General features: G+C 47.2%; 2 long non-coding RNA genes across 3 annotated transcripts; both read left to right on the top strand.

Annotated features, from left to right (window-relative positions):
• Positions 1-293,669: 293,669 nt before the first annotated feature.
• On the top strand, positions 293,670-800,479 carry LOC138488326 (uncharacterized). Of its 2 annotated transcripts, XR_011274641.1 has the most exons (5): positions 293,670-293,812; positions 376,588-376,623; positions 693,046-693,266; positions 724,172-724,248; positions 800,254-800,479. It is a non-coding gene; the product is annotated as an uncharacterized lncRNA (long non-coding RNA). The 2 variants fall into 2 exon arrangements; XR_011274640.1 differs by lacking the exons at positions 724,172-724,248; positions 800,254-800,479 and adding an exon at positions 693,647-694,093.
• A 67,577-nt stretch (positions 800,480-868,056) lies between these two features.
• Positions 868,057-1,124,010, top strand: LOC138488325 (uncharacterized). Its single transcript, XR_011274639.1, has 3 exons — positions 868,057-868,223; positions 1,024,754-1,024,863; positions 1,123,866-1,124,010. It is a non-coding gene; the product is annotated as an uncharacterized lncRNA (long non-coding RNA).
• The last annotated feature ends 29,423 nt before the right edge of the window (positions 1,124,011-1,153,433 follow it).

Below are 1,153,433 nucleotides of genomic sequence, written 5' to 3'. Positions count from 1 at the left end.
CCTGGTAGGATGACCGCGCCTGTGGCGGCAACCCGGCCACACGACCACCCACACCAGTGACTGCCACCAACCTCTCGAGACCAGTGGCGTAAGCGGCCCACTGGCCCTGGCGACCTCGCAGGTGCGTCCGGGGAGCCGCGGCTGACGAGGAGCTCCGGGGGAGAGCGGAGCACTGCCCGCCCTGCTCCTACGGGTATTACCTGGAGGGCTTGCGGCGATGCGGGCTGGCAGAGGATCTGCAAGAATCGCACGCAACGTCCAGGCCCAGCCCGGGGAGCTGGCGAGCTGACCACCACCTGCAAGCAGGACACAGAGGACCTCCCCGAAGCGGGCCGATAAGGGGCCCTCTGAGCAGAACGAACAGTACCCAGAGGAAAGGGGAGACGCGGCGGTCCATCAACCACAAGGTACGGAGCAGCACAATCTTGTCCCCCGGGTTCCCGGGCGAGGGGGAGAGCGGAGGTTCAGGTTGGGGCACAAAAGGGGTGAGAGGCAGCCCTACATACATCAGGGGCAACCACACCTCACGCACCGTCCGGGACATTGCTTTACGGAGTGAGGTGCGGGGACATAGATACCTACTCGGACCCCACCTGCATCACAACGGGCTCAGAGCGCCTAGACCTAACACACTGAACCTCCCCTCAAGACGCCTTGGCTAACAACGCTACCGAAGGGGCCCCCACTAGCAATACCTAGAGGACAACTGTGACAAAGGAAACATCTGCCAGCATAGTTGCAATTGCGGCTCGACCCGAACCCGTAAACATCCAAGTACCGACCGCAAGTGGTAAGCTGCATAACAGCCCCCCCCACCACCCACGGCACGGGGAAGACCCCGATGATTTGCCACTGTGCTGGGAAAGGGAGACTGACCCGGTGTTTCTCCATCATAAGAACACACCCGCTCGACCGGGTGGCAACCATGAGCAAAGAAAAAACAAAGAAACCTACTATGCAAAACAGGATCGAACAATATACTGTTCCCTCATCGCAATCTGCTGATTCTCAGCCACAGCTCTCTGGGGACACGGAATCCGTGCATGCTCTCTCCCTAAAGAACGTTATGGCGGCCATAGCAGACTCTCGCTCATCTATGGAGCAGAAGATAGATCGAAAAAGTCTGGATGTATCCCTCCTCAGACATGACCTACAGAAATTGTCCGCGCGCACTGGCGAAGCGGAGCAGCGCATCTCAAATACAGAGGATGGGCTACAAAATGTGCAACAACAACTCCGTGGGGTCTCGGCCAAAATTAAGACTCTGGAGGTAAGGGTGGAGGAAGGTGAGGGAAGATCCAGGTGTAATAACGTTTGCATACTCGGCATTCCCGAGAAAGAGGAAGGGCCATGCATGTAACTTTTCCTGGAACAACTACTTACGGACCTGTTCGACTTGCACTCCTTCTCAAAATTTTTCTCGATAGAAAGAGCACACCGAATGCCCACAGGTAGGCCGCTGCCCGGCGCTCCTCCGCGAACTGTAATAGCAAAGTTCTTGAATTACCGGGACCGGGATGCACTCTTACAAATGGCACGTACCAAGGGCACGACTACCTTCAACGGGTCCCGCCTGGCCTTTTTCCCCGACTACACAAGGGAAGTACAGAAAGCAAAGCAATCCTTTGGAAAGCTCAAAAGACAATTGCAGTCACTAGGAGTCAAATACGGCCTGCTCTTTCCCGCACAGTTGAAAATCTACCATAAAGGCACAGCCGTCCACTTTGACGACCCCGGTGAGGCATGGCGCTGGGCGGAGCAGCACATTGAAGGGGACTGGTCGAAACCCAGGAGTAACAGGAACAAAAACCCTGGACCATCGCCGGAGCGGCGTCGGGAACCGGACCAGTGGCCACCGCCTGCCATACCGGGAGCCGAGGAAGACGGGGCACCACCCTGATCCCCGACGAAAGTTCAACCTCCTGTCTGCAGGTAACCATCTCATGAACAATACCACAAAGTGCCTTTGCGGGCTACAAAGGGCGCTCACACATCCACACCGCGGCAAGCGGAGGTGGTTACCCTCGCACTTGGGGCATAACCCCCCCCAACTTTTTTAGTAGGAATACAGTAGGGACTGTTCAAGCTGGCACCCCGCCCCTTTTGAGTGTCAGCAATGTTTGGGCGACAGGTACTTGAAGTTGGGGTGGAGTATGGGGAGGGGGAGGGAAGGGTTAGTTGGGAGGAGTTTGTTGCTACCCCAGGGCCATTTTGTTCCTCTAGGCCTCGGGAGATGGCAAGGTTCCTGGTCAGTTGGGACCACAGCACGCTCGGACGGCATCTCAGTCACCAATCGCTGCTGGTTCACGCTACACTGACACACACCGGGATTGTACCCACCGTAAATCATTTGCCTGCCCCTCTAATAATCTTGCTAGATGGTACCTGACCAATCTCAATTGCCACTGACGGCACGTCCCAAGTCCCTCAAGGTCCTCATCTGGAATGTGAATGGGATGGGTTCCGTGATGAAACGACGATTAATTAAGCAACTACTCAGTAGATACTCACCCGAAGTGGCCCTGCTCACAGAGACACACCTAGCGGGTTCACACTGTAATTTTTTCCAGCGGACTAACTATAGGGCGGCCTTTCATGCGGGATATACCATGGGATCCAGGGGCACCCTCACTCTTATACATAAGCGCGTCCCATTTGACCTGCAGGAAATGGAGCGGGACCCTAGCGACCGTTATGTGCTAGCTTTGGGGACACTCTGGGGGGAGAGCTTTGGGTTTATTTCAGTCTATTCCCCACCAAGACTGGGGCAAGAACTCCTGGAGGAGCTGACAACCCTGATGGGCAAGTATCAGCCAGAAAAGTGGTTTCTGGGTGGCGACTTTAATGATGTGATGTGTAACACTATGGACCGCTCCCACCTCAGACACCGTAGTCCGAATACCCCTACGAGACTGTCCAATTTTGTATCTGCCTTGGGTCTTTGTGATGTGTGGGGGGAACTCCATCTGGGAACCAGAGGTTACTCATTCCACTCGGGAGCCCACGGCTCCTTCTCTAGGCTAGACTATTTATTTGTCCCGCATATGGATCTTTTCAGAATACTCTCGGCAGACTTACTTCCACAGGGAATCTCGGATCACTCGCCTCTGGTAATAGAGATGCGGCTGCAAGGTACAACCCCCCCCTAGGACGTGGCGGCTGAATAACTATTATTTGAGCTGCCCGGAATTGGTAGACCGCCTCACGGAAGCCTCGACCGAATACTTTGAGATTAAGGACACTGGCGAAATGACCCAACAGTGATTTGGGAGGCTTATAAAACCGTGCTGTGAGGAAAAATAATCTCCTGCACGGCGAATAAGAGGAGAGAAAGGCTTTGAAAGATAAGTGAGGCAGAGACGGAGGTAACCCAACGGGAGAACGAACATACCCTTGACCCAACCCCTCAGACCCAAATATCCCTTAAACGTGCTACTGAACAGCTCTGGAACCTTATGTTGGACAACGCTAAACAAGTCCACTGGGAATCCAGACCAAGGATATATGAACTTGGGGACAAAGCCGGGAAAATGCTGGCCTGGCTGGAAAAGAGAGATGAGGGACAGCGATATATCCGGGAGATCCTCACCCCACTGGGAGAGAGATGCCGGTCGGACGCTGACATAGCGGAAGCTTTTGCCCAATTCTATGCTGCACTATACCAGGCCCCAACTGAGTCGTTTGACCCAACCCTTCTCGACGACATAGTAATCCCTACACTGTCGGAGCAGCAGAAGGAGGTACTCGACTCCGATCTCTTGGAAGCTGAAATAGCAGAAGCCCTTGCACAATTGCAACCGGGGAAAACTCCAGGACCTAACGGGTTCCCGGTTGAAACCTGGCATAAACCTGGCAGTAATAACACAGCGCCCCCACCTGCATCGGATGCTGTTGAACGCCCGAGAACAGGGCTCCCTCCCACAGGACCTATGCAGGGCCACTATCGTAGTTATCCCTAAACCAGACAAGCCCCCGCAGAAATGTGCCTCGTACAGGCCGATCTTGTTAATTAATGGCGAAGCCAAAGACTTGGCTAAGCTCTTAGCCAATCGACTCCAGCTGGTAGCGGACACTCTGATACACTCAGACCAATGTGGCTTCATGCCACACGAATCGACTCGAATGAATCTGCGCCGGCTCCACCTCGCGCTGGAGCGGGCTCCTATTCTTGATACTCCACTGGCCCTCTTGGCAATTGATTTCGAAAAGGCATTCGATTCAATCCGATGGGACAGCCTCTGGGAAATCATGATATGCATGGGGTTTGGAGAAAACTTTTTGGGATGGGTAAAGCTGCTATATACAAATATCCAGGCAGAGGTCAGGGTAAATGGGTGGACGTCCCGATCCTTCCCTCTAGGTAGGGGTACACGACAGGGGTGTCCCCTCTCCCCCCTCCTCTTTGCCCTTGCGATTGAACCACTGGCCCTCTGGCTTCATCAGAGCGGGGCCTGGACGTGATTCAGATGGCCCGAGGGACACGAAGACCGAACCTCCCTATATGCTGACGACCTTCTGCTATACATGGCCGATCCGACACGAAACTGCCCTATAGTGACTCAGATGCTAGTTAGTTACGGGGAGTTTAGCAGACTGAGAATTAATTGGAAGAAATCAGTATTCTTCCTGGTGAAAGGGGGAGAGCAGGCCAGCGCACCGGACTGCCTGTATCAGATGGAGAGACAGAGCTTTAAGTACTTGGGGATCTGGATAACGAGTGATCTTACTAAATATGCAATACACAATCTCCAGCCGATCATTGACCGCTTTGTTAATGACGTCCATCATTGGAAACTTCTCCCCCTGACTCTCATGGGCAGAGCTGCACTCTTTAAAATGATGGCACTTCCAAGATTTCTTTATGTCCTGCAGAATGCCCCACTCACGATCCCCAGCTCCGACTTCAACTATATAGAAACCCTCCTCAAGGAACTCATCTGGGTGGGAGGCCAGTCACGTATAGCCTTGAGTACTTTGCAGAGGTCTATTTGGGAGGGCGGGATAGGGGTACCCCGCCTCCAAACTTATTACTGGGCTTCACAACTCGCAGTGGTCAATGACCTGCTTCACGGGGACCGGGCACTACCTCACATTAAGGCTGAGGTGGAAGCCATGCACGGTACAGATCCAATACACCTACTATACCGGTCCCCACAGCGGCCCCTTCTGTCGACGACTAAGACTCATACCACCACCGTTTGGAGACAGGCACATGCGTTTGTGGGATGGGGGAATAAAATTACCGCAGCGCAACCCTTATGGCAAAATAGCAACTTAAAGGAAATTGGGAAATTTGAACCATGGCCACGCTAAGTGAGAGCGGGAATTTTGAAGGTAGAAGATATCCCCGACTATACACCGATAGAACGCAATATACTGCCAGCATTTATCCCCACCAAATGCACGTCCACCCTCTACAATGCTATCACATCGTTTGCTACCCCAGAACTATCGGGACTAAAGACTAAATGGGAAAGAGATGTAGGGGAAATTGACCCAGAGGACTGGATCCAGGTTCTAATGCCATTTCCTTTAGGTTGAGGCTAGTGCAACTTAAAATCCTGCACAGTCTACTCCCCTAGGACTACTTTATATGGCTGGAAGAGGGCAACAAACTCAAACTGTCTCCGATGTGGAGAGGAAGAAGGAACCTTTTCCACATCCTGTGGTCATGACCACGGATCCGCGCCTTCTGGAACGCCTGCTGTGCAGAACTGTCCATGGCACTCACCCGCTCTATTGATCTCGACCCGCGGGTCCTAGTCCTGGGGGTACCTGACGAATCTGACTCAAACAAATGGGAGAAACTGCTTTTAAATACAGCAGCGGCCCTAATGAAGTGTAACATCGCACAAAAATGGGGTGTGCCGGATCCCCCGACACTGGAACAATGGGTACTGGATGTGGACTCATGTGCCATGCTGGAACGTCGATCTATGGTACGAGAGTCTGCCCAACCAAAGCATCTAAGATATGGGGGAGGTGGGAGGAGAATGGACCTTGAGGGCCGGGACAACGGGACAACGTTACTCACTGAAGGAACGGATGGGGAAAGGGCGTGGGGAGAAGATCTTGGTGGTCGGTGATACTAATAATGTGTTGATTTTGGACTGGGGATGCTGTCCCGGAGTGCTTTTGCTTTTGTTTTGTTGGCTTTTTGTTTTCTTGTTCTGCGGTCGACTTGACCATGTTATGTAAAACAATAAAATGTTTTATTTTTTTTTAAAAAGGAGGAGATAAGAGTATGTCTCGACAAACAAATGATCTCACTGCGAGTATTAGCAAGAATAGTAGGACTGTTAGCGTCCTCCATTCAAGCCATTTTCCCAGGCCACCTGCATTGCAGGGCGCTGCAAAGGCTGAAGATCAAACATTTACAGCAGGGACTGTGGTACCATCAGACGATACCTCTAGACCAAGAGTGGAACACAGAATTACAATGATGGCTACAGAATATGGAATCATGGAAAGGGTTTGCCATTTTCAGAGACCGTCCTGACCTAGTGGTTAAGTCAGACGCCAGCAGAGCAGACTGGGGGGCGCACTGTGATGCTTTAGAGACAGAGGGGAAATGGAGCGTGAAGGAGTTGTGACTTCTTATAAACTGTCTCGAACTGTTAGCTGGATCATTCACAATAAAAGCGTTCACGAAAGACAAAGCAAACTGTTGCATCCTGCTGAAGACTGACAACATCTTAGCAGTCAGATATATAAATCACTTGGGAGGGACGAAGCCCAGACTCCTGTCAGAACTGGCAAAAGATTTCTGCCATTATTGCCTACAGACAGGGATCTCGGTGACAGCCGGGTATCATCCGGGAACTCTCAATGTGAGAGCAAACTGGAACTCGTGTTACCTGATGGATTCCAGCGACTGGAAGCTAGACACAGACATTTTCAAGCAGTTAGAACAACTATGGGGTCCCATAGATACGGACTTGTTAGCCTCCAGGCTAAACACTCAAAAAGACAGGTACTTCAGTTAGAGACTGGATCCGACAGCACAAAGCAGGGACGCTTATCTTCAGGATTGGTATGGGAAGCTGCACTATGCGTTTCCCCCATTCATGACATTGAGCAGAGTTCTAGCGAAAGTTTGCAGAGAGAAGGCAACAATAATAATCGTGGTACCCATATGGAAGTCACAAGTGTGGTATCCAGCCCTGATGGATCTTTCCTCAGACTTCCAGCGGATTCTCCTGGCAGGAGAACAGGCAGGAGAACATTTGCTCATGGACCCAACTGGGAACGTTTCACCCTCTGAGAGTGAAGGGGACGCTTCCCTTGATGGCGTGCAAGGTATCAGGCAGAGATGGACGCTGCCAGGAATTTTGGAACAAGCTGCAGGGCTCATCGCAGATTCATGGGCTCCCTCCACGTGAAGGAGCTATGACGCATCATGGAGCCGCTGGGCGGCCTGGTGCAATGGGAGAGGTCTTCATCGCGTTTCTGCCACTGTATTAGCGGTCCTTCATTTTCTAGCCTCCCTCTTAGGAGAAGGCAAAGCCTTCAGGACCATAGTGGTCTATAGATCAGCAATATCAGCACGGCATGAGCAGGTGGACTGAGCACCACTGTGGGACCATCCATCAGTAGCTAGGCTTATGAAAGGAGAGCTTGTTTCCGAATCGCGCCAGAAGCGAGATACTCACCGCTGTGGGACATGAACATAGTGCTGTTATTTCTAGCGAACTGGCCAGCAAATAAACATTTGTCTCTGAAACAATTATCAGGTAAGCTGGCCATTGTGTTATGTTTGGTGTCGTGCAGGAGGGTTTCAGACGTCAAAGCATTAGGCGTAGATAAGAAAGCCTACGGGGCCGATGGGATTACCTTCACGCTCACTAAGAGGACTAAAACAAACTCCTCGTCAATCTCATACCCTTATCTGATCAGCCAACCGCAACTGTACGTAGCAGCATGTATCCGAGAATACGAAAGCAGGACGGCGGAGCTACGCCCAACAGGCATGTATTAGCTGCTAATAGCATGTAGACAACCACATAAAGCGGTAGTAACAACCAACATAGCCAGATGGGTCTGCGAGGTCATGCAGCTAGCGGGGATTGAGCTGACATGATTTGGAGCGCATTCTGTGAGGGGACCTATGGCGTCCAAGGTATTCACAACACGAGTAGCCCTAAGTGAGATTTTGTGTGCCGCAGACTAAGCTAGCGATAACGTTTTTAAAACCTTTTATTTTAATGGCAGGGGGAGTAATGAGAAGTTTTGAACAAGCATAATGCTCGCCTCTGGTCTTGACATAGAATAAAGATTACCCCTGCATACTGCGAAGGGAGTCTTGATTCTATTAAAGACACAGAGGCGAGCATTACTATCCCACCGAGCGCAGGCATTGCATATGACAGACATGTCAATAGGTTTTATTTGTCCTGCATATAAGCAATACCTGCCCCACCCTTAACAATGTCACCCTTAACAACGATGGTCTGTTCTGTAGTAGATGACCAGAAGACCCCTTGAGTGAGTGGGGAGGAACGACTGATCGTGGCAGCAACGATGACAAGGCAGAGGGACTCAAGGAAGGGAGTCTGAGGATCAGAAGACCAGAAGTTCAAGGTTTTGTTAGTTTGAATGCACTTTACAGTTCCAGTTGGGACATGGTTCAAGATCAGTTCAGAGCATCCAAAGAAGAGACAGAGCATAGAAACAGGATGTGGATACTTGCCAGAAACAGGAAATAAGAAGGACGACAGAGGATTGTTGGGATAAAGGGAAATGTAGTTTAGAAAGAAACAAAAACAAAAAGAAAATGAAATGTTTTATGGCATTTTCTGTTATTTGTTGAAACTGCTGAAGAGTAGATGTAAAGAGGTTGAAGCATAATGCTAGCTTCCGTGTTTTTAATAGAATCAAGACTCCCTGCACGGTATGCACGGGAAATCTTCATTCTGGATATCTCTGATGAAGTTTGACAACAGCAAGATGGTCTGCAGGCAGAGCCACCCATTGGCAGAGATGAAGAATTCTGACACATGGCAACTGGTCCATAATATTTGGTGGCAGTGATGGTGCCTTATTATCTTCCCAAAGTGGTACGGTCACAGACAGAAAACAGATTTATGAATCTATAGTAAGGGACTGGAACTAGGTAACTATCAAACTGCAACAACGGTCCGAATCCAGATAATTGAAGCAGTCTGAACACTGAACTCAAAACTCAAAACCTATAAAAGGCAATGCAATGGGGCGCAGGTCTACAACTAAGGGGGAATGGAACAAACAGAAGCAATATAAACAGTGTATGAACAGACAGGGCAAAACTTAAGCATAAATAGACTTGAGATAGCTGGTGGCAGCTAAGGAGACGGAAGGAAACAGCGTAAGTAACAGAAGATGGAAGCTGCAGGGGCACAACACAATAAGCAGGGGCTGCGAGCTGCAGAAAATCAGCATTAGAAACAGATGCTACAGGCTGTAGTGACACAGCACAAAAAGGAGGAAAATAGTGGCAGCAGGAAGAGTGGCGAAGGCTGGGCCTGCAGAAATGGACTGTAGAAATTGGAACAACCAGCACAGGAGCCGAGGTAAGTTACGGGCAAAGCAGAATGCAGAATGATCAGCAAAGCAGAGGGAGATTCCAAATGGGCTTCAGCTGCATGAGGTTCAGAGCTTAATGCACAAACAGGGAGCTTCAAGGCGTGGCAGCTTATAAGCATTTCTAGCCGTGAGGAAAGCCAGGGTGGGGGCACGTGATTGGCCTTGGGGTGCATGTAAGTATTCACAGGTGTGGTTAGTGGAAGTACCGTGATAGACTTCCAGAAAGGAGCCATTGCTGAAAAATGTCAGGAGTTTCTGCATAGAAATAACATCCATGGCCATGGCATTCTGAGTGTTGCACTGCATTGAAATGCTCTTTCCTTATTCCGTTCATGATGAAACATGTGTGCCTGCAATTCTGAGTCCAAAAGAATTTGCTGATTAGTCTGCCGGGTTTTCCAGATATCTTGCAAGTGTATTATGGGAATGATAGTCCATGATTCAGGAAACACAAATATGTGCAAGGAAAGGTTTAATGGTGATTTAGGATCACCTCTGGTGATGGTTGACAGCAGCCAGCTGGTGTGCACGTAGAGCAGCCCATTGGCAGAGTTGCAGAATTGTTACGTATGGCACCTGGACCACAATAGTTGGTGGCAGTAGTGGTGCCTTATTATCTGCCCTACTCTCACAGGCAGAGACCATACTTGTGAATAACAGAGTCAAAAGGGCCCTATCTCCAGAACCGGAAAGGGACTCTGTGGACCAAAAGTACAGTCTACCAGGGTCTTCAGTTCAGAGCAGTGAGCTAACTGAAGGCAGACCAGGGAAGAATCTGCAGAGTCTGCCTCCAGCTCTATAATCCTTCCCGGGATGAGTAGTATATTGTCGGAGAATATGGTGGTCATAGTGAGGGTAAAAGGACCCTTTCCCTGAGTGTTGTTCTCTTATTATATACAAAACCTAGAAGGTGGAGGTAAATGCATACAGGTGATGGAAATCAAGTCACAAGTACACCCAATCCACTTAGGAGGAGTATGAGTATGTAAGGCCCACACCTTCCCCAAACACATTTTCTAACACCATGCTGCCACTAGCTGTTGCGAACTGGGTCATGCAGCTTCTCCTGGTCCACATTGAGCTGCACAGGCTGGAATAGCAGTACAGGGCTCAGAGAGGACTTGGAGGAGGAGATGCCATGCAAGGCGAGCACCCATACCCTGGGTAAGGCCCTCACCTTGGACCTTAAGTGACAACCAGCTGAACACCCTGTACTGCCTGCATAAATGGAGAGGCACAGAGGAAAACGGACATGGATACTGGGTGAGTACAAGTACCATCACACAAACCGATCTTGCAGCACCGGTGAAATGCAATGTGAAGGGTAGTGGGGGCATTACCACAACTGAACAATCCATGCCCTGCCAAGGCCCTGTAGATGCATGACCTGCCCTCCCATCCCGCACATGACAGCCACCAACCCACCGGATGCCGGACATGCTGGACAATGCAGCAGTATGTTGGCGATGCATATTGCCCCAACAGGAAAGCAATACACACGCACAATGCTAACCACAATGAAAATGAACACATTGCTGCACACCGAATGTCACATTTTAACACTGCACGAAGACAATGCAACACTGTCAGAATGTTATGCCATGTACTCTGTCACCCATGTATGTGAAGCCATAATGGAAGGAACGCAGACACCACAAACCTGCACAATTACAACTAATCACCAATTAGGGCAGATGCATGATAGCAACGTACAGGCCCAACACAGCCAACATGCATTCCGCCAAGCCAATCACAGACCATGAAAGCGACAACTGCTGCCTGTGACCTGTGTGCATGATGTGGCATGGCAATGCATATGTCCCCCCATAGCAAATGACTACATATAAGTACTGTGATGGTAAATCATGTTGTACGACACATCAGTAAAAATGCATTCACAGAGTGCACATCAACATGCCCTTAAAATAGGTAACACATCCACAATGCACTGTGTCTAACATCTGTGACCTTTGCCCTTGCAGTTGACCCTGGATACCCCTAGCTACCATGGCTAATGACACCTGTGTGCAATCCACGTACGCCACAGGAGGTGGCCTACAATGAGGCACACATCAGGACAAGACTGTGCACAGAGCAAACCTTTGGCCTGATGAAGGGTCGTTTTCAGTGTCTACACCGGACTGGAGGCCTTGATGCACAGGCCAGAGAAGTTTGGACAAATACTTCTTGTCTGTGCCATGCTGCACAATATCTGGCTCAGGCAAAATGTCCCCATGTACCCTGATGAGGACATGCCACCCACAGAAGACGACTCACTACCTGCAGGTGCAATGCTGCCGCACAGTGAACGGGAGGAGGGAAGGGATGGACATCTGGTGCGGCAATAACTAATATACAAGACTGCATCGCGTTCCGTAGCCCTTCATTGTGCTTCATTGCTGAGTACTTTCCTCCACGTTACCGACTTCGCTCTTCAGTTTCTTGGATTTGTATACTCTTTGACCTTATCTGCTCAGTTTGCTTGGAAATTGTCAAGCTGGTTACCAGACCTGCCTGCTCTTTGGACTGCAAGCTGGATTGCCCTTTTCATCTGTTGTTATAGCTACTGTGAAAAAGATTGCTAAAGAAACCTACTCAAGAAAGCAAGCTCTTCCATTTCTAAAAGATTGTGAGGCCCTGCCCCTTTGCCACATCACAGCCATAAAAATATTGTGGTCGCGTTCACCAGCGCACGCACATCGAGAAAGTGCACAGAAGTGCTGTCTTGCTGTCCTGCGGGCTGAGTGGCTGAGGTCGTTTTACAGAGCATTAAATTCTTCCCTTTGTAACTGTCAGGCAGTTAGTAACACTGTGTTTGCATTATTGTTGGTCATTCCCACATTTTGAAGTGGTAACCTTTAGTTTCACACGCAGAATATTGTCATCAAGCAGCCTGCTGCTGCTGTAGGTAATACGCTGTACAACATAGAAAGACTTGGTTTGCCCGGGAATGCACTAGCATCAAGCCAACGTTAAAGTCTTCCTTAGTTTAACATTTTGATTTCCGTATCCAGTGCCGCACTACTGTGATAAATCTAGCGGCAGCTGCACGAAGGTATACAGTAGCCATTCGTACTTCATGTACGCTGCTTTTTGGTCGCGGATAAACATATTGGAAACTAAAAACGTTGCATACATTGAATTTAATTTACAAAGAGTACTAGTATTTAGTGGACTTTGGTAAACGGTGCACATATCTGTATTGTGCCAGGGTAAACATATCTGCTACTCATCCGAAAACATCTAGCTAGGCCTGTTTATGTGGTGCTTTGTTAGTGTCTCTCACAGCACAGTATTGAACCATACATATACTTACAGAATCACTACTCGTTTATTCTTAATCCTTGACATTCTATAATGATGGAGATAAAAGTGCCTCGTGAAGCTACGTATGATGTGGTAGACATATTTGAAACAACTAAACCTATGACAGTAATCCCGGAGTCTGATGCCCATATATTAAAGGATGTTGCTGAGAACCTCCTGGTGCTTGAAGACCAACTCTCAGACACATAGTTTAGTATTGCTCATGATAACGGTGGATCGATGTACACACCTCTTGGGCGTGACATAGCTAGTCACACAAAAATAATATTTGACCCCATAAGTATCCCAGTGGTGACATCACCTAGTCGCTATAACCCACGTTACGGGAATCAGATCTGTATCCTGAAAATAATAACAACAACTGCATTACACCTAAAATGTGGAGGTGGGGTTGAAAAAAGAAAAATAAAGTAGCTAGTGAGGCGATAAATACAAAGATAGGCCTCACTAAGGCCAGTGTAATTGTTAAGATGGATTTCTGAACTCTGACCTGGTGAGCAGAGGTTCAGAGGGCCAACCTAGTTTCTTGGAACAGGGTAACCTTCTGGACAAGCCAGACTAATCAAGGTTGCATTGGCGGCGGTCATGACTAGGTCTCAGGAGGGGTGAGGGTGACTGAAAGACCTTAATGAGTACACAGAGTAAAGGACACTTACAGATCACCCCCATTCAGGTGTATATATAATAAAAATACAAATACATTTATTCAAGGCCTTTGAGTTTCAACACAATAGTTATTAACAGTAACACTTTTAAACCAAAACAATCCTACTAAAATACATGTATACAAAACCAAGGGGCCTAAAGGGTTAATGCACAAAATGGGTCCACAACCTAGAAAAGGGAAGGAAGCAGGTAGTGCAAAGATTCTTTAGGCAGTTCTGCAGTAATCACAATCCTAACTGAAACGCAGTCCAGTCCCTAAGAAGAGGGGAGCCTATTGCTCAAATGTACTTGCAATGCTGGCGCACGTGTTAGTGCAGATGGGCAAAAATTGAGTCTCTTGTAGGGTCTGTAACAGCTCAGGGAGGTGGGTGAGGTGATCCAGAATAGGTTTCCACTATTCGTGGAGGGTCTCCCCAAGAGGGCAGTACAGATTCCAGGAGTTGGGAATAGTTTGATAGCTCAGGCTATCTGTGGAAAGGAGAGGGTCCCTCAGAGGCCACTCATGCGTAAAAATGTATGGATCCGCCAGGGACCACCGGTAAGGGTTGCAATTACTCACCAACCCCTGGCGCACTCCGGACCAAACTTCGGCAGTCAAGTCCAATTCGATTGCAGGTTCAAATGCGGCTTTCAGCGGCGAAGTTACAGTGTCGATTCCCAAACGGGACTGTGGCGATTTTTCTGGTCCTGGTGGATGGATCAGGCCAGTTTCACTGTAGCAGGCTTCAGGGCACAGATGGTCACAGATGCAATGCACTTGGAAAGTTCTTCACCACGGCTGGACGACACTGTAACCGCGTATACTCCGGTTTGGTTGCTCTCTCTTTACTCCAGACCTCGGAACGCCAAGTGTACGAAATTCGGTTTGAGATTACGGTGAACACAGAGCTTGCGATGTACCCAGCTTCAAGGGCCTCCTCGAAATGGCAGCAGTATCAGGGCAAACATCCTGCGCAAGCTTGTCAGTCCACTGGTTGGCCCAGGGACACTTCCGAGAAGGCTTACGTGGAGGGTTTGGTGAAGATGCAGAGAATAGTTAGTCCCACTATTCCAATGGGTCGAAGCGTCTTCGCAGACCTTCTAGTTTGATCAGATGCAGAGGGGTCCAGCGGGACAACAGCGGGCTCAGGGTGCCAAACCTCCCAGCTGGTTACCAGCGGTTCCTTGACTTGGCTTCTTAGTTTCAGGATACTTGGATCCTACCTTCGTTCAGTGAGAACTCCAGAGATCGACATGGTATGGGTGTTTGGTGCCTTCTCTTATCCAGAATCTCATCTCCATCGCGCCAAAATGAAGAGGACCCAATGGGGGATCTGCTCACATACAGGCACACCATACGTGAACCAATCACGGACCACGGTGGCCCCAGGCATTCACAGCCCACCAGACTCTCTGGCACCCAGGATGTGTATTGGAACCAGTCAGTCCAACCCACATCCTGGAAGCACACACACAAGGCATGCAGAAGCCCACGGAAGCTTGGCATTTCGTGGGCGAATGCATGCCCAAATAAGGACTGACCCGGGTCAGCTCAACCCGGGGAAGGTGAAGGGGCAAGAAGGCCAATGGACAGGACAAAGAGCCTCGTGGCATGGCCATTTTGGAGCCAGGCCACCTATTTGTGCCAAACACAGTAAAAGCGGTTTACCTGGCAGGAAAGGGTTACAAATACATGAAAAGATAAGCTGCCACCAGCCCTGTCCAAGGCACATCTGCACTTTTCCTAAAGAAATCCTTTGAAAGTATCTAGGGCCTTTAGAAATGACAGGAAGACCCAAGTGCACTATACTTGAAGGTACATTGTGCACTTGCAACATGTTGCAGAAGTTGCAACATTGACAAGGTCTAAGGGAAACAAAGTCTCCCAGTACTGACTGTCTGTAAGTGCATTTCAGTTTCCCCATAATAAAGTGAGCGAAAAGCCCAGGGGAGTGCAGCAGAAGGCTGTGCTCCTCTGGCAAAGTCAGACTATGGTGTATAACAGCAGCAAAAAGTTGGGTGGGTAGACAACTGGAGGGAAAACATGAAATGGCAATCTTTCCTAACACTCACCCCTCCCAGACCAAGGACAGGGGGAATTAATCCACCACTGGATGAGTCTCATGTTCAGGTCGGTTAAACATTCTGGACAACCCAACAGCATTGCTATGTTGCACCGCTGGTCTACACTCAATAGTGAAGTCAAAGCCTTGAAGGCTTATAGACCACCTGAGCAACTTTGGATTCTCTCCCTTCATGTTCATTAGCCACTTTATGTGCTTATGGTCAGTTTGCACAGTGAAGTGGGTCCCATAGAGGTAGGGCATCAGCTTCATTAGGGCCTACACACAGAGAAACATTGTTTCTCTACTGTGGACCACGTAAACTCTGTCCTTAAGCTGGCGACTAATGAACCCAATAAGGTGTCCCTTACCCTTCTCATCTACTTGTGATAGTACAGCTCCTATCCCAGTGTCAGAGGCAACTGTCTGCACAATAAAAGGTATTTGGTAATCAGGGACCCTAAGAACAGGGGCCTGGCACAAGGCGTCTTTTAAGCCATTGAAGGTCTTCCCACACTCTTCAGACCAAGTTACCTTCTTGGGTTTCTTAGGAGTTGTGAGCGCAGTCAGAGGGGCAGCTATGGTGCCATAGTCTGCCATGAAATTTCTGTAGTACCCACTGAGTCCTAAAAAGGCTCTCACCTGGGTTTGAGTAGTGGGGGTAGGCCAGTCTTTTACTGCTTGTACTTTACTGGGTAGCCATTGTATCCTCCCTCCACCTACTTCATGCCCAAGGTAGACCACTGAACCTTGTCCAATCTGGCAGTTGCTGGCCTTTATGGTCAGGTGGGCCTTGTGAAGAGCCTGCAACACAATCCTAAGGTGTTTCACTTGATCCTCCAAGGTGGCACTGAAAACTGCTATATCATCAAGATTTGCTAGACAGAATTCATCCACCCCATTAAGGTCAAGATTCACAAGCTCTGGAAAGTGGCAGGTGCATTCTTCAAATCAAGAGGCATTACCCTGAACCGTTAAAGACCCTCTGTTGTTGAGAAAGCTGTCTTCTCCTTGGCATGTTCTGCAAGAGCTATTTGCCAATAGCCTGCAGTGAGGTCAAATGAGCTGAGGTATTTGGAGGAACCCAAAGTATGCACCAGCTCATCTGTCCTAGGCAAGGGGTTTGTATCTGTCTTGGTGACAGCATTCAGAGCCCTGTAATCCACACAGAACATCAACTCAGAGGTGCCTGCCTTTGGAACCAAAACCACAGGGCTGGACCAAGGACTAGTAGAGGGTTCAATCACCCCAAGATCCAACATTTTGTTGACCTCTGTCTTAATGTGAGACCTTACTTTGTCTTACTTGCTTCAACTCTCTCTTCCTAAATATCTTCCTTCTCGAGCTCTTCGCTCATCCGCCTCCAACTCCCTCAGGGTCAGTCGCTTCTCCAAGCAACGAGTCGCGGTAGATTTCTTTCTTCGGCTGGGGCCTTCCTCTGGAATAGCTTCCCTGCCTCTCTAAAACTTGAAGAGAATCATCTCCGGTTCCGGAAGCACCTCAAAACCTTTCTCTTTGCTTCTGCTTTCTCCCCTCCTCTCCCCTGCTGACTTCATGGCTGATACTGAAACTGCACTGGGTACCTGGCCCCCCTCTGAACTCGGGCCCAGGTCCCCTCCCCCACCAGTCGCACACCTGCACCACCTTCCTGGCAACCCCCGCACTTCAGGACTGTTTTTTGTATCCCTACAGTCCCACTACCAGCACTTGACACCTGATGTCTGCGCTTCCCTTGCACTTGCCACCTGCTGGCCGTACTTCTTACTTATTTTTTATCCCATCTACTGTATTGTCCCCTCCCTGTATTCCCCCCACACTTTCCTCCTGCCCCCTTCCCATGCACTTGCGCGATCTGACTGACACCTGGCCTAGTAGGATCGTTGTCTGTCTTCCCTCCGCTCCCCCTTCTTGCCTCGTCGCGCCTTGAAACATTCGTGTATAGGCGTTTTATAAATGCCATTTCATATAATATCATATCCTATATCCCCTACTTTTATTAGGTATGCTATCTCCTGTGCCAATATCATGTTTGTACCAAGGTATGAAACCAGGAGTTTCAGTAACAGTAACACTTTTAAACCAATGCAATCCTACTAAAATACATGTATACAAACCAATGGTCCTAAAGGGTTAATGCACAAAATGGGTCCACAACCTAGAAAAGGGAAGGAAGCAGGTAGTGCAAAGATTATTTAGGTAGTTCTGCAGTAATCACAATCCTAATTGAAAGGCAGTCCAGTTCCTAAGAAAGGGTAGCCTATTGCTCAAATGTACTAGCAATGCTGGCGCACGCGGTAGTGCAGATGGACAAAAATGGGGACTCTTGTAGGGTCTGTAGCAGCTCAGGAAGGTGGGTGAGGTGATGCAGAATAGGCTCCCACTATTAGTGGATGTTCTCCCCGAGAGGGCAGAACATGTTCCAGGAGTTGGGCTAAGCGCCACCGGTAACGGTTGCAATTACTCACCGACCCCATGCGCACTCCGGACCACACTCCGGCAGTCGAGTCCAATTTGGTTGCAGGTTCAAATGCGGCAATCTCGTGGCTCTGCGGCTTTCAGCATTGATTCCCAAACGGGACAGTGGCGATTTCTCTGCTCCTGGTGGATGGATCAGGCCAGTACACAGAGGGTCACAGCTGCAGTGCACTTGCAAAGTTCGTCACCACGGCTGGGCGACACGGTAACCGCGTATACTCCGGTTTGGGCGCTCTCTCTTTACTAAAGACCTGGGAACGCCAAGGGCCTTCTCGAAACGGCGGCGGTATCAGGGCAAAGATCCTGCGCATGCCAGCCAGCCCACTGGTTGGCCCAGGGGCACTTCTGGGAAGGCTTACTTGCAGGGTTTGATGAAGGGGCCCAAAATAGTTAGTCCCACTATTCCAATGGGTCGAAGCATCTTCGCAGACCTTCTAGTTCATTCATATGCAGAGTTGTCCAGCGGGTCAACAGCAGGCTCAGGATGCCAAACCTTCCAGCGGGTCACCAGCGGTTCCTTGACTCGGCTTCTTAGTTTCAGGATACTTGGATCCTATCCTTCGTTCAATTAGAACTCCAGAGATCGACATGGTATGGGTGATGGGTGGTTGGAGCCTTCTCTTTTCCAGAATCTCCTTCCCGCCAAAATGAAGAGGACCCAATGGGAGATCTGCTCACATACAGGCACACCAAACGTGGACCAATCCCGGACCACGGTGGTCCCAGGCATTCACAGCACACCAGACTCTCTGGCACCCAGTATGTGTATTGGAACCAGAGAGTCTAACCCACATCCTGGAAGCACACACAGAAGGCATGCAGAAGCCCACGAAAGCTTGGTGTTTTGCGGGAGAATGCATGCCCAAATAAGGACTGACTTGGGTCGGCTCGACCTGGGTAAGGCGAAGGGGCAAGATGGCCAAAGGACAGGACAAAGAACTTTGTGACATGGCCATTTTGGAGCCAGGACACTATTTGTGCCAAACGTGGTAAACACGGTTCACCTGGCAGGAAAGAGTTAAAAATACATGAAAAGATAAGCTGCCACCAGCCCTGTCCAAGGCACAGCTGCACTTTTCCTAAAAAAAATCCTTTGAGAGTATCTATGGCCTTTAGAAATGACAGGAAGACCCAAGTGCACTTTACTGGAAGGTACATTGTGCACTTGCAACATGTTGCAGAAAAGTTGCAACATTGAGGGAAACAAAGTCTCCCAGTACTGACTGTCCGTAAGGGCATGTCAGTTTCCCCATTACAAAGTGGGCAGAAATCCCAGGGGAGTGCAGCAGAAGGCTGTGCTCCTCTGGCAAAGTCAGACTATGGTGTATAACAGCAGCAAAAAGTTGGGGGGTAGACAACTGGAGGCAAAATTACACGGATATGGAAAACTTTCCTGACAGTAATGACAAAGTATTTCCAAAAGATAGCACCAAGCACTCCTGCAAATGTGAACGACAATGAAGACAAAGGAATCACACTCCACGAAGTGAATAGAAATCATATCATGACGAACAAAGAAAAAGAAACAGCTGCCAGAGAGATCGAACAAGAGCTCAATCAGTAGTTGGCTTGTCTGACGGGCAAGCTAATTGAGAATGTCCTTCACTTACCCAGTGAGACCTTTAAAGAGGGGGCAACACCAGCAAACATGTAGACTCTCCAATAATGTGACCACTGTAATACAAAACAAAACAATAGGCCCACAATATTAATTTCAACGTCCTCCTTTGAGCGCTAATGACAAAATTAACCCAACCTTGAATATATACAAATATAGAAGCAAACAGTCAAATCAATAATGATGACATTTGTGATAGGACAATCCCACAACTATTAGATAGCTGTGACATTCCTAGTGATGATTAGGATATCTATGGTACCCCTGAGGATTTAGATCAATCTAGGGATGAAATACCTAAAGTGCTCCTATAAATATAATGTCAGAACAATCGACCATGGATTTAGATGCATCTAATAATAGTGTAGCCAGCATTGCATCTGAAGTCATGTTTGAAATTGTTGAAAATCTTTTATATCGACGAAATAAAAAATGTGAAAGTCTTGAAACGAAAATTGATGTGCAATCTTTATTATTGCATAAAAGTATAAACTGGTCCAGACGAGTATTCAAGGATGCAGCATCAAATACAGAAGCATACTTGGAAGAAATAGTGTTGGCCCCTAGGGTGAAGTCACAGAGCAAAACTTGCCAGAAAACAAAGTTTAAAACTAAGAGGAAAAAGTAAGTGCTATCGCAGGCATGTATGTACTCTACAAAAAAGTTGGGGAAAAAGAGAATGGAAGTAAACAACAAGAACTATCTAAAGTAGTAATACCAAAGCCAACAGACAAGAATAGTGACGTTGTCTAACCAAGAGATAAAACTCAAATGAGTATTCAGTCAGCATATTATTACTTAACTCTGTTGTATTGAAGATCACATATACCATATGGTACTTATAAATATGAAATATTAGATGGGTACATGAAAAGTATGAGTTGAATACAATGTCAATGTTATATGGCTAATCTCTCTCTCCAACCCTGGTTTTGAAATGATTGTTGTTTTCTTGAAATATGGAATGTACATATGAATGAAAGGTTTGTAACACAATAATCTATTATATAAATCCTACTAATAGTTATTTCATATGTATTTTTTCTATAGAAACGTAATATGCCCCAATTGTAGTGGAGAGGCCACTATATCTTACACCAGAATTAGTGGCAAGTGTGCTTCACCAATGAACCAGCTCAATTTGAAACCCTCTGCATTGTCCATGAGGCTTTCTGGGGCCTGAGTCCAAAATACCTTCAGCTATCCCTCTGTAAATACCTCCCCTCTCAAGCTCTTCGCTCCTCTACCTCTAACTCCCTCGGGGTCAGTTGTTTTTCAAAGAAACGAGCTGGGAGTAGATCTCTGTCTTCGGCTGGGGCCTTCCTCTGGAACAGCCTCGCTGCCACTCTAAAACCTGAGGAGAACTATCTCCGGTTCCGGAAGCACCTCAAGACCTTCCTCTTTGATTCTGCCTTTGCTCCCCCTCTCCCCTGCGTATCTGTTCTCTCTTGGCACCATGTACCTGGCCACCCTCTGTCCTCCGGGCCCAGGTATATGCTCACCCTGCCACCCCCTGCACTGCCTCCGGGCCACCCCTTGCACTGGGGTCTGTATCTGTACCCATAAAGCCCCCCTTTTTCTTCCTGCACTTATCAGACCTACCCTGTCTGCTGCCTTAAACCCAGCACTTGCCACTTGCTGGCTGGACTACCACTGTTTGTTGCTTTATTATTTATTTATTATTATTAATCTGTTTCTCCTTTGCTCCACACTTTCCATTTCTCCCCCCTTCCATGCACTTTTCCACTCCCCCTCTCCCATGCACTTGCGCGTTCTCAATGTCACTGGGCCTAGTAAGATCGTTGTTTTGTTCTCCCCTGTTCCCCTTCCTTGCCTTGTCGCGCTCTAAAGACTTGTGTACGAGCGCGATAGGAATAAAATATCAATATCAAAAAGAACATCACTATGGACATTTCGGTCATCCACCGTGAAGAAAGTGATCATCTCCCCTTATGTGTTTTGTTGGAGATGGTAGTCACTGAACAGGAAATTCTTGAGCATGTCGAAGTTGTCCTAAATGCTGGTAAAAATAGAATTAGCTGGAATCCGACCAACCTTGAAGTCGCAAATAATGTGGCTACGGAGGGGCTCCATCTATTTGTGATTAAATGTCAGGAACAACACGTTAACTCCATATCTGACATCTTACCTGAGTTCTCATATCTAATGACATGTATTAGTGATGCAACAAACAAAAAAACTAAATATAACTGCCTTAGTGAACGATGGAATAAACCAGCCACTAAATATCTACTATATGACCACAACATCCAAATGGCGAAAAGGTAGATGAGAAAAGAAATAGCAAATGTAATTAATAAATATATATCTATTGCCCACTGTATAAATGTCCCTAAAAGGGTGAAAGAAATCAAAAACGGCTTCCGAAGTGTCCTGAGAAGATACAAAAAGAAGCAAGAATATGCTTTATGGTTAACGTGAGCATGTCAGGCTAGAAATAACAACAACATGGGTATGTGGTCCACCCTCAGAGGAGAAAGAAAAAGAAAGGTACCGATAAATAGTGTCCCGGTAGAAAGCTGGCAAACACATATTCAGAATACTCTGGGAGCATCATCACCTAGTGATGAACATCATTTGCAGATGGAAGACAAATGGTTTTGTAGTCACCTACCCAACAGATCTCCCGCATGATAGTCAAACTCCCATCTTCACGAGCTATAGGCCCTGATGGGTCTTGTAATGCCCTGCTCAAGTTATCCCCTGATGCTTGAGCAAATGCCTAGTATCCACTATTTAATGAAATTGGGAGTAGAGACCAAATATCAAATACCTGGAAGGAAAGTCTCATACTTCCAGTTTACAAAAAAGGCACGTGAAAAGAACCAACAATGCTAGACATTCCTGCCAAAATGTTTGCACTTCTCTTATTAAAAGAGCTAAATCAATGGATTGATAACAATCTGGTCCTCCCCATTAATCAGACGGGTTTCTTGACAAAGTCCATCACTTGTCACAACTTGATATTCTTAGTATCCACCTTTGAATACGCTTGGTATCGTCGGCAGTTGCCAATCTATGGCGCCTGTGTTGATTTTAGCTACTTTTGACACGGTCATGAGGAATAAGCTATGAAACAAGCTTGCAAAATTGAATATTCCTCATGGCCTGTTAAAAATGATTCAACTGCTGTATTCTGACACCAGTGGTATGAGTAAGAACAGACACACTGGCCATGTCACGGACCCTTTTCCAACAGTGCGAGGAGTTAAGCAGGGATGCATACTGGCAGCAACACTTTTTAATTTGTACCTAGCAGACCTGGCAATAATCTTTAACTGCCCAGCGGCTTGCCCAGTCAAATTTAGTTCACTGAATTACAGTTGGTTGGGTTACATTGATGATCTGTTGTTAGCTGATCATACACCTAAGGGTCTTCAAGTACATCTGGATGCCCTGAGTGAATATGCAGTGAACAATGGTCTGAGAATGAATATCGAGAAAACAAAGATTGTTGCTTTTCTGGGCAAAAGTAAGATAAGGAAAAAACCAGTGGCAGCCGCTTACATAGGGAGGGGGTGCCGCTCCCCCTCCCCCAGGGAGACCACAGAGTGTGCAGAGAACAGATGTACACGTTCTGTTCTCTAGTTCTGCATCCTTTTTTAGCACGATGCGTGCCGTGAAATCAAAGCAATAAATAAACAATCTGCTGCTCCTAGGCTCTCTGCCGTCTGCATGGCTGGCTGGGCCTGCTGCAGAGCAGCGCGCCCCCTTTTACACATCATTTTCCACTGTAGACTGCGTGCAGCTCATTGTTCCATGCACTCTATGTAACACCATGGAAATTTAGATGCTTGCGGGCGCTAGAGGGTTGGCCCCGCCGGTATTATTCTGTGCGCAAACAGTGCATCTGTCAGGACTTCCTTGGCAATCGGCACAGCAACAATTAATACTGCAATGCCATTGGCTGCTTGTCAGCCAATGACATTCATGGCTGTGTGGCTGGGCGCACGTGTGTTGTGACGCCATCCGGAGCCACCTTCTTACTTCGTGTGGACAGGGACTTTGGAGTTCTTAGTGATGACGAGACTTGGAAGCTGCCCACTAAGACCAGAGAAGAGAAATGCAGAGCAGGGTCCACCTCACACGGCCTACCTCCACCTCCGGTAAGTGTGAGAGAACTTAACTTGGTGCCCAGTGCCCATCGCCCTTCCGGCCTTCATTCCCCCGGACAGTGCTCCCAGCCCAGGACCGTCCTGGTCCTTCTCCGGAGCCCTACCCTCGGGAATGCAGGGGCCGGGCCTAGTTGTAATTCTAAATGTGTGTGCCCGCGGCCCGCCATTCCGCAGGACAGGTAATGTTAATGTTAAAAGATATTTGTACCATGCACTATAACCACCGGAGTGGTCCCCTGGTGCTCTGGCGGATCTGAAAAGGAAAGGGGGTGGTGGGTGAAGTTAGTGGGAACGAGCAGGATAAGTGCAAGAGAGCAGTGATGTGCTGTTGGCTGCTTCAGTTCGGTTAACACTGTTCGCTGAGCTTGAGGGTGCTTTCTGGTCAGTCGCTGCTGTGTGCTGTTGTGTTGAGCTATATGTGGTTTGTTTTGTTGTTGTGTGTAGTGAAGTTTTTGTGGTTTGTTGTGCTTTAGGGTTTTGGTTGTGTTTGGTTAGAATTTGAGAGATGTAAGCAGAGGGGTGAAATTGTTAGTGGGTTGGTTTTTTGGCCTCGCTATCTAGAAGTAATATGTGCTAAATTTCCACGTTCTTTCTAGATGTGGTGCGTGAATATCTCTGCATTTCTATCTAGATCCGGCCCTGGCTAATATTCACAATCCTGTCTATATATGGCACACGCCAATATTCACAATTATATACAGATGTGGCACTGGACCACCTTCCAAATCGTGTCTAGATGCGAATCAAGCTAGCATTCACAATTCTATCTAAGTGTGACTTTGGTAATATTCCCAATGCAGTCTAGATGTGGCAATGGCTAATATTCACTATTCTATCTAGATGTGGCACTGGCTGACATTCATAATCCTGTCTAGATGTGATGCAGGCTATTGTTCACAATTCTATCTAAGTGTGGCACTTGCTAACCTTCACAATCCTATCTAGATGTGACACAGGCTAATGTTCACAATTCTAACTAAATGTGGTACTTGCTATCATTCACAATTCTTTCTTGGTCGGCGCAGGCTAATGTTCACAATTCTATCTAAATGTGGTAATTGCTAACCTCCACAATCCTTCCTAGATGCGGCGCAGGCTAATGATCACAATTCTATCTAAATGTGGTACTTACCACCATTCACAATTCTGTCTGGATCCGGCGCAGGCTAGTGTTCACAATTGTATCCAGTTGTTAAGGATGTTAGTGTTATTGTCCTGGTCTAGTATGGTCTGTGCGCAGGTAGAGTGGCGTGGCAGGGCTTCTGGGGTAGAGTGATTGCTCTATCAAAGCAATATCAAAGCAATTGTTGTTCTCCACAATATCCCCCCTGGTAAGGCAAATGTCTCTCACAAAATTCAAGTTCATAAACCAAGTCAATTGTTTTCCTCAGGATGAAAAGCAACTGTTAGCATATCACACTAATTCTTCCAATGAAATATTCTTGTCAGGATCACCGCAACTACCTTTGGTGATGCAGCAGTTTGTAAACATGATAGTAGAATTAACATGCTCTATCCACCACACCTTTTGCCATAACCACACTTCTGAAAATCATCTTCTTTCCTGGTATACTCACCTGCCAGGACTAACTACTGCTGATCCCTTTCCTGGTGTACTCGCCTGCCAGGAAGAAAACTCCTACAACTACAATTGGTTTTAGTGGCAATATTTGTTCCAGGGTTCTCCACACCTGTATCCCATGTGAGGAGGGCTGAACAATGGCTGCCTCTTTTTATAGTCTCTTGACTCTTGGCAATGTGAGTTACAGGTTTCCCCAGACTGAAAACTCAAGAAAGCAGAATTGCACCCAAGTTGCCTCTTGACTGCTCCTGTTGGCAATGTGGGTTACAGATTTCCCATAGAAGGGGAATTGCGCCCTTGTCACCTTTGTACTGCTTTTTTATAGCCTCTTAGCTGTTGGCACTGCGGGTTACAGGTTTCTCCAAGTTTGTATACCCGAAAAAGGGAAATTGCACTCTTGTCGCCTTTGTCGCCTTGTTACTTTATTTGTTCAGTATTCAAAAGTATTGGTTACTGCCAAATGTCCTGCTCATGGGACACCATGGTCACCTTTAACTTCAGGCCAACTCACCGGTCTCCTTTTGCTTCTCTGCTTCACTCTCTGTTGCTGCGGAGGTGGGCCTTCTGTGTTCAGCTCACTCTGTTGACAGCTCCCATGTAACTTCAGCGGTCTGCACGGCTCTTCTCTGCAGTCTCTGCCAGCTCCGTTAGGCCTCTGTGTCTCCCCGCACACTGAAGCAGCTCACATCGGGTTGGCAGCACGTCTCCCACACAGCTGGGCTTTTCTTAGCCGTCCCCAATGCTGCTTCCTGCTGCACACACTCTGCAATACTGCAAGCCTTCTCTCCATGCATCGACTTCAGCTGGCGCTCTCCTTTCTTCTTCGGCCACAATCCCAAAACTCTGGGCTGCATCTGCTTCTACTAATCCTTCCACGTCTCTCTCCAGCTGTAGCTCATTCTTGAGTAAAAATCTCCCATTCAGGTGCCTTGTTCTACAACCTCTAGACCGCACATTCTGTTTAATGGCATCTCTGCATCCCTCTTCCTTGTCCCAGTACCACAGGCATTATGGATCCTGAAGTCCACAGTGGTTTTGGTTCCTTGATATTTAGTTTGTTCGGGATTTCTTTGTGAACTGAGAGTTGTCAGAGTTAGGGGGTAACATTGGGTTTAGGATCTCTACCTATGATAGATCATGACAATTAGAAGTTGCATATTTAATCGCTGACCTCCCAAGCTACAAAGCTTATTCTGTTTAGATGACTTTTCAGTCTTTTCTTTGGGTGGTTTCATGGGAGGGGCTTGTACAATGACAGTACGCCATTAGGTATTTGGGAATTATAGGACTGTCATCCTCACAAGAAGGTGAACACTGCATCCCTCCCAAAGGAGTCACCACTTCCCCCCCCGACAGCCATCTCCTCCCATGTGATCCTCCCTTATGATACCACTCCCAGGGTTAGGATCAGGTAGTGGCTGCCTTCCCCTGGCCACATGGCAGGAGACTTTATCCTCGGGTTCAGTGAAATATCACTTGCGTGAGTCAGTGCTTGAAAATACACTATTTTCACACATTTGCTACTTGGAAACCACTGGGCAACAACGCATGTCCGACCTTCTCCGTTTCCCACAGGTGTTCCGATGACAAAGATACCTCACGTGTGTGTGAATTGACCAGGCCGCAACGGGAAAGGCTAAAACACTGGTACACCAAACACCCTGGGAAGAACAAATCCATACTGTATTTGGCCTTGTATACAACCCACAGACTTGGGACTGGGGTGTAACAGCCACCAAGGAAAACAGGGAACCCCATGCACTTCTGAAAAGAGAAAAGAAGACATTGTGAATCGTGCTACAATTTCTTACCCAGAATGTACTTCAAATTTCACCAACAAATACACAATTTTCCCACATTTGCCATTGGGAAACCACAGAAACACACTGGCAACAACGCATTTCCTACCTTCCCAGGTTTCTACATATATCCCGACAAGAACCAGACCTCACATGCGTGGGTGTGCTCACCTGGGTGCAAAAGGGTAAATCATCCGTATGCCAAGTGCTCTGGAAATACAAGAATCACTGTGCATTAGTTGCCACCGCCCAGCTTTCCCTCTTCAAACCCTCTCAGGCACCTTTGCTCACTCTCTTCATACATCCAGTATGTAACAAGATACACATGGTTGGTTTTAGCACAAGAAAACATTTACTTGTGAGCAGTAAAGCCGCGTCAAGGCACCAAACGCTTTACAGGCCGTCCTGGTTCTGGAGTCCTGCACTGGGGAATGCAGGACCTAGTTCTCCATGTCGACGCCATCAAGTGTCTGGCACCTTTCCTCCCATGCCCAAAGTGTTGTCTTTCTCTTAAGTGGGCTGTGATATATTGTTCCTGCAATGTATTTAAGGCCAACCTCTGCCGTCAGATTCCCCCTCTCTTTCAGATCAGGCTGGAGGTCATGCAAACGGTGGTGGGTTAGGAACATACCTGATAGGTTTGTGTATGGAGGGCTGAAAATCAGAAGCGAAGCAGGGGCGTAACTGAGAGAAGGACGGATAGTCTAAAATGGCCTGATAACCTGATGGGCCGTAGCAGCAGAGTCTGTGGAGATAGCAGAATGCTGGCTCATGTCAGTGTGGGCCTGGTGCATCGTGCAAGCTTGCATCTGTGTTCACTGCGTGCACTGAGGAAAAACTAATCGCTTTGGACGAAAATGGAATGGGAGAAAACATACACCCATACATGATGCCAGCATGCCACATGTCGTTCAAAAGACGTTCCTCCGCGGCGGTTCTCCTTGCATTCTGGGACATGTAATTCTGGATTTGTGACGGAATGAGCAAAGCGAAATGTTTGTGTGTGCGCGTGTGTGTGTTAGGGAGACATTTGTTGATAAAGGTGGCTGGCAACCATAGTGAATTTAGCAATAAAAAAGTCCAATTTCCAGTGAAATACAATAGCTAAATAGCTAGTGATTAACATGCTGCCACTTGATGCACAAACATATTTAAAATACAAACCTCAAAATCTGCAATGGTTTTATGATTGAATTTTGTTGATGTGCTTTATCATCTATTTTATGCAGTGAGTACTATTTTGGAATCACATATTAATTAATCATGCAGGCTTCACATTATAAGTCCATCGAGAATGATGTGCGTACACAGCATTATTTTAAGTATGCCCTTTCTGAGGAAGCCAGCTAGGAGAAGGCGTGGCAGTATTATGGGCCATTTGCGAGTAAGTGTTTTAGCAGTTGGAATAGATGTGACTCGATATATGAAACCCCACTCTAAAGACATCATTATGGGCGATTTCAACTTAGGCTTAAACTACCCATTGGATATCTACGCAGGCCTCCTAGCCAACTCTATGAAAGCCCAAGGTTTTAAACAAAGAATCTGTTCCCCTACCCATGAAAAAGAACGGACCTTAGACTGGATAGCCGACAACAACTGCATCACTGACATCCTGTCCAATACCCCTACGCCTTGGTCTGCTCATAACACTATAATCTTCACCACTACTCTTATCACTAAAACTGCTAAATATCCCCCATTAGCACCCACGGCTCCATCCAGAAGTATGAAAAATATCCACAGTGATAATATGTTACCACTCCCAACACCCTTATTGGACTTGGAGTTGACGTATTCTGAAAACGACCCATCGCACTGGTCAGTCAATACAATAAAGTTATGCTCGCAGCTATTGAAAAAGTAGCCCCATTGAAAAGCAAAAAAGCCAAACCTACTGCACATATTATTTCCTGGTTTACCCCCGAACTCAATACCATGCGTGCAACCAAAAGGTCTGCAGAAAACAACTGGCTAACCTCGCCAACACTGGCGAACAAAACTCTCTTCCAGACACTAGCCAACAGCTATAAAAAGGAAATCATTAACGAAAAGAGCGAAGTCTACAACCTAAGAATCTCGAACATCCAGTCTAATACCGGATAATGATTTAACATTCTCCACGAATTGGAATCACCAGCACCTACCCCAGACCATACCTACAAAGGTGTTCCAATATTCAAAAGGCTCAAGCAGACAACCACATTGTCCCAACAACACCTCCCTCAACGGAACGCCCCAAGGACAACAAATTTGCTTTCGCACCACTGTCCATCATAAACACCATTCATATTTTTAAAGGCCTTAAACCCTCCATATGCAAGGGCGACACCTACCGTGCAACCTTGGTAAAATAATGCACGACTGAATTGGCACCCTTCGTTACCAGCCTTATCAATAGCTCATTTGCCACTAACACAGTTCCAAAAGACTTACAAACCGCTTCGGTTCTACCATTACTTGTAAAACCTTGTAAAATCTTCTCTAGACCCTAACATCCCTACCAATTTCCACCCCATCACCACATTACCTTTTTTTACTAAAAATCCTTGATTGTGCAGCCTATCTGCAAATCCAAAAATTCCTGGAATTCAACAAGCTCCTGGGCCGAAAACAATCATGTTTTAGACCAGGCCATGGAACGGAAACAGCCCTGTTAGACTTGAAAACACAAATGGACCAATATATTGACAAAGGTGACTTGTGTATTCTCTTTCTGCTAGACCTCTCTGAAGCTTTTGATTTGGTCAATCACGACATTTTGTGCCAACATCTTGAAACTGCAACCCACTTTTCCCCTGAAGCCATCAAATGGACTAAATCCTTTCTTTCTAACCGGACCATGAGGGTCTTTTCTGATACCTCAGCAGCCCCACCTGCACCCGTGACCTGCGGCGTAGCGCAAGGTTCCTGCGTGTCACCTACCCTATACAATGCATTCACTAAGCTCTTATTCGACAAGCCTGACAAAATGGGTATCTTGTATACAAACTATGCAGACGATACACAAATATTCATTACAGTCACTGGATGTTATGACTTAGACTCTAAAAACCTAAAAACCTAAACAAAATCTACCTTGCAATCCAGGCATGGATGGCACTCAACAAATTGTGTCTCAATGACAACAAGACCGAGTTCATTCTAATAGGAAATAAAACTAAACTAAGCAATCTCCCACAAGATTACAAATCATTCAACATCGACGGCAGCACTATCACGGTCGCTAATGAAATAAAAATTCTTGGTGTCAACATTGACTCTTCCTTCACCTTAAATAGACAGGTCAACGCCATAATGTCCTCTGCTGCCTATACAGCTCTCCACGGACAACTCCATCACCCTGCCAAGAGCGTTGATACTATCCAGGATTGATTATTGCAACTCTTTATTTGCTGGAACTAGCACTAGAAATATAAAAATAAAATACAAACTGTACAAAAGAATGCCATCAGAGGGGCATTGAATATTCCCTACAATGAACACATTTTGTCTATTAGGAGGAATATCCATTGGCTCCCAGTCCATGACAGAATCAAATTTTAAATTCTTATGCTCACACACAAATGTATGTCTAATAATGCGCCAGCTTAGCTTGGCAACCTGATCAACAAATCGCTATCTAACAGACCTACTCAGTCATTTTACACCAACCTGCTTATCACCCCTAGATTTAGAAGACAGAAAGCGGGTGGCTCAAGCTTCCCTGTGATAGCACCCAAATTGTGGAACACTCCCTACTCATCTTAGAAATGACACATTCTTTTGGTCATTCAGGAAAAACCTAAAAACCCTACTATTTAAGTTGGACCTCTCTAACCAGACACTGTGACCTTCAGTTCCCCCTGCATCTACAATGACTCTGCCCTCCTACCAAGACAAACACTAAGTATACATATCTGTTGCTACCTTTTGCTCCCAAGCTAGCATGTAATTCTTTTCATGTGCAATGGACCTGTGACCTTATTATGTAAATGGATCTCTTGAAACAGTAAAAACCTGTAACCAACATGCTACTAAGCTAGCATGTAATTTTCTTTTTTGAATGTGCAATGGATTTGTGACCGTACTATGTAAATGGATTTTCTTGAAGCTTTAAAAACCCGTAATCATTTTCTTAAGTCTCAGCGCCTAGTTGCCTCTGGGCTTTGCGCGCTTTACAAATGTACAAATAAATAAATGACTGGCCCATCCCTTATATATAAGAGAAAAACTCGTTCTAAATGTTGGCAACATGGCGGATTCCTTAGGATTCGGACTGTTGTGTTGCAGGCTTGGAGTATTGGCTCTGGACAATGCGTGGTAACAATAACTGGCCCGTTTGATCTCCAGCAATCCTCAGTCTTTCTAAAAGCAATAATCAGGCAAACAAATGAAATGGCTGATTTTAAGGGCATTAGCATGATAAGTAAGAACACAAAATCAGTCGCAGTCCTTGTGAGGCCTCCTTTGATTCCTTTGAACTGTCAAAAGATGGCAGAATCAAATCGAAAGTGCTTGAGGTTACGGGAGACACAGCTCGAGACAATAATTGGGTATTCAAAGAGAAAACAGTTCAAGTATCACAGGGGTGCTCATATCGGCTCTTATGCCTCACATCCCTGCGCACCAATCCTTGCTAATCCTAAACCCGCTCTTGTTTCTTGTATGCGTGTAGTGTCTCGGAGAGCTGATAACCGCCTTAAGGCGCCTTGTTATTGAAATCTAAAACATTGTGGAATAATAAACCCATTCGGACTTCACAGTGCACCCGCCTGTCCTGGGTTTTCCCTTTCACTAGGTTTTCTTCAGAGCTTCAGCTCAGCTGACAAGTGAATATGTAACATCACATTGTTATATAGCGCTGCGCTTCATGCCAGGTTCTTCACGCTTCTAAGCATTGTAAAATGCCATCGGGCGGTTGGAGGGCTGAGTTGGCCCTGCTGAAATGCGATCTTCTGTCTAGGCCGGGGGTTAAGTATTTAAAATACTTAGCAATCCACAGCCTCAAATACAAATACTGTATTTGAGATTGTGGATTGCAGGCATTATGTTTGGGATGGGTGCTGTGAGACACATGAGTTTTCTATTCATGCGCAGTGCATTGACTTCTTAAGAATTTCTTTTGCTGCATATTAATGCCAGTAACAGAGTGACAAAATTATATTTTTCTATCATTAATGGATATGCATACACCATAGTACCAGCTATTCTCAATACAAGCTGCTGTAAAATGCACCATCACTCTTGCACACGTAAGAATAATGTACAGCCATTAGTATGTAAAACCTAATGGTTTTTATGTCATATTTCTGTGGGTTTGGACAGTAAATTCCACATTTCGGAAGCCATTTTTTCTAATATTTTCGCCGGGGTTGACCCCCTGCATTCTTCTTGATGTGGGTTGGGCTCGCTCTGTGCTCGCTCGCTCACAAATTTGCAAGGAGAAATGTAGGCCCCACTACCTTTCAAAGTCACCAGTCGCCACTGGAAAAAACTGAGTGTGGTGTGGAAAATAAATGGGAAAGAGGTTCAGCGAGTGAAATGCTACCAATATCTGGGCATAATAATAGACGAAAGGTTAAGCTGGGAAGAACAGTGGAAGGCTAATGAAGCTAAATGTATGTCCATTGCATATGTTTTGAGTAATTTCATCGGCCGCCATTGTGGTATTTCTATCAAGACAATATTACTATTATACACTTCTAAGGTAGTCCCCTGCATGCTGTATGGGGCTGAAGTATGGGGATATAAACTGACTTGAGAATTAGCAAAACTCAAAGCTAAGATTCTGAGACTTCTATTCCATATGTCAGCATCCATCCACATTAAGTTTCTACTGCTGGAATTCTCTATTGTGAAAATCACTGAACTGTATGAACATAAGATAGCTATGATTTATGAGAAATGCCGTCTCAAGGAGTGTCTTTATGAGCGCCTTCGTAGGATGGCAAATCAAACACACATTGGGTCCCTAGTTCGGCTCCAGGTGAAACATAAGAAATGGATCAAAGAAAACCTGAGCCTAAAGAATCCTGCGTCTCTATTCCAAATAAAAAACTGCTGTAAAAATACCATTCAAGACCACTACAGAGAAAGAGATGTGGTGAATCTAACATCGCTGGTAAATATTGGACCATTCATGACCCACTGTTAGGGAGAATTCTCTGTAAAGACTAATTTCCCAAACCTAGTGAGTCCCCCAGCAGCTTTGCTGGATTTTTGGGGTTTAATTTGTTATCCTGCTAAGAGTGAGACTCTTTTTCTCCCACTCTTAGGCATGATTTGAGAATGTCCTTTGACTTTGTAATGTGTTTTATGGGCTATGGGGTCTTTTACTCCATAGGGCTTCATGTGTTTTTGGTAAGTGTGTTACACAGCACCCTCAGTGCAGTAACACAGGGGTGTCATAGTGGCCCCCAAACATAGATTCCATACCCTGGGACTGACTACTGTCTCCCAGGGCATGTAAAGTGACCATTGACTTTACTAGTCTTAAATTATGAACAGAACCAGTACAAACCATCATATTGTGGAAGTACTGGTAGGGGTAATTTGATTGCCCCTGGGTCTCTTTTTCAAGGGGGCACTGTCCAGTCCCCCCTTGTCGAGTTTCTGGCTGGTGGCAGTGGTTTCCACGCAAAATATTCCACTGGAATATTTCCTATGGGATTTTCCCATTCATTTGAAACGCACCACTTTTTTGGTGCAATGTTAAAGATACCGCTGGGTTATTTATTTAATATTTATTCCCCGGTTGGGTCTTTTTGCCAGGACTCAGTTTTAAAATGGTGGTTGTGTTCGCCTCTGTAACTCCAACCCAAGTCGAGCCCTTTGTTCCACTTTTGGCGGGCTTCTGCACAGAAGCCTCCAAAAGTGGTGCCACTCTGTCTGGGTCTACAGGATGTGTGGGAGGGGGGAATAGGCACCCTGGACTGAGTTGCCTCGGCAACTCAAGTCGCACTCTTGTGTGATTGGCTCAGTGGCGAGCCGCCCGGCTCACCACTTAGCATGTTTGAGTGACAGCTAGGACTGATGAATGAGGGTATTATGCATAAAAGCAGGGCTTTGGGGACTGGAACTTCGGAAGTCGCCACAGGACCAAAGGTATCCGAAGAGGGAGAAGCTGAGCCGACCTGCAACGACGACACCACCGGTGGAGCCCTGCTGAACCGAACTCACCACTTCCCAACGACAGAGAAGATCTTCTTCCAGGAGAGTCTTCTTCCTTTGAGCTGGTGGGGTTAACTAGTTTGCCTTTTTTCGCCTTCCTGGATCGTCTTGTGGTCGAATCGCACGTGCCAAGCACCCCGGTGGCCGGATAGCCATGCTTCACCACTAGTGCGAATAAAAGGGTAGTACCTTTTAACCGGGAAACTCTGCGACTGGTTTCTTCACTGGCAGTGCAACGACATCCAGCTTTCCTCCACGTCGAGATCTTCTCTTCCCCTGGACGAAGCGCCGACTTGCACCCGCTGCCAGGAACAACTGCCCCCGCTGGAGCTTTCTCGCCATTTCAGATACTGTGTCCCGCCTGGTCTCCCTTGCAACAGACTGTTCAAGGTGTCCCGTAAATCCTTGACTCTCTATCCTGGGGTGACCTCGGACCTGTTAACTAACTTTTCTGAACTGATCTAACTCCTTTTTGAACTATCTGCAAAGACTTTTAAAGTGTACTTCAACTGTGTGATCTTGGACAGATTCCGCCTTGCTCTCTCCAAGAGTGGGCCTGGCCTATGAACTTTTTGCTCTACAGTAGACCCTGCCTTTCTTGACTTGCTGTGATTCTTTAAAAGTGTTGGTATTGTGTGTTTTCCTATTTCTGCCTTTTCTCTCCCTTTTTTAAAACTGAATTATTGGAGTGCCATCTATGGTTACGCGCTCACCTCTGTTTTGCTAAATAAGTGGTGTACTAACCTAAACTTGTCAAATAATTAATTAGGGAGGTGTATATATTTCTAGTGACTGTGTTTGAACTTGCTTGACATATTAGTGCCAGTGTATTTTTACAAGTGTATTTTAAAATAAATAATGATATACCTTTATTCCAAAGCTCTGGTCAGTGTTTGCTTGTGCTACTGTGTTTTTAGCCCTATTGTGTATACTCTATATAATGCCTAACTCTTCTTCAGAGAAGTCTGACTGCTCAGCCACAGCTACCAGGTACAACTGGGTGGTACAGACTGCTACCAATTGGGTTTACTGCTAACACCTGTAGTCTTAAACTTTTTGCAGTGGTCCCTAAGGGAATTGAACAGGTTTCTGCCTAACACCCACTGGTTAGTAAGAGTTAACTGTGGCACTTACATTGATGGTTACATCAATAGTGAAAGCTTGAGAAAGTATTTGCTGTGTAAATTTAATTGTGCAAATGTGATGGAAATAATGGGCGTACGTAAACACCTAAAGCGAGAGTGGTTTTGATGTATTAACGCATGTATTTAATGTTGTTTTTGTTTTGTACAAAGCCCTGTGAGGCTAAATGCATAAAAAAAATAAAGAAACAATATACAATTATTACTGATCGCATTGATAATTGCATGCTGTTCACCTTTTTGCATAGCCATCTATACGACTAAACAAATTCACACAAAAAGGAATGTCCTAGCTTCAAGTTAACTTTTATTTAATACTCGAGTGTTAAAATCCCCAACACAATACCCTCCATACGCCCTCATCCCAACACAATACCATCCCCAATACAATACCCCGACACCCTCATCCCCAACACAGTACCCTGCCCACACCCTCATCCCCAACACATTACCCTCCCCACACCCTTATCCCCAACACAATACCCTTGCAGTCTGTGTAATACATTTGTCCATTACCTCCTCCTCTTGGCACCCTTTGTCGTGGGAGTAGCAGCATGACAGGTGGGGCGCTGGGAGTGCCTTTGTGGCATGCTCGCCACACTTACCTCATTATGGTTGGCTGAAATGGAACTGCCCGGTTCACTGCTCCGAAAATGCTGAAGGGTGAGGGTTATGGCCCTGGAGATGTTCTCATTGGTGGCTGACATTTGCTCACATAACTCCCACACCCTTTGGCTCATGAGGGTAGTACTAGCAGTTCCCACAGAAGCACAACAATACAGTCGGTCCCTGGCACTAGACACCCGCCCGGAGGCACAGAGCAACGCATCACACATTGTCTTTGCATCAGACTGTTGCTCCTAAACCATGCACTTCCTTATATTCTGCTGCCCCTCCATCTGTGTGAGTCTCTCCCAGATGTCATCCATGGTGTGTTGTGGCACTGGCCTTGGAGAGGGATGGAGGTGCCTTCCCTGGCTGCCAGATGACTGCTCACCATGCACCTCATCATCATCTAGTGGTGACTCCTTATCCTCTGTATGGTGCCAATGGAGAGCACAGTGGGAAGACAAGGGGAAGGGAGAAGACTGCATGGGCAAGTGTCCGGGCAGGGGGGATGATCCCTGGGACATCTCCCTCACAGGGGCGGCTAGAGAGGTTGATCCAGTGGTGCCAGAGTCAGGTGCTGCTGTAACAGCAGGTGTGGTGCTGGTGTCCAGTGTAGTTTCCTGTTCCACTGCCTGTATATCGTCTGCACTTAGGTGGATCGTTTGCACTGTAGACTACCCAACAGTGGTAGGAGGTCCTGCACGCTCCATCATGGGCGCTGTTATGGGCCACAACTGTGGCAGGTGTGCCTGGGCCCCTGGAGGTGTCAGCAGCAGAGCCCTTTGACTGGGGTGTCGTGGAGGTCTCCTTCTGGGGAATGTCCTCTCTTTGTGTGGCATAACTTGCTCCTTTCCTTGCACATGAAGATCCAAGTGTGCCAGACCCACTGGAGCCTTCCATGGAGAGCTGGGTGTCTGGTGTGCCTGTTGGGAGATAGAAATAAATGCATCATTACCCTTGCTGGAAGGTTGTAGGGTGTGCTCTCATGCAGTGTATGCAATGTACAATGGGTTCACAATGGCATACCACTCCATGGTGGCCTTCTTCATGCGACAGGCAGTATGATGGATTAGGGGCATCATGATTAAGAGTGAATCCCAAGTTTTGGGTATGTGTGCCTTGCCTGGACTGTTGTGCCATGTGCTTGACGGCTGTACAAGGGATTATGTGCCAATGTAGGGCTGGCCCGTTGTTATATGCATATCCTCTTGTCCTGTGACCTGAGGGATGCTTTGCTAGCCATGGGACTGTTGGTGTGGCATTAGGTGGGTATCACTCTTCACAGAGGCCTTACTGCTACTGCTTTGTTGCATTTCTTGGTTTGACCCAGACGTATGTATCTGTTGCATTTGGGCCATATGTTCAGTGCGTGGCAGCTCTTCGGCGGATGTATTCTTACATGGGTGTTGAATGTGCTAACACGAGGTGGTGGGGATATACCTTGTGAATGGGTGACTATACATGATACTTGCTGTACCATGGTTGTTGGGTATGTCCTACATTAAGGCCACCTCCTTTTGAATGGTGTACCTTTTAGGGACCTCACACCTACCATGTCCATTTCTGTACTGTCACAAGGTGTTTCATGTGTTGCTGCTGCATTGGCTGAGTGAATTTCTGGTGGGTGACTGCGAGTGTGTCTGTTGCCATTCCATTGTAGTTGTTGTGCATGGGGCCCATGATTCACTCATGTACTCACCATGGTCTTCCTGGCTGCTGGATGCTGCCTCTGCCATGGCCAAGGTCTCAGGCCCGGCATGTGGTGGATGCTCTTCGCCCTATCCTCCCACTGTGTGAGCTGCAGTGGGGCCACAGTTCATCCTCCTGTGGCTGCTGTGTCCCTATGGTGATTGCAGAAGAGCATCCGCAGCCTGGTTCTTAGGTAGTTCCAGTGCTTCCTTATGTCATTGCAGTCCCGTGGAACATTACCCACAGCTGCCACCTTGTCCCTCATTTCTGTCCAAATGGCTTTCTTGCACTGGGAGGATGTCTTGCGATGGTCTGGCCCATACAGCTCCTGTGCATGGGCCACCACCTCATCTGCCAGCACAGTGAGAGCCTGCTCAGTAAATTCTGGTTTTCTTTGGTGCGTTTCTGGCGCCTCCCCTTTGCCTGAGAACATGTTTGGGGTGTGTTTTGGACTTGGATGGCAATCCCTTAATGGTGATTTTGAGTGGATTGTTTTTGGTAACAGTAATTCCGCCAATTCTGCCTGCGTGCTCCAGCCAAGTTGTGATATGGCGGTAATTCTGATGGACGCCACAGTGGTAACAGTAACTCTGGCAGAATTACCACACGACTTACTGTCATGTATGGGCGTAGTATTAGTGCCAAATCGAGTGTCCATAGCCCTTTAAGGAAACTGCAGCCAGGTGCTTGGAAGTTGGCATGGCAACGCTGGCGTCCTGCATACTCTTCCTGGGTCTACCGCTGGTGCCGAACAACACAAAGCATTGTCATGTGTCATTGTGTTCTTAAGCACCTCCCACACAGTTGCTGGTGCTTCTGATTGCAAATTGTTGGCGCTGCTAAAGTCTTCGTACTCTGTTCTATGTTCTAGTGTGGTATCCTGTATCCATATTCTTGGAACCCTTCCTCGCCCCGTCCCTCTTTGTATTTGGTTTGCTTTGGTACTTCGACCCGGATTGCTACTTCGATTTGCTCTGGCCCGCCTCCTTCTGTTTTCTTCGCTCGACTTGTTTACAGACCTTGGATTGCTACCGGACCTGCCTTGCCTACGCCCCTTGTACCTTGCTGCTGCTCCCGACCTCGGCCTGCTCCTGACTCCGTTTGCCTGCTGTTTTGCTCCCTTCTTGCCTTATCTGTTGCCGACCCGGATTGTGTATGGATTTCTGATTGGAACTTTGCGCAAGCATTTTGCATTTTGAACTTTGTTTTGCAAGTGCACGGACTAGAGACGGCCATAGTTTACTAAGGCGTCCTTGTGCCGTCGGAATAGGGTGTTGGACTTTCCTATTCCTCATTGGATATCTGTCTTCCTGCTTCATCACACCAAGATCAATTCATTGGCAGGAAAGAGGACATTAGTATGGTAAGATTTCTAGTGTGATTGATTGTGGTGATCTGTTTTCTGTTGGGGGCTCGTAATTATATCTTTGAGTTTTCTCTTCTAGAGAAGATCGCACAAGCCTGCATATAATACCTCACCACTTCTGACTGCTTCTTGATATTTGGAATAAGGTCAGTGGGTATCACCTAAGAGTGTGTTTTATGCCCTGCTATATTACGCATTGTGTTAACCACTCACTTCACTTGCAGGTCCAGTACCTTATCTACACAACCTGCACCTCGTCCTGCATTACCTGTATCTCCTCCTGTGGCAACCGTGTCATCTTCTGCAACGTCTGCAGTACCTGGGTCTCATACGGTATCCTTTCTTTCCGCTGATTGACCGTTCTGGTTGTCATTTTATAGAACCAGACTGTGCATCAGCGGGAAGAACTTGTTGACTACACTATGTGGGAAACCCGCATCTGACACTTACGGCCCTATTTGTAATGAGGGCCCATGACCTGCCAAGGAGCCATCGCAGAGCTGCTACCTGGGGGTGGTACTTTCTCCTAATTCAAAGAAAGATGGCTGCCATGTACTTTAAAGCCCCAGATGAAAACCAAAAGACTGCAGGTGAATCCTATCATTCCAAAGAGGCTGACGAAAACAGGGTAAACCTTAGCAAATACCAAACACAAAGAGAAAGCCACAACTTTGGGAAGACATAAAAAGAGTTTGTTGCAGAGAGCACAAAACGCAGAGAACCTAGTAGACACAGAAATCATAGCATGGTCCATTGACTGCCATATCTGCAGGAGCTGAGAGGTCTAAAGGAGCTGAGAACCCTAAGGTAGCTAAGAAGCTTGAAGCAGGTAAGGTGCTTTGGAAAGCTCAGAGGCATAGGGGTGCTAAGAGCACTGACAGTAGCACCTTCTGTGTGGCTGATCCCTGCCCAGGCGAGCAACCCAACAAACGGGTGAGGATATCTAGGGTCTGGTGGAGGAGCGAACAGGGCACTGTATGCATGAAAGTGAAGTGGACACTAGTACCCTTGGAGCTGATATAAGTAAGAAACAGGTGCAATGGACACCGTAACCCTGGGAGTTGGGACAAGTGAGGGATACTATATCACTGGGAGCTTCTCTGAGACTGTATTAGTCAAGGAGCAAGCTCAGCGCTATATCCATGAGACAGACTTGTCGATTACTATTAGAAGACTGGGCACTAAATACCTGAGACTGTGTGTGTGATGAATTCATACACTTGCCAGAAGCAGTACATGGGATCATTAAAGTGGGTAAATCCTGCAAGGTCTTATACATCAGTTTCCCTGATCAATCTATCAGAAATGCAGCTCTTATAAAGCCCTGATTCCTCTCCAGCCATTTGGCCTAAAAAATGCACTTATATTGTTCTTGTCAGGCAATGGGTCCTTCAGGGAGTACCAGGGTTTAAATATACATTGTAAGGACTGCAGACACAACTCTGCCTCTGAAGAGAAAACTGGAAATGATTTAGGTTATTTGCCTTGATACTGGGTAAACTCTCACATCTAGGACATTGTTTGAAATAGTCCATTCCCAAATGTGCAGAGCCAAACTGCAAAGAATGCGAGACGGACTTTCTCCCTCTTTGCTTAAATAAAACATTTTAGGAGTGTGTTAATAATTCTGAACTATCTATTCGGTGAGCAGGAGAAACAGGATTACAGAGCTAGGTGAAACTGTTAACTCCATGAGATTGATGAGCAATACAGTGTCTTCCAGAGACTGATAGAAGTCCAATACTTTGAAGGATATTGTAATGGGCTCCTTCGCAACGTTCTTGTGCTAGAGATCCAAGATCAGTTTTAAAAACGTAAATGAGTTCTTGAGCGCTCTGATCCAAGACGGATTGAAGTTGTGGTGGGGAGACAATCAAACGTTTCTCCTGAGAGACAATAGACTGCTCCCATTAGAAAGGAAGCTGGATTTGAAATGTACTTATCCTGAGTTGTACAAAGGGAACCACATGGATTTGAGACACCACCAGCCCATCTAAAAGTAACTCACTGACCCTTTTAAGGCTCCCACCCTGCCATGGAGAAGGACTCACAAAAAGGAGTCCAGACCATCACTCACGAACTGAAGTCTCTCGCATTGCACCAAAGGGGACTTTGCTTGATGTATACTGTATTTATTCAAGCACTTCAGGACACCTTCAGTTGGATTTATTTACAGTAGCCATAGAACAGCAGCAATGCCCCCTACTAGGATGCCCATAGGCATTTGATTTAATGCAATCAAAGGCAGACTATTAAGGAAGCCTTCCTTATGAACAGCCACTGAACCCAGATACAGAAGATGTACTCTTTTCAGGACACCTTTCATTGTTGAACTTTTCTGAGAGATGTGTGCTCCACTATAAAGCAACTCCTCACAGAGTGATAACATAGCATCACACTGTTCCTTGGAGAAGGGTACTCCTTTCTTGATAACCTGAACACTGTCAATGAATTGGTGGATTCTGTCAGGCAATCATTTACAGAGAAATCCTGTATTTTATATTTTACATTTTGAAACAGAAACCTACCAGGCAGTAGGGTCGGCCATTATTGTCTAATAAAGATCCTTTACTCTACGGTACAGCAGTCTGCTTGGCAAAACAGAAGAGTGAGGATTGTCACATGGTTGCCATGGATTGGCACATAAAGGCCAGATAAAAGGGTGTACCTAGCAAAGAAATGTTCATTAGGGACTGTATACAAATTGGTCCACAATAACAAACTGATAAGGTCTGAAATAGGATGGATAGTCTCCAGGATGTGGATATTGCTTCGGGACAGCTTAACAAAAGAAAGTAGGCCTCACGATTAATTTGGTGGTATCCGGCTGGTAAATCTGGTGGGATACTACCAAACAGTATTACCGTTACCGGCACTTGATCTGCTGGAATTATCATCAGATTACATATGGTGGTAAGTGTATGTAATTCCCCCATTCCATGGAGTCCATAGGAATCCATACAGGGAGTTGCCAGTATAAAAGTAATACCAGCATTTTTTGTTGGTGGGGTCAGGGCTGGACAGGCCCACTGGAACACCAGGACTTTCATGGGTTGGCCTTGGTGGCATAGGGCCTCTTTCTAGGGCCTCTTTCTTGCATGGGGTCCCAGAGAAGGATAAATAATTGATTGAACGAAGGAACATCCAGGCCAGCATGGTGGTTCGCTATTACACTTGCTGTGGCTGGTGCATTTCTTTCCCGCTACCTGGGGCCGAGGTCACAAGCGTGGCGCGCCTGTGAATTTGTGAGTGGCACCGGTCGGAAACAAACCACACGTGCCCTTTAGCCATAGACTGTGCTGACTGTGCTCCCATCACATGATGTGCACATTGCGCAGGTGCAGAGCGGAGCCCAAGCGATCTCATTGCTGAATCTGCTGCTGCTGAGTGCTCAGATGAGGCGAGCAGCGCGGTCAGGCTGGCGAAGCCATTTGATTTTCAGGTGAGGTGCGAATCTATGCCATTGCTAAATATATGATATATTTATTTAGCAATTGCATTTTTTTTTATTTTGTGCTATACATTCAGGCTCCGCTATTGCCAGATCAGCTGCGTGTAAAAGTTGCTGGGTAAACGTGGGCGGGTGGTGGGGGGCTAGTATCTTCCATTCACCCTTCTTTTGGTTGAAGACTGGTCTGGTGATAGAATTTAGCTGAAATGAAAACATGATATGCCTGATTCATAGGACGTTTTCTTATGGGATCGCGCCATTATAAAACACTTCCATGAATCAGGCCCATGATGTGTCTAGTGCGTGGTGAAATGAGAGGCTGCGGAATGTGTCTAGTCCAAATGCAGAGTTTGCATTGCTGCTTCTGGCTCCGCTGGCTGCCGGACGGTAGGGGAAACCACATCCCACAGTAATGCATATATGACTGGACTCCACAATCACTGGCTCTGTGTGGACAAAAAGACGAGTGGTGATTACGGCCCTAAACGAAAGCAGTGTGTGTACGTACCATCCTGTGCAGACTGCACTGGTGTTGGTTGCCTTTTCCGAAAGCACATGCAATATCAACCTAGAGTCGATGGGCCTGATTTACAAAGCATTTTCAATGGTTTGTGAAACAGGCCCCCCATCATGTCCACATGCAGTGAAAGAGTTCCCCCTGGATGCGAGCCATCCTCTCTTCTCCTCCTGCCTCGAGCGCTGCCCACAAGTTCTCTTACCGCCACTGTGAGTGCTAGATGGATGCCCCGACGACAGTGCGCCAATCTAAACCAATGATGCGTCTACAAGTTCTTTACTAAGCTATCAGTGTAATAAAAAGTCCCTCCAGATTCAGATTTTCTAATGTTGGGGATTGGTGTGATAGTCCATCACGCGTGTGCTAGACTCCTGAAGTTGCCAGGGATCCAGTGCTTGGCTTAATCATTGTGTTAATTACCCCTGTGTCTTGTGTCTAGTTCTGTGTCTAAAGTTTGGGGCTCAGGGCTTTCAGTCTATAGATCCGAGTTCAAATAATCGCGCAGTCTTATTGCATTGACACAATTAACTTTTTTAAGACTTTCAAACGTATGTGCCTGTATTTGATCAATTCTTGCTACTAGTATTTGAAAATCGGTTTATTCGTTATCCAAAATGGCCATGCTGTGCAGTTCTTTATTAGTTTAATCCCACTTTCTAGTGTCCCACATTCTTTACATGATAGTATTAGTATAAAATTCATTTTCACAGACCTAGCAAATTTGTTTGTTTTTTACATATTGCTGTTTTATGTCTCTGTGTGAATATGAAATGAATTAAGGAAGATGCTATCTCTACAAGTGTCTCAGCGTGGTTGCGAACCTGAGACTTCTCCTATGCGAGGAACCCACTACAGAAACCCAGAAACCTGCATGTAGCCTGGATGATCCACGATGGGTTAAGAGCAAGGAGGGGCTCGTGGATGAACAGTGCTCACTGAGTAATGTGTCAGCCTGGCTCCTTGCTCGGGGTTCATCACAGTTGTACTATAGCGCTGCTGATCCTTTAAAAGACTGTATCCGATGTTTCTTCCTGTGAATTGTATTGCCTCTTTTCTCTAGCAAACACTGGGGAGAATCACTCGTCCTTTCAATTTACAAAGAGGAGACTTGTCCATGCCATCTTGCTGCTTTTCCGGGCGTTTGACTGTTCTTAGTTCACATCTCCTCCGAATCATTTTTGAAAACGAGAAAGAGTCAGGGAGTTCAGCATTTTATTCTGCACATTTCTCTCCCTCCAGCAGCAGTTGAACCTCTTTGCATAGCGCCGGTGAGAACTGACCCAGTATTTCAATATAATGAAACATGTCTACATCTCCATACATCTCCATACCTCGCATCCACACAATTACATTTCAGCCACCAAATATCTTCCACTCCAGTGAAGTCAGTCAGATGGTTTGATACTGGGCTAAAACCGGGACAGAGTTCAGTTAAATTCACATAAAAGCACTGGTTACTGGCTGCACATTTCTCATCTTTTGAGGATGAAAACAAATTAATGATTTCTTTTCGAGTGCCCCAAATCATTCGTAATTCTTTTTAACCTTGGAAGTATTGTCAATGCTGCATCGGCCAAACGAATCGTCCTCACAGCACAAGTGGGTTGTGAAGTGTGCCGCTCTTCTCCAGGACTCGAGATGTGGATTCATGCTGGAATTCCCGGGGTGCGGGAGATCATGTCAGATTTTTGGGTATGCATCGGCGGTGCTAGGGCTTGTATTTGCGCTTTGGGTTATTGGTAGTGTGGAGGCAAGGGAGAAGATTGTTGGGTGTGCAACAGTATGTGCAGTATTAGTGGAATGGCAGCAGGTGGTTGTGGGCTGCTATTCGTGAGGGGGTGTTTGTGGTATTGGCCAAGTAGACAGGTCAAGAAGGATGTCCGTGGCAATATGTATGGCGAGGAGGTGGACAAAGAGGAAACGTGCATAGGAAGGTGTGTAGGTATTGTGTGATATTGGTGGCATGGGAGCGGGGAACACATGCAGTGGAAGGAATGCAGTATCAGTCTTTGAGGGGGGTTAATGATGACTTGTGCAAGGGACAACTCGAAAGATGCAGGATAAAGTATTCAGGGCATGCAGAAATATTATGGGTGGTGTGGATGTGGAAGCAAGGTAAAGTTTAAGGGGGCGTGTCTGGTGTGTGGGATATCGGTGGTGGGAGAGCAGGACGGAAGCATGGTATAAGGTGTATAGCGCTTGGGAGAATGTGTGTGATAAGGGAGCTGGGGAGAGGTGTACAGTGTTTGCAAGGATATTGGTGATGTGGGAGCTGGGGAGAGATGTACACTGTGTGGGAGGATAGCCGTGGTGTGGAAGAGGGAGAGGTGTGTAATGTGTGGCAGGTCCTTTGCTGCAATCCATGGTTTGTTATTTGATATGTTTTCTTTTATACAGACTGATATGGCACTCGTAGTTTGTCCCTCTATCATTGAAGATCTACTTTGCTAGATCATGAACTTATTTAAAACATTACTATTTAATCTATATATGTTTAAAACATGTTTTAAATGCACTAATGTTGACTGATTTAATTCAACATTTTCTTGGGTGGTACTCCCAATCCCCTCAAAGAAGGGTTGGACGCTGTGCTTGCTCCTTCGGTGAAATATGGGGCCACTTTGGAAAAAAAATTCCAGGGCCACTTTCGGTTCCCGGTCCAGCCCTGACTGCACAAGAATGGTTAAAGGATCTGATTTGGAGCACTAATATGGAAGCCAACTACTGGAACATGAGCCCTCACCGATTGAGACCGGCTGTTGCGTGGTTTGAACTTGGAGACTTCCTAAGGATTCTTGGCATTGAGGCATTGACGGTGGTGTTGGTAGCGGGGGAGTAACACTGCAACAGCATCATGAGGTGAGATTCACCCTCTTGTAAATGTGCAAAGTAATGCCTGGACATAAAGTGTTGGTGAATGTAAGAAACTCAAGGCTCTGAATGCTATAATTCTATGTCTATCCATGCCTGTCTATACACTGTTACGATATTGTGTATGAGGATGCCAAGATCGTATAGATATTTAAAAAAAGAAAAGAAGGGGGCATGGCCTGGAGTGCCAACGATGTGGCAGCTCCTGTGATGGCCTCCATATGGGACCGCAGCAAAGACTGAATCCTTTTGGTTCCCGCTATGGTCGGAGCACTTAATCGACCAGTCCGGGTAGCGGAGCCTGGGGGGCACCTACGACGGTGATTTGGGCTCGAAACGCAGTCGCCCTCCAGAGAAACGCAGCAAGAAGAGCCGCTGACTGCGACCCCGCTCGATTCCAAAATGGAGGGCGCGCCTCCTTGCCCACGGCTCCTATTGACTCCGGGGCCGCCCTTGCAGCCGGGCTCCCCGCGGGACCCTACCACGAAGCCCAACAACTTTAGAGCTTCAAGCAGCGCTCTGCCGCGTCTCCAGCGCAGCCAGAAGCTGCCGGGGTGCCGGGCTCGGATCTAGCCCGTGAGGACTGTGCCGCCCCCACATCAGCGCCCAAAGGCTGCCCACCCAAACCTACCTGCAGCCCCTCCGGAGTGTCCGATCCCTCCTGGCCCGGGATCGGGAAACATAGGGAGTGCCTGCGACATCTTCCGCCCGCCGGCGTGAGGCCTTGAGACTCCTCCTTCTCCGCCCGCATTGCCGCAGGTTCGGCCACCACAGCTTCGGCTTCTCGCCAGGGAGTGCTGGCCCTGTGATCACCTGGCACCCTTCCTGTGGGAGTTGTGCGCCCCCGCCAGATACTGCCCTGAGACCTGGGACTGGGTGGCGGTGATCGGCGGCTCCTGCGGTGGCTGACTCATCGCCCTGACGTGCCTGAAGACACCTTGCAGCCTCTACTTGGAGCTTACACCCGCTCCCGCCGGGCTGAGGCGAACACCACCCCTGCTGAGCCCCTGCTCATTCCGCGCAGGCACTGCCTGCAAACTGCCCCCCCTGCAAATGTCCTCTATATGCAGGGGCCCTCAGCCCTTTTCCCCTAGGAACCCCCCCCAACCTGCCTATTTACGTGCACCCCCGCCAGCCAAGCCATGCTGGTGATTTCGTGGGGCGCCCTTGCCCATCCCCCCTCATTTCCACCCAGAGGGAGCCTGTCTGCGGTTCCTGCACCCTGACTTGGTCTTGGAAGGTGACCCGTGGACCTGCAACCACTCTACTTGGCGGATCTGCGCCACAAAGGTACTTTTTGCCCTCGAGGGGTGTAAAGCGCCTGCTGCCCACGCGGTCTCCTAGGGCGCCCCGACCCTTTCCACCTCTCTGACCCCCTTCAACCCTGGTGCCTGCAGTTGGGGCCCGAGATCTCCGCACGCAGTTGCCAGGCCGAGCCCCCCGGAACAGTTCCCCATCTGAGAGCCATGTCCAAAGCTTTAAAAACCGCCAAATCTGGTGACATTTCCACCATGCTGCTGGCCTCGGAGAAGGGGAAGAAAGCCGACACCCCCAAACTCACCCCCCAGAAATCCACCGAAGATAAAGGGTCGCTCGCAACCAAAGAGGATCTCCAGGCTTTCATGACCGACATTAAATCAGAATTCAGGTCCTGCATGACGGAACTCACGTCCAAACTGGAAAAAACAGAACAGCGGGTCAACGATGTCGAACGTAGGCTGGGGGAGACCGAGGAACTAGCTACGGATCACTCTAACTCATTACCGGAGGTCCAGCGCTCCATTCAGGCACTAATGGACAGAACCGAAATCCTCGAGTTCAAACAGGAGGACTTAGAGAACCGCTCCCAGCGCAACAACCTCCGCATTCGTGGGGTTCCCTCCGCAATCTCCGATAAGGAGCTCCCCGGATACATAAACCTCTTCTGTCAATCCCTGCTGCCTGATCTAGAGGAGACGCAGCTCCTGCTTGACCGTACTCACCGGTTGCGCCCCCGCCGGGTATCCGATACAGACACCCCACCAGACGTAATCACAAGAGTTCACTTTTACACCACCAAGGAGGCCATTGCAGCGATAGGCCGCTCAAAAGATGAACTCTCTTTCCAGAGCTCCCCACTGCAGATTTTCCAGGACCTCTCCCCTCTAACCTTTCAGAAGCGCAGAATGCTACGCCCACTCTCGCTCTTCCTGCGAGACCAACAGATCCACGACCGCTGGCTGTTCCCCACGGTATTGCAGTTCTCGTACAAGGGCACCCCCCGCACCATCAGCCACCTCGATGACGCAGCATCAATCCTCCGCCCGGACTCACCCGGGGGCACAGAACCGCACTCCTCTAGCCAGACAAGCCTGATGCAGGACGCCGCCTCTCCCAAGCCGAAGCGGGCCCCATGGTCAAGGGTGCAGAGAAGTCGCAGACCCAAATAACAGGGGCTGGTATATTTGAGACACGCATAGTGTTGGAACCACCAGCATATTCTCAAGCTCGCTGCGGACCACCTGCGGTCCATACCCTACTCCAGGGTGGATGCCACCATTTTACCCCTTGAGAGTATTTCAACTTTGCTGGCAATGTCACCAGATGACAGCCTGGGTGCCCGGGGGAGCCACCGACAGATCAAAATCGGTCCCCCCGGTCACAGTTTGGTCCTCCCGTTGGAGGCCACTGTTGGAAGTTCATGTCTCCCGTTGAAGACCTTCTTTGAAAAACCTTCAGCCACAGGAAACCCCAATGCGGCGGACCCCTCACAGCTATGGCTGACCCCTCACAGCTATGGCTGACTTGACTCGTTCCCAATCCCCCCCCCCCCGCAGCAAATGGACTCGGAGCACCAGCCCCCGCATCTAATACTAAAGCTCACCACCTTAAACGTCAGAGGCTTGAATTCCCCCCGAACAGGAAATCCATCCTACAAAGACTGCACAATGAGAGAACCTCGATCGCGTTCCTACAAGAAACGCACCTACTCCCAGCAGACTTTTCTCGCTTACGAAGCAGACTCTATCCCCTACAATTCCTGGCCTCCGGAGGAACCAAGAAGGGAGGCACCGCGATCCTTTTCGCTAAGGACTTGAAAACCCAGATCCTGGACTCGTTGAGTTGCCCCGGGGGCCGCTTTGTGGCGGTCAAATGCACTGTCCTTGGGCAACTTTACACCCTCGTCTCGACCTACGCCCCGAATGAGCACCAGGAGGGATTTTATCAAGATCTGGAGGACTCCCTCCTTCCATTCATTGAAGGGCAGGTAGTCATTGGCGGCGACTTCAATGGGGTACCGGACCCCCTCAGGGATAGATCTCACCCCCCATCAGCCAAGGACCTGAAGTTGGCAACAGCTCTGCTCCGCTTATTGCGTACACTGAACGTTGTTGACTCCTGGAGAGTGCTATCCCCAGAAGAGAAAAACTTCACCTTTTATTCGTACGTTCACCGTACCTTCTCCAGAATCGACCTACTGCTGGTTTCCCCCCAGATCCTGTCCTTCACGGACAATGTCATGATTGGCTCCCGGATCCTATCGGACCATGCTCCGGTCTCGCTAGCCCTGCGGGCTTACGACCCGGTTCCCCCTCCCCGCTGCCAGTGGAACCTGTACGATCCTATCTTGGGGAACATGGCAGTGAGGGACACAATCGCCAAAACGATTAAAAACTTCTTTGCGGAAAACCCCGACGAGGACACCTCCCCGGCTAACACCTGGGACGCCATGAAAGCGGTGCTTAGAGGGGAGCTGATCGCCCAAGGCGCCGCGTACCACAAACAGAGGAGGGCGACACGTGCTATCCTGGAAGCTGAGGTCCACGAGGCTGAGGCCACCCATAAACGTAAGGGCTGGTCCCCGAAATCTTACAGGGTCCTACAAATGGCGAGGAAGAGGCTCGAGGCGCACTACGCCGACGCTACGGCAAACCTGCTGACCAGGACCAAGCAATGGTATTACGCCCACAACAACAAGGCTAACAAACTACTGGTCAGTAAACTGGCTAAGGAGAAGAGCAGAAATTTCATCCAGGGCCTACGCGACGCACAAGGGAGGATCCACCACACGGAGGACGAAAAACGACGGCTGGCGATCGCCCACCAGTCGGGAATAATGACTGCAGTCCCACGGGATCCAGAGGAGCAGCACTCCTACATCCAGGAGGCCTCGCTTCTGCTCCTCGAACCAGAGGCAAGAGAGAGACTAGAGTCCCCTACCACTAATGAGGAAGTGGAGGAGGCCATTAAAAGCCTAAAGCCGAGGGCTCCAGGCCCAGATGGGTTCTCCACACGCTTCTACAAACTCTTCCGCCCTCAATTGGTGGCCCCTCTGACCCACCTCTTCAACTCGTTTGCTGCCTCTGGCACAGTCACCCCATCGATGCAGGAGTCCATTGCTGTTTTGATTCTTAAGCCTAGAAAGGACCCCCTGGAGAATAGCTCATACAGACCTATCTCCTTGTTGAACTTGGACGCCAACATCTACTCCAAGGTCCTGGCCAACCGCCTTGCCCCTGTCCTCCCGAGCATTATAGACCCGGAGCAGACGGGGTTTATCTTCCACAGATCAACGAAGGACAACATCCGCAGGGCTCTAGACCTAATAGAGGTCGCCAGTCAGGACTCTCAGCAACTAGCCCTGATTGCTCTAGACGCATCTAAAGCCTTCGATAAAGTGGACTGGCCATATCTGTCCCTCGCCCTAGCGGCCTTTGGCTTTGGACCAACCTTCATGCGGATGACCCTGGCTAACTACCAGGCCCCGAGGACCCGACTGAGAGTCAATGGCCGCCTGTCGGACCCGATCCCTCTCACATGCGGTACGCGACAGGGATGTTCGCTATCCCCCTTGCTCTTCGCCTTGGCCATGGAACCGTTGGCCCAGCGAGTTCGCCGGGATCCCCTGATCTCTGGCCCGAGGATCGGCACTACCCAATGCAAGATTGCCCTCTACACGGACGATGTGCTACTGACCATCACAAATATCAAAGACTCCATGAGGGCGGCCCTGGCGGAAATCTGGGCCTTCAGGAGGGTCTCGGGTTTCGCTATTAATTTCCACAAATCGACTGCCCTCGGAGGTGGCCTGCCCCCAGGCGAAAGAGAAGCCCTAGAGAACCTCAATGGAGCACCCAGGCGATCACATACCTGGGGGTCCAGATCCCCGCTGACCCTGCAAAGATCTACCAGGCCAACTTCCCCCCACTCTTCGCGGAATTGGTAAAGGACCTGGCCCGCTGGCAGACACAGGAGATCTCGCTGCTGGGGCGTATAACGACAAGCAAAATGAACCTCCTTCCCCGCTTCCTCTACATGTGCGCTGCCCTCCCAACCAGAATCCCCCTTCCCCTTTTGCAACGGCTCCAAAGGAAAATCATTGGCTTTATTTGGAAGGGCAAGAAAGCACGGATCCCTCGGGGAACGATGGTGGCCAGCACGAGACTGGGAGGGTTGGGGGTGCCGGACCTTCAGAAATACCACATTGCAGCGCAGCTTGCCCAAGTTCAAGCTTGGGATCTCGCCTCCGGATGCCCGAAATGGGTGGTGATCAAACAATCTCACCTCCCTCTCCCCCTCCGCTTCCTCCCGTTCATTCCCACCGCACTACGCCGCAGCTGACCAGGGGCGCTGACCGCCACAAGTCAGTCGATAAAGTCATGGGAGTGGGCCCGCAGACGTGGAGGCATCCCTGGAACCTTCAGCGCAGCCTCCCCAACTTTTCTCAACCCCGGGAGCTTGCCCAAAGAACTTTAGGAACTGGGTGCCAGGAGGCCTCGAAACTCTGGGGCAGCTCTTTAAGGGGGCGCCCCCCTCACCTTTGAACGCTGTAAATCGACCTTCCAGCTAACAGAAGCAGACAGATTTACCTATGCCCAACTGAGGCACTGGTGCTCTCACCCCCAAACTTGGGCTGCTGTAACAAGACCCGTGGCCCCCTTGGAGCTCATGATGAAGGACCTGCCGGCCCGTGGAAAGATCTCGGCCTCTACAAACTATTGCAGGATGATCCCCTCCACTCCAGGCCCTCCTACATGGCCCAATGGGAGTCGGACCTGGGTTATGCGATCGAGGACCACACATGGGTAGACGTTTGGACTAGAACACGCACAGCGTCTCGGTGCATTACCAACCGGGAATGCGCCCATAAACTCATGCTGCGTTGGTACTACTCCCCCCTACACCTCCACCACTTTCAGCGGGCCTTGGACCCCCACTGCTGGCGCCTTTGTGGCCACCCAGGTTCCTACTTCCACATGTGGTGGACTTGCCCTAGAGTGAGGGAGTTTTGGACCCAATGCCTGGCCACCATTCGAGAGATCACCCAAGTTGAAATCCCTCTAACGCCCGAGCAGGTCCTCCTGGGGATCCCACTTCCGGACTCATAACCGAGAACAGGGGGGATAGCGGCGCTGATTTCCCAATTCCTGCTAGCTGCCAAAATCACAGTGGCTCGCACCTGGAAGTCCGCGGAAGGACCCTTGATGACCCTTTGGTGGCTTAAACTATGGGACATTCTGATTGCCGAACAGCTCACGGCAGCCAAAGCGGGACTGCTCCACCGATTTATCGACATTTGGGCCCCAGTCTTGGACTATGACCGGAACTACCCAGCCCTGACCTTCAAACCACGCTTGATTGCCCGAGCCCTCTATTCGATGGGAGAGGGCTCCCCGCCCGCTCAGGCCGAATGAGGCATGTACTGTCGCTGACTTGGGAACTTGGGGGTGGGGACCGGGACTCTTCTGCCTGATATGCTTGTGAGATTTGACCATTGTTAATGCCTTTGTTTTCCTGTGTGCTGATTTATAAATAAACAAATTTTAAAAAAAAAGAAAAAAGAAGCAAAGATGCCAGCTCTTGTTCTGCCTCCTGACATTACCAACCCATTTGCCTTTCCAATTCATCTTATATTCGGGGAAGTGTTGGAGAGATGAGTAGGACGGGTTCGGCTTTCATCATTTCCTGTGTGGTATCGAGTTGAAATTTGACACAGGCCTATGTTGAGACAGCACACACATGATGACTTTGCTCAGTTCAACCTAACCAGTAAGTGGCTTTTCAAATCAGTAATTCACTTTCTTACATATGTTGCATGGGAGCAGGCGACAATGCTATGTGCTTGAAGTGTTATTTTCTCACCTCCTCCTTTCAGACTTGAGGCAGTGACTCCTTGCACTGAACATGTTGCCTTGAAAGTGCAGGGCCATGCGCAAATTGGTGGAGATTATCCTTGCCATCTGGGTGTTCATGTGATTATTTGAGACACCTCACCTTCCATCCACTCCCCTCATACTTCTGCCCTCTCGACCCCCTCACCCCTCTCCCTATCCTCCCCTTTATTCACACTCTACTCCATCCCCCGCGGGGACTCCACCGGGGTCTCTCCTCCCTTGCCCTCCCTCTCCACTCCTAGCAGCCTGCTGCTGCCCGCCTCTCTGGGGGCCCAGAAACCCTGGCCTTACATCCAAATCTCATGCATCCTAATTAATGCCAGATCTGCTGCCAAAAACAAGGCACAACATATACGATTTTATTTCCTCTGAAAGCCCAGACACCAATTTCACCACAGAAACCTGGTTTTCTTATGACTTCCGACTGATGGTGGCAGATCTCTGTCTTCGGCTGGGGCCTCCCTCTGGAACAGCTCCCTGCCTCCCTGAAACTTGAGGAGAACCATCTCCGGTTCCGGAAGCACCTCAAAACCTTTGTCTTTGTTTTTGCCTTTTCTCCTCTTCTCCCCTGCTGACTTTCCTGGCTGAAACTGAAACTGAACTGGTTACCTGGCCACCCTCTGATCTCGGGCCAAGGTCCCCTCCCCCACCAGTCGCATACCTGCACTGCCTTCCTGGCAACCCCTGCACTTGGGGACTGTTTTCTGTATCCCTACAGTGCCATTACCAGCACTTGACATCTGATGTCTGCACTTACCCTTGCACTTGCCACCAGCTGGCTGTACTTTTACCTATTGTTATTTATTCTATTATCCCATGTACTGCACTGTCCCCTCTCCCTCCTCCCGTACTTTCCCCTCTCCCCCTTCCCATGCACTTGCGCAATCTGAATGACACCTGGCCTACTTGGATCGTTCTCTCTGTCTTCCCTCTGTTCCCCCTCCCTTGCCTCGTCACGCCTTGAAACACTTGTGTATAGGCACGTTATAAATGCCACATCATATCATATCATATCATCAGAACTTTAAATTAGTCTGTGAGATGTCATGATTGAGTGATGCCTTTCCATATAATATGTCACATGCACTGCATGCAGTGATTATACCGTTGTGAGATGACAACGTGGATTGTTTATAATTGTGCTAACCTGCTTGGAATCCGTCTCCCGCCTTCTGGCTCCCAGTGCCCTCCAGGCCAGCTGTGTCCATGATGGCTGACGTGTTTTCCTTCCATGGGTGGAGCACCAGTGGCAGTACACCTCCCTGCCCCCACAAATGGCATTGGACTCACCTCGGTGTTCGGCCACCAGAATTTGCACCTGTCGCTTTAAGTGATTTTACTTCTTTTCGTATGTCTGATGCTCTGAGATGGATACTGCAGGGACCTTGTCCCGCAACGTGTCTCATAGATGGCCATCCTCCTGGCATTGGTTTGTGACATGAGGTGCCTAAGCAGCTGAGGTTCCTCCTTTACCACTTCATCGGCAAGGAAGTGAACTGCTGATTGGCGAATTTGAATTTCCACATTCATCCTTTGCCTCCTCTGCGATGAGCTCCGTCACCTGCATTGGCTGGTGCAGCCATTTTGGATGAATGGCAGCAGGAAGTGACTGTTTTAAGGTGGATTGTATTTGCAAGACGGACCCTGGTCGTATTTGAATTTCATGTAATCTCTCAGATTAACCTTCACTCCAATTCTATTGGTTCTCTCCGTGATCACCAATCTGGCTTCAGAGCTGCCAGAAGCACGGAAACTGCTCTCCTGAAAAACATCCGTGAAGATCTGCTCTCCAACCTTGACTCTAACATTCCCTCTCTCCTCATCCTACTTTATCTCTCCTCTGCTTTCGACACGGTCAACCATACCACCCTGCTCAACCGTCTCTGTGACAACCTGGGTATCACAGATCAGGCTCTGGCCTGGCTGACCTCGTTCTTCTCTGATCGACCCTCGCAGGTACAACTTGCGTCCTTCCTCTCTTCTATCTCCATTTCTACCTGTGGTGTTCCCCAAGCGTCTAACCTCTTGCCCTGGCTTTTCAACCAATACCTGGCAACTCTCGCCTACTGCATTTCCATTTTCTGATCCAATTTCCAGTGCTATGCTGATGACAGCCAACTCATTTTCAGGCTTCCTTCAGCCACCTCCTCTCCTTCCCTCATCACTGATTGCCTAATTGCCATTCAAAATTGGTGTGCTGCCAACAATGGGCCTCATTACGACCCAGGCGGTAAGTTACCGCCTGGGCCGTGACTTTACCACCATGGCGTAAACTACGTTTACGCCATGGTGGTTAGCGGACTTACCGCCCCATTCCGACCTTGGCGGGGCGGTAAGTCCCCAATCCCCATTTACCCTTCCCCATTCCCATTTTTGCCCCATAGGGTATAATGGGAGTGGGGAAGGCGTTAATTACGCCACCGTAAATTACGGTGGCGTAATTAACTCCATGGTCCCTTAGCGCCATGGATATTAACACCTGCTAAAAGCAGGTGTTAAAAGCGCCATGGCGCTAAGGGACCTCGTACTCAGGCGGTAAGGGTCGGCGCTGTTAACGCTGCCGTTAACCCCTTACCGCCTGGGTCGTAATGAGGCCCAATCTCTTTTGTCTAAATGTCAACAAGACTGAGATCCTCCTCATTGGTACTCCTTCGCCATCCTTTCCCTTCACTCTCTGTCCGGTCTCCCTTGGCCCTTCTCTTACCCCTACCTGCGAGGCCAAGAACCTTGGGGTCATCTTTGACTCCACACTTTCTTTCCTCGCACACATCTCTGACATCTCTAAAAAGTCTAACTTCTTACAGCACCTCCTCAGAGGTACTGTGCATTTCCTCTCCTTCCCTCAGAAACTTACTGTCTCCCAAGCTCTGGTTCTCTCTAGGTTGGACTACTGCAACAGCCTCCCTCTAAATCTACCTGCCTCCACTATCCGCCCTTTACAACTAATCCAGAACAGGACTGCAAGACTTGTCCTTGGCCTCAAGCCCTGGGATCGTATCTTTCCAGCTCTGAAATCCCTTCATTGGCTCCCAGTGGATGCAAGGATTACATTTAAAACCCTCTGTATTGTCCACAAGGTTTTCTGGGGCCTCGGTGCAAAATACCTTCAACTATCCCTCTGTAAATACCTCCCCTCTCGAGCTCTTCGCTCCTCTACTTCTAACTCCCTCAGGGTCAGTCGTTTTTCAAAGAAACGAGCTGGGGTACATCTCTGTCTTCGGCTGGGGCCTCCCTTTGGAACAGCCTCCCTGCCACCTTGAAACTTGAGGAGAATCATCTCTGGTTCCGGAAGAACCTCAAGACCTTCCTCTTCGCTTCTGCCTTTGCTCCTCTTCTCCCCTGCTGATCTATTACCTCTCTCGGCACTGTGCACCTGGCCCCCCTCTGTCCTTTCGGGCCCAGGCCACTCTCCTTCACTGCCTAAGGGCCTCCCCTTGCACTGGGTTCTGTATTTGTACCCATACGGTCCCCCACCCACTTCTCTTCTGCACGTATCAGACTTATTAGATATACCCTATCTGCTTCCCTAGCACTTGCCACTTGCTGGCTGCACTTACACCTTATTTATTTATTTATTCTGTTCTCTCCTCTGTTTCCGCCCTTTCCACCTCTCCCACCTTCCATGCACTTTCCCCCTTCTCTCTTTTATCATGCACTTGCACATACTCAATGTCACAGGGCCTAGTAAGATTGTTGTTTTTGTTCTCCCCTGTTTCCCCTCCCTTTGCGTAGTCGCGCTCTGAAACACATGTGTATGAGCGCAATATAAATAAAATATCATATCATGTACATTCACAACAGGCTTTTCCCATTGCTTCATACACACTGGGACTCATTACGAATGTGGCGGTAAGGCAACAACAGCGCCGGTAGTGCTACCAGCGCCGTTGTTACCATACCACCACATTATGAGTTCTGCTCGCAGGTGCCGCTCTGCACGCCTGGTCAGACCAGGTTATGGTTATGGCCCATTCACGAGTGCTGGTGCCGGTAGCGAGTTTGGCGGTACCGCCAGACTCGTAATGAGGCCCACTGCCTCATCATAAGGGTGGCGGTGGCGGTATGAACGGTGCCGGTAAGGCACTGGCACCGTTCATACCGTCCCGCCGCATTACGAGTTCTGCTTGCCGGTTCCTGACAGCCCGCCAGGTCTTACCTGGTGGGCTATGCGGCACCTAGGAGCAGAACACGTGATTGCAGCAGCACCGTTATCAACGGTGCCGGTGCAACCATGCTCCCCACCCCCATTCTGCCCTATGGGGCAGAATCGGGACCGGGAGCACGGCATTACCACCACCCTGCGAATGGGCAATTACCGGCCCATTCATCTCGCAGTGGGCCAGTTATTGCCCAATCGCGGGAGGCATTGCCGGTAGCGAGCATGGCGGTATGCTCGTAATAAGGCCCACTTTCTGAAACATCGCAGGTACTGAATAACCGGTGCTGGTGATGCCGCAGTGAAGCCCTAATTAGGCTGTAACATGCTTAATGCTAATTGCATCATGCATTCATTTGTAAGAAAATCTGCTTTAATGTGCCTGTACGGGCCTAAATAGTACATACTTTTCTTAACAAACTCCATCCATATCCATCTAAATCATTATTTGATTTTACAATTTATAAAGTGCATTCCATTAAAAAAAATTTTTAAAAAGTGCTAGCTCCCACTTACAATAGCCATACTTAATTCCCCTTGGGTCTTTAATATTTTTAACTTTAGTTGGTTAACGAACAGTAATGATAATGTGTTAACCCATAGGTTACTATGGCAAAGCATCACCATCAAATAGAATAGCGTGGTTAGAGGACGAGAATGTTATTCCTGTTCATGGTCACTTGACTGCAGGACTTCAATTATGGAGAAATGAGAAAGAGAGGTGACTTCTGAAGTGTGCAAAGTGGTAAAAGATGAGGTGATAAAATGCTAAGGATGGGCGTTTTTGAGCATTACTTCAGCAAGTGATCCTCCTGGATAGTGCTTGTACGTAAACAGGATAACACTTAGCAGATGGATATTGACTTCTGCAGAGTCAATACCGCATTGGAATTTGGTGCATCTGCCATGCCTGCAACGACAAGCGCCTCAAGAGATTGGGAGACACAAAACAAATGTCCACTCCAATACAGATAAAAGTGTCTGGGCAGGTTACTGTCCATCCATCAGATATTGAAAAGACGTCTTTTTAACATCTCAGTACCTGTCTCATGTTAGTTTAATTCCCTTGGGCTATATAGGTCTTGTGACAATGTCTCCTGCCTGGCCCTTGGTGAATGTGTGTGGCTAGGGGGTTGGCTCAGTGGGCTGGACGGGCCCCGCCACCCGTTACATGATATATGTGGGGCCCATGGGAAGAATGAGTGGATCGCTTGGTCATGTATTCTACTGTATCCTGCATCTAGGTATCCAATAGAAGAACGTATTGCATTGGTCTATACTTTGTCGCCAAGCTAGTTGTCTCTAGCTAAAAAACAACACTGTATTATATTATGTTCTGCATGTAGAAGGTCCAGACAAACGCGTATTGCGTTGTGTCCTGCATTCGGTTGCTCCCAGGATATTGTGAACTGGATTGTACTGCATTGTGTTATGCACCAACGTAAATCATATTGCAGGATATTAGACTGTGTTCTGCATGTAGGCATTCTCATGCTAAAGCATATCACCCTGCATCCTTCTCTATTCTGATTCTTGATGACCCTAGGCAGAGGTATATGGCAATGCACTATATTGAATTCTTCATCTAGGTACCTCAGGATAAAGCATGTTATGCCATTTCCAACTGTTTTCTGCTCCCATGTCTCCCAGGATAAATCTTAGCACATTGCATCCTATAGTGCCTTTCATCTAACTATGCCCTAGGTCAAGGGCATCATGTCATACCCAATCACCCAGCTCCTAGAGGTCTAAGAATAAAACCATTGTATACAGTACCTAGCTATTTACTGCTCCTGGATGTCCAGGGAAAAACATACTACACTTGTTTTTAAATGTCCCAGAGATTTAGCCCATAAAACCAACCCTATTTTAAACTGCATAGTTGTGGGCCTAAGTCTCAAGCACCCTACACTGCATCCTACTTGTCTACTTTATCTTCTAAATACTTTATCACTGCATAATCTTGTCCTTCTAGCTCAGGACACAGAATCAGCTTGCTGACTATACACAGAAATACCTCCTACTGCAGGAAAAAATTATTAAAACCCCAGCCTTTCAACTCCTTACTCAACTGTCTTGTACCGCAGCGCACAAGAACACAGCCTTTTTGTTTACAGTTTAGTAACACGCTAACAAATTCAAGAAAGACATTCAAACCAAACACCCAAGGAGATTCCCACCAGCTCATTCAAATACATGTGATTAATAAAGCTGTATTCTCCAAAATGGGACACCCAAGGAAAGACGGTGATGTCAGATGGGAATTAACCAACATGCAGACTGCTCATACAACAGACAACATCCAATCATCCATTGAATGGCTCACTCTCACAACACCCAGCAACAGTGCCCCACAAGCCTCAGTGGGAGAATGAGTACAAGCCAGACTCAAAACGATTTATGTCTCGAATTACCTCTCCACCTATCGACAACCCCATGCACACTTCACAGACCTAATGCGATTGACACGTGAAACCAGTCTTGGAACATCCGTTTTGGAACTGTAGCCTACCTATCACAGATTGCACGAGCCTAATAAGAACCTTTGACCTAACCACGCCTATCATGACCAAAGACCGGCAGGTCAACGCAATCTCTCTGGAGACCCATTAATTAAATGACCCAATTCACAACATATTTGACCTGGTTTATCAAGGAAGCAACCACCTAAATGCAGATGACTACCCCCTTAACTAACCAACCGCAGGACAAACCGAACCCTGAAATGCACAGCGTGGACAGGCCCAATGCAAGACAGTAAATAAAACTGAAGTGGGACCCAGAGACTGGAGACAAGATACACCGCATCCTGATCAACGTGTGCACTGTCTCTAATCACAGAGTGGAGATTCATGAAACTCTTATCGAAGGAAGAACCGATATGCTCTTCATAATGGAAACATGGTTATTGGACGACTACACGGTAATAGCCCACACAGCCATCTCCAACAACTTTAAGCTCATCTAAGCTAGCCAGACTGACAAAAGAGGTGGAGGTATTGCTGTGGCACATAAGGAACACCTCAAAATCTCGACTTCACAAGACACAGACTTCCCAGCCTGTAAAGGATTTCAAGTCCACCACGCACTGAATCATCATACAAACCTCTCCTTCCTATTTATTTACAGACCATCCACATACAACCCAACCATTGCAGAAAACTTCTCAGATGTAATTGTTATCCTGGTCATAGAACACAAACACCTAATCATCCTTGGAAGTTTCGATATTTACTTTGAAGAACAAACGCAATCAGCGCCCAAAAGTCTTATCTCCAACTAAACCAAATGGTTGAAGGATTGACGCATACTGCAGGCCACTTTATTGGTGCAATTTTCGGCAATGAAGGCCAGCTAACCTTCCCACCTCTTATTCAGGTACTGTGGAGCGCAAACTCTGGGCACACCAAGGCCATACAACAACCACCAGGTGAAGCTGACAGCCACAAAAACTCAAAGAACTCAGAAATCAAATGGTAGGAATTAAGTCAAGCCAAATCAGATCTGCTACTACCGAAAGATCACTTAGGGCTTCATTACACGTTGTGCGGTAAGGGAATAACGGTACCGGTAAGCGATTACCGGTACCGCTAAATTCCCTAGCTAATTACGACCCGGACTTGCCGCTATTAGCGGAACCGGTAAGTACGGTGCCACTAATAGCGACAAGTCCGTAGGCGCGCGCGCCCCAGACTGGAAATAGCGGCATGGCGCTAATGGCACGGCATCACAAGCCATGCGGACATGGCAATAGCGGCATGGTAAAGACCCGTAAACCCCTTACCGGCATGGCGCTAATACCGGCATCGCGAACCACCCGTTAAGAGACCTGAGCAGTGTTCCCACCTGCCACAGGTGGACACATCCAGCACAGGTGGAGGCAATGGTGACTTGCAGCACAAAAGAGCACACCACACCCCTTCCCACACACCTTCCCACACCAAAATGGTTCCAATACTGGCAGCATTACATGGGCTGGAGTACACGATTGCAGTGCGGCAGCACCAACAACAGGCAGCACAGAGGAGACGCAGGAGGAGGAGTAGGAGTAGGGCAAGACAGGCGCAGCAAGCACCACCAGGGCACCCAGAAATACCACAGAGCCAGCCACCAATACCCAGGATCCAAGCCAGTCCATTTAACCAAACACCTGAGCACATACATACCCCCGTACCGTCTGCACCGGGATACCATCACCAGCATCGTGGATAAGATACATGATGACAGCGTGAGCCTCAGAGACATCAGAACTGCAATCCCCCCTCTACTGAAGGTGGTGACTGTGCTCCACTTCCTGGCCACAGGCTCCTAGCAGCATACTGTGTGGCCATTGCATGGCATCTCACAACCAGTATTCCCATGCACGCCGAACCAGGTACACAATGCCCTCCTGAAGCTTGCACATGAACACATATTCCTGCCACGGACTGTCCAGGAGATCGCAAACACCAAAGTTGGCATCTATTCACTTGCAACCATCCCAAGTAGCATCGGGGCCATCAACTGTACCCATGCGGAATTGGTGCTCCCACATCACAATGAAGTAGTCCACCGAAACAGAAAGCAATTCCACTCCATCATTGTCCGAATGGCATGTGACGCAAACAAGATAATCACACATTGTTGCTCCAGACATCCCAGCTCAACCCATGATTCAATGGTCCTGTAGAACTCAACCATACCACGCAACATGGAGCGACAAACCGGCCAACGATCGTGGCAACTTGGTGATTAGCAGGGCATGTACATGGCGGTGTGATTGGGGGGGGGAGAAACATACACCAACTGGGAGTTGACTGTCGTGCGTGGGACAAATGGTCATACAGATGTACGCCAATGTCCATCGGGGAACGCCACAATGTACTTGAGAAGACCCCGCATGAAATGTGAAGCTGCACAACATTGAATACAATCCAACTTTCGAAAGATTACACATCCATCCACACCCACATTTCACATCATGCCACACCACATAATACACAAATCAGCTACATGCTGTGAAGACAGTCATACAGAATTTGGGCAGCACAACATCAATACAGCAATGTGCCCTAGAATGCATGCAAAGGGATCACCCCTAGCCATAGCATCTGACCACAAACCCATAGCACCACTGAAGGGATGCTTCAGAGCATAGCAACATGGATGTTGGAATGGCAGTACACTGGCATTGCGGTACTAAATTTGCCTGGGCCCAAGGACACCTGAGACCTGGCCTCACCCAGGACATTTCTATTACTGTCAGAGGCATGATTCGGGCATGTCGACTTGCATGGTCGAGCTCAGCTTTGCACATTGCAGTCACGCAGATCATCTGCATGCATGCTGCCAGTTGTGATTTCCAATCACAATGCAAAGACAATTTGTGTGACATGTACAGGCCGTACCAGAGGTGGCCGGTAACAGGTACCCATTCTTCACCCCATACAGGCAAAGCCGGCTATCCCCTGAAGAGGTGGCTCCTAACCCCTGTATGGAACCCACAGAAGCAGCAGGAAGAGGACAACAATATTGCACATACCCGTACCCGCGTCGTGATGGAGCAGACATTTAGCCTTTCAAACACACAGCTCTGGTGCCTAAGCGTGCCAGATGAGGCTCTCCTGTACGGCCATGACAAAGTGCCGAAGATAACCATGGCATGTGTGATGCAGCACAAAATGTCCATCAGACGGAATGTGCCTATGCCACCTGACATGCAACCACCAGATGAGGATGATGTGGATGGTGATGAGGATGGTTGAAATGGCGCGCCAGGACATGCAGGAGGCCAGGAGGGACACGATGTGCGTCAGCATCTGATGTATCAGATTCCATGAGATACAAGAGAAAACTATTATGGATGGAGATGGGTATTGTTGCCCTGATGCATGTGGTGAGTCCCACAAAGAACCATCTCCCCGATACAGTACACATACACAATGATGAAGACCAAGCCTGTGTTTCAACTTCTCAATAGTGTATTGTGAACAGAATTCAAACAAAAAGTGCATGGCCCCAACTGTGCAAACAACCTCACCCCCATCCCCCCACAACACTCCCAAAACCACCCTTACCCCCCTCCCCCCACAACACTCCCAAAAACACCCTTACCCCCCTACCCCCACAACACTCCCAAAAACACCCTTACCCCCCTCCCCCCACAACACTCCCAAAAACACCCTTACCCCCCTCCCCCACAACACTCCCAAAAACACCCTTACCCCCCTCCCCCACAACACTCCCAAAAACACCCTTACCCCCCTCCCCCCACAACACCCCCATGTGAGCCTCATAGTGTGTACATGTCCTTCTCCACATGTGCAACCTAGTCCTTGCTGGCCCTAATTCTCAGTGCCTCCTCCGCCATTGGGTGGTTGGAATGTGGTGCGCCTCAGGTTGCGCAGAGAGCGGCGCAGGGGGCTTGTGTGCCGGGAACTCCCAGAGGAGGAGGTGCCTGGTGGATCCTGTGTTGTGGGTGGGCATTGGCGCTCAATCGCGTCTGCTATACGGATCACGGCCTGCCTGAGTTGGGCCATTTCATTGCAAATCCTGTTCGTGCAGGCCTCCATGCCCTCCCTTGTCTGCCTTGCATACATACAGAGGTCCTCCCTCAGACGGAGTGCCTCGGCCACATGCTGCCCAACCAGCCCAGTGATCTCTGCCTGCCTCTGGCTGATGGATGCAAGGTCATGTTGCGGGCTACGAGCAGGAAGGATTACTGCTGCGCCTTGGTCCATGCCTCTGGCATCAGGTGAGGACACCTGGGGGCTCCATGCCCCTTGCACGGTGTGGGTGGCTGATCCTCCATTGCTACCTGACCCTGATGACAACCTTGGGCTTGCCTCAATGGAGCGTGTTGGGCTGGGGGTCTGGCTTCGATCCACAATGTCAAGTGCTTCCTCCTTGTCCGAAAGTGGTGCAGTGGCTGCTGCCTCACCAGTTGAACTGGTGGCAGCAGAGTGCGTGCCCTCCGTGCTGATTTCACATGCAATGGGACACACTGCCGTGGGTGCAACAATGGCAGCAGCCATGGCCTCAGGCTGCGTGGAACTTGTGCTCCTGCTGCCTTTGTCCCTCTGCTTCTGGACACGCCTCCCGGTTACCCTTGAGGTGGTGGCGGTGTCCCCTGTCGCATCTCTCCTGGGCTTTTTTGTAGATGGGGGAGCAGGTGTCGCAGTGCGTGGGTCCTCAGTTTCTGTCTGTGATCCTGTAGGGGTGAGAAATGGGGAATATCATCGTTTATGGTTCTACCTGCCTTATGCTGAATGTTAACGGCATACCGCTCTATGCATTGGGGCCTCTTTATTGTGGATTCCGGTAATGGGGATGTCGGCTGGGTCATGCATGAATGGGTCTGTGTTGCACGTGTATATGGTGATGCGTGCATGTATGTTTGTGGCTGGATCCATGGCCTGAATATGGACACATATTTGGGGGGCCCCTCACACTTCACTGTGCATTTTTTGATGTATACACTCACCTCCATCGGATGAAGTGGCCACACCATGCTCCATTTCTCCAACACCCTCTATCGATTCCACTCCAATTGTGGATGCGCAGGTCTCCTCCCACTCACGGAGTTTCAGAGGTGAATCGCTGCCACCTCCTGTGCCCATTGCCAGCTTGCGGTTCACTGATAGTATATTTCTGACACGGAGCTGGAGGTCGTCCCACCTCTTACGGCAGTCCTTGACTGTGCGGGTGGTGGTGCCCACCGCACTGACTTTGTGGGCAACCTCTGCCCAGATGGCCTTCTTCTTGAGGATGGTCTCCCGCCGCATGTCATTGCTGAAGACTACATTTGCATTTGCCGCTAGTGTCTCAGTGAGCATGATCAGCTCCTCATCACTGAATTTTTCCTTACGTTGGCGATCAGCAGGTTTTTTTACGGCCTTGGGCATCTTTGGGCTATCCGGGATGGATTTGTGTCGAGTTTCCTGGAAAGGGGTCCTGGATGCAGAGGCTGGCAATCGATTGTATTTTTAAAGATGGGCGCCGTGCTCTTTCCCGTTCCTGTGCGATGACGCTATTTCCGGTTCCGCATTTTAACGGTGACTGCTAATAGCGGTGACCGCTAATGGCGGTGACCGCTAATAGCGGTGACCGCAATTTGCATGCAGCGTGAAGGCGGAGGTGCTATTAGCACTTTAGTCGAAGCCGGTAATGGACTTTTTGGGGACTTTTACGGCATGGCGGTAGGGCCATTACCGGCATGGCGCTATGCTCGTGTCCGCATACTCATAATAGTACGCAATTAGCGCCTCTTGCGAGGGCGGAGACGCAAATAACGCCATGCCGGTAAATGGCTTCATTTAACGCACAACGTGTAATGAGGCCCTTAGTGATACTATAGAACTGGATACTGAGGCACTGGACATCTTCAGAGCACTAAACTACATCACCCTCTTGGATAAAAGACAGCAGCAAAATGGTCCACTCCTCATCTCAGAACGGTAAAAAAGAGAAATTGAATACTGAAAAAAACAATGAAAAAACGGTATAACCAACAAGACCAGGTGGAATACCAAAGGGAGATCTGCAACTACAAACTGGAAATCTTTAAAGCAAAGAAACTCTACTACTCTGAACGTGTCATCAAGATTCCTCATACAAAGAAAGAACTCTAACAAATTGTTAATGAAATGAGAATCCCTGCATCTTGCGGCACAGTGTGACCTCGACTCAAAAACTGCAAAGAGATCACAAACCACTTTAGAAATAAAGTACCAAATATACAGCGGGTAAACAAAGCACCAGTAAAGAACGGAAGCAACAATTGAATTCCTAGATACAACAACTAGCCCACAACCCCTCTTATGAACACATTTGAACCACAATCTGAACCAGAATTGGGAAAATCAGCAATAGAGCTAGCTCTCCAATAGACCCTTGTCCCCTGGATAGCTACAAAGAGATTCTCACCACAGAAAACTTTGGCACGCTACCTTCAGAAACTTGAACAGCTAACTTGAAGTAGGAACTGACCCAAAAGCATTTAAGACTCCCTACATCATACTGCTTCTATAAAACACAGCTGGAGACCCAGAAGACTCCTCCAATTACCGACCTATCTCAAACATACCATACCCAGCCACAATTCTAGAAATCTACCATACAGCCATATTCTGGAGCATGTAGAATCTAATCACATATTGGATCACTCACAAGTTGATTTTAAACCTATAAGAGGAAGCTCTAGTATCCAAGTATCCAACATGGCAGCCCGTGTTGGTGAGAGTACCTGCTAGTGTTGGTGGGCCGCTTTGCGATGAAGTACCAAGTAAGTGTACTGTGGCATAGTATAGTTGTGTGAGTCTCTCTGAGCAGGCACTGCTGCTGCTGCAGGAGTGCAGTGTGTATAGTTGTTGGTTGGCGATTAGCCACGTTCCTCATGGCTGCACATATCCCCTTTCTCTCTGCTTGCGGGCTCGTTCTGCAGCAAACAAGTTCCACTGACTGGAATTCTGGTTCTGGAGTCTCTAATGGGTTAGGTTCTTGCAGGTGGTCCACCCAGATTATTGGTATATGTAGCTGCCTTCACAGATAAAAATAAGACTGGCAAGTATATGTTTTCTGAGGTATGGGCTGATACCAGGTGGTTCCATCCAGCTACAAACAGGCAATTGGGGAGGGTTCAGGAATTGGGGCCCCTCAACTGCCACTCTCCCCCGTTGTGGTAGGACTGACTCTGCCTTCCACTCTGGTAGGCCTCCCAGCCTAGGTTGGGAAGGCTACCAGTCAAAAAGAAAAGAATACACTTCAAGGCTCTCTGCATCGACTACAAAGCCCTCCAAAGTCAAGGAGCAAATTTATCCAAACCAAAATCTCACATTACCAACCAAGTAAAGAGTTAAGATCCAGAATGGTGTACTATTAATAACCTGGATATTCAGCTGAGAAAGCCACATAGGCTCTGCCGTCTCCACTATGGCAACCAAACTTTGTAACATGCTACCAAAGGAAATCGGCATATTACAAGACCCTTTGAAAAATATAAAAGCCTGGCTTTTCAACTCATAATCAACGGAAATTAGCCAACACTCAAAGTGCAGAAACAACTCCTCTCAAGCAACCAACTGTCAAATACAGACACAGCCTAAGGGAATGCCATACTAGCCCCAGGCGTCCTGTTTCCAAACCAACTAATGATATACAGTGAAAAATACCAATTACTAGAATATGGCAATACCTCCGGGGCGCTGCTAAAACTCATCATGTACACGTTTAAACTAGCCACTCACACATGACTTTTAAAAGATCCTCTGCCCAGACTCCAAACATCATAACTCTTCAGCTCCATCAACAATTGACATACTCCGCCTCTGGCCAACACACATCTACACTGCAAGCTAGAGGTTGCCTCTCAGGACACAAAACCATCAATACTTCTAACACATCACGTAAGTGGAGCTCAGGGTACTGCAATGTTACGTTTCGCTCTCTTCCCAACTAACCAAGCCAGCCCACTCTCATGCAGACTTATCAGAGTGCCTGGTTGCCATGCAACGGCCGCTGTGTGTGGTACAAGTACTAATAACATAACATAACAGATGGCTTGTTGGTAAGGTGTGACTGTGCCTTCACGAGATCCTTTTTTGATTTGCGGGTAGTGAGAACATCCCCATTTAATTTTAGTTTCTAAGTGATATGTAGATCTGAAGAAAAAGTGGCTTGTTCCATTGTTAAGATTATCTAATGTAGAATTATAGAGAAGCTATTTTTTTTTCTTTTTTTAATGTGATTTTATTTTCATTTTGTATTAAATTTCAACAGTAAAACCAATATCCCATCAACCACCAAAATAACATCAATTTGAACAAAAACATATCCCACATTAACCCATCCCCACTCTCCCCACACCCCTTAGTTAAACTAGGAACAATCAGATTCAGTCCACACTATTCGGGCAACACAAACCTTACGCAGCAAGAAGCCATCTATTCACCAGTTATTTGTAAAGTTTGTTGAAGGGGGCCCATTCTATCTCTCTGTTGGAGGTCGTGTCATGGAGCTGAGTAGTTAAAGTCTCCATCTCATAGAGTTCCTTGGCCTTTGCAGACCACATCTGCTCGGTCGGGAGATTTTCCGATTTCCACCCTCTAGCTATACACGCTCTTGCAGCCAAGAGCAAAAAGGGGGCCATGTGCAGAACTTCCATCCTATCGATTACCCTGTTTTTCCAGGCCAAAAAGTACCAATATGGGATCACATTTTCTGAAGACCCTTTCCACTTTTTTAATCCAGCCCAGAACTTCCGTCCAATAAATTTGTGACTTAGGGCAAGACCACCACATGTGCCAATAGTTTGTCTCTACCTTGCATCCCCTCCAGCACTTAGAACTTGTTTGAGTAAACATTTTAGATAATCTTTTAGGGTCTAATTGCCAGCTGTGCAGTAACTTCAGTCCATGCATCTTATATTGCACTGAGATGGACGTCTTAAATGCCGCCGCACAGATACAAGACCACAAGGCTTCCGAGATAGGAGTCTCCATATCTATTTCCCACCTCTTTCTCGTACCCTCTGCCCCGACACCCTTTGCCTCCATCAGAGCTGCGTACAGCCTGGAGATGAGACCTTTCGTATTAACCACCTTGCTCAAAATATTTTCCATGGCCGTTAGGTCTCTCTTTATTTGCTCACTCTATTTCTTTGCCGTCATGACTCCCTTCAGCTGTAAAAATTTAAAGACATCCAGTGGACCTATTTGAAGACCCTCCTCTAACTCTTGTATTTTTACACATCCCATCTGTTTTACCATTTGGCCAACCCTTATCAACCCCGCCTCATACCAGCTCTGGAACCTTAACAGATCCCCAACCTCATCCCGAATCGGAGGAGCCCATATGCAACTCATCGGCGAAGGCCATGTCGTCAGCTGCTTCATCTCCCGCTTATTCCACCAAAGGCCGAGAAGGGAGTCCATAGCAAATGATTGATAACACTGCTCGGGAAAAATTTCTTTGGCACCCATAACCACTCCCCAAGCGAGACTGGCCTCATTCTGTAATTCTCAATTACCACCCACTGGTTTCGACTCTCCTCTCTCAGGTGGGGCACTAGAGCCATGAACTGGGAGGCTCGGTAGTATTCGTACATATCGGGCAGACCCACTCCCCCCTTTTGCTCCGGGTGAGCCAGCACCTCATATGCTATTCTTTGCTTGTTGCCCTGCCAAACAAACCTATTGATCATCCCCTTTACTTCGACAAAATGCCCTCTCGGAATAGCAATGGGAAGCATCCGGTACAAATATCATATTTTAGGGAGCACTGCCATCTTTAGAGCATTCACTCGTCGCAGCCATGATATCGTTAAGCGTGACCATTTTTCCATATCCTTCTTTAGGTCCCTTACAAGCTGTGGAAAGTTGGCCCCGTAGAGCTCCCTTGTGGTTCTCGTGACATTAACACCCAAATATCGAAGAGTGTTGTAGTTTACTGGGATTCCCCCTACTGAATCACTCCTACTCCCCTCATTACCCTTGCTTTTGTATAAAAAAAGAGTAGATTTGTCTGTATTTACTTTTAAGTCCCGACCAATTCCCAAATTCCTGTATTACTTCGAGGACACTTGAGGTGTCTTCGTGTGGATGGGCCAAGTAGAGTAGAATATCATCGGCAAACATTGCCAGTTTGTATTCGTTAGTTCCCACCTTTATCCCTCTAATATTTGGATTTCGTCTTATATTGTTACACAGGGCTTCCATATGAAGCGCATACAACAGAGGCGACATGGGGCATCCCTGCCTAGTCCCTCTGGTCATGGATATTTCTTTCGACGTACTATTATTCACCACCACCCTCCCCCTCGGGGACCTATACAAGGCCTGAATCCCCCTAAGGAATGTATCCCCAAACCCCATGTTCCGCATCACCCCCCACAAGAGCTCCATTCAACTCGATCAAACGCCTTTTCTGAATCCATACTTAGGAGCGCCTGATCCCCCTCCCCTCCCATCGTAAATTCCATAATGTCCAAGGGCTTCCGCATCACATCCGCTCCCTGCCTATGCTTTATAAAGCCTACCTGATCTGCGTGGACCAGGCGTGGCATGATGTCCTCCATGCGCGATGCCAATACCCTCGCAAATATTTTAGCATCTGTTTTGAGGAGCGATATCGGTCTATAGGACTTACACAATGTGGGATCTTTCCCTTCCTTTGGGATAACTACTATTTGCGCTTTGGAAAATGATTCTGGGGCAACTCCGTGCTCACATATGTCGTTAAAGAGAGTTGCCAAGTGCGGGGCCAGGAAATCCCCAAATTGCTTATAAAACCTCATGCCAAATCCATCCTCCCCTGGAAGCCCCCCCTGGCGGCAACCTCTTAATGGCCCTCAGAACTTCATTTGGAGTTATGTCTGATTCCGATAAAGTTTGCTCTACCTCCCCTAGATGTCTCAGGCCTGCCTTTGCTATGTACTCCCCCATTTCCTTCTCGTCCTAGACCATCTCAGACATGTAAAGAATTTCATATTATTTAGCGAATTGGCCCGCTATTTCTTTTGACATTCTGATTAGCTCTCTCCCTTCCATTTGAAGACCCTCCACCCATCTTTCCGCTCTCTGCGCCTAGAGCCTGGAAGCAAGCATTTTATCCGCTTTATCCCCTTTCTCATAAAATGTTTGTTTCAGAAATTTCAATTTTCTTATTACCTCCCCATTCCAAAGTTTTTTCGGCTCCTCCCGCTTTTCCCTCAGAGTCTGGAGGTGTTCTTTATAAAATGTCCCTTGGGCATGCAACTTCTTCTCAAGCTCTATAATTTCCCCTTTCAGCCTCTCTTTGATCAGTTTACGCTCCCTTTTGCGCCTTGCTCCCTCCCTTATGAGGTGCCCTCTCCCGACTGCTTTGCCTGCTTCCCACACCATGGTCGGACCCACTTCACCGTTGTCATTAATATTAAAATACTCCTCTATTGCTTCCCTCAATTCCCTTTCATAAAGCTTATCCAGCCATAATGAGTCATTACACCTCCACTTGGTAGTTCTGCGGCTAAGTCCTTCAATCTCCATGTTAGCCATAACCATATCATGATCCGACCACCCCACAGGACAGATCTTTGTGTCCAGCACCCCAGTTCTCTGTTCTTTATTCACCAACAAGTAATCAATTTGCGTGAAAGTATTATGGACCTCCGATTTGATCGTGTATCCCCTTTCTCCCGGGTTACACTCTCTCCAGGTATCTACTAGTCCCTCCTCCTGCAAGGTAGTCGCAAACCTACTAATCTCCCCCCGATGAAGTCCCTTAAGCTGGATCTTTGTCTGTTGTTTATCCATTACCAAGTCTGGCCAGGTATTAAAATCCCTCCCTATCACCACCAGTTTGTCCTCCTTCCCTCCAAGTGCTGCGAGGGCCTCCTCGTTAAACGCCACCTGGCCCTGATTTCGGGCATATATTCCCACTAACACAATTTGTGTTCCCTCCTACTCACCCCTTAGAATTATCTTTCTACCCTCCATTGATCGCTCCACCCTCAAATTTTCCATCCTTAATCGCTTACTTAAGATTATCCCCACTCCTCCTTTTTTTGTTTCCCTGAAGCCCAGAACACTTGTCTCATTCCTCTGCCCCTTATTGGTCTCTCCTCCCCCATCCTGAGCCTTGTTTCTTGAATAAAGAGGACATCCAGATCCGCCCTGCCAAATTCCCTACTCACAAGGGACCTTTTAGCCGGGGAATTAAGCCCTTTAACATTGAGAGTGCCCACCCTCAGTACCTACCGCCCCCTTTTTTGAGCCCCCTGTAGTGACGTTCCTACGTCAGTTCCCGTGACCTCTTGTTGTATTCCTTAATAGCTTCCCACATTTGTTTCCATCCCCTAGTCACCCGAATTGCTCCTTTAATACCCCCCTCCTCCTCACCCATCCCCCCCTGAGCTCCACAGACATCATAACTTGAGTAAACCATATAAACTGGACCGTCGCCCAAATAGGCTGTAAAAGGTCCCTTCCTGGAGACGCCCTCCCAAACTTGAGGGCCATCAGGGAACAGTGACCGCACTCCTGAAGGGAAACACTTCGATAACTAGCCTTCCCAATTCACGGTTTCCTCTAAGTTCTCTTGATGCACTTTCTGCAGTCTATATCCTATATTTGCCATCATTCACATCCTCCTCACGATGGCTTCACTGGAGACACCGGATTCGGCTTGAAGTACTTCCTTCCCACCTTCGCCCTTTGCTGTTGTGGGCCCGTCCCTTGCATTTCCGCTTGTGAGCTGGCAGCCTCCCGCGGGCCCATCGGAGCTCTCATGTCACTTGCCTCTTTCAGTCCCTCTAAGACCCGGCTGGCCCCCTTAGCGGTGGTGACCCCATAGTCCTCTCCCCGATATTCAAACGTGAGGTCAAATGGGTAACCCCATCTATATCTGATTTTCTTAACCGAAAGCCATACTGTGAGCGGCCTACAAGCCCTCCTCCTCACCAGAGTCATGCTGGAGAGATCTTGAAATATCTTAATTTTGGATCCTTGATATTCAATTACTTGCTTCTGTTTGGCTCTTGCCAGGATTTCAGTCTTTTCCTTGTAGCTCCGGAATGTAACCACTACTGAGCGCGGACCTCTTCCAAACACTTTCCCGCCCCTATGGGCCCTTTCCAGTTCTACCAATTGACAATCTCCTGGACCTTACACTCCACTTGTTGGGGGGTTTCCCCATCCTTCTCCGCCAGCCCCAAAATCCGCAGATTCGATCTCCGCTCCCTATTTTCCAAGTCGTCCATTTTCAATGTGATCTTCTCTCGTAATTCAATGTCCTTCATTCTTGCATTGAGTTTCATCTCTATGAGATCCACATTAGCTTGGTTGTTTTCTAGGTTTTCAACTTTCCTTTCAATACGCTCCATTTTTCCTCTTATCTCTGATATGGACGTCTGAATATCTGATCGTAGGGCCTTTATTTCAGCCAGGATCCCAGCAATGTCTTCCTTTGTTACCACCATGCCCTCCAGTACTGTATCCGTTAGCTGTGGCTTTGATACAACTGGCTGATCTCTTATGAATTTCTGCATTTTATGCACCGCGCCCTCCCGGAGCTGGCTTTGCATATAGCTATCTCCCTCATTTCTCTGTCTATGACTCTTTGGATGACACCCCTCTTATCTTCGAGTCTTGCCCACGACTTACTCATGTTTTTTTTCTACTGCTCACTCCTGCCCAGTGCTGTCCAATAGCCCTCTGATACAGCTGGGTGCCGCACCCGAGTTATTTAATTCTAGCACATTGTCCTTTGGATTTTCACACTTTATGACATGAGCAACTCCTTCTCAATTTGGTGATTTGGCACTGGACTGCCTATTTTTCTCTTTATTCTTTATCTGGCAGACTTCTTTCGTGATCACACACCCTTTCAGCTGTCCTCACTGTTTGTGGCTCTCTTTTCCTCTTCAGGACCCAGCCAGGTCCTGTCCTCCAGCAAAAGTATTTTCTTGTCTCTTTCACCTCTTAAGTATTCCCTCTTTGTGGCACTCACAATAAGTCTCTCCACTGCTTCCCGTTCTTCGGCCTCCGGGCTTGGGGACCCCAAAATACTTCCCTTCACTTGGGTCCCCTCTCTGTTCTCACCTTTTCCTCTTGCCCATCCTAGGGACCTCCACTTTGTTCCTTATGTTCCAGTTGAGGAGTTTTCCCCTCTTGAACCACTACCGTAGGTTGGCTGCTCCGTTATTCCATCTCCCGCTCCTTGTTGGGCGCTCAGATTTCACCTACTGCTCTGCAACTCTTCTTCCTGCTCCACTAGCCCCTTTACGAGGCCTTCACCGCCGAGTCTCACTGCTGGGAGGGGGGCAGCCACACTTTCGCCCACGCCTCCAAGCCCGGCCACCACAGCACTCTGGTGCTGGTAGTGAGGACCCACGGGCTGCTCTTCCGGGCACGATCCTCGCTCAGCTTTCAGCGGCGCCTCCAACGACCTCCGCCTCCAGGGACACACACAGAGGGTTCGCTGGCGCTTAATTGTTGTCCCTCTGCTGCTGACAGGTTCAGCCCAGAGCTGCTCCCTGCGAAGGTCTCCCCGCACTGTGCGGGCTATCCACAGCCTCCGCTTCACTAACACTGCCTGCAGCCTTCTCGCACACGGTCTCCGCCGCTGGATCAGCACCTCCCCTCCGAGCCGCGGTCTTCACTCTCCCGGCTGTCTCACTTTCTTCGGAGGATGTCCCCACATGCTCCGCTTGGCCTGGTCTTCAACGTTCAGTGCTTTAGTTCACCATTTTCATCAGCCCGGTGGGGGATGGTCACCTCTGCGATCACTCACTCCGCACCTTAAATCCCCCTTTTCAGACTGCTTTTCGATTCCCAATGGTCTCAGTGGAGTATTCTTCCTTTTTCTTCCGTTTCTTTCATTGGGAAGCTATTCAAATCTTCTTCATTCCCTTCAGAGTATGGAGCAACTCTTCAGGCAGCCATTACCCTCGGCGCCCCCTGGTGGTCTGCTATTTTTATTTTTGATTAATCGTAAACCCAAGTACTATAGAAGTTGGCCACGCATACGATTTTAGCATTAAAGATCCAGAGGAGTGCTCACTAAGATTTTATTTAATTAAAATATTTGACGTTTTTGTAATGATGAATTGAAATTGTGTTTTATTTGTTTATATGTAATATAAACAATGATAATTAATTCTAATGTGGGTGTGGGTGTTGGAGTGAAGGAGTGAAGGATATTTATTGATTTTTTTGTAATGAAGATTTTTTTGTATGATCTTACTTGGAAAGGGGGCATGGACTTGGAGGGGGCTCTGCCGTTTTCAACCTCGGCCGTCTGCAGGTATTATACAGCTTTGGCCCAAAGGCCCTCTTAGGAAAACTTTTTTTGTCTGCATAGGCCCGTCTATGCCTTAGGATGGAGTCAAGACCCTGACTTCATTACGTACGGGTTGTCTCTCCCTTACGTGTTTGCTCTGTAAGGGATGTCGTAACAGATAGTCCACATTAACCTGTAGCTTGCTTTCTGAATGTTGAGCTGCAAAAGTGTGGGGATGTAAACTAAGCATTGCCTTCACAAGACAAGAGGTTCCTATGTGCATAGAGAATGGGGAGCTCTATGCCTTGGTTTTACTGAGATTGAATGGCCCAAAACCCACCTTTGTGGAATCCATCCAAAGGATAAAGTATGTATCAAAGACAGGAATTTTAAGCATGGGGATTTGCAAAGGAAAAGCTACCTTTTTGAATTATCGCTGTATGCGTTTGTTTGGACGGGAGGCTTTCAGCATGTCGGTGAGTAGCCTGTTCTTTAATAAGAAGGATGTAATAACTGCTATTAGCTCCCAGCGCGGGGGACGCAGCCTATGAGGTTGTGCGGATTGTGGGCTGGAACCTGTAATCGCAGCGCACGTTTCACAGGCTGTTATCTTCCCCCCGCACTCCCTTTTTTTTTGTTGTTGTAAAAAAAACATCCACCCTCCCCAACCCCACTTACCTGATTGTGCCCCTGCCCGCCGCCGCAGCAACTTCCCTTTTCCGGCCGCCATGGTCATAGAAGAGGGGCTCTGTACTTCTATAACCATGGCAGCCATTTTGGTTAAGTATTTTAATTCATTCAAAGGGTTGTGCGCGGCGTCCCGTTGAATTAATGAAAATACTTTTTTTTTTGTTGTTCTGGATAACTGTTTTTGTAACCAAGGGTGCTAATAGCGTTAACCCTTGTTCCAAGGTTTGGAACAAGGGTTGACGGCCCGGTGCCCTCTTTAAAGTGCCTCGCTTTGCTCGGGCCGATAACGAGCGCTGTCGGGCCATTACCTCAGTTCCACCCCTTGAAACGGGGTTGTTAATGCTATATAATTACCCTCCTTTTTGCTGATGGCTAAAGGAATACATTTTACAGATTTCAACTTGTCAGCCTGAGGTCTTACTTTGCCGCTCCGTTGTGAAAGTTTACATACGTCACTGAGGGTAAGGATAATGTGTATTTTGCTATTAGTCAAAAGATCTGCCAATCTTAGTGTTTGAAGTATGCAGTATAGATGTTTCACATGCTCCTCCAAGTTGGTGGCATGGATTACATTGTAATCAATGTGTGACCCAGCAAAGTGAAGTGATGTGGTCCATCAAGCACTGGACTGTTGCTGCAGTTCTCTGTAGACCTAAGGGGGAGGATGATAGCATTTGTATAGCATCCAGTGCTATTGGTATGGCCTCAAAGTGCTGTGGGTTGCATGTCTTTGGAGGACCGAAGTCTGAGATATGATAGTTGAAAGGAGTATTTTTAGAATGCATGTGCATTTTAACCAGCACAAAGGTAGAGAGGGGCGGCTTAGTCCCTGCTCGCAGCCCATGGAGATCTGGCTAGTGGGTGCGTGCTGTGATAGACTGCAAGGAGAGTAGGTGAGTCAAAGAAACTGATCTAGTGCACTACTGGACTAAATTTCTGTCGTAGGACTCAGCTGCATTTTAATGGCAGAGGTGATGTGCGTAATGAAGTCGAGTAGTGAATTGCTGCAAATGTATATGGGTGAGTGGCCATGCCCCGGGTGGGATACGGCTATGTTCCATGGAGATGGAGTACTATATGTACCAGAGATTCCCAGTAGGCTTCAAAAAACAAGCCTACAACACAATCCCTGTGGAAGAAGATGCAAGACAAAGGCACAAAGCAGCAGCTAGATTCAAAATACAGCCAGATCCAAAATACAAGCCCATGGCATGATCCCTGCGATAAACGATATAGGGCAGTGGCACAGAACAGCAGCCAGATTCAAACTACAGGCCCACGGCACTATCCCTGTGGAAGAAGAGGCAAAGTAGTGGCACAAAGGAGCAGCTACATTCAAAATACAGCTAGATGCAAAATAATGGCCTGCAGCACTAACCCTGTGGAAAAGGATGCAAGGCAGTGATCCAAAACAGCTGCTAGATTCAAAATACAGCTAGATTCAAAATACCGTCCCACGGCACTATCCCTGTGGAAGAAGAGGCAAAGTAGTGGCACAAAGGAGCAGCTAGATTCAAAATACAGCTAGATGCAAAATAATGGCCTGCAGCACTAACCCTGTGGAAAAGGATGCAAGGCAGTGATCCAAAACAGCTGCTAGATTCAAAATACAGCTAGATTCAAAATACCGGCCCACGGCACTATCAGTGTGGAAGAAGGTGCAAAGTCGTGATAAAAAGCAGCAGCTAGTTAAAAAAATATAGCTAGATTCAAAATAACAGCCTACAGCACTATTCCTGTGGAAAAAGATGCAAGGCAGTATCACAGAGCAGCAGCTAGATTCAAAATACATCTAGATTCAAAATATAACCAGATTCAAAACATAGGTCTACAACAGTACTAGATGTACAAACAAATCGTCGTTCCCTACCTGGTCGTGGAATGGCAGGGGTGCCCATGGCGAAGAGGCAAACAGGTGAAGCAGGTCCCCAAGGATATCCCCTTTACCTGACGCCTAGGCAAGACTCCACTGGGGGCTGGAGGATATCCTGGCTTCCAGATCACGTGATGGCTTGGGAAGCCAATCCCCAACTGGGAAGATGGGATATGGGAGGCAAGCACAGAGGAGGAGAGGGGAGAGAAAGCACGGTTTGTGCTTCAATAAAGTAAAAATGGAGCCCAAAATGGTGTGGCTGCTCCCCGTGTCCTCAAGTCAGGAGGCGAGCTGCCTGAGGGTGCCGCCTTACCTGGTGTATGTGCAGAGAGTGCAGAGAGTGCAGGGTCTTGGTTTGGAGCCTAGACCACAGGCCTGGCATCCGGGTCATGTGGTGGCTGAGGAAGGCAATCTCCAGTGGGGAGGCGGGTATATGGGAGGCGAGCACAGAAGGGGAGAGGGAAGAGAAAGCATGGCTTGAGCTTCAATAAAGTTCAAACGGAGCCCAAAGTGGGTGGCTGCTGCCCTTGACCTCGAGTGAGGAGGTGAGCTGCCTGAGGGTGATGCCTTACCTGGTGAACCTGCAGAGAGTGCAGGGATGCAGAGTCCTGGTCAGAGTTTGAACTAGGGGCCTTGTTTATGGGTCACGTGGTGGCTGGGGAAGCCAATCCCCAATCGGAGGTGGGTATATGGGAGGCGAGCACAGAGGGGGAGTGGGGAGAGAAAGCACGTGGATTGCGCTTCAATCAAGTAAAAATGGAGCCTAAAGCGAGTAGCTTCTGTCTGTGCCCTCGAGTGAGGAGGCGGGCTGCCTGAGGGTGCCGTCTTACCTGGTGAACGTGCAGAGAGTGCAGGAATTCAGGGTCCTGACCCAAAGCCTAGACCAAGGGATTGGCTTCCAGTTCACATGGTGGCTGGCGAAGCCAATCCCCAACGGGGAGGTGGGGATATGGAAGGCGAGCATGGAGGAGGAGAGAAAGCATGGATTGTGCTTCAATAAAGTAAAAATGGAGCCAAAAACAGGTGGCTGCTTGCCGTGCCCTCAAGTGAGGAGGTGAGCTGCCTGAGGGGGCCGTCTTAACTGGTGAACATGCAGAGAGTGCAGGGATCTGGGTTCCTGTCCCGGAGCCTAGACCAGGGGCCTGGCTTCCTTGTCTTGTGGTGGCTGAGGAAGCCAAACCCAAAAGGGGAGGTGGGGATATGGAAGGTGAGCACGGAGGAGGAGAGGGGAAAGAAAGCGCAGATTGTGCTTCAATAAAGCAAAAATGGAGCCCAAAGCGAGTGGCTGCTGCCCGTGCTGCCCTCAAGTGAGGAGGCGAGCTGCCTGAGGGTGCCGCCTTACCTGGTGAACATGCAGAAAGTGCAGGGATGCAGTGTCCTGTCCTGGAGCCTAGATCAGGGACCTGACTTCTAGGTCCAGTGGTGGCTGGGGAAGCCCAACCCCAACGGGGAGGCAGGGATATGGGAGGTGAGCACGGAAGGGGAGAGGGGAGAGAAAGTGCGGATTGCGCTTCAAAAAAGTAGAAATGGAGCCCAAAGCGTGTGGCTGCTGCCGTGCCCTCGAGTGAGGAGACAAGCTGCCTGAGGGCGATGTCTTAGCTGGTGAACTTGCAGAGAGTGCAGGGATGCAGGATCCTGGCTCAAAGCCTAGACCAGGGGCCTTATTTACGGGTCACATGGTGGCTGGGAAAGCCAATCCCCAATGTGGAGGTTGGTATATGGGAGGCGAGCACAGAAGGGGAGAGGGGAGAGAAAGCACGGATTGCGCTTCAATAAAGTAAAAATGGAGCCCAAAGCAAGTGACTGCTACCCATGCCCTCGAATGAGGAGGCAAGCTGCTGGAGGGTGGCACCTTACCTGGTGAATGTACAGGGAGGGCAGGGATGCAGGGTCCTGGCCCCAAGCCTAGACCAGGGGCCGGGGTCCCGGGTCACGTGGTGGCTGGGGAAGCCAATCCCCAACGGGGATGCAGGGATATGGGCGGCAAGCATAGAGGAGGAGAGGGAAGAGAAAGTACGGATTGCCATTCAATAAAGTAGAAATGGAGCCCAAAGCCAGTGGCTGCAGGCCGTGCACTCAAGTGAGGAGGTGAGCTGCCTGAGGGTGCCGCCTTACTGTTGAACATGCAGACATACAGGGATTTGGGTTCCTGTCCCGGAGCCTAGACCAGGAGTCTGGATTCTGGATCATGTGGTGCCTGTGGAAGCCAATCCCCAACAGGGACGCAGGGATATGGGAAGCAAGCACGGAGGGCGTGAGGGGAGAGAAAGCGTGGATTGTACTTCAATAAAGTAAAAATTGAGGCCTAAGTGGGTGGCTGCTGCCCGTGCCCTCGACTGAGGAGGTAAATTGACTGAGGGTGCCGCCTTGAATGGTGAACGCGCATAGAGTGCAGGGATACATGGTCCTGGCCTGGAGTCTAAACCAGGGGCCTGGCTTCTGGGGCAAATGGTGGCTGGGGAAGCCAATCCCCAATGGGGAGGCGAAGATATGGGAGGCGAGCACGGAGGGAAAGAGGGGAGAGAACACATGGATTGCGCTTCAATAAAGTAAAAATGGACTCCAAAGCGAGTAGCTGTTGCCTGTGCCCTCGAGTGAGGAGGCGGGCTGCCTGAGGGTGCTGCCTTACCTGGTGAACGTGCATAGAGTGCAGGAATTCAGAGCTTAGACCACGGGCCTGGCTTCCAGTTCACATGGCGGCTGGGGAAACCAATCCCCAATGGGGAGGCAGGGATATGGAAGGCGAAAAACAAAGGGGGTCCTGGGAGTCCCTCTGCCGGACATTAGTCCCGGTTACGAGAGACCCAGAGTCTTTATCTCACTATCTTTCACAGAGGAGAAATATCTAAAACATATCAGGGCCTCATTACGACCCTGGAGGTAACCATGATGCTTTTTGCGGCATGGCTACCCCCATTCCGGGTACCGGGTCCGGGTTCCCTGAATGGGGAAATACCGGGTCATTCCGACCTTGGCGGTCCCGGTATTTCCCCATTCAGGGAACTGGACCCGGTACATCCCCATACCCATTTCAGCCCCCATAGGGCTCAATGGGAATGGGGATCATGCTAACAACAGGCACATTAATAACGGGCCCATTGTTAGCATCCAGGTCTGCATCCAGGTCTGCTTGCGGGACCCGCTAAGAACGCCTGGTCTTACCAGGCGTCCTTAGCGGGTCCCGCAAGCTGACCTCGTATTGAGGCGGTAGGGGATTAAGGGGGCCGGCAGCTCTACCGGCCCTGTTAACCCCCTACCGCCAGGGTCGTAATGAGGCCCATCAGTCTTTGTCCTGCCTTAGGGCAGTCCAGCACCGAAATGCTAAGTAATTCTCCTCTGAACAAGAGTACCAACAGCAACCCCAGACACGTGTTTCAGTCTGGTTGGACCTCATCAGTAGGGTGGAGCTGTGCCTCTCTAAGAATAGTGAGGAAGGGATCAACGTCTGGATTCCCCTAGTAACTTAGGGTAAGACCCAAGGTTACTTAAATATGCAAAAAACAAGGGGGGTCCTGGGAGTCCCTCTGCTGGACATTAGTCCCGGTTATGAGAGACTTACCCAGAGTATTTAGCTCACTATCTTTCACAGAGGAGAAATATCTAAAACATATCAGTCTTTGTCCTGCCCTAGGGCAGTCCAGCACCAAAATGCTAAGCAATTCTCCTCTGACCAAGAGTACCAACAGCAACCCCAGACACATGTTTCGGTCTTGTTGGACCTCATCAGTAGGGTGGAGCTGTGCCTCTCCCCCCAGTAACTTAGGGTGAGACCCAAAGTTACTTAAATATGCAAAAAACAAGGGGGGGGTCCTAGGAGTCCCTCTGCCAGACATTAGTCCTGGTTACGAGAGACTTACCCAGAGTCTTTAGCTCACTATCTTTCACAGAGGAGAAATATCTAAAACATATCAGTCTTTGTCCTGCCCTAGGACAGTCCAGCACCGAAATGCTAAGCCATTCTCCTCTGAACAAGAGTGCAAACAGCAACCCCAGACATGTGTTTCGGTCTGGTTGGACCTCATCAGTAGGGTGGAGCTGTGCCTCTCTAAGAAAAGTGAGCAAGGGGTCCATGTCTGGATTTCCCTAGTAACTTAGGGTGAGATATGGAAGGCATGCATGGAGGGGGAGAGAAAGCGTGGACTGTGCTTCAATAAAGTACTAATGAAGCCCAAAACATTTGACTGCTGCCCATGCCCTCGAGTGAGGAAGGCAAGCTGCTTGATGGTGCCGCCTTACCTGGTTAATGTGCAGAGAGTGCTGGGATGCAAGGTCCTGTCCTGGAGGCTAGATCAAGGGCCTGTTTCCAGGTCAAGTGGTGGCTGTGGAAGCCCATCCCCAACAGGGCGGCAGGGATATGGGAGGCAAGCACGGAAGGGGAGATGGCAGAGACAGTGCAGATTGCACTTCAAAAAAGTAATAATGGAGCCCAAAGCGTGTGGCTGCTGCCCGTGCCCTCGAGTGAGGAGGCGAGCTACCTGAGGGTGCCACCTTACCTGGTGAACGTGCATAGAGTGCAGGGATGCAGGGTCCTAGCCCGGTGCATAGACCAGAGGGCTGGCTTCTGGGTCACGTGATGGCTGGCGAAGACAATCCCCAATGGGGAGGCGGGGAAATGGGAGGCGAACACGGAGGGGGAGTGGGGAGAGAAAGCGTGCATTGCGCTTCAATAAAGTAAAAATGGAGCCCAAAGTGGGTGGCTGCTGCCCATGCCCTTGAGTGAGGAGGGGAGCTGCCTGAGAGCACCGCCTTACATGGTGACTGTGCATAAAACGTGCATTGTAAACTGGAATAGACCTTGTGGAGTAGAGAATGCTGTCTTCACTTTGTCACCTCTAGTTAGTGGAATCTACCAACAACCTTTTGTTAGATCCTAGGCAGAGAGGATGGTACAAGTTCCTAACTGCTCTCTGCATTTGTCAATCCGCAGTATCGGCAAGGCGTTGAATTCTGATAATTTGCTGACCCTGTAGAAGTCTATTTTATTTTAAATGATGTAATACATTTACTTTATTTAGTGTTCCAGAATATGAATGCAATAAAAACAACTTAAAGTAAAAGAACTAGTAGAAGGAAAGATGTTTTGAGAATTCTCATCTCCCATAAAATCCCTGCATAAAAGCAATGTAATCAAAATCTTTGCAGAAGTACATATAATCTTAGATGTTCTTATATCAAAAGTAAAAAACAGAATAAATAATGGAGAAAACTTAAAAAAAACAATTTTCTAGATCCAGAAATGGAATTACCTGAGCTCTCCTGATAAGGTTTCATGAAAAGACAATCCAAAATCACTTCACTGGGGCCTAAAATGGAAAGGTTTCAAGCTCAACAGCACACCTTTGGGTCCTGCACTTGTTGAAAAACATGAAGGCTAGTTCATGTTGTCGTAGGCCTGTTGAAATTATCAAGGGAAACATTCATTGTTTTCCTGGCCTTACAGCGAGGCGGGCAAATGAATGCCAAGTGCATTGCAGATTCTATTTGGCTCCTGATTACAGCTACTTGTGATAGTTTCCTAAGTAGCCTTATTTTTCAATACAGAAACGCCAAGTTTGGTCCTGCTAGTGCAGCAACAGGAAGAGAGATGACCATTTGCTATTGGACCTCTCGATAACCCCAAGTTTAAATTTCCTTTTGGCCCCTCTGTTAGGGATTCACTCCTTACTTCAGGTTTTTGGAACGTTAAAGATGTACCAAATTCCTTGGAGAGGTACTGTCTTGTTCTACTCATGGGTATATTAAAGATTCCCGAATCCCTAACATACAACTGCAGGGAAGTGTTGCAGGCATGCAATGCCACAGCGTGGCAATCAATACAGGAGCCACAGGGAAATTCAACTGGCCTTTATTGCTGGTGCCAACGACCTGCCTGTAGCGCATGATCCTCCCAATGCGCATACGCAAGCATTGTGCATTCCCATTGGTGGCCACACTTCATGGCGGAGCTACGTTAACTGTGTCCTTTCCAGGATACAACATCTCCCCCTTTCGGGCAAAACAAAAGTCACTTTCATTTCTGTGTTCTGATATCTCTTTGATTAGACGCACAGGTCTTCTGATGCATCTTGTCAGTCTTGGCCAACGTTCTTCCTGCTCTTCTTCAGCTTCTTCCCTCGAAGGTTCATCATGTGGGGATGCTGTGGTGTCTTCCTCGCAACTTTCTTGATCTTCTTCCTTCTACAGCTTGAAATGAGAGACATTTCGAGTGACCACTCTCCTGGGGGAGGCAGCAGTTATCATTGTTCCATTCACATGACAAATCGTCAAATTGTCAGGATCACATTTTGAATCCACCTTCTTATCTTGCTGTCTGCATACAAGTACTTAGTCCCCCACTTGTAAGTCAGAACTCTAGGCTTATCTTCTGCTGTCTGCGTAGTCCTTCATGTCCCATTTCTTGCAGGCATCTATTTCTCAAATCTGTTTCATGTCCTCGCTCAAGTCACTCGCCAGGTGAGGAAGTCCGGTCCTTAGCCTTCAGCCAAACAGTAATTCTGAGGGACACTTTCCGGTCGTGCCATGTGGTGAGTTTCTGTAATCCCTGAGCATGTTGCACACGGCTTGATTGAGTGACAGGGACCATGGTTCTTTTTGCTGCAGTATTCTTTTCAGACTGTCCATGAATCGCTCCATAATGCCGTTTGCCTGCGACCATAGTGGAGTGATCTTTCTATGGTGGATGCCCATGTACTGTATTAATTTTTTGTGAACTCCAGGCTGCTGAAGGGTGGACTGTTGTCCGACTTCAGGACCTCTGTAATGCCCAATGCAGAGAAGATGTCATCCAACACTGGTATAATGGTGCTAGCTACAGTAAATGATATCAGGTACCAGAGGAAACCAAGACTATTCCTCCATGATGACAAGCTAGTATTTATTCTCTCTAAAGGGCCCAAAGAAGTCAATTGTGAGGTGAGTTCATGGGTGCTTGGGCATGTCAGACATCTTTAGAGGTTCTGGATGATTGGGTCTGGAGGTGCTCTGGCACAGGATACATGCATTGATCGTGCGTTCCACCATCTGATCTATTACTGGGAACCACATGATGTCTCTGACTTGTCTCTTTGTGGCCATCATCCTGCAGTGACCTTTGTGCGCTAGATCTACGACATGTTGTCGCAAGTCCGTGGGGATCACTATTCCATGTCCTTGCATTGATGAGTCCTTCCACGGATATCAACAGCTCTTCTCGTACATTTCTGAATGTGTGTAATTCTGCAGCAGAGATTCCTCCGCTTTGCATGCTAATGATGTTTGTATCCCTCCATCTTCTGGATCTGATCAGGTCCTGCACCTTCTTCAGCATCATATCTTGCCATGTGTGATCCAGTATAATCCTTGGCGTTATAGCCCGTAGGGGGCCATGATGAGTGAGGAAGTTGACCTATTCTTCCGCCATGGAGTCATCGGTGGACTGGTCCGGCAGTGCATGTCGAGACATGAAGTCTGCTGGGTTGTATTCCCTTTCTGGTTTGTGAATAATGGTGAAGTCAAAGTCTTGTAGCCATAAGCACCACCTTTCCATTTGTGGGGTCATCTTGCATTGAGAGCTTCTGTAGATGGTCACCAAGGCTTGGTGATCCATCACAATTGTGAATGGCTTTCCCAGGAGGAAAATTTGGAAATGCTCACATGTCCATACAACAGCGAGCCCTTCTTTTTCTGGTTGGGAGTATCTTATCTCTACCTCTGAAAGGCTCTGATGCGATAGGATTGCCCCAAGGCCAACGGGACTGGTGTCGATGGTTAGCTCTGTGCACATGTTCGGATCATGTTCGGCCGAAGCAATGTCGCTTTTGATTTGTATGAACGCCTCTTCACATTGTTTTGACCATTGGAAGATTCTACCTTGCTTAGTGAGCTCTCTGAGAGGGGCGCTGGTAGTCGTGAAGTCTCAAAGGTACCTGCTGCAGTAGCTAGCCATTCATAAGGAAGATTTGACCTCGCTGACATCTTTGGGGGCAGAATCTCAGAGATGGCAGCAACTTTGCTAGGGTCAGGGCTCATACCTTCATGTGAGAAAATGAGTCCATAGAACTTGAGGTGTGACTTGTGGATGGCACACTTTTCACGGTTTAGTGTCAGACTGGCCTCTACCAGTGCTGTGCATACCTGTCGAAGGGCTTAATCGTGCTGCGCAGTGGTGCTTCCAAAAATCAGGATATCATCACAATAATTAAAACAGTTGTTGACATGACAAATTACTCTCCGCACACTCTCCTGGAATATTTTGGCTGCCGAGCAGATGCCAAAACGTAGTCTCTTGTATCTAAAGTGTCCAATGAGTGTGGCAAACATGATGATGTTCCGGGATTGTTCATCTATTCGGATCTGATGCTATCCCTTGTTCAGGTCTAGTTTCGAGAATACTTTCGCTCCATTTAGTATGCTGATCATGTCATCTAGATGCATTCCAGGTTACCTCTCACACTCAATGGCCTTGTTCTCCTGTCACATGTCCACACATATGCATATATTGTCTGGTGACCCTCTCTTGGGAACAGCCTCTATGGGGGACACCCATGGATTGCGACCGTCAGCCGGTTCTATTATGCCTTCACTCAGTAAACATTGTATCTCCTTTTCCACGAGCGGTTGTAGATGGATCGGTATTCTCCTCGGGTGTTGAGTTGCATGTCGTAATGGACTCATTAAAGTGGAGTGTCGCGGGTTCTACTTTAAGGCACCCAATACTTTCGAACAGAGTTGGGAATGCCTGCACAATCGAAGGGCCGTGTTGCATGGTGTATGTCACTGCCACGATCTCCTTCTTGAGAGCGGTGGGGCGGCCCAGTAGGTTACTCCCAGGAACTGTTCCTTGTAGCACGTGAAATTCAGTGTGCGCACACTTTTCTTTGTATCGTAGCATTGTGGAGAACCTCCCGTGATTTCGCACTGGCCCTCTTGCTGCCCACTGGAAGACCTTCAGATCAGATGGTTGTTTCTGTGGAGGAGATGCCATCTTACTGTATTCTGACACACACATGATATTTAGGGTAGCACCTGTGTCGATGAGAAATTTGGCCTGGTGATCCCCTACTAGCAGGTTGATGTCACCCCGTTCATCATGTAGGCATAGTCGTGCTGGGTTGCTTCTCTGGGAGGTGAGGGCGATGGAGATCTTCCTGTAACTTGGCTGACATGTCTTACAAGACTTGCCTCGCACCTGCATCTTTTCTTAGACCAGCATTGCACATGCTATGCTCTTGCTTGGGAGGCATACATTGTACCCTTGTTGCCATCCAGGTGGGGAGTTGCAGACGACTTCTAGTTGATTTTCTCTGCCGCATTTGGTGCAGGTCTGTCCAAACACAAGACACTTCACACCTTCTGAGGGACTGAGAGGCTGCATCAGTAACATCTCCCAGACAGAGGAGGTATCCTGGACATATTGCCACCTGCATATCTAGTTCGAGTCGCTGGTGAGACTTCATATATTTGTTCTCTTCCTGAGACCGTAGTTGTTTTGATTTGCAAGGTCTGTGCGTCCACTCTGGATTCCGGCCTGGCCATTTACAGTATGGTGGCTAGAGGGAGTGGTTATCGGAGCAGTTTCTTTCTAAATGATGACGACAGGCATCCGCTGATGATCCTTAATCTGTTTGCTTCCTCATTCGTTAATTTGTGGAAGTGCAGTGCACCACCAATTTGCGAAGACGAGTTGTGAATACGTCCATGGATTCACCTACTATCTGGCATGCCGTATTGAAGGTGTGTCCCTCGTGATCAATGTTGTGTTGTGGGTCAAAGTATGTGCTTAGCGCTTCTTTGAGGCCTGCGTACATCGTAACATCTTCAGGCAGGAAAGTAGATATGAGGTCTTCTACCTCGTCTCCAACTAGATTCACCAACAATCTCCTGGCAAATTTGTCAGGCGCACCTTCATCATGGGCCTGAAGATAATTTTCAAACCTCTTTATTCATCTTTCCCAGTGTGGTCCAAGGGCGTCCTGGTCAACCATGTCGAATGGCCCAGATCGCCGAAAAGCTGCTGCTCTGCGCACATCTTCCTTACTTGGTTCACCTTCTGACATCTTGGTGTTGTAGGATTCTTTATGGCACCTGGAGATGTAGCTTGCTGCGTGTCTGTGAGGTTGGGGCTATCTTTAGTGAGAAGAGGATCTCACCTTCGTCGACTATGTCTTGTTCTCCCCATGAGTATATTAAAGATTCCCCAATCCCTGACACACAACTGCAGGGAAGTGTTGCAGGCATGCAATGACACTGCGTGGCAATCAATAGAGGAGCCAAAGGGTAATTCAACTGGCCTTTATTGCTGGTGCTGGCAAACTGCATGTAGTGCAGGATCTTCCCAATGGGGATGCGCGAGCATCGCGCATCCCCATTGGTGGGCGCACTTCATGAGATAGCTGCCCGGCTCCGTTAACTGTGTCCTTTCCTGGACACGACAGGTTCAAATTCAAATAGAAATTCCTTTTACATGGATTGGCAACTAAGAGAAAAAATAACTAAAATGTTGCAGAAGATGTAATTTCATTTGTGTTGGTTTTGGCATTCTGATGGTATTTCCAAGATACATTTTCTCCTCAGTGATGGAAGTGGTGACTCACTATCAAGGTCTTATTTGTGTTGTGTTTCTACGACTTAAGCCAATTCACATGGTAGCCCCACTCCTTTTTCTGTCAGTCTGGGGTACAAAGTTCTAATTGCAAGCAACTAGCCAGCCATAAAAAGTCCCTTGCCACATCAATTCCACACATACAGCCAGGACACCATTTCATATTTGCCAAGAGTCAATTATTGCTAACCAATGATAAGTGACGAGTGCACATTTTGAGCCTGGTTGTCGCACTTGATCATTCAAGTCTACTAGTACGGCCGTCACTTCATATGGTCTATGCCAACAGGTGAAATGTTTGTTCTCAGTTGTGGGTTAGAGGTGTGGTGGACAAACAAAACACGGAACAAAAGTCTGGTGCATCTCTGTTTATTGTTAGCAGAATGAGTTGTGGATAAACGTGTATATGGACTAGGAGTTTTTCTACAATTAATAGTCTTCTTGTCACGGGACAATCTAAGCAAAAGGTATGAGGATGAGTTTCACAACAAAATGGTATGTCTCTCTTTCCAAACGGGATGCTGGTCTAACTCTGGATCGCTACTGAATATAATCCCAGGAATACAGCAACGAGCATGCTTCATTGACCTAATCACAGTGATATACCACCCAGTTTGCTTTCTAGCCACAAGCGATGAATCTCCCAATCCACTTCTTTACCACATTTACAGTCTCAGGCATATATCTCCCTGCTCACTGTTTGCAATCCATTCTTGTGAATACTGCCTTGCTCACCTCTTTCTGTTTCAAGAGATATGGTGCCTAGGTCATTCATCAGTGATATATTTCCTAGCTCACTGTTCAGGAATATTGTGCCAAGCACACTCACTGTCCAAGAATGTAATACTCATCTTACTTTTCAGGGATGTAGTAACCAGATTACTCTTTAGGGATATCGTGCCCAATTCACTGTACAGCAGACCCAGGGTGTTTTAGGCTTTCCGGTAGTGGGTAATAACAGTCTGTAACTTCGGGATGTGATATATCCCAGGGTATAAGCTTAAACATAGCTACATTTACAAGCATAAGCCATAGCAAACTAAATGTAAGTTTACAAATTGCATTCATGTTACATAGATTAAGTCGTGACTTTAAATACATCTGTTAGATGTATTCATTGGATGCCTTTATTTTCAGGTTATGTTTACCGTTCTAGTTGGTACAATTCTTCTGTTTGGTGCTTCTCAAGCATATGATTGCGCTAGTGTGTGGTGGCATTGGAGCAGTGGTCCTGTGATGCTGTGGGTCTAGTGATATGAGTGTATGCGCGTCATTTGCATATGGGGGATATGAATTTCCAATGATGATGTGCATCTAGCAATACTTACGTGTGCATCTAGTTTGATGAGATGTCCAGTGACATGTGTTGGGTGCATGGTGGATGACATTTTTAATGGCATATTTGGTTTTACGCCTGTTGAATGGATCAGAGTTGTGGCACCAGGTCTCAAGTCTGTCTGTACACTTTGATGTAGTTGTACTGGTTGCCAGATGTACAGAGCAGGGATCTAAATTAGGATTGGATAAGCAGGCGCTAGAAGCAGCTCCTGGGTATTCAGCATTAATGAGCGACCAGACGCTACCACAGCGGGACAAGGAGCTAGTACATTGCATTCCGCAAATCCAACTTGCGCATAAAATGCAAAAATATTGTTTTGTCCATTATTTATGACCCCCTTATGCTTTAAATGTCTTATAGAAGTGATCTAGTGTTTATTTTTGGATTGTATCAAACACACAGAGTTAAAATCACATAGATGTGTTTGGTCAGCATCATTTGGCCTGGGGAGCCAAAAGTAGCACCTGGTAATAGTTGGTGTCAAGCTAACCAGGCCCTTCTAGGGTACAAGCAGGGGCTAAATAGCTCGCAGTTCCCCTCAATTTTGAACCCTGCGGTGTGTTATCTTTCTGTGTGGGTGGTTGCACGGGTTCAGTTCGGTGTTTTGATGGAATCTGGAAGGCTGTGTCTGACTGCAAGCCTTGCGTAGCACTGGAGGATAGGTGAGAAACCACTCCGAGGACTGTATTCTATGTTGAGCATAGAGCTTTCTATGCTGGCATGCCTAGGCCCAGAAATCATGTGCAGGTGCATCCCATCATGCATTGGAGAAGTGGGCACTATGGTTCCCTGTTGGTGATGGCTCTAAATGCTTGGGCGTGTATTTGTGCTCTGTTTGGTTTCGGGTTTTGGATGTCATCTGGTGCCCAACTGATTGTTAAATTGCGTACTCTGAAGCAGTGTCACTGGGTTGAACGTTGTGTTGTGATTTCACTGTTTTTGGGAAAAAGAGTGATGTTGTGATTTGGTTAAATATCTATCTCCTGCTGGCCATCTCTGCTGAAAAAATATAGTTGGTGCATGTCAATGAGCGAGAACTCAGGAAATTGTTGATGAATGTTTGTCTTGTGAATGTTCTGAAAATGTCTGTTGGGGGTCCGAGCCTGAGTGTATGAAGTTGGCCAGTAGGTGGTCTCTTGTATATAGTTTAAGAGTGTCGGGTGCCTGTGTATAATGTAAATTAAGCAGATTTTTCTAAGAAGCTTGTAGCTGCTCTGTGTCTAAAGTAAAATCAATCATCTTTCAAATTAAAACATACTTCTTATTTTCCATTCTGGCAACGTTGTGGCTTAATGTGTTGTGTTGGCCTCCAGGGATGGCATGGAATACTTGCCAGATCATATGCATATCTGATGGTAACTTCAATTGTTAAATACAGAGAGCAGGAAGCCAATGGCTGCCACAATGTAAAGGACTGGAAGCCAATGTCATACTTTATTAGCACCCAGGGCGGGGGAAACAGCCAATCAGGATTGTGCATCGCTGGCTGGTACTCCCAAGTTTAGCCCACATTCCATGCAACCTGTTGGCTGCCACCCCCACCCTCACCGCCATCTTATTGGCACCCACCCTTTCCCCTTTTTAAAAAAAATAATCCCAAACCCCTACCTATCCCCACTTATCTGATTGTAGTGGTGGTGCTGCCTCCTGCCACAGCAGCTTCACTCCTTCTCACTTTTCCAGCCACCATGGTAACCATGGCAGCCATCTTGGCAAAGTATTTTCATTTCTTTTAGCATCCCTAGTTACCACTTTGGTAACCGTGGGTGCTAATGGCATAATCCATGGGCTACACCAGGGGTGTAATGTCCCAGAGCCCTCTAAAACCGCCCTCGCTTTGCTTGGGCCGTTAACTTGGGCTTCCGGGCCGGTGCCCCTTGGTGTAGCCTGTGGAACAGGTTAATAGCGCCATAGTAAATTGGACCTGGACAAGCAGTGCTGTCTTTTTTTTATACTGATTTGGATTATATTATACTGCACTTGCTGTTGTTCACACTATCAGAGAGGATCTTGGCGCACTCGTCAGTCATGAACTGTGCTGTAAAACATACATATGCTTTTAAATTCAGAATAAATTAAATGAAAGTGTTGAGAAATGCTTAATTTTGCCAATTTTGTCCAACTTTCAAAACCCTTCCCACACTCATCGTTAGGTCATGGAGCTTGTTTGCTCAGTGCAATATGGGGGCTAGTTTGGCAACATTTTCCAGGGCTGCATTTGGTCACAGTTCATCAGTGGTCTTGGATTAGTGCTAAACATCACTTTGCATTCCAAGGGTCTCATCACTGGTCTTAGATTATGTTACATTAGGGACATTCACGTTGTACCAGCTTCTTCAATATAAATCACTTAGATTCAATAGAGTCGTGTGGTGAATAACAATCTTTTAATTAAATAGTCTCTAAGTTTCATGACCTTTCAAATAGGAATAGTTATATTTTCAATTTCATTAAGTAAAATAATCTCTCAACATGTGTTTCTCGACCGTGTTTACAGTGATCATTAGGCGAGAGTTGTTTCAAGTATTTTTCCTCATACTTATGAGATGAAGGAGTAAACAATTTCTTGTTATCCTAAAACCAAAAATAGAAAAATCTGTCATATTTGCTGTTCTATATTATTATCCAGTCAAAATTGTATTTTCTAATATTAAACAAAGGGCAGTAAATGAGCACTCGCCCTTTTTCTCCTTCTAAAGCAATCAGATTAATGGAGTTTTCCTTTCTTCTAACTTTTTAGCATTTCTGTTGTTCAATCTGAAAGATTCAAAATGGTCCTTTCAGAGGTGTATACTAAATTGTTCACTAGTGCAAAGCAAATAAGCATATACATTTGAGTTTGGAATGCACACATTAAATTCTTGTCAGGTTTACCTTTAAAAACTTTATAAAAGAAAGAACTTCAGTGGGATTCGATTGTCCTTCCTGAAAACGTCAGTTTGCACAAGGGATCGGCCTACCAAAATGGCAGCTATTTATTCACATGCACGGTGACGTCGTCACACAGCTAACGCGGTGACATCACCACGCAATTTCATCCTGCGCCCATTTTCGATTACAAAAAAATGCTTGCGCAAATTAGTATTTATTCTTATAAACCCTGTACAAAGATGGGTTCTACATAAAGTCCAGACAATATTGCTCTTACAATTCATCATTTGAGGGAAAATTCTATAATTCCCATACTTGTGGTTGTCCTTAATTGATCTCAAATTCCACATCGTTTGTACATCTTTTGCTCCCAAAATTGGTTTAAGGAGACTTGGACTAATCATATTTTTGATCATTGGCGACTTCCTGTATATGAATGATGGTACTTTGTCTAAGTGCTTGCTTAGGGCTTGATCCGGTTGTAGAATATTCCAATGTCTTTTAAAAATGCCCTGAGTTATATTAGCATCGGAACTGTAAGTAGTGATACATTTAACTTTCTGCATTTTGCTTTTAGTTAGAACTCGAGGTTTATCTGTTAATAGATAGTCCCTATCCATCAGATTTACTTTGGATACTGGATTTTGGAGGTCTTTTGATTTGTATTCACGTTGGCTAAATCTCTTGAAAGATTCCTCCACATGGGTCATAAAGTCTTCATGTACCCTGCAGTTTCTTTTTATTGTAAATATCTCACCATAAGGGATGTTGCTAATGGTATGTTTAGGATGGTTACTGTTGGCGTGTAAAATACTGTTTCCTGTCGTTGGTTTTGTAAAGAGACTTGTTTGAATTGTATTATTCTGTACATACAGTTGCAAATCCCAAAATGTTATCATTTGAGTATTTTCATTCATGTTCTTTCTTTTATAAAGTTCTTAAAGGTACACCTGACTAGAATTTAATGTATGCATCCGAAACCCAGATGTATATGCTTATTTGCTTTGCACTAGTGAGAAATTTAGTATACACCTCCGAAAAGGACCATTTTGAATCTTTCAGATTGCACAACAGAAATGCTAAACAGTTAGAAGAAAGAAAAACTCCATTAGTTTGAATGCTTTAGAAGGAGAATAAGGGTGAGTGCTCATTTACTGCCTTTTGTTTCATATTAGAAAATTAAATTTTTATTGCATAAAATATTGCTTTTTAAAAAAGCGGAAAGGCAAATAAGAAATTGTTTTCTATTTTCTGTTTTAGGATAACAAGGAATTGTTTACTCCTTCAAGTCATAGGTGTAAGAAAAATACTTGGTGAAACACGTGTTGAGAGATTATGTTACTTTATGAAATTGGAAATATAACTATTGCTATTTGAAAGGTCATGAAACTGAGGGACTATTTCATTAAAAAATTGTTATTCACCACCCGACTCTCTTGAATCTGTGTGATTTATATTGAAGAAGCTGGTGCAATTTGAATGTCCCTAATGTAACATAATATGTAAAGAATATTGGGCAGCAACAATATCGGGACATTTGTTGATGACAGCTTTGCATTTTCTAATTACATTCAGGCTTGCCATTAAGGTTGACTTTTTGGCTGCATTTTCAAAACTAACAAATGGTCTTGGATTAGTAGTAAACATCACTTTGCAATCTATGGGTCTCATTGTAAGTTAGAGTAATTATAAAACATGCATTTTTAATGTTCCTCATAACTATAGGTTTAGTAACCCATACCCACCTGTTTTGACATGAAATAATACCTCCACGAAAAGTAGTGGTAATGGACCACTGCATGCAGTAATGCCCTCTTCAATGGAGTCTTCTGGGACGCCATATTATGTGAAGATCTGTTTATACTACGCAATCAGGGAAGTATCCAGCATTGCAATAGTCGGGAGTGAGCCACGAAAAAGGTCCTGCAACATTTCCCCCCAAATGCACCTTGGAAAAATAATACTAAACTAACATACAATCGTTCCTGTCCCCTCGCCCCATATGATGCAAGGTGGCGCACACGCTGCAACTAGAACGTTACTTTCTTAAGAAATTACCTGACTTCTTTCTGAAGTCAGACTAGTGAATGCACGCAGGACTGGAGCTGAAGGCAGAGCACACAGCACTGTCTGGTGTCCGTGTCCTGCACTGCTGCAGTGGCCCAGAGTAGGGTGGGACATGGACACCTGTTTGTCGTGTCTCTTGTTCGAATAGCAGCACCCGCATTGTTAGGGTGGCCAACTTTACAAAATGGTTTTGCAGGACACTTTGTACGTGGCAGAGTATCAGAAGTACCCTGCAGTGTGTATGATTGCAAATGGTATAATTCGCGACCCCCCCCCCGCCCTCCCAGTCAATGTTTATCGTAACATTAGTGGCAGATGGCATTTTAACACATACACTTAACAACAACAAATATAATACTGCAGGGCATTTGCAGGTGCAGGAAACATATGCAAACCTCCTAATTTGCATATGTATTGCACCAATAGAAGTGACTTCACAGAAAAGGACATTGCAAGGAGCATCATCAGTCTTTGATATTTGGAGGCACCATTGAAGTGACTTTAGGATAAGTTGCCATAAGTAAGCCAAGTGGCAAATAACTTTGTGAAGCAAAATACCTAAATGCACTATTACTATATCTGGAGCAACTGTATAGTTATTATGCTTTTTTTAGGATAGCATGATATATTAACATGAGCTATGAAGTGAATCACTTGCAGCACTGCAGATAAGACGAAGTGCGATTAAATGATTTGTCCAGGATCACACTGCCTAAATGGTGAAACTGGGATGTGGGCAACTTAAGCAAACTGAAAACATCTTCCCAGGTCTATTTGATAAAGATATTTATGAAGGTTTTGCTTTGCTTTTCATGTACTTAAATAAAAGCAAGCCACATTACATAATAAACGTGTGTTTCATAATAAATTAACTTTACACTATATACATCATCAAAGAAATTTGTGGCACAATAAGAATATGGGTTTCATTTTATTGTCCCCATCCTGTATGCAAAATTACAGTAGCATCATGCAGATTAATGTGAGCCTAACAAATCCCCCTTAGGTTTTAAAGCAATAGTAATTTCATAAAGCATGCAGCATTATGCACACTTCTCACTTCTCATCACCCTCATTCACATTTCTGAAGGAACAAAAGTCCCAGCTAGTAGTATTCCCTCCCTTCCATCCGTGCCTAATGGCGCTCAGTGTAATGTTGACACAGAGCAACATGTCAAGCCCTCGGGAGAGCTGCTCTGTTGCACATAGCTAGAACAATGAGAGTGTGCCAGGCAATGGAGGTGCAGAGCAGGAACCACCAAGTAACATCAGAGCACCAAGGCTTATCTGTGGAGTGTCGTACTCTGCCCCAGCCAAGGTTATCCAAACCTTATTCTGCTGGAGGAAAGAAAGCGAGGGGAAGAAACAGGATAGGAAAGCAGGATGTTGATGCCACAAACACAGGGAGAAACGCAATTGACCATATGCCTCAACGTGTCTCTGCGCCTCGGGTCAAAAGGGTGGATTTTTCACAGTTATCCATTAACGTTTAAAGCGTTTCCTTGGAGCGCTAGGACCCATACGGCGGGCTGAAATTGTGCCAAGTAAACGAGTAGGAAGAGGAGAACGTCGCTTAGGCGGAGGCACGTCGTGGGCGTGAGAGCACAACTTGGACCACCAGCTGGGGAAGAAAACAGATGTCCTGAGATATTTTCCAGCATTTCAGCTGCTCTTTGCATCATTGTAGCTTCGCTTCACTTCACTTTTGGATTGATTGTTACATAGCGCGAGAACCAGTAACACAACTGTCGGTGTCCCTTCAAATGCCAGCTGTTATTGTCTATCACATGGCAGGGCTCTAGAAGCCCAGGCAGTAAGGACGTTTTTGAAGGATGCATCTTTTTTGTCCTTGGCGCCACTTTTCACCTCACCAGCCTTCCCTCACCTCCAACCGATTTTATTATTCTGCCGTTTCCCTTCATCGTTTCCCGTTTTTGTATCACATTATCTGCTCCCTCTGCCTGCTTTTTCTATTGATTCATACGTTCCCATCTTTACATCCCTAATGCAATACATGTAAGTTCAAATGTTAGGTTTTTTAAATGGTGGGGTGTAAATATGCTTCGACCACCCCTTTGAGTTTTGTAACAGACTCCATATCTTTCAGATAAGGACACACAGGGGTTTGGAGGAAGATGTCCACAAGACACCAGTGTCTCCTTTGTGCAGTGATAGGTCTGGGTTGCTGCACCAGATTGTGGAGTCCACAGTATAATAATTTGGAGAGCAGCAAGGAACAGAGAGTTTGTTATATTGCAATGTAATGAGTAACAAACTGACCGCATGTTTCCTTCTAACCTTGCAGCCACAACCTGGTCCCTCTCCTTTGATCCTAATATTTATAGGATACTAGCAAAAAGTACCCGTTCTCTGAACGGGTTCTGTGGACAGACATGACAACACTCTCATAAATTGTTGGAAATCAATGATCCTGTAGGTCGCTGTTTGATTTGCTTATTGCTTGATGTGCTTTGCACTCTGAAGTAAACTGCACTGAGAAGGTTCCATGTAATAATGTTGCCACAAAAATCTCGCCATTCAAAAATATCGCCGAAAAATTGCCGTTTTTTGTGGCGACATTATTGCATGGAACATGCGGGGGACACCCCCGCAACCCCCAAACTTTTTTTTTTCTTTTTTTTTTTAAAAAAAAGATTATTTTTTTTTGCCCCTGTCCCCATATATATGGTCACCCAAATAATATCGCCACAACATTTTCCCGGCGATATTATTTACGGCGACCATATATATGGGGATATTATTACCTGATACCACTGAGAATGGGCATGTGTGGCTGGCTGACATACCACGGAGCAGACGTCGGGAGGTGAGAGTTGGTGTGCTGCTGCATACTGGGGCCTGCTGTGCTCTCTCCCCACCTTTTGCCTCACCATGGAGTGGTGCAGTTCGTTGCGGAGCTTTGCAGTGTAAATGTCCCAAAAACTGTGCATTCTAGGGTTGAGGACCAGTCCTTCTACAACCACATTGATATTTTGCCAATTTCAGGAAACTGTCTCATGTGTGAAGGTACTAAAATCCAAATGTTATGTAGTCATTAATGCCTGGAGGATTCTAACATGTAACTATGCAAAATTTGGTGCAGATTGGTGAAATGGTGTGAAATTATATAAGGAACAACGCTTCGCCAAGCCACAAAGCCACAAACAAATTCAGAGTTTTGCTGGAATCCGGAAAAGTGGTGGGGTGTCCAAATGTCATGTAGCCAGTAATGTCTGGAGAGTCCTACCAGGTAACTATGCCAAATATGGTGCAGATCAGTGAAACGGTGTGGAATTATGTAAGGAACATCGCTTCGCCAAGCCACAAACCCACGCATTTTGACTTTTGCTGAAATCCAGGGAAAAGGGTGGGGTATCCAAATGTCATGTAGCCAGTATTGTCGGAGGGTCCTAACAGTTATCTATGCAAATTTTGGTGCAGATTGGTGAAACAGTGTCGAATTGTATAAGTAACAACGCATCGCTAAGCAACAAACCGACCCATTTTCACTTTTATAAATATAGACAATATGACGACAAGAAGGAAACCGTATCGCTTACCATGCTGTCGAATGTTCTTGACAGACCTGGGAAGACGCCTTGCTCCCCTTCAGGAGGTACTCTTGCTAAGTTCCTTTTCATTTTCTCCATTAGTCTGCTGTTGTTCTCCGATATAGCTGCTGTCCTGATCACGTTGCTCGAAACCTTCTCAAAATGTCTGGACTCAGCAGTACCCTTGGGAGCTACCGGTAGTCTTCTTCAAATTTCTGTGTTAAATATCAATGCTGTAAGTGAAGAGTTATTAACCCTCACAAGAATAATCATAAAATGATGGAATACTGAACCCTATAGAGAATAAAGAAAATATGAAACGATGAAATAAAATGATACTACCACAAAGTCAACTGAATTGAATGAATTGGGCATCATTACAAGTGTGGCGGTCTGGAAATAAGGGTGTCGGTAGCAACGTACCTACCAGCACCCTTTCAGGACCACCACACAAGTCTGCCTGCAGGGGCTGTTGCCCCTGGCAGGTCTAACCTGCTGGGCGCAATTGTCCCGGTAGGCCGACTTGTCACGGAAACACTGGCACCATTAGCAACAGTGCCGGTGCTTCCGTGTCCCAATTCCATGGGAATGGGGACTTACACTTTCCAACGCCTGATATCCCGGGCTGCCGGGACTTGTAATGTCCTGGTGGCACCGGGATTTCAGGCGACAGAAACGGTGTTACGAGTTCGGCGGTTACCGCCAAACTTGTAATGAGCCCCTAATGACTGTTTGGGGTAGCTGGTATAGTTGCCAGAACACATGTGCAACTTCATTGCTTGAGCACTTCTTGCATTGTTGCACACTCGGGGTAGATTTTGGGAGTTGCTCCCAATAAAGTAGTACAGTTTGCTATACTTCCAGTTTTGCATAGAAACTATGCCAAGTCTACGTCTCATAAGGATTTCAAATCCTTAGCTCTTCTGTGAACATCAGATTTCTTAAAAATTGAACTTGGCTTTAGGAGCTTTTTGGTCATTGTAGGAGATAAAATCTGTCATGTAGATAGGTTGTTCCTGTAGTGAGCAATTCAGCAAGCTTGCATAGCGTAAGGTTCTGTCATTTATCTTTATGATATGATATGATAGGTCATTTATAACACGCCTGTACACAAGTGTTTTTAGGCGTGGCAAGACAAGGAAGGGGGGACAGAGGAGGACAAAACACTGATCTTACTAGGCGTTGTGTCATTCAGATCGTGCAAGTGTGGGGGGGATGGGGAGAAGTGCCAGAGGATAAGTGCTTTGGTTGGTGGCTCATAAGTACAGAGAGTCAGGGGACTGAAGGATTGCAGATACAGTCCCTTAAGTGGTTCGGAGGCCCGGAGGCAGTGCAACAGCAACTGGTTATGCAGGGGCCTGGTCCCGTAAGTTTAGTGAGTGGCCAGGTAACCACAGTGCGCAGCTGACAGGGACATCAGCAAGGGAGCAGGAGAGAGAAAGCGTAAGGGAAAAGGAAGGTCTTGAGTTGCTTCTAGAACCTTAGATGGTCCTGCTCAAGTTGAGAGAGGCAGGGAGGCTGTTCCAGAGGGAGGCCCCAGCCGAAGAGAGAGATCTACACCCCACTCTCTGTCTGGAGAAGCGTCTGACCCTCAGAGAGTAGAAGGTGGATGAGCGAAGGGCTCGAGAAGGAAGTTGTTTAGGAAGAGAAAATAGGATATATTGTGGTCCCGGCCTCAGAAAGCCTTGTGGACAATGCAGAGTGTCTTGAACTTGATCCTTGCAGCCAAAGGGGGAGCCAGTGGAGAGATTTCAGGGCTGAAGAGATACGATCCCTGGGCGTGAGGCCAAGGACAAGTCTTGCACTCCTGTTCTGGATAAGTTGTAAAGGGCGAAGAGTAGAGACCAGCAGTAGAAAACCTTTTGGTTTGATGCATCAAGCAATAGTTATGTCACTGAAATGCATGTGATATAACCACTTGCTGCACACCCTATTTTTGTGTACTGCAATCATACAGTATTTATGTTGCTTTCAAACATACTTTTTTCAATTAAGACTGTATGCGTCATTGAATCTTAATTCTAGGATACAAATTGTGACAAATCCAGGGAATTCGTCCCTTCTCCCCAAGCAGGAGCCAACCCCTTTGGGGCAAGAGAGGTGAGCATGCTACGATTAAGACCCCTTAGGGGACAGGGAAGGCAGGATCCCACGGCCTATCCTTAGAGGATAAGAAATACACAAGTAGGATTTTACTCATCCTCCCTCAAGTACAGAATCCTATTTGTTTGTCGCTACATGGGGATTGAGCAAGGCAATAATGGGTGGTCACTCGTGAAATGGCTGGTGTGGTTTCTGACCCTAAGAATCCCAGCTTTCTGTGACCTGGAGAATTAACAGGCTTTCCAATCTCGCCTCAATCTGAATCATAAAGAGGCTGAACGAGCAACAACGAAGAAAGATAAGTACCTGCATAGCCAGCCGCAGAGGGAGAAAGTCCTGCTGAGTTAATCGCAGGTGAAGGAATTTCCACAGAGTGAACTCCATGTGAAGGACATTCTGTGGAGTCAACTGCCAGAGGAAATGTCTTCCTGTGATATGGACACCCAATTGCAGCATAATTCAGGAAGCGTACAATGCTGCTGATCCAAAAAGCCAGCGGAATGCTGCTCTCTCCAGTGCGGCGCAGAGCCGCAGGCACATGGCCATAGGAGAGGAGAAGCCCCGACCATGCCAGATGTGATAAACCAGCACCCACTGTTCTCCAGCATTGGATCTTTCATAGATTCACATTATATTTGAATATTCCCCGTTGACAGGTTGGGAATCCTCAATAACATTTAAGCATTTCATCTTTAAATTTGACGCTGCGTGGCCACCAGTGGGCGCAGGCAATATGGCTGCCTGATCTACGCGCTCCCCGCATGGCCCCAGGAAACTTGCGGTGCACCACCACCTAATGGATTGTGAACCCCCCAACCTGGAAAAATTAGCTGGGGGACCCCTCGAGGAGCCTAGGGACATTCAAACGGCTCTCGGGGGTGCTCCCGATCCTGAGATCCACGAGCGGGGCTCGCGGTGCTTCCCCTCCCCCAGGTGGCCCTGAACGGTCTCCAAGCCGAGGACAGTGGAGCAGCTCGCCATTCTGTGGGATGGGGAGCCGCGCGCTCCATCTGTATTGTGTCCTCGACTGTGGGCGGGGGCCTCAGACCCCCCGCAGCAGAGCCGAGCCAAAATCCTCGACCAGAAAAGACCTGGCGTAGGAGTCCAGCACCCGCCCTCCCGCCTCCGGCGTTCAGGAGAGACCAGCAGCACCACCGTGAAAGGCGGCGGGCGGGGACCCAACGTGTCTCCCCACACATTCGAGGTCCTGCACCGGGGGGGCAGGCGGCATGGTCCCCCTCGCCCCCACCCACTTCTGCTAGCGGAGTCATCCTGCGACCCGGGCCGACGCAGGAGCACGCCCGACCCCCTTGTCCCCCTCCTCCGTGTCACAACTCCGTGCCACGTGGGGCCAACACCAGAGATATGTGGTGGCAGCGGGGCCCCACCCTGGACACCTTTGAGGAGGTCGGCCGCCATACCTGGGGAGTGGCTGTGGCACTACAGTCTCTGGGGAGACCACCCTCCCCTCCAGCGGTCTCCTTGACGGGCTTGGGCCGATGCGGGAGCGAGCCCGGGCCTCCCTCCACCCCTCTCATATATTGACCATACCAGGGTCCACCCGGAGAACCCACCCCATGAGTGAGGTGGCTGTGGAGCCCCAACCCTGCACCTCGAAGCCATAGCGGACCCCTCAGATCGGGGAATCCTAACCACACCATTCTGCCACTCCGCTCGGGGTCGGCCCCACCTGCCCACCCTCGCGGCTGAGCCCAGGTGAGCACACAGTATAACACCGGCCTAGCGAGCCCCCACCCGACTTTGTGCAACCACTGGTCCCATACAGAAAGTTCTGACCAACCTTGGAGTGACAGTATAGACCACCCCCTTGAAGCATCGCCCCTTCTCACCACGCCGGGGGGGCGCTTGGAGGATATACAGATTAGATTTGACCAAAAGGGGTGACGCCTGATCATAGACCCTGGCGCACTAGCGGGGAGCCACTCGCGCCCCAGAAGGGAGTTCCAAGGAAGCTACCAGAACATCCTCGGGGTGCCAACTCACAATTAACACACCACTGGGGGTCGACCTGGGGAGGCCGGAGTGGTGGCTTGCACGGTGGTCCCCTGAGTGTGCCTCAGAGCCTGAACGTGGGAGGAAAGCTCCAAAGATCTGCCTTCCACATAATCATCATCATAGAAAGCCCCTGGCACCAGGAGGGAAGCAGTGGGCACGGCGAGAGGCCAGAGCAATTCGGGGAGATTGGGGGCTCATGTGCTGGAGGGAGACCCTTGCGAGATACCAGTTTGCACCGGGCCAGTCAGAGATGGAAGCTGGTCGCCCCTCTGTGCCAACCCCAGACATGAATGCCATCCAGAATAACATCCAGACAATTCTCAAGGAAATTAGAGGTATGAGGACAGACATGGGTGCCAAGTTTGCCGATCTCACGGCCAAGGTCTCCACACTAGAAGATCGGATGGAGGAAGTGAAGAATAACCAGGCATCAACGGACCTCCTCGAAGCACAGACGGAAACAAGGTTTGGGGAGCTCCAGCGCCGCGAGGAGGACCTCCGGCTTAAGGTTGACATATGGAAAATCGTGAAAGGAGAAACAACTTGACGATTTTCGACCTGGCAGAGACAGAGGGGGAGACCCCAGTGGGCCTGGAGGGTAAAGTTCAGGATATTATCAGGATTGTCCTAGGGTATGATTCCAGAGAGACGCTCTTGCTTGACAGGTGCTCAGTGCTGGCGAGGTTCCACTATTACAGAGACAAAGCCAGACATTTAGATATGGCTAAGACCCTGAGAGACATACAGTATGCAAATTCCAGGGTGACAATCTATCAGGGCCTCTCAGCCCTCACACTTCAGATGAGGAAAAAATGCGGAGTCATCACCAGATGGCTGCAGGAGAAGGGGGTCCGCTATTGCTGGGAGCACCCATTCTAACTAGCTTTTGAATGGCAGGGCCAGAGGTACCAGCTAGTTACGGAGGAGGACATCCGGAGAGCGGCAGAAGACTTGACGGGGTACCTCCCGGGCACATCCAGAGAGCAGAGCGGAGGCGACAGGGATCCCAGCCGTGCCCCCCAATGCCCTGATCTCACCCAAGGGAAGCTCAAAGTGAAGGGCATGCAGAAATTCCAGAAAACTAAACACCCCCCAGCAGATCGGGGAAGCCCCACATGAGCACACTGGAAACGTCAAGTGTCTAACCACCAGTCCGAAGTTATGCATATAATCCCCAGGGGGTCTTAACGACCAGAGGAAAAAACGCTTCTTACCTCATCTTCGCATTATGGTTGTTGGGTTTATTGTTTAAAGGTTGTAATTCAGAGTGGCAGAGTGGCCGGAGGAGAGGCCCGCTTAGTGGTATATATGAAAGTTCTAGAAAACCGGATACCTTCCAGCGGATCGTTGAGGTCCCACATGAACATACTGGAATGGTCTAATGTTTAACCTTTGTGTTAAAATGGGTACACACCACCCACTGGGGACCTCAGCGACCTGGGGGGTGTAGGGGGGGAATGCATGTTAACTTATGTTTTCACCGCGGTTGGGTGGGTTTCTGTTCAGAAAATATGGTTCAAATTCGTAAAGTTGAATATTGAGAGGCTTGCTTAGTGGCAAATGACACGGTCCCCTCGGTTTCACCTTTGAGAGGGGCTGAGGCCTTCAGTCCTGTCCCGAATGATATCCGCTGGGGGGCCTCGCAGTTCGGAGGGTCGGACCTTGTTTCATGGGCACGGGGGGGCGGCGGGGGAAGAAGGCCCCTATTGGGACCCCGAGGCTGGCTCACAAAGGGGACATATCTTTGATTGTTTGGGGGGGGACGCTCCACATTATTGTTTTTCCCGGGGCCAGGGTAGCAACCCTGGTGGTTCGTTGCTAGTTCCAGCTCTAGTTGGGGTGACGGCGACGAACGCCTTTTAAAACGGGTAAGGAAAATGGGGGATGGGGGGAGGTTCGGGGACAAGGGCAATGGGCACACCACGTCATGGATCTGTGGGTTACATATAGGGATCGACCAAGGTAGACACACTGTAATCTTCAAGGCTCTGGGTAGTGACGATCATGGTTGAAGGCCGGATTGGTACGCTCAACGTTAAGGGCCTGAACTCGCAGAACAAGCGCTCCCTTATGTTCCGCAAACAAAAACTACAAGTCCTCTTCTTACAAGAAACACACTACAGAAGGGGGGCTGAATCGGCAATCAAAGGGAGGGAGATAGGTGGGAACTTTTGGGCTTTGCACAAATCCTCTAAAAAAGAGGGGGTCAGCATCCTCCTTGGAAAATCACTGCACCTCACTGAGGTAGAGACTAAAAGGGGTTTTGGGGGCCGATTTCTAGGAATAAAGGGATTCTCCCTGGGAACGCGGATCACATTGGCCACCCTGTATGCACCTAATGTAGGCCAGGCCAAATTTATTCATAGGGTACTGGAGGTCATGGACGAATGGGCAGAGGGGGCAATGATCCAGGGTGGGGATTTTAACCTCATCATGGATCCCCGATTGGACTGGTGGTCGGAAAAGGGGGCCGGGGTAAAGGAACCCACGAAGGATAACTTCACCTTGAGAGACCTCCTACAGGACCACTACTGGGTGGACGTTTGGCATAAGTTTCATCAAGCCCCTGGGGGGTACACATTCTTTCCCTCCAAAATCTAACCTATACAAGAATCGATTTACTATTAGTGTCAGAGGAGGGAGGGGGGGGAGATTGGAAATCGATCAGTTGAATCGGTCACATGGTCGGATCAAGAACTCCTAGTGATGGACTGGAGGCTCCAGAGCACCCCTAGGTCATATAGGTGGCGGTGTAATGACACCCTCTTGAGAGACCAGGGGTCTCATTATAACTATTGCGGAATGGGTTTAATGGCACCAGTAATGGTGCCAGCGCCATTAAACCCATTTCGCAATATTACGACGTCTGGTTTTTCCAGACGTCCATAGCGGATACCGCGATGGGAACAAGGGAGCTAACAACGGGCCAGCTTGTAATGGGCCCGTTGTTAGCTCCCTCCCCATTCCCATTGAGCCCTATGGGGGCTCGAATGGGAATGGGGAAGGACCGGGCCCGGGTTTCCTGAAGGAGGAAATACCGGGCCCTCCATACTCGGAATGGCCCGGTATTTCCCCATTCAGGGGACTCGGACCCGATGTTGGAGGCAGCCATGTCCTTATTAAGGGTAAGGCTGCCTCCAAAGTCGTAATGAGGCCCCAGGTCTTTAAGGAATTCCGACAGAAAGAAATGGAGGCCTATTTTGCAACGAATGACACGGGTGAGACACCAGTGGTCACAGTCTGGGAGGCGGCAAAGGCCACGTTTCGGGGCCTTCTCATTCCTGAGGGAACTAGGAGGAAACGGGAGAGGGCTCTGATCGGGACTAAACTCTGGGGGGAACTGTGGGCCATGAGAATTCAGCTCACTAAGGGGGACGTAGATCGGGAAATCCTCCTGGGTGCAATGAGGGATAAGAGGTAGGCCCTTCACAAAGTTTTAATCGGTGAAGTGGTTAAGAAAATGAGATACACCAAACAGAGATATTACGAGAAGGGAGATAAGGTCGGGACCCTGCTGGCGCATAGACTGAGGGGGAGCAGAGCGGATAGACGGGTTATGGGTATTAGGGCTGAGGCGGGTAACATCCAAATTAAAATGGAACATATAGTGGAGTCCTTCGCGGAGTTCTATAAGGAACTCTACGCGAAACAGGAGGGTGTTTATAAGGAGGCAGTCCGAAAATATCTTGAGGATTATCCCCTTCCCAGGCTCACTGAACCTGAGTGGGAGGCCTTAGAAAGAGACATATCAGAGGAGGAGGTGGAGGGGGCTATCAAGCGACTCAAGGTGGGCAAGGCCCCAGGGGGGGATGGATTCACGGCCGACTTCTTAAAACACTACCAATCAGTCTTAATACAACCATTGGCCAAGCTCTTCAACCAAATTAGGTCCCCTGACACCATCCCACCGACTTTCCTGCAGGCCACGATTACGGTGATACCGTAGCCCAGTAAAGACCCGACGGAGTGCGGTTCTTACAGACCCATTTCACTCTTGAATGTCGATGCAAAGATCTTCGCTAGGATCCTAGCTACGCGTCTCGAAAAGTGCTTGCCCCGACTGGTCCATCCAGACCAGGTAGGTTTTGTGCTCAATAGGTCGGGGGCGGATAGCATGCGCAAGACCATTCATATACTTAGTTCGAGGGTGGTTAGAACGGAGGGTGCCCTTCTCCTGTCCTTGGACGCGGAGAAGGCGTTTGATAGGGTGGGCTGGCCCTTCATGGAGGGGGTTCTCTCGTCCCTGGGGATGGGGCCAAAATGGCAAGGGTGGATTTCTGCCCTCTATTTGGACCTCTCTGCAAGGGTGGTGGTCAGTGGTGGTGAGTCAGCAACGTTTCCCCTGGAAAGGGGCACGAGACAGGGGTGTCCCCTATCCCCCCTTATATATGCATTAGTGATGGAGCCCTGAACCATAGCCATCAGCGGGAACAAAAATATTAAAGGGGTTAATGAGCTTGTTCGCAGACGACATACTACTCTATCTCACCAACCCATCCCAGTCAGTCCCTGAGGTATTAGGTAGTTTGGAGCGATATGGGGCCCTCGCAGGCTAGAAGGTGAATCTGGGGAAGCCGGTTGCATTTGTGGCAGGGCAGCTCAATGAGACCGAAAGGCAATATGTTGAAAACCTCCCATTCTGCACACAAGTGGAGGGTCTCTGTCATCTGGGAATCCAGCTCCCACAGAACCTGGCTGACCTCTTTGCCGCTAATTACCCACCCTTATGGTCGGCGATTAAACGTGACATCGAACGATGGGCAAAGTCCGGCCTGTCATGGATGGCTCGCCTCAACTCAATCAAAATGGTGATTCTCCCCAAATTTCTGTATCTGTTCCAGATGTTGCCCACCTTAGTACCTAGGCCCTTCTTCCTTGAGATTAGACGGGCCCTCCTGCACTACCACTGTGCAGGAAAATCCCATAGAATATCCTATGATGTCCTGACAAGACCAAAGGATGAGGATGGGGTGAATTTCCCAGACCTGGAGACATACTATAAAGCGTCCCAGTTGCGAATCCTGGTCGACCACTTTGTGATGGGTCCAAAGAAATAGTGGGTAGCAATGGACAGTGTGCTTTTTGCCCCGGTTACGCTTGATGAATGGCTGTGGGTTCCCAAAACACGTATCCCAAGGCGGATCTTGAACCACCCGGTCCTGGGGGTATTATGGACCATATGGAAAGAGGGGGGTTACCTTAGATGGCTCACAACGTGGCCCTCGCCCCTGTGCTGTATCTGGGCCCCACCGCTCATGGATGGCATCAATGAACCTTTGGCCTTCCAGCAGTGGTATGAGGCGGGTCTGGCCAGGGCGGGACAGCTGTGGACAGATGGAATATTCATCTCTCTGGGTGATCTGAAGGAGGCCTTTGGCCTTGGGTGACCTCTCCCCTTTTCGATATCTCCAGCTGAAAGGGGTCCTAACTGAAAATAAATGGGGGGATACACTCAGGAGGGACCTTACAGATTTTGAAAAATTCCTGATCACATACAAGGGAACCAAAGGGGTGTTCTCCAGGCTATACGCCCTTTTGTTGTTGTCCACCCCACGGGACCCCCGCCCTGCCCAGGTGCAATGGGCTAGAGAATTAGGTTGTCCCCATCACCGACAGGAGATGGACTAAAATGTGCAGGCAGGCCAATCGCTCAACAGCTGCTCTCCAATACCGCCACCAGGCCCTGAGATTAATTCATAGATGGCATTACCCTCCACAAAGGATCGCTAAAATGTGTAAAGGATATGACCCGAACTGTTGGAAATGCCATACCGAAAGGGGCGATTATGTACATATGTGGTGGAAGTGCCAAGCGGCACAGACCTACTGGAGCGAGGTCCTCTCCTGGATAAAGGAGGTTGATGGAATTGAAAGGACCCTATCCCCTTGGTTAATGTTGTTTGGTATTGGTGAAGGGGGGGAGGCCCGAAGGTAACCCGTGACCACATGCTACAGGTCATGTTGGTGACCGCCAGAAGTTGTTGGGCGCAGAAATGGAAGGCCGCCCGCCCCCCTGGGGAAAGAGAATGGGTCACCAAACTCCGGGCCATATACGACATGGAATTTCTGACCCACCTAATCGATGAATCCAAAACTAACATTGAGGGTCTTTGGATCCCTTTCTTTGATAAATATGGGAGAGCTGGTTGAGGTTGATGAAACACTCATGAACAGTTCACGGGACCCGTGATTGACTCTGGGGGGCCCTGCCCAGTGGACTTGTGGGGCCGGAGAGCGGGCCCAGCGCCTTGAGCACTTGCTTGATTTTTGCCCTTCTTTTGTGTAGTACCATGTCACATTGTGTTATTCCTTGGTCGTATTTGTAATATTTTTCAATTCACCTATTTTGTAGGTGGGGGGTAAGGGCGGGGGGAGGGAGGGAAGGAAAGAAAGGAGGTGATTGTTTTTTCAGATTATCATTGTGGTTATAGTCTGGTTGGACCAATGACATTACCTAAAACTTCAATAAAATTTAATTTTCAAAAGAAATGTGAAGCTGCTTGTCACTAGTGCTCTATTTAATTTGTTTAAGTACTTGTAATGCACCGACAGCCCGCAGGCATCAGAGCGCATTTTGGGTCATGTTGCCCCACAGCCAACAGACAGGACTCCCTTAGCTTGACCCCTGGATGCCATCTTCAGATTTTGTACTGCACGTTCTGTTTGAAGTCCTCAAAAAACTCTTCAATCTTTTGATGATTTTGCCTATATTCTTCATTTTGTTTATCAAGATCTTCATTGTTTAGTACTGGATTGTAACTTCGACTGCTGCTGTGGAATTCTGGTCCATTCCGTTGCCTCTTGGGTTGCTATCCTGCATCCTAGAGTCATGGTCTTTATAAGTCAATTGACCGAGCCACCGTGGCAGATACACGGAAGAAAAGCCTGCTCGTCCTGTCACCTCAAAAATGTATACGTCAAGGATCTCCACGACAAATGTCTATATTGCTTGATTCAGGACAATGACCTCAATGGATGTTCCTTTTGTCAGTCGTTTTCCTCCAAGATCCAGAAGGAGTGTTACAGGAGGTTAGTCGCATGGTTGGACGACAAAGTTGTTGCCTCTGACTCGGCCTTTGTCTAAAGGTATGCTTTTCTAAGGCACAGCAGAACCCTTGAGCGTACTCCCTCATCAAGGAGGCCAAGGTCCCATGATGATTCTTCCCGGGGAAAGAAAGTCAAAAAGGTATATAGTTCACATGCTCAGACTGCACTGTCGTTGGCGCCTCTGTTGACATCCTCATCTGCGACTCCATCAGCTATGGCCCCATGGTGACCCACAGGCAACCCAAGTCCACATCATCGACGACCACCACCATGTCAACGACCACCACCATGCCGATGACCACCACCATGCCGACGACCAAGTCCACCCCATTGACAGCCACAAATTTGTTGACGACCCAACCGACAATGACGTCACCGAACAACCTTGTCGATGACACTGTCAATGCTGCAGAAATCTGCATCTTCTACCGCTACGAACTGAGCTTATGTCTCGCTGTCAACGGATCCAAGAGGGGTTGCACAGTCTCAAGATCCATTGTCTGCACTGTGGTTCCTTCCTAGTCTGACTTGTATGCAGTCACTCTTCTCACTACCACTGTATGTGCCTCAATGCCCATCTATGGCCCGCTGAGGACCTTTTACAACATTTGGTAGACTCGGACTTGGAAGTTCAGGAAGGAGTCTTTTCTGATGATGATGATGATGAGGTACTCCCACCTACTAACATGCTGCCCGCACATGCTCCCTTGACACCCACAGGGATAATGTCTAAACATGTTCCTAGTCATCCGTAACCATCTCCCAGTGAAAGTTCCACACCTTCGTAACAGGCTCTGCTTCAATCTAAACCCCCTGCAGGGCCTTTACAAGTCCCTACTCCTTCGGGGTCTCATGATTGCAGACTTTGGTCTCTGAGCTCCAACAACAGCTGCCTACTCTGTCTTTGTCTCTTCCTCAAGGTCCTTGGTTCCTATCCTGTGGAACAAGGGCTAGTTCCACTGCCACCATTCGGACAACCCTCCCATGTTCCAGTTCTTCCTCCACCAGCTAACCTCACAGAGACCGCAACAGATGATGACTCCTCTCTTATTGATGACTCTCCTCACACTGATACGGCAGATGAGTTCAATTACCTTGTGCCAGGGGACAGTGAGGCAGCAGATCCCCCGACCCCTGATGAAATTGGGTCTTTTCACACCCTCATGTTTGGGTGGTGAAGTTATTTAATCTGTTTCCTGAGGAGCACAAAAAAGAAGGTTTTCTTTAGCAAAGATGAGAATCCACAAGAAAGTCTGTGGTGGCCTTCCCAGTCCTGGAAGACATTTCGGAGGATGGTCTCCTGATGATGTGAAATCCTTTCATTGCATTACCCAAAAAAGACTGTATCGAGAAAAAGTATAAAGCTTCTGAATATGCTCCAAAAGTTGTCTGTACATCATGAGAAACCAAAGGGTGTCTCACCCGCTAGTCCTCGGGGACTTGTCATCCAGGTGGCCAGGACACGGCCAACGCTTTTGGATCCAGTTCCTGGGGGTGGACCAGCGCGGGAGGATCACCTGGCTGAGGGTTCTTCGGGAAGTGGGGGTGAGGCAACTGATGGTGAGACATAGTATTCCCCCCTTTCCCGTACCCATGCCCCATCCTGCCAGGTAAGATATATTAAGACTTCAACTCGCCCCCTTTCGTACACAAACACTTTCACATGGACAGTACGCTCTGGGGGAACACAGACTCACACCGACCGTCTCATTGGACATGTTAATGTTAAAGGTATTTTTAGAGGGGTGGGGGGTTAGTAGGGTGTAGTGGGAATAGGAAAGGGAGAGCTCTGATACCCTGTTGGCAGCTTCAGTTCAGTTTGCACCATCTGATGAGCTTGAGTGCAGTTATCGGGTCGGTGCGAATTCCCATGTGCTGTTGATACGGGTTATGTGTTGTTTGTCTGTTGTTGCAGTGTGGGGAAGTATGTGCGGATTGTTGTGCGGAGAAGTGGTTTTGTGGGTTTCTGTGTGAGAAGTGTATGGGGAAGGTTGAGGTTTTATAGTTGGGTTAGTGGGCTTTTTCTTACCTCGTAGTCTTTGCGTTTCTGTGAGTTTGGTATTGTAGTTGTCTGCCTATTCGGTAGGTATGATGGGGTGGCCGTTTTCCTCTGTGCTACTTTAGTGATTTGTGTACCTGGCTGAAGCAGGTGGCCTCCCCTATCCTGATTTTGGCAATGTTTAGTTTAGAGGATTCTGGCCCCTTCCTGCCCATTCCTGTGTGGGTGGTCCTTAACTGCCTAAGTTTCCTCTACAGACTAGCGGTATGTGGACATGGTGTCCCCTCCACGCCCTTCTGGTCCCTCCTTGCCCATTCCCATGTGAGGTCCTAACCTACCTCTGTTTCCTCTGTGGGCTAGCAGTATGTAGTAATGGCATCCTCCCCTCGCCCTCCGGTTTGGGAAGATTAAGTCACAGATGATGGGTTTCCTCTCTGGGATTCTTGTTTCCCGGTGCATATATGCTTCCTAGTCATTTCCTCTTGGTTCTGGAGCAAAGAGCATTGCTTTGAGTAGTTTTCTGAATTGAAGATGATCCTTTGTGTTACATATGTTTTTTGGTAGCTCATTCCAGGTTATTGGTGGCAGGTGAGAGAAAGATGATCCTCCAAATGTTCTTTTGTTGTATGGTTTTGGTTCTAGGCAGATGTCGTTGCTTGATCTGGGTGGTCTTGTTGGGTGGTAGATCGTTATGCACATTAATTTGCACTTTATTCGCTATTTTATTGGTAGCCAGTGTAGCATTTTTAGTGCTGGGGTAATGTTTTTCCTTCGTGGTAGTTTGAGCAGGTGTCTGGCTTCAGCATTTTGAATGCGCTGGAGTTTCTTTAACAGTCGTTCTGGCATTCCTATGTATAGGCTGTTGGCATAGTCTACTCTGGACACGATGAGTGCGATGATGGTGAGTGTTTTGTGGGTGAAAGAGGAATGGTAGGATCCTTTTTATTGCGTCTTGGAGGAAGAAACATTTCTTGATTGTAGCATTTACTTGTGTCTCCAGTGTTAGGAGATGGCCTATCAAAACTCCCAGGTTCTTTACTATCGTTGATGGAGCTGGCGCTGTTCCCAGTTCTGTCGGCCATGGGATGTAGTGATCTTTTTTTTTTTTTGTTTGCCTCGGTTGAGTTTGAGGTTGTTTGAGTTCATGCAGGCGCAGAGTTCTTGTAGGCAGCCTTCCAGCGTTGTGTTTGCTTCCTGTGTATTGTATTTCATAGACTATGTGTGTGTCATCAGCGTAGTGGTAGCATGTGAGGCCATATCTTTTAATGAGCTTGATTACAAGAGACAGGTATATGGTGAAAAACATTGGGGGAAAAGATTATCCTTGTGGTAGTCCACAGGTGGATTCCCTTGAGGTGGATTTGAAATGTTTGATCCATATTGTTTCTGTTCTGTTTGTTAGGAAGGATTTAATCCATTGTAATGCTAGGTTGGTGATTCCTATTTCTTCCAATCTCCCGATGAGGATGTCATGTTTGACTGTGTCAAAGGCTGCAGAGAGATCCAAAGTATTAGAGCTGTGCTTTTGTCTGAGTCTGACCAGATTGAAAGCAGTGCCGTTTCCATGCCTCTCATCGGTCTGAAGCCAACTTGTGCCTGATTCAGCAGTTGGTGTTATGAATTCTTGTATTATTCTATAGATGCATGTTTTCGAGTAGTTTTGCTGGGTACAGGATGTTGGAGATGGGTCTGTAGTTGGAGAGGTCCTCCACGTTGCCTGATGTGTCCTTGAGGAGCGGCTTGATGTATGCTGGTTTGAAAGACAGTGGTACTTTCCCTATTGAAACTGATTGGTTGAAAAGATTTCTGTAGTATTACATGGGTGTTCATTGTGTGAGTATTGATTTGTGTATGTCTCTGGGGAAGGGATCCATGGGGAGCCTGCTTTGTTGATATTGTTTACCAGCTTGACAAATGTCTCCGTTGATATTTTGGGGAAGCTTTGGAGTTTGTTCTGGTGATCATCGGATGGGTGAGTTGCATGTTGAGGTTGCTTGGTCTGCTTTGTATGATCTGTTGGATGGTGCTGATTTTGTTTTTGAAGTGGTCTGCAAGGTCGTTGCATAGTTTCAGCAAAGGTATCGGTGTGTTGTTGCAGCCAGGGGGGTTTCTCATTTCGTTTATGACCAATAATCGGGTCGGCAAAGTAAGGCACTTGACTTTAATCACATACATCTGATACCCATTAGCTATCCCCACACGGATAAAAGGCGGAACATAGAGACACACTCTGAGCAAGGTGGAACACAAGAAGGAGCAGAACTTCTGGGGCGAAGGTGAACCTACTGGAACAGAGCAACGGACAGAGGGACAAGAGCAAAGAGTAGAGAAACCCAGGAGTTCCCTGGAGGAGGTTGTTGCCTCCAAAGAGCTGTGAAAGATACATGGAGAAGGCCAAATCCCAGACAAGAAGACTGCTTTGTGTTTCAAGGGCACCAGCGACCCTCCCAGGTGAATGACAGAGTTGGAGAGGTGTGGCCAAGCCTGTGATACTAACCTTGACTCGTAAATTAAAACCATAAAGACAAGAAAGAAATGTACACAGCCGGTGAGTTGGCGAACAATATGAAAGACTGGCGTGTGCTAATGAAAGATTGAAGTTGCAACAGTATATCTCACAATTGAAGGCTGCATGCGTGTGGATGAGACGCATCGGAAGGCGGACCTGTGATGAACTTTAAATGACTAATAACTGTGAAGCCAGTAATACAGAGTAGCAGAGTGGTCCGGCGAAAGGAAGTAGCCCACTCGAAAGTCTTCGCAAAAGGTGAAATGTTTTGTTAAAAAGCGACAAAGTGAATGAACTCTAAAAAGGCACAATAATCAAGATTAACCCTGAGAAAAGGAGAAGTGAAAAGGTGAATTTTTAACATTTTAGTTCTTTTGATATTGAACTACCCAGACCAAAAAACATTGGGGTGAAGGGAAAGTCGAAGTGATCCTGTGGAGGGCTATAGTAAAAGCCTTGCACATTCGAAAGTCTTTGACATCAGGAAAAGGTCAGAGACTCAACTGAGGGAGACCGGAGGTGTGATAAGTTAGGAGAAGGGAACTCCTAAAGAATGTGAATGAATGTGAATTAAGCTTGGGAAAGTGCTGTGATTAAGACGTCCGAGCCCGACAGAGAGAGACCTACATGAACCTTTTTGCTTTAAGAAGTCTGAGCCCGATCGAGATAGACCCGCATGAACCGTTGTTGAACTGTGAACTTTGTGTTGAACTGTGAAAGAACTTATGGAACGCTGGAAAAGTGACTTTAACGTGGAAGGCCAGGCAGGCCACCGTCCACGTTTTGAACGGCTTTTGTTTTGAGAAACTGAGCCAGAGTTTGTCATCCTATCTACGGGGCCACCTTACTCCGTGCTGTCTAACGTGGATAGAAGAGATGACTCAGCCACAGGGATTCTTTATATTCTAACACTGATTTTCCTTCACAATTGAGAATAAAACAGACATTTTGCCAACTTCCTGGGTCAGTCTTATTTGGTGTGAGGGTTATTCCCCATCCCATCCATCGTACGACATGTTAGCTTAATTAAAAGGACAATAAGGGTTCATACATATTCCCCTTTACACACTTTTTTGTATAAGAGATAGGGTAGACATTAGGTTTTGTTAGTATAGGCCATCTTTGATTTGTCAGAGACTCATTAGGACTGTGATTTCTTTATTATTCATTATTTGAGGGTAGAGACTACTCCCATCCTAGCTATAGGGCAAAGCAGGAGTTTTTCCAAATCCCGAAAATTGAATAAAGGTTTTACAAACTGTTCCTCTTGTGTCAGTGTCATATGTTTGATAGCCTTACAACACAACCTATCCTGGATCCAGTCATCTCAGCAGCTGCACAAAAACACTGCACCAAGCCTTGTACCCCTTACATGGTACCACTGGACACATAAGGGAAACAGCTCAGCACATTTGGAAAACCCTTTATTTCCAGTGCTGCTACCACTATTAAGGCACCCAACTCTATGGTTATCCTCACCAATTATGTCCAGGAGCTAGGTATAAGTTGGGCCCTGTCCCGGACTTTCTGCCTCATGACAAGCAAAATGAATCACTCACACTCTTGTGTGAAGGCGAGGCAGTGTCGGACCATGCCATTTCCATTGCCATGGATATCGCAGACACAGGATGCAGGCAGATGGGCAATGAATTTGTATTGCGCCACAGGATTTGCTAAAAGCCACCAACTTCCACCCAGAGGTACAGTCCAAGGTTGTGAATATGTCGTTCGATGATGTAGGCTTGTTCAGCAAGAAGGTGGCATGGTCACTGCTCGTACTCTAGAGATTCTTCAGCAATGAACTCCTGCACAGCTTGTTGCTATGCTTCTATGTCAAGTTACATGTAGGCCATACTAGCACCTTCTCCGCACAAGGTGGAGGCAGAGACCCCAGCTTTGTCCCAACGCCTATGTGTAGAAGTGCTGTGCCAGCTGGGACAGGTGGATCAGGCCGGCTCAGAGGAGTCTAGTTAGGACCCAGCTCCGGCCAGCTGACTGAAGTGACCCGCAAGCCACTTGTGACCAACGTGTGCAATCAAAGCAATGAGTCCCAGTCGAAAAAAAAAGGCGCAAGTATTACCATCACCCAAATCTAGCCATCGCCTAGGAGGAGTACGCGATGGAACTCCGCTTTAATGTGCACCCCCGCATTTTTACAATGTTATGAGGGATCATTCAATGAGATTCTCACCACCCAGAAACAAAAACATGGGACAATAGTACGAACCCCCTGTTCCTCAAGAGCTACATACATGTACGTTTCACCCGCTCCCCAAAGGCACAGGCTGACGGCCCCGGTTACATAAGCCTTCTCCAGTCACCCACCGTCTCATTGATATCGTCTTCAACTACAAGAGTTTGCTCAAGCAAACCCTGTGCACTAAAGGAAGCCCATATTTGGTATCCCTCAACACAAGGACCAAGCCCTAGCAGCCCCACTAACTCCAAATACAGACGCCAAATCTGCACCCAACAGTTACTCCCCACAAGCGAGAACTGTCATGGTCATGAAGTCAGGGGCCGCATGCACAGGAGACCTGGGTGGACAATGTCCTGGCGCCTTTGACACCAGGCTCATGAACAAAAGTAAACAAGAACATCCATTTAACACCAAAAAGCTTTTATTATGGACATAGCACTTCAGATGCATTAACCTTGAACATTCCATCCATTAACCAGGATGCATTAACCTTGAACATTCCATCCATTAAGCAGCCCCAAGTGTATTCTTGGGTGTGGCTGCTAATGGATTGCCTTCGCATATGCTCATTCTCTAGGAGTGGCAGGGTGTGGCTGGTAAGACGGCCCTAATGGGCGTGCCCACAATCTCAGCTATATAAGCTGCCCCGATCCTCAAGACAGATGCTTTGCGTTATTCTGCACTTGCAAGCAGCGTAACGCTCACCGTCACCTGAGGTCAGACTTACCTTTGAAGATCCTGCTTCCTGCCAGCATACTTACCAACTGGGGGAAGCTGTTCTTACCTGTACATCTCTTCGGCGAACCAAGTATTCATCTTTACACTTTCCGGAACGCCAAAATCTTCATCTTGGCACCGCAGCATGATACGCTCCATCGACGACAGCAGCGCCTGTAAGGAAAAACAGAAGACTACGTTAGACATTGAAAAAACAGTCATTTTAAGGTTGCGCTTCGCCATACTTTGTGCTTTCCTTAAACCATCACTTACCTGCTGTCGAACATTGCGGTAGCATCCATCTTCCATCCGGCTGCGTCTCGCATCTCACAGCTGCATTGAGGCTGCATTTCCGTCTAAGGGAAGAAAATGGAAGAGAGACATTATTGCAGGCATAAATAGGAGCAACATATCAAGACATTAAACAGAACGAACAGCATCACAAGAGCTCAAGAAAGACTTACCAATCATAAGGAGAAGCATAGTCGCTGCTGGACTGGACTAATCCTTATCAGGGATCAGTGAAGGAACTAGATCCCATTCGACACACCCCTGCCAGAAGTAGCAGGACGGAGAATATATCTTCCATAATTCACAGGTGAGCTTTATGGGCCGGCGTATGCTCACAGAAACCGTACTTTGGGGTAAAGGGTTTGAGAGGTACAACAATCACAGATTGGCGCACTCACACACTCTTATCTCCACGCAGGAGCAGTATCACCACGTACCACTGCTCACAGCTTTTCTACTGAGGGAGAGGCCTAAAGGAGGTGATTCAAGTTCAGGGAGGGCTGCAACCGTACTCCAACGCCTCTGCAGAGACCAGGTGAGCGTAACAAGAACTACGTATACCCAGTATCACCCCAAATAGCAGTACCCCATCTCTGCAGTCTGCCCCACACCGAAAATATGAGCAAACGCCACTCACAACTAGTTTGCACCCACACCCCAAACACAGAAGCAAGCCCTGCACCAGTGCCATCCCACCAAACAAACAACAATCAGTAAGTATCCCATTCCTAAGCCCACTTTAAAACAAAGTTCAGAGCAATACTTCCCACACCCCCAGTGCGCCCCACACCCCACCACCGAATACAGAAGCCAGTGCCACCCTCACCCACCTGCAACTAAAATACAGGTCCAATCATTACATACCAATTTACCAAGCTACCCTCACAGAGGCACAGGTAACACCCCACCCAGGTTTCTCCCTCGCACAACCCAATACACGGGCCACCCACACTGTGGCACACCTGTATATTCCTCTCACTCTCAGTCACACTTACTATCTACCCTTTTATGCTGCACACCCGTAGGTCATACAGTTTGGAATTATACTACAATACAAGTTTCATTTTTCTGAGCACAGACCACATTTTGTGTTCTGTGCCAACAAAAAAAAGTATTAAATAGTGATACAAATTATTGTTCTTCTTACCTGCTGTGAATCCGGGGCCAGCCGTCCTGTGTGTGAATCTTTAACTGCAAGGCAAGGCCACACCGTCACCGTGACCGAGGAATCAAACACCACAGCATGCACATGCCTCTCAGGGACCAGGGTGCCTGAAAGAACAGTCCAGGTGAAGGAGGTCCACCCATGCATGCGTGTGCGCAGCGTGCCCATCAACCCACCACACTATAACGAATTTCATTGGCTGACAAACAGCCAATGAAAAATCGTACAATGTGTTGTTACTCTCTGGGTTGGTAATGGAAGGTGGAAAAGGATTTTCCACCTTCCTTTACCCCATTACCAACCCGGATAGTAAAAGCCTACAGACAGATACTAAGCCCGCCAACCACAGCCATCCATAAACATCAAAAACTGGAGCCCCCTGCTGACAGACACAGAAGAATTTTGCTGCGCCCACAATGCATCCCTGCGGGCCTCCCGCAAAAAGATGGACGGGGGGACAAAAAAGCATGCCACAAAAGCTGGGAGGAAAGCCCCTGTCCCACCTATAATTACACCCATGCATGAGCAACGGCACCATTCTTTTTGCTCCAACAAATCCTGCTTTCCCAGGATATTGTGGGACTACAGATCCTCCTATTGGTCACAGACATATAATTCTGGCACCACCTAGGAGGGTTACAAGAAAAATCCTAGGCATATCAGGGAAATCAGCGTTATTGTGGTTCTTCCCTCAGAGGCCAGGTTCCAAAACAGGCCTCCCTGCCTCCGGCCCCCTCTGTCACACCCCAGTGGGAAGGTGACTTTTAACCACAGATGAGTGGGTGTAGTCCCTCATTCGGCACGGCCACACTCTTGAGTTCATTAGCCATCTTCCCTCCATTCTCCATTCTCCATTCACTCTCTCATAAATCTTCTCTCCTTATGGCCACCTTCGATCGCCCACCAGGACAGTTCGCTCTCTTCCTCTCGGAGTGGGCTGACCTGGTGTGGGATGTTTTTACCCATGCATACAAGCCCTACCATAAAAACTGTGCAGCACTGGCATGGAAAACATCATGATGGCCAGAACTCCCCAGAGAGTGCACAGGGAAAACATGAAGAATAGGCTGCCACCCATTTTTGCCTATGTTGTGAGCACAGGAGGGCACTGCCTAAAACCACCATTGGGCTACACACAGAGTAGCCTGAAACCATTGGGAATGGCAATGCTGATTGCCAAAAGCAACCCAGAACTGTGGGGAATTCAATTTCTTAATACCACTATCAGAAAGCCGGCGTTTTAAAACCACCAGACTTTTGTGTAAAACTGAACAAATGAAACAAAACCAGACCAAGGAAAGACTTGCTAAGAGGTGGATACAATGTAAAACTATATTCTGAAATGACTTGAAGGAAGTAATTATTTAATGTATAGGTACAAATTGTCAGTTTGATTTGAATGTAGAAAACTGGGAACAAAAAGTGACATTTAGCTGAAACCTGGCTTAGTGAAACTGGATTCTGCCTGACAACTACCCCCGACAGGAGAAACCTGTTCAGCCACTCTTCCCAGGCCTAGCTGCATCCTGCTGCCCCTTGCCAAAAGGAGTTGTCACCTCTCTGATTAGATTAGGGGTGGAGCACCTGGGAACTGGAAGGAACAGAACAATGCAACTCCCTTGACTCAGGCAAATGTTATATTGGGGCGTCGTAAAGTGGCTTCCTCTTAGGGGAAACTGGGAGGGGCAGTGCCTCTGCTAGCAGCTGAGCTTGGGGGAAGTGGATAAACCAGTTATTCCACCCTGTGATGTGGGAAGCCACACCTCTTTTTGACCAGGGCATAATTTTAAAAAGATAGATAACTCATAGTGCGGACTTGTCAGAATTATATAAGTAATATCATTATTTTTGTGATTTTTCTGTGAACATTTTGAGAGGCGTTAGGATCCTGTGGTGTATTCTGGGGGGTTGCTAGCGGAAAATAGGGTCTCACTCCAAATGTCTGCATGTTAAAAATCTGACACTTCATCAATTAATGTCCATACTCCTTGCGCACATGTGTGTAATTTTGGGTAAATGTCCGATATTGCAAAACCAGTTAAAAAGCGCAAAATGTTGTCATTTTTTAATGCAAGCCCCCAGGAAGATCAGAGGCGGACAAGCATGGACCATAAGGAATATATAATGTGCACATGTAATTTCAACAAATTGTATATCTGGGAAAGATGTATTTGAATCAAATATAGATTTGTGGGCAAACTGACCAGGGGAAGATCCTCTGACCCATAAACAGACCTCATCATGATGACAATCCATTTCCTTCCCCCAATCATGGGAGAGGGGAGAATTGGGCCAATGACAAGTAGAGAGGGGCAGGCTTAGCTAGGCCCAGGCACACACCCATAATACATAAAAAGAGACTGCTGGGACACATAAAAAGAGACTGCTGGGACAGGTAGAGACATTCAATGCCATTTGCTGCGTAGCATGCTGACCGACGACTTCACATCCAGAGATCCAACACTTAGACTTCCAAGCTAAACAGAGACTACAGAACTTTGAACCAAGAAGGCCCACTGCAAGCAAAAGTAGTTGTCAGCAGGCCTCAAAATCATTTGCAAACTATTCCACAGCCGGGCGAGCTGTCTGAATTCTTTTGCCAAGAACTCTTGCCAGCACCCAGAAAGCAGTGTTACATCCAGAATCCACTTGATCCGGACCGGAAAGCAGAGCAGTATCCAGAACCAGAGGCCGCTGAATCCAGAGAGGCTAGACCAGCAGAGCAGAGCTGACCCAGATCGCTGTGAGCAGAACCGGTGCCTGATTGACCCGCCGAGCAGACAGAACCGCAGCCGGATGTGTTGACCAGATCCGTGACGAGGCTTAGTTCAAATTTATATTGTGAGTACCTAGCAGAACTGTGCAGAACCAATCTCTTAGTTAAAATAATCTAATCCAAACTATTTTAACCTAAGTAGAACAGCCTCCTAGAAATCGTGTCATCTGTCATTTGTAAAGCTGCACAACTGTCACCTGTCAATTCTGAAGCTGCAAGCTGTCACCTGTCATTTTGAGTTTTACTTTAAATCCGAAAAACTACCTTTATTTAATCGTCCGTATCTCTGGAACACCTAGAACGGACTTGCTACTCCTTATACTTTTGCCGCAATCACGATTCACACACTCGCAAATTTACCGCGATTTGCGATTTTGGCTCAATTTCTCCACTGGTCAAAATAGCAGCTCCATTCTTTCCTTTGTTAAAATCCGTTTGCAACTTGGTAATAACTCATAGAGCATTGCTAAAGTGAGCCTGAACTAATACCAACACGCATCTTCCACTCACCCTTAATCTCTAGAGGGAATTAAAATCAGTTGGCACATTTTCCCATCCACTGCCATCACATTTAAAAAGCATTTTGGGCCTGTGTTTCAAACTCCTACCTGTTTCCTCTAAGCTTGCTGGGGGGGAACTGTATTTCGTATTGTATTTGATTGCATTCCTGAGAACTGTGTGCTTCTCGTTCCATCTCCTTCCATTTCTTACATTGCATAGGGGAGGGGGGTGAATTGCGAGAGAAAAGTGATTATCTTATCTTTTGCTAAAATCATATCAAGTATTTCTGTACTGCATTTTATTCCTCATTGCTTTTCCCTTGAAATCATAAAAGTATTTTTGCTACTTTATCCATCCTATACTAACTCCTCATTGATTGTAAAGAACTGTGCTAGTGCCAGATTACCCATTGTTGATCAACATCATATGTCTAAGTGTACTATCAGATATTAATTTATTATAAAGTGTGATATATATATATATATTGTTTAAATTCTCAAATAAACCTTTTAATTTGCAAAACAAACCTACTTCTTGGCTCAGTGGGGTCAAGGGGATTCTAAGAGGGGGGTGTTATACAAGGGTGGTCATCCAGAGTACTGAACTAGACATAAAAATACATTAATAAGGGTTTTCCTCAGCATCCCAGACTAGGCATTGACTTGGCTGTAGTGTTGGTTGAATATCGCTTACAAAAGTGGGGGCTCGGAGCTGGGATATTCTGGGTTAGATTTACCATTTGTGCAGATTAATACAGTGTGCCAACTGACCAGATACACATATCCGGTTAGATCACCACGCTGTTTTACACTGTGAAAGCACCCCTCAAAGGAACGCTCTAAGGAAACGGTCTGTTTTGCAAAATAAAATACAAACTTCTGTAAGTCAGGAAGGAACTCAAATTCCAGAATGACGACCTTGGTAGATATGAAAATAGCCAGAGAGCACTTCTTACATAAGCTATTTGTGAGAGGTGAGTGGACTCATCAGGACCAAACGGTCTGGCTGCAGGCAATCGCGCAACAGGTCACTGAAACAGGGTCAGATATATGGAGGGATCAGGGTCCATTACATGTGGCCCTGAGTGAATTATACATGGCTTCTAAAGTTAAAGATGAACACGACAAGATGGTTAGGAAAGCGGCATATTTGTATCTATATATGGAAGCCATGCAGGACAAATGTGCTGAAGGCCAAGATCTGGCAAGTAGGCAACAGCTGGCGTTAGAAAAGGCCCAATCTGACCTGGTCTCTTCTGAGCAGAGGCTCCAGAGGAGCCAGGAGTCAGAAAATGATAGTAGGCAGTATATCATTAAAATAAAAGAGGACATGGATAGACTGCAACAGGAGAAGGCTGACCAGGTTACCAGATTTCTGGCCTTGCAGAAGGAGTACCAAGAAGGTTTAGACTCCCTTCTGCAGAGCCAGAAAAAGCTGGAGCAACAACTGGACTTCAACAGGGCATGAACAGAGCAGGTAGCCACCCTGCAAATTCGATTAGACAGAGAGAAAGAGGAAAGCAATAAATTGATTCTGAAAGACCTGGATACCCAGGCAGAGTTTGATCAGGAGCGCCAGAAAGCTGGTGCCTTCCAAAGGCAAAGGGACGACCTGGCGGCACAGATGCAGGCTCTTAGTCAGGAAAGGGATACCTTAGGCCAGGAAGTCTGCCACTTAAAAAGGAAAATGGAAGAAAATCACCTGGCCCTCCAGGGACTGGGTGACCTCCAAAAAGAACACCAGAACTTGTTAGAGCACACCAGGAGGGTGGAGGATGCTCTGGCAAGAAAGGAGCAGGCCAATAGGGACACAGCTCAGGAGGTAACCCTCCTGCAGCAGAGACTGGCCCAGTACTCCAGGACCAATCAGGAGGCACAGAGAGAAAATGAGGCTCTCTGTCAGCACAATGATAGGCTCCAGCAACAGGTAGCGATGCAGGAGAGACTGATAGAGTCTAGTAAGGCCTTAACTGAGGAACTGAAAGCGCAGGCTCTTGCATTGCAACAGGAAGCAGGGGCGGATAGAGATGAGGTTCGCTGGGAAAGAGAAACTCCTGAGCATAACCTCAGGAGCCCTAGTACCAGAGGCCTTCATCTCTCCCAGTCCCTGGACTCTGCCACCCCCATGTCCCCTCGCGCACATGAGCCCAGGGCCACGAGGGATGGCAGATTACTATCCAGCTATAAGTATGGGGCTCATAGGCCAGTACCTCCCAGGAATGGATGGGCGGGTATCCGGGTATGGGCACCCAAGCACAGTGCAATTTAGTGGGGAACCCCAGGAGAGTAGGCCCATTAAGGGCATCCTGAAAACCTCTGCCCAGTTAGGTCAGTGGGGGGGATACCCAGCAAATCCTGGTAGCAAGGAGGGATCTGAAGACTCCTCTGAGTGTCACAGGACACAGGAGACCAGGTCCCCACATTCTGCCAGCCATTCCCAGGCTCGCAGAATCCGGGAAAACCTGGAAGATCAGACGGGCACCTCTGGGAGCAGTGCTTCTGAGTCAGAGGATGAATGGACCAGGGTTACCCGAACCAAAAAGGCCAATAAGGCAAAAAGGGCCTTGCTTAAGGACCCATTGAAACAAATAAAGGCAATCAGGAGTGTCATCACTCCTTATCATAAGAACGCCAAGTATTCCGTTTGGGAACACTTGGAGCTCTATGAGCAAATGATGGAGACTTTCCATTTGAAGGACAGCAGTAGCTGCATCCAGTACGTCAAATGGACATTCTCCCCAGAATACTCCAGTTTCTTTGCGGGGCTGGAGGACCAAAATCATTTAAGATGGTCCACCTATAAGGCGGCCATCTTGAAACATTTTTCTGTTCACAGAAATCCTCAAGAGGCTCGCAAGGCAGCCTACAATTTGCAATGTGGGGAGGATCAGGCCCCACAAGAGTTTGTGCAAGAATTAAAACGTGCTTTTGCGCAGACCACCAGAAGGGTGCGCACGGATAGCAGAGAATTTATCAATACGTTTTTCCATGCCTTACCCAAATACATAATGACCCAGCTCGTGAGAGATTTTCATGAGAAAAGATCTTTAGACTGGGTCATTGAACAGGCTACCCGGATCTATGAGGTGCAGAAGCCTATCGAAAACAAAAATAACATGCCGAAAAACCCCAAAACCAACAGCACCCCTGCTGCTGCCAAGGTGGCAGAGGTAAAGGTTGCCCCCGTTTTAGATTTGGAGATGGGGGGCCTAAAAACCTGCCAGCACCAAATAATTCACAGCCCAGAAGGCCCTCGGGCCAGTCACAGACAGGGAGTCGAGGAGGTAGTCCCACAAATGGGGTCCCCCGCTCCCCTGACTATGTAAGTCCCCGCTACAAGGGAAACCGACCAATCCTGGGTTATGTGTGGACTCCTCCAGCCCAAGGGGGGGGGGATCCAGCCAAGCACCTGACCCGGGAACTTCCCTCCTAACTTCCCCCAGGAGGGCAGAAATTCACCAAATCCTGGGCAGAACTTTTTTCCCAGGTATCCACCCAATTTCCAACCCCAAAACCATCCATCCTTCTTTCCCCAATTCCCTGAGCCCAGACAACCTAATCCGGGAGAGGGGAGGCCAAGGGTGGAGGGGTACCCAAAACTTCCCAATCCGGGGTATTACCAGAGAAGGGATAGCTACCCTTCCCGGGATCAGCCCAGGGGAGAAAATAGAGCCCCGTATCAGCCTGAGCGGGTTTCACAACTTGAGCGCCAGGTCCAAAATATGGCATGGGATCTGGGTCACATACTGAGGGCTCAACAGAACCCTCAGATGAGCATGCCACCACAGAATGCCCCAAACTCTGGACCTGGTGCTCCAGAACAATGACGGGGGCAGCACCCCGATAACCCACCGGTTCCCAGGGAGGAGGCACAAGGGGAAGGGGTGTGTAAAGCCTTGGAGGAAGCTTCCTTCCCAACTTGTAAACAGCCCCTGGAAAACCAGGAACCGGAAACAAAATCTCCTACCCCTGAAAGCCTGCCTCCCAAGGAGCCGAGGGGGGTAGGAGAAACAAAGGACCCAAACAGACCCACTTTGTGGAGGAGGTACAGGTCTTCCAATTTGAGGGAGAGGGATCCTCAGAAGATCCTGGGAAAAGGATCTTCTCCTTCAGAGATGGGGGAACTCCTCCCAAGGAAAAATGGGTCCCAAGGGATTCCAATCCAGACTGGGGAGATGTGGAGACTGAGCTACCGCCGCCCATCATCTCATCCCAGAACCGACAATGCCAAAATCCCCTGGTTCAAACCCATCCTGGTGACTGCCTCCAAAAAGGGGGGGCGGCCCAGAACCGGAACCAGGGGAACCCACAATGGCTCTGATCTCCAGTTGCCAACTTTTTCTTTCAGATTCCCAAGGCTCTCCACAGAATTCTGCCCAAATCTCTTCGCTAGCAATGTCCAAAACCAGAAAGTTAGCCCACCAGTTGTCCAAAAATGTGCATTATCTGTGCCCCCCTGAGGAGAAGGAGGGAAGATATTATGCCCCGGTACAAGTACAGGGGCAGGGTACAATTTTGGCACTGGTGGACACTGGATCCCAAGCTACCCTTCTGTCCAAAAGGGCCTTTGATGAACTAAATGCAGGAAGGGGGGATAAGTACCGTATTCCTCTCACCTCTCTTCCTGGACAACTGCAGAACTTTGACGGGAAGGAAATTCCTGTCGAGGGGACTGCAGACTTGGACATTAAAATTGGGCGACACAAGGTGAAACACCCAGTCATAGTAGTGACTCCAGAGGGCACCCCTTGTTTACTAGGGAATGACCTCCTGAGAAGGTTGTCACCCCTAATAGATTGTGTAAGCAAGGTCCTCTGGACCCAGACTAGCCGACCAATAAAATTAAAACAGAGTGTCAACCATGTTAGTTTAAACGGCACCTGCCACATGGTTGAACAAAAATCTGACCAAGTAGAATTTCACTTCCAGAACAACCAGATTCCAGACGTGACAGTAATAGCAGTAGGACAACAGACTGGTGATGGGGGGTCCTCTCTATTTCTGAAAATCAACCTTCCTTCCAGTTTAAGGTGGTATTCCACACTGGAAGGAAACACTCTGAAATTCTTCACCAATCCACAATAAGACACTCCCACTCCTATAGCCCAGAAAGATGTGAAATCAGCTCAGAGCCTGGCTGATATTCAGCAAATTGGAGAGCAGTTGTTCATCCCTGTTCAGTTAAATGATGGGAAGGACTCTGTTCTCGCTCGAGTGTGTGTGAACAACGGTAAGAGCTTCATCAGCGAAGCCATGTTCCGCCAACTCCCAAAAGATCCAGCCATTCCCACATTCAAACTGATAGACAAATGGGAAATGGACCTGGAAGCACCTAATTCCAAACGTCTCCTGCCAAGCAGGTGTATGCTCAAAATCTCCATTGGCAACAAGAGCATAGTCCATAATTGTTGGGTCGTGTGAGACGTCATGTCATGAGCTTGGGTCATGCCCCTAGATTAGCCTCTAAGAATTCGTGGACCATGGCTTATCATGCTTGGTCCGTAACACGGAAAGAACCATGTTTAGGCTATGGGGGGAAAGACACTTCCTCATCACCTAAGATGGCGGCTTAAGGGGTTCTATGGAAAGTAACCGTCATGGTCTAGTGCTTCACACTCACAGCATATATAAGTCCCTCCTTTCGCCTGCTCCGCGCTTCGCGTCGTCTGCTTTGCAGTGTACGCTTACCGCGGCTCCGGTTCTCGTCACAGTTTTCCTCAGCCCACTCTTATGATCTCCTGTCATGGTTCCATAGTTTTCCCTCTGTAGTTAGAGTACATTTCCCGTCACTTTCGCAGTATTTCCCTGGTGTCTGATTTTAGGCAACATTCTTGTAAGTTGCCTTCACGGTTACCTCAATACAATTGCCGCGCTCATTTCTGTCAGCGGAACATTTGCAAATCTCCTTCAGCAGTTTGAAGCCTGTTGTTTTCGTCAAGCGACAGTTACCGCAAGTATTGGCTGTTTATGTTGTTGCGCCCTTGTTTTTAGCGTGCCTTTTCAGTCAGCGGAGTTTCATGGTTTTGTAGCAACAGTAATAAGTTGTTCCCCTGTCAGTCAGCCCTTCCACACATGCTAGGTAGTATTGCAATTTTGGTGACAAGGTTGTGAGTCGTCAATTCTGGGGAAAAGCTACAGTTGCTTCCAGTCAGTAAAACTACTAGAGTCATGTAGTTGGTTGTGGAAAGTCTTCTTCACAAGTTAGCATACACCACACGTTAAATGTGAAAAAGAATTATACTTTATCTCTTCAGTTAACCATTTTTTCTGGCCAATTGTTCACACGCAGATTGAGTTGCTCCTCATAGTTGGGTTGGATGTGACTAGGTGTTCATGCACGTCAATATAGTGGAACAGCTTATCAATAGTATCTAATTCCTTATCAATTCCTATCATCCCCATTATTTGCAAGTCACGCACACCTGCCATCCTTCCTTCCCTCAGAAAATCGCATTTCATTTCCCTTCTTCAGAACAAGCGCCCCTGCGTAGAAGCAGGATGGAGAGCTCCCAAAAAACAAACTACAGGTAACGCCCCCCGAAGGGTATGAGAGATAATTCCTGAACGGGTGCATTAGACTAGTATACTAAGGATTACTGAATGTTTTTTGTAGATCACCAGACTGCATAGATTAACTACGCACCCAGAGAATAGCACCAAACAGAATTCCAGAGAAGTGCTCCCGCAGAGTTTCTGAGGTAAGCGTTACACGTCACTGCCGCCTTTTACTTAGGCAGTGACATTCTCAATCGCTTTGCCATTAGTTTGGACCTAATAAACTTCAAAGCTTGGTCCCGATTAGCGGATAATCCCATGGGCTTTGATGATCCAGAAAAAGCATTTAGGTCAGCTCAATTGCTACCTTATGCAGTTGAAATTCAGATTAAAGAGGAAGTCACCATCCCAGAAAGGACCCGACAATTCTCCCTGGCAGTGAAAGTTAAAAGAGGACAAAAATTGAAAAACCCTGATGCTTATATCCATCTAAATGCTTCTCTCCAACAGCAAGGGTTAGGGGTAAACCCAACACCATTAGTCAACATAGAACATGACACCATTCCAATAGAGGTGGATAACAGCGACTTTAAGAGTATTACTCTAGCCGCAGGCACCATTATTGGAATGGCGATTGATGACCGACATTTCTCCATTGATTTAGGAAATGAACTGTTAGGACCAATCCCCAAGGACTGTTTTGACAGTGACATTGAGGACAATACAACACCAGACAGGATTTTCACCCGGCATGGGGGGAACTTCCTGGTGTACACTTCTTGCCCTTATGGTAAGGAAGATGTGACTTGTGACTTCAGGAGGGATGAGGTGATTTTCCAGGTCCATGAGGGCTGCCTTTCCCACCTGAAGCCTCCAGTCCAAATCAGCACTCTGACCAGGGACTTCTCCACCCAGCTGGAGGAGGCCGCTGAGATAGCCAAACCAGAAGTCTTTCCAGGCTTCAGGCAGATGGTGGAAGAGAGAGTCAACCTAGCTGATGCCTGTGTGACTCTGGAACAGAAGCAAAAGTTGAAACAAGTTTTCTTGGATTTCCAAGATCTCTTTGCGGTAGACTCATATGACTGTGGTCGCACCGACATCCACACCACAACAATTCCCACGGACCCTGGAATGACTCCAGTGTTTGTGAAGCAATATCGCTTGCCTCTCGCATCCATGGAGTCCCTTACTGAAATAATTAAGAACCTTGAGTCCCGGGGAATAATCCGTCCAGTCCACAGCACTTTCAATAATCCGGTGCTGGGAATATTGAAGCCAAACGGCCAGTGGAGACTCTGCGCCGACCTTAGGAGGCTCAACAAACGGGTCCATACTTCCCGATGGCCTCTGCCCTACATTGACCAAGGGCTGGCCCAGATTCAGGGGTCACAGGTATTCACAGCAATAGACCTGACCAATGGATACTGGACCGTGCCTGTCAGTAGGGAGGACCAATACAAACTGGCTTTTACCTTTGGGGGCCAGCAGTACACATGGACCCGGACTCCCTTCGGATACCTCATTTCCGGCAATGAATTCAACATTTTCCTACATAAGGCCATGCCCGACCTGGGTGCGAGGGGTAACCTGGCTTATGTAGATGATGTCCTCATCAAAAGTTCATCTGTGGAGGAACACATAGCGGAGATCCGTTATGTTCTGACACAGTTGAGGGACGCCGGAGCAAAACTTTCCTTTCAGAAAGCACAGTGGTGTAGAACCCGTGTTAATTTCTTGGGGCATGAGATTACTCCTCAGGGTCTCTGTCCCCAAGAAAATAAAGTGGAAGCACTCCAGAAACTGAAAGACCCCACAACTCTGCGGGAACTAAGGAGCCTCCTTGGACTGACTAATTACAGCAGAAAGTTAATTGAAGGCTACGCAGAGATCACTAGACCCCTGATTCATCTCTTGAAGGGGGGGGTCACGTGGGAATGGGGTCCAGAACAATCCGAGGCGGTAAGACAACTCAAAAGAAGCCTCTCACAAGCGCCTTGCCTAGCTTACCCTGTCAGAAACAAGGAGTTCTTCCTGGAGACGGGGTTCTCTAATACGTGCTTGACGGCAGTATTATACCAAAAGCATGACAAGGTCAATAAAGTAATCTCCTATGCGAGCAAAACTTTATCCTCTGTGGAGGAAAAATTCAATGATTGTGAGAAGGCACTCCTGGCAACGGTGTGGGCATTGAAGAATTACCGCCTGTTTATCCAGGGGGAACACGTCATAGTGGAGACTCCACACCAGCCTCTGCAATATCTCCAAAGTGACAGAATCCGGGTCGGAAATGTGAGTAATTCCCGAATTACTTCCTGGATTCTGTCAATGCAAGGCTTTCCTGTGGACGTCAGATATGGCCAAAACAAGAAGAGTCCCCTCGCGCAAGATCTGGCTGACTTGCATGATTGTGCCAGAGAAAACTGTCTCGAGGACGAAAGTCTAAAAATCAAGGACAACATGGAGGCATACCTTAATTCCCCACACAAAGTCTTTGAAGAAGACAAGTGTGAGGGAATGCCCACTGTCTATGTGGATGGATGCTCTTACCATGTTGACAACGACGGGGAGAAAGAACTGGTGGCTGGCGTAGGGAATGCATGGGTGAAGGAGTTCCCAGAACCCTCCGCTGGATACAAAATTGGTCCCCGAAGTAGTCAGGTGGCAGAATTGATGGCTGTGCATCAGGCCATCCTCACTGCTGTCCAACATCAACTCCACGAACTGGTCATAATCACAGATTCGGATTATGTACGGAACGGGTTCGTGGAGCACCTGGTTAATTGGAAAACCAGAGGCATGTTATGTGCTAATAACAAACCCTTGAAACATGGGAAGTTAATCCAAAACATTGATGATCTGGTCACATCGAATGGGATGACCATCTACTGGAAAAAGATCAAGGGTCATTCCAAAGTAGAGGGACCAGACAAAACTGGAAATGACTTAGCTGATCAGCTGGCCAAAACCAGGGCCATCCAAGGGGATCTAATAGAAATAGAGTCCCTGTTGGGGGAAATCCAGGTCACTGCTATCACTAGGTCCAAGACAAATGCTCACAATGATCTTTCAACTGCGGATCAACTTTGCAACCTGTATCGTTCAGAAATTCAAGGGATCTGAATGACTGTTGTTATTTCCCCTTGTTCACTCCCTCCTTGAGCGCTTTGAAACACTTGCTTTGTGTATAGGTGCTTTACAAATAAACATTACCATACCATTCCTCCTGTTCCAAATGCCAAAGAACATCTACTGTGGCTCCTGCGTGAGGTGCAATTCCTCCTTGCCAAACAAGCAATAGAGCTTGCTCTGGTTCATTTGCAGGGCACAGGAGTATACTCCAGATACTTTCTAGAAAGTATCTGGAGGGGATTCCAAGATGGCAGTGATGCGGGGAACATCGCAGCCAAGGCGCTCCTGACTCGCGGGACTTCAGGAGGATACTCTATGGCACTTTCAGCCCTCCCCAGGCTCCAAAATTCAAAAATATAATATCGAGATCCGGTGAAACCCTGGCGGGCAGCGGCTTCAGCCTGTGACGGGGAAAACAGCCAGGGAGGCTTGACCCGCTTTGCCAGACGTGCAGTGAGCTCAGCAAGGAGACTAGGGCAGCCGGGGTGGCAGCCAGCAGCGGCTCGGCAGGAGGAAAGGAGTGCTGCACTTGGGACTGGGACCTGGGGCTTGCCGACGCGCCCAGCGGACCACAACAGGGGGACGGGACGGCCAGACATAACAACCAGCGGCCCCATGAGTTACAAGAAAGAGAAGTGGGGTGAGGCGTAGCCCCTCCACTGTCGATGCGCCCAGTGAAGGGAAGCAATCAGCTGCGCATATCGGAACTCAGTGGACCCGAAAGGATTGACGAGAAGTGTGGCGGTCGGCAGGGGAGGCGGAGCCCACCCGCAGTCCACACCTAATACAAGGAAACTTTATCGGGACCTTCTCCCCCCTTCCGGGCAACACAGATTAGACATCCCCGGGAGCACAGCCCAGCTGCCATCCTTCCATAAACCGGTAACGTTGGAGAAGGGGTCCCTTCTGAGGCCCGTGAGACCAACCACAAAAGGAGTCCCGGGGACCAACAGATGTAACGCTCACCTGGTATCCACGGGGACGTCACTCAGCCTGTTCTGACCTCTTACGACCTCGAACCTTTCCCTGGAGGCTATTCAACTGGAGACTGGGCCTGAAACACAGGATTGGTAGAGTTTAACTCCCTATTGTCTCTGTGTGCTTGAACCCCTTCTTCCCCGGGGTCCAACCCTTCCGTTTGATCCAAAGCTCACCTTGTTTTCTTGGATAGGGTGCTCTCCATCCTGCTTTCAGCGCAGGGGCGCGTTGATTGATGCGGGTTCGTTGCTGCCTAGTTACTTCACTGGCAAGAGTCCGACAGGTAAGTATAATGAGTCTTTTGAACAGTTCTCTAACTTCATTCCTTTCCTTCCTTAGATGATGGCTGGTGTCCGAGGTTGGCGGCGTGCTGCTGAGATGAGTAGCGCTGAAGGTGAGTGAGAGCGCGATGCGCGATGCACCCCTTTCGTATTTTCATTGAACTGAGTTCTTTTTCTGTGTCTTTTAGGTGCCGCAACGTTTTCAACGTGGATGCCGGTTATGAAGAACAAATGCGGTGGGTAAGCACGGTATGCGGCGCCTCTAGATGTTTCCACGCTAACCTGGAGTGTCTTTTACCTCTTGCAGATGGATGAGAAGTTCCGGAGACAAAGTTCCCCCAGAGCGGCTGGGATTCAGGTAAGCGTTTGAAGCTCGTACAGTATTTAAAAATAAGCGAAGATTTGCAGAATGCTTACTAATGCCTTTTTTCTGTTCTTTTCCATTTTCCTTAGGAAGCGGCGTGCCGGGATGGGAATGACACCGCCGAAGATGCCCGCAGAACAGAAGGAGCAATGAATGATGGGCAGAAGCGCCGCAAGGTAAGGCGGTTCCTAATGGTGTTCTTGTTCTTGCAGGAGCTGAGCGCAGAAGAAAGATGCAGGCCTTCTGGAGACCGATCCGAACACGGTGAGTGTCACGCTGCAGGTGCAGAAAACGCAAAGCATGTTTCTCAGCCTGGGTGTGGCTTAAATAGTCTCTGGGTATCCCAGGTGTCTCTGGGCTGAACCACACCCAAAAGACTAGACTGCACATGCAGTTCTGGGAACCAAAATATGTGGGGGCATCTTGTCCCCATCAATGCACTACAAGTCCAATCCCCAATGTTATCCTATGGGAGTGAGTGAGTCTGGTGCCATAAGCGCCAAGTCTGACTCCAAGTGGGTCTTTGGAGGGATGCAGAGGCCCTTCAGGGCCATGTAGGTGATCGTGGCCTGGCTCCAGCCTGACATCTTGGAGGACTGGGGACATGAGGGGCAGGAATCATGACAGCACTCCCCCCCAAGGCCCCTCTCAAGGTGGCTCTTCTGTCTGGTCCTGGTTTGGTTGGATGGTTTTGATGAAATCGTCTAAGCAAGCGAGGTGCATGGATGTACTCACAAGGCTCCCATGTCCTGTCTTGTGGACCATGCCCCTTCCAGTCTACTAATTAGTATAATTTGGATCTGACGTACTTTGAATCTAGGATGTCCTTGACTTCGAATTCTGGCTCCCCGGCGACTACTACTGGCTCCAGTGACGTTGCTACCCGGGTCCCAGGTTGAACAGGTTTAAGGAGAGACACGTGGTACACAGGATGAAACTGCATGTTCGACAGCAAAGCTAGTCTGACCGCCACAGGATTTATCACGGGTATCTTGGATGGAAAGTTCGGACTCCTTTAATGGACACGTGTTTAGACGTCAACCAGACTTTGTCTCCCACTTGGTAGTTGGGGGTCTTTACTCGGTGTTGATCAGCAAAATTCTTTTGGCGATTCTTAGCTTGAAGTAGGTGTTCAGCTGCCCTTTTAAAGGTTTGAGAAATGGTCGTGTGCAAGATTTTGACTGCTGGCATTTCCAGGGTTGTAGGAACGTCCAACTCAGAGGTACGTGGGTGCCTGCCATACATGGTATAAAAGGGTGTCTGCCCAGTGCTGGTGTGTAGGGAATTATTATAAGCATATTCAGCTATCCATAATAGGTCGAACCAGCTTCCTTCAGCTTGGTGTAACATGCAACGCAGATACTGCCCGAGCGCCTGATTTGTCCTCTCAGTTTGACTATCCGTTTGGGGATGGTGACTGGTGGATAGCCGGATGTCGATCTGGGCCATAGAGCAGCATTTTCTCCAGAAGTTAGATACAAATTGAGTACCTCAGTCTGAGACCAAAACTGAAGGAAACCCATGGAGCCTTACGATGCCTTCAAGAAATACCTTTGCCAGAGTGGGAGCATTTGGGAGCCCCTTAAGAGAAATGAAATGTGCCATTTTTGAAAATAGGTCCACAACCACAAGAATAGTGTTAAACCCTTGACTGAGTGGTAAGTCAGTAATAAAATCGAGGGACAACGTGTGCCAGGGTGCTGGTGGGATTTCCAATGGTTGTAATAGCCCAGCTGGTTTCTGCTTTGATGACTTGTTTTGAGCACACACTCCACAAGATAGGATGAATTGGATAATGTCTTTACGCCATGTGGGCCACCAATAATTTCATTTTAACTTGGCTAGGGTTTTAGCGATTCCGGGGTGGCCCTCGATCAAGAAATCATGATAACCAGACATGACTTGTTCTCGTAGTTCTTGGTTTGGTAAGAATAAACGATTCCTGAAGTAGGGCAACTGATCTTTTATCATGTAATGTTCTCCTTTTGCACTCCACGCTTGTAATTGCTCCGGACTCATCAGGTTTTGGATTTCTTCATGTGATTCCTAGGAGCTTGTCACTCGGGATGATTGCTATTGGGTTAGGGGTCTGATACCCTTGCTCTTCCACCCCCATACGGGAAAGGGCATCGGCCTTCCCGTTTTTCACCCCTGGTCGAAATGTAATCACGTAGTCATATTCAACAAAAAAAAGAGCCCAACGTAGTTGTCGTGAGGATTGGGCCTTTGCCGTTTTTAGGTACTGGAGTTTCCGGTGGTCAGTTATTACAGTGATTGTGTGTCTGGCACCCAAGAGGTAGTGCCACCATGCCTTAAAGGCTGACTTAATGACCAGGAGTTCTTTGTCTGTGATAGCATAATTGAGTTCAGGGGGTGTGAATTTACGTGACCAGATGGCAACAGGATGTAACTGGCCCGTTTCGGGGTCCTTTTGTGAGAGGACGGATCCCATAGCCATGCTTGTGGCGTCCGTTTCCACCAGGTATGGGAGATCAGGGCGAAGGTGGCGTAAGATTGGGGCAGATGTGAATCTTGCTTTGAGTTCCTGGAAAGCCTCCTCGGCTTCTGTTGTCCACTGGAACTTTTTGTTGCTTTTCCTTAGTAATGACGTGATGGGATGCACGATTTGCGAAAATCCTGGGATGAACCGGCGGTAGAAGTTTGCAAAACCCAGCATACTTTGAACCCCCTTGACTGAATTTGGGGATGACCAGTTCAGGATAGCATCTACCTTGTCTACATCCATTCGGATTCCATTCGGGCTGAGAATAAAGCCCATGAATTCCACCTCGGAGACGTGGAATGAGCACTTTTCGAGCTTGGCATAGAGCTGGTGTTGACAGAGTTTCTCCAATACGGATCAGTCGTGTTTAACGTGGTCCTGCTTTGATGCAGAATATACTAGGATATCGTCGATGTACACTAGAGCACAGACATCAATCAATTCCCGTAGGACATCGTTCAGGAAGTATTGAAATGCAGCAGGCGCGTTGCAAAGGCCAAAGGGCATTACTTGATATTCGTACAAGCCGTATTTGGTGCGAAAAGCGGTTTTCCATTCATCCCCCTGTTTTACGCAAACAAGGTGATATGCCCCCCTCAGGTCTAGTTTTGTGTAGATTTGGGCATCTTTGACTTGATCTAGCAATTCAGGGATCAGTGGCAGGGGGTAGCGATTTTTTACGGTAATCTGGTTCAGTGCGCGATAGTCAATGCACGTTCTCAAGTCCCCCTCCTTTTTCGGTACCAAGAATATAGGACTGGCTGCTGGAGACTTCGAGGGACGGATGAACCCGTTGGCCAGGTATTGGTCAAGATAGGCCTTCAGGTGCTGGTTTTCTGGTTCTGTGAGTGTGTAAATTCGCCCACAAGGGATTTGTGCGCCGGGTATCAGGTCGATTTGGCAATCGTATGGTCTATGCGGTGGCAGGGTATTAGCCTGTTCTTTCTGAAAGAAATATTGAAAGTCCTGGTATTCACTTGGTAGGGTGCCGATTGCCACAGTCCCAAGTGTGGAGGTTCTGGTGTCTATTGGTTGTTTCTCTTGGCGATAACGTGTGGGCGCAAGTCTCGGGAAAGACCAATTCTTTTGCTCGCCAATCGATTCGAGGTTTGTGAGCTACCTACCATGGCATTCCCAAAATCAACCGGAACTGTGGTGCCTTAATGAGCTCGAAAACAATAGATTCTTGGTGTCCATTCTGGCACAGAAGGGTTAAAGCTGCAGTGCATTGGGATACTGGACCAGAAGCTATTTCCGTGCCGTCGACAGTGTTAACAGTGTCGGTGGTTGAGTTAGGGCGTAACGGAAGCCCCATCTTTGCCGCAAGATCCTGGTCGATGTAATTCCCAAAGGCTCCACTGTCTATGTACGTGTCAGGTTGACACATTCGTACTTACATTGGGTCAGGTGTTACATACATTGACATGTTCTTAGGTCAGGGGTTACATACATTGACTTATTTTTACATACAGTGGGTCAGGTGTGGCACATATGTAGTTAGTAAGGGTTTTGGTGTGTTATGATTGGTTTTATTTGAGATACAGACAATTTAGCCTTAACCTTAATTGCAGCCTTTGGAAAAGGCCCCAAGCCAAGATGGAAGTGCTCAGCCTAAGTTTTGATTGGCTGGTGATTGTTTATAGGAAGGTCAGTGAACATTCTAAACTGCCTTTCATCGTCGAAGCCCAGCTGAGAGGTCGTGTGAAAAGCTACTCCTGCTTAACTTGATGAGGGGTTTCAAGTTTCAAGCGGTCGAGCGGCTTCTTAGAGTAATAAACTGGAAAAGAGTTTGGATTTCGTTTTGGACACAGGACAGGATTGAGAAGATTCCATTATCAGTGAGAAGAACTTTTCTCAAACTCATTCATGAGATAAGTGCTTTCTAATAATGTTTAAGTGGAAGGAAACTTAAATACAGAACTATCTTAGTCTTATGTAATTTTTGTAAAAGGTTAATTTAATTGAAAAGGTTCACGAGCGCGAGCAAGTTCATCGTATCCACGCAAAACTGTAATGCGCGCGCATGCTTTCATAAGCTACATGACTTTTCAGAGCTAGCGTGTGTTTGAGCCGTTAAATAAAGCAACCGCGCGTGCGCGAGAATCCTGCTTCGTGAGTCAACTGTGCATGTGCGCGTGTTTGCTACGGGAATTAATCGCGCGTGTGCGAGAACTTTGCTACCGGAACTAAAGCGCGTGTGCATGTTTTCTGCTACGTGGATCTATAGCGCGTGTACGTGTTTACTGCTACTGGAACTAAAGCGCGTGTACGTGTTTTCTGCTACATGGAACTAAAGCGTGTGTATGTGTTTTCTGCTACGTGGAACTAAAGCGCGTGTACGTGTTTTCTGCTACGTGGATCTATGGCGCGTGTACGTGCTTACAGCTACTGGAACTAAAGCGCGTGTACGTGTTTTCTGCTCCGTGGAACTAAGCGCGTGTACGTGTTTTCTGCTACGAGAAACAATTGCGCGTGTGCGAGAACTTTGCTACCGGAACTAAAGCGCGTGTGCGTGTTTTCTGCTACGTGGATCTATGGCGCGTGTACGTGCTTACAGCTACTGGAACTAAAGCGCGTGTACGTGTTTTCTGCTCCGTGGAACTAAGCGCGTGTACGTGTTTTCTGCTACGAGAAACAATTGCGCGTGTGCGTGTTTTTTGCTACGTGGATGTAAAGCGCATGTGTGTGTTTTTGCTACGTGGAATTTTAGCGCGCAAGTGTGAATTTTACTACGTGAATTCCCTTCGCAAGTTTCAAGCTCTACATCTTTAAGAGACTAATATTAGCATACAAAAAACCTTTACCAGATTGGATTTCGTTGGAACTTCCTTACTTCATCTTGAACTAAAAAAGTTTGTAAAAGTAAAAGAAGATTAAGAAGTTACTGGGAAAGACTGTAAATGCATTCCAGGACCTGAATGATCCTTAAGCTTTCCTGGCAACTAGTAAGGAAGTCTTTTCTACTAAATCACTTCTCAAGGCATTTTCAGGAGAATTATCAGGTATGGTCTTTTTAACTATTTAGTAAAGGATATAGTTTATAAGGTCAGTGACTCAATGAGTAATTGTGGTGCTGTATATGCTTTTATCTCAACTACAGGTGAGGAACCAGCTAGTCAATAGCGTCCAGCCTGGTGTTTGTTATTTTATCCACTTTTCCCCCTTTCCCCTAGAAGTGTGGTAAACTGAGCTGAAAAACAATTTGGAGCTCTGAGTGCTACCTTTTAGGTGGATTGTCCGGGGGTTCAACAGCTTCCGCAGACGCAAGATCAGAATCTCAGCCTGACAGAACGCTCTTAATGCGTGCATCCCAGATGGTTGTTGGTGATTGATCAAGACCACAGATAGTGCAAAATGGGAGGTCTGTAGTTCACTTTCTTCGCTCGACAAGTGGACCCCTACACTTGCCGGGCTGGGGAGTTTTCCGATTCCTTGATGGTATCTTCCTTGTCCGTGGCCCCTACCGTCCTCCTCGGTGGCTTCACAGGGCACTCTTTAAGGAAATTACCTGACCTTCCATAGTACAGACATAACTGCTGCTGTCTCCTTTTATCTCTTTCCGCTTTAGTCAAGGGGGATCTGACCCCCCCGATTTGCATTGGTTCTTCTGAACCTTCCGTTGTTCGGGCAGTATTGTCCTTTGAACGCACATACATAGGGCGAGGGTCCGGTCTGGTTTGATCTGCTCTTCGGTCCTGCAACCTATGATCCAGTTGAACAACAAGGTCAATGAATTCTGAGCAGTCTTTCGGTGGGTTCACTACTTGTCCGAGAACATCTTTGAGCTCCCCCCGCAACCCCTGATGAAATAACGTGGTTCTCTTCTCCACTGTCCATTCTGCTTCAACTACGAGTCTATTGAACATGGCTATGTATGTTAATAGGTCTTGATTCCCTTGGCGTAGGGACAGAAGTTCGTTGTCTAATGCCTGCCCATGAGTACGATGGACGAACAGCTTTTCCATCTCCTGCTGAAAGCCCCTGAAGTCATGCAGCAAAGGATCGTCTTGGGCCACAAAGGGTACAGACCAGTCTGCGGCACTACCACTCAGGTAGGATAGCACAAAAGCGACCCGTGATTGGTCATTCGGAAAGGAGCCTGGCCTACAAAGGGAGTGCAGGAGGCACTGGTTCATGAACGTTGCAAACCTCTTGGGATCCCCTGTAAATCGTTTGGGCGGGGTCAAGGGAACTGCCCCAGGAAGGGTTATCTGAACGGGATTGGCTGATGGCGCTGGCATCGAGGGCACGCTTCCCGGCAGTGGTGCATGCCCTGCTTGTGACTGGAGAAGTTGCCGGCTTAAATCATCAGTGCGTTCTTTGGCTACTATCAGCTCTCTCCTCAGGGTGTTGGTCTCCTGCCTGGGTGCATGTACTTCGGAACGTAGCTGCCCCAACATGTGGGCTAACTGGTCGGTTTCTGACGTTTCCATGACGCCCAGGTGGATTTTGATGTGATGCTTTGCGTTCTGTAACGCTCACCTGGTATCCACGGGGACGTCACTCAGCCTGTTCTGACCTCTTACGACCTCGAACACTTCCCTGGAGGCTATTCGACTGGAGACTGGGCCTGAAACACAGGATTGGTATAGTTTAACTCCCTATTGTCTCTGTGTGCTTGAACGCCTTCTTCCCTGGGGTCCAACCCTTCCCTTTGATCCACAGCTCACCTTGTTTTCTTGGATAGGGTGCTCTCCATCATGCTTTCAGCGCAGGGGCGCATTGATTGATGCAGGCTCGTTGGTGCCTAGTTACTTCACTGGCAAGAGTCCGACAGGTAAGTATAATGAGTCTTTTGAACAGTTCTCTAACTTAGTTCCTTTCCTTCCTTAGATGATGGCTGGCGTCTGGGGATGGCGGCGTGCTGCTGAGATGAGTAGTGTTGAAGGTGAGTGATGCACCCCTTTCGTATTTGCATTTAACCGAGTTCTTTTTCTGTGTCTTTTAGGTGCCGCAACGTTTTCAGCGTGGATGCCGGTTATGAAGAACAAATGCGGTGGGTAAGCGCGGTATGCGGCGCCTCTAGATGTTTCCACGCTAACCTGGAGTGTCTTTTCCTCTTGCAGATGGATGAGAAGTTCCGGAGACAGAGTTCCCCCAGAGCGGCTGGGATTCAGGTAAGCGTTTGAAGCTCGTACAGTATTTAAAAATAAGCGAAGATTTGCAGAATGCTTACTAATGCCTTTTTTCTGTTCTTTTCCATTTTCCTTAGGAAGCGGCGTGCCGGGATGGGAATGACACAGCCGAAGATGCCCGCAGAACAGAAGGAGCGATGAATGATGGGCAGAAGCGCCGCAAGGTAAGGCTGTTCCTAATGGTGTTCTTGCAGGAGCTGAGCGCAGAAGAAAGATGCAGGCCTACTGGAGACCGATCCAAACACGGTGAGTGTCATGCTGCAGGTGCAGAAAACGCAAAGCATGTTTCTCAGCCTGGGTGTGGCTTAAATAGTCTCTGGGTATCCCAGGCGTCTCTGGGCTGAACCACACCCAAAAGACTAGACCGTACATGCAGTTCTGGGAACCGAAATATGTGGGGGCATCCATCTTGTCCCCATCAATGCACTACAAGTCCAATGCCCAATGTTATCCTATGGGAGTGAGTGAGTCTGGTGCCACAAGCGCCAAGTCTGACTCCAAGTGGGTCTTTGGAGGTATGCAGAGGCCCTTGAGGGCCATGTAGGTGATCGTGACCTGGCTCCAGCCTGACATCTTGGAGGGCTGGGGACATGAGGGGCAGGAATCATGACAACAGAAGAGTAAGAGGACGGGTCAACGGGCATCCCCAATAACGAAGTAAGACCCCGCATAGGCTGTGAAACGCATGCATGCTAGCGGCGGGGACCACGGCTGACGGAGGAAGGAGGACACCGGTGCCCGACCCAGGGAGGCACAACGACAGCGGGACAGGAAGCGGGCGCAAAACAAGCTCTGCGAGGTCAGAGGAGCGAGGTCTGCATGCATAGCGGAACAGTCGGCCGACGGGAAATTCCTAGAGAACGCACAACCACAGATCCTGGCTCACTCGGCAGTGCGCACCCCGGGGAGCATAAGAGAGCGGCACCCTGCCAATAGCACATACAGTGTGGGCAAGGTGCCAAGAACATGCCAGCCCAGCATTAGTCTGAAGACTACCGGGGAATCACCCAGCTTAGAGGGCAGTGCAAAACTAACTGTACCAGTGCACCAGCCTGCATATTAGAAGGGGACTACCACTTTCAGAGGGCACAGTAAACCCAATTGCATCTTCCCAATATAAACCCCTGCAGGGGGCCCACCTTAAAGCAACGGACACGGCTTTCCCACACGCAGAAACACTCAACAGGAAAAGGACCAGCAGGGTCATGGTGGATACGCAGAGACCCTGAGAACCGGGGGTGGGGCCACCGTAGGTGATTAGGACCCCTTAACCCCACAGATCAGAAATCACCAGACGCCAACAGAGAATCCGCTCACAGGATCAAAAGCTTCGCACCATCCACGCCTGCATGGATGGGGTGCTCCCATCCTTCTGCCCCCTAGGTAGAACCAGACTCTCGGGGGGCACCCACTAAGCACTAGAAGAGCAAAAGTCAACCCCCTGCAGAGAATCGAAGAGAAAGTGAGATCTGACCATCCGCCCCCCGACCCACACCCGTTGGATCGGGAAAGACACCCCCACTGGCCCACAAGGCAGCCATGGCCCGCCGGAGAACCCGGATACATACACAAACAGGGAGTACGTTAAAACAGAGAAGGCTGTGTCCACACGGCAAGTCTGGGTACAATGTCCAAGTTGAGGGGAAAGGACCTCCCGTCAGTGGCAAAAAGCTCCAAGAGACTACAAGAGTGATCCCCGACCAAAATCTGGGCTAAGGACACGTAAATACTGAGCGGACCCCCCACAATGGATCTATCCCCCGATGCAGGAGAGGACACCACGCAGGAAGAACAGGAATGCCCCATAACACAATCCCTACTCAAACAAATCCTGAATGAGTTCGGAGAGAAGATTACATCCACAGTTCAAAAACAATTCGATAACTTGGAATGGGTTTGGGAGAACCTGCGCAGGTCAAACCTGGGGTAAACCAAGTACTCAACTCTTGTGACACGTATACGAGGGGGGCTAGAGTCCCCCCAGGCAGGAGGGGTGGGGTGAGTGTGGTAGTGGGGAAGAGGTTGGGGGGGCAGGGGAGACGGTAGATCCAAAGAAGGCGGGACAAGGCAGACACGAAGGAGACATCATGGGAAAGGTCCGAGAGTCCGAGATCCTGCACGGAAACCAGACACTTAGGAAAGAAACACATACGTGAAAGTAGGAACCAATAACACCCTTAAGATCGTAACACTAAACGTCAATGGCCTAAACTCCCCAGTTAAAAGGAAAAAGGTAAAGAGATTCCTTGAAAGGGAACGCCCGGACACAATAACCCTGCAAGAAACACATGTCCACACTCGAGATAAAAATAAAATCAGGTTCTGGGGATACTTTAGACTCTTTCATTCAACCCAACCAAGTAAGAAAGGGGGCGGTACTGCTGGTCCTCAGAAACAGGCTGGATTTGGTCCTGAAGGAAATAGACATTGATAATCAGGGAAGATACCTAGCAGTAGCCCTGACTATACAGTAGCAACACTTTATGCTCCCAATACAGGCCAGGATAAATTTGTTCAAAAAGCACTGACTAGACTGTGGAAATTTGCTAAAACACCAATGATCCTAACCGGGGATTTGAATATCACGTGGGACCCCGCCAAAGACAGAAGCAAAGCAGCGCATGGTACACGAGGGAGGCCTTCAAGGGAACTCAAGGGGAAAATACAGGACATGGGCCTAGTAGACGCTTGGAGGGAGCTAGGGGGAGACAAAGAGGGATACACATTCTACTCACATGCACACCGCACACACTCCAGGATCGACTATGTCTGGCTCTTTAGGAATCTACTGGGCAACACAGCGGGAATCTCAGTAGGGACCATCATACACTCAGATCATGCGCCATTAACACTAAAACTGAAAAGCAATCGACGCACTGCGGGCCTCTGGCAGTGGCGGTACCCGGCAATGCTCTTTAAAGACGAGACGCTAGTTCAAGAAGTCAAGGAGGGGATAGAGGCATTCTTTGACGCTAATAAACCAGACAATACCACCCTGCAGAACAGATGGGATGCCTTCAAGGCGACAATAAGGGGGCAAATTATTGCTATAAAAGCCAGAAGAGACTGGGAGGTGAGGCAAATTGAAGGACATAATGTCCAGGATGGGGACAACCCTGAGCGCAGACATCAAAAGGGAATACCGAGCCACCAGGGGCCAGCTAGACCTAATCCAAATGTGGGCGGCAGAACATAGCCTATTATCATTAAGACAAAAATACTACGTGAAGGCAAATACGTCGGATAGCCTACTTGCTAAACTGCTGAGGACAAAATCATTCTGAAAGTTAAAACCAGCAGGGGTGAGATTAGTGCAGACAACAAGGACACAGAGAGGGAGTTTGTCCAATTTTACAGTAAGCTATATGGGTTACACAACCCCCAACCCAACACGACAGGAACTCTACCTACATAAAATTTAACTGGCTTAAATAGCGGAAGAAGAGAGGGACACCCTAGAGCAGGACATAACGGCTGAAGAAGTCTGACTGGCAATAACATCGCTGTCTAATAACAAATCCCCAGGGCCCGACGGCTTCACTGCTGAGTTTTACAAGACTCATGGAGGAACGCCGATACCTCACCTCACAAAATTATTTAATCAGTTTGGTACAGACAGGGGTATAACACGATCCATGGAAGAGCCAAAGGTGGTCCTTATCCCCAAGAAAGGCAGGGACCCGACAGAATGCGGATCCTACCGCCCAATTGCGTTAATCAACGTAGATGCCAAAGTCTACACCAAAATTCTGGCATATAGGCTAGATCGAATCCTTGCGAAGCTAATTCAGCTAGACCAATCAGGCTTCATTAGGGGCCGCCAAACCGGGACAACGTGATGGAAAAAGCGGACACGAATGGAATCCCCGCTCTCCTCATGGCCCTAAATGCTGAGAAAGCTATCGACCGGGTGGAGTGGGGATTCCTATTCGCAACCATGGACAAAATGGGTTTTGGCCTCAGATTTATAGATAGGGTGAAGGCGAATTATCAGAATCCAATCCTGCGATAAATGGGCAGATTACATCCCCGGTGACAGTCCAGCGAGGTACTAAACAGGGATGCCCACTGTCGCCCATACTTTATGCAATCCATCTAGAGCCCTTTCTAGCAGCAGTGAGGGCCAATGAAGACATAAGGGAAATCATGTTTGCAGGGGAACCGCACAAGATCGCTGCCTTAGCAGACAACATGCTTCTAACGATTACTGAACCAGAGCTCTCTTTAGAAGCGATAGAAAACGAACTCAACCAGTTCGACCAAATAAGACAGAACTCCTCAACCTCACGCTCCCCAAGGAAGTCGAGCAAGAGCTCAAAGAGAGACTCTCCTTATAAGTGGGTGGAGCATTCCATAACATACCTGGGTATCAAACTAGCTAAATCGGTAGAGCAACTGTATCAAACAAACTACCCGCCCCTTCTAGAAAAGCTCAAAACTAAAATGATAGACTGGGGGCCCGTAACCTTAACGTTGTTAGGTTGAATAAACATAAAGATGGTTATTCTAGCTGAACTATTCTACTACTTCTCAATGCACCCGGTTCAAGTACCGCCCGCCCTATTCAGATCACTTCACAAAATGACTAGTAGGGTCATATGGAACAATTAAGTACCAAGAATAGCTGCCAGAGTCGTGAAGACACCCACCTCTAGAGGCACGATAGGGGAACCCAACCTTCAAGCTTACTATTTAGCTGCGCAGGTGAGAGTAATCCGGGACTGGCAGAACGAGGACAGGGAGAAAATATGGAGACCAATGGACAGAGCGGTAGCACGGGAAAACCTACAAGGAATACTCTGGAAGCCGAAAGCAGATAGATCACCCCAAATGTACAGAAGTACGATCCTTGCCCTGGGATGAGGCAGCGAAAAGGGCACAACTAACCTCTCACCCTTCGCCATACACGCCAATATTTCAAAACCCACTATTCACTCCGGGTGACAGAACCCACGCATTCATAGACTGGCAACAGGGGGGATGTCATCTGATTAAAGACATGTTTGCAGGAAGCCAAATTAAGCAATTTGACCAATGTAAAGCAGATTCCAATCTGGGCGAGAGGGAGAGATACCGCTGTGGGCAGCTGAGGCACTGGCTGCTCCATCCCGACGTGAAACAAGCGGCGACGCGCCAACACTCCCAATTTGAAAAGTATCTGAACACAGACCATGGCGATAAGCACGTAGTCGCCACTATATATGCACACCTAAAGGCAGGAGAGGATCCCACTATAAGTCCCTACATGAAAAAATGGGAACTATCCACGGGACACACGATGGAGGAGCCTGAGTGGGCGAAACTATGGGCGAGCATTCCCAAACTTACTAGATCCCACCAAGTCCAGCAGATCTGGCTTAAACTACTATTCCAATGGCACCTAATGCCCTCAAAGCTCCACAAAATGTACCCGGGGGAGTCAAAACACTGTTAGAGGGAGTGCAGGGGATAGGGAACGTGGAGCCACATATGGTGGGAATGTCCCATAATAGAGGGCTACTGGGGGGGGGGGCGTAGAGAAGGCGAACACACAAGTCCTGGGGCCGAGGAGCACTGGGAGCAGAGGATTAGCAATGATAGGACTGGATGGGACCCTGGAGGAGCTTCCATCAAAATAATATTGTAAGCTATACGTGATCCTGATGATGGGGGAACCCTGGTGTTGGCGCAAAAATGGAAATCCAAAGGTCCCCCTTTGGAACACGAATGGGTCACGAAGATATGGAACTTTGCAACCCTGGAGTGGGTTGCATACTCTCTCCAAGGGGATCACAGAGGATTTTGCAAGGACTGGTCAAAGTTATTGGACTTCCTGCAGGAAGGAACGAGGGGTGCCTGGTGCCCAAGGAGCATGCGTCTCCTGGGTATAGTAGAATAGACCCTAAGCGTGTCAATGCGGGTGAGACAAGCCCAGGGACTGAGCATGAAGCTCAAACGCCTCGCTGATCCCTGAGACTAAAGAACACGGCATCCTGAGAGTGTACTTGAAAATTATGGTCTTATGTCGAACCAAGGGAGGGATTGAGGGGAGGGATATGTAATTGTTCTGTTTAAAATTGCAAATAAAAAGTTAGGTTAAAAAATGTTAAAATAAAGTATCTGGAGTATACTGTGGAGAGAGGTTGGTGGTCCATACTCGACCTACGCAGACCCAGCAAGTTCCTCTGGTCCTAAGCCTTCCGCATGGTGACACTCTTGCCCATCTGCAGGCAGCTGCAGAAAGGAGACTTCCTCTCCTCACTGGACCTGGAGGACACATATTTTCATATGCCAATCCATCGGCGACACAGACGCTTCCTTCGCTTCATAGTAGAAGGAAGACACTTCCAGTTCAAAGCTTTGCTCTTCGGCCTAAAATCAGCACCAAGGGTGTTCACCAAGTGCCTCGCTCCAGTCGTGATCCACCTCCGTCGTTCAGGGATTCACGTTTATTCTTAGCTTAATGACTGGTTGGTGAGCGCCACATCGCTTCCACTCGCCGTTTAGCATACAGAGGCAACAATCCTTTGCTTAACACCACTACGATTCTCGGTCAGCTATGCCTCATCACAAGTTGGTCTGTATCCCGGCTGTAATACAGCCTGACTGTAATAGCTCTAGCACCGACCGGTCCGGCAGTATTACTGCCGAATCACGGGTTGGGTTTTAACAGTAAATCCCCATTCCCCATTGGGTCCATTGGATTCAATGGGGCATTTTCAGCGCTAATTACGCAGGGTTGTACAGCTGGCGGTAATACAGCCGAAAACAGGGGATTTTCACCTCCAGAGAAAGGCTGTAGGTAAAACAGCCCATTTAGCGCCCAACTTGTGATAGGGCCAGCCCTTAAATACCATTACCACCGAATTTAAGGGCTACAGCCCAACTTGTGATGAGGCCCAAAATCTTGATTGACTCCATCTCAGAACACTCTGTTCTTAGGATCCTGTCTGAACACGCTGTCTTGTGTCGCCACACCATCTCAAGGGTTCTGTGATTTTAGCGGAAAAAAATTCAAAGAGGAATTTTTTCATGAAATTAAATGATAGATTTTTTTTCTTTCTATTTGGGGGTTCCCCCCTCTTGCCTCCTGTTTCCCTATGAGTTTAAGCCCACCTAAAGCCCATCCCCATCCATTTTATCCCATTACCCCACCCCCATATATATTCTTTTTAAAAAATGTTGTTTTCTTTGCTGTTTTTGCTTAGTTGAAAAATCCCTCTCTGTAATTGTTTTAGGTGAAATCACTCGATACCCATCCAAAGACAGGGTGAAGTCCATTCTAGTCTGAACATACTGTCTTGTGTCACCAAACCATCCAAAGACAGGGTGAAGTCCATTCCAGCGAAGGTCATCGAGTTGTCACGGCTGCTAGTTGTTTCAGTCTGCACTCTGAAATCCATACTAGGAATTATGTCCTCTTACATTCTGTACATTTCACAATGTAGACTCAGGATGAGCCCCTGGTAACATGAGGGACAGCCGTACAGACGTCAGGACTGTGGGCTAAATGAAATTGAAACACAAGGGGGGCGTCCTACCATCCACAATTGGGAGTTTACGTCTCATTTATGCAAACATATTTTAACTTTGTCATGTATCACACAATCTAAGTAACTGTGTTTAAAGAAACTTTAGTAATCAATGGCAAAAACATACTAATTTGAGCACAAACAGCATTTATTATTTTGCTGCTGATACTGTTTTCTTCTTCATTTATCTTTAATATGGGTTACATACTTTACTTAGTTTCTGGAAAAGCATTTTTAGATTACATGAATCATTATACAAAAAACAAATCGGATAGTGCAGTGGTACTTGTGTGTAACCTTCACCTCCAGTGACTAATAATTGTGCATATCCTAATTACACATTTACAGTTGTCACAGTTATGCAACAACTAACAGCAACAAATAATACCGTTGCAATGCTAGGCAAAAGGGTGACCCAGTAATAGGTCTATGTCAGGATGTCAATCAGAGAGTTGTGTTCTTGGTGGGGCCAAATAGGGCACAAGAAGTTCGGTGGATTTTGCCTATTGCCAAAGTAAAAACATAACTTGAAAAAAATCTAATCTAGAACACCATGTAATTTACTGTAAAAACAAATCGGTGCTTCACTGACCTTAAACGCGTTCCTCTGGTGCCTCTCCCTAGTGGGGGATGAGGGGGCGGGTATGTCCTTTAAAAGTAACTTCAAAGCTTAGTCTTGCCACACGAAGTCCAGGAAAAGGTTTCTGGTGGATAGAGAAAGGTATGCAGAGTGCTGTATGAGTACAGAGATGTGGGGGGACCATAGCTCTCAACCATTTGTGTCACAAAGGCGGGTGAAAACACCCGATTTTAATTTTGGCGGGTGAGAGGCCCATTGAAACGAATGGGCGTGCTGGAGGCTTGGCGGGTGAGTCAGCTGTTTACAAGGCGGGTGACACCCGCCAAAAGCGTGTGAGTTGAGAGCTATGGGGGACATGAGATGAAAGGGGGGGAGAACCTGGGTCGCGGTACCTGCAAGACTCTTGTGTCTCCACTTGGGTTGGATGTACCTCCACCCGGATGTGCTCTTTCTGGGGACAGCTCCTGTGCTCCCTCTCTGGTCCTCTGCTTCCTTCAGCGACCACGGATCGTTCATCCAGCTTTTATTTTGCTGAATAATGTTCCTTCATCTCCTGTGTCTTTCTATCATCTTCTGCTCCTACAACTGCTACTGCTGCTACTACTTTCTGTTTGTCTTTGTCCCTTCTCTCTTTTTATCGTTCGACTCCTTTCGTATACAAGAGGACAACTAGAACGTAGAAAGTGGTTCTCCTGCTCATTCCTTACCTCCTCTCAGGACCTCCTCGTCCCAGTTATTCCCTCATTACTCCACATGAGACCTTCCTTGTTCTTCCTCATCACAGTAGTGTCCGTATGGATAAGGGGATCTAGTTTATCTGAGAAAGACTGGATAAACGTTGTTGGACCTTTATAACAATACCCTATTTTCATCCTATATGATCGTCAGATTCATCACAGTTTGTACTGCTTTATAATCTTATTCAAACAGCATGTGAATCTATGAAAGATCCAATGCTGGAGAAGGAAAAAGTTGCTTTCCCTGTAACTCCTGTTCTCTAGCATTGGCATCTTTCATAGAGTCACTTGCAACCCTGCCGCCTACCCTGCTTGGCTCTTTTAGGCTCATATTGCCACTTTCTGTGCGCTATGCCAAATCTGAAGATGGCCTCCTGCGGTGGAGCTAAGGGAGGCCTGTCTGTTGGCTGTCGGGTAGTAGGACCCTAAATTACTCTAATAGAGCACTAAAGTTCCAAGCAGTTTAAAATGTAAAGATAAACTGCTTTAATGTTACCATGGATGTCCAGCCCGACAACAGGGAATAGTCAAACAGCTTTGAATCTATGAAAGATACCAATGCTGGAGAACAGGAGTTACAGGTAAGTAACTTATTGCTTCCAGCCACAGACAAACTGTTGAATATCGGGACGCTGCCGAACCGATGTGGAGAAAGAACTTCGCAGGAGTACAAGCCACCCCTCCCAAAGAAAACTGCTGCAGAAAATCAGGTACGCACTTGTCACAAGGAACAGGGAGGAGGGCAAGGAGACCGGCCAAAGCCCAAGAGGGCTGAGAGACAGAAACAAGAGACCCCAAAACGGGGTGGCAGGCGAGATACCCCAACCTGGTGTGGGAGAGATGAAAAGTCATTGTGGAGTGAGAAACACAAACCCCAGGGCTGGGTGAGAGTAACAGGATCACAAGACGGAGAGAGAAACATGCAAGCCCTAGGTGTGCTGAGAGAAACCGCGGCTGAGTAGCGACAGCTCAACTATATGTTTCAGAGACTGTTCTTTTACGGAGAACAGGAAGAATAAAGAGATACTTTGAACTGTGTAATCTTCATGTGGCCTGCGAGAAGATACAGAGACACTTGGGTGGGAGCCAGAAGGCAAGCACCACCAGGAAAAGAGGAAGACTAAAGAGACATTTTATTTATACTATATAATAATGAGTTAGTAATGCGTTCCAGGGGCTATACCAGGGGTAAACGGCCCGAGCAAAGCAAGGGCAGTTTACAATGGCACTGAGATGTTTACCCCCGGTATAGCCAGTGGAATGTATTACTAATATTATTAGCCCCCCCGAGTTAACCAAACCGGGAAACCAGGGTGTTAATAAAAAAAGCATTTTCAGTCATTGAACGTGACGCCACGCAGGTCCCGCTCAATGAATGAAAATACTTTTCTAAGATGGCCGCCATGGTTGTATAAGGCAGGTCATACCAATGATATATAAGCTGCTATATGAATGCCAAGTAACATAACATAACAGTATCAGACCTCATTTACAGCCTCCTGATTGGCCAGCTACCACACGCCGGGTGCTAATGAGGCATGTGGCTTGGGAAAAGCCAGAGAGACATTTGGGGTGAGGGTCAGAAACCAGCCACCACATCCAGGGTGAGAGAAAATCCCTTATAGACCTTTCTGGTTACAGTTATGTTAATCTTTTGAATTAGTGGTAAGGGACAGAACTTAGGGTAGACAAAGTTTGGACGGATGACTGAGTTTTATTGTAAGACATTCTGATGAGCACCCTTAAGTTATTTCCCTTTGAGATAGGGCAAATAACACTTTAGAAATTAGGGACAGGACAGGCCTTTTTTCCTTTAGTCCAATATACTTCACGTTGAAAACATGATCTCCGGTCCATCTCCTGAGTCGGCTTTCCACAAAATATATTAGGGGTTTTGAATCCATATCATGCATACCTGCTGACTTAGTGCTTGAGTTGACGCCACGCAGGTCCCGCTCAATGAATGAAAATACTTTTCTAAGATGGCCGCCATGGTTGTATAAGGCAGGGCTCCATCGCGGCTGGAAAAGCAAAGCTGGTGTGGCGGCGGCAGGGTGCACCAACGCAACCAACAGGTCAGTGGGGTTGGCAAGGGGGATTGGATTTTTTTTTTTATAAAAAAGGGACCGGAGGGTCTCGGGAAAATGGCGGACTGGGGAGCCAGCCATCAGTCGGCTTGGAACGCGGGCTAGATAAACCCTAATAAAACGCAGCTAGCTCAGCACATTCCAGCCTACCTGTTCACACAGACTTTCCTCAGGCTTAACGCAGCCAGAACCCAGTCAGAGTGTCCACCCACCAGACTGCATACATCCAACTGATATCTTCAGCACCACACCTATCGCTAGAAAGCAGCTTTCACCCAACAACTACACCAGCTGCACACATATCTGGTGCACCCATGCACCATATGACACTATCTCTCTCTACTGACTTGAACTACGGTTGCCGAGGGCGTTCAACCTACCAGCGCTTTGAGGTCATACCAATGACATATAAGGTGCTATATGAATGCCAAGTAACATAACATAACAGTATCAGACCTCATTTACAGCCTCCTGATTGGCCGGCTACAATGCGCCGTGTGCTAATGAGGCATGTGGCTTGGGAAAAGCCAGAGAGACATTTGGGGTGAGGGTCAGAAACCAGCCACCACATCCAGGGTGAGAGAAAATCCCTTAGAGACCTTTCTGGTTACAGTTATGTTAATCTTTTGAATTAGTGGTAAGGGACAGAACTTAGGGTAGACAAAGTTTGGACGGAGGACTGAGTTTTATTGTAAGACATCCTGATGAGCACCCTTAAGTTATTTCCCTTTGAGATAGGGCAAATAACACTTTAGAAATTATGGACAGGACAGGCCTTTTTTCCTTTAGTCCAATATACTTCACGTTGAAAACATGATCTCCGGTCCATCTCCTGAGTCGGCTTTCCACAAAATATATTAGGGGGGTTGAATCCATAGCATGCATACCTGCTGACTTAGTGCTTGAGTTAAAGCATTGTTTTTTGAATGATGCAATTGACTATTTAAAGAGCGCGTGCTCCCTGAAGCATGAAGCAAGGTTTCACTTATTCACACTGCAGTGTAATTGCTATGTGTTATGTTATTAAGTTTTTGTACTGCAACAGTCACTTCCATAGTGATCTTAAGGAGCCAAGGCTTGTCCATATAATAATGGCTTATTGTGCTGCAGGAATTTAGACCAAGGTCTATGGGACAGAAACGTGTAAAGTTGTGTAATAATATTTGTGACCTAAGTCTTACCTACATGGCATAGGAAGGTCTGTAGTATCTGAATCTATTCTTTGGAGCTCGGTGATGCCAGAAATGTCTATAGCTTCTTTAGCCTGAAATACATGTTAAGTGCATGCGCCCAAACATTAGTTGTTGTTAGAGCTAATTCAACGTTAATGCATGAAATGCGAGATACAGATACAATAGAGAAGGTTTTTAAATTACCTAGAAAATCCTGATGAGTAGAAAATCCCCTGTGGTGCAGTCCTGTTCTGATTTTTGCCATTGACTTCCGTGTTCGTGGGTGTGTTATGTTCTACCCTATGTTTAATAACTGTGTTAGCTCATGCTGGTCCTTGATCTTAGCAAGAGATATTATGCAAATTTTGCCATCTGCATGTATTCACCTATGTTCCTTTGGGATAAAGGACTTGTTAAATGTGATGCAGGGCATTCCATTTATTTAATTAACGTGAATAATCTTTATTTTTTATTTGTGTTATGTGTCATAATTTAAATCTTTCACACAGTATTAATTGCGTCACAATTTAAACCGTTCATGCATTATTATTTGCATCACATATAAGTAAAATCATTAAAACGTGTACAGAATGAAGCTAAGTATGGAAACATGTTGTGATGTTAATTAACTTATTACATTTCATACAGAATTCCAACAGTATTCCATCATCAAGATATAGTTTGCTTTGGCAAACCTAAACTTCGACAACAATACAAGTGATCTGTGCAATTCTGCAAACAGTTCATTCAACTAAAGTGCATATTGTTTTGCAATGCTCTAAACAGAAAATAACTGAACAGGCCTACAGTAATTTGACAATAAAGTGACATGCGCAATTATAAAAAACAATCCATTCAACTATATGGAAAATTGCCATAATTTTTCACAAGCTGCAATTGCAACAATAAAGTGACAAATGTTGTAAGATTGTACTTCACTTAACCGTAGACTTATGCACGAATACAACTCATTATCCATAATTCGGTAGGATTCTCCTCCCAGTGTCGTAAAAATCTCTCTAAGAAAGGAAACCAAGGCTAAGGTCAGAGAACGTTGTTTACTGTGCATAGGTCTATGGCAAAGAGACTCAGAAATTACTTTAGTACAAGCACTCTTCCCTACATTCATTCCCACAGCAACCACCAACATGGCAATTATTACATAATGTGATCCAAACACAGGGCGAGGGCAGGTTAGTCTCATCAATTTACCAATCATTATTAGCCGACACCGTACCTGTTAACACAGGCACGAAAACAAGATGGGAAAGGTACCTCCACACCTCAATTCCAGACGAGGAATGGACATACATCCTGAGGCAAACGCAAAAAATAGCTCTGAACTCACGCCTCAAGCAAATTAATTTTAATTTTCTGCATCAAACGTACTACACCCCTGCTAAAAAGTGCCTACAACAGCCGGAGTCGACAGCGGCGTGTGAAAGATGCGGAGCCTCAGCAGATGACTTTTTCCACCTTGCATGGGACTGCCCCACGCTGACCCCATTCTGGACACAGGTCCTGCAGACTGCATCGGCGATAGTGGGGGAAGAGCTACAACCCATTCCGATGGTGGCACTACTCGGGATGACCAAACAGCTATCATCAGCAATAAGGAAACTGGCGGGAGTCCTGGTGACATTAGCTCACAGGAGAATTGCCATGTCTTGGGGTCGGGTCCAGTCCCGCCGGTGGCAAACTGGCGAAAGGACGTTCTCTACTGCCAGGATGTAGAAACAGAATTCATCAGGACATTACCCCAACACGCACGCCCCCCAGATATATGTGGACCACTTGTTGCATATTTAATCAATAACTCAGATGATTCTACATCATCGACCCCAAGAAGGCGAAGTAGCCAAGACAGAGAAACCAAGCTCACACAAATGGCACCCTAACTAATATTTGCCGAAGAGGAGCCAATACATCGACGAGCCCGGAGGACTGGTGGAGGGAGTGGGCGAGGGGGAATTTGGAAGGCGCACTGTTGTTACACCCTGCTGTGAGTGTGGTTGTTATGTAACTGTTTGAGAGAAAATCTAAAAATAAAGTTTAAAAAAAAAAGAAATTACTTTAGTACCTGAGTGTACAAACTTTTCAAAATGTTTTCTCCGAAATTACCCAAGTTGATCAAAACAAATCGATTGAATGGTACATTTGTCCGATTTTGGCCAGTATCATTCAATCGATTTTTTAAAATACTGAACATGATGAGCGGGGTTTGCAGGGGATGTCCCCAGCTCCCCATGATCAGTATTTTTGGGGTGCAGGGGGTATCCCACGCTTCCTCAACATTGGAGATGGGGGAATGAAAGAAAGAAAGAAAAAAGAAAAAGGGAACCTGCGGCGTCAGATCCGACCCATGTTAGTGGGACCAAACTGACGCAGCAGGGTACATGAGAGGCGGCGGGCGGAGTCAAGGTAAATAGGGGGGTTTGTGGCTGTACTGGCGGTTTGGGGGGACATTGGTTTGGTTTGTTTAACCACAGTAAAAACGTATTTGCAGCGAAAATGACTCCGGTCAATTCCGCCACGAATATTCCTACCACGAACAAACAAACCAAATCCGTTTTCTCCTACTATCAGTTAAGATTACACTGGATTACTACATGCCGCAGTGTTTCCTCATAGTTCAATTTGCAAAGCCAGCAATTATGTTGATCTTGATCCAAATTCCTTGGTGGGCCTACCATTTCTAACTTGTGTAGCACATTACGTCAGAATCTTAAAAAACAGTATCTAAATCGTGGACACAGAAAATGTTTTAAATACACCACTGCAGATGTCAATACAGGGGGATATTTGACATATTCTTTCAGTAAATTTGAGTAGCTAGAATTTTCCAAATCTCTATAATATCAAACTCCTTGATGTTCTTTTTGGAGAAGTTTGGGTTTTTGCGGGCCAAATTCATCTCTACATTGGCTTTCTTAAGGTAACCTTCCCAGCATGTCATAAACGCTTGGAGCATCTTATCCTTTTCCTACTGTACTATCTTTACAGGCTCTGCTTACACATTGTTACCCTAGGATTCACATAACTTAAAATATAAGTTCAGCTTACTCCATTTTACTATGGAGACCAACAGCTAAGGCCTAGCTCAAATCTTATTGCTGCAACAAGGAGGGATAATGGAAGTCTCAATACAGATAGGCAATTCTTACCCTCTAAGATTATTAAGCATTTCCAGTTTCTTAACTCATTTAATTCCAACCCATTTAATACACTACTTTAGCCTTATAAAAGTCCATTCATGGTTGTAAGGTATAACAACCATATTGCTCTAGTGAGATTTTAATTTGTGCTATATACACCCTAACCTTTAGGGCAAGCTTGGCTTTAAAATAATTGATCTCTTGTCTATTAGCAATAAGAAATCCTAAGTATGTGAAATGATTTACCTCCTCAATAGCGGTGTCCTCATTCCATTTAAAACTGCTGCATTTCTTGTTTCTTTTGAAATTGATGACTTTAGTTTTGGTAGAATTTATTTCCAGATTGTTTTCCATTTCCACTTAAAACTGCTGCATTTCTTGTTTCTTTTGAAATTGATGACTTTAGTTTTGCTAGAATTTATTTCCAGATTGCTTTCCTTGGCAGAATTCCAAAAATACTTCAGGCTTCTTTGAAAACCTATTGGTGTAGTATTGAGCAAAATTACATCCTCAGAATGAGCTAACCAGCCTATGTGCAATGTGCCAATTGTCTGAGAATATGTTAGCTTTGGACCTCTTGAATATCAGACATATAAATTAAATAGACAGGAGGCCAAAACGCACACCTGCCTCAGTCCGAGAAAGTGCTGACCTCCTTCGATAGGGATGCCTCTGAGTCTAATCTAATTGATAGTGTTGTGTTCATGTGGAAAATAATTAATGTTTACAAGTCCCACTGGGATATTCCACGAGGCACATTTCCGCCAAAGGAGATTCCTGTCTACCCTATCGAATGTTGCTGTCATATCCATACATGCAGCATATAGAGCAGGTTTCTGACTTCTAACTGCTTTCTTCTGGCATATAGGATATACATTAACCCATTCAGAGAGCTCCCCATGTTCTTCAAAAAGCCAGTTTGGAAAATGCTTAATCTGCCAGTTGTTTTGGCCCATCTAGTGTGATCTTTTAAGACAAAAGCAGCAATAACCCTGCTATTTGTGTTGATTAGGGATATATGTCTGTACTTAAGTGGAGGTAATCTGTCCTCTTCTTGTAGATCCGACCTATGGATGTACTGCATGAGGAGAGAAAAATTCCAGTTGCTAAAATCTGGGTGTATAGCAACATCAGAATTTCTCCCCGACACTTAGTTGGCGGCAGCCCCCTTCTCCAAACAGTCTCAGAAGAAGCCTGGACAGATTTCTATAAGAATCTATTCAAACCAAGAGATAGTTTTCTCCAAGTTCTAGTAGAGAAGCTAGGCAGCGGATGGGCGTTCCAGCTCAACTGCCTCGACACCAAACTCTTAATTAAAAAAGCTAATCAGTCCAGAGACCGGGGGCCCGACGGGATCTCCATCTCAATGATAAAGGAAGCTCCGGAGAACTGGATCCACTTTATACATAAATTGTTCATCCAGATTATGAAGTTGGGCACGATACTGGACTCATGGCACTCTGCCATAATAGTCCCAATCTACAAGCAAGGATCTAGATCTGATCCCTTGAACTATCGCCCAATAGCGCTCCTGGACTTGCTTGGGAAGCTATATGCAGCATTTCTCTTAAAACAACTCCACCGCTGGATCAAAGAGTCTGAAAGCGAACACAGGAGACAATCAGGATTCGTGAAGGGGGTTGGTACAGAATTAAACCTCTTCTTGATCAACGTCTTGAATGCTAAAGCTTTTAACGAGAACATAAAAATCTACGCAGCACTCATAGACATTAAGATGGCTTTTGATAGTGTCGAGCGTCGGTCTTTGTGGGCAAAACTGGAGGCATGGCAATGTCCGACCGACCTACGAGAAGCCATAAAATTCCTCTGAGTGTACCAGTGTCAAGATCCATCTCGGTGCGCATGGTCTCTTATCTCGATCAAGTAACACATCTGGGGGTCTGAAGCAGAGTTGGCGTTGGCACCCACCTTGTTCAGTTTGTTCCTCTGTGACCTCAAAGAAGCATGGCCTAAAGCAAGTCTGTGTCCTACAAAGCTCGACAAAGCACCAGTGAGAAACCTACTCTTTGCAGATGATGTTGTTTTGTTTGATTTAACTCCCACTGGTCTGCAAAGGAGCATAGACGCCTTGGACGAATATCTAACGGAAAACGGACTTACCATGAACCCCGCAACGACCACTGTAGTGATACTGGGAGATCGTGGACGTAGTCCGAGAAGGAGACACAAGTGGTTTATCAAGAAAAACACACTAATATTAGCAGAACAAGTTACATACCTCGGCTCGCTTATTAATAACAGCAAATCAGATCTCCCACGTCAGAAGGGCTTGTGAGCTAAACTAAAGCCTTTGATCACCCAGGGGAGACTGATACATAAAAAGTAGGACACATTTTCCATAGAACCAATTCTAACCTTTTTTAAGGCAAAGGTCATGCCTGTAATAACGTACGGAGCTGAAGGTTTCCTCCTAGCTACCTGGCGATTATGGACTTCCTTGGAAGGGGTGTTTAGGCGAAAGATCCTAAAACTTCCCAACCTAATACCGACGGCTTTGATACGGTTTGAACTGGGCTTCATTTCTTTACATGCCAAAGTGACTTGGAAGACTATTTCGCTCTACAGAAAATGCTGGCTGACTGACTTACTAAAACGTTACCAGATACTGGAAAGAGTGTAGAAGTCAAAGAAAAACCCTTTTTTGATGGAATGGGAAAACTGCTGCCAAAAGTTGTTTGCCCACCTTGAGGTTAAAGTGGAGGACTTGGTCACTAACCTGGCACGGGTCAAATGGAAATTGTGGCAGGACGACTGGGTGAAGACAATCGAGGAGAAAAATCTATACAGGTTGGAAACCGCTATGAGAGGAGAACACAAGTCCTGGGGTTCCCTCCCAAAATACCTATCAGAATTTCCAAACAGTTGGTACAGGACTCAATACACATGGTTTAGAATGAACATGTGCCCCAATCACGATATCCTGTTGATCTATAACTACCGTTGCAGTCCCGAAGATTGCAGGTTCTGTCATAAGGAGGGCACAATAGAGACACTGAAGCACCTTATATTGTCATGCACAGGCCTAACTAAGAGGCAGACATTATTCTTTGGCTCCCTGTTGGCAGAACGACAATTTGACGCTGCTGAGGATCTATGGCGTCTTTTTCAGTGTGCAGACTTCTTCCCTGCGATATTCGCTCTTATAACTCTTCTGAAACAGATCTTCCAAGATGACCAGGTTGTAACCAAACTGCAATGAACATCGTGATGCAGGCAATACGAAGACTAGAATTTTAGAGCTTTCTTTCCTTAATAGGATAATTTGATGTCTAGTTGAATTGGAATTGAGCTATTTTTGGATGGAATAGTTATGACAAAAGGTTTGAAATAAACCATATGTCTAATAAAAAAATTAAAACATGAAGTTGTTGAAAATGAGAGACCCAATTTGATTCATCTATACTATTTGCTTGTTTATATAGTTGATTTTCTGTATCATTATTTAACAAAGCCCATATGACTTTATTCTCTTTTTGCAGTATTACATTTACCATGCATTGTCCTTCTCTAATACCTGTACTGGCGTTATACATTTCATCCAGTTCTTATAATTTTGCGTAGTTAATTTCCTAGCTGTTATTGGGTCCTCAACACTTAATAGATGCTCAGACCCTCCCGATTCTAATGCCATTGTCATATTTGTTTTCTATTTCATATCTCTATGTCGAAGTGATCTCTAAGCCTTCCTACGAATGGTTTTTGATACCAAGTCCTCCAATGGATTATGAAGTTAAACCATTCTCGTACTATACTATTAAAAGAATTCAGGGGTACAGTTGTCTGTTTTTACTTTGTAATTCCAGCTCACCCAAGTTCTAAAGATGTGTTGATTCAACATGTATACATTCTTTGGGTTCCACTTCAGTCTGATTCTGTCATTACTAGCCACCAAATAACTAAAATTGCTATTAATAATGTTTGTCCTGTTAAAACTGGGAACATTAAAATTTAAATTGCTGTGATCACTCCTTGATGTTGCCATGATTTCCAAGGATGTTAACTTATTGTACAGACTTAAAGATACAAAAATAAAATCGATAGTGGAAAGTGAGGCCTTTCTTGACCACTTTGGATGGCCAGGATGTCCCCTTTTAAATTACCATTTAATGTAATCATGTTTAATTTGGCCATAACATCCACCTAGCTGATCCCTCTTGACTTGTTGCTATTTCTAATTTGTATATTTGAGATAATAGGCATACTATTGTCCAACCGATCCTTGTTCATATCAGCACACGTACAATTAAAATCTCCAGCACAGATAACATTTGGGGGCCACCTGTTTCTATCCACTGATTAAGAATCATGTCAAGCTCTATTCTCAATTGGTCCTCATATTTCACTTTTGGATTACAATACATATTAATTCATAAAAATGTCCTGGTCCCTGTCACCCATGTCACAAACAAGCACGGCTGCTAATATAGATGTAAAATTGCACTTTTGTTCAATTAGTGAGTCCCCAACTGCTACCTTTGTCGCTATTATAAGGCCAACTGATAGTCTCCCCGTAATCCCTTTACTTGCTTTCCTGAGGCAGATATTAAACCCATCTATGACTGGGTGCTCCATGAGCCATACTGCTGGAATGCTGGAAGCTAAATAATATTGTAATTAATACCTAGGAATTCCTAATGAGTAGGAAATCCTGTGTGGTGCATTCCTGTTCTGAATTGCGGCATTTACTTCCATGTTCATGGATGTGTTATGTTTGGTACTCTGTTTTTACTAACTGTGTTAGTTGAAGCTGTCCCTTGACATCACCTTTAACTAGAGATATTATTCAAATGTTGTCAGAATGTAGTGTTGTTATCTGCATGTATTCATCTATGTTCCTTCGGGGTAAAGGAATGTTTTAATTTGATGCAGGGCACTCTATTTGTATAATTAACTTAAGTCATTATTATTTGTGTTGAAGGGCATGCAGTGTGATGCTGCAACACTATCACACTATTATGTCTTCATGCTATTCCACTCATACTTCACTTAGATATATATAGTCCTTAAGATGTTCAGGTGAACGTTGGGTAGCACTTGTGGAATATCAGGGTGTGGATATGCTCCTGCTAGGTGGCAGACTGGTCGGTCCATCCTCTTCTACGCTTGCATGAACTGACGGCTGTAGACAGTCACCACGCAAGAGCCCCTATGTATGGACCATAGGTGGCTGCCTCCTCATCTTCCCTAGGCACATCATCTTTTCTAGGACCACTCGCTAGCCCCTCTGCTGTCTCTATGCCAGGGTTTATCTGTTTAAACAGGCTGCAGTTGCAGTTGCTTTCTTGCCGATTTTGTTTTTGCTGTGATCCTCTGCCCCTTAACATTATTGTCCACAGCTCCAGCTTGAAATGTAAACTCTGTTTATTAGTGGGGTGAAGGTTTCGTAATAGTACAGTGTCCTCAACTGATATGGACGAGGACATGATGTTTTGTCGGGTGCTTTTCCTGTCATTGACAGCTATTTGTTTCTATCTCTTGCCACGATCATCAATGCAGGGAATTAGTCTTGAATGATTCATTGGGATATAATTTCTGACAATTTGTTCAGATGGAGCCATGACCGTCGAAGCGTGTGGCAATGTTATCTACTCTGCCAAGAACTGGTAGAGGGCTCCTTTCATGCAATTCATGAATCATTCAGCAACCCCTTTGGCCCTTGGTCATGCCGGGGTGATCGTTTTGGAGAAACTCTGTGAACTTGTGCTCATGAAAAACATGATATCAGGCAGCCATAAGTTCCACTTCTGGATGTCGTGATTATTCATTGATGTGCACCACAAAATGCCTGTTGTTCAAGATTGTGCCAAAGTCCATGCTGTGAAGGCATCATGAAGTACGACACAGACAACAGATTCAATATTAACAAAATTACATGTATTAACTTAAATGTCAGGATTTGGTTTAAGGCCTAACTTGCCCTATGCTAAGGTGAGATTTCCCTACCTAAAGAAACTAAGGATAGTCTGTGTCTGTGAGTTCAACTGAAAAGTCTGTCTGGGTCCAAAACCTATGCTTGCCCTCACACGTAAAGCAAAACAATGTGTAGGGATGTCAACCATAAATGGAACAGTGTTCCAATATTAAAGTTATGAGCTATTTCCAGCTCGGTGCTTCTTCTTCAGCTTCCCTTTCCCAAGTACAAACAAGTTCACAGCAGTTTTCAAGTTACTTTCTCTTGGACTCAAGGTAATACAGTTCCACACCTTTCTCAAGGTTTTCTTCCCCAGGTTCAACACAGTCCCATCACAGAAGGTTTCGGGGTTCCATTCCCCAAGTTCAATGTAACATTGATCACAAAAGAAATTGTCTTGAGGCTCCGTCCTCAAGGTAATTTCCAACAATTCTTCACAGTCAGGGTTTCCTTCCCCAAGGTTTAAATGCAACAATGGTAGTTTTTCTTCTTGACACTTTGCATATTTATCTTGACCCTTTCCAACATGCAGACATTCTCTGGTCTTGGCGCACACAGGGTCCACTCATCACAAGTCACGCAACTAGAATCCCTCAGTACTCCTGCACACACATAGGCTCCTCAGTATCTTACCTCTGTGTTTGAGTTTCCTTAACTTGGCTTCCTTGTGTCAGCCTTTTAGGTGTTCCATAGAGTACCACATATCTCTAAACGAGTCATTGGCATCCTTGTTCTATACACATTGTCTGATGTATTTCAGGGTCTTATTCACACTTCACTTTTGGTGACCCTTTTTCCCCCTTTCGTGTTTAGCTTCTTTCAAGTCTGTAGGTTACTGTCCTTTAAGCACGGTTTTAGGGTTGAATCAGAAGCATGGTTTTAGGGTTCAGCTATTCAAGAAACAAATGGTTTCTCAGACTTGACTTTAACTCTGTAGTCAGAGTCCTTAATTCAACTTGATTTGCTACTTTCTTTCAGTTCGTTATTCAATATTGGAAATTACTGTGCCTTTCTTGCATTCACTTAGTATCACAGATTCATCTGTAACTGAAGCATGTATTCCTTTGGCACTGCTCTACGCTTTTGCAGCCTGCATGGAGCACCCCGGTCTCTGAGTGGCTTTTCCAACACTCACTGGTCATCGGCTTCCTCCTCCAGCGGCTCCCGCTGCTATTCTCTGATGCTCTCGTTGCCGCTTCTGTTTCCGGAAGCTTGGCTTGCCTGTGGACTGGAGCTCGGCTGGCGCAGGCAGCTCCTCTGTTTCTGCGAGGGCGGACAGAGCGTCCTCTTTGCTCTGACTACGTCACAGCTCTGTTTGCTCCCACTTTGCATCAGAGGCTCCCCACGGTTTAGGGATGTCAACCAGCGTCCCATCTAAACCTCAGGTCCCACCACGGTTGCCTCCAGTCTTCCAGGGTTTCCTGCTGCTCTCTGCCTCGACGGTTCCTCAGGTCTCTCTATCCGTTCACTTCCTTCAATAGGCTGTAGGTGTGTACCATTGTCCAATTGTGCCTGACTTTGATTAAGAGGACATGGCTGACCTCCATAGCTTTTAACTGTCATCTTCCTCATCCCAGTGCTAAAGTGGACATGGGAGTTGTTAGTGGTCATTACTCCTGGTCGCCTCTGTCTCATCACAGTACTGTTAAAGGACAAAAGTGAGGAAATGAAGGGAGATCATTTGTAATAGCCCAAAAAGGTTTTGTGGGAGGGTGTTGGGTTGACTTTCCAAAGTGAAAGGGGTATAGCATGTCTTGCCTGCAGGTACCTAACTCCCAATCCCCAAGGACCCTCCACCCAGGTGACCCTCACTCGCTTGTCCACCCTCAGGGTCAGGATCCAAACGCGTTGACCTTTCCCTGGTCACCTGCGCAGAGGATCCCAGGGGAATAGGAGTGAGAATGCCCTCAGGTTTATTACAGTGCTCACAGTGGACCAAGGCAGCTCACTTCTTGCAGGTCCTTGAATATGTGGATGGCAATTGGGTGCGACAGTTTGGATCATGGCATCTTCTCTGGCTCCCTAGGGAACCATATCTTTTCCTATAGCCGGCCGAGCCCTGGTATTCTTTGTGAGCTAAGTTCGGCACTTTGTCAATCAGGCTGACTGTCACTACAATTCTAGAATCTCTGAGTAGGCGGCCTTACTCAGAACATGATGGTTTGTTACAAATCTTCCATAGGTTTTGTACAGTATTCTTGGCTTTCGCCATTCTGCATTCTTGAAGCTGAAGTAGGCCTGACTTCTGGCATGACATGACAGCGTTGAATGCAAGTTGAAAGCATTAATATGCAGACAACGTGGAGGCCATTTCCACTACTGAAATAGCTACTGGCACAGCTGTCTGGGTGACTAGGTGCACATGATTGTCCGCATTCAGGTCACAAATATTTTGATCTCCCTGGAAGAGTAGTGAGGGGGGCAGGACAAATGGACAGCTGGACCATCAGACCAAGACCTGTATACTAGGGTAACATCTTATTCTTGAGGTTGAAGTAGCCACTTCTCAATTTGAGTAAGAGCATACAGGGCTGATCATATCACATCCCAAGCACGGCAGTGGTCCATTTGGGATAGGTGGAGGCATATGGGCTTACTAATTTGAGCCTCTACCAAAATGGCGCACGAAGTTCCACTCAGCGCTCTAGTTCTAAGACACACTCCAAGCCACTTCCTGTGAGTTACCACTCGCTCTGGTCCTGCTGAGCAGCTCTGTACACGTCCTGAGCAGCAGATCGTCCAGCATCTTCAGAGACGGAAGACCAACTGTATTGAAAGGCTTTCTGGTCCGGCAGGGTTTTTTCCCCCAGAGGGTTTCCCTGGAGTCATTGTACCTCCCGGTGCTTTACTCCCAGAGTTCGGGCGGACAAGGGCTTTTGGGGAATTCTTATGTTCATCACGTTTTGCATCTGAAACAGGTCAGTGCTGGGCAATCCTTTGTTTAATTGAGTGTGTAATTCCAAGTCACATAATAGATAGCAACGCCAAGAAAGACGAGATTGCCAACCCTGTCATGGATCAGATGCAACAGCTAGTGGCTGCTGTACAGTCATTAACTTTAGACGTCCAGGGTCTGAAACAAGAAAATGCCTTTCTTTGTTAGCAGGTTACACAAACTCCACAGAGTTCGGCAGTACCACCTGGCCCTTTACCAGGTAGTAAGTTTGATGGCAACCCTCATTAACTGAAAGAGTTCTTGGAAGCTTGCACAGTTCAATTCACCTTTAAGGGCGCTTATTTTCCAACAGATAGAGATAAAATTAAGCACATGATTTCTCACTTGACAGGGGCAGCTTTGGCCTGGGCTACCCCACTGGTTACTACCAACAATCTGATGATGGATGCTTATGCAGCCTTTGTGAATAGCCTCAACGCGATGTTTGGAAGGCATGAGATCACGATAGCATCGCAGGAGCGACTATTTGATTTCAATCAAGGATCTCAAGACCTCCTGACATATATCACCAGATTTAAGCAGATGTCAGCAGACACTGCTTGGCCTGATGGCGCCCTCATTACGATTTTCCAAAGGGGTCTCACAGAAGAGTTCAAGGATGAAGTCTCTCGAGTTCCCCGTTCAGTCAACCTGGCAGAAATGATTACATTGACCATGCAGCTAGACTATCATCTGCAGGAAAGACATGGTGAAAGCAGAAAGGGAAAGACGGGCAGGAATCTTCCAGACTTCCTGTCCTTACCATCAAAGACTGTAGTCTTGGAAGAACCCATGGAGTAGCTCGAGGTCTTCTCTTCACAGAAGAACGCAATCATAGCTTTTCCTTAGCTTTATGCATGTACTGTGGCTCCAAAGAACACCTGGTTAGGGAATGTCCAGTTGCTCCACCCCGAAGGTCGGGAAAAGCTGAATCCCGATCGTAGGGGGAACCACGACCCGAGAAAAAGCCTTAGGTTCCCCAAGACAAAGGCTCAATTTACATAGTATGGACCCTGTTAACACACCCATGGTAGTTCTAAGATTAAACCTCTTGTTAGCCAACATAGAGTTCCAGAACATACCCTCTCTGGTCGATTGTGGTGCAGCCGGCTATTTTATCGAAGATCAATGGGCTAGTAGTAAGAGTATTCCCGTGCTACCAGGAAGTATCTATTCCCGGCGAGAGTGTGGACGGTGGTCCTCTCACTTCAGGGCCAATAAAGGAACACACACTTCTTTTTAGAATGAATATTTCTTCTCAATACGCAGAGTTCACATTCAATATCATTAAGGCTGCCCATTATCTTGTCTCCCCTGGTTATGCCTTCACAACCCTTTTGTAAATTGCACTGTGGTTTCCTTGTTTCTAGGGTCTGAACACTGTGTGTTTCATTTTCTTACTCAGGGATTACTAGGCTTTCACACCACCATTTACATGAATGATGCATCTACCAATACCACATTCTCTCATGTCAGAGAAATTCCTGCACCATATGTGCAGTATCAAGAATTCTTCTCCTCCCTTAAATATTCTGAACTACCCCCTCATCGGAGAGATGATTGTATGATCAATCTACAACCAAATCATCCTATTCCATTCGCAAGGATGTATATTTTGTCTGAAAAAGAAAAGAAGGTCCTGGAAGAATATCTTCATTCCAACCTGTCGAACGGGCTGATAACAGAGTCAACTTCCCCGGCAGGAGCATCTCTCTTTTTCATTGCAACGCTATGGTGCTCTCTATCTCCCCTATTTTTTTCCAACTGCTTCTCTACCAACTATCCTGCTCTCCTCACTAAATCAGGTAGGAAGAAGTTTAAAAAGTACATCCTGGTCTCCAACCCAGGTCTCCCTATCGCTGACACCTACACCAGGGCCTCCTCTAGGCAAACTTTCACCAACATCCTCTTTGTCGTTCCCTCGCCAGACCTATGAACTCTACATATGGTTGCTTTGCTCTCTCCCTTCTCGTCCTCTCCCATTAATGGTGGCACCCGGTGGGCGGCCCTCCTGGCATCCTTCCACTCCTCTAAGGTCATCAATAATGTTTACTTGAATGGCATCGTCTTGGTCCAAGGCCCTTAATCCAACCTTCTCTTTGATAGACGCTTCCCGTGCCTCATCAATTTCCTTTCTTCTCCTGCTGTTCCCTCTCTCCCCTCCACGGCTTCCTTGCCTCCCCCTGCTATCTCCTCCTTGGCTACCTTGCCCTCTCCTCCTTCCACTTCTGCCCCCCCTCAGGCTGCTTCCAAACCTCTGTACAAGGTACCACTGATATGTACCACTCTCCGGAAGTCTTTCAAGGATGGCAATCTTCTCCATATTGCCACTCTAAACTCTTGCTCTGCTTTCAAACACTCCTCTGACATCTGCCGCCTCCTGGAGGCACTTGATCTCGATGTCCTCAGTCTCACTGAGACATGGTTCACGGCCAGCTATGTCACAAGCTTTCACACTCTCCTCCCTGATGGCTACAAGATCCTCTCCGCTCCCAGATCCAACCGTTCCAGAGGGGGTGTAGCCCTGATCTTCCCTCAGTGGATTCCTGCCTCTGTCATTCCTACTCAGGCCTACTCCTCTTTTGATTGTCTCGTCTGCAGGCTCTCTCTATCTCCTAGCCATTCCCTTACTGTGGCTACCATCTATCGGCCTCCTGGTCAGATCTCCGCCTTCCTCTCTGAGTGGGCAGACCTCTCCTCTTCCCTCCTGGTCTCAACCACTCAACTCCTCCTTCTTGGAGACTTCAACATCCGCCTGAATGTTTCCTGTCCTTCCACTGGAATCTTTCTGGACCTCTGCAAATCTCTCTCACTCTCTATTGTCCCCTCTGGCCCGATTCACTCTGCAGGGCACACTCTGGATGTTCTGTTCTCCTCAGACCTCCCCCTTTCGATCCCTCTTACCACACCTCTCTCCTGGAGTGATCACTTTCTGCTTTCCTCCCATCTCACCCTCTTAACCCCTCAGACCAAGCCAACTCCAGCACTGCCACCTACCTTCTCGGTTATCCGACTCATGAAGCGTGTGTCAGTTAAGGCTTTCGCCGCAATTTCTCCCCCCTCTTCCCCCCTTGGCTGACTCACACCCTGTCACAGCCCTTTCCATGCCCCATGCTGCTATCTCTGACAATCTCGATGTTCTTGCCCCTGTCATGAGGATCTGCTTGAAGCCCAAAGCCAAGTGTAACTCCTGGTATGAGTCAGATATTGTGTAATCAAATAGGTACACAGGATCCTATTTATATGTACCACATCTTACTCCACCAATAGGAACATAGATTATATTATAAAAGAAGGATAAGATGGTAAACTTTCTCTACTTCCACCCCTCCTTCTCCCCCAACGATTATACACCTCTGACAGATTCTCCGGCACTACAGGTCTTGACAACATAGACTGCGTGCAACATTCCAAATTTCAAAAAACATTTTTGTTTAATATAGAATATTTAAATTAAAACATAAGATACTACCCACACCTAACACAGTGTACAAAACTACCACTAAAACCTACAAAATCTAAAAAGCTAAATTTCAAATAAACCACTTACAAATGGACACAGACGAAATCACATATCACAGTACATAGAAAAAACCTAAATGTGTCACTAAAACAACATATAATCCCAACATGTTTCTGTTCTTTAAAGCCCCTTTCGGGCGAACATTCTTTGTACACTGTGTTAGGTGTGGGTAGTATCTTATGTTTTAATTTAAATATTCTGTATTAAACAAAAATGTTTTTTGAAATTTGGAATGTTGCACGCAGTCTATGTTGTCAAGACCTGTAGTGCCGGAGAATCTGTCAGAGGTGTCTAATCGTTGGGGGATATGAGTCAGATATTAACACATGGAACCCTCCAAAGGCAATACCGGCTCTCTGTCCGCACCAAGAAGAGAGCCCACATCCAAGCATCGCTGCGGCATCTAACAACTCAGCTGAACTCTTTAAAATCTGCAAGGACCTGGCCAATCCTGCTGCAGTCTCTATCTCTCCTGTTCCCTCCCAGGCCCTCTGCACGGCCCTGGCTTCTCATTTCATCTCTAAAACTCAGGACATCCTGTCCTCTCTCTCTTCCTCTCCCCCTCCTCCCTCTACCCCCTGCTCTCTCTCTGGCCCTTCTGCAGGGACCTCTCCTCCCTCCTTCTCTGCCTTTCCCCTGTTCTCCTTAGACAAGTCCGATCTATGAAAGTCTTGTCAAAACAGGTTCACCCTGTTCCTCCAAAACCATCAAGGACCACATTGACACCCTGGCTCCTGCACTGGCTGATTTCTGCAACCACTCCTTCGCCACTGGAGTCTTCCCCTCCCCCCAGAAGCACTCCCTTGTGCACCCTCTTCTTAAGAATCCCTCTGCCAACATCTCCATCACTCCTTTTCTGGGCAAACTCCTTGAAAAGCTGGCCATCTCCCAGCTTAATCTTCACACTGAATCTGTTGGTTGTCTCCATGACCATCAGTCTGGCTTCAGAGCTGCCAGAAGCATGGAAACTTCTCTCCTGAACATCCTTGAAGACCTGCTCCCCAACCTCGACTCCAACTTGCCCACTGCATTGCCGCTCTCTGCCCCAACTGTCAGTGCTATGCGGAGGACACTCAACTCCCTTTCAGGCTTCCTTCCACCACTTCTTCTCCTTCTCTCATCTCTGGCTGTCTGTCTGCTATCCAGGAGTGGTGTGCCGCCAATGATCTCTGTCTTAATGCCAGTAAGACCGAGATTCTCCTCATCGGCACACCTGCTCCCTCCTTTCCTGTTCCTGGGGTTTTCGCCTAACTGATGATGCCCAAAAAGGCTGAAACACGTTTATGGGGTTGCTGTTGGTACTCTTGTTCAGAGGAGAATTTCATAGCATTTCGTTGCTGGACTGCCCCTGGGCAGGACAAAGACTGATATGCGGGGACATTTCTTCTCTGTGAAAGGGACAGTGAGCTAAAGACTTGGTAAAGTCTCTCCCAGGGGTTATTCACCCAAGAACAGGTAATCGTGCTGTGTTCGTGCTGGTAGAGAGATACCCAGACCCCCCTTTGTGTTGCATAAATTAACTTTGGGTCTCACCCTAAGTTACCAGGGTGATCCAAACGTGGACCCCATGCTCACTGTTCTTTGAGAGGCACAGCTTCACCTCACTGATGATGCCCAACAAGGCTGAAACACGTGTATGGGGTTGCTGTTGGTACTCTTGTTCAGAGGAGAATTGCCTAGCATTTCGGTGCTGGACTGCCCCTGGGCACGATACAGACTGATATGCAGGGACATTTCTTCTCTGTGAAAGGGACAGTGAGCCAAAGACTTGGTAGAGTCTCTCCCAGAGGTTATTCACCCAAGAACAGATCATTGGGCTGTGTTTGTGCTGGTAGAGAGATTCCCAGACCCCACCTTGTTTTGCATAAATTAACTTTGGGTCTCACCCTAAATTACCAGGGCAATCCAGACGTGGACCTCTTGCTCACTGTTCTTAGAGAGGCACAGCTTCACCTCACTGATGATGCCCAACAAGGCTGAAACACGTGTATGGGGTTTGCTGTTGGTACTCTTGTCCAGAGGAGAATTGCCTAGCATTTCGGTGCTGGACTGCCCCTGGGCAGGACAAAGACTGATATGGGGCGAAATTTCTTCTCTATGAAAGGGACAGTGAGCTAAAGACTTGGTAGAGTCTCTCCCAGAGGTTATTCACCCAAGTGGCTGCGAGGATTAAGTTCAAAACCCTCTGCATTGTCCACAAGGCCTTCTGGGGCCTGGGGCCTAAATACCTTCAACTCTCTCTTCCTAAATATCTTCCTTCACGAGCCCTTCGCTCATCCGTCTCCAACTCCCTCATGGTCAGCCGCTTCTCGAAGCAACGAACTGGGGGTAGATCTCTCTCCGCAGCAGGGGCCTCCCTCTGGAACAGCCTTCCTGCCTCCCTGAAACTTGAGGAGAACCATCTCCGGTTCCGGAAGCACCTCAAAACCTTCCTCTTCGCTTCTGCCTTCTCTCTCCCTCTCCCCTGCTAAACCTGCTTAACTCCCCTCTGAATTCTGCACTAAACCTGCATCTGGGCCACTCTCAGCGACCTCTGTCCAGGGCCCAGCCACTCTCCACTTGCACTGCCTCCCTGGCTCCCCCTACACTGTGGGACTGTCACTGTATCCCTACAGCCCCCTTCCTAGCACTTGCTCTGCACTTACCTCGCACTTGCCACCAGCTGGCCCTTTTTATTTATTATTTATTATTTATTATTTATTATTTTATTACGCTACTTACCTTGTACTGCACTTTCCCCCCCACCTCCTCCCCCTGCACTTTCCCCTTTTTCCCCCTACCTCTGCACTTGCGCGATCTGAATGACACCTGGCCTAGTAGGATCGTTTGTCTGTCTTCCCCTTGTTTCCCTCCCTCCCTGCCTCGTCGCGCCTTGAAACACTTGTGTATAGGCGCGTTACAAATACCATATCATATCATATCATATCATATCAAGAACAGGTCATTGGGCTGTGTTTGTGCTGGTAGAGAGATTCCCCGACCCCCCTTTGTTTTGCATTTCAATTATTGTCTTTATTATCTTACTGTTATCCTATGTGCTGCACTGTCCCCTCGCCTTTCCCTCTGCACTTTTCCCCTTCCCCCATCCCTTTCACTTGCGTGATCTAAATGTCAACGGACCTAGCTGGATCGCTGTCTCTGTCTTCCTTATGTTTCCCCTCTCTTGCCTCGTCACGCCTTGAAACACTTGTGTATAAGCACGTTATAAATGTCATATCATATCATATCGACTTTCGGGAATTTAATAAGATCACAATCCCTGACTGATACCCCATACCTCTCATTCCTGGCATTCTAGAGGCGGTAAAGGGAGCCAAGATACATACCAAATTAGACCTGATGTTACGCTCACCTGGTATCCACAGGGACGCCACCCAGCCCTGGTTGGATGATTTGCACTCAAACCCTCTCCCGGTCCCTTGGTAAGGCCTCTGGTTAAAGATGGGTCTGCAATATAGGAGAGCTGGATTCAATACCAGATTGTCTTTATGTTTTCCCAACTCCCTTGGCCTCAACTCCTTCCTCCCCCCTGGGCCTTCTCCTCACCTTAATATTGTAAAAGGTGGATTCTCCGTCCTGCTCCTCGTGGCAGGGGCGCGTAGATGTGGGGGCGAGCAACGACCAAGTTACTTCACTGGTGCAAGCCCCCCTGTGGGAATCCAGGCCTGCTGCGACTCTGTTGGTTTGCTGCTTTACAGTCTTTATATGCAGTTCTTATGTTCCTCTTAGTTCGAATAATAATGTCTTGCTTCTTTCCTTTTAGGTATGGAAAGGTTTTTTGGTGTTGTCATGCAGTTTGAAGATAAACATGGGCCGGTAGGTGAAAGCGCGGTGTGCGCAATGCTGTCCGGTGAGTAATGCGCGATGCGCAGTGCTGTTTCGCCTTTTATATTGCTAAACTGTGTCTTTTCTCTCCTTGCAGGTTGCGATGTTCCTCGACAAGCGCTGTAATGTTCCAGCAATGATACTGACCAGGAGATGACTACCCAGGTAAGAATTGTGTGGCTTTCTTCATTCGGGAGGAAACGTGAGTAAACGCTTACTAATGCTGTCTTTCTTTCTCCTCTTTCCAGGTTATGGTATTCCAGGATGCATGCAGTGCCGGATGATGGAGTTCGTACCTTCAGGTGAGTGGAACTAAAGTCAGCGATGGATTGAAGACAGCATACTGTTCTAGGTAAGTTTCGTAGTGTTCTTTCTCTCTCTGCAGGTCCTTGGTTTCAGGTAAACTGGCATCAAAGAACTGGACAAGGTGAGTGTTACGCTGCCCACAGCAGAATAACGCAAAGCATGTTCTGCTGTTTGGGTGTGGTTTAAATAGTCTCAGGTAAAGTAGTCCAGGTAAAATAGTCCCAGGCCTGCCACACCCAAAGTAGTCCAGGTAAAGTAGTCCCAGGCCTGCCACACCCAAAAGTCTAGCCCGCATAGCTCAGTTCCTTTTAACTGAGCTATGTGTGTGCCTCCATGTTGGCTGAACCCCCACCAAGTTAAATAGTCCCAAGTAAATAGTCCCATTCTAATGTTGGTATTCCTGATGGTTATAAGCCTGGCGCCAGAGGCGCCAGGACTGACTCCAAGAGAGTCTTGGATGAGGTTTTAAGGCCTTTGACCTGGCCCTAACTGGAAGGCTGACTTGCCAGTGAGGGCCAGGGGCAAGGGTCATGACACCTGAGGGGTGCACATCATTTGATTCGTGTTAAAGCAGGGGACGAGTGGAAGACGGCCTTTCGCACACCCTTTGGACACTATGAATATCGAGTTATGCCGTTTGGGTTATCCGATGCCCCATGGATCATGTTTTTGCAGACATTTTGTTACACTTCATCATAGTCTACCTTGATGCTATTTTGGTATTCTCCCACAATTCAACACACCATATCCGACATGTACAATCCGTTTTGAGCCAACTAAAGGAGAACCATTTGAACTGCAAACTGAAGAAATGTGAATTCGATCAGAAGCAAGTCGCTTACCTTGGGTATGTGTTATCAGCCCAATGCATTTGTATGGATCCGACTAAGGTTTCGGCCGTCCTGGAATGGCCCCCGCCATCCTCAGTAAAGGACATCCATTGTTTTTTTGGGGTTCGCAAATTTTTATAGGGAGTTCATTCCTCATTTTTCCCAAATCATTCTTCCGCTCACCTCTTTGCTAAAGAAGGGAGTCCCTTTCCAGAGGTCACCAAAAGGCCAACAGTTGTTTGATGAACTGAAGAATCTGTTTTCGTCTGCACCTATTCTAATTACTCCTGATCAAAATAAACAGTTATTTCTGGAAACCGAAGCATCACACCATGCTCTTGGAGCTGTACTTCTGCAGCAAACCGATCAAGACACCAAATCTCCAGTTGCATATTTATCTAAAGCACTAACATCCTTCCAAATTGAACTACTCAGTTCTTGAAAAGGAACTTCTAGCTATCAAAAGGGCATTTGAAGAATGGAGACATTTGTTGTTAGGTGCTAATTCCCAATTGAAGTAATCACGGATCATCAGAACCTGAAGGCTTTACAGTACGCACAAACCTAGAACAGTAGCAAGCTAGGCGGGCACATTTTTCCTCCCCATATAACATCACGTTTACATTCATTCCGGGGAGGATAAATCTCAGAGCAGATGCACTCTCCAGAAAGGACATTTATCCTCATGTTTGATTCCAGTCTGAATGTCTCTTTCCCAAAGCCTTATTTATTCATGTCATCTCGGATTTGCTGCAAGAAATCCAGGCAGACACAAAGAAACATGACACGCTATGCCAAAGAATGAGCCACAAACATAATCTCAGTCAGGATCAAGGATACTATTTTTATGATCAGAAGGTGTTCCTCCCGACGACCTCTCTTCAGTAGGAAGTTCTGCACATGTGTCATGACTCCAAAGCTGCTGGGCATCGCGGCGTAGCAAACATAAAATAGTTAATCCAACGATATTTCTGGTGGCCAACCTTGATTACTGATGTACAAGACCTCCTGTGGCCTCCTGTACAACCTGTTTACAGATTAAGAGCCCTAGATCATTCCCATTAGGTCAGTTGGTAAGGATGCCACTACCCGTCAAACCCTGCTAAATAATTTCAACAGACTTTATTGTAGACTTACCTCCCTCTCAGGGAGCTACCGCAGTGATCGTAACTATCGATTTCTTTACGAAACTGGCCCATTTTGTTTCCTTATGTAGAGTACTTACAGTGGCCCAGATGGCTATGATTTTCATCAAGACAGTTTTTTCTCGACACGGCCTCCCCGAGACCATTCTCTCATACCATGGTCCTCAATATACATCACGATATTGGCAACAAATATGTTCTAGCCTCAATATCAAGCATGCTCTGACTTCTGGATTTCACCCCCAGACCAATGGTCGGATGGAAAGGCTCAATCAAACTCATGAAGGATACCTACGGTGTTTCATCTCGTCGGCACAGGATAATTGGGTCGAGCTACTTCCCATGGCAGAATTTGCATATAACAACTCAACCCATTCCGCTCTGCAATCCAGTCCTTTTTTCTGCACCTATGGCTTTCACCCTGCTTGTTTTCCATCAGTTACACCCTCATCGACACAGTTACCAGACATTGATGCCCTAACCAGCAACATTCAGCAGGGTCATGGTACTGGCCGGCTGGCCCTTCAGGAAGCTCGGGACCGTGTCAGACGATTTGCTGACTCGCGTCGGTTTCCCGCTACTGTCTTATCTCCGGGTGTTAAGGTCTGGCTGGCATCTCGTTTTTTATGTTTGTTTGTTTGTTTGTTTTATTATTTATGTAGCGCACCAGACCCAGGGGTATTCGGGCGCGAAGGCAGCAAGAGGGTTGTTCAGCTTAGGTTACAGGTTGAAGATTGGACATATTGGTACAGCTACGGTTACAATGCTGTAGACATGTGATGTCAGGGAATCACAGAAATATATACAGTACGTTTACAAGAATACAGGTGTAACATAAAGCAAGTCAAATATACAAAATATACATGAGATCACACAAAATATACATGAGATCACAGATGGCATTAGGGTAAAGTTAGGCATCATGATCTTTTAGCCGTTGAATCAGATTGGATCTGAATTGCCGGTAGGGTAGATCTTCCCCTAGGGCAGGGGGAAGGGAGTTCCAATATTGTGCTGCTTTAACAGCAAAGCTGCTCCAACCAGATTTAGTGAGTTTGAATCTAGGTACTAGTAAAAGGTTGGAGTTGGCTTTTCTTAATGGGAGAGAGGCTGTTTGTCTGGTGAATCTGTCTATAAGGTATTGTGGGGCTGATTGGTTAAGGCATTTGTGTGTAAGGGATGCTGTTTTAAGGAGGATTTTGTCTTTTGTGGAGAGCCAATTGGTAGATCTCCTGAGGTCTGATATAAGGGTGTTTTTAGGGAAGTTTAGGGCGGCTCTAAGGGCATTATTTTGAAGAGTCTGTATTGTGGCAGTGATGTATTTGTTGCTACCTACGTAGAGGGTGTTGCAGTAATCGAGTTTTGATAGGATTAATGCTCTTGCTAGTGTGACGCATTTATTGGGAGAGAGGAAGGGCTTGGCTGCTCTGATTAACTTGCAGGTGTAGGAGGTGGCTGAGGCCATGGCACTCACTTGTTTACAAAAGGTGAGCATGGAGTCAATGTAGAAGCCGAGGGTTTTAACTACTTTGGCCACCGTAATGATGTTGTTGTCAAATATGATGGAATCTAGGTATTAGTAAAAGGTTGGAGTTGGCTTTTCTTAATGGGAGAGAGGCTGTTTGTCTGGTGAATCTGTCTATAAGGTATTGTGGGGCTGCTTGGTTAAGGCATTTGTGTGTAAGGGATGCTGTTTTAAGGAGGATTTTGTCTTTTTTGGAGAGCCAATTGGTAGATCTCCTGAGGTCTGATATATGGGGTTTTTAGGGAAGTTTAGGGCGGCTCTAAGGGCATTATTTTGAAGAGTCTGTATTTTGGCAGTGATGTATTTGTTGCTACCTACGTAGAGGGTGTTGCAGTAATCGAGTTTCGATAGGATTAATGCTCTTGATAGTGTGACGCAGTTATTGGGAGAGAGGAAGGGCTTGGCTGCTCTGATTAACTTGCAGGTGTAGGAGGTGGCTGAGGCCATGGCACTCACTTGTTTACCAAAGGTGAGCGTGGAGTCAATGTAGAAGCCGAGGGTTTTAACTACTTTGGCCACCGTAATGATGTTGTTGTCAATTATGAAGGAGTCATAGTTGGGATCTAGTTTTTTGATGTTAGCGGAGGTGCCTAGAATGAGGAGTTCAGTTTTGTCATCATTCAGGCATAGACCGTGGGAGGCCATCCATGCCTGGATGATGAGGTAGATTCTGTTCACAAAGGCCAAATCCTTGTCATAATCTCCCGTCAACGGGATGAGGATCTGTGTATCATCTGCATAGTTATCCCGTCATTTAGTGCCATCTAAACTGTCCCCCAGATATTTTGGATCTTTTCCAATTTTGGAGTGACGAGGGCCTGCAGCCTTTCTGCTCAAGCTTCCCCCTTCTTGGTTAAGGGTTTACCCGATGTTTCACAGGTCTCAATTGAAATCGGGTGTACCTGATCACTTTGGTCAGAATGCGGCTCCACGTCCTCATCCGGTGGATACCGCTGCCGGACCTGAATTTGATGTCTCAGGAATTTGTGATTCCTGTTATCGCAGGGGACGTCTTTGGTACCTGGTGGAATCGAAAGGATATACCCATGCAGACAGGACCTGGGAACCGGCCTCTTCTGTACACGCACCCCGTCTTGTCCAGCATTTTCACTGGTCGAACCCGGGGAAGCCTGGCTTTGCACGCCTTGGGAGGGGGCATACTGTCACATCCTGAGCACGACAGTGCTCCATTTGGGATAGGTGGAGGCATATGGGCTTACTAATTCAAGCCTCTCCCAAGATGGCACCAAAAGTTCCACTCAGCACTCTAGTTCTAAGACACACTCCAAGCCACTTCCTGTCCCCACCTCTCTCAGTTTCCAGCATTGTTTATGAGCAGTTCCAGACTGGTATTCGGCGCGTCGCTACTCCGTTAGCAAGGTGCTCTGTGAGTTATTTGCATTTCCTAGTCTCCTATCTGAGCTCCCTGTCCTCTCACACTCTATTTTGGTATTCTCCCACAATTCAACACACCATATCCGAAATGTACAATCCGTTTTGAGCCAACTAAAGGAGAACCATTTGAACTGCAAACTGAAGAAATGTGAATTCGATCAGAAGCAAGTCGCTTACCTTGGGTATGTGTTATCAGACCAAGGCATTTGTATGGATCCGACTAAGGTTTCGGTCGTCCTGGAATGGCCCCTGCCTTCCTCAGTAAAGGACATCCATTGTTTTTTTGGGGTTCGCTAATTTTTATAGGGATTTCATTCCTCATTTTTCCCAAATCATTCTTCCGCTCACCTCTTTGCTAAAGAAGTTAGTCCCTTTCCAGTGGTAACCAAAAGGCCAACGGTTGTTTGATGAACTGAAGAATCTGTTTTCGTCCGCACCTATTCTAATTACTCCTGATCAAAACAAACAGTTATTTCTGGAAACCGAAGCATCACACCATGCTCTTGGAGCTGTACTTCTGCAGCAAAACCGATCAAGACACCAAATCTCCAGTTGCATATTTATCTAAAGCACTTACTGCTTCCGAATTGAACTACTTAGTTCTTGAAAAGGAACTTCTAGCTATCAAAAGGGCATTTGAACAATGGAGACATTTGTTGTTAGGTGCTAATTCCCAATTGAAGTACTCACGGATCATCAGAATCTGAAGGCTTTACAGTACACACAAACCCAGAACAGTAGCAAGCTAGGCGGGCACATTTTCCCTCCCCATATAACATCATGTTTACATTCATTCCGGGGAGGATAAATCTCAGAGCAGATGCACTCTCCAGAAAGGATACTTATCCTCATGTTTGATTCCAGTCTGAATGTCTCTTTCCCAAAGCCTTATTTATTCATGTCATCTCGGATTTGCTGCAAGAAATCCAGGCGGACACAAAGAAACATGACACGCTATGCCAATGAATGAGCCACAAACATAATCTCAGTCAGGATCAAGGATACTATTTTTATGATCACAAGGTGTTCCTCCCGACGACTTGTCTTCAGTAGGAAGTTCTGCACATGTGTCATGACTCCAAAGTTGCTGAGCATCGCGGCGTAGCAAACACAAAATAGTTAATCCAACGACATTTCTGGTGGCCAACCTTGATTACTGATGCACAAGACCTCCTGTGGCCTCCTGTACCACCTGTTTACAGATTAAGACCCCTAGATCATTCCCATTAGGTCAGTTGGTAAGGATGCCACTACCCGTCAAACCCTGGTAAATGATTTCAACAGACTTTATTGTAGACTTACCTCCCTCTCAGGGAGCTACCGCAGTGATCGTAACTAGCGATTTCTTTACGAAACTGGCCCATTTTGTTTCCTTATGTAGAGTACCTACAGTGGCCCAGATGGCTATGATTTTCATCAAGACAGTTTTTTCTCGGCACGGCCTCCGCGAGACCATTCTCTCATACCATGGTCCTCAATATACATCACGATATTGGCAACAAATATGTTCTAGCCTCAATATCAAGCATGCTCTGACTTCTGGATTTCACCCCCAGACCAATGGTCGGATGGAAAGGCTCAATCAAACTCTTGAAGGATACCTACGGTGTTTCATCTAGTCGGCACAGGATAATTGGGTTGAGCTACTTCCCATGGCAGAATTTGCATATAACAACTCAACCCATTCCGCTCTGAAATCCAGTCCTTTTTTCTGCACCTATGGCTTTCACCCTGCCTGTTTTCCATCAGTTACACCCTCATCGACACAGTTACCAGACATTGATGCCCTATCAAGCAACATTCAGCAGAGTCATGGTACTGGCCGACTGGCCCTTCAGGGGGCTCGGGACCGTGTCAAATGATTTGCTGACTCATGTCGGTTTCCCGCTACTGTCTTATCTCCGGGTGTTAAGGTCTGGCTGGCATCTCGTTTTTTATCCCGTCATTTAGTGCCATCTAAACTGTCCCCCAGATATTTTGGACCTTTTCCAATTTTGGAATGACGAGGGTCTGCAGCCTTTCTGCTCAAGCTTCCCTCTTCCTGGTCAAGGGTTTACCCGATGTTTCACAGGTCTCAATTGAAATTGGGTGTACCTGATCCCTTTGGTCGGAATGCTGCTCCACGTCCTCATCCGGTGGATACCGCTGCCGGACCTGAATTTGAGGTCTCAGGAATTTGTGATTCCTGTTATCGCAGGGGTCGTCTTCGGTACCTGGTGGAATCGAAAGGATTTACCCATACAGACAGGACCTGGAAACCGGCCTCTTCTGTACACGCACCCCGTCTTGTCCAGCATTTTCACTGGTCGAACCCGGGGAAGCCTGGCTTTGCACGCCTTGGGAGGGGGCATACTGTCACATCCTGAGCATGACAGTGCTCCATTTGGGATAGGTGGAGGCATATGGGCTTACTAATTCAAGCCTCTCCCAAGATGGCACCAAAGGTTCCACTCAGCGCTCTAGTTCTAAGACACACTCCAAGCCACTTCCTGTCCCCGCCTCTCTCAGTTTCCAGCATTGTTTATGAGCAGTTCCAGACTGGTATTCGGCGCGTCGCTACTCCGTTAGCAAGGCGCTCTGTGAGCTATTTGCATTTCCTAGTCTCCTATCTGAGCTCCCTGTCCTCTCACACTCTGCTAATCATTCTCTCTTCCCGCGTTGTAGTGACAAGCAGGACAATCGTCTCTTGGCATACCGCTTTCTTCCATTCACAGCTCCAGACTGTGACAGTACGTTCAGGTTTCCCTTCTTGTATCAGGGTTCCCATTTGCTTTGCCGCATATTCTAATATTCGCATCCTACAGACTTTCAGCTGCTCACATGATTGCCAGAACGTGTGAGTAAATTCAACGCTCTGAAATCCTCTGGAGGTTCGCCCTGCCCCTTTTTTCTCCTTTCTCACTTCTTTAATCTCTGGCTCATACACACGTCTTATCTGTCTCTTTGTCCATCTACAGTTACTACTCGCTCCGGTGCCCCTGGGCAGCTCCGTATACCTCCCAATCAGCAGATCGTCTGGCATCTTCAGAGACGGAAGACCAACTGTATTGAAAGTGTTTCCGGACCGGTAGGGTTTTTTCCCCCAAAGGGTTTCCCTGGAGTCCTTCTACGTCCTGGTGCTTTACTCCCAGAGTTCGGGAGGACAAGGACTCTTGGGGAATTCTTATGTTCATCATGTTTTGCATCTCAAACAGGTCAGTGCTGGGCAATCCATTGTTTAATTCGGTGTGTAATTCCAAGGCAGATGATAGATCATGACATGATCGGGCCAGGGGTTTTCTGTCCATTACGATAACCACCATCTGGCAATAGATATATGTGTAATAGTGGCAACACCTGCATAGCTCTACGAGGGCCACTAACTAGTTGGGATTATTGTTTCCCAGTCTCTGTTAGCACCCTGCTGGCATCGGCGGTAAGAAGGGTGGCCCCTGACTTCTCAAATTGAGATAGAACTGCTCCCAGTCTGAATGGGTGTGTGGCCACAACAAATTCAGAGGGCAGTTCAGGATCAAAGTAGGCCATGGCTGTGTCAGCACTCATTGCTTCTTTGGTATCTCAAAAAGCTTTCGCTTCTAACACAATTCACTCCCAAACAGAGTCTTTCTTGGTTAGATGATGTCATGTCTCTGACAGTGTGGCTAGCCCTTGATGAAACGCCCACAATAGTTCACCCTTCCCAAGAAGCTACCCACTTCTGAGGAGTTCATTGGGGCCACTGCTGTATGCACTGCCTTCGCCATGACTGGTCAGTAGACAGTCCAGCAGCTTGGAAAACATTGCTGAAGATGTATATGCCAGTGCACAGAAATTCACATTTTGCTCAGTTTAGTGGTAAACCTTTTTCTTGTGACCTGCCTTGTCCAGCCACTCGATGTGTTCATCCTTGCTCGACGCATGGACCAGAATTTCATCACTGACATTAAATACGCTGGTTAGTCCAGCTAGCACACTGCTCACCTGTATTGCTCTCCCCCGAAAAGTGCACGGAACAACCATAAATCACCAATGCAATTATAGAGCAAATACTTTGAACCATAACTCACAACCACGCACTCTTTAGAAGATAATCAGCTCTTTACGGCTATTTATTCAAAGCTAGAAATAACTCATAAAAATCACAAGGTCATAGATCACAGAAGAAGTAAAGAAGTCAAAAAGAAATACATCACCGTGAGCGTAACAGAATTCCTCATCTCGTCCAGAAGCGGCTGGAAGACCCTGGGAACAGCCAGGCCGAGAGCACCACAGCTCACAGGAAGGCCGGACGTAAGCGTCCTTTCTCCGGCTGAAGTCTCACCTGACCACCTCTGGGTTTCCGCATATATACACACTCCACAAAGGGGAGTTAATTCTCGAACATTCTGGAAATTGCACTTGCGCAGTTGAGGAACGGCCGTCGGTTTCCAGCTGGGTCAATCGAGAGCTTCCCCCCAAGAAGCACAGGGCCTCCCTTCTCTAAAAACACGCTCCACGGAGAACAGTAGCAAGCCATAAAAACGTTAGCTTTCCCAGCAGAAATGGCCTTGACCGTATACCAGGTTTGAAAAAGTATGTTTGTCTCAGCACTGTGAATCTAACAATCAGCAAAATGTGTGCAGCGTTTCACTGCGGTATGAAGTAAATATCCAACATGGCTCAGAGCGCTCCCAGAATGCATTGCGCACCCGCGCCATTTTGGATCAAGCATAACAAGCACACTGGTTACCCTATGCTGAGACACCTCAGCCACTGAGGTCACCCCAAAACCTTGCTGTTTGTACTGTTAGAGACATTGATGGGTAGAGAAAGTTGTTATGTATCATAATATGGGGTGGAGGGGTATCGTATGGTCCTCCTCATTGTGGTTAAAGATGAATGTGGCTCCTTTTAAGACTGCCACTGTATTATTGATAGTTGAAGCTGGATGGCACGCCCTCTTTATTGCTTTATTTGGGAGGTGCATGCCAATGCAGGATGTTTAGGCTTAGTTGTAATAACTATCTGAGATACTTGGGCGTGGCTTATCACCATGCTGTCAACACGCAAGGCTGAGAGCTCCTGCTTGATCCGATCAGATCCATGATAGAAAAAGAACACACATGCAGGACTTGTGTGTGGAAACCGTGGTGTCAGCGCTCAGTCTGGAAACCAACTTCCACGAACGGACTCCGTAAAAATTGACTTCCCCAAGATGGCAGCCCGGGCGTAACAACAAAGGAAACAACAAAGCCTTTGTGGTGTGGATGCCGGGCAGAGCCTGGAAATAACTACAAGCCAGGAGCACATGAAGAGGCAGCATAGCACAAGCGTATGCAGCGACTGAAGCGCTGATAAGTGGGAGTCCCTCCCCCTGATCCTAGACACGCAACGAGAAAAAGAAAGGGAGCTTGTCGAGCGAGGGACTGCACACACTACAATATAATTACAGAAGCAACAACAACAGAGGGTGCCTTGCGCTGTGGGGGAGCGCTCTATTAGCATACTGTTACGCTCACCTGGATTCCACAGGGGCGTCGAACGAAGCTGGACTGCTGCGGTCTCCACCAGAGTGACTCGTAGCGAAGTGATGATCAACTGCACTTGCCCACTCAGTTTCGTCTGCCTGGCCCGCAAGAATATTTTCCTAAAAGCAGTGAAGGGGATTAGCCACCCGTGATAGAGAGGTTACACTAATACTATTTTCCCTGAAAACTTCCAGTATTCCCCTTCATAAAGTCTCACCTTATTGTTTGGAAGGATGAACTCTCCATCCTGCGTGGAGTGCAGGGGCGCGTAGAAGTTCAGTTACTTCACTGATCCGAAGGTATTTGGCAGAGAACCAGACAACAATGACTCCGAGGTAAGTAGTGTGTAAACCGAATGTATAGTTCTTTTAGAGTTCAAATGTCTGTTAATTCACTCCTGCTCCTTTCATACCTTTTCCCTTGCAGCGTGATCCAAGGAGTGAGTTCGCCTCGATGGATGAAGGTAGCGCTTAGGTAAGAGTCAGTTTGTACCAAGCACTGTCTAGCAAGTAATATTGTTCCAAATGTAATTAACCAATAGTTCTCTATCTTCTTTGCAGGTGCGGCGCCTTGCCGAAAATATCTAACATAGGATGGTGACCAGCGCTGCCTCGAGCGGTAAAATTCTGAGTAAGTATCTTGCGGTAAGTAAAAGAATGTCTTTGGCGGAACCCCGCTCACCTTTTGTTTGTTCTTGTCTTTTCAGATGCTGATGTTTCGGGCGGCGATTCAACTGGTGCTGCGCCGGGTCGTGGAGATGCTCCGAAGACAGGTGAGTATGGCGCGGCGCTGCAGCTGGCGATGCGATGCGGTTTATTTTAATGTCTTTTTCCTTTATCCACAGGTGCGGCTGCTCCAGGAAAAGATGATGACCAAATGGAAATCACCTTGTTCGAACCTTCTCTTCTTCTTTCCCTTTCTCTAGGATCGGCTCCGGACACAAGACGGGTGTGGCTGTAGATTGGATGCTGGACTGTAGACACGGTGAGCGTTACACTGCTAAGATGCAGAATAACGCGAAGCGTGTGCTGCTCTTCGGGTGTGGTTTAAATAGCATCAAAAAAGTAGTTCCCAGGTAAGAAGTTCCAGTACCACACCCAAGCAGCAAAATAGTTCCTAAAGGAAAGTAGTCCCTTCATGGCCTCATGATGGCCTGTACATGAGTTATTTGCAGGATGACCTGCATAGTTTAAAGTTGGCAATATGAGCCTGGCACCTACAGCGCCAGGACTGAACCCATATAGCCCCTAGGCAGGGTTTTGGGAATTCCTGTGTCTTCTTGGGTGCCTGTTCCCTGGACAGATGGACCTGTTCCGGATGTCTGGGGGCAGGCATCGTGACAGCACTCCCCCCCAAGGCCTCCCTAAGGCTGTTCTCCTCACTGGTCCCGGTTTGCCTGGGAAATTCTGGTGGAACCTTTTCACCAATCGAGGTGCATGATCTTGGTTCCCATGACCTTTCTTGTAGACCATAACCTTTCCAGCCAACCAGATAAAAAAGTCTTGATCTGACTATTTTTGAGTGCAAAATATTCTTTACTTCAAATTCTGGTTCCCCGTCTATTAGGATGGGGTTAGGTGGTTTAGTTAGCCTTGTCCCTGGTTGTACTGGCTTTAGAAGTGAAACATGAAAGATTGGGTGAATTTGCATATTTGACAGTAACTCCAATTTGACGGCCACAGGATTAATAATGGCTTTAACAGTTTAAGGTTCCAAATACTTGGGGTTAAAGGTTCGAGTCCCTTTTAAAGGTATGTGTCTTGAAGCCAGCCAAACTTGGTCTCCTATCTGATATTTCGGAGCTTCGCTTCTATGTTGATCTGCGGTTTTCTTGTATCTCTCTTTATCCTGTTTCAAACTTTCAGTTGCCTTTTTAAAAGCTTGTGTAATAGTGGCGTGTAGATGGTTCACGGCAGGCATCTCTAAGTGTTGGGGTGAATCGAGTTCAGAGGTTTGAGGATGTCGCCCATATACAGTATAAAATGTGCTTTGTCCTGTTCCTGAGTGCAATGAGTTGTTGTATGCGTATTCGGATATCCACAAAATTTCTTTCCAATTGCCTTCGGTTTGGTGTAACATGCACCGTAGGTATTGCTCTAGTGTCTGATTGGTCCTCTCAGTTTGACCATCGGTTTGAGGATGGTGGCTGGTTGATAGTCTATCGTCGATTTGGGCCAATTGACAGCATTTCCTCCAAAACTGAGAAATTAACTGACTTCCCCGGTCGGAAACCAATACGGAGGGGAATCCATGTATTCGGACGATATGTTCTAGAAATTCCTTGGCCAAGGTCGAGGTTGAAGCTAGACCCTTTAATGGAATTAAATGAGCCATTTTGGAAAAAAGATCCACTATGACTAGGATGGTGTTATACCCATTACATGGGGGAAGGTCAGTAATAAAGTCAAGGGATAAGGTATGCCAAGGTGTAGGCGGAATGTCCAAAGGTTGTAATAGGCCTGCTGGTTTCCTTTTCTGGGTCTTATTTTGGGGGCGCAAATACCGCAAGACAGTACAAATGACTTAATGTCTTTCCGCCAAGTAGGCCACCAGAATTGTCTTTTGATCTTGGCCTTGGATGCCCTTCTATCAAAGACTCATGGTAATTGGAGATAACATGTTCTTGTAATTCTTTATTTGGTAGGTAAAGACGTCCTTGATAGTATGGTAGGTGATCGGTGACTGAATAATCTTTGCCTTTGTTCAACCAGCTTTGTAAGGCTGCAGGGTCGAAAAGCTGTTGAATCTTTTTATGGATGTCGTCCAGAGTCTGTAGAGTGGTTATACCAAGAATTCTTCTCTCCGAAATTATGGGTACTGGTTCTGGATTTGAATATGCTTCTCCCATTCCAATATGAGGTAAGGCATCTGCTTTGCCATTTCGACAACCTGGTCGGTAAGTAATCACAAAATCATATTCCACAAAGAATAAGGCCGATCTAAGTTGGCGTGATGATTGAGCCTTGGCTGTCTTTAAATATTGTAAGTTCCTGTGATCCGTGATTACGGTGAATGTGTGTTGAGCTCCGAGAAGATAATGCTGCTATGCTTTGAACGCCGACTTGATGGCCAGTAGTTCCTTGTCGGTAACTGCATAGTTTAACTCTGGTGCTGAAAATTTCCGTGAGCAGAACGCCACCGGGTGAAGTTGACCAGTTTCATGATCCTTTTGGGAAAGGACAGCTCCCATGGCTAAGCTGGATGCATCAGTTTCAACCACGTACGGAAGTTCTGGACGTGGGTGCTTTAAAACAGGAGCTTAAGTACATTTCTGTTTTAGGTCTTGGAAGGCCTTTTCAGCTTCTTCTGTCCAATGGAAGCGTTTATTTTTCCGCAAAAGAGCCGTGATGGGGTGTCCAAGATGTGAAAAATCAGGAATTAATCTGCAGTAAAAGTTTGCAAATCCAAGCATACTCTGTACCCCTTTAATCGAGGTAGGTGAGAGTCACTTGAGGATTGCATCCACCTTTCATGAATCCATTCGAACTCCATTTGGGGTCAGGATAAATCCAAGGAATTCAACTTCTGAAGTATGAAAAGCGCACTTTTCCAGTTTCGCATATAATTTATGCTGGCGTAGTTTTTCTAGTACAGCATGAACGTGCTTCACATGGTCTGATTCAGTTGAAGAGTAAACTAAGATGTCCTCTATGTATACAACAACACAGACGTCTATGAGTTTGCATAGGACATCGTTCATAAAATACTGGAAGGCTGCCGGTGCGTTGCAAAGCCCGAAAGGCATCACCTGGTATTCGAACAATCCGTATTTGGTACGGAAGGCAGTCTTCCATTTGTCGCCTTTTTTCACTCTTACCAGATGATACGCCCCTCGGAGGTCCAACTTAGTGTAGATACGAGCATCCTTTACTTGGTCCAGTAGTTCTGGGATCAGGGGCAACGGGTATCGTTTTTTTACTGTTATTTGGTTTAATGCGCCATAGTCAATACAAGTCCTAAGGTCACCTTCCTTTTTAGGGACGAAGAATAAAGACGATGCTGCCGGAGACTTGGACGGGCGAATGAAGCCATTAACGAGGTATTGATCCAAATATTGCCGTAAATGAAGATTTTCGGATTCAGTGAGGGCGTAGATTCTGCTGCATGGAATTTGAGCGCCGGGTAGGAGGTCGATCTGGCAATCATATGATCTGTGGAGTGGTAACGTGTTTGCTTGGTCTTTCTGGAAAACATCCTGAAATTCCTGGTATTCCTGGGGTAACTGAGTTATCGGATTCATGACCGTAGCCATTCTTTTGATGAAAGTTCTTTCAGGGTAACAAGTGTGTGCACAATCCGAGAAGGTCACTCTCTTTTCTCGCCAGTCAATACAAGGATTATGAGTTTCCAACCATGGCATTCCCAGAATTATTTGGAACTGTGGGGCCTTGATTAAGTCAAACACAATGCTCTCTCGATGCCCATCTTGACCCAACAGTGTCATCTCCATAGTTGAATGAGTTACTGGACCAGAAGCTATTTCGGTCCCATCGAAGGTGGTGTTTTTTGCAAAGAGGCAGGTTCATCCTTGTAACCAGTTCTTGATCCATGTAGTTTCCTATGGCTCCGCTAGCTATGTATGCTCTCACTGCGTGCATACGAGATGGTTGCCTTTGATCTATAAGGACCATTGGTATAATTTGGTGCGAGGTCTGAGTGTCCTTGTTCATGCTCGGCAAGCGGACCTCTACGCTTGTCGGGCGTGGTCGTTTCCCGGCTCTGATTCCATATTGATTTTGTCGGCGACTCCTACCACCTTCTTAGGTGGTTTTACTGGGCAATCCCGTAAAAAATGCCCTGAGGTTCCACAATACAAACACAATTGTAACTGCCGCCTCTTGTCCCTTTATTTTTGAGTCAAAGGTCCTTTAACCCCCCCAATTTGCATGGGTTCAGATACATCAGTTCCTTTGGGGGTGACGTTGTCCTTAGGTCTTACCAATACTCGATTCTCGAATCTAGCCCGATCAGCCTTCCGATTCTGAAGTCTGTGATCCAACTGGACAACCAGGTCTATGTATTCAGCACAATCTTGAGGTGGGTTCACTACTTGTGCCAAAACGTCTTTTAGTTCACCTCATAGCCCACGATGAAATAGCGTAATCCGCTTGACCTCTGTCCATCCGGTTTCTACCACCAACCTATTGAAGGTTGCGATGTAGGTCAGCAGATCCTGCTTACCCTGACGCAAGGACAAAAGTTCATTATCCAAAGCTTGGCCTTGGGAATGTCGGGCAAATAGTCTTTCCATGCTTAGTTGAAAACCCTGAAAATCCCGAAGAAAAGGGTCATCCTGGTTGACTAGTGGAATAGACCAATCGGCTGCACTGCCGCTGAGATACGATAGTACAAAGGCTACCTTTGCTTGATCATTCGGAAAGGCTCCAGGTCTACATAAAAAATGCAGGCGGCACTGGTTCATAAACACGGCAAACCTTTTTGGGTCCCCCGCAAAGCGTTCTGGCGGCGCTAAAGGAACTGTTCCTGGTAAAATTACTTGCACTGGATTACTTGATTGAGCTTGGGCAGAAGCTCCCCCGAGTCCAGGTAAAGGTGTGTGCCCAGCTTGAAGTAATTGCCTGGCGAGATCATCCGTACGTTCTTTTGCCACAATCAGTTCTCTCCTGAGAGCATTAGTCTCTTGACGGGCGGAATGCACTTCAGCCCTTAGTTTTCCCAGTAGTTGGGCTAATTGGTCAGTCTCTGAGGTCTCCATAACGCCCCGGTGGAGATTTGTAGTAAGGCTTCGCATTCTGTTAGGCTCACCCGGATTCCACAGGGGCGTCGAACAAAGCTGGACTGCTGCAGTCTCCACCAGAGTGACTCGTAGCGAAGTGATGATCGACTGCACTTGCCCACTCAGTTTCGTCTGCCTGGCCCGCAAGAATATTTTCCTAAAAGCAGTAAAGGGAATTAGCCACCCGTGATAGAGAGGTTACACTAATACTATTTTCCCTGAAAACTAGTATTCCCCTTCATAAAGTCTCACCTTATTGTTTGGAAGGATGAACTCTCCATCCTGCGTGGAGTGCAGGGGCGCGTAGAAGTTCAGTTACTTCACTGATCCGAAGGTATATGGCAGAGTTCCAGACAACAATGACTGCGAGGTAAGTAGTGTGTAAACCGAATGTATAGTTCTTTTAGAGTTCAAATGTCTGCTAATTCACTCCTGCTCCTTTCATACCTTTTCCCTTGCAGCGTGATCCAAGGAGTGAGTTTGCCTCGATGGATGAAGGTAGCGCTTAGGTAAGAGTCATTTTGTACAAGCACTGTCTAGCAAGTAATATTGTTCCAAATGTAATTAACCAATAGTTCTCTATCTTCTTTGCAGGTGCGGCGCCTTCCCGAAAATGTCTAACGTAGGATGGTGACCAGCGCTGCCTCGAGCGGTAAAATTCCGAGTAAGTATCTTGCAGTAAGTAAAAGAATGTCTTTGGCGAACCCCGCTCACCTTTTGTTTGTTCTTGTCTTTTCAGATGCTGATGTTTCAGGCGGCGATTCAACAGGTGCTGCGCCGGGTCGTGTAGATGCTGCGAAGACAGGTGAGTATGGCGCGGCGCTGCAGCTGGCGATGCAACGCAGTTTATTTTAATGTCTTTTTCCTTTATCCACAGGTGCGGCGGCTCCAGGAAAAGATGATGACCAAATGGAAATCACCTTGTTCTAACCTTCTCTTCTTCTTTCCTTTTCTCTAGGATCGGCTCCAGACACAAGAGGGGTGTGGCTGTAGATTGGATGCTGGACTGCAGACACAGTGAGCGTTACGCTGCTAAGATGCAGAATAACGCAAAGCGTGTGCTGCTCTTCGGGCGTGATATGATATGATAAGTTATTTATGATAGGATATTTATAACGCGCTTAATACCCAGAGGTTTCTAAGCGCGGACCCATGGATCGAACCAGTGTTGCTCCGTGTCGTCTTGTTTCCAAGTTGAGCCCGCTGCCTCTGAGCCATCCTCCTGGGTTTAAATAGCATTAAAAAAGTAGTTCCCAGGTAAGAAGTTCCAATACCACAACCAAGCAGCAAAATAGTTCCTAAAGGAAAGTAGTCCCTTCATGGCCTCATGATGGCCGTACATGAGTTCTTTGCAGGATGACTTGCATAGTTTAAAGTTGGCAATATGAGCCTGGCGCCTACGGCGCCTACGGCGCCAGGATTGAACCCATATAGCCCCTAGGCGGGGTTTTGGGAATACATGTGTCTTCTTGGGTGCCTGTTCCCTGGACAGAAGGACCTGTTCCGGATGTCTGGGGGCAGGCATCGTGACACATACCCGACTGCCTTTTACAAGGTTGACAGCACTAGCCAACAAACACAGGCTGCCTTGAAGTCACGAGCCAGGAAATAAAAGCATGCAAAGTGCTGACTGCCATTCTGGTACACTGAGCAACACGCCCCAGAGTCACAGTTTACTGACAAAGGAAAAGAAAAGCCCAAGCCAACCTGCACAAAAGACACATAGTGCATTAGAAAAGCGGTGCAAGGCTTCTGTAGCCCACGCACCAAAGAAGAGTATTATACTCTATACCCAGGATATGGAGGGGATAGTTTACTCATTCCAGTGTCGCACATAAGGGGAAGACAGGACCAGTGTCAGAAATAGTGCTGATTACCTGTAATTGCAACAGCACGCTACTCAAGCAGCACACAGGGTGGAATCTGTAAACAAATGTATACTGCTGCTCCAGCAGGCCCACAAAGTGTTCATTAGCAGAGGGCCAAGCAAAGCTCAAAACTGCACCAACAGGCACTCCCAAGGACCCGAGTGACCGGTTGAGACCACAAAGGGACTATACCCTATACCCTAAACAATATCGCAAGCTGAACTTGCCCCTGCTAAAGTCTGACCTTAAACAAAACGCGACAACCCCGTACCCCTGCGGTGTGGTAATTGGAGAAACGCACATACACCCTGGGTGACAGTGACTCCCATATGCCGTCCAAAGATGGGAAAAACAAAACCAAACAATTTACCATCAAAGCTTATACTACAACGATACCCCCAGCACAAGAGCTGGCAACTAACCCGCAGTGAAATAGCACGACAACAACCCAAATGGAGGGTGAACAGAAATTCCTGCACGACATTGCTGCCCTAAAATCCTCCCTCGAATGTAATCATAGATATAGGTCTCCCACGACAAGACCTCAGAGAGATGGCGGACAGAACAGGCACGCTGGAAAAACAAGTCACAGAAAATACAACAAACATGAAGACCACGATCAGCGAGATAAAGACCCTACAACAACAAGTTGGAAACTTGGAGAACAGGTCTGATGAAGCAGAGTGCAGAGACAGAAGAAATAACATCAGGATAATAGGACTCCCAGAAGGACAGGAAGGTACAGATGCAACGACGTACGTTGACAAATATGCTGCTACAAGAAATAGGCTCAGGCAACTTGACACAAGACCTCCACCAGGTCCCCCCCTCGACCAATAATTGCCAAAATTATTCATTATAAAGACAGAGAAAAAAATATTGCCATTCTTCAGAACCGGAGGCAACATAAAAAGAGTGTCATCATTGACAGCGTACCTGGACTACAACCTACAAGTGCAGAAACCAGAATGCAGTTTGGCTCGGCCAAGGAAAGGCTTTGTAAAGCCAACCTGAAATATATATTGATGTACCCGCCAGATTAAAAGTTATATACAAGAACCGCACACTTTTCTTTGAGTCCCCGGAAAGTACACATAACTGGATGGATAACGAGAAACTGGCACCAGGTCATGAGTGATGCTCCCACCCGCTGAGGAACACTTTGTACAGAAGCTCCGTCGGAATATACAGAAGATGGACTAGGATTAAGCGCCACTGCGCTATCAACATCCAGTAGCACAGACAAACAAGACAGAAGAACAGACTGGAATGTTCACCAAATATCCTGAGTTTTTCTTTCTTTTTCCCTAGTACAATATAACGATAAGAAAAGCAGGAAACATGAAGTAATGTCCCCTTCGCTCGTACGCGAGAGGGAGCGTGGAGTAGCCTCTGCCCTAAGGTAGCTACACCTTCTTAGGATACCGGTAGTAGAGTATCCACCGGCTGCACTCCGGCGGCTCCCGACATGTTGAGGCAGCACCAGAGTGTAATGCAGGATCGCCTGAGCATGTTAAGGATAGCTGGGCAATTGGTGGGAGTTGAAGGAGGTTGGGGTTGGGGGTTGTTTTAGGGGTTCAATTGCACAGCCACAGTCTTCAGCCAGGGACAGAAAAGCCACTATGCTGACGGTTTACGTAACACACTTGCGACATTCGATCCCTGGCACATACCCCAGAGGTCGGACCACAAGAGGTACATTCATAACTATAGCCTAAGTGGAAGGCCTTAGATTGATAACCTGGAATGTCAGTGGATTAAATAACTATTTCAAGAGAAACAGGGTTATGACGTACCTACGGAGACAGAAAGTAGACATAGCACTTCTCCAAGAAATACACCTCACTAAAGCTAAACAAAACAAAATCGCACAAAAGTGGGAGGGAAACACAATGGGATCAACATACTCTACATACCCCAGGGGTGTATTAGTGTGGATTGCCCCGACAGTACCCCTACACATACTAAAAATGACACTGGATGACAAAGGCAGGATGGTCATGATAGATGGGTTCTTAGAGAAAAAAGAAGTATGCATTGTTAACATGTATGCCCCAAATCATGATGCCTAAACCGTCTTTAGATCATTGTACGCGCGGATGCGCCCATACAGAAACTGGACGATTATTTGGGAGGGGACTTCAACTGTAAGCTAGAGCCGCTCCTAGACAGGTCAGATGACAAATATAAACACCCCCCCCCCCACCCCAGCACCTCTGGCTAAAGCGCTATCCAACCTACTGAAATACTTTGAACTGCTGAACATATGGAGAGGGCTCCACCCACACTTGAGGAATTATTCACACTATTCAGCTCTGCATGATATACACACTAGGATCGACTACTTTTTCGCAGACACCGAAAGCAGCAACAAGTTGCTAGAGGCTGAATACAAAGCATGGGTACTATCTGACCATGCCCCTCTCCTGATAAGGTGGCAGGTTGTCCCCCCCAGGCCAAGGATCCCAACGTCGAGACTGAGAGGTGAAGCCCTGCACAATGAGATGTTTAGAGAACACATAAGAGGGAGCATCCAAACTTACTTTGAAAAGAATACAGGCAGTGTAAATCAGTAAATACCCTATGGGAAGCTTTCAAAGTAGTGATCAGAGGGGAAGCCATTTCCAAATCAGGGGGGGTGCAGGTGGTAATCACCAGGGGCCTCAGATAGGCGCTGTCCCACTATAACTAAACTGGAACAAAAATGCATAGTACACTGGGACAGAATAGGCAAGCTAAATTACACCAAACACAAATGGCCTCATTATAAGGTTGCTGGTCCGGTAACAACGGTACCGGTAAGCTTGCCGGTACCGTTGTTACCGGACCAGCTAACGACGAGTTCTGCTCGCGGGTTCCTTACTGCCCCGCAGGTCTGACCTGCAGGGAGGGCGTACCGCACCCGCGAGCAGACCTTGACGGATGCACCGGCACCATTCATGAATGGTGCTGGTGCATCCGGCCTCCCCATTCCCATTGAGTCCAATGGGACTTAAATTGGAATGGTGAGTAATAATTACCGGCACCTGGCCCCCGGCAGTGGGGATTTACCGGGTCTGCCGGGGCAGTAATGCCCTTGTAAATCCCCTTTGCCGGGTGCCTGTAAATTCATGACTGCGGCATGGCTACCGCTGGACTCATAATGAGTCCCATAGAGAGACAACATGCAGAAGGAGACAAGCCTGGCAGGCTGTTAGCCTGGCTGTACAAAAGCGATACCAGAAAAGAAATGATACGCACCATAGTTAATGGTGAAGGCGAGATCTGCACTACACAAACAGATATAAACAGCACCTTCCTAGAGTACTATAAAAGGTTGTACATGGACACACCTACAGATTTGCAATCCAAACAGTCTGAGGCCTTGGCATTAATAAACATTGCAAGCCTAGATGCCATAAATGCAGAACAGCTAGAAGCCCCCATTGCCAAAGAAGAGCTGGTGTCCACAATAAGTGGATTACCATCAGGCAAAACCCCAGGAGTCGGTAGACTCCCGGGTGAATTTTACAAAGAATGTGCAGAGGAACTGGCAACACCGCTCATCAACATGCTTAATGAGGCATACGAAGTGGGATCCCTACCGAACTCTCTTAGAGAATCCATAATTATACCTCTCCACAGTGCCAAATAAATCCCCCACAGAAAGTGGCTCATATTGACTGCTCTCGCTTTTGAACCAAGATAGTAAGATACTAACCTCTCTGTTGGCCAATAGACTGAAGAAAGTAGTAGCAACTCTTATCCACCCAGATCAAACAGGGTAAGTACCTGGACGAAATACCACATGGAACCTGCACGGATTGCACCACGTCATACACAGCACAAATCACTGCAAGGAACGATACGCAGTGGCGTAACTTGACGCGGTCAAAGCATTTGATTCTATCAAATGGTCAAGGCTTAGGGACGCATTGCAGAAATTTGGTATCGGGACAGGCTTCATTAAATGGGTAATGATGATATACAATAAGCCAACAGCCAGAGTGAAGACAGGCAGTTAGATTTCGGAGCAGTGGGAAATAGAAAAAGGGACAAGACAAGGATACCCCCTGTCTCCTATGCTTTTCATCTTGGTCCAAGAACCGATAGCAGCGTACCTGAGGCAGAAATACAACGAAGCGGGCATTACCATACAGTGCACGCGTCACTTGATTTCTATGTGCGCAGACAATATGCTCCTCTTCATACAACATCCGGATATGAACCTGAAATACTTATTAGAGATCCTGGAAGGATTCACAGAACTTTCTGGCATCACGATTAGCTGAAGTTAGTAACTTGCCACTGTTACAGATGCGCTGGTGCAGCGAAACGTTTAAATACCTGGATATAGACATCTACCATGATCCTCTAAGAGAACACACAAAACGCACATCAGGCGTTGACACGGCTACCACTGACACTTATGGGCAGGGTTGCATTACTAAAGAGGGTGGTACTCCCAAGAATGTTACACCTTTTCACTAACGTCCCTTACAATACACCCAGTAAGTTCTTTGCTGACCTAGACTCGATCTGCAGAAAATTCCTATGACGCAATGGAAGGTGTAGACTGGCCTTATCCACACTTAGCCGCAAAGCGGCGGAATCAGAGCACCCAACTTTGAATTGCACTTCTTAGCCAGCCAATTACAATTTGTGGCAGGATGGCTCTCGGACGAACCAACATTAGACCATACACTGTTGCAAGAGAGCAGCAAGCTCTTTTACCTTAAAGAAGTGCTATGGCTACAAGATAACCACCTCAAACACCCTGCGCCCCTCATATTTTGAAGCTACACAGACATGTGTGGTATAGAACCTGCAGACTGCTTAAAATAAAGGCTCAGTTTTTCCCCCAAATCCCAAATCCTTAGCGGCTGACATCCTGCAAATACGACTGTGCATACGCAAATACTGGGAGCCCACCGGCATTGCGACAGTGGGCGACTTATTCACGGACGGCGCCCTAACTGACTTCTCAGACCTAGTAGTATACACAGGGATACACAAAGGGCAATACATAACGCACAACACTTTGGTGGATACACTTGTTTGTTTGTTTGTTTGTTTATTATTTATAATGTGCGAGCGCACCCGAGGGTATCAGGGCGCAGCTTTACAAGAATTTGCGAACCTTGGTTACAGTAGTCATAGAATATACAAAGAGACAGTGAGGTAGACCGATATTATATACATATCAAAAAAGAGGTACATATATATTATATACATATGAGCACACGTGGTTACAGTTAAGAAGTGGCATGACTTGAATGACCACATGGACCCTAATAGCGTAGTAGATACCCTGTATGAGATTTCAGAAGGAGGGCATAGAATCTCTAGACTATACGAGCTGCCTATCTCCAAGTCCACAGACACTGAGCTGCAGATAAGGCACAAATTGAAGACAGACTGCGAGGAGACGTTTGCAGACACAGGTTGGCTAAAGGTACTCTCATTCCACAAATGGGTATCCAGAGACGGTAGGCTGCAACAGTTACAATTGTTCATCACACATAGAGCGTATCTAACACCCCAGAAAATATCGAAATTTACACAGAACTGCCCCAAGTGTATGGGAGAAAATGTTGGCATGCTACACATGTTTTGGTCCTGTTCTGTGATCCAACAATACTGGGCACTGATAGCGGCAAAATTATCGCAAGCAGAAGCAAATCTCAATGTCCAATCCCCAGCAGCCTGTTTATTAGGAAGGTTTATGAGGGAAAAAACTGTGAAGCACACAGACACATTTAAAGACCTGACTTATGTACTAGCAAAAAGGTGGATAGCTATGGTGGGCAGATTTGTACAAATGGTCAATGGCAGAAACCTCTGTCTGGCATAGAGCAGTCAATAGAACGCAACCGGACAGTTCGACTAACCTGGAGCTATGGAAAGCTTTAATACAAGCAGTGTTTTCAACCAAGACCAGACAGCAGTAGGCTGCGTCTAAAACGAAACGCACACATTAAGATTACATATAGCAGTAGGAGAGCCTGAACACTTAGAAGTAGTTAATATGCAAGACCTGGGAAGCGCTAATAGACTGTGTAGGTTACTAGGTACATGTTGGGTTAGGGAGGGGGAGTGAATACAAGTTGGGACATTTAAAGATTGTATATGCATACACTGATCCATAGTTGATGTGCAGCTGTATTGTACAAAAGTGAAAGTTAAACTATTGAAAACGCAATAAAAATGTTAATAAAAAATAAAACTATCATAGATAATCCAGATACCCTTTCCATGATGTCATTGATTTCCAGCTTACCAGCTCTTGTTCCACCTGTTGCCAGGTGTTTTAGGGCCACAGGCTGGCTAATGTCATCTATATGTAATCTGACAGCTCTGCTTTTAAGACACCCAAACCCTTGGACGAGGATGAAATGCCTTTTGAGGAGGCTGGCTAAATCTTTGAGTTATACTCCCTAAAAAAAAGTTGATAACCTCTAACGCCTTTGCCATGCCAGACCATAGCAAGGAATCTTCACTGATTTAGGTTATGTAGAAGTGAGATCGGACTGTTCTCTGCCCACGACTAACGGCTGTTTGAAAACCCCCTGGTGCAGTTTTGGTTTGGACCCTCCAAACGTGAAAATGTGTGATTTCGTTCAGTGACCATTTCATCTGAGGTCGTAGTACTTTGAAATGTGAGTGTCCTATCTTATTTAAAGAAGATTGCATGTCTGTCAGCACAGGCATGTCTGTTCCTTTTACTTTGACCATGCACTTCAGCTCATGATGATGACTTCATTCTGCTCCCAGGACTGAGACGAAGAAGACCTCTTCTTAGCCTTAGCCATCTGGATTTATGATGGCAGCATTATCTTGATGTATCTCTAAACGTGCAACCTTAGGCTTTGACTAGAGGCCTATATTGGCTCTGACAATCTTTGAATCTATGCATTGTTCATACCCTTGCATAATGGTTATGTTTATCACAACGTCTCAGGTTTGTCCTCTTGGTGGGCACTGATCTGTGTTGGCATCGATCTCCTGCAAAAGTTACATGTATCCGATTGTGGGACCGGGTTCATCAATCATGGTGCTCTACTGGGATAGTCTTGCTCTTTGCTTCTCTCAAGCAGATCTCTTCTGTCTACACAGATCTAAGTGTTTTGTTCTTGTGAAACACTATTTCAGAGCTCCTTAGCTCAAGTATACGTTGGAGAGAAATGCCTGGTTCCCCTAAGATTTGTTTCTTCAGTTTCACTGAATAGCAACGCTGAATTAGCCGAGCTCTTGCTTCAGCTGCCTCGTTGATTGCACGTGAACGCTAACTGCCTTAAAAGACCATGACAAATGTCAAGTGATTAATTTTCTGACTGTTTGTCTGCCCTAAAAAAGCACTTGTAATTGCCTTTAAACAACGAGCTGAAGTAAAATGTCAGTGCCTCTTTGGTGGATTTGGATGAGTCATCTGTGGGATGTAATATCCTATATATCTTGTGGGCCCCTAATGTTTTGGACCTCACATAGTTCACAAGTAGGTAGGCACGAATAACAGTGTCAGTTTGGGTGCACAAGTACTCAGCAGAGCCGTTACCCTCATTGTGAGTGCATTCCTGAAGTCCGTAAAGTCTCTTGGCGTGTGTGCTGGATTGCCATTTTGCAAGGGTGTGGATGCCCTGGCTTTCTTTATTTTGATTAACTTAATAAAAATGATGTGGCTAATTCCAGCTCTGAAAGGGAAATCTGCTCATCCAATTCCCCTTCCCTAAGCTCCACAACAAAATCATAATGTGTACCTGTGCCCAGTTGCATTTTTAAAACACTTTTTATTGTTTTCCATAGAACCAGAAATTCAAAACAACACAACATAAAAGAAAAACATTATACTGGGCCTCATTACACGTTAGGCGGTAGGGATTTAACGTTACCGGTAATGGAATACCGGTAACATTAAATCCCCATGCCAATTACGACCCGGCTCACCGCTATTAGCGGCACCGCTAAGTACGGTGCCACTAATAGCGGCCAGTCCGCGTGCGCGCGACCCTCCATCCCGTAAATAACGCTGTGCCGCTAATAGCACACCATCACAAGCCAAGCGGACATGCCAATAGCGGCATGGTAAAGCCCCCAAAATCCCTTACCTCCATGGCGCTAATACCGGCATCGCGAACCACCCGTTAAGAGAACGGAGCAGTGTTCCCACCTGCCACAGGTGGACACAATCAGCACAGGTGGAGGCAATGGAGACTGTGGCAGCACAAAAGGAGCACACCACACCCCTTCACACACCCCTTCCCACACCAAGATGGTCCCAATACTAGCAGCATTACATGGGCTGGAGGACATGATTGCAGTGCAGCAGCAACAACAACAGGCAGCACAGAGGAGACGCAGAAGGAGGAGGAGGGCAAGACAGGCACAGCAAGCACCACCACGGCACCTAGTCATACCACAGAGGCAGCCACCAATCTCCAGGATCAGAGCCAGTCCATTTAATTTAACCCCTGAGCAGATACACACCCTGTACCGTCTGGACCGGGATACCCTCACCAGCATCGTGGACATGATAAATGATGACATTGTGAGCCTCATAGACATCAGAACTGCCATTCCCCCTCTACTAAAGGTGGTGACCGTGCACCACTTCCTGGCCACAGGCACCTACCAGCATACAGTGGGGCACATGCATGGCATCTCACAACCAGTATTCTCACGCACGCTGAACCAGGTACTCGATGCCATCCTGAGGCATGCACCTGAACACATATTCATGCCACGGACTGCCCAGGAGATTGCTAACACCAAAGTTGGCTTCTATTCACTGGCAGGCATCCCAAGTTGCATTGGGGCCATCGACTGTACCCATGTTGAATTGGTGGTCCCACATCACAATGAAGTTGTCTACCGAAACAGGAAGCAATTCCACTCCATCAATGTCCAAATGGTATGTGACGCAAACAAGATAATCACACATTGTTGTGCCCAATTTCCCGGATCAACCCATGATTCCATGGTCCTGCGGAACTCAACCATCCCACGCTACATGGAGCGACAAGCCGGACAACGTTCGTGGCTACTTGCTGAGTAGCAGGGCAAGCACATGGCAGTGTGATTGGGGGGGTAGATACATACTCCAACCGGGTGTGATTGGGGGGGGAGATACATACTCCAACTGGGTGTAGCTTGTCGTCCGTAGGACAAATGCACATACACATATACGCCAATGTCCATCTGGGAAGGCCGCAATCTACCTGAGATGAACCGACATGCAAGTATAAGTTACAGAACATAGCGAAAAATCTAGGTCTAGAAACATCAAACATCCATCCACATCCACACTGCACAACATTCAACACCACAAAATACAGAAGTCTCCTACATGCCGTTGAGACAGTCATACAGAATCAGCGCTGCACAACCACAATAATGCACTGTGCCCTTGAGTGCATGCAAAGGGATCACCCCTACCCATAACATTGTACCACGCACCTATAGCACCACTGAAGTGATGCCTCTCAGCATGGCAACATAAATGTTTGAATGGCAGTACACTAGCAGTGTGGTACCAATTCTGCCTGGGCCCAGGGACACGTAAGATCGGGCCTCACCCAGGACATGTCAATTACTTTAGGAGGCATCAATGGGGCATGTTCACTTGCAGGGTCGAGCTCAACTTTGCACATTGCAATCACACAGATCGTCTGCATGCATGCTGTTAATTGTGGACTTCAATCACAATGCAAAGTCAATTTGTGTGATATGAACAGGCCGCTCTTAAGGTGAACAGTAACCAGACCCCATTCGTCCCCCATACAGGTGATGCCGGCTATCCCCTGAAGAGGTGGCTGCTTACCCCTGTACGGAACTCACAGAACAGGCACGAAGAAGACTACAATCGTGCACATACCCGTACCCGCGTCGTGATCGAGCAGACTTTTGGCCTTTTGAAAACACGGTTTAGGTGCATTAGCAGGTCTGGTGGCACTCTCCTGTATGGCCATGAGAAGGTGGCCAAGATCACCATGGCATGTGTCATGCTGCACAATATGTGTATCAGACGGAATGTGCCACTGCCCCCTGACGTAGAAATAGAAGCACCTGATGATGATGATGATGGTGATGAGGACCGAGTTGACGGGGATGCAGGTCATGCAAGATGGGATGGCCAGGAGGGACGTGCTGTGAGACAGCATCTGATCAACCAAATATTCTGAGTTACATTTTTTCTTTTTGTAGGAATGGATATGGGTAGTAATGCACTGGTGTCTGTTTGGAAGCACACAATGGACCATGTCGCCAATAAAGTACACATACACAATGAAGAAGTCCAAGCCTGTGTATGGATCAAACACCAGTGTATTAAGAAATGTAAAGATGTAAGAGTGCATGTCCCCAAACATCCCACCACCCTTCCCCCCTCCCCCCACAACAGCCCAAAAACACCCTTCCCCCCACCCCCCACAACAGCCCAAAAACACCCTTCCCCCCACCCCCCACAACAGCCCAAAAACACCCTTCTCCCCACCCCCCACAACAGCCCAAAAACACCCTTCCCCCCACCCCCCACAAAGGCCCAAAAACACCCTTCCCCCCACCCCCCACAACATCCCAAAAACACCCTTCCCCCCACCCCCCACAACAGCCCAAAAACACCCTTCCCCCCACTCCTACAACAGTTCGTTATGTGTCTGTGACAATGTTGTCGTCCAGCTATACATGTGGAAGCTTGACCATGCATTCCCTATTTGTCATTGCTACCACCAGCATTAGGAGGCTGGCTAGACGTGCGCCTGGTGGTGCGTGAGGAGCGGCGGAGGGGGCTTGTCTGCCTCAAACTGGTGGATGAGGAAGTGGCTGACTGTCCTGGTGGTGGTGGTGGCGGGAACTGGCGGTCCATTGCGTCCGCTATCCGTGTGAGGACCTCCCTAAATTGCACAATCTCCCCACACAGCCTGTTTGTACAGGCCTCCATCGCCTCCCTGGAGTGCCTGGCTGTCTCGGTAATCTCCGCCCTGAGACGGGCAGCCTCCTCCACATGCTGCCCAACCAGCAAAGTTATGTCCTCTTGGCGCTGGCTCATGCTAGCCATGTCGAGGGCACTATTGCGTTCTGGTGGTGTGGCTGCTGCGCCTTCTGATGCAACAAGGACAACAGGTGAAGCCACCGGTGGGCTACTGAAACCTTCCATGTTGTCCTCTCCAGGGACACTGGACCCAGGTGTCTGCTGTGGTGATGGCTCAGGGGCTCCAGGGGGGGTTGGGGTGTGCATCTCCATGTGGAAATCTGTCCTATCCTCCACATCTGAGAGTGGTGCAGTGGCTGCCGCCTCTCCTGTGGAACTAGTTGCAGCTGAGGGTGGGCCCTCTGTGGCTGGGATCTGTGGTGGTGGGTTCACCTCAGGAGGTGGGGCAGTTGTTAGTGGTGTGGGCAGTTGCATCTTGGCAGTGGTGCTCCACAGATGTTTGCCACTCTGTATGTGGACTCTTCTACCTTTGCCCCTTGATGTCGTGGGGGTGTCCTCTGTGTCCTGTGCCCTTGTATTTTTTACTCGCAGGGGGTGCCTGAGATGCAGTGCCAGTATCCTCACTGTCTGTATGTGAGCCTGTCGGGGACAAAGAGGGGGATGGCATTGGTTACGGTTCTATGTACTTAATGCAGTATACGTTAATAATGCAGTTGTGGGCATTTGGACTTCATTGGTAAGAATGCAGGTGATGTGTCAGTTCAGTGGCTCATCCATGCATGGTTGTGTGTGGCACTTGTCTCTGGTGATGTGTGCATGTGTGTGTGTTTGGGTTTGACACTGACATGGCCAGGGTTGTATGCATGTGTGGATGTTTGAGCATCCATGAGGTGATTCTGGGCTCACATTTGGGGGGACCTGAAGATTCACAGTGCATACTTTCATGTGTACACTCACCTCCATCTGAAGTGGTTGCCACGCCATGCTCCATTGTCCCGACTCCCTCTATTGATGAGGTTGGCGCAAGTCTCTTCCGAGTCCTTTAATGTAATGGGCGAATCAGATCCACCTGCTGTGGCAATGTTGTGGTTTTCAGACAGGATGCTTCTGACCCGGAGGTGGAGATCATCCCACCGCTTTCTGCACTCACGCACATTACGGGTGGTGGTGCCCACAGCACTCACGTCCAAGGCAACCTCTGCCCAGATTGCCTTCTTTCGTATAAGGGTCTCCCGACGCATGTCGCTCGCAAAGACCACAGCGGCATTAGCAGCAAGGGTCTGTGTGAGCATTATTAGCTCCTCCGTGGTAAACATTTCCTTGCGCTGCCGGTCCGTGGTTTTTTTAACAGCCTTAGGCATGTTTAGGGTGTCCCTGTGGATTTCCAATTGCAAACAACTCAAAACAGGTCCAGGGGGCAGAGGATGGCAATGGATTGTGTTTTTAAAGATGGCCGCCATGCTCCTTACCGTTCCTGTTCGATGATGCTATTTCCGGTAGCGCAATTTAACGGTGACCGCTATTTGCATGTAGCGTGAGGGCGGTGGTGCTAACTGTACTTTCATCGAAGCCGGTAAGGGACTTTTTGGGGACTTTAGCGGCATGGCGGTAGGGTCATTACCGGCATGGCGCTATGCTCGTGTCCGCATACTCGTAATGGTACGCTATTAGCGCCCTCTTGCAAGGGCGGACACGTTAATAGCGCCATGCCGGTAATTTGCGATTTTTACCGCACAACGTGTAATGAGGTCCACTGAAGCATGGCTGGATGACATTGCCAGGTTCAACGAAATGAAATACCAAGGGAATTATTATCAAAAGAGAAACCTTCCATACCCAATGCAAATAGTTCCTATCTGTAAAGAGACGGCCCTCCCACCCTAGCTTCCCCCTTCTCACTTTCCCCAAATCTTCTCCCGTTTCCCAGGGCAGCCCATTGTATTATATATTGTCTTCTCCAGAGCCATACAGCAGTCCATTTAAGCAACCCATTTCGCCAACCTTGGGCCATCTACTGCCCCCCATTGTGCTGCAACAGTTCTTTTCATCAGTCTGACAGCCGTAGACACAAACAGTTCCTCAAATATAGTGAATCCTGTTTCTCCCCACAAAACCCAAAAGCAGTAATCGTGGGTCCCCAGGTATTACCAATCCGGAAACAGAGTGGACCTTATCCAGACACTTCTGTCAGAAGCAGCAGACCTGTCGACATTCCCCGAGAATATGAAAAAAGGTGCCCTCCGACCCCCATCTCCCCACACCTGAGACATTCAGCCTAAACCACCCGACCCCACTTATGAGCCTTATGTGACCCGAAATACAAATTTCCCTACGGAAGAATAGGGCCTCCACCCAATCCTCTGGTTCCAGAGGACCGATATGTCTTTCCCACTGTCTTAAGACTAACCAAGTCTTTTGTAGCAAAGGCGTGAGGACCTGGTAAAGGGTAGAAATAACCTTCTAACTTATGCTTCAGAAGAAAATTCGCGTCTATCGGGGAGCAGGTCAGCACTTCCCAAAAGGACTGAAACTGAACCGATAGGGCATGTGAAAGTTGTAGGTAATGGTATGTTTGGGTATCCGGAAAACCAAATTTTCACACAGCTCAGGAAAAGGGATCAGTGCCCCCTCTCTCACTACATCCCCCACACGCCACACCTCACATCTCTACCAGGCCCCAGGACTACCTATCTTACCCACCTCCAGGACATAGGCATTTATCCATCGAGGCTGAGCAAAGGTAGCCCTGCCCCGCAAAACCACATGACGATGGGAATACTTCCATATCTGCCTAGTGTGCTGCATCATGGGTGGGAGCGTTTCTTTCTTCTGGTCACTGTAAAGAATCTGGGGAGGAGGTAGTTCCGCCATCCATCCCCATTCAGCCCTGACATGCGGCAGTGACGCAGCCCCATGCAGCCAATCATTTACAACTGCCAGTTGGCCAGCCCAGTAATAGCTGTGCAAGTTAGGGAGCCCGATACCTGCTTCCCAAAACGAGTGCTGCAGTGTGACCAGGGCAACACAGGGCTGCCCATCCCCCCAAAGAATGGTCTGGAGAGCAGCATCTGCTCTATCAAGTTCAACCTTGGGAATCTGCAGTGGGGCATTCTAGAGGACATACATGTACCTTGACAAGGTTAACATCTTGAATAGGGACGCTTTTCAAAGTAGTGTCAATGGAAGAGACGTCCAGTGAGTGACATCCCACAAGAACCTATCCGTAATAGGGTGCAAATTGCGACACATGTAATTTTTGAGGACAGGGCCCACCCACACCCCTAAATATTTAAAGCCCTCAATTGAGACCCAGTATGGCCAGTTCTGGGGAAGATCATCCCCCGTCCCCTGGAGGGGGAAAAAGATGGATTTATCCCAATTCACCTTCACCCCGCTAGCCCCTTGGAACTCCTGCAAGGTATGTGTGACTCAGGCACAAGCTGCCTGCGAGTTACTGAGGTAAACCCTGTGTTCATGTCAAAATATGAATTTGTCATGGAAGTCAACCTCTCCAAAAACTCTGAAAAATACAGATAATAGCTGTTCATATGCCATGGGGGCTATTCCTTTTTTAGTGAAGGAAAAGACTAAGTATGGCCAACTTAGTCACACAGCCGCTCTCCGTTATACCCAAAACAAAGGGTTATGAAGTTAAAAAGACTTTCTTCAAAATATTCCTGTATATAGGCAAACGTGCTTGTATCCAATTTCAAAAATGATAGTCAAAAAGAATCCAAGTCAGAAATAAATTCAATAATAATTTATCAAAAAATCATTGATAAGAGCACAACACTAATGGAATCTTAGTGAGGCTGCAGCTACACATCACATGTTAGGTATGGACTTAATATGCCAATGCATTTCGGAGTATACAAACTCCTTCATCAGGGCAAGTCTCTATACCGGTGTGTAGCCAGTGTAGCTTTTTTTTAGGAGTGTCAAGCTGTCAGTAACACCCGTGGTCCAATAAAGGACAGCGGTCACAACGGCTTTCTGTAAACGCAGCACGGCCGTGAGACAAGCCGTCTGAACGCTGCAGTGCATCGCCGTCGGTGTTACTGACAGCTTGACACTCCTAAAAAAAGCTACACTGGCTACAAACCGGTATAGAGACTTGCCCTGATGAAGGAGTTTGTATACTCCGAAATGCATTGGCATATTAAGTCCATACCTAACATGTGATGTGTAGCTGCAGCCTCACTAAGATTCCATTAGTGTTGTGCTCTTATCAATGATTTTTTGATAAATTATTATTGAATTTATTTCTGACTTGGATTCTTTTTGACTATCATTTTTGAAATTGGATACAAGCACGTTTGCCTATATACAGGAATATTTTGAAGAAAGTCTTTTTAACTTCATAACCCTTTGTTTTGGGTATAACGGAGAGCGGCTGTGTGACTAAGTTGGCCATACTTAGTCTTTTCCTTCACTGTTACTTTTCGAGTCAGGGTGTCTCCAGACTCTTCACAGCCAGCTCCCTAAAAGTATTTTTTGAGAAGCTTTATTCCTCTGTTTACTTTGTTACTTCATTTTAAGAATCATCATACAAAGTGGTGCCCACTTATTCCTCTCCTTTATCATGGCTATTCCTTTTTTACCTTTATCAAGCACCATAACCAAAAGAGAATGATCAGAGATGCCCCTAGCCCCCTAGCTCCTTGGAACAACTGCAAGGTATGTGTAACTCAGGCACAAGCTGCCTGCGACTTACTGAGGTAAACCAAGAGATCAACCACATATAGCAAGACTTTGTCCTCGCACCCAGGCCTCCAACAGAATCCTGACCAAGTCCGGGCAGTTCTCAAGTGGATGGCTAGCGGCTCCATTGCCAGTGTAAATAGAAGGGGGGAGAGAGGGCAACCTTGCCTCGTACCCCGCTCCAGGGAAAAGTCTGGGAGGTCACCCCATTAACCCAGACCTCCACAGTTGGAGATGCATATAGTAGACGTACCCAACCCAGGAAAATTTCCCTGAACCCCATGCAAGAGAGCACCTCCACCAGGAACCCCCACTGCACCAAGTCGAAAGGCCTTCTTTTCCAGGTCCACCAAGAGAAGCGCCAACAGTTCTCCCAGCATGTGCGTCTGAGATACAGCAATGAACAACCTACGAATATTCATCCTAGTGTATTTGTCAGGCATAAACCTACATTGATCCGGATGGACCAAGGATGCGATAACTCTAGTATGGCGTTCCACCAACAACGACGCCAGGATCTTAACCTCCCCACTAATGAGGGAGATAGGCCTATAAGAGACACAGGACGTGGAAGGTCTACCTGCTTTGGGAATGAGAACAATGTGAGCTCTATTGAGGTCCAGGGATAGCATGCCGGTGGACTTCGAGTGAATTAATAAGTTGTGTAAGTGTGGTAAAGTTCTTTCAGCTGCTTTTTCCAAACCTCAACTGGAAACCCATTGGGCCCTGGAGCCTTCCCTGACCGAAGGTGTGATAGCGCAAACGTCACCTCCTCCCTGTTAATATCTGCCTCAAGGTCATCTCTCTGAGTGGGGGTCAGCCGCTGACTGTGTGCTGACCCTGTGTTCATGTCAAAATATTAATTTGTCTTGGAAGTCACCCTCTCCAAAAACTCAGAAAAACACAAATGATAGCTGTTCATACGCCATGGGGGCCATTTCTTTTTTTATCTTTATCAAGCACCATAACCAAAGGAGAATGATCAGAGATGCCCCTAGCCAGGAAAGTAGCCGACCTAAGCCTATGCACGTCCCCTGTCTGGACAAAGAAATAATCCAACCTAGATAGTGAGCCATGCACCCCAGACAAGGAGGAGACACCATCATCCAACGGGTGCAACGCCCTCCAGGCATCCACCAACCCCATTGTGAGGGCAAATGTGTTTAGTTTTGTGGAAGTGCCAACCATTCCACCTCTAGTGTTCATGCAATCTTGTGATGTGTCCATGACATCATTGAAGTCCCCCCCACCCAGGACACACCTATCTACCTGATTGCGTCACTGCACTGCCTGGATTTCATTCACGAGATCCAGTGCCAGAGGTGGAGAGGCATACACACACAACACTCCCCAAACCTCTCCCTAGAGTTCCCCAGACACCAGCACAAATCGCCCCTGCGAATTCTGCATCACCTCCTGGAGCCAGAAACGTACCCTCTTATCCAGTAGTGTCAAAACACCCATTGCCCCCCTATAGAAGTCGGCGTGTAACACAGTACGGTAGTTTGTACGTTTAAAGAAGCTGCATTCCGACCCATCCAAATGAGATTCGGTCAGGAGGACCATATCAGGTGAATGCCAATTGAGAAATTGTAACACCCCTGTCTCGGGAGGATAGCTCAGGGGCAACGTGCTCGCCTTGGAAGCAAGACGACACGGAGCACCACAGGTTCGATCCCCGGGTCTGCGCTTAGAAACCTCTGGGTATTAAGCATGTTATAAATAACCTATCATATCATATAATACCAGTAGTCTCTTAATATTGGACCGCAGCCCATTCGTGTTCCATGTTAAAAAGGAAATTGTCTTAGGTCTATTCTCCCTCACCATACTATGGAGACAAGCCCAGTAATTTAACCAAGAGGACCCCCTCCATATAAAAAAAAAACCCAAATTCCAATCCCTTCCTGTGCTCCACTCGTCAAACAGACCCGCCCATTCCCATTGATCCCAACTAGCAATCTGTAGTGCGAACAAGAATACCCCCACCCCGTATTTCCCCCCAACTAGAAGCACCTGTCGCCGGAACCCCTGAGAACCTGAACGTACAACAACCCTTGGAAACATATTTGGGGTTACCTACGAGAACCAGCTGAGCCCCCTTTGAACTCGGCCTGGGACCACCACATACAGGATCTCAGCATGCAAAATGGAACACTTTAATGACCATTGACCTTCTTCCTCCACTCCACTGCAAAGCGTCCAGCCGCTTCCCCCACTCATATTCAGCCAGAGTCTTCATGTTCTTGTACGCTTCCAGCAGGCGTGGCTGGGACAGACCCCTGTGTATCAAACAAGCCTGTGCACGATTGCTGGTCGCGGCCCCGATTGGGCCGGCCTTTTGGTGATGCGGAGGCTGGCACAGACAGGATATTTGTCTCCATCCAGTCCCAAACTTCCTTAGCGGTGTGAAGCAGATGTACCATGCCCTTATGATAGACCTTGCGTAGAGCCGGGAAGAAAAGTGCATATTTAATACTGAGCGACATCATTATTATTATTATTATTATTTTTATTATTATTTATTTCTTGTAACGTGTCACATGCCCATAGGCCTCAGGTTGCACAAAAAAACAAAAAGCACATACAAAAGACAGACAGGGAACAGTTCAGGTCCAGAGGGGGTACCGAGGAGAAGAGCTAGTATTTAGTTAGGGTTGAGATTGAAAAGATGGTATTTCACCAGTTTTTTGAAGAGGCCAAGTGTGCCTGCCAATCTAATTGGACCAGGTAAAGCATTCCATAGCAATGGAGCCTGGACATCAAACAGAGTCCCTCCAAACCGAGCCAGCTTATATCTGGGCTGGTACAGGGTGGGGTGGTCAAGGAAGCACAGCAGTCTTCCCGGAAATGTAGGATTTTAGATGTTTCTTAAGATATTTGGGGGCTTGCATTGGTCTGGCATTTAAAAGAGAGAGTAATCCGATGTTTAATTGGAAGCCAATGATATGATATGATATGTTAGGGTATTTATAACACGCCTATACACAAGTGTTGTAAGGCGTGACGAGGCAAGGGAGGGGAACAGAGGGAAGACAGAGGCAACAATCTTACTAGGCCAGATGACATTGAGATCGCGCAAGTGCAGGGGAATGGGGAAAGGGGAAGGAGCAGTGCAGTGCATGGGACAACAGTAAAAATAAATAGATAAATAAAGCAAAGTAAAAGTGCGGCGAGCTGGTGGCAAGTGCAAGGGTAAGTGCAGACATCAGGTGTCAAGTGCTGGTAGGGGGCTGTAGGGATACAGAAAACAGTCCCCAAGTGCGGGGGATGCAAGGGAGGCAGTGCAGGGGTGCAACTGGCAGGGGAGGGGACCTGGGCCCGAGATCAGAGGGTAGCCAGGTGACCAGTGCAGTTTCCGTTTCAGCCCGGAGTTCAGCACGGGAGAGGAGGAGAGAAAGCAGAAGCAAAGAGGAAGGTTTTAAGGTGCTTCCGGAACCGGAGATGTTTCTCGTCAAGTTTTAGCGAGGCAGGGAGGCTGTTCCAGAGGGAGGCCCCAGCTGAAGAAAAAGATCTACCACCAACTAGTTGCTTGGAGAAGCGACTGACTTGAGGGAGTTGGAGGCGTATGAGCGTAGTGCTCGACAAGGAAGATATTTAGTAAGAGACAGTTGAAAGTATTGAGGCCCCAGAAGGCCTTGTGGACAATGCAGAGGGTTTTGAACTTAATACTCGCAGCCACTAGGAGCCAGTGCAGAGATTTCAGTCCTGTGGAGATACGATCCCTGGGCTTGAGGCCAAGGACAAGTCTCGCAGTCCTGTTCTGGATGAGTTGCAGAGGGCGGAGAGTACAAGCAGGCAGATTTAAAAAAGAGACTGTTGCAGTAGTCCAGCCTAGAGAGAACCAGAGCTCTGGAGACAGTGAGCTTCTGAGGGGAAGGAGAGGAAAGGAAGAATATCTACGAGGAGGTGCAGCTGGTAGTGTGACTTCTTAGAGACATCAGAGATGTGAGGAGAGGAGAGTGTGGAGTCGAAGATGGCCCCGAGGTTTTTAGCCTCACAGGTGGGAGCAGGAATAGGGCCAAGAGAGGCCGGCCAGAGAGTGACAGGAAAGGAGGGCGCAGGTGTGCTGGTGAGGAGAATCTCAGTCTTACTGGCATTAAGGCAGAGATCATTGGCGGCACACCACTACTGGACATCAGACAGACAGTCAGAGATGGGAGAAGGAGAAGAAGCAGCCGAAGGGAGCCTGAAAATGAGTTGAGTGTCATCTGCATAGCACTGAAAGTTGGGACAGAGAGCGGCAATGCGGTGGGCAAGGAGTGCCAGGTATTGGTTTAACAGCCAGGGAGAGAGATTAGACCCGTGGAGAACACCACAGGTAGAGATACAGATAGAGGAGAGGAATGCAGTTTCCTACTAGCATCAGAAACATGAGTCAGTCTTGACATACCATATATAGCGCAAACTGCACCATTTTGTGCAACCTGTATTGAGTGCAGGTTGGTCAGCGTTGTTCCAGCCAACAGGCTGTTTCAATAGTCCAACCTAGAGTTAACTAGCGCTGTAGATAGCAAGGCGCAACTGCTGACTGAGATGAATGGACAAATGTGGTTCAGTAACTTGGTAGTGTAGTCACAAGAGGAGCGAACGTGTGAGACGTGATTCTTCATGGTAAGTTCTGCATTGAGAAATACGCCTAGCGTCTTCACATTCCTGGAAACACTGATGTTATTACCAGCAATACAAAAGCTGGAGAAAGCTGGGTCTAGTACGTGCATGGTATGCTCCAATCAAGAGCTCATTCTTATCACTGTTTAGAGCCAATGAGTTGTCAGCCATCCAGGTCTGCACTGCGTCATAGATTTTGTTCATGGCTGCTGAGTCCTATAAGTAATTACCACTGAGCTCAAGGTCGACCTGGGTGTCATCAGCATAATTAGTGTACTGTACACCCAGGTCGTCCAACAAGCTAAGCAGTGGCCTGATATAAATGTTAAACAGTGTCAGAGAGATGCATGATCCCTGTGGCACGCCACATGTTTGTATAACAGGTGAAGAGCTAGCCTCTCTGATTGCCACCCTAGATGTCCGTGGGCCAAGAAACGAGGTAATCCATTGTGCCGTCAGATCAGGAAAGTGTGCCAATTCCCTGAGCCTAGAAACGAGAAGGGGATGATCTACCAGATCAAAGGCCGCAGAGAGGTCCAGAAGCATCAGCGGGGCTGGATGCCACCGATCCACTATGCTGGCCAAGGTGGATTTAAGGTCCGGCATAGCGGTTTCTGTCCCATGCCGAGCTCTGAAGCATGACTGGCGTACCCCCAAGATGTTATGTTCTTCAATATTACTCTGTAGCTGTGAGTAGGCTACCATGATCTTGAGGAGGAAAGGATCGTTTGTAATGGCCCGTAGTTTTTGGCATCAGATGGATCAGCGTTGCTTTTCTTAAGGAGTGGCATGATCCAAGCCTCCTTCAGGGATGATGAAACCAATCCTTTGCTAAAGGAGAGATGGTTATCCTGGGTATCAGGAGCTCGAGTGAGCCTTTAAAGATATCAGCAGGGCAACTGTCACCTAAGCAGGATGTGGGTTTTATTGCAAGTGCAATTTTGAGGATTTCTGCCTCAGAGCACTGGGCAAAGTTGAAGGGAGAGATATTTGTCTTTGATAGATCTCTTCTTGATGAGTGGTTTGAGTCAGGCTGTTCCCCAAAGATTGCGCCTGCAGATCCCTGATGGTTTGTTTATGGCCCAAAATGTTTGCTGAAAATGTGTTGTGTAAATGTGTTGTGTATTGACTGGCACCAGGCAGAGGCTTTAATAAGATCATGACTAATAACTGGTGAGTCCTGGATTTCAGTGAGAATTTCAAGCAATTCGCTCGAACTAGACCGAGCACTCTCAATTCTTGTAGTAAGGAAATCAGACTTTGCAGTGATAATGACTGTTTTAACTTCCTCTTAACAGAGTCTAAGGACTGTCTGGCCCGCTGTACCTCCTTTGTATAATCCGGGAAGATTCCAATCCCATTACCATTATATGCGATTGGACCCGTTGCCCTTGCCATATGTAGGAGAGTCTCCCAGGCCCTGTAATTTAGGAAACGCACAATCACAGTGCGCAGAGGTGCTCCAGGAACTGGGCGGCCCATTGGGACTCGATGAGCCGGTTCTATTGAGAAAAAGTTAGAGAGCTTTTTGGGAGACATCAGATCCGTCAGCCAGCGCTTTAGAAATAGCTCCTTCTCCGGCTACCTAAGTATACACAAGTTATTACATCAGGAACCACACTGTCTTCAGCCTGGTTTTCTAGGTTGGTTAGCTTCTTCGACATCGAGGCCAGCTGCCTTTCCATCTTCCTGAGCGTGTCTTCATTGTCCGAAATATGTTACTCTGCCTCGCCTACCCATGAGGACAAGTTGCGAAGGTGCTGCCGAAGAAAAGACACCTCTGAGGCCAACCCATCGATCATCGCTTCCACCGAGGACCTGGAATCCCTTATGGCGCTCATAATGTCTGTAATGGATATCCTCTGGTCTTCTCCGGAAGCACCCACACTGGACACTGAAGTCTCCTGTGACGTGACAGGGAGTGGAGGGGCACTCACCATGTAACGATCCATCTTGTTCCGTATGGTCCCCTTGCAGGGTTTGTCCTTTGCCATCCCCGCAGGAGCGATTTGTGTCTGAATAGTCCTCAGTGGCTGCCAGACCCCAGATCTGCCAATGTCAGTATGTGAAACAGGTGTTTGCCTCAATTATCACCTCACCGGTAAGATCCCACAGTAAGTCAGGCAGCACTCATACCCCCAACTGCCCCTGGATCCCCAGGTGCCACTATCCCTGCTTTGGCCCACAAGCTATTGTGACCCCTTGGGATTCGGGTATGTATGCACAGTTCACACGGTGCCTCCCCAATGAAGGGATATCTGCTGCCGGACCAGGTCTGTTATCACTGTGTATTATGTGAGGGAGAATGACGTATGCAGGGATGCCCCACCAGTGGAAGTGGTGCAAACTATCAGCGTTGTGGCGTATTTTTTAAGGCGCTGCCCCTGGGTATTTGGGTATGGAGCCGCACAAGGGGGAAGAAAGTAATGCGCCCAGCAGGTGAGCCCTGGGGTACTTAGGGTGGTAAGCCGTGGCTGTACCTCAGGATAGTTGCAGAAAGGATCTTTGCAGGAACTGCTGGGCAGCGTTGTTACTGTTCCTCGCCACACTCCCCAGCTGCCGCCACAATCCTGGCTAAACTCTCTGAAGTGATCTTTTCTCCACTCTGGGCCACTATGCCCTTCCGCTGCTTTTCTTACCAGGGAAACCCAGCCCTGTCAGCATGCCGGGCCCCCCCAGATGCAACTGGGGCCTGGCCATGGGTGTCACAGAAGGGCTGCTCAATGAGTATTGCAGCAGGTGATCCAGGTTGCACATGCTCCCACAGCAGGAGCCACCTGGGGTAATTGCTCATGTTAATGTCTGGGAGGGGTGGAGGAGGGATGGTAGGCAGTGAGTGAGCACCATACACCGAAATGGCACCGTACCTCCAATGCCCTCCGTTCTTTTGTAAAGCAACCTCTGTGCTGCACTTAATGACCCCCCAGCAGCTGCTGCAGCACTCACAGCATTTGTCCGTGATTTGCACCGGTCCGGGCTTTCTGATAACATCAGCGGTGCTCCCACTTCCATGCCCAGGCTGAGTCCTGACAGCCCAAGCGAGTGTCACTTTCACCGCCGGCGGCACGGTGCAGATCCCTCCTCAGTTCTCCCTGCAGGGCACACAGCGGGCACTGGGCCACATAGCGGCAGCCCTACCACGCACCGCCTGAAGCTGCTGGCAGCCTGGTCCTGCCTCTCAGTCCATGGTCACCTGGCACACCGCCCTCCGCAGGTGTCGGACTGGTTGCTGGCTCCCTGCTGCTACGCGACGTCGACCTCGCTCTTTCCACCACAGCAGGTCAACGTTGCTGCTGTCCCCCGTCTCCTTCGACCGGCCCCGATTCTCACTGGTATTGTTATGCGATGAAGCAGAAGTGCTCCGCTATTCCGGTGCTGTAAAATGCAGCAGGATTTAGACAGCAGAAAGGATCTTTAATTGGGGATCTCGTCGGTCCCAACGGAGCAGCAAAGGCGCATGTCTGCATGAAATGGCTACTGGACAGCGCCCCCGCACTGCATCAGTATCTTGATCTGCAGCCCCTGCTCTACCAGTGGCACGGAGCAGTTTCAGAACTCACAGGCATCCTTATGACAGCTGCAGTGACAGCCAAGATCCTACAGCGCAGGGGTTGGATTTAAGATAGACCAGAACTATGATGATTATAAGTAGCCAATGGTGGCAGGGTAAACTCTAAACATAAGGCAGGCCAGCGTTAGTGCATGTTGCATGGCACTGCTCATAATCATTGCAGCCACATCCAATTTGATATCACACATATGTCAGCCCTGTAGGCCTAGTTCAGCCGTTGAAGGGTTATGTGCATTCTCCCAGACAGGCTGGACATTGCCCTACTGGCAGTAATATAGCCTGGGGGAGTGCATATCTTTGATCTGTTTATTTATTTATTTTTATTAGGTTTTATGGAACACAGTAATTAACATACAGGCATCATTTGGAACATGTTACAACCAACTACATCCTATCCATCCCTCCCCCTTTCAAATGGACTGCAGCCTTAAAAAATAACATAACTCCCTACCCTCCCTCCACCCCTCCTCCCACCCCCCAGAACACAATTTCTTCTTTTAGTGCACATATTTTGAGATTGCCTTAATGTTGTATGAGGTCCACTTGCCTTATGGTCTTATTTAATAGTCCAGCCTGAGCAGTGATGGCACAGATAATAACCTATCCCCAGAGTTCCCAGGTACACGCATTTCATAGATCAATCAATTCTACATTTGGTAGCGGCTCTTCTATCGTTCCCTCTGTGCTGACCCTTGTGCAGGATTGGGTATGTACTAATTGACAAAATCATTCCACATCAACTCGTTCTGAGACGCTCTCCTGTGGAGGGCTGCAGTGATTCTTTCCATTGTGTAAATGTTTGTTGCAACGCCCACCCACTCTCTCCTGCTCGGGACCAAGGCCGCTTTCCACGTAATCACCAAACAGGCCCACGCGGCAAGCAGCACAAGGGGATCACAATTCTATTCACTCACCTCATTTCACCTTCACATTCCTCCAAACCAAATAGTATAGGAGAGGCGCAGCCTCACGGGAAATCCCATCAATCTGCTTGATCCAACCAAGGACTTAATTCCAATACACTTGAACCCGGGGACATTCCTACCACATGTGCCAGTAGTTGGCTCTCTCCCCACATTGACGCCAGCACAAAGGGCTCATGGTTTGAAAAATGTTCGACAACCTGTGGGGGTCATATTGCCACCTGTGGAGTAACTTGATGGCATGCAATTTATATTGAGCCGCTATAGACACTTGTGAAGTTCCTTTGCATATCTTCACCCACAATTCTTCATCCAATTCTCTACCTAAATCCCGTTCCTACCTGTGCTTCAAGTTAATAGTTGATCCCTTCCCAGTATCCAACAATGACAGATACATGCTCGAGATCATTCCCTTTGTCTCTGTCACTGTATCAAGTAATTTCTCAAACAGGGTAAGGTCTCTTTGCACTTTCTCACGCCATTCCTTCCTCATGAGGGTGCCCTTAAGTTGTAAGAAGGGAAAGACAGGTAGTGGGTGTATTCCCAGCACTTCTTCCAGTTCCGTAATCGTGAGGAAGATACCACCCTTCCATAATTGAGCCACACTCTATAGGCCTGCATCAAACCAGCATTGGAAGCGTGCATGGTTGGGGATATCCTCACGCACTCCTGGAGCCCATATGTGGCTTAGGGGAGAAGGCCACGTGGTGACACCCTTCATGTCCGTCCCCTCCCTCCAGATCTCCCATATTGTGCCTAGTATGGGGTGGTTCCTGAGTCTTCTAAGTAATTTATCTCTAGGGACCCAAAGCCATTCCGAGAAAGTGGCAGGGGCTAGATTGTGATTGTCAAGATGTATCCACTGCAACTCTTTCCTTCTCTCAAGTGGGGAATCAGTACCCTCAATTGCACTGCAAGATAATATAATTTTAGATCAGGGAGACCAACCCCTCCTTTTTACTTAGGCAAGATAAGGACTTCATATGCTATCCTCGCTTTTTTCCCTTGCCATAAGAATCTTAGAATGGCTCTTTTCACTTCTCTGAAGAATGCCTCCGGGAGTTTCAGAGGAAGCATATGGAATGGATATAGGAATCTTTGGAGGCACACCATTTTAACTGCATTGAGTCTCCACATCCAAGAGATCGTGAGCTTCTGCTATTTCGCCAAATCAGCATGAAAACAAGCTAGGAGGTGGGGAAAGTTTGCATCATAAATATTCTCTAAGTCCCGTGTCAAATTGATCCCCAGATAACAGAAGGTGGCGCCTCCCATTACGAGGCCAAGCGCAGAGAGCCTTGTGGCATTCTCAGGGGTAAGTTCTTGTAATGGGAACAGTATGGATTTGGACCTGTTGATTTTGAAGCCAGAGATGTCCCCATATCTTTCTATGAAGTGTATGGCTCTAGGTATTGATGTTAAGGGATTTTTAACATGCAGCAAAATGTCATCGGCATAGAGGGCTACCTTATATTCCTTCCCATCTACCTGAAGACCCTCAACTTGCTGATCCGCTCTGAGTGTCTGGGCAAGAGGTTCTAGGGAGAGAGCAAACAGTATTGGTGACAGAGGGCAGCCTTGTCTCGTGCCTCTCTCTAGGTCAAACCATCTGGAATACTCCGAATTGACCATCACTGATGCTTTGAGGGATGTGTAGACAGCCTTAACCCCTTTTTTGAAGATAGGGCCCAGTCCGACCTTGTCGAGTACTGCCTCTAAAAAGCCCCACTTCACCCTGTTGAACGCTTTTTCAACATCAATTGACAGAAGCGCAGGGTCACCTGACATTTTCTTTGACTCATGAATTAAGTGGAGTGTCTTGCGCATCGTGTCCGTGCCCTGTCTCCCTAAGATAAATCCAACCTGGTCGGAGTGTATTAATAGGGGCATGTGGGTCTCAAGTCTGGCTGCCAGTACTCGGGTATACATTTTTGCGTCGATATTGAGTAGTGAGATGGGACGATATGATCCGCGTTGCTTGGGGTCCTTGCCTTCTTTGGGGATAACAGAGATCAGCACCTGTGAGAAGGATTCAGGAGCGACCCCTGTCTGCAAGATGTTGTTGAATAAATCGACCATAAAGGGGAGGAGGGACGAGGTAAAGGTCTTATAAAACCCCGGCGTGTACCCGTTATTGCCCAGTGCTTTCCTTAATGGTAGCCTCTTGATCGCTCTTTCGACCTCGCCGTAATCAGAGACTCCATCTCTTCCACTTTATCGCTGTTCTGACTTGAGTGTCGTGTAGACCATTGAGACCTCCGTCCCCAAGTGACGCACAGGGGAACCAAAAGAACCCCGCTGTGCGACCTTTGGGGCCACAGGTGGGAGATGTTACTTCCCGGATCCACGGAACCTCTGGAACACCGATGCTGCTGCAAAAAGAACGAGGTTAAGTACCAGGCAAATACAATATAGCACAAGAACCACAGGATCTGAATAATCTTACCTATCCGGTGTTTGGAAAACCCGGGAAACCTAGGAGGGAGGTTCGAGACTCAGATGAGAGGCGGTCCCCAGAACAAGAGGGAACGCAGACAAGCGTGGACACAGGATATGCCACCTGTAGAGCTGAAGGCGTAACTTGAGTTCCCAAAAGAGCAATGGCGTAGAAGTCCAACAAAGTACAAAGGGATGATCCGAAGACAGTTGAGGGTCGTGTCGAGATTCAGCAATAGGTAAACAGTTCCAAGCAAAGGTACAAAAGGGTAATCCGAGGGAGTCCAGGTGAGAGTTCCAAGATCAAGGTAAACCAACAGAGTTTATCAAACGTAGCGCCAAACAGAAGACAGCTGAGAAGCGATGAGTGCTCCGTGCATCAGGCTTTATATACTGTGCGCTTCTGGGTCATGTGACGTCCACCAAGGTCACGTGGGAAACGCCGCTCTGAATCACGTGAGCAAATGAACGATCGACGCAGAGGTGTTCCGCCGCCCCTTCTGCTGTATGTTCTCCATGGCAACTGCCAATGCAGGAAGGGCTGCAACCGGGCACGTAAATTGTACCTGGTACGGAACTTTCAGTCCTTTGGGGTAACCAAATCACGTGAGTCTCGAACCCTGGAGGGAGTCGTGTGGGAACCTGGGGAAGGTGTTGTGGAGATGTTAGCAGTGTTCTGGTGTGCAGAGGATCGTCTAACAATCGCGAGACAGTCTCGTCATGTCCACTCCCTGCATGTATTGGTCTATGTCCGTTTCCCCCTTTACCATTTCAGATCTATATAGTTGTTCATAAAATTTTGCAAAGGCCTCTGGGATCTCTTTTGCTTCTGCTGTCTGTGCATCACCTCCCCCTTGAATAGCGGCAACCCACCTCTCTGCTTGTTGTCCCCTCAGTCTAGCAGCCAGCACTGCATCTGCTTTATCGCCCTTCTCATAATGCTTTTGTCTGAGAAATTGGAGTTTGCGTACTACGAGCCCATCTTCTAGGCGTCAGAGCTCCTCCTTTTTCTGTACGTTTCAAGGCGCCAAAGCTCTTGAATCGTCTGAATGTAGTGTAAGGGATCTTCATCCTCCCCCATTTTATGTGCCATAAGCGCACTAATGTCTGATGTGTCTGGTTATTATGTCCTTAGAGCTTGCTATCCGGCTGCTCAGCAATTTACAAATGGTGAACCATCTTGCGCCATGTCATGGGTGGTTACTCCTGGGTACCCCACCCTTCTCCATTTGTCATTAGCGGCCTCCCCAAGAAATTGCCACTAGTAGCCCCTTTACGTCCCCCACTGCTCGTTTCTGTCCCTCTGTCATTCTTTCTATTTCATATATCCACTTCTCTGCACCTCTGGTTAACAAGGATAGCCTGCACCTCAAGTTTTCTTTGTCAATATGCTTCCATGGTATATATTGAGGTTGCCTCCTCCCTTTTCCAGTAGGGGCAACTGTGTGAATCCTATCTCCCCATTCGCTCCTCGTGCCAGTCTCATCTGCCTGTCGGCTTCTGAAATGTCAGTGTGTGCTTTTACTTGCTCCCCTTTCTGTCACCCTGGGAGATCCCTAAGCCTTTGTACATATGGAATCAGGTCATCTAGGTTGCATAAGGCGTCCCTCGACTGTTGGGCCTGATCTTCCTTGTCTCCCTTAGATCCCCCTGTGCCGTTTCCCACGTCCCATGTCACACTTCTGTCTGCGCTTTTCCCCGTTGACTTATGCTTGGGTTGCCCACTTCCCTCGTCCCCACATCCCTGTTACGCTCACCTGGTTCCCACAGGGGCGTCGATCGGACCCGGACAGCTGCGGTCTCCACCAACGTGATGCATAGTGCAGAGATGACTGTCTGGACTGGCCCGCCTAATCTTGTCTGCTGGACTCGTAGAAGTATTCTCCTGCAAGTGGAGAAAGGGATTTAGCCACCCGTGGACTTTAGTGATGGCCCCCCAACTGTTCTCGTTCTCCCCACTAATCACCTTCCATATCCCCTCTTGGTAACCTCACCTTATGTTTTTAAATGATGAGCTCTCCATCCTGCATGGCATGCAGGGGCGCGTGGATACCAGTTACTTCACTGGTTTGAAGGTACTGGAGGAGTTCCGGAGGAATATTGACTCCAGTGTCTATAAAGTTCAAAGAGTTCAATATGTCCTATGTTCACTCTTGTTCCATTCCCTCGTTAGGTTGCAGCTGGGTCCAAAAGAATATTGCCTGGAGGCAGCTGATGGCTTTCAGGTAAGAGTCTGTATTACCAAACACTGTCCGGTAAAAGTTGCATGAGTTTAACTTGCTGTTTTCTCTCCCTTTATAGGTGCGGCATAGGAAGATGCGGCGAATTAAAGGATAATACCTCTGGTGGTAAAGCAGGTAAGCCTATGGTGGCAAGAGATTGTCTTTGTCGGTTTTCTCGGCTCACCTTGTTATTCCTTTTGTTTTCCCCCCAGGTGCTGGGTTTCGACGAAGAAAATGATGGAGGCAGCGCCGAGTCGAAAGATGCTGTGGACTGGTGAGTATAACGTGGCGTTGCTACTGGCGAAGCGACGCGTGCTGAAATAATGTCCTTTCCAGGCTCAGAGCTGTGTTGGGTCCAGAATCAGCTAAGGAATCAAATAATGTCCGTGATCTAACCTCTTCTCCTTTCTTTTCCTTTTGTCTAGCAGCTCCGGATTCGAGGCGGGCGTGGCAGAAGACTGGATGCTGACTTGCAGACACGGTGAGCGTTACGCTGCTGGATGCAGAATAACACGAAGCATGGGCTGCTGTTCGGGCGTGGTTTAAATAGCCTGCAAAGTAATCCCAGGTAAGAAGTTCCCCAGAACCGCACCCGAGTGAAAAATAGTCCCTGTAATAAAATAGTCCCATCCAGGCCTCATGTTGGCTTGGACTCAACAGGCTCCAGGCACTGTTATGCTGCCAGTCGAGCTTGCAGCCTCACTTCTCGAGCCTTCCTTACCGAGTGCCAAAACATTGCTCCTGAAATCGGGTCCCTACTCGAAGACTCTGACCTTGCAGACGCAGGTTGTAAAGGAATCTGCCACCGCCAAACCCCATAGGCTGAAATCTCTGCACTGCCCTGTGTTCTATACAGGATCCAATTGCCCTGAGGAAGGCTCTTCAATCAATGCCAACATTAACGGCCACAAGCCGAAACGTGCCCTTAGCACAGCCCATGTATTTTTGATTGTAAAACTGGGGATCTGTGTATGCATTTTCTATCTACAGTTTAAAAACTGACACGTAGGCAGCTTTATTCAAAACATGATCAAATGCTGATCATGAGTACATACAAAGGATAGGTACCTTTGTCCACAAGAAAGTTTGATTCAGTATTTCAAACATTGATTTTAATTGTGCATTTTGTTTGCTTTAATATGAAAGTATTTTTTTCCTTTGTTTCTTTACCCTTTACTGCATTTATATCTTGAATTATCCTGTTTGTAAACATTAACCATTCAAGTGGTCACTCTTTTGTTTTCCCTTTGTTTAAGTTTTTGTCTGAATATTTTATGTGTACATTTTCATGGCACTGTTCAGAACCATTACTCTTTACTTAAATTCAATGTATAATGAAAACATTTTAAACTTCCCTTTTTTTGTTTACATTAATAAACAATATGTATGACTAAATATATACATGTAGTTTGCCCTAATTGTTTATTCTGGAAGTTTCGTATTTTTTTTTGACTTCTCAAGAAGCAGAACATTCATTGTTTGGGAAAATTAATATATTAACCTAGACCATAAATTGTTTGGTCTTATGATAGTGAGAGTTACAACCCCGTGTTTATTTTTTTTGTGTTGCCCCGAACTCTCACTGAACACGCAGGGGGCTTCCCCTTTTTTGTAAAATATTGGACTCATTTGCAGCATGGTCTGCATAAGGTAAGTAAAGTCTATGAGTCTGGCGCCAGGACTGATTTCTATGATGAGCCTGGCGCCTAAGGTGCCAGGACTGAATCCAAACAGCCCCCAGCCGGGGATGTTGGGGTTTTAATAAGTATCTGGATGCCTGCTCCCGGGGCTGATGGACTCGATCCGGATGCCCGGGGGTAGGCATCATGACAGTCCCCTTGCGTCTATGTCTGAGTTGGTGTCCATGTTGCTGCAAAAAGTCTCTGTGAAGCTCAGCCTCCTAGAGGCTGTGTCTGTACTGGGCTTCCCTGCTAAGTCAATCAAGTCATTACTATCACTTTCTTCGAATTACCTCATGTCTATTATGTCCGATGACGTAGCAGTCCCGTCCCGTGTGACAGTGCTGTCTGGCTCTGTTTGCCTGCTTCCTTCTAGTTTGTTGTCCCCCATGCCCATTCCCCACTTTGTCCTTATATCTCTGAGCGCGTGCTCCTCCTCTTCCTTGCATATGCGCTCTCTTGCGAGTTGCTCTATTTCCCACTTTCTACCCCTCCCTCTTTACTAAAACGTGCTTTTCCTTCTCATATTCTTCCCTTTGTCTCTCTATCTCTGTGAGCTCCCTCCTCCTCTTCTATCGCTGCACACGCTCTTGTTCCTCTTCTCTTTGCTTGTCTCTATGCGCTCTTTCCCATCTTTCCTCTGCCTCCTTCTCCCTTCTATCCACTTCCATTATCTCTGCCTAGTCTCTTGCTTTGCTGCACCCCTTAAGGCCCTCCATCTCTTTGGTCGTCCCCGATGCTTCCCCCGTTGTCTTTCCTTCCAATTTCAGGAGAATCTGTGCCCCATAGCCTCTCCTTAGTGCTTGCCTGCATCTTGCCGCGCATTCCCTTTCCACTGTCCGTCTGCCCCTCCTCCCTGGTATATGGTGGAGGTTAAAATACTGGATTTGAATACCCTTCTGCTGTCTTTAGTTTCCGTAGTGGGTAAAGCCCATGTTCGTTATCTGTGTCCCCTGTTTTTTTGCTCGCAGGAGAAGGTGGGGGAGCGGAGGGCAGGGACACTGGCCCGGTGTCTCCTGTTGGCTCAGCATCCATTTCCTTCTTGCTGCTTCTCCCTCGCCCTCCCGGAATATCACCATACGATTGGCTAACTTCTTCCCCTTAAAAGTGTCCTGTAAGTGTGTCAATAGTGGTTGCTGCACATCTTTGGAGAAACTTCTGCATTGTGGCCATGGCTTAGCCAATTTACCCTCAGTGCTTTTCAGTCCATTCCGTGCTATATTTACAAATCTTGTCCTTATAGGGCGCAAGGGTCTTACTTACACAAGTGCTGTAGGGGCATGTTACCCCCGCACTTCCCATGAAACATTGCGTTTCAAGTCGAGGTTTTCAACACTTTGCTGTTGGAAAAAACAATAAAATGGCAATTCTTTCAACTTTCTTTGAGCCTCTCTGGCCCCAAAACAGCCTGTCAGGCACACCTACCAATCTTGCGCATGCCACTGGACAACCTCCTCTGTCAATCTAAAGTTTCTGAACACGGTTTCCACAACACCTCTTGCTTTCCAAGTCCTATTCACCAACCTAACAGGTGACATCACCAACTCTCTGAACAAGGTAGTGGTAAAGATCACTTACAGAGCATACAATGCTAAGGTCTCACTTACACAAACATTTATAAAGAAAACCCCACATTAACCCACAGCTGTCTTCCTGTCTCCTAACAAGGGATACCAATATTCTTTGTGTTCGGTCTGTACCTACAGTGTTGTCTTGCAGATAAAACGTCTCCATGAGACTTAACCAGACGGACACCTTCCGCAATTTAGGCCAGCTCCCATTGCTATACCTTACAGGGACACTGTCATCTATGATCCGAGCTAAAACGCCAAACCCACAGGAAATCCAATATTCACAGAGCTTCTGTCATCCAAGCCCTTAAGTCAATAGCCTAGGTTTTTCACCAGAGCCGTTTCCCTCAAGAGCAAATGTGCCCTACCCACAGAAATGACATCTAACTCCGCTCCTTTCCCTACTAAGCTTGAAATTACTCGTCAATACTTGACAATACTCCAACTACACTCGATACTACCCTTACACCCCGTTACTTAGTTGCCGCGTGGCTGGGTCAATACTTACATTCCGCGATCTGCTGACGCTGTTCAGCTGCCGGGTCCCCCAAAGCTGCCACGCTACCCTTCTGGTATGGATCTGGTAGTAACACCACATTTGCCTATGAGAGTTTGCTCCACTTTGCAACATTTGTTTCACTTCTTGTTAGGGTTGTCGAGAGCGGTTCGTCTTCCCACCACGGGTGAATACCCATTGTCTAGTTCAAGTGCATCACAGGGTTGTGGACCAAAATATTTAGCTCCTTGGGTCTGCATTTATGAGAATTTATTCTGTTTTCCTGCAGCTGGCCCCTTGTTGTTTGAAACTTGGAATGCGCTTGTTTATCTCTGACCTTGGCTGTGAGCTTGGTCTTCCCACTTCGTGCAGCCTGAGTCTGCTTCCCTTGTCTGGTGTCGTGCAGCTTAAGGCCTTCTGTGATTTTCATTAGACTTATAATATGATTTCTACACACTTATATTGTGCTATGTGTCCAATAGGTTAGTCGTAAGAGGTCCTAAAAGGCTCCATATATACTCCTGTATTTCCATAAGGTTAGTTGCCATAAGCATCTGCAAGCTTGCTCAGGATCTCTTTGTTGCCTTGTGTTTGGCGTTACTGCACTTGGCTAATGAGGAAAATAATAAAAGCTTTAACAGTATGTATATGTATCTGTCCTCTATCTACAGAACTGTGTAAGCATGTTATTCGTGTATACAAGTGAGTATTTGTGTAAGCTGTGCATGGTTGCGAATGTTCTTCGTGGCTAACGCAGCTACATTGTGGTGTCACTAATTACATCAGCACCGTGGCTTCTCGACATTTAATCGATGCAGTGCATTATGGTGTTCGGATCCATGATCACTGTTGATTCACCTGTATCCGTGAGGATGGGTACTGGATAAGGTTGGAATGGCTGTCTGAGGGAATACCTCTATGTATACGTGTCAGTCAGTGGTGCAATTACGGTTATCCAAATAATGAGTGACTTTGGGCGTTCTTGACTCTACGGGCCATCATGTTCATGGGGTTGAGGAGGGGCATTCCTGGGACCCTCTCTTCAGTGTGTCATCCGGTTTTATCCAGGCTTGATGTCACAAAATCAAGTTCCGTCCCCGAAACCTATTGGGCGTTCAGATTGGTCAGTTTAGGTGAACGATATATGTGTTCTAGAAGGGTTCATTATACTATTGGATCGCCATATCTGGTGGCTCCTCCTGCGACCCCCTCCACATGTAGCGAATGCACTCTTGCAGGTTGTTGGGAGTCTATTGGCTCCTGCAACATTTTATGTCTCCACGTGAAAGGTGACTCTGGATTGGGCAGAATGTGTCCTCCCAGTCCTGGGACTCTGGATGGATACCAGGCTGAGTGTACCTTTTCAAGGCGATGAGAATGAACAAGGAGTGGCTGTGTGTTCCCTAATGTTGTAATCTCTGATCACCTAAGCCTGGTAGAGTGCATTCAGTTGGTAGTTTTTGAGCAACACTTGTATTTTTCCACCTCTGGTTCGATGGGAACCGCTTCTCTCCGTCTACCTTGATTGAAAGGGCATTGGGCCTCATTCCGAGTATGGCGGTAAGGGATAGCGGCCACCGCTAACGAGAGCGGTGGCGGTAATCCCTTACCGCCATACTCCGAGTTCCCTTTGCGCCATGGAGGTTTTAACACCTGCTTTTAGTAGGTGTTAAAAACCATGGCGCTAAGGGACCTTGATGTTAATTACGCCACCGTAATTTACGGTGGCGTAATTAACGCCTTCCCCACTCCCATTATGCCCTATGGGGCAAAAATGGGAATGGGGAAGGGTAAATGGGGATTGGGGAATTACCGCCCCGCCACCCTTGGAATGGGGCGGTAATTCCGCCATCCACCAAGGCGCTGCCGGTCCGGGTACGGCGTCAACCAAGGCGTTAATAGCGCCATTGGTTAGCGCCGTACTCGGAATGAGGCCCATTGTGTCGCTCTGCTAGTTCACGTGTGTTGAGACCACGAAATGGCGCTTTGCTGCCTGTAATTATGAGGATTTTAGCCTGAATTTCTTGCAGGTGGCTTATCGTCTTGGTAACCAGGAACTTTCCGTATCCACCCGTCCTTGGCTGGGGTGCAATGATCATGTCAGCCCTTTTATGTACTCAAAGTCTGTCACCCCTTCCTCATTCACTTCAGTGGGCCTATAGCTTCCAAAATTGTCCTTACGGTTTTCCATATTAGTGGCAATCAAGCATGTGCAAGATAGGTATACGTATACTTTGGCATCTTGCGGATCAGCTATGGCAAAGAATCTGAATATATATATATATATATAGAGATGATCAAGCGACAAGTGTGATCAAGCGACAAGGTGGTAGCGAAACGCAACGCTGCCGAATTTCCTGCACTTTTTCTCCTTGGAACTTCTATTTGTTCATGGTTTTTTAATGTACACGTTGCACAAATAAAATTACAAATTTTTACTTCTGGTGGACTCGGATCTCTGCTGTTTACACAATCCGGTATATTGTGAAGAGTGCTCCTCTATTTTCTTGTTGCACACGGCAGCAGAACGTTTTGGAATATATAGAGGGTCTGGTGCCGGACATGCTAAAGTCGGCATGGATCACTCCTCTATTGAAAAAGGAAAACCTTGATCCAGCCAACAATGACAACTACAGGCCCATAACCAATGTGCCCTATGTGCTCAAGATACTTGACAAACTTGCCTACTTACAGCTACAGGCCCATGTTGAAAAACACAACATCTTGGGTACCCGTCAGTCAGGATACAGAGCTCATCACGGGACTGAGACAGCTATGTTGGATCTCAAATCTACACTTGCCAGCATAGCTGATAAAAACCAAGCTGCTTTGCTCATGCTATTGGACCTCTCTGCAGCCTTTGACCTGGTTGATCACAGCTTACTGGTGTCAAGGCTCGGAGAGGTCGCCAACTGCTCTGCGATTGCATCCAAATGGATTGCTTCCTTTCTGGGTCCCAGAATGGTAAGGGTTTGCGTTGGTGATAATAAATCTTCTCCAATCTCGCAGACTTGTGGAGTTCCTCAGGGCTCCTGTCTGTCGCCGCTGCTCTTCAATCTTTACATCCGGCCCCTTCTTGATCTCCTGAACAAATTAGGAGTGCAATATACAAATTACGCCGATGATACTCAGGTTGTTATACAGCTGAGTGGCTCATATAGCAGTGACACGGAAACCATCAACAAAATATACAAAGCCATACAAGATTGGATGGCCTGCAATTCTCTTGCCTTGAACGATAAAAAGACGGAACTCCTTATCGTGGCATCTAAAAACACTCGAGCGAAACTTGATTCTAACTACGACAGTTTCCAGATAGCCAACAACACCATTATCGTTCAAAAGAAAGTTAAGACATTAGGAGTAGTTCTTGATGAAAAACTCTCCATGAAATCTCATGTTTCCAGCATTAAATCCAGCTGTGGTCTTATAAACAAGAGAATAAGATATATTCGACCATTCATCTCAGAAGAGAACTGTGCTCTTTTGTCCACTGCCCTTGTTAATTCAAGATTGGACTATTGTAACAGTTTCTTAGTGGGCACCTCAGTCTCTAATATCCGATCTCTACAAGTGGCGCAGAATAATGCTGTGCGTAACATTTTCAATCAGTCTCGTCGTATACACATTTCCACCTTCAGGAAAAAACTCCACTGGCTTCCAGTCAGACACTGCATAACACATAAAATGCTTACCACGACCCACAAATGCCTCAGTCTAAGCAGCCCCATCTATCTGTCATCCCGCATTAGCACCAAACCCAATGTGAGGAACCTTCGCTCTTCATCTGCGATCATTCTCAAACATCCTAAATTCAGGACAGCCAAATTTGGAGGTACTACCCTTAATGCTCAGGGTACCCTTCTTTGGAACACACTTCCAGTAAGGATACGGCAGATCCAAAGCTATACTGTGTTCAAACGTGCTATAAAGACTCACTTCTTCAACTTGGAATAATCTGACTCTTCTATCCTTCTGTCTTCATGCCTGTTGTGTTCGTCCTTGTTTTGTTCTGTGTGTGCCCTGAGGCCTGTGGGCATGTTGGCGCGTTACAAAAATGTAAATAAATAAATAAATAAATAAATAAAATAGAGATATGTATATGTGTCCGTCATCTACCTGCGTGAGTAATAAGCATGTTTTTCGTGTCTATACGCAACAAACGAATGCATGTTCATGTAACTTTGTGAATGGATGGCTATGTACTTCATATCTAAGTGTGGCTACGTCATAATGTCAGTGATGTCGTCATTGATTTCTCGATTTGCAGTCAGTCGACTTGTTCGATTGATGGCATATCCATCTCCTCCATATCATCGATTGGGTATGGTTTGAATGGCTGTCTGAGAGAGTAATGTTTCTCACATCTGCGATACATCGATGAAGGCGGTGAAGAGCCCAAGAGTGAGGCGCATGTTGTGTCTCTGTCTTCAGACTGGGGGGCGTGTGGGCGTCATGAGGGCCATTCTTGGACCTCCATCTTCAAAGGTGAGCCTGTTCGCTGACAACATGCTGCTTTTTGTGACCGACCCACAGGATTCCATTCCCCATATAATGGAGGAACTCCGGGTATACTGTAAACTATCTGGGTACAAGGTCAATTTGACTAAATCTATTGCTTTACTGGTGGGATGCTTGGGGAAGGGGGACAGGGAGTACATGGAGGCCCTCCCACTGCTCACACGGAAGGAGTAGTTCTGGTATCTGGGCATAACTATTACTGAGAATGTGTCAGGGTTGTTTGAGGTGAATTACGTCCCCTTATAGGAGCTGATTTAGCAGGACATTGGTTTATGGGATAAACTCACACTGTCCTGGCGAGGCTCAACGTGATTAAGATGACAATCATGCCTAACTGCCTAACTACTCTTCCTATTCCAGATGCTGCCAATAAAAGTCCCCAAAGCCTTCCTCTGAAGGGCCCAGAGAACACTCACACTCACAGGGTTCCTGTGGCAGAACAAGAAGTCAAGAATGGCTTATGAGGACGATGGAGAATGTCTTTGATGTAAAAATGCAGAGGGCACCTTCTTCCACATGGTGCGGGATTTTAGCGTACTACAGAGATTCTGGAAGAAATGCACTAGCAGTATCTCTGGGTGCTGGGGTCCCTGGTTCTACAAGACCCAAAACTGATACTACTGGGAAAATGGGGAGAAGTGGACTTTACAAAACATGAAAAAACATTCCTAGCAGTGGCTTTGGGCGCGGGGAAGAGACTGACTGCCGCAATGTAGGGCTCGGCCGACAAACTGTGCATAGACCGATGTTCCAACGATGTGGACAGATGCGCCTCCCTGGAAAGACAGATCTATAAGGCCAGAGGATGCCCTACGAAATTTCAGAACGTTTGGGGGAAATAGGAGAACACTAGATGATACCCTGTAGGAGGATGACCGGGCACTCCACATGCTCAATAAAAGGCCCGGAGGCTTATTCCCGTGGGCCTGAACCTAGACCACTGGAGCTACCCCTGGGATACTAAGAAATGATTCATGGTTGACACTGTGTATTGCATATCAAGTGACCTTGCTGATTATTTATATCGTTTTTATTTTTTATATGGTTTGGTACTCTCACAATAAAACAAATAAACAGAGTTATAAAAAAATAAAAAGAATGGCTCTTGAGACGCTATGTCTCTCCAAGGAAAAGGATGGGTGGCGCTTTCCAACCTCACCACATATTACAAGGCCGCACAGCAGAGGGTTCTGGTGAATTACCTTGATAAAAATGACACCAAGAGTGGGCCTTCATAGAGATTTCCCTATTCGACCCAGTTTCTGTGGGAGAATGGCTGTGGATCCCACAGAGGAGGATTCCAAAGAGGATCACTGATCATCCGGTACTGGCAGTATTTTGGAAGCTTTGGTGGGAATGAGGGGGAATACAATGGTTTACATCATGGCCATCCCCTTTAAGCTGTATCTGGGCCCCTCCAATTTGAGACCGCATTCAGGAGCCGCGTAGGTACCAGACATGGTATGATTAGATGAGGCAGGGCAACTATGGACTGAGGGGGACTTCATGACACACGACATGATAGAAACACTGCTGAATGCCAGCACTTTGCAAGTGTTCCTCTACCTCCAGCTCCAGGGGGTACTGATGGACCCATTTTGATGCAACAACCTCTGGAGGGATAAGATGTCCTTCGAGATGCTGATCCTGATTACAAGAGGGTCTAAAGGTCTCACCTCATCTCTGTATAGGGAAATACTATTGGCAGAACCGGCTGAACCCATTTGGGTGCATACACAATGGGGAAAGGACTTGGGGGTGGAGATCATAGATAATCTCTGGGCACTCATGTGCAGGAAGGCCTATAAGACGTCAGGGGTTGGGGTGTGCCGGGGGCCGTGCAGGGTACATCGCACGATGGCTAAGCAGGCCGGCGAGCAACCCATTAGAAGAAAAGACTTAGAGTCATTGGGGGCAACGTGGTGGCCATCTTTGTGGTGGGAATAATATTGACAACAGAAGGAAACAAAAAGGAAGGACTACCATGTGTGGGGGCACCGTGGTGGCCATTTTTGTTGGGAAGACAATATTGAGCCCATCCTGAAGTACGCAGAAAGGCCCCTACAAGGGACGGGGTGCTGCGGGCGCCCATCCTGAAGTTAAAAGGCAAATTGCGGATCTGCAGTATTTTTAACAATTGCAGGAACAACAAAACAAAGCCCTGAGGAAACACAGCAGCAAGCAGAAAAGAATGTGCTGTGTCATACTCGTCACCCATACTTTTCAAAAGAATTCACAAATAAAAAGAGCAAGACAGGAACATACAATTGCCTCGTTACCCATCTTCCTTGTCACAGTACTTTAAAAAAATTAAAATTAAAAAAAAGGAGGAAGACAGAAATATACCATTGCTGGCCTGGGAAGCTCGCAGTCTGACACCATAAGAAAGGAAAGGAACGATGGAAAGTCCAGATGAATTGATCGACCTAAGGCAGAGAATCTGAGCAGCCGCACAGGACAGAGGCGTGGACTGGCTCATAGTACAGGCAACAGCAAAGGAAGAAAAGGAGCAAGATGGAGTGGCAGTGCTGGAAGACACTGAGGGTGAGGACTACATGCCAGACACTCCCCTCCTACACTCCCCTCCCCCACGGAGAGTGGGCGGTCAGAGCCCAAGGAGAAGGAGAGCAAAGCATTGGGGGAATACTCTGAAGCGAAAGAGAGAATGGGCGCAGCTCTAAAGAGAAAAACCATGGAAGAGGAGAGCGACCCAGCAGCACCCCCATTAGCCTCTGCCGTCTTCCATGATGCCTTCCTGGTCGTAAAGGACCAGGAAGGCATCATGGAAGACGGCAGAGGCTAATGGGGAGTCTGAATCGTCGAAGCAGAAGCAGTAGGCGTATGCCAGGGCAAAGAAACCGCTAGGGGCCTTAACGCCGGCTGCGGACTAGGACGTATTGGGTGATAGGATTGCAAAGATGGTAGCGATACATGTAGAGAGAGTGCTGAAGGGTTTACATGACAGCAGGCGGGTTGATAATATGACTAAATGCAGGGATAATTATGGGTTGCAGGCCGAGACAAATGAGGAAGGGAGCAAGAACGCAGCACTGGTGGAACAAAGCAGGCACGCAATAGGGGGAAATGATGTAGCAATTGTGGGCGGGGGAGCACAGGCGAGGGGCACAGCTGCACCCAGTCAGATACCACATGGGAGGGGCGCAGCTCCCGAATTGAGCAGGGGAGATCTAAGAAAGGAGCCGGTCCCCTACCAGAAGGCTTTCCCAGGGAAGCATGGGGATGCGAAAGGAGGGGCATTCAAAGGACGAAAAGGATAGGCGACACGTTTGCTTCAGCGGTGGGGGTCAAGAGGGGCCCGGGGTGCACACCCATGACTACAAGGGCTGCAGGTCTAGTGTGGCACAAACCCTTGGAGATAAAGGAGAAAATATGGAGCAAGGTGTTTATCGACATTTTCACTTTTCTCGAGCTGGAGCAGATGGGGTTGGACATAATAAAGGAGGTCAAGAAGGAGGACGACGGGAGGGATAGCAGGAAGAGAGTGAGGAAGGAAAGGAACATCAGGAACTGGCTATATGCCTTCAGGAGATATACCTACATCATGGCGGAGCAGTACCCGGGTGACGCAGCCGCGCTCGTCACATACAAGCAGCGCATCCACGAGGCCCATGAGGAGTATGGGGGGGCGATTGGCTCAGATACGATGAGGGCTTCAGATTGAAGATGCAAATGTTTCCCAGGATGCACTGGGACAACCAGGATGTGTCAGGATACATCCATGAGATGATATCTAGCAATGGGCACACGAGCATGACGGTGGGGGAGCAGCAGCCAGGGAGGAGTCAATACCCGATTGGTGGAAATTAACAAGGGGGGTCCTGGGAGTCCCTCTGCCAGACATTAGTCCTGGTTACGAGAGACTTACCCAGAGTCTTTAGCTCACTATCTTTCACAGAGAAGAAATATCCTAAACATATCAGTCTTTGTCCTGCCCTGGGGCAGTCCAGCACCGAAATGCTAGGCAATTCTCCTCTGAACAAGAGTACCAACAGAAACCCCAGACACGTGTTTCGGTCTGGTTGGACCTCATCAGTAGGGTGGATCTGTGCCTCTCTAAGAATAGTGAGCAAGGGGTCCACGTCTGGATTCCCCTAGTAACTTAGGGTGAGACCCAAAGTTACTTAAATATGCAAATTAACAAGGGGGGTCCTGGGAGTCCCTCTGCCAGACATTAGTCCTGGTTACGAGAGACTTACCCAGAGTCTTTAGCTCACTATCTTTCACAGAGAAGAAATATCCTAAACATATCAGTCTTTGTCCTGCCCTGGGGCAGTCCAGCACCGAAATGCTAGGCAATTCTCCTCTGAACAAGAGTACCAACAGAAACCCTAGACACTCGATTGGTGGGACAGAAGTTTTTCAGAATGGCGAGAGGGGAAGGCACCCCTTGCAAGGTGGGGTTGGTGCCTGGCCTAGGGACTGCAGATCAGGGAGGGACACCACCTGCTGGAAATTCAAGAAAAAAAAAGGGAACTGCATGTGGGGAGCCAATTTCAAGCGGAAAAGAAGGAGGTGGAATTTAGGGCAAGGGTAACAGCCCCAACCCTCATCAGGCTTGGGACACGGCGGCCTTTGCTGGACTCTTATTATGACATGGTAGTATCGAAGATACTCTTGAGGGTCAACCATAGGGAGGATGATGTAGAGCGGCAGGGGAAGGAGGAGACCATCTTGCTAGGGGGCAAAGACGGATCAGTCAGGAGGGGCTGTGGGTCAGGGGAGTGGAAAGAAGAGGGCCTCGGGTAAGACAGACACCCCCTGTGTCTGGTAAGGAAGGAATGAGAGGGGAGGAAACTGGCAGAATTTATCAAAGAAGAGGCCCCTCGACATAGTAAGAATCCACCTAGAGGGATGGACCTGGCCCGACTGGGCAGAAACCAACTACTGCACGATTTGTGCGGCATGAAGTGGGCAGTTAGGAAGGCCTGTGGGGGCTTGTGAGATGTCGTGGTCAGAAATGATTCCTAGGTTCACAGGGAGATCAGCCAATTCTGGCTGAGGGCCCTAGGAGTGCGGGAAGGAGGGGTTCACCTGCAGGGTGGTACCTTTTTTTGCAGAGCTGGGTGGACGGCATGAGAGGGCAAGGATGTGAATAGTAAGCCTAGTTTGCATTAGTGTGGGCGGCAAGGGGGTGAAACCTCTTTTTGCTGTGACAGTAACTCAGGCGATCGAGCAGTGCATAAACTAACCTCCTCCCTGGTAGCCTAGCACAGTGGGGGGGGGGCGAACGGTATAAAGAGGAGGGGCAACACCCATGGTCGTCAGCTTCCAGCTTGGGCTGGTGGAAAAAGAAATGTGTAAACAAAAAGGTGCTGCCGATCGTCTGGGATTGTAATAATGTATTGAATATGTTACTGTTTGGTTTGCATTGACAGTGTGAAATGTGTGATAGTAAAACTGTAGCCTTGTTATGCCACAAATGAGAAAAGTTGGTCTGGCCTCAGTTATTTAGACAAGCTGGGCTACAGCAGGATGATATGTAGCTTATCGAAAAGGGTGGGGCCAGCAATACCTGACTGCCCATGTTAGTGTGTTTGCTGCGTTTGTGGTGTCTACTGACGTTTACTCTACAAATTGGTGTAATAATTGACAACCTACTTCTGTGTCTGTGGAACGTCCTATCCACACATTGGCCCATCCCTTGCCATCTGGAAAAAGTGCAGAAAGGCAAAACCTTTCAAAACTGTGGTGGACGAGTGACATTTAATTCACAAGGAGTGCCACTTAAATAACAAGGAGTGCAAACACATTAGGAACTTATGTCAATGGCACAACACTCATGCTCATGCTGATGGAGTGAGAGCATCACTTGACAGCCATCTTTCAGAACTCAGCCAAAGACAACACGTGCACCTCATGACAGATGTGGTAGCGACCAAAGCAGCACAAAGATACACATATTTGTAAACTGACACCCCATGACCTTCAGACACAGAAAACACAGTCCACATCATGTGCCTACAAGAATACAAAGAGATGTACCCAGCTCCCACCTTGAAAGTTTGAAGACCCAGTTGTTGCAGAGGAGCATCTCAATACCACGCACATGCACCCAGTGGTAGAAGTGCATCGAAAAAAGTAGTGGAACTGTGGTCTCAGCAAGGCAGAGGGTAGGCGGAAGCATAGTGCTACATGTGACAAGGTGTTTCTGCCAGGGCATTGCAATAGTCTAGGTGACTAGGAACTAAGGCTCCTATTACAACTTTACATTTGCACAGGGACATGAATGGACAAATCCTCTATATAGAATAGTGAATATTGTCGTAAAAGGTAGAGGAATGGCAAACAGAAATAGTTAAAAGTAGTGGAACACTGGTCCCAACTGTTCCCGCTCACTTCGATCACTCCAAGAAAACACTGTCATAAATAACATTCATGGTTCTCAAATGAACCATGGCAAAAATGCGCCTCATCAGCTTCCACATTGCCCTAAACATGGCAGTAGTGGAAATGAACTACAATGTAGCAACACTGCTCCAGAGCCAAACTTATTACCCATACCACTTCAGAGGGTTAGGAAAACTCTGGGGTATTCAGGTAACACTAGATATCAACAACGCAGCACGACCGATATCTCAAAACCAGAGGAAAATCATGATTCATAAACAGCCAGCAGTAGAGAATGAACATTAAATCACTGCTGGACCACAACATCCTCGAGGAAACAGAAGGGCCCAATCCATGGATGTCTCTCCTAGTTGCAATCCTGAAATCAGAAGACAGGTGACAAATAGCGACCACTTGTGGCCACTGAGAGAAAGCGCCACCCAGAAGAAACACAAATAGAAGACGTTGTTACATGGGCATATTTTTAGGGGGGGCAGGGGTGTTTGTCCCCCCCCAACTTTCATGGTACACCATTTTGTCCTCGTTCATTTGGCTGGGGCACCTTTACTTCGGATGTCATGTCCCCCCCAACATTTTCAGCAAAGTTACTCCACTGCGTTGTTAGCAGGCTCAACAATACAAAATTCTTGTCCAGGCTAGAATTGACCACTAGGATACTGTTGTAATCTTAAAAAGGTGTGATAGTTTCCTTGTCACAGACCAGACGTGAGCCTCATGTTGTAAAAGTCCAGGTTACTTTATATTTCCAAGGTCCCTGCCACTCTTAGTGTATGTTACACTGTGAACCCCTACCGACCATCATCATGCAGTCCAGCTCAGGCCCATATGACACTCTCAGAGCATTCAATCAAGCCATGCACCCGACATTCTATTATGCTGTCATTCATTCATCATGCACCAACATTCTACCAGCATTCATATATGACCAGCAGAACACACACAGATTTACAATCCCAAAATAAAACAGATAATACCTAATTGAATGTAATCCTCATTCCTGACACAACTAGGACTGTTCAAGGACAATAGACTACACTTTGCAATGACAGGGAGGTCTGGTCTTTGCCTGGACTGACAGAATACGTTACCCGCTACACAAAGGAATTTGCGACTGTGATAAACCACTATGATACCTGACAAAGCACGAATGTCCATTTGAGTAGTCACTTAAATGCTAAGCAGCCTCCATACAGGTCAAAGACAAACTCATAAATGTCCATCACCAGGTCTACTTCAGCCCCATCCTTTAAACATAGATAACAGTGGATGCAGGCCCAGTGGGACTCTGAGCCATTCTAGCACAAGTCTTGTGAAGAAGGCATTTGCCTGTGAAAGTGTACATTATGCCAGCTGAGCCTTATCTGACATTAAGAGAGCTTATTATCAACCAGATAAAAAGAGAGCCTGGGAGTCGTCTGAGCATGTGAAAACTTTAACCACTTCCTATATGTTATGTTGCAAGGCTTTTATACTGCACCAAATGACAGATCTAGTGGCCTCAGCTCAGCTAGGCTTGTCTGGTTTGGCAAGTCCTTCACAATCACTACTGATCAGCAAGCTGTGACAACAATCCTCAGAAATCCTAAAGTCATTATGCCAACCCAAATCGAACGATAGGGAATTAGGCTGAAAAAATATGATTATTGCACTAGAATGCGAGCACAACCCTGCACACTACATATCACGTCAACCACATGACAATATAATGGGACAACCAAAACCGATAGTGGATGGGTACCTCAGCTTCATGAGCCTATAGCCAATTCCTGCACTCTATCTCACCTTCAGATAGTGAAGGCCTATGCGGAAGACACAACACTAGGCTCCACAAAGAGACTGATCCAAACAAATTGCTGGTGATACACAAATAACACTAAGACACACTACACCTAAGCAATCCTGAAGGACCTGGAGGTTACCAAGACAGTCCATGTCAAACAGGCAGAGACAGAAGTAGGCATTGTGTTCTTCAGCATTGTTATACTCATTCCACAGGTTCTGTGATTTAGAATGAGCTATAGCATCATAGGAGAATTGTAGCCCCCAACTGACTCTTGAGAGATCCGGCCTGATTTCCCCTGATGGATGAGATGTTAGCGGAGGCCGTCCAAACATGCCACACATGACAATGCATGACTAAAGATAATCTGCCCCTCAGGATGTCTGGGAGCATCCATGGTGGGGTCAACTACCACACTGCGCACAGACTATTCGGTCTCAAGTGTGGCAGAGAACTACTATCAACTTTTATAGACCTGTCATTATTGCAAGAACATCCTAGTCATATTCAATGAACATTCACTTATAGGCATGTGTCTTTAGGTACGGAGAGCAAGAGATCCAAGTCTGTATTACCTGTATCAATGTAGGTTAGCACTGTAAACCTTTCAACACTGGTTACAAATGTGGATGTGCCTCCACTAAAAGCAAATAGGCCAAATAATCTCCACTTTAGTGCAGTGCCCATTTAGGTGGGTCAACAATCATATCTTACTCTAGCATTCTAGCATACAAGATGAGAAATATCAATTTTTAATATCAGCCTGGTCCTTCAAGGACAATCAAGCAACAAAATGCTTAGCAATTCTCCTCTGAAGCAGTCAGATGTGGGAAGTAGAACTTAATGTTCAAGAAAGAATATGAATAGTAATCAAACAAGTAAGATAAGCAAGCATGAGACAATGGGTACACTTAAAGGCCATATACAGAAAAGGTTATCAAACTAGTGAGCGCAAAGAGTGAGAAATATCCCTGTGGAGAGAGGAGTAAGGTAAGGCTGTGTTATAGCTCCTGCTCTCTTTAGTTTGTATATTAATCAAATTGCCACAGACATTGTAAATGTTGCTATGGATGCCCCTAATGGGACGGAAAAAAATAGGAATTCTATTTGCTGTATGCTGATGATATGGTATTGATAAGCAACACAAGCACGATATTCAAAAAGCCTTGAATACTTTTTCAGCACTGTCATCGCGAATGGGTTTGGAAATTAGCCTAATCAAGACTAAATTAATATTATGGCCTAAACTTCATGGAAAATGAATCCCCCAATTTCTCTTGGCAAAGCTATATTTGAGAGGGTAGATTTCTATGATTACTTGAGTGTCCGAATAGATGATAGAGGACAGTGGGGAAAACAGATGACTAAATCTATTCTGAATTTCATTGATGCATGGGGGAGCGGTTCAACGTTTTTTGAAACATTATGGAGGTAATGCACCTTCCGAATCCCTAGAAATACTGAGGGCAAGTGCTAAGTCAGCAGTGCTAAATGGTGCTGAGATTCGGGGGTGCTCAGATCTTAAGCAGTTGGAGTTGTAACAGTTTATTGAGAGACCACCCTCAACACAGGGAGTTCCTTCCCTCCCCACTCAAGGTGTCACGCAACAAACTATTTAATGGATTATTTTCTTCAGCCCTACTTCAGACACATATCACTGAGCTAACAATGAGCCAAGAACCAGGCCGGTGTACAGGAAATATATTGGTATTTATTTAAATAAAAGTAATAGAAATGAGCACGAAAATGTGAAACACCACTTTATCCGTGGCACACCACAATCAACTTCTCTCAGCATAAATAAATCAAAGAAAGTGAGTTGAAAGAACACGATCACAATTCTTCATTTGTTGCATATTTCACTTCAAGAAATAATTACACTGATCAATAACAAAAGCAATTATCAGGTAGTGCTGTGCGATTTTGATTTTCCTGTGGGCTTAAAAGGCTGGCATTAGGATTTCAAGATTGGTACAAATACATATGGCAATTATGATTTCGCCCACACATTTGTTTTAAAATAAACACAGGGGGATTTAGCAGTTTGTTTTTCAGACACACCTCCACCTCCCCGCTCCCTTCTTTGGTCTGTGTTGGGGAAGCTGGGCAGAAAATTTTGAATGATTTGGGGAATTTTGGATTTCATACCCCCCCTCCACTGAAAGGGGCCTGTGTTGGGGAAGCTGTATAAAAAGGTTGGACTGATTTAAGAACAAAGACACCCCTCTTCCTTAAAGAAGTCAGGGTCAACAGGACAAAAATGATTACCCAATGAAATTATAGGCTATAGTTTTCAGCGCACACTGGGAAGTGAGCTTTGTTAATTTCGGATTTTAACAAGATTTACCTTGTAGTTTTCTGCCAAATGGGGAATTAATTCAATTAATATTTTTAGTTAAATATTCTAAGGATCTACACCGTTTTGCACCCCCCCACCCACTATACAGGGAAAGGATTCAAGGCAAGCAGACTCCCCCACCTTTTGGTTTCCCAGGGCTCAGTTCTACTTACATAGAAAGCCTCTGTTTCAAGTTCAGGAAAGCCAGCTGCATCTCAGGACACTCTATAAGGATAGGACATGGGTCTGGTCACTCCACTCTCAAAGATGGCCTCCCACTCTCCACCATAGGACCCAGGCAGCTTTGAGGCCTTCCTAGAAATAGACAGCTCCACCCAGATGCACTCTCAGCAATCTCCTTGGGTGTTTCCTTAAAGCTGTCAGATTGTAAGTTTCAGCAGCCCCTCTCTCTCTTTATCTGTCCTTTTCTGTGTGTCCCCTCCTCCTAGTGCTGTCCCCCTTATATAGCAGCAATGACAACACCAATTTTACAATCTTGGGAAAGTACCCTGCAATAATTCCTGCATCTAGGATTGGACAGTTACCCTTCTCCTCCCAAACCCAGCCTCCAAGTCAGGATTGGTTTAGGGGTCTGGATCAACATATGGCAATTCCCATTTGTAATCGCCTTTTGTTCTCCATTCAGATTTTTGTCAAAAACTAGTTATGTATCACAACTTTATATTTTTACTAGCAACTGCCATAATATACATATTTTCTGATTCATCTAATCATGGTAAATTAGATAAGCCGACCACCAGGTCCGTACCATGTAGCATGGCCATGTGGCACCTTTCTGCCGTTTCCATAAAAAGCATAACAGTTATGAATATGTACGTTATTACGCATACACCTAATTTTATGCTCCACTCGCTCACCAACTCCCACATTTGGAACATTTTCAGATCAGCCAGAAATCTACTTTAACTGGCCATTATAGTTCCTAGAGTCGCAGGTGGAGGAATTTTATATCACTAAACATCGCCTGGAAATTACATAAAAGATGGTACATGAATGAAAACAAATTCACCTTATGGTTGCTGAGAAAAGGGCCTAAATGATAATAGTCATTTTAAATTAATTGTGAATCTTCATGTGGGACAAATGGCCATTCTCCTGCCTTCCGGACATTTGTTTTCACTGGGTCAGCCTGTACCCAGAGTTTTTTTGATCAGTCTCTTTGTGTTAGAAGCTTGCTCTTTGAAGTTGTTGCCCCATTTTCACACATATTAGTCATGCAGTCATGCTCCAGCCAAGGGGAACTTCTCCTGCAGTCAATGCCTTCAGAGCCAGCAGGTCTGGGGAACACTGAATGTCGACACCTTTAGCAGGACACTTTATTGCAGTTGGTAATTAGATGGGAGATGTAACTTCTATACTGGCAGTGGGAGATTTCTTGGTGAAGTGTCCCACAGCCAGCAAAAAAGTTTACATTGGGCAGACATTTTTCCATGAAAACAAAGTGGCTTTTCAAATGTCACTGGAGTTTTGTATGTGAAACATACTATACATTGCTTTTTGTCAACGCGCACATCGTGTCTTTTCCCTGTCATTTTTCTGTGAGCAGTGATACATTTTCACATGTAAACGGCTTTTACGTGCACACACCTATGCAAGCCATTTTGTGTCACTGTTTAAAAATCCTGTTTTCCATGTGAAAGGGATCTTTTATTCCTTCTTCTTTTGTGAATTAATATGCTGCTTTTGCTTTGGTAATGACAGGTAGGCCCCTTTTCCAAATGGCTCTTTGAGTTTACTTTTTTTTTTAAAAGGCCAAGCCGTTTTTTGTTTCAGTGATTCAAATCCTGCTGTTCGTGTGAAAGGGACTTCTGTTTGGGGCCTTTGAATGCACCCCACAGAGTGGAAAGAGTTGGAAAATAAATAAATAAATAACGAGGATGTTTATGCTACTGAATAGCACCCCGTCGCTTTCCCTTTGATTGGAATTATGGATTAATTGGGCAGCATGTGAGACTAATCTAAAACCCTTTCTGTTTTTGCATAAGATTATGACATCCGATTTCTTATTTTCTTATAGACTAGCATTAGAGGATGTTCTTGCTCATAGCGGCGCAAAAGATTTGCCTTGGGTCCATTATGTTTCTGAGTTAAGCACCAATTTGGGCTTAGATCTGATGGGCTGTTTAGATAAAGGGGGGGACCATAGTCCCTTAAGCTGTTATTGCACAGAAATATTAAGATTGGTATTATTTAATAGAGTCGTCTAAGTCTCTGAGATAAGCATACTGGTGTAATGGCTAATTACTTAGCATGTAAATTGGAACTTGGCCCTGAAAAGTATCTCAACTTTCTGGAGAAATAGGGAAGTGCAAACTCGTTATCTGAAAGCAAGATTGGGTGTCCTACCTTTGGCAACTCACACGAAATGCTGTGGGGGAACATAGATAGATGTAGAGGGTGTTAGACTGATCGAGTGGATTTTTCTCTTTTTTTTTATATTTTGTCCTCTTCATGACAAATTCAGACGAAGCTGGCTTTTCCCAATATATTGGAGCCAAAATATTGGGACAATTAAGCAAACAATCCACATTTTTATGTGTATCCAGAATGACTTCGAAACATGGGCCCAGAGAAAAATGTTCTAAAAAAGCGTGGCATAACGAAGAAAATATATGGCCATTTAATATTGTGGTTAATGAATTTTGTATGAGGTTTTTTGTCTTTTAATATTTAAGGTTCTTTGTGGTCTTATGATGATTTTGTATTTGTTTTGTTGAATTGTGTGTATAAATGTGGATTTGATGTTTTTTATGCCGGAATACATTTATTACTACTAGGCAGTACAAGCTCTAAACATTTTTTTTTTTAAAGATTTTTTAAAAGCTCTACTCTGGAAAAGACCAAAGCGTTGATTGTAATTTTCAGTGCAGGGAAAGGTAAAGTCGACCAAATATTTTGGAGATTTTGTATTTGAAATGTACAGGTGTGAGCAACACAAAGTACCATCAGGGGTCATAGAAGACTCAAAATGTAAAGAAACATGGATTGAAGCAAGGAAGGAAAAAAGATTTAAATAACTGAGCCAAATATAACAGCATTTCATTTTTGTTAGTGTTCGGGTGAAGGTACTGGGTGCTCATGGTTCTATGTGATTACAGAGAATACATAACGGAGAATGCTTTTTCAGTAAAAACAATAACAGTGAAAATATATCGATTTCTTTTCTCTATGTGCTTAAACCAACCCCAACACCATTCCCACCCCCATATTTATTTTTAAAAATGTTTGCTTTTTTTTCTCTATTTTTGTTTCTCTGTTATAGCATTCTCTGTAATTGTATTCTCTATTATCACTGGAGACCGGTGCTCATACAATCTTGTACCACAGTTAGACATGTACAAATTAGAGATTATATAACAACTAAAGACTTTCAGTCTCTGCATATAATTGGCCTCAACTGGCCCAAGGAAGATATAATGGACATTATAAGATAAGAAGTGGTATAAATGGAGAAGAAAATCTTAAGTGATGGAGAGAAGACCAAATAGGTCAGTGATGGCGTAGGCTGAAGTGATGTTGTGAACATAAAGTGACAGCACCTATCCCTGGGGAAATAGCAGCACAGCCTGTGGGGTAAATAAGAACTTTCTATTCATATGTTCCGAAGTTATAAGTTAGAAAATTGTGCTGGCCTTAACTGCGAAATCAACATTTTAGCTATAGTTCTTGGTTGTGCTATACAGTGTGCTAAAAAACTGACAAAGGCCCTAAATTGCCGCTTTATGCAAAATATTACAGCTCACTTCAACGACAGCTGCAGCGGAAATCTCAAGTTGTCTCTTGTCATCCCATTTTACTTGCCTTTGTATTAAACATCTGTATTCCTAAATATGTCATTATGAATTACAAGTACCAGAATGACAAAGAAAAAACAGGACAAGATACAGTAATCGGACAAGGGGCAAGATCTCTGCTGCAGGTACCCAACAACCAACGCCTGCCTGCTCTACAAGACCCTTCTCAGCTGGCAAATGACCCCCGGACTTTGGGGGCATCGTTATCCGGACCCAGCTTTTGAGCCAACATCATGTTCTGTGGTTGAGCTTGTAGTGTCAATTTTCCCATTCTAGGTTTGTGCCTACAAAAGCATGAAAAGAAAGTGGTGTTGGTTAAAAATCCAGAACTGGCTGAAGATGTCACACATGTCATGGGGCCGGCCACCTGGCCGCTATGCCTTTTTACAATATCCCACAACTTGAGGGTATCCTCATCAGTGCCTAGGTTTTCCGTACTTCTGCAAAGAAAAAAAGTGAAACTCTATGGGTGTAGTATACCATCTGTGCAAACAACTTTATTTGAATTCATTCAGATGTCTTTCATCAGTGCTTAAACTAGGACACGTCTATATTAAACTGCAGTTGATCGGCCTGATTCACAAATATTTAAACTGGAGCGAATCCAAGATGCTCTTGGGCATCTCAGATTTTCTCCTGCGCTCTTATATCTGATTCCCAAAGACTGCAATTGGAGCAAATCTGCCCGGAGAATCTCAGAGATGCTCTTGAGCAAGTTTTTGAGAATTGCATTTGTAATGTAAGTGTAATGTAAGTGGTCTTGCATAGTGCCCGTCTGTCACTATTGGTGGCTTTACTGCTGGCTCTGTAAGAAAAAGGGAGGGGTGGTCATTATTGGAACAGTGGGAGAGGCAGATGCGAAACCTTTGGTGTTGGTGGGTGCAGTTTGGAAGTTCCTTTGTGCTATTCTGCTTTCCATGGATTTGGTGGAGAAACTTGGGAGTTTGTTATCCATATGCACGAGCCCAAGATCTGATACACTACAACATTTAGGGTCGGGTTAGCCACTGATTCGGGAGAGTGTGATAGGACTAAAGAGGAGAGCATTCTTGTGGTTCGGTTAGTGTTGATGTGCTAATGAGTAGGTCTGTGTGGGGTTTGTTGTGTAGTGTATGGCGTAGCAGGAAGTCAGTCAGTTGGGAGAGTGGGGCAAGGCCTTTATCAACAAGCAACCTGCAACCCTGCAGAGACAGGTCCTATTTCACTAGCTCACATTGCCAAAGAATCTCTTTCTCTGATAAATTGTGTCCCATGAACAACAAAACAAGCATCTTCAAATTGGCCAATGAGGAGCAGGGGGGCAGTCTGGAAATGGCAAGAATGTTGCACGTGAGCGTCTCAGAGATGCTTTAGGCAGCTTTCATTTACTCCAGTTTTAGGTTTTGTGGATTAAGATTAAGATATCAGGAGCAAATCAGGCACGCTCACAAACATCTCTGATTTGCTCTAAAACAAATCTTCGAGGATCCGGCCGAATGTATGTATTTATTTTCTACTTCGCTGATTATTTAGAAAGGCAAGCCATTGCATTTTTTCTTCCTTGAACCAATTAAAAAAAATAACCGCTTTAAAAATATTGCAAAAATGAAACTCACCTGTGGCTATTGTTCTGACCATCAAAATGATATACGCGGTTCATGCAAGCACATGCACATTACCTCACTCACTAAATAAGTGAAATAGACATTTAGACTCACGTGCACAGCTGGAAGACTCCATTGTGTGACTACTAAGGAAAGTTGCAAGGTTATTTTTAAGTCTAAGGTTTCGAAGCAGGCAAAGACATTCAAATGCCTCCGTTAATTGACCTACTGTCTTAACTTGTAACTTGCCCACTACTCACTCTCCTGCAATAAATCACGTGCTCCCATGCTCTGTTTGCATCACCTACAATCTAAGAAAGCAAAATAACGAGCAGATCATCAGGGCTGTCACAACGTGTGGTGAGGCCCGGGGCAAAACGTTTGGTGAGGCCCCCTTAGAATTCTTTGCACTGGGCCAGCGTTGCCACCGCAAACAGGAGATGCAAGAAATCTCCCATTGAGTTTGTGTGGAGCAACCCAAATACTGTTCATTATTATGGCAGCAAATCAACTACGGCAAAGTGATGTTTCTGTACTGAAGACAAGTCCCCTTCAGAATAACAACTTTGCCATGTGCGGAAATATATACAGGATGGCATGACGGCGGGGGGTGTGTGACGCAGCTTTACGGAGGAGCGCCCTGCCCCTTTGTGTGCATTGAAACACACATCATACCCAGTGACAGGTAGATGGTGTTCACTGGCAGCTGATGAATGTTTGAACTGGAGAAGCTTAAATGTGTGCACCAATTATGTGGGACTGACAGAGCACAGTGAGGGAGGAGCCCAAACAAGGGGTGCTTGAGAAGGTTTCCTGCCCCCAAAATTGTTTTGAAGCAAATTAAAATTGTTTATAAATTCGGGTGAAATGCCATAGAGTTTGCGATTGGTTTCATATGGTAGCCCACGGACAAGCCCAGCAGATGTAAGCCACAAACCATGCACAGGAGCCTTTTCCATTGCATTTAATGCTGCCTTTGCCCACATCATGCGCCAGTATGAAAACATGTTTAGGCTGGCTGTTTGCATACATGTCCATGCAGGCTGAATCAATATATTTATTTATTTATTTATTTATTTGGCATTTGTAAAGCGCGCTGAACCCAAAGGCATCTGGGCCAGCATTACCATATAAGGAATCACAGCCAGTAAAAAAAACACGGAACGTATATACAGACCAGCTGTGCACCATGAGTGTTATTGCTGGCTAGACTGGCCAATATTCAATGTAGGCCAGTCTAGCCACCTGCAGGGCCGTCACGAGGGGGGTGCAGGGGGGGCAAACTGCCCCAGGCCTCGCGCACAGGGGGGGCCTCGCAGCCGCCTGGATGACATTTCATCTTGGGAGCTGTGAGGTGTCATTAGGACTGAAAAAAAAAGGATTTAAAAAAAAATGTTACACCACGAGCACACAGCATGATGGGGGTGGGGCGGGGAGGGCCATGGCCCACGGGGGATATAGTGGGCACTGGCAGGTGGCGCCGGCGGCACTGTACAATGTAACAGTTTGCCGGCGCCCGGTCCCAGCATCATTCTACGTGGTTCGCAAACCTCGCATTTTGCAGACGACGCAGGCGTTGGAGTCAGAGATGAAGTCGTTTAGTGAAATGACTTCAGTGCCTGGACTCCAGCGCCTGCCCAGCACTTGTGTTGGATTTCGTCGTGGCCTGGTCCAGGGGTCCTTGGATGATCACAGCAGCGCCTGCAGGGGCCACTAGGCTACAGCAGAAGGTAAGGTGTCCGAATTTGGTGAATGAGGGTCAAGTGCTAAAAATTAAAGAGGGAGGACTCATCAACAAACGCAATGGGATGTGTCGCCATAAATTAACGTATGAAGGTGAAATATGCACATTTCATTAAATTGGCTTTGCATAACCACTCAAATTGCAAAAAAGAGAGGATATTTTCATCTAATGGTGTTTTTGAAAATGTTAAAAGGTGTGCATGTTTTAAACTCCAAAACCAATACAAATGTTTTCCCTGGAGTGTGCAGGACTGAAATGGGACATTTCACCTTTAGTTGTTAGTTATTTTTCATCAGGTTATAAGTGCAGTAGTGAAGTGTCCGGCCTGCAAACCTGGTGAGGACTTTCAAAGAGGAAATTCAATGTTTCTCATTTTAGATGGGGGGAACTGAGTCCACTCTCTTAAATAAGTGGGTGGACTCTGTCCACCCGCGTGTACCCTCAACTTGAGCCCTGGGTGAATCAATGGCAACCCGTGTGTGTGGTCAGCACCATCAGCGTGTAAACTTTAAGTCCCAGAATGCAACACAAAGATAGATATGCATATTCGTTGTCCCAAACTTCCAGCTGATAGTTACATAGCACTCAACCTTACCAAGGTGGGTGAAAACACCAGATTTCTTTTTTTTGGACAGGGTGAGAGCCCAATGAAGTGAATGGGCGTATAGAGGGCTTGGATAGTGAGGTAGATGACTGTAAGGAGGGTGACACCTATGATAACGCTAATGCGGCCTTCTGTTTTTCGAACACATTGGGTTGGTATCTATTAGATTTTGCTCGCGTTTAACACCTCTTTCAGTTTATCGACTGTAAGATCATTAGATTCACTTTTCTCATAATATGTACAGTTATGTGGATCTGCCACGTGCACAGATGCTCCGCTGCCAGCTGAAAACCACCACTCAGAGCCTAGAAGGCTCACTTTTAGGTATTCCTATGGTGGAAATGAAACAAACAGCATATCTAGGTGTGCTCCATCAAGCTGCAATTGATGGACCCCTTCCGACCTTGACTTCCCTGGGGTATATAGAAATGTTATCACCTTGTTGCCTTTTGACACCAGTTCCTCCTCATCACCCACTTGCTGACAAAGTAGGATTTAAAGATTTTCAGTGGGCATTTAGTGTTTCAGCTCCCTGCTAGCTGGCTGTCTCGCCAGGCCTTTCAGCTCTTTCAGTTGAAAATGGCTCCGGGGGACCCCAGCAAATGCTCCCATGTTGCCAGTCAGCAGTTTTCTAACATGGCAATATATTCCTTTCTATATTCCTTTCGTTCTGGGGCTTAAAATTAGTGCTTTCAAATGCTGGTCTTACAGCTGCATTTGCTGGAGCCCTTTCAGCGGTCACTTCCCTGAGGTACACAGAATTGTTATCTCCACATTGCCTTTTAACACTGGTTCCCCCACATCAGCCAACTTCTGACAAAGGGGGATTTTAAGATTTTCAGTGGGCATTTAGTGTTTTAGCTCCCTGCTGGCTGGCCGTCTTGTGATAATTAGTGGCTATTAACTCCTGGCTGTTTTTCTTTGTCTCCATTATAATGTATGAACCCAATGGTGGCCTGAGACTGTTTTCCGCTCTAAGTAATGGGGGCCCAGAACCGTCATGTTGAAATGGGCCCGCATTCTGGGACTTAAAGTTTACACGCTGATGGTGCTGACCACACACACGGGTTGCCATTGATTCACCCAGGGCTCAAGTTGAGGGTACACGCGGGTGGACAGAGTCCACCCACTTATTTAAGAGAGTGGACTCAGTTCCCCCATCTAAAATGAGAAACATTGAATTTCCTCTTTGAAAGTCCTCACCAGGTTTGCAGGCCGGACACTTCACTACTGCACTTATAACCTGATGAAAAATAACTAACAACTAAAGGTGAAATGTCCCATTTCAGTCCTGCACACTCCAGGGAAAACATTTGTATTGGTTTTGGAGTTTAAAACGTGCACACCTTTTAACATTTTCAAAAACACCATTAGATGAAAATATCCTCTCTTTTTTGCAATTTGAGTGGTTATGCAAAGCCAATTTAATGAAATGTGCATATTTCACCTTCATACGTTAATTTATGGCGACACATCCCATTGCGTTTGTTGATGAGTCCTCCCTCTTTAATTTTTAGCACTTGACCCTCATTCACCAAATTCGGACACCTTACCTTCTGCTGTAGCCTAGTGGCCCCTGCAGGCGCTGCTGTGATCATCCAAGGACCCCTGGACCAGGCCACGACGAAATCCAACACAAGTGCTGGGCAGGCGCTGGAGTCCAGGCACTGAAGTCATTTCACTAAACGACTTCATCTCTGACTCCAACGCCTGCGTCGTCTGCAAAATGCGAGGTTTGCGAACCACGTAGAATGATGCTGGGACCGGGCGCCGGCAAACTGTTACATTGTACAGTGCCGCCGGCGCCACCTGCCAGTGCCCACTATATCCCCCGTGGGCCATGGCCCTCCCCGCCCCACCCCCATCATGCTGTGTGCTCGTGGTGTAACATTTTTTTTTAAATCCTTTTTTTTTCAGTCCTAATGACACCTCACAGCTCCCAAGATGAAATGTCATCCAGGCGGCTGCCAGGCCCCCCCTGTGCGCGAGGCCTGGGGCAGTTTGCCCCCCCTGCACCCCCCTCGTGACGGCCCTGCAGATCATCCAGAAAAGCTTTACTTGGGATGACTGTCCGCCACCTGCAAAGTTCGAGAAAAGAACAAGAGGATTTGGGTAGTTTCTGCCCATAAACACCCTTACTTACTACACTAACAATAGTATGTGTTTTTATATATAGCGCTTCATGCTGGATTCCTCATGCTTCTAAGCACTGTAGTAGCTACTCCATTTAATAGTACTCGGTGTATCGACTGCGGAAGAGTGCAGTGCTCAGTCAGCCATGCCACGGGACTCGATCTTGTGAAGTGCAGACTTTTGGCTCCATGCTTGAGGTGAACACTATACTCATGAATATTCACCCCTTCTTGCACTGTCCAATCTATCACCAGTTCAGAAATGTATTTCAGGGTAAACGCTTCCAGGAACCCTTTTTTTCTTTTTATCTTACCCCTTATCTCGCCCAACCCACGGTCTTTGCAGCAAGTTCCTCTTTGCTCTATCTTCACGCTGTCAGTTCATTAATAGTGTGCTGTACAGAGATAAAGGCGCAGCAGATGAAAGCAATGCCTGTGCTCCTGGTTTCCAAAAGTTGCAAAATGAAATAAAAAGTGTAGCCCTAGATTACATAGATCCAGATTAATTAAAGTATTTCCCCTTTAGTGTGAGCAATCTGCTCACCCAAGTAGAGAAACCATAGAATTATAGAAGGGTCGCTAGCAACTACCGGTCCTTCCTTCCACGTGACATCTGACAGACATGGCGCGCGAACCTCAAGGATCCTATTATGCCTTTCGGAACTGCAAGGTGAACACACCCTGTAGTGGAAAGTTAGCCCATGTATAATGTTATATTATGTTGTGCACGCCCCCACTGCGTGTGTTGTCCCCATGGAGCAGCATTGTATTGGGGTGTAGATGGGGAGACTTTAGGGAACCATACACAACATAAAGAATCCCACACCAACGCAGCCCCTAAAGGAACAAAATACCCGGCGGACAAAATGCTGTATTCGTTTTGAATTCCAAAATCCTCTTCCATGATGTCACAGTAGGAGGTCACAACCCCAGGGACGTTTTTATTGGAGGGCAATAGGGGCACTTGCCCAGGGCCCCCACCATGGAGGGGGCCCCACAAGGGTGCCTGATCTAAAGAAGTAACATTCCTTTGTTGACCAGACTTAAATAGCACACACAAGGATATTGCTGGGGCTCTAAACCTATTGCCTGTCCGTTTTGGAAAGTACATTTTACATCAATCAATTCATTATGTAATGCTTTCTGTGTTCACTGTGGTATATATAGTTTGTGTGTTCCTTGCGGCACAACTCCTGTAGCATTCTTTCCTTTCTGTGGGAATTATGTTGATCATGTGCAATAGCCACATTTGAAATGCATACTGGTAAATTGAGTGCCACAATGGTTTAAAGGTTAACTCAGTGTGTTAAGCACTCATTGCAGTGATGTGTTACTATGCAGGATTAGAATAGCACATTCCGGTAAGGCTGGCTGAGCCTTTCCTATGTCTGAAGTTTATAAACCTGCCTGCCCATGTACTTGGTCTTGCAGCACAACAGGTGCTATAATCAGCAATATACCTGCACCAGATAGGGGTTGCTATAAAAACGAACATGTATTCCTTATGGTGAAGGTCTAGAAATTGGTGTGCTCGGTAGGGTGTTGTAAAACCTAGGCAATCGCCTCCAACGATGAGCATAAACTGTTAGTCCAAGAGATGAATAAGTATCAGAATTTGGAACCAAAGCATTCATGCTTGTATCCTATCAATCATCTTATATCTCGTACATTAGTGTGCTGTCTTCTGTGAAGTTTGCCTCCCTGCATGCTGGTGGCATCGTTTAGCCCATTACTTGATCTTTCTTCTTATGTAGGCTATTTGAGTGGAAGGGGTGGTAGACAGAAGGGATTTCCTTCTCAGGGTATGATCTTCAAAACAGCGTCACTCATGGTTTCACTTGCTATAGTGTTGCTTCCACTATAATAGTGAGCATTGATATATTGCACACCACAGGAACGTGTTTCTTTGATCCTAATGGCAACACTATTTGAAAACTATGTCCCATTTATAATCTCAGTCTGTAATGGTACAGACACCTTCCTGGTAGGTTCTAATCTGCATCCACTACCCATGCTATGGTATGTGTAGCTTTCTCCTTCCTTCCAAATGGTCTGCTCTATCCATGCTTGAGCACGTTTGCATTCTGTGAGGCAGCAAATGTGAGATCTCTGTTTATTCTGGATACATGTACCTTTTACATACAGTCCTGAATTAATACTACAGGCTGCATACCTTCCTGGATTCTATTGATATAAAGTCTCCTGTATCTATGCTAGAGCAGAAGTAACCTCTTCCTAGACTGATAAACAAGTAGCATTTGAAGGCCAACATTATCAGTCTGATTAGAGCAAGAATGAAGAGGGTAATGGGACTTAAAGGGAGTAAACATCCTTATTTTTAATGCTGTGAGGCAGCATATCAATTTATGGGTTGTGATTGCGGTGGGAAGGGGGGGCATCTCAGATATTCTTGATCATTTAATTCCTTTAGTTTGGTGGAGGGGGGCCCCAAAGAAGTCTGTGCCCAGGGCCCCAAAAGTGCTTAAGATGGCCCTGCACAACCCTCAGAATAGGAAGTAGCTGCCGATATCGTCCTATGGAAGCCACACATAACTTAAATGCATTTTGCGATAGGCCCATGTCACAACAGGAAAAATGATGTGCTAAATTATTTGAGCATATAGGTTGGCCCTAATGAAACATGCACGTTTCTGTGGAATGCCTTGAGTGGGGGTGGGGGGGGGTCAAGGTGTTCCAGGCATATAAGGATATTATTTGGGGTGTTCTTTCGAAGGCACACCCCATGTTGCATCTTGTGTATGGTCATCTGCCCTGTGGCAGGCTAGGCATCACAAAGCAAGCTGCGATGTTTTTAGTCCCCTGTGCGTTTACTAGCATGAGCGTTTCTGTTTTTTTTGTTTTTACCATGTTCTCCAGTAAAAGTGGTTGAAAATGAAAACGGGGTTTTGGATGAAGACCTTTAAAGCCTGTCACCCGAAATACTGCGCCCTGCGTACATATGGATGGAGCACCGATCCAAGCCCCCCACCTCCCTCTCCCTCCAAGCCCCACATAAATCCAGGGAGCTAATACATATCTGAGCATGGGCGCACACTCCTAATGACCGATGTGTGACTGAAGGTGTGTGGGGGCACATTTTAATACAACGATGGGGGCCTCCTTGCTTAGAGCGAACACAGTGGGGGTACATACAATACAATGGCGACAAAGATAAGGCTAATAGCCCTCGATTGTCACGCGACGGCCAGCCAGCAGGGAGCTTAAACACCAAATGCCTACTGACAAGCTATTAATAATTATTTTTCAGGAAGTGGCTTATGTGAAGGCAACGAGGTGATAACACTTCTGTATACCCCGAGGGAAGTGACGGTGGAAGGGCTCCAGCAAACGCAGCTTGTTCGGCGAGCGCTGCAAAGCTCGCATTCAAAAGCCGTAGATCGAAATATATTTTTTTTAAAATATATTGCTATGTTACAAGACTGCGGACTGACAACATGTGGGCACAGTTGCCGAGCCCTCCCCTAACTCCCCTTTCATTTAAAAAGTTGAAAGGCCCTGTCTGACGCCGCCCCTGGCCTATAAATATAAAGGGGCGACAGGCTGCAGCCACCCGAGCGTAGAGGAAGCCCTGCTCCATGGCGAACCGAACGTAGTCCGCCTTTGTGAATACAGAGACCTGCGTGCATCCCCTGATCCTCGCGATGATTCGTGCACGCCCCACGGCGTGGCTGCTGGCATGTCGCCAGCCTTCGAACATGGCGCCTAACCCACTGAGGCGCACCTACTGTACTGCAAGACTGAGAGACCGTAAACAGGCACATATGGGGGTGCCTTTATGGCATGGGGGTTCTTCCAATGGGGCGTGTAAGGTGTAGACGGAATTTGCAAGAGATAATATGCCCCAAAGACGTTTATTGGAAACTATGCTTTCTCATAACACACCTTAAAAACAAGCTTTGAATGATTATATGGGTGTATTATCTGCAGTGAGTCACAGGTGGTGTCTGCGTTAAAGGCAAAACTCACTAATGAGCTCCGGCAACATTACATCTAAGAACCTCAGAGCGGGAATTCATCCTAGGAGTTTAGCGCCCAGGGGCATGAAAAGGGTGCGGCACAGAGAAGCGCTCTCTGAGACAATTGATGGGCCTTAGGTAGCCTGGTCGGCTGAGTACTTGCTGCATACATCTGAGAGAGCTAGGTAAAAACACATTTATTTCGTCAAAATAATAAGAGACATTATCTTTGAGCAGCTAAGGTAGACCTTATTTTTCAAACATCCCAACAGGTCAGAAACCATGCCACAGAGAAAACAGCGGGTGGTGTTATTATCGACTGCGAATACAAAATATGATTGGGCATAAAGAAAAAAGTGCCCCGCATTTGCATATGGCAGCGCTTGACTTTTCATTAAAAAAAATGCAGAAGAAGTACTTTGGGGAGCATTTATGAGAAGTAGTGAGGCAAGGGGCTCACTTTGAAGCACATTGACCAAAAACATTCCGTAAAATGTACAGCTGCACAGTGCACCAATTCGCCAAACTGGCCTGCGAAATCACCCAACTCTAATCCAACAGACTGGCCATTCGGACCAGAGGCTTCCTGTCTGGCATCTAAATCGGTAATCCCAGGTAGGTCTTAAAGCTAGAGACACTAGACATACCCTGTCTTGTGGTCCCTTTTGGAAGAGGAGCAACGCCAGGTTATAAGTACAAAGAAGCCGGAATGAGGGATTTGTCTCAAGTCACATTTGCATTTAACTATAATGCTAGTTATACACCAGTGAAGTGCCAAACTTTGTTAGGTAATATAGCTAGAAGATGTTTACCCTAAAAACCTTTGAGACGGTCTGTTTAATTTGTGCATTTGAAAGAAGAAGTGTTCATTAAAACTGGTCAAAAATACGATCTGCACAGTCAAGTCATTTATCAAACTGTCCAATTTTTACCCAAAAACGGTCTCACGTTAGCATGTTGGGCCTGAACTTCGACATTGCCCTTTGTCCTACAGGCCAGTCCGGGCCTCTTACACAAAGTCTTATGTAGAAGCATACAAGATATGGAGAAATGTGTAAGGAAACATTCATGCCCTCATTTTATTAATGATATTGAAATAATGGCGAATGCCGCTTAATGGTAAGGGATTTAGCCACCCTCCATGGAGACTGGTCTTGGTTCCAAGAATATAGAATGTTCCGTTTTCAGTGGGCCTCCAATTGACATTAACATAAGAGTCTGAGAAAAATCTGACAGAGCTTGGGGTATAGGCTTATGCTTCTGTGAGCATCACAATTATTTATTTAAATACTGCCCTAATGTTGGCAATGGATTATCCTCTAGGGAATCTTAGCCCCTGTGCCCCCATGCCTAAACCCTGTCCCCTCCCCCCCTCGATAGCAAGCAGAGCTCTCTCCCCAGTACCTCCTAGCCCGAGGCCCACACTTACAGTAAATGAAGAGGACACCAATTTGTGGTAGGAAATGGCTCTACATGCTTCATTAGATATAAGGTAACTTTAAGGTGTCCCATTTCCAACACACAGCTGAAGGACTCCGCCGAGCCGGTGTTCATACAGTTACTATTTGTCTCTCACTTCCAGGATACAATATTCCATGCACGTGGCAGTCATACTGTCTCTTTCTTGTCTTCCCAGGAAAAGCGTCCTCTGACTCAGTGACTGCCCCAATCTGTTCATAGGCAACCCCCTTTGCAATTCTGCTGTCCCTCAGAACTGAACCAATGTTAATGGGGCTAGGTCCTCAGACATACCATGCTTAATTGTTACCCCATAAACAATATATGCCTGAGCCTCTATTCCCCACACAACTTACAGTTACCCACTCCCTGGACCACTCACTTCTATCCTAGCCTGTTGCCTTGTTTCCCCATGTCTCGTGACCTCTTCTGCAATCGTTTCCCAGGTCTCATGACCCATTACAGTCTTACTTAATTTCCCAGCACTCCTGGTCTCTTATACAATTACTTGTTGACCCAAGTCTCTTGAACTATTACACTACTACTTTGATTCCCAGGTCTGTTGACCTTTTACGCAGTTTCTTGTCTCCCCAGGTCTCCTAACTTCCTACAGAGTAATTTGGTTCCCCAGGTCCCCTGACCTCATACACAATTACCTGGTCCCCGGGTCCCCTGACCTCTTACCCCTTTTTTTGCTTTCTCCATGTATCCTGATGTCTTAGCCTGTCACTTGGTTTCCCAGATCTTTTGGCCTTGACCTCTCACATAATTTAGTGGTTCCCAGACATTAAACCTGTTTCTTATCCAACTTGCTTCCCCCACCTCTCACGTTATCCCATATGTTGTGCCAATGCTCGGTGGGGCTGCCGCAGGCATTCAGGCTCCCTCCCGCACAGTGTCCCACAGTAAATGAGGACGCAGATACAGAGGATTCATACACCTCTTTATTCTTTTACCTCTCCTCAACTCCTGGGCCCATCGTTACTTCCCTTTCCTCCAACCTCCTGGGCTCCGCTCCAACAGAAAGACAAGAGCGGGCTTCAGGACATCACAACCTCCCCCTGTTTTATATGCCTTGTCGACCGCATTATCCCATTTCTTCAGTGAGCCAATGAGGTTGTATTCGTGCCCTTTGGGGTCTCTCTTGCCTTACTCTCCAACGCTCCTTCGACCTGCACCTCGCCGGAGTGTCTTGGGAATCGCATTCTGACTCCTCAACATCTTGATATGAGGCGTCAGACTGATGAGTGTCGTCTCCACCTGACTCGTCCCTCTGGGTTCTCCAGACGTACCAACCACTTTCCTGAAGTGTGATGAGTTGCAGGTCACTTGGCGATGATCTCCTTCCGCTGTTACCAGAGATCATTTCTTCCTGGTGATTACTAGAGGGTCTTCATAAAAGGTGGCCACATGTTTGTGGGTTTGGGGCTGCTTCACTACTGCCACATTGACAACCTCCAAACTGGACTCTTTAACCCGACGCTTCATGTGAGCATTCCTTTTCATCTTGTCCGTAATTTCTTCATCTTTCCCCCTCATGTCGCTGTCATCTTTGTAATCTTCGGAGGTATTGTGGTCATATGGTATGCAGGTTTGTACGTTTGGTCCACATATTACTTCTGAGGGCATTTCCCTGTCATGCTATGCACCGTACTGCTGTAGTCAGTGCTTTAGGGATGGTTTTGCACACTTCCTTGCTAATTACATTCATGTAAGAATCAACATATCAAAGACTAAAATCTTGATAGCACAGTCTGCGGTGAGGAGAAGATAAAAGATGGGAACCGGGAGTCTTAACAATCAGAAGATTGATAGGGTTGAGTCCTTTGTGTATCTTGGGATGTTATTAAATAATAGTCAAAATGATGCACCAAGGATAGTTTAGCTCAGAGAAAAAACTAGAAACCTCACAGGGTTTAATTTTATTTATGAGGCATGGTAAGTTTTCAATTCTACCATGAGTAATAACTTTCTATAAAATGAAAGTAGTTGCAATCCTGACCTACAGGGCAGAACACCTTTTTCCAACTTTGTACACAATGTGGCCTGTACTGGAGGGTCTTTTCTGGAGGCGAGTGCTGAAGCTTCCCCCAGGGGACCTCAGTGCAGGCGATAAGATACTAACCAGGCCTTGTTTCGCTATATGTGATGGTCCAGTGCAATGATCCCCAACGTGTAGCTCGGGAGCAAAATGTTACTCGCAGCAACCTAAAATGTTGCTCGCCAGTTGCTTTGAGCAATGGTGTGGAGGTCTAGAAGGAGGTGCTGAGGGAATGAGAGCTCAGTAGCAGTATACCAAGGACAGTCGTAGACTGTGCACAAATATTGGCCAATGAGCCTGCTGTGATTCCAGCTGGCTTATAACAATAAGGTATTTCTTATATAGCAATACACACCCATATGTCTCAGAGCACTGAAATAACAGAAGACATTATTATTATATGGTACTCAATTTATTGACCTCAAAAGGATGAAAGGCTGAGTTGGCCCTGCCGGGATTCGAACCTGCCACAGCAGGCTGCACACAGATATCAGAGCAAGCACGTAGCTCACTGTGCTATTTGACCAGCATATAAGATTTGAGTTTGTTGCCAACATGCTAATTATTTTTCAGTAAATGTCCTTACTTATTATAGCAGCGTCATTGTTACAACCCTGTCATCTTTGTCATCTTCAGATACTTTGCCTACCTGACAAATGTATTCATGAGCAAAATAATGGAACCATGTTTGTGTCCTTGGGGGGGGGGGGTGGGGGTTTCAGCCAACATGGAGGCACACACATAGCTAAGTTACAAGGAACTGAGCTATGTGGTCTAGTCTTTTGGGTGTGGCAGGTCTGGGACTACTTTACCTGGACTACTTTGGGTGTGGCAGGCCTGGGACTATTTTACCTGGACTACTTTACCTGAGAGTATTTAAACCACACCCAAATAGTAGAACATGCTTTGCGTTATTCTGCTGTGGGCAGCGTAACGCTCGCTGTGTCCAGTTCTTTGATGCTAGCTTACCTGAAACCAAGGACCTGCAGAGAGAGAAAGAACACTACGAAACTTACCTGGAACAGTATCCTGTCTTCAATCCATCGCTGACTTCAGTTCCACTCACCTGAAGGTACAAACTCCATCATCCGGCACCGCATGCATCCTGGAATACCATAACCTGAAAAGAGGAGAAAGAAAGACAGCATTAGTAAGCGTTTACTCACGTTTCCTCCCGAATGAAGAAAGCCACACAATTCTTACCTGGGTAGTCATCTCCTGGTCAGTATCATTGCTGGAACATTACGTTGCTCGGTGAGAAACATCGCAACCTGCAAGGAGAGAAAAGACACAGGTTAGCAATAGAAAAGGCGAAACAGCACTGCGCATCGTGCATTACTCACTGGACAGCATTGCGCACACCGCGCTTTTGCCTACCGGCCCATGCTCATCTTCAAACTGCATGACAACACCAAAATACCTTTCCATACCTAAAAGGAAAGAAGCAAGACATTATTATTTGAACTAAGAGGAACATAAGAACTGCATATAAAGACTGTAAAGCAGCAAACCTACGGAGTCGCAGCAGGCCTGGATTCCCACAGGGGGGCTTGCACCAGTGAAGTAACTTGGTTGCTGCTCGTCCCCCACATCTACGCGTCAGTGCCACGAGGAACAGGACGGAGAATCCACCTTTTACAATATTAAGGTAAGGAGAAGGCCTAAGGGGGAGGGAGGAGTTGAGGCCAAGGGAGGTGGGAAAACATAAAGACAATCTGGTATTGAATCCAGCTCTCCTATATTGCAGACCCATCTTTAACCAGAGGCCTTACCAAGGGACCGGGAGAGGGTTTGAGATTGCAAATCATCCAACCAGGGCTGGGTGGCGTCCCCGTGGATACCAGGTGAGCGTAACAGAACGCAAAGACTCAATAATATTATCCACCTGGGCGTCATGGAGACTTCAGAGACTGACCAGTTAGTTCAGTAGTTGGGAAAATTACGCGCTGAAGTACATTCAGCCAGGCAAGAAACCAACGCTCTTAGGAGGGATTTGATTGTTACTAAGGATCATACTGACGAAATAAGTAGACAATTGCTCCAATCACAGGCAGGACAGACCCCATTGCCTGGTAACATTCCGCCAGCACCTGTACCAACTTCTTCCACCAATCCAGTACAAATAACTCTTCCTGCCAGTTCCTTTAGCTCCACCTGAACGATTTACAGGGGACCCCAAGAAGTATGCAACGTTCATGAACCAGTGTCATCTTCATTTCGTTTGCAGACCTGGGGCTTTTCCTAACGACCAAGCGCAGATTGCTTTTGTCTTGTCATATCTGAGTGGCAGTGCTGTGGATTGGTCGGTACCATTGGTAAGTCAGGATAACCCGTTGTTACATGACTTTGCGGGTTTCCAGATGGAAACTGAAAAACTCTTTGCTCGTCATACTCAAGGCCAAGCATTAGACAACAATCTTTTGTCACTCCGTCAAGGAAGTCAAGACTTGCTTACATATGTAGCAACATTTTACAGACTAGTCGTTGAAGCTGGGTGGCCTGAGGAAAAAAGGACCACACTATTTCATTGGGGTCTACGAGGGGAACTAAAGGATGTCCTTGCTCAAGTGGTTAACCCACCTAAAGACTGTGGAGAATTCATCAACCTTGTGGGGCAATTAGATCACAGATTACAAGACCGAAAAGCGGACCGGATAAGGTTAGACACTCGAGCTGTGTATGTCCGGTCAAAGGATAATGTTCCACGTACATTGGAAAACACGGTAGAACCCACACAAATCGGAGGTGTACGGCCCCCTTTAACTAAAACTGAAAGAGACAAGAGAAGGCAACAGCAATTATGCTTATATTGCGGAAAATCAGGCCACTTCCTCAAAGAATGTCCAGTGAAACCACCAAGGAGAACTGTTGGAGCCACAGAGAAGGAAGATAATAACAAGGAGTCGGAAAACTACCAAGCCCGGCAATCGTAGAGGCCCGCTTGTGAAACGAGAAGGATGAGCCACAGACCTCTTACTTTGCATTACCAGTAATTTTGATCAATCGCCAACAACCGTCTCGGATGCATGCTGTCGAAGCATACATAGACAGCGGAGCAGTTGGGAATTATGTAGACCAAGATCTGGCAGCAGAGATGGGGCTTCCCTTATCCTCTAAGTCGACTACTGAAAAAGTTACTACTGTTGATGGGATAGAAATAGCTTCCGGACCAGTAACCCTATGTACAGCAGCACTAACCCTACTGTGCCAGGATGGACACTGAGAATCTATTGCATTTGATCTCATCAAAGCTCCTCAGTTTTGACTAATCTTAGGGATGCCATGGTTGGTAGCTCACAACCCTCTAATAGATTGGCGTGCCAAGAAGTTGGCCTTTTCCGATGATTGTGCTCACACCTGTTCTTACCAAGAAAAGGGGAAAACAGACTTATGTACATCTGCCACTCCCAGTGCGGCGGCGATTGTACTAGGTGTGACTGTGACTAGTACTCTACCAAATGAATACCAAGATTTTCAAGACATGTTCCAGAAAGAACAAGTCAATACTCTACCACCGCACAGGCCCTGCGATTGTCAGATCTACCTCATACCTGATGCGCAAATTCCTTGTGGTCAAATCTATGCACTTACTGAATCAGAAAACCTCCATTTGAAATCTTATCTCGATCAGTACCTGGCAAATGGATTTATCCGCCCATCTAAATCACCGGCAGCCAGTCCCTTATTTTTCGTACCAAAGAAGGGAAGAGATTTGAGGACTTGCATCGACTATCGCGCATTAAACCAGATCACAGTAAAAAAACGTTATCCACTGCCCCTTATTCCCCAATTATTGGATCAAGTCAAAAACGCCCAAATCTATACCAAACTGGAACTTAGGGGGGCGTACCATCTTGTTTGAGTGAAGAAAGGAGACAAATGGAAAACCGCCTTTCGTACCAAATACGGCTTGTATGAATACCAGGTTATGCCTTTTGGACTTTGCAACGCTCCTGCTGCATTCCAGTACTTTAGGAATTATGTTTTGCAGGAGTTAATCGACGTTTGACCCTATCTACATTGATGACATCTTAGTGTATTCTGCTACAAAAGAAGATCATGTCAAGCATGTCCGTTCCGTCCTTACTAAACTCCACCAACATAAACTGTATGCTAAACTCGAAAAATGCTCTTTTCATGTCACCGAAGTGGAGTTCCTCGGTTTTATCCTCACACCGAAAGGTATCAGAATGGATAGGAACAAGGTAGATGCCATTCTTAACTGGCCGTCACCAACTTCATTTAAAGGAATCCAGAGTATGTTGGGCTTTGCAAACTTTTACCGATGATTCATCCCAAATTTTTCCCAAATAGTGCATCCAATTACATCACTATTGAGAAAAAACAATAAAAAGGTCCATTGGACCGAAGAAGCAGAGAAGGCCTTTCAAGAACTTAAGAAAAAATTCACTTCTGCTCCAGTTCTACGGCATCCTCGCCCAGACCTCCCTTATATAGTTGAAACAGATGCCTCTAGCATGGCTATAGGAGCTGTTCTCTCACAAAGGGACCCAGCAACTGGCCAGTTACACCCTGTGGCCTTCTGGTCACGAAAATTCTCACCCCCCGAACTCAACTATGCTATCACAGACAAAGAACTCTTTGCTATGAAATCAGCTTTCAAGGCATGGCAACACTATGGCCCTCATTAGGACCCAGGCGTTAAGGGGTTTACAGCGCCGTAAACGGCGCCGACCCTTAACGCCTGATTCCAAGGTCCCTTTGCGGGATGGTGATTTTAACGCCTGCTTTTTGCAGGCGTTAAAACCCATGCCGCAAAGGGACCTTGTTGCTAATTACGCCACCGTAATTTACGGTGGCGTAATTAGCGCCTTTCCCCATTCCCATTATGCCCTATGGGGCAAAAATGGGAATGGGGAAGGGTAAAATGGGAAATGGGGATTTACCGCCCCACTCACCTTGGAATGGGGCGGTAAATCCGCCAACCACCATGGCGTAAACGTAGTTTACGCCATGGTGGTAAGGGTACGACCCAGGCGGTAACTTACCGCCTGGGTCGTAATGAGGGCCTATCTCCTTGGTGCTAAACATACTTTCACAGTCATAACTGATCATCGAAACCTGCAATACCTAAAAACAGCAAAGGCTCAATCATCCCGTCAACTGCGGTGGGCTCTTTTCTTCGCTGAATATGACTTTGTGATCACCTACCGGCCAGGAGTCCGAAACGGAAAGGCTGACGCCTTGTCCCGCATGGGTCTTGATGAAAGGGTATACATAACTCCAGATCCAGTAGCCATCATTCCAGAAGACAAACTCCTGGGTCTTACGACAACATTGACACTGGGTGAACTCCAAAACAAGATCCAACTCTTAATGGATCCCACTTTCTCACAAGAGTGGTGTACTCAAGGAGAACATTACACCATTAAAGACCAGTTACTATATTTTAGGAACCGTCTATACTTGCCAAGTAAAGATTTACAAGAGCAGGTTATTTCGGGTTATCACGACTCCCTGATTGAAGGTCATCCTGGAATTGCCAATACTCTAGCTAAAGTAAAACAAAACTATTGGTGGCCCACATGGCATAAAGACATCATACAATTTATCCAATCTTGCGGTGTGTGTGCACAAAACAAGTCCCAAAAGCAGAAACTAGCTGGTCTTCTCCAACCATTGGAATTTCCTCCCGCACCATGGCACACACTGTCCCTTGATTTCATTACAGATCTACCTCCCAGTCAAGGATTCAACACCATCTTAGTAGTTGTAGACTTGTTCTCTAAAATGGCGCACTTTATTCCTTTTAAGGGTCTTCCAAATGCATCCAAATTTAGCAGTGGTACGGCTACATGGCTTTCCATCGGTCTTGATCTCAGATCGAGGTAGTCAGTTCGTATCCAACTTCTGGAGGAAATGCTGTTCAATGGCCCAAATTGACATTCGATTATCCACAAGTCAGCATCCTCAAACAGACGGCCAAACAGAAAGAACAAACCAAACCCTCGAGCAATACTTACGTTGCATGTTACATCAAGTGGAAAGAAATTGGAAGGACTTGTCATGGATAGCTGAATATGCCTATAATAATTCATTACATACCAGCACTGGACAAACCCCTCTCTACACTATATATGGTAGACATCCACGTACTTTAGAATTGGATCTCCCAACCCCTTTGGAAATGCCAACGGTTAAAACCCTACATACGACTATTTCACAGTCCTTCAAAGAAGCAGCAGAACATTTACTCCAAGCCAAGAACAGACAAAGGAATTCGCTGACCATCATCGTAGTAAAGCCCCTGACTATCAAATTGGAGACAAGGTCTGGTTAGCATAAAAATATGTGCCCATAAAAGGGACTCAGACTTTTCATCCCCAATATCTGGGACCTTATTCTATTGAATCCATAATAAATCCAGTGGCAGTTAAATTAGCCCTACCACCCACTATGCAGATTCATCCTGTGTTTCACGTATCACTCCTGAAACCGGTACAACCCGGTATTCGGGTTACAACACCGCCAAAACCAGTATTAGTTGACGGAGAACCAGAGTTTGAAGTAAAGGATATCCTAGACTCAAAATACACCAGATCCAAACTATACTACTTATTTGATTGGAAGGGATACGGCCCTCAAGACAGATCATGGGAACCTAGTGAATACATCCATGCACCTTGCTTAATTAAAAAGTTCCATCAGAATTACCCAGCCAAACCAGGACCAGGCAGAAGTGCCACTGAGAGAGGGGCCTTGGGGGGGAGGGCTGTCATGGCCCTTGCCCCTGGCCCTCACTGGCAAGTCAGCCTTCCAGTTAGGGCCAGGTCAAAGGCCTAGAAACCTCATCCAAGACTCTCTTGGAGTCAGTCCTGCCGGCTTTGGCGCCAGGCTCATAACCATCATGAAGACCAACATTAGAATGGGACTATTTACTTGGGACTATTTAACTTGGGGGGGGGGTTCAGCCAACATGGAGGCACACACATAGCTCAGTTACAAGGAACTGAGCTATGTGGTCTAGTCTTCTGGGTGTGGCAGGCCTGGGACTACTTTACCTGGACTACTTTGGGTGTGGCAGGCCTGGGACTATTTTACCTGGACTACTTTACCTGAGACCATTTAAACCGCACCCAAACAGCAGAACATGCTTTGCGTTATTCTGCTGTGGGCAGCGTAACGCTCGCCGTGTCCAGTTCTTTGATGCCAGCTTACCTGAAACCAAGGACCTGCAGAGAGAGAAAGAACACTACGAAACTTACCTGGAACAGTATCCTGTCTTCAATCCATCGCTGACTTCAGTTCCACTCACCTGAAGGTACAAATTCCATCATCCGGTACTGCATGCATCCTGGAATACCATAACCTGAAAAGAGGAGAAAGAAAGACAGCATTAGTAAGCGTTTACTCACGTTTCCTCCCGAATGAAGAAAGCCACACAATTCTTACCTGGGTAGTCATCTCCTTGTCAGTATCATTGCTGGAACATTACGGCGCTCGGCGAGGAACATCGCAACCTGCAAGGAGAGAAAAGATACAGGTTAGCAATATAAAAGGCGAAACAGCGCAGCACATCGCGCATTACTCACCAGACAGCATCGCGCACACCGCACTTTCGCCTACCGGCCCATGCTCATCTTCAAACTGCATGACAACACCAAAATACCTTTCCATACCTAAAAGGAAAGAAGCAAGACATTATTATTCGAACTAAGAGGAACATAAGAACTGCATATAAAGACTGTAAAGCAGCAAACCTACGGAGTCGCAGCAGGCCTGGATTCCCACAGGGGGGCTTGCACCAGTGAAGTAACTTGGTCTCTGCTCGTCCCCCACATCTACGCACCCCTGCCACGAGGAGCAGGACGGAGAATCCACCTTTTACAATATTAAGGTAAGGAGAAGGCCCAATGGGGATGAAGGAGTTGAGGCCAAAGGAAGTGGGAAAACATAAAGACAATCTGGTATTGAATCCAGCTCTCCTATATTGCAGACCCATCTTTAACCAGAGGCCTTACCAAAGGACCGGGAGAGGGTTCGAGAGTGCAAATCATCCAACCAGGGCTGGGTGGCGTCCCCGTGGATACCAGGTGAGCGTAACACCCCCCCATAGGACAAGCTTTTTCTTTAAGAGCCAGTTTGAGTTGAGTTAATGTGCCAAATTGAGTTATATCCCACCCCCTGTCCAAATGTACAGTGCCTTACAACCCATGTACAACAAGTATTTTTCTTTAGCAAGGGAGGCTACAATCGCACTTACACTGAAACTCACTTTATGATTAGCAGAAAATCCCAGATGTGCTTTAAAAAAAGAAGTTAAACTTTTTAACTTGCCAGACACCTCCAAACTGAACACCCCCAATTCAGCTCATTAGGTGCTACTAGGTATATCTGCAGGGAGACCTTTTATTTGGCACATTAATTTTATTTTTCAACCCCTCCAGAACATGACAGTTTGAACCACCCTAGATTTCGCTGCCATACAAATCATGTAACAGACTTTTGCCTTATATACCTTCAGGCACTTGTCCAATCAGAATGCCCCACAACTGAAATCAAAATGTAAAAAGCTTATAATTCTTAATTATGCCCTTTTAGCTGTCTTTGTAAAATTATTGACCCAAAAACCGCTCTTTGAGAAGAGAAGGCTCAAATAAAAATGAGACCATCTCCTCACTTCTACAGTCATTTAAAAACTAGTTACAATGTTTCATCCGTTTCGTGAACACCATTACTTTTGTTTTTATCATATTTAATTTCAAACTATAGTTCCCAAAATAGTAATTTGTGTTTAGCAGGCCCTGTTGGAGACCTGCTCAGGTTAAGTGCAACATAGGTGTGTCTTCGGCATTAACAAGCATGCTATAAAATGTACCCTGCAGAGAGGTAGGATAAACCTTCCTAAGAGTTGTACAAGAATCAATGTCTGAAAGGAATACATTGGGGCAAATTACATCCCTGCTTTTCACCTTTTTTTGGTGGAGGAAAACAATGTATAATTCCCTGATCTTGTATATCGGACAGACGGCAAGATATCTCCGTATCACAGTTGGATAAGATTTGATAAACCATTAAGGACCCCAATACAATGTAAATTTCACCACACTGTGTTTCTATCAGTCAAATCAAATGCTATCTCCAAATCTGAAAAAAGCCAAAAATAATCTCCCTCCTTTGACCATACCGTATTTCTCTATGATCGTGCTTGGAGTGAAGCAGTTGTCCACTGTTCTAAGCCCTCCCCTGAAACCTGTTTGGGAGGTCTTCAAGATATTGTTACCTTGAGTCCACTCCTCCAGTCTGAGCAACAAACATTTGGAGACGATCTTACTGGCAATATCCAGTGAGAGAATCGGCCTATAACTGTGGGGGGCTGCGGGGTCCAAGGACTATTTGTACAAGAAGATGGCATAATGCCTGTCTCGACAACTGCATTAAACATAAAACAATTTGGTGTCCTTTGAAAAAGCTCCCATTGTTTCTCAAATTCTTTTTTGTGTCTCCTTTGGTATTTTTATGTGCCTTTTTTAAAATTGAATTAGTTGAAATTAATCAACTTTACAATATCATTACATTAAAATGTACACATTCATTCCAAAACCAAGACATATTCAAATTCATTTTTCATATACATATTCATATACATGTTCATAATCATATTGAAACTATACATATATATACACATTATTGAATCAAGAATCAGACAAAGGACAGAAGAAAAAAACAAAATACAAATTATCAATCTCATGCCATCACATTCCATAATCTAAGTCTAAATACCATATCCATATGGACATATTTCTAGAAACAGTCATCAATAACTTCTAGCAACGGACCAACATAGTTACTACTTGATTAAAGAGTAGAGATTTGTGCAACAATCACATTCTGGAACACTATGAACTGGAATCTGGTACCAGTTGTAAGCTTGTTAGAAAATTCACTGTGGCCAATTGAATCGGTAGTTGAGAGCAACTCATAATAGTAGACCAACACACCTCAAGATTCCCTAGATATTTACAATGCTTCGCAAAATGAATTTGTCTACTGTTCCTCAGGCACAGACACTGGGTTATCAGATGTTCTAAAGTCTCAGGAACCCCTCTTATGGTACAGAAGAGGCAGAAGTTATCACTAGGCAACATTAGATGCCGTTTTGTCAGCACCTCTTTTGTGTGCCACAGGTTAAACCGTAAAAGTATAATTCCGAGTCTATAGGCTGGTGTAGGTGCTCTCAACAAATAGGGAGGAAGGATGCGCAATATTTTTGTGTGGAAATCTACTAGCGTCACCTCCTTGATAATGCATACATATATCACAAGTATTAATCCAATCGGCAGAATATAACTTCTGTTTCGCTTTATCAGGATTTGAGACCAACAATTCAATGGTTATATCAGCAGTGCCCAAAGTTTGACAGACCTTATTTACCCGGGTTGTCATGAACCGATCTATTGTTCCAAACATATAAACACAAAGTAACTGCAATGTAACATCGTCATTGGTTGATATGAGACATTTCCTGAAAGACGGAGCAGAGTCTCCAGTTATAGAGTGCTTGAGGGAAACAAGACCCAGTTCGTACCTAATCCAGGCATGCGGCACACAACCTGGCAGAAGGAACATTTTTTTCCAGAATCTGGATTCCCAACGGTTAAATTGAAAAAGAGTAGAAATTGGGAGGGCTTCCAACCCATATAGAATTGCTGGGATCGCCTTCTGGTTCCAATGTGACCACGCTGCCTTAATGGAGAATTTTACATATTTGAACATGATTAACTTTGTTTGAGCTATGGCTCTGTCAAGTTTCCTCTCCACCCACTCCAGCTGGGTTCTCACATTATTAACACCGTCAAAACACATTCCCAGGTATGTATAATGTGCCACTCTTTGCAGTTCTACCTGATAGATTGACCAATGATATCGTTTGGAACCATCACTTGTTGGGGTGTACACAACAATCTGCGTTTTCTGGGTGTTGACTCTTAGTTCATTCCAGTGGATATATGTCTGAAAGGCTGCCAGAAGATTTAGAAGGCCCATTTGAATTTTGGAAATCAGCACCAAATCATCTGTGTACATCAAAGCCTTAATGGCATGCTTGCCCAATTTTGGAGAATCTGAGACGGCTTGAGAAACACATATTTAAGGTCATATATGAAATAATTAAAGACAGATGAAGCCAGCAAACACCCCTGTTTAAGTCCGCGTGCTGTTTTGATTGGTGTTGACAACACTCTGTCTAGTGAGAGCCGGACACAAATCGATGTGTCAGAGTGCAATGCATGAATGATTTCAAATAATGTAGTTGGACATTGATCTCTGACAAATTTTTTCAATAATAGCACTCTCGAGATTGAATCGAACGCAGAGTGTAGGTCTACGAATGAGTATGCTGGTTGTTTCGTTGCATGACACTGCGCTTTAATTGGATTCAAACATAACAGTTTAATGTGCGTGCCCATGCCCGGGACAAAACCTGTTTGGCACGGATCGCGTAGATGGTTTGCCTTGGTCCAGGCATTAAAATCCTGCAACACAAGTTTTGTGAAGATCTTACCAGGGGTGTCCAGCAGGGTGATGGGCCAGTAATTCTGAGGCAAGGAGCGATCTCCCTTTTTAAAGATGGGAATAATTACTGATGTTTTCCATGACGCCGGCACCTTCCACATTTTCACTGTTAATCGAAAAATCTGATCTAATACGATCGCCCACTCGTGAACATTTGATTTTAGTGTAACGGTAGTGATGCCATCAGGTCCAGCCGCTCTACATGTACTTGCTTGTCGTATAAGCCCTTCAATGCTTGTTGGAGAAAACTCCAAAGACCAGCCAGCTCCACTTGGACAGGCCAGTTGCGTTTCCACAAAATCAGGATCAGCATATAGATCAGCAAAATACTCAACCCATTTATCTTCTTGGACAGCCATAAATTGTGCATCAGCTTGTGGATTACCAGCTTGATTATTCAGTAGCATCCAAATCTGCATGGAATTTTCGTTCGTCATTGCGCTGGCCATGTGTTTGCTGTCGTGTTGTAATATAATGTGTTTTCTTGATTTAACCCAATTTTGTATACACACATTTCGCATGGTTCAGATCTTTTTGACATGATATATTATCTGCCGCTAAAATGATCTTTCTTTCCGATAGGCAGCACGTGCAGTTTGTATATCATGATCAAAGACATGCTGATGCTTCACACAAGCTGTTAACAGCCCGGTGATGGTATTAATTAATGGTAGCAGTAACTCTGTTTAATGTACTGGTGTGGCCGCTCTTGCGTTGTTTTCCAGAGACTGTCTATATGCCGACACCTTCGTATCCGACCATTTTAATCGATTATTTGCAGAAGTAATGCCCACTGATGGTTTGTACAGAGTTTTCTAACCTGAACACAGTCTCCTGTAATGGTTAATGATAACAATTTATGATCACTATTTGACGATTCATAAAGGATCAGGCTCTTAACCTGTTGAAAGAGTAGAGTGTCTCCATAAATGTAATCAATCGTGCTCATATTGCTATTTCTAAACCATGTGGTGGGAACAGGTACATCACCGCTTACAGCTCCATTGACCATGTGGAATTGTCTTTCTTTCATAAATGACATCCATTTTCGGACGTCTTTATTTTGACGATTTGGATTCCAGCAATCTAGGTTTAAGTCTCCTAGAATAATAGTGTGTGTTATGTTGATTGCAGTGTTGACTAAATGCAAAATTCTATTTAAAGCCTCGTAAAAAGCCTCATCTGGCATAGCCACCGGGTTGCAATACAAATTGGCTAGAGCTATAATCCATGTTCCAACTTTAATTTTTACCAGCTGAATAAATGCACTTTCTGTCGCCCACTCGCTAATTGTCAGGCCCATTTTCAAGTTCACTGCGACCAACAGATCTGACGAAGGACGTCCTCCTGTTAACAATGCAGGGAGCAAAATGACATCAAAACCATCCCAAATTGGAATAGAGGTCAACCAAGTTTCTTGGAGGGCAATGATATGTAATGCCACCAGAAACCTTTGGAGTGAGAATTGCAAATGGGAATGGCCTCTGGAATTCCAGCTTGCGATGTTCAAAACTGTTGGATGGGGCAGCTTTTGTGGTTATTTATGAACCCCCATTGAGAAGCACCCTTCTCTACGCTCGATGTTATGTGTACTTTGATAAATGTTGGGTTTTGGAACAACACTTTGTGGTTCGATGGTCGAACACTCTGGATCTTCTGCCAACAAAAAACCCATGTCGAACAATCTCATTTTTTCTTGCCAAATTAAATTGGCCACAACCCCTGACGGTATCCACAATCTGATTACCGGATTAGTGAACTGAGAGATTAATTCAATTTGTTCAATGTCATTTGAGGACACATCTTGGAGAGTTCTCACATCGCTAAAGATGTTCAACACACTTTTCCGATTCAACACATAGGAAGGGAAATCCCCTTCTCTACATTTCATAATGAAAAATTGTGAGTTCCCCTGTTTTTGCTGTATTGCTTTAGGTGTAGTGGGCAGAGAGGCAGCAGACGGGATGTTGTGCACATGGGTATTCTGTATGTTTGATGTCCTCATGTTATGCAGAGTTTCATGTGTAGTCACACCTGCAACCAGTGGATGTAAGGGATACATATTTGCTCCCTTCTCCCCTTGTTTAGGTTGGCCATCAAACACCACTTGAGGAGGAAATGCAGAATTTACAACATCGCGTTATGATAGGTACGCATCTATCATTTGTTTGATAGATGCAACCATAGACTGAGACTGCTTATCGCTGGTGTTTGCACTCGGTTTAATATCTGTCTGCCTCATCACCACTTTATTAGGCAACGGGACAGTAGGTATTCTCTGTTCAGCAATTGTTGCCAACCTCAATGAGTCAACAAGTTGGTTCAGGGGCGAGTGTACAGGTGGGCAAACAGAAGGGACAGTTGTCTTCCCTGATGCATTGTCAGTCATATTAGGCATTATTTGTTCTTTCCTTGCAGACATTTGTAAAGCAGTACCATTTGTGCCATAGTTAGTGATTGCTGTGGAAAGGGTGGAAGGCGTAACGGTGCCACCAATGGCCTGAAAGAATGCATTCAAGGTGTGTTTTGGCTCTTTAATGCTAGGAATATTTTTTGTTTTCTTTGATATAGCCCTCGGCCCCTTCAATTTCGTTCGCTTGATATTTTTCTTTTGAGGTTAGTTACCAGGCTTTTGGTTTGGTATGGGAAAATGCACGTTAGAGTCATCTTCATTCCCCAATTGTGCATCGTCCGATGAGAGATCGATGTATGAGCAATGTTTAACCAAATGTGAAAGCTCAACTGCTAAAGGACCCTCCATCGGCCGAATGATCTCTACTATGACTGGCAAGGCCGGAACATGCACCACATCTTGTGAAGCTATGCCCGGGATGAGTTCGACCTGAGGAGTGTCCATCCCCATACACCCCACGCGGTGATCAAGCTCATTCATTCTTACACATTTTTGGCTAAGATCAGACAAAAGTTTGTGGTTTGCATGCAGACCGCATGTACATTCTTCCAACAGTCTGTTTTGTTTTACTAGCATATTGTCTAAGGTTTCAAACAGTCTGAAAAGGCTTAGTACCGAGTTATTGATTGCTGCTAAAGCCAATTCCATCATGGCGGGTTTGGGTGAGCTAGTGATTTTACTTTCACTGATCAATGATATGTTTCTGCGTGCCCTAGGCTGCACAAATGAAGGAGAATAAGACTGTGAGAGCGAAATAGAAGAAGAAATAGATTCTGCCACGCCCTTACAGACCTCAATCGCCTCCATAATGGTGATCAGAGACTCTCATTGGCTGGCATAAATCGAAATAGCAGAACTATCACCCACATCAGATGGAAAAGGAATGGGCGACAGTGCTAACGTCATACAATTAGCATTTTGAGTACAGTGTGGTTTAACTGAATCCAAGATCGTTTGATCAGAGAGTGTGAGGCTCCTAAAGGCCTTCCCCCTAGAGACCCCTTATTTCTGTGCAATATTATATGGGGCCATGGTACAAGAGGCCCATTAACAACACGAGGCGAGACCGGAGGCCCACACTTTAAAGAATTAGCAAATGTACTGACCGGTGCGGCCCCGACCACCCTTTGATCTCACCCCCTATTATTACAAGGGGTTAGCATGATTGCAGTACGTGTGGAATGTAACGTTTTTGCTGTTTCTGCTATTGCTGCAAAATTTGCAAAACCCATTGGCATGTTTGATTTCAGTGTATACATTTAAATAGCGCAGTCAGGCAAGTTGACAGCACAGAAAACAGATAAAAATAACAGATGACCACTCCCACCCTTCACCACCTTGAACACAAAATGATTCAGGCACAACTCAAACCTAAATCCTTCAATCTGCAAACTCTGCTGCAATTCAAGCCCTGGAGCCGCACACGGAACCACCGCGGCGAAGCAGCAAAGCGGTACTTATATCGGTACTTGCCCGTGTGCGCGCACTGTGCGCGTGTGTGCACAATATATAGGCAAGTTCAAAGTTTGTGGCAGGAGCCAATCCCTGATGGTCCAAGGCGGGACAAGCTCAATCAGATAATCACTGTTTTATTCTGAAACAGTAGCCAAATCCAGGTAAATCCAACAGACACTGGAGCAAGGATAGTAAGGGTATTTGCCATTTTGAAACTATAAATCTGACCAGCCATGTACATACCACTCATTAAATTGTGGCTCAAATTTCTTTTCGCGATTCTTAATTCTGCATCAAACCATGAGGCATCCCTTTCTATAGCCTGGACCTCCTGAACTTGGGGATGCTGTTTGTCAATAGCACTGTCCCTGGTAGTTTCAATGAAAGACTCAAAGCTGACACATTCCTTTGTGGCCTATGAACTGTTTAACAGTTTTAAGAGAATATCTTAATTTCTTGTGAATTAGTAATTATTTCCAATGCCTCCTTGTCGAGCTTAGGTATCGCCAAACAGCCCCTCTGGCCGTTGGGCATCTTCTTCGTGGTGCCTACCCTGGCCATTGGAAAATTAACTCAAGAGGATAGTGTTCACTCTTTGTGTATTCAGAAATGTAAAATTTCATAACATTCCTGAAGAAAAAACAACCCACAATAGAGTAATCAATGCTGATGTTGTATGATTAGGAATGCACAATTTGCCACTAAAGATCCCAGAAACCCCCTGGGCAGAATCCCAAAGTACACCTGAACATCAGTGTTTCGTTTGCGACCAATTTTAATGTCCAAACATTAGTATAACATTTCTTTAAAATATTTTACTCGAGAACCTGAAATGAAACCCCTGGTAATGTTTATTTAGTCTTGATTAACAACTTGACTGGTCCTATGTGTCTCTAAATGTACTACTGACCACCCAATTCCCTCACAAATTCCTGTAAACAACCACTTAATGTCATGAACCGCAGAGTGCGCCCCTTTTGGGCTTCCTGGTCCTTGTCACAACGGGGCTTGCACTCCCTAATACTCCCAACATGGCCGCCCAGCGTGAAAACCATTTCTTGCTCCACGTGCTGGATGTAGCCTATTCTATTAATAGACCACGCCCTCCGCGGCTCTGCACGTCTCAATGCTATTGCGAAGTAGCGACCAGACGTGTGCTCCGTAGTTCGCAGTAATTGTTTCCTTGTTTCTGTCCTTCTAACCCGTTCCTCGCCCTTCCCTTCCTTCTTACCTCCTGGACTCGTGTGCTATTGTGCTTCTCCCGTTTCCCGGATTCCTGGATCCCGTGCCCCGGAACTTGAACGCACTCTGGAGTTGCAAGAGACTCAGGCAGCCTTGTTCAAGACCAGGTTCGTCCGCAAGAAGGCATCGGCCAAGGACACCAGTAAAGAACAGACCCAGGTGAGAAGGGGGGAACTCCTTGACAGTTTGAGACGCCACCCGACCAAACTCGGTATTGACATGGAGGCTGCCGTGCAGGACCTGATGCGTCGTATGCAAGAACTATCAACCGAGGTACAGAATCTAAAGGCGGAAAACGCTGCTCTCAAACAATTGGTCCTATCCCGGGATTCTGCCACAAAAGAAAGTGTCTTGCTGGGCGGCATTGTGGACAAATTTGATGGGTCCGCAAAAAACCTTCGTGCATTCCTGGATTCATATTTGGTCCACTTTACCTTTAAGCCCTATTACTTTTCGACTCCCAGGGCCAAGGTGGGCTTCATAATTTCTCACCTTTCCGGGAATGCCTTAACCTGGGCTACTCCCCTCGTTAACTCCGGTGATGCCCTCTTAGACGACTATGACGGGTTCATACAGGCCCTTAAAAACATGTTTGATCGCCCTGAGCAGGTCTACAGTGCCCAGGAACGCCTGTTAGACTTTCAGCAAGGTTCCCAGGATATGCTCACTTATGTGACCCGATTCAAACAATTGGCCAAGGAATCTGATTGGTCCCCTGAGGTGAGCTTCACCCTGTTCAGAAGAGGATTGAACGACGAGATTAAGGATGAGTTGGGCAGAGTGGCTCGACTAAACTCATTCCAGGCACTAATGGACCTTGCCATGCAAATAGACTTTCGTATCCAGGAAAGGAAGACAGAAAAGAAAAGATCCAGAGGAAATTCTCCCAAGGTGTCCTTTGAGAGCACCGTCAGAACGGACACAAACCCAGGCTCAGTCACGGAACCAGAACCCATGCAGATTGGAGCCTTCAGTGGACCCATATCCCCGCAAGAGAGGATGAGAAGGATTCATACAGGGTTGTGCATGTATTGCGCTTCGGACAAACATTTGGTTAGGGAATGTCCTCTAGCCCCCCCTCGGCGTTCGGGAAATGCCAGCTCTCGATCCTAGATGGAGCAGGGCTTCGGGAAAGAGATGTTTGCTCCATATCAATTCCATCCTTGGACAAAACAATTTGGTGATATTATAGGCCTTCCTATCACCCTCCAAGAATAAAATCTATTCCATTTTGGCCTTGGTACACTGCAGAGCTATGGGAATATTCATTGATCAAGATTGGGTCGCTAGTCACCAGATTCCGTACGAGACATGGAGCACCATGCAGCCTGTGGAAGCCATCGACGGAAGACCCCTCACTTCAGGGCCCATAAGCCTGCAGACCAAGGAGATCCAGCTTTCAATAAACCACCATCAGGAGCTGATTAGGTTCGACATCATTAAGTCAGCTCATTACCCCATGGTATTGGGTATGCCCTGGTTACAGAAACACAATCCGTATATCAACTGGACAGCAGGATCCCTATTCCTAGGCTCAGAGTTTTGCATGTCTCACTGCCTATTCCTGGAACCTTTGTTAACACCCCCAAAGGAACCGCCTAGAGATCAACAGACACCACCCATGGTTTCCAATATCATACAAGTCCCTGAGGCCTATCAAGGATACACTGATGTGTTTTCGACTGCCATTGTCCAGGCCTTACCCCCACACAGGTCTGAAGACTGCGCAATAGATACTGAACCCTCAGCAGTGATTCCCTTCGTCAGGATGTTCATCCTTTCCGAACCTGAGAAAAAGGCCCTCAGAGAATACCTGGATACCAACCTTGAAAATGGCACCATAAGACCTTCAAAATCTCCAACTGGTGCTTCGCTATTCTTTGTTCCCAAGAAGGATACCAAGGAACTCAGACCCTGCCTCGATTATCGCGGCCTAAATCAATGCACCCTCAAAGACAGGTACCCACTACCCTTGATTTCGGATATCCTGGAAGCCGTGAGAGGTAATATTCACCAAGCTGGATCTCCAGGGTGCCTATCATTTGATCCGTGTCCGGGAAGGGGACGAATGGAAAACCGCCTTTAGAACACCCTTTGGCCATTATGAATATCTAGTCATGCCATTTGGACTAGCTAATGCCCCAGCAGTCTTCCAACGTTTTATGGATAGGCTGTTCTCTGACATGTTGTTTGTCTTCGTCATTGTATATCTGGATGACATATTGATCTTTTCCAAGGACCCTCTAAAGCATGAAGCGCACGTAAAGGCAGGACTACAAAGACTCAGAGGACACAAAGTCTTAGCCAAACCCGAAAAATGCTTGTTTCACGTTACCTCTGTTCACTACCTAGGATTTATCCTTAGTCCAGAGGGAATTGGTATGGACCCTTCAAAGGTAAAGGCCATCCTGGCCTGGCCTGCTCCCAAGTCCATGAAACAAGTTCAATCCTTCTTGGGGCTTGCCAATTTCTACCGGAAGTTCATATCCACTTTTTCCGAGATAGTCCAACCGATAGTTGCTCTCTTGAAGAAGGACACTCCTTTCATCTGGTCTACACCTCAAGATACGGCGTTCCAGCGTTTGAAGGCAGAGTTTACACAAGCTCCTATATTGGCCCAACCCGACACAAGCCGGCCCTTTCTAGTAGAAACGGATGCCTCTAATTACGCCATAGGAGCGGTCTTGAAGCAGGAATTAGAAGATAAGCTGGAACACCCCATTGCTTATCTTTCACGAATCCTGACTCCTAGTGAAACACACTACTCCATCCTGGAAAAGGAACTGTTAGCCATCCGCCAAGCCTTCACTGAGTGGCGGCATCTACTTCTGGGAGCTAAACATCAAGTCCAGGTCCATGCGGACCATCGGAACCTCCAGATTCTACAGTCACTGGAGCGTAGGAATAGTCGTCAGGCGCGTTGGGCCTACTTCTTTGCCCAGTACCAGTTCTACATCACTCATGTACCTGGATCACAAAACCTAATTGCTGACGCCTTATCTCGACGTCCTGACTACGAAACTACTGAAGACAAGACATATCCTAAGATGTTTGCCCCCACGATCTTTGTAGCTCAAGCAGTCAACCTCCTGGAAGAAATCCGAGCTCAAACCTAATCCTCTGATCTATGGAAGGATATGTCAAAGAAAAATCAATGGAATCTAAGAGCCAGAGAAGGATATTTATTCAAGGACAATGCACAAGTCATTCCTACACAGAAATTACAACAAAGAATAATAAACCTCTGTCATGATACCCTCCACTCCGGACATCGTGGCATCACCAATACCCTCCGCCTTATACTAAGACAGTTCTGGTGGCCTAAGATGAAGATAGACGTACAACAGTACATCCAAGCTTGTGTTGTCTGTAGTCAAAATAAACATGATAACAAGAGACCGGCGGGTCTTCTACTGCAACCTACACTGCCAACAAGGCCATGGGAGATTATCGCTACAGACTTCATTGTGGAACTACCACCTTCCTGAGGATACACTACCATCATGGTTGCCATTGACTTGTTCACTGATATGGCTCATTTTACGTCCCTGCGTAAACTACCATCCTCCTCTGAACTAGCAGGAATCTTTCTGGAACACATATTCCGTTTGCATGGACTCCCTTCCAAGATCGTATCTGATCGAGGACCTCAATACGTCTCACAATTCTGGAAACATCTCTGTCGAATTCTGGGAATTCAACGTGTACTCTCTTCAGGATATCACCCCCAAACTAACGGAGCCACAGAACGTGCCAACCAGACCCTGGAACAGTATCTCCGATGTTTCGCCACCAAGGTCCAGGATGACTGGTCACTCCTGATACCTGTGGCTGAATTCGCCTACAACAATTCCGACCATTCAGCACTTAAGACCAGCCCCTTTTATTGTAGTCAAGGGTTCCATCCATCGGTTTTACCTTCTGTTCTTCCTCACTCTACACCGGTACCTACTGTTGACTCCTGGATCGAAACCCTCGTCAACGTGCACCAGGAGGCCAAGGAATACTTAGAGAAGGCCAGAACACAGACCAAGAAGTATGCGGATTCCAAAAGAACACCAGGCCCCTCTTATGCAATCGGTGACCAAGTCTGGTTGTCCTCAAAATTACTACCCCGACATCTACGGCCAAACAAATTGCCCCCCCGGTACTATGGTCCATTTCCCATCAAGGAAATTATAAATCCCATCTCATACCAGATCAAACTACCAGACTCCTGGAAGAAAATACATCCAGTTCTTCACACGTCCTTATTGAAACCCTACATTCCATCCTCCCGGAAATCCTGCAGACCTCCTCCTCTGCTGGTCGACAACCAACTGGAATATGAGGTATCCCGGATTTGCAATTCCAGGTATAGACGGGGCCAGCTTCAATACCTGGTTGAATGGAAAGGATATCCTCCTAGTGAAAGAACCTGGGAGCCTAGGTCAAATATCAAGGCCCCTCGGCTCCTCAGAAGATTTCACCTCATACACCCGGGCAAACCTGGAGGAAGGGGTCTTCGGAGGAGGCATGCTGTCATGAACCGCAGAGTGCACCCCTTTTGGGCTTCCTGATCCTTGTCACAACGGGGCTTGCACTCCCTAATACTCCCAACATGACCGTCCAGCGTGAAAACCCTTTCTCGCTCCACGCGCTGGACGTAGCCTATTCTATTAATAGACCACGCCCTCCACGGCTCCGCTCGTCTCAATGCTATTGCGAAGTAGCGACCAGACGTGTGCTCCCTAGTTCGCGGTAATTGTTTCCTTGTTTCTGTCCTTCTAACCCGTTCCTCGCCCTTTCCTTCCTTCTTACCTCCTGGACTCGTGTGCTATTGTGCTTCTCCCGTTTCCCGGATTCCTGGATCCCGTGCCCCGGAACTTGAATGCACTCTGGAGTCGCAATAGACTCGGGCAGCCTTTTTCAAGACCAGGTCCGTCCGCAAGAAGGCATCGACCAAGGACACCAGGTGAGAAGGGGGGAACTCCTTGACTCTTAATGTCAAATGAATTTTACTAGAATTGCTGGTGGTCTAGATAACTATCAAGTACAGAAAACTAAAATGTTGTATAAGCAGTCTTAATTGTATTGCATTTCTAATTTGTGTTGCAATCATTTGCCCACCAACTGAGCGCCAATATGTTCAGTTGAAAAATGGATGTTGCTCACCAGTTTATTTGATATGTAAATTTTGCTCATTGTGCGCAAAAGGTTGGGGACCCCTGGTCCAGTGGAAGACCCTGTCTCTGTAGAATTTGCATAGCTAGCCCATCGGTGAGAGGATTTGGGCTGTTAGATGAGCTGCTGTGTGCTTCTAGTGAACCAATCCTAGAAGATTAGAGAAGGGCTTGTAATATTATAGCGGATTTAGACACCACTGAGGAAATGCTATTATCCAACTCAATTTCAGTTAAGAATAAGCTATGGAAGAAGGATTGGGTAGAAACACTGGACCAAAGACTACACCTCAAACTGTATCAAAATGCAGGAGCAGAATTTCGAGCATACAATGTTTTGCCTAAATATATGGTGAAGTTACCTTGCAGCTTATATGGATCACAATACCTAAGATTCCGTATGACTCTGCTACCCACTATGGAAGTCGTAGTTGTGAGGAAACAATGCAAGGACAAGAAATGGTCATGTAGGTTTTGTAACATCTTGGGTTCTAAAGAAACGCTGTGCTATTTGTTGCTATCTTGTACTGGTCTAAAGGATATAAGAATATTTTACTTGGGAGACACTTTCAAAGAAATTGTAACAGTCTAGTTGGATGATTGGTGGATTTATTTTTTGTGTTTTGAGAGAGTCTCAACTATAATTGCTTTGGTAAAAATGTTGCTGCTATGCTTAAACAATGTGATCTGAAGAAATGTGGGTGATTTTATGAAGAGTGTAAAGGTTGATGAGATTGTATACAAAATTGTTTTTTTCCTACTGTATTATATGGGAAATTGTATTTATGAATTGATGGTTTTTATATATGTGGGTGAAAGGTTGATATTAAACCAACCACCAATAAACATTTATATGAAAAAAGATAACATATATGGCATCTGGATCTTCGGGGTGGGTGAGCAGAGGGGGCAAGAACTTCTTCTTTACCCCATTCTCCTGTCATCCGGTGACCCTTCCTCCTGATGACTACTTTCTTTGCGCCTTCCCGACATCCTTGCTGCTGCCATGGAAGCGGCCGCTGCTGTGGTGCCTGTTCTTTTCTTTGGTCTCCCGGGCATAGGTCCTTCACCTTCACCTCTTCACCTTCACCTCTCGGCATTCTGCATACTGTCTTGAAGTGGGTATCCCCTCCACATGCTGAGCATAGTTGTCCTATTGCTGGGCATGATCTTTTGTATGGGAATTCATACCCGCACCAGAAACAGAATTGATCGGTCTGAGCCCGTGAGCCAGATGCTCTGGTCATCTTGTAAATCGTGTCAGCTGTTGCCTGCATGATCTTTGTCCTGTTCATGGCTTCTGCCTGTTGTTCAGCCTCTAATTCGGCTCTTGCCAGAATCAGTATTTCTTACAGCGACCATGGTTTTTCAAGTAGTTTCTTTCAAAAATTTGGAGACTCACAGCCAGCAATTATATGTGATTTTAGTGACTTGTTGTTAGAGGAGAAAAAGGGGGGGGGGTGAATACTTAGCAAAGCACCCTCCCTTGTAATCGTATTTCTTTACAAATTCAAAAAGCTTTAACTTCTAATGGGCCTCCTCACAAGTTGGGCGGTATACCGGCGCTAATACCGCCCGGATACCGCCTAACGGTAATAGCGATACCGCAGCTCGGTCCATCTGAATTTGCGCCAGATCACGAGTTGCGAGGGGCAGTAAATTCTCATTCCTCACTGTGTCCATAGGACCCAACAGGGCTGGGGAGAGCTATTACTGCCGGCAGTAATTGTGCCGGCGGTAATAGCACTGAAAACTGCCCCAAAAATGGTGCTTTTTACCTACCGCCAGCAAAAAGCTGGGGGTAAAAATGCTATTTTCCGCCCAACTCATGATTTGGCCATCCCGTAAATGCAGCGGTAGTAGCGTTACCGCCGCTTCTAAGGGCTCAGGCAAAACTTGTGATGAGGCCGAATTGCTTTGTAGCTATATGTATCCAGCCGAGACTATTATTCACAGGTAGTTTAAAACATTTTGGGTATAGCATAGAGTAATAGCATACTGTTGTGCTTAGTCTTTATTTAATTTCTTAACAATCCACAGAACTAAATTAATTGAGTATGTGCCATTAGTTATGCCTTCATTCTTATGCCAACATTTACCAAAATCCGGCACATGCACATGTTTTGCCCATCTTGGGCCTTTTGAAGGCATAAAACAATTATTATATAAGGCATACAAACACGTTTCTAAATCTAGGGCCGTCTCAAGGTACAAAACACTTCTTGTACATGGCACAAAAACGCTTTTTATATTTTAACACTTTTTCCAAATGGCAATTCAATTTCAATCTCAGTTTAATTCAAATTTCAGTTCCAGTTTATAATATCTGAAAATCATGCATATTTATGGTTTATATACTGTTTTCAGCGTAAGCCCAGGAACTAAGCTCACTCTGGCTACTCAAGTTACATTTCATTATTTATTTCAACTTTTAACATGTCGTTTGTTTATCGAGTACTGCTGACATTCATTAGTATTCCATTCCTCATTCAAGTTCTATTACCTTAAGCACATTTTTATGTCCTAACATTATTTGGTTATAACATATTCCACAGGGAGACACAACATGAAAAGGAAGTATGGCAAATATAAGGATTTTAATCGTTCTTTTGTTATAAGAGTATATAATTTTTGTTCGTCTATTTAATTATTATGACTGACCATGGGACCATGTTCTCCTTCACACAAATACGCCCAAATTGTGGTTGAGGTCTGTGCAGTCATGCATGGCATTATTCTGTGTGTTTCCCTACAAAGATATATAAGAAAACCTGTGATCCTGATTCCATTACATTATTTCAAATATCTGTAGCAGCTTAACATTTTTTGCCTTCATTGGTTACCTGTTAATAGTATTAATCCACACAATCGTATAATAATGTGTGTTTGTAGATCCGGATCTGTTTCAGGCCATATCCTCTTTTGTTCTTCTGTCCTGGATGATTATCCGCTGCAAATAAATTATGATATTATCCTATTTGGTATTTATTAGCATCAAACTATGTATCTATATGTCACTAGACCACATATCGCTTGGTGTTCATTGACATCATATACCCCTAAAAGTTATTGGGCCTCATTACGACCCAGGCGGTAAGTTACCGCCTGGGTCGTACCCTTACCACCATGGTGTAAACTACGTTTACACCATGGTGGATGGTGGATTTACCGCCCCATTCCAAGGTGAGTGGGGCGGTAAATCCCCATTTCCCATTTTACCCTTCCCCATTCCCATTTTTGCCCCATAGGGCATAATGGGAGTGGGGAAGGCGCTAATTACGCCACCGTAAATTACGGTGGCGTAATTAGCACCATGGTCCCTTAGCGCCATGGATTTTAACGCCTGCAAAAAGCAGGCGTTAAACTCACCATGGCGCAAAGGGATCTCGGAATCAGGCCTTAAGGGTCGGCGCCGTTTACGGCGCCGTTAACCCCTCAACGCCTGATTCGTAATGAGGCCCATTGTCAATTGTGAATTTTTGTATCATGTTTTCACTTATGGGCATTCCAATGCAGAATTTCCCTTGAAAGTACCCAACATATTACTACTGGTCACCATATTGTACCCTTATATTCACCCGTCATGATTAGGATAATATTTATTGTCCAACATGTGATCAGAGGATAGCACAGGGGCAATGTTTGATGGTAACCAAGATCTACTCAGCTATCCAGACATGGATGGCAGCCAACGGCCTCTGCTTAAATCGGGACAAAACAGAGATCCTCATAGTAGGCACTAGGGAAATGCTCGACAAGCTCCCACCACAATGAAAAACCTTTAATATAGACAACTCCACCATCACAGTCTCAGCAGCTGTGAAAACCCTAGGAGTTTACCTTGACTCCTCACTGACCATATCATGCCAGGTCAATGCTATAGCCTCCTCAGCCGCTCTCACCACCAAAGTGATCAATGCTGTCAAGCCTTTCCTCTCTACCAAAAATTGCCTATCCATCGCCAGAGCCACTACTGCAATGCACTATTCCTGGGCACCTGGTCAAAAAACCTTAACAAACTTCAAGTCACACAGAACAATGCCCTTAGGGCAGCACTTAGTATTCCCAAAAGGGAACACATCTCACGGGCCAGGAAAGATGCACACTGGCTACCAGTAAAAGAACGCATACTTTCAAAACACTGGCCATTACACACAGGTGCCTTTCTTCCGATGCCCCACCTTACCTAGCAGAAAGAATCACCCTCAATTCATCCAACAGAGCCAGTAGATCTCATTGGGCCAACCAGATCTACGTGCCCGCCTTCAAAAGAACCACAGCTGGAGGGTCTAGCTTTTGACACTTGGCACCCAAAAACTGGAACGCACTGCGGACAACACTAAGAAATGAAAAATACAATACTGCCTTTCGCAAAATGCTGAAAACCACTCTGTTCTGTTAGATCCAACCAATATGAATAGACACGCTGTTCAATTGTAACCTAAGTAACAGCATAACATACACAGGTTGCCATTCTCTGTACTACTATGCCTGTTCTATATACTGTCATACCTCCTCATTGCTATGCCTGTTCCAAGTGAGTATTCTGTAACAGTGCCACGATGCCCCAGGGCCGATGAGCGCTTTATAAATTCAAATAAATAAATGTGCTGGTCTTGGAAGCAAGAGCAACAGAGGTTCAAATCCCGGATTCGCGCTTAGAAACCGAACTCGGGTATTTAGCGCGTCATACATTTTTTAATTAAATATAGTTCATGCATCATATTATGAATAATGGGTCTCTATTTCAAGTCATTCTTTAAGTATTAAGTGGCTTAACTTCTAGGCTTTTCAGTTTAAGATGGCGGCATTCCACGTATTCCCGGGAATGCCGCCATCTTGTTTTTGTCTTATATGGTTGTCACATGATGACATCACACGTTTCAGCACGCTGTGACGTCAGATGTAAACAACCTGACGCTGTTCATGTCCATGCATCGGCTATGATTCACTTTCATTATTCAGTGGCCAATTTTTCTTTTTACATATTCATGATGAGTTATCCTATCTTTTATTTGAATAATCTTTTCCATATACTTTTTATACCAAAGTAGAAATAATGTACATCCATTAATTCCATACATTTCATCAGAATACTTATTCCACAATCCGATTTAACCATTATAGCTCTCCCCAGAATCTCTTATAATTTATAAAGTGCTTCTCTTTTAAATATTAGACTTTATTGCCTACTATTGTCCCTTTCTCCCAAGTGTGTATATAGTTCTTAAAATATTTTGTGTTCTGTTTAATCTTTACCCAGAGTATCCACACATTAATGTCATACTGCTTCAATTACAATATATGTGAGTATCATGCAACGATGTTACAGTTCATCTGGCCATCTCAGAAATTCTTTATACTAGACACAAATGTACTCACATATAAGCATTCCATAACCATATATACCCCCGTTCCCTTTTGACAGTGCATTAATCAATTCTGTAGAATATTCTCTTTTTATAAGCCAAACGTTTTTGTCCCAATCATAATATTGTAACATGTTACAGTCTTCCAAAGAATATAATGTAACAGAAGGTCTTTCAAAGGAAATAATCCATCTCATTATCAAGATTCAGGCCATCTGAGATTGCTCTGAGCTTGCAAATTATCCTAGCTTCTTCCTGGCGAAGGATCTTTTCTCTATCCCCCAATCTTGAGTCCAATTCAAAATGTTTGATCCCAAAGAATTTCAAGTGTACATTTTGTTTGGTTGCATGTTCTTTTAGCCAATGCCCTGCTTGTGGTGTTTTACAGGCTGTATTATTCAGACTGATGAGATGTTCTGTTATCCTCATCCTCAACTCGCGAATGATGCATATGCATACAATAATATATCACAAATGATGTTCGACAATTTATGAATTCTTGAATCTTTATGGTTTTACCATTTTTTGTTTTATACGTCTGGATATTATTTAGTGCATGCTTGCACATATTAAAGCATGAGCATTTATAAAGTCCTTTCAGTGGTGATCCAGTAATAATATTGGTTTGTACCATTTTAGCTTGACTTGTGTTCATAAAACTTGGACTGAATTTAGTCTTAAGAGTCGGTGCTTTAGTATATATATAAACAAAGGATCTTCAGGAATATACTCCCAAAGATCCGTGTCCAATTCCAGAAGATGCCAGTGTTTCTTAAAGATCTTACAAATCACTTAATTTCTATTTGTGTGTCTATATATGCTTTGTAGGGAAACACCCAGAATAATACAATTTAGGACTGCACAGACCTCAGCAATTTGGATGTATTCATGTAAAGGGCAACATAGTCCCATGGTAAATCATAATAATTTAATAGATAAACACAAATTATGTACTATTATAACACATTAGAATCCTTATACTTACCATACTTTCTTTTTTTTATTTTATTGAGTTTTTTTATTTAAAAAACATATTTTTGTTGTTTTACAAATGTGAAGTAACTAATACCAATAACATAACATTATCAAACAACCAACCAAGAATTCCCCCCCCCGACCGAGTAATCTCCATCTGTGCACATCTTCTCTGGGAAGTTTCTTACGCCCTTCATATGAATAGGTCCAATATCCTTATTTTGTGTGGGCACCATTGTTCTTTATAGTCTGATTGGAGGTACTCCAGAACTAGACCCCAATCATTTCTGAACTTTTCGTGTTCTCCTTGAATGTTGTATGTTAGTAGTTCCATGGCCAGATATGACCTCACGCTTCTCGTCCAGTCCACTGTGAGTGGTGAGCTTTTATTTTTCCAATTATGAGCTATTTCCAGCCACGCCCCTATCAATAGGCCCATAAAGTTCCTTTTCTGCGTGACGTTCAGTTGTTTATCCCTGGGATCCTATAGACCCCCTAGCCACACTTCATCTCCTATGTGTTCTGCCCCCGGGAAAAATGTTTTCATTTGGGTTTTTATCTCCTCCCAACATGGACTTAGCCTCGGGCATGCCCACCATATATGTCGCCAGTCTCCCTTCCCGCCACATTCCCTCCAGCATCTATCTGGGGAGTTAGCGTACATCGTGTGCAGTTTCTCAGGGGTATAGTGCCATTGCATCATCACTTTCAACCACATTTCTCTAGTTTGGATGGCTCTCGTCAGTTTTGATGCCATGCGCCATATGTATTCCCATCTTTCCCTGGGGAGTATGTATCCCAGGGTTTTCGCCCACCTTTTCATGTATTGCTATGTGGCTGATTCAGCTTGTGCATTTACATATTTGTATGTGTTGGAAACAAACTTGTGTGTTCCTGTGTGCGTCTTAATGTAGGTTTTGAAAGGAGTCAAATCCCTGGACGCTGCATTTTCTATGCGGGGTGTACTCAACCAGTGGTGTAGTTGTTCATATTTAAAACAGTCTTTAGGGGTTAAGTTCAGTTGTGTCGTGCAGTCTGCAAATGACTTTATCTGCTGGTCTTCATGCATATCTCCGACCATCTTGCACCCTGCCTCCTCCCATTTTCGGAAGGCTCCCCTTTCCATTCCTGGTGGGAATTCTGTGTTTCTAAACAGTGGCATAAACGGGGCAGGATCTTTAGTTAGAGTTTCTTTTTTTGTAGCCTCATCCCACACCACCAATGTGGCCTTCATAATCTCACTAATGTGCCTATTGAAGTGTCGGTATCATTTGTTAATCCATAGCAAATGTCTGGTGGAAGTTGTTGCCACTGCCCTATCCTGCGCTTCCCAGATTTTTTCCCCATTTTCCAGAATCCATTCCTTCAGCACCCAGAGCTGAGCGGCTTCGTAGTATTTCTTAAAGTGTGGTAGGGCGCACTCCCCCCTCCCTTCTGTGTGCCGTCAGGACCGCGTTTGAAACTCTGGGGTTTTATTCTGCCATATATAAATTCAGACCATCTTCCTGAGTGTCTTAAAGAATGCTGGGGGGATTCTTATCGGGAGGGCTTGGAATAGATACATTAATTTTGCGAGTATAGTCATTTTCACCGCTGTAATTCTGCCCCACCAGGATGGTGTTAATGGGTTCCAATTTAGTAAATCTTTTTTAATATTGGCTAAAAGTTGTGGGTAGTTATGGGCATACAGTTCGTCCAGTCTCCCTGTGAGTGTGATTCCCAGATACTTAATTCCAGTGGTCGCTATTTTCAGTTGGAGTTCCGTCGCAATTACTCGGATCTCTTCTCTGTTCCCTGCCAGAATCAGGATTTCAGATTTCTGCCTGTTTATTTTTAGCCCAGAGACCCCTCCGAACGTTTCGATGACGTCCATTAAATGCGGGAGCGATTTTCCCAGGTCCCCTAGTGCCACTAGCATGTCACCTGCATACGCAACCGCTTTGTGCGCCTGTCCAGCCATCTCTATACCCTTTATATCCGAGAGTTCTCTCATTTTTGCCAATAGGGGTTCTAGATATATTGCGTATAGGAGGGGGGATAGCGCACACTCTTGTTTAGTCCCTCTTTCTAGTTGCACTTGTTCCGATAGACCTCCGTTTACCGCTATCCTTATGGACGGGGAGGTGTAATTGGCTCGGATCATGTCTATATATCCCTTACCCATTCCCATTTTCCCCAGTACCCGAAATAGGAATTACCATTCTACTCGATCAAACGCTTTCTCTACATCTAGGGCTACCAGGGTCACGGTGGACTGTTTGATCCCAATTCTTTCCACCAAGTGCAGTACTCTACGTATGTTATTGTGATTTTACCTATTTGGGACAAACCCTGATTGATCTTGGTGGATCAATTTAGGGAGGAGTGGTGACAGTCTTGCTGCTAGATTCTTAGTGTACAGCTTCGCATCTAAGTTGATTAGAGCTATAGGGCGGTACGCGCTGGGGAGTTGCTCCTCCTTCCCCTTTTTATGGAACACCAAGACTTTTGCCTCATTCATGGTTTGGTTCACGTTTCCTTTTCCCTTAAACCTGTTGAACATGGCTGTAAGTGGTGGGGCAAGAATATCTTTATAGGTCTTATAGAAGAGTGCAGTGTATCCGTCCGGGCCTGGGGCTTTATTTTTTCGGGAGGGACTGCATTGTGGCATAGACCTCTTCTATTGTGATTTCCCTGTCTAGAGTCTGCCTGTCTTCCTCTGCTAACACTGGGAGCTGTACCCCTGGAAGAAAGGCTTCTTGCTGTTCCTTCCTCAGGAGATCCGTGGGGTACAGTTTCTGATAGAATCTTTGGAATATATCTCCTACATCGGAGGTTAAGGTCTTGAGCTGGCCTGACTCGTCTTTTAAGGCCCTTATAGTCTGTGCCTGCTGCTTACCTTTCAGTTGTCTCGCTAAGAGTTTGTCGGCTTTATTCGCCTTCACATAGTACCAGTGTTTTGTGTGGTGGAGAGCCCTCTCTGCCTTTTTAGTGGGGAGTGATTCCAGTTGCCCTTGGACGTGTCTTAATGTTCGCGTGAGTTTTCTGGTTGGGGTTTGTACCATCTCGGCTTGAATCGCGCCTATCTTTGCCTCTAGTTCCTTTTTCCATTGGGGATTCATTTTCTCTCTCTGAGATTTGAGTGCTATGAGGTGTCCCCTTGTTACCGCCTTTAAGGCATCCCATAGTGTTCCCTTATTTGTATCCGGGAGGTTGTCACAAGCCAGATATTCTATGATATGCTCTCTAAGAGTCTGTCCCGACACCTGATCTCTAATGATGTTCTCTGGGAGGCGCCAGCCCCATAACTGAGGATAATTTTGAGACCAGTTAATGTATGCCCACAGAGGGGCGTGATCCGAGAGTGTAATGGGGTCTATCTCTGCCTGTTTTATTTTCCCTAGGAGTCCCACCGAGACCCATAGGTAATCTATTCTGGAGGCCGTATTGTGTACGTGCGAAAAGTATGTGTAGCTTTCTGTTTACCGTTCATGTTACACCATGCATCTGCCAATCCGAGGTATGATATTGTCTGCTTTAGAATTTTTGACGGGGCGCCCTGATCCTGTTGCTTGGGTCCAGATCTGTCCAGGGAGGGGTCCCATGCAATGTTGAAATGCCCACAGCACAATATCCCCTGTGGCTTGGTGTTCTAATTTGTCTAGCATATCCCTTAAGAAACCATCATGGCCCGTGTTAGGGGCATACACGGAAGCTAATGTCAGGGGCTTACCTTCAATTGTTATGGTCACTATCAGGAATCTCCCCTGTTTGTCTCCCCATGTGGACTTTACTTGCGCATGCAGGGAATCTCGAATCGCTATAAGCACCCCTGCCTTTTTCTCTTGTGCGTTCGCCTGTTGGATTTGATTGAACCCTTTGAAGCAAATTCTATCTTTGTCTTGAGCTCTTATGTGTGTTTCCTGTAGCAATACGATATCGTATGCGCCCTGCCTGAGGAATTGTTCCACATTCTTTAGCTTGACTGGGAAGTTTAGGCCCCTAACATTGTATGTCAGGATTTTTATCCCCATCCCTTCTTCTGTAGGAGGAGTCTTTCATTCGATCATTTTCCCCCTTTTTGTAGGAGTTCTTCCCGGTCTTCCCCTGTCCCCAACTCTCCCTCCCCCAAATTTGTGTCGCGCAACCCCCAACTGGCGCGTTCCCCTCCCCCCCCCAACAACTGCCCTGAGGATGGCATGATTCTCTAAGATCGCTCAGGCGTATCGCCTTGTGCGTCATGCCCTCTGATACCGTCAGGGATAACTTTGAAGGGAATCCTAAACCCTTCCCCATGACTTCAGTGGCAGCCGGGTCATCACCCCTCCCGGCACCTGTTGGTTGGACTCTGGAATCTTTTTCTGCAGCGGCTGAGTCACATTATCTTTGCTTCAATGGCATCTATCTGCACCTTCTTTCGGGGCGCGTCCCTGATTATTTCTTTCTGCTGGGGCGTCTCACCCTTCTATTAGTCGTTTTCTATTCCCACTGGTTCCTTCTGCATGTGTGGTCCGTGCCGCTAGCCTGCGGGAGTTCATCTTCCTGATCTTGAATGTTGAGCAGTCTCAGACCCTCTTCCCTTGTTGTTATTCTTTTTTGCATCCCCTCCCATATAAACAGTAGTCCGAATGGGAATGTCCACTTATATCTAATTTGACGTGAAGCCAGCTCCCTCGTTACCTGGGCCATGTCTCTTCTTTTTTGGAACGTTGACTGTGCTAGATCCTGGAACAAATGAATGTCTTCCCCATTCATTCGTATGTGGTCCAATGACCTTGCCTTTCTGAGGATCTGTTCCTTTTGTGAATACCTGGTGATGGCCACCAGCACGTCTCTCGGGCGGGCGCCTTGGGCTGATGATCTCTTTGGACCCACCCTGTGGATTTGGTCAATCGGGACTTCTTCCTCCTCTACCTGGTCCAGGATGTCCTTGAATACCTGCTGCACCGCCGTTTTAAGATCTTTGTCCTCCACTGTCTCTGACATATTTTTTATTCTTATATTAGATCTTCGTGATCTGTTTTCTAAATCTTCGCACTGGAGTTCCAAGTTATGCGTTAGGCGGACCAGATGTTCCTGCGTTTCTGCGACTTGTTGCGTCTCTTCTTCCATATTTTGCACTACCTTCTCAAGGGTGTCTGTTCTTTCTCCTAGTCCTGCCACTTCCGTCTTCAGTTTCTGCAGCGCTGATTTGAATTCACTTTTCATGGAATCCAGGTGCGTATTCATTGAGTCCATAAATTGCGCATGGAATTCCCCAAACCATGTCTTCAAGTCTTCTTTCGTGGCCATCTCCTCGGGGGGGGGGGATCCGTGTCCGGACCACTTTTTGGTCCTTTGTGCGTTTTAGCCTTTTCTGGGATCCCTTTGTCCCCTCCCCAGAGGTGGACCAGATTCTGATCTCGTCTCGCTTGCTGGGTCAGAGGACTTGTTTGACTTTGCTTCCCTCTGGATTTTGACATTTGGGCCAACGTTTTGGTTGCTTCCTGGTGGGTCTGTGTGTTTGCCGTGCGGTCCCCCGTGCCGGGCCCAGCCGATACCTCCCCGTTCTCTCTATACCGGGGGAATAGCAGATGGAGGTCTGTGGGAGCCCCGTTTTCCGTTTTAGATCAGTGGTTCCCCTGCTATTCTCCCAGGGGGGTGGGTTGTACGAGGCCCCCTCCTCTGTTCGGCCTCTCGCGTTAGCAGAGTTTTCTCCTTTTGAAGGGAGGGGGGCCTCCCAACTATGAGTTTCTGGGCCCTTGGCTCCTAGGGGGGAATCACTCTGCCACCTCCCAGAGGGCAGTCCGTGTCCCCCACCTCGTGGCCCTATATATTGGGCATTCTCTCCATGGTATGGGGGCCCGATTGCTTAGTTGAGGGCCTGAGGTGCCCGTGGTCCTTGTCCGTGGTCCTTGCCGTGCTTCGTGTCCCCCTCTGCCCCATGCAGTTCTCATGCGGCACCAGGGTCAGTTTGCAGATGCAAATAGGCTCCTCACAGCCGCAGCTCTGGGGCTGCAGTGGCCGCCCGTGGGCTCCCCCCGCCTCCCGGACCCGGGTCCGGGGGAGGGGTATCCTTCACTTCCCGATGTCCCCCAGGCAAATCCGAACAGGGCTCACCTTGTTTGAAGCCCCCGCTGCACTGCCTGCACGTTACCTCTGCTCTCGGGCAGCGTGTTACCTTGTTCCCCAGCGGGGCCCGCCTGGAGTTCTTCTGGGCTGGTCTTCTGCTGGGCGGCCTTCACAGCTTCCTCCCCGGGTCTGTGTTGTGGGCCACGCCACGCGTCCCCGGGATCTCCGTCCAGCGAGCCTCCTTTGTTGTTCGGTGGGTGCAGGGGCCCAGGGCACCGGTGTCTCGCACAGCGGGCGGGCGGTCTCCTCGCTAGGTCGCTCTCTCCGCTCCTCCTCCGTGTGGGGTTCCCTACGCGGCAACCTCCGCCATTCCGTGCTGCCCTTTCCTCACGGAGTCCGATGCCGCCTCCACTCGCATTTCCAGCTGATCTGCAGACGGATCGCGAAGGAGGCTCTGCCGACTTCGCCTGCAGGTCCCGGAGGAGTTTCCTCGCTAATCTTACGGCGAGAGGTCCACTTTATTGGCAATGTTCTGCTGCTGCCCGGGAGGGAAGACGGAGCTCAGCTCACGCACGTCCTCCCTCCAGGGCGGCCATCTTGAAGTCATACTTACCATACTTTCTTTTCATTTTTTGCCCCCCTGTGGAATATGTTATAACCAAATAATGTTAGGACATAATAATGTGCTTAAGCTAATAGAACTTGAATGAGGAATGGAATACTAATGAATGTTAACAGAAATGGATAAACAAAAGACATGTTAAAAGTTGAAACAAGGAGGCCACCAAGGGGTGCGTTCATGGCAGCTGCCTGAACGTTGTGCTCCAATCCCAGTGGGTCAAGAGCAGATTGAGCCCCCGTTTTGGAATCCCCCCCCTGGATGGCGGATAGCTACATATATGTGAAGTACATCCCTGGGAAGCATCTCGGGAAATTTCGGAGCCCGACCTTAAGGGGCTCTGGAGATACAGGCGAGGACGTCCTGCCTTGATGTGCAGCCTGGTTTGCTGTGAGAAGAGCTGCGACTGGCCCGGTGTCTGCGCTCCGTGAGGCCCACTATGCTGTGGAAGTGACGGGTCCTGGGTGGCGGCGGTGCCCTGGAGCAGCCACACAAATAGGAGATGAGCATGGTCTACTGGGAACCGCAGGCCCGTAGATCCGATGCAGAGTTACCTTGCCTGGGAGGCCTGGGGAGCATGTGCTCCACATCAGGTGCTTGCACCAGCCCTGTGTGCTGGCATTACAAAGGCGGAAATAAGGACGCAGATCGGGGGCTAAGGGGAGACCAGGCCGTCCCTGGTGTCGCCGGCAAAAGATGCAGTTTCTCCCCCACTGGTGGGAGGAGAGACGGGCAATGGTCCAACTCCTACGTACGACCGCATATAGTACACAGTGCAGTGTGGGACCCTGGGGAGCGAGGGGCCAGGCTTAACATCAAGAGTTAAGCCCCAGAGAAACCCCCCAGTGTGGGAGGTGATACACAGTGGGCTATCAGGCCACTATAGTCTTGCTGTAACTGTCTGAGCCTGGGCTAGGTGAGGGCTGCACCGGCTTTGCACCTTTTTGATCCCCTGTGGGCAGTTGGCCTGGTGAGAGAGTTTAGGTGGAGGGCGCCCCTGAGGTTAATGAGCCCCTGAGGGTCAGCGGCCAATGAGGGTCACTGTGCGGGTGTGAGCCCTTGCAGCCACAGATGCAGCAGGCACCACAGAGATGCCAGAGGGCCAAAAAGGAAACAGTGGAGTAACAACGTAGGAGGACTGGGGGGACAGAGGCAGAGCTCCCCAGACCTAGTGCCGCCCCAGGGCTTTGTGAAGGTGGAGAAGTGACAGACTTGGCCCTGAAGTGCAGAAGGGCACTGTGTGCCCAGGCCGCTGTAAGTGAAGACAGAGCTTCAGATCAGTTGGCTTTGAGAAGAGCCTGACTCTGAGCCATGTTGTTGTTCGAAGTGCTACTTTTCAGTCTTCAATGCCCGGAGAGCTCGACTGCACCTTGGGGACTGGGATTTGAAGCAGGGAGCTGATAGTCTTGTTTGAACCTGTCTGGCTGGACAGAGGGGCTCCTGAGCGCTGTGGTGCTTACCTTTCGCAGGAAAGGCTGGAGGCAGGGAAGGATAAATAGCTTGACCCTGTACCCACTCCACCCAGATGGACTGGAAAACCTCCCTACAGAAGTTCCACTTTAGCAATTCCTTCACCCCGGTGTTGGACCAGAGAACAGCTCTGGAGACAATGGCAGAGTCTGCTCTCGAACCGGTTTCCACCAAAAAGACATAGCGGCTCTACTAGAGGAGATTTGTGGCATACCTGCTGACATTGGGATGCATATGGATAACTTTGGGCAAGAGAGTAGACAAGATCGACGACAGGTTGCAGAACTTAGAAAACAATCAAAACCCCTTTGATACAATGAAAGTGCACATCGACATGCGGCTCTCTGTACTTGAGATGGAAGAATCAGACATGACAGTTCGAATGGATGATTTTGAGAACCGCAGAATTGCAGAGGAAGTGGACCGGAAGTGGGCTGTCTGCTGTCGAGGAGACTCTCTGCCACATACTTCGTGCTACACTTGCAACTGACTGCTGGTATACACCAAAGATACTGCACTTAATTAGACTTTATGGACTCTAGGATACATATTACATAATTTACTACCTTCATATATAATTATAAGTGCTTAATATTTACTCTTTTGCACTTTTTTTGCTCACCCCATGCCCATTTTTATGCAAATAGAATAAGAAGAGAGGCACGCGCGCTCCTGCGCACGCGCTCCGAGGATGTGGGCCAGAAGTGGGCTGTCTGCTGTCGAGGAGACTCTCTGCCACAGACTTCGTGCTACACTTGCAACTGACTGCTGGTATACACTAAAGTTACTGCACTTAAAGAGACTTTATGGCCTCTAGGATACATACTAAATAATTTACTACCTTTATATATAATTATAAGTGCTTAATATTTACTCTTTTGTTGCTAGGCCATGCCCCTTTTTATGCAAATAGAATAAGAAGAGAGGCACGTGCGCTCCTGCGCGCGCTCCGAGGAAGTGGGCCGGAAGTAGGCTTTCTGCTGTCGAGGAAACTCTCTGCCACAGACTTTGTGCTACACTTGCAACTGACTGCTGGTATACACCAAAGATACTGCACTTAAAGAGACTTTATGGACTCTAGGATACATACTACATAATTTACTACCTTCATTTATAATTATAAGTGCTTAATATTTACTCTTTTGCACTTTTTTTGCTCACCCCATGCCATAGCTCTCAACCATTTATGTCGCAAAAGCGGGTGAAAACACCCGATTTTACTTTTGGTGGGTGAGAGGCCCATTGAAATGAATGGGCGCGCATGAGCTTTGGCGGGTGAGTCCGCTCTTTACAAGGCGGGTGACACCCACCAAAAGCGTGTGAGTTGGGAGCTATGCCCCATGCCCATTTTTATGCAAATAGAATAAGAAGAGAGGCACGCACGCTCCTGCGCACACGCTCCGAGGATGTGGGCCGGAAGTGGGCTGTCTGCTGTCGAGGAGACTCTCTGCCACAGACTTCGTGCTACACTTGCAACTGACTGCTGGTATACACTAATGTTACTACACTTTATGGACTCTAGGATACATACTAAATAATTTACTACCTTTATATATAATTATAAGTGCTTAATATTTACTCTTTTGCACTTTTGTTGCTAGGCCATGCCCCTTTTTATGCAAATAGAATAAGAAGAGAGGCACGTGCGCTCCTGTGCGCGCTCCGAGGAAGTGGGCAGGAAGTGGGCTGTCTGCTGTCGAGGAGACTCTCTGCCACAGACTTTGTGCTACACTTGCAACTGACTGCTGGTATACACCAAAGATACTGCACTTAAAGAGACTTTATGGACTCTAGGATACATACTACATAATTTACTACCTTCATATATAATTATAAGTGCTTAATATTTACTCTTTTATTTGGTAGGCCATGCCCCTTTTTATGCAAATAAAATAAGAAGAGAGACACGCGTGCTCCTGTGCGTGTGCTCCGAGGAAGTGGGCCGGAAGTGGGCTATCTGCTGCTCGCAGCGCAGCAGAGTAGCAGGCTAGACCAGGCTTTTCAAACACATGTTTTGAGGAGCGTGTGAGCCGCTTCCAAAAGCCAGCACTTTTTCTGTCTTCAGATAAAATACTGCGTGCTTATTGCACGGTAAGTGTTAACGCTGCTATTCTACAATCCACACTCGTAATTCACGCTGCCTCTTAGCTGACTATCAGCACGGGCAGATAAAATCCAGCGTGGTTCATCACTGTTTCTGCGTTGCATTACCTGATGTTGAGAGCGTATCTGGAAGGCAACGTAAAACGCTACCCTTCACACAAAGTTTGTGCCTGTGTCGTTCCTCTGCACTAGTACATTCTGTGTGCTCCCTCAATCAGGCTATCAATACGTGGAGGCAGCATATTTACTAGAAAAAGATGCAGGAACTCTGTTATATGTGTATTTGGAATCCGCATGTTCGGATTTAAGGCTGACTAGCAGCTCGAGTTAATAAAACTCAGCGTGGCATTTCTTTGTTTCTACGTTGTATTACCTGATGTTGAGAGCGTATCAGGAACACAACGTAAAACGCTACCTGTTACACAAAGTCTGTGTTATGTTTATATGTTAGTACACTGTGTGTCCATACTCAATCACGCCATTAACACGAGGACACAGCATATTTATAAGCCAAACATACTGGGCTCTTTTGTGACATAGGCACAATGGCGAGCAACACTCGCAGTGGCAAACCGAATAAACACACAACAACCATAATTAAGGAAGGTGCGTTTAAGTTTGCGGATAAGTCAAAGCACATCATTAAAGAAGTAGAAGATACAATTGATATTCACAATGATGCAAGTAAGGATTGTACCGAAGCTTCAGCTAGTTCGCTTGAGTTTAGTATTAAGAAGCCAATTGATGTCAATTTGGATAAAGGTGCAGGCGCTAGTACCACCGAGGAAGGGATGACCTCCAATAAAAAAAATGCTTTCTAATTAAGGAGATGTGTGATGGGGAATTGTCCATACAGCACAGCTTTTTAAGTGTGAGAGATAGTGTTAAGCTAGTTGGGCAAGATATTCCACCTTAACCTAATACCAACCCTATAAATGACCATATCTCGGACATCTCCATGATGGGGGCTACTGTGTTGACTTAACTATCTAAGCAGGCGTGACTTTCTTTAGGTCCTTCTACTCCGGCTACAGGCAGAAATGTTGCCTTGGAGCATGTCCACTTGCACATAGCCACAGAAAAAGATGTGCATGCTAATACCCTACCTGCAGCTTCTAAAGTGGAAGACAATGAGGTTACGGGTAATTTGAATTTGAGTCCATCTACAATCGCCCAGTTAAAAGCAATTAGGATGGCCATGTTCCAAATAGAGACTGAAGGGGCTTCCGAAAAAATTGCCCACATAAATAATCTAGAGAGAGGTGGGTGTTCTAGTCCTGTTTACTTAACTACCCCGCCGAGGATAAACTACAAGCCTGCACTTAACACCTTTTCAGGGCCTTCTCCTGTAGCCTATTCATCGGAGAAGATGGACTCACAGTTTCCTGTCATAAGTAGAATCCTCGATCTCCTAGACAAAGGACATGAGTTGACCCACTTAGAAATAAGAGCTCTTAAACAATCAAACATGGAGATCATGGCAAGCATGAGCAAGATTGAAGGAATGCTATATGGTACTTTAAACAAGGTGCTTCCCACTAATAAAGCATCAAAGGTTGTCACTCGAGAGTGTGCCTCTCAAACAAATTGCCATGAAACCAATTTGAAGGGTTCTCAGACAGAAATTGGTGGGAATGCAGCACTGTTTTTGACACGATCATTTTCACAAGCGGTCTTAGAACAAAAGGAGGATAGGCCACCTAGCAAAAAACGAATCCAATGAACAAACCCAAAACCTGCAATTTGGAAAGTTCAGCGGAATGGAGGAGATGTTCTTCAGAATTGCTTGTGATTTAGCACATTTGGCTAGTCACATAGGTTTACCTTTGAAACAAAAGTATGCTCCATCTCCTGCAGCACTGGGGGATAGTCCTTCTGCACTTGTTCACATGCTTGAACTTCAGCAGAACAAGGATGTTACAGAAGAAACTCCATAAAATGTCAGCGTGGGTAGTGGGTCAAACATAGAAGACTTGAGCTTGAGAAAAATACCCTTTATGTCCCGTAAGCAGAGGCGCTTACATTTAAGGGCCTTAAAACGCACTCAAATGCAAAAGTCTCACCTGTCCTAAAAAAAAAAAAAACTTCAAAGACAATGCAAATCGGGTATTGATGGTCGGATTGTGGATGAAGCTGTGGTAGACCTAGATCAATTAAATGCTGAAAGCAAACTTGCAATGCAGCTTCAACAAGGAAACGCTGACTCAGAGTGCTATAAAAAAAGAAAAAAGCGAATGCATTAAAAAATAAATTCCAAAACAACAGCAGGGAAAATGTAATGATAAGGTGGGGTGCACTGAAGAAGGGAATGCCACCGATGCACTCCCCGCTCACATAAGCCTGCAATTAAATGCAGGGTGCAAACAAACACAACTCTCCTCTTTTTATCCCATCAGAGTGGTCTACACGAAAAATCTAAATCAGGCGAATGGGCCAAACCCTGAATCGTTGATACAGGGATATTCAGGTCAACCTAAAGGGCCCATCATTGAGCCTAAAACGACAGAGGGTAAACAGCCTACTGTGGGGACAAAGGTAGACGCCAATCTGGAATGCCAGGAATATCCATCCAAACTCAGTTCCTCCTCGTCTCGAATGTCCGATAAGTAAGGAGGGAACCACGCAGGGAATAGTTCAAAAGGGAGAGAGCAAGGGGGAATCTTATTCATGTGAAGAAGAGGCTTCAGCGATACTGAATCCTGCTACTGTATTGGGTTGGAGTAGTGATCCAAATATACATGGCAAGGCACGACTAAATAGAGAATTTATTTTCAAAACCTTCTACAAAATCCCTATGTTAAGACTTTTGAATTCGAACGATGTTGAGTGGGTGAAATTGGCTAATGTGAACAGTGGCAGAATGATCTGTAAGATATCCTCATGCATCATACTAAAACCGATATGGGATTTTAAAATGGAATTTGATCAACTGGGACTGCAAATTAATTTACTGTATGATGAAAAGAGGGCTGTTCACTTTCTGAATTATGTGGCACCTCAACCTGAGACCTTCTCTGGTATCTCTGGTATTGTTGTCGCATCATCCACTGATCCTTCGGATGCTATTGTTCAGTTAGCAGCCATTGCATCAAGTATAAAGGATTGGTCATGGTTAGGTAACTTAGTCAATGCCGTAACGAACAGCAACATGGTGAACCAGTCACGATAGTTGAAATAGCATCCAGGTATTCTCCTGGAATGTTTGTGGGTACCATAATTTTATTTCAGAACTTAAATCGAAGAGCATGTTTAGCAGTCCAGCAATTATTTTCCTGCAGGAGACGATGCTTACTAAACAGATGTCTGTTGGTGGGTACTGTGTTATTTCTAGTCCTGCAACAAAGTGTGGGATGGGTCGCCCTTCTGGCGGCTTGGCAATCTTGATCAACAACACGATCAACGCCGACTCCGTGGTATCACGTTTATCGACTAATATTCTTGCTGTAGACATAGAACTAACTGCTGGAAAGAAGGAAATGATTATGTTTGTAAATCTATACTTTAATCCACTTAAACATAATATGGACGAGTTTTTGAACACCCTTGATGTAATTTTTGAAAATGCTGTATTAAGCAACAAGTATGAGGACATTATTGTTGGAGGCAATTTTAATGCAGGTTGTCTAGGCGACCTAAGGGATATTCAAGACCCCTCACTTTCTAATAGTAAAAAAAAAGCTGTCATTATTGGCACACGTTGGAAGGATACTCTACAATATACTTGAGATAGGGACAACTGTGTTTCTACAATTGATTTCTTTGTCATATCAGAGAATTTGTTGAATCTGTGTTCTTTAAGCAATTCCATGGACGTGGGTTTAAGTGATCACTGTCTCATTTCAATTAAAATAGATTTACCTTGGATACAGTTAGCAAACATTCCTGAATTGGTCCTCGTAGAAATAGAGCGTCTCCCGGGCACTATTCGATGGAACAAATATTTATGCCTGAAACTGGTTGAAAGACTAAACACACTGGCTTTATATGATCCTGGTTTGGACTATACAGTACAGGATTTCATCCTTATTGAAAATCTTAACAATAATATTATAAGAGACACCCTAATCTGGTTATCTGAAAGATACCTAAATAATCAGACAATGCATCCACATCATTTTGATCCTTATATAGCAGTGCTTAAGAAGCAAAAACATAGCGATCTAAGACACTTAGCAGCTCAAAAGCTTTCCATCTCTGAATACATGGCCAACAAAAAGCAAATTGTACGTAGGTTTAGCAATAATTGCAGAAGACATTACCAAATTCTTCATCTACGTGACAATCAAAAAATAGTAAGTTACTTATGCAAACACAATACTAAATCTATTTGGCAGATGTTCAAAAATCCTGGACAGAGCATAACCGAGACGGCGCTACCCAATGTAATTTCTGCCAATACTTGGGCCAGGTTTATTGCTGAAAACTTCAAACTTCCGAGGTCCTTTTCTTTTCATGAATTTACCATAAAAAGAAAATATACATTACCTCGTTTTTGCCAGTTAATTGATGATATTATTTGGGCAATAGGCAAGCTTAATTTTTCCATGGCATCTGTTCCAGATGGTATACCGGCCTGTGCCTTTAAGGCTGATCCTACATTCTAGGCCAAAATGTTGTTTCTAAAGTTTGAAAAGATCTTTATCACAGAGTCCATTCCTCATTCGTGGCACATCGCTATGATTGTGCCTAATTTTTAAAAATGAAAAATAATTTTGATTCTGAATGAGATGGAACAATTCATAAAATCACATGATATTCTATCTCAAAATCAAACTGGATTTCGAAAACAAATGGGAACATCTATCAATGTGATTATTTTATCGCATATGTTGTACTCCTGTTAAAAAAAATCAGGCAGGTAACATTTATATGGCATCCTTAGATTTGCGCTCAGCGTTTGATTGCGTTATTCGCGATAAGCTGTGGTGCAAACTAAGAAAACTAGGTTTCCCTGAAAACATCATAAAGTTATTGGCCCTTCTACATACCGATACATACTTTAAGATTCAAATCAACAGGTAGGGTGATGTAACGCATGAAATTCTCACCTGCACGCGGGTGAAGCAAGGCTGTAGCCTCGCTTCTACTCTTTTCAATCTTTATCTGGTTGATATTGAAAAGCTTTGGGAACAAACTCTCTGCTATCCAGTCAAACTCGGGCATCTCAAGATTCACTGGTTAGCATATGCCGATGACATTATACTCTTTGATAAAACATCACTGGGGCTGCAAAAAACAAATTACAGTCTTTTTCTACTTTTGCAACCCAACATAACCTAGGTGCGAACGTAGGCAAATCTAAGATTCTAATTTGATCAGGATCGAAAAAAATTCCTCGCTACTCATGGACTTTCAACAGTCACAAACTGGAAAGAATTTCCATGCTTAAATATCTGGGTTTTGATATTTCCAACGACTTTTCCAAAAAATACTGGAGCAACTTCTTAACAGCCAAAGTTAGACCTTTGATTTCACGTTTAAAAATAATTCATAAAAATGTTTGCAAATTCTCTTTAAACCCTGCACTTCAAATCTACTTATTAAAGATTGGACCGATTATCTTGTACAATTTGGACCTGTGTCTGCATAACATTGATGATTTGTTAAACTCTGTACAAGGGCGGATTTGGAAACATGTGTTAAATTTGGCCAAATCAGTTCCAAATGCATGTATATGCATAGAATTGGGTTTGTCAAGTTTGTCTCTGCGCTTCTTGTGGCGTCAAATGAATGCTTACGTCAAAATGTTGAATCCCCCCAGAAATTCCATTTATGTGGAGTTTGCCAGGATGCTGGCTTTAGATAATCCTACCTCGATTGTACTTTTTAAAAAAAAGAATGGATCTTGCCCTTCTTCGAATTAACATCACCAAAGAAGATTTAACAATGAGAGTGGGTTACTGCAAAAAAAATGTTATATCAAATGGACTGAATTGCCTCTCAAGATAAAATTGGTTCATATCGGTTGTATAAAGAGTTTGCCTTACACACACGCAAAAGGGCTCTGAGGCTGATGTATATAGAGTGTTTCCCTGATATCAAAGTACGGGAAATTTACATCCGTTTTCATTTGAATCAACTTCACTCTAAAGAACGTATCAGTCGGTGGATGCAATTTGATTCAGATATATGACGCTTTTGTGAGATAGCTCCACAAAAGGAAACCATAAAACATCTGGTTATTTATTGTATACATTTTGAAAAAGAAAGATTTGCGTTTTTGGGAGACAAAAATGTTGGGAACTCTGTTTCTTCACGTGAAATGCTATGGTATAAATGCATGAATAATCCTAATATTGCTTTCATGTGTGCCTTGGCCAGACTACTATTTAAAATCGAAGAAGAACTTGTGCAGAAAACGAAGTGCTATGAAATTGATCTAAACTGCGCACTATATGCATCGAAACTTTGATAGTAGTAATACCTTATATTTTCCTACAAGGCTTTGTGTAGGTATGTTTTCAATCATTAGATCTGTGTGTTTTCTGTTTTAGTAAGTTGGAAATAATTGGGTAATTTTATTGTGAAGAAATAAGTTGTTTTGAATGTTCTTTTTTATTTTAATCGGAGTTTGATGAAATGTAGAGTTATTTTTATTGTAAACACTTGAATTTGTATTTTAATTTTGGAAGTGTGAAAAGTTTCTTTTGTAAACTATAACACACCATATTAATATATTTTTTTTAAAAAGAACCGCAGAAATGTGTTTTTTGAGGGGATTTACAAAAAGGAGGGGGAAACGGAGAGGGAAAAAAGGTTATCTATGAAGTGGTTAAGGTCTTGTTTATCGCAGACTCCACGGCCCAGCCGACTGTTGATAGGGCACACCAGGCAGGAGGTGCAGGTAGGGGCCTGAGGTCAGTGCTAGCATGCTTCCAGTACTATGAGGAGAAAACAAAGATTCTTGATAAGGTCAGGAGGTAGGGGCTAGTGTCGCAGGTAGATTCGAAGATAACTGTTTTCCAGGACCTCTCAGCCTTTACACTGGCGAGGTGGCGAATGTGTGCCCTCCTCACCCAATGGCTTAATGAGAAGCGAGCTCGATATCGATGGGGGTTCCCTTTCTCCCTCTCTTTCATGCATGATGGTCACAAATATAACTTGGACACTAAGGATGACATCCAGAGGGTGATGGGTGAGCTGCTGTGTCCCTCGGGCGCGCAGCCACAAGAGGACGATGGACCTCAGGGTGATGGGTTCCAAATGGTGAAGGGAGGTTGACAACGTAAGGTGACAGGCTCCAGGAAGTTCAAAAAATTAAACCCCCCCAAAGGGTGTGGCGTGAAGGGTTTGGCCCGTTAGGGCTGCTGGGCTTAGCAGATGTGTTGCAGTTGATAAGTTATTGGCCAGGAGCTGACTGACTAGAAACTCCCTACAAAGTGGTGGGTGGGTTTCCAGGGGGGAAGGCTACTCACACTGTGCCTTTTAGTTGGGTGTTAGAGGAAATTAGGGGAGGGGGAGAATGTTTGTCCTCCTGTCGTCACATGTTTTTTTTTCTTCCATTTTTTATTGAATATTTCATCAAACAGTACAACCAACAGTCTACAGCAGACATTAACCAAGAATAAAACAAAATCAGAGAGACTGCAAAACCTCCCCATTCCCTCCCCCTCCCCAACCCAAACCCACCCACTCCCCGCCAACAACTACCTGGTTTAAATAAAGCAGCGAATACACAAGGGTTAAAGGAAGGACATGGTATACTTTGAGACTTTTCCACACAACCTCGATGTCTTAGGGTCCCGGTGTGTCATGGGTGAACTAGTGGAGCACCCACAGGTTAACCACACTCCCCTAGCTACAATGTTCCCTCCTCATCTGATCTGCTTACGATTTCAAGGCATCACAGACCCCACTTAACAAAACAATTGTCCATTCCTGTAAAAAAGGAATCGGGTAAAGGGGTACCCAGGAGGATCTCCAAGGGGTGAAAAGAAGGGCAATTCCCCAAGATGCTCTTGATCCAACTAAGCAATTCCGCCCAGAAGACCTGAATGACTGGGCAATCCCACCACATGTGGAACCAAGTACCACGGAGAGAACAATCCCTGGGACACATAGGCGATACTCTGCCAAACATCTTAGACAAGGTGATGGGAGGGCGATGCCAAGAGTGGAGAATCTTAAAATTATGCTCCATAGCAGCTGTGTACAATCCCCCCCCTAAAGATAGCTATAAAAACTCCCTGCCATGCACGATCATCGAGTGTCAAACCCAATCTCTCCTCCCAGATACGCTTGAACGGCTGTCTACCCTCCAAATTAGCTGTAACCAGCACATTGTATATCTTGGAGAGCGATCCCTTTCTGGACTTAGCTTCCACAAAAACTTTTTCGAAAGGGGTTAAAGGGCGAGCCAAGGCAGCCTTCCACCCAGCCTGGGTAAGGATACCCTTAAGCCATAGGTTATCAAAGATGGAGAGCGGTTTCTCTCGCACCACCTCCGACAACTGGCCAAAATCTACAAACTCACCAAGCTGAAAAAGTTGCGCCGCCCTTTACACACCCTGATCAGACCAAGACTGGGTTTCACGAAAACGTCTGGATCCTATGTTGAGTGGAGGGCCCCAAAGAGAAGAAAGGGGAGAAGGCAAAGAAGAGAGGAGCTTATTGTCCCTGCTGGGCTTCCAGGCCGCCCACAGTGCCGACAGGATTGGGTGTGATTTAGCTCCAGCTGGGAGGGATTGCGGAGGGGATCAGAGTAAATCCCTGACTTTGTAAGGATGGACCTGAACGTCTTCCACATATGTCCAGTATGTCCTAAGGTCGTCCCTCAGATGCTCCAGCATCACCCGCAACTGGGCTGCTTTATAGTACAGCTTAAAGTCCAGGAGGCCGAACCCACCATGAGACTTTGGGAGAGTCAGGATGGAGTATTTCACTCTTGCTCTTTTACCATTCCATACAAAATGTAGAAGGCGAGATAGAGAATCAAAGAAAGAGTCCGGGACAATACAGGGAAGGGACGAGAAAAGATAAAGGAGTCGGGGGAGCACATTCATTTTAATAGAGACCATGCGCCCAAACCAAGAAAGAGTGAGAGGAGCCCACCTTGTCAGATCCCTAAAGCTCCCAGCCAAGAGAGGAGGATAGTTTAACTCATACAATTTGTTTAGATCTCTAGGGATGTTAGTACCAAGATATCTAACTGCCCCGGGCTCTACTCTCATCCCACACACCTCAGAATTACCACAAAGCTCCAGGTCCCGTCCCCCCATCGGCATAATACAGGACTTGGATATGTTGATTTTCAGCCCCGAAAACGCCCCAAAGCTACGGATCAAGCCTAACAAGTGCGAGAGGGATTTGCGAAGCCCGGTCAGATATACTAGAATATCATCCGCAAAGAGGGATAGTTTGAACTCACAGTACCCCAGAGACACCACTATTGGCTCTGACCGCGATGGCAAAGGGCTCCATTGCCAAGGCATACGAAAGAGGGGAAAGGGGGCACCCCTGACGGGTACCCCTGGAGAGCGGAAGAACACCCGAGGTGCAACCGTTCACCAGCACCCGCGCCAGGGGGCCATTGTACAAGGCCGCCACCCAACCACAGAAATTGTCACCAAAGCCCATCTTACGAAGGACCTTCGCCATATACGGCCATTCGACACGGTCGAAGGCCTTCTCAGAATCTAACGAAAGGAGATAAGCTTCCGAGTCCCACCCAGACACCTCATACAGGAGGCCCAAGGTTTTCCGTACGTTGTCGGAGCCTTGGCGCCCAGGGATAAAACCCACTTGATCCCCATGGACTAGAGAGGGGAGAAGCTTAGACAATCTATTTGCCAACAGCTTAGCCAAAATTTTAACATCTACGTTGAGGAGAGAGATTGGCCTATAAGACTGACAAAGCGAGGGATCTTTCCCCTCCTTAGGAAGCACCACAATAAGGGCAGACATCATAGTACTAGGGAGGAAGCCAGAGTCAAGGGCCGTGTTGTACACCATAGCCAAGAATGGGGCCAATGTGTAGCGAAAGGTCTTATAAAATCGGACCGAGAAACCATCGTCCCCTGGAGCAGTACCACTCTTCAGGGACCCAATAGTGTCAATTATTTCCTGAGCCGAGATAGGCTGCTCTAATGAGTCCGAGGTCTCCCGAGCGAGACCGGGGACATGGATGGAGCCCAGGAACCTGTCAACATCTTTACCATCTCCCCGTATTCAGAGGCATAGAGAGTCTCATAATACTGCGTGAACTGCTCTGCTATTTGGCAATCCTGCAAGATTTTCTTCCCAGCCTGACCAGAGACCCAATTACCCTCTACTATTGTGCATCTCTCGCACCCTCCAGGCCAGAATCTTATCTGCTTTTTCCCCTTTCTCCAGGTATCGTTGTTTTAAGAACGCAAGCTTTCTTTCCGTCTGGCCTACCAGGAGGGCAAATAGCTTCGCTCTGAGGTTCTGAAGCGTTTGACACTGACCCGGAGGCATCTGCGATTTCAACCCTCCCCCCTGGCCGAATGGCGGCGATTTGCTCCCTCAACTTAGACTCCTCCCTCAACCTCTCTCTCTTTCTTCTAGCTCCCATTTCAATCAACGCCCCTCTAATTGCGGCCTTAAAAGCATCCCATACAATTCTAGGCTCCACTTCACCCGTGTCGTTTAGGCTAAAGAATTCCTCAATGGCTGACAATAGGGACTGCCTCAGCTCCTTATCCGTTAACAACAAGTCATTACAAATCCACCTAGCCCTACCCGGGGCCTGAGGAGGAATTCCTAAACTGACTCGGACTAAATCGTGTTCGGACCATGGAACAGCCTCCACCCCGAAATCGGACACGCAATCCCTGATCATAGAGTCCACCAACAAATAATCAATCCTCGAAAAGGCTTGATGCACTGTGGAGTAAAACGTAAACAGGGAATCGCGGTCACGGCAGACGGGATGGGCATCCACGAGACCCAGCTAGCTCACCATTAACCCGGTTAAATGCGTTCGCAATCTTCCTCTGGGCTCTGAGGGCAGGGTTTGGGGGATTTTCTGTCGTTTTCTGGGCACAAAACCATATTAAAGTCCCCTCCAACAATTAGGACGCCTTCAACAAATCCTCTGACCCTCTCACACATCCCTTCCCAGAAAACATCTTGCCCCTCATTCGGGGCATAAACACCCACAAAAGTGAAGAGACTGCCCCTCAGCGCTCCCTTAACCATAATAAAACGCCCCTCAGGATCAGCTATGTGGGCTTTAGGGGAGAAGTGGGCCTTCTGAGAGATCAAGAAGACAACACCACGCTTTTTCGCCACATATGAGGCATGGAACATATGCTGGACAGTCCTTGATCTGAACATGGGCTCCCTTCCCTTGACCCAATGGATTCCTGTAGGAACAGAAAGTGCAGCTTCAATCTAGCAAATTCCCTCAGCACCAAAGACCTCTTAGTCGGAGAGTTCAGACCTCTCACATTTAGGGACCCCACCGACATCATCTGTAAGGGGTCAGCCATTAGAAAAGTCAACAAGATCTTCCGCCCCCACATAGGGGGCCCACACGAGTGCCCAACCCCCAGACCACTGTGCACATGTAATGCCCAAAGAAGAGCAAGTATGCCCCCTAAAACCAGGTAGACCCAAATGCAAAAAACTACCCACATCGAACCACCACCCACTGCAGCCTCCCCCAACCAAACACACCCCCTCCACTCCCCACCCACCCTACCTCTGAGCACCTGGGAAGAACACGACATCTACTTGCCGTACCCCCAGGCTGCCAATGATCCCCTCCACTTGGGCGGAAAACCACAAGAGCAACCTGAAATTCTGGGCCCCCCACCAACAAGAACAAAACCCAACAATTCAAACGCCATAACACCCCCCACCAACAGAGGATAGCCCTGAAGACCAAGCCCCGGAGGGACACAACATCCCCGCATAAAGACAGTTAGCAAACCATAAGGTGCCTGGGTACTCCAGAAAACATAAAAGGCATGATCTTCCACGTCAGTGACCCAACGCTGACTGCTCCGGGGATGGCGGCGCCACCTTTCTGTATTTCCTATGCCCCCGGACATTGCGCCGACCCATTGCTTCCGAAGGTCCTCACTGATTCCCCTCCTTCTCGGCTCCCAACCTCACATCAGAGGACGAGGCCTCCAGCAATTCGTTTGTAACTTTCTGAATCTCTGATTCCGTAACAAGGGAGTACTTATAGGTATCCAACTCGAACATAAGGGAGAACGGATGCCCCCATCTATAGCGTACTCCCTTAGCCTGGAGCCACTTCGTCAAAGGGCCACACAATATCTGGCGGGCAAGGATGAGCGCCGAAAGGTCCTGATAAATCGATATTTTAGCACCCTCCCACTCGAAAGGGCCCTTCCGACGTGCCAGTTCCAGAATCTTTGACTTTTCTACATAGTAGTGAAATTTGACCAACACAGATCTCGGGCCTCCCGCACGACCTCCCGCTCTGTCCAATGTGGGCTCGCAGGTGTTCACTCCATCAAAGAGCTTACTAATAATTGACTTGAATCGCATCTCAATATCCAACTGGGTCTCCCCTTCCTGTTCCGGGATACCCAGAAACCTGAGGTTGGATCGCCTTTCCCTATTCTCCAAGTCATCAAGTTTAAGGGCGACCTTCTCCTCTCGCCTCTCTAACTCTGCCAGGCGCATGTCAAACTGCGTTTCGAATAGGTCTGCCGAGGACTGATTGGCCTCTAGGGCTTGGACCCGGTCCTCAACAACATCCACCTTCTTATCTAGAGAGTCAAGCCGCCTGCCAATATCCGCCCTGAAGCCGCGGATCTCCTCCAACAGGGCCGCCATACTCTGGCTCATGGACCGAGCCTCCGAAGTCTCCGATAGACCTGCCGCCTGCATACTGGTCTCGCCCGGCGCCTGCTCAGGGGCCCGCCGATATTTCTGCAGAAATTGTACCCCGTCCATCCAGGAGCCATAGGTGCGCTAACCCCCCAAGATGTTCCCCAGGCAGGCCCAAAAAAGATCCCCCCCCCAGGTGGGCAAGACCTCCCAGCAGTCCAGTTATTGCTCAGCTCACTAGCCTCTAGGGCGATTCCAGGCGAGCCACAGCAGCAAGCAAACTCCAGGAGTACAGGTCCGGCCACGAGACCCACCAGCAAGGCCCACTGGCGAGGCACACTCCAGAGCTGACCTCGCCCACTCCTTTGACTATCCCCGGGTGCCTGGAGCACAGGGGACAGCCCTGAGCATCGCCACCGGGACTGACTAGCTTCACCACCAATGCGCAGGTGTTTCTGGCTGAGCCGCTTAGATAACTGAGAACTTGAAAATGCAGGGCAAAATCCGGGCCAGCAAGGTCCCCCTGCAAGATTCCTAAGGAAATCAGGTGCCAATTGTCACATTGGGGGTGCCAACAAGTCAAAACACAGTCCTCCTGCCGCTCCGAGAATCATGGGGGACACCAACCCCGGCCCTGACACGCCACTGATCCCATAAATGGGCCGGCCCTCCACCAATAACCAGCTCCAAGCGCTGGGGGACAGCGAACACTTGTCAGGCAGTCAACCCCCGCCAGGACCCGCCCAGGCCAGGAAAAGTCCAGTAGGAGGGAGGGGGGACCACCAGGCCCCACAGGATCAAGGGGCCGCCTCTTCCACAAGATGCACTTACCAGCCGACCCCCGCCATCAAGAACGCTCCGTTGGGCGAGCCGGCGGGCCCCTCCAGGGGCGCTAGATCCGACACCCACAGTCTCATATGTGGGGCCGGCTAGACCACCAGGACCGCTCCAGACACCCTGATCGAAGCCCCCACAGGGATCGCAGCCGTCACGCCCGCGCACTCCGCTGCGGGGACGGAGACCGCCGCTCAGTCCACTGCCCCTTCCCCACCAGCAGGCAGGCAGCGGTAGCGCGGTTCCCGCCGCCGGGCATGTCAACGCTCCACTCTTCGTCGCGGCAGGCCGGCGATCGATCTCCAGCTCGGAAGAGCCTTCCAGCACGGCAGGCTCGGTCCAATATCGCCCTGCAGCTTCAGAACACACAAGGGGGGGTGGGGTCAGTCCTCAACGTCCATGGGGGCGGGGGGGCCCAATCATCCAAATTCTGCACCTATGGGAGGAGAACAACCGAGACCCGTCAGCACATCTCGACGCCCCCTGGCGGCTCCCCTCGTCACATGTTTTGTTGAATTGAGCTAGTTGCTCTCGAAAACGTGTTATGGTTGATACAATGTGGGGTATGAGCACGGTCGGTTAGTGGTGGGAGGGGGTAGAGAGGTCACCCAATATTAAGTTGCTCAAACTTAGCATTATGGAGATGGGTGGCTTTGTAGAGTAGTGAGGATATGGCGAGGTGATATGAAAACAAGCCTAGGATAAGACAGCTTTTCACATTTCATGCGGCCTGTAGCCAGTGAAACAATGACAAATGTAGATGGCAGCTGTTTTCACATCATGCAGGTCTGCAGCCATTGATAGCCGAAGAATGTTCGTCAAACATATAACACACGTTTTAGACAGAAAGCTAGTGTCCACGCTTGCTGGACGAATATGTCTTGGCCTAACCAAAGTCCAGGAAGTGGTGCTTTCCTGTTCTGGCCGACGAGCAAACCACAAACGGTAGCTGCCTGTTTAACTGCACACCAGTAGGTGCGAGCGTTGACTTCACACCATTGAGACATCTGATACCTCGGGGTCTGGTGTGCAATATAAATAATAAAACAAACAAACAAACAAGGAGTCAAGGACAGGAAATGGGCAGACACAAATAAAATCATGGTGCATATCTGCAAGACTATGAAGTAACACGTGACATAACTGTCTCTTCGCTAAGCCAAGGCCCATAGAATACAGTTGGAGCAGTCACTGAACGAGTACAACACTCTCACTAAGAGGTGCTAAAATCGACTTAATGGAGTTGTACATAGGAGACAGTACTCCACGAGTACAGTGACATGCTGAGCCCTAGGCCTTACTCTCCCAGATAGCAGATATGACGCATGCACAACGGCAGGGAAACCATGTTCCTACTTACATATAAGGCCTGAGTAAAAAGAGGAACACGAGATCAACAGACTGCCTCTCCATCAAGGCCAACAGGGCTGGGGAAGAGTACAGAGCAGAGGAGTCCTGAGCAGAGCAGCAGCAGGAAAGAGACAGACGGGCCCAGCTAAGCAGAACTCGTAAACCCCAGAAGGTGCTGCTTCATTTGAAGCACATTCTGGTCTTTACGTGAGTGAGGGGTGGGGACTTGCTGAGTGCATTGAGACTGATGGCGTGTAGTGTAGTGTAGTATAGCATATCTCCTTGTGACACAAAGGTTACACATGCCGTTAAAATAAAACGAACACTTGTTCTATTATTTATCTACTCAAACATGCTCTTTGCCCACATGGCAATCTTGTTCATTGGTGTGATGTTATGTTATGTTATGTTATATCTGCTTTTGCTTTAGCTGGTGTGATGAAAATAAGAGCCCTAAGAAGGTAGGGTTTCATATTAACTACATTAACATGATAACTCCTGTGTCAAGTGTATAATTCAGAGTAATGTGTCAGAGTGGTATCTCTTTGAGTCCAAGAACTTTATAATTCCTGGCTGTATATGTTTAATCATGTTGGTAAGCACACAAACTAGGGTGAATATTGGCATGAAACGACTGATGATCACGTGTCTATTTTCACAGCTTCAAACGAGGTGGAGATAAGAGGCTCATGGTCTTGCCTAAATCATTGGCAATTAAGTAAGAGGGTGGAGATAGGGGGCTCTTCAGAGTTTGAGTGTCTTGTTTATGACCCAGTGGAACAGTTTTTTCCTGGTGTTCCGGTCCTACGCCAGTGATGGTAACTTGGCAGTACTAGACGCCTTGGTGGGGAAACGGGGGCTGTTGGGGGAACAGAGTGTGTTGGGGGGAAGAGAACGTTGGTGGGTGACCGCAGTGTTATTGGTTTGGGGTGAGAGAGCTTGTACAGCTTTTTGTTTACGCTTTGCTGGAAATATGCTTTGTTTGGCTACGTGTCAGGTGCCCAGGTGTGACCAACACTGTGAATCTGATGCTTTTTACTTGCTGATGTGAAATTTGACTTGGTGGTGGGGTTCCTCAATGTCCGGGGTTTGAATTCTCCCACGAAGCAGTCTCTCGTGCTCCGAGAATATAAGAGGGCCAACATACTTCCTTTTACAGGAAACCCACTGGGCACGAGGCGGCTCACTGGCGCTGAGGGCCTTGTGCATTTGGGAGGTATTCCAGGCCTGAGTCCCGACCAAGAGGAAAGAGGTGATCATAGTTGTAGCGTCCACTCTGGGGTTGGTAGTTCATGATGTGTTACGTGACCTTGAGGGGAGATACATTGCAGTCAAGGGGCTGCTGATGGGCAGACCAAACACTGTTGTGTCGGACTATTGTCCTAATGAGGGAAAGACTTTGTTATGGGCCAACTTTACGGAGAAGTTAAAATTGTTTGTTGAGGGACTTCTGATCATTGGGGTGACGTTAACATGGTCCTGGATGCACAGAAAGATAGAAAACGGCCAAAAGGGCAAGGGCCATCCCATGCTGAGCTGTCTCAGTCTAGGAAGTTTCATAGCATTAACGCAGACCTAGGGGTTGAAGACGCACATACATTGAATGCAGGGGAGGAGTCCCCTTTTACTTTTTATTCTCGAGTCCATGACTCTTATTCCAGAACAGATCTAGTGGTGTTGGATGCTGAAGGGGTTGGTCCGCTCTGTTACCATCCCTCTGGTCCCATGGTCGGATTGCAACCTAGTCCATGTGGTCTTTGGTGAGGGTTGGGCCCAAAGGCCCCCAGGGAGTCAGATGTGAAATGATATGTTGTTAAAGGATAAGGAGTTGTCTCCGACGCTCCAAACCCACATCCAGGAGTACTTTGAGTTTAATGATGGGGGGGGGATACCAGCCCACGATTTGTGTGGGAAGGGTTCAAGGCCACGATTAGGGGGTGCTGATTAGCCTAGGGGCACAGAAAAAGCAAGAGAGATGGAGGGAGCAGGCGGATTTACAGTCAAAGATAGAGAATCTTCCCCCGGGGTGTGCCAGGGCGGGAGATCTGAGCCCACACTCAGCAGCGCAGCAGCATTCCTACAAATTGTGCCTAAAGAGTCTGCTTATTCAGGATACAGAAAAGAAGCTGACCTTCTTGAAACAGAAATACCATGAGAAAAGCGATAACGTAGATAAGATCCTGGCATGGCGCTTACGCGAGGTGCAGAAATCTAAGCTAGTCATCAAAATAAAAAATCCGTAGGAGAGAGACCTGTTCAACCCGGGAGCAATAGGGGAGGAGTTTCATAAGTTTAATGAGGCCTTATATACCTGAGATATTTCTGGGTATAGTGACATTGTGTCCCAGTTCCTCAATGATATGATTATGGCATTCATAATGTGCCTATACACAAGTGTTTCAAGGCGCGACGAGGCACGGGAGGGGAAACAGAGCGAAGAGAGAGACAGCGATCCTACTAGGCAAGGTGACATTGAGATTGTGCAAGTGCAGGGGGGGGGCAGTGCAGTACATAGGATAACAGTAAAATAAATAAAGACAATAAATAAAAGTGCAACCAGCTGGTGGCAAGTGCAAGGGTAAGTGCAGACATCAGGTGTCAAGTGCTAGTAAGGGCTGTAGGGATACAGAACAGTCCCCAGGTACAAGGGTTGCCAGGGGGCAGTGCAGGTGTGCAACTGGTGGGGAGGGGACCTGGGCCCGAGGTCTAACGGTAGCCAGTGCAGTTTCAGATTCAGCCAGGAGATCAGCAGAGGAGAGGAGGAGAGAAAGCAGAAGCAAAGAAGAAGGTCTTGAGGTGCTTCCGAAACCGGAGATGGTTTTCCTCAAATTTCAGACAAGCAGGGAGGCTGTTCCAGAGGGAGGCCCCAGCAGAAGAAAGAGATCTACCATCAACTCGCTGCTTGGAGAAGCGACTAACCCTGAGGGAGTTGGAGGTGGATGAGCGAAGAGCTCGAGAAGGAAGATATTTAGGAAGAGAGAGTTGAAGGTATTGAGGTCCCAGGGCCCAGAAGGCCTTGTGGACAATGCAGAGGGTTTTGAACTTAATCCTCGCAGCCACTGAGAGCCAGTGCAGAGATTTCAGTCCTGGAGAGATACGTTGCCTCGGCTTGAGGCCAAGGACAAGCCTCGCAGTCCTGTTTTGGATGAGTTGCAGAGGGCGGAGAGTAGAGGCAGGCATATTTAGAAAGAGGCTGTTGCAGTAGTCCAGCCTAGAGAGAACCAGAGCTCTAGAGACAGTGAGCTTCTGGTGAAAGGAGAGGAAAGGAAGAATACCTCTGAGGAGGTGCAACTGGTAGTGTGACTTCTTAGAGATGTCAGAGATGTGAGAAGAGAAGGAAAGTGTGGAGCCGAAGGTGACCCCAAGGATTTTAGCCTCACAGGTGGGAGCAGGAAGAGGGCCAAGCGAGGCCGGCCAGAGAGTGACAGGAAAGGAGGGAGCAGGTGTTGCCGATGAGGATAATCTTGGTCTTACTGGCATTAAGGGAGAGATCATTTGTGGCACAGACAGTCGGAGATGAGAGGGAAGAGGTGGCTGAAGGGAGCCTGAAAATGAGCTGAGTGTTATCCGCATAGCACTGAAAGTTAGGGCAGAGAGCGGCAATGCGGTGGGCAAGAAGTGCCAGGTATTGGTTGAACAGCCAGGGAGAGAGGCTAAACCCCTGGGGAACACCACAGGTAGAGATAGAGATGGAGGAGAGGAAGGACCCAACTTGGACCTTGGAGGGTCGATCAGAGAGGAAGGAGGTCAGCCAAGCCAGAGCCTGTTCGGTGATACCCAGCTTATCACAGAGTCGATTGAGCAGGATGGCATGGTTGACCTTGTCAAAGGCAGAAGAGAGATCAAGTAAGATGAGGACACAGGGGTGTTGGAATCGAGGTTGGAGAGCAGGTCTTCACGGATGTTCAGGAGAGCAGTTACTATGCTTCTGGCAGCTCTGAAGCCAGACCAATGGTCATGGAGACAACCAACAGATTCAGAGGGAAGATTAAGCTGGGAGATGGCCAGCCTTTCCTGGAGTTTGCCCAGGAAAGGAGTGATGGAGATTGGACGATAGTTAGCCGGGCAGGAAGGGTTGGCAGAGGGTTTCTTAAGAAAAGGGTGCACAAGGGAGTGCTTCGGGGGAGGGGAAGACACCAGTGACAAAGGAGTGGTTGCAGAAATCAGCAAGAGCAGGAGCCAGGGTGTTAATGTGGTCCTTGATGGTTTTGGAGGAACAGGGTTGAACCTGTTTTGATGAGACTTTCATAGATCGGACTTGTCTAGAAACCTTGTCTGACGAGAACATGGGAAAGGCAGAGAAGGAGGGAGGAGAGGACCAGAGGAAGAGCAAGGAGTAGAGGGAGGAGGGGGAGAGGAAGAGAGAGAGAGAGGACAGGATATCCTGAGTTTTAGAGTTGAAATGAGAAGCCAGGGCTGTGCAGAGGGCTTGGGAGGAGACAGGAGAGGTGGAGACTGCAGCAGGATTGGCCAGCTCCTTGCAGATTTTCAAGACTTCGGCCGAGTTGTTAGAGGCCACGGAGACGCAGGCTTGGATGTGGGCTCTCTTCTTGGTGCGGACAGAGAGCCGGTATTGCCTTTGGAGCAGGAGGCAGGCCAGTTTGTCAGAGGGTCTACCGGAAGCACGCCATTTCCTCTCAGCCACCCTGCACTTGTGTTTAAGGGTGACGAGGTCTGAGTCGTACCAAGAGTTCCACTTGGCTTTGGGCTTCAAGCGGGCCTCATGACAGGGGCAAGAACATCGAGAGTATCAGATACAGCAGAGTGGAGCATGGAAAAGGCTGTGTCAGGGTGTGAGTCAGCCAAAGGGGCAGGGGGTGGAAGAAAATGGCAGCGAAAGCCTCAACTGACACACGCTTCATGGGTCGGTTAATCAAGAAGGTAGGTGGCAGTGCTGGAATTGGCTTGGCCTGAGGGATAGAGAGGGTGAGATGGGAGAAAAGGAGAAAGCGATCACTCCATGATAGAGGAGTGGTGAGAGGGGTCAAAAGGGGAAGGTCTGAAGAGATCAGAATATCCAGAGTGTGCCCTGCAGAGTGAGTTGGGCCAGAGGGGAGAATAGAGAGTGAGAGAGAGTCGCAAAGGTCATGAAAGAGTCCAGTGGAAGGACAGGAAGCATCCAGGTGGATGTGGAAGTCTCCAAGAAGGAGGAGTTAAGTGGTTGAGACCAGGAGGGAAGAGGAGAGGCCAGCCCACTCAGCGAGGAAGGAGGAGATCTGACCAGGTGGCCGATAGATGGTAGCCACAGTAAGGGAATGGCCAGGAGAGAGAGAGAGCCTGCAGACGAAGCATTTGAGAGAGGGGTAGGCCTGCAAAGGAATGACAGAGGCAGGAATCCACTCGGGGAAGATCAGGGCTACACCTCCTCCAGAACGGTTGGATATGAGCGCGGAGAGGGTGTTGTAGCCATCAAGGAGGAGAGTGTTGAAGCTTGTGACAGAGCTGGCCATGAACCATGTCTCGGTCAGACCGAGGACATCGAGGTTAAGTAACCCCTATGAGACCGCAGATGTCACAGCAGTGTTTGACAGCTGATCAAGAGTTTAGAGTGTGTCATGGTCCCAGTAAATGAGCACAGTTCCCATTCAGGCATACAGAAGAAGCAAGGGACATCACATCAGTCAGCAGGTCAACAGTGGGTACAAGCCTGGCACAAATGGCAATTATACCATTCATATCATTGCATCCATAGGCTCTCATAGTGCTTACAGTGTTTTTCATACACTAAAAACTTCGCCGCTAGGTCCATTGATAACTTACAGCACATTCTATACCAATTGCAGAGGGAGCTACTTAAGCCCCTCTGGAGCGCTCGCTTCGCGTCTGCTCCGCTGATAATGGGTAACGCTACCGGCGTCTTTCCTCACAGAACCTATCAAAGGAGAAAATACAGAGACATTAGTTTTCACACAAAAAACAACAGAATTCCATAGTTATTGAAAAGACTTACCGAACCAAAGTATTTCCGAAGCGTTTCTTCAGTCAGCTGTTTTGTTTGTAGCCTCAACACCTTCTGTCAGAAGTTCCCTCACCGCCGCAGCATCTTCTTCGCAGCAGTCTTCGTTCGCGGTCACAGTACCTTCATTCAGAAGTTTCCTCAGCAGACTCTGCATCTTCCAAAGATATTTCTTTTACAGCTTTCTAAAAACCTGCAAACGAAAGGTATTTCATTAACGAACAAACTTAATAGAAATAAGAAAGAAGTTAAAATAAGTTACGTACCTGAAGTTTCTTCAAGTTTTCACTGCTTACTTATTACCGTGCTCTTCCCTGGAGGCTGCAGTTACTCTTTATAGAAGAACCTACATTTGTTAAACGTTTCTTCATTCAGAGTAATGTCGCAGCCATTCCACAGCCATGAACCTTTCCGAAATCCCTCCAGGATTAAGGGAAAATGTTAGAAAGAGAGATCTCTCCAACGTAGGGACTATTCAAAATCTAACGAACTATAATATTTTCACCAAATACTTACCCAACAGACAACTCTAAAAAAGCAAGGACATTATAAAGAAAAGAGTCTATTGAACACTGCAGCCTTCCAAGTTAAAAGCTCTTCATACCAACGCACCTCTGTAGAACACAGGATGGAGAGCGCCATAAAACATAAATACAGTTGAGAAGGGAGGAACTACCAAAGGCACACTGCTATACAGTAATTTCCCAGAAAATAGATATTATAGTAGTTCTATTGTTATTATTGTCGTTTACACCGAAAAATAATCCTAAAAGTGCCCAAGTAACAGATCCACTGGCGGAGAAGGCGTTACGCTCCCGAGGAGTCCAGGTAAGCGTTACAGAGTGGCAATATGGAGAAGGTTGCCATCCTTGAAAGACTTCCGGGAGGGGTACAAATCAGGGGTATGCCCTGCAGAGGTGTAAAAGCAGCCCGAGGGGGAGCAGAGGAGGAAGGAGGAGAGGGCAAGGTAGCCAAGGAGGAGACAGCAGGGAGAGGCGAGGAAGCCGTGGAGGGGAGAGAGGGGACAGCAGGAGAAGAAAGGAAATTGATGAGGCGCGGAAAGCGTCTATCAAAGAGGAGAAGGTTGGCTTGAGGGCCTTGGACCAAGACAGTTCCATTCACGTAAACATTAATGATGACCTTAGAGGAGTGGAAGGAGGCCAGGAGGGCCTCCCACTGGGTGCCACCCTTAATGGGAGAGGAAGAGAAGGGAGAGAGCACAGAGACCATATGTAGGGTCCATAGATCTGGCGAGGGAATGACAAAGAGGACGTCAGTGAAATCTGTTGCGAATGCCGGGTTTATCGGACCTCGTGGTGTATTGCAGGGACGTCCCGAATACCCGAGAGGAGGTCGCCCTTATGATCAAGGGATTAAAGTCAGGGACTACCGCAGGGGATGGCGGTTTTTCTGTTAAGTTCTACAAGGCATTTCAATCTCTTCTAGTCCCACATCTGGACAAGGATTTTAACAGGGCATTGGAAGAGGAAGCTCTTCCCGCCTCAATGTTCAGCGCCATCTTAGTTGTTATCCACAAGCCAGGGAGCGACCTGTAGGAGTGCTCCTCTTATCGGCCCATATCGCTTCTAACTACAGATGTCAAGATATTGGCTAGACTCCTGGGGCAGAGGTTAGAGAGATATCTTCCGACACTGATCCACAGAGATCAGGTTGGTTTTATCCAAGGAATACAGGCATCAGACAACATTAGAAAGACTATTGATCTGATACATGTGGTGCAAGGGGCAGATGCTGATGCTGTGGTGATATCACCGGACTCAGAAAAGGCATTCGACAGCGTCAAATGGCCGTATATCTTCCAGGTCCTGGACAAGTTTCGGTTGGGGCCGCGCTTGCATCGATGGAAAGCAGCCCTCTATAGCTTCCCGACAGCCCAGGTGCTGATTAATGGATCTCTTACTGCCTCCTTTCCGTTGACCAGAGGGACGAGGCAAGAATGTCCTGTCTCCCCCCTGTTATATGCTATGTCCCTAGAGCCCTTAGTGATTGCGGTACATGCCTGCCTGACAATCAAGGGGATTCAATGTGGAGAAATGTCCTTTAAGCTGTCCTTATTTGCAGACAATATCTTGGCGTACTTAGTAGAGGTGCGTTCGTCGGTTCCTAAGCTTATTACCTGATTGTGACCTATGGACGGTTCTCAGGGCAAATCTTGTGTTATGCCGTTTAAACTTGAGGGGTCCAGCTTGGAGACTAAGGCTCAGTTTGAGTGTATGCAAGTAGAGAAGATAGCACTTATGTACCTGGGAGTCCAGATTCCCAGAGACCTTACCATGCTGTTTTCCTTGAACTATACCCCAATGTTTACAACGCTGAGGGAGGATTTGGCAAGGTGGGATCCCCGGGTGCTTTCATGCTATGGGCGAATGGTCACAGTTAAAATTAATGTTCTTATCTCTTTTCGAGCTGGCCCACAGTGGCCCTGGAGATGTATCTTTGGGAGATGAAATCCATATTGGCACGATTTGTATGGCAGAACAGAGTCCCCAGGATTAAACATTCAATGCTTACATTGCCTAGGGACTGGGGGGGGATTTGCCTACCCCCACTACACATCTATGATATGATATGATAGTTTATTTATATAGCACCTATACACAATGTGTTTCAAAGCGCTTCACGACAAGAGAGGGAACAAGGGAAAATACAATGACATACTTACAGGCCATGAACAACAAGAATGTGAAATTAACTCTCGTACTTATAAGGCAGCTCAGCTGAGGGTACTGGTGGAACATTTAAGGGACGATCTGGGCAATTATTGAACCTTCCTTGAAGATGTCACGGCACACCCGAAAAAGGTTAGAGATTATCAGTGGTCCCCGCTATGGGCGGTTCCCGGAAAGCTGCAATCTCGCCCTAGTTTAGGGGATTTGTGGTCAATATGGAAGGAATCAAGGCTAATGGTCGCTTGTCCTCTTGGCCGTCCCCGCTATCCTTGGTGTGGGGGCCCCAGTGGACCTGGCGAAGCAGGATTTTTTACACTCCCAGACCAATCGGACAGAGGGGTCGAGCGGGCAGGACAGTTGATTCCGGAAGGTGCCTTTATATCCTATAAAGCCATGTCAGATGTCGTAGGAAAAGACGCGATGTCCATCTTTGACTAGCTATGGTTGATAGGGTTGCTAACTGACGGGAAGTGGGAAGGTAACTGGTCTAGGAACCTGACTCCATTCGACATGTTCCTGGCTTTGGCAGAGGGGCTGAAGGGAATCCTTTTGCGATTATACAGGGCTATGATCACGGCTGAGGTGGGGAATAGGCAGGACTTCAGGCAGCTGTGGGAGTAATGGCTGTGGAGCCAGATCCCTGAGGAGACCTGGTCCAAGATCTTTAAAGTGACCTTTCACAGTAACTTGTTCACGTCCACCATCAATCATAATTTTAAGGTACCCCATGGATGGCATAGATATCTGGTTAAACTTTCTAAGATGTTTTGGGGCTCTTCCCCACTCTGCCCTCGGGCCTGCTGACAACAGGCCACATGGTTCCATATGTGGTGAGATTGCACTATGATCGAGATGTACTGGACAGAAGTCCTCAGCTGGATGAAGGAAGTCCCGGGGGTCTCCATGGAACTAGATCCCCTTCAGAACCTATTGGAAGTCCCTCTGGCAGAGGGTGGAGAGGTGAGGTTCCCGAGATTATGGGAATCAATGCTGCGGACGGGTAGGGTCACTAGCACAAAAGTGGAAGTCTCCTGGAGCCCCAGATAGAGTGGGCTGGGAACAGAAACGTAAAGACATTGACACGATGAAGAAGCTGACGGCTATCATACATGATCAAGTGGGAAAGTTTCACGAGGATTGGGGCCCTTTGATTGCTAAATGGGAAGCACGCTAAGATGAGGGGAAGGCAGATATGGAGGACGGGATGATGGGCCGGTTTGGGAGGGGGGCCCTGGGACCCAGGTGGGGGAGTCTTGGAGGGCAGGGGGGTTCCGCTGCCTGAAGTGCAAAACTATCGGAAGTAACGTAATAAGCTTTATTGTGTTGAGCTGGTTCACACCTGGTCATCTTGGTATTAACAACTGTACGGTTTGCGTTGAATCGTATGTGATTTTTGTTTCTTTCCAGAAGCAAGCATCTCTTGTGGTTTGGGGGGTGACTTTCATCTGTTACACTGTTTTTTTGCTATGTGGCATATCTGCAGTGACTGGAAACTGTTTGACAAAATGACAATACAAATGTAAGTTGAAACAAATAAGGAAATTTAAATTGAGTATCCAGAGTGAGATTGGTTCCTGGGCTTAGACTGAAAACAGTATATAAACTATAAATATGCGTGATTTTCAGCTACTGTAAACTGGAACTGAAATGTGAATAAAATCGAGATTGGAATTGAATTGACATTTTGAAAAAGTGTAAAAATATAAACAGTGTTTTGTGCCATGTACAAGAAGTGTTGTGTGCCTTGAGAAGGCCCTGGATTTAGAAAAGTGTGTTTGCGCTTTATATAAGGCTGCAGAGTCTACCAGGCAGTTGCAAGTGTGTGCATCTAAGAAAGCCCTGGTAGGGAAGCACACCAGGCAAGGACAATTTCAACATTGTATAGGAAGTGCATGACATCAAGAGGTCCTGAGAAAGACCTATCAGGAATAGTAAAAAGGCTGTGCTGATCATAAAATGAGGAGCAAAAATCTGACAGAGAGCCAACTTGTTTTGTGTATCATTAGTATCATTTATCAAGAGAAGCCCAAGGAACTGATATTGTTGAATAAAACGCCAATGGAAGAGATCCAGGGAAACGGAACCACCCTCAGGAATAAGGAACTCTATCCTGTCTGAACCTTTGTGTTGGAGTTGCGCATTTTCCTTTTTGAACATTTATGAACCACTCATGGCCAAATACATTACTCTTTTCACTTTAGAGTTTAGTTTATTAGAATGTTAGGGCCAGAATAGTACTTTGGACACTGGACGGTTTTGTTTTGGACATTCTGATGCTGACAGACCCTTAGTTTTGGTTTTAGGTAGTGCGAAGGCATCATGAAGTGAGACACAGACAACAGATTGGTTTATTTTTCTTAAAGGTCAGGACGGAGTAAGGTCTAACTTGCCCTGTGCTAAATTGGGATTTCCCTACCTAATGAAGCTAAGGATAGTCTGTGTAAGTTCAACTCAAAAGTCTGTCTGTGTGCAAAACATATACTTGCCCTCACAACTAAAGACATACAATGTACAAGGATGTCAGCAACCAAAAGAAACAGTGTTCCAAGTTCCAGATTCTTCCAGCTCCTGGCTTACTTTCCAGCTTCCCCTTCCGCAAGTTCAAAACAGCTCCAAAAAGGCCTCAGGGTTCCCTTCCTCAAGAGGTAAACACAGATCACAAAGTCTTGGAGTTCCATTCCCCAAGAAGTTAGCTTTTCCAGCTTCAAAACCACAATCAGTTCACATCTCTTGACTCTCAAATACCAGTTACAGTTCAACTTTGCAATCATTCAGGCTTTTCCATAATCCCCATAGATTGCTCTCCTTCTCATGCACTTTAGCAACTGCTATTCAATATAGCCTCTTTATCTTGGCTTTCCATGGCTCTTTCCAAGCAGGGGTCACTCGGTCTAGGCACAGTTGTCAGACCACATGCTCCAGACATTACAGGTCACGCAACCGATAACCCATGGCACTTTGTAATGCTTCTGTATTCTTCAGGCTTTCTTGCCAACACAGGTTGTCTCTCACTGTCTCTCTCTGAACCTGTGTGATTGTTTAACACTCACATCTGATTCCCCTTCGCAGTCTCTTGGCTTTGCCACAACGTGTTTTTATACAACTTTGTACCTTTTGAGCTCACAGTTATTTCAGATTGTTCTTGGCCTTCGTTTAACTTTGTCACAACTTGTGCCTTTTATAACCAGATTCTCATTGGCAGTCTTTTGGCTTTGCCACAACAAGTCTTTTGGCTTTGCCTGTCAAGGAGTTCCCCCCTTCCCACCTGAGTTCGATCTTTGCTGGATTTCTTGATCGATGCCTTCTTGTGTACTGCTCGAGTCGAGTCTTGAATAAGGCTGCAGAAGTCTCTTCCAACTCCAGCGTGCGTTCAAGTACCGGGAAGCAGGGGTCCAGGAAATAACAGGGTGCACAAGTAGCACACGAGTCCAGGAATCAAGAAAGGAAGGAAAGGGCTAGAATAGGGTTGGAGTGGAAGAAGCAAGGGAAAAATACTGCGAGCTACGGAGCACACGTCTGGTCGCTACTTCGCAATAGCATTGAGACGCGTGGGCCCGCGGGGGCGTGGCATATTTATAGAACATACTACGTGCGCCGTGAAGTCTGGTACGAGGCGTGTCACGTGATACGGCCATGTTGGGAGAAACAATGAATGCAAACCCCGCCGTGACAAGGACCAGAAAGTCCAGAAGGGGCGCGTTCTGTGGGTCATGACAGCATGCCTCCTCCGAAAAGCTGTTCCACCAGGTTTGCCTGGGTGTATAAGGTGAAATCTTCTGAGAAGTCGAGGAGTCTTGAGATTAGAAAGTGGTTACCAGGTTCTTTCACTAGGAGGATAGCCTTTCCATTCAACCAGGTATTGAAGCTGACCCCGTTTATACCTGGAGTCACATATTCGAGATACTTCATATTCCAATTGGTTGTCGACCAGTAGAGGAGGAGGTCGGTAGGATTTCCGGGAGGATTGGTGGTAGGGTTTTAGTAAGGATGTGTGGAATACTGGGTGAATTTTCTTCTAAGAGTCTGGTAGACTAATCCGGTATGAAACCGGGTTGATAATTTCCTTGATGGGAAATGGACCATAGTAGCGAGGGGCCAACTTGTTTGGCCGTAGATGCCGGGGTAGTAATTTCGAGGACAACCAGACTTGATCACCAATTGGATAAGAAGGACCTAGTCTCCTTTTTAAATCTGCATACCTCTTAGTCTGTGTTCTGGCCTTCTCTATATTTTCTTTGGCCTCTTGGTGTACGTTGATGAGGGTTTCAATCCAGGAGTCGACAGTAGGTACTGGTGTAGGCTGAGGGAGAACAGAGGGTAGAACTGATGGATGGAACCCTTGGCTACAATAAAAGGGGCTGGTCTTAATTGCTGAATGGTCAGAATTGTTGTAGGCAAATTCAGCCACAGGTATCAGGAGCGACCAGTTATCCTGAATCTTGGTGGCGAAACATCGAAGATACTGTTCCAGGGTCTGATTAGCACGTTCTGTGGCCCCATTGGTCTGGGGATGATAACCAGATGAGAGGGCGCGTTGGATTCCCAAAATGCGACAGAGATGTTTCCAGAATTGAGAGACGTACTGAGGTCCTCGATCAGATATGATCTTGGAAGGGAGTCATGTAAACGAAATATGTGTTCCAGGAAGATTCCAGCAAGTTCGGACGAGGATGGTAACTTACACAGAGGTGTAAAATGAGCCAAATGAGTGAACAAATCTATGGTAACCATGATGGTCGTATACCCTCGGGAAGGTGGTAATTCCACAATGAAGTCTGTTGCAATGAATTCCCATGGCCTTGTTGGCAGCGTTGGTTGCATTAGAAGACCCGCCAGTCTCTTGTTATCATGTTTGTTTTGACTGCAGACAGCACAAGTTTTGATGTACTGCTGTACGTCGGTCTTCATTCCAGGCCACCAAAACTGTCTTTGTATAAGACGGAGGGTGTTGGTTATGCCACGATGTCCGGAGTGAAGGGTATCATGACAGAGGTTTATCATTCTTTGTTGTAATTTCTGTGTAGGAATGACCAGTGCATTGTCCTTGAATAAGTATCCTTCCTTAAGTCTTAGGTTCCATGGGTTCTTCCTTGAAATATCCTTCCAGAGGTCAGAGGATTGAGTTTTTACTCAAATTTCTTCCAGGAGGTTGACTGCTTGAGCTACAAAGATCTTGTGGGGAAACATCTTAGGATAGGCCTTGTCTTCAGTAGTTACATAGTCAGGACGTCGGGATAAGGCATCAGCAATCGTGGTTTGTGATCCGGGAACATGAGTGATTTGGAATTGGTATTGGGCAAAGAAGTAGACCCAACGCGCCTGACGACTGTTCCTGCACTCCAATGATTGTAGAATTTGAAGATTCCGATGGTCTGTGCGGACCTGAACTGGATATCTAGCACCCAGAAGTAGATGTTGCCATTCAGTGAAGGCCTGGTGGATGGCTAACCGTTCCTTTTCCAGGACGGTATAGTGTGTCTCACTGGGAGTCAGGGTTCGTGAGAGGTAAGCAATGGGTTGTTCCAGTTTAACCTCAAGTTCCTGTTTCAAGACCGCTCCTATAGCGTAGTTAGAGGCATCCGTTTCCACTAGGAATGGGCGATTTATGTCTGGTTGAGTCAGGATGGGGGCTTGCGTGAATTCTGTCTTCAATTGTTGGAATGCTTTGTCTTGCGGTGTAGACCAGATAAAGGGAGTGTCTTTCTTCAAGAGAGCAACAATTGGCTGGACGATCTCGGAAAAGGAAGAAATGAACTTCCGGTAGAAGTTGGCAAGCCCCAGGAAGGATTGAACTTGTTTCACGAAGGTGGGAGCAGGCCATGCCGGTATGGCCTTTACCTTTGAAGGGTCCATACCAATTCCTTCTGGGCTAAGGATGAATCCCAGGTAGTGAACCGAAGTAACGTGAAACAAGCATTTTTCGGGTTTGGCTAAAAGTTTGTGTTCGGGGAGTCGTTGCAGTACTGCCTTTACATGCTCTTCCTGCTTTAGAGGATCCTTGGAAAAGATCAATATGTCATCCAGATAGACAATGACAAAAAGGAATAACATGTCAGAAAACACCCTGTCCATAAATCGTTGAAAAACCGCGGGGGCATTAGCTAGTCCAAAGGGCATGACTAGATATTCATAGTGACCAAAGGGTGTTCTAAAGGCTGTTTTCCATTCGTCTCCTTCCCGGACTCGGATCAAATGATAGGCACCCCGGAGATCCAACTTCGTGAAGACTACGGCGCCTCTCACAGCTTCCAGGATATCCGAGATCAGGGGTAGTGGGTACCGATCTTTGAGGGTGCATTGATTTAAGCCACGATAGTCGAGGCAAGGTCTGAGTTCCTTAGTGTCCTTCTTGGGAACAAAGAACAATGAAGCACCCTCTGGAGATTTTGAAGGTCTTACGGTGCTGTTTTCAAGGTTGGTATCCAGGTATTCTGAGGGCCTTTTTCTCAGGTTCGGAAAGAATGAACATTCTGCCAAAAGGAATCACTGGTGAGGGTTCTGTATATATGGCACAGTCTTCAGGTCTGTGAGGGGGTAAGGCCTGGACTATGGCAGTTGAAAATACATCAGCATATCCCTGATAGGCCTCTGGGACTTGTATGATATTAGAAGCCATGAGTGGTGTTTTCAGGTCTCTTGGTGATTCTTTAAGGGGTGTTGAGGAGGGATCCAGGATTAGACAGTGAGACATACAAAACTCAGAGCCTTGGAATAGTGATCCTGCTGTCCAATTGATATACGGATTGTGCTTCTGTAACCAGGGCATACCCAATACCATGGGGTAATGGGCTGACTTAATGATGTCGAATGTAATCCGCTCTTGGTGATGGTTTATGGAAAGTTGGATCTCTTTTGTCTGCAGGCTTATGGGTCCTGAAGAGAGGGGTCTTCCATCGATTGCTTCCACCGGCTGCATTGTGCTTCGTGTCTCGTACGGAATATACTAACAACCCAGTCTTGATCAATGAAAATTCCCATAGCTACGCAGTCCACCAAGGCCAGAATGGGATAGGTCTTATTCTTGGAGGGCGACAGGAAGGCTTGTAGAATCACCAAATTGTTTTGTCCAGGAGAGTTCAAGGATGGAATTGATGTGGAGCAAACATCTCTCTCCTGAAGCTCTGCTCCATCTAGGATCGGGAGCTGGCGTTTCCCTAACGCCGAGGGGGGGCCAGAGGACACTCCCTAACCAGGTGTTTGTCTCAGGCACAATACATGCACAACCCCGTATGAATCCTTCTCATTATTTCTTGCGGGGATATAGGTCCACGGAAGGCTCCTATCTGCATGGGTTCTGGTTCAGAGATTGAGCCTGGGTTAGTGTCTGCCTTGGTGGTACTCTCAAAGGACGGCTTTGGAGGATTAACTTTGGATTTCTTCCTCTCTGCTTTTCTTTCCTGGATACGAAAATCTATTTGCATGGCAAGGTCCATTAGTGCCTGGAATGAGTTTGGGCGAGCCACTCTGGCTAACTCATCCTTAATCTCCTAATTCAGTCCTCTCCTGAAAAGGGTAAAACTCGCCTCCGGGGACCAATCAGCTTCCTTGACTAACTGCTTGAATCGGGTAACATAGGTGAGCATATCCTGGGATCCTTGCTGAAAGTCTAACAGGCGTTCCTGGGCACTGTAGACCTGTTCTGGACGGTCAAACATGTTCTTAAGGGCCTGTATGAAGCCATCATAGTCATCTAGAAGAACGTCGCCGGAATTAACGAGGGGCATAGCCCAGGTTAAGGCGTTTCCTGAAAGGTGGGAAATTATGAAGCCCACTTTAGCCTTGGGAGTTGAAAAGTATTAGGGCTTAAAATTGAAGTGAACCAAACATGAATCCAGGAATCCTCTAAGGATTTTTGGTGAGCCATCATATTTGTCCACTATACCGCCCAGCAATACACTTTCTTTTGTGGCAGAATCGCGGGATAGAACTAGTTGTTTGAGAGCAGCGATTTCCGCCTTTAGATTCTGCACCTCGGTTGATAGCTCTTGCATGCCACGCATCAGGTCCTGGACGGCTGCTTCCATGTCCATATCCAGTTCGGTCGGGTGTCGTCTCAAACTGTCAAGGAGTTCCCCCCTTCTCACCCGAGTTCGATCTTTGCTGGATTTCTTGATCGATGCCTTCTTGTGTACTGCTCGAGTCTTGAATAAGGCTGCACGAGTCTCTTCCGACTCCAGCGTGCGTTCAAGTACCGGGAAGCAGGGGTCCAGGAATCCAGGAAATAACAGGGTGCGCAAGTAGCACACAAGTCCAGGAATCAAGAAAGGAAGGAAAGGGCTAGAATAGGGTTGGAGTGGAAGAAGCAAGGGAAAAATACCGCGAGCTACGGAGCACAAGTCTGGTCGCTACTTCGCAATAGCATTGAGACGCACGGGCCCGCGGGGGTGTGGCATATTTATGGAACGTACTACGTGCGCCGTGAAGGCTGTGCGAGGCGTGTCACGTGATACGGCCATGTTGGGAGAAACAATGAATGCAAACCCCGCCGTGACAAGGACCAGGAAGTCCAGAAGGGGCGCGTTCTGTGGGTCATGACATTGCCACAACGTGCTTTCACACAACTCACTCTGTGGTGTTTTACCCTTTTCCCCACCTTGCTTTCACATTATTTATAAGTGCTCTTCACTTGCTTTTCACTTTGCTCATAAGTGTTCATCACTTGCTTTCTGTTCACTTTGCTCATAAGTGTTCATTACTTGCTTTTCATATTTTCTTATAAGTGCCATGTTTTCATATGCTCCTTATATATTTCCTTTAGTTCGGTATTCAATAGTACTTGTACTCTTTAAAAGTATTGTTAACACTTTGCAGATTCAAAAATCCTAAACTTGGGTCTTCAAAAACAATTGTCATAATTTTCAGTTCATTCAGCATTTACATATGCCTGCTTCCCGCCCCTGGAGCGCACACTCACCGGTATGCGGCCGCTCCCCCGGGCTTCTTCTCTCTACTTTCCTTCTTTCGCTCGCTCTGTTTGTGCGTCTCAGGAGCTCCAGCGAGCAGCGCTCGTGTCATGATGCCTACCCCGGGGACCAAGACCACGTCCAGCAACCCCGGAAGCAGGCATCAAGTTATCCTAAGCAAGCCCAACAACCCCTGCTAGGGGCTATTTGGGTCCAGTCCTGGCGCTTATGGCGCCAGGCTCATATGGAGAGTCAGTCCTGGCGCCACTTACCTGATGCAGACCATGCTGCAAGAGCTCCAAGCCAAAAGAGGCTTGGAAGGGACTACTTTACTCAGGGACTATTTTTTACTCGGGCGGGGCTGGGGAGGAATACTTACCTGGGACTACTTTGGAGGCTATTTAAACCACGCCCGAAGAGCAGCACACGCTTCGTGTTATTCTGCATCCAGCAGCGTAACGCTCACCGTGCCTGCAAGTCTGCATCCAGCCTTCTGCCACGCCCGCCTCAAGTTTGGAGCTCCTAGAAAAAGGGAGAAAGAAGGAGAAAAGGTTAGAACAAGAGCAATACCTTTAATCCTTACCTGAATTCCCGATCCATCGCACCTTCGAGCTGGAAGAAAGAAGTTATTTTATGCGCGTCGCCTCGCCTGCTGCAGCGCCGCGCTGAACTCACCGGCCTTCGCAGCATCTTCACATTCCATTGCATCCTCCTGCATGTTCCCGCCGCACTCCGGCACCTAAGGAGAGGACAAGAACAGCAAGGTGAGCCAAGGGAATACACAGAGGAATATTAGTTACCCCCCCATAGACTTACCTGATTTTACCGCTGGGGGTACTATTCCTCTTCACGGGTCGGCGCAGCTTCCACTGCATCTTCGCCGAACCCCGACCCCTAAGGGGAAACAAAAGGACAGCAAGGTGAAACAAAGGGACTAACAAGGGGAACCCTCCTCACCACAATAGACTTACCTGATTTTACCGCCGGAGGTATTATTCCCCAAGACTTCATACTTTCTCTCAGCGCCTGAATAAGGGAGAAAGCAACAGGTTACATATTGACATTATTTTATCAAACTGTGTTGGAAAATACAAATCCTTACCAGAATACTACCGGTTGCCACGAGGAACTCTTCATTAGGGTCAAGCTGCAACCTGCAAGGAATCGGACAAGAGTGAAAGTCAGGCATTTGAACTCTTACGAACTTTATACTTACGCCGTCTTGCTGGGAATCTCAGAGTCAATATTGTTCTGGAACTCACCAATTCCTTCGAGCCAGTGAAGCAACTGGTTATCAACGCGCCCCTGCACTCAATGCAGGATGGAGAGCTCATCTTTTCAAACCATCAGGTGGGACTATAAGAGAGGACATCAAAGGTGATCTGTGGGGAGAACAGCGGGGGTGGGGGGATTTACGCTCAACTCCACGGGTGGTTAATTCCTATTCTCCATTTGCAGAAGAAAATTCCTACGGGCCAAGCAAACGAAGCTAGGTGGCCCAGTCCAGTCCGTCATCTCGGCCCTACGCGTCACATTGGTGGAGACCGCAGCTGTCCAGTTCGGATTGATGCCTCTGTGGGAGCAAGGTGAGCGTAACAGAACGCGAAGCCTACCCACAAATTCCCACCCGGGTGTTATGGATATCTCAGAGACTGACTAATTGGCCCAATTAGTAGGGGAACTGAGGGCTGAAGTGCATTCTGCCTGTCAATAAACCAATGCTCTTAGGAGAGAACTGATTTTGTCAAAGGAGCGAACTAATGACCTTGCTAGGCAACTATTGCAAAACCAGGCTGGACAAGCACCCCTACCTGGTTCCGGGGGAAATCCAGCTTCTGTGTTATCGAGTAACCCTGTGGAAATAAACCTACCAGGAAATATTCCATTAGCTCCACCCGAACGCTTTGCCGGAGATCCCAAAAGGTTCGCTGTGTTTATGAACCAATGCCGCTTGCACTTTTTATGCAGACCTGGAGCCTTCCCAAACGATCAAGCCAAGGTAGCCTTTGTATTGTCATATCTCAACGGCAGTGCAGCTGATTGGTCAATTCCACTAGTTACTCAGGATGACCCAATTCTTTGGGATTTTCAGGACTTTCAAATGAGAATGGAAAGGCTATTTGCCCGGCACTCCCAAAAACAGGCCCTGTATAACGAACTTTTGTCCCTACGACAGGGTAACCAGGACCTTCTATCCTACATCGCAACCTTTGATAGGTTGATAGTGGAAACTGGATGGCCTGAGGTAAAACGAATCACGTTATTTCATCGAGGGCTTCGAGGAGAACTCAAGGATGTCTTGGCTCAAGTCGTGAACCCACCTCAAGACTGCGCTGAATATATAGACTTAGTGGTCCAGTTAGATCACAGACTTCAGAGCAGAAAGGCTGATCGAGCCAAGTTTGAAAATCGGGTGTTGGTCAAAACCCAAAGGAGCAGATGCTTCAGAACCCGTGCAAATCGGAGGGGTTAAAGTATCCTTAAGCCAGAAGGGAAGAGAAAGGAGACGGCAAATGCAATTGTGTCTATATTGTGGAACTTCTGGGCATTTTCTACGGGATTGCCCTGTAAAACCACCCAAGAAGGTGGTAGGAGCTGCTGATAAAAGCCATATGGAGTCAGACTCGGGGAAACGACCACGCCCGACAAGCGTAGAGGTCCGGTTGCCGAGCTTGAAGAAGGATACTCCGACCTCACATTTCATAATACCAATGGTCCTCGTAGATCCAGGGCAGCCATCGCGTATGCACGCAGTAAGGGCATACATTGATAGCGGGGCCATAGGAAACTATGTGGACTATGAATTGGCTTCCAGGATGAATCTACCTCTCTGCCGAAAAACTACCTCAGATGTCATCACCACAGTCGATGGAACTGAAATTGCCTCTGGCGCTGTAACTCATTCCACCGCAGAGATTACACTATTGGGTCAGGATGGGCATCGAGAGACTATTGTGTTTGATCTAATCAAAGCCCCACAGTTCCAAATAATACTGGGGATACCTTGGTTGGAAACACATAATCCTTGTATTGATTGGCGAGAGAAGAGAATAACCTTCCCGGATTGTGTACAAACCTGTTACCCAAAGAAAAGTCAGAACGCAGGCCTGGCCACAGTAACCACTGCAGTCATGCAACTACCTCCAGAATACCAAGAATTCCAGGATGTCTTCCAAAAAGAACAGGCAAACACCTTACCTCCTCACAGATCGTACGATTGTCAAATCGATCTCATACCCGGTGCACAACCCCCTTGTAGCAGGATCTATGCTCTTACAGAACCTGAGAACCTTCACCTACGACAATACTTAGACCAGTACCTTGCCAATGGCTTTATTCGCCCATCCAAGTCCCCTGCATCTTCAGCTTTGCTCTTCGTGCCCAAAAAGGAAGGTGACCTTAGAACGTGCATAGACTACGGCACATTGAACCAGATAACTGTTAAGAACCGATACCTATTGCCTCTGATCCTTGAACTACTAGACCAAGTGAAGGCCGTTTGTATATACACTAAATTAGATCTCCGGGGGGCATACCCTCTGGTACGTGTAAAAAAAGGCGACGAATGGAAGATTGCTTTCCGCACTAAGTATGGGTTATTCGAATACCAGGTGATGCCTTTCGGGTTGTGCAATGCACCAGCAGCCTTCCAATACTTCATGAACGATGTCCTTCGTGAACTCATTGACGTTTGTGTTGTCGTATATATCGATGATATTCTAGTATACTCCTCTTCAGAATCTGACCATGTGAAGCACGTCCAAGCAGTCCTTGAAAAAATGCGCCAGCACAAACTATATGCAAAACTGGAAAAATGCGTTTTTCATGCCACAGAAGTTGAATTCCTTGGGTTTATCCTGACCCCAAAGGGAGTCCGAATGGACTCACGAAAGGTGGACGCAATCCTTAAGTGGCCATCACCAAGTTCAGTTAAAGGAGTACAAAGCATGCTCGGCTTTGCCAATTTCTACCGCAGATTCATCCCGGATTTTTCACATGTTGTACATCCCATCACAGCACTCTTGTGAAAAAATAAACGCTTTATGTGGACTGAAGAAGCTGAAAGCGCCTTCCAAGAGCTGAAAGCGAAATTCACGTCTGCACCTGTATTAAAGCACCCGTGCCCTGAACTTCCATACATAGTGGAAACTGATGCATCCAGTCTAGCCATGGGAGCTGTCCTGTCTCAAAAGGACCCTGAAACTGGCCAGCTTCATCCAGTAGCATTTTGGTCCAGAAAGTTCTCGGCACCCGAGTTAAACTATGCGCTTACCGACAAGGAGTTATTAGCCATTAAATCCGCCTTCAAGGCTTGGCGGCACTATCTTCTCGGTGCCAGGCATACCATTACTGTGATCACAGATCACCGGAACTTACAGTATTTAAAGACAGCCAAGGCCCAATCATTACGTCAACTCCGATGGGCATTGTTCTTTGCCGAGTTCGATTTTGTAATAACCTATCAACCAGGTTGTAAGAATGGTAAAGCAGACGCCTTATCCCGAATAGGGATGGGAGAGGCAGAAGTGAACCCAGAACCAGTACCTATAATTTCCGAACAAAGAATTCTTGGCATGACTACTCTACAGACACTAGAGGACATTCAGGTAAAGATCCAGCAACTCTTTGATCCTACAGCCCTGCAGGACGGGGTAAAAAAAAGGCCCGGACTACTCTGTCACCAATGATCTGCCTTATTACCAAGGGCGGCTATTTCTGCCACACAAGGAACTACAAGAGCTAGTCATTTCCCGTTATCATGATACCCTAATGGAGGGGCACCCAGGTATTGCAAAAACCGAAGCTAAAATTAAAAGACAATTCTGGTGGCCCACCTGGCGAAAGGATATTAAATCATTTGTGATGTCTTGTGGCATTTGCGCCCAAAACAAAAGTCAAAAGAAAAAACCAGCTGGACTCTTACAACCTTTAGACATTCCACCTACACCATGGGACACCTTATTGTTAGACTTTATTACTGATCTACCCCCTTGCAATGGATTTAACACCATTCTAGTTATTGTGGATCTTTTTTCCAAGATGGCCCACATTATTCCTTTAAAGGGATAACCTTCAGCTTCAATCCTGGCGAAGGAGTTCCTCAAACATTGTTCGCATACACAGATTTCCGTCCATATTGGTCTCTGACCGGGGCAGTCAATTCATTTCACATTTTTGGAAAAAATGCTGTCAATTGGCGCAAATCGATGTGAGGTTATCGACCAGTCACCACCCCCAGACCGATGGTCAAACGGAGAGGACCAACCAGACTCTCGAACAATACCTGCGTTGTATGTTACATCAGACTGAGAGTAATTGGAAAGACATTCTTTGGATCGCCGAATATGCATACAATAATTCAGTACACTCTGGAACTGGACAAAGCCCCTTTTATACCTTATATGGGCACCATCCTCGAACCTCAGACCTTGACTCACCCCAACACTTAGAAATGCCCGCAGTGGACCATCTGCACGCTACGATTACACAAGCCTTTAAGGAAGCAACTACACATTTAAAACAAGCGAAAGAAAAATACAAGAAAGATGCTGATCGGCATATAAGTGATACTCCACAATACCAGATAGGGGACCAAGTATGGTTAGCCACAAAACATATACCTCTAAAGGGAACACGGACCTTTAACCCCAGATATTTGGGACCTTACTCCATTAAGGCCATTATCAACCCGGTGGCTGTCAAGTTGGACTTACCTGCTAATATGCAAATTCACCCCGTCTTTCATGTGTCACTTTTGAAGCCAGTGCAACCAGGGACAAGACTAACCAAGCCACCAGACCCTATCCTTGTAGACGAAGAACCCGAATTTGAAGTTAAGAACATCCTGGACTCCAAGCTGATAAAGTCAAAACTCTTTTATTTAATCGACTGGAAAGGTTACGGACCACAGGAAAGATCATGGGAACCAAGTGACCATGTTCATGCACCCCGATTGGTGAACAAATTCCACCAAAATTTCCCAGACAAACCGAAACCACAGGGAAGAACGACTTTAGGAGGGGCCCCCGGGGGGGGAGTGCTGTCATGGTGCCTACCCCCGGGGACCCAGACCACGTCCAGCAACCCCGGAAGCAGGCATCAAGTTATCCTAAGCAAGCCCAACAACCCCTGCTAGGGGCTATTTGGGTCCAGTCCTGGTGCCTATGGCGCCAGGCTCATATGGAAAGTCAGTCCTGGCGCCATAGGCGCCAGGCTCATAGATTAAAACTTAACTGATGCAGACCATGCTGCAATCTTACCTGATGCAGACCATGCTGCAAGAGCTCCAAGCCAAAAGAGGCTTGGAAGGGACTACTTTACTTGGGGACTATTTTTTACTTGGGCGAGGCTGGGGAGGAATACTTACCTGGGACTACTTTGGAGGCTATTTAAACCACGCCCGAAGAGCAGCACACGCTTTGCGTTATTCTGCATCCAGCAGCGTAACGCTCACCGTGCCTGCAAGTCTGCATCCAGCCTTCTGCCACGCCCGCCTCGAGTTTGGAGCTCCTAGAAAAAGGGAGAAAGAAGGAGAAAAGGTTAGAACAAGAGCAGTACCTTTAATCCTTACCTGAATTCCCGATCCATTGCGCCTTCGAGCTGGAAGAAAGAAGTTATTTTATGCGCGTCGCCTTGCCTGTTGCAGCGCCGCGCTGAACTCACCGGCCTTCGCAGCATCTTCACATTCCACCGCATCCTCCTGCATGTTCCCGCCGCACTCCGGCACCTAAGGAGAAGACAAGAACAGCAAGGTGAGCCAAGGGAATACACAGAGGAATATTAGTTACCCCTCATAGCTTACCTGATTTTACCGCCGGAGGTACTATTCCTCTTCACGGGTCGGTGCAGCTTCCACTGCATCTTCGCCGAACCCCGGCCCCTGAGGGGAAACAAAAGGACAGCAAGGTGAAACAAAGGGACTAACAAGGGGAACCCCCCTCACCACAATAGACTTACCTGATTTTACCACCGGAGGTATTATTCCCCAAGACTTGATACTTTCTCTCAGCGCCTGAATAAGGGATAAAGCAACAGGTTACATATTGACATTATTTTATCGAACTGTGTTGGAAAATACAAATCCTTACCAGAATACTACCGGTTGCCACGAGGAACTCTTCATTAGGGTCAAGCTGCAACCTGCAAGTAATCGGACAAGAGTGAAAGTCAGGCATTTGAACTCTTACGAACTTTATACTTACGGTGTCTTGCCGGGAATCTCGGAGTCAATATTGTTCTGGAACTCACCAATTCCTTCGAGCCAGTGAAGCAACTGGTTATCAATGCGCCCCTGCGCTCAATGCAGGATGGAGAGCTCATCTTTTCAAACCATCAGGTGAGACTATAAGAGGGGACATCAAAGGTGATCTGTGGGGAGAACAGCAGGGGTGGGGGGATTTACGCTCAACTCCACGGGTGGTTAATTCCCTTTCTCCATTTGCAGAAGAATATTCCTACGGGCCAAGCAAACGAAGCTAGGTGGGCCAGTCCAGTCCGTTATCTCGGCCCTACGCGTTACATTGGTGGAGACTGCAGCTGTCCAGTTCCGATCGACGCCTCTGTGGGAGCCAGGTGAGCGTAACAGCTCGCTGGCCTCGAACGTTGCTGCAGCGGCCTGCGGCGATCGAGAGATCTCTGTGCCCCACAGCTCTGCCTGCGGACGCAATGGCAAGTAGAACTGCAGGTGTCTCGACTCTCTCGTGGCATGCTCAGGCGCAGCACCTCCTTCACCCTTCTGCTGCACACTGCGTCCTTCCCGCCGGCCCCTCTCCAGCCTGTTCCACGTATGCCAGTCGTGTCCTTCTCTCCAGGCGGGTTTGTCTCTCTGTTTGTCTGGCGGTTTCCCTTTGGTTGCACCTGTGACCTGTTAAATGGTTGCAGGTACAAGTCCTTGACTTTAAGTGCCGGACCATAGTTAAGTCTAGCAGCTGGACATGCCTGTCTATTGCAATGGTACTCATCCACAGTCCTCTTCCTCGTCTCAGTACCAACGTGGTGCGAATGAATGGAAGTGTGCACAACTCTGTGGCCTCCTCCTCATCCCAGTCGTAAAGTTAAATGGTTGGGCGACATTTGCTGTGTAAGAAAGAGGGAAAGACTGACAATAACCTGTGAAGGCAGGGGGAGGGTAGGGTTCGGGAAAGGGGATACCATGTCTCACCCAAAGACATACTCTCCCCACTCCCAAGGTCCCTCCCTCGCATGTCCACCCCCAAGTTCGGGATCCAAGAGCGATGACCTTACCCAGACCACCTGAGAGGAGGATGCAGGGGGAGTAGAAGTGAGGGTGCCCTCAGGTTCCTCACAGTAGAGAAACACCTCTTAGAGCAGGGACAGAAAGGCATGTCTCCACCCCCTTTTATTTTAATAAACTTATTTGACCAAAGGCATGACTCCCTTGTGTCAGAGTCTCATGCCTGGCTCCTCACAATGTTCAAAATGTATTGGGGAAACAGGGGAAATTGTGCCTTTCTTTGATTATAGTTGTTCTGAGGGTGTGGACTGTGTGAGAGGATCTGCAACTAATGACGAAACATTGTTTGTGCTGTCTGTCACTTTTTGTAGATGTTGTGTGATATAACAATGATCCATCATTACTTTCCATGATTTGCTGATGATATTCAATTCAAATTCCGGCCACTGGACATCGGCATCCTGACTCTGAACCCTGGAATGAGCATTCCTAACCTCAAACATGAGTTGTTCCCAATTGACATCGGTTTGGCAAGCAACATCATTTGTTAGTGGTGTGGTCGGAGTCTTCCTGCTCTTCTTTTTCGTAGGCCTGCAATACATTACAAAAACAAGCATTATTTCTTTCACACTTACTGAACATATAAATATCAACCTTACAATCTTATATCAATTAAACATACAACCACTTAAAAAAAATGGAAAGCCTGGATGGCATTTACCCTTGGTTTCTGAGTGTGCTTTGATACAGTCAATCTTGAGTTGCCGATTTCATTACCCACCTGTAGCAGAGCATTCACAAAATGGTGCAAACTTTAATACTCTTCCAGTTACAAGAAACATGAATACAATTACAACAAGAACATTATTTCAGTATGAAGAAAACTTCACACACAATCAAAGTTACATTATAGGTATAATAGATGACAAATGATGACTATCAGTATTATTTGTATACCTCTGGTCTATGTGTCTCTTCCATCTCGACCGCTTCAGTATTAGACTCCTTGTACATAACAACGCATTCAATACAAATTGGATACTAGTCAGACAATTTAATGTAAACTTCTTTAATCACAATGATTACATCGTCATAAGTAAACTAGTATGATTGCTGACTTTCCACCATATGTTATCCATAGAACACAGAAACAGTAAATCACTTGAAGACCTTTTTGTAAAGTGTTTTAAAAAAAGATAAAGTCAAACATTGTAAGTAAATATAATATTTTAACAATAATTGATTTTGAAATGTACTTGTTGAACTATTGTCACAGGGAATTGGCGTCAGAGTTAGCACTATACTGTCATCCTGCAAAAATATAGAATAAATAATTGACACTATAAAAATGCTATATTATAATGTTGATTATCATTTATTGCACTTTAGATGCCCAGCAAGAGTTGATTCATCCATACATAGACCATTTCGAGAATAAAAGGGTCCATGTAATTCTTCTACAATCACAGCTTTTGGGATGGATTACTGTCAAAGGAAGGTGATAGACACAATATGATTCATGATTGCATGCATTCTGAATTTTAGAAATTATTAATTGTAAACAAATTATCATTTATGTTATTACTTGTAAACAATATATAATTTATCACCAATCATTATCAATCAATAAAGTATCATGTGTCATACCTCATCCGCCTGACTGGTTGCAATAGAAGAAGAGTATGTTGCCGAAGTACCTGCATCCCCCTGTATATACATTTTTTTTTTTACAATTAGAATGTAGGAGCAGAAGTATAGCAAAATAAATTAAATTAAAAAGAGAATAGATACTGCGAAAAGATCCTACATTCTAATTTTTATCAAAAAGAAATATAATCAATAACAATTTGAAATGTGTAACTGCTAAGAAAACTGATCATAATGGACATTCCTATGCAACTAGGATGAGAAATCTCGTCCTTACCACTTAAGGGGTTAAAAGTTGAACTTGAACTTATACTTCTATAGTATAGTCGCATATAAATGTAGAATGGAAAAATATTACTTGAAAGGGAAGTGAGCTTGCTGCTGATTATAGAATAGTTGTCGATGTTGAAGCTTGTTCCTTTACTCAGTTTATAAATTCATAACAATTGTCAATTGAAAACATATAAGTAATATGAAATAGACAATTTTATACCCTATAAATCAGTTTACGTGCATGTCAGTATGGCTAACGTTTTGATCATTGAGGTGTCTGTCGTCTCCTCAGCGGTAATGGTGTGGTCTTCCATCAGTGTGGTCTAGGTAGAGACAGACATTGTAATCATCAAATTATTTAAAATAACCAATTTTCAGATACTGTTATTAAAGTTTTTAGAAAGGCTCACTTAGCAGTGAACTTTGTGTGTATGCCAAAAGTAGGGATTTATTCAAGTACAAAGTGTACAATTTAAATACATGTCTAAATTGTAACATAATAGAAAAATTGCAAATAAAATATTTTTACCAATATTGCACAAAAACTCCAATCCTTTCATCCCATTACCTATTTGCACACAAGTTCAATAAATTATGCAGTCATTTTTTCGCTATATATATATATATATATATATATATATATATATATATATATATATATATATATATATATATATATATTCTGAGGCTTGTGGAATCTGCTTAGATCACATGCTGTGCATAGGCCGATATCTAGTGGAAGCTGCGGAGTATTAGTTTGTTTTTCGAAACTCGAAAAAGGGCGTTGACACAGGGCGTGCCAGTAATACTATCTCTAGTGTGACGTCCACTGTACCCATGATCCCTCACGCGTCTAGGACCCTCAGATTGTTTTTTTCCGCCATACTGGTCGGAAGCATTTCGCGGAGTTCCCTGGCCTTAGCCATACTTTTGCTAAATATTGTTAAATTTACCCATTTCTCCACCCTAACGTCGAGTCACCGAACTTCCAGACTCGACGCCGGCCCGGAGAAGAATTCGACCGTCGACAGCTGCACGACGGATTTGGGCCTCGGAAGGCCTCTGGCCTCAGCCTGGGCCTTGGAAGGCCGCTGGCCTTGGCCCTGCAAGTAGGGAGAGTGGGGGGTGGACATACTCTACACTCTTTTGGTATATAGGTACATTCTTATATATTCCTACACTTACAAGCCCACTGCCACAAGGTGCCTATGGGGGGTACCCCTTTCCAATTCTGCCCCAAGTGCAACCGCAAGTACCTTTGGGTCGACAGGCACGCCACGTGCAATCTCTGCTTGCCGAGAGACCACCCCGAGGCGAACTGCAGATCGTGTAGCAGGTTTAAACCCAAAACACTTAAGGACCGTTCGATCAAGCGTTGGGCCCACCACGCCAGGCGTGAAGAGGCCGTGGCAGCGGAGGGCGCCTTCAGCGATGGCAGCGACGCCGAGCTTTCGGACGGCGAGAGCATTATGGCGTCGAAAGACAGCAGAGCACAAGTCCCCGACTTCGGAAGGTCGTCCGGCAGGGCGGCTATGGGGGGAAGACCCCCGGCGACACAAGCGCTTCCCACAACACTTCCACAAAACACATGAAGTCCAACCGGGACTCGACGCGCACGTCGAGTTCTCGGAAAGAGGCACAGAGAACGGTCCGAATCGGCGTCCTCTGGGCATTCTCGATCAAGATCGCCGCATGACTCCAGGCAATCATCCACTGTTGCCAAGAGTGCCTCGCTCCCCAAGGTAACGGACGTTCGATCGTCGGAGGACGAAGCCGACTTCCATCCCCAGACGGCACTCCAGGAGTCGGCGCCCGCAGACCGCGTTACGGCGGCTCCCGAGCCCCTACCTCCACGCTCGAAGGATAGGGACACTACCCCCGAACCTGGACGCCAGGCGTCGAAAGGCTCTGAAGGGGTGAAAAAACAGGGAAAACACTCTTCCACTCACGGGGAGGGGGAAAAACAACAAAGGAAGCAGCCTCTGCCTACTTCCACACCTGTAAAACACTCCACTCCTCATAAACAGACAGGCAAGTCCAAGTCTTCTGCTATCACAAAGACCCCTGCTCAGACCTCCAAGTCTAGTCAGGATAAGTCAGAGAAACTTCCAGAAAGAGTCATTCCCAGTTCTAGAGAATGGTCTAGTAATGACATAGACAGGGTCATGTCAAGGATGTCATCATTGGCAGATTTTTATGCAAAAAACCCTGAACACTTTCTCTCTTATACTCCCGACGGGTCAGCACCCTCAGGCTCTAAGGATCCTATACCTCCAAGTAAAAAGTCCCGGTTTGAAACACCAACACGGTCTTCGGACCCATTCTATGTACAGCCCTACTCTCAGCATCAAGGAGAGACATCCTTTTGTGAGGATCCAGATTTGGGCATGTTGGAAGAACAAACTGGTACGGGCTACAATGGGGATGATGAGGACCAAGAAGAGGATGAGGACAACCCAGAAACCTACAGAGTAGATTCCCCGGTAGAGAAGGAATCCCCGGTTACCAACTCCCCTGTCGACAACCAACCTCTCCTGAATGAAGTTCTGTCTCGAGCAGCTGAACATTTCCACATTGACACCCAGAGGAGAGGGACTTCGCCGAGGAGTTAGTGGGAGAAAGGAGGCCTGTTGCTCAGGCCATCCCTATCCTGAAGTCTATTCAGAGAAGAATAGACCCTTCACTCGTAAATCCTAACCCCACCAGGGCAGTGAACCCCAGGGTTGAGAAACTTTTCAGGGCAGCCCAATCAGACCCACTGTATATAAGGGGGCATCTGAAGCCGGACTCCCTGGTTGTTACAAACACCCGTAAGAGGGCTGGAACACCCTTGTCATCGTACGAAGCTCCTCCCGACAAGGAGAGCAAGAAACTGTATGGTTTGGGCAGGAAAGTAGCCTCCACTTCCGCCTACCAGGCAAGGATTGCCAACTCCACCACCCTGTTGGCCAGCTACAACTGCCACCGGTGGGAAGAAGTCGCGGCACTCATGGACTCCGCCCCAGAACCCTTAAAGAGCCAGTTGGCACGAGTTTCGGCGGAGGGAAGAGCCGTGTCCGGTTGCATTTTAAAAGCAACCTTCGATGCCGTGGATAACGCCGGCAGGTTGATAGCAGAAGGAACTGTTATCAAGAGACACACTTGGTTACGGCAGTCTGGATTCAAAGCTGAAACCCAAGCATCATTGTTAGATAAACCGGTGGAGCCGGATCTGTTGTTTAGTAAGGCGGTCGAGAACGCGCTGAAAAATGCCACGGACGAGTATGAAACACTCAAATCCTTAGGCCAACTAACCAATAAACCCCCTAATCAGAGAGGGAATGGCAATTTTCGTCACCCACGCGGCCAAAATTCCCAGAGAGGATCTAACTATTCCCAGGGGCAGGGTACACCGTGGAGCAATAATAACCAACAGTCTACCCAGAGTTACGGCAGGGGTAATAAAAGAGGACGTGGGAAAGGTAGAGGCAGCCCCAGTAGAGGAGGCGGCACGCCTCCACCAAAACAGTGACGCTCCGTTCAGGGTCCCTTCTCACGCAACCCCAGTAGGGGGACGCATTTCCAACTTCACCCAAGCTTGGGAAGGGATCACATCAGACAGATGGGTGCTGTCCACAGTATCCGCAGGGTACTGCATAGAACTGTTAGAGCGTCCACGAAACCATCCTCCACAACAAAAAATACATTTTTTGGACCACCAGAAGATCCTCCTCGAGGAGACTGTCAATCTGCTAGCAAAGGACGCGATAGAACTCGTCCCGGGACACCAGGTAAACAAGGGTATTTATTCGACTTACTTCCTTGTGCCAAAAAAATGATTTGACAATGCGCCCAGTATTGGACTTACAGCCTGCAAACAAGTAGGTCAAGCCCCAAAAGTTTCGCATGACTACTCTCCAGGAGGTAATCCCCCTCCTAAAAAAGCGGGATTACATGGCAACATTGGACATGAAAGATGCCTATTTTCATATTTCCATGTTCCCAGCCCACAGAAAGCGCTTGCGCTTCAAGGTGGACAGTCGGCACTACCAGTTCAAGGTACTGCCCTTCGGGATAGCTTCGGCTCCAAGGGTATTCACCAAGGTACTGGCGGTGGTGGCAGCACACCTACGCAGGGAGGCAATCCCGGTGTACCCTTACCTGGACGACTGGCTCATCACGGGGGAGACCCCAGTAATTTGCAGAGCAAACATCCAAAGGACAATCGACCTCCTCTTCGAATTGGGCTTCTCAATAAACGAGAAAAAGTCAAGTCTTGTGCCAAGCACATCCAAACAATTCCTAGGAGCTATCCTAGACACTCAAGAGGGGTTGACCTTTCCTTCCGAGGAAAGAATTCGGAATATACTGCTGCAAATTCCGCAATATCAGTCCGGTCGCCAGATAACGGTACGCAAAGCAATGTGTTTGCTGGGCATGATGCCGTCATGTATTTACCTGGTCCCCCACGCGCGCCTGTGCATGCGTCCCATGCAGGAATGGTTGGCGAAACCGTGGTCTCAGGTAAGTGGTCAGTGGGACGATCTAGTGGTCGTTTCGCCAACACTTGTACAAAGCCTTCACTGCTCGACAAGAGAGAATCTGTCCAAGGGGAAACCCTTTTACGATCCCGAGATACAGGCGGTAGTCACAACCGATGCATGCCTGACGGGGTGGGAAGCTCACCATCTCCACCACACAGCTCAGGGTCTCTGGTTGCACTCAGTGGCCAAGAATCACATCAACCTGTTAGAGCTTCTGGCAGTATTCAGAGCACTTCAAGCGTTCGAGCCCTACCTGTTAAATCTGTCAGTGCAAATCCGGACGGACAGCACTACAGCCATGTTCTACCTGAACAAGCAAGGAGGGACTCGGTCGCCAAATCTGTCCAAGCTTGCCCAGAAAATCTGGATATGGGCACTCAGACGGAACATCTTCCTGTCATCGCAACATGTTCCAGGGGATCTCAATTCCCTAGCGGATGCTCTGAGCAGAGACCCCCTGCCAGAGGAACACGAGTGGTGTCTACACAGAGAAGTCGTAGAAGATATCTTCTCTCAGTGGGGTTTCCCTACTATAGACCTATTCGCCACAAGCGAAAACAGACAATGCCCAGGATTTGCATCCAGGTTCCCCCAACCAGACTCCCAGGGGAACGCCCTGTGGATGAACTGGTCAGGGATGTTAGCGTACGCTTTTCCAACAACTCCTCTAATCAGGAAGGTGGTCAACAAGATGAACAGAGAATCGATGACGCTCGTCCTAGTTGCTCCTATGTGGGCAAGACAACCGTGGTTCCCACACTTACGCAGATTGGCGGTGTGCGAACCCATCAAACCTCCGGGCTGGTACAACCTACTGTCCCAGCACCAAGGTCAAACAGTGCATCCTCAACACAACTCAATGAACCTGGCAGCATGGCTCCTGAAGTCATAGAGTTCGGACATCTCAAATTACCATAGAGGTGTATGGACATCCTAAAGGAATCTAGGAAACCTAACACGAGGCACTGCTACTTTGACAAATGGAAGAGATTCGTAATCTGGTGCCAGAATAAACAAATCAACCCAGTTGATTGCACTCCTTCCACTATTGTTACATACATGCTCCACCTGCTGGATGCAGGACTGGTTTTTAACTCACTGAAGGTATACCTGGCAACCCTGTCAGCATACACCACTTCCCATAACAAGGTGTCGTGGTGGAAAGTACCAGTAGTTAAAGCCTTCATGGAAGGAGTAAAGAGACTTCACCCTCCTATTTCAAACCCACCACCAGGATGGGACCTTAACGTGGTGCTATCTAAGCTCATGGGCCCCCCCATTCGAGCCCATGCACAAAAGCAGTCTCAAACACCTGACTTACAAAACGGCCTTCTTAGTAGCAATTACATCTATAAGAAGAGTCAGTGAAATTCAGGCTCTGTCAGTGCAAGATCCCTTCTTTACTGTCCATAAAGATAAACTGGTTTTACGCACACACCCTAGGTTCTCACCCAAGTTTATTTCAAAATTCCACGTGAACCAGTCCATCGAGCTTCCGGCTTTCTTCCAAGACCCACAAAGCTCGGCTGAGTTGAAACTACACACACTAGATGTGCGTAGGGCGGTCCTCTACTATGTAAACAAGACCAGACCTCTAAGGAAAACAGATCAGCTGTTTGTCTCCGTAGCTGCAGGCAGAGAGGGGGATCGCGTCTCTAAAGGTGCCATCTCTAAGTCGATTATTAACTGTATCCAGCTGTGTTACTCACTTTCTGAAAAAACCCTGCCTTTCATGCCTAGGGCCCACTCTACAAGAGGTATTGGGGCCACTCTGGCTTTCATTGCAAATGTACCCCTTGACACCATTTGCAAAGCAGCTACCTGGAGCTCTATTCACACGTTTACTCAGCACTACTGCATTGACACTCATTCCAAGACAGATACACAAGTGGGACAAGCGGTTCTAAGACATTTATTTGCTCATGACCCTTCTCACATCCCACCTCCTTCTTCAGGTACTGCTCGCTAATCTATGCATAGCATGTGATCTAAGCAGAATCCACAAGCCTCAGAAGGGATACATTACTCACCGTAATCGTATTTCTGATGCTTGTATCTGCTTAGATTCACATGCGACCCACCCGTCCTCCCCTCTGAGAGAAGGCGCATGGATGCTTGTAGTCTTACCTTTCTATCTATCTGCTTGGATTATCTGTACTCACGCTACTCCTCATGCTACCTCATGTCAGAAAAAATACAATCTGAGGGTCCTAGACACGTGAGGGATCATGGGTGCAGTGGACGTCACACTAGGGATAGTATTACTGGCACGCCCTGTGTCTACGCCCTTTTTCGAGTTTCGAAAAACAAACTAATACTGCGCAGCTTCCACTAGATGTCGGCCTATGCACAGCATGTGAATCTAAGCAGATACAAGCATCAGAAATACGATTACGGTGAGTAATGTATCCCATATATATACACACACACACACAATCTTTCAACGTTTACTACTCATCTGACTTAGTGTGTGCTGAAATACAGTTGGAACAGCATTGGGAAGTAATTTGTGAAGGAGTCTCGTGTGACTTTTTTAGTGAATTTCTTTTACATATTTTCAGAGAAGTGCATGCTGCAGACGCAGAATTGCCCTTCACGTCCTCAGAGACATCCTTGGCTCTGCTGTCAATCTCGGATACTGGAAATTCGCAGTTGAACAATGTTCTCATCAACGACAGATCCTTTGATAAAATATGCATAACTGTACCCAGAGTTTTGACATGGCTGACATTAGGGCACCCCAAAACAATACATGAAGACATTATTTGATAGTCTGGAGGATCTAGAAGAAAAGAATGTAAAGATTAAATTAATAAAGTATAATAGTGTTTAATGTAACCAACAAAAAGCTTGCAAAGACAAAGTGCTGTACACTTTGGTAACTGCCCTGTAACCTAGTCTGACATGCCAGGCAAACTAAGTAATTTTAAGTTAATGGTCTGTCACACGAAAAAACATATTACTGATACATTGATCATCCTTTGAGCCACCAAAAGGAAAGAGGGATGACAAAACATTACATTTTCAAAAAATACACTGGCCCTCATTACGACCCTGGCGGAAAGTGACTGACCGGACCGCCACAGCGTAAATAGCGTTTCCGCCATTGCACGAAGGAGCAAAGTGCGGCCCATTCCGACCCATCGGGCACGAGCACCACGGCATGGCGGAAGTGCAAAGTCCGCGATGGCGGAAATGACCCCAAAACGGCCCACACCGCCGCCGTACGGCGCCCTAGGTGCAATACCGCCACCCATCACAGCGGACACCGCAGTGTGCGCCTACCGTAAAGTACGGTGACCGGAAATATACGGAAACGGAAGTTAAAACATGGGCCCGGAACGGGAAACATCCCGCCGTACACCTATAAAACCACTAAAACCACACAACCACTAAAAACACTACCCTGAGACACACCCCAACCCGACATCCACCCTAGCGAAACCAAGAAAAATGGGAAAAGTAGCGAAGAAAGCGTGCGACCGCAAGCGGCAGGTCCACTTCTCCCGTGAGGAACTCACCGTGCTTACAGAGACCCTCCAGGAGAATGCTGCCGTCGTCTTCTGCACGCAAATGACCAGGACGGCACTTGCAAACAAGAAGGCCATATGGGCTCTGGTGGCACAGCGGGTAAGTGCGGTGGGGACCGCACCCCGCACCCCACAGCAATGCCGAAAGCGATGGGACGACCTGCGGATACGCGTCCGCAGCATACTCTCTGCCAACCGCAACATTGCCACAGCCACCGGGGGAGGTCCTGAATCACCCATCAAGTTGACCCCCTGGGAAGAAATCTGTGCCTCCACCATCGGAATGGAGAGCATAGAGGGAGTCGGAGGGATGGAGAAAGGAGTGCAGACATCCGAAGATTCAGGTAGGTGGGCCAAATAAAACAATGCCAAATCCACAAAGTCCATCCATGTGAAGTACCATGTGTCCACATAGTGCAACAGAAACACATGTCCAGGAGAACGTCCACACACATCGGCCTGATAGCGCACGTTAAAACCCACAATAAATACATAAATAATTAAAAACCCCTAAAACACGCACTACACGTGCAGCAGGCACACCCTAACTGCAGGCTGCCAAACAACTGCACCCTCACCCCACACACAAATGAAAGCACCTCCAAGGCCCCGACCCAAATCACCCTCAGGTACCACCCCAATGCATGTGATACAATGCCATTCCAATACCCACAGACCCATTAATAACCCTCGCCCTCCTTTACTCCACCACAGGGTCCGATCCAAACGACGAGCATCAGGACACCCCTACCAGCACACCTGCAAAGAGGGCCAAGACCAACGGCCAAAGACCCTCCACCTCAGCTGCACGCATCAAGACACGGCAGCAGCACAAATCAGGTGGCAGCACAGAGGAGGGAACATCAACAGGCACCCCAGCAGCCAGCATGCCCACAACACCACCACCACAGGTCCCCCCAACGGATGCCACAGAAGGCACTGCCTCTGGTGGCAGCAGCACCATAGGTGACACCCCATTGATGGCAGCATGCTCCGACACAGAAGACGGGGATGTCGAAGTCAGATCCATCCATGACCTGTCCCAATCCCCCTGTCTGTCCCATCCCGTACAACATGAGGATACCACGCAGGGGCACCCACAAGACGACGACTGGCCATCCCCCACAAGCCCTGTGGCAAGGCAACATGAGGACAACAGCCCCTCTGTGACACCCCCGCAAATGGCCATGGCCCAGCAGAGGCAACAGTCCCTCGACCAGTTAATCGTGCAACAGCAGCAACTGGCCACGCTCCTCAAGGACCATGCCGATGAATGTGGGGGCACTAAGGCAGACATAGAAACATCAACTGAGACACTTAGGGCAGAAATGGAGAGAGGTACAGAGACACTAAGGGCACAAATGGAGAGTAGCACCGAGAGCCTGGGAGTCCAAATGGAGAGAAGCACCGAGAGCCTGAGGGGGGAACTGCATGCGACGTCCAAGGACGTATGTGCCGAACTTGCCGCAGTGCGCCGTGTGCTCACTGAGCTCTCGCAAACCCTTAGGGACATGCATGGACGTGAGCAGGCAGAGACATCATCCGTTGCAAGTTCCGTCCAGGGCAGCCCCCAACGTAGATCTGGGAGGAACCTGCGCTCCACAGGCAGGGGTGCCCCTGATACCCGCAGAGGGGGCTTGCAATAGCGACAGCCCACTGACAATGAGCATCTTTGGACACTGGTGTTCGGGGGGGAGGTAGGAGGGTGGAGGGGGTGTGTTGGGCTCACTTGGGTGGCGGGTCGATAGGGTGTACTACATGATATCACATATGCCATAAACAGTGCACGATCAACCAATGAGATGTGTGGACATTGATCTTTGTGTACTAGGCCATCATAGGCGTACAGTCCATATTGTGCATGTCCCAGACACACACAGTGCCACGAGTCCCGTGTCCATGTATCAGCCACCAGGCGTGAGTGCTAGAAGCATACATCAATGAGATGCTGACGAATGTCACGGCCCTCCGGTGCCTCGCAGACTCCTTGAGGTGCTGCCACATCCCCACCCTCATCATGACCATCATCAGGTGCTTGCAGTTCTGCGTCAGGGGGCATGGGCATATTTCTACGTACGCACATGTTGTGGAGCATGACACATGCCATCACCATCTTTGCAACCTTCTCATGGCGGTACAGGAGTGCCCCGCCAGACCTGCTGAGGCAGCGGAAACGACCCTTCAGTAGGCCGAATGCCTGTTCAATGACTACACGGGTACGTGAGTGGGCATGGTTGTAGTCCTCCTCATGCTGGTCCCGTGGGTTCCGGACTGGTGTGAGGAGCCATCTCTTCAGTGGATATCCAGCATCACCTGTATGTGGACGATAAACGTATGATGTGGAATGCCATTGCTACGTACGCACACCCCCCCCCCCTTCCTGCCAGGTCATTGCCGAATCACATACCCCACATTATCATGCATGTAATGAGACTCACCGAGTAGCCAGGATCTGTTCCCTGCGTGTCGCTCCATGTAGCGTGGTATTGTAGAGTTCCTCAAGACCATAGAATCATGGGTTGATCCAGGGAATCGGGCACAACAATGTGTAATGATCCTGTTGGAGTCACACACCATTTGTACATTCAGAGAATGAAATTGTTTTCGGTTGCGGTACTGGGCCTCCATGGCATGTGGGACGACCAATTCCACATGGGTGCAGTCGATGGCACCAATGCAACCCGGTATGCCGGCAAGTGCATGGAATCCCACTTTTGTGTTGGTAATTTCCTGCTCCGAGCGTGGTAGGGAGATGTAGTCGTCTGCGTGCTGCAGGAGGGCATCGAGCACTTGCAATAGTGTCCGTGAGAACAGTGGCTGAGAAATGCCATGCAACTGTCCGACTGTGTGCTGGTAGGTGCCTGTGGCCAGGAAGTGTAGTACAGACACCACCTTCAGTAGGGGTGGGATGGCGGTTGGGCTATCTATCATGCTGACAAGGTCAGCCTGTGTCATGTCCACAATGGCGGCTATGGTGTCCCGGTCCAGACGGTAGAGGGTGTGGATCTGCTCATCAGTGAGGTTGAACGGATGTGCTCGGAGGCGTGGGATTGCGGGCTGCCTGCGTGGTGGTAGTGGCTGTGCTGGCGGCCCTTGCTGGCCCTGCCTTGCCCTCCTCCTCCTCCTGCGTCTCCTCCGTGCGGCCGGTTGTAGTTGGTGTTCGTCTTCTTCTTGGAGTTGGAGTACTTGCAGTGCTATCATGTCCCCCAGGGCCAACATCGCGAGTCCTGCCGGTAGCATTTCGGTGTGGTTGTGGGAGGAGACTGGCTGTGCAATTTATGTGTTTTCAGGCTGTATGGCCTCCACCTGTGGTGATTCATTCCACCTGTGCAAACTGCTCTCCCCTTTGGCCGAGCACGTCCCGCGCACAACGCTGCAATTCGGGGAATGGCATCTTGCTATTGCAATCATGTATTTGTACCCGATGGCCGTGTAACATTGGTTGATATGTTCATTCTGCTGTGGTCCCATTGTTTCACATACTATCTGTGCAGTCGCGAACAGACTTGTGAAGGGTCAGTGGAACGTAGTACTCGAGTAACGGTGGGCCCTCATGCATCACTGTACCGAGTTGCAACGACGGGCGGGGCGTCCCATTTGTGGGTGAAGGCAGTTGCCATTTTCACACACAGCCGCACTCGATGGATTAATTAGTGATTTCAAACGGCCACAGATGCCTCTTCGACGTGATGTTGCAAATGAGGAATTCGAAGGGCGGCGCTTTCGGTTTTCAGCTAGCGGCGAGGAAATGCCCACAGGTCTGACTGCAAATATAACGTACTATTGTTCAATGTCCTTGGGACAGGGGCCATGGCGAGGATGCAATGATTGATATGAATGGTTTGGGATGCGCAATGGCGACGTGGGCGATGAGGCCGGACGTTCCCAAATACATGTTACTTCACTACACTGGAATTACGGGCTGGGGCACTGTGGATTTCGCAGGCTGCATAACGCACAGACTCAATGGATATTTCTAATGTTATGTGAGTAAATATTCAGGCGTTTTAATCCCGGGATGAGGGAATGATGAATGGATGCATGGGCAGGTGATTTGATACAGAGTTTGCCATGTACAGGGCTTCTTGGGATCTATCCGCCTCCCCTACGCTATGTGATGCAGGGCTGCCATAGTGGGACCATCGTCTGTCTGGCCTTGTTGAGCCCTCCCTGTCTCGACGCGCCCTCAGACACTTGTGTCCATGCACGTTACCAATCCCATCTGATGGATTCTGTTTTGACAGACGCATGCACAGGTACACTCGTTTGTGATGGTGTTTACACCTCGATATAGATAGTTATGAGTCGCAAGTGGTTTTTGGGTGGTGATGGACCTTTGGAGTGGGCTAGCATGCATATGGCTGTGGATTTAGTGTGATCATTGAAGTGAGTTGTTGGAATGTAGTTCTGATGGCCATTCTGTTCTTTTTCTTTTCTTTTGGTTGACAGGTATCTCCTCCCCTTTTGCCACTGCCATCTGTATGCCACTCCTGCAGATGGCTTTTACTCCCGACACCTGCTGCTTCGTGTTAATCAGTGGAGCAGCATTACGATCTTATGGGACGATCGCCAATGGGCCACATGCCCTTACGCAGTACTGGTGGCTCGGAGCAACATTTCGGCCTTTCAGCTGGACTAGTGCCTCCCCATTGGGACGGCCCTGCGGTTCTGTGCGCTTCCATGTTGCCTTTTCGTACGTGAATGTGGCTCTGTGTACCATGATGGAACAGGGCGTCACACAAGTAGTGGCTGGTCATTTCTTGCGGATGCAGCCCACAATGGTGAAATGTGTTTTGGAGTTCATGGCCTGATGGCTGTATGGGCTTGGTGATTTTGTTGTGCATTAAATTTCTATTCTGATTTGGCCCGTGTAGCGTTCTTCTTTGCAAGTGATGTGGCATATGCCTATTTGGGGAGCGATGTATTGTGAGGAGATCTGCATTGGGTTCCAGCTTCTGAGTTTAGTTGCGTGGTACTGTACTGGGCGCGTTTGCCTACGAAGCCCGTGAGGTCAGGGATGGGGGCTGCCAATATGACTGTTTGAATGTTGTCATGCTCAGGGGCGGGGGATTGGGTTTTGTGTAACAGATGCCGGTCAGCCAGGTGGACTGGTGGAATGATGTGATTTTCGGAATATTGCTGGTCACAGGTGCCTGTGTTTGCGTGCGTTTCTTGGTGGGGGACTGTGGTCATGTCCATTGGGATGGCTTCTGTATTCGTGCCATCTGTGCCCTGCAGCTCCCATTGGCCCCTGTTGTGTTTCTTTTGTTCGTTGGCATGCATGGGTGACTTGTACATTTCACTGGTTGCATTGTGGCTTCATTGCACCTACGGGGAGTTGTACTTTGTGGGCAGGGAGCGGTGTACAGGCACTCAGTGGGGCCGTTTACGGTTGATTCGCGATGCCGTACTTCTCACCATGGCGGAATGGTACATTCCGCCATGCTTGATGGCGTTAGGTACATGTCCGCTAGGGTCGGAATTGGCGTACCCTTGCGCCATGGTGGTGTTTACGGTTTGGCATGGCGCGCGCGCGCGTGCTTGGTGCAGTTGGCGTTGGCGTTCACTACGGTGTCGCTAGTGGCTTCGTACTTTGCGGTGACGGGTCATAGTCGCACCGAGCGCTATTCGATGGCGGTATTGCATTTCCGCCATCGTTTTCCGAATTCCGCCAGGGTCGTAATGAGGGCCACTGTCATGTGATGTGGTAGGGGCATGGTGTACTATTGGTACACAGTCATATATGGGTATGTTTAAAGATTGATGATCGTGAGGGTTTGATTACATCAAATTTCAAAGAAGAATGTGGGCACATACAACCAACTATTGCAAGCGCATGTGTATAAGGATGAAGCGAGTGGAAGAGCCCAAGGCCTCGTGAATGGTCACATACATATGTTGATTTCAGGGTTGGGGTCTTCAAAGGGGCGCATGGAGACACAAGGTCTGGGTTGGCTATGTGGCCAATGGTCCCCATGTGAAAGACCCCTTTGAGTTGTACATGGTATTCAGCACATTGTGCCTTCCCATCCACCCAGCCCCCTTGGCAGTGCACGGACACTGGTGAGAAACAACCTTATTGAGAAACAACACTGCCACAACTATTACTTAGCTTGGGAGTCATTGTGATTGGAGAGCGTGTCAGTTGGTTGAGTTTTTGTGCGGGGGGGTCCTCTGTGAATAAGGAAAGGAGTCCATGCCAAACTGATTAAAACCAAAAACGGAGCCACTCTCTAGTACACATCTTTAAAATGAAAAGAATACTCTCCCTATTTTGGTCTGGACCATACATACTGTGCATTTATTTGTGAAAATATCCTATTTTGCTGGCTTTTATAGACATGTCAGGTCCGCCTCATATCCCGATAGCAAACAGTAATTTATGTAGAGATAAGAACAGGACTTCCTGGTTCCTACCAAGATTGCCACCATCTTTCCATCCACTCCCCTTCAGGGATTGGTACATAAAATGCATGAATTAGGAGACCCCTGCGTGAGGGAAGTGCCAAGAAACAAGTTTGGAAAAGCTAGGTGGTGTTTTTGCAAAATACCCCCTGTAATATAGACACCGACTACAACAAGAAAATTATGAACCTCCTCTTATGGAAGGGAGGTTGCGTGGTATGATCACCTTTCTTAAATCAAGACTGTAGATCCTTTATAATTATGATTGGTTATTTATAGCCTGCTTAATACCCAGAGGTTTCTAAGTGCGGACCGGGGATCGAACCTGTGTTGCTCTGCATCGTCTTGCTTCCAAGACGAGCGCGTTGCCCCTGAGCTATCCTCAATTAATACATTTTCCCATGTCAGCTCATTTAGATTTATGAAGGGTTATTGAAATCTGTGAGCGTTGTGTGAGGAACGGATGTGAGAAAATCCTGCTTTTGGCTAGGAAAAAAGTGTGAGCAGTACATTCCAAGATGGCCGCTGCTTTCCTTCACTGTGACTGCCTTATACATTAGCAAAGTCACGCCCTTACTTGCACTTCCCTTCTTCTGTGCCAATGCTATCCGACCGAACCTCTCCCTTAATCTTCCGTCCCATATGTTCTCTACTCTCAGTGTAGTCGGGGAGCGCTCTGTATCATCTTCTGTGTCATCGAAGTCACGCCAATTCTTCTCGTCCCCTCTCCAAGACCCTACATTCCCATACCCCAAACTGTCTGTCTCCCCGTCCCTCTCTACATGGATTGTTCTCATAGGTGCACTGTCTGTTCTGAACAGGAAGTCGCCTGACTTCCATTCATCCCTGGGCGGCTGTGGAGGTGTTCCTGCGTGCAGCATTGGAACCTCTGCCACCCTTGTGGCTTCACAGGCTGCCCGTAATTTTGCCAGTTCTGTGGGCGTTGAAGCCAATGCTGCCTCTAGATCTCTTGCGCTCACCCCAGTGTGGGTCGATACCTCTGGGGCTGAGACGTACGGTGGAGGTGGGGCCATACCTGGGGTGGCCACCATAGTGCCCGCCGACACATAGGTTGGGTTTGTATAGCGTTCTGCTGGGCGTGTTGCTAGGGGGTATATTCCCTTTTTTGTGTACCCCTTCTTTCCACTCTCCTCTATATTTGTTTTTTTTTACTGTCAGATGTTGCCTCATCCCCTTTTGTGACCCATGTTTCTTCAAACATTCTCTGATTTCCCTTCTGATTTGCAGTGGTCTTCCCTTATACCTAGCAGTCAAGTAAATGGACATATGGTCCAGGGCGCATCGGTCAATAGACCCATGCTCTGGCCAGGAGTGGGGCATTCCTTCCCCTTTTGTGTCTGTCACCCATTGATTGTGATTCTTTTTAATTTTCTCACAGTACAGGGGCAAGGCTTTACATATATGGTCTAGGGGTATTTCCGTCCCCATGGTCGTGTCCGGAGGGTGTCAGGTGTCAGGGTTATGCTCACACTACTATATCACAGACAAAACAAAATTTGTCCAAGCTAATTTGTACCTTGCTTGTGTCTTTAGCACCAAATCAATGCTGTCAATAATTTCACAAACAAATAATTACTTCTCCCCCTCCCCTCCTGTTCCCCGCTAGAGCTTCTGCATACACTCCCTACACACTCGCCTGATGCACTCACACACACTGTACATGCCCCTCCTGGGCCTTCTCCGTACACATTAAAATACACCAACAAAATAAACTAAAATAACAAGCTAAAATAACAACCACTACTCTTCCCGAGCGCTCTAATTATACAGAGCTCTATACAGGTCGGCACAGTGCAATGTGGCGCCACCCTCTCCCCTCACTTGTGAAGGCTCTGTATTCCTTTTTTCCTTATCCTTAATATCCTTAAAAATGTATATAAAAAATTGCCAAAAAAAACCCTCCACAATCCCCGAACCACAATACACTCTCACTTTCATTCGCAGCATGTTAACTCTCACACTGCTCTATGCACCAAACCCTACTTTGTTATCTCTTGCAGGCTATACTCACGTGTTCACGTTCTTTGATACCGCAGTTCCTGCACTCAAGGTCTCCACCCAGAATTTTGATCTTTGATTTATCCCTCCCTGTACCTTGTGTTACAAGAGACGTGGTTTCATGCTTGAAGATATACAGCCGCGCATGCTTAGATCTTCTGTGGACACTTGTTTTGTGTTGGGACAGGGGGGTCGCTTGCTTATCTGGGAATGCAAAGGTGTGGGGATCCGGTCAGTGGTGTGGGGCTGGCTCCGGACTAACTGGGTGGGGGATAGAGGCCTACTGGCAGTTTAGTGGAGATGAATGGACACAGCGTGGATCCTGGTGTTGTCTCACGCTCTTGCAGGGCACATTCCTTTGAAAGATACTAAATGTTTGCAACAGTGAAGGGACCAGGTGGAAGTTAACTTCTGTGAGAACTGGCTCTGCGGATTCATTCTGTTTTACTGAGATTGGGCCTAGTGAACTGGTTCGCAGACAGCACGATTGTGTAGGCCTAAGCTTTTTAGGCCCAATACAAAATGTAGTCATATTCTGTGTGTTTTTCTAATGCCGCGCATCTACAATTAACGCTACAGTGCTTCTGCATGGTGTTTACTGGTGCAGTTTTGCTCCCCCCCCTTATACACTACATCACCTCATATGGTGTTCGCATCACCTGAAAGTGCCTTGGGGGGGGGTGGGATAGGCCCATTCCCAACAATTCCCTGGCCATGTTCGTGTGCACCATTTTCCCTATTGATTTCCACACTGTGTTGTACTTTTCAATATACTTTTTTCGTGTGCCATCCACAGCTATTGTCCATTTTGTTATGTAGTGTGTGCCTCTGTATGTTGTGGTGTGTGGAATGATATCGAGCCTGAATCTGCACATGGTCAATACAGGTGTGCTATTTGGAATGCAGTGTCTGTGTGTTTCTGTCATGTGCATCTACATGTATATCAGGTAAGTAGTCCTGTGATGGAGGCAGGGTGTCGACTACATCGCTGATGTGCACATAGGGACATGCAGTGTGATTTGCAGGCATGGAGGGTTTCTGCCAATGAATGGGTCTATACATTTGGTCAGCATCATCTTGCCCCCCGGCCCGCCTCGCAGGGTGAAGCCCACGGGGAAAGGGCACGGGTGTTGGGCCACATTGCTCCTGCATGTCTATTGAGCCAGGGGGATCATAGTATGGCGCCACAGACGCCACACCCCCTTTTTCTCCCGCGATTCCAGTGACTGCAGCGTTGGAGGCCACGCCGACTTTTCTTCAAATTCTCCTGGCTCGGCCCGCAGGGAAAGGACACAGGTGTTGGGCTCACGCAGGGTGTTAGGCAACCGCAGGAGGAAGGCAGTGGCGTCTGCATAGGGGTGTACCAACACAGGGGTCTATAAGGGAATCAGCTGAAAACCAGGTGAGAGAGGCCTATGGTGTGTGAGACTGTTCTGTGACTATTGAGCCAGTTGGTGTGCAAGCACGTTTCTTTCTCATACTTCCACCAGCCCTCTTCCACTACGCAAGAACAAGATCCCCTGAAGCGCAAAATACTAACTGTAAAGCACCAGTTAGTAGTGGGACCTATTTTACGAGGCGCTGATATAGGCACTAACAAGATACAGCCCCATAACCCTGTAAGAATTACGGGGGAGGCTTACAGCCTAATCAAAGACATCAACCTGTTCCTTGGGACAAATCATAATGCCTGGGAAATTAAAGATTCACAACCGGCTGATAAGGCCGGGGATCCAACCACTTTTCAGCAGTAACAGCAGCTCAGCAACCTGTAGTCCTGAGAATTGGGAAAAAGACTCTTAGGTGAACAATGCCACAGCTGAGATCGATAAGGTGGAGGGTTCGCCCCCAGGTCAGTCAAGTGCCTTAGGTGAACAAACTCTAAGTTTGAAGGCAATTGAGGGCAGTAAGAGTGCAACACCAGTGCTGTCACATACTTAAGTCATAGCTACCAATAAGCTCCCGGCATTGAGCAGCATTGCCCCTGATAGTTCATCAATTGGAGATGACCTGGGCAATGACAACCAAGTGCCTGCAATCATGCGGGTGCCCACAGGACATAAACCTGTAACTCTAGATCTGCCAAACAGGCCACAAGGTGGCGGTGGGGTTGAGAAACCTGAGGGTATTCTCCCAAGCCGACCTTGAGAATGCCTTATTCAGGTGGCCAGGGAAGGGCTGGCGCTCTCAGACCCCAACCCTGGGGGCGGACAAGCGAGGGAGGATCGCCTGGGTTAGGGAGCCCAGGGTTGTGCTCAGGAAAATACCGAAAGGGAGATGCAGTATTATAACGGGGAGGAAGGAGAGTACGAGATCCCTGAAAGCCTTCTAGGCTGTATCACATCTGCCTCCCTTCCTCATAATAAATCTCTCTTGCCCAAACCCCGCGACTGCTCCATATCTGGTAAGCCCCCTAGGAGCTCAAACCCAGTTGCACTCGGAGGCCACATCTCACAGAATCCCTGTTTTTCTGTTCCCTACCCGAACGCTCCTAGTTATTCCTTTCCCCATTACTCTTCTTCTTATTTCCAGAACTCCTAGTCTGCTTTGACAGCACACTACCAGTTCCACAATCCCCCCTGTTCAGGTCACAATAAAAACTCTGGTCATTTCCGTTCATTCCACAACCCCCCTAGTACGAGGGCTATAATCCTGTATAACACCTTTTCTCCATCCTACCCTGTAGGATACTCAGAAACTCTACCACCCTCGTTTTCCAACACAAACACTTTCTTATACTCTGACAAACAACAGACTCATGCTAAAACCGTTTACCTGACATGTCCCAACACACGGGTCAGGCAATTGACAATCATGCACACCTGACAGCCCTTTACCTTACCCACAAGGATAAAGGGCGAGCACAAAAGCACACTTCAGGCAAGGCCGAATGCACGAGGAGACAGCTACACCAGACCTGCAGTTCAAATGGAGAAGAAAGGCGAGGAGACCTGAAAGGACGACGAAGTGGGAATTGCCCTTGCCCTTTTCAACTCATGTCCGCGAAACTTCCGGAAGGGAAAGCATAAAACGGCAAATTACAGCTGGAATGCGGAGCAGCAGATGTCAATGGTACACAGGGGTCTCCCGATTTGATAATGCAGGCGGAAAGGCAAGCTGGCTACCATGGTACTATCCTTGATTCCAGAGAACAGAGAAGCCAACAGGTTCAGCACATCTGGTGGGTCGGAGGAAACTGATTCTTGTTATTATTTTTATTATAGCAAACCGAATTGTGTTGAGCCCAAGGTTGCAAGTAGCAACATTTATGAACGTGAGGAATTCCCAAGATAAAGAACTTGTGTGCGTGTTGAACTTTAAAGAAAGCCCAGTTGAGGTCCAGATGCAGAGGGGTCCGGCGCCACGTGGGCGCTAAATCAAAAGGCTCGGACCGGGACCAATTTTGAAACTACAAGAACCAGAAGGCTCTAGGAGAGCCGCAAGGAAAAAGTCGAAGTGGTCATACAGGGGTATAGCAAAATCCCCTGTACCGTCGAAAGTCTTTGACCGACAAACCAGGGAAAACCCAATGGAAGTGAATCCTGCATCATAAGAAAGTAGAAGGAAATGTAAAGTTGGCCGTAGTGAACCCGACGGAGAGAGGCAAGCATTCAAGAAGGCACTGAGCCCTGAAGAGGGGATCCAGGGGTGAAGACCCATCACCTCACCGACATAGTAATGCAACAGAGGAATCTTCTTTTGAATAAAGGCGAGTGTGAATCTGACAGAGGGATGCCGAAAGAAAGCTAGGTGAAAGGAACCCTGCTTTCCTATAACGCCTGTGAAATAAGGCAAGTGTGAACCCGACAGAGGGATGCCGAAAGAAAGCTAGGAGAAAGAAAACCTTGCTTTCTCATGAAAATGAGCAATGCATGAACTGTGTTAAAAATACATGGACTGTGTAAAAGGCTGTAGTAAACCCGACGGAGAGAGGCCCAAAATGTGAGGAGGATCCGAGCCCGACGGAGGGAGATCCAAGAGGTAAAGAGCAATCACCCATTTACAAGAGTACCAAATGAACTTTTTATTTGTCTTTTTGTTTCTTTGAATCAGCCAGCCTTCTAAGGCAAGAGACCTTTGCAAGAAGGAGACTTCGCTTTAGAAGGTTTTTGATATCCTTTAACTGAACTGCGAACTTCGTGCTGATGAGGCCAAGGAGTGTGCTGTGCTCGAGAGTCCCGCCTTGTCCTGTGCTTCAAATGTGGGAAAGGGAGACCCAGCCATACCATCCTGACTTTTCATTTTGTGAACACTTCTTTCTTTTCTGGTGAACATTATCCCACACTCTTTTTTGTAATTTAGCAGTAAATAATTGGCAATAGGTTTTGTTAGTATAGGCCCTTTTTATTTTGACAAATTTGCAAGACGCCACTAGGACTGCCTTATTATTATTTGTTTGTCCTAGCTTGCTCTCATGTTAGATTTAGATTCAGCGTTTATCTCACCCATTATAAAGTTCAATAAACACCCTTGAACTGTGATCACTTGTGTCTTGTCTTTACTGTTCCCACCATGAGTTCCTTACAGGGGGTTGCCATCAGGACTGGAACCACAAGAGACAGTAAGGATGGCGATATCGAAATTTCACAGGACCTCAAACCCGATTTCAAACTGATTCCAATAGTTCCATATCCCAACAGTTTCCCAGCACCCATGGAAATAATGAATCTAATAAATATTGAGGGGGTGGGGTCAATATGCGTTTGTCTCCACTCATAGCAGCCCTTCCCCCATGAATCCTAGCAGTTCTACGAGCCCACCCCCAAATAAGAATGAACAGGATATGCGTGATGGGAGTGGTTCCGTGTTGAGCCTCCAGCTGGGCCTCATCACACCTTGTGCATCCACTCTAAACAGTGCCCCTTTCTCTCAAACCCCTGATTCCGTTGACAAGAGGGCTCCTCTGGTTAGTGAATGCAAATGCAGCCATGTTCTTTCCGAGATAGCGGTCCTAAAGAGGCTGATTCGTGTTCTTGTGAAAGCCCATGCGAGAGGGGGAAACATGAGGGGACCATTAGTTGGGATGGAGGACATTATGGGGGCCCTTTAACCACTGTAGACAATAGCTGACTACAACCTTGTTGCCCCCCCCCCCCCTAATAAGAGGTGCACCAGCAAGGATGTGTCAGGGCCTACCTGTACAATTGCAGAGAGCAGTGACTTTAATAGTGCCCTAGACAACAGTGTCCCAAGCCCCAAACTATTTGGACCCCCATACCTCCACCTCAGAAACATGGAACCATGTAGTGCACCTGCCTGAGCAGCCTGCAGTCAGCTGTCCAGGCCAAGTGCTCAGCACCACTTTAATGGTTGAGAAGCAAGCTGGTAGGACTGAACATGGAGCATGGATCCCTGCCCCACATGGTGTTCCCCCTAAGGCGCGCAGATCATGGCTTCGGTATGTTATGACAACCAACAAAGTGAGGGGGGTCACCCTACAGTCTTTCTCCATAAGGTATCTAAACTGGCCTCAAACCATCAGGATACTAGGAAAGAACTCGCAAATAAATGTACGCACTGGTTTCCTGCAGTGTGCAGCTGCCTCTCTATAATCAGAGAGGATATTGCAAACTGTACCAGACTGCATTACCCAGGAAAGAGTGCTTTCACTTCTTACTAATTGAATTATGGGACCATAGAGTGGCCAATGGCTTTATGTGCATGTTGACGAGAGCTGGTTTGAGATCTAATAACATGATTGAAATCAACGCGAACACCCAGCCCAACAATGCCTGTAACCTAATAACCAGGTCCCAACAAGTTGTGGTATCAGGTGCCAATGCAGTACCATTCGGAAAAAGGTCCTGGGCAGGTCCAGCTGGATAGGGGAACTTGGAACTCCTGCAGAATGGAAGAGAATCTAACAGAGACAAATGCCCGCTGATCAATAGATGGGTCCTCGGGTTCTGAGACCGTAACAGTCACACCACTCTATGAAAGGATATATTATGTCTGATATTTGTCTTGTAAGTAGTAATATGTGTGTGGATGTACTTTTATGGCCTCTTTGTCGAAATAAAGTTATTGATTTATTGATTTGGTCAGCATCATCTTGCGTCACGTCCATTCATGGGCGTGAGAGCAAGTGCTGCAATGGCAGGTTCTCAAGTGGATAGGTAATGTGCATTGGTATTCAATTTGGGTTGGTGGGCAGGATGGTGTTAGGTGCCATGCATTCCTGTACGCATCTGCCATGGCTTGCCTACATCCTGGGAGCACACACTGACCTTGGACTTTCCAGCTATGTCGATAAGGTGTATGGGGCCTTGTTTTCTTCAACCTTGTAGGTTGTGGTTTGAAAGGCTCTTCTACAACAGTGAAGGACACACTGTTTATTGCGGCCTACCTGAACTGATACTGGAGACGGAGTTGTACATTCAATGGCTTGTTAGAATTTGTGTGGGGGCCTTGAGTCCTTGGCCGGATGACTAGGAATATGGGCGCCCTGTTCTGTCCTGCTAGTATTTTGCACAGAGAGTATCTGGAAGGGGTGTTCCTTGGACATCAGGCTGTTCCGCTTTGGTATACAATTGGAGTACAGGTGGTTATGTTGCGAGTATGCATGTATCCTTGTATCCTACAATGAATGTCTGTGTGCATTGTGATCCCTTACATGAACATCTGCCTGTATGTGTTTCAGGGCCAGCGTGGGACCTGTGTACAGGGCAAAGATGTCAACATAAGTCTACCCTTCTGGACCTCTATATCTGATGTAAGAACACATCTTCACTAGATATGGCTCCATGCACGTGTCTTGCTGCAAACTGTCTGAAGGAATGGGGTCTTGCACCCGATTTTCGCTCTGAATGTGCATTCCCTCTCCTTGTAACATAAATACATTGTTGCATTATGTTGTCATTGCAGAATATTTGTCCTAGAAAATGGATTTTTCTGAGAAGTGACACCAATTCATGAGCCGTTTTGCAGCTCATTGTTGATAATGCACAGACACATGTACAGATTCATTTGCCCGCATGCAGTGCTATGCATGGTGACCGACACACTTGTCCGGCCTCTGAGATGTGATCTGCGTGATTTGTAATAAAGTGTACAGTCACTCCTGCCACCATGAAGATGTCTGCGTGTTGTACATTGTGGTTGCTGCTCATGCAGGTGCTCTTGCACAATCATGCCTACTTGCAGCTTCTCTCATGTGCATGGTGACTGGTTATGCAGGGGTGATGGGTGCAAGCGGCATAGTGGGGAGATGTTTCATTCCATGGGGTTCATGCAGCGGTCCTGTTGCAATCTACTGCTTAATGTGTCGTGGTGCTTTACAACAGCGCTGTGTTGGTCATGGGCTGTCATGTTGGTTGTAGGGATGTTGGAGGCTCACATATACGGAGAGGTTTTGTCCGCAGTGGGTGGACGGGTGTGGTGCTGTACATCCTTATGTGGGTGAAGTAGTAGCCATGATGTGGATGGACCTTTCTGTTGTGTCAGCGTTGTTCCATGCAGTGCCCTCTCCCCCTGATCTCTCATGCCAGGTGGTGCAGGTATGCAGTACACATTAGCATTTCACCACCAGCATTCACTATCAATGTCATCAGTGCCAGCAATGTCATACCATCATGAGCTGTGGGTTCTCTGTGGTTGCATACGTTGATACTTACTGACGTTCAGCTTGTAGAAGCCTGCAGTTACAGGGCCTTAGGTCATCAGTGCATCCCCTGTCTCTTCCTTGGTGATGTCACTTTTGGAATCCACACTGTGCTCACCCATGTCCCCCGCCACCATTCCTTTGATGATGTTGTGTCTACCTTCCGACTTTGTACTTGGTGGGACCAGTGCATCGCCTTGGGTGCTTTTTGTCCTTCATCTGTGCATCCCAAACTGCAGTCACACAGTGTTCTAGTTCATTGTACATTGACATCTAGTTGTTCATTGTACACTTTTGAGTAGTGGGATGTTTGCTCGGCTCACTTTGTAACTCCTGGTCAGACTGAATGCAGTGTTCTGTCCAACAATAGTTGTCCATGCGTGAATTTGATGTCATTGTGGGTGAAGTTCCAGCCATGCGTAATGGCACCACATCCATGCAACATGGTGATGCATTTTCCCCGATGTGCACTCTCTGATGTGCCCCAGTGTACATATGCCCCATCTACGCAAGTGCCTTGTGAGGGAGTGTTTTGTAGTGCTTTCTTGTGGTTGCCTGCTTACAGACGATGGGTCAGTGGTGAATGTTCCACCAGGGGAAGACGTATTCTCTACTTTACACACTGCAGGTCAAGTCAGTCAATGTGTTTATATTGGTCCTCAAGTGTGACTATTAGTCTCTGCACAGCGTTTTTGGACTCTGTTAGACTGGACTGTAGTTGTGTCATGATATGTCGTTCGCTATTCGTCATTGTTGTGGGTACGGCATGCATACATTTGGTCATGTATGACATGTCATGTAGGCCGTATGTGTCGTAGTGTGGGTGTACGTGTGGACACTGATGCTGGATCCGGTTATGCTGAGGGGTACATGGTGGTTTGAGTGCTGATACGTACAATGGAGTTGCTGTTGATCCCTGCTTACTCCATGATCATGCCTTATGGGTTTTCAGGGATGTGCAGTCCTGGCGGGCTTGGAATGGTTGTATGCATGGCTTCATTTCTTTTTCATGCACTGTGTGCTTGTGTGTGTGAAAGCGTGCATATTTGCTGTGTGTTGGCATGGTGCCATGTCTGTTTCCATGGGTGTCACAAGCAGGCAAGTGTGTGCAGGCCATGCCTGGCACTTGGAATCCTTTCCTCATAGACACTAGGCCTCATTACGAGTCAGCCGGTCCGGAAAGAACGGTGGTGGTAAATCCACCACCACCGTTCTTTCCGGACCAGCTGATTAAGAGTCCTGCAGGCGGGAGGTGTCACTCCCGCCAGGTCTGACCTGGCGGGTTTAACACCACCCGCCTGCAGGCGGACATGGAAACACTGGCACCATTACAACATGGTGCCGGTGTTTCCACTTCCCCATTCCCATGGAGTCCTATGGGACTCCATGGGAATGGGGAATAACAGAATTCCACCTCTGGAATTACCGGGTCACCAGGTTTGTAATGCCCCGGTGATTCCGGCAATCACGGAGGCGGAATGGTAATACGAGTCCGACGGTAACCTGCCAGAATTTCCGGCATGGTTACCGCCGGACTCGTAATGAGGCCCACTGTCTCGTGTGTGATCACTGTTCTTTTCTGGCAGCATGTGTGTGTTAGGTAAGATTTACATGAATGTGATCAATCTTCCTGACATGTGTCAACCCCAGAACATTTTGCTTGGACTTGGTGATTATTTTTCCTTGTCTCTAGGTGAGTGGGAATCTTTTTCCCCTCTCACCTAGTCTTTCACTCTTTTTATGGGAGACCTTTTTATGTCTCTCCCTAGTGTATGTATGGATTTATAGTTCCCTATAACATTTGGCTTAGGCTGGGTTGCCCCTTTGGGCTTTCCTGTTTAAGTTCTCTTATTATCCCTTGGGTGAGCTACTTGTCCCAAGACGTAAAGTGGGATTCCCATCACCTTTACGTTGTATATAGTGAGCCAGCACACCCAACCTTATGTGGAGTGCTGAGGAGACACACTGTATCCTCTTTCTTAGTTATCTCGTAACATTTATGTTACAATTACAAGTTAACTTAAATGTCTGGTGGCAGTGCAACTACTTTTATGACTTTTAGTGATTATTACTTGCAGGCTGTCAAATCAGCCGTGGTAATGCACACGAGGGTGACCATTCTGCTAATGGCTGGCTCCTTCTTTTTTTGCCGTTTCTCATTTGCTTTTTGTTTCTTAGGTCTTCTTCTGCTGTCCTAGGTGGGAAAGATCTTGGTTGAAGATTTGTCTTCAGTGGAATTCCTTTGTATTCCTTGCCGAGGCTCCAGCGTGCCTGTCAAGGCAGGAAGTGAGGGTGGAGTCCACAGCCTTTTGTCTTCAAGCTTGCCTGAAAGGAACTAGTTCCCACTGAGGGGCTGGCTGTTCTGATTGGACAGCCAGCTGCCCTTTCTGTAAACTGAGGGGAGAGTTTGCAGACATTGGGCCTCATTACAAGTCCAGTGGTAACCGTGCTGGTAAAACCGTCAGGTTGCCGCTGGACTTCAAATTTTACCGGCGCCTGGCTTGCCGGAAAACACAGGGCATTACAACCACGGCGGTATGGGAAGTCAGGCGCTGGTAAAATGTTGTTCCTCAATACCATAGAGTCCCATCGGACTCTATGGGAGTGGAGAACACCGAAGCACCGGCACCGTTAATAACCCTGTGCTTCCGTGAAAGTCTGCCTACCATGGCCGCTATGCCTGGCAGGGTCAGACCTGCCGGGCACAGCAACTCTGGCAGGGAGACCCATAGTGTGCCGGTCCGCTAACAACGGTGCCCGTATGCTTACTGGCACCGTTGTTACCGGACCGGCACACTTTTAATGAGGCCCATTGTGCTGTAGTTACTGATAAATACTCCAATCCTGGATGCCGCTGACAAGTCAACCACTGGAACCAAATCCGAAGCAGAAGATGAAGAAAGATGGCTGTAACGAATTGCAGTGACGGGAGAGACTGCTGTGTAATCGGAGCCTGTTTTAACCCTTCCTTCCAAGCGACCTGAGGTCCCGGAAACAATGACTCCTACCAAGAGGCTGGTGAGACCCACTGGTCTTGAGAAGACCTGAATTTTGAGCCCTCTCTCGATGAGCTGTGACCTTGCTGGACTGCAAACGGCCAATACCCAGGGACCTTGAGCCAGTGTGCGGTGCATAGTCTTCCGAAATCCGATTCCTGCTGAAACTTTGGTGGACCCCTGCTGGACCTCCAGAGACACAATTTGAATCCTTGAAGTCCGCTTACCAGAGTGCACGAGCAGAGTAGTGAAGAGAATCCGACCTGCGATATTCATTCTTCATAAGGTACCTGTTACGCTCACCTGGTATCCACGGGGACGCCACCCAGCCAGTTAGTCGCTAGTATCCTCTCAATGATTCCCTGGGATGATTCTCGTGGAAGTTCTGCCTGGAAATACAGGAAATACTTCAGCCCCTCTGGGCCCTCTTCTCACCTTGTCGTAGAAGTTGGCGTGCTCTCCGTCCTGCTTTCTGGGCAGGGGCGTGGTGACTTTCGTGGGCGTGTGTGGTCCAGTTACTTCACTGACAGCGGCCCAAGTAATGTCTTTCAGGTAGGTCTTATTGCTGTTTGAGTTGTTATTCTTGCATGCCTTTCTCTGTTTGATAATGTCTCTTTTTTTCTCCTTTAGGTGTGCAGAGCGTCCGCGTGGCGAACTGGCTAGCTGGGCCTCGCCGGCCAACGATGGCGCACAAAAAGCGCTATGATGCGGTAAGTAAGCGCTTTGCGCAGCGCAGCAATGTCTTGTCTTCACTGACCTGTCTTTCTCCTTTTTTCGTAGGTCGCCGTGTGCTCCTAGCGCGTGTGGGTTTCCAGAGCGATGCCGGCCGAAAGGCGATCAGCCAGGTAAGTCTTTTAAGCAATTTGTGGTTGAAATGTCTCTGATACCTCCTCTAATGATGTCTTTTCTTCCTTTTACAGGTCCTTTGGTCCGGGCGAAGCGCAGATCCAAAGGAGCTACCCAGGAGCTGCGAGCAGTGAAGGATGGAGATCACAGGTAAGCTGCTGCTAACAATCTTCTTTTGTCTTTCTGCAGGTTCTGATTTCCCAGGCTCGTGAGTAAGCTGGACACGGTGAGCGTCACGTTGCTAGCTGCAAAGTAACGCAAAGCGCGTTGTCTTGTTCGGGTGTGGTTTAACTAGCCTCTGCAAAGTAGTCCAGGTAAAGTAGTCCCTAGGCCACCACACCCAAAACACTATACCGCATAGCTTGGTTCTTAGGAATCAAGCTATGTGGATGCTTCCATGTTGGATAAAAGTCTAAATAAAGTAGTTCCCTGAGCAGACGTTTTTCACTGTGCATGAGCCTGGCGCCAGAGGCGCCAGGACTGGCCCCAAGAGGGCTTGAGGTGTGAGCCTTATTTGAGATCTGAGTCCTGATTTCACCTGGCCAATGAGCTTGCCAGGGGGGGATCAAGGCTGAGGGTCCTGACAGCACTCCCCCCCCGTAAGGCCCCTCTCACGGTGTTTCTTCTGTCTGGTGCAGGTTTAGTTGGGAAGTTCCGATGAAACTTTCTGATCAGATGTGGTGCGTGGATGTTCTGACTGGGCTCCCAGGATATATCTTGGGGTCCAAATCCCTTCCAGTCGACGAGATAATATAACTTGGCTCTAGAGTATTTAGAGTCCAGGATGCCTTTGACTTTGAATTCAGGTTCTCCATCGATAAGTATGCGTTTTGGTGGTGTCTCAATTTGTGTACCGGGTTGCATTGGTTTTAAGAGGGATACATGAAATACCGGATGGATTTGTAGATTAGGTGGTAAGTCCAATTTGACAGCTGCCGTGTTGATAATTGCCTTTATGGTATAGGGTCCTAAGTATCGTGGATGGAAGGTCCGGGTCCCTTTGATGGGTACAAATTTGGCGGCTAACTGGCGGCTAACCAAACCTTGTCTCCCACTTGATAGTCTGGGGCCTTTTTCCGATGTTGGTCTGCGAAATGCTTTTGCTTTTCCTTAGCATGAATGAGATGTTCCTTCGCCTTTCTGAAAGCCCGAGTGATGGTTGTGTGGAGAGTCTTTACTGCAGGCATTTCCAAGCTGGCTGGAAGGTCGAGTTCCGAGGTACATGGGTGCCTGCCATACAGGGTGTAAAAAGGTGTTTGTCCTGTGCTAGAATGTACTGAATTGTTGTATGCATACTCGGCTATCCAAAGTAGGTCTTTCCAATCTCTTAATTCATGGTGCAGCATGCACCGTAAATACTGCTCGAGGGTCTGATTGGTCCTCTCGGTTTGGCCGTCTGTTTGGGGATGGTGACTGGTAGATAACTGGACGTCAATCTGCGCCATTGCACAACATTTTCTCCAAAAGTTGGATACAAACTGGCTGCCTCGATCAGGGACCAGAACGGATGGGAAATCATGTAGCTTAACAATGTCCTCCAGAAATACTTTTGCTAAGGTGGATGCATCTGGGAGGCCTTTGAGAGGAATAAAGTATGCCGTCTTTGAGAATAAGTCCACGAATACAAGAATGGTGTTAAACCCTTGACTGGGAGGCAGATCAGTGATGAAGTCAAGGGAAAGAGTGTGCCATGGAGCGGGAGGAATGTCCAATGGTTGTAGGAGACCCGATGGTTTTTGTGATTTATTTTGTGCGCAGACACTGCAAGACTGAATATACTGGATGATGTACTTTTGACAGGTAGGCCACCAAAAGTTCTGTTTCACTTTAGCTAAGGTTTTGGCGATCCCAGGGTGTCCTTCGATCAGAGAGTCATGGTAATCTGAAATAATATGCTGTTGTAATTCCTTCTTGGATACATGTAGCCGGTCTCTAAAGAAGGGCAATTGATCTTTGATGCAATATTGTTCTCCTTGAGTTTGCCATGCGAGGAAGGCATCAGAATCCATCGCCTGTTGAATTTCGTTTCGTAATTCTGCTTGTGTTAAGGCTATCATGATACCCAAGAGTTTGTCTTCAGGTATGATGGGTACCGGGTCTGGGGTTGTATATACCATTTCATTGATGCCCATACGAGATAAGGCATCAGCCTTTCCATTCTTGACCCCTGGTCGAAACGTGATTACATAGTCATTATCGGCGAAGAAAGGGGCCCACCGCAATTGGCGCGAGGACTGGGCCTTAGCTGTTTTGAGATATTGCAGGTTTCGGTGGTCTGTGATGACTGTAATGGTGTGTCTAGCCCCCAGAAGATAGTGTCGCCATGCTTTGAAAGCGGATTTGATGGCCAGGAGTTCTTTGTCCGTGATGGCGTAATTCATCTCCGGAGGTGAGAACTTTTTTGACCAAAAGGCCATAGGATGCAGTTGGCCAGTTTCTGGGTCCCTCTGTGAAAGGACAGCTCCCATTGCCATACTGGAAGCATCAGTTTCCACGACATAAGGGAGGTATGGACGAGGATGTCGCAGGATTGGGGCAGAGGTAAATCTTCGTTTCAGTTCCTAGAAGGCTTTTTCCGCTTCTTCGGTCCAAGCAAACTTTTTATTGTTTTTTCGTAGCAGTACAGTGATGGGGTGCACAACCTGAGAGAGGTCTGGGATAAACCGGCGGTATAAGTTTGCAAAGCCCAGCATGCTCTGTATCCCTTTCAGAGACGTTGGTGATGGCCATTTTAGAATGACGTCTACTTTGTGTACGTCCATTCTGATGCCTCCTGGCGTAAGGATGAAACCAAGAAACTCTACTTCGCTGACGTGAAGAAAGCATTTCTCGAGCTTTGCATATAAACGATGTTGACGGAGCTTGGTGAGGACTGAACAAACGTGCCTGATATGATCTTGTTTCGAGTTACTGAGCCTCGAAACAAGATCATATCATGTCGTCTATGATGACATAGATGTCGTCTATGTACACTAAGGCGCAAACATCAATCAATTCTCTCAAGACGTCATTCATGAAATATTGAAACGCTGCGGGAGCGTTGCACAACCCGAAAGGCATGACTGTATATTCGTACAAGCCATATTTGGTACGGAAAGCGGTTTTCCACTTATCTCCACTTCTGACTCGGACCAGGTGGTACGCACCTCGAAGGTCCAATTTGATATAAATCTGGGCATCTTTGACTTGGTCAAGCATTTCAGGGATAAGTGGCAAAGGGTAGCGGTTCTTCACGGTGATCTGGTTTATTGCGCGGTAATCAATACAGGTTCTCAAGTCCCCTTCTTTTTTCAGTACGAAGAACAAAGGACTGGTTGCCGGGGACTTTGATGGGCGGATAAATCCGTTTGCAAGGTACTGGTCTAAATAGGATTTTAAATGAAGGTTTTCTGGTTTGGTGAGAGCGTAGATCCTGCCGCAAGGGATTTGTGCACCAGGAACAAAGTCAATCTGACAGTCATATGGCCTGTACGGCGGCAATGTGTTAGCCTGGTCCTTTTGGAATACGTCCCGAAAATCGTGGTATTCATGTGGCAAGGTATAAGTTACTCCTAGGGCAGATACTGCTGTTTTGGAAGTCTTGGAGATACAGAAATCGGGTTCCGGCTTTGGATAATAGCAGGCCGGAGAGCAGTCACCGGGAAAGGTTAATTTCTGTGCCCGCCAGCCTATCAAAGGGTTGTGAGCAACTAACCATGGCATCCCTAGTATTAACCGGAACTGAGGTGCCTTAATGAGATCGAACGAAATACACTCCCGATGTCCATCCTGGGACAGCAGGGTTACTTCAGCTGTGCACTAGGTTACTGGTCCGGAGGCGATTTCTTTCCCATCCACGGTTGTTACCTTGTCCCTGGTTGACTTGGAACATAAAGGAAGTCCCATCTCTGCTGCCAGCTCTTGATCAATATAATTGCCAACTGCTCCACTATCGATGTACGCTTCTATGGCATGCATCTTTGACGACTGTTGGTGGTTTATTAAGATCACTGGTATTGCAAAGTGCGAGGTTGGTGGCTCTTTCTCCTCACTCGACAAACTGACCTCTACGGTTGCTGAGCTTGGTAGTTTTCCGATTCGTTAACTACCTCTTTTTCTGTGGCCACGACTGTCCTCCTTGGGTTTTTACTGGGCAGTCCTTCAGGAAATGTCCTGGTTTTCCACAATACAAACAAAGTTGTTGCTGTCTTCTTTTGTCCCGCTCTTGTTTTGTTAATGGAGGTCGTATCCCTCCGATCTGCATGGGTTCTACAGCATTTTCTGGCACCCGTGGTGCGTTGTCCCTTGATCGAACATAAACCACGCAAGAGTCTGTTTTGGACCGGTCTGCTTTTCGGTTCTGCAACCGGTGGTCTAGCTGCACGACCAGATTTATGAATTTGGTACAGTCTCTGGGGGGGATCAACTACCTGGGCTAAGACGTCCTTTAATTCGCCTCGCAAGCCTCAATGGAATAACGTGGTTCTTTTGTTTTCTGGCCACCTGGCTTCGGCAACCAGTCTATTAAAAGTAGCAATGTACGTCAACAAGTCCTGATTCCCCTGCCGGGGAGATAAGAGTTTGTTGTCAACTGCTTGTTCCTAGGTATGGCGAGCAAAAGGTTTTTCCATTTCTCTCTGGAACCCCCCATAGTCCTGTAACAGTGGATCATCATGGGTTACCAACGGCACCGACCAATCCGCTGCGCTTCCACTCAAGTATGATAAGACAAAAGCTACCCGAGCTTGGTCGTTTGGAAATGTTCCAGGGCGACAAAGGAAATGAAGGCGACACTGATTTATGAATGCTGCATACTTCCGTGGGTCGCCTGAAAACCTTTGTGGTGGTGCTAGGGGAACTGTTCCAGGTAATGTGATCTGTACAGGAGTAGGGGTAAAAGTTGAGGAGGTGGGATTTTGCATCAATGGATTTCCCCATGGCAGAGGAGTCTGTCCTGCCTGTGATTGCAAGAAATGTCTACTGATCTCCTCTGTGCGATCTTTGGTTACTATTAGGTCTCTTCGGAGTGCATTAGTCTCTTGTCGGGCAGAATGAACCTCGGCACGAAGGTCCCCCAACAATTGGGCCAATTGGTCAATTTGCGATGTCTCCATGGCGCCCAGGTGGATTAGTAATGGTGGGCTTTGCATTCTGTTACGCTCACCTGGTATCCACTGGGATGCCACCCAGCCAGTTGGTCACTGGTATCCTCTCAATGATTCTCTGGGATGATTCTCGTGGAAGTTCTGCCTGGAAATACAGGAGGACTGTGTTTAGGACTGGCCGGCCAAGGTAAGTTGTCACCCCACCTCCCGTGTGACTTCAGCCCCTCTGGGCCCTCTTCTCAACTTGTTGTAGAAGTTGGCGTGCTCTCCGTCCTGCTTTCTGGGCAAGGGTGCGTTGACTTTCGTGGGCGTGTGCGGTCTAGTTACTTCACTGACAGCGGCCCAAGTAATGTCTTTCAGGTAGGTCTTATTGCTGTTTGAGTTGTTATTCTTGAATGTCTTTCTCTTTTTGATAATGTCTCTTTTATCTCCTTTAGGTGTGCGGAGCATCCGCGTGGCGAACTGGCTAGCTGGGCCTTGCCGGCCAACTATGGCGCACAAAAAGCGCTATGATGCGGTAAGTAAGCGCTTTGCGCAGCGCAGCCGTGTCTTGTCTTCGCTGACCTGTGTTTCTCCTTTTCTCGTAGGTCGTGGTGTGCTCCCAGCGCGTGTGGGTTTCCGGAGCGATGCCAGCCGAAAGGCGTTCAGCCAGGTAAGTCTTTTAAGCAATTCGTGGTTGAAATGTCTCTGATACCTCCTCTAATGATGTCTTTTCTTCCTTTTTCAGGTCCTTTGGTCCGGGCGAAGCGCAGATCTAACGGAGCTACCCAGGAGGTGCGAGCAGTGAAGGATGGAGATCGCAGGTAAAATGCTGCTGCTAACAATGTTCTTTTGTCTTTCTGCAGGTTCTGATTTCCCAGGCTCGTGAGTAAGCTGGACACGGTGAGCGTCACGTTGCTAGCTGCAAAGTAACGCGAAGCGTGTTGTCTTGTTCGGGTGCGGTTTAAATAGCCTCTGCAAAGTAGTCCAGGTAAAGTCCCTAGGCCACCACACCAAAAACACTATACCGCATAGCTTGGTTCTCAGGAATCAAGCTATGTGGATGCCTCCATGTTGGATAAAAGCCTAAATAAAGTAGTTCCCTGAGCAGACGTCTTTCACTGTGCATGAGCCTGGAGCCAAAGGCGCCAGGACTGGCCCCAAGAGGGCGTGGATGCCAGGCCTTATTTGAGATCCGAGTACTGATTTCACCTGGCCAATGAGCTTGCCAGTGGGGATCAGGGCTTAGGGTCGTGACAGTACCTGTAAAATGGCGCCAAAACTGCAGAACCGTGAGAAACCTTCAAGAATCCTTTGTTGGAAACCTCTCCTGTTGACTGCTGCTGCCAGTTTCCCTTCAGTGTCCATTTCTTCAGTCTCCAGACCAAGAATCCAACGACCGGGTCCTGTGCTGCTGCTTCAGGAAGACAACCATCTCCTAGCTCTTTCTCTTAGCTGAGGGACTGTGTTGGCTTGGGTAATACACACCTCAAGTCTTGTGTTGATCATGTTTGGCTGAGTGGGTGATTCATGTGTTTGGGAGTTTGCTCATACCATTTGCCCAGGCCTAATGCTGGGACGCCTATAGGAGGTCTTCTGTGAAGTCCCAGACTACTTTCAAGTAACTTTAAACTGAATACTTACTTGTCTGAAGAGATATCCTCTGGAACACTGACTTTCCTGCAACTGAACTCTATCCTGACCTGCCTATAGCTGGCTCCTAGGCAACTAAAGTCCTTCTTCTGCCTCTGAGAAAACTCATGCCCTAGACTCGGGAAGGACTTTAAAATATAGGGCTTCTGTCTTGAAATTATAACAAGTGTGAAAAGTACTTACTTGCTAAAGAAGTTAGTGTGGTAACTGTATCGCTGTAATATAATAAGTTACAAAGTGTCCTGAAGTTTATACTTACCTTTAAGTTGCTGGTCGCTCCTTTAAAAAGTATATACGTTGTTTTACTTACTTTTAAATAGTGTTTCACTCTTCTTAAAAGTAATAGTGTTGGTACTGTTTTTTTCTGAACTGCTTGAGTGTAATAGCGTACCAATAGGGTTTACCTACCTTGGATAACTGTGTGTCATTCTTAAAGTGTACCATTGGGTTTTGCCTTCCCTGATCTGCTTCAGTACATTTCTAAAACAGGCTTGGAGTTAATAATTTTCTTTGAGTTGCTTGTAGCCCCTCTGAACAGTGTTTGGGCCCTTACCCTGAACTGCTGATTGCCTTATTCAAAGTCTGGTAATAGTTCTTACTTGCCTTAGAATTGTAGCCTACTCCACTTCTGAAAAGTATCCTTGGTTTAGCTAGCTATTTAGTGGAGAGAAATAGTGTTATAGTGTAAATAGCAAAAGGTTATACTGACCTAGAATGGCTGTTTCTCTTCTTAAACTGTAATTGGGTTATGCTTTCCCTGAATTGCTTTAGTGCACTTCTAAAATAGTTTACTGTGTTCATACTTTTTCCTTGAGTAGCTTAAGGCCCCTCTAGAAGTATATGGGTTACTTGACTAGCTCTAAACTGTGTTCTTAAAAGTAATACTGGTGGTGTAACTGTGTCCATTCATAATAGAAGAACGTTAATTATGTTGCAAGAGATACTTGTAACAGAGCTGGGATAACTAAGTGATTCTGAAAGTGAATTAACACCGAATGTTATAACCAGTAGGGTCTGCTGCCCTTAAATTACTTATTGTATTCAGAAAGTATAACTAACCTGGTCTTATTCCCCAAGAATAGCAGAGTGCCATTCTGAATGTATAACTTTAGGTTTGACTCGCCTTGACTTACTTGATGCTCCTCTAAATAAGGTTATACTTTGGTTTGTGTACCATAAGTATTGAGTTGGTTTTTATAATTGTGTTTATATGATATGTGATAGTACTTACCTTTCCCAAGATTGATCTTGGCCTACATGTATTAATAATAAATAATTATTTCTACAATACATAGTGTTTCAGTGTTTCTTTGGACCATATGTGTGCTACAATTTATTTGTACCAAGCTACAGCCCCCTCTCCCTCCTAAGAAAAGCCTGGTTGCTCTGTCTACGCTATCAAATGTTCTCAGGTGGTACAGCCTTATACTAAGAATGGAGTTTTGTACTGACTCGGATATGGTTTTATGAAGCCCTTAGTTGGACTTAAGAAAAACTGTCCTAACAGCATGCTCATGTGAAGAAGCTGTTGGCCAGCTGCTCCCTCACTCGTGCTGCTGTCGTACTAGGCTCACCCCAGGTCATTGGCTCTGGTCTGAGGTCAAGTACTACGTCTGCATGTAAACCTTTGCACACTGTGATATTATGCAGGATGCAACAGGCATGTATGATGTTGCACATGATGTGTGGCCTGTACAGGAGAATACTCCCGAGTGATCTAGGTATTTGAATCGTGACTTCAGTAGGCCCATGGACCGTTCAATGATGCCCCTGGTGGCACTTTGTGCCATATTGTACCTTTCCTATTACATACTAGCGGGTCGCCTGTAAGGTGTCATGAGGTAGGGGCGCAATGGATAACCGGCATCATCTGCATGAGGAAGGAGATGAATGGTGTCAGTGTGCATTGGAGGTTCCTTCATGTGTCGGGTTGGATGCTTGCTAATTAGCTTTGTGTGGACCCAGTGATGTTGGCATCACAGACCAGTTGCGTGTTGACAAAGTGCCAGTGGTGCCAGGTACATGTACACATTGGCCTGTGGGGGGCATAGTGCGATATGGGTGCAATCAATGGCACTGATGACCTGGGACAATCATGCTCTGTGTACAATCTATGGGTCACCTGTCTTTGCCCCGGTCGAGGGCATGTGGAGATGTAGTCGGCTACTCGATATGTTGCGTGCTCCGACCTGGTTCCGGGCATGTAACTGCATGGCCAGGGAGATACCTGCAGTAATGCCACTAATCCTTTGTAAAGAGCCACTGGCGAAGAAATGCAGGGCAGCCAGTAGCTTCAAATGTGCTCAGATGGAATGTGAATGCGCAGTGGTGGGGTGCAAATCACCCTCTCGCTCCCGCAATATGTCCATGATGAAGTGTGGAGGGAAGCAATATCTTCGGTAGACATCTGTGTCAGCCATGCTGAAGAGGGTGACCCTGGTGCGGAAGACCCACTCCCTCCATCTCCTCCTCGACTGGTGTGCAGCAGCTGCAGCAGCAACATTGTGCCATAGCTAGATCGCAGGAATACATCTCCTGGAGTGGGAGGCGTAGAGTGAAGCTGTGTGCCTTCATATAGGGACGTATGGCGTCATGTCGTGCGTGCTGATGTGCATCGTCGCTGTATGTGTTGGTTTGTCCTTATTTGTGTGGGATGTTCTGCATTTGCAAGGCATACATTAGTTTTCCAAAACTGATCAGCAGAGTTTGTTATTTATAATGTTCTTGATTAGCAAACAAACCCATTTGATTAGCAATGTTGTACTAATATTTTTAACACCACTAGAATTTACTTGTACCATACAAATAATAATGAAGAACAATGCAGCAGTTTTGTGTACCATTTAAGTAAGACATTAGTGAGGTACGTCTGGCCTTGGAAGTGCTTTAATATTCTACTAGACCTGCGGGTCGAGTAACTTAGTTTACCCACTCGACCTAAGAGAAATGTCTTAGACCCATGGCAACGGATGACAAAAAAAATTTAAATGCGCTTTCTGTAAAATGGTGCATGTCACCACAAACCCACTTTAGTTTGGCACACTGCTGCCACCCAGATGCCAACCCTGTACAGTGAAACGTTAGTAAAGTTTAAATAACTGTTTCACACATCCTTGCAAATGGTACTGGCCCTTCTTAAAATCTACTCGACTATGTGAGTGGGCAAAAATACTTTATGAGCCCTGGATTAATGTTTGTAAAAGGTCATCTGCATGAATGAACAAATTGATATGATAAAAGGCTCTGAAAACAGTCTGTCCAGCTCTCTGTACTGTAGGTGCTAATATATAATGCACAAACAAGGGGGATCCTGGCATTGTCTCCCTACCAGCCTATATCCCGGGTTAGAGTGTAAATTAGATGTGGGGGAGACTAGTCTTGCTCAGAAGAGACTGGCCTGGCATTTCAGTGCTGAACTGCCCTTGGGCAGGACAAAGACTGAAATGTAGTGGAAAGGTCCCTCCTGTGAAAGGATGGTGAGCTAAAGACTCTGGTTGAGACTCTAACCTGGGATATAGGCCGGTAGAGAGACACTCCCAGTAGCCCCCTTGTTTGTGCATATTAAATAGCTTTGAGTCTTCACCCTAAGTTACTAGGGTAATCCAGACGTGGAACCCTTGCTCACTGTTCTTAGAGAGGCACAACTCTACCTCACTGACGAGGCCCAACCAGGCCAAAACATGTGTCTGGGGTTGCCGTTGGTAATCTTGTCCAGAAGAGAATTGCCTGGCATTTTGGTGCTGGACTGCCCTTGGGAAGAACACAAACTGATATGTGAAAGGGTAGTGCGCTAAAGACTGGTTGAGACTCTAACCCGGGATATAGGCCGGTAAAGAGACCCCCCTTGTTTGTGCTAATATATAATGCAATCATAATCCTAGAGCAAAGCGAGCTCTGGTATCCAACTACAGTGATGGCAGTGCATTAGATCTATAGATGTATGGACTGGATGGAACTATTGATCACTGCTATGCGTAAAACATCTAGTTAGCTTTGTCTATTCAATATGTAAGAGGAGAGAAAGTAAGAGACTAAACAGAGTGGATGGTGTATCAGGCAGAGAACTGGGCAAACTAGGTGGAATATTGTAGTTTCTGGCATCTGACTTTCTGGGTAGCTGGCATAAAGCAACATGGTTATAAGACAGAATGTCAAGGAGTACGGGATCCACTAGTGAGTTGAGCACCATTGCAAGCTGCATCTGAACAACAGGTTACAGAACTAGGTTTGCCATCAAAAGTATTTTGATTATTTGATCATGTACATTTTCAAAAGTGTCCACTCGTCAATATGATGCATCTTCCCCAACAAAATTAAATATAGTTGTCACTGTATTTAGATACACTAACCAACACTTTACTGTAAAGCATGGAGACAATGCAGTGTTTTACAGTATCAATACTGTAATTATGCATTATGTAACAAATTACATGTTTAGAAATGGAATTGAATGACTGCATTAAAAAAAAGTTAACACATTCTTGTCTTTGGCAGACAGGTTATGGTTAGCTTAATAAAGGTATTATCCTGATTACTTCTGGTTTGCAGTTATTTGAAAAAGAAACACATTCTTGCTTGCATACTCACACAGGCCTTTGGCATATAAGGGTGGATGAGACTTGTGCTCTCTCTCGCCATTAGTCATTGGGAATTTACAGTGAACAGAGAAAAGAGGGTGAAGGGAGCCCTGAAGGCAACAGATAAATGCAGGGCGATCTGTGCTTTAATTGAACATGGTAAACTAAATAGTTAGGTTTGCTACACAAGTGCCAATTTAATTAGCAAACCTACAGAATTGCATAGCAAATTGCTACGCGACACTGCTTATTTTATGCCTTGATGTTTGTGTGTGTGTGGGGGGGGGGGGGGTTTCAGGTGTGTTTGTTTTCTGACATTGTGTGTGTGTCTGGCATTAATTAAGGTGTTGTTCCTTTTCGAGATGGTTGTATTGGTTCCACGTATGATGTGGCAGTTTGTGTGTTTGATGTGTTTTATGGTGTGTCAAGCGATGTGTGTTGGGTTTTATGTGTCCATTCTTCCCTTGGATGAATTTGTGGCGATTGTGGGTGTTGTGTATTTTTCGGTAGTTATTTTCCAGAGATGTTGATTTTGATGTCTTCTTGTGTTTTTTTTACACATTTTCATCTTTGCGTAACTTATGCCCTTGAAAGAAGTTCCGTTTTGACGTATGATCTTTTTTTTACTTCTGCCTTTCTGTGTTTTTATCGTAAGTTCCTTTAGTAAATCTGTGTAACTTACCTCAACCTAAGTTACGACTCAATTTGTGTGAAAGTTGGACTTATGACTCATATCTTCCTTAGTAAATTTGGTACAAACGTGTTTAATGTGTTACAGTTCATTAATGTATGCATTTTTTATATAGTGTGTTTTTAAATTTTTTTCAACAATATTTTGTTTTCATTTATATGTTTTTAACTGCCTGAACAAAACATTTTTCTTACATAGTACGTATTGTGTTTTTAATTATGTAAATTTATATTTTCTAATTACAGCATGATATGAAAACTATTGTGAAAGTTGTTTTTAAGGTGAGTAGCATAACATGTTAGTATGTACATAATGTGAGGTGTGTATTTTAATGTTTTGAAGTTTAAATAGTAAAATACGTATATGTGTGGCAGTTTATATGAAAAGTATTTTTTGGGCAAACTACATATTGTTAAGTTGTGATTACTAGACTTTAAAATGTATAATATGTATGTACTTTTGTTATAAATGAACATACATGTACTTTTTGATTTCTTATAGTACACACGCACATATGTTGCATTTATTAAAAGTATTAAAGTATACAATGACATTTTGGGTGTACTTTTTATTTGGAAGAAGTACAACGTGTGTGGGATGTGGTAAATGCGAGTAGGTACAAAACATACCTGAGTGCATTGTTATAATTATCCACACTAGTCTACTTGCTTTTTAATGTATGCTGTTTAAAAGGTTTTGTACATATTTTTTTTCCCTTTGGTTTAGTTGAATTTCAACTTTTTCAATTCCATGGTCACAATTTCCACCTGAACGTACAGCGTTCTTTTGAATGAACATGATTCATTTACTTACAACCATTTACATGTCATCATTACTTCATTATTTTTAAAGCATTGGTAATAAATTGACAGTTAATCATTCGAGAGCTATCTGAGATGTTGCTATGAAACCGTTCTTTTTAAATGAGCACAATTCATTTACTTACAATCATTTGCATATCATCATTACTTGATTGTTTCCAGGGCATTAGTAGTAAGTTGATAGTTGATTATTAGAGTGCTGTCTGAGATATTGATATATTTATCAGGCTTTAGGTGATTCTTTATATTGTTTAGGTTCCTGGTTACCAGTAACTTCATTAGTATGGTTATCGAAAATAGTTCTGTATCATAAAAGGGGTAGTTAAGACAAGTGATAAAATGAACTGATAGTGTATCTTCATTTGACCATGATAAATGCTTAAAAGCTTTGGTTGGTTTTTTGAGCATGTGTAGGTAAAACTAAATTCATTTCAAATAAAACAACATGACAAATGTTCTTTGCAGATATTTAAAAAACAAAATCTTGTGTGAATTTTATTATAAGGGTCGATCTTCAGTCCATAGTGTCTAGATCCTTCAACTATGTTAAGCGCGAGCATAAGCTACTAGCAACTTGCTTTAGGATGGGCCCTGAGTTTCAGTTTTCATGACGTTCATTTATGTATGACTCATTGTAAGATTGAGTGATAGAAAGAACTGGATCATATCAATGTTTTGAGAGATTTATGTCGCGTTACAAACAGCATCCCAGAGTTGTCGCTTAGTTACTGGTAGTGTGCTCTTGAATTGGATATATAAAAATTGTCGTCCAGTGTCTTTAAGAGCAGTGCATTTGGTCATCAGATGTCAAAGTATCTCTGGTTGACCTTGTAATTTGCAGAAACGACATGTGTCTGGTATTGCGCACTTATTGTAGGTCGCTAGTTTCGCTTTTGTGGGCCATAAGTCAAATCTCATACAAAGGATCGAGCTTGCATACGTGGGACACAGAATGGTTAAGGTGGTAATTTGTTCATAGATTTGTGCTTAAAAGCACCTGCTTTGAACAATACGTATGTATTACATTTGTCCCAGGTGTTGATCCAGTCTTGTCGGTATAATTTTGACTTTGCTTTTTCAGGGTTTTGTAGGAGTAATTCGACTGTTATATCGGCGATCTCTAATATCTTCAAACAAGTGGTCTTCCATAATTGTAGAGGGCCAGAGAATGGTGCTTCTAACAAAATGTTTATGGCGGGAAATAAGTTATGCAAATCATTTGCTGGAAGTACACATTTTCTATAGGCTGCTATAGTTTGCCAGGCTATGATTGCGGATAAAGAGGCGAGGCCTAGCTCAAATCTAATTATAGCAATTTGTATACTGAGTAGAAGAGTTTTTTTTTTTTCCAGAAAATGCCTTCGAGAATATCCCATCTTGGTGGGACAATTAAGCATTTGGTTTGGGCACAATAGCTGATAATGGGGACCACTTTTTGTTTATAGAATATCAGCGCAGGTCTAATGGAAAACTTTCCATATTTTCTCTATAGGGCTTTTCCTTGTGTGGCCAAACGTCTCACTCGGTTTTTTATTCCATTTTATAGGGTTGATCACTTGGGTGGATGTTGAGACTGACACCCAGGTATTTGTACTGCAACCTTAATGATGCAGGCACTTTAGAGAGAAACCATTTGAATTTGAACCCTGATTTGGGTGGATGATGATGGAAAATGAGCACATTGGATTTGAGGGTATTAATCATCAGTTGGTTTGCTTTGGCATAAAAGCCAAGTGCAGTCAGTTTCCTTATTAGTCCAATTGGTGTCTTATCAAAGGTAACCAAATCATCCGCGTAGAGGAGGTATGGAATTTCAACTAATCCTAGTTCTGGTGAAAATGCTCGAATTAATTTAAAGATTGCATATATGTCACTTATGTAGAAATTGAACAATGTTGAGGCTAAGGCACATCCTTTTTTTAAACCCCTGCTTGTTGGTATCACTTTGGTTAGTAGATCTTTTGTAGTCAGCTGTACCTTTATGGATGTGTTAGAATACAGTTGATGGATGAAAGAGATTATGTGAGGGGGGCAGTTGGCTTTAAGAAGTTTAGTCCATATGATCTCCCAGGAAACGGAATCGAGCACTTGTTTGAAGTCGATTAGAGCTAGATAGAACGGTTGCTTGGAAATGATCGCTTGTTTCTCGATCTCCACTAGTATTAGTAGGTTTAGAACAGTGCCAATGGGGTACAAAACCTGATTGGTATTAGTCAAGTAGATTGTTTGAAGATTGCCACTGTAAGAAATCATGCAGTATTAATCTGGCGAAGATCTTGCACGAGCGCCTAGCAGTGCTTTCGGCCTGGAGGTTGATGGGGTTGTTACACTGGCCTTGTTTCAAGTTCGGTATGACAATAGACTCTCTCTGTGCCCGTTCTTCCGGGTGGGCTCTGAGAATAGCATTGGTCAGGGAGTCTGGGCCGGGAGCTCTGGATGAACTTAGCTTTTTAATTAGCAAAATTATGTCTAGTGTGTCAAATTAAAATGTACTAGTGAGAACCATTGATGTAGGCGTGTGAGCTGGATTAAGAAGCTCCTGGTAGTGAATAGGCCACTTGCATTCACTGATTGGATTCATTTCTAATGATTTTTGCATGTTAGAAATTTGATTATTTATTATGCACCAGATCTCTCCAGCAGATTTCTTCATCAGAGCATTGAGCATGTTTTCTGCGTCAGACTGCATTTGCGCTATCAAAATTTGTTATATTTTGTTTTTGTATTTAGTTTTAATTTATGTTCTTTGGTTCATTTTACTGGTCGGTGAAAGAGCTTGCAGTGAACATCTGAGTTATTTTTTAAGCTCATGAATTATTGTATGTATGTGTATGGCTAAATATGGGCCGGTATGTAGAGGATATGGATTGGGTGATTATTTGTATATAGTCAATATATGAGTTTTGGATTTTGTTTCCTTTCTGAGTTCCGGATTGAGTCAAATAATGCCTGAGCTCCTTTATACGGGAAGGGTACCACTTCAGATGGTTTCTACCAGAATGTATTTCAAGAGTGGATTTGTAGTATTGGGTAGGATGAGGGTTGTTTGGCGGGCAATATGCCTTGAGGATTTTATGATCACTCGATGGGTTCGGTGAGTTCTTGAAGGAGGCAATGTTCTTGTTCGCATCTCTGGAGATAAATATGTAATCTAGTGTTGAGGCACGTGTGCCTCTGGCCCATGTGGGAGCGCGGGACAGTCTCCCGGCGTTGATCCATTCAACATTATACATTTCTTTTTTTCTTTTTTTTTTTTCTTTTTGACGGCAGAGGTTCACAACAGTACATGCAATGGAACAACAAATGTATACAGCAGGTATTCTATGGAGCAACACACAGGGCTTAATGCATTGATCAGAACAGTTAGAGCAATGTCCACAGAGATGCAATTGACGGAGGAACAAGTAAGCGTTCATGGTACAGAAACGGTCCCTGATGGAGCAGGGGACAAGCCTGATCCTGGCGTACCCTCGCTTTGTCTGTTAAGATACGCATTGAATTCAGCCCAGATGTTCTTGGGGCGGGCTTGGGCCGGGATCATGGACAGGTATTCCTCCTCGCAGTTCCATGAACAAGTGAGCAAGCGCAGCCATTTCTGATATATCGGGGGGGGGGGAGCTTTTCCAGCACTGCAGTATACATTTTTTGGCAATCATACAACTTATATTTAGAAACTTAGCCAATCGTCTAGTGTCATCTGTTTTCCAAACCCCAAACGGAACTGCTAAAGGATCAGGATCAACCACAGTTTCAGTAATAACAGTAAGTGTTTCTAGAATACTTTCCCAAAATGCAAACAGTTTATCGCAAGTCCAGAACATATGCAAGTGATCGGCACCTGCTGATCCACAACAGGGACAGGGGTGCGCTGTGTTGTGGGTGAACTTCGAAGTCCTGTATGGGGTATAGTAAAGCCTGTTTAGATGTTTGTACTGCATGGCGCGGTGACGGAAGTTAAGAGAGACTTTTTTAGTGTGTAGGCACATTGTCCCCCAGAGTTCGTCAGGTATCTCCAAGCCCAGTTCAACCGCCCAGTCATGGCGCACCTTGGGAGCAGGAAGCGGGGTAGTTTCTTGTAGGATCTTGTATAGTGCGGATACTACTACACATGCACTGCCAAAGTTGGCGATATATGCGATTGCCGCCTATCAGGGGGCTTGTCAGGAAACGAGGGCCATTTAGCGCGAAACGCAGCGCGGAGTCTATAATATTGGAGAGTCTCCAAGGCAGAGCCGGTGTGTCCCTGTTTCCACGTTTGGGGGTCAAGGAACCTGCCCTGGGGATAGAAATCAGACAGTGCCCGGTATCCCAACGCCTCCCAGTGTCGGATCAAAGCAGTATCGTGTGTGGGTTCCAATCCGGGGAAGGACCACACGGGGAGCCATCTATAGTATGGGGAGGATTCTGGTGTCGGGTACAGTAAGCGCGCCCAGGCCTGAAGGGTCGTATGGAGAGGATCAATAGGAGAACCAGGTGTATAATGCTGATGGAATATGAGGGACATTATGTTGGTGCCGGCGGCAGCCAATCGTTCTAATTTGACATGCGGACGCGCTGGGGAACCAGGGTACCAGTGTGTGGCGTGTTGGGCTTGAGCCGCAGTCCAGTAAAGTATCAGATCCGGGGCCGTGAATCCCCCCTGTTTGTATGGGAGGGCCATGTCAGTCCACTTCTTGCGCACCGTGCCAGAAGAATTGTGCAAATAGCGTGTGTAGGTTGGCAAAGTATTCCCTTCCAGGCCAAACGGGTACGTTGCTGAAAGTGTATAGGAGTTTGGGAAGTAGAATCATTTTGATGAGGAACAGCCGACCGGCGATGGATAATGGGAGAGAGCGCCAACGTGAGATTTTGGTCTCGGCTATTTGTGCCACTGCTGAGTAATTATCGGCAAGCAAGGTGGGTTTGGTTAGGGATATTTGTACTCCCAAATATCTGACACCATCCGGGGACCATCGGAGGGGGTATTCGGTAGTGGGTTGTTGGGTAGATTTAGTGAGCGGGAAGATCTCAGATTTTGAATAGTTAATCATGAAGCCAGAGTGGGTTCCAATGCGGGTGATGTCTCTCAGTATAGGGTCAAGATGGGCTGTGGGGTCTCTGATATATCTGATGTACAATAAAACATCGTCCGCATATAGGAAAATAATTTTGGGGTTCTCTGTCAGTCTTATTCCTTTACGGGCATGGCGCGCACAAACATGGTCACCCATCGGCTCTATTGCTAGAGTGAATAGAATCGGGGAGAAGGGGCATCCCTGTCTGGTACCCCTGAAGAGTGTGAAAAGGTCAGATGTCAGTGTATTAGCCCTTACTCGCGCCACCGCGGAGGTGTATAGTAATTTGATGAACCTGATCATGTTGGGGCCAACGCCCATTGTCTCCAATACTAGCCACATATACCTCCACGAGACCATATTAAAGGCCTTTTGAGCGTCCAGCGTGACCGCCACAGCTTGCGCGTCTTGGTCTATACGGGACATAAAACTAAACAATCTTCTAATATTGTGGGACGTGGACCTCCCAGGCACGAAGCCCACCTGGTCTTCATGGACTAAATATGTCATGATGGGCAAGAAGTGATTCGCTATAATTTTGGCAAAGATTTTTGTATCGAGGTTCATGAGGGAGAGAGGTCTATAAGACCCGTATTCGTTGTCGGGCTTCCCAGGCTTGAGCAACACCGTGATGACAGCTTCACGCATGGAAGAAGGAAGTATAGAGACAACGAAGCGATTCATCCCAGACCTCAAGCAGCCTGGGGGCCAACATGGCGATGTGTTCTTGATAAAATTCAGCGGTAAGCCCGTCAGGGCCAGGGGCCTTGCTTTTGGGCAAGTCTGAGATGGCAGTTACTATCTCGTCTAAAGTGATCGGGGAATCCAACTGTTCCCGGGAGGAGGATATTTCCGTAGTGGGGATCTGTTCAAGGAGCTCTCGGATGTGTTGTTCGGAATGTTCGGCAGGCTGAGACTAGAGAGACCTGTAAAACTCAGTGAATATGTCTAAGATTTGTTGGTCAGCCCACTGTGCGTTACCATGTTCGTCCTTGATGGAGGTGATCTGAGTCTGACCAGACTCTTTTAACTAGTGTCGCTAGCGTTTTCCCAGGTCTGTCCCCTTCGCCATATTTCCTGGCGGCCTGTGGGCGGCTAAACTATTGGACTTCGTTGGTGGCAAGCGCGTTATATGTTTGGAGTTCGTCGCTAATATGTGCAAGTATGGCGGGATCAGCAGCAGCGGAGCATTGCTGCTCTAACTGTTTCAGTTTGGCTTCGGAGCGGCCGAGGGCAGCTCTGATAGCCTTCACCACTCCAGCTTCCCTGGAAATAGACATTCCCCTAATATACACTTTAAAGGTGTCCCACCTAACTGCCGCTGATGTGTCCAGAAGAGAGTTGTGTTCGAAGAAAGATTCAATATCCCCCAGTATTTCAGCTTTGAACACAATGTCTTTGAGGGCCTCGGATTTGAAACGGCAGGTGCTGAATGTCGGACCAGGCATTCCCAATGCTATAGATACTGTGATCGGAGCGTGATCTGACAATGTGCGAGGTAGGATCCGGACCCCTCCACCCTGCCCATTATTTCACTAGATACAAGGAATAGATCTATCCTGGACGAGCTGTCGTGCACAGATGAATAATAAGTGTATTCACGTAGTTGGGGGTGTAGTGTCCTCCAGACATCGCAAATGTTAAGTGTCTTGATATGGTGATGCAATCTGCGGGCAGCGCGGGATAGGGGTCGGGGAGCAGTGCTGGATCTGTCCAGAGCAGTATCCAGAATAAGGTTTAGGTCTCCACCCCATATGACCTGGATCCCTGCGTAGCCCAACAGTATGGTGGCTATGGTATCAAAGAACTCGGGGATTCTACGTTGGGGCAGTAGGTGTTAACAAGTAGGTATTCTCTGTTGACCAGTGTGCAGTGGAGTATAACATAGCGCCCTTCAGGGTCCGTATAGTTTTTATGCAGTATGAACTTAAGTGATTTATGGATCATCGTGAGAACTCCCCTAGACTGGGTGGAGTAGGAAGTGATGAATCTAGCGGGCCCCCATGCCGGGGCTATGGTCTTTGGCACGTATCCATTGGAGTGTGTCTCCTGTAGAAACAATATCTTACAGCTATGTCTATTAGTATAGGCCATACTTTTACAGGCCTTAGTGTGATTGCCTAATCCCCGGATATTCCAGGACATTACAACAGTAGACATATCAGTAATAGGTATCGGATCTTATAATGCATTTTTCAGTGAACATCCCAGATCAACCAATGATGTGAGCTCCCAAGATTAAAGTTGGAAGTGCAACCATGGCCTTTCCGATGCACATGCCATGCAACCTCGCATGCCGTTTTTATGTAACACACTATTCCCACTCACCTGCCTCACCACCAATTCAAAGTTAGCAGTGTAAGCTTCCCTTACCCTAAACTGTGCACAGCTGAGCCGGCCCCAACTTGGCCCAGCCTTTTCGAAAGCCCAACAGGGGCTAACCCACAACAAAGGTGTAGAGAGCATTGCAATCACAGTGGGGTGCACCATTGCCGTGCACTAGTACGCTTGGGACCCAGAGGGTTCCGTTGCAAAGCGAGCAGTTTTTGCGGTCTCGTAATGCCTGCCCTTGTATTCCATAGTGGAAATTCGGGGTCAAAATGTAAAACATTGGAACGTTATATATGAACAGTAATGAACAATCAACACAGTCGAGACGAGCTGTTCAGTGCTTCGGTAGTGTAGCAGCATATGTTGAAGATACCAAGTGACATGTATACAGTTCGAGCTGTGTAACAGAATAGGTATAATAACAGAATTACTTGTAGAGAGGTCAATGTTCGCTAAAGTTCTAATAGACATAGAATAGGATGATCATAGGGTGCAATCCACAAGACGAGTTCAGTCATTGTCCATGACGTCGACGGCGGGGGGGATGAAGGGGAATGTGAGCCTCTATAAATTTTACCGCCTCCGATGGCACCGTGAAAAAGTAGAGTTTGTTGTTGAATGTGAACTTCAGGCGTGCAGGAAAGAGAATTGCATAGGGAACATTCCTCTCAGGGAGTAGTTTTTTAACCCCGAGTAATTAGCGGCGCTCCTGCTGAACTCCTGTTGAGAAGTCAGGAAAAATTCAGATTATTTGCGACTCCATTCTGAGCTCACCCTTTTCACGTGCAAGACGAAGGATCTGGTCCCGGTCTCTAAAACTTAGGACTTTTGCAATGATGGGCCTCGGGAAATCCCCAGGCATGGGACGCGGTGACAGTGCTCTGTGTGCTCTCTCGATGGTGAAGAAGGGGGACATGTCAGGGTTGCCCAGCAGGTCTTTCAAAAGGTTCTCAACCGCCAGTTCAGGGCGACTCTTCAGCATATTTTCCGGTACCCCAACAATGCGTATGTTGTTCCTCCTTGAGCTGGATTCGAGATCATCACTCTTGGCCATAGCAGACTTCATGTTCGTAACCAGGGTGGATACCGTGTTCTGTAGTGTGATTGTCTTCATTGACACTTATTCTATTTTCAGTTTCGGTCAGTCTCGTCCCTTGTTGATCCAGTTTAGCCCTGAGAGATGCCACATTTGCGTTAATGTCATCCAGCTTTTCGTGGAAGGCTGCGAAATTCCTGGCCATAGATTCCATTATGACCATTAGGTCCGCAGTGGAAGCCTCTGCAGGGAGTGGTGCATCCACCTGTTCGCCAGATGCATGGCCAGAGTCAGACCTTGGAGTGGCTTTAGCAAATGTGTCCATGGCTCCAGTCTTACTAGTATTCCTGGATCTGTGGACATTGTACAGTATGGTGGCCGAGTATTCAGAGTGCAGTGTTGAATATTATGTGGGTATTATGAATCCGTAAGGATTGTGGCGCAGAAAAAAAGGTATAGAACCAGGCCCCCTGTCAGTGGCACCTCAACAGTGCACAGAGCGCTCAGTCGAGGGAATCTGTAACCAGTGAAGCTTTCCCCTGGCGATTGCTTTTGGCGTTGTGCTTACCAACTGTAAATAGTGAGGTTACCTGCGCGAGATGTTCAGAGGTCCTTGTGTGGTTGCAATACAATTCGAATCAGGCCGAGAAATAGGAGTTGAAAGTGGGAAATATATGCGACTCAAATGCACCAAGTTGAGAAATTTGAAACTTGTTTTGGTGAGTCTGGCAGGGCTTGCAGCTCTACAACCTCTGAATCCAGTTGCTAATTCAGAACAAAAGGGGAAACTACATTCCATGTGAAACCTTATTATTGCAAACTTCTTTGATTCCCTTTCTTTTGAGTACAGATATTACACTCACTCCCATTTGATAGTTAATATAGGATTCGATGTCCCACTCCTATGACAGTAGCCTCCACTCCAAGCGATCGGAGTTCCTACCTGACACGGCAAGGGCCGCCAGTGCCTGGAGCCAGGATGCAGAGGCAGGTGCCCACGGACACACTTTACTGGCTTATAGAGGACCGGAGACAATCGGGCAGGAATGGATGTGCGCCGCAGGGCCCAGGAGTGCAGAGGAAGAAAGACAGTCCCAGTGATGGAGTGGGGGGGCCGCAGCCAGCTTGGGGGAACAGCAGCGGAGTACGATCGCAGCAGCCCCACCAACTCCTCACCTTAAACGTTGCTCGTGCAATGCGCCCGGGTGCAGGATCCTCAGTGTACCCACCCGGGAGACAGCAGCGGGCTGCGGGATGGCGGCAGCCCGATCAGGTCCAGGAGGGGGGGGCGACAAGTACGGCATGGCCCACGCCGCACAACAGTGCCCCAGGGGGGCCCGGGCAGCGGCGGAAATATCCAGGGCCACGATGAGAAGGCCAAGGCAGGCGCCGCACACAGCCGCACAGTTCCAATCGGCCGCTGGAAGCTGCAGCCGCCGGCGCAGCACGGGGGCACGGCCCACGCGCAACAGCACGGGTCCACAGGGCGTTCCGCACACGCCAGGCATGGCTCCAGCCACCTGACAGCCAGGCCAGGGGGAACAGGGTGAAGACAATCAGGCAGGCGATGAGAGTGCCCAGCAGCCGCAGGGTACAGGCAGCAGCAAGTGTCACACGGCGCCGCCGCGCGCCACCACAGCCCAGGGCCCAACCACGCCCGGCACCAGGCAGCGCAGGCGGACATATTCCAGGACAGGAGATCCGAATCGAGCCCAGACTTCACGGGCAAGCAGCCTAGGATGTCGGCTAGGCAGGGACCAAATATAAAGACAGAACGGAGTGGCTGACCGCCGATGGAAGCAGATGATCAGCGACGGTGCACGGAGCGAAAGAGCTAGGCAGCCATTTTGTCGGCTGCTCAACAGCGCCCCCAACATTATACATTTCTTAATTTCCATTAGAGCCATCCACTCCTCTGCTCAGGTTTTGAGTTGTTTGTTGTTATTGGACATGCAGTTAAGATTGCCAGCAATAATAGTGGTTTTGATGAGTGGGTCTAAGAGAATGAGGTCTAAAATTGCTTCAATTTTGAAGACAAACTTAGATTCTGCAGGTGAGAGAGGGTTCCGGTAGATGTTTAAGAGGGCTGTTGCAGGGTGGAAAGGATTAACATTTGGTGTTGAGATTTTTATGACTTGTATTCTGGGGTCAGGTGATGTCCATGGCTTTAGATGAAGTTGAGGGGTGTTTTTTTACAGCTGCCAGTAGGCCAGAAGCTGGACATCCCTTGGCAGCTTTTATCACAGGGACTACCATGATTTGGTGGTCTGCCCAGACTGGTTCGGTTGTGAGCCAGGTTTCCTGTAAGAGGACTACGTCAAAAGCATTCAGAAATTCAGCTTTACTTGACAGGAGGCGAGTAAATCCCCTTGTATTCCACACTGCAAGCGAGCAGGTGTGTGGGTGTAATGGGTCTATTTGCTAGTGAGATATAGCATTCAGAGCCTGATCTCAGAGTGTTGGGATCCATTGCCATTTCGATTTTGGGCCTGCGCTTGTTGTGGGGTGCTGAGGACTGGGAAGGTTTGTGTTAAGAGCATGTGCAACACTGGTGTAAAGAGGGTTGTAAGCAGGTTTTGGCTCTCACTTCGGGGAACCCTTCTGAGGCTGGATGTTGGGTGAAGATTCGTTCTGGAGGAGAAGGCGTGAAGGCCTCTAGCTGAAGACCCACTAGTTTTAGATTATGCCTTTCAAGCCAAACTATGTTTTTTATTATCCTGGAAGGGATGGTTATCAACACAGTGGGCCTCATTACGACCCAGGCGGTAAGGGGTTTACGGCGCCGTAAACAGCGCCGACCCTTACCGCCTGAGTACGAGGTCCCTTAGCGCCATGGCGAATTTAACACCTGCTTTTAGCAGGTGTTAAAATCCATGGCGCTAAGGGACCATGGAGTTAATTACGCCACCGTAATTAACGGTGGCGTAATTAACGCCTTCCCCACTCCCATTATGCCCTATGGGGCAAGAATGGGGAAGGGTAAATGGGGATTGGGGACTTACCGCCCCGCCAAGGTCCGAATGGGGCGGTAAGTCCGCCAACCACCATAGCGTAAACGTAGTTTACGCCATGGTGGTAAAGTCACGGCCCAGGCGGTAACTTACCGCCTGGGTCGTGATGAGGCCCAGTGTCTTGGATTGAGGGATCTGGATATCCAATGGACTCTATATCTTCTGATCTAATATGTTCAAGAGCAGATATGGAGTTAAAGATGGTTAATAGTGTTGATCTATGGGGGTGGGGGTCATGTCCCATTCTGTCAAGCTTTGTGATTATTATACTTTCGTTGTCAAGCCATGTCGGGGGTGGAGGGTAGCTTTTGGATTGATTTTCACTTTGAGCTGGCTGCGGATTAGATGTACTCCCCACCTTAGAATGTAGCGACAAGGAATGTACTCTTCAATGCCAGCTGTTTCGGAATCAAGCAGTTGATGCGATATAAGAGTGGTCACAGTTTGTTGTGGTTGGTTCATCGAATTTACGGGCTGTTTTGGAATGCTGGTTAGGTCATCCCACCGCTGTTCCAGAGTTTTGAAAGACATCATGTCGATATTCATGTTGACACAGAATGCCTGTTTGGGCTTGGTAGAGGCAAATTGAGGGGCATGGAGGCTTTGATGTACAATCTCGGTTATCGGTATGGAGTGAGTGGAGTAGATAGAGAAGTTCATTAATTCATCATTTGTATTTCCAAGATTATATTGCGCCTCAGTCAGAGGTAAGACATTCTCAATCATTTAGTTTACATTCAAAGAATGGTGATTATCCTTACCTTGAGATGACACCAGTTCTTATTCAGGAGGGAGGGCTTGGCCGGATTCATAAATGGGGTCTGCAGCCGCTGAAATAGGAGCTATGATTGATTTGGCGATGTTATCAATGAAGGTTTTGGTTTTCGTGGAACGACTTTGTTGTATTGGCCTCCCCATTTTTTTTGGGGGGGGGGGTCTGTCGTTAGCTCGGAAGTACGTTTCCCGTTACTTTTATTTTTCTTCTTAGATTTGGCGTTTCGATTTTGGATGTTTTGAGATTTTCAGGATTTGTTCAGAAATGTAGTTTTCCTTTGGGTTTTGTTCCGGTGACTTTATTATAATTACGAACTTGGTGAAGGGGCTAGATTTTCCGGGGGGTTCTCTGCCCTGAATTCTGGCATCATCATTGAAGGTATGTTCGAAGGGTCAGCACACATTGGGTTGCCCAAGCCAACTGCCTGGTTGGGATTTAGTGAAGATGATGGCTATCCACTCCATTTTATTATGTAAGGACTGTAGACAGCTAGCATTGGCTGATGTTTTCCGTTCTATGAGTTCGTACAGTTTTGTCAGTGTGAATATGCTAGCATTAACTGCCATGAGGGTGGACTCGGTTAGCTGGGCAGAGGCTGAAGGGAAACCAAAGGATGGTTGAGGGGTCGGCTTAGAGAATGATGCGACCATCGAAGATTCAAGGTCTGGAGGAGAGTTGATTTGTGGGATTTCATCATTGGTAAAGAGTGGTGGAGATTTAGAGAGTCGAAAGGACAGGTCGGTGTGTCTGGATGGGTTAAGATTTAGGGATGTAGAAGGGTAATAAGTGTCAAGGAATTGAGTAATGTGGGACCGTGTCAGCAATGCAGACGTACTCTCGTTGAGATGGGATGCTGTCCCTGGGTCCATTCGGGTGGGTGATTTGTGTGCTGTTTTACTACTTGTGAGTAAAGCGGAGGTATGGTGGAGGAGTCCATTGTGTGTATGGGTACAGGGACTTGACAGATGATTGAGGTTCAGGTGGGAGATTTGGTATGTGAAATCTTTCTGATTCTTGCTTAGAGACCGCCGGGGAGGCGAAGGCTCGCAGGGTCATATCCGAGAGTGAGGGGTAGGCTTCAACAAGGGAAGACAGTTGGGCAGAGTCAGAAAGAGAAATGCAGATCGGATGTTGAATCATGACTTTGGTTGATTTCATTTCTGGAGAGGATTGCGACTCTTCATTTATAGTTAGTAAGTTTCTGATGTCAGATTTGACTGGGCGATTTCGTAGTACAGAGGGTACTAATGGGACTGCATTTTGGCTTTGGGTGAAAGAATAAACTGTTTGGTTGCATGCATGCGGGCCTGGTGTGGCATGCCCGATGTTAGGCGAAAGTTGGACATCGTGAGTGTGGATTTGGATGAAAAATATCAGGCAACTTGAGTTTCAATGAAATCGGAGCACAATGTGGTCAAAGGTTGCCTACGCTGACAGAAAAATTAAACAGGAGAAGCCTTTACAGCGTGATAATGGCTAGATGTGGAGCAAGCCAAGGTACAATACCAATTGAGGGTGGTAATAGCTTAGGCTTTATGCCGCGGATACCCAAGGAATCTAGGTTGTACTGCACCCCAGTGGCCCAACGGTCAGTAGTCAGCGTACTCAACGGTACTCGATGCAGGTGCGTGCGCCAGGCCATATTTATGGAACCACGTGAGAAGGGGAGTGACTACAGAAAGAAATCAGTAAAAACAGTGAATTAGTATGGAATTCTTGTATTTGGAAGTCCAAAAAGTTCCTTTTCAGCACGTTGATCGTTGTTAGTAGCCTGGAGGTTCACAGTTGGGGAGAATGTTGTGATTCAAGTCACAAGGAGTCCGTCTGTAAACGTCGGTACAGGCAGCAAGCAGCAGTCAGCCTACTCATCGGTACTCGACGCTGGTGGGGGGGTGGTGGGGGTCCTGCTTTGTGGTGGATAGTTTTCTGGCCTCCACCCAAGAGTTCCTCTGATATCTTTACGTTCTTGATTAAAAATCAATGTACAAAATGTTATTTTGGATTTTGATTAGATCTATTTCAGACAGGTTTTTATTTATTTTAATGTGCACTACGTATGTTCTTGAGCTACCCTTTCTGTCTTATTTGTTTTTGTTCTGTTTAAGGTTTTATGCTTCGTGTTACCAAAATAAATCTTTGTTGACTGGCTGTCATGCTCATGAAGTCAGGGGCACAGGCATGCAGGTGTCGCATGCACAGGAGACCTGGGTGGACACTGTTCTGGCACCTTTGGTGCCAGGCTCATGAACAAAAGTAAACAAGCACATCCATTTAACACCAAAAGACTTATTATGGATATAGCACTTCAGATGCACGAACCTTGAACATTCCATCCATTAAGCAGGATGCATTAACCTTGAACATTCCATCCATTAAGCAGCCCCAAGTGTATTCTTGGGTGTGGCTGCTAATGGATTGCCTTTGCACGTGCTCACTCTCTAGGAGTGGCAGGGTGTGGCTGGTAAGCCGGCCCTAATGGGCGTGCCCATGATCTCAGCTATATAAGCTGCCCCGATCCTCAAGACGGACGCTTTGCGTGTTTCTGCACTTGCAAGCAGCGTAACGCTCACCGTCGCCTGAGGTCAGACTTACCTTTGAAGATCCTGCTTCCTGGACATCCTGCTTCCTGCCAGCATACTTACAAACTGGGGGAAGCTGTTCTTACCTGTACTTCTCTTTGGCAAACCAAGTATTCATCTTTACACTTTCCGGAACGCCAAAATCTTCATCTTGGCACCGCAGCACGAAACGCTCCATCATCGACAGCAGCACCTGCAAGGAAAAACAGGAGACAAGGTTAGACATCGAAAAAACAGTCAGTTTAAGGTTGCGCTTCGCCATACTTCGCGCTTTCCCTTAAACCATCACTTACCTGCTGTCGAGCACTGCGGTTGCATCGAGTATTGCGGTTGCATCCATCTTCCATCCAGCCACGTCTCACAGCTGCATTGAGGCCGCATTTCCATCTAAAGGAAGAAAACAGAAGAGAGACATTATTGCGGGCATAAATAGGAGCAACATATACAGACATTAAAGAGAACGAACAGCATCACAAGAGCTCAAGAAAGACTTACCAATCATAAGGAGAAGCATAGTCGCAGCTGGACTGGACTAATCCTTATCAGGGATCAGTGAAGGAACTAGATCCCATTTGACGTGCCCCTGCCAGAAGTAGCAGGACTTTGAGCTTACCTTCCATAATTCACAGGAGCAGTATCACCACGTACCACCGTTCACAGCTTTTCTACTGAGGGAGAGGCCTAAAGGGGGTGATTCAAGTTCAGGGAGGGCTGCAACCGTGCCCCAACACCTCCGCAGAGACCACGTGAGCGTAACACTGACTGACTAAATATCACATTTCAAGAACAAAACAAAATTTCAGTTATCTTTTTTGGTTGCAAAGTCCTTGTGAAATGGCCCAAATAGTCTTATTTCTCCCTTCTACTAGGAAATCTCCTCTGGACCTGGATAAGTTGGTATTCACAATAGCAACATGGTTCACAGGTTATTCTTTCTGAATTGTTTACCTCATGTAGGCTACATTCTTTACCAGCCCTGGTTGTTGTGTCTTTCCTCACCTTCTCGTGGGGTAGCTGATTTCTCAGCCCCAGTTAGACTACTGGCCTGTTCGGACCTACTGTGATAGTTGCTTCATTCACACCCTTATGGGGTACTCCTACTTTCAGTCCACTGGGGACTATGGGCTGCTTCAGCCCTGTTTGATAGTTTGTTTCTCGCACCCCCTTCTGGGTTATTTGGACGCTCAGCCGAGCGTTGGCTAATGGCTTTCTCCGCCTTTTTTCTCTCTGCTTTTCTACCCATTGGTGGGATGTTTGGTCTTGTGACTTGCTCAGTCTTACTTTGTTTCTCCACCCCTTCATGGGATATTGGCTCTTGCAGCCGAGTGTGGGCTTTGCGCTGGCCTCAGTGCCCTCCACCCGCCTTTCTTGTGAGGTTGCGTGCCTCTCTTCCATCTGGTCCTTCAGTGTCTCTGGCCAACAGACCCGGCATCGGTCTGCATGCTTTTGTTTCATTCGACAGGGACCATCAACCCTGCCCGCACCGGTCCCCTCTGGATCACCAGATGGGCTTCATCACAACACAGCGGCTCAGAAAGGCCAAGCAGAAATCCAGACCCACCCATTCGCCTCGCCTCATACTTTTCTGGTGGGTACCAAAGCAGGCCTCCCCACCCCATTCCACTGTGCAGACTACCAAAGGGGCTGCGTGGGGTACTACACGGTGGGCCGAGCGGGATCTGGCCACAGCCACTCAGCTTGGTCTGTACATATGGATGTGGCGAAGCGGGCCCCGCCCACTTCCTTCTACTGCTCAGCCCCTTCCATACCAGCTATGCAGCACATCCACAACACGGACTGAGTGGGACCTGGCCCCCCCACCCATCCTCCGTCCACCAAAACTTAAAAGACAAAAATAGAAAACACTGGGTGGACCCCAAGGACAGCCTGGTGTCCCTCACCTGTACCCAGGCACAGGGCGACTTCCATGCCCGGAGTAGGTGCCTCTATGCACCCGACAGTGGCACAATAACCCAGCGGCCACCAGAGCACATATTCAGCCTCAACAACCCAGGAGATTAGCAGTCCGTTTTCCCATCCCCTCGCCCATGTGCAGGGAAGGATACACTCAGTGTACGCAACCATTGCCCCGCATAACCCAGGTGCGAGATGATCAGAGTTCCTGCCCAGAGAACAGGAATATTAAAACAGAGCGGTAATGGGTGAAGTAGGTATTAAACTTCCTTAGAGGGGTGGGCTAATTAAAGTAACAAAAGGTTTCCTGTCAGGGGAGGTGGGGCCTCAAAAGTAAGTACGGGGATGAGGAAGAAGGACGTGGAGGTAATGGGATAAAAAAAAAACAGGTGGGAGATTGGCGTATCTCCTCCCTTATACTGAAGGGGGTGGGGGCAAGAGGAGGAATCTTCCCCTGGCCTAAGATGCATGCTTTAAGTGCATGAAACATGTTCTCATTGGTAGATTAACACCTCACATACTGGTACAAGTAAAAGGGACAGGAATGTAATATATGATCATATTTGTTAAATTGTATTAGAAAAAAATAAATGACGTCGCAAGTTGCATATTTTTTGTCAAATTCCAGAAATGTGGATGAAATTTCATAACGAATACCTAACATTTCAAAACAAGGAATCTCTCTAAGGACATATACATTCTCTCATTTTGCCCCAGTCTTGGACATCGGGATGCATTTTTCTTGAACTGAGATCTGGCAAATCAGATCCAGAAAAACCGATTTGCATGGTTCAATTAGTTAAGCACATGTCGCGGCACCACGAAGGCGCAAGTAGAAGCAGCAACAACCACACGTTTGGGTGACTGATCTTCCTCGTCACTCATCTTCCTCATAACAGTACTTTAAAAAAGAACAAAAGAGGAGAACAAAACGGACTATTGTGGCCCTGGAAATCCTGCAGGCTGACGCCATACCAAAGAAAAGGAAGAATGGAAAGTCCAGAGGAATTGGCTGACCTAAGGAGGAGAATCCGAGCAGCCGCAAGGGACAGAAGCGTGGACTTGCTCATAGCGCAGGCAACAGCAAAGGAAGAGGTGTAGAAGGGAGTGGTAGTGCTGGAAGACGCTGAGGGTGAGGACTACAGAGTGGGTGGCCAGAGCCCAAGGAGAAGGAGAGTGAGGCAATGGGGGAATACTCCAAAGTGCAAGAGAGAATGGACACAGCTCTAAAGAGAAGAACCATGAAGAGGAGAACGACCCAGCAGCAGCCAAGAGTCGCAAAGATCCAGGAAGACATTGTGGAAGGCGGCGGAGGATAATGGGGAGTCACAATCGCTGAAGCAGAAGGCATATGTCAGGGTGAAGAAGCCACTAGGGGCCTTAACGGCAGCAGCGGACCAGGACACATTGGGTGAGAGGATTGCAAAGATGGTAGAGATGCATGTAGAGAGAGCGCTGAAGGGGTTTGCATGACAGCAGGAGGGTTAATAATGTGAATAAATGCAGAGATAATTATGGGTTGCAGGCCGGGGCAAATGTGGAAGGGAGCATGAGCGCAGCGCTGGTGGAGCAAAGTAGGCCCGCGATAGGGGGAAATGATTAGCCACTGCAGGCAGGGGAACGCAGGCGAGAGGCGAAGCAGCACCCAGTCAGGTGCCACAGGGGAGGGGCGCAGCTCCTGGACTAAGTAGGGGAGATCAAGGAGGAAAGGAGGGAGCCGGTCCCCTACCAGAGGGCTTTCCTGGGGAAGCATGGGGGCTCGAACAGAGTGGCGGTTAAGGGGCAGAAAGGATAGAAGACATGCTAGCTTTAGCGGTGGGTGTCAGGAAGGGCCCATGGTGCACACCCATGACCACAAGGGCTGCAGGCTTAGTGTGGCACGTACCATTGGATATCACGGAAAAAATATGGACCACAGTGTTCATCGACATCTTTACTTTTCTAGAGCTGGAGAGGTGGGGTTGGACATAGTAAAGGAAGCCAAGAAGGAGGATGACAGGAGGGATAGTAGGAAGAGTGAGGAAGGAACATCATGAACTAGCTATACACCTTCAGGAGGTACACCTCCATCGTGGTGGTGATGTACCCGGGTGACGCAGCTGCGATCATCACATACGAGCAGCGCCTCCACAAGGACCATGAGGAGTATAAGGGAGATGCGTGGCTCAGATACGATGAGGGCTTCAGGTTGAAGATGCAAATGTTTCCCAACATGAACTGGGACGACGAGGATGTGTCGGGGTGCATTCATAAGATATCAAGCAATGGGCACAAGAGCATGCCGGTGGGGGAGAAGCTGCCAGGGAGGAGTCATTTCCCGGATTGGGGGGGACAGGAGTTGTCAGAATGGCAATAGGGGAAGGCGCCTCCCATTAAATTAATAAATAATTAAAATTAAAATAAAAAGGGGCACCGACAGTAATATACTCAGGCAAGAAGGTAGAGATGCCTGGGGTCAGTAAACAGGTCTGGGCCGATTAAGGAAAGGAGCAGGAAGGGATATGAATGGTGTGTCAAACGGGAACGTCAATGTGATTCAACACGAGCTGGAGGCTCAGGGAGGTTAGGGGTGTGAGACCGAAGTATGCGGTAGGACAAACTGTAGAAGCATAACAGCGCTACCAGCTACCTGACAATGGCAGCTGTCGATGTTTTTTGACATTAGCGAGAGGCTCAGGGAGGTCAGGGGACTCAGATCTAAGTATGATGTAGTATAAGTTGTAGAAGCATAACGGCGCTCCCAGCCGCCTGACAATGGTGGCTGTCAATGTGATTAGACCCGAGCGGGAAGCTCAGGGAGGTTGGGAGAGCGAGGCCTAGATAGGCTGTAGTATACACTGTTGAAGCATAACGGGCCAAGTGGGCAGAGATCATCTGCTGCACGATATATGCGGCACAAAGTGGGCATTGAGCAAGGCCTTGGGGGCTTGCGGGTTGGTGTGGTCAGAAATGATTCCTAGGTTCACAGGAAGAGAGGCTGATTCTGGCAGAGGGTATGGGTAGTACGAGAAGGACGGGGTTCTCCTGTTGGACATGGGTTGGTACCTGTTTTGCGGAGCTGGGTGGATGCCATGAGAGGGCGAGGATGTGAATAGTAAGACAATTTTGTACGAGTGGGGGCGGCAAAGGGGAGAAAACCCCTTTTTGCTGTGGCGATAACTCAGGCGATCGAACAGTGCCTAAACTAACCTCCTGATGGAAGGTAAAGAGGAACACAGGTAATGGCCCCCTGGTAGCCTAGCACAGTGGGGGGCGACATGGTCAAGAGAGGAGGGGCCACCCTGTGGTCATCAGCTTCCAGCTTGGGCTGGTGGAAAAAGAAAGCATAACAGCACTCCCTGCACCCATCAGCGGCGACTGCCAATGTGCTTCATCCTAGAGCGGGAGGCTCTGGGAGGTTCGGGGATCGGTGGCCCAAGTATGCTGGAAAGGAATGGATGAGTCAAAGAGAGCTGACGGGAGGAAACGGGAGGTGCCAAGGAATAAGAATATTAAACAGAAAGGTGCTGCCGTCTCGGGTTGTAAAAAGTATTCAAAATGTTATTGTTTGGCTGACGTGATAGTGTGAAATGTTTAAAATAAACTGCAGACTTTTTGTGCCACAAATGAGAAAAGCTGGTCTAGCCTCAGTTATTCAGCCATGGTGGGCTACAGTGGGATGGTATGTATCTTGCCGGGTGGGGGGCGAACAGTACCTGACTGCCCATGTTGGCACATGGCACGGCCCCAAAGGGGCTGAAAGCGCCAAGGCATAACATTGTGGAGGGGCCGAGACCCCCCGCCCCGCCTGCTGCCTCAGTAAATAGGCGCTGGCAGGAAAAGGAAGTGGGGCCATAAAGTATGGCCCCTATATCTAGTATCTGCGCAGGGGGAGTGGTCTCATTTCACACCTGCTCCCCATGCAGCAGGATTGTTCTTTTCCCACACAACCTACCCTAACATCTAATTTTCTCTGCAGGTTGTCTAATGATTGCGTTTTTTGTCGCAGACGGTAACTCAGGCGATAGAGCAGTCCCTAAACTAAGCTCCCGATGGAAGGTAGAGGACCATGGGTAAATGGCCCCCTGGTAGCCTAGCACGGCAGGGGGTGGCATGGTCAAGAGAGGAGGGGCACCACACATGGTCGTCAGCTTCCAGCTTGGGCTGGTGGAAAAAGGATGCATAACGGCACTCCCTGCAGCCCATCAGCGGCAACTGACAAATGTGTTTCACCCAGAGCGGGAGGCTCTGGGCAAAAGTATTCAAGATATTATTGTTTTGCTGAAGTGATAGTATGCAATGTTTAAAATAAACTGCGCCCTTGCTATGCCACAAATGAGAAAAGCTGGTCTGGCCTCAGTTATTGAGCCAAGGTGTAGTACCCAAGTGCTCATGTTCTTAAGCGTGTTTGGAATTTAAACGGTGGCGAAACAGGGACTGGAACCCAGGTCGCTGGGACCAGGGGTGAGAAGTGGTGCAACGAACATTGTGCAAATTGGGCTTTACCCCTACCAACCCCCGAAATGTTGGGTTATGTTGACCTAACCTAGCTGACCTATATAGCAGGACACAGACAACAAACAGTGCCTGTGGCTTCACCGTTATCAAACATAGCTCTCAACCATTTCTGTTGCAAAGGCGGGTGAAATCACCCGATTTTGTTTTTGGCGGCTGAGACGCCCATTGCAATGAATGGGCGTGCAGGAGGCTTGGCGGGTGAGTCAGCCTTTTACAAGGCGGGTGACACCCGCCAAAAGCGTGTGAGTTGAGAGCTATGAACAAAGGTCCGGCAAATACTAATGTAAAGCATTTCATTGTTAGCAACTCATCATATGCATACATTTTAGCCAATTGAACGTGATGGGTGTTGGATAGCATGTTAGGAGAGTGAATGAAAGGGTAGGGTTACAGGAGACAGCTCATTCTCACAGCATAGTTGTAATTTTCCCAGGTGTGAAGGGGAATTAATGTAACATTGAAGCTGCACCAGAACAGTCTTATTAATGTGTAAAGAAGATAGATGACCCCACACAAGTAGGTTTGCCCCTACCTCAAAGTCCCTTTCCCAAAATGTTAAGGGTGTAGTGGTCACTCCCACCAACCCTAAATGTTAGTCTAGGACTATGCACCCCTGGGTGACAGTCACAGACAAGCCACTCGCACAGTGCCTGTAAAATCAGTCGTTAAAATCAGTCGTTAGGTTTATACTCTACAGGAACAAACACTACCCCCGCCCCCCCCCCTTCACCCTATGGGTCCCCCTCACTAAATAATTTCCAGCACTGCTCTGCCCTAAAACCAGATTTCTTCGTAGCAGAATTGGCATTTTACCCTCTCTAGGACACCATGCTTTCAGACAGGAGCTCTCCCAATACAAGCCAAGGCTACATCTCTCAACGGCAGCGGGAAGTTTGAAAAACACCAGTCAGAAGCGAAAACGTGGTGTTCACGGGTTGACATAAAGTCATATGATCACCCTGCCTGCTCCTCCCACCGTTCCTCTGCGGGTGTTTACGATTTCATACAATGCTTCTTTGTTTACTTCCCGCCCTGCTTTGCAACCGAGCGCAAGCTTCCTTCTACCGCTAGAGGGCCACATGGCCAGTTTATTTCAAATTATGGATGCAGTTTTCTTTGGTTCTTTATCACATGATGTTTCCCCCAAAGCGGGCGGTGCAGGTTTCTTGATTCACGGTCAGCCAATGAGCATCTTTGCTCCCGCTCTTCTCTTGGTAATGGAAAACTACTTACGGTACGTGCGTTAATCATTGGCAGCAACCAGAAGCAGAACATAGATGAAATTCGGCTCTTTCATTTGGGTTACTTTGTGGAGTGAAACAGCACATTCCTATGATCCCCAGGCTCCTAGCATACACCACCGACCTAGCAGCTGCCTTTTATGGATAGTTTTCATAACCGAATCCGGGGACAGAAAAGTAACCGTGCTGAACATGAATGCCCATTTTTAACTTTTAGGGATCCAAAGAAAGGTAAGAAATACAGAGCGCTCAGCGACAAAGACACCCAGTCTGCCTTTCTTATAATTCTGGGATTTGAAGTCCTACATTTAAAATGGAAAAAGACAAGCCACACGTCCCAGAATGCCAAGGGAAAAACGTGACCAGGGCTTTAAGTGAACAGGGGCGGCTCCCTGTCAGCCTCCAAAAAGGGCGAGCAATACGCCGCCTGACCCCGCCCCCCCACTAGCCCCAGATACCCCACCCCCTCCACAGAGGTGTGTAATTAAGGGGCTGTCTGCAGGTGTTGCGCTTCTGATTAGAAAAAAGATGAGGCATTTTCTAAACAGAAGCACAGACACTGCAGACTGGCCTTTAACCATGCAGCAGCTTCAGTGAAAGGGCTGCCTGGCTGTGGGTGGTTCCTCACTAAGAAACAAAAGGAGAGGCCAGGCGTATCAGCTCTCCTTCTGTTTCTTAGTGACAGGAGCTAACCCCTAGCAGGCCATCCTTTCGCTCAAGGAGCTTCATGGTTAAAAGACTCCCTGTGGGGCCTGACCACCCCCAGCAGGCCGCTCTTTATCCACACGGCTCCTTGAATGAAATTGCTGCTTAGTAGGGGTTAGCTCATCTCATTAAGAAACAAAAGACGTGCTGGGTTGCACTGCTTAGGGACGTAATTTCAACAAAATGCCAGGGGTAGCGGAAGTGACATCACACGACTCTTGGCCTCTGATGACATCACAGGAAGTGATGTCATTTCACCCGACCCCCCCAAGTGACATCACGTTAAGCGATGGAACACAACCTTTCATCCCTTCACAAAACATCACATAGCCTTGTTTCTAAGTACACTACGAAAAATATGGGTATGATATCACTGTAAAGTGATATACATTTCATAAAAGAATGGATTACCAAATGTATCGTTAAGATCAGTGCTTATAGGCCCATATTACCAAATTAATGTGAATTTAAGCGGACGTCCAAGGCCAAACGATAATGGTGTGTTATTATATAACACTTATGCTTAAGGGATTCATATAAAACACATATACATACAATATCACCCAACCTGTGTTTGTACTCATTTAGCAACCTCAGCAGGATGAAAGGCTGAGTTGACCTTGCCGGGAGTCGAACCAGCAGATCACACACACATTGCAGCAGTGAGCGCTCAACCCACTGAGCTATTTTACGAGCTATAGGTATCAGAAAACCAGCCACTCCAGAAACAAAGAGCCACGTGCTGCTGGCCACAGCCCAGAAACCTCAATTTAAAAAAAGGTAGCAAGGGAGACCACAGGGGTTTGCAAGGGAGACCTCAGGCACTGCTATCATACCTTTGGTGCGCCCAGCCTCTACTTTTGTTTCATAATTACAGACTCTGACCCCTCCCACAGGCAGCCTGCCAGCGGGGCTCGGAGCCTGTGATTTAGGAACAAAAACGAGATGCTGGGTGCACCAAAGGTATGATACCAGTGCACCCCAGCTCTCCTGCTTAGCTCCCACTGACTGAGACCCAAGACATTGCCAAGTCCCTGCCCCCATAGGTGAGGGGGGAGGGGACTCTCGTTAGGGGGCGTGCCTTAAGTACAGGTGGGTAGGAGAGTAGCCCACCCACTCATATGGCCACGCCCCCTAATTAGAGCCCCAGCCCCTCGATTCTGCCTCCCACTTAAACCACTGAACGTGACTGAATGGATTTCTTACTCATGTTACTGAGAAGGTTGAGAGCCAGTGGTGGCTGGAGAATTATTTCATTAGAGGGGCGTAAATATTTCCAGCAAATATGCCACAGCGACCAAGAGTAGAGAGGGAACCCGAACCAACCAAGCAGGGTTTTGGGAGGGCTCTCCCCTGTTAAAATGTTTTTGAATAATGGGTGAAAGTGATGCATTTTACAGCACACTTTATGTCAAAATTATGTAAAAAGACAGACAGTCCGTAATTGGTTTCATGAGTAGGGTAACTCATGAAAATATCCAGTAGATGCAAGTCACCAACAGTGTACAGGAGCATTTCCCATCACATTTTAATGATGTCTTTGCCCATAATATGTTCCTGCACCAATAAATGCCATTATTACCAAATACGAACATACGTCTGTTTGCTTTATGTATAATGCCAGTAATAATACTATAAGAAATCATGTACATACTGGTTCTTTCAATATATGACAGTATTCCCACGTAACAACATTCTCCTGTTCGTTTTTGCCATTAAAAATCCCATGCCACAATGTGAAAATGTTCAAACAGGCTGCACCAAAATGCCAATCTAGCCACATAATAACACATCATGCTTGCTTTATCACAGATGCCCAGTAAAACATGCCATGCCAAAGAAAGAAATAGCTAGACTGGCTGCACCAAAATGTAAGTCTAGCCTCGCAATAACAGATATTATGCTTGCTTTATCAGATTCACAGTAAAATATTCCACGCTAAATAAATAGCTAGACTGCTTGCACCAAAATCTCAGTCTAGCTACATAATAACACTCATCATGCTTGCCTTATTAATGATGCCCAGTAAAAATGGAAAAGGCAGCCGGGGGAACACTTAGTGTTTACCCAGGCTCCTTCATGATGGGCGAGGGTACTGGCGGGTCGGGGCCCCCTTTGGACAAGCCACCACGGTTAAGAGCTCTGTAAATCCCGGTACAGCTGGCATATGCCTACGCTTAAAGTGAAAAAGGCAAAACTACAAAAAAACGGCAGTATATATTTTGCTACTGGGATTAACACCACACACCGCTGTCATTTGCAATCTTCAGGCACTTTGGCTGCTCTGAAGGATGGGTTGGGTTAGTGCGGATAGGCATAAATGCTAAAATAGCTTTATTGTTGTCTTACAGAGCTCTCAGGATTCCTGTGGCCATGCATACGAAGGCCATCCAGTCCTTTTTTTCCTCTATGGATTCTGGGGCTTGTAGTTTTTTCTTTCCATTTGAAATTTAGGAAAACTGCGAGTCCCAGAATTCCAATAAAAAAACGGTCTGGATGTTCTTCTCACTCACAGGCACTGGAAATTTGAGAGTTCAGTCGTGTTGATGTGTGCATACCAGAAGTACCCTGAATGCTGTTTGCATGTCTGTTTCTAGGTGTTCTGTGTCAAGAGAGCATGTAATATATGTGTCGGAGCTGGTGCCATGTGCCCGTGGTACCCCTGGTCGTGGGTGTGGCTTGTAAGTTAGTTATACGCTATAATGTTCTGTTGTTTGAAGTCTGTTGACAGGGACATTCAGATTGCAAGTCTGTGAATCTCTTGGTTGGTCTGAGTATAGTGTGTTTGCACATAGATGCTGAGAGAATTTTAGTGAGTGGTATTGGGGCGGGGCTAGGCTGGACATTGTTCAGGTCCATCTGATGTGTTTGTGGAGATGACCCTGTCAAATTCCGTTTTTCAAAGGTTCTTGGTAGTGGAGGAGCACTTCAGGTAAGGTGCTTGCTAGGGGATGTCCAACTTTGTCCTGATGTGGGCTGACATTATTGGCAGTGGGCAGTGTGCAGCGGCTGGTTCATCTGGATGACAGAACAGGGCAAGGGAAACAAGGCGAGCATGCAGTGGTAGGTACCTGGTAGATAATGATTTAGAATGATTGCTGAGGCATGTATAGAATATGGTTACATACAGGTAGGGTCCCTTGGACTAGCTTTCTTAGTTATGAGTTACGGGTGCTATATTTTGGACCCTTTAGTGCAAATGCTGCTAGGTAACCACGGGGCCACTGCTCCAATTAGCATTGTGGAGAATCACATCACAGAAAATGAACGTTGCCCTGGCTCCATGGCAGTAAAATCGCTGTGGGGAACTTTTGATACAGGGCAGCAAGGAGCACTGGAGCCAAACACTGCTGGATGGTATGATAATGATATGATATGATATGGCATTTATGACGCGCCTACACACAAGTGTTTCAAGGCGCATGCTTTAGTTGTGAACTCCAGTTGGCGAATGGTGGGCTGCCTTGACTAGCTAAGGTATGTCGAAGAGCCAGATTTTAAGCGTTTTCAGGAACGCAAAGTGATCCTATCTGGTGTAAATTCCACTTGGAAGAGGTTTCCATAGTTTTGCTGTGATGTTAAAGCAGGTCGATCCTCCGTGTCTCTTTCTAACCTATCTCAGATTTCTAGGAGTATGTATTCTCCTTGGTTGGTATGGGATGATCTTTCCTTGGAGGAATTGGACTCCAGAGCCATGAAGAACTCTGTGGAGAAAGCAGATAGCTTTGAAATTGACACTTCCCATGGGTGGTATTCCTTCGAGTGATCTTAGGGCTGTTGAATATGTTCCCTCCTGTCAAGTCTGAGTAATAATATTGCTATCATGTTCTGGTTTGGTGGAAGTTGCTTGGTGAGGTAGTACAGAAGGCCAAGATATATGCTGCTGGCATGGCCCATTCTTCATAAAACCAAGTATATGACAGCATCAGTATTGCATATGAAAATAAGGAAGGGCATTATGTGCCTGACTGAGCATAGGTGCTTGATGCATTTTTTATTACTGCATTCATTTGCGGCTGGAAGGTTATTCCATTGTGCGTCAAAATCCTTAGGTGGGCAAACACTTTTGAAGTTTCCGGTGGGGGGAGAGGGAAGCCACCCATTTCTGTAGTCTAACGGATTGCTGCTTGTGTGGTGCGGTTGGGTGAAGAGATTAGGTGCTGTCTTGTCTGGGATTAGTTGTAGGTTGATATTCCTTATCTTCTTTCCTACGTTTGCACACTTTCCTATAAAAACGATATTCTGTTAAAGAAAGCATGTGGTGTAGGGACATGAAGGCCTGGTCTTCTGCATGTGTCTGATTTATGGCTTGACAACAGCCCTAGCAATCATCAGGGATGCAGAGCAGCACTGGTTTTTCACATCAATAAAAGAAGTTAAAACTGCCTCTGTGCCTCTACCGCAACAATATAGTGGGTAGTAGTACAGATGCCCCCCTCCAGTCTTTACACACCGACTCGAAGGTACCAGCAACTCAGGAAAAATGCGATGGAATCAACAACTTTCTAATTGAAATATAAACAAAATACAACAAATATCATCAAATTAACCTCCCACAGCATTAGCGACCACCTACACCCAAGCATGCACACTGGCCCTCTGGACTGAATTCTCCCCCCTCTCTCTGCCAGAACTCTTAAAACGATTGCCTCCCTCAAACTTACTTCCTACTCTGATGACATCATCCGGGCCTCCATCATTGACGAATTAATGGGCCCAGTGATCAACACACTCCTCAGCATCATTATTGCCTCCCTCACAGAACGATCATTCCAGGACACCCTCAAGACTGGTCTCATACAACCTCTTTTGAAAAAAACAACACTAGAACCAGATAACCTGGCCACATACTGGCCCATTAGGAACCCCCGTTTCTTGCCAAAATCTTGGAAAAAGCAGTCGCTACTCAACTACTCGCCAGAATCAAACAACTTCCCCTCCTAAATGACTGTAAATCAGGGTTCTGACCCAAGTGTAGCAATGAGACAGCCACCATTCAGGTAGTGGATGATGCCCTCCAAATCATGGATAAGGGCGACTCATACCTTCTTGCCCTCTTTGAACTCTCGGATGCATTCTATACTGCCAATCACTGCAATCTCCTCTCCCTCCTTGCTGAGAGGAAGGGATTCTCTGGCACTGTCCTGAACTGGTTTACGCCCTACTTCTCGGGTAGACACAAGGCTGTCCAGATGAACACGTTGCATTGTAATGGACTCCAATTCTCCTGCGGGGTCCCCCAAGGCTCCATCCTCTCACCATTCCCTATTGACCTTTCCTTGGAGCCTCTGGGCGCACTCCTAAAATATCCCAAAATAGCCATCCACCAATACACGGATGATACTCAGGTTTACATTAGAGTGAAAAGCCCACCGGACATCAGTTTTCTCTGCGATTACCTAGCCCTCCTCCACTCCTGGATGTCGACTGCCTACCTCAAACTTAAGCCACCCAAGACTGAATTCACCTTCATCGGTCCCCTCACTAAACAACAACTTGTCCAACAATGGCTCAATGATATGCGCTTAGAAGAATTTGATCCACAACCCTTGGATTCATCAAAATCCTTAGGCTTCACCGACCGCAGCCTGTCCTTCCAGAAACACATAGCCAAGAAGACTTAAATGACCTGGTCCAAAACGCCACCCTTCACAAAATCAAACTCTCCATCCCGCTGCAGGACTTCTTGATCAAATGCAGGCCCTTGTGGTCTTGAACATCGATGCAGGAAATGCCTTCCTGATGGGCTCCCAGCTGCTCTGTTGGCTCCCCTAAAAGCAGTCCACCATGTTGCAGCAAGTCTTATTACGAGTGTGCAGAAATTTGACCCAATCACCCCCGTCCTACACAAACTACATTGGCATCCTCTCCGGCCCAGGGTACTGTTCAAGACTGCATGTATGCTATGATATGATATGAAATGTATAACGCGCCTGTACGCAAGTGTTTATAGTCATGACAAGACAGGGAGGGGGAAACAAAGGAAGGGGGAAACAATGATCTTACTAGGCCTTGTGTCATTCAGATCGCACAAGTGTGGGGAAGAGGGAGGGGAGATGTGCCAAGGGGTTAAGGGCCAATGGAGAAGTGCAGGTAACTCAATACGTGCAGCCAGCGGGTGGCTCATAAGTGCAGAGAGAAGGGACTGTAAGGTTGCAGATACAGACCCTTAAGTGCTGGGGGAGCCCACAGGCAGTGCAAGGGCAACTGGACATGCAAGACCCTGGCCTGAGTTCAGAGGGTAGCCAGGTGACCAGTGCACGGAGCAGTCAGGGACATCAGTAGGGGAGAGGAAGAGAGAAAGTGGAAGCGAAAAGGAGTGTCTTGAGTTGCTTCCGGAACCAGATGTGGTTCTGCTCAAGTTTGAGAGGCGGGGAGGTTGTTATAGAGCAAGGCCCCACCCGACGAGAGAGATCTGCCCCCCACTCTGCTCAGATAAGTGTCTGAACCTCCGAGAGTTGGAGGTAGATGAACGGAGAGCTCGAGAAGGAAGATGTTTAGGAAAAGAAAGTTGGAGGTAGTGCGGTGCAAGTCCACAGAATTGTGGTCGATGCAAAGGGTCTTGAACTTGATCTCCAATTTTGCAAATCTCTCAAAACATGGCTTTTCAACAGCACCTGACCAATGACAAATCTCATTGGATTCACAGACCTCAGTTCACAGTACTGCGCTACTGCTAAAAGATGCCTGCCCAAACGCTGGCTGCAAAAGGTTGCATGTCCAAGCTTGACGTGCAGTCCAGTGAGGCTTACGGGTGTACAGCTTGGAGACTGTCAGAGAAGGCAGCAGATAAGTAGTGGGTGTAGGGGAAAGTGGGGCATTGGGGCCGTGCGTTGGAGGAAGAGTATGGGGGACCCCACAGAAGGGAACAGGAAAATGGGGGGAACAAAAGACCGACCTTGAGGGGGCAGTCTTTGTGGACTGTACTTCGCAAAGTTGGTAATTTGTTCCTGGGCTTCGGACCGTGATCCTGATACAGTTGTGCAAAGAAGATCAAAGGAAGTAAGTAGTGGACCTCTAATATAATGAAGATAACAGTAAGCACCATGCAAGACAAAAGAGCTGGTGCGCAGTCTGTAGATCTGTCAAAGACATGTAAAAACCAAGTAACTCTACGGTGATCCCACAGAAAAAACAGAAATAAAAACATGTAAGGCTGTGCAAGAGTAAGCCCAAGAAATCTATGCCAAGGTACATTTAAGATGTATATACACAATAGAATTATGGCACAGAAAAAATAAATTAAACTAGATTTTAGGGTTTATCTGCTCTGTTCTGAAGATGTGACCCCACTCTTGCGTTGGTACAGGAAAATCTTTTGCCATCTCCCCCTCCTAATGTCAGTTACCTATGTTCCATCCTCTTTCCTCCATACTGTCTGGTCCTCTCCCCACTGGGGGCGGGACCGGAGCCATTTGTAACACAACAGTGCTTTCGCCTTTAAATTTGAAAACATGCGTGAGTGCCCCTGTGGTGTGTGACTCTGCCCTGTAATCCCAGCTTTCCAGCACCACCTGAGTCCCTTTTTCTGTTTCGATGGGAACAGTTGCCTTCACTGCAGCACTTCTTTTTCTCCTGCCGTCCCTGGAGCTTTTTTCTTTTTTCCAATTAATCTTTTCATCAGAACTTTGGCTGCCCCGGTTCCTCCTTTACATGTCAATTTCTGCTAGATCCTCCAGATGTGCATCCGGTGATAGCCCCTTTCTGGCGTTGGACACCCATGGAGTCTGTGCCTCGTGCCCGATCACTGGTGAGATGCTTGTGTCGACCTGTGATGCGATTACATGGTGGTATACGACTGCTGGAGCATCTGACATCATGCATACTGCCTGTGCCTCTCGTTTCAATAAAGAGACAAATACAGCTGCACCTGGCACAGTACTGGTTACAGGAAACAGGCAGTCAGCTGGACACTATTTCTATCGCTTCCCATCTTAGGGTGGATCTCCTTTGGTAGGAGTGCTCTCAGAGCCTTCTTGGAAAGCCACCCTAAAGCCGCTCTCTCACACAGCAGTTATCATTTTAGATTCCTCACTGGAGAGTCGGGAAACAACTTTGGAGGATAACTCAGCCCAAGATTTCTGGTCAGTGGAGGATCCCTCTCACCATATAAACTTACTGAAACTCAAGGCAATTTTTCAACGTCGTTTATCCCTTGGATCCAGGTCAAGGTAGTGCTGATCCACACTGTCAACACCACCTCATTGTTTTATGACATCAAATAAGTGGATATGATTTGATTTGATTTGAGGTATTTGTAACACGCTCGAAACAGAATAAACCATATTATGGCGCAGATTACTTTTATTGAAAATATCTAGAATTTTAATAGTATCACATTCCATCTGTAGGTGAAGGATAATTATATCCATAGGACACAATCATTTTAAGAAGCTGGCTGGACTTATTTAAACAAATAGGTTTTCAAAGCTTTACGAAAAAGACACAGGGAGTCCATAGTCCTAAATTCCCTCGGTAGGCTATTCCAAAGTCTAGGTCCAAAAACCGAGAATCTTCTATCCCCTCTTGAAACAAATATAGATGAGGGGATGACTAGGAGAGCCTGGTCCTTAGAACGTAAGCATCTAGATGGTTGATACTGCTGAAGTTTATCTTTCAAGTAGTCTGGTGCTAGACCATTCAAACATTTGAATACCAGGCAGGCTGTTTTGAACTTGATGCGGTCGTCAACCGATAGCCAGTGAAGCGAACGGCGTGATGGTTATACATGGGAGGTTTTGCTTAACTCACAAACCAACCTAACTGGGTATCAGGTAATATTATCCCAATATATATGGTCGCCGTAAATAATATCGCCGGGAAAAGGTTGCAGCGATATTATATGGGTGACCATATATATGGGGACAGGGCCAAAAAAAAAAGAAAAGAAAAAGTTTGGTGGTTGCCGGGGTGTCCCCCGCATGTTCCATGCAATAATGTCGCCACAAAAAACGGCAATTTTCCGGCGATATGTTTGCATGGCGAGACTTTGTGGCGACATTATTACATGGAACCCCTAACTGCTGCATTTTGCACTGTTTGCAGTCTACTAAGCAGTTTTTCTGGGATTCCCACCAATTGGCTGCTACAATAATTTAGGTGGGCATTTGTAAGGGCTCCCACCACCATAGCATGATTGCCATCTGGAATATATAGGAGAGGTTGTCGGAGGAGTCTCAAGGAATAAAAGATAGCTTTCACCTTGGATCCCACCTGGCTCTCACTTCCAAGATTTTCCTGCCAAATGCAGCCTAGATTCTTAACTTTAGTTGAAAATTTAAGTTCAACTCCCAATAGCTTCATTCATAGTTGATTTTTAATAATAATTGAGCGATGCTCAGGACCAAACAGAATCTTGGCTGCATTCAGTTGCAATTGATTGGAGGCCATCCATTCGCTAGTCTCCTGCAGGCAGTCACCAATTTTAGTTTGAGATTCCTCAACCTTATCAACTGTAATAATGTGAGTATCGTCAGCATATGTTTGGAAACTTATCCCATGACGTCTCAAAATGTCCATAACCAGACGAAGATATAGGTTGAAGAGAAGTGGCGAGAATGAGAGCCATGTGGAACACTACAGTCCACAATACATGGGTCCGACGTGAAGGCTCCTAATCTAACACATTGTTGTTAGATGTTGAAGAAAGGATCTGAACCATCGAATGGCATGCTCAGAGACCCTCCCAACTGTCCTCAACCTCTCTAAGGATTGTGTGGTTGACCGTATCAAAGGCGGCTGATAGGTCAAGACTATGAATTCTCAGACTCCTTGACTTGACCATAGAGTTGTGGAAATGGGCGATCCAGCACAACATCTTTCTCATAGTGGCACACTTACCACCGAGGCAGACAGACTAAGCATGCTCGACATGGGGAACCACAAATGGGAGATCATTCAGTCTGGGATTCGGGAGGTGTTCTACATTTCGGGATCTCTGCCAGTAGATCTGTTTGCCACCAAGATGAATACCAATTGCACCTCCTTCACATCCTGTATAGGTGGCCAGGACAAGGTCTCTAGAGGATGCACTTCAGATTGCTTGGAGCAACTGAATATTCTATGCATTTCCTCCCACTTTTCTTCTGCAAAGGGTAATCAACAAATTCCTAGCCTCCCCGGTGGCTTAATGATGTTAATGGCCCTTTGTTGCCCAGCAAGGATATGGTTCTCTGACCATCTTCACCTGTCCAAGGTGGGTCTGATGTTTTTCTTTGCCCAGACCCGGACTTTCTATCCCAGCAGTGCATGATCATTCGCTGCCCTTTCCATTGATTGCTAGACTCAACAGCTTGGTTCCTGAAGAGATGACCGTAGTTATATGGGCCTGTCTCAAAATAACCTGAGAATTATAGAATCAGCTAGAAAATCATCTACTTGTTCTCAAAATAGAAGTAAGTGGGCATGTTTGTGTCACTGGGCTCTTGACATGAGTAGAAAGCTACTTTGGTGTTAGCTGGATGCTAACACTTCTCAGTCCATAAGTGTCATGGAGGTGTGCAGGTCAACACATGCAGGGCTTAACTGGCCCCTATAGGATCATACAGAAATTCAAACATGATTCCCCTTGTCAGACTTCATTGTCAAGAAGCATTTAGAGGGTTTGGTTAAATTGTTTCCGTCAGCCAGAAGCCCTCATTTGGTCTGGGACTTTAATGTGGTGTGGACAGCCATGGCTCACAAACCATTCGAAACAATGGCATCAGTTGATATCATCCTACTTGCGTCAAAGACGGCTCTTCTGGTGTCTCACACTTCGGCCAAGAGGGTCAGCGAGACCCAGGCATTTTCCACATCCAAGGCTTTCATGGTATTCCATAAGGAAATAGTGGTGTTGCAGACACACCCTTCCTTTCTACCCAAAATAGTTTAATCTTTCCATATGAATGGGGAGGCTTCCCTTCCTGCTTCCTTTCCATTACCAACTACAAGGGCTGACAAAATACTGCACCGTCTAGATGTCTGGTGATCTCTTAAATTATACTTGGCTTGCACTAAAGATTTTCACAAGTCTGTGGCCAACTTTGCAACATTTCGTGGTTCTTCTCTAGGCCATTAGACCTCTAAAGCTTCCATTGCTAGGTGGATGGTTTCTGCCTTTTCGGATACTATTAAAGTACAGAATCTGTACCATGCTGAGGTCTGCATGATCACTCAGTAAGGGTGAAGGCAACAGCGTTGGCTTATCAGAAGCAGGTCTCTTGGGATGTGATTAGCAGAGTGGCCGCAGGGTCTACCCCCTCCTCCTTCTCTGATCACTACTGCATGGTGGTAGTTCCCGATCTGATGAAGCATTTGGCCAGGCAGTGTTGAGAAATCTTTTCTTCTAAGATATTTTGGGTTCTTACTCCCATGGCGTGTTAAATGCTCTGCAGTCGCTCCGACAGTATGGATGAAAGGGGACTGGCCTTAAGAGTAAGAAAAAGTTACTCACCAAAGTGGATACTGTACTCGTAGGCCATAGTCCCCTTTGCTCCATATGCCCTCCCTCTGGCAGCCATAAATGAATTAGGTAAGGCAGTCAGAGCAGACATGTTTAATCTAGGGGGTTTAATAGAGGGGGACTCATGAGTAGTGCGGTGGGTGGGGCTTGCGGGTGGAGTGATGCACGCATTGAAATCTTAAGGGGAAAGTACTCTTGCAGTGAAAATGGCTCCAGTCTCAACCCCTATATGGGGAATCGCAGAAGTATGGAGGAAAGGGGACAATGGACTAGGCGTACAGTAGTAACTACAGTGTGTAACTTTCTTTTGACACCATTTTCCACCCCAGTCTCTTGGCTTCTTCATGCTTGGTGGATTCCATTGCTCGAAGAAGGCTTGGAAAGCAGTGTCGCCACCATCTCAGCCCACTGTCTGCCAAGAGCGAGCTGCATAAACCCACCAAGAGTCTAGTGATACAGATGCTGAAAAATCTTTGCCCCAAAATGCCAAGACACAAAGACTCAACAACAAGGATAAAGCTGTTTTGCTGAGGTAGTGACAAAATACATTGAGCACAACCATGAAGCTTACCTGTAAAAGCAGTGGACAAAAGCTCAAGAGAAAATGTAACACTGCAGAGCAGGAATGAAATGAGGTGCCAAAGTAGTGGTAGAATTACTGGGGCGGAGGGGCTCAGAAACTTGACATGACATGTTGAAACCAGGTGGGACAATGATTGTGCACACCTTGGTTGGGTTGCAAAGTAAGCATGTGTGCAATAGTTAAGGCAGTGTAATATGCTCTGCATATACAGTTGAGAACAAAACTGATAATACACCATGCATATATATATATATATATATATATATATCATCACTGATAAAAAAGTTAAGTTGCACTAATAAAAGCCTATGAAATTCAATGAAAAAACTTTATTAAAGGGACGTTATGGTTACAAGTAGAACCGAAAAACCTCAGAAATTCGCCAGTTATGGTAAGCTAAGCTACCATAACTCGCGCCACCACCGTGCACTGCTAAGACTAAGACCCAGGACATCAAAGATCTCATCACAAATGTCATTGATGACATCAATGATGTCATCAAATGTGAAATAAATTTTGATGAAAAGTCCGTCCAAGGGGTTGTGTTTATAATGTTGGTAACAAGATATCAGGGGTGATTGTGTAATGTTAAACATGTAATATCTAGCTAACAATTCAAGACTTACTACACACTTGTGCTAGTACAAACAATACATATGAAGACCCACAATGCATACAAATCGGAGGCACATACAGGGAAACTAAAGTAAGGAAGAAAGAAACGGCATCATCAGAAAATGTTAATAGTATTAAAGTTTATCTTCATGTATACATATGAATTGTGTGTTTGAGGCCTGCCTATTGCCCCATGTACGTGCACCATGAGCTGAGACCAAACCCTAAGGAAAGTTCTTTAAGAACATATGACAAGGTTAATGTCGATATACAGCACCTTTTGTATTTTAATATTCTGATTGTCAGTGAACAAAACCACCTGACCTAGATATGTCAGTGAACAAAAATAAGTGGGCCAGATATGTGATGTCGTCAATGAAATTTGTTATGTAATCCTTGATGTCCAGGGTGTTAGTCTTAGCGGTGCACAGTGGTGCGCGAGTTATGGTTGCTTAGCTTACCATAACTGGTGAATTTCTGAGGTTTTTCGGTTTTACTTGTAACCATAACACCCCTTTAACAACGTTTTTTCATTGAATTTCATAGGTTTTTATTAGTGCAACTTAACCATAACTTCTCCAGCATGGGGTCTGGCATGGATTCACATGCTCATGAATATTCCCCGTCGTCAGGCTGGGAATCCTCGGTAAAGAAAAATCAGTATCAGTATCAGTTTCGTTTCTGATCTGTCTTTCGTAGTAGTAAACAATCACTGATCTCTGCGTCATACTGACCACAGCCAATGACTGCCATCTCCCTAAGCCCCGCCTCTGGCAGCCATCTTCAGATTTTTACCGCACGTTCATGTGTTGGGATCCTCGTGCTATTGCTCTCGAGCTGTAGTATGTTTTCATGCTTTTTCATAGGAAAATTCCCTCTTTTTTTTCGGTCAAAAGAGCCTCAAGCTCCACCGTTTCTTTATCCGATCAACGGGGACCCGTGTCGGATTCCTCTACGCCCCTCAAGGGTGAAGATTTCGTCGAGCCACGCTTTTGGAGGACTCCAGAAGTTTCTCAGGCCCATCTCGATCATGGCCCAGGAGAAGGGAAGCTCGACGCATGGAAAGCTGTTCAGGGTCTGCCCTGGATGCTAGCTTCAGAATGTCTTTAAGGAGGACGAACACTCCCTTTGCCTCTACTGCCTGCATGAGGACAAGACGCACGTGGAGAAGGACTGTGCGTTTTGCGGCAATATGTCGGAGCGGACCATGAAGGACCGCCATCTGCGTCTCGCCAACTGGCTGGAAGGTAAAAGCCCGTCCGGCGAGAAGAAGAAGTCCGAGCGGTCTTCTAAGACCTTTGAGGGCACCCCGGCGACGGGGGTCCAACAGAAGGCCAAGCACCGCAAGTCCGCTGGCACCGTGAGCGCCGAACGGTCGGGCTCTACGGCTGCCAGGCAGGGCGCATCCTCCCCGGCGCCATCAACCACGAGCCAACGCTCTGGCTCGGGTAAGAGGAAGGCCGAGCACCCGGCGAAGCTCCTGGAGAGACCCCGGTCGAGCTCGAAGCCCCCATCGGAGGGGGGGCGAGGCGGTGACCCTCCCCCCAAGGAGAAGGCGGTGAGCGCACCTAAGGCGGTGAGCGCACCTAAGGTGGTGAAAGCCTTGATCCACCCTGCCAAGGCCTCTATCGAGACAGTTGCGGCGGCCCTGGCTCAGCCTGTGGAGGCTACACCAGTGGAGGCGACTTCGGAAAGAGTCTCCCTGCCACCGCGGAGGGAGTCCTCTTTCAAGCCCATCGACAGGACCCCCGTGAAACCTCCGACGGAGAAGAAAAAGGGGGGCAGGAGGTCGTCGTGGATTCGGCCTCAACCTCTGAAGAGGAGCTGATCGAAGTCTTAAGCCACGGCATTGGCGTAGAAGAAGACCAGCCCGTCGGGAGGGATCCCGACGTAGGAGACGACGAGAACGTCGAGGGTGCTGACGAGGCTCCTGACCACCCGTCGGAATCCCCTCAACCGGTGCCGCAAGACAACTCGGCGGCCATTTTGTTGGCTATACAGTCCTTATGCTCGGAGATAAGGACGAGATTGCCGTTACCACCAACGGAGGAACCGCTCCCGACGGGGGACCCGGAGCCAGGCCCTTCTGGGAGCCCTCCTCCTAAGAGAAGAAGGATTCATCCTCCACCTCCTTTTCAACCATCGCGCCCTGCTCAGCCCTCCTCCCCGTCCACGACCCGTGGGGATGATACGGGGACGGACACGGCCGCGACGGGTACAGACGACGAGGTATACGACGAGGATCTTCCGTCGTCGCCTCCTCCCCGGTCCTCCCCGCCCGACGAGATTGGATCGTTTCATGCCATGATCGCCAGGGCATCCGAGCTTTTCCAGCTCTGCCCGGAAGAGAAGAAGGAAGGTTTCCTTTATCAACGGCGTGAGACCAAGAGGAAGACGGTCCTCGCTGTACCTCTTCTGGACGATATCTGGGATGAGGGTCTCGCCCTCCTCAAGAACCCATCCACAACGCCTGCGAGAAGGGATCGGTACGAGAAGAAGTACCGGGTCCCGGACGCGGCACCCTTGTGCCTTCGGGCACAGCCGACTCCGGACTCGGTCGTCTCCGCGGCGGCCAGGAAGAAAGCGGGGGGGGCTTCGGCCTCTACGTCGACCTCCCCACCTGACGGTGAGGGAAAGAAATTGGACACGATGGGACGCAGAGTCATCTCATCGGCAGCAATGACGATTAAGGCTGCAAACGCCTTAGCCATCGTAGCCCGCTACGACAGGGAGTTGTAGTACAAGATCGCCCCCCTACTGGACTTCCTACCGGATGACAAGAGGGCTGAGGCCCTAGAGATCTTGCAGGAAGGAGAAGTGGCGTCGGACCACGCCATTACGATAGCGACGGACATCGCTGACACTGGTTTTCGCCAGTTGGGCAACGGCGTGTGCCTTAGACGGCGTGGATGGCTCAAGGCAACGGACTTCCGGCAGGACGTGCAGACCAAAGTTTTGGACATGCCATTCGACGGGAGCAACCTGTTTGGGAAAAGAGTGGACGATTCCCTACAAGCCATCAAGACGGACACGGAGACGGCCCGGGCTCTTGGTGTTCTCCAGCAACGACGGCCGCCCTTTCGGAGCGCCGGAGGCAAGCAGGGTGCCTCCAAAGGTTCTGGCGGCGGATATTCCACCTACCGTCAAGCAGCCCGTTCGTTGTCACAGGAAGCCTACAGGGGACGAGGCAAGTCGGGCGGACCCCGCCGTCGTCGCCAGGGAGGACAAGGCGGCAAAGCCTCGTCGAAGCAGGACTGAACCGGCCGTGGTGTCGGGCCCCCACCGAAGCATCCTGGTGGGAGGCCGGCTGGCGAACTTCGTCAGCGTGTGGGAGTCCATCTCCACCGACCGTTGGGTGCTGGACGCCCTGGGCCAGGGCCACGTGCTCGAGTTTCTAAAGAAGTGCCCGCGCGTTCTCCCCGTGGCCAGGAAGGAACATCACGTCCCTCAGCTTCTCTTGGAGGTAAAGGCGATGCTCAAGAAAGGCGCCATCGAGCTCGTACCAAAGAGGCTTCGGGGCTCCGGAGTTTACTCAAGATACTTCCTCGTGAAGAAGAAGACAGGAGGATGGCATCCCATCCTGGACCTACGATGACTGAACAAATTCAACAAGGCACAGAAGTTCCGGATGGTCACCTTCCAGCACGTCCTGGGTCAGCTGGAGGAGGGCGATTTCCTGTCGTCGTTGGACTTCCATATCCCCATCCTAAAGGGACACCGAAAGTTTCTCAGATTCGTGGTCCAAGGGTGTCACTACCAGTTCAGAGCCCTTCCCTTCGGATTGAGGTCGGCACCCAGGGTGTTCACCAAGTGCCTCGCACCGGTGGCGGCGCAGCTGCACCTGGAGGGGATCCACGTCTACCCCTACCTGGACGACTGGCTCATCCGAGCAAAGACAAAGGAGCTTGCCACGGAGCACACGGCGAGGACCGTCCAACTACTCACGGACCTGGGATTCTCCATAAACTACGCCAAGTCCCACTTGGTGCCCGCGCAAGACGCACTGTTTCTGGGAGCGAAGCTCGACACAGTGGCGCTTCTGGCCTCTCCGTCGGAGGAAAGGACGAGGGCCATCTTGGGCAAGGTGCAGCGGATGCGGCCAGGGTGAGGACCATCAAGTCCCTCCTCGGAATGATGTCTTCTTGCATTTATCTCATCCGCCTGTGCAGGCTTCGGAGGTGCCCGTTACAGGAGTTCCTGGACGCTCGCTGGATCCAGACGACGGGCAGCTTCGAGGACAGGATCACACTCGACGAGAGCTTCCGACGAGCGATCCGGTGGTGGGGCACCTGCGCGCATCTGACGGCGGGCATGGACTTCCAGACCCCGGGCCACCAGAAGACAGTGACCACGGATGCCTCCCTGGAAGGGTGGGGAGCGCACACCGAAAATCTGCACGCGAGGGGCCTTTGGCTGCCGACGGAGAAGTCCCTCCATATCAACGTCCTGGAACTCCGTGCAGTGTTTTGGGCCCTCAGGTCCTTTCTTCCGTTCCTCAAGGGCAAGGTGGTGAGGATCTTCACCGACAACACCACCACCATGTTCTACATCAGGAAGCAGGGCGGTACCAGATCCCCAGCCCTGTCCAAGGAGGCGCAGGATCTGCGTCATTGGGCCGTCGCCCATGGATGTTTCTGGTGCCGTTTCATCTGGCAGGAATAAAAAACACCATCGCCGACTCGCTCAGCAGAGAGCTGCGCTCGTGCCATGAGTGGGAACTACGACAGGATCTAGTGGACCGCCTCTTCCGACGGTGGGGCACACCCCAGATCGATCTGTTTGCGACGGCGACGAACTCCAAGTGCCGGAGGTTCGCCAGCAGGTTTCCCCAGCCGAGGAGCATGGGCGATGCTTTCTCGTTCCCCTGGGAGGGCCTGTTCCTATATGCGTTCCCTCCATTGCCGCTGCTGATCCGGCTCATCAACCAGCTCAAGAGGTCATGGTGCAGGATGATCCTCGTCGCACCTGCGTGGCTGAGGCAGATATGGTTCCCGGACCTTCTGGACTTGTCAGCGTCCCCGTCAATCAACCTGCCAGTGGACACGGATCTTCTCTCTAGGGAAGGAGGCGCCATCCTCCATCACGACCCGAAGTCGCTGAACTTGCAGGCCTGGCTCCTGCAGCGTTAGAGTTTGGAGGTTACGACATACCGGCCGACTGCAGAGAGGTTCCTGCAAAGGCCAGGGCGTCCTCAACTCTTAAATGCTACGGACACAAATGGAAGAGGTTCTCTGTCTGGTGCCACGCACAGAAGATTAACCCTCTACGGATTACGGCTCCTCAAGTACTGCCGTACCTGCTGACGCTGGCCAAGGCTGGACTGGCGCACGCTTCCATCAAGATTCATCTTGCTGCGATCTCCCGATACACCAGAACCACGGGACGGACGTCTTTGTGGTCTCATCGTCTGGTGAAAGAATTCATGAAGGGACTGTTCAGATTGTTCCCGCCGGTGAAGGCCCCGGCCCCGGCGTGTGAGCTCAACGTGGTGCTGACCAAGCTCATGGGACCTCCGTTCGAGCCTCTGCACTCAGCTCCGTTGAAGTTCTTGTTGTGGAAAACAGCATTTCTTGTGGCCATCACCTCCGCACGACGGGTGGGAGAGATCCAGGCCCTTTCCTGCAAGACCCCGTACTTGACATTTCACGACACGAGGGTAGTGCTCAGGACGCACCCCTCCTTCATGCCCAAGGTGCCGTCGGACTTCCACCTCAACGAACCCTTGGTGTTGCCTGTTTTCTTCCCGTCGCCTTCGTCGCCGGCTGAAAGGACTTTGCACTCGCTGGATGTGGCTAGAGCGCTGAAGTTCTACGTGGACCGCACGAAGAGTTTTCGGAAGACGTCACAACTTTTTGTGAACTTTGGACCTGTCAATCAGGGGAAGGCTCTCTCGAAGGCTTCCATTTCCAGATGGCTCTCCGGCTGTATCATGTACTGTCATCGGTTGGCAAACCGACCGCTGCCTGGCCGTCCGAGAGCCCATTCCACCAGAGCGATCGCAGCTACCACGGCGATCCTATCTGGATGTGCCCTTGCTGGACATCTGCAGGGCTGCTACGTGGAGGTCGACGCACACCTTCACGAAATTCTACTGCGTCGATCGGGATTCCAGGGAGGAGCCGAGGGTCGGCCAAGCAGTGCTGCGCAACCTGTTCGCCTAAGGTGAGCCTGGTGAGGAGGTAAGAATTGCTTAATGTTGAGTTTTGGATGTAATGCTTAATGTTGAGCCTTTGCCACCTCCGTGGTTGTGCATGTGTGTACTGCTATGTATTCTTTTATTCATGAGCATGTGAATCCATGCCAGACCCCATGCTGGAGAAGGAACAAGTTACTTACCTGTAACTGTTGTTCTCCATCATGGGTCTGGCATGGATTCACATGCGAACCCTCCCGCCTACCCCTCTGCGGCTCTTCACTTGGTCATACTTCCACTTCACGTGCTACCAAACCTGAAGATGGCTGCCAGAGGCTTAGGGAGATGGCAGTCATTGGCTGTGGTCAGTATGACGCAGAGATCAGTGATTGGTTACTAGTACGAAAGACAGATCAGAAACGAAACTGACACTGATTTTTCTTTACCGAGGATTCCCAGCCTGACAACGGGGAATATTCATGAGCATTTGATTCCATGCCAGACCCATGCTGGAGAACAACAGTTACAGGTAAGTAACTTGTTCCATCCCACTAACAAAGTTTTTTCATTGACTATATATAAATATCTAAAAATGGCTAACCATCTAAAATCAATAGATGTGTATGTGTAGGAGTGTTTCTGTGTGTACATCTGTGCCGCAATCGCATCCGCTAGATGGTATCTAGGTAGCTGGCTAGTAGGACTAACAACTGCCCCTCTCAGTTTAAGGTGACAGCAATAACTAAATGATCTAAATCTCTACACAAGTGATGCAATCAGGAAGAGAGATCGGACTGCAACTCAGTAATCCGAGCACACATTCCCCCCTCCTCCAGGCAGGAGTATCCGCCAGAACTGTAATTAGCATTCAACAATACTTTGCCCTACAGATATACCTATAAGCATACAGAATGCAATAAACCAAACTCTAATGCCAATGTATCAAATCCTCGAAGGAAACAGTTCAGGCAACAATGTAGCATGTAGCATAAGCCTTCATCGGAAGTAGAACAATACACCTAACCAGAAAGAAATGAAGTCTGAGGACAACACGTGTTCAGTGAATTTTACTTTGTCCACAATTGTATTTTTGAGATACAAAGGCCCATGGCAAAAGACATCATGTGTCATGGTCACCTAGTTGCAGCTATTGATTGGCACAGGAATGTTGCATATATAATGTTATCAGTACATACATACATACAAGGGAGCCGATTACACAGATGCTCCAGGGACTGATCACACCTGACCCAACACCCCAGGAAAAGCAATCTGAGCGAAATATCAATAGACTTTCAACGGTACTTCCCTTACATGTAGCTGCCGACACCCTCTGTTCAATTCATAAAACGTAAACAGTCCTACAGGGAAGGAGCCTGTGAAATTTAGGAGCAGTAGGGGGAAACCCCTGGGGCCGGGAGACCAACACAGGATACCGGGCACCTTTGCTGAGCAATACACAACCAAAGTAGGTGCTCACTTCAGTGTTCACCTCGGGATGTTTAAGGTGTTGGATTAGGAACTTCCAACTCCGAGTGATCTTTAATTTAAAGTCTGATTAACAAAGGCGGGCCAGTAGTGTTTTATTAGTTGTGTGCGTTTTTATTAGTTTTAATTAAAGATCCTATTTTTATGGAACCTTGGTTGGACATTGTTTTCTTTTGGTAACCCTATATGATTATTGTTGTTGTTGCTTCTGTGCCAGCTCACACTGCTCCTTTCTGGATTTGGAGGGGGCTCCGTTGGTGCAGAGGCTCGGTTGGGTGCTTAGGACAAAGGGTCTCAGAGCAGGGCAAAGGAATACACAACCACTGTGTCTGATGCATATACCCGCACTGGCGCCAAACCGCCAGTTCCGGTGATTCCTTTATTTCCGGCTCCCGCACCCTAGCCCGTGACCCGGTCTCCCGTGACACGTGACATCACATTCCTCCCAAACTTAGAATGCTTTTCTCCCAATCATAAACAGTAACATTAAACATTTGTGTGGTCTATTATAGTCTCTTAGGAGCGCGTCCTGGCCGTACTCGATCAGTGGTAAACACTTTGTATAATGTACCCTTGGAGGCGGGATGACGGTCGCAACTTCTCTCTCAGATGGTAGCGGGGGTGAGTCCTCTCTGTTTCTTCCTCTGGAGGGGTCTCCGATCGGGCCTCACCTATGCATGGAGTGAGTTCTCGCGGTTCTTGGGGTGTGTCGTTTCCCTCTGATGGTCCTGGGACTTCTGGTCGATCAGGTGATCTAGGTTCTTCTCTCGGGCTCCCTGGTCCTTCTTCCCACATTGCCGCTGGGACTTTCCGGAAGTGGGATATGATCCTGGTGACTGTTTCACTCCCTCTGGTGGCCGTGATCATACTGTGGTTTGTGGTGCTGACTGTCCATGGTCTGAACCCGAAGTTTAATGACATCTTCTTGGGCGGAGCCCGGTTCTTGACCAGCACTGTGTCTCCCGGCTGCAACTCTCGGTGGCTGGCGCAGCGAGTGCGGCTCTCTTGTTCATTCCGCTTGACTCGTCTTGCCTCTGTGACGGGGATGCCTGGATCTGGTGCTACCCAGTTTGGGTGTACGGGGAGTTCCGCTTGGATCAGCACTCCGAACATGGCTGATCCCGGTCGATGAGTGCAGGGTCTGGCGGTGAGTCCTCAGGAATCGGTACACGGCAGTTAGCCAGGAATGATCTTGTTCCTTTGCGATGCGGATTACTTTGTTGAGCAATCCCATAAACTGTTCGGCGTCGCCGTTGGCTTGCCGAAGTTCTTGACTGGTGGATGGAGGGCAGTTGTCGCTTTTGATTTTGGTCGGGATTCCGTGTATCGCAAATATTTTCTCAAGCGCTAGGATCATTGTCTCTGCGTTGGTGGATGCCACATGTTCGACCTCTGGATATCGACTGAATTCGTCCACTAGAACTAGCAAGTATCCTTCTCCCGCGATGGTGCAGTAGTCTATGCTGACGGACTCCCACCTTTTGTTGCTCCTTGGGGCATTGATGATGGGCTCTGGGGTTTCAGCTCTACTGGTGGACTGGCATGCCACACAGGATTCTACGAGGTCCATAACTCGCTGTTGCATGTGGGGCATCCACATACGGGATTTCAGGTACAAAGTTGTCTTTACAATTCTTTGGTGCCCACTGTGGGCTAGCTTGAGCGCTCACTCCTCTAGCGCTTTTGGTAGCACAATTCAGTGTTTCTTAAGTATCACCCCTTTGGGGACTACGGTGAGTTCGTGGCGGATTCCGAAAATGGCTTGCACTTTCTCCTGGGTCGATTTTGTGCGCTGGGCAGTCGTGGCTAGAAAGTTCTTCCAGTTCCCTGATTGGATGGCTTGCATGGTTTGGGTTAAGATGGTATCCACCTTGGTCTCTTCAGCTACTTTTTGCAGGGTGAGGGCCCACGGTCGGGCGCATGCGACCACGTGACATACGTGCTTTTCTGTTTCTGCGGCGTGTTGCCTTTTTTGCTCTGTAGTGGACCGCTGGTGGCATGATAGTCAGCAGGGTTATCTGCTCCGGCCCGATATTCTACCTTGCTATTGTAAGGCTGAAGTTGTAGCATCCATTTTTCAATGCGTGCCAGGGGTGTGGTGCAGAGCCCTTGAAGATGGGGATGAGGGTTTGTGGTCACAGAATACCCTCGCTTGCTTGCCCAGTAGATATACTTTGAAGTGTCTGCACCCCCAGAGGATTGCTGAGGCCTCTTTTTCAATATGCGCATAGTTTTGTTTGGTTTTAGTCAATGCGCAGTGCACGTTGCCTTCTTTGTCGATTTGGGTAAGCACAGCTCCCAGGCCTACTGGGCTTGCATCGACAAGGAGTTCTGTGTTTCTTTCGATGTCAAAGAACGCCATTATCGGGTTGCGGACAGTCAGTCTTGGATCTGTTGGAAGGCCTGCTGGTGGAGGGGCAACCATTCCCACTTCTGGTCTTTCTTTGCGAGTTTGCGGAGGGGGCATGCTAGAGTAGCGGGGTCGGCGATGAACCTTGCGCAGTACGTCGCCATGCCCATAAAACCCCTTCCTTCGGTGGCGGATTGTGGGGCTCTGTCATTCACCTTTGCTGGATCAGGTGATACTCCCTTGGAATTGAAAATGTAGCCAAAGAAACAGAGTTCTTCTTTGCCGAATTCACATTTCTCTGCGTTCAATGTTAGTCCTGCGTCTTCGAGTCATTGCAATACTGCTGCCAGGCGTTTGTGGTGTTCTTTGTTGTTTGTTCCATATACAGTGATATTGTCACGGATGTTTGTCGTCCCTTCTAGGCCGTTCAGAACCTTTTGGATTTCATGCTGAAACACTTCAGCGACCGACGATATCCCGAAGTTCAGGCGTTTGTATCTCCTCGGGCCAAGGTGGGAGGAGAAAGTGGTGATATACCTCAAATCTTTTTCTAGCTTGAGTTGGTGATATCTTGACCTGAGGTCCAGTTTACTGAATATTGTCGCACCTGTCAGGTCGACGATGAGTTCATCAATGGTTGGCGTGATATGTCGCTCCCTCCTGATGGCTTCATTCGGGAGCCTCATGTCGATGCAGATTTGCACTGCATTTGGTTGTTTGGGCTTCTGCGCCACTACCCTGGGAGACACCCACGGGGTTGGCCCTGAGGTTTTCTCCATGACGCCTACCTTTTCCAGTTTCTCAAGTTCCTTCTCCACGGCCTCCCTCATGTGGAAAGGTTCTCGGCGATGTTGCACCACCTTGGGTTCAATGGTGGGGTCAATGTGTAACTTGATGGACCTGCCTTTCAGGCAGCCGATGCCCTGGAACACTTGGTGGTGTTTCTCGAGTAGGTTGTTGATCTCTACGTGTTGGATACTGAACGCAAAACGGATCAGCTGCAGTTTTTCTACTGGTCTGCATCTTAGGAGAGGCTCACAGCCAGCATCAACTGCATAGATCCTTGTTCGGCAGGCAGTGTTGTTTGCGACAGGTCAGATATAAAGGATCCTTGCACCGGTGGTGGTTTCTTGCAACCATATGCAAAGAGTTGTACCTTTCTATCCTGGAGCACTGGCCTTGGGTTGAGCTTGTCAAAAGCGGTTGCTGGCATGATGTTGACATTTCCTCCTGTGGCGATGACCACTTTTATTGGTTTGCCGTCCGAGATGACTGTGCAGGAGGGCCTGTTCCGTTGTTTGGACCTCTGAGGTTCTACCGCTGAGATGAGATGTACGCTGTGTACTCTCTTGCTGGATTTCTTTTGCCTTTCCTTGACCCGTCTGTCGGGTGAGGTGCTATCCTCGTTTTCCTCGCTTTCACTACTGTCCGATGATCTTTGCACGTGGCCTACTGCTCTCGCTCTTCCTTTTCTGCTCGGCTGGTGGGTGGTTTCCTGTGGGGCAAACTTTCTTCGGTGTTCCTGTGGTTGTTGCGGCGACTGCTCACGGTCTTCTCCACCTGACAGATGCAGGCAGACTGCTGCGTAGTGTTTTGAGACGGTTGCACTTTCGGCAGGTCGAACCCCACACGGAGCATGTTTCTCCCCGGTGCCATGGGCCACCACACCATTTGCAGGAGTTCTCTCGTCCTTGAGGTAGGTGGGATCTGGAGTGGTTTGAGCCTCTACCTCCTTGTTCTCGGCTGTTCTGGTGTCTTTTGATGGCTGCGACTTCCTCTCTTTTCTTCGGGTTATCCAGCGGTAGATGTTGAATCACGGCCTCAATTACTGTCTTGTGTCCTTAACGTTGGAATGGCTGATTGCGCTGCTCGCAGGTGGGAGTGAGATGATAAAACGTTCACGGAGCATGTAGAACATTGTTGTTTTAAGGCGTTGCATGTACGCGATGAAACTCAGCCTGTTAATTGTCAAATGGAACGTCGGGGGCTTGAGACTGAGGCTTGCGTTCTTCTGTGTGCGTGCGATGAAGCCAAGCTGTTGATTGTGCAGTAGAATGCTGGGGGCCTGAAAGCGTGGCTCGTGCGGTTCTGCGTGTTAATGGAACGTTCGTATAAACCAGATGTTCCGCGTAGCGTATGATGGTGAGTTGTCAGGCTCTCCCCCGAACTCTTTACACCCGCTTTAACTTGCAGCCCCGTTCTGTGCTGGCCACCCTTACCACAATGCACTACTGTGGCATCGGTCTCCGGTACATCAGTGTCGTTGAGCAGCTGTTCATTGAGTCGAATGTTTGCGATAACGTCGCCAGTGTGATGTAGGGGACTCCGTTGGTGCGGAGGCTCAGATGGGTGCGCAGACCTGCTTAGGCCTGACCGTCGCAGCACAGGGCAAAGGAACACACAACCACTGTGTCTGGTGCATAAACCCGGACTGGCGCCAAACCGCCAGTTCTGGTGATTCCTTTATTTCCGGCTCCCGTCCCCTAGCATGTGACCCGGTCTCCTGTGACATGCATAATCACACTTTCCTTGACCTGCCTTTCCAAAGAAGGTGAAGGAGGTATGCCTGTTGCTTTGTGCCTGACTCACCCTTATAATTAGATATCTCTGCTATCAGTACAGTGCCTAAACCACCATTTCTTCTACATGCATTGTGTTGTTCTTGTCTCTCGTCTTTCAGAGCTTGGTCTGCTGAAGGTCCTTACTTTTTACAGTGCTTTGAAGCCATTACATATGACAGGAGGCCCTATACAAATATAAGAAATATCATAATTGGGATCACTGCTAGTTTAGAAGTAGGGTGAGGATCACTCGGTGTGTTAGCCACTACCCATACCTGTACTCCAGCAGAGCGGTAGTAATTTCATCAAGGTGAGCAACAGAGGGAAACAGCAAACTGGTGAGACAGAGGACAGGAAACTGGGTAACAGAGCCGGGAGCATGTGTGTATAACAGAGTGAAAGATGAGATGACGAGTAGAGGTGGGAGACAAAGAGGAAACGGGAGCCGTGGAGTGGGAGAAAGGTGATGAGAGAGAGAACGTCCTGACATATAGAGCGACCTAAGGAGAAATAGAGTGGATAGAAGGATGAGGGCAGAAAGAACTTGAGAGAATAGTACGAGGTGGGAAGATATACATGGGGCAAAGAGGAGAAGATGAGGGCATGAGGTATCAAAGAGACGAGCAGGAGAGTGGTATTGGGTTGCTGATAAAACAGTAGTGCCTTATGTGTCGGCATTCAATATTTTGTAATTATGTGTTTTGTATTGGTTGGTCAGGAACTTTTGTCTGCATCACTGGCAGCAGAAAAAGATCATGCGCAGCTGACCCTCCGTCAGCCTCACAGAAGACGCAGACTATGACCTCTGCTCGGCTCCTGACCTCGTCGCACCAACTTCAACATCGGGCAGCAGTGAGGGCTCGGGCAGGGCAGGGAATTATTCAGTTATAGAGGTTGTAAGGAAAGGGAAAGCACACCTTTATTTTTAATTTGGGCTATTAGGTGGCGCTTGCACCACCTATAAGCCAAAACTATTGCATTAGAGCACAGATATGGAGAAATGTCATGTGACGTGGGACACAAAGCTTTTGTTGTTTGTTTATTTACCCACTCATGGCCATGCTAATCCTATGGCCATTCCCACCCAATTCCTACCCCTCCCTGGACAAAACACCTCATTGGAACTCTTTGAACTAGCTTTATTCAAGCTGTACCATCAAACCTTGCACTCAAAGTGGCTGCCAGTGTTTTTTCAAAGCAGTTGTCTGAGAGTTAATGACTTAATTGGAGATGTAAACATGCTACTGGTGTAATAAAAATGTCTTAACCAGGTCGATTTATAAGCACTATGTGCGTCTTTCACTGACGTCCTGTAAAAAACAAGTATTGACAAAGCCAACAGTTTTGGTTTGTGTGTACGTATTAGGCATTTGCCAGACACTGCTATTAGATGTCCAAGTACTCGTACCATTTTGCTCCTGCTACCATCAATGGCCAGTCAATACTACCACGGCAGTGCCTGGCATGTGTTTTTTCTCATGCCTACACAAGGCCCAAACTGTTTGCATTACCAATGCCTGTTTAATTCTGTTGTCTGCAGAAATGGTGCACACAGACGACTGTCATTAGGGACCTAGCTCAGTGGCACTCCATTGGGAGCGAGCAGCAGGACAAACACGCCTTACACGAATAGGCAGATTTAACCCTCAGAGAAGGGACAAATGCCCTCGAGGCCCCTTCCTCAGCTCAAAGTGAAACAGCCCTGGCTGAACAGTCCCACTGGGTTTGTATCCATTTGACAGGCACAACAATCAGACCATTTACAACAGGAGGTGATTAGTGATGTGAACAAGTTCCAATACATGGAACATTTTCCCCTAAAGTTCATTAATGTCTCACTTCTGATAGCCATTAACTCCTCCCACCCTAAGCTTCGCCTACCCGGGGCCCTCTGTCGATCTTGCCTACGGGGCCCTTTGTCTTAAATCTGCCACGCCTGTATATTTGTAAATAGGTCACATTTTACAAAGGTAGATTCTAATTCGCACAATCCACACTTTTGTCCCTTTTGCCTTACCAACTATGACATGCCTGAACAGCTTTTGAATACATAAAACAATCTATATCTCCACCCTCGATGTAAGAACAGTCAATGGCCTATTCTCACTGACCACTTGGCCTCCTCCCCCGTGCATTCACTTCCCTCCCAGTTTTTCCTGCACCTTCTCTCCATTTCGCCAATTTTCCTTAACCCGCTCTTGCACCACCTTCCTTTGCCTCAACATGGTCCACAGGACCCGGCATGGTCCAATCTGTTAACCGTCTTACACTTTACTGTCTGACCTTCCCCTTTAGACCTACCCGTCTTCTATGCATGGATGCTGTAAAGACTGGAGGGCGGTATCTGTACTCTTGCCCACTATATGGCAGAGTAGAAGCCCAGAGCACCCCAGCCAAGGTTCCCTATTGTTGGTTGCAGTGCACAAGCAACCAAGGCTTAAGCTCTCAGGAGGTGATGCAGGCTGGTTCTTAAGTACAGTGTTGTCCCCAAGCCCCCACAAAGGAATGTCCACACACTATGTTATGTGATAACACAGTTATTTAGATAAATAAGGTTCACATATATATGCACAATTAATAACACACTTTGTGCTTTGGCAAATCTAATATGGTAATATGTACAATGTCTATGTGGTACCACAGTTCACCCATGGCTCCTTTAAAATGCACCAACTGCTGACAATTTCCAATGGCATACAAATCAAATAGTAATGTGAATCAACATCAGACATAGGTTAAACAATGGCAGAATAATTTGTCCCTACCCAAGACACAGTTCTGTGTGAGGATCGCCCCCACCTGGGCAACCTGTAAATAAAGTTTATGCACATGCTGAGTCCATATATAAAGTAGTTATGTTTCCTGCTAAAATGTTCCATGACCCCAGTGTACCTGATTTTAGTAGAGTTTCTTCGACGGATCCCTCGTGGGTTAACTCCATTTAAAGCAGGAGCCACAGGGCATTGAGATTCCTAGAAGAAAATGTGAACACTGTAGTTGAGAGAGCAGCTTCAACCTTCGCAGTGCTCGTCGACGATCGGCCGTGGACATCCTGTTGTCACAAGTCTCTCCCGTTCTCCCCTTCTCACCTGTTTTTCCTGTTTGCTTGCAACCTTCTTTGGTGATTTCTTTTGCACGGTCCGGGATTTGTATAAACCCATGTGCTGGTCCTCGGGTTCCAGCATGAGGATAGTAATCCAACTCCAGGATACGTTCAGATGTCCAGGAAGGAACAATATCCGAGCGCAGGCGAAGATCCCGGAAGAAGCTTGGAGGTAAGTTTGAGGGAAGGAAAGGAAAGGAGGAGGATTCAAGGAACCGGGAAACAGGATTCGGAAGAAGGCCCAGAACGAACTCCGGCAACACACGTCCAACTACAGCGAGCGGTAGCATTGAGACGCGCAGAGCCGCAGGGGCGTGTCTTTTTAGTAGAAAGTTGAGCGTGGCACGCAAAGACTGGCAAGCTGTGTTCCGTATCGAGCGGCCATGTTGAGAGGATCACTGCATTCAGTCCTCTATGGGTCAGGGACCACGAAGTCCAGAATGGACGCAGGTGACGGTTCATGACAGTATGCCTCCTCTGAAGCCCAGATCCTCTGGGTTTGCCTGGATGGATAAGATGGTATCTTCGAATCAGCCTGGGGGCATTCATGTTTTACACAGGTTCCCAGGTGCGCTCACTGGGAGGATACCCTTTCCACTCGACCAAATATTGTAGTTGACCACGTCGGTACCTAGAGTCATAAATTCTGGAGACCTTGTATTCGAGTTGGTCATTGACAATCACTGGGGGTAGTTCTTGGAGCAGTTTGTGAGGGCTGAACGTATGGTTTTAACAGAGAATTGTGGAAGAATGGATGGATCCTTTTCCGTGATTACTGGTAGTCGGAGTCGAAAGGCCACTGGATTGACGATTTCTTTTATAGAAAAGGGCCCGTAATGCTTGGGAGCCAATTTATTTGGTCGTAGGTGACGAGGAAGGAGTTTCGAGGATAACCAGACCTTATCGCCTATTGAATAGGAAGGCCCAGGTCTTCTTTTGGAGTCAGCATAATGTTTAACGTCTCTTCGGGTCTTTTCTAGGTGTTACTTTGCTTCTTTGTGCACATTAATTAGTGTTTCAATCCAGGAATCAACCGCAGGAACTGGGGTAAGGTGTGGAAGAATGGACGGTAGGACTGAAGGATGAAATCCTTGACTACAGAAGAAGGGACTGCTCTTGATAGCAGAATGATCCGAATTGTTGTATGCGAATTCAGTCACAGGTATTAAGAGTGACCAATCATCCTGGACCTTGGTGGCGAAGCAACAAAGATATTGTTCCAGGGTTTAGTTTACTCGTTCAGTAGCTCCATTGGTCTGTGGATGATAACCCGAAGACAAGGCACGTTGGATTCCCAGTATATGACATAGCTGTTTCCAGAACTGGGATATGTACTGGGGTCCTCGGTCAGAAATGATTTTGGAAGGTAGCCCATGAAACCGGAATATGTGTTCTAGGAAAATCCCAGCAGGTTCGGATGAGGATGGTAGTTTCTATAAAGGTGTAAAATGAGCCATATGTGTGAACAAATCAATGGTAACCATTATAGTTGTGTAGCCCCTGGAAGAAGGTAGTTCCACGATAAAATCTGTGGCAATGATTTCCCAGGGTTTTGTTGGTACTGCTGGTTGGAGCAGGAGACCTGCTGGTCTTTTATTGTCATGTTTGTTCTGATTGCAGACTGCACAAGTCTGGACATGGGTCTTGATATCATCCTTCATTCTTGGCCACCAAAACTGTCTTTGTATTAGATGGAGGGTGTTGGTGATGCCACGGTGTCCTGAATGGAAAGTATTATGACATAGGCTTGTGATCTTTTGTCTCAGTCCAGGAGTAGGGATGACCGACCGATTATCCTTGAATAGATATCCGTCTTTTGTTTTGAGATTCCATCGATTGTTTCTCTTAAACTCCTTCCAAGGTTCAGAGGACTGAGTTTGGATTCGAATATCCTCCAGGAGAGTAATTGCTTGAGCAACAAATATTGTGTTGTAAAACATCTTAGGAAAGGTCTGATCCTCATGGGGTTCATAATCAGGACGTTGGATAATGCATCGGCTATAATGTTGTGTTCCAGGGAAATGATGGATTTGAAATTGGTATTGGGCAAAAAAGAAGGCCCAACAGGCTTGGCGACTGTTTCTAGGGATTGTAGGACTTGAAGATTCCGATGGTCCGTGCGGACTTGTACCGGGTGTTTGGCTCCCAGAAGGAGATGACGCCAATCTGTGAAAGCTTGACGAATTGACGAATGGCTAACAATTCCTTCTCCAGGACGGAATAATGAGTTTCACTGGGAGTAAAGGTGCAGGAGAGATGGGCGATGGGGTGTTCTAACTTGTTGCCAAGTTCCTGTTTCATGACTGCCCCAATGGCGTAATTGGAGGCATCAGTTTCACCAAGAAAAGGTCTATCAATGTCGGGTTGAGCTAGGATGGGAGCTTGTGTGAACTCCGACTTCAGCCGTTGAAACGCCAAATATTGGGCTGAGGTCCACTGGTGTCTTTCTTTAACAAAGTAACAATAGGGTGCACAATCTCAGAAAATGCTGGTATAAATTTCCTGTAGAAGTTAGCAAGCCCCAGGAAGGATTGAATTTGCTTTACAGAGGTTAGAACAGACCATGATAGAATGGAATGAACCTTTGAAGAGTACATTCCAATCCCGTTTGGGCTAAGAACGAATATGATATAGTGAACAGTAGATACATGGAAAAGACACTTCTCGGGTTTGGCCAGGAGCTTATGTTCACGTAGACGTTGTAAGACTGCCCTTACATGCTCTTCATGTTTCAAATGGTCATTGGAGTAGATCAGTATGTCGTCTAGATGTACTATGACGAAGAGGAACAGCATATCAGAAAACACCCAATCCATAAAACGTTGGAAGATTGCTGGGGCACTAGCAAGTCCAAAGGGCATAACCAAGTATTCAAAATGGCCAAAGGGTGTTCTAAAGGCTGTTTTCCATTTGTCACCTTCCTTTATACGAATAAGATGGTAGGCACCCCTGAGATCTAGTTTTGTGAAGATGACTGCACCTCTGACTGCTTCCAGATGTCCGAGATGAGAGGCAATGGGTAACGGTCCTTGAAAGTGCATTGGTTAAGGCCACGGTAGTCTAGACATGGCCTAAGCTCCTTGGAATCCTTCTTGGGAACGAAAAAAAGAGAAGCGCCCGCCGGGGACTTGGATGGTCGAATAGTTCCATTTTCCAAGTTGGTATCCAGGTATTCCCGGAGGGCCCTTTTTTCAGGTTCTGACAAAATAAACATTCTTCCGAAAGGAATTACGGCTGAAGGTTCAGTATCGATGGCACAACCCTCAGGTCTGTGGGGTGGTAGAGCTTGAACAATGGCTGTTGAGAATACATCTGTGTAAGCCTGGTAGGCCCTGGGAATCCGGATGATGTTAGAGACGGTGACTGGAATTTGCTGAGTTTCTTGAGAATCTTCAGAGGACTTTGGTAAGGTGTCTAGGGACAAACAGTGGGACATACAATGTTCTAAACCAAGAAACAAGGAGCCTGCTGCCCAATTGATGTAGGGGTTATGCTTCTGTAACCAGGGCATGCCTAGAACCATTGGATAATGGGCAGATCTTATAATATCAAATTTAATCCTCTCCTGGTGGTGGTTTATAGAAAGAAGAATCTCTTTGGTTTGAAGGGTTATAGGTCCTGAAGACAGGGGTCTCCCGTCAATAGCTTCAACAGGTTGCAGAACAGAATCACAAGATTATTTTGTCCAGGAGAGTTCAAGGAAGGAATTGATGTGGAGCAGACACCTCTCTCCCGAAACTGTGCCCCATCTAGGATCGGGAGCTGGCGTTTCCCGAACGCCGTGGAGGAGCGATAGGGCACTCTCTCACGAGGTGTTTATCGGAGGTGCAATACATGCACAAACCGGTGTGAATCCGGTGCATCCTTTTTTGTGGGGTAATGGGTCCACGGAAGGCCCCCAGTTGCATGGGTTCTGGATCTGAGGTCGGAGAAGCTGCGGGCTCTGGTCTAGATGGATGGTCTGTGGCAGCCTTTTGGAATGTTGACTTAGACTTCTTTTTCTCCGCCTTTCTTTCCTGGATTCGAAAGTCGATTTGTAGAGAAAGGTCCATGAGGGCCTGGAAGGAATTTGGGCGAGCTACCCTGGCTAACTCGTCATTTATTTCTTCATTCAGGCCTCTTCGAAAGAGGGTGAAGCTGGCTTCTTGGGACCAATCAGCTTCCTTCACAAGTTGCTTAAAGCGGGTCACATAGGTAAGCATATCCTAGGATCCTTGTTGAAATTCAAGTAGACGTTCTTGAGTGCTGTAAACCTGCTCTGGACAATCAAACATGGCTTTTAGGGCTTCCACGGACCCATCATAATCATCCAGGAGGGCATCGCCTTAATTGACTAGGGGGGTTGCCCAGGTCAAGGCATTACCAGTGAGGTGTGAGATCATAAACCCCACCTTTGCTCTAGGGGTGGAAAAGTAGTAGGGCTTGAAGGTGAAGTGCACCAAACATGAATCAAGGAAGGCACCAAGGTTCTTTGAAGAACCATCATATTTGTCCACTACTCCTCCCAATAACACACTTTCCTTAGTTGCAGAGTCACAAGACAAGACTAGCTGCTTTAAAGCAGCATTCTCTGCCTTAAGGTTCTGGACTTCTGTGGTTAGTTCCTGCATGCCTCGCATGAGGTCTTGAACCGCGGCTTCCATCTCTGTATCCGTATCGTTCTTTAGGCGTCTCTATCTATCACAAGTCTCACCTCTTTTTCCTGTTTGCTTGTGACCTTCTTTGGTGATTTCTTTTGCACGGTCTGGGATTTGCATAAACCCGTGTGCTGGTCCTCGGGTTCCAGCGTGAGGATAGTAATCCAACTCCAGGATACGTTCAGATGTCCTGGACGGGAACCAGGAAGGAACAATGTCCGAGCTCAGAGGCACGGAACGCCGTGACCCAACCGCAGGCGAAGATCCCGGAAGAAGCTTGGAGCTAAGTTTGAGGGAAGGAAAGGAAAGTGGGAGGATTCAAGGAACCGGGAAACAGGATTCGGAAGAAAGCCCCGAGCGAACTCCGGCAACACACGTCCAACTACAGCGAGCAGTAGCGTTGAGATGCGCAGAGCCGCGGGGGTGTGTCTCTTTAGTAGAACGTTGAGCATGGCGCGCAAAGACTGCCAAGCTGCGTTCCGTATCAAGCGGCCATGTTGGGAGGATCACTGCATTCAGTCCTCTATGGGTCAGGGACCACGAAGTCCAGAATGGACGCAGGCAACGGTTCATGACAGCTGTGAAGGTGAGGCATTTGGTTCACCTAGTTGACAAGAGTTGGTGGGCAAAAAGCAAATCGATGAAGAACGTAGGCCCGGCAGCAGGCGTCAGCATTGGCTTTTGCATCTTTGTTGGTCTGTGTCTTTGTGGACTTCGGTTGGTGGGAAACCCACCAGCGGATTCTCCTCGGCTCCTCAATGACCTCGACTTTCTCTTGTAGAGAAGGAGCCAAGCACCCCCACCTTATCCACTTTGCCCATATTGCCTATATGTTGGGAACCAGAGTGAGACACGTGCAGCACCATTGAAACTACAGATACCAAGGAAAATCCTGGAAGAAAGGTTCCCATTGAGGAAGCCATACCTGCATACACGACAGTATGATGGCCATTTGAATGAAATTCCAGGAGAAACAGGCCACATGAATGAAAGAGCAGAATAGTGGTGTCACACACGAAGCAAGGCTGACGTACATAGAAGAGATGCAGAGACAAGAGAATGCAGATATTCTACAAGGCATAGTATCAAAGATAAGTGACATCTTGGGCTCAAGATGAAGAAACATATGCTACAGAAACGATGAAGATATTAAGTCATTTTACACGTGTAAAGTGATCACTTTCTCCTTTCCTCCCATCTCACGCTCTCTACCCCTCGCCAAGCCAATTTCAGCACTGCCACCTACCTTCTCAGTTATCCGACCCATGAAGTGTGTGTTAGTGGAGGCTTTCGCCACCACTTTCTCACCCCCCCATCTCCCTTTGGCTGACTCACACCCTGACACAGCCCTTTCCATGCTCCACTCTGCTATAGCTGATACTCTCGATGTTCTTTCTCCTGTCATGAGGATCCGCTTGAAGCCCAAAGCCAAGTGCAACTCTTGGTATGACTCAGACCAAGTGCAGGGTGGCTGAGAGGAAATGGCGTGCTTCCCGTACAGTCTCTGACAAACGTACCTGCCGCCTGCTCCAAAGGCAATACTGGCTCTGTGTCTGTACCAAGAAGAGAGCCCACATCCAAGCCTGCGTCTCCGCGGCATCTAACAATTCAGCCGAACTCTTTAAAATCTGCAAGGAGCTGGCCAATCATGCTGCAGTCTCTACCTCTCCTGACCCCTCCCAGGCCCTCTGCATGGCCCTGGCTTCTCATTTCATCTCTAAAACTCAGGACATCCTGTCCTCTCTCTCTTCCTCTCACCCTCCTCCCTCTACTCCCGGCTCTTCCTCTGGCCCTTCTTCAGCCACCTCTCCTCCCTCCTTCTCTGCATTTCCCCTGTTCTCCTCAGACGAGGTTTCTAGACAAGTCTGATCTATGAAAGTTTTGTCAAAACAGGTTCAGCCCTGTCCCTCCAAAACCATCAAGGACCACATTGACACCCTGGCTCCTGAGCTGGCTGATTTCTGCAACCACTCCTTCGCCACTGGAGTCTTCCCCTCACCCCTGAAGCACTCCCTTGTGCACCCTCTTCTTAGGAAACCCTCTGCCGACCCTTCCTGCCCGGCTAACTATCATCCAAACTCCTGGAAAAGTTGGCAATCTCCCAGCTTAATCTTCACTCCTCTGAATCTGTTGGTTGTCTACATAACCATCAGTCTGGCTTCAGAGCTGCCAGAAGCATGGAAACTGCTCTCCTGAACATCCTTGAAGACCTGCTCTCCAACCTTGATTCCAACACCCCTGGTGTCCTCATCTTACTTCATCTCTCTTCTGCCTTTGACACGGTCAACCATGCCATCCTGCTCAACCATCTCCGTGATAACCTGGGTATCACCGATCAGGCTCTGGCTTCGCTGTCCTCCTTCTTCTCTGATAGACCCTCCCAGGTCCAACTTGGGTCCTTCCTCTCCTCTGTCTCTATCTCTACCTGTGGTGTTCCCCACGGGTCTAAACTCTCTCCCTGACTGTTCAACCAATACCTGGCACTTCTTGCCCACCGCATTGATGCTCTGTGACCCACTTTCAGTGCTATGCGGATGACACTCAACTCATTTTCAGGCTCCCTTCTGCCACCTCTCTCCTTCTCTCATCTCTGACTGTCCGCCATCCAGGAGTGGTGTGCCACCAATGTTCTCTGCCTTAATGCCAGTAAGACAGAGATTCTCCTCATCAGCATACCTGCTCCCTCCTTTCCTGCCATTCTCTGGCCGGCCTCTCTTGGCCCTCTTCCTGCTCCCACCTGTGAGGCGAAAAACCTTGGGGTCATCTTCGACTCTACCCTTTGCTTCTCTCCTTATATCTCTGACGTCTCTAAGAAGTCACACTGCCTGCTGCACCTACTCAGAGGTATTCTTCCTTTCCTCTCCTTCCCCCAGAAGCTCACTGTCGCCAGAGCTCTGGTTCTCTCAAGGCTGGACTACTGCAACAGCCTCTTTCTATATCTGCCTACCTCAACTCTCCGACCCCTGCGACTCATCCAAAACAGGACTGCAAGACATGTCCTTGGCCTCAAGCCCAGGGATCGTATCTCTCCAGGACTGAAATCTCTGCACTGGCTCCCAGTGGCGGCGAGGATTAAGTTCAAAACTCTTTGCATTGTCCACAAGGCCTTCTGGGGCCTGAATACATTCAGCTCTCTCTTCCTAAATATCTTCCTTCTCGAGCTCTTCACTCATCTGCCTCCAACTCCCTCAGGGTTCGCCTCTTCTCGAAGCAGCAAGTTGGTGGTAGATCTTTCTTCTGCTGGGTCCTCCCTCTGGAACAGCCTCCCTGCCTCACTGAAACTTGAGGAGAACCACCTCCGGTTCCGGAAGCACCGCAAGACCTTCCTATTTGCTTCTGCTTTCTCTCCTCCTCTCCCCTGCTGATCTCCTGGCTGAATCTGAAACTGCACTGGTTACCTGGCTACCCTATGATCTCAGGGTCAGGTTCCCTCCCCACCAGTTGCACGCCTGCACTTCCCCCTGGCAACCCTTGCACTCGGGGACTATTTCTGTATCCCTGCAGCCCCTACTAGCCCCTGACACCTGATGTATGCACTTACCCCTGCACTTGCCACCAGCTGGCCGCACTTTTATCTATTATTTATTGTCTTTATTTATTTTACTGTTTTCCTATGTACTGCACAGTCCCTCCCCTTTCCTCCCGAACGTTTCCCCTTCCCCTCTCCTGCACTTGCGCGATCTCAATGTCACCTTGCCTAGTAGGATAATTATCTCTGTCTTCCCTCTGTTTCCCCTGCCTTGCCTCATCGTGCCTTGAAACACTTGTGTATAGGCACGTTATAAATGTTATATCATATCATATTATATCAAAGAAATGCAAGCAGTCAAAGTATTCTTGAGGCTAGCTTTATAGTAAATAGATTGTGACATGCGCCAATGTATACATATATAGGAATGAGTAAAGAATGGATGTTTCCACTATGTATTATAGCAGTGCTGGACAAGAAAGGAAGGCCTTTCCAGTGTGTCGCAGTTGTAAAAGAAATTGGATTAACAGGAGTGAAACTCAGAAAGGCGAGGCTGGATGAGCCCAAAGAAGCCAAGGTCGTATCAGACTGAGATGAACAGACATTGCAGACAAATCGTGTGAAAGAATGAAACTTCTGTTCAGAAGGCATGGACAAAAATAAGGAAGATGTCAGAGGTCTATTAGAAAATAGTATTTTATTTTAAATGCACCAGAATCTCAATTTTGTGGTCTTCAGTCACGTGGAAGGATGAAGTTGGACAAACATGACAACCACACCTACACACAGAGGCAGAGTGTGCCTTCACTCCCCTGAATTCTCCAGAGCAAAGAACATTTCCAATGAAAAGTTCAAAGCCTTAAATGACAGCAGACCACTGAGGTGATGATCGATGATATGCTAATTGCTGGGAAGCTATGGTTCTGACCAGCTCACCAGCACCTGGAAGCCCAGCCTGCGTGCTGCCAGTGTAGGTGGAAAAGTACTGCCAGATGTGAGAGTGCCAACCAATTGTAGGGGGCAGCGTGATTAAGGGTCCTATAGTTTTTGTAACCAATGTGTATTTAGTGACGTTAAGAGTGACTTGTTTTAGGGGAGGGCTTAGTTGCCCAACCTGATGTTAAGAAGCCTATTACTTTCTTAGACTAGTATGGAATGTATAGTTTTCATGTTATAGTTTTCACTATAAAGAAGATGCTTTTTCTGAAGCCCGTTGTACTCCCTGTTTTAGATAATTGATATTAAAACAGTTAACCCTTTTGCCAACTACCTGAGTCGTTTCTATTATTGATGTTTGAGTAACTTCTGCATCCCCATTCATCTTCAGGGTATTGCTACCTCGTCTTAAAGGGCTGGACCTACCCCCAGTTCACATGGTATGGAGAGGATGGTTAAAAATGCATCCATATAGTAAGCTTTGGGGTCCCGGAAATATCGAACGTCCTCTGCCATTCGGCTGAAAAGACGTGAAGCTCCCTGTAGATAGCGGCACCAGTTAGTTAACATTAGACTTTCAAGCAAGGGTGAGGCAGGTCCCCCGGTTTCCACAAAATCCTCTCCGCCGTCTACAGGAAGCAGAACAAATGGAAGGTTGAAGCGGCTGATAAAGAGGCGTCGATCCAGAGAGTCAGAAGTCGAAAAAGCGAATGGTGAGTAAAAACTGAGTGAGGTGACAAAATTGTGAATGGGTAGTGAGTGGAGAAAGTGATAATGGAAAAACGAGTAACGGAGGGAGGTTGGGGTAAAGCAACTCGAGACGATGAGCGTCGAGTATTGAGTATTCAACTTGAGGAGAGGCCAAGTGATTGAGTAATTAAGTAATTGACTTGAGGAGTGGCCAAGCAATTAAGAGAAATCATGAAGAAAAGAGCCACGATAAAGATTACGCCCAGTGTCCTGCGTTATAAAGACGTAACAGAAGGAACCGTATCTAGAGCCCTATTTACGGGTGACGGCTACAGATTTCTTTAAAGACAATCCAAAGAGAATGGTTCACATCCCAATCAGGGTATTTTTAGGGGTACGATTAGTCTTGAGGATAAGACTGAGATATATGTGGCCGGTCAAGTATGTCCGTTTGTCTGTTTGGTTTATGTGATTGTATATGGTGAAGAAATAATAGAGAAATTGAGAAACGTGAAAGAAAACACAAGATTTAAGAATTAATTATTTATTTGTTGGAATTGAATTCATGGGGTTTAGTGAAAAAATAGATTGAAATAGAAAAACGTAATATAGAGGGGTTGGAGCCTGCGACAATTGGGGCACGCTCATATTGTTTTATTTTTATGAAACTTATTTTTTTATTGCAAAGTGTAAAGGTGAGTATTGACAGTCAAGTGTGACAAGTCAAAATGGAGGATATTACTCCGCTTACACACCTCTGCAAACAGCTACCCAAACATGCACCCAAACCTAAGCAGTACAGTGCAGAATGGGTTAAGGACACGGCAGATAAGAGGTTCATGCCATGGCCACAAGGGGATCACTATCAAAGGCAGTTTTGCAGTATATGACGACATATTTGCATGCAACATACACAGGAAAAAACTAGATAAAGGACTGAAGATTGGATATTGAATATATGCAAAGAGGGAGGTTAGGAGTCTTCTGCCCACCGCCGCGCCTGAAGCCAATGGTGATAGTAAGCAAGATGGCGGGTTGTGCCCATTAAGAGCGCTTAAGGCAGCGACAGGGTATAGCAATTTATGAGTCGTCTACGCAAAGCAGCGATAAGGCTGCAGAGAAAATACCTGAAAGAGATGTGATCTCTAAAGTCCCAAAGGACAAGGAGAGACACGATAAAGAGAGAAGTGATCGACCAAGTACATCCTTAGATATAGGAGGAGAAATAAAGAGATGGAAAGGAGAGAAAGATGAGGCTGATGAGTTAGCACTTATACAGAACGAATAGATGGGTGGTCAGGTTTTGCTCAAACTCGATGGTAAGAGCATTGAGGACATGAGGCAAAGCGAAGATTGAGACAAACAGGATAAAAAGGATAGAGATGGGGCGAAAAGGAAACATAGACATAGACGGAAACAGTTGTATCAGGAGGAACAACTGAATAAGCAGGAAAGGGCAGAGGAGCAAAGAAAGTATGACAACAGACAGAGGGCAATCAAAGAATGAGAAAGATGAGAAAGAGAAAGAGGATGAACACAAGTTAAGGGATAAAAGAATGCAAAGACAAAGATGAAGAGATACGAAGGGCAAATGAAAGAAGAGATATGAAAAGACAGGATAAAAGAGGAAGCAAGGAAGCAGAGAGTTTGATGATGAAATGGAACAAAAGAGGAGACAGAGAGCACCCGATCTTGAACGTTTGGAAAAGGAATTCATGGATCCTAATTCAGTAGTGGCATGGAAGAACATAGAAGAATTCTTCCCAGCACATGACTTTGACTCTAGAAGCATTGGGGATGCAATCGATAAAGTCTATCATGAAATGAGGACTAAGGAAGTGTTGCAGGGAAAGGGTAAAAACGATTGACTCGAGAGTACACAGTGGCACGATAAAGAGGGAGCCTCATGTAGTTTTGAGCCTAAAGAGCTGTCTTTAGATAGACTGACTATGAATAGAGACGAAGAGGAGAAAAGCCACACAATTTGGGGGCAGGATATGTCAGACGAGAAGATAGAGAAACCTTCCATGAAGAGGAGGAGGGCAATGCATGTGGCACTGAAGGGTGTTATTCAATGGGCAAGGAAGTAAGATGGTCTGATCTAGGCCTACCCAAATCTTGGGCGTCAGAATCCCTGACAAGGCTAGATCAACCTAAAGGGCGATCCCATGGTGAGAGGGGGGATTTGCCACCTTATGTGATCAGGTTAAGGTCGCTGCCAAGAAGGCGGCGGTGCAGTGTAGTTGTCCCTGTTATGAACTGACAGACAATGGGGCACGAGTATGAGTTTGTGGTTTCACAGTGTCCCTTGTTAGAGAAAGGAGGAGCCAGGCCACAGTATATACCTTGGCCACAAATGGATAGGGATACGTTTCTAAGGTGGAAACTCCTGAGTTTAACTTCTGGCGCTGGGAAATGGATACGCGAGTTAGAGAAAATGACAGGATGAAACATGTTAGCTATAGGGGACTTTAAAGGTCTGGTAGTTGCTATCCTTGGGGAGAGAGCTGATGACGTTTGGTCGAGAGCAGGATATTCGAGTGTTACTACATTGAACACTGCTCATGATGGAGCACCGCTCAATAATTGTAGGGCGGCGGTCTGTTAAGCGCTTAGAGTACTGTATCTGGACACGTCAAATATCAGAGCTATAATGCGGAAAAAGATGCAGGAAGGGGATGATCCTCTTGTATACATTCAGAATTTCCAAGAGCAGTGGGCTTTGGGGACACGAGAGGCTTGGGGGAATCAATACCTGTATTTGACCATATAATGTGCCATGGGCTGCAAGAAGCAGTACAAAAGCAGCTCAAGAAATTGGTGGGCATGGAAGCAAAGCCATGGTCAGAAATACTGCTGACCATCGCACATTATTGCAGGTTATTGCAAGAGAAGAATCGAAAGAAAGACGATGCTAGGAAAGGTGAAGAGGCAAAGTTAGTACAGAAAAAGTTATCAAAGTACGCCATTGAAGGGGCGGTGTTGATTAGCGGAGAAGGATCGAGTTCACAGCAAGCAGAAGGCATGCCACAGGCAAATAACCAAAGCCAGTCCAATCAAGGAATAAGTGATTTATACCACGAGTAAGGGGTGGCCTTCGAGGCAGAGGTTTTCAGAATAATATGGGAAATTTCCAGAATAACCATGGTAGGTCTCAAAACACGCAGAATGATAGTGAAGCCATACAGGAGGGGCAAATTAGGAGACCCCCTGTATGTTGGACATGTGGTATGTCAGGGCATTATGCTTGCACATGTAGAAGTCAAGGATTCATGCAAAATGGCCAATTCTTAAGGGGGGGGCTCAAACCCGCCTGCATATTCGCAACAGAATGGAGATAGGTTTGCTCAAAATCAGACAGTTCAGCAAACACAAGCGCCGAGTATGCAGCAAGATTTACAAACACAGCAGGCAACAATGAATCCAGCGCAAGGGCAGTCACAGCGTTCACTCATGCAAATACAGCAAGGCACAAGCACAGGACAGTTAATTACTCCTAGAATAGGGGGTTTCACTGTCGATGGAGGGAATCCTTTCACAGGTACATGGATGAGAATGTATCCACAATAGGACAGCCTACTGGGAGACTTGATGTGTTCAGTACTATCTGTGACGCCCAATCCTAAAGAGGAACCGAGGGTTGACGTCAATATAGGAGGCAAATCTTTTTCTTTTTTAGTAGACACGGGTGCAACAAGCTCATGTATACAAGAAGGGAAATTTACGATGTCTGGAAATACCATGAATACTCAAGGTTTCACAGGAGCTACAAGTAGAGTTCCTTTTACTGAAGAATTACCAGTTTCTATCGGGAAGTGTGGCATGTCTGTGCCCTTATTATATTCAAGGCAGACACCTGTCAATATATTAGGTCGAGATCTAATGACCAAGTTGAATATGACGATTTTGTTCACTGATGAAGGCATAGTGTGTTCAACACAAGGAATGCATTATTTAAACGTGAGTGAATTTATTATGACATTTTCAGGACAAGTGGCCATACGAGGAGTACCGTTAGAACCAGATGTTTTTCACTATGGGGTACGCATTTTGTTAACATGGTTGCCAGGCTTAGTGGGTAGAACTATGAGAATACCTGATGAGTTTTTATTTAGGCCCAAGATACCTATGGATGAAGAGGAAGGATTAACCTTTCCTTTAGAATAACAAGCAGCCATAGTGCGAGGAGAAATGGCTTTGCTTGATGGAAATGATTATGAAGGCAGACGATGGAGCACAGTGATTGCCATTGGGGAAGGTTACAGATTGACTGACGTCACTGATGAGGATATGTTTAGAGACCATCTGTCAGATGACAAAGTGATATTTGAGATGAGTATTACTTATTGGGTACGAGCCATTAAACTTGAGGTACCCCAGAAAATGATGTTAGCACAGAAGCGCCCCGAGTATTTTGATGAAGACATGGCAAAAGTTCTAGTTTCACTGTGGACAAAAGGCCCCTATGAAGTAGGCCTATTGAAAGGGGCTGGAGAAGTAAAGATTACATTGAAACCAGGAGCAATTTTATCTCGAACACCACAGTGTATCATGTCTCGAGAGGCAGGTGAAGGTATTTTCAAGACGATATCCGCCATGATGGAACAGGGTATCTTAGTGACATCAGAGTCACTGTGTAATACTGCGGTTTATCTGATTAAAAAAAGTAAAGGGGGTTGAGGCGTTTAATTCTGGATTTACACCGATTAACCAGATTGTAGAGGCTGAGTTCTGTCTAGTTCCTAATCCTGCGACAATCTTATGTAGTATCCCTGTTGAGGCACGATATTCCACTGTGATTGATTTGAAAAATTTGTTTTTCTCAATCCCATTGCAAAAAGACTGACAAGATCGGATGTCATTTACGTTCAGACAAACTCATTTGAAAAGTACTCGCATGCCCCAGGGTTACTGTGAGTCTCTGTCGATTTTCGATAGAGTCCTGCAGATGGACTTCAGCAATATTGATTTGGTAAGTGTTGTATGCAATAAGTGGATGACATATTGGTCTGTAGCACCTCAGAGGAAGAGTGCAGACGTGATTCACTTCAGCTAATGATTATTCTTGCAGAAAAAGGATATAAACTAGACAAGGAGAAGTTGCAGTATTGTCAAGAAGTACTGTATATAGGCCAGCTAATTTCGCATGAGAGAAAAAAGGTTACTCCTGAAAGGGCTGAGGCTATTTTAAAAAAAGCACAGGCAACTCATGAAAAAATTATCTAGACTGAAGAAATGGAAGAGGGGTTTGATGAGTTGAAAAAAGGCAATTTGCACAGCTCCAGTTTTAGGGATTCCCAATTATGCTGAGGAATTATTTTCATTTTTGCACATGAATGGCACTGTTATGACGCTAGAACCACGTTGGGGTACAAGCCCCTTGCCTATCACAGTGGGATTCCAGTAATGAGGGGTCATTTTCCTTGCAAACAATCTTTGGCAGCCACCACATTTGCCATTGAGAAGGCCGCCAGCATAGTAATGGGGTGTTCCATGACGTTATTTGTTGAACACGCATTAGTTGCCGTTTTGGAAAAACCTAAAGCCACGTTGACATCTCAAAGGGCTTCTGCCTATGAGGTGGTTATATCAGATCCAGCAAGTAAAATAGTTTGATGCAGAATAGTGAATCCTGCAATGTTTGTAGCAGAGCCACTGGCAGAGGACGAGCATGCACATGATTGCTTGAACTATGAAGAATTCTATGATGAACTCCCGGGAGTGAAGGAAAATGCATTGGCAGCTGGAGAGATTCTCTTCATTGACGGTTCTTCTAGAATCAATCAAAATGATGGACAGAGATATATAGGTGCTGCTGTGGTGAAGCACATGGCCAATGGAGAGTTTGAAGTATTGATAAGTGCATGACTACCGTCTCACTTTTCGGCACAGGCTACAGAATTAGTGGCGCTGATTGTCACGCTCGAGAATCATGCAGATCAGGAAGTAACAGTGTATAGTGACTCCGCCTATGTGACATCAACGTTGCACGCAGGGCTAGCACATTGGAAAAGGAGGGGCTACCTCCGAGCGGACGGCACTCCAGTACAGCACGCAGCCTTATTGGATAGACTCATTAAAGCACTACAACTCCCAGTAGCCATCGCAGTCGTTAATTGTGCAGCACAGACTAAAAGGGCAGACTTTATCTCACGTGGGAATCAAACAGCAGACGAGTTTAGTTTAGTTTAGTTTAGTTTAGTTTATTATTTGTATAGCGCCGCCTGGCCCTAGGGCATCCAGGCGCTTGCGATGAATACAACAAGGATAATGAATACAACAAGAATAATGCAGCAGAAATGTACAAATCGATTACATATTTACAAATTTACAGTCTTGGTGCATGCTAGTGCGGTAGGGCTAGGCAGTTTCTTTGGATAGAAGCCAAGTTTTGGTGTTGTGTCTAAATCTGTGAAAGGACGGTTCTGATCTCAGCTCGAGTGGAAGTGAATTCCAAAGTTTGGAGGCAAGCACGGGGAAGCTGGAGCCACCTGCTTTTTGGAGCTTAAATCTTGGGATATTTAAGCAGTGTGTTTGAGCTGATCTGGTAGGGCGCGCTGGGGTGTGGTGCTTGAGGTTGTCGGATAGGTATCTGGGTGCTTGGTTAGCTAGGCATTTGTGTGTGAGTGAGGTGGTTTTATATTCAATTCTTTGTGGTATGGATAGCCAATGGCAGGTGCGTCTGGCGTCCGAGATGTGTTCTTGTTTGGGTATGTTCAGGGCTGCTCGCAAGGCGTTGTTTTGTATGACTTGTAGTTTGTTGATGTTTTTCTGACTGGTTCCCAAGTATAGCGCATTGCAGTAGTCAACTTTGGAAAGGACTAGCGCTCTGGCTAGGGTGATGCAGTTGGATGGTGAGAGGTAAGGTCTGCTGGCATTGATAAGTTTACAAGTGTAAGCAGTGGCTGAAGAGATGGAGTTGATCTGTCTTGTCAGTGTGAGGGAGGAGTCGAGGTAGATTCCTAGGGTTTTGACGCTGTTAGAGACGGTGATGTTATTGCCGTCTATGGTGAATGCTTGATAGAGTTTGTCGAGTTTATTAAGTCTGGGTTGGGAACCTAGGAGGAGAAGCTCGGTCTTGTCGTCATTAAGGCATAGGCCATGGTTGGCCATCCATTCTTGTATAATGGAATAAATGTTGTTGAGAGCAGTGAGGTCTGTGGAGTAGTCGCCTGTTAAAGGGATCAGTATTTGGGTGTCATCTGCGTAGTTGGTGTAGATGACACCCAAGCGGTCCAGTATGTCAAAGAGGGGTTTCGTGAATACATTGTATAGAGTGGGGGAGACGCAGGAGCCCTGGGGGACACCGCAAGTGACTGGGGCTGGGATGGCAGAGGCTGTGGGTGCGAAGACTCTCATGGATCTGTTGTTAAGGAAGGAATGGATCCATGCGTTGGCGTTATCTGAGAATTTGGCTGCTGAGGATAGATGTTTGCAGAGGATGTCGTGGTTGACCAGGTCGAAGGCGGCCGATAAGTCAAGGAGGAGAAGGAGGGCTAGTTTACCATTGTCTTTAATGTTGTCCATCTGTGTCTTAAGGTCAATCAGGGCGGTCTCAGTGCCATGTTTGGGGCGGAATCCTGATTGTCTGAGTCCTAGTAAGTTATTTTTCTCGAGGTGGTTCTGTATCTGGAGATAGGCAGCTCTGTCGAGGATTTTTAGTAGGAAGGGTACGGTCGTTATGGGTCTGTAGTTGGTGGGGACATTAGGGTCAAGGGTGGGCTTCTTGAGTAAAGGAAGAACCCAGGAGTCCTTGAGGTTGTTGGGCACTATGTTGGAGGTGAAAGATGCGTTGATGAGGGTGGTGATGAAGGGAGCAAGTTGTTTGGCAGCATCTTTAATGATAGGGGCTGGGCAAGTGTCGCCTTGGCATTTGGACGGTTTAAGGGAGTAGATTATTTCTTCAACCTCTTTAATGGTTATGGTGGAAAACTCAAAGAGGTTATTGTCATCATTTTGGGGGGTGGTGTGGGTGTGTGTAGAGGGGGTGATGTTATCGGAGAGGGTGAGGCTTTCTTTCTTTGTCAAGATTTTGGCTTGTAGCGTGGCAATTTTGCCTAGGAGTGCTTCCTGGATGTTCGTGCACCAGTGGATGTCTTTGTTGCAGGTGTCTGGAATGGGGGAGGGTGATTCGAGTTCTCTCAGGATATTGAAGAGCTCTTTGGTATTAGATTTGGCGTTGCTGATTCTTTCATTGTACATGTTTTTTTTAGACTGGATGATGGCTGTTTTATAGATGTTCGATGCTAGTGCGTAGGATGTCTTGTTAATGGTGGATGGTGACTGTTTCCATGCTAATTCAGCTTGTCTTTTGGCTTTGCGGAGTGTTTTTAGTTTGGGGGTGAACCAGGAATTGAGGTGTGCTCTTGGTTTGGCTTTCCGAAGCTTGAGTGGTGCTATGGTATTTATGGCCTTAAGGATAGTTGTGTTGTATAGATCTACTAATTCAGTAGGGTTGGTCATGGTGGGTGAGAAGTCGATGATGGGTTGGAGTAACGGGAGGAGTTTCTCTAGTGTGATATTTTTGTTGTTTCTTGTGAGTGTGGGTGGGGCATTGGAGGAGGGCCCTGGTGTTTGAGTGCCTTTGTTGATGGTGAAGGTAATAAGGTGGTGATCGGTCCAGGCGCATGGAGTGTTGGAGAGGATGGTAGTGTTGCAATTGAGGTCAGCTATCCAGTCAAGGATGCGTCCTTTGTTATGTGTGGGTTGTGCGATATGGTGGGTGAGTCCTAATTCTGAAATAGTGTTGGCGATAGTGTGAGCTTTGTCATCTTTCTCATCATTGAGACCTAGATTAAAGTCTCCTAGGATGAGTAGTCGAGAGTTAGGTTTGATATTGTTAGAGAGTAGAAGGGCTATGTCGTCATTAAAGGATAGTATGGGGCCTGGCGGTCTGTAGATGAGGTGGATGGTGATAGTGCTTGTGTGCGTTGTGGATAGTTTGAGGGTGAGTAATTCCGCTGATGTCAGTGATTGGTTTTGTATGTGTCTAATGTTGATGGAACTTTTTGCAATAACGGCTACTCCACCACCTTTAGCTGTTTGTCTGTCTGCACGATAGATGGTATAGTCATTGGGTATAGCAAGTGATAGAGAGGGGCCAGATGCTGGGTGGAGCCAGGTCTCTGTAATAGCTATGAAGTCGAGATCATTAGCGGTGATAATGTCTGCAATGTCTAAGGCATGGGCGACTACAGATCTCGCATTGATGAGTGCACCTTTAATGATTTCGGTGGTGATGCATGATTTTTTGATGTGGGTGCGGGGGGAGGGTGCGATCAGGCCGTGTGATATCTGGTCTGTCGGGGGTGTAGGGCGTGTGCAGTGAGGGGCAGATTTGGTAAAGGTTATGTTTTGTTTGTTGCCTAGATTGGGGAAGGATGCGGGTGTGTGTGTTCTGGATCTGAGTCGGGTGAATCTCGATAATCCTGAGCAGGGATAGGATCTGCTGATAGTAAGGTTCGTGATAGTGGGTTGGCCGATGGGAGTAGTTTGTGATGCTTCTTGGGGGCTGGGGGTGTCTGCTATGCGATGAGAGTCAATGGAGGAGGTAGGCTGGAAGGGGTTGATGTTAGGTAGGAAGGGGGTGGGGCAGGGTATGGGATAATGTCTGGGGCAGGCTAGTCTGCTGAGGCCGTTGGGGTGTAAGCGAAGGTGTGACCCTGTACAAGGGGTGTCATGGGGGACCAGGCAGAATGGGAACATAATGAGGAAGGTCCAGGTTATCATTTCTGAGTTTAGAGGGAACTGACGCACAAAATCGTCAGAGAGAAGCTAGTGCGCAATGTTAGTACGCAATGGTGCTGCAGTGCGGGTACTAGCGCAGAGAATCGGAGAAATGCTAGTGCACAGTGCTGATACTCAATACTAATACGCAGTGTAGTCTAGGCGACCATAAGGCACTACACAGTGTCACAGTAGTCTCTAAGCGACCATAAGGCACTACACAATGTCATAGTGGTCTCTAAGCGACCATAAGGCACTACACAATGTCACAGTAGTCTCTAAGCGACCATAAGGCACTACACAATGTTGTCACAGTGGTCTCTGAGCGACCATAAGGCACTACACAATGTTACAGTAGTCTCTAAGCGATCATAAGGCACAACACAAGTGGTCACAGTGGTCTCTACGCGACCATAAGGCACTACACAATGTTACAGTGGTCTCTAAGCGACCATAAGGCACTACACAATGTTATAGTGGTCTCTAAGCGACCATAATGCACTACACAATGTCTCAGTAGTCTCTAAGCGACCAAAGGCACAACACAAGTGGTCACAGTGGTCTCTACGCGACCATAAGGCACTACCCAATGTTACAGTGGTCTCTAAGCGACCATAAGGCACTACACAATGTTACAGTGGTCTCTAAGCGACCATAATGCACTACACAATGTCGCAGTAGTCTCTAAGCGACCATAAGGCACTACACAATGTTACAGTGGTCTCTAAGCGACCATAATGCACTACACAATGTCGCAGTAGTCTCTAAGCGACCATAAGGCACTACCCAGTGTGAGTAGTAGTCTGTGTTATACCGTACTGCGAGAACAGGGTTCAGTGAAGGCTAGAAACAGTTCAGGTTGCTGGCTGGAACAGTTGAAAAAAGGTTGCAGTAAGGGGCGGTATGTTACCCCAAAGGAGAAGGGCGGGGGATCTAGCCCTATGCTCGGTGGTGTGTACAGGCTAGAGATAGGCACAGTGCACAGTGCCTTCGAGGTGGGCCGGTTCGGAACCTACTGGCTTGTGGTTGGCTCCCAATAGAGGAGAGGGGCCAATCACGATGTTTGCAGGGTAGCAGGGCCGGATGGAGGGGTGCCGATGCGGCGGGCAGCCATCTTTAAATGGTGTGAACCTCAGGGCTTCAATAGGTGGCTGGATGCACTTAGAGTGCATTAATGGGGCAGATCCTGGCAGGAAGGGCCGCACTGGGCAACGCAGGAGCAGTGCGGATATTGCTAAATAATTAGCCGCGTGTTGCCTTCAAGATGCACGCTCGTGCTGTAGCTAGGGACTCGTGACATACCTGGTGTCAGCAGCTCCAGCAGTAGATGGAAGGAACTCCTGCTCATGGTGGCTCTGGATTGGTAAGGGCAGAGTTTCTGGCCCCTAGCTCCTGTGGCTCCAAACAGGCACCCAACAGGCCTTAGAATGGCCTTCGAGCTGGCCGCCGGCGTAATCCGCCTGCCGGCGGTTCCAGCTGATGAAATTGAGGCTTAGCCTCGGTTTCGCGCCGCGCTGCGCCCGGCATGGGCGAGTCAGGCGCCGTGTGGGGACAGGGTCAGGCAGGCCCTGTCCGAGTTCCTGGTTCGGCGCGTGGTTCCTCTGCTGGGCTGGTGGTGCTGGTTCGGCGCGTGGTTCCTCTGCTGGGCTGGTGGTGCTGGGGGGGCTCCTGCCCTCGCCCCACGATGAGGAAGGATGGAATGGGGGGTTACCAGGCACCCAACAGGCCTTAGAATGGCCTTCGAGCTGGCCGCCGGCGTAATCCGCCTGCCGGCGGTTCCAGCTGATGAAATTGAGGCTTAGCCTCGGTTTCGCGCCGCGCTGCGCCCGGCATGGGCGAGTCAGGCGCCGTGTGGGGACAGGGTCAGGCAGGCCCTGTCCGAGTTCCTGGTTCGGCGCGTGGTTCCTCTGCTGGGCTGGTGGTGCTGGTTCGGCGCGTGGTTCCTCTGCTGGGCTGGTGGTGCTGGGGGGGCTCCTGCCCTCGCCCCACGATGAGGAAGGATGGAATGGGGGGTTACCAGGCACCCAACAGGCCTTAGAATGGCCTTCGAGCTGGCCGCCGGCGTAATCCGCCTGCCGGCGGTTCCAGCTGATGAAATTGAGGCTTAGCCTCGGTTTCGCGCCGCGCTGCGCCCGGCATGGGCGAGTCAGGCGCCGTGTGGGGACAGGGTCAGGCAGGCCCTGTCCGAGTTCCTGGTTCGGCGCGTGGTTCCTCTGCTGGGCTGGTGGTGCTGGTTCGGCGCGTGGTTCCTCTGCTGGGCTGGTGGTGCTGGGGGGGCTCCTGCCCTCGCCCCACGATGAGGAAGGATGGAAGCAAAAAGTGTTGCATGTTCAGAAAACATTATGACATTTGATACACCTAATGTGAATGAACCCATGGTGGTAATGATGAGTGTGTCTGATTGTTATAGTCATTTGTTTAAGACACAATTAGTAGAGATTCAAGGGGAAGCACTTCAGGATGAGAAGAACCTGTGGAAACGGAGGGGATGTTCTTTGAACCCTTCCGAAGCATTGTGGTGACAAGACAGCACTGGTAAACCGGTGATACCTGTAGCCTTATTAAGTTTGAAGTTTATTTTATTTGTAAAGCGCAGCCAGGCCCATGGGCAACAGGGCGCATATTCTTAAGCAAGTTACAATATAAACAATATTCATACATTAATATACATATACATTATGATATTCTGAGAAATATACAAGCAAGAGATATAATGCAGTAGCAGAGATGGTGGAGGAACTTATAGAGTCTGCGTGAACAGCCAAGATTTGGTGTTATTCTTGAAAGTTAGGAACAAAGGCTCAATTCTGATGGGGCTGGGCAGTGTGTTCCAAAGTTTTGAGGCTAGGACAGGGAAGCTCACACCGCCCGCCTTTCGGAGTTTAAATTTGGGCATGATTAGACTGTGTGTTTGAGCTGATCTGGTAGGTCGTGAATAGGTGTGGAGAGTAAGACGAGCAGAGAGATAAGGTGGGGCTTGGTTGTCCAGGCATTTATGAGTCAAGGCTAGAGTTTTCAGGGCAATTCTTTGTTTTACTGGGAGCCAGCGTAGATCAGATCTGACATTGGAAATGGGAGACCGTCTGGGAAAATTGAGAGCTGCCCTTATGACATTGTTTTGAATGGTTTGCAATTTATTGAGGTTGGACTGGCTAGTCCCTAGGTAAAGGGCACTGCAATAGTCAATTTTGGACATGATGAGTGTTCTGGCAAGGGTAATACAGTTATGTGGGTGCAGAAAGGGTCTGCAGGCACAAGTTTACATGTGTAGGCCGCTGCCGACCTTACAGCGTTTGTCTGTTCAAGGAGAGGGTGGAGTCCAGGAAGACGCCAAGAGTTTTGGTGTCTTTAGAGACCTTGATGGCATTGCCATCAATGTTAAAAGACTTGTAGGCTATGTCTAGTTTGTTGAGACGTTGAGTTGATCCTAGTAACAGGAGCTCAGTCTTGTCATCGTTGAGGCACAGTTTGTGTTGAGCCATCCAGGCCTGGATGACTAGATAGACATTGTTCAAGGATTTAGTGTCGGCTGTGTATTCACCAGTGATGGGGATGAGCATCTGGTGTCATCCGCATAGTTCGTGTAGGAGACACACAGATAATCGAGCACATCAAAAGGGGTTTGGTGAACACGTTGTAAAGCGTAGGCGACACGCAGGAGCCTTGAGGGCCGCCGCATAGGATAGGAGAAGGGTCAGCCGATGCTGTGGATGAGAAGACCCGCATGGACCTATTACTTAGGAATTAGTGGATCTAGGCATTAGCAGAGTCTGAGAAGTGGGCAGCGGATTTAAGATGTTGGCAGAGTATTTGGTGGTTAACCAAATCAAATGCAGCAGAAAGATCAAGGAGAAGGAGCGCTAGCTTCCCATTGTCTTTTAGAGTCTCCATCTGTGTTTTTAAGTCAATCAGAGCTGTTTCAGTCCCATGTTTTGGGCGGAAGCCAGATTGTCTTAGCCCTAGGAGATTGTTAGATTCAAGGTAGTCTTGGATCTGCAGGTAAACTGCGCGGTCAAGGATCTTGAGCAGGAACGGGACTGTGGTGATCGGTCTGAATTTGGTCAGTATGTTCGGGTCGAGAGAAGGTTTTTTAAGTAGTGAGATCACCCAGGCATGCTTGAGGTTGTCAGGGACTATACCCGTTTTAAAGGAGGCGTTTATGAAGGCTGTAATGAAAGGAGCTAGGTCGTGAGAGGCTTCTTTAATGATAGGCACCGGGCAAGGGTCGCCTTGGCAGTTGGAAGGCTTGAGGTTGTTTATAATTCCTTCTACTTCAATGGTAGTGAGAGGGGAGAAGGAGAACGGTTTGTGGGTCAAGTTGGCGTTGTGGGTACTGGGCATGGGAGCGGTCAGAAGTTGGTCTGACTGTAGGGACTTTTGTTTGTCACTAATATTGGTTTGGAGAGTGGCAATTTTGCCCAAGAGTGCTGCCTGAATATTGGTACACGAGTTGTTGTCTTTAGGACAAGAGTCAGGGGGGGGCTGCGGGCGTCTCAAGTTCCTTGAGAATTTAAAATAATTCCTTAGTTTTGGATTGTGCTGATAAGATACGGTTGTTGTAGGAGTCTTTTTTGGCCTGAAATATGGCTTCTTTATAGTTGAGAGTAGCTAAGAAAAGACTGTCCTTATGAGCGTCAGAGGAGTGACTTTTCCAACGTGACTCTGGAAGACGTTTCTCTTTGCGTAACACTCTGAGCTGTGGTGTGAACCACGAGTTGAGGTGCGCATGTTGTTTAGGTCTCCTAAATTTGAGCGGGGCGATGGGATTTATAGCTGCAAGTACTGTCTGGTTATAGGTGTTGGCTAGGAAAGTAGGGTTCGAGCAAGAGTCAACAATGTTATTGAGAGTGGGGAGGATGAGTGCGAGTACCTTTTCTGGGGTTATGTTCTTTTTATTTCTAGTGGGAATGGCTGGAGTGATGGGAGGTGTAGGTAGAGGAGATGCTTCAATGTTAAAGGTGATGATATGGTGGTCGGACCAGGCGCATGGGGTGTTAGATAGCAAGCTGATGTTACAGTTGGTGTTGCATAGCCAGTCTAGGGAACGCCCTTTGATGTGAGTGGGTTCTTGTATATGCTGTGAGAAACCTAAATCGGTTAGGGTGTTGGCCAGGTCAAGGACAGCAAGGTCGTAAGGGTCTTGGTAGCTTAGATTGAGGTCTCCGAGGAGGATGGTTTGCGGGTTAGGTTTCGCTTTGTCAAGAACTAATGAGGTAACGTCATCCACAAATGTTGAAGTGGGGCCAGGAGGTCTATATATTAGATGAATGGTGGCCGTTTGGTTAGCCGAGAGTGGAAGTTTGACGGAGAGTAGCTCCGCTGAATCCAGATTCGTACTTGGTATGGTTCTAAGTCCTAGTGAATTTTTATAGATGAATGCAATTCTGCTGCCTCTAGAGGTACGGTCACACCTGGAAATGGAGTACTCAGGTGGAATGGCTAGGGAGAGAGCTGGGCACGAGGCAGGGTGCAGCCAGGTCTCCGAGATGGCAATGAAGTCAAGTTCCTGGGACTTGATGAGATCCGCAATGTCCAGTGCATGAGCTGCTAGGGACCTAGTGTTAATCAAGGTGGCCGTGATCGATCCATTTTTACTAGGTATGGCCAGGGTAGGTTGGGGGCTCTGGGGAGTAGGCGAGATGGGTGTCTGGTAGGATGGACTGGGCGTAAGTGGTTTCAGGTGAGCGTTGGTGGTGGTGGGTGGTGTTAGAACAGCTACACTACCCTGCGCATGTCACTAGAGAGAGCCTTGCCGCAACTATTGCGGAGGATTGGTTTGTTCCAAATTTGGTAGAACATGTTGCATTTTATGTAGTAAACTGCATCGTATGTCAAATGTTTACCGCTGGGCACACACTGGGCACAGTTAGGGGTCATTCCGAGACCTAATGGTCCCTTTCAGCATTTGCACGCGATGGATACAGATATACGATTGTAGTGGTATGTCCCTTTTCAAGATAGATTGAGGCTGGTCCATGTACACACCCAGATTCCACCTGTGCAGCAACAGTTGTAGTGTTTCCTAGATGGGGAATATGTGAAGTATTAAGATCAGAGAATGGTCCTCATTTTGTTAATGAAGTCTTTGAACATCTAAGCTTTTTGCTTGGTATAAAGCACAGGTTTTCATTGGCGTATCACCCACAAGCGAATGGAATCTGTGACAGACTCAACGGCCTGCCTAAAGAAAGAATAGCCAAATTGAAGCATACCTTGAAGAAAGGATGGTTGCATTGCCTACCACTGGCATTGTGTGCGTTGAGAAATCAACCAGGTTCCGACCACCATCTTAACCCTCATGAAATAGTGACAGGGAGGCGGATGAGGTCACCTCTCACACCTCTGTCTAGAACTAAAAGTGATGCCCAGACGACAGCAGAATTGTTAGGAAAGGAGTTATGTGATTACTTAACATGCATGACTTCAAATATCTCTGTCATTTCAGATCATTTCAAGCAAAAGGGGTGTGGGGGCACAAAACACAAAAGGAGATGCTACATCAACCGGAGTTGAAGAACTACGTCTTCCCAAACTTTTCCCCGGTGATTCGATCTTGATCCACAACTTTACGAGAAGATGGCCCGAACCACGTTTTAACAGGCCATTCATTGTGGAAGACGTGACACCGTCTGCAGTCAAAGTGTAAGGCAGACGCGCTTGGATATTTCTCAGAGACATGAAAATCTACACCTGAGAACCCCCTTCACCCACACCCCCGTCGTAAGCAAGCATCCAGGAAGAACCTCAGCATGTGCAGACTAGATCCATGACGAGGAAGAAGGACGCAGAAGCGGTTGAAAAGACAGATAAAAAGTATATTGGACTGTGGCTTGTTTTCGGGACACTCTTTTCAGCTTCTAAAAAAGAGTTAAGGGAAGCTCTTGTTCTTGAGCCACAAGAGTTGTTGACATTGGACTAAGGCATGCTTAAGCCTTGATCGGGAAGGAAAAAATTCCAGATTTGGAGTTCCTTTTCGACGATTGGAATAGGGAGCAGTTCCCCGATTCCTTTCTCAATGAATTTCTTTCCAGAGCTGCCCATGGTGGTGCCCAATGACAATGTTTCACGGATCGTTCTTGCAGTTTTTTTGTTCATATTGTGCGCATACCCTGCACTTGTGGGGAGAACTACTAGCATTCATCTGTTCCTGCAAGATCCTAAGTCGGGTCAGTTTGTGAGGAGATTGCTCGCAGCCATAATAGAGCAAGTACTCCAGCTTCCTGAGTATAGTGGGGAAAACACAAATACCCCTATCTGATGATAATGCGCAAAGACTAGTGGGTATGGTCTTCCACTACCTGATCGAGGAATGTCCACATCTTGTTGGAAGACAAAGTGATCAAACCTTTTTGAGAGACCCGAGGAATACAGTGGCGCTGAATTAACTTTTACGTGACATCACAGAGCAAGTCAACCTGTGTTCTGAGAGAACACTGAGAACTGAATGAGACTTTCGAGGGAAGAGATCCAAGAGTCTACTGATTAAAGTACTTTGTTTCTTGCTGGAGGAGAATTTGAATTTCATCTGGTGAAAGGACGATTCCTTTTTCTTCATTCGGAACTTTGTTCATTGTCCAGCAGCAGCCAGCTGATCGAGAAACATGTGGAGCAGACTCATCAGATTCTAGAGTACTGCATGATATTGCCCGATTAAAAAATATGTTTTCCTTCCTTAAAAAAAGAGTAAGATTTGGCATCGTCAATAGCAACAACAATATGGCAGATAACGAGAGATGTCCACGATGTGCAAGAAGCTATTGCTGTAAAAAGTGGGCCTACTTGTATGTGATTTACACATGCATTTTGTTTATAGTGATAATGCTCTAACTTACAGTACGCACTGCATACTATTTGGAGCCAAATAGAGCAAGGATTCCCGTGTATCCTCCTATACAGAAGGAGAGTACAGATGTGGCAAATACAAAGCAACCAAGACCCTATGTAATTATCCCTATTCCAGTAGGCAGTGTAGAAATACCTGGTTCTGTGACAAATGTCACCAGACAACTTTCCATCGATAAAAGTGTTATAGAGATTGTTCTTGAGCACCGAAAACAGGCCTGAAAGGAAAGACATAGAAAGAGATTGTTTAGGAGCAAGCGTACACAGGTAGCACATGTAAAAACACCCATCACACTGACAAATGTTCCTATGATTGGTCCAGTAAGAAGGAATTATGCTGACATACTTCCTGAGATTATCATAGAAACCCATAAGAAAAGAATGAGACCTAAGAGAAGTCCTAGGGAGGATGATCATGAGTTGAATGATTACCTGGATAGTACTGCACACTTGGGAAATAACATATGGTATCAGCATATGAAAGAAGTGGGAAGGAGAATCTCAAGGAAGGAATGCTTTGTATGTGTACTCCCGCCTTATAGCATGGGGAAGTCTAAGATCTTCATAGCTATTGAAATAGACGTCCTGACTGCACACTGCATGTTACACCTAGCATTCTGTCGCACAAGAGGCCAGTTCATGGGTCAAACTGCCTATCTCAAATGGGCAACTGAATGGACAGATCCAGATGAAGATGACTATGTCCAAGGTACAAAGACAAGTCTAAGAGCTCATACTAAGAATCATGTGATTAGATACGAAAAGCCTGGAGTGAAAGGAGCTTAAGTCATATGGGAAGTAAACAGAAGACTTGAGAGTCCAGGGAAATCTGCAGAAGAAATTCGTAGATTGAAGAACAGAGGCCAGATGCAAATTTGGGGATCAGTGTTATAACCAGATGGTTGGGAAGAAGGGGTGGTGATCTGCAGAGACTGGGTAATAATGGGTCACTACCAGCCAACCATTGAGAATGCACAAATGCTGTGCAAGCCTTAATGGTCGAAACTCGCTAAACTTCTGACCTGGGTCGAAGATAGAGGAGGACCCTTGCAAATAGTGCCTTTGGACAGTGCAAAGCTGTGCGTCAGAAACAATGGCACAAGAAAAGTTGGAGAGAATCAGAACTGTGGTCGAATCTTTGAGCCACAAGGAATTAATATTGGAACAGCAGTAATCATGGATCACTACTAGGCTTGTAGATCCAGAGCTTATATGAAGCTACCCAAGGACTGGGGCGGACGATGCGCACTAGTGAATGTTCATGATCCAGCATTGGTGATTCCTAAAAGTGACTTAAGCCTTGACAGTTTCCCAAAAGCAGATACTCACCTGAGGAAGAAGAGATCTATAGAGCCGATAAATTGAATAAAGAGAGAGAACTATTTCTCTGCCAAGTCAATAGAAGCCAGAAGCTTTTGATGCCATCCCATATGAACACAGGTTGTTCAGCCAGACTTCGTCGATATTCACTTTGATCTTTATGCCGAGTATCCAGGTTCACAGATCACAGCTATGGATGGAGGTGTTTGTGCAAAATTCGGAGAATCATGTTGCTCGTTCATACCTTCTCATGACAATGAGAATGGCACCTTAACAGAGGCCTTAGAGATGCTGACGAAGATACACATCCAGATGGTAGACGAAGTAGAAGACATTACTGATGACAGCTGGCTTGGATTGCTCTTTTCTTGGGTTCCACAGTGAATGGCAGACATATTCAAGTTCCTTGGAGCCCTGATCGTGATGGTATTTCTTGGATTCTGTGTGATCAAAATAATAATCTCACAATGCAAGAAGACAGCAAAGAAAGCCATAGGGATGAAAATCATGATTGATGTTGAATCAGGATGTAAGGCCACAGATTTGACAGATGAAGAAATCAGAGACTTTGTGAAGGCTAGTATTCATGCACCTGAGGGAACGAAGTTCCTATATCCAAAGAACCGTAAGACGTTTGTGGGAAAGTGGATCTATTGAAGCCCAAGTGGATAGTGCATGCCCATGACTTGGAACAAGGATGAGCATGTAAAATCAGCTGGATTATTATTATTATTATTATTTATTTATTTCTTTTGCACCGGTAACTCGCAAGTCTCGGGGCGCAGAGACATGAACACGTGAGGACAAACATAAGTAGACAGGACAGTGTCTGTGTGCTTTGTGCATATGACTAAAATGCCACTATACTGAGTTTAAGTGAAGAGATGAGTCTTCACCATTTTACGGAAGCGTAGATAGTTAGCTTCTTTCCTTATGTTGGTGGGCAGGTTATTCCATAGGCCTGCTGTAATGATTGGGAAAGATTTACCCAATCCTTGCTTGCGTCTGTGTGTGGCTACTGCAATCCTGATTTGGTCCATTGATCTTAAACTATGAGTCAGTGTGTATGTGTGAATTTTAGTTTTCAGGTAGCATGGTGCCTTTCCATGAATACATCTATGAGCTAGCGTAAGGGCCTTGAATTGAGCTCTGCTTTCTACTTTGAGCCAATGCAACTCTCTCCTAGAATTGCTGATATGGTCAGATTTGGATTTATACTTGATAATCCTGACTGCATTGTTCTGGATAATCTGATAGACTTGTAGGCATTTTTTATTTGCTCCTACCATTAGTGCATTACCATAGTCCAGGCAGGATAGAATAGTTGCCCTGGCGGCACTGTTGTTTTCAAACAAATATGGTCTGGTGGATTTTAGGAACAACATTATCAATTTTATTGCTGCTGGGCTGTTTTGCCCAGTGCAACTTCGAGCAAATCATGGTCTAATAGGTCGAATGCCGCACTGAGATAGAGTAGCATAAGGAGGCCTGCCTTTCCCTTGTCCCTGATGCTAAGCATCTCCGTCTGAAGGTCTGTCATGGCCGTTTCTGTACTGCGTGCACGTCTAAACCCTGACTGTTGTGGATGGAGGGAGTTGGAGATTTCTATGTGCGCCTGTAGTTGTGAGGTGGCTACCCCATCTTTGATTTTCAGTAGGAAATTGCAGTTTGACATTGGCCTAAGATTACTGGGGTCTCTTGGGTCTAAACCTGTTTTTTTAACCAGAGGAGTTAGTGACCCTTTTTATAGACTGGGGGACTGACTGATCTTTGAAGGAGGTGTTGATGATCTTTGCTAGTATGGGAGCAAACATATCTGCGTTTTCTGGCATCATTTTAGCTGGTAGAGTGTTTTCAGCACATGATGTAGGTTTCAGGAAGCCAGTGTTTGTTCCATGTCCTTTGAAGTGATATTAGAAAAGTTGAAGATTTAGATGTTCTCAAGAACCTCTTCTGGGGCCATTTTTATGTTGTTGGGTTTATTTAATTGAGATTCTATGATTTTATGTCTAGCCTTTTCGATTTTCTGAAAGAATGCTTTCTGGATATTATCACATTCCTGTTGTGATGGAGTAAAGGGAGGCGAAGTTGCCTTTGGTTTGTCAATGGATTTCAGGATATTGAATAATTTGCTTGTCGCATTATCAGCTAAAGTGATCTGATTATTGAAGTATTGGTTTTTTGCCTCAATTATCTCTTTCTTTTAACTAAGCTTGGCAGTCTTCCATTTTTCTATATTTTCTGCTGTGGGTTGTTTTTTTCAAGCGTTTTCTACTTTTCTCTTTGTTTCTTTTTGTAGGGACAGTTCTTTTGAGAACCATCCTTGCGGTTTGGTCTTGGATCTAAGGATTTTAATCTGAAGGGGAGCGTTCTGGTCTATTAGTTCTTTTAGGTGATCGAGAAGGTATCATAAAGATATGGATCCCAAAGAAGCATGTCTTCAAACAAGTATGTCTAGATAAGAAAGATGATGGGAGAGTGATCGATGACTCACCCAGAGTGGGGAGTGTAGAAAAGGAGCCATGCACCCCCACCTCAACCACTTCGCCCATATTGCCTATATGTTGGGAACCAGAGTATGAGACACATGCAGCACCATTGAAACTACAGATACCAAGGAGAATTCTGGAAGGCAAGGTTCCTATTAAGGAAGCCATACCTGCATATGCGACAGTATGGTGGCCATTTGAATGGAATTCCAGAAGAAACAGGCCAGATGAATGAAAGAGCAGAATGCTGACGTCACACACGAAGCAAGGCTGACGTAAATAGAAGCGATGCAGAGACAAGAGAATGCAAATATTCTATAAGGCATCAAGCAAGTATCAAAGATAAGTGACATTTTGCGCTCAAGATGAAGAAACTTATGCTACATAAAAGATGAAGATATTAAGTCATTTTACACGTGTAAATATGCAAAGAAACGCAAACAGACAAAGCATTCTTGAGGCTAGCTTTATAGTAAATAGATTGCGGCATGCGCCAATGTATATATATATAGGAATGAGTAAAGAATGGATGTTTCCACTACGTATTATAGCAGTGCTGGACAAGAAAGGAAGGCCTTCCCAGTGTGTCACAGTTGTAAAAGAAATTGGATTAACAGGAGTGAAACTCAGAAAGGCGATGCTGGAGAGCCCAGGAAGCCATGGTCGTATCAGACTGAGGTGAACAGACATCGGATACAAATCGTGTGAAAGAACAAAACTCCTGTTCAGAAGGCATGGACAAAAACAAAGAAGACATCAGAGGTCTATTAGAAAATAGTATTTTATTTTAAATGCACCAGAAGCTCAATTTTGTGGTCTTCAGTCACGTGGAAGGATGAAGTTGGACAAACATGACGACCACACCTACGCAGAGAGGCAGAGCGTGCCTTCACTCCCCTGAATTCTTCAGAGCAAAGAACATTTCCAAGGACAAGTTCAAAGCCTTAATTTACCGCAGACCACTGAGATGGTGATAGATGATATGCTAATTGGTGGGAAGCTATGGTTCTGACCAGCTCACCAGCACCTGAAAGCCCAACCTGCATACTGCTAGCATAGGTGAAAAAGTACTGACGGATGTAGGAGTGCCAACCAATTGTAGGGGGCAGCGTGATTAGGGGTCCTATAGTTTTTGTAACCAATGTGTATTTAGTGACGTTCAGAGTGACTTGTTTTTAGGGGAGGGCTTTGTTGCCCCACCTGATGTTAAGAACCCTATTACTTTCTTAGACTAGTATGGAACGTATATTTAGAAGTTCCCTCCAGTCCTATCACTTTCTTCAGTAGGTTTTTGTAGTTTGCCACGTTGTACTCCCATCCATGGGTGCCATAAGGGTAGCCCAAGTATCTCTGTTCACCACAACCAAAAAGAGGAAGAGCTGCACTGCCAGGAGTCCCACATGGACTCTGGTGCAGTAAACAACACAGAATACACATGATAAGGGAGTACAGGACAAGGACATGGAGGCCCTGTCCCTCAAATGTATTTCCAGCATCACAGGTGCCACTTCTAAAATGTATTGGTGGTGCCCAAGCAGTGACATGAAATCACTAAAATGGTTGTGGTATTGGAAGTGTTGTCATTTGACCGTTGACTATGATGGCTCCATAAGAAATTACATCACTGAATACATTCCAATAAATTACAAAAAGATGAGCCTGAGTAAAGCAGATACAGTCCAGATGATGTTCTCCTCCAAACGCTTTCGTGCCTCTTGCACTCATCAAGGAGGCAGTCTGTTCAGGTGTTACTGTTTAGTACAATATTGTAGCCTGTGGGAATTCCGGTAGCTGCAGTCCATACAGGCAGCTAGGAACCATCTGTTTCTCCCATTACAAAACATAAGTCCCAAGTCCCACAGTGGGGACAGAGGGGAAAACCAATAGTGTGGCTCTCCAAAGTGGGGCATGTGCCACCCGGTGCTGCCCCTCTTGAGTTTGGCATTCCCAAATATTTCTACAAACAAAGGGGGAGGGTGAGGGACACACTCTGGTTCCCAGCTCAATCAGCCTCCCACAGTCCAGATGATGTTCTCCTCCAAGCGCTTTCGTGCCTCTTACACTCATCAGGGAGGCAAGCTGTTCAGGTGTTACTGTTTAGTACAAAGTTGTACTAGTTTCTTCCACTATAGCAGTTATGCATTCTTATGTTCCCAAAATGCACTTTGTTATGCAAAGCAGCCAGCATCCTCTATTCAGGGCACACACATCATTCTACTTACCTGTGCAGCCCCACACACTACTGACAGTCCAGCCCACCCCAACAATCCGCCCACTTGTATAATGTATAATGAGTAAAGGAACACATGATGTACTACTACTTAGACAGTGAAAGCTTGCTGCAATCATCAACAAATCCTACACTGCCACAACTATAAATAAAACTAAAACAAACAGTGATCATCTGTGGTCAGCCCAGCACACTATCATGGTCCTATCTGCAAACCTTTGGCTTCCCTCAGCCAGATGAATGGTACATACCATTAATCTGCCATCAAGGAAGGCTAAACTGCAAACTGTAATCACTTCATACCTGATGAGGGGGATGGGAATGAGGGCAAGAGGCACATGGAAACCCCCCACCACCTAGAACATACTTTTCCTGATGGCTTAGTGGCCATTATTTCCTCCCGGGGGTTGGCAAAATGGTGGCAAAAATCCTCCAAATTGCTCTCCCAGGCGAGCAGCAATGTTCTGCTGGCATGAGGGAATTTCATGGACTGACCCTGGCAATTCTGGCCCAGCACACTGAAATACCCTTGTCCCTCCATGCACATGGGAGGAATTGGGCTGGAACAAGACGGAGCTGCGCTCTGGTATACACTGTCTTGCCAGAGCTCTGTCCATGTAGACAAGAGGCCAATACCCGCCTCTTAACATGGGGAACGGAGGGGGGAGTTTACAGCACTTTGTTGCATATCACTGCTCAGCTGCACACATGGAGACACCGGCACAGTGACTCTATGCATGCAGCTGAGCCGCGATATGCAAGGACTTCACAGACTACATCTGAAAGTCGTGCTTTCCTCAACAGAACAAGCTCAAACAATGCCATTGTCCAAAGTTGTATGTATGTCTCATGCTTTGCACATTTATTTGTCAGGGTGACTATTTTGCCAAAATATTCACCCAAAGCTTTGGACACTTTGATTGTTTGAGCTTGGGCTGTTGAGGAAAGGTAGGAGGCAGGTTGTGCTGGTGCGATCCACTATTGGAAGAGCTAGAAGCTCTTCGGGCACAGTGTGTGACTTGTATGGTGGTTAGGAGTGTTGTCTAGGGCAGGGTGGAAAAAAGGCAGATAGGTGGTTTATGGGAGAGTTATGTATAGTGTACAGGGCCCTAGGAAGTGCTAGGCATGGAGGCTTCACTGAGGCTTAGTCCTCCTTTTTGGCAGTATCTCTCTCCCATTTACCTTCCCGGATTGCTGTGTATCACTGTATACTACTTGCAACTCTCCCTACCACCTTGAAGTACACACAATGGCCCCAGAAGCGCGTAACTTCACAGATTACAATAATGCCAGCAAACCTCTAATATTTGCACAACCAGACACAATGTGTCCTTCACCTCTCTCCCTAAAAGTTAGAGGTTGATTACATAATAACCTTGAACTGAGGTACACAGTGTTCCCTCACATGAAATGCTTATTATAACATTGGGGGTAGTGTGTGTCTGGGATTGCTGCAAGAAACATGTGTGCATGCACTTACTGTGCCAATGGCTGGACTTTACGTCTGTCGCTATTCATGTTACTTTTTCTTTTTTGCATTTCCTAGAGAGGATGAGGGTTGTTTGGATTGACGAGCACTCTTTCATCCGAGGGGCGGCAGCACATTTCATATGCCCAAACATATTTGGGTCTCTGAGGGATGGTGTGCCATCGGAGGATACAGAGGATAGCACAGGGGCAACGCAGTGGTCTTGGAAGCAAGACCACGCAGAGCAACAGCGGTTCAAATCCCAGATCCGCACTTAGAAACCAAACTCAAGTATGGGATTAGGCGTGTTATAAAAAAACATTAAATAAAATGAAAATAAATTATACTGGTTTGGCGTCGGGGTTATGCACCTTCAACAGCTCAGAGGAGTGATCAGTGTTGCCCAGGCCAAAAGGGAGGTTCTACCTCCTTTCTTGATTGTTGTGCATCTGGGAGGGAATGACATGGTTGTTTGGGACAGAGAGGAGTATGGGAGCTACTTATGGCTGAACTGGAGTGAATTTCGCTCAGGTTCCAAAACACTGTAGTGGCTTGGTCTCAAATAATTCCAAGGAGGGATTGGAGAACTCCAGGGAAGAAAAATGCCATCAACTCCTCAGTGAGGAAGCTTAACAGCGAGCTGGCAAAACTGACCAAGGCAAATGACAAAATTAGGACAATTCGCCATGGTTTTATCAAAGATGAATCAATGTTTCACAGAGACGGAGTGCACCTATCTAAGAGGGGCATGAATGTTTTCAGTGAGGACATCAAGACGTTTGTCTCGCCAATATGTTGGGGACGAGAGGGGATTCTCAATAACTGATGCACTAAATGGGACCTGTGGCATGATGATAGAAGAGTGACTAGATTGGTTGGCAGTGAGACTCTGACTTGTTAGGGACTGGACTATACTTTATTTTGGTGGAATCTCAATGTATTCAATATATCAGTGACACCTATTTCTTTCCAAGGCGTCACCACATTTTGTAGCTTATTTCCTCTTGCGGTGACTTGTGTCTCTTTGGTGCTTGTTACCTCCCCCCACCACCTACTGCCCTCTGTCAAGGAGCTGGGGGGTTTGTGACAAGGGTGCCAGCAGTTTTCTTGAAGGGGTCTGCCATGTAGTTTCCTCGTCTACACTTTCTGCCTTCAGTGCCTCTCTGCCTTTTCACCTCACCTAATTAGAAAAACATTGCAATGTTGTTTCTCACCTGCATTTGCTACCCACCTGCACCCCATGGGGGAGTGGAAGGTGTGCTTCAGGGTGGGTGTCTTTGGATTATCATAAATGAAAGTGTGTATTCTATCCTCTTCCCCACACTAGTATTTGACATATGTATAGGTAAAGATTACATTTTGCTTAGAACTTTAGTTCTTTTTGTTGTTGGTGCAGGTGTGTTGTTCCAGCCCCACTACTTGTACGTAAGCAGTGAGCTATACTTTTCTATTTCAAGTGAGCGCAAGAAAGTTAGTACTCAGTTTTAGTTGTTGTGTTAAGAGTAGATTATATCTTAGAGGGCTGCTACATTTTCTAAGTCGATTTGAGACAATTTGGAGTAAGTGTAGGTCTTGGTCTATTTAATTGAAGACCAATCACTACACTAGTTCCCTTACTTTGAAAAGCAAAGTTATTTGGTGTTTCAGTCTTTATCTGTTCTTTGAACAGTAAACATTTAGATCAGAACATTTGTTATGGTTTCGCATCAGATGTCTGGTGAGGAGCCTCTCAACGTACTGTTGCAGTCAGACTCACGGCACAAAACCAGAAGCAGAATCTGAAACATAATCCACTTCTTAGGGTGAGGATTAAGTAGATTTGGGAAGTGAGTTTTCTGTTGAGGCTATTTCAAGCTCCTCATCTAATGAGGAAGGATGAGGAAGGAAACAAAGGGGTACATGCACATTGCATGGCACTTCCCACACAAAGTTCACCTGCAAGCTTGATGGGACAGGCAGGACGTGCGAGGAATGTGTCAGTTCATCACATTGCTGATGAGTCTGACTGGGTGCCTCCAGCAATGGCTCAGCCTGTTGTGCCACCTTTACTGTTGTATCGGGGTGCACAAAGAATACAGATGGTTTTGAGCCTATTGACTTCTTCAACCTTTTTGTGGCTGATGGGATCATTTCAGAAATGGTTGAGATAACCAATCTGTATGTTGAACAGTCCTTGAGGGCAATGGGTGCCAATCTGAAACTCCATTCCAGAGCACACCCTTGATTTCCAACCTCAGGTATTGAGATGAGAACATTTTGGGGTCTCACTCTGCTCATGGGAAGAGTGTGGAAGCCGTCTATCCCACTATATTAGTCTACTGAATCTTCATTGGCAAGTCCTTTTTTCCAGCAATGAGTAGAGATTGTTTCGTAGCACTGCAACGTATGCTGCATTTCAATGACAACTCTGCAGCATTACCAAGAACTGACCCAAATTGTGATAGGCTATTCAAAACTCACCCATTACTGAAGCAATTTAGACAGAGATTTTCTGAGGTGTATGTTCCTAGCCAGAACATATCCATTGATGAATCTTCGGTATCGTTCAAAGGGCGGTTACTGTTCAAGCAGTATTTTCCAAGCAAGAGAGCACGATATGGAATCAAGGTTTACATGTTGTGTGAAAGTACCACTTGGTATGCCTGCAGCATGAGAGTCTACACTGGAAAAGACTCTAGCATAAACCCTCTGGGCTGCCCAGCCCATTCAGGCATAAGTGAGAAGATTGTGTGGAATCTTGCCACATCATTGTTCCATAAGGGTCACTGGTTGTATGTGGACAATTTCTACGCAGGAATACCACTGTTCAAGGAATTGTACAATGTGGGCACACTGGCATGCAGCACAATCCGCAGTAACAGCAAAGGCTTCCCCAGGCAACTTGTTTGTAAAAATCTGGACAGAGGAGCATGTATGGCTTTGCGGCATGATGAACTGTTGGCAGTAAAAGTCTGCGACAGAAGGGATATGCACATGCTGAGTACTATTCCTAATGAAAGTACTTCCCTTGTCACTGTGAAGGGGCAGGCTCAGCAAGTGTTGAAGCCCAAATGTATTCTGGACTACAACAGGTACATGAGGGAAGTAGACAAAATAGACCAATTACTGGAGCCATACCATACAGCACACAAGGCCCACATGTGGTAGAAGAAGCTGGCAGTTCACATTATGCATGTAGCTACATACAATGCATATGTTGTATATCGTGCAGTTGCTCCAGAAAAAAACATACATTTTTGAAGTATGATAACGCAGTTGTTAATTCGCTCACTGTTGTGCATGTACCAACTCCCTACTTTGCAGAAGTAAAGGGTGTAGCCAGATTGCATGAACGCCACTTTACTAATTATGTTCCTGCCACACCCAGGAAGACGCAACCATACAGAAGATGAAAGGTGTGTACAAAACAATGAAGGAGCAGGGATACTCAGTTGTACTGTCCACAATGCCGTTTCAAGCCTGTTCAGGAAGGTAACTCACCCAACGTTGAATCATGAATAGAGAAATTTGTAAAACTAGGACGATTATAAAATAAAAGAGATTAATAAATACTATGAGAAAGCAACTATGCAGAATTATCTAGACAATGAGAAGATATCATGGGAACTAAGAATACTAGCCATCCCCAACTTTGACAATACAGAGGATTCAGATTTAGCTGAAGAATGGGAAGCTAATCTCAATCTAAACTCAAAGAGAATGGTAGAACTGCTGGTCCAACACATAGGGCCTCATTACGACTCAGGCGGTAAGGGTTTTACGGCGGCGTAAACAGCGCCGACCCTTACCGCCTGATTCCGAGGTCCCTTAGCGCCATGGAGGTTTTAACACCTGCTTTTAGCAGGTGTTAAAATCCATGGCGCTAAGGGACCTTGATGTTAATTACGCCACCGTAATTTACGGTGGCGTAATTAACGCCTTCCCCACTCCCATTATGCCCTATGGGGCAAAATGGGAATGAGGAAGGGAAAATGGGGATTTACCGCCCCGCCAAGGTTGGAATGGGGCGGTAAATCCGCCAACCACCATGGCGTAAACATAGTTTACGCCATGGTGGTAAAGTCACGGCCCAGGCGGTAACTTACCGCCTGGGTCGTAATGAGGCCCATAGACAGGGAACACAAAAGAATAGAAAAGGACATGGAAAAGATTGAAAGAGAAACAGGAAATGTATGTGCCAGAGGCGACAAAAAAGAAAAACTTTAAAACTATGGACACGAATCTGAAACATCATAAAGACGAGGTAAAATTAAGAAATGCACGTAAAACTTCCAGGGATGACAGGGATTATTCGACAGGGTAGGGTATACACATTTCAGCAGAAGTATGATAGCAAGGGCAAGATATCCTCAAGAAATGGCACACCAGGTGTTTTGCGCAATAGCTCTCATGCGGACAGCGAAGGTGAAAACCAGACGAATATCCAATTGACAACTACCAAGAAGTATTTATTTAGAGCAAATAAAGAGGTACCACTGTGGAAACAAGCCCTTACATCCAAAACAAGTGAGATTCCAAATACCGACAAACCAAAGAGCTTTAACCATGAGACCCACATCAGGTAAGAGGAAGAAGAAACAGGAGACAAAGGGAGCAGAGTGGGAATGAGGACGTGCTCACAATACAGAAAGGATCAAACCTCAATGAGGTAAACCTGGTCCTGAACCTACCAGACCGGACACTAGACCAAACTGAGATACTTGTATTGAACCAAGGTTTATCATTTGCACCACATACTAAAATAGACAATACAACCCTACAAGTTGACACCTTCAAGTTCATTCACAAATTAAAATTGAAAAAACTCTTTATGAATTTGGATCCAATCAGAGCGGAAGAAAGGCACGAAATAATAATAAGCCCTTTAAGTATTAAAAACATCACAGAAACCGTGATGGGGCCGTGCAAAGGCTGGGTCACATGTTCAGCGACTGCAACAAGTTGTAAGGCAAAACAAAGTCAACTCAGGATTTTCTCATCACACCTTAACCAAGCGGGCTAAGGTACTATATTTTTGTGAGACTTCATACTGTGCCTTGAAGAGGACCAATTTGGTCAAAACACGTGTCAGCAACTACAGCATCGACTACAGAATAAAATACCATGAACAATGTTATTTGACTAGACTTACTATAATGTGTATGTGACAGCATGTGTTTATGGAACACTATTGTTGTCTTCTTGTCAAAACCTTAGGTTGGGGTAACCAAAAGTTCCATATCAACCGCAGCAGTCAAAATGTAACTAACTTCTCTATCCCACTAACTTTCCAAGCCACAGCGCGCCTCATCCTGGTCACCCCACACACATATATTTTTATAGAATATCCACTGCAAAATGATCATCATATGGTAACTTTTATAATGCATTCATTCCCTAGATTTTAATTTCTAAAAACTACACACAATATGGCATTGCAAATGTAAATACAAGAAACATACTAGCTCAGTCAACCCACCCCCAGACGATGCGCACCATAGCCCAATCGAATGGGCATAACCCTTGATTGATGTCTAAACTAAGCTCTTACTTACAATTTCAGGTCACGTAAGGTAATCAGCTGCACGGACTTCCTCTAGGAAACTCTGTGATCTTACCTTCCTAGTCAACACCCTTAAGGATAGCAATCACTAATTTGGGGCCTCCTTACATGTAAACACAGGCAGGACCGGTCAGTACCCCTACACGTAGCACTCCTAAACTCCATGAAAATGGCAGACTGGTTGGCATCATTATCCCTTTATCCGTTCAGGGTAATTAAGTCCACAATATTAACACAGGCTTTACCCTCAGACGATGAATAATTAAGCCTGTATTCGTACGCATTATATTATTCCCTTATCATTTTAATGTTATTACCGGGACTTTCTTCTCCTTTAATTAAAGAAATGCTTTCACCTTGAATCCATTGTCCCACGCATACTGTAATGAGCGTTTGATACATGCAGACCTTTTGAAGACTCAAGCGGGTTACGATCCTCCGAAAGCACATATGAGGGCGCTATAAGATTAAACCTAAGGGCTCACATTTATAATGCAAATCCTTCTTTAGTTTTGATACTAATCACAACATGCCGCCGGACTCTGCCATAGGCACATAATGGTACAGTCTTCATGCACGACTTGTCCAGATAATAAATAGTCATTCTCAAGATGGCAGTGCTCCAAGGCACACGCCGAGCACCGCCATCCTCCAGAGAAGCAACAACCTCCTAATAAGCTAAGAATCACATAGACACCCTGACTAGTTGGTCTACAATATGGTTTCACTTAGATTCTCCCATTTCATATCTCCATACTCATTAGGATTCCTATATGAATTAACGTGACCGCTATAAAATGGCTTTACCACAGATTAAAAGAAAAGGAAATAATACAACTTTGTTTTACCAGGTAAATAGGACCACTTAAATATTAAAACTAGTAGATCCGGCATCTTATGTTTGAATGCTTTAGCTAAGCTGCACTTTGCTATAATAAACGTATAAATGGGCGCCTTTATTACCTCTCATCATGCAGATACATTTGGGTGTGATTTGAAAGTAGGACTGTACCATTAATAGTGCTCAGCCTAAGAGGCTAGTTACAAGGATTTTAAAGGTAAACATCAGTTGGAATGATTTCACACTGGGTTTTTCTCAATTTGTAATGCAGACAACTGCCACTTGCTCATCACAAATACCCAACTCACGACACAATGCACCGTGCCATGCTGCATATAGGCACATAGACCGAAATGCTGCCAATCTGGACCGACACCAGACAACCACATAGTGGTCTCCTAAACACATATACCCCAATCTCACTATTGACAATTAGCATTGATGCTTTCAAGTTTTCATCCAACTTATGTCCCCACTTTTATTATGGAACTTCAGTGCACGTTCACCACCACTGACGCTAATTAGGACACATGGATTAGACTTTTTTTATATTGCTACCCTCCCTAACTCTCTCTGTTTGCCTTTTCTCTTCCTCCTTTTGCCCCCCCCCCCTTGTTCTTCCTTATATTTACAGATGCAACTGTAATCTAGGCAAATGCTAATATTGTAAAATGTATTTAAGACTGCACGAAACAAATGTATAAACTTGTATAAGAATAACATCTGTAAAAAGAACTGTCAGTGCTTTGAGGAATTGTTATAAATTGTGACGTAACAATTTATTAAGAACACATTGATGGCAAAGCAGGTGTAGCTAATACATCAGGTTTTTTTTTAAAACCTTTATTTATATGTCTTGACAGCACAACAAACAGAGGTAGTCACAGCGCATCAACAGTATACATTAAATACAGCACATTACACTGTAAGGATTCTGGACCCAGCCCAGAGGTCGGATTCTGGACGATGTATTGACATTTGGATCAAGGGAGTCACAGTTCACAAAGCGCCCAGTCGCGGGGAGCGAGCAGGAGAGGAGGATTCAGAGTTCGAAGGTGAAGTCATGGCGGACATGTAATCACGGAACTTTCACCAGACATCTCTTGGCCTCGAGTGTTGATGTTGTGATGCTCTCCAGGCCTCTTCAGTGTCATGCGCCTAAGTTACTGCCCTGAGCCACTGCGCATAGGTGGGTGCCCTGGGGCGAAGCCAACACATCAATATACAGCGCACAGCCAGCACCATACAAAGACCTGCAAGTCTCTTTGAATCACGCCCCAGCTGAGGGAAGTCGTGAAAGAGACAACGCAGTGGGGTGGGTATGATAGTGTGGTCCAGTATGTCCGACAACGTGGAGCAAATTTCGGACCGAAATTGGGTCCGTTGCGGGCAATTCCAAATCATATGAATATAAGAAGCTTGATCGGTGCCACACCTGGAACAATTGGGAGAAACTTCACGGAACACATCATGTAGTCTCTTTGGTGTGTGATGATATCTGTGTAACACCTTGAATTGTATTAACTTGAATTTAGAGTTATAGGATACATCATGGGTACGAGCACACATTCGGGACCACCGTTCATCGGTAATCTCGACCCCAAGATCCTCCTCCCACCTGCGTTTCAGTTTAATGAAGGAGGGGGCAGCTCTAGTTTGCAATAGTGAATAAAGCCTTGACACCTTCCCCTTGAAGGAGTCAAAGGAACAGAGTTCAGCAATTATGGGTTCGTCAGGTGGTAGCGTGGGGAAATCAGGGTATCTGGCTTTGAGATTCTTCCGGAGAGAGGAGTATTCTAGCCAAGCGGGGGCTTCCGCTTGAGGGAGAGAGGGAGATCAGTCCACTCAAGAAAATTGCCCTGTTCATAGGCATCATGGAGTGTTAGGAAGCCAGCATCAGCCCAGCGGGATACCATGGATTGCGGAATGTGTGGAACATCAGGGAAGAGGTTCCAGAGTGAAAGGTCCCCGTGAAATGGGTGAGGTGTATCGACCATGGCCCATAGTTTGGCAAGTGCCAAGGATGTGCTAACCACGGGGTCTGTTGTGTCTGGGTCAGGTGGAACAGGTTTGAGGATAAGGGAGCCAATCACTCGGTTCTCCAACCGGACATGAGGGGGAGGGTCAATGGTGTTAAACCAGTGGGAGGCAAACTGAAATTGGGCCACGACCCAGTATCTGCTGAAGTCTGGGGCACTGAACCCGCCCAATTCTTTAGGGGCAGTCAGCGTGGTGAGTTTGAGGCGGACTGCACCTGAATGCCAGAGAAAGCTATTGCTTATGCGGCACAGCGATTTGAAGAATTCGTCCCCTGGCCATATAGGAAGATTAGCAAAACGATAGAGGAGTTGGGGTAACACTACCATTTTAAGTATTCCAATCCTACCTGCTAGGGAGATGGGGAGTCTAGTCCAGCTGGCAGTTTTAGTAGCAAGGTTTGTTAGGTAATTCTGGTAGTTATCCTCGCGCAGCTTTGCTATGTGACGGGAAACTACCACCCCCAGATAAGTGATGCTAGATTGTGCCCAAGTGAATCCCCCTAAATCAGAGGGGGGTAGTGTGGAATCTGTAAGTGGGAATAGAGCAGATTTGGAGCAATTTACTTTCAACCCAGATATGTCTCCGAATCGGGCCACATCGACTAGAATGGGTGCGAGATTGGTTTCTGGTGAGCGGATGTACAGGAGGGCGTCATCGGCGTACAGGGAAACTACGTCGGATAGGCCTGCCTTGCGTAAGCCTCCATGAGAATGTGACTGGCGATTCATGTCGGCAAAGGGTTCCATGGCTATGGCGAAAATTAACGGGGAGAACAGACATCCCTGTCGTGTCCCTCTGGCTATGTGGAAGGGGGTGGAGCACCTGTCTTCGGTGCAAACTCTCGCTGATGGGGCGGTATAGAGCAGCCTAACCCAGGTCCAGAAGTTAGGACCAAACTTACATTTCTCGCCATAGATATTCCCACGAGACCGATTCGAATGCCTTCTGCATATCCAAAGTGGCTGCCACCGCCTGTGTAGTCGAGCTAATCCTGCTAATCACATTAAACAGCCTTCTTAGGTTCAGTGACGTGGACCTTCCCGGGACAAATCCCACCTGGTCAGGATGGATTATGTGGGGCATGTAAGAGGCCAGGCGATTGGCCAGGAGTTTGGCATATATTTTAACGTCGCAGTTGATCAATGAGAGGGGTCGGTATGATCCACACTGGGTGGGGGGTTTGCCGGGATTGAGGAGGACTGTTATCATCGCCTCCCGGAGAGAGGGGGGAAGTATGCCTTTCTCGCACGACTCCTCCCAAAGGACCAGTAAATGTGGGACCAGAAGAGATTTGTATTGCTTATAGAAGTCCATGGGGAGACCATCCGGGCCAGGGGCCTTCCCAGATGCCAACAAGTCGATGGCCTCAGTGAGTTCCTCGGAAGTAAAGGGCCTCTCTAGGGAAATGCTGGCGTCAGTGGACAGGACTGAGAGAGGGAGGTTTTCTAGATAGGAGTACATTTCTGATATATGGGGACCCACCACCTCCGAGTACAGGGAGGTGTAGAATGATAGAAATTCCGAGTTGATATCTTGTGGCGAGGTAGCCAGCGAGCCATCGGGCCTCTCTATAGCTGGTATGTTGGGAGCTCCGAATTCACGACGTAGCAGCCTGGCTAGCATACGGCCTAGCTGCTCTCCCTCACCATATTTCCTCACCGAGTGGGGGCTGTCCAGGAATTTGACCTCTCGTTCTGCGAGGCTGCAGAACCTGTCCAGTTCCGACCCCATTGCTGCTAGAGTGGCTGGAGAGTGATCGTGAGCGTACACGGTATCAAGTTAGCCAAGGTTGATTCGCACTCTGCGATATCAGCATGGATACCCCTCAGCATACCAAACCCCTTGGAGATGGCGATGCCTCTCGTATACGCCTTGAAGGATTCCCAGAGGGTGGCTTGTGTTGTCACAGAGTTTGTGTTAACCTCAAAGAATTCTTCGATAGAGGATTCAAGCTCAGTGGCAAAGGCCTGATCGAGAAGCACGTGGGGTCTCATCCTCCACTGTCTCGCTTTATCAGCGTCCTGACCCCAATTCAGCGAGATGAGCACAGGTGAATGGTCTGATAGTATTCTGGGGAGGATAACCTGATGGGATAGGCATCTGACCAGTATGTCGGATATGAGCCATCTGTCTATTCTAGAATGTGAATCGTGAACCGAAGAATAATAGGAGTATGTGCGAGAATCGGGTATTCATTAGTCGCCATGCATCAACTATCGCCAGTCGAGGAAGTGTTGTAAGAATGGTGTAGGCCGCCCTGGAGAGTTGGCGAGGTCTACAGCCCGATCTGTCCAGGGTGACATCCAGTATCGTATTAAAATCACCTCCCCATATATTCGGGACCAGAGGGTAACTCTCCAAGACAGAGGCTAGGTGTAGGTAGAAGTCGGGATCATCGAGATTCGGGCCATATATGTACAAGATGGCCACCTCATGGTTTTGCAGTTTGCCGATGATTAATACGTATCTACCAAGCGGGTCTATACGCGAGTGGGTGCATGCACATTTTAGATTCCTGTGTATTAAGGTAAGGGTGCCTCGGCTTTGGGTAGAATAATTAGTGTAATATCTCTGAGGTCCCCACTGTTTGGCAAATCTTTCACATTGTTCAGAGCGGGCATGGGTCTCTTGTAAGCACAGAATTTTAACATTGTGGCGTTCAGCATACAATTGTATCTGCTGCATCTTTTTGTGATTACCCAAACCACGGACGTTCCAGCTCAGAAAGGTCAAATCGCTATTCGTCATCCGTGTAGGGGTATTGATTTAGTTTCAGTGCATGGGTTAATAGTGGCGAGGAGTCAGCCGAACTGGATGAGTGCACCCCCCTATTTATGTGTTTGTGGTGTATTACTGTGGCGTATGCGGCACCTCTGGTGGTTGTCAAGACTCTTTTAAACATAACGTCCCATCCCCCGATCCCCACCCACATCCCTCCCCCAACCCGAGGGATGATACCCAAACAAAACCATAACAACAACAACAAACTTCTAGGCATCTGCGCCTGGGGGCCTGTTAGCAAGCCTGGCGATGACGCAACGGACTGGGGAGCGTGTGAGGAGTTATTTACAGTACAGCAATATTAACCTGAGTGTTCAGCATAGGCATAAAAGGTGCAGAAGGACCGCGGTTTAAGAAAGATAAGGCAGCCACAGATAAGGGAGATAACCACGGCCCTTCAATGCACTCCCACAGGGACATGATGATACCCTGGCGTGACTGTGGGCATAACCAGGGCCACAGTATCCAACGACCGGAGGCCTGTGCGTCGATATGGGATCATTGTTTCAGAACAGGGACTCATAAGAACACCAATTGACCCTAAACACAATGAGTCTGTGTGGCAGGTGAGGACCACATAATGAAGGATCAGTGGAGCAATAAGGAAACAGAACTAACAACTATTGCATTTCCTATGAAGTGTGGGCATCACTGCGAGCACTGCAGGCGATGGCCCCATTAGTGGTATAGGCTCAATCAATACAAATAAGTCAACGTGGAGATCATCTCAGCGATGAGGGTTCAGCCAAGGAAGTGATCGTCAATACATTTCGATGCCTCTTCTGGAATAGTGAAGAACAATGTTTGGTTGGAATATTCGATCCTTAACTTTGCAGGGAAGAGCATGGAGTATTTGACTCCTAAGTCACAGAGTTTCTTTTTTATAGCCAGAAAGGTTTTGCGCTCCTGCTGCACGGCAACAGAGAAATCCGGATAGAGATGGATCCTAGCCGCCCCAGGAGCAACTCTCCCTTGATCCTGGCCGCTCGCAGAATGCCATCACGGTCCCTGAAATTCAAGATCCTGGCTATAATAGGGCGCACGGGTGCACCCGGTCTGGGTTTTGCGGTAAGGGAGCGATGTGCCCTTAAAAATGCGAATTGCGAGGAGAGCTTCGGGGTGTCCAGGAGAGTTAAGAGAATGTGTTCCACGTAGTCCTCCATGGGTTCTTTGATAATGTCCTCGGGTACACTGACAATGCGCAAATGATTCCGCCTAGAGCGAGATTCGAGGTCATCGTTTTTCTTTTCAACTGCCGACACTCGGCTGGCGAGCGTGGAAACTGTGGCGTGAAGGGAGCCCAGGTCATCCTCTGCAGCCCCGACCCTTGTTTCAATTTCTGCTACCCAGCCCTCTGTTTTTTCAATATGGGCTTTTATGGAAGAAATGGTGCCATTCGTGTCGTCCAATTTAGTATGCAGTATTGTAAAACCTTCACGCATATATTCCAGCATCTTCTGCGAGTCATCCGGGGCCGAAGACGTCGGGGTGGTGGGTGCTTCCTCCGGGGCCTCTGCTGTCGCTCTGTTTTAGCGAACATATTCAGAGAGCTTTGCTTTTTTCCTGCACCAGCTCCCTTAGTCATGATGACGGCGAAAATACGGTTCCAGGACCCAGAGAGAATGTGAATGACCAGAGGTACCAGATCTCTAGGGCAACGATTGCCCAGATAGGGGCAGCCGAAGGGGTGGTAGTGAAGACCCGCTGGACGCTGCATCTATGCAGCTACCCCTGGTCAAGCAATGCCCCCAGAGTACCCCCTGCGCCTGCAGGGTTGTATCGCTGCACTAGCGCCTCAGGCCCGCTTCTCCGCAGGATCAGTGCAGGCGAGGGGCATCCCCAGAGGCCGGTGGAGACCTTCTAGGACAGGTCTAATGAGAGTAAATTGCAGACGATGTGATCCTCGAGGTCCGTTGTGTGTGGGGTTAGCTCAGATGATCAGGAACTAATCCTGTCTACAGCCGGGGCTATGCAGACCGACCAGCGGATGTGGAGCTATAAAAGGATTACAAGGCTGACCCCGCGGAGTCCATTACCCAGCTCAGTACGGCCACGGATACCACTCGGGATCCCACAACCACCGATCACTTGATTGCTGTCGGTAGTGGCAGGGGCCCCACAGGGGAGACCTTAAGTAACATTAAGTGTCAGTAGCGGCATCCAGGGGTGGCCAAAAGCATGCAGTCCTGGTGAGGAGGTGTACAGAGGTGGTGCGCAGATTTCGGCTACCCAGAACTGGCCTAGGGAGTCCACATCAAGCCTCAAGAGTCAAGGAAGAATGGGCATCAGGCCCTGGGGGTCCCCAGCGCAGGGCCGCTTTAGAAGGCCGCAGCAGGTATCCTTTACAGCAGGTATCCTTTACAGCCCCCAAGTGGGGGGGAGAACAGCGCTCAGGCCATCTGACGCTCCCCGGGCCAGCGCCAGCCCCCGCCTGCCGAATCGGGTAAGTGGGGCCCCACGGCACCGCAGATATAATTGCGGGCAGCCCGCGAGGCAAGCCCGCGGTCGCTGGGGCCGGCAGCACATCGCCGCAGGAGCGGCCCGCTCCCACCCCCCCACACCCCCTACCTTGCCGTGTGTCGTTTCAGGTGATCTCCAAGGAGGGGGCAGGAACAGGCGAACAGGACAAGGAACCTGCAGGACCCGCGGCGCGGGCTCCGTCCCCCGCGGCGTGAGGCCCAGTGAGCGGGGGGACCCAGCGTCTCCGGATGCTGTTCCAACCAAAGCGGGACCCAGCCGTAGGATTCAGGTGCGCCGTCTGGATCCCCCAGACACACCGCCGGGGTGTGGCAGAGTACGCGCAGGGTGATCATGCCAGGATCTCAGCAGTTCGGCGCACTCCATGGGCCCAGGCGCCCCTCCCCCACGAGGGCCGAACACGCCACGCCGCCCTGTGGCAGGGAGAGCCGGAGCCGTGGCACGGGGCGAGCCAGGCGCTCCCAGCTCAGTCCGCTCGGCAGCCGCAGCTTGGCCCCCAGGGGCCCGCCAGGGCCAGAAGTCAATGGAGATGCGGCAGAGAGGTTCTCACGGAGGCCACACCAGTGTGGTATGGATTGCCAGTAACTGAAGGGATATATTAGAGTTTGTGTGCTCTCCCCGTCCGGAGCTCAGCCCTTAGGTAGCCATCTTGCTTCGGCACAACAGCGCCCCCCTAATACATCAGGTTTTCATATTTAGAAAAGTTCTTGAATTGTGTAAACGCCTTGATAAAGCCTGATAAAGGGAGAAACATTGCACATGCCACCATCAGGTTAATGTTGGTGCATAAACAGGTTACTAATAAGGCCTAGAAATGTTACGTAGGACTGAAATACAGTAACAAATGACTCTTGATGTACACTCAATAAATCTTTTTATATAAATATCTTGTTTTGACTATCCATAATCCTGGCGCAATACTTGTCTTAACTATGTCCACACTACCCTTCCAAGCCAGCCCTCTGTCAAGATCTTTGCTTTGCTTTGTATCATACTAAGAAAAGGTTTTGGGAGGTTGAGTAATTTCCTGGAATGCCCCTCTTTCCTACAAAGTGACCCATCACCTCTCCATTCATGCAACACCTAATTTAGTTATGTCTTGCAAAAGACGGTAACACCATTCAGGCTCCCTCCACTTGCGGCGTACCTTGGAAAGGAACACCATTCCAGCTCCCGCCACTTGGGGCGTGCATTGAAAAGGAACGCCAGTCCAGTTCCCTCCACTCCAGGCGTTCCATGCACAAGAAGGGAACACCATTCCGGCTCCCTCCACTTGAGGCGTGCCTTGGCAAGTAATGCTAGTCCATCTCCCTCCCTTCTGGCTCCTTCCACCGGAGGCATGTCTTGTACAAGAAGGGAACGCCATTCCGCCTCCCTCCTCTCAAGGCGTTCCTTGGAAAGTAATGCTACTCCAGCACCCTCCACTCGAGGCGTACCTTAGAAAGGAACACCAGTCCGGCTCCCTCCACTTGAGGCGTGCCTTGGAAAGTAAACGTCATTCCGGCTCCCTCCACTTGTGGTGTACCTTGGTAAGCAATACTAGTCCAGCTCCCTCCACTTGAGGTGTGCCTTGGACAAGAAGGGAACACCATTACGGCTCCCGCCTGGGGTAAGAAATTATAGCGTGATTCACGTAAGTTATGCCTCTTTGGATTCACACGGGTGCATTCTTTTAAAAAATGCAGAGGGTTCCCCATTATCGTCTTTGAGTTGTCCACAGATCCAAATAGAGTATGGATTTGGTATTCCCTGGACGTTTGGTGTATCAGTGGTTTAGCCTTTCCCCATTGCACCCCGGTCATGCACCCGCACACATGAGGTACCTTTTTCATCGGAAATCCTGTGGGAACTTGGGAAGGTAGTACATGTGTTGTTGCCCACGTGTTTCAGTGGTTTCCCAGTGGCAAGTGTGTGAAAACAGTGTATTTATTGTCATATTTGCAAATTTGCAGTGCATTCTGGGTAAGTAATTTGAGCATGATGCATGCAAGTGATGCCTCTATGGATTCCCATGGGTGTCGTCTTATCAGATATGTATGAGGTTTCCTCCCTGTTCTCCCCAGTGGCTGTAATATCCCAAGCCTAAATCTGTGGGTTGTCCACGAGGTCAAATAGAGTACAGATTTGGTCTTTCCGGGGCGTTTGGTGTACCAGTGCATTAACCTTTCCCCATTGCGGCCAGGTCGTGCACCCATACATGTGAGGTACCTTTTTCATCAGGACACCTGTGGGAACCTGGCAAGGTAGGGCATGCGATGTTGCCCACGTGTTTATGTGGTTTTCCAGTGGCAGGTGTGTGAAAATAGTTTCTTTTTGGTCAAATGTGCACTTTGCAGTTCATTCCAAGTAAGACATTCAAGCAATATTCACACAAGTGATGCCTCTGTGTATTCCCATGGATGTCTTCTTGTCCGAAATGCAGGGAGTTCCCTCTTATCCTCTTTGGGTTGCCAAATATATAGATCCCTAGATTTTGGATTTGCTGGTCATTCTGGGAAATACATTCTAGTGTGATTCATGCAAGTGAGACCTCTTTGGTTTCCCACGGGTGTCTTCTTTTCAGAAATGCATGGGGCTCCCTGTTTTCCTTGGTGGCTGTGACACCCCAGACCCAAATCTGTGGTTTGTCCACAAGACCAACTACAGTATGGATTTAGTCTTCCCAGGGTGTTTGGTTTACCAATCGTTTAGCCTTTTCCCTTTGCACCCAGGTCAGTGCACCGACACATGTGAGGTACCATTTTCATCAGGACACCTATGGGAACATGGGAAGGTAGAATATGTTTGTTTAGGCTGACTACGGCAGAGCACTTGCTAGCTTTTGACATTTTGCATATCTGGTGTAATTTCCAGAATTCACCTTGAGTAAGAATTGTTGGGAATTGTTTAATTTGTCAGACCACCTAACTTGACTGTGAACTGTGCTTAGTTTAAATTAGATTGAGAGGAAAAACACTCTTGCAAAACAGCAGAATTTATCGTTGACGCTTTTGTAATCCACTTGAGACTACATTTCCCAGTATTAGGTCAAATGACCATTTAAAAAAAAGAAACAAACAAACAAACGGATTTACAAAGACCGTTCTGTGACAGCACAGAGCAGTCTTTCTAAATCGAACTGTCACACCCCTGCCGCACACGAGTGCACGCACGGGCTGTCAGGCCTGCCAGTACCCGGAAGAGGCCAAGAGGGAGAACGGGTAAGTACATGTGTGCGGGTGTGTTTGTGTGTGTTGAGTGTACGTGTTTGTGTGTATTTTGTGTGATTCTTGGGAGGGCAGGGTGGCGGCGGGGGCTGAGGGAAAGGGATTTGGGGGTGAAACCACCCATTTTTTTTAATATAATGGGGTAAGAGAGGGCAGTGGCTGGGGGTAAGGGGGGAGAAAATGTCCTTATTTCTATTTTTGCAGGCTGCCTAAAATCGTCTGAAAAATAATCAGTCTTTTGGTTAGGCGGACCTACAAAAATCAAAACCCATTTCCCAGCTTCCCTGGGCTATATCCCGAGCCACCTGGTCTTCGCCGCTATTTAAACAAACTGTTGTCACAACATTAGAAGTAGATTGATGTTTGTTTAGGTTGGCTACGGCAGAGCTATTGCTCGTTTTTGACATTTGGTATGCCTGGTGTCATTTCCAGCATTCACCTTGAGTAAGAATAGTTGGTAATTGTTTAATTTGACAGACTACCTAAATTGACTGTGAACTGTGCTTAGTTCAAATTAGGCTGATAGAAGACTCACTCTCTTGTAAAACAGCAGGATTTCTTCTTGCTGCTTTTGTAGTCCACTTGAGACTACATTTCCCTGCGCTATATCCCTAGCCAACCGGTTTTCACCAGTATTTAATCTGCTGTCACAACATCAGAAGTAGGTGGCTGTTTGTTTAGGTTTGCTACGTGCTCGTTTTTTGACATTTGGTATATCTGGTGTCATTTCCAGCATTCACCTTGAGTAAGAATTGTTGGGAATTTTTTATTTTGACAGACTAACTAAATTAACTGATGTGAACTGTGCTTCGTTTAAATTAGGCTGAGAGAAGACACATTCTATTGTAAAACAGCAGGATTTCTTCTTGACACTTTTGTAGTCCACTTGAGACTACATTTCCCAGCTTCTCTGGGCTATATCCCTAGCCAGCCAGTTTTCGTCAGTATTTAATCTGTTGTCACAACATCAGAAGTAGGTGGCTGTTTGTTTAGGTTGGCTACGGCGGAGCACTTGCTACTTTTTGACATCTGGTATATCCGGTGTCCTTTCCAGCATTCACCTTGAGTAAGAATTGTTGGTAATTGTTTATTTTGACAGACTACCTAAATTGACAGCTGTGAACTGTGCTTAGTTTAAATTAGGCTGAGAGAAGTAGCACTCTCATGTAAAACAGCGGGATTTCTTCTTGCTGCTTTTGTAGTCCACCTGAGACTACATTTCCCAGCTTCCAAGGGCCATATCCCTAACATTATGCGCTTCAGGGCCGGCGCTTCAGTGACTAGCCGGTCTTCACCGGTCCACACCGACACGCAACACACTAGCAGACTCTCTGTAAAGCCCCATCCTTCTCCCTCAGGTATGCCTTTTGCCATCCACTCTATTCCGGCATACTGACTATTGCCATCTGTTACACCCCTACAGCCCCACTCCCAGGCAGTTCCTGCATCATGCCCTCTTTGCAAGTGTGAAGTACCCCACACTGTTTCACCCACTATGGGCTTTTTCACCCAGAGCTCGCTCTATTTCTCGCTGCCCAAAAATGTAAACGTGAAGCTATTTTTCAATATGACATCAATGCCTTAAATTTAGAAAGCAAGTCTGAGGGATAAAAAAAAGCGCCAGCCGTAGCGACTGCCAACAGTACAAAGGATGTTAAGGACATTGGACTGGCTGAGATCTTGTCACCAACCACTCCCCATCCGGACCCCAACATTGAAAAAGAGAGCACAGGATATAATAACTAGTCCCCTCCCTTAACCCGCTGCCTGGTACCAAACAGGCACTTGACGCACCATAGAAAACTCAACATGGACACCCTAGTTAGTGACCCCCCCTTGGAGACACTTTCAGGAATTTAAATAACAAAACCCTGGACCCTGCGTCTCTAGTGAAACAAAAAGCCATTCAGGACACAGTATCCACTATTGTAGAAAAACACAACGATCCTATGGGAAATAGCCCCACTCATGTTAGAACTACAATGCCCACATTAAAGACCTAAATCATCAAATTGTCCCTTTTAAACACTTTCTAACTCTGTAAAAATGCCATTGACATAAATTACTACATAGTGGACAATGATATTGACGTCATGTGCTTAACAGAGACGTGGCTTAAGGATTCATGTGGACCTAAGGTAGATCTTGTCACACCATTGGGCTACACATGTTTTGGTAAAAACCATGAACATGGAAATGGGGGAGGAGTAGCAATTTTGGCCAAAAATGAATTTCACTTCTTTGAATCCACCATGGACAGTGCAAGCTGTGAAATTATTAACTTAAAGAGTACCCCCAACAACTATTGCATAAATATCATACTCATATACCGCCCATCGGACGACATGCCCAACTTTAACAAGGAACTGGTCCATCTCTTGGCTCCTCTAAACAAACCTAATTGCTTCACCATTTTACTAGGAGACCTTATTCATTGGCTAGGAGACACAACTGATAAGGAGGCACACAACTTAGAGCAGCACCTCAGAAACATGGATATTACAATGCAAAATACCAAACCCACTCATTCAAAAGGCAACATCCTTGATTGGATTGCATCACGAAACATCACAACAAATGTTGAGTTGCCTCAAACTCATAATGAACACCACCACGGATCTAGATACACCTGGGGGTGGTAAACCCCTACATCACACACTTGAACACTGCCCTGCACAAAGTTGCTCCCATAAAATCAAAGGTTATAAGAGAGGGAGTGTGCCACTAGAAATGGTTTACTGCAGCCCTCACTGAACTAAAAAGGGAGAAGAGACAAGCGGAGTGGGTGTGGGTAAAAGACTAATCTGAAAAAAACAAGGCAGTTTGGAAATCACTGGTAGAGATGTATAAAAACAAAATCTACAAAACAAAAAAGAGCTTTTTTAAAAAACCAAACTGAAAGTGCAAAAAACAATACAAAGGGCCTCATCATGAGTTGGGCCTTAGCCCTTAAATGCGGCGGTAACGCTATTACATCTGCATTCAAGGGTTGGCCAAATTATAAATTGGACGGTAAGTGGAAGTTTGAAATCCAGCTTTTTGCTGGAGGTAAAAAAATTTCCTTACTGCCCGTTTTTGGCTGTTTTCAGCACTATTACCGCCAGTGCAATTACCGTCAGTGGTAATAGCACCCCTCAACTCCATTGGGCCCAATGGACCCGATGGGGAGTGGGAATTTACCACTGTACCACTACTAGTGATCCGGCGCTAGTAGTGCCAGGCCGAGTAGCGGTAACTCTTATTTGCGCTGGCAGTATTACCACCAGGATACTGCCAGACTCCTGGTGAGGCCCTTTACTTATGGAGATTTGTACGAAACTTGAAAAACCTAACTAACGACCACAACTACTCTTTCCTACTGACGAAAACTGTGTTAAGGTTCAGCGAGCATTCCTAGACAAAGTCAACTTAGCTTGTAGCAGCAGAATAACAAATAGCATAAGCAGAGAGACACAACCAGAAATACGAGTGGTACACGATAGGGAAGAACTAAAGTTACACTTTAAACCAGTTATTGAGGCACAGATCGAAAATAACATTCAAAAACATGCATCCTGCCACCTGCCCGGGCAAAGTTCTCCTGTCCAAACTTATTCTCGCCAATTTAAGAGCTTGTACTCCCTTCCTAGCATGATTTGTTAACACTTCATTTGGCCACAACTCAGCTCCGGACACCATCAAAGAAGTCATAGTAGCCCCCCTTGTACAAAAACCTGGTTTGAATCCCAAGGAACCTGGTAATCTGCAACCTATCACCAACACCCCCCTTCTACTAAAGATCCAGGACAAGGTTGCCACCACCCAGCTAAAGCAAAATCTAGAAAGCTCGGGCATCCTCCATCCTAGACAATTAGGCTTTTGGGCTAACCACGGGACAGAAAGCACCATATCAGACCTCCAAACGCATATGCTGGACACCCTGCACAGAAGCAAGCTGGGGCTGCAGATATTATTAGACCTGTCAGCAGCGTTCGACTTGCTAGACCACAAATGCCTGTTGGAGACACTAGCAACCACAGGAAATTGCTCAAAGGATGCTACGGACTGGATCTGTTCATTCTTGAGCAATAGGAAGTCCAGGGTGTGCTAGTGCGATGCCACCTCAGGACAAGAGCAAATACACTGTGAGGTCCCTCAAGGTGCGTGTTTGCTTCTAGCCCTGTTTAACATACATCAGGCCTCTCTGCGACCAACTGACTGACATGGGGATACAGTTTACAAAGTGCACAGATGATATTCAACTGATGGAGCTATCTGGCAGCTACACATACAAATCGGTTAAGAACTGGATGTCCAAAAACTGGATGCATTTAACTAGTGCTAAACCTAGCTCAAGATTTTCAGATTCACGCATGCCAGGGCTAAATTAGACCCTGAATATGCAAGGTTGAATATTGAAGGAATTGTATCCCTGGGGTAGACAAGGTAAAGACACTTGGCGTCTACTTGGAGGCCTCCCTCGGAGCAGAGGCACATGTGGGCGGGGTTGTTAAAAGCTCCCAGTACCACTTAAGGGTGCTGAGACACATGAAACATAGGAGGCAGTTAGAATTGTCTGTGGTGCCACGAGAAGAGAGCACATCTCGAGCACCAGGAAGGAATTACACTGGTTGCCAGTGGCTGCGAGAGTATACTTCAAAGTAATCTATTTGACCCACAATGTATTTATGGCCATGGACCTTCCTACCTCAAACAAAGTCTGAAGCTATATGAACCATCAAGACTGTTACGTGCAAGTAACACCCAATACTCAGTTAAGCCAAGAACTAAAAGAGCGAGGGGTACTGGCCGGTCCTTTCCAGCCCAGCCAGCCCAGGCCTGGAACACCCTGCCCAAAAATCTACAGCAGGAATGACATTAGCTGGCCTTTCATAAGCGGCTGAAAACACTCCTATTTGAGTAGTAGCCCAAAGATCTATTCTATGTCAAGTCCTGTATCTTGAAATGTCCTCTGTTGATGTGCACCACAATGCACAAATTAATAAAAAATAAAATGAATAAATAATTAAATGTGTTGTTGTCCACGTGTTTCGGTGGTTTCCTGGTTGCAAATATCTCGAAATTGTGTTTTTCCCTATATTTTGGACTTTGCTGGGCATTCTGGGTAATACATTCTATCATGATTCACGTAAGTGAGACCTCTTTGGATTCCACGGGTGTCTTCTTTTCAGAAATGCATGGTGGCTGTGGCACCCCAGGCCATAATCTGTGTATTGTCCACAAGGCCCGATACAGTAAGGATTTTGTCTTCCCTGGACGTTTGGTGTAACAGTGGTTTAGCCTTTTCTCTTTGCGCCCAGGTCAGTGCACCCACACATGTAAAGTACTGTTTTCATCACGACACCTGTGGCAACGTGGGAAGGTAGGTCATGTGTTGTAGCCCACGTGTTTTGGTGGTTAACTGGTTGCAAATATCTGAAAACTGTGGTTTCCCCCCTACATTGTGGACTTTGCAAGGTATTCTGGGTAATACATTCTAGTGCTATTCAAGCAAGTGAGACCACTTTGGATTCCTACAGGTGTCTTCTTTTCAGAAATGTATGGGGTTCCCTGTTTTCCTTGGTGGCTGTGACACCCCAGGCCCAAATCTGTGGGTTGTCCACAAGGAAAAATACAGTATGGGTTTGGTCTACCCAGGGCGTTTAGTTTACCAGTTGTTTAGTTTTTTTCCTTTGCACCCAGGTCAGTGCACTCACACATGATTTTATCGGCACACCTGTGGGGATGTGGGAAGGTAGGACATGTTCTGTTGTCCGTGTGTTTCGGTGGTTACCTGGTCACAAATATCTCAAAATTGTGTTTTGGACTTTGCTGAGCATTGTGGGTAGGAAATTCTAGCGTGATTCAGGGAAATGATACCTCTTTGGATTCTCACAGGTGTCTTCCTTTAAGAAATGCATGGGGTTCCCTGTTTTCCTTGGTGGCTATGACACCCCAGGCCCAAATCTGTGGGTTGTTTTACAAGGCCAAATACACTATACATTCTTTGCGCCCTGGACAGTGCTTTCACACATGTGAGGTACCATTTTCACCGGGACAAAGGTAGGAAAGTGGGAGGTAGGACATGTGCTGTTGACCACCTCTTTTGGTGGTTTCCTGGTCACAAATATCTCAAAACTGTGTTTTTTTTCCATAGATTTTGGAATTTGGTGAGCATTCTGGGTAATAGCTGTCAGGACGATTCAACCAAATGAGATCTCTTTGGATTCCCACAGGTGTCGTCTTTTAAAAAATGTATGGGGTTCCCTGTTTTCCTTCGTGGCTGCGACACCCCAGGCCCACATCTGTCGGTTGTTCACAAGGCTACATATAGCATGGTCTTCCCAGGATGTTTAGTGTACCAGAGGTTTAGCCTTTTCCCTTTGCGTCCAGGTCAGTGCATCCACACATGTGAGGTACTGTTTTCATCGACACACCTGTGGGGATGTGGGAAGGTAGGACATCGGCTGTTGCCCGCATGTTTCGGTTGTTACCTGCCCACAAATATCTCACAATTGTGTTTTTCCCCCTACATTTTGGACTTTGCTGGGCATTCTGGGTAATACATTCTAGTGCGATTCATGCAAGTGAGACTTCTTTGGAATCCCACAGGTGTCTTCTTTTCAGAAATGCAGGGGTTCCCTGTTTTCATTGGTGGCTTTGACAACCCCAGGTCTAATTGTAGACCCTGTCTGAATGGCTAAATGCAGTGTCGATCTGGTTTTCCCAGAGCACCTGATTTATTGTACTTTAGCCCTTTCCCTTTGGACTCGGACAGTGCACCCACACATGTGAGCTACCGTTTTAAATGGGACACCTGTGGGAATGGGGCCAGGTAAAAATAATGTTGTTCCACGTCGTTTCTGTGGTTTCCCAATCGATTATGCATCAAAATATTGTATTTTTCCAACTGTTCCTATTTGCTGTGCATTCTGGATACAAAATTCTTCGATCAAAAAAAGCAATATGTATTTAGATTCCGCTGGGGTTATCCTTGTCAAAGCTGGATGGGTCTCCCACCGTTCCTTGGTGGTTCTGATGCATGAGCCCTCAAAGCATGTCCTTTCCGCAAGCCCAAATATGCTCTTCACTGAGTATGTCCACGCTGGCAGTTTAGTACTTTCCTTTCAGCCCAGGCCAGTGGACCCACACGTTAGGTACCATTTATATCTGGTCTCCTGTGGAAAATTGGGAATGTAGGTCATACACTGTCTGCTGAGCATTTCATTTGCAAATATATGAAAATACTGTATTGTTTCGACTTTTTCACAATTGCCGTGCATCCTGGGTAGGAAATTCTTGCGCCAACAACGCACGCTGGGTACATTTGAATTCCCACATATGTCTTCTTTTCAAAAATGTATGTGCTTCCTTGTTTTCTTTTGTGCGAGTAATGCCTCAGCCCTAAATCTTTGGGCTGCCCACTAGAGCTAATACACTCTTCCTTCCCAGAGAGTTTTCCATACCCATGGTTTAGCCATTTCCTTTTAGGCCAGGGGCAGTGCACCCACACATGTGAGGTACCATTTTTATCAGGACATCTGTGGGAATGTGGGAAGGTTGGACTATCATTGTTTTCTCTTGGTTGGGATCATGTTTTCATAAAATTTCCTTCTGCACTTTGTTACACCACCCTTCCATTTCCCAAATGTGCCACCACATCCAGTTGATGCTTTAGGCTATGGACACTTTTGTTGCCTGCGCAAGTGACCTATCCTTCAAAAGGTCAGCATGTGTTCTTTCAAAAAATGTATGCTTGCCAATCTTCACCACATTGGTTTTCGCTATTTTAAAATGCAAAGTAGGTAACTTTAGGCCGTCAACATAAAAATTCTGTGTACCATGGCTTGTTTTTTGGCTCATGGTATTGCTCGTTTTGTGAAACATTTCCAGAAATGTGTGATTTCCTAACTAGAAGAGTTCGAGGAATGTAGCAGTGCATTGCTTTTTTGAATATTCATGGAAACCATTACCTTACAAGTGAAAACCTGTCCAGCACATTCTTTTTTCCAAGTCATTTTTGTAATTTGAGGGCAAATTATAGGAATTATGGTAAATACCTGTTGCCTGATTTGCGCAAATAACCCCTTCCTGAACTTGGAATTGTATGTACCTTTTAGAAATGAATGACTTTCTGTGTTCCTATTCAGCTTTACTACCCTCCTCTTCTATTCCATGCAAGCATGTCCTATTTGAAGTTACACTGAAGTTACACAAGAAAAATAACTGCTTTTGTTTCCACTCAACCTGTTCGTGAACGCTTGTAAAATGGTGAATTCAGAACTGCAAACCTTTTGTTCATAGCTCTCACACCTCACTACAGCAAACCATGAATCCTTGGTGGTATTACGCCCGCCTACATGTGGGAAGAAAAGGGTTCAGGATATCACTTGTAACAAAAAAGTTACAAGGGATTGAATGCCAAAATACCGAAATATCCATAAAAGGGCTCAGCACTGGGAGGGAAAACCCTCAGCAGTTAAGGAGTTAAGGGTGGGTAATATATACTTTACTTTACTTTGTATTTATACCGTGCACCAAGGACTCGAAGGCTTAAGGGCGCACATAAAACAGAACAAGCAGATAACCCACATGGTATGGATAGCAACTATGCCCAGGAGCTACCAGAATAAGAGAGACCAAGAAAAACAGTCCTAGCAGAATAACAGGGTTTTCCACGCTCTTGGGGTGGCCTTAGCAACATTTGTTTGCATAGATATCTATGCCATTTAACTTACATTGTTTGTTATGGTTCCCTTTGTGTGCACGGTTTTATAATTGCTGTTGATTGGTCATTTGCCAATTATAAAACAGATATGCCATCTTTTTTTTTCCTCTCACCAAGTGTTGTCAAGTCTGGGGAATTAATTCAAGGAATGTGTTTTATATTGTACTTATTAATGGTCTGTGATTTTTTCATATCTTCGAGCTGTATGACGCCAAAATAACACAAGCTGTCAAAAACATCTGTTTGCCCCATGATGATTGCCAACAAAAGGATAATAAGGCCTGGCCCAGGCTCCGGCTCCTTATTCAATTCCCCACTCTTTTCCCTTTCCTCCTGCCAAGTCAAGAGTACCACTAGGTTTGTTTGTAGACTTCGATTCCTCCCGGTAGCAGATGCCCACTGAGCTGCCCAACATTGTGGGTTTACTAGCCAAGTGTAGGCCGTAGGGGAGGAGTCAGTGTGGGGGGGTAAAGAACCAGAAGTCATGGGGGTAGCACATGTTTTGAGGGATGCATTACAATGCATACATCTGTATGCCACAGTTTAATAGGAGGTGCTTGTCCAGTCCTGTTTTTCTTTCCTTTGAGACTTTAACCCCTGGTTTCACCTCATAAATACTACAAGTCTCAGATAGCACAGAAAACAAGGAGAGCTGGGCAAATAACACTCAAATGGAATGGGGCAATTTTGGCAATGCAACTCTGAAACAGAACTCCCAAGTTTCCCAATTTCATGTATGAGGAAGTCATCCAGTCATTTTGTTTTGGATTCATGATGGGAAAGAAAACGACAAGTCCCAGAATCCAAGGAAACAACAGCAGACATGCCAACATCCTTCACCCAATTCGGGAAAGATAAATCCAGTCATGGCTTTACGATGCTTTCTGGGACTTGTAGTCCTGGGTTTAAAATGGAGAAGTACAGAACTATGAGTCCCAGAATGTAACACTAAAGGCAGTACTGGAATTCCAAATACCGAATCCAATGAAACATGTTGGATCCATGAAACAGGACTTGAAATGGCAGTAGCACACTGTGTAAATCCAAGAAACAAAGTCACATAACATGCAGAAAACCATCAAAAATTCTTTCAATTTTCAAAACTGTAAGACTTAGGAAGCATGAGACTCAAAAGAATTATAATACAGGAATGAATACTGGGTTATAGAAAAGGAAAGGTGAATGTTGCAGTCCAGAGTGGGAAATCTTTGAGTACATTTTCCCATTGCCATTTAAATGTATAAGAGGCCACCACTGAATGAACATACTTTCAGTATATTGTTTTTAGAAAGTGGGTTTTATTTGAAGATTAACATAAAGCTGTAAATGTAAAACAAACATTTTGCAAATCTGTTGCAGCCTCCTCCATATGAAATGCTGCGGATTCTACTGCTTCTATTCCACAGCATGGCATTCATGGCTACCTCACTTTATGTTATGTTATGCTGTGTTCTGTTAAAGATTCTTGTACCACGCATTGTTGCCACCTAAACAACTAGCCGGTCCTGCTCTCTTCTCCCCTGCCCTCCGCTCTGGCGTGGTAAAGTCCCCACTCTTGATTCATAAATATGGGTTTGTAACAATTACTGCTCCATCCGTCTATTCGGTCTGGTGCATTCCCATCTCAGTTAGACCTTCTCGATTGGCTCAGCATGACGTAGAGGTTATATAGTGCATGTTTTGGAAGTAGCAAGGGCATAAGGCTTCGGTGTACTAGTCAGAGTGGAAACTGAAGGTGGTTAACCTACCGGTAGCTGATAAGTGCGAGACTGGCTGATTTACACAAATATTGTGGATGCTGTATGAGGCCGTTCTATGTGGGTGGGTTCAGTGCCGGTATGTGTAAGGTATTGTCACAATGCCTGCCCCCAGACATCCGGAACAGGTACATCTGTCCAGGGAACAGGCACCCAAGAAGACACAGGAATTCCCAAAACCCCGCCTACGGGCTATATGGATTCAGTCCTGGCGCCATAGGCGCCAGGCTCATATTGCCAACTTTAAACTATGCAGGTCGTCCTGCAAAGAACTCATGTACAGGCCATCATGAGGCCATGAAGGGACTACTTTCATTTAGGAACTATTTTGCTGCTTGGGTGTGGTACTGGAACTTCTTACCTGGGAACTACTTTTTTGATGCTATTTAAACCACGCCCGAAGAGCAGCACACGCTTCGCGTTATTCTGCATCTTAGCAGCGTAACACTCACCGTGTCTGCAGTCCAGCATCCAGTCTACAGCCACACCCGTCTTGTGTCTGGAGCCGATCCTAGAGAAAAGGAAGGAAGAAGAGAAGGTTAGAACAAGGAGATTTCCATTTGGTCATCATCTGTTCTTGGAGCAGCCGCACCTGTGGATAAAGGAAAAATACATTAAAATAAACTGCGTCGCATTGCCAGCTGCAGCGCCGCGCCATACTCCCCTGTCTTCGGAGCATCTCCACGACCCGGCGCAGCACCCGTTGAATGGCCACCCGAAACATCAGCATCTGAAAAGACAAGAACAAACAAAAGGTGAGCGGGGTTCTGCCAAAGACATTCTTTTACTTACCGCAAGATACTTACTCGGAATTTTACCGCTCGAGGCAGCGCTGGTCACCATCCTACGTTAGACATTTTCGGCAAGGCGCCGCACCTGCAAAGAAGATAGAGAACTATTGGTTAATTACATTTGGAACAATATTACTTGCTAGACAGTGCTTGGTATAAACTGACTCTTACCTAAGCGCTTCCTTCATCCATCGAGGCGAACTCACTCCTTGGATCACGCTGCAAGGGAAAAGGTATGAAAGGAGCAAGAGTGAATTAACAGACATTTGAACTCTAAAAGAACTATACATTCAGTTTACACACTACTTACCTCGGAGTCATTGTTGTCTGGAACTCTGCCAAATACCTTCGATTCAGTGAAGTAACTGAACTTCTACGTGCCCGTGCACTCCACGCAGGATGGAGAGTTCATCCTTCCAAACAATAAGGTGAGACTTTATGAAGGGGAATACTGGAAGTTTTCAGTGAAGCTAGTGTTAGTGTAACCTCTCTACCACGGGTGGCTAATCCCCTTAACTGCTTTAGGAAAATATTCTTGCGGGCCAGGCAGACGAAACTGAGTGGGCAAGTGCAGTCGATCATCACTTCGCTACAAGTCACAGTGGTGGAGACCGCAGCAGTCCAGCTTCGTTCGACGCCCCTGTGGAATCCAGTTGAGCGTAACAGGTATCAGGTTATTTGAATAGGGGGTTTCCTGTGGTACTTTCGTGGTCATATTCCCCTTTTTTTAGGTTTGTTTCTTTTGTTGGATTTTGTTTGGTTTGCAGGAATGTGCTGATGAGGGTGTTCCTTTGCGTGTTTTCTGTTAATTTTGGATATGTTATTTCCCATGCTTGGTTTTGCTAGGTTCCTTTTCGGTGTATTTGTCCGTGTCATGGTGTGTAGGTATTGTTCAGTCATTTTCATCCTGTTCGGTGCTGAAGAGCCATGTTTTTAGAAGTTTTCTGAATTTTAGATGGTCCTCTGTGATTCGTATTTCTCTCGGGAGGAAGTTCCAGAGTTTTACGGCTATTCAAGAGAAGGATGATCCTATATGTTTTTTTCTCATGCAATGTTTAAATTCCAGGCAAATTTTGTTGCTGGATCTAAGTGCTCTTGTTGGTTTGTAGATGGTGATTTTCGCTCCCTGGCCGTGGATTGCTCTCTGTGTTATGCACATTATTTTGAAGGTGATTCATTTTTTGACTGGCAACCAATGTAGCGTCCTTGATGTTGTTTCTTCGGAAGAGTTTGAGGAGAAGTCTGGCTGCTGCATTCTGTATTCGTTACTGTTTCCTTAGAAAGTAGTCTGGCATTCCAAGGCATACGCTGTGGGCGTAGTCTATCTTGGACATGATGGGATGAAGTGTTTTGTGTATGAAGGAGAGGAAGGTTAGAAACTTTTTGAATGTGTGAAAACACATTTCTTAATGATCACATTTACTTGATGTTCTAGTGTTAATTAGTTGTCCATTAGGATTCCTAGGTTTTTTACTACTTTGGGTGGCGTTGCCAGTTCTGTGGACCACAGGTTGTTTCCTTGGTAGCCAGGTATAATCATGATTTCCGTTTTGTCCAGGTTAATTTTGAGGCTATTGGTGTTCATCCATTGGTAGAGTTCTTTGAGACAGTCTGTCAGCATGGAGTCCTCCTCTTCATTGCCATTGATTTTGTAGATGATTTAGGTGTTGTCTGCCTAATTGTAGCATGTGAGGCTGTGTCTTTTGATGAGTTTGGTTAGTGGCGTCATATAGATGTTGAACAGTAGTGGCGATAACAATGAACCTTGTGAAACTCCACAAGTGGTGTCCCGCTGTGAGGATTTGAATGGTTTTAGCTATACTGTTTCTGTTCTTTCAGACAAGAAAGATTGAATCCAACGGAGCGCTGTGTCGCCGATTCCAGTTTCTTCCAGTCTCTTGATGAGGGTGTTATGGTTGACTGTGTCGAATTCTGCAGAGAGGTCGAGTAGTATCAGTGCTGACTTCGTGTTGGAATCTGTGTTAGTCTTTAGGTCGTCCCATATAGAGAGTAGTGCCGTCTCTGTTCCTCTCATGGGTCTGATGCCCACTTGGGCCTGGTCCAATAGTTGGTTGTTTTTCACGTGTTCCAGTAATTGTTCGTAGACATAGGCTCCTATTCGTTTTGCCGGGTAAGGAATGTTTGCGATTGGTCTGTAGTTTGAGAGGTCTTCCAAATCGGCCAAAGTATCTTTGAGGAGCGGTTTTATGTAGGGTGATTTGATGGCTCAAGGTACTCTTCCTGTTGAAAGTGATAGACTGAAGAGGTTTAGGTAGTATTCCGATGGTGTACCCTGTGTAAGGATCGATTTGTAGATGTCTGGTGGACAGGGGTCATTTGAGGTGCCTGCCTTGTTGCTATTGTTCACCAAGCTGCTGAAATTCGCTCTTAACATTTGGGCAAAACTGTTCAGCCTGTTCTCTGGGCCAGGAGTTGGTTGGATGTGGTGAACAGTCTGGTTGGTCGATCTACTTTGTATGATCCGATGTATGGTGGTGATTTCACTCTTAAAGTGATTTGCAAGATTATTGCATTGTTTTTACAAAGGGACCGGTTTGTTATTGCATCCGGCAGGATTTGTCATCTCGTTTACAATGTTGAACAGTTCTTTCGGAGTGTTGTTGGATTCTGTGATCCGGTCGTTGTAGTATTTCTTTTTCGCTTTGAGAATTTCCGCTTTGTACGATCAGATCTGTTTTCGATATGTTATTATTTTGTCTTGGTCATAGTTTTTCATCCATTCTTGTTCTAGTTTCGGGTTTGTTATTTTCATTGATTTGAGGAGGGGCGTGAGCCAACTCGTCACTGCTTTCTTTCGATGGGATGAGGGGTTTCTCCAGAGAGATGCTATCTATTGTTTCCACAATACATTTATTTCAGGATTAGGTTGTTTTATTTGTCTTTGTCAGTTGCGTCCAGGGTTGCAATTAATGGCTTTAAGGATTCTAGTTTTTCTTCTAGGTTACTACTTTTGACGGTTCTCCAGTTTCTTTTTCAGATCGGGCGGTACTTGTTGGGTGCTTTTGATGGTATTTGGATCACAAAGGGTATAATGAGGTGGTCGCTCCAAAGTATTTGCATTGGTAGTGCTGTTGTGATCAGATTTTTATTGGCGAAGATTGCGTCTAGAGTGTGGCCTGCTGTGTTAGTTGCTCCTTTCACCATTTGTTGTAGTTTCAATGTCTTGAGTGGCTTAATTAGGGATTTCTGCGAGTTTGCGTTCTCTTCTTCGAACCATATTTTGAAGTCCCCTAGAATGATCAAGAGATAATGTTTAATGGGCAGGTTTGTGACTGCTTCTACCAAGGTGTTTTTGAAGGTTGCCTCATAGGTCTATAGACGAGTATAAATGTGAGGTTTGTTTGCAGGTCTGAAGTCAGGTGCAGGACAAGGGATTCGCTGTTTGGGATGTTCAGCGGATCGTTGTTTTTATTTCTAGATGTTTTTTGTAAGCTACTGCAAGTCTTCCTCCTCCTCCTTGTCCTTTTCTGTTTGCCTGTATGCATTTGGAATTGTCAGGCAGACCATTTTGCAGTGTGACTTCGTAGTTTTCAGCTAGCCAGGTTTCTCTGACGAATAAGATGTCTATTCCCCCATCGCAAAGTGGATCAGAGATCTCTGTTGTGTGTTTGGACATAGATCTGGCATTGATTGGGTTGCAGTGTATTTTTTTCTTTATAGTGGCCTGTTTTGTTCTTGCTTGTGTTTTCTGGTGGTCTTGTTGGCAAGGCTCATTATTACCTTCGGGCTGTGGGTTGTGTTATGTTAGGTCTGTTTTGTCATTAAGTAGGTTTGCTAAGTTTTGTATTGGGTTCATTTCTTCTTCTGGGTCCCCTTCTGTTTCAGGTTGGTGTTGTCGATGGTCCCCTTGGTTTTTAGTGATGTATCGAGTGGAGTTGGCGTTTCCATTGTTCTCCTTCTATTTGTTTTTGACTTTTCCTTTTGGAGTCCTGGTATACTGCTGATGTGTCTGATGTTTCTGGTAGTTGGTTGCTGCTCAGGGGAGTGGTCCGTTGCGAGATAGGGTGTTAGGTACAGTTATTTTTGTCTTGTTTTCGGGGTGGCTCTTTTTACAGTCGGACTCATGGGCATGCGTTCCATTGCTGTGGTAGTGTTTCTTGGTGCTGTGACCTGGTGTAACTCCATTTCGTGTATCCTTTCTCCGTGGTTTCTTACGCGTCATCCTATCCTCTGGCGTGGCATCTTCGGTGCTTCTTAGTCTTCTAGTGGTTTTCCTTTGAATAGTTGGATGGTTGGGGTATCTCACGGTTACAAGTGTGTTCATTGGTTCTACAATTTAATATTTTTTTAGTAGTGTATTCTTTGGTTTTGTGCCCAAGGCGGTCCTTGCTGATTTGGAGATGTTCTTGTATCGCTCCTTGGGTCTTCCTTTCAGTGTCGGGGTGTGTTGTTGTAGTTCACAGTTGTGATTTCCTTCCTAGCAGTCCGAGGTATTTCAGTTTGTTGGCGGGTCTTGTGATTATGCTGCAAGTGTGGTAGTAGTGTCTGGGAGGCTCCTACCACTATGCTATCAATGGGAATATAATGTTAGCCCTCTAGTTCTATAGTATCACTCTGTGAAAGCCTCTCAACCTTTCTGCTGCAAAGCACCATGGGAGATATATAACAGTTGTTTGGGAACTGAGACAGTCCCTTCTCCATCGAATATTTTAAAAACTATTAGGTGAATTTACCCAAAACGCGCAAATGAATTAACTGCAATGCTTTGTACCCAAGTTGTTTCTTATTTGGTACAAATCCGTCCTGTGGTTTTTGCACTATGGGTGTTCAATCAATGCGCTTTTTCTCTATAGGGAAATGAATGGGACTAGGCCGAAAACAGCATTTGTTTGTTTTCTTAAAAACGTTTACATCTTTAAACAACATTTTCCCTACATTTCCATTTTCTGAGGGGCTTTGACAGACTTTTTTTTGTTGACGATTTCATCCAAATCCATCCAGCGAGTAAAAAGTTATTAGTAATAGAATTGTGGGAAAAGTCTATTTGTGTGTGTGCCTATAAAAGAAAACAGGGTGACAGGGTGATACCTTAGGTTAACAAAGTAATTTATTTGCATGCTTTCCTAATCTTCAGATCACTTCATCAGGCATAGAAGGAATGAAGCTCTTGGAATAGGAAGACTGCTTGATAGTATATTTTTTCTTTTGACAATAAACTTGCATTGTACTATTAATAATATTAATAATAATTATTATTATAATACAGTTTAAAAGGAGCTGCAGTGTAGTATGTTAAACCAAGCGTGAGTGAGACTTTTTGTTCAGTGCATGCATTAAAAAATCACTTCCAACAGATCCTAATTTCAGCACTAAGGAAAATAACGCACATAGATGGCATAGTTTGGTTAAGTCAGGAAGCTAGGCTTGTTTCTGAGTTCTACGGTTTGAAATGCAGCCAGTAGAAACGACCCTCACCATCTTATCTTAAACAGTGCCTTCTAATTAGTTGTCTTCAAAAGCTACGGTCTCACGAAGCACCCAAGAAACTTCACAGTAAATCTCCCTTTCAAAAGTAGAATCTTTATAAAAACAAGTTTGGCAAAATAAGCTGGATTCTCTCTACAAGAGCACAAAAGAGAATGCCCATCTGTAAGGTTATTGCACCAGACAATCCAAAAAAAGTATTTGGACAAAATATCTCTTGGTCTTTTTCCATAAGATAGTATCCAATGCAAAGAAGGGAAACAGTTGTGCTTGTGTTAAATCCGTGAACTTCAGTGATTTGAGATGCTGGTATGTGATTTGAGATCTTGGCATCATTCTATGCACCATCTAATACAAGGGATTAGTGTTGTGTGTTGAAATACTTTCAGTAATATATACTAGATCGTGCATGACAATGATAGTAACATAGCTTTGTAGGTTGAAGGCCTGCCGGAGAGAAGTGTGTGAACTCTAGGACACGAGTTTCAATTTCTTAGGTCTGATATAGTGCTTCAACATTTCAAGGGCAAGCAAACAAGCGTCTCTGTTTAGAAAACCTATCCTAACAAGCATTCCATTATAGACCTCCACTCAGCCTATCAGAATGTTAGAAATGCAGTCTATAATCTTTGTTCTATTTTTTGCCACATTCTAAACATTAGGTCTTGAGTAGCAGCCTAAAAGCATTCACTTTCCTTTTTTATTTGCACAACTATATGTGCTAATTGCCATGTAGACCTTCATCGTGAGGACCCTTGCCCAACTTGTAGTCCTCGACTTCACCTAGGGCAAAAACGTAGAAGGGGGTAATTATCCAATGATGGTGACCCCTCCATTGGTTTGAAAGGCTTAATTAATGACCTGTAGAGACAATAAAGATTTTTCTTTTGTAATGAAAACACGTTCTGGCAGTGTCCACCTGCAAACGTGTACTTTTCACTTCTTCCAGATGCAATCCTCAATTCTGAGGGTGAAACAAAGGCCAATATCAGTCTCTGTGTGCTATTGCCAGATACATATTGTAGCCAGAAACCTTGGGAGTATAATCACGATGAGCGCCTGGAGTCTGCCTTTGGGTGGTAGCGGTGCAAAGTGTAAATCAACACAACATAACATAATGAGATTATTTGTCCAGCAATGTGGGACAGAGGTTTACCCTGCCTTCTTTAGGGACACAATAGCAGTCTGCATGCAAAAGAGCATTTTGAAGGCAAATAAAAGTACATTTGACAATCTACTGTCACTATTATCTAACATCATGCCTTCATTTACACTGTTTCTCAAAACTAAGCAGAAATACAGCTGCTGTGTTGTCTAATCTAGATTTGTGCTTTTTTGGCCTAAATCACTTTTATACAAGTTGGAAGTGTCATATTCCCTTAAATGCAGAAGTAAATGTTGCAGACTGTAGAGTGGTATGGGCCTAAAGGCCATTGCTTGTGCAGTGTTTCACACTTAAGGGAAACTAAATGATGATGGCTAATCATAACCACTGCTATTGCTCTGGGCAACCCTGCAGGTCATCATTTGACCTTGGATTGGTACCAGGAAACTATTAAATTTGTTTCTTTGTTCTGGCTGAAATGAGAAACAAATCACACCATTGGCTAAGGTCTTATTCTTACAAGTAGATGACGACAGTCAACAAATATGTTAGCAGGCTTCAACACTTTCAGTAGCCATTGACTAGTGATAATGCACTCTTGGTAAGAAATGGAGTGCTGTGCGTATGTGAAGAATTGGGGGGAGGGGGTGAGTGGCTATTAATGCCTGGCTAATAGCTTGTAACTTGTAATGTTTAGCCCTGATGGTAGTGCACTATAATTGGAGCTTCATTTGTGTCGTTCCCTTAAGTAGTGCAGCTCAGTGCTACACTGTGTGTGTTAGAGGAATGGGACATCTGTAGGAGGTACAAGTTTTAAAGCCATATATCATTACTCCTTATGTGCTGTGCTAAAAAGCATAGGCAGATCACACAAAAAGTAAAATAAGCCCAGATTCTTTATCTAGCATAGTGGGCAAAACATATATTACACATACTTAATGCAAACCTGCAAGGCTAAAAACGAAATTACAGCCCTATGCTGTGTAATACTAAATAGTACTGTAATGATTCTATGTAATGAGGGGACTGTGTGGTGTGGCATGTCTGAATCACACCTGTTGAAAAGGAAGTTCAGAGTCTTTGCACTTCAATCACGCTCACTTCTGAGACACAAGGCAAGTGCTACAGCATTGAAAAAACAGCCGCCCAGATGTGCTGTGAAGGTGCCATCGCATAGTTTAGCAGCAAAGGCTCTGCTCGATGTGGAGTGCCACACTGTCTTATTAAAACTGTACCAGTTGTGTTGAGAGAATTGTTGATACTGTCCCATTGATAGGTTAGTTGCCTTACTGGCAAATGATGCAAAGTTCCATTAGAGACACAGCATCCGATGCCATGCCAATACAATTAATAGCAGCCAGTCTGAAAGGTTTTCTATAAAGCTATGAAAAGAGCATTCAAAGAATGTTTTTCTGTCTGATCAAATGCTTATCAGTTCTGCTGAAAGGAGCAGTCATGTCCAGTATAAAGCTGTTTTTTCTGCTTTTAATGTATTGAAGCTCTTCCAAGAAATGCCTGTGCAGTGGCATGAAGTGGCTGCAAGCTGGCTCTGAGCACTATGTAAAAATTGCATTGGGGAGTATTCCTCTGAAAAATCTATCCAGTACATGCAGGCCAGGCAGCTCTATTATATTGCATACTGTGGCTATAATTTAAGGCCAGCCTTAATAGCATATACAATTTTAAAATAATGCATATATTATGTGGGTCTGCAGGGTGGGCCTTAAGAGGCCTTTTTGACTCTAAACAAATTGAAGGAAAGTGCTGGAGACCTTTGTTGGGATTACCCCAGAGCAACCCTAAGGAATTAATCTTGGGTGATTTTGGACTGCCAGCTACCGAGTTTCTAACCCAGGGTCGTGCTCTGGGTCTGTATGTTAAACTAATGAAACCATGGGTGCATACCCCTAATTCGTTGCTAAGTGAAGCATTGCTCAGAAACTCGGTTTACTAGAAGGAGTGTTAACTTGCTGGTTAAGCATGGCATTAGTGCAGCAGTACGTGAAGGCCTTAGCCGCATAGGAGATACAAATCAAATTGAACACTCTTGATCGTTTTGCAACACCTGTGTACTAAAGTCAATTGCGTAGAATATGAAAAATAATGTCCTGCAGTACTGCAGTAGGCATTACACCATCTCACGTGGCACAGCTGCTTCTAACAGGCAGAAGTGCAGAAAATATTGTTAAGTACCCAGAAATTTCATATTTCCTCCTCTCTGCACAATGTGCAACATAATCAAGCGTCCATAACTATTCTTCCATCTCAGAATTGGTAGACATCACAGGATGCCTCTCATAGAAAGAGCTTTATTTGCACAGGTGGTGAAGCTACTACGGATCCTCCTAACTGTTCCAGTATCTTCCTGTGAGGCTGAGAGGAGCTTTACTGCTTTGCGGTGACTGAAAACGTGGCTGCGTACAACTATAACTCAGAAAAGTCTCAATCATGTTTGTGTGTGCAATATACACAAAGATATAATGGATCTAGTTGACATACAAACAATAGAAACAGAATTTGTCATGCGTAATGAACGTCGCAAAAAATATTTGTTTTTTTAACAAATATGCATGATCATTACTCACTACAAATAAATGGGCAGATTTTACTCTGTGGTTTGTGTCTGTAGCAAAGTCCTCAAGGTGTCCCCTGTCCCCCACAGATTTCACGTGCCTTCTACTCCCCTGAGGTCTAAAAAACGAAGTATTATTTCCAGTTCATGAATGTTAAATATTCACAAATTGCTAACAAGAAACGGGGCCAGGATAACAATATATCCAGACTATACGGTTCTCGTACAAAGACAGAGAGCCCAGTTCTGGCAGACCAAAGAGCGCCTTCGAGCGGCAGGAGTGAAATTCATGCTGCTGTACCCAGCCAAACTTAAAATACTGCATGACGGAAAGACACAGATCTTCGAGACAACGACCGACGCCCAGGAGTGGATGGACCAACGAGGGATTCCGCAGTTGGCAGAGAGAAATGAGCGAAACAGAAACCCCCCCCGGCAAAACAGGGACTAGAACTGAGCACGACATGCGAATCCAACACTACGGGAACAAGGCGGTAGAGACACCCTACCGGGAAATAACGAAATAGGGAAACCGACAGCCTCCAAGTTGAAAAGCCTACAGTAAAGAGACTTACAAAGGGAGCACAAGACTCAGGGAAGTGGAACCGCCAAGACCCACAGAGAAACCCCAGTAAAAACAAAGTCTATAGTGTCAGTTTCAAGACACTACGCCGCGACAGGCATGCCCGAGGAGGAAGAAGCGGCACCTGGAGAGCGGTGGAGCCCGAGCAGATGGGGGGAGGCTGGGCGTTTGTTGATGTTATTTAGGTTAATAGTTATAATAGTTCGAAGGTTAAGGCTAAGCCCGCAAGGAAAGAAGAAGAGCAGAAAAGGAAACAACAGTCGTCACACACAAAGAATCGGCATGAAAAGCAAATTCAGGGAGCAGCACCCACAAACAAAGAGCTGGTGGAAAGCACAAGGTAAGACCGTCCACAACAGAGTGCAGCCAACAGCAAGAGAACCAACCCGAGAAAGCGGACGAATAGACGATTCAAAACTCAACAGCCAGAGAAAGGGACACAAATCCCCGACAAGAGCAAACCAAGAGAATAAGACACTGAGCGGGCCCATGGGAAAAAACAGACCGCGAGCGCTAATCCCCACAAGGACCGAGATGACCTGAGGATTGTCACGTGGAACGTCAGAGGGATGAATGCATATGTCAAGAGGCTGAGAATTTATACCTGGTTGAACAAAACGAGGACCCACATTGTACTGTTGCAGGAAACGCACCTGACGGCCGAAAAACAAGCTAAAATAAAGAAAAAATGGGGAGGTCAGATGTATAGTGCAACATATTCTAATTACGCAAGGGGAGTAATAACCTGGGTCGCCCCGGGCGTCCCATTCCAGCTCATCAACCAGGAAAAAGACGTGGAAGGCAGAATCCTGGTAGTCCACGGGATGCTAGAAAATCGGGAGATATGCCTGGTGAACACCTATGCTCCCAACCATGACGCCACGGCCTTCTTCAGGACGCTTCCGTCCCGGCTGGCCCCGTACAGGAATGCAACGGTGATCTGGGCAGGCGATCACAATTGTACATTGGACCCCCGGCTGGACAGGTCGGACAATAAGTACAAGAGAGCGGCGCCACCAGCGAGAGCACTACGACAGACACTAGACCAACTCGACCTCGAAGACATCTGGAGGAAGGTACATGGGGAAGAGAGGGGATACACGCATTATAGTGCCCCACATGGGACATTCACACGGATAGACTACCTGTTTACGGGCAAGGAGACACTAGGGGAATTTACTGAGGCACACATACACGCGCGAACCCTATCTGACCACACCCCCCTGAGAATCACATGGGCGCACACACACAGGAGAGCCCCTATACCCACGTGGAGATTAAGGGCAGAGGCATTATCGGACGTAGGCTTCCAGGAACACATCCAAAACGTAATAGAAGACTATTTCGAACATAATGTGGGTAGTGTGGAAAGCACAGGAACGGTCTGGGAGGCCTTTAAGGTGGTAGTCAGAGGTGAGGCGATGGGGAAAATGGGAGGTCTCAGGCGAGAAACCCTAGCACAACTAGATGAGCTAGAAAAGAAAATCGAGAAGGCCGAAGGACAAGCGGGGCAGAAAGGGGCGGAACGAGAGAACCTCACCACCCTGCGACAACAGTGTGCGGAGACCTGGGAAAGATTAGGGCGGCTCGACTATGGGAAATATATACAGAAACTACATGCTGAGGGGGACAAGCCTGGCAGGCTCCTGGCCTGGCTAACCAAACAGGAAACTAGGCGGGAGCCGATTAATGAAATTCAAAATAGACAGGGAGAGGTGATTAGATCCCAAGAGGGAATAAACGAGGTGTTCTCGCAATTTTACGAGGACTTATACTCCAGGGTCCGGGAGGCGGAAGAAGGGGACCTAGAGGAAGCCCTCGCGGGAATCAGACTCCCACAATTGACGGAGGAACAGGCCCAAATGTTAGACGCCCCTCTCACTGTAGAGGAACTAACAGACGTGATCGCCCAGCTGCCGACAGGGAAATCTCCGGGGCCAGATGGGCTCCCGGGGGAATTTTATAAACAATACAAAAACGACATAGCCCCGAGACTGCTAGAAACACTAGAAGAAGCATATGAGAAAGGAAGACTCCCGAATAGCATGTCAGAATCTATAATAATCCCGATCCTTAAACCAGGTAAGCCGCCCCTCGAATGCGGCTCCTACAGACCGATCTCCCTAATAAACCAGGACTCCAAGATCCTGACGGCGGCATTAGCTAACCGCCTTAAAAGAGTGCTACCCACCCTGATCCACACAGACCAGACAGGGTACGTGCCAGAACGAAACACGTCCTGGAACCTACGCAGACTCCATTATGTTATAGAAAAAACGAACCAAGAGGGAGGGGAGTGTGCCGTAGCCTCACTAGATGCAATTAAAGCATTCGACTCAGTGGGATGGGACTGGCTCCTGGGAACGCTCACCCATTACGGGATCGGACGAGGGTTTACACGATGGATAGAACTACTATACAAGGACCCGAGAGCAAGAGTCAAGACGGGTAGACAAGTTTCTAGGGAATGGAGCATAGAGCGAGGCACAAAACAGGGATGCCCCCTGTCCCCAATGTTATATATTCTGGCCCTGGAGCCGTTCGCAGTATTCCTAAGAATGCACTACAAAGAAATGGGCATAGAGATAGATGGGGAAATACACCAGATATCCATATACGCAGACGATATACTCCTCTACATACAGAATCCACGCACCCACCTGCAGGACTTGCTGGAGGCGCTGCGCGCGTTTGGTAGGCTGTCCGGAATAGTGGTCAACAGGGAAAAATCCTTACTGTTTCCCCTGGCAGGCCTACGCGCAATACCGACGGATCAATTGCCGCACTTGGGTATCACATGGGCCCCGAACACCTTCAAATACCTGGGAGTGGACATTTACCACGACACCATGGAAACACATGCAGGTAACACACAAGTAGCCCTAGACAAAATCGAAAACGCCATGAAATTCTGGCAGACGTTGCCGTTGGGCATGATAGGCCGGGCGGCACTGCTAAAAATGACGGTCCTACCCCGACTCTTATATTACTTTACAAACATCCCATATAACATACCAAGGTCCTTCTTCAAACACCTACACACCATGGCGAGAACCTTCCTGTGGGGAGGGAAGAGAAACAAGGTGGCACTAGACACACTACAAAGAAGCTACGAATGGGGGGGCATTAAACTCCCAGATTTTGAATACTACTACTTGGCAGCACAACTCCAATTTGTGGTGAGATGGCTGGGTGAAGAGACCTCGATAGACACAATACTTATGGGACCAACACTCCGGAGATACCACCTGAGAGAACTACTATGGATAAAAGCCGCCCAAGCCAAAGACCTACCCAATATAGCCCAACTAGGCCGGACACTATGGAAAAGAGCCTGGAAGACACAAGGCATACGAGACCCCTGCTCAAGACATATCCCACTGGCGGGGCTGGTAGACACCCGAGTGGCCAGCCTGGCCACGTATAGAGCACAATGGGAGGACAGAGGAGTAGCACAAGTAGGGGACCTGTGGCGTGACGGACAATGGGTTGAATTCCAGACCCTGATGGATGAACAAGATGTACACAGGGGCCAATCCATCCTGTACAATAGCCTAGTTCGGACAATAAAGGAGAGGTGGAACACCATGCCGGAGCCTGAGGACACCGAAGGAGAACTAGATGCATGGTATGATGTTTCCGAGGGAGGACACACTGTGTCCAGACTCTACGAGCAACTACTGGGATACACCAACAAAAAGACATTAAAAGCACGAACGAAATGGGAGGAAGAACTACAACAACCCTTCGAAGATGAGGAATGGAACAAAGTCCTCACGTACACAAAAAAGGTGTCCAGGAACGCCAGGTTTAGACAACTGCAAATCTACATAGTGCATAGAGCATACCTAACTCCCAAGAGAATGTCGAGGATGGGAGACGGACAGACCCGGTGCTGCCCGCGCTGCGGAGACGAACAAGCCGACATGGTGCACATGTTCTGGTCATGCCCGCAGATAACAGACTTCTGGAATATGGTGAAAGAAAAGGCGCTGACAGCAGATATACATATGCCGGCAAGATCGCCAGCAACATATTTATTGGGCCTGTTCCCAAGGGGGCACCGGCAGATGTCACATGTGGCAAAAATGAAAGACTTGATGACAATATTAGCGAAGCGCCGCATAGCGATGGCATGGAACAAGAGAGAAGGCCCCTCGAGGGAGGGCTGGTGGGCCGACCTACAAAAATGGGCAATAGCAGAGACAGCAGTCTGGGCGAGAGCCACGCAAAAGGGGGAGAGCAACAGTGGGACCAGACTACTGGCATGGAACTCTCTGGTGCAGGACCTGTTTGGCAGCAGAAGCAGGGATGACACGGACGACCCAAGCGACTCAGGAAATTAAGAAATTGGCCCGCCCACGCCGACGGGGCACCACATAACTTAGAGAAAGGGAAGAAATGGGAAGAAGGAGACGGGATCGGGACCAACGCACACACTGAACAATGCAATTCTACCTGGAAAGGCCAGCGAATACACACATGGACGAAAGCAGAGGAAACTCCCAGGGAAAGAAGGGAGGTCGCCAAGAGACCGGCCCCCCACTATAAACTCGACATCTGTTTGAGCCAGGCCCGAGGAGGCATCGGACCATAAACATACTGCGGCTGCCTTTGGGGAGAGGGAGGGGGGAGGAAGAGGGAAGAGGGAAGAAAGGGGGTTATGTTGTAAAACCAATAAAAAGAAGTTAAAAAAAAAAAAAAAATATTCACAAATTGCACCTTGCACTATGACAAGAATTGGGAAATAATGCAATCAAGTTGCAAAATTGCAGACTGGGCCAAAAGTGTGTGGTCCTGCACAACTCATTTAATGTCACAGTACATCATCTATCAAATGTGCCAGTCCTCACGGCTTTACGTGAGCCAGGGCTAGCTGGGACGGCGCCCTGTCAGGCTGCAAAAACTGCTCCCGAGCAAGATGCCGTCAGTCACACACAAATAAGCAGCCAAGCTGACTTTTCCGCTTTGCCTCTGCACATCGTAGGGACTCACAGGAGGAAAGCAAGAAGTCCTCCTCTGCTGAAGCAGGACAGTTCAAGCCTGAAACCCGAGAGCTGAAGCTGTCCAAATCAGTATGTATGGTTTGTGGTTTATAGACACGTTACTGTTAGCATGAGTGTTTTTACAAATGGAATGAACACCAAGCCCAGTGTGGATAGCATGCACAGAAGAGTTGCATGCTTGAATCACTATCAGAGATCTATTTGTCAATATTTAACTCTTTGGTCATTCCTATGTTCCTAAAATGCTCTTTGATGTTATCCAAAGGAGCCAGAAACCCAATTGGATGCTGTCTCCCTCCGCTTTCCTATAGGTGATTTATTTACATAATGATTTACATTATTTAATATACTCAGTGAGACAGTGATTTGTTTTCGAGACAGCTATTTATTTACAAATATACTCAGTGAGACAGTGATTTGTTTTCGAGACAGCTATTTATTTACAAATGAGCCAGAGAAATATATTCATTGACAATTTGCAGACTCTATGAGGCAAGATCACCTGGGGCCATGCTCAGTGACCCAAAATATATATTTGCAGGGTTCCATTTTGTATTTTTGGGTCAGACAGCCCCCACTTTTCCCCACCCATAGCACTAAGGCCACGCCCCTAGTTAGAGCCCCTCCCTTTGATTTCACAACTCACTTAAAGCACTGCCAGTCCCTAATAATAAAAAATGGTCAGCCCCTAAAGCAATTTAGTTTTCAGTGTGCACTCTTCAAAAAATCCACACTTATGGTTTCATTGGCCATAGTGTTGCTCTAATAGTAGGGCCATTGTAATATTGTACACCATAATTTGTTTCTCAGCACACTCATGGGAACAGTACTTAAAAAACAACATGGCCACTTCTAATCTCTGTCTATGTACAGGTTTTTGTACCTCCTTCCAGGTAACTTCTAATTTGTGTACTCTATGCTATGGACCATGTACATCACGTGTTGCTTCCAATCCGTCTCCTTCCTCCGTGCTTTAGCAATTGTACATTCTGTGAGGCTACTAATCTGAGTTTACTTGTACTATTGTAACCTGTGCCTTAAGTTAAGCGCCGAGATGCCCCAGGGCTGTGAACGCTATACAAGAAAATAAACTAAACTAAACTATTCTGGGGTATGTGTACCTTTGTCATGTGGCTACTGAGCTGGGTCCTGAATTTATACTACAGCCTGTATGACTCCCTTGTTCCTGCTGTTGTTAGAATGTTTCTGTATTTGTGCTAGAACACAAGTGCCCTCATCGTCGATAGCTAAGGTTACCCTTGTTTATTGTTATCATTCCAGCACAAATAGAGGGGATAAGGGGACTTTGAGGGAGTTCCCATGATTATTGTAATCTTTACCAGGGCAGCATATCAAGTTACAGGTTGTGATCGTGATGAGGAGGTGGGGGTGGGTGCGACTAGACAGTGTTGGGGTCCCTTGCTTTTTTTTGTTTGGATGGTCGCCATAATTGTCTGGGCCCTGTGCTCCAATATATGTTAAAATGGCCCTGACTATAGTGGATCAGACAAAATCTGAAGGGGAACAGAAGACAGCACAGAAGTCAAATTAACCACTGGAGCGACAACTGCAACAGACCTCCGTCTGCAGTTCGGTTTATACCATTTGATCAAACAAAATCATTTCAACAGTTTCTATGTCTTCCATGGATGCAAATGGAGTCTGGACAAAGGAGTAAAAACACATATTGTTGGGAAGGAATTCTCTTCTTTGAATGCAGGTTGTTGGCTGCCCATTCACAAGTATACAGGTGTGCACAGGATTGTGCATACATATGAAGGTCTCTTTCCCGCCTGGAGTCCTATACCATAAAGGAAGGTGCTGGGAACCTCAGCAGCAAGACCCTGTTGCAAAAGCAAATACAAATAAAGCACAGTATTATCTGTGATATTCCAATCCCCATCCCAAACAGGGGGCTTTGACTGTTACAGCCCACCACTGATGTGTGTCGTGATCACTGTATGTGTGTTGGCAGTGGCACACCATGTTCTACATTGTGGGGACTCAACCTCCCTGGGAGTCTTACCTTATTCCAAGCAGCCCATAACGAGCATCCGGAAGGGTCGGGGCAGCGCAAGATGAGCGTTTTTCCATGTACCTGAACCAAAGCACTGTGACAGATTGCCCCTTCCTACATGTCACCACCCAGACCAAACCTGCCTTAATGTAGGATCCTGGGAATCATGTAAGTCACGCAGGGAGCCGGAACGATACTGGACCCAGGTAAGTGCAGAAGGAAACTTCATTATTGGTTACAGGTCATAGGTTTAGTGGTTAACCAGGAGAATAATGAAGTAGCTTCCACTCGGTCTCTGCTCCCATCTTGAAGTCCAGTACAACGGTCGGACCTGGAATCTCCAGATCCCCAGTTTCCATGTTACACAGTATAGTCCACCAGTCTAACTAATTCACTGAAGATACTACACTTAACTCCTCTGGAAGAGCGTTACCAAGTGCCGCCTACTTCTATCCATGATGCATTGCTTCCAGTCAGGGAACTCTCATTCTTGAGCCTGCGGCTATAAAGTAGGTTTCATTCCTTGGCTTGGAGCACTGCAATGCTTCACATCTTCCATAGTGTGCTTACTGTGAGGGGTCAGCAATGCAAGGTGAACGACCTTTGGATGATTGTTCAAAATATGCCATTTTATTAAGTGATAAATGTTATTAAACGCCTCACGATCCCTACGCTGGCGAGGATTTCCCTGCATATCAAAACTAAAGTGAAACACTTAACACAGGATATCTGGCCCTCACACTTACACATCAAATACACAAATACAATATATGGCAATCCAAATAACATCAACAATGATATTCACAGTTTCTTGATAACCTCTTAGTAACCTGGGTGAGCTCCCTTCCTCAGGATTCCAGGTAAACTGAGCTCCAATGTTAAAACAAAAAAAAGAAACAAGGAAATCCATGTATGTAATACAGTCTTAGATCAGATTTTAGCTCCTTCAATGTTACAAATTAAATTCTGTTAACCAAAATGTTCTTCTTTTCAGTTCCTCAAAACAGCATCTATTTTATTCCCAGCCATGATGCTTTCCCAAAACTTCTAGTTGTCCAAGACGAATTACCACATTTCAAAGGATAGACAACTTCTGTAAATGTTAATGAAACACAGTTCTTGGCTCACACTTAGTATTTCTCTCTTTGAAAGATTGGGAGTCACAGTAGGTATCTTTGTCAGGATCACTTCACAGCACTTCTACCTCCACTTCAACAACTTCAACTTCTACAATAGTTTACCACAAGGGCCTACTCTCTTTGCCTCTTAGCATTCCACATTAATTTGTGCTACCGAAGTTTCAAATCTACTGACAACTAAATACACCACCACAGCTTCAGTACTTTGTGACTTCCAACAGGTTTTGGTTATGACAAGATTCACTTTCGGGTACTTCAACACCTTCAAGTAGACATGGCATTCTTCCTCTATCCAGAGGGGCAGCCTATTTGCCTTTCTTGTCTGTCTGCAACCAACAAGAGCCTAGAATTTCCTTTGAGACACCCTTCGCTCTTTCTCCTATGGTCTTTGGCAATATGGGTTGTATCAACTTCAAAGAATGTTTATAATTAGGACGTTTTGCTTCCCAAACCTTGCCTTTATCCCTCTGCCAACCGTTAGCCAGACTAAAAGCTTTGTTGCCACTCTCTTAGCTTCAGGTAATGCTTGCACACCTGTATCTTTGGCATTGCTGAGATTCTATTTGGCTCATAGTACCCTTTAGCCTGTGCTCTGGCTTTGGTAAAGGTTAGTTTCAGTCTTGTTTGGGAAAATACCTTGTTCACTCTTGGCTTGGGCAATGCTTGCTCTCCCCAACTCCAAATAACACTTGACATTATCTTTGTTAGCAATTTATGACTGTGTTAATATAGATTCAGATGTGACTCTTCCTCCTAGAATCATAATTAGGCACACACGACCACTTCTTCCTGTGCTTCACAAGGTTTTAAGTTTAACAATTACTTTTTGTACCATTTCCTTCTCACGCGAGTGAAAGAGAGAATACCTGATCATACACGAGTGCTACTTTTCAAGTGTTCCTTTGTTAAAGACTCAACAATGAACTTTGCATCACTTCTACTCATACACAAGTGACTATTTAGCTGGATACTGCTGAGATTCTATTTGGCTCATAGTACCCTTTAGCCTGTGCTCTGGCTTTGGTAAAGGTTAGTTTCAGTCTTGTTTGGGAAAATACCTTGTTCACTCTTGGCTTGGGCAATGCTTGCTCTCCCCAACTCCAAATAACACTTGACATTATCTTTGTTAGCAATTTATGACTGTGTTAATATAGATTCAGATGTGACTCTTCCTCCTAGAATCATAATTAGGCACACACGACCACTTCTTCCTGTGCTTCACAAGGTTTTAAGTTTAACAATTACTTTTTGTACCATTTCCTTCTCACGCGAGTGAAAGAGAGAATACCTGATCATACACGAGTGCTACTTTTCAAGTGTTCCTTTGTTAAAGACTCAACAATGAACTTTGCATCACTTCTACTCATACACAAGTGACTATTTAGCTGGATACTGCTGCCGGCAGTGCTTATTTATTTAATTTATTTATTTTAATTCTTATAAAGCGCCGCATGCCCGTAGGCCTCAGGGCACACAAAAAACACAGACATAGACAGGACAACAAGAGAGAGCAAACAGGATCAGAAAGGGGCCATAAGGATTACTCCATTTTAAAAAGGTAGATTTTTATGGCTTTTTTAAATAGGAGGTAGTTTTTGATTTGTCATAGCCCTGCCGGCAGAGCATTCCATAGTAGAGGGCCCTGAACATCAAGCGTGGTGGCTCAAAATTTTGCAGTCTTAAAGCTGGGGGAAGCAAGGACTGTGGCAGAGGATGAACAAAGGTTTCATCCATTGCTCTTGATGTTAGCGCGTTCAGACAAGTAGATGGGACTGCTGAAAGAGAGGCATTTATGTGTTGTAGTAAGCATTTTATGTGTAATGCGATGTTTGACTGGTAGCCAATGAAGCTTCTTCCTGAAGATGGAGATATGGGAACGACGAGATTGAGTGAAGATGGTCCGCCCTGCATTGTTCTGGGCCACTTGTAAGGATTGGATATTTGCGGCAGTAGTACCAGACAATAGGCTATTGCAATAGTCCAGTCTGGAGTTTATCAACGCCGTGGATAGAAGAGCACAGTTTTCGGCTGTTAGAAATGGGCAGATGTAATTGATTTGCTTATTGATCAGTCCGCAGCTAGACCTGATGTAAGAGACATGTGGCTTTATAGATAATTCATCGTCTAAGACGCAAGGAATCAGAACGCCTGGTTTAACTCACTGGCTTCTGTGTTGCTTTCTCTGTGTCTTGCACAACTTCTACAACTTCTGGCTTCACTTGGTGCCTACACCGTTCTTCGCTGAAGACATCTCTGTTTCAGCCACTCAATTAAGGAGCCCCTCTCGCTCCTGAGACCTACGGCTTCACTGCGGCTCCTCGCCATGGTCGCCGACACATTCCCTGCTGCGCAATCTCTGCAATTAGGCTCACGTGGAAAAAGACAGCCTTCCTGCACGCCTTCCGTTGCACAGCATCTGAATATCAGAGTTTGGGGAACAGGGCCCTCACAGGACAAGCAGGTGAAATCTGCTGCATCAGAGACCCGGCGTCCATTTGGTTCTCCCACTTCTGGCTGGATTGCCAACACTGTGTCTTCTTACTTCTACTTCTGGTACTACTGCATACACTCCAGCCACAGTTCCAGCTCCTCTCTCTTGCCTGCACCTGAGGGAGACTTTTAAGTCCCTCAGCTTCCCCCAGATGTGGGCTATCAGGCTTAATTGCCTGACTACTACTACAGCATGACTCTTCAGCCCTCTTCCTCGTACCAGTACTTATGGGATTATGGGACTTGTAGTCCACAACAACAAAATTTATGGGGAAAGTTAAACAGGGGGGTTTCCCTATCTTCCAGGTCTGTTTCCCCCATATGATCCTCCTGCAGAACACCACCCCCAGGGTCGGGATCAGGAAGGGTCTGCCCTTCCCTGGCCACATGAGAAGGGTCCCAGGCCTGGTTTCTGGGAGGAATCATTACTGATTCATCACATTACCTGTCGTCATGTTCAATATCCAGAAGTTGGGTGCCCTTGTTTCTTGTTTATGTTGTGGTCTGTAACGTGAGGCTGCTCCTTCTTCCTCCTTGTACTTCTATATCTTGCTTTCCCCCATGTTGTTACTTATTATTATCATGCCAATTTAGTTAGTTAATTTCCTAGTATTAGTTGTTCCATCTCTCCTCTGCCCGCCTTTTGGTTTTTTTTATGCCTCTTGGCTTTCCCCCAAACACCTGGCACCTTTCGCACTGCTTACCTTAAGCCATGGAGAAATTCCAAGGGGAAAGGATGGTGGATGGGATCCCTGCCCTCTATCTTCAAGTCCTCCCCAAAAATGGAAGCTACCACGCCACAGTGCTGTTGACATCGATTGGCCATTTGCTGCAAGGTGTTTAACACTTTTAATGATGCATTTATAAATGTAATGCACATATGCATAGTACTATGATACCTTGGTGTGTCAAGCAATGACTGCAAGTGGTGACATATTGCACAGACTCTTTTGTGTTGTGTGAACATCTGAAAGAAGTACAGCCACGTGGAGGGCGGTTTGCAGAGATCTCATGTTGTGGTAATCCCTTTGTGAAATACTATACCAGTTCTGGCTATTGAGCTCACTTCACATTGTCTTCTGGTACATGTAGTGCTGCATTGATATCTGTAAATTTGCAAAAGGGCATGCACTACAAATGCACGGACATATCAATTCGGATTTGAGAGTTCTGTCTTGGTATTACGTAGGAAAAGAGGAGCAGGTGTTTCATGCATTTCTACCTTTAGCAGGCTTATGAATGTTGATATTCAGCAGTGAATTTTCATGCATGTTATTGCTCTGCACCAGAAGAGAAATCTTGCATATGCTCAAATTCTGACAGGATCAACTCTTTCTTTTATCTTTACGCAGTTGATAAAATGATCACTGTTTAGTTGGGTAATATTACCATGTTTTTTTTAATGTTGTGAAGCTGCTAGTATGCTGTGTGATGAGTGCAATTATTCTGGTAAATGTGATTATTTAACTCATTCACACTGCAATACGTGCATCTGGTCTCAAAGCCCCCTAAATTCCCCATTTAGCAATCTAATCTTCCAAAACAACAAATTCAATTACAAAGTAAACCCCTTTACCTTTTTGCAAGAACTTGCCAAAATACAAGTAGGCCCATTATCACACAGTTCCTTTTGTTGGGAGTCTTGAAAGTACTGTAGTAAAACTGGTTTTTTTTGCTCACGTTACTTGATGTTCTGGGGCAATGGAAGTGAGCATTTGGTTGAAGTGTGGCTAATTGAACATTTTAAAGGGCCTGGAATAGTCCAAACCGTGTCCTGCTCAGCGGGAGCATTCCAAAATAAAATACACCCCAATAAAATAAATCTCATTTGGTTCCATGGGCTCCTGCCCTGTGCCAAGTGTACCATGTGCAGGCCCACCTAGGCAAGACATTCTGACTGCACCAGTGCAATGTGGAGAAGCCATCACATACGTCTGCAGTCCAACCGTCCTCACTCGGCCTCCTTGCTTCGAGTCTCCAGCCAGTCCCAACCTGACACATTTCCTAAGGATCCAGAGCCTATGTATAGGGTCGACTTTCCCAGCCCAGGTGTTCCTGCCCAGCACAAACAAGATCCAGGCCGGAGGACACCAAAGACTCAGTGCATTAATTCCAACGTGTGACGCTACCCGAGTGACACTGAGGTTTGTGGTTTGTGCTTGTCCTGCACTGTCTACCACGTACAGTAATAATTTTCAAACGCCAATCAGGAACACATACATCATCATTATGTACTGGTTATAAAAATGTATTGAGCCTTAGCACAGGCCCTTTGGGTGGCGCCGGGGAGGGGAAAGGGGGGGCTCAGGGGGCTGGGGGAGGAGGGAGTGGATACTGTAACTGACTGAAGCCTGCGGATTGAGATGGGTTGACGTCACTCCCTCTTGCTTCTCCCCTCCCCCAGCTCTGCCTTCTTGTTTATCCAAAATATTGTGTAGACCTGGGTACACAAGTCCTTCAAAGGCTAAGCTAGTAATCTGCCTAATATGGCAGGGTTACAAGGCAGCAAGTACAAAACCATATGATAAATGTACCTGGCAAAATGCAAGAAATCCTCATAAAAACATGTATCTATGATTCACCCAGAAAGGAGGAATGATCTCAATAGAGAATGCATATCTGTAAAAGGCTATTCAGCGAACTATGTGGATAAAACGTGTTGTGCTCTCTATAGTACAATGTCAAATGCAAGGAAGGGAAATAATGTACAAACCATTTGATAAACTTGATGAAATAAGGTATGCGTTCACATGTCAATAGAGGTGATTTACTACAGAATCAGAAAAAAATGGGGATGCTCATGCCAAGGCCCTGCTCCAGGGTTACATCACTGAAGACCCGTTCACATTGACGTTTTCCAGTTTGCAGCTTAATACCCCTGCTAGGAGGACAGAGTGCAAGGATAAAGAGGCCAGAACAGCGTGGTAGGAGGTCCCAGCATTGGGCCAATGAACTGTTGGAAAATCATCAAATCAATGACTGCCAGAGAGCAGAAAATAGTAACATATAATGGAATTGGAAAGAAGGGAAATTTGAAGTTCTGGGTGTTCATACTAGGGACAATATTCATTGAAATTAGCCACATAGCTGCGCCGCTTCTTTGGTGTGTTTTTGCAGATTTTCCAAGTCTGCGATACAGGGAGACTGACCTGTTTAAGGCCTAGGGACTTGGGCCTCTCCTGCATCTCCCCACAGTCGCCATGCTAATTAGCCCTCTATGCACAATTGACCCTCTTCATATATCCACTTCTTGTCTTTAGAGCCATCCATGTACTTGCCCCCGTATACAGATTCTCTTATCTCACGTTATCCCCCTCATGCACTCTTTCCTTCGAGGCCCATCTCAATCTCAGCATCCCTCGCCCACCATGAGCACCGTCTTGTTTCCTTTCCTTTTCCCACCTTGCCCCACTCCACGCGGACTCTGTTTCCCCAAATCCATCCCTCAAAACCTTAACATTGCACCTTCCCCCCATTGCATCTTTACCCACGGTGCATTAAGTGGGATTAAAAATTGAGGAGGGGGCTTTGAAAAGAGAGCATGGTGAAATTCTGCTGGCTGTGGCTTGAAGAAGGGGTAGGTGGCAGGCAAATGCCACCTGCCGCAATCAATCAATACAGTGTGTTGTAACCGTTTATTGAGAGGCCACCCTCAAAACTGGGAGTTCCTTCCATCCCCAATCAAGGTGTCACACAACAAACTGTTTAATGTCAGTTCTTAGTTCAACCCTATTTCCGATTCATCTAATACCACTTAGATCGCTCCCCTGAGCTACCAATGAGCCAGGAACCAGGCCGGTGTACAGAAAATATATTTTTTGTTATTTGGATGATAGGTAATAGGAATCACATTAAACTACACACGCCACCTTCTTTGTGGCTCACAATTAAACTTCTTGTTACACAAATAAATTGGTTGGAAAAAGCACAAATCACAATACTTTATCCTGATTTCAATTCAAGAAATAATCTACACTGGTCAATGAATAAAATCAGTTTACATATGCAATGCTGTGCAATGACGATTTTTCTGTGTTCTTAAAAAGCTAGCAGTTTGGTTTGCAGATTTTTACAAATGCATATGGCAATTATTATTTTACCCACACGTTTGTTAATGTTAAGGGATATTTGTACCATGCACTATCACCACCGGAGTGGTCCCCTGGCACTCTGGCGGCTCTGAAAGGGGAAGGGGGTGAGTTAGTGGGAATAAGCTGGAAAAGTGCAAGAGAGCAGCGATGTGCTGTTGGTAGCCTCAATCCGGTTAAAATCATTTGCTGGGCTTGGGGTGTTTTCCGGTTGGTAGCCGTTGTGTGCTGTTGTGCGTGTCTGTGTGGTTTATTTTGTTGTTGCAATGTAGTGAAGTTTGTGCGGATTGTTGTGTTATAGGCTTGTGGTGGTGTTTGGTTAGGGTGTGAGAGGTGTATGAAGAGGGGTGAAATTGTTAGTGGATTGGTTAATTGGCATTGCTGTCTGAAGGCGAAGCGCTAAACTTCCATATTCCCTCGAGGTGGGACGCGCAAGCATCTCCGCACCTCTATCCAGATCTGGGACCGGCCGACACCCACAGTCCCTTCCACACATGACGCCCACCCACATTCATAACCGTGTCCAAGTTCGGCCCCGGCCACCTCCGTCAAACATGTCTGTATGCGGGGCAAGCAGGCGTTTGTGAATCCATCCAAATATGGCCTAGATAGCATTCACAATCCAGTCAATGTGCGGCATCGGTCAACCAATGCTACTCCATCTAGATGTGGCAGTGGTCGGTATTCACAGTCCTATCCAGCTGCTCACGCAGGCTACCGCTCACAGCCCCTTAGGAGCGTGGCACATGCCAGCGCTCAAAGCTACATACAGGCGCGGCACCTGCCATCATTCACAACTTCATCCGAGCCCGGCCCATGCCAACCTACACTAATTAGTTCAAGTGTGGCAACTGCCAATATTCACACAACGCTATTCAAATATGATAACTGGTAGCGTTTATGGAGTGGGTGAGGTTGTTGGAAGGAGTCGGCAGGGGATGCTGGTTTCTGTCCTCATGGGGTGTCGATTTAAACTAAACACAGGGTGATTTAGCAGTGGGTTTTTCAGACCCCCCCTCTTTGGTCTGTGTTGGGGAAGGTGGAGAGAAAAATTGGGATGATTTAAGAATTTTGGATTTCAGACCCCCCTCCACTTAAAAGCCTGTGTTGGGGAAGCTGGACAGAAAAAATTGCCATGATTTGAGAATTTCTTCTTTCAGACACCCCTCCATTTAAAGGCCTCTGTTGGAGAAGCTGGACAAAAACATTGGGAGGATTTGAGAATTTCATCTTTCAGACACCCCTCCATTTAATGGCCTGTGTTGGGGAAGCTGGACAGAAACAAAATGGGAGGATTTGAGAATTTTGCATGTCAGCTCCCCCTCCACTTAAAGGCTTGTGTTGGGGAAGTTGGCAATTTAGGGATTTTTTAAAGTTTTTGTTTAGGGACAAAGACGCCCCTCTTCCTAAAAGAAGTCAGGGTTGACAGGAAAAATACGATTACCCAATTACATTACAGTCTATATTTTTCAGCACACACTGGGAATGAGCTTTGTTAATTTCAGATTTTAACAAAAATCACCCTATGGTGCTCTTCCAGAGGAATTAATTACATTCATATTTTTACTTAAATAGGCTAAGGATCTAGACAACTCCACCCAGATGTAATCTCAGAAATCTCCTTTGGTGTTTCCTTGTGGCTGTCAGATGGTAATTTTTAGCAGCTCCCCCTTCTCTCATAGTCCATCCATTTTATATACCAGTGATGACACCATCAAGATCTCAATATTTGACAGTGCCCTGCAAGAGTTCTTGCAACGAGGATTGGAGAGTTACCCTTCTCTCTCTCCTCCCAAATCCAGCCTCTCTCTAAGAATTGGTTTAGGAGCCTTTTGTTTCCTTGTCAACTTTTTGGCAAAAACGAGTTCTGTGGCAAAACTTCATAATATACTAGTAACTGCCATAATATATATATATATATATATATATATATATATATATATATATATATATATATATATATATATATATATATATTCCACTTCTGCTAATCATGGGGAATTTAATAAAATGACAGCTGGCTCTGCACTGTGTTGCACAGGCGGTTGGCAATTTTCCACCATTTTTACGAAAAGCATGATAGTTAGGAACATGCAATTCACTCCCCACATTCCTATTTTGACCCTTCACCAGCAGGCCAATTCTCAAATTTGGGAGATGTTCAGCGCAGCCAGGAACACCTTTTAGCTACCCATTACAATTCCTTAAGTCGCAGGTGGATGAATTTTATTTCAAGACAATCGCCAGGAAAGTAGCTAAAAAATGAAACAAAAATGAAGGCAGTACGACTTATGGTTGCTGAGAAAACAATGCATACATTATAATAGTGTTTTTAAATTAATAGGAAATCTTCATGTGATGCACATTGGAGCTTTCCTATCTCCAGGACATTTTCCACTCTTGGCCAGCCTATGATCAGAGTTTTTGTTTGATTATCCTCTTAGTTGTTTGAAGTTGGTAGGCTTCCGGTCATAAATACTTGGGATGCACAGGCCGAACAGAGATCCCCCACTGCAGATAATGATAGGCTGGCCCTTTGATGTCACGAGGCCCTGCAGACATCTGGCTTCCTGTCCTGTAGTGGACCATTATTTCTATCTGAAAAGCTTCTATTTTCTTGTATTTCTTTTTCCAGAGTTCAGCATTGTTTGCAGCCCCTGTTTTCACAACTCCTCCCTACGTTCCAGTTATACACTGGCCATGCCATTTGCCCTGCACAGAAATGAGCTTTCAGAGACACCAAATCTGGGGAAAGTTTGTTTACAACACCTCTTAGCAGTCCACACCTGATTGCAGTTGTAAACAGCTGGGATGCAAGCAAGGCTTTCAGTGGGGGGAACCCGTTTGCCCAGTCTGCCCAACAAAAAGCCAAAAGGATCTGCCTCAGGCCTAAATTAATTCTTCATGTGACCCATAGAACACCCTTTTTCTTTTCACTTGATGCCAGTATTTTGCATGTGAAGCATAATATAGATTACATCGTGTTGAACACACACTGAAGGCCTGATTCACAGAACATTTTCCAATGGGATGGCGCCATTATAAAACACTTCTGTCAATCAGGCCCTATGTCTTTTCCCTGGCATCTTTATGTCCGCAGGGGAAATTTTTCTCATGTCTTGCTTTCAAACTGCAAACGCACATGTAAAGCCATTTTCGTGTCAGTATTTGCAAATCCTGCTTTTCATGTGAAAGTGGCCTTTGATTTTCTTCCTCCACCATGAATGAAAAGGCTGCTTTTCCTTTTGTAATGACAGATAGGCCTTTTACACACTGCAATTGTGTAAACATTTTTATTTTATTGGATATTTGTAAGGTGCCTGTAAAACAAATAGTGTCTCCAAGCGCCACAAGCCAAAACGGTGGTGGGGGGTAACAAAAGCAAAAGAAACAGTAAACGGTCCTGCTAGGCTTCGTGGGATTTGGATCATCGAAGTGCAGTAAAAGAAGTGTGAGGGAGAGAGGAATGGGGTGTGCCGGTCTGCCTTAATAGGCCCATATTCAGTGTGAGGTTCTTTTCTGAAGGCTGGCAGGTCATGTTTTCCAGTGGGCCCTTCAGTTCCGTTAGTTTGTGGCATTTGATTACTCGCGTGACCGTGAAAACATCGACTTTAGGCCACATAGCATGATCTCAGGTGGTCTTGTTTGCCTCCACTGTAACTAAAACTCATTCTGGTTCAAGTTCCCAAAAAACTGCTGTCCGTGAACACATCTTTTCTGACTCAGTATATAAGCAATATAATCACTGAGTAAATCACTGCCATTCTGTAAATAAATAACCAAGGCTCAGTGTGCTTGATCATTTAGGGTTTCAGCTCCCCCGCTGTCTACCTGAACCATGATAATCTGTAGCTATTAACCCCATGCAAGGAAGGGTTAATAGTGTGCACATATTCCCTAGGGAAGCAACAGTGTTCTCAAACTAAAGGCTGTGTAACTTTAAATATGCTGTTGCTGCTCGAAGCCAGACCTCAAGATGGTAACTTATCTCAGCCAGCCCTGAAATCACCCAGGAGAGCACCTGTGTAAAAAGGGAGGAGGACAAGTAGCACCAATGCAAACTTCTTGGTGCTTTGCATAAAATCAAGGAGCATTTTCGGAAGAACAAACACAATTTTTTAAATATGACATATTTGTGACAGTGATTTAAGCCTGCAACCCTCATATGCACATAAATGAAATAAGCAGAAAGGCCAGTGTGCATAATGTTAAGAACCTACCAGTAAAGTGACGCGAACTACAACTCATATGTACACATTTGGAAGAGATAGCCTTTAGGAGTCAAGTGCTGGCTGTGCTGTTTTAGCAGGCAGACAACTTCCCTGCACACATTTCTTTCATAGCATCCGGTGTGAATGCTCAGCCGAGTGCAACTCATAGGAGACTGAGAGAGTCCTGTCTCAAGGAGAGTTTTTGGAAACTGACAGGTCTCTGCCCTGGCTTGCCCCAGCACACTTAAAGCCCTGCTCGACACATTGTACATATCCTGTTATCTCCCTGTAACTAATCCTCTCTGTCCATCTCATTGTCTTTCTTCATCTGTGATGTATGTTCCTCTCTTCATATATCACCACCTCGCGCATGCACACTGTTGGCATCTGTTTGTGGAATTTACCTGTATACAGAATGATTTTTTATAAGAGTTCCATATCGAAACACTTTGTCCTAATACATACAAAAGGGAAAAATACAACTACTAAGCCCCCGGACCTGGGGTTGCGTCCATGCTTACGCTGAAACTGAAATACCTCTTGGTTTTCTAGGTCCACAGAACATACTAGAACATAATAATAATAGTGTGCCATTTCATATAGTCCATCATTCCCGATTCCTCTCAAGGTTATGCATCAAGATTAAAACTGGTGAATGGAAATTGTACATAGATCTCCGATGTGAGAGTTTAAATATTTTGCATAGAGCTTCATAGGTGCGTTCAGTTTGTTTCTCAGTGGTCCAAGTAGAGAAATAAGGGACCTGATTACGTTATTTGCCCAGACTCATAAAGTTTGAACAAGTGGGCTAGCTGGGATTAGACCTCATGTTTTCTGCTAACTGTCGCTTGTACACTGAACCACAACTCTCCAATGAAATGTAAAATAAGACTTGTAATGATAGGTACTTGAAGGTTTTTAATGTATAGCTCCAACCCCGTGTCATGGTGATGCCTTGATCCATCTTGGATTTGAAGGCCTGTGCTGCTAATAGAAAACATGAAACGAAATGTCTCAAATGGATAGTTCTGTTCACTGAAAATCCTACTGACTAAAGATTTTACATAAGCAATGGAGACACTTGGCAGATAGGGTGCAGGAGAGCTGAACAAACGCGCAATCACTGTGTTTGTCCTAGCTAAATGGTGGCTAAATTGTTAAAAGTATGTTTGTGTAAACTTCCTTTGGGGTCTGAAGGTTCAGTCCACACAAATGTGATTCAGGAAGCTCTCTAGCACTTAAGATGTGCCATGTTATACAAATCCAGCCACGATTTTTTCTATTATAAATGTTAAGCTACGAGTCCCACGATGCAAAGAAAAAAGGAACATAAATGGATGAGGCACTTGTTCTTGACATGGGGCAGCTTGAGATCTCTGAAGATCCAATGAACAAAGGCTTAGAAAGACACCGGGGGTGGGGGCTCATGTTGGTTAAATGCGTAATTGGAGGCAGAGAGCCGCTACGTTTGCACTGCATAGCAAGCAGCACTCACAATTACAATTAGGCTATGCCCAACATACTCGCATGTCTGGCAGGGTTTCATTTTAATTGGGAACACTGCTTAGTTGTAATTGTACACGCTCCCTGCCATGCGCGTGTTCAATTGATGCCTATAGGGTTTGCCTGCTTTATGCTACTACATAAAGCAGGCGGACTCGATGGGGATCTCCAGCATTTGCGCTGGCATGAGAATCCATGCCGGTGCAAACTCTGGAGTATTTGTTTCGCAGAGAGGAAGGGAAGAAACGGAAATGTAAATTGTGTTCCGCCCTCCTCTCCACCATACAAATGATTGAAAATGAGCCATGGCATGAATGGAAGGTGCTAAAGTCTTACTCAAGGCATTTAGACCTTCCATTCACGTTATGGCTCAACGGAAAATACAGGTCCTATAATTTAAGATCATCAGTATCCCTAACTGGGCCATATTATGAGGGTCACCTTTGGTCAGCCATATCTTTTTAGCCAACAGCATTTTGGAATCTGGTCCTTCTAGTTTTGCTTGTCCAATTATGAACTTGTGCCTACAAGTTCCAGAATGCAGACTGGCGATGGCTGAAAAACGAGACCTGGCTGAAAGTGATCCTAAATTTGTTGTCATGTTTCATGTACTCTGCAGCAAGAATCTTGGCATAGGCTGGGAATGGAGGGAAGCACATGTTCCCTATGTCCTTGGACTAAGACCAGAATCGATTTTATTTGGTTTGATTTTGTAATTTATAGAGCACACATTGCACATATAAATTGCCTGAAGGCTTCTCCAGATGCTTCTACATCATTTCCCGTGTCCTCACTCCCCCACCACCCCCCCCGCAGTCTAGGGCACCCCTCTTCCTGCCTTTTCAAGCTGTGCTCTAACATTTCACTCTATCATGCTATGTTGTAAAGATGTTTTACTATGCCAATTGACCACCATGGTGGTCTCTGTCCTCTTGCTGTAAAGTGCTTCTGCAAGGGCTACACCTTAATATTATTCTACCAGTAAATAAGTAAACATTACAGCATCTCCCGCTGAGGTCAGCTGCACGCAGGTGGCCCTCATGCACCTTTAATGTAAATAAGAAACTTGATACCCGCCTGCTGCGGTTGCTGTGCCAACAAGAGAGGAGAGCTGGTAGAAACTTGGTCCCAGTAGTAGCGAGCAACAGCTTCTCAACACTTAGCACATCAGGTGGATGGGACACATGGGAGATGCTGTTGCCTGGAAACCACAGCCAGAAACAATGAGAGGAAATAAGATAGCTCTTCCTTCCCTCTTTCCTCCTCGGGTCTATCTTGTTTCAGAGCTAGTATTTCAGTGGACTGACACTTCCACACAATTACTTCCTGAACTCTATCTTTCCAGCGAGTATGTGCCTGCTTATGGCCCCAGGGCTGTATTGGTCCACGTTTGTCTTTTTTTCAACCTGTCACCCTGACCCTCTTCCACTGATGCATTGCCATCCTCAAATTCATTGCTGTATTATAGTCACCTTTAGAAAGCCCTTCACACAATGCTGTATCCTCTTAGGGGGGCACTGCTCTCTTGCATACATGTTTCCAGCTGATGAACTGGCCCCCTACAGCAAGAGGTTCAACCAATGCATCGGCCTCTTACAGACCCACTTCCGACAGATGGGTTGCCTTATGACTGATATGCCTTTGACCGATGCAATGCCCTCCTACAGGATGCAATTCACCCGTACAACGTATTGTCCTGCCAATGCATCTTCAACGGACGTCCTCTCCTCTCAGAAACATGCCTCCTACCAGTGCATTGTCTTGTTATGGCACGTGTTTTACAGATGCATTGTCTGTATCAGGCCCTCCTATGACCTGCAGCTATGCGTTTGACTGGCTGGCCTCTTTTCTTCCTGCAGCCAATCAATGCATTATCCTCAAACAGACACACCTCCAAGCGATTCCTTCACTTAGTGCATTGATTCCTAGCGACATGCGCCTGACTGGCAGAACACCTCTGATATATGCATTTTTCTTCTACAGAAACTCCCCAGCCATTGCTTTATCCTCCCATGGGTGGCTACTTCTTTGACCGATGCATTGCCCCCCTACAGAAACATCGCCACCCATTGCACTGTCCCCAAACAGACATTCCTCAGACTGATGCATTGTTCACCAGACACTTCTTCAATCGATTCCTTAAGGGTACGTTGTCCACCTGCAGTTAAGCCAGGGCATGTGTATTATCCCCTTACAGGCACATTGTCAACTAATGCCTTGTTCTCAGACGTATCCAGTCTTTATAAAGAAAATGTTATGTAGACATGCACATATACCGAAAACTTTACAATGACAAACCATAACGAAAATGTATTTGGGAGTGGGGTAAAGGGTTAAATATTGTGGGGAAACGGGTGGGGATGGGTTTTTAGGGGTGGGAAATAGGGGTTTGGTGGGGTGACCCCCCACCCTCCAAAAATTTGCTATGGTTGTCATTGCAACATTTTACAGTTACATTGTCCTCCTACAGAAATGCATCAGCACAAGACATTATCCAGCTAAATACACGTTTCCAACCATGACTCACCATCCTTCCTAATTGCCTCCGACTGATGCATTGTCCTGCCACAGACACACCTTAGACTCATGCAGAGCCCCTCTACACCAATCAGCAGCCTGCAAGCCAATACATTGTCAACCTACAGACATTCCTCCCCCGGAATGATGCATTGTCCTCCCACAGACACACCTCATACTCATGCAGAGCCCCTCTACACCAATCAGCAGCCTGCAAGCCAATACATTGTCAACCTACACCTACAGACATTCCTCCCCCGGAATGATGCATTGTCCTTCGCCTTCAACTCCTCCACCTGCAGTTTTGTATAGAGTTGGTGATTAAAAGCATGCTGCGAATAGCATTGGTTTTACTAGGATGCACCAGAAGCAAGGAGGCAAAGCTCAAGCTCTGCCAGGCTTTTCGAGGTAGCCATCACCTTCCCGTCCTGCTGAGTAATGCCATGACAGCTGCCCCTTAATGCTGCAGACACCGGCTAGAATGCCGCAGAGTTTGCCACATCTGAACTGTGTATCACAGAGCTACAGGGCCACACAACAACAACCTTTTTAATCCCAGTCAGGAATCTCTTACTAAGATGGCAATATAGCACAGCGAGTTTTGAGTGCAATTGGCAGTCACTGGTTTGCACCCCAACAGCTGTAACTTCAGACTTTTAAGGTCACTACATTTAGTACCACACGGTTGGGTAATAAATTTAACGCTACATTGTTTAAACATGGGAAGAATTCAGCATGAAGTTCGATATATATATATAAGCGTGAAATTATTATTATAAAAAAGTACTAGGTGCTGGTTGTTTCATGCCAGAGAATTCCTTCATTCTGTACGATCCAATAGCTCTCAGGTCAGTTTTATATTTAAAACCTTGAGGAACTTCTAAGCACCTTCATTATAAATAAAAAAAAAGACTCTATAAAAAAAAGTTGTGTTGGCTGTGACATGCTAACAGCATTCTTCAGTAGCATTATGGGAAGCATGCATTTGCCAAAGGAGCATTGGGACGTTGCAGCTGCATATGTTTTGATTTCCATAAATCATTACTTTAGTGAAAACACTTTGGGCCTGATCACGAGTTGGGCGGTATCCTGGCTGCGCTACCGCCCAACTTTATTAGCGTTAGCGCGCACCGGTCCGGTGGTATTACTGCTGGATCACGGGTTGGGCGCTAACTGTTAATGCCCATTCCCAATTGGAAAACATAAACATCTGACTAATTCCTAAAACAGTTGGAATAAATACATTGCGTGCAGAGGTTAAACACTAAAATCACCCTCAATCAGAGGGGAACAGGATAATAAAACGTGTAACTAACTCATGCGATCTAGTTCTTAGGTTTTACTTAGGTCACCTGTTGGTCCTTGTGAGGCCAGATACACACGTGTAGCCACAGCCAGGATCTTTGTCGGCTTCCCCATTGAGTTCAGATAAACTAAATCCTGATGGACTCAGCATATGCCAGTTTGAATTAAGAATGCATGAATCTAGCAAGCTCTAATGCAAATTAGCAAATATATTCACTCTTTCTCCACAGCAGACTGTTCACACGCCCATAGGCAATCTTCCATATCTTTGCTTTCAGGCTCGACTGGCCTATCAGGCAGTGTCTGAAGTGGAGACCACCAGGCGTGCTAGCGTGGGACAGTTTGTTGGTCAAAGTGCCCCATTGTTTTGTCCAAAGCAGGCTGGTTTGATGAGTTACTTCAATAAGCAGCTACTAGTTTTGACCAATTGGCAACACTTTACTAAAAAGCTCACCCTTGAGTTCTACTCAAACAGCCTGCCACAAACAGAACAAATTGCCATGTGTGACTATGGGTTACTTTTTCATTGATGCCCGAGCCAATTAATGCCCCAGTCTAATCCTGGTTGCCCTCCCTGTGCCCAACCCACTGCACGAACTACAAAGAGGTAACTGGACAAAGCGAAATTTAGAGTCTAGTGACCGCATCATCTTACTTTCAAATACTGTCCAAAGTCCAAACACCCAATTATCTTCTCGAAATAACGCAGGCAAGTAGGACTTTGGTACAATGCCAGACAGAAGCAGGTTTTCAATTTCCAGATGTTGTCCATAGCCATTTCCTGGAGCATCTGCCACGTGACAATGAAACTCAGGTGGAAGGGCATTTTTTTAATACATATTTCAACCAGGCAAGCGTGCTTTCTTTCCACACTGCGCCAGCGCGCGACCAAAGGCATCGCGGTAAAGGCTGCCTTAGTCAGTTGCGCCTTCACCACATTCTGAATGGCCCCCTGTATCTTGGTGGTTGGGGTGGGGGGGGGGCGTTATATTTAGCAGTAATTAACGCAGCAAGAGAGCGAAAGGCGTAGCCGAGATTCAGCTTCCCAGTTCCCACAGCTCTCGGTTGCCGCTTGATATGAAAGATGGCGGAGGAGGGGGAGCTCATGCGCAGAGTGTCTCCTGGGATTACAACACCTTGGAAACAGAGATGGCATTTCTCATTAGACTCTGGCAGACTGTGGGGAGTTTCATCTGGAGCACGTTTCCACAGTTTCTTCCCTTTTTCTAGTGTGTTCAGACATCTCTAAAAAGACAAGCTGACTGCACACTGCGTGCAGCGTTTAAGTGGGAGAAATGTACAGTGACATGTTGTGCTCATTTCTACTCTGATTGGCCGGAAGTGGAACAGAGGCTACCGTCTTTACTAGTTCCCTGCGGGGCCATTTCGTGAAATGTAAGAACCTCCTTGAGACTACGGCGGCCGATGAGTCTTTGTGACGCGTTACAAAGCCTTCTCGTTTTATTCTAGCCCTCCACTGTGTGCGATTCAGAACGACTGAACTTCAAATACAGCTTGACTGGACGTGTGATTGGGAGGACCGTTTCATACCAGTGGGTCCACGGGCTTTTAGCAACACCCAGCATTGCCTCCCATCCCCCTTGTTGAGGGTTCCTCCATGCCCCCATGCGGTCCCGTAGCCCCACCCTGTAAGGACGACACTTCCACACGCGTCCTCACAGTTCGGGCTTCCCAGTCGCTCTGCGCGGCCGGGAAACGCCCCGTTTATTTATGTTGCACGCGGCCGCGTGCGTGCCCGTCATCGGGCAGCGCCGCACTCCTCCTTTTTCCAGGAGAACAACAACACACACTACAACTATTCACTGCACATCAAACACGAATTATAACAATAACACTTTAACATTCCCCATTCTGAGAACACCCCTTTATTACCAGCCACCCGGGTCCCCTTACTTCAACAGTGATTGCCACTACAGTAATCAGCCAAATGTCCAAGTACGTAATCGGTGAGGCGAGCAGGTCTCCCTCGCCCAGCCCTCTGGGGGTACCTCCTGCTCACCTCCGGCACGGGTGATCTGTCCACAGGTGTTGGTCTGGCCGGGGACTCAGGCAGGCAAGGTGTTTCATCAGTGTCCTCTGGGAGATCCCCAGGGTCGGGCTCAGGAGGAGGGTCGGTTCTTGGATCCCGTAGCTTCTTAAAGAAGCTGACATTGCGCGTGACTGCAGACCGGCCATCCGATGCAGTTACCATGGATCCTCTGACCGCGACAACGTCCAACGGCTCTGGCTCATAGGGCAGAGAGAGCTTTCCATGTGGGTGTCTGTTACGAATGAGACCTCATCACCTGGCTCCAGCCGCTGCGGGCGAAGCCCTCTCCGAACATTCTCCTGCTCGATCCGTGTCCTTCGGTCTGCCTCGACCTGCTGATCATCGATCACGCCCGGTTCCTTCTCCCCCACTTCCGGCAGCAGCCCACGTGGGCAACGCCTGAATAATGCCTCCGCCGGGGCCACTCCAGTGGATGCGTGGGGCGTTGTGCGATAGACCCTCAGAAATTGGTACAGTGCTCTCTGCAGTGGTTGTCCCTGCCCCAGGGCAATTCTAAAGGTCTTATTTAGAGTCCTCATGAGCCGTTCTGCTTCACCATTGGCCCTTGGCCACAGGGGAGTGATCTTCCTGTGCACCACCCCATAGCTCTCCATCAATTCTGAGAAACGTTCGCTCTGGAATGGCGCCCCATTGTCCGAGCACAACGTCTGTGGGAATCCATGGGCCGCAAATACCTTCTCCACAGCGACCACAACGTGCTCGAACGCTACCGAGTCCACAAATTCCACCTCTGGATATCTTGAATACTCGGCGACTAGTACCAAGAAGTGGGTGCCCATCGTGGTGGAACCGAAATCGGCGTGGACGACCTCCCATGGTCGCGTCCCGCGAGGCATCGCCTCTATCTCCGGCTCACGCTGCAGTGGAGAAGCCGCCTGACACCACACACAGGCCGCCACAAATTCATCCACCTTACACTCAAGTTCCGGAAACCACACCTTCAGCCTTAGGCGGCCCTTGGTCTTGGCGGCACCCTGGTGACCACGATGTGCCATTGCAATCACGTCGCCCACCTTCGACTGGGGAACCACAATCCGATCACCCCTGAGCAGGAGCCCGGACGTTGAAAACGATAGTTCCTCCTGGACTTTCCATAGCTGCTCAAGTCCAGTCCTGGCCTCCTGAGTGCGCCCTGCCATGGCCTCCAGCACCGACTTCCAGGAGCCTTGCTGCATGGACTGCTTCAGAATGTTAAAGCACTCATCCTCAGCTGCAGCCGCCTCAAGCTCCTGAAGAGGCATGGCATTCGGCGTAGCCGCCTCCACTACCACCCGGACATGTTCTTCTGCCTCCTCTGCACAAGTGTCAGGGTCTTCTCCAATGGGCGCCCCAGGGTGTCTGAAGAGGTAATCGGCCGCATTATTTGCCCAAGGCCGATAAACAAGAGTGATCCCATACTCCAGAAGGGCGAGCATCCATCTCTCAATCGGCGCGGGTGGCTTGGATGACGACCCCGCCAGGATAGGAAGCGACGGTTTGTGGTCCGTCACCACCGTCACCGGGCGTCCGAGAACATAGAGTCGGAAGTACCGGCATCCCCAGAGAACTGCCAATGCCTCCCGCTCAATTTGCGAGTATCGTTATTCCGCCTCAGACAGGGCCTTGCTGGCATACGCCACTGGGCGGATACCCCCATCATGATCTAAACGGGCTGGCGTCGACAATGATCTCCGATGGTAACATGGGATCAAAGAATGACATGGTGTCCTCAGCTGCCAGGGCGCCCTTGATGTCGTCAAACACAGCCTGTTCCAGTGGGCCCCAGTTCCAGATTGTGTCCTTCCTCGTTAGTGCCCTGAGCGGCTACGACCCGGAGGCAAGATTTTTAATAAACCGTCCACAGTATGTAACCATGCCCAGGAAGCTCCGTACCTCAGACACAGACTCCGGAGGCTGCGCCTTCTTTATGTCCTGCATCTTCTTGGGATCAGGAGACACCCCCCCCCTCCTTGAACACAAAGCCAAAGAATTCTATTGATGGTCGCAGGAATTCACACTTCTCTTTGTGTAGGGTGAGGCCCAAGGACTGCAGTCTCTCAAATGTCTTTGCCAAACGCCGCAGATGATCGACCTCCGTTCTCGCGAACACCAGAATATCGTTGCTTATATTCAAAACGCCCTCCATATCAGCTAGGGCACCCCGGATGATATTCTGGAATACTTCCGCCGCCGAGGAGACACCAAAACTGAGTCTCTTGTAACGGTAGAGCCCTCGATGTGTGGTGAAGGTGGTGATATATCTCGACTCGGGGTGGAGTACAACCTGGTGATACCCCGCCCTGAGGTCTAGTTTCGAAAAGAAGCGAGCACCTTGTACCTCTGCAATGATGTCATCTATCGTCGGAGTGAGGTGCCTTTCTCTCCTGATGGCCTTGTTTGGGAGCCTCATGTCAACACAAATCCTGACAGCGTCGGGTTGTTTGGGTTTTCGTGCCACCACTATAGGGGACACCCAGGGGGTGGGGCCCTCCACCTTCTCTATTATGTCCAGATTTACCAGGCTGTCCAGCTCCTTATCGACATGTTCTCAAAGGTGAAACGGCACCATCCGATGCTTCAAGGCAATGGGCTGTACCGACTCATCAATATGTTGTCTCACTGGTTCCCCAACCATCTGTCCAATCCCCTTAAACAGTGCCGCATATTTCTCCAACAAGTCATTTATATCCTCCAAATAGACAGAATATGCGAAGGTGACGATGCCAAGGGCCTCCGCTGCAGCACAGCTCAGCAAAGTGTTGGTGCTCACAGGTGTCACATAGAACCGTGCTTTGATTTGAGAGCCATCATGCTCCACCTTGGCCACAAATACACCATCAAGGGGAATAGGGTCAAGACCACCAAAAGCGAAAATGCGGGCCGTAGGCGCGGCCAACTTGGGGGGTTGGTTCATGGCATCATAATGTCCCCGTGCCATTACATTGACAGATGCCCCAGTGTCCACGAGGACCGGAACGGGAGACTGATTTACCTCGATTACGCACCTGGGCTGTCTCCTGTTCTTACTCTTCAGGACCCCCACACTTGAGACAAAGAAAACGTTCTCTTCCTCGTCCTCCTCCACTTCCTCCACCTGGGCATCCTCCTCGCTCTGATCCACCTGAGCGACGTTGGGCGGTCGACCCTGGCGGACGATGCTTGGCCGCCCTGGGCCTCTCGGTACCAGCACAGGCGTGGTCGCCTTGCATACCCTTGAGAAATGGTCCGGCAACCCACACCGTCCACACGTCTTTCCAGCCGCCGGGCACTCTGCTGGGTGGGGTAGGTCATATCCACACTTTATGCATATTTCCCCTGCCCTTCCGGCCCTCTCTCGGGGACCACCTCCAGGTCTTCTGACACCCCTGCCGCCGCGCCACATCGCACATACCTCCTCGGTGTTGATGGAGCGCGACCCTGCCTCCATTTTGGTTGCTCTCGCCTCTGACACCTCATGGCACCTCCCCAATTCAAGGATGCGCTGAAGCGTGATGCCTGGTTCTCGTAGCACCTGGCGCCTGAGCTTGCCCGATGAACACGCCTGGATAAGCATCGTCCTAATCATGTCCTCTGCATCTCCCCAGGCGCAGGCTAAGGAGAGACGCCTCAGGCGTCCATAGAAGGAGTCCAGGGTTTCATCGTCCTTCTATTTGGCCGATAGCATCACAAAACGCTCATAGTCCGCGTTGGCAAGAGGCAGAAAGTAAGCTTGCAGGGTGGCCTTCGCCTGACCATACGATCCATCCCCAGGCGGCAGTGATTCAAAAATCTCCTGAACAGACGGTCCCGCCGAATACAGCTGGTTGCCAGCCTGGTGTCATCATCCACCACCTGGGCCGCTCGAAAATACATGTCCAAACGGTCCACCCACCTCCTCCATCTGGGCCCTAAGCTAGAAGAAGGTGGGCCTGAAACATCAAACTCGGGGATGGGCTGCAGAGCTGCCTGGGTACGCACCTGAGCCATGACAGGAAGGATCTGTGGAGCAGCAGGCCCTGCCACTGGCTGCACGAGAGGTGGAGGACCTTACGGACCCGCCTGAACAACCGGAGATTGCTGCACAGGCTGCACTTGAGGTAGTGCATGTAGCGGGGGCGGAGGGGGCCGCTGTACTGTCACCGCTGCTGCTGCACCACCACCTTGGTCCTCAATGTCACTCATGAGTTTGAGCGCACAGGCACCCCAACATGGAACACAGGGGCCGCAACTCAAACTCTGCAGTCACTGCAACACCTTGTGATGATGAAGAGGGTGAAGATCAGTGTGTCCACCAGCCTGATGATGAAAAAGATGAAGATGAATTCCTCAGCTTTCAATTGTTCCCAAAAATTAGAATAAGAAGATGCGTGGGTTATGTAGATCCTAGGCCCTAAGCCTTCTTTCTTGCTTTCACTCGACGTAGGAAACCCAAGGAAAAGCCAAAATTCAAATTAGGCATATAGTCATGCAGGTATGCCTTCCTGCTATCAGGAGTTCCAAAAATTAAGCCTGGGGCCGCTTCCGAGCCGAAACCGGAGCCTCGTGAAGTCCCACGGCTTGTTTACCAAAATGGCCGCCAGCCGCGTGGGTAACGCACTACCCGCGGCAAGAAACGAAGTGTTGCATCCACCTCGTTTCGGTGAAAAAAATTCTATCAAAAGTCACCGCCGGGCCCGGGCATCGTTTCCCCCACTCGTCGCCACTGTTGAGGGTTCCTCCATGCCCCCATGCGGTCCCGTAGCCCCACCCTGTAAGGACGACACTTCCACACGCGTCCTCACAGTTCGGGCTTCCCGGTCGCTCTGCGCGGCCCGGAAATGCCCCGTTTATTTATGTTGCACGCGGCGGCGTGCAACGTCACCCCGCCGCGTTCGTGCCCGTCATAGGGCAGCACCACACCCCTCTCTCCACAGTCCTAACTTTATGAAGGGCTTTGCCCCTGAAGAACTGTTTCCTAGCTGTTCCCCCATTTGTTTCTAGCCTTTGTAATATAAACTCCTCCCTCTCTACCCACATTCTGTTATTTTCATGCTTACCTGTAACAGCTGCTGTGGGCCATTGCTGGTGTCAAAAACACCTGGGAGCCGGTGTTGGGCCGTTGTGAACAGCAGTGAGTGGAATATTTCAATTTCAATATTATTAATACACAAACAGTAAGAACCTTTACACAGATAGCCACAGACACATACAACAATTTAAAATCAGTATAGCTGCTAGATCAAGGGTTCATAATTATCATTAAAAAAACATTTTATTTAAGCAATAATATATCATTTCCCATAAAACATTCATAATTGAATAACACTAAGCATATACAGATGAATAAAAACATACAGTATAAAAAGGATTCTACAACCATAAGAAGAAGATACGTCAAGCTACTATATTCATAATTTCTACACATTTCCAATAAAATGTGACTAAGTAAAATATCAGGTTGTGATCACACCCATTTAAAAACACAGAGTATATTGGGGTTAGGTTTTCCAATTTATGCTGTTATATGCTTTCAAGCAGCTTGTTCTTAACCTTTGTAAGCTTTCGCAGCCTAATAACAGATGTTCACTTGTTTCAAATTCTCCAGTTCCACATAACCTGCAAAAATGCGAGTTGCATGGCATACCTAACTGGGCACCTAGAGTCATGAGTGCGATGCTCATGTTAATTTTCACTCTTAGATAATGGGGTTCGTTACGAGGTTGGCGGTAGCCGTGCCGGTATACCGGCACGGCTGCCGCCGGAGTCATGAATTTTCTGGTGCCAGGGAAAGGGCAATTATCAGGGCATTACAGCCCCGGCAGACCCGGTAATTGCCCATTGCCGAGCGCCAGAAAATATTACTCCCCATTCGCATTTGAGTCCCATTGGACTCAATGGGAATGGGGAGGACGAATGCACCGGCACCATTCATGAATGGTGCCGGTGTCCATCAAGGTCTGCGAGCCGGTGCCGTTCCGCCCGCCAGGTCAGACCTGGTGGGCTGAAAGGTACCCGTTTGCAGAACTCGTAGTCTGCCGGTTCAGAAACAACAGTACCGGCAAGCTTACCGGTACTGTTGTTTCCGGACCGGCAAACTTGTAATGAGGCCCACTGTCTTGCAATCGCACTGTTGGGAAACACAGTTATGTATGAGGGTTTGGTTTCTCCAGTGGAAATACACTCACAGAAGGCCGTGTTGTGAATCCCTGATAATAAGTTAACAAGATGCTGTTCTTTACTATGCTGTAAGAGCTTAGATTTGAGACGAGCCTTTATCACAAAAACAGCTCTATTAGGCAAGAGGCCACAGCAACCCTCTTTAGCATATTACCAAGAATTCCCATTGTGTGATAGTTATCAATTTCACAGAAAGCACCCACAAAGTCGCCCATCATGGTATCAATCTCAGATTTGAACAGTTTATCGCAGAATATAATAGACTTCACAGTTGCGTCAGTTACAATACCAGCAAGTTAAAATTCTAAGCACAGATACTCGACTGGAAGTGAGGGTGGCAGACAAAAAAGCTTACGCAGGGTTGCAGCTTCAAATTGTCTTAGTGTGGTGCCATAGATGTTGCCCCAGATTTCGATCCCGTAAAAGATAATGGAACAGACTTTCGTCTGCTACAACAACAGAATAGTTTCGATGGAGATTCCGCATTGTTTGCCTATAAAGTGCCTAATAGTGTTTACTGCTGTGTTGCATTTGCATTTGGTTTCCTGCCAATCAGTGTTTGAATTCAAATTGTTTTGTAGGTGGATGCCCAAGTACTTAAAACAGGTAACATTCTCTAGCTGCAACCCATTTAGGGAACATGCAAGGTGTAGACTCTTGTAGGCTAGTGGAGAAAATGTCATTGTTTTACTTTTGTCTATATTAATAACTAACCCATTTCTTTCAGCAAATTTACTGAGGGCGACGATTAAACTTTTTAGTCCACTAGGGGTATGGTCTATCAAGACCAAATCGTCTGCATATGCCAACCAGCTGGTGAAGTGCCGTCCCATTTTTACTGGGCAGATTGATGGATCAGTAAACGCAAGACCTAGATCAGAGAGGTATAAATTGAAAAGGGTGGCAGCGACGATGCACCCCTGTTTGACATTGGGGCGGATAGGTATCCTTCGGCGTCTAACCTGATTTTGACTGATGTGTCACTGTAGAGAAGCATCATCATTTTCAACAGCCCTGGTGAAATGTTCCATGATGTCAGTTTTTTCCAGAGTCTACCACAAAGCACAGCATTAAAAGCAGCTGGAAAATCTATGAAAGCAGCATAAACCACTGATTCTCTGTGCTTCCAAGCATATTCGATGGAAGTGACTAGTATGAGCAGATTGTGAACTGTGTTGGATTTTTTTACGAAGCCCATCTTATTAGGGGACAATATCTTATTGTTAGTGATCCAACCATTTAATTCCACTAAAAGGACTTTGGTGAGTATTTTTGACGGAATGTCCAACATAGCAAGCATCCGATAACTAGACGCAAGGTTCCATGAGCCTTTTTTGTTAACAGGCAGAATATGGCTTTCACTCCATGTTTTGGGTATCTTGCCTGTTTTGCCAATGTGGGAAAATAATATGTGTAAGCTATGTGCCCACATACAAGGTTTGGTTTTGACCAATGCATTACAAATGCCATCCGGCCCCACTGCACGTGATGGATTAAGTCGCCCAATAATGATGGCGATATCGTTGGTGGAGTATTGGCAGTTCCAAACTACATTGGGGAGAAGAACAGGGTCAGCCTCGCAATCTTTTAGGCCAAGTGTATTTGCAATATGCTTTGTCCATTCCGGTTCAGTGACTCCGTTCATAAGGAGTCTGCGGGGTGTTGAGCCTCTCAAAACTGACCAGAATTGGGTGTTATCCTTTTGTAGGGCAAAACTGAGCAATCTCTTTCAATTTTTCCAGATTGCAGGTATTGTGATATTCAGTTAGCCATTTACGATAACACCGTTTAGCAGTTCTAATGTAGCAACTTACTTTGCTAGGTGAAAGTGGCCTATTATGGAAGAATAGTACATTGCTTATAGTTTTTCTTAGCTGGCGTTTCGCTGTTGCTATTACTGAGTCGTAGATTGTCTGTTTGTCGTTTTTTTTATTAGTTCTTTCTACAATGCTTTTATACGTACAACGTTCTATTATGGCTTCTTTAATTTGTTGAACCATCTTTACAAAAGCAGGGACTATGGCCTCAGATTGTTCACTCAGCACCATATCTTGGCAGCCTATGAATGTAGGAATTGGGGACAATTGGTGTCAGAAAAAGACATAAGGGGATGTGGTCACTTTCGGCCCGTGGAATTATTGCCATGTCTTTAACCAGAGGGAGACCCAATGCATTTACAAACATATAGTCCAAGGTGGTAGCTGATTTACCGCTTACACGAGTGAAGGCCATTGGCGCATCACCTGGACAATACCCGTTCATGCGCATCATGCCATACTCATCTAACATTGACACCCATTTTATCCAGCGGCAGCTGGCTGTACTTTGAGATGTGCACGGCTTTGAGGAGTGGTCTTCACCATATGATAAACTAGTTAGGTCGAATAAGGCATTAAAAACGCCTACTAGTATGATTGGTAGTCGTAGGTGAAAGGTGTTAAGGATTGTTTTAACTGCTGCTACATTTTCGGTTGTTGCACGATTATTGGGGGGGGGGGTCATACACATTAATGAGTATGAGGTGTTGTGAGCAGAGGCATAGGTTAGTGACTAACACCGTCAAAGCTGGGCAGTGAATTTCCTGCAAGGACCAGGGGTAGGCCACCAATATCATCAGACCGCCTTTAGTGAGACCTTTAGGACCTTTTGACGCAGGTTTATGGATAGTGGCACGACCGTCAAACACATCTGATTTGCAGAGCCAAGTCTCCTGGAGTGCAATAATCGAGTGATTGTTTAGTTGGGCAACCAGTCCGCCATTGCTAAATACGTGTAGAAATTCACAGGTGTTCCAGGACATCACTATTTGAATGTCATCGAGACAAAGTGAATTTCGAAGATCGCTGGAAGCCATTGCCAGTGTCCCTTGTCAACATCGTTGGTATCTGTCTTAGGAGGAGGATGTTGTGAGCTTACTTTTGCGGTTGGCTCATTAGGATGAGTCTGACTTGATTTGGTTGTATGTGCAATAGCATCCGATTTAGTCTGCGGTTGACAGCTTGTGCTGCATTTGTGTTGGCAGCAAGAGCGGACCGGAATTCTCTTCGTTTTTATCCCGCATATGTTAGCTGTCTTGGCGGAAGATACAGATCTTACGTTTGTGTTCAACAGTCCAAAAATTCCAGCGTTATTTTGTCGCTTGTTATTGATAATCTGGGTAATGGAACACAGGTATCCTAAATTAGATATTGCTTCTTGTTGAGACATGATATAGTCAAGCAGGGAATCTGACCGGAACCGGATATTAGAAATATTAGTAATACTATAGTTGACTTGATCAACCAATATAATGGGCCTCATTATGAGGTTGCCGGTCCGGTAACAACGGTACCGGTAAGCTTGCCGGTACCGTTGTTACCAAACTGGCAAACTACAAGGTCTGCCCGCTTGCATGCCTTTTCGCCCGCCAGGTCTGACCTGGCGGGCGGACCGGCTCCCCCGAGCAGACCATGTCGGATGCATGTCACAAATGGTGCCGGTGCATCCGGAATCCCCTTTGCCATTGAGCCCTACAGGGCTCAATGGGAAGGGGCAGCATATTTTTTCTGGCGCCCGGGAATGGGCAATTACCGGGTCCGGCAGGGCCGTAATGCCCCGGTAATTGCCCATTCCTGGCCGCCCAAAAAAATAAAATTGTTCCGGCGGCAGCCGTGCCGGTTTTAATGAGGCCCAATGGCTTCTGACAAAATAACTCATAGTGGGGCTTTGTTATGGAGCAGATTTAGGATGATTTAAGGGGGTCTAGTCTTATAATGGGGTTAGCTTGCAAATACAGTGCATTAAATGACTGCACCCCTTGATTGGTTACATCTTTTGCTATTTGGGTGACAACTGGTACAGCTTCCTTATTTTTTGCGGTTGCCCACAAGTCATTAGGACTCACAAGCGGAGTGCCAGCTGAGTACTGTCTGCTGAACCTGCTGCTTGGACTGCCTGCCGCGCTCACTGCACCAAAATACATCCTGGACTTATTTGCCCTCTGGATATTCATACAGACTGTGGATTACCATTAGGGTACATATACCCGTCACCCTATTATACTCATAGACTGTATAGTCTTTTCTAAATTCTATCATTCATTCACTTACTTTCTTTCTCTTTTTACTTAGCTCTTCCTCCCAAGCACGTTGTCCCAATAAATACGGGAACGTGCGCGCACGCCAGGGTGCCAGCTGAGTGCTGTCTGCTGTCCGCTGACCCTCTGTGCTGTTCGCCGTATATCTCTTCCTCACTTTGACTTTTTTTCCCTCCCTGTCAAAATTCACCTGTCCCCTTTTCAGCTCTAGACTTTCTCTCAATCCAATTATGACGACATACCGGCTCACGAGCGGCATGCCGAGTCCCGCTGGAGGTAGAAGTAACAACCATCCGAGACCCGTGCTACACGCAGCTCCTAAAGAGCTCATCTCGCACCTGCCCTTACACAAGCGAGTGCATACAAACAGCCCTGATATCAGGAACCTTTACACAGAAAGCAAGCGCAGAGCTACGGCACTGAATCCTCCTACCCTGATATCAACCTCTAGCCCTGCCTCAAATATCCTCCTGCAAGCCATGAGCGTATTTGGCTGCAACTCCATGGACTCGGCCACTACGCTCTCCGACTCAACATGGCAAGCATGCATTACGCCGACTCCCGCTGATCTTAAATCTAAATGTTTTCAGACGCCACATGAATATCTAGAAGCCCCTGAGCCTCTGATGATTCAAGCAATTATCCATTCTTGTGGACTTGTCCTCAATCCAGCCACTTTATTCTCAAGTTGTGAGAGGTTCTACTCTAGCGAAATCTGGTAAAGTACAACGAGTAGAATACACAACTTTTCCTCCTGACTCCCTGATTCCATAAGAACCAGTCCACTCAAAACGCCCACTCTATATCGCACTCTACACTGAACACTGTTCCATGGCATCTCACCTCTGGTAACTCATCTAGACTCTCCACATCCCCTGCCTCTTTTCCACAAAAGAACGCTCAGAAAGCATATCTCCTTCTTTCTCTGAGTCTTCGCTTGTTGCCTCCTTTTCCAAACCCACCCCTGTCCATCCTTTGGCTTCCCGCCTCCTGCTTCTCTTACACTAGACAATGCGCTCAATACGGTTAATACAAGTATTTTCTCTTTAACAAAACTCTACATAGCTCTTGATCTTAAGGCTGTTCATCACAATTCAATCCTCGATTCACTTGTTGCAAAACTCGATTGGATTGCTTGGAAACTTCGAGATGTTCTTGAGGCTCCCCCGTCCCTGCCAGCCCCAACCTCTTTGCCTGCAAACTCATCCCTTCAATCTACTGTTAGCTTGCCGATAACCGGGACGGAGAGCAATAGAAGCCCCAACCCATTGAAACTACAGTCTGTTATCATACTGAATTCCCCCGCTTCCTCAATCAACAAGAGCCAGATCTCAACTGGACCTCTCGACTCCTCTTGAGTCTGCCTCCATCGAAACCCTGTTGTTTGATGTGTTCCAACCAAACCAACAACGCAATAATAAGAGAAAATAAAATCAAAGAAAGCTAACTGTCTTCAGTCCTCCCAAATGTACAAGAAGTCTACAAACATGCCGCCCCAAAGCAAAAAAAACCTGAATCAGAAAATGAAGAAGTTTCTTGATAACCTAACAATGCCACCAAATCAATCCAAAATTGTCACAGCTGATCTGGATGATGAAGATACCGAAATACCGAAGTTGCTGCCTTCTTTTCAATCTACTGCTCACCCTTGATATTAATGCATCAAATGAGATTGTTGGAAAGGTTTGTGGTAATCCGCTAGATGAAGGTTTGTCAGCTCCAGGTTGTGTTGACGCTGATCTTATGAACCTCTCTGTCTATTTAACCTCTTCACTACCTATAACTGAAATTGTTCATCAGAGCTTGCATCACACCCGACCCCCCAGACCCCCCAGAGTGAATACACACATGCCTTTTGTGTAAATATTGACGTCGAGTACCAACATTTTAAAACCCTTGCACAGAAATGTGCTGGTTCAATTGTACCAAATCCTATAATACTCAAGACCTCAGAGCAAAACACAGAAATTGCTGAACAGCAATATTGCAGAATTGCTCCTCCCCTTACCCAGGCATTCAATTAGTGAAAATTTCACCCATGAATCCTTTCCATCCTCTGTATCCACGGGCTCAACATCTATTGGAACTCGGTTGCTATTAAAGATTACCTGTTCCTAGCCCATATAGAATCAATGCTAGATCTGATTCTTCTTGATTCACAGCTCCATACCACTTTTATAGCGGGTGATTTCAGCACCAATTGCCCCTCAAAAAATTCTACACAATCTGTTACAAGAGCAGCCAAATGGCTAGCGCTTATGCAGCTCCGAGACTTTAATGTGCTAAATGGAACAACCGCCCAAGATTCTCCCCCAGCTCCAATGTGGTCCAGAGGCTCCTCTTCTTCCACCCTAGACTATGTCTTCATCTCTGGTAATGCCAATAAAAGGATATCATCATTCAAGATTATTTCAAACAAAGGGGGTGACCACCAGATCCTGGAAGTCCAATGGACTCCCCACTCTGCGTCAATCCCTGAATATAACAAACAGTCGCTGCTTCTGAATCAAGGTAGAAATCGGCTTATTTGGAAACTATACAAGTTAGCAATACTAAAGCAACAACTTGCGAGTGCTTTCATTGAAGCACTTCCAAGCTCCTTGATTACTTATACTGATTGCTTGCAGATAATAGCACAATCGCACTCAACCCCAGGTCCTGTCACATTTCACTACAAATACTCTTGGGACCTGGATATTTTTTACCTCAAAAGAAAGTTCAGACAGTCTATGCGAAGGCTTTCTTCCACAACCTGCTCTGCTCAAAGATCTAAATTAAAGACCAGATTTAGAAATAACATCAAAGATATTATGGCAAGGAAGAAACAAATCAATGCAGAAAATATTCTAATTGCAATTATGAAAAAATCAGCTACTCAAATATGGAATCTCATAAATGATACTATTCATTTCCCTCTTTACAACTTAATACTATAAATGAGCAGACATGGGTGAAGCACTTCGACTCCCTCCTTAACAAAACAATAATAGACATTCCCTTTCCGTCATCACCTCTCCCTGATCTGTCCAAACTCTCTTTTGACAACCTTGACATCGTTATTATTAGGAAATTAAGCTTGTCAAAAGAGCCCCAGGCCCTGACAACTTGTCAAACGCTACCTTGAAAACCTACCCGGATGAGTGCGCTGCTGCCCTTGAGTTGATTTTCACAAGAATCATCAAAACAGGGCAAATTCCTTCTTCTTGGCAAGAATCGATTATTATACCGATTTTTAAACAAGGCAATAGATCTGACCCCTCGAATTATAGGCCAATAGCGTTTCCCGACATGCCAGGCAAGATTTTCGGGAGACTTATACTGCGTCACCTTACGACATGGCTAAATGACAATAAGCTTTTAGATAAACAGCAGTCAGGATTTATCAAAGTTGTTCCCATGTCACTAAATTTAACCATTTTGTCAGCCATTAAAAAACAGCCCATAGTAAAAAAAAAAGTCTTTTTAGCTCTAATCGATTTTAAGCAAGCTTTTGACTCAGTATCGCGCAAAATTTATGGAGTAAGCTTTTTAATGGCAACTGTCCCCCCATCTACTTTATCTGATCCAACAATTTTACTCTAACACTATGATCAAAGTCAAATTTACCACTGATGGTCTTTTATCTAAAGCTATTGCTACCTCCGCAGGTCTAAAGCAAGGGTGCATCTTTACCTCTGTCCTATTTAATTTTTATATTAATGACATTCATAAGGTTTCGAGTTGGTTCGTTCCTTCGTGCCAAAAATTGGACCTCGAGAAATAGCATGGTTATTATATGCCGACGACTTAGTTATCCTAGATAGAACTCCGATAGGTCTTGAGAGGAAATTACATGCTTTAGATACATATGCCCTCGCCAATCAGCTTAACATTAATACTTCCAAATCAAACACTCTAGTTTTTCCACATAGTCTCCCCAAATCTTATTATAAGTTCAAATGGTCGTTATCACAAGTCATGTTAAAACAATTTACAAACTATAAGTATCTGGGGATGAATTTAAATAATCACCCATCTGACTTACCATATAAAGCTGAATTTACATTAAAAATGAAGCTTTTATCAACACAAGGCAGAGCCCTTTAACTTAAATATGGCAAGTTTACCTTTAAACCATCGATAATGTTCTATAGACATAAGGTAATACCTATTATTACGTATAGAGCTCATATCAAATTGCCAGGCAATACACCAAATTGGGACATACTAGAAGGCATGTATTGGAAACAGATCTTTTCTCTACCTCTTAGCATTCCGATTGCCGCAATCAAATATGAACTAGGTCTTACATCCCTAGCCGCATTTGTATCTTGGCAATGCCTAGATGCCTTTAGAAAAACCCTTATCACCCCCCTTACAGACCATACTAATCCCCATATTAAAGACATCACTTGACTCTGTAATCAAGGGACCTCTCCAAAGATGGAAATCAGCTTGCCTCCTGCTACTGAATGAAACTGATATTTCAGTCAATTTGCTAATAGAATCACTAGACAAAGCCAAGCAAAAGCTATGGCTATGGTCTGGCGATCGACCTGGGAAACATGCAATACATATGCTATCTTTCGTCAAGGACCATTTCTTCTGAAATCCTTACACGAACTGCCAAATTATCTTAAGCAGTTTCCAGATACCAAATATTTAATGTCAATCCTTCGTCTAAGGATGAACATATGGCCAAACAAAACTAAACTTGCAACCTACAGATCCTGTTTTAAATCTGACACATTGTGTAGATTTTGTAAATTAATAGAGCACCAAGAAACCCTTCGACATCTCGTTATAGAATGTCCAGCTCTATCCGATTTAAGAAAACAGGCATACTACAAGCACTCTTGTGAGTTCAAAATGCTGACAAATGAAAAAATGTGGATTCTAATATTCAGTGCAACAAAAATCTCGTTGAACATAGCAACAGTTAATTTTCTTTTAGCCCTTGATTGTCATGACCCTCGCCCAAAACCCCCTCTGGCAAACCCATTGGCCAGGTGGAGTCAGGACTCGGGCCTCTAGAGCCTGGCATCCTCTTCAAAAGCCCTCATGGGGCCAGTCCTGGCGCCTATAGCGCCAGGCTCATACACCATGAACAACAATGTGCTTGGGAACTACTTTATTGTATTGTCAGCCAACATGGAGGCATCCACATAGCTTGGTTCCCTAAGAACCAAGCTATGTGGTCTAGTGTTTTGGGTGTGGCAGGCCTGGAACTACTTTCTCTGGTACTACTTTACCTGGGCTATATAAACCACACCCTGACTGCAGAACATGCTTTGTGTTACTTTGCAGCTTGCAACTTGACGCTCACCGTGTCCAGCTATTCCCTCGAACCTCGGAGAAGCAGAACCTGCAAGGAGACAAAAGGAACATCATTAGCAGCAGCATCTTACCTGCAGTCTTCATCTTTAAACACTCAAATCTGCACGCCTCCCGGACAGAACGACCTGAAAGAGGAAGATAGAGGCAACATTAAAGAAAGCTGTAGAGACATTTACAAATTACGAACTGCTCAAAAGGCTTACCTGGCTGGTCGCCTCTCGGCTGGCACCACTCCGGACATTCCACTCGCGCTGAAGAACACCGCGACCTACAAGGAAGGAAAACACAGGTTAGCAAAGGCAAGACTTCGCAGCGCTGCGCATAGCGCTTACTTACCGCATCATAGCGCTCTTAATGCGCCATCATTTACCAGCGGGGCTCAACCAAGCCAGTTCGCCGCGCTAAAGCTCTGCATACCTAAGGGAGAGAAAAGAGACATTTTAAACAAAGAAAGGCATGCAGGATAGCAACAAAACTAAAGAACATCAATAAGACCTACCAGAACAATATCTAACAGGCCGGCGTCAGTGAAGTAACTGGACCGCACTCGCCCATGAAAGACAACGCGCCCCTGCAAAGAAGGCAGGACGGAGAGCACGCCTAATTCTACCACAAGTTGAGGAGAGGGCACCAGAGGGACTGAAAGCATACGGGGGTGGAGGGAGGATACTTACCCCAGTCGGTCAGTCTTGAACACAGTCCTCCTGTATTTTCAGGCAGAACCTTCCCCGCAGACATCAGGGCAAAGCTCAGAAGCATACCAGCGAGTAACCCGGGTGGGTGGCGTCCCTGTGGATACCAGGTGAGCGTAACAGAGATCTGTCAGGAAATCAGCGTCCTGATTAAACTGCTATAATCACTTGTGATACTCACCATAATCGATTAGAATCTTCTGTAGATGGCATTGCTGTGAGCCGATTACAATTTACTGAGTCACTTTGTACACTAATCCTTTTAAAGTTTGTTTTAAATCAATTTTAAGAAGGACACTTTTAGATGAGATACATCCTATTTTATTTTTTTAGACTGTCTTAAAACATATCTTCAACATTGTGATCGTTTTGCCATAGAAGAATCAATGATGCTATAGATTTTATGTGAACAACTGTTATTTTTTAATCTGAAGTTGTCTGAACTTCATTATTTTAAGTCATTCTGCTAAATACGAACTATTTTAATTGAATTCCGTCTCTATTTTAGAACAATAGCACCTTAAATATGCCAATGAAATGATGACAATAGACGATCATTGTTAGATTCACTCTGTACTCAGAATCGGATATGTGACGTTGATCGCGTGAATATAGTACCTCTTGTTGCTCAATAGTTTGTTAGACAATATGACTAATTTTGTAGCCGATTGACTGCTATATGCAAAAAGTATGGACATTTTCTATTGAGAAAGTTGAATAATGTCAACTAAAACAATATTAAATTAAAAAAAATGAAGACTCATTTCATCAGGTCGACCTACCACCCATTTACTTGAGGTCATTGGTTTAGTTAGCACGAGCAGTGAATTAGAGAACACCACATTGAGAGATGGGGCACACTTGCAATTTCCTGCAGAGGGCAGCGGGGTTACAGCGGTGGCTGTGCTGGTCTCGAGGCCGCTGAGTACTCGCTTGGATATTTAGCTTGGATATTTACAGCTATCGAGGTGCTTGCTTTTTGGTTGGTCCGTGGCATTTTGGCATACATCACTGCTTCCGAGATGACTTTCGTTTTACGTTTTGCTGCAATTGGATTAATAACGAGGCAGTTGCTCGCATTGAAGCTTATTTTTGCAGTTTTTGCATTCACACAAGGATTAGCAGAGAATATGTGGGGGGTGATGGGCCATGGTGGATAGGCAGTAGTCAGTTGGCTCTGTGTTGGTCCATTGATCTTGTACATGTTTCCTCCCTCTATTGATACTCTTGTGGAGCAAGAGTGATTGCAAGTCCAGTTTATTTTCAATTTTTTCACTCTTGTCTAAGTGTGGTGAGTAAACGTTCAAAGGCTAGAAACATTTCATCGGAGTTCATACTGCAGGAGCTAGCTAAACTATCGTTACAGGGATTAGTACGGGGGGAACCAGAGTGTCAGGGGTCGTACAGGGTAGGAGAGGGACAGGCAATTACTCGAAGTCCTTGGCCAAAATGATGTGCGGGGCGGAGAGGGATAGGGGTCCACACGACTTGGAGTGGCTGGTGGGTGTTCAATCTGCTGGTTAGCTACAGCTGAGGGATCTCCTTTTCCATTTTCAGAGTCCGAGCTAATTTCATATTTGGGTATAAAGGGAGTGAGGTGCTCTGGGGCGCTAAGGGACAGGAAAGAACAATCTAGTATCGGTCCAAGAAATTCTACATCGGCATCACCAATGCTCAAGTTCCGGTCCGGGGGGACAGGGAGCTGGATAACAGGTAAGATGAGTGATCTAGCGGAGCGTAAATTTGGACACACGCCAATACGGGAGGGGTGGCGGGTACCTGGGCTGAGTTCAGCTCTATCGAGGAGCCATGATTGGCTTCAGTCGCCGATTCAGGTTTAGCAGGACTCATTATTGCAGCGCTAGAGTGCGGCTCACAATCAATAGAGGGAGAGAGAAGAGCATTGACGAGTTTCGTGCCCAAGCAATTTAGGGAAACTCGAAGCTTATTGGTCACTATTTGAGCGGTGTCATTAATATCAACAGGGCTGAGTGTTGAGGCTTTGTGAAAATAGTTGGGGATTTTACGTGTAGTCATTTACTTTTCTGGTTGAGAGATTATTTTAGTAGGGCATACACGTCGACAATGCTGTTTCGTCTTTGTCTCTTCATGAGCAGTGTCAAATGCTGTGCCATAATCAGTTAGCTCTGATGGGTGAGGTATTTCCTTAGTTTGGTGGCTTAGGGTTATTTGCCTCAGATCTCAGGGTCGCAGCTGTGCTCTTACGACACAGGGAAAGCGGTAGCCGGAAGTAAAACTGCAGCGTTTAAATCGAGTTTAAAGGCCAAATCTAGCGGGTGTCTAGTGGGGCAGGCAATAATATAGTCCTTGAGCTAGGGGGATGGCAAGACTCGTCAGGAGCGAGGCAAGCAGGTTACTGAAGACAAGATCAGACTTCGAACTCTCACACGCTCACCTAGTTTACTGGCCAAGCATGGGCTTCGTCACTGTATCTGCGAAGGTAGTCTGCTGGCAACTGCTGGGGGCATGGCGTGCAGAAGGCAGAAAGGCGCACTGAAAAGGCACTAAATACAGGTCCAAATCGAGTGCACAATCAATGGTATGTTGACAACTAGCGTGCGGTTAGCTTGTGAATGGTCTAAGCATGGATTCTAAAACAGTGCGCATGAGGTGCGTGCACAGGAACTACACCGCAAGCAACAGGCAACAGTGAAAAGGGAAAGGGCAGGTCGCGCTAGGAAGTGTTGCTGTCGCTGCTGCGAGCCAGCGAACAGCACACTTCCCTGCGCACTTCTGATTACATGCGCGCTGATTGCGCGCGGGTCTGGGATTTTATAGATCCTCCCACTGGTGCGCGTGGCTTCTGCAAGTTATACTAGCAAAACACATATAATAATACATTTTAATCATCTAAAATATGTGGAAAGCTAATATTATCTAGTGAGGCTTTCTTTGACGGACCTTGGTAATGAAAGGAGTCCAAGTTAAAAGAAGTAGTTGTGGAGCGATCCCAGGCCAGCAAGGATAACAGGCGAACAGCACACTTCCCTGCGCACTTCTGATTGTGTGCGCACTGATTGCACACAGGTATGGGATTTTATAGATCCTCCCACTGGTGAGTGTGGCTTCTGCAAGTTATACTTCGTAATGAAAGGGGTCCACGTTAAAAGAAGTAGCTGTGGAGCGATCCCAGGCCAGCTAGGAGAACAGGCGAACAGCACACTTCCCTGCGTGCTTCTGATTGCGCGCATGCTGATTGCGTGCGGGTCTGGGATTTTATAGATCCTCCCACTGGTGGGTGTGACTTCTCCAAGTTGTACATCCACAGCCCTGCCCGCAAGCAGCGACATCGGGTAAAGCGCTGCTCCTTCGATCTCAAAAGGAATCAACGTAGGAAGGTGTGGATTATTGGGAGCTTGGGGCCTTGAGGGAGGCAGCACCCTTGCGAGATGGGAGCATTGGCGTGTCCAGACTCTTTTGACTGGGGTGACCCAAAAGGGGCACTGACATATAAAGGGGTGGTATGAAGTACGAGTGCAGCGTGAGCTTTCTCAACTTGGGAAAATTACCGGCACATGAGCAAAATGATGGGCGGAGAGAATGGCTTCCATGTACCGCCTGTTTCCCAATAAGGTTACCACTGCTGTGACTCCTCTGACCCTGAGCAAAGACATTCCACCCTCAAAGTCATGCTTTATTTCATTTTTGTAACTTCTTTTATCAGTTTGGTCGGAGCAACAGTTTTTGCCTGCCACGGATGAATGGGCCTTGTTCCCTAGGTTCAGATCACGTGTGTAGGGACCGTAGATTTGAGTTTCTCTGCTTGCATTTATGAAAAATGTCAGCTCCCTGCCCTTGCAGGGCACGTCTGGGCGCGTCCGAGCGCTGGAGGGGCTGTGGGCTCCCTCATTTTGCCAATCCACTGCCGATTCCGGTGAGTTACGCAATCTTGAGGTAACCCGGATTCTGGGATAAACACGTGAGGAACTCATTGATTTAGCTCCTGAGGGAACTACTCTTTATGAGAGGGATGGATGTTAGCTTGCACAAGAGCCGGGCACTTCTGGGGGTATGTCTAAGAGTTGGAGCCAGGTGCCTCTTGGTCCCCTTAGGTGTGTCCTGATCAATGCAAGATCTGCTGGTGCTCATCACTTTGACCACAATAGTCTATTATAGAGATTTGTTCTGTGACACCTCTGAATCTGATCTTTGTCAGTTGCTTCCTGATACCTATGCATACCTATGCTGTTTTTACGCCTTGATAGACCCCCCTGGTAGAGGGGGTGGCCTGGCCTTAATCTAGCTCTCTGTTTTCAGTGCCAGCAAATAGTATTTGAGCGCTCACTTTTTTGTGAATAATTTTTAGTCCGAGTGAAGGTTAGTGACAACATGACCTTTCACTTTTTAATGGTGTATAGGCCTCCTGCGTTTGCTCGAGTGGAGTTTGCAGTACATTTTTCACAGTTGGTGGCTAATCTAGGCCTAACTTATTCCAACCTAATTGTGGTAGGGGATTTTAACCTGCATCCTAACAATCCCTCCGATCGGGTTACCAGTAACTTGATTACCAGCTTACTGGATCCCTCTTTGGGACTCTGAAATTCTCTCCCTAGTCATAAAAGTGGCAATTTTCTTGATATGATGTTCTCAGATGAAGCGCTGGTGGTTAGCTTTACACCGGTTCCGGTCATCTTGTCTGACCATTTTCTGGTCCCAGTTATTATCAGAACCCCACCTTGTGGTTTGGTGGTTTCTCATGGCCTACAGTCTCGTAGGCCCTGGCATAAGGTTGAGATACATGTCTAAACTGACCGCTCATTGCAAACTAATGAGAAATATAGAGAGGATGGTGATGACCCCTGCGCCTCTATCCTGTAGGCACTTTCTAAGGTGGCCGACAAGCTGGCCCCCCTGAAAACACACTTTGGGAGATCGAGACCTACGGCTGCATGTTTCACCTCTGATCTCCAAGAACGGAAATAGGCCTGCTGTCGCCTGGAAAGAAAGTGGTGTCTTAACTATGCTGAGGAAGGCCGAGCTTCCTATAAGCTAGCAGTATCTAGCTATCATAAGATGAATGTAGCAGAAAAATCTAAATATCATGCTAACTGGATTACTGATGCATCTTGTTCCTCTAGGGAACTGTTCCTAGTGTCTAAGGAACTATCTGTTTCTGCCTCTAGGAGGCAAGCTATATTGCCAGATGCTCAGTTACACTGCAACACAATTGGCGCTTTTCTCTCAAAGAAAATCTGCGACATTCATCAAGCAATTATGAATTATCAATTTGGCAATGAGGCTAGTCAGCTTTTGACTGGATCGGTTGACACAGGCCCGGCCCCTTTTCAGCCAAGTAATTTTTGTCTTGATCTTGTTGTTGATGAAATTGTATTGAGAGCATCGGGCGGCCTGAAATCGGCCTTACCCTCTGATGCTGTCCCGCCTTGGATTATCAAAGCACTTCCGGCGATTCCTCTATTTACAAACGCCCTTCAATATTCCTTTACCAAAGGGATTATCCCTGCTTCCTTGAAGCATGCTGTTGTCACCCCCCTCTTGCAAAAAGCTAATCTAAATCCCCAGGAGGCTGCTAGCTATCGCCCCATCTTCCTTCTCTCTGCTATCATGAAACTGATGGAGGCAGTGATCACTTCTCAGTTTTTGAGATTTTTAGAAGACAAGCATTGTTTACATCCTTTTCAGTCTGGTTTCCGTCCCACTATGGGTACTGAATCGGTGATGATAGCATTGTTGGATGACCTAGCCCTTTGGCAGGACCGCAGAGAGTCAGGAGTTCTAATTCTCCTTGATCTCTCTGCAGCTTTTGATACTGTGGATCATTATACTTTGCTAACCCGAGTGGAGCAAGTGGGAGTGGCTGGCTCCTTGTTGGCCTGGTTTGGGTCATTCCTGGAAGGGCGGTCTCAGACCATTTCGTTTCAGGGCTGTCTGGCACCCACTATGGGTTTGACTTGTTGAGTTCCACAGGGCTCGGCCCTCTCCCCCCTCCTTTTCAATCTGTATGTCCTTGCAATCTTATTGCTGATTGCACAGACCTCTTTTATACCTATGCTGACGACACACAGTTAGTGTTTCAGCTGGACTCCCCTCAGACTGACCCTCCAGGAAAACTCTGGGACTGTCTTGATAAGATCAGTAAATGGATGGCGGCGAACTGGCTAAAATTATATGGGAATAAAACAGAGGTGCTGACTTTCAGCCCACAAAGGGCTGATAACCTTTGGAACGCCCGATATTGGCCTGACTCTTTGTGCCCATGCCCCGATGCCTGTGCACTGCTGAAGCGCCTGGGGGTGAAGCTACTCCCGAATGGCTCAAGAGAGAAAGAGGGGAAGCTTAACATTTTGAGGAAAATTCTCCCCCTGCTCCCTCCTGTTTGTCGTACTATGGTGGTTACTTCCACCATTATGGGGCCTTTGGACTACTGTAATGGTATCTACCTAGGGCAACCAAAATACCAAATACAGCGGATTCAGGTTCTACAAAACTCAGCAGCCAGATTGGCGCTAACCGCTCCCTGGATGACTCCATCTACGGAGCTCTTGCAGCGCCTCCACTGACTGCGAGTGGTAGCAAGGATTGAGTTTAAGACGCTTTGCGTCACTCACCGGGCTGTGTATAACACTGGTCCAGAATATCTGAAGAAAAAGATCAAACGATACTGCCCATCTAGAAACTTATGTTCGGCATCTCAGTTGCTTTTAAAAGTTCCAAGGTACCAGAGAGCCCGGCTTGTGGGCCAGTCTTTGTCGGTTCTGGCTCCAAGACTGCGGAACTCCCACCCCGCATCAATACGAGCTATTGCGGGCTATTTTTCTGTTCTGATCAGCCTATCAGTCTTTCATCTTACTGTATCTGGTTCTTCTTGCTGCACTGCCTCCCCAGCGCCTAGACGCCCCTGGGCAATAGTTTGCGCTCTATAAGTGTTAAATAAATAAATATATTTTCTGTTGACTCAAAACACTCTCAGCTTCCTTGGCAAGGTTGGACACAATAACTGCACTGCCAGCTCTGTCTACGTTTCTCAGGGAAATCAGTATGTCAGGCCTCTCTGTGTGTTTTGAACCTTTACAGTGCCTTCATTCATTTCAATTTTCAATACCGCTGTGTCTTCCATCTTTATTTATATGGCTGTTCATGTTTGTTTCTTTTAGGCGTCAGCGAGTAGTTTATGTGAGTTCTTGTGCTTTGATGATGTCATCTGGTTATGGTCTGTGGGGCTGCTTCAGTGACTTGCATCTGCAGTCTTGGCTGTATGCTCGGGGTGGGGGAGTTTGAGGCCCCCAAAACAACATGCCACCCAAGGCCACTCCCTCGACACGCCTATGGCCGGGAGGGCCCTGGGTGGCAGAAGGGGCACGCTGATATGCCCGCCCGCACCTGTGGTCGTCGTTTGGTTACAAGCCTTCCTGCGGTAGGGCAGCAACCCGCCTCCACTCGCAAGACTGTACTGTGGGGAGTCTAGCTAAGGGGAATGTGATATAGCGGCACACACGGCCGGTGGGAGGAGCGGGCGCGTGCACACATGTATCAGGAGACGCACAGTGACAGGCGTACGGGCATGTAAATGTATGCATTGCCATAGCAACCTGGCACAGACTGGAGTCAGCCAGTCCGCATCCAGTTATATAAACTGATCAAACAAGGGCTTACATTAGTGCCACAATGGAGGGCAGGAAAGGTACTGAGAAAAGGAAACATGTAGTGCCTGCCTCCTCGTCCCGTTACTCGCAGGGGAGGAGGCACTGCAGACACAAACAATCCAGGAGACATATGACAGTGGAGAAAGTGGTGTACCTAGTACAGAGATCAGTGGCTGATGCCATACCTGCAGCCATTCCTAATGTTAATGTGGTGTAACCTGGCCAGGGCACATCATCAGAGAGTCACTGGTTGGATGCGCAGGAAGGGGATCTTAATGTAGATATCCATGAGGATGACCGGATCCCACTCAATGAAGCAGAAGAAGCTTCTGCCATAATTTCAGTCAAATATATAAAGAAAGGGGACCTGAAAACAATATCAGCCCATATGAGGACCAACCTAGAGTTTCCAATACTGGCAGTGACCATGGAGAAAAAATGGTTTAAACAGTTTAAGTGAGGCCCCAGTGCGACTTTTCCTCTGTATGAGAATATTGAGCAATTATTATTAACAAAAAGGAGGGATACTGAGAAACCATCCTTTCCTCGTTATCTGTATAAACTGGACCCCTTGGAAGGGTTTGATGACAGGTACCATGTTAACGTAAAGGCAGACCTACAAGTGGGCGACCTCCCTGCCCATATTTCTCTCCAGAGGAACCTCTACCAATGGATCCATTTGATGGGAAGATGGAGAATTCCCTGATGCACACCTATTCAGATGTGAATCAGATTATCAGGGCAGGATCATACTCTACCTAAGTGGTTGAGTCCCTGATGTTGGACTTTCAGATCAGAACCTCCAACAGCCTACCAGGCGGGAGAAGACATTTCAGAGTCTGTGTTGATGTGGCAGGATTGTCCTAATACTATACCTCCTAGCAGTCACCCTCCCCTGCGAGACCCCAGATCCTTCAGCATGGCTTAGCCTGAGGCCTCTTGCTACACCCAGCTCTCCTGTCATGCCCACACCCCGCCTTGGCTTGGCAGACCACAACCTAATGCTGCCCTCATGACCCTTGAGACACCAGCTCCCAGTACCTTTCCATAGTTGTGTACAAATACCACCATATAAGGAGTATTTAGTTGTGTACGCCAAAGTTGCGTACTGATCTTGCTACACAATGTACCTTGCATGTAACCGCAAGGCTTCTTCACAGATGTTTGCTTGCTAGTATTCCCAAATGTCTACAAACGTCATGGAAACTTGCCAGGCTATATAAGAGATGATCTGACCTAACACTGGCAGAGAGCTCTCCGTCTGACACCTGTCACTTGTCATTCTGTATTACTGTATTCTGCTGTTTGTCTTTTTTGAATAATAACTCGGTTTACCTCTCAGTTGTGTCCTGACTCTTCATCGCTGTAGGGCATCCCCCTGCCTTGGGGATTTCCTTATCAGTGCTTATTATGGATAAGCAAGCACAATATCTGCCGGATATTAACTATGATATCTTGAGGGCACCAGCATCTGCAGGCAGTTCCACAATTGCTGTCAGATGACAGCTATGGCTCAGATCGTGGAAGAGAGACACTCCAGAAAGGGGTCACCGCCCAAATTGCCCTATTTGGGCACATATCTGTTTGGGCCTCAGTTGGTTTCCTTTCTCGAGAAGTCATTCAATGACTGGAAGCATGCAATCTCCTACTGAGGACGTCTAAAGACAATGGGCCATGGGTGAATGGTCTGCAGAGCATGAGTGCCAACCTGGACACAGAGTCCTTAATTTCGAGAGAGAGGGAGAAGTTTTTCCAGGAGAGGACACCCCCACACCAGCGCTACCCCTCACCCGACTTCAACCACCCCTGCTCAACCAAAACCCTGACTTTCTCTGTCAGCCTTCACCAGTGTGAGGCCGGATCAGCAGATTCCAGACGGCCTGCCAAGATGTGAAGGACAAGTGGGTGTGGGACATAGTTGTATCAGGTTACGCAATCAAATGTTCAAGTCTTCGGATACAGGTTTCAAGATCACCCCAGGCTGCCATAAAGAGAGCGGCACTCCTGGATGACATCCATTAATTGCTACAGTAGCAAGCTAGGACTGTGGTCCTCAAGGCTGAAGAAGCCAGGGAATTTTCTCCATATTGTTTCTGGCAAAGAAGCCAACGGGAGAATTCCATCGAGTAATGGACTTCAAAGCACTTAACTGTTACATTCAAGTGCAGCATTTCAAAATGCAGACACCTCATCAAGTTATCTCCTTGATCCAACCCCACGACTGGCTCACGTCAATAGATTTGGAGGACATGTGTCTACACCCACCATCGGTTTCTTCGCTTCCAAGTGGCAGAAATCACCTACCAGTTTGAAGTACTTTCCTTCGGGCTTTCCATCATCCCACGTGTCTTTACCAAGACCTTCGCGCTGATCATTGGGATACTCAATGAGAAGGCAATAATAGTTCACCCATATTTGGCTAATCGACTGGTGCAAGCAGGTTCCAAAGTGGAGGCCGTGGCCAATACGGCAATTGTGTGCAACACATTGACCTAGCATGGGTTTCTGACAAATATCAAGAAATACCACCTAATTCCGTTGCAGGATCTGATTTTTATTGGGGGTCCAGTGCCGGGCGACCATCAACAAGGCCTGACTTCTGATACTGAGAATTAGCTCCCTCCAAACTCACCTGAGTGATCTACTCTGCCATGACCAGACGTCAGCCCTTCTCTGGCTTCGGGGACATGGCAGCCGTGACCTGTGTGGTACCCTAGGCCAGATTACAAATACGTCTATTCCTAGCACATTTGCCCACCTTCTGGCCCCCGGTCAGTAGGAATTATGAACAATGTTTTATATAGCGCGGCCATAGACCCTAAGGCGTGAGGGCGCTGCAAGACAGAAACAAACAAATAGCTAACATCATATTAAATACAGGTGTAAAAACAAAAAGAGATATGCTCATCGGTGTCCGGACATTTGGTCGAAAGACATTTGGTCGAAAGACATTTGGTCAACGGAATTTGGTCGAAAACCAAATGGTTGAATTTTTTATTTTATTTATATATATATTTTTTAGGTTTTAGTTTAGGGAAAAAAAGGGTTTTTTAGAAAAAAAAGGGGGTTGGGAGAAAAAAAAAGTGAAAATAAAAAAAAAAAAAAATTCGACCATTTGGTTTTCGACCAAATGGTTTCGACCAGATGTCCTGTCGACCATTTTTTTTCGGCGAAATGTCTGGTAACCATGCTCATCAGGTAAAAACAATACGTGAGTTAATTGAAAAGGTGAGTCTTCAGCCTCTTCTTAAAGATCTCAAGTGATTAGATGCATCTCATGTCCAGGGGGAGAGCATTACACACCTTTGGTCCCATAGAAGAGAAGGCTGAGTTGGCCACTTTAATAGTTCGACATTTCGGTGCAAACAGTAGGTGCTGATTATTAGATCTTAGTGTTCTGGTGTTGGTTCTCGTGATAAAGAGCTGTTGTAGGTATTCAGGCATGTTGCCAAGTCTACATTTTTGCACTAGGGTCAGAGTCCTGAACAAAATTCTGGACTCTACGGGCAGCCAATGGAGATTGCGTCTTGCGGTCGTGACATGATCTCTATATTTAAGTTTCATCACAGCTCTGATTGCCCCATTTTGTCATACTTGCAGTCTGTTGCAATCAATCTTATTGAGTCCCTTGAGGAGACTTGAGCAGTAATCTATTTTTGCTCCTATTATCGCTCTTGCGATGGTCTCTGCATTGTCTTGGGATATAAGGTGCCTTAGATGTGCTAGAAGTTTAATGTAATAGGCACATGATGATACCAAACTGCTGACGTGTTCTTTCATCGTCAGACGTTGATCAAAGGTCACCCCTAACGTTTTCACCTTTTTTAGTGGCATGATAGTTTAATCTCCCAACTGGAAACTATCATACTGTGGTCCAAGTTTGTTTAGAGTGTGAGAAGATCCTATAACAAGCAGCTCAGTTTTTGACTTGTTCAGGGCTAGCTTGTTATGGACAATCCAAGTTTCAATTAAGGCAAAGACTCTATTTATGGCATATTCATCTCCGCTATGTGAGCCAGAGAGCGAGATGACACATTGAGTGTCATCCACGTAGTTGGTAAATATTATATTCTCACGGTCAAGCATTGCAAATAGAGGGGCTGTGAAAATGTTGTAAAAACAGGGCGAGGTACAGGCACCCTGAGGTATGCCGCAGGGGGTCGTAATGGATTCAGATTCTGCCGTGCTGCAGAAGACCCTACTATCACGGTTGTTGAGGAATGATGAGACCCATTTACATGAGAGGGGAGAAAAATTGGCGACTTCGTACAACCTGGTGACCATGATATCATAGTCCACCAGGTTGAACGCAGCAGAGAGATCAAGAAGCATAAGTAGTAAGGCTTCATTACGATCCATGCAGGACATTAGCTTGGACTTAAGTTCCAGAAGCGCAGTCTCAGTTCCAAAGCCAGCACGGAACCCAGACTGATGGTCATTTAAAACTGGATATTTATTTAAGTGATCTGCGATTTGTATATAGGCCACTCAATCAAGGATTTTTAGAAGGAACACCGTGTTAGTGATAGGCCGGTAGCTATTTGAGAGGCCAGGCTTTTTCAAAATGGGCATGACCCAAGCCTTCTTAAGATCCTGTGGGACCAAACCAGAGGTTATGGAAGCATTAATAAATTTGCATATAGAGGTGATTAGAGAGGGGGCACAGGTTTTGATCAGCATAGTAATGTAGATATCGTTCTTATATTTTGTGGGCTTAAGTTGGTTAATAATGATTTCAAGTTCTTTTTCCGTGACTGGGGATAGGTTGAAGGTGGGGATGAGCAATGATTTTTGAAAGGACCAGTCCGCCGGCTTGGACTCAGTACATTTTAAGTTAATGCTCTTTTCCAAGATGTTTCCCTTGATAGTATCTAGTTTCTTATGCATAGCTTGTTGCATTACATTACACCAGGAGACATCATCAGTGATGGATCTCTCTGGGATAGTGTGATTGGTTCTTTCTTGTTCTTTCAATATGCGAAAAAGCTCTTTTGTGTCGTGTTGAGCATTTTGGATCCTGTTATTGAAAAAGTTATATTTGGACTTTATAAGTGGAGGCTATGGCTTTATATTTACTGAGGAGCAGAGGTGTGTTACAAGACTTCCATATGTGGTAAGATTTGAGGGTCAGTGACTTTAATGATTGAAGTTCTGATATGAACCATGGGTTGCGTTCAATATCAGGTTTTGCCGGATTCTTTTTGATGTGGGCCAGGATGTTAGCTACAGTTTCTAAATTGGTGGAGATTAATTTTGCTAGATCCTCCGGTGTGTCAGGTTTAGGATGCGTATTGGTTGTACTTTGTTTATAGTGATATTTTTTAAGTTCCGATACAATATTTCGGTTTTATTTTGGCATTTAAGTTTGATAGGGATGCAGATCACTCGCCAAATACAATGGTGGCTGGAAGATGGGAACATCTGAAACGGATGGACCTAGAATACCTGACCCCAAAGTGATCACTATGGATGCCAGTCAAATTGGTTAGCTGGGCAACCCTCCTATACAGTTGTACACAAGGGAAATGGTCTGCCAACCAGGCACACCATTAATCGTACTGGAGAGAGTTACAAGTGGTACGGCTATCACTGAACTCATTCCTGCCATGGATCATGGGTCGACATGTTTTGGTCCATTATGGTCCGAAAAGACAGTCAAGTTACAAGAGCATACCTGAACAGGCAAGGGGTGTGCACGCTCGCACCTTAGACAAGATTGCAATGGACATTAGCGTCTGGGTGGAGAAAAATCTTCATTCTCTCAGAGCAGGGTACTTGCCCGCAGGGAGATGCAACAGCGAACCATCTCAATTGCAATTTCCCTATTCCCAGTAGAATATCACCTGGTTCCCTGGATGTTTCGGTTGATGGTGCTGAAATGGAGAAGACCGTAGTTGGACCTCTTTGGAACAAGAGAAAACAGACAAGTGTGTTGGTACGGAGCACTCTCGGTAGACCCAGATGTTTGGATCCAGGATGTCAGGTCGGAGCAGTGGTCAATGGGACTGCTGTACACCCCGCGTACCCTTTATTGTCAAGGGCTCTTCTATGACACCTGGCAGTGGATGCCCTCCATGATAATCCCGGTATGCCCACCCATGATTCTCCACCCACCTCCCCACCCTCTCTGAAGACACCTTAACATGAATACATCTGGCAGCATGGATGTTGAGCCGTAAGGGCTCCAGCTATTAGGAATGTCTCAAGTAGCGGCTACAGTGGTGCTGGAATCCTGCCTTCCGGCGACACTTGCTTCCTACAATCATCATTGGGCTTCATTTATGACATGGTGCTTGACTAAAGACTTGGACCCAGTCTCGGCTGACCAGTGGTTAATACTGGATTTTTAAAGGAAGGCTTTGACCTGGGATTGGCCCCTGCAACTCTTAATTCACAATTTATTTATATATTTATTGTTTGCTTGTTAGGCGCTTATGCAGCAAGTAAATACTGTTTCAAAGTGCCCAAAGGGCGAAGGGAGGGAACAAGGGAGTGAAACACATTACAGACACAATATTTAAAACAGTGGAGGGAAAAAAGAACAAGCCTACTATGCCTTGTGAGTATTCAGAACGTGCAAGTGCAGCAAGGAAGAGGGTAGAGGAGGTAAGTGCTGGGGAGTCCGAGCTCATGGGTGAGCCACAGATGAAGTGCTTGGAATTTTGAGTGCTATATGGCCTGGAGCCATGTTAGGTGTATGTGCAAACCTCCATGGTAGAGGGTGTGCCAAGGCAAGTGCTGAGGGTAGACAGGAGCTGGGGCGATTGAGTGTGGGAGGTCAGGGGCCCCGAGGATGCATAAGGGCTCCGGATAGCAATCACATCAACTGTGGGATTAGCAGAGGAGGGAAGAAGGCAAGGAGGAGGTAAAGAGGAAAGTATTGAGGAGCTTCTGGAATTTAAGAAAGTCTTGCTCAAGGCGCAGATGGAGGTCGAAGCTGTTCCATAGGGGCGAGCCAGCTGAGGCAAGCGTTCGAACACTTACCCTCTGTTTACCGAAATGCTTTACACACAAAGTTGGTGCTAGAGGAACGTAGTGGTCTAGAGGGAGAGTATTTAGTAAGATAAATTTGAAGATAGTGAGGTCTCCGGGCCCAGACAGCCTTGTGGATGAAGCAGAGAGATTTGAATTTAATCTGTGCGGCAACCGGGAGCCAGTGGAGACTTTTTAGGGTGGGAGAGATGCGGTCCCTAGGCTTAAGGCCAAGGATAGGTCTCGCTGCCTTATTCTGGATTAGCTTGAGGGGTCGCATAGTGGAAGAAGGTAGATTCAGGAGGAGGCTATTGCAATAGTCAAGCCTAGAGACAACCCGGCTCGGGTAACATTGAGCCTCTGGGGGGAACACTGAGAAAAGGGAGAATTCCTTTGAGAAGGAAGAGCTGAAAGTGGGACTTCTTGGCAATGTCCTGAGTGTGAGGGAGGAAGGAGAGAGAGGAGTCAAAGAGGACTCCAAGGTTTCTGGCTTCAGAAGAAGGAGCAGGGCAGAGCCCAAGGAGGCAGGCCAGAGTGAAGGGAAGAAGGAGGGACCAGGGGGTCCCAATGGGAAGAATCTCAGTTTTACAAACGTTGAGGCAGAGATCGATGGAGGTGCACCACGACTGCATGGCAGATAGGCAGTCAGGGATGATGGAGGGTGGAAGAGGGTCAGCAGGAAGTTTGAAAAAGAGTTGTGTCGTCTGCATAGCACTGGAAGTTGGAGGAAAAAGCAGAGATGAGGCGTGCAAGCTGAGAAAGGTAGATGTTAAAGAGCTAAGAGGAGAGGATATAACCCTGGGGACACCACAGGTGGTGAAGGAAGAAGAAGAGGAGAAGGAGCCCAGGATTACTTGGGAAGAGCAGTCAGTCAGGAAGGATGTCAGCCAGTCCAATGCCTGTTCTGATATACCAAGAGTATCTTGGAGCCTTTGTAGGAGGATGGAATGCTTGACCGTGTCAAAGGCAGAGGAGAGATCGAGAAGGATGAGGACAGCTAGGGAGTTCGAGTCCAGAGATGCAAGCAGTTCTTCACAGGTGTTCAGAAGAGCAGTTCCCATGCCTCTGGATGCTCGGAATCCAGATTGATGGTCGTGGAGATCACCAACAAATTCGGTGTGCAAGTTGAGTTGGGGCAATACCAGCTTCTCCAGCAGCTTCCACAGGAAGGGGGTGATGGAAATAGGGCAGTAGTTGGCAGGACAGGCAGGGTCTGCTGAAGGTTTTTTCAGGGGGGGCGCACAAGAGAGTGCTTACGCGAGAAGGGGAAAGATCCAGTGGCAAAAGAATGATTGCAGAAGTCAGAAAATGCGGGGGCAAGAGAGCCAATGTTATCCTTGATGGTCCTGGATGAGCAATGGGAAACCTGTTTAGAAGAGACCGTCATGGAGCGGATAACTCTGGTAACTTCTTCAGGTGTGGCAGGGGAGAAGGAGGAAGGAGGATAGTGAGGGGCCAAAGAAGGCAAGGGAGTCTGGATGGGTTGGGAGGAAGGGTAACAAGGGTGTTCAGGATGTCCTGAGTTTTCGTGGTGAAGTGAGTGGCCAGTGCGTTGCAGAGGGCCCGGAAATGAGAAGGGGAGGAGGAGACTGCGGAAGGGTTGGCTAGTTCCCTGCAGATCTTGAAAAGTTCAGCCGTGTTGTTGGATGCACCGGAAAACCGTGCCTGTATGCAGGCATTTTTCTTGGCATGGATGGAGAGTCTGTATTGCCGTTCGAGCAGGTGGCAGGCCAGTTTTTCAGAGGATGAGCCTGATGTTTGCCACTTCTGTTTTGCCGTCCTGCACTTTTGTTTCAGGGCCGCAGGTTCAGTGTTGTACCAGATGTTACACTTAGAGGCAGGTTTCAAGTGAATCCTCATGACTGGGGCAAGAATGTAAAGAGTATTGGTGATGGACAAGTGGAGGTTGCTGAGAGCAGAGTCAGAGGTAGGAACTGAGGTAGAGGGTTGAGGGGGGGTAAAGGTAGAAGCGAAGGCCGCAGCTGACACTCATTTCATCGGCCAGATGTTAGTGAATGAGGTTGGCAGGGCTTTTGGGGGTGCGGTCCAAGGGCCAAAGAGACCCAGGTGGGAGGAGAGGAGAGAATGGTCTGACCAGGAGAGCGGGATGACTAGCGGGGGGAGAGAGCTTAGAGTGTATAAGGGTGTCCAGAGTGTGTCCAGCCGAGTAAGTTGGACCAGAAAGAAGAATGGAGAGGGAAAGAGAGGTGCCAAGGTCAATGAAGAGAGTGGATGATGAGCCAGGAGGGTCCAGTTGGATGTTGAAATCACCCATGAGGAGCAGGTTGGGGGTGGATGAAAGTAAGGAAGAACAGAAATCAGCCCATTCAGAGAGAACAGGGTATTGCCGCCAGGAGGCCGGTAAATGGTAGCAATGGTCAGGGTGGTGATGGGAGAGCTGACCAACTTGGAAACAAGGCTCTCAAAGGAAGAGTAGAGCTGAGTGGGTAAAATGGAAGCAGGAACCCATTCAGGGAAAATTAAAGCAACCCCCTGCCAGTGCGGTGAGGTCGAGGCCTGGAGATGATCCTGAAGCTGTCAGGGAGGAGGGAGTCAAAAGCAGTGACTGAGCTGGCATTGAACCATGTCTCTGTAAGAGCGAGAATGTCGAGGTCAATGTCTTCAAGAAGGAGGCAGGTGTCAGCAGAGTGTTTGTTGGAGAAGCGGGCATTAAGGGTCGCCAGGTGGAGGAGGTCTCTGCCTTTGAATGTTTTCTAAGGTGGCGTACACCAGTCAGAGGAGGGATAGAGAGAGTAGTAGGAGGAGATGCAGGAGAAGGAAGGAAGTTAATGAGAGAAGGCAGTTTATGGTCAAAGAGAAGAAGGTTGGGTTGAGGCCCCTGAACCAGGATAGTGCCTGTGTGATAGACATTAAAAAAACAACGTGAAGATGAGAAGCCAGCCAAGTGGACTTCCCACTTGGTGCCACCATTAATGGTAGAGGATGTGGAAGGAGTAATGTTCATTACTCCTAGTTCCCGGAATCAAATACGTCCTCACAGACCCTCTTGATACTGCTCCAGACTGGTGTTCTTGGCATATGCAGAAGAAGTCAGAATGTGGGCAGCGAGTGAGGGGCTTCTTTTGCAAAGGCTAGAATCAAAAGGGGGACAAGCTTGGAAAAGTCTGTTCAGGCACAGAGCCCTTCACAAAGTAAGGACTGTGGTAATTCGAGGAACAATGAACACTACCATACGTAACGGAACGTTATCCACCTCCCATGTGTGACTTTCAACTGATCTGTGTTCAGAACATGTATGTATTATACATAGGACAAGAATGCACCCCCCCCCACCACCAGTTTAGGAAAAGCTTTGGCTGACAGTCCATGCTAAAAGCCTGTTGCAACTAAGTGGCTGGGAAACTACACAGTACAGATTAACCTGATGTAGCCCCCCTACTATGAGCCGTGGCTCTACCAGACTGTGCACGTTCCCTTACCTCGTCCCCTGCGCATATCTGTACACATGTAGCCCTCGTACCATGAGGCGTGGCTCGGCCACATTACACATTCAAGTCTTTGTAACACTTGTGTTGTTTCTGCAACTTGTTGAACTTTGCCTCGCACTTACTGTAACTAGCACCTAGATGCCTGAGGGTTTTGTGCGCTGCTATAAATGCAAAAATAAATAAATGCTTAATAGCCTCATCACAAGTTAGGCGGGATCCCCGGTAGTATTACTGCTGGGGCTATTAGCGTTACTGCCGAACCCCCCGGGGCTATTAGCGCAGGATCGCAGGTTTGGAAGAATGGTAAGTCCCCATTCCCCATAGGGTCCACCGCTATTACCGTTGGTGGTATTAGCGCAGCGGTAATAGCATTGAAAATCGGCAAAATTGCAGCAGATTTGCCCCAGCTCAGAGCTGGGGGTAAATCCTGCCGAACCCGTGATTAGGCGGACCCTTAAATGCAGCGATAATAGCGTTACAGCCGCATTTAAGGGTTACCACCAAACGCGTGATGAGGCAGTTTGTATGAAATATACAGTTGAAATTGAAACTGAGGCAGTGACAGTGTTACCTCTAAGAGATTAGTAAGTGTATTAAAAATAAAATGATATACTTTATTGTGTTACAGTTCATCACACACTTTACACAATGAATTTAAGACCAAACTAAGTACATACAAAAAAGAATATACATCTATTTAATAAACTGTAAAATACAGCAATTTATGCATAAGATACCTAAGATACGTACAATAAAATAATGTACCAATTAGGCTAAGACCAATACAATGTCATCATTGTTTCCCCGATGATTTAGTGCCTAAAGCCCAGAGAGACTTTTGACTTGAAGTGCTATGCATAGCCATACACGAAATAGTGCCAAATGGGTTGAGACAGTATTTGCATTCCGGCAATAGGTCCAGAACTCTACTGACTTAATTGATTCAAGGTTATGAACTAAGTGACCAATTACATAAAAACACTCCTAGCCTGGGGCAACTTGTGAATCCATGTCTCATTGTTTCTGCATTGGACTGGCAGTCACATATTCTACAATGCCTGGCATTTGGTGGTAGCTTCCATCTGGAGCCCCAGATTGTGCATAACGGAAGATGGTTAATCCTCATTAGTAGGTGCAATCTTACCAAGGAGACTGTTGTATAATTCTTTAGTCTGGCCAAGTCGCCTATATTTTTAATCCAGTTCCACTTACATAGCTTTCCCCAAAAAGCCTTTTTGAAGATCTCAATATGTTTACATTGCAAAAAGGCAGGAACCCAGTCGATCCTTCCAAAAAGATTAACATTGAGCCTCGCAAAGTTATGGCCTTCCCTTCTTGATTCTACCTGCATACTATGCCAAATTGCTTCTAATGGAGGTGAGGTCGAATTGATTCCTGCCTTGATATATATGAGCCCCCTCCTCTTCAAAGCAAGCGACCCCAAAGATGTTAGCCCTAACTCAAGGCGTAGATATTCCATTGAGATGGGGGGGGGAGGCAGACCCAATAATTTCTGCCAGAAGGGTGCCTGTATTTTATTGAGCCAATCATAATCCATTGTCTGAAGGGCTTCAAGTCCATACAAATACAAGGACAAGGTGATTCCAAGATGGCCACTGATCTGTGAGGACATGTGTTTCAGTCCTCCGTCCGGACCTTAAGAAGCACGCCTTCGGGCGCACTAAACAGCAAACCAAAAATAGTGCCTCAGCCACCCCACCGGCTATTTAAGGAAGCAACAACCGCTCCCACTGCCTCCAGCGAAGCGGATGTGCCGCGGGACCCAGGTAGCTGTGGACCGTGTGAAAGAAAGCATGGATAGAGGCCACTGGTGAAACGTTTGGCGGAGAGCAAGTGAACACCGTAGAAGAGGAGGCGGTGAGCAGTAAGTGAGACACCTGAAGAGGAGCAACAGCACAGGCAAACGTAGCGGATGTAGAGGGACTGGCATGACTACAGCGGGGCAGTAAAGTAGAATTCCAACCCGCCGAAGCAGCAACTGACGCGGATGCCAGTGTGTGCACAGCAGGCTGCAGCAGAGGGAGTCTTTCTGCAGAAAGCTGATAACGAGCGGACGCCGTTGAGGAGTGCTTCCCCCCTGGACAACATAAAAGGAACAAAGAAGAGCAATTAAGGAGAGCGCAAAGGTAAGTCGGAGCGGCCCAGGGATAAGAGAGTGCCCCCTCCCTCCACCATGGGACATGAATTCTACAAACTAGACCCACAGAGAGCGGATGGGGGAAGAGTGAAGGGTGCGGAGTGCAGGTTAACCTGCAAGGAATTTGTGCAGGGGTGGGTGAAGAGCCCAAAGAACTCCCTTCCCCCACACCAGGATCACCCCACACGGCGGTAGACGCAGGGACCCCCCGGCATGGGATGGGGGAGAATACACAACAGTGCGGCCTGCAGGGGACAGAGGGTGTGACCACCAGGGACCCCTCCCCCTGTGCTTAACCCTTGCCTCGAGGCACAGCAGATACTAGGCCCGGCATCCCTAAAAGGAAGATACAGACAGGTCTGGTTCCCCAATAAGCCCCATAAAAGAAGCCAGGAAAGGTGTGGAGAGCCCTTTAAATGCCAGGGTCCAAAGTTAAAAACACTCCGGCTAAAACTAAATGGTCAGCCGACCCGCATGGGGTCAGCTTGAACATTGTTGGAGACAACAGCAAGAAGAAACACAGGGAGCAACTTTTGAGAAACAAACTGTGGGAGAATCCCAAACCGGAAACTCCCTCACCATGGCACTGAATAAGGAAGAGCTTACAAGAGTGCCTAAGGGGGATAGAGGACAGGATGATGAGCTTGTTCAAGGACCAATTTGGAAAAATGAATGAAGAATGTAAGGGATCACTCCAGGAAGTCAGGAGGGAAATCACTGACCTCAGGAACATGGTGGACATGACTGAACAAGGCTTATCTGAGATGTCGGAAGAGGTCAAACAGAATAGCGCCTTACTCAGGCAGGTAGCCAAGGCTACCCACAACTTAAGAGCTCCAAGTGGAGAACCTTGAACATAGCTCCCAGAGGTCCAACATCAGAGTGAACGGCCTGAGTGAAACTCTCCTAGACACTGACATAAAGGACGCCATGCAGCAGTGTTTTAGCAGCCTCTTGACAGGTGCACAGAGTAGGCCCCAGGAAACGGGATCCAGGAGCAAGAACCTGATATGTCTTGGTGGCCATATCTTCCTACACTATGAAAGGAGATACTCGGGCGGGTAGATCCCACCAGGACCTGACAATCAATGGTACTCAGATCCACCTCTACCAAGAACTGGCATTGACCACACTGTAAAAAAGGAGAGCAATGCATCCCGTGACCAGGGTGTTAATAGCGAAAAACATTGCTTATAAGTGAACGTTTCGCTTTGAGCTGCTGTTTACGTGGGATGGTCAACAACGGATCACTACATGTGAGGAAGGGCTGAATATGATGAACATGGAATGGAAAGAGGATAGACAGACGCAAATACCCAGACATATCGCCCCTGGAGAGGGTAACAGTCCATGGGAATGGTAAGCGGGAAGGGGGAGGAAAGGCGACAAGGAAATAAAACTGACAGGCCCTCGACCCAAATGAGGGATAAAGATCTGAGTACAAACTAAATCACTATGTCTACAGTAGAGCTGTGGAGGGAGGGTATGTATGGTGTGCAGAAAAATAGATTTGCCAAAGTAAAAGGGAATGGACCCGGACAGAGGTAGGAAGTCAGAGTTTATCTTGGAGTCCATTTCAGGGTGTAGTTCGCCCTGGCAAAGGGAATTCCCAGGGTTGTTCAAGGTCCAACACCCCAGATCAGTATTTGGGGGGGGGGGTTCAAGAGAACCTAGACCATGACTGGGAAAAGGGAAGGGTGAGGGAATTAGGGGGCCTGGGGGAGGTGGGAATGGTGGAGTTGGGGTTGGGTTTTTTGGGAGTTTGGGACATTTGCATGGAACAGTTGTATGGCCTAGACTGTGTAAGGGATTTTGAAAGAAAAAAGGGACAAGTTTAAGTGGGCATTGGGATTGTTTGGAAATGGCTGAAGTGAATATAGTGACTCTGAATGTGCAGGGCTTGAATGAATGTGCAGGGCTTGAATTCACCAACAGAATGTTGCTCAATACTGAGGAGGCTTTCAGAACTTCAGGCAAATATAAGATTCAAAATATTCCTTCAGGAGACACATCTCCTCCCTAAAGATGAAGGGAGGATGTCACATAGGGCCTTTTCCAAACAATACTTTGCATCCAGCGGGACAAAACAAAGGCAGTGGCAATCATGATAGGAGATACACTGAAATTCAGAAAACAGTTCCTTTATAGGGACCCAGAGGGAAGATATTTAGTACCCAAGGGCACACTGGGGGGTCAAACTTATACATTAGTCGCTGTTTATGCTCCAAATGAAAGATAGGACCTCGTCCTGGAGTTGCTACTTCAGAAAATAGGGAGCTGGTGCAAAGGGCAGGTGGTTATTGGAGGGGACTTCAACTGCGTAATGGATCCTATACTAGATAAAACACTTCCCCCCACGTCCACAGATGAGAGAAATCACCAAGCTCTGGGGAAACTACTCCGAGAATTGGGGGTGATAGAAACCTGGATATTCTTCCACAATACCGAAAGGGACTACACTGACTACTCGGCAGTACCTAAAGGATATATTCGAGAATAGATATGATCTTAGTCTCATCAGCGCTGATCCCACAGGTGTTAAAAATAGAAATCGGGGTCAACTATCTCACCGACCATGGTGACACTGCAAATCAAAATGATCAAGGGTAGCCCAGAGACCCGGAAGGAATGGAGACTGAATGAGCTGATCTTGGGGGATATCGCACTTAGGGCACATATGGAGACAGTAATCTCTAACTACTTTTGAGGAAACGATACTGGGAAATTGACTGGCGGGTGGTCTGGGACGCAGGGAAAGCGGTGGTTCGGGGAGAATTTATATCCCACACAGCAACTTATATCAGAGGAAAAGAGACACTAAGGAAGAAACTGGAGAGGGAGGACAAAATAGCAGAAACACAACATAAAAGTCAACAAACACAGAAAACACTGCAGGTGTTACGAAAGATCAGGGCACAGCTGGAAGCACATGTGGTGGAACGCTCCGCACAAACCCTACTAAATACCAAACAAACATATTACATTCAGGGGGGAAAGGCCAATCATTTTCTAGCAGCCAAGCTACGGAAACAAAAAACCTGAAATGATATCGCCCAACTTTGGAATTAACAGGGTACACTATACACAGCGGATGGGAGTGGACAGCGTCCGCCCGCATGTACTCTCAACTTTTTTCCTAACTCTGAAAAGTGCGGTGCCATGAGAAAGGCGCGGGAGGAGCGCTGTGCGACCTGCGCGGGCACGCTCAGCAACACATACACGCCAACATGCTGTGACTTCATGTAACATCAATGCACCTAATAAAAGGTGGTAGCAGCAAGCATCCATTAAGGAGGAGAGCCCAGCAGATCGTCCAGAGTGGTTGCTGTTCAATAACCAGCAGGAACGACCCTCTCATACAGCAAGTGCTGAAGACCTCAGTGCCCGCGCCTGCTAGAAACACCTACAACATAGGATCCAACAACTGGTGATGAAGGCGGTATGGTGGACTCTGAAGAAGAAGGTGCACCCTTCCTGCCCCCAACCACTCCCAGGACACCTGCCAATTCTGGACTTTTGCACATACCTATCTCAGAATTTGAGATCTGAAATGGACGCTCTCGGTAAAAAGGCTAGAGCTTTACTTTGTCACTACGAGGGAGAATAATGATAAATCCAGTCTGTGATGCTATCCTACGCTTGCCTGGGAGCATATAAAATCTTTAAGACACTGACGCTGATTGATGACACCTATGCGGATGCGAAAACGGCCCTTGCAAACTACTTCAGCCCATACGCCAACCAAGATTTTAAGGTTTCCAGCTATGCCAAGTGTGCCAGATGGTGCACCCCCCATTGATGCTTTTCATGCAACGATCCAACAGCATCACTCTGAAGCTTAGCTAATGAAACGGATGAAGTTCATGCCCAACTAATCCAACATTGTACTCCAACAAATTAAGGATGCAGATGCTGAGGGAATCTGGCATGCCCTTGCAGAGGATCCTAGAGCTTGGTTGCTCGCATGAGTTCACCAGCAGTAGAGCATAGCAGAGAAAATGGAAGTGGCCTTGCATCTTGTGGCCGTGACGCCAGTCAAAGCATTTCTGCACAACCCCCTGAAGAGCCAAAATGCACACACTCAGCAGACTGGTGCTAGAAAGTGTGACTAATGTGGTGGCAAGATGCTCCACTAAGGATAGTGTCTTGCAAGAAGGGCAGAATATGCCAAGTGCATGAAGCTTAACCACTGTGTAGTGTGTGGCATGCAGGCACCTTCATACTACCCTCCAGATCTCACCGACCATTGAGACAAGGAATCTGCCAGGTAGACTCCAAGCATGAATCCGACCACCAAGACTTGGAGGACAACCAGGAACCCTGCATCACCTCCTCCCTCCGGCTCTGAGTCGGGTGCCATGGTGTGCACCATGCTGCAGGAGCAGCTAGGATCCGAGCCATCAGCAGCCCGACGCATATGCCATTGACCAGGCTGCCTGCCGTGCACAGGGCACACATTACAGTGCCCGTGCCTAATAAAGAGGAGCCTCAGGCAATCTGCCTGCATTATTTGGGCCCCACTGCGAGCCTGCACACTTGGGCCCACGAAACAACGAGCAAGAAGGCCATTCCCTGCCGTAAGATGGCCGCTCGCTCCAACGTGCCTGCAACGTTTACTACGGTTGCCTAGCAACCAGATCCACATGCGCATATCCTGGCGTGTTGCAAACCGGAGGCGGAAGCCGGCCCAACAAGCCTAAGGCCCGTGAGCCAAAGGCCCCTCCTGTCTGCCCCTGTCCGCCACTGTGCTACGGAGCGGGACGCTGTCCTGTCGCCTCCCCCACAAGCCCGAAAAGTCTTCCTTACTATCACCAGTGAACCCGTGATCCCTTTGCTGTTCTGCTGACAACTAAACGCAAGGAGACACTAACAAGTAAATACTTGCAACTGACCCTTGGCACCACCACGGACCATGATGCCTCCGGTCAGACCCATACTGAAGGCACTTTAACCATAAGTCACACTCGCCTATTCTCTGAGTTGCCCATAAGACCCGCCCACCGCACCCCCAGACTCTTACATCTAGTAACAGTCAATGCTAAATGCTCCCTTCCCATGTAATGTGCATTCTGCCCTCCAGGTCACTATTGTGTAATGTGCATTCTGCCCTCCAGGTCATTATTGTGTAATGTGCATTCTGCCCTCCAGGTCATTATTGTGTAACCTGCATAGGGATAGCTAACTCACATACAGTATGTACCCTCTGCCCTTCCACGTATGCCTAGCAAGCACGCTACTCACCCTAATGATCACACTACCCCCTATAGCCTAGAGCTTAACCACCACTACCAAATCACCTACAGTCGTCCTCTCACGATGGACCTCCTGCCCAACCACTCACACACTCCTAAAAACACAGCAGACACACTGATACCCAACCTCAGCCTGAGATTAGATAGACTCAGAACCCGCACCCTTCCTATCCACCATCAAGACACCCCTACACGCATACCACATAGAAACTGCAGACTTAGCTCACGCACCACTAGAGTGAACACACTCCACCACCGTGACAATACCTCTATATGCCACAACACCAAGCAAACACATACCACACCAAGCAGCTACTCCTACCTTTAACATACCGCTGTACCCAAATCAGATGCTCCTACCTCACCCACAAAGAACTTCTGCCCTACGATATACAAGTGCGCCTTAATTAATGTACGGTCACTCAATGCCCACGCCCTAGAAATAAAGGACTTAATAACCACCCAAGACTTAGACATTCTCGCTATTACAGAGACCTGGCTTAACGAAGCTTCTGGCCCAGCCATCACACTAGCCCTACCACAAGGGTATGCCATCCTTAGACAAGATAGGATTGCCAAACCAGGAGGGGGGTAGCCCTTATTCACAAAGAAACTCTTTCCATCCGAACCTTACCCCACCAAGAGGTAGGTAATGTTGACATCCTATCAGTCAAGCTAGCACTCTCACCAAATAGCACAATAAATATCCACACCATATACCGTCCACCTGGCCCCACTACCAATTTCATAGGTCAAGTCAATCACCTCCTAGGTAACAATATTAAAACATCCACTAAATCATTACTTATAGGAGACCTTAACTTAGGATTCAACGACCCTAAGGACAAAACTGCTGTCTCTCTAGCCAAAGACCTCGACGACCTAGGCTTCTCTCAAAAGATCACATCGCCTACTCACGCAAAAGGACGCATCCTAGACTGGAATATAGACCATAATTGTTACTCAGCCATCACCTCTAATATTAGCCTCGCATGGACAGACCACAACCTTCTCCTATTCAACATCCCCGTCTCAATAAGCACTAAACTGCCTACCGCAGCACCGGCGACCCTAGCCAGAAGTGCCAAAAAACTCACCGCAGACGTCAGTGCACTCCTTAATCTGCCATATCTAGCGCCCCCATTCTCCACAGATCCCAACATCCTCGCAGAAATATTCAAAGACACCATCACAATGGCTGTCAACACCGTTGCCCCATTGGAAAACAAAAAAGAGAAAAAATCATTCCACTCCAATTCCTGGTTCACAGAGGAACTCCAGAATCTGCGCAAAGATAAACGCCAGGCCCTCAAAAACTGGCAGTGTAACCCCTGTGGCGCCACAAAAGATAACTTCAAATCCATAGCCAAAAAATACAAAGACGCCATCTTCATTGCTAAATCTGAAGCCTACAACTACCGTATCTCCGCTGCCAACTCCCACTCTAAAGAACTCTTTAGCATCTTTAAAGAATTAACCGTACCACCCACTTGCCCTGATGAGATCGTCAAAGACGAAGCATGGTGCACAGGCATACAATCAGCTATGCTTGCAAAAATAAACCTCCATCGGAACAAGATATCCCAACACTTCAACACTTTACCTAAGCAAAGCACACGCACAGACAAAACCAATTGTAAAAACAAGCAACACGCCCAAATTTGCTTTCTCCGAAATCTCTGAAGCCGAGGTCATTGACATCCTAAGACACCTCAAACCCTCACAATGTAAGGGTGATGTATGCCCCCCCAAAATCATAAAAGACTGCGCAGAACCGCTTGCCCCTCTACTCACGGCATTCATCAATGCGTCTTTTAAAACGGGCATAGTCCCAGACAGCCTTAAAGAGGCCTGGGTGCGCCCTCTCTTAAAAAAAAAACAACGCTAGACCCTGCTAACCCCAACAACTACCGACCTATAACCACAGTTCCTTTCCTCCTGAAAATACTCGACAAGGCCGCCCATAAACAGATTCAACTTTTCCTTGAATCGAACGCGATCCTAGGAAAAAGACAATCTGGGTTCCGCAAGGGACACGGTACTGGAACCGCTCTCCTAGACCTAGAAAACGAAATCACCAACATCCTGGACAAAGGCAAGCCTGCTCTCCTCCTTCTTCTTGACCTTTCAGCCGCATTTGATCTGGTAGATCACACCACACTTACCAGTCACCTGACACAGGCCGCACACTTCTCCAAGGACGCAGCGTCCTGGGTAACCTCATTCCTTGAGGGCAGAGCTATGAAAGTATTCTCCAACATAGCTCATGCAGCACCCTCCATCATCCACTGTGGTGTCCCCAAGGCTCTTGTACTGCCCCCACGCTCTATAATCTTTTTACCAAACCTCTCTTTGGCAAACTCGACGCACTAGGGATCACTTACACAAATTACACTGACGACACGCAGGTTCTCCTTCCCCTGATGGGGAATTATCATCAAGAGGCCACCACCTTACAGCAAATTTACTCCACCATACAAGCATGGATGGCCACTAACGGCCTCTGCTTGAATGGGGACAAGACTGAAATACTCATTCTAGGCCAGAAATCCACACTCTCCAACCTCAACCCGCTGTACCTCAACTTCAACATAGATAACTGTATCATCCAAGTTCTACCTTCAGTAAAAATGCTGGGGGTTCACATCGACGCTACCTTATCCATGGACAAACAAGTCAGTGCCATAGTCTCGGCCTCTGCACGGAGTACCAAACTCATCAATGCTATAAAACCATTCCTAACTAAGGATAACTGTCTCTCCATCGCCAGAGCAACCATAGGAGCCAAATTAGATTACTGTAATGCGCTCCTAGCCGGCACCTCAAAAAAAAACCTATCTAGGCTCCAAACAACGCAAAATAATGCTCTTAGAGCAGCCCTCAGCATACCGAAAAGAGATCACATCACACAAGCCAGGAAGGCAGCTCACTGGCTCCCAGTCAAGGACCGTATCTCCTTCAAAATTCTCACTACCACGCATTAATGCATCAACCTAGCAGCACCCTCTTACCTATCTGACACAGTATGTAGAACTCAATCCACTAGACCGATCAGAGCACAATACACTAATCAACTAACTATACCACGCATTAACAGATCTAAAGCAGGGGGTATAGGCTTTCCATTCCTCGCACCGAAGCTTTGGAACTCCCTGCCCACTGACCTCAGAGCTGAAACATCACTCTTCTCCTTCCACAAAAAACTCAAAACCGCCCTCTTCAACTAACATTGTTCACTTTGTTCTCCTACTGCTCAATGCATGTATGTAACTAAATAAGAATATCATCCTATGTAACACCGACGGACATGAACTGTATGTAACTAAGTATAAGCAACACTGTAACAAGCGCCACAATGCCTTCGGTCTGCTGTGCGCTCAACAAATGCAAATAAATAAAATAAAGAAATAAAACCACACCATATTCCTTATCTCCACACTAGGCTGCAGCTCACGACAATGCCGCTGACCGTGCTGCAAGATATTAGTAGAAGGCACTCCAATGCCCACGCTGATCGACACGGGGCGTCAGTGAATGTAATGAATAGCATGCAATTCAAACAGCTCAAGACATATCTGCTAGTTAGACCCACCAAAGTGAAGATCTTTGCATACGGCAGCAACGCATCCATTTCGCTGGACAACGTAGTCAAAGGGACATTCCATAATGAAGATAAGGTCATACAGATCTACATTACTCTGGCTGACACAGCTGCACTACTCAGCTGTAATAAAGCAGAGGACCTGGTGATAGTCCAGTTCACTTTTAGTGTGCATGAAGACAAGATAGGAAGTTTGCTTGAAGGATTTGATCCGCTTTTTGAAGGAATCGTCCACCTGCGTTTCAAAAGTTTTGGTTACACATTGACAAAACAGTACAACCCATCGCGCTGAAACACAGTTGGGTGCTCTTCCACCTATGCCGCAAGTAGAAGAAGAGCTATGCATGATGGAACGGGCAGGCATCATTCAAAAGGCAGTAGGTCCCACCCAGTGGGAATCGCCCATCGTAGTAACCCAGAAATTGAAGAGGCCTGACCAAGTGCACATCTGTATAGACATGTGCCTCCCCAACTGCGCAGTCAAAAGAGAAAGACATCCCACGCCTACATTGGATGACCTCCTCTGAGAAGTTCAAGGAGCAACGCCCTTCTCTAAGCTTGATCTGCTACCATCAGATCCTGTTGCACAAAAACTTGAGATACCTCATGAACATTCTCATTGCATACAGGGCTACATTGCTACAAGAAGCTAAACTTCGTTGTCTCCTCCATGGCTGAAGTTTTTCAGAATACCATGTGCGGGTCATTGCAGGAAATCCTGGCACCCTCAGTGTAAACAACGATATTCTGATCTTTGCTGGGACACTGTCCTAGCACCATTACCTCTTAAGGACAGTACTGCAGCTACAGAAGGACCTTGCGCCTACTCTCAACAAGAGTAAATGCAAGTCACTTGGCGTTGTCTTCCAAAAGGAAGGAATCTCTCAGCTGATCCACTAAAGGTGAAAGCTATGAAAGCAGCCCCAAAGAATCCATCGGAAGTGTGCAGCTTCTTGGGGATGATAAACTATGGTGGAGGTTCAGCCCCTACCTCGCCACAGAACCCCTCAGGCAGTTTATAAAATCCTCAGAACCGTGTGACTGGGGCGGTATGCAATCAAAAGCATTCAAGGACACCAAAAACACTCTGGCTGAGGACACTAAAATTGCCTATTTTGACCCAAGACTCAGCACTGAACTGGTCGTAGATGCCAAGGCTCCATGGGCTAGGTGCTGTACTCATGCAGCGATTATCATCAGGTGAAATACTTCCAGTGGCCTTTGTGAGTCAAGCGCTCACTCCTACCGAAACAAGGTTCTCGCAAATTGAGAAAGAAGCTATCGCTGTCTTATAGTGGTGCAGACACGTCCATCTTTACCTGTATGGCAGACCTTTTAAGGCTGTTCAGCACACTCAACACAGTTTTTTTTTTTCACAATTGGAGGCATGCAGGTCTGTTTTCCAAAGATTTCTGTTCCGTGACCTCAGACAAACATTTATTTCTAGCGCGCAAGTGCAACCAGCCCTCGTTTGCCCTTTTCAAGGCTTGCTGGCCAGGCCTTAAAGTGACCCATATGTGATTGTCAAACATCCCAGATAGCGCTAGAATCTGATTAGCGCTATCTGTTCTTTCAAGTAACTAGCCATTTGTGGTCTGGGTATAATTTACACAGCAACTATACAGTATACCAGAGGGAAACTAGGGCCCAAGACGTTAAAGTGGTATGGCCCCTGATTAATTTGGAGAAAAAATAGGCACAGCAACTCAGTATAAATGCTTCAAGATAAGCTGCTTGCAAATTGAAGGCTCTGCCGAGGCGTGTTGTAACGCAATGGGCCTCATTAGGAGTATGGCGCTAAGACAACAACAGTGCCGGTATCGCTACCGGCACTGTTGGTACCGTACCGCCATACTAGGGGTTTTGCTCGTGGGAGCCCCTGTAGCCACCTGGTCTGACCAGGTTGGCCGTACCGGCACCCGCGAGCAGAACATGATGGTAACAGCGGTACTTATAAACGGTACCGCTGCTACCATTCTCCCCATTCCCATTTGAGCCCTATCAGGGCACCCGCGCAAGGGGAATTACCGGGTCCGCTGAGGTCGGAATGGCCCAGTGATTCCCCTTTCGCGGGTGCCGGAGCCGGATGCGAGTTTGGGGATAGCCTTGCCGGTAAAACCGGCAAGGCTCCCTCCAACCTCGTAATGAGGCCCAATGTGTCGCTGAACTATTATAATGTCTTTTGAAATGATTGGTCCTGAGGAAGGCATGCTTGATCATGTATCGCCAAAACGTTCAATATAACAATATTTATCCAGTGGATGATTAATGCATTTCATGGCTTCTATGGAAATTGTCCTTTTGTCATTTCTTTCATTTGGTTTATAATGTTTTTGGCTAACTGTTTCTCTTAAGTTGATGTTGTTTCTCCTTTTTTCTATCACTCTTTTTTTCTATCACTTTTGTGATTTGTTTTCTTGATATGTATGTGTTTGATGCATTGATTGCTTCCCGCACTTTAGCCCAGCCACTTTAATAGTTTTTTACATCATTAAATGCATTTCATACTCTATATGTTGGTGATGCCCCTCTTTAGCTCCATATTTGTCATTTAGGACAGTATCAGGTATTAATATCGCCACATATATGGTCGCCGTAAATATTATCGCCGGGAAAATGACGTGGCAATATTATTTGGGTGACCATATATGTGGCGATAGGGGGAAAAAAAAATGTGTAAAAAAAAAAAAATTGGGGGTTGCAGGGGGTGTCCCCCGCATGTTCCATGCAATAATGTAAAATATTTTTGTGGCGACATTATTACATGGAACCTTTAGGACATTGTTGTGTCTAATAGTAATGCATGAATTGTTTTAATTGTTACCCTTTGCTGGAACATTCTTGTTGTATGCAAAGATCTTTTAAGGCCTTCACAGACCACAAACCCTTGAACCCTATTTTCAACGGACCCTCACTACACCCAGCCCCATGCATTGAAATGGGGATGCCCCAGCTGCAGGAATTCGACATGAAGATCGAATATCGCTCAGAAAACTGGGAACACGGCTGACTTCCTTTCCAGACAACCGCAGGAAGCTACGACGCATGAAAAGCAGGCAGCAATCCGCCTTAAACAACATGTATGAACGGCCACAGCAGGAGACATCCAAAGGGCCCTATGCCTTGTGGAAATCAAGGTGGCAAGAGACAGGGACAAATGCCTAAGCACTTTCAAACACGCCTTTACCACCGCACAATGGAATGGATTCTTAAAAGCGTAGCTACACCGCACAGAGTTGTCTCAACGCTGCTTGAAAAGTCTCTTCCTCTGGGAACTCGCAATGGCGGAAGAAGGCCTGCTTCTGAGAGACTCACAATAGTCATCCCAGCTTTGCTGACTGATAGAGTAGCCGCCTAGCTCCTGTTACGCACCAAGTCAACTGCAAAACTAAAGCCAGCAAAAGGGAAAACGCCAGGTTTCCTGGACTAAAACCAGCAGTCAAATCCATTGCCTCATGGTACGTACCATGGCAAGACACAGGTGCAGTGTCACTACCAGCCCCTTTACACTCCATGCCCAGAGGAAGTGCACCCTGCGAGCGTGTAAGCACAGATTTTGCCTCCCTGCCAGGCGGGAGATGCACCCTGCTCATGGCAGATGAATTCTCACACTACCCGGAGGTCGAGATAATTGAATCGACAGCTGCCAGCTCAGTTAACCCCAAACTATAAAACATATTTGTGACAAATGGCCAATCAGTGTCCATCAAGTCTGAAAAAGGACCCCCTTTCCAAGGAGGTGAATTTAAATCATTCCTAGACGACCTAGGGCTAAAGCATCGAAGAATCCACCCCTGTTAACAGCAGGCGACTGGGGATACTTAGCTATTTATGCTTAATAAAAAAAACTCTGCATTGCGACTGACACTGAAGAAAACCCTGAAAGAGCAATATTCGGATTCCTGTGGGAATATTGAACAACACCTCACAGAGATACTGGCGTTGCGCCAGCCGGCCTCCCAGGGAGAGCACTGTGCACCAGCACCAACACCACCAACCCAGTGACCCATTGATGGGCCCCAGCTGAGCTAGATTCTCAACTCAGTGTAGCACACTGTGTTGTGTGGAACGAAGCAGAAGGCCTGCGGTGGAGAGCCAAGGAACCCAACATAAGTATTAGGGACTCTGGCCTGGTGAAGAACTCGAGACTGCAGTGGAAATTCAATCTGCCGTTTAATCCACAGCTGGTGATTGGTATGGCAAAGGATGGTGCCATGATAATATCCAGCAGAGGCTCGACATCTGTTACGAGAAACTCTTTGCATTTCACACTCCTGATGACAATGAAGGAGAAATGCCCCTCGAGGTGGAAGAAACTAGAGAAAGCGAAGTACTGGATAGAGCTGGAGAAGAGCACACATTCATAGATCACCTGTACGAGTAGGCACCAGAACCAGCGAGAAAGCCCCCAGACAGTGGGCCTCATTCAGAATTAGCCGGTCCGGATTTAACAGTGCAGGTAAAACCGTACTGACACCGTTTCCAGACTGGCTAACTCTGAGTTGTGTGGCCATGTGGTGTTCCGCCAGCCAGGTCTGACCTGGCAGGCGTAATGCCACCGGCTGCACACGGACGTGGAAACACCGGCACCATTACCGCATGGTGCTGGTGTTTCCATGGCCCCCATTCCCGTGGAGTTCTATGGGACTCCACGGGAATGGGGAGTAACGGAATGCCGGCTGCGGAATTACCGCACCACCGGGGTTGTAATGCCCCGGTAAGTCTGGAGCCGGTAAATCTCTACGGGTCTGGCGGCAGCCTGCCGGTTTTTTCAGCATAGCTACCGCCAGACTCGTAATGAGGCCCAGTGAAGCTTAGCAGTGAAATGAACACCGGTACCCATCGAGAAGAGACATAAACTCACAGGAAAATTCTAAGATTATGTGATGGGGTAAAACCATCCCCCTGCATACTTTTGAACTTTATCATTGGTTTGGAGCTATGTGATGCCGTGAGAGAGGCGTGGCATATGCTCTGTGCACACTACCCACATACACACAGCCACCGATACACTCCTGTAACATCACTGTGCCTAATAAAATGGGCGAACCGGTGGCACGAACACCATACCCTGACGGATGCCTCCCCACCATGGATGACCTGCCAGGAGCGACACCTGAAGAGTCTTCAGATAGTCCAAAACAAGGCTCTGCAGATAGCGTCTGGAGCTCCACTGTTCACAAGGATAGCTGACCTTCACAGAGTATTGGACATTAAGATATTGGACGAACATCTAGCAAAGCTGAGAAAGAACTTCTGCCAAGGACTGAATCAGAACCCGAGCCCTCTGATCAGAAGACTCACTGCCAGAATTGCAAACCCTTTCGACCACTACCCACGGCTCATCACAGTGAAGACCCTGTGAAACCAGCCTTATTATGACAAGTCCACAAAGACCATGAAGAAATCCAACCCATAACTACACACTCAACCCGAGAGGATGGAGTAATGAGGCTCAAGCCTCAGTATCCAATAATCACTGCTGATGGATAAAAAGAAAGAAGCTGCATGAACACCAGCCCATGCAGATCTGTTGAGTATGTGCCTGTGTGTTCTTGGCCTTTTACCCCCTCACATAGTGGATGTGAGGGATCTACCCTGAGGGTGTCTGTCTTCCCTCTTCAGACAGCAAGCAACCAGTAAGCAGAGCACAGGGGGAGAAGGAGTAACCCTTTTACACAGCAAGCGCTGAAGACCTTGGTGGCTGCTCATGTGATCCACACCTACAAGGTAGGATCCAACAGGAAGCAGTGAACTGACCTATGTGTAGTTTGTAGTCAAACTGACTAAAGCCCAGTTATTCTGTGTGGCAAGTGAGACCTATCTTCCTACTTGGAGCACAAAAATACCCCTGGGAGAAAGTAAATACTGATGCTGAGGGCGGGAAAAAACATATCGGGCCTCATTACGAGTTTGGCTGTAGTTTGGCTGTAAATCCTGCGTAAGAGCACCAAACACAATTACAGTTACTGCCACTTGGTCCCATGGAGTTACCACAGGATTACAAGTCATGGTAATTCCCCATTTTTTGAGTCCATAGGATTCCGCAGGGATTTTTAGCAGATTTACCATGAGGTAATTATGCCAGCAGTAAATCCGCCAAAAACTATAATTTGGCAGTGCAGGAAAAGTGGCAGTAACAGAATGTAATGAGGCCCAATGTCTCTTTCCTATAGATTGTGATACTGATGAAAGCAAATGCCATGTTATAGTGAAAATGGGAAAACATTTGTTGAACAGAGGGTTCTTACAGGCTGATGTTTGACATACAAGTAAGTTCTGTGACAAATCCTATGATGTCGTCCCTTCTTCCCGAGGGGGAGACCCTTTTCGTGAGGCCAGGGAGGTGAGGCAGCTACCCGATACTCCCCCTGGGGGTGGTACTCATCAGGAGGATCTCATGGGGAAGGATTCACCCTCTGGGATACTGGGAGGGCATCATGGGCAGACGGGATATTCCCAACCCTTACCCACCTCTTTCCTTACCTTCCTCTAACCCTGTAACCTTTCCTATGTACTTGTGTCAGACCACTTATACCGCTAGTATTGGGACGAGGAAGAGTTGGTTTGAATCCATTGGATATTCATTACAACATACTGAGATGACGAAGAGTCATGAAGAAGCCTCAAAGCAACCTTAATGAACAGTCTAGTAACTTAGTAGGAGACCACTTAAAAAAAGAAGAGGGACTAACATTAGGGTCAGTCCCTCACCGGAGGCACTGCAAGCGAAGTCCCAATAATGCAGACGGAGAAGTTGAAGATGAAGTTGCTGACTGTACAACTCCGATGTCCCCTTCTGCCCAGCTGAGGATTGGCAGACCGAGTCAAGCAGGAGAAGGTGGTCCAGGCATGAGAGGATGCTGTGCGATGCCGACAAACCAAGATGTGCAGCCCCGCTCCGGAGAAGTACAGCGGAGTCGTCAGAGGCAGCATGCAAATAGAAAGAAGTGGAGGAAAGCTGTCAGGAGTTTCGGAGAAGCCTGAGACCGACACCAAAGATCGGGAACCCGACAACAAGTTACAGGAGCTGTCTGGGTCTGCGAATGGACCCAAACGAGAGAAAGAAAGCCAAAGCAGTCTGGGACCCAATAGAGCATTGTAAAGGGTTATAGAACCCGAACAAAAGAAGGAAAAGCCGAAGTGAAGAGGTCTGGGACCCATATACGAGAAACCTTTGTGACAGTCGAGGACCCAGAAGCGGGGACAAAGTAAATCTGGCAGGGAAGCATACCAGCGATACTGGAAGAAACCCATTTTGATGAATGCAGTGTCAGAGACCCACCGCTAACTGAGGAAGAGTTCCTCAGACGTACATCTTCTTCGTGGCAGTACCTGGCAGGGGAGTGTCCCAGGTCTGTGCGACATTCTCCCTATTTTGATGAACTGCCAAAATCAGCCTGAGAAAGGCCAGAGGAAGGGAGCCATTCCCCTGCTGTGTGGATCTTTGTTTGTCCACAAAAAGGGAGTCATTCCTCTGGACTAATAAGACTTCACGCTATTTAGTGTTATTTTCAAGTGTAAGAGATAAAGTAGGATTTTGGGCACTGGACGGTGGAGTTTTATATTTACAGACATTCTGACCGTTCGTAAGTGTTAAGTTGAGGTAGGGAAACCCCTCTTAGAGCTAGAGATAGATAGGTTTTTTCTTCCTTTTTCCTACATATAAAAGTCTATGCCCAAAAACATGCCACCTGTGTGTCAATCTCCACCATCCACACACTTAGAGTGCACAGAAATTAATAGACTTTAAATGCAATACTATTTACAGACAACCGTGTGCAATGTGAAGTGAAGTAAAATTTTATAAAGTGATCAGGTATGTCGTCCCAATGCAAGTAGAGCTCTTTGTACCTTCTAAAAGGAAAGTGCTGAGTGGAGCTGAGATATTGAGGTAGTCTGCTTCTTCTACAACCAGGAACAATGTGGAATAACGTGTATGTGCAATTCATTGTTATGGTTTCCAATGCCTTTGGGGGGATGGTGCAAATAGATCTCTTCCTAGCAACCCTGAGGTAAGAGTCAGGATACCATACAGTGTTATGTTAGCCTTTCTCGGCGGCAGGGGGTGTAATGCATTGGACATCAGAATTTGGTTCCCTTCTTCAAACTCTTTTAACTGCTTCATGAAGACAACTGCCAAGAAGAGATGAGATGAATTGGTAGTGTGCTTTTGCAAGAAGGGCAACGCATTTGCAATCTAGTTTATACTAGCGATCAGCTCCATGACTTAAAATTATTAACATCTAATAAGCATGGTCTATACAAATCATAGCTCTACATGTGAAGAGCCATGTTTTGATAGCATTTATTTTATCCAGAACATGTTAGGATAGCATTGACAGTGAATGGGGGGGCATTCCATAGTTGGAGATCTTCCTAATTTATTTTTAGAGTTGGGAGAACCTGTCGATGTCAAGGAAGCCTGGATCACCCCTCTTCTAAAAAAGCCCCCTCTGGACCTAGACATAGCTGGAAATTATCGCCCAATCACTAATTCCCCATTCCTTCGGAAGATCCTGCATACAACTGTGCATGAGCAGATTCAGGCTTTTCTGGTCCCTCATAGCATTTTAGGCCTTAAACAGTCGGAATTTCGAAGTGCACGTAGTACTGAGTCCACTCTGCTGGATCTCAAGACCAGAATCTCACAATCTATGGACAAAGGGAAGGCTTTATTGTTGATGCCCCTGGATTTCAAGGGAGCGTTCGACCTAGTGGATCTTTCCATCTTGGCCAGCAGACTGCTAGAAAGATCCTCCTTTTCTAAGGAAACAGATAGCTGGGTGCTTTCATTCCTATCGGATCGAACGGCCAAAGTCTTCCATGAGGAGGCAATGACAGAGGGTTTTGCTCTGAACTGTGGTGTACCCTAGGGGTCTTGTCTAGGCTTACACTGTTTGACCTACTGGACGCTGAAGGAACGTGTTATGCAAACAACGCGGATGACACTCGGTGCCTATTTCCACTCTCAGGCGAGTACGCAAAGACACTGAAGTCATCAATGCCACTTATAGTAAAATACATCATTGGATGCTGCTTAATGGACTAGTCCTAAACAATTCTAAAACTGTAATCATTACCTTGGGCACAGGCGCCAAGTTACGCCTTCTTGATAAATCGTACTCATCCATCCAAATTGCAGACTGCCTTCTTCCTGCCATTAAGAAAGTAAAAACCCTTTGAGTCACTTTGGATCAAGAACATTCAATGAAGGCTCATATCGGCAGTCTGGTAGCAAATTCATCTTACTATATCAAACTGCGGGCACAGACCAGACACTTTCTTGATGTCTCAAATTGTGCAACGCTAGCCAGGGCAATAATTGGAAGCCGGTTGGATTACTGTGCAGCATCCTTCAGGGACCAGGAAAAGTAGAAATCAATCGCCTCCAGGTGGTCCAAAACAATGCAGTGAGGGTAGTAGTAGGCCTTTGTAGAACCAATCCCGTATTGACAGCACAAAGATCACTGCATTAGCTACCCATAGCAAAGAGAGTTATGTTCCATACCTTCATCATTGCACACTCCTGCCTACATGGTAACAGCCCTTCATACCTGGTGGCACAGCTCAAATGGCTTCCGGTCAGACTGGGTTGAGATCCAATAACTCAGGCCTGCTCCAGACACCAAAGTCAAAATTGTCACAAGTCAAGGAGGGTTGTTTCCCTTCTTCTACTCCTCGTCTATGGAACTCTCTCCCACCCGACTTTAGGCTATGTTCCAGCCTCTCAAATTTCAAAAGCAAGCTGTAGACTCTCTTATTGGAATGAGCCACTCCCCAGCTATCTTAATCCTATGCCAAGGTCCTGTTTAATGTTTCTGTTTTGTCCTGTCCTAGCGCTCTCATGCCTCCGGGTTCTGTCTCTCGTGCTATAGAAATAAAATAAATAAATAAGTGTCTGAAGAGAAGAGGATCTACGATTACGGGAAGGTTTGCATTTTTATAGTTTTTTTCCAGAAATGTTGGTCTTGTTCTGTGAATTAGTTTGAATTAAATACTTAGAGATTTAAAAGCCATTATTCTACCCAACAAGAGAAAAGAGAGAGTGAAGGGCCAGAGAGATGTGCTCCATGCATCCAAGGCATAGAAGCAAACGGGCAGCAACGTTTCAGACTCTTGGAGTCTGGAAATTAAAAAAGCGGGAGTGCCATGGGAAAGACTGATAGTGTGGTCTAACGTGGAGATATCTATTGCAAAGATTGCTGTGTATTTCTGAGGAAATGCAATGAAATGAAATGTTTTCCTTTCAGATGCTCAAAAGCTTGTTTAGCCACTGCTGTGATTTTTGGGCCTGACAAGAGGACTTCATCCATAATGATGCCCATGTTCTTTACTGTGTGTTTAGCAGAAAATGGTTGGGAATCAACACATCCAACTATTAAATGTGACCTCAAAAAAACCAACAGCATAATCATAACAGGTACATTTTACAAATCATATCCACATATTCTCAGTGGTTCCTCCTTGTAACAGGCAGTGCAGGTGGAACTGCTAGCTCTGCCCCCTTTCGGCGTTGTATGGCGGTGAGGTGCCCCCTACGATGTCGCAGACCTTCCCGCCAAACCCTATGTTGGGCGGGTGATCCCAGGAGGCACCCTTCTCTTGTCCGGCACCTTTCGTCTCCTAGCCCTCGCCGTTATCCGGCCACCTTCCCATCGGGCCCTCCTGTCGCGTCAAAGCCATCCCAGTGAACGGCAGACCGTGCCCATACTACTGCACCTAACCGGCCTCAGGGTCCCCCGGGAAGGGCAAATCACTGACCACATGGCCCACCCCCACCTGCCAACCTACACCTTTCTGCAGCTCCTCAAGCAAAAGGAGGGGGGGTGGAATAGGAACTTGCAGAGGAGTGAGGCAGAGGTTCCCTGGTGGCAGCAGTCCAGTCAAAGGAAGATCCGGGAGATCCACAGGGCGCTCAGCAAAGTCATGATGGCAAAGTGGAAGAGCTGATGCTCTTTACCCACTGCTCTGACCTTTTTTAACAGCACCTTTTGGCACTGCTGCCGACGCTTAAACACGACCTCAAGAATATCAACAGCATAATCATAAAAGGTACATTTTATAAATCATATCCACATATTCACAGTGGTTCATCCTTGTGACCGGTAGTCTAGGTGGAACCGCTAGCTCCGCCCCCTTTCGGCACTGTACGGTTGTGAGGTCCCCCGCTATGCTGTCGCAGACCTCCCTGCCATACCCTATGTTGGGGGGTGATCCCAGGAGACACCCTTCTCTTGTCCAGCACCTTCCGCCTCCTGGCCCGACCCCCCAGTTATCTGTCGACCTTCCCATCGGACCCTACTGATGGGCCGAAGCCATCCCAGTGAGAGGCAGACTGTGCCCACACCACTGCACCTAACCAGCCTCAGCGTCCCCCAGGAGGGGCAAATTAATGACCACATGGTCCACCCCCACCTGCCACAGGACTTTCGTCCAACTGGTCGGGGGTACTCCCCCCTGCTTGTGCTGTGCGTATCACAGCCATCAAGTTTTAAAAAAGTAAGGGTGTTCCTTTGACCGATAGATGTACTCCATCGTGATGCATATTGTTCGACCCTATCACCAATCTGTTGGCCACTATCCGCAGCCGGCCTCCTGCCAAACGGGCTAGGTCATTGTTCAATTTTCTTGCCGAGATGTTGACCCCAGCACTCCACAGTTTGTCCTTGGGATGATTTGAGACCATGCGATCATTTCTTGCAGGCAAAAATTGCCCAACCAACTGAACAAGAAGACCAGTGCCATACGAAGTTCCTTCTGCTCCATGGGTACTAGGTAACTTCCCCCTATGTGCAGGATCACTAAATCCAGCTCAGGCAGGCAATGTTTCTCCTTGTGCTCTGCCATGATGGTGCGCACCTCCCCTATTTGCATGCCCTCTTTTCCGATCCAGTGTATTGCCACATCTGTGTGTCTCACCCCCGTCGATCTCTCATTCCCCTTTCCATCTGCATTATGAAGGAGTGACCGATCACCCATACCACTCATGCAGATGGCATCCTCTATGAACAACGGAAGAGAATGATATGTTATGTACAATCAAAAATAATAACAGAAAACGTCCTCTCGTCATCCTCCTTGGTATTGCCTTGCTCCCCCCTCACCTTCCTCCACCCATCTCTCTGGTTACTGCCCCTCTCTAGTCCCCAACAGGCCAAGTGGTGCCTTATGTACCCCTTGTGGCCCCGACTTCCATCTACACAGCTTCATGATGTCCACCTCTTGCATTCCCTGCCCTTCTGCAGTGGTGATTGCTCCTATCCGAAAGGAGTGGGGGGCAAAACCTAGCACCCTCAACCCGCTGCCACAATACACCTCTAAGAAATCAGACTGAATTGGAATTTTGAAGTGCAGGACCCATCCTGGTGTCTGAACAAAGGTCCCCCTGCTGCTTCTCCGAGTCCACCTGACGTGTCCGTCTTGGAGGTCCCCACCATCTCCCCTAGTCTAAAAGCTCTAAATCAAATTGTGACGAACGCGGCCATAAAAAGAGTTCCCGCGTAGACATCCCTGCATATCCCCTAGAGATAACACCATTGTTTCCAATTTCTGAGGGTCCAACGGCCACCTTGAGTCCGCTCGCCTGATCCCCGTTCTCTGCCATCCTGCTAATGCTTTTATCCTGCTAATGCTTTTCTCGCTACGATTTGATAGGTGGGACTTATTACCCCGTGTAATACATCCATGAACCTGATCATCGCCACCTTGCCCTTTGCCATCCCAGCAAATACCTCTATGTCATATAAATGTCCCAGAAAGGCAATTAAGCAGTCCCTGTGGAATATCTTCCATCTCCCTTCATCCCCACAGAACTCCCAGCACTCCTGCCATGCTTTCTCATATGCTGTCTTAGTCTTCCTGGTCAGTGATCCCATGATCAGGGGTGCTAAAATGGGGCACCAAGACTCCAGAGTGTGTCGGGGAAGGGGGCCATCATCCTTTCCGCCTGCGGCAACCATCTGTGAGATTCCTGATCTTAAAATGAGATAATGCATCAGCAGCATTATTGTGAACCTCTGGGACATGCTTCGATTGAAAATGTACTCCCTTCATTAAGCAAATCAACACCATATGTATCAACAGTCTAAGTACCATGGAGCACGATGCCCTTTGTTTATTAATGGCAATTACCACTGATATGCTGTTTGACCAAAATACCACGTTTCCCCTGCCCGTCCCCACCCCAAATTGTTAGGGCTACCACAATAGGGAAACGTTCCAAAAATGTAATGTGTCTGGTCAGACCCCTGTTGCCCAATTCCTCTGGCCATCTACCTCAGTGCCACTTGGTCCCCAAAATGGCCCCAAGCCCCAGGCTGCCTGTGGCATTCGTGTATTGCCCCATTTCTTGGTTGGTCGCGCCATTTTTGGAGTCCATTCAAATCTGACAAAAAGTTGTTCCAAACCCTGAGATCCCCTTTTATTGAAGCGGACAGTCTGGTGTGGTGATGTTTTTCTGTGAGACTGGACATTGCCCCAGCTATGGCATGTGAGATGGGTGCCCCATTGGTATAATTCTTAGTGCAAAAGTGAGTTGTCCCACTAGCCACTGCAGCTGAGCCATGGTCACCTTTTTGGATTGAAGGCAAATGTACACCGACTCCCTGAATTCTGCTACTTTCCTGGCCAGGAGGCGGCATGTTCCCTGCCCTGGGTCAATTTCGATACCCAAAAATGTGATAATGGTCCCCGGACCCTCTGTTTTTTCTACTTGCCTTCCTGACTGTAATCTAGAAGCATCCTGTAAGGAAACCACTTTAGGAGCAACCTTAGGGCCTGGTTGATGCTCAGCGAGTAGCTTTACATTGATTTCAATTCTGTTTTGGACCTGCTTCAGGTGCTTTTGTGGAGGGATTTGTGTGCTTTTTGCAATCTTTTTTTAACCTAGTTTGTGGTATTTTGTGGGGTTTATCTTGCGTTTTTTTTGGACTCCCACCCCGTTTTCTGATCTGGTCTGCATCTAGAGTGTGCAGTCTCTGGGTTGTAGACCTGTATTTGTTTCTAGCTTTCTGACTGTCCCCACCCTCCCCCTTGCAATTGGCTGGAATGCTATTGTGTTTTACTGTCTACTGTTGCACCCCCATTTAGGCATTTCTCCCGCTATCCAGGTGTCTGTATCGTACAGTATTTTACTGTCCACTGGTGCACCACCATTTAGGAATTTCTCCCACTAGCCAGGTGTCTGTTTCCTACTGTATTTTACTGTCTACTGTTGCACCCCATTTAGGCGTTTCTCCCACTATCCAGGTGTTCCAAACTAAGTGGTACTTTATTTACTATCTACTCTTGCACCCCCATTTAGCCGTTACTCCCACTATCCAGGTGTCCAAAATCTAGGTGCTACTGTATTTTACTGTCCACTGTTGTGTGCCCATTTAGGCCTCTCCCCCTCTATCCAGGTGTCCCAAATCTAGGTGTTATTATATTTTACTGTCTACTGTGGCAACGCCATTTGGCTGGTTCCCTCCTTTCCAGGTGCCCCAAAACTAGGTACTGCTGTATTTTACATTCTACTGTTGCAACTCGATTTAGGTGTTTCTCCCACTATTCAGATGTCTAAAAACTAGGTGCTACTGTATTTTACTGTCCACTGTTGTGTGCCATTTTAGGCCTCTCCCCCTGTATCCAGATGTCCAAATCTAGGTGCTACTATATTTTACCGTCTACTGCTTTATCCCCATTTGGGCATTCCGCCCCCCCCCATGCAAGTGTCCCAAATCTAGAAGCTACTAGCTTTCACTGTCTACTGTGGTACCCCTATTAGGCACCCCCCTATCCAAGTACCCCAAACACGCCCTTAATACCTTGACCAGTTCCACAAGGCAAGGTAAGTGCATACTGAGTTGTATGTGCCCAGCTGGACGTGCCCCCTACTCAGTCACACAATCTGGTTTAGCCCTGCCACAGCCTAGACCCCAAGCAACACACTGGCCAACTCAGAGCTGCACGCTGGGACACCAGTAGGCATGACGAGACTCACCACACCCAAACTCAGCCATCCCGAATGCAAAGCCCATCATCCCAGCCTTCCAACACCCACCCGCTACACCCTCCAAGCAGATCCCGCTCTTCCCAGTCAAAAGCGGCAAGATGGAGAGCGGGAGCAGACAAAATTTACCCCTGAAATATTCAGGACCACCCAGGGACCCAGGTAAACCAATATTCTGACCCCACTCCTCGCCAACTACTCACCTAAACCGTCTGCTCGCTACTCGCCTGAGGAACATAGCACCCCCACCCCAAATCATGCTTCCCTTCTCGTAGCATAGCAAGAGCAGCCCTAGCCAAAACTCCAACCTCCACAGCCCCCCCCCCACTCTCACCCACACCCCATGGGCCACCCGAAAGTCAAGGAATGGCCAAGACCACGCCAGGCCCCTCCTAGCTTCTGCCGTTCTCTAACCCAGATCCCAGACCCTGCCCCTTATAGGGCCTAAACCTCCCCACCGGCACCTAATCCTGTTTTAGCCCTATTCCCCTCTTCGCTCATTCCCCATTGTCCAACTTCTATTTCGCACGCCTCCTCCCCGCACCCTCCACTGCCCACCCCTTTGCCCCTACCCATCCCTACCAACCCCCTCTCCCTAATGCGCCCCTGGTCACAACTCACCAACACAGACCCACCCACCCCCTTCAACTCCCACCCCTCCTACCACTCACAGCCAGACCCATCCAGCACCTGCAAACATACTCCACCTATTCTCCTGGGCCATGATCAACACCAGGTCAGTCTCCAAAAACAAATTTCACATCTTTTACCTCATCTCAGAGGAAAATCTAGACATTCTGTTCATCACAGAGACCTGGTTTTCCAATGATTACGAGCCCATTGCGCACAAGGCCTTCACATCCGGGTACAACCTTATTGCTTGGAACAGATCACTAAGGGGTGGCGGGCTTGCAATACTACACAAACTCCAATTGCCACTAATAATTACGGACACCTCAGCCAACACCACAGACTACGAATCCCTTCTGGTAAAACTCCAATTCTCACCCTCCGTCTCGCACAGCTTTCTACTTATCTACAGACCCCCTGGCTATAACAAAAACATTGTAGGCACGCTCTGCGATGCCCTGACAACCATCCTCAATCTCCATCCAACATTTACAATCCTAGGAGATTTAAACATCTGGTTTGACTCACCCGCAAACCCCATGACCCGATCTCTCACAGACAACCTAGAAGCATTCAACCCGACACAACGCATAATCACACCCACCCACACTGGAGGTCACACCCTCGATGCGATCTTCACCACTGCAAGCATATCCACACTGCCCCCACACCCCCTATCATGGACTGATCACTCAGCAATCTTCTTCTCTGTACCACTGACCACCACGGCTCGCACCCAAGGTCTGGCACCCCCACAACCCTCATTCTGCTATGGAAAAAATTGTTATCACCCCGGATCTAGCCAACTCCCTCCTCTCCTCTCTCCCAACACTAATCCTCCAGGAAGGGCCACACTCCATCAAACTCTCCAACCTCTAGCTCTCAAACGCCCTTACACACCTGACCCCTACTAAACGGTCCTCTCAGAGATCAGGACCCACACCCAGTTGGTACACCACCAACCTCAAATAACTAAAAACCATCAAGCACTGTCTGGAACAGATCTGGAGAACCACCCATACGTCCCAGAACAAAACTGCCCTAGCAAGACAAACCAGAGCATACAGACAGGAAATCAGAAAAAGCAAGAGAGCATTCTATGGCAACCGAATCTTAAACTCTCAGAACCTGAACAAGGAACTGCATGGAATCATTTCCAAATTCAGGGGGCGTGGCTAACTAGCCATGGTGTAGGGCGTGCCTTCCTGAGCAGCTCCTGTAGATCCGACAATGATCCGAGAAACTACGCTTTAAAAACGACTTATATGCCCCAGGATTGGAAGCACAGGCGTGGGAACGGGTGCCCTGCAAGAACTGCAAATAGCAAGTGAATCGTGTGCAGTACCAGGAAGGAAACTTATCACAAAGAATACGGCTGTGTGGATACAAAGTAACTAAAATGGCCGACAACAAAGGAATCACAGCCGTGGCAGCGGGAGCAGCTGCATAGATCCGGGCGGCAGAGCGAAGAGACGAATGCTGGCATCTGGGGACCGAGTGGAGCCCTGCTGGCTGCATGCCATGCTCCTGATATGAGGAGCAGCGACTGGTAACGCGGACATCGGCCATTGTTTGGCAATTGGGAGCGGCGGGTGGCTTTGGGCCACAGAAAAACAACAGCAGCGCAAGCGAAATGCAGAAGATCGGCATTTAGTGCTCGCGCTGCCCCCAGCCGCACACAGCTGGCGTCCGTGCGGCGCTCTGCTGTAAGTGTATGCAAGCTCTTTGTTCCAAACAACAACGTGGATCACTAGGCTGCGTGTGATGGATGATGGTGGCAACGCGCGGTACATGCTTATAGATGGTGGAACTCTGAGCGTTCATCGGATGCTTTACGTGAACACAAGGGCATTCACTCGTTAACAGCCGTAAGACAGAACGATCGCCGCTCTCCATAATTGATGGGAAGCAGGCCACGCTGCGTGCGATCAGTTCACAGCGGTGTGCGGATGAGTGAACAAGACGGCAGTAATAACGCTGCGCTGCTAACCTGATAAGAGGTACATAACTAAGAGCAGCGCTGGTGCATGGAGGGTGCTGGGGCCGGCTGACGGGGTGATTTTTGTTCTGGCTGGGAGACATATGCCCAAGGACCTAAATCGGAGTGCCCATCCCTAAGAGTAAATAGGACTGGTGCAATCAAGGTGGATATGCTGCTAGAAATAAGGAAAATATAGGAGGACTTTTACATTATAATAACTGGAAGGGGTCAGAACCCAATTTGCCCTGGACAGTCGCTGGATGGCGGCATAATAAGAAGTAAGGAATCAAGCGGGCTAAATGCAGATGCTGCGGAAAAGTTCCCTTTAAGGTGGATATATAGCATCAAACTCCACAGAGGTCCGAGGCACAGTGGTAGTGGCAAGGAGGGTGTACCTATTGGCATGCAGGAACACGCTAATGGGACATTGACTACAGAAGTCAGAGGAGGGACGTGGGAGGACACAGCCCACTCGAAACGCAACCTTTCACGCCACCACATATCGCAACTCTCTGAAGTAGACGCTCCAGCGCCTGACTGAACTGGTGGAGGCACGATAACACTGAAGAGCTGGAACCGGACAAGCAGGGAAGATTGCATGATGTCAGTGAAAGGAGTGAGGGCCAAGAGCAAATAACCTACAATGGAGACCTTCGCAAAGGCACAGCGGACTCCCTCGACCCCAGCGCAAAGTGCAGCGGCGGCTTCCGTGGATGGTACCCCAGAAGGAGAAAACCATCAGGTCCTAGCAGCCATAACAGGACTGAGCACTAAATGGGGGACAGCATTGGCAGATCTACAGACGGCCTTTGGAGAACAAAATAGACGCAGTAGGAATCAAAGTCACCCTGCTGCGACAGGATGTTAGGGCGCTGGCAGAAAGGACAAGTGGCCTGGAGAGTGCGGTGAAGACTAACACAGATATCAGTAGAGGAGAAGAGGGCCAAGACCCCACGGACTATGTGGAGAATATGATCCCGCAAGAGATAGGGGCAGACAAGCTCTCACAAGGGTTCATGGTTGAACGTGCACATCGGGCCCTGATGAGGAAGCCACGGCCTGGGGCTCCACCACGAGCAATAATTGCGAAAATCTTGAACTATAAAGACAGGGGGCCTCATTCCGAGTATGGCGGTAAGGGATACCGGTCACCGTTAACGAGACCGGTGCCGGTAATCCCTTACCGCCACATTCCGAGTTCCCTTTGCGCCCTCGTCCTTAACGCCTGCTTTTAGCAGGCGTTAGGAACGAGGGCGCAAAGGGGCTTTTAAGCCAATAACGGTGACCGTAAAGTACGGTCACCGTTATTTGCAATTTCCCCATTCCCATTTCCCTATGGGGGCTCATTTGGGAATGGGGAAGGGCCCTGGGGAATGGGAAATTACCGCCCTGGTCAACTCGGAATAGGGCGGTAATTTCCCATTCCACCAGGGCGGTGCCGGTACGGGTCCGGCACCGACCAAGGCGCTAATAGCGCCATTGGTTAGCGCTAGACTCGGAATGAGGCCCAGGGAGAAGATCCTGGAGTATTATCGTAAAGGTGGAACGATAGAAAGAGCATCCACCAACATCACAGCGTATCCTGACTATACTATGCTGGTGCAAAGACAGCGGTATAGCTACGTGGCGGTCAAGAGGAGACTGCATACGGCTGGTATCAAGTACATGCTCTTGTACCCTTCGAAGCTAAAAGTTTTGCACAAAAGTAGAGCGCTCTTTTAGAGGAAACGGTGACATGGCTGGATTTACAGGGCTGTCCGGAGCGAGACGAGGAGCAGGATCGCCAGGAGCACGATAAGTGAGGAGAATGTATCGTGAACACTGAGGGGATAAGCGGGAGAGGAGTCCTAGCATGAGACTTCGGAACATTTGAACTGTATTGTGTAGCTTTTGGACTCTATGACCCTGTTGGACTGGAATATAGCTAATAAAATGCACAAGTGAATTGGGTAGCACTAGGCGTAGTAAATTTGGAATAAACAGGAGCAACAGGATGGAGGCAACCTACCCCCAAGAATTAGTAGTAAGGCGGCCATTAGGGCGACTTCACCCTTATGAGCCGTGAGTACAGGCTTTTGCCAGAAAGGGGTAGATGCGGGGGTGCCTGAGATCCAGGGATGGAGCTGGGCAACAGTTGGGGAGGGTTTTGTTGGGGAAGGGTAGGGAGGTGGGAGGGAGGGGAAGTGGGAGGGTTTGTTGTGTTTATAATTAAGGGGAGTTTAAGTTGGGGTACGAGCCTACATAGACGAGTTAAGCAACTGGAGTTGGATTGCATAGGCGGGGGAGGAAGAGGGACTCTGACATGCCATGGGGGATCTTAAAATAATCAATTGGAACGTCAGGGGACTCAATAGTTACCTGAAGAGAAATAAGGTTATGCTATACCTACGGAGACAGAAGATAGATATTGCTTTGTTACAAGAGACGCACCTAACGCGAGATAAGATGGAGATGATTGGGAGGAAATGGAAGGGAACTGTGGTGGGTTCGCGTTATTCGGCTTATGCTAGGGGTGTGATCATCTGGGTGGCGCCACACGTCCCGTTTCAGCTGTTAAAGACGCTGGTTGAGACGGACGTGGTGAATGGACTGGTGAAAAATAGGGAAATAAGTGTGGTGAATATGTATGCCCCGAACCAAAATACAGCAGCATATTTTAAAACGCTGTGTAACAATCTTAGCATGTGTGTGGGGAGTGCAGTGATTTGGGGAGGGGACTTTAATTGCGTATTAAATCCTAGGGTGGACAGATCAGATGGAAAAATTGATAGGCCTGCCCCGTCGGCTAAAGCGTTACAGACGCTGCCGAATGACTTTGGGTTGGAAGATGTATGGCGGGTGCGCCATCCTCAAGAGAAGCAATACTCGCATTATTCTGCCCCACAGCAACTGCACACAAGGCTGGATTATGTCTTCGTCACTCCAGAGATACTGACAGAGATCACGCAAGTCGAATATAAAGCTAGGGTCCTCTCGGACCACTCGCCTTTGATCCTTAGATGGCAATGTTGTCCCCCGAGAGCAAGAATCCCGACGTGGCGCCTCAGGGCAGAGGCGCTCAGAGACCCCCTTTTTAGGGAGGACATGAGGGAAGAGATTGTTAGCTACTTCGAGACGAATACGGGCAGTGTGGATTTGGCGGGCACATTGTGGGAGGCTTTCAAAGTTGTGATCATAGGAGTGGCTATAGCAAAATCTAAGGGATTGCAGGGAGGGATCCTGGCGAACCTGCAGGAAACCGAGGGAGAACTGGAAAGGGCACATAAGGGAGAAAACAGTACCAACCAAGACAATGATCTGATACTAAGACTGCAGCAAAAGTGTGCAGGGCACTGGGAGAGATTGTGTAACCTTAACTATAAAAAAGTATATAGAGAGGCAGCATGCGAGAGGAGATAAACCAGGAAGGATCTTGGCATGGTTATATAAGAGTGAAACCCCTAGACCCCCGAATAGATCAATAACAAGGGAAGACGGAAGGGTGGTGGATACCCAAGAGGGAGTTAATCAGGAGTTTGCAAACTATTATGGGCTGCTATATGGGGACGATGGAGAGGATAATCGTGCGATGATAGTAGAAACAGTGGAGGACATAGGATTGCCGCAGATCAGTGCTGAGGAAAGAGAGGAGCTGGACGCACCGATTACTTTAGAGGAGCTGGAAGAGGTGGTGAGACAGTTGCCAACTAGTAAGACCACGGGGGCTGATGGACTCCCAAGTGAATTTTATAAAATATTTAAGGATGAGGTGCTCCCCCCGCTGTTAGATATGTTGAATGAGGCGTATGAGCTAGGCATACTGCCAGAGTCACTCAGAGAAGCGATTATAATACCACTTCCCAAACCTAACAAGCCAGGGCATAGCTGCAGTTCTTATAGACCGCTATCGATGTTAAACCAAGACAGTAAAATTCTGACTGCCGTTTTGGCAAACAGGCTAAGGAAAGTCATAGGCAAATTAATACATCCGGACCAGACCGGCTATGTCCCCAATAGAAACATATCTAATAATCTTAGAAGGCTCCATAGAGTCATTGAATATGGAAACGAAATCGAGGACGAAATAAAGGTCTTCGACTCGGTCAAATGGCCATGGTTGTTGGCATCCCTGGCTGGCTATGGGATGGGTCCAGGATATCTACTGTGGGCTAAAATGTTATACAGTGAAAAGCTGGCCAGAGTTAAAACAGGGTCGGTGATATCAGAAAGGTGGAAACTCCGCAGGGGAACCAGACAAGGCTGTCCATGGTCCCCTATGCTCAATATATTGGCCCTGGAACTCCTAGCGATCTATTTAAGGCAACAATATGACACGATAAGCATCCCTGTGGGTGGTGACCGACACTTGATATCATTATATGCTGATGACATACTACTGTATTTGCGGCACCCAGAGGAAAACCTCCAATATATTTTGGAGGTGATGGGAAGATATGAGGGAATGTCTGGTATAGCGGTGAACCCTCAGAAGTCTAGCATGTTCCCATTGGGTGTATATAAAGGGATTCCCCTGAAACAATTACCGGTGTTACAAGTACCATGGGCAGCTAGTACATTTTTGCTATCGAGGAATAGATATATACCACACGATGGAAGAAGAGCACAAGCGCAATACAGAGGTAGCCATTAAGAAAATTGAGAATTGCATGCGGTTCTGGGTAAAGCTGCCTTTAGCAATGATGGGACGTGGTGCAATGTTAAAGATGGTGGTCTTGCCTAGGCTCCTGCATTATTTCGGGAACATCCCGTATTTGATACCAAAGAAGTTTTTTAGTAGACTGGATAGCATGTGCAGGGACTTCCTGAGGCATGGTACACAAAACAGAGTAGCCCTCTGGAAGCTACAGATTTTTTACGAGAAGGGGGGTATAAAATTGCCTAATTATGAAGTCTATTATGTTGCAAGTCAGCTACAATATGTGGCTAAATGGCTCTCGGAGGAGGTAACCTCTGAAACCAGGTTGTTCATGCGGGACGGTGCCCCATTTTATCTGAAGGAGATTATGTGGTTGCCCCAAGCAGTAATGGATGGGTGCCCAAAGATGATGGTGCTCGGATGGAAGATGTGGCGCAGGGCTTGTCAGTTGATGCAGAACCCATAGCCGTGCTCCCCTCAGGTACTACTGGTTGCACTGGTTGGTGGAGAAGAGCAGTTAAGGATGATAATCAGAAACCACTGGGAGCCTGCTGGATAGCGACAATGGGGGATATTTGGCAGGAGGGCACTGTAACAGGTTTTGAGGAGCTGGGGGCGGAAACTGGGTTACACACTGGCCAGTATATCACGTATCATAGACTGGTGTGAAAGATTAAGAGAGTGTGGCCCGAACTGGTGCTGGAGGAAGAACCAGATGCTACTATAGACATAATATATGACATAGCGCAGGGGGGACATGAGATATCTAGAATATATGAGATGATGATGTCTAAAGTGGGAAAGGAGGTGGCGCAACTAAGACTAGAATGGGAGGGGGAAGTAGGAACCACGATGGAGGATGGGATGTGGGAACGAGTCCAAGGGTATCACAAGAAGGTGTCGAGGAACGCAAGACTTAAACAGATGCAACTGTATATTACGCATAGGGCGTATCTGACACCCCAGAGGATAGCCAAGTTCAAAAATGCAGGACGGCAGGCATGCCCTAAATATGATGAGGAGAATGCGGGCATGGTGCATATGTTTTGGTCATGCCCGGTTATTGAGAGCTTCTGGGGTGAGGTCGCACATAAACTAGCAGAAAAGGGTATTAAGATCGTGGTGGATACAGTGTGGGCCTGCCTGTTGGGGGTGTTCCCTAGGCCACGTAAACTTAGGCATGTAAGCAAACTGAAAGATCTGGCATATGCACTTGCGAAAAGGAGAATTGCTATGGGATGGAAGACATGCCACAAACCACGATTGGAGGTATGGTGGAAAGATCTACAGAAATGGGCGGAGGCGGAAACCATGGTATGGCAAGAAGCTAGCAGTGCTGGCGGGGGGAGGAGGAGACTGAGACCTTGATGGCCTGGAAATTACTGATAGCAGAACTATTTGGGTCAATGCGAGACCCATCGGAACCCACGGAAAGGAATACCCTATCACAAGATTCAGGAGTAGAACATTAGTAGAAGTAGGCTCGTAACGGGGGGTGGGATAAGGGAAGCAGTGAACACGATTGAAGAATGTATAATTGAAATGTTATTGTATACACTGCAAGTTTGGTTTGTGTTGTTTGTTTAAATATTAAATAAAAATGTTTTTAAAAAAAAATAATTTCCAAATTCAACATCCCACCATCTCCAAATTAGAACACATGCCCCGTCCCACTACCCACCCACAGCCCAACCCCCGTTGAAACCCTGCTTCAATACAAACTTTCACCTCTTTCACTCAAATCACACACCAGGAGTTCTTCTTGCTCCTAGCACAAATCCGCTCATCAGGCTCACCTGAGGACCCCTGCCTGCCCATCCTCCTCAGAATCATCCTAGTCTCAACCTGTGCAGGCAGTATTGGCAGTATTGCACGCTCAATCCTCAGCCACTCCCTAACATCAGGAACTTTCCAAGCAGCCCTAAAAACCTCCTACATCAAACCACTCCTCAAAAAACCTACACTCGACCCACTCCCTCCCCAGAACTACTGGCTTATCTCCAACACCCGCTTCATAGCCAAACTCATGGACCGCACAGCATACAAGCAGCTCAGCCTTTTCACTGAAGCCAACAACCTTTTGGACCCTGCGCAATCTGGCTTCAGACCGCTCAGAGGAACAGAATCCTCTGTAGTGTCCTTCTGGGATGACCTAAATAGAACAGCTGATGCAGAAGGCTGCGCTGTACTGATCCTTCTTGACCCCTCTGCCGCCTTGAATACCATCGATCACACCATTTTCCTAGATAGGCTACACTCATTAGGAATCAAAGACACAGCCCTCTCATCTCCTCTTTCATCTGAAATCATTCATAAATCATGCACATGCACACGTTCACCTCCACCTCACGACCAGTAACAAAAGGGGCCCACAAAGAGCATCTCTTTCTCCCCTGCTCTTCAACATGTATCTAAACCCTCTGCCCACACTCGTGCATTCCCACAATCTTACCTGCTACAACTATGCAGACAACATGCTGATCATCCTCAAAATCCCAAAGTCGCCAGGCCCCAACCGTCCAGATCTTTCATCATGCCTCTCGGACATTGACTACAGGATGACAACCAACCACTTCATCCTCAATCCTGGGAAAACTGAAATCCTTGTCTGTGGGAAAAGATTGCTCTTCCCCCAACCTATTCCCTGACTGCAATCCCTAGGTCCCCCACCGGCAACCTCCATCTCGGTTAAAAACCTTAGATGCACACTGGACACAGATGTATCCCTCTCCCAACAAGTTTCTTCCACGTATGCATCCTAAGGCATATCTTTCCTTACCTATACTCACTGGTTTTCCGCCATCATCTCCATCATCCTCTCCTGCTTAGACTACGCAAACTGCCTTTACCTAGGCGCACCAGTGTTTCAGCTAAGGAAACTGCAAAGAATGGAAAATGCTGCAACCAACCTGCTCATTAACCTACCTCCCAGAGAACACATTAGCCCTAAACTGAGAGTCCTCCATCGGCTCTCTATTGGCCGACGCACTACCATTGAAGCCATGTGCATCACCCACCGGGCCATCCACAACACGGGCAGGAGTTCCTTCAAGACAAGTCACCCACTACCACCCATCAAGGACTCTCAGATCTGGCACTGCATCTCCCCTAGTAGTCCCACAGTACAACTCCTCCAAACTCAGCGTTTCCCCTTTCTCCACCCAAGCACTGACCCTCTGGAAATCCCTACCCGGGCACATTTGCAATATTGACAATCACCTGGAATTCAGAAAGGCCCTCAAAACCTGGCTTTGACCTCCCTTGTCTTGAAACCCTCTCCCACTCTACACTCTCTATAGGCGCACATAAACGCGGGCCCAAACACAACAACACTCCTATCCGCCAATAGCCCATGGATGCCGGCAGCATTTGAAGCGGTACAGCATGACAGACTCTTCCTTCCCAAACACAAGACTCATACCCACCAATACCTATGCTTATGCTAGCAGTCCCAGATGGCTACTCCATACTGAGACAAGATAGAATAAAATCTAGAGGAGGCGGTATCGCAATTATTCACAAATGTAGCCTCCCCATGAGATTAGCCACTCCTATTGATGTCCTCTCATATGAATAACTATCTGTCAAAGTTCCACTCACCAAGGGTCAAACTCTTGACATCCACTTGATATACCACCACCCAGACCCCCCTGGAACTTTCGGGGATGACATCAACACCATTCTGTCCAGTAACCTCAAAAGTTCCTCACAAGTACTTATTCTTGGGGACCTCAATATGGGCTTTAATGACCCTCTAGACCAGCTCGCCCTCACCACAAGTAACACCCTTGCTGAAATAGGCTTCACCCAAAGAAGCAACGCACCTACCCATGACAAAGGCAGAATACTCGACTGGGTGGCCGACTACAACTGTCAAGCCAATATCCTCTCTATCTCACCTCTAGCCTGGACTGACCACCACCTTGTGTCATTCTTGCTCTCTACCAATAGACCCCCACCGCCCCCAGCCATTAGGGCTCCACCCACTCTAACCAGAAATAAAAAGAATACTACCGTGGAGAGACGTATCCCGAACTTAATCCCTACCCTCAACACGCTCCCTGTTAATTCGGATCCAGAGTCTTTGGTCGAAGAATATAATAAAATGATGTCCACATCCTGTAACGCTCACCTGATTCCCACGGAGGCGCAGGTCTGGCTTCAAGTGCTGATGCTTCTTCAATGGTGAAGCGCAGGACTCTGAAGATGGACAGGAAGGGCCGTCTACTCTGGCTTCTCTGGCTCGCAGGAATATTCCCCTGTGCGTGAAAAGGGAGTATTACCTACTGACTGAGTTATGCTCAAGCCTCCCACTCTCTTCCAACCCTCCACGATACCCTTCCACGATTCCCCGTGAAGTCTCACCTTAGGGTCTGAAAGGACGAGCGCTCCATCCTGCTTCTGACGCAGGGGCGCGTTGAACCCAGTTACTTCACTGGATTTAGGTTGGATGGGAGTTCAGGTAAGCTTGATTATACTGGTAAGGCGCTGTAAAAGTTCTGTTGCAAGTTCAAAAGTTCAAGCTTTAAATAATAATGTTCATTGTCTTTTTTCAGGTGATGAATGAAGATTCCTTTGGAGACTTCTTGCAACAAAGCGCTGATGTTGATGTCTTTTCCCCATAGGGGCCGGGGTTCGGAATGCCGGAGATATGGCGCCGACCCGAAGTGAAACGTGCAGTTCCAGTAAAGATCTGGTAAGTCCTAGATGAGCGCTCAGGTAACGTTTTTGCATTCGCTCATCTAATGTCTTTGTCTTTTTTCCCCATAGGGGCCGGGATCCTGCTTGGAAGCAGCAAGACCCGAAATGAAATGGGAATGACCCAACAGGTAAGTCTTAGAAGGAAACTGAGCTTTTCCTATTCCCTTCCTTCTCTCACCTCTTATTCTTGTCTTTTTCTCTAGGCTCTGGGAAGTGGCTGTGTATCAGGATGATCGCTGCTGAAGATGGAGGAACCCAGGAAAGGTGAGTGAAATGCAGCGCTCGTAACGAAATGCTTTTAAAAATGATGTCTTCCCTTTCAGGATCGTCGGTGATGTCTCCGTGGTGCAGATTAGCTGGTAGGTCTCTTGTCTCCCTTTGCAGGTGACCCAGGATGCTGACAGGCGTGGCTGAAGTCAAGATGCAGGAGCTGACACGGTGAGCGTCCAGCTGCGAGGAGCAGAACAACGCGAAGCGTGAGTTGCTGATCGGGTGTGGTTTAAATAGCTTTGGAAGAAGTTCCAAGTGTGTATCCTTCCTCCGATCAGGTATGTATCCTTCCCCGACCACACCCGGGTGGAAAGTAGTCCCACAGGTAAAGTAGTTCCTATTCAGGCCTCAAGAGGGCCTGGATGTGGCAGCATGGTCTGCATCAGGTAAGTGCACATTAAAACACTTGAACACATGTCTAGCTTTATGAGCCTGGCGCCTAAGGCGCCAGGACAGAGGTCCAACATGAGCCTGGCGCCTAAGGCGCCAGGACTGCGTCCAAAGGGCCCCAGCTTGGGCCCGCTGGCACTCCCCTGGGGGAAATGATGCCTGCCTCTGGGGTTGCTGGGTCGGACCTGGCTCCTTGGAGGTAGGCATCATGACACATCCTTGGACTTGATTGCCCCCATCAAACCTAGACCAAGTAAGCCCAAAACTCATCTGAATAAATGGTTTACACCATTCCTCAAAAACCTAAGACAGCAAAAAAGAATTTGCGAGGCCGCCTGGAAAAAACTGCCGTCAGCAGCCAATAAATACAAACTTTCTAAACTTTCAGCCCTTTATAAAAGAGAAATTTGTCTAGCAAAACAAATTTCTTTCGACACGCGCATCTCCCAAGCCAAATCCAATACGAAGGAGCTTTTCACTATCCTCAAAGAATTAGAGACCCCCACAGCATCACCTGACACCTGCATCAAAGATAAAAAATGGTGCTCAGAGATCCAAAACGCACTAGCTTACAAAATTTCTACCCTACAAAATAAAATTGCTAGTAAAAGAGTCTCCTTAAACAACACTCTCCCATCGAAAACAACCGAGAGTACTACTACCAATGATTCCACCCGTTTTAACTTCACCAAAGTTTCAACCCTTGAAGTGGAAAGAATCATTTTGTCTCTGAAACCGTCTAATTGTCAGGGCGATCTGTGTCCTGCACAGCTTATCAAGGATGCTGCTCGAGACCTCTCTCCCTTCATTGCGAAGCTTATTAACGCGTCCTTTTCCACTGGTACTATCCCCGCTAATCTTAAACAATCTTGGGTACTTCCACTCTTAAAAAAACCCACCCTTGACCCTACCACACCGACTAATTACAGGCCTATCACAACTGTACCTTTTCTCCTAAAAATTTTGGATAAGGTTGCCTATGTACAAATCCAGAAATACTTGGAAGAACACCATTTACTAGGAGCTAGACAATCAGGCTTCCGTCCACAACATGGAACCGAGACAGGACTCATCGACCTCAAGTCCCAAATCGACGAGATGAGAGACAATGGCAAAGCCGCCTTACTCCTCCTCCTAGACCTCTCGGCTGCATTCGACCTGGTCGACCACAACATTCTATCCAACCACCTTAACACAGCTGCTCCCTTCTCTGAAGAAGCAATTACCTGGATCAGATCCTTCTTAAATGGCAGAACCATGAGGGTCTTCTCTCCCACAGCAGCTGCAGACCCCATACCAATCACCTGTGGTGTGCCACAGGGTTCCTGTGTCTTTCCCACATTATACAACATTTTCACCAAGCCCCTTTTCGATGATCTGGATCATCCCGGTGTCACCTATACTAACTATGCATATGAGACCCATATCCTCTTCCCACTTTCTGGGGATTATGAAATGGATTTGGCCTTGGTTAACAGAGTGTATATCATCATCCAGGCATGGATGGCCACACATGGACTATGCCTTAATGATGACAAAACCGAACTCATCATCCTGGGCACCACCACTAGCCTAAAAAAACTAGGTCCCAATTACTCTTCATTTATAATTGATGGTAACAGCATCAATGTAGGACATGAGGTAAAAACACTTGGCTTTTACCTAGACTCAAAACTCTCATTTACCAAACAGGTCAACTCCTTAGCATCCTCCACGGCCTATGCGTGCAAATTGATCCGCACAGCTAAACCTTTTCTATCTGACCATAGCTGCACGATCTTGGCTAGAGCCCTCATCCTGTCTCGCCTGGACTACTGTAATGCCCTCTATTTAGGGTCCACCAAAGCCATCACCAGAAAAATCCAAACCTTACAAAATAACGCCCTTAGAGCGGCACTAGGTATCTCCAGAATAGATCACATCTCTGAGAGTAGCAGACAAAATAACTGGCTCCCAACTAACGACTAAATTCTCTTAAAAACGTTGTCACTCACGCACAAATCTCTTAACAACGCTGCACCTATCTACCTAGCCGACAGATTCCACAGACAGACTTCCCTGAGACCCTCCAGAACAGCCTACAAAGATTGCCTCTCTATTCCCAATTTCAATCGATCCACAATAGGTGGCAACAGCTTTTCAGTGAAAGCAGCAAAATTATGGAACTCCCTGCCTCCCACTTTGAGAACGGACCTTCCCTACCAAAACTTCAGGACCAACACCATCCTGTGGCTGAAAACCAATGCTACAAGTAGCTAGCTCCCACGGTGAGGACTACCTCCCCCCTACCCCAATGCACTCCCTACACATTCACCCACTATCACCCATACATGCTTACACCGCCGATATCAGCAAGTTGCCATGCACCATTTATATTCTCACCATTGATCTACCTGTCTGTAACAGGAATTACAGTATATATTTTTTTTGTAATTTCCGGTAATAGGACTTTACCTGTATATTTTTGTATTTAATACCTGTATGTAAATAACTTTGTTGTTGTAACCAAGCTTCGAATATACATGTAACTGCTGCGCCCTGTTACCCAAGGGTATGATCGCGCATTATAAATAATAAAACAAACAAACAAACCCCACGGATGGTGGCATCGTTCGCAACAGCACACTGTGACAAACTCTTCCTTCCCAAACACAACAAGGCTCATACCACCAATACTCCATGGATGCCGGCAGCGGTCGCAGCAGCACACCATGAGAAACCTTTCCTTCCGAAACGCAACACCCTCCACACTGATACCCCACGGATGCCGGCAGCATTTACAGAGGCACACTATATCAAACTATCCCCCTCCCTCTATCCTGGCCTGCCATCTCTCTGGGCCCTCTCCCACTGCTCAGACTTTCATTCCAGGTAGACCACCAATAGCGACACCAGTCATTCACATTGGACCAAGAAAAAGAATAAAGCTGCCGAACTACAGCCAAGGCGGCGGTACGTATACCTCACACCATGTCCGTGGACATAGGCCACAGGCACGACCACCCATCCATGCACCCTAGAATGCAGATACGTCTTTGCTATTCCTGCCTAGCAGCACACATAGCCATCCACACTGAAATCCCTGACGTACCTCAACACCTCTGCCATTAGTATACAGCGACAACCAATGAAAAAAAAATCGGTTTAGCTGGGCACACATTGAATCTTCAGCACTAGAACCCTATACTAAAACACCAATAGCACCCACCCATATGCCGGGCTGCTTACTGGAGCCTAGCCAGCCCACCTTAGTCCTATCCTAGCAAAAATGCACACAAGCGGCAACTGTCAGTCGTGCAACAAGATGGCCGCCTAAGAGTGGAGCTCCTCTCCGGCGTATTATCCTTCTAAAATTATATCCTGTATCTGCCTTCATCCGCGCTACTGGACCAGTGGATTCGACCAGTGTACCTATCCTGCACCCAACAAAAGAAACAACGGGCGAAATCGGATCCGGCGTGCCCAGATACGGACGGGGTGGCAGGCGGGGATCCCTGGGCCGCTCCTCAGCTCCGGAGTAACCTACGCGAGGGCCGCAGCTCTGGGTGGAGCTTGGGCCCTGGCGGAACGGACTCCCTGTACCGAGACTGCCTCGAACGCCACCCATAGGAAACAACATTCGCTTATCGAGGACGGTGTCCTGTCTGGTAGGAGAAGTGCCTTGAGACCTAAGCTGCATGCGCCCTGCCCCGTCCTCCCGCTTGAATCACCCGTATTCTCCTACACGGCCCTGGGCGGTCCTGGTCGGGCGAAACCCCCACTGATCTCAAACACCGCCATAAAGAAGGGGGGAACTGAACGGAAAGTATACGAGCCGTCACAGACGCTAACCCAGTGGCTGGCCTGTGAGCGGGGCAGGTGGTACGGGCCTGCTGCGGACCGGACCCACGGGCAAACGCGGGAAGCAGAGAGGGACACTGTGAACAACCCTGCTTGGTGTCTGCGCGTGGGCCCCCAAAGGCAAGCTCCTCTTGAATCAGAAGCAGTCCGTCCCACGGCGATCGTCCCTCGTACGGTGCCTTCCCCGGGCCTGTGGCCCCGAGGCCGACAGCGCCCTAGTATCATATCGCGGCTCCGAGACCAACCGCCACAGCAGGCCCACTCACAGCCCGAGGCGAACCATCCCCCAGAGGCCATCTACGATCCTCACTACAACGGATATTAATATTGGGACACCTGTGTGATACCTGGAAAAAACGCACTCAAGGGCAGGAAGACCGGGCCGATGGATTCTTTCACGAGCTCACAAGCAACCGCAGAGGCCTCGGGCCCTTCGACAACATCTGACCCCCCAGCCACGGAAGACTCCAAGTTCGACCATCTTTTGACGACGGTTCAGAACGGATTCCTGGCGATAAATGTCAAGCTGGACGATATTGTCTCCATGATAGGCTCCCTTAAAGCCAGAGTAGATAAGGAAAGTGCCAGAATCACTGATGCCGAAAACAGAATAAGTGCAAACGAAGACTCGACCCATCAGAACACTCAAGACATAGCTGGCTTGAAAAGCGAAATTAATAAACTCCGTGATAAGTGTGATGATTTGGAGTCGAGGTCGAGAAGGAACAATATACGCATTGTCGGCTTAGCAGAATCCTTTTGCAAAGGCCCGATGGAGACCCAAATCGAAGCCCTTTTGAGGTCCCTCCTAGGTGCTGACTCCTTCTCCTCACAATTTTTGGTTGAACGAGCACATCGCACCCTGGCTCCACCGCCCAAACCGGGGCCCCCCTCAGCACGATAGTGGCAAATCTTCTAAATTACAGAGACAGAGACGCGGTTCTGAGGCTGGCAAGGGAGAAGGGCCCTTTGAGACACGGCAACGACAACATACACATATATACGGATTTATCTGCGGGAGTCCAAGCCCAGCGACATTCCTACGAATCCATCAAACGACAGCTGCGGGTGAGACAGGTCCCATATGCGCTGTTGTTTCCAGCAAAGTTACGGATACAACATGGCGGACGTGCGCACTTCTTCGACTCTCCGGCAGCTGCGTTGGCCTATGTGGAATCTGCTATTCCCCTACCCCCTGGTAGGAACGAACCTGATCAAAATCTCCTTCAGCAGCCAGTATAGTAATCTACGCGGCATATTGTCCGACCGCAGCTAGGAACCACCTTCTACCTACAACGAATCGTCTACCCTCGTTTCACCAAAGTCAGGCAGGATTGTTCTTTTACTCATGCTTCTTATTACTCTTCAACATTCAAGGACAGTCGGATGAGACGCGCTCGGCTACGAAGGCGGTGTTGCAGCACTCGCCCCCCTCCACGAGTGAAACCACAGGGTTTTAAATGGGGTTTATCATAAAGTTGGGCCAGATGGTGTGGGTGGGGGTGGGAACCGGGAATTTGGGTTTCCTTAACCGGCGAGAGGTATGGCCGAAAGCCCCAGTTGGGCAAGTTGCGAAACAGTTTATTGTTGTGTTTAATGTTGAAAATGCAGTCACAAGTCATGCACTGACTCCCCCAAATCGTCATCCTGCTCTCCCAAGATTGTCTTTACACCTAATGACATGGCACATAAACCCCACACTTCCAGCGGATTGTCGCTTAAGCTGCTAACTTGGAACATCCGGGGTCTGAACAATAGAGCAAAATCCAGTAAGGTGGGGGCATACATCAACAGGCACCGTCCGCATGTGGTAATGCTTCAGGAGACCCATGCTCTCCGAGAGACTAACGAGAAGATCTTGAAACAATGGGGTAACAACAGGTATTACACTGAATACTCGTCACAGAGCAGGGGTGTCCTCACACTAATGCACCCATCGCTGGGGTTCGTCCCCAAAAACAGTAAATCCGACCCGTTGGGTAGATACGTGTTGGTATAGGGCACAGTGGCTGGGGAAAGATGGGTGTTGGTCAACTCCTTTGGCCCAAACACGGACGACCCCGAATTTTATGCCCATCTCCTCACCGAAATCGACACGACAACTGACACATGGGTGCTGTGGGGTGGAGACTTTAATACTATCCTAGATGTGCTATTGGACAGGTCCTCCAGTCGACAAAGGTCACTCACCAGATCCGCTAATACCATCCATCAGGCCCTACACGACAGGGCGCTGACCGATGCCTGGAGAGGGGTACACCCCACAGACCGTCAATACACTTTCTATTCGTCAGCCCATGACTCTGAATCCAGGATAGACTACTGGTTCATATCCGTTCTCCTGCTGAGCTCTGTGGTGGGCTGTGAAATCCTCCCCCGCACGTTTTCCGATCATTCCCCAGTCACGCTTGAGATATCACTCCACAATATTAAACGTCCGTCCCCGCGCTGGAGAATGCCTCCAAACATCCTGAAGGACCCCAACGTGGTTGAATCGTTGCAAACTGAGATGGAGGAGATCTTTCAACTGAACACGGGGTCGGTGGGGGACTGGGCTACGGTGTGGGAAACGTTTAAGGTCTGGGTGAGGGGTAATCTTATGTCAAAAACCACTGGTCTCCTAAAAAGGGTCAGATCCAACCTTAGTAAGACCGAAACACACCTGAAAACCCTTGAAAACAACTATAGTGTAACACATGACAAGAGCATATTGGCTGATATTAATGCACACCTCCTTAGATTTAATGAGCTAGCAATCCAAGAACTACAATACATGTCCACTCCAACCAGGGCCCGTAGATACGGTGAAGGAAATAGAGCAGGACACCACTTAGCACGCATATCACGAAACGAGCAACATCATGCCCCCATTGCAAGTATAATGACAGACAGTGGCGATCCCGTGCACACAGAGGAAGAAATCAATGCCGAATTTGCTAAATATTGCACCAACCTATACGCAAATCATGATACACGGAGTCTTGTAGACATAGCAACATACTTGAACGAGATAGATCTCCCTACCCTCTCACCTGAGGACAATGTTGTCCTTGAACAAGAAATAACCAAGGAGGAAATCGCTGAGGCAATTAAAGCACTGGCAGCTGGAAAAACCCCAGGCCCCGATGGCCTAAGCTCGGACCTCTATAAAGCATTCACAACAATACTATCCCCTATCCTAACTCATGTATGGGAGGGGGCCTTGAGCTCCGGCTCCCTCCCAGATTCCATAGCCGACGCAGTTATAACGGTCCTATTGAAACCTAGAAGTCCGGCCCATGACCGATCGTCCTATCGTCCACTCTCCCTAATAAATACCGATGCCAAGATATATGTGAAAGTGCTCGCAAACAGACTTCTACCTAAAATGACCTCCCTAATACACCCTGATCAATGTGGCTTCATCCCAACGAGATCCACTGCCCTGAACCTGCGTAGACTGTTTGGAATTATGGCCCAGATCAAGCCTGATGCGCAGGCAGTGGCTGTCTCGCTGGACGCCGAGAAGGCATTCGACTCCGTCTCATGGGCATACATGTTCGAGGTCCTCAAAAAATTCGGCTTTGGCCCATACTTCACACACTGCGTCAGGCTGCTCTACACCTCTCCCAAGGCTAGGGTCCTAACAAACCGCACCCTCTCTACCTACTTTACCCTGCATCGGGGCACCAGACAGGGTTGCCCCTTCTCCCCCATCCTGTTCGCACTCACTATCGAACCAATGGCGGCTGCAAGCAGAAGAGAACAAGAATTAAGGGGCATCAAGTTGGCCGGCAGCTACCAATCTATCTCATTATATGTAGACGATGCTCTGTTGTATATACGTAAACCGGAAAACAACTTAGAACCCGAATTGTCAGTAATACAGGACTTCACTCTTCACACAGGGTACAAAATCAACACAGCCAAATCTGAAATCTTCCCATTGACACAGTCCACCCCCTGCCCTTCAAGCACACATGGTCTGCGATGGTCCCCGGATTATATCAGATATCTGGGGATCCTTGTATCTAGAGACAAACAGTCACTATATATAGACAATTACGAATCCACTTTACAGACGATCCACACCAAACTCCAGATCTGGACCAAGTTGCCCATATCACTGGCTGGTCGGATAGCTGTGCTCAAAATGGTGATCCTCCCCAAACTCCTATATATCTTTAATAACGTCCTGATATGGCCAGGCAGATCCTTTTTTGAAAACCTGCAGTCCCTGTCAACCACCTTCATTTGGAATGGTGGGGCTAACAGGCTCAAATGGGAAAAACTGGTGGAACCCTACGACACGGGTGGCTTCGCTGCGCCCGACTACAAGCTGTACTATCTTGTGTCTCAGGCTCATTATGCCAAATATTGGCAGAAACCTACAACAGAAGCGCCTCATGTCCCCATTGAACGGCACTCGGTCCGCCCAACGGATTTGCGATCTATTATTTTTGCGACGTCTTATAAAGACGACTGTAAATTTGATCCAGTAGCTTGCACAATCGCAGCCTGGGCTGCAATTGGCAAGTGCCTCCACATCGATATTCCCTATGACTCCCAAGCTCCATTGTGGAACTTTCCGGGCATTGCCCCCTCGTATGACCCTGGTATACAGAAAGCTTGGATCCCAAATTATGACATCACAATGAAGGCTATGTTCCCCAATGGAAGCTTCGTCACCCCCAAAGACTTCGCTGACACAGTGGGGAGGGGCCAACTTGTCACGTTACAATATCATCGTATGAAAGCGGCGTTCAAGAAACGCTGGCCATCATTCCCAACTGAGCCACCCGAGCACCCTTGTTACCAAGCACTTCACTCACAGCCTCATATAGGCGTCTCCATACTGTACAACATAGTCCAAACACATACGAAGTCCTCCAATAATATAAAGTCCACCTGGGAAGAGGACATGGGCACAACAATAGAGGAAGGAACATGGTCCAGGTACTGCCTCCTTACAAAGAAGGTCTCCCTCAATGCGGGGCTCAGACTTATACAATTCAAAATGCTCAATAAACTTCACTACACCCCTGTTAAGATGGCTAAAATCAAGATGTCCACAAACACGAACTGTCCTAAATGCAATAACCCTCAAGCTGACTCATACCATATGTACTGGGCCTGCCCTGAAATAATGGGATTCTGGAAGACAGTAGCAAATATACTGGAAGACATTACGCAAATTCCCGCACAACTTACCCCCAAGAAATATCTGTTTGGCGACATCGGAAAATTCCCAGAAAAAACTAGGAGGCTATTCAACGTCGCGTGTGTGGTGGCTAAAAAATGTATTTTGCTAAAATGTAAGAGTCCACAAGCCCCCTGTGCAGAACAATTCTTAAAATCACTGGCATATGTGCACGAATGTGAAGAAACGTATATAGGCCTGGTCCCCTCTCCGTGCAGACCCAAAGACATTTGGTCAGCGTTCAGGACTTACCTTCACACCACCCCACCTAATTCGGAAGAGGATGCAACAAACGTTTAATGTCATAAACGGTGATGATGTTTTATATAGGTATATGTATGGGAGAAAACAAAAGGTATAACATGCATATCCATTACCACGGAGTGGTTCATGCGTGTGTATTGTGAATTGCAACCGAAAAATAAAGTTTAAAAAAAAAATGCACACAAGCATCTTAAATTCATACTCTTAGAACCTGCTGCACATTGACTGCTGTCACAGAGGGCGTTCCAACCACAAAGTGGATTGAGGCAATACAAATAGGGAATGACAAATACAATGCAATACAATAGGCCATTTAGTTGTCAATTTTAAAAATGCACTCGAAAATGCTGATGAGAGGTTGGGACTTATTCAAATTAACAGAGTACTACTGCCATAATTGTGTGCTGAATGATTGAGAGTTCTAATGAAGATGGTGTGAGGTGAGATAAAGATTGAATCAAAGTGGTGATAGCAGAGTGCTGTGAGGGACCCCAAATAAGGTCTCTTTTTTGTGGATTGAAAAGTTTCAATTATTATGTACTGTGATCTATTCCAAAGGAAACAGATTATTCACTTTAATACTCGCTCTCTAATCCCAAGGTCAAATAAACAGTCTTTTGGAATAGTGTGGTCTACTAGGTCAAAGGTTGCTGAGTGATTAAGATCAAAGCTGCAGCGCTATCCTGATACCCAATACTTTTAAGCTCATCCCAAATCGATAAAAGTATACATTTGGTGCTGGGACCAGGTCTGAAACCAGCTTGGGGGATGTCTAGTAGTGCGTGGTCCTCTGGGAATTGTATTAATTGGATTGGGCATATGCTGCTTTATTTGCTAATTTAGCAATTATTTTACAGTAGGAGATAATGCATACGTTATTTGGGCTAGTCTGAGCTAAGCAACATTTTTTAGTAAAGGTTGGCAACACTTGTCCTTAAATTTCAGAGGGACTCCCCCTCAGCAGCCTCCATTTTTGGTTTAAACCTCTGCCAGTAGATTATTGTGTTTTGAGATTATCTTCAAACCATAGAGGTGTGTATGAATGTTTCTGTGCTTTGCTTGATTTTGAATGAGAGACTGAATTAAGAGAACTGATGACCCACTTGACAAATGCTTAAATTCCTGGTAAAGGGTCAGAATAAAGTGAAGAGCACAGGTCGTTGTCAAGGAGAAATGGGATAACTGTTTCTCTATTCGCAATCCCTTCCCCATATCTATAATGCAGTATTAAGACTAGGCATAGGGAAGCAGGGTATGCAGGAAGGCTCAGAGAGACGAATATGGCAGAAGGATCTGCCCAGAGTACACAAAGCATAGGGAGGGTCCCAAGGATATTATCGGGGCATACAACTATCCAGCAAATGGCCTCCTAAATGTGTAGGCTTTGTGGTGTAAATGTAAGCCCTACAGGATTGTTGGAGGGCAAGTCTAACCAGATGTTAAAATCCCAGTGTATACAAATATTAGAATGACCTGAGATGGAACCTGTTATGAAATCAGCATGTTTTTCTCGAAATGTAGATTTGCAACCAGTTGATCTGTAAATGAGAAGAAAATAAATTAAAAATGTTGAAATGTTCCAGTTAACTAGCAATGATTCATAAAAAGGAGCATCAAGGCCTGGAAAAGAGGTGATAGAAAGGGAATCTCGGAAGATGGTGTAAGATTTTATAGCTTTTAGCAATGGTTTCATTAATGGTGAGGCTTAATCCTCTTTGAGAAAAAAAACTGTACCAAATAACAGATCGGGCTGATGTTCCAAAAGAAAATCATATGTTTTGTATTTGTGGTTGGTAGCCAATCATACATTTAACAGTGTAACATTTGCTAATGGAAATACCTACTGCCGTGGATGTTGATTGAGCTCCACGGTCAATCACATTTGAGTTAATGACTGATCTTGCTGAGGAAATTAATTGTGCTGTACACTAAGTATGGTTTTATGGAGAGACCTCTTCCAAGTCCTAAGTACCACTGGGCCAGAGCCTGTAGGCTTAATGAATTGCAAGATCAGGTATGATTGGTCTAAAGACCACTCTCAACCCCTAAAGTGACTCTTCTGCAAAATCAAATGTGTTTGTTCTGGGACCAGATCTTACTGAAGAGCTGTGTATGGCTGGAATGAGGATAGTTGTCACCAACTGGCCTCACCGTTCAAAGTTTAGTATTACAGTGCAAAGACTGGCCATCAGCCATAACCACACTGTGCTGGGTTGGTGATTATACAACCCAGAAAGAGGTGACTGGCAAATAAACTACCCAAATGAGGAAAAGCAAAAAGCAGAAAGTTGGAATACCCACTGGCAAGAATCTTCGAGGCTAGATCAATATGGATTAAGAACTCATGGTCAGGATGAGGATACCAAAGGGACAACGGCAGGATATGATGCAGAATTCTTAAAAGGTAGACAGAACTACTGGGAAGGAGTGCACAAGGAGAATAATAAAAGAAAGATATGGAAACACAGAGAGGGAAAATGGAAAACAAGAATAATGCACATGTTAGCTCTGGTGAGGGAACCGAAGCATTGAGAAGTGGGGATCCACTCTCACTCCAAATTGAATTTCAAACTTCTGTGAATGAATGTGTGATTTCATCATGGTCTTATGTGACATGCATGGCAGGGCAGTATTCTTGGAATGGGCTGGCATGGTACACAAAGGCCTGTGAAACCTTCATATATGTTACAAGGACCAGCAAGGCACTATGGCAGTATGCCCACTTCTTAAGTTAGCAGGACCCAGCTTCACAGGGGGCCTGTAATTAAAACATCTTATTAACTAAGGAGCATGCACCTGCATAAACAATTCCCAGGTTCGATCACAATATTTGTATCTTTTCCAATCAACAATATACTGCAATCTACCATGATAATCCCTACAGTCAAAGATACCTGGAATTTATTGTCATGATGCCTACCCCCGGGGACCCAGACCAAGTCCAGCAACCCCGGAAGCAGGCATCAAGTTATTCCAAGCAAGCCCAACAACCCCTTCTAGGGGCTATTTGGGTGCAGTCCTGGCGTCTATGGCACCAGGCTCATATGGAGAGTCAGTCCTGGTGCCATAGGCGCCAGGCTCATAGATTAAAACTTACCTGATGCAGACCATGCTGCAAATTTACCTGATGCAGACCATGCTGCAAGAGCTCCAAGCCAAAAGAGGCTTGGAAGGGACTACTTTACCTAGGGACTATTTTTTACTCGGGTGGGGCTGGGGAGGAATACTTACCTGGGACTACTTTGGAGGCTATTTAAACCACGCCCGAAGAGCAGCACACGCTTCGTGTTATTCTGCATCCAGGAGCGGAACGCTCACCGTGCCTGCAAGTCTGCATCCAGTCTTCTGCCACGCCCGCCTCGAGTCTGGAGCTCCTAGAAAAAGGGAGAAAGAAGGAGAAAAGGTTAGAACAAGAACAATACCTTTGATCCTTACCTGAATTCCCGATCCATCGTGCCTTCGAGCTGGAAGAAAGAAGTTATTTAATGCGCGTCGCTTCGCCTGCTGCAGCGCCGCGCTGAACTCACCGGCCTTCGCAGCATCTTCACATTCCACCGCATCCTTCTGCATGTTCCCGCCACACTCCGGCACCTAAGGGGAAGACAAGAACAGCAAGGTGAGCCAAGGGGATACACAGAGGCAATATTAGCTACCCCCCATAGACTTACCTGATTTTACCACCGGGGGTACTATTCCTCTTCACGGGTCGGCACAGCTTCCACTGCATCCTCGCCGAACCCCTGCCCCTAAGGGGAAACAAAAGGACAGCAAGGTGAAACAAAGGGACAAACAAGAGGAAACCTCCTCACCACAATAGACTTACCTGATTTTACCGCCGGAGGCATTATTCCCCGAGACTTCATACTTTCTCTCAGCGCCTGAATAAGGGAGAAAGCAACATGTTACATATTGACATTATTTTATCGAACTGTGTTGGATAATACAAATCCTTACCTGAATATTACTGGTTGCCACGAGGAACTCTTTGCTAGGGTCAAGCTGCAACCTGCAAGGAATCGGTCAGAGTGAAAGTCAGACATTTGAACTCTTACGACCTACATACTTACGGCGTCTTGCCGGGAATCTCATAGTCAATATTGTTCTGGAACTCACCAATTCCTTCGAGCCAGTGAAGCAACTGGTTATCTACGCGCCCCTGCGCTCAATGCAGGATAGAGAGCTCATCTTTCCAAACCATCAGGTGAGACTATAAGAGGGGACATCAAAGGTGATCATTGGGGAGAACAGTGGGAGTGGGGGGGGGGTTGACGCTCAACTCCACGGGTGGTTAATTCCCTTTCTCCATTTGCAGAAGAATATTCCTAGGGGCCAAGCAAACGAAGCTAGGTGGGCCAGTCCAGTCCGTCATCTCGGCACTACGCGTCACATTGGTGGAGACCGCAGCTGTCCAGTTCAGATCGACGCCCCTGTGGGAGCCAGGTGAGCGTAACAGAACGCGAAGCCTACCCACAAATTCCCACCCGGGCGTTATGCATACCTCAGAAACTGACCAATTGGCCCAATTACTAGGGGAACTGAGGTCTGAAGTGCATTCCGCCCGTCAAGAAACCAATGCTCTTAGGAGAGAACTGATTTTGTCAAAGGAGCAAACTGATGACCTTGCTAGGCAACTACTGCAAAGCCAGGCTGGACAAGCACCCTTACCAGGTCCCGGGGGAAATCCAGCTCCTGTGTCATCGAGTAACCCTGTGCAAATAAACCTACCAGGAAATATTCCATTAGCTCCGCCCGAACGCTTTGCCGGAGATCCCAAAAGGTTTGCCGTGTTTATGAACCAATGCCGCTTGCACTTTTTATGCAGACCTGGAGCCTTCCCAAACGATCAAGCCAAGGTAGCCTTCGTATTGTCATATCTCAGCGGCAGTGCAGCTGATTGGTCCATTCCACTAGTTACTCAGGATGACCCAATTCTTCGGGATTCTCAGGGCTTTCAAATGAGCATGGAAAGACTATTTGCCCGGCACTCCCAAGGACAGGCCCTGGATAACAAACTTTTGTCCCTACGACAGGGTAACCAGGACCTTCTATCCTACATCTCGACCTTTAATAGGTTGATAGTGGAAACTGGATGGCCTGAGGTAAAACGAATCATGTTATTTCATCGAGGGCTTCGAGGAGAACTCAAGGATGTCTTGGCTCAAGTCGTGAACCCACCTCAAGACTGCACTGAATATATAGATTTAGTGGTCAAGTTAGATCACAGACTTCAGAACAGAAAGGCTGATCGAGCCAAGTTTGAGAATCGGGTGTTGGTCAAAACCCACGCTAACCCCAAAGGAGCAGATGCTTCAGAACCCATGCAAATCGGAGGGGTTAAAGGACCCTTAACCCAGAAGGAAATGGAAAGGAGACAGCAAATGCAATTGTGTCCATATTGTGGAACTTATGGGCATTTTCTACGGGATTGTCCTGTAAAACCACCCAAGAAGGTGGTAGGAGCTGATGATAAAAGCCATATGGAGTCAGACTCGGGAAATGACCACGCCCGACAAGCGTAGAGGTCCGCTTGCCGAGCTTGAAGAAGGATACTCAGACCTTGCATTTCATCATACCAATGGTCCTCGTAGATCCAAGGCAGCCATCGCATATGCACGCAGTAAGGGCATACATTGATAGCGGGGCCATAGGAAACTATGTGGATTACGAATTGGCTTCCAGGTTGAATCTACCTCTCTGCCGAAAAACCACCTCAGATGTCATCACCACAGTCGATGGAACTGAAATTGCCTCTGGGCCTGTAACTCATTCCACAGCAGAGATGACACTATTGGGTCAGGATGGGCATCGAGAGACTATTGTGTTTGATCTAATCAAAGCCCCACAGTTCCAACTAATACTGGGGATACCTTGGTTGGAAACACATAATCCTTGTATTGATTGGCGAGAGAAGAGAATAACCTTCCCGATTGTGCACAAACCTGTTACCCAAAGAAAAATCTGAACGCAGGCCTGGCCACAGTAACCACAGCAGTCGTGCAACTACCTCCAGAATACCAAGAATTCCAGGATGTCTTCCAAAAAGAACAGGCAAACACCTTACCACCTCACAGATCGTACGATTGTCAAATCGATCTCATACCCGGTGCACAACCCCCTTGTAGCAGGATCTACGCCCTTACGGAACCTGAGAACCTTCACCTACGACAATACTTAGACCAGTACCTTGCTAATGGCTTCATTCGCCCATCCAAGTCCCCTGCATCTTCAGCTTTGTTCTTCGTGCCCAAAAAGGAAGGTTACCTGAGAACGTGCATAGACTACCGCGCATTGAACCAGATAACTGTTAAGAACCGATACCCATTGCCTCTGATCCCTGAACTACTAGACCAAGTGAAGGACGTTTGCATATACACTAAGTTAGATCTCGGGGGGGGCATACCATCTGGTACGTGTAAAAGAGGGCGACGAATGGAAGACTGCTTTTCGTACTAAGTATGGGTTATTCGAATACCAGGTGATGCCTTTCGGGTTGTGCAAAGCACCAGCAGCCTTCCAATACTTCATGAACGATGTCCTTCATGAACTCATTGACGTTTGTGTTGTCGTATATATCGATGATATTCTAGTATACTCCTCTTCAGAATCTGAACATGTGAAGCACGTTCGAGCAGTTCTTGAGAAATTGCGCCAGCACAAACTATATGCAAAACTGGAAAAATGTGTTTTTCATGCCACAGAAGTTGAATTCCTTGGGTTTATCCTGACCCCAAAAGGAGTCCGAATGGACTCACAAAAGGTGGACGCAATCCTTAAGTGGCCATCACCAAGTTCAGTTAAAGGAGTACAAAGCATGCTCGGCTTTGCCAATTTCTACCGCAGATTCATCCCAGATTTTTCACATGTTGTACATCCCATCACAGCACTCTTGCGAAAAAATAAACACTTTATGTGGACTGAAGAAGCTGAAAATGCCTTCCAAGAGCTGAAAGCGAAATTCACGTCTGCACCTGTATTAAAGCACCCGCGCCCTGAACTTTCATACATAGTGGAAACTGATGCATCCAGTCTAGCCATGGGAGCTGTCCTGTCTCAAAAGGACCCTGAAACTGGCCAGCTTCACCCAGTAGCATTTTGGTCCAGAAAGTTCTCGGCACCCGAGTTAAACTATGCTGTTACCGACAAGGAGTTATTAGCCATTAAATCCGCCTTCAAGGCTTGGCGTCACTATCTTCTCGGTGCCAGGCATACCATTACTGTGATCACCGGAACTTACAGTATTTAAAGACAGCCAAGGCCCAATCGTCACGCCAACTCCGATTGGCATTGTTCTTTGCCGAGTTCGATTTCGTGATAACCTATCAACCAGGTTGTAAGAATGGTAAAGCAGACGCCTTATACCGAATAGGGATGGGAGAGGCAGAAGTGAACCCAGAACCAGTACCTATAATTTCCGAACAAAGGATTCTTGGCCTGACTACTCTACAGACACTAGAGGACATTCAGGTAAAGATCCAGCAACTCTTTGATCCTACAGCCCTGCAGGACTGGGTAAAGAAAGGCCCGGACTACTCTGTCACCAATGACCTGCCTTATTACCAAGGGCGGCTATTTCTGCCACACAAGGAACTACAAGAGCTAGTCATTTCTCGTTATCATGATACCCTAATGGAGGGGCACCCAGGTATTGCAAAAACTGAAGCTAAAATTAAGAGAGAATTCTGGTGGCCCACCTGGCGAAAGGATATTAAATCATTTGTGATGTCTTGTGGCATTTGCGCCCAAAACAAAAGTCAAAAGAAAAAACCAGCTGGACTCTTACAACCTTTAGACATTCTGCCTACACCATGGCACACCTTATCGTTAGTCTTTATTACTAATCTACCCCCTTGCAATGGATTTAACACCATTCTATTTATTGTGGATCTTTTTTCCAAGATGGCCCACTTTATTCCTTTAAAGGGATTACCTTCAGCTTCAATCCTGGCCAAGGAGTTCCTCGAAAACATTGTTCGCATACACGGATTTCCGTCCGTATTGGTCTCTGACCGGGGCAGTCAATTCATTTCACATTTTTGGAAACAATGTTGTCAATTGGCGCAAATCGATGTGAGGTTATCGACCAGTCACCACCCACAAACTGACGGTCTAAGGAGAGGACCAACCAGACTCTCGAACAATACCTGCGTTGTATGTTACATCAGACTGAGAGTAATTGGAAAGACATTCTTTGGATCGCCGAATATGCATACAATAATTCAGTACATTCTGGAACTGGACAAAGCCCCTTTTATACCTTATATGGGCACCATCCTCGAACCTCAGACCTTGACTCACCCCAACACTTAGAAATGCCTGCAGTGGACCATCTGCACGCTACGATTACACAAGCCTTTAAGGAAGCAACTGCACATTTAAAATAGGCGAAAGGAAAATACAAGAAAGATGCTGATCGGCATAGAAGTGATACTCCACAATACCAGATAGGGGACCAAGTATGGTTAGCCACAAAACATATACCTCTAAAGGGAACACAGACCTTTAACCCTAGATATTTGGGACCTTACTCTATTAAGGCCATTATCAACCCAGTGGCTGTCAAGTTGGACTTAACTGCTAATATGCGAATTCACCCCGTCTTTCATGTGTCGCTTTTGAAGCCAGTGCAACCAGGGACAAGACTAACCAAGCCACCAGACCCCATCCTTGTAGACAGGGAACCCGAATTTGAAGTTAAGAGCATCCTGGACTCCAAGCTGATAAAGTCAAAACTTTTTTATTTAATCGACTGGAAAGGTTACGGACCATAGGAAAGGTCATGGGAACCTAGTGACCACGTTCATGCACCCCGATTGGTGAAAAAATTCCACCGAAATTTCCCAGACAAACCGAAACCACAGGGAAGAACGACTTTAGAAGGGGCCTTGGGGGGGGGGGGAGTGCTGTCATGATGCCTACCCCCGGGACCCAGACCAAGTCCAGCAACCCCAGAAGCAGGCATCAAGTTATTCCAAGCAAGCCCAACAACCCCTGCTAGGGGCTATTTGGGTGCAGTCCTGGCGTCTATGGCGCCAGGCTCATATGGAGAGTCAGTCCTGGCGCCATAGGCGCCAGGCTCATAGATTAAAACTTACCTGATGCAGACCATGCTGCAAACTTACCTGGTGCAGACCATGCTGCAAGAGCTCCAAGCCAAAAGAGGCTTGGAAGGGACTACTTTACCTAGGGACTATATTTTACTCGGGTGGGGCTGGGGAGGAATACTTACCTGGGACTACTTTGGAGGCTATTTAAACCACGCCCGAAGAGCAGCACATGCTTCGCGTTATTCTGCATCCAGCAGCGTAACGCTCACCGTGCCTGCAAGTCTGCATCCAGTCTTCTGCCACGCCCGCCTCGAGTCTGGAGCTCCTAGAAAAAGGGAGAAAGAAGGAGAAAAGGTTAGAACAAGAGCAATACCTTTGATCCTTACCTGAATTCCCCATCAATCGCGCCTTCGAGCTGGAAGAAAGAAGTTATTTAATGCGCGTCGCCTCGCCTGCTGCAGCGCCGCGCTGAACTCACCGGCCTTCGCAGCATCTTCACATTCCACCGCATCCTTCTGCATGTTCCCGCCGCACTCCGGCACCTAAGGGGAAGACAAGAACAGCAAGGTGAGCCAAGGAATACACAGAGGCAATATTAGTTACCCCCATAGACTTACCTGATTTTACCACCGTGGGTACTATTCCTCTTCACGAGTCGGCGCAGCTTCCACTGCATCCTCGCCGAACCCCGGCCCCTAAGGGGAAACAAAAGGACAGCAAGGTGAAACAAAGGGACAAACAAGGGGAAACCTCCTCACCACAATAGACTTACCTGATTTTACCACCGGAGGTATTATTCCCCGAGACTTCATACTTTCTCTCAGCGCCTGAATAAGGGAGAAAGCAACAGGTTACATATTGACATTATTTTATCGAACTGTGTTGGATAATACAAATCCTTACCTGAATATTACCGGTTGCCACAAGGAACTCTTTGCTAGTGTCAAGCTGCAACCTGCAAGGAATCGGAGAGAGTGAAAGTCAGACATTTGAACTCTTACGACCTACATACTTACGCCGTCTTGCTGGGAATTTCAGAGTCAATATTGTTCTGGAACTCACCAATTCCTTCGAGCCAGTGAAGCAACTGGTTATCTACGCGCCCCTGCGCTCAATGCAGGATGGAGAGCTCATCTTTCCAAACCATCAGGTGAGACTATAAGAGGGGACATCAAAGGTGATCAGTGGGGGGGGGGGGGTTAACGCTCAACTCCATGGGTGGTTAATTCCCTTTCTCCATTTGCAGAAGAATATTCCACCGGGCCAAGCAAACGAAGCTAGGTGGGCCAGTCCAGTCCGTCATCTCGGCACTACGCGTCACATTGGTGGAGACCGCAGCTGTCCAGTTCAGATCGACGCCCCTGTGGGAGCCAGGTGAGCGTAACATTTATATTCCAGTACTCCATCCGCCCACATGGGAGAAAGTAGGTCTTAGTATTTTATGGTGCATTATCCTGAGATAAAAGGCTTTAAAATAGAGGCATGGAAAGATGGTGGATTTTTTTCCAAGCAATGCGTAGCCAAAGCTTATAAGTAGCAGGATCTACCTATTTTATGATTTCAAATGGGCAAATCTACTTAAGAGCCAGTTTAGCAGGTGTTAGATGATTTCGAGGATATTTTGAGGCTAACCATACTTTATCACTGACTTGAAAGGAAGCATCCGCCAACCGATGATGAGCTGTGAATTTCTTGAGCCATCTACGTCAATCATCAAGATATGCCAGGACCTTGTCATGCCTTTGTCTTGCATCACACACACATATGGAGACCCAAAGATGAAATCCAGAGCTCTGTTAGTACAAGACAAGGAAAACTTGCAAGGTGGTAATCCCATAAGTACAAAAATGGGTTAACCTTGATGGCTGACCGTGATCCTTTCCCTCCCTATCTGACGAGCTACATTCCAAAAATTTGGTCTTTCTGCCATAAAATAATAGATAGCATTTCACTAATTCATGCTCATCTCCACTAAGACTGACATTCTCTACTTCCCATTCAAACAGGCTAGCTCGTTCTCTCCCCCTCTTCTATTCTTCACTCCTGACTACCTTCCCTACTCTGCTTCTGATCGCAACCTTGGTGTCATCTTCGATCCGTCTCACAATGTCTTGCTCTTTATCTCCAAATCTGCCATTGCGGCCAGACTTAATCTCCTCAACATCAGAAAAATAGGAGTTATTGTTCCCTTTAACAATGCTAAACACATTGCATTTAGTAGTCTCTTGATCTGACTACTGGGTCAGTCTACTCTATGGCCTTCCCAACTGTGCTTTTTCACCTCTCGACAAAGTCCTCAACTCTGCAGTCCTTAGACTCTTCAACCTACCCCACTTCACCTCCACATCCCCAGTCTGTCGTCAGTTGGGCTTCTTATCTATGAGACAGAGGGCAAAGTATAAACTCATTCTTATAATCATCAAATCTGTACACAGACTTGCCCCACCATACCTATCAGCCCACCTCACACCTTACTCTCCCTCTCACTCCCTATGATCATCCTCATCTCAGCTTCTTGCCACCACTTGTGCCCCCTCTTGTTTCTGCTTTCTTCCTCTCCCCACTCCCTTACTCTATCACAATGTAAATCCAACCTTCTAGTTCACCTCCTTTCTGAAGAACGCATAGCATTATACGCTGCCACATCTCCCTGTTGTCCTCGTCCCCTACTGCTCTTCGTCAACCCTGCAGCACTTATCCCTCACCTCATCATACTAAAACTTAGCACGTTCTCCACTATTCCATTCCTATGTCATGCTCTACTGCCCTTGTCCCTGGTTCATTTTTCTACCTCCCCTGCATCGTCTGGTCTTATATAAACATCCATTGTTAAGGACACTGGTCCTCATCTCTGTAAATGAAAGTTATAAAGTTTTGTAAGCATTTTCATGACAAAAATGCATTGTTTTCCCTGTAATTTTCATTAAAAAAACATGAAATAAAAATGTGTCAATAGCGCTCTGATAGGGGAACTATCCTAAGGGCAGCACATTAAATCAGTTGTCCTTTGTCACAGAAGCAAAACATTGAAGATATTTCTTAAGTGTCTGGTTTAGTCTTTCATTTGATCCATTAGTTTGGGGATGGTATCCAGAAGACATGAATTGTTGAATGCTGAAAGCCTTACAAAGAGCTGCTCAAAAACAGAAGGCACATTGTGGTCCCCGGTCAGATGTTTTACTCTTTGGAAGACCATGTACCCTAAATATATCCTTTAACTAGGTGTGTGCCATCACCATAGCCATTGGTTTTTGGCTAAACACAGAGAATGAGCCATCTTTGTAAACAGATCCATGCTGACCATAATCAATTTAAACCGTTGTGATGGAGGTACCTCAATTATGACATTTTTTGATAACTTGAGCTGGGGCACAGATGGGGTTTGTGCTTGGCACAGCTTACCCACAGGCAGGTGTTGGGCACGTTGGTCTGGGCACAAATAGCAGAAGAAGTGACATTCTCAAACAGCTGATCCAACTGAAAGCCACCATACATATTTCAGAATAAGGTCCTTGGTGGCCTAGATTTGTTTATGTCCTACAATGGGACTTTTGTGGCTTACGATCAGATCTGTTCTTGAAACTCAGTTATGAGAACAAACATCCGATCCTTGTGATGCAATATGCCTTAATACAATTGTAGTTGTTGCATCGGGAATTTATCAGGTGGGTTTTCTTGGGCTGCTTTAATCTTTTCAAAAAAGGTGTGGATAACATGGGCAAACTTCTTCCCTTCCAGTAATCAGGCAGGACATGTTTTGTCTATGACAGACGGGTAACTATGTTTCAAGGAACCAGGTACTGTGCTGGGTGATCCTGGAATTTCAGTGATATAGCAATTAAATTGGGGGAAAAAGTATGCCCATCTAGCGTGTCTACTATTTTGACATTTGAACTGCTGTAGAACCTGGAGATTTCTGCATTCAGAACTGATCTCTACAGGATGTTGAGCTCCTGCAAGAAGTGCCTCCATTCCTTACATGCCTGGTGATGACTATATGAGTTCCTTCTCTATAATATAATAGTGTTGTTCAGTGTTGGACAATATATGTAAGCAATTTGATGCTCTTGTCCATTGTTTTTCACTGCCTTAAGCACTGCTCCCATAGCTGAGTCTGATGCATCAGCATATACTATGAAAGGTTTACCATATGTAGGCTAATAGAGAATCAGTGTTGTGGTAAATGCCTGTTTCAACTCCAGGAAGGCTCTATCTGCACCGCTGCGCTACTGGAAAGTAGCATTTGTCTTTAGTAGATTAGTAATAGGAAGGACAGATGCGAAAACTGGGGTATACATTTTCTCTAGAGGTTCCCAGCCATAAACAACATTGGATCACTTTTACAGAGGAGTGGGCTGGCCACTGCAGCATGTCTTGAACCTTACATGGAGCCATAGCAAATAACCTATTTTCACAATCGATAGCCGAGTAAAGAACTGAAAGGACGTAAAATTCACACTTTGCTAGTTTGATCAATAAGTGGAACTATCCTTTGTAGAACCGTTCGTACACGTACATCTGTCGTATATTCAATAGGATCTTTGGAATATACAAGAATTTTCTCAAGATAGACAATAATTGTGTGAGCTATTAGATGTGCAAAAGCGAGGTCCATAATTTGTTGCAATACATCTGAAGCATTAATGAGACAAAGGGTTGTTACCTAATATTCACTGTGAATATAAGGGCTTCTGAAGACAGTTTTCTATTTATTGTCTTCCTTGATTCCTATCATGTAATAAGATGAGTAGATCGCTTATATTTAACTTGGTAAAGATGGAAGCCACTTAAAGGACTGTGAGAATATCTGAGATTGGGGAGGGGTAATTGTTCTTGACTATTATTATATTTAAGGCCCGAAAGTCCAGGTAAGGCCATAAATCTGCAGTATCTTTCTACGTGACAAAGGATGAGGACACTCTCCCGGGGTATAGAGATTCAGTATCAGTGCATCATGAAGGATCATCACCAAGTATTCTTTCAGAGCCTTCTTTCCTGTTTCTGAGTGAGTACATTCTACAGAACAGTACGACAGAATCTGGCAATATGTCCATAGAACAATCCTCTGGACAATGTGTTAGTAATGATCTTTCCATACTTTCAAAGAAACATCCTCAAAATCCTAACTCTTTGGTGAGATGGAACATGCAGCTAATAAGGACGGTATGTTGGTCTTCTCTGGGTAAATAGAATGCTCATTCATCTTAGCCTCAGGGTTACATCAGGGTTAGATCTGCTCTCCAACCTTGACTCTAACATTCCCTCTGTCCTCATCCTCCTCGATCTCTCTTCTGCCTTCGACACGGTCAACCATACTATCCTGCTGAACCGTCTCTGTGAAAACCTGGGTATCACTGATCAGGCTCTGGTTTAGCTGACCTATTTCCTCTCAGATCGACCCTCCCAGTCCAACTTGGGTCCTTCCTTTCATCTATCTTCCTCTCTACCTGTGGTGTTCCCCAGGGGTCTAACCTCTCGCCCTGACTTTTCAACCAATACCTGGCAACTCTCGCCCACTGCATTGCCACTTTCTGCTCAAATTTCCAGTGCTACGCTGACGACACTCAACTCATTTTCAGGCTGCCCTCTGCCACCTCCTCTCCCTCTCTCATCTCTGATTGCCTAACTGCCATTCAAGATTGGTGCACCTCCAATGATCTTTGTCTGAATGCCAGCAAGACGGAGATCCTCCTCATCGGCACACCTTCACCATCCTTTCCCCTCACTCTCTGGCTGCTGTTGGGGACCACTACACACAATTAAGACCACAGGTGGCAATACAAGTTTTACCTTTGGTACAAGCCTGTACTACTATGTTAAAGTGGTAGCAGTAGCGGAGCAGCCAGGCTTATCTCAAGAGTATATGAGCAGTAGCAGAGATTACACAAAGGGACCACAATTACTGTGACTCAAGAAAACACTGACTCAAGGTTTCAGGTAAAAAAATATAAGTACATTTATTTTTAAACCGTTTCTTATAAACACAACACTTCTATTAATTCAAAACCACACGTAAAATACACTACAACTAACCAATTCACTTTGTACATACGGTATAACTCAATGTGTTAACGGACCTGTGTTGTGAAACAAGAAACGTTACCGGGAATACATATGCGATCACTTTTTGACAGTAATGACAGTTCGGTCTTACTAAATAAACGCGTATCCGCGGCAAGAAATGTTACTGGGGAAAAACACACACTTAGCACCTGAGATCCCCAGAGAGAGTTGGGGGCAAAAATCATAGGCAATACTTTTGTCAAGGCAGACAGAATCAGAGAACACTCATGGACAGAAATTCAAGAGTCAATAGGCCGGAGCCAGTGTCAAGTGGAACCGGGTTCCTGTTGTCGAGGATCACACAGTCGGACAGTTCACGATTCAACGTAGTCAGGAGTTCTTAGCTATTGTCAATGCAAGAAGCAAAAGTTATAAGAAGGAGAGAAGAAAAGGACATGCCTTGTAGGAGGAGGAAAAGGGATTCACCCGAATTCCTCAAGCAGAACACAGTACCTTATTCAATGAAGACGCTGGTGCCACAGCAGTTGTTCCTGGTAGTTTGCTGCTGACCCACGGTTCCTGGAGCTTCGGCATGAAGGAGGACGACTGGAGGGGTCTGCACCACACAGGGCTGAAGCCGGCAGCAGCGACGGTGAATAAAAGGTGTGCTCCTTAAAAACAGGAGAGGCTCTTCAGATGGCTATCCGGACCACTACAGCAGTGTGCAGCGATTTTGACCACAAAGAGGATCCTCTGGCTGTAGAAGATGAGCTGCTTATCCCCACCAGGCTCAAGGGAAGAAGCTCCGGGCTGGATCTTCTCTGGCGTTGAAGGGTAGATAGCTCAGGACTGCAGCAGGGCTTCACCCGGACGGGATAGTTGCTGCAGCCGACTTATTCTCCGCTTCTCTTTGGTTCCTTGTAGTAACAGTGGCGACTCTGACTTCTAGCCCAAGAGTTCTGCCTTTTATGCGAAAATCCCGCATTCACACAGCCTGGTTGTCAATCACACAGCAGGGGGTTTGTCCAGCCCGGACAACCACCTCAGCCAATCTTGGCAAAGTGCGACTTGGGTTCCTAGGATACCCTGTGCAGGGGGTGACTACACCCCTCCCTCACATTCAGCCCACCTAGACACCCAGGCGCCTGGAGGAGGGCTTCTTGGCAGAAGCCCGCTAAAAGACAGTGAACAAAGAAGGAAAACCTGGTTTGCTGTGCAAAGTAAAACACAAGAAGGACTTTAACAAAAAGAAATGGCGAATAAACCCGACCGGAGCCAAAAGAAAAAGTATTTGGTTAGGCGGGGTTAAGTTCGAGGCTAATATAATAGCCTACAACAATATCACGTTTATGTAGTATAATCGCGGTAGAAAAGTTAGGGTAGATACCACTGCCACAAGCCAAGTCTAAATGTTAAAAGAGCGAAACAATGCTCTAGGAGGTACAGATAAAAAGGGCTAAGGATTAACCCTTTCCAGTACTCCATGTAAGATGGGGTGTACTGGATCTGTGGTTAAATGACTAAGTAAAGTTAATGGCAAATTTACCCTTTTCTGCGGGCCATTAGTCAGCCTCAGAAATGGAGTCGTGGGTAGTCTGAAAGACAACCCTGTGTCACTGCACTGAAGGTGCTGTGCAACTCACAAAAGAAGGGGGCTACTGAAGTGGTGTACTACAGAGCCCACAATCACAAAAACAGATGAAATACACATAGCATAAAATGGGTAAGAGTGGGGGAAAGGTGTCAGTCTGAATGATGAAGGTAGATCCATACAAGTATGGTCTAAACCTCTTCAGTGACCACACAATAGCAAAACATTCACGTTCTATTGTTGCCCACCTTGTCTCAGGATTCTTTAACTTCCTGCTGATGAAACAAATGGGGTGTTCCCTACCTTTCTCATCCAGTTGACTAAGGACTGCACCTATACCTACATTAGAAGCATCGGTTTGTACAATGAAGGGTTGGTGATAGCCAGGAGCTCTTATGACTGGAGCTTGACAAAGGGCTTTCTTCAGACCTTCAAAGGCTTGATTGCACTCCTCATTCCACCTGACCTTTTTAGGGAATTTGGGAGAGGAGATGACATTCAAGGGAGAAGCTATGGTCCCATAGTTCTCTATAAAGTTCCTGTAATACCCAGTGAGACCTAAGAAGGCTCTCACTTGGGTTTGAGTAGTGGGGGTTTGAGTAGTGGGGGTCGCCCAGTGTTGTACAGCTTGTACTTTGCTAGGCAATGGCCTTATTTCCCCTCCTCCTACCTCATGTCCAAGGTAGACCACAGTACTCTGACCAATTTGACATTTGCTTGCCTTTATGGTCAGATGGGCCTGTTCCAGAGCCTGCAATACATAGCCTAGGTGTTCAATATGTTCTTTCCATGTAGGGCTCAACACTGCAATGTCATCCAAGTATGCCATGCAGAAGTCCTCCATCCAATTCAGAACTTGATTGACCATCCTCTGAAATGAGCAGGTGCATTCTTTAGTCCAAAAGGCATTACCTTGAATTGGTAGAGGCCAGCTGGGGTGGAGAATGCAGTTTTCTCCTTGGCATGGTCTGTCAGGGCTATTTGCCAATAGCCTGACTTTAGATCAAATGTGCTGAGGTGCTTGGCTGCACCAAGTTTGTCCACCAGCTCATCTGTCCTAGGCAAAGGATGGGCATCAGTCTTTGTAAACTGCATTTAGAGCTCTATAGTCCACACAGAATCTCAACTCCTTGGATCCTGCCTTTGGTACAAGCACAACTGGGCTAGACCATGGGCTAGTAGAGGGCTCTATAACCCCGAGATCAAGCATCTTGTTGACCTCATTCCTTATATGGGTTCTTACATTGTCTGACATTCTGTACCCCCTGCTTTTGACAGGCAAACAGTCACCAGTGAGTATATCATGTTGGCCCCAAGGGGTCAAGCCTGGTGAAAGTGAGAACAGGGAGGCAAACTGATTTAACAGTAACTTGCACTCATCCTGCTGGTCTGATGTGAGACTGGAAGAGAGATTAACTCCTTCCACTTGCTCATCTAAAGGTAGGCCTCTGACGAGGTCAGGCAGAGGTCCACTCTCCTCCTCCTCCTGAGCTGAAGCTAGAAGCAAAGCTCCTATGTCAGGTCTAGAGACGTAAGCCTTCAAACGGTTGGTGTGAAAGACTCTGGGAGCCTCCTTAGGATTGCCTAAGTCCACCAGATAGTTCACCTCTCCAAGTTTACCAACAACTTTGAAGGGTCCTATCCATTTGTCCTGCAAGGCCCTCTGCCTTGTGGGGACCATAACAAGGACAAGCTGGTCTTGAGTAAACTCAACCATGTTAGCCTTCTGGTCATGCCAATGTTTGACCAGAGCTTGACCAGCCTTCAAGTTATCACTTGCCTCTCCCATCATGTTATGTTATGTTATTTTGTTATGTTATTTTGCATTTATATAGCACCTTATATACCATTGGTATGGTCTGAAGGCGCTGGTAGGTTGAACGCCCTTGGAAACCGAAGTTCAGGTCAGTAGAGAGAGTCCAAAAGTGCGTGTGCGCACCAGGTATGTGTGACAGCTGGTGCGGAATTCAAGTGGTAGCTGCTTCTTAGCTGTAGGTGTGGTGGTTGAGAGATCAGGAGTATGTGTTCGCTCTGGTCGGGTTTATCCAGAACGAGTGTGGCTGCGTTAGGCCTGAGGAGAAAGCCTGGCTGGGGGTGTGAAACCAGCAATGATTACTTAGAGTGATGTGGAGTAAGCGGGAGATGTAGATGTGAGAACAGTTATACCGAATGGTGTCATAGTATCTCTGTGTTCTAGATGAGTGGTGGTGTAAGGGAGAGAGTAAGCGTGGGGTGTGGTATGATGTATATTTTCAAGTGTTTCCTTCATTCCAAAGCATATTAAGTATGTCACGCTGTTACGTGTGGGCAGGTCCGTCTATGCATTTTTGTTCACTTCAGGTGTTCGATTGTCCTACACATTCACGTCTTATTCATGTGCTCTGGTTCACGTTGCGAGCTCAAGTCTGACCTTCATTCTCCAGTGTGCTTCACGCATGCTCTCATGTGTTCCATCCGAATGCAATTCTGTCCTTCTTGTGCATGCACACCAGTCTACCCCACGCTTGTACTTTTGTCTGCTTACGCGCTCATCTGCTCAAACACTCATTCGCTCTATATACACATCCGCTCCATACGCTCAGCTACACTACACATTCACTTTTTCGCTCTCCTCATTCATCCGCTCTCGACACTCATCCGCTCTTAACACTCATCCGCTCTCCACACTCATCTGCTCTCGACACTCATCCGCTCCCCACTCATCCGCTCCTCGCTCATCTGCTCTCCACACTCATCCGCTCTGGACACTCATCCATTCTCCACCTTCCTCCGCTCTCCACACTCCTCCGCTCCCCACATTCAACCGCTCTCCGCACTCGACCGCTCTCCACGCTCATCAGCTCCCCACGCTCATCAGCTCCCCACTCATCCGCTCTCCACACTCATCCGCTCTCCACACTCATTTGCCCCATACTCATCCGCTCCCCACACTCCTCTGCTGTCTACACTCCTCCGCTCTCCACACTCCTCCGCTCTCCACAGTCCTCAGCTCTTATTGGCTCCCCACACTCATCCGCTCTCCACACTCAGTCGCTCTCCACACTCAGTCACTCTCCACACTCGGTCGCTCTCCACACTCAACTGCATCATACATCTCTGCGTTCTTCGCATTTGGTCGCTCTCCACACTCGCTTCTGCGCTTTCCACATTCAGATGTTGTTCACTATCAACTGCTCTCCATGCTCCTCCGCTCTCCACGCTCATCTGCTCTCTACGCTCATCCGCTCTCCACACTCATCCGCTCTCCACGCTCATCCGCTCTCCACACTCATCCGCTCTCCACACTCATCCGGTCGCTCTTCATACTCAGCTGCATCATAAGTCTCTGCGTACTTCGCATTCAGTCGCTCTCCACACTCGCTTCTGCGTTTTCCACATTCAGACGTTGTTGACTATCAACTGCTCTCCACGCTCCTCCGCTCTCTACACTCATCCGCTCTCCACACTCATCCGCTCTCCACACTCATCCGCTATCCAGACTCATCCGCTATCCAGACTCATCCGCTATCCAGACTCATCCGCTATCCAGACTCATCCGCTCTCCACACTCATCTGCTCTCCACACTCATCCGCTCTCCACACTCATCCGCTCTCCACACTCATCCGCTCTCCACACTCATCCGCTCTCCCCATTCATCCGCTCTGCACACTCATCCGCTCTCCAGTCTCATCCGCTCTCCAGTCTCATCCGCTCTCCAGTCTCATCCGCTCTCCAGTCTCATCCGCTCTCCATGCCCATCTGCTCTCCATGCTCATCCGATCTCAGCGCACATTCGATCTTCGCGCTCATCCGCACTCTACGATCATCCGCTCTCAATGTTCGTCTGTTCTTTACGCTCACCCGTTCTCCACGCTCATCCGCTCTTCATGCTCATCCGGTCCCCATGCTCGTCCTCTCTACTTGTTCGTTCGCTCTCACACGTTCGACTGGCCGAATGTTCATCAAGTCTATACGTTTGTCCGTTCAATATTGTTCTACGCCCTCACCCTCTTGCTCTTTCCGGTTGAGTTCTATGCACTTTTGCGTTTTGTTTGCTTCTCTTTATTTGTGTGGTCGTTAATTCTACACGTACTCATCAACTCAATACGCTCGGCCGCTCTATACACCCAACCATTCTTCATACTGATTGGCATTATTATGCTCAACTGATTCATCCGGTCATCATACTTATTTGATCTTTCTAGTCGTCTGTTCTTCCACTCATGCACGCTTCCACTTAGTGTATTCGTCTGTTCTGTACGCTTCATCCATTCTAACTATTTCATTTATGTCATTCACTGTATTCCCTTCTCATTCATTATGTCCCTTTCATCGGTTCAGATCTCCTAAGTTTCTCAATGACTTATTCCTATTTTCTGTTTCACTGTTTTGATCTACTTTACTCGTTTAGGCCTGTTTGTCTTTCTAGTTTACATTCGAGTTTATTTAGCTGTCATTTCTTGCTTCAGGTAATTTGATGGGTCGGTATTATTGTGATGATGCTAGATTGATTTTATGGGAAGAGCCAGGTTTTCAGTAGTTTGCGGAAGGACGTTAGGTCCTCAGTTAGGCGGATGTGGGGTGGGAGTGAGTTCCACAGGGTTGGAGCCAGGGCAGAGAATGATGATCCGCCTAGCCTGACTGAGTTTGTCTTGGGAATTACTAGGAGGCCGGCTGAGCTTGATCTTAGGGTGCGAGTGGGATGATAAGGTATTAGTTTGTCTTGCAGATATTGCGGTCCAGTTTTATGTAGTGCTCGATGGGAGAGGCATAAGGTTTTGAAAGCCACCCTACGTGCTACTGGAAGCCAGTGCAGTGTTTTAAGCGCTGGGGATATGTGGTCTCTTGGACTGAGCGCAAGTAGCATTTTGGCCGCCGCATTTTGTGCTCTTTGGAGTTTATTCAGTTGGTAGGCATGGATTCCGAGGTATAGGGGGTTTCCGTAGTCCAGTCTGGATATAACGATTGATTGGACAGCGGAGACTCTGTTGGGAAATGAGAGGTATGGAAAGACGCGCCTAAGGGTTTTAAGGTGGTAGTGGCAGGACTTTGAGACATTGTTGACTTGGCGCGAGAGTGTTAGGTCGGAGTCGAGGGTGCATCCAAGATTTTTCACTGTTTTGGAGGGTGTCGGTGAGTTGCCCATGGCGGGTGGCCAGGGTAGTGGGTGCGGAAGAAGGTCGGAGTTGCCGCAGACCATGATTTCTGTTTTGGAGGGGTTTAACAAGAGGTGGCTTTGGGTCATCCAGCGCTCTATGTTAAGGAGGCAGGATGCCAGGTCGGGTTGGGAGTTGGGTTTCGAGTTCAGGAATTTTAGAATTAGTTGAGTGTCGTCAGCGTAGTTGTAACATAGGATGTTATGTGAACGAATAATTGGTGGGAGGGTGATCAGGTAGAGATTGAACAGGAGGGCGGATAGACATGCTCCTTGAGGGACTCCCGTGTCGACTGGTCGAGCTTGGGAGGTAAAGCTGGAGAGTGTCGTTATTTGGTGCCTGTCTTTGAGGAATGAGGATATCCATTTAAGAGCGCTTCCACTAATTCCTAGGGAGTGGAGGCGGTCTAGGAGGATTGAGTGATTGATCGTGTCAAAGGCAGCGGATAGGTCGAGAAGGATTAGAGCGGCACATCCCGCGGAGTCAGCTGTCATTTTAAGGTCGTCCCAGATCGAGGTTATGGTGGTTTCAGTTCCGTGACGTGTTCTGAAACCTGATTGGCGGGGTCAAGGAGATTGTTGGCTTCGACAAAGGCGTTTAGTTGGGAGTAGGCGGTTCGGTCAATGAGTTTGGCAAGGAGTCTGGTGTTTGAGATTGGGCGGTAGTTTTTGGGCTCGAGAGGGTCGAGCGAAGGTTTTTTAATTAGAGGTTTGACGTGTATCATTTTGAATGCTTCGGGAAAAATACCGGAGGAAAGGGAGGCATTTATGATAGACCTTGCGTGTTCTCCTGCGCAGGTGGAAGCAAACATTTCTTTAAGGGTTGTGGCTGGGCAGGGGTCTAGAGGAGATCCAGATGGTTTGCGGGCGGATAGGAGTTTGAGAAATTGTTCTGGTGATATTGGACTAAAGGATTAGAACGTTGGTTGAGTAGAGGTTGCGGTTGACGGGCTGGCCGGTACGGGTGGAGGATTGTCAATTGGCTGTAAGAGAGCCAGTTTGGTGTTTAGAGTTTTTGTCCTTTCAATAGCTGTGGTGTAAAAGTGGAGGGAGAGTGAGTCACACAGTGATTGTGACGGGGTCGGGCGGTTGTATTACAAATTGGATTGGTGAATTCGGAGACCTATCACATAGTTAGTCGCTCTGACTGGCTTGGGGGAAGGAGCACTCTCCAACCCCTCCTTAATCAGGGCCAATGGACCTCTGACTGGATGGCCATAGAGAAGTTCGAAGGGACTTAATCCTACTCCCTCATGAGGGACTTCTCTATATGCAAAGAGAAGGCATGGCAGTAGAAGGTCCCACTTTCTTTTATGGGGCTCTTCTAAAGCACCTATCATGCTCTTCCTAGTTCTGTTAAACCTCTCCACCAATCCATTGGTTTGCGGATGGTAGGCAGTTGAGAACTTGTAGGTGACTCCACAGGTTTTCCACATGGCTTGCATGTAGTTGGACATAAAATGTGATCCCCTGTCAGATATCACCTCCTTAGGAAAACCTACCCTGGTAAAAAATACCAAGTAGGGCCTTAGCCACAGCCGGAGCCGTAACAGTCCTCATAGGTATGGCCTCAGGAAATCTAGTGGCATGATCCACTACAACCAGGATAAACCTGTTGCCTGAAGATGTGGGAGGATCAAGAGGACCAACAATGTCAATCCCAACCCTCTCAAATGGAACTCCCACCACTGGGAGAGGCACCAAGGGTGCCACATTCTTGGCTCCACTCTTGCCAGAGGTTTGGCAAGTGTTGCAGCTTCTGCAGAATTTGTCTACTTCTGAGCCCATCTTAGGCCAGTAGAAGTAAAAAGAGAGCCTTTCCTTGGTCTTCTTAAAACTTAAGTGACCAGCCAAAGGTATCACGTGGGCTAACTGCAGAAACTGGAGTCGGTTCGCTAGAGGTACTACAAGTTTTTTGCAGTCTCCAGGGGTTGACTCAGTTGGTTCACTGTAGAAGAGGCCATCTTCCCAGTGCAACCTATACTTCCCAGGCTCAGTCCAATTGAGCTGATAAGCTGCCTGTAGGTGAAGACCCTCCAAGGTAGGACACTCTCTTTGTCCTTTGCTGAAATGTACCCTGTTGGGCCCACCTTCTGCCAGTAAAGACTGCAGCTCAGGATGGTCAACAGGGTCAAGATCTCCTACCAGATTAAGATCTTCTTCTAGATCTGATTCCTCAGTATCTATCTGAATCATACAGGGTTGAACCTCACACTCAGCCTCAGCTGGTGGAGGAGTCACAGATGTGACCTTGGACAGCCTTGGAGATGTCCTTCTGGGCACTGGAGTGCTTGCTGGTTTCTTGCTGTCAGACTTGGGTTTCCCCTTTGTCTCTTTCTGACCTGCAATAGCAGTAAGTAAGTCATGTGGACTTGGGATGATAGTTTCTTCTATCATGTCCCCAGGAGAGCCTCTCAAGGTTCTCTCCCTTGCAGACCTTGTGAGCTCCTGCTTCCTTCTGCTGGGGGAGCCTGAGGGTACTAGACACAACTCCAAGAGTTTTAAGGTCATTACCCAGCAGGACCCTCCCAGGTACGTTATTCTGCACACTTATTATAGTATTCTGACAGTCATGTCATTACACTGGATGAGAGCTGGTAACTGGGGAACCATTTGCACAGGGCCTCCAGCTAACTTGATTAGGTGTTTGGGTGCCTTACCAACATCCTCCACCTTGAAAAAACATTCATCAACCACAGTTATGCTGGCTCCAGTGTCTCTGATGGCAGGGGTTTCCTGACCATTCACAAGAACACCATCTTTGTAATACTCTTTAGTATTATCTGGGATTAAATTATAGACATCTAAGTTCTGTTGTTCCCAAGGACACTAAAGAAACACTAGCTGAGACTCTCATGGGCTCATCAGCTAATAACTGAAAGTTTCCACTGGCCATAGGTACTTAATTCACCTGGGAGAAGGCTAAGGAGACAGTGTGGACCCCTGAAGGTTTACCCTTACATCTGGGATCTCCTTTCACATGGTCAGGTAACCCACAAACAAAGCATTTACCAAATACTCTCTGGAATGGGGGTTTGTTCTGACCTCCATCTGGTTTGGGACCAGATGGTACACTAGCCTGATTCGGTTTCCCTTGTGGCTTACCCTGGTTATGTTTGGGGCCCTCTTTTGGATTGGAATTATTGGAATTATCTTTGTTGTATTTCTTTGGCTGCTTTCCCTCATCCTTTTTCTGAGTTGCCCCAAAATCCTTGTGAGTAGCCCTGTTGGCAACCCACAAGTCAGCAGCCTTAGCTAGGTTCTTAGGATCTATCTCCTTTGAATCAGCCAAGTGCTGTCTAAGCTCAGGGGAACAGACATCAAAAATAGACTCCATCATTACACGATTCCTCAAACCTTCATAAGTGTTCACATTGTAACCCTTAACCCAACCATCTAAGTTTTTCAAACATTCACACACCCAGGTAGCCCAAGGGATAGCATCATGCTTTTTGAGGGTTCTAAACCTCTTACGATACTGGGAAGGGGTTATTCCAAATCTAGCTATTAATGCTAGATTCACACACTCATAATCCTGTTTATCCTCCTCCGCCAACTCCATTACAGCATCACTTGCAACAGGGGGAAGCCTAGAGAAAAGCCGGGGATTCAGCTGATTCCCTGAGATACCTTAAATCCCATGATTGTACTCAAACATTGCTAACCAATCCAAAACATCAAGTTTAGTCTCATACATACCAATCATTTCCTTTGGCATACGATGTCTCTTAGGGCTAGAAGACCTAGAAGACTCTGGGAGAAAAGCATTTTCTACAGACAATTTCTTCATCTCTAGTTCATGATTCAGCTCCATTTGTTTGAGCCTTAACTCTTGATGTTTCATGGCAGTTTGTGCATCAATACGTTTCACTTCCAATTCAAGTCTCATTTTCTCAAGTGCAATAAATTCAGGTGTAGTATAGGACCTGTGGGGGTCCCTGTGGTCAGAGGTTGTGCTTTCTGAGCAGGCAAAGGAGTTGTAGGGTTTCCTAACAAGGACTCATCTACGTCTTCTAAAGTAACACTCTCAGAATCAGAAACATCAGTATCCACATTTGCTGGAGGGGCAGGCCCTTCTGACCCACTCTCCAGACTTTGTTTTCCCATTAACTTTGCAATCAATTCAGATTTCTTTCCTTTACCAGAGAGACTCCTCTCCCTACACATGGTTCTCAAAACCTCAGCAGTGTAGTTTAAGAGACCCTCTTCAGTGTAGCTTTCCATATTTGACATGATTTCTCAGTTAAATAGAATTAGTGGTGTTAGCCTTGTGGTTAGTTGAACCCAAGCAATAGCAGCACTCTAAGTGTAATCACTCTACTTCCAAATCCTCACCGCTGTACACCAGTGTTAGGCAGAATCCTGTACAGTGCCCTTAGGGACCACTACATACAATTAAGACCACAGGTGGCAATACAAGTTTTACCTTTGGTACAAGCCTGTACTACTATGTTAAAGTGGTAGCAGTAGCGGAGCAGGCGGGCTTATCTCAAGAGTATATGAGCAGTAGCAGAGATTACACAAAGGGACCACAATTACTGTGACTCAAGCAAACACTGACTCAAGGTTTCAGGTAAAAAAATATAAGTACATTTATTTTTAAACCGTTTGTTATAAACACAACACTTCTATTAATTCAAAACCACACGTAAAATACACTACAACTAACCAATTCACTTTATACGGTATAACTCAAGGTAAGTACCCTATGTTTTAACGGACCGGTGTTGTGAAACAAGAAACGTTACCGGGAATACGTATGCGATCACTTTTTGACAGTAATGACAGTTCGGTCTTACTAAATAAACGCGTATCCGTGGCAAGAAATGTTACCGGGTAAAAAATACACTTAGCACCTGAGATACCCAGAGAGAGTTGGGGGCAAAAATCATAGGCAATACTTTTGTCAAGGCAGACAGAATCAGAGAACACTCATGGACAGAAATTCAAGAGTCAATAGGCCGGAGCCAATGTTAAGTGGAACCGGGTTCCTGTTGTCTAGGATCACGCAGTCAGACAGTTCATGATTCATCATAGCCAGGAGTACTTAGATATTGTCAATGGAGGAAGCAAAAGTTATAAGAAGGAGGGAAGATAAGGACAAGCCTTGTAGGAGGAGGAAAAGGGATTCACCCGAATTCCTCAAGCAGAACACAGTACCTTATTCAATGAAGACACTGGTGCCACAGCAGTTGTTGCTGGTAGTTTCCTGCAGACCCATGGTTCCTGGAGCTTCGGCAAGAAGGAGGACGTCTGGAGGGGTCTGCACCACACAGGGCTGAAGCCGGCAGCAGCAACGGTGAATAAAAGGTGCGCTCCTTAAAAACAGGAGAGGCTCTTCAGATGACTATCCGAACCACTACAGCAGTGTGCAGCGATTTCGACCACGAAGAGGATCCTCTGGCTGTAGAAGGGCTGTAGAAGATGAGCTGGTTATCCCCACCAAGCTCAAGGGTAGAAGACTCCGGACTGGATCTTCTCTGGTCGTTGAAGGGTAGATATCTCAGGACTGCAATAGGGCTTCACCGGAGTGGAATAGTTGCAGCAGCCGACTTCTTCTCCGCTTCTCTTCGGTTCCTTGTAGTTCCAGTGGCGACTCTGACTTCTAGCCCAAGATTCCTGCCTTTTATGCGAAAATCCCGCATTCACACAGACTGGTTGTCAATCACGCAGCAGGGGGGTTGTCCAGCCCGGAAAACCACATCAGCCAATCATGGCAAAGTGCGACTTGGGTTTCCTAGGATACCCTGTACAGGGGGTGACTACACCCCTCCCTCACATTCAGCCCACCTAGACACCCAGGCGCCTAGAGGAGGGCTTCTTGGCAGAAGCCCGCCAAAAGACAGTGAACAAAGAAGGCAAACCTGGTTTGCCGCGCAAAGTAAAACACAAGAAGGACTTTAACAAAAAGAAATGGTGAATAAACCCGACCGGAGCCAAAAGAAAAAGTATTTGGTAAAGCGGGTTTAAGTTCGAGGCTAATATAATAGCCTACAACAATAACACGTTTATGTAGTATAATCGCAGTAGAAAAGTTAGGGTAGATACCACTGCCACCAGCTAAGTCTAAATGTTAAAAGAGGGAAACAATGCTCTAGGAGGTACAGATAAAAAGGGCTAAGGATTAACCCTTTCCAGTACTCCATGTAAAATGGGGTGCACTGGCTCTGTGGTTAAATGACTAAGTAAAGTTAATGGCAACTTTACCCTTTTCTGGGGGACAGTAGTCAGCCTCAGAAATGGAGTCGGTGGGAAGTCTGAAAGACAACCCTATGTCACTGCACTGAAGGTGCTGTGCAACTCACAAAAGAAGGGGGCTACTGAAGTGGTGTACTCCAGAGCCCACAATCACAAAAACAGATGAAATACACATAGCAAAGCATGGGTAAGAGTGGGGGAAAAGCTCACACTCTTACCAAGTGAAAATAATAACTCCAGAAATCCAGCAAAGCTGCTGAATGAATTCTCCCTAACAGCTGGCCTCCCTTGGCCCTCCTCCTACCCCACCTCCGAGGCTAAGAACCTATGGGTCATCTTTGACTCCACCCTTTCCTTCTCCGTCCACATCTCCTAGGTCTCTAAAAAGTCACATTTCCGACTGCACCTCCTCAGAGGTACTCTGCCTTTCCTCTCCTTCCCCCAGAAGCTCATGGTATCCCAAGCTCTGGTTCTCTCTAGCTTGGACTATTGTAACAGCCTCTTTCTAAATCTACCTGCTTCTACTCTCCGCCCTCTGCAACTAATCCAGAACAGGACTGCAAGACTTGTCCTTGGCCTCAAGCCCTGGGATCGTATCTCTCCAGCTCTGAAATCTCTCCATTGGCTCCCAGTGGATGCAAGGGTTAAATTCAAAACCCTCTGCATTGTCCACAAGGCTTTCTGGGGCCTGGTTCCAAAATACCTTCAGCTATCCCTCTGCAAATACCTCCCCTCTCGAGCTCTTTGCTCCTCTAACTCCAACTCCCTCAGGGTCAGTCGTTTTTCAAAGAAACAAGCTGGGGGTAGATCTCTGTCTTCGGCGGGTCCTCCCCCTGGAACAGCCTCCCTGCCACTCTAAAACTTGAGGAGAACCATCTCCGGTTCTGGAAGCACCTCAAGACCTTCCTCTTTTCCTCTGCCTTCACTCCCCCTCTCCCCTGCTGATCTGTTCTCTCTTGGCACCGTGCACCTGGCCACCCTCTGTCCTCAGGGCTCAGGTACCTGCTCACCATGCCACCCTCCCGCACTGCCTCGGGGCCTCCCCTTGCACTGGGGTCTGTATCTGTACCCATACATCCCCCCCCTTTTTCTTCCTGCACTTACCAGACCTACCCTGTCTGCTGCCTTAAATGTAGCACTTGCAAATTGCTGGCTGCACTACCACTGTTTGTTGCCTTTATTATTTATTTATTGTTATTTATCTGTTTCTCCTCTGCTTCGCACTTTCCACTTCTCCCCCTCTCCCATGCACTTGCACGTTCTCAATGTCACTGTGCCTAGTAAGATCGCTGTTTTATTCTCCCCTGTTCCCCTCCCTTGCCTTGTCGCGCTCTGAAACACTTGTGTATGAGTGCGATAGAAATAAAATATCAATATCAATAACATACACAATCTCACACACTTTTCTGATCTCAGAAATAGGATATTGTGCTGCCCCATTGGTATAGGGACCGTGTCGACAAAGCTGTGGAATACCCAGGATAATCGGGAAATGGGGCATCTTGATTAAATCAAAAGAAAGAGTTTCAATGTGAAAGTGGATAGTTATGAGAACTGGCTAGTAATCCCCTCTATGGGAAGGGAGGTATCTTTCTCTACTCTAGTTACATTATATTGTTTGGCCCACTCCTTGTCTATAAACATGCCAGCAGTCCCTGAATGTATTAAAGGGATTCCTTCCATCATTGAGCTTGTTTGTGGAGTTAGAAGAATATCCAGTACCAAACGCTGAGCTTCATGAGATCCAGTCTTAGAAATACAGGGAGCTGTTGAATCACTGTCTCCCTTGATATCCGTAGGTTCTTTCAGGAGCAGGAGTTGGTATTTCTGAAACAGCGAGGAGAACCTGAAGGCAGTTGTGTACTAAATGTTTTCCTTTTCTCACAAGGTACCTCTAACTGCTCCTTGCTGCATCTGTTCCGCAGTCTCCTGATGATCCTCGGGTTCTGAAAATATATGATCTTTGTGCAGGGCTCATTAGGCATCTCAGCCTACTCCTCTTTTCCATCCATCCTACCTGGATTCTATAATCCAATTGCATCACAGTAGTGACAATGGCTGAAAATAAATCAGGCCTGGGTACACCAGCTAGTTAATCTTTTAATTCTTTAGATGACCCTCTTCTAAAGAGTGTATATTGGGCGTCTTCTGGCCAACCAATCTCTGCTGCAATCTGCTTAAATCTGGTGATGTATGTCATCAAACCTATAGGGCCTCATTACGACCCAGGCGGTAAGTTACCGCCTGGGTCGTACACTTACCACCATGGTGTAAACTATGTTTACACCATGGTGGATGGCGGATTTACCGGCCCATTCCAAGGTGAGTGGGGCGGTAAATCCCCATTTCCCATTTTACCCTTCCCCATTCCCATTTTTGCCCCATAGGGCATAATGGGAGTGGGGAAGGCGCTAATTACGCCACCGTAAATTACGGTGGCGTAATTAGCACCATGGTCCCTTAGCGCCATGGATTTTAACGCCTGCAAAAAGCAGGCGTTAAAATCACCATGGCGCTAAGGGACCTTGTAATCAGGCGTTAAGGGTCGGCGCCGTTTACGGCGCCGTTAACCCCTTAACGCCTGATTCGTAATGAGGCCCATAGTGTCCAGGGAAAGATCAAAGAGCACTTCCTGGGAAGTGTATGTGGTTTCCCGCCTTCCACCAAACATCTTCTTTGAATCCATTAAAAAGCCATCATAGCTGTAAGAAAGCTGGCATTGAAAAGTCAATAAGGGTGTTGCCCAGGCAAGAGCCCTTCCAAACATATTCGAAATCATGTAGTCCACCTTTGCTCTGCTGGATGCATAAAACAAGAGCTTGAAAATTAACTGGGTGGTACACGCTACAAGAAACTTTGCAGGCTTCTTCAGAGAACCATTATTTTCACTTCTTTGTAAAGGCTCCATAGGTAGGTCAACAGAACGCAACTCTAGAGCCCACATTACACCATATTTTCTTCTTTAAGGGCCTGTAATTTGGTAGGTAAGGCCGGCATAGCACTCACCTAGTCCGGAATTTGCGGTATTTTAGAGGATTGTCATTAACTTCACAATCTTTCACCAACTAGTGTTATCTGATCAAATTGGCATCGTTGCGGTGTGAAGAGGTAAAGCCATTCCTTTCAGGTAGTCCTGGGTCAGTGATTATACAACCCAGAAAGAAGTGACCACCAGAAAAGTCAGTTAACGGGGTAAAAAGCCAAAAGCCATAAAACATTTCTGGCAATTGTGAAATGCTTGATGGCAAGAATTTTCCAGGCTAAGTCAATATGGATTTGAAACTTCTAGTCAGGATAGGATACCAAGGGAGAACAGAACAGATAGGATGCAGAATTTATAAAGGTTAGACAGAACCACAGGGAAAGAGTCCACAATGAGAATAATAATGGGCAGGCAAGGCTACACAGACAAGGATAACAGGAAACAGCACTAAAACACACGTCAGCTTGGGCGAGAGAACTGCAGCGTTGAGATGCAGGGCTCCTCCCTGAATGCAGTTAGATATTCAGACTTTCGGGAATTATGTGTGACGTCATTATGGTCTAAAGTGACATGTATGGCCTGGGTGGCCATGATGGAACAGGCAATAATAGGGCACAGAGACCTGTGAATCCTCCATCTGTGGTACAGGTAGCGTTGAGGCACAAGGACAATACTTATCGAACTGACAGAGACTGTGTTAGAAAATAATTTCTTCTCTCCAGAGAATTGGAATTCGTTAGAGGCGAGTGCCTCCTCTGTGAGATAGGATAATATGCTTCCGCTAAGGACAAGTATCCAGTACTTTTGCCCCAAGTCCAATGTGTATTCCCTCCATTCACAGGTTGCAGTGATGCTGAATTAGTTTGTGAAACTGCCTGTGGGTTTTCCGATGAGCTCAAAGTGGAGGACTTCTCCAAATTGATTTTTTCGAAGGAGTGACGCTTGGACACAGGAGATTCTAGAAGAAAAGGCAAGAATGTGTAGAGGGGAAGACTCCTCCAAATTGCATTTTGGAGTTGGGAATTTTCATTGTTTTCTGATTTTTAGGCAAGAGGGTGGAGGTGCACGGAGAAACCTTTGCCATAATAATGGGGCGGGTGTTGGGACAATTTGTATCGAATCTCTGTGAGAGCGCCAAGCTTAGGGAGAGCTTATTGAAAGTAGTCCTTCCTCTCATCGTCAAAGCAGGGTCTGTTGGGGTGTGGGAAGGAGGAGGGTATTTTGGTGTATGGGATAGAGTGGGCTTTGTTTCTCCTCTTGGTAAAGCAGCCATTGCAGTCTTCATAGTTTCAATTGAAGGACTGGATGATATTTTAGGCTTATAGAGTAAAACTGAGTTTTAGAGTTTAGGCCCTCAAAATTGTCTTGAAGCCCACTTCTAGAAGTTGGAGAAATAATGCAAGAAAGTACCTCCTGCCAGGTCTGGGGGGTGCTGGGCGAGTGCAGGATAAAGGTAATGCCAGATACCTGCCGGATGAGGAGAAGGGTAAACCGGGTGGTTGTAGAAGATGCCAGGCTTTGTAAGGTTGGAAGTGTGTCTTAAGTGCGGGGACATGTGAGGAACAGTGGATGAGCTCGAAGGGATATATGTGTCTGCAATGCGCAACTCCCTTAAGCCTTATCCCCTTAGGTTAGTGGATTTACATAGCTTTCTTTGCGTTGTGATTTGATCTTTATTTAGATGCTTTGTGAGTGCTTGCTACGCGTTACAGTGCTTCACCCCAGAGCACCTGGGATATGAATGTGCCCTTTAAACTAAATAAACGACTTTGAAACAAATCTATTAATAACCATGTGAATGTCTAGTTATTTATATACCCCTTCATACCTGGTTTGAACCGGTTTCTAAGCGCTTTAAATGTTGGCGCACACAGTAACTGAAGCCCCGAGTCATTCATTATGTAACCTGGATCAACCATTGTGGTCAAATGGAGTAGCCAGTATCAGCACCCAGACTCTTCATCCAATGACAGCAAGTCAGCCAATAGACCATAGTCCCACATGTGGTCCAGTGATTAAAAGGCACACTGAACTCTGTCACATTGCCCTCAAATAATAGGTGTCTGTACTACACAGCAATTATCATTTTCTGGAGGGCCAGGGCTAGCCAGGTCAGGGCCCTGGCAGTATCAAATAATTGCGTTTGTGCCGGGGCTCTGCCATGATCCCCTCACCGAGTTAGAAAGTCATCCATCGCCACAATGTGGCTAAAATGTGAAGTGCGCTTTGGTAGCATATTGCAGTTCACATTTTCTGGGGACGACCGTGTTGCAGTTTTAGCCCCCTCCCACCGAGGACTGCCTTCTTTTCTCTGGCTCAAGCCCAGAGGCAGTAACCGCGGACAGCAGCAGACAAAGCAGGGTCCTCCGCGGCGTGAGGGGCAAACTTTAACACGTGTAGAGTTAAATACCCATGTGCTGTGGCATGCTGTGAGGCCCATATCACACAATTGATCATCCTATTTTGCCTGCTGTTGGTCGCAGTTAATCAGTATGGTTTTCAGTTTAAGACAAGTTTTAATTGGTAACTTCATTTTGTCCATATTTTTAAGAGGTTGGTGTAACTTGTTATTAAGACAAACAGAGAAGATTGTTTTTAGCATTTAAAAAAAACAGGTTCTTTGTATAAAATGTATTAATTCTGAAGATCCTGTGTTTTATTACTTAAAAAAATCTGCATTGTTCACCTTGATAAAACAGTATTCTAGATCCTAAAAATAAATAGGCTAAGCTACAATGGAATGTTAAAAAATAAAGAATGTTCCCTCTCCGCTCTCCCTAATCTCCCCGTTATTGACGCTGCAACCCCCCACCACCATGGGGAACCTCCTCCAGGAGATCCCCTACCCTGCCCTCCACCACCACACCTACAGGCCCTCCGTCGCCCGCCTCCCCAGAGGCCAACATCCCACCCCCTCTCCATAGACTCATGCATCCTCATTATCGCCAGATCTGTCGCCAAAAACTGGCACAACATTAACAACCTCATTTCCTCAGAAAGCCCAGAAATACTTTTCATCACAGAAACCTGGTTCTCCAATGACTTTCGACCCATCTCACACAAAGCATTCCCCCAGGCTAGCATTCCCCCAGGCTACTCACTCTTTGCCCATAACAGAACTAGCACAGTAGGCGGGATCGCCCTCCTCCACAAATCACACCTTTCCATCTCACACTCTGAGGAGCAAATCCCTCCTTGTGAAATTTCTCATTAATCCATTGTTACCAATAGCTTTCTACTCATCTACAGAGATCCCCGCTTCAACAGACACTTTGCTAATGCCCTAAGTGACTCCCCAGAGGCCGTGCTGGCCGCCCACCCGCTCCCCACCATGCTAGGAGAATTCAACATGTGGTTCGATGCCCCGCACAACCCTATGACACAACCACTCCTGGACAAACCGGAAGCGCTCAACATGACTCAACTGGTATCTGGTGCCACCCACACTGTAGTACATACCATTGATACAATATTCAGTTCCACGAACCTTATCTCCACGCTCCCCCTACCTCTCATATGGTGGAGAGACCACGTAGTTATGTTCTCGCTTTCAACTCCCATCCCTCCTCCCCGCTTGACTAACATCAGACCCTCCACTCGCTTCCCGCTGTGGAACAAGGTCATTTGGACTTGGTAGACTTGCTGCTTTCCTTCCTTCCTCCCTCAAATCTGCCAGTCCAGGTAGGACTACCCTCCATTAGCCACTTCGACTCATGGTTCGCCAATGCCCTCAAACCTCTCACCCCTCCAGAGTGGACTCCCACCGACAAGCCCTTCCCCTAAATGGTCCTCTTCTCTCAAAACCCTTCAAAACACTTAACCACTCCCTAGAATGCAGATGGTGGGCCGACCCATCTCCCCTTAATAGAGCTGCCTTCGCTCGTCAGATTCATGTCTTCAAGGCAGAAATCCGTAAGGCCAAAAAATCCTTTTGTTGGAACAGAATCTCAAATGCCTGTAACAGCAGCAAGGAACTCCACAAGATCATTGCAGGATTCAAGGCCCCTTCCTGCATGCCCTTCCCACACCCAACTCTCAAGCACTCTGTGATGCTCTTTCTGACAATTTCTACAACATTTCAGTAGAAAGAAACTGCACCATCACTGCAAAACTAAAAGCACTCCAGCCCCGATCCCCTGCACCCCAGCCTTTCCCCCTAACCCACCCACCTCCCTCCCTACCTTCTCCTCCTTCACACATATCACTCGACCCAAATTCCAGCTGCTACTTGCTAGCAGTCGCCTGTTCGGATCACCTAGAGATCTGTACCTCTTGCCCTCCTCAAGGAAATCTTCTCTTCAACCGGTGCAGGCGGCATTGCGAGATCCATCATTAACTCCTCCCTCACTTCAGGCGTATTCCCAGCAGCGTTCAAGACATCACACATCAAACCACTGCTCACATAACCCTCCTTTGACCCCCTCCTTCCAGCCAACTCTAGATCTATTTCTAACAACTGCTTTGTAGCCAAATTTACTGACAGAACGGCCTACTCCCAGCTCTGCCTCTTCACAGAATCCAAACTCCTTTTTGACCCCACCCAGTCCGGCTTCAGAACCATCCATGGAACTGAATCGTCTGTAGTCTTCATCTGGGTGACCTCAAAAACATAGCAGACACAGAAGGCTGTTCTACACTTATCCTCCTTGACCTCTCTGCAGTCTTCAACAACATCAACCACAGCCTTCTCACTGACAGACTCTACTTGCTCGGCATAAGGGACACAGCACTAAGGTGGATCTCCTCATTCCTTGCCAACAGATAACAAATCATCCTCCTTCCTCCCTAGACCTCAGCCCCCTGCCCTGTCTCCAACGGGGTCCCTCAGGGCACCTCCCTCTCGCCCCTTCTCTTTATCCTCTGCATCAGCCCCCTTCCTACCCTCATTCGCTCACATAACCTAACCTGCTACAACTACGCAGAAGACACTCAGATCATCTTTAAGATCCCTACATCCTCCTCCATCCCTCACCCCGACCTTGCATCCTGTCTCACAGACATCAACCACTGGATGACGGCCAACCACCTCCTCCTCAACCCCGGAAAAACAGAAATCCTGATCTGCGGGAAGACGGCTCTCTTCCCCAAACCCACCTCTTGGCCATCCTCCCTAAGTCCTCCCCCTGCAGCTTCCAACACAGTAAAGAATCTAGGATGCACCATGGGCACTGCTCTGACACTCTCTCACCACATTAACTCTGCATTCAAATCTTTCTATCTACACCTTTGCATTCTCAGACGCATCTTCCCCTACCTCTCCTACGCTCACGGAGTCCCCGTAATCACGGCCATCATCCTCTCCCACATTGACTATGCCAAATCCCCCTACCTAGGTGCCCCTGCATATCAACTCAGAGCTCCTACGGGTCAAAAACACTGCAGCACGGATGCTCTTGGCCTTTGGCCCCAGAGAGCACATTGCACTCACCCTCCATGTCTTCCACTGGCTTCCTATCGGGTGACAGGCCACTTTCAAAGCAATGTGCATCACCCACCGTGCCCTCCACAAGACAGGCCTAGAATACCTCCAACAGAAACTCATCCACTATCATCCCAACAGAAACCTGCGCTCAGGCTCCGCACTCCTCCTTGTGATGCCTTCTTTCAACTGAACTAGAATAGGGGGATCCTCATTCTCCATCCAATCCCCCTCAATTTGGAACTCAATTCACTTTAGCGCCTGAAGCATTGAGGATCACCTTGGCTTCCGGATGGCCCTCAAGACCTGGCTTTTCCCTCATGCATCTTAACGAACCCATGCCACATATTGAGTTATTCAACCACATTGCAGGTAGCCCAGGGCTGCTATAAACCTGCAAATAAAATGTTACAGAGTGACAGAGAAATAAACTCCAGCGGACCACAGGACAGAATCCACGCCTCATCTATGAAACCAAGAAACCAACCAGAACATACAGGCACGTATCACACTCCATGCTCATGGAAGCTAGCAATGGCAAGGCCATAGACCCATACGCATCTGTCGCCACACACCACTCTTAAGACACATCACACAACACCTGTGCCATAAGTATGCAGCTATGCACACTCGCAAACATTCGCTTAAAGGGTCGCTTCCCTTAAAGGGCCTGCTGTCTCCCACAACAGTAGCTTGTAGGGACTTTCCCAACCCTATACTCCTTCTTAGTGGCTATACAGCACACAGCACAGATGCATTCTAAACTCCTCTGAAAAATGTCTCATACCTTGGACTACAGTCCCCCGACGGCGTTCACCTACAGCGCTTTGAGACCATGCAAATGACAAATTACATTACATTGAAAAACACGAGTTGATTTTTTTGCTGTATAGTTGCCTTTTGTGGGAATACACATCCATCAGGCCACATACCGTAGGCCCCATCCTTTGTTAGAGCCCGCTCCTCCATTTCTCATTTCACTCAAAGCACTGGTTGAACAAACAGCTGGGTCAACCCCGAAATGTTTATTGAAACATGTAATTTGCAGGATGCAAACATATTCCAGCAGAGGGCGCTCAGCTCACTGAACCATCCACCAAGCTGTGCTGTGTTTGGCATTTGTGGTTCTCTACTCCATCTTTGGTAGGTTGTGCGATTTGCATAGCTTTTGCCACAGTGACTCGCACGCTATTCATCAGGAAGTGTGCAAAGGGGGTCGGCTGTGCTTACAGTCACGTTCGGATCACTTGCAATGAACACCTGCTCCCAGGCACAAAGACACAAGAAGAGGAAAACACATTGTGTGCTGGAGAACGCGCCTGCTCTGAGCCTTGGGTTATTTTTAGATAGAGGGAGGGATGGGTGGGGGAACGAAACGTGTACAGTAGTCCTTCTAAAAACAAGAGCACTAGGAAACCCACATGACATCGCCGCCCTGCCGTGTCGTTAAGCAACATGTTGACAACAAGCTTCAAGGCCAGACAGACAGCACACGGTGTTTAATTTAGGTACAGAAACAGACAAGCCCGGAATAGTGCCGAATGTGAAGGGGATACAGTAATTACCCTCCCTCGAACAGCTTATTGTGCTTTAAGTGAACTCTAAGTGTACTATCTGGGCTCCTCTAATGAATAATGTATATACCAAGGAGCTACATAGTATTTACTGTGATAATCCCAAACCGCAGCCATGGGATCTCACTACATGCGTGACTGCATCCTGGGGCTGGGAAACTCCCTCCCCGCAGCATATGTGTCCTCAAGAAAAAGTTGAGCTATGTCTGTGCATGGGCTAACCACACCTCAAACGCCAGCGGTATCTACATTCTGACAGACGCAGCATCCTTCCATACCTATCAGCTAGCCACAGAGTGTCCAACTACAGGCCTTGTGACCCGCAAACATGTCAGGTTTTCGGGGTACTGCTTAGAAACATAGAATTATTTAAATCAAGTTTATTGCCTCTCCTTCTTCCCCTCTCTTATCACTCCCCTCTTGTTTTCCCCACGCGTTTTTATTTTTTATTTATTTATTTGCATTTATAAAGCGCACAGAACTGCCCTGGGGCATCGTGGCGCTGTTACAGCGTTCATCTATACATGTCCAACTCTTGGCGCTGACACTTCCATCCGCTGGCTTGACAACCCCAGTTCTCACCTTTGTTACGGGCAGTGTTTCTTACAAACTAAGCTGGTAAAAGCCTCCACCGTAGTAGGGCCCGGATGAGCACATCTCAAGTCCATCAGGCAACCACACACACACACCAACCATATTTATTACCAGGTACTGTCTTGTCTAGATACCACAGCAAACAAAACAGTCAAGGACTGAGAATTCTTCTTTGCAAGGTAATAGACACCTTCAATATGTTGAATAGGGACCACTCCTGATTTCATTATTGGAAAATTATCCTAATTCATTTATGTGGAACAGATCCAATGGGGCAGAGTGTATACAAAATTAGAAAACATGTATATTTATATAGCAAAGGATTCCTATTAACGTGTTAAATAGCTGCGGAGTGAGGCAGAGTGAAGTGTGGTCTGCCGTGGTCCAGTAACTTTCTGTGCCTGTTGACTGGAGGCAGAGTTTTGCTGCAGAAGCCTGCTGTGAAGCCCTTATCTGCCTCATTAGACCGCGGAGCGGAGTGAGGCAGAGTGAAGCGTGGTCTGGCGTGGTGCAGTAACCTTTCTGTGCCTGTTGACTGGAGGCAGAGTTTTGCTGCAGACGCCTGCTGTGAAGCCCTTATCTGCCTCATTAGACCGCGGAGCGGAGTGAGGCAGAGTGAAGAGTGGTCTGCCGTGGTCCACAGCGGTCACAAGGACATAAGGTATTTAACCAGGAGTCTGATAAATACTTCACTGAATGAGATTTTTTGCCACACACCCAATTATTGAGTTGGTCCACAGATAGCCTTTCAGCCTTTGTGCACATGGTGAAGACTAGCTGCGCACTTAGTGCACTATTATAAAAGGTCTGTAAAGACATGCCAGCAGCCTGTCGTAAATATTCATTGCGCAGTAAAGAACGTGCCACCGGCCCACGGTCGACCATTGGCTCTCGCAACCTGAAAAAAAAGAACTCTAAGATAGTCTCTCAAACGACAGTCCTTATGGCAGCTGAGTCTAAGAGCTGTAACGCTACCTCAAAAAAGCAGGAAAGCTCAGTGCGAGGAAAGACAACAGCCTTTTTAAATACCACTGGGAAGGGCACTTCTGGGCAGATTGCAGAGGCAGTACCGTCCTCCTCTAACGCTATACTGACTGTGCCAGACGCTACTGCCATTGAGCTGGACTCCATTGAGGAAAATCCCATTGTTAAGACGGATTTCGGAACTCTGGCCTGGTGGGCAGAGGTTCAGAAGGCAAGCCTAGTTTCATGGAACAGGGTAACCTTCTGGACAAGCTAGACCAATCAAGGTAGCTTGGCGGCAGTCAAGACTAGGTCTCAGGAGGGGTGAGGGTGAATGAAAGACCTCAACGAGCACACAGAGTAAAGGACACTTACAAATCACTCCCAGCCAGGTGTATATATATGTATATAAAAAATACAAATACATTTATTCCGAGGCCTTTGCAATTCAACACACAGTAAGAAAATCACAGCAATACTATTAAACCAATACAATCCTATCTATACACATATATACAAGACCAATGGGGACTAATGGAGGAATGCACCAAATGGGTCCACAACCTAAACAGGGAAGGAAGCAGGCAGTGCAAATAGTCTTTAGGCCCTTCTGCATCAAACACAGACCTAACTGAAAGGCTGTCTAATCCCTAAGATGAGGGGAGCCTAATGCTCAAATGTACTTGCGAAGCTGGCGCACGCAGAAGTTCAAATGGGCGAAGAAGGGTCTTTTAAAGGGGCTGTAGCAGCTCAGGAAGGTAGGCGAGGTGATGCAGAATAGGTTCCCACTATTCAAGGAGGGCCTCCACGTGAGGGCAGAGTCAATTTCAAGAGTTGGGTATAGTTCGCTAGTTCGCACTTGCAGTGGAAAGGAGAGGGGCCCTCAGGGGCCACTCGTGCGTAAAAATGGATGGATGCGCTAGGGGCCACTGGTTAGGGTTGCAATTACTCACCGACCCCTGGCGCACTCAAACTTCGGCAGTCGTGTCCACTTCGGTTGCAGGTTCAAATGCAGCAATCTCGCAGCTTTGCGGCTTTCAGCAACGAACATACAGCGTTGATTCCCCTACAGGACAGTGGCTATTTCTCCGCTCCTGATGGATGGATCAGGCCAGTTCCACTGTAGCAGGCTTCAGGGCACAGGGGACCACAGCTGCAATGAACTTGCAAAGTTTGTCACCACGGTTGGGCAACACGGTAACCGCGTATACTCCGGTTCGGGCGCATTCACTTTACTCCAGACCTGAGAATGCCAAGTGTATGAAATTCGGTGTGAGGGTGCCGTGAACACAGAGCTTGAAACGGCGGCGGTACCAGGTCAAAACTCCTGCGCAAACTGGTCAGCCCACTGGTTGACCCAGGGACGCTTCCGAAAAGGCTTACTTGCAGGATTTGATGAAGGTGCAGAGAATAGTTGGTCCCACTATTCCAATGGGTCGAAGCGTCTTTGCAGACCTACTAGGACGACCAGATGCAAATGGGTTCCACGGGATGACAGTGGGCTCAGGGTGCCAAACCTTTCAGCGGGTCACCCGCGGTTCCTCGACTCGGCTTCTACGTTTCAGGATACTTGGATCATATCCTTCGTGTAGTGAGAACTCCAGAGATCGACATGGTATGCCTTCTCTTAGCCAAAATCTTCTTTGCTCCAAAACAAAGAGGACCCAATGGGAAATCTGCTCTTATACAGGCATACCATACGTGGACCAATCATAGACCACGGTGGTCCCAGGCATTCACAGCACATCAGACTCTCTGGCACCCAGGATGTGCATTGGAACCAGACGTTCCAGCCTACATCCTGGGGGCGTGCACACAAGACATGCAGAAGCCTGCGAAAGCTTAGCACTTCGCAGGAAAATGCATGCCCAAATAAGGACAGATCCGACTCGGCTCGACCTGGGGAAGGTGAATGGGCAAGCTGGCCAAAGGACAGGACAAAGAACCTTGTGGCATGGCCATTTTGGAGCTAGGCCACCTAACCGTGCCAAACACCAGCCCTGTCCAAGGCACATCTGCACTTCTCCTATAAAATCCTTAGAGAGTATCTAGGGCCTTTGGAAATGACTACTAGACCCAAGTGCACTGTACTGTAAGGTACATTGTACACTTGTTACATGTTGCAGAAAAGTTGCAACATAAGGACTAAGGGAAACAAAGTCTCCTAGTACTGACTGTCTTTAAGGGCATGTCAGTTTCCCCATAAGAAGTGAACAAAAAGCCCAGAGGAGTGCAGCAGAAGGCTGTGCTCCTCTGGTAAAGTCAGACTATGGTGTTTAAACGGAATTGTACGATCGGACCGAAAAAAAAGGTCCGTCCGTACTGTGTGGTATAGTGGGCGGGGTGTTGCGGGGGACACCCTCACAGCACACCCGAAAGAATGTGTCCCCCCCAACACCCCGCTCACTATACTGTGTGGTATAGTGAGCTGGGGTTGCGGGGAACACCCCTGCAGCTCCCGAATAAAAAAAATATATAAAAAATACAAGGACCCCGCGGCACCGGTTCCCGATCACGGAAGTGAAAGGGAATTGGCGCCGCAGGGAGACAGCGTGAAGGAAAGGTAAGTAGGGTAGGGGTATGTTGGGGGTGTGGGTGGGGGTGTGTTAAGGGTGTGGGTGGGGGTGTGTTGTGGGTGGGGGTGTGGGTTTGTAGATGCGTGTTCGCATGGGAAATGTGCAAACCTTTTGTGGTTCGCACATTTCTCATGCAAACTTTTCCGTTGCTGACTTTTCCGCGACGGAAAAATCAGGCAGATCCGTTAAAACAAAGCAAAACGTTGGGGGGTACATAACTGGAGGGAAAATTACACATTAAATGGAAATCTTTCCTAACACCCATTGATAATAATTAATTACTCAAATGATTGCTAAGCTTGCAAAATGAAGCTAGCACTGGGAATGCTTAATTTACGACTCCAAATGGTGATATAACTACTACAGAGGTTATTACCATCCCGTGTACCAAACTATCTGGAACCCCAAACCTCACACAGATTGTGGAGAATGTTTTTTCAACTAGATGCAACTCCACATTGACGAACTATACCCAAAGGCTTGACAAAACTGATCGATGTTGTCCTTTCTTCACATGCACCGTTGTTTGTGGATGCCGATGATAATAACCAAAAGCTAGAGGGGAATTTGGAGTGTTCCATCGCTAGGCTGATGGACTGTGCTACTAAAAATGGGAAGACTACCCTAGACATAAACCTGGGTTTGGCTGGTAAGAGAAAACAGAAAACAAAGGGGCATAACATCAAGCGAAGTGATGGGTGGTGTGAGAAGGAGGTGATCACTACTATTTCATCACCAGCCCGGGGTCAACTTTTCCAAAGAATTTGCTCGGCTGGGAAACTATTAAAAGTTTTGAAATCGTACCTTCTACTAAGCACATAATAAACAATAAGAAAAAGCTGCGGAATGGGAAGAGCAAAAAAAGGAAGGACAAACAATATAAAAGTACTAACAAGGTCGAAAACACTAACCAAAAAGCAAAGAATGAGAGTGTCCAGGCCCAACATATCATGAGCATATTGGAAACTTAAGAACCCATCTGTAAGGAGCAGGTCTTACCTGAAAACTTGAATAATAGACCCATTGAAAACAAAATCTATGAATTATCACCTCTTTATTCTGACACAAAATTACCAAATGATCGGCCAGGTATTGAGGATAAAATGTTATTTGACTTAGTTTCACTAAAGTCATGCAGTGGGACCTCAAAAAGTATAAAGGTTTTGGACCTTTATGCCACTATGGCGAGCCCTTACCTGAACTGATCTAACGTTTTGGAATTGCTACATCAAGTGCCATGTTTGAAAATAGTCTCGTCCCAAGATTTATCTTTGATTGAATTCCCGCGAGACTCTTGTGGATCCAATTGGGTGGTGATTCACTTAGTGCCTCCTATACTCACTGAAATCATTATGTCTCAATCTGAAATGTTTCTAAACATGGGTTACCAACTTTTAAAGATGGTGGGCACTAGTGATAAGATGCTGCAGAATGGTCAAAATCAATCTAGGTTAGCCATGACTCAAGTAACGGATGCATTAGTCAATAATATTGTTGCCAAAGTTTGTGCCTCTCTGTATTTGGATTCTGATGTAGTGCCCAGAAATGATGTACAGAACACTGCTTACTTGGTCACTGATGAAATTGAGTGACTGGACAAGGGGGATACCAGTTTAATTATTAGATCTTGGAGCACAAGGGGCTTTAGGTCCTTCGTTGATAATACCAAAGGTCTAAATTATTTGATGTCAGCAGATATCTTGCTCTTCCAGGAAACATGGCTAATGAAAGATTTTTATTTGGATGGCTATGAAATTCATCAGACTTATGCCCACAAAAAGTATACTGGACGACCTTATGGCGGTCTGATCGTGGGAATTTAAATCAGATTTGAAATCTGCTGAGTTCATGAATCATTTACATAGTCAATAAGTTCAATCAATTTGTGTTGTGGCATACTGCGACTAAGGAATGCTCTTCTCCCTTTATTAATGTCTATGATCCTCCGGGTGAGCTAAAAACAGAAATCATAATTTGCCTAGGTGGAAGCACTGGTGGAAGCTTGGTCTTGCAAACATGGCAGCGACCAGTCTTTTATTATTGGCAACCTTAACTTCCATACATTTACTGAAGCTGGAAATAAGATTAATTTATTCAAAGATTTTCGAGTGGAAAAAAATAAGCTTGAACTTCGGGCCTTAGCGTGCATAGAAACTGAGATAATTTTAAATAGTAATGTCGGGTTAACTTTTATACACCTTTATCAATTGTTACAATTGATTGGGTCGGATGATGAGGGGATTTTATATGATTGGTCCAATGGCAGTAAGCACTCATTGATTGACTTACAAATCCGTCAGGCTTTGAATTCTGCAAAACATTTTATTTGATCTAAAATGACTTGAGTGACCATGTAGTGCTGGAATTTAGTATGATAGATGCCCCCCCTGACCAAGAATGAATGTCTGGCTGGGGTACTTAGGGTTAATAATGCAGGTACGTGCCTGAGGTGGGTGGATTGTAATTTGTTGAAAGTTAGTGGCAGTTTGTTCCAGTATTAATTGATAATGAATCTCTCAATTTCAAATCTGGGTCAGTACAATGAGATGGTGGCTGAACATTATGAACAGTATTTAAATAGTTAATTGAACAGGATCAAGATAAATGGTGCTAGACAGAAATGGATGATTCAGTGGTGGTACAGATGAGAAAATAACTAAGAACAAATATAAGAAATACAAAGAAAGGCCCCTTGGAGAGATCGCAACAGATGAATTATATTAATAAATTAAAAATGAAATAAAATTATTGGCATAGACTTCATAGAGGGTCCAACATTTCAATTCAGTGGAAGACAATGCATAGAACACTTTGGGAAAAAGACTCTAAGAAATGTTGGTACATATTTCATAAACATAATTCCTGTAATCTGTCCAAATGGCAAAATAACTCCATTCTAAATGCTATGTGGGAAGATTATATTCTGAAATTGTATTACAAACTATATCTAGCAGAAGTCAATTTGAATTATCAGGCAATTAAAGATAGATCGTTTTTTACAATAACAGAGTTTGAGATATAAAGGATAATTATTTGCTTAAAGCCATCTAGAGCCCCTGGCCTGGACAAGTCACTGAATGCCCTGTTAAAAAAAGATCCAAAAAATGGGCTAGTGTATTAATGGTGATATACTCTAAATCATTAGAACAGGGTTGATTCCTGAAAGTTGGAACAGTGCGATACTGATTCCAATCTATAAAAATGGGCCTTGAGATTCCCTGTCTAACTATTGCTTCTAGCTATGCTAGATGCTAGCGCTAAGATTTCTTTCTGAACTGCTATTATATAATATTAATAAGTGGATGAAAGACTATAACATACTTAATAATCAGCAGCTAGGATTCAGAAAAGGCTCAGGAACAGTTACCTGTCTTTGGATGTTGAAGTATTTTATTAGGTCGGCTCTTAACAATAGGAATACATCTCCTTTTGTTTGCTTTATTGATTGCACAAAAGCGTTTGGCACAGTAGATTGCACTATTTTATGGACAAAAATTGATAGGCGGGGACTACATCCACAGATCCTCTACTTTGTTAAGAGTCTATATATGAATACTCAGTTACAGATTAAACCTGACAAGGATGGAGTATTAGGTGATCCTATTCGTGTTATCATGGACTGAAGCAGGGATGCACATTAGCCCCATGCGTTGTATAGCATTTAAATGGCGGACCTCATTCGCAGTTTTGAGAATTGTGGTAATAATCCACCCTGAATGGGGCGGCGTGCCATATCCTGGTTAAGCTACGCAGACGATGTAGTGATATTGGATCAGACTGCCCTTAGATTACAACATAGCCTCGGAGATATAAATCAATTTTCCATTAATAATGGATTAGAAATTAACCTTAGTAAGACCAAGTTTATGACTTGTAAACAATATAGGAAAAATATAAAGACATTTGATTGGCATATTCAGAATACAACAATACAAGAAGTTAATAGATATATTTACTTGGGAATACTGATCCAAAATAATATGAGCAAAGTCAAAAGTGCAGATTCTATTATAAATAAAGCTGTAGTAAAATTACAGGCAATCCACTCTTTTACATGTAAAAGTAGTGGAATGGCTATTGAAGGTTTTCTGCATTTATACAAGGTCTGTATTGTACCAGGAATTTTATATGGACTATAAATCTTTACAGCGGGTGAAGTGGAGTGCTTGAAAAGATTGAAGGAGAAACTATGGAGAAAAGACTTGGGCCTCCCAAATTGTGTGCCCGTGGAAGCAATTTGCCTTGAATTGGGGCATACCTCTTTACAGACGTGAACAATGATTTCAAAATGGCTGTTACACTTAAAAGTGATTAGCAAATGCGACAATGGTGATTCAATTTACACATATTTTTCAACTCAAATAGACCTTATAAACCCCCATCCTACGTTGCAATCTTGGATTGGGGATATCTCAGCTTTCTTAAATAGGATTGGTTGTGGAATCTCAGATTCTGATAATATCTCATTGAAGGAAAAGTAGATTAAGAAAAAGGCTGCTGATTTGGATCGTAGTCGTTGCTTAACTAAATTGAGCGGCATGACTACTTATAAGGAATTTACAACGCAATCCTTTTTAATTGGATCACCTTGCCAATATATTATTAATGTCCAAGACCCAAAAGTGAGGAGATTTATTCTGCAATTTAGGTTGAATCAACTTCCTACCATGTCAAATCATGGTGCTTGGTATAACATCCCTAAGGCAGAACGCCTATATAGACTGCGTGGCCTACAGCTGGAGACGTCGCAACACTTGCTTACCAATTATGAATCACTAACTGAGATATATGTTAAAGGATTCGACAGATTGGAGACGTCGCAACACTTGCTTACCAATTATGAATCACTAACTGAGATATATGTTAAAGGATTCGACAGATTGGGCGTGGATCTCTGCTTTATACAAAGTGATCAGTTTTGGAGTAGAATCTAACAAGCCAGTAATCTTGTTATGAATTTTACATTATACTATATGTGGAAAGACATTTTAAAGAAACTTTCACTTTTCCCCTTGGAAGGACATATAGGACCAGATTTTTTTTATTTTTTTTATTGGTTTAAATAACTGATAGTGCACCTTTTATGATGAATGTTTTTATTATGAAATGAGATATTGAATGTTTTGTACTATTGTATTGCATCTTGTTGTATTCTATTGCATGCAATGTATTTTTAACTCTGTTTTTGGTCTTAAAGGTTTATTTAACGAAAATAACAATATAATAAAAAATATTAAATACATTATATTTACAACAAACGTTTTAAAAGAAGGAATATATTTTTCATGCACATGGGAGCAATATACATACAAATTAATTCAGAAAACAACATTTCCTAATTTACACATACAATTGTTTTAACAGGTTCTACCACCCTCAGTTTGTGTGGTTGAATTTTACACAGATTATTCTGTAACTAGCTGAAATAATCAGCACTTAGATTCTGAATTGTGAAGACGTTGACACGTTGTGTTTCGGACTCACAAAAGCCACATACAACAGGGGCTCTTTTTGATTAAGACAGACTTCATCAGGACAAATTCAACTTTCAACATAAGCAATAATGGGATCACCCATGTGTTAGTGAATTAATGGTGTTGTTCTTGGTATCTTGAAATAGTGATTTTTTTGTTGCCTCAATGTTCAGTTGTTGCTGCGTCTTCCAGTGCCGAGACTGGCACTTGTGTACAAAATCAGAAACTGTTCTGCTATTATTGGGCATCAAGTTGCAAGACTTCAAACATGAACGCTGTTGTAAAAGTAATGCATTATATCTTTTTGTTTGTATATTGCTACTGTGACTTCTAGTGCAGAAAGGTTTGCTGTTACTGGCGCATACTTACACGGTATGACTCTGTCTCGTTCTGCCTCGCTCATGTTTGGCATTGCGTTGCAGGACTTGCAACCCTTAAATTTTGGTCTAGATACTGCCATCATAGTTAACCTTTTGCTTGTAAATCACGCTGCACATTCCCAAAAAAGTCTCTCATGATTAGCAATAACTAATCACAGTTATGAAACACGCTGTTACGCTCACCTGGCTCCCACAGAGGCGTCGATCTGAACTGGACAGCTGCGGTCTCCACCAATGTGACGCGTAGGGCCGAGATGACGGACTGGACTGGCCCACCTAGCTTCGTTTGCTTGGCCCGTAGGAATATTCTTCTGCAAATGGAGAAAGGGAATTAACCACCCATGGAGTTGAGTGTAAATCCCCCCACCCCCGCTGTTCTCCCCACGGATCACCTTTGATGTCCCCTCTTATAGTCTCACCTGATGGTTTAAAAAGATGAGTTCTCCATCCTGCATTGAGCGCAGGGTCGCATTGATAACCAGTTGCTTCACTGGCTCGAAGGAATTGGTGAGTTCCAGAACAATATTGACTCCAAAAAGTATGTAGTTCGTAAGAGTTCAAATGCCTGACTTTCACTCTTGTCCGATTCCTTGCAGATTGCAGCTTGACCCTAGTGAAGAGTTCCTAGTGGCAACCGGTAATATTCTGGTAAGGATTTGTATTTCCAACACAGTTCGATAAATAATGTCAATATGTAACCTGTTGCTTTCTCCCTTATTCATGCACTGAGAGAAAGTATGAAGTCTTGGGGAATAATACCTCCTGCGGTAAAATCAGGTAAGTCTAATGTGGTGAGGAGGGTTCCCCTTGATAGTCCCTTTGTTTCACCTTGCTGTCCTTTTGTTTCCCCTTAGGGGCCGCGGTTCGGCGAAGATGCAGTGGAAGCTGTGCCGACCCGTGAAGAGGAATAGTACCCCCGGTGGTAAAATCAGATAAGTCTATGGGGGTTACTATTATTCCTCTGTGTATTCCCTTGGCTCACCTTGCTGTTCTTGTCTACTCCTTAGGTGCCGGAATGCAGCGGGAACATGCAGGAGGATGCGGTGGAATGTGAAGATGCTGCGAAGGCCGGTAAGTTCAGCGCAGCGTTCAGGTATTGCTCTTGTTCTAACCTTTTCTCCTTCTTTCTCCCTTTTTCTAGGAGCTCCAAATTCGAGGCGGGCGTGGCAGAAGCCTGGATGCAGACTTGCAGGCACGTTGAGCTTTACGCTGCTGGATGCAGAATAACACGAAGCGTGTGCTGCTCTTCGGGCGTGGTTTAAATAGCCTCCAAAGTAGTCCCAGGTAAGTATTCCTCCCCAGCCCCGCCCGAGTAAAAAAATAGTCCCTAGGTAAAATAGTCCCTTCCAAGCATCATTTGGCTTGGAGCTCTTGTAGCATGGTCTGCATCAGGTAAGTTCTACTCTATGAGCCTGGCGCCTATGGCGCCAGGACTGACTCTCCATATGAGCCTGGCGCCATAGGCGCCAGGACCGCACCCAAACAGCCCCTAGCAGGGGTTTTTGGGCTTGCCCAAAATAACTTGATGCCTGCTTCCGGGGTTGCTGGACCTGGTCTGGGTCCCCGGGGGTAGGCATCATGACACACGCATCCCAGCCAACACAACCATGATCCCTCCTTATCCCCTCAGGTGTTTCCGACCACCAAATTGTTTGCCTACCAGCTAATTCCTCTTTCCTGTCACCCCATTTCCCCCAACCCTTTTATTTTATCTCCACAGACCTAGGTCTGATGATCCCTTGAGGTAACACAATAAGGCACTTCTCAGACAAGGTTGGGCACTGTAAGACCACTATGGTGGTGGCGGGTGCAGCATAAATACTGAATAACATACCATAACCTTCATTAATGTTCATAAGATCTGTTTACATACAATGATTCCAAATGCACTCTAGTTTATATCATGAATATTAATCATGGATTTCATGAAAGATGACGATTACAGCCCTTGATGCTAGGAATTGGACCAACCACATTTCCTTAGCCAGCATGTCCAAAAAAGTAATCTCAAGTGGTCAACAAGCTCTCTGTCACCTCTCCCTCTTCTTCAGTCATTCTTCCTTCCTCGAATCTTGTAGACAATCCCTCCTCTTTTTTTAGACAAAAACTAAAACAATTTATGACAACCTCTCCAAACATTCAATTCATCAGAATCTCTCTTTGCCTTCGATTCAGGCCCTAAAAAAAGAAGATACTTCCACTGAAATAAGATTAACTAAATACCCAACCTAACAGACAGTAGTGGCACTAACATGCTTTAATGCATACGTTTCTTTCATGTCAATTAATTAATTAATTAATTTAAGAGCTCTGAAGAATAGCTGCGCTCAAAACACTTGTAGGTTAATTTGTAATGAATTACAGTGCTAAAAACTGGTTTATTTGTAATGAAGTCTCATTTGTAATGAATTACAGTGCTATAAACTGGTTCATCTGTGATGCATTATAGTGCTATAAACTTCGCATACAAGTTTTAAGAGTACAATATCAAAGTACTATTCTAAAAAATATGAATGATTTATTTCTCAAAAATAAGGCACTATCCATTTTGATAACTAATTTAGGGTAGGCACAATTACCATCCAAGAAATCTTTGAACCTACTTGTTTATTTTAAAGACATGGGGAGAAGCGTCTTAAATGGTTGGAATTATTGAGACACCTCATTAATTGAACTAGCTACTAGTGCAGGATTTGAAGCTTCTCTTCTCTGATACTACTTGATAGACCTATACCTGCCCAGTGCTTCAAGCAGGGTAAGAAATCTAAGGAGGCTCTAAGGAGTCACAAAACAATATATGGGGATGCGGCTTAAGATGTGTGTACTGTGGATTAAGAATCACAAGTAGCTATGGAATCTTTAAAAGATGTGTGAAATATCTAACTAAAGGCATGGCCTAATAAATACAGTTTTCATACATGACAGGAAAAGGGATACAATCTATTTTAACAGTAGTGTTAAATATAATACAATTAACCATTACTCAAAAAATCGACTAAAATAAAAACATTACAAAGTTAAAACAAAATGAAGTCAAAACAGGTAAATGCCACAATCCCTCAGTTCTTTTGAAGGAAATCTATGAATTTTATGTATTTGTCTTAATCAATCATTCAAATGGTAACACTTATATATAGTCAGCAGTTGCAGAAGCAACATATTCACTGTATCATATTTTTCATTTAGAATATTACAAAACATAATTTAACTGTAAATGTCTGAAGCAGATGATGTGATTCTAAACATGAGGTCATAGTATCGTCTACTGGGCAACAATAGTATTGCCATTCATTATCTTTTCATTGCTGTTTAGTGTGCAGGAAAATCAGGTCATGCAGCCCCAACAGAGCGCCACCTTAAGGACAGTTATTGGAGCTTGCCAGTGCAGATTCCCAGCTAGCCCCAGTCCACTTAAAGCCCTACAGCCACCACTGTGGTAACAACAAATAGCCTCAAGGCTTGACCTGAATGCTTATACTCGTGCTATGCTATACCTCCAAAACTCGTTGGTGACCCCCTTATGAATTCCAGGTACTTAAACAGTGCCACACTTCTCTAAAGAAACTTCTCACATTAAGCACTTGCTCTGATGTCCAGTTATCTTTGTTGATGGGCATCCATGGCCTATGCACCAGCTCCTACTCCTCTTCCTCTGACCCTTCTTTGCATTGCAACTCTAGGTAGGAGCTTACATATATTAATGAATACATATATTAATGATCTACCTACCAGGCCCATGTTGTCTCCTTAATGGCTATTGTCAAATAGGACATCAGAGGTTTTGTAATCCCCACGTGCAGCAATGTTTTTGCCTGTGTGCTTTCGATTGAGCCCTCCTTCACCGCATCTTTGGCCTGTGCCTTTGTCCCAGCACCCCTTGCATCATCCCTGGCCCATCATCCAGGACCTTCTCCGGCATTTATGTTTCCAGAAGGTCACATGCTTTGCTACTTGTCCCCTTGACAAACTCAATCCTTCCAATTCCTACTTTCTTTTCTGATTGTCATCCCTTTATGCAGTGCTCCGTACTGTGCTGTCTCCACACTGCACAGAGTCCTATTGTACCCACTAGCACCCCTGCACCAGCGATTGGGAATATGTGCCATCACTCTGCGTGTGCCAGCCCATTTGTCTTTCGCATCTCTCCTCAATGGGGTGCAGCTCCTGGTAATGCTCAACCCCATTCAGTTCTTCCACCCCACCTCCAGTATCTCCTTGTTCCGATCTCCTCACCTTAGAAGTTTCCATAGTCTGTCCGCCCCAGCTCCTCCTCTCTCATCCCCTATTGTGGTCATGTTGGTCCTAAACCTAATTGTCATCGTTCCAGGGCTGGGAACTTTGTTCCTGGCCTACTTAGCCTGCAGATTCCCCCTTTCTCCAGCTAATATGTTACCTCTCATTCTTGAAAGTATTCACTCCCTCACACCAGAATCCCAACCATGAGCCTGTCCTCAAAACTTCTCACACCCTAAAATGGTCCATGGAAAACTCTCTCTGAGTACCCCTTGTGTGTCATCCACAGGCAGGCCACTGTTCCGGTGCTTCTTCAGTCGTCCTTCCTTCTACTGGGTCCAGAGCTACATTCAGGAGTCCTCTTCAACAGGCAACACGTTTGTCTTGGAAGCAAGACAAGGCAGCACAACTATTCTGATCCTGGTGTTCCACCTTGATGGTCGTGCAGCTATAGAATACCTCCGTCCCCAAGTATCGCTCGAGCAGATAAAGTATACTGCCCTAGCAATCTTTGAGGCCACAGGTGATGAGTGGCGTCGTCTGTTGGATACCGGGAACACCGGAAGGACCCCTGAGTGCTGTAAGGCAAAGGTTAGAATCAGATATGCTTTGATCTATAATGGCAGTGTAAGCAATCAAGAATAACCAACACAGCTTACCCAGGGGATGATGGAAAAGGTGGGAAACCTGGATAGACAACGAGGGAAGACCAACAGCAGGCTGGAAAGTACTGCAGTTCCTCCAACTCACACCTGAAGCCAGAACGTGATAGTCAAGAGTTTGTAGTTCAAAAGTTCGCCAAAACAGAAGGATAATCCAGAGCAGAAACCCAAGTTCAGACGTAGGTCAAGAGTTCCAGTGATCCAGAAGAATACGCCAAAGCCAAAGGGTGATCCAATAACAAGTCCAATAACGTTCCGTGGTCAAGATCCAGAAAAGAAGCAAGATGAACGAGGAGTAAAGCCGAACAGGTCTCTGGTTGAAACAGCTGTGAAGCACTGAGTGTTTCTCCTCGGTTCCTTTTAAAGGAAGTCATAATCACATGACTGATCACATGACGTACAGGAGCGTCACGTGAGGTTGGACGCCATCCATGATTGGTTGTCAAAGTGGACGCCAGCGTCGACTACAGACGATCCCGTGATAGTCACGTGATCGCTCCCGTACGCGGGAGCTAGAGCCGGCGACCACGGTGCCGTCGGGCATGGATGAGGCGCCAGGGCAGACGCCAACATGGAAATGGGCGGAAAGAGGTGGTACTGCCCCTCTGTACATCCCGCCTGCCGTGTCTTCCCCGTTGGTGTGGGTGTTGGGTATGGGAACGGATGTTGCCGGGTAAATGTCGGGAGGACGTGACAGAGCCCCCCCCCCAAAGGCCCACGACCACGTGGGCTCGAAGGATTGTCACGATGAAAACGGGCCAGTAAACGGGGAGCCTGAACATCCCGGGAAGCAACCCACGACCGATCTTCAGGGCCATAACCCAACCAGTCCACCAAATACTGTAGGACACCCCTATGGACACGAGAACCCAAGATAGCCCGGACCTCGTAAACGTCGGGAGAGGAGACAGAGACAGAAGCAGGAGGCGAACCCAAGCGGGTGGGACCAGGGCAAGGCTTAAGGAGAGAAACGTGGAAAACCGGGTGGATCCGCCAGGCGGATGGCACCGCCAGACGCAACGCCACCGGGTTCAACACCTTAATCACACTGTAAGGACCCACAAATCGGGGCAACAACTTGCGGCAGCCAGGGATATGTAGATGACGAGTGGAAAGCCACACCCTATCCCCAACCTTGTAAACGGGCGGAACAGCTCTCTTCCTGTCAGCAGCCGCCTTCATGGAAGCCTTTGCTTCGCGTAAGTGGACCAAAGTCTGAGCGTGGACAGATACAATGTCTCGGGCACAAGCTGATGCTGCGGGGGTGCTGGAAGAGGAAAAATCAGGAATGGGAAGGGTACGTGGATGTTGACCGTAGAGGGAAAAGAAAGGGGAGTGACCAGTAGACGAGTGCAGAGCATTGTTATAGGCAAACTCTGCAAGCTGTAATGAATTGAGCCATGTGTCCTGATATTGCAGCGTTAGGCAACGTAGATACTGCTCCATGGTTTGGTTGGCCCTTTCAGTCTGACCATCGCTCTCCGGGTGATAAGAAGAGGAAAACCGGGCATCAATGCCTAACAGAGAGGTAAGGGCCCGCCAAAAACGGGAAGTGAACTGGGACCCACGATCAGAGACTAACACATGGGGTAATCCGAAAAGACAAAATACATGTTTGAAGAAGTGTTTGGCCAAGACCGGGGCAGAGGGAATCCCTTTACAAGGTATGAAACGTGCAAACTTGGTATACGAGTCGACTACGACCCAAACAGTGTCAAACCCTTGAGTGCGAGGAAGGTCAGTGACCAGGTCCATGGAGACCGTATGCCAAGGTCGTGGAGGGATGGGGAGAGGAAGGAGAAGACCCAAGGGCCGTCCCCTGCGCGATTTGCCCTGGGCACACACTGCAAAGGTATTGACGTAGTCACACACGTCACGCTTCATCGTGGGCCACCAGCACCATCGTTTAAGGAGATCCAAAGTGCGAAGTTGTCCGGGGTGGCCGTTGATGGCAGCGTCGTGGGACCAGGTCAACGCTTGGTTCCGGGTCTCACTTGTGGGTAGAAGGAGTTTACCTCCCTGAACAAAGGGCAGCCCATCCTGTATGACCGGATCCCATTCTGCCACTGATTGCGGATACTGAGAGACCCATTGGCGAATAGTTGACAACAAGGAAGGAGTTGGTGTGCACAGACATATTACATGGTTCTTTCCTAACAGAGTGTCCGGAAAACAAGGAAGCGTCTCCCCCCCAGGTGAACGGGACAGGGCATCGGCTTTACCGTGACCAACTCCGGGCCTATGTTTGACCACGAAATCATATGCGGCAAAGAAAAGATGCCACCTAACCTGCCGACTGTTTGTGCATTTCAATGAAGCAAGGTCCTGGAGATTCTTATGGTCAGTATACACCGTGGTTTGATGTTTGGCACCTAAGAGGTGATGTCTCCAGACCTGTAGTGCATCCTTAATAGCCAGCAGTTCCTTTTCTGTAACCGTATAATGTGATTCAGTAGTCGTGAATTTGCGAGAATGGAACGCTACTGGATGCAAACGGTTGGTGGTGGGGCAGATCTGGGATAATACTGCACCTAAAGCGTAAGAAGAGGCGTCTGCTTCGAGAATATACGGAAGGTCGGGGTCAGGGTGTTGCAATACCGGAGCGGTGGTGAACAGGGTTTTCAATAAATCAAAAGCAGATTGTTGAGCCGTAGACCATACATAAGAAACAGAAGGGCTAGTGAGTGCCGTGAGTGGAGCCACAACCGAAGAAAACCCTGATATGAATCTCCGATAAAAGTTTGCGAATCCCAGAAATGACTGCAACTGTTTTAGATTTGTCGGGACCGGCCACTCGTCAATCGCCCGAACCTTGGTTTGATTCATAGAGAGTCCCTTGGGCGAGATGTGGAACCCCAGGAATTCAACTAGATTAGTGTGGAACAAACATTTCTCGGGTTTGGCATAAAGAGCGTTGTTCTGTAAACGCGACAATACTTCCCTGACATGTGTTATGTGTTCATCAAGGGAGGTGGAGAACACCAATATGTCGTCTAGATAAACAACCACATAAGTATTCAGGATATCATTGAAAACATCGTCCATGAAATGTTGAAAAGTAGCTGGGGCGTTACATAGTCCAAAGGGCATGACCGTATACTCGAATAGACCTTGTCGTGAGCAGAAAGCAGTCTTCCATTCATCACCGTCACGTATGCGGATGAGGTTGTAAGCCCCGCGAAGATCAAGTTTGGTATAAATGGTAGCATGGGTGAGTTTGTCTAGTAAAGGAGTAATCAAAGGTATGGGATAACGGTTCTTCACCGTAACGGCGTTTAGGCGCCTATAATCGACACAGGGACGGAGGTCCCCTTCTTTTTTCGGAACAAAGAAGATAGGGCTTGCAGCCGGAGAGGTCGATGGACGAATATGCCCTAACCGTAAAGCCTGCTGGACATAGTCCTGCAAGGTTTGCTCTTCTACTTGCGTCAGAGAGTAGATACGACCCTTCGGGATAGATGCACCAGGAATCAGGTCGATAGGACAATCGTAAGATCGATGCGGGGGGAGACCTTCTGCAGATTTTTTGTCAAATACCGCCAGGAAATCGTGGTAAACAGCAGGTATCCCACCCGTGACAGCCCCTACCGTGTGTGTATCATGATGATCGTTGTTGTCTCCTATAGCCATGGAATCGAGGCTACCCAGGATTCTCGCGGGACCGGAGTACTGGGGTGTTGCCAGTAGGCAATAATGTTGACATGTTTCAGATTCGAACAAAACCTGATCTGTCCCCCAGTTGATGAGGGGATTGTGTAGTCTTAGCCAAGGAATGCCTAAAATCACTCCAAACTGAGGAGTGGCAATGAGGTCAAAGGATATCGTTTCTTTGTGGTTTTCCTGAACAATCAACTCTAATGGGGCTGTTTGTTGCCGAATCGGACCAGATGTAAGCGAGGAACCATCCACCGCCTGGACTGGTTCGGGACAGTTCTTCGCGACCAAAGGAAGGTTCAGTGAGCGGGCCAATGCTATGTCAATGAAGCAGCCTGTGGCACCTGAGTCTATCACTATTGACACTGCGTGAGAACCTGTGGCATGTTTTAAAACGGCCTGAACTATAATGGGACGTACAGGACCGAAGGTAGGTTCAGAGGTATTCCGGATAGTACTCGCTCCCACCTCTGATCTAAGGGGCGAGTCTTCTGAAAACCCGGATGTCTATTTTTTGGACGGCGGGGACACTCCTTTACAAAATGCCCGGGGAGACCGCAGTAAAAACAGGCATTGTCCGTACGCCTGCGTTCTCGTTCGACATGTGATATGGGGCTGCGGATCCCGCCTATCTGCATGGGTTCGGGAGTGACAGTGGCAGTGGCAGTGGATGGCAGAGATAGCGAGGAGGGACCGTCCCCGCGCCGCTCCATTCGTCTGGCATCAAGTTGTAACGTTAGATCTACCAGATCTGCATATACAGTGGGAAGCGTAGGTACAACAGACATGGCATCTTTCATGACCCCGGATAAACCCCGGTAATATACCACAGCCTTTTTATTTTCCGGCCAGGAAGTCTCAGCAGACAACTGGTTGAACTTAGTGATGTACTCTATGAGGGTTGATCGACCCTGCGTGAGATCCAGGAGTTCCATGTCTCTGGACTGTGCTTTGTGTCTGGTATCAAATACTTTTGCCATCTCTTGGGTCAGAAACTCAAAATCATAAAGCGCAGGGTGATTGTTTTCCAACAACGGATTGGCCCATGTGGCGGCTACCCCGGATAAATGGGAGAGGAGAAAAGCTGCCTTCGACACGGGATCGGGGAAAGCCTGAGGACGACACATGAAATGTAGTTTGCAATGATTGATGAAAGTGCGATATTTCTTTGGGTCGCCCTGGTATCTTTCGGGAGCAGCCAAGGGAAAAGGGTTTTGTATCACCACAGGAGTGGCCGGGAAGGAAGGGGGTATGACAGGAGGAGGGTTTTGGGGAGGACTGACATCATCAAATGCAGCTTCTGCAGGCAAGGGCTGACGTGTACTTAATACAGTGTCGAGGCGATGGTGTAATGCTGTGGTGGCTGCAGTCATGTCAGCGTGAAGTGTTGCGGTAGCGGTTGCCATATCGACCCTGAGAGCTGTCACTGCCTGCATTAAAGCCGTCACGGGGTCCCCGGAGGAGGTATCCATTGCTGGACGACCAATAGGCTTCACAGTCTATTCTGATCCTGGTGTTCCACCTTGATGGTCGTGCAGCTATAGAATACCTCCGTCCCCAAGTATCGCTCGAGCAGATAAAGTATACTGCCCTAGCAATCTTTGAGGCCACAGGTGATGAGTGGCGTCGTCTGTTGGATACCGGGAACACCGGAAGGACCCCTGAGTTCTGTAAGGCAAAGGTTAGAATCAGATATGCTTTGATCTATAATGGCAGTGTAAGCAATCAAGAATAACCAACACAGCTTACCCAGGGGATGATGGAAAAGGTGGGAAACCTGGATAGACAACGAGGGAAGACCAACAGCAGGCTGGAAAGTACTGCAGTTCCTCCAACTCACACCTGAAGCCAGAACGTGATAGTCAAGAGTTTGTAGTTCAAAAGTTCGCCAAAACAGAAGGATAATCCAGAGCAGAAACCCAAGTTCAGACGTAGGTCAAGAGTTCCAGTGATCCAGAAGAATACGCCAAAGCCAAAGGGTGATCCAATAACAAGTCCAATAACGTTCCGTGGTCAAGATCCAGAAAAGAAGCAAGATGAACGAGGAGTAAAGCCGAACAGGTCTCTGGTTGAAACAGCTGTGAAGCACTGAGTGTTTCTCCTCGGTTCCTTTTAAAGGAAGTCATAATCACATGACTGATCACATGACGTACAGGAGCGTCACGTGAGGTTGGACGCCATCCATGATTGGTTGTCAAAGTGGACGCCAGCGTCGACTACAGACGATCCCGTGATAGTCACATGATCGCTCCCGTACGCGGGAGCTAGAGCCGGCGACCACGGTGCTGTCGGGCATGGATGAGGCGCCAGGGCAGACGCCAACATGGAAATGGGCGGAAAGAGGTGGTACTGCCCCTCTGTACATCCCGCCTTCCGTGTCTTCCCCGTTGGTGTGGGTGTTGGGTATGGGAACGGATGTTGCCGGGTAAATGTCGGGAGGACGTGACAACAACACAGGTTCAAATCCCAATCCCGCGCTTAGAAACCACTCGCTGATATTAAGCGCATTATAAAAGAACAATTATAATTACTTCTTCACCTCCAATTTCCACTGAAGCAATAGCCCAGCACCACCAGTATTTTGTACTCCCTGTGGGGTAAGCCACATCATGCCCTGCAATTCTCACTAAGGGTGCTCCGGAGCCCTGTATGGGAGTATATTTGTAAAGCGCAGTGATAGAAGTGTACCAAAAAAGTAGTGAAACTGTAACTGCGGCGGGGCACTGAGTAGGAAGGAAGGGAGCAACGTGCAATACATTTTTCAAGGGATGCAGTCATACTGGTTGACAGCCAATTTAGTTGAAATGGCTTCAAATTAGCTGTAACTGATATCCGATGGTAAAGTGGAGAAGTGTGCTTTAACTTCATAAAGAACAGCTCCGGAACAGAGAAAATGGTTGCAAAAAGTAGTGGAGCTGTTAACAGTAAAAAATAAAAGTAGAACACCGCTCCCGACCGTTCCCGCTTACTTCAACCACTGGTAAAGTGAGGACACAATGGGAATGAATAATTGATACTCTTCTTTTTAGTGTGTTTCAATGCAGCAAGCACCCATGCTGGTCTGCATGCAGGTGTTCTGTTTGGGAGACCGAGCAGAGTGCTGAGCAGCTTCCTTCTGCAGCGCGTGAGTGGTCTACTGGTTGCACAAGAGAGCAGCAGAGCAGAGGGATTGCACATGTGGCTTGTAGGGTCGTGGACAAGAGAAAAGGGAAAGAGCATCATCTCTCTTTGTGAAAGGATGCATATTATGTCAGGTCACATTATCAACTTGGCTGGTGTTCTGCACTCAAAATTGAGTTTTGTTGAGCTCAGATTGTTCAAAGGTCCTGATGGGCATGGCTCCTCTTTTTTCCTGACCTGCCCAGAATTGTACCACATGGCTGCTGTCATCAAATGTTCATGTCATTTGGATCTTTTCTGTCCGTGTCATGTCGCCAACAGAAACTCTTGTTCCCTCAATTCCTTTTCCATCTTGTTCAGCATTTTTCAAATGGTGCAACTGTGTCTACGTTTTATGATTTTCCATCTTCCTTGATAACATATTTTAGCTCATGAAGTTATAAGCGCGGGACTGCTGCTCTCAATGAACATGGTTTAATGGTATATGTTCTTCTGGGCATTATTATAATAAGTTAAAAACCCTTCCTCATTGTATTCACCTTTTTCTCAGAATGCTTAAATTGAACCGTGGGAAATGATCTGATAATGAATGATAGAATGTGCATTATCGCTGCATTATTTTACCGTTGGCTTTCACTTCCAAGACACACATACCTGCAGGCTCTTTCAAAAGCATTCAGTATCAGACACTGACATTACACACTTATTGGACCATTTCCAATCCTAATTTCATGAGTTTCTTATTTCCTTTTTGAAGTCTGCATTTTCAACCAGGACACACATTAACCTTACATTGAAAGCTCTGATGTAAGAAGTCAGTTAGTATTTAAGTTTACCACCTATTAAATGTAGCAGATACATATGATCGTGCAAATGAATATATACTTGTCTTTATTCGTATGTAACATACTTCGAATGGATTGTGTCCTCCCACGTATTCCTCATCTTAGATATATCCTTACCTTCAGCTTTGCTGCTTCGGAAATTTTTTCTCTCTCCACCAGAGGGCGCTCCACTCGAGGCGACGGCGCCGATGTCCCTCGGCGGCATCCGTCGAGTGTCGACGTCATCCATAGTATAAATGCCTCGAGAGCGCCCGTTGGCCTCAGTTCCGTTTTTCCGTTAGCTTCGCTTCGGATCGAAATAAAATGGCGCTTCAGTCTTAAGCGATTATGTCGTCTTCCTTGAACCATCTACTCCGAAAACAGGGTTTAAGAAGTGTCTAAGGTGCGGCAGAAAAATGTCGCTGACCGACCCTCACCGTAACTGCCTCTGGTGTCTCGGGTCCGAACATCGGATCGATGACTGCGGTTCGTGCCAATCCATGACCCACAAGGCCTTGAAAGAAAGACAAGGTAAACTGGCGGTGGGGGAGGAATCCTCGAAGTTTTCTTTGAGAGGGAAGAAAGACTCATCTGAGTCTTTGGCAAAACACCATAAAAAATCACGATCGAGGAGTAGATCAAGGAAGTCCTCTTCTTCTTCGTCCAAAAAGGCAAAAAAGAGACAACACCGATCTCCCTCTTCTTCCTCGACTTCGGAAGAAGGTAATTACTTGTCCAACTAAACACGACTCCCCTAAAAAGTGGGAAGCATTTAGAGAGTCCATGATGAAGATTTTTGCGAACGCGGCCCAGTCCCCCTCAAAAATGTCTGTTAAAGGTCATGCCTCTAGTCACAAAAGTGACAGAGGAAGGTCTAAAACTAAGAAGTCCGACAAGAAATTTTCGAGGGTGTCTTCTAGGGACTCTTCCCAGACACCTAAAAAGACAGACTCTACGAAAAAGACTTTCGACATCGATAAGTCATTAAAGACTTCGACGAAAACTTCTTCGAAGCCTCTGTCGAAGGCTGTCGAGTATAAAGGGTCGAAAAAAGTCACGTAGAATATTTTATCGATGACCTCGAAGATTTCTTCGAGGTCGTCGAGTGTTTCGAAGACTACTTCGACAACATTGACTGCCTCGAAGATTCCTTTGACGCCATTTGTAGTGCCTTCGAAAACATTGAAGAATACCTCGACAACATCGAAGGTAACGGCCACGACTTCGACGCCATCGACGCTTCTGTCGACGTCGACACCAGGGTTGAAACATATTCCTGAAAAAATATTTCACCCTGAAAACAGACATGATTTTTTCCATACTATGTCATCTGTATATGGAGAAATGTCATCAGAAAATGAAGAATACGAAGAACAAGATGAACCTGAGGTTACATCAGCAGGGGTAAAATATGGGACAAGAGATGTTCCAGAGGAATTAATAAATCCTCAATCAAAAATGCAGGATTTGTATGAATGTTTACAGTCTGCAAGTGGAATAGACACATCTCCTGAATATGAATTTGAGAGACCAGATCCAGCAGAACATGCTGATCCGGGTTACAGAAAACTCATGAATAGAGTAACAGAGTTTATGGAGTGGGGTAATAATCCACCTGTATACCAGGATGATGACATGACAGATATTTTGTCAGGAGGTCCTCAACCAGACCCCATACTTCCTTTTCATATTGCCCTGCAAAGGAGAGTAAATGCTGCTTGGGAAAGACCGGAATCTAGTCCATCAGTAAATAAAAAATATATGGCAAAATACAGACCTTGTAACTCTGACCCAGAGTATTTGAGTAAACATCCTTCTCCTGAGAGTCTGGTAGTTCAGGCAGCCACATCAACAAAAAATGTGGCATACCCCACTATTCCCCCTGATAGGGATGACAAGAAAATAGATACTTGGTCGAAAAAGATCTTTACATCAGGGAGCATGGCTCTGAAGTCTACCAATGTATCTTGTACATTGGCTAGATTTAATTAAACTCTGTGGGACTGCATGTCAGCGGCAGCTCAACACATCCCGGAAGGAGAGGAACGTGATGGTTTCCTATCCATAATTAAGGATGGTAAGGAGGCTTCGGGAGAATGCCTTCAAGCAGGTTTGGACACTGCTGACAGTATCAGCAGGTCCATGGCGTCTAGCGCAGTGCTACGCAGATTTGCGTGGCTAAGGAAGTCAAGTTTTGCACCAGATGTTCAATCTAGACTCCTTAACATGCCATTTGATGGCTCGAGGTTGTTTGGCAGCAAGGCGGATGAAAGTTTGGAGCAGCTGCAGACCTCCAAGGCAGCAGCAAAGTCACTTAGTGCCGCTATACAACAACCTCAGCAACGCCCCTACACAGGCTCATCTTCCTGGAGGGGTCGTCCCTTTCGTTTTTACTCCTCATTTGGGAGAGGAAGGGGACAGGCCAATCAAAGGGGGCAAAGAAAATTTCCTCGGGGGCAAGGAAGAGGTGCTAGATCTGCCCCAGCAGCAGCACCTGTCTCTTCAGCCGATGCTGGAGCTGCTGCAAAACCACTCTGAGGTTTTGACTCACAAGGCCCCAGTGGGAGGCAGGATCTCACAGCATCTGAAAGAATGGCGGGGCATTACTTCAGATGTTTGGGCACTGGAAACAGTATCCCAAGGTTACTGCCTTCCTTTTCTAAAGAAACCTCAGAATCACCCACCAGAATACAACTCTACCAAAAATCCAGACCCGCTCCTGTTGCAGGAAGTTTTAACCCTGCTACAGAAAGGTGCAATAGAACATGTACCTGTAGCGGAGAGGAGCAAGGGTTGGTATTGCCAATATTTCCTCATTCCAAAGAAGAACGGAGGACTGAGACCCATCTTGGACTTGAGAAACTTGAACAAGTTCCTCAGGAAGGACAAGTTCAAGATGGTCACTCTTTCTCAGATCATTCAGGCTCTCCAACTTCAAGACTGGTTGGTATCATTGGACCTTCAGGATGCTTACTTTCATGTGCCAATCCATCTCAAGCACAGAAAGTACCTGAGGTTCGCGATTGGCAACTCTCACTATCAGTTTCGAGTTCTGCCTTTCGGGTTGACCTCTGCCCCAAGAGTTTTCACCAAGTTGATGGCGGTAGTGGCACCGAGTCTCAGAAGAGGGGGGATTCATGTCTACCCCTATTTGGACGATTGGATGATCAGGGCACATTCTCCAGAACGAGTCCAGGATCATCTATCCAAGACTTGCCACTTCCTTCACAAACTAGAGTTTTCTCTGAATTTAAAAAAGTCAAACATGATACCATCACAGAAGCTCCAGTTTATAGGAGCAGTCTTGGATACTCGTTCGGGCAAAGCCTCGCCTCCCGAAGACAGAGCTCACCACATTCTGCAGATGGTGACAAAATTCCAGAATGCCCAGTATCTACCGGCCTTCGATTTTCTCAGGTTGCTCGGCCTCATGGCATCCTGCATTTTTCTGGTGCCAGAGGCCAGATTGAGAATGAGATCCCTTCAATGGGCCCTCAGGACTCAATGGTCCCAATTTTCAGGGGAAATGACAGATCTCTTAAAAGTTCCAACCAGAGTAGCTCAGGACCTACAATGGTGGGTTTGCAAAGAACACACCCTCAAGGGACAATCTTTTTGGCAGCCATGGCCGGAGATCGCTGTAGTGACGGACGCCTCACTCACGGGTTGGGGAGCCCACACAAACGATCTGACAATCAGCGGTCGTTGGTCTCCATCTGAGTCCAGACTACACATCAACCTTTTGGAGCTGAGGGCGATCAGACTAGCGCTGAAGGCCTTCCTGCCCTCTGTACGGGGAAAGAATGTCCTGATCATGACGGACAACACAGTGGCCATGTACTACCTCAACAAGAGAGGAGGAGTAGGGTCACTGCCACTGTGCAGAGAGGCAATGCAGCTCTGGTTCTGGGCAATACAAGAAGGGATCTCTCTATCTGCCATTCACCTAGCAGGAGAGCAAAACACAGCGGCGGACGCTCTGAGCAGGCAGAGCACAGTCTCTCACGAGTGGGAGATAGCTCAGGAAGTCCTTATGGAGATCTTCGCCCTTTGGGGAACCCCTCAAGTGGATCTGTTCGCGACCATTGTCAACAGGAAGTGCGAACTGTACTGCTCAAGGGAATTTCCCCCGAGAGGAGCTCTAGGAGACGCATTTGTAGTAGAGTGGGAATTTCTCTTCTATATGCATTCCCTCCAGTCCCTGTGATCCCTCAGGTAATCAGGAGGTTGAGAAAGTTCAGGAAAACCATGATCCTAATTGCCCCGGATTGGGCCAGAAGAACGTGGTACCCGGACCTTCTCGACATGTCCATCTGCTCTCCAATACGTCTTCCAAAAAGAGAGGATCTTCTCTCGCATGAGGGAGGTCACGTTCTCCATCCAGAGGTCAACATACTCAACCTTCACGCATGGCTTCTGAGAGGTTGAGATACAAGGATTGGGACCTTCCGGATGATGTTATGGAGGTGTTGCTTTCGGCCAGAAGGCCAGCAACAAAATCTTTGTACCGGTGTCGTTCGAATACATTCAGTAACTGGTGCAGGGATAAGAATGTGGATCCTTTTGAATGTGACATTCCAATGGTATTATCTTTTCTATTACATTTAGCTAATCTGGGGCTCCAGGTTAAGACAATAAAAGGATATGTAGCAGCGCTATCTATCTTCAAGCGCTCATCAGAAGAAAGATCTTATTTTAAGATACCCTTAATAATACAATTTCTAAAAGGTTTAAACAATGTTTTTCCACCAGTACCTTTTCAAGTTCCTGTGTGGGATTTAAATTTGGTACTTAAATTTCTGACATGTGCACCCTTTGAGCCTTTACATTCTTGTCCGTTAAGGCTTCTTACATTAAAAACTATACTTTTAATTGCATTGACATCAGCCCGCAGAGTAAGTGAGTTGCAGGCACTTTCGAGTGGTCCTCCTCACACCATCTTTCATAAATATAAAGTTGTCCTTCGAGTTAAACCATCTTTTCTGCCAAAAACAGTTTCAGACTTTCATCTGTCACAGAAAATAACTCTACCTGCGTTCTACCCTCCTCCTCACACATGTAAGGAAGAGGAAAGACTGCCTAGGCTAGATCCCAGAAGGGCTCTAAGCTTTTACATCTCAAGATTGTCAAAGATACGTCAGTGTGATCAACATTTTGTGGGATACACTGGCCGTAAATTGGGACTAGCCGTAACCAAACAAACATTATCAAGATGGATAATTTTAGCCATAACAGAGTGTTATAGGCTAGCTGGAAAAGATCCCCCTGAGGGCTTAAGAGCGCATTCAACTAGGGGCATAGCAACTTCAACAGTACTTAAGAGGGGTGTCCCTGTGCAAGATATTTGTGCAGCAGCTACATGGTCATCCATGCATACTTTCATCAAACATTATGCTTTGGACTCAACTACATCTCAAGGAGGTTTATTTGCCAAATCTGTACTACATTGTGTACATGACTAAAAGGCATCTGTACTCCCGCCTCCAATACAAAACTGCTTTGGGAGTCTATCTAAGATGAGGAATACGTGGGAGGACACAATCCATTTGAAGAACAAGTTACTTACCAACTGTAACGTTCTTTCGATTGGATGTTCCTCCCACGTATTCCTCATCGACCCTCCCATCCTACCCCACAGTACAGTTTACGTGGTTTACACTCTAAATTCTTTCAAGGCTTGGGTCAATAAGAGGCACGCCTTTGTTTATAATACATGGGCTCTGATACGAAAAAACAGAACTGAGGCCAACGGGTGCGCTCAGGGCATTTATACTACGGATGACGTCGACACTCGACGGATGCTGCCACGGGACATCGACGCCGTTGCCTCGAGTGGAGCGCCCTCTGGTGGAGAGAGAAAAAATGTCCAAAGCAGCAAAGCTGAAGGTAAGGATATATCGAAGATGAGGAATACGTGGCAGGAACATCCAATCAAAAGAACGTTACAGTTGGTAAGTAACTTGTTCTTCTGTTGTGTAAATAAAGCTATTAATGTTAAACATGTAATTAAATGTAGAGGTGAATATATATTTGGCAAGGAATGTATTTGAAAAAGTCTTTACCTGCAATCTGACTGTTTTATCTGAGCGTAAGGCCCTTTGAATAATGTGCATGCAATCGATAGGGATGCAGAATAACTCTGACATCAGATAATCAAACCAACCCAGGAAGATGGCAAAGGTTGCTGTTTTATAAGCAACTATCTAAAACAGGGAGTTACAACGGACATCAACTGATGTTCGCTCGCGCTCTCAGTAAATTTCACATAAAAACACATTTATGTACCAAATATTCGTCATAAGTGACATCATTCTAAGTGGCAAATGAGAAAAACCTATGAGGGGATGTGATAGGTTCAAGGGGAACAACCAGGTATACTTTCTATAAGAGGTGGGATTGTGATTGGATCTCTACTGTCAGGTGGACAACTCATGCCTACCTCTAAAACATGTCATCTTGAACACTATTAAGTACACAGTATATCATTGGCTCTCAAACTATAAGGCCCTTCATTAGATGGTCCTCTATAATGGGTTGGCAAGTGCCATGTCTGCAACATGGTTGGCTTGTGCCATGTCTGGAACATTCGGTTCACTTAGCAGCACGTAAGCTCAGACCCAGGTGCCAGGAGGTGGACTTAACTTCACCTCCCAACACCATTTAGCCATCATCTCTCATCACCCATGCCTTCTGCCATGAAGATTGTCTTTGAACTTGGACTTGCAGAGTATTCTTGTCAGTGTTCTAGAACTCCAAACTCAACTCTATTTCCTTCCTTGGCTCACGTGACAGGAGACCACGATTTGGTCCATTTTGCAGCATTTAAATGCCTTAAATGAATACAACTTGGCATGCTTGTTCTTTCTTTGCACCTTAACAAGAGATGATTCAGCTTCTCACGTTCACCGCCTTCAAGAATAGATAACCGGCCTTGGCTGCTTTAACTTTGACACCAGGCCAGACAGCTTTGCCATTCATTTTCACAATCTCAGCTTTTATTCTTGCTGCGACACAGTCCTCAGTCTTTCCTCTTCATGGGTCCGGGCTTACTAAATTTATGACACTGATGTCCAGTTTCTATACAATGGTGGCTTCGCCTGCAATCTATTCTCTACGTATAGCCAGATTCTATGATCAATTAGTCTACTTGCTTTAGAGCAACTGTACAGTTATTGAACGGCTTGTGTTATCTGCAGTGCGTCACACACGTGCAATCTTCTTTAGTCGCCTATGAAAGTTTACTCGATTCTCAAATTCATCCTCAGTTTCTATAAAGTCCATGCATTCTCTTCAGCCAGTATTCTCAGGGTGTCACGCTCGTCTTTCGTGAGGTCACCACCTCCTCTTTCGCTCTTTTCATATTCCTTCTGGGATTTCCTCCTTTAGATTATCATCTCTTCAGGAATACATTAGATAAGGTTTTCTCAGAAGGTACCTTCTTTCGAATATTCGCCATGGTATGGTCACAACTGCTAGTGTGAAGCATGGCACAATCTCAGGCTTCCAGCATACAGGAGCTAGGGGAGCGGGATTTCCTGCAGAGGCATGCAGCTGCTCCTCTACATATCCTTTATACAATGTACCGGTTTTAGTAAAAAAACACAGTGTTTCAAAATGTGTTTCATTTGATCTTGTGGTTATTTCGATGTTTTCTTGAACACTGCACCCACTTTAGAACACTTGAAGGGTAGGTGTGATATCTTTTGAAATCTTAAATAGACATCTATGAAAATTCAACCCTTTACCCCGAGTAACAAAACACTAAGTTACCTTAAAACATAGGTCTCAGCAACCTTTACACCCGCAAAGTAACAGCTCCACGTGATGGCTTCGCCAAACACACAGAAAGAGTCAGAAAGTGTCACAATCCAAAATGGCGAACTAGGTTTCTGTCACCTGACCTACCCCAGTCATGTGACAGGAGCCAGTGAGAACAGCAGTAGGACAAAAGTGCTGAGCTGGAGCCCAAGTCCCCCCAGGGAACATCATGTAGCTCCTTCCATGGGGGTCAAAAATAAAAAAGGGTCCACACATTTTCTGGGACTAGAGTTGGAATAGTAAATCACCCCTTCTGGAATATTTAGGGTGAAAGAACTAACATATCGCCAATGTTTTTTATTTACTCTTGTCACTTCCGTTTTAGAGGCATTTTTTTAAAAAATTCCCCAGGGAGCTGGAAAGCAGAGAAGCAACAACATTTGGAAGAAAGGGGGAAGAGGGCTCCCTACAAATCAGGACTTAAGAGGAGGAATACAAGAGCCACATTGCTCCAAGGATGGCTGCCATAATCTTGTGCAGCAGGAGGAAGCATCAAGCTGCTGTACTGCCCAAGACAGTGTCTGACTTCCTGTACTCATCTTCCGTGTGGATTGCTGATGCCTGAAGAACTTCCTGAGAGCAAAGTTTGTAGAATCTGAGAGAACAAATGAAACACCTGAAAATGGATATAGCCTACCAGGGGTGTTAAGAACATTGCCGAGGACATAGAACCTGGGAAGGGCACTAAGAAATCTAAAAAGTGCCTGGAGCCCAATAAAGGCGTGAAACATAATCAAGGGGCCTCATTACGACCCGGGCGGTAAGGGATTACCGGTACCGGTAAGGGCACCGGTACCAGTAATCCCTTACCGCCCTACTACGAGTTCCCTTTGCGGGTCCTCCCTTAACGCCTGGTTTTACCAGGCGTTAAGGACAGGACTCGCAAAGGGACCTTAGAGCTAATAACGGTACTGCAATTTGCGGTACCGTTATTAGCGCTTTTCCCATTCCCATTGAGCCCTATTAGGGCTCAAATGGGAATGGGGAAGGGCCCTGGTGAATGGGGAATTACCACCCCGCCAACCTTGGAATGGTAATAGCTTCATTCACCAGGGCGGAGTCGGTAAGGGTTTGGAGGCAGCCATGGCGCTATGGTTACCTCCAAACTCGTAATGACCCAATGTGTTTTAATGTATGCAGGCTCTGCCACACTTTGATACTTTATCATTCATATAGCACTCACAGTAAACTGAACCGCCCTTTAGCTCTCTTGAGTAGTAGGCGCTGTTTCTGCACAACTAAGTGATTCTTTATTTTTTTACCTTGACTGGATGAACGGCTGAGGAGGAACTAGCATCATAACCCAGGCACTGGATCCAAAGACGGCATATTGGCAAACAGGCCATCCCATCACGCCACTTGTTATCTAGTGTCTAAAAAACACACCACATAAAATACACTACAAATTGAACTGTCTCTTTGTGCTTGAATAATGTGTCTTATTATCACCGAACAATACTCATTTCCTCAACCTTGAATACATAACAAGTCAGGCTGCTCATTGACCCCAGCAGAGGGCGCTCAATACACTGAGCTATCATACAAGCTACTGGCTTTGTTTGCAATGAACTCTCTTCAGCATACCAGCCTAGTTGTGCGATTTGCAAAGATTTTGCCGCAGTGACTCACACGCTGCTCAACAGGAAGGGGTCAGGTTGTGCTTACAATAAACACCTGTTTCCAGGCACAAGGACACAAAGAGAGAAAACCCCCCTGCGTGCTGGAAAACCCGCCTGCCTTGAGCCTTGGTTATTTTTAGAGCGATGGCGGAAGGGCCGCGGACAGAAGCATTTACAGGGTAATTCATAGAATTTCGCAGAAAAGTGTCGCAAGCGGCTGGCGCAGAGTGTCCGCGTGCGATTGTCTGTGCCAGGCACGTGCGCTAAAACCGATTTCCGCGCACAGCGTATTCATGGATTTTAGGCTCCCAAACCAGCCGTGGCGCAGAGTATCGCAGCGACCCTGCAGCAGCGCCAGTAACGCCCCCAAGAACGCCCTCGCGCAAGGAAAAGCCATCAAAATCGCTAAATCATCGCAAAGGGCTGCGCTAACCCTGGACCAGTCTACAGGGCTGCCAAACAAGGAACGCAAAGCGGGTAACGTGGATATCAGGGGTACGCGTGAAGTTATACACGCGATTAGCCAGGGTACGTGTATTACAGGGGTACGCGGGAAGTTCTACACGCGATTGGCCAGGGTACGTGTATTACAGGGGTACGCGTGAAGTTTTACACGCGATTAGCCAGGGCACGTGTATCACAGGGGTACGCGGGAATTATCACACGCGATTTGGCTGGGTACGTGTATTACAGGGGTACACGGGAAGTTCTACACGCGATTCGGCTGGGTACGTGTATTACAGGGGTGCGCGGGAATTCTCACATGCGATTTGGCCAGGTACGTGTATTACAGGGGTGCGCGGGAATTATCACACGCGATTTGGCTTGGTACGTGTATTACAGGGGTGCGTGGGAAGTTCTACACGCGATTGGCCAGGGTACGTGTATTACAGGGGTACGCGTGAAGTTTTACACGCGATTAGCCAGGGCACGTGTATCACAGGGGTACGCGGGAATTATCACACGCGATTTGGCTGGGTACATGTATTACAGGGGTACATGGGAAGTTCTACACGCGATTCGGCTGGGTACGTGTATTACAGGGGTGCGCGGAAATTCTCACATGCGATTTGGCCAGGTACGTGTATTACAGGGGTGCGCGGGAATTATCACACGCGATTAGGCTGGGTGGGTCCTCACAGGTGTTCCCTGTACACCCTCCACGGCCCCTGCAGGCAGCCCACAAACCAGGGGACTACCCTGCACACCTGCTCATGTCCCCCTGCACCCCCACCCCCCAGCAGTGCAGGGGCAGCCTCCACCAGGCCCCCACCCATGTCTCCCACCACCCCCACCCCCCAGCAGTGCAGGGGCAGCCTCCACCAGGCCCCCACTCATGTCTCCCACCACCCTCACCCCCCAGCAGTGCAGGGGCAGCCTCCACCAGGCCCCCACTCATGTCTCCCACCACCCCCACCCCCCAGCAGTGCAGGGGCAGCCTCCACCAGGCCCCCACCCATGTCTCCCACCACCCCCACCCCCCAGGGGCACCCTCCACCAGGCCCCCACTCATGTCTCCCACCACCCCCACCCCCCAGCATCCAGGGGCACCCTCCACCAGGCCCCCACCCATCTCTCCCACCACCCCCAGCCACCAGGGGCACCCTCCACCAGGCCCCCACTCATGTCTCCCACCACCCCCAGCAGTGCAGGGGCAGCCTCCACCAGGCCCCCACTCATGTCCCCTATCACCCCAACCCCCGCCACCAGGGGCACCCTCCACCAGGCCCCCATCCATGTCTCCCACCACCCCCACCCCCCAGCAGTGCAGGGGCAGCCTCCACCAGGCCCCCACTCATGTCCCCTATCACCCCCACCCCCCCCGCCACCAGGGGCACCCTCCACCAGGCCCCCATCCATCTCTCCTACCACCCCCACCACCCAGCAGTGCAGGGGCAGCCTCCACCAGGCCCCCACTAATGTCTCCCACCACCCCCACCCCCCAGCATCCAGGGGCACCCTCCACCAGGCCCCCACCCATGTCTCCCACCACCCCCACCCCCCAGCCATCAGGGGCACCCTCCACCAGGCCCCCACTCATGTCTCCCACCACCCCCACCCCCCAGCATCCAGGGGCACCCTCCACCAGGCCCCCACCCATCTCTCCCACCACCCCCACCCCCCAGCCACCAGGGGCACCCTCCACCAGGCCCCCACTCATGTCTCCCACCACCCCCACCCCCCAGCAGTGCTGGGGCAGCCTCCACCAGGCCCCCACTCATGTCCCCTATCACCCCACCCCCCCGCCACCAGGGGCACCCTCCACCAAGCCCCCATCCATGTCTCCCACCACCCCCACCCCCAGCAGTGAAGGGGCAGCCTCCACCAGGCCCCCACTCATGTCCCCTATCACCCCCACCCCCCCGCCACCAGGGGCACCCTCCACCAGGCCCCCATCCATGTCTCCCACCACCCCCACCCCCCAGCAGTGCAGGGGCAGCCTCCACCAGGCCCCCACTCATGTCCCCTATCAGCCCCACCCCCCCGCCACCAGGGGCACCCTCCAGCAGGCCCCCATCCATGTCTCCCACCACCCCCAGCCACCAGGGGCACCCTCCACCAGGCCCCCATCCATGTCTCCCACCACCCCCACCCCCCAGCCACCAGGGGCACCCTCCACCAGGCCCCCACCCATGTCTCCCACCACCCCCACCCCCCAGCAGTGCAGGGGCAGCCTCCACCAGGCCCCCACTCATGTCCCCTATTACCCCCACCCCCCCGCCACCAGGGGCACCCTCCACCAGGCCCCCATCCATGTCTCCCACCACCCCCAGCCACCAGGGGCACCCTCCACCAGGCCCCCATCCATGTCCCCCACCCCCCCCCAGCCACCAGGGGCACCCTCCACCAGGCCCCAATCCATGTCTCCCACCACCCCCACCCCCCAGCGGCACCCTCCACCAGGCCCCCACCCATGTCTCCCACCATCCCCACCCCCCAGCAGTGCAGGGGCAGCCTCCACTAGGCCCCCACTCATGTCCCCTATCACCCCCACCCCCCCGCCACCAGGGGCACCCTCCACCAGGCCCCCATCCATGTCTCCCACCACCCCCACCCCCCAGCCACCAGGGGCACCCTCCACCAGGCCCCCATCCATGTCTCCCACCACCCCCAGCCACCAGGGGCACCCTCCACCAGGCCCCCACCCATGTCTCCCACCACCCCCACCCCCCATCAGTGCAGGGGCAGCCTCCACCAGGCCCCCACTCATGTCCCCTATCACCCCCGCCACCAGGGGCACCCTCCACCAGGCCCCCATCCATGTCTCCCACCACCCCCACCCCCCAGCCACCAGGGGCACCCTCCACCAGGCCCCCACCCATGTCTCCCACCACCCCCACCCCCCAGCAGTGCAGGGGCAGCCTCCACCTGGCCCCCACTCATGTCCCCTATCACCCCCAACCCCCCGCCACCAGGTGCACCCTCCACCAGGCCCCCATCCATGTCTCCCACCACCCCCACCCCCCAGCAGTGCAGGGTCACCCTCCACCAGGCCCCCATCCATGTCCCCTATCACCCCCACCCCCCAGCCACCAGGGGCACCCTCCACCAGGCCCCCATCCATGTCTCCCACCACCCCCACCCCCCAGCAGTGCAGGGGCAGCCTCCACCAGGCCCCCACTCATGTCCCCTATCACCCCTACCCCCCCGCCACCAGGGGCACCCTCCACCAGGCCCCCATCCATGTCTCCCACCACCCCCACCCCCCAGCAGTGCAGGGGCAGCCTCCACCAGGCCCCCACTCATGTCCCCTATGACCCCCACCCCCCCGCCACCAGGGGCACCCTCCACCAGGCCCCCAACCATGTCTCCCCCCACCCCCCAGCCACCAGGGGCACCCTCCACCAGGCCCCCATCCATGTCTCCCACCACCCCCACCCCCCAGCAGTGCAGGGGCACCCTCCACCAGGCCCCCACTCATGTCCCCTATCACCCCCCAGCCACCAGGGGCACCCTCCACCAGGCCCCCATCCATGTCTCCCACCACCCCCACCCCCCCGCCACCAGGGGCACCCTCCACCAGGCCCCCACCCATGTCACCCACCACCCCCACCCCCCAGCAGTGCAGGGGCACCCTCCACCAGGCCCCCACTCATGTCCCCTATCACCCCCACCCCCACGCCACCAGGGGCACCCTCCACCAGGCCCCCACTCATGTCTCCCACCACCCCCACCCCCCAGCAGTGCAGGGGCAGCCTCCACCAGGCCCCCACTCATGTCTCCCACCACCCCCACCCCCCAGCATCCAGGGGCACCCTCCACCAGGCCCCCACCCATGTCTCCCACCACCCCCACCCCCCAGCCACCAGGGGCACCCTCCACCAGGCCCCCACTCATGTCTCCCACCACCCCCAGCATCCAGGGGCACCCTCCACCAGGCCCCCACCCATCTCTCCCACCACCCCCCAGGGGCACCCTCCACCAGGCCCCCACTCATGTCTCCCACCACCCCCACCCCCCAGCAGTGCAGGGGCAGCCTCCACCAGGCCCCCACGCATGTCCCCTATGACCCCCACCCCCCCGCCACCAGGGGCACCCTCCACCAGGCCCCCATCCATGTCTCCCACCACCCCCACCCCCCAGCAGTGCAGGGGCAGCCTCCACCAGGCCCCCACTCATGTCCCCTATCACCCCCTCCCCCCGCCACCAGGGGCACCCTCCACCAGGCCCCCATCCATGTCTCCCACCACCCCCACCCCCCAGCAGTGCAGGGGCAGCCTCCACCAGGCCCCCACTCATGTCCCCTATCACCCCCACCCCCCCGCCACTAGGGGCTCCCTCCACCAGGCCCCCATCCATGTCTCCCACCACCCCCACCCCCCAGCCACCAGGGGCACCCTCCACCAGGCCCCCATCCATGTCTCCCACCACCCCCACCCCCCAGCCACCAGGGGCACCCTCCACGAGGCCCCCACCCATGTCTCCCACCACCCCCACCTTCCAGCAGTGCAGGGGCAGCCTTCACCAGGCCCCCACTCATGTCCCCTATCACCCCCACCCCCCGCCACTAGGGGCACCCTCCACCAGGCCCCCATCCATGTCTCCCACCACCCCCACCCCCCAGGGGCACCCTCCACCAGGCCCCCATCTATGTCTCCCACCACCCCCAGCCACCAGGGGCACCCTCCACCAGGCCCCCACTCATGTCTCCCACCACCCCCACCCCCCATCAGTGCAGGGGCAGCCTCCACCAGGCCCCCACTCATGTCCCCTATCACCCCCACCCCCCGCCACCAGGGGCACCCTCCACCAGGCCCCCATCCATGTCTCCCACCACCCCCACCCCCCAGCCACCAGGGGCACCCTCCACCAGGCCCCCACCCATGTCTCCCACCACCCCCACCCCCCAGCAGTGCAGGGGCAGCCTCCACCAGGCCCCCACTCATGTCCCCTATCACCCCCAACCCCCCGCCACCAGGGGCACCCTCCACCAGGCCCCCATCCATGTCTCCCACCACCCCCAGCAGTGCAGGGTCACCCTCCACCAGGCCCCCATCCATGTCCCCTATCACCCCCACCCCCCAGCCACCAGGGGCACCCTCCACCAGGCCCCCATCCATGTCTCCCACCACCCCCACCCCCCAGCAGTGCAGGGGCAGCCTCCACCAGGCCCCCACTCATGTCCCCTATCACCCCTACCCCCCCCGCCACCAGTGGCACCCTCCACCAGGCCCCCATCCATGTCTCCCACCACCCCCACCCCCCAGCAGTGCAGGGGCAGCCTCCACCAGGCCCCCACTCATGTCCCCTATCACCCCCACCCCCCCGCCACCAGGGGCACCCTCCACCAGGCCCCCAACCATGTCTCCCACCACCCCCAGCCCCCAGCCACTAGGGGCACCCTCCACCAGGCCCCCATCCATGTCTCCCACCACCCCCACCCCCCAGCAGTGCAGGGGCACCCTCCACCAGGTCCCCACTCATGTCCCCTATCACCCCCACCCCCCAGCCACCAAGGGCACCCTCCACCAGGCCCCCATCCATGTCTCCCACCACCCCCACCCCCCAGCAGTGCAGGGGCACCCTCCACTCATGTCCCCTATCATCCCCACCCCCCCGCCACCAGGGGCACCCTCCACCAGGCCCCCACTCATGTCTCCCACCACCCCCACCCCCCAGCATCCAGGGGCACCCTCCACCAGGCCCCCACCCATCTCTCCCACCACCCCCACCCCCCAGCATCCAGGGGCACCCTCCACCAGGCCCCCACCCATGTCTCCCACCACCCCCACCCCCCAGCCACCAGGGGCACCCTCCACCAGGCCCCCACTCATGTCTCCCACCACCCCCACCCCCCAGCATCCAGGGGCACCCTCCACCAGGCCCCCACCCATCTCTCCCACCACCCCCAGCCACCAGGGGCACCCTCCACCAGGCCCCCACTCATGTCTCCCACCACCCCCACCCCCCAGCAGTGCAGGGGCAGCCTCCACCAGGCCCCCACTCATGTCCCCTATCACCCCCACCCCCCCGCCACCAGGGGCACCCTCCACCAGGCCCCCATCCATGTCTCCCACCACCCCCACCCCCCAGCAGTGCAGGGGCAGCCTCCACCAAGCCCCCACTCATGTCCCCTATCACCCCCTCCCCCCGCCACCAGGGGCATCCTCCACCAGGCCCCCATCCATGTCTCCCACCACCCCCACCCCCCAGCAGTGCAGGGGCAGCCTCCACCAGGCCCCCACTCATGTCCCCTAACACCCCCACCCCCCGCCACCAGGGGCACCCTCCACCAGGCCCCCATCCATGTCTCCCACCACCCCCACCCCCCAGCCACCAGGGGCACCCTCCACCAGGCCCCCATCCATGTCTCCCACCACCCCCACCCCCCAGCCACCAGGGGCACCCTCCACGAGGCCCCCACCCATGTCTCCCACCACCCCCACCTCCCAGCAGTGCAGGGGCAGCCTCCACCAGGCCCCTACTCATGTCCCCTATCACCCCCACCCCCCCACCACTAGGGGCACCCTCCACCAGGCCCCCATCCATGTCTCCCACCACCCCCACCCCCCAGCCACCAGGGGCACCCTCCACCAGGCCCCCATCCATGTCTCCCACCACCCCCAGCCACCAGGGGCACCCTCCACCAGGCCCCCACCCATGTCTCCCACCACCCCTACCCCCACCCCCCAGCAGTGCAGGGGCAGCCTCCACCAGGCCCCCACTCATGTCCCCTATCACCCCCACCCCCCCGCCACCAGGGGCACCCTCCACCAGGCCCCCATCCATGTCTCCCACCACCCCCAACCCCCAGCAGTGCAGGGTCACCCTCCACCAGGCCCCCATCCATGTCCCCTATCACCCCCACCCCCCAGCCACCAGGGGCACCCTCCACTAGGCCCCCATCCATGTCTCCCACCACCCCCACCCCCCCGCCACCAGGGGCACCCTCCACCAGGCCCCCACCCATGTCACCCACCACCCCCACCCCCCAGCAGTGCAGGGGCACCCTCCACCAGGCCCCCACTCATGTCCCCTATCACCTCCACTCCCCCGCCACCAGGGGCACCCTCCACCAGGCCCCCATCCATGTCTCCCACCATCCCCACCCCCCAGCAGTGCAGGGGCAGCCTCCACCAGGCACCCACTCATGTCCCCTATCACTCCCACCCCCCAGCAGTGCAGGGGCACCCTCCACCAGGCCCCCATCCATGTCTCCCACCACCCCCACCCCCCAGCCACCAGGGGCACCCTCCACCAGGCCCCCATCCATGTCTCCCACCACCCCAACCCCCCAGCCACCAGGGGCACCCTCCACCAGGCCCCCACCCATGTCTCCCACCACCCCCACCCCCCAGCAGTGCAGGGGCAGCCTCCACTCATGTCCCCTATCACCCCCACCCCCCCGCCAGCAGGGGCACCCTCCACCAGGCCCCCATCCATGTCTCCCACCACCCCCACCCCCCAGCAGTGCAGGGTCACCCTCCACCAGGCCCCCATCCATGTCCCCTATCACCCCCACCCCCCAGCCACCAGGGGCACCCTTCACCAGGCCCCCATCCATGTCTCCCACCACCCCCACCCCCCCGCCACCAGGGGCACCCTCCACCAGGCCCCCACCCATGTCACCCACCACCCCCACCCCCCAGCAGTGCAGGGGCACCCTCCACCAGGCCCCCACTCATGTCCCCTATCACCCCCACCCCCCCGCCACCAGGGGCACCCTCCACCAGGCCCCCATCCATGTCTCCCACCATCCCCACCCCCCAGCAGTGCAGGGGCAGCCTCCACCAGGCACCCACTCATGTCCCCTATCACCCCCACCCCCCCGCCACCAGGGGCACCCTCCATAAGGCCCCCACTCATGTCCCCTATCACCCCCGCCACCAGGGGCACCCTGCCCACAGGCCCTGACAATCCTCAAGCATGTGCCTCATGGCCAGCCACCACAGCCCAAAGACACAACCAAGTATTACATGTGCCCATGATACTACTCCAATGGAAACAATGTAAATCAACACATGTGTCTCACACACACACAATGGTTGCAAGGGAACCTGAAAACCCATATCATGACATGCATGAAAACAATGAGATGAAACCACACATTGAAGAATGAAAAAATAAAAATAATGTATTAAAAACAACAGCAATGGCTATCAAAATCAACCAAAATACACAAGTAAAATAATTCAAAAATTAAGCAGGCTGTCTCTATTCAAAATGAAATCAATAAATGACAATACGAAAAAATATCTTCCAAAGTTCAAGTCCATGAAAAGTAAATGAAGCTAAAAAAGAAATAGAAAACCATTGCTCCATGGGAAAAAATATTAACAGTCAAAAAAATATCCAAATCCAAAGTCCAACTATGTACAAAGTATTCAGGGTCCATCATCTCAAGAGAAGAAATGAAACCTACCAAAAACCTATCTAAAATGGAACTATATACAAAAGGTGGAGCAGTGTCCGTCGACTCCAAAGAAAAATAAACTGGAAAGGAAACCTATCACTAAATAACTATATACAATGGCGGCGGGCCAGTCCAGCGGCTCACTTAGTGGTGTTCCGGGCCAGGGCATCATCGAACTCCTCGTCTATGTCCCGGAGGCGGTCCTGTTCCATGGCCCTGAGGGTCCGCAGGGACGCCGACATGTTCACCTCCAACTCCCTGCGGATTGCCTCGAGGCACTCGGCCCGCCTCAGGGCCCTCCGCATAGAGTTCTCCGCCCTGACCATCGTGAGCCGCGCCTCTTCTGCCTGCCGCCGCTCCGCATCTATGGCGTGGCACAACCGCTGCCACACGGAAGACACTTCCCGTCCAGGGTCCTCCTGCCCTCCGGCCGATGCCTGCCCCTCCGATGTTGAAGGCCCCGAGCTATCGTGGCTCCCGCCTACAGCCTCCTGCTGCTGCAGCTGCTGCTGTCCATGTGCCCTGTCCGATGGTGCCTGCACATCCTCCTCCAGCTGGGGTGCAGTCGTTGACGTGGCCACCCCTGCTGGACGTCTGACTCCCGACTGTGGCAGGGATCTGTTGTCCACCAGCCTGGCCGCACGGTCGGAGGCAGCTCCACAGGGCACCCAGGTGACACATGGGTGGGAAGATGGCATGGAGGACGACTGGGGCATAGGGGGTTCTGTGGACAAGGGGGTCGGAACAAGGTCCAGGAAACGGAGGAATCCAGCCCTGGTGAGCTGTCCCAGTGGGTCAACGCGGTCAACGAGCCATGCGAGAAGACGTGCAGACTCATCATGAAAAGACTGCAGGTCACCTCGGATTGCCCGTTGACGCAACGCCACCCCACCCTGGACAGGCACAACCTGGTGCAGGATAGCCACATCCGCAGGGAGTGGAAGGCCAGGTGTCGTAAGCCAATCCTCTCCCTGAGAACGGGTCTGGAGGTAGGCATCCCCGCTGGTGCAAGATGATGCAGTTTAGATAGCGGAAAGACATCCAAAGGAAACAATTCAAAAATAAAGGTATCAAGGATTTTATTAAACCTGATACTAATTTAATATATCAAACAAATCATGATTAAATCTGCACTTGTAATAACAATTTACATAGCAGGAAACAACTTTTATTCAAGTTGCTACCAAATGTAGCCGTGATTTGTTAGTATTAACCATAACCACGGCCCAAAGAGTCAGTGGGAAGATACAAGAAACGCTGTCGGAACAAGAAAAATCTTTTTTGACCAACACTTTGATTGTGGAATCTAAACAAAAGCTTGAACAGATAGAAAAATCTTTTCAGGAATTTAAGAAGCTTACTATTGAAAAAAAGACCAATAAACTTAAAAAGGACATTTCATTATTTAAGAAAGAATTGGTGTATCCCTATCTAGCGGAAGATTTTAACCCTCAGACGGTTTGGAAAACTAACACTAATTGGAATATGGGACCCAATAATACAAATAAAAAAAGATGGGTGACATTTTCAGACACTTCCTCTAGTAATTCAGGTAATGAGGAATTGAACAATCATGCCTCTGGCAATCACCCTTTTCGAGCAAGGGGCGGCCGAAGAGGCCGCAGAAACATCCCCCAAGGTCAAATGACACACAATATGCAGAACGCCCCGGGACAAGGGATGATGCACCGGGACTTTCAGACCCGGAATCGAGCATACAGGTGGTAAATGAAACAATGCCAATTTTTAATTTATCCTCCCGTATATTAACATCTGCGGAAACATCAATTCTTAAATGTGGTCTATCTTTTGTTCCGACTCAAAATCCAAGTGCAATGTCCATCATAAGTGAAGTAAAAGGTTTTTTGCGTAAATTAAGGCTAAAGCTTTTCTTTTTGAATAATGTGACCTCTAGGGAATCCAACATCTCAGGCTTCTCTAAACCTTCCACCTTTACCCCCAACTCGAATGATTTGCCTCCAGAGGTCTTGATCTTTGAAAAATTAGTTCTCAAAGAAATAGAGAAAGTTATTGGCCATCCAAGAAATCGACAAGGACCCAATCTGACGCTTTCTGAGTTCGAGGCTATCGAGAGATTAGCCTCGGACCAATCAATAGTTATTAAGGCTGCAGATAAGGGTGGTGGGATAGTTGTTTGGGATGCTGATCGTTATGATCAAGAAGCTCTGAGACTTCTACACATCCCTGGGCACTATTCCAAATTGGTGAAAGATCCATCAGAAATGATTAAGCTAAAGGTACTCAAACTCACTGAAGAAGGAAACCAATCGGGTTTCCTTTCCACTAAAGAGGCTGAATTTATCAACCTGTCGGAAGATCGCATACCTCTATTTTACATTATGCCTAAAATACATAAAGACACTGAGAACCCCCCAGGACGACCTATAGTCTCGGGCTGTGGTTCACTACTGGAACCCCTTTCGAAATACATTGATTTCTTTATTAAACCACTGGCGATGGCCACGCCCACATTTCTTCTTGACTCGAGAGACGTCATCAACCTCGTTGAAACAAAAGCATTTGATCCCAGTACTCAAATTCTAGTAACGCTTGATATTGAAGCGCTTTATACAAATATCCCTCAGGATAGAGCGGTGGAGAGCCTGCGCATAATGCTAGACCGGCGCATACAACCACATTTGGTTCCCACAGAATTCCTATGTAAAGCAGCAGAGCTAGTCCTTAAGAACAGTTTTTTTTAAATTCAAGGAGGAATTCTTTTTGCAATGTAAAGGGACAGCGATGGGGTGCACTTTTGCACCAAATCTTGCCATTATTTTCATGGCACTCTTGGAGGAAGAAAAAATCCTGTCAGCATTTAACCCATTTAGGGGCCAAATCAAGGTGTACCGTCGATACATCGACGATATACTTATGATTTGGGAAGGCTCATCAACATCATTGACTTTATTTGTTCAATGGCTTAATGCGGTAGACTTAGATATTCATTTCACTTTTGAATATTCAGTATCCAGAATTCCTTTCTTGGATTTGTCTATTTTTTTCAAAGAAGGGTATCTCTGCACAGAATTACATAGAAAACCCACAGAGAGAAATACTACGTTGAAATATGAGAGCCAACATCCAGCTAGTTTACTTTGTAACTTACCATATGGGATGTTCTTACGGCTACGCCGTAACTGCACAGATATCGCAGATTTTGTCAAACATGCAGCAATTTTGGAAAAAAGACTATTGGAACGGGGATATCCAAAGAAACTTATAAAAAAATCTAAAAAGAGAGCTCGATATACCAACAGAGACCTCTTATTGACACCCAAGCGAGACATTGAAAAGAAAGATGAATTAGTATGTGTCTCAACTTTTTGTCAACACAGTAATGCTATTAGAGGGATCATCTTAAAAAACTGGCGAATTCTTAATACATCAGGAACATCTATACCCAGACCTCTATTTGCTTTCAAAAAAAGTAAAAATTTGAAGCAAAAGATTACTCGAGCCAGTAGAACTTTTCCTAAAGTGCATACAATCCGCGATACCAATTCTAACCCAGTGGTGGGACACTATCCCTGCACTTCATGTGTTGCTTGTAAGTTTTCCAAAAAAACTACGTCATTTGTTTCACAGATCAGAAAGTTGACCCTTCGTACCTTTACCACTTGTAAAAGTAAGAATGTCATTTATGCCATTCGTTGCCCATGCCAGTTGTTTTATGTAGGCAAAACAACCAGAGAAGTGAGTACCCGTATTAACGAACATCGTTCAAAGATCAGAACTCGAAACCTCAATGCCCCAATGGTAATCCATTTTGTCGAGATGGCCCATACGGCTGATCAGATGGAATGGTTTTGCATAGAAAAAGTATATGCACAAAACCAACCCCAACTATTAAAAAATTTGGATTACAAGGAACAAATGTGGATATTTAATCTAAAAACATTAACATTGGGCCTTAATACCATGGAACCATGGAATTCGAGTAACTAAATACTACCTGTCTTAACATTTTATATATGTCGGGTAGTACACTGGTATACTGCCTAATCACGTGCGTTTTTCATCTGAGAGGGTACGGCCATTTAGAACGTAGGCCAGTTCAGTTTGTGGTCACGTGGTTAATTACGTGATCACATGATGTTTTTCACGCATATATCAATACCCTTGAAACGGTGATACTGTGTTGCACGCCACTTCCAATCGGACCCAGCTGGGATACGGGTGACTAGCTACTGTGAGAACTGGCGAGTTCTTTCGCTTAAGGTAAACATTCTGTCGTGTGGGGGCCTTTCGAATCACGGCGGTTTTTCAAATCGCTTCTTGCCTTTATTGTTTAGAGAAGGGAGCCCTACATCTTTGGCTTTCCGTTAAACCCCATCCGAGTCAAGCAATCTGGAGTCGGAAATATTGAGCAATTTTCAAATGCAACAACCCACCCCCCCCCCCTACCTTTTTGAAATTCTCTAAATAGCAAGCTTTTCAGTAAGCCGTATTTGTTTAGTCACAATTGTGGTATTAATTTATCAATTTATTTTCAATTGGAAGTAATTCACTTTGGGTGTAGCCAATAATATAATTGTAAGAACAATCAGTCTCTCACATACTCAAACTCTTGTGTTGTGTTTAGGCCCATATAACATCAGGTGCAGCCAACCCTGGATTCGGGGAGTCACCTCCAAATTTATGACCGCTGGTTGAACGAGCGTTTGGACATTCTCGAGAAGAACGTTGGCGTCCACACACTTCGCTATCTGCAGGAACCTCTACGGAGAAGCTATTGTTTAATATAAGTGAACACAGCGTACAATTTAAGGAAGAGACGCACAGCCTTCCATTGCATGAATGAAGGTTAGTTAATATTCTTTAGTTTTATCTTAAGTATGTGACTCTCGTGTCCTGTCCGTGGGCCGCTGTAGTGGAGGATCGACATACTGACCTTGTGATATTTATGTGTACATTTGTATATCTGTAGCATTGATTCTGTCTATAGCCTGGCTCTTATCTGCCTCTCGGAGACACCAATACAAGAGGGTAGCACTACTTTCTGCCAGACACCTCAGGTCCATCCTGGAATTTTTTCCCGGGTTAGTAGCAGGCTCTTGTATATTATTACCTATTGTTCCGCTATAGATATTTTTATTATGGATGTTATATGTTTTTTGTCCAAGTACAAGGGCTTCACACATTGATATGTATTATCTGTGATTTTCTTTCTTTCTTGATGTTAGAATATATTTTTGTTACTCCTGATGAAGACGTCACTACACTAAAGTATATACGTCGAAACCGGTCGAGTTTGGACTAAGATGAGGTCGTGGTCAGAAAACTCTGGGACCCATCTTAATTGCCTAGGCCACTGATGTCATCTGCTGTGGCCCGTCAAATTGATTTCATGTTCTTTCTATAAATCTTTCAGATAAATTAATTATGATGAATTTTCTTATAGATTTTATGTCGTATATTGATTGGTGTTTAGTATGAATGGTTTGTCTAAATGGATGGATGAGGTTGTATGCTTGGATGATTGAATAAGATGATTTTTATTATATAGATGTGTCTTTTTTAATAAAAGTTGTTTCCTGCTATGTAAATTGTTATTACAAGTGCAGATTTAATCATGATTTGTTTGATATATTAAATTAGTATCAGGTTTAATAAAATCCTTGATACCTTTATTTTTGAATTGTTTCCTTTGGATGTCTTTCCGCTATCTAAATCTTAATTAATACTCCAATCCAAAGCGTGGGGTTTCCTGTGTCTTTCAGAGAATGCAAGATGATGCAGTGACAGGAGCAGGAGCAGGGACAGGATTGCACACAGGCACCTCCGCGGCGGCCTGTGCTGCCTCCTGTCCCTGATCCTGCACTGCACCACTAGCACCAGTGGAATCCCCACCTCCAGACCCCGCCACTGTCGCTTGCACGGCCTCCTCCTCCACCAAACCCCCCACCAACCTGGATGACTCCGTGCCATCTTCCCCCGTTGGGCCCTGTGGGGTCCCAGCTGCCCCTTCTGCTGCCGAGGAGTCCAACTCCAACTTCCGCCTCTTGGACCTCCCCTCGGCAGCTGCGGCCTGGGACGCGGCACCGGACTCCTCACTCCCCGACGAGATCACAACATGGGAGGGGAGCCGGGCCTTGCTTCTCCGGCTGGTGGTGCGACCCCTGCCGCTGTTCTCCACAGCACCTTCTCCGCCCTCTTCATCAGTTGACGCTGCAGAGAGAAAGAAAACACAGGCATCAGGGCACTGTAAAATGGACTCATACACACATGACAGTTATACATGAGTGGCATTGGTAAACCTCAGACATGGCATCACAATCCCCAACACACATGTCATTTCAACTTGCACACATGAGCCATACCACAGCCATAATGCAACAGCCAGCACCATCCATTCACATACAACAGCATGACCAGCCAAAGGTCATCCACACATCACATGCAACATAGGGAGTACACTACACATGCACACACAACACCAAACTTGCATGCATGTGTACACCTCCGCCAACTGTCGCATTGTTTTGATCGACATCCATGTCACACCTGACAATCATTCCTCCACATCCTGTGCCATGCAAGCCCACACGCACAAGCACCATCCATGTGTCACACATGAGACCCCTCGCATGTGTCACCCTCACGGCCCTGTACACCCCCCCTACTTGGCCACATAAAAATACATGTTCAACCTCCTGCACACTCCTGGCACACCACCACACGCACAGCTTACAATCAGTATGCATGTACACTTACCGCTCGACTCCAGACGGGTCTGCTTCTCAAGGACCTGGATGTGGAGCGCTGGGGATATGCGTTCCAGGACCCTCATCTGATCTTCCGACAAGTGGCCCCGGCGCCCCTTAGCATCCGCTGCCTTCAGGAGGCGCCGGGCCTTGTTGAGGGTCCTGGACCTGAAGTCCTCCCAGCGCTTCCTGACACGTTCGTAGTCGCGGACTGCCACCTCCTCCGCGTTGATGGCAGTCACGATGTCCATCCAGTTCCGAGTCCGTCCTTCCTTGTCGGCGCGCAACCTTCCGAAGAGGGCATCATACTGCCCCAGGACATGCTCCACCAGGACACCAGCTTCGGTGGCAGTGAAGCTGGTGCCCCTCTGCCTCCTTGGCCGGGGGTTGCCACTGGTGCCAGATGTTGCAGTGCCCGACCTGGCAACCCCAGAGGCAGGAGTGGGTGGGAAACTGGGTCCTGGGGCTGGGCTGTGGGGCGATGGAAAATCAGTCGGGAGTCTTCGGTTCCAGCAGGGGTGGTCACAGCAACAGCACCCCTGGCTGATGTGCAGGCAGCAAATGGCAGGGCACGTGGACAGCAGGTAGTCAGGCAGCAGCAGATGGCAGGTGGGAGCGTGCTCAGGGCTCTGGGGGGCAGTAATTTGGCCTTCTGGGCAGGAGCGTGGTCTTCCGTGTGTGAACGCGTGGCCAGCTTGATACGGAGTGATTTGGCACGTGAAAATCCAACACGTCTGCGTGTAATTCGAGGAAAGGCCCTTAGCGCGTAGACGCGTCGCCAGCGTATGCGCGTCTATAAAGTCACGTGCACGTTGAATTGGGCACACGTTGGAAAATGTTGCGTGTGAAAAAAATGAAAGACACGTCCGAGTGTCAAAGCGTGTAATTGGTGAAAATGGACCTACACGCAGAAGTGACAAAGCGTGTAATTGGTGGAAATGGCCCTACACGCAGAAGTGACAAAGCGTGTAATTGGTGGAAAGGGCCCTAGCGCGTACACGCCGCGTAAGTGACGCTGGACGTGTGGGCCTGCATAAAAGGTACGTGTTGAACACCATTTCCTTGTACGTGCTTTTCGTGGAGAGCGAGTGGGTGAATTCTGTACTTCTTGTCGTTTCACACGCGATTTACTTCACGGCGTTTCAAGTTCGTATTCCCTGTTACCTCTGACAGCTTTTTCTCATTTTTCTCTTTTACTGGTTTACCTGGGCCTGTTCCCTCAAACAGTGTTCCCTTCTACTGTTGTCCTGTCTCCTCAGACAGCGTACAAATCTTCTTTTGGCGGGGGTGTTGCCAACCAAACGCGCTCCTTTTTCACGCTCTTTTACCTGGCAGACGGTGAGTCACGCACGTATCTAACATCTGTGCTTGCCCCGTGTGTAGCCTACCCCTTCGGAGGTCATTCTAGGCTGCGTGTGACACGCATACGTTCATTCTTGTGTTACTGGGTGCCACAGCGTAGTGCAGGTTTTTCTTTCTGCACACATGGTCTAGGAGGGGTTGCGTGCACGTCATCTCCCTTTTTTGGGGCTCCTGTGCGTAGCGTGACCCGTCATCTTTCCCCAGGGGTTACATTCAGCCTTGCTAGAGCACTAGGGTACAATTACCATTTGGTACCCAACCCCTTTGACCCCCAATTGCCCAGGACAATAGTTTACAGCCACTCCCATACGCACATTAACATCAGTGCCATGGCTGGGAGGCGAGGATTCCGTAAGGGTGGCAAAGGTGGAAGAGCCACAAGTGGTGGCCGTGGTGGATCCGGTAGGGGACGTGGTCGTTACTTGCAGGGTGAGCTTGTCCCCCCATGTGTGGAGGACCAGTCAAGGGCACCCATAATCCCCCCCCCCTCCCGTTGAGGCTGATGTGGCTGACACCATCCATGCTCAGCCCTTGTTGGACCAGCCCATTGTGGCACCAGACCTGGCTGACTCCATGGCTGACTTCCAGGTCAGCAGGCCTATGACACGTGCGCTGGTGCACGTTGATGTCATCATGCCACGTGCATCTGGGGCAGCAAGGTCATCTGCTGCCCCAAGTAGGCAGGGCGGAGAGGCTGCAGGGGCAGCTGCGGCTCCATCCATCCCAGCTCTCGCACACCCAGCCAGGACAGTGTTGGTCCTAGTCCATCCTGCTGACATTCTCCCTGACACCATTACACTTGAGCCAATGCCTGCACCTACTCCCATGCTGAGTGTGCAATCCCACACTCCTGATACAGAGTCCACCAGGGCTCCTGCCCCTAGTGTCCAGAGCGGCGCAGGACACTCAGGATCACCACCACCTTCCAAGCGGAAGAGGAAGAGTGCTCGTCCGGCACAGGCTGATGCCCCAGACACGGCTACACAGTCCGGCCCGTCGAGGAAGCCCAGCTTCACGGATGACGAACTGAATGCACTTGTCGAGTATGTGTCCGGACATGATAACGAGATGGTCATTGTTGCAGGATCCAAGACCACACCTGCACAACGCCAGGCACACTGGCAGACCGTTGCGGACATCGTAAGTGCCCTTGGAATCGTGAGGCGCACAGCCAATGATTGCTATAAGCGCTGGAATGACCTAAAGCGCAGGGCAAAGAGTAAGCTGGCCTGAAGTCATGCCACAACTCTAGTGACTGGAGGTGGGTCTCCAGTAGTAGACATGGAACTCACTCCACATGAGTCAGTCGCTGGGACCTACGTCACGGAGGAACAGATCCAAGGCGTGGGAGATCTGCCTGATTACGAGGCATTGTCCGGTGAGTGCACATGCATGTGTGTGTCATCCATGTGCATGTTGTGTGTGTGAGGGCTTCTGTTTGTGTGCCAGGTTAGAGTGTGTGCGCCTGAGTCGTATGGGTCAGCCATGTGCTTCATGCAATACATCCTGCGCAGCTGCATTTGGCCATAGCAGTATCCCTTCTGCCAACAGTAGACATCTAGCCCAACAGCACGCCAGTTGCCCTTGAAGTGTCACCTTGCCACAACATTGTTGCTTATTTTTCTCTGTTCATTCTGGCAGATTGTTTGCATTCCACCACTTTTACTAGGCATTTCTCAGTCCTCTAGTCACATGTCTGACATGGCTATGGTAAAGTGGAGTGACTTTGTTACCTGGATATCATTTGTTCACACATGTCCCTGTGCAATTGGACCATTTTGGACTGGCAGCTCCAGGAGAAAAATCTGACCTGTTTGAATTAGAAAAGCTATTACATGCGGGAACTGGACTGAATGAATAGGTGCTGCCCTCCTCTCCATCTTCACTCAATAGCAATGGTACATGCCATCTGTGTGATGGCATGTGTGTATCACCTGGCAATCACGGGCCAATGTGTGATGCCACTGCCAGGCAGCATGCAGAAAATGTGTTCATCTTCCATCTTGGTGTCATCAGTGTGTGCCATTTGCCTGCCCTTCATATGCAGTGAGGGTGCATGCATGGGAGGGTTTTTGTCATGTGGGACATGTGTCAATCAAGTACTGGTTCTCTTGCTTCTCAGCCCTCATTGTGTGCCATGGTGCTAATGCCTGTTTCCATTTCTTTGTTTTTATGTCTTTGCAGGGGAAGACGCACCTGATACTGCTGGGGTTGTGGAGATGGTGCAGACCCAGGAGGGGTCCGAGGGCCGACTAACCACCAGTGAGGGACGTGGTGTGGTGGTGGGTGAGAACCCACAAGTGCTGCAGGTCGTGCTCTCAAGGGGTGTCTCTGGCTGCACCTCCCCCGAGCTGTACTCAGGTGTTGATTCGGATGATGAGACCTACGTGCCGTCGCAGGTGAGTGTTCATGGGAGGGATTCTGTTCTGTCCCACCCACCTGCACCAGGGTCAGAACCCTCAATGGGGATGTCAGTGTTGGCAGCTACGCCTTTGGTGGTTACGGATGCAGGGTCACACTCCGCGACATCTGATCCTGTTCCTGGGCCAGCAGATCAGAGGGGGAATGCAGTCCTGCAGCCTCAGGCAGTGCCGGCACAGCAAGGCGCAGTTCGCCTTGCCCCAGACAGGTGTGGTGCCCGCCGACGCACCTGGCAATACCGCATGGGAGCAATCCATTTACGGTATGGCAACCCAACAGGCAGCATCATCCGAGATGATGGCTCAGGCCATGGATAGGGTGGCCACTTCCATTGTCCTCCCTGAAAGGCTGATGGAGCGACTACAGCAGGCAACCGACTCCATCTGCCAGTCACACAGGGAGGACATGTTGGCGTCCAACAGGGACAGGCGGGCGGCACTTGCGACTCTGCAGGAGGCCATCTCCATAGAGTCCCAGGGCCACAGGGAAGCCCTGAGGCAGGAGCTCCTTCACCTCAGGACGACTCTAGTTGAGCTTGAGGCTTCAACACACCAAAGGACAGAACAGCAGCTGGAGCGTCTCACCCGTACGCTCTCAGCTGAGATGCAGGCAACGAGGGCGGAGGTCCGGGCATCCCGTGAGTTGTTGCATGGGGACCTCAGCACACTCATCCTCCAGAACCAGACCTACCACACCCGCATGCTTGCAGCCATGGAGGAGCAGACTAGGGCCTTGCGTGAGCTGCCTCCCATAGTGCAACCACCTCCGGATGCAGCTGCACAGGGTGATAATAGCGACAGCAGTGATACTCCCACAATAGGGTAGCCGTGTGGGCCATGAGCCCATGGAGGTGTTTTTTTTCCCAGGATCCACACAGGTGGGTTTTGGTGTGCACCCTGTCCTCGGACCTCCTGGGTGGCCTCCCCAACCCCCCCGGGCCCATCAATGGCCATTTTTTATTTTTTTTTATTTTTATTTTTATTTTTCCCAATTTTGTTGGGACAATTTGTTGCCTTCCGTGGTTCCTGTGGGCATACGCTGCATTGTGGCTGGGCACATGCAGGCTTGTCATGTATTTGGTTCAGATGCTTGGGTTTGAGTCACACACACCCCTCCTGCTTCCCGTTTCCATGGGCTTGCAAAGGGTGTGCCCAAGTGACATTGACGTACATGGTGACATTGGACTCCCACTACATGTGTGGGTAGTCTAGTTAATACTGTGTATACATTCCTAGTGCATATTGCTGTTGTGTTGTACACTGCATGTTGCATTGATGTGTAACTCATCATCTGTGTCTACCTCCCAATTTGCAGGTCCCTTCCTCATGTCTACACAAGGCCCTCTAGTTTGGAGATGGGGTCCATGTTGGCAGCAGTGCACCTACAACTCTACATGGCGCCAACACTGCACAGTTGGAAGTGGTGGAAGTGCAGGCATTTCCAGGTGGTGAGAGTACTAATTTATTACATTTGTGATGTCATGTTAATGGTAGTACCTGCTCAAGTGTGTTGTTGGTCCTGCATTACTGTGAGCATGTCAGGTGTTGCAAGTTTCAATTAGGTACACTGTACATTGTGACACTTGTGTCATGTTGTAGGGATTACTTTGTTTACCTGCAAATAGCATGACATGGCACGGTGTGTCGTGTGGCGGTGCTGGGGATGGGTTGGCTGACATGGCACTGTCCTCTTGTTGCATTTTGCAAGTGGGTGTTCATTTTAGTTGCTTGAATGTGTTTCTTCACAAAACTGCATTGGTGGTGTCTGTGTGGGTAGGGATGCACACATTGTAACACTTCCAGGTGAACAATCTCAGGCTGATATGGTTTTCACGGTTGATTCTCCAGACATTCAGGATCAGTGTCAGGTTGAGTCATCATTGATTGTCAGATGGAATGTGCCAGGGCAGTGTGCACTCCACAGGGGTGTGATTTCTATGTGAAGTAATTAGCCACTAGCTGTGTACGGGCTGCCTCCCCCCGTGCCCTTTCCTCTCCCATGCACAGCGGCTGTGCATGTGGTTGGGGATGTGGGGCCACCACCATGTCCACGGCCAGGCCCCGGCGTGTTGCAACGTTGTGCAGGACACATGCTGCCACTATGATCCTGCACACTACTGGGGGAGCGTACAACAGCTGCCCGCCAGAACGGTCAAGGGAGTGAAAGCGTGACTTTAGCACTCCGAATGTGCGCTCCACTATGCCCCGGGTTGTAATGTGGGCTGTGTTATATCTTACCTGGGGTGGCGTGGTGGGGTTCCGAATTGGCGTCATCATGTGGGGGCTGAGAGGGTAGGCACTGTCCCCTGTGGAGGTGGTGATTGGTATCATTGGTGGGGTTGTGACCTTGCTCAGTATCTGACATGCATGCATGTGCAGTGGCATTCATACTCACCAAGCAGCCATGTATCGCCATGCCGCCCAGCTTCTAGGTCCCGGCTTAGGGTGGACATTCGGTAAATGAAGCTGTCGTGGGTGGACCCAGGATAGTTGGCATATACTGAGGTGATGATTCCCTTGGCATTACATACTACCTGCACGTTGATGGAATGCCAGTGCTTGCGGTTCCTATAGATGTGCTCTGATGCCCTGGGGGGACGTAGAGCCACATGGGTGCAGTCGATGGCACCTAGCACTTTGGGGAATCGTGCCGTAAAAATCCAGGGCGGCAGCATGCCTTTCTGCAGGTGTTCTGGCAGGTATATGTGCCTGCGGACTGATGGGCGTGCAGTGATGATGTTCAAGACCTGGTGTAGGCAGCGTGACTGGGTGGCCTGTGATACCCCACCCACTATGGCACTTGTCCGCTGAAATGATCCAGTGGCTAAGAAGTGCAGTACATTGAGGACCTTCTCCAGGGGGCTGAGTGCTTGGGAGCACAGGGTGGGTGATGTGAGGTCATCCTCCCACTCACTCACCAGGTCCAGTATTATGTGTGGTGGAAACCTGTACCTCCCATACACCTGGTCATCAGGCATCCCGAAAAGGCTGGTTCTGGGTGTGAATATTCTGCCCCTGACTATCCTCCTCCTCCTCCTTTGGTAGCCCACGCCCACTGCTGCTAGGAACGGTATGTTCATCCTGGGTCTGAGCTTGTTATTTAGTTAGCGCGCAAATTTATGCGTTGCGCGTGTTGTAGGCAAGCGTGTGACCCGCGCACCCCTGAAATCCAGTACCCAGTCCAATAGCGTGTGGAAATTCCCGCGCACCCCGGGATACAGGTGCGCTGACGTACTTGTGTGTGTAAGTGCCCGCGCACCCCTGAAATACACGTACATAGGCCAATCGCGTGTACGCGCACTTTTGTCCAATTACACGCGATGACACTCTGACGTGCAGTCTTTCCACGTGTGCTCCGTCATCACGTGCTGTGTGGGAAACACCCGTGCGGGTCACGTCACAGACGCGCTTACGCGCTGAGGGCCTTTGGTCCAGTAGAATCGCGTATGCGTGCTGACGCGCTTACGCGCTAAGGGCCTTTCCTCGAATTTCACGCTGACGTGCAGGATTTTCATGTGCCAAATCACTCTGTATCAAGCTGGCCACGCGAAAACACACGGAAGACCACGCTCCTGCCCAGAAGGCCGAATTACTGCCCCCCAGTGCCCCGAGCAGCCTCCCACGTGCCATCTGCTGCTGCCTGCCTGCCTGCTGCCACCGTGCCCTGCCATTTGGTGCCTGCACATCAGCCATCTGCAGGGGTCCAGTTGCTGTGTCCACCCCTGCTGGAACTGAAGACTCCCGACTGGGATTACTTCGCTCCACAGCCCAGCCCCAGGACCCAGTTGCCCACCCACACCTGCCTCTGGGGTTGCCATGTCGGGCACTTCCACATCTGGCACCAGTGGCAACCCCAGGCCAGAGGGGCAGAGGGGCACCAGCTTCACTGCCACCGAAGTTGGTGTCCTGGTGGAGCATGTCCTGGGGCAGTATGATGCCCTCTTTGGATCGTCCCGCGCCAGCAAGGAAGGACGGGAGAGGATCTGGGCCGACTGTGTGGTTGCCATCAACGCAGAGGGGGTGGCAACCCGCGACGTCCAGAAGATCAAGAAGCGCTGGGAGGACTTGAGGTCCAGGACCCTCGTGAAGGCCCGGCGCCTCGTGGAGGGGGGCCGGGGCCGCATGAGTTCCACCCAGATGAGGGTCCTGGAACGCGTACGCCCAGCGCTCCACGCCCAGATCCTTGAGAGGGAGACCCGTCTGGAGTTGAACGGTAAGTGTCCAAGCATTGCTGTGTGAGACAGGGCATGTTGCGGTGTGCTGGTTCTCTGATACTTGCCTGTATGTGTGACATAGGCCATGTATGCATGTATGTGTGCAGGGACATCATGGTAATGCATGTGCGACCAGTGATGTGTGAACCACATGGTTGTTGCATGTGTTTAAATGCCACATGGGGAGCCCTATGCAGATTTTAAACATGAGAGCATGCCAGTCTCTGTTCCTGGACATGGGTGGGGGTGAGGGATGGGTGCTGATGCTAGGTACATATATGGTAGCCATGTCTGTGTGCCTGACCTGCGTGTCTGTGACTTGTGCATGCCATGGATGCATGACACATGTGTGTGACAATGCACAGATTCACTGATGCAGCCTAGTTACCCTTGTATCCGCTGTGTTTGGGGTGTATGGGGCCAGATGGATGTGACTGAGGTGAAGTGTGTGCATGTGATAGGCATGACCCATGATGCATGTGAGTTCCATATCATTGTATGTTTCAAGAGTCCATTGGACATGTATGGAAATGTCCATGGCATGCACCATGCCTGTTACTGTGTGTGTTTTGCCTGGACTGACCCATGTGTTGTGGAGGGACATGATGGAAGTGTACTTTGACAGTGGTACTCATCTGCTATTGCTTCCTGTCTAGGGGACCATTGTACAGTACCCTGATGCTTGTGTTCTTTGTCTCCCTCTACGCAGCGGCTAGTGAAGAAGAGGGCGGAGACGGCGCTGTGGAGCAAGGCGGCGGGGATGCCCCCACGGCTGCAGCGGAAGGGGTGGGTGAGCCCCCACAGGGGCCTGCTACGGTGGAAGACGGTGAGGAGCCATCCAGGTTGGTGGTTTCCACAGAGGAGGAGGAGGCCGCCACAGGGGCACACATGGGGCCTGGTGGGGGCATCCCTGCTGGTGCAAGTGGTGCAGTCCAGGGCCAGGGGCAGGAGGCAGCACAGGTCACCGTGGAGGGGCCTGTGCATGTCGCTGTCCCTGACCCTGTGAGTGCACCACCATGCACCAGCAGGGTTGCCCCGTCCCTGGCCCGTCCGCAGGTAGAGGGGATGTCCATGTCACCTGACTCCCCTCCACCTGCGGACGAGGGGACCCGTGTCCGTATGGAGAAGGTCCTGATTGGGGTTGGATGCGCGCGGGTGCAATTCGTGATGACGTGCGTGCTTCCCGGGAGGAGCACGCACATCATCACGAAGAGCACCGTGCCGACGTGGCCCAATTGGGATCTTCCATGTTCGGGGGTTTCCTGCATGTGTCGGCCAATCTGGCGGCCCTCTCCTCCTCTGTGGAGGCTATACGCCAGTCGTTCTCCTTGCCGTCTTCCGGCCCAGATGCCACCAGGGCCCCCTGTGGACCTGCCCTGACCTATGCAGCCAGCTCGGCGGGGATCCCATCCCTGCCACAGTCGGGAGTCGGAGGTCAAGCAGGGGTGGACACCACAGCAACTGTACCCCAGCAGATGGAGGATGTGCCGGCATCATCAGGCAGGGCACGTGCACAACGGCGTCGGTGGATTCCATCAGCCTGGATGCCGTCGTGCTGGCAGAGGCAGTTGCGTCGGAGGCAGCAGCAGAGTCAACGTGGGAGGAATCATGGCTCGGGGCCATCAACATCGGAGGGGCAGGCATCGGCCGGAGGGCAGGAGGACCCAGGACAGAAAGTGTCTTCCGTGTGGCTGCGGTTGGGCCAGCAGATTGGTGCGGAGCGGCGGCGGGCGGAAGAGGAGCGGCTCACGATGGTCAGGGCGGAGAACTCCATGCGGAGGGCCCTGAGGCGGGCCGAGTGCCTCGAGGCAATCCGCAGGGGGTTGGAGGAGCAGATGGCGTCGCCCCTGCGGACCCTCGGGGCAATGGAACAGGACCGCCTCCGGGACATAGACGAGGAGTTTGATGATGCCCTGGCCCGGAACACTACGGAGTGAGCCGCTGGACTTGCCCGCCGCCTTTGTATATAGTTCTTTAGTTTTAGGTTTCATTTGTTTATTCTTATGATTTGGAGTCGACGGACACAGCTCCACTTTTTGTATATAGTTGCATTTTTTTTAGGGTTTTTTGTAGGTTTCCTTTGTTCAGTTGGGCTCATGGACCCTTGGATATTTTGTACATAGTTCTTCATTGGATTGTTTTATTTTTTAATTTTTTATTTCTTCTCCATGGAGCAATGGTGTTTGGATTTATTATTTTTCTGTCGGATTGATTTCATTTTTTTTGGATTTGGTGTTTGTAATTTTTTCGTGACGGACATGCACCTTTTCTTTTTTTCATTGGCATTGTAGTTTGTTTCATTTCATTTGCATTCTTATTTTTTTAATACAATTTTGTTTTCATACTTCACTGTGTGGTATCATCTCATTGGTTTCATGCATGTCATGTTGGGTGTTTTCCAATTCATTTGCAACCATTGTGTGTGACAGACATGGGTTCATTTGCTTTATGTACGTTGGGGGTGTAACATGTAATTTCCATTTCCATGTGGGTGAATGGGTTACTTGGTAGGGCCTTTTGGCTGTGGAGGCTGACCCTTACGCACATGGTTGGTGATTGTGAGGACCTGGGTGCAGGGAGACATGGATGGGGTCCTGGTGGAGGGTGCTCCTGGATGCTGGGGGGTGGGGGTGGTGGGAGACATGAGTGGGGGCCTGGTGGAGGCTGCCCCTGGATGCTGGGGGGTGGGGGTGATAGGGGACATGAGTGGGGGCCTGGTGGAGGCTGCCCCTGGTGGCTGGGGGGTGGGGGTAGACATGAGTGGGGGCCTGGTGGAGGGTGCCCCTGGATGCTGGGGGGTGGGGGTGGTGGGAGACATGAGTGGGGGCCTGGTGGAGGGTGCCCCTGCACTGCTGGGGGGTGGGGGTGGTGGTAGACATGAGTGGGGGCCTGGTGGAGGCTGCCCCTGCACTGCTGGGGGGTGGGGGTGGTGGGAGACATGAGTGGGGGCCTGGTGGAGGGTGCCCCTGCACTGCCGGGGGGTGGGGGTGGTGGTAGACATGAGTGGGGGCCTGGTGGAGGCTGTCCCTGCACTGCTGGGGGGTGGGGGTGGTGGGAGACATGAGTGGGGGCCTGGTGGAGGCTGCCCCTGGATGCTGGGGGGTGGGGGTGGTGGTAGACATGAGTGGGGGCCTGGTGGAGGGTGCCCCCGGATGCTGGGGGATGGGGGTGATAGGGGACATGAGTGGGGGCCTGGTGGAGGGTGCCCCTGGTGGCTGGGGGGTGGGGGTGGTGGTAGACATGAGTGGGGGCCTGGTGGAGGGTGCCCCTGGATGCTGGGGGGTGGGGGTGATAGGGGACATGAGTGGGGGCCTGGTGGAGGCTGCCCCTGGTGGCTGGGGGTGGGGGTGGTGGTAGACATGAGTGGGGGCCTGGTGGAGGGTGCCCCTGGATGCTGGGGGGTGGGGGTGATAGGGGACATGAGTGGGGGCCTGGTGGAGGGTGCCCCTGGATGCTGGGGGTGATAGGGGACATGGGTGGGGGCCTAGTGGAGGCTGCCCCTGGATGCTGGGGGGTGGGAGTGTTAGGGGACATGAGTGGGGGCCTGGTGGAGGCTGCCCCTGGATGCTGGGGGGTGGGGGTGGTGGGAGACATGAGTGGGGGCCTGGTGGAGGTTGCCCCTGCACTGCTGGGGGGTGGGGTGGTGGTAGACATGGGTGGGGGCCTGGTGGAGGCTGCCCCTGGATGCTGGGGGGTGGGGGTGGTGGGAGACATGAGTGGGGGCCTGGTGGAGGCTGCCCCTGCACTGCTGGGGGGTGGGGGTGGTGGGAGACATGGGTGGGGGCCTGGTGGAGGGTGCCCCTGCACTGCTGGGGGGTGGGGGTGGTGGGAGACATGGGTGGGGGCCTGGTGGAGGCTGCCCCTGGTGGCTGGGGGGTGGGGGTGCTGGGTGACATGAGCAGGTGTGCCGGGTAGTCCCCTGTGATGTGTGCTGCCTGCAGGGGCCGTGGAGGGTGTACAGGGAATACCTGGGAGCACACAGCCAAATGGCGTGTACAATTTCCTGCGTACCCCTGTCATACACGTGCCCAGCCAAATCGCGTGTACAATTTCCCGCGTACCCCTGTCATACACGTGCCCAGCCAAATCGCGTGTGGAACTTCCCGCGCACCCCTGAAATCCACGTACCCGGCCAAATCGCGTGTGGAACTTCCCGCGCACCCCTGAAATCCACGTACACGGCCAAATCGCGTGTGGAACTTCCCGCGCACCCCTGAAATCCACGTACCCTGACAAATCGCGTGTGGAACTTCCCACGCACCCCTGAAATCCACGTACCCGGCCAAATCGCGTGTGGAACTTCCCGCGCACCCCTGAAATCCACGTACCCTGACAAATCGCGTGTGGAACTTCCCGCGCACCCCTGAAATCCACGTACCCGGCCAAATCGCGTGTGGAACTTCCCGCGCACCCCTGAAATCCACGTACACGGCCAAATCGCGTGTGGAACTTCCCGCGCACCGCTGAAATCCACGTACCCTGACAAATCACATGTGGAACTTCCCGCGCACCCCTGAAATCCACGTACCCGGCCAAATCGCGTGTGGAACTTCCCGCGCACCCCTGAAATCCACGTACACGGCCAAATCGCGTGTGGAACTTCCCGCGCACCCCTGAAATCCACGTACCCTGACAAATCGCGTGTGGAACTTCCCGCGCACCCCTGAAATACACGTACCCGGCATAATCGCGTGTGGAACTTCCCACGCACCCCTGAAATCCACGTACACGGCCAAATCGCGTGTGGAACTTCCCGCGCACCCCTGAAATCCACGTACCCTGACAAATCGCGTGTGGAACTTCCCGCGCACCCCTGAAATCCACGTACCCGGCCAAATCGCGTGTGGAACTTCCCGCGCACCCCTGAAATCCACGTACCCGGCCAAATCGCGTGTGGAACTTCCCGCGCACCCCTGAAATCCACGTACCCTGACAAATCGCGTGTGAGACTTCCCGCGCACCCCGGTATACACGCACACGTATTTTTTTTCAGCGGGTGTCCGTGTTTGTGGGTACCCCTTTGCACGTCATTTGTCCTGGAGGGCCACAGTATGGGCCATTCATCATGGCTGTATATAGGTGCTATTTGTTGGCGCACCTTTTGGCGCACATTTCTTACAGGCGCAGAGACGCTACCGCCTGCTTTCTTGTGGCGGTCGTGTTTGTGCCTGTGCGCAGGTTTGAGCGTGCGCTTTTTTGCCCTATTCTATTCCATGAATACGTGTTGTAGGCGAGCGTGTGGGCGTTCCGCGCACTTGTACCCTGTACTTCCCCCGTGACGCCCACATTTTGGCAAGTTGTTCCCCATTCCGAGTGTTACGCCCCGTGTTCCGCCTACTTTTCTTGCGTGCGCCGCGCTATGTGCGATTTTCGCTGTGGCCTGTGCGATTTTCGCTGTGACCTGGCGCACGCAGTTAGATGGCCTGTGCGCCAACGTGCGCCGCGCACTTTTTTATCGCACATCCGATGGTTTTCTCGCGCACGGCCTTCCATGAATCGATGTGCGCTGCTTTTCGTGCGATTTTCGCACTTGCACTGCGATTTTCGCTATTCCACTGCGATTCGCACGTTTTTGGCCACTTGCGCCGCGCTAATTATTCCATGAATCGGCCTGTTAGAGTCCTTCTAAAAACAAGAGCACCAGGAAACCCACTTGACATCGCCTCGTTACCATGCTGTGTAGCAACATGTTCAAAAAGTGAAAACAGGCCTTAAGGCCAGACAGGCAACACGGTGTCTATTTTAACTACACAAATAAACCTTGAATAGGGACATCTTTTGGCACCTCAAATGACCTATTGATAGGCAGCATAGACTCCTCCAATAAATGATTTATTCACAAAGAAGCTATACATTAGTTAGTGTGGTAAATAATAAACCTCCACTGCTGTAGCTTCTGGAGTATTTCACTTCAAACATAACTGCATCCTAGTGTAGGAAAGACCTTCACTACAGTTTCTGTGTCCCAAGAGAAAGCTTGGCCATGCCTATACTGGGTATTCTCAACCCTTTGTGGTGTAGAGAAAGGGACCGCCGTCAAGACGTGGGGATCATGACGCGAGGGGAGGAGGCGTGAGTTTTGAATAAAAATGAACGAGTCCTGGCACACGGGGTCAGTGCAGTAAACACATTTATCCATGTGCGTGTGCCTCACTCCAAACGGAACGGCCTGGCTGAGGTAGCCAGGCCTGTAATTCACATTGGCGACGAAGGTGGTTGACCTCAGGCGAGAACAGGTGAGTGTTGCCCCAACACGGGATGTGAAACAACTCAGCGTGCCCCGGGCCACCCAGCGGGTGAAAACAGGCGCCGACAAGCAAGGCGTTCCTGGGACCGGTGTGACCATCGCCAGCGGTCGGTTACTGAACATGCCCGTGCTTGCAGACAGCTACAAAGAAGAAAAATAACAAATAATAATCAAGCGAAACACAATAAATAAGGCTACAATCATAAACGCCACAGACATACACATAAAAGAGAAGCACGAATGAGGCTTTGATAGGCCCATCTGACCACAGCACCCCCCGGCCAAGCCCAACTGCCCTCCATAACAAACTGCCCCACGTGCCACCATGTCAGAAGACCAACAAATTACCCCGGCCAGAGCAAGGGCCCATGGATCAGCAGGGAACGTGCATGATGGACAAAACCCACCCACTGAAGCGCACATGTGGGTAGATTTGTCAAAGGGCACATTCATGAAGACTTTCGATCCAGATGAAGAAGGAGCTGCCCTCCAGTGGGAGTTGTGGCTACAGCAATTTGAGCTACACACACAGCTCAGGAGGATCGCAATGGCAGAAAAGAAACACGCCTTCCTAAGGCTGAATTTAGGCATGCTGGCACTGCGTTTGTTGAACTTCTTACCCAACCGAAGCCGAGAGGATGACTACGAAGTGGCAAATGCAGCCCTCAATGGCAAGTTCAAACAACAGCTGAATCCAGATTACACACGTTTTCAGTTAAGGATGGCAAGACAAAGGACTAATGAAAAGATAGGTGATTTCCATGCGGGGATAAGAGAGATGGCTGTGGGGAGTAAATTCCCTGACAAGGAGTTTGCAGTTTGACAGCAAATAATACACAGCATTTCAAGAGAGAAGCTTCGCATATCCATTTTATCCGAAAGAAATCTCTAGACCGAATCCTAGGAAGGGGCAGACAATGAGAGAGAAAAGACTCTCAAGTCGCAGCCATGGAAGCAGCCATGAGCCGCCTAGCCATAGACAGCGAGAAGCCGGAGGAGAGCATAGCAGCCATCAACACATGAGTTGGAGGGCGACCCAAGCCCTCCAACTTAGAAAGACGACCGGAAAACATAAGAATGATGCAAATGGTACAGCGGTGCGTGGCACAGAGGAGAACCCTGCCTGGCGTTGGGGGTGACATGCCGAAAGTGTGGCAAAGTGAACTATTTTGCATCCATCTGCCTGAGCTCCAGACCAAAGGGATCCAGACAGGACTATGCCGAAAAACCACTGGAACACAAGCAAAGGCAGAGCAAGGGCTGTAGAACGCGGACAAGACTGTACCAACAGTGAAAGGGATGAAGACGAAAAATCGGGAGGTTAACCGCCACCAGAAAGACACACAGGATGCCACAAGAAACGAAGCAAAAGAGTGCACATGATCTGCGCAGTGAAACGCAGGTAAGGGAAAAGACACACCAAGCACAAGTCACAGCCAATGTGTCTGGTACTAATCGACAGGGCTCCGACAATCATGGTGATCGCCACAGGAGCCACAGTGAATGTAATACCCTTGGCCAAATTCGAGAAAATGAGGACACTACCTACAATGCAAGACAGTCCAACTTTTTGGCTACGGGTGCAAGAAACCGTTACCAGTGAAAGGGTCATTCAAGGCCGATGTGACATACAACAGGGAAACCTGCTCACCTGGATCTATGTAGTGGACGCAGGCATCGAAACACTACTTAGCTCAAGACAGCTGAGAAGCTCAAACTAGTACACTTCGTGTTCAGTGTCCACACTACAGAGATCGACAAGCTGCTAGAGAAACATGCTAAACTATGCAAAATAATCGGGTGCCTGAAGAACCGCACAGTAAAGCTCCACATAGACCCTACGGTAGACCCCAGAGCAGTACGCCACAGGAGGGTTCCATTGCACATGCACAAGGCAGTTGAAGCTAAACTGAAAAAGCTCAAAGACCAGAACATAATAGAGAAGACCTCAGGGCCCACACCTTGGGTGTCCCCAATGATAGTCTCGAAGAAACCAAAACAACCAACTGCAGTACGAATATTCATAGACATGAGGCTACAGAATGTCGCGATAAGCCGAGAACGACATAAAACACCAACAATCGATTAACTAATCGTGGATCTGAGGGGAGCCAAAGTGACCTCTGAAACTGAGCACAACACACATATGGCAACCATCCTAACATGCCTTGAGGAGTTGTGCTTAACGTTGCATGCCAAGAAGTGTGAGTTCGGGAAGAGCAAACTATCCTTTTTCGGGTGCGTCTTTAGCGCAAGTGGGTTATCACCCATCCCAACAAAGGTAGCAGACGTGAAAAACGCAAACCCTCAACGACTGCATCAGAGATCAGGAGTTTTCAAGGAATGGCCACCTATTGTGGCTGGTTCATTCCAGATCTAGCCACTGTGGCCGTGCCACTCAGAGACCTGACGCAGAAAGATGCCCACTTCACATGGGGAAGCAAACAAGAAGAAGCCTTCTAAAAGAGAAAGGACTCGTTCACGGCAGGCACAACCATGGCATTCTTCAACACCACAAGGAACACAGAATTACTCGTGGACGCTAGCCCTGTCGGAAGGTACCACTATAGCGTTTGCCAGCAGAGCGCTTACCAAGACAGAACAAAATTACACACATCTCAAAAAGGAAGTGCTGGACATTCTGTGGGGGTGCAGACATTTTCACGTGTACCTCATGGGGCACCCCATAACAATTTACACGGACCACAAACTGCAAGTGTCAATTTTCCAAGAGTCAGCCCCCCATCCTCCGGCTTGGCTTGAAAGATGGATGTTACAGCTACAGCCATTCTATATCGATGTTCTATATAGAGCAGGAGCTGACAACCGGCTGACTATCTATCATGCCATCCCAGGCCAGCAACAGAATCAGAATGTGAAGCCTCACACGAGATGAACGAACACGTCTGCCATGTAGTGGTGTGCGCTCGACCCAAAGCGATGAACCGACAGGAAATAATAGAGGAAACAGCACAAACTACATGTTTGCAGCTAGAAAAAACGTCCATAACATCAGGAGACTGGAACCACTTCCTCAGGTCCATAACACGCCGGACAGTGGCTGCTCAAGAAATGCTACAAGGCCTATTTGGAGTCTGTCATGAACTGTCAATATCCCCGGAAGGAGTGATTTTAAAATGCCACCGAATTGTCCTTTCTGCAAGCTTAGAAGAACAAGCCCTCCAGTTAGCTCATGAAGGCCACCAAGGCATAGTAAACACGCTGGTGTTCCTGAAATCGAGAATATGGGTCCCGAACATCCAACGAAAGCTGATTGCCTTAGTGGGGTCGTGTGCAGCGTGCCAGTCGTCCCAACGTCAAGGGCCCCCGGCACCAATTGCCATTCCACCCCGAGCCAGAGGAGGTGCGCAGTAATCATCGACTTCTGCACCATTGCCAACAAAGTCTATCTATTGGTCACCGTGGGCGAGTTCAGCAGGTACCTGGAGGTGGATCCTGTCAAATCCACGAATACACTGTCTGCAATAACAGATGTTGTTTGCGGTACATGGGGTACCGAACAAGGTAAATCGCGATAATTGGCCTTCCTTCAATGGAAGGACTGCAAGAGTTTCTAGAAAACTTGAACATACGCCACCATCGGATCACGCGATGCTGGCCACAAGCCAACGGGGAAGCAGAACGCTTTATGGCATCGCTGAACAAAGTAGTACGAATAGCAAACGATCTACAAGTGCCCTGGCTACCCAAAGTTTACCGGTTCCTCTGGTCATACTCCCAAATGCCACACTCTTCCACACAAGGGAGCTCTGCAGGGCTGATGTTTGGAGTGCCGATACAAGTAGGAGTCCTGGTTCATCAAACCTGGACAGTCCCAGAAGTAAACCATGACAAGGTAGAGCATGCGCGACAAGCACAGAATGAGAAGGAAAGCAACACCAGGCGAGCACATCCCAGTGACCTCCACCCAGGCGATTCAGTACTAGTTAAAAACAGGTCGCACCCCAAGAAGATGGTGGCAGAGAATGAACATGGGTTGGTCACAGCCAGAGGCGCCACTAAGGGGTGGCCAAGGGGGTCCATGGCCACCCTTATAAAAACACAGCACACCCCACCAGCCCGTCTGCCTCTTGTGTTTGGCCAGATCATCAGGCCACCCCTATGAAAAATATCTGGGGGCGCTACTGGTTACAGATACACAAGACCATGAAACAGTGATGAAAAATGCATCCCACTTCAGGAAATGTGCCCCCGGCAATGTGGAGGGAAGTCCCAAAACAGATTCCTGATGTGCCCCTGGTAGGAAGAGACCGTACAGAAACAATAGGAGCAGAAGAGGAGGCAACAGCCGAACGAGAGACAATGACAGCGACTCCCACGATGGAAACCGGCAGAGAAGCGAGATGCGCCCCAGACAACCCCCCAGCAGTCAGCACTGAGAGCAGGTCATAGTACTTTATGAGTGATAGGCCCCAACTGTCCCCAAAGCTGAGAGGATTTGTCTTACATGGCGTATACTGCCAAACTGTAAGTTATACATAATACAGAATGGTTAATGCATTGTTATCATCTAATTTGGGACGGGATGTGGTGTAGAGAAAGGGACTGCAGGCGTCATGATATGGGGATCATGGCGCAAGGGGATGAGGCGTGAGCTTTGAATAAAAACACACAAGCCCCGACACACAGAGTCAGTGCAGTAAGCACATTTATCCTTATGCGTGTGCCTCATTCCAAGTGGAGAGATCTGGCTAAGGTAGGCTACTTCACACCCTTCAGCACCCTCCTCTCCTTTATTGAAGCGGTTTCCCACACAGGGTCAATACCCACGTACCAGTCCATTCTTATGCCTAAAATAGCAAGATTGGGCCAACAGACAGCTGGTGCTTTGATTCAGATGTGCTGTGTTTTGGAGCCATGTGGCCATAGCTCCCAAACCTTTGTGACCCCAGGGCGGATGAAAACACCTGATTTTGTTCTGCAGCATGGGTTCTGGCATGGATTCACATGCTCATGAATATTCTCCGTCGTGAGGCCGGGAATCCTCGGTAAAGAAAAAATCAGTATCAGTTTTGTTTCTGATCTGTCTTTCTCAGTAGTAACCAATCACTCTGGATCATACTGCCCCCAGCCAATGACTGCCCTCTCCCTAATCCCCGGCTCTGGCAGCCATCCTCAGATTTTTACCGCACGCTCAAGTGTTGGGAGTCCTCGTGTTTAGCTCTCGAGCTTTTGCTGCGTTTTCGCGCTTTTTTCAGAGATTTTCTAATTTTTGGTCAAATAGAGCCTCAAGCTCCACCGTCTCTACATCCGATTAACGGGGATCCGTTTCGGATTTTTCTACGCCCCTCAAGGGTGAAGATTTCGTTGAGTTACGCTTCTTGGAGGAGTCGAGGAGTTTCTGCAGCCTACCCAGACATGGCCCAGTAGAAAGGAAGCTCGACGCCCGGAAAGCTGTCAGGGTTTGCCCTGTAAGCCAGCTGCAGAATGTGTTCAAGGAGGACAAGCACTCGAAATGTCTCTATTGCCTTCATGAGGACAAATTGCACGTGGAGAAGGACTGTGCGTTTTGCAGGAACATGTCGGAACCGACCATCAAGGACCGACACCTTCGTCTCTCCAACTGGCTAGAAGGAAAGAGCCCGTCAGGTGAGAAGAAGAAGAAGAAGTCCGAGCGGTCTTCTAAGTCCTGTGAGGGCGCCCCCGGCGACGGGGGCCCAACAGAAGGCAAAGCACTGTGAGTCCAAATGGCACCGGGAGCGCTGAACAGTCGGGCTCCTCGGCTGCCAGGCAGGGCGAATCATCTCCAGCGCCATCGACCACGAGCCAACGCTCTGGCTCAGGGAAGAGGAAGGCCGAGAACCCAGCGAAGCTTCTGGAGAGGCCCCGGTCGAGCTCGAAGGACCCAGCCGAGGGGGAGCGAGGCAGTGACACTCCCCCCAAGGTGAAGGCCACAGGCCCAAAGAAGGTGGTAAAGGCCTTGATTCACCCGGCCAAGGCCTCTATCGAGGAAGTTGCGGTGGCCCTGGCGCAGCCTGTGGAGGCTACACCAGCGGAGGCGACCTCGGGGCCCAGAGTCTCCCTGCCTTTGCGGAGGGAAGCCTCTTTCAGACCCATCGAGAAGACCCCTGTGAAGACCCCAGCGGAAAAAGAGGGGGGGCGGTGGCCATTGTGAACACAGACACAGCCTCCGAGAAGGAACTGGTTGAAGTCTTAGAGGGCCTCGACGAGGGCGTCGAAGAGGCTCGGTCCCACAGGAGGTATCCCGACGAAGAGGACAACGAGAGCGACGGCGATACCGGCGAGGGTCCTAGTCACCCGTCGCGCCCGTCGCTTCCGGAGCCGCAGGACAACTCGGCGGCCATTTTGTTGGCAATACAATCCTTATGTTCGGAGATAAGGACGAGATTGCCCCTACCACCGACGGAGGAGCCGGAACCAGGCCCGACGGAGGAGCCAGAGCCAGGCCATCGGGAAGTCCCCCAAACAAGAGAAGACGGACCCATCCAGCCTCGCCTTTTCAGCCCTCGCGGCCTACTCAACCTTTGCCCACGTCCCCCGTCCCTGGGGATGACACGGGAACGGACACGGCCACGACGGGTACCGACGACGACGGCGGTGACGACGGGACGGAGCTCCCATCGCCTCCAGCCGGGGCCTCCCCGCCCGATGAGATCGGATTGTTCCATGCAATGATCGCCAGGGCATCAGAGCTTTTTCAGCTCTGCCCCGAAGAGAAGAAGAAGGAAGGTTTCCTTTACCAACGGCGCAAGGTCAAGAGGAAGACAGTCCTCGCCATGCCTCTGCTGGATGATATCTGGCACGAGTGTCTCACCCTTCTCAAGAACCCGTCTACGACGCCTGCCAAGAGGGATTAGTACGAGAAGAAATACCGGGTCCCCGACGCAGCCCCTTTTTCTCAGCGGCAGCCAAGAAGAAAGCGGGGGGGAGGGCATCGGCCTCAACGTCAACTTCCCCGCTGGACGGCGAAGGAAAAAAGAAGTTGGACGCAATGGGACGACGAGTTATCTCGTCGGCGGCAACAGCGATTAAGGCGGCCAACGCCCTCGCGATCGTGGCCCGCTACGACAGGGAGTTATGGTACAGGATCGCCCCCCTGTTGGACTTCCTACCGGACGACAAGAGGGCTGAGGCCCTGGCGATCTTGCAAGAAAGCGAGGTGGCGTCGGACCACGCCATAACGGTGGCAACGGACATTGCCGACACTGGTTTCCGCCAGCTAGGCAACAGCGTTTGCCTTAGACGACGAGGGTGGCCCAGGGCGATGGATTTCCGCCAGGACGTACAAGCCAAGGTTTTGGACATGCCGTTCGACGGGAACAACCTGTTTGGGAAAACAGTGGATGAGTCCCTCCAAGCCATCAAGGCAGACACGGAGACAGCTAAGGCCCTAGGCGTTGTCCGGCAATGAAGGCCGTCCTTTCGGAGCTCCGGAGGCAAGCAGGGTGCCTCCAAGGGATTCGGCGGTGGCTCCTCCACGTACCGCCAAGCGGCCCGCTCCTCGTCGCAAGAAGCCCTTAGAGGACGAGTCAAGTCGGGTGGACCCCGCCGTCGTCGCCAGGAGGTCAAGGCAGCAAGGCGTCCTCCAAGCAAGATTGAACAGACTGTGGCGTCGGGCCCCCACCGAAGCACCCCGGTGGGAGGCCAGCTGGCGAAGTTCGTCAGCGTATGGGAGTCCATCTCCACCGACTGTTGGGTGCTGGACACCCTGGCCCAGGGGTACACCCTCGAATTTCTAAAAAAGTGCCCCTGCATACCACCCATGGTCAGGAAGGAAAATCACGTCCCTCAACTGCTGTTGGAGGTAAGGGCAATGCTCAAGAAAGGTGCCATTGAGCTTGTCCCGAAGAGGCTCTGGGGCTCCGGAGTATACTCAAGGTACTTCCTCGTGAATAAGAAGACAGGAGGATGGCGACCCATCCTGGACCTGCAACGACTGAACAAGTACATCAAGGCACAGAAGTTCCGGATGGTCACCCTCCAGCACGTGCTGGGACAGCTTGAGGAGGGTGATTTCCTGTCGTCATTGGATTTGGAGGATGCATACTTTCACATCGCCATTTTAAAAGGACACCGAAAGTTCCTCAGGTTCGTGGTCCAAGGGCGGCACTACCATTTCAAGGCCCTCCCGTTCGGACTGAAGTTGGCACCCAGGGTTTTCACCAAGTGCCTCGCTCCAGTGGCGGCGCGGCTGCGCCTACAGGGGATCCACGTCTACCCCTACCTGGACGATTGGCTCATCCGCACAAGGACAAGGTAGCTTGCCATGGAACATACAGCGAAGACCGTCCAGCTACTCATGGACCTGGGGTTCTCCATCAACGTCCCCAAGTCCCACCTGGTCCCCTCGCAAGTTGCACTGTTTCTGGGAGCCAAGCTCGACACAGTGGCGCGTCTGGCTTCACCGTGGGAGGAGAGGACAAAGGCCATCCTAGGCAAGGTGCAGCGTCTGCTGGCCACGGACGTGGCGAAGGTGAGGTCCATCAAGTCCCTCCTCGGGATGATGTCCTCTTGCATATATCTCGTGCGCCTGTGCAGGCTTCGGATGCGCCCTCTACAGGAGTTCCTCGATGCCCGCTGGTTACAAGCAACGGGCAGCTTCGAAGACAGGATCCCTCTCAACGAGACCTTCCTCCGAACGATCCGGTGGTGGGACACCCGCGCTCATCTGGCGGCAGGAACAGACTTTCAGACCCCCGGCCACCAGGTGACGCTGACGATGGATGCCTCCCTGGAGGGGTGGGGAGCACATACCAGAGATCTTCACGCGAGAGGCCTTTGGCTCCCGGAGGAGAAGTCGCTCCACATCAACATACTGGAGCTCTGGGCAGTGTTCTGGGCCCTCACGTCCTTTCTCCCGTCCCTCAAGGGCAAGGTAGTGAGGATCTTCACCGACAACACCACCATGATGTTTTACATCCGGAAGCAGGGCGAAACCAGATCCCCAGGACTATCCAAGAAAGCCCAGGATCTGTGGCATTGGGCCGTTGCTCAAGGGATGTTTCTGGTGCCGTTTCATCTGGCAGGGATAAAAAACATCATTGCCGACTCACTCAGCAGAGAGCTGCGCTCGTGCCACGAGTGGGAACTACGCCAGGATCAAATGGACCGATTCTTTCAGCGATGGGGCAAACCCCAGATCGACCTGTTCGCAACGGTGACAAACTCCAAGTGCCAGAGGTTCGCCAGCAGGTTTCCCCAACCGAGGAGCATGGGCGATGCTTTCTCGTTCCCTTGGGACGGCCTGTTCCTATATGCGTTCCCTCCGTTGCCGTTGCTGCTCCGACTCATCAACCAGCTCAAGAGGTCCCGGTGCAGAATGATCCGCGTCGCACCGGCGTGGCCGAGACAGATCTGGTTCCCAGATCTTCTGGACTTGTCAGCGTCCCCACCAGTCACGCTGTCGATGGACGCAGATCTTCTTTCCAGTCACGCTGTCGCTGAACTTGCAGGCCTGGCTCCTGCAGCACTAGACTTTGGAGGATACAATATCCCGGCCGACTGCAGAGAGTTTCTTGCGAAGGCCAGGGCGTCCTCAACTCTCAAGTGCTACGGACATAAGTGGAAGAGGTTCTCTATCTGGTGCCGGGCACAGAAGATTAACGCTCTGCGGATTACAGCCCCTCAAGTATTGCCGTACCTACTGTCGCTAGCCAAAGCTGGACTATCTCATGCTTCAATCAAGATACACCTGGCAGCGATTTCCCGATACACCAGGACTACAGGGCAGTCATCCCTGTGGTCTCATCGGCTGGTTAAGGAATTTATGAAGGGACTGTTTTGATCATTCCTGCCGGTGAAGGCGCCAGCCCCGGCGTGGGAACTCAACAAGGTGCTGACCAGGCTCATGGGTCCGCCATTCGAGCCATTGCATTCGGCCCCGTTGAAGTTTCTGTCATGGAAAACAGCGTTCCGGGTGGCCATCACCTCCGCACGACGCGTGGGAGAGATCCAGGCACTATCCTGCAAGCCTCCATACCTGACTTTTCACGATACGAGGGTAGTGCTGAGGACGCACCCCTACTTCATGCCCAAGGTGCTGTCGGACATCCATCTCAACGAGCCCTTGGTGTTACCAGTCTTTTTCCCGTCGCCTTCGTCGATGGCCGAGAGGACTTTGCACTCGCTGGATGTAGCTAGAGCGCTGAAGTTCTACGTGGACCGAACAAAGAGTTTTCGGAGGACATCACAGCTGTTTGTGAACTTTGGACCTGTGAACCAAGGGAAGGCTCTCTCGAGGCTTCCATTTCCAGATGGCTCTCCGGCTGCATCATGCACTGTCATCGGTTGGCAAACCGACCGTTGCCCGGCCGTCCGAGAGCCCATTCGACCAGAGCGGTCCCTGCTACCACGGCGTTCTTGTCTGGTGTGCCCCTGCTGGACATCTGCAGGGCTGCTACGTGGAGGGCGACGCACACCTTCATGAGATACCGGGATTCCAGGTAGGAGTCCAGGGTCAGCCAAGCAGTGCTGCGCAACCTGTTCGCTTAAGGTGAGCCTGGTGAGGAGGTAAGAAATGTTGAGCCTTTGCCACCTCCCGTGGTTGTGCATGTGTGTACTGCTATGTATTCTTATATTCATGAGCATGTGAATCCATGCCAGACCCCATGCTGGAGAAGGAACAAGTTACTTACCTGTAACTGTTGTTCTCCAGCATGGGTCTGGCATGGATTCACATGCAAACCCCCCCTCCTACCCCTCTGCGGCTCTTCACTTGGTCATACTGCCACTTTAATGTGCTACCAAATCTGAGGATGGCTGCCAGAGGCGGGGCGTATGGAGAGGGCAGTCATTGGCTGGGGGCAGTATGACCCAGAGACCAGTGATTGGTTACTACTGAGAAAGACAGATCAGAAACGAAACTGATACTGATTTTTTCTTTACCGAGGATTCCCGGCCTGACGACAGGGAATATTCATGAGCATGTGAATCCATGCCAGACCCCATGCTGGAGAACAACAGTTACAGGTAAGCAACTTGTTCCTTTTTGGCAGGTGAGAGTATGTTAACTTACATGAGCGTGTAAGAGGCTTGATGGGTGAGTAAGCTGATTGGATGGTGGGTGGCACCCGCCAAAAGTGTGTGCGTTGAGAGGTATGGTGTGACACAAAACAGTTAAGTGAGCTAAAACATGATTGTAAGCCCTCCTGCTTTGGCACCATCCCAAAGAACAGTTTATTTGTCCTTGTTCCTTCTCAATAGAGGCGCTCCTACATTTTCTTTGTAAATTCAGACACATACATGTTTGTTGTTTTCATAAAAACCCCATTGACCGGAGTTTGTTTTAGGCTTATAAATCACAACATCCATGCCCTAATTGAACTATTCCATGTCTTAACAGCCCCTCCCCCTGAATTTGCTCCCACTTAACTTGTCCTTTCTTTTGTCATCTGGACCTTCTAGCCTTGATCATTGACCTGCTGACCTTCCTTCTTTTTGTTCAAATTCCCCCAACAACAACAACACCTTCACATTTTTCAACTTAAACCTTCCTTCTCTCCGATCCATTGGTGGACCTTTGGTATTTTGCAGAAGGGATGTGACATAGCAACCCAGACTGTACTGCACCTTTTGTGTTGGGGCAAAGCCGGATTTGCATAGGGTCTTTATCTATCTGTAATGGCATGGTAGACTGAAAAACATTGGTCTGTGCAGAGTAGTCCCAGAAGTTATGATTAATTAAAAACCTTCCAGCCATCAACATTCAGTTTTGAAAATGTCATCTCGAGATGATGCCCACTTTGATTGAAAGATGTTTGAGCTTGCTTGGATGGGAGGCATCAACACACGCATCTGGGAGATGGATGTCTGCAAGCAGCGACAGCTGAGCACATGTTGGAGAACATCACCTCGGACAGACTTATTAACAAGGACATTGCTTTGATTGCCGCCCAGAGAAGACTGTTGGTGAGGGCCGTCATGCATTCCAGAGTACTCAACCACTTCAGGAACTGCCAGAAGGGATGTACAGCAAACGAGATGGAGAACGACTCGTCTGGGATTGCACCTATGCCAGAGACCTGCTTAGGGACCTGTCTGTGGAGCTGGGGACCTGATCCCTACAACGAACATCACAACCAAATCAGTGTTTTATTGTTTGTTCCCGGAGTCCCACGCACAGCTGCTTTAAAGGTGTGCTCATCTTTTCCAAGAACTGCCTTGTGGGAAAGAAAGATAGATCAACAGAGTCCAGTGAGCCGGTTATCCACAGCCTCCTGAGGGATGCAAGATCATCGATGGTCCAGAAGACAACAGCAACGATGAGTGAGTAATGTAGACTGTTAATAACCTGACTGCTTCCTTTCACAGACAAAGGTCAACAGAATAGCTTATACACTTGTTGTACTGATGATTTTTGAGATTGATGAATAAAGGGGGTGATTCAGAAAGTGACAATTTACCATATCTGAACAGAACGATGATCCCAGACACAGAAAAAGATTCTGGGTTTGCTTGCGGTCTTGAGCAGAAGGGATGTGACCTAGCGGTTCATGCTGCACTGCCAGTTGTAGGGTGGGACCAAACTTGATTTGCACATGGTCTTTCATTTGAGAGGTTCTGATTAATTCAACACTTTGCAGACATCAAACTTCAGTTTTGAAAATGCTACTCTGCCCCCTAACCTGTCTCTGTGTAAGGCTGGCCTCCTCTCATTGCTAAATTCTCTGCTACCTCCAATCTAATAATGTTTCTGGTATGTCCTTCCTGGAATGTAATAAAAAGGAACACAACATAAGTTCATCATAGTTGACAGTGTAACAGATCCCTTCCTGGCTTTATTAGTATGCAGGCATTGGGCCTCATTACGAGGTTACCAGTCCGGATACAATGGTACCGGTAAGCTTGCCGGTACCGTTGTATCCGGACTGGCAAACTCTGAGTTGTGCTCGCGGGTGCCTTTCATTCCGGAAAGGCAACCGCGAGCACAGCAAGCCTGTAGCACTGGCATGGTAATGAAAGAAAATCCGGCACCCGGGAAAGGGCAATTACCGGGTCCGACGAGGCGGGAATACCACAGTAATTGCCCATTCGCGGGTGCCGGATTTTCTTGCCGGTTTGGAGGAAGCCTTGCCGGTTTTACCAGCAAGGCGACCTCCAACCTCTAAATGAGGTCCATTATCTCAACACCCTTTTACTGATTTGCATTTTAAGATTCATGTTGCCGAAAAATGCAAATAGGTAACATGAGCAAATTATAAAAAACAATACATTTTTAAATTTGTAAACTTTTTATGGCATTGCCGAAAAAAAAGATTTCAACACCCAGAAAACAGAAGCAGTCTGAGACGGGTGTAAGGGATGTGGGGGGGGGGTGGTTAATGGATCAGTCTGGGGCAGAAACCCCCTATGAAGTTTAGGTCAGGACAGGAAAACATTATTTGCAAACCTGTATTCAGGTATATGTAACGATCAGGTAAGCTAAGGGTACAAGCCAGTTTAAATCACACAGAGGCTCTGCTTTCGTCTGGTCTAAACCCAGGAGAAAGTGGGCCTCATTACGAGGACGGTGGTGCTACCAGTGGGTTGCTGCCATCCCGTAACACTGAATCTGCTGCCTGATATCCCAGTGTCACTGGGACATTATAAGTCCTGGTGGCCCGCGATACCAGGCGGCCAATTTGGTAAGTCCCCATTCCTGTGGAGTCCCATAGGACTCCACGGGAATGGGTACACGGAAACACTGACACCGTTCCTAATGGTGCCAGTGCTTCCATGAAACTCTGCTTTCCGGCACTGTTGCGACTGGCCGGTCAGACCTGCCGGGTACTATGGCCCTGGTAGGCAGAGTTGTAGTTTGCCGGTCCAGAAAGGATGCCGGTAAGTTGCTACTGGCACCCTTATTTCCAGATTTGCAAACTCGGAATGAGGCCCAGTGTCTCACTTCATTCCTAAGTTCATAAATGTGATTTAAAACCTGGATAGTCACATGAATTCTGTGTGAAACAACAAAGAATCATGTTCAGCTCACATTTCTGCACATAATGTGGCAAGCAGACAGGTTCTTGACAGGTTCTTGTGAGATGCATCTTAATACAATGTATAATCTTTACAACAGAAGTCAGCACCTCTGTGAGTTCATGCCCCATATTGCGCACAGCCAAAGCTTCCCGGTGTATCATGCAGTGTTTCCATACAATATGTGGAGCTACTGCCAACACTTTTGCTTTTAACTCAGCTCGAGCAACACACATTGAAGGAGCCCCATCCATTAGTTTGTTTTATTTTGACAGACTCGACTAGGACTGAGTTATTATTATTTGATGGCCGTAGCTTGCTCCCATCTTTAGATTTAGGATTGAATAGGCATTTTTCAAACCCAATTGAAGTTCATTAAACACCCTTGAATTGTGATCACTTGTGTCTGTCTTACTGTTTGATACCATGCCTTCCTTACAGCTGTCTTTTTCTAATATAGCGCCACCAACCACACAATGCAGCTTAACCTCTACAGCAACTGCGATCCAGGTGAACCCAAAGTACAAAAGAGTCATTGTGCCTCATTAGGAGTTTGGAGGTAGCCATGCTGTTTTTACCACCATGGCTATCCCCAAACCGGGTACCGGGTCCCAAAAATAGGAATTACCGGCAGATGCCGACCTTAGCGGGCCCGGTAATTACCTTTCGTGGGACCCGGACCCAGTACGTCCCCTTTCCCATTTGAGCCCTGTGAGGAATGACCTTGTCAATGTAATAAATAAGTACACTGAGCCATAAAGTAGGTGATAACTTGTTTCAGAAACAACTTTTATTAACTGCAACTTTGTTTCTTTTCTCTTAGGAAAAAGGATACATTCTTCTCTTCAGATTTCTTGGACTTGTTATCTTCTTCTTATCATATACTTGGCTCGCACTCAGGTAAGTCTCTGCAATTTCTCTACAGTCTCTTTATGTTGGTAGTGAGATGTCTTTATTCTCTCTTTATTTCTTCTCTCTTCAAATACAGTATAATTGTCTCAGTGTGACATCAGTCTTTATGACTCCTTTAGTGATATTCTTTTATACTGGTAATTAATTGTCTTTCATCACCTCACGGGAGATCTTGTTATTATTTTTAATAGTATGGCTCCTGTATTGTTTCTAGGAACATCAGTCTATTTTCCAATTAACCATACAATATCTTTTACTTTTATCACTTCAGAATTGAGGCAGTCTCCTTGTCTTGGCTTCGTGTCAAACAACATAGTTTTCCCTTTAAGAGACTATGCCCATGACTACTTTCCGATTACGACATACCTTCTTCTTCTTTGATTAGCTTTCTTCCGCGTTGGATGTGCAACGTCTCTCAGATTCGTGAATGCGATATCCTCTCCAGCGCTTCTCTGCCTCCCACGTAACTGTCAGCGCGTCTCTCCCTCTTCAGGATACGGGCAACTGTAAACTTCCTTTCCCACCGCAGATCAAACGAACTCTCTATCTTTAAATGTACAACCTTTCATAAAAGCGCAACAGCGCAACTTGGCTCTTTTCTAGTAACTCATGTGAGTTTCTCTGTCTTTGTTTAGCTGCTCAATATGCCCATTCGTAACCGTCATTCTCACTCTCCAGCCCTTCTGTCTCCTAGCAACCACATGCAAAGCAAAGAAAACAGTTGTTGTCAGATTAGCATTGGCAGAGAGAGACTCTGATTGGACAACATTACTGTCACTCATTTCCTGCCGGCTGCAAACTAGAATTAACCCTTCATATGGCTGTTCAGCCGGGTATTGACAGAGCCACAGCTAGTTTGTAGAATAACTGGTTGAATACCAGTAGGTTCATCACAAGCCCACATAGGGCTCAATGGGAATGGGGAGGATGCTAACAACGGGCCCGTTAATGACGAGCCCATTGTTAGCATTGTGTACTGCTAGCGGGTCCCGCTCTGCACGTCTGGTCTGGCCAGGCGTCCAGAGCGGGACCCGCTGCAGACCTCGTAATCTGGCAGTCCGGAATGAATGGTGCCGGTCCCTTACCGGCACCGTTCATTCCGCGGCGGCAAGCCTCGTAATGAGGCCCATTATATTTCCGTGTTTTTGCATTTCTTTTGTCTGTTTCCACCCCTACTTCTGCTTTCCGTCAGTGGTCAAGGAGTACGAAAAGAAGTAGTGGAACTATGTTCCCTGCTGGCCGGCACCCACTCCCCACAATCCTCATCACCACGCCCCCTCACACACACAATTAAAAAAAAAACACTTGCACCTGCTGTTTAAGGAAACGTCCAGTGCACTGCACTGAAAGTGCAAGTTTCAACATTTTCCTACGCTTTTATTTTAAAAAGAAACCATTCCAGAACAGTTTCTTTTTAAAATAAAAGTATAGGAGCTGTAAAACGTAATTGAAAAAAGTAGAGGAGCACCGCTCCCGACCGCTCCGGCTCACTTTGACCACTGCTTTTTGTTTGAGATTTCTACCATCTTTGGGCACTAGGAAACGATCCTTCTCAAAAAGGAGCCTGAATCTGTAAAACATTGCAAACCGCCACTTTAGTGTATGTCACGTTAGTTTTTAAAACATTTCAAGATTTCAAAAATTAAAAATGCCTACAAAAAAGAGTTGGCAAACACTACATGCAAAGATTTTAAATGAAAAATGTAAAAAGGTTGTGGGGGAAAAATCACCCAATGCAAAAATGGGTCAGAAATACTGGGTGGAAAAACAAATAAAAATGTCCCCAAAAGATTTTAAAAATGGCAAACACCACATACAAATATTCAAAAGGACCATGTGAAAAGCTAGGGGAAAAAGTACCCATGCAAAAATTGGTCAGAAATACTGGTTGGATAAAAAAAAAAACACATTGATACAAGTATCAGAAGACTCCTTGTTCAGATCGGGAAGTCCTAGCTTGAATTTCTTTTTGAAGTGTGGTCCCGGACTAGGTCACAGATTGGTGGCGAAAACCACACCTAGATGCACATTGCAGGGGGCTGATATAAACCTTCAGCAGTTCTACTCAACCAATGGTACATAGTTGCCTGTGTGACTGGGTCAAGTGCTTTACAGAATTTTCTTTGCTGTGACACAGGTGGTTAGGTTGACAAACTGACGCTTGGAGCGATACTGCTGCAATGAAAACAAACAGTTAGTCAAGGGTACACGGGTCTACCTGAGACTTCAAAATTAAGATTAGATGAGCAGGAGCTAAAACAAGCTCTTGGGTGATAGGTATCAGCCAGTAAGCAGGACCTAATGCTGGGGAACCAGAAGAGAGTAAAGAGTGCACTGTAAATGCAACTCCCACATGAGATGTGGACTTTCAGTACTCCCCCCAAACTGGACATGATACTATTATTATTATAATTGTTCATTTATAACGCGCTTAATACCAGCAAGTAGGTTCTAAGCGTGGGATTCAAACCTGTGTTGCACTGCGCTGTCTTGCTTCCAAGACAAACGTGTTGCCCCTGAGCTATTGACCCACCTTTTTCACCCACAGCAAAATACTGTTTTCTTTTTAAAACAAAGGCATCCTTACCTTTGGCAAGTCCTTCTTTAGATGTCAGAATTTATGATGGTGCCACTGCTGCTGGGGACATTTGTGTCCTAGATGGGATGATAGAGCCAATTTGTGTTCCTGCAATTGAAAAAGTGCAATAAGAAAATATTCATTATAGACCTACCAGATTGACCTTACCAATAATACGAATATGTTTGTGCACTACACTGTGCCAGTCAGCGCACAGCCTCCCCCAAAAGCCACCAGGTTTGAAATTGCCTTGTCTAGGAGAGCCTGGTTAGCTTGAAACCAACAGCCACACGGAGCTACTTACAGCTCGCCATACCAGCTGGTGCCTTACAAACATACATATGGGATGTTAGTAGTTGAGAATGTTAAAAAAGGCAAATTATCCATCCCATCTCCTTTCCACAGGGACAGAACAGACACCTGTGTGGTGCAGGGGAGACCTCATTATTCAGCGCTGGGGTCAAAGTGTAACAGAAAAGTAGTGGAACTATACACCTCCTATCCCTACCCCCACGGCAGCGACAACCCTGTCCCCAAGATGCCCTTCCTACCCACTCTCCCCAATACAAAGCCCCCCAACCTGACGTCCTGCCTCTTCCCCAAGCCAAATCCCAACACCATTTCACACCTTTGCTATCAAGAGTGAAAGAAACTCAGTGAAAGAAAACGCATCTTAAAATCAGCATTTTAGAGGCGTTGTTCCCCACAGCATAACGTTTTATATACTCCTCCCCTTTCCAGTCACCATTTCATACAACACCGGCAATGAGGGAGAGAGCGAGAGAGTGAAGGAAACAGATTACACAGAGAGAGACAGGGAAGAGTCTATGAGAGAACACTGGCAGACAGGAGTGGACTGGGAACCAAAAGAGGCCCTGGAAATCATTTTCAAAGTGGCCCCATATTACACATTTTCAGCAAGCCCAGTTTGGAGGACGGGTGTAGTTCCGAGGAGGCGCAGCGGACAGTTGGCAGTTGGACTCTGCACAAAAGAAATGTTCAAAATAATAGTTTAATAAATTGTACAATTTCTTTCATGCTGCTTCTTTACAAACTCCACACTGTACATCAAATCCACTTTAAATCACTTCTATAACAGTGGTGCACCCAAAGTACTGTTAGTAAAGCATACACTCGCTCTATAGTAGACTGTTGCTGGGATGTTATATACTTTAATCATATGACTTTTTGCAATTCCTTATTTAAGAAAAACAAGTGCTTTCAACAGTGATGGCCCCCTGCCCCAGTGATATTCATGGTCCATTGATTCACGTGGTGTCCTTCTCAGGACATCAGGACAGAAGAAAGATAACGGGATTAGCAAATAGAGGTAGGAAATGCGCGAGCGACGGCTGGGCAAAGGAGCACACTGCAGATTAGGTCACTGAGCCCCCAACGTTCCTCAGCGAAGCTGGTCAGGGCTGAGGCAGGCCGGGTCTCGAGATCCAGTATAGCCGGTGGCACAACAGAAATGTCTGAAAGTTGCCCCCTCCTTGAAGCCTGGAGAACTTAATTGATGCTGCCCTTTGCTGGAGCTTGCTGCTCGCTCCTCTTACTTTAAAACAAAAATGTGTTTTCTTAGGTATTTGCAAAGCACCAGACATTGAAGAAAATAACTTACTTCAAAGTGCCACAAGCCTGATCATGGAGAAAGAAGTTAGGAGACTAGCTGACCAGGATCCCTTCGGATAGACACCTGCTGTTACAGTTAACATCAACTCTTTTTATTGATACAAAATATTTCATCAAACACTTTTGTTGGAAGCCAAACCAAAATGTATATCAGTTGTACTAATTTCATTTCACAGATTCAACAGGTTAAAAATCCAAAGACATTGGGCCTCATTACGAGTATGGCGTTTAGGCAACAACGGTGCCGGTATCGCTACCGACACCGTTGCTACCGTACTGCCATACTCTGGGTTTTGCTCGCAGGTGCCCTTGCAGCCACCAGGTCTGACCTGGTGGCTGTACCAGCACCAGCGAGCAGAACCTGATGGTAGCAACGGTACCGTTATTGACGGTACCGTTGCTACCACCCTCCCCATTCCCATCGAGCCCTATTGGGGCTCAAATGGGAATGGGGATGTACCGCGCAAGGGGAATTACCGGGTCCGCCGAGGTCGGAATAACCCGGTCATTTCCCTTTCGCGGGTGCCAGACCCGGATGCGAGTTTGGAGGTAGCCTTGCCGGTAAATCCGGCAAGGCTACCTCCAACCTCGTAATGAGGCCCATTGGGTAGCTGTTACATCATTCACAGGTAGCCAAGGTCTAAACATTCTCTTTGAACAAAGTGCCATATTTCATTTGGTGCTTTCAGGTTTTTCTGAGCACAGTCCTGCAAACAGAAATAATGGAACACAATGGCATGTGATAAAACGCTAGATGCGGGAAGTCCCAGTCAGCGAGGTCTCGAGAATTTTGCTAAATCTTTGGGTGTTTTTAATTCTTACGTTAGAATATTCCACAAACTAAGGGGTTGTATTGACAAGTTAATGCCCTGTTCTCACTTTTATTCATATTATAAATTGTAGTTGACTTGCCAAAGATGATCAGAGAGTTCTTAATGGCACAGAATTGTGAAAGGAGTAAGAGGGGTATTTTAGGTCCATAGGCCTTATCGGGCTAAGCAAATATCTTTCTGTATAATTCTTCGTTCAATAAGTAACGGGCTTCCATTGGTGGGCTTCCATTGGTGGGGTTCTGTTGTCCAGTGGTTTGAGACATAACATCATTCTTGCCATTTTGTTTGTTACCATGTGCAGTTGGAAGACCTAGGCAAACCACTGCAGTATTATTTCAATGTTATGGTTCAAGTTGGGTGGTCGGAAGAGCACCTTTTTATACTATGTGTAGGTGGGGGGCGTTTGTGTTACCGGAATTAATAAGGTGGCATGAGAGTCAACGCTAACTCTCATGTTCTTTGCTCTGTTTAGAGGTTAGGGGCAATGCCTACAGTTTTGGGCCATGTGAATGGCATGTGTTCTGGGTCAACGTAGGTGACCTAGGCTTTTCACCATAGAGGCATAGGGAATGTTGGTGAGCCAGCCTTTTATAAATGTCATTGGGTAGGTTGAAAAATATTTGACCACCATTTGTATATCATTGGAGGGATGAGAATTTGGAGCTCACGTGCAAATGTAGGCATTAAAAATCCAGGGTTATGGGGCTAAACCCAGATACACCTGGCCTCTTAGTGGGCAGGGGTGGATCAAAAATTGCCAAGTTACACACTAGTGAATCAGGTTTGTAGAAAGCACTTCGCCCAGCTAAGGGTTGTATCTCTCATTCCTGCTGCATGTTGAAAGCGGTTGATGAAGATGTTGTGCTCTACCATATCATAAGCTGCAGACATGTCTTTTAATGTAATATAATAGATCAGAAGACAGAGGACCTCATCACAAATTGGGCGGTAGCCCTTAAATGCGGCACTAATGGTATTACCGCCGCATTTAAGGGCTGGCCCTATCACGAGTTGGGCGCTAAATGGGCTGCTTTACCTCCCGTTTTTTTCTGGAGGTGAAAATCCCATTTAGCGCTCTGTATTACCGCTGGCTGTATTAGTGCACGGCATTAGCGCTGAGAATGCCCCATTGAATCCAATGGACCCAATGGGGAATAGGGATTTACTGTTAGTGCCCAACCCGTGATCCGGCGGTAATACCGCCAGCCCGGTGGGCGCGAACTCTATTGCAGTTGGGCGGTATTACAGTTGGGATACCGCCAGACTTGTGATGAGGCCCAGAGTTATTTCATAACAGGTGCTTTGAGAATGTTTGTACATAAAAGTGGTTTCAGTACTCCTGAAGGAACCAACACCTGACTGCTTGTTAGGGAACATTTTTTCAGATTCAGTGAAGTCTTGAAGTTGTGAGGTTGCTAGTTGTTTTTTCAGTATCCCCCCCAGGAAGAGGAGATTACAGATAGCCATGTAGTTTGGTAACCCCGAGCGGTCAGTGTATGCTTCCTCAGTAAAGGACTTATAGTGGATGTTTTTATATTGTTTGGAAGTGTGCCATTAAGTAAAGACATGTTGCACACCTGGGTGACGGCAAATGCTACTGTCATCCAATGCTCCTTTATAAAGGATGCCAGACATGAAATGGCTTACTTTCTGGAGGCATTAATTTTACCAATTAACCTACTCCTACATTTAATTGACGTAGGTAGGAGTATATAGCATCTCTGCTTTTAGGAAGCTGAAGTTAATATTTCTATGCTAGCTAGAGGCTACTCAGTTGTATAAGTCAGCTTTTATAGTAAGTCAATGAAGAATTCACCAAATTTATCAGGCAAATCTTGTGATGGGCCCGACTACTTTGAAGGGGACCTGTTTATTTTATACAGCTTTCTGTCTTGGTTGGCCACATTGGAGATTGGATTAGCATGAAAACCTTTCCTATGCTCGATGGCCCAGCAAGAGCCTTGCACATGTATTTTGCAGGCCAGGGCAACTGTTGGTGCAAAGGATTTTATCAAATTTATGTTGCAGCCTTCTTCTGTCTCTCTTCAATGGGGCAGTTCCTAATTAAATCATTTGTTGTTCGTTTTTTAAGGATTTGGGCTTCTTATTCAAGAGGGTATCTCTAAGGACTGGAAGGGGGTATCTGTACTCCTGGCCTCTATATGACAGAGTAGAAGCACAGAGCTCCCCAGCCAAGATTCTCTGTTCGGTAGCAATAGACGAGCAATCAAGGCTTAAGCTCTCATTAGGTGATGCGGGCTAGTTCTTAAGTACAGTGTAGTCCCCAAGCCCCCACAAAGGAATGTCCACACACTATGTTATGTGATAACACAGTTCTTTATATAAATAAAGTTCAGAATATATACACAATCAATAGCACATTTTGTGCTTTGGCAATACTAATATGATAAATATGTACAATGTCTATGTGGTACCACAGTTAACTCTTGACTCCTTTAAAATGCACCAACTGCTGACAGTTTCCAATGGCATACAAATCAAATAGTAAAGTGAATCAAAATCAGACACTGGAAGGAAGACAAGTTAGGTTAAACAATGGCAGAATACCTTGTTCCTACCCAAGACACAGTTCTGTGTGAGGATCCCCCCACTTGGGCAACCTGTAAATAAAGTGTATCAACAAGCCTAGTCCGTATATGTTTAAAATAGTCTTGTTTCCTGCTACAAATGTTCTAAAACCACAATATACCTGATTTAGCAGTTTCTTCAACGGTTCGTTGACAGATCCCTTGTGGGTGGACTCCCTTTAAAGAAGGAGCCACAGGGCGTCAAGATTCCTTGAAGAAATGTGAACACTGTCGTCGGGACAGCAGCTTCGACCTTCGTGGTGCTCGTCGACGATCGGTCGTGGATGTCCTGTGAAGATGAGGCGTGCGGTGCACCTCGATGACGAGAGTTTGTTGCTGCAAAGATGATCTGATGAAGAACGTAGGCCCGGCAGTTGATTGTCGGTGTTGGCATCGACGATCGTGACTCGACCACGGCTGGCTTTCGGATCTTTGTCAGCGTCTTTGTGGACTTCGGGTAGTGAGAAACCCACTGCCGGATTCCCTTCGTCTCGTCGACGACCTCGACTTTCTCTGGCGGGACAAAGCGGTCAATGGGGATGGCAGGGGAGTCCTTGGTTTAAATGTTCTGAGGTAATGGAGCGTTGCGGCTCCCGTCAACGAGGTAACATCGGTCCTCCGAACCTCGGTCGACGGTGATGGTCGTCGAAGGCCTTAATGTCCTGGTGGTTACTTCAGTGTTTCTCGGCGGACCCTGTCTCCGGTCGACAGCTGTTAGGGACTGACTTCCAGGGTGCCTTGATGAAGATCATCTTCTGCACGATGTTCCCTCGTAGCTCGGGGAGAGGTGTCCTAGCCAGGTCCTCTCTTGGATCAGTCCTTGACAGATATGACAGCTTTCAGATTTCGACGACGGCAAGCAACAGCAAAACCTTCTTCATCCAGCTAGGCTTCAAGGTTAAGCATCAAGTTTCGACTTCAGCATCTGAACAATTCTGGTAAGTGAGAGGTCCCCAGATAAACTGTTCTGTCTCTCATTCACACTGCTGAGCCAAGCTCAGGCAGCCAATCATTCAGAAGGGCATTCATGCGGGCAGGCAGCCAATCAGGCTCACCATGCATTCAGGCCATTCTCTCCCATCCCGACACTCACAACAAAGAATGAGGATTGGGGCAAGCCCCCAGTCTTTCAGCACACCGCACTGCATTCATACCAGTTTCGGGCCGGGCTGTCTCATTCATTGTGTCACACACCAGTAACCAGACACCCATAACATGAAGTGCATATTCGTTACACACTCCATTCACCCAGTTCCCACCAGAAGGGTGTACCCACAACATACAATCACTGGGAAGGCTCCTGCCATTCTGGTCTGGACATCGCCACAATACCATATATGGAACTTCCACCCAACAGGCAGTCAGGGGAAGGGACAGAGTCAGGGCTTCCCAGGACTTTGGCAAAACAAGGTAACAGGTTATAGAAACCAAGAGGCCACAGGGGCCATCATGTCTCCTATCAGGAATTTACTGATTCCAATGGCAGTGCCTGGGTATCCCAAAATGGAAGATACTCAGAGCACCTGTCATTTTCAGCATGGAGCTGCCACCAGCCCATACCCTGCTCTGTGGGCCATACACAGGTGCCCAAAATCATAAACTAGGGGTACAGGGTGGTACCCCCTCCCATGGGTGCCATAAGGGTATCCCAAGGGTCTGTTCACCACAACCAAAAAGAGGAAGTGCTGCACTTCCAGGAGTCCCACATGGACTCCTGTGCAGAAAACAACACAGAACACACATGATACGGGAGTACAGGACAAGGACATGAAGGCCCTGTCCCTCCAATGCATTTCCAGCATCACAGCTGCCCCCCCCAGACTGAGGTTAGGGTGGTCTAATCTCCCACGAGATTGACACCCTCATCCAGACGGTCAACACACCTTCTGGAAAGGCCGTCTGCATTATCATGACTCTTCCCTGGTCTATGCTCAATAGTGAAGTCTAGCCTTTGCAGGTTAATGGACCACCTGAGCAGTTTCGGGCTTTCACCCTTCATCTGCATAAGCCATTTTAAGGCTCATGGTCTGTTTGGACCTTGAAGGTAGACCCTGTAAGGTAGGGCCTAGAACGCCTAAGGCTCCAAGCTATATTGGAACATTCCTTTTCAACAGTAGCCAACCTAAGTTCTCTACCTTCGAGTTGCATACTGATGAATATGATAGGATGTTCCCTCCCTTTGTCATGTAACTGGGACAGGACAGCTCCAATTCCGGTGTCGCAGGCAGAGGCGTTGCTAGGGGGGGCTGAGGGGTCTTTTGGTTGTAGCCCGGGATAGAAGCTCACGTGCTACAACCAAAATGCTAGCCAGCCCTGAGTCCCGCCAGTCCCGACATTAGCTCAGCCCCTGATCTTTTCCAGACTTAGCAACACCCCTGGTCGCAGGCATCAGTTTGAACAATAAAGGGTTTGCTGTTGTCAGGCGCACCCAACACAGGTACCCTACACAGACTTTCCTTCAAGCCATCAAAGGCCCTCTGACAGTCTGCTGTCCAATTAACCTTCATTGGTTGCTTGGGCGAAGTCAGAGCTGTAGGAGGAGTAGCTATGGTTCCATACTCGACCATGAAGTTACGGTAAGACCCACTGAGGCCCAAAAAAGCTCTCCCCTGGGTTTGAGTAGTGGGAGTCTCCCAGTCTTCTACATCCTGTACCTTCCTGGAGAGTGGTTGGATTCAACCCCCTCCTACCTCATGCCTAAGATAAGTCCCCATTGCTATCTGGCACTTGGTGGCCTTGATAGTGAGGATAGCCCTTTTCAAGGCCTGCAACACCTTATCCAAATGAGTCAAATGCTCATCCCAGGTGGAACTGTAGACAGCAATGTCGTCTAAGTAGGCCCCACAAAAGTCCTCCAGCCCAATGACCTCATGGTTGACTAATCTTTGGAAGATGGCAGGTGCATTCTTTAACCCGAAAGCATGACTGTAAACTAGTAGAGCCCCTCAGGTGTTGAAAACGCAGTCTTTTCCTTGGCACGGTCCGTCAGAGCTATTTGCCAATAGCCTGAGGTAAGGTCAAAGGTACTCACAAATTTGGCAGTACCTATGGTGTCCAGAAGCTCATCAGCCCTGGGCAATGGGTGCGCGTCAGTTTTGTTGACGGCATTGACCCCTCTGTAGTCCACACAGAACCGCCAATCCTTGCTACCTGCCTGGGTACTTGCCTTAGGAACAAGGACCACTGGACTGGACTGGACCAGGGACTGGTTGAGGGTTCAATAACACCCAGATCCTACATCTTGGTGACCTCAGCCAAGATGTGACTCTTAACCATGTCTGACATCCGATAACATCTGCTTTTGACAGGTACACTGTCACCAGTGTTAATTTCATGCCTGTACCATGGGGTGAGCCCTGGTGTCAGTGAGAACAGAGGAGCATACTGCTGGAGAAAAGCCCAGCAGGCCCTCCGCTGCTCTGATGTCAGATCTGGAGAGAGATGCACTCCCTCCACTGAGCCATCCTGAGGGCTGCTATGCAGCAAATCAGGAAGGGGCTCACTCTCATCCTCCTCTTGCTCGGAAGCTAGCAGAAGACATGAGTCTTCCTCTCGTCTGTGGAAAGGCTTGAGCCTGTTGATATGGAATATCTGAGGGGCTACCACAGGGACTCCCATGTCAACCAGATAGCTGACTTCGCCCATCTTGGAGATTATCCTAAAGGGTCCAGTCCACTTATCTGCCAAAGCTCTAGGCTTGGTAGGCTGCATCACAAGGATCTCCTGTCCTGGAGTCCAATCCATCTGTGAAGCTTTAAGTTGTTCAATTTCTGGGTTGCCTTAATATTCGCTGTCGCCTGGCCCATCATTTGTGCCATCCTCTGTCTGAGGCCTAACACATAGTCCCCCACTTGCTTTACAGGACCTGGAGGTGTGGCTTCCAAACCTTCTCTTACTAAGGCAAGGGGCCCCTTCATGGGATGTCCAAGGTGAAGCTCAAAGGGGCTGAAACAACACCCTCTTGAGCTACTTCTCTATAGGCGAACAGCAGACATGGTAGGAGGATATGATATGATACGGCATTTATAACACGCCTATACACAAGTGTTTCAAGGCGCGATAAGGCAGGGGAGGGGGAACAAGACAAACAGACAACGATCCTACTAGGCCAGGTGTCATTCAGATCGCGCAAGTGCATGGGAAGGGGGAAAGGGAAAAGTGTGAGGGGGAATGGAGAGGGGAAGTGCAATACATGGGACAGTAGAATAAAGAAAATAATAAAACGGCCAGCAGGTGGCAGGGTAAGTGCAGACAAGCTGCTGGTAGGGGGACTGTGGGGATACAGAAAACAGTCCCCAGGTGCAGGGGTTGCCAGAGAGGCAGTGCAGGTGGGCAACTGGCGTGGCCTGGGCCCAGGATTAGGAGGGTGGCCAGGTAACCAGTGCAGTTTCTGTCAGAATTCAGCAGGGGAGCAGGGGAGAGAAAGCAGAAGCAAAGGGGAAGGTTTTGAGGTGCTTCCGGAACCGGAGATGGTTCTCCTCAAGTTTCAGGGAGGCAGGAAAGCTGTTCCAGAGGGAGGCCCCTGCCGAACAGAGATATCTACCGCCAATTCGTTGCTTGGAGAAGCGACTGACCCTGAGGGAGTTGGAGGCGGATGAGCGAAGATGGGAAAGATATTTAGGAAGAGAGAGTTGAAGGTATTGCGGCCCCAGAAGGCCTTGTGGAGAATGCAGAGGGTTATGAACTTAATCCTCGCAGCCACTGGGAGCCAGTGCAGAGATTTCAGTCCTGGAGAGATACAATCCCTGGGCTTGAGGCCAAGGACAAGTCTCAGAGTCCTGTTTTGGATAAGTCGCAGAGGGCGGAGAGTAGAGGCAGGCAGATTTAGATAGAGGCTGTTGCAATAGTCCAGCCTATAGAGAACCAGGGCTTTGGAGACATTGAGCTTCTGGGGGAAGGAGAGGAAAGGAAGAATACCTCTAAGGAGGTGCAGCTGGTAGTGTGACTTCTCAGAGACGTCAGAGATGTGAGGAGAGAAGGAGAGTGTGGAGTCGAAGATGACCCCAAGGTTTTTAGCCTTGCAGGTGGGAGCAGGAAGAGGGCCAAGAGAGGCCGGCCAGAGAGCTGCAGGGAAGGAGGGAGTGGGTGTTTGCCGATGAGTAGAATCTCAGTCTTACTGGCATTAAGGCAGAGTTCATTAGCGGCAAACCACTCCTGGATGGCAGACAGACAGTCAGAGATGAGGAAAGGCGAGGAGGAGGCCGAGGGTAGCCTGAAAATGAGCTGGGTATCATCCGCATAGCACTGAAAGATGGGGCAGAGAGAGGCAATGCGGTGGGCAAGGAGTGCCAGGTATTGGTTGAACAGCCAGGGAGAGAGGTTAGATCCCTTGGGGACACCACAGGTAGAGAAAAAGATATCGGAGAGGAAGGACCCAAGTTGGAGCTGGGAGGATGGGTCGGAGAGGAAAGAAGTCAGCCACGCCAGAGCCTGCCCAGGTTATCACGGAGACCGTTAAGCAGGGTAGCATGGTTGGCAGTGTCAAAGGCAGAAGAGAGATCAAGCAAGATGAGAACGCACAGGTGTTGGAATCAAGGTTGGAGAGCAGGTCTTCACGGATGTTCAGGAGAGCAGTTTCCGTGCTTCTGGCAGCTTTGAAGCCAGACTGATGGTCATAAAGACTCAGTGTGGAGATTAAGCTGGGAGATGGCAAGTTTCTCCAGGAGCTTACCCAGGAAGGGAGTAATGGATATTGGGCGATAGTTAGCCGGGCAGGAGGGGTCGGCAGAGGGTTTCTTTATTTTTTTTTTATCAACTGTGTTTATTTTTCAGCAGAATGGATTACAAATGATCATATATCAAAAAGAATATCAAACAATAATGTCACCAGCATCCTTCCCGCCAACTACCCCCATCTGGGGTGCAATTTGGTGCTGAAATGTAACTAATACAACAATACAATACCCTCACCCCCCTTCCCCAAACATTCCCCCCCCCCCGCTTCAATAAAACTTTAACGTTTGTGTGGAATATAGCATCTACAATCAATCACCCGGGAGAACCCTCCAATCCCAAACCTTCTCGCCACTCAGGTGTCCCCAGTTATAGGATAGAGACATTGCGAAGCAACCTAGGTTTAAAGTACATTGATCCCTGTCGTCCATGAATTCATGTAGTGGTGCCCAGGTATTAATATATTTCGAGTAGGAGCCATCGGCAATTGCTGTCACTTTCTCCATGGCCATCACCCCCCAGAGTCTTACCCACCATGCGGCCACCACAGGCCCTTGTTTATTCTTCCATGCCTACGCATTGGTAATTCTTGCTGCACTGAGCATGTGAGTAATGAGGCCAGCCCTGCTTCCAGAGTTGGCGTAGCTCCCCTCCACTGCATCGCCCAACAAGACGACCACCGGGTCAAATGGCAATTGGGTCTCGGTTATATCCTTTATATGACTTAGGACCTCCTTCCAATAGGTCTCTACCACCGGGCACCTCCACCACATAAATTAAATCCCTGGGTTGTCCACAGCCCCTCCAACAGAGGATGGAATAGTTTGAGTTGATGGAATGTATTAGTTGTGGTGTCATGTACCAACGAAGGCAGAGCTTTTACGCCCCCTCTTTAATTGATGTACATTTAGAGTCCTTGGCAGTGCGATGCCATATGCGGCCCCATGCCTCCCCCGAAATAGGTCCACCCACGTCCTCGGCCCATTTTTGCATATATGGAAGGATCTCCTCCGGGTCCACTCCCCCCATCAGCCGATACAGTCTTGACACCCCTTGCTCATCTTTTCCCTCTTGTACCGTAAGCTCCAGCCCAGTGGGAGCTCTTACAGCTCTCTCTCGTACCTTCCCGTTGGTGATCCAGTGTCGGAGTTGGATGTAATGAAAGCGTTCCGTCTCCGGTATCTGGAATTTAGCTTTACAACTTTCGAAGGTCAACGGCTCACCCTCCGAGTACAGATCCCCCAATACCAGAGTCCATTCCTTACCTCCCCACTCCTTCCAAAAATTTTGCTGCAAACCTGGCGTAAAATCTGGATTATGAGCTACCGGGGTAAGCGGGCCTCCCCCCACCCTCACCTTATTCCCCCGTAGTGCTTTGTCCCGATACCAAAGGGTGGCCTTGGAAGACCCCAGTAGTGTGCCCCCTTTATCTCTATGTCGGCTTGCGAGGAAGCCCAAATGTTCCAGCGGCATCTTTGATGCTGCTTTCTCAAAGATCACCCACCTATTTTGATTGTCCCTAGGTGACCATTGCAACATGGGGGCCACCTGTACTGCCCATAAGTACCTGCGAAATTCCGTAACCCCCAAGCCCCCCAGAACCTGCGGTCTGAATAGGACTTTCTTGGGAACCCTTGGTTTCTTCCCCTTCCAGATGAAGGACATTACCTCTGCCTGCAACTTTTTAATTGCTGGGTTTGGTATACTTATCGGCAGGGCACCAGTCACGTATAGAAACCTGGGAAGCAGGTTCATCTTGACCACCGTTATGCGTGATAGCCATGACAATTCCTGCAAATCCCATCGTTTGAGATCTTGCAACAAGGAGTTCAAAAGGCCCGGGATATTAGCCCCATATAACCTATCGTAGGTGGGGGTCAAATGGACACCTAGGTATTTTATAGCTTTCTGTTCCCATTTCAAAGGATATCGGTTCTCCCACTCTGACACCTGTTCAATAGCCTCTGTAATATTAAGTGCTTTAGATTTAGGGTAGATAATGTGAAACCCCGAAACTTTAACAAATTTATCCAGCAACTCTATAGAGCTAGGGAGGGAATTTGTCGTGTCTTTTGTGAACAAAAGGATATCATCTGCATAGAGGGCCACCTTCTGAGGACCATCCATCCCAGCCTCCACCCCTCCGATACCCTGGTCATCCCGGATTCGTTGCGCCAGCGGCTCCATGGCCATGGCAAAGATCAATGGGGACAATGGGCAGCCCTGCCTCGTGCCCCTGCGGATAAGAATGCTGTCTGTGAGCCGTCCGTTGATCAACAGCCGTGTTGACGGGTTCACAAAGTTGGCCATCACCATGCGTATAAATGCTGGTCCGCACCCAAATCTCTCAAGGGGGAGTTGCAGGTATCCCCAGTGCAAGCTGTCAAAAGCCTTGAAGGCATCTAATGCTAACACCGAGAACCTCTGCCCAGTCCTCCGCCCCCACTCTATCGTATCTATGGCCCTGCGTATATTGTCATATGTATGCCGCCCTTTTACAAAGCCTGCCTGGTCCGGGTGTATTATTTTTGGGAGGATTCTTGCTAATCTACGGGCCAATACAGTGGAGTAGATTTTTGCATCCCCGTTCAATAATGAGGTGCGGCGATAACTGGCGCAATCTAAGGGGTCCCTATCCGGCTTTAGCAGGAGGACCGTGGTGGCTGGGCCCATATCCCCTGAGATACGCCCCGAGTCCCTGATAAAATTGAATACGTTTGTTAGAGGGCCTACCAAGATCGGTCTGAACGTTTTATAGTACGCGTTACTCAACCCTTCCGGGCCTGGAGATTTATGACCCTTGAATGCCCCTATTGCCTCCCCCACTTCTTCCACTGATATGGGTTCTTCCAGCATTAATCTGTCTGCCTCACTAAGTTGTGGCAGAGTTACCTGGTCCAAGAAGGCCCCTGTGCTTCCTTTTCTAGGTTCTCCCCCTTTAGGATGTTAGCATAGTAGGAAAGCATAACCTCTTCCAGTTCCTTCTCTCCCCTCACCAGGTTCCCATCCTGGTCTCTGAGCTGTGCAATATGATTCCGGGCTTTCTGCCGCCTCCATTTAGCCGCTAGAAAGCGATTGGCTTTGACCCCATGTATATAATAAGATTGCTTACTCGGTAAAAGGAGTTGTGCAGATTCGTCAGCAAGTAAAGTTTCTAGGGCGGCTCTGGCCTTTTTCAAGTCCCTCCAGGTTCTTTGTGAGCCTTTGTTCTTATACTCCACCTCTGCTTCCCTGATCTTGGCTTCCAACTCCCGCCTCACACCCTCTTTTCTTTTAACATATCCCAGTGTATGCACTATAAACTCACCCTGTACCACCGCCTTACTTGCATCCCAAATTGTAGCCCAGTCCACCTCCCGTGGGCCTCATTACACGGAAGGAGGTAAGGGTTTACCGGTACCGGTAAGGGCACCGGTACCGGTAAACCCTTACCGCCTTACTACGAGGTCCCTTTGCGGGTCCTCCCTTAACGCCTGGTTTTTACAGGCGTTAAGTACGGGACCCGCAAAGGGACCTTGGTGCTAATTACGGTACCGCAATTTGCGGTACCGTAATTAGCACCTTCACCATTAACATGGAGCCCTAGGGGGCTGACTGGCAATGGTGAAGGGGCAATGGTGGATGACGGAATTAGCGCCCCCACACACCTTGGAATATGGCGCTAATTCCGCCATCCACCAAGGCGGACCCGGTAAGGTACCGGCGCCAGCCATGGCGCTAATAGCGCCATGGCTTACCGCCTTCCGTGTAATGAGGCCCAATTGTCTTGAAAATAGTCCCTCAGGACTCGCTCTATCTCTGCTCTTAGGGCTAGATCTTTTAAAATCACCTCATTTAAGCGCCAAGGCCTACGAGTTGGCGGCTGAGGGGGTAAGAGGCTCCATTCTTTTTCAAACCGGGGCATGATCTGAGAGGCACCGCACCCCAATATCCAAGCCCGTGACCTGCAGAACCAGGGAATCTGAAATCAAGACCATATCAATTCTAGAATGCCCCCTGTGTACTGCGGAGTAGTGGGTGTACGCTCTCTCCAGGGGGTGAAAGAACCACCACGTTTCTATTAAATGCAGGTCCCTAAGGAATTTTGCTAAGGCCTGTCTAAACACCGAATCACAGGTGGCAGGAAGAGTTTTGTCCAGTGTTGCGTCCATCACCCCATTAAAATCACCCCCAATCATGATCTGTCCCACTCCCGCCTTAGCAATTTTGGGTAACATCTCTAACAGAAAGCGATCTTGCCTCTCATTGGGGGCATAAACCGCCACCAGCGTGACCTGTTGGCCCATCAATAATCCCCCTAGCATCAAGTAGCGGTCCTCTGGATCCCTCTTTACAAACTGTTTCTCAAATTGTATCCCTTTAGCCAAGAGGATGCCCAAACCCCTTCTTTTTGTACCACTAGAGGCAAAAAATTGCACCGGGAAGGCCCTGCTCCGCAATCTATGTTCATCCTCCAGGAGCAGATGTGTCTCCTGTAGCCAAACAACCGAGGCCTGCATGTCCCTGAGTCTAGTCAGAATCGATTTTCTTTTAACTGGGGAATTAAGCCCCTGGACATTTAATTTAATGTGACGAAGGTTAGTTCAGCCATTCATATACCATAACAACGTGCCCAATATGATATTCTCCAACTGGGTCATTCTCCTAGGCATCTTAATCCTCCCATATAGAAATTCCACCACGAAAGAATATTCAACCATCCCCCCCTCAACACCTCAACATAATTTAACCCCTTGAACTTCAACAAGCCCAATCCCCATAACTGTACCTCAGAATATCACTGTGTATCACTCCCCAGGAAATGTGGGGTCTAGTCTCCTCCCCCGTCCTGCCCCCCCTTTACAAGCTTATACAACCACTGCTCAGATCTCCAATACCCTCAAGGCATATAGAATCAAAACACGGCTCTTCCAGAGCTCAATATAAAATGCTCCAACCAGCTTGCGGGGCAGCATCACCCTTCCCGCTCAGACCGGGTCCCCGGCCCTAGGATCCCTCCTGTGACCTCTTTGGCGGGAGCGCACTGATTTCCATTGTTCCATTGAAGGATCTTCTCTTCCCTCACTCCTCTGCGGGGAACTTGCTTGGTCCTTGCCCTCGCTGCCTTCCGGCTCTCCCATGAGCTCGTCCATCTCCTCCTCTTTTGTGATCGTATGCCTTTGTCCCTTCCACTCGAAGCGCAAACCAGTCAGAAACACCCAATGATAGCGAACCTTCCTTGTCCGTAGCCAGTCCGTGACGACCCGCAGCCGTTTCCGCTTGTTCAAGGTGGCTTGGGAAAGATCTTGAAACAGAAGAATAGGCGTAGAGCGGAAACTTATAGGTTTGTTCTCCTGTGCGGCTCGCATGATGAGCTCTTTCAGCTGAAACATATGCACCCGGGTTAAAACATCCGGGGTCAAGTTTTTCTTTAGCTGGAGCGATGAATAGACCCTGTGAGTCCGGTCCAGGACAATGTCCCTCTCGGTATCTGGGCCCAGGACGTGATGGAACAACTCTGTCACATATTAGTGCAGGTCTCCATCGGGGACAGATTTCGGAATCCCCCGGATACGTATGTTATCCCGCCGAGATCTATTTTCTGCATCCTCCTGTCTGTCCTGGACCCGCTCCATTTGCTGTTCAAGGGTCCGGACCCTTTGTGCTAGCTCTTCATGCTCATGGCTGTGTTCAGCTACTGTTGTCTCCATCTCGTCGACCCTCCTTTCAACCGCCACTATTCCCTTATTAAGATCAGCAATAGACTTGGCTAAGTCAGTGGCGCTATCCTTGATGTCCTTCTTCAGCTCCTGTAACATTGCTAATAAGTCCGATCTGCGAATCGGTGGATCTTCGCGATCCTCCAAGACCCCCAAAGGGGGTGAGTGGATCTGAGCCTGCGCCTGTAGTTGATTGCGCTTCTGAGCCTCCGCAGGCTGCATCATGGATTTAATATCTCCAGATCCCGAACCTTTGGGCTTTCCTGCCTGCTTAGACATTCTGCCACCAGTGGTAAATAGGGTGGGTCGCCCAGGGTCCGCGCTGTCCTTATGTATAAGGGAGGTGCTCCACCACTACAGTGCTGGTTCTAGCCCCATAATGCCTGTTATCGGAACTATATGGGATCCTCAAGCTCCACTTCTCCACTCCGGTGTAGCTGAGCGCTGTTCCCCGGGACTAGGTCCACCTCACCCTGGGGACCTCCAGTCGTGTCCCCCTTGTGGGCTGCTGGGCGTAGTTGCAGGGGGGGAAGGAGGGCACCACCCGCACAAGGCGTCCCTTTCAGGATATTTAGGGCAACCTAGGCTCTCTCTTCAGGTTGTCTCCACCCTGACCCCCCGGCTCCAGCAGCACTAGTTGAGGGGAAAACCTCTGTATGCCTCAGGGCTCCCCTCACTCCAGCCGCAACACAGCACATTTAGCACAGGTGCCACCGCTTCCCTGCCCTACAGCGTACTAATCTTCAGGGCTTTCTGCTGTAGTACGCCTCCTCACCTCTTGCCTTCCTCGCCGCTTCACTCCTCCGGCTGCTAAGGCTCCAGCCGGAATGGACGGGCAAACACAGGAGCGCTGCACACCTCGCCTTTCCTCCGGTGTACGCGCTCCGGGCCGTGCCGCCCGCCCCTTCAGGGCACTTCAGTCAGCGGGTCCCCGCGCCTCGCCTCCTCCCCATATATGGACTCACAGCCAGGCGGGGGGGGGGGGGAGACAGGCGGCCCAGCACCGCAGATCCGTGCCAGGCCCCCGGCCGGATCAGCCCACACGCCGAGCGTGGGCCCGGCAGACAGCTTGCCTCTTCCTCTGGCGGATGCTCACAGGAGCGCTGCACCCTCCACCGCCTCCTCTGGCACACGCGCTCGCCTCCTCAGGGCACTCCGCTTGATCGGCTCCCGTCCCGCTTCACTCCTCCAACGCGGCGGCCCCTGCCAAGCCGGGTGATGGGGGAGGGGCAGAGACACCCCGCTCGCCGGCACCCGTCTCGAGTGACAATGCCCCCCAGCGGGACTCCTTGTCGTCTGCTTACAAGGGCGCCACAGTTAGATCACAAGTCAGCTCTCCATTACTCTGGGGGCGGGCTGACGAGCCCCGGGGCTTCTCCGCACATTGCGCCCGCCATCTTGAGAGCTACAGGGCCCTTGAGTCGTCGGCAGTTTTCTCCTCACTAAGCAGTTTTCCGGGGCCGCCTGCTGTGTCAGGCACGCCTGACACTCACGGGAACCAGCAGAGCCGCCTTCCTGGGTATTTAGCATATTTTAGGGGGTTTTAGGGCATTAGGACGGGGAAGGAGTCCCAGAGCTCACCAAGGAGACATCCTTTGGTGTCCTCGGCTGGCCACGCCACCCCGGCAGAGGGTTTCTTAAGAAGAGGGTGCACAAGGGTGTGCTTCAGGGGGGATGGGAAGACTCCAGTGGCGAAGGAGTGATTTCAGAAATCTGCCAGGGCAGGAGCCAGGGAGACGATGTGGTCCTTGATAGTTTTGGAGGAACAGGGGTGAACCTGTTTCGACGAGACTTTCATAGATCAGACTTGTCTAGAAACCTCATCTGCAGAGAAAAGGGGAAAGGCAGAGAAGGAGGGAGGGGGGTAGCTGCAGAAGGGCCAGATGAAGAGCAGGAAATAGAGGGAGTGGGGCGATAGGAGGGGAGTGAGGACAGGATGTTCTGAGTTTTTGAAATGAAGTGAGAAGCCAGTGCTGTGCAGAGGGCTTGGGAAGGGACAAGAGAGGTAGAGACTGCGGCAGGATTGGCCAGTTCCTTGCAGATTTAAAAGAGTTCAGCCGAGTTGTTGGATGCCGCAGAGACGCAGGCTTGGATATGGGCTCTCTTCTTGGTTAGGACAGAGAGCCGGTATTGCCTTTGGAGCAGGCGGCAGGCCAGTTTGTCAGAGGGTGTACATGAAGCAAGCCATTTCCTCTTGGCCACCATGCACTTGCGTTTTAGGGTGACGAGGTCTGAGTCGTACCAGGAGTTGCACTTGGCCTTGGGCTTCTCCGGGGCTCCTCGGGGGCTCTTCCAAAGCACCCATCATGCCCTTGAGAGTTTTATTACATCCCTCAACAAGACCATTGGTCTGGGGATGGTAGAAGGTGGAGAACGTATAGGTTACTTTGCATTCCTTCCACATTGCTTGCATGTAACTAGTTATGAAGTTGGATCCTCGGTCAGACCTCTTTGGGGAATCCAACTCTGCTAAAAATGCTCAGGAAAGCCCTGGCAACCACCTTGGCTGTAATGGTCCAAAGAGGTATAGCCTCAAGGTACCTGGTGGCATGATCAACCAGGACCAGGATGAACCGGTGTCCACCTGATGTGGAAGGGCAAGGGGACCGACAATGTCGATGCCAACCCTCTCAAATGGTGTGCCAACCACTGACAAAGGTTGCAGTGGGGCAATGACACTGCCTCCAGTCTTGCCAGACAACTGACAAGTGGGACAGGTCCGGCAGTGGGACTCCACATCTACTCCCATCCGGGGCGAGTAGAAATCTGCAGAGAGCCTTTGCTTAGTCTTCTTGGTCTCAAGATGACCAGCTAAGGGCACATCATGCGCCAACTGCAACCGGAAGGGCCTGTAAACCTGGGGTATCTTGAGGGCACCAGGTTTAGGCTTAGTGGGCTGACTACAAAGGAGCTCACCCTCCCAATAAATCTTGCATGATCTAGGCACTTCATCTTGTGCCTGACCCGAGAGAGAGAGAGAGAGAGAGAGAGTCACCTCGAGTGGGACTGGTTTGCCCAGACATGGGTCCCGTGCCTGCTGGGCCCACAGGCCCAAACTGCTCCTCATTGATGAAGCCCAACGAGACTAAAACATGTCTGGGGATGCTTGCGGTCCCATGCACAAGGGCTGCGACCAAGCAGTTCGGGCTGGACTGCATCTCTTGTGGTGAAACCAAGCCTGATTTGCATATGGTCTTTCTCCTTTTGTAATGGCTTGGCAGGCGATGAACGATGGTCTGGAGGGTTGCCCAGAGCAATGAAACACTTGTCTATAGGCATGTTATAAATGCCATATCATATCATATCATGCCAGAGGTTAGGATTAATTCTAAACCTTCCAGCCATCACCTCTTTGGTTTTCTGTAGTAAACCCAAGTGGGACGGGTATGCCCAGACGTGGGCTCCGTACCTGCTGGGCCAAGAGATCCAAGCTACATCTCATTGATGAGGCCCAATGAGGCTGAAACATGTCTGGGGACGCATGTGGTCTCGTGCACAAGGGATGTGACCAAGCAGTTTGGGGTGGACTACCCCTTTTGGGGTTGGGCCAAGTCTGATTTCCATATGGTCTTTCCCCTTTTGTAATGGTTTGGCAGGAAAAGAACCATGGTCTGGATGGTTGCCCAGAGCAATGTCAGAGGTTAAGATTCATTATAAACCTTCCATCCATCACCACTTTTGTTTGCTGTACTCACCTTGAGTCAGATGGGTATGCCCAGACGTGGGCCCCGTGCCTGCTGGGCGTAGAGACCAAAGTTGCTCCTCATTGACGAGGCCCAATGAGGCTGAAACATGTCTGGGGATGCTTGTGGTCTCATGTAGAAGGGATGTGACCAATCAGATCTTGCTGTACTGCCCCTTTTGGGGTGGGACCAAGCCTAATTTGCATATTGTCTTTCCCCTTTTGTAATGACTTGGCAGGCGAAGAACAATGGTCTGGAGGATTGCCCAGATCAATAACAGAGGTTAAGATGAATTCTAAACCTTCCATCCATCACCACTTTTGTTTGCTGTACTCACCCTGAGGTGTACGGTGTCATGATGCCTAACTCCAAGGAGCCAGGCCGTGCCTAGCAACCCCAGAGGCAGACATCATTTTCCCCAGGGAAGTCTCAGCGGTCCCAAGTCGGGGCCCTTTGGACTCAGTCCTGGTGCCTTAGGCGCCAGGCTCATAGCGGACCCCAGTCCTGGCGCCTTAGGCGCCAGGCTCATAGAAGAGGATATGTGTTTAAGTGCTTGGGTGCACACTTACCTGATGCAGACCTTGCTGCTTCATCCAGGCCCTCTTGAGGCCTGAATGGGACTACTTTACCTGTAGGACTACTTCACCACCCGGGTGTGGTCGGGGAAGGATACATACCTGATTGGTGGAAGGATACATACCAGGAACTTCTTCCAAGGCTATTTAAACCCCACCCAAACAGCCACACATGCTTCGCGTTGTTCTGCACCTAGCAGCTGGACGCTCACCGTGTCAGCTCCTGCATCCTGACTTCAGCCACGCCTGCCAGCACCCTGGAACACCTGCAAGGGGAGAAAGGAAGAGAATAGGAGAAGAAAAGCCCTTACCTGCTAAATCTGCATCCCGGAGTCATTTCTCCAATGGCCCTGAAAAGGAAGACATCATTTTAAAGGCATTTTGTTTCGATCGCTGCAGCGCTGCATTTTACTCACCTTTGCAAGGCGCTTCCATCTTCAGCAGCGATCTTCCGGATTCAGCTACGCCCCGGCGCCTAGAGGAAAAAAGACAAGAACAAAGGTGAGAGGGAGAAAAGGAATAAGGAAAGCTCAGTTTCCTTTTAAGTCTTACCTGTTGGATTATTCCCACTGCATTTCGGATCCTGCCGCTTCCTGGCATCTCCGGACCCCGGCCCCTATGGGGAAAAAAGACAAAGACATTGAATGAGCGAATGCAAAGACATTACCTGAGCGCTCATCCAGAACTGTTTCACTTCGGGTCGGCGCCATATCTCCGGCACTCCGAACCCCGGCCCCTAAGGGGAAAAAGACATAAGCATTAGCGCTTGCTGCAATTAGACAACGAACATTATTATTAAGCTTGAACTTTTGAACAGAACTTTTACAGCGCCTTACCTGAACAGTCAAGCTTACCTGAACTCCCATCAATCCTCAATCCAGTGAAGTAACTGGGTTTCAACGCGCCCCTGCATCAGAAGCAGGATGGAGAGCTCATCCTTCCAAACCCTAAGGTGAGGCTTCACGGGGAATCGTGGAGGAGGTATCGTGGAGGGTTGGAAGGGAGTGGGAGGCTTGAGCATTGTTCCACAGTTGGTAATACTCCCTTTTCACGCACAGGAGGGTATCCAAAGAGCCAGGGAAGCCAGAATAGAGGGGCCCTTCCTGTCCATCTTCAGAGTTCTGCGCCTTCGACGCCGCGCCTCCGTGGGAACCAGGTGAGCGTTACAGAACGCGAAGCCTTACCACAATTTCCCACCTGGGCGCTATGGAGACTTCCGAGACAGATCAGCTGGCCCATCTTTTAGGGGAATTACGGGCAGAAGTGCACTCAGCCCGCCAGGAGACTAATGCTCTCAGAAGGGAACTAATCCTATCCAAGGAAAGAACTGATGATCTGGCCAAAAGATTATTGCAGGGCCAGGCAGTGCACACTCCTTTACCTGTTTCCGGAGATATTTCTACAACAATGGGTTCGAATAACCCGGTACAAATCAATCTACCTGGACACATGCCTTTGGCCCCGCCGGAACGTTTTGCGGGGGATCCCAAGAAATATGCCGTTTTTATGAACCAATGCCGTTTACACTTTTTATGCAGGCCCGGGGCCTTCCCCAACGACCAGACCAAAGTAGCCTTTGTACTATCTTACCTCAGTGGCTGTGCTGCCGATTGGTCTATTCCATTGGTAAATCAGGATGATCCCATTCTCCGGGATTTCCAGGGCTTCCAGGCCAGCATGGAAAGATTGTTCGCTCGACACTCGCAGGGACAGGCCCTTGACAACGAACTGCTATCCTTACGACAAGGTAATCAGGATCTTTTGTCCTATATCGCCACCTTTAATAGACTAGTTGTGGAAACCGGATGGCCTGAAAATAAAAGGATCACATTGTTTCATCGAGGCCTGCGCGGAGAGCTTAAAGATGTTATCGCTCAGATAGTAGATCCACCCCAGGCCTGCGCAGACTACATAGACTTAGTGGTTCAACTTGATCACAGACTTCAAAATAGAAAAGCAGATCGGCTCAAGTATGAAACCAGAGTACCTATCAAGACCCACGTTAACTCCAAGAGTACTGACGTTTCCGAACCTATGCAAATTGGCAGTGTTAAAGGACCATTAACGCAGAAGGAACGAGAGAGAAGGCGACAAATGCAACTTTGTCTGTATTGCGGAACTTCCGGTCACTTTCTTCAAAGTTGTCCAGTTAAACCACCCAAGAAGGTGGTTGGAGCCACTGATAACAAGTTATTGACACCTGGTTCGGGAAACGACCTAGCCCGACAAGCGTAGGGGTCCGCTTGCCGAGCTTGAAAACAAACTCTTTGACCTCGCATTTTGTCATGCCAATGGTGCTTGTGAACCCAAAACAGCCTCAGCAGTTGCATGCTATAAAAGCATACATAGACAGTGGAGCTATTGGAAATTACATAGACCGTGAATTGGCTTCCAGGATTAAGCTTCCTCTCCGCCCGAAAGTAACCCAAGATGTAATTACTACAGTTGATGGAACCGAAATAGCCTCAGGGCCTGTAACGCATTCCACAGTTGAAATCACTCTGGTGGGTCAGGACGGACATCGGGAAGCAATCGTGTTTGATGTGATCAAGGCCCCACAATTTCAAGTACTTCTTGGTATCCCTTGGTTAGAAACACATAATCCGAGAATAGACTGGCGAGCAAAGAAGATAACCTTTCCTGATTGTGAACCAACCTGTTACCCAAGGAATCCAGCTATGGGTCTAGCCTCTGTAACTTCCACCCCTGTACAGCTACCATCTGAATACCAAGAATTCCAAGACGTTTTTCAGAAAGAGCAGGCTAACACCTTACCTCCCCATCGATCTTACGATTGCCAAATCGACTTGGTACCCAATGCACAACTACCTTGTAGTAGGATTTATGCTCTTACTGAACCTGAGAACCTGCATTTGCGCCAGTATTTGGATCAATATCTGGCCAATGGCTTCATTCGCCCATCAAAGTCACCAGTCTCTTCCGCTTTGTTCTTCGTACCTAAAAAGGAAGGAGACCTTAGGGCCTGTATTGACTACCGCGCCCTAAATCAGATAACGATTAAGAATCGTTACCCTTTGCCCCTGATACCTGAGCTTATCGACCAAGTAAAAGATGCTCGTGTGTACACCAAGCTAGATCTCCGAGGAGCTTACCACCTGGTACGTATAAAAGAGGGCGACGAGTGGAAGACTGCATTCCGCACCAAATTTGGGCTCTTCGAATATCAAGTAATGCCCTTCGGTTTGTGCAACGCACCTGCCGCCTTTCAGTACTTCATGAATGATGTTCTTCGGGAACTTATCGATGTTTGTGTCATCGTTTATATTGACGACATCCTGGTGTATTCCTCCTCAGAATCTGATCACAGAAACCATGTTAGGGCAGTTCTTGAGAAATTGCGCCAGCACAAATTATTTGCCAAGCTCGAAAAATGCGTTTTTCATACCACAGAAGTGGAGTTTCTCGGATTCATCCTGACACCTCAAGGAATCCGAATGGACTCGCGGAAAGTGGACGCCATTCTCAAATGGCCATCTCCTAGCTCTGCGAAGGGAGTGCAAAGCATGCTTGGCTTTGCCAATTTCTATCGAAGGTTCATCCCGGAATTTTCTCGAACTGTTCAACCCATCACAGCTCTCCTAAAGAAAAATAAACGCTTTGAATGGACTCTTGAGGCTGAACAAGCCTTTCAGGACCTGAAAACCAAATTCACCTCTGCACCTGTATTGAAGCATCCGCGCCCAGATCTCCCTTACATCGTGGAAACCGATGCATCCAGTTCGGCCATGGGAGCTGTCCTTTCGCAAAGAGACCCAGAAACTAACCAACTACACCCTGTAGCCTTTTGGTCCAGAAAATTCTCTCCACCTGAACTCAATTACGCAATTACCGACAAAGAACTACTGGCTATTAAATCAGCTTTCAAGGCTTGGCGTCACTATCTTCTCGGTGCAAGACACACCATCACCGTAATTACGGACCACAGAAATTTGCAGTATTTAAAGACGGCCAAAGCTCAATCTTCGCGACAACTCCGATGGGCTTTATTCTTTGCGGAATTTGATTTTGTAATTACCTATCGCCCTGGCTGCAAGAATGGTAAGGCAGATGCCTTATCCCGGATAGGCATGGAAGAACCCAATTTGAGTTTAGAACCTGTGCCAATCATACCGGAACAAAGAATTCTGGGCTTGACTTCATTGCAAACCATTGAGGACATCCAAGCTCAAGTAAAACAGCTTTTTGACTCTTCTGCCTTACTGGAATGGAGTCAAAAGGGTCCTCACTACACCGTTAAGGATGATTTACCCTACTTCCAAGAGCGGTTATTTCTGCCAAGTAAAGAATTGCAGGAACTTGTCATTACCCGTCATCATGAATCATTAATGGAAGGACACCCCGGTATCGCGAAAACAGAAGAAAAGATCAAACGCCACTTCTGGTGGCCTTCTTGGAGAAAAGACATAAAGTCATTTGTGTTGTCTTGCGGAATCTGTGCCCAAAATAAGAGTCAAAAGAAAAGGCCAGCCGGCCTACTTCAACCTTTGGACATTCCACCAGCACCTTGGCACACCTTGTCAATGGACTTTATAACTGACCTGCCTCCTTGTGGTGGTTACAACACGATTCTCGTAATAGTGGATCTATTCTCCAAAATGGCCCATTTTATCCCTTTAAAAGGATTGCCGTCAGCTTCCACCTTGGCCAAGGAATTTATGGAAAATATAGTGCGGTTACATGGTTTCCCTTCCATATTAGTCTCAGACCGTGGAAGTCAATTTATCTCCCACTTTTGGAAGAAATGTTGCCAACTAGCACAAATAGACGTGCGGTTATCCACCAGCCACCACCCCCAGACCGACGGACAAACCGAGAGAACCAATCAGACTCTTGAGCAATATCTGCGGTGCATGTTACACCAATCCGAGTTAAATTGGAAAGACATCCTTTGGATTGCAGAATATGCATACAACAATTCAGTGCATTCTGGAACCGGACAGACTCCATTTTATACCTGTATGGTCACCATCCTCGGACCTCTGACCTAGATCCACCTCTGACCCTGGAGATGCCTGCAGTAAATCACCTACATTCCACAATAACCCAAGCCTTCAAAGAAGCTACAACCCACTTACAGCAAGCCAAGAAAAAGTATAAAGAAAACGCTGATTTGCACCGAAGTAAAACTCCTCCTTACCAAGTAGGAGATCAAGTATGGCTAGCAACTAAACATCTACCCCTCAAGGGTCAGCGAACTTTTAATCCCAGATTCATTGGGCCTTACCCCATCAAAGCTATTATCAACCCAGTGGCCTTTAAACTCGATTTAACATCCAACATGCGGATTCATCCCGTTTTTCACGCATCTCTTCTAAAACCAGTACAACCTGGAACCAGACTGTCTGAGCCCCCAGGCCCTGTCCAAATTGATGGAAAATTAGAATTCGAAGCGAAAGACATTTTAGATTCCAAGATAGTTAAGTCGAAACTCTTCTATCTTGTTGATTGGAAAGGATATGGACCTCAGGAAAGATCTTGGGAACCCAGTAACTATGTTCACGCACCACGATTAATTCAACGATTCCATCGAAGATTCCCGCACAAACCAAAACCCCCGGAGGAAAAGACCTTGGGAGGGGCCTTGAGGGGGGGTACTGTCATGATGCCTAACTCCAAGGAGCCAGGCCGTGCCCAGGAACCCCAGAGGCAGACATCATTTTCCCCAGGGAAGTCTCAGCGGTCCCAAGTCGGGGCCCTTTGGACTCAGTCCTGGTGCCTTAGGCGCCAGGCTCATAGCGGACCCCAGTCCTGGCGCCTTAGGCGCCAGGCTCATAGAAGAGGATATGTGTTTAAGTGCTTGGGTGCACACTTACCTGATGCAGACCTTGCTGCTTCATCCAGGCCCTCTTGAGGCCTGAATGGGACTACTTTACCTGTAGGACTACTTCACCACCCGGGTGTGGTCGGGGAAGGATACATACCTGATTGGTGGAAGGATACATACCAGGAACTTCTTCCAAGGCTATTTAAACCCCACCCAAACAGCCACACATGCTTCGCGTTGTTCTGCACCTAGCAGCTGGACGCTCACCGTGTCAGCTCCTGCATCCTGACTTCAGCCACGCCTGCCAGCACCCTGGAACACCTGCAAGGGGAGAAAGGAAGAGAATAGGAGAAGAAAAGCCCTTACCTGCTAAATCTGCATCCCGGAGTCATTTCTCCAGTGGCCCTGAAAAGGAAGACATCATTTTAAAGGCATTTTGTTTCGATCGCTGCAGCGCTGCATTTTACTCACCTTTGCAAGTCGCTTCCATCTTCAGCAGCGATCTTCCGGATTCAGCTACGCCCCGGCGCCTAGAGGAAAAAAGACAAGAACAAAGGTGAGAGGGAGAAAAGGAATAAGGAAAGCTCAGTTTCCTTTTAAGTCTTACCTGTTGGATTATTCCCACTGCATTTCGGATCCTGCCGCTTCCTGGCATCTCCGGACCCCGGCCCCTATGGGGAAAAAAGACAAAGACATTGAATGAGCGAATGCAAAGACATTACCTGAGCGCTCATCCAGAACTGTTTCACTTCGGGTCGGCGCCATATCTCCGGCACTCCGAACCCCGGCCCCTAAGGGGAAAAAGACATAAGCATTAGCGCTTGCTGCAATTAGACAACGAACATTATTATTAAGCTTGAACTTTTGAACAGAACTTTTACAGCGCCTTACCTGAACAGTCAAGCTTACCTGAACTCCCATCAATCCTCAATCCAGTGAAGTAACTGGGTTTCAACGCGCCCCTGCATCAGAAGCAGGATGGAGAGCTCATCCTTCCAAACCCTAAGGTGAGGCTTCACGGGGAATCGTGGAGGAGGTATCGTGGAGGGTTGGAAGGGAGTGGGAGGTTTGAGCATTGTTCCACAGTTGGTAATACTCCCTTTTCACGCACAGGAGGGTATCCAACGAGCCAGGGAAGCCAGAATAGAGGGGCCCTTCCTGTCCATCTTCAGAGTTCTGCGCCTTCGACGCCGCGCCTCCGTGGGAACCAGGTGAGCGTTACATACGGGTATGCCCAGACGTGGGTCCCGTGCCTGCTGAGCCTAGAGACCCAAAATGCTCCTCATTGATGAGGCCCAATGAGGCTGAAACATGTCTGGGGATGCTTGTGGTCTCGTGCAGAAGGATGCGACCAAGCAGATTGGCCTGGACTGCCCCTTTTCAGGGTGTAGCAAAGCCTGATTTGCACATGGTTGCTTCCCTTTTGTAAATGCTTGGCATGCAAAGAAACCTGGTCTGTAGGGTTGCCCAGAGTAAAGTTAGAGGTTAAGATTCATTATAAACCTTCCATCCATCACCACTTTTGTTTGTTGTACTCACCTCGAGTGAGATGGGTATGCCCAGATGTGGGTCCTGTGCTTGCTGGGTGCAGAGACCAAAGCTGCTCCTCACTGATGAGACCCAGTGAGGCTGAAACATGTCTGGGGATGCTTGTGGTCTCATGTAGAAGGGATGCGACCAAGCAGATTGTGCTGGACTGCCCCTTTTGGGGTGGGACCAAGCCTGATTTGCATATTGTCTTTCCCCTTTTGCAATGACTTGGCAGGCAAAGAACAATGGTCTGCAGGGCTGCCAAAAGCAATAGCAGAGGTTAAGATTAATTCTAAACCTTCAAGCCATCACCTCTTTGGTTTGCTCTAGTCACCCGGGGTGGGACAGCTATGCCCAGACGTGGGGCCTGTGATTGCTGGGCCTACAGTCCCAGCCTACTGCTCATTGATGAGGCCAAACAAGGCTAATCTCATGCAGAAGGGATATGGCCAAACAGTTTGGGCTAGACTCCCCCTTTTGGCGGGATCAAGCCTGATTTGCATTGGGTCTTTCCTCTTTTGTAATGACTTGGCAGGCAAAGATCGATGGTCTGGAGGGTTGCCCAGAGCAATGCCAGATGTTAAGAATAATTCTAAACTTTCCAGCCATCACCTCTTTGGTTTGCTGTAGTCACCCCGAGTAGGACGGGTATGCCCAGATGCGGGGCCTGTGCCGGATGGGCCTAGAGACCCAAGCTACTCCTCACTGATGCGGCCCAATGAGGCTGAAACATGTCTGGGGATGCCTGTGATCTTATGCAGAAGGGATGTGTCCAAGCAGTTTGGGCTGGACTGCCCCTTTTGGGGTGGGACCAAGCCTGATTTGCATATGGTCTTTCCTGTTTTGTAATAGCTTGGTAGGCGAAAGGATGGTCTGGAGTGTTGCCCAGAGCAATGCCTGAGGATAAGATTCATTATAAACCTTCCATCCATCACCACGTTTGTTTGCTGTGCTCACCTCGAGTGGGATGGCTATGTCCAGATGTGGGTCCCGTGCCAGCTGGGCACAGAGACCAAAGCTGCTCCTCACTGATGAGGCCCAATGAGGCTGAAACATGTCTGGGGATGCTTGTGGTCTCAAGTAGAAGGGATGTGACCTCGCAGATTGTGCTGGACTGCCCCTTTTGGGGTGGGACCAAGCCTGATTTGCATATTGTCTTTCCCCTTTTGTAATCACCTGGCAGGCGAAGAACAATGTTCTGTAGGGTTGCCCAGAGCAATAACAGAGATTAAGATTAATTCTAAACCTTCGAGCTATCACCTCTCTGGTTTGCTCTAGTCACCGGGAGTGGGACCGGTATGCCCAGACGTGGGGCCAGTGCCTGCTGGGCCTACAGACCCAAGCTACTCCTCACTGATAAGGCCAAACGAGGTTGAACTCGTGCAGAAGGGATGTGACCAAGCAGTTTGGGCTAGACTCCCCATTTTGGCGCGATCAAGCCTGATTTGCATATGGTCTCTCTCCTTTTTTAATGGCTTGGAAGGCAAAGATCGATGATCTGGGGGGTTGCCCAGAGCAATAACAGAGGTTAAGATTAGTTCTAAACCTTCAAGCCAACACCTCTTTGGTTTGCTCTAGTCACCGGGAGTGGGACCGGTATGCCCAGACGTGGGGCCTGTGCCTACTGGGCCTACAGACCCAAGCTACTCCGCATTGATGAGACCAAACGAGGCTGAGCTTGTGCAGAAGGGATGTAACCAAGCAGTTCGGGCTAGACTCCCCATTTTGGGTGGGATCAAGCCTGATTTGCATATGGTCTTTTCTCTTTTTTAATGGCTTGGCAGGCAAAGATCGATGGTCTGGAGGGTTGCCCAGAGCAATGCCGGAGGTTAAGAATAATTCTAAATTTTCCAGCCATCACCTCTTTGGTTTGCTGTAGTCACCCCGAGTAGGATGGGTATACCCAAATGTGGGGCCTGTGCCTGCTGGGCCTAGAGACCCAAGCTTCTCCAGCATTGGATCTTTCATGGATTCACATGCTTAGAATATTCCCCGTCGTCAGACTGGGACCCCTCGGCACACATATATAGCCTTTTCCCAAGGAAAGCTTTCAACACTTTTGTGTCCTATCTATGTCCTTCTAGGACCCGCCTACGCATGCTCCGCAGGCCGTGCTAGTATAAGAGGCCCAGCCCCCGCGGCTCCCCTTCAGATTTCAACCGTCTCCAAAGTAGTGGGATCTCCTTGTGTTGTCTTACTGTTTTGTACTGGGTTGCGTTATTGGATTTCGAGTACAGTATAATGTCCTCTGTGTCAGGAAAAGCGCTGTTCCGTCCATGCGCGACGTGCGGCTTAAAAAAGGTTTACGAGGGGGACGGACATATGGACTGCATATATTGCCTCCACCCTCACCATTCGGCGGATACCTGCGACATATGCAAGGGTTTTTCTCAAAAAACCCTCAAAGACCGGAACCGGCGCCTGGTGGCATGGCTGAATGATGGTGCGGGGGCATACCCCCCCTCGGAGGTGGGCTCCACACAGTCGGCGAAAACATCACGCCGCGCGGCCTCGTCGGAACCACCGGCGAAGAAATCTAGACCGTCGGAAAAAGAGTCGTCTGGAAGTCACTCCACTAGAGACTCCTCGTCAAAGAAATCATCCTCATCAAAAAAGCATGAGAAGGAAAGGAAATCCTCCTCTGGCGATCATCACAGATCGACCACGAGTCGAGAATCGAGTAAAAGCGGGCACAGTGTGGAGAAGGCGGGACCGCCAAAACCACCTGCGAAGTCTACGTTGTCGACGGCGGTCCAGTCATCGGCCGCCTCCCCGCCACTGGCACAAGGGGCATCCACTCGTCGACGGGGGCCCTACAGGAGGCCTGGAGGCCTGAAGTCTTTGACCCGACCCCCCCGGAGGCTTTGCTACAAGAACAAGCTATGTTGCTGTCCTCGGAGGACGAGAACGAGAGAGTTGCTGGCCCAACAGACCTAGGGCTACGAGCGGCTGACAAGTCGTCGACGAGGGCGTCCGTTACACCGGTATCTGCCCCTCTCCTCAATCCTCAATCGGTTTTGTCGTTGGATATTCTGTCCACGCTTCAGTCCTTGTTACGGTCGTTGGACCAGCGACTACCCCAGGCAAGCCTGCCACAGTCACCCGTCGACGAGCCGGGCCCGTCCCATCAATCGACGCACCCACGCACGCCAATCTCAACACTGGCACAGGAGGAAGGTGAGCTGCCAGATTCGGAGTCTGACAGGGGAGCCATGTCGGATATCTCATTATCCCCCTCCAGGGATCCTACCTGGGAGTCAGAGGCGGAGTTGGAAAACCCCAGAAGCCCAGCTCACCCGTCCCCTCCGGACGACATTGCGTCATTCCATTCTATGATGGAGAAGGCATGCAAAGAATTTGGTCTGTCCCAGGAAGAACAGAAAAAGGACTGTTTTTTGTTCGACCACATGGGCAAGAGAAGGAGGTCGGTGTTCTCGATACCAATACTAGACCATGTATGGAAAGAGGGGTTGCAGAAAATGAGACACCCATTCTCAGAACCAGCAGTGAAAGGACGCCTAGAAAAAAAGTTTAAGGCTCCAGAGTCTACCCCCAAGTGTTTATCCTCTCAACCAACACCAGACTCGGTGGTGTCGGCGGCAGCAGCGAGGAAGGCAAAGGCACAGCACAAGTGCACAACTCCTCCTGAGAACGAAGCGAGACGCCAAGATGCCTTTGGCAAGAAAGTGCTCTCCGTGGGAGCGACCACAGTAAAGGCCGCAAACTCTCTGGCAATTGTGGCCAGATACGATAGGGAGATGTGGCACAGACTAGCTCCGCTGCTTGATCATCTTCCAGAAGAACAGAGGAAGGCGGCGATGCTACTGGTCCGAGAGGGTGAGGAAGCCTCAAATCACGCAATAAACATTGCGGTGGATCTCGCTGAGTCAGGCTTCAAGCAAGTCAACAATGGGGTGGTATTGCGTCGACAGTCATGGCTTAAGTGTACCTACTTCAGGCCAGAAGTGCAATACAAGGTCTTAGATATGCCCTTTGAGGGAGACCTTCTTTTCGGTGAGAAGGTGGACGAGGCCCTAAAAGGAATGAAAGAAGATTCGGACACGGCACGTTCATTGGGTGCCCTCCAGAGTGGCAGAAGTTACAAGTCTTTTCGTCCCTTTAGAGGGGCTTCAGGTAATTCAAGATTCTCTTCTGGAGACAGATCCTTTGCCAGATCGGCTTACCCCTCCCAGGGATACCGACGTGCCTCACAATCGGCTAACCGTCGACGAAACTTCCAGTCTTCCAGAAAACGACCATCATACCCATCGTCGTCGAGAGACAAGCAAAATAAAGATCAGCAGTGACATACCACAAACCGTTCTGGGGGGTAGAGTTTCAGCATATGTCGACGAATGGGAAAGGATAACGACGGACCAATGGGTGTTAGACACTATAAGAAACGGACACTCTCTGCAATTCAAACACAGCCCTCCGCAAATTCCACCTGCGTTCACCGCTCAGTCCCATATGAAGGTACTGCAACAAGAGGTTACACTCATGTTAGCGAAGGGCGTGATAGAATTAGTTCCAACATCACAGAGAGGTCAAGGATTCTACTCAAGATACTTCGTCGTAAAAAAGCCGAACAGCAAATGGCGTCCCATTCTAGACTTACGCGATCTCAACAAGTCCTTTAAGACCCTGAAATTCAAGATGCTCACTCTGCAGGAAGTGATCCGCGCAGTTCAAAAGGGAGATTTCCTGGCGTCCCTGGATTTACAGGACGCGTATTTCCATATTCCAATGTGTCGGAAACACAGGAAATTCCTACGTTTTGTAATAGGGCGAACTCACTACCAATTCACGGTTCTTCCTTTCGGGCTCAAGACCTCCCCCAGAACGTTCACAAAATGCCTGGCTCCAGTGGCTGCCTGGCTAAGGAAACAAAGCCACCATGTATACCCATACCTCGACGACTGGCTGGTAAGGGGATCCTCCCCAGCGTCGACCAACACAAGTCTGCAAGCCACCATGCAGCTTCTACAACGGCTAGGATTCGCCATAAACTTCGAGAAATCCTCTCTGCGGCCATCGAGAACGCTGGTATTCTTGGGGGCACAGTTCGAGACTCAGTTAGGGCTGGTGAAACCTTCTCTCGACAGGACCTCAAGACTCATTCAACAAGCGGCCCGGCTACGGCGAAACACCAGGATCTCAGTGAGAAAGTATATTTCGGTCCTAGGGGCCATGGCATCCTGCATCCATCTGGTGAGAAACTGTCGACTATTCATGAGGCCAGTCCAAGAATTCCTCGCGGACCGATGGACACAGGCTCAGGGATCGTGGTCGGACAGGATAACCGTCGACGACGACAAGCTACTTCGGACCCTTCAGTGGTGGCAGAGTTCCCACAATCTGAACAACGGTGTGCCCCTACAGGAGCCGGAGTTTCAGAGCACCATAGTTACGGATGCGTCCCTAACCGGATGAGGAGCGCACATGGGTGCTCTCCAAACGCAAGGTCGCTGGTCTCCAACGGAGTCACTCCTACACATAAACGTACTGGAACTCAGAGTGGTACGATGGGCTTTGAAGGCGTTCCTACCACACACCAAGAGTTCGCGAGTGCGAATACTGACCGACAATACAACAGCCATGTTTTATCTGAGGAAACAAGGAGGGACACGGTCAAGGACTCTTTCCATAGAAGCCCAGAAAACATGGCATTGGGCATCGAAGCACGAAATTTCCCTCGTGGCTCATCACCTTCCAGGAGTGAGGAACTGCCAAGCCGACTCCCTCAGCAGAAGCATGGCCCAGATACACGAGTGGGAAATGGACACGGGTCACTTGAGCAAAGTGTTCGAGAAATGGGGTCACCCCCCTCTGGACGCCTTCGCGACCAAAGACAACAAGAAATGCGAGCAATTTGCAAGCAGATGGCCCCAAGAGGGTTCGGTGGGGAGGCGTTCTCCTTCCCATGGACGGACATGTTCCTCTATGCTTTTCCCCCGTTTCCCCTCATACGGAAAACAATAGAGTGGATACGCAGATACAATTGCCGGGTGATTCTAGTGACACCATACTGGCCGAGGCAACCGTGGTTCTCAGACCTCCTCCATCTATCGCTGGAACATCCCATAGCGTTTCCGAAAGTCCCGTACCTTCTATCCCGGGACAGAGGCACGGTGTGGCATCACGACCCGGACAGTCTCAACCTTACGTCCTGGCTCCTGACTTCTCGGAATTCGGTGCTTTAGACATTTCAGAGGATTGCCAAAAAATTCTACAGGCGGCTAGAGCCCCTTCTACTAACAAATCTTACTCCTATAAGTGGCGGAGATTCTGTGAATGGTGTAGAGGACAGCGGGGCCTACAACCATTGTTGGTGACGCCGGAACAAGTTCTACCTTACCTGCTCCTCTTGGCAAAAAAGGGATTGTCCCCCTCATCGATAAAGGTACACCTGGCAGCCATCTCGAGGTTCACAAGGAAGAGGCAGTCGTCTCCTCTATTCAGTGACAGACTGGTAAAACACTTCATGCAGGGTTTATTTCGAGCTTTTCCCCCGGTGAAACGTTTTCCCCCGACGTGGAGCCTCAACACAGTGTTGGCAGGCTTGATGAAACCGCCTTTCGAGCCTATGGCCACGTCCGACATGAAATTCATTTCGTGGAAGTTGGCATTCTTGATAGCTATCACATCAGCCAGACGTATCTCGTAACTACAAGCGCTGGTCGTGGACCCGCCCTACCTAAGATTCTTTAAGGACAAGGTAGTCCTGGCGACTAACCCTATGTTCGTCCCTAAGGTTCCGACTGTATATCACAAACACTCATCCGTGGTTCTGCCTACTTTCTTCGCCGTGGTTCTGCCTACGGTAGATATGCATTGCGTAGTATGGTGAGGATATATATTGTTACATTACATTCTCACCGCCGTCTCAAGTGTTACTGCTATACAATCTATTCTAAGTATGTGAATCCATGAAAGATCCAATGCTGGAGAAGGGAATAGTTTCTTACCTGTAACTCCATTTCTCCAGCATTGGTATCTTTCATGGATTCACATGCGCCCGCCAACCTCCCCGTATGTAATGTATGTAATAAATTTAACCCTTCCTACTTTGGAGGGGCCGAAATCTGAAGGGGAGCCGCTGGGGCGGGCCTCTTATACTAGCACGGCCTGCGGAGCATGCGTAGGCGGGTCCTAGAAGGACGTAGATAGGACACAAAAGTGTCGAAAGCTTTCCTTGGGAAAAGGCTATATATGTGTACCGAGGGGTCCCAGTCTGACGACGGGGAATATTCTAAGCATGTGAATCCATGAAAGATACCAATGCTGGAGAAATGGAGTTACAGGTAAGAAACTATTCCCTACTCCTCTCCGATGAGGCCCAATGAGGCTGAAACATGTCTCGGGATGCCTGTGGTCTTGTGGAGAAGGGATGTGACCAAGTAGTTCGTGCTGGACTGCCCCTTTTGGGGTGGGTCCAAGCCTGGTTTGCATATGGACTTTCATGTTTTTTAATGGCTTGAAATGCGAAACGATGTTCTGGAGGGTTGCCTAGAGCAATGCCAGAGGTTAAGAATAATTCTAAACTTTCTAGCCATCACCTCTTTGGTTTGCTGTAGTCACTCTGAGTAGGATGGGTATGCCTAGACGCGGAGCCTGTGCCTGCTGGGCCCAGAGACCCAAGCTACTCCTCAATGATGAGGCCCAACAAGGCTGAAACATGTATGGGGATGCTTGTGGTATTGTGCAGAAGGAATGTAACCAAGCAGTTTGGGCCAGACTGCCCCTTTTGTGGTGGGACCAAGCATGGTTTGCATATGGTCTTTCCCCTTTTGTAATGGTTTGGCAGGTGAAGAACCGTGGTCTGGAGGGTTGCCCAGAGCAATGCAAGAAATTAAGATTAATTCTAAACCTTCCATCCATCACCTCTTTGGTTTGCTGTAGTCACCTCGAGTGGGAGAGGTATGCCCAGATATGGGTCCTGGGCCTGCCGGGCCTAATGACCCAAGATACTCCTCACTGATGAGGCCCATCAAGGCTGAAACATGTCTGAGGATGCTTGGGGTTCCGTGCAGAAGGGATCTGACCAAGTAGTTCAGGCTGGACTGCCCCTTTTGGGGTGGGTCCAAGCCTGGTTTGCATATGGTCTTTAATTTTTTGTAATGGCTTGGCATGCGAAACAATGTTCTGGAGGGTTGCCCAGAGCAGTGCCAGAGGTTACGATTAATTCTAAACCTTCCAGCCATCATTACTTTGGTTTGCTGTAGTCATGCCGAGTTGGACGGGTATGCCTTGGCCTGGGTCCCGTGCCTGATTAGCCTAGAGACTCAAGCTGCTTCTCACTGATGAGGACCAACAAGGCTGAAACATGTCTGGGATGCTTGTGTTCTTGTACAGAAGGGATGTGACCAAGCAGTTTGGGCTGGATTCCTTATTATGGGGTGGGATCAAGCCTAATTTGCATATCGACTTTCCACTTTTGTAATGATATGATAAGATATGATATGGCATTTGTAACGTACCTATACACAAGTATTTCAAGGCAATGGCTTGGCAGGCGAAGAACGATGGTCTGGAGCGCTGACCAGAGCAATGCCAGAGGTTAAGATTAATACTAAACCTTTCAGCCATCACCTCTTTGGTTTGCTGTAGTCACCCCGAGTGGGTCGGATATGCTCAGTCGTGTGTCCTGTGCCTGCTGAGTCTTGGAGCTACTCCTCACTGATGATGCTCAATGATGCTGATACATGTCTGGTGATGCTTGTGGTCCCATGCAGAAGGGATCTGACCAAGCAGTTCAGGCTGTACTGCCTTTTTTGTGTTGGTACCAAGCTTGATTTGTATATGGTATTTCCTCTTTTGTAATGGCATGGCAGGCAAAGACCGATGGTATGAAGGGTTGCCCAGAGCAATGCCAAAGGTTAACATTCATTGTAAACCCTCCAGCCATCACCTCTTTGGTTTGCTGCATTCTTTTTTTCCAGACATAAGTAGAAATTTTCCAGTATAGTATGCTGTTGGTGGTCGACCATGTGGTACTGCATTCGTGAAGTTATCTTGGAACAAGGGGTTGCACGAACGGGGCCTTTAGATTAGGAAGAAACTGAGAATGGATGTTTGCAAGCTACTGCAGTGTAGTCATAGAGATTTGCATTTCCTGGTGGTGTTAGAGAGGAATAAATTGGTGTTGATTGAGTCTTTGTGTACAATTGTGAGTCCATCACCTCTCTTGCGACTGCGCTTTCCCTGTTTACTCCAAAGGAGTGTCCTTGTGTACTGTCACAGAGCATCCTGCAGTTAGCCATGTTTCCGTAATGAATAGTATAACTGTTTTATTCTTGCTGATCAGGTTACAAATATCTCTGATCTTTTGTGTATGAAGCAGGCAGTATCCAGTAATATGGTTGCCGAAAAAGTGCAGTTTTTACAAAGCAATCACAGCAATAAGGCTGTGGTGTGACCCAGTAAAAGTATTTCCATTATACCACACAAGGGGAGCAGGGGTGTTTGCCACTCCTCTTGTGTAGTATAATAGGTCTGGGGTTTTGTGGGGGTGTACCCCACATCCATTACATGGATTGCGGGGCCCACACCACAGCCTTTTTGCCACGTTTTATTTTTGCGGCGCCCTTATTACATGGAACCGAACAGGCGATCATGAGCAGGCATCTTGTACGCTGGTTGTTCTCAAGTCTCTCATTTTGTTTACGAACAGGGTGCTTGGCTTTCCGATCTGCAATGCATTTATCTCTGAAGAGGCTGTGAAGGTTCTTCTTAGAGTTGGGATTGTCTTCATGGCTCCAGTTGAAGGTGATATGAGGGCTGTGTTTGGTGATAAATAGTGTGATTTGTGTTGATACAGGTTTCTGGGTACTTGTGTGTTTTTGATTGATTGCTGATTTTCATAGTCAAGCTGAGGTTTTGGGTTAGAGTATCCTAGATGGTGGTTACTTTATCTCTGTCGCTGGTTTGGAATTCCGTGCATGGAAGGGTTGGTCATGATGGAGATGCGTTTGCTCCTAGAAGTTGCTGGTATCTCGTGACGTTTCGACATGTAGGAAGTGAAAGCACTTGTAGGAGGGTCCCTGGTGTTACAGCTAAGGTTTCTAGTAGATTGATTGATCAATGTCTCATATTAGGATTCTGTTCATTTTTTTTAGCCGCTCTGTTGCTTGGGCTCTGCTGTCCTTACTCCCCTTTGCCATGGTGTTGTAAGCTGCTGGTGAGGCTGCCGTGGTGGGTTTGTGTAGTTGTTCTGAAAACAAAACATAGAGCATACGCTGGCTGTGATTTTGATTCCTGCAAATTGGCAGGGGACAAAAAGGTGTGATCCTTAGCTACCTCTGCCCTAATTATGGAGGCGCTAAATTAGCAATATTACCCCAGATATCTGGTGGCCATAATTCTGCTCAGTGTGGTCGCTCCTTTGGAAATGCAGATGAGAGGCAGGAAAGGCCGAGCTAAATTGGCGAGGGTGGGATGAGTCATGTGACCTTAAGCCAGCCAATGTTTGTAAGGTAGCAGGAGGGCTATGGAACCTGGGAGCAGGATGGAGGGTGGCTAAAGCGTGGGAAGGTGATCATTTCTGCAAAAATTATCGCAGTTGAGCTCTGGTTAGTGGGAATGCACTCTCCGGGGTTGCTCCTCAAAAGGCTTCCTTTAGAGATAAGTGGTAAAGAAGCAACTGTCTCCAGGCACTGGTGGTAGGATTTGGGGAGAGGAGCACAGTCAAATGCACATTTATTTTACAATACTTACTACCCTCACCATGGCGGTATGTTATGTTGATTTTCTTGCAAATTGAATATTCTCAAACATCATGTTTCAATAGATGAACCATGAACAGAGGAGAGGGCTTGAATTCAATGGGTGACAGTGGGAGAGACTTCAGTGCCTAAGTTTGTCGAGTTAGAAGTTAGGGTGTGACATGGAGATGAATCAGACTATGGCTGTGATGAATCAGGGGAGTGATCGTGAGAGCAAAATGAGGGCTTGTCAATGAGATAGGAGTCAGGTGGTAACACTTCGTTGACTAGTGGGTCTAACAGTGAGTTAGAAACTATGGAAGGTCGGTCAGAACGGAATCAGTGCCTGGCTTGAGAAAGCGAAGAACACATGAGTGAGTGTGTTGAGGAATAATGAGCTATATAATATGTCATTGGGTGCTGGTTTCTCTTTCCGGGTCTGCAACTAGGCTACCGGGTATGGCTTCATACATGCCAACATTTTAATTCCAATAGAGAGATTCTAGTGCTCTTTTTACTTTTGCATTCTGGGACTTGGGACTGGAAATCCTGGATTTATAATGGGGAAATTCAGCACTACAAATCCCAAAATTCAAAGTTAAAACCAGGTCTGGATTAGCATCTCCTGAATGGAATGGATAAAGTTGTCATATATGTGCTTTATATTCTACCAACATGTGCCGATCCTTTCCCATCTCTAAGCAGCCTTCCTGAAAATTCTTCCCATTTCTGCATAGGCCCCTCCTATAGAATAATGCATTTTCAAGCTCAGCTGAGTCTGTACATATCAGCCGTCAATTTCTGGAGAATTAAATAAATACTAGTCCTCGGGATATAGAAAAACTGCCCACTGTGGAACCTACGTAGGAAGATTTCCAAATACATTCGTCACGTGCATGAGAATGTTCTAGATAGTGTGAAGACCGTGTCAACAATGGTTGCAGAAGAGGCAAGGTACAGCCTTATGCAATAGCTATTTGCACAACCTCTGCCTTGGTAACAGTATATGGTGCCACAGGTGAAACTTGAGTCAGAAAAATAGGAGGCGGGAGACGGCGGGCCTTCCGTGCTAGCAGGGCGCTCTCAGGACATCTGATATGAGGTGAAGGTACATGAGTCATTCAGACTTATATATTTAAAAAAAAATGTATTGGCATTTTAGTTTATTACACATTTTTTTACTGACTTCATATATCTCCTTTACACAAATATAAAAACCTATTGTTGTTGCCTGAAAACTCTCCTCTTATTACTGTCCATTTTCCTTTAGGCAGTTTCTGGTCACTGCGATTCTTTTTGCCTGGAGTACCCAAGGACCACACCCAAGGAACTTCACCAGGGCATATATAATTCTTTGGTTTTTTCCCCGTAGAGGGCCTCACATCACCTTTCGGGAAATCCAATCCACATTTCTCGTTCAAGAGGTCGCATAGGTGTATTGTTCTCAGATCTCTCAATTCTGCGTAAAACAGAATAAGATGTTGCAACGACTCTGAGTGTATACCACAGAAATGACACTTATCGCTCTCCAGTTTGTCCCCATATCCCTCGAGGACCACTTTTGTATGTAGGACATTCAGCCGAAATTTTAGGAAGAGGTCCCTCTGCCTATTATTTGGGAATCTTCTCAAATATTGCGGGGTGAAGTTGAGGAGCGCAAATACGCTTTTCGAAGGCGCATGTAAGGAGGAGTTCGACCTCTGCTGTTCCGTTTCTCGCCAGTCATCTGCCCACAGGATTTTTTTCACATACATTTGGTTATTGCATAGTGTTTCAGTTGAGGTCCGATTCAACCACAAATTTAAAGCCCAGTCAGTCATGTTTGTTGGTTTTGCTTTGATCACATCAAACTATGGTGGGCAATTTTCCAGAGTCGCCTTCCTAAAAAGTGACAAAGCATTCCAAGCGACTATCGCATATAGTGATAACAGGTCCACCTCATTTTGAATAATTGCTATTGGCATTGATTTGGGTAAGTGTAGAACTCTTTTCCAAAACCATCCTTCCAGATATTCCCAGATCTTCCAGTTAGGACCCAGGCAAGACTCTGTCCCATATGAGAGGACTGCTATCACTTTTTGGTTGTAAAAATAAATGAATGACTGGCAGAAGTGAGAATTTGCTGAATCTGCGCTCAATCATAATCTCTTGATTTGTTAGATGTTTTACTTTCCTCCTTAGGCAGTCTATCCAAGGTGTTTTGCCTTTATTGATGTTTATTGTACAGCCGAGATATTTTATCTCTGAGGTCGGCCTCAAACACTTTCCATTCAGTTTCCAACTCATCTTCTTTTTCTTATCGGCCCTGTTGCTTCCAAATACTGATATTTCCGATTTTGCTGCATTTATCGTTAATGAGTTTCGAGTTACATAGTTTTGCAGATTGCCTAGTTTTCTTGGCAGACCGATGGCGGTCTGGTCCAGGAGCACCAAATCATCTGCATATAGGAGCCAGCCTATTTCTGTCCCATTTATTTTTGGGGGAAATTTCACACCCAGGGCCAGCGATTCTTTTATATCCTCGATGAAAAAGTTGAAGAGAACAGGGGCAAGGGGACATCCCTGTTTGAAGCCCTTAAAGGTGAGAATCTTTTGGTTCAGGTGGACAAACTGGTCCATTTTGATTTATATTGATGTTCCTGAGTATAGATCCCTCATAGCTGAAAGTAGATCTTTTGGGCAGCCTTGATTTTTCAATTTCTGCCAAAGTTGCTCTTGATCAATGCTATCGAAAGCTTGCTCCAGATCTATACATGCAAGGTACATTTTCCCGTCCCCCCTCATTGCTCGCATTTATAGGAGACTGATCAGTAGTAAATTCAAACTGCACCCTACCTCCTTTACGAAGCCAGTTTGGCAGCAATAATAACTCTCTGATCTTAGCACCGGTTCATTAAAACGCCTTAAAAGGACCATGGCAAATATTTTCCCTAGGACGTCCAAAAGGGCAATTGGGTGATAATTCTTAGGGGCCATTCTGTCGTGCTTTTTGAATATTGGCACCACCACTGCCGCTTTCCAGGATATCGGGACTTTTCCCTTGAGGAGAATTCTGCGAAACAAGACCAGGCAGAAATCGGCCCATGCCTCTGTAGCTGCTTTTAACATGGCGTTGGAGAGGCCATCCGCCCCAGGGGCACGCAACCTGCTTGCCCTCTTAATAAGCATTAGAGTTTCCCCTCTGTCTATCGATTTCCCAATTTGGTCCAGAATCCTCCACTGTAGGGCTATCCACTAGGGTGTGTGTTCAAACAAATTTCCAAAATGGCTCACCCAGATATCTTCTGGTACGGGGTTTAATTGACATGAGCTAGAGGACGTCCCTTGCTCATTCAGGAGCTGCCACAAAGTATTGCTGTTGTTAGAATTAAGTGCCTTTAAGATAAGTTCACCGTCATTTTGGAGGATCGTAGCTTTGTGGGATTTAATCCAGTGCTTATCGGATTGCCTCTTTTTCCTTAGTAATTCCCCTTATATAAAGTCATTGAGCTATTTAGCTTTCGCAAGTCCTGGCTTAGAAGTATTTTGACCACTTCCCTGTCGTAGGCAGTGGCAGCCCTTATTTACGGTGTGGGGCGGTGCCCCCCTCCAGAGCGCAGAGAAAAGTGTTGTCCAATCAATCTGTGTTGTGTATTATTTATTTAGTTAAGCGCGACTGCAATGTGTATTCATTAAATAATGATCTCTCTCACTCTTCATGACTGGCTGGGCAGGGGGCGCATCACCGCCTAAAACACATCAACCTGGGATGTCTTTATGTAACATCAAACGTTGTGCTCGAAGTGCCTGCCAGTGTTGTTTCAAAGTAGTCTTCTGAGAGTTAATGCTTTAGTTGGAGCTGTAAATGAATTACTAGTGAAATGAACATGTCTTAACCAAGTGTGCCTTCAGAGCTTGTTGCATATCCTTCATTGAAATCCAGTCAAAAACAAGCACTGGCAAATCCAACAGTTTGTCCTTGTGTATAGGTATTAGGCATTTGCCAGGCACTGTTACTATATGCCCAGGTATTAACACCATTTTGCAACTGTTACGATGAATGGCCAATTAGCACCATTACGTCAGTGCCTGGCAAATGCCTATGCCAAGCCTACACACAAGCCAAACATGTTGGCATTGCAAATGCTTATATTTACTTGCATGTCTTTAAGAAATACATAGTTGACATTATATGCAAAGGTGACCTGAAGGTTTTGTGGGGTGCTGTAAAAAAGTGACTTGCTGTCTGTCCCCATTGCATTCACTAGTGCTAGTAGAATATTCCTGACATTAATACGGTAAAGCCTCCCAGCACCTATCATTAGTACTCAAAACCTAATACTTTTTCGGTCATCTTTGTTTGGGTTTGGACAGTAAATTGCACATTTTGGTAGCCATATTCCCAAACCTTTTGTGCGGGGAAACCCCCCCTCAACCCTCTTGATGTGGGTCAGGCTCACCCGTTGTTAGGCAGAAACCTGTGCAGTTGCCTCTGGGACCACTGCAAAAGATTTAAGACTACAGGTGTTTGGCAGTAAACCCACCTGGTAGCAGTCTGTACCACACAGATTCACTTGGTAGCTGTGGCTGAGCAGTCAGACTTCCCTCAAGAAGAGTTAGGCAGTATACAGAGTATTCACAATAGGTCAAAAGAACATAGTAGAACAAGTAAACACTGACCAGAGCTTGGTGTAAAAGAAATATAATTATTTATTTAAAACCACATCTAGTAAAACACACAGGCACTAATGTTAAGCAGTTCAAAAACACGGTCACTAAAAGATATACCCTCCCTTAAAAGAATATTAGACAATTCTTAAGTAAAGCCACACTTATTTTCAGACAGCGGTGAGCGGTTAACGCAGATGGCACTCTAATAATTTGTTTTAAAAAAAGGGAGAGAAAAGCAGAGTATAATTTGAAACAGATCCCAACACTTTCACAAGAACACAACAAGAGAGGAAGGCAAAGTAAAACCGTGAAGTTAGAGTTCAGAAGGCCGGATCCACTTTAAGAGGATCAGAACGAAATGTGTCCAAGGTCACACGGTTGAAGTGCACAAAAGTCTTGAAAAGGTTCGGAAAGAGTTGGACCAAAGAAAGGGACCAGTTAGATGGTCAAGGCGGCCAGCCCAGTCCAGAAGGTTAAGGGATTATTATTACCTTGTAGCAATCTTTAGAAAGGGAGTCCTGGCGGACACGGTACCTTAAAGTGGTGAGAATATTCCAGCGGGGGCAGTTGTTCCTGGCAGTGGATGCAAGTCGGTGCTTCGTCTGGGGGAAGAGGGGATCTCGTCGGGGAGGAAGACAAGAGTCCGTTGCACTGCCAGGGAAGAAACCAGCCGCGGATTTCTCAGGTAAAAGGAGCGGTCCTTTTATTCGCGGTGCAGTGGTAAGTGGCTATCCGGTTGCCGGGGTGCTTGGCACGGGCAATTCGACCACAAGACGTCCTGGGATACGAGGAAAAGAAAGTAAACTGGTTGTGCCCACCAGTCAGGGAAAGAAGCCTCTCCAGCCGGGAGATCTTCTCTGTCGTCGGGAAGTGGTGAGTCGGTTCCGCAGGGCTCCACCGGTGGTGTCGTCGTGGTAGGTCGGCTCAGCTTCTCCCTCGTCGGATTATCAGGTCCTGTGGCGACTTCTGAAGTTCCAGTCCCCAAAGCCCTGCTTTTATGCAGCACACCCCCATTCACTCAGCCTAGCTGTCAATCAAACATGCTAAGTGGTGAGCCGGCCGGCTCACCACTTGGGCCAATCACACAAGAGTGCGACTTGAGTTACCAAGGTAACTCAGTCCAGGGTGCCTAAACCCCCTCCCACACCCCCTGTGGTACCCAGACAGAGTGGCACCACTTTTGGAGGCCTCTGTGGAGAAGCCCGCCAAAAAGTGGAACAAAGGGCTCGACTTGGGTTGGAGTCACAGAAGAGAACACAAACGCCATTTTAGAATCGAGTCCTGGCAAAAAATACCAACCGGCGAATTAATATTAAATAAATAAACCGGCGGTATGTTCGAGGCTATGAGAATTAAATAATTAAAGTTGGTAGCCTCGAACAATGGGAAAATCCCATAGGGATATATTCGCGGTCGAATATAAAAAGTAGTATCCACTGCCACCAGCCAAAACTCGATCGGGGGGGACGGAGACGTGCCCCCTCGACTAACAGACCCCGGGGCAATCGAATTGCCCCAACCCGTACGTCCACAATATGATGGTTTGTACCGGTTTCTGTTAATAATTTGGGACTAGTAAAGCCAATGGTGACTTTACATGCCCTGGGAGACAGTAGTCAGTCCCAGGGTATGGAGTATATGGTGGGGTGTCACTATGACACCCCTGTGTCACTGCATGGAGGGTGCTGTGTAACACACATAGTAAAAACACATGAGACCCTATGGAGTAAAGGACCCCATAACCCATAAAACACATAAACAGTCAAAGGAACACCATTAACCATGTCCAAGAGTGGGAGAAAAAGAGTCTCACTCTTGGCAGGAGAAAAAAAACAAACTCCAGAAATCCAGCAAAGCTGCTGGGGGACTCACTAGGTTAGGAAATTCAGCCTAAAGAGAGAATTCTCCCTAACACCCGTTGCGCTCGCTTCTAAATTCGCACTGCCAAATGTACACCCCACCACCTTTCAAAGTCACCAGCCACCACAGGTCGTAGGTGTGGATCGGTTTATGCGCAGGACGCAGATCTTTATATCTTAACTCTCTAAAGGCAGTCAACCGACTGTGTAATTAAACTCCTTCTCCGTCCCGGTCCTGCCATGCTAATAAGGCCTTCGTCAGTTGGGGGATTTCATTGGTTGACAAACAAAGTCTATTTCTTCCACCCTCTATTTCTGGCGATTCCTTCCAGGTGTTTTCTTTATCTGTTGTCATTCCGGCACATATCACAATTATTGGGTCGTGGTCACTATACATAGACAGGGACACAGTCAGAGAGGTTACCTTTGGAAGCAGGTTTCTTGAGAAGTAGAAATAATCCAGTGTTTCATATTGGTTTCCGTTTTTTTTTCCAAATTGTGGCTCCCGGAATATCGCCCTTCGTATTTCCATTTAACATGTGGATTCCTCTCTGTTCCATCTCATCAAGCCATAGGAGACTTCTGCGCATTTTTGGATTAATTTCATCATCTTTGGGTCAAGAAAACTTTGCTCCTGATGGTAAGCAGTCTATGTTGAGGTCACCGCAGATTATTAGCTAGGGGTCCGCTTGAATAGTATACATTTTGTCAATCCACTCTGTGACCAAGGCAATGAAAGAGGGTCCTTCTTCCACATCAGGGTTCCAATACAAATTAAACAGCATCAGCAGGCCCCTACTCTTGTTGATACTGACCTTCTGCTGAATAATCAGGATTTGAATGAAGGGATTTGGATTGATTGTTTGGTGTATCCAAAGGCCAAGACCGTTTCTTAGTATTATTAGGAGCCCCAACGAAGGTCTACCGAGCGTACCCTTTATTAGCTTGTCGGGTAAAGCCATCCAGTAGTGGAGTTTCCAACAGCCACGATTCCTGTATACATATTATGCCCAGTCTAGAAATGGCTGGGTCCATGCTGTGACAAAGATGAGCAAAACCTGAGTGTTCCAGGACCCAATTGCCAGGTTCTTCTTTGTCGCTCGATGCCAAGGATTCGGCTAACCAGGTCCACGACTGCTCCTCTTTGTCGTGTGCTTTTTCCTCCCTGTTTTGAAACATCACCCTTCTTTGTTTGTCTTCTATGTTTTTCCCCTGTATGGTAATCTTTATCTGATTCTTGTTACTTAGTCCTTCACTCTCAATCTGTGGGAGAGGTGGAACTTGATCCAGGTTCATACCAATTTTCCTAGGGTTTTCAGGGATGGAGCCAAAGCTTTTTATGTTTAATTTGGCATCCTTTGCACTCGATCTCTTGATCACCAACATACCTGTGTTCTCCTTTCTCCTTATTTCGAAATCCAGAGTGCAGAGTTCATCGCTTGCCTCGAGGTGTAAGGAACTCAGGGAGAAAGAGCCCATATGTAGGTTTACCCTGTCATTTTCTCGCTCGTCGATGAAATCCACGATCTTAATGTCGTCAGTGGTAATCACTCTTAGGTTAGGTATATGGTCGAAGAGGCTAATGATGTTTGAGTGGTTTGGGATCAGGCCATCATCCGCTCTTAGGATCCTTTCAAGAGTGATGATAGATCTGGGGTTGATTTTGTAGAGCGGGCTTTGGGTCCCTCCTACGTTCGATCTTAGAGCTTTCGTCGCCCCTATGTCATTCCTTTCAGGCATCTTTTTCTGAAATGCTTGAAGTCGATCGTTTTGTGATTTTAGGAGTAATTTGCTCATAATTTGATCAGGTTTAGAGGTACTTTTTTCCTGTTGGTTTCACTGTTGATTTTCTCTTCTTAGTTTAGCTCTTCTATCAGCCAGTGTGAGAAAAGGGGGAGAAGAGCAGACTGCTGTTCGGCAGCTGATGTTCACTTCAGGGACTCTTACAACATTTGGTTCTGAGTCATGGTTGGGCAAGTCTGCAGGTTCGATGGAATCCTCTCCTTCGTAGACCGACAATTCAAGCAGAGAATCGTCTACAGCAGCTACTTCTCTAGAGTCTCCTGGTTGTGTTGGGGCTGTAGACGCCTCTAGTAGCGAGGGTTTGGTCTCAGTCGTTTTACATGGGGCAGTTTATTCCCTGCTCATGCTTGATGTTGCAGGGGGACCCAGAATCACATTTTTGAGATTTCTCAAGAAGCTTCTGGATCCGCAGGGTTTTGCTTTTCTCAGATTGCTCATGTTTTTTTATTTCATCACACAGGCTCCTTTTTTCATTATAATCCGCTCATCTGTATTGGTTATGGTCTGTTCAAATATGGAGAAGGTGTTTATCTTGCCCAGATGTATTTCGCTGGGGATCGCCTGGGCGGCAACAGGGTCTCCTCTAGCTTCCTTAGTAATTACAGGTGTTCGCAGGGGCGGGTCCTCGGCCACCTCCACAGCCACAATGTAGTTACCACTGGAAGAGTTCCTATTTCTTGCAATTCCTGAGACCTTTATTTTGTATTCGATAGATCAGGTATCATTTGCAGGTCCCCAGCCACAGTTTGAGTGCTAATGGGAGTCTGCCTTAACCCACGAACACCGGTCGCCTCTCCTTCTGTGTTCATTTCAGAATGCATATGTTCGTTGCCCTGTTCTGACTTTTGTTTAGTAGATCAGGAAGAAAGTTCTCTGACTCCTTCCAAGAAGATCCTCTTGTCCGTCTTGGCATCTTGCATCAGGTCAACTAAGGATTTAAGGAGTACACCCTCTATTTCTTTTTCTCTTGCTCTTTTCTCTCTTATCAATTCTATGTAGGACTCTACATAGACCAATTTGGAGTTCATCAGTGCGAGCAGAGTGGTCTGGTCTTTGTGGTTATCACTCAGAGCCTCATACAGTTTTAGGTAGGGTGCCAAGGTGATTGTGACGGAAGAAAGAATTTTTGCTTGCAATTGGGTAGACCAAGGAGGCTCTTGAGATTGGTCCACTTCAGCTCACCTTTCACTTTTCAATGTTGACAGCAGCTTTCTGGGGGTACGCTCTCGGATCTCAAGCCGGAATGTGATCCCTAGGGGATTCTGTGTCAGAGGACGATTCTTCACTAGAAGATTCCCTCCCAAGCGAATCGTCACTAGTGGGCCTTCTCCTGATCGATTGGCTATACTTGAACTGTTGAAGGCCATCCGGTGTCAATGAAGCAGCTGGCAGGTCTTTAGTCTTGTTTAGTTTAGTTCTTTTGGCAGGAATGACTGTCGCCAGATTCACGTCTTCATAAGTGTCGTGGTTAGATCTTTTCACCGTTTTTACAATCGCATCCTTAGAAAGGGGCAAGGCCAAGTGTGCCATGTCTTTGGCGAACCGGGCCGCCGGGGCCAGGTTTCCCACAGAATAAGAGGTGGAGTTTATTACCTGAGGGCTAGCCTCTGGAGGCCTTATCGGGCCTGACATGTCAATGGGGCATTGCAGAGATTTGTTTGGAGCGGGCCCATTGGAAGGCTTGACTCTCAGGTTTTTCCACGCCAACAACTCACCAACAGGAAGCCACGCAGGGCCTTTGTCCACATGAAATTGGCCCGAATGACCTAGAGGGCCAATAGATGGATTTGGGCCGGGGCCTTCTAGGTCAATCGGGCCAATTTCATGTGGACAAAGGGCCTGCGTGGCTTCCTGTTGGTGAACTGAGGCGGAGTCTGAAAGTGAGGCTAGATTACCGGTCTCTTCCTGATCCCCTATGTCAATGGGGTCTTGCAGGTCAGTCAAGGAGAGGTCAGGTGGCTGGGAAGAAGCCTCAGCCACCTTACATTCGAAGAGGTCAGTTGAGGAGTGGGGAGAGAGAGGAGGAAGGTCATCTGTGGGAGTGTGGACCACTACAGTTGTGGTTCCGTGTTGAGTAGTACTTCCACGTGTCCCACTCCCCAGCAAGTCTTCATCAGTTAAATCATCCCAGTTGTCGTAGGGCGCATCATGTGCTAGGCCAGGAACTCTCGGCTCAGAAGAGGGCACAGGAGATTCCTGGCCCACCCTTTCACTTCGGGTAGGATTGATGCCTACCTTTGGGGCCACGGCTGGTGGGGGTTCTTGACGGTTGAAGTGCCATTTGAGATTTCTCATGTCAAGTCATATTGTATTTTGCACCAGCAGACCTTTGAGGGAGCCACTCGCTTGTGACCGAGCTTCGGACTGAGTCTCTCCAAACCCGGCGTTGCAGTGCAGAGGGTAGTACACACGAGTCAACACCTTTTCTTCTTCTATTTAGACCTAACGTAACCTCAAGTATGAGAAACCAATAGAAGTGTTCAAACAGCAGACATGTCACCATCTTTATCCCAGAGCCCGAGTGAGGACTTGTTCCAGGCGACTCCAGTCAGTCCCTGTGGATGAAAGGTGCTTTTTGACAATCTCGTATTAAGTATTGCAGGCATTGGTGGAAGTGGGCGAGAGCGGTTGGGAGCTGAGCTGTGCTCGTCCCTTTTAAGAAAAAATGTTGTACTGTTCCTATATGTTTATTTTAAAAAGAAACAATTCCGGAATGGTTTAGCTTTAAAATAAAAGTGTAGGAAGAAGTTGAAACTTGCACTTAAGCAGGTGTGTTTGTTTGGGGGTTTAGATTGCGCATGGGAGGGGGCATGGCGATGTGATTTGTGGGGAGCAGGGGCAGGTCAGCAACAAATAGTTCCACTACTTCTTTTCGTGCATTTCGACCACTGGTCGCAGGAGATGGTCTGTGTAATGAGATGAAGGCAAATCGTTCCTCACCACAGGAAATGCTGAAATGGAACCTACATAGAGCCCATCAACGAACACCTATGAAGAGTTGTGGGGTTTAATTATACAGCTCTAATATAGATTAACATGCATTGATACAGTATTTTGTACAGAGTTCCGGTTAATGTCTTCAAAGCAAAGTGGATGGAACAATGGGCCATATTCTCAAAAATGAGCACAAATCAAAGATCCAAAGAATGTGCTTGTTTCCTTTGCGCTCATTGCTGAAATGTTCAGGAAACCTTTTTCTCAAAGGTGACATGAACGTTCAGGGGGGCTAGACAATAGTGCAAACATTCATGGCCATTTTAAGCTCTTTTGGGGCCTAGGGCATGGACACCTTTGGGCCCCCGCTTCACTGAAGCAAAGAAATTAAGGGATCCAGAATATCTGGGTGCAACCCCTCCTCACAACCCACAGAATCATATGCTGCCTCGCAGTGATCAAAATAAGTATAGGTATTCCCTTTACTTCCCCTTACCCTCTTCATTCTTGCTATAATCAGAATAATAAATAGCATTTTCAGGGCAACATTAACAGTCCACGACAGAGGCTTTGCAAGGGGGGACTGAGGGGGCCTTAGCCCTGGGTCTTTGGCGTGTAGCCCCGGATAGAAGCTCAGGTGCTACAACCAAAATGCTAGATAGACCCAAGTCCCGCCAGTCCCAACATTAGTTTAGCCCCTGATCTTCTCCAGACCTAACAACACCCCTGGACCACGATGAGGGCACTTGTGTTCTAGCATAGATACAAGACACTTTTTATCAATAGCAGCCACAAGGAAAGTATAGGTGCTGTAGCAGAAATGCAGGCCACAGATCGTATGAAAAAGGTGTACATAACCCAGACCAGACAAAGGACTCAGATTAGTAGTCTCATACAATGCAAAAGTGCTCAAGCATGGATACAAATGTTGTTGATTAGAAGCTACTGGGAAGGTGTCCATAACCAGACAAACTGAGATTAGAAGAGGGACATGTCTGCATGTCTTTCAAGCGGTGTTGCCATTAAAAAACAATAATACAAGCGAATGTGGCATGCACTATATCAATGCCCACCATTATTATAGACAAAGAAACACTTTAGCCAGTGAAACCCAGAATGAGGCTTTTTTTTTTGCTTTCATTTTTATTAGCATTTCCTTTCACTTACAAGACATTTCAAACACATCATAATAACAATTTGTCTTCACATCCCCCTCCACGCCCCCCTTATTCAACGTCACATAGCACTAAAAGCAACATATCTGTTATTACTCCCTGCGGCCTTCTAGAGCACACTTCACAATTGTTCTGTCTCTGGGTGAGGAGCCACTCCACACGAAACCTCACCATCGATAGACCCCTGAAAGTATTCAAATACACCAAGATCGAGGGAGTGCAACCCTTCCCCCTTGCAGACTTCCTTCTCCAGGCCCCCTGATTCTTCATCCCCCTTTACTTGACCAGTTCCACTGCCCCCTGTGGCTCCCACCGCCGACCCATTCCTTCTCCCCCTGTTAAACTGGAGATAACCTTCTCACTAAACACCATCCTCACCTCCTCCTTCAACCCTCTCCCCATCCTTCTCCCAATCAGTAATTAGGGGGCCCCATTCCTCCTAAACTTTGGCTAGGCGGTCGTTCACTATGGCCGTTAATTTTTCCATTGTCATTATGTCCCGGAGCTTTAACTCCCATTCAGCTTTCTTTGGTGGAAATTCTCCCTTCCATTTCTGGGCTATTGCTGTTCTGGCAGTCCTCAACATGGTTTCGATCGGCCTAGTCAGTCAAGGCTCGGGACAGTCAGTGTTTGGGAGCATCTGTATTTGTATTTTTGTATTTATTTTATTTATAAAGCGCACCAAGCCCCAGGGCATCCGGGCGCATCACTTAGTTACAGGAATGGTATAGGCCGAGGCATTTTTTATATATACAGAAAATGTACAAACATTTGAATAAATATACAGAAATATACAGATAATACAGGGAATATACACGTGTAGAGTAGCAGGTTAAAGCAGTGGGCAGTTAATGCTGTGGCTGATGACTCGAAGGTAGAGTCATGGTAAGTCGTGGGTAGACAGCCAAGCTTTGGCTTTGCGCTTGAAGTCTAGGAAGGAAGTTTCAGCTCTCAGGGGATTAGGCAGCGAGTTCCATAGCTTGGCTGCTAGGACTGGGAAGCTACGACCACCAGATTTTTGGAGGTTAAAGCGTGGGATGTCAAGGCAATTGGTTTGGGCACTTCTGGAAGTAGTGTGTCGTGTAAATCTGCTGGCTAAGTAGCTAGGGGCTTGGTTGGCGAGGCTTTTGTGTGTGAGCGCCAGTGCTTTAAGAGAGATTCTTTGGGAGACTGAGAGCCAGCGGAGATTCCGTCTGGAGCCTGAGATGGGCAGGTTCCTGTGAATGTTAAGAGCCTCTCTGATTGTGTTGTTTTAGATGATTTGTAGTTTTTTTTATATTGCATTGGTTGGTGCCCAGATAAAGGGCGTTGCTATAATCAATTTTGGATAGGACCAAGGTCCTGGCTAGTGTGGTGCAGTTGGCTGGTGAAAGGAAAGGACGGCATGCTGTGATGAGCTTGCATGTGTAAGATGCTGCAGAAGATACTGCATTAGTTTGTCTAGATAGTGAGAGTGTGGAGTCAATGTAGATACCAAGTGTTTTAGTATCCTTGGCAACTTTAATAGTGTTACCATCAATGGTGAAGGATTTAAACGCTGGGTCAAGCTTGCTCAGTCTTTGGTGGGAACCAGGGATGAGGAGCTCGGTCTTTTCGTCGTTTAAGCATAATTCATGCTCTGCCATCCAGGCCTGAATGACTTGATAAATGGCGTTAATGGCTATGGAATCAGTTTTGTGGTCTCCTGTGATGGGGATAAGTATTTCGGTATCGTCAGCGTAGTTAGTATACGTGACGCCCAGTAGATCCAGGATGTCGAAGAGGGTTTTTTTGAATACATTGTAGAGTGTCGGGGAAACACAAGATCCTTGAGGGACTCCATAAGTGACAGGAGAGGGTTCAGCGGTGGCAGAAGGAGAGAAGACCCTCATGGATCTATTGTCAAGGAAGGAGGTGATCCAGGCTGTGGCTTTGTCCGAGAAGTGGGCAGCAGTTTTAAGGTGGTCGGCATATGATTTGGTGATTTACTAAATCAAAAGCCGCGGAGAGATCTAAAAGGAGTAATAGGGCAAGTTTGCCCTTATCCTTTAGGTCCTCAATCTAGGTTTTGAGGTCTAAAAGAGCGGTTTCAGTGCCATAGCGTGGTCGGAACCCAGATTGCCTTAGTCCTAGGAGATTGTTGGTTTCCAAATACTCTTGGATCTGCAGATATGCCGCACAATCAAGGATTTTAAGAAGAAAAGGGACCGTGGTGATTGGCCGGTAATTAGTGGGTATGTTGGCATCCAAAGTGTTTTTCTTTAGGAGTGGACTGACCCAAGCATCCTTGAGGTTGTTTGGGACGATCCCAGAACTGAAGGAGGAGTTTATAAGTGTAGTGATGAAGGGCGCTAAGTTATATGAGGCCTCCTTAATAATGGTGGCGGGGCAAAGGTCTCCCTAACAATTGGTGGGTTTAAGGGAGTTGATGATGTGTTCAACTTCTGTGATGGAGAGAGGTGAAAAGCTAAATGGTTGCAAAGATTCAACGTTAGTTTTGGGGTTATCCTTGGTAACGTTGTGAGCAAGATTAGACGTACAGGCTGTTTATTTTCTCGTTAATTTTGGTTTGGAGGGTGGCAATCTTACCCAGGAGGGCCTTTTGAATGTTGGCACTCCAGATACTGTCTGGCGTGGTGGCAGGGGATTCCAGTTCCTTAAGGATTTTAAATAGCTCCTTGGTGTTGGACTGGGCTAGTTCGATGCGTTTATTGTAAGTCTCTTTTTTGGCAGAGAATATGGCTTCTTTGTAATTTAAAGTCGCTAGGGCAACACTTGCTTTATTAGATTCCGTTGGGTTGCTCTTCCATCGTGCTTCAAGGATCCTTTTTTCCTTACGAAGGGTTCTCAACTGAGGCATGAACCAGGAGTTGAGGTGGGCCCGAGGTTTAGGTTTTCGTAACTTGGAGGGTGCGATGAGATCAAGCGCTTTTAGCATGGTCTGATTGTATGTGTCTACTAGGACTGTGGGATTAGAGCATGAGGAGGAGAAATCATTAAGGACAGGGAGGATAGGTGGGAGAAGTTTGGCGCAGGTTATGTTACGCTTATTTCTTGTGATAGTAGCTGGCACAATATTGGGGATAGTAGGGAGGATTTTAGTGGGGATACTGAAGGTGATAAGGTGATGGTCAGTCCATGTACATGGTTGATTAGAGTTGACAGTGGTGTCGCAATTTAAGTCAGCTATCCAATCGAGGGTCCTGCCCTTAGAGTGAGTTGGTGAGGTGACCCGTTGATTGAAACCAAGGTTAAGTAGTAGGTTGTTGATTTCGTGGGAAGGGGCATCATTAGGGTCAAGGTAGCCTAGATTGAAATCGTCTAGTACAATGACTTGGGATTTGAACTTGGTGTTGTTGGCGAGGACGTGGGAGAGGTCTTCGGCAAAGGTAGATAGTGGGCCAGGAGGTCTGTATATAATGTGGAGTGTAACGGTCTGGTTGGGGGTGATGGCTAATGTAGCTGTGAGTAGTTCTGCTGAAATGATTTGGCAGGGAGCAGCTGATAATCAGAGATTAATCGCGGTTTTGTGGATGATGGCCACACCGCCTCCTTTAGATTGATCGGTGTTACGATCACTTCTGATGATGGTATAGCCTTCATGGATGGCTAAGGATAGAAGAGGTCCTGAGGCAGCATGAAGCCATATTTCAGTAATGGCTATGAAGTCTAGGTCATGAGTTGTAATGAGATCAGCCATGTCGAGAGCATGGGCGTGAGTGATCTGGTGTTAACCAAAGTAGCCTTGAGGCATGTTGTGGTACTTGAAGCTGAAGGGATGTCTAGAATGGGTGTGGGTGCGAGTTGTTGGACACAGGCTGTGAGCTTAGTGCGTGATGGTTTGGCTGGTGAGTTAGTGTTGGTAGGGCGGTGGGAGATGTGAGGGAGTCTAGAACCTAGTCTAAAGTTTCTCACAGGTACCATGCAAGGTTGGTTAGGTGTGGGCTTTGTGGCGAAGTGTTGGAGCCATAGAGATGGGTGGTTAAGGTAAGGGTTAGTGGCTGGAGGGTTGACCGTAGTGGGCAGTGTGATATGATGCTGCTGTGGGTGACACGAGGCGATGCTGGTGCGGTGCAAAAGAGAGATAGGATGCATGTTGAGTACAAGTTGTGAGGTGCAGGAAGTTAAGGATAAAAAGTGTGAGCAAGTCAGTAGTGGGGCTGTGGTAATGGTATTAACACAATGTAGTATTGGTCCTAACAGTGCTAGTAGTTGAACTGAGAGGTAGAGTACACATTGAGAGCAGGCGAAGGTGGGACTCTGAGCAAGCATAGCAGCAAGTAGGTGGCTGGCTAGGTCATGGTGTGTCGCAGGAGCACAGGATAGGGTAGCAACTAAGGTGGGTAATGCTGCTTTTTAAATAGAAAGGGGCAGCCTGGGCGAGGCATTTGAGGAGGAGGATAGGTATTGATTCAGGCATACATGCCGCAGGTAGGGGCTGACAGTGTGCTAGGTGGTCTAAGGAAGGAGCAAACACATGAAGTTGTCAGATCATGGACAGACATGAAGGCAGCATAAAAAGCCTAGTCAACAGGACGGTAAACCATGGACAATCATGAGGGCTGCATAAAAAGCATAGTCAACAGGACGGTAAACCATGGACAATCATGAGGGCTGCATAAGAAGTATAGTCAACAGGACGGTAAACCATGGACAATCATGAGGGCTGCATAAAAAGCATAGTCAACAGGACAGTAAACCATGGACAGTCATGAGGGCTGCATAAAAAGCATAGTCAACAGGACGGTGAACCATGGACAATTGTGAAGGCTGAATCAGGTTCAGTTAAGGATACAAAATGGTAGAGACGGGCAAGGCAGGGATCAGAGGAGCATGCGGACAACAGTGAGAGCAGGGTGCTGCGACTTTGGGTGTACTGTAAAGACTGGAGGGGGGTATCTGTACTCCTGCTCTCTATATGGCAGAGTAGAAGGACAGAGCACCCCAGCCAAGATTCTCTATATGGTAACGTTGGACGAGCAATCAAGGCTTAAGCTCTCAGGAGGTGATGCAGGCTGGTTCTTAAATACAGTGTAGTGCCTAAGCCCCCACAAAGGAATGTCCGTACATACTATGTTAGTGATAACAGAGTTCATGTTCACGTTATAGACACACACAATATCACACTTTGTGCTCAGGCAATACTATAATGATAAATATGTACAATATCTATGTGGTACCACAGTTAACTCTTAATTCCATTAAAATGCACCAACTGCTGACAGTCTCAATGGCATACAACTCAAATAGTAAAGTGAATCAACAATAGACATAAGAGGGAAGACAGGTTGGGTTAAACAACAGGCAGAATACTGGGTCCCTACCACTAGACACAGTTCTGTGTGACGATCCCCCCACCTGGGCAACCTGTAAATAAAGTGTATCAACAAGCCCAGTCCATATATTGTTTAATATAGTCTTGGTTCCTTCTAGCAGAGTTCGACGTCAGGTCGTCGACGGATCTTTCTTGAGTGAACTCCCTTTAAGGCAGGAGCCACGGATCGTCGAGATTCCTTGAAGAAAAGGAGAACAATGTCGTCGAGGCAGCACCTTTGCTCCTTGCGGTGCTCGTCAACGATCAGTCGTGGACGTCATACAAAGATGAGGCATGCGGTGCACATCGATGACGAGAGTTTGTTGCCGCAAAGAGTCAATGAAGAACGCAAGGGCATCAGTGTTTGGCGTCGGCGATCGGGACCCGACCACATCTGGCTTTTGGATCTTCGTCATCGTCTTTGTGGACTTTGGGTGGTGGGAAACCCACCAGCGGATTCTCCTCGGTTTGTCAGCGACCTTGACTTTCTCCGGCGGGACAGAGTGTCGACGGTGATGAGCAAGCGAGTCCTTGATTTCAAAGTGTTTTAGGCAATGGAGCGTTGCGGCTCTGGTCGACGGTGGCGGTCGTGGATGGCCTTGACGTCCTGGCGCTTTACTTCAGATTCTCGGCGGTCGAGGGGGCCTTGGTGAAGGTTAGCTGGTGCACGATGTTCCCTCGTAGCTCAGGGCGATGTCTCCTAGCCAGGTCCTCTCTTGGATCAGTCCTCGAAGGCACGAAAGCTTTCAGATTACTTTGAATGAAAGCAGCAGCATTTCTTCTCCTTCCGGCTCGGCTTTGAGAGTAAGCATCAAGTTTCGACTTCAGCTTCTGAACAATTCTGGTAAGTGAGAGGTCCCCAGATATACTGTTCTGTCTCCCATTCACACTGCTGAGCCAGGCTCAGGCAGCCAATCATTCAGAAGGGCATTCAGCAGGCAGGCAGCCAACCCGGCTCACAGTGCATTCAGGCCATTCTTCTCCACCCAGACACTCACAACAAGGAATGTGGATTGGCACAAGTACCCAGCCATTCAGCACTCCACACTGCATTCATACCAGTTTCGGGCAGGGCTGTCTCATTCATTGTGTTACACACCAGAAACCAGACACCCATAACATGAGATGTATATTGTTTCACACACTCCATTCACCCAGGTCCTACCCCAGGGGTGTACCCACAACATACAGTCACTGGGAAGGCTCCAGCCAGTCTGCCCTGGACTTCCCCACAATACCATACATGGAACTTCCACCCAACAGCCAGTCGGGGGAAGGGACAGAGTCAGGGCTTACCAGGAATTTGGGAAAACAAGGTAACAGGCAATTGAAACTAAGAGTCCACAGGGGCCATCTTGTCCCCTATCAGGAATCAATTTATTCCAATGGCAGGGCCTGGGTATCCCAAAATGGAAGAGAGCACCTGTCAAAGTCAGCATGGAGCTGCCACCAGCCCATACCCTGCACTGTGGGCCACACACAGGTGCCCAAAAACATACAGTAGGGGTACAGGGTTATACCGCCATCAATGGGTGCCATAAGGGGATCCCAAGGGTTTGTTCACCACAACCAAAAAAGAGGAAGAGCTGCACTGCCAGGAGTTCCACATGGACTCCTGTGCAGAAAATAACACAGAACACACATGATAAAATGAGTGTAGGACAAGGACAGGGAGGCCCTGTCCTTCCAATGCATTTCCAGCATCACATGTACTCTCCTGTGTCCTGGTCAGTTCCTCCGTAACTCTTCTTATACCATCCTCGGTTACCCGGTGATGTTTGTAATCATCATTCTCAAAGGTTATTGAATAAGGATCGACTGGTGTTTTTACGAAGAGTTTTTGCTGAAAAATCTAATCAAAGTGTTGTTTTTTAGGCAAAAACTCTTTGTAAAAACACCAGACAAAAAAACGGGTGTCAATGAAAGAATGTCATACCCTGTAACGGATGCCCTTGTCGTTGAGCCAACTGGTCAATGGGCCACACAGCCTGTGTTGCGCTAGCATATAGGATGATAGGTCCTGAAAAACTGTAATCTTGGCCTCTCCCTGGTGCACTGTGCCCACCAACCTCGCTTTCTCTAGGATCTTCAGTTTCTCAGGGTAATGATGAAAGTGGGCCAGCAGTGACCTCGGACCCCCGGTCATTCCTCCTGCTCTGTAGGCCATATTAATTTTGGGTTTGTCAATTGAGTCATCCCCGAACAGGACTTTCGTGACACTATGGATGGCTCTCCTCAAATCCCTCTGTCTCTCCCTCGTTCTCCGGAATACAAAAAAAGCGCAGGTTGTTTCTCCTTTCCCTATTTTCGACGTTGTCCATCTTTAGAGTTAGTTGCGTCTCTCTTCTCTCCAACTCTGATAGCCTCATGTCCATCTGAGTTTCTAAAGAGTCCAAGGAAGACTGGTTAGACTCGACTTGCTGTATCCTCTCATCCATTTTGACTACAAGCTGGTTCCATCTATCCAACTTGCCCCCCATATCAGCTCTCATTTCCCTGATTTCTTCCATGAAGGAGGCAATGTCTCTTTTAGTGGAGGCCTGGTGACTTATTTCGTCATTCATGGCTCTACCACTCGTTGCCATTGGCCGAGGGGGTGTGCTTCTCGTAGTGAAACTGCCTCGGGGTGGATTTCCACTCCATGTGGGGGGTACTGTACTATGCAATTTCTCTGATTTCTTTTGCCCCAAGGTGGTAAACTGCCAAATCCTTGCCTGAGTCGGGGGCGCGGGGGATATTTCTCAGTGAGCCAGCCCCAATCGGCCTATCTCCAGTAAAGGGGGGTCCGGAAGCCGCTCCCTCATATGCCATGGAAAAAGGTAGGCCAATAAACACAGTCAAGGGCCAGAAGTGCAGGGGCTGCGCTGGTCAGGGGCTGCTCAGTAGCCGACTGGGGACCGACACCATGCTGGCTCCTCCACTTACAAATGGGTTGGCCTTGTGGTAAAGGCACTCTTCAGGCAGACCCTCCTTTTCCCCCTCCAGCCCGTGGGCACTCGTGAGTCCCTGGAGGCCTCCAATGCACTGAGGTGCCCCACCAGGTATCCCCTGGTTCCTCCTCACTTGGGGTGCCAGTGTGTTAACTCCACTCCCGGGGAGGGTGGTCCACTTTGCCACCTGGCCTCCTCCACGCTCCTGCAAGGAATTTATTTTCCACGCCCCCGGTTGCAGAGGCGGTCCAGCCCACGATCTGGGCCACCAGCCGCGAGGCCGACGGCCCGGAAGAAGCCGGGGCACACTGCACAATCAGGTCCAGCGTCTACCGGAGCACAGGTCTGGGGCCCGCCACACCTTCACTCGGGCCATGCCTTCCCAGGCGGTGCTCTGGCGATTTTACTCCGATCCGCCTGCAACTCGCCCCATTACCACAGCACCTTATGGAGGGGGGAAAGGGTGGTTGCAGGTCACTTCAAAGGTTGTGGGAGGAGATCAAAGGGGGGGGCAGGAAACCTTTTAACTCCGGCAGCTCGGAGCAACGTTTCAAGGAGCGTTATCCAAGCGCCCCCTGGTAGCCTTCTAAGAAAGAGTCTTTTTTGAAGATCATCCCCTGAAAATGAACTCACTCTGAAAGGCTGGTGATTTTGAAAGGTTTAGGGAGCTGCAATTTTGACAGGTCAGGCAATACGAGATTAAGTGAGATGCCCAGGATCACACATTTGGTGTAAATCCCAGCTTCACTTCTTAACCAATCTGAAATCTCTGCCCTTTACCATTTTCTTTTCTAGTTCTAACCACAAGCATTGTGCAATTATTTGTTAATGTTGGACTTTCATGAACGAAAATAATCCTTATAGAGCTGATTTGTAAAGTACACAAATCACATAACCCAACATGACAATATTTTAAAACAAAAATATTATAGACGAATATTAAAGCAATAAACTCCTACGGGTGGGGGTATAACTGGGTCAGATAATGCACCGGGCCGCTCAGGCCTTAACGTTAGCCTTGTTTGCTTGGGCCTTAACATTAGCCCTGGTGTATAACCAGTTCCGGTAAGTTAAACTTATTGGCTGTTTCTCAACTTGAGCAAAACTACAAACCAAGAGGGCCACCTTGGACAAGGGAGAAGGAAACTACACACAGTCCCTTATCCATTTCCATCACACCCATTGCCGCAATAGGGATGCGCCGGGAATGCCAGCATCGGGCAAGGGAGCGCCAGCTAAGTAATACAGGGGTGGGTTTGGATTAGGGTTGTGGAAATTGGGGGTGGGGGAAGGGAATGCGGGGGGAAGCAGCAGTGAACTTACCTTCGTCCCGGTGGAGAAAATGGCAGCCGTCTGAGGAGGTTCAAAATGGTGGCTTTACCATGAGGTAATGACCCCGTTCCGAGCTTCCTTATTGGCTGGGAGGCCGCCACACCCCCGAGCCCAGGTTGCTAATATGCAAAACGGGAATGATTGTAGCTTCATTGGCTCCATCATCAAGGGAGTGTACAGGTACCAGCCTACTAATTAATGTGATCTCAAAAGATTTCATCTGGGGTTCTCTTTTTTATTTTAAAGTTATAAATACACCCAATGCAAAGGCTTGTAGATTGTTATTCATGATGTGCAGAAGAACCTTTGAATTGTACAAAAAGGCAAATGTTTTGTGTGTCAAATAAGCAGACCTTTAAATATGAGCCAAAGGCCATGACATTTGGTTTTCAGAACCCCTTCCACTCAAACAATCTGCATAAAGAGGAAGATCAGGTAATGAGAAAAATAATGCTACTAGAATGTGAGAAGGCAATCCTTTTCACAGAAGACAGCACAGTACTGTCAGTGATATAAGATGTGTTGTCCAGGATCACTATATCGTCTGCTAGCAAAGCCAGGATACAAGCATTAACACTGGTTTCAGGTGGCGTGGCTTGATGGCTACGTGAGGGGACGTTCCTTGGAGGAGCTCCCGATGATCCGATTTTGATCCTGGGAAGAAGTGATGGTTTTCGGCGGACTCTCGAGTCCACGGTGCATCCAAGGGTGCATGAAAGTGGGAGGCACATGGTGAGTGCCCTCCCCACCAGCGAGACTGCATATCCACAGAACTGGACTTCCAAGAAGGTGGCGGTTGCGCAGTGGAAGGGCAGCACCCAAGATGGCCGCTCGTGGACAAAGGGCCATAAGTGGTCCGTGGAGCTGAGGAAGACAGAGCTGGCCGGAGCGGGGCGAGCCCAACTAGAGGGACGCATTGCATGCGTCTCTGGCTGGTGGCAAGAACATAAGTGCGGGCCCCCACTGAGGAGGCCCTGGATTGTGGCGCGCCAGCAGAGCTAACCCGAGTTCAGCGGAGCCTTGCTGAGGAGGGGCCGGCGAGCGGACCCCGCGAGGCGCTACGCAGCGCCGGAGACACAGCTGGGCGCGTGTGCCCAACCGACGCAGCAGGATGTCTTCCAAGGTGGTGCGACCCCGGATCAAGCAGCCTACGATGGAGGCTTACGCCAGGTCGCCCCCGGGCGTGGAAGGGGCAAGAGCAAAGAGGCCCCTGCGGTGGCGACGGACCCACCGGGTACTATCCAGGAGGTGCTGGCAGCAATTGCCGACTTGAAGGTGGCCTGGAAAAACGAAGTTGGGCCTGGCCATGAAAGAGCTGCAGGAGGGCCTGGATCGGAGCGGTCCAAGAAGAGGTGACCCTTTTACGACAGGACGTGCGAACGATCGCAGAGCGCACTGGGGAACTGGAGAAAGAGTTGGCCCTGACCACGGATGCGTGCAATGCACATGCTAAGGAGCTTCATGCCCTCGTGCAACGAGTGGGCAATCAGGAGGACAGAGCGGAGCTGGCAGAGGGGCGCGCCAGTCGCAACAACATTCGCATAGTGGGTGTTCCGGAAGGAATGGAAGGACCGAACCCCACGGAATACGTTGAAACCATGCTCTTGCAGCAGATTACAGGTGGGGAGCTGACCCAGGGGTTCGCGGTTGAAAGGGCGCCTAGGGCCCTGACCAGGAGACCGGCCCCAGGAGCCCCCCTGCGGCCGTTGATCGCGAAGATCTTGAACTATCGTGACCGCAAAAAGATTCTCGAATTTTTCCGGAAAGGAGGTACGATAGAAAGGGGGTCAGCGAAAATAACGGCGTATCCGGACTATACGCTGCTTGTACAGCGTAGTCCAATGAACTTTGGATTGGTGAAAAGGAGGCTTAGAGAAGCAGGCCATCGCTACATGTTGCTCTACCCCGCCAGGTTAAAGGTGTTTTATAAGAATAGATCCCTCTTCTTTGAGACGCCGACTGAAGCGATGGAGTGGCTGGATATGCAGGGTCTACCTCAGGAACCGGATGTCCAGACAGAAGCGGCTGGAGATAAGTAGCACGTTGCTGAGGCACCCGTGAGGCCATAGTTATGACATTGGGACTGGAATATAGAACGATATTGTGCTTGTGGGGAGGAAGTCATGGTATCCGCCGGCGGGTCCCGTTGAATGCACTTCTCCTAAATAGATGACTGGGAGCTCCTAGGAAGCACCCACTGAACCCAATAGTAGTACACTTAGTTAGGTCACTGTTAGATAGGTGGTGCCCCGCGCGGTCCTTGTCCTCGGATACAAGACAGGTCCAGACGTGGGTAGGCCTGAGATCCAGGGATGGAGCTGGGCTATTGTTGGGGGTTGGTAGGGAGGGGGGAGGAGGGGAGTTGTGTACAGTGGTGTGAAGTTGGGGGGGGGTATTGTTTGTGAATAGAAGGGAGAGAGCCAGAAAACGAACTAGCACGGGGAGCATTATGGGAAAGGATGGGATGGGGATAGTCCGACCAGATGGCATCGGGTAATCTCAGAATTGTGACCTGGAATGTACGGGGCCTTAACAGCTACCTGAAACGTAATAAAGTGATGCTGTACTTACAGAGGATGCGTGTAGACATAGCCCTGCTGCAGGAGACTCACCTCACTAGGGAAAGGCTGGAGGTGGTCAGGAGAAAATGGAAGGGCAATGCTGTGGGTGCGGCGTACTCGGCGTACGCAAGAGGGGTTATTACTTGGGTGGCGCTGCATGTGCCGTTTCGGGTGTTTGACTCTACGGTGGACCCGGAGGGTAGAATGGTGGTGGTAACGGGTTTCCTGGAAAACAGGGATGTGCATATCATAAATTTGTACGCCCCCAATAACGACACAGCGGCTTACTTTAGGACCCTCTACAGTAAACTTGGCCCCCTGGCAGGGGGTACGGTAGTGTGGGGGGGGACTTTAATTGTACCATGAATCCCAGAATGGATAGGTCCAAAGACAGGGCAGGGAAAACGGCACCGGCGGCCAAAGCGCTGGGTACCTTACTGAAAGACCTAGGCCTAGAGGATGTGTGGAGAAGGCTGCATCCTACGGATAGGCAGTATTCACACTACGCAGAGCCACATGATTTGCACACAAGGCTAGATTACATGTTTGTAACAGCCGAGATAGTGAGAGACATAGAGGCAGCGGAATACAAGGCCCGAGTACTATCTGACCACTCGCCCTTGGTGGTAGACTGGAGACACCAGCCCCCAAGATCGCGGATCCCTACATGGAGACTCAGGGCCGAGGCTCTGCAAGACGAGGGGTTCCGGGAGGGTCTGAGGGATGCCATCGAAGAATACTTTGATATAAATACAGGAAGCGTACGCTCTGTGGGCACACTGTGGGAAGCGTTTAAGGTGGTGGTGCGTGGGGTAGCCATTTCCAAAGCTAAGGGGCTACAGGGGGGTATCGAAAGGGAACTCCAAGAAGCGGAAAGGGAGCTAGAGGATCTCACACGTCATGAGAACACCGCTCATGATAACAGAACCAAAGTAAAGGAGCTACAGTTGTCCTGCAGTGAACTCTGGGATAGGCTGTGCAGACTCAATTACAGGAAATATACGGAGAGGATACACGCAGGAGGCGACAAGCCGGGCAGACTGCTGGTCTGGCTGTATAAGAGTGAGACCCCCCGCTCGTTGATCAGTGAGATTAAGGATGAGAGAGGTTGCATCTGCAACACACAGGAAGGGGTAAATGAGGAGTTCCTTAAGTTTTACAGACACTTGTATGAGGACACGGGGGAGGATATGTGTCAAGACATACTGGACACATTGGAGGACATAGAGCTGCCCAACCTGGATGACCTAGAACGCGCGGAGTTAGACGCACCCGTCACCTTGAATGAGCTGGAGGTGGTGATTCAGAATCTGCCCACTTGCAAGGCGCCTGGTTCGGATGGGCTGCCTAGTGAGTTCTACAAAACATACAAGCAAGAGCTGCTTCAGCCACTGATTGCCACTTTCAATGAGGCCTATGAGCAGGGGGAACTCCCACCGTCCCTCCGCGAGGCTGTGATCATTCCACTCTTGAAACCAGGCAAGCCGGCCGTGGAGTGCGGGCCTTACAGACCGTTGTCCATGCTAAACCAGGACAGCAAAATACTTACGGCAATGCTGGATAATAGACTGAAGAAGGTGATTGGAAAACTGATACACCCAGATCAGACGGGATATGTTCCAGGCAGGAACATCACCGATAACCACAGGAGGCTACAACATATCATTGACCAAACTGAGGAGGACACAGGCGAGTTGGCCATAGTGTCGTTAAACGCGGTCAAGGCCTTCGACTCGGTACGATGGCCCTGGCTGAAAGCGGTCCTGAAGGGGTACGGAATGGGACCTGGATACCTCAGATGGGTCCAGTTGTTTTACAGCACCCCGATGGCGAGAGTCAAAACGGGGTCCACAGTCTCAGATACCTGGCAACTTTGCAGGGGGACCAGACAGGGATGCCCCTGGTCACCCATGCTATATATACTGGCATTAGAGCCGCTGGGAATATGCCTGCGACAACAATATGGGGAGGTGGGCATAAGCACTGTCAGTGGAGGGCACCTGATATCACTATATGCGGATGATATGCTCCTTTATTTGCGTTATCCAGAAGAAAATCTGCAGTATGTGCTGGAGGTAATAGAACGGTACGCCACCCTTTCGGGCATATCGGTGAACCCTAGAAAGTCTAGTCTGTTTCCTTTGGGCAGATATAGGAAGGTCCCGGTACAGAGGCTGCCTGTCCTGCCAATACCATGGCAGCCTGTGACATTTAGGTATTTGGGAATAAATATTTACCACTGGGTCGAGGCAGAACACAAGCATAACACGGAAAAAGCGATAGAGGGGATTAAGAACAGCATAGTATTTTGGTCTAGATTGCCCCTGACCATGATGGGGAGGGCGGCCTTGCTCAAGATGGTGGTCCTGCCTAGACTCTTGCACTTTTTCGTGAATGTCCCGTTTTTGATACCTAGGAGCCTATTCGCGAAACTTCACAGCGTGTGTAGGGGTTTCGTGTGGGGCAACTCTAGGAATAGGGTTGCTCTGTGGAAGCTCCAGAACCCATGTGACAAGGGGGGGATAGGCCTGCCTAATTTTGAACTCTATTACCTGGCGGGGCAGCTGCTGTATGTGGCCAGGTGGCTTTCGGCCGAAGACTCGGCGGAAGCTAGGCTTCTGCGTGGAGGCTCAGCCCCATACTTTCTGATGGAAGTGGTGTGGTTGCGCAGAGACAAACTGGTGGTCAGGGGGCGGCTACTGAGGCTCGGCTGGGAGATCTGGCACAGGACATGGAAGATTGGGGGGATTCGGAGCCGTACTCCCAGCAGGCCCCTTTGGCGGCGCTGTGAGGGAGCAACTCTCAACTACTTGAATCGGTCCGTAGATACTGGGAACAGGTAGGCCTGGCCACCCTCGGGGACATATGGCAGGAAGGGGAGGCATTGGACTTTCAGAGGTTGCAGGAAGAGACAGGGGTGCATGGTGGCCAATATATAACCTACGCTAGGCTTGTGAAAAAGACTAGAGAAAGATGGCCCAAGACAGCGCTAGCGGAAGACCCTGATGCCTCCCTGGAAACAATGTATGATGTTTCGGAGGGCAGGCACGAAATATCGAGGATATACGAGCTCCTGCGAGCAAGGGCAGGGAAGGAGTTGCTTCAATTGAGACAAGATTGGGAAGAGGAGGTGGGAGGACCCATGACAGACGGGCAATGGGAATGGGCCCAGAGGTACCATAAAAAGGTGTCCCGGAACGCAAGATTCCAACAACTTCAATTGTACGTTACCCACAGGGATTATCTGACTCCCGGGAAGATTGCAAAGTTTGGGGGACCAGCTACGCAGCAATGCCCCAGGTGTGGGGAGGTGGATGCGGGACTGCTACACATGTTTTGGGCTTGCCCGGAAGTGCACAGATTTTGGGATGAGGTTAAGACGAAACTGGCTGGTGGGGGGGTGGTGCTGGATGTGGAATCGGCCTGGTCATGCATGCTTGGGTTTTTTCCTAGACCCCGACATTCAAAACACATAAGCAAGATGAAGGACTTGGCTTGTGTTTTGGCCAAGCGCAAGATTGCCATGGGCTGGAAGGCGGCCCACAGACCTAGGGTGGAGCTATGGTGGGTGGACCTCTTGAGGTGGGCGGAAGCTGAATCTGTAGTCTGGTTTGAAGCGGTCACTAGGGGGGGCGAGGAGGAAGTAGGGCCCTTGCTGGCCTGGCGGCAATTGGTGGCCTCTATGGCAAACCCTCACCAGGGTAACAACGGAACAGAGGACTCGGATGATGACTGCTTAAGCATTGTGCTACCCGATGATGCTCCTGTAAATGACATGTGAGAACCGGCTCCAGTTCAAGGGGGGGGGGAGTTGGGGAGTTCTAATGAAAATGTGTTGGTCTAATGATGCTTTTATGTATTGAAACAGTTGTAGTGTGTTTGTTTGGCTTCAAAATAAAATAAAACATATTTTAAAAAAATAAATAAAAATAACACTGGTTTCACAGGGCCTCATTACGAGTATGGAGGCAGCCATGCCCTTGACAAGGGCATGGCTGCCTCCATACCGGGTCCCAGTACCGGGTTCCTTCAATGAGGAATAACCGGGTCATTCTGACTTTGGAGGACCCGGTAATTCCTCCTTGAAGGAACCCATCCCCATTCCTATTTGAGCCCCCATAGGGCTCAACGGGAATGGGGAGGGAGCTAATAACGGTCCCGTTAATAACGGGTCTGACCAGACGTCCTTAACGGGTCCCGCAAGGGAACCTCGTAATAGGGCATCCCGTAATGAAGGTTGCCGATCCCGTACCGGCACCCTTCATTACGGGAGCGTCAGGGTTATAATAAGGCCCCTTGTCTGAAGGAACTGATAACTAGAACGTCACCATATTGAGGCTATATTCGTTTTTATAGAAACCGCTATCTGGTACAGGTCCATTGGTGATAATAGGACCTATTTGTGGCACAATTTCTTTTTTTTTATTGAGCCTTACAAAAGCTCAATAAAATAAAAAAAAATTGTGCCACAAAACAAAGTACATATACGCGCTTGTTTATCAACTTCAGACATAGGAAAGTATCAACCTGCCTTGCTGGAATTTGGTATTCTAATCTTGCATATGATTACAAATCTCTGCAATGAGTGCTTAACACACTGAGCTATCTTCTGAACCATCACAGCACTCAAATGTATCAACATGCATTTAAACTTTTGCTATAGCGCCTGAACAATATAATCCAGCAGTGAACCTTTACAGCAGTTGTGCCGTAATGAACACACAAACTATGTATGCTACGGTGAACACAGAACACATTACAGGATTAACTGATCAGAGCAGAATGTACTTGTCAACAATAGACAATCCGTAGGTTTAGAGCCTCAGCGGAACGCCATAAAGTATCCTGATCTGCGTTATTTAAGGTATGTGAACAATAGGAGCAGACGTCTTTAGATCAGGCAACCTTTTGCCCCTTTTGACTAGGATACGCATTGCTAATATATGCATCAGGAAAACGGTTTTGATACAATTGCACTGATTTAGCTAATTTGTTGTTTTGTTTGTTATGTAAATATATTGCTACATACCGATGTGATAGCTGTTTACACACACGATTATGCTGTTCACTTTACTGCTCAGATACACGAGAATGTTATGCGCCTAAGTTACAAAGATTGAAACACTCACATGAGTAAGCATCCGTTCTACGGATCACGTTTCCATGGTGATGAGTCCCGCCTCCCGTGACGCCACGGTGGTGGGACCCAAGGCATACGTGCTCTGACACAACGCCGTTGTGGTCACCATGGTAACGTTTAAATTCCCAGACTGACATTCACGCGCGCACCTGTGCGAATGCGGCTGACATTGACTCAGCGTTGCTGCACGGTAAGGCTGACTCTACTTCTCTCACTTCTCGGTATACATGACCTGAATTGTTAAACTACTTGTTACTGATTAACCTTCCTGTGGCTTTGCAGGAACTTAATTTACTGGATGGTAATACGAACACGAGCCATTTGGATACATAGGTACAAACAACAGTTTTGTATTTAGTTCTGCCTAACTTACGCTATGATAGCAACTAACGCGTTTTGATGTGTAGTTACTGACTTAGAATTTCTCTCTTTTTTTACATATTATCCTCATTATGGAACATTTGGACCTGGTATATGTTTGAAATCACTATTATAATGACTGTTAATGTATAGATATATGCGAACAGATTTTTGATTGAATGTACCGCCCTGATGAAGGTTTTTTACAACCGAAATGCATTGGCATATGTACATATAATCTCAGCCTGATATTGGCACAGCCTCATGGAATATGATACAAAAATATTCATTTGAGTAACTTTCTAACCAAGAACCACCAAAGGAGATGTGAATAAACATTTCTTTGATATATTGAATTAATGCTGACAATTTACTTATCAATCTTTGGCAATTGGTCCATATTTAATGTGCAGCCCTATTTTAGGGCCAACTGAGAGCACCGGTTTTTTGATAGAGCAGCTCAACTCTATCTTTTTGCTTTGAATTTTTTGGTCCCAATGCCATAGGACCTCTTTATAACCGGATGCCCCAGGCTAAAGTTTATCAATTTAAATCAACTGAGAATAAAACTTAATTAACAGTATTTTTGTAGTGCCCACCTTTTCACTCAGTTTTGTTATTTCTCGTCTCGGCATTTAGCAAGGTGGAGGCACACTGACACAGAACATTAGAGAACTGAGAATAATAATTTTTGAACATGTCATATGCTGACATAGAAGGTTTGACCACAAATAAATCAGAAACATTGGGCTTCACAGCCGAAGAGGCTGACAAAATATTAGGACTGATCAAAGATACTGGATTCAACACAGCCAGCGCAACCACAGGAGACCCCACACGGCAAATCAAACAATTAGAATACCTAATTCGCAAGGAGATAGACCGGAAAGTTCATGCCATAACACTCGGCAGATACTATAGAAACCAAAGAATACCTAGGGGCTTAAGCATACAACTAAGACCAACCCTCTGTAAAGAAAATAAGGAGTTTGTAAAAAGATGGGAAGCTTTACTCAATAAATGTTCTCTCGATCTCATTCTACTAACAATTCAAGAGTTGGCGAAAGATCTTAATGAATTGGGGCAAGAAATAGCGGAAATAGAGAAGGAACTGGTGACAACCCTTAATCGAGAAGAAGTAGATGCTATACTAGAGGACATCAACACAAAATTGTCTGATTACAAAAAGGAACTAGAAAGTAAGAAGATCAGAAAATGTAAAAGGGATACTTATGACTATTTAAAAGACGAGGTTTACACATGGATGGATAAATATGGACCCCCGATAAGGAAACCGAAAGCTAATTACACAAGTGAAACATCAAGTTCAGGAACAGATACTGAAAAAGAAACTACCCAACAAGAAGAAGAATCCACTCCAGGTACCTCCGCAGCAGCAGGGAGTTCAACAGATCTTGATAGTAACAGAGTTCCTTTTTTAGACAGAGGTCGAAGAGAACAAGAAGGGGCAAAAGAAAAACGAAAAGAAAAACCGAACACAAGATTGCAGCAAAAGAAAACATAGTGATCAATTTGTCATCAAGAGTGTTAACACCTAAGGAGAATCAAACCTTACAAAAAAGGGTTGAGTTATGTTCCTACATATGACAGTACCCTTTTTGAATCAAAGATCGAACTCTACAAATTAGTACGCAAAATGAAATTGAAAGTGTTTTTCAGCAAATTGGAACAGGACACACAAATAGATGATGACCCGTTAGATTTCAAAGAGTTTAGAAGCAAGAGCAATTTAATTCCACCCATCACTGTACCTTCTGTTGAAATATTTCAAAAGCAAGTTACCAGAGATCTAGAAAAAAATAAATTTGGACATTCAAAGAAACGCAATATGAAACCGCATGAACTGAAACTGATTTAAGATTTGTACGGAGATGAATCTATCACAATTAGATCTGCAGACAAAGGGGGCAGTCTTGTACTACTCAATAGTCAGGACTATGACTAGCAATGCATCAGACAATTAAATTACACCAATGTATATGCTCTACTTGATATTGACCCCACAGAAGAAGTCAAACAGAACTTGGAAAGTCTACTTATTAAAGCAGAAGAATTGTGTTGGATTAATCATAATACGAGAAAGTTCCTGACTAACTCCTTTCCACGTATTCCGCATTTTTACATTCTTCCCAAAGTCCATAAAGATCCTCTGAAACCACCAGGGAGACCCATAGTAGCTGGGATAGACAGTATCCTTGAACCACTGGGCAAATATATTGATTTCTTCTTACAACCCATCATTCAAAAGACTAACACCTACATCAAAGATTCCACACATTCTTTACAGCTACTTGAATCTATACCATTCAACTTCAATAACATTTGTTTTACCATAGACGTCAAGAGTCTATACACATCTATTCCCCACGATCAGGGCCGAGAAGCGGTGGAATGGCTACTTTTGCAAGAAGAAGACATACCAGCTCAGAAGGAGTTTATAATGGCATTGCTAGAATTTATTGGCAACAACTCCTATTTCCAATACAAAAACTCATTTTTTCTCCAAATAGCTGGTACTGCAATGGGGGCGACAATGGCACCTGCATATGCTAACGCATTTATGTATAAATTTGAAACCGACTTTGTTCTGAAGGAAATCCAATGGAATAACAACATAGGATTGTGGATCAGGTATATAGATGACATTTTTGGCATCTGGACAAGTACAGAAACCGAACTGTTAGAATTTTTCAACTATCTAAATGGCATTGACCCCAGGATACAATTCACTCATGAATATTCTAAAGAAATTATACATTTTTTGGATGTTGAAATAAAGATCACAGACCATGGGTATCAAACAACCATTTTCAGAAAAAGTACTGATCGCAATAACCTTTTACAGAGACTCAGTTTTCACCAACCGAGCTTAATCAAAAATCTTCCCTACAGCCAAATGCTAAGGGTCAAAAGAATAGTTAGTGACCCTATTGATTATGAAAAAGCGGTGAAAGACATGGGAGATAAGTTTTTGGAGAGAGGCTACTCTGAAGTTGAAATAGAGGCGGCGACAGTCCGCACAGCGGCACAAGACAGAAAGGAATTATTAAAACCTCGAACTAAAAACAAATCAGCACCTCCTCTAGTCTTTGTATCTAAATTTTCCAGACAAAGTAATCGAATTAAACAAATAATCAAGAGAAACTGGAACACGATAACTTGCGATCAAAGAATAGTGCATCTGTTCAGGGAATTCCCAACCTTCACATACCAACGCAGTCAGAATCTGAAAGACAAGTTGGTGAACACCAAACCTCCACGCAAGAAGAAACTTACAGACCGTACTGGCACATTCCCGTGCCTTAATTGCAGCAATTGTCAGTACATCATGAAAGGACCAACCATCAACCATCCGTATTCTAGAGAAAAGATAAAATTAAAGGATTTTGCGACGTGTGACACCCAAAATGCCATCTATGGTAGAAAATGCCCCTGTGGGCATTTTTACATCGGACAAACACAACGTACAGCGAAGATACGCTGGAATGAGCATAGATCTTGCATTAGGAATCGAACAGTTACCTCAGCGGTAGCTAGACACTGGTGTGAGAAACGCCACAGTTTGGCACAGATCAAATTTGTTATCCTAGAAGTGGTACAAAGGTATAACAAATATGAAAATTTGCAAAAGAAACTTGATCAACGTGAAACTTACTGGATTGTTCGTTTGGGGACCCTGGCACCTAAGGGGATCAACGAAGAAATAAACTATATGTGTTATCTATAATTCCTTTTTTCTTTAAGAGTTTTTTCTTAAAATTAGCCGTGATGGATTCCAAAGATACAGTGGGCTGTTTTTACGAAGACATTTACTGACAGTTTTCATTTGAATACAGTACATTGAACTGCATTACATTTCTGTTCACCAACTTCTAATGTCATATGTGGTTACACATGTCTTATGTTCTATTTTTTCCCCACTTGACCAGGATATGCATTGCTAATATATGCATCAGGAAAACGGTTTTGATACAATTGCACTGATTTAGCTAATTTGTTGTTTTGTTTGTTATGTAAATATATTGCTACATACCGATGTGATAGCTGTTTACACACACGATTATGCTGTTCACTTTACTGCTCAGATACACGAGAATGTTATGCGCCTAAGTTACAAAGATTGAAACACTCACATGAGTAAGCATCCGTTCTACGGATCACGTTTCCATGGTGATGAGTCCCGCCTCCCGTGACGCCACGGTGGTGGGACCCAAGGCATACGTGCTCTGACACAACGCCGTTGTGGTCACCATGGTAACGTTTAAATTCCCAGACTGACATACACGCGCGCACCTGTGCGAATGCGGCTGACATTGACTCAGCGTTGCTGCACGGTAAGGCTGACTCTACTTCTCTCACTTCTCGGTATACATTACCTGAATTGTTAAACTACTTGTTACTGGTTAACCTTCCTGTGGCTTTGCAGGAACTTAATTTACTGGATGGTAATACGAACACGAGCCATTTGGATACATAGGTACGAACAACAGTTTTGTATTTAGTTCTGCCTAACTTACGCTATGATAGCAACTAACGTGTTTTGATGTGTAGTTACTGACTTAGAATTTCTCTCTTTTTTACATATTATCCTCATTATGGAACATTTGGACCTGGTATGTGTTTGAAATCACTATTATAATGACTGTTAATGTATAGATATATGTGAACAGATTTTTGATTGAATGTACCGCCCTGATGAAGGTTTTTTACAACCGAATGCATTTGCATATGTACATATAATCTCAGCCTGATATTGGCACAGCCTCATGGAATATGATACAAAAATATTCATTTGAGTAACTTTCTAACCAAGAACCACCAAAGGAGATGTGAATAAACATTTCTTTGATATATTGAATTAATGCTGACAATTTACTTATCAATCTTTGGCAATTGGTCCATATTTAATGTGCAGCCCTATTTTAGGGCCAACTGAGAGCACCGGTTTTTTGATAGAGCAGCTCAACTCTATCTTTTTGCTTTGAATCTTTTGGTCCCAATGCCATAGGACCTCTTTATAACCGGATGCCCCAGGCTAAAGTTTATCAATTTAAATCAACTGAGAATAAAACTTAATTAACAGTATTTTTGTAGTGCCCACCTTTTCACTCAGTTTAGTCTTTTGCCCCTCACCATGGTGGGAGCCTGACGCACATGCCTCTTCGGCCCTCCCATAAACACGTCTTTGAAAAGATGTGCTATTCAGCCCCCTTGCATACATTAGTGTTGAGGGCATTCTCCCGACACAAATGTATGAAAGGCTCCCAGCAACCACATGGTTCCTCGGAGCGCATTTAATTATGCCCAAGGAAAAAAAAAACATTTGCATTCCTCTTTGGTGGATGAAAATGCAATTGTGACAGCTGTGGTTTAAACCGCGGCTGTCAAACTTCAAAAAAACATCGGGACAGGGTCATAGGTGTAGGGGGAAGACCCTCATTTCTGTGCACTTAAAAACACATCATGGGCCTCATTACACGGATGGCGGTAAGGATTTATCGGTACCGGTAAAATACCGGTACCGGTCAATCCTTACCGCCTTACTACGAGGTCCCTTTGCGGGTTGGGGGATTTAACGCCTGCTTTTTGCAGGCGTTAAAAACCAACCCGCAAAGGGACCCAGGGAGCTAATTACGGTACCGCAATTTGCGGTACCAAAATTAGCGCCTTCCCCATTCCCATTGAGCCCTATGGGCCAAAAATGGGAATGGGGAAGGGCAATGGTGGAAGGGGGAATTACCGCCCCGCCAACCTTGGAATGGGGCGGTAATTCCCCTTTCCGCCAAGGCTGTGCCGGTATTTTACCAGCATGAACCATGGCGCTAATAGCGCCATGGTTCTCCGCCATCCGTGTGATGAGGCCCATCTTGTTTGTGAATTCGGGATGCACTTTTAAATGCGCAGAAATGCCCCCTTACTTGCGCAAATGTGCAAAGGGGGAAAAAGGGCATTTGAATGAGTACATCTAAGATGCCCTCATTCATATGCCCTTGGATAATTTGGGTGCTCCATTTTTTGGAGCAAGTGAGGAGATACGGTAGTGCACCTTCTCACTCGCACCAATAAATGTTTTGATAATTTAGCCTAAAGTGTCTAATCTTCGATCTATACATCTGCAACCAGTTTCTCTCGATTAGAAAAAATCATGAGCCTGCCGATCTGTCATAAGACTGCTGAAGAGATTCATCGAGATCCTCCTGAAAGACCACAATAGTAAGTCTACTTGGAGAAGCATGGCAGTCTAAACTTGTGCCATGTAGGAGAGGGTGAGGGTAAGGATAAGGGAATATGAATACTGGAGCCAAGTGGAGAAAATAACAACAGAATTAAAACATTTCTTCAAAAACAAAGTTTATAAATCCCAATATATTTGTTATGTGTGTTATATTTGTAATCTTTTATACTGTGCCAAATCACCACTGTAGTATTTTGAGAGAGCTGAGCCTTGCCTGAAAGTTGTCTTATTGTGCCCCGTCCGAGATATCCAGACTGTAGTCAGCATAGGAAAGGAAAAGGGAAGGGATGAAGTGGTGGGTGAAAGAGGGTACAGAAAAAACATATTGGCCAGTGTGATGAATTCTGCAGAATTATCATAGAATTCCTGCCTAAAGTCTCCTCCCAGGTGGCCAGGGAATGGAGGCCGCTACCTGATCCTAACCCTGGGGGTGGTATTAGCCGGGTGGATCACCTGGGAGGAGAAGGCGCCTAGGCGAACAGGAGGATTCCGTTGGGAGAGATGCAGTATATATCTTCTTCAGAGTAGGAGATTGCTACAGTGCCTGAATATTTAAGGTTTTTTTAAGTAAGAGTCCCATTCATACAGTTATCCCTATTGATGGTAGTGAAAGCCCTTTTATGCCACAGGAGAACAATATATGTGGATATCAGAACTTTAATATTCAGATTTCTGATGAATATACTTTCCCTTAAATCAGGGCCAACCCTTGACCCCTCTAAACCCCTTCTTTAAAGGTCCATTCAATACCCAAAGGAAATCCAGTAATGTTGAAATTTGCATTCCTAAGGGAAAAGGTAATCAGAAAATTGCAGACTCCAAGTCTCACAATGCCCTAAGTACTGGGACGAGGAAGATGGGCTCAGAGGCTCTAAACTGCAAGATGCAGTCTAGTGGTTCTAATGACCGACACCTAAGCGAGACTTTTGAATATATAAGGGCCGCTCAGGTGCAGGCCATTGAACAGCAAGGAGTTGTAGAAGTCGACAACAGCAATTGCAGGAAAGGAAGAAGGGAGGGAGACGATGGAGCCGCCGCTATTGTTAATGAGGATGTCGGTCCTGAGAGGGTCTCCAAAGCTGAAGGCCTTGAATGCAGGGGCTGCGCAGTGGGAAGCGGTGTGGTAGCAAGCTTTCTGCCTAGAGAGAGGGAGAGGCTCTACAAATTATGCACTGTGTCCCGGTGGATGGCGAGCAACGGCATGCACTGGGAGCAAGGGAAATCGGACATCCAGTCAATCCTACTCTTCATCGGCTTACTGTCTCCAGTGTCCAAATCATGGGTGCACCAATTTGCATGACCTGGAGTCCGTGAAAACAGACAGGCAAACTGTCCCAGTAAACGGCAACAGTCTGTCAGTTGCTGTTCTGACAGGTCCGTTGCAAGGTTGACACCTTCAACTGACCCATCTGTGTATTCAGTGTGCAGGAGGTCTGGGAGGGGATCGGTCTCCTCCTCAATCTCTCCGTCTGTCATTGACACCATGACAGGTCATCTCAGCTATAATGGGGCTTTAGCCGGTTGATGTGAAAGACCCTGCCTATCTGTTTAGGTCCTTTCACCTCAATGAGATAATTCACCTCACTGACTATTTCCAGCACACATTAAAGCCCAGTCCACTTGTCCTAAAGGGCACTGGGTTTGACAGGCTCCAGAATCCACACACAATGGCCTGGAGAATAGACTGTCACTGTTGCCTTCTGGTCGTGCTAGTGCTTCTTCAGCTCCTGACTGGCCCTTAGGTTTTTGTCGACTGTTACATGTACTTTGCCATTCTAGAACGAAGGCCAAGTACACAGTCCACCAGATCTCGCAAAGTACACAGTCCACCAGATCTCGCAAAGGGGATGAGGGTTTCCCTCCCATCTCTCTTTCACTAGACTGAGGGGACTCGTACAGGGTTTCCAAACAGAAGCTCAGAGGGCACAAACCCTGCTCCGTTCTGTGACACCTCCCTCTAGACGAACAGAAAGCATCTAAGGAGAATATCCTATTTTCTCCTCAGGTTCTCTTCCAAGCCACCCTTCATGCCTTTCAGGGTCTTGTTGAACCTTTCAACAAGCCCATTTGTTTGTGGATGGAAGGATGTAGAGAACTGGTAGATGACACCACACTCTTCCCACATAGCCTTCATATACATGGATATGAAGTTTGATCCCCTGTCAGAAACGAGTTCCTTGGGGAATCCAACATGGGAAAATATCCCAATCAGAGCCTTCGCAACCATTGGGGCTTTGATGCCTCTCAGAGGGACAGCCTCAGGGTACCTTGTGGCATGGTCTACCACCACCAAGATATATCTGTTTCCTGAGCTGTTTTGAGGATCTAAAGGACCTGCAATATCCATGCCTATTCTTTCAAAAGGCCACACAACCACGGGAAGTGGAATTAAGGGGGCCTTTGTGTCACCACCTGACTAGCCAGAAGTTTGACAAGTCGGGCAGAACTGGACAAATTCCTTAACTTTTACGGTGAACTGCACCCAATAAAAGTGCGCAGACAACCGGTCTGAATGTCTTAGTCACTCCCAAGTGTCCCGCTAAAGGAATTTGGTGAGCCAAATCCAAAAGGAACTTTCTGTGGCATGGGGGAATCACCAACCTTCTGGTGGCCTCGCCCTCAGTGGCTTTTGGCTCACTGTACAGGAGTCCATCATTGCAGTACACTTTGAAGAGTCCAGGAGCCTTGCCCATAGCCTGCTCCTCTGCCTGCTTTCGCAGGCGCACCAGAGTGGGACACTCTTTCTGGGTTTTCAAGAAGTCAGTCTGATCCGGACCGCCAGCTGATGGAACTGGACTAGGAGCTACCGGCCAACCAGGTCGCTCCCACAACCCCTCTGGAAGCACTCCAGGTCCTAAGGCTCTGAAAGTGTTCAATCTGGCGATCTTTGGCCCTCGATCAGGTAGCCGCTGCGACTATCTCGGGATCAGGAAGATCATTACCCAACAGACATGAGACAGGGATGGAGTCTTTCACCGCTATACAGTCGGCTGAACTCTACTGTCGCCAAGGGGTATTTACTCTTTCCGTCAACCCCACTGACACTACAATCAGGCCCATCAATATACTGGCCTGGCTGTACCCACTGCCGGGTGACAGCAGTGAGTCTAGCTGCAGTGTCTCGGACCGCAGGAGTTTTGTGTCCATTGACATACACATGTTCTAAATAGAGTTGATTACTATTGAGAACTGGGATCTCTTCTGGAGACCCAATACTGTTCCCATTCAGTGTCCCCAATCCACATTTGGCTACTCCTTGTCCTAGTGGTAAGTCTGCCTCTTGGAGGCCCACACTAATGATGGCCTCCTCCATGAGTCAAACATTCACCATGGCTTGCTTTGGCAAGCCCTGGCCAGCTGGATCCACTTTCCTATGGCTCAGTTCCTTACACAGGAAACAACCTTTGGGTGGTGAGAAAGCAGGTGTCTCAGTGTTAAGGGTGCCTGCGCTCTTCTTTTCATGGTGTACGGCTAAATCAAAGTTTTGGGATTTCCCTCTATTCTTTCGGGGACCTGACTTTGAAGAGTATTGGGTTGGACCTTTGTCATTCCCATCCTTGTTAACTTTTTTGTCCGAAGATTTCTCTTCTGGTGTGGGTATGCTCGCCCAAGCCTTTTTCTGAACTTGAGTGCTCACAAACCTGTCGGTAGCCTTTGCAAATTCCCTAGGGTCTGTGATAGTCTTGTCGACAGGATGCTGGTGTACGTCAACCTCACAATTCTTCAATACATGCTGACAAAAAATCAAATTGTACATCCCTTTAAATGTGTCAACTTTGTTACCAGCTTCAAATGTTTGCCTACTTTTCTATCTGAGCTCTCTGAAGCTCTTGAGATACTGTTCAGGGATTTTATAAAACTTCCAGAGGAGGTCCGCCTTCATGCTCTCATAAACGGGCCTTTCCTCTGAAGTTAACTGAAGAATTGCATCAGTCCCTGGTGTCGGTAAGTGACTCATCAGGGCGCCACCCCACAGTACTTTGTCCACCTCCTATAGCTAAAAGGCAAGCTTGAGCGTTTCAAACCAGTCAAAAATATCCTTCCCCACCTGATATGCCTGAACTAAATCTTTGGGGATGTGGCACCGGGGTTTATCCCAGGCACCCTGGTTTCTGCCACTACTGCTGCTTTCGCTAGAGGTGGATCTGATGGCCTCCTTATTCTCATTGAGTGCCAGTCTGCGCAGCTCTTTGGGGGCTCTGTCCCGCTCCATTGTGACCTTATCCCACTGTTTTTGTTCCTCTAGCGCTTCTCTCCGCCAACAGGAGCTTTCTAGCCGCTACATCGTTAACAGCTGGGACAATTACTGGGCCACTTAGAGACTGTGCCAAGGTCTGGGACCTGCGGGATGCCGAACTAGCCCCTGACCTCTGTGACACTGTAGACTGTTGAGAAACCATGCTTGCACCCCGGCGGGATGGTTGATGAGAAACACTGCTCATGCTCTCTTCCTCATAATCTTCAACTGACCCTACCGGAGGGTTTTCCTCATTCGGGTACACAGGGTCTAACCCGTCCTCTTGGGTCTTCTACCCAACCGCCCTTGCTTCTACCCAAGCTTGGAGGTTGGTCAGCAACTCAGGTTTATTAACCTTAGTGCTGTGGGGATGTCCCCTCTCTTGACATAGGACACACAGGACATCCTTGCTCATGCCTTTCACAGTCTCTATGTCAAGATCCATGAATATTTAACAATAACAAGCAGTGTCTAAACATTGACTGCAACAGCACTTTTGATGTTGGGTGACTAAGCTAAGTGCAAGGCTACAACTAGATCCGCCCGCCTGCACCAATGTGGTGAATCAACTTCCGGGGGAACCAGTGGTCCACGGATGAATATCGGTTTCTAAATCATCAATCAGCCCCACACCTCTAGTACACTAGAAGGGATCTAAACAGATTGGAAACGCAAGCAAATTATAAACCTCCTAGTCCAATTTTGGTAACGTGCACGGAACAGCAGGCTTACCTCTGAAAGGTTGTGGATTGTTGGTTAGTTGCAACATGGCGAAAATACAATTATTACCCAATGATATAAGGGACTGTCCAGTCAAGGTTGTATACAAATATCTACTTTATTATTATCACAACAAATTGACAAGGGGGACTAATGTCTGGCAGAGGGACTCCCAGGACCCCCTTGTTAATTTGCATATTTAAGCAACTTTGGGTCTCACCCTAAGTTACTAGGGGAATCCAGACGTGGACACCTTGCTCACTATTCTTAGAGAGGCACAGATCCACCCTACTGATGAGGTCCAACCAGACCGAAACACGTGTCTGGGGTTTCTGTTGGTGCTCTTGTTCAGAGGAGAATTGCCTTGCATTTCGGTGCTGGACTGTCTCAGGGCACGACAAAGACTGATATGTTTGGGATATTTCTTCTCTGTGAAAGATAGTGAGCTAAAGATTCTGGGTAAGTCTCTCGTAACCAGGACTAATGTCTGGCAGAGGGACTCCCAGGACCCCCTTGTTAATTTTTTAACTTTGGGTCTCACCCTAAGTTACTACGGGAATCCAGACGTGGACCCCTTGCTCACTATTCTTAGAGAGGCACAGATCCACCCTACTGATGAGGTCCAACCAGAAGGAAACACGTGTCTGGGGTTTCTGTTGGTACTCTTGTTCAGAGGAGAATTGCCTTGCATTTCGGTGCTGGACTGCCTCAGGGCAGGACAAAGACTGATATGTTTGGGATATTTCTTCTCTGTGAAAGATAGTGAGCTAAAGACTCTGGGTAAGTCTCTCATAACCAGGACTAATGTCTGGCAGAGGGACTCCCAGGACCCCCTTGTTAATTTGCATATTTAAGCAACTTTGGGTCTCACCCTAAGTTACTAGGGGAATCCAGATGTGGACCCCTTGCTCACTATTCTTAGAGAGGCACAGATCCACCCTACTGATGAGGTCCAACCAGACCGAAACACGTGTCTGGGGTTTCTGTTGGTACTCTTGTTCAGAGGAGAATTGCCTTGCATTTCGGTGCTGGACTGCCCCAGGGCAGGACAAAGACTGATATGTTTGGGATATTTCTTCTCTGTGAAAGATAGTGAGCTAAAGACTCTGGGTACGTCTCTCGTAACCAGGACTAATGTCTGGCAGAGGGACTCCCAGGACCCCCTTGTTAATTTGCATATTTAAGCAACTTTGGGTCTCACCCTAAGTTACTAGGGGAATCCAGACGTGGACCCCTTGCTCACTATTCTTAGAGAGGCACAGATCCACCCTACTGATGAGGTCCAACCAGACCGAAACACGTGTCTGGGGTTTCTGTTGGTACTCTTGTTCAGAGGAGAATTGCCTTGCATTTCGGTGCTGGACTGCCCCAGGGCAGGACAAAGACTGATATGTTTGGGATATTTCTTCTCTGTGAAAGATAGTGAGCTAAAGACTCTGGGTAAGTCTCTCGTAACCAGGACTAATGTCTGGCAGAGGGACTCCCAGGACCCCCTTGTTAATTTGCATATTTAAGCAACTTTGGGTCTCACCCTAAATTACTAGGGGAATCCAGACGTGGACCCCTTGCTCACTATTCATAGAGAGGCACAGATCCACCCTACTGATGAGGTCCAACCAGACCAAAACACATGTCTGTGGTTTCTGTTGGTACTCTTGTTCAGAGGAGAATTGCCTTGCATTTCGGTGCTGGACTGCCCCAGGGCAGGACAAAGTCTGATATGTTTGGGATATTTCTTCTCTGTGAAAGATAGTGAGCTAAAGACTCTGGGTAAGTCTCTCGTAACCAGGACTAATGTCTGGCAGAGGGACTCCCAGGACCCCCTTGTTAATTTGCATATTTAAGCAACTTTGGGTCTCACCCTAAGTTTCTAGGGGAATCCAGACGTGGACCCCTTGCTCACTATTCTTAGAGAGGCACAGATCCACCCTACTGATGAGGTCCAACCAGACCAAAACACGTGTCTGGGGTTTCTGTTGGTACTCTTGTTCAGAGGAGAATTGCCTTGCATTTCGGTGCTGGACTGCCCCAGGGCAGGACAAAGACTGATATGTTTGGGATATTTCTTCTCTGTGAAAGATGGTGAGCTAAAGACTCTGGGTAAGTCTCTCGTAACCAGGACTAATGTCTGGCAGAGGGACTCCCAGGACCCCCTTGTTAATTTGCATATTTAAGTAACTTTGGGTCTCACCCTAAGTTACTAGGGGAATCCAGACGTGGACCCCTTGCTCACTATTCTTAGAGAGGCACAGATCCACCCTACTGATGGGGTCCAACCAGACAGAAACACGTGTCTGGGGTTTCTGTTGGTACTCTTGTTCAGAGGAGAATTGCCTTGCATTTCGGTGCTGGACTGCCCCAGGGCAGGACAAAGACTGATATGTTTGGGATATTTCTTCTCTGTGAAAAATAGTGAGCGTAAGACTCTGGGTAAGTCTCTCGTAACCAGGACTAATGTCTGGCAGAGGGACTCCCAGGACCCCCTTGTTAATTTGCATATTTAAGCAACTTTGGGTCTCACCCTAAGTTACTAGGGGAATCCAGACGTGGACCCCTTGCTCACTATTCTTAGAGAGGCACAGATCCACCCTACTGATGAGGTCCAACCAGACCGAAACACGTGTCTGGGGTTTCTGTTGGTACTCTTGTTCAGAGGAGAATTGCCTTGCATTTCGGTGCTGGACTGCCCCAGGGCTGGACAAAGACTGATATGTTTGGGATATTTCTTCTCTGTGAAATATAGTGAGCTAAAGACTCTGGGTAAGTCTCTCGTAACCAGGACTAATGTCTGGCAGAGGGACTCCCAGGACCCCCTTGTTAATTTGCATATTTAAGCAACTTTGGGTCTCACCCAAAGTTACTAGGGGAATCCAGACGTGGACCCCTTGCTCACTATTCTTAGAGAGGCACAGATCCACCCTACTGATGAGGTCCAACCAGACCGAAACACGTGTCTGTGGTTTCTGTTGGTACTCTTGTTCAGAGGAGAATTGCCTTGCATTTCGGAGCTGGACTGCCCCAGGGCAGGACAAAGACTGATATGTTTGGGATATTTCTTCTCTGTGAAAGATAGTGAGCTAAAGACTCTGGGTAAGTCTCTCGTAACCAGGACTAATGTCTGGCAGAGGGACTCCCAGGACCCCCTTGTTAATTTGCATATTTAAGCAACTTTGGGTCTCACCCTAAGTTACTAGGGGAATCCAGACGTGGACCCCTTGCTCACTATTCTTAGAGAGGCACAGATACACCCTACTGATGAGGTCCAACCAGACCGAAACACGTGTCTGGGGTTTCTGTTGGTACTCTTGTTCAGAGGAGAATTGCCTTGCATTTCGGTGCTGGTCTGCCCCAGGGCAGGACAAAGACTGATATGTTTGGGATATTTCTTCTCTGTGAAAGATAGTGAGCTAAAGACTCTGGGTAAGTCTCTCGTAACCAGGACTAATGTCTGGCAGAGGGACTCCCAGGAACCCCTTGTTAATTTGCTTATCATCACAACAGACAGTTCTAGTACACTACAAAATACAACCCACCCTGTAAAGGAATGCAGAGGATTGACAGTTTCAAAGAAGGAAAAGGGATACCCTCTGGATACTGACAGGAGGGTAGTCAGTATAGTAATAATCGCAGTAGTTCAAGGATACTTGGTTTCAACACAAAGGGAGCAATGGGTTGTAAAATGTCACTACGGGCCTTCGGCGAAGGACCAGGGGGACAGAACCACAATGTACCTTGTGCTGTAGGAATTATTGGTGCTCGACAGTGTTGAGTTGGTTTCAGGGCGCTTTATAGCTTCTGCGACAGAGTTCAAGATGGGAGACAGCAGCGGTTATCAGGGGGCAGGCAGTTTGGCGTACAAAGCTGGACGCGTGGCTGCAGGTTTGCTTACACAGCAGCTTGGGGTCAGGAATCGATGTCTCAGTGCTGGTTGGCGGTTCTGAAGCACTGGTCGAGGTTTCTCAGATGGCTCTAGCGACGGCAGCGTAACAACAATCAGCAGTGCAGTCGGTTGCATCTCAAGGGGCTCAACTGGCTCGAAAATGTCCTTTAAGGCGGACATCGGAAGATGCTTGTCGATGGATTCGTAGCTTCTTCACTGGGATTGTGTCATCCTTTAAGGCAGACAGCCCAAAGATGAGGAGAGTGTTGCAGGCAGCTGCCTTGTCCTTGGTTTGGTTTAGAGACTCTCTGGCACTTTCCACCTAGGAAGCTTGCTGCAGAGCCTAGCAGGGCACGCTATGTGCTGGCTGGGTACTGGTTCCGGAGCTGCTGGAAGGTCCTCTGAATTTGGTATCTCCCTCTGTTCCCTGTGAGATTTTTAGGGGAGGGATCGTGCTTCCCTCTTGGAGGTCCTGGCCTTCCTTCACTGGCGGAAGATGTAAGGCAGACTGTACCTTCAGCCAGGGTCCAATGATGAGTTCTTCCTTCTGCTTCTGGTGAAGCCTTCAGATAATCTGCCAAAAGCCCATTGGACCACAGGGATTGGTGTAGGCTAAGCCTACCTTAATGAACCAATTCTGGGTCCCCACCAACAATCTCCTGTATGATTGAGGTCATAACTAGAGTGCTTTGCAACAAAAAAAAGTAAAGGGTTGAAATCATGTAATACCAAGTCCCACCCATCTTCCTGTCTTTTGTGGATCAAAGGGTGCCACTGGTTAATGGAGCTCTCCATGGTTAGTGATGATAAAGCGGCAGGACTCCCTTGAAGCTGCAGCAAGACCAGAACTTCTGGCTCTGTCAAACCACTGACTCATACCTTCTGAATGGGGTCCCCCTGCGGGGATGACTACTGTAAGCACGCAGTCCCAGACCTAACATTTCAATATCAATCGATACTGAGGGCGGGAGCTGGCTTCAGGTTGACACAGTGCATATGAAAGGGTGCTGGGGATTACTGTCTCCTTTGTTAGCCTCTTTAGGCAGGCCCCACGTGGGCCTGTTTGAATTAAACTCTGATTAGTATGCAAATTCTGCGACCAACTTTAAGTCTCAACAAAAGGACATGGTGGATCCATGGAGCCTTTGTTAGTTAATTAGGCTGGCCATGGCAGGGAGAAGGTCTGTCCCTCCCCCTTCTGGAGATGCATCGTGTACTCCACCTGTCAGATCCCAACTGAATATGACAGGGGGGACTGCGCCTATAGGCTGTGTACCCCCAGAGTACACATGTTTACGAGTATGTTGTGCGGTGAGCATAGGAAAATGTGTGCCGATTAGCCCGACACATTTTCCGGAGGTTGATCTACCATCATTCAATTTCATTTAACATTATAAAAAAGCCCAGGCTGAGCGCATACCCACCATGCGGATGGCCGAATTCCTCACAAGGAGGGAGGAATATCTGCAGACCCGGCGAAGGTGCGCGACATACAGGAGGCGAGCCCCTCCAGCAACACATCAGAGGTGCGGAGTGTCCTATGCATGGCCACATATTATGGAAGATTTATTAGTAACCAGGCCACCCTGTCGGAGCTCCTCCTGATCCTCACAAAGAAAGACTGCACAAAGAAGTGGACGCCCCTGGAACTGTCAGCCTTCAAGAACATCAAGGGAGCACTGACGGCAGAGGACACCATGACGTTTTTCCACTCACATAAAAGGGCAGAAATCATTGTTGATGCAAGTCCATTTGGCCTAGGGGTGGTATTGATGCAGCCAGACATGAATGAGGGAACACGACCACTGGCATTCGCCAGCAGGACGTTGTCGACAACAGAGCAGTGGTATTCCCAGATCGAGAGAGAGGCCCTGTGGCTGCAGACATTTTCATCTGTACATTTTTGGTCAACCAGTAACCATTGCCACAGATCATAGGCCACTAATACCAATAATGGCTGGGTCCTCCTCCAAACCACCCACCCGCATTAAAAAGTGGATGCTCGCCCTCCAGGAGAATGATGTTGAGCTAATCTACCGTCCCGGGAATGCCAACGCGGCAGACTATTTATCTTGGCACCCTACCCCCTCAGATGAGACCGAGTGTCACCTTGAGGACTCTGAGACTTGAAGACTTTGTACTGACACTCGCAGAGGCAGAGACTCCCATCTCGATGTCTCTGAATGACATCAAGACAGCGTCAGCGGAAGATGAATGCTTCCAAATCATCCAGACTGCAGGGGAAAACAATGAGTTGAAAAGGGTACTCGCAAAACTGGACAAGCGTACTTGTGAGGCCCACCAGGCCCTAGTACAGCTCTGGCGAGTATGGAACAAACTCACGTTCACCACAGATGGGCTGGTACTGAGGGTGTCCAAGATGTCCATACTTCAGGAAGTTAATCCTGAAAGTGATACAGCTGGCGCAGAGGCCACTAGGGGACGGCCAAGACCAAAGCACGTCTGCGGATGAAGGGTTCCGAGGGTTCGAAGACAAGGTGGATGCATTCATCATGAGTTGCGTCTGGTGTGAGGCGGCAGCGCCTCACCACAAAGAACCACAAATTGAAGCCATGGACAGAAGCTGCCTACTGTGGTACATAGTGCATTTATACATTGGATCCACCTTTCGGGACACACATTTTCTAGTGCTAGTTGACCAATTGTCACTGTATCCCGAGGTGGAGTTTGTGGAGTCGACTTCTCTGATAGATGTCATCACTGTGCTTGAGAAAATCGTTGCCACTCATGGGTTGCCCACTGAAATATGTTTGGACAATGATCCCCTGTTCCAGAGTGGGGGTTTTGCTGAGTTTCTTCACGCCAATGGAGTTCGTCATCGAAAGGTGATGCCCGTCTGGCTACCCGAGAATGGTGAAGCGAAGAGACTAATGTGCACTTTAAATAAAGTGTTAAGAATAGTGCACGGGCAAGGAGAATGCAAAACAAGAGTTCTGTATTAGTTCCTGTCGGAATATCGTACCACCCCCCATTGCTCCACTGGAGTGCCACCTGTGGAAGCACTGTTTCAAAGATGCCCGAGCCGATTGATCCCAGAATATGCACCTCGCAGTCCTGGGGTGATCGATGACCAGGAAGTGTTTGAAAGCAGAAGGGTGGCGAATGAGAGAGAAAGTGATCGGAGAAGCCTCCAGGATTATTTGCTGGAAGTGGGAGGACAAAGTTCTGGTGCGCTCAGGCACCCCAGTGGGAAATTGCCCCCCCCTCTGCATAAACCTCACCCGTTCAGCGTAGTTGATGTAAACGGGTCGAGGGTTGTGGTGTCAGATGGGCAGGGCACTGTTACAAGGAACTCCAGTTTCTTCAGAAAGTTGCGGACTCACCAGACCAGAGAGGAGAATCACTAAGGAGGAGGGTGCAAACGCCACCGTCATGGGTGGTGTACGAGGAACACAACCTAGATCCTGAAAGCCCTCAAGTCGAAGAAGATGAAAATGGCCCAGCTGACCAAAGGGGAGGCACCAGCTGGAGTGGAGACATCCCAGAGGAAAGCATGGAAAGGCGATATCCCATGCAAGATTCCCGACGCCATCCCAACTTACCTTCAGGTCTTTGAGGTGGATGCTCTGTGAACACAAGTGAACGTTTTTGGACGATGTTATCACGTGTTTCGTGGTACTGTTTTGAATTTGCATCTTGTTCTTTTGTTCTGTTAAAGGAGGAGTGTGGTGTGTGTATGACAGTGACGACCACGAAATCCCAAAATGGAGGAGGCACCCCGATAACCTGGGCGGTGTCCTCTTCCTGTCCTCCCCCTACCCAGGATGAAGGGGAGGTGCCAGCAAGAAGCGCGGCAAAGCAAGGGAAAGCCTGCGAAATGGAGCAGCGTGGCAAAAATGGAGGAAAGCCTGTGAAGGGCAACAATGGAAAGGGCTTCCCACTGCAGGCAGCATCTAGGAGCTTCGTTTTGACTTCGCCGGCACTTTGCCTGCAGCGGGACGTCGGATTCAGCTGAATTCCACACGCCGGATCTTCAGCGCGTCACGTCAGCTGCCCGACAACACCGGGTGCCTTAAGAGGTGAGCACGTACGTCGAGGGGATCCTCGGAAAGCGGGGCCATCCCGGGGGCAGTAATACTCCACACAGCAGACCCAGCACGCCCGCCTCACTTACCCTATAACCTTTCACCCAAAAAGGGGGAAGGTACGAGGGGGCGAACACCGACAACCGCATTCACCGCGGAAGCACAGCGGATTAGGACGCAGGAGCCCATCCTCCCACAGCAGGCCGCCCAGACGGGGTTCGCTGAGTGCGACCCGTATTAAGAGGCCAGAAGGAACGGCCCAGCAGGCACAGACAGGGTTTGCTGAGCGCGACCCGTTCTAGGTAAACAGAGAACTGTGCAGCCAAAGCACTGAAAGGACACACCAGAAGGGACCGGAACACGAAGGGGAAGGAAGGAAACCACGTGAAGCGGCAGGTGCAAGAAAGAGGTGGTTAGCAAGAATGGACTTGGAGGCATTTATGGCTATGGCCAGACTGGCAGCAGCAAAGCATGCCCCAACTGGATGGATGCAATGATACCACGACCAGGGGAAGAGGAGCAAGCAGGAACAAGCCAAGGGCCGGCCTCCCCGCTACTGTACCCAGACAGCGAAGAACAGCTGGAGCAGGAGGAGGAAGAAAGGTTGGAAGAGGAAGAGGAACCTGCGGGGAAGAGAAAGAGGACCATGACACAAAAAGCCAAGGCAAGCAAAGAGCAAGCAGCGAATGGCAAGAAACCAAGGACTGCTGGGGCAAAGAACAGGGGAAGAGCACAGGAGGTTGTGGCCATCCCGGCACATACACCTGTGGCGCCACCAAGGAACCTGGGCCCACCCAGCACGCCTGCAACCAGATCGGTGGCTACAAGGGAAGACGGGCCAGCGTCCTTGGAGGCAGTTAAAGGTATGCTAATGCAATGTATGCAAGCATGGGGAAATGGGGGTAACGGGCAAGTACTAAGTGGGAATGTAAATGCCTTTAATCATGTGGGGAATTGGGGCAGCAGTAACTCAACAGAGAGGGGTGGCTCTGGGACCAGGGGGGCTGGGCTCAGGGGTATATCATGCAGGGTATCTTAACAGCAATGGGGTGCCAATGGAGATGAGCCAGTGGTCAGGGGCATGGCTTAACTCAGCATTTCCAGGAGGGGCGGCGCAGCAGGCGCAGGGTCAAGTTGCCAATGCAGTAGCCAGCATGAACTCCTTGGGTCAGGGCAACCCGGTCCAGTCCACGCAGGGTCAACAGGCCACTGCGGGGACTAGCGCAAACCCCATAGGCGGGCCCAGTCCTGCAGCACAAGAAGGAGCAGCAACTGCAGGGACCGCTCAAACACCACCTTGGTGGGGCCAAGGGGTTACTGGACCAGGGCTGCTCACGGTCCCAATGCCAATATCGGACAGGAGGGGGTGTGGGCACCCATGATGACACGGTACGGGAGAGCTATGCCGGGCTTTGGTCCAGTCAGGGTGGCAGTGAATTCCTTATCATGGCACATATCACGGGCCATTAAGGAGAGTGTATGGAGGAAAGAATTTATTGAGATTTTGTGGGACTGGAACCTCTGGGAAATGGGTTAAAGAAATTGTCAGAGAAAGAGAAGGAGAAGAGGGATAAGGAGCAACCCAAGATAGAGGCGTCCATACACAATTGGCTAAAGGCATTCAACGTATACACATCCATAATGATAGAGAAATATCCACAGGATGCCTTGTCCATGTTAGCCTATGAACAGTACATCCATGGCCTGTACTTGAAACACGGGGGGGAAGGTTGGTTACAATATAATCGGGTATTTCGTTTGAAAATGCAGGTTTGGCCAGCTTTTGTCTTGGGATGAAATGGATGTGGGAGGGTTCTTGGATAAACTGATTCCAGCAGGTGAAGGGGGGGAGAAATCCCCAGGGGAAAAGCCCCAGGAGGGGCAGGGGGGGATACACAAAACGGGGAAGACGTCCTTTCGCGGGTACTCCTCCTGGAACAGCAGAGCCAGATACCAGGGGGAGCAAGCTGAATGCTGGAGGGTCAATTCAGATGAGGGTTGCCCCATTGGCAAAACATGCCCATTCAAGCCCCCCGTGGGGGGAGGGCCAGGGATCGGAACCCCTCAACCAATGAAGGGAAACGTAAAAGCAGCCCCAAAGCAAAGGAGAAGGTCAAGAGGGAATGAGGTTAAGAGCAGTTTGTCAAGGTCAAGTCAACAGCAGATGTGTAAAAGTGTGATTAAAAAGGGGCTGCCAACCCCGGTCAAACTACAGGCTATGACTCGGGGGTTAAATATTTATCATAACTGTGAGGATGCTAGACTATCATGGGAAGGTTTCAGATGGGGGTTTAAAATCCTGTGTGCAGAGGTAAAGAAGGGGACGGAGGCGGTCAACCTGCGGTCGACACTAGCAATGCCAGAGGTTGTAGCAGCGAAAGTTGCCAAGGAGGTCAAGTTGGGCAGGGTGGCAGGCCCGTTCACAAATCTGCCATTGGCCAATCTGGTAATATCCCCATTAGGGCTGGTTCCCAAGAAGGAGTAAGGGCAGTATCGGCTGATTCACCACCTTTCCTTTCTCGAAGGAGAGTCAGTCCATGACAGGATTAGCGAAGAACTATGCAGGGTACAATACTCATCCTTTGAAGATGCGGTGGAAGTGGTAAGGGCTGCGGGAAGGGAGCCCTGATGGGGAAGGCGGAAATAGAATCTGCATTCCGGTTGTTGCCCATTCACAAGGAAAGCCAACATTTGTTTGGGTTCAAGGTGCAGGATCTGTATTATTTTGATAAATGTTTACCTATGGGGTGCGCCATCTCTTGCGCGTATTTTGAGGCTTTTAGCACTTGCCCAGAGTTTACGGTGTCGGGAAGGGGCGGTGGTACACTACCTGGATGACTTTGTTTGTCGGTAAGAAGGGGTCCAACGAGTGTGGGGCCCTCATGGAGGCATTCCAGAGACTGATGAAGACAATGGAGGTCCCGTCCTGCTAGCGCGGGAGAAAACGGTAGGACCAGTGACCTGTCTGACCTTCTTGGGGATCGTAATTGACACAGCAAGGGGAGAGTGCAGGCTCCCCCAGGAGAAAGTAGAAAAACTGAAAGAAACCATCAAACGTCTAAGGGGTAGGATTAAGGCAACTCTGAGAGAACTCCAGGCGCTGGTGTTTAACCTTAATTGCGCAGGGAAAGTCATCCCAGTGGGCAAAGTGTTTGCAAGGAGTGTTGAGCTAAAAACCGTGGGGTTACAGCACACAAACCAGCATGTGCGGATGGGGGCAGAGGTGCGGGAGGACCTGGCCATGTGGGCCACATTCTTGACAAATTCAATGGGGTTCGGATGTGGAGAGGGGATTGGAGCACCAAGGACAGGTCCAAGTTGTTCACAGATTCATCTGGGGCACTGGGGTTTGGGGAAGTCTTGGACACCAAATGGTGCGGCATGGCATGGCCTGAGGTGTGGCATCAGCAAGGGGTCACCAGAGATATCACGTTGTTGGAACTCTTTCCTATTGCGGTAGCTTTCAGATTATGGGGGGATCAACTAAAAGACAGCAAAGTCATGCTTTGGTCGGACAACTTAGCGGTAGTCCAGATCATAAATCAAGGTTCTGCCAGCAACACAAGGGTATTGCGCCTGTTAAGGGAGCTCAACAAATGCATGCTGCAATACAACATTGAGGAGCGAGCAAGACACATACCCGGGGTGCAGAACACGGCTGGTGATGCTCACTCTCGTTTGCAGTGGGAAAAATTATGTGGGAGTTGTCCGGGAGCAGACAAGGTGATGGCCCGGTTCGAAACACAGTGGTGGGACATGATTGGGGCAATCCGAGTTCCCTGATTCAGACGGCGCTAGCATCGGGCACGGCAAGTAGATACAAGGCATGCTGGGAGCAGTACTTGGCGTTCAAGCAGGTGGTATTGACGGAAAGTCAGCAAGATCTACCAGTGAGGGCCTTTGTGGGTTGGGTCTGGCACGAGGGAAAAACGAGGTCATGGATGGCCTACCACCTGGCGGCGATCACTCATTATTACAAGCTAGACGGGAACAGTGACCCTACAAAGGAGCACTACATCATCATGTTCATGAAGGGTTGGGCCAAGCAACGAATGCCTAAAAGCGATGAAAGAAGGCCCATTGACATTGTCAAGCTCCAAAAGATAGTAGCATGCTTGGAGGTAGTGTGCCAGGGGGGGGGGTTTGAAATAGCACTGTTTAAAGCAGCTTTTACTCTGGTGTTTTTTGGGGCCTTCAGGGTGAGTGAACTGGTGCCAGAAAACAAAGACGCAAAGGGGAAGGGGTTTTTACAGTTTAAAGATGTGCATTGTTCAGGTATACATCTGGTACTATGGGTAAGGAGATCATAAACTGACCAAGAAGGCAAAGGGTGCACAGTGACCCTCCAACCCATCATGGGCAGTGCAATATGCCCGGTCAGGGCGGTGGCAGGTTTCCTCAGGCTGAGACCCCCCTCGGGAGGGGAGGCTCCACTGCTCATTCATCACAATGGGACAGCTCTAAGCCGCTTCCAATTCAGAAGGTTTATCGCAATGGCGCTAGAAGGAATTGGGGAGATAAAGGGAGTATTCGGGACTCACTCATTTCGGATTGGGGCATCCACGTCAGCCGCAGCCATGGGCATGGGGGAAGGAACAATCAAGCAGATTGGTAGATGGAGGTCTGGGTGTTTTAAGAGGTATATCAGGCCGGTAAATATATCACTTGACATGCCACCTTTTCTCCCCACCAGCAGCAGCCCGGAGGAAAAAGAGAGCGGTCTGGGTAGTAGGACACTCATTTGTATCAAGGGCAGGGGCAAGCTGGTCAGCGGAACAGGAAGAATTGACAGACGGCAATTTTCTAATTGAGTGACACGGGGTGCAGGGATGAAATAGACACAGCTGCAGGGGCAGGTGCGCAGATTTCTAGGGAAACAGCAAAAACCGGATGTATTGGTCATACACTTGGAAGGTAACGACCTGACAAACCTGGGAAGGGGGGTTCTGATGCGGGAAATGATGGTCTCTCTACAGGAGCTGGCAGGTCAACTGGGAGAAACGGAAATCATTTGGTCAGAGATAATTCCAAGGCCAGAATGGAGGGGCGCGGATAATCATGCAGCCGTGGAGAGGTCCAGACGAAAGCTAAATGGTGCAATGGCAAAATTCTGCAGGGGCTTTGGCTAGATCAGGCACGGTTTGATTAATTTAAAGTCTCCAGAGTATTTTCTTAAAGACGGGGTACATTTGTCACCACTGGGGTTGGAGCTATTCTACTGGAACCTTTGCGCAAAAATCCTAGAAATGTAAGGAAGGAAGCAGGGGGGAGCCACGGTGGGCGGTAACCCACCTGTGGTGTGGCGGTGTTTGGGCAACCAAACACAAGAGACAGATTCTGGATGAGCCAGGAGAAAGCCGGAAGGGTCTTTGCTCTTTTCAGACCAGCGCCGCTTGGGAGCCTAAACGGAAGGGGCGACTGGGGGGAACAACAAGGGCTCAGCTTCCCCCAAGGAAATGGCACTCTCCTAACCCAGGAACACCTGCAGGAGCAGGAGAGGTTCAGACGCAAGGGGTTGGGAGATTTGGGCCTATGCTGGACTCTCTACCAAAGAAGGGGGAAGCAGGTGATTTGGACACGGCGCAGTCGCCGCATCTTATCTTCTGAGTTATTTCCACTAATGTGTGCAGTGTGGTTTTATGATATTGTGGAAAATAAATCGGTGGCCTTTTTATGCCAAAAAACAAAGTAAGACTCATTCTACACATTTCTGGGGGGGAAAAGGGGAATCAGTTATTGCTATGTAATGGGTCCAAAATGGATGGATGCACGGGTTAGGACATTGACGATGACGAAATCCCAAAACGGAGGAGGCAACCCGATAACCCGGGCGGTGTCCTCCTCCTGTCCTCCCCTCCCCAGGATGAAAGGGAGGAGCCCGCAAGAAGCGTGGCAAAGCAAGGGAAAGCCCGCGAAATGGAGCAGCGCGGCAAAAACGGAGGAAAGCCCGCGAAGGGCAACAATGGAAAGGGGAGTAGCTATCCCTTTATAACGAGCGGGCTTCCGACTGCAGGCAGCATCTAGCCTTGGCAGTGGGACGTCCGCCCGCCAGCAGTGGACTTTTTTTTCCCACCCACCCACCCTACAAACAGGACAAGCAAGGAGGCCTGGTCGTCGATGTCGCAGGACGACAGGCGGTGTGGCGGTGTTTGGGCAACCAAACACAAGAGACAGACTCCGGATGAGCCAGGGGAAAGCCGGAAGGGTTTTCGCTCTTCTCAGACCAGCGCCCCTTATGAGCCTAAATGGCAGGGGCATCTGGGGGGAACAACAAGGGCTCAGCTTCCCCCAAGGAAACGGCACTATCCCCACACAGGAACACCTGCAGGGGCAGGAGAGGCTCGGACGCAAGCGGTTGGGAGAGTTGGGCCTATGCTGGACGCTCTACCAAAGAAGGGGGAAGCAGGTGATTTGGACACGGAGCAGTCGCCGCATCTTATCTTCTGAGTTATTTCCACTAATGTGTGCAGTGTGGTTTTATGATATTATGGAAAATAAATCTGCTGCCTTTTTATGCCAAAAAACAAAGCAAGACTCATTCTACACATTTCTGGGGGGGGGGGAAGGGGAATGAATTATTGCTATGTAATGGGTCCAAAATGGACGGATGCACGGGTTATGCCTAAAGGCGTCAGTGACAGGTTACGTCACAGCGCAAGAAATAAACGGGTTGTCCGTGCTTCCGGCAGTTAGGGCAGCGCCCAGCAGCCAACGTGGAGTACAAATATTGATGTCAAGCCCCTCCCCTCAGTCAGTAAAAATGGTGTATCCCGTTCTTGAAAACGCATCTTTTCATCGCCCGACTTTCCTTCCGGGCCCCTAATAGGGGCAGCAGCCCCACAGTTTGAATACCGCTGCCCTAGAGACTGCAACACCTGTACCTCGAGACAGAATAAAACATTTAGATAAATAAAATGCAGCGGGGTGGGGTGGGGGGGAGGTACCATCCCTTCAGTCAGACTGCAGTGTGGTTACAACAGGAGAGCAAGCTGTGTTTTGTGTCCAGTACAGTCGGTGTGTTCTGTAAAATGATTTCTTCTACTGCCCATGTCGTTGAAAGTTTTTCGTAGGACATCTGAACAACTTCACAAGCTTGGTTGCATTCGTTCATTGTGAAGCTAACTGCGAAGCTAAAATTGTGCAGGAAGCTACGCTGAGCCTGTGGTTTGCTGGAAACAGCCACGTCAGCCTCCAGCCCGCCAAGAGAACACGACTGAGTAAACAAGGGCTCAATTGCTATTGCCAACACTGCAGTGCGGCAACCTGAACATTGGACAGGACGTGCAACACGCAGGCGATACTTCACCAACCTGATCCGAAAGGGGCGTGGAGCGTTGTGTGCAGATGCTATCATATGCTCCCAGCCTTCTGGGACAGCACGAAGTCGCTTTTCGAAATACGTGAAAAAGCAAAAGTCACTATACGAACCGCACAAATGATGTATACATACTTACATGAACAATCTACCACGCCACTTACGTTCTCGAAATCCACGAGTGGTGCTGGCACAGTTATGTGTAAAAGGAAATTCTCATGAAAGGGTTTACTTTGCGTATAGACGTTTATTTCTATTTACGTAAGCATTGGACTAATTGTCTTCATCAGTAGCATCCCGAAGCAGCTGTCCGGAATGTGCAATGTAAGGCACTTTATATGCCCCGCATCGCCCGGAGCCCTGACCTACCTTGGAGGCAATTCGTATATTTCATATTCTTTGAACGTGCTAGGTATTCTTGTGCGGATTATGGTACTGGAAAAGCATACCATAGGACCTTGTAATGTCACGTGCTGTCGGATCTGCTGTCTCTGACATCCGTTTGGGTATTTGTTGGCAGCTCGGGTTCTTCTTCTGGTGGCGTGGTGCCATTCTGGTATATCATGGTAGTCTTGACCAGGTGCAAGATGTGTGGCATAGTCTATCAGGCCTGGCCCCCTGTCCTTTGTGGGAGAGGTTGCACTTTCACTATTAAGTAACAGTGCTTGCTTATTGTGAGCCCTTTGTCAATATTAATGCACTCTGAGCGTTTATAAAGAGCGTAGTCCATGTTGGCGTTCATATATGGCCACCTATATTCTTCCCTTAGCTGTCATTTTTGTAAAGGTCGTTCACAAATGTCCTTCCTGGTTTGCTTCTATGATCTCAGATTTGCCCTGGTCATTCCTGAACAAACATAGTTTTGATTGAACATTTCTTCAGCCACTTTACAATATGGTTGTAAAGGAATTATCAAGTTCCTATCACTGGGCCATTCTTTAGTTGTATGTTATTTTAGTTTGGTTACAGTAGGATCAATGGACTTATATCTCAACCTTTATGATCTAAATAACTCACTCTTTTTCGATAGGATGTTGTTCATTGTTGCTACCACGCACTTGTCTTTCTAGAAAGTACAGTATCCTCCTGCATTACTTGCTAAGCATGAAGGGCAATCAGCTTGGCAGTTTTATTTTCATGGAATGTGCCTGATATCAAATATGAACTCTTGTAACGTTGAGGCAAGCGTTGCAAGTCATGTAGTGCCATGTCTGGTGCTTATGTACCAATGGCTTTTGGTCTGTGTATGTTGCAACATTTCCTTCTTTTTCAACTACCCCTGTGGGGGAACCTCACCCTCCCTGTGCTTTCTCCCGCATCCGCTCTTTCTCTCTTCTTGCTTCACTTGCATGGAATGCTCTTCCCCCGGAAATCCGAGAAACAATCAACACTGATTTGTTCAAAATTAAACTGAAATCCTTACTTCTCGCTTCCGAACTACACTCTTAACCTACCTCTGATCTGCCTTCTAGCAAACATGTTTCCCTCGCCTCTAACCTGCCTCTGTCCCTCACTTTCTCTGCCTCCACTCTAGCACTTCATCCATCACGTTCACATCCCTAACACAGCTGGCTGTTCCACCTACATGCACGTAAAAATGTCTAATGTTGGTTGTCCTTAATCTATGCATGTCCACCCAGTATTGTTCCATTTACTCGCCCCACAATTTGGTCAGAATTTCACTCAAACTCACCCCATTGTAAGAAGCTCATTGCTTCCCATCAAATCTGATTTCTTAAGATATGATATGTCATTTATAACGGGCCTACCCACAAGTGTTTTTAGGCGCGACAAGACAAGGAAGTGAACACAGAGGGATGAAAAGACAAACGATCTTACTAGGCCGTGTGTCATTCAGATTCTGCAAGTGCGACAACGCAAAGTGCAGGGGGAAGGGAGAGGGGGAAGTGCCAGGAGGAGAGAGGGGGAAATGCAATCAGGGAAGCATTGCTCTGAGTAAGTGCAGACAGGGCAACACAGCTCTGGGTAAGTGCAAGGAGGCAGGGGGCTGTAGAGGTTAAAGTTACAGCTCCTAAGTGGGCAGTGGCACAGAGGCAGTGCAGTGGAGACTGATCATGGAGGAGCCTGACATCCTATGAAACCCTGCGGGTATCAAGCAACCAGTCGGTGCAGCAGACAGGTAGGTCAGCAGGATAGAACGAAAGAGAAAGCAGAGGAGAAAGGGAAGGTCATGAGCTGCTTCCGGAACTTCAGGTGGTCCTGCTCAGGTTTGAGAGGGGCATGGAGGCCATTTCAGAGGGATGCTCCTGCAGAGGAGAGAGATCTACCCCCCACTCTCTGCCTGGACAAGTGCCTGACCCTCAGAGAGTTGGAGGTAGCTGAACGAAGGGCTTGAGAAGAAAGGTATTCTGGAAGAGAGAGTGTAATGTAGTGCGAACCCCGGCGCCAGAAAGCCTTGTGGATGCTGCAGAGGGTCTTGCACTTGATCATTGCAGCCACCGAAAGCCAGTGGAGAGATTTCAGGGATGGAGAGATACAGTCCCTGGGATTGAGGCCAAGGATGAGTCCTGCAGTCCTGTTCTGGATTAGTTACAAAGGGCAGAGAGTAGAGGAAGGCAGATTGAGAAAGAGGCTGTTTGCAATAGTCCAGCCTAGAGAAAACCTGGAGGCAGTGAGCTTCTGGGGGAAAGTGAGAATTGGAAGAATACCTTTGAGGAGGTGCAGCTGGAGGTGGGCCTTCTTGGCAAGGTCAGTAATGTGAGGAGAGATGAGAGAGTGGATTCAAAGATGACACCAAGGTTTTTTGCCTCACAGGAAGGCGAAGGAAGAGGGCCCAAGGAGGGCGGCCAGAGTGAAAGAGGAAAAGTGGAAGCAGGGGTCCCAATGAGAAGTATCTCTGTCTTACTGGCATAAGGCAGAGATCATTGGAGGCACACAATCCTGAATCGTGGATAGACTCAGGAATGAGCGAGAGGAGAGGGGGCTGAGGGGACCCTGAAAGAGAGCCGAGTGTCATCTGCATAACACAAAGTTAGAGGAGAGGTAGAGATCAGGCGGGCCAAAGGGGCCAAGTAGATATTGAAGATCCAGGGTGAGAGGATATCTATTGTATGTTCTTTTGCGATCAAAAGAGCATTGTTCCTCCACATATATATATATTAAACAATTTACTTCAGATGACAAAGCAATTTGTGCAAGCAAATACCATAATCTGCTCGCTTGAATGTTACGTTATAGTAGTGTGGCAACAAATACTTCAGGCACTGGCATTACCTACTATGGACATTAGTAAATTAGGGTCAGGCAATCTCAGACATGGTACATGTGTGATGGCTGACATGATTGTCTCAAATGCTGATTGTGTTTCATCTAACCATGTTACACTTTGTGCCTTTTGCTTCTAGTAGGCCTCTTTTAGGGTTCATGCTATCATAAGATACTTGTAGCCCAGATGTTCGACTTCAGACTGCAGAAACATGCACTTGCCCCTTCCCTGCTTCAATCCAGCTGCTTGGAACCTTTTAATATCACATCTAATGTTGCATTGTCCCCCTCCTTGGTTCCACCACATATCAGAATACCACATGCTTGATGTCCCTTCAGCATGCAATCAATTATTCACTGGAATACTGAGGCAGCTGACGAAAGTCTGAATGGTAGCCCCTTATCCCTGTGCACCCCAAATAGGGTGAGGGACTTGGGGTCTTCATATTCGCTAATCTGGTGGTACAAGTTTCACTTGTCAAACACTGAAACAAAAAAATAAAAAAATAAAAGTTCAAGTTCTGGTATGCTCGGAATGGGTTCATAATACATTATGATTTCACTGTTTTAGACTTCTAAGGTTGACACAGAGCCTTAGCTTGTTCAAGTTAAGCTTCTGAATGACAACTATTGGGCTCAGCCAGTTGCTTACTTCATCCACTTTAATCATGCTTTCTGTTGTGGGTTCATTGAGGAGCTCATTAAGTTTGCCATTCACTGTGGAGGGTATAGGCTTTGTCTTATGCTTGACCAGTGCTCAATCTTTCCGCAGTTATATTTTGTGCAGGTATCCTTTTGCACATCCTGGTCCCCCACTGAAAAGCAACCTGTTCTTCCTGACAATGTCCTGCCAGGATATTTCACAGTTTGTCATTACTTGCTCGTCTCCGTGTGGGTCCATTTTGATCCTCAAGTTGGCTTGATTCTCGCAGTGGAGTATGTGGATTCCCTCTTCTGCTGTAGAGATTTCAGATTTTACTGATCTACCTTTAAACATGACTTTACATTTTTTGTTGCCAGTAGGATCACCTTTGCTCCACCATTTGCTCTTGGGTTGACATTCGGTCTTTTGAAGCATATCTGTCCCATGTCCACCACATTCTTAAATTTGTCAAAAGAGACGATTGTGTAACCTGATTCAGTATCAGTCAGGACTCTTGTGCCTTTACTGTCGATTGTTATGTCACGTGCAGTTTCTTAGTTTTCTTGGGACAGTTAGACTGCACTCTACTACTACTTTAACATCATCTGTGGTGTCACTGCGTTGAGTCCTTTCTTCAGTTGCCATGACTTGTTTGTGGCACCTGGCTCTACATGCTCGAGAGATATTACGTACATTGCATGTTTTGTTTCTTGCTGGACACTGTAATCACTGGCTAAACGCATTCTGCTATTTCACCTGAAGCACACTCTACTGTTACCTGTCTTGAAGGTAGACGTTTGTTATTTGACTCTTCTGCTTTGTGATTTGTTGGTTCCATCCAGGTTTTGTTTAATTTAGTAGTTTACTTCATTTTGACATAAATGCCTTTCAGTGTCTTTCATGGCTTTCACTGGAGCTTATCTTGTTTAAACAAGTAATTTGGCGGCGCTATAGGGTGAAAATGTAAAGGGCAAAATGTGATGTACAAGTGTGTGCACCGCCTTTTGCCCTTCACATTTGCACTCTGCATTACACAGTGAGTAAACGCTGCCTAGCATGTGTGCATGCCAGGCAGCGTTTACTTTTGTTTGTGAGCCGCGTTTGCCATGCTCGCATGACAACTGGTGTGAAGTAATGGGGTTCTCAGGCTCACACACCACACTGGAGTCAGGAAGTACGTTATAGGTACGTTTATTCCTGACTGTGAGCACAGGTAAGTTGGATGATAGAAATACTGGGACATCCACCCTAGCCAGCACAGCAACTCCAACTGTCACTTCAGGAGCCCATAGAACCCACTCACACCAACACTCCAGGTTCCATGTGACATCACACCATCCTGCATCCACACACAAATGCCCATTACAATACTTCTCCCTCCCTAATAATCAACACAAGTCAACACAAAGCCATCCTGCATCCACACACAGATGCCCACTACAACACTTCTCCCTCCCTAATAATCAACACAAGGAGAACATCCACAACACTACCAATCAATTTTCGCACAATCCATGTGTGGGCAGTCCGCAGCTCAATTAAGACCACCAACAAAACTCCCCGACCTGTGCATGCCAAGCAACCAACACACCACCATACTAACTCACTGTAAAAGTCACACACACTCATGATGACCCCATGAAAACCCTGTCATGCCGTCTAAACATGCATATGTTCCAGCGAGAGAAAACTGGAACATGCCTTGATGGCAACAACACAACCTGTTAACAGGGATTGCAAAACAAACCTGAACACGCCCAAGCTACAGAGAAAAATATTGAAATCAAAAGTGGTGCCTATATGTGAAAACCTACACCATGGTCCTCATTACAGGTCGGGCGGTCCGGAAATAACAGTGGCGGTAAACCCGCCCCACTGTTAATTCCAGACCGCCCGATCCCGACTCCTGCAGGCGGGAGGTGATGTTCCCGCCAGGTCTTACCTGGCGGGTTTAACACCGCCCGCCTGCAGGTGGACGTGGAAACACCAGCACCATCACGAAATGGTGCCGGTGTTTCCACTTCCCCATTCCCATTGAGTCCTATTGGACTCAATGGGAATGTGGATTAACCGAATTCCGCCTCCGGAATTCCCGGGACACCAGGGTCGTAATGCCCTGGTATTTCCGGGAGTCACGGAGGCGGAATGGTAATACGAGTCCAGGGGTAACCAGGCGGTTTTACCACCTCGGTTACCGCTGGACTCGTAATGAGGCCCCATGCCTAAGCAAACCTGAAAACGCACAAGCTGCAGAAAAAAATGGGGAACTGGAACTGGCACGCTTAAATGAAACCACCAACTCCAAATGGAAAGTCCAAAAGCAAATGAAATCCAAACTCCAGCTTAACCACCCACTAGAAACACGTGAAGCCCAAAGTCCAGTCCAACTACCAACTGGAAACACTTCCCAAACACACCAATTTATTGGAACTCACAACTTACCACCTATTGGAACTCACCAACTCCACTCCTTCCTTTAACACTCCGCCAACACACACCCACACACACAAGCTCCAATACACAAAGCAAAACACCACAATGCAACTCCCAGTAAGCAGGCAAACAATAGAGCATGGTAAATGCTAGGTACAACACAACCCAAACAAGTCCATGACTTGTGCCTGACGTCTGGCAAAGAAGATAGAGGAGACATGGCCTGATGCAAAGCACAAAATACTAATCCGGCAGCATCTCACTGCAAAACACTCAAGACCCACCTGGCCACCCTGAACCCCTTTAGCACCTTACTGCAATCAATACACACTCAGGACCCTCCCGGCCACCCTAAACCCTGCAGTACCTCACTGAAAAAAGAAAATCAGGGCTCACCGGCCATACTGAACCCCGGAGAACATCACTAGGAAAACACTCAAGACCCACCCGTCATCCTGAACCCCAGCAGACCCTCACTGCACCACCACAAAACACCAGAAATACCAACCAGCAACACCACACTGCAAAAACACTCAGGACCCACACGACCATCCTGAACCCAGTAGCACCTCATTACAAAAGCACTCAGGACCCACCCGGCCATCCTGAGAAATGCTCAAAATCCACCAGGGGAAAATCCCCTACAAACAATACACAAGACATAAAAACATCCAACTACATGTAATGTGCATCGCCCCAAAACACGGAACCAAAACTCGAGTTACAGTGCCTCAGTTACAGCGCTTAAGTCCCAGCGCTTACCCCGAACCCTCATGTCCAAAATGGTTGAAACAAAACAGAAGTCCAATGCAGAACCCCTGCATCCCTGCACCCACATGTCCATATAAGACCCAACAAGTCCTGTGTCTCCCCTGCACCCACTTGTCCACATAGCCCCCTAAAAAGGAAAAACAATGTCACAATACAAAACCAAAGTGAAAACCAAAAGTAAACCGGCCTAAAGTCTCATTCCCTTGGAAGAAAATGCCCCAAAATGTCACTGTGCACCCCCGCACCCACAAGTACAGAAGGAACATATGCAGTATCCTGCATGCTCCACTGCACCAGAAAATATGTCCTAAACAGATAAAAGGTCACACACATGAACACAACAACATATTTAAGATGACAGGCCTCAGACTCACATTACCCAAAATCCAACCAACTGACTCTAATATTCCCAAGGCCCAACACTGAGAGACAACAATATTAAAAGGAAACAAGCCTCATTCCGCACAACATTTCCTCATCCCTTACACTGAGATCCTTGAGCTGCATGTAAAAGTTCCACAAATCAGGTTCGAATTCCATAAGATTTCCCACCAAACTCTTGCAAGGTGGACAGACATGCCCCCCGTGCAGCACCCTCGCCGCACACACAGCACACTCCTGACATGTATCCACTTGGCCCTCCACACAGCAAGTCTTTGAGGTGCTCGGACAGCCCACCTCGGCACACTGCCTCTTGCCCCTCACCGCCACCGATGACATACCTTCTGCAAAGAACCCATGCGTTGGACAAACCTCTGTGTCCGTAACGGTCTCCTTTCGCCTGACCAGCAGCACGCCCCGTGATTCCTTCACATGTCCCCAAGACTTTTCCATAGTGCCTGCGGAGCGCCATCTCCGAGGTTCCAGGCAGCCTTCATACGCCGCACCACATACTGGGCCCAGCTCATCACAACTGGTCACCTGACTAGAACGCTGGCTGCATGCGGCCCCAGACGTCTATGCAGACCATACCCTAGATAGTTCCCTCTAGGGTTGTCCCACCTGTTGCTGCTTTTTCATCTGGTGCCTCCTTTGTCTACAGGCCTTCCAAGATGGCCGTACCTCGCTGCTAAATGCATTTAGTTCTACTTGCCTTGGGCCAGCTCCTGCCGCCCTCTCCCATTGGTTGCCTTGGCCTCTTAAGCCAATTGCTGCAACCGTGAGGCGGGAGCTGACCACTATAACCTAAGGCCCACATCAAAGGCCCTGTCTAACCCTGTCAACCAGAGTACGCCACCACGCCACCCCCGTGAAGGTATGTTTACCCCTCTGCCCCAGTGATGTGATGTGTGCCCCCTGTGATGTGATATGTGCCCCCTGTGATGTGATGTGTGCCCCCTGTGATGTGATGTGTGCCCCCTGTGATGTGATGTGTGCCCCCCACTCCCCGTGATGTGATGTTTGCCCCCCTGCCCCATGATGTGATGTTTGCCCCCTGCCCCATGATGTGATGTTTGCCCCCTCTGCCCCTGTGATGTTATGTGTGCCCCCCCTGCCCCCGTGATGTTATGTGTGCCCCCCTGCCCCTCGTGAAGGCATGTTTACTCCTCTGCCCCCCTGGTCCCTTTGATGTGGTGTTTGCCCCCTCTGCCCCCATGATGTTATGTGTGCCCCCTGCTCCTTGTGAAGGTATGTTTACCCCTCTACCCCCTGTGATATGTTGTGTGCCCTCTGTGATGTGATGTGTGCCCCCCAGTCCCTGTGATATGATGTTTGCCCCCTGCCTCCCTGTGATGTGATGTGTGCCCTCCCACCCCCCATGATGTGATGTAGTTTCCACATGGCCCCTGTGATGTGATGTTTGCCCCCCTGCCTCTCGTGAAGGTATGTGTACCCCTATGCCCCCCGTGATGTGATGTGTGTCCTCCGTGATGTGATGTTTGCCCTCGTGATGTTATGTGTGACCCCCTGCCCCCGTAAAAGTATGTTTACCCCTATGCCCCTGTGATGTGATGTGTGCCCCCGTGATGTGATGTTTTCCCCCTCTGCCCCTATGATGTTATGTGTGCCCCCCTGCACCCCGTGAAGGTATGTTTACCCCTCTGCCCCGTGATGTGATGTGTGCCCCCGGTGATATGATGTTTGCCCCTGTGATGTGATGTGTGCCTCCCCTGCCGCCATGATGTGATGTGTGCACCCATGCCCCCATGAAGGTATGTTTACCCCTCTGCACCTGTGATGTGATGTGTGCCCCTGCCATGTGATGTTTGCCCCCCTGCTCCCTGTGATGTTATGTGTGCTCCCCTGCTCCTGTGATGTGATGTTTGCCCCCTGTGATGTGATGTGTGAACCCCCTCCCCCCCATTAAGGTAAGTTTACCCCTCTGCCCCCCCATGATGTGATGTGTGCCCCCCATGATGTGATGCGTGTCCCCCTTGCCCCCCGTGAGGGTATGTTTGCCCCCTCTGCCCCCATGATGTTATGTGTGCCCATCTGCCCCCGACATGTGATGTTTGTCCCTCTGCCCCCGACATGTGATGTTTGCCCCCTCTGCCCCCGTGATGTTATGTGTGCCCCTCCTACCCCTGTGATGTGATGTTTGCCCCCTGTGCCCCCGTGATGCTATGTTTGCCCCTCGTCCCCCCGTGATGGTATGTGTACCCCCCTGACCCTCTGAATGGTATGAGTGCCCCCCCTGCCCCGTGAAGGTATGTTTACCCCTCTGCCCTCCGTGATGTGATGTTTGCCCCCTGTGATGTTTGCCTCCACATCCCCTGTGATGTGATGTGTGCCCTCCTGCCCCCTGTGAGGGTATGTTTTCCCCCTCTGCCCCCTGTGATGTTGTGTGCCCCCCCCGCGATGTGATGTTTGCCCCATCTGCCCCTGTGATGTTAAAAGGCATAAAATAAGCAGTGTCGCATAGCAATTTGCTATGCAATTCTGTCAGTTTGCTAATCAAATGGACACTTGTGTTGCAAAGATAGCTATTTAAGTTGCCCTCTTCAATGAAAGCACACCTCACCCTGCACTTCCTCTCTTGCCCTCTGTGCTCTCTTCCTTCTCTTTTCTCTGTTCACTTCAAGTCCTAATGGAGAGAAAGTGCAGCAGTAATCATCTCCTCCACTATTAAGTGCCAAGGCATGTGTGGCAGTGCTAGGCAAGAATACATTTTTCCGTTTCATATAATTGCAAACCAGAAATAATCGGGATGCTACTTTTATAAGCTTTTTATATGCTGTCGGGCAAAGACCAGTATGTGTCAACTTTATATTTCTTTTAAAAGACAGTCATGCAATTCCATTTCTAAAATGTAGGTTGTTACATAACGCGTCATTGCATAATTTCCATGCTTTACAGTAAAATTTAGGATAGTGTATCTAAATTTCATTGTGTCAACTAGATTTCATTTTGTTGGGGAAGATGCATCATATTGGCAAGTGAACACTTTTGAAAATGTACATGATCACATGATCGAATGCTTTGCATGGCAAACCTAGTTCTGTAACCTGCAGGTTGCATACATCTTGCAACTGGTGCTCAACCCCATGAGCGGTTTTATACCAGTTACCTTGAAAGTGAGATGGCAGCAAACTAAAATATTTCACCTAGTTTGACCAGTTCTCTGCCTGCTACACCTACTACTCTGCTTACTCTCTTACTTTCTTTCCTCTTAAATAATGAATACACAAGGCTAACTAGATGTTTACACAAAATAAATGATCAATAGTACCGCCCAGACTGTACATCAACACATCTGCTGCAATACCTCACACTGTAGTTATCCTCCAGAGCTCACTTTGCTCTATGATTACATTATATATTAGCACCTGCGGGAGTGAGCTGGCCAAACTGTCTTCAGAATCTTTTTTTAGAGCATTTTTACTCCTTGACATTCTATATTATCACCCAGTTGCCTTATATCAGCTACCCTGAAATTGAGATGACCACAAACTACAATATTCCATCTAGTTTGTCCAGTTCTCTGCCGGCTACGCAATCCACTCTGCTAAGTCTCTTTCTTTCCTCTTACATAGTGAACAAAGCAAATCCATTCTGCTAAGTCTCTTTCTTTCCTCTTACATAGTGAACAAAGCGAACTAGATGCTTACGCAAAGTAGTGATCAATAGTTCCATTCAATATGTACATCTACAGATCTAGTCAATACCAAACACTGTAGTTAGCCTTCACAGCTTGCTTTGCTTTAGGATTATGACTGCATTATATATTCCCAACTGCAGGAGACAGCTGGCCAAACTGTTTCCAGAGCCTTTTTAACATATCTATTTATTTGTGTCCATTCATGCAGCTAACCTTTTACATTTTGTAGACACTCAGTTGCGGCTCGCAAAGTCTTTTCGCCCACTCGCATAATTGTTTACATTTTATGACGGGCCTGTAGCATTTGCAAGAGATGTTTGAAACTTTTATGTAACATTTACTTTGCAGTAAATGTCAAACAAAAGTTTCACTGTGCATGGCTGGCCTCTGGGTGGCATCAGTGTACCAAACAAAGCAGGTTTGTAGTGACATGCACCATTGTACACTAATCGCATTTTAAATTTGTTGTCCTCCATTGCTATGGGTCGATTGCATTTCTCTTAGGTTAAATAGGGAAACTAAGTTACCCGACCTGCAGGTCTAGCTGAATTAAAAAAAATTGCAAGGCCTGACTCCTCTAACTAATGTCTTATTTCAGCGGTATGCAAAACTGCTGTATTGTTGCTCATTGTGTGTCTTGGGTACCAATAACTTCGGATGACATTAACAATATTAGTACAAAATTGCTAAAAACATTCTCATTAGCAAACTCTGCTAATCAATTTTTGTGATGTGATTTTTGCCCCTTGCCCCCTGTGATGTTATGTGTGCCCCCCTGCCCCTCTTGATGGTACGTGTGCCCCCCCCTGGAATGGTATGTTTGCCCCCTCTGCCTCCTGTGATGGGATGTGTGTCACCCGTGATGTTATGTGTGCCCCCTCTGCCACCTGTAATGTTAAGTGTGTCCCCCCTGCCCCTTGGGATGGTCATGTGCGCCCCCCCTTGGGTCTCCCTTGATTGTGTGTTGTTACCCCCTTCTCCCCCTCTCCATTTGCTAGCACTTTTGCTTTTCCTACTTGCCTCCTATCTGTATGATTGCTGCCTGTCTTTATCCCTGCCCTTTTTCTTGCTCTTTTCCTACCCCTCCTCTCCAGCCCTACTCTGAATGGCCGCCTGGCCTAATACACTGGTCGCCTGTTTTGTCCTTCTCCTCCCCCCTCACACTTTTTCCCTCCTCCCCTCCCCACCTCTTGTTAAATTCCAGCGCTACCTCAATTGCCATCAGGCATAGTAATTGTAGCCACCTGTCTTTCTCATCCACCTGCCCTCTCCTCCTCCTCACCCCTCCCCTTTTTCTTGTTTAATTTCAGGCACTACCTCAATTGCCGTCAGGCATAGTAACTGTAGCCACCTGTCTTTCTCATCCACTCTCTTGTTCACCTCCCTATTACTGTTCATTAGCACTTATTCTATCATTGGTCTCGTGACTTTGTGATAGCAGTTTGTCTGTCTCTCCCCCCTTCCCTCCTTGTTTTCTCCTCCCACTTCCCTCCCCAGCACTACTCTGAATCGTCGTCAGATCTAGTATGATAGTTGCTTGTGTTGTTTTTCGCCTTCTCCCTCACTCCATACCCTTCCCTCCCCCTCCTCTTGTTAATGTTCCAGCATTACATCAATTGCCGTCAGGCATAGTAATGTTACCGCTTGTTTTGTCTTGTTTCGCCCCTCTTTCCCCCCACCCCGCCTCCCTTATTTGTTCCTTGCACTTGCACTTGCACTATCTGAAATGTCGCCAGGCTGATTAATATAGTTATTTTTCACATTCTGAACTGTTTCAAGGGCTTGTAAGAATGTAACTGTATTTCTCCCATGTTCCCTCCCTCCTTGAAGCTCTTTGAAATACATTGTATATAGGCGCTATACAAATAAACAATCAATCAATCAATCAATCACTGGCCTATGGGCCCAACTCCTTTTAGGGGCCCTGCAACACCAGATAAAAATAATATTGATTTGATCTTGAAAGAAAATTACACTAAAGCTTTCTTAAATTATTTCCAAAAGATAGAAAAAAATGAATCAACTCAACTCAAAGGAACAAAAGCTTTACATCCTGTCCACCCTCTCTTCCCCCTCCTATTCCCTCTCAGTCTGTGCTTGATGACCCATCTTTAACCACGCCCCCCACCCTCCTTCTCATACTTTCCTCTTTTCTCCCCTGATGAGGTCGCTAGACAAGTCCGATCTATGAAAGCCTTGTCTAAACAGGATCATCCCTGTTCCTCTAAAACCATCCAGGACCACATTGACACCCTCGCTCTGGCCCTTGACGATTTTTGCAACCACTCCTTTGCCTCAGGATCCTTCCCCTCCACTCTGAAGCACTCTCTTGTGCATCCTCTTCTCAAGAAACCCATAGCTGATCCTTCTTGTCCGGCTAACTATCGCCCAGTTTCCATTACTCCATGTCTGGGCAAACTCCTAGAAAAGCTGTCTATCTCTCAGCTAAACCTTCTTTACGATTTTGTTGGCTGTCTCCATGACCACCAGTCTGGCTTCAGAGCTGCCAGAAGCACGGAAACTGCTCTCCTGAAAATCCGTGAAGATCTGCTCTCCAACCTTGACTCTAACACTGCCTCTGTCCTCATCCTACTGGATCTCTCTTCTGCCTTCGACACGGTCAACCATACAATCCTGCTCAACCATCTCCGTGATAACCTGGGTATCACTGATCAGGCTCTGGCCTGGCTGACCTCTTTCATCTCTGATCGACCCTCCCAGGTCCAACTTGGGTCCTTACTATCATCTATCTTCCTCTCTACCTGGGGTGTTCCCGAGGGGTCTAGTCTCTCGCCCTGGCTTTTCAACCAATACCTGGCAACACTCACCCACTGCATTGCCATTTTCTGCTCAAATTTCGAGTGCTACGCTGATGACACTCAACTCATTTTCAGGCTGCCCTCGGCCACCTCCTCTCCCTCTCTCATCTCGGATTGCCTAACTGCCATTGAAGATTGGTGTGCAGCCAATGATCTTTGTCTGAATGCCAGCAAGACGGAGATCCTCCTCATCGGCACACCTTCAACATCCTTTCCCCTCACTCACTGGCCGGGCTCCCTTGGCCCTCCTCCTACCCCCAGCTGAGAGGCTAAGAACCTGAGGGTCATCTTTGACTCCACACTTTCCTTCTTCACCCACATCTCTGGGGTTTCTAAAAAGTCAAACTTCCTACTGCACCTCCTCAGAGGTACTCTGTCTTTCCTCTCCTTCCCCCAGAAGCTCACAGTCTCCCAAGCTCTGGTTATCTCTAGGTTGGGCTACTGTAACAGCCTCTTTCTAAATCTACCTGCTTCTACTCTCTGCCCTCTGCAACTAATCCAGAACAGGACTGCGAGACTTGTCCTTGGCCTCAAGCCCTGGGATCGTATCTCTCCAGCTCTGAAATCTCTCCATTGGCTCCCAGTGGATGCAAGGATTAAATTCAAAACCCTCTGCGTTGTCCACAAGGCTTTCTGGGGCCTGGGCCCAAAATACCTAAAGCTAACCCTCCGCTAATACCTCCCCTCTAGAGCTCTTCGCTCCTCTACCTCTAACTCCCTCAGGGTCAATCGTTTTTCAAAGAAACAAGCTGGGGGTAGATCTTTATCTTCCCTCTGGAACAGCCTCCCTGCCACTCTAAAACTTGAGGAGAACCATCTCCGGTTCCGGAAGCACCTCAAGACCTTCCTCTTTGTTTCTGCCTTTGCTCCTCCTCTCCCCTGCTGATCTGCTCTCTCTTGGCACCGTGCACCTGGCCACCCTCTGTCCCCTGGGCCCAGGTACCTGCTCACCCTGCCACCTTGCACTGCCCCCTGGCCACCCCTTGCACTGGGGACTGTATCTGAACCCATACAGACCCCCCACCCCCATGTTCTTATTTTCTGGACTTATCAGACTTACCCAGTCTGCTGCCGTAAACACAGCAATTGCCACTTGCTGGCTACACTACCATTGTTTATTGCCTCTATTATTCATTATTATTTATCTGTTCTCCTGTGCTCTGCACTTTCCACTCTCCCTTCCATGCATTTTTACCCCTTTCCCATTCCCATGCACTTGCGCGTTCTCAATGTCACTGGGCCAGTAAGATTGTTGTTTTGTTCGCCCTTGTTCCCCTCCCTCGCCTTGTCGCACTCTGAAACACTTGTGTACGTGCGCAATACAAATAAATTATCTTATCATACATTAAAGACTCTATAGAGAAAATACTGTATTAATGTCATGTACCCATTAACAACTTAAAGTACACAAACCAGAGACATCAGATTCACATAACAGTTTATCTCTTAAAAGCTCATCTTCTGGCAGCTGTCAAGTTTGTAAAGAAATCTGGTGCAAACTACATACGTGTAATGTATAGCAATGATGGTCATCTCCATCTAGCAGCCAACGTGCACACTACTTAGTTCAATGTTATCCCACTAGAACGAGTGCACAAGAAACCTCCTGAAACCAAGCTTTCTGTGAGTTAGTGTGTCGCAAGTTCCTTGCCGTCTCCAGGCCCTAGAAGAATATTCGCGAGTAGAAGCTTCGAGAACACTGATGAGTATATATACCTGACGTCTGCGTTAATAAGTAAGTTAGCTTTTCTGAGATATAATGAAGTTTGATTAACTTCACCGTCCACCGTAATAGAGCAAATCTATCTTGTTCAGACACTTTTACTAATTTTTGGCAAAGACTTAAGCGCAAATATTGTTTGCCGTCGCTCTTTAGTAGAACCATAATATCGGTGCTCGAAAATAAGAGTTACCATGAAATCATTTGCAAGGAGGGCCTGACATTTCAACTCCACAGGGGTCTCCACAGGGTTTAATCCGGCAGTGTATGCATTTCCTAGAATCAAAATCAAAAAAGTGTTCTCAAGTTCCAATACATAACTTCATCTGTCACCTTGAAATACACACAAAGTGGCGTACCCCTAGACCTTTATGAAATAGAATTGTCACGGATCGAGATCTGGAATTGTTGTACAGACGGAGATATCCACATTTACCTCTTGACCAGAAGTAAGCCTTGTCTTTCTCTAATAAACAAGTCTCTTGGAGGAGAACTATAAGTGTATTTTCTTCTACTTTTTTTTTCTTTTTACCGGATTGTTTGATCCACTACTGCAATGCTGGTCTTCTCGTAGTCCCCATTCTAATGCTCCAAAGGAACCGGCTATGCCAAATTGCCCCTCGGGTCACCCCCATTACCTGTGCTTTTTTCCATGCCTTTGGAATTAGCATTGGTGGATATATCAACGGCAGCCAGTGTACCAACCCCTTCACCGGATGGGCTCCGGTAAGAAGATTGCAAAGAGAGTATGTCAGGGCAATAGGAAGCTTGCCTGCACACAGAGATCAGTCTACAGGAAATAATTGCTGGTTTCACAGCCTGATTTTTTTGACAGCAGACTGGAGCTTCGCACTTGAGGACCCAAGTTCTTCGCAGCTCAAATATGTGGTTAATTCTCATGAGTCATTACACCATAGAAAACTTCAATCTCCGAATCAGTCAACCGTGACATATCCCACAAAGCCTATGATCCAACCAGGGAACCAGTAAAAGAAGAGGACAACTGTTTGTGTCATTTGCCCTCACGCAACGTGGGCTCCAAATGATTTTGCAATACCATTGACATGTCATGACTTTATACGTACAGTGCATATATTTTTGATGATGAAACAGGCATTCTGCCCCTTACTTATATGAAATGTCCCTGTCTCAATGACCGAGGTGTTGCACTAAGCAATCCATGACAGTATAGGAGATGGTCTACCATCTACAAATCGGAATTGATACTGTTCATTCACACCGATCCATAAACGTGGCAACAGAACCTATCACTTACACCGCAACTCTGTGTCTACCAGTCCTGGTGGAAACGAGCAGAGGAGACCACATTTCTATTATGCCAGGATATCTTGCCCATCTCACAAACAATTGGTCTCTGTCCCATCCGCTGCCAACAGATCTCAGATTACTTGACATACCGAAACATATAAGCATGTTGTTGGTCAGTAATGTGACATGTGTGTACCAGATATGGTATTCATAAGCAGCAAATATATATCCTACAACAAAACAGTATACACAAAAAGTAAGAATAACACAAAAACAAATATCATGTACTAGGCCAGAAATCTAAATGTGGATCTGTCTATACCATTGTAATATAATCACCTACATGTATTTATTTATTTATTGTGCATTTGTAAGTGTCAGGATTAGTCAGGCGAGTACAAAGGCAGCGAATATGGCAAGGGAAATGTGCACCCAGGAACTACGACTCAGGGATGCTAGAACCCAGGAGTGCAAATAGAGTGTGACATCAAAACCAATATATGAAAAGGGATGTGGGGTAAGCACCTGACCGCGAGGAAAGTCGGCAAGCACCTTACCCCCAATTGCTGTTACAGGTACTGACAGCGCTAAACCCACGTGGAGGGCCAGCAATGACAGGATCTGTGTACTAACACTCTTGATGGTATTACATAAGGGAACTTTAGGAACTGTACTCACGAGGACGAAATACACCTCTTGAATGTCAGCTAGCCCACGAATCCTGTTGATGAATCTGGGACCCAGAAAGGCTATAACAGCAATGGGAGAAGTAGGGAGGTCCAGAGGACAAGGGCTGAAGGCAGCCGGAATGAGGCAGGCTGCCGGGCAGGGAGCCCAGAGGACAAGGGCTGAGGCTGGGAATCAGCAGAGCGAGATCCGCTGCTATGTGGAGAGCCCGCAGGGCAAGGGCGGAGGCTGGAAGGCAGCAGAGCGAGATCCGCTGCAATGTGGAGAGCCCGACAGGACAAGGGCGGAGACTGGAAGGCAGCAGAGCGAGATCCGCTGCAATGTGGAGAGCCCGGCAGGGCAAGGGCGGAGACTGGAAGGCAGTGGAGCGAGATCCGCTGCAGAAAACTAAATACCTAAGTTGGAATAGGGATTACAAATTAGTGGGAAAAACATAAGCATTCACACAGGAGCTAGCTACCACCGCACACCACACCTAATGATCAAATGGGAAATTGATGCAGAAGTGCAATGGAAAACATGGAATGGATCCTCTAGAAAGTAAGGATCAGGAGCAGGGAAAAACGAAATAACCTATGCAAACTTCTCCCTACCCCTCCAAGGAAAAGACAGGAAACTAAACTAAGAGGAAGGCTAAGGCAAATGGGTAACAGCAGCAAAGGACAGAGTCAAAGAAATATAGAACACAGACAAACTGGGCTGCATCTAAAAGGGGAAAGCACTGAGAATTGCTGCCTGCAAACAGGGGAAGACAAAAAGGGAAATCAAGGGAGCAGAAATCAATTAGCGCATGAATCCGAAATTCAGGGCGGAGGAAACAAGAAAACAGGAACAAGGAAGTCGGTACAAAGGCAAAGAACCAGGAACCAGGGACTAGTCAAAAACAGGAACACTGCAAACGATGACCAGCGCTGGACTGAAGTGAGACTGAGGCTTTTAAAGCTGTTTAACGAGCACACGCCTCAGGTGTGCTGACTGCTGCACCTGCAGCCACAGGTGTTGCCTATCCTCCACCCAACCTTGTCCTGCAAGGGTGGAGGTGGAGCAGTGGGCCAGGCATTCTGGGAAGCACAATCATTTGGTTAAAGAAGCATGCTGGCTGCCAAAAACCTGGAATGGATCCGGAAGGGAAGTAGTTTGGAAAATAGGGATTTAGCGCTCCCAATTCATTACAGCACTGTGGCATTAGGTTCGGAGGAAATGTCCAGCAAGGAATAAGCCCCAAAACATGCCCCCAAGTGGCGGGAACGGGAGCGAAGGGAGCGAGTCGTGACAGTATACCCCCTCCTACGGCCCTCTTCGGGTGCCCGCCACCCGTACGAGACTTCTTCTTTCCATGATGGGAGTGCTTTTTCTTTGGAGGTGGCACTGATGGAAATGGTGGCTTGTGGGCAAAGGCAGATGGGCTTCCATGATAGGAGTGTGTTGTCTTTGGAGGTGATACTGATGGAAACGGTGACTTCTGGTGAGGAAGAGACTCATGGTTCGAAGAAAGGCATGAAGAACTTGCAGGACCTGGAGCAGAGTTGGAAGGTCCAGGAAACTCAGTCACTGGGAGTGGACCCTTGTAAGTCTTTGAGGAGGGAGGCAGGCTGGTGCAACTTGCCTTAGACGATGGTAGAAGTTCTGTTAGCCTTTCCGCCGAGAGCGGACATGCGGGAGGTGAGGAAGTTGCTGGCTTCAGGAAATGTTCATGTTCAGCCATTAGAGAAGGTGGCGGCTGAGGTAGAGGTTCAGATCTTTTTCTGTCATCCATCTGGGAAAAGGCTTGTGGTTGAAAATGATTAAGGTTTGACTGCACATATTCTACGCCTTGGATGCCTGGAAGTCCCATGGGTTGTACGAGGCTGGTACTCCTGGTGACAGTCGTGTAGCCACTTTGTTGCACGTTGGATACAACAGCAGGGACGTTTGGCATACTGATAGGAGTGATAGACACAGTACTTGGTATTTCAGGCACACTCGCAGAAGGAGCAATAACAGACACATCTTGAACTGCAGCAGTCATTCCCTTCCTTTGGCTACTAGCACCCAACTGGTGCTTCTTGGCGGAATTCTGTTGCACAAGTTCTGTAGGTAATACGCCGGTCTGCACCACCCCCTGTGCACACCCAGGTGAGTGGTTCTGACTCACCACTTGGTCCAGCTTGATGACTCTGAAGCGGGAGCTGGCAAAAGTCTCAAACTCTGATGCTGCATTTTTAGGAGGCTCTGATGCTAAAGTGAAGCAGTTGGGAGAATCGTCTTGTGGAAAAGGCAGGCATTCTGGTGCTCCTCCTGAAGCAAAAGAAAGGCAATCTAAACGTTCATCGACAGTAAATGTTTGGGATTCAGGAGGACTGTCTGGAGCAATAGAAAATATAGCAGGATCTGATGGTGTAGACAGGTATACCTCTGATGTTGGAAGCGAAGCTAAGCAGGATACCGGTGTATCATGAACTGAAGGCAAACAAGCAATAAACTCTGGAACTGAAGACATGCACATATGATGGACTACCGGAGGCTCTCTGGCTGAAGGATGATCTTCTGGATGAGTCACTGTAGCTGAAGACAGGCAGGCCAGAGGAAACTTTGAAGCTGAAGGCATGCGAGTTGGAGCCATCTCGGTAGCTGAATCCAAACATGTCAGGGTCTTTGGGACTAACCCCGTGCATGGTGGAGGCTCTTGATTAAATGGCAGACATGGCAGCGGTTCATTGATTGAAGACACGTGTACCAAAGATGACTGCAGGGCTGTGGATTGGATCATAGAAGAGTCAATGGTTGTAGGAGGACACACAGAAGTCTCAGAAGTTGATAGACACATTAGTGGCTCAGGAATGGAGGGCACCTTTAGGGCATTAGACTCCTTGGCTCCAGTAACCAAGGACTGAACTGTACCCTTGCAGTCCTTTTCTTTAGTGGGTGACACAGAGTCTCTTTCTTTGTGGAAGTCAAAATCAACCAGTGGAATCACCATAGTAAAGTCTCTGTTAATCAGGATTTTGTCTATTGTCCATTCCTCTGTTTTAGCTTCTGAAAGAGGCAGATTATCAATCAACAGTTCAGGAACCGCCTGACGGTTCTTTGGTTCAGTATACTGTGGGATGAGTCCATCAGAACATGAAATCTGTACTGTCTCTGACTGTTCGTATTGATCAGAAGTGGCAGCAGGAAGAGTGAACCCAGAGGTAACATTGTCTTCCACATCAGCTTTAACATCTACTTCAGTCTCAGCAGCTGTATCAAGAGCAGGGCCTAAGCCTAGGGTAGTGACTGAATTTGTGTATGCCACCATTGTGGATTGTGTTTGGAAATCAGAAGCTTGTATGTGTGCTAGCTCAGAATTATGACAAATATCATGGTTTACCAAAGTCTCTACACTCAGGGGCTGAACAGAGTTCACTTCCTCCACATCAACAGATAAAGTCTGAGGTGTAATCAGTAAAGAGTGTAAGGTTTTATTTTCCTCTCGTGCCGAAATGAGTTTTTGTCTTAACTCCTCAAGTTTAGCTCTTAGCATGCCCTGCATTAACTGTACATCACTATCAGTAGGCACAGGGGGAAGCATAGTGGCATCAGGGCTGGATCCTCCACTAGCAATCTGAATATGCATCGATTGTACATTGTCCTCTACTGCTTGCAGGTTCTGTGATTTATAGTTTATCTTTCCAACTTGGTCTGTGTTTCCCTTAAACAAACTATTGACTTTAGACCTCTTGGCATTAGGGACTACAGTCTGTACCTGTGCAACAGAGTATGCGTTAGACTGAGGGTAGAAAACAGAAGTTATGCAAGAAACCCCTCCATTCTTTATGTTGGTATCATGAAACTGTTCTATCTGAGGTGAAGCACAACTGGAATCATGGGGTTCAACAACAGAGGTACTCTCGTATAATAAGTCTAACAGTGTGTTGTTTTCTGCGGCTAAGGCTTGTGCTGACATAGAATCGGGATCAAGACCAAAGATAGAACTAGGATCAGGCCATGTGGGATGTGCCATCCTATGGGAAAAACACTTTGCACGTAAATGCCCATTCGTGACAAGGAGTTCATAGGGGTCAGGACTAGTGATTGGTTTGTCACAGGTAAATGTAGGGGAAGCTTTCTGTACAAGCTTGTTAGAGGCCTTGCTGCCTTTCTTTCTTAAACTTGCCATATTCAATGGGAATTTTGGGCTGGTCATACTGTCAGGATTAGTCAGGCGAGTACAAAGGCAGCGAATATGGCAAGGGAAATGTGCACCCAGGAACTACGACTCAGGGATGCTAGAACCCAGGAGTGCAAATAGAGTGTGACATCAAAACCAATATATGAAAAGGGATGTGGGGTAAGCACCTGACCGCGAGGAAAGTCGGCAAGCACCTTACCCCCAATTGCTGTTACAGGTACTGACAGCGCTAAACCCACGTGGAGGGCCAGCAATGACAGGATCTGTGTACTAACACTCTTGATGGTATTACATAAGGGAACTTTAGGAACTGTACTCACGAGGACGAAATACACCTCTTGAATGTCAGCTAGCCCACGAATCCTGTTGATGAATCTGGGACCCAGAAAGGCTATAACAGCAATGGGAGAAGTAGGGAGGTCCAGAGGACAAGGGCTGAAGGCAGCCGGAATGAGGCAGGCTGCCGGGCAGGGAGCCCAGAGGACAAGGGCTGAGGCTGGGAATCAGCAGAGCGAGATCCGCTGCTATGTGGAGAGCCCGCAGGGCAAGGGCGGAGGCTGGAAGGCAGCAGAGCGAGATCCGCTGCAATGTGGAGAGCCCGACAGGACAAGGGCGGAGACTGGAAGGCAGCAGAGCGAGATCCGCTGCAATGTGGAGAGCCCGGCAGGGCAAGGGCGGAGACTGGAAGGCAGTGGAGCGAGATCCGCTGCAGAAAACTAAATACCTAAGTTGGAATAGGGATTACAAATTAGTGGGAAAAACATAAGCATTCACACAGGAGCTAGCTACCACCGCACACCACACCTAATGATCAAATGGGAAATGGATGCAGAAGTGCAATGGAAAACATGGAATGGATCCTCTAGAAAGTAAGGATCAGGAGCAGGGAAAAACGAAATAACCTATGCAAACTTCTCCCTACCCCTCCAAGGAAAAGACAGGAAACTAAACTAAGAGGAAGGCTAAGGCAAATGGGTAACAGCAGCAAAGGACAGAGTCAAAGAAATATAGAACACAGACAAACTGGGCTGCATCTAAAAGGGGAAAGCACTGAGAATTGCTGCCTGCAAACAGGGGAAGACAAAAAGGGAAATCAAGGGAGCAGAAATCAATTAGCGCATGAATCCGAAATTCAGGGCGGAGGAAACAAGAAAACAGGAACAAGGAAGTAGGTACAAAGGCAAAGAACCAGGAACCAGGGACTAGTCAAAAACAGGAACACTGCAAACGATGACCAGCGCTGGACTGAAGTGAGACTGAGGCTTTTAAAGCTGTTTAACGAGCACACGCCTCAGGTGTGCTGACTGCTGCACCTGCAGCCACAGGTGTTGCCTATCCTCCACCCAACCTTGTCCTGCAAGGGTGGAGGTGGAGCAGTGGGCCAGGCATTCTGGGAAGCAAAGTCATTTGGTTAAAGAAGCATGCTGGCTGCCAAAAACCTGGAATGGATCCGGAAGGGAAGTAGTTTGGAAAATAGGGATTTAGCGCTCCCAATTCATTACAGCACTGTGGCATTAGGTTCGGAGGAAATGTCCAGCAAGGAATAAGCCCCAAAACATGCCCCCAAGTGGCGGGAACGGGAGCGAAGGGAGCGAGTCGTGACAGTAAGGTGCTTATACATCAAGAAATTGTGTTTCAAAACACCCACAGTCTAAACTGAATAGTCTTCCCACCCGAGACCCATGCCCGGCCTTCTCAACGCTACAAACTTTGGGAGCCAAAGTGAATACAAGTAATTGCAATAACAAACTAATACATCGCTAATGCCCAAAATTAATGCGGAAAGTAAAAATTTGTGGAAGCTACTTTAATGTGACCTACTTATGTGACTTATGTTGTGGTAGCCAATGAGAAACCTGTTCCAGGATGGAAATATGAGCTGAAATCACATCATTCACACTTGGAAGATCCAGAAAATGCATGATTGCTATCCTGTAATGCTGATGCCCACCAAAGAAATAAAACATGGCCTCCTTAAAATCTCCATTCTGAATAAAGCGTTAGACAAAACGAAGCCAGTAGCCGAGGGAAGGCGTGGCATGGAGAGCCGACTCCCCCCCTCTCCACCCCGGGTAATCTTAAGACCCTTAAAACCACAAATATATATCAATCATTTGGTTTTATGCCTTCTCACTGATTAAGGCTGGGGTCCTGGAAGGTGTGTCCTCCAATGCACATTTGTGAGAAAAAACAAAATCTCCCTAGTGCAACCTCTCCTTAAGTATTATAAAACGTAGGGCAGTGTGCAAAAGAGCTATGCTAGTACTCCGTTATAATATCCCATTGCCTCTCACTCCTGCTATTGGGGACACAGAGGTAAGACAGGCTTGTGTCGGTGGGTGTATATATTTCCCAACCCCATTTTATATTGCAACATGGTTAATACTCTTGTTCAAAGGAGGTTTGCCTGGCGTTTCGGTGCTGGCCTGCCCTTATGCAAATGGATATTCCACATTTGTGAAAAGTACAGTGAGAAAAAAGCGATGGCTGCGGACTCTCAAGGTGGGAAAAAACACAGAACAGGTTATCATGCCATGTTCTTTCTAGAGAGGGGCGCCTGCTACCTCATTTGACTTTTTTGGAGCTGTATTTTAAGGTGACAGGAAAACATTATCCGAGACTGAGCTGTGTGAGACCTCTGCCTGCACTGTCTGCTCAGTGTCTTTCTTACTCATTGTCAAATTCCTCTCTATGTTTTGTACACTCGTGTTATCTTCCCTGCACATTGTATAATGTCTCTTCTGCCTATGGCTCAGTGTTGGCGTCCCCCTTGTCACAGAGTGCGCTAAGTGAGGGTCACAGCACATGTCCAAGGATGGTGTCAAACTAGGATTGTAGTCATGTGTTCACGTGAGATAATCTGATTTTGGCATGGCAAATGCAGAAGAGGACTCAAAATAAGGGGGTTATCAAAAGGAAAAAAGAAACTAAAGTAAACAGCTTTGCTTCAGCAGGAACCCCTTTCTGAGTACTCTTGGGTGTTCGAGCCTCACCATCGCTGATTAAAAGTTATTTGTTTTCATGGGGGTAAAGGGGATTGGTACAAGGAAAACTTAAAATCTTGATTCTCCAGATACAGCCTCTGAGTGAAAGTCAAAATACAGTACAGAGTCTCTTGCAACATTCCAAACGATGACCCTGGATTTTGTCTTCGGGTTGCAGGGTTCCCAAACCATTGTCAGTTGAGGACGAGGACCAGGGCCTCCGTGGCCAGACTTGGAAAGCGCCTTAAGAACTCCTCCAGGAAGTTGAGGGGACAGAGGTACCTCTTTAGATCGGGTTTGGTGGTTGCCGGTCTCAGAGTCAGGTTCATGGACTTCCCTATCCACTGCACAGCTCCATGCACTAGGGCCTTGGTCCTTGGGACACACTCCCTCTGTCTCCCCCTATGGTACATGCCCTAACCTCCATTGATATTGCACCATTTCTTATCTCCTCCTTCCAGCTCTAGATTCTGCCCTCAACTGACATATTCCACCGGAACCTGGTCTTTCTCTCTAGGGGTACCTGTTCTTCTCCCACCTCTTCAGGTACAGTAGTTGCAACTTCCCTTGTAGCTCCTCTCTCTCTGCCATTGATGTTAAGGGCTTCAACTACCTTCTCCCTGCTGGAATGTTGGTCTCCTGATGGTACTTTTCCAAACTCTCTACACTTTCTGGCTCTAAATGGCACTAAATCTCTGCAAGCCTACTTACAACTCTTCTCCCTCTGACTACAATTCTGCTTGATGTAAGCCTCACCCTCCAACCACCTAGATTTACTTCCTCCAACCTCCTCCTAACTTCCTCCCTCCAACCTCCACGTATCTTCTCCTTCTCTCCTCTCTCTGCTGCTCTCTCTCTCACCACTCTCCATCAAACTGCCACCTCCAGCTAGAGGGCCGACCAAGATGGCGGCTCCCTACTGAACTCCGTAAGCTCCGAATGAATCCTGTTTAATCGCGGCTCCAATGGATGGTAATCAGCTTGTTTAGCAAACGAATAACTCTGCAGGAAGACGGCACCTACAACACTTCCTGCACGGCTCCTGAACCTACCCCCACCCCCGGCCCAGACAGTGGTAATAGCGGGGACCGGGAGGCAGTAGCCCAACAACACCGAGCGACGACCCCCAAACACAAGGTGCATGTTGGGTGGCGGGGAGCCAGACGTCACAAAGCAATCGGCCAACACCCGCGGCTGGGTGCGCATCATCCGAGAGGAGTGCAGGTGCGCCCACTCGCGGGCCGCACAGACGGGACCGGCGCCGGGGCGTCTTCCACAGTGATGAGATTACAGGAGAAAGAGGGGCCTGGCTGACAACAGGAGTGCGGGCCCCGCCCCACCGGTGCTGCAGGCAGGCGGCAGAGGGAGGACCGAGCTGCAGACCAACCATCGGCCAAATGGTAAGAGCAGCAGCGAGGGAGCACTGGGGGGCGGGGGTCACCTTACTCGCCTTCTCCTAGACCAATCCAAAGTGGGCCCACAAGACCGAGGCCCAGACAGACCAGGCAGGTGCTGTCCACAACTAGCCCCAGACGCCCTGAGACGCACACCAGGCCGGGAACGGCCCACTACTATCAGACTGAAACGTCGTGCAGCAAACACTCCTTTCTTCCGTCAATCAGCCACGGAGCTCTACTGGCGCTGGCCCTCAAGAAACTCACGGCCCGGAGACCAATCCCCATCGCACCCTGCGATCATACAGCAGACCCGGGGGAGACTGTATGCGCTAGATAACAGGGCACACAGAGCCCGGCAGACCAGGCGCCGAGCAGTGCCCGGGACATATTCAACCCTTGGCCACCGTGACACCAAATTACGACGGCGAACACCACGACATGAACTGAGAGCCCGAGCCTGGCAGCTGATTTTAGGTTACAGCATCCACAGCGCGGTGAACGAAGAGCACCCACAACTACCAGGCAGCTTAAAGTGGGGCACTGCTCCGGCCCCCTGGGCACCATCAGACACCGCCCTGCGCTGATTCCAACACCAAGGCCCCTGAGCTAATCAACTGAAGGGCTCGGAACAGCGCTGCAAAATTGGCCCCCACAGTACACTCTCAATAACCGAAAGTGGCGGCGACAGTATATGCGCCGTGAAGAACGAGATAGCAGGCCATTTGAGTGCCACTAGACACTGAATATTGCTAGAACAGCTACAAAATCGCAGCCACAACTAACCATCACAACCACGCAGTTGACCCACGGCTGACATCCCTGAACACAGCGGCATTCACCAACCCTCGACCCCTCTCACCCCGAGCGCTACAAACAGCTGTGGCTTGACCAGCCCTGTTGTGTCCCACGCCGGCACAGCAGGGTGACCGCCAGTGGTCCAATTCTCAAGCCTCTCATCCTTCATCATGGGGAAAACCGACAAGGCACAGCATAAGCTCAACTTTGCGCAGGGACCCTCCTCCAAGACACCTAAACCAAATAGCAGACCAAACTCGCCTATACAAAAACCATCTCAAGAAGAACTTCCCCAACCCTTTGACATCAGAGAGATTCTACTCGAATTGAAAAACGGAATAGGCAACCTTAACTGCAAGATCGATACACTATCCTCCAAGGTAGACCGGCTACAACACCGTCTTGACAAGCATGAAGATAGATGTCATGATGCCCGCTCCCGGGGAGCCGGTTCAAGCCCTGCGTCCCCGAAAGCGGACATCCAGTCCCCAAGGAAGGACCCAGCAACCCTTTGGACAGTGGACAGGGGCCCTTTGGACAGTGTCTTGGCGCCTATGGCGCCAGGCTCATAAAAGACATCAGTCCTGGCGCCATTGGCGCCAGGCTCATTATGGATGTGCTTGGGTGCACTTACCTGATGCAGACCATGCTGCAGGATCCCGGCCTCCTTGAGGCCTGAAAGGAACTACTTTACCTGTGGGACTAATTTACCATCCGGGCGTGGTCAGGGAAGGATACATACCTGATTGGAGGAAGGATACATACCTGGAACTTCTTCCAAGGCTATTTAAACCCCACCCGAACAGCCACACGTGCTTCGCGTTGTTCTGCATCTAGCAGCTGGACGCTCACCGTGTCTGCTCCTGCATCCTGACTTCTGCCACGGCTGCCAGCATCCTGGATCACCTGCAAAGGAAGAGAAGAAGAGAACAGAAGAAGGAAAAGTCCTTACCTGCTAAATCCGCATCCCGGAGACATCTCGCCGACAATCCTGAAAAGGAAGACTATTATTTAAAAGCTCATCGCGTCGATCGCTGCAGCACCGCATTCCACTCACCTTTACTGGGCGCCTCCATGTTCAGCAGCGATCATCCGGATTCGCAGTCACGCCCCAGCGCCTAGGGAGAAAAAGACCAGAACAAAAGGTGAGAGAGAGAAGGGAATAAGGAAAGCTAAATCTCCATGTTAAGACTTACCTGTTGATTCATTCCCTCTTCATTTCGGGTCCGCGCCGCATCCTGGCATTTCCGGACCCCGGCCCCTAAGGGGAAAAAAAGACATCAGCGTTAATGAGCGAATGAAAAGACATTACCAAAAAACGCTCATTAAAGACTTACCTGATTTCTACAAGGATTTCACCTCTCATCTCGGGTCGGTGCCTGTTCCCCGGCATTCCGTACCCCGGCCCCTATGGGGAAAAAGACACTAGTATTAGTACATTCATGCATGGACACAAGGGGAACCTCTTATCAAAAAAACTTACCTGGAAGCCAAGCAAGTTTGGTTCTCACCAATCCGAAAATCCAGTGAAGTAACTGGATACCAACACGCCCCTGCATCAGAAGCAGGATGGAGAGCTCGTCCTTTCAGACCCTAAGGTGAGACGCTACGAGGAATCACAGAAGGGTTTCGAGGAGGGTGAGAGGGGAAAGTGGGAGGCTGATTGCATTACCCCGCAGACAGTTAATCCCCTATTTTCGCCTACAGAAGGATACTTCTGCGAGCCAGACAAGCCAGATTTGGGGGCCCGGTCCAGTCCGTCTTCTGAACCCTGCGCATCACCTTAGAAGAGGTCACAGGAGCGCGAAGCAGGCCAGCGCCTCCGTGGGAGTCAGGTGAGCGTCACAATAGACTAGATACAGTCGAACAAAGAGTCTCTGTCCTGGATGACAACTCAACCACACTGACTGCCAGAGTGTCCGCACTAGAGGGGCAGATGAAGATAGTAAGCACAAAGAATGAGGACCTAGAGGGACGCTCATGCAAAAATAACATCAGGCTGATTGGGGTCAGAGAGCAACAACTACGAACAAAAATGGAAGACGATGTTGAAAAAATTTGCATTGAACTCTTTGGAATCGAGGCGTTATCTCAACTGTTCGTTGTGGAAAGGGCTCATAGAATCCCGATTACCAAACCTATTCCGGGAGCAGCCCCACAACCAATCATTGCCAAACTACTTAATTATAAAGACCGGGACAACATCTTCAGACTAGCCAGAGAAAAAGGAGACCTCCAGTTCGACGGCAATAGCATCCAAATATATCCAGACTTTTCCCCGGCTGTCCAAGCACAAAGGAGATCCTTCGCAGGTATCAAGCGTCGGCTTCAAGATAACCAACTGACATATTCGATGATTTTTCTGGCAAAACTCTGCATCCAACACAACGGGAAAACTCAATTCTTTAATTCACCCGAAGAGGCCAGCACCTTCCTTGACAAAATTGGCTGCAGACCCCACAATAACAATCCATGACCAACGCGAGAGAACAAGCTAGAAAAAATCCACCATGAAACCACAACACGACGTGGAGCAATCCGCTTCCAACACTAGCACTACCACCAAAGGAACATTACTCTATAATGTGTGAGGAGCCTATTTCCTTGGAAGGCCACTAGCGCCCTGAGCGCAGCCCTGTTACTGTTTTCAGTTGTTGGGAAGGGAATTACTTCGGGCCAGATGGGGGTTGCCTGAGCATGGGAGGGTTCCTTGCAATTGAAGTGGGAAGACGCCTCTGGGGCTCAGGTAGCATATTTCATTTTTTCCCCCCAGCCTCCTAATCTCCGACTATCAACCGTTGCCACTATGTGCACCACGAACCGCGACGCAACAAAGCGCTTCCTAAGCTCCGCCACACCATTGTCACCAATTATAGCAAGCACCAAGACCCGACATCATCAATACCACGACACTCAACTCGACAAATTCAAGGTAGCCACTTGGAACATTAGAGGGGGCAACATACCAGCGAAAACCTGCAAAATCCTCCAGTACCTGAAGAGGCACAAAATTGACGTGGCTCTAATACAAGAAACCCATCTCCTCCTGGAGTCGGAACACCGCTGGGCTCCAGGGTCGGACTGGGACAAGAAATAGGCCCGGTCACCCAAAAAAAAGTGGCCCACCCCTCGCCTCAAAAAAGTGGTCCACCCCTCTCGCCTCACGGCCCTTGACCTCTGATGACATCACTGGAAGTGATGTCAGACCCCACCCCAAAGTGACATCCCGGGAAGCGATGAAACACAACCTTTCACCCCTTGACAAAACAGGAAGTGGCATCAAATAGCACTGTTCCTAAGTACATTAAATTACTGCGAATCCAAGCAGACGTCCATGGCCAAATGATAATATGTTATTGAATAGCACTTACGCTTAAGCTCTTTTTTATAGAACAAATATGTATACAATTTCACCCAACCTATGTTGGTACTCATTTATCGACCTAAGAAGGATGAAAGGCTTTTTGAAATAAGGATGAAAGGCTTTTTGAAAGAAAAAACAAATATTTATTTTTTCCATTTTATTTTCATCCAAACCGGCCCAGGCATGGCCAGAAACCGGCCCCCACTCCCAAGGGACGATTTCGGCCCGGCCACGGGCCGAAAGGCTGAGGGGCCAATCCAACCCTGCTGGGTTTGTGAATGGGGGTGTCATAGATACTTCTCCTCATACTCCTCGTATGCCAGAGGGGTAGCTATTCTAACTGATGAAAGAGCCAACTTCAGTTTGATTAAGTTGAAAAAGGACACGGAGGGCAGAGCACTCCTGGTAAGAGGGATCCTAGCAGGCAAGGAGGTGATCTTTGCGAATTCCTATGGCCCCAATGTCGATGGCTCGGACAACTTCAACTGGATTCAATCACACATTGCAAGGTCAGACCCTGCGACAATCATCTGGGGAGCCGATCTGAGCACAGCACTGAATCCCCAAATGTACAAATCACACAATGCAAACCTAAAACCGTCCAAAGCAAGCCTCCAGGTTAACGAAATCTGTCAAGCGTTTGAGTTGATAGACATATGGAGACACGCCAACTGGGAAACCAGGGAATACACCTTCCACTCGACAATCCACAACATGAGCTCATGCATTGACTATCTCCTTGTGTCCCCAGATGGCCCTTTCCAATGGGGGACAAGCCAGATCCTTCCGAGAACCCTATCCGATCATTCCATGGTGATGCTCAAATTCGACCTTCCTAACAACAAACAAAACCCACCCCACTGGAGATTCAAACCGGGTTCAATGTCAGATCTGGTGTTCGCACCTGAACTTCAGCATGAGATCACCACTTTTTTGGAGATTAATCTAAAATCTGTCGATTCAGCTGGTTCACTTTGGGAAACACTGAAATGTTACATTAGAGGAGTGTGTATAGCAAAAGAGAATGGGATCCTTAAATTGATCAGACGCAAGCTGACCACCAGCGAAACCCGCCTGAAGGGACTCGAGCACACCTCCTCGAACGACCCCCGCATCCAGGCAGACCTTAAAGAAGAGCTTCTGAAGTTCAAGGCCACGCTGAACATGAGCTCAAATTCCTTGGTCACAGACACCGGATACGCCAATATGGAGAAGGCCAGAAGCTAGGAGCCCTGCTGGCTCGCTTGATAGCCGCAGACAAGAAGACCAACTGTGTGGAGAGAGTACGCAATGCTCAAGGTACACTGGTACACACACAAGAAGAGATTGTCGACACCTTTCACTCATTCTATCAGAACCTATATAGCTCCCAGCTCACCACACACCCTGAGACTTTGCAAAACTATTTAAATGACACAGAACTCTACAGGGTAGAGCGTGATCTCCGTGAACCCCTGAACATGCCCATTTCACTGGAAGAGATCCTAGACATCATAAAAAACTCTCCAACACCAAAGCTCCGGGCCCCGATGGCCTCACGGGCAAATTTTATAAAGCCTTTGCGGCCATAGTGGCTCTGCTCCTCCTTCACCTATACGAGGAAGCGCTAGAACATGGTGTATTGCCACCGACCCTACGCGGGGCAAACATTCTCCTACACAAAGACGGCAAACCCCCCGAGGAGTGTGCTTCTTATAGGCCAATCTCATTAAGTAACCTCAACAATAAAATACTAGCAAAAATACTAACAGTGAGATTACTGCCCCTCATGCCCGGATTGGTGTTGGGGGACCAGTCAGGTTTTGTGCCTGGGCGGAACACGTCATTCGGCATTAGAATATTATTCGGAGTAATGGAAGCTCTTGATCCAACATGTCAAGCAGCGGCGGTTCTGCTCGACGCAGAAAAAGCCTTCGTCTCTGTCGAGTGGCCTTACCTATTTGCAGTATTACAACATCTGGGCCTAGGGAACTACTTTATTAAACTAATCTCTCTACTATACAATAACCCCTAATCCTTTATCATCTCAGGTACCTCGAAGTCGGCACACATTAATTTACAATGAGGAACCAGGCAAGGCTGCCCGCTTTCAGCGCTAATATTTGCATGGACCATGGAACCCCTAGCATCTGGGCTGCACTCCCGACAACTCCACAGAGGCCTCACACTGGGTCCCCACAAATTGGTGGTCTCGCTCTACACCGCGATCCCCCTGAGAACCTGAAGCCCATTATGCGCTCATTATGCATCATTAAATTCGGTGCCATATCGGGCTTAAAGATTAACCGATCCAAATCTGTAATATTTCCCTTGACACAAGATACCAAGCACTTCAGAGACAATTACGGACTCAAATGGGAATATTCCCATGTGCGATACCTTGGTATTATTCCAGGATCGAATACACAGATGGAAAACCCTCCCACTGACATTATGGGGTAGAGCCTCGTTGGTCAAAATGGTGATTCTCCCGAAATTTCTCTACCTGTTTGCCAATATACCCATGCTATTAACGCTATCCTTTTTCAAAAGAGTGAAGAGTTTAGTCTTAGAGCTCCTGTGGAAGGGTAAACCAGCACGGTAGCATACACAACACTCATACTGCCGACGTCCCAAGGAGGCCTTGCGCTTCCAGACCTAGAACGATACTACTGAGCAGCCCAGGCACAGTACCTCAGTCATTGGTAAGCCACTCACTTCATTTGACCCCATGTACAAATAGAACGTGCCCTTGCATCCCCCAATGTGTTAAGGGCAGTGATTATCGGCCACCTAACAGTTCCACACAACACAATGAATGCGGTACTGTCCACATATGCTGTCTGGAAGAAAATAGCAGGGAAATGTGACTTACAGGTTCTTCCCCCTGCTGCCAATTAAATTCATACCTGGAGTCCCTCTCACCACAGAAAAAGTCTTTCACCAATGGGTGGACAAACTACACATACAATCCGTAGGTGACCTATTCCCTGAAAATGTGTTCATGACACCCCAGATAGCCAGGGAGAAAGGGGGCAACACTCCCCTCAACACATTTGTATACGTCAGGCTTCGTCACACCCTGCAAACAATGTTCACAACGTTTCTGCAACAACCGCCCACGTGGCCCCTTCTACATGGTGTGATCCAAGCAAAAGGTGAAGGCAGACTGGTCCCCCTAATATACAAGTCCCTACTAACAGACACCATAAACACAAATAACCGCACGAAAACACGATGGGAGATCACTGCCTGCACACCATGAGGATGATTGGGCATATATCCTTCGGCAAACACAAAAAGTGGCACTGAACACACTTCTTAAGCAAATCCACGTCAATTTTCTGCACCAAACCTATTACACACTAGCCAAGAAATGCCAACAGCAACCTGAATCCCATGCCACATGTGAGAGATGCGATGAACCAGCAGCTGACTTTCTCCACCTTGCCTGGAGCTGCCCCGCAGTGGCTCGGTTCTGGACCCAAGTTCTACAGACAACAGCCATGATCATCGGGGAAGATCCATCACCCATTCTAGCCATGGCCCTTCTCGGGCTGACGAAGCATCTATCACCAGCGACAAGAAAACTTGTGGCTATCCTACTTGTGCTCGCACGCAGGAGGGTTGCTATGCCATGGGGATGTGGATCAGCTCTCACCCTGGCAACCTGGAAAAAAGACATACTATACTGCCAAGACGTAGAATCAGAATTTATCAAAACCCTCCCCCTACATGCACGCCCCCCCGACATATGGGGACCATATGTCACATATCTGATGTCAATGTCAGCTAACTCTAACCCACAATCACCTGAACAGTGGAGACCATGGGGCACTCAACAGACACCATCAGCGCGAATTAGGTGCATTGCAATATCCGTCACGGGGTGCAAACAAACCAGCATGAGCACGGAACAATGGGAGGGAGGCGGAAATGGACCAGACGGAGGAATCCGGAGGCGCAATTTGTAATCTTACACCCACTGCATGTTAATTTGTTTGTTATTGTTTTGAAAATACCAAAATAAAGTTGAAAAAAAACAAAAAACTGCCACCTCCAACTCCTAAGGGAACACCCCACAGTGCAAAACTGTACTGGCTGTCTTTCATAACAGGGTTTCTACTTCCCTTTGGTGGTGCTAACAAATACTGTGAACACCTGTATACTGAGGGCTGTGCTGTTAGATGACTGGGCCATGGGTTGCTAGTCATGGTCTTGGAAGGGGGCTGGCTTAAGATTACAGGAAGGCCTGCCATTATCTTGAGTTCCAGAAAGGCCATGGACCTCTATGTAGTCCACCTCCATTTCCCTGGGAACCCTGATGTCATTGCATGTATGGGTCCCTCTGCTCTCTTAGCAGGTCACTCTGGAGTCTGAAGGTGTCTTGTCAAGAATGGGAAGCTGTCTGAAATGTTTAAATGACCTTCGTCACAAGGAACTTGTAAGTTGGGAGAATGAGGTTTGTTTGTTTGTTTGCCTGTGTGTTCCACACAAAATATTTTTTTTTTGTTTGAGCAGGACTTTGTAAAAGCAGGGCCTCCACGGGCTGCATGCCTGTGCGACACAATGTGAAATGGATCTTACAACATCAGTGCATGTCAGAGACTTTGAAACTGTTGAAATATTACACTTGTAAAGGGAGATGTTTCCTTTCCTACGCTAGATGTTTGGGTTTGGCTAGGGATCTCAAAGGGCTCCCACGGTGTGTTTCTCTAGGCATCAGAGCCATCTCGCTCTCACTGTGATGGTCATAGATAGAGGTAGAGGTGGTGAGCGGGGGGAGGACACCCATAATTACCGCCTTTTCAGCCTTTTCGGCTCAAGCATTGATAGTGTGAATGTCCTTGTGACTACTCCCTTGCTGGTCTTTTATATCTTTAAGGATGGTAAGCAGTGAACATTCCTGGGACTGCCCCCTTAAGGAGCCTGTATAATAGTATCAGTGGTGGCGTGGTTATTGCCCATAAGATTATCCCCTTGGGTGTACCTGCCTCTCAATATGAGTGGTAGGGGTGCGAGTCTGGTGACTATCTCCCGGGTGACCTAGGAATGGCTGTAGGAATGGTGAGGTTGCCAAAGGCTTGTGACTGCTTTCTAGGAGGCCATAGGAGTCTTTAGGGTTGGTAGAGTGTATACACCCGTGTAAATGCCACCTGCCTTAGTGGGGGGACCCAGTTGGGGTGTTCCACTTACCACCTATGTGTCAAGCATCCTTTAGCTTGGGGTGGCCCCCAACCTATTTGATCACCCCACTGCTGATCCCCATAGCTGTGCAGGAGACTTTGCCACAATCTATATTTGTTGCAGGAGTGCTATTACTCCCTCCGTTTGGTACAGCATGGCTATCTTTCCTCTCTTTGGAAAATATGTGCTTTGTCTGTTGCACGTTGTCTGATCTTTGTCACTGGAATATAAGAGGCATCTCAGCCGGATAGTGCACACTACTTTTGTACATTTGACGCAGCAGTGACCACGTTGACCAGTGTTTGGTGGTATTGTGTTGTTTCATTCTGTTTAGTTGTAATTGTAAATGGTTATTTATAACACGGTTAGTACCCAGAGGTTTCTAAGCGCGGACCCGGGGATTGAACCTGTGTTGCTCTGCATTGCCCCTGAGCTATCCTCCCAAGTTCCACAATGGTAACCCCTCCTGTCTTTGATGTGGCAATGTTACCTCTGCTGCCCATTGCTCCATGTGTATTTGTGCCTGCACAGCAGTGCTATGTTCCCTGTACATTTAATGCTCTCAGTCTCTCCTGCACATTGCACAGTATCCCTCTTAGTACAGGAACTTAGGCTTTCGGCAGGCACAGAGTTCAAAGGGATGGTTTGGCTCACTGCCGACTGACACTCCACCCAACCCCATTTAGCTGGATCCCTGTTCTGATCAGTTCCAGTTCTATGTCTGTGCCATTCACATGTGTGTGTAATGTCAAAACTGGTATCTTGATCTGTGAATATCATCTCTGACCCACGGAAAAAGTACTCTGTTTAGTCTTCCATTTCAGCAGAGAGGGCAGGATAGTATAGTGGATCATGTATAGCTTCCTATCACTGCCCACATGCTGGACAGACTAAATGCTTGCATCACATCAGCAATTGTTATAGATTTGTCATTCATTTTTTAAACATTGAACACGCCATCTTACTTTTGATACTGGCATTAAAACACATCACTCATTCATGGAATTCCCTCACTGGGAGCTCATGTTATTTCTCCACCAACCCATCTACTTATCCATCCACCTCCCTTCCTGAAGATTTGAATGTTTCGCTCACCACTAAGCATAGGCAACACATTCTCCATTCCTGCCCCATTTGCAGAGAGGGGCAACTTGTACATGCGCTTGCCTTCTAGCCACATTCTCTGTTAAGGTAGAGAATGTGTCTGTCTGATGCATGGGTATGCTTACAACAGAAATAGAGAAGCGCTGCTGTGGATCATCCGTCTAGAGTAGACCCGGGTCTATAAAATGTGTGTGGAGGAGGGTGGGGGGCATTCAAATATCACAAATCTGTTTTGAGACAACAGGACGTGAAAGTGTAAGAATTAAATCATGCTAATTCCACACAAGGGTTGCCGGCTTTCCATATGTTTGAGAGACTTAGGCAGAATATTATCCCAACTCAAGAATCATATTCATTCATATCATGGAAAGTCCACAGCCTATGGAGACATGCTGTGATCTTCCAATCCAATCTCACTCTCTCTCTAACGGCAACATATTATGCAGGCTTGCTGTGCTCCTCTAGGGCTTCTCTACTCAGCCCCCCCCCAACTCACTTCTTCAGTGGTATGATCTACAGCTGTGATAGGAAATTTGGTAGACCTGCTAGTAAGGCCTACCAGGAATGGACCCCCACCTCAGTAAACTTACAACTATATACCATGCTCAAAGCTTTGCTGAAATCCAGGGCCCTGGTCGTTTGCACCCTCAGTGGTGGGCATATATATCAGAGCACTCTCACCTTAGTCCTCCAGACTACTTAAAACTCTTCTCGCTCTGACTACAATTCTGCTTGATGTAAGCCTCACCCTCCAACCACCTTGATTTACTTCCTCCAACCTCCTCCCAACTTCCTCTCATCCTTCGATGGTCTGCCTCATCCGCTCTCCTGCAACTCTTCTTCCCTTGATGACAACTCTTCTTGCTGCAACCTCCTCTAGACTCTCCCTCCAAACTCCACGTGTGATATGATATGATATTATGTGGCATTTATAACACGCCTATGCACAAGTGTTTCTCTCCTCTCACTGCTCCTCTCTCTCACCACTCTCCATCAAACTGCCACCTTGAGCTGTACTGAAATGCAAGCCCCCCCCATTACTGCTTATGTTGTGATGATGTTCCCTTGGTAAGGCCTCACAAGACAACCTATCCCATGACTACCCTCACCCATCTGTGTGGTCCCTTGCCCGCAGCTAAGTTGCGAAGGAAAGACATCGCCTTACGGGTCACGGCCGTTGGCTCCTTCCACTTTCCTCATTCCCCAGATCTCTACCCTCCTCACTGCCTAGATTCTACAAATGCCCACAAGGCTGCCCCAAAGTGGCACACTTTGGTTTAAGATTCAAAATAGCTTTAGTTCGGAAAGCACGATTCCTTAAAAGCATCACATATAAAATATAATACAAACATCAGTATACAATTATCTTCAGTGTTAAATTAACATTTCAATAAACACAAGCATACTTATTAACAAAGGGGTGAGACTCATCCATCACCTATTATCTAGAGCTAGTTCGCTAATTAATAGTTACTTAGAGTAATGTTATGAAGTCACACACAAAGGCTGATAGGATGTGTGTGACTACGTTTTATTGCAGAGCCCCCGGAGAGCTGCCTCCCAGGAGAAAAACAGCATACATCAAGATTCTAAACTGTAAGTTCAAGAACCATCACACTTGGATTCCACACGTTACGCAGCGCTGCTGCATAACGTGTGGAACCCATAAATTGTATAACATCCCCCTTACTTATACCAAAAATTGTTTGACTAACAATGAATTACCTACACATGTCCATACTAGGATTTGAAAAGCTCTATAACTATAATACAGGACATTAAGTTAATGAAAGAGAAATTCTTAGTAATATATATAATCATTTTTAAAATTTCGAATAATTCTACGATTTCTTTTAGACAACCCACTACACATGGGTACATTTCTACCCCCAGTCTCCTCAATGTGAATACCTTGACCAATGTCCTGCGCATCATAATCTATAGCATCCTGTGCCATACACATAGCAAAGTTACTGGTGCTGGGACATTCATCATCATTGCGCACACCAACAATATCATCAATGGACCACCTCTTGCCATCCTCCAACACCACAGATTTTCCAGAACAGCTCTGTACCTTCTGTGGTGGTCTAAATCTGGATTCACCTTTCATTGTCTTTTTGGGTTCCTTGACACATACCCAATCACCCTCCTTGAATGTCTTCACAATAACTCCCTTCTTGTGATCATAGTAGTCTTTGTACTTCCTTTGTTTCTCGCTTACTCTCTTTATGATTTGTTCTAGATCCAAGCGTTCGTTCCCTGCCTTTGAAAACATCCAAGCAGGTCTCAGGCGATTGAATGCTTGTCTGCCTCTCATCATGGTAAAGGGTTCAACTTCAGTAAGTGAGTGCGGTGTGGTCCTGTACGTGCAAAGGGCTTCCTTGAGGGCTTCCTTCCATGGAAGCAAGTTTGAAACAGCCAACTGTATTACTCCCTTCACAAACTTGTTCATCCTCTCGACAAGCCTATTTGAAATAGGATGGTACAAAGATGTTTTTATATGGTTGATAGCTCTTTCTTTAAGAAATGTTGAAACTCCAAAGAAGTGAACTGAGACCCATTATCCGACACAATTTCCTTCGGGTCTCCTTCTCTGTTAAAAATTTCACTTAGGAAATTCAGGACTTTTCCAGTGGAGACATTCTCCTCAACAACTCCCCACTCCACCCACTTGGAGGTGTAATCTACTAAAACCACTATTTACATTTTAACCACCTCCAAGTTTTCGAATGGTCCCATAATGTCTATGGCAACTTTGGACCACACTTTGGGATTTCCACAGGCTGAAGCGGTGTCTTTCTCACTATCTTGGTTTTGTCACTCGTGGCACACGCATGACAATTCCTCACGCTCTCTTCCACCTCTCTCCATAGACCAGGCCACCAGTATGAACTCCTCACCCTTCTCTTAGTCAAGTTCCTACCCATATGCCCTTCATGGGCTAAAGTCATTATTCTACTTCTCAGACCCACTGGGGGAATTACTCGATCACCTCTGTATACATAATCAGGATCCAACCAAATCCCATCTCTGAACAGAGCATAATCACTAATGGTTGGTCATATTCTCGCCAGTCATTCTTGATTGCCTCTCTAATGTTCTTCAGTTCCTGATCACCCTCAGCCATGTTCCTCCAATCCTCTTTGGTCACACCCGTATTAATGGTGGCAATGATGTCCTCATCTACTGACTGCAAATCCTTCACCCCATCTTCTGTTCTCTCATCGGTCTTGATACTTTCTTCGGTTAATCTGGACAGACAATCAGCCACATAATTTAATTTGCCCGGTGTGTAACAAATGCAAATGTTGTACTGCATCACGTCCAGAATCCACCGTCTGATTCTAGGTGAGATTAGATGTGGAGTTTTAGATTGTAGCACATGCACAAGAGGCTTGTGGTCAGTCTTGAACACGATGGGTAAACCCCATATTAGGTTTCTAAAATGTTCCAGTACCCATTTCACTCCTAGCACCTCTCTCTAAATCGTTGAATAGTTCAGTTCAGCATCCCTTAAAACTCTTGATGCAAATGCTATTGTCACCAATCCTTTGTCTTGTAGTTGTTCTAACACCCCTCCCAAGCCGATTTTCCTGGCAATGATGGTCTTGGCCTTGCAATCAAACATGCTTAGCGTTGGCGCTTCATTAATCATAGATTTAATTTGCTCAAATTCGGATTTACATTCCTCTGACCACACGTATTTAGCAGATTTCTTTAAAAGTTCTCTTATGTTTTTGGTTCTGTTGGAGTAATCATGCACAAACTTGGAATAGTATTCAGTCATACCCATAAAACGTCTTAATTGATCTTTGTTCTTGGGTTCACTTATGTTCAGAATGGTATCTTTGAACTCTTTCTTTGGACTAATTCCTTCAGCATCAATTGAATGCCCCAAGTACGACACTCTGTTGCACTTTATCTTGCATTTTTCAAGTTTTAAAGTGAGACCACTTTTCTGGATTACCTGCAGTACCCCCATTAACTTTGCATCATGCTCTTCTTCTGTTTCAGCAGAAACCAAAATGTTATCCTGAAAACAGTGTATGCATTCCAGACCACTAAATAGTGATGGCACCAGTCTCTGAAACACCGCTGCAGCTGAGGCAAGGCTAAACAGGATCCTCTTAAACATAAATGCACCTAATGGGGTAACAAATGAGGTTAGACTTTTAGACTCTGCTTCCAAAGCTATCTGGTGATAGGCTGAGGACAAGTCGCGGGTGCTGAAAAACCTAGCAGGTTTCATGGTTGTTAGTAACTCCCCTGTGTTGGGAAGGGGGTGTCTGTCTATCCATATATTTTTGTTGAGGTCTCTGAGATCCACGCACATTCTTATGGATCCATCGGGTTTTATCACTAGCACTATAGGGGCCAACCACTCCGAACTTTCAATAGGATCAATTATGTTTTGTACACACAAACGGGTTAGTTCCTTCTGGAGTGCTTCCTTTGTGCCAGTGGGAATACCCCTTACTTTATGTGCAACAGGCCTTGCCCCTTTCTTAAGGATTATTCTGTGCTGGAACCCCTCTAAAAGTCCAATTTTGTTAGAGAAAACTATGGGAAACTGCTTGGCTAATGTGGCTTTGATATCATTGTTGTCTTTGAAAATGCTGAGAATGGCAACTTCTTCTCCTGGATGTATTCTCACCCATAGAGCAGCCTGCTCCTCCCATCCTATAACAGACAAACCATTTTTTGCCACATACAGTTTGCAATATGTCTCTCTTTCATGGAATCGTAATCTCACTCAGGTGCAACCAATGATATCAATATGGGTTTGCCATAACATGTTGCTCTAATTCTTGTATCTTGTAATTTCTTCATGTCACCAGACAATACCTTGACGAAAGTTTCAACACCAACCATGGTATCAGGAGATCCCGTATCTACCATTATGGGCAAGGATATGCCATTGATTTCCATATCAACCCACGGTCCACTTTTTCTTCCTACTGCAGTGAGTTAATATTTGCACATGTTGAGTGTCTTCATCTATGATGGTCATCATGTTGTTGGAACTATTACTCTCTTCAACTACATTCACAGCACCTCTATGTGGTCTGCTGGGTTGGAATCGGTTAAATCTTCCCCCTCTCCCTCAGACATTTCTACACACTTTAGAAAAATGTCCAACATGGCCACATTTGTAACACTCTACGGCCGCAGCGGGGCATTCTTTTTCAGTGTCGTTGTGTTTTTACCAACCGCATTTCATACATCGATTCTGAGTCAAGTTTTTGTATTCGCCGTTGTCTCTGCCCCTTCTTGAGCTATTTTGGAGTTGTTGAATGACATCCTCCTTACTATTGCTACTAGAGACCCTTCAGAGTCTCCACTGGTGTCTTCCTGGACCGTCTTGATTTCTTTTTCCTCAGGCTTGGTGAACCTCTCCCTCATGCAATGATCCCCCAATTCCATAGTTCTGGCAGTCTCTACAGCGTGTTCTAAATATGGGTCTTTCATTTGCCATAGTCTCTGCTGAATGCGAGAATCTGCAACGTTCAGTACCAATTGGTCTCTCAGATATTCGTCATACACTCCGATAAACTTGCATGTAGATATGAGACCCCTTAGAGCCGCTATATAAGCATCTATAGATTCCCCTTTCAGCTGGCGTCTTGAAAAAAATCTATATCTCTCCAACACAATATTAGTTTTGTTACCAAAATACTTTGCTAACTTTCCCAATGCACTTTCAAATTTGCGATTAACATCACCAGCACCACTCTCAGATTCATCCAAGTCGGGGAGTGCCCTGAAGATCCTCAATCCCTCAGCTCCAATACAATTCTGTAGGGTGGCCTCTTTAAGATCGTCATTGTATTTGCTGCCTCCCACAGCCCGTATATAAACCTGGAACCCATCTACCCACTGTTCCCATGGGCAAGTGGGATTTTCTGGCAAGGGGAGGAACTGTGCCGGTGCTGTGACATGTTGCATTTTGACTACAGTTGTAATTGTAAAGGCCCTGGGCTGGTTATATGGTGGCCCAGATTATTACAAATTATGTTTCTGTCCAACTTTGACGCTGGTTTGAAATAAATTGGGCTGAATATGCACAACTCTCTACCTTTCCTGTTTTGACATAACTTTCATATATATATATATATCCTGCCCAGCAGGTGGCACTGACGCTTCACTGTGCATCAAGGTAAATACAATAAATATTCAGTGGTGTTTTTACAACATTGTACATAGGTGCTCGATTGAATCTGATGATGAACATTAGTTTGACTTTCACTCCTCATCAACTGGCCGTCAATGATAGTATTTCCTTTCTTTATTGCTGTAATTTCTCCTTTATATCTTGTATAAGCACTTGGTGCCGTTCGGTAACATGGTTACCATGGCAACCAGTATATTTTTTCATACGATCCCCAAAATGGCTGCCACGCCGAGGCACGTCTTTGGGTCCTTTCCTCTAGTGCGTGTGTATATACCGTTGCAACAGTGTTCATAAAACGCACTGTTCAAAAGACGCACTTGCTTATTTCCAAGACCTTGACTGGGGATTAATTTCTATATCATCCCCTCACTCACCGACACCGTGATCAGTTCGTGGCACTCTTTCCTCACTTTAATGTGCAGCGACACCTGCGGAGCGCACCCCCACCGCCGTGCTGTCGCTTGGGATTCTTCCGGTCTATCACGGCACAGCTGATCAGGCAAGCTGGGTCCCGGGGGCTCCTATGTCTGCGTGACTCTCGTCGCTAATTTGTTATGAAGTCTCACACAAAGGCTGATAGGTGTGTGACTAAGTTTTATTGCAGAGCCCCCGGAGAGCTGCCTCCCAGGAGAAAAACAGCATACATCGAGATTCTAAACTGTAAGTTCCAGAACCATAACACTTGGATTCCACACGTTACGCAGCGCTGCTGCATAACGTGTGGAACCCATACATTGTATAACACATAGTTTATATAATGTATTATCTAGTAGAGAACAAACACTCATCCCTCAAATAAAAAGAGAAGATACTCTGTGATAGTGGCACGCACAATACTAAGGAAACCTATAATTCGCCCTTCTTCAAAGATATTTAAATCCATATAATATATCAGCAGAAACAAGATTTGATATTGATCTAAATATCTCATACAAGCAAGAGTTAACCCAAAGCTAGAAACTTATCCCTGGAGCAGCTAGTATAAGCCTTAATTAATAAAATATACTTCTCGCCTGGCACTTACCCATCTGACAGTCTTAATGCAGGATTTCTTTCACCTTTGATAGAATTATATTTATTCATCTTCAGTAATATCCGGACATTGGGCCTCATTACGAGGTTGGCGGTAACCCAGTAACACCCTTACCACCGCCTGATATCCTGGTGCCACCGGGATATCACAAGCGGCAGCAGTAAGGGTTAATTCCCATTTCCATTGAGTCAGATAGGACTGCATGGAAATGGGGACACAAAGCACCGGCACCGTTGCTAATGGTGCCGGTGCTTCTGTGACAACCATTCCGGTAGGGGGCCTGAAAACCCAGCAGATCAGGCCTACCGGGGGATCCAAGGCCCCTACCGGCATCGCTGAAGTATGGCGGTCCGGAAAGGGTACCGCTATGTTGCTACCAGCACCCTTATTTCCGGACCACCATACTTGAAATGAGGCCATTGTCGGTCTTTATTTTTCCTAAAATCTTAATGGGGTCAAATGATAATAAAATGCTGCAAATCTCTTGTATAGACAGGGCAACAATTATTCGGGCTTAGGTTCCATATCGTTGCCTCGGTTACTAAAACTACGCTACCCAACCAAATCGTTATGAAGTCTTCTTAGTTGTGATGACTATATGCTCAAAGTATTGTTAATTTCCAGCCGTAGATTTGTTCATGAGTTAACATTAAGCCAAAGTGATAACACTTAACCTGAATATATCTCTGTGCCCGGTCTTCATAGGGGCTTTTAAACCGGAGCGTTCTATATCTTTGAATATTCTGTGGATTTAGCCCAACATCTGCCAGACCCATCTCAGTACTTAACTCCCTAGCCCTCTTTACCCAAAGTGAAAATGGCCGGCTGCTCATGCATAGAATGTCTTCTACGGCATCTGTGTATTTTGATAGGCAAGGGTTTCCCCGAAAGTTGTCTCCGTACAGGAGTAGCTTATTATGCATGCCATGTTCAATATTCAGCCCCCTGATTTCCATATGTATCAAATTATTTGGTGAGGATGTGGGGAGACCCAATAATCTGTTAAGAAACTGGTGTTATATTGACCCAAGAGTTGAGGAATTGCGATGGCCCTTAACCCCGGTCCCAGCCAGTGTTGTTCTAACAGCATGTGCCCCGTAGACGCTTATTGCTGCTTTTACGTCCCTTTTACCATATAGGTCTGAAAATCATGCTTTTCCGATGGATAGCCTACGAAATACCAGTTCCTCTTCTTAGTCTGTCTTGAAAACTTGGCTTACACACTAGCCACTGATTTGGAGACCTAAGTAGCCAATTGGTTAAGTTCTCTAAGACCTCCCCATTACGCATCAATCTTAATGTATATATATTTGATTTGTTTGATGCATAGGCCACTGCTTTGGTTTTGCTGCAATTGATCGCCATTGCTTTTTCCATGTACAAATTGTTGAATTCAGAAAGTTGTATTTAAGCCACAAAGCTTACATGATATAAGGACTGCATCATCTGTGTACAGAAGCATCCCGATAGTTCCCCATTTAAGGAGGGAGCATCTACTATTTGATCAGCCAGAGAACTGATATATAGGAAGAGCAACAGTGGAGCCAGGACGTAGCCCTGCCACATGCCCTTCTGCATTGGGAAGGCCCTGGACGTCCACCACCCCAAACCCAACCTCGCCAGTATTCGGACTGTACAATGCAATCAGAGCTCTCCATAAAATATTGGACAATGTATAGGCCTCAATGTGCCTTGACCTGCCGCCTACGCCCATCATGGATACCTTCTCTGTTCTGAAAGCAACAGATGTCCTATGTCTCTGGCCCCTCCATCCACTCTGAATGTATGTTGCTCAACATGACCAAAATGTGTTTTTTCTAGGTTATAGCCATCTCTAAATGTCCCTGGCCCTCATCTTCTCTTTGTGATTGTTTCTCAGAATTTGTTACAAAGACTCCCCCAACACCAGCCCCTGTCCCCAAGCCCCCGGCCTGACCTCAAATATTCTTTCCTGGCTTCAGTGGAATGAGGTTCACGCATTAGCACTAAAGAAAACTTCAATGATAAATAAAAAATGAAATCCACCTTGGAGACACTGATCCTGTAAAATAGAGCTTGTCCTTCGGGACGTTTCGCACCATGGGTTGGTGGAGAGTGATGGGTGGGACAGTGTGTTGGGGGCCAGGGCAGATTACCATCATGGCACCTGCCGCATGTAAATCCACTCCAGCTCATTACTGGACTGGAGTCCAGGTGATGTCACAATGTGTTGCTGGCCCTGTGCCTGCTCTGCTGTGAATTACACTGATGCCATAATTGATGATATCAGTTGCCTAGGGTTCAGGCAGGGGGGGGAAATGGCTGTAACGATGGGCGACAACAGGCAAATGCCTCCTTGGATGACACCACCCACTGGGCAGGACCAATGACAGCAGGACAAATGACAGCCACTCAATCTCTGTGACCTTCTAACTACCTTGTAAGTAACCTGTCTCGTTTTGAGGTCGTTGTGCGATTATGGGAGTCTTTAAAAATGTTAGTTAAATACCTTTCACATTTCGGTGATTTAACTCAGTCCCTTTTGCCTCAGAAACAGTCGTCTGAAAATGAATGGGTAAATTGCAGCCCTACAGCTGATCCTTAGCTACTTTCTTCGCACATTTAAGTGATTTAAAAATGCCATTTATGCTTGCAAACGCATCCTTCTGGACGATAATGGTCTCTGTTATGCTACTGAGTGTCATATAGCACAACTGCTGATATGTGTATGGTCTGTTGGTGCTTTGGTGCGTGCCGGACAATGGTCTGGGTTTGGTTAGTAGGCGCAGAGCGGGCAGCGCAAGGTTGTTTTGCTGTTGTATTAATGCATGCAGATCACCCACTTCACCGCACTGCAACAACAAAATATACTACACATAGCCTCACGCAACAGCAAACGCCGGCTCCCAACCGAAAAGCACACGCTCAGCGAACTGTGCGAACCGGACTGAGGATGCCAACAGCAGATCCCCGCTCTCTTGCCTTTCTCCCCCTCAGTCCTACTAACCTTCCTACCTTCTTCCCTTTCCAGATCCTCAAGAGCGCCTGCGGACCACGCTGGTGGTGATGGTGCTCAACATGACCAAAATGTGTTTTTTCTAGGTTATAGCCATCTCTAAATGTCCCTGGCCCTCATCTTCTCTTTGTGATTGTTTCTCAGAATTTGTTACAAAGACTCCCCCAACACCAGCCCCTGAAATGGAAATGGACTCTGTGTGTGGGTACATGTCTAGATGGTTTCGATGCCTAGTCCTTTGGGACGGTTCCATGTGATAATATCCCCGCAAACATATCGCCATACAAGAATGGCGCCCTTTTTTGCGGCGATATTTGCACATAGAACCTGCAGGGGACACTCCCGTAACCCCCACATTTTTTTAAGTGGAGCGGGGGACACCCCTCCATCCCGTGCTCCCATTTACACCATATATAGTCCCCCTAAATAATATCACCTATGCCGTTTCCCATCGACTATGTGTATGGCGACATTATTTAATGGGATAATATTACCTGATACCTTTCGGATTTAGTCTGTGTGTACCCTGAGATGGACTTGCCTGCGGCATATCCTGCCAATGGCTCGTTTGAGTGTTATGGTTGTGTGGGGCGGCCCATGGGCTAGCGTTTGGCTACCATCATGGGGATATGTGTAATGACTTGGATCAGCCGCTACATTTCGGGTCTATGCTTTGTGGTGGTCCTCGTTATGTAGAGTGTTAAGAGGTATGCTGAGATGTAACATAGGCTACGCTGGGAGATGGAGAAAGTGAATAGGATTCGCTTTAGCTGCCGACATCAAGCAGGGGCATAATATCACAGGATGGAGTCAGAGGAGCAGAAACTAATTTGGAGGAAGCCAGGCAAGCAGGGAGCAGTGCATCATTGACGGCAGTCTGAGGAGCCAGAAATCACTAATGTGCAAAGCAGTGCATGGTGCAACACCCTGAGATCTTGCACTCATTGTACAATCAACATATAATACCCAGAGGTTTCTAAGTGCGGACCCAGGGATCAAACCTGTGTTGCTCCTGTCGTCTTGCTTCCAAGGCGAGCACGTTGCCGCTGAGCTATCCTCCCGAGACAGTGCAACGCTCTATTCACAGAAAAGCACCCTGCAAGTGCACCTTGCAGTACAAATAGGCAGACACAGTCCTTTGAGGAGTAAATTATCTGGTGTGAACAAGATCATTCGTTTTTTGTAAGGGGGTATCTTGCTTGTGCTCAAACCTCTACAAAGAATGTGCCTTCAGCCCCTTGCTTTATAAGAGTTACAGGATCCCAGGGCACTATCCTCTATTCAATTCCATGAAAATGGAAAGACCAGTCGTAACATGCTGTTATTGTTTTATTTTGTGAAGACAAATTGAAGATCAGTGGTAACATGGTATTCATGTCATTTGGATAGTTTGTAGAAAATTGTAATCTATAAAAGTTATAAAGCTAAAAAAATATCTGAATTGGGACAACATGCTATAGGAAGTGGCATGCCTTCCTTATAAATGTTTCAACTCACACGCCCCTGCGTACATTTCTACCAAGTTTGCGAGGTTGAATAAAAAAACAACAACACTATTTTCAAATATTAACGTCGGGAAACGTGATGGGCGTGCTGCTCTTTAGTTCTCAGATCACTAGCCCAGGGTATTAGCATTGTTTACATACCACTGACAGACTTAAATTCACCATAAATGCCAAAACCCAACAGTGCCCCGTTTATTCCCTAGCAATGACGGCCATTATCACCAGCCAAGGCACAGTCTCCACCAGGGGCAGACTGGCTTTTAGGGAATCCTAGAGATTTTCCGGTAGGGCTCTGCACCCTGGGCCTCTTTTGTGTGGTATTTCTAAATGTTTCCATAGAAAAAGGGCGAGGCTTGCTGAAAATGTGTAATATGGGGCCACTTTGAACAATATTTCCAGGGCCTCTTTTGGTTCACAGTCCACCACTGGTCTTCACCCTCCACTATCGAAAGAGTTCAGCGTCTCATTCACACACTACTAATGCCAGGGCCCTTGCTGCCCTATTCCACTTCACCTACCCGCTCAGCCAGTCACTTCATTCACATACCACACACGTCAGAGTATCAGCCACAAACCACGAATATCAGACCCCAGACATGAGTCTTCGTGACACAGACGCCAGACATAGCAATGCAGCAGTGGCGAAAAGGTCAAGACACGCTTCGACGCGTAGGAACGTATTGTCAGCCTCATGGCCTCATTCACTTCATGCAAGGCTTTCAGACTCTCAGCTCTCCCATTTAAGACATTTCTCTGGTGTGTTAGTCAGGCCTGCTGCACCCGTGGCCTCAAAATGCCACCCACGGTCTCAATCCTTTAAAGAGAGGCTCAGTCACTTCCTCGATTACTCACATCGAATGAAGGTACAGCCCAGAGGTGCCCTAACATGCAGGACTCACAGGGGACACACAGGAAGGCCCCAGGAAAGTTGTGCATGCAGAGAGCACACGAGAGCTAAAACGAACACACACACAGCACAGCAAAGATGAGACATAGCAACAGACAGGCAACAATAGTTGCACACAGCAGACACTGGCAAGCGCCAGGAAAGCTGGAGATATGCAGACAGAAGGCAACGGGGAACAGGACTGGTGGATACTCACACATAAGAAGCAGGGCAGTTTCTAGCCAACTTGGTGCCCAGGGCTAAACACCAGAATACGCCTCCCCTACCCCCGGCTGGCACACGACACTCCCAAACTACACCTCTGTGTCGTGCAACAAAACTCCTCAATATGAATAAAATTGCTATATAAATGAAGCTGATTTCATTACATTGTAATGCAAGTACTTTACAGAAGAATTATAATGTGAAAACACAGCTGTTGCTGCACAAGTAAATGTTTTTTCTGTCACCTGTTCTTAGGGAAGGCCTTTCCTGAATGCAGTTCCAAACTGTCCATACTGGCACACTGCGGTGCAACCAGCCTGCCGGGTCTGAGGGCCCACTGACCACTGGCCCTGTATGGCAGGTGTTCTGTTCGTACCACCTCACTTGTATTCTGCAAGGTGCAATACTAGACTAACCATATGAATTATTTTCTGATGGAAGGTTATCATTCCAAGATGGACAGTCTGTTACACTCTTATTGTAGTCTTTCAAAAAACCTCCATGAGAGTGGGAAAGGGGACACATAGTACCAGTGAGGGTTCCTGTATGCTATGCATTAAATCACAGAGCATTTCGGGACTATAAAAGTGATCAGAGATCTCTATATTGGATAAACAAGTCTGATAAAAATGATTGTCTGAAACTCTAAATCCATAACAGATGCGTGGCTTGGTGCTCACATCACTGTTCACAACACTCACCCAAACATTAAAATGTTTGTAACCATAAACGATGCATACTCATTTGGACAGCTTACGTTTTAGGATGCGAGTACAAAATGGCTGCAACATCGGCCACTCAAATGGGGAACAAGGGCTCTTTTGCTTCTTGTTTCTGAAGAGTTTTAGATGAGGAAGGGCTGGGTCTCAGTGTGAGTATGCCCAAACCCAAATACAGAAACATCTTTGGGAATTATAACTATAGGCATGACAGGATACCGTAGAAGGGATACCCAATAAACAATGCACAGAAAGGCTACACAGAAAGGCTTGATAAAGGTCTCTACCTCTTACAAACGTTAACCTGACCAGTAATAAGCTGATGAAGCATTTAAAAAAAAAGTCTTCTAATGCATGGTAAGGGGTCCACAGTGCCTCAGTCATTACCTCACTATTATGCAGGCCTGGGTTATTTCTGCAAAATCTAGCAGGCCCACGCTTTATCTAACAGAGCTGGCATTAGCATCTCTTATTAGTGCTGGGCTGCATCTAGTGAAAATAATGGTGTGGCAGTATAGAAAGGCTGTTTGGCTTTTTTGCATATACAATTTGAGGCAACTTCTTTGATTGCTTTATGCGTTTTAAGTGTGGGCACAGTATGCCATGCTTGTCAGAGTCACATACACAAAAGGTTTCAGTATGCTATTAGTATGGACATTGGACACATCAGACAAAAACAGCCATGTGTGCTGTTACATAAGGGAGCACCACATAGACACCATTAACTAACGGGGTGGTGGCTTGTGCAGCGCACAAAACATTGCTGCACACATCACTGCATTGATTTTCCATGGACTACTGTCTGCATGGTGACACACAATGAACTCTACTTTTGCTAATCAAGGTGCCAAGTGACATTGAGTTGCCATCTGCTGTGCGTGCTAGGCAGTGGTTGGCTTGTTTAAAAAATTAAAAGACCTTCGGATGCGTTTAGTCCATGTCCCAAAGTAGCCACTACAATACTTAAGAAAGAAAATGACAGTTAACCTTCCCAGGGATGCACCATATGTAACTTAAAAGTTATATTTAAAAATAAACGTTTTTGTGTGTCAAATAAAGAGACATGAAAATAAAGAAAATAGTTTAAAACTTTGAAAAAATCATAGGTTTGGTCAGCTAACTGATACTTGTGCTGGCCTGGTAAATACAAATGCCCATGTTCAGTTCTTAACACTGAAATGTTAAGTACATACTGTGTAAAAACAATGGCTTGTTAAATGAGCCATCATTTATAAATTGCCCCACTTGAAAGGCTGTCAACACAAAGCATGAGGGGTATATGCTGTGTGACTCACAAGCATCTCACATGCTGTTTTTGGAATATGCATTCCTTTGTTTGCATATTCCAAACGCATTACAGTCATCCACAAATCGGCAGAGATCGGCCAGCCGGATATCTCAGGAGCACCCAGTGGCACAGCAGGCTGCTTATTCTTTTGTCTGGCAAGATCAAAGTCTGTTTTCTGAGTGGGCCCCTTACTGCACCCACCTCCTGAGCTATTTAGCTCTGCGACCCGGGCCGTCGTCCGGTCCGTCCCAGGGCTAAGAAACAGGGCTGATAGGAAGAGCTGTATACAAAGGGCACAGTCAGGGACTAGAAGAGATGCACACACAGGGCACACGAAACGGGCTGATAAGAAGAGCTGCATACAAAGGGCACAGTCAGGGACTAGAAGAGATGCACACACAGGGCACACGCAGTAAGAGCTGTACACAAAGGGCACAGTCAGGGACTAGAAGAGATGCACACACAGGGCACACGCAGGAAGAGCGGTACACAAAGGGCACAGTCAGGGACTAGAAGAGATGCACACACAGGAAGAGCTGTACACAAAGGGCACAGTCAGGGACTAGAAGAGATGGACATACAGGGCACACGTCGGAAGAGCTGTATACAAAGGATACAGTAGGGAATAGAAGGGTTGCACACACAGGGCACACGCAGGAAGAGCTGTACACAAATGGAACAGTCAAGGACTAGAAGAGATTCACAACCAGGGCATACACAGGAAGAGCAGTACACAAAGGGCACAGTCAGGGACTAGAAGAGATGCACACACAGGGCACACGCAGGAAGAGCAGTACACAAAGGGTACAGTAGGGAATAGAATAGATGCACAAACAGGAAGAGCTGTAAACAAAGGGCAGAGTCAGGCACTAGAAGAGATGCACATACAGGGCACACATAGGAAGAGATGTGGTCACAGTCAGGGACTAGAAGAGATGCACACAGTCGGGGACTAGAAGAGATGCACACACAGGGCACATGCAGTAAGAGCAGTACACAAAGGGCACAGTCAGGGACTAGAAGAGATGCACACACAGGGCACACGCAGGAAGAGCTGTACACAAAGGGCACGGTCAGGGACTCGAAGAGATGCACACACAGGGCACACGCAGGACGAGCTGTACACAAAGGGAACAGTCAAGGACTAGAAGAGATGCACACACAGGGCACACGCAGGAAGAGCAGTACACAAAGGGCACAGTCAGGGACTAGAAGAGATGCACGCTTAGGAGCAGATTTTGGTTCTGGGGTTGAAGGGGTATCCCAAGGGGGCACTGCCACTCCATTAGAAATGACTCAAAGTCAGTGTGACTGTTGCTGTTTTTCAGTGGAGGTGCATACATATTTCCCTTAACCAGTTGGCAAGGAAGCCAGAACCAACATATGGCATTTAGGGTAGTTCCTCGAGAAATGTTTTGAAATAATGGTTCGAAATGGTGCATTTGACAACATATCTTGTGAGAAAAAATTGGGTAAGAAGCCATACAGTTTACAATTGATTCTGTACGGTCAAACATGATATGATATGATATGGCATTTATAACATGCCTATACACAAGTATAGAGACAACGATCTTACTAGGCCAGGTGACATTGAAATTGTGCAAGTGCAGGGGAGGAGGGGAGTGGAGAACCGTGAGGGGGAATGGGGAGTGGAAGTGCAATACATAGGATAAACAGTAAATAAATAAAAACAATAAGAACAATAAATAAGTGCGGTCAGCTGGTGGCAGGTGCAAGGATAAGTGCAGACATCAGGTGTCAAGTGCTGGTAGGTGGCTGTAGGGAATCAGAAACAGCCCCAGAGTGCAAGGGTTGCCAGGGGGGCAGTGCAGGTGTGCACCTGGCACGGAGGGGGCCTGGACCCGAGAACAGAGGGTAGCCAGGTGACCAGTGCAGTTTCAGTTACAGCCAGGAGTTCAGCAGGGGAGAGGAGGAGAGAAAGCAGAAGCAAAGAGGAAGATCTTGAGGTGCTTCCGGAACCAGAGATGATTCTCCTGAATTTGCAGAGAGGCAGGGAGGCTGCTCCAGAGGGAAGCCCTAGCCGAAGAAAGAGATCTACCACCAACTCGTTGCTTGGAAAAGCGACTGACCCTGGGAGAGTTGGAGTCGGATGAGCAAAGAGCTCGAGAAGGAAGATATTTAGGAAGAGACAGTTGAACGAAGTGAGGCCTCAGAAGGCCTTGTAGACAATGCAGAGGGTTTTGAACTTAATCTGGCCTCACTCATCTCTCGTGGATGCTGACATACCAATAACAGCAAGTAAGCCCAGGCGGGGCAAAGTACGTGTTGCTAATTCTATCTTTTAACATTAGAAAATGGCCGCTGTTATTTTCGGAAGCAGACTGCCTTCTGTACTCTTGTTCAGAAGAGAATTGCCATAGCATTTCGGTGCTGGACTTCCCTTGTGGGCGCGACAAAGACTGATATGCAAATGGATATTTCCCATCTGTGAAAGGTACAGTGAGCAAAAAGCAGATGGCTGCGAACTCTCAATGTGGTTAATAACCACTGAACAGGTAATCATGCCGCGTTCTTTCGAGAGAGGGGCGCCTGCTACCTTTATTGTATGTTAGGATTTCTACCCTATTTTGTAAGTCAATTCTAGATGTCTCTAAATTGCAATGGCTGTGTTCTAATGTTAGAATATTTACCCTATGTTGAAAGACAAATCTAAGCTTTCTAAAAATGCATTGGCTGTGTTCTAAAGTTAGAATATTTACCCTATGATGAAATTCAATTCTAATGTTAGAATATTTACCCTATGTTTAAAGACAAATCTAGGCTTTCTAAAAATGTATTGGCTGTGTTCCAAAGTTAGAATATTTACCCTATGTTGAAATTTAAATCTTGGCATTCTAAATTGCATTGGTTGTGTTCTAATGTTTACTTTACCTTAGTTTGAAAGTCTTATACTCAAGCTGAATATGTTTATATGGATTCCTGCCTCTGTGTTTAAACGTAGGCCTTCCACCTGTATTTTTGGAACTCAGATTTTGGCATCTTTGATTCCTATGTGTTTAAAACTCAGGCCTTTTCACTTATTACTTTTTTCTCATTCCATTTTGGTGTGCTTCTACTGCTTGCTGTAACTTATGCCTTTTCTCCTCTTGGTCTCCTGACTTCTCATCTGTTTCATCTTCCCTGTTCTGGCTGCTAGGCCACCTGGTGAGTTCCTCGTACACAGTGCAGTCTCTCTACCTGTTCCACCCCCTCACCCCCAAACCCAGGGTGCTCTCTGTATCCCCTATTTACTCTGACTGTTACTCTATCACCTATCCTACCTCTTGAAGCCTGGAAGGATAAAAGTTCAAGAAAGTGCTACTGGCCTCGAACTGAGGCTTGCCCACTGCCGATACCTTTGTCAATGCTTCCTCCAGGCAGACTATCAATGACGTCCTCATTGTCACCCCTCCCCCAGACATATGGATTCTCTGGATGGAAACACTCGCAACAACCTATGATATTGCCATCAAAGCAGCTATCAACTCCATTGCCCCTCTCAAACCTCGCAAATCCAAACCCACTACCCATTCCAACTCTTGGTTCACCCCTGAACTCCTCACACTCCGCAACGAGAAAAAAGCCGCACTCACACAGTGGCAAACGTCCCACTCTGAAAAAGACAAGATGATCTTTAAAGCCCTATCCACCAAATACAAAAAGGCAATCACCCAAGCAAAGGCCAAATCCTTTCAATCCAGAATCTCGGAAGCCCAATCTAGCACAAAAGAAATCTTCGCCATTTTCAGAGAGCTCGAGACACCCACTCCCGCCCCCCAGAATTTCACCAAAGACAGAGACTGGTGTGACGAAGTACAAACGGCCATGCAAACCAAATTAAGCCTCCTCAAAAGCAAAATACTAGCCACTAAACAAGCCCTACCCAATATGCATATCCCTATCCCACCACCTGCCCCGGATCCCCCCCTACCCTTCTCCTTCAAACCCATTCAAGAAAAAGACATCATCAACATTATGAGGAACATCAAACCCTCTAACTGCAAAGGTGATGCATGCCCTGCCTCCATTATCAAAGACTACACAGAAGCGCTAGCTCCCTTCCCAACAGCCTTTGTGAATGCCTCCTTTACCACAGGGAAAGTCCCTGCCTCCCTCAAGGAAGCTTGGGTCTGCCCTCTTTTGGAAAAGCCAACTCTCGATCCCACATCCCCCAACAACTACAGACCCATCACCACTGTCCCATTCCTCCTCAAAATATTGGACAAAGCAGCCTACCTGCAGGTCCAGCACTTCATTGAAGAGAACAAACTCCTTGGACTCCGCCAATCTGGCTTCCGCCCCAGGCACGGGACCGAAACCGCCCTACATGACCTGAAAAACCAGATGGACGATGCTAGAGACATGGGTAAACCAGCACTTCTCCTATTCCTTAACCTATCCGCGGCCTCCGACCTTGTGGATCATGGCGTCCTATGCGACCACCTTTCCTCCACTGCCAAATTCTCCCCAGAGGCCACAGCCTGGATCACCTCCTTCTTACAAGACAGAACCATGCAAGTATTCTCTGACCTAGCCGCCGCATCACCAACCATTATACTTTGTGGTGTACCCCAGGGCTCCTGTCTCTCCCCCACCCTATACAACATCTTCACATGACCCCTCTTCCTCATCCTCGATGCTATGGGCATCTCATACACCAACTACGCCGACGACACTCAGATCCTCCTCACTCTCACAGGTAACTATGACACTGACTCCCTGACCTTCAACAACCTCTACAACACCATCCAAGCCTGGATGGCAGACAACGGACTATGCCTCAACTCTGACAAGACGGAACTCCTCCTGGTAGGTTCCCTCGACAAGCTAAAATATCTAGATGCCCAATTCAGACACTTCACCATTGACTCCATTAAAATTCCGGTCTCCGATTCTGTCAAAACTCTGGGAGTCTACCTGGATTCCAGCCTATCCATGGATAGACAAGTCAACGCAATAGCATCCGCAGCTGCATATCATGCCAAACTTATCAACGCAGTCAGACCCTTTCTCTCCAAAGAGAACTGCACCAACATAGCCAGAGCCATCACTGGCTCTAGGCTAGACTACTGCAACGTACTCTTTCGAGGAACCTCTAACAAAAACTTAGAGAGACTACAAGTAATACAGAACAATGCTCTCCGGGCAGCCCAAGGCATTGCTAAAAGAGAACACATCTCTGAAGCCAGAAAACTAGCCCACTGGCTCCCTATAAAGGAAAGGATCGTATTCAAAGCCCTAACACTGACCCACAAGTGCATTCACTTCACTGCTCCAGCATACCTCTCTCAAAGGATCCACCCCGTCTCCACTACCAGGCCAACCAGATCACTGTACATCAACACGCTCTCTGTGCCACTAGTAAAAAGAGTAAAAGCGGGAGGATCCAGCTTCCCCTATCTCGCGCCCACTCACTGGAATGCCCTACCTCCCACTATCTGTGGTGAGGCCTCCCTCACCACCTTCCTCAAAACTCTGAAAACTACCCTCTTCACATAAGGCCCGACAGATCAGCATGAATACTTATCATATATGTTGTAATATACGACCAAATGCAATATCTGTAATAACAGTATGATGTCTTGTAGTATTCATAATGTGTCAACAATCGCTATCATGCCTGTACCATGTAACTAAGTTATTGCAAGTAACAGCGCCTCAATGCCCCTGGGCTGCTTGCGTGCTATATAAATATAAATAAATAAATAAATACATATGGTCTCTATCCCCTCCCCTTTTTCATCCTTGCCTATTAATGGTTGAACCAGATGGGAACTTCCCTTGGCACACTTATCATCCAGGTGCATCATTAATGTCTACTGGAATGGCACTATCATGGCCCAGGGCTCTCAGTCCAACCTCCACCTTCTTAACCGGTTTCTTCTGTCTCTCATTAACTTCCTCCCTTCTCCTGCCACTCCTCCCTCTGCCACCCCTTTGGCCTCTCCACCACCACTGACGGGGGGGTACCTTGTCCCTGTACCCCACCTCGGAAGACCTTAAAAGGTGGCGACCAGCTTCACTTAGCTACCGTCAATTCTCGCTCTGCTGCTAAACACTCCTCTGACATCTGTCACCTCCTTGAAGACTTTGACCTTGACTTCCTTGCTCTCACTGAGACGTAGTTCAATGCCAACTTCGTCACTGCTTCTGACACTCTTCTTCCTGAGGGATACAAGATCCTCTCCAAGCCCAGGTCTAACCGGCCTGGAGGTGGAGTGGCCCTTGTCTTCTCTGAATGGGTCTCTGCCTCCATCTTATCCACTCAATCCTATTCTTCGTTTGAATGTCTTGATTGCAAGCTTAGCGTCTCTCCTACCCTACCCCTGGCCCGATCTCCCTCTTCCTCTCTGAGTGGGACAACCTTGCCTCTTCTCTTCTGACCTCTACCTCTGAGCTCCTTTTCCTCTGAGACTTCAATATTCATGTTGACTCTCCTGATACACCCACATTACTCTTCTGCAACCTCTGTGACTCTTTCACTCACAATTCTTCCCTCTGGGCCAACTCACTCAGCTGGGCACACCTTGGATGCACTTATCTCAGCTGATATCTCCTTCTCTAACCCTCTCACTACTCCTCTCTCCTGGTCTGACCATGCTATCCTCTCCTCCCTTCCGGAACTCCCTGGTTCAGCCTCTGCCCGCACTGCCAGTCTCCTTCTCCGTCATTAGACTGATGAAGCGAGTGTCAGTAGCTACTTTTGCCGCCTCCTTCATTCGACCACTCCCTTCTGACGTAGCTGTGTTGAAACGCAAGTGCAAGATTGCAGAACAGAAGTGGCTGGCTTCTAGTACATCCTCTGACAAACTGGCATGATGCCTACTCCAAAGACAATACAGACTCTCCATCTGCTCCAGGAAGTGGGCCCATATTCAAGACCGCATCTCTGAGGCCACTAACAACAGGGACGGGTTTTAAAAAATCTGTAAGGAATCTGTAGTGCCAATCCTACGGCAGTCTCAACTTTTCTTCTTTCTTCCCAAGCCCTCTGCATGGCTTTGGCCTCCCACTTTACTACCAAAACTCAGGACATCCTGTCCTCCCTCTCCTCTACTCCACTCCCTCCTACCCAGCATGCAAGACTACCTTGCCCCCCCACTCCCTCTTTCCTTCCTCCCTACTCTCTTTCTTCTCACCCGTAACACCTGTTGAGGTTACCAAGACAGTTTGCTCTATGAAAGTCTCCTCCAAACAGGTGCTTCCCTGCTCCTCTAGAACTATCAAGGACAATATTGCCTCTCTTGCTTCCCCTTTGGCTGAGTTCTGTAACCACTCTTTTGCTTCTGGCTCCTTCCCATCTAGCTTTAAGCACTCTTTTGTCCATCCCCTCCTAAAAAAGCCATCTGTTGACCCTTTCAGCCCGGCGAACTACCACCCTATATCCACTCCGGGAGAAGTTGATAATCTCCCAACTAATCCATCACACAGAGTCCCGCGCTGTCAAGATGGTGAGTGCCTGTTCCCCCAGCAGGCAGCAATACGACCCTGCAGGCTGCTGCCTCACCAAAGCCCTCAAAACACAGTGGGCTAGGCGGGTGGCAGTAAAGGAGAATGCTCCATGTCGGAGCATAAATGGAAATACCGGGCATCCTACGGTGAAAATGGGCGTGATCCGGATCAGAGCTTTGAAAATTAAGTGTATGGCCCCCTGCAGACCCCAGGCCTAACTGGCGGTGAATAAATGAAGCACTCAGTGTCAGCGAAGTGCTAAGAAGATGTGTGTGGCCCTCTGAAGACCCGGGCTGCGTGTGTGGTGAAAAACAGCAAAGTAAGCCTCCTGATCATCTTAGTCCCTGCATCTTCTGTATGCCCGCGATACCTTCATGTACTGCCCTTATGAAGAGCACACAATCCAGAATCAGTAGTGCTGCCATCCTGCATACACAGTCTGAACACTGAGAGCAGGAGTCCCAGAAAAGAAGGGAAAGAAGTGGTCCCAACACCCTGCCACTAATTTCACCGTACCTGCCCTACCGTCTATGGACCAGGCCAATGGGGGACCGGGTGAGGGTTGTGCCAGCCCCTGAACTAGGACACCAATTGCCCAATTATCCTGCGAGAAAAAGGGAAGAGTGGGTTGGCCAGGACTGCTGCCCCATCAACAGCAGTGGCCCATACCAAGGGGAGTAGAAGAAGTGTCCTAGACACACTGTCACCTGTGTCTGGCCAACCAACGCCTCGCTGCCCCACACCCACCTCTCAGAAGAAGTGCAATGAGCAAGTGAGGGTTGCAGCTCTGTAAGTGTGTGTGTGCGTCCTCCTGTGCCACTACAATAAAGTGATACTCATGCCTGGGGGAGCACGGCCAAGAAGACGGGGTGAGTAACATGCTGTCACCCCATGCCTTTAACATCAAGGGACTGAGCCTTAACATGGCGCAGCCTAGATGCCCTGCTACCCGCGTCTCGCTGCCTGCCACATTATCAAGGGACTGACCAAACCTGATTATGACGCAACCTAGATGCCGTGCTATCCGCATCTCGCTGCCTGCCCCAACATCAAGGGACTGAGCCTTAACATGGCGCGGCATAGACGCCCTGCTACTCGCATCTCGCTGCTTGCCCCAACATCAAGGGACTAAGCCGATGCAGCCCCTGGTGCTCACAGGTGCGGCTTTGCCAGCCTTTGGACTGTGCAGTCAACGGACCATGACCCGTGATAGTGACTATCCAGAATGGACACTGATGCAAAGTGAACTGGTCTCTTGCAGTCCTGCCTCCAAGTGCTTGAAGAAGACTCAGTAAACATGTGTTTAGATGCTGTGAGCCTGCATGTAAATTATATGTTTAAAGTGGTCCCAACTAAATGGATGCAAAGCTGTGCTCCCATAGTTTGGAGGCATGCTCTAAGTGGTGCCAGCAGCTAACAATGGCGTCATTCAGTGGTTGAAGTTCCACTTACCCCAGGTTAATAAAGGGTCTTGTAAAATGTGGTAGAACTGCCAACATACCACCAGCAGTTCGCCAACCATGACTGTAACCCGCTGAATATGAGTAGAGTATTTGATATGTGTTATATGTCTGCAGATACCTGAGTCCCTATGCATGTATCTGTGGTCTATCCTATTTGTCTACCCTACAATTCACAAGTGGTATAAGTATTGTCGTTCTGTAATGGGGGGAATCAGTTTATGTTTCAGTAACATTTGTCTTTGTTATGTGTGACCCATCTAAGTTTATTGCTATTTTAATATGGGGAGTGCTGTGTATGACCCTCCCCAGTGTATTGCCCTTTTAAGATGGACCATGACTGTGCATTGGCCCGAGCTAATAAAAGGAGTCCCTGCATGCACGTGCAACAGAACGGCTGAAGACTCCCAACAATGGAAGTCCTGTTGTCTCCGTCTCTCACATTGGGCGTGCAGGCCTACACCGTGTGATCACGGTCCTGCAGTCCTGGCCTGCAGGCCCACTCAGTGTGATCACGTTGCTGCAGTTCCCTGCTGGTCTGGAGCCCCCAGATCAGCATGGTGCCCTGGGTCCAGCGCAGGCCACCCACCATCCCGGATGCTGCCAGCATCCAAGGTGCCCCGGCACCCAAACCGTGTCCCCATGGCCTCACAGGGTCCCGCCCTGCAACAACTATAAGTCCGGGGGACCCCAGCAAACCCAACAGGGTGCAGGGCCTCCCAGCACCTGTGAGGTCGGCCGTGTGCCCACAGCCGGCCCCACAATAACTAGCAACTAGGTTTAGACTCACATCAGTTTAGACATTTGGAGCTCGGATTTGGAATTAGATTATTCTGGTACTCCGAAGGGTTAATAGTGACACTGTTTTAGTTTTGCACCATATTATACTGATTTCTTGACACATATCTCTCATCTCTCACGCTGGGTCTCACCCAACTTGTAATGAGCTGTCTTACTTGCCAAGCAACCTGCACGCCCATACACTTCAATCGGCTCTCACCCACCAAAATAAAATCAGGTATTTTCACCCACTTTGGCGACACAAACGGTTGAGATCTATAGACATGATTTACTCAAATAAATACACGAATAATGGATTACCTTGAAAAGAACCGAGGTACTAAAGCCTTCATTGAGCCCTTTTGCTTTTGTTTTCATATTTGTATATTAGTCAATACTTTTACTGCAATTTAACGAAAACTAGGTAAAGCGACACCATGTGCTGGGCCACTTCTTTTTTTTTTTACATAGGACACCGGTCTTGTCTCCCCTCAACATTCTCCTTCTTTCAACACTGGTTATTTTATTTGTCTCTTATCTATTGTTATAAAAGCGCATTGGAAACTGGATTTGGCGCTATAAAACATTAGAAACAAACGACAACGAATTACATAAACCTGCAATGTTCAGCGCACCAACTACTGCAGCAACGCTGGGCCGTACGCTTGCTTCCAACTATGGATCTACGTGTCTGGTAGGTCCCAGAACCTTCTGGTAGCCTCTGCCGATTTCCGAGAACATATTGTTACAAGCAGGCTGCATTGCTAGGCTGACTGGAGGGCAGTCTTGTGATACGTCTCTGGGGCAATGACTCAGCAGGACGTGTCACGGGATTGTTTTTTTCAAGTCTGTGGCTCCAGGCTTCAGGAAGTTGGCCGACACGTAAATTGAAAGTTCCGGCGTGATCTGTGCTGAGGCAGAGCAGCAACCACCGTAGAAATGTTTTTTTTGGGGGAAGGAGGAGGCTAATCAGAAGGAGTCAAATACATAATCTATGTACGGGTTGCTATCAGTATACATGCCAACCTTTTGCTGCACCTGGGAGCAGGCAGCGGCGCATCGAAACCTACATTTCGGAGGGTGCAGGGTGGCTAACCCTTCATCTGTGGGGAGAGGTGCTAACTTTAGAGGCGTTGGGGGAGGGGCAAACATTTGTGTGGAGGGGAGCATCGAACTTCTTTACACATTGTAATGAGACTATTCCTGTGTAACGTCAATGTTAGCATTTAACTCTCTAAGGACTGCTGTGAGCATGCAGGGTCTCTTGTCCCCTGTTTACCCTTCCAATGACTCCTCTGACATGAAAGTACTAAACCCACATCACGATTTCAATTGCCTAAAGAATTATGCATATGAATGCAGGGGCTAACGTTGGGGGCCTTTGTTTACAGAGAAGCCCCTCCGCCCTTTAACATCTGTCCTGCTCTTTCTGCCCCTGCTCTCTAGGTCAGCCAGGTCGAGTCAACATTGACCAAAATTTCAGAGAGGAGGAGGTGAAACCCGGTCAACTAAATGGTGTTGAGCCACTGACTGGGAGGGAGATTCTCTCAGAGAAAGCGGGAGAATTGATTTTCCCTATTCGATTGCATTGGAGTTAGAATTATTTTAGGAGGGAGACAGTAAAAAATAGGAACGTTTTTGTTAACAAAATTGCGTGTCTCCCGCTTAAATCGGGAGGTTTGACATGTATGCGTTAGGCCCAGGAGAAGAGGGTTTTGGGGGAGCAGGGTATATAAGGCATGTGTAAAACGTATCACCTCACCATTCTTGTGTATACGAGGAAGAGATTGTTTTAGCAAAGGGGTATTGCTTTGGACAATCGTCTCAACCTCCCTCCGTCCTTCATCGACCACCATGCTGTCTTCCGCCAGAGACAGTACTGAATCCAGTGTCCCTGATCCGCTGTACGATTCGGAGCACTCACTCTGTCTCTAGATGGCCGACGCCATTTTGAAACCTCTCAATGCACTGCAGCAAGCCCTGTCAACAAGCTGCCTGATTGGCCGCATTCCGAGGTACACATGACCTCAGACCCTAGCCGACAGGCGAAGCTGGCCCCCAACAAAGGCCCACATAAAAGGCTCTCAACTACTGTATTGTCCTGTCTGAGCCTGCAGAGTCGGCACCCAGCCCTGCCCCCCTGCCTCCTCCCGCACAGACCAACTCTTAACCACCCTCCCCCTCCCTGCCAGTGAAGGTATGCGAGTTTGCACCAATATCCCTCCATACTCGCCCTCTACCATCGCCTCCAACATCCACCCTTCTCATCACATGCCCCACCCCACTACCTGCTTGCCCCCACTTCATTCTGGCCCCTACACCTCTGCCTCCACTTATCTACAGGTTTCAACAGGCTACCAGTCATTTGGTCGACAACCAAATGGTCGAAATCCAAATGGTCGAATTTTTTGGGGTTTTTTTTGTTACATTTTTTATTTTATTTTTTGGGGGGGTTCCCCCCTCCCCAGCCCCCCATTTTATATATTAATTTTTTATTTAACCAAACAAAACAAAAAAATATATATATAAATAAATAAAAAAAACATTTCAAACATTTTTTTTTCCGACGGTTTGGTTTCGCCCAAATGTTCATTCGATCTTTTTTTTTCGACCAAATGAGCGGACACCGTTTCAACAACCTGCTGTGAGCCACACATAGGTCTTGTTCAACCCTCCTCTACCCGCACACGCACAGCAATCCCCCTCCCATTCACACGCCAGTGCCGTCAGCCCCTACTAACACTCCGCTGACCCTGCTTGCCGCAGACCCATCTCTGCTCGCTCCGCCATCTGTCTTCCTCCCACCTAGCTCCACCAGCCCATGCTCAGGTGCCTTCAGAGCCCACAGAATCTCATCATGCACCAGTCACCACTGACCCCATGCTTACTCCCACCACACTCGGATGCCAGAAACAAGCGCCTCTGTTCACGCACCAGTACCCCCTCCCTGCTTCTAGAATATGCATCCCTTCACCCTGTCCAGGAAACCCTCTCACTACCTTCGCCTCCAGACCTATCCTCGGCAATAATGCTAGGCCCATAATTGCACACGCAGCTCCAGATCAAGGACCTTATAACACACAACAACCTCGAACGCCTTGCCATTACAGAGACATGGCTACATCCCGCTGCAGGGCTCGCTCTCCATTGCCATTCCCACTGGCTACACAATCCTCTGTTGCAACCGCCTACTAAACAAGGGTGGCGGAGTAGCCCTCATCCACAGGGAAACACCAACAGACCAATTTCCAAGAGCGCCCACCCTCCTGTGACCTTCTCTGTGCCAGGCTCTCTCCCCTTCATCTGCCATCACCCTTCACATTGTATACCGCCTGCCCGGCCCCTCCAAAACCTTTGATGACAATCTTGTACAGATCCTAAGCACTAACATCAAATCTACCTCCAATATACTCCTCCTAGAAGACCTTAACCTGGGATTCAACAAGCCCTCTGACAAAGATGCCCTTTCTTTTGCCAATTCCTTAGACTCATTAGTTTTCACACAACGCATTATCGGCCCATTGGACTCACTAGGCAGAACCATAGACTGGCTTGCTGACCTCAACTGCAACACCATCCTTACATCCAACACACCATACCCTTGGACTGACCACCACACTATCACCTTCATCATCCCCTCAACCCTGACACAAGACTATCACCACATCTCTGCTGCCCCGAGCGCTCATACGATGCTTCCGCAACCTCAACAAGGGGCGTCTCCTCCCTCTGCTAACTACAGACTACACTCTCTCCCACCCTCCACAACCCTACAACCCCACTGCCCTGGTCGACCTTTACAACGCTACAATCTCATCAGCTTTTGACTCCATCGCCCCACTCAAACACTGCTGGGCCAAACGAACTGCTCACAAAAACTCTTGGTTCACCCCCCCCCCATTTTCAAACCTTACGAGCCAACAAGCGCTCTGTCAAATCTGACTGGGGCAAATCCCCCACAATGGCCAACAAAACACATTTCCTTATCACCTGAAAAGAATATAAACAGGCCATCCCTACAGCCAAAGCCACTGCATTCTCGGACAGAATTACCAAAGCCCAGTCCCAATGACGTAAACTGTTCACCATTGTAGGCAAATTGTTAACTCCCACCATACCTACGGTAAACTTGATCAAAGATGATGCCTGGTGCCACCAAATTCAGGACGCCCTCAGAAACAAAATCACCACTATCCAGGAAAAATTCTAAAGAAACAAGCTATCATCCTCCCCGTTTATTGTGACTTTTTAGAATGGCTTATTTTTTAATGCCTTTTGCCGCAAAAAATGTTTTCCATTTTTTTTGAATGGGGGGGTTCCTGCAAACCCCTGTGTTTTTTTAACACTTTTTTTTACTAACTAAACCCACCCAAAAAATATATAAATTAAAAAAACATTCGAAAAAAATGTTTCGCCAAAATGTTTTCAACAAAATTGCATTTCGAAAATAAGTATTCGAAAATATGACCGGATACCCCTCAGCCTGCGTCAATAAGGCTTCCGCCCAGGTCACGGCACAGAATCTGCACTACTTGACCTCAAAAATAAAATGGACGATATTCGAGACACTGGTTACCTAGCCCTCATACTACTAATTGACCTATTAGCTGCATTTGACCTTGTGAACCACCAAACACTCTGTCACCACCTATCTTCTGCCGCCAACTTCTCCCCTGAAGCAACTAACATTGTTCCTATCAGACAGGACCGCTGACGTCTTGGCAGGAAATTCATCTGCCCACCCCACTCCAGTACCTGTGGTGTCCCTCAAGGATCCTGCATTTCCATCATCCTCTATAACATATACACCAAACCTCTATTTGACCATCTCGACTCCCTCTGCATTGCCTACACTAACTACACCGACAACACTCAGATCCTCCTCTCCCTCACAGGCAACCATGACTACGACACTGGCACCATCAACAAGATATTTGATACAATCCGAGCTTGGATGACCGCCCACCAACTCTGCCTCAATGATGATAAAATAGAAATCCTCATTGTTGGCCCCCGCTCACGACTGGGCAAGCTGGACCCCGCCTTTTGCACATTCACCATTGATACCTTCACCATCCCTGTCTCTTCCACTGTTAAGATTTTGGGCGTCTACCTTGACTCCAGCCTCAACATGACCCGTCAGATCAATGCAATTGCTTCATCAGTAGCGGACACTACAAAACTCTTGGAACGCCAGCAAACCTTTCCTCTCCACACAAGACTTCCTAACCATAGTCGGAGCATTCATCGGTTCCTGGCTCGACTACTGCAATTCTCTCTTCGCTGGTACTTTCGAGCGCAACCACATTAAACTCCAGACAATTCAAAAAATGCCATTTGTGCCGCCATGAACATCGCCAAAAGGGAATATGTATCGGCCCGTAGAAGATAATGCACATTGGCTACCCGTGCGTGAACGGATTGACTTCAAAATTCTCTCCATTACCCACAGATGCCTTTCAAACTCTGTCCCATCCTGCTGTTCACAGAGAATTACCAAAACTACCTAGACCATACCTTAAAGATTCATCCACATGCACCGACTGACCACACCACGCTTCAAGCGCACAAGAATCGGGGGCTCCAGCTTGACTTCTACAGCCGCTCGTCTCTGGAACTCTCTGCCACTGCACCTGCATGCTGAAGCTTCCTTCTGGCCATTCAGGAAGCAACTAAAACACTTTTTAATGGACTCTTCTTTTCCACCCTCTTCACCCCTCCCTATGCCTACTCCTCCATCCATCTCTCTGTTGACTGGGTTCTGTAAGCAGCGCCTTGTTGCCCAAGTGTTCTGCGCGCTTTATAAATGCAAAAATAAATAAATAAATAAGTGGATGACTAACTTTACCAAATGGTTTCGCGGGACACCTAGCTGTATAGTGTAATTCATGCCCCTCTCACCCCCCATGTCTGGTTTACTGCTAACATTAGTAGAAAATAGTATTTTAACACCTACACAACACAAACAACCTGTATTCATGTAGGGTACTGAACTACTGGAGTCCTGTGCAAACCTCCTAATCTGTATGTTTATTGACAACATCAGAAGTGATGTCGCAGAAAAGGACATTTCAAGGTGTGTCATCAGTCGTTGATGCTTACAAGAAGTTGCCATGAGTGAGCCAGGAGACCAATAGCTTTGTGCTGTGAAATGTATATGAATGGTCACTATTTTTTTTCATTATATATCTAGAGCAACTCCATAGTCAGGTAAACCGTGAGTGATCTGTTAAAGCATAGGCTGTGAACTTGGTTGAGTGATGAAACTGGGAGGCAGTGTAAGTAGTTGACCACATATCTTCCTAATTGTAGTTTCTATAAATATTTGTTAGCGTTTGAATTCCATGTGCTTAGATAATACTACATGTTATATAGTGATGCCTTGAACTGTACACGAATTGCACAAACTAACCTGACACGAATTGCACAAACTAATCTGACGACAGGGTCCGACTGGGGCATACAATTGTATAGGACACCAATGAAAAAGTGTCCTTTTGTGACAGACTGTTTGAATAGTACCCAAGGGAGAGTTTTTTGGACAAAATGTAATGCAAATTGTGCAATTTAAAGAACATTTATTCAACAACAATGGTCAGAACTACCAGCTGCATAGTGAAGTAACTCATCGAATTGGCCATCATCGGCCAAAAAACTGGCCCATTTTCACAAAGAAAAACGGCCCATACTTGCATTGTGCGTTATTGGATCGGGCATTGCCTGTAGGCCAGCCGAGCCTGCCCGGTGATATATAGTCATTGAAATGTGTTGAGCAAAAAGAGTATGGTTTAGCCTTATTTTCTCCATCCTGAATGAAAGGTCACAGTAGCATCATGCAAAGTTACCTGAGGCGTGACAAATCTTTCTGGAGTGTTAAATCTGTAGTCATCATTCCACACTGCATTATGCAAACTTCCCATTACTTATCGTTATCGCCCACCGTTCGTGCTTCTTAAGGGACTACAGAACGTGCTAATTGCCCCCTTACTGCTGTGGCTACATGCCACGACCTCTAATTGTTTGAATTGCAATGATCTGCTACCAGAGAGCGACGGGTTAATTTGTTGCCCCAAGCTTGAGATATCAGGACCATTCGGGCGAGTGCTCGGAAGGCTTTGATCATGCTGAAACCAAGTTGGGACTTCCCCCCCATCTCGGACAGGCTGTGTATTGAACACCTACACAGCCCGTACAATTAGGACAATCCCTCACAATACAGGATGGTTAACCACCCTGCTTTAAACTATTGCACAGTGGTGACATGCAGTGACCAGGGTTGTTGGCACTTTCATCCTTTTCAAATGAAATGCACTTTGGCCTGCCCTTTGTGACTCTGCTTAAATGGTAATTTAGGGTTTCTGCTTCCCTTCTAGTTGCCTTTCTTTGTTCTGCTGTGCATAGGCCAATCAACCTGTCCCTTGATTATCTGCAGCCACACAACTCCTCCCTCCACTGCCTAAATTATTTAGGAGTTTTCCACAAAATGAAGCAACAGGGTTGAGTTGATTGTCTGCACATATTTCCAAACGAAACATGCATCTTTACAAACTAAAGGCTGCGTGTGGAGCTAATATGTGAGCAAGGAATAATGAGGAGGAGCAATGGTGTATGTGACTGTTATTTATTTGGCTGCCAGCTGCTGCCCAGGTGCAGGAAGGTAACGGAGGGAAACAGTGGGGGGAAATGTCCAGGAGCAGGCTGAACAGGGTAGGGTCCCTTTCTGATCCGAGCTTCGTGTGATAATCATCGTTCCCACTGCAACTCTAAACTCTCGTGCACAGACCTCATTGGCCTCGTATTCTCGTGCACTCACGTGCTCGCACCCCACAAGGGGGTGGGGAACACTCTCTATCGCCACATGCTACTTTTCCTAACAGAAGTGCCATGTCCAATGAGTTGCCAGATCATCTCTGAGTCATGAAGTCTGCTGGGCACCCGCTTCTCACACATTAGCCGGGGCCTCCTCGTGGCTTTCTTGAAGGCTGACAGTGTATGTGGTCTGATGGCGCTGCTCATCTTGGTGACATTGTTTTATTTATTTATGTTGTGAATGTGGGCTGACCAAGCTCCCTCACGTGCGGGTCTGCCGCACTAAGGCCTGCGGCAATGCGAATGAAGGGAGACAGAACCTGCTGATGATGTGAACCTTCTTTATTGCCGTTCATTACCTAACTGAATTCCCAACCCCAAAGGAAACCCCTTCCTTTCCCTCATCACGCCCCCTCCCTAGCCCAACGTTATTTCCCTCAACATTTTGGCCCAAACGGGGGCCGCCTACATACTGATGCGGCAGAGCACAGGGGCCGGCCACGTTACGACGTGACATCTCCCCCCTTTTTAACATGCTGAGTCGCTTAGCCTTTCACCCCATTTCTTCAATTAGTCTCTGAGGTTTTATGCTGCATCTTTGAGGCCTCATTGGGAGACGGAGCTCCTGTGTGAGTGGCCGTTCGCCTCCAGTACTCTCTTCGCCTTCCGACTGTTCGCCTTTGCCTTCTCCTTGATAGGGCTCATCTGAGAGGGGGCCATCTGGATCGGCGTGCATTGTTCCCACCTCAGGGGCAGGACGCCCTAAAGCTTCTTGAAGCGGGAGCAATTCCTGGTTATGGAGTGTTGGTGTTCTCTGCTGGCAGTTATCATTGTGCCCTTTTTGCTGGTAACTACCAGTCGCTCGGGTACGAACATCGAGTCCTCCTCGTTTTCGGTTGGCATACCACAACGTGATCTCCTGGTTCTATGTCACATTCCTTCGCCCCCCTTCGTGAGTCACCTCTTTCCTTCAGTTCCTGATCCCGCCCCCTGACAAGTTGGTCTGGGGGTGCAGCGTGCATTGGAGCGGGGGCTTCAGGCAGTCTCGTTGTTGCGAATCGACGAAACATGAGGTCAGATGAACTGACTCCTGTGGTACTGTGGGGCATGTGGCAGTGTTCACGTAAGAGTTGATACAGTGCCTGCTCAAACGGTTTGTTGACGTAGTTGGCTGTTTGCAGGGCTCTCTTGATGTTGGCCATGAACCGATCTACAATGCCATTGTCTTGGGGCCAGCGCAGGGTTATCTTTTGTTGTTAGAACCCCATGTAGCGTGCAAAGTTCCCAAAGTCCTGGCTCGTGAATTGGGGCCGTTGTCAGACTTCATTATTTTCAATATTCCATAGGTCGATAACATGCGGTCTAGTGCTTTCATGACGCAGGTCGCTGCTGTGGATTTGACGATCTGCGCGTCCAGGAAGCGAGAGTGTTCATCGATTAGTACCACGTATCTTCCATTGCGTAGTGGTCTGAAGAAGTCTATTGCCAATTCTTCCCAGACACCTTCTGGGAGCGGGACCTTTGTAGTGGGTTGGGGTGTGGCGGTTGAGCTGCCAATGCACAGATGTTGCACTTCCCAACGACCTCCTCTACTAGGGCGTCCAGTTTGGGGAACCACACCTTTTGACGTACTAGGCGTTTTGTGGAACCCCCCCCCCCAGTGGCCTTGGAGCACCAGCATGACTGTCCGTTTGCTTTGCGCAGTGATGATGGAATGATGACTTTGCAGCCTTTCATGATGATGTGTTCGTCCACCACTGTTAGTTCGTCTTTCACCAGCTCCATGGATTTGATGTCCTCTCTCACGGATTCCTGTTCCTGTCTGGCCTGGTGTCTGACGTATGCCATCCTGTTTGTTTTGATGCAGTGGGTTATCATTGCAAGGGGCGTGTGGTTTTCCGACTCTTTTCCTAGGGTGGCCCAATCCACTGGAAGGGGTTGCAGGTGGTGAATGACGTAATTAATGTAGGCATTGGCAATGGAAAAGTCTGCTTGTGGGGAGCCCATAGGGTGCCTGTACAGGTAGTTGGCAGGGTTGTGTTTCTTCACCCGGGCGATGCACTATGTCAAACTTATAGTCTTGTAGCTGTAGTCCCCACCTGGCTATTCTGGGGGGCATTCTCGCCTTGGGGTCGCTGAATATCGGCAAGAGGGCCTGATGGTTAGTGGTGATAATGAACGCCTTCCCATATAGGAAGAGGTGAAAGTACTTGCAGGCCCACACCACTGCCAGGCTCTCCTTCTCTGCCTGGGAGTATGCCTGTTCCGTGGTCATGAGGCTCCTGCTCGCGTAGGCCACTATAAACCTGCTGTTCGGGTCTGAGGGATCTCCTTACGTCAGGATGGCGCTGAGGCCAACGGGGCTGGCGTCGACGATGACTTCAGTCTTTCTGTCCGCATCAAAATAGGTCATATCCTCAGCCTTGGAGATGTTGTTTCGGATGGTCTCGAACTTGTGTTGGCAGGCCGTCAACCATTGGAATGGCTGGTCCTTCTGTATGAGTAGGCGGAGAGGGTTACTGACTGTGGCATAATGTTGCAGGTACCTTGAGCAGTAGCTCGCTAATCCCAGAAACGACTGCAGTTCGGACACATTTTGGGGTGGCTTGGCGGTGTTCAGTGCCACCACCTTGTCGGGATCTGGTCTCATTCCCTTCTCTGAGAATATGTGGCTGAAGAATCCGAGCAATCCTTTTCACATTTTGTTTGGTTGAGTGTCAGTCTCACCGCCTTTAGTGCTGAGCAGACTTTATGTAAGGCGGCATCATGTTCTTCTTTCAACTTGCCAAAGACTAGTACATCGTACGAGTAGTTCAGGCAGTTTAGGATGTGGCGGAGGACCTTGTGAATTTCTTCCTGAAAGATCTCTGCCACAGACGAGAGGCCGAAGCTGAGTCGTTTATATTAGAACAGGCCCACATGTGTGTGACGAAGGTGGTGATATACCATGACTCACCTTTGAAAAGGCTTGGCGCCATGCAATAGGTGTATCATGTCAGTTATCCGGGGTGCCTAGTGCCAATCTATTTCTATCGCTTCATTCTCCCTCCTCATGTCCACGCAGTCTAATGGAGCCATCCGGGGATTTCTTCGGGACGGTACTATGGGGGATACCCATGGGGTGGGCCCTGTCGCAGGCTCGATAACGTGTTGCTTTAGAAGTTGTTGATCTCCTCCTCTACCTGCCTCTGGATGTTGATGGTTATGCCCCTTTAGTGCTGGGCGACGGGTTTAACCTCCGGGTTGATGTGTAGCTGGACTTTACGGTTTTTCGATTTTCCCAGCCCTTTAAACAAACATGGAAATGCTGCTTCAATGTTTTTGGGTTTTGCAAAGTACTTGTGAGCCATCAGTTGGTATAGGATGTGTACTAAGCCCATTCCCATTGCCGTTTTGAAGCCGAGTATACAGAAGCTGTTCACTTCTATCTTGAGGACATGCAGCAGGATCTTTGCTGCGTGGGCTGTGTGCATGCACATAGCAGAGATGACGCCCTTGCAGGGCAGCGGCGTGGTGGAGCCGTAAGGGTAGATGTCGACGGTGGACTTCTTGAGCTTTGGTGCCTTCGTGAGGGTGTTGTACGCCACTTCACTGATTATGTTGACCGTAGCTCTGGTGTCTATTAGAAATTCGAGCGGTGTGTCATTGACCGGAAGTGTCAGGACCGGACTTTGTTGAGTTGCTGTGCTGTTGTTTAGGGCTCACACGTATCCCTTTTTCCGCTGATCTTCGCTCAATGAGTGCGATTCACTACTGGACGGCGACCTCATTTCAATGTAGCAGATGTAGCGTCTGCGGCAACTGCGCCTGGGGCCTTCGGATGGTCTGTATTCCTCTCGAGTGTACGATTTTCTGTAGTCATGCTTGTTGATGCCATCTTGGTTCATTGTCCGGTCCGTCTTCCCCGGGGCTCAACGGTGCTGTCCTCCTCCGTTCCCTGAGACTTCTACTGCTGGATAGGTGGGTGGGCGTGTTTTTGCACACCGTCCTGAAGTGGTCGTCACCACCACCTGCGGTACATTTTTACCTGAGTGCTGGACAATCGCCTCTGTGAGGGTATTCGTAGCCACAACTGTAGCACGTGGCGTCGGTGCGTCTAGGCAGTTGATTCAGCGTGGTGAAGAGTTTATTGACAGCGTCTGGTTCGGGGGCCTTTGACTGTAGTGTGACTTTGCCCAGGCTATCCAGTTGGGATTCAACGGCCGCCTCCATGCGTGCTAGGGCTAGGATCTCTTCTAGTGACCTCTGTTTCTGTAGGAGTTTCTTGCGGAACGACAGGGACTCACAGCCACCTATGACTTGGGACCGCAGGGCTTCCTCGTTGGAATAGCGATGGAATTCGCAGTGTTTATTTTGATCCTCAGTCTCATTACGAAGTTGTCAAGGGATTCTCCCTTGTCCTGACGTGTGGTATGAAAGACATGCCTTTCATAATCGACATTGCTATGGGGTGTAAAATATTCGGAGAGTTTAGTATGCAGACCATGGAAGAAGTGTCGAGGTTGATGAGTTTGCCTGCAATGTCTCTATCTGCAGGTCCCACTGTCATGGACAGCGTGTTCCCATACAAACCGGGATGCTGGCCGAGTGCAAGGTGATAGGGGGCAAACAATGTGGGGAAAATTGTGATTGAACTTGCGATAAAATGTTAAACAGCCAATAAAGAGCTGGCCCTCCTTGATGTCATTGGGTTCTGACCAGCTATGAAATGCAATAGTTCATGTAGCCGATGTCCAATTCCAAGGCACACACACTCTCCAATTACCTGGTCCTCTTGAGCAATTACCTGTCCCGGGTCAATCCTAGCGGGAGATAAAGAGGGAAATCTGGGGTTTAGGAGTTTTGAAGAAAAGGGTGCAGTTTAGAGGGTGGCGAGGAGGGGAGGAAAGGCAAGAGAAGGTTAAGGAGAGGCGAGTGCGGAGAAGGGAAGAGGAGGGAGTGGAAAGGCGGATGCAATCCAGTGATCAGAGAGGAGGATGAGAACATAGCAGAGAGGAGGTGGAAAGAGAACAGAGAGGAGGAGAGAGTGTGGAGAGAGGGAACAGAGTAGGAGGAGCAAGGAGCAAGAGTAGAAAGGAGAGGTAAGAGTGCGGTGGGGAAGAAGGAGAGAGAGAGGAGGTGAAGAGGAGAGTGGAGGGAAATGGTGAGATCAGAGGGAAATGGTGAACAGAGAGTGAGTCCAGGGTAGTGGAAGACAGAGTGGACACTGTGCATAAGAAGAATAGAGGGACAGAGGAGGGATTGAGAAAGAGAAAAGGAGAAACTGCTGAGGCAAGATAGGTAGAGGCTGAAAGAGTGAAGGAGCGAGGGAGAATATGGTGGAGCGAAGTGAAGATGGTGAGGAGGAACCGAGAGAAGACAGCAGCGCGGGACACAAAAAGCAGGAAACAAGTGAGAGAACAGTAGGGAGTATGGAAGGATCAGCGACTAGTGACTGCTTGAAGAACCCTGCTCATAAAGAGATGAATACATTGGCGGAGATGCCTAGGACTGGCAACCACGGTCCAGAGGGCTCATCTGTAATACTGTCCTTCGTCTCTAGGTTCTCCATGTGGGGAAGTGGCAAAATAGTATGGTGCCTGACTCACTTCGGACTGTGTAAGGGTACAAGTCGGAGTGTCCAGTTGGACCAACGTCAGCTCTGACGACAGACAGCAGCGTAGAATGACTGAGCTCCAGCCAAGAAAGACCCAACAAACAGCCAACAAAGAAGCAAAGGACACACTGAGTGACTGTTTTTGGCAAAGGGGTGAACCCATCCAATGGGCTGGGGAGATGAAAGAAACAGCTGAAGTCCACAGTACCAGCGCTTTGAGGTCATACCAATGATATATAGGGCGCTATATAAATGCCAAACAACATAACATAACAGACCTACAGACAGTTGGGATTGTTGTGTGATACCCTAACACCCATCCTGGGGCTACCCCAGTCAGAGCCCAATTCCAGATAGTGTGTCTGTTGTAGAAATAAAGACAAGAAGAAAAGTTATCCTTGAGTTAAGTTGCCTGTTGATACCCCAAGCTATGGCATAATGGACTTAAGATGCATCTCTCTGATGGAACCCACAAGGAGAAAATGGCAGGGGTTGCTAGTGATGCCATGCAGAGAGGGCATGGCCAAGATGTTCAGTCTAGAATTCTCTTGTTGGGGGCAAGAGCATAACTGATCTGCATATGGTTGGTCCCCTTCTGTTATGGCACATAAGAGAGAACACTCAATGGAATGTTGTGCTGCCCCGGAGAATGACCAATCATTACAAAGGGCCAGCTAGAGCATTTTCATCCATCGTTTTTGTGTGTGCTTTTCTCAGTAATTCACCCTAAATGGTATGTTTAGCCCTGAGCATGATTCCCAAGATTGCCTTGTCTAGGAATTCAAGTTGCACCTCATTCGTGAGGTCGAACGAGGACAACACATGTCCATCCATTACATCCATTCCATTCATTCCATCCATTACATCAATTCCATCCATTCCACAAACCTCCCATCCATTCGATCCAATCCATCCACTCCATCCATCTGCCCCATTCATTCCATCCACTGCATCCATTTCATCCACTCCATCCATTTTATCCATTACACCAATTCCATTCATTCCATCTGTCTCATCCATTCCACCCATCCACTTCATCCACTCTATCTATTCCATCCACTCCATCCATTTTATCCATTCCATCCACTCTATCCATTTTTATCCAATCCATCCATTTCATCCATTACAGCAATTTCATCCTTTCCATCCGTCTCATCCATTCCATCCCTCCATTCCATCCACTCTATCCATTTCATCCGTTCAATCCACTGAAAAGACAATGGCAGGCACTTTGATGCGAAGTTTGATGGTAAGGCTTCATTAAAACCAGCTCAAAGAGTTCCAATTAGGAGGTGTTTTGGGCGTGGAGGGGCAGGAACTGGGTGGGAATGCATAGGTATTAGCATGGCCATGGGCAGTCATTGGATGGGCAAATATCCAAACAATATCCAACACCTACAATTTGTGTGTCTCTCCTCATATGCCGTTCCTCTCTATCTGTACTCTAATGCAATAGTTTTGGCGTACAGATGGCACAAGCGCCACCTAATAGCACACACTAAAAAGGCCTTACATGTATGGGGTGCGTCAAACCCACATGCCCCCAACGCTTGCCCTGCTGTCGGGTGAAGAGAGTCATGTCAGGGCCCAAAGATGTGCATCGTGGACCACAGCAGGGTTGTAGAGGTCGGGAGAATAGATGACACATGATTCATTTTAGGATTTTAGCCCATCGGTGTCCTAGCGGTAGAAATGTGCTTTACAGCTGAAATGGTTATTTACCGTGGACAAATGAAGAACACGATTTTTGATGCGATCTGGGGGAGATTCTTAGATCTGATTTGAACCTGTTATTTATTGGGTGTGTGAGGGTGCGTGGAGAGAGGGTGGGGGTATCTTAATTGCATCGCTATATGCTGGCATTAAACCTTTAAATAAAAAGAACTGAACACAAAAAAAGAAATGTGCTTTACAAGTCAGTTAACATAAAAAAAGATGAAACAGAATGATTCAATATAGGTTTGCCAGCCTGCTGGCTTCCCTGCAAGATGTGATCATGGTTGAGTGTTGGCTGGTGGTCACATGCAGTTGACTCTTGACCTGGTCATCCTGTCAGGGTAACCTGACGTAAAATACCATTCTTATCAAACTGACGGTTTGACATGCTCAAATGACTTTGAAGGTCATTGTCTTGGTTGTCATAGCTTGTGGGGTGTAGTTGTAAAGTGGCACTGGAGGTTGTCGCAGTTAGCATACATACATCTGGCCCATCCCATGGCTGTGTTTGTCTATCTGTAGGCCATGAAATATGCTCTGGCCACGGTAAGCTGCATGGCTTTCCCCATTTGAGCTTTGGCCACAAGTTCATGTGCAACTCCCTCGCCAAAGTTAGGTATTGCTGAATCGAGGAAAGCATTTGCTTTTGCAGATATTCTCTAGGAAAGGCATATACTGGTTCTGCACGTCTTGTTTGGACAATACTCTTTCAATGCAGACAAGGGGCCTGATTCATGGACGTGTTTTATAATGGCGCAATCCCATAGGAAAACGTTCCATGAATCAGGCCCACTGTGTTTCTCCGAAAAAGTGGCAAGGTGATGGCCTTAGTAATGCATGACAATAATTGTGACTAGTGAAAATCGTATCCCGCTGAACCATTTACAGAACGTTGGGAAGACTTGATTCTTTCCGGCCCAGCAGCCAATTGCTGTTTCTCCTCCCTTTTCCCTCTCGTTTTGCCTGTCCAGCCCCTCTCACTTAACTCTACGTACCAGGGTACCTCTTGGCCCCACGTTCAAAGAGAGAGAAGGACTTCTCCTGTGTGGCCCTATACAGGTTGGCCTATCACACCCTACATAGGCCCACGTTGTGCGCTACACACCGCATTTACCACTTCTGAATCCCCACTCTCAACAATGCACACAAGGACCCACGGAACGGGCCGGGGCATAGCTTAGGGGCAACGTGCTCGTCTTGGAAACAAGACAGGGCTGAGCAGCACAGGTAAGATAACAGGTCCCTTGCTTAGAGGCTGGAGTCTGGCATGAAGCGCCCTATAAAAAGACAATTACATGTTCCATCCTACTCACCACCACTACCCCTCACCATCCAAATGATCTTGCAATTTGCAAGAACATGTTTATTAACACAATGAGCAGTCCTTCTTGCCACAGACATTCCTGATATCCTCACCCAGAGAGACTGTGCACTCCTCTTTCAGGACACACATCTTCAACATTGACCACTCAGGTAAGCCTAGATGAAGCCTTGCAGCAGACATTCACAAGACCTCTTGGACCTGCCCTCCCTAGGAATGCTGATCAATCAACTTCTCCCAACTCCTCACCTGCCACTCACCATCCTCCCACAAACGGGTAGTCAACTGTTATCAAATCCGCAAAACACTCCGGAGAAACAAGGACTTCCTCAACGAGAACACTGACCTCATCACAATGTCAGCCACCAACTATTAGAATTATAATTTATAACGTGCTTAATACCCAGAGGTTTCTCTAAGCCAGACCAGGGATCGAACCTGTGTTGCTTCGCATCCATCTTGCTTCCAAGGCGAGGGTGTTGCCCCTGAGCTATCCCCCCCCAAGACTATTCCAACAACATGTTCCTCAGGGGCCTCAATCTGCATGAAGCATGCAGCTAAGAAAATTTGACAAGCCCTGTTCATGAACTTTGACATATTGACCATCAATCAACTGGTAACCGAACCCACAAGAGAAATATTCCAAACCTGTTATTCGCCGCCTCCTCATTTTAAAATACTGGTATAGGGGCAGTAAAACTTAATTAAAAAAAGTAGAGGATCACCGCTCCCAAGGCAAGCCTTGTGGGAGCTCTAGCAGGAAGGGAATGTAAATACCCTCCAGCTTATTTCCTGTTCAGTAAAGTTAACGGTACTGGGGTCGCAGATCTGAACTGTGAATACTGCCCCCCTGCTCTGGACAAATCCTCTCCTACCCCGCTCATGTCAAGGTGTCTCAGTAAACGCCCATATTTCTGTCAAGTGTCCTGTGTTCATTGAGGGCCACTACATAGTTGGCGACGAGGACCAGAAACCACCCACGCTGCTACATGTTTGTGTTATTTTAAATGTTCTTGATTGCTTCATTGGTGCTCTGCACGTCTGCAGCCAAGTGCTCTTTGAGGCAAGGGTAGGGGGTGATGCAATGGGACGGATTTTGCTGTCCTTGCTCTGGGAGTCATGCTAGGCTGCTTTTGCTATTTTGGGCCCAGCCGCCCCCCCCTCTTGGCCCCACGTTCAAAGAGAGAGAAGGACTTCTCCTGTGTGGCCCTATACAGGTTGGCCTATCACACCCTACATAGGCCCACGTTGTGCGCTACACACCGCATTTACCACTTCTGAATCCCCACTCTCAACAATGCACACAAGCACCCACGGAACGGGCCGGGGGATAGCTTAGGGGCAACGTGCTCGTCTTGGAAACAAGACAGGGCTGAGCAGCACAGGTAAGATAACAGGTCCCTTGCTTAGAGGCTGGAGTCTGGCATGAAGCGCCCTATAAAAAGACAATTACATGTTCCATCCTACTCACCACCACTGCCCCTCACCATCCAAATGATCTTGCAATTTGCAAGAACATGTTTGTTAACACAATGAGCAGTCCTTCTTGCCACAGACATTCCTGATATCCTCACCCAGAGAGACTGTGCACTCCTCTTTCAGGACACACATCTTCAACATTGACCACTCAGGTAAGCCTAGATGAAGCCTTGCAGCAGACATTCACAAGACCTCTTGGACCTGCCCTCCCTAGGAATGCTGATCAATCAACTTCTCCCAACTCCTCACCTGCCACTCACCATCCTCCCACAAACGGGTAGTCAACTGTTATCAAATCCGCAAAACACTCCGGAGAAACAAGGACTTCCTCAACGAGAACACTGAACTCATCACAATGTCAGCCACCAACTATTATAATTATAATTTATAACGTGCTTAATACCCAGAGGTTTCTCTAAGCCAGACCAGGGATCGAACCTGTGTTGCTTCGTGTCCATCTTGCTTCCAAGGCGAGGGTGTTGCCCCTGAGCTATCCCCCCCCAAGACTATTCCAACAACATGTTCCTCAGGGGCCTCAATCTGCATGAAGCATGCAGCTAAGAAAATTTGACAAGCCCTGTTCATCAACTTTGACATATTGACCATCAAACAACTGGTAACAGAACCCACAAGAGAAATATTCCGAACCTGTTATTCGCCGCCTCCTCATTTTAAAATACTGGTATAGGGGCAGTAAAACTTAATTAAAAAAAGTAGAGGATCACCGCTCCCAAGGCAAGCCTTGTGGGAGCTCTAGCAGGAAGGGAATGTAAATACCCTCCAGCTCATTTCCTGTTCAGTAAAGTTAACGGTACTGGGGTCGCAGATCTGAACTGTGAATACTGCCCCCCTGCTCTGGACAAATCCTCTCCTACCCCGCTCATGTCAAGGTGTCTCAGTAAACGCCCATATTTCTGTCAAGTGTCCTGTGTTCATTGAGGGCCACTACATAATTGGCGACGAGGACCAGAAACCACCCACGCTGCTACATGTTTGTGTTATTTTAAATGTTCTTGATTGCTTCATTGGTGCTCTGCACGTCTGCAGCCAAGTGCTCTTTGAGGCAAGGGTAGGGGGTGATGCAATGGGACGGATTTTGCTGTCCTTGCTCTGGGAGTCATGCTAGGCTGCTTTTGCTATTTTGGGCCCAGCCGCCCCCCCCTCTTGGCCCCACGTTCAAAGAGAGAGAAGGACTTCTCCTGTGTGGCCCTATACAGGTCGGCCTATCACACCCTACATAGGCCCACGTTGTGTGCTACACACCGCATTTACCACTTCTGAATCCCCACTCTCAACAATGCACACAAGCACCCACGGAACGGGCCGGGGGATAGCTTAGGGGCAACATGCTCGTCTTGGAAACAAGACAGGGCTGAGCAGCACAGGTAAGATAACAGGTCCCTTGCTTAGAGGCTGGAGTCTGGCATGAAGCGCCCTATAAAAAGACAATTACATGTTCCATCCTACTCACCACCACTGCCCCTCACCATCCAAATGATCTTGCAATTTGCAAGAACATGTTTGTTAACACAATGAGCAGTCCTTGCCACAGACATTCCTGATATCCTCACCCAGAGAGACTGTGCACTCCTCTTTCAGGACACACATCTTCAACATTGACCACTCAGGTAAGCCTAGATGAAGCCTTGCAGCAGACATTCACAAGACCTCTTGGACCTGCCCTCCCTAGGAATGCTGATCAATCAACTTCTCCCAACTCCTCACCTGCCACTCACCATCCTCCCACAAACGGGTAGTCAACTGTTATCAAATCCGCAAAACACTCCGGAGAAACAAGGACTTCCTCAACGAGAACACTGACGTCATCACAATGTCAGCCACCAACTATTATAATTATAATTTATAACGTGCTTAATACCCAGAGGTTTCTCTAAGCCAGACCAGGGATCGAACCTGTGTTGCTTCGCATCCATCTTGCTTCCAAGGCGAGGGTGTTGCCCCTGAGCTATCCCCCCCAAGACTATTCCAACAACATGTTCCCCAGGGGCCTCAATCTGCATGAAGCATGCAGCTAAGAAAATTTGACAAGCCCTGTTCATGAACTTTGACATATTGACCATCAATCAACTGGTAACCGAACCCACAAGAGAAATATTCCGAACCTGTTATTCGCCGCCTCCTCATTTTAAAATACTGGTATAGGGGCAGTAAAACTTAATTAAAAAAAGTAGAGGATCACCGCTCCCAAGGCAAGCCTTGTGGGAGCTCTAGCAGGAAGGGAATGTAAATACCCTCCAGCTTATTTCCTGTTCAGTAAAGTTAACGGTACTGGGGTCGCAGATCTGAACTGTGAATACTGCCCCCCTGCTCTGGACAAATCCTCTCCTACCCCGCTCATGTCAAGGTGTCTCAGTAAACGCCCATATTTCTGTCAAGTGTCCTGTGTTCATTGAGGGCCACTACATAGTTGGCGACGAGGATCAGAAACCACCCACGCTGCTACATGTTTGTGTTATTTTAAATGTTCTTGATTGCTTCATTGGTGCTCTGCACGTCTGCAGCCAAGTGCTCTTTGAGGCAAGGGTAGGGGGTGATGCAATGGGACGGATTTTGCTGTCCTTGCTCTGGGAGTCATGCTAGGCTGCTTTTGCTATTTTGGGCCCAGCCGCCCCCCCCCCCTCTTGGCCCCACGTTCAAAGAGAGAGAAGGACTTCTCCTGTGTGGCCCTATACAGGTTGGCCTATCACACCCTACATAGGCCCACGTTGTGCGCTACACACCGCATTTACCACTTCTGAATCCCCACTCTCAACAATGCACACAAGCACCCACGGAACGGGCCGGGGGATAGCTTAGGGGCAACGTGCTCGTCTTGGAAACAAGACAGGGCTGAGCAGCACAGGTAAGATAACAGGTCCCTTGCTTAGAGGCTGGAGTCTGGCATGAAGCGCCCTATAAAAAGACAATTACATGTTCCATCCTACTCACCACCACTGCCCCTCACCATCCAAATGATCTTGCAATTTGCAAGAACATGTTTGTTAACACAATGAGCAGTCCTTCTTGCCACAGACATTCCTGATATCCTCACCCAGAGAGACTGTGCACTCCTCTTTCAGGACACTCATCTTCAACATTGACCACTCAGGTAAGCCTAGATGAAGCCTTGCAGCAGACATTCACAAGACCTCTTGGACCTGCCCTCCCTAGGAATGCTGATCAATCAACTTCTCCCAACTCCTCACCTGCCACTCACCATCCTCCCACAAACGGGTAGTCAACTGTTATCAAATCCGCAAAACACTCCGGAGAAACAAGGACTTCCTCAACGAGAACACTGACCTCATCACAATGTCAGCCACCAACTATTATAATTATAATTTATAACATGCTTAATACCCAGAGGTTTCTCTAAGCCAGACCAGGGATCGAACCTGTGTTGCTTCGCGTCCATCTTGCTTCCAAGGCGAGGGTGTTGCCCCTGAGCTATCCCCCCCAAGACTATTCCAACAACATGTTCCTCAGGGGCCTCAATCTGCATGAAGCATGCAGCTAAGAAAATTTGACAAGCCCTGTTCATCAACTTTGACATATTGACCATCAAACAACTGGTAACAGAACCCACAAGAGAAATATTCCGAACCTGTTATTCGCCGCCTCCTCATTTTAAAATACTGGTATAGGGGCAGTAAAACTTAATAAAAAAAAGTAGAGGATCACCGCTCCCAAGGCAAGCCTTGTGGGAGCTCTAGCAGGAAGGGAATGTAAATACCCTCCAGCTTATTTCCTGTTCAGTAAAGTTAACGGTACTGGGGTCGCAGATCTGAACTGTGAATACTGCCCCCCTGCTCTGGACAAATCCTCTCCTACCCCGCTCATGTCAAGGTGTCTCAGTAAACGCCCATATTTCTGTCAAGTGTCCTGTGTTCATTGAGGGCCACTACATAATTGGCGACGAGGACCAGAAACCACCCACGCTGCTACATGTTTGTGTTATTTTAAATGTTCTTGATTGCTTCATTGGTGCTCTGCACGTCTGCAGCCAAGTGCTCTTTGAGGCAGGGGTAGGGGGTGATGCAATGGGACGGATTTTGCTGTCCTTGCTCTGGAGTCATGCTAGGCTGCTTTTGCTATTTTGGGCCCAGCCGCCCCCACCCCCCCCCTCCCGTCCCACTTCGGCCTCTCTATGGAGCTGAGGGCAAGTTGATATGAATAGACCTCGGATTAAGCCACATGTTCATTAATACCGCCGCGTTTCACAGCCTGTGCAGGTAAACACCAAGCTCAGTTGTTTTGAAACACAAAGCTGCACACATTCACAAAGAATACCGCACATTTATTTTCTGGACTTCAGCACATCCAATAATCATTTTTATCTGCAGCATTCTACACAGAAATGAAATAAAGATGTAAGAAGACTGGAACGACGGGCACATTTTGAGCAGCACAGTTTAAGTATTTATTGCAGAAATTAGGCTGAATTCTACCAGTGCAAACTATGTGTGTGTCTTGAGACGTATCAGGGGACACATATCCTAAGGGGAAAAAACCTGCATGTAGCATTTCATGGAGGACGCCCTATCATTTACATATGAAGGGCACTTTAATGGCTCACAATTATATGTGTTTTAACTCAAAACATCAGAAAAACGAAGCCATGTATCGCTACACAGTGGCCCAATTCTTCACTCCTAGGGGGACAACTGTTATTTATTTCTAATGCGCCGGTAATTCGCGAGTCTCGGGCGCAGAGACAAGTACACAAAGTACAAACAAAAAATGACAATGTACATGGCGAACAAGCTGAAAGCTGAACAAGAACCTTTTATGCGGAAGTTAGTTGAAGATATGGGTGTTCACCAATTTGCAGAAACGAAAGTAGTTAATTTCCTTTCTTATATTGGCTGGTAGTTTATTCCATAACCCTGTCATGATGGTAGGGAAGGATTTCCTGGAATCATTAATGTGATCGAATTTGTTTTTTTTTCTTAATGATTCTGACAGCGTTGTTTTGTATAATCTGGTATACTTGGAGGCATTTTTTATTGGATCCTGCCAAAAGTGCGTTGCCATAGTCTAGGCGTGAAAGTATGGTTGCTCTGACCATAGTCGCGCAATTGCTCGGCGAGAGGTAGGGCCTATTGGCTTTGAGGAGTCTAAGGTAGTATGAACCGGTTTTCATTATATATAAGGCCTGCGCCTCGGCGCCCAATGATGCCCAAAGATGCTTCTAGCATCATGCTCAGGGTTTTAACTTTGTCCAGTGCTGGAATTTGGGTGTTTTCTATATGGAATGCACGATATTCAGGGGAAAGGATGGCTCTGGCTTGATGGGAACCGAATACCATTAACTCAGTCTTTTTACCATTCAAGCAGATCCATTTTGAGTCCATCAATAATTCTATGATGGAGTAGACTTTGAGCAGTTGTTCGCTGTCTTTCTTGTGGTCTTCACTGAGTTCTATCACCAGCTGAGTGTCGTCAGCATAGATGGTGAAAAAGATGTTTAGGTGGTCTAATACATGACAAAGAAATCTCAGATACAAATTGAAAAGTAACAGGGACATACTGGCCCCTTGTGGGACACCACAAAGAATTTCCTTTTCTATGGAGAATTTATCTCCCCAGTGTACCGGTGAAATTCTGTTTTTTAGAAAAGACATTATATAACCTGTCGCTTCTGCGGAGCAGTTGGCTGTTTTTTCCAGCGCGGTTTTGAGCAGATTGTGTTCCAGCAGATCAAATGCTGGGCTAAGGTCAAGTAGGATGAGAAGTCTGGCCTTGCCTTTATCCATGATACTTAGCATTTTAGTTTGGAGATCTATCATTGCTGTCTCTGTGCTGTGTGCTGGTCTAAATCTCGACTGTTGGGGGTGAAGTGATGTAGATGCTTCTACATGGGCTTGAAGTTGTGATGTTGCTATCTTGTCCATAATCTTCAGTATGAAGTTGCAATTAGTGATTGGCCTAAGATTGTTAGGGTCCCTTGGAACCAGGCTTGATTTATCAGGGGTGTAACCGTGACCTTTTTTATGTCCTGAGGGACTGTCTGATCCCTAAAAGATGCATTCATGATTTTTGTCAGTAATGGGGCAAAGATGTCGGGGTGCTCCAGTATCATTTTTGGGGATAAGATGTTTTCGGTGCAGATGGTTGGTTTCATGGAGGCAAGTGTTTTAATCATAACCTCAGGGGTAATATTTGCGAACCTAAAAACCTTGATGTTATCTATTGCCTCTTCTGTGGGGAGGGCTATCGCTCTAGACTTGTTTGTTTGAGCTTTTGTAATTAAGTCTCCAGCTTTTGCAAAACTCTTAAGCATAATTACCTCTGTAGTTCCCTCAGTGTAATGAGTAACAATTGTTCAATAACACTTTCAGCAGTTTTAGAATGCTCTAAGGTAAATTAAACCATACATCATACACATTTTCATCAATAAACATTGCTCATTGTGGTTTCACAAGAAAATCACATTTATTGTTGTTCCGGCAAAAAATTCAAACCAAATGGTCTGCGTCGCAACCCTTCTTTTTCTGTATCAAATTCTAATAAGAGAAAAACATAGGGCCTCATTACGAGTTCGGCGGTAGCCATGCCGCTATTGGCGGCATGGCTGCCGCCGAAATCGCGTCTGGGCCCGGGTCCTCGAATGAGGACTTACGGGGCCATTCCGAGGTCCTTCCCCATTCCCATTTCAGCCCACATAGGGCTGAATGGGAATGGGAGAGGGAGCAAACAACGGGCCATTACGAGATGGCCCGTTGTTTGCTCCCTCTTCCCCTCGCGGGACCCGCTCTGCACGTCTGTTGAGACCAGACGTGCAGAGCGGGTCCCGCGAGGGGAACTCGGAATCGGGCGGTACGGGGTTGACGGCACCGGCACCTTTACCGGTGCCGTTAACCCTGTACCGCCTCACTCCCGCGTCGGAGCGGGGAGGTAATCATCTGAATAGGGTGCTGATGCACCCTGTTATTAAAAGCACCCCCACCATGGGCGCATTTAATAACATAAGGGCGCGTGCCGCCTTTGCTTTCTATGCCAGCTCGGGGAGCCCTTGAAAGACTCCCTGAGCTGGTGTGACGAGGGGTCTATTGGCGCTCTGGGGGGCATGGCACCCCTGGCGGTCGCCCCGGCCCAGCCTGCCCTAAGGCCGGCCCTGCAGGTCACCTTGTTCTCAAAGGGGACCTGAGCATTTCAGGACGGCCTGGACAGTGGCACTAATATGCGCTGTCCAGTCCGCTTGGTCAAATTAGTGCTGTAGCAACCACGTGGTTGCTGGGAGGCATTTCACAGAGACAAGCCCATAAAGAAACCGTCTTGGTGAAATGCTCGAAAAAAAACCCATCAATGCCCGTTTGGGGGATGGATATCGAAGTGTGATGGCTGCATACTTGGAAAACAATCATGACAGCGTCAGAAATTAAGCATGATTTGCGCGCTCCCCCACCACCTTGCACCTGTTCCCAAAGGAGCATGGGGATGCCCCTCATTTCTGAGCATTTAAAAGTTGATTGCATTTGTGAATTTGGGACATGCTTTTAAATGCACTTAAATGCCCCTGATGTGCATAAATGCACAAAGGGCCAAAAAGGGTCTTTGTATGAGTGGTTTCAAGATGCACTCATTCATATGCCTTTGAGAATCAGCCTGCTTCTTTTTTGGGCACATACGTATTGATAATCTGGCCCTCAGAATCTTCAAAATGTGGTTCAAAACTTATTAGGCACAATAGGTTGGGTGGTGTGGCGGGTTGGAAGAAGGAGTCAGACACGTTAGGGACATTTTAACGGATGTTTAATAAGATGATGAGAATAAGGCCTATCTCTCCCTATTACTGAAGGGTATCCCTACCTATTTAAACAAACTAAAGGTGCTTGTAGGTCTTCGGGAAGTCTTAAATGAGACCAAGAGAATATCTCTCTTCTGGTTGCCTCTTATTGTAATGTCTCTTCTTAAATCTGAGGTTTCTTAGCAATATCTTTTTGAATAGTCTCTTGACACCGCCTTGATAAGTTCTTATAATTCGTTCAGAACATGCTTAGGTTTTGTCCCCTCTTTAGGGATAGGTTTTCAACAGTTCTCCTTGATACACTTTATTATACTCTGGTCTAAACGTGTATACCTTTCTGAGTCTTGTAACACAGGCTTTCTTAGTCTGGGTATGTTTTGTTCACATGTGACCTTTCCCATACCCAGGAGTTTCTCACTCTGATTGTCTCTCTTATTTGGTTCATTGGATATTTTTGATTTCCCAATCGTAATTAGTGGACTTTATCTATGGCCTTCTCCACTCTTTACTTCTTAAGCCACGAGGCACATTCCCCTCGTCCCATGGTGTTCGTTGCCAGTCTCCAATTATTTTTAATTCAGGTGTATTAATTATTCTCCTTATCATATTTTCACGCTTGCAGTTAAACAGTTTTATATTCAATATCTAATTTGTCTTCTCGCTTCATAACAGTGCCCCGGTGGCCTCCTGCTTCTCCCGTTCTCCTCATTACCTCTTACTTCTCCCTTCTCCCCTTTTCCTCCCTGCACTCTTTATGGAGCTCTCTGTCTCACCTATCTTCTCTAATTGCTTTTCTATCGACTATCCTCCCCTTCTCACTAAGTCTGGCAGGCAGAAGCTCAAAAGGGACATCCTGTTCTCCAACCCAGGACTTCCCATAGCTGATACCTACACCAGTGCTTGTTCCCTCTCCAGGCCTATGGACCCCCATATGGTCTCTTTTCTCTCTCCTTTTTCCTCTTCTTCCATTAATGACGGCACCCGGTGGGAGGCCCTCTTGGCCCTCTCCCACTCCTCTAAAACCCTCATTAATGTCTACTTGAATGGCACTGTCTTGGTCCAGAGCCCTCAGGCCAATCTCCTCCATTTTGACAGATGCTTCCCGCGCCTTATCAACTTCCTTTCCTCTCCTGCTATCCCCTCTCACCCCTCTCTGGCTCCTGCCGCCTCCTTTCTCAGCCACCTCTATGGCACCCCCTGCTGCTTCTCTGAACACCCTGTTGCCTCCTTCCTCTGCCACTCCTCTGGCACTCTCTTCTTCCTCTTTGACTACCCTGCCTTCTCCTCCTTCCTCCTCTGCCCACCCTCGGGCACCTCCAACACTTCTGCAGGGCGTACCTCTGGCCTGTGCCCCTCCACGAAAGTCCTTCAAAAGTGGCAACCTGCTCCACATCGCTACTCTTAACTCTCGCTCAGCTGTCAAACATTCCCCTGACATGTGCCGTCTCCTGGAAGCACTTGATTTGTATGTATTCAGTCTCACTGAGACTTGGTTCACGGCCAGCTCGGTCACAAGTTCTGACCCTCTCCTTCCTGATGGCTACAAGATCCTCTCCGAACCCCAAACCAACTGTCCCATTGGGGGTGTAGCCTTTATTTTCCCGGAATGGATCCCTGCTTCTATCATTCCAATGCAGGACTACACCTCATTTGAATGCCTGGTCTGCAGGCTCTCTATCTCGCCCGGACTCTCTCTCACAGTGACCACTATTTACAGGCCACATGGCCAGGTCGCCTTCTTCCTCTCTGAGTGGGCTGACCTCTCCTCCTTCCTCCTTGCCTCTATCTCTCAACTTCTCCTCCTCGGACATCTGAACATCCACCTGGATGCTACTAGCCATGCACTTGCACGATCCGTAGGCTCTGTGCCAAAGATTGTCTGTCTGTCCTCCCTTGTCTCCACCCCTTAATTGCAATGGTATAATCTGCAGAATCGCTGTCAGGCCTATTTGCAGTATCACAAACTGTTAAATGTATTCTACGCACTTACTCTGCACTCTGCACACACTGGACTCTGCATCCACAGACCCATCTCACAACCCTATATGTGAAATCTCCACACCCTGGATAACATTCAAGACACTCTCGGCAGAAGACCTGGTAGAAACCCTGGCCACTCTCAGAGCCACATCGTATACAGACGATATCCTCCCAGCATCCATCCTCAAGACCCTCCCCACAGAAGCTCTCCTTCCCTACCTGGAGATCATCAACAGCTCCCTAACTCAAGGCACCTTCCCATAAATCCTAAAAACAGGGCAAATCCTCCCTCGACTAAAGAAACCCACTCTGGATCCTGACAACATAGGTAACTATCACCCTCATCTTACCATCCAAGTTAAGATCATTGAGAAAGCGGCAGCCGCAAAACTGCAGCAACACCTCAACACCAACAATATTCTCCAAACCTACCAATCCAGGTTCAGACCCAGATGCAGCACAGAGACAGCAGCCATATAGGTGATAGATGACGCCCTCAACATCCTTGACAATGGCCATCCCTGCTTCCTGGTTCCATTCGACCTCTCGGCGCTTATGGACACCCTTCATCTGAGCATGGGGATCAGCAACCTTGTCCTACGCTGGTTCAAGTTCTACCTCACCAACCACCAGCAGTTTGTTCAGAAGGATGCCTCTCGATCACCAATGCTACCCGTTACCTGTGGAGCCCCGCTGGGTTCCATCCTCTCCCCAGTAATCTTCATGGAGCTGCTGGGAGCCCTCTTAGCCATAAACATCCACATCCACCAATACCCTGATGGCACACAGCTACACCTCAAGATCGACTCCATCAAGAACATCCATAGGCTCAAAGTCTGTCTCTCACTGATTAAGTCTTGGATGTCCAGTGCATACTTGAAGCTCATACTTGAAGCTCAACCCATCCAAAACAGAATTCCTGGTACTCACCAAACACCCAGACATACATCAACCATACATCAAGCATGAACTCTGAGGGCTTCACATCCAAACTGACCACCTGCACCAAGTCCCTAGGGTTCCATATCGACAAACACCTCTCCTTCAAGGCACACATAGCTAAGAAAACTCAGACAGCTTGCTTGGTATCAGCTCTCCCTCCTGTGGAAAGTCAAGCCCTTCCTCCCTCTGGACAGCTGTAGATCCACTGTTTATATACTGGTCCTTTCCCACCTGGATGGGGTCAATGCACTCCTCCAAGACCTCCCATCGCCCTCCCTTGTGCCCCTGGGAAGTGTGCTACATGAGGTTGCACGCCTCATCAAGGGTCTATGCAGATATGACCACATCACTCCGGCCCTCATCGACCTTCAGTGGTTCCCACTGCATGCACAAATCTTCAAGTCTTGTTGCATCATCTATGAGGTAGTCGCCCTCAAGTCACCCAGCTACCTCACAGAGCTTCTCTGCTGGACAGTGCACCACCAGAAGCCAGGAAACGTGAAGACTTGCAATCCGTCGCTGCAAAAAGGAAAGGAGCAGAAAACAAGCCTTCTCTGCCTACATCCCCAAGACTATGAAACCTCCTCCCCGTCAGCATCAGATTCGCTCCCACACTCCTACAAGTCAGAAAAAAACTCAAGACCCACCTCTTCAAGGAGTGTCTCCTCCTCACCACCTAGCCCATCACATCGCCCCTTGCACCACCAAACACCTGATTCACTAGACGCCGCCTGCCTCTTTCCACTCTGCCACCCGGTATATCTCTATTGCTCCTCTGTGCCCCTCTATATACTACCCCAGCTGTATATCTGTTCTGCTACCTCTGACAAGTGCTCTGTTATGCATCTCTACGGTTGTAGACCTCTTTCAAGCGCTCTGTTGCTTCTCAAAGCTAGGTCTGCACACAATAAATACCATAATAATAATAAAATACTCCTTCACCCATCAGTCACTCACTGATAAACCTTCTCTCACACCCATCCACACTGCATTTTCCATACAGGAAGGCACCCACCTACCCAGAACATTCAAACACACACTATCACATTCATACTCATTCACCCACCACTCACTGACGTACGCACCTTCTCTTGCATCCACTTACACTGCATTCTCCACACAGGCACGTACCCACCTAGAACATTCAAACACACACTATTATATTCATACCCAAACAGTCACTGTGAAGAACCTTATGGATCCCTCACTGAAACCCTGCTCATAATCTCCTCCCAGGTGGCCAGAGAAAGGCAGACACTTCCTGATCGTGACCTTGGGGGTGGTGTACTGCGGGAGGATCACCTGGGAGGAGGCAAGGCCCAGGGTGGTGAGGAGGTCCCATGGGGTGAGACACAGTATTTTTCCTTTGGTAATGACTTATTGTCATCATAATGTATCTGGCCACATATAAGATCTGTGGCTCTGGGCACAAGTACCATATAATCTGAGCAAGTCTTACCAACAGAAAGATCCTTCAAGTTTTTTCAGGATAAACACCCTCCTTACCCCCAAAAGTATAGTGGAAAGAAATATAGAAATATTGCCTCAAGAAAATTGTCTTCCCCTATAACAACACATTCCAATGGCTCATCTTTAAATGATTTTAAGGGAAGTAAAACTACCCTTAAAAACTAGCAGTTACCTAAAAAATGTGTTGTTGGGAACTACAAGTACCATAATCCCATTAGTACTGGGATGAGGAAGGGGACTGAAGAGGCATGCTGTAGCAGTAGTCGGGCAATTAAGCCTAATAACCCACACCTGGGAGGTATTAAAGTCCCCTTAGGTGCAGGCAGTAGGAAGGAGCTGGAACTGTGGCTGGAGTACGTGCTGTAGAAGCAGAAGAAGAAAGATGATACAATGTTGGCAATTCCGTCAGAAGTGGGAGAAGCAAAGGGACACCGGAATATTGACGGTGCAGATTTCACCTGCTTGTTCTGAGAGGGCCCTGTTCTCCCAAACTCTGAGTTGCAGAGGCTGTGCAGCAGAAGGCGTGCAAGAAGGCTGCCTTTCCCCACGTAAGCCTGATTGTGGAGATTGCCGTTCCAGAAGTTTGTCGGAGACTGAGGCAAGGAGCTGTTGTCAAGCTGTGGGTCTCAGGAGCGAAAGGGGCTCCTTAATGAAGTGGCTGAACCGGAGACACCTTCAGCGAGGAAGAGTATGGGTCCCTGTGAAGCCAGAAGTAGTAGAAGTTGTGCCCGAAGTAGTGGAAGTTGGGCAACCAGCAGAACAAGGATCACAGAAGCCACTGAGACAAACTTAGCATTCTGGTTCCTTGGGTGAGCTCTGTCGGAAACAGTATACAGTGCAATCTTCACTCGCGTATAAGCAGAAGCATGCTGAAGTGATTCTTGAACTTTTAAATAATGGGACAATGGAATAGTAGCACTCACGTGTGATCAGTAATTTCTCTTTTCACTCGCGTGAGGAGCAAACGCTGCATACTCCATTGTTTACCTCTTTATACATTGTAAACTTTATGAAGGCGTGGCCGTGTGTGCCTTATTTCGCTTTTCAAGGGAGAGTGGTCTTTTGGATCTTTATTCAAGCATTGCCCAAGCCAACAGTGTTTCCCTATTTAGACTGAAAGCAGCCTTTCTTAAAGCCAGAAAATAATCTACCCAAAACTGTGAGCCCAATAGAAGTTTAACCTTGCCTAGGATACAAGTGTGCAAGCATTACCTGAAGCCAAAACAGTAGCACCAAGGCTTCTGGGTAATTATTCTGGCTAACAGTTTGCAGAGAGATGAAGGCAAAGTTGGGTAAGCGAAACCTGCTGCTCATGAATATTATTTGAAGTTGACACAATCTATATTGCCAAAGACTTTACTCAATAGAGAGTAGTGGGTCATAAAGGCAAACTAAAGTTGTTGTTGTGGCAGACAGACAGAACAGGCAGAGAGGCTGCCCCTTTTGAAGAGAGATATTCAGTGGAAGAGTGCCTTGTCTATTTGAAGGTGTTGGATGTGCCTTACAAATAATTCTTGTAGGAACTATATAACCTGTTTGAATCACTATGTACTGAAGCTGTGGTGGTATATCTGGTTGTCAGTAGATGCAAAACTTCAATAGTACAAGTGAAGTAGAGTACTATGAGACAAAGAGTGTGTTCTAATGCTACACTTTAGTAGAAGTGAAGTTGAAGTAGAAGCAGCAGTACTGTAAGTCATCCTGACAAAAAAACCTAATGTGAATCCTAATCTTTTAACTAGTGGCATAATAACTGTTAACTGAGAACTGTGTTTCACTCACATGTACAGAAGTTGTATTTCTTTTGAACTGTGGCAAGTCTTCTTGGATTACTGGAAGTGATGGCAAAGCATTGTGGCTGTGAGTCCCATCAGTGCTGTTTCGAGGAAGTGGAAAGTCCATATTCCCCAAGAAAAAAAGATTTGCAATGGAACTTTGGTTAACAAGACTTTACCTTGACATTGAAACATCAAGAACTGATCTGAGACTATCTTACCTACAGGGATTTCCTTGTTTCTTTTTGTTTAACATTTTCACTCTGAATCCTTGGCAAATGAACTCACCCAGGTAATTGAGAGGTTATCAAGAAACTGTGAATGTTGAGTGATGTTAATTGAATTGCCATTTATTTCTCTTTGCATTTAATGTTTAAGTGTGAGGGCCAGACATACTTTGTTAGAGTGATTCTCTTTAGTTTTGCTAGGCAGGGAAATCCTCAGCAGAGTAGGGACAGTGAGGCATTTAATATCATTTTTTCTTTAATAAAATGGCATATTTTGAACCATCACCAAACAGTTGTTCGCCTCGCATTGCTGACCCCTCGCATCACTCACTCATGCACCTTCTCTCGCATCTACTCGTACTACAATCTCCACACAGGAGCACACCCACCCACACAACATTCAAACACACTATCACATTCCTGCTCATTCATCCACCACTCACTGACCCATAGCACATACATACATCTGACATGCACCTCACACATGCAAAATACACATACTCATTTCTTTTTTTCTTTAAAGCCTTCTTACTGTTTTTTCCCGCTTGAGCTTTGGTCCATCACTTCAGGCCCCTGGCTCCTCCACACTGCTCACAGACAGGAACAGGAAGCTGGCAGAGCTTCCCGGTTCCTCTATATGACGGCGTAAGGAAGCCAGAGGAGCAGATTTTGGAGCTGAACGTGGCATGTAACACGTGCCACATGTCACGTTCAACTCTGACCCCTACTGAGCGCCTGCTTCACATGCTACGAGCCTCGTCCTTCCTTCACTCTGTTGGGTGAGGACTGGGCCTGGGCCTGGACCCCACCGCAGGCCTGGTGTGGTGGGTCCCCCCACATCACGGGGGCTCCCACTTCGCCAGTGGTCAGGATTCCATTAATGGCACAGAGGCGAGTATTATGCAACACAAATCTTTATTTTTGATCCACAGCTGTAAAGACAACAGAGAAAACTACAATATCCAGCATGCCTCCCTTTCATCCCCCTGTTCCTGCCACCAATCCTAGAACGACTCCTCATGTAAATTCACCCATTAGCCACAGTCTGTCCTCTATTCATCTTCGTGACATCATCAAAAGTCCTTCCCAAAGCACTTGGGAGGAGTAGTACTGTCAATGCAGACCACAACCAGTGAGACCGCCTTGATGCCCGTACTGTCTACAATAGAACGTCTGTTCGGAGGACAAACTGTATGTGAAGAGACACAAAAAAACATTATCAGAGGAGGAAATGAGGGAGGGATAGTACTTGCCTCTATGCCATTTAAACAAATCCCGACTCATCACAGGCTATGAATAATCAGCATTCTGTGGCATGGCATGGGGGCAGTGGAAGTGCTAAAATGTGCCAGCATTAGGCCAATAATAATAATAATAAAATAATCAGCTGCCTTGAGAATATATTGAAGTCTAGCTCCCACCCAAAAGGCCTTGTAGAAATTCGCCCCAAACAAGGAAATGTAGATACCTGCCTGGTCCATGACCCATCATACCAGAGTTGGGGAGGACACTGGGTGAAAGGGCTTGCAGAAAGGAAACAAACAACTGGTGTGTGTGACCCCTAACAATAGAGGTCCTGGACTACACAGAATTGTGGAAAATCTGAGAAAGATACTGCAGACCCTTACTTAGTACTGCTATGATCATGTCACCTCACCCCCTCAGGATGAAAGTTATCCCGGAAACATTCAGTACCCTAGCATCTCTCACCAAACACATCAGCATAACAAGCTTGGCTGAAAAGGCCTATGAAGAGAATTCTACATGGATTTGCCAATCCCTAGACATGACACAATCACAATAACATTCCAAAAACAGGAGTTCTTGAATAACGGAGGACAAGACACCCAAATTCTCTTCAAAAGCCTGACGTAAATTCCCCCATTAGCCCCAGTCTGTCCTCTTTTCTTATTTGTGACATCGTCGTGATATCATCAATGATGTTCCCATATGGGGGCATACCTAGTAGAAATTGCCAACCTTTGTGCATTGACAGTGCCGTAGGAAAGAGAAGAGGTTATCATAGCCAAACAATTTACCACCAGAATTAGTCTGGAATTAAACAGATCCAAATTCCTTTGAGCCCATGCCCCCCAAGCTGCTTCGTAAGCTTTGACCATATTGGGATCCTGAGAGCAGCAGATGAACACTGAAGCCTCTTCCGAAATGCCCTTGCGAGCCCAACATTCCCTGAAACCAACCATGCCACTATCTGAAGGGACAACCCAAGATTGGGTGTGGCTGCTAGACCGGGTGGAACAATAGCTATGGAAACACTGGTAGAAGAACAGGAGGTGGCATGGCCATCTGCAGTACCAGGGGATACCAAGGTTGCCCCCATCAAAGGGGAGTAACCAGCACCAGAGACGTGCCATGGAGCTGGGCTTGCAAAAGAGTGTGTGCAAGCAGTGAGAACGAGAGAAACACAATGGGCCTCATTATGAGTTGGGCGATATTCCGGTAGTAAATCTGCTGGCATATCACCCAATTTAATTGCTGTTATCGCCACTTGGCCTGGCAGAATTACCACCGGATTACAAGTGGTAGTGTACATTTTTTATGAGTCCAGAGGACGCTATGGTTGTATTTTTTGTAGAATTATCATGGCGCTAATTCTGATTTAGCCCATTTGGAGATTTGGAGGATTTACCTCCGGCATGATGCTGTAGGTAAATTCTCCCCTCCAGGGCTATACTCATAGTATGGTGGAGTGGGAATATTGGGGGTAATTCCTTTACCACCCATTTTTCCCGCTCCGCCATACTTGTAATGAGGCTCAATGTCTCCCTGACCTAGTTATGTTATCTTATTTGGCATTTATATAGCGATCTATATATCATTAGTATGAGCTCAAAGCGTTTCTGGTGCCTTTGCAAATGGATCCAGTTACCAGCTAAAGAAATCTGGTGTATGGGTGTTTAGTCGAAATGTGGAGAGTTCCAGACCCAAAGGCCCCATGGGCCTCTGGATTCCAAGGACGCCCTGGTGATGCTGCCTCCAGGTGCTTGCATCGACCAACTGCCAAGAGCACCAGCCGGCCGCCAGGTTGCGGGTGCCCAGCAGATACTGTGCCTGCACCTTAATGTGAGACCTGAGGAAGAAAACTAAAAATGTGATTACCAGATTATTTTATTTATTTATTTATTGGTTATTTATATGGCACTTATACAACAAGACAGTGTTTCAAGGTGCCAGAAGGAAGTGGAACAAGGGAGGGAAGAAACAAAGTAATTGATAATGAATAAATAGAAAACAGAAGCGGTCCTACTAGGCCTTGTGACATTTGGAGCGTGCAAGTGCAGTGAAGGAAAAGGGAAAAAGGGGGGTTGGGGTAAGTGCTAATTAGGGTCCCCTAGGGGCGTAAGTGCCAGATGTGCCATTGGGGAGGTAGCAGATTAGTGCATGGCGAGGGAGAAGAGGGAGGTCTACCGTTCAACAGATACGTGCAGAGCGGAGGCAAACCACCCGACAGACAGGTGTGTCCCCAGAGGGCAGTGCGGGGGGAGGTGATGGGTGCGATAGGGCAGAAGATCAGGACTTTGTTGGATGCTTGAAGGACCAGGCTGCCAATCTCAGTGACAGAGGGGATGGTTAGCAAGGGAGGGGGAGAGGGAACGAGGAGGAGAAGAGAAAGGCCTTGAGTAGTTTACAGAACTTGAGGTGGTGCGGTTTAAGACAGAGAGAGAGAGGGAGTCTGTTGCATAGGTGGGAACCAGCTGAGGGGCGAGATCTGCCCCCAGCTCTCTGCTTGGAGAAACGTTTGATTAGCAGAGAGTTGGAGCAAGAAGATCGAAGGGATCTGGAAGGAGAGTAGTTAGTGACAGAAAGTCGCAGGTAGCATGGTTCCATTCCCCAGACAGCCTTGTGGATGATGCAAAGGGTCTTGAATTTGATCCTTGCAACAGCCGGGAGCCAGTGGAGAGATTTTAGGGATGGAGAGATGTGGTCTCTGGGCGTGAGGCCAAGGAGAAGACTTGCAGTCCTATTCTGGATTAGTTGAAGAGGACACAGGGAGGAAAGAGGCAGATTGAGGAAGATGCTGTTGCAGTAATCAAGCCTTGAGAGGACCAGACCTCTGGAGACATTGTGCCTCATTACGAGTCGGCGGTAACCCTGCCGGTAGTTCCAGCGGGTTGCAGCCGGACTCTTAACATTTTACCGGCATCTAGCTTCCCGGTGCCACTGGGACATTACAAGTCCCGACGGAGCGGCAGGCTGGGTGCCGGAAAATGTTAGTCCCCATTCCCGTTGAGTCCCGACTCCACAGGAATGGGTTCACAGAAGCATCGGCACTGTTACTAACGGTGCAGATGCTTCTGTGATGAGTCTGCCTACCAGGGCCAACTACGCCCGGCAGGGTCAGACCTGCCGGGCGCAGCGACCCCGGCAGGCAAACTCGTAGTGTGTTGGTCTGGAAACAAGGGTGCTGGTGAGCTTACCAGCACACCTCTTTCCAGACTGCCACACTCATAATGATGCCCATTGAATTTCTGGTGGAAGGTGAGGAAAGGGAGTGCCTCTGAGGAGGTGAAGCTAATAGTGGGCCTTCTTGGCAAAGTCAGCGATATTGGGAGAGAAGGAGAGAGAGGAGTCGAAGATGACACCCACGTTTTTTGCCCTACATGGGGGTGAGGGGAGGGGGCCCAAATAGGGCAGCCAGAGTGTAGGAGGGAAGAAGGGAGTAGAAGTCCCAGTGAGAAGGATCTCAGTCTTACTGGTGTTAAGGCAGAGATCATTAGCAGCGCACCATGCCTGAATAGCAGTCAGACAGTCGGGAATGAGAGAGAAAGGAGAGGAGGAAGAGGAGGGTAGCTTAAAGGATAGCTGTGTGTCATCAGCATAACACTGGAAATGAGGAGAGAAGGTAGAGATAAAGTCGGCAAGAGGGGCAAGGTAAATGATGATAGTGAAGTTGAGGAGAGAAAGGGTCCCAGTTGAACTTGGGAGGGCCAATTAGACAGGACAGAGGTCAACCAATTCAGTGCCCTGGTCCGTGATGCCCTGGGTATCACAGAGCCGATTTATAAGGATGGAATGATTGATCGTGTCAAAGGCAGAGGACAGATCGAGGAGAATAAGGGCAGAGGGAGAGTTGGAATCAAGGTTTAAGAGTAGGTCATCAGAGGTGTTGAGGAGAGCAGTTTCCATGCCTAAGGCTGCTATGAAGCCAGACTGGTGGCCGTGAAGGCAGCCAACAAATTCAGTGTGATGGATTAGTTGGGATATGACCAACTTAATAATAATAAATAATAATAATAACTTCTCCAGGAGTTTGCCCAAGAAGGTGGTTGGTAGAGATAGGGCGGTAGTTAGCCAGGCTGGAATGGCCAGCAGGTGGCTTTTTTACGAGGGAGTGCTTGAGGGGAGAAGGGAAGGAGTCAGTGGCAAAAGAGCGGTTACAGAACTCGGCCAAGGAGGGAGCAAGAGAGGCAATGTTTTCCTTGATAGTTGTAGAGGAGCAGGGAAGCACCTGTTTGGAGGAGACTTTCATAGAGCAGATTGTCTTGGTGACCTCATCTGGTGCAATGGGTAAGAAGGAGGAGAGCATGGAGGGCAGAGGAGGGTCCGAGGGGCCTGTATACTGGCAAGGGAGGGAGGGGCATAGAGGAGAGAGAGAACAGGATGTCCCGAATTTTGGTTGTGAAGTGGGTGGCCAAAGCTGTGCAGAGGCCCTAGAAGGGAAGAGAAGTGGAGACTGCAGTAGGATTAGCAAGTTCCTTGCAGATTTTTTTCAGTTCAGCCGTGTTGTTTGTGGCCCCAGAGATGCAGGATTGGATGTGGGTCCGTTTCTTGGAGCACAGAGTCTGTATTACCTTTGGAGCTGGCGACGGGCCAGTTTGTCAAAGGATGTGCTGGAAGCCAGACACTTCCGTTCCAGAACTTTGCATTTGTGTTTCAATGAGTCTAAGTCGGAACCGTATTAACTGTTGCACTTGGAAGCAGGCTTCATGCGGATCCTCATGGCAGGGGCAATGATGTTGAGGGTGTTGGAGATGGAGAGGTGAAGGTTAGGAAGAGCTGAGTCATTGTGAGAGTGAATAGTAGGAGTGGGGTGGAGTGAAGTAAGCGACAAAAGCAGCTACTGACACTTGCTTCATCGGTCGAATGACGGAGAAGGAGACTGGCAGTGCAGGCAGAGGCTTGGCTGGGGAGCCCGGGAGCTCAAGGTGGGAGGAGAGGAGAACATGGTCAGACCAGGAGAGAGGATTAGTGAGAAGTTAGAGAAGGAGATATCAGCTGTGATGAGCGCATCCAAGGTGTGCCCGGCGGAGTGGGTTGGGCCAGAGGGGAGAATGGTGAGTGAGAGAGAAGCTGCGAAAAAGTAGAGTGGCTGCATCAGGAGAACCAAGATAGATATTGAAGTCCCTCAGGAGGAGCAGCTTAGAGGAAGAGGTCAGCAGGGAGGAGGCGAGGCCCATTCAGAAAGGAAGGAGGAGGTTGTTCCAGGAGGCCTGTAGATGGTAGCAAGAGTGAGCAAGAGGGTAGGAGAGATACAGAGCTTGCAGACAAGACATTCAAAGGAGGAGTAGGATTAAGTGGGTATGATGGAATCAGGGACCCATTCAGGGTAGACAAGGGCCACTTCGCCTCCACACCAGTTTGACCTGGACTTGGAGAGGATCTTGTAGCCCTCAGGAAGGAGAGTGTCAAAAGCAGTGACGGAGCTAGCATTGAACCACGTCTCAGTGAGAGCAAGGATGTTGAGGTCAAAGTCTTCAAGGAGGTGACAGATGTCAGAGGAGTGTTTGACAGCAGAGCAAGAATTTCGGGTAGCTACGAGAAGCTGGTTGCCACCTTCCAAGGAGGGGTACAGGGGCGAGGTACACCCGTCAGTGGGTGGGTGGAGGAACTCAGAGGGTTGGCACCCGGAAGAAAGGCAGAAGAAGGCAGGAAGTTAATGAGAGACGGAAGATGCCTGTCAAGAAGGAGGAGTTTGGGCTGAGGGCCCTGGGCCATAACAATGCCATTCTGATAGACATTAATGATACACATAGAAGATTGGAAGTGTGCTTAGAGAACTTCCTACCTGGTTCCACCGTTAATGGGTGAGGAGGAAACAGGGGAGAGGATAGACCATATGGGGGTCCTTAGGTCAGGAGCGGGGACAATAAAGAGGATGTCAGTAATAGTCTGCCTGGAGGAGGCATTGACGTAGGTGTCAGCAATGGGCAATCCTGGGTTGGAGACCAGGAGTGCTTTCTTAAATGTTTTCATTCCAGGCTTCAAGATAGGGGTAGGAACAGTGATAGAATAGCAGTTTGAGTAGATAGGAGAGACAGAGAGCATAGAGGGTAGGAACAGTGATAGAATAGCAGTTTGAGTAGATAGGAGAGATAGAGTGCTCCATAGTTCCAGGGTGTGGGGGGAGCAGAGAATGGACACAATGCACAGTGCCTGAGGCACTCACCAGGCGGCTCAGCACCAAGACAGGTCACAAGCAAGCGGGAAACAATAAAAGAGGCTTAATGAGGAATAGGGCCTAGGTTACAAAAGGGAACGGTGAGCAAGAACAATTCACAATGAGGAGGCGAAGCAATAAAAAGCAAGACACGTGGCAGGAGTGAAGCAACAGATGAGACTGTTCGTAAAAGGTAATCAGGGATAGGGTCTAGGTTACAAAAATGCAGAGGAGGAGCATGAGCAGAGATGACAATCAATGTACAGTTATAGAAATTGATACAACTGTGTTACAATAGTACTGAGATTAGCATTTCCAATTCAGTGAAAGCAAGGCAATTTGCACAGCATGAGGATTTAGAGAAACGAGATAGGTTTACAAAAATGCTGTCAAAATGCCACAGTTTGAATAAGCAGATTCAGAAATGCCCAGATTTGAGTTTAAAAATGCAGTGAAAAAGGTCAACATTAGAGCTAAAGCAGGCAGAATAACAGCAAGCCAGTCTGCCTATCTAGAGTAGAGGTCATGTGCTTCACAAGGTTGTACAGTGTGAGCCGTTGACAGAAAGCGATTGGAGTAAGATTGGCTCTGTCAAAGTAGAGCAGGTATAGGGTGTAACGACAGAAGGGGAATGACTAGTGAGTAGTTAGTGGTCGTAATTTGGGGAGGCAGTACTGGTGTGCATGTTGTGTAACACGCAGGGAGAGGTTTGAAGAAGGTTGCCGGCATGCAGTGGCTAGGTGAGCGAGAAACGGTGGATCTCACACGGAAGCAGGGGGAGGTGCCGCTCAGGGGCAGCGCTCACCTTAAGGGCCAGAGGCCTTTGTGTTTGCATCAGATGTAGCCAGAAAGTTTAGAGGTCACCCCAGTGATGCAGAGTCCAGCGTGGCGAGGCCCGGCGGGCACAGCCAGACAGGCCAGACAGGGGCCTTAGGTGTGGGCCTTGGTACTGGGGGCTGGCTTTGCCTGCCGGCTCCCTGGTTGGCCCAAAGTCAGTAAAAGTGGCCAATCAGCTACAAGTAGGGCAGGCTCCCAGGCACAGTATCAAGGCACACAAGTGCCTGTAATAGGGCAGACCATTTTCGGCCATTCCCTCAAAGAAACTGTTCATTTATCCATTATGCCCATCAAGTAACCACCTCTCAACTTTCCTTTCCTCCTGAAGAAATAAAGTTGCACCATTAATTTCCTTCAGAGACTCTTCCAGGCAAAGACGAATATCATAGATGTTTGAACTGTGACTGTAGCATGTTAACTAGATGGGTCTGATTCATCAGCCTGAAAGCTCGGACCATCCAATGCCTTTGATGGGGAGGCATAGGGACCGAACATTCTTTTACCTCAATAAGATGGGAGCCTGCATGGTCATCAGCAGACTCACTAATTCCAACAGTGGATAGTATTGGAAAATGGCAATGCCAGTAACACTTGTCTAGGCCTTTCTCGGTTAGATCTTGGTCTTGATGTACCTCCAATCCCTTGGGTTAGAACACCATTACAATATGGCAAAATCACAAGTGAAATTTGTAAACTCTGCCTTGGCATAAGCACCTCAGTAAAGACAGTTGGAGTAGGTTCTTGGAATCTTTAGCGGTGCATTCTCACTGTGGATTAATGGATAAGGGCGACCCTGAACATGCATGTGTGGGAAGCAACAGCATTCCTTGTAGATGCACAATGCAGGCACCTTTTATAACAAATGAAGTGGTACATACTGCTCCATTGCTGTTTGTGCAATTGTTCAAAATTCCCAACACTCCAAGAATAAAATTGAGCAATGGATTGGGCGTTCCAGCACAATATTAGCTTTGTTGGTGTGGTTTAGGCTATCAGTCTTGCCAGCTTGCATTTAAGGTAATTTAAAAGGCTTGTTAACTCTGTAGAGTTGGTTGGATTGTACAATATATAGGAACATTTTGAGATGTGTGGTTATAGATATAGATGTCCTGCTGTCGTTTGAAGTACTGTTTCACAGTAAATGTCCTACCTTGTATTTAAAATATAATTAATGTAAAGATTACTTATAAGCAGCACAGTTATGCATTGTGTGACATACATTGCAGTTGGTTCTCCTGGTAGTACTGAGCGTGCCGCAGAATGACACATGATAAACCCAGAAGGGATGCCATTTGCCTGCTTAGCGCTGAGCAGCTTCTGTAAAGATGGCTGAATGGATATCTTTACGGCACGTCTACAGCTGTGAATGAGTGCGTACCTTTGGCACACAGATTTTGTTCTCACCCTTCTATGGCTTTGGGTATCCTTTCACAGGGTTCTTGATGCACTTGCGCATTCAGATTTACTCTTCGCCATTTTAACTTTTCTATGATCTATTTCATGCTTGCACCTTTTGGGTGGCCACAGACCTCTGAAATGTGGGGCCGGGGAGGGAGGCTTGCTTCCGAACATCATTTTAGTGTCACCTGTGGGAACTCTGTGCTTGACTTAAGCATAGGCATGCGTGTAATATTGTGATATGGTGCATCATTTTTAACCTTTACTTTTCTAAAGGGAAAACCCTCATTTTTGCAACTGTTTAAAAAATGTATGTTGTGTATTTGAATATAAAAGTGATTGCTTAACACAGTGTATTTGCGTATTGATTGGAAAGAACTCCAAAGATAATGTGAATTGGCACCAATAAAACCAATGAGGTCTGGCTGTTTTGCCTATTAAAGAGCATTTTGGGAAGATAAGAATGACCAAAGAACTTTATATCTGTCATATATGTCTGTGAGAGTTGCATGACTGAATCACTAAATACCGAAAGCATGATGGGTTTGGTACGCGTTTCTTTTTTTGTTTTTGAAACAAAAGCCCCACTAACAATAAAGCTTTCACAAATATCAAGCATATAAACAAGTTTGGCCATCAAAAACTTCAGCTGTCAGATGGAATGACTGCCAACAGCTCAAACTTTCTCGCACTGTTGTGGATCAGCCAGACTTGGAGAATCAAAATTGGTTTTATATTTAAAAATGACAACCAGTAAATTGAAAATAAAATGCCGCCCCTCTGGCAGTCTGCCACACTAGGCCTGGACCTAATGGGCCTTATTGTAAATATGTCTATGAACTCTGTTGCTATCATTCCAAAGCATAAAGTGTTCATGAAATGAAACTGGCTCAACATTATATAAATCACTATTAAGGGCAAAAAAGAAAACAATGTATTAGCGCCCTTGCACTTAGCTTTCAAAGTGTTAGAACCACAAGTCCAAGTCCCACAATGGCATCCTTTTGTTTCCTTTGCTGTATTAGCACTAATGCACTCAGCTTTTAGACTGCTGGAACCAGGACTCCCACAATGCTGCACGTCTTTGGTACCTGACATTCTCTCTTTCCAATTTCTCCCTCCTCTCCTCCCTTCATATCACTCTTTTAGGCCAATAATCTTCATTTACCAATCTAATCTGGCTTTCCGGTTAAGGTCCTTTCCATCTGTTACCACCTCTGTGTCAGAGGTACTCATCCATTGACTTCTCACCTTGTTCCAAAACTCTCAGCTATATTTACCACTGTAGCCTTGCTCACCAGCTCATGTTTGTCTCTCCACTACTCCACTTCACTCTCCTTCATTGAAGTTGTTCATGGTCTGGTAAACTCTCAAAAGTCTTGTTCACAAACGTGTGCTTTCCTTTCTGCTTTTTGCACTTTGATTGCCATCACTAGGGTTGCATGCTGTCTAAATAGCCTAATTGGAAAACCTCAGCAGTTCACCAGCTTCTTGCTCTCTTTTCCTCCGTGCATCAGAACCGTAATGTGCTGTTTGCCGTGTAGATTTGACCTTCTGCTCCATGGCTCTCTGATGCACATCCTCCTATTCACTGTACCTTTCTGTCACATGCAGTTTTTACTTCTCTGACCTTATATTTCTAGGCCCCAATGGCTTCGCTGACAGGGCACTGCACCATAAACATAAAAGAGATTTTTCTCCATTGTTTCCTAGCGACAATTGGGGCATGTGATAGAGTTTGAATGAGTGTGCATGTTTGTGTGTTGTAGGATGTTTTAATCGGCCAACATCTAATTTAGGGGAACTTGCCACCCACCCCAAACCAGGCACGCACAATTTTCCTTTATTTAATCAAGTTCTTTTTATGAATCTGGGACCCCCAATTTAATAACATTGATCCCTTAGGGCTTCCCTCCCCTTTCGGGACAAGAAACACACAGGGTTGCACAGAAGGTATATTTATCAACCCAATAGAAATAATTGACTCTTCACTAACACTTACGTTAAATCCAATTGCAAAGATGAAAAATAATGAACACGCTAGTCACTTCAGTTTCCAATGCTGCAGTTAGAGACTTTTGTAAAATACACTTCACGATAGGTATCTATACAATTAATTCACCCTGAGCGTGCTTGCCGCAGGGACTGCATGAGAGACCAGGAGGAATCATTCACTTGTGAAAAACAGCAAATTAAAGTATCCCTTTTACATCCTTACTGTTCATGGCCTGTAAGAATGTCATTGTATTTTCCCTTGTTCCCTTCCTTGCCTTGAAGCGCTTTGAAACACATTGTGTATAGGCGCTATATAAATAAACTATCATATCATATCATATCCCTGCCTATCCAATTCGCTCTACTTCCCCTTTATGCAAACTACCACCCCCTGACTCAATAGACATGTCAGAACTTCATCAACATTCTAAGAATTCAATGGAAACCGACTACTAGGACCTTCATGTATGTAGGTGGTTTGTAGAATAGAAAATGTATGTTTAACATGAATGTAGGCTAGATTCCCTTCAGTGATGTTTCTATTTAATGATTGTGTAAAAGAATACCTTTCTCACTTTCATTGGGAAACCTTAAACAGAGAGAGAATGGGTAGCAAATAAGAAAGAAGAATTTCTTTCATTAGCCCCACCTATAAATAGGTGTCAGACACCTATATATGAATTTAAATCAAGGCATTCAAAAATGAGTCACCCATAGGTTACTAACATCACCCTATTTCTTTTGTGTCACAACTAAGTGGATCTAGAGAAAGTCATTTATTCATTCTTTTTCTAACCATTTTGTCAGGCCAATTCGATGCTTATACATGAAATGTATCTATGATTCTCGCAGTTTTATTGCGTTTTGTTCTCATGACCAGGCGGTCTGAGTTTTATAACGTGTTTTTTTGAATAAATCTTCTATATTTTTCCATACACCCGATCATTTTGACTCTTTAAAATTGGTTAATAAGATGTTTTCCCACTCTGTTTAGTTCACTGTAAGTCCCTAGCTGATGCAACATCTAAGGGTAACCTTTTGGATACATTGCATGCTTATACAGAGGTCAGTTTCTGAATATACTGAAAGTGAAAGTTACTATGTTCTCCATACATACAAAAAAAACCTATGACTGTTGTAAAGAATGGATAAAAATTGTTTATCTCTGTGAGGTAAAAGAGAATGCAATAGAGCAGAGAGTTAAGGGCTCCATTTTGTACACCAATGACAGTTAATCAATTGTGTATGTGACATATGTACATATGTCCAATAGCTAATGCAAGACATTCAAGTGTAGTTAAACCTGTGTCTATTAAGTGGTACTGGTTAATGGCAGTGTTTCAGTGTTATGCGATAGAACGTCTTCCAAGTGCAGCGACTTGGCATGTGAAGAGATTGTGAAATGTGTGATTTTTGTACTCTATCAGTGTTTACTGGCTCATGAGGATCAGACGGAACTCATATATAATGCAGCTTACAGTTGTAGGCTCTATGCTGCTAATGGAAAAAGGTTGCCTGTGATGAACTACTAAACGTAAAGTAGCGCTTCAGAGAAGAGCTGCCACATGAACTTGTCCATGAAATGTATAGCAGCCACACTGAGAAGTCCTTCTGTCCTTTTTGGAGAGTAACATCCATTTGAAAAGTTGAGTACTGTCTTATAAAAAGTACAGCGGTCCTGCTGACAAATGCTGATCTGTCTTAGAAAAATGGGCGGAACACCTCTACTCCATGTAGTGTAGTGGAACGATGTATAAGGGGCATACCGACACTCTTGGTGATCCCAAATCCAGGTGGGACCCCCCAAAAATTGCACATAACAATCCTGGTGTTCCTATCTAGTCTGACTAGTCAAAATATCCCACAGGTTGTGACGCTGATCAATACGATTGGCTCAAACAGCCATTGCCATGTGGAACCAAATACAAAAAGTGATGCTTTCCTTTCTGGAACGGGGGAAAAAGGGGATGTGGAGGGATATGTCCTGACAGCATGGGCTGGACAACCCTGTTGCCCTAAGGAGAACATTGCAGACATGCAGTCATGCTAATACGTGTCAGTATTATCTGATTAAAAGTGTGGGTATTTTGATGAGACCCCTTGCAATCCCTGTTAATTGTATAATAGTCCTGAAGAACAGTACAATATTGTTCCATTAAGTGCATTGATTTAAGCCACGATAGTCGAGGCAAGGTCTGAGTTCCTTGGTGTCCTTCTTGGGAACAAAGAACAAAGAACAACAAAGCGCCCGCTGGAGATTTTGAGGGTCTTATGGTGCCGTTTTCAAGGTTGGTATCCAGGTATTCTCGGAGGGCCTTTTTCTCAGGTTCGGAAAGGATGAACACTCTGCCGAAGGGAATCACTGCCGAGGGATCTGTATCTATGGCGCAGTCTTCAGGTCTGTGAGGGGGTAAGGCCTGGACTATGGCAGTTGAAAATACATCAGCATATCCCTGATAGGCCTCTGGGACATGTATGATATTGGAAACCATGAGTGGTGTTTGCTGGTCTCTTGGTGGTTCTTTAGGGGGTGTCGAGGAGTGATCCAGGAATAGACAGTGGGACATACAAAGCTCTGAGCCTAGGAATAGTGATCCTGCTGTCCAATTGAAATACGGATTGTGCTTCTGTAACCAGGGCATACCCAATACCATGGGGTAATGAGCTGACTTAATGATGTCGAACGTAATCCGCTCTTGGTGATGGTTTATAGAAAGCTGGATCTCTTTTGTCTGCAGGCTTATGGGTCCTGATGTGAGGGGTCTTCCATCGATTGCTTCCACCGGCTGCATGGTGCTTCGTGTCTCGTATATGGAATATGATGACTAACAACCCAATCTTGATCAATGAAAATTCCCATAGCTCCGCAGTCTACCAAGGCCAGAATGGGATAGGTCTTATTCTTGGAGGGCGATAGGAAGGCCTGTAGTATCACCAAATTGTTTTGTCCAGGAGAGTTCAAGGATGGAATTGATGTGGAGCAAACATCTCTCTCCCGAAGCTCTGCTCCATCTAAGATCGGGAGCTGGCGTTTCCCGAATGCCGAGGAGGGGCTATAGGACACTCCCTAGCCAAGTGTTTGTCTGAGGCACAATACATGCACAACCCCGTATAAATCCTTCTCATCCTTTCTTGCGGGGGATATAGGTCCACGGAAGGCTCCTATCTGCATGGGTTCAGGTTCAGAGACTGAACCTGGGTTCGTGTCTTTCTTGGTGGTGCTCTCAAAGGACACTTTCGGAGGATTACCTCTGGATTTCTTCTTCTCTGCCTTCCTTTCCTGGATACGGAAATATATTTGCATGGCAAGGTCCATTAGTGCCTGGAATGAGTTTGGGCGAGCCACTCTGGCCAACTCATCCTTAATATCCTCATTCAGTCCTCTCCTGAAAAGGGTAAAACTCGCCTCAGGGGACCAATCAGCTTCCTTGGCTAATTACTTGAATCGGGTTACATAGGTGAGCATATCCTGGGATCCTTGCTGAAAGTCTAACAGGCGTTCCTGGGCACTATAGACCTGCTCTGGACGGTCAAATATGGTCTTAAGGGCTTGTATGAACCCATCATAGTCATCTAGTAGAGCATCGCCGGAATTAACGAGGGGCGTAGCCCAGGTTAAGGCGTTTCCTGAAAGGTGGGAAATTATGAACCCCACCTTAGCCCTGGGAGTCGAAAAGTAGTAGGGCTTAAAAGAAAAGTGAACCAAACATGAATCCAGGAATCCGCGAAGGGTTTTTGCCGACCCATCGTATTTGTCCACTATGCCGCCCAGCAGCACACTTTCTTTTGTGGCAGAATCACGGGATAGAACTAATTGTTTGAGAGCGGCGTTTTCTGCTTTTAGATTCTGCACCTCGGTTGATAGCTCTTGCATGCCACGCATCAGGTCCTGGACGGCCGCTTCCATGTCCATATCGAGTTCAGTCGGGTGGCGGCTCAAACTGTCAAGGACTTCCCCCCTTCTCACCTGAGTTCGATCCTTGCTGGATTACTTGGTCGATGCCTTCTTGCGGACGAGGTCTTGAATAAGGCTGCATGAGTTTCTTCCGACTCCAGCGTGCGTTCAAAGTTCCGGGATGCAAAGATCCAGGAATCTGGGAAATTTACAGAGTGCGCTACTCAGCACACGAGTCCAGGAATCAAGAAAGGAAGGAAAGGGCCTAGGAATGGGGAAGGCTGGGAAAGAACCAAGGAAAACAATACCGTGAGCTACGGAGCACACGTCTGGTCACTACTTCGCAGTAGCATTGAGACGCGCAGAGCCGCTGGAGGCGTTGTCTATAAATAGAACATGCTACGTCCAACGTGTAGAGCGAGGAATGTCTTTCACAGTGGACGGTCATATTGGGAGTACCAGGGAGTGTAAGCCCCGTTGAGACAAGGACCAGGAAGGGGTGTGTTCTGTAGGTCATGACACATATACTACATATTTTGGGGTTATCTTAATTCCTAAATATTCCACCTTATCTTCCACCCACACGATAGGGGACACCCTCTTGATCTCCTCTGCCACTTCTGGGTCCTCTGTGACGTTGAGAGCCTTACATTTCCCATAATTTATAGTGTATCCCGAAACCTCACCAAACCAGTGTAGATCCTTCAGGATCACTGATAGGGAAGATCTCTGGACACCACATTACGTTATTGCCCCATGCAAGTCACTCCTTTTATCCTACCGTCATTCTATATCAGGAAGGCCAGGGGTTCTATAGCAATGGCAAAGACATGGGTGGGTAGCGGGCAGCACTGCCTCATTCCTCTTCAAATCTGAATAGGTTCTGTCAATTCCCTATTAACATTAATTCTCATGGTCGAGTTTTGTAATTTGCTACAACCATATACTCCTAAAACCAGTTCTGTATATGTCCAATCTAAACTATCAAATGCCCGCTGCATGTCTAATGCCAGCAATGATATTTTCTGGCTGGTTCTCCTCCCCATTCATTACGTTTATGACCCTTCTAATATTGTCATTCGTATTATGCTCCACGATGAAACCAGTTTGATCCGGGTGAACTATTCCAGGGAATATGCGCATCAGACGGGTTGCTAAATTCTTTGCATATATTTGAGCAGCATCATTGAGAAGAGATATAGGTCGATATGCTACACATTCCGATGGGTCCTTTCCTGACATTAATACTAGCATGGTAGTTGACATCTCCATTGTTTGTGAACTGCTCCTACCAAGCTTATTGTGTTCAATAACAGGGTTCGAAATTTGCAGGAACTGGGCGCTATTTAGCTCCTGCTTCTAAGTTAATAGAGTCTGATTAGCTTCAAACCTACAGCTAACATGAGCTAATTTAGACTCTTCATGCCAATTAGTGCCATACACACATACCTATGTGAAGTGTGTGTTTGGGAATTAGCATGAAGGTGCATTAGGATGCATGGATAATACATTTAAAGCAAAACAAGATATATATATATATATATATATATATATATATATATATATATATATATATATAGGTTACACTGTGCATCTCAGATGAAAGTTAGAATTGCACATCGCTATGTACTAGGTCCTTGTTACCCTGCTGTAGCTCCTGATTAATGTGGGATGTCTGCTCGACACATGTTTATTTTGGTCCCAGAATAGCTTGGCTAACGGGTTCCTCAGTGCTCAATCGCCCTCCCTACCTCCTCAGGAGAAATAGCTTCTTCTAGCAATTCTTTATCTGCTTCCAAAACTTGCGGTAGCACCGTTCTACTCAGAAATCTTTTTGTTTGTCAGGGTCTAGTGACCTTTTGTAAAACTTATTTATAGTGTGATGCTAATGCTATTATTTTAAGTTTATCCCGTAATCACCTTTGACCCTTCCCAACTCATTCTTCATTTCCATGATAAAGTTTCGAGCCCTTCGCTTTTGAAGTTTTGCAGTAAGGAAGTGGTTTGCCTTACTTCCTTTTATGTAATACCATTGCTTAGTCTGCAGAAGACTGTCTTGCCTATTTTTTAACTCCCTCAGGATTTTGCAGCATTAAATTCCAAATTTTGCAAAAAGAAAAATGAAATATTGTGGTACAAATATATAAATATTGAGTCATTTATGCTTAATTAAAATTGGTATAAATGCAGATTTCAATTTCTATTGTTATTGTCCCTCTAGATTTGAAACGATCTCTCAGAAAGCAAGTGTAGGTGGTTGGGGCCATTTGTGCTGTGGGCACTGGATATCTGAAATTGACATGGAGTTGTTTCTTATACTCATTAGTGTGAGAGGGTTAAAATACAATACTTTGCCCCTTTTTAGCAGTAGTTCACACATGTAGTTCACACATTTTGCACTACATGTAAAATTTGCAAATGTTCTGCTTTTGCTGCGCACACAAAATAGCTATAGACTAGATAGTCTGTTTTATGACCCTGCAATATGACCCTGATTATGAAACCTAGGAAACCCATGCAGGTGGAAGGCCTTTATTACAGGCAAATAGAATAAGAGAAGGGGGAGCAAAAATGTCAATGCCAGTCAACGGCTCATTTTTACGAAATACTACCGAAATTCACACATTAAATTCTATGCAAAAAAATGCTTGCAAATATTCTCTAATGTTAGGAAATAATGTGAACCCAATTGTGTGGAATCACGCACTGTGCTGGAAATGAAGTGAAAGTTTGAGTTTTTTCAAACAAAATCAATACATCTTTTAAAAACGTCCATGTTCATCATTCAAACTAGCCTCTAAAATGACCCAACAGAAGACACAGAACACCAAAAGGTTGTCTGAAATACCTCTTTCACACAGGAGGTGGATAGTTAAGACAAAAAAGAAAAAACAATGTCGGCACCATGTCTGCCACCTGCTTCTGTTAAGGAGCCTAGCCACTGCCTGCATTCTTTCTAAAGTAAAAAACCTAATGTGCCATAATGTTTGCATTCCATGCTGTCAGCAGTAAGAGTTCTGGAAGATTTATGGGGGTGCACCTCCAGCACCCCTAATTCCAGCGCCACTGCACATATGACCACTTTACTAATCAACTCACCAGATTTCTCTCTCTGGTGCGAAGCAAGTTATGCAAGTTCTATCATGATAAGACCAATGTTTAATTACTTACAGATTTTGGCACATAGTTTATCGAAACTTTTCTGTACACCGTATTTCTCTCTATCAAAGTAACAGGCTTGTGCCTACGGATGCAAGGACATGTGACACACTAGCGTGTGCCCTTCATTTGCAGCAAAATACAAATTTGACTAATTTGCATAATTAAAAATCACATTACAAAAATCTGCTGCCTAGCATTAAATGGAGCATTCCAAGCTGAACATTTCACAAAAATAATTATTTTGCTGTGACATTCCGTTGCAGAATTATGGGCCGAATAGTAAGATTCAAAGACATTTTTCTTCTCACTTTATACACATCAGTCAATAACAGAGCATCTGGTGTCTTCAGTTCTTTCACTATTAGTTCAGGGCTAGAAGTATAATATTTATGATTTAGGGCTGACAGGTATAAGGCCTTTGATGTTTGAAGCCCTCGGTTCTATATATTTTCTGATACCCTTTGTTTTTCCAGGGATCAAGATTCCTTCTTTCAAGAGCAGCCTGGGAGATGGATATTTCAGAGTAGGCAACACAGAGATGCTGAGCACCCATTAGTTGTTCCTTATCTTACACCCCCCTGTACACAGATGCTACCAATAAAAACACCAGCTCAGGACTGATAGGAAGTCCATCCTCCCTGTTACTAAGTTTTTGGCCAGTTATCTTTATCGCTGTTGCTCCGCCAGTTAATCTCCAGGAGAAACCATGGGATCTGTTTCACATCTCATTTTGGGGGAGGTGGCATGAGCAGAATACAGATGTCCAGTGGTGTAAGTGTACAAAAAGAAGTAGTGGAACTATCTTCCCTGCAGGCCTGTACCCACTCCCCACAAACCCCATCACCACGCCCCCTCCCACACACAATACAAACCCCCAAACACTTGCACCTGCTGTTTAAGGGAACGTTCAGTGCAGTGCACTGAAAGTGCAAGCTGCAACGTCTTCCTACACTTTTATTTTAAAACGAAACCATTCCGGAACGGATTCTTTTTAAAATAAAAGTATAGGAGCTGTAAAACGTAATTTAAAAAAGTAGAGGAGCACCGCTCCCGCTCACTTCGACCACTGCAGATGTCAGACGTAGGTTCTGCTTCCTTTAATGTGGTCCCATTCACACTTTCAGCTTTTAATATACATTGCATATACATGCATTGGGATGCATGTATAATACATTTAAAGCAAAACAAGATATATATATATAGTGGACTAAAGGATACACTGTGCATCTCAGATGAAAGTTTCCAGTTCCCCTTGATTTTACACTTTCCACAAAAACACAGAAGTTATCCATTTTATAAACAGTTTGAGAATGCTTTCTGGTACTTAGACATCTTTATCTCTGGCCTTATCAATTATAATTTTATTTGAATGACTGCAAAACATTGCACATTTTTTTGTATGTGACTTTTCCAAATGCTTTGTGCAGGCCGCAGCTTCCATGTTGTTGTTAAAATGACGCCTTGCTCTGCACCTTTTCTTATGAATTAGGAGAGAGAGAGAGAGAGAGAGAGAGAGAGAGAGAGAGAGAGAGAGAGAGAGAGAGAGAGAGAGAGAGAGAGAGAGAGAGAGAGAGAGAACACGTGTATAATCATGTGTGTGTGTTTGGCAGGGGAGAGGGATCTGACCAATGCTCTCACTAATCCCCTTTCAAGGCCACATGGCACAGGGGTTAGTGTGAGAACACACAGCATGAATGGGTTATACAGTGGTATGTTGACATACATTGTGCACAACCAGAATTTAAATGCTTTACATTGGCAATACTGGCATATTGGCGCAGCCAGCAGGAACATTTATTTTTACAGTGGCATGCATTGGGCAGACACAGCATGAACATGCTTTCTAACACTGTCATGATGGAAAATATTGGACACGGCAAGCATTGACATGTTTTACAGTGGCAATACTGACATGCACTGGGTACAACTAGCATGACATTTCTTCACACAGTGGCATACTGGCATTGGGCACAGCCAGCATTGAGCAATTTTACAGTGACAATACTGGCGAATATTGGGCTGTATTGTGCACAGGTGAAATGTATTTTACAGTGCAATGCTGGCCATACGTTGTTTGGAACTGGCAGCATGGGGATTATTTTACCCAGCATCTATTATATGGCATCTATATGGCATCTGTTGTCTTGACAGACCTAATGTTTTTCTTTGGGCACAGTCAGCATGAAAATGTTTTGCAGAAAATGCTCCTTTTGCTGACCCCTCATCTGTTGAGAGTTTTTCCATGTGTTCTTCTACAAAACCGTTTGTAAATTGTATGTCATTTTTACCCATTTGTTTCTGAAATTAGTGCTTTTGTAATGGGTTTCGTATTGCACTCCACTTCCATTTGCATGGTCTCCTGGTGGTCTGGTCTAGTGTATCTAAAACAGAGGGGTGCTGGCTTGGTTAGTGTAGAGACAGAGGAAAGGCAAACTAGCATAGATGCTGTATTGATGTGTGTCGAACAGAAGTACTCTAACGTCTGAATTGTTCAGGGGAGAGAAGATCAAAAGTTATTTTCGGAAAAATAACTTTCGGTCTTTTCTCCCTCGAACATTTCAGCCATGGGATTCCAACCCCAATCCTAGCTGACCACCATTTCCTGATTCCCATGTCCTGCAAAATAAAATATGATGCTTAGAACCATATATTTCAATTTGAGTCACATTCATATAGCACGAGAGTTGAACTGGCTCTGCCCGATATCGGACTTGCAATGCGACTACTCTATCCCAGTCCTATAGTCTTTGAACATCACCAGCCTTTCATGACATCTTCAAACGTAGACCAAGGGATGTATAATTTAGGAATAGGGAGAGAATGACCTGCCCAAAATCAAACAATAACCTTCATACACTCTGGTGCAGTAAACGCCACTCTTCTCTTTTCGGCGCTGCGCCCCATAGTATACTTATCAACCCCTCCTCCTCATCCCAACTATCTATCTGATTTTGCTCCCCCTTACTGAATGTTCTCCACATGCTCCTCCTTTGCTTTTCTGACACGCAAACGCGCTTCAACGCCATAAACTATGGCAGGAGGAGCTATACAATAAATAACATAACATTGGGAGTTTTGCGGTATTAGGCAATTGATTTCTGAATCTGGTGAGGACCATTACTGCATACAGATATACCTGAAAGTGCTCTCCAGGGTCATGAGTTTTCTGCCGCTAGGATTGTAAACTCATAGCAAATCTATTGTTTTTCAGAAATTCTGGATGCTTTACAAATGAAATGCCTTATGCCATGTTTTTGAAACATCATAAAAACACATTTCCATCCCTGTTTGGGAGTTGGAAATGCAAATGGGACCACAGCAACAGTTCTTAATACTGCTGTCCCATGAACAATAATGAACTGAAGGGTCAGTAATGGCCCTTCATTGCTTTATGCAATAAAGTGGGTGAGAATGTGGGTATTTACGCTGCCCACATTATCCCCCCTTTGGGTGCCCTCTGCATATTTTTGTACCTTAAGTTGAAAGGATTCAGTAGAACATCCTTTTACTTAACTTAGAGGACGGAAATGTAACATTCTCGAGGGGTAATGGATTTACCCTCACCTCTTGGGTGACATATATATGATAGGTAAGTGTGCAGACAGCCTTTTATTGACCTACAACTGTGTTAATCCCATACACAATTTGTTTCACTAAACACACGTGCATGGCTTCTCCAAAGTATATTTCACTGTTAAGGTGAGCTGTTACTGTCAATAACAAACAGCATCTAAACCGACAGGGGCCATCGAGGACTATACAACAATAACACAAAGGGTCAGTGTCTTCTTTTGACCCAGGGAGTCACAAGAAAGCTAATAATAACTTGAGACCCTTTAGTATTTTTCCAACTTGTACTGCTTTCTTTATTTTTAATTCTGATTTATGGGGTGCACACTCGTTTACAGCGGACGTGGTAGGCCTCGGTTAGCAGTAATACTTGTACCTTATACTTTGATAACATTTCAAAGTGCTGCAAGGAAGCAATGGTGTATCATATTTGGGGGCTCGCCTGCGAGCCATGCACACTTATCATAGTTGTTTTATCACAGATGCCCAGAAAAATATACAAGACAACAGTAAGAAACTGCTAGACTGACAACACCCAAATGCCTCTCTAGCCACTAATATCACATATCATGCCTGCTTAGCCTGGATATGGATGACCATTACGATTTATAACACAATCCCCACACATCCCCTCTCCCTCTCACACTCTGCCCCAACCCCCAAAATCATATTCTAGCCCATAATTACCTCCACATCCATCTTCCCTGTCTGAGTGCTTACGTATGAGGCATCTTGCCTCAGAGGTAAGTACTGGGACAAGAAAGAGTGGGACTAGGAGTAATGAAAATTACAGGTAACTGAGCAAGGCATTACCTCTATTTCCCACTAACTCATCCAAGTACTTGTGTATGAGGCAAAGTGCCTCATACACAAGTACGGGGACGAGGAAGAATATGGCTAGGTGTAATGCAGATTACCAATACGTAATCATGGCATTAGACATAAGCAGTGGTGCAACACCATTGATCTGACTGCGCTTCAGCCCTCTTCCCCACACCCCTCCAGACATTTTGGGCTATCTTCAGTGCTCGAAGTGGGCAGGAGCGGTGCTCCTCTACTTCTTTTAATTAAGTTTTACAGTTCCTATACTTTTATTTAAAAAAAAATAAAAGTGTAGGAAGAAGTTGAAACTTTCATTTTCAGTGCACTGCACTGAGCCTTCCTCTAAACTGCAGGAGCATGTGGTTTGGGGTTTGTATTGTGCGTGGGAGGGTGTGTGACGATAAGGTGTGTGGTAGCGGTGCAGGCCAGTAGGGAACATAGTTCCACTACTTCTTTTCGTACACTTCGACCACTGGCTATGTTGCCCGAACTGGCTGACCTACAGAGCTGTTGGGACAGAACAGGACACAGATGTTAAATGGAGCCTGGCTTTCACCGTCAAAGGCCTGGCAATTACTAACGTAAAGCATTTCACTGTTAGTACCTGCATTCAAATGCATAATTCTTTAGGCAGTTGAAATCGTGATGTCGGTTTAGTAGTTGCATGCCAGGGGAGTGATTGGAAGCGTGGAGAGGCGACAGGAGACAGCTCATTCTCACAGCAGCCCATAAGTGGGTGCTTTCAGACTTAAAGGAGAGAGTTAACTGCTTGTAACATTGAAGCTGCACTAGAATAGTCTCATTAGAATGCGTAAAGAAGTTTGATGCCCCCACAAAAATACGTTTTCCCCTGCCCCACCACCGTGCAGTTCATGCCTTTCCCAAAATATGAAAGGTTAGCCCCCCCCGAAATGTAGGTTTTATTGCGCCCCTGAACACAAGCACACACACACCATTCACTATACACACACACACACACACACATTCAACCACCCATACATTTAAGTGTCCACACATTCACCATACAGGTACACCCAGGACGCCACCCATGCACCCTTTCACCATACAGGCACAACCAGGTAGTCACCCATATATTGAAGTGTGCACCCTTTATTTGTTTATTTACTTTCACCATACATTCGCACAGCCGCCCATAAATCATGCACTCACTCATTCATGCACATTACATTATATACATAAATACACACACTTACATGCACGCACACACATTTAAGAAAATACATTTTCATACCTTTAATCCATTGGTCCAGGGAATGAGGCCTTCAGCTCCTTGCAGCAGCCAGGAAACACTTGTCCCCGTCATCTGCAGAGGATCTGGTGGTCTTCGTGTCATGGAATGTAGCGGAGCCCTATTACTTCAAAAAGAAATGGTTTCTTTTTGAAGTCACTCTGACTTCCTAAAGAAATGATTTCCTTTAAAGGACAGAATCGTAACAGAAATAATTTCTTTATGAAGGCAGAGTGACTTCAAAAAGAAACTATTTTTTTTAAGTCATAGGGCTGCCCCCACTCCATGACACAGAGGCCTCCAGCCTGGAGGCTTCCATTTCATGAGGTGGGGGAGCCCTCAACTTCAAAAAGAAATGGTTTCTTTTTGCAATCACTCCCACTTCATAACAAAATGATTTCCTTTAGGAGGACAGAACTGTAACTGAAATCATTTATTTATGAAGGCAGAGTGACTTCAAAAAGAAACCATTTCTTTTTGAAGTAATAGGGCTCCCCTCCATCCCTTGACATGGAGGCCTCCAGATCCTCTGCAGATGACAAACAAGCGTGTCCTGGCTGCTGCAGAGAGCTGAAATAAGCTGTAACAGAAATAATGTTTTTATGACTATTTTTTTTCTTCTTTTGTCTGGCGGAGGGGGTCCTCCCAGGACATGTTGTGGCAGGGTATCCGCATGGTGCTACACCAGTGCAAGGAAGGTATAGGGGTTAGTGATAGAAGAAAAGTAAGGAATACGAAAGGTTAAGGGTGAGAGTAGAAGAGAATCTGGCGGGGCGCTTTATAGTTGAAAATGAAAGCACTGACGAGTTCGAACTTAGGGAGCACAGTGAGAAGGGGGCCAGGACAGAGAGTTCCCTGCATGCTTCTCTCCCTCTTTCCTTCCCTGACTCTCTTCCTGGTGGGAGGAGGCTCAGACTGGCTAAAATGAGCTGGAGGGAGAAATGGGGACACTGCCAAGATGCACATTCTTTCCTTCGCGATGCAAAAGAGCTTCTGAGAGGCCAAGGACGTCGGGATGCGGATGGGGTGCTACAGCACGAGCTGTGGCTCGCCTAACTCAGGGGGACCAGGCCTAGACTCCAGAACACCAGACTCCTGACACTTGGCTGCTTGGGAAACAGGGCTTGGGCCCGACGTGGGCTGTGGTCATAACGCACCATCCTTTATCAGTTGTGTGCAAGTGGTCTTATCAGGACTACATGGTCTCTGCCAGGAAACCGTGTTATCAGTCAAGAAAAAACGCACAGAATATACGCCCTGTCCTTAATAAGCAGTTGGAGGAGGGTTCAGGAAAGTTGCCTCGTTTCCTTTGCACCCTCCTATGTGTAGAAAGACATATTTGATTGTGAATGCCAAGCGAACAATTTACAAGCAAATGAAGCAAATGAGTAAACAAATCTGCATTTGCAACTCCGGCTACATCAATAAAAAGAACACACCGCCACAAGTTATCTGAACGCATTGAAGCTTTTATTGTCCCAGGCCCACTAAAGGATACTTGATAAACAAGCATTGGCAAAGCACATTGGTCTTGCTTTTTGCTAGCAAGTGAATTTGATTCAATAAGTGAATGCACAGATTTGCAGGTGAATATTGTTTTGGTGAATTAATAAGTTGATGAATATGGTTGTATAAATGGGTGGCTCTATTGATGAGTGGGTAAAATAGTTGGATGAATGTATGGCTACAATTGAACGGATGGACAGTAAGGCACTTATTTGGGAATTGGCAAGTGCTCTTTGGGTCTCGGCATAACAGTCTTTCGGAGTGGCAAACTGTTTTTTGTATGAGGAGGTGCAGAAGCTACACAGTTATCTCTTCAACAAGAACATGAATCCACTGAGTTATCATATCAGGATTGAAGCCGCAGTCCTCCATGCTACAAAGATCTCTCTTAGTGGAGTGAAGGGGGCGGGCTGTTTCTGGAATGCATTATCTGTGGAGGTGGCGGGGGAGGGGCGGAGGTGCAGTGATAATGACAATTTACACAGCATACATGACAAAGGCCTTTTGGAACTATAAGTCCAGTGAAAAAGTTAGTGATGTGTTTGCACACTTTTCTTTTTTTAAAACTCTTTATTGATTGTATAATAACATTACAAAACAAACAAAACATATAACATATAACATAACCGGCTGTTTGGCACTCTGCGTGGGTATCTCTTCACATCTTCCATCTCGGAGTGATCCGGCGATCATGTTGTTGTGGGCTAGCTCTGTGCGCATGGCAGTCTTTACATTTGTTTCCTCATTTGTTTCCTCATTTATGTCCTCCTATTCTTGGGGGCTTCTCAAGTGTCTTTTCGTCATTGTTCGTCTTCGCCTCTAGGATCATCCCCTTCACTTTCCTCTCTATGTTCCAACAGATCCTGCATCAGGGAGTTCCATGCTGTTATTTATTGTCCTGTTTCCCCTTCTCCTTTCTGCGCTGCTCGTATCCACACCGTCGTTTCTGCCAATGCCCATTTCCTGAGGTAAGCCCACCATGAGTCTATTGTCGGTCCATCCTTTGTATTCCACGCCATTGCTATCCACCGTTTAGCTAGTATGCATATCAGATCCTTCATTTTTGCAAGGTGCGACCTTTGTTTGCCTCCTCTTGGGAATAGGCCCAGCAGATACAGGTCAGGTTTTTCCGCTTGTATTTGAAGTCCACTTCTGGCCACTTTATGTCTGATTTTATCCCAGAAGACCCGTATCACTGGGCAGGTCCAGAACATGTGTATCATGTCTGCTTCCTCGTCGGAGCAGCGGGGGCATGTGCGGGGATCTCCCAGGTTCATTCTGTTCATCCTTTTTGGCGTGAGGTATGCCCTGTGCGTGGTGTATAATTGTGCTTGTCTGAACCCCGTGTTCCTCGATACTTTTTTAGGATATTTCAGCACTCTGGTCCATTCCTGATCGCTAAGGGGTCTCCCAAGTTCTTCTTCCCAGCGTCCCCTTATATGTAGCGCTTGCCAGTTATTGGATCGTAGCAATTGTTCATATAGCCTGGAGGTTGTGTGTCCCCCTTCCGATATATCGTACCAAGCATCTAGTTCTCCTCCTATGTCCTCTTGTTCTGGTCATTCCGGCCACCTCTTCTTAATTGTCAATATTATTCTGTTATGTAGGAGGAATTGACCTTCGTGTATGTCATATTCTTCCACCAAGTCTCGGAACTCCATACATTGTTCGTCCACTCTCAGATCTCCTATTTGCGCTACTCCTTTGGCTTCCCAGTGGGATCTGTGTGTAGCAAGTGTACTTGTGTCTGTGCCTAGTAGTCCCGCTAATGGGATCTGTGTTGAGCAGGGATCTTTTGCCCTGTGGAGTCTCCAAGCCCTCGCCCACAGATCCATTACAAGCTTAAGCATATTTGGCAGGGTCCTGAGCAGGGATTTGTCGATCCATGGTAATTCTCGTAGGTAATATGATTTCAGTGCTGGCTGGAAGAGCGTTTTGTCTATTGACTCGTCCTCGCCCAACCATTTGACCACAAATTGCAGTTGCCCTGCTAAATAGTATTTTTCGAAATCTGGCAGTCTGATGACCCCTTCTTCATACTCCCTCTGTAGAGTTGTCATTGTAATCCTGCACCTCCCTCCTCCTCCCCACAGGAACCTTTGTATTATTATGTTCAGCTTTGTGAAGAAAGCTCTGGGTATGGCGTGCGGGATGTTTGTAAAGTAGTATAGCAGTCGTGGGAGTACTACCATCTTCAGAATGGCCGCTCTTCCCATCATCCCCAACGGGAGTGTCCCCCAGAAGTCCATGGCCTTTTGTGTTTTCTCTAGGGTTACCTGTGTGTTGCGTTCGTGCGATTCTGCAGTGTTGTGGTGGATCTCTACCCCTAATTACCGGAAGGAGCTCGGTGCCCACGCTAGACCCATGTCTGGAAGTTTGTCTCGGGGGACCCTCTTTAGGTCCGCCAGGGGAAACAGGACAGACTTTTCTTTATTGATGGCTATCCCTGAGAGTCTGGTGTATGCGTCCGCCGCTTCTAGGAGGCAAGGTAGGTTAGCGCTCAGGTTCTCCACAAAGAGGAGGATGTCGTCTGCATACAACGAGATCTGGTGTACCACTCCATCTATTTCTATCCCTGTGTCCCCATATTCTGCCCTGAGAAAGACGGCCCACGGTTCCAGAGCCAGTATGTATAACATTGGTGACAGTGGGCAGCCCTGTTTGGTACCTCTGTATATTCTCCACGGTTTCGAAATGCGGTTTCCTGTTTTCACTCTTGCTCTGGGATCTCTGTACAGCAGCTTAATCCATCTAAGAAACTCTTCCCTTATACCAAAGTGGGCCAAGACACTCAGCAACCACTTCCAGCTGACGGAGTCTAATGACACTACTGCGCATTTGCCCCGTCTCTGATTCGTCTGGTCTATGACATGATGCAATCTGCGGAGGTTCCATGAGGTATTGCATCCTGGAACATAGCCCGTCTGCTCTAAGTGGATCAGCATGGATATTACTACTTTCAGACGGTTAGCCAGGACCGCAGTAAGTATTTTGGCGTCTTGATTGATGAGGGAAATCGGCCTATAGGAGGTGCACTCTACTGGGGATTTCCCTGCTTTGAGGATCGGTACAATCATTGTTTCCGACATGCTGTTTGGTAGTTGTGTTGTTTTGTATGCCTCCTGGTATGTTTCTAGTAATTTTGGGGCTATAACGCTCTTATATGTCTTATAAAACTCTCCCCGAAGGCCATCAGGGCCCGGAGATTTGCCCGAGGGGAGCTCAGAGATCACTGTCTCGATTTCTTCTACGGTAATAGGGGCATCCAAGGGTTGGGCTTGTTCAGCTGTTAGTTTCGGTAGTCTTATCTCTGCTAGGGCGTCTACAATGTCCTCCGGCTCCACCTCTGTGTTAGGAGCGAAGAGCCGTTCATAAAAACCAGCGAATAGATTGTTTATATCTTCCTGGTTCCTAACCTCTATCCCTGTTTTATCTTTTAGTACAACTATGGAATCCCTCTTGTTTTCCTGTTTTGTGAGCCATGCTAGGAGACTGCTAGGTTTATCTCCTTCTGCGTGGAGAAATATTTCCCATAATTCAGCTTCCCTAGCTTCTCCCAGAGTTCTATGCATCTTGTTCTTAACTCCAGTAGTTCCCTGGGTTCCTCGCCCGCCCTCTCTGCCCTCCATTCCTCCATTTTTATCTGCCTTTCTAGTTTGTCCAGTTCTTCCATGATTGTTACTTTTAACCCTCCCGTTTTCCCAATTGCTGCCCCTCTGATCACTACCTTGAATGCATCCCAGAGCGTGGCGTTACTTTTTATGCTACCCTCATTATGTTCAAAGTAATCTTCTATCACCACTTGCAGATGTTCTTCCAGTTCTCACTCCCCTAGCGCCTCAGCTTGGAGGCGCCACGTTTTTATTGGGGTTTTCCAATGGGTGTGTGCCCATGTTGCTAGTATCGGGGCATGGTCTGAGAGTGTGCGTGCTTTTATGTCAATTCCTGTGAATTCTATCAGAGATCCAGTACCCGTAAATAGGTAATCTATTCGTGTGAATGTGCCATGGGGTGCGCTATAATGTGTATACCCTCTCCCGGTTCCGTGTACCTGCCTCCAGATGTCCACCACTGCAGTCGTGCGAGGGTCCTTTGGAGCTCCTTAGCAGGGGGTGCTGGCTTCCTATGTTTGTCGTCCGATCTGTCGAGAAGCGGGTCCAGGGTACAATTAAAGTCTCTTGCCCAGATGAAGGTGGCCTCCCTGTATTGAGCCAGCCTGGGTGCCAAGCTCCTGAAGAATTCTGATGCATCGTGGTTTGGGGCATAGCTGTTAATCAGACATATTTCCCTGTTTTCTAGCATTCCGTGTACCAACACTAGTCTTCCTTCCGGATCGCTTTCCTGCTTTATTAGTTGGAATGGTACTTCCAGCGCTATCCAAATTAGCGCCCCCTTGCATAGTTCGAGTATGTGGTGCTGTATACTTGCCCTCCCCATTTCTTGCCCACCTTGACCTGTTTTTTCTGATGTTAGGTGAGTCTCTTGCAGCATTGCTATCTTGACTTTCATCTTGTTTAACCAAGCATACACTTTGAGTCTTTTGACGTAGGCGTTAAGTCTTTGCCCATTCCAGGTTGCTATTGTTATCTCATCAGGGTCCATCTATGTATTGTTTACTCAGGCTCTGCTGTCCCATAGCCTTCATCTTGTTTCTCGCCCTGTTTCTTCTCCTTTCGCCTGGCTCTTGGGGCGTGCCCCTCTCCTCTTGATCTTCTCGGCCTTTTCATCTAGGGTGATTCCCCTCGGTTGGTTGCTGTATGTCTTCCCGGTCCCTTCTCACTCGAGCTGTTCTGTGAGTGCTTAAGTTGTCCTTCCCACCGTTAGTACCTTGTGCCAGCCGGCTAAACTTATTGCTAACCAACACATAAACCAAAACATCCAAACTAACGCCCAGCCACCCTCCCCCTGCTTGGGCCTCGCCGCTTCTCTTGCTCTGTCCGCCGAAGTGGAACAGGCTCGCCGCAGCGTGATGCCTCCAAACTGGCATCCGAACTTGTGAAACGTTCATTTTGGGGTTGTGGTTTTCCTGAGCATTCACAGCTGGATTGAAGCAAGTCGCTCCTTCATGCACTGCATCTGGCTTAGTGGCCTTACTTTATGTTGACGTCTTGTTCCTAAAGTCGACGTTTCCTCTCACCGGGGCTGGTCCTCGTTGTTATTCTGATTTCTTTGTCTTTGTTGGGGGATGCCCTGCTGGTCCATCCATGTATAAATATCTTCAGTTGAGTCGAAGAACCATGATTTCCCTTGATGTAATACCTTAAGTTTGGCGGGGTAAAAAAGCATGTATCGCACTCCTGCCATCCTGAGGCGCTCTTTCATCGGACTGAATTTCGCTCTTTGTTTTTGAACCATGACTGTGTAGTCTGGGTAGATGGTAATTTTGGAGGTGTTCCTTGTAATCACTCCCCCTTCTCTTGAGAATGATAGTATCTTCTCCCTGTCCTTGAAATTCATGATCCTGGCGATCATCACTCTCTGAGGGGCGCCTGGCTGAGGTCTTTTGGTCAGTGCTCTGTGCGCCCTCTCCACCGCGAAACCTTGGGACAGTGTTCCAGCTCCAATCTCTTGGAGCAGCATGGTTTCAATGTATTCGGTGGGATCCCGGACTTCTTCGCCCTCTGGAGGCCCAACTATGCGAATATTGTTCCTTCGTGCTCTGCCTTATTATTTTCTAAGGATACCTTGAGGGCGCCTATCGCGGTGTCCATTTTGGCCTCAAGGACGCTTTCAAGGCGGCTATTGCTTCTAGGATCGGTCCCTCAATTGTGTTTCCCGCCTGTTGTGTTGCGCTTGAGGTAGCCATTGCTCTGTCAGGCTGGACAGATTGTTTGTTTCCGGGTGTTTTAGTGAAGGCTTCTATGCTGGTTTGTTTAGATTTTCCCTCTGTTTTCCGATTTGGCATTATCTCTATGGAACTCGCCTTTGCGCTGCTAGACGGTCGGCGGATCCGGGTCCGTCCGTACCCCGGCCCTATCAATCTCTGAATATCTTGCGTGCCGTTCCTGGGCTTCTCCGCAATAGGTTTTTAACCGCCCTGTGAGTTGTTGTACACCCTTTTTATCTGCCGGGGGAGCTTACTGCGCTGAATGTTGTGCCTTGGCTTGTTTCGTACCGACCCTCCTTTAGTGCACTTCAGTAGTTCTTGTGCGGCTCTGGCCTCTCGGGCCTACAGGGTGGGTGGTGGTCCCGTTTCACGTTTTGTATGCATGGATTAGCTCGTAGTCAATATTGTTCCGTGTGCGCTGGTTCTCGTTCCTTGTATGCTGTTTCCTCCCAATCTATCTGGTCTGCCTGCTGGGCGCCGTGCGGTCTTCTCTGCGTGTGCCTTCCATTTGCCACCGGTCTCCGGCACCATGGGGTCCGCTTCCCTTTATATTGTCCACTTCTCTCACTTGCCTCTGCTTCCCCGAGCCTCTGGGTATGTTATCTCCGGAAGGAAATGGGGCCTGTGTGTTCGAGCTTGGGTGCGTTCTCCCCGCTAGGCTTCTTCCAGCCCCATACCTCTATAGTGTCTGTATCAGCTCCCGGGCCCCCTTTCCTGGACCTCCTCTGTTCGTCTTCGGTCAGCCGTGGGTGTTTCTGTCCGGTTATCTTAACCCGCCTTGACTTGTTGATCTTGCAGGCGGGGTGGCTCCGGAGGGAAGTGGGGCCCACGTGCCCCCGTGCCCGTGTCTGAGTGGAGCTCGGGTGCGTTCTCTATGCTGGGCTTTTCCAGCTTCATACCTCTTGCCCGTATCAGCTACCCGGGCTCCTTTCCTTGGACCGCCTGTGTTAGTCTTCGGCCGCCTCTCCGGGAGGGCTCTTGCTGTGCAGGGTGTTGTTTGTCCCCAGCCAGTCGCTCCTCGCCTGCGGTTATGAAGCGCTGACTTTCTCTCCAGCGGTTCAGCCACTCGCGCCCGCCATTTTGTTTCCCGCGGGCGCCGTCTTCTTTTGCCGTTTTCTCCTCGATTCCTGCTCCGATTTTCATCGGGAGACTCAGCCAGTGACCTACAGATGTTCCGCCGTCTGTTTCTGTGGCCCTCATTACGACCCTGGCGGAAATCGAAAAACGATGGCGGAAATGCAATACCGCCATCGAATAGCGCTCGGTGCGATTATGACCCGTCACCGTAAAGTACGATGCCATTAGCGACACCGTAGTGAATGCCAACGCTAACTGCACCAAGTACGCGCACGCGCGCCATGCCAAACCGTAATTACCACCATGGCGCAACGGTACGCAAATTCTGACCCTAGCGGACATGTACCTAACGCCATCAAGCATGGCGGAAAGTACCATTCCGCCATGGTGAGAAGTACGGCATCGCGAATCAACCGTAAACGGCCCTACTGAGTGCCTGTACACCAGTCCCTGGCCACATTGCACAACTCCTCGTAGGTGCAATGAAGTCACACAATGCAACCAGTGCAATGTACAAGTCACCCATGCATGGCAACGAACAAATGAATCCAGGGGCTCCAAGTGCCTTGTGAGTGGGCATCCATATTTGCCATGGCACCATTGCCGCACTGATGCAGCACAGGCATGTGAAGGTTCAAGTACAGCTTTTTCGTGGTGCTGCTGACAAGATTGCGAACAGAAGGCAATCGCTTTAGAGGCCGACCCTGAGACGTGAACATTGTGGTGTTCTGAAGGGCGAGTGAGTGCACCATCATGTTTTCATAAAACACCAATGGGGAATAATTTCCCTAACATCAAGCAGACTCAAGTTCCTAATACAGGTTGGGTTTTGTGAACAAACAAGGGTTGACCTGCGAATACCCGGTGATAAAAAATAAGAAAACAAGAAAATATGACCTGTTACGGCTAATATTGAGCCGGTTCTTAAGCTCATGTCCATCCAGGATATTCGTTTTGTCAAGTTCGTCTTTGTCCAACTGAGGAATTTACAAGCCCTGTGGACCGTGGGATTCAGTGTCCTTACTAAGACTACTATTAGACTGGTACTTTGAACTCTACCTGCGTTGTCTTCTTGTATGCCACGCTCTCAAAGTTCTGAACATATACATTGGGGCATCCAGATCCAATTTGTTTGAGATTCTTTTTTTGGTGCGGATGCACAGTTACCCCCTGGACTTATTGACAGGATTGTGGAATCAGCCCCCATACAGGGTCGAGATTATGGTGAAAAATGTGTTTACTTTTTAAAAATGTGTAAACATATAGAAGACAAAAAAGTTTTTTAACCACACCTGGGTACGTTCAGACAAAAACACAGATGAACAATCCAGAATCTATGAAATTCAAGGGAATGCTACTGTCAGGTTTCGTGGGATTTGGTTGAATGTGGTAGAATGAGGATATGATTAACATAAAGTATGGTTTGGGCCTTAACTTTTTGTGCAGAGTGTGGAGAGCTTCCCAAGTCAAAATGGAGACTTCCAAAAGGATCAGTGATTGGTCAGAAGTAACAGAAAGGCATTGTTGGAACATTCTAAACCGCCTTTCATTGTCAGAAGCCCAGCTGGAAGGTCCTATGTTTGAAGCTCTTAAGATTTAGAAAACTTTAGTTAGGCCCTTGTGCCTAAAATTAGTTATTTTGGTTCTGGAAAGTGTTGGAGATTTAAGAAGAAACTTAGAAAACGTTCCGGTGAAAGAAAGAAGCAAGCTAAGTGAATTCATTATCTTTTATGGATCTTTGTGATTTTCAAGCAGGAGTTAAATATTAATTCCATTAATTAACTGGTTCCTGTTTTTATTAGTTTTTGTTAAAATAGTAGTTCATTTCGTTCTTTCATGAATCTATTTTTGAACTTCTAGAACTGTATTTAAATTTACTGAACTGCGTCACATTTTTTGCAATTGGCTAGTTGGAGTGTGGAGGTCTGTTTATCATTTTAGCGTCGTGTGTTTTTTCGGCCGTATAAAATATTGAGTATTGTACCCTTTTTCGGTAACAGTGCTTTTATTAGCGTCGGACTAGCGTTAGAAATCTTACACTGTCTGCGCAAGTGACAGTGTGGTAGCCATGCGACTCTGAAGCGTTATGTTTAATTTACTAACATTCTAACCTGGCGCGTGATCATCACTGGGCTGCCTCTTCAAGGATTAGTGTCCGGAACTGAGGACTTTCTCCTTCCTGTTTGAACACTTCATTTTAAGAAGAGTGGAATACTATTCATTTACGCATGCGCCCATGCCAGTTTCATTTTTGAACTCTTTTCCTTGTTTTTGTGCGCTTCCATTTTAGAAGGAGTAAACAATATCTTCACGCATGCGCATATTCTGGTTAAAAGAACGCTTCTTTTATGAGCGATCATCTTTGCCAGCAAAAGATCCAATTAATGAACACTTTTATATATTCAGGAAACAAACCATTTTAACTTGAATAGCCAGAGTGTCATTTTTGGAATTGGTATTGAAGCAGCTAGAAATCATCAATACAAACTACATGTATAATATTTCCAGCGGGTTGTTTGGGTAAATGACATTGGAACTGCTTGAAGATTAACTCATTAAACTGAGAGAGATTAGCAGCTTTTTCACAACCGAATTGAAGAAATTAGTAAGAGCATCTGAGACTCTATTTTTCTGTTTTCTTCATTTGAATTCACACGTCCTCTAAGTTATTCACAGAGGATAATCAGGTATGGTGGCGTGTTTATTTACTTAAATATTATAACGAGAAGTCAGAGCCAAGGAATTCAAAGGTTAGTGACTAAAGTGAATTTGTTGTTATTTTCACCAACAGGTTGACAGATAAAGAAGCTGAGCAAAACCTGAAGTTTATTATTTTGTCCCATTTTCCCCCTTTCCCTTGGGGGTGCTCTCAACTGAACTGTTTGATACCAGTTAAGAGGTTAGCATCCAAAGGGGACTGCGGGGGTTCAGCAGCTTCCGGGGACAACATCAGATTTGAGAAAGCCTGACAGTATGAAAGGCCAGAAAAAATAGTCCTCCTAAGCTGTCATGAACCCCGAGTTCTCAATGGAAGCGTTAAGTGTTTTAGTGAGGGAATTACAGGAAGAATTAAAGGTGGCATATCAAGAGAATAAAAAATTAGGACAAAGAGTAGATGAGTTAAGTGAAAAGATGGCACAGACGCAGGGAATTGGGAGAGAAGAATTTCCCCCGGAATTGGTAAGGGTTGGTGAGGAGAGAGGTGTGGGTAGAGGTGATGGGGCAGAGGGAGGTTTTAGGGCATTAGTTATGCCAGTACCTTTGGCAGCTCCAGAGCGTTACTACGGAGATTCAAGTAAATTTCAGACATTTGTGACCCAATGTGAGTTGCACTTTCTTAGTAGGCCCAAACTATTTCCTTCTGATGCTTCCAAAGTTACTTTTATGATGTCTTATTTATCTGGAGAGGCTTCTACTTGGGCAGGTTTATTGGTCAGGCAGAAGAGTTTATCTTTAAAAAATGTTTCTTTTTTTATGGAAGAATTTAAGAAAATGTTTGATAAAAGACAACTGTCCTTAGAAATTGATGGTGAATTATTAGATTTGCGTCAAGGAAACAGAGACTTGGTTACATATATCACACAGTTTAGGTCTTTGGTTTTAGAATCCCAGTGGCCAGCAGAGAAGAGGTCTTCTCTTTTTTATAGAGGCCTCAAGGAGGAGTTGAAGGATGCCTTGTCCAGTGTAGTCCAACGCCCTTCTTCTTGTGAGGAATTGATTGATTTAGTAGTTCAGTTGGACTATCGTATAAGTGAAAGGAAAGCAGAAAGGCGTCGTTGTACTCAGGGGGAGGTGAGGTCAGTCATTAGAGGAGAGCGTTCAAAGCTTGAGGTGGGTAGTAAAGAAGTGAAACCAAGGGTGAATGATCAACAAATTAGAATAAAAGGTCCTTTATCAAAAGAGGAAAAAACTAGGAGGCGTGAGAATAATTTGTGTTTATATTGTGGTAGGGGCGGTCATTTTTTAGGAAATTGTCCCTTTACACCCAAAAAATTTTCATCAGCCGGAGGAAAAGCACAGCAGGTTGCAAATACAGTTCAGTCAGCGGTTCCACATATAACTGTAAATGTATCCTTGTATTTGAAGGAGGAAAAGAAAGGGTATGGACCGGTAGTGATTGATTCAGGAGCCACCGGGAACTTTATGGATTGGGGAGTAGCTAAGGCATTGGGAATACCACTAGTGAGGAAGGAAGTTGTGGAACAAGTTCGGGCTGTAGATGGAACTTCTCTTTCATCAGGTCCTATAACTCATGAAACTGGTGTCTTGGTTATGGAATTACTTGGAGGTCATAGAGAAGAAATCTCATTTGATTTAATTGATACACCAATTTTGAAAATAATTTTAGGCATGCCATGGCTAACCTTGCATAATCCTCACATTGATTGGAGTAGACGAGTGGTAGAATTACAGTCTAGTTTCTGTTTAGAAAATTGCCTTTTGAAAGGTAATCCTGGGAGGGAAGAAACACAAGGTTTAGTTTCCTCTTTTCTGACTGATGCAGGTATTACAGGACATAATATAGGAGCGGTGTTAGGACATCTTCCGGAGTGTTATCAAGGGTACAAGGAGGTGTTTGATGAAAAGGAGGCAGGAGAATTACCTCCACATAGGAGTTTTGACTGTAAAATTGATTTGGAGCCCGGGGCGGTTTTACCAAGTAGTCGAGTGTATGCATTAACTGAAAAGGAGAATGATTATCTTAAAGAGTACCTTGCAGAAAATTTGGCTAAAGGTTTTATTCGTCATTCTCAATCTCCAGCCGCATCTCCATTATTTTTTGTACCAAAGCCAGATGGGTCTCTCAGAACATGCATTGATTATAGAGCTGTGAATAGAATTACAATCAAAAACAAGTATCCTCTCCCTCTAATTTCGGAAATCTTGAATCAGGTCCAGGGAGCCACAATTTTTTCCAAACTAGATTTACGTGGTGCCTATCATCTGGTGAGAGTCCAGGAGGGTGATGAGTGGAAGACGGCATTCAAAACCCGATTTGGGCTTTATGAGTACTTGGTGATGCCTTTTGGTTTATGCAATGCTCCAGCTGCCTTTCAATTCTTTATGGATGAAATTTTAAGAGATTTTTTAGATATATTCGTAGTAGTATACATTGATGATATTTTGATTTATTCTCAAGATTTAGAGTCGCATAAAATTCATGTGGGAAAGGTTCTACAAAGACTCAAAGAGAATCATTTGTTTGCTAAATTAGAAAAATCTCAGTTTCATACTAATTCAGTGGAATTTTTAGGATACATTGTTTCTCCCAAGGGATTGGAGATGAATCCGAACAAAGTTCAAGCCATCACGGATTGGCCAACACCAACGAAAGTAAAAGAAATTCAAAGCTTTTTAGGTTTTGCGAATTTTTATAGAAGATTTATTGAAGGATTTTCTCGATTGATTACTCCCATAACAAAACTTTTAAAGAAAGGTGCCAAATTTGTGTGGTCGACAGAGGCAGAGGAGGCATTTCAAGAATTAAAGAAAAGGTTCAGTTCGGCCCCTATTTTAATTCATCCAGATCCATCTCAGCCTTTTTATGTAGAAGCGGATGCATCGAATCTTGCCATGGGGGCTGTTCTTTCTCAGAGACATCGAGAGACCGGACAACTTCATCCAGTGGCTTACTATTCTAAAAAATTCTCTATGGCAGAACAAAATTATACGATCTCAGATCGAGAATTATTGGCAATCAAGTTTGCTTTTGAAGAGTGGAGGCATTTTTTAAAAGGAGCAAGACATACGGTGACTGTGTTAACAGACCATAGAAATTTGCTTTTTCTGAAATCAGCCAAGACTCTCACACCAAGGCAGTTAAGATGGTCATTGTTCTTTGCTGATTACGATTTTGTAGTGACATTTAAGCCAGGTAGGCTTAATGGAAAGGCTGATGCTTTATCACGTCAATTTCCTGGAAGTGAGATGGAATCAGAAAAGGAGATGATATCCATTATCGATCCATGCTGTTTTATTTCTGCCGGAATACAGAAAATTGAGGATGTTGAGGAAGAAGTTCGAAAGTCCATGTCAATTGCACAAATGGAGGAATGGGTCCGAAAGGATCCGGTTCGAAAACTTGAGAAAGGATTGCCGTTCTTTGAAAATAAACTTTACTTACCTATTTTGGAATTGAGAGAGAGAGTAATAAGAGACTGTCATGAATCTATGCTGTCCGGACACCCAGGTTTTAGAAAGACGCTAGAATTGGTCAGGAGGAGCTTCTGGTGGGAAAAAATGCGTCAGGACATCTTAAATTTTGTAAAAACTTGTGCTATTTGCGCTCAAATGAAGAGTCAAACCGGAAAACCAGTCGGGTTGTTGGAGCCGTTGCCTATTCCACCTCGTCCTTGGCATACAATTTCCCTGGACTTCATTACAGATCTTCCTTGTGACAAGGGTTGTACATCTATTCTAGTTGTGGTGGACCTCTTGTCAAAAGAGGCTCACTTTGTTCCAATGGAGGGAGAGGTTACTGCAGACAATTTGGCCAAAGTCTTTTTGCGAGAAATAGTTAGACTGCATGGTCTGCCTAATCAAATTATCTCAGATAGAGGTCCTCAATTTATTTCTAGATTTTGGAGGGTTTTTTGTAAGGATTTGGGTGTGGAAGTCAGTTTATCATCAGGTTATCATCCCGAGACCAATGGACAAGTAGAAAGAGTAAATCAAGAACTGGAGAAGTATTTGAGGTGTTATCTACAGGCAGGGGAAGAATGGGTGGATTTGATTTGGCTTGCCGAATTTGCTTATAATAATTGTGCTAAAGATTCAACTAACATGTCTCCATTTTATCTTGGAAGAGGTTTTCACCCACGGTTTTTAAGTTTTGAAATTACTGAAGAGTCAGAAAATCCTGGAGTTGAGGTTCGATTAAAAACTATGAGAAAAAATTTGGAAAGAGCAAAAAGGGTACTTTTCGATAGTAAACAGAAGTACAAAAGATTTGCAGATCAAAAAAGGAGGTTGGGTCCTAAATATAAGGTTGGTGACTTGGTTTGGCTTTCGACGAGACATTTGAGAATTAAGGGCAAAAACAAATTTACTCCACGTTTTGTAGGTCCATTTAAAATAGAAAAGATAATCAATCCAGTGTCAGTACGGTTAAAACTACCTACTTCCTTGAAAATACATCCAACTTTTCACATTAGTCTATTAAAACCTGTGATTCCGGGGACTAGAGTTGTACATCCACCTTCACCAGTTCAGTTAGAGAATTCATCCGAAGAGTTTGTGGTGAAAAGAATTGTAGATTCCAGGAGGTTAAGAGGGAAACTACAATATTTAATAGACTGGGAAGGTTTCGGACCTGAGGAACGTACATGGGAAGACGAGGTGAATGTGCATGCACCACAATTAGTCTCAAAATTTCATAGAAAGTATCCTTCTAAAATTGGCCCTGGGACAGGGCATTAAGGGGGGGGTACTGTCAGGTTTCGTGGGATTTGGTTGAATGTGGTAGAATGAGGATATGATTAACATAAAGTATGGTTTGGGCCTTAACTTTTTGTGCAGAGTGTGGAGAGCTTCCCAAGTCAAAATGGAGACTTCCAAAAGGATCAGTGATTGGTCAGAAGTAACAGAAAGGCATTGTTGGAACATTCTAAACCGCCTTTCATTGTCAGAAGCCCAGCTGGAAGGTCCTATGTTTGAAGCTCTTAAGATTTAGAAAACTTTAGTTAGGCCCTTGTGCCTAAAATTAGTTATTTTGGTTCTGGAAAGTGTTGGAGATTTAAGAAGAAACTTAGAAAACGTTCCGGTGAAAGAAAGAAGCAAGCTAAGTGAATTCATTATCTTTTATGGATCTTTGTGATTTTCAAGCAGGAGTTAAATATTAATTCCATTAATTAACTGGTTCCTGTTTTTATTAGTTTTTGTTAAAATAGTAGTTCATTTCGTTCTTTCATGAATCTATTTTTGAACTTCTAGAACTGTATTTAAATTTACTGAACTGCGTCACATTTTTTGCAATTGGCTAGTTGGAGTGTGGAGGTCTGTTTATCATTTTAGCGTCGTGTGTTTTTTCGGCCGTATAAAATATTGAGTATTGTACCCTTTTTCGGTAACAGTGCTTTTATTAGCGTCGGACTAGCGTTAGAAATCTTACACTGTCTGCGCAAGTGACAGTGTGGTAGCCATGCGACTCTGAAGCGTTATGTTTAATTTACTAACATTCTAACCTGGCGCGTGATCATCACTGGGCTGCCTCTTCAAGGATTAGTGTCCGGAACTGAGGACTTTCTCCTTCCTGTTTGAACACTTCATTTTAAGAAGAGTGGAATACTATTCATTTACGCATGCGCCCATGCCAGTTTCATTTTTGAACTCTTTTCCTTGTTTTTGTGCGCTTCCATTTTAGAAGGAGTAAACAATATCTTCACGCATGCGCATATTCTGGTTAAAAGAACGCTTCTTTTATGAGCGATCATCTTTGCCAGCAAAAGATCCAATTAATGAACACTTTTATATATTCAGGAAACAAACCATTTTAACTTGAATAGCCAGAGTGTCATTTTTGGAATTGGTATTGAAGCAGCTAGAAATCATCAATACAAACTACATGTATAATATTTCCAGCGGGTTGTTTGGGTAAATGACATTGGAACTGCTTGAAGATTAACTCATTAAACTGAGAGAGATTAGCAGCTTTTTCACAACCGAATTGAAGAAATTAGTAAGAGCATCTGAGACTCTATTTTTCTGTTTTCTTCATTTGAATTCACACGTCCTCTAAGTTATTCACAGAGGATAATCAGGTATGGTGGCGTGTTTATTTACTTAAATATTATAACGAGAAGTCAGAGCCAAGGAATTCAAAGGTTAGTGACTAAAGTGAATTTGTTGTTATTTTCACCAACAGGTTGACAGATAAAGAAGCTGAGCAAAACCTGAAGTTTATTATTTTGTCCCATTTTCCCCCTTTCCCTTGGGGGTGCTCTCAACTGAACTGTTTGATACCAGTTAAGAGGTTAGCATCCAAAGGGGACTGCGGGGGTTCAGCAGCTTCCGGGGACAACATCAGATTTGAGAAAGCCTGACAGCTATGTCCTGACGAAGATGGACATCACCTGCATGGTTTGCTAGATGTGTTATTTCCATCGAAACTACTATTTTGCAATGGTGCCATGTCATTCACATTTATTATTTGTTTTTTCCTTCTTCATGACACCTTAGTAGTCGACGCACAGCATCCCATAGTTAGATTTTAGTATGTGTGCTTTACTGTTTTGTTGTTTGGAATTCAATACAATTTCTCTCCATAGTTCGGTCTTTTGTGTTCCTGATTTGATTATTGAAACGAAACCTTCTTTGTTTGGTTTTCTGGACTCAATATTATTTTGACTGCTTTTTTGACATCTATTTGATTGTTTATATAATTAGTCTGGTCAGAGCGACTGGGGGTCCCCCACTTGAGTGATTCCCTTCACTCGCTTGGGGCACCACCCACGGCATGCCCAGATTAATTCCTAGGTTTCATGTGATCAACTGACTTGCGACCTTTCGCAGTAGTCACTATTTGACATTAATATTACTAACAGTATGCACCTTTTTAGCCAACTGTAAGATACAATTTTGTATATTGTACTAGAGCTTTAGACAATTTAATACTCTTTTAGACTATTTGTATAAAATAAATATAATATTACAAATTAATTGTTTGTTCTATGTGTGATGATCTGTTGTGCAGCTGGGGGAGCCTCTTTCCTTGTATATATGGTTGAATGATGTCCTTTGAATGAATTTTTTGGCCTTTCCGTTGGCTTGACCTCCATGTAATAAGGTTCAAGTACAGCAACATGAGCAGAAAAATGAGACAAACAAAAACAGGCCCCCCCATCGACTGACACCAGTGTAAGGCAACATTCAAAGCAGTATCCTGAGTGAGACTGCACCAGCCCTGTACTCCTGCCAGTAAACAAACCAACCATCAGCATAAGCATGTACCACACAAGTTGGCAGAGTGACAGAGCAGCGAGGCTCATCTCAAGAGGGGCCAATGGGAGCTGCAGGGCACAGATGGCACGAATACAGAAGCTATTCCAATGGACATGACCTCAGTCTCCCTCCAAGAAACGCACGCAAACACAGGCACCTGTGACCAGCCATAGTCTGATAATCACATCATTCCACCAATCCACCTGGCTGACCGGCATCTGTTACACAAAAGCTAATCCCCCGCCCCTGAGCATGACATCATTAAAACAGTCATAATGGCAGGCCCCATCCCTGACCTTACTGGGCTTCGTAGGCAAACGCGGCCAGTACAGTACCACGCAACTATACTCAGAAGCCGGAACCCAATGCAGATCTCCTCACAATACACCGCTCCACAAATAGGAATATGCTACATTACTTGCAAAGAATAACGCTACACGGTTAATATCAGAATAGAAATTTAATGCACCACAAAATCACCAAGCCCATACAGCCATTAGGTCATGAACTCCAAAATACATTTCAGTATTGTGGGCTGCATCCGCAATAAATGACCAGCTTCTGCTTGTGTGACGCCCTGTTCCTCCATGGTACACAGGGGCTACATTCACGTTCAAAAAGGCAACATGGAAGCGCCTAGAACCGCAGGGCCGTCCCATTAGGTAGGCACTAGTCCAGCTGAAAGGTCGAAATGTTGCTCCTAGCCACTAGTACTGCGTAAGGGCATGTGGCCCATTGGCGATCGTCCCATAGGATCGTAATGGTGCTCCACTGATTAACTCGAAGCAGCAGGTGTCGGGAGTAAAAGCCATCTGCAGGAGTGGCATACAGATGGCAGCGGCAAAAGGGGAGGAGATACCTGTCACCCAAATGAAATGAAAAAGAATAGTATGGCCATCAGAACTTGATTTGTATTACTCACTTCAATGATCACACTAAATCTACAGCCATATGCATGCTAGCCCACTCAAAAGGATTATTCCCACCCAAAAATCACTTGCGAATCACAACTACAAAAATCGAGGTGAAAACACTATTACAAACGAGTGTTTGTGTGCATGCGTCTGTTAAGACAGAATCCATTAGATGGGATTAGTAACGTGCATAACGTGCATAGACACAAGTGTTTGAAGGCGCGTCGAGGCGCGTCGAGACAGGGAGGGTTCAACAAGGGCAGAAAGACGATGGTCCCACTATGGCAGCTCTGCATCACATAGCGCAGGGGAGGTGGATAGATTCCAAAAAGCCCTGTACATGGCAAACTCTCCATCAAATCATCTGTCCATGCATCCATACATCATTCCCTCATCCCGGTATGAAAACGCCTGATTATTTACTCACATAACATGTGAAATTTCCATTGAGTCTGTGCGTAATGCAGTCTGCAAAATCCACTGTGCTCCAGCCCGGAATTCCAGTGTTGTGAAGTAACATGTATTTGGGAACGTCCGGCCTTATCGTCCACTACGCTATTGCGCATCCCATACTATTCATATCAATCATAGCATTCTCGCCATGGCCCCTGTCCGAAGGACATTAAACAATAGAACCTCATATCTGCAGTCAGACCTGTGGGCGTCTCCTCGCCGCTAGCTGAAAACCGAAAGCGCTGTCCTTCGAATTCCTCATTTGCAACATCACGTCGAAAAGGCATCTGTGACCGCTTGAAATCACAAATTCATCCATGTAGTGCGGCAGTGTGTGAAAATGGCAACTGGCTTCACTCACAAATGGGACGCCCCGCCCGTCGGTGAACCTCGGTACAGTGCTGCATGAGGGTCCACCGTTAATCGAGTACTACATTCCACTGACCCTTCACAAGTTTGTTCGCGACTGCAAAGATAGTATGTGAAGCAATGGGACCATAGCAGAATGAACATATGAACCAATATCTCACTGCCATCGGAATGAAATACATGATTGTAATGGCAAGATGCCATGCGTCGAATTGCGTTGTGTGCGGGACGTGCTCGCCCAAAGGGGATTGCAGCTTGCACAGGTGGAATGAATCACCACAGGTGGAGGCAATACAGCTTGAAAACACATAAATTGCACACCCAACCCCCTCCCACAACCACACCCACTCCAAAATGCTACCGGCAGGACTAGCGATGTTGGCCCTGGGGGACCTGATAGCACTGCAAGTACTCCAACTTCAAGAAGAAGACGAACACCAACTACTACAACAACCGGCCGCACAGAGGAGACGCAGGAGGAGGAGGAGGGCAAGGCAGGGCCAGCAAGGCCCGCCAGCACAGCCACTACCACCACGCAGGCAGCCCGCAATCCCACGCCTCCGAGCACATCCGTTCAACCTCACGGATGAGCAGATCCACACCCTCTACCGTTTGGACCGGGACACCATAACCGCCATTGTGGACATGACACAGGCTGACCTTGTCTGCATGATAGATAGCCCAACCGCCATCCCACCCCTACTGAAGGTGGTGTCTGTACTCCACTTCCTGGCCACAGGCACCTACCAGCACACAGTCGGACAGTTGCATGGCATTTCACAGCCAGTGTTCTCACGGACACTATTGCAAGTGCTCGATGCCCTCCTGAAGCACGCAGACGACTACATCTCTCTACCACGCTCGGAGCAGGAAATTACGAACACAAAAGTGGGATTCCATGCACTTGGCGGCATACCGGGTTGCATTGGTGCCATCGACTGCACCCATGTGGAACTGGTCGTCCCACATGCCATGGAGGCCCAGTACCGCAACCGAAAACAATTTCATTCTCTTAATGTACAAATGGTGTGTGACTCCAACAGGATCATTACACATTGTTGTGCCCGATTTCCTGGATCAACCCATGATTCTATGGTCTTGAGGAACTCTACAATACCACGCTACATGGAGCGACACGCAGGGAACAGATCCTGGCTACTCGGTGAGTCTCATTTCATGCATGATAATGTGGGGTATGTGATGCGGCAATGACCTGGCAGGAAGGGGGGGGGGTGCGTACGTAGCATGTCATTCCACAAACATCCTTTATTGTCCACATACAGGTGATGCCGGGTATCCACTGAAGAGATGGCTCCTTACACCACTCCGGAACCCACAGAACCAGCATGAGGAGGACTACAACCATGCCCACTCAGGTACCCGTGTAGTCATAGAACAGGCATTCGGCCTACTGAAGACTCGTTTCCGCTGCCTCAGCAGGTCTGGCGGGGCACTCCTGTACCGCCATGAGAAGGTAGCAAAGATGGTCATGGCATGTGTCATGCTACACAACATGTGCGTACGTAGAAATGTGCCCATGCCCCCTGACGCAGAACTGCAAGCACCTGAAGATGGTCATGATGAGGGTGGGGATGTGGCAGCACCTCAAGGAGTCTGCGAGGCACAGGAGGGCCGTGACATTCGTCAGATTCTCATTGATTCATGCTTCTAGCACTCACGCCTGGTGGCTGATACATGGACACGGGACTTGTGGCACTGTGTGTGTCTGGAACATGCACAATATGGACTGTACGCCTATAAAGGCCTCGTACACAAAGATCATTGTCCACACATCTCATTGGATGATCGTGCATTGTTTATAGCATATGTGAAATTATGTTACACACCCCATCGACCCGCCACCCAAGTGAGCCCAACACACCCCCTCCACCCTCCTACCTCCCCCCCGAACACCAGTGTCCGAAGATGCTCATTGTCAGTGGGCAGACGCTATTGCAAGCCCCCTCTCCGGGCATCAGGGGCACCCCTGCCTGTGGAGCGCAGGTTCCTCCCAGATCTACGTTGGGGGCTGCCCTAGACGGAACTTGCAACGGATGATGTCTCTGCCTGCTCACGTCCATGCATGTCCCTAAGGGTTTGTGAGAGCTCAGTGAGCACACGGCGCACAGCGGCGAGTTCAGCACATACGTCTTTGGACGTCGCATGCAGTTCCCCCCTCAGGCTCTCGGTGCTTCTCTCCATTTGTACTCTCAGGCTCTCGGTGCTTCTCTCCATTTGTACTCTCAGGCTCTCGGTGCTTCTCTCCATTTCTGCCCTAAGTGTCTCAGTTGATGTTTCTATGGCTGCCTTAGTACCCCCACATTCATCAGCATGGTCCTTGAGGAGCGTGGCCAGTTGCTGCTGTTGCACGATCACCTGGTCGAGGGACTGTTGCCTCTGCTGTGCCATGGCCATTTGCGGTGGTGTCACAGAGGGGCTGGTCACCTCATGTTGCCTTGCCACAGGGCTTGTGGGGGATGGCCAGTCGTCGTCTTGTGGGTGCCCCTGCGTGGTATCCTCATGGTGTACGGGATGGAACAAACAGGGGGATTGAGACAGGTCATGGATGGATCTTACTTCGACATCCCCGTTTTCTGTGTCGGAGCATGCTGCCATTAATGCAGTGTCACCTATGGTGCTGCTGCCACCAGAAGCAGTGCCTTCTGTGGCATCCATTGGGGGGACCTGTGGTGGTGCTGTTGTGGGCATGCTGGCTGCTGGGGTGCCTGTTGAAGTTCCCTCCTGTGTGCTGCCACTTGATTTGTGCTGCTGCCGTGTCTTGATGCGTGCAGCTGAGGTGGAGGGTCTTTGGCCGTTGGTCTTGGCCCTCTTTGCAGGTGTGCTGGTAGGGGTGTCCTGGAGCTCGTCGTTTGAATCGGACCCTGTGGTGGAGTAAAGGAGGGCGAGCGTTATTAATGGGTCTGTTGAAATTGGAATGGCAATGTATCACATGCATTGGGGTGGTACCTGAGGGTGATTTGGGTCGGTGCCTTGGAGGTGGTTTCATTTTTGTGTGGATTGAGGATGCAGTTGTTTTGCAGCCTGCAGTTAGGGTGTGCCTGCTGCACGTGTGAGGGTGTTTTTAGGATTTTTAATTATTTATGTATTTAATGTGAGTTGTAAAGTGCGCTATCAGGCCAATGTATGTGGACGTTCTCCTGGACATGTGTTACTGTTGCACTATGTGGACACATGGTACTTCACATGATTGGACATTGTGGATTTAGCATTGTTTTATTTGGCCCACCTACCGGATTCTTCGGATGCCTGCACTCCTTTCTCCATCCCTCCGACTCCCTCTATACTCTCCATTCCAATGGTGGAGGCACAGATTTCTTCCCAGGGGGTCAACTTGATGGGTGATTCTGATCCTCCCCCGGTAGCTGTGGCAATGTTACGGTTGGCGGATAGTATGCTCCGTACGCGTATCCGCAGGTCGTCCCATCGCTTTCTGCATTGCTGTGGGTTGCGGGGTGCGGTCCCCACCGCACTTACCCGCTGTGCCACCAGGGCCCATATGGCCTTCTTGTTCGCAAGTGCCGTCCTGGTCATTTGCGTCGAGAAGACGACGGCAGCATTCTCCTGGAGGGTCTCTGTGAGCACGGTGAGTTCCTCACGGGAGAAGTGGACCTGCCGCTTGCGGTCGCACGCTTTTTTCGCTACTTTTCCCATTTTTATTGCTTTCACTAGGGTGGATGACGGGTTGGGATGTGTCTCAGGGTAGTATTTTTAATGGTTGTGTGGGAATTCTGATTTTATAGGTGTACGGCGTGCTGTTTCCCGTTCCGGGACCATGTTTTTACTTCCGTTTCCGTATATTTACGGTCACCGTACTTTCCGATTGCCGCTCATTACGGTGACCGCTAAGATGGGTGGCGGAATTGCACCTAGGGCGCCGTACGACGGCGGTGAGGGGCGTTTTGGGGACATTTCCGCCATCGCGGACTTTGCACTTCCGCCATGGCGTAGTGCTCGTGCCCGATGGGTCGGAATTAGCCGCACTTTGCTCCGTCGTGCAATGGCGGAAACGCTATTTACGCTATGGCGGTCAGGTCAGTCACTTTCCGCCAGGGTCGTAATGAGGGCCTGTTAGTTTTAGGTGCTTTTTAGTGGTTTTGCGCCAGTTTTGGCTGGATTTGCTTCAGGATCTCGGAGGAGCTTCTCGATCGTGCCTCCTACTGCATGGTGTCAGGCTGAGATCCTGGTGTCTGCAGAAGCTGCTGAGCCCCCGACAATCCACCCAAAATGTGGCACTCTGAGCTGATACTATAAACTGCTCAGTTTACCTCACTTCCAGGGGAAAGGGGGAAGGGACAAATTAACAAACACCAGGCTGGAAGCTAAGACTAGCTGGTTCTTCACCTGTGGTAAAACATAAACATATAATACACCTTGTTATTCATGAGGCACTATACTAACCTTAAGTATCAATATCCTTTACCAAATAAAGTAAAAACCATACCTGGAACTTCTCTACAAAATGCCCAGAGAAGTGATAAGCTGACTAGACTTCCTTACTAGTTGACTTGAATCTCAACGATCATTCAGCCTTCTTAGTAGGTCCATGAATGTGAAATTAACTTTGCAGGTAATCTTCTTTAAACTCAAGAAGCTTGAACAAAGTCTTAAGTTCATTAAAAGTAAATGGAAGTTCTAGTGTTTCTGGAAAGTATTTATATTTCTTCTTATAAATTTCTTTTTAGAGTGTTTTTACTTAAATTAACAGTTCTTGAAACTTGCGTCAAAAATCTCACGTGGAAATCTCTTGAACTCGCATAGGGATCCAAACTGAGTGAAGATCGTTGAAGCGCTGTAGATTAAACCGCAGGAAAAAACCACACGCGCTAAATCAAAACCACAGGAAAAAATCCACACGCGATTAAACGAAAACACGCACACGCGCTGAAGTTCAACCGCGGGTAAAAATCCACACGCGCTTAGTCCAAGATGCGAGCACACGCGCTGACGACAAACCGCGGGTAAAAATCCACACGCGCTTAGTCCAAGATGCGAGCACACGCGCTGACGACAAACCGCGGGTAAAAATCCACACGCGCTTAGTCCAATATGCGAGCACACGCGCTGACGACAAACCGCGGGTAAAAATCCACACGCGCTTAGTCCAAGATGCGATCACACGCACACGCGCTAAAGTCGGAAAAGCGGGAAAAATCCACACGCGCTTAAAACAAGATGCACACTCGCGGAAGTTCAACCGCGGGTAGAAAAAACACACGCACAAGAGTATCACGCGACACCAAAGAGCTCGCGCTAGATACTCAAGCGAAGTCTCTCACGCGCAGGCTTCTGTTAACGGAAAAACCACGCGCTTGATAGAAAACGTAGCGTAGCAAAGCCAAACATGCGACAGCAATAAAGTTCTTAGTAAATATTTTTCATATGAACTTGAAAATCAGATTAAATCTTCTACAATGACATTATAGAAAGAGTCTTGAGTTTTAAAAGGACTTATCTTGTGAAGAGTCTTTGAAACCTTTTTCTTCTTGGATAACTCGAAATCTTCTTACTCCTGTTCAGTGCCAAAATGAATCTCCGCAAGATTCCTGTTTGCTTTTCCAAATAAGCCGCTCGACCGCTTGAAACTTGAAACCCCTGAACAAGTTAAGCAGGAGCAGCTTAATACGCGACCTCTCAGCTGGGCAAAGACGATGAAAGGCAGTTTAGAATGTTCATTGTCTTCCCTATAAACAATCACCAGCCAATCAGAACTTAGACTGAGGACCTCCATCTTGGCTTGGGGCATTCTCCATAGACTGCAATGAATGTTAAGGGCAAAATTGGCTGTTTTAAAATTAAACTCATAATAACTTCCAAAAACCTTTCTATACTAATTTTCCCCAGACCTAATGTCTCAGATTATGTCACTGTATCCTAACAGTACCTGACAGTAACCCCCTTCTAACGCCCAGTCCCTGGGCCTTTTTTCAATGGAAATTTCTTATGGAATTTGTTAACCAAATGAGGAGCATGTACATCACTTGCTTTCTCCCAAGTGCGTTCTTCAGGACCAAAACCCTCCCAATCAATGAGATACTGTAGCTTTCCTCTCACTATTCTAGAGTCCAGAATTTTCTTAACTACAAATTCTTCTGAATCATCTTCCTCAATTACAACTGGTGAAGGAGTAGGTGTCAATCTAGTTCCTTTAACCACAGGTTTCAACAAGCTAACATGAAAAGTTGGATGAGTTTTCATATGTCTTGGTAATCTAAGGCGAACAGCCACTGGATTTATCACCCTTTCAACAACAAACGGCCCTACAAAACGAGGGCAAAACTTATTTCTTCCCTTAATTCTCAAAAATTTGGTTGATAACCATACCAAATCTCCCTCCCTATACTGGGGACTAGTCTTTCTTTTAAGGTCCGCAAATCTTTTATATTTTTGTTTACTCTCCACCAACACCCCTTTTGCCTTCTCCAAATTTCTTTTCATGATCTCTAGTCTCTTTTCCACTTCCGGGTTTTCAGCATCATAATCGATCTCTATACTAAGAAAACGAGGATGAAAACCTCGTCCCAAATAAAATGGAGACATTGAGGTGGCATCCTTACTACAGTTGTTATATGCAAATTCTGCCACCCACAACATATCTACCCACTCTTCCCCTGTCTGTAGATAACATCTCAAATATTTCTCCAACTCCTGATTTATCCTTTCCACTTGCCCATTGGTTTCGGGATGGTAACCGGATGATAGGCATACCCCAACTCCCAATCTCTTACAGAAAGCTCTCCAAAATTTAGAAATAAATTGAGACCCTCTGTCTGAGATTACCTGACTGGGAATTCCATGCAGTTTAACTGCTTCTTGTAAGAAACTGTGAGCTAAACTATCAGCGGTAACCTCTCCCTTCATTGGAATGAAATGTGCTTCTTTAGTGAGTAAATCCACTACAACCAATACTGATCTACACCCCTTATCTAGTGGTAGATCCGTGATGAAATCTAAAGACACTGAATACCAAGGCCGCGGTGGAACTGGCAACGGTTCCAATAACCCAGAAGGCTTTCCGATGAGGTTCTTAGATCTAGCACAAACTTCACAGGTCTTAACAAAATTAAGAGTATCTTGTCGAATTTTCTCCCACCAAAAATGTCTTCTGACCAACTCAAGTGTTTTTCGATATCCTGGATGTCCTGCCAGAACTGAATCGTGACATTCCTTCAAAATCTTTTCTCTAAGTTCAATAGATGGTAAATAGAGTCTGTCGTCTAGATAAGGTAAACCATCTTTAATCTTGCGAGCTGGATCCAAACGAACCCAATGTTCAAGTTGTCTCTCAGATATGGATTCTCGTACTTGTTTAAAGATTTCGTTTTCTTTCTCAATTCCAGCAAGAACAAAACGTTCTGGAGCGATCAGAGGAAGCGACTCACAAACCGACTTAACTTCACTTTCTGGAAATTGCCGTGACAGAGCATCTGCTTTTTTATTTTGATTTCCTGGCTTAAAAGTAACTATAAAATCATAATCTGCAAAAAATAAAGACCACCTTAGTTGTCGAGGTGTCAGAGTTCTTGCTGTCTTCAAAAAGAGTAAGTTTCGGTGATCGGTTAATACTGTCACAGTGTGACGTGCTCCTTTTAAAAAATGTCGCCATTCTTCAAATGCTGCTTTGATAGCAAGAAGCTCGCGATCTGAAATGGTATAATTTTCTTCCGCTGGTGAGAACCTCTGAGAAAAGTAGGCCACAGGATGCAATTGTCCAGTAACATTATGCCTCTGCGACAACACTGCTCCCATTGCCACATTGGAAGCATCAGCCTCTACAAAAAATGGCTTGGAAGTATCAGGATGAATTAAGATAGGAGTAGTTATGAATTTCTCCTTCAATACTTTAAAAGCCTCATTAGCCTTAACGTCCCAAACAAAAGGAACTCCTTTCTTCAAAAGTCGAGTAATTGGAGTCACCAAACTGGAGAAGCCTTCAATGAATCTTCGGTAAAAGTTGGCAAATCCCAAAAAACTCTGGATCTCCTTCACCTTCGTTGGAATAGGCCAATCACGAACCCCTTCCACCTTTTTCGGATTCATTTCCAGACCACTAGGAGTGATCACAAAACCTAAACATTCCACCGAATTCGTATGGAACTGACTCTTCTCCAATTTAGCGTAAAGATTATTCTCTCTCAATTTTCTCAAGACCTGTCGAACGTGAATTTTGTGTTTCTCCAAACTTTGGGAAAAAATCAAAATATCGTCAATATAAACAATAACAAAAATATCAAGAAATTCCCGAAGAACCTCATCGATAAAAAATTGAAAAGCCGCTGGGGCATTGCAAAGACCGAATGGCATCACTTGGTACTCGTACAGGCCAAATATGGTCTTAAATGCCGTCTTCCACTCATCCCCCTCTTGAACTCGTACCAGATGATAAGCCCCCCTTAAATCCAATTTAGAAAAAATGGTGGCACCTTGAATTTGATTTAACATCTCAGAGATGAGAGGGAGCGGATACCTATTTTTTACTGTCATTCTATTTACCGCCCTATAATCTATACAAGTTCTGAGGGAACCGTCAGATTTTGGCACAAAAAACAATGGTGAGGCAGCCGGCGATTGAGAGTGCCGAATAAAACCCTTAGCCAAATTTTCCTTTAAGTATTCTTTCAAATAGTCATTCTCTTTTTCTGTCAGGGCATAAACCCTACTGCTAGGTAAAATAGCTCCAGGCTCCAAATCTATCCTGCAGTCAAACAGTCTATGAGGAGGCAACTCTCCAGCTTCCTTTTCATCAAATACATCCCAAAAATCTTGATAACAAGTAGGAAGTTCACCCACTACTGCTCCTACATCAAAACCTATTGCCCCTCTTTCTGCAAGTGAAAACGAAACAGAATTCACAAATCTTTCTTCCTCTCCATGACTTTTCCCTAAGAAACAATGTTCCTTACAAAAAGTTGATTCTAGGGATACAATTCTTGCACTCCAATCAATTCTAGGATTATGCAGAGTAAGCCAGGGCATACCCAAGATTATTTTCAAGATTGGAGCATCAATTAATTCAAAAGAGATAGTTTCCTTATGACCTCCAGTTAACTCCATCTCAAGTACCTCTGTATTATGAGTGATTGGACCTGAAGAAAGAGATGTACCATCAACTGCCCTTACCTGCTCAACTTCTTTCTTAGCCACTAAAGGAACACCTAAACTCTTTGCCAATCCTCTGTCCATAAAATTTCCTGTAGCCCCTGAATCAATAATAATTGGCCCAGAACCTAAGATTTTCTTTTCAAACATTAAGGATACGTTCACAGTTATATGAGGAACAGCTGTCTGTATCGTGTTAGCAACTTGTTGTACTCTGCCTGAAGAATTGAAGATCTTCTTGGAGGTAAAAGGACAGTTTTCAAGGAAATGACCACTCCTACCGCAGTATAGGCACAAATTATTCTCCCTTCTTCTTGTCTTCTCTTCCTTTGACAACGGACCTCTCACCCGACTCTGCAGCTCATTTCCCTTTGACTTAACTTCCCTGTTCACCACCTCAACCTTAGATCTCTCTACTCTTCCTGGAAACCTAACTTCCCCCTGAGAACGTCTACGCTCTAAACGTCTTTCGGTTAAACGAAAATCTAACCGAACCACCAAATCAATTAGAGCATCTAAAGTAGTTGGTCGTTCCAAAACACCAGCCAAAGCATCTTTCAATTCATCTTTTAAGCCCCGATAAAATAAGGAAGCCCTCTTCTCCTCTGGCCATCTACTCTCTAAAATTAAAGTTCTAAATTGAGTGATATAAGAAATCAACTCCTTTCCTCCCTGACGCAACTCTAGTAGTTCTCCATCTACCTCTAGAGATACCTGTCTCTTATCAAACATCTTTTTAAATTCGGCCTGGAACAGGGAATAATTATTCAAAGCCAAACTCTTTTGACTCACCAAGAGACTTCCCCACGCAGATGCTTCTCCTGATAAATAAGATAATGTAAATGTGACCTTGGAAGCATCCGTTGAAAATAACTCGGGACGACTTAAGAAATGTAATTCGCACTGAGTCTGAAAAATTTGAAACTTTCTCGGATCTCCCAAAAAACGCTCAGGAGCAGCCAAAGGAACAGGCATAACTAAAGTTCCTAAACCACCCACCACTTCCCTTGAAAGTCTATGTTCTTGTTCTTCCCCTACTCTCACCAGCTCAGGTGGGTTTCCTGCACCTTCCGAAACTTCCTTTTCTTGTATTTGTGTTACCTTTAAATTTAACTCATCTATTCTTTTATTAAGATTTGAGTATTCTCGATGAGCCACCCGTAACTCTTCTCTAATTTCCCTAACCATTTCTCCCAACGCCTCCATGGCTGTCTCATCGGGGTTCATACAGCTTGGGCAGACTTTTTCTTTTTTATAGGCCTTTCATTCTGTCAGGCTGAGATCCTGGTGTCTGCAGAAGCTGCTGAGCCCCCGACAATCCACCCAAAATGTGGCACTCTGAGCTGATACTATAAACTGCTCAGTTTACCTCACTTCCAGGGGAAAGGGGGAAGGGACAAATTAACAAACACCAGGCTGGAAGCTAAGACTAGCTAGTTCTTCACCTATGGTAAAACATAAACATATAATACACCTTGTTATTCATGAGGCACTATACTAACCTTAAGTATCAATATCCTTTACCAAATAAAGTAAAAACCATACCTGGAACTTCTCTACAAAATGCCCAGAGAAGTGATAAGCTGACTAGACTTCCTTACTAGTTGACTTGAATCTCAACGATCATTCAGCCTTCTTAGTAGGTCCATGAATGTGAAATTAACTTTGCAGGTAATCTTCTTTAAACTCAAGAAGCTTGAACAAAGTCTTAAGTTCATTAAAAGTAAATGGAAGTTCTAGTGTTTCTGGAAAGTATTTATATTTCTTCTTATAAATTTCTTTTTAGAGTGTTTTTACTTAAATTAACAGTTCTTGAAACTTGCGTCAAAAATCTCACGTGGAAATCTCTTGAACTCGCATAGGGATCCAAACTGAGTGAAGATCGTTGAAGCGCTGTAGATTAAACCGCAGGAAAAAACCACACGCGCTAAATCGAAACCACAGGAAAAAATCCACACGCGATTAAACGAAAACACGCACACGCGCTGAAGTTCAACCGCGGGTAAAAATCCACACGCGCTTAGTCCAAGATGCGAGCACACGCGCTGATGACAAACCGCGGGTAAAAATCCACACGCGCTTAGTCCAAGATGCGAGCACACGCGCTGACGACAAACCGCGGGTAAAAATCCACACGCGCTTAGTCCAATATGCGAGCACACGCGCTGACGACAAACCGCGGGTAAAAATCCACACGCGCTTAGTCCAAGATGCGATCACACGCACACGCGCTAAAGTCGGAAAAGCGGGAAAAATCCACACGCGCTTAAAACAAGATGCACACGCGCGGAAGTTCAACCGTGGGTAGAAAAAACACACGCACAAGAGTATCACGCGACACCAAAGAGCTCGCGCTAGATACTCAAGCGAAGTCTCTCACGCGCAGGCTTCTGTTAACGGAAAAACCACGCGCTTGATAGAAAACGTAGTGTAGCAAAGCCAAACATGCGACAGCAATAAAGTTCTTAGTAAATATTTTTCATATGAACTTGAAAATCAGATTAAATCTTCTACAATGACATTATAGAAAGAGTCTTGAGTTTTAAAAGGACTTATCTTGTGAAGAGTCTTTGAAACCTTTTTCTTCTTGGATAACTCGAAATCTTCTTACTCCTGTTCAGTGCCAAAATGAATCTCCGCAAGATTCCTGTTTGCTTTTCCAAATAAGCCGCTCGACCGCTTGAAACTTGAAACCCCTGAACAAGTTAAGCAGGAGCAGCTTAATACGCGACCTCTCAGCTGGGCAAAGACGATGAAAGGCAGTTTAGAATGTTCATTGTCTTCCCTATAAACAATCACCAGCCAATCAGAACTTAGACTGAGGACCTCCATCTTGGCTTGGGGCATTCTCCATAGACTGCAATGAATGTTAAGGGCAAAATTGGCTGTTTTAAAATTAAACTCATAATAACTTCCAAAAACCTTTCTATACTAATTTTCCCCAGACCTAATGTTTCAGATTATGTCACTGTATCCTAACAGTGCCTGACACATGGCCACCAAGCCACGCCCCGTGTTTGCACACTTTTTGATCATCAAGCGTATTTTCTTTGGTGTTCAGATGTTAGAACATTTGGTGTAGACCATTACAAGCTGGTGTTAGAACAAAGCCTATTTCTATTTCGATTGGCTGAGGACTACTTTTTATGGCACCTACTATGCGACATCCATGGAGTTGGGCAAAGCAGCGTCTCACCCCTACCAGAACCATCAAAGACAACCATCCCACATCACCAGTATAGCAAAAAAGTATCTATTGTTTATCATATGATGCCTGAATTATCCCAGGACACCAGAAAGGTGCAGAGAAGCTTTTCATTACACCTTCCACGGAGCATCCCAGGTCAGAGGATAACATAGGCTCAGAACCCATCCACCTTCACATCCGGGCTAGACCACACAACGAAATCAGCATAGGATGGAGTGCTTCTCATCTTTCCCTACCTGAAGCATCCCAGGGTAGTAAAAGAGCACTTTGCTCCCCAAGCTAAATATGCAATCCCAACACAGAAACATACTCCACTTTGTCCACCATTTCAGGACAACAAAGTAGAGTATTTATCATTGCCTAGTGGCTGACCCATCGCAGGCCAAGAGAACAGTACAAGGCACCTTAATGGTAAAGCAATACACCTTTTCATGACATCAGCAAAGCGCACCTCTAATAGCAACCGACCTGGCCCATCATGGGACAACACTGGGTTTGAAATAAAGATTTATTGAGCACAAGCTAAAATATGCCTTTGGATATCAGGCATTAACTGCAAGCAGGAGCTACATCCGAGGAAGAACTGGCACATAGTATGCACATGAGGTACAAACTATAACTTGTGTCTGTTATATACAATCCTTTAGGATTTAAATGTATTCTGGATGTGTCCTAATCTTACTTTATGCACATTACCAACACACATTGTCTCTATCACCTAGGTATGTGTGCATGGAGTGAGTTGCCTTGGTGAGTCAAAATTAGCTCCTCGTAGTTGTTGCTGTCAAGCTATCCAGGCTCATCTATGCTGTAAACAAAAACTACATAGCTCTCAGCCACTTCAACCACTGCAACACAATAGCACCTTTATTCACAATTTGTTGAAACTATCTCAGGACAACATATAGCACCTTTCACCACAGCCTCCATAAAGCATTAACGCAACAGTAACAAAGTGCAATGCATTGCAACATGCCAGCTTTAAAATTGTTATATTTGCACAGCTCGCCTCTTCCGTACTCCTTTGCCTTGCTACTTTGTAACTTGGGTGGCTTGAATCAGAGCATTTCGAGTCTCTGCACGCTCCGAGCTTTCTGGGGACTACATTTCCCAGCATACTAGTAGTTTCTGGCTCAGGATTTATACCTGATCACAGGCACGACTGCTCCTGGTGCTAACGGGCCACTTTGTGCCAGTTCGTGCCCGGGGTGGTCGAGCCAGTTGTTACCCCCTGCTTTTAGGAGCTGTTCCCGTCGGTGAGTACTGTTAAGCGCAATTTTGACCTTCCTGTGTTCCGTTTAACTGTTTTAACAATCTAATTTCACAATCATCTTGTTGTGCCGACATGGGCATTATGGAAGTTCTGGAGGTCATAAATGCCGCTCGTTCAGCCTCATTTCAGAGGAGTTACCATCTACTAGATATATCTCCTGTGACGAGCCACGCTCAGAGGCGGAGCATGCCTATTGCTGCATGTAGTAGCATGCGCAGTCCCTGCTCCTCGAGTTTACTCTTCGAGTCTCCTAGTGTCAGTGTTTGTTCTGACGTTGCTGGTAGGCACAGTGGGGTATTTAGTTCTATTCTCCCTCAGTGTGAGGATGCTACGTCACTTCCTATTATTGCCCCCATTATCCCATCACATGAGGTTGCTTTCAAGGCCCATTTGAAGGGTTGGGTGGCATGTAGTGTAGTGGAGGCCGATACAATCTCAGATAGTCAGAAGCATAATAGTATCAATGCTTTGGAGAACAGCTCTATTGTACCTCCAAGTGTGTGTAGGAAGCAAGATGACGAGTGTAGCTATATTGCTCAAACTTTGCATGAAATGTCGAGTATGGACCTAGGGTCACCGACTTTGCTTTCTGGAGGTAAGCTGCCTCATTACATCGATATTTCCAGGTCTGCTAGACCTGATAAACCTGACATGACATGTAATGTATCCAAGAAGTATATTGTCATGGAGAAAGTGAATTGTATACTGTTAAATACTATGGGCCTCATTACAAGTTTGCCGGTCCAGTAACTACGGGACCGGTAAGCTTGCTGGTACTGTAGTTACCGGACCGGCAAACTCTTCTGCTCGTGGGTGCCTTTTCACCCGCCAGGTCGGACCTGGTGGGCGGAACGGCACCCGCGAGCAGAGCATGTCGGATGCACCGGCACCATTCTGTTTCTGGCCCCTGGCAATGGGGAAATACTTGGTCCACCAGGGTTGTAATGGCCCTGTATTTCCCCATTGGCAGGGGCCGGAGAAATTCGCAAGTTTGGCGGCAGCCTGCCGGTTTTACTGGCAAGGCTACCGCCAAACTTGTAATGAGGCCCTAGGTCTTTGGTTAGGCATGCAACAGAGGTTGCAGATTTTATTCTCGATCAACAAGTAGATCTCTGTGCGATCACAGAGTCCTGGTTTCATGACGCAGCCGGACCCGCACTTTCTCTGGCGGTCCCGCTGGTTATAATATCTTTAGACAAGATTGTGTGGATGCCAGAGGTTGTGGTGTTGCTTTAATCTATAAGCAATCTCTCAACATTCGTAAAATTGATACGCCACAGATCCCTGATTGTGAAATACTCTGGGTTAAGTACCAAGTTAACTATTATTCAACTATTAATATTGTAATTGTTTATATGCCACCCCTTATCTCTGAGGATTTTGTCACAAACTTTAGTGACTTTTTATCAGCAATGTTAAAATCCAACTCTAAAACCCTGATTGTCGGGGACTTTAACTTTGGTTATTTCAACCTATTGGATGCCCCAGCCATGTTACTAAAATCACTGTTGTCTGACCTACGGTTTGAACAACATGTTACTTCCTCTACGCATGTAAAAGGTAGAGCCCTGGATTGGGTCCTATCGCAAAACACGTGTATTGAGGATTTGTCTAATTGGCAATGCCCATGGTCGGATCACCATCTTCTGACTTGGAACCTGATCATCTCTCCTTTCCAAAATATCCCTAAGGAAGGGTGCAGGGCAACTTTTAGAAACATCTGCAAGCTTACCCCGACAGCCATGGACCCTTTCTTGGCATCTTTGACAAATGACTTAACCGGTCTTAATTCAGCAAAAGAACTCTCCAATATTTATCACAAAACCCTGGAATTAGCTGTGGAAAGTTTAGCGCCAACAAAATCGCGCATAACTACGAAACCACCTGACAAAAAATGGTTTACACCAGAAATGCGACTCCTTAGGAAAAATGCACAGTCGGCATTAAAGCACTGGGATAAAACTAAGACTGATGAGGATAAACTCATCTATGCACAGGCTGCCAAAGCTTATAAATTGGCCATTGTTCGTGCTAAAAGAACCTATTACGATCTTTGTATTTCTGGAGCCGCATCCAGTACTAAGGAACTCTTTTGGATCCTTAAGGAGCTGAAAACTCTTGTATCGCCACCTTGTCAGGTGGTGAAGGATGCTGGAATAAACTGGAAAAGTGCAAGAGAGCTGTGATGTGCTATTGGTGGCCTCAGCCCGGTGGGTCCGTAGACTGGGCTTGGGGTGTTTTCCGTTCGGTAGCCGTCGTGTACTGTTGTGCAAGTGTTTTCTTTTGTTGTTCCAGTGTAGTGAAGTTTTTGCAGTTTGTTGTGCTATAGAGTTGTGGTTGTGTTTGTTTAGAGTTTAAGAGGTGTATGCAGAGGGTTGAGATTGTTAGTGAGTTGGTTATTGCTTCATGATTGTACGCTGGGCGGTCCACGCTCGGTGAATCGCATGTCAATCATTGAATCACATTTCTATCTAGATGTTGCGCAGACTAAAATTTAAAATTCTATCTGAGTGTGGTATATGCAAAGAAAAACCCCATTACTGCCTAGATGTCGCACAGATTAAAGTTGAGAATTCCATCTAAGTGTGGTATATGCTAACAATCATATTCCATCTAGATGCAACGCAGGCTAGGTTGATTCCGACCAAGTGTGGCACATGCTAACATTCACAATTCCATCTAGATGTGGCACATGCTAAGATTAATAATTCCTTCTGTGTGTGTGCACATGCTACCATTCCCAAACCTATCTAGATACGGCGCAGGCTAATGTTGTCAATTCTAAGTGTGGCACATGCTAAGGTTCACAAATTCCATCTAGATGTGGCGCATGCTAAGATTAAGAATTCCTTCTGTGTGCGCACATGCTAACATTCACAATCCTATCTAGATACGGCACAGGCTAATGTTGTCAATTCTAAGTGTGGGAAAACTGAAGTACACAAATTGTAGGGGTGACATCTGGCGGCAATTATCATCAAGGTCTGTGCTCCACATTTGGTACCTGTGATCACCACGTTCATTAATGCTTCATTCAGGGAAAATGTTGTTCCAAAAAATTTAAAGTAAGCATGGATCTCCCCATTCATCAAGAAGCCATCTCTCGACCCTGGTATAGCGGACAACTACCGGCCCATTACCAACGTGCCTTATCTGTTGAAGATTTTAGATAAGGTGGCGCATCTACAGATTGAAGCCTTTTTGACCACTCATGATATTTTGGGGGCTAAACAATCAGACTTTAGAAAAGCCCACAGCACTGAGTCCACCTTACTTGAATTTAAGACTAACATAATGCAAACTATTGCTGAGGGCGACACCAGGATGCTTATGCTGTTAGATGTCTCTGCCACGTTTGATCTTGTGGATCACTGTGCTGGCAGAGAGACTACTGATATCTGTGCACTTTTCCGAGCCATCTATGGAATGGGTTAAATAATTTCTCGCAGATAGTAGGGCTAGGGTTTTCTTTTTCGACAACATCCGGGCGGAGGAGTTCTCAGTTTTTGTGGGGTTCCACAGGGCTCATGCGTGGCACCTACCCTCTTTAATATTTTTATGATTCTGTTATTTGAACAACTAGACAGATTGGGTGTGGTGTACACAAACTATGCGGTCGACACTCACTGTCTTGTGCCTTTGTCCGGTGATTATGCATGCGACACCGCTACTCTTGAATCCATCTATCACATTTTTCAGTCAAGGATGCAAGCAAATACATTAGCCCTAAACAGTTCAAAGACTGAACTTTTGATCTTGGGTACAGGAACGCACTTAAAACAACTTTCTGCTGATTATACATCATTTAAAATTGCAGATTGTGTAATCCATATCCAAAATAAGGTCAAGACACTTGGGGTGACCCTGGATCAGGAATTAGACATGAAAAATCAGGTTAATGCCCCTGTGTCCAGCACATGTTATCATCTTAAACTTCTGGCAGTTTCAGCCTTTCCTGTTTTCAGAAAATTGTGCAACCGTGGCGCGCACCATTATAGGTGAAAAAATTGATTACTGTTCAAGTATGCTGTTGGGTATTTCCAAGCAGGATCTCACCCGGCTGCAAGTAATCCAAAATAAGGCTGTACGCATTGTGGCAGGGCTTCAAAGGAGAGACCATGTTACACTAGCCAGGAGAGCTTTACACTGGCTCCCTATTCGTAGCTGGATCATCTACCGTGTGATTTGTATTACGCATAATTGTCTCACTGGGCTAGCTCCTAAGTATCTGGCCAGCCGCATTTTGTGCCTACCAGCGTGTAGAGTACTATGCTCTAACTCTAGCAGCCTCTTGGAAACGCCGAGAGCACACCTCGCCTGCGTGGAGCGTAGATCTTTTCCACATGCAGCTCCACGGTTGTGGAACATGCTTCCACTAGATGTGAGGTCATGTATTAATCTGCAATTTATTAAGAGGAGATTGAAAACACATCTTTTTGAATAATGTCTGCAAATATTTCTGATTCTGTACTCTTTGCCTCTGAACTTATCCTTTTCTCCGACTGTTTCAGGGGGTCATTTTCTGTTGCCTGTTTGTTTGTTCATGTGTTGCGCTATTATGCCTCCGGGTGCCTCTGCCAGCGCGGTATAAATAAAACAATAAAAATAAACATAGGACATACAGGCAATGAAAGACAGCCAATTATTCGCCTCGGTCGAATCATAGTTTCGGCATGATATATTTTCAAACACAGAATAGCTAAGAAATCCCACTGGCATACAAAAATGAGTTTTCATCTTAATCTCCATGCCACTTTATATCACGTTCATGATGCTGGCATTTCTGCCAATGATATATGACAACACTCCCACAGTTTATCACTTTCATGATACTGCACCTCCCACAGTATATGCCTGCATTGCCACTGTACATCAGATTCATGAAGCAAGAGCCACAATATATGTCAGAATTTTCACTGTAATTAATCACTTTCATGAAGCTGCACTCAATATATGCCAAAGCCAGGAGCATTGCCCCAGTATGAGTATATGGGGATCATGATGCTGTCAGTTTTGACAATATATTCCAACAAAACTGCCACTGTATATCACTGTTCATGACACTGCACCCTCCACAATGTATGCCAGCATTATTGCACAATTGTATTACTGTATGCAGAATTGTGTTTTATTCATACTGATGGAGGAACTGATAACTGCAGAACTTTTTAACCCTTTAAGTGCCATGGGGTTTCTCCTCCACTGTCAAGGCCTTTTTTGGTGATTTCGGTATGTCCACATTCAATGCCTTGTAACTTTTTTGTTACAAGAGATATATCGGCCAAATTTGGCCCCTTTTATCCCACATGTAGGCGGCCGTAACGCCACCCAGGAGTCCTAGGTTGCTGTAGGCGGGTGAGAGAAAATAACCAAAAAGGGGGAACATTTTGGGGTTTTTCCAAAAATGCCAATAAAATGATGTACAAAGAAGCCTGTGTTTCTTTCCTTGTAAGAGCTAGGAACAAATGGTTTGCTGTGCTGAATTCCCCAATTTCCTGGCTTTCAGGAACAGGTTGAGTGGAAACGAATTTCTTTTTATTTTGATGTGGTTATCAACCGTTTTGTGTAATGGGGCGTGGCCAAGCAGCCATGGCGTAAGACGCGCTTCTGACCGTCTCCTGCCGATCCGTAATGATCCTTGGGTGTATGGGCACCTTAACCCTGAACATTCGCTACCTGAGATAGACCGGAGCCGGTGGGAACACTAGCTGCATTGAATGATGGAACTCCGCTCAAAATTCATCAAGTATTAGAGCGGCTACTGCGGAAATTGTGCTGGCGGTGGAGGATGGCGCTCGGAATTAAAGATGGCGGCTGTGCGAGTTCGCTGAACAAAGGAACGGGAAGACTGAGAAGGAGGGCTTGCTGCGCACCTTGAGGGGAAGCATCCTTTGTCAGCCGGGAAAGCGGCCCAAGCGGCAAAGTGAAGTGCCCGAGATGTGCTGCTGCGGAACGCAGAGGAGCGGCCGCCTCAGCTGAGGCTCCGGACCGGGTACACACGAATGGTGGGGGTGTGCCTTGCCCTTTATCGCCCTGTGCCCGGTGCATAGGACACAGGCGGCCCACGTAAACGGGAGTGCACGAGCGTTCCACAGACCCGGCAGCACACAAGTGCTCTGTGGATCTGACGCAATAGACACAGGACACTCCCGAGGGCCCTGCAAGTGGCTGTAAATAAGGCCGTAGCACCCGCCTGAGACTGAGAGGCAGCTGAGGCCAATAGAGGGCCCCCAATGTATGGCTAGCCCGGTGGCTGGTTAGGAAGACTGCGGACCTTTCTAGTCTACGACAACGTGGCTAGGGGCCAGCAAACCTCGCATTAAACTGGGGGGGGGGATGCCAGACGGCAGGATGACATCCAAACTCCCCAATTCCAGTGGGAAGCAGCCCACAATGAAGACTTCACCAAGACCCCGCAACAGGCGGAGGGGACGAGACCAAAGGACAAGATTCCACCAGAGGACACCACCCCGACGCGCGTTGACCGGCAGATCCTAGAAGCAATTGCACACCTCAAGGCCACGTGGGAAAGCAAGCTGGAGGCAGCCACTGCCGAACTTAAGGCAGCGCTGGAGCTCAAAATTGGCGCAGTACAGGAGGAGGTCAACTTGCTCAGACTGGACGTGTGGAAAATGGAGGAACACACAGATGAGCTGGAGAAAGAAGTGACCATAAACACGACAGCCCGGACCTCTCACGCCTTCAGAGATCCACATCCTGAAGCAGCAGGTGAGCAAAGCAACCTGGAGAACAGAGCAGAGGAGGCCAAAGGGCACGCCCGAAGGAACAACGTGCGCATAGTGGGCCTTCCGGAGGGGGAAGAAGGCCCTAACCCGACGGACTATGTTGAAAATATGCTGTTGCAGGAAATAGGAGTTGGGGTCTTCACGCAAGGCTTTGTGTGGAGAGAGCACACAGAGCGCTCACGAGGAGACCCCCCCCTGCACCTCCCCGAGGCCAATCATCGCCAAGATACTGAACTACCGGGATAGAGAGAAGATACTGGAATATTTCCGGAAGGGGGGCACCATACAAAGAGCTTCTGCGACCATCTCGGCATATCCCGACTACACACTTCAAGTGCAGAGGCTGAACTATGGGACAGTGAAGAGGAGATTGCAAGAGGCAGGGATGCGATACATGCTGATGTACCCAGCTAAGCTGAAAGTGATCCACAAATCCAAAGCTCTGTTTTTTTAGGATCCGGAGGATGCGACAGAATGGTTGGACGGCCAAAATTGCCCGGAGGGAGCGGACGGCCGGAAGGAGGATGATACGGACAAGTGATGCCCAATCCCGGGACTGAGGTGCTGTACATATTGTGACTCTGGGACTTGATTATAATACAGTTTAGAGATGTGTTGATTCTCAGGGGCGACAAATTTCTATTGTGATATGGAGGATGCACAACGTATCATGGTAATTAACAGGAGACAAGTAGGAAGCACTCTTAACACCAACAGTTAGGACATTAGTTAGGTCACCAACATATTGGTGATACCCTGCCGGGTTCCCGACCTCGGCACTTCGAGGTGGGACCAAACGCGGGGAGCCTGAGATCCAGGGATGGAGCTGGGCATTAGTTGGGGCATGGTTAGGGGGTGGGAGGGAAGGGTAAGTGTGCAGTGGGGAACAGATGAGTTGGGGGAGGTGGGCGGGCTAGTTGGGGAGTTTAAGTTGGGAGAGGGAGGTGTACGAGCCCAATTTCATGCTGATCGGGACTGGAATGGTGACCCGGGGAGGAGGGAGGCGGTACATACCTCGCATGGCTATGGATAGTCTCAGAATTGTAACTTGGAACGTAAGAGGTCTCAACAGTTACCTGAAAAGGAATAAAGTGATGATGTACCTGAGAAGGCTGAAAGTGGATATAGCATTACTACAGGAGACCCACCTTACCAGGGATAAACTAGAGTTAGTCAAGAGAAAGTGGAGGGGGACCACCACAGGAGCCACATACTCAGCGTATGCAAGGGGGGTGGTCACGTGTGTAGCACCTCATGTACCATTCCAGCTGCTTCAATCCAGGCCAGACCCAGATGGAAGAATGCTAGTGGTGCGGGGAATGCTGGAGAATAGGGAGGTGAGCATCGTAAACACATATGCTCCCAACCAAGATACAGCGGCCTACTACAGGGCCCTATATGATCAAATTAGCCCCCTAATGGGCAGCGCTACCATCTGGGAAGGCCACTTCAATTGCACATTAGACCCCAGGATAGACAGGTCCGACAAGAAACTAGAGAGACACACCCCAGCGGCGAAGGCACTATTGGCCCTCTTGCGGGACTTTGAGCTAGAAGACATATGGAGACTGCTGCACCCGGGGGACAGGCAGTACTCGCATTACTCGGCCCCCCACAACCTATACACTAGACTGGACTATATGTTTGTGACCTCGGGGATAGCTGGGGAAATGATAGGTTTGGAATATAAGGCCAGAGTGCTTTCGGACCACCCCCCCCTTGGTGGCGGAGTGGAGGCATCAGGCCCCCAGGGTGAGAATCCCGACGTGGAAACTCAGAGCTGAGGCTTTGCAGGACGCGGGGTTCCGAGAGGATCTAAGGGAGGCTATTACTGAGTATTTTGACATTAACACTGGTAGTGTGCAGTCGGAGGGAACCCTATGGGAGGCGTTCAAAGTGGTAGTACGGGGTGCGGCCATGTCTAAGTCCAGAGGGCTCCAGGGGGGCAAAGAGCGGGAGCTACAGGAGACAGAGAGGGAGCTGGAAGAAATAATACAGAAGGGGAGTACCTCACAGGAAGATACGGCAAGGGCAAACCTACTCCAGTAGGCTAGCAGGGGGCACTGGGACAGGCTCTGCAAGTTAAACTACAAAAGATACATTGAAAGGCAACATGCAGGGGGAGATAAACTGGACAGGCTGCTGGCGTGGCTATGCAAGAATGAAACGCTGCGTTCAGTGATCAGGGAGTTAAAGGGTGAAGATGGCCAGACCTGGGATACCCAAGAAGGAGTCAATGAGGGGTTTCTTAGATTCTACAGGTGCCTATATGAGGATACGGGGAGGAGACGGGGCAGGAGACCCAGGAAACTTTGGAGGACATATGACTGCCTAAGCTTAATGACCAGGAGCGGGAGGATCTAGATGCCCCAATCACCCTTGAAGAACTAGAGACGGTGGTACAGCACCTACCCACGTGTAAGGCCCCGGGGTCAGATGAGCTCCCAAGTGAATTTTACAAGATGTACAAGCAGGAGGTGATCCCCCCGCTGCTCGCCATGTTAAACGAGGCGTTTGAACAAGGGAGGCTGCCGGAGTCTCTCAGGGAGGCGGTGATAATCCAGCTCTTAAAACCAGGTAAGCCAAGCTCGGACTGCAGATCTTACCGACCCTTGTCCAAGCTCAACCAAGGCAGCAAGATCCTTACGGCCGTGTTGGCAAACAGGCTTAAACGTGTCATTGGGAAAATGGTCCACCCCGATCAAACAGGGTACGTCCGAGACAGGAATATAACAGACAATGGGCCTCATTACGACCCCGGCACTAAACCATGGTGCTATTAGCACCATGGTCCATGCCGGGGTCCGCCATGGTGAATGGCGGAATTACCGCCCCATTCCAAGGTTGGCGGTGCGGTAATTCCCCATTCACCATGGCCCCTTCCCCATTCCCATTTTTGGCTCTTAGGGCTCAATGGGAATGGGGAAGGCGCTAATTACGGCACTGTAAATTACGGTGCCGTAATTAGCTCCTAGGTCCCTTTGCGGGTTGGTTTTTTAACGCCTGCTAAAAGCAGGCGTTAAAGTGCAACCCGCAAAGGGACCTCGTAATCAGGCGTTAAGGGTTTAACGGCGCCCACACCTTTTACGGCGCCGTTAACCCCTTAACGCCTGGGTTGTAATGAGGCCCAATCACAGGAGACTCCACCACATAATTGAGCAGAGACCCGGGCGAAATGACGATAGTCTCGTTGGATGCCATTAAGACGTTTGACTCAGTGAGGTGGTCATGGTTGCTGGCGGCGCTGAGGGAATATGGCATGGGGCCGGGGTACCTGAGGTGGGCTAGAATGATTTATAGCTCCCCAATCGCTAGGGTTAAAACCAGCGCCATAATCTCGGACAAATGGCAGCTCAGTGGGGGCACCAGACAGGGCTGCCCCTGGTCGCCCATGTTGTATATCCTTGCTCTGGAGCCGCTGGCTATCTGCCTCAGACAACAGTATGGGGAGATCGGTATCCCCACAAAGGGAGGGACGCACCTTACATCACTGTATGCGGACGATATCCTGTTGTACCTGCGCTTCCCAGAGGAAAACTTGCAATATGTCTTGGAGGTGATGGAACATTCCTCTCGGGCATAGCGGTGAACCCCAGGAAATCGAGTATGTTCCCCTTGGGGAGATACAGAAGAGTCCCACTGAAACACTTACCGGTCCTGCCGATACCCTGGCAGACTAGGACTTTTCGATACTTGGGTATCAATATATACCACTCGGCCGAGGACGAACACAAACACAACACGGAGCGGGCAGTGGCAGGCATTAAGAACAGCATGGGGTTCTGGTCTAGGCTACCCCTAGCCATGATGGGTAGGGCGGCGCTGATCAAGATGGTGGTCCTGCCGAGACTGCTGCATTTCTTTGTGAATATTCCATATATGCTCCCTAAACAGTTCTTCGGGAAACTCCACAGCTTATGCATGGGCTTTATCTGGCACAACACCAGAAATAGGGTGGCCTTATGGAAGTTACAAAACCCGTGTGACAAAGGGGGCATAAACCTACCGAATTTTGAGCTATACTATCTGGCAGAGCAGCTTCAGTATGTGGCTAGATGGCTGTCCGAAGAGGAGACCGCTGAAACCAGGCTTTTGTACAAGGACTCCGCCCCTTACTACTTGAGGGAGGTGGTGTGGTTGCCAAAATCTAAGATGCAGGGGAGGGCAAGACTCTTGACACTGGGCTGGGAAATTTGGAACAAAACGTGGCAGGTGGTGAGAATACCACCCCCATGCTCCCCGCAGGTGCCGATGGTAGCAGTATGCGGGGAGGACCCGCAATTGACAATAGCGATCCGTAAATATTGGGAACCAACAGGGCTTGTGACCCTTGGGGATGTATGGCAAGAGGGTGAGGCACTAGACTTCAGAAAGTTGATGGAAGATACCGGGGTGCACATAGGCCAACATATTACCTATACAAGAGTCATCAAACGGGTGCTGGACAGATGGTCTGCGGAAGTGCTAACCGAGCAACCAGATATGGCTATTGAGACAATGTACGGGTGGGCATGAAATATCTTGCATATACGAGATACTGATGACCAGGGTGGGTAAGGAGGTGCTACAACTGAGGCGAGATTGGGAGGAGGAGGTGAGAGAACCCTTGCTAGATAGACAATGGGACAGAGTTCAAAGGTACCATAAGAAGGTGTCCCGCAACGCAAGGCTTCAGCAGATACAGCTATACATCACCCATAGGGCATATATGACACCCCAGTAGGATCGCCAGGTTTGGGAACCCAGCGGTACAAAAGTGCCCACGGTGTGGGGAGGTTGAAGCTGGGCTGATACATATGTTCTGGGCTTGCCCGAAGGTGGGTAGATTCGGGACAGAGATTAAGCTACGCTTAGCAGAGAAGAGAATTGTATTGGAGGTGGAGTCAGTATGGGCATGTATGCTGGGGGTGTTCGCCAGACCGTGTAACCTGAAGCACATTAGTAAAATGAAAGACCTGGCCTACCTCCTGGCCAAACGGAGAATTGCAATGAGCTGGAAGGCTGCCCAGCACCCCAGAATGGAGGCGTGGTGGGCGGACCTCCTGAAATGGGCAAACGCAGAAACGACAGCTTGGTATGAAGCAATCAGCAGCGGAGGGGAGGAAGAAGTGGGACCCCTAATAGAATGGAGGCAACTGGTGACCACAATGGCAAGTACCCCCCAGGCGGGCCTCAGTGAGGACAATACGAAGGAGACGAGTGAGTAAAATGAGATACGCACCCAGGTAGGTGCACCCACACATGTGAGGTACCGTTTTCATCGGAACACGTGTGGGGACGCGGGAAGGTAGGCCATGTGTTGTTGGCGCCCTGTTTCGGTGGTTGGCCAGAGTGAAATGTCTGAGAATTGTCTTTATTTACAGCCAATTTCAGAGACATTTCCCTCTGTCCACTCACCAAAACACGTCGCCAACAAAAGATGTCATACCTTCCCGCGTTCCCACAGGTGTCCCGACGAAAACGGTACCTCACATGTGTGGGTGCACCTACCGGGGCGCAAAAGGAAAAGGCTAACCCACTGTTAACACCAAGCCTTTCTTTCGGCACAGCACATTTTGTTCATGTGGGCAACCTACAGATTTGGCCCTAGGGTATCGAAGCCAGCAAGGAAAACAGGTAACCCCATGCATTTACCAAAAGAGGACACCCATGGGAATCCACAGAGGTCTGACTTGGGCAAATCGCCCCAGAATCTATTACCCAGAACCCCCGGCAAAGTCCAAATTTGGGCGGGGGACACACAATTTCCGCACATTTTACTCTGGTCATCCTCCGAAACACGCAGCCAACAACACATGGCCTACCGTCCTGCGTTCCAACGGTGTCCCTACGAAAACGGTACCTCACATGTGTGGGTGCACCTACCGGGGCGCAAAGGGACAAAGCCGAAAACACAGGTAACCCCAACTCTTTTCGCACAGCAGGATTGCAGGATTTTGACTCACGTGCACACCATACAGATTTGGGCCTAGGGTGTCCAAGCCACTAAGGAAAACTGGGAACCCCATGCATTTCTGAAAAGAGGGCACCCGTGGGAATGCACAGAGGTCTGACTTGCACGAAGCGGCCCAGAATGTATTACCCAGAACCCCCGAGAAAGGGAACATTGTGTTTTTTCCCCCACCAAATATCACTCTTTGTCGGGGATTGTGGCTAATAAAAACTGGGGCAATTTGCGCAAGGCAGATCTCTGCGGATTCCCAAGGGTATCCTCTTTTCGTACATGCATGGGGTTCCCTGTTTTCCTTGGTGGCTTGGACACTCTAGGCCCAAATCTGTAGGGTGTGCGCATGCGCAGAATTCCTGAAATTATGCTGTGCCGAAAGACTTGGGGTTAGCCCTGTTGTAGGCTTTCGCCTTTGCGCCCAGGTAGGTGCACCCACACATGTGAGGTACCGTTTTCATCAGGACACCTGTGGGAATGCGGGACCGTTGGCCATGTGTTGTTGGTGGCGTATTTCGGTGGGTGAGCAGAGGGAAATTTGCGGAAATTGTGTTTTTTACCCCCAAATTTGGACTTTGCTGGGGGTTCTAGGTAATAAATTCTGGGCCGATTTGTGCAAGTCAGACCTCTGTGGATTCCCATGGGTGTCCTCTTTTGGGAAATGCATGGGGTTCCCTGTTTTCCTTGCTGGCTTCGACACCCTAGCCCCAAATCTGTAGGTTGCCCACATGAACATAACGTGCTGTGTGGAAAGGCTTGGGGTTACCAGTGGGTTAGCCTTTTCCTTTTGCGCCCAGGTAGGTGCACCCACACATGTGAGGTACCGTTTTTGTCGGGACACCTGTGGGAATGCGGGAAGGTATGACATCTGTTGTTGGCGACGTGTTTCGGTGAGTGGACAGAGGAAAATATCTCTGAAATTGGCTGGAAATAAACACAATTCTCAGCCATTTCGCTCTGGCCACCCACCGAAAACACACAGCCAACAACACATGGCCTACCTTCCCGCGTCGCGACACGTGTCCCGATGAAAACGGTACCTCACATGTGTGGGTGCACCTACCCGGGCGCAAAGGGGAAAGCCTAAACACGGCTAACCCCAAGTCTTTTCCAACAGCTGAATTTCAGGATTTTTTCAGAAGCGCACACCATACAGATATGGGCCTATGGTGTCCAAGCCACCCAGGAAAACAGGGAACCCCATGCATTTCTGAAAAGAAGATACCTGTGGGAATCCAATGATGTCTGACTTGCGCAAATCTCCTCAGAATGTATTATCCACAAGCCCCGCCAAAGACCCACATGGGAAAAGGGTGCCCAAGGCCAGGGATATTTCCGCCGACTTTGGTGGAGCTCTGGCTGGCCTGCGTTACAGCTTCTCCCCACCAGGGAGTCCCAGCAGTGTGCCAATACCTCCCCGAACGGAAAAGCTGTAATGCAGCCCAGCCATAACTCCAGGGCGGTTGGAGGTGATGTCCTCGGCCTTGGACATCCATGTACCATGTGGGTGTACCGTCCCCTAAGCACAGCGGCAGCTCCAGGGATCCCCGGGAGGATACCCATTCCTCCCCGTAGGGGGCACCTGTAACGTAGCACAGCCAGAGCTGCAGCCTGGGCTTGCAGACGGACAACCCCAGGGAAACACCAATGTTCTGCTGGCATGGGGGGCAATTTGTGGCCTGCCCCTGCAATTTGTGGCCTGCCCCTGCAATTGTGTCCCAGTCCACCAAAATATCTGCCCAGACAGCCATTCCAACCCACACCACCAACAATCCAGCCCTAGCCTCACCCACCCCACTGACAGTGGGCCCTAACCATAGAATAATAAGAAACAGTACTCACATAACATTGCAGCTGCTCGCGTAGAAAAAGCTGTAAACAAAACAAAAAACATGTGTTACCTACGGTCACCCCACAAATCTACACTCATACTTTCCAAGCATGCCCCCCCTTGCAAGCCATCTTTGGTGGTCTTATAAACCTCATCCCCCACCCCAGTAAAAACACATTTGCCTCTTCCTGCAGGCAGTTATCTAACCCCAGGGAGGGCTGCATGAGGTGCCCCCCCACACTCCATTTGGGGTGGGGGGAGAAGCCCACCACAAAACATCAGACAGGCCCCCCAATGGATGGGGCAGTAGGGTTTGGGCACCCTGGGGGCAGATTGGCACAATGTGCCCATCTGCGCCAAGGGAAGTTTGGTAAACAAAGAAACAAATTGAAAATGGCAGGCTGCACTTTAGGGGGGCTGAGGGGCACCCTAAACCGCCAGAAAATTTTGAAATGTAATGGGGGGTTCACCTCTCCACCCCCAACCCAAATGGAGGGGCGGAGCATCTCATGAAGCCCTCCCTGGGGGCAGATAAGGGGGGCTGTCATGCCCTTCTCCCTGGAGTCAGGTGTCCCTTCGTAGGAGCAGATATCTGCCCCCAGGTAGGGCTGCATGACATGGCCCCCACTCCATTGTGATGGGGGTACGGGGCCACCACCCCTTCCCATTACAAAATTCCCCAGCGGTTTGGGGTGCCCCACAGCCTGTTACACTCACCTGGTCTCTGCAGAGGTGTTGGGGCACGGTCGCAGCCCTCCCAGGGATGAAACTCCTTTTGTCTGTACCTCCCTCTGCATCTGTGTGGGGAACTGCGGTGATGAGCAGTGCGGTTCCTTCTGAATGATGATGATGAGCTCTCTGTCCTGCTGCTTCTGGCAGGGGCGCTTGTTGAAGGGAACCGAGTTCCTTCACTGGTCCCTTGTAGTGGAAGTCCAGGCCAGCTGCGACTAGTCCACTTCTCTTGTAGGTAAGTGTTTCCCTTGTTTCCACTTGCCCACTTGTCTTCCGACTGTTGTAATTGTATTTGTAAAGTTCGTTCTCTGTTCTTTGTATGTAATGTCTCTTTTCTCTGCTCTCTCCCCTTGCAGGTGGTGTAGCTGTGCCGGCGGTAGCTGCGGTAGAAGAAGCATTGCCGGCGGTACGGAGGAGCGGGGCAGAGATGGTCTGACAGCTGGTAAGTAACCTTTAATAGTGCCTTAGGGTGCGCGTTGGGTTTTAAATGCGCGCAACCCTGGGTTGGGTGTTTTCGGGAGTTCTAACCTTATCTTGTCTTCTTTTCTCGTTTCAGGACTTTGGCTTCGTGGGACAGAGAGTGCAGGTGCTGCAGCGTCGATTCGGGATCTGCCAAGAAGGTAGAGCGTTGCTGTGAGATACGAGCCGGGGTCCAGGTCAGGATGCTGTGGTTGCAGGATCACGAGGTAAGTAGCTGGTACAGGCGGCGGTGAGCGTCACGTTGCATGGAGGTGCAAAGTAACCAAAGCGTTTGCTTGAGGGATCGGTGGGTTTATACAGTCTTGTTCCCGGCCACGCAAAGTAGCTCTGGCCTGCCTGCTGCCATGTCCTGCCACACCCAATGAGTCAGCACCTGAAGACCGGGCCTAGGGAGCCACACCCGATGAGTCAGCACATGGGGATGTTCTCTGGAATAAAGGCTTTCAGCACCTGGAAAGTTCTTGTAAAATAAAAGCACTCCAGCACTGAGGTAAAATAAAAGCACTCCTGCAATGAAATAAAGTGTTCCTGCTCACATCTCTATATGAGCCTGGCGCCAAAGGCGCCAGGACTGAGTCCAGCCAGGGCCCTGTGTTTATGAGTTCCAAAGGGACATAAGTGAGTCAAGTGACCCATTGCCCCCGTCATTAGATGGTGTGGTTTTTCTGTTCTGTGGCCCATGCCCATGACAACACTCCCCCTCAAGGCCCCTCTCAAGGGGGGTTCCCCCCCTCGCCCTGCTTTAGTGGGGTTGTTGCGGTGGAACTGCCTGATTAATCGTGGAGCGTGGACATGTTCACTGGGTTCCCAGGTCCGATCTTGGGGTCCATAACCTTTCCAGTCTATAAGGTAGTATAGCTTGGACCGGACCATCTTAGAGTCTAGGATCCTTTTAACTTTGTATTCTGGTTCTCCTTCAACTATTTCGGGATCCGGTGGAGTATCGATCCGCGTACCTGGAGTCAATGGGTTTAGGAGGGAGACATGAAACGCCGTGTGGATCCGCATGTGGGCCGCTAATTCTAATTTCATGGCCGCAGGGTTGATCACGGCTTTGATGGAATAGGGTCCTAGGTACCTGGGATGGAAGATTCGTGGCGCCTTCAGAGAAATGTTTTTGGAAGCTAACCAAACCTTGTTCCCGTCCTGATAATTTGGAGCCTCCTTTCTATGTTGGTCTGCAAACTGTTTCTGCTTTTCTTTGGCTCTGGTCAAATGTTCTGCTGCCTGCATAAGGACTGGAGTGATGGTTTCATGTAAGGTCGTTACCGCTGGCATCTCCAGTGCTTCAAGCGAATCAAAGACAGATGTTCGTGGATGTCGACCATATACTGTGTAAAATGGCATTTGTCCTGTACTTGTGTGGATGGAATTGTTGTATGCATATTCGAACAACCAAAGTATGTCCTTGCAGGTATCTTCGGTTTGTTGTAACATGCACCTTAAGTACTGCTCTAGAGTTTGATTGGTCAGTATGTTCTGGCCATCGGTTTGGGGATGATGACTTGTGGACAACCGAAGGTCGATTTTGGCGATTCTGCAACATCTCCTCCAGAGAGCTGAGACAAACTGAGTTCCGCGGTCTGATATCAATATTGATAGGAATCCGTGTAGTCGGACAATTTGATCCAAAAAGACGGTGGCCAGAGTAGAGGCCGTCGGGACCCCTTTTAGAGGAGTGAAATGGGCCATCTTAGTGAACAGATCCACGATGACCAGGATGGTGTTGTATCCGTTGCACGGGGGAAGATCAGTAATAAAATCCATAGACAGCGTATGCCAAGGCGCCGGGGGCACCATCAAAGGGCATAGAAGGCCTGCAGGACTTTGTTTTTGAGATTTGTGCTGAGCGCAAACACCACAGGTCGCGATGAACTGGGCAATATCTTTTCACCACTTAGGCCACCAGTAATTTTTCTTGATCTTAGCTTGAGTTTTAGCCATTCCTGGATGTCCTTCTATTAAACAGTCATGGTAGTTTGCTATAATCTGGTTTTGCAGTTATTAATCCGGAACGTACAGTCTCCCTTGAAAGTGCGGTAGATTGTTCACAATAGTGTATTGGTCTCCTCTTGACAGCCATTCCTGCTGTTCTGATTGGTTCATCAAGTGTTGAAGGTAAATTTTTAGGTTGTCCAAAGTGTTAGTTGCTGCAATCGTGTTCAGGATTCGTTCTTCAGGAATGATTGCCACAGGGTCTGGTGTGGTGAACGCCTTTTCGTCTTCGCTCATTCGTGATAGGGCGTCCGCTTTTCCATTGCGTACTCTGGGTCTGTAGGTAATGACAAAGTCATATTCCGCAAAAAAGAGAGCCCGGGGGAGTTGACGTGATGATTGTGCTTTTGCGGTTTTCAGATATTGTAGGTTACGATGGTCCGTAATGATGGTGACTGTGTGCCTGGCTCCAAGAAGGTAATGCCTCCATGCTTTGAATGACGCTTTTATTGCTAACAGTACTTTATCTGTGATCGCATAGTTCAATTCGGGAGTGGAGAACATACGAGACCAGAAAGCCATGGAATGTAATTGTCCTGTTTCGGGATCTCGCTGAGACAAAACCTCTCCCACTGCTATGTTGGAAGCATCGGTTTCGACAACGTATGGCAATTCTGGTCGGGGATGCTGTAAAATAGGTGCTGATGTGAATGCTCGTTTTAGGGTCTGGAAGGCTTCTTCTGCTTCTGTGGTCCACTGAAATCGTTTGTTCTTTCGCAGCAGGGATGTGATGGGGTGAACAATCTGGGAGAATCCTTGGATGAACCGACGATAAAAATTGGCGAACCCAAGTACACTTTGTACACCTTCCGTGGAAGTTGGTGAGGGCCATTGGAGGATGGTATTCACTTTTTGCGTGTCCATGTGGACCCCTGGCGGTATGAGTATAAACCCGAGGAATACAACCTCAGTCACGTGAAAGAAGCATTTCTCCAACTTGGCGTACAGCCGATGTTGTCGAAGTCTTTCTAAAACAGCCCAGACATGTCTGACATGATCCTCCTTGGTGGTTGGTAAATGAGGATGTCGTCGATATAGACGAGTGCGCACACGTCCAATAGTTCACGGAGCACATCGTTCATAAAATATTGGAACGCTGCGGGGGCATTACATAGCCCAAAGGGCATAACCTAATATTCGTGAAGGCCATATTTTGTGCGAAAGACTGTCTTCCACTCATCCCCCTTTTTGACTCTTACCAGATGGTAGGCCCCTCGTAAATCCAATTTGATATAGATGGTATAAATTTACGTGTTTTTTACTTGATCCAGAAGTTCTGGAATGAGTGACAACGGGTACCGTTTTTTTACGGTGATCTGATTGAGGGCTCTGTAGTCAATGCAAGTTCTCAGGTCTCCCTCCTTCTTAGGCACGAAAAAGAAGGCAGAGGAAGCAGGGGATTTTGACGGGCGAATTAAGCCGTTAGCTAAATACTGACCCAAGTATGTTTTTGAATGTTAGTTTTCTTGCTCCGTTAGGGTGTAAATCCGACTGCAAGGAATCTGGGCTCCGGGTACAAGATCAATTTGGCAGTTGTACATTCTGTGCGCGGGTAAGGTATTCGCTTTCTCCTTTTGAAATACATCTTGGTAATCCAGGTATTCATTTATTTATTTCACATTTATAAAGCGCTCACACAGCCCGCAGGCATCGAGGCGCTGTTACAGGAATTGTTTTTTTTTTTTTTTCTTACGTATTTATAACGCGCTTAAACACCCAAAGGTTTCTAAGCGCGGACCCGGGGATCGAACCTGTTGTTGCTCCGTGTCGTCTTGCTTCCAAGACGCGCACGCTGCCGCTGAGCTATCCTCCCGGGACAAATTCAGAGGGTAAAGAACTGGTGAGACCTAATACGATTCCTTTCTTTGAACTTGGTTTAGTGTGATCTTTCACTAAGCATTCTTTGTTTAAGCAGGTGTTAGCACAGTCTGGGGGAAAATTCAGAACTCTTTTACGCCAGTCGATCTTGGGATTATGGGTTTCCAGCCAAGGCATCCCTAATATCATTTGGAACTGAGGAGCGCCAATGAGATCGAAGGTGATGTCCTCTTGGTGACCTCCCTGACAAAGAAGTGTAACTTTTTCAGTATAATGCGTCACTGGGCCAGATGATAACTGAGATCCATCAACCGATGTAACATTTTCCGATCTCTGCTTCTGTCGGAGAGGAAGACCTATACGGATAGCCAAATCTTGGTCAATGTAATTCCCCACAGCTCCACTGTCAATATATGCTTCTAATGCATGCATTTTCAATGGGTGTTTGCTGTCTACTAAGAGCACCGGGATGACTAGGTGTGAGGTCTGTATTGGTTCCTTTTCACCGCTCGACAAGTGGACCCCTACGCGTTGGAGTTTTCCAACTCCAGTTCTTCTTCTTCAATTTTGTCAGTTGCTCCGACTGTTCTCCTGGGTGGTTTCACCGGACATTCTCAGATAAAGTGTTCTGCTTTGCCACAATACAAGAAGAGTTGTTGCTGTCTTCTTTTTTCTCTTTCCGCCTTGGTGAGAGGGCTCCGCAAGGCCCCGATCTGCATTGGTTCTGACCGTTCATGCGGCTTGGCCTGATTCGCACATGGTTGCACATAGACCGACCACCCTTCAGCTCTGGCTCTATCCATTTTCCGATTCTGCAATCTATGATCGAGTTCAACTGTTAGGTCAATATATTCAGCACATCCCTCTGGGGGATTTACTACTTGGGCTAGAACATCCTTAAGCTCCCCTCGCAATCCACAGTGAAAGAGCGTAGTTCTTTTTCCCTATGGCCAAATTGTTTGGACTATAAAACGGTTGAAGGAGGCGATGTAGGTTAACAAATCTTGGCTACCCTGCCAGAATGACAATAATTAGTTGTCCAGAGCCTGACCTTGGGCATGCCGTGCAAATTATTTCTCCATTTTCGCGCTGAAAACCCCCCAAGTCTCGAAGCAAGGGGTCATCTTGAGTTACCAAGGGAATAGACCAGTCCGCCGCACTTCCTCCCAAATATGAAAGTACAAATGCCACCCTAGATTGATCGTTGGGGAAGGCCCCAGGTCTGCACAAGAAATGAAGGCAGTATTCATCCATGAATACAGAGTACTTATTTGGATCACCAGTGAAGCGTTAAGGCGGAGCTAAGGGAACCGCCCCTGGAAGAACCACCTGTACGGGTGTTGGCGTTGACTGTGGTGGCGGAACAGGGTGGGCCAGCCCCGGTAATGGGGCTTGGCCAGCCTGTGCTTGGAGCATCTGCCTTGCTAAATCGTGTGTGCGTTCTCGATTCACAATGAGGTCCGTCCTTAAGGCATTGGTTTCCTGTCTTGAGGCATGAACTTCAGCCCATAACTCTCCCAGTAACTGGCCCAACTGGTCCGTTTCTGAAATTTCCATAACGCCCAGGTAGAGATTTGTAGGAGGTTTTGCGTTCTGTTACGCTCACCTGGTCTCTGCGGAGGCGTTAGGGCACGGTCGCAGCCCTCCCAGGGATGAAACTCCTCTTGTCTGTTCCTCCCTCTGCGTCTGTGTGGGGAACTGCGGTGATGAGCAGTGCGGTTCCTGCTGAATGATGATGATGAGCTCTCCGTACTGCTGCTTCTGGCAGGGGTGCTTGTTGAAAGGAACTGAGTTCCTTCACTGGTCCATTGTCGTGGAAGTCCAGGCCAGCTGCGACTAGTCCACTTCTCTGGTAGGTAAGTGTTTCCCTTGTTTCCACTTGCCCGCTTGTCTTCCGACTGTTGTAATTGTATTTGTAAAGTTTGTTCTCTGTCCTTTGTATGTAATGTCTCTTTTCTCTGCTCTCTCCCCTTGCAGGTGGTGTAGCGGTGCAGGCGGTAGCTGCGGTAGAAGAAGCGGAGCCGGCGGTATGGAGGAGCAGGGCTGAGATGGTCCGACAGCTGGTAAGTAGCCTTTAATGGTGCCTTAGGGTGTGCATTGGGTTTTAAATGCGGCGCGACCCTGGGTTGGGTGTTTTCAGGAGTTCTAACCTTGTCTTGCTTTCTTTTCTCATTTCAGGACTTCGGCTTCGTGGGACAGAGAGCGCAGGTGCTGTGGCGCCGATTCGGGATCTGCCAAGAAGATGGAGCGTTGCCGTGAGATGCGAGCCAGGGTCCAGGTAAGGATGCTGTGGTTGCAGGATCACGAGGTAAGTAGCTGGTCCAGGCGGCGGTGAGCGTCACGTTGCTCGGAGGTGCAAAGTAACACGAAGGGTTTGCTTGAGGGATTGGTGGGTTTATATAGTCTTGTTCCCGGCCACGCCCAGTAGCTCTGGCCTGCCTGCGTAGCTCTGGCCTGCCTGCTGCCACGCCCTGCCACACTCGATGAGTCAGCACCTGAAGACCAGGCCTAGGGAGCCACGCCCGATGAGTCAGTACATGGGGATGTTCTCTGGAATAAAGGCTTTCAGCACCTGGTAAGTTCTTGTAAAATAAAAGCACTCCAGCACTGAAGTAAAATAAAAGCACTCCTGCACTGAAATAAAGTGTGAACTGAAGTAAAATAAAAGCACTCCTGCACTGAAATAAAGTGTTCCTGCTCACATCTCTAAATGAGTCTGGTGCCAAATGCACCAGGACTGAGTCCAGCCAGGGCCCCTGTGTTTATGAGTACCGAAGGGACATAAGTGAGTCAAGTGACCCATTGCCCCCGTTACTAGATGGTGTGGTTTTTGTGTTCTGCGGCCCGTGGCCATGACACAGCCCCCCTAAAATGATGTCTACCATTTTCACTTTTTTCCTTTGTTTACCCAACTCCCCTTGGCACAGATGGCCACAATAGTGTGCCATTCTGTCCCCAGGGTGCCCAAAACCTACTGCCCGACCCATTGGGGGGCCTGTCTGACATTTTGTGGTGGCCGTCTCACCCCCACCTCAAATGGGTGGGGGGCACCTCATGCAGGCCTCCCTGAGCCTCCTATAAACGGCTGCGTGAGGTACACACCCCCTCCATTTGTGGTGGGGGGAGAGGGCCACCAAAAAATGTGGGACAGGCCCCCCAGTGGGTGGGGCAGTAAGGTTTGGGCACCCTGGGGGCAGAATGGCACACCAATGTGCCCATCTGCGCCAAGGCAAGTTTCGTAAACAAAGAAACAAATTGAAAATGGAAGGCTGCACTTTAGGGGGGTGCTTAGGGGCACCCTAAACCGCCAGAACATTTTGAAATGTAATGGGGGGTGCACCTCTCCACACCCATCCCAAATGGAGGGGCGGGGCATCTCATGTAGCCCTCCCTGGGGGCAGATAAGGGGGGCTGTCATGCCCTCCTCCCTGCGGTCAGGTGTCCCTTCCTAGGAGCAGATATCTGCTCCCAGGGAGGGCTGCATAACATGGCCCCCACTCCATTGTGGGAGGGGGGAGGGGGCCACCACCCCTTCCCATTACAAAATTCCCCAGTGGTTTGGGGTGCCCCACAGCCCCCCTAAAATGCTGTCTACCATTTTCACTTTTTTCCTTTGTTTACCCAACTCCCCTTGGCCCAGATAGCCACAATAGTGGGCCATTCTGCCCGCAGGGCGCCCAAACCTTACTTCGCCACCCACTGGGGGGCCTGTCCCAGGTTTTTTGGTGGCCCTCCCCCATCCCAAATAGATGGGAGTGGCACCTCATGCAGGCCTCCCTGACGCTCCTACGAATGGCTGCATGAGGTGCCCCCCACTCCATTTGTAGTGGGCGGGAGAGGGCACCCTAAACCTCTGGGGAATTTTCCAATGTAAAGGGTGGTGGCCCTCTCACCCCCACACCAAATGAAAAGGGGGCCATCTCAATCAGCCCTCCCTGGGGGCGGATAAGAAGGGGGCATCTCATGCAGCCCTTCCTGGGGTCAGATGCCCTTTCCTAGGCATTTCCCCTTGGGGTGAGGGGGAGAGGGCCACACCCCTTTTCCGTAAAATAAATCCCTGGTGGTTAGTGGCCTACCCACCCCCACCCAAATCTCCCTTTTGTTTTTTTGTTTTTTTATTTATTTTTTCATTTTGCCCCCTTCCCTGGGGGCAGATGATCAGCTATTTGCCCCCAGGGTGCCTAACCTACAGGTCCCATCCTTTGGGGGACCTGCACACTTATTCCTGGTGCCCCCCTCCAATTGGATGGGGGCCCACCTGATGTACTCCTGCTACAAGAGGTGGCCCCCCTTTCCACTTGGTGTGGGAGGGGGAAGGCCACCACCATTTTTCGGGGGCAAAAAAAATCCCTGGTGCCTAGTGCCTCCCCATCCCTGTTGTGTTTTTATTATTATTATTTTTATTTTGCCCCCTTCCCTGGGGGAAGATGATCAGCCATCTGCCCCCAGGGTTATCCATAAGTGCCCCCATGCTTTGGGGCTGGGGGGTAGAGGGCTGCTTACTATAAGCAGCCCCCATCGCCCCCTGCTTTCAAAACAAATCCCTGGTGGTCTAGTGGGCATTTTCACGCCCAGCAATGCTTTCACAAAAGGTGTCATTGGAAAGGAGAAAATCTCCCCTTTCCAACGACACCTCCCTCGATCTCCGACTTGAAATACAGCCGGCGATCGAGGGGGAGAAAGGTGGAGACTCACCTTTCATTTTCACTGCAGCAGCCCAAAATGGCTGCCACAGTGAAAATTACTTTCACTTTCATGTCTGCATGCTTTACGCACGCCGTCGTGAAATTAAATGTAATCCGGCCCCCGGGCAGTGAGGCGGGACCGCTCAAAACAAGGTAATGTCTAGGACGAGATAGCTTGCCTTTGGCACTTAAAGGGTTAAGTGTGATGGCCAGATATCCTTTGTTAGAGTGTTTCCTTTATTTTTTGATAGGCAGGGAAATCCTCGTCAGGGTAGGGATAGTGAGGAGTCTGATGTATCCGCCATAGTCCGCATTACCTCACTTATACAATGTAGCCATATTGAAATCAACCTCATTATATAAGGTAACCTTGCTTTGCATCATGCCAATTGTGTTAGTCAGCCACAGCTTGCACCTGAGAAAGTAGGGATGGGATAGAATTGTGAAGGATAAACATATGTCACATTTAAATAGAACTGTTAAAGACTAACAGCCATCATATCCAGGCAGAATTGTGAAGATGATCATGTGCTACATCTAGACAGAATTGTGGAGATAAGCCTGCGTCACATCTAGATAGAACTTTGGAGATTAGTCTGCATCCCATTCAGATAGAATTGTGAAGATAATCATGCATCACATCTAGATAGAACTGTGGAGATAATCATGCATCACCTCTAGATAGAAGTGTGAAGATAATCATGTGTCTCATATACATAAAACTGTGGAGATTAGCCGGCGTCCCACATTTAGATAGAATTGTGAAGATAATCATGCGTTACATCTAGATAGTGATGCCACTAACTAACCCTAATAAAAATAAACCTCATGCCCCTGCATACACCTCCCAAACTCTAACCAAACACAACCATACCTCTAAAGCACTACAAACCGCACGCACTTCAGTGGAACAAGAAAACAAACCACACAACAGCACATGCCGGCCATCAACCGGAAAGCACACCTAAGCCCAGCGAACTGTGTTAACCGAACTGAAGCTGCCAACAGCACATCACAGCTCTCTTGCACTTTTACCGCCTACTAACCCATCCCAGCCTCTTTTCTTTCCGATCTGCCAGAGCGCCAGGGGACCACTCTGGTGGAGATAGTGCGCGGTATAAATATCCTTTAACATTAAAATGAAATGTATCATTTAATAAAATGTCATATTTTGAGAAATCATCCAAAAGTTGTCTGCCTCACATTTCTGACCCCTCACACTAGATACCCGTATACTTCGACTGACGGCTTTGACCAAATGCGGGGGTAGGGTGGGGGGGGTACATGGGCCAGAGAAAAGCTGTCACAAGCCCTTCTCTTCCAGGAGGGGGTCATACTAGAAATGTCTGAAAGAAATCCAAGGGGAAGAAGGAGAAGGAGCAGACAATGAAACCAAGCCACATTGGATTTTTCACTCCAAAAATTAGTGGGGGAGCTGGATGGGGTCATCTATCGTACCGTGTGTGAGGTTCATTCACTTTCACTTCAGTGTCCGGAGATCATTCCTGCAGAGTCTGGACACTCCACTGACCATCGAGGTGACACATTAGTACATATCGCCATCTCTGACTCTGTCTCTGACTGTTGGTTGGTTCCATTTCCAGTTGGCCTTTATTGTGCGTGCCCTGTGAGATGACCCATAGTCCCTCTGACAGTCCAGCTGTCACCCCGTTGGTGGGTAGCGTGGATGTTCTGGAATGGACAATGATCAGACGATCAGTGCTGTCCCATTTAGTGTGGATAGCATGGACAGTGCGATATGGGTGATGCAATTCTGTGGAGCCTGTCTCAGGATAATTCCACCATATATGATCTAAGAGCAGCTCATGAAGATCTCATGCTGAAAACACAGTTTTAATACTTTGTCAATTTTAGATGATCATACAAGGTCTTTAATGGAAGATTTTAAGAGAGTTTTTTTGGAGACGTGAACCCCAATTAAAAGTGCACTCAGGCTGAAGTGACTATTGACCCAACAAGGCAGATTAGTCCAAGTCCAAAACCAACTGTCCGCAGGAGGTCAGAGCAGTGGCCCATGACCCTTTACCACCCACCAAGCAGTTGGGAATGAGCTCTAAGAGCGTCAAGACTACGGGCTAAGCTTAGATCTGACGCCTGTCCGGAACCTCTTGCAGTTGCCTCCCCCGTCCCCCGAGGCACTACTGTTAATGGTGGTAGTGAATGCTCCGCGGCTGCCAAATGAGGCCCCTGAGGACTGCAGGTCTCTGATCTATAAATCAAATCACTCGATTATTCTAACCTCCATGATAGGCCATGCAATCTTTACCATCTGTTGATGGCCAGAAGGGGGCCTTGGGTGGGGCTTATTCCCAAGGATGTGGAGGGGGACTGTATTGTTATGACTTGTGTCAATCCCTGTATTACAAGGAACGTGGTTAATTCCAATTTGGAGGCACCTAGGGGCTCACATGGTGCATGGGTGGTCCCCTGAGTAATCTTTACCCAAAGGAAGGAACTCTCAGGGCTTCAGCCAATCTGGTCCGTGTTGAACAGCCAAAGGTAACCTCAAGGAGGGAACCTGGGGAGTGCACGGATGCAAACACGGTGAGCCGTCTCCCAGATTGCGCCAACCAGGATAGGGTCAGATCTTTGAGAGCAACGTGCTTGGACCCCTGCCCGGATTGCTGTTTGCCCCCTCCCCCCTTAGAACTCTCTAAAAAGTTTTAGTGCCTGCCGGAGATGGATTGTATTGATTGACTACCATAGCCTCTGAATTGCCTGGGCAATACCATAGTGGAGGCCCAATCCTTTGGTGGTTGTATCGTGGAATGTAGCTGACATCAAATCCAGGCTGGGGAGCCCAGATGCTCTGATTTTTGAGACAGCGGTCATTGAGACAGCAGACATCATTCTACTTCAAGAGACTTGGTTCATGGATGATCTGTTAGTAGATGGATGTGTCTCTTATTGCGTAGCAGCTCCGAAGAACGCGATGGGGCGCTTCCATGGAGGTCTTGTCATTTTGGGTAAAACCAATCTTGTTAGTGAGTACTTCCCTTTGGAAACAGCATATCCCTTTTTGTAGGTTGTCAAGATTTGTATGACAGGTCATAATGATGTATTGGCGACTAATTGCTATAACAGCCCGCATCTGCAGTTTGCAGGAGTTGTCTTGGAGTTTTATCGTCTGCGATGGAGGGCTTGGTGAATTTTTCTGCCTTGTAGGCCTTGTTTCCTATCTTGGGTGGTGGTTTTAATGCAAAATTGGGTGGAGCGCTGGAAAATTAACTGTATGATGTTTCTGAGCATGACGGGGCTGGGATCCCGTCACCCATCATGTTGGATGTTCGAATGTGTGCAGAGGGTCTTAGGCTCTGGCAGCTACTTTATGACTGGGGATTGCGCTCCACCAACTGTCCTTTTCCAGGTGATATTCCAGGTAATTATACCTTTTCCTCAACCTTGGGTCAGTCTATGATTGATATCTGTGCTTTGGTGAGATTTTGGGACTCTGTCATTGGCTTCAATGTGGTGGGTGACATTTGTAGTGACCAATTCCCCATTAGGCTTGTAATGGAAATCCCAGAGATATGCATGCCGCCTGTACAGTCATTTCTTCCTGAAGTGTCCCCAGATGGCTCAAATAGATGGCTAAAATGTCAATTAAGTGATCATGCAGGATTTCTGAGGGATACAATTCTGGTCAGTCGGCAGGAGTTGGAAATATTGCAGTCTGGGTTGAGAGATCTGAGTATAATATTACCCAATTATGACTAATCTGATACGTATTTTTACTATTGTGGCAGGCAAAAGGAAAGGGCAGCCCCAGGTGGGATGCTTTATTGTCGAGTGCACAAGAGACAATTTACTTGCCAAACTGAAGGATCCTCTTGTTTCGAAAAGCAAAGTTGTTGGTGCCAGTGGCCTTTTTAAGAAGGTCACTAGAAGGTCACTGGGGACAGAAAAAGGGAGATCGAGGCTGAAGCCTGGGCCGACTGAGTCTGCGCCTTTACTAGGAATGATTCCACATTCTTTTGGGAGATTGTGAATAACGGTCCATTTTACAAATACAAGTCCAATAAAGTGGATGTTACAGTTCTTGACCAGGTGTGGGTCGATAATTTTTCTTCTTTATATAGCGCAGGCCCTGAAGGAATACTTTCTGAACAGACGTTAGTCTATAATCCTGTGGGGATGTTGGGAGAGGTTATTGCTGAAAGGATTGTCCTTTCATTAGACGAAATTTGAACAGCCATAAACTGGCAGTCTAGAAACAGGGTTGCCAATGCGGACAACGTCGCAGCTGACCTGTTCCTACTTGAACCTGATCTGTGGGCCCCCATTTTGACCTTGGGATTTAATGTATTCTGTGCGGGGAGTACGTTCCACGTTTCATGGTCTCGTGCCATTATCCACCCAATTTATAAGAAGGGGCAGAGGGCTTCACCCGCATTTTATAGGCCATATCGCTTCTTGATTCTCTGTTTAAAATCTTTGGGCGGGCTCTTTTAGCGAGACTTGAAACCTGGGCAGAGAGCACAAATGTTCTTTCCCCTATGCAACTTGGGTTTAGGCCAGGTCTTCGAAGGTCAGAACAGTCCTTCAATTTATATCCGGTGGTGGCTCACTCACTGTTTATTAAATAGGAGCTGATATTTCTTGCAATCATGGATTTGAGCACCGCATTTGTTTGGTTAATTGTTTGTTTGTTTATTATTTGTAATGTGCTCCAGACCCGTAGGTATCAGGGCGCAAAGAGGTTACAAGTAAATTCTCAACTTAGTTACGCAGAAACATAAATTATCATACATCACATAAACAGGTATAGACACAGATAAATACAAGACACTGAAGTACATTGTGTAAAACAATCAAATTAATTTGATAAGGTAAACTGATAAGCTTTGGCTTGTGCCCAGGTCCATGAAGTGCCCACAGGTGATTATTGATCTTCTTGACAGCCTTCATCATTCCACTCAGGCTTGCGTGCAGAGCAGTGCAAATGGACGTACCTTTTTTCCCCTGGCACCCTTGCTTTTTTGTCTTTATTTTAATGGACTGTATAAGTCAACCCCCGGATGTTCCTAGGTTGGACAATAGGGTACTGCCACTCCTGGCGTACGCAGATGACACAGTCTTACTGGCGCATACACCACAAGCATTGCAGCAACTTATCGATGACTACACTCTGTTTATGGGTTCTTTGCATCTAAAAGTTAATGCTGGAAAATCTGCAGTTACGGATCTGCCATAGAGGGAAGCACCCACCACAGTTCCAGGCCATGTTTAGTAGGGGAGTGCTGATGCTCAGAGTCCAAAGTTTTGACTATCTTGGAGTTAGGTTTGTCTCAAACTGTAGTCCTATTCCTCATGTGTGTAAGCAGACTGCAAGGTTTAAGCATGACATTGGGGGGAGGCGGGAGTGGTGGTAAGAGCAACGGGCATGTTTCAGGCTAAACTGGTAGATCTGTCCCCTAAAATGTACAATGGGAAAGCGGCTTCAGTCGCGAGATATGGCACAGAGCTGTAGGGTTACAGCAATGCCAACGTCATCCAGGTGGTTGAGAATGTGTTGGGGCTTCCTCCATCAGCTCCCAACTTTGCGGTCCATTTGGAATTGGGCTGTATGTTTATTAACAACATTATTTCAATGCAGCCAGTTTGCCACTGGCTCAGGCTCTGGGGTAATTTTAATGCAGTACTAACCCAGGAGCTCATAAAATATTTGGCCACCAAGGATCCTTATTTGAAAATCACTTGGTTGAAGTTTGTGAAGACCAAGTTGGCAGAAGTAAATATGGCAAAAACAAAGAGGTGATAGCTGGAAGGTTTAGAATGAATCTTAAACACTGGCATTTCTCTGGGCAACCCTCCAGACCATCGTACTTCACCTGCCAAGCCATTACAGAAGGGGAAAGACCATATGCAAATCAGGCTTGGCCCCACCCTAAAAGGGGCAGTCCAGCCCGAACTGCAAAGTCACATCCCTTCTGCACGGGACCACAAGCAAGCATCCCCAAACATGTTTCGGCCTTGTTGGGCCTCATCAATGATGAGTAGCTTGGGTCTCTAGGCCCAGCAGGCACGGGACCCATGTCTGGGCATACCCATCCCACTCGGGGTGACAAAGAAAAACAAAGAGGTGATATCTGCAAGGTTTAGAATGAATCTCAACCACTGGCGTTGCTCTGGGCAACCCTCCAGACCATCGTTCTTCGCCTGCCAAGCCATTACAGAAGGGGAAAGACCATATGCAAATCAGGCTATCATACCGTAAGATTGCACTAGGTTTGAGGAAATCCCTATTGATCTCTATGGGAATTTGAATCTTTTATTGTCAATTGCTTATTGTTTTTTATTCAGACCTAAATTTGATATGTGTTTTTTGAAATTGTAATATATGTTTCCTTTTTCTCTTTTCTAACTGTTTTGTACTTTTAGTTTTTATGGAATCATGTGGTATTTCCGAAATAAACCTTTTTACAACAACAATAATAACATATATGCCAAGAATCTGGCTTATAGTTTGGAACCTATTCTCTCAAAAATGGTGAGCATTGAGCAGGAGGGGTTTGTGAAAGTTTGCCAGGCCAGTGATAACATGTGAAAGATGGTTGATCTTCTTGACATAGCACACAATACTACTCCTACACCAGTCAGAGTTCTATCCCTGGCCATTTCTTAAGGCAATGAGTTTGAGCTGGGGGAGTGTTTCATCCAGGGGGTTGGTTATACCTATAATCGTATCCTTCGGTGATGATGTCTCTGAATGGTTTCCTTTCAAACTAGTTGCTTCTCACAAAGAGTACGTTGCAGCAGGGTTACCTTTCTCTCAGTTATTGTTTGCATTTTCCGTTGAACACTTAGTTTGTAAAATAAGAGTGGGCCATACTAGCTTGTAAAATAAGAACAGACTTCAAGGAGCAGGTACGCCCAAGTCGCTGCTAGCCCCACCAGGTGGCAGAGCACAAATGCGTCTTCAGTTGTAGAGTCAGAAAACGCTAGAGGTCGGCATTGAAAATGGAGCTTACATTGATTAATTAAGGTCCTATAGCATTTGAGATCTCCTAGAAAACGTTCGGGAGGAGCTAAGGGGAATTGTTGGGGAAATACCACAGACACAGGAGGAGGGGCCAGCTTGTAAAATAAGAGCAGACCATACTATCTCTGGACTCCATAAGATTAACTTTTTGACCACAATATTAATGCTTCACTGAGATCTATTGCAAATTATATCTGCCCTCTTCTTAAATTGTAATATGGATCTCCCGTTGTTTCAACAAAGTGAATTAGTTTGTGGAAATTTACTTCATTGCAAACACCTAGAATTACTTAGAATTACTTAGAATTTGGTAAACTTTGCTTTGTATTAGCATTTTCGTTCACTTACAACACATTTCAAACACATCATAATAACAATTTGTCTTCAAATCCCCCCTAACTGCTTCCCCCCCTCATTCAATGTCACATAGCACTAAAAGCAACATATCCGTTATTACTACCGGCGGTCTTGTAGCGCACACTTGACCATTTTGCTGTCTCCGTGTGAGGAGAAACTCCACACAAAACCTCATCTTCGATAGACCCCTGAAAGTATTCAAATCTGCCAAGATCGAGTGAGTACAACCCTTCCCCCCTTGCAGACTTCCTTCCCCAGACCCCCTGATACTTCATTCTCCTTTACTTGACCAGTTCCACTGGCTCTTGTGACTCCCACCACCAACCCATTCCTCCTCCCCCTGTTAAAATGGAGATAACCTTCTCATTGAACACCATCCCCACTTCCTCCTTCAACCCTCTCCCCAGGGGGATCCATTCCTCCTGAAATTCGGCTAGGTTGTTCAATATGCCGTTCATTTTTCCACTGTCATTATGTCCCAGAGCTTTAAAGGAATGGTTCGGTCAGAAATATTATTGTCCCTATGGTTCGGCCATGTGCTTTTAACCATAATTCGATCGATCGTACAAACATTTCCTATGCACCTTATCCGAGTTTTCGTCTCTTGAACACAAGCAAAATCAGGCAGCAGGGCGCGGCCATCTTGTGATAATCTTATCACTTGCCGCATCGCCCTGGGTGACCTGCGTTCCGCCTCTCTCCGTGACATTGCTGGGCAGCGTAGCCAAACGCGCCCAGTGGTCACCTACGCGACTAGACGCGGGACCCGGAAAACAACACACATCGCCTCACAGCACAGCGCGTCACAATTAGTAATATGAAACTGTACTTTAAAAGGAAACAGCAAGACTGTACAATTGGTAAAGTACATTTATTTCACATTAAATGTTTCGATAACATTCGGTGTCTGACATAATCAATGAAAATTGAACTTTTTTTCTTTGCTCTCTTTCCATAAATCTGCACATTTTTATCGTGAGTCACGCGCTGGTCCTTTTGGGTACACAGGGTGTTCGTTTTGTCTAAATGAAGCACTTTGGTCGCTCGGTGAATTGCAAGGCTGGTGCATCAACTTGGCACTAGACCACCGTAAAGGTTGTTATGTTGCTCCTAATCGCCGGTACCGCGTACGGACATATTGGACCTTGTCTGTCGTCCCAAAAGATGGTTAAGTAGATCCAGTGATTGACATGTAGCTGCAGCTGGAGGTTGAAGAAGTCATTGGTCGGGGTCTGGAATAGATGACAAAACGCAGAACGGCACGATGTACCTGTTTGCAAAAGATAAAAATTGAAATGTGTCTCAGTAGCCGATCTTTATTACAATTAATCATTTTCTTTATTAGCGCAGAGGTGACACAATGTGAACTGAGAGAATACAACGTGGAATATCAAAGTACTCTGCTATTTGCTTCCGAGGATTGTGCGATCGAGAATGTTGAGCTCTAAACGTAATGCGTAAACTGGGACAAGAATTCGAGGTGCAAAAACAATGTAATGATTTATTAGCGTAGAGCCAGGGAGAAACGAGTGGTGGTGTACATGCGCCATGATGCTGGCCTGCCCATGTGCCCGGTAGATAGGCCAGCACACAAAAGTTGTACTAGCACTTCATTGGAATATGCCAAACAGAACGAACAAGTACAATGTCACCCAGCAATAACTGTCAGCTATTTGTATTTCATCCAGGGGGTTGGTTATACCTATAATCGTATCCTTCGGTGATGATGTCTCTGAATGGTTTCCTTTCAAACTAGTTGCTTCTCACAAAGAGTACGTTGCAGCAGGGTTACCTTTCTCTCAGTTATTGTTTGCATTTTCCGTTGAACACTTAGTTTGTAAAATAAGAGTGGGCCATACTAGCTTGTAAAATAAGAACAGACTTCAAGGAGCAGGTACGCCCAAGTCGCTGCTAGCCCCACCAGGTGGCAGAGCACAAATGCGTCTTCAGTTGTAGAGTCAGAAAACGCTAGAGGTCTGCATTGAAAATGGAGCTTACATTGATTAATTAAGGTCCTATAGCATTTGAGATCTCCTAGAAAACTTTCGGGAGGAGCTAAGGGGAATTGTTGGGGAAATACCACAGACACAGGAGGAGGGGCCAGCTTGTAAAATAAGAGCAGACCATACTATCTCTGGACTCCATAAGATTAACTTTTTGACCACAATATTAATGCTTTACTGAGATCTATTGCAAGTTATATCTGCCCTCTTCTTAAATTGTAATATGGATCTCCCGTTGTTTCAACAGTAAATTAGTTTGTGGAAATTTACTTCATTGCAAACACCTAGAATTACTTAGAATTACTTAGAATTTGGTAAACTTTGATTTGTATTAGCATTTTCGTTCACTTACAACACATTTCAAACACATCATAATAACAATTTGTCTTCAAATCCCCCCTAACTGCTCCCCCCCCTCATTCAATGTCACATAGCACTAAAAGCAACATATCCGTTATTACTACCAGCGGTCTTGTAGCGCACACTTGACCATTTTGCTGTCTCTGTGTGAGGAGAAACTCCACACAAAACCTCATCTTCGATAGACCCCTGAAAGTATTCAAATCTGCCAAGATCGAGTGAGTACAACCCTTCCCCCCTTGCAGACTTCCTTCCCCAGACCCCCTGATACTTCATTCTCCTTTACTTGACTAGTTCCACTGGCTCTTGTGACTCCCACCACCAACCCATTCCTCCTCCCCCTGTTAAAATGGAGATAACCTTCTCATTGAACACCATCCCCACTTCCTCCTTCAACCCTCTCCCCAGGGGGATCCATTCCTCTTGAAATTCGGCTAGGTTGTTCAATATGCCGTTCATTTTTCCACTGTCATTATGTCCCAGAGCTTTAAAGGAATGGTTCGGTCAGAAATATTATTGTCCCTATGGTTCGGCCATGTGCTTTTAACCATAATTCTATCGATCGTACAAACATTTCCTATGCACCTTACCCGAGTTTTCGTCTCTTGAACACAAGCAAAATCAGGCAGCAGGGCGCGGCCATCTTGTGATAATCTTATCACTTGCCGCATCGCCCTGGGTGACCTGCGTTCCGCCTCTCTCCGTGACGTTGCTGGGCAGCGTAGCCAAACGCGCCCAGTCGTCACCTACGCGACTAGACGCGGGACCCGGAAAACAACACACATCGCCTCACAGCACAGCGCGTCACAATTAGTAATATGAAACTGTACTTTAAAAGGAAACAGCAAGACTGTACAATTGGTAAAGTACATTTATTTCACATTAAATGTTTCGATAACATTCGGCGTCTGACATAATCAATGAAAATTGAACTTTTTTTCTTTGCTCTCTTTCCATAAATCTGCAAATTTTTATTGTGAGTCACGCGCTGGTCTTTTTGGGTACACAGGGTGTTCGTTTTGTCTAAATGAAGCACTTTGGTCGCTTGGTGAATTGCAAGGCTGGTGCATCAACTTGGCACTAGACCACCGTAAAGGTTGTCATGTTGCTCCTAATCGCCGGTACCGCGTACGGACATATTGGACCTTGTCTGTCGTCCCAAAAGATGGTTAAGTAGATCCAGTGATTGACATGTAGCTGCAGCTGGCGGTTGAAGAAGTCATCGGTCGGGGTCTGGAATAGATGACAAAACGCAGAACGGCACGATGTACCTGTTTGCAAAAGATAAAAATTGAAATGTGTCTCAGTAGCCGATCTTTATTACAATTAATCATTTTCTTTAATAGCGCAGAGGTGACACAATGTGAACTGAGAGAATACAACGTGGAATATCAAAGTACTCTGCTATTTGCTTCCGAGGATTGTGCGATCGAGAATGTTGAGCTCTAAACGTAATGCGTAAACTGGGACAAGAATTCGAGGTGCAAAAACAATGTAATGATTTATTAGCGTAGAGCCAGGGAGAAACGAGTGGTGGTGTACATGCGTCATGATGCTGGCCTGCCCATGTGCCCGGTAGATAGGCCAGCACACAAAGGTTGTACTAGCACTTCATTGCAATATGCCAAACAGAACGAACAAGTACAATGTCACCCAGCAATAAGTGTCAGCTATTTGTATTTTGACTAGTTCTGGTATGAAATTGTCTAAAGAGAAACGTACATTATATTCGGCATTTCCATTCTCTTGGCGTAATGCAGACCGTAATGCAGACTCCTCCGTTCGTGTCAACGATTTCTCATAAACTGAACTTATATGTAACTAGGTGCAGTTTCGGAATGGGCAACCTTATCATATCATACGTTATTACACCCCCCCTTCAATTCAATCCCTTTCGGAATGGTCCCTGCCTCTCAAGGTCAAAAAACAATAGAACCTTATACTGTGCACGGGATACGTGGGCCTCCCAGCTCCCAAGCAAAAATTCAAAGCTCGTGACCTTCACTCAAAATTAACATACATTCTTACTTTGCAACATCTCATGTCAACTCATCCATGAGAACATGAATTTTGAAGCACGGGCACAGGGAATTGGGGGCTGTCACTGCTCGTTTTTTGTGGCGCTGCTGAGCTGTAGGGGAAAAATTGCCAATGACAGAATGCCCCCTATTCAGAAATTATAGTCGATGTAACACATAAAATGAGTCAAAATGTGTCTAGTGATAGGCCCACCTCTGCTTATCTCATGGCCTCCTATCACTTGGCATGTTTTCACAGTCAGTACTTCTTGCGTGACTAGAATGTTTTGTGGCCTAGGTCTAATCCCTTTTGTAGGACGAGCAGATACTCAGCTTTTTGTGGAACTTTATTGCAAGGCAACTGCCAAAACCCAAATATTCTTGCACACTGTTACCCATTGGTCATTAACACGAAAAATGAAGGTCCCACAGTATCCCGACTAAACTGTGAAATGTGAAAGCAATCGTAATAATTGTCATATATTTTTAAGAAAAGGACTGAGAGGATAGATTTCAAAAGACAAATTGCATACTTTATTTGTACAGTTTATAGAAAAAAAATTGCAAAAATAAAAACAGATGGTAATCATTTCAACCGGGATTTGAACAATTTAACAAGCTCGGCTTTGGGTGGACATGGCACGCTGGCAATGTTTTGTGGCAATGTATGTGTGCTCTGAACAGATTTGTGCGCGATTCCATGAGTATGCATCTCGACGACATTAACTATAAGATCTTTCCCAAAATTGAATTCCATTTTCTCGCAAGTAAAATTCTACATTTCATCCCTTGGATGCCAAAATGCAATCTCTTTGGCCTGTACTTTAGGCACATATTGTGGAACACCTCCAAATCTCCTGTGTGACAGAATTCTGAGTCCCTTAAGATCTCTTGATAGAGTTTTATCAAACACAATCTTCTCAATGGCTTTGTGTGGAGGTGAAGATGGGATCAACCACTTCTTCTTCCGTGCCTGCTCTTGGGACAAAGGGCTATGTTCACATTGGTGGAAATGTTGGTTTTCTGTCCAGTGGTGAACGTTGGAACAGTGGTGCATTAGTGACCGCCATTTTTCCAGTAGAATTTCTACAGACCCATCACATGTTTTGGAGCTCCACCAAAGATGGTTGCTGAAAGACTGGGACCATTGCGTAATACTTTCCAAACCTTTTTTTTCCCTGCAGCTGAGATTTCTTTATTGATTGATTTGGCAACATGCCATACATCAAATTGATGTTTAATATTTGGATACTGCTCTCTCATTGTCTTGGCTATTGAAACGTGTCTGTCCATGGCTATGAGGTCGATTTGCATTCACCTCAATTGTAGATCTTCCAGTGATTTTATAAAACCAAGTTTCTCCATGGCCACCGAGCATTTACATTGGGACACCTGCATGACCACCGAACTCACAATTTTCTTACTTTCCATGTCCTGAAGATGGAAGGTGCAGTACTTAGCAGAAAATCCGGGGCTGTCACACTGTCCATCGCCGGCTAGCCTGAACCGTTTGTCGGGGAATGTACTTTGAATAGCCAATTGTTCAATTTTCCAAGCATCACTAATGGCAGGGAATAGATAATCACGTTGGTATTTGTAGTATTGTGTTTTAGAAATGAAATGGAGTCCCACAAACTGAAAGAAACTGGATAACTTTGTGAAAGTAGAGCCACTGAAAAGTAAAGCTGCTGCACATAGTAGATTGCCAGCTGGCAGTTTCCCCAGCATTGGTTGAGCGGACCAGGAAAATGCTTTATGTGACTTTTCACAGGTGGCATGTATTTTGAGATTACTGCCTTGTGTTAGACGAGTCGTGCTCACCAATGGCACTCCACATACTTCCCCTCCCACTGAATGCACACATTTCAGCATCTTTATAATCTCCATCAAGCTGCCGTCGAATACTATGTATTTGCCCTCTTTTATTATACTGTCATCTGGCAACACTGTTGTTTCGGACTGAACCGTTGTGGACATAGCCAAACCGGACATACTATAGTCGATATCTTTGTCTGTTTCGTCGGTCAATAGTGTTGATGCTTCTGTTTCTGTCATTTCAACATCTGTTACTTGACCATGGATAGGAGAAAACATCAATTTGGACTGTTTTTTGGGGGGCATTTTTTTGGGGGGTGTCGATTGTGTCAAGTGCTCATCTAGTAATGTTAAACTATCATCTATAAATTCAATTTCGCCTTCCTCTGGCGGAGCAGGCGCATTGTAACAATGGTCCAAAAACACTTTGCTGGAATCGCCGGTCATATTAAATTCATTTTCTGGCCATTGGACATAGGCATCTCGAGTGCGAACACGCCACGCCTCAATGAATAGTTCCTCCATGGTGAAAACAGTTTGGCAAGCAGCATCTGTCATTTGTATCGCTGTCTGTGTCTTCATAGTTCGTACTCCATCGGGCAACTACAAGACAGATAGGAAAAGGGATGTTCAGTGTAAATCCAACATACAGTGTTGTACAATTTACATTTTAAAAAAAGCATGTAATGAAGGCCTTAGCAAAAACTATTGCCAACAATATAAAGTGTTTATAACTAACCTTATTTTTATTTATTTTCTTTGAAACCTTCTTTACTCTAACATCAGCAAACTGGCGCACCGACTCAGATCCACGTTCCTCCGGTTCAATATACGGATCTTGTATACATCTCTACAAAAAATAGTATCCATTTAATATAAGTCATTTGGATTACACATATAATTAGACCGACTTTCTTTCATTAGATGGTACTGTCAGTACGCATACCTCTGGCTCCGGACAGTGGTCGAAGTGGGCGGGAGCGGTCGGGAGCGGTGCTCCTCTACTTCTTTTAATGAAGTTTTACCATCCGGAACGGTTTCGTTTTAAAATAAAAGTATAGGAAGCAGTTGAAACTTGCACTTTCAGTGCAGTGCACTGAACATTCCCTTAAACTGCAGGTGCATGCATTGGGGGCTTTATATTGTGCGTGGGAGGGGGTGTGGGGATGGCGTTTGCGGGGAGCAGTGCAGACCAGTAGGGAACATAGCTCCACTACTTCTTTTCGTACACTTCGACCACTGGCTCCGGATCAACTGCAAGGGATAATGTAATTGTAGAGGACGCTGCAGCATCTACCTGAAACACAGTGCTTGCATTAGTAAGGACGAAAAGATTGGAAACTCTACACACACTTTGGAAAGACGACAAAGGTACATATCAATAGTAAAGTAGGAATGAAACATTGTGTAAAACAATTACACGATATGTAAATATGATCAGATTAACTCGTCCTATTGAACTGTGAAGACCCATACCACTGGCACCGGATCGACTAAGAGGGATGTTGTAATTGTAGTGGACGCTTCAGCATCTCCCTGAAACACAGTAATTGCATTAGTAAGGATGAAAAGATTGGAAACTGGACACACAATTTGGAAAGACGACATAGGTGCATATCAATAGTAAAGTAGGAATGAAACATTTTGTAAAACAATTACACAATATGTAAATATGATCAGATTATCTCGTCCTATTGAACTGTGAAGACCCATACCACTGGCACCGGATCGACTAAGAGGGATGTTGTAATTGTAGTGGACGCTTCAGCATCTCCCTGAAACACAGTACTTGCATTAGTGAGGACGAAAAGATTGGAAACTGGACACACAATTTGGAAAGACGACAAAGGTGCATATCAATAGTAAAGTGGGAATGAAACATTGTGTAAAACAATTGCACGATATGTAAATATGATCAGATTATCTCGTCCTATTGAAATGTGAAGACCCATAACTCTGGCACAGGATCTACTACGATGGATGTTGTAATTGTAGTGGACTCTTCAGCATCTCCCTGAAACACAGTACTTGCATTAGTAAGGACGAAAAGATTGGAAACTGGACACACAATTTGGAAAGAGACAAAGGTAAATATCAATAGTAAAGTAGGAATGAAACATTGTGTAAACCGATGATATGTGGCGAAAATATGATCACATTATCTAGTATCCCGTGCATAAAACCAGTCTGGAACAGAATAGCTAGGTAAGATTACCTGATACGCGCTCAAAGTGGTTGATGACTCCAGGCAAGACATGGATGTTGAATCTTGTTGCTTCATATTCGGTGGATAGTCATGGAGTGGTAAAGGGAAAGTATTATTCGATTTAGAAATTCCAACATTAAAAAGTGGCATGTAAGGAGACTGAATACGAGAAAATTATACTTATTGAAATGCATAATATAGCATAGTTATCCGTCTCCATAAATCATTTTTCTATGTGGGTTCTACAAAACAAGGACTGATGTTTAGCAAAATAGTCATTATTTCAACAGCTATTCAATCACATACATATGGAAAGTACTATAAGTGACATTTACACCGAAAATACAGGCGTAAAGCTAAATCCGGAAGCGTGACTCACCTGTGGCAGCATTTTCACAAATAAAGTCGGAATAGCGTTTGGGAGCAATTTTCGAGTTGTTCTCAGTTGATTCCTCTTTGTGTACAAGAATGTGTCGTACATATCCGGGTCGAAGTGCAGGCTGCAGATACGGTATCGATGACCCCTCTTGTCCTCCAAGACTTGTTTGACTCTACTTTCAAGCTCTTCTGGTGGATATCCGCAACGTCTGACCCATTCTCTTATTCGATCAACAGTTTTAGGGAATACATGCATTGTAATGCCTTCGGATTTGTCATGGGTCTTCGAAGGGCAACCGAAAATAGAACATGCAGGCATTGTTGTAAATTCTGCAAAATAAAGGTCAACATTATTAGAAAACTATTTTGCATAAACATGTGAGAAAGAATGAATTGGACCATACATTGTTCATTGCACGCTTTCTTTTGGGCACCACAGCAAAACCAGTGCAGCGTGTGCGGCTGTATTATGGGATAAATTTCAGAAACGATTCATTGATGTGTTGAAAATTAGAACATGTTAGTCGTCCCTTGAATGTACTATCGTGCATGAAAAGGAAACATGCTTATATTATAGAGACGGTCCGCGAAGGATGCAATATGATGCCAATTGACATTGATAAAAATATATATATCGATAACATAACAAAAGAAACTCAAGTCAATAGCAATGATACAAATTAACATAGCACTACGGAGCTCGTTACTTCGGAATAGATATAAATGTACAAATGAAGGAGATATGATTAGGATACATGCCCTTACCTTGACCAACAAACAGTTGGATTCAGCAAGCAGAGTAATTAGTGGCAGGAGAACAGGGAGATGTTCACAGGTAGCGCACTGACGAGTTCACTCGAAGCGGTCACAGAGTAGTACGTTCACGAGTTGACTTGCAGTGCTCAAAGATGTTCTCATGGTAAATATGAAGTGGTTTATAAAGAATAACAAAAAGGGGTGTGTTTGTGAATGAATGACGTGTATATGTCGTGGTATTATGTGTATTGCAGGGGAGCGGCCTGCTTCAGGGGAGGCCTGCCTGGAGACACGGGGACTGAGGAGGCATGTGAACAATGGCCCCTGGGCGTAGGATACCTTTTGAAGTGTACATGTTGTTTGGCACCTTGGCCGTTGGCGCCCCTGACAGCATCCCATGGCAGCGCACATCCACTGGGCGAATTGCCTTTGATAGTGGGGGGTGGGATGGATGGGCCGGGAAGCGTGCAGACAAGGCACCGGAACACTGCTGAATGGAGACACACTTATGTGGATTGCAGGGGCACAGTCTGCTTCAGGGGAAGCTTGCCTGGAGACACGGGGTCTGAGGAGGCCATGTGAACAATTTGCCATGGGCGAAGGATACCTTTTGAAGTGTACATGTTGTTTGGCACCTTGGCCGTTCGAGCCCCTGACAGCACCCCATGGCAGCGCACATCCACTGGTGTGAACTGCCTTTGATAGTGGGGGGTGGGATGAATGGGCTGGGAGGCGTGCAGACATGGCACCGGAACACTGCTGAATGGAGACACACTTGATTCACTTACAAACTGAAACAACCATTGATAAAAAAATAGGTTGTGTTTTAATTCGTTTCTTATTTTGATGGCACAAAAATACTAGACATTGTAAAGGTCTGGTTGCAGCTCAGCGAAGTGAAAATCCCCTGTACTGACCGCTGTCACTGGGGAAAGTTTGTCTAATGGCACCAACGACACAGGCGGGTATTACTCGTCGAACGCAGTGTCCAAGCCTCCCATGAAGCCACCATGTGTACGAACCATATTCCACCAGCCTGTACTACCTATGAAAGAGAAAGATACAATCTGTTTTTAAATGACCAAGATAAGTGTATTAGACCTTAGTTGTCAATGACAATTCCTGTATGCAATGGCATTTTTGACAGGACAAATGCTAACTAGACACTGCACAATATTGAACGACTTTTATGCGACTATTACTAGAGAATTGCAAGACTAAACGGATATGACAATGATATCTTGAAGTTACGAGAATATAAGGGACAACCGTGAAATAGTAGTGGCCTAACTGACATCACAACCAGACTATACTTACTCGTTATTTGGATTACGAGGGCGAACTGTTGCGCGAAGTTCGTGCATAAGCACCATCAAAATCCTCAACACGGACCGTGTGAGACAGACTGTCGTGAAATCTGGCAGCTCAGTAACGCATTGCGGCTGTGGATAGCCTTGCGATATGTAGGACAAGCATCCAGAGTTTTCTCGGCAGCAGCAGTTCTCCACCTCGGTTGGCATTAGCGCGCACCGATTGCAGGTACACCAGGTGGAAACACCGTCCATGCGACTAGGCCCAGGCTCTTCATCTGTTGAAACGTCCGCCCAACTGTTGTCTAAATCCCCATCGTTTACAGAGCTTGCTCTTTCCAGTAATTCCTCCTCGGAATACTCGGGCTCATACACGTAGGGCATTATTGTTGCCATTGTGTGGTAAAGAAACGAAAATGGGCTACAAGCAATGAAGGTAGCTGACCAGAGCACAGAAACGATTCACAGAACAGAATACTCAAAGAAATACAGCAAGAGGAATGGAAAAGAAAATCTGTTGTTGTGTGTTGTGAAATGCTCTGTTTATACTTATCGAGGAAAGATGGCTTCCTACCGTTTCCATGGCGACACGTCATTAGCTGAGGCGCAGAGAATGTTGACACGAGACGTGCTTTGGCATTGTGAAATGGGTGGTACGCGTCTAGTGATGTCAGGCTCAGGGGCGGGGGATATGATTTAGTGCCGCAAGTGCAGGTCACCCAGGGCGATGCGGCAAGTGATAAGATTATCACAAGATGGCCACGCCCTGCTGCCTGATTTTGCTTGTGTTCAAGAGACGAAAACTCGGCTAAGGTGCATAGGAAATGTTTGTACGATCGATCAAATTATGGTTAAAAGCACATGGCCGACCCATAGGGACAATAATATTTTCTGACCAAACCATTCCTTTAACTGCCTTTCAGCCTTCTTCGGTAGAAATTCCCCCTTCCATTTCTGGGCTATTGCTATTCTGGCAGTCCTCAACATGGTTTTGATCGGCCTAGTCAGTCGAGGCTCGCCCTGCCGGCGGTTGGGAGCCCAAGGAGCACCTGAAGATGGTCCAGTACCAGCTGATCCCCAGTAGTTTCTTTGATCCAGCTTAGGACCTCTGTCCAAAACACTAGTACTATTGGACAACCCCACCACATATCTATGCAAGATCCCACTTGGCCACAAAATCTGGGGCACCTAGGAGGTCCCCAGAACATTTTTGAAAGTCTAAGAGGGTCTCTGTACCACCACTGAAGGACTTTAACATTGTGTTCCATCATGGCCGTGAACAAGTTCCCATGAAAAGCTATTTTATATAATCGATCACAGTCTTCCCCTGCAATTTCCTTCCCTGCCATCTCTTCCCAGATCTTTTCCCTTCCCCCCCACCCAGGTCTGCCGAGATCAGCATCCTGTATATCTGTGACACCATCCCCTTCCTACTCATCACCATGTTTATTACTGTCTCAAAGGGGGTAAGTTCCCTGAGTAGACGGTCTTCCCACTTGGGTGCTGTTAGTATCCCTTTGAACCTTAAGTAGTCAAAGATTGAAAATTTCGCCTGGGGCATATCAACCACTAACTCCTCATTGGTCTTAAATTTGCCCTGGCGGAATAATTGGCCAGCGCGTTCAAGTCCCTCATACGACCATTGATAGGAATATTTAAAATGTTGCCTGTGTAGGGCTTTCCGTTGGCCCCTAACCGAGGTCAGAGGGGACAGCCACGAGGATAGGGCTGTCATTGCCTTTCCTCTATGCAAAATTGCCTAGGGTTGGGTGGGCTTTCAACCTGTAGGGGATATCTTTTTGTGGGGCCCAGAGGTAATCCCTCACCTTCCTGGGGTGGGCTTCCAGGTCCTTCAGGAAAGTCCAATAATTCCTCTGATCCTCCCTCCTCTGCTCCAACATGACCCTCAGCTGGGAAGCCCAATAATAGTTTCAGAAATCTGGGAAACCAAATCCACAATGATCCGTAGGGAGAGTCAAGGCTGACATTTTCAATCTCGCTTTCTTATTACCCCCAGATGAACCTGGACACCAGTACATTAAGTTAATTGAAAAACCTTTCTGGAAGGATCACGGGAAGAGATAAAGAAGTAGTGGAGACATGGCAATATATTCATTTTCACCGATGTCATCTGGCCATTCCATGCTAGAACTGCCGGTTCCCACCGTTTCAGGTCTGCTCTGATTTTGTCCAACATGGGAGTGGAATTCCACTTCACCAGGCTTGAAAGGTCTCTAGTAATAGCTACCCCAGATACTCAATGCCTATCCTTTCCACCTTCATCCGACACATTTGTGCCTCTGAATCGAGACCCGACTGTCCCTTCCTTATAGGCATCACCCTGGATGTATCAGTGTTTATTTTGGGCCAGAAAACACGCCATACTGGATACCTGTGAAACTAATGCCGGGAGAGAGTGGTCTGCGGGTCTGACAGGTAGGCTAAAATGTTGTCCGCAAATAATGAGAGTTTGAATTCGACACCCCCTCGGATAATTCCCTTTATACTCAGGTTGGATCTAATGGAGATGGCTAGGGGCTCCATCACCAAAGCATATAACAGTGGAGAGAGGGCACATCCCTGACGAGTTCCCCTAGATAGGCTGAAGGAGGCAGACAACATCCCATTCACCATGACTCAGGCATCAAGGAGTTATACAGGGCTGCAACCCAACTTCTAAAGGTTTTCCCAAAGCCAATGTTCTTCAAAACGTCCATCATGTATTTCCATTCCACCTGATCAAAGGCCTTTTCCAAATCGAAAGTGACTAGACACTGTTTCCCCCTCACTCTTGTTCACCCCCTGCATTAAGTCTATTGTTTTCATGATATTGTTAATACCCTGTCTGCCTCGTATAAAGCCCACTTGGTCCCCATGAATTAGAGTAGGCAACACCCCTTCAATTCTATTACCCAATAATTTCGCCAGGATTTTAATGTCCACATTTAATAGGGAAATCCACCTATAAGATGCACACTGGGCCGGATCTCTACCCTTCTTTGGTAGCACCACTATAATGGTGCCCATCATCGTTTCCAGAAGGGGTCCTCCCTCTAAGACTGCATTAAACACCCTTGCCAAAAATGGAGCAAGGGTTGATCTATATTGTTTGTAGAAACAGAACGAGAAACCATTCACGCCTGTTGTTGTACACCATTTCATCCGTTTAATCGTGGTCTCCACCTCCTGCACACCCCTATTAGACCTTCTAGGGTGACGGCCGTCTCGCTGGCGAGACTCAGAATAGACAGGTTGCCAAGGAAGTCCGTAATATGAGGCCCGTCCCCCGCATTTTCTGATGTATATAGACGTTCAAAGTTCAAATATTTAAACTGTTCCTCAATCCCATCTGCATTATACACAGAGGGAGCCCCAGGTATCCTAAATTCGTTCACCAATTTTTTCTTACGTTCCTCTTGTAACCTCCAGGCCAGTATCTTGTCGGCTTTATCCCCCTGCTCATTATATTTCTGATTAAGAAATAATAATTTCCTCTCCGTGTCATGTAGCAGTAATGATTTCAATTGGGCTTCATATCGTTGAAGTTTACCAGCTTCCCTAGGGTGAAGGGGGATCCCCATCGAGAGACCAGTCTAATTCCTGCTATCTTCTCCCAAAGGTCCTGCTCATGTTTCCTCCTTTCCCTTTTCTTGTGAGAGCCCATTTTAATGAGTACCCTGTGCATAGTAGCTTTAAACCCCTCCTACAGGTGGTGATCAACCACCTCCCCGTATCATTGAATTCAAAATAGGCTTTGATCTCCGTGAGTAGGGTTTGAGCTATTTCTTTGATCTTAAGGAGGGCATCGTTACACATCCATCTACCCCCCAAAGTCCCCACCACTCATGTCCCCAACACTACGTTCACTAGGTTGTGGTCCGACTTCGGGACCGAGTCCACCTGAGAGCTGGCAATCTGACCCCTTAGTGTGTCATCAATTAGAATCAAGTCTATTCTTGAATAGGAATTATATATACGTGGGAGTAGTAAGTGAAGGGCTTCCCCCCTCCGATTGTACCCATGAGTCTGATATCCCAAGATCGCTATTAGTCTGCCTAAACTTCTCAGAGACCTTGGCACCAAACACGGGATTCCTCCCGCCCCTTGTCCACACCCTACAATGGTCCTTCATGGAGTCAAGGATCATGTTAAAATCCCCTCCCACTAGCAGAGGGCCCTCAACAAAGGTCCTCAGCCAGTCCCTGACCCTTTCCCAAAACACCAATTGACCCTCGTTGGGGCAGTAGACCAATCCCATCGTCAGCGGGGACACCGCCAATTTTCCCTTCACAAGCATAAACCTTCCCTCCCGGTCCGCCATCTGGGCCTCCACCTTAAAATTCAGGTGGCTGGATAACATAATCGCCACTCACCTTCTTTTAGATTTCACCAAAGCCCTATAAATATCTCCCAGTAGGTTTGTCCGGAGGGAAGGTTCCGCCCCTGATACCAAATGTGTTTCCTGTATCAGTAATATGTCCAGCTGAGACCTCCTAAATTCCCTCAGCAGGAGGGATTTCTTTGTCGGTGAGTTTGCTCCCCGTACATTCAGTGAGCCGATTGTTATGTGAAGCCCCATATCGGTTTCTGTAATTGTTTGCCCTGCTCAACCCGCATCTTTTCACCAACTGTACTATGCGGCTCGCCACCAAAGTAATGCAGTCACTCAAACCAGAACACAGTGCTTGTGAAACTTGAAAGTAACTTCGCCAAACATTTAACTCCCCAGCATTCCCCATCCCCCCACTAACCCGCTCCCAAAAAGAGTCCAGTCCTGATTACCCAACAGAGCGACCTCTGACCGGAACACCAGTAACATCCCCGGGACTTTTAGCCATGTAACAACACTTCTCTCCTGAGCCCCCCCTTCAATCACAACCCCCAAAATGAAAGCAATAATTAACCTTGATTGGTCAATCGACCTCTTCCCCCCTCTCAAAAGGAATTTGCCATCCCCAACCTCCCCCTCGCCCATCCTGAGTTTTCGAGTTGGCTCTGTTCCGTTCCCCATTTCAGCCGCCACCTACTCCCCCTGCCCTGCCTGAATTCACGAGCCCGCCACCTCTCCCTAGGACCCCACTCAGCCGTTTCTTGACCCGAATAGAAAGGGCTGCATTGGGAAATGTCTTTATATCCATTAGTTGGGGGTATTATCCTTGAGAGACCAAACCCTAGTTAAAATCTGGCAAAAATGTAACCACATTTCTGACAAGTCTCTCGGAGGAGTGTTCAGCTTTCTAAATGTTCAAAAGGCTGGTACGTGACGCTTATTGCACAGTTTAACACGCCAGCCCTCACTCTTCGTTAAGCCTCCTGCGTCTTTAAGTGTACTCTCCTGTGTCCCGGTCAGTTCCTCCGTAACTCTTCTTATGTCGTCCTCAGTTACCATGTGATATTTGTAACCATCGTTCTCAAAAGTTATTGAAAAAGAAAAGCCCCATCTGTCACGGATGCCCTTGTCGTTGAGCCATTGGGTCAATGGGCCGCACAGCCTGCGTCGCGCTAGTATATAGGATATAGATCCTGAAAAACTGTGATGTTGGCCTCTCCCTCGTGCACTGCGCCCACCAATCTCGCTTTCTCTAGGATCTTCAGTTTCTCAGGGTAATGATGAAAGCGAGCCAGCACTGACCTCGGACACCTGGTTGTTGCTCCTGCTCTGTGGGCCCTATCAATTTTGGGTTTGTCAATTGAGTCATCCCGAACGGGGCTTTTGCGACATTATGGATGTTCTCCTCAAATCCCTCTCAGTCTCTCCCTCCTTCTCTGGAATACTGGCCCATCTTTGAGTTATTTCCATCACCCTCCTCTCCAACTCTGATAGCCTCATGCCCATCTGCGTTTCGAAAGTGTCCAAGGAAGACTGATTAGACTCGACTTGCTGTATCCTCTCATGCATTTTGTCTACACGGTGGTTCAGTCTATCCAACTTGTCCCCAATATCAGCTCTGATTCCCCTGATTTCTTCCATCAAGGAGGCAATGTCTCTTTTAGTGGAGGCCTGGTCACTTATTTCCTCCTCCATGACCACTCGTTGCCATTGGCCAGGGGTGTGCAGCTCGTAATGAAACTGCCTCAGGGTGGATTCCCAGCCCATGTGTGGGGTACTGCACTATGCAATTACTTGGACCTCTTTTGCCCCAACGTGGTAAACTGCCAAATCCTCGCCCTGAGTCGGGGGATTAGGTACAGGCAATACGTCTCTGTGAGCTGGCCCCGATCGGTCTGTCTCCAGAAAAGGGGGGTCCAGAAGCAGCTCTCTCATGTGCCACGGAAAAAGGTGGGCCAATAAACACTGTCAAGGGCCAGCGGCACAGGCGCTGTGCTGGGAAGGGGCTCCTCTGTGGCCGGCTGGGGACCGACACCATGCCGGCTCGTCCACTTACCAGTGGGTTGGCCTTGTGGTGGAGGCACTCTTCAGGCAGACCCTGCTTGTCCCTCTCCAGTCCGCGGGACACCTGCGAGTGCCTGGCCGCTTCGGGTGCACCGAGGTGCTGCACCAGGTATCCCCTGGGTCCTCCTCACTAGGGGTGCCGGTGCATTAACCACGCCCCCGGGAGGGTGGTCTGATTTGCTGCCTGGCTGTCCCCCGGTTCGGGTGCCTCGACAGGCCTTCTCTGCGCTCCTGCAAGGAACGTCTTTTCCGTGCCCCCAGGATCAGAGGTGGTCCAGTCCCCGCTTGGGGCCACCAGCTGCGAGCGAAGCAGACGGCCCGGAAGAATCAGGGGCGTGCTGCACAATCAGGTCCCGCGTCTGCCATTTTTACTCCGATCTGCCTGCAACTCGCCCCAGTCCTGCAGCACCTTATGGAGGGGCCACCGCTCACTTCAAAGGTTGGTGGGAGGGCGTCAAAGGGGGGGGGGGCTCAGGATCCCTTTTCATTCCGGTAGCCGTGAGAAACGTTTCAAGGAGCGTTCATCCACGTGACCCCTGGGGGCCTCTCCCTTGGTACATGTATTTGAGGTTTAAGGGGTAAAACGGGGAGTTTGGGGGCTTAGTGTAGGGTGGTAAGTGAAGGTGTGGGGCCCCCCTCAAATAAAAATTAAATATTAGAAGTAAATTACCACAAAGTAATTTACTTCATTGTAATAACTTAAAACCGTTGTATTCAAAGCAGCTGACTTCTCAATTAAAGTGCACTTTAAATATAAGAATAGAAGAATAAACACTGCAATGAACATGTCAGGAATTTCTAAAAACTGGAAAGCTATCAGAACATGTCTCACTCCCTGGGTTCTCAATATTGGGAAAATAAATGTCTTTCTTAGAGCTGCATGAATAGGGCAAAAAACCAAAATGCTGGAGGTTGTTTACATCAGACCAGAGACAATTGCATTTGGAATCAGTAATGGGTTCACCCTCCGAGGAGTGGACAATATCTCCCTGAGAAAGTATATTTGTTCTAAAATGGAGAAGAAGTGCCTGTTTCCTCGGATTTGACAACCATTGAATATAACATGGCCTAACAGCAAGAGGGATAATCTTTGGATAAAATGTTTTTTAAGCTCACTTTCCTTTCTGGCATCATGTTTACGAGAAAGAAAACTCTCCACCAGTTACCTTCTTATCCCATCGCTAACAATTAACTCCTTGGTAAAAAAAAAAAAGGTTTATAAAACCAAGAGGGTGTAAAGAAGATCTAATGGATTTTAACCAAGGGGAAAAAGTGCAAACGTTTGAAAACATAACATCTTCTATCAGTCCTCTTGTTAATGATTAATGATAAGTGAGGATTTCCATATAATCGCAGCCAATAAAGCAATGGTTTCAAAGATATGAGATCCTCAATACACATGAAATCACATTCTTCATGCAGGAGTTATCCCGGAAAACCATGAGACACCCCATGATTTTTCTCAATAACTGATTTTCGTTAACTTGCCGCACCTCATCTAATAATAAGAACCCCAAGTGGCTGCACCATAGGTCACAAAGGTACAGATTTAGCATGGCAGATCCGAACCGTTTGATCTAGTGGCAGCCCACCAGGTTTCATGCCATATTGCACAATTGAGCCATTTATCTGGGAAGTCTTGATCACTTGTTGTTTAATGTGCAAATCCCACCTCTTGTCACAAGAGATTGTTACGCCCCAATAGAGTTATCTCGAAGGGTGAGCTCCACAGACTCTTCAGATATACTCTTTGCATAGCTAGAGTGAAGGTGGACATAGGTGGCACTAATATTTTTTAATATTTCCAAGCACTGCAGCTCTGTGTTCTAAAGGAGCTGCTGAACTCCAGCTCAGATAAAAAACCTGGATACTTGTGGATAAGAGGTGGTGGACAGGACTTTGAAGTGTACGTGGTGTGGCTTTCGGCCAGAGGTAGACTTCAGTACCAAGTTTGAACTTTGCTCTATGAAAACAGTGATGGCTATTTGTGATGGCATGACGGGGAGACTGGGTCTTACTTCTTTTTGGGTCCCACTATCTTTGATAATCCAGACTTTACACCTGCATCTAGGTCTTCTGCTTTTTCAAGTAGGAAATGAGGGTGTTGTGAATTTGTCTCTCACCTTTTCCACGAGGGCAAGAGTCGCTCCTTTGAGTTGTGCAAGGGGGTATTTATTCTTGTTGGACTGCAGGATGGGAGGGGGTAGAGGGTAGTTACTGGTGGATGTGCAATTGTCTTCTTGGTTTATTAGTTCCGGTCAGTGGTCGAATGCGGGCGGGAGCGGTGCTCCTCCACTCTTTTATTTTATTTAGTTTTACTGTTCCTATACTTTTATTTGAAAAAGAAACCGTTCCGGAATGGTTTACTTTTCAAACAAAGGAGCATTTGTTTAGGGGATTTTATTGCTCATGGGAGGGGGCGTGGCGATGGGGTTTGTGGGGACAGGCCAGCAAGGAACATAGTTCCACTACTTCTTTTCGTACACTTCGACCACTGGTTCCGATCAATGGGGACACTTGAAATACTTAGATGTGGTTGTAATAGTACATTTTTCTTTTATGATAACAATAAAAGCTTTTTGATAAACAAAAAAATTATGGCTTTTTGTACACATACACTAACGCATCAGACACAATAATGTCTACACAGACTCATAATAAAATGAAAAATAAGCAAGAGTCCACTGTAAAACTTCAAATCACTTAAGTAGTTATATGCTCTTTTTGCAGAGCAACCAGAAAATCTTGCTGCAAAGAGATTGAGAGATTGCCCAGATCCATGACTCAGCAACCAAAATAACCAGACTCAAGAACGTTAACATCAACTGATCAGCAAAAAGGTAACCTAAAGTAAGATCTCTGATTGTCTGCGTTCGTATGGCAAATTAGTACCCGGCAGGGGTAGGGAGGGTTGGGGTTCAGACTCCCAGCCAATCTGGAGGCTCAGAGCAGGGTCTTTACCTCATGGTAAAGACCCTGCTTCAAGCCTCCTCGGAAGCAGGAGGCCGCCATCCTTCCCACCGGGAGTCAGGTAAGTGCACCCCTGCGCTCCCTTTCCCCTCCTTCCCGCGACCCCATCCCCAATTTCCATCATACCTGCCAGTCCCACTTACCTTGTGCTCCTTAGAGCCTTGCGGGCGTTGGGAACACTATGTTCCCGGCGCATCTCCGTCGCAGCAATGGCCACCATGGCGGCCATCTTGGTTTGTAGTTTTTTTTTTCCAAGTTGGAAAAAAATAAACTATTAGCATCCCATTATAACATGCTGGGATGCCAATAGCTATAAATCCCTCTAGGCGGGGGCTTTACCAGGCCAGGCAATGCCCGGGTTAACGTTAAAGTCTTTGCATCGATCAGGCTTCTAACTGCCCCGGGCATTACCTGGCTCAGTAAAGCCCCTACCCTTTAGGATTTATTGCTTAAATATATGATGCTGCTAACATATCTTAAATGACTATCAATTGATTTGTCTTGGAACAGGACCTTCAATAAGAAATGGCACCCATGGAAGAGTGAGCGGTTAGGCGTAAGGGGGAAGGAGACCGCAAATCAGCTTGCTGGGAACACAGAATGTATCCACCTGTGTAAACCATAGGGTAGCCAACCATTCTGTATTTTGTGTAGGGCTGTAACGAATAGTGAATTACCTATTTGGCCGAATAGTTGGTCCAGGTATTCGGCCAGAGCTGAATAGTGAGCCGAATAGTCGTTTTAAAAGACAAAACAATATGGGGTCCGCAAAGGCGTGGTTGGTGACCCCCACCAATTGTTGCAGGGGGTGAGTGGGTCTTGCCCTGGTGCCCCCCACATATTGTTTTGCCTTTTAAAACTCTGTAACAGGGTTCGCCAGGCCTTGCTTCAGAGTCCTCTGTTGTGGGGTTCCCCCGGGTCTTGCCCTGGCAGCTCACGCTGCTGCATTTGTTTTTTACAGGGGCTGAGGAGCCACGAGGGCAGGGCTCGGCACCCTTGCAGGGCCCACTGTGATCTGGCAGCCTCCACTGCTACATTTTGTTTTTTTACAATGACCCTAGGGCCTCCAGGGCAAGGCCCGGCAAACCGTCAGCAACAATTGTGGGGTTTGATGGGTTTTTGCCTGGCGGTCCCCAGTACTGTCTTTTTCTAAGATTGCCTGGGAGACCACCAGGGGAAGGCCCAGCGACACCACAGAAACAATTGAGGGGGTTGCCGGGTCTTGCCCTGGCGGCCTCTTCTGCTGCATTTTCTTTTTTTTACCATGGCTTGGGGGGCCTCCAGGGCAAGGCCCGGCTTCCCCCCAGAAATAATTGTGGGGTTCACAGTGTCATACCGTGGTGGCCCCTCCTGCTGCATTTTTGTTTTTTTACAATGGACTGTGGGTCCACCAAAGCAAAGCCCAGCGACCCCCCCAGCAACAATTGGAGGGTATGGGGTTGCCGGGTCTTGTCTTGACGGTCCCCACTGCTGCATCTTTTTTAAAATGGCCTGGGGCACTCAAAGAGCAATGCCTGGCGACCCTACACTCAACAATTGCAGCGTTAACCAGGCCTTGCCACCGTGGCCCCCAATGCTGCTGTTTGTTTTTTAAAAAAATGCATTATTGGGTCGCCATGCCCTGCCTTAGCAGCCCCCACTGCTGCATTTATTTTAAAATGGCCTGGGGGGCTGCCAAGATATGGCCCGCCAACCCTAATTGCAACAATTACGGTGGTCACCGGGCATTGCCCTGGCGGCCCTAATGCTTTTTGCTTTTTAAATGAAATGCAGCAATGGGGGCCACCGGCAAAAGGCCCATTGACCCCCTAAAAATAGGGGGGTTTGCTTTGTGGCTCTGGGAGATGGGCAGGTTGCAGCAGCCAATAAGGAAAGACCTTATTTGGTTTCTGCAGCCTGTCCCTGCTTTCTATGATTGGCTATCACTCTCAAACAAAGAGAGATAGCTAGTCATAGAAAGTAGGCCAGACTATTGACTTAGAGTGAGTACTCTATGAAGTATTCAACATAAGCCGAATACCTGGATTTTGGCCGAATTTTGGCTGAGTACTCACTCGAAGACGAAATTCGGTACACCCCTAATTTTGTGGGACTGTCAAGATTTAAAGGACCGTAGAGCAAATCAGCTTGCTTAATACACAGTCTCCTTCCACCGGTGTAAGCTCTAGGTTGGCCAACCATTCCGTCCAGATATAAATAACTGGGTCCCACATCCAGTACGCAGGCAGACCAAGAAGGAGGACAGTTCCGACTTTGCTGCTCTGTTGCAGTATCAGATAGTCAAAGCCTGCTCAGAGCTTTCAAGAGCAAGGCAGCATAGCAGCTCCCACCAAGGTCTCGCTTTGTGTCAATAAGTATTACGAAAGGAGAAATTAATGCAGAGAGACAGCAGTGAAAGGGTAATTTGGGATATGGTGTTAGCCTTTGAGGGGTGCAAATGGTGGGTGTTAACACATCGATAGGTGCATAACACTGCCCGGTGGTTGAAATAATGATTAAAGTTGATGAAATAATATATTGCATTTTCTTTTACTGTGTCTTTTAATCTTGATAGTTTCAAAACCCAAGGCCATTTGTTTAGGCTCACATCATTTTGCATGTTGCTACCATTCAGAACAGGGAAGATAAAGTTGCAACAGTACTCCTTTTGGTAAACCTGTTACTGTAAACCTTTCTATATTGTCACTTTAATGTATTGTGTCATTTGTGCACTGTTTAGGCATCTAAAAAATAATTACATTTGTAAAACCTAAACCTTAACACTTTTATATGAAAAAGACATATCGTCAAGGACATAAATCGCAGATTGAGTCCAAATTCTAGTTTCATCACTTAAAGACAGTGTGTAATTTTAGGGAAAAATGTATACTCGCTGTGTCTTATCTGCCAAAATCCGAAGTCCCTAAAGGGGATTCAGATTGCGATATTAAAAAAATCACCCCACCTGATTTACTACACTATAGAGTTGTTCCATTTAAAATAGCGACCTTCGATACATGGCCAAGGCATTCGTCTCTTGACTTACTAATGGCAAATTATTTTAAAGTCACTCTTCATGTAGCCCCCTGTCAGTATATACGAACCTACTTTTACCACTGGCCCCTCAGTATATGTCATTCAAGCCAGCAATGCTCTTGTGTAAAGGGTCCTTGCCCTAGGACTGTCTCTGCTCTGTTCTGTTTGTTTGAAAGGACATCCAGCTCTAAAATACAAACACAAAAATATTTTTCAATTAAGTTGCCTTGTGCACAGACTGCAGATCATGTTGTGGCTCGAGGAGATAGAAGGTGAGTAAAATGTTCAAAGAATTGGGGAGACTTCCCCCGATCTTGATGAGCACATCAACATGGGAGAATATGTGCACATTAAGATTGGGAAGGATCTCCCAAATCCTTTCAATTCTCTATGTGTGATTAATGCTTATGCAGATGGGTTTGTAGGATTTCTCTTTGGAAAAAAATCTCTTCCTTGATAGTTGAATATTATTGTACACTTTGCACTAGGAAGCACATGCTGCCGGAAACCTTTTTTTATTTTACGGGTTTTGATATAGAAGTTGTTGGATTCAGCTTCACAGATAGTTTGCGGACAGCCAGAGGTCCAGAAGGACACCCCCAAGCCTTTCTTTCTGCTTCACAATAACAGCTAAAATGTAAGCCCCATCCAAAAGCAAGACAAATTCATAAAGCAATCTGTCTGACAACACTACAGAACCCCTCATATCAGCGACTACCGACCGAAATAACCGGTTCAGCTTAGCCTCGAACTCCAGCAAGTGGACTCCTCAAGAGCCTCCCAAAGATCTCTTCCCTACCCCAACAAACGTCCTCACGTTTCAGGGTACGTTTAGCTTTACACTATGTACACAGACCCGACAAACACTGCAGCCATATGACTGCTTGCACCACCTCTACGACATTGACCTCAGCAGAACCACCTAGAGCTCACTGCACAGCCTGCAGCATCTTTAGCCTCATCACATATTCCCTGACTCCCTCCAGACCAACGGCTCTCTGTGTGCCCCAGTGCAGTTAGTTAATAGATATTGAGATCTTCCCTCTAGGTGAAACTTAAGTATCACAAAACATGCAGAATCATACAGGTACAAGACTCCTACTCTTCCGGTTTGCATTCATCAACATCACAGGTTTTGCTACTGCCTCACACCCTCTATCCCACTAACTATCCCCTCTTGTTATCTCCTCACCATGATGTCACCAAAATGGCAGAGATGGACAATGCAAGACCACTTTGCAATGCATTACATTTGTATGATTATGGACAGTCTATGGTTCACGATGACATAAAAGATAATCCCCATTCATATCCAAGACAAATTCATAAAGGAAGATCTGATCTGCCAAAGGGCCCCAGGACATACAATCTGTTGGCAATTCCCAGACTAACGCTTATCAGCACTATTTAGGAGACCAGCCCATTTCTACAGGTTGCCTCACGCTGATATCACAGCTACACCCAAATTCTTCAAAATTAGAAACCTGCTCTGGATCACCTCGTGCAACTCAACAGAGAGGCTGGGGCCCACGAGTTGTTTTCCTCTTTATCGCTTTCTTGGTTTATAACTTTAAAGCTAGCCCTTGCATGTCATAATTTACGATATCTCCCCACTCCTCTGTCGTCCTCCTCACTCATAATTTTTAATTCTTATTCCGAACAAGTGAGGATGAGTGAGCCGCTAGGAATAAAAATTAAAACTAATGAGTAAGAAAGTGGTGAAGAAGGAGAAATGAGGATGTTCTAAAATATACATATTAAGGACATTTTAGGACATCCTTATTTCTCCTACTCACTCATCAGCCTTAATTCTAATGTGCTTCACACTAGTGCTAAGCATTCCTGCAAATGTATGTAATGTCCAGGTTCATATCATTCAAATACACTGTTGTGTTTTTACATTTGTGTTTATTGTTCTCAAAAGTTTTTGAGATTGGCATGTGATTCACACCCTACAGCGGAGGAATCATCGAGCTTTCAAGCATTCCGGACAATGCTTCACTTTACTCTGTGTCAAGTGAGGAGGAGTATACATTAGGAAAAAGAATGAAGACTAGTGAATGAGGAAGATGACAGAGGAGCGAGTTGGAGAAGAGAGGAAAACAAATGGCCTAAATTGGAAACCACCAGTATACATGCTAGGACATCCTAATTTCTCCTCTTCGAACTGCCTCACCTCCCAGTCATCTTCCTCAGTCATCATTCTTCATTCATTCGTATTCCTACTGCCTCACACCTGAGTGAAGAGGGATGAGACTTTAAGAACATGAAAACTAGTGAATGAGGAGGATGAAGGAGAAGTGAGGAAAAGAAATGTTGATGGCCTAAAATGAAATCCATCAATGTCCATTTTAGGACATCCTCATTCCTCCTCCTCAGCGCTAACTCACCTGCCTCAATCATCAGGCTTTTCCGCACTCCTAACACAGTGGTGCACAACATGCAGACGGTGGGCCAATTGAGTCCCTTTAGGACATTATTTGTGGCCATCCAAGTCACATGAATTTAATGATGAAGTGTTGCCTGGCCTAAAGTCAGTTAGTCAGTCAGTCACTAAGTCCATCATATCGGGTGTGTGAAGCCTCGGTGGTCCAGTTTTTGTCTTTGCATCATGATATTGCATCTCGGGAGGATAGCTCAGGGGCAATGTGCTTGCCTTGGAAGCAAGACGACATGGAGCACCAAAGGTTCGATCCCCGGGTCCGCGCTTAGAAACCTCTGGGCATTAAGCGCGTTATAAATAACCTATCATATCATATGTGCAGCTCTAGCTATAATGCCATACAGTAAAAAGCAATACATGAAAATGACACCTTAAACATGTTTTTTTAATTCATATGTGTGTACCAATGCCTCTACCACCCGCACATTTGCATTAATAGTTCGGCCCACAGTATGAGGCTTGTGGGGGGACTAAGCAAAACAAAAGAGGTGATGGCTGGAAGGTTTAGAATTAATCAAACTCTGACATTGCTCTAGGCAGCCCTCCAGACCATCGTTCTTTGCCTGCCAAACCATTACAAAAGGGGAAAGACCACATGCAAATCAGGCTTGGTACCACCACAAAAAGGGGCAGTCCAGTCCAAACTGCTTGGTCACATCGCTTCTGCTCGAGAATACAAGCACCCCAGACATGTTGTGGCCGAAACATGTCTTGGGATGCTTGTGGTCTCCTGCAGGAGGGATGTCACCTTACAGGTTAGGCCGGACTGCGCCTTTAGTGGTGGGACTGAGCCTGATTTGCATATGGTCTTTCTCCTTCTGTGATGGCTTAGCAGGCTAAAAAACGATGGTCTGGGGGGTTGCCCAGAGCTGTCCCAGTGGTTATCATCGATTCAAAACCTTCCAGCCATCACCTTTTGGGACTTGTGGGGTACATTTGGCCATCCTGAGAAACAAGGTGTGCACCCCCTGTGCTAAGATATCATGCCTGAGCAAGCACAGCTTTAGGAATAAGAATGATGACTGGTGAATGAGTAGGATGACTGAATAGTGAGAAAAATACGTGAGTAAAAGAAATGATGATGGCCTGAAACTGACACCACCAATGCCCATTTTTGGACATCCTCATTTCCCCTCAGAAATGTATTTTCATTTTTATTCCAACAGCTCATGCTTCCTCACTGGTTAGAAATAGTAATGAAAAACAATCAGTGAGGGAAATTACTAATGAGAAAGAGAAGGCAACGTGAAGAGGATGTATTTTCCTCCGTTTTTTAAGCCTCATACTACTTTGCAATGTAACAGCGATTTTCTTTCACGCTTGAAACTTGTTCCAGAGCCCTTTGCATAACCCGTGGTGCTGCTAGCAACCCGACACTTTGTTTATTAACCTCCCCCAAGCACACCTTGCCCAACAGTATAAGTTGTAAAGCTGCCAAAGGCCAGGCATTGCATTGTACTGTGTGTCTAGTAACCGCGCCTCCTGGCACCACCTGCAAAGTCATAAGACTTTCTTGTTCTGCCAGTTCTGCAGCTAGTTCTGACCTTTGGCTGGTGCTTATTCTTCAGTAAACCAAACCTTCTCAACCACTCTAAACGAGCTATTGAAGCGATTAGGTTAGTAGACTTCGCATAATGGGCAACCCATTACTGTAAGAGCCAGCGGGTAACGAGAAAAAAATCTAAATAAGGGGGTTTAAAGCAACAAAAAGGGAAACTTTGTTTCGTTAACCAGGAAGTAGCTGCTTCCAAACAACAGGCGAGGCAGCATAGGGTGTGCCCCGTCGGCTGTGTTAAACAGAGGGGTGGGCCACATAGACGGGAGCAATGTAATTATTCGGTCTGAAAATATCGGTGCCTTGAAGCCACCGACAATTACTGATTAACAAAACACTTTTTTTTCGTATTTGGAGATAATATTCCAAACTTCTCGAAAGACTGTTTTACTTTTGAGTAATGTGCCCAGCTGTCTACCCTTATTTTGTAATTACCTTTGGGCCTCTCTTTTGCACTCCACCGTGCAAAATGAGTAAACACTGCCTGCCATTCACGCATGGCAGGCCGCATTTACAGTGAATTCCTATGGAATCCGTCTGCTTTTTGCTGGTGTCAAAAGCATTGGTTTTACTTACAGCAGCTTGAAAATGTCACACTGGTGTCTTTGCCTTCAAAATCCACAAAAATGCCCTGTAGCATGACTGGTGGTATTAGGACAGGCGTACCGCTACCACACCTATCTTTAGCACCTTCATTTAGGCTCCTGGGACATCGAAAATGAGCCCCTTTAAGTCAGGTAAAAACAACAGCTATTATTACAGTGGCCCTCATTACGACCCTGGTGGTAAGTATCGGCCATTACCGGCATGGCGCAAATAACGTGTCCGTGCTGGCCAGAGACCGCTAAAAGCGGCACATTACGAGTTCTCGGGCACGAGCATTGCGCCATGCCGGTAATGGAATCACTGCCATGCCGCTAAAGGGCGTAAAATCCCACTTACCGGCATCGTATGCCGTGCAAATAGCACCTCCGCCACCCTAGCCATCGACATTAGCGGTCACCGCTAATAGCGGTAACTGCAATTAGCGGGAACCGCTAAAAGCGGTGACCGTAAATAAGCGGATCCGGAAGTAGCGTCACCGCACAGGAAGGGGAAAGAGCACGGCGGCCATCTTTAAAAACACAATCCATTGCCATCCTCTGTTACCAGTAGACACCTGACCCCCACAACTTCCACAAACCTCCTACACCACCCCTTTGACATCACGATGCCTAAAGTTTTGAAAAAGACCGGAGATCGGCTGCGCCAGGAGCGCTTTTCAAGGGAGGAGCTAACAATGTTAGCCGAAACACTCCAAGAGCATCCTGATGTTGTGTTCTCCACGGAGATGACCAGACCGGCGCTGCAGAGAAAAAAGGCAATATGGGCGATGGTCGCCCAGAGGGTCAGTGCCTTTGGCACAACACCCCGCACTGCCAAACAACGCCGCAAGCGGTGGGACGATCTACGTCTCTGCGTCAGAAGCATACTAGCGGCAAATCGGAATCTCGGCATGGCGACTGGTGGAGGTGCTGAGTCGCCCCTTAAACTACAGCCGTGGGAGGAGATATGTGCCGCCACCATAGGCACGGAGAGTATTGAGGGAGTTGGGGACATGGAGAGAGGAGCCCCGACATCAGGCGATGCAGGTAGGTGCCTCAAGTTCCACTATGCCAATCTCACCACGATGATGTCCAGATGATTGGGAAGTGCAATGATGCATACCAGGGTCCACTGGACACATTAGCACAAGACTGCCTACAGGCAGTGCTGGCCCCCACCTTGTACACATGCATAATGCTCCCCGTTTCTGTAGCTACCCACCTGCCTCCATGCATCAACCACCTAAGAGTGAGACTACCTGTATGTCACTGCCTCCAATGTGAACCATCCAGCAATCAAAATGAATGCAGCCATCACAATTCCTGCTCAATGCCTGTAGACCCATCACTAACCCTCTCCCTCCTTTGGTCCACCACAGGCTCACATTCGGAAAGCGCTGAGGATGACAAAGGTGCAACCACTGCCAAGAGGGCCAGGGCCGAAGAGGCACAACACCGTCCCTCCAACTCAGGTGGAACAAGGAAACCCCAGCAACAGGAAAAGTCCCACAGCACAGCACAGGGCACGGCACTGATGGCTACCAAGTCCACCACTTCGGCACCACCGGCATCCACCATCTGCCCAGTGTTGTCCACCGAAGGCACTGGATCCGCAGAAAGCAGCACCATCGGTGAAACTGCTGCCACCGCAGCGATCTCCGACAACGAGGAAGGGGATGTTGATAATGTTGTGAGTCCCCCCACTGGCCCCCTGCATTCCCCCTACCTGTCCCCGTGCAGCCAGCATGACGACATCATACAGGGGCTATCTCCTGGAAACTCTTTGCCAGTTACTCCCAGCCCAACCGCACATGTGCAGGAGGGCAGCAATATAATGGACACGCCACAACCATCAACCACAGGCCACAACACCCAAGAGGCAATGCAGGAAATCATTAAGCGCCAACAGCAACTTACAGCCCTGTTGACACAGCATGTCACAGAATGCACTAGTACTAGGGATAAAATGCGTGATTGTGCTGCTACTCTTAGGTCTGCTATCGAGTCCAGTTCTAAGGACATTTGTGCTGAACTGGCCGCGGTGCGGCACGTACTTTCTGAGTTAGTACAAACAATGCGGGACATGCGTCCAAGTGAGCAACCCAGTTCTTCCTCGGCTGCCAGTTCAACCAGAACCAGCCCTGTGCGCAGATCGGGCAGGAACCTGCGGCGTTCCGACAGGGGTGCACCGGGTGCTGGGAGCGGGGGATGCCAATAGGCGCAGTCTTGTGAACTGGTGCCGCATGATGCACTTGTGCACAGTCATCCACACCATGTTTTGGGGAGTAGATGGGGGAGGAGGGAGTGGGTGTGTTGGGGAGTAGAGGGGGGAGGGGGGAGTGGGTGTGTTGGGGAGTAGAGGGGTTAGGGGGAGTGGGTGTGTGGGGTGGTGGGTGTGTTCACTTAGATTTACCTTTTCAATACACTTTTTGGTTATGCAGAAATCACATGTGTGGACATTGCTTATTGCGTACGTGTGTTTTATTGGTTAACAGTCTACAGTGTCCATGTCCCTGACACACCCAGTACCCCAAGTGCCATCTCCATGTGACACCCCCCATCCATGTGTGCTAGAAGATTTGGTTGATCAGAGTCCGACACATGTCACGTCCCTCCTGTGCATCGCGTCCTCCCTGAGGTGCTGCCCCATCCCCACCCTCGTCATCCTCTTCGTCAGGTGGTTGCTGTTCCATGTCAGGGGGCAGGTGCACATTCCGTCTGATGCACATATTGTGTAGCATGACACATGCCATCACAATCTTTGCCACCTTCTCATGGCGGTACAGGAGTGCCCCACCAGACCTGCTGAGGCAGCGAAACCGTGCCTTCAAGAGGCCAAATGTCTGCTCAATCACCACACGGGTTCGTGTATGGGCACGATTATAGTCCTCCTCGTGCCTGTTCTGTGGGTTCCGGACTGGGGTAAGGAGCCACTGCTTCAAGGGATAGCCTGCATCACGTGCATGTGGGCAACAATGTATGTGTAAGTCAACTCATCATGTTTGACCTCATTAAGTGACACCATGGCATGCATTTATTTCTTCATCTCAACCCCATTTCCATGCCTGAATGGAGTCACACGATATGACTGCTATGTGTGTATTCCTCTAATGGACTGTTTTGCATGTCATCGATTAGTGTGCGCGGGGGGTCCAGTGGCTTGTGAGTGCACATGCACTGTGTCAGTGAACGACCGTTGTTTCTGTGATCTTGCAGATGTCCAGTTATTTGTATGCTTTCATCCTGGCAACGTTGATGTCAGCCTCATGATGCACTCACTATGCACAACAAATGGTGTCATGCAATTTTGTTGGGCCTCTGTGTCAGTGTGGTGGTGTATTGATGTATTTGACCCTCATGTGACCCCTTTGTATGCAGTAATGGGGGACTGGCCTTTCAGTTCATGGTGTTTTGTGCTGTGTATTGGCTATAGTCATTGCTTGTAGCTGCATTTTGTTGAGGGGAATGCGGTCTGATTTGGTACAGATGTCTGTGGGATGGTTGGGACACCGCTTCATTCGCATGGTAGGGCTGCTTACATCTTGCATTATGTGGTCAGGTGTCAGGTCCAGTCTGGGCTGCTTTTGGGGTATGACCTTGCTCCACTCCCTCTGGCACTCGCAGCTAGGTTATGTATGGATCTCTCCCCTCCATCTCAGCCAGGTGAAGTATGCATCTCCCCCCCCCCCATCTCAGCCAGGTTAGGTATGCATCTCCCCCACCCCCCATCTCAGCCAGGTGATGTATGCATCTCTCCCCCCCTCCATCTTAGCCAGGTGAAGTATGCATCTCTCCCCCCCATCTCAGCCAGGTGATGTATGCATCTCCCCCCCATCTCAGCCAGGTGAAGTATGCATCTCTCTCCCCCCATCTCAGCCAGGTGAAGTATGAATATGAATCTATGTCTCAATCACATACCCACATCACATTTCCATGAGCCTAACATGCGACTCACCAAGAAGCCAGGATCTCTGCCCTGCATGTCGCTCCATGTAGCGTGGAATCATGGAGTTCCGCAGGACCATTGAATCATGGATTGATCCGGGGTATCGAGCACAACAATGTGTGATGATCTTGTTTGAGTCACATACCATTTGCACGTTGATTGAGTGGTATAGCTTACGGTTGCGGTACGCTACCTCAATGGCATGTGGGACCACCGATTCCACATGGGTGCAGTCGATGGGGCTAATGCAACCAGGTATGCCGGCCAGTGAATAGAAACCCACTTGGGTGTTTGAGATCTCCTGGGCAGTCCGTGGTAAGGAAATGTGTTCGTCTGTGTGCTTGAGGAGGGCATCAAGCACTTGGTTCAACGTACGTGAGAATAATGGTTGTGAAATGCCATGCAGTTGCCCCACTGTGTGTTGGTAGGTGCCTGTGGCCAGGAAGTGGAGCACAGACACTACCTTCAGTAGGGGTGGGATGGCGGTGCGTGTTTCAATGAGGCTGACAATGTCGTCATGTATCATGTCCACAATGGTGGTGATGGTGTTCCGGTCCAGGCGGGACAGGGTGTGGATCTGCTCAGCGGTTAGGTTGAATGGACTGGCTCTGATGCGGGGGATTGGGGGCTGCCTGCGTGGTGGCACTGGCTGTGCTGGGGGGGGCATGCTGGCCCTGCCTTGCCCTCCTTCTCCTCCTGCGTCTCCTCTGTGCTGCCTGTTGTTGTTCTTCTTGTAGTTGTTGTTGTAGCACTTCCACTGCAATCAGGTCCTCCAGCCCCAGCATTGCTAGTAGTATTGCATTAATTGTGAAGTGTGACTGGGTGTGGGAAGGGGTGGGAAGGGGTGTGCTCCATTTGTGCTTGCCCAGTCTGTATTCCCTCCACCTGTGCTGATTGAGAGCACCTGTGGCAGCTGGGAACACTGCACATGGCCATTTACGGTTGGTTTGCGATGGCGGTATTAGCACCATGGCGGTAAAGTACTTTACGGCCTTCACAAAGGCGTTATTTGCATGTCTGCGTGACTTGTAATGTTCCCCACTTAGCACCATGGCGGTATTTACGGCATTGGGGTCGCGTGCCCGCGCCCTTGGCGCTTTTACCGGCACCGTTGATTACAGTGCCACTATTAGCGCTATCTCAGGTCATAATCAGCCGTAGCGGTAAGCGATGCCGTTAATCCTTTACCGGCATCGTTTTTCACTTACCGCCAGGGTCGTAATGAGGGCCGGTGCCTTATGAGAAACCTGATTATATGTCTACATGCTGCACTGTAACAGAGTGGTTTACAGTCTCCTGCTACACCATTTTAATCAGAACACCAGCATCAAAAGAGATCCAGGTCTGGGTATTTGAATGCATAAACTACTTGTCAGGGTAGCAAGTGAATAACTGTAGAACAGGCAATGAGAGAGGTAGTCTGAAATGGGGTTCGACTTGTTTGCGTTCCAACCTTCCTCGGCAACTTGTTTCACTTAGCATGAATTACATCCTTTAAAGTCCAGCAATATCCCACTTCTTACATCATAGGCAGGTGCAAATGAGTCTCAATCTGCACACCTTACCTTGCATCTTCTTGCACCTCGGAATACCTTGCTTCCCACCAAATCCAGAGTATTTGGAAGATCTAAAGCCTCATGCAATGATTTCAAATTCATGCTCCAAATGTACAATGCAACCCCTGCCCCCGACCCATATCTTGCACTCTGTGACAACCAGTTCTTTCAATTTAATTTCCGAGGCTTCTTGGCCTTGTTGTTCCTAAGTTGGACCATGCATAGGTCGGCTTCCCAACGAGATTGTGCGACCAATCCTAGACTGCTGTTTCTCTGTTTCAGTTTGTCTTCGACCTCAGTAGTGTAGAGCCTGGCACTGAGAGGATAGAGTATTTGCCCCTTTTTATCACCAACTGTCCATCTCCTTTGAAAGGAGCGTTTTCTGCCTGCCTGTCGAGAAGCTTGATTCATATCTGGAGACTGTAAGAGGAGCCATCAGATCTGCTCCCTTTTGCCCTTGGGAGCATCGCCCATTGCAGTACTAGTGCTAGGAAGCCTGCCTGGGAGCTTCCCAAGATTGTGCCTGCTTTTCCGGGCTATGCATTTCCTAGATCAGGGGGTCTGCAACCTGCGGCTCTCCAGATGTTTTGGACTACGCCTCCCATGATCCCTCAACCTTGACTATGCTGGCTGGACCTGGTGGTATTTTTAGTCCAAAACATCTGGAGAGCCGAAGGTTTCAGACCCTTTCCTAGATCGAGGGCCTTTAGGCCACTATGCTTGAACATACATTAGTGTTCCCCCTGAAAAGGAAAGCGTGTGTGCTGTGTCCTGGGTCTCTGGTTCACCATTGGCCTGCTGCTAGCTGCCTGCCAGGAATGGGGCCTACGAGACAATATGCTGAGTTTCAGTTGTACAGCCTCTTTTACAAGTTTGAGGTTCAGAACCGAGTTAAATTAATTGAGAGACCGTCATAAGAGCAAAATGGTTAAAATGCCTAAACAAACGCCTAAACAGAAGGTACAACCCTCTGAACAGCATACATTTTCAGATCTGGAGAACAAGACTCAATAAATGTGCTAGAAAGTCCAAGTTTGGAATTTTACTGTGTGAGCTTTCTATGATAAATACAGTCCTTTTCTTAAATAAAGGGTTGTACTCTGTGGTACTCCAATTCCCCCCACCAGTTCAATTGCATCTACCTAAAGGTTAACCAATGAAGCTAGTGGCCCCATCTTGCCTTTGCGGCACTGCTAATTTGAGGGATGGTTGGAAGTGTGCTGGGGTACTGCCTAATGAGTGAGAGTCTGACTTGGTAAACATATTGAAGAGCTATCTTCTGTGTCACTGTTACACAGGTATCAACTGCAGATTATGAGCTACAGTGACATCAAGGATTTTAGTAAGTCTCCAAATGTGTGTATGTTTTTGTCCTTTGCCCTTAAATATTCACTTACAGTATTTGCCCCTCCCACCTCCTCTGCAGGAAGTCTGTTCCAATCCCTGCACCACCACTATCCAGTCTATGAAATTGTAAATTAACTTTAAGATATCTCGACAGATTCAGCCTCATGGCTGGGGTGGAGTAGCTTATCCTAAAAACTATTTTCCTCTCTGGATATAAGAAGAACAAGTTACTGACCCCTGGTAACGTTCTTTCGGCTGGATGTTCATCCCACGTATTCCTCATCTTTGATATTCAATATCCAGCTTCAGCTGCTTCAGATTTATTTTTCTGGCAGAGGCCTCTGTGCGTCGATGGCGTTGATTCAATGTCCCTCGAGGGCCTCCGTCTCGAGGATGATGTCATTGAAGGTACATATAGCACATGCAGCGCCCATTGGCTTCAGTTCTGTTTTTTCTTACAATAGAAATACCTGCATAACCACGGGAATGACCGTACTCAGCCTTGAAGGAACGAAAGCTGGGATAGCATGGGACATTCTACTGAGGGGTAGGCTGGGAGGGCGATGAGGGTGTGGGAGGAACAACCCGTCGAAAGAACGTTACCAGGGGTAAGTAACTTGTTCTTTGAATGGATTGTGTCCTCCCACGTATTCTTCATCTTTGATAGACTCCCAAAGCAGTGTTTGATCTGGCGGAGGGAGTAGAATTTCTTTTTTTTTAAACTTCTTTTTTATTAGTGGTCACAACAGATACAGTAGCATTTACTCAACAACACATCCAGCATATCATACAATGGTACATCTTATAATCACTTTGGTAATATACAAGTTACATGGAGGTTTCGTTGTCCTAAAGCAGTTCGCATAGGTACACCCTGAAATGGCCCCAGATGTCTTTTGGTCGGCTCGTGCCTGGTTGGGTCAAAACATACTGCTCCTCGTTAACATACGTCAATTCGCGCAAAAAAGTGTTCATGCTTGGCGGCGCGGGGCTTTTCCAGGCCTGCAGTATACATCTTTTTGCAACAGCACATGACACATTGAATAGCCTTCTAGTTTTTCAGAACATTTACCAATATCCACGAACAGATATTATTGAGGGGTCAAATGCGGAGGTATTTGTGTAATTTCCGCAAGCATTTCAGCCACCATCCCCCTGAACCGCACCAAAACGGGGCACTCCCAGTACATATGAAAAGGTCCCGCCTGCGGAGAACTGCTTTTGGGGCAATTGCCTGAGCCATCTGGCGCAAATTTGGCTATCTTAGCTGGCGTGTAGTGCAATCTATTCAGGATTTTGAATTATATCTGGCGCAGGCCAGCATTGAGTGATATCTTTTTCGTAAGCGCGCAGTATCTGCCCCATTTATCATCAGGTATAAGCGTGTGCATGTCTGCTTCCCATTTTTCTTTAACCCGGTTTGCCGTGGGGGTGTGAGTCTGCACTGGGTGTGAGTCTGCACTGATACATACAATTTGGAAATTCCCAGCCCTCCTTGTGTTGTGACCAGTTGTAGGCATGGGTGTGGGAGGGGCTCATCAGGGAAGAGTGGCCATCGCTCGCGCCTGGAACGTTGATCTCATCCGGTAGTATTGGAGTGTCTGGAGCGGTCCTCCTCCCATAGCTCTCGTCAGAGTTGCAAACTTCCCATCTATGAACATGTCGCCCACCTTCATTTCTCCATTAGGGTCCCAGGTTTCCTGCATACCTGTGTCAAATGTAGGGGGGATATTTGGGAAGTTCCACAAGGGAATCTCCGGGTTATAGGGTGTCTCTAGCTTCAGTCTCTTACATATCGCTCCCCAAGCTCAAACAATACAGCTCACAGGGTCCTATTCGCATGTGTCTCTGTGCGGTGAGTCATAAATGACCGATCCTATGCCCGTGGGTGAAGTGGTGTGTGTTTCTATCCATGTGTGGGGTGAGTTATCTGCAGTGCCTTAAGTGGCACTACAAATCGAGCCGGGGCTCATCGAGGTGGCGTGGCCTAACAGCAGGGGCCTTGATGACTCGTTAGGCCACGCCCCCTTGACGAGCCCCGGCTCAATGGGCTACTGGCACCCCTGCCAGGCAGCCTGTTGTAGAGATTAGCACCCTCTCCCCCATGGGGGAGAGGGTGATGATCTCTGCATTTATATTCTATAGGCTTGCCTGGCAGGGGACAGCGCCTCCCTATTTAGCCTTAATGGTGGTGCTGCTCCTCGCCAGCTGGGGAGGGGCAGCGTCACCATTAAGGCTGAAAGGGTGAGGCCACTGGAAGCAGAGGCTCTGTTCCTTAAGACTGAAACTCCCGCGAATCCGCGGGAGCTTCAGCATTTAGAAAGCAAGGCCTCTGCTTCCAGTGGCCTCACGTTTTCTCCATAATGGTGGCGCCGGCCCACGTGCATCACTTGATGAAAGGGATGCTTCGTAGGTGAGGCGCCACCATTATGGCTGAAAGGCATTTTCTGAAGCCTGAAGCTCTCGCACACGAGCGAGAGCTTCAGGCTGTAGAAAAAATGCGTTTTCGTGGAGTGGCTGGGGCTGCCAGGGGAGATTAGTGGGCCCCGGCAGGGCCCCGCCTCAAAACGGAATTTCGGAGCCTGCCGGGGCCCAGCCCCGGCAGGCCCCGGCCCACTTAAAGCCCTGGTTATCTGTTACATCATGCCAATATTTCACGAATTAGGCCTGAGCAGCCATGTAGTAAAGCTCAAAGTCCGGGGCGGCTATTCCACTGGTACAGTATGGTTCCGTCATCTTTTCCCACCCTATTCTGGACGTTTTCCCATTCCAAAGAAATTTCACTGCCATTGATCGTAGTTTGGAAAAAGAAATCCCTGGCAAGCCATATGGGGGCATTCACAAATAAATATAATATCTTGGGGAGCACGATCATTTTGAGAACTGCAATCCTGCCATGAAGTGAAATAGGGAGGTGTCTCCAGACCTGCATCTTTGTATTAAGTGATTGTAGTGCCTGATCATGGTTGTCAAAATAAAGGGTTTGTCTGCTCCTGGAGACCAGCACCGGGTAAGCGGGAATATTTCTGATTTAGCATTGTTTACGGTGTAGCCAGAGTATTCAGCAAACTCGTGTATGTCTGCCATTATAGGTGCAATGTTTTTGTCGGGCTCATGGATATATAATAGTGTATAGTCTGCGTATAGTGAAATTAATTGGGTGGATCCTTTCATTGTGATTCCCTTATCCCTGTGTCACATTCTAACAGCAGCTGCCATGGGTTCTATCGTTAAGGCGAACAGAATGAGTGAGAATGGGCAGCCCTGCCTGGTGCCTCTGCCTAATTCAAACAATTTGGAAATGGTACATACTCTGGCCCCCGGGGCGGTATACAGCAGCCCGACATATCTAATGAAATTGGGTCCCACTCCAAATGCCTCTAGTACTGAAAAGAGGTATTCCCATGAGACCGAGTCGAACGCCTTCTCTGCATCCAGGGACACCGCGACCGCGTTTCTGTCCAGGTCTATCTGTGCCATTATACCAAACAGCCTGCGTAGATTTAAGGCAGTGGACCTTTGAGGGATTAATCCACTTTGATCCGGGTGGACCAATGTGGATATTATGGGTAGCATTCGGTTTGCCAGTACTTTCGCGAAGATCTTCGCGTCCACGTTTATGAGTGAAAGGGGTCTGTAAAATGACATATCATGTGGCGGGCGACGGGGCTTGGGTAGTACAGTGATTATAGCTTCCCTCATTGTCAGGGGCAGTATGTGTTTTTCTAGGGCTCCCTCCCATGTTTCCAGCATTATAGGGACTAGTTCTTCACGGAATTCTTTATAAAATTCGGCACCCAGTCTGTCCGAACCCGGTGCCTTACCAGATGAAAGATCTTTTATTGCTTCGGTGATTTCCTCTACGGTAACAGGCTGGTCAAGAACCACTTTATTTTCATCTGGGAGTGTCGGGAGATTGAGCATGGCTAGATAAGCTTTTATCTCAGCAGGGGTTTTCCTGTCTTTATTTGCGTAGAGTGCCTTATAGAATTTAACAAATTCGTCATTTATGCCTTGTTCGCTCGTGATTATTTCATTTTGTGCCGTTTGCATAGTAGCGATTGGGGTCAGTTGCCTCTCATGTTTAATCAGATTAGCCAACGTTCTCCCCGCTTTATTCCCATCTCCGTATCTGCGTGCCCGGGTAGGGGCCGCTATATATCGTATTTCTCTCACAGCCAGATTGTCAAGGTCTCTGAGGAGTTTGTATATTTCGGCCAGAGTGTCCCCACTGTGAGTGCGGCTGTAGGTTTCTTCTAGATTATTTAATTCCCTCTCCACCCCTTCGAGTTCCTGACGTACACCCTTTAGGAGGCCCGTGGATTTCAACATCAGAACTCCTCTAACCCAGACTTTGAAGGTTTCCCATACTGTGGAGATCCGATCGACTGTCCCCACATTGTCTGTGAAAAAGTTGGTTATTTCAACATGCAAGGTCTCAACCACGTTTGAATCACCTAGTATTCCCCTGGGCATTCTCTCACTGGTCTGGGAGCGTCTTTCAGCCTGAGTTCCAGCAGCACCAGGGAGTGATCAGATAGCATGCGGGGCAAGATTTCACTGTGCTTTAGTGTATATGAAATATCTGAGGATATGAACGAATAATCTATGCGTGACTCTCTGTCATGTACAGAGGGGTAATATGTGTACCGCCTGCTATCAGGGTGCAGTACACACCATGCGTCTATTAATGACAATTGTGGGAGAAGTTAAACCAAAGTTAATGCCGTCCTAGTTGGTGCCCTTGTCACAGTAGTGGATCTATCCAGTGTGGGGTCAAGCGCCACATTGAAATCCCCACCCCATATTATACTGGTCGTGTCTTGTTTGTTGAGGGTATCAAATATACTCAGGTAAAAATCTGGGTTATCTATATAGGGACCATAGGTATTCACCAGGGTTACTTGTTTGCCGGCTATTTCCCCCCAGACCAGAACATATCTTCCCATTGGGTCTATCTTGTGTCCCTTGGTCTGAAACCCCAGCGTGGGGTGTATGAGTGTAATAACCCCCCTGGACTGAGAGGAATAGTCTGTGTAATAACGCAGCTTGCCCCACTTAGCCAGTATGTTTGTGTAGACAGAGCCTTGTGTGTGTGTCTCTTGTAACATTAGAATCTGTGGTCCGTATCTGGTGACATAGTTCCCCACCTTCCTAGCTTTCATTGGGTTGTTTAACCCCAGACATTCCAGGATGGTAAGTTTATCTTTAATCCATCACCGACCTTTCACGTATATGTATTGTAACATACCATTGTTTCCTGTAGGTCCTGTACCAAGGCCGTCACGAGGGGGGTGCAGGGGAGGCAAACTGTACCGGGCCTCGCACTTTTGGGGGGCCTCGCTGCCCCCTCTCCTAAGTAGAAGGCAGCACAGTCCACCCGTGTCCATTATTCATACGGGGGACTGTGCTGTCTCCTCTCTGCCCCTGAAATGATTTTGCTGTTTGTTGCGAAGCCGTTTGGCTCCGTAACAAACAGCAAAATAATGGGAGACAGCAGGGCTCAGAAGTGACCTCTGCTGCCTCCCGTTATTCAGCTGACAACGTGGACATGCTGAATGACAAGAGAGGACTCCTCTCCTGTCAGTCAGTGTGTTCACGTTGCTCAGCATGAACATGCTGGCTGATAGGAGAGGAGTTCTCTCCTTCCAGACAGCATCTCCACGTGTCGGAGTGCATGGAGGTAAGGTAAGTGTTTTTTATTTTAAATTAAAAGTGTATATATGTGTATTTAAATTAAATTAGTATGTATATGTGTATGTATGAATGCATGCGTGCTTGTTGGTGTTTGTGTCAATGCTGTTTGGTTTTATGTATGCCTGTATGTATGTATGGAGTAGTGTAACTGGTGGATGAATGCATGGATGAAAGTGTTTTATGTGAGTGTGTGTTCAGCCCCACCCCTAAATTTAGCCGCCCTGGGAGCCACTTCCATAAGGGGTGGGTTCATGGCATCAGAGGTGCACCTAGGCTAAAATGTCAGGGGGGGGAGAGACTAACACTTAAAATGTTGGGAGAGGCGCTAACATCAGAGGCTGTGAGGGATGGGCAAACTTCCTTGTGTGGGGGCACCTAACATCTTTCCACATTCAAATGAGACTGTTCTGGTGAAGCTTCACTGTTACAAGCAGCTACCTCTTGCCTTCATTTCTGAAACGTCACTCTTAAGGACGGGCTGCTGTGAGAATGAGATGTCTCATGTCACCACTTCCCTTCTTCTCATGGCCATGCTAATCCCTATGGTAACTCTCACCCAGTTCCTGCCATCCCCACCCAAAACACCTTCTCACTGGAACTCTTTGAGCTAGCTTTAAACACGCCTTGCCATCAAACTTTGCCCTCAATATGCCTGCAAGTGGTTCCTCAAAGGAGTCTTCTGAGAGTTCATGACTTCATTGGAGTTATATACATGGAACTGGTGTAATAAAAATGTCTTAATCAGGTCTGCCTTTGGCCACTCGATTTAAAAACACCCTGCGTGTCTTTCGCTGAAGTGCTGTTAAAAACAAGCATTGGCAAAGCCAACAGTTTTGGCTTGTGTATAAGTATTAGGCATTTGCCAGACACTTCTATTAGCTGCTCAGGTACTCAAACCATTTTGCACCGGCACTATCAATGGCCAGCTAATACCAATACATAAGTGACTTTCCCATGCCTACACAAATGCTCAAACTGTTAGCATTGCCAGTGTTCTTTTTGGTTTACCCTTGAGGCACAGGACTATGCATCAAGGTTAAAGCAAACATACTCCTTGGCTAAATTGGCCCAAATTGAATGTGGGCCAATCTAGCCAGTAATAACAGTTAGGGTACACAGTCAGCCTGGATATACTTTCTGTGGCATGGCATTTTTACTGGCTGGGAGTCTGTACATGGTAATAATGGCATATATTGATGCAGCCTGCATGGACATAATTAGAACAACCAACATGTTTATATTTTTATACTAGCATATCTCACGTGGAAAGGCGGCATGAAATGTATTAGAAAATGTTCCTATGCACGGTTTGTGATTTGCAACTATTGGGATTTTCCATGTGCTTCCATACAAAACCAATTGCAAACTGTATGGATTTCTACCCAATTTTGCAAAGAAAGTGCTGTAAAATGCATAATTTTAACCCAATGTTTCAAACAATTTCTTGGGAGTGAGAACCCCACTCAAGCAACCCTTGTTTGGTTTGGGCTCCCTCACTGTGCTCTGTTGATCCTGCCTAATTGGCACAAACATTTAAGCCTCTTAAGTTCAGAAATGTACCAGCCTCCACTGTACATCATTTGTCACGGTGTATGATGTGTGTTTTAATGCGCACAGAGGTGCATGGGGCTCCTTAATGATATGATATGGCATTTATAACGTGCCTGCACACAAGTGTTTCTAGGCGCGACAAGGCAAGGAGGGGGAAACAAAAGAGTAGTACAAAACACAGTTCTTACTAGGCCTTGTGTAATTCAGATTGTGCAAGAGCAGGGAAGGGGGGAGGGGAGAAGTGCCAAGTGTGGGGTAGGATGCAGAAGTGCAGGAACAAAGGAGAAACAAGAGTGCAGCCAACGGGTGGCAAGTGTGGGTACTCATAAGTGCAGCCAACGGGTGGAGAATAAGTGCAATAGAGGGGACTGTAGGGTTACAGATACAGACCACAAGTGCAGGGGAGCCAAGAGGCAGTGCGTGATTGCAACAGGACAGGCAGGTACCTGGGCCCGAATTCAGACCTTGACCAGGTGACCAGTGCATGGATCAGGAAGGTGATCAGCAAGGGAGAGGAAGAGAGAAGGTAGAAGCAAAGAGACATGTCTTGAGTTGCTTCCGGAACCGGAGATGGTTCTGCTCAAATTTCAGAGAGGCAGGGAGGCTGTTTCCAGAGGGAGGCCCCAGCCGAAGAAAGACAGCTGCCCTCAACTCTTTGCTTGGAAAAGTGACTGACCCTCAGAGAGTTGGAGGTGGGGCAGTGGAGAGCTCATGCCATCCTATATATATTTTTGCATATGATACAAAAGTTAGTCTGGCATAAACTTTTCTTCAGTAGAGAAATCTAACTTTGCTGTAGTTGATTTGGAGTTGTAGTAATAAACCATATTTGGGATCCTGCACACAAACTCAAGGGAAGATTTCTCGAGTCTCCTGTTTGCGGAGGTGCAGCCGCTGGCCGAGTGCAAATAATTGTAAGGGGGCCTCACCAAATGTTTTGCCCTGGGCCTCACCATGTCTTTTGACAGCCCTGCCTGTACCCACATAATACGAGCAGCACCAGCATCTGTGAGACCACATTTCAACCAACCTGGAACCTTTATGCACACATCCTTTCGCCCCAGGACCCAAACTCGTCCTGGTAGCAACAACAGTTTACAACGTTCCCAACCTCCAAAACCCACCCTCCACCCGCATCATCTGCCCCAACTTGACGATGAACCCTTGTAACTTGTAGGAACTTTCCTGAGGGTGCCACGTTGCCATCACGAGGCCACCAGATCGGGCTCACGGCCCGGCTTTAACGTTACTTGGAGCCCCCCGCGGGAGCCGAGCACTGTTACAACTCAAAAGGATGTATGTGTATCTTGGATCACTCAGCCGGATCCTGACCCCCGGCATAGGTGAAAGTCCTCCGTTCTGGTCCGGCCCACGGCCTCTGGGGGGCAGATGTATGGTGGCCTCCACATAGGCCAGGGCAGCAGCTGGAGTTTCAAAAAAATGCGCCCTCCCTCCATATTGAATTCGGATCTTGGCCGGAAATATTAGTGCGTATGGGACCTGCCGTGCTTTCAGAAGTCTCTTGACCGGTTCATACGATCTTCGGCTTGCCTGCACTCCTGCAGCGGAATCCGGGTAGATATGTATGCGGCTCTCTTCGTATTGTAAAGTCCCAAGTTCTCTCACCATCCTGAGGATTGTGTCTCTATCTCTATAATTGGGAAGTCGTGCAATGATCTTGCATGGCGGAGCCCTGGGCTTTGGCACAGGAGCCAGAGTGCGATGAGCCCGTTCAACCAGAAAGTGATCCGAGAAGGAGTTTGCTCCGAAAAGGGTTTTAAGGAGTGTCTCCACCTGTTGCGCCATTGCACCCTTGCCAAATTTTTCTTACACCCCCACAATCCGAGCGTTGTTTCTTCGAGAGCGCGATTCAAGATCCTCGCATTTATTCTGCAGCTTGTTCATGCCTTCTCTGAGCTGGGCTATATCTCGGTCATGTCGTGTGATGGTATCTTCATTTATGCCAATCCTGTTTTCCGCCTCAGTGAATCTCAGCCTTTCCTTGTCCACTCTTGTTTTCAGTGCCCCAATGGTAGTAACAATGTCATCCAATTTAACATTGATGGATAGGAAGCCATACTCCTACGTCCCGTCCCCTTTCCTCCATACTTATGGGACATCTCTCCGTCCTGTGGGATGGGACCGGAGCACTTTGTAAAAAGCATCCAAATATTTTTCCAAAAATGTGTCCTTCCTCTCTTTCTTGCGCGGGGCCCGGCACATGACCGTTACCCCGCCCACCTTGGCTCCGCCCTGCGCATCGCCCATCAGTCCTTTTCTCCGCTCGTTCGGCACTGGCACTTGCATCCTCAGAAGATTTTCTTCCCTTTTTTCCTCTCTGGCTTTTGCTAGCGATCGTGTACTAGTCTGTCTATGTCGTTCAAACCAGATTTTCCAGATTGTTCATCGTGTCACCGTTGTTTCGCGAGGGCAGATCCCCATCCTCTTTGTTTAGAGTGCTTGGGTCCGGATCACCGTTGGGACTCCTGTTTTTACTGCGACTCCCTTTCGGTCTGGGCACTTCAACGTCGGTTGGAGCGGTGGGAGGAGGTGTTCCGACGAACTCCTCCTTCACATTTTCAGGCGTTCATCGACGAGAAGAAGAAACGCCTGGTAAGTTCTTTACATTTCAGAGCACCCCGGCCGGGGGATACCTTTCCGGGTTCCTCTCGGGCCGGGAGGGGCGTTGATAGCTCTGCCACCGGGGTTTGCCCTGAGGTGCCCGTTGGGCCTATCTCCGAGGGTCTCCGCAAGGGGCCTGTGGATACCCAAATACGCTCCGAGGCCCCTCCTGTGGGGGCTGTTTGTAGACCCAGTTCTACTGAGTCGTGGGGTACCTGAGCTTGCTCTGAGGCCTCTCTGTCGGCTTCCCTCAAAAAGAAGACCGGGGTGCGCCCCGAGGCCTTGGGGCTTGCTGTTACCGAACGGATGTTCGAGGCCCTCGCAGATAAGGCTGTTACCGGATCTGGGTCCGAGATCCCTCGTCCAGAGGCTAAAGCTACCAATAGCTCTGAGAGGCCTGACAAGGCCTTTTCGGTGAAAGCTGTTTCTCACCGTTCCCGCTCTTGCGGTGACACCAGACCTGTTGAGGGGGCAAAGACGCAAAGTTCTTTTACCGGCAGTGCCGAGGTCCTTCCTTCGAAGGCTAATTTGGCGGTTGGTATGTCACAAAAACATTCCAGGCCTCACAGTACCGGCTCTGCGGTGGTCCCTTATGTTAAGGCTAAAGTTAAGACCCCTGATCCATCGACGGGCACCCCTGCCTCACTTCCTCACGTGCCGCAGTTCCCCTCAGATGAGGACGAAATGGCGCCCGTTCCCGCCACGACCACAGTGGCCATTTTGGGTGCTACCGCTACAACTACGCCATCGACCTCAGGTGTAGGACTCGGCCCTTTGGGTGAAGATAGAGTCCCTTGTGCGCATCCTTATCGGCCAGTTTATGACTGGAACGCTCGGATGCCTCTTCCGCACAATGTTTTGTTGCCTGCAGGGTTGGCACCGTTGATTTATGTGGATACGTCGGTGGAGGGGCCAGTGTGGCACCCGTCCCTGTTACGTCCCTGGATTTGTCCACCTCATGAGAGGCCTCCTAAGGTTCCGAAGCAGTCTCCAGAGGAAGCTTTTTTCAGTACATTTCAAACACTTATGCGTACCGACCCCATGAGGGTGTATTTCAAAGGGCTTTTTAGGGAGATATGTCCTCCCACGCCTTCGGCTCCACCTGTTCCTCCGGTTGTTCCGCTGGTGCCTCCCCTGACTCTTCCGCCTTTGCCCCCATTGACCCTTATGGACAAGGCAGCGCCTAACACGGTTCAGCAGGATTCTGATCTGTCGGATGACGCACAAGGCGATCAGGACAGCGAGGACCTTCCCCGCTCTATCAGAGCTTTTCATGACCGGGTACTGGACATGATGAACTTCTTAGATGTTCCAGTGCCCGAGGCACCCGCTCTGCAGGAGGGCGTGCTTTCTGGGGCGTTCACCCTGTCTCCCTTGGAGTGTACCGGCCTGTTCTTGCAGAAGGACGTTCTGGCCGAGGTCTGCAGAGTCTGGGAAAAGCCACACTCTGGACTTTTTGTCAATAAGAAAATTGTCGCGAGATACAGGCTGCATTCTTCAGAAGAGGTGGCCCTGTCGTCTTGTCCGCCCCCCTCCTCCACAGTGGTGGCTGCGGCCACTTTGCAGTCCAGACCTGCAGCATCCTCTTCCATGATGGCTACTCAGGTTCTTGGAAAGGAGGACAAGCTCCTCGACTCCCTCGGGAGGAAAATCTTCGCCAACTCTGCCTTGCAGCTCAGGCAGGCCAACGCTGAATTGATATTAGCGGGAGCTAACATGCGGATGTGGAAAGGTCTGTCGGAGTTTGAGGAGTTTATCCCGGTCGAGAAGCTGGAAGACTTTAAAGGAGGCCTTTCCGATGCCAGGGTCTTGGCCCAGGATCTCCTGTAGGCTGCGGCTCACCACGAAGACACCTCGGCTCGTGGCCTTATGCTGGGGGTTGATACCTCACGGCAGGCGTGGCTGCATGCAACTAAATTCTCAAAAGAAGTACAGGACAAGGTGTTGGACCTTCCGTTCGATGGGAAGGAGCTCTTTCATGCTACGACAGATGTAGAGCTCACCAAGACGAAGGATAGCACTCAGACAGCTAAGTCCTTGTCTGTCCTGGTTAAGGCTCCTTTCAAAACCCAGAGACCGTTGTCGCAAAGTCGACCTTCCTCTGGTTTTAGGGGCTTCCTTGACCGCAAAGCTCGCAGAGTGGATAACTCTGCGGGGAATAACAGCCGTAGGCAACAACGGATGCGGTTTTTCTCCCGCTCCTCAGCCTCCTCCTCAGGTTCAGGTGGCACCGCCACCGATAAACCTACTAAATGAGGGTTTTCCGTGCTCGCACGAGACCCCGGTGGGAGGACGCATTGTGTCTCATTGGGAGGCGTGGCAGGCCATCACAGAAGACAGATGGGTCTTGTCAGTCGCTCGAGCGGGCTTCCGCTTACCTCTACCCCCTACCCCACCCCTCAACCCTCCTGTTCAGCGGTCGGGCTCGCCCTCCCTCAAAGCCGAAGTTCAGAAACTCCTGGACCTCAGAGCTGTGGAACCCGTTCCTCTTGGGGAACGAGGGGAGGGCTTCTACTCCCGGCTGTTTACGGTGCCCAAACCCAACCAGGCTGGCCTGCGCACCATCCTAGACCTTTCCCAGTTCAATCTTTTCCTACCCCAAGAGAAATTCAAGATGATCACGCCCAGCCAGATACGGTCCTCCTTGCAGATGGGCGATTGGCTCAGCATCGTGGATCTTCAGGATGCGTACATGCATATCCTGATTTGGAACCCACACAGGAGATATCTCTGCTTCTCTTTGGGAGAGGAGCACTTCCAGTTTCGAGTGCTTCCTTTTGGCCTCAGCTCGTCGTCGTGTGTCTTCATGAAGTTGATGTCGGTGATTGCGGCCTATCTTCGTCTCCAGGGTATCCATGTGTATCCATATTTGGACGACTGGCTCTTACGCAGCCCTTGTCCACTGGCAGCAGCGGGCAATCTCCAGTCTCTCCTTCAGCTCCTGTTCCATCTTGGGCTGTCGGTGAACTGGCGGAAATCTTCCATGACGGTCTTGCAGTACCTGATTTTCCTGGGTTTTCGCTGGAACACGATCGACTGCAGAGTGTACCTGACCGGAGACAGAATGGCGGATCTATTAGCCACGTGTCAGATGTTTGCGCAGTCGGAGAGCATGTCGGCCTGGTGGTTCCAGAGGCTTCTGGGCCTCATGGCCTCGTGCGTGCTGGCTCTTCCTCTTGCTCGTCTCAAGATGAGACGGACCCAGATGGCTCTTCGGAGTTCCTGGTGTCAGGCTGTGGACACGGATTCCAAGCTGATAATGATTCCGGATTCCATGAGAGTGGACCTGGATTGGTGGTCATCTCTCAGCAACCTGTCGGTGGGTGCGGGGTTTCAGGACCCAGCCCCCACAGTGACGATCACAACGGACCCCTCCCTTCTGGGGCGGGGTGCGACGTTAGATCTTCTTCAGGTCTCGGACCTCTGGTCGCCTCAGGACAAGCTCCTGTGCATAAATCATTTGGAGCTTCTGGCGATCTTCCTAGCGCTCAGGGCGTTCAGACCGCTCATTGCCAACAAGGTGGTCCGCATACGCACGGACAATGTGGTGTCAATGTATTACATCAACAAGCAAGGGGGAACAACGTTTCCCCCCCTCGTGGACCTGTCCATCCAGATATGGGAGTGGGCTGTGCTTCATGGTGTCTGGCTGCTTGCAGTGCACATCCTGGGCCAGCTGAATGTCACAGCGGATGCCCTCAGCCGGCGGACAGTGGTCAGCTACGAGTGGGAGTTGAAGGCGGAGGTCTTCTCATAGATTTTCTTGCCTTGGGGCACACCGGAGTTGGACCTCTTCGCTACGGCGGTAAACAAGAAGCTTCCTCAGTATGCCTCCAGAGGGGGGCTGGGAGCCTCCTCTCTGGGGGATGCTCTCGAGATTACATACCACAACATGAGAGCTTACGCCTTCCCGCCTCTGCCTCTAGTCCATCGAGCAATTTGGAAGCTGAAGAACTCAGTGAACTGTTCCCTTCTGCTCATAGCGTCGTGGTGGACGACCAGGTTTTGGTTCTCAGAACTTCAACACCTGTCGGTGTATCCACCGATCAGGGTACCAGTGACCCCCGATCTTCTTCATCAAGGGGAACAGCAGATGTGGCACCCCTCCCCACAATCGCTCAGCTTGGCGGCATGGTGCCTGAGTTCAAGTCTTTAGAGCATCTTAACTTGTCTACGGATAACATGCGTATTAACCAGGCAGCCAGGAAACACTCGACCAGACGGTTTCCGCTTATTTTTCTACAGACCAATGCTCTTATTCTCTGAGTAACCCAGTGGTTAAGAGGCATTTTGCAGGCTTGACACGCCTCTATCCTCCGGTTCATAGTCCGCATCCGCCGTGGGACCTTAATGTAGTCCTGACGGCGCTGTGCCATAAACCTTTTGAACCAATGGCCATGGTGGACCTCAAGTACCTATCCTGGAAAGTGTCCTTTCTGGTCGCCGTTACGTCAGCAAGGAGAGTGAGTGAGCTCCAGGCCTTGTCAGTGGAGCATCCTTTCTTGGTGTTTGACAAGGACAAGGTAGTCCTACGGACAAACCCGGCCTTTCTACCGAAGGTGGTAACTGAATTCCATCTGAATCAGTCGATCTCCCTACCGGTCTTTTTTCCGAACCCTGCCTCAGAGGCTGAAAGGGTTCTACACTGGCTTGATGTCAGAAGGGCTCTTAAGTTCTACCTTGACAGGACCTCCGAGCTTAGGAGTTCTTCTCAACTTTTTGTGACCTTCGGTAACCCTCAGGGTAAGCAGGCGTCCAAGGAGACTATTTCTCGGTGGATCGCCGCCTGCATCACGGAGTCTTTCACCGTCCAAGGGCTGAAACCTCCTAAGGGTATTCATGCACACCTGGTGCGGGGCAAGGCAGCCACGGTTGCTTATCAGAAATATGTCCCCTGGGAGTCCATCGCTAGGGCAGCTACTTGGGCCTCCCCATCTGCTTTTTGTAAGCATTATTGTCTTGACATGAGCTGAAGAGCTGATGCTCAGTTTGGTCGGCTGTGCTGAAGAACCTTTTTCAGTAAGGGGTATTTCCATCCACCCGTAGTTCCTGTTAGGAGTGCTTGGGAATCTCCCATAAGTATGGAGGAAAGGGGGCGGGACGTAGGAGTATAACCAGGTTACTCAACGTAGTGACTACCTTGCTCCTAGTCCATAGTCCCCTTTTCTCCATACGCCCGCCGTCCCCTCTAATAAGGTTCCTCTGTTATTGCTAATAGGTCTCTGACCTGACGATAGAAAAAGACTGATGGGCAATGCGCAGGGCGGAGCCAAGGTGGGCGGGGTTACGGCCGTATGTCGGGCCCCGCGCAAGAAAGAGAAGAAGGACACATTTTTGGAAATATTGTTGGATGCTTTTTACAAAGTGCTCCGGTCCCGTCCCACAGGACGGAGAGATGTCCCATAAGTATGGAGGAAAGGGGACTATGGACTAGGAGTAAGGTGGTCACTACGGTGAGTAACCTGGTTATTTTGCACTATGGTGGTCAGGCACTTAACCCTGTCGCCGCCATCTGCACCAGGGTCAGATCCGGATGTTGTTGGTGGCTCATGCTCATAGCCCACTGCCTGACTGCTATTGAATGAGTCCATCAGCCCTTTTTTCTTGGCGCCTGTTCCCTCCGCCATTTTGTCTTGTTTCCGTGTGTTCCCCATGGCGATCGTACCAGCAGGTATCCCACCTCAACCTGCCTGGGGGTTATGGCGTCTGTGAATCGGCAACACAGTCAAGAGGGATCCAAACCTTTATAGGTCGTGCGAGTGTTGTCCGGCCAATGCGCTCCACAAGGGAGCCTTCGGGCAAATGCTGCGCAGGGGATCTGGCGTCAATGGACTGTGCTCTCCCACGTATGCACGTAGTGAGTTTTAAAAGTTCCAGCCAGTGTATGGTTCAATTCGCAGTGCCGCAATGGATTCTAGCATGCAGCCACCCCGCTGATTACCTACTCTTGACTCACGGTTTCAGTGTGGGCGGATATTCTGGTAGTCGGTCCACGTTGATCAGAAAGCCAGCAGGCCCAGTCTCGGTATCTCTGCGTGAAGGGGCCAGTGGACTGAGTCCCCCCACGTGTGCACCAGCAAGTTTAATGAGTTTCAGCCAGTGTATGGCTCAGTGTAACTGCATCCAAATGGCTCCAGCATGCGGCCACCACACTGTGTACATATGTATGAACACAGCCCAGCGCATGCGTGTGTTCTTGTACTCATTCCACGCTGTTTGTAATGCTAGCAGGCCCAGTCTCAGGGGTCCCTGCGTAACGTGAGAAATGGGCTTTGTTCCCCAACGCGTGTCTTAGCCAAGTTCAATGTATTCCAGCCAACATATTGATTGATTGATTGATATTTTATTTCTATCGCGCTCGTACACAAGTGTTTCAGAGCGCGACAAGGCAAGGAAGGGGAACAGGGGAGAACAAAAACAGCGATCTTACTAGGCCCAGTGACATTGAGAACGCGCAAGTGCATGGGAGAGGGGGAGGGGAAAAGTGCATGGAAGGAGGGAGAAGTGGAAAGTGCAAAGCAGAGAAGAAACAGATAAATAACAATAAATAAATAATAAAGGCAACCAACAGTGGTAATGCGGCCAGCAATTTGCAAGTGCTAGGTTTAAGGCAGCAGACAGGGTAGGTCTGATAAGTGCAGGAAGAAAAGGGGGGGGTGTATGGGTGCAGATACAGACCCCAGTGCAAGGGGTGGCCCGGAGGCAGTGCGGGAGGGTGGCCGGTACCTGGGCCTGAAGGACAGAGGGTGGCCAGGTGCACAGTGCCAAGAGAGAACAGATCAGCAGGGGCGAGGGGGAGCGAAGGCAGAAGAAAATAGGAAGGTCTTGAGGTGCTTCCGGAACCGGAGATGTTTCTCCTCAGGTTTTAGAGTGGCAGGGAGGCTATTCCAGAGGGAGGCCCCAGCCGAAGACAGAGATCTACCCCCAGCTCGTTTCTTTGAAAAATGACTGACCCTGAGGGAGTTGGAGGTAGAGGAGCAAAGAACTCGAGAGGGGAGGTATTTGAGGAGGGATAGCTGAAGGTATTTTGGACTCAGGCCCCAGAAAGCCTTGTGGACAATGCAGAGGGATTTGAATTTAATCCTTGCATCCACTAAGAGCCAGTGGAGAGATTTCAGAGCTGGAGAGATACGATCCCAGGGCTTGAGGCCAAGGACAAGTCTCGCAGTCCTGTTCTGGATTAGTTGCAGAGGGCAGAGAGTAGAGGCAGGTAGATTTAGAAAGAGGCTGTTACAATAGTCCAAGCTAGAGAGAACCAGAGCTTGGGATACCATGCGCTTCTGAGGGAAGGAGAGGAAAGGCAGAGTACCTCTGACGAGGTGCAGTCGGAAATTTGACTTTTTAGAGACCTCAGAGCTGTGGGCGGAGAAGGAAAGGGTGGAGTCAAAGATGACCCAGAGGTTCTTAGCCTCGTAGGTGAGGGTAGGAGGAGGGCCGAAGGAGGCCGGCCTGGGATTATGGTTTGAATTAACAGTGTCCCAATGGCTCCAATATATGGCCTTCACACTGTTCGCATGCTCTTGACTCACAGTTTAGTGCGTATCCATATTTCCTGGTCATTCCGCCTTGCTCGCCCACCTCTCTTATGTAGGGTAGTGCAGTGTCAGTTGTCCCCCGGTCTCAAGGAATACAGATTTCTCTTTCGCTCCGCTGCACCGCAGTCTGAAGTCCGGATTGGACCAGGCTGGGTGTCCTTCCGCTCACTGTTGTTCCGTGCCCACACTCGGGGAGGAGGGAGGCCGTCCCCGCGGGGGGGAATCTGCCGGAGGGCCCCACAATGTGTAGCGAGCACCTGCCTCGCCCCGGGGCACAGATCGCCTGCACCTGTCTCGCCTGGGGCAGAGAGCGCCTGCTCTGCCCAGCCAAGCCCCTCCGCAGCCGCAACTGTCCGGGTGTATCTCACAGACCACACTCCAATTAGCCGGCCCTTCTCACAAGACCGCCATGGTCCGTGCATTCAGTTGTGCCTCAGCCCCAGGTGTAAGGCACTGAGGGGGAACCTTTCCCGCCAAGCTCGGCCCTCTCTGCCGCCAGTGCTGCGGGCCTCTGCACCGCGGGCTCCTCCTCTCTGTGCTCTGAGAGTCTAGAGCGTCAGCGGCGCAAGGCCCCAGATCTCTGGATGCCCAGCACGGCCCGCGCTCAAGCCTGGTCTCGCTCGATCTCTCACATGGCGTAACTCAGCAGGCACAGCACCTCCGTTGCCAGGATTTTCTGTGTGCGTGCACTGTTCCCCACTGCACTCCAGTACCCCGCGGGTGGCTCCAAAAACAGGATTAATGGTCATATGGATGTCGATCGGGCCGGAGCGCTCGTATCAGGCAGCCATCACGGTCGTGCGCAACAGCGCCCCCACCGAGGGATTAGAATATTTAATGGTTATCAGGAACCGAATGCAGGACTGTTTTTCAAAAGCTCCCATCTGGCCGAGGGAAGACTCCCGGCATTAATGTTTTGTGAACGTGTGGATAGTAGACCACATTGCTGCTTCACAAATACTTTTGATTGGTACACCCCTTTGCAGGGCTGTAGAGATAGCCATTCCCCTGGTGGAATGGGCCCTTAAACTTTCAGGAGGACCCTTCCCTGCCAGCCCGTAAAATTCTGAGATAGCCAGAATGATCCACCTGGATAAGGTCTGTTTAGTAACAGCCTGACCCAGTTTGTGGCCCATATAGCTAATGAAAAGTTGATCATCAATGCAGAGGTTTGACAGTCTAGATATATAGAAGCTTAAAGCTCTGCGAGGGTCCAACCTATGTACCCTCTCCTCCTTCTCCTTGCTTGCATGAGGTGGCTGGAGGCGGTCTTCGGTCCTGAAGCCCACCAGGGGTGTAGAAACGGGGGGACTGGGCTTGTTTTGGCACGCGGGGACGGACTCTGGAGGGACCTTTCCGGAGGAAGATGGCGAGGGGAGAAGACCATGACCCGTTTAAACAAAGGGGCTTAAGGCGCCATCTTGCAAAACATGGCTCCCGCGATTTTTAGCTACCGGTGTTTGCGGTCGGGAAAAATCATGGTAGTTTGTTGTAAAACCACTGCCACCAGCTATTTCGATGGGAGAGTGTGGCATTTGACTGATTCATGGGTTTCTGGACATGGGGGATTCTGGGTGGCCCCTCCAGCACTCTATGGGGGGTGGTGTGCGCTGGGTCTAGGAATTTGGAAAGACTAGTGGAGTCGGTTTGGCCTTGCATTCTCTGGGAGGCAGTGGTTTGTCCCGGAGCGGGTGTTTGAACGGTATGCAGTAATATAATCGCTGCGAAAATGTCACCTGTGCAAAAAATCGTGGCAAAAATGCAGTGGTTTGACCCGGTAAAGGTGTACCCCGTTATACCATTTAAGGAGAGCAGGGGTTATGGGGCTGTCCCCCGCTCTCCTTAAATGGTATAATGGGTCTGGGGGTTGCAGGGGTGTCCCCCGCGTCCTTTATACGGATTGCAGCAGCAGAACCACTGCCTTTTTGCTGCGATTTATTGTGTAAACGGTCATTTTTGCTGCGATTTTAACAAATGGAACCGTTTGAACCTTTGGGAGGTCTGGGGGACGCCCCTGTGTAGCTGCACTGGGGGTGCTGTGTGGCACACATGAAGGGATGCCTGTGGAGTTATGTTAAAACTCCAATATCAGGGAACACAAGAATAGAACACACGTCGGAATGCATGAGAGAGTGGGAGGGGGGACTCGCACTCTTTCCGTGTAGAAGGGTCGAGTCCTCAGGGTCCGGCGGGGTTGCTGGGGGTGTCTGGGGTAGGGGGAGATGGCGCATTTGTGGGAATTGTCCCTAACAGAGGTAGCTTGTTGTGGCGCATTCCCATTGAACTAGCATTGTGTACATTTGTTTTGAAGGCCATATTCGTGATTAGGCATCCGTGTGCTCTTCCATTTGCATAGCACTGACATAGCTTTTGTGTGCATTTGTTTTGAAGGCCATATTCGTGATTAGGCATCCGCGTGCTCTTCCATTTGGATAACACTGAAATAGCTTTTGTGTGCATTTGTTTTTTTTTTTTAGGCCATAATCGTGATTAGGCATCTGTGTGTTCTTCACTTTCAAAGCGCTCCTGCGCACATGAGAATCCCTTCCCCTACTGTGTAGGCCAGCCCTGATCCCTCTTCCCTCCCGCCCCCTCCCCCGATTGGTCCTTTCCCTCCTTTTCACACTACCACCAAGGGCAGCCCTCTGTCCGTGCAGCCTGGGGGCGAAGGGCCTAAGGCAAAGGGCGGCTCCTGTAGTAGCAGCTCCAGTTGGTGTCTGCAGGTGTCAGCAGGCAAAGCCAGGGCCCCCCCTCAAACACTCTCCAAGATAAGCCACTGCATCCACCTTATGGTGGGTTCCACGTGATAAGGGCGCCTCTGCCTAGTAACGCCTGAATTAGAAGCGCAAGATTAACCCATAGACCCACTACCACAGCCATCTAACAGTGGCTGCACAGTCATCTCAACATACCATTAATTACGATAGGCCACAGCACCCTGACAAGACCCACGACAGGTAGGCTGCCGTCAACCAGCATCAACGGATAAGGTAGGAACAATCTATTCTATCCTCAATATACTGACACCATTTTACAAACCCCTTGAACCATACAGGATTGTGAAATGTAGCCCTCTTAGGTTTTACACTGCTTTTGAAATTGCATTTTGAAACTTAGGGTTCTCACACACTATACAGGACCCTCCAAATGCGCCCCCTGTCTTTGAAAGTGCACTGAACTGCTTTAAACTGCTTTAAACTGCATTTTGAATCACATCATCACATCTGAAGCAGCTTTTGAAATTGCATTTCCAACTTAGGCCTCTCTCCCACTATACAGGACCCTTCTAAGTGTGTCCCCAGTATTTTGAAAGTGCACCGAACTGCTTAATCTGCATTTGAACTGCATTTGAAATCACCTTGAAATTGCATTTTGAAACTTAGGCCTCTCTCCCACTATACAGGACCCTTCCAAGTGTGCCCCCGGCTTTTTGAAAGTGCACTGAACTGCTTTAAACTGCATTTTGAAATCACATTTGAAGTAGCATTTGAAATTGCATTTCCAACTTAGGCCTCTCTTCCCGCTATACAGGGCCCTTCCAAGTGTGCCCCCTGCATTCTGAAAGTGCACCAAACTGCTTAAACAGCATTTGAACTGCATTTGAAATCACTTTGAAATTGCATTTGAAACTTGAGCCTCCCAACCCACTATTCAGCACACTCTCTAAGTGCACTCCCCTATTCTGAGACGGCATTGAAACTACATTTAACCTTTAAAACCACATTACAACTTGGGCCTCTCTCATCCTAGACAGGACTCGAATCTCAGCGTGCTCTCTGGTAATATACTGCACTCTGAAACCTAGGCCCTCCACCTCAATACAGTACCCTCGGGTCTTTCTCTCTCCTGTATCTTCATGCACTGGGAGAAAGATTACTCTAGGTGTCCCCACCCCCATCTCTTAACTTATTCCTGCCACATTTGAGGCCGGAACCTCCCCCGCAATCCAGATACTCTAGCCTGGGTGTTCAGTTGCTGCCTAGGTCTCCAGTCTAGGTGTTAATCGCTGCGGGCCACTTAGAGCCCTGATCCTGCCTCCTGATATCTAGGCGTCAATTTGGCTTTCATTACCACCAACCTCCGTCATGCTAAACCCCCCTATCACCCAGGCATCTCCAACCTGATACTTGATCACCCCTGCCACCTGCGAAAACTAACCCTCTCCCGATAGATTAAGGTCCCAATCTTGATCAGACTTTGCAACCGAACCTACCCTTTGCCGTCCTAGGATCAGAAATCTAACATTTCAATCAGCTTCGGTACTCACCAAAATCGACATTGCCTCAGACTTCGGATACCCAACAACCGAGAACACAATCTCTCTGTAAACTGCCTATAAAATTCTTAACTCTCCACCTCCTGTCCCTTAGTTGTCTAGGTATTATCAGTAGCTGCTACTACTGAATCCTAGGAACCTGACACCCAGGACATCCATCAAGCACCTAAGCCTGTAACTAATACCATAATTCCCCACAGTTACCTGCACCCTTACCCCAATCTATACACCCACCCTCTAACGTACAATACCCCCAGGACAGCCCTCCCGTTGTAAGAGGAACGCCATACCCAACTGAAGGATATAAGACAAACCCTCGAAAACCTCCAGACAGAACAACTTAAGAGGATTGGAAACAGCTGGCAGAACAAAGTCCCACTGACCCAAGACCCATCTGACCGAACAAAGACACAACCTCGGAAACTAGCAGATGGAACTATTGAAAATAAAAATCAACACTAGCCTAGCACAAGGTACCACAATTGGAAACTGTCCTATATACCTAACACCCAGACCACTTCCTCCAAACTAAGACCAAAATGACCCGACATAGAATTGGATGCAGACAAAGAGAAAAGGAACACGGTACAAATAACATGGATACACAAGCTCAACCGGCCCCAGCAGAAGACGCCTTCAATACAGAACAGACCCCGCAAAAAAATACTATCGACATAACATACATCACAAGAGATAAATTGTTATACCTTACACCCTACCTCGCATCAACTGAAGAACCTAGATACTCCAACAACACAAACATTTCCAGATGGATTAAAAAAACACCAGAACAATGGAACAAAAGAAGAGGGGACCAGAGAAGAGAATGGGATGATGTTAACCCCCTTGCTCCCTACATCACAAGAACAGATGGGCACTATCTATACCCACTCCAAGTGACAAGAGATGAAGAAACAATAGAAGTCAGCGACCCAATTATCAATCTCACAGACCGATTCAATGCCGAAGCCACCTTCACAGAACCTCTACCGCCCGGAGGCAACATAAAAGCACCCTAACTGAACACCCAAAAACCAAAACCAGGAACGAAAAATAAACCAAACAACACCAAAAAGATCCACTGCAATCTTATCAACGCAAGATCAATGTCCAAACACACCACCGAAATGTACAACCTCCTAAGTGACGGAGGCATCAACATCCTTTTCGTAACCGAAACATGGCTAGATCACAATTACAAGATCACCCTCAATAACTGCCTGCCCAACACCTTCAGGTGCATCTAAGTAAACAGGAAAACAAAATGAGGTGGTGGACTAGCAATCTTCCACAAGGAACACCTGGAAATTAAAGCGGAAGACCTATTAAACATCAATAAATGTGAATCCCTAATCATACGTCTATCAACAAATCCCAGAACAAACCTGAAATTCATACTGATAAACTGACCACCAACGTACGATGCAGCCTTCATCGACAACTTCATAGAAGCAATCACCAACCTAGCTATCGAGCGTAATCAACTGATTATCCTTGGAGACTTCAACATCTGGTTCGATGAAGAAACCACAACCTCACAAAAATCTCTTACCGGCCAACTAACAACAGTGGAACTTCATCAGCTGGTCAAATGAGCAACCCACACGGCAGGACATACACTAGAGGCAATCTTTGCCAACAGAAAAGTAATTACCACAGCACAACCGATTCAGATCCTCTGGAGCGACCACCTGATCATCCCACTCGTAATCACACTGCCCTTCCTAAAAACCATGAAAAACTACCAATCATCATGAAATTAAACTGGAGAACCATAAAAACTCCATAGAACGACTGGGGATCGCCAAACCACAAACAACGACCATGGGCGAAGCTGACCTAGACACTAAAATAGATATACATCACAACTGGATCACCACAACAATCGACGAGATTGCAAAAGAAAAACCTTTCAGTCCATCCCGCAAAAGAGCAACAGCAAAATGGTTCACCACACTACTAGACGCCATGAAAAGGAAAAAATTAAAACTAGAACTAGAATGGAGGGACAATAAAGACTGCAGAAAAAAATTAGTACAAAAACAACATTCCCGTTCATACAAAAAGGAAATACAAAAAGCAAAAAGAAAATACTACGACAACAGAATCCTCAAAGCAGCAAACACCCAAAAAGGACTGAAATCATAAACAAATTTAAAAAACCTCCCGGCTGCAACAACACCCCAATACCATCAAAGAAATTATGCAGTGTCCTCACAGACCACTTCAAAAATAAAATCAAAACCATCCAACAGAGCATTCAAAACAGACCATGCAACCACTACACTGAAGACACTGACCGATGCAAGGAACACCAGAACAAACTCCGAAACTTCCTGCACATATCGGTGGAGACTTTCATTAGACTCGTAAATCAAAGCAACAAATCTGGCCCCCCCACGGATCCCTGCCCCCCCCTGACATCTACAAATCAATCCTCGCACAAGGAACACCAATGGAATACTACAGGAACGTCCTCAACGTATCAATCTTGAGTGCCTCAAGCCTTCAAATCAGCATCCATCAAGCCGCTCCCCAAGGATACAACAGGAAACATATAGGACCTCTATAACTACAGACCCATCTCCAACATCCTCTACCCAGCAAAACCCCTGGAAACACACATATATAGAACAACCCAAGATTTCATAGAAGAGCATCACTTATTATACCAGGCACACGTAGGCTTCAGACTGATGAGAGGAACAGAAACAGCACTTATTTCAATCTGGGATGATCTAAAGGCTAACGCAGACGCAAACAGCCTTGCTCTGTTACTTTTAGACCTCTCTGCAGCATTCGACACAGTTAACCACGACATCGTCACCATGAGACTGGAAGAATTTGGAATCACTGACGACGCCTTACTTTGGGTCAGATCCTTCCTAACAAACAGAACAGAAAAAATACAGGTGAAATCCTACAAATCGAGCCCACGAGAATCATCATGCGGAGTCCCACAGGGATCATCCTTCTCGCCACCCACTACTTTTCAACATACTTGTCACTACTAATTAAAATCATTGAAAGACATGGCCTCTCCTGTCACAATTACGCTGACGACACACAAATAACCTAATAAATACAAGACTCACAAGACGACAACGCAACACTAGAGAACTGCCTTCGTGAAATATACAACTGGATGAACTTAGACTACCTTAAACTCAACCCAGGCAAAACAGAAATAATGACCATCACAAAAAACGCAAAAGACAACCTCTACATCCCATGGCCAACCGATTTTGGCGAAACCCCAGCCCCATCATCGACTGTAAAAAACCTGGGAGTCCTGATGGACAACAAACTCACGCTAGAGCCACAAGTAAATGCCCTAATCACGAAATCTTTCTTTCTCCTGCGATCGGTTAAAAGAATCCTACCATTCCTCTCATTTGCCAACAAAACTACTGCCATCATCGCCCTCATCATGTCCAGACTAGACTATGCCAACAGCCTATAACTAGGCTTGCCTGAACAACTCCTAAATAAACTCCAACTCATACAAAAGGCGGCGGCCAGACCACTCCTTAAACTACCTAACAGAGAACACATCACACCAGCCCTGAAAACGCTACACTGGTTACCCATAAAACAGCGGATCAAGTTCAAATCAATGTGCATAACCCACAGAGCAATCCACGACCAAGGTGCAGAGTTCCTCAGAAGAAAACTAAACGTACATCACACTACAAGGCCACTCAGATCCAGCAGCGACATCAGCTTGGAACCCAAATCATAGAACAAGAGGAAACTCAGAGGATCCTCCTTTTCTCACCTCGCCCCAAAAACCTGGAACGAACTACCAAAGAACATACGGAACACAAGAGATCACCTACAATTCAGGAAACTCCTCAAATCGTGGCTCTTCACTCCATAACCAGAAAGAATACCGATAAGGACATACACAGAGGAACTAGGCCGAGTGAAGAACCTACCCTGACCCCCTAAATCATCAACCCTCAGAAATAAGGACATACATATCTGTAACATATCCACTTATCAATTATAAAACAAACCACATCAATCATACCATGAAACACCCCAGATCAATTGGGAGAGCAGGGTATGACCCAGCAGTAGCACCTGGCATCCCTCGAAGGCAAAGGCAGCAATGGATCACCGACGGTAATAGATGGAAGGAGCAGGGATTGATAATATAACTCCACTACCTAAGCAGGGATTATGCTTGCCCCCTGGGTGTACTAAGGTCAAACTTAGATAGAGGACAGCCTCAACCCTGAAAGTGGACACTCGGGAAAGGGAAGAGAAGATTATACCACCAAGGGAACACTGACAGTAAATAGATAACACCACTATTGAACTAGGTGACAATGCTCACTGACCCTGGGGTACTTAGCCAATTAATGTGCTGAAACCAGCCCCGGTATCACCACAGAAACTAGACAATCAGTAAACAAGAGAAAGAATATACCAACCCAATATGACAACCTGATACATAAACTAAACTACAGGGATTATGAGACATACAACCCACTAACCAAAACTTCAAATTTCTGCATACTTAATTCACATAAAAACCACATATTTTACAGTAAAAGGGCACGGACTTCACCACACAGCAACAACAAACAATCAACACATAGATCGCAACAACAGCACGCGAGGACCCGCTTCGATCCTATATGCACACCCTAGCTCAGCGCACGGTGAAAACCGAACTGAAGCTGCCAACAGTACACCACCTCTCACTTTCCTACGCCCTCTTAACCCACCCCCAACCTTTTTTCTTTACAGATCCGCCTGAGCGCCTGGAGACCAACTCCGTTGGTGACGGTGCGCTATATAAATACCTTTAACATTAAAACAATTTTCTGCCCTATGTGGAAATGCGAAATAATCTTGGGTAAAAATTAAGGTTTAAACCTTAGAACAACCCTATCCTTATGAAAGATAGTAATGGGTGGCTTGTACGAAAGTGCCTGCAACTCACTCACTCTTCAGGCTGATGTTAGAGCTACCAATAGAATGGTTTTAAAGATTAACAACCTTAAAGTACATGAATGTAAGGGTTCAAAAGGTGCACACATTAGGAATTTTAGAACCAGCTTAAGGTCCCAAACTGGAACCTGGAAAGGAGATGGGGGAACACATTGGTGAGCCCCTTTAGAAATTGTATCACCAGTGGAATTTTGAAATATGATCATTCTTCTGACGAGCGCTTAAAGATGGCTAGCGCCGCCAAATAGCTTTAGTAGTTCCAATCTCGAGCCCCAGATTGGATAAGGATAGTAAAAGGGATAAAACCTCTGGTGTTTTGCATAGAAAAGGGTCTACATTCTTTTCCCTGCACCAGTTGCAGAATTTGTTCTAACGGCAACGGTACGAGGACTTTGTTGCTGGCCTTCTGGCTGAAAGCAAAATCTCCACAATGTCATCCAGTAGGTCCCAATCCTTGTATCTCAGTCTCTCAGAAACCATGCGTGAAGACTGAGAGTCTTGACCTCTGGATGGAGAACCCAACCCTCCTCTCACAAGAGAAGGTCCTCTCTTTGTGGAAGATGTATTGGAGGGCAGATGGAGATGTCCAGGAGGTCTGGGTACCACGTCCTCCTGGCCCAATCTGGGGGAATTTGGATCATGTGTTTCCCAAACTTTCTCAACCTCCTGATTCCAGTCCACTACGATCACGTCTCCTAGAGCTCCTTTTAGGGGAAATTCCCTGGAGCAGTACAGTTCGCACTTTAAGTTGACACTGGTCACAAACAGATCCACTTGAGGGGTTCCCCAAAGGTTGAAGATCTCCTTAAGGACTGCTAGCTAGCTCTCATTTGTGGGAGACTGTGCTCTGTCTGCTCAGAGCATCTGCCGCTGTGTCCTCTTCTCCGGCTCGTTGAACTGCTGATAGAGAGATTCCTTCTTGTATTGCCCAGAACCAGAGCTGCATTGCCTCTCTGCACAGTGGTAGTGACCCTACACGTCCTCTTTTGTTGAGGTAGCACATGGCCACTCTGTGGTTCATCATTATTAGGACATTCTTTCCCCATACAGAGGGCAGGAAGGCCTTCAGCGCTAATCTGATTGCCCTCAGCTCCAAAAGATTGATATGCAGTTTGGACTCTGATGGCGTCCAATGGCCGTGGACTGCCAGATCGTTGGTGTGGGCACCCACCCCACGAGTGAGACGTCCGTCAAAAGGGTTTTCCCTTCAGAATGTTGTCCTCACAGGCCCACCACAAAAGATCCTGTGTGACCCAGCTTGGAACCTGAAGTAGGTCCGTCATCTTTCCTGAGAACTGGGATCATTGAGTTCTGAGAGCCCATTGAAGGAATCTCATTCCCAGACGGGCTTCTGGCACCAGAAAGAGGCAGGATGCCATGAGGACGAGCAACCTCAAAAAAAATCGAAGGCTGGGAGATGCTGGGCACTTTGAAATTTGGTGACCATCTGTAGAATGTCTTGAGCCCTCACCTCGGGTGGCAAGCTCTTTCTCAAGGATGTATCCAGAACAGCTCAGATGAACTGGAGTTTCTGAGAAGGTGTCATATGGGACTTCTTGTAATTGAGGGAGAAGCCCAGTCTGTGAAGAGAGCGGCAGGTGACTGAGATGATCCCGGACTTGTTTGGGAGAACGCCCCTTGATCAACAATCGTCTAGGTAGGGGTAGGCGTGAATCCCCCCCTCTCCTGAGACTCGCTGCCGCCACTGCCATCAGTTTGGTGAAAACTCTTGGGACGTAGGTCAGCCCGAATGGCAGAACTCGAAATTAATAATGAGAATCGCCAACTGGAAACCGCAGGTATTTTCTGTGCTTGAGATGGATTGGCACATGAAAGGAAGCATCCTGAAGGTCCAATGACACCATCCAATCCTGTAGTTGGAGGCCCTGAAGGATCTGAGAAAGTGTGGCCATCTTGAACCTGTCCTTCCTGAGGAACTTGTTTAAGTATCTCAAGTCCAATATGGGTCTCAGTCCTCTGTCCTTTTTGGGTATCAGTAAATAAGGGGAATGCCATCCCTTGTTTCTCTCTGCTACAGGGACTGGTTCTATAGCGTCTTTCTCTAGCATGGTTAAAATTTCCTGCATACAGAGCGGATCTGGAATCCTCAAAGTGTGGTTCCCCGGTGGATTGCTCTGAGGTTTCTGTATGAAAGGGCTATGGTTTTATGGTTTCCAAGGCCAAAGCATCCGAAGTAATGTCTCGCCATTCTTCTAGATGCTGAGATAGTCTGCCCCACACTGGTGAACTGTGACTCGAGACCTCAGAGAGGTTTTGAGGTGGCTGATGAAGTGGCAGATGGTAAAGAAGCTCCTGTTTGAGCTGGCTTCGCACCTCTCCCTTGCCCACCACGAGGGAATCTTCTTTGGCCCCTTTGACCTGCCATTCCTCTTGCTCTTCCAACCGGGTAGTAGTAGCGAAAAAGATCTACTCCTCGAAGGCTTCCACTGGGTCGAAAAGGCTGGGGTTGCCTAATAACGGCACCGAGAGATTTGGCTGCTGCCTTTGAGGTCTGCAACTTCTCAAGGCTCTCGTTTGTCTTGTTGCCAAAAGGATGAGGCCCGTCAAAGTGCATTTTAAGTAGTCTGGCTTGAAAATCCGGTGCAAACCCTGACATCCTCCACCACGCAAATCTGCGCATAACGGTGCTAGTAGCCATGGCTCTGCTGACGCTGTCAGTAGAATCCATACCTGACTGAAGTGACTCACACATGGCTTCTTTGTCTTCTCTAACTATGGCTAAGAACCAATCACCTTCATCCCCTTCAAGAATGTGCTCTGCCGTCATGGAAATGCAGTCCCATGGAGTACATTTCGCAAGGGCACATGTGGAGTTGGCCGATTTGAGCATCATACTCCCTGCAGAAAATACCTTCCTTGCCCATCCATCTACTCTTTTGTCGTCCCTATCTGGAGGGATGTTAGGGTAAGCCGCTTGCTTAGAAGTTGCAGTAGCTGCCTGTACCACCAGACTCTCTAGAGTGTTTTGACAGGTAGTCGGAGTCACTAATGAAAGGGCGGTACTTCTTGGTCAAGTTTTTATTCACAGCCTGATTGGTTTCCGGTGTTTCCCAATTCGTAGCCACCCATTTTTGCAGAGCAATGTGAGAAGGTAATATAGGATCTGACTGGGGTCCCTTAGCCAGGATGTCTGTCAGATCATCCTGTTCAAATGGCAATAGAGGCCTACTCCACCCCATGTAGTCCACTACTTTGGACATGAGCTGTCTGTATGACACATCAGCATGCTCCCCAGCCTCTGGCCTCCCATACTTCAGCTCAAGTGATATGTCTACCCCACTGGCCATCTGCAGGTTGTCATAAAGGTCTCTCAACCTTGACTCCTCTGAGATAAAACTTTCTGGTAAATTTGGCTTACCAAATTGCAGGCCAAATGGAGCCTTGTTATCTGAGGGCTCCTTCTCCTCATATATAGAAGTAAGGGACTTAAAATTTCTTGGTAGAGGCACATAGGTCTTTTCAGGTATCAGGGGTTTTATGAACAATGGATTTGACGCTGGAGGAGCCGTCAAAACCTTTTTCACTGGCACCATAGGCTTTGGTGGGGCGCTCTGCATCTATGGCGCAGCTGGCAATGATGGCGCAGCTGGCGTCGATGCCTTTGGCGTCAAAGTCAACATCAAGGATTTGGCTGGCATCGAAGGCGCTGCCGGCGTCAATGGTGTCGACAACCTCAACCTTGACTTATGCTTGCGCTTTCGGCTCAACAGATCCTTTGATGAAATGTCATCATATAGCAGGTGGAGGCCCACATATTAGCTTATTGAACTGTAAAAGCCTACCCACCCCAATAAGCAAGGCAGAAAGTTGGAACAATGATGAGTTTTTACAAAGGCAAACAAAGCAGAACACTTATTGTACCAGCAACATTTTATAACATGAAAAGGGAAAGCTGAGACTGTAGAGTCTTAATTATAAGGCAGAGAGCCCAGTGCAATGATTTTGTCACCAGGGAGATATGATCTGGTGATTGCAATCCTAACATAAGTATGGCTGCAGCGTTCTGAACACACCGGTGACAGCATTTTTACTAAGACCTAAGAAGAAAGAATTCCAATAGTCGAGACAATTATAAATGAATCTTTTAACAACTGTCACTTTAGAGCAAAACGAGAAATAATATGGCCCACAGATTGCAAATGAAAAACACCACTTGCACCACATAGCATATATGAAGAGAAACATCACATTTCCAAGATGTGTAACACCTGGAGCTGGAAAGGAGCTTGAACCAAGGCAAGATGGCCAGATACACCTGGGACCAAGTATCAGGATGTGAAAAAGGAGCTAAAATCTCTGTTTCAGAGCCAAATCACTTTAAGACCATGATGGCAAATCCAGAAGTTGATGGCAAGCATGAAGGTTATTGGCAGTTGTATTGCTTTGCATTCCTACACATCAAGATCTCGGTATCATCTGTACCCATCAAAAGGGGAACGCTTGACGATTCAACTAGGGTAGCCAGCGGGGTAAGATACAAGTTCAATGAAAGGTTGAAAGAATGGATCCCTAATGTAACCCTCTCTAACATTGTTGGGTTCCTTTCTCTTCAGAAACCTGCCTTGCCCAATGTCTCTTCCACAGGATGCAGATAACTAGGCCCCAGGCCATTCAGAAACAAACGTCTCACTTCAAAACAGTTAATGATGGGTTGCCAGACACCTCCATGACATTGCAGGCTCCAGGGGGACCCTATAACCCTTCTTGATGGTCTGAACTAGATGCAGGCTTTTTGGGAACCCATACTCCGCTGCTCATTCGTTCATATATTCTCAGCAGCAGGTGGGTTAGTGGATGTATCCACCAGTGAAAGCAGAGAAGCGACTTTCTTCTGGTCTCGTTTCCACCCTCTCTAAAATCTCTGGCCTACCTTGTCTAAAATCTCTGGCCCCAACTCCTACCTTCTCCCACTATGTGATCCTATCCAGGGCCAACATGGCCTGCTGGAACCTGCCTGTTCTTACTAGGTTGTTTTTTCCTCTCGCTATCCTTTTGAGATCTTTTCAGGCTATCTGTTCCTGTCTCAGTTGTTTTGTCTCTCCTGATGTTATTTCCCCAGTCTCTTTTGAACTGCCTTGAACTGACGACGGCTCCGAATGAGGATCAGACTTTCATCCCGAGCTCCAGGTCATGCAGGATTTAGGTCGAGCCCTTTCCTTTGCGGCTTCTTTCGAAGGCGCAGTAGGAGCATGGCTTGGAGGCTTTTCTTTAGCATCTCTGCTCTGAAAGCCTCCCACTCGGCCAGAGTGGGTTTTTAGAGGGGCAAGATACCCTCTCTGAAGAAACGTCCGATGATGAAGTAGAGGGCGGCGACTTATGATGCCTCTTCTTGGACTTCTTTGACGAGGATGAGAGGTGGTCGGAGCCACTCCTCGATCTCGACCTCTTAACCTTCTTCCTCCGAGGAGACTAACTTCTAGACTCGTCGGTCAAAGGTTTTTTGGTCGGAGTAGGTGATTTGGGGTTTTGGTCTACCGTCAATTTCCCCTTTCATTCCTTCAAGGCCTTTCCCGTCATCGACTGGTACTTGGAGCAGTCCGAGGTGTTATGGTCCACTCTGAGGCACCATAAACATATACGATGAGGATCATTTTCGACCCACAATCACAACACTTTTTGAACCCGGTCTTCGGGGTTGTCAGTGTCGATGAAGAAGACATTTCTCAAAGTAATTATGTTGTTACCAAGTAAAGAAGTGCACTGTATTTTTCAAAGCAATAGCATTCTCCGAAAAACGGAACTAAAGCCAACGGGCGCTGCGCGTGCTATATATGACATGACATCATCCTCGAGACAGAGGCCCTCGTGGGACATCCATTCGACGCCATCGACAGACAGCGCCCTCTGCTGAAAAAAACATTCGGAAGCAGCTGCAGCTGGATATCGAATATCAAAGATGAGGAATACATGGGAGGGCACAATGCATCCAGGTTGTGTTGGAGAAGATGACACTAAATCATGAAATATCATATATTTACATCTTAAAGCAGATGGGTATCTGAAATGATAATACATCAGAGGTGTGACCTCTGAGCATCTCTCTTATTCCCCACTCCCCTCTGTGCCCCTTTATAATTTAAGTATTCATTTTCTGTGTTCAACTTTACTTTTTTCCTGCTCGTATCTTTAATCTGGAACTTGTATCATCTTTCACCTCCCTTTTTAATGTTTCTATCTTTTGGGAATATCGCTCTGAAGTGAGGAGGACCTCATATTGTGTCAACAGCATTTATAATGTAAACACTTGGCTCCATGTTTGCTCCTTCCATGCGGTCCTTGCCTCACCAAACACAACATTGCAATTGCTCAAGTGCTCGTCACTTTCATTTCTATTTTGTGAACCAGTTATCACTACCCATCACACAGTTCCAACTTGCATTATCTTTTGTCAGACATATTGCCAATGCACCAAACATAGATAAAATATTTTAACAATTGCAACAAAACAATTGCCAAACTACAGGTACACCAAAATACTTTTACAAAATCATCAGTTTCGGTTCAGAGGCTCTACTCGCTATGCTTGACAAAAATGCTTCAGCAATCCTCCTCCTCCTAGACACATCTGCAGCTTTTGATACTGTCAACCACCAGACACTGCTGAATAGGCTGGAATCATTGATGGTTGTCCGCGAATGCACCTAAAATAAGATCTGGCAACTTCCCTTCTATGGTATCCCACAATACCGTTGGACTGCCTCATGGTTCTGTCTTGCCACCTTGGTTACTAAACAGTCATATGAAGCTTCTTGCTGACCGAACACCTTTTCCTTTTACCTTCCAAGAATGCAGATGACACACAGATGCCTTCCAACTAGAGGCCAAGAGTAACAACATCCAAATTATTTCTACATGCCTCTAAGGGATACAAGAGTAGGTGGTAGACAGTAGCCTCTACCTGAATGAAGCAAAATCCAGAATTGTATTATTCAGGACGAAAAGCAAACTGTTACTGTTTCTCCTGGTTAGCTACTATGAACTCCCCCTCCCCCCCCGGTCAATAATGCTAAGAACCTGTGTATTATCTAAATCCAGAAACATACTAAACAATCTCATAATAATGAGCTACATCTGCTACCAGAAATATTGCCTTTCATCTAGATATCAACCAAAATATGATATGATAGGTTATTTATAATGCGCTTAATACCCAGAGGTTTCTAAACGCAGACCCAGGGATCGAATCTGTGTAGCTCTGTGTCGTCTTGCTTCCCAGGCGAGCATGTTGCTGCTGAGCTATCCTCCCGAGACAAAGCTGGATGTAATCAGGTCTATTGCCCTTTCTTGTATCAGCTACTGCAATGACCTCTACCTTGGTATTCCTAAATCCAGCTCATGCAGAACGTGGTTGCCCAGCTGAGATTGGGGACTGAAACTGAGAGACCATGTTACAGAAATCTTAAAAACGATATACTGGCTACGTCAGCGCATAGTTTCCAAAATTCTTAGAATTACATATTTATCACTTTTTACTAAACAACCCAAATTCATATGCCCTGAAGAAGAGCAATTAGCTTGAAACACATGTAGGCATAAATGGCATAATTTTAGTCAACATTTTTTTATTTTTCCTGTTCTTTGTGTTAAGCTATGTGGCACTGGCATAACTTTGGCCAATCGTTCTTTTTTGTTCTTGGTGTTTAAACTTTGTGGCGCAATGTATGATAATGAGTGATATAAAACATTAATTGTGAACATTGAATGGTTGGATTTGTTTTCTTACAAAGCGTTTGATATGATAGAGACAGTTATGGACCTCAAAGGTTTTTATAATAGATCATGCATAGACTGACTTAAGAAGGACATTATCATGTTCTAGAACACAGGAGGCAGGATTGTAGATCCACAGATACTGCAGTTTAAATTTGTTTCTAGCTTGCCTTGAGTAATGACAGGGCCTTCCCTTGGCTTGCTTCTCAACCGCCTAGGGGTTTTCACATGTCCTTATTTCCTGGCTAAGCCCCTTTTGTTTGGCTCTATGCCTTGCCTACTCCTCCTGGCGCTTTCTCACCGTCTCCTTTCTAGGGACCACCTCCTTGTCAGTCTCCTTTGTGACTCTCCACCTTTCTTTCTCACCCTCATTTAATCGTCTCTGTTCCTCTTCATCACTCTATCACACTCTAGGATTCCCCACCTCCCCTCTTCTCCCTTCCCTTTCTCTCCTCTTGACTCTCCCTTCTCATCGTTCCCCCCTTTGCCTTCTGTATCCCCTCTTCTGTGTCTACTCCACCATCACTTACCCTTCATCCAATGCATGTCTACTCTCACTTCTCCATCTACTACCTCCGCCATTTCACTTCACCCTTCTTCACTTCACCCTTCTTCTCCTCACTCTCACTTCCCTCCACCTCTGCTCTACTCTCTCTCTCTCCTGCGATCTCACTGTCTGTCCCCCTCGCTTTGCACTACTTACTGCAACTCTCAGCCTTTTCCTGATTTATACACAATCTGTAGCTTCCAATCTCCCTGTGTTTTCCTGCAGGGCAGGCCATGGAGCTTAGAACTGATTAAAGGGCCTCAGGTGTGTTTTGCATGTGACTGGAGTTTTTGATTGTGAGAAAGGCCCCTGGATTACAACTTTGGCAAATGCTACTAACAGGCTGGCAGGCTGGGCCCTGGTTCTGCCAGCAAAGCTATTTCTGCTTGATCCACCATTTTGTTACCATAGCATGGACTGCGGTAATCACTGCACATTGTTGCCACCACTTATCTTTCATATGGTATTGGCAGATGCCTTGGAAACATGCAAGTCTGCAGAGTTAAGTATTTGAGGCCCGCCCTTGTCTGCTGAGTGACAGCCACGAACTTCCCAATTAACCACTTCTCTACATAAGTACCATGTGTGTCCGCAGACATGGCTAAATGGACAGTTTGAAATGTTCCCTTCATTCTGTTAGACTGCTCTCCCGGTGATCCAATCTTGCCTCGCTATGATGGATTATGAGCAGCATTATGGGAGATCGAAGCTAAACTAGGGAGTGACTGGGCACACTGGGTGATCCTCCATATACCATTTCCTGGGCTTGCATCACAGAGCAGGTGGCAGAACCAACCCCAGGGTCAACTCTGCCCCATCCCCTACTTGTCACATTCTAGGTCATATAAAAAATCAAACCCAGGCATAGGATCCATTGAAATATAGAGCCCTTCCCATTGATCCCCAGCACACAAAGGATAGCAACAGTGAGGACTAAAGGATCAGGCAACAGGCAGGAGGAACACTACAGGCTCTCTCAAGACTGTGGAAGGAAACAGAGACTACAGGTTAATACAAGAAACCGGTTGCCAGGATATATCCCTCCACCCCCACCCTTCCCTAGTAATAGTAGATACCTTAGAGAGATGTTGCTAATGGTAAAACTATATAGTATTCCTCCTAGTTTTGTCTGAGTCCATACGCCAAAGAGGACCAAACCACTGGCACAGGAACTGGGAAAACAATCGCGAAAAGGATCAGAAACGGGATAACCTCTGATACCATTTGGCTTGGCCATAACACAACTTCAATGCTTCTGTGCTCTGTGCGTACGTACACTGCAATGCCAAAAATCATGTCCAATTTTGCTGTTGATTTTCATATGGGCATATGCTTGTTGTACGAAACATGGGCCAGCTGATTTTCAATAATGGTTAAGGCCAGCTCACTAAAAGGCAGGAACCGGGGGACAAAAAGACAGGAATTGCTGTCTCAATATCATCCTGGTTGCAAATGCAGTGGAGTTCTTCCCTTCCGAATGTCCTGCGAGTGCACACTGGGGATACAGAACTGGGTGTATAAAAATATGATCTACCTCCATCAGGGTCAAATATTGTTCCGAAGCCCAATCTGTGTTCTCAAAATAACTCGGGCACAATGGCAATCCTCTCAAGGACACTCCAAAGCACATTTTCAGTACATCTTGGTTAGCCTCTTACAATATTGGTTTTAATCGTGTTCTACTTGTGTATAGGCGCATAATAACAAATCAATCCATCAAAGCGCACTCCCACATAGCGGGCTGATCTAAATCAAACAGGCTTCTTTTAATGTACTCAGGCCAGGGTACACCAACCACTGCTTCTAGTGCCAGCAAATCCTTTAGCACATCTTGATAGATGTTACCTTTGTGATTTAGCCAAAGGTGGTGTTCACTTCAACAATGGATTAAGCTAAGCTAGTTTCCCCATGGATGTGATTCCAATCTCCACTGTCATGACAGCCTGCAATGTTCGAGAGGATACCTCCAAAAATATTCACAAAAAGACATTCTCAGCTCCCACTTTGGAAGACTGCAGCTGGATGCCCTGGGTCTCTGTGCCTTGGGTGCCCCGTAGCAACTGCCCAACTATGGTAGATCGCCATTGCATTCTTTCCTGTGGGTGCATAGAAGCGTTTCCCAGACCGGAGGACTCCACTGTCTGACTGGGTAAGCCAACTTGCCTCTTTTCCCACATGGCAAACCTGGAATAGCTAGATGCAGATTGAATGCAAAGTTAATCATAGGTTCCCATCTTTTCCACAGCCTTCCCCCCAGGAAATATGACTAGTTTTCTAGGGTTGTGATCGAGGGATAGTTGTGTGGAGAAAGCCATTTGTGTATTTTACGTTTTATCACTCTGGCTTAGCCTGGTTGAGTTTCGGAGACTTCTAGAGTCTTTGCTCTGCTTCTACGAGCTGCTAATTTGCAAACATATTTACTCACCAACATATCGTGTGAGCCAGCTCTACCGACAATCTGATGGGAACACTGATCGCTGCTAAGGTAAATCTACCCACCAATTAGATTAAATAAGCTTGTGTATGTTTGATAGGTGACAATGCCTTCTGCCTGGCTCTGGGGACCAGCAAGGTAAGGTGGCCAGAGGGCCAGTTGCTCCTCCAGCCAGTTGTTGTTTTACCCGGGGTGGTAAAGGGATGATCCCAGGGTCACCCCACCTTGGTCCTTGTCACATGGCAGGGGACGATTACAGTACCTCGCCCCGGGCCGGTTCTGGGAGGCCAGACCTTCCCCAAAACCCTGGTTCAGTAGGCAGCTTTGTCCTGACAGCCCAACCCTCTCCAAACCCAAGTAGGAGAGCAGGATTATCCCCAAATGAATAACATTGATTAAAAGTAAACGTTCCCTTCAAGGTAAAAAGCTTCTTCCCATTCATCGATAACGGGTGCTCAGACACTATTGTCACTTGCCCTAGCACATTAAAGAAGTCTCCCATCATAATTTGTAGGACCCACAGTGATCTCTGTGGAATCGTGGAAACATTGTTGTGAGTTTGCGACTTCTTGTGCACTGACTGTTCAGCACAGGAAGAACAGCTTCAGCAAAATGATATGATTTCCCAGTGGGTAACACTCCTGGTGGGGAAGAACGATTACAAATTCCTTGCATGCTAAATAACAAAGTCTTCCCCGAACGTTTCCAATGTATTCCCAGAATCCCAGTCAAAAAAACGCAGGCTGGGAATGCCGAAAATCTCAGTGCAGCAGAGGCAGCACCCAGAAGGGTTGCGGGATAAACCAAGAGTAGGATTGTAAATGGCAACTAAGCCAAAAGAAGACTATGCCCAACCTCTTGAACCCAGAGCATCCACTGGATGAACAGACAATCAGATCCCTTAACTAGTCACTAACTACAGGAGCAAGGCTTTACCAGGAGACCTACCTGTGAAAGTAGGAGTTCTGTGTCTGGGGAAGACTTCAGAGCAGTGTAAGGTGCAGGGGCTGGAGGGACAGGGGCATGGAGGTAAAAAGAAATAAGAGGTGTGAGAGCTAACAAGGTCAAACAGGAGATAGTAGGCACTTGAGAGCAGGTGGAGGTAGTGAGACCCAATGGGAGGGAGTTAGAAATATCAGCACCGGCAGTACAATGGGGGAAGGCACACACAGTGAAGTGAGAGAGTGAACCATAAGGAGGTGCCATAGTACTGAAGGCAGTTCAAAAGAGACTGGGGGAATAACATCAGGAGAGACACAACAACTGAGACAGGAACAACAGATAGCCTGAAAAGATCTCAAAAGGAGAGTGAGAGGAAAAAACAACCTAGTAAGAACAGGCAGGCTCCAGCAGGCCAGGTTGGCCCTGGACAGGATCACATAGTGGGAGAAGGTAGGAGTTGGGGCCAGAGATTTTAGACAGGGTAGGCCAGAGATTTTAGACAGGGTGGAAACGAGACCAGAAGAAAGTCCCCTCTCTGCTTTCACTGGTGGATACATCCATTAACCCACCTGCTGCCGAGAATATCTGACCGAATGAGCAGTGGAGTATGGGTTCCCAAAAAGCCTGCATCTAGTTCAGACCATCAAGAAGGGTTTTAGCCTGCAATGTCATGGAGGTGTCTGGCAACCCATCATTAACTGTTTTGAAGTGAGACGTTTGTTTCTGAATGGCCTGGGGCCTAGTTATCTGCATCCCGTGGAAGAGACATTGGGCAAGGCAGGTTTCTGAAGAGAAAGGAACCCAACAATGTTAGAGAGGGTTACCTTAGGGATCCATTCTTTTGACCTTTCATTGAACCTGTATGTTACCCCGCTGGCTACCCTAGTTGAATCGTCAAGAGTTCCCCTTTTGATGGGTACAGATGATACCGAGATCTTGATGTGTAGGAATGCAAATCAAGACAACTGCCAATAACCTTCATGCTTGCCATCAACTTCTGGATTTGCCATCATGGTCTTAAAGTGATTTGGCTATGAAACAAAGATTTTAGCTCCTTTTTCACATCCTGATACTTGGTCCCAGGTGTATCTGGCCATCTTGCCTTGGTTCAAGCCCCTTTCCAGCTCCAGGTGTTACACATCTTGTAAATGTGATGTTTCTCTTCATATTTGCTATGTGGTGCAAGTGGTGTTTTTCATTTGCAATCTATGGGCCATATTATTTCTCGTTTTGCTTTGAAGTGACAGTTGTTAAAAGATTCATTTATAATTGTCTCGACTATTGGAATTCTTTCTTCTTAGGTCTTAGTAAAAATGCTGTCACCGGTGTGTTCAGAACGCTGCAGCCATACTTATATTAGGATTGCAATCACCAGATCATATCTCCCTGGTGACAAAATCATTGCACTGGGCTCTCTGCCTTATAATTAAGACTCTACAGTCTCAGCTTTCCCTTTTCTTGTTATAAAATTTTGCTGGTACAATAAGTGTTCTGCTTTGTTTGCCTTTGTAAAAACTCATCATTGTTCCAGCGTTCTGCCTTGCTTAATGGGGTGGGTAGGCTTTTACAGTTCAATAAGCTAATATGTGGGCCTCCACCTCCTATATTGCAATGTATGCCTTACCTTTTTTTTTTTAGGAAAGCCCTTAAAATATGCGTCTTTTCCCACCACTGATCAAGTGGTTATGTTATACTTAGGCCTCAGTAGTTTTGATTATGGATCTCTGTAGAGTACCAGTGCCAGCACCTTCATGCCAGTAATGCCGTTGTCCTTGCTTCATAAAACGCAGAAAATACAATTAGAAAATTTTACCCCTAGATTTTGGTCTCACTAGCATCACCTTGGACTTTCCTTTAGTGAGGAATAGTCCCCTACCACCATGGAATGACGCAAGGCCTGCAATTAACTAAACTAAGCCCAGCTCATATTCTGCCAACATGACAGTCATCCACATACAGCAGGGCTGGTGTTGCCAAATTTCCCATGTTTGATACATCTGCTGCAGTGCTGGCAAGTTTGCTTAATATCCCATTAAGGTAGAGGGTAACTAGTTGGGAGCCACAAAAACACCCCTGCCTGACTCCACTCACCATATTCAACCAATCCATCTCTCTCTTGGTCGTACCTTGCTGCGGCTGTATTACTGGTGTACAGACCCTAGATGGTTTACAACAAGGAGGCAATCAACAACACAGTCCTCTAGGACCACACAAAGTGTAGGCCTACTGCTTCAAATGATTGGCACAGTTCACAGAATGCCAAATAGAGTATCTCCCTATGGCCAGGACATAGTTAGAAATGATCAACCACATGTAGTAAGCATATATCGCTGGACCTACTCCTGCGCTTTCAGCATGCAGCAGTGATATTATAGCTGCATTCGCTACTCTGCTCCCCAAAAGGCCCACTTATAATTATCCATGCATCTTTGAGGATCCATTTAGCCTGGAAATGGGCATATCACATTGAGGGTACTGTCTTGATCCCTTCTTAAGCAAAGGTACTATTATTGCCTTCTTCCATGAAGCTGGAATACAAGCCTAGACCAAGATTGTATTCAGGGCTATTCATAACACTCGGGCACAAAGGGGGAGATCACATAACCCGGCACCCAGAGCTTTGTTCAGCCTTCGGTATGCTAAAACACACTCAATGTTCTTAAACAAATGTCTACTAGCATGCTACTAAGGTCTAATTTCAGGATACTAGCACTAGTCCCCATTGGATTAACTTCCTTATATACTTTATAGAAGAATGCACACCACTCATTAATTCAAAATCAGCATCTTGGCTAAGTTAGAGGACACGTGTTTCATCAGTGGTAACTGCCAAAATGCCCTGCTCTCCCCAGCGTTTATAGCTTCCACAAGCTTTTCCCATGTCACTTGGTTTACCTCACTTGACCTAGTTTTAAGTACTTCACTATAATCAGCTCTGATCTATGCCACCCTAGCATGGCAATGTTGTTTTGCCTCCAAGATCTCGGGCTAGCAGCTGCTTGGCACGCATGCACTGCCTGTCATACCAGGCCAAAATTCCCTATTGATTGCCTGCGTTAATATTTTATGGTTAATTAGCCTCATGCCGGTAGGTTTTCAAAGCTTCCTTGTACTTGTGACTGATCTGTTAAAGGGTCTAATATACCTATGATATGTGGATAAGAGGCTATTTCCTTACTGAGAGCCTCAGCATTTGTCAGGGACCACCTTAGGGGAAGGCTCCCTCGTGCAGTGGCTATTCCCCTGTATAAGCAAGCCTAGTCATAACTATTATAAGAGCCATGGAGTTATCATTTGAACTGCAATGATCAGGGTCCTTAGTTGGCTCCACCCCTTCTGTCCTTGGAGTTTAGTCAGGACGGTTGTGGGATACCGCTACATCCTCAAGCACACTAGCGGAATCCCTACAACCGCCATTGCCGCTACTCCAATATGAGCACTGAAATACTGCTCAAGACAAAAAGCAGTTCCCTACTGATGATAGAGTTCAGAGCCGGAACAACTAAGAACTTCCTAAGTATCGACAACATTGGCAAAAGCATCCCTGCCCACACTGTAAACATTGAAAATAAGCATTGACATTTGACACGGTAGCACAATGGAAGTGCAATGGATTGACTCACCCATACCATCTTCAAATAGTGACACACTTTAACCCTATTAGAGAGCATGGTCCGAAGCTCACCCCTAGAACAATCCAGGGTACCCTTCTGAGCTGAGAGACCATTTTTTAAGTCTGGATAGTTAGGGTGCACAGAAGGGTCAAGGTCACCAATGTTTCCAGTAGCAGAAACACATCAGCAGCACTCAGGAAATCTGTTAGTCCTTTGTGCCGCATCGCAGTATAGGGTTTTCTCGCAGTAGGATTTTCAAGCTGGTCTCTAGCCTCTTGTTCAACACGTTCTCTATGAAGTGGCATCACACCTAGTTGCTTACTGAAATCCATAGCAACCAGTTTGAGGCTGCCGGCATGGTGATGCCCCTTAGTGGTCTTGATTGCTTGTAAGGATGGTGCCTCGATTTGATGTACAGGCCTTGGCAAATAGGGTGTAAGGATAGTACAAAGGGTTAGAAAAAAAACAGATAATCCGCTCCGTATCTCTATTGCCCACCCACACCCAGACCAGATTTTTGATCAGCTGGGCATTTGTCGAGTGGATTAATTAGGTTTCAATTGTACTTTCCGCAGGTGCTGGACGTACTCTGCATTATGGCAATGATGATTTCTTCAAGGACTCATTATTCAAGACTTGTCACTCAGGGTTCTGACCTTTCTAGGCCCTCTTGAGTACGCCTAGCAAAAGGGGCCCCAGATAACATGCTTTCTGATCAGATGACCAGGATAAGGTGGTGGCCACTCACTCACAGTTGGAAACAAACACAGTCCAGGTGGAATTGGACTGCTCCTTCCTCTTGCTGTCTGTAGGACTTGGAGAGATTTTTGATTTGCCTTATACATGGCCGCCTAGATTTAACACACTCTCCAAGATGAGAGAGTTAATATTCTTATCGAGGACGGATACATCTGTACTTGCTGGCCCACTGGATGGAGCTGGTAGATGGCATATCCTGTGTACTGGGGGAAAACCAACCCTGCAGGTCAATATCAGCTCTTCAGGTCGCCCACTAATGAATGGATTTTGCCAGTATGTTGAGATGGAAGTTCTCTGTGGAGTTGGTGCTGCCTATGGTCCGCTGCAATCCTTTAGGGATACTCGAGCCTGAGGAACTATGGGGGTTGGAACCCTGCGGTGTCCTGTAAGTGGCCAACCAAATAGGAGTGATTTTAGGGGGATTTTGGTCGGACTTGGCTTAATCCCCCAAAGTTGTTTTCTGTTGGTCACAACATTGTGCCATAATGTGGGTCATAGAGAGTAGCTGAAATGGATCAGACTATGACTGTATCCCACGTGAAACTAAAGGGTTTCTCTAGAAACAATAAGTGATCATCCAATGAAAGTGTCAATAATGGATTAAAATAAAAATGAGTTTTCCTCTAGCGTTCTACACCTTAGTATTCTAAATAATAAAGTTCCAAATGCTTAGTCAGGAGTCTGTATCCCTACCAGGACACCATCTTCTACAAAACAATGTCCCAAAACGAAACGCCAATAGAATGACTTTAACCTACTATTTACAAGTCCGTAGCCTCCAGGCTACTATATGTTAACAACACAAATGTTCCAAACTTTGGAAAACACAAGGGTTCTTATATTTTAAGTCCATCCCTATGCTAATCCAAAAGAACAAACACACAACAGATCATGGGAAAGCTCCTACCGAAGCAACTCACAGTCCAGACTTCTCTTTCTGTTGCTCTTCATTCATCCCTGGACTGCACAACCTCTGCCAGGAATTGAGTCCCACTGTGTGTACTTCATAGGCTGCTTCAGGGCCTGCCAATTATTGCTGTCAATAGGTCTCTCATATAGGTGGGTGGTGGTCAGGTCTTTCAGACTTCTTGTGGACTTTGGGTGTGCTCAGATTTTCTTGAATGGCCTCTCATAGCCCACGGTTGTGTTCAATGTTCCCAATAGGTCTCCAATAGACCCTGTCTCGATTCAGATTTCTCAAAAGAACTCATAGACCTTGTTCGGCTCACATTTTCCCAACAGGTCCCTGTTTGGCTTCCTTAGTTTCATGACATTCCCCCCTGGATCTCTGCATTCTCAAACTTCCCAACAGATCTTTTCTGATCCTAGGAATTCTAAGGATTCATAACAGGTCACTCCTGGACCCTAGCTTTTATCAAGTTTTACAACAGGTACCTCCTAGACATTGACAAATGTCTCTTCTGGACCTTGGCTTCTCAGGATTCAATGACAGTGGGGGTGAGCAGGGGCGCCCCCCCCACCCCTGGGAGCGCACCGTGTGGTGTGGGGCTGGGGATCCCTGCGGCCACCTTCACCACAACAGCTAAGTGGCCAACAGAAAGGGAACAGGGTGAGGACGTTCCCCCGATGTGATAGAGCTGGTGAGGCAGAGCAGGTGAGGCAGAGCAGCACCAGACCTCAAAAGGAAAGGGATAACACCAGGGACCCGGTGGCCCAGCGTGGAACCAGTGCACAGGTTGGTGGAGGGCACCATGAAGAAGGACAAGGAGAAGCAGGGTGGCAGGAAGCAGGACACACAGCCTCGTATGGTTGCTTTCACAGTTAGTGGCTCTGCGCCTCAATGTGTATCACGGCCGGCCACCATAGCTCAGGGTGCGGAAGGAGTTCCCGGAAATGGCTGCTTCACGTAAGACATCATGGCGGCCATAAAGGAGGTGGTGGCAACGATCGAGAGGAAGATAGATGTGGTTGGCATTGATGTGGGCTTGCTGCGCAACAACCTCCATAAGATCTCAGACTGGGCAAAGGTGAAAAGAGAATTTCGGATCTAGAGGACACCACGATGCCTCTACAGGCAGAGGGAAAGGCCCTCACCAGGAAAACGCAAATGTTGGAAGCCAGGATGGACGATGCGGAAGGCAGGGCGACAGGAAATAACATTCACATTAATGGGCTGCTCGAGAAGGTAGTGTGAGAAACCTAAGTGTGTTCTCACATCTACTCCCCTGGGAAAGTCTATGCAGATGGCCAAGGAAAGACCATTCCTTTTGGATCCAGCCCCTAGGGGTGGACAAGCGAGGGAGGATCACCTGGATAGAGGGCGCTCTGGGATTGGAGGTGGGATGCCCCTAGGTGAGACCCAGTATTCCACATGTTTATGTTTGTTAATTTGTACCTCGCTCCCGGTACCCTCAGGTTTAAGGGCGCCAACAATAAACAGACCAGACAAGTAAAATACAGTTCATGGGGCTAAGATAATTGCTATGGGAGTAGCAGGGAATGGACCATAGGACAGAAGAGTCTAACAGAATCGTAGGGTCTTCAGTTTTTTCTTAAAAACTTTGGTGGATTTGATAATTCTAATATCTGGAGACAGTGCATTCCAGGCTGATGGGCCGCTATATTGAACGCTCCATTACAAGTTTTAACTGAATTTCAGCAGGGGATTTTTAAGACGTTCGTGTTGTTTGATTTTAAAGATCTGATGTTTTGCTTTTATTCATTGGCTTTCATTAAATAAAGTGGCATTTGGCCTTTGAAGCATTTATGGGTGATAAGTATCATCCGAAAAGCATACTCTTGCCTGCACAGGTAACCAGTGCAGACTCCGTCTAGCATCTGATATCTGGTCCATGCGACCAAGTCCTTTCACCGCTCTCACCGCCCCATTCTGAATAACCCAGAGCCAGTGGAGGTCTGCTTGCAAGATGCTTACTAGAAGGCTGCAGCTGTAGTCCAATTTAGAGCCAACAATGGCTCTAGCTAAGGTCTCTGCATTCTTATCGGAGATGAGTGGGCGAAGATGCCTTAACAACTTAATGAAATAGGATGAGGTTGAGACAAGGCTATTAACCTGAGCCTTCATGGTTAGGTTCTTGTCTAAGAAAATGCCTAGGGTCTTCACTTTAGTCTTAACCTCAATTGTACAATTATCTATGGTAAAATTTTTGTACAATGGGCCTAGCTTCGCCAACCTGTTGTGGGAGCCGACAAGTAAGAGCTCTGTTTTTGAGCTGTTCAGTGCCATACCATTCAGGACCATCCATCTTTGAATGACTTCATACACCTTATTGATGTTTATTTCATCTTCATTGTGAGAGCCTGAGATAGAGATGACACATTGAGTGTCATCTGCATAGTTAACAAAAAAATCCCTTCTTTGTCCAACATATGAAAAAAAGGTATCATAAAGATAGTGTAGAAACAAGGGGAAACACACGCTCCCTGTGGGACCCCGAACAGCAGAGGCGTTGATTTAGCCTCTGCTAGTTCGCTTGCCACTCTCATCTGTCTGCCACTCAGAAATGAAGTGACCCATTGGGTGGCTTGGACTGAGACATGGGCAATATCCCCTAACCTGGTGGACAGGACAATATACCCGGGTACTACAAGTTTGCTGGATACTGTAGTTCACGAGGACTGAACGGCTCATAAGATGCTGAGAACCCTTAGATCACATGGTTAGCAATAATGTGAACAAGTAAAATTCATGGCGTTAACATCCTCCTTTCAGACAGGAACCTCTCTCCCAGAAGTGGTTATGGGGTATTGCTCACCCTGTTCATTGATCTCTGAGACTGGTTGGATATATTATCATCCTAGACAGGTCAAACAGAGGAGAAAGGTTGGGGATGAGATACCTTTTGATAAAAAACAATATCTCCCTGGTTCTTGTAATGACCAAATTAACACTGCCCAACCTTCTTGGGCCATTATAAGTATTTCCTTTTCCTTCCCCTCTTAGCAGGTCTTACAGTGCTGAAACAAGGAAGATACAATAGAGTTATGCTTGATGCACCTTTTCCCCATTCAAGTACTGAGATGAGGAAGAAGCAACTGAGAGTAGTGAACACTACCTATTCACACCACTTAGGTACTGGGACAAAGATGATGCATGGAGGTCAGGCATGTCCCGATAGTGAGAGTCAGGGAACAGTAATTGATGGATCACATCTGAAGTTGGTTACCGGACCACAGGTGTATAAAAGGAGGAGCTCTGAAGCCTAGAGAGGATCATCAGAAGAGAGCAGTGGAAGAAGGAGCTGTGCGGGAGTGAGAGAAGAAGAGATGCCGAAACACCAACTGAGCCCATGGGAATCCTGCTGGAGTAACGTTGCAGGTCGGAGAAATCCCAAGAGGGAAGGCGGACAGCAGGAGTTGTCGGAGAGCGTCGGTGAAGCTGCGCCGAAGAGCGGACTGTGCTGCAAGGAACGCCCGGCAAGCAGGCTTCCCCGCAGAAGGGGAAAAGCGGCGTGGAGGAGCTGCCGAGCCTGGGTAAGTGTCACAGACACTTTACCCACCGGGCAGCTCTGGAAATCCTTGAATAAAACCAGCTCAAGTATCTTTATTGAATATCAAACTGAATGAAACAAAGGTATCTTTATTGAACACTGAAATAAATTAATTAAACAAGAACCTTTATTTGAATACAGAACTGAATGAAACCAGCAAAGTTACCTTTATTGAATACTGAACTAATTGAAATAAGCGAAAGTTATCTTTATTGAAAATCGAATTCAAAGAAAGAAACCAAAATATATGTATTTAAGTGAAATAATGCCAAGCAGCAAGTGTGGAATATGAAATGGAATTAATGAAGCAAAGTAGGAAAAGCCACAATTATTGAAGATTGAACTGAAAGCAAGTAGCATAATTAAGTTATGCAAATCGAAGCCAAACTCTCTACAGCATTTAAGTCCAGACACTCTGACAACACACCTAAAACAACTCGAAGCAGAAACATGAAAAAAATTACACCATCCATCCTATCAAAAGGGATCACACATATTATGAACACAACCACAGATGATGACCCCTGTGATTTAATCGCCTCCACCTATAGCAACCACTTTCAGGAACTACTAGATAAGCACGCACCACTAAAAAACAAGCAAGTTCGCCCAAACCCAAACCACCAAAGCTGGTTCATGGCAGAATTAGCTATACTCAGAAAAGTTAAAAGAAAACTCGAAATACAGTGGCGTAAAGACCCTTCCGAGTCAAACAAAGAAAACTGGAAAAGAACTGACCATCTGTATAGAGCCAAGCTAACGGAAGTGAAAAAGAACTACTATAATGATCAAATCGCCAACGCTACAAACTCGACCGGGAAATTGTTTCAAATATTAAAATCTTTTGAAAAACCACCTACTCTCTATCCGCAATTCCAGCCAACCGTGGAAGACTGTGAAAAAGTTCAAACACCCTTTCTAAATAAGATTAAAAAAGCTAGAGACACCATAACAAACTGTAAAGTGACGGACTCACCACTTCTGCCCTACACCAAGGAGGAAAACTCAGAACCAAAAACATCTAAGTTCCACTTCTTGCCTGTCTCCATAGAAGACATGTTGAACACCCTCTCCTCCATAAACTGTACCTCATGTTTGGAAAACATCCTGCCCCCTAAATTTATACTAGATAATGCAGAAGTCTTCGCTCCTTACCTATGCCATCTTACAAACTCGTCATTCAGAGACCGGAAAGTCCCAGTAGAAATAAAAACTGTCCCGGTCACTCCGCTAGTAAAGAAAACAGGTTTGGACCAACAAGACCCTTCCAATCTTAGACCAATCACAAAGATACTCGACAAAATAGCCACACATCAATTACAGGAATATGTTGACAAGCACAATCTTCTGCACTCGCAACAGTCAGGGTTCAGAAGCGCACATAGCACTGAATCTGCCCTGTTAGATCTGCAAACCAGAATGCTTAGCATTCTGGACAAAGGGAAAGCAGGCTTGCTAATCCTTTTGGACCTCTCGGCAGCTTTCGATTTATTAGACCATCGGAAGCTCCGAGAGGCCCTAGATACGGCAGGAAACTGCTCTGAGGAGGCCATTAACTGGGTAGCATCTTTTCTTGAAGATAGAAACTCCAAAATCAACTGGGAAGGACACTCCATCACATCCAGACCGGTGGATTGTGGCGTTCCACAGGGAGCCAGCTTTTTGCTACTACTTTTAATCTATATCTCCGTTGTCTCTGCTCCCTCCTCTCACAACTTGGGATCTACTTCACTAATTTTGCAGATGACACACAACTAATATTAGAACTGTGCGGTGACCATATACTTGACAATAATAGACTCTCAGCCATTTTCAATACTATTGAAAATTGGATGAAGTCACATTGGATGTGTCTAAATAGCTCCAACACAGAGCTTATGACATTTGGATCAACCAAAGCCCTAAACAACTTAGAGTCAGCTTACTCCTCCTTTCTCATAAAGGATTCCACTATCAAAGTGTCAAACAAAGTCAAGACACTTGGGATTTACTTACAATCCTCATTAGGAGCCGAGGCTCAAACTTCATACCTAAAGCGGATCTGTCAATACTATCAAAGGCTTCTATGCCGCATCAGTTCTCTCCTAAACACAAAATAGTGCCACAATAGCCAGAGCCACCATCCTGTCACGGCTGGACTATGGAAATGCCCTGCTGCTGGGAGCCAGTAGTAATTTCATCAAGCAATGTCAAATAATACAAAACAACGCAGTTCGATCCATCGCAGGCAAGTCCAGACGTGAACATATAACAAAGGACAGAAAAGATCTCCATTGGCTAGCAATGAAAGAGCGCATCACCTTTAAATCCTTGAAACTGGTCCATTGTTGCTTATACGGAGCAGCCCCGGCCTACCTTAAGAAGGAATTCAAGTAGTATGAGCCAAGTCGAAGCCTAAGATCTGAAAAGCAGGGACTGCTTGAGTCAGGCCAATTCAGAATAAATCAATCAGCTTCAGCTTCACCTCACTGATGATGCCCAACAAGGCTGAAACACGTGTATGGGGTTGCTGTTGGTACTCTTGTTCAGAGAGGAATTGCCATAGCATTTTGGTGCTGGACTGCCCATGTGGGCGGGACAAAGACTGATATGCAAATGGATATTTCCCATCTGTGAAAGGTACAGTGAGCAAAAGGCAGATGGCTGCGAACTCTCAATGTGGTTAACAACCACTGAACAGGTTATCGTGCCTTGTTCTACCGAGAGAGGGGCGCCTGCTACCTTTGTTGAACACTTCAGAATAAAAGCTACAGGCCTAGGTAGAGCATTCTCCACCAAAGCCATTTCCTACTGGAACGAGCTATCCCGACATCTTAGACTTGAAAGCAATTTTCAAACATTCAGAAAACAACTAAAAACCATGCTCTTTAGATAACCTCAGATCCATGTCTCACTAGTGCACACTCTGAGCTCACTGTAGTCTCTCTTCCTTGTTGCTGTCTTGTGAATCTTCAGTCCGTGTGTCAATGTCGCGCCCTGATGCTTGCGAGCTTTTGGCGCGTTATAAATATATAAATAAATAAATAAATAAGTTGAATGAAAGACCGAGCACAAACTGGAATCCAGACGGACAAACCACTCATATGTTGAAGTCGTGAAGTTACATTTGAGAAAATACTTGTCTGGCTGAATATTGAACTTCTTAAGGTGACATACCAGTTCCTGGTTGTGTGACCTGTAATGGTCCAGGTGGACCGTGTGGTTTGAAACTGCACCCAGACCAGAGAACTAGTATTTGTTGCATCAAGAACTACGGACAGCATATGCCAGGTTCCTGGTTGCATGACCCGTAATGGGTGGACCGTGTGGTCTAAAACTGCACCAAGACCAGAGAACTCCTAAAATCCAACAAGGAAGTTTACTGTGGTGAAAGATAGAGAACAAAGAGTGGTGTACATCAGACTTGAAAGAAGGGAACCCTGTGTTATACAGACTTGTGAATAATCCAGTTGATAAGCAAAGTTTCAAGGTATTTCTTTTTGTTTTACTTTTTTATATTGAACTTGGAGAAGGAAGCCCTGAGACCTATTTCCCAGAACTTTATTGAACTTGGGGGAAGGGCACCTTGACCTTTACAAAAGTGAGGTACTGTATTCCTTCAAAACTTAGGGTTTGAACATTGTAAATTAACTTATTGACATTTGGGGGAAAGAAGATGAAGAGTAAGCTTGAGCTGGAAATAGCTTGGAACTTTATGTCTGGAACCCTATTGAGTTTATGGTTGACATCCCTAAACATTGTTTTGTATTAATTATGAGGGCAAGCATAGGTTTTTGGACGCAGATAGATTTTAAGTTGAACATACTGGCACAGACTTTCCTTAGTTTTCTTTAGGTAGGGAAATCCCACCTTAACTTAGGGCAAGATAAGATTTATTCCGTCCTGACATTTTCTTTAATAAAACATTATTCAACTTCAAATCTGATGTCTGTGTCTCATTCGATGATGCTAGCCTCACAGCAGAAGCACCCTCCATGAAACTGTACTTAGAAGGGTGGATAAAAGAATGGACTGGGCAAAAAGAGCTGTCACACTATTTTGCCGCCTTCGAAAGAGCTCACAGGGTGCCAGCCAGATCTCCTCCTCCTGGGAGTCCCCCCAGGCAGGTCATAGCACAACTTCTAAACTTTATAGAGAATGCGACTTCATCCTCCAGGTGGCCTGCAAGAAAGGGGTGATGGAGGTGAATGGTGATCTTCCCAGATTTCACCAGGGCAGTTTAGAAGGCCAGACACTCCCTACAACGCAGTCAAGTGGCAGCTGAGAACGAAGGGAATAAAGTACTCCATGGTGTTCCCTGCCACTCTCCTGGTGATCGGTCCACAGGGAGTGTGTTTCTTTCGGCGCCACAGCGAGGCCTGGCCCGAGACCATTCACTCAGCTGGTGTCACTGAGGGGACAATCAAGCAGAAAGGGAATAATGGCGTAGCAGAGGAAGTGCTGAGCCCTGAGCGGCCCCAAGTGCCAGCATCAGTCAAACTCCAAGAATATTTGCAGAGGGGGGCAAGCAGGTATGAGTGGGTGCGCAACAGTGAGCACGGAATAGTTACAGGAGATGCCCACATACTGTGTCTCTGGATGGGTATCAATATTGGAACAGGAATAGCTCCGCCAGCCAGAAGCGGGGCGACCGGGGTAGTGAATCCCCATTTTAGGTCTAGTAGAGGGCCTGTAGGCACAAACTGCCGGACTCCTGTGTGGAATCGAAGGAGAGAACATTCCAAGTGAGGCACTGTAAGTGGGTGGAACCGCTTGGAAATAATCATGCGGACACCAGCGGATTAACTTGTACCTCTTTATTCAACTGACAGGTACCAACTGCCGAAACCCTCGCACTTCCTCCCCCTTGACGTCACTTCCTCCCGTGACGTTCCCTTGCAGAGGCTGCCTGAAAGGGCTAGCCTCACATAACAACACCCCCGGACAAATGTCCTTACAACATCTTTAACTTAACTGTCCGACGTGCTGTCATCATTCTTCCACCAATCTGGGAGGTCTCTTGATGCTCCTCTGGAGTCGTCCTCGCGGCTCCTGCTGAGAGCCGCCATCAGCCTCTTCATCCAGTCCTAGCTGACGTTGACCATGTGATCCGAGGGGAACCCATGCTTCATCATGAATGTCGACATAGTCCGGGTCTGGATCCACGGGTGGTGGCCTCTCTTCTGCTCCTGTTGTGATATGTTTGAAACGTGAGCTGTTTCGGGTTATTTCCTTTTCTCTATTTGCAGCCGTTATCATGGTCCCTTTTACAGCAACAACCTGTAGCGGCTCTGGCGCGAACTGGGAGTCTGTCTTTTTCGTTACAACCTGTTGTAACCACACTTCATCTCCTATTTGGAACTCTTTTCTTTGCGCCCTCGTCCTTTTGTCCGTCTGTTCCCGTGCTTTTTCTTTTGTTTCTTCATCTCTTCTGATGACTTCTTGGTCTGCTTCTGGTCGCAATGTTGGGTTGTTGACCAGCCTGGTCCTGACTTGATATTTTATCATAAGTTCTGCCAGTGTTTTGTTGGTAACTTCATGAGGTGTATTTCGATAGTCTCTCAGCATTCTGCATAGTGCTTGATGCGGGTCAGTCCCTTCTATGCGTGCTCTTTGTATGGTCTTCCATAAATCTTTATGCCATACCATTGGCTTGAGGCCATCTTGGTGTCACTCTTTGGTGTCGAAAGCCCATATGTTTCGCGAACACTCCAAATTCATGTCCGCTGAAAGGCACGCTGTTGTCTGATTTTATCATATCCGGTATTCCCCACTCGCTGAAAACTTCATCAAACGTGGCAGCTACATGTGCAAATGACGTGGATTTGACTCGTTTTACAATGGGGAACCTGGAGTGCTCGTCTATGAATAGTAATAGGTAGTCCCCCACTTTAAGTGGACCGTAGAAATCGACCGCAACTCTTTCCCTTGGGTGGTCTGGGATCATGGTCACTTTGAGTGGCGCTGGGTGTTCTGGTTTCGCGGTGCATTGGCACGCTGTGCAGTTCTTGACCCATCGGTCGACCATGTCTTCCATGAAGGGGAACCAGACGTTGCACTTTAGGTGCCTTTTCGGATTTTCTGCCCCTCTGTGGCCTTCATGGGCGGTCTTGATGACATCCGTTCGTAATGTAGTGGGAATGACTATTTTGCATCCCCTTAAGATCATGGAGTTGTCCTGAACTGCTAGTTCGGAGTGCACTCTGGCCAGTCTCTCGATCTCATCCCTGCACGCCCCTGGGTGCCTTTGAACTGCTCTGCGGAAGTCTTTCCATTTGTTCTTTTCTGTCAAACTGATTGCCAGAGCCATGGAGGGGTCTGCTGCTGACGCTGCAGCAATGGCTTCAATGGAGACAGCAGGGGGTAATGCATTTGCAGTGACATAGTTGATATATTCCAAGTCCCCTGGCCTTTGAGTTGGACTGCCAACCGCGTGTCTCGAGAGGTAATCTGCAGGACTGTTTTCACCCCCCGGCCTGTGGATGATGTCAAAATCGTATTCTTGCAAGCGGATTCCCCACCGCTCAATCCTGGGCGGCATCTTTGTTCGCGGATTGCCAAAGAGGGATAACAATGCTTGATGATCCGTGATCAAGGTACATTTTTTTCCAATAATGAAGTTATGAAAATGCTTGCACAGCCAGACAGCGGCTAGGCTCTCTTTTTCTGCTTGAGAACATGCAGATTCTGGGGGCGCCAGAGCCCTGCTGGCATAGGCAACCGCATGCCTTGGATGGGTGTCTTGTCCACTGGTCTGGGCAAGGATGGCACCCAAACCCACCGGGCTGGCATCTACAACTATTTCCGTGTGCCTTTCGGGGTCAGAGTATGCAGCTTTCCTGGCTTCAGCAAGGGATTGTTTGATGGGCTCAAAGGCAGCTTGACACTCTCTGGTCCAGTTAAACGCAGTGTCTTTTTGTAGCAGGTGCCTAAGGGGTTCAGTTATAGTTGCGAAATGTGGTAGGTAGCGAGCGCAGCATCCTGCCATTCCCAGGAATGATCTGACATCCGCAACTTGGCTGGGCTTTTGGAGATGAAAGATTGTAGAGACTTTGTCTGGGTCAGTGTTCATCCCATCAGCTGAAAAGATGTAGCCAAAGAACTTGAGCTTCACTTTACTGAAACGACATTTCTCTATGTTAAGGGTTAATGCTGCTTCCTGCACCGCCTTGCACGCGGCTCGAAGTGCCTCATCATGTTCCCTGCATGAGTTTCCGAATACAAGAATGTCGTCACTGTAGTTTAGGGTCCCTTTGATGGGTCGTATTATTTGTCGAATTGTTTCATGAAAGATTTCGGCGGCTGAGGACATCCTGAAATTGAACCGCCTATAGCGGAACAGTCCATCATGTGACGCAAAGGTAGTGATGGGCGTGAATCCTGATGGAGCACAAGCTGGTGGTACCCCTGATTTAGATTTAACTTTGAAAAGAGAACAGCTTTATGCAGTTGGACGATCATGTCTTAAAGTTTTGGACCTGGGTGAAGTTCCCGTTGTATGGGAGTGTTGGCCACCCTCATATCTACGCAGAGCCGTAGTCGTCCATCTTCTTTTGGGACGATTACGAGAGGGGACACCGATGGTGTTGGCCCAGTGTCGGGTTCGATGATGTCATCACGTAGCAGTTGGTTCAATTCTTTCGAGACTGCCTCTTGTAAGTGGAACCCGACTCTGCGCGGGTGTTGTGGGACCAGTCGAATTGCTGGGTCAATGTACAATTTGATTGGTGGACCTTTCAATCTGCCTAGGCCTTGGCACAGTCGTGGAAATTCTTTCACAATCACTTCCTTCGTGATGGTCACGGTGACAGAGAATTCTAGATCCATGTTGTACACGTGGCTTGTTTGCTGGTGTGAGGTGGTAATGAACTGATGACATCACCGTCCTGGACGGGTATGTTGATCAATCCCAAACAAGAAGCAGTTCTGTAGCTTAGCAGACATCGCCCTTTGGTGGGGCTCCTGATGACATGAATGACGGTGGTGGCAGATTTGGCTACAAACGTGAGCCGTCTTTTGAATGAACCCACACTGTGTAAGGGGGCGTCTGCACCCCATTGATATATCTTAGAAGTTGTTGGGGCTAGTGTGGGCTTGTTATGGAGTAGTTGGAATTCTTTCTCACCCATTATGTTGACTGTCGACCCAGAGTCGACCATGAAACAAAATTGCTTGTTGCAGATGTCTATCTGTATTCTGGGCGCCTCCTGTTCCTCCTCTTCGTCCATGATGAGATTTACAAACTCATCCTGGGCATACAGGTCAAAGTGGTCCCCTTCATAATCAAAGTTGCTTTGTGCTCCGAGATGGGGTCCCTGTCGCGGTGGTGGTGGTCCGGCATACTCATCACGCAGTTGCATATTTGGTTCCTATGTCTCATATTCTTGGCTATCGTCTTCCAGATATATTTCTTCCACCACTCGCAGGTATGGGCGTGATTGGTGCGTTTGGTTCGGAAATAATCTTTGGAATGTCCTGTACTGCGGAGCTGTGTTCATGCGAGGCGTGGGGAACGGTTTCCCTTCCCTACATACCGACTGAAAATGTCCTTCTCTGCCACAGTTACCGCACTTTTGAGAGAGGGCAGGGCATGACCCAGCATGCGGGAATGACATTCCACACCTGTAGCATTGTCTTTGCATGCGTGGGGTCGATATGCTGCTCGGGGCACTAATCCTTTAATTTCCTTTGGTGTTGTTGGCGTGGATTGCTGCGATAACATCACTTCTATCTTGCTTGTTGACTGCGGTGCTGGTCATGTGTGTGGCTTGTTTCTTCACCCTCTCTAGTATTCGTGCTACCTCACTCACTTCCTCAATGGTGACAGGTTTTTTGAGGAGTTGTTTCTGTAAAGCAGGTGAGACACACCCTTCAATTACTCTTAAGCAAATTGCTTCATCTAACGAGAAAGCATCAAATTCACAATGCGCCCCTTTGACTCGGAGCCTTGTGATAAACTTGTCTACTGTTTCATCGCTGCGCTGCGTGCATTGGTTGGAAATGTATCTTTCATAATCCCTGATGGGAGCAATGACAAGGTGTTTGTTCAAAGCTGTTATCAAGCTTGCAAAGTCAGTGAGTTCAGCTGGTCGGATAGTTTTGATTAATGTCTTTATTTCAACACCCGCCGTGTTAATGAACATACTGTGCAAGCGTGGAGAAGTTTCAATAAAGTTATTAAAATCCTCAAGCCATTCCACCCACCTCACACCTTTATCCGCTTGTGGGGTCATGGAGAAAGGAGGCGGCATGCGCCATGCCGTAGCCGTGGATCTTGTGATCGTTGGAGCAGGTTGTGTGCTCGAGCTCACTTGGTCTGCTGACGTGCTCATTGTCCTTAAGCTGGTGCCTGGCGTAGCACTGTGTTGTAGTGCACTTGTACAGCACTATTCTCCACAATCGTGCAGGATTGGATGGAGCAGTAGTAAATTGTTCTAAGCTGTCAGTTGTAAATGAGTAGGATATTAACTGCTTCTTGCCACCTGTAGTAGTTATCCTTTTCAGTGTACTGCTGCTCTGTACCACTGTCTGATGGGTGATGTGGTGGGGTGCCCTCAGTTGTTCTGAAGTGATGCTGAGGGGTACATGTGGAGGGAGATGGCAAAACCAGAATGAAATAGATTTCTTTTTTTAAAAATTATTATTATTATTTTTTTCTTGCCTGGTGTCACGTGAGCGTATGTTCCTGGGGTGAGCGCTGTTGGTTTCTGCTGCACGGTGGGATCGCACGTGTTATCCAACGGAGGAGTTTCTGCTGTGACAAGAGGAGGAGCGTGGGCCAGTGGGATCACCGGCACACGACACGGCGGGGGTCACACGTGTCTTTCACTTGGAGGAGTTCCTTGAGACGGAGGAGCGCAGGCCAGTGGGATCACTGGTGCTTGACACGGCGGTATCGCACATGTCCCTGATTGACAGGGTTCCGGATGCTACATGAGGAAGGAGGACCGCGGGCCAAACAGGATTGCCGACGCGTGCTGGACCACACGCAGCGGGATCACCAACGTGTGCAGGAGGACCGCTGGTGGGGATGTTCCTCGTCGCCAACTGTAAGCGGGTGGAACCGTTTGGAAATAATCATGCGGACACCAGCGGATTAACTTGTACCTCTTTATTCAACTGACAGGTACAAACTGCCGAAACCCTTGCACTTCCTTCCCCTTGACATCACTTCCTCCCGTGACGTTCCCTTGCAGAGGCTGCCTTAAAGGGCTAGCCTTACGTAACAGGCACCTGAGCTAATGGCCTGCTAGACAAGGTTAAAAGGGGACTTGTATTGAGGTACACGAGTAGACATAAGACTGATATCGCCCTGTTGCAGGAGACACACATGATGGGCACTTCCTGTGGGTTTCTGGGGAAGGTGCTGTACTCCATTGTTGAACACATAGGTTACTATAGAGGTTCCAGGGGAGTGGCTATTATGGTTAGGCGATCCATTCCCTTTGAGGTAAAGACAGTCAGGAGGGATGGAGCCGGGAGATGTATCCTTGTTGGGGGTTGGGATCTATGGGGGGAAAGCCTAATGATTTTAAGCATGTACGCACCAGCACCTAGGAAACTAGATTTCTTGGCGAAATATACAAGACCTACTAGTCAGTTACGGGGCTGACATTACCCTGGTGGGGGCGACTTTAATGATGTCATGGTTGGGGAACTGGACAGGTCCAACAGAGGGGGAGGGTCACTCCCATACAAACAAGCAACACAGGGCTGGTAATGCTCACCTTGGAGGAATGGCCTGGTGGACGTATGGAGGGGCCTGCACCCAGGAGAGTGTGGTTTCTCCTATTCTGGGGTGCTGCAACGCTTTCCCATATAGACTACTTCTTTCTCCCAGTCACCGCATCCGGGAGGGCGACCAGGGTAGAATACCTTCAGAGAGGCATTTCAGATCACGCCCCGATGAGCATGACACAGACGGGGAAGGCACTGAGAGGGCAAGGGGGGTGGAGACTAAACCCCTACTACCTGGGGGACGAGAGCATAATGGGTGGGCTGAGCAAAAGCATGAGTGCATTTTCTTACCACAATGTGGGGACAGTGGAGAATAGGTATACTCTATGGGAGACATACAAAACTGTGCTAAAGGGTTGCGCCATGGTGGAGATTGGCAAGCATTGCAAGAACAGGGGCGCAGCATTGGTAGCATGTGAGCAGAAAGTTAAGGATAAAGAGGATAAATATAGCCGCGAGAACTAAGAGTGCTAAGAGGGAAATATTGCAAGCCACGTTGCGATTTAGGGAGGTGGCCACAGAGTTAGTAAAACAGGCCCACTGGGCCAGTAGGGCAAGGGTATATGAAACATGGGACAAAACAGGCAGACTGTTAACATGGTTGGAGAAGAGGGAAGAAGGATCGAGGTGGATCAGGGAGATCTGGGCACCGGGTGGGGCAACAGATCGCCAAAGAGTTCACTAGGTATTACCAGAGGCTGTATGGGGATGGCGGAGGCTAATTCGGATGAGACAAGCGCCTATCTGGAGCAAATGGACTGTTACCACTGGTAGAACAATATGATGTTTTTTTGTGTTTCTGTCATTTTCTTTTCTTGTTTAGCTTTTATCATTCAAATAATAAAAGAGTTGCACAGAAAAATGGAAGAGTCGCAGAATCACGCTTAAAGCTCCTCACTTGGTGGTGTTTAGAGATTCTATTCCAGGAGCCGTTCTCACTACCCACCCCGTTTTCAGGTAACATTACTTCCTATCAGTGGAAAAGGGCGTACTGCCTATTGTGTGAGACAGTGAGATCCCTTCTCAGCCACTCTCTAGGAGGCACACCAGGCAGCGGCCTAACCAACCCAGTCCATGGTGGCTCACCCTACTTCCACACAACAAAATAGGGAGTTCATGTAGCTGACCACAAGATTCTATCAATGTAATAGGCATGCAGATCTTCTCCCTCGCCACATCCTCATTGAACACTTGCTTATTTGCCAATACCAGCTTCTTCACCAACTCCCTGAACTCCCCTGCCAGGAAAGCCTGTCTGTTTGGGCTCTCAAGTAAACCATGTGTGACCGGTTAGTTGAAGGCTCAGTTTCAGACTCACTTGGAGGTCTGCTGTCTCCACCTCCTTGGACACTGCCTTGGCTTCCCTCTCCGGTGCACCATGCACACATGTGGAGATGTGATGGGGGTCACCTTTTTAAATGACTTATACAGGAATGGTAATACTTCACTAAGTTGGTCTGTAGCCAGTTAGAAATTGGGGGATAGGCCCAGCATCAGAGATATACTTCAGTTAGCCAAGTTTGGGGATTGGCCAATACCAAACAGCGATCTTGAAGTCAATGGCAGGTATGTTTCACACAGAAATGTATGCATCTGTTCACTGTGGCCATGTGTTCGTGATGATATGGCTACAATTGAAAAAATGGATAGCCCCCCTGCTGAGATAGGATTCAATTATGTAACCCTGCTCATGGCCCCGCAACAATAAAGCCATGGGGATTCCAATCTCAACGCTGCTGGGATGAAAAGGTGCACAATGGACATGGGAAAGCTAAAAGGAACTGGTGCGCTACCACTTTAGTGGTGGACCCTATCCTAGTCTGCCCTACCCGAGGAATGTTTTTTTTATGTGAAAACGTCTCCAACGTAGGAACACTAACTGTGAGGGACCTCAATATGACTGTCTTAATCAATGTTAATGGGTGCAGCCTCCTTTGCAAGAACTTCTGGGAGGTTTGAAAAGCACTTTGAAAATCCATGGAGCTCCCTCATGGGTGCAGCCATTGCGTATTGCCAGCCACAAGTACCTGTAAAATGTCTCCATTGTTTGGGAACTAAGGCTGCAGCTACTGCCGGGCACCCAGGAAAATAAACACCGCAGGAGGCCAGTAAAATGTTACATTGTGTTATCCCTCATTTCCACCCCACTTAGGGTTCCCTCTGTGTATTCCAAAATCACAAATCCAATAGGCTGTACAAACTGAAAAATCCCCCAACCACACCCCGAGGACCATCTCAACCTCTTAGAATCTTTTCATTAAGAATCGGCCAACACTGCACAGTATTTTAATGGAAAAATGGCTGCCTGATACCAATGCTTGCTCACTCTGTTCGCTCCATGGATTCACTGGCCCAAGTATCTAGTTATTCACGCACGCAGCATCACTCACAAAGGCATGGGAAACAGCGCCTTCTGCTCATTCCCAACTCTGGCTTGCACACTGCCTGCTTCTGGCCTCCAGACACCTAACATCATATTCCTGCCTGGTGGAGTTGGTTTGGCAGGTCGTTGAAAGACACATGGAAATGAAGGTTATCAAGCCTGGTGTACAGTCGTATCCATACACCAGCACATACATTAGTTTTGCAAAATTGATTAGTCAAAATATGGTAAATAAAAATATTTTGATTAGCAATCCAACCTAAATGATTAGCAATTTTCTTATCAATAGTTGAAATGGGATGAGCAGTTTATTGCAACAAAACATCAATGAAGACTCACAGTTTGTGTGTGTGTGTACTTTTTTGTTTTATTGTCAAGCTAGTAACATCGTTTTGCCAGCGTTTGGTATAAAAGTGCACAGCCACAAGCAGCTGGTTGGTTTAAGACTGGGGAAAACATTTTAAAAAGGAATCTAGGACTAAGATGCATCTTGAGATGTGCTTGGTGTACATCTGCTCTCCCCCCCTGACCCTGCCCTACCCCCCCTCGAGTGCTTGGTCTCAACTCCTCAACCGCACCAGCAGGACATCTAACTTTCATACTAAAAAATGTATCAGTCATTTCTGAATTCAACTCTGCTGGAGAAGGGCCATACAATGTCAGGTTTAAAATTGGTAGGTTTTTCATCTGATGTTCACTATTTTTCCAGTCCAATAAAACCAGACTTTATGCCAGCTCGTTGAAAGCAGAAACTTAATACACATTTGTACCAACAACAAGAGCCGAGAACACGATCCAGTGCCTGAAGTGTAGGCTGGCGCAAATCCCAGCTTCACCGCTTAGCTTATGTGATCTTTGACAAATCATTTACAGTCATTGTGCCTTCGCTGCAAAAATTGGAAATGTTGTTTCACCCACAAAAAGCCTGTGTTCCTCAACATTTTAAAATATAGTGCTTGTTGCAGCTCCATAATGTAACACAGTGACCAATTATGATTGCACATCACAAAGTTACTTGCCACTTGGCTGTGTAATCCACTATCAAAGATTGGTGATACTTTAGATTGACGTAATTTTATGTCACTGCAGTTGGGAGTGTGATAAAACGGGGAACAAGGCACTGTAAATAGAAGGAAGAGGTGGGGTATATACGAGCAGGGATTAGAGGGGGCAGAGGGGATGTTAGGAAGTGAAGACCCCAGCTGGTGGACACAGAATAGTGGGCAATGTATGGATTGGATATTAAACAGGTGAGCCATTTGCCCAGTGGACCTAGCATCAAAGAGTCCAGGGCTGGTCCTTTGATGGTTTAGGGCTGCCTCCCTGCATGTAATCACCTCCCTCCCTCCCCCCTTTCAAGCTAATAGTGAATGGCTGTCTCAGACATAACACATACATTAGCATAACTAATGTGCCTGTGAGACTTTCTACAGCACCTCCCTCCCACAGCCTTCAGTTTAAACAGGGCTATCACTAGTCTGCCACAACTACACAGATCATGTTCACCTACAGGATAGATAGCTCACTGTGTTAGGTGTTTGCTGCTGCGGTCTGTGCTCACAGTGTAGATAATTCCCAAGCCCAGGAGTGGCCAAATCAATTTTTCTTACTAGGTTTGATAATAATTTGTGCTAATAGTGCTGTCAAGCATGGTTAGAAGCACTACATGAAATTGACTATTAACCGTTCTTTATGTGAGCATGGCTTGTGCACGGTCTTTGAACGTGGATTCAGAGCAAAGGAACATCAATTTATTACATGGCGACAGACCTGTTAGCAACAGGCTTAGAAGTATTTTTTGTGTGGCAGTGCCGAGCACAGAGGCGTTTACTATAATAGAGGTGACTATTTCAATTTTTTTTAACTGTTCTTGAATCTTTCTCATACTGCAAGTGCTAGTGGTAGCCTCCCTGTCCGCCCGTGAGTAGTCAGGTTTTATAGTTCGGTTTTATATTGGTTGGTTTATTTGCACTTTCATGTCCAATAAACCCAGTTACTATGTAAGCACATGAAAGTCAAACCTTAAGACACATATTGGACCAACAAATAGACATTAAGGCACATTGCAGTCCCTAAAGTGTAGCCTAGGCTCAAATAGCAACTTTACTGCCTAAATAACGTGGGATCCTTGGCAAATAATTCACTCTCACTAATCTACAAAAATTGGAAGGGTTTGGTTGCACTATTCATAAAGCCCTCAGTTTTAAAATCCACTGCTTCTTGCTCCATACAGAACACATCGACCAATTATATGCACATGATTACACAGGTATTTGCTGCATGGATCGCTCATGGCAACTTAATTAAAATTCCCATATGACATACACGCTTGACTATCCGACTGGTGTCACTCCAGACTTGTTTTCTTCACCGCTATCGGGGTGGAAAGCATGGAATGGCAATGCACACATTTAGGTAGAGGTCAGATATGAAGCATACATATAAAGCGAAACCACCAGGACAGTGGGAATTTAGTAAAGAAAATTAAGGCACTAAATGTGAATAGATGTTGAAGGGGAAACCGCAGTCATGGCAAGGTGACACCACTGCACCACCGATACAAATACTTTGGAGCAACCATCTTATCATTTGATTCGTGATCACACTACCAACCAAAGTCATCAACCAGCCCTTCAAGCTCCCAACCACCACAAAAAGAAACTGGAAAACCGTCAAAGCAAGCAACCGAATAGAACAACTGGAGCTGACCAAACCTTCAACGGCAGAACTAGAAAAGGCAGACCTAGACGGGAAAGTGGAGATACTCCACAAATGGATTGCTGATACAATCGAAAACATCTCCCCGGAAAACCCATTTACCCCCTCAAGAAAAAGAGCAATGGCAAAATGGTTCACCCCACTACTAAGCACCATGAAAAAGAACAAGAAGAAGCTGTAATTGGAATGGAGGAAAGAATACGACCAAGATAAAAAAACGCAGTTCCAGAGACAAATCTGATCGTATAAGAAGGAAATCCAAAAGGCAAAAAAAAGGCATCATGATGACAGAATCACTAAAGCTACCAGCACACCAAAAGAAATGTTCAGCATCATAAACAAAATGAGAAACCCACCAGGTTGTGATAACACCCCATTACCCTCACAGAAACTATGCAACAACTTAGCAGACCATTTAAAAAACAAAATCAATGACATCTGACAAATCATACAAAACAGACCAACCAACCCTTACACTCGACCTAGCGGACCTGACGAGGAGCCACAGCACAAACTCCAAAACATCCCGGAAATATCAGTAGAGACATTCGTCAAGCTGGTAAAACACAGCAAGAAAGCAGGATCACCCATGGATCCATGCCCCCCTGACATCTACAAATAAATCACCACACAAGGAACGCCATCAGAACATTGCAGAAATCTCTGGAATATGTTGCTGGCAACAGGGACTGTATCACGTTCTTTCAAATCAGCATATGTTAAACCACTTCTAAAAAACACAAGTGGCGACGCAGAAGACCTCTCCAACTACAGATCGATGTCAAACATTGGTTATGGTTGGTTGGAGTTTGGAGGACGAGAGGACCCCTGCGCTAACTGGTGGTTGATTTGTTGCCGTAAAATATCCTGCAGCCTAACACATGGTTTGTCTAGGAACCAAAACTCAGAGATTCCAAATGAATGTTTGTAGAAGATGTGGGTTGACAAACCTTGTTACGTAGAGGCACTGGTGGTTAGTTTTAACCCTGGAATATAGCCACTGATTTCTTACTTTTTGGTTGTTGAAAGAATTGAGCCAGTCTTGATCTGTTGTCACCAGTGAAGGTTTAATGTTGGTTACATGAGTAAACCGAAAAGCCCAGCAGAGTATCCTGTTAAGGGTTTGTGTCGCCTGGTAAGAAGATCACTATTCCTTCGGTGTTCCGACCGAACCGTAGGAAGCATATCTAGCTCTCACAGATTGGCTATTCAGCCGACTGCCGAGAAGGAATAGCGATCTACTTACCAGGCGACACAAACCCTTAACAGGACCGCTTAACATTTCCCACGCCTTGACAAAGACTATGGTCGAAACACGTGTTGGCTCCCCTCTCGCATGCACCTAGCATACTCTGCAGGGCTTTTCGGTTTACTCTTGTAACCAACATTAACCTTCACTGATGACAACAAATCAAGACTGGCTCAATTCTTTCAAAAACCAAAAAGTAAGAAATCAATGGCTATATTCCAGGGTTAAAACTAACCACCAGCGCCTCGACGTAACAAGGTTTGTCAACCCACATCTTCTACGATTTTAATCATTCCCTACCCGGCAAAACTCCTAGAAACCTACGATACAAACTAACCCAAGAGCATGTCAAAAAATGCCAGTTGCTAGATCAAGCACAAGTCGGCTTCAGACCCGCAAGAGGAACAGAATTGACACTACTATCCATCTGGGATGACCTAAAAATAAATGCAGACTCCAACACAACCTCGGCCCTGATTCTGCTCGACCTCTCGGCAGCTTTTGACACAGTAAGCCATGACACAATAATCAAGAGATATAGGTATAATGGACATGGCACTACTCTGGATTAAATCATTCCTAGCAAACAGAACAGAAACTGTATGGATAAAACCCTTCAAATCTACTCCACGAGTTAACGACTGTGGAGTGCCACAAGGATCGTCACTATCACCACTATACTTCAACATCTAGAAAACTCTGTTAATACATTACATGCTACAACCACGCAGGTGACACTCAAAATCAAAGATACACAAGCCGATCACTCAACCCTAGTAGAATGTCTAAAAGAAATCTATGACTGGATGAACGCCAACAACTTAGAAATCAACCCAGGAAAGACAAAAATCATGATTATATCCAAAAACTAAGAGAACACCACCTACCTTCCCTGGCCGACGGAACTGGGAACCGCGGCCACACCATCAAAGGTAGTAAAAAAACTGGGGGTCCTAATGGACAATGCTCTAACCTTAGAACCACAAGTAAACGTGATAATAAAGAAATGCCTCTTCCTCCTTCACTCAACAAGAAGAATCATACCTTTCCTCTTCTTCACCCACAAAACACTGACAATCGTCGCCCTCATCATGTCAAGAATCGACTACGCAAATAGCCTCTACCTCGGGATGCCGGAACACCTCCCGAAGAAATGAACAACGCATCCAAAATGCAGCAGCTAGACTCCTCAAACTATCCAGAAGAGACCACATCACTCCAGCGCTAAAAATTCTACATTGGCTTTCAATCAAATATTGTATCGCGTTCAAAACAATGTGCATAACACACAGGGCAATCAGCGGACTGGGAGCAGAGTTCCTACAAAAGAAAATAACAATCTACAAGGCAACAGGACTCCTCAGATCAAGCAATGAAATCCGCCTGGAACCAGAACCATACCCAAGAAAAAGACTAGGGGGCTCCTCTTTTGCCCACCTAGCTGCAAAAACCTGGAACAACCTCCCGAAAGAAATAAGAAACACCAAAGACCACCTGAAATTTAGAAAACTTCTAAAAGCCTGGCTCTTCAAAACCTCGGAACCAGACAGAAACAACTGAAATAATCAAACAGGAAAAACAAAAGAACAGACAGACAGAATATATAACGGCACAGACAACACCTAGGACCGACTAAAAGAAACTCCTACAAGAACAAGAGAGATGATGCTAGGTGGAACAGAACACGAGTGACAACCCCGTGAGGAATGTACAATAGCAAACATACCTAACATAAAGGCACTACCACCAACTTAGCCAACCAGAAAGGGCGTCGGGTACGGGTATAGGTCTCAAGTAAATCGATCCAAAAGGACTAGGTTGCAGCAAAGACAAACTGTGATACAGTGGGTGGCCAAATACAAAGATAGAAACACAAAAGTAGCAGATTTAGCATAATGACCGAGATGAGACAGCCTTGTCATGCTGAAACTTAATCACTGAAAGGAAGACAACCTTCTCTAAATCATGAAGGAGACTCAATAGGAGTATGCATTTCTTCTAACAACAAGGCTACTAAACAAACCCCAAAAAAACTTCTAGAAACCCTCTCCACTCCTCACACAACTCTCACAAGCTAACCAAACACAACCACACCTTTAAACCCACAGCAACCTGCATGCACTTCACCACACCACAACAAACACACCACACGAACCTCCACACAACAGCACATGCGGGACTCAGGCCCGAATACCACACCAATAAGCTCAGCGAACAGTGTTAACAGAACTGAAGCTGCCAACAGTACTTCACAGCTCTTTTGCTCTTCTCGAAACTTTGTCCTACTAACACACCCTAACCTACCCTTTTGTTTCAGATCCGCCAGAGCGCCACGGGACCATTCTGGTGGTGATAGTGCGCAGTACAAATGTCCTTTAACATTAACATATACAGGAATGCAAAGCTCTCAGCCTTTTCTGTCCCCGCAGCAAGTGAAAACACCCGATTTTTGGTGGGGGTTGGAGCCTATTTAAGCGCAAGAGCGTGTAGGTGGGGGCGTGCAGGTGGCTTGGCGGGGGAGTAATACAGGGAGGAAGACACCTGCCAAAACGTGTATTAAGAGGTATGGGAATGCATCAATCATCCTGCCCTACCTGGAATTTATGAGGCTGGCTTTAAAAATGGCTGGACAATAGTGTGCTGCTCAGAGGGACTGTGAGACAGGCCAGACTGGCCTTCTGTGAGGAGTTGGAGTACTGTAACCAGCAGTACGTGAGGCCTCCTTACACCTTCAACTTAACAGAATGGGCTGGCAGATGCACACAACGATATCTGCATCCATTGTGAGATTATATTGCTATCCCCTATCTACCACAGAGCCCCAAACTCAAATCACAACCTGCAGGCTCTACCTTCAAATGCAGTGATTCTTTCTGTGTAATGGCAAAAGTGTTACTTGGAGTGTTCCTACTGCCCTCAAGCATGAGGGATGTCCACCACTCCCTGCATGACCTTCTGCCCCCCTCCCCTCTGCTGCAGTAGATGCTTAGATAAGGTACATGTCAGCGCCGGGCCCCCATAATTTAATTTGTCTGCTGCGTCCTGTGATGCTCAGCCTTTTACTTACTTGCATTCATGAGGGCACGGTGGCAGCTCGGATTTTGGGGCCAGGTCTCTGCACATACACTCCACTGACAGCAACATGTGCCAGTGCTCCCAGGCTGGGTACATATATTGATACAATGTTTCAGCCCAGCCTCGGAGCCTCTGCCTTGGTTTAGAAATAATTTCACAGTTAGTGCAACATGATTCATTAAATAAAAAGCAAATCACTGGTATTGTAGCGCAAAACGTGATGCTGCTTATTTTATGGCTTGTAACTTCACCCTCAAAGATGTCTGGAACCTCTGCAAGCCCATCATTTGTGAGATCCTTTGTAGGGAACTTATGCAGTTTGCCCACGCAGGAGCTGAAGAGCAGGTCTGCAAAAAGAGTCAGCAGTACTCCTGATGAAGGCTGGAAGGTCTACAGGGTACAGTGGGAAATACCCCAACATGGCGCATCGCTGTCTCTGATGTGGAAGTCTTGAGCGCCACTCCTGGGGTAAAACACCTAACATGTACCACCTTTGACAGCACATAATGTGTGAAGGAAAGTCTGTCAATCCTGGGGAGACACAGCAGTACCAGCACCATCTTCATTCTTCTGTGGAGGTGGGCAGCTGGAGAGAAGTGGGTGAGCTGGATTATGGGCAGAGAAGAACAAAATGACTTAACCCTGGTACTATTCTTTCCATTGGATGTTCCTCCCAGGTATTCCTCATCTTGGATATACTCGCAAGTCTGCTTGCAGCTTTGGAAAAAATAAAGTCATAGTATCAGGTGCCGTGTGTCGTGGCCCTCGACGGCCTCCGTCTTGTATTCAGCTGTGACGTTGACACTTGTATAAGTAGCGTGCGCGACGACCAGTGCCTCAGTTCTAGTTATTTCCCCTTTCAATGATGTGCAGTCTTAAAGGGGTGACCCAGACGTTGAAAGAGAGATGTCAGTTAATGAGTAGCATTCTGAAATGCATAGGATTATCCAGCATGAGATGGTTTGGTTGGAGACAGGATGAGGTGGTGGATAAAAGGTAACACTATTTTCTATGTGAAGTGGAACTCAGATACCACTTTTGGTAAGAAAGAAGGACGTACCCTCAAAACCACCTTGTCCTTAAAAGGTGGTTTAGCAGAAAGAGTTTAAGCCCACTCACTCTGTGGGCTGATGTTATTGCCATCAGAAAGATGGTCTTAATGGTTAGCATTCTGAGTGAACAAGAATGTAAGGGTTTAAAAGGTGCCTCCGTTAGGTACTTTAACACCAAGTTCAAGTCCCAAAACGGTACAATAAATGAGACCGGGGAAAAGATGTTTGTTAACCCTTTCAAGAATTGAATTACAATAGGAACCTTGAAATAAGAACCCTCATCTGACGAACACTTCAGAATAGAAAGCGCCGCCAAGTAACCCTTTACTGTGGAGACCTGAAGCCCCAGATGGGCCAGGTGAAGCAAAAAAGACAATACTGTAATGACATTCTCTGTATCAGCTGCAAAATGTGTTCCAACTGCAATGGTACAGAGATTTCATTGCTGGCCTTCTGTCCTAAAGCAACACCGCCATCACGTCTTCCGGAAGGTCCCAATCTTTGTATCTTATATCGTATCCTCTGAGAAACCAGGCATGAAGGTTCAGAGTGCAGATTTCTGGATGAAGAAAGAGACCCCTCCCCCCACCTGTCTTGCGAGATCAAGTTCTCTCTTTGGGAAAGAAGGATTGGAGGGCAGATGGTCATCTCTAGAAGGTCGGGGTACTACGTTCTCCTGGCCCAATCCGGATAGTCTTCCCCCAGACAGAGGGCAGAAAAGCCATCAGCGCTAGTCTGATTGCTCTCAGCTCTAAAAGGTTGATGTGAAGTCTTGACTCAGACAGAAACCAATGACTGCTGATTGAAAGGTCGTTCATATGGGCTCCCCACCCTGTGAGGGAGGCACCTGCCACAATTGTCATCTCCGGCTATAGTTGCCAAAAAGATTCTACTTTCATCACATTCTCTCGACAAGGCCACCACAGGAGATCCTGAGCGACATTGTTAGGCACCTGAAGAAGGTCTGCCGTTGGGCCGGAGAAATGAGACCACTGGGATCTGAGGGCCCACTGGCGGGACCTCATTCTCAGGCAGGCTTCTGGCACCAGGAAAATGTAGGATGCAATGAGGTTGAGCAACCTTAGAAAGCCAAAGGCCGGACGATACTAAGCACTGAATCTTCTGGACCATCTGCGAAGGATGATGATCCCTCACCTCGGGGCGAGGCATTCCCAGAGGACGAGTCCAGGACCGCTCCAGTAAACTAAAGCATGTGACGATGTCAAGTGGGACTTCTTGAAATTCAGGGAGAAGCCCAGGTTATTTCGGAAATGGCAAGTCTGGCTGAGATGACTGAGCCTTCTCAGGAGAACAAGCTCTGATCAGGCAATCATCTAGGTAGGGGTAGATATGAATCCCTTCCCTCCTTAGACTTGCTGCCAGCACCGCCATAAGCTTGGTGAAGACCTAGGTGAGCCCGCATGGCAGAACTCGAAACTGATAACGAGAACCACCAATCGCGAACCTCGGGTACTTTCTGTGCTTGAGATGAATGTGCACATGAAAGTAAGGATCCGGAAGGTCCAATGACACCAACAATCCTGGAGCCGAAAGGCCTGAAGGATCTGCGAAAGAGTTACCATCTTGAACGTGACCTTCCTGAGGAATTTGTTCACGTTCCGTCTTTGGGGATTAGAGAATAAGGAGAGTACAAACCCTGATTGCTCTCCGCCTCAGATACCATCTCGATCGCACTTTTCTCCAACAGGGTAAGGAGCTCCTGTAGGAGGACCAAATCCGGATCCCTTAAGGATTGACCATTCAAGAAGTCAATCGGGCAGTCTTCTTAAAAAGGGGAGGCAGCAGCCATGGGCCACTGTCTGCAGTGCCCAAGCATCAAAGATTATGCCCGCCAACTCCAGTTGCTAAGTCAGCCTGCCCTCCACCACATTCTTGTCTTGCGAACAAAGGACTCCGAGGGGTTTTGGAGTTGTTGCTGATGCTGAGCAGAAAGAAGCAGAGGCTGAGAGAGAGGCTTTACCTGCATGTCCTCTGGAACCACGGGAAGCTCTGCTTTGACTCCTCTGTGTGTACTGGCTTCTTCCCTTTGCAATAGAGGGCTAAAAACAAAAGGGTCAACCCCTTCATCCATCCATGGGAAGACCCCTGGGACTGATTAGGTTGGTGAATCGCTGCCCCCAGCGACTTCGCAGTGGAATTGGATGCTTGCAATGTTTCTAGGCTCTCACCGGCCTTTGAGACGAAAAGATGGGAGCCATCAAATGGCATATTCAACAAACATGACTGAACGTTAGGTGCAAACCATGACTTCCTGAGCCAAGCAAGCTTCCTGGTGACAGTACCTGCCGCCATAGCCCTGCTAATAGAATCTGCTGAATCCAGGCCTGACTGGAGAGACTAGCACATGGCATCTTTGCCATCCTGCACCAGGTTCAGAAAACCTTGTCTCTCCTCCCCCTCAGGGATGTGGTCGACAGCCAAAGCTGTTACATCCCACAAGGTGAGAGTATACTTGGCAAGGGCACAAGTTGCATGTCAGGGTCCGGCTTGACTGAATTCCACAGGAGCTGATGCTGGCCCCACAGACCCTCACCAGGAGTTCACCTCTCAACCCTTAAGTATAAGCTGAGCTGAGAACCCTAAGAAAGGGAAAGGGGAATTTGGAGAAAATAACAACTGAGACACTGCAGCCCTGCAACCGTCTGGTAGGCTCTGGTATCTGTAGTAAACAAATACACTTGGTTACTTATATATTAATATAAACTTCTTTTCTAAAATTATTTTAAAATAAACTCTAACTTCATTACCTCTGAAACCTCTGTATAAGACTTAGAGGTTAATTATCTGTATGGAATATCTTGTAAACAACTATAATGCTTAGTGCATATAGTCTCAAGCCATTCAAGTCTCTTTAGAATCCTAATGTAATGACCCTTGCAAGCACCTTACAGATTTAGATATTCTTCTTTGCTTTTTAAGTTCTTTTAACTCTATGAAGTTTGAGTTTTAAATGCTTTTGTGAAATGCAGTCTTTCTTTGAAGAATTGAATTCCTTTTGCATAAAAATGACATTAAATAGAAACTCATAAACTTTCTTGAATTCTGCTCTCCTTCTGCATGTGAACCTTTTCTTTTTACACATACGAATGCAGAGTTTCTTTCTTGACACGCGTTTGCGATAAACACGTGAAATCAGCAGACGTGAAAAATTGTCCTCGTGTATAAAATTCACACGCGCATATTAACAAATACACGCATGCGTGAAAACAAGTGTACGTGCGCTAAAAAACAACTTGCGCTAAGTAAAATGGACTCACGCTCTATCGCTACCGAACACGCGCGGTTATACGCAACGTCACTCACTTAAAAATTGTGCACGCGTTCAAAACAACTCGCGCTTAGTTAAAAAATGGACTCGCGCTCTATCACAACCCAACACGCGCTCTTACGCAATGTCTCTCACGTTAAAAATGTGCACGCGCTCAAAAACCACTTGCGCTATTCATTTGGACACGCGCTCTATCGCTCAGAATACCCGCGCGCTCCCATAACAACATTACTGACGTCACGCGGACTCGCACACGCGTTAAAACAGTCTTGAAACACTTTTCATGCAGTAAACAACTTTAAAACTTGAGCGCACAGTCTTCACACGTGTTTCCTTATAGTAATAGAACTGTAAAACGTCTTTTCACTCAGTAAACTTTAAAACTCGTTAACTCTTTAAGTTTTCTTATGAAAGATGAACGTTCACAGTGAAAATCTTTTAGCTTTTAAAAAGAACGATCGCACCTGATGTCTTCTAGTTCACTCTGGCTCAGCAAACGATTTTCTTACGTCTTTGGTAAATCTTCTGAACTCTGATAGGCCTTACTTAAGGAGCTTAACTAATACACAACCAGCCACTGAATTACTATGGATGAAAGGCAGTTTAGAATCTTGCTCACCTCCCAAGAATCCAACCCATTATCCTATCCACCAATCAGACAAACCAAACATACTATTGTTTCTTAAACCAATCAGATTAAGTTTTTTTCTCTCCATCTTGACTTTGGCAACCACAATGTTAATTCTATGTACAAACTCTTCCTGATTACTACTCCAGCCAAACTCTTCCTGATTACTACTCCAGCCAGCCCTGACAGTACCCCCTCTTCAAAGCCCTGTCCCAGGGTCTGGCTTAGCAGGGAACTTTCTATGAAATTGTCTTATTAATTGAGGGGCATGTACATCAATCTTATCCTCCCAAGATCTTTCTTCAGGCCCAAATCCCCTCCAATCAATAAGATACTGCAAAGTACCTCTACCAACTTGGAATCTAAAATTTTCTTAACTTCAAACTCTTCTTCATTCTCCTCTGTAAAAACTGTTAGTGGTGGTTTTCCCAATCTAGTCCCTAACACACAAGCTTTACCTAAACTGACATGAAATGTAGGATGACTTTTGATACTGGGGGGTAATTTCAGCCTGATTGCCACTGGATTTATTATCTTTTCAATTTCAAATGGACCAATAAATTTCGAGCTAAATTTAGTTCTTCCCTTTAAGCATAGATTTTTTGTGGACAACCAAACTTTTTGACCCACCTGATAATGAGGTGCTTTTTGACGTTTTCTATCAGCAAAGGCACCTTAATTTACTTTTCTCCAAAGTTTTCTTTACTTTTTCTAAACCATCTCTAATACTAGTCAAACGATGCTCAATATCTGGATTGGAATACTCAGATGGTAATACTTCTTTCAAAAATCGTGGATGAAAACCGTAATTACTGAAAAAAGGAGAATGATTAGTAGAGTCTTTGACAGAATTATTATAGCTAAACTCTGCCAACCAAAGAAGATCCACCCAGCTCCCTTTCTCCTGCCAATAAGTTCTGATATATTTTTCTAATTCCTGATTTACTCATTCTGTTTGGCCATTGGTTTGTTGATGATAACCTGAAGAAAGCTTTATCTCAATCCCCAACTCCTTACAGAAAGCTCGCCAAAACTTAGAAATTAATTGAGACCCTCGATCTGATATAATTTGTGTTGTTAATCCATGGAGTCGCACCACTTCTTGCAAAAAGCTCTTTGCCAGATTCCTTGCAGAAGCCTCTCCTTTCATGGGAATGAAATGCCCAGCTTTGGTCAGTAAATCCACAACTACTAATACTGTAGTGCAACCTTGATCTTTAGGAAGATCTACAATATAATCCATAGAGATGGTAAACCATGGACTAGGGGGTACTGGTAACGGGTTAAGTAATCCAGATGGTTTTTCTCCTCCTGATTTCACTTGAGCACAGACTTCACAAGTTTTCACATAGTCTTCAATATCTTTCTTCATCTCTTTCCACCAGAACTTTCTTTCCACCAATTTAATTGGGGGTCATTACAAGGTTGGAGGTAAGGGATTACCGGCACCGGTAAGGTTGCCGATGCCGGTAATCCCTTACCTCCGTATTCCAAATTCCCTTTGCGGGTCCTTCCTTACCTCCTGCTTTTAGCAGGAGTTAAGTACGGGACCCGCAAAGGTACCTCAGAGGTAATTACGGTACCGTAATTTACGGTGCCGTAATTACCTCCTTCCCCATTTCCATTGAGCCCTATGTGGCAGAAATGGGAATGGGGAAGGACAAAAGGTGAATGGGGAATTACCGGTCCCTCCAACCCTGGAATGGACCGGTAATTACTCCATTCACCATGCCGGATTTGGGACGGTTTCGGAGGCAACCATGGAGCTAATTACTCCATGGTTAGCTCCAAACCCGGAATGAGGCCCACTGTTTTACGAATACCAGGATGACCCACCAACTCTGATTCATGACATTCTTGCATAATTTCCTTTTGCAGTTCTTTACTTGGAAGGTACATTTTAGAATGGACACATGGAAATCCATCAATTAAATGTCTTCCAGAATCTTCCGCAAGCCAAGATTGAATCGCCTTTTCCGGTAATTCCCTTCGAATCCTTTCAAGAAGCAGATTCTCTTCTTTCATAGTACTTAGAATAAATCTATCTTCTGCAATCACTGGGTCAGGTAATAACTGATTTTCTACCTCATCTCAAGAACTTTGTCGAGATAAAGCGTCCGCTTTACCGTTTAACCGCCCTTGCTTGAACGTTATCACAAAATCATATTCTGAATAGAAAAGTGACCATCTAAGTTGTCTTGGTGATAATGTTCGAGCAGATTTCAAAAACAGAAGATTCCTATGATCAGTTAAAACTGTTATTGTGAATCTTGCTCCTAACAGATAATGTCTCCATTCTTGAAATGCCGTCTTGATTGCAAGGAGTTCTCTATCAGTAATCGTGTAGTTTATCTCGGCAGGAAGCAACTTCTTGGATAGATAGGCCACAGGATGCAGTTGCCCAGTTTCAGGATGCCTTTGAGAAAGTACTGCTCCAACTGCAGTATTGAAAAGGATCGGGATGTAATAAAATTGGTCCAGATGTAAAACAGTTCTTCAATTTTTTAAAGGCCTGATCCGCTTCATCTTTCCACTCAAATTTAATTCCTTTCTTCAATAATTTGGTGATGGGCGAAACATTTTGAGAGACATCTTTTATGAATCTCCTGTAAAAATTTGCGAAACCCAGAAAGCTTTGAATATCTTTTACACAAGTTGGAATGGGCCACTGTTCTACTGCTTTAATTTTCTTCATGTCCATTTCCAATCCTTTGGGTGAAATAATGAAACCCAAAAATTCCACTTCTTGGGTATGGAATTGGCTATTTTCTTATTTAGCAAATAATTTATTTTCTCTTATTCGCTGTAGAACTTTCTTAACATGGTCTTCATGTTGCAGTAGATCCTTAGAAAAAATGAGAATGTCATCAATGTATACTACTCCAAAAATGTCAATAAAATCTCTCAACACTTCATTTATAAAAAATTGAAAAGCCGCCGGGGCGTTGCACAGTCCGAATGGCATTACTTGATATTCGAAAAGACCAAATGTTGTTCTAAATGCTGTTTTCCATTCATCACCTTGACGTACCCGCACCAAATGGTATGCACCACGAAGATCTTATTTGGTAAACACTGAAGCTCCTTGAATCTGGTCCAACATCACAGAGATTAAGGGCAGAGGATATCTATTTTTAACTGTAATTTTATTCAATGCCCTATAATCGATACATGTCCGTAAAGTAACTTCCTTTTTTGGAACACAAAATAGTGGAGAAGCTGCTGGCGACTGAGAGTGCCTGATGAACCCCTTAGCCAGATTTTCTTGAATGTAATCTTTTAGATGTTGATTCTCTTTCTCAGTCAGGGCATAGATGTGACTGCAAGGAATGTGGGCTCCTGGTTCTAAATCAATTTTACAATCGTATTCTCGATGAGGAGGTAATTCTTTACCTTCCTTTTCACTAAACACATCATTAAAATCTTGATAACACTTTGGTAATTCTCCAATTACTGCCCCATTAGAATGTACTATGGTTCCCAATTCCACCAAACCTTCCACTACTTCTGAACAACTACCGGAAACATCCTCCTGAACTTTTTCCTTACAGCAATTTGTAACACAAAACGAAGAATCCAATTTCACCACTCTTCTTCCCCAATCAATCTGAGGGTTATGATACGTCAACCAGGGCATTCCCAAAATTATCTTCAACTGTGGAGTATCTATTAACTCAAACACAATTTCCTCCCAGTGTCCTCCAATTTCCATCCCCAATGGAATTGTTTCATGTGTAATTACCCTGAAGTCAGTTGAGACCCATCCACCGCTCTCACATTCTCTGGTATATTTTTTACAATGTAAGGCACATTCATATCTTTAACCACATTCCAATCCATGAAGTTACCAGTGGCTCCAGAATCAATTACTACTGGACCACTTCCCTTTAATTCCTCTTTTAAATACAAGGATACATTCAATGTAATATGTGGTACCGCAGCTTGGCTTGTATTTGACACTTGTTGACTTCTGGAACTATTTGTAGACGAAGAGGTTTTTGGACACCAAGGGCAATTTCCAACAAAATGTCCTGATCTACCACAATATAAACATAAATTATTCTGCCATCGCCTATCCTTTTCATCCTTAGTTAATGGACCTCTCACTTTATTTACTCTCTCTGCATTCCCAGTTCTAAATTCTTTATTTACAAATTCTAATCTTCCCTTATCAACTCTAGGGAAAACTCTGGGATGCTCAACTCCTCCTCTTCTACGCTCAGCCTTGCGCTCCCCTAATCTATAATCAATTTGTATGACTAGATTAATTAAATCTTCACATGAAGTGGGTCTATTAACAATTGTAGATAAAGAATCTTTTAACACCTCTCTCAAGCCTTTATAAAACAAAGATGATTGCTTCTCTTCTGGCCAATTGCTCTCTAATACTAAAGATCTAAACTGTGTGATATAAGACACTAAGGCCCTCATTACAACCTTGGCGGAGGACCATGGTGCTATTAGCACCATGGTCCATGCCGCTAAGGTTGCAATTCCGCCATGGTGGATGGCGGAATTACCGCCCCATTCCAAGGTGAGTGGGGCGGTAATTCCCCATTCACCAATGGCCCCTTCCCCATTCCCATTTTTGCCCCATAGGGCATAATGGGAATGGGGAAAGGTGATAATTACGGCACCGTAAAGACGGTGCCGTAAATTATCGCCAAGGTCCCTTTGCGGCATGGCTTTTAACGGCTGCAAAAAGCAGCTGTTAAACAGCCATCCCGCAAAGGGAACCTTGTAATCAGGCGTTAAGGGTCGGCGCCGTTTACGGCGCCGTAAACCCCTTAACGCCTGAGTCGGAATGAGGCCCTAAATCTTTGGTTCCCTGTTTTAACTCTAATAATTCTCCATCAACTTCTTGAGATAATTGTTGTCTGTCAAACATTTTTTTAAATTCTAACTTGAAGGCTAACAAGTTCTTTAGTATAGGATTCTCTTGACCAACTAATAACACAGCCCAAGTTGCCGCCTCACCAGTAAAGTAAGACAGCATAAAAGCTATTTTAGTAGCATCTGTATTAAAAGCTTCAGGTCTACAAAGGAAATGAAGTTCACACTGTGTAAGGAAAATTTGGCATTTCTTGGCATCTCCCCCAAAATGTTCTGGAGGTGCTAAAGGGACTGGACCTATAGGTATATTCAAACTTCCCCTACATATCCCCTGAGAACTCGTTCCTTCACCCAAATCCTCCCTAATTAACACTGGTAATTCTCTACTAGGATTCTCTGAAACTCTTGACTCCAAAGAAATGTCCTCATCCCTCCGGGTAACCTTAGAGTTTAATTCTTCAAACTTAACTTGTAATTCTTGGTTCTCTTTTCACACAGCCCTCATCTCCTCCTTTAACTCTGAAAACAGGTCCCTAATGGAACTTGCTAATGCTTCTGTGGGATCCATATCAGCTCAGGTGGAAAAATTATCGTGGGCCTTTCATCCTGATAACTCTACAACTGAGCTTCTTATTCTAGGCAATCAACACAAGCTGAAACAGCTGGATCCTAAATATGAGAATTTTGTAATAGCTCAACATACTATTCTTGTTTCTAAATCAGTGAAGACCTTGGGAGTTTTTCTTGACCCACAGTTATCTTTTAACCGACAGGTGAGTCACCTAAAATCTAGGGTCAACTAAGCAGCTCAAAGGTAAGGCACGTGGGTGGGTGCTGTTGGTGGGTTAGGATAGAGTGGCAGTCGCTGTATGCTAGTGGCAGAGGTGTTGAGGTACGTCAAGGGTTTCAGTGTGGATGGCTATGTGTGCTGCTAGACCGGAATGGCCTAGCCATAACTGCATTCGATGGTGCCTGGATGGTTGGCCATACCTGCGGCCTGTGTCCACAGAGGTGGTCTAAGGTATACGTACCGTATGCTTTAATGTAGTTCGGCTGCAGCGTTCTTTTTCCTTTTCTAATATGGATGGCATGGTCTCATTGTTTGTGATCTCTCTGGAGCGAAAGTCTGAGCAGCGAGGGCAAGTGAGGTTTATCGCGGTGTGCCTCTGCGAATGCTGCCGGCTTCCCTGGTGTATTTACCGGGTAGGAGTGCTGTTGTGCATCGGGGCGATAGTTTGTCAAGGTGAGCAATGCAAACGCTGCCATTATACATGCTGCAATAGGAAGAGGAGTAAGGTTTATTGCAGTGTGCCTCAGCGAATGCTACTGCCTTCCCTGCAGTATTTATCAGGTAGGAGTGCTGTTGTGCATGGGGGCGATGTTTGTCAAGGTGAGCCATTGCGAACGCCGCCGGCATCTGTGCTGTAATTGGTGTATAGAAATGTTGGGTTCAGCAATGTAGTTTAGAGGGGTGGAGGGGTTCAAGAGGATGTTGAGAAAAGTCAGGCTTTTAGGGCCTTTCAGAATTTCAGGTGTTTTTCATTATTGCAAATGTGTAGGGGTAGGGAGTTCTAGATAACCGGCGCATGGACGGTGAACGAGGATCCGCCCAGCCTGGAGTAGTTGTGAAGTGGGACACTAGGCGAGATGATGTGCGAGATCTGAGACTCCTTGAGCGCTGGTAGCACAGGATTTTGTCCTGAAGGAATTCCAGAATTGGTGTTGTGGATGGCGCGGCCGGTGGGTGATGCACATGGCTTTAAAGGTAGTGCATCGACCAATCGGGAGCCAATGGAGGACTAATGAGCAGGCGTGCAGCAGCGTTTTGGATTCTTTGGCGTTTCCTTAGTTGAAACGCTGGAGCACCTAGGTAGAGGCAGTTTGCATAGTATAGGCAGGACAGGATGATGGAGTTGATGGCCGAGAAGCAGTGAGGATAGATGATGTAAGCAAAAATACAACTGAGAATCCGTAGATGGAAGAAACAGGTTTTAGATACAGAGGTGGTGTCTTGTGTGAGGGATAAGTCAGTGTCCAATGTGCATCCAAGGTTTTTTACCATATTTGAAGTTGCTGGTGCTGGTCCTAGGGATTGAGGCCACAGAATCGGTTGGGGAAGGAGCGCTGTTTTCCCACAAACTAGGATTTCAGTTTTCCCAGGGTTGAGGTGGATGGTCGTCATCCAGTGGTCAATATCCGAGAGGCATGATGACAGGTCCGGACTGCCAGAGCCTGGAGATTTTAAGGGTGATCTGGGTGTCGTCTGCATAGTTGTAGCAAGTATGATTGTGTGAGCGGATGATTGCGGGCAGGGGTTTTAGGTAGAAGTTGAAGATTAGGCGAGATAGGGATGCTCCTTGTGGGACACCTTTTCTTACTGGTCGTGAGGTGGATGTGAACGGGTGGAGATGCATGGTTTGGAAGCGATTTGAGATACAAGAGGAGATCCATGAGAGGGCTGTGTTTCTGATTCCTGGTAGCTTGTCTAGTAGGATAGTTTGATTGATGGTATCGAAGGCTGTGGATGGGTCAAGTAGGATGAATACAGTGCAGCCTTCCGCGTCAGCTGTTAGGTCGTCCCAGATGGAGACTAGGGAGGATTCTGTTCGCCTGAGCGCCCTGAAGCCTGATTGCGCAGGGTTTAGAAGGTTGTTGGCTTTGGTGAATAGGCCAAGCTGCTTGTATGCTGTGTCGTCCATGAGTTTGGCCATGAAGCGTGTGTTGGTGATTGGCCGGTAGTTCTGGGGGAGGAGTGGGTCGAGTGTCGGTTTTTTGAGGATGGGTTTAATGTAGGAGGTTTTTAGTGCTTCCGCAAAGGATCCTGATGTGAGTGAGTGGTTGAGAATTGTGCATGCGATACTACCTGCACAAGTTGAGAATTGAGCATGCAATACTACCTGCACAAGTTGAGGCTAGGATGTTTTTGAGGCGTGTGGGAGGGCAGGGGTCCTCAAGGGAGCCTGATGGGCGGCTATCTGCTACGAGTGAGTCGAGCTCCTGATGTGAAATGGGAGAATGGGAGAGAAAGAGTCAAAGATTTTTATCGGGGGGTGGTTTGACGAAGGTCAGTCTGTGGGCAGGGGCATGTGTTCCAATTTAGGGATGATGGCGGAGTGTCTGTCAATAGCGACATTGTGCAAGTGTAATGATAAGGTGTCACATAGGGCTTGGGAGAAAGGTGGCTCAACCAGGCCGGGAATTTGAATTTGGATATGATTCTATGCAGTTCCTTGCTCGGGTTTCGAGCATTTAGGATTCTGTTCCCATAGAATGTTTTCCTGGTTTTTCTGGTTTCCAGTCTGTATGCTCTGGTTGTTCTTGCCCGATACCTTCACTTCTGTTCACAAAGCGATAAAGAAACTGCATGTTATTGCTAAACAAGCCCACGTGCCCACTGGCACATCGGTCCTTACCAGCTCCTTTTGGTCCTTCATCAGCTCTTTTGGCTCGAAGATCAGTGTCACACTAAACTTTGGGGAGACTTCAGGGGAAAAAGAAAAACAGAGAAGGTCGTCTCTGAGAAACATATCATAATTACACAATAGACCCCTCTGATATGGACATTGTTGTTAAGGCAACGTGCGAGCTGAACATCAACTAGTATACATTCTCCACGCTACAGGACAAGTATTCCTGACTTATAGAATTATTCAACCATAGGCAGACCACCTCTAAAAGTTTTTAAATAATTTTTAACCAAAAGGTATAATTCTAAAAACATGTATTATGACGAATTTATCAAAAGTGACATGTGCATCCCAAAAGTGACTTGTGCATCAACATCGCGATATAACAAAATTATTAAATACATAATGTTATATGGCAACTGTTTTTTAATTGTGCAAAACCGCTGCATTGCAGTTCATATGTGGGGTTCTTCCATTAGTACTAAACTATCTTCATATAACTTGTGATAGGATCCAACATGTTTTGTTCTCTTTACACCAATTTAGAAAATTCAGAGAACTTCTTCAGGGGATTCTAAACATGTTTATTAGCAAATGAAAACATTTTTTGTTTAAAAAAAACAGTATGTTCGGCATTGAACTTTTATATACACACTTTGCCTTGTTGTCACTATATTATTTTTTCCCGTTCCCAGTAACACAATGTAAAACAGTCTCAATTAGTGCTGTGATTATTGTTATTTAGCATTCCTCTTGTAAATAAATAACTAGATAAATGCTTACCACCAGTCTGTGTATCTGAATGTACTGGTGTGCCAAATGCCTGTCAATTAGGCTTTACACTTGCAAATAGAGCCAAACAAGCCGCTTACAGTCCAAGATCAATTGAATTTAACACCTCAATAGAAGCATTTTTAAATATTTTTTTAAAACTATTGTGCTATGTTTAAGAACTAATTGTGTATTAAAAGCAGGAATTTCAGATACTTCCAGGCCTCTAGCTCCCAGATGATTCTTATGAGGACACCATTTATAGATGTTCAATAAAGTGAGAGTAGAATAACAAAACTCTTGTTTTGTATAGGTTTTGGAATATGACAGGAATATGTTTGACTTTATTACTTAATTTAAAAGTATGTTAAACACATTCCCGCCTTCAATTTGCATTTTGTCTCTAAATATCTGACACTGAAAAGTTGCTGCCTCCTGCAGAAACGAGTTTAATCCTTGCGGTCCAATTGGGATTCAGTGACTCTTAAGGTATTCTTATAGCCACGATCTGTAAAACACAAAGCAACATTGAAATCAGTTGCATGTGTGGTACAGATCAGGCATCCCATTATTTAGAATAACAGGCAGCGCATTGTCAGCGACAGGAATAACTTACCTAAATTTGTTTTGTTAAATGCGTCTATCGTACAGGCATGCTCTGACCAGTCTTTCCATTTCTCTATTATTTCGATACAAGCTGTTGCCATCCATGTGATACTGTGGTCACGTGTAATGATTACGTGATGGCGTTCAGAGTACCAGGATTCTCAATACAGCCCGTATCTATGTGGAAGCCATTACTAAATAACTCAATGTTGGATAGTCTCAATTGTTATGTATCTTCCACATCTTGTAATACGTGTATCTTTACTATTACAGTGGTGATTCAGGCTTTCAAAATAAACGGCTCTAATAAACACGATCACTAATATTAATGCCCAAACTTTGTGAAATTTTCTTTTAACAGTTACAAGAAGTTATATAACAAAACTCATAAGTTTCAGAAAGATATAAAACAAAACTCATAATAGGTTTGACAGCTGCTGTTATCTAAATTATTGTTCATTCAATATTATTTCAGCACAATGCTAACCTGATGATTTTACAACCTTAAGTGTTCCTACAAATCTATCTTTTATTATCGTGTTGCGGTTGCAAAACGGATGAACCGCCTTCTAGACAGTATAAAAGTTAGTAGTAGCTCAAAGGACATCTAATTTCATAGAGACATATGCTATATGTCTATCATAATATGATAAGGTGTGGAATATTGTACTTTTAAAACCTGTCACATCCTTTACAAGGTAGAGGTGGTCATACTAAACTCTGTGCCACTCGATATTCTCATATAGGCCTGTCTCATGGCTTTTGGAAGGAAAAAGTAAACGTTGTTCCTGTTGTGAAAGTGTTCTTTTATCTTTCGCTAGATCACCACTAAGGTGTATCTTCATTAATATGGTCCATGCTGGTGAAATGCCCAACCATGGGAGCAGTCAGTACCCGGTTTTGTATGCAGCTTTTATGCTCACTTATCCTGGTCTTGACCTTCAGCTCAGTTTTACCTATGTATAATTTGTGGCAAGGACATCTAATGGCATAGATCACCATTGATGTGTTGCAATTTGTGAAGGATTTTTGTGTCCATGGTCTCTTTAAGCCCAAATCTACTCTTAAACTTCTTTTAATCTGGCTGCAGCTACTGCACTGTCCACAAGGGGTGTGGCCTTGAGGTTTTTGCATATCCCAGCATTCAGTGATACTCATATGGTTTTCTGTTGGTAGGTATATGTCATTTATAGTCAATAAGTCCTTTTGGTTTAAGAACCTCTCCTAAAGGCACATTCCAGTGGGGCTAAAGGGCTATTCCCCTGTGAAAGCTTGCAAGTTGTTCTTAAAAATGCTGTTGATCTGGTTTGACAAAGGGTTATATGTGCTAACAAACACAATGTTGTCCCTGATCTTTTTTCTTTTGTTTGTATTCTAACAAAGCTTCTCTGTTGTTGCCTGCTCTTTTGCATGCTCGTTTTACTATTCGTTTCAGATAGCCTCTTTGTATCAACTTTGCACTGGGTTTTTTAGATTCTGCTACAATGTTTTATTCGTACTATTTCGTCGTAGACTTAAGAACTGACCCAATGGTAAATTCTCTCTCGTATGTCAAGGATGGAAACTGGAGAACAATAGCAGGGAATTCATGTCCGTACTTTTATGATACGGCTTAACTAACAGTATTTTGTTTAATGTATCGGTCTCAATTGTGACATCTAAAAAGTTAATTTCCTTCCTGCTTTGACTGAATGTGAAACCCAAAAATTGATTTTGGTTATTCAGACAATTTTAAAAAGTGTCAAACAGTGCAGTATCACCATGCCAGACCATTAGGATCTCATCTATATAGCGTTTTCATAATTAATGTGTTTCACAAATCAGTTGCCATTTGTCAGTACCCTGTTCACCTAAAAGCTCTCTACATAAAGATTGGCAAGAGTGGGTGCCACAGCTGACTCCATTGCTGTTCCATGTATTTGGTGGTAAAACTTTGAACGTGAAATAATTTTCCGTTAAGGCTAATTCTGTACACCATAAAAAAAATGAATCTGGTGTAGGGCTATTCTGGAGTTCATTCAAGAGTAGCTTTCACTCATCTCCAGGGTTGCAGTCTGGGGTATCCGAGTATATAAGGACACTATATCTAAGAATATTAATAGGTCTTTAGTCTCAACAAAAGAGTGTCCTTCTATTAAGTTAATCACCTACGTAGTATCTTGAATGAATGAGGTCATTTCTAACACAAATGGCTTAAGATGGAAATCAGCAAATTTAGATAGTGGTCTTTAGGTAGAATATAAAATGTGGGTACACTGGGATTGAAGATATTCAGACTCCTGCTTTGGGGTCCATCCCCTTTCGAAAGCTTTTTCAACTTTTGTAGTAATTAATATTTTAGGTCGATTTGTACGGTCTGAGTCTATCTCTTCATAAAATGTTCGATCTTCCAGTTGCTGCTCGCATTCAGTGATATGCATGGATCTATCTGGCATCACAATCGCTCCCCCACATGTTGGCATTTCTCAATATTATGTTCTTATTGTTGATTAGACTTGCAATTGCTCTGTGTTCCTCATTCAAAAGGTTTTTAAAATGTTTTTTTTATACTCTTTAGATTCCAACTCTGCGATTTCCTTCAATACCCGATTTTTAAAGACGATTGCTTCAAGACAAGATAGTGGCTGTTACTAGGTGGACAGAAAGTAGAAAAGTAGAGGGTTTCCGTAGGCTACTACAATTATCTTGTACATCAAAATTGGTATGCATAAAATTCTGTTTTAAGTGGATCTTACGTAGTAATTGCTGTATTTCAGATCTTAGTTTAAAACTAGCATAAGGTCCTGTGGGTACGAAGCCAAACCCTTTAATTACTTTTATCTCATCAGTGTTTGGTGTGTATGTGTATAGATTAATTAGTAGTTCTGCCTGCTCCTCATCTGTCGTGGTTCGTAGTCCCAGTCTGTTCTTGCTGGGTCCTGTACTAAATAATGTTGAGCAGTACCCCTGTGTCCTCTACTTGTGTGCATGCTGCTTCTCTTATTGTTATATCCTCCTCTATTTATTGAGGAAACCTATCTTCTCATTTTAGGATTCTGGAGTTGTATGTCTTCATTAGTACTGTCATCACTAGAGCTAAAAGAACTATATGTGCCTTCCTAATGATTGTCCTCTTATTTTTCTTAGGGGCCTCTTTCCTTCTACATTGTCTACCTGTTTGCTGTCATCTGTATCAGTTAGTAATGCATTGATAATGCAAGAGATAGCAATACAAGAAATAATGTCTATTGACATTAGTATTGAGTGTCCTTTCCCTTCCCAACCTGTATATCGGAACACATGTTTATAAGATACCAATATAGTAGAACTGATGTGCAAAGGGCCATTTGTGGAAATGTACATTAAATGAATACCAGTTCTCATTCTATAAGATGCCACCCAACAGTTTTCTTCCCGTGGTCCAGAAGCAGCAAAACTCACAAACGACCTGTGTGTTAAGTTGCAGGCACTGCTCTAAATAGCGTATAGTTAAAATAGCACATACAAATGCCAGCAGGTGGTGATCTCTCCCCCACTGGGCTTAGGCTCAGGATAGAGAAAAAACACATGTCAAGCCTCCCCCCTGCATGTCTTTTTGTATTTCTCTATAATTATTCACCAAAACTTTCTGTTCACCCTGTCAGTGAAGTTACCTTTTAAGGACCATGTATCATTTTGGTGAGGTGCTAGCGCAGCTGAAATAATAGTATTTAAGCATACACCATTTTAAGTAAAAGCAGAGAGTGCCCTTGCGACACATGTCACCTCTCTCTCCACTCAAGTGTATGGTTTTGATGCCAATAAATGTATCTACATGACTGTCATTCTGTGAAGGCATCTCAATTTTTGTTTATCTTCCAGGTGAAAGAACCTATGGGAGGGGTTCACAAACATATTCATAAGTGAACCTTTTTACATAAGTCTATACTCCGAGCAGCAGGCCAAAAGGGGGAGGGGAAAACACCACAGTGTACACATACACCTGCAGACTGCAACCAAATAAGAATCCTGGCTAAAAAGGAATATGCATGCAACCAGTTCAACCGACTGTCAGGTCTTCCACTAGAAGACGCAGAACTAGAGAGAGAGATAGAGAGAGAGAGAGAGAGAGAGAGGGAGAGAGAGAGAGTGAGAGATAGATAGAGAGAGAGAGAGAGAGAGAGAGAGAGAGAGAGAGAGAGAGAGAGAAAGAACGAGACCCATCAGTGGTTCCACTTACCTCTATACGGGGTTGCTGTCACTCATAGGTGGAAGGTCTGTAATAGGTTTTCGAAGGGTTTGTGTCCTCCGACGTATTCCTTATCTTAGATATCTCTTTCCAGCTTTGCTGGCCTCGGAAATGTTTTCTCTCTAGAGGGCGCTGCGCGTCGACGTCTGCCGAGTCGATGTCCCTCGACAGCCGCCATATCGACGTCGACGTCATCCTGCCTATAAAGGCTGCGCGCAGCGTCCGTTGCTCAGTTCCGTTTTTCCGCGCTTACTCAGTGCCTCAGAATATCGTTGCTCAGTTTCGTAGATATATTATTCCATTTTCCTCGAGATATTCGATCCATACTCGATGGCTTCCTCGTCTGAACCGACGACCCCTCGGTCCGGCTTTAAAAAATGCCAAGACTGTGGAAAAAAGATGTCGCTAACGGACTCTCACAGGGTCTGTCTGTGGTGTTTGGGAGCTGAACACCATTGTTCGGAGTGTGAGGACTGTATGTCCATGACAGCTAAAGCCCTGAAGGAGCGGTGGGGGAAGCTGGAAAAAGGTAAGACTTCTAAAGCTTCTTCTTCCTCGACGAAGTCGAGACATTCGTCTCCTCGTCACCATTCGCGCTCCAGGTCTCGAAGCGGGTCCCATCACTCTTCGAGATCGAAGCACTCGAAAAGGAGACGCCGAAGATCCCCTTCTTCGCCCTCCTCTTCGTCTGTTTCACCTAAGAGAATCCCTTGCCCCACGAAGCATAGTTCCCGGGCTGAATGGGAGGAATTCCGAAAAAATATGATGAGCGTCTTCGAGAAAGCGGCCTCGACCCCCTCGAAGACTGCCGAGAGCGATGCTCCGGTCGAAAGACCCGAAGGTCCAAAACGCAGCGAGTCGCAGCACCCGCCGAAAGAAGCTTCTCGAGCGCGTCACAAACCCTCGAGTAAAGCAAAGACCTCGAATCCTTCTTCGAAGGTTCCGTCGACGCCGTCGACGAAGGTTCCGTCGACGCCGAGGTCGGTGTCTTCGACGCCGTTGTCGAAGGGACCTTCAACACACGGGTCTGTCGACTCAACGCCATCCTCAACACCGGCGTCAACGCCAAGGAAAGTCACGGTTGTGGCGCACCCAGTGGCTATTCCCAGGTCTTCGATGTCGATGTCGTCGAGATTGTCGATATCCTCGAGCAGAATTCCGATTCTATCGAAGACCTCGAGGCCTCCACCTTTGTTTTCGACGCCACTTTCGAAGCCTTCGACGTCGGCGTCGACGACATCAACGTTTTCGAGGCCGATTACGACAAGTTTGGCACCCTCTGCCTTGGCGATGGGTTTCACACCCTTTGTGAGCTCAGACCAATTGAGAACAATGACTTCAATTATGGAAGAGGGAGAAATGTCTGATCACGAAGAGCCATTTGAGTTGCAGGGATCTGCAACCCCAGTTCAAGAGGAGTTATCCTCAGAGGAACGCAGATTAAAGGAACTCCATGATTCCTTACATGAGGCAAGTGGTTTAGACACTTCCCCAGAGGTGGAGTTCGCTAGGCCAGACCCGGGGGAGCATGCTAAAACCCCTTATAGAGCCTTAATGGCCAGGATTACAGAATGTATGGGGTGGTCAACACCTTCACCGGCTTTCCAACAGGATGACCTCACGGATATTCTTGATAAAGGTCCACAGGAGGATCCTGTAGTACCTTTTCATAAAGCTCTTCAAAGAAAAATAATGACAAACTGGGAAATCCCAGATGTCGTCCCGGCAGTAAATAAAAAACTGTCTGCTAAATACAGGGTATCTTCTGCAGACCCGGAGTTTTTGTCCAAACACCTATCCCCAGAAAGTCTGGTGGTACAGGCAGCATCTTCTACTGACATCAAGACTGCTTACCCTACCGTCCCACAGGACAGGGACGATAAGAAATATGATGCTATGGCTAAGAAAGTCTTTTCGGCATGTAGCATGGCGTTAAAATCTATTAATGCTACTTGCACCCTTGCTAGATTTAGCCATACACTTTGGGAGTGTGCTTCTACAGCGGCTGACTGCATCCCGGAGGGAGAAGAAAGGGAGGCGTTCCTAAATATCATAAGAGACGGTAAAGACGCTATGTGCGAATCCCTCCAGACGGGCATTGACTCGGCTGACAGTATCAGCAGAGCAATGGCGGCAAGTACAACAACCAGGCGATTTGCTTGGTTGAGAAAGTCTGGTTTTGCCCCAGATGTGCAAGCCAGGCTCTTGAACATGCCATTTGATGGCTCTTCTTTGTTTGGGAAAAAGGCGGATGACAGTTTAGAAAAACTGCAAACATCAAAGGCAACAGCAAAATCCCTAGGCGCTGCAATCCGTCAGACACCTTTTCGTCCCACAGGAACCTCTGCGAGAGGCAAGTCTTTTCGCTTCTACTACACATTCGGAAGAGGTAGAGGACGACCGGCTCAAAGGGGACAAAGAAGAACTACCCGAGGTGGACGGGGTAGATATTCAAACGCCGCAGCAACAGCAGGTGCCTCTTTACCATCGGCATCTGCATCAGCCGCCCCTAAACCACTCTGAGGACTTCCCTCACAAGACACCTGTAGGAGGCAGGTTAACTCAACATCTGGCAGAATGGCAGGCTATCACGTCAGATGCTTGGGCATTGGAGACAGTTGCACAAGGTTACTGCCTGCCTCTCCTACGCATACCTCAGAGTCATCCACCGGGGATCAGCTCTCAAAAAGCTCCAGATCCGCTCCTCTTGCAGGAAATTTTAGACCTGCTAGAGAAAGGTGCCATAGAACCGGTACCTGTAGCGGAGAGGAACAAGGGCTGGTACTCCCCTTACTTTCTCATACCAAAAAAAGACGGAGGACTGAGACCCATCTTGGACTTGCGGGAATTGAACAAATTCCTCAGGTAAGACAAATTCAAGATGGTAACTCTCTCTCAGATCCTTCAGGCCCTTCAGTTCCAGGACTGGTTGGTATCTCTGGACCTTCAGGATGCTTATTTCCATGTGCCAATCCATCTCAAACACAGGAAATACCTGAGGTTCGCAATTGGCAACTCTCATTATCAATTTCGAGTTCTGCAATCCAAGAAGGAATCTCTCTATCGGCAGTTCACCTAGCCGGAGAGAAGAACTTGACAGCGGACGCTCTGAGCAGGCAGAGCACAGTCTCCCACGAGTGGGAACTAGCTCAGGAAGTGCTTAAAGAGATCTTCGCCCTTTGGGGAACCCCTCAGGTGGATCTGTTCGCCACCAGTGTCAACAGGAAGTGCGATCTGTTCTGTTCAAGGGAATTTCCCCCGAGAGGAGCTCTGGGAGACGCGTTCATAGTGGACTGGTAGTTTCCACTCCTGTACGCGTTTCCACCAGTCCCTGTCATTCCGCAAATGATCAGGAGGTTGAGAAGATTCCGGAAGACCATGATCCTAATTGCCCCGGATTGGGCCAGGAGAACGTGGTTCCCGGACCTTCTAGACTTGTCCACCTGCCCTCCAATTCGACTTCCACTCAGAGAGAATCTGCTCTCACAGAAGGGAGGTCAGGTTCTCCATCCAGACATCAAAACCCCCACCCTTCACCCTTGGCTTCTGAAAGGCTGAGGTACAAGGATTGGGACCTCCCTGATGACGTTATGGAGGTGTTGCTTTCAGCAAGAAGGCCAGCAACAAAATCTTTATACCGCTGCCGTTGGAACAGATTTAGCAGCTGGTGTAGAGAAGAGAATATCGACCCCTTTTCATGTGGTACACCAACGGTGTTATCCTTTCTACTCTACTTGGCAAATTCAGGCCTTCAAGTTGGCACTATCAAGGGCTATCTCGCAGCGCTATCCATCTTTAAGCGCACTGCGGAAGAACCATCCTATTTCAAGTTACCCTTGGTAATACAGTTTCTAAAGGGGTTAACTAACGTTTATCCTCCAAGACCATTCCAGGTTCCCCTATGGGATTTAAATTTAGTCCTAACTTTCCTGATGGGCACACCTTTCGAACCACTCCACTCTTGTTCGTTAAGGTTTCTTACCTTAAGACTGTTTTATTAGTAGCACTTACATCTGCTAGAAGGGTGAGCGAGTTACAAGCTCTTTCTTGTAAACCCCCTCATACAATCTTTCACAAAGACAAAGTTGTTCTGCAAGTGAAGCCTAATTTCCTCCCAAAGGTGGTTTCTGAATTTCATATCCCCCTCCCCATCCGGGGAAAGAGGAAGAGAGGTTACACAGGCTGGACCCAAGAAGGGCTTTAAGTTTTTACATTAGTAGACTGGCTAGGATAAGACAAGCAGACCAGCTGTTTGTAGGCTACGCAGGTCACAAGCTGGGGCTACCGATAACTAAGCAGACCATTTCCAGATGGATTATTTTAGCCATTTTGGAATGTTATAAACTGGCAGGAAAAGAGCCCCCTCAAATTCTTAGGGCTCATTCGACCAGAGGTATCGCAGCTTCATCGGCCCTCAAAAGAGGAGGGCCGGTTCGAGACATATGTGCGGCTGCCACATGGTCGTCCGTCCATACCTTTACACGGTTTTACAACTTGGATTCCTCCTCCAGTCAGGAAACTAGGTTTGGAAGGGCAGTATTGCACTCTATTCATCAATAAGAGGAAGCATGAAGTCAGTACTCCCACCTCCAATAACAGAATACTGCTATGGGAGCCTATCTAAGATAAGGAATACGTCGGAGGACACAATCCCTTCGAAGAACAAGTTACTTCTTACCTTGTAACGTTTTTTCGATGGGATGTTCCTCCGACGTATTCCTTATCGACCCTCCCATCCATCCCCGCAGTACTACTTCCCTTGCTTTTTGCAGCTTACGCTCCTTCAGGGTGATTAGTCTAGTCCAGAAAGAATGATTGTGGGCTACAAAACGGAACTGAGCAACGGACGCTGCGCGCGGCCTTTATAGGCAGGATGACATCGACGTCGATACGGCGGCTGTCGAGGGACATCGACTCGGCGGACGTCGACGGGCAGCGCCCTCTAGAGAGAAAAAATTTCCGAGGCCAGCAAAGCTGGAAAGAGATATCTAAGATAAGGAATACGTCGGAGGAACATCCCATCGAAAGAACGTTACAAGGTAAGAAGTCACTTGTTCTTCTCCTCTATTGCTCTACAAGAGTCTAACTGGTTGATGAATTCTAGCTCATCGCACCCTTTCGATCCTCGAGGTGGGAAATAGCTGGCTGGAGAAGCCCTGGAAGTGAAAAGGACTGGCACTGTTTGGCTGCTCACTGCTCGTGCAGTCTTGGACTCGAGTGAAACTATTTTCATTTTTGGAACTTTCCCTGCACTGAAGCCACGGGAGGAGCGAGGAGGAGCGGCTCCTTTAATTCTCATGAGAATCCCCTAATCAGCTGTCTGCACATGTACTCTGTGTGCTCTGCGTGCTCCCATAAAGGAGCCAGCCCACGGCTCTTGCGGCGAGAAGCCCTGGAAGTGAAAAGGGCTGGCACTGTTTGGCAGTTCAGCGTGGACGGCTGCCGGGTGACTGAATTCCAAGGTGGATTTGTGTAACAGCTTGGGCGCCCGCACCAGTCCAGAGATGATCTTACACGAAAGGTGAGCTGAGCAGCTAGGGCCCTGATAAGGGGAATAAGTGAAGAAAAGTGCAATATTCCTTGTTATCGACAAATGTTCTTGCAAACCTGACCTTGGGAGACTGCGGGAGTTTGACTCCTTTGATCCCATAGGATCCCACAATCTGGAGATAGTAGGGGGTCCTGACTACCCATCGACCTGCTCTGTACACTCACACACACATCGCACCCCGAGGCTTCCCCTGTCCTTGCCCCTGCCTAAAATCCCTAGGCACGGGATGTCTGTTTCACATGGGAGACAGCGTCATGAACAAACACTACGCTGCAAGCCATCGCCTCTCGATGGACCTGATGGTGACGCTCTAATACAGGTCTATGATTATGTTGTATCATTGCCAACATCTAAATACATTTAAGTTATATTTAACTGTTTAGAACCGCCATTCATACTTCGGATTCACCGAACCAGGTATTTGATATAGAGAGGTGGTACCCGGTAAAGTAGGGACTCCCCCTGAGTTTAGTATTAAAACACAATTTCTTCATGAGATTGGGTCTTTTTACTCTGTTCTAACAACTTGTTAATGAAGTAAGTTGCTTGTATAAGAGCATTTTTTAGAATTTCCCAAGTGTTTTGAGTTCACTGTGCACTTTATTATGTGTATGAATGTTTACGAGATTCTTAATGTGGTTTTAGTCTTCTAGTGATAGTCACTGTATTTTAGCAAATATTGTTTGTGAAAAAATTGAACAGTTTAGCATGTCAATTTAATAAAATATTATACTGATTTATATTATTCAGTGGTTTTTATGGTTTACTGTTTACAATTATTTTCTTTTGGTGTATTTCAATGCTTAGAGGAGGTCCTACATGGAAGCTGCGAGATTCTTTATGTTTTGAAACGACCGTAGGCCGAGTTAAGGGGGACGAATCTCGCAGCATTATTTAGTTGCCCTTTTGTCTTCCTTTTGTTTAATATTGACGCTCTAATACATCCACAGACTAGACAACAACTGCGGTGATGGAAATCTCTAGTATCGGCAAACAAAAACAAATGTATCCATTCAATCAATTTGACTACTGATTCAGCGGGGGGGACAAATACTGTTATCAACGACCCGGCTGGTGACTCATTACAAGGCCAAACGGAGGCAAGAAACGAAACTAATGCCCAGTACACCAATGTGACATATCAGCCACATGGACTTCGGTCATTCACATTTGGCAAGCTTCTCTCAGTCGGCGAGCTGCCCCGTAGCCCTATGCTTAGACTCCCAATATCTGGAAGAAGCCCAGGATGGAGCTCCCTCTTGCTGCTGCGCGAGCTCTGATATCGGTGGCCTAGAGCCGAACCTCTCTGGCCCTTCATGCAGACCCTCCCTAGCATCAGGAAGTGGTGCAACTGCGTGTGACGAGTTTCAAAACACGACGCACCCGGCCCCACAGAGTGAGACCACTAGGAGTTGCTCGCCCAAATCCAGAGAGACCTCCTCGATGACTGCAATAAAACGATCAATGGTGGGTGGAGAGATGGTCACTAGCACAAGCGAAACAGAACTTGATGAAGAGGAACTACGCGACTTGACTCAAAACGCAGAGAAGACTGACATTGCCTCATCGATGAACCCGAGAAGCAACGACAGTGATCACAATGATAAGCCGCCTCTGTGCAAGAGCCCCACCAGCGAGGCTACACAAAACGATGACAAAGTTTTTACTCAAGCTCACTATTCTGCAATAAAGAACCTATGCAGCACAGAATCTACCTCCAATGGACCAAATAGAAGAAATTCCTTAGATGTAGTTAACAAAATACTAAATGACATCTCTCTGATAAACAAAGTACGCAGCAATGTCTTCAAAGATAATGCAGCTGTCGCGAGTCACAAAACATGTGCTAAAACGGCAATCGAAAACATTGCAGACATAATGAAGAAGACTCTATGTGCATCGCCCTTATCTAAATGGAAAAATGCTTACGGGAAACAAAGGCGCATTGAACACAGTGTTTCACCCACTCTGCCGTGCTCACAGAGGAAAGGTCAGAAAACAACGGATGCACCTATAAGGCGATCAATTACTTCATCTATAATTGAAAGGGGTGATTCCAAAACAAGAAAGACTAATATCTCATCGTCCTCGTCCTCTGATTCATCCAGCACGGAACAAACCTTCACCCACCTAGGGCGCTCCAAAACTCGACAATATCGAAGAACACAATGTAAGACTCAGGAGAATAGCTCGGAGCTGGTGGGTTGTATAATGAGAGAGATTCAACCGCTGGTCATGTCATCGCTTGCCATCTCAATTGCACCATTCTTAAAATTATATGAGCAAGTGGACGGGAATCTTAAAGACCTAACCACCCTGGTTGCGCTGATAAACTCAAAACTTGTAGGCATGGACATGGAATTTACATTAACCAACCAGCTGCAACAGGAATCTAATAAGAGAATCAAGGCCACCCTAAACTCAATGACGGACCAACGAAAAACAAATGGGCTGGAGAATAAGATGTTAGCCGATATCACTAGAGAAGCTCTAAACCTCCTCAAAGTCAAGAAATTTGCTACCGAACCAATAAGAATGGAGACCAATTCAAAATCGATAGAACAGGAGCCGAGCTCTTCAACTACCACAAAAAGTGCTCATTGCTTCGCTGCCAGAAATCTTGCTCCAAATGCAGGGGTCTGTCCGACCAATCAAGCATCCTGCATCCTAAACAGAAGCGTCAACGAGAGCGATATCCAGACATCTCAAATAGACCTAACAATAGACGCCGTGAATCCACACGATCCAGCATTAGAGAAACATAGATTCACCCCACTTCAATTAGCAGTAAACCAGGAAGCCCTGAAGGTGAATGAAGCTTCGGCAACTCATGCACAAAACAATCCTCCAAGAATAATTGAACAAGAGATAACGGGAAGAGGTCTCACCCTTGGTCAAATAAACAAACCAAGCTTTGATAGCATCTTGGAAAAAACGAGATGAGCGGCTAACCCTGCCTCCCTTGACCCACAAATTCCAACCACCTCAACTGACCTTGGCAGAGGTCAAGTCAAACAAGTCATCGAATCAGTTAATCTTGATATAGAAGATGAGAGGCACAATGACATCTTTGCAATCTTCAAGGGGAGTACAAGCCTATCGACCGAAAAACCTAAAAACCTGATCATTAAACCGATGCTAGCAAAAAAAAAAAAAAAAACCAGAGTACTAAAAAAACCTGATGATGCAATAATTCCAGAAAGTTCTTGCGCAACATAAAAACAGTAAATGTTACGGTTAATCACAACTTAAGTGAAGAAAAATCAAATCTGGGAAAGATGACCGCAAAAAAGCGTACAGCGAATGAACTTCAGGAGTCCAAAGCTGCGGAAGCAAATGAGGGCGACGACCAAATAAAGGAACTGATGGAATTGTCTGTCTACGAAGAAATGGAATTGCCGGGAGACGAGATCATTGATCCATCCGCACTGACACCCGTAAACTCAAATATTTCGGTTTGAGAGACGGATAAAGTATCCACGGAAGCAAGCACCTTGCCGCTGATGTCAGCGCCCCTTGAAAAATCCACTCAACGAACATGCTTGTTGATTCCGAAGAGAAAGAAGAGCCAACCATCGTTGTTAGCCCGACCTTTCTCAAAATAAAAGAAAGACGGCAAAGGCTAACTATGAAAATCAATGAATTCGAAAAGAAACAGAGAGAAGAGATCTCAAATTTATATCTCAACATACACCAATGATCAACAATCAAGGAGGCCAATCTAACAACCACAAATTTGCTCCAGTTAAGTACCGAGAGACAGGCGACTCTGGGAGCAGGGAAGCTGCGCAGAATCAGGCGTCCCGGAATACAACCTCACAATCAACTTACCCAACAGAACGCGTAGACAGCAAAAACAGCACATCAACACATTAGGTGAAAGAATTGAGAGTCGTGATGACCTCATCTTGAATCGAAATAATGTGTTACGCCTTTTACACTGTGTACCTTGCTTAAGGACTATACAATCCAATGACATCCAAACTGTAGAATTCTCCCAAGAAGGACGGAACGACCAAGTGATCCTACATCTAAGATCAAGAATGATCACAAGTATCATTCTCGAGGTGACGCCTGAGCTGCTGTCGCTGGGGTTTGACACTTTTGAACTAGTGAACAAAGGGCCTCACAAAGAGCCCAGACCCATCTCCCCAGAAGCTCAGTTAGAACTCAGATTAGGGAAGAAAATAACAACGTTTGAGCACCTGGAGTCAATGCCTCAAGCTGTCTAGCAACAGGGCAAAAGAGACCGTGAAACAGAAGATGATCACAAAAATGCGAACCGGGGTGAGAGACATGGCAGAACAAATCCAAATAACATTCGCCAACATCCAAACACTTAGTAACAAATGCAGAATAGATGAAGTTAGAAACATCGAGAATACGGTATCTACCAATTGGGAATGGCTAGCTTATGCCTTGAACAAGACAACTCAAAGCTAACGCCAACCTGAAGACAAACCCCTACTATACAAGTTTGGATCGTGGAATACAAGAGGATTCTCGCATCTGTTTCAAGAGAGCTGGCTGGCAGATCTTGACGTAGTGTGTTTACAAGAGACGTGGTTGGTTGATTGCCCAGCTGTAGGCGAGTATGAAGTTGCCTTCAACCCTGCGATTAAACAAATAATGGGCAGGCCCATGGCGGGCCTTCTAACCTTTGTAAAAAAAAAAAGCTCTTGTTTTCGTATTATCAACACCAAGAATGTGTCCCACTACATTCAGCAGACATCTATTAGAAAGAAGAACGAAGGCAACAGATTCATAGATATTATGAATCTGTACAGGAATCATAGAGCGGCTGGCACAACTACTTATATAGATCAAGTAACAACCATCATTGATGATTGGCGAGAGGAAGATGCTACGGCTGACATTATGATATGTGGAGATCTAAACCTGAACTGTTTAACAACAGATAACTACCCAAAACTGAACAACACAGCTAACATACAACTAGCAAGATAGTGGACACTAGAGATGGAGTTAAGAAACCTGGCGTTGTTGAATGGAAACATTGCTGGCGACATCCCAGCCAAACCAACTTGGGCCAGAGGTAACCAGAATTCCACACTGGACTACTTCTACATCAGCGAGAAAATACACCAGAATACCAAATCACTGGTGGTGTACTCCATGACCCATAGTGATCATGATCTAGTGATCCTGTCTGTAGCCTTTACTGACGGGCTTAAACCATTGGCGTGGATGTTTCCAATTATGGTTGAACCCAACAGAGTGAGGCTGAGACTAAAAGAGATGGATGTCAAGCTCATTATAAGCTTGTATGTGGAGGAGCAAGAAGAAATTGAGTATAACCATCTACTAGCCACATACAAAGAAAAAAACGGGGCTCCAAAGCCTATGCGTTCGCCCCAAAACACAGGTTCTACTTAGAAGTGATGAGAAGGAAGAGAGAAATGAGAACGCAAATAAGGCACCTATCAACAGTAGACAGCAAGTCATACTTAACTGCGAAACGTGAATGTAAGGACAAATTCAAACATTGGCTTAGATCCCATAAAGCAGTAATGGTCCAAAAAGATTCAGAACTAATGATGGAGAAACTTCAAAATAAAAACTCGTCGGAGTTCTGGAAAATTATCAACAATGAAGGGGCACCCCAAATGGCACTGCTGGACAATGCAATAACAGAAGCCGAATGGGTGAAACATTTCTATATAACAAAAGAAGAGGTGCAAGAACGAGATCAGCCTCCACACTTGACAACTGGAACCTAAAATTCCAGAAGAGTGAAATTGAGGAAATAATAAAAAAAGCTAGCTCCTCAAGAGCCCCAGGACCTGACGGTCTAACGAATCATACCATCAAACAGAACCCAGAACTATGAACAGAGTTATGTTACACCTTGTTCAAGAGGATCTCGGCAACCTGTAAAAGCCCTAAATCATGGAAAAGCGCGATTATTATTCCTATCTTTAAGAAAGGAAATCACGCCGACCCCAAAAACTATCATCCCATAGCACTCCTAGATGTGCTGGGGAAAGTCTATGCAACTCTTTTACAGCAACAACTAGTCAAATGGGCAGCCGAATCAAAGAACATGGACCCACGGCAGACTGGTTTTGTTAAGGGCGTAGGCTGCGGGCTGAACCTCCTCCTAATAAACTTACTCAAGATGGAATCCATAAGAACCGGTACCAAAGTGTATTTAGCCCTAATAGACTTCGCCCATGCTTTTGATAGTATAGATCGAGAACTATTATGGGACAAACTGAAGATGTGGGAGTGCCCAGAAAATCTGTTAGCACCCATCCAATAACTCCACATCGGAACCAGCATTCAAGTCCGTCTAGACCAAATGGGCACCTTGTTGGAGGCAATCAACACCTATTGTGGCGTAAAGCAGGGTTGCCCACTGGCTGCAGTCATATTTAATCTTTTTCTATCTGACATTGGAAGATCCATCAATAGCGTTCGATCTTTCTCGCCAAGAATAAACGGATCCCAATTAAGTTGGATGCTATATGCAGACGACTTAATATTACTGGATACCACACCAATAGGCCTGCAGCGAAAGATGGACGCTGTGGACCGGTATGTAAGAGCAAACGGCCTACAGATTAACAACAGAAAGAGTGAGGTCTTGATCCTGCAAAACCTGAAAACTTCTAAGCAGAAAAAAAACAAATGGTACTTAGGGAAGGAGTGCCTCAGTAACGTGACAAACACAAGATACTTGGGCATGCAAATTAACGCAAATTTAAATGACAGCCCTTGGGAAGAAGCCACCAAAACAAAATGCCGACAATTTGCATGCTAAGCGAGTATCTTACACAAGAAGTATGGAACATTTTCGATTAAACCAGTAAGGAATTTCTATTGCCAAAAGGTAGTGCCAGCTCTAATATTCGGCACGGAAAATGCACTTGGATGCTTTTCTGATTTATGGTCGACCCTAGAGAACATCTTCTGGGTAAGAGTCTTGCAACTCCCGGAAGGAACATCTACTGCTTGTATCAGATATGAACTAAATCTAATTTCAATTAATGCACGTGTCAGCTGGAATCTTCTGAGTCTGTTTTGGAAGGTGACATTGGAGAAAGTGGCGTTGCAGTTTGAAATATTGCACAATTCAGGCAATGGAAATCCTGCGTGTCTCTTGACACTCTGGCACAAACGGTGTGAAGAAATCATGGCGTTTTACGACATAGATTTAAAAACACTACATGATAATCCAAATTTGGCAAAAACCAAAGTCTGGAGATTAGACTGGATCCTGACCGGGACGCACAGAAATTCCAACATTCTGATGAAGGATGTCCCGAACGAACCCAGACACTTGAATACTCTGCTGAATCACATCAAACTGTATCCAGACAACGGCAGTAGAGTATTGTTCATAAAATTCCGTTTAAATGTCCTCAAAACCAAGGAGTGGCTAAGAGAGCTACGAAAATCAGAAGCCACTACTCCAGAGTGTAGATTCTGCAAACAAGAGGAAGAAACTTTAAAACACCTGACACTGTCCTGTAAGAGTCTGCTGCCGCAAAGATCACGGATTCTGGAGCCACAGCTAACAAAATATCAAACCCCCAGTGTGGAGGATTGGTGGCAAGCACTGTTTGATTGCAGAGAGAGGCAACAAAACTATGCACTAATTCGATTTCTGTATTTGTTGGAAAAACTGCTGGTGTAACAACAAAGAAACTCGGGAACGTGCTTTTGATAAAGCTCAAAGTGTGGTAATTCAGGCCAAAGGACTAAGATGGAACATGACGTCTTAGTGTTAATGCTGGGATGAGGGATTGGTCAATGCACGCAATGTGAAATCTCGCACGTACAAATGGAAAGTGGAATTGCTGAAATGATGAACATTTTGTTTACCCTTTTTAAAGGCTAATCTTAGCCAATAAAAAAAAAATAATAATAATAGCTGGCTGGGCCCTAGGGCAAAGGATGGAAAACAGATTTCTCCAGAGGGAATATCTCCAGTCTCCTGATCTCACTATGAGAAGCCAACATACACAAACATGATGGCTTCCTCTTTTGTATGCACTTTAGGCAGGTGGCTTGGGGCACAGTGCATAATTGCACAATGCCTTAAATCTCAAGGGGACTGGGATCAAGGGCCGTTGTCCCCCTTGAAGGAATCCTCTACATGGGAAAATTGATTAAATTAAACCACTTTGAATTCCAAGATGGCCGCCGGCACAGCGTAGACGTGCCAACGGCGCTCCCCGGACCTGACCGACGAAAGGTGCCCACCACCTCCGCTGCGGACCTCCTGTTAGAGCTGCAGGTTCTGAAGACCCGGCGGCACCCCGGGGATGTTGAGGCTTAAGCCCAAACTGTTGGATGTGCTGTGGAGGGGACTCGATCCCGGCAGGCCCTTTTTGCATGCGAGCGGCATGGAGTGACACACGGCCTGTCATATGTGAAGGTACGCGGGCAGAGGAGAAGGTGGGTGGCCCCTAAGAGTGGCGTGGCGCACCCGGGGGTACTTTTTCAGCTACAAGACCCTGGCGCATACTCCCCCTGTACCAGAGGGGCCCAAGACTTCGTTTAGGGAAGTTGGGGACTACACTTTTGGTGGCTGAGGGCCCTTTTGGAGTGAAGGGGCTCAGGGAGAAAAGTGGGGAAGCTCGGAGCGGCGACACGGGCACCCCTGATCCCTGTGGGGGGCTATCCCTCAGGTGCTGGCAGGAACTGTATTGGCCCCGCTTAGTGACTCTTGGAAGATGCAACACACAGGGGATCAGTTGGAGTGTCTGTGAGGTGTGCCAAGGGGAGGAATACCCCAGACCTTCAAGGAAAGCAGAGAACGCCTACATTGTGCCTGTGTTTGCCGGGGACAGAGGAGAGCTGGGGCAAGGCGAACGCATTGGGAGCCCCCCGCGGAGGTGCAAGCAGTATGTCCGCGAAACTTAAAGGGAAAGGGGCGAGGGCTCCCCACTCTTCGGGAGAGGCTCTGGGCACCCTCCAAGCGATGTGGCCGACTCAGGCTCTGAAAGAAGGCTCTGGGGCAGTCCGAGGGAAGTCAGGAGAAGACAACACTCAAGGGGAGGCGGAGGATTAGGCCCCCTTGCCCAGACATGAACTCTTAGGGGAACGCCTACATTGTGTCTGTGTTTGCCGGGGACAGAGGAGAGCAGGGGCAAGGCGAACGCATTGGGAGCCCCCTGCGGAGGAGCAAGCAGTATGTCCGTGAAACTTAAGGGGAAAGGGGCGAGGGCTCCCCAATCTTCGGGAGAGTCTCTGGGCACCCTCCAAGCGATGTGGCCGACTCAGGCTCTGAAAGAAGGCTCTGGGGCAGTCTGAGGGAAGTCAGGAGAAGACACCACTCAAGGGGAGGCGGAGGATCAGGCCCCCTTGCCCAGACATGAACTCTTAGGGGAACTGCACACCTTGCAGGCAAACCTGGCGAAGACCTTTCAGGACTAATTCCAGCTGATGCGCAATGACCTGAATGAAGCCATTGGGGAGATGAAGCAAGAAATGCGCCAGCTGGGGGAAAGAACTGATGTGTTGGAAGTCGGCCTGCAGGAGGTGTGTAACAATACTTCGGCCAATAGTGAGGCTATAGAAAGGCTGGATTTAGCTACGAGAAACCTTGAGATTCAGTTGGAGGACCTGGAGAATAGATCCCGCAGGATCAATATAAGAGTGAAATCGCTGCCGGAATCAGTACGAGAAGGGTCTTTGAAGGCGGTGCTTCAGGGCATCTTTGCCAACATCCTGGGGGAAGATAACCCGGGGGCAGTGGAGCTACATCGGGTACACAGAACCGGGCGATGGAACAAGGGCCAGTCGGCGAGGCCGAGAGATGCCTTGGCGGCTTTTGCCAGATACGCCCAGAAGGAAGCGGTTCTCAGGGCGGCAAGAGCAAAAGAACCCATACTGTACGAGGGCCAGCAGATTGCTCTTTTCCAGGACTTGGCGGGCATTACACTTGTGAAACGGAAGGATATGGGCCCACTGCTGAAGGTCCTCAATGAAAAGGTGATAAGATATAAATGGACCTTTCCGTTTGGCTTGACTTTCGAATGGGAGGGAGCCCAGCGTCGGGTTACCTCCCTGCAGGAGGGGGCAGACCTTTTGGGTTTAGATCTAGAGGAAGCCTCTGCTACTTCGAGCCAGAAAAGTGGGCATGGCCGCCCTAGGCCCCGACCATGGGAATGGTCAACAGTTGGCGATAAAAGGCGCAGAGGACCAAAACATGGTGAACCGCAGAATAAAGGGAAGCCGGGCTCTTCGAGCTGCGAGAAACAGTCAACGCCCTAATTTGTACTGGGGATGTCAGAGGTGGTGGGCCTCAAAAAGGAGGATGTAAGCTGGCGGGTTGGTAGAGGGGCAAACATGTTGGAAGCTGAAAGGGCGTAGATGCCCGTATTAGGAAGGGGGAGAGAGCGGGAAGGCTGTATCCTTCCGGGGGTGGGGGGAGGAAGAGATGGGGGGAGGCACGGGGGAGGGGGGGCAAGGGGTGAAGAAAGTTGGGGGTCGGTAACTAGCAGTAGGAGGGGGCGAAGGACAGGGGAGCACCTCCAGATGGCAGTAGCGCCCTCGGAGGGGTAACACTTCAAATGGCTAACACATAATGTGAGGGGGTTGAACACCCCCCTCAAAAGGAAAAAGTTAGAGCATTTCACACGGAAAGAAAAGCCGGACATTATGGGTCTCCAGGAGACGCACCTGAAGCGCATAGACCAAGATAGATTAAAATTGCGTGGCTTCGACCAAATTCTTCATGCCTCCGGTCTAAGCAAGACGAAGGGGGTGGCTTTAGCCATCAGAAATACGGTGGATTTCAGGGTTTGCGATGTGATCAGAGATAAAGAAGGGAGATATTTAGTGGTCAGGGGGAAATTTCAGGAGGCCCCATATACTTTGGCCGTAGTGTACGCCCCCAACTCCAGTCAGGAGCCTTTTCTGCAATGATTCTTAAAAGTGTTGGAGGAGCACAGTTGGGGTCAGGTTGTGTTAATGGGGGATCTTAACATCGCCTGGGATGGGGAGAAGGATAGAACTGGGAGGCGAGGAGGAGGGGGAGGAGCAGTAATGTCGGCAGAGCTGAAGGAAAGGATTGGCAAGATGGGTTTACCAGATGTCTGGAGGGAATTGAAAGGGGAGGAAGAGAGTCACACTTTCCTGTCCGGTGTTCATGGGTCACAATCTCAGATTGATTACATATGGGTGTCGGTAAGCTTATTAGGGAACATCCGGGAGGTCTCCAATGGGCCGATTGGGATAGCAGATCATAAAACGGTCTCCCTGGTAATGGGGCTCGGGCGGAGGGTAAAGGGTTTGTGGGCTGGAAATTACCAGAAGCCATACTGAGAGACCCAGAAATGCGGGAGGGTGTCGAAGAGAAAATCAAGGTGTTCTTCGAGAGTAACAGAAAAGAGGACACCGACGAGGGTATAAGATGGGACGCGTTCAAAGCCACTCTCAGGGGGGAACTTATTGCCTTATCAGCCTATCGGGTGAAGCAGGTCTAGGCGTTGGAAGTCCAGTTGGAAGCGGAGGTAGAGGCGGCTAGACAGGCGGCGGGTGACACCCCCTCTAGCAAGGCAATGCGAGAGTACAGGAAGGCATTGGGGCAGCTGAATCTCCTGCGTACAAAAAAGGCGGAAGGAGCCCTATTGGCTGTTAGGCAAAGGTACTATGCTAAGGCCAATAAAGCTGACGCTCTTCTGGCGCGTCTACTAAGGGGGCAACAAGGCAAGAAATGCGACCACAGCATTGAAGACAAGCTCAGGGGCCCGGGTCACAAGGCAGGAGGAATTACAGGAGACTCTAGTGGAGTACTTTGGTTCCCTGTACGCATCGCAGCACCCCGACATTGATCTGCAAGAGCAGTTCCTGCGAGGGGTGCAATTGGGGGAAAACAGCAAAGAAACGAGGGATGCCCTGAATCGGGAAATTTCGGAAGAGGAGGTGAGGGGGGTAATAAGAGGTCTTCCAGTACATAAAGCCCCTGGTCCAGACGGCTACACTGCGGTCTTTTACAAGCTATTTATTTCACAGCTGGCGCAGCAATTGTCTTCATTATATAACTCATTCCGCCGGTCGGGTAGGATCACCCCGTCCATGGAAGAGGCAAAGGTCACCCTCATCCTCAAACCAAACAAAAACCCTGAAGAGAGAACGTCTTACCGGCTCATTGCCTTAATTAACATCGATGCTAAGGTCTACACTAAGATCCTGGCGAACAGGCTCGACTCCATTCTCCCGCATCTAATACACCCCGATCAGGCCGGGTTCATCAGGGGAAGGCAAACTGCTGATAACATTAGGCGGGTCGCCCATATAATCGAAAAGTTTCAGAAAACAAGCACTCCCGCGGTCTTGGTGGCCTTAGATGCGGAAAAGGCTTTTGACCGTGTGGAGTGGACATTTTTGTTTAGGGTAATGGAAAGAATGGGATTCGGTGGGGAGTTTATGACAATGGTCAGGGCCAACTACCAAGCCCCTACGATTAGAGTGATGGTGAACGGGGCAGCCTCTAGGTTAATCCAATTGCTGCGGGGGACAAAACAGGGATGCCCACTCTCCCCAATACTTTATGCGATCTATCTAGAGCCTTTACTGCAAGCAATTAGGGACTCCTCGGAGATCCAGGGCATTCCTTTTGGGGGGGAGCAACAGAAAGTTGCAGCATTTGCAGACGACATGCTGCTTATGCTAGCAGCACCTAGGGACTCACTTCCAGAGAGTGTGGCCCTTCTGGAAACCTTTGGGGAAGCCTTGGGACTAAAAATTAACACGAATAAGTCAGAAATTCTGAACTTAACGGTAAGAGCAGCTGAGTGAGAGAGCCTAGGGGAGAATACCTCCTTCCAGTGGAGCCCGGGAGGGATCAGATATCTTGGAGTGAAAATCACTGTGAAGTTAGGGGGTGGTACGCAGCGAACTTCCCTCCGCTCCTCAAGACCATTGAGAGGGACTTTCTGCGATGGAGGAATTTGAGGGTGTCATTGTTGGGGCGAATAGCAGCCGTAAAGATGGTGACGCTCCCACGCTTACTGTATCTTTTCCAGGCGATCCCCCAACCGGTACCAGCAAGTCTTTTCAAGGAATTAGGTAAGCTGACGAGGGGCTTCATTCTGGAGGGAAAAAGAGCCAGACTAGGGGCTAGACTTCTAATGGCAGCTAGAGACGAGGGGGGCCTGGCGCTGCCGGATTTTCGGCAATATATTGAAGCAGCACAATTGCGCATCATAAGGGAGTGGCTGAAAGGAGATGGGGGAATACAGGATAAATTATGGGTGAGGATGGACAGGGCTGTGGCGCACCGGAACCTTGTTGAGGCTATTTTCGGGAATGGGGACTTCACCCTGGGTTTGGAGAGAGGGGCATTTGCAAAGTGGTGGGAAGGAGGTTGCAGGAAATTGTGTGACATGTTCCGGGATGGGGAAGTGCTATCCTTTAATGATTGTAAGAGGGAATTTTCTGTACAAGAGGGCGACAGGTTCCGATATACGCAGATACGTCATTGGGTTTTACACCCAGAGGTTAGAAAAGCGGCTACTCGAGACCCAACCCAATTTGAGAAATTCCTCCTCACTAATGATGGCACAAAAGGGCTTATCTCCAACATTTACAAAATATTGCATGCGGCACCTGCAGGGACTCCTTGGGCTTATATGCGGGAATGGGAACGGGCCCTGGGATGAGAAATAAGCAGGTTGGAATGGGAAAGTCTGTGGAGGAGAATACCTAAATTAGCTAAAGCTTCCCAATTACAAGAGGCATGGTACAAGATATTATTTGGGTGGCATTACACCCCTGACCGGCTACATAGGATATACCCCACAGTATCGGGTATGTGTTGGAGGGGTTGCGGGATGGCAGGCACGGCGGAGCATATTTGGTGGAAGTGTCCGAAGATTCGAGCTTTTTGGGAAGAAATACGGGAGGCACAGGAACAGGCCTTTGGTCGGGAGGAAGTGGGAACTCCAGTCCAGATCCTCTTGGGCATTCGGGGAGCCACAGGGGCAGGGGCAACCAGAGGGAGGGAGAAGGCGAAAGCAATCCTGACTTTGGCTGCAATGTTGTTAATTGCGCAACGATGGAAAGGCCCAGAGGTCCCTAGATGCCAAGATTGGCTCCGGAAAATTTGGGAACTCATAGCCCTGGAGTGGGCTTCCTATGCCATGAATGGCAAGGTTCAGTCTTTTGCAGCGGACTGGGGCGAAGTTTTGAATGTACTTAAGGACGATTTTAGGGTGATGTGGTGCCCGCAACGTTTGAAACTGTTGGATTTACAATGATCATTGAGTTGTACCCAGAGTGGAGGGTGAACTAAGAAGGATATGCTAGTTGCTGAGGGGGGAGGAGAGTGGGGGGGGGGCAGGAGGGAGGGATGGGGGGAGGGTTTGTTCTACTTACCTTTTGATTGTTATGTTGCATAATTCAATAAAAAGAGTTTAAAAAAACACTTCATTACTTATATAGGAACCTAATTGCCAGATATAAATCTGTGACAGGTACATGGGCCATGGCCACTGTAAACCTGGAGATGGCACAGATCAGCATACCACCAGATTAATTATTTACATTACACTTGTATTTTTTTATTTATTCAGATTTGTAGAGCGCATATCAGCCCTTGGGCATCGTGGCGCGTGTTACCTACATAGCTTAGTTACAGATACATGATGATACATATAGTTACAGTAAATCTGATATTTTACATATTTACATGTGATGTTTTACATATTTACAGATATGATTACAAATTACTGCGCAAGGGGTTGGGTCTTGAGTTTCTTACAAAATGCCAGGAGTGAGTTTTCTGCTCTAATGTCTGTGGGTAGTGCATTCCAGAGTTTGGCAGCAATATATGGGAAGCCTAACCCATCGGTTTTGGCTCTGTTACTACGTGGGATGGGGAGTTTATTGGAGTATTGTGTCCTGGTGGGGTGTGTGGAGGAGGACTTGGAGATAGGTATGAAGGTGCGGATAGTGTGAAGCATTTGTGTGTGAGGGTGAGGATTTTGAAAGTGATGCGTTTTTTGACCGGGAGCCAGTGAGCGGATTGTCTAGCCTGGGAGATGTGTTCCCTTCTTGGGATGCTTAGGGCAGCACTGAGAGCATTTTTTTGCGTGACGTGAAGCCTGTTTAGGTTTTTATCGGATGTGCCTGCTAGAAGGGCATACAATAGTCTAGTTTTGCACCAATGGTTGCTCTGGCTATTGATAGGCAATTGGGTTTTGATAGGTAAGGTTTTATGGCGTTTATTAGTTTGGTGGTGTGTGCAGAGGAGGAGGTGATGGCGCTAACCTGTCTGGTCATGGTTAGTGAGGAGTCTAAGTATACTCCCAGCGTCTTTTATTGTAACATTGTCAGTTACATTGTACGCCAAACGGTTACACAGTAGCATCCCTTCTGCACCATATTTGTACCTGCATTACAAACTATATAGCCAATTTACAAGGAAGTTACCATGGATTCTTCCAACTTACCGGAGACTCACTCCTTGAGAGGGCCATTTGATGCACAAAAGAAGTTACTAGGAATTACATTGACTTGCAGCTCACTGACTAGGTGTAAGTCAGGAGTAAGTCAGAGTGACTCATTAGCAACTTTTGCGATTTGGCCCGCATATATTCAGTAACCTCTTACATGTGGAGGATTAGAGTTTTCATTAGGGCGAACAATCAATTATCTCATTTGTTAAGAAGGCGGAAATTGCCGATTTCAAGAATGAACCCATACTGCACAAATGACACCATCTGCTGATTGTTCATACACGTGTATTGCATGTGTTCAATAAACCGACCTTAAACAAAATCTAAAAAAACACGACGTTGCCCTTTAACAAAAACAATGAAACAGGTTTAGAAAAAGTCTCCTGCCAAAAGGGCACCCTGTAATATTGTCTTTTGCCTGCATGCCTGAATACTCCATGCGCATTTATTGGATTTCATGCTGTTAAGCAAATGAAAAGGCTTTGAACAAGATACAAAAACAAACACTACACTGAATCAATTTATTTGTATGATCAACTACATGCAGGCCCGGACTGGCCTACCACAATGCCGAAAGTGCCAGCCCACGATTCTAGTTTGGGACACTTTTTGGGTCCAGAATGTGCCACTTTTTTGGCGGGAGGGGGTCAGTTTCATTAGTTACTACACTCGTTTTAATCAATGTTACTAAGCAAATATGCTTTTAGATGCTTTATTTGCAAAATATTTTACCAGAAACACCCCTTGGGTTTTACTATTATGAAAAGTAACAAATTGTAATATTTGAATGGTGGCCAATTTTTACTTGGTGCCTGGACCGATGTTTTGTTCCAGTCTAATCACGACTACACGGAGGTCGTTTTAAAACTATATTTAAAAGCAATTCAAAATGTTTTAATATCAGCCCATCTGTCATGTCAAAGAATGGGGTTGTTAAATCTATCGCCTGCTAGCTCTTTTTACATAACTTTCAAATAACGTGCACTCAGAACATTGGACTGTTTAAGGAGAATTCTAGAATGCAGGTAGGTTGTTTCTCTGTTTTTTCTGCTCCACGCCCAGAAACGGCAAACAGCGATATTTGCCCTTTGCTAATCTGCTGCAGGCTATCTGAGGCTAAACAAATGCATCACAAGGGTGTATTTCAAAACACGCACTGCTTTTCTGACTGTTTACTTGAAGTGTCATCCTGCTGGGTAACTTTGCTCGGTGAAATTCGTTGGAAACTAGACAAGCCTCCGTGCTTAAATTACAAATATGTAATTTAAAATACATTAGGAGTTTGTGGGTGGTGGCAAGTGACAATGTTTACATACCAGGCAAAAATCTTTCTTTTTTTTTTTGGGAGGCAACATAACATTTTGTTTGCCCATTTCTGTCCAAATTGTTATGATTTTTCCACTTTCTTCCAACAGATACATATAAAATTACTGCATTGCAAGTACTCTCTAGTTTCCCTTATTTCGAGTTCTCAAATGCTTGAAAGCATCCCCTTAAACTTTCCAATTATGGGAAACCCAATGCAGGGCGAGGGGACCGTGAACTAAAGATTTAGAAGGCAGAGTGGGTTCGTTTGCGGGCACTTGGTCACTTGTGCTTCCTGCTGTCTATATGTCCTCTGCTTCATTAATTTGCCCCATCCTCGTCGCTATTGTGAAGATAGGATGGGGAAGACAGGAGGCAAGTCATTTTTAGCCACAGTCGTCTGTTTATTCACCGTTATGCATTTGCACTAGCTTTTGAGTAATTGCAGTATCTCACTGACTTGCTCATCGCAGTACTCCCCAGCATGATGTATTTTTATTTATTGTCGGCGTGCATGGTGCTTTTACCAAAAATACCCAGAGTCTTGGACAGACGGGGCAGTGCTATGGGCAGTTGCCTTACAAAAGATGTGTGCACATTGTAGTTGGAATATGACCAGGTGGAGGAGAGATGGAACAAAAACGACATGGGGGGAAAAATACAAGACAAGATAAAGATCCAGACGGCTGAGGGATAAGTGGGTGACAGTAAGTGCAGAGGTGGTAGAGATAGTGAGTTAGGGCAGGGGATAATGCTGATGGGAGAGGATGGGTCCTCCTTCGAGGTGAAGGCAGTACAGCTTGAGTGCTGACTTAAATGTGTGTCTTTTATGTTGGAGGCAGCAAGGAGAAAGAGCAGACGCATGAGGGTGCAAAGGACTGCGAAAGATAGACAGATTGAACAGGGGACTAGATTCAAGGGCGCAGAAAGGATAGTGAGAAATGCAAGTAGGCAGGTAAAGGATAGTGTGAAATACAGGTAGCCATGTAGGGGGATGTTGAGCCCATGAATAAGACAACAAGAAGGAATTTCTCGTGGGACCAGTTGTGCATGTATAGACAGGCGGTGGGAGGGATGAGGCAGTGTGGGTGGCGAATTTAACAAAGCAACTCACCGTAGTGACTATCTTACTCCTAGTCCATAGTCCCCTTTCCTCCATACTTTGCCATTCCGTCCATCGGGACGGGACAGGAGCACTTTTAAAGCATCAAAAATAAATGTTTTGTCCTTTTATTTTTATGCGGGGCCACTGCAGTGACCGTAGCCCCGCCTTCCTGAACTCTGCCACGCACATCACCCTTCAGTCCTTTTCTATCGCCAAAGTCGAAGGACCATTAGCAAAATCGAGGATACTTATTAGATGGGATGTCAGGGGGAATATGGAAGAAAGGGGACTATGCACTTGGAGGTAGTCACTACAGTGAGTAACTTCGTTATACTCCTACGTCCTGTCCCTTTCCCTCCATACTTTTGGGAGATTCCCAAGCACTGACCAAAGAAAAACGGGAGGATGGATATTTTCCATATTGGAACAGGTTCCTAAGAACTGCCTGGCTGAACTGGGCATCAGCCCCGGAGCTCAGGTCAAGGCAATAGCATCTGCAAAAGGCCGAAGGGGAAGCCCACGTAGCAGCCTTGGCTATGGACTCCCAAGGGACATATTTCTGAAAGGCAGCATCGGTTGCTTTGCCACGGACCAAATCTGCATGAACGCCCTTTGCCTCTGAGATGCCTGAAGCGATCCAGCGTGAGATGGATGCTTTGGAAGCCGGTTTCCCTTTTGGGTCACCAAAAGTAACAAAGTGTTGTGAAGAACTTCTAAGTTTGCTTGTTCTGTCGAGGTAAAACATCAGAGCTCGTCCGACATCTAGGTTGTGTAGAACCCTCTCAGCACCCGAGACCGGATTTGTAAAGAAAACCGGTAAGGATATTGATTAATTTATGTGGAACTCCATAGACAATTTTGGGAAGGAAAGAGTGCGGAGCAAAACCTTATCCTTGTTGAAAATTAGGAACAGATGTTCGACAGAGAGTTTGAAGCTCACTTATTCTTCTCGCAGATGTAACTGCAATCAAGAAGGGCACTTTCCAAGAAAGGAACTAGAGCTCTGTAGTGGCCATAGATTCAAATGGCTTATGACACAAAGCGGTGAGGACCACGTTCAGATCCCATTTCGGGTGAGGAGGCCTGACCGTAGGAAAGAGATGAAGAACTGCGAAATGCCTCCTTATTACCTGGTTTGCCAGTGAAAAAGAGCAACTGTCTGTAGACAGATAAGCTGCAATCGCAGACAGGTACGTTCTGCATGATAAGACGTGGATGCCAGAGGCTGCATATAAAAGATAAGACACAGTCAATGGCAGCATGTCGAGGATCAAGCGGTTTAGACACCAATGATGAAAACGAAGCCATTTGTCTTGTACTGACCCCTCGTAGAAGGCTTACGTGCCGCCTGAATTATGCGCATATTATCCTCTGAAAGTTTAAACTGCGTTAAGGACCTGAACTCAGGTACCAGTCCGCCAAGCTGAAGGATTGTGGGGAGGGGTGCCACATGTGGCGATTGCTCTGGTGGAGGAGGTCGGGAATCTGCGGCAACCTGATCAGGTTGCATATTGATAGGTGCTGCACCTCTGAAAACAAGAACCTGGCTGGCCACCAAGGAGCTATGAAGAGGAGAGTGCAGTTGGAAGCACTCCTGAGTTTCCAGAGCGACCGAAGAATCAACTGCACAGGAGGGAAGGAGTAAGCATACATGTTGTGCCAAGGAATCTCAAGGGCATTACCTAAGGAAGATGCTCCAAGACCGTCCCTGGAAGCATAGAGAGTCAGCTTCCTGTTCGTTGTCGTTGCAAAGAGGTCCACCGCTGGAGAACCCCATTGCTGGAAAATCTTGGTAAGAACATTGCTGTTCATCTCCCACTCGTAACCCGCCTCCGACTGGTGGCTCTGTGAGTCTGCCGCAAGATTGATCTGACCCAGAATGTGCACGGCCTGTAGCCAGACATTGTGCTGGACTGCCCAATTCCAAATCTGGATAGCTAGATCCGCCAGAGGAGGGGACCTGGTGCCCCCCTGCTTGCTGGTGTAGAACATTACTACAGAATTGTTTGTGCCAAATCACACCACTCTGTTGATGATAGAGGGCTGGAAAGCTTTCAATGTGAGAAAAACTGCCAGAAGTTCTAGGTGATTGATATGAGACATTCTGTCCTGGGGCGTTCACAGATCGTACACATCGCGGTGACGCAGTGTCGCCCCCCCCCACCCTAGAAGGGAGGAGTCTCTTGTAACAGTAACCTGTGGGTAGGGCCCCCTAAAGGAGGTTCCCAATGAAAGATTTCTGACGAATGACCACCATTGAAGATCCGCTGTCATGGAGGATGGGATCAGAATCATTTTGGAGTCCAGGTCCACAGCCTGGGACCAGCAGTCCTGAAGAGCAAGCTGGGTGCGTCTCATCTTTGGTCTCGCCAGGGTTAAGGCTAACACGGATGAAGCCATCAAGCCCTGGAGTCTCTGGAACCACCAGGCCGACATGTGGGAGGACTTCAGGAAAAGCTGGCACATGGTCGATAAGTCCGCAATTCTGTCCTCCTGGCACTGACAGTATCCCCATGGAAACCTAGAAAAATCAGGTCTTGAGTCAGACGATTTCTGCCAGTTCACTGACAGTCCCAGTTGGAACAGGAGCTGGAGGAGTGACAGAAGATTGGCCATTGCAGCCCGTGGGGAAGGCTCCGTAGAAGACAATCGTCCAAATATGGATAGACAAACTCCCTGCAGTCTGAGGAACACTGCAATGACCGCCATCATCTCCGTAAAGACACGTGGTGCCAAGCTGTACCTCGGCTCTGAGGGAGGGTGACCCAATCTGCTGAAGAGGAGGGTGAAAGGATGGGGTTTGAGGGATTGGGCAAGCGAAAGCCAGCTCGGGCGACAGACAAAACCCATCGGTCTGATGAGATGGTCTGTCACGCCTCTAGATGAGATGATATTCGCCCTCCCACCAGAGTCTCGCGAGACCGATGAAAAACATCATTTAGATGGTTTGTCAGCGGCGAGACCACCTGTTGCCGAAGAGGAGGCTGATGACTGAGAGAAAAACCGGCCACTTTGCCTTTGCTGCTTGCGGCGAGACCCACCAGAGGAACTTTCTGCCCGGTGTGCACGGCGCTCCTGGAACCCTTTGAAACCCAAGGAGGACCTTATCTGGGTCCACGACCGCTGCACATAGGCTGCTTTAGCTGAGAGTTTGGCAAGGACCGACAAAGATTTAGCCATTGGCGTGCTTGCTTTTGTTTTATTGAGTTCCTTATTGGTGCTGGAGTGAAACAGCTCTTTACCTTCAAAGGGAAGATCAAGCACTTTGTCCTGAACCTCCTTCGAGAACTTTGTAGCGGGCAATCACGCTTGGCGGGAGATGTCTACTTCAACCATAAGGCCCTGAGCGTAAGTGTCTACATGATGGGCCACAGCCTCCAGCAGGTCCTGAGCCAGCACTGTGGCATCGGATAGGCCCTCTTTAAATCTTTCAGCCTGTCAGGAGGGTTACATTCCTGAAATTCAGAAAGCTCCTTCCACAGCTTGAGATTTGAAGCTGCCAGAATTACTTCAGTATTCGCCTGTCGCAGATGAAGAACAGAATTGGAAAACACTTTTTTTCCCAATGGCATCAAGGAGCTTGTCTTCATTGGACAGGACCCGAGAGGCAGCCGTAGAGGATGTCGAGGACGGCTTAGACTGGAGCATAGCTGCTGCCACGACCGCTGAGGGGAGTGGACATGCAGTCAAGGCTATGTCTTCTGACGAGTGTAGCATGCAGTGAGCATCAATTTTCCTATTCACGTGCTGCGTGGAATGAGGTTTTTCCCAGACCTTGCAGGCTTCAGCTAGCACATCCTTTTTAAGAAAAAGGCCTGTGCGCTCCTGTGTCGAAAGAGTCAAGCCTCCTGAAAGTACACCTTCTTGTGGAGCCGTATGATCGGGTATCAGAATATCTAGCAACGCCATCATATCCACAACCTGGTCATGAAAGGCTCTGACAGAGTGGGGAGGGTCCTCGCTATCCTGGTCTGCTTGGTCTTCGTCCAATGCAACGGGAACAGAGAACTGATCCGCAGCACGTGGCACCTCACACCCTGTGGGCATACTTGACTGTGCAACGGGCGTAAGCACAGGTGAATGTGGAGGCAGTGGTGGCAGTGGAGGAGGGGGCCCCACCAGAAGAGGAGGGGGCGGCACTACCAAAACCTGCTGAGGGGTTGTTGGAGCAGGCTGCGGCTCAAGAGGCTTAGGATACATTTCTTTGAATAGATCCTTAAAGTATGCCATCATCGGGTCAGAGTGCATAAGGGCCTGGATTTTGCCAAAGAACGCGTCCCCAGAGGAGCCATCCCTGACAACTACTCCATCCTCAGAGCTGATAGACCTAACGGTAGGGGAGGTGGCGTAGCATTCATCTCTAAATCACTACTTGGCTGTAGATCAGTCTCCTCCTCATCACTTAAATCTTGTGAGTTGCTCACAGTCAAGTTACAAACCTCTCCCACAAGTACAATCACACTTCACCTTATCTACAGACCACCAGGCCCACTTGGAGTCTTTGAAGAAGATATCACGTCGCT

Source organism: Ambystoma mexicanum, chromosome 9 (genome assembly GCF_040938575.1).
Source record: "Ambystoma mexicanum isolate Mex_15411 chromosome 9, UKY_AmexF1_1, whole genome shotgun sequence".
Classification (NCBI taxonomy): domain Eukaryota; kingdom Metazoa; phylum Chordata; class Amphibia; order Caudata; family Ambystomatidae; genus Ambystoma; species Ambystoma mexicanum.
This window is presented reverse-complemented; position numbering and strand designations above follow the sequence as displayed.